The 980,333-nt window shown below is 41.1% G+C and overlaps 9 protein-coding genes, 2 long non-coding RNA genes and 1 other non-coding gene across 32 annotated transcripts; 6 read left to right on the forward strand and 6 right to left on the reverse strand.

Annotated features, from left to right (window-relative positions):
- Positions 1 to 58,087: 58,087 nt before the first annotated feature.
- RAD51B (RAD51 paralog B) lies at positions 58,088 to 647,958 on the reverse strand. Of its 4 annotated transcripts, none has more exons than XR_008992458.1 (12): positions 647,898 to 647,958; positions 643,995 to 644,104; positions 636,860 to 636,973; positions 632,347 to 632,463; positions 615,064 to 615,200; positions 592,599 to 592,718; positions 591,086 to 591,269; positions 227,045 to 227,141; positions 127,507 to 127,610; positions 108,508 to 108,651; positions 78,032 to 78,110; positions 58,088 to 58,415 (listed from the first exon to the last, which is right to left on the reverse strand). XR_008992458.1 is itself a non-coding variant. In XM_057488368.1 (11 exons), exons 1-11 carry the CDS (start codon positions 647,938 to 647,940, stop codon positions 58,405 to 58,407), a joined length of 1,116 nt encoding a protein of 371 aa, XP_057344351.1. In that variant the 5' UTR covers positions 647,941 to 647,958; the 3' UTR covers positions 58,088 to 58,404. The 4 variants fall into 4 exon arrangements, 2 of the variants coding, with proteins under 2 accessions (XP_057344351.1, XP_057344350.1); XR_008992457.1 differs by lacking the exon at positions 58,088 to 58,415 and adding an exon at positions 67,325 to 68,912; XM_057488368.1 differs by lacking the exon at positions 108,508 to 108,651.
- On the reverse strand, positions 523,335 to 531,995 carry LOC118926472 (uncharacterized). The gene is made up of 3 exons (XR_005030483.2): positions 530,582 to 531,995; positions 529,615 to 529,701; positions 523,335 to 527,718 (listed from the first exon to the last, which is right to left on the reverse strand). It is a non-coding gene; the product is annotated as an uncharacterized LOC118926472 (long non-coding RNA).
- A 1,132-nt stretch (positions 647,959 to 649,090) lies between the features above and the next one.
- Positions 649,091 to 713,885, forward strand: ZFYVE26 (zinc finger FYVE-type containing 26). Of its 3 annotated transcripts, none has more exons than XM_036905972.2 (42): positions 649,091 to 649,179; positions 649,659 to 649,934; positions 651,318 to 651,396; positions 654,855 to 654,944; positions 656,327 to 656,849; positions 657,230 to 657,360; positions 657,954 to 658,118; positions 658,259 to 658,347; positions 659,313 to 659,476; positions 661,577 to 661,789; positions 662,841 to 663,452; positions 663,696 to 663,782; positions 665,717 to 665,785; positions 666,507 to 666,658; positions 668,549 to 668,750; positions 669,717 to 669,980; positions 671,797 to 671,916; positions 672,007 to 672,171; positions 672,708 to 672,926; positions 673,502 to 673,604; positions 674,467 to 675,212; positions 680,842 to 681,038; positions 682,074 to 682,178; positions 683,699 to 683,821; positions 684,201 to 684,377; positions 685,931 to 686,174; positions 686,917 to 687,015; positions 689,036 to 689,199; positions 690,208 to 690,344; positions 692,300 to 692,331; positions 692,989 to 693,119; positions 694,069 to 694,289; positions 697,704 to 697,851; positions 698,114 to 698,323; positions 698,817 to 699,035; positions 705,172 to 705,369; positions 706,070 to 706,269; positions 707,100 to 707,241; positions 707,536 to 707,595; positions 708,681 to 708,863; positions 709,466 to 709,510; positions 711,895 to 713,885. In XM_036905972.2, the coding sequence occupies exons 2-42, from the start codon at positions 649,741 to 649,743 to the stop codon at positions 712,096 to 712,098; spliced, it is 7,626 nt and encodes a 2,541-aa protein (XP_036761867.2). In that variant the 5' UTR covers positions 649,091 to 649,179; positions 649,659 to 649,740; the 3' UTR covers positions 712,099 to 713,885. The 3 variants fall into 3 exon arrangements, with proteins under 3 accessions (XP_036761867.2, XP_036761866.2, XP_057344352.1); XM_036905971.2 differs by having other exon boundaries at positions 692,989 to 693,092; XM_057488369.1 differs by lacking the exon at positions 663,696 to 663,782.
- A 15,756-nt stretch (positions 713,886 to 729,641) lies between these two features.
- Positions 729,642 to 740,704, reverse strand: RDH12 (retinol dehydrogenase 12). The gene is made up of 7 exons (XM_036905973.2): positions 740,466 to 740,704; positions 738,913 to 739,031; positions 738,277 to 738,432; positions 737,540 to 737,644; positions 736,526 to 736,735; positions 734,638 to 734,827; positions 729,642 to 730,484 (listed from the first exon to the last, which is right to left on the reverse strand). The coding sequence occupies exons 1-7, from the start codon at positions 740,531 to 740,533 to the stop codon at positions 730,382 to 730,384; spliced, it is 951 nt and encodes a 316-aa protein (XP_036761868.1). The 5' UTR covers positions 740,534 to 740,704; the 3' UTR covers positions 729,642 to 730,381.
- LOC118922861 (U6 spliceosomal RNA) lies at positions 731,130 to 731,233 on the forward strand. Its single transcript, XR_005028925.1, has one exon. It is a non-coding gene; the product is annotated as a U6 spliceosomal RNA (small nuclear RNA).
- Positions 740,705 to 751,582: 10,878 nt separating the features above from the next.
- Positions 751,583 to 762,188, forward strand: RDH11 (retinol dehydrogenase 11). 2 transcript variants are annotated; one of them, XM_036905974.2, is made up of 7 exons: positions 751,583 to 751,737; positions 753,546 to 753,664; positions 754,012 to 754,167; positions 755,286 to 755,390; positions 755,974 to 756,183; positions 758,665 to 758,854; positions 761,420 to 762,188. In XM_036905974.2, the coding sequence occupies exons 1-7, from the start codon at positions 751,670 to 751,672 to the stop codon at positions 761,520 to 761,522; spliced, it is 951 nt and encodes a 316-aa protein (XP_036761869.1). In that variant the 5' UTR covers positions 751,583 to 751,669; the 3' UTR covers positions 761,523 to 762,188. The 2 variants fall into 2 exon arrangements, with proteins under 2 accessions (XP_036761869.1, XP_036761870.1); XM_036905975.2 differs by having other exon boundaries at positions 755,974 to 756,093.
- Positions 762,189 to 766,917: 4,729 nt separating this feature from the next.
- VTI1B (vesicle transport through interaction with t-SNAREs 1B) lies at positions 766,918 to 781,964 on the forward strand. Its single transcript, XM_036905983.2, has 6 exons — positions 766,918 to 767,193; positions 773,115 to 773,173; positions 775,597 to 775,788; positions 778,588 to 778,761; positions 780,272 to 780,333; positions 781,665 to 781,964. Exons 1-6 carry the CDS (start codon positions 767,079 to 767,081, stop codon positions 781,759 to 781,761), a joined length of 699 nt encoding a protein of 232 aa, XP_036761878.1. The 5' UTR covers positions 766,918 to 767,078; the 3' UTR covers positions 781,762 to 781,964.
- Positions 781,965 to 782,011: 47 nt separating this feature from the next.
- Positions 782,012 to 825,752, reverse strand: ARG2 (arginase 2). Of its 2 annotated transcripts, XM_036905979.2 has the most exons (11): positions 825,672 to 825,752; positions 825,508 to 825,599; positions 815,212 to 815,347; positions 814,871 to 814,970; positions 813,946 to 814,018; positions 789,522 to 789,699; positions 786,973 to 787,132; positions 786,044 to 786,138; positions 785,765 to 785,869; positions 784,623 to 784,759; positions 782,012 to 782,396 (listed from the first exon to the last, which is right to left on the reverse strand). In XM_036905979.2, exons 5-11 carry the CDS (start codon positions 813,965 to 813,967, stop codon positions 782,191 to 782,193), a joined length of 903 nt encoding a protein of 300 aa, XP_036761874.2. In that variant the 5' UTR covers positions 813,968 to 814,018; positions 814,871 to 814,970; positions 815,212 to 815,347; positions 825,508 to 825,599; positions 825,672 to 825,752; the 3' UTR covers positions 782,012 to 782,190. The 2 variants fall into 2 exon arrangements, with proteins under 2 accessions (XP_036761874.2, XP_036761873.2); XM_036905978.2 differs by lacking the exons at positions 815,212 to 815,347; positions 825,508 to 825,599; positions 825,672 to 825,752 and having other exon boundaries at positions 814,871 to 815,119.
- A 9,968-nt stretch (positions 825,753 to 835,720) lies between these two features.
- Positions 835,721 to 839,602, forward strand: PIGH (phosphatidylinositol glycan anchor biosynthesis class H). Of its 4 annotated transcripts, none has more exons than XM_036905987.2 (4): positions 835,721 to 835,989; positions 837,261 to 837,353; positions 837,826 to 837,906; positions 839,308 to 839,602. In XM_036905987.2, the coding sequence occupies exons 1-4, from the start codon at positions 835,729 to 835,731 to the stop codon at positions 839,449 to 839,451; spliced, it is 579 nt and encodes a 192-aa protein (XP_036761882.1). In that variant the 5' UTR covers positions 835,721 to 835,728; the 3' UTR covers positions 839,452 to 839,602. The 4 variants fall into 4 exon arrangements, with proteins under 4 accessions (XP_036761882.1, XP_036761880.1, XP_036761881.1 ...); XM_036905985.2 differs by having other exon boundaries at positions 835,722 to 835,989; positions 837,144 to 837,353; XM_036905986.2 differs by having other exon boundaries at positions 835,722 to 835,989; positions 837,823 to 837,906.
- Positions 839,603 to 839,989: 387 nt separating this feature from the next.
- PLEKHH1 (pleckstrin homology, MyTH4 and FERM domain containing H1) lies at positions 839,990 to 884,999 on the reverse strand. 2 transcript variants are annotated; one of them, XM_036905976.2, is made up of 29 exons: positions 884,397 to 884,999; positions 877,531 to 877,687; positions 869,526 to 869,588; positions 868,640 to 868,789; positions 865,606 to 865,689; positions 864,016 to 864,097; positions 863,186 to 863,940; positions 859,636 to 859,714; positions 858,921 to 859,012; positions 857,351 to 857,501; positions 857,011 to 857,159; positions 855,855 to 855,965; positions 854,848 to 854,934; positions 854,336 to 854,497; positions 853,319 to 853,399; positions 852,782 to 852,964; positions 852,282 to 852,390; positions 851,375 to 851,487; positions 850,623 to 850,799; positions 850,206 to 850,303; positions 849,532 to 849,709; positions 848,825 to 848,980; positions 847,689 to 847,789; positions 846,774 to 846,915; positions 845,540 to 845,682; positions 845,281 to 845,410; positions 843,572 to 843,658; positions 843,118 to 843,264; positions 839,990 to 842,137 (listed from the first exon to the last, which is right to left on the reverse strand). In XM_036905976.2, the coding sequence occupies exons 2-29, from the start codon at positions 877,654 to 877,656 to the stop codon at positions 841,976 to 841,978; spliced, it is 4,098 nt and encodes a 1,365-aa protein (XP_036761871.2). In that variant the 5' UTR covers positions 877,657 to 877,687; positions 884,397 to 884,999; the 3' UTR covers positions 839,990 to 841,975. The 2 variants fall into 2 exon arrangements, with proteins under 2 accessions (XP_036761871.2, XP_036761872.2); XM_036905977.2 differs by lacking the exons at positions 869,526 to 869,588; positions 877,531 to 877,687; positions 884,397 to 884,999 and having other exon boundaries at positions 865,606 to 865,797; positions 868,640 to 868,765.
- Positions 885,000 to 899,712: 14,713 nt separating this feature from the next.
- Positions 899,713 to 937,588, forward strand: TMEM229B (transmembrane protein 229B). Of its 9 annotated transcripts, XM_036905996.2 has the most exons (4): positions 899,990 to 900,328; positions 923,783 to 923,964; positions 928,339 to 928,503; positions 933,847 to 937,588. In XM_036905996.2, the coding sequence occupies exon 4, from the start codon at positions 933,862 to 933,864 to the stop codon at positions 934,363 to 934,365; it is 504 nt and encodes a 167-aa protein (XP_036761891.1). In that variant the 5' UTR covers positions 899,990 to 900,328; positions 923,783 to 923,964; positions 928,339 to 928,503; positions 933,847 to 933,861; the 3' UTR covers positions 934,366 to 937,588. The 9 variants fall into 9 exon arrangements, with proteins under 9 accessions (XP_036761887.1, XP_036761891.1, XP_036761886.1 ...); XM_036905992.2 differs by lacking the exons at positions 899,990 to 900,328; positions 928,339 to 928,503 and adding an exon at positions 899,713 to 899,964; XM_036905991.2 differs by lacking the exon at positions 928,339 to 928,503 and having other exon boundaries at positions 899,991 to 900,328; positions 933,844 to 937,588.
- A 21,734-nt stretch (positions 937,589 to 959,322) lies between these two features.
- On the reverse strand, positions 959,323 to 971,677 carry LOC118922827 (uncharacterized). Of its 2 annotated transcripts, XR_008992460.1 has the most exons (4): positions 971,306 to 971,677; positions 969,085 to 969,206; positions 960,056 to 960,193; positions 959,323 to 959,534 (listed from the first exon to the last, which is right to left on the reverse strand). It is a non-coding gene; the product is annotated as an uncharacterized LOC118922827 (long non-coding RNA). The 2 variants fall into 2 exon arrangements; XR_008992459.1 differs by lacking the exons at positions 959,323 to 959,534; positions 960,056 to 960,193 and adding an exon at positions 966,481 to 968,197 and having other exon boundaries at positions 971,306 to 971,676.
- Between the last annotated feature and the right edge of the window lie 8,656 nt (positions 971,678 to 980,333).

Raw genomic sequence — 980,333 nt, forward strand, 5'->3', positions numbered from 1 at the left:
TTTTAAAAACATTGCATGGGCCAAACAAAACACATCTGTGGGCCAGATTTGGCCCTTAGGTTGCCAACTTGCAACCCTGTCCTAGGACAGGCACAGTCCCTGTCTTCATGTAAGGAGTATGAGAGCGCGCTTATGTGTCTGAGTTCAAGTTCTAGAATGGACAGACCTGGGTTCAAATCACAGCTCTGTCATTCACTACCTATGATTTCAGGCAAGTGACTATCCTCTGAATTTCACTTTCCTGCTCCATAAAATGGAACTAGTGGAAACAGTCATTGGTTTGTTACAACGATAATTCAGGTTAGAGAAGTCCCTGGCACCTTGCATATGGGAAAGGCTTAAAAAAGTAGAGCTATTATTATTATTATTAGGGATATCACAGCCTACAATAAGCCCTTACTGTGTACAGCACACTGTGCTAGGTGCTGAGGGCTTATAAACAAGTGTGCGAGAAAGCCCCCTTGACCCAGAGTTGTTTTCATTCTGGAAAGAGAGATAGGCCTTGGACATAAACATTGTGAACCGGTCAGATATAAGAATGTGACGATGTCAGTTCAGGAGCCCAGAGACGGGCACTTCTTATGAAGGTGGTGGTGGTGACGGCATGGTTGCCATCCAGTTGCAGAGGGAGGGGAGGCAAGGCTTAAGCAAAGGACAGATTATAAAATCGTTGACAACAACTGAGTGCCTGCCACACACCAGCCACTCTCCAGTACTCCAGGGGTTGGTAAATATGCTTCTTGGGCCTCATACATAAGAGGGACAAGGCATGAGACTGGAAAGGTCCCTGGAGCCAGGGCACAGGGTACTGCCTGCCAGGCCAGAGCATGGCAGAGTATTCAGTTTGGAGGCGGGGGAGCGGAAGCAAGGAGGTGAGGTGTAGGAGCAGTCATCTTGGGCCGAGCACAGGGTGGAGCAGAAGTGGGCATGGGGCAGTAGACTTGTGGGGGGGACCCCTGAGGAGGATGCTTTCTTTGCCGGGTCTCTGGGAGCACCCAAATTGTGTGGCAGCGGGGTATGCTGTCAAAACTGACTGTCTGGGGGGATTTTATTTAGGGTTATACATGTTCACTCCTGTCTTGTACCCCCTCCTCCCTTTCCCGGCTCTCCTTCCCCACCCTCCACTAGCATGTTTGTGGTCTCTGTTAACCAGGTCTCATGGTTATAAATGCCTTCTCCTTAACTATTTTTGATACTTTGGGGAGTAACTCCTTCTCTTGATAATAAGCTGTTATTTTTGAATCTCCTGTACCTACCCACCTCCCTTCAGAATACAGATCACTGCTAGAGTTGTTGATGGATTGGGTAGAACAAAACTTGCACGTTTTGACCCACGAGGGCTGGTTGATGTGGAACCCCAGGCTGCAGATGAAGGAAGAGTGTGCTTAGAAAATTCTCTGAAACAATTCAATCCAAGGGAAATTGTTAATCCACTAAAAGAGCAAACTGTTTCCAAGCACCCCAACACCATTCATACTCCAATGGGCAAAGTGCTGGTTATGCAGGAAGTCCCATCTATTTTTCAAAGTAGATCAGGCCACACCTATCCTATAAGGAAGATTTTATTAGCTGTGATTCTGCTTTAGTCTACAGGGTAGAGAAGTAATAAGACTATTTTGCCGGGGATGTCTGATGCCCGCAGTTCTTAAGGCTATAAGCTGAATTTTAGTTCAAACCAGTGTGGCCTCACCGCAATGCATCTTGAGAATGAAAGAGTCCATGAATAATCACTCATTAACAGGACAGCTTGCAGCAGTAAAGTGTTACTAGACAACAGTCAGAGCTGACGACTTTCATGGTCTGCCTCATGGATGGCAAGTTTCCTGTCTCCAGAGCAACCAAACATCAGCTCAACATCTACCAGCAGGGACAGCCGTAGGACTGTACTGTGGCTTTCTCCAGGAATCAGTGACAAAGAAATACCTATCAGACTTTCTTTCATTCTAGAAACTTCTAGAATGGGTCCAGAGTATGGGCTAGGCACCAGACATGGGCTAACAGTCCTGTGGTTACCTGGCCCTATGATTGGGTACAAATCACTTCTCATTGGTTAAACTGGGCTCAAAGTCATCTGAGTCAGCTCCTGAGCTCAAATGTTCCATGACTTACAGATAGTGGCTCGAAAACTGGGACCATTCTGAGTCCGACTCAGAGCCTTGTTATTAGGATTGTCCTTCTTTCTGAGGAGGTGGGACAGACAGCTGGAAGACTATCTGGTGGCTTCTGAAGACCAGGCATACCCTGGGCTCAAAACTCGCTCAGCATCCACCCTGACTCATGGTGCCTGAGATGTCAGCCGGACACACTCGATCCCTGGGGATTTGAATCCTGTGACCCATTCAAAGGTCCTGTAATCAAATGCAAATTACGCCTTCAAGTGCCAAAGGGGTGGGAGGAGGGAGGATAGCTGACAGCCCTGGGAGCGCTGCCTAAGGCCCCTGGGAGTGACAGCCCCCCACAGGGGTGGTGGGGGCCGGAGAACTGAAAGGGGAGAGAGATCAGGAGGGGTCAGAGGCCTCGGGCAGCCCCTGCTCCATCCTCCATGTGCCCTGAACGCAGCCATGGTTGGGGGGCTAATCCCCGGGCCGCCTGCCCTCCGCATTGTCTTGGCTAGGTTAAGACCCCCACCCCAGGCGTCACTGGCTGCCCTCTGGCCCCTCAGCCACGGTGCTCCGCGCTGACCTGCAGCTCCCAGGACGAGCACCCAGACATGTCTGTCCACTCTGCCCCTCACTCCTCCCTAGGCTCCGAGAAGCCAGGGCTGAACAAAAGACAGGGGGCCTGGTGGGGCCACAGCTTGCAGAAGAGGGGGCACCCAGAGGGTGGCAGAGCCAGCTTGGCACCAGTCTAGCAGAGTAAGCCAAATTACTTTCCTCCCCGCCCCCATCTGCTGTGCAATGCTTTCCAATCACAGAGTCTAAAATTACCGTATTTACAGCATCTGCAGCCAAGCCCAGCACTAAACAAGATGAATAGCTATGACGCACGAGCTGAGTAGAAGTATGCAGCAGGGCCAGGCTGGGCTGGGCATCAGGGTGAGCATGCCACCGGGGACAGTGTGCCACAGGGGGAGCTGTACGATCCCCGGCAGGATGATACACAGGATTCGCCAAGCCCTAAAGGGAGGTGGGAGAGGGCTGAGGATGCCGTAGAGCGGGGGCAGGTGGGGGGAGAAGGAGAGAGAGAAAGATTTCGAGGATATGACGCTAACTTAGAGAGTCTCCCTTTCTTCCTTCTGCCTCCCTCCCTAAGAGGAAACTGTTGAGGCCTCCAAGACAGGGTCTCTGGGGTCTTGTTTTAGACTCTTACAGTGAGACACCCATGTCTGTGTCCCTACCCAAACAGCCTTTTCCAGGGAAGCTCTGGTCAACTCAGGCAGACTAAATGACTCTGATTCAACTGCCTCCGAGGCTCAGGGCAGATTCCCAGGGGCTCTAGGACCGAGTGAGAGGAAATCCTGGACCCCTACATTCCCCCCTTCAGACACAGCATCTCCACTTTGGCCTGTTCCATGTCTTGGGCATCTCTTTAAGGTTTCAGTTAATTTCCACAACATTTTCAGTAACTAAAATAAGCGTGAAAACCACTGGCCTGTGTTAGTAGAAAGGAAGTAGAGGGCAGCACAGGGGTGTCTGGAAGGAAAGCAGAATGACATGTCTAGAAACAGGACTGGACATGGCAGGGATGCTGAGCAAAGGAGGGTAACACCGAGGGGAGGACAAGATTGGCACCGACCTGTGGACCGGCCTCCAGAGGAAAACGTCTCCCCAGGGAGAACTGGAACCAGCCGCTGGCTGCAAGAACTCTGCTGCAACCTGAACCCAGACCCCCAAATAGCGGCATTTGTTAAGCAGCTGCCTAGTTCGCAGGAGCCATGCTTGGTAGGAGATGATTAGAGGCAGGATTTGTTGGCGTTTGAGTTGCCCACCCAAAAAATATTCACAAACTGAGGATATCCTCAAACAGACACACCATTCTGCTCACAACCAAATCTGGTCCTGCCCTCAGGGTCTGCCAGAAGGAGACAGACATACACAAACTACACAGATAGGTATTTGTTGTTCTCTGTGGCCTAGGATTGCTAAGAGCTCCCCTTCACCACTGACATGGTAAGAAATGGGCAGTTAGTCACTCAAGATGTCAGCTTTTATTCCCATTGCTCCCTCTATGTGGCAGCATATTTCTCAACAGTAGCCAGGAGACCCCCTCTCTTCTCCTCCTACCTCTTAGACCTCACCTTCTGTTTCCCCCATTAGTTCCTCTTTCCAACCCTCCTGTTAAATTGTGTTTCTTTCCATTTTGCGCCTCTGTTTTCTCTTCAAATTCTGCTCTCCTTGAGCAACCTTACTCTCTGCTGGCTTCATTTATCACTGAAAATCTGTGACCTCAGCCCCTGAATTGCCCACATATATTTCCAACTGTCCACTGAACATCTCCAGTGGGACATGCTACAGTTGTCTCAAGTCACACATGTCCAAAACTGATCTCATTATCTATGCTTTCCTGCTTCCCATGACAAGTCCCTCCTCGGGTCCCTCCCCTAGCCTTTCTCTTCTCAGTCAGTGATATCACCAGCCACTCAGACATCCCCACGGAAACCTTAGAGTCACCTCCGATCACGCCCGTCCCCGCCCCATCAAAGTCCGTCAGTGCTAAATCCAGTGAGTCCTTTAACTCTCCTTCCCTCCATCTGTGCCACTAGCACCCCAGATTATATTCTTAGATCCTTCTGCTACTGCCCTCCCTCCTACCAGATCTCCTGGCCTTGGCTCTCCCTCCACTCTACAAATAGCAGACAACTGTCTAAACACAGACCCGATTCAGTAACTGTTTGCTGAGGTCCCACTTTGTGCCCAGAAGTGGGGATGCCACAATGAATAAGACAAGTAGCATCCCTGTTCTCATGGAGCAAACATCTCAGTTGGGCAGCCAGATGAGAAACAAGCACAAAACAGATTAGTAGCTACAGTACTTCTAAGTTACAGTGAGGGCCATAAGAGAAACGAATCAGCGGCTGAGGTAGGAAATAATGGGGTGGGATGGATATCTGGGCCACCACCTGCATAAAGACTCTGAAAGCTCCTTGTCACCTACACAACCTAGTTTCAAATTCTTCAGTTTGGTATGATAGGCCCTTGCCAAAGTGGCCAATCTATTTTACAGCTCTTCTCACACTACCTCTTCCTTCTCTCCTCCCCTCTATCCTATGCTCTTATTCCCCTTGTTCCCGGCAAATGGCAAGCAGGTAATAGTGTTGGGGGGATCTATGTGTGGAAGAGTGGCTGAGGGATAGGGTTCCCTTTATAGTCACGCCCTGTCCCCTTTCTCACATCTGCTTTTTGGTGAAGTTTCTTTACAATGGCTCCTTCCCCTGAGTCTCCATAGTGTTTCTCTTACTGGTTTCCGCCCTAGGTACTTGTAATATTTGTGTTTCTCCTGCTATACTGTGAAGACACTGAAGGCAAGGGCAGTCTTGTTCCATTCTGCAAAAAAAAAAAAAATGCCTGGCATACAGTGGGTGTCTGAAACATGCCAGTTGAGTTGACTGTGAAGAGCACGAAGCAAAGGTAAGTGACTGTTGTCCTCTTTAGATGAATTTCTGCTAAAACAACTCCAGTGGCCAAAGTATTTGGGTGGAAAGGAGTGGTGTGAATACAGCCATTTCCAAGTGGACAGTCAGTGTTCTTTTTGCTCAAGGAACAGACTTGAAGAGCCCAACTTTGTCATGATGTCTTTGCTTTTGCAAATACTTTTGCACAACCGAAGCAAAGAACAGTGAAGCAGGCATGTGCCCTTGGAAACTGGTGCTCAAACTCCTGTATCCATGTGAACAGAAACTCCTCTGGGTGGGGAGCTGGTTGCTCAGTTTATCCCTTCACAGGGTCTGTGAAGAACCAGTTTCATTCCCATCCAAGCAGCGTAGAGTACTCATTTCTTTCCAAGGACCTTAAAAGAAACTTAATTTCTCTGCTGTTCCCACATCCTGTTCTTGGAACTCCCTAATCATTATACCCTAAGACCAAAATAATTGAACACAGGGGTCTGTTGGTCTTTGGTAAACATATTTAGAGTCCCTGCCTCCTTCAACAGGATGGGGGGAAAGTGGACAGGGAACCAACCATAAACATTTCCAATAAAAGTCTTGATTAGGTAAGAATAAGAATAAGAGGTAGATTTTGTGAATTTTTTTAGACTTGGTGCCTGCTCTCCGAAAGGTACTGGGCATGTTCCAGTCTCTCTGGATCTCCCAAATCATTGTTGATTCATTTGAATTTCACACATGGTCACCTTGTCTTCCTTTTCTTTTTTCAATATCCCCTGACAGCACCCCACCCCTGACTGAGCATTTCATTAGTCCTACCTCCATAGGGACTATTTCAGACTTTTCTTGACAATCTTATTTTGTTCACTCTGGCTCAGTGTCATCAACCCAACTGTCCTCAGCCAAGCCTCCAGAGGAAATACAATCTACTTGCTGCGTCAAATCATTTGGAAATAGATACGACTGGCTTGGAGTCACTCCATGCAGGGCTATAAAATTGCTCTCTCTCCTTCTAAGTGGGTTGGGTCAAGCCCAGACTGAGGTGAGAGGTTTCCAAAGAACACAGAGCAGAAGAGTATAGTAAGTGCTGGCGAGTTAGTCAGTGGTCCTCTTGCTTCTGAGTCAGTATTAAGCTTCTACTGGCAGCAAATGTGTGTAGGCAGCCTTCGTGGTCAAACAAAACAGTGAGGTCTTCAACACTGGGGTTCATGAAACCTTTTATGAGAGTAGCAGGGATGCAGGCTTGGTGTGAATCTCTTCATTCAAGCCAAGTCCTAGTCTAAATTTTTGTGTTTCCAAGATAAAAGAAGGTTAGTTAGATTGATTTCAAGATTTATGTATCTTGTGCTAAGTTGACAGAGTGTCTATACTTCCATTGGACCAACCAGAAAAAATACCATGGAAATTCTCACATAGATTGTCCCAAGTTCCCTCTGGAATTTCCAATGAGATTAATTTATTCTTTGAATTAATTCTGCACTGTGTCATTTTGTTCTAATTACCTGAGATGCTGTCTGGTATAACGAGAGAGCCTAGTTTGGGAATTAGAAGACCAGGGTCAAAGTCCAGCTATAGCATTTATTGGGCAGGTCATTTAGCATTCCTCAGTTACCTCATCTACAAAAAGGGAATTATGCTACTTGCTTTGAAAACCAAAAGCAGCATATAAAAATAGGAAGGTTTTGGCCTTAGCAGTGCCGAGTGGTTGAAAATGAAGTGATTCTTCAGGTTCTACTAAGCTTTGGGCTAAAGCAATGTGACAGGGACATGAATATGGGTGGTCAGGTGAGCAGGATGCTGACTTCCCTGTTAGAAAGCCTAGTTCCAACTCAAGCTAAATCCTTCAAACTCATTAATTAGGACTTTAATGTAATCTTTCAGTTGGGATATGTCTTAGAAGGAAACCATTTGATTGTGCACCTAATGGAAAAATTTTTCTGCACTTTTCCCCCAAGAACATCTCAATAATGCTTAATAATCAATAAAATGCCTTTATGCAATGGGTTGTAAGGTCTCAGACTTATTGCTTCTGAGGAATAGTAATAAAGCCTTTGACTTTAAATAATTAAATCTTTTGGGAAAGATGTGCTCTTAAATTGACAATCATGGAGAAAAAGCTAGAAGGGGGACAGTAGAAGAGTGATAAGCTCCCCAGGGCCATGTTTGGCAAGCTACAGCCCTATGGCCAAATCCAGTCCACCACCTACTTTTGTAAAGAAAGTTTTGTTGGAATACAGCTATGCTCATTTGTTTACATATGTACTGTCTATGGCTAATTTTGTACTACCAGCAGAACTGAGTAGTTGTGACAGAGACATTATGGCTTGCAAAACTTAGAATATCCACTATGTGGCCTTTTACAAAAACATTTGCTGACCTCTGTTCTACAGGAGCCAGGTCCTTCCATTTTAACTTGGGTGTTCAAAGTTGGGTAGGAGTTAGCCAAGTAGAGAACAGGAGAACTGCATTCCAGTTGGCTGAAACAGTGATTACAAAGCATTGGTGTCATTAAAGGATATTTCACATTTAAGAAGCAATGGTAAGTCTTAATGATATACGACAAGGAACAATGGGAGATAACTTGGGAAAGGTGGATGGAGGTTAGACAGAGAAGGACCCTTTAACTCAATGCTAATGTGCTTGAAATCCTGTAGGCCTTTGGTTTACAAATGGGATGGACACTCCAGTTACACGAGACAATCCATTAGGACTCAGGCAGAAATTATTAGAATTTTAACCTTATTTTTACCTAAGAAATTTGGCTTTATAATATTTAATATATACACTGACAATGAGGTCTTCACTCTGTCCATGGCATATGACCATAGGTCATGGATGGTCCATGAGATGAAGCATCCTTCAAAAACATTAGAAATTGCACAGTACAGAGGGGTCTATACTGGTGTACTTAGTCCTCCTTCTTCCCCAGGTTTTTTTATAACTTTTTTTGGGTATCATTAATCTACAATTACATGAGCAACATTATAATTACTAGACTCCCCCCATCATGAAGTCCCCACCACATATCCCATTACAGTCACTGTCCATCAGCATAGTAAGATGCTATAGAATCACTACTTGTCTTCTCTGTGTTGTACAGCCCTCCCTGTGCCCCCTCTTACATTATGTCTGCTAATTGTACTGCCCCTTTTTCCCCCTTATCCCTCCCTTCCCACCCATCCTCCCCAGTCCCTTTCCCTTTGGTAACTGTTAGTCCATTCTTGGGTTCTGTGAGTCTGCTGTTGTTTTGTTCCTTCAGTTTTTGCTTTGTTCTTATACTCCACAGATGAGTGAAATCATTTGATACTTGTCTTTCTCTGCCTGGCTTATTTCACTGAGCATAATACCCTCTAGCTCCATCCATGTTGTTGCAAATGGTAGGATTTGTTTTCTTCTTATGGCTCAATAATATTCCATTGTGTATATGTACCACATCTTCTTTATCCATTCATCTACTGATGGACACTTAGGTTGCTTCCATTTCTTGGCTATTGTAAATAGTGCTACGATAAACATAGGGGTGCATATGTCTTTTTCAAACTGGGCTGCTGCATTCTTAGGGTAAATTCCTAGGAGTGGAATTCCTGGGTCAAATGGTATTTCTATTTTGAGTTTTTGGAGGAACCTCCATTCTGCTTTCCACAATGGTTGAACTAATTTACATTCCCACCAACAGTGTAGGAGGGTTCCCCTTTCTCCACAACCTTGCCAACATTTGTTGTTGTTTGTCTTTTGGATGTTGGCCATCCTAACTGGTGTGAGGTGATATCTTACTGTGGTTTTAATTTGCATTTCTCTGATGATTAGCGATGTGGAGCATCTTTTCATGTGCCTGTTGGCCATCTGGATTTCTTCTTTGGAGAACTGTCTATTCAGCTCTTCTGTCCATTTTTTAATTGGATTATTTGCTCTTTGTTTGTTGAGGTGCACGAGCTCTTTATATATTTTGGATGTCAACCCTTTATAGGATCTGTCATTTATGAATATATTCTCCCATACTGTAGAATGTCTTACTTCCCCAGGTTTTTAACAAAATATGAGCCACTACAGTTTACATGTTCTTGGTTCATTGTATTATGAATGTTATCTAGTTTAACCTAACACACACAAAATGGACAAGGGGGCTAAAAATATTTCTGCATAGAAGCAATGGATCAAAGATAATATTAATATTATATAAGCATAGGCAAATAATAAAAATAGTAGCACTGGTGCTTCTTTTCAAACAAGTTTTCTTCAGCTGTAATTTAGCTGAAAACAAATGATCAAAATTTCAGATGTGACAAGATGTCAAGCCAAAACAAATAGAAAATTCCAAGAGAACTATTATACCTATGGCTTTATATCCACCCTCATTTTTGATGAACTTTGCCCAATGTATTTATTATGTTTTGTAATATTAGATAATGATAGTATGAAGAAGCCATCACGATTAGCAAGGTATTTTAAGCTATTACTTACTTCACCTTTATTTCAGACTCTTAAAAATTTAATTTGATGTATGTCTTGTAATGTATACAATGTATTAGTGATATAATCCACATATATAATGTAAAAATAAATATACATATATTGGGAGTACATATTCAAAAATTGTTTACTTTTAGAGGGTTCAATCAAAAAAATTTGCAAACTATCGCTATAGAAATATAGAATATATATTTAATATAGAATATACAGAAATACAGAAATATAGTATATATTTCTACTTCTATAGAAGTAGAGAACTAATGGAGGAGGAGCCTCAGTAAAGGGAGAGGCAGGATTAAGTTTGTTTGTGAGAAAAAGGTGCCCCAGGCTGCCAGGCGGAAGGTAGACTAGAGAGAGAAGGAAGTTGCAGAGTGGCTGCTTCCAGCCATTTTTATGTGCTTGGAGATCTTGAAACTAAAGGTGTAAATACTAAGAACTGTTGTTATAAATTCCACTCTGCCAGCTCTCTTCTTTCAGAAATGAATGGTGTTAAGCCCAAGCAAGGCCTCAAAAGATCACACTGACAATATAGCTTTGTGATGAGCAAAGTCAGTTGGTTGACATAAAAGCACAGAGCAGGTTTCAGGGATGAAGAAACATACTCTAAGAATCCTGCATGCCTTCCAGACTCAACTTTCTCCTCTGACCTACATGGGTTTTCAAGGCAAAGGATTCTTCAGTCATGAGGGATGTAGCCACTGTCTGAGCCAGAGAGGCCATTCCTGCCACTGACAGGCATGATGAATTGATTCAGATGGGCAGACATAGTCTATCAGGGCTGTGTGTATAGGATGTGGCTTCTGAGAGGGACTATGGAGTTTCTCTTTGGAAAGGGGCCAGGTGAGCCATTAACCTATTACAGCCAGTTCTCCTTAGCCATCTATTCCTTGCCGCAAAGAAGCCAGTTGCTAGATTTGGAGAACTTAACCTATATCCTGTCATGACTTCAAGAAAAGAGGCTAAACTGCCTTGGGCAGGGTAAAGATCTGTGGCGTTCCTCAGGGGACACAGCACGGGCAGTCGCTGAGAAGCAACCAGCACTGGCCTTGAGCCTAAACCTAAAAACCCTGAAACATCAAAGAGAGTTTCCTTCTCTGTGCTCCATGAAGGAGTGCATGCCCCTTTCTTTTCCACCTGTCTCTTTAAAGTACCTGGGGATGAGGGGAGAGAAATGAAAATAGTAACAAATGAAAGCAAAAACAATCCCTTTTTATGGCCAAAGGTGAAGTGGGAAGGAAAAAAAGCACACTCTGGCTTTCACCATGCTCCCTCACCTGGCCTCCTCACAGATTCCTCATTCCATCATGGCCATTCCCTTCACTCAAACTACCACCCAATTCCATCTACCATGGGCTCTGGTTGAAATTCTACTCAACCTTGGAGCCCTTGCAAGCCTCCATTAGCTTCAAAGCTTCCCTCATTGCTCCTAAACCCACCCTGTCTTCCTTCTCCTGGTTAGCCAGGGTTTCTCATTCAATCAGGGCCCCCTTGTGTGTTTCTCTAATCATTTCAGGTCTCCACAGCTGACTTTTTTGGAGTGATGTATCATCATGTATTTCCACAGCACCTAGAACCATGCTAAGCCCAAATTTATAAAGACTTATTGTTTGACCATCCAGGTAATTATACATGTCATATAGAGAAACGAGAGATAAAGATGGAGTATACATAATCCTTCCATTTGTATGTGAAGAACAAGACCTGGGAAGGTGGCAGGTGAATCAAACTGAGTAAGGGGGTGAGGGAGTAATGACTTTCATGGTTCATGGAATCAAGGCTGATCTCAACCGTTAAGGGTTTCTGGCTTTAAAGAGTTCTAGCACTGTCATGGTGTGGTCTGCAGTAGACGCCTAGGATCTTGAGCCTCAAAATGCAAGCAAGGAACTCAGAATTATTCTCCTATGTTTGACATGAACAGATTGTTTGAATTCTCTAGATCTTTAAAAAACAAAAACAAAAAAAAGGGGCAAGATGGGATTCACTCGTGACCTGGAGGCACTTGGAAGGGACTGAGAACCCACAGATCCAGCCAGTGGATTCTGTGTGTGTGCGTTACTTTGGTGCAGCTGCTGGGGATGGATGCCAGCACAGACATGCTCTTACGAGGACACATCCTACTAGGATTACAGGGCGTAAAAGAAACACTGAAACAGAAAAAAAGCCTCGCACCCTTTTCTTATTGCATCCACAAAAAACAGCAAATGCAGGAGGCTTAGCCAACAGCAGCCTGGAGGATGTGGGGCCCTACTGGAGACCACAGTTGAGCATAGTTTCACCCAGATAGGGGAAGAAAGTCTCTCCTTTATCACCCCTTCCCCAAAATTAAAACAATGAAAATCAGTCCTCATTATCCCAATAATTAAGTTCCATTCAGCCAGCTGACAGTGGCCAAAGAATGATTTTTCTGTGCTCTCCTATGTGGCTGCCCTCCATGGCCCCATTCATGGGCCACTGTGTGCATTTAATCACCCTTAGCAGGCTGAGCTAATGAAATGCTGGGCCTTGCCCTGCCCTGACCCTGCTGCTATTTCTATCTGAGCTCAGCACGTCCTTTGCTTGACAGTTGCAACCGAACAAGCAGATTTTTCTCTCCCATCTATGGAGTGTAAAGAGCCTATTTTGGCAGCCTGTGGGGCTGGGGACCCCGCTGGAAGCCCAGGGAATGCCCCGGAGGTTAACTTGCGAAGCTGTTTTCCAGACTGAGAGGCGGGGTGAGGAGCCGGCAGAGTACTGGGGACCTGAAGGCGCTGAGGGCTATGGCCCCTGCCCACTGGGGAGGAAAGGCAGGACTCTTCTGGGCCAGGGTGGAGATGAGCCTGGGGAAGGAAGGGGCTGTGCAGTGGGGCAAGATGACTTACCTGCTGCAAACCTGAACAAAAGCTCTTCGTCAGTTATCAAAAATCTCCTTCCCTCAGCAGGGTCAAAGTGAGAAAATCCATTCCTTTTGGTTTCCAGTTGGCAGGGCGTGGTGACAGAGGAGGATCCCCTCCTAGAGACGGCTCTCTTGAAATTCCTAGCTGTTGTTTTAATGGTTCCCCAGGATTCAGAAGTGGGTAATAGGATGCCAGAATTATAGGCATTTCTCCATACTGAAATTTAGGGAGTTGCACTTAGCCAATGAAGACAAACACAATTTTTAGGGGAAGTTGGAGAGAAGAGGCAGACAGTGTATTAAAGGCATTAGCATGATGGTTAGCATGCTTTATATAGAAAGGACATATCTAACAAAGGACTTTAATAGGAAGACAAACTCAAATGCCCCCAGGGTCCAGAGAGGTCTTCAAAATGAGTGAAGGGAGACAGGTGGAAACTGTGGCAAATGAGCAAACATCTGCCCATCTAGAGCAGGCAGTTGCTCTGCAGCTCCAGCCTTTTTATGCCATACAGGTAGGTGGGCCCTGAATGACATAATTTTCCATGTTTTGCTAAAAAGAGAAACCAGAAATCTCTATTCTTACATGAAATCTCCCAGTTGTTAACATTGGAAACTAATACAAGATGTTCAAGAAAAAAGAAAAACAGCATGTTAGCCAATCAAAATATGTAGGCATACTGCAAGCCCACCCCTCACATTTGCAGGGCCTGGGGCAAGAGTACAAATGGAGGCCCACGTATCATATGTCTAAATATTGAAAAGGTATATATCAAGCTCTTGAACTGTTAAACAAAATATGTTCTGTCTATAATTTTAAAATATGCCTTCCTAATGACCTGGAATCCAGTTGTGAATTCAGAGTTCTGGGACCCCTTGGTGTCCCTCACAGAAATAGGGCAGCAGGGGAGAGCTAGTTTCTGGCCTCCAGCCCTTCTTCCCACCCCCGGCTCCATCCTCCATTACCAGGGGCCTTGTACACCCACAGGGACACTCAAGCCCGCAAGTCCAAGCTCTGGCTATAGCCCTACACCTCACACAGCTGCCCCTTGGCTGCCCTTCTAGCTTAGTGGTGCCCACATTAAGGACATAGTCTGCCCTTGGGAAGACAGACCCAAATTGGCTTGGAGACATTTGACAGGAAACTCCAGGGTCCTGGGTCCCAGAGTGTGGCCTAGGAGGAGGAGCGTGGGCCCTGAATGGTCAGTCTCTTTGGCCCATGGGATTAGACAAGGGCCAGACTGAAGCTCTTTAATTTATAGGCCCAATGAAGTGGGTGCGAGACAGGCATCCCCTTTACTAAGATCTAAGTGTGGGACTGGCATCAGTTTGAGATCCATGGCTTAAATAGTCAAGTGCTCAGAAGTAAAGGTATCTTGATTCCTTGCCTTCCATTACCACTAACTAGCTATTTAACCTTGGGTAGATTACAGTCTTTTGATGAATCAGTTTCTGTATGAATCAAATAGGAACAAAATACAGCTCCTAACAACCCAACTGAGAAATCAAGTGAGATTATGCAGTGAAAATACTTTAAAAGTACTAATAACTAAATAGAGAAATAAAAAGGAAGATTAAGAAAATAATAGCTACTTTAGACACAATTTTATCAAAGGGAGCGATATATATATATATATATATATATATGAAGGCCTCACTCAAAATGTCTCCTTAAAAACCTATTTTACCCCAAGATACGGGCTAAGTCTAGAAGAGCTGAAATGATAGTACTTTTCATTGAGAGCCTTCCTTTGTTTCCAACAGTTCCTTGGGATGGGTCTCCTATCACACTATCCTCAAGGGTATGCAGAGGTAAACAAAACAAAAATAAAAAACCTGTGGATTTCAGTGATTCAGGCTTCTTTCCCAAAACATAGTAACTCCCTTAAATTACCATGAAAGCACCTCTCTTTAGGGACATGTACTGTTTTTGTGATGGTCATTCTAGCAATGCAGGATTCCAATTTTTAATGAAAGAAAACCAATGGAAAAATGGCAAAGGGAAAAAGAGGAAGGAAATACTGATATTTTCCAGAAAGATCTAAATCAATAACAAGTCAGGAATTTAATTTTTCAAGACTTAAGGAAAAATAACTTCACACCACAGAGGGAGACAAAGTTGTATGGAGAGTAACTTGGTATACTAGGGAAACATTCATGTGACAGTACATTTAAGAGTTCCTTTATTTTTGATATTGATAATCATGTCAAAACATGCCTTGCCTGGCCTAAAAGATATCTGATACTAAAAGATAATCTCTCTTTAGACCAAGCCAGGACTGATTCTGAAAGTACAGCCAGAGAGGAGATAAGATTTTGTATCTTCTTAAATAGCCATGAAGGAGCTGGGAATTGTGGGCATTTGTTGTGTTAGAATGCCTAGCTCCCATTTTCCCCTTCCTAACAACACCCTATTTTTCTTTTGGGTGATTATCTCTTCCTCATAGCATATAGTCTGTGCACAGAGCTGGTAATCAGGCCCAACAGATGCTCCTTCAATGGAATATGAGTTTTGAGCAGAGGAACAAAGAGAATGGAAATGTTAGGAGTATCATCCCATCCACGTGGAATCCATGACCAGACTTCCGTGACCCTTGTTATGGTTATTTCCTAGCTTCTGGAGTTTGATTGCTTCTTGCCCATTTCTGAGGCTAGTTCTCCAGTCTTCCCTTAATTCTAGAGGCCCCCTCTATCCTTCTTTTAAACTCCCTTGAGTTTATGTTATTCAGAGGTGTTTCTATTACAAGCACCTTAATGGATACAATAGCTCAGTGCACTGTGGGTGCTGACCTTCAGTCTAACTTACCAAGTGCTTATTAAGACCTTCCATGTGCCCTGACACTCGGGAGCATGTGTCTCACTGAGGGATATGGTGCAGAGGCCTAACACAGAAACAGTGGCACTATTCCAGACTTCCTCTACTTAGTCACACATACTCATTTTCTTTCTTGGTTTTCCTGAAATGTTGGAATGTTCAGCTAGTTTTTCACTTCATAGCCTGAGCTGCTCATAAAATGGCCAACAGAACCTCAGCACTTCAAAGGACACTCCCACAATGAGTATGTAGTTGGAACCAGTATGACAGTGAGTCAGCCTGGTGATCCCAAGGCCTGCTGCAAGGTGGATGTGTCAACATCACATGCTAAGAAACTAGGTTCCAGTGAGCCTGACTGCCCTTGAAAAAAGTAGAAAAGGCTGAGGGTTTGCCAGGTGGAACTAAAAAACAAAACAAAGAAGGGAGATATTTGGGGAATGAAGATATGGAGGAAGGAAATGAAAAGAACTGAGTACTGATAGCAGAAAGCGCCTGGGTAACATTTGACATTAGGGGTAGCACATGCCCTGTACTAGCTTTTAGACTAGCTTCTGAAATCAGTAGTAATATTTATTGTTTAACTTTTAACCTCATTTCTCTTTAGCCATTTACCATCACCTAGGCCTTATATTGCTATTGCTCTGTGTGTTCACCAAATGTAGGGAGGTGGGGGTAACTTGGAAGTTAAGAATACAGGGGCCAAACTAGAGTCAGACTACAACTGGAGTGTGCTTGAATTTCAACTTTGCTGTTTGCTAGCCCCATGACCTTAAAGCAAGTTGTTTAACCTCACTGTGCCTCAAATGGGGTGATAATAATGCCTAGCAGAGCACCTTAGCACATTAGTTCTCAATAAACATTAGCCACCATTATTTATTCAACAAGTATTTATCGAGCATCTATGATATTCTAGGCACTGTTCTAGTCCTTGACATACATCAGTGAACAGAATAGACAAATATTCCTACCCTCACAGAGTTTACATGCTAGTGGGGGTAGGACTGGGGGAGAAACAATGAACAACCTTGGTGCCATTATTAATATCTGACCCAATATCCACCTTTTCCACCAAACTTTCTGGAACTTCTTTAAATCTTTATGTTCTTTAAACATTCTGTTCATCTTGGTGCCTTAACTGAAATCCAGTTGGCCCTGAGGATAAGGTTTTCCCTGCTGCACTCAAAGTAGTGTCTGCTTTTTCTCTCTGTCCAAATATCCCAGTGCCTGAAAATAGGGAAGGTGGCTTCCTTGCATCCCACTGCTACTTTCTAGCTAAAAACCACAGCTACATGGATGCTTCTTCCTTCAGACTATAGAACCCTTCTCCCTTTTTTTGGCTGCCATTAACAACTTCTGCATTGCTCATTTATTGAACACCAGAGCACCCACCTTTTATCCCTATTTCTGTTATCATTCTTGGTGATGCTAACATTTCTAGTATCTGAGTTCCTTGACCTCGGGCCCAGTCATGTTCTCCCACCTTCCTCAGTTACTTTAAAATGACCACAGCGCAGACCTTGTCATCACCCCTTCCAGGTCTAGGTTTCAATCATCATATGATCCAAACACCAATTTCATCTTTCCAGCCACCTTTCTCTAGTATTTCTCCTCCAATCAATTAAGCTCACCTGTTTGTTTTGTTTTGCTCTGTTTTGTTCTGTTTATCACCTTCTCTCCTGCCCTTGTCTTCTTCTTTACCAGTCATCAACTCTATGGCCTGTTATTATAAACTCTGCCTGCAAACACTCTCAATTCCTTTGTGCCTCTCTCCTCACGCCAAACTTGCCTAACACAATCACAAGCTGGCAAAACCCAATTCATGGCTTAGGGTCCAATGGCCATGAGGCCATTCCACTGTTAAATGGAGAAAACAATACACTGAGTTGACTGATATTCCAGGCACTTAAAATCCATGACCACTGCAGTTCTCAAATGAGTACTCAATATTGCCCTCAACTTCTCCATTGCTTCTCTAGTAAGTTCATTCTAATTTTTATAAGATAATTATTTACATCTTTTCCCCCCTTCGAACCTCCAATGATCACTCACTTGTAGCTGATGGTCTCAACTCATGTCTCACTGAGAAACAAATAATCAGACAGAAACTCTCTCATTTCCCCATTATGACATCTGCAAAAGTACTGGCATAGTATGTGTCCTCCCTCCCAGTGCAGTAGAAGTTTCCCTCTTCCTATTAAAGCCAAATCCTCTACTTGTGTTTTGGATCCCATCTTCTCCTGATGTCTCAAGACTTTACTCCTGAGGTCATCCCCCTCTCTTTTCCGCATAATCAGCATCTTCTACTTTTCTGAATGACTATCGGCATCAATAACAAAGTGTCCAGGTTTCTCTCATCTTTAAAAATCCTCTCTTGGTATAACATTCTCCTCCAGTTACCAGCCTATTGTCTCTCTTCTAATGACTTGTATATAGTGTATAAGGAATACTACTGACTTTTTAAAAACCAGGCTTTATTTTTTAGAGATATTTTATGCTCACAGCAAAATTGATTGGAAGGAGTAGGATTCTCCCCTCCCTCCACAGATGCACAGCCTCCCTGGTTATCAACACACCCACTGAAGTGGTCATCTGTTACAATCAATGAACGTACACTGATATCATTATTGCTCAAAGTTGATAGTTTGCAGTAGGGTCCACTCTTGCATGTTCTCTGGGTTTGGACAAATGAATAACGTTATGTATCCACCATTATAGTACCATACAGAGTACTTTCAGCACCCTAAAAATCCTCTGTGCTCTGCTAGTTCATCCTGCTCTCCTCCCTAACTGCTGGCAATTTCTATATTGATGTTGTATTCAGCAAGCTTGCTGAACTCTCTTATTATTTATAATAATTTTCCTATACTATGGATTTTCTGTGTAAGCAATATTACTATCTTAAAAGGAAGATAACTTTGTCTTTTCCATTTCCAACTCTTGTATTTTATTTCTCTTTCTTTTCTCACTGCACTGGTAGGACTTCCAGAATGATATTGAATAATAGGGGTGATAGTAGATATCATCATCTTTTTTCTGAATTTTAACAAGAATACAGCTAAGGTTTTACCATCAAGTGTGATTTTGTAAAGGTATTTGTTACATATTCTTTATCAAGTTAAGGAAGTTCCCCCTAATCTTAGTGTGCTGAGTTTTTATAATGAAGGAAATTTGGATTCTAACCTTTCTTTTGCTTAGTATTTCCTGGTATATCTTTTGCTATCTCTTTATTTCTAAGTTTCTGTGTGGTTTGGCCTACTATGTCTTTTTAAAACAGTCCATAGCTAGACAATCTGATAATCTCTGACTTTTAGTAGGCATGTTTAATCCATTTACACTTATCATGGTTATTATTATATTTGACCTATTACTTCCATTTTATTTAGAGTTTTCTATTTATCTTCTCCGTTTCTTCAATTTTTCTTCTTTTTTACTTTCTCTAAAATTTACAAGGTGTTCTATATTCTATATTTTCCTCTTTGTTGGCTTGAAAGCTGTATATTAAAGTTCTTCCAGTTCATGAGTACCCTCAAGTTTTACCCTACACATTTAATTACAGATGTTTCCAAGTGTAAAGATTGTGAATACCTTATTCCCCTCTTGAACAGATAGGAGTCTTAGCACATTTTAACTATCAAGTGAACATTAACTCTTCTGCCATATTGTCTCTATTATTAATATTTTGATTTAAATTTTATTTTAAACTAGATCTAGTTATTTTTATAATCAGTTCAACTGTATTTAGTCAATTTATTTCTGTGCCTCTTCACATACCCTATTCAAGACTCAGTTTTCTTTTTGTTATAATACATTCTTTAATGGTGCTTCAGTGAAGAACCAACACTGATAAGCTTCATTCCTTTTTTTTTCAAATTTCTAAAATTTCCGTTAGTTTTAAGTCACTTTATGTTAGTTTAGCTAGGTATAAAAACCTTAATAGTGTTTTTTTCCCCCTCAGATCTTTGAAGATACCATTCCACTGTCTTCTGGAATCTACTATTGCCATGAGATGCTTATTATCAATGCAATTGTCATTCCTTTATAAGAAACATCTCTTTCTTTTCTGGTAACTTTCAATATTGTCTTTTATATTATAAGGTTCTACAGTTTCACTATAAAAATATATAGATAAAGATTTACTTTTATTTATTTATTTAAAGTGCACTTTTTCAGTTCAAAGTGCATTTTTTCAGTTAATGTCTTTTCAAATGTTGCTTCTTCACCATCTCCTCAATGCCTTTCTTCCAGAACTCCAATTAGGCATAAATTGGAGCATCTCAATCTATCTTCCATGCTCCTAACTCTGACTCTGGGCTGCATTTTGGGTGACTTCAACACTACCTTCCTATTCACTAGTTTATCCTAACTATAGGTTTTACCTTTCTAACTGTTTCTTTTTCATATTTATCAATTCTTGTTTCATTTATGCCTGCTTTATTTCACAATTTCCTTTTAAAAGTAGGTGCTATTCCTTTTAGAGTAAACACACTTAGTGTAAAGGCTTTATCAGATTATTCTATTCATTTCTTTTGGGCAAAATTCATCTAACAAATGTTAATTATGTTGATTGTTTCTCAGTGTTGAGTACTTTGCTTGGATGCTAATTTGGTTATGTTGAGGGAGGGGGGCTCTTTCATTCTTTCTCCTCATCTTTTCTATCCTAGAGGTTTTATAGAGGTCTCTGGTTCTGGACTAAGTAACAGTTTGAGATCCTGCATGGCCCCAGTATTAGTAATCTCTCCTTGAGTAGTGGAAGCATCCTGGTTTCTGTTTTCTGGGCTGTGACCTCCTTTTGAAAGGGCAGGAGTCTTAGCATATTTTAACTATCAAGTGAACACTTGCTCTCTCATTATATTATCTCTATTTCCTCCTGCCTCTAAAGGCCTATCATTTCAGAGAAGCAGTCCTGGGTAGTGTTATGCACATTTTTTTCAACCTCCTTTCCCTGGTGAGAAAGTTCCATCACAGTATTTCATTTCAAGTAGTGTGCCTAACCAGTCATCTACCATGCTTAGAGCAGCTCCATGAGAGCCTCTTTCCTGCTTCTGGATTTGGAACTCAGCCAACTGTGTCTCCAGCCCTGTTCAAAATTTCAACATTAATCCACCTAGAAAAAGAAAATCAATTGCATTTGCTGAAGCAGAATAAGAGTGGGATTATTTAGAATTGGATAGGCCAGGGTGTCAGCCACAGACTCATTACTTACTAGTTGGGTGACTGGGGGAAGGTTATCTGACTTGTTTGAACCTCACTTTTCTCATTGGTCAATTAGAAATGATAACGCCTACCTCATAAGGTTGATAGAATAAAGTTTAAAACTGTCTCACATCCAGTAGGTGCTCACAGCATGTACTAGAATGATTATTAAACAACCATTTTAAAAGGTAAATACTTAGTTCCAAACAATTGCACATTTTCAGTCAGTACTTTTTTCCCCCATATATATAGAACATAGACTTAGAAACTTTCTCCTTCATGCTCTTCATGCCACCTTCCTAGTACTTATGAGCCAAGATGTTTAGTAATATGAGTTTGAACAGGCAGATCATGATTCTTTCAAGAGATAAGTCAACTTTCATTTTCTTTTTGTACTTTATCATTTATGTCCAACTTTCAAAGTATTCTTGAGGTCATTTACAATAAAAGACATATTTATAATAAGTTGGATGAATAAGAAAAAGAGAAATTTAAACCATAGAAGAGGAAGGGAAAAGAATTATGCCCAAAACCTGAGCTAATCGTTACTGTAATTGAGCATTAAATTTGTTCAAGGCTTCTTGGCAGCTAAAGGCAAAAAGAGGAAATGTGATGGGTGACATAATTCTCAATGATTGAAAATTTTCTCTTAAATAGTTTAGTGAGGTTATGATGGGCTAGAAACCATTCAGGGGTTGAACCCCATTCAGGCTGCATGGTGTGGAAGAAGGGATTCTTTACAGGTGGATGGTAGAGTCTGTCCCCATGATTTCAGCCACAGGTTTGATGACTGTGGTTTTGGATGGTTTAATGCAAATGTGACTGGACCCAGGAAACTGGGATTGATGACTTTTTAAACAATAATGGTTTTTAAAATCTCAGATAATAAAAACACATTTTTTTACTGAACATGTGAAAAATACAAAAGAATATAAAGAAAACAAAAATATCCTCATAATCCCATTGCCTAGAAACAATTGTTATTAAGCCCTTAATTAATTTTCTTCCAGACTTGTTAACCTGTGTACTTATACTAGCTGACTTCCTGCAGTTTTCTTCTAGTTAGATGAGTCTACAAATTAGGTGGCTTTTGGCCCAAGTGGTTATTATACTTGATAAGAAAAATAGCTATTGCTTGCTTATTGAATGCCTATGTGCTCCAGACACTGTATTGGTATTTCCAGTTCTTCTAATACCAAGGCAGTTTGTCCTATTTGCAAAAAAGTTATGTAACTCAACTAAATCATACACAGGGAAAGGAGGAGCAAAAACTCAAATTTGGGTGTATCTGTGCAGCATACTCTCTTTCTTCTGTCAGGTGCTGCTTCTCTGAGACGCAGGCATCTCACTGGCTCCTGCTGCTTGCCTGAACTCCTGGGAGTGGAGGTGGGCGGGGGCTGGTCCCTGGATCTGACATCAGCTCAGCTGGCCCATGGGTTCCTGCTGGCCAACACAGAAAGCAGAAGGAGCTCGCTCTTTCCCTACCCTCTCTTTCTTCTTTCCTCCCCTTCCCTACATGCTGGAGTTCAAGAAGCTAAATTGTCTAGGTTCCCAGGTTAGCTCAGCAGCTGTTCTGATGGTTTGTGCTTTGATAAAATATTGTAATTCAAACCTCTTGTATGGGGATAAAGGTAAGAGAAATTTGAGAATCCTGGTTGTTTTGTTTTTAGTCCCAGTGATACTAAAGAGCATGGAGAATTTTTGTTTGTTGTTATTACTGTGGTTCACAATTACAGCTTTGTGCAGATGTAACTTTCTTCTTTCCTGAGCCCCCTTATCTGCCCAGAAACGTCTCTCGGATGAGTTATAGACTGAAGCACCCTGCAGAGTCCCCAACGAGCTACTAAGAGTCTGCTCCCTTCCTGTGCACAGATCCAGGCCATGTGGTCACCAGGACAAGCTGTCTATCCCACTCAGAAGGGGCAAACTATTCTGAGGGGCCTCTGGCCAACACAAGCAGTGTTCCAGGTACAAGGGGTGCCTTTTAGCTGAAAACTGGCCAGTCTTTTCTCTCCATCACCACTTTTGGGGATCTATGAGCTAAGTCTGGGAGGACCAGGAGGCCTAACTGCCAGGGCTCCCGTTGGCCATACAGTTAGCTGAGATCCTCTGAGTAGACAGCTCTGAGCAGTCTGCATGAAACATGCTGGGATGTTAGGGGGTATGAATCAGCCACTGAGATGGCCTTTCTCCTTAACTTGCCCAGCTCTAAGCACAGGGCTTTGTCTTTCCCCCAAATCACTCATTTGACCCTGGCACATAAGCTTGCTTCCTGAAGGAGATGTTTGTGTGAAAAAAGTTTTAAAAGAGGATGTTATACACCTGAGCTTCAAAACTCTATCTAGTGGTAATTAATCTCAATTGCTAGAAGTATAATACATAACAAACCCTGAAGAAGCTGGTTTTCCTGATGTGTCAAATGACTTGCCCCTGAGGTTTAGGGCCCATTTAATTATAATAACAACCAGAACAATAACACCAGTAACAAATAACACTTTAATAGTGCTGAACATGTGCCACTCAGTTCTCTAAGCACTTTACATATTTTAATTCATGCATTTCCTTCATTTTACAGGTAAGAAAATGAACACAGTGAGTTTAAATAACTTGCTTAAATAGTTCTAGTTAGAGGCTGAATCTGAACCACAGGAATTCTAGCCTCTTAACCCAGCTCAACAGTTTGACTTGGATGTTCAGGTGAGAGGAATGGTGGATGATTGGAGAACATCACAAATTTTCCAACAGATAGCTCCTCAAACCCAAGGATGGCTCAGGTTGTCCTCCCACACTTAGCACATCAAGACGTTGTCATGCTACAGTTCCAGAGCTCAGAGAAGTGTGGCTGGCTATCTGGAAGGGGAGAAAAATCTCCCAAACCTTGTGCAGGCCAGAAGTGTTTGGCATTTTGGACGTGAAGAGCAGGTCAGTGTAATGCCATCTGGTGTCTGCACCACACTGGGGAGATGCCCTGGCAACACTGCCCAGAAGTAGAACATCTGTAGTCAGCAAGAGGCACCTCCTGGGGTGCACACATGTGGGTGGTGCTTGCTGAGGAGGGTGGTGGGTTTCCTGCTGGCTGCCAGGAAAATGCTGAGGCAGCCATCACGGTTTGGCCATGGGGCCTGGAGGAGGTTGTTATCTTTTGTGTTGTAGTTGTCTGCCAGGCCCTGACTTAGTTCTCTATTGCTGCTGTAACAAATTACCACAAATGCAGTGGCTTAAAGCAATACAAATTTTATCTTACAGTTCAAGAGGTCAAAAGTCTGACACAGTCTCACTGGGCTAAAATCAAGTTGTTAGAAAGGCTGTATTCTTTTCTAGAAGCTCCAGGGAAAGATTCATTTTCTTGCTTTTCCCAGCTTGTAGAGGCTGCCCACTTTTCTTGGCTCTCTGAGCTCAAGGAAGATGGCCCCCTTCCATCTTCAAAGCCACGAATGGCCCATCAAGTCTTTCTAACATCACAGCACTCTGACACTGTGGTACATCTTTTGCATCCTTCTTCCACATCTAAGGATACTGTGGTACACTGGGCCTACCTACGCAATCCAGGATACTTATTCCTTTTTCAAAGCCCACTGATTAGCAGCCTTAATTCGGTCTGCTACCTTAATTCTCCCTTGCCATATAATATAACATACTCACCGTTCTAGGGATTAGGACATGGATATCTTTGGGAGGCCATTATTCTGCCCACCACGGGCCCCACATGGAAAAGCTGGGAGTCCCTATCATGGACATTCAAGGCCCAAGTGAGAGCCTGCTAAGCAGCTTGCAGTCTCTGCTGCATGCTGGTGAAGAGTCACTGGGACCCACTCCAGAGAAAAGGTGGGAAATCACATGGTGTTTAAGTACATGGGTTACAGATGCACCCATCTGCTTGAGTAGATTCAAATTGAACGTCGAGAGCTTTAATGCTTCTGCTCCCCATCAGCACCTAAATAAAGAACCATCCCATGGGGCCAAATCAATGACACAGGCAGCTGGGAATCCTCCTGAACAATGAGCACAAGAGACAATTATGAGAGAATGTGAGCATTCTCCACAGTTAACTCAGCTCTAAAATCTCAAAAGTATATTTCCAGGACTTTCCTTCATCATGTGTTTTGGATCTGTTAGGCACCCTTTGTTTAAAACCAGCCTGAGCCTGTGGCATGTTTAGCCTGTCTACCTACTAGGGTTGTAAGTGTAGTACTTGCAACATGCTTATATTTCTTGGTCTTGAAACGCTTTTTCAGGGGTATACACGAGTGAGGCCTCTAACTTCACCACTCTGCTGGGTTAACTATTCCATATATTTTTAGGTTTACTCTGTCCATACATTTTTAGTCTGCTCAGTCTGAAAAGGTTGGATTTTTAAACTTCAAGCATACTGTCACTTTTTTTTTTCTTCTTAACTTCTAGTTCTTCTAAGCCACTCCAGGATCATGACAGTAGCTCTCTCTGTTGGTCCACTATGAGCAGTGATGATTCTGTGTGTGATTTTGGGCAGGTTACTTGATCTCTCCTTGTCTCCATTTCCTCATCGGCAATGTAAGAATAATATAGCGCCGACCTCCCAGGGTTAGAGTAAGGAGTGAATAAGCGAACCATGCAAAGCCCTAGAAAAGTGCATGGTACTTGGTAAAACTGTGATACATCTTGGCTGTTATAATTATAAAAATATGTAAGACAAAAACCTCTTTTCTTACAGTTCACACAACCAGCTATTTTGATGTCTCCAGAATTGGTATTCACCCCATCTTGAGTGTGGCAGACATGTCCCTAAGCAAAGGCCCTTTTTGTTTTGCTCTACAGAAATACTATTCCCAGAAAAGCCATTTCTTAGAGTTGAGGGGAGGCATGAAACCTAACTGTCAAGTGGCTGAATGACAGGCAGATGGAGAGCTGAGTGCTTATACCAGGACTAAGAGAAAGGTCCTCTTCTCATGTGGGGAGCGGGGCACAGATACAGCACAGGGACTTCTCTTGGTGTTCTTTGGTGCCCATGGTTAACCCTAATCCAAACTCAAAACGGAGCCTTCTAGGACAGTGTCATGTTGCCCTAACAGCCAAGCAGTGCTGCTAACTCAAAAGGCCACCAGGACAATCCTTCTCACGAACAGGTCTTAGCCAGGACCACTGGAACCCAGCTTTCACACCTCCTTGCCCCAGCCCCGCCTCCATCTCTGCACTCTGTGGCACCATGTTAAACACCACAGAACTGTCCCTGGGATCTGTAAAGTAGCACAAGCCCTCAGGCTTCCCACCCCACCCCGGGCTCCTTGCCGACCTCTGACCCCATGCCTGGTATTCCACTTTCCACTGTCACGGCAGTAGTCACACAGCCTGCCTCCAAACGGCCAGATTCCACCGGAAGAGCTCTGAGGCTGGAGAACCTTAACTCCAAATGGCACAGAGGCCACATAAATTCCTCAAATATGCCCCCCAAAACAAGAGTCCCCAGGGATTCAGTTTATCTCACCGAGTTTCAGCTGAGGGCAAAACATCCTAATGGCACGTAAGGAAAGGCTGTCAGAGAACTGTTTTGCTCAACATCAAATGCATTCCAGGCCTTATCTAATCAGGGAGGCTTCTTCACAGCTGATGCAGAGGCTGTTCCTGCAAACTGTTCTGAGCCAGGAGAGGGGCCTTGGTTTTAAATACAAAATAATGGTTCTTTTGGCACAAGCAAAGTTGGTTGGCAGCTGGAGGTTTGGGGTGACCTCTGACCCTCTCCCACAGTTCTTCCTGAGTCCCACTGCACAAAACTAAGCCCATGCTCTGACCCCAGGCTCTAATTGGCTCTGGTTTGTTTTGCTTTTCTATTCTATCCAGCTCTTCAAAAGGCGCTTCCATAATTGTTTGAGGCATGAAAAAGGCAGGTTTCAGCTTTCCTAACTGGAATTGGAGGTAATTACTGTCTTGCACTCACGAGCCAGTACATGCTTTAAATCAAATGGCTCTGGGTTGTTTTATAAAGCATAGCTGGGCCCCTGAGCCAGAAGAGGGAGGATTATGGAGATTTCCAAAGGCTCTGTTCCAGAGAGAGAAGAATTCAGACAACTCCGAAACGGTGAGGGAGGCTCCCGTGTTCTTTTGTGGCCACTTGAAGCTCTGTCCAGGTTTGCCCTGAGAAGACTGTGCCCTCAACCTCATTCTAGAAAATACAGGAGGCATTTTTTTTGATCGTCTCTCTCAAGAGACAGAAGCTGACCCCTCACATAGCTCCCATTCTGTTTGTAATCAGCAGTGATGGGCCTGGCTTAGGAAGTTCTCCTGTGAAACCTCAGAACAGAGCCACACTGAGCGGGAAGTAGTTAAGAGCCCCCTCAGAGACCCAGACTGGGGATTCATTCACATGTGCACTCTCCTCAGACGGCAACCCCAAGCATGGGCAAATCTCAGGCTCACGTCCCCCTCCCACCATCCTGAGTGGACTAGGGCACAAGACCCTCCTTCCGATCTCAGCCTAGACGCTGTGTGTCCCCAGGCAGCTGACTCGCATTGCTAGTCCTCCATGGCCTCACCTATGGAACGAGAATGGTGCCTGGCCCAACCTCACAGGCTGCTGTGATGGACTAGACAAGCTGTGTAAGGTAGGTGGTAGAGTACCTGCACTTAGCGAGGGCTCCATGAATATTAGCTGTTACTGCCTTATGTAACTGTCAGGGGCATATGGTGCCAAAGGAGCCTCTCTGAAGTGGGGGCGGTTCTCAGGACTCCAGGGATTCAGAAATAGAGGGAGACAAGACGCTGCTGCAGGAACGCTGGAAGGCAGCAGGGGGGCAAGCAGGGTGACAGCCCCCCAACTTGAGATGCCTTCCCTCCCAAGAGTATCTCCTTAAAAATATTAGGTCACCTGAAATCTCACTGATTAATAGAGATTTAGTTTTGCCTTTTTTCAACAAGATATCTCTTGTTGGTTCAATAGCATTCACACAGTGTGAACTGGTTTACTTGCTTTCTTCCTAACATGTACACGCTCAGCAGCTCCGGGAGACCAAGGAGCTTGGGAATGAGGAAGGAGGAGAAATCAGTCATTTAGAGGCATGAAGCCCTGCCCAGGACAAAACCATTTCAGACTCTGGGGGCTTCAGTCCCAGCCAGCCAGCCAGCCTGGCTCATGGGAAGAGGGCAGGTGGGAGACAAATGTGTGCTGGGGGCCCTGAATGGCTTTTCTGATTTTTGTACATGCATACTGACCACTCCTGAAACACCCTTTTTAAATGGCTTCCAGGACTCCGTGCTCTCTGGGGTCTCCTTCTCTGCCTGAGCGAGTTCACGTCTGGACAGCCCAGGATGCAGGCCTCAGCCCTTGCCTCCCTTTTCACACATTCCTAAATTGTCTCATCCAGGCCCTCTCGTGAGGCTGGAGCCTGCCTCCATGGTGCTGTCCCCGAGTCAACTTCTTTCTTGATTTGGATGTTCAATTGCCTACTTGACATCTCCCTTTGAAGTGTCTCAAACAGCACCCTTGACTATCCCTTACTGCCACTCCATGCCACCAGCCCAACAAAAACAAAAACCCATTGATAAGGTCTCCATGTAAATGTTCTCACTGCAGATGAGCTCTCAAAACTGGTGACCTTCCTCTCTGTACCATGGACTTCTCTTTCATAGCACTGAAGATGACAGTGTATAATCACATATTTACCTTCATAGTTTGCATAGTATCTGTCTTCCAATGACTGTAAGTATAATGAGAATGAGATGAGGTCTGTCTCTCTCCTTTCTTCTCTACACCCAGCCCAGTGCCTGACACACAGTAGGTCCTCATTATATACTTACTGAATGAATGAATGATTTCAAAGTAGAGATGGGTCTTTGAGTTGGAAAGATAATTTCTAGGTCCAAAAAAGAATGTGAAACCTGGCAAAACATACATGAGATCATGTCTTGTTTTCCCAAAGCGGGCAACTTGGTCTCTTCCCCCTCCCATTTAATGAAATTCATGTTTTATAAAATCCCTGAACAGTTGTAACAAATGTACAGGACCTGACTATGAACTTGATGAACTGCTTCAGGCCTAAATGTCTAATAAGGGGAGTGTCTAAATTATATCCATAAACATCGTCAATTCTCAATTATCCATTCCAGAGGATAATCTAATAGCCGATAATTTAATAGTTTGTAATCAAATAGTTTATAATCTTGAAAGTTTTACATGTGGCTTTGGATTATGTTTCTGAATTTGCATCAGGATGTAAGGAACTCTGATGGTTTAGGAATTCACAGTACTTTGAGCTCACATGTCCAAGGTCACGTCCCAGTTGCCTATTAAGGACACTCCTTTGGGCTCCTGCCACATGCAGAAAAATAGTGCCTTGTGCTTGGGAGGAAAATGCATTGCTTGTTTGGTCATAAGAATTGGGGTCCAAACCCCAGCTCTTCCACTTACTAGCCCTATTTTTCATGTCACCTGGCCTGGTCTTTATTTTCTGATCAATATCAACCTCCCAGGACTGTTATGAAATGCAGTCAAGTTCTCAGGAAAAATTAATCAGAACCACTCCCTTAGGTAAATGCAAAACAAGTCAAGAGCAGAGCTGGGGCCTCTATAGACTTTCTGTTTCACATCTGAGGAAAGAAGGATTTATCTTCTCTTCTTCTTTCTGCCATAAGGGAGAAAAGCTTCTATTCCAGGCTTGGTGGGCTAAAGTAAGCAAGGTCCTTGCTTTACAAATCATATCTCGTTGTGAAAGCTTCTGCTAATGCCCGTACAGATCAAATGATGTCTTGAGCAGCTAAAAGGAAAACTGACAATGGGCCCTCCCTGGGCTCCACCGGGCCTATCGGTGGTACAAATGGTGGTGACTTTGTTCATACTGATGCATATATCTGGGCACTTGCCCATGTTGTCTTGGGCCCAGGTCTCAAGGTTGGAAAGTGGAGACATCCTGAGATCCAAGGCAGAAACAACTGTGTTGTCAGTGGGTGGCTGGGACCCCAGAGTTCCCACCTCTTTTTCCTGTCATGAAGTTTATATCTCGAGGGAAAACAGCTGTCCATTCTCAGGCCAATTGGGACTAAAGCCAGCTGTTCCTTCTAGATGCCAAGAGCCAGATGTACACCCCCTCTTCTCTTCCACTCCCTAAGTCTTAAGTCTCAAACTTTATTGAATGTATTAATCATCTTTGCAAGTTGCTAAAAATACATTTCCCCAGGCTCCCCCTCCAGAGAATCTGATTCAGTTAGTGCAAGTTGGCCAGGAAATCTGTATTTTAAATAACCATACTTTCACCCTCCCCCTTCTCTTTTCCCTATGAAATTCAGATGTAATAGGTCTGAGAATCATACTTTGAGCAACAGTCTCTACAGTGAAGGCACTGGTGTGGGGATAAATGTTTAAAAACTGATCCCAGAGGGGAGAAAGCCTGATCTGTAGCTTGCTGATTTCTGTCATATACATATTCCCACCAGGGCCAGTTCAGGCTACCAACATGACCTCATGATTTTGATGCTGGGAAAAGGTGTGCAATCAATCCCTACAAGTGCATAGGAACGGCTTCCAGCACCCCACTGAGTGGGAACCTCTGGGTGCGTCTGAATGGTGGTTCCTGGGCTCTGGCATAGAAGGGCCATTGTTCAGCCCATGGTGTCACATCCCTAAGTGTTTTTTTCCCTAAATCCATAGCTCTTTGAATGGTTTGTTTTGGTGACTGGTTCCCAGAGACCTCTAGGGGTTCCAAACCAGAAGGAGAGGAAAGGAAAAGAGAAAGAGCTCCAGGAGAGAAAACGCAAATAGTGTGGGATGTCAGCCTCAGCCACACTGTCAACCTTGTTCAGCTCAGCTTTCAGCAGGGAGGAGGTTTTCAAACATCTGCTTCTGCCTTTGTTTGATAAGCTTTCTGGTTGACTTGCACAAACCTGATCTGGCTGACCTGGAGAGTGATGAAAAGGCTGAGTGCTGGGCACCAGAGGGAATGAGAGAGGATGAGGGAGGACCACAGGTTGGTCATATGACCCGAGGGTGCCAGCAACTCAAGGATTCCCCTTTGTCTCCCTGCTCTGGCCCGTTTTGGAAGGTTTTGGTGATTTCCTCCTGCCCCCACGTAGGCAAACAGATGTGGAAAGGTCTCCAGTTTTCAGGGCTCTGGACACAGCCACGAGTTGCTCCCGCCTGCAGATGGGGCCTGCGATCACAGACAGAAGGGCTGCACACTCACTCACCAAAGAGTTGAGCCCAGTCAGGTGCGTGGTTCAAAGGTACTCTGCATTTCTGCAGCAAAGAGGCTACCGTGAGAGCAAGTGAAAACTAAGCCCATCCCTCCCTGTCTTGCTCCAAGTCCACTGCATAGGAATGCTGAGGGACTTCAGGGGAGGCAATTCTTTAGCTCTCCCACAGTGATAAAATCCTCATGGTGCCATGACCGCCTGAACATATGCAGCAGCCTTCTGGACCTGCTGTTCCTCTTGCCCCATGTTGAGAACAAGATGTGGGTGAGACCTCTGTCCACGTCAAGCTTGGAGCTTGAAGGAACTCTCTACGCCAGAAAGGATGTCTTCTGCAGGCCATTGAGCTTTCCCTGCTCATTGGAAGACAGTGAGAGAAGAAAAGGGTTGCAGAGCAAGGGGTATAGGTGTTAGCTTCCTCATTAAGCTTAATTATTCAATATTGATAGCCTCAGGAATTTCTCAGAGCCTGGCTTCCTACCACCATCCACACACCTTTTACAAGTGGGGCAAACAAGAAAGTAAAAATACCTTCTTTAAATGAAGAACCTGTCTCATACCTAGTCCACCCACAAGAATTAGCTGATGTCTAATGATATGTGTTCTAGCTTATCCACAAATGGTGGTCGTTACAATTTGACATAGAGATCTGGTACATGTATGTCTTAGCGTGTAGCATATTCACCTATAAATGCTACAAGTGATGGGATGGCACCTATTTCCTTAAAGCAATTGTTCTCAAAATGAGGTCTGTGGACCCCTGGGGTCCCTGAGACCCTCCGAAGGTATCTGCAAGGTCAAAACTATTTTCATAATAATACCAAGAGGTAATTTGCCTTCTTCACTATATTGATAGTTGGGTAAAACTGCTGGCACCAGACCCTGTACTGGTAGTCAAGGCACGACCCTCTTCACTGCCAAACAATTGCAGGACAGGAGAAAAAAAAAGGAAACCAGTTTCACTTGACAATGTCTTAGATGAAGCAGTAAAAACTATTAATTTTATGAAATCTTGCCCAATGTACATGTCTGTTCACTGTTCTGTGTGGGGAGGTGGCAAGTAAGCCTACGGCATTTCTGGAGCACCCTGAAGTACTGTGGGTGATGGGTGGGAGGGCCCTGGGAGGGTGTCTGAGTTGTGGGCTGACAGTCACTTTCATGAAACACCATTTTTAACTAGAAAGGACCAAATAAACACAGTAATTCAGACTTGGCTACTTGACAGACATGTTCTTCAAAATGAACAGATTGAGCTTGTCAGTCTAAGAGATCATTGACAGTATTTGTTGCCAAAATAAAAGCATGCAAGCAAAAAGTGAGAATTTTTGAAGACTGGTATATGCCACAGTGAACTTAACACTTCCCTAATACTTATGGAAGTTTCTGATGAGATCAGTGGTGATATTAACAAAATGTCAATTTTTACTTTTCATCCTGAAATACATCCAATCTGGAAGACCTGCATAACTTAGTGAAGCGATATTTTCCAAAGGATCCACATACAGTATTACAAATTCATGCATGAGTTTGTAATCCATTCAAAGTGCAGGATGGACCAAATAGATTTTAATGTAACTGAGCACAAAAAGTTCACTGATACAGTTTCACATTCTGCTTTGCAACTAACCTTTAATAAACTACCATTTGTCAAGGTTTGGTATTGTGTCAAAGAAGAATACAGGTTTCCCCTGCTATCCAAAGTAGAGCATTCCTATGAAACTTTTGTAAGCGGATGTGTTGTGAAGTGAATTTATATGGAAAATTTGGGGGAGTTCCCAGACCTCCCAAAAATATCATCTCTTAAGCTTTTCTGATACAGGACACATCTTGCTAACAGATGCACAAAATAAATGGTGATAAAACACGGATGCTCACAAATAATGTTCAAATTATGTCAGCTTAATGCTGAGGTGCTGAGTGCGGTTCCCAGGGAAGGAACTTGGCGGGGCCACGCTTGCTGCTCGGGGTGCACACTGCCTCTATGACAACCTGCTGCGAGGCTGATGCTGAATGCTATTTTCACTTTTTGCCTATTTTGTAACAGTGAAAATCCTCTTCAGATTTCTCTCAGTGAAAACAGGTACAAAGTAGGTGCTTCTTAACAGCGAAGTGTGAACTTTCGAAAAGCCAGGGAGATCAGTATCCACAATTATCTGAAAAGACTATTAAAATATTCTTCCCTTTTCTAGTTACATATCTATGTGCGGCTGGGTTTCCTTCATACACTTCAACCAAAACAACATTATCACAGCTGATTGAATGCAGAAGTAGATATGAGAATCCAGCTGTCTTCTATTAAGCCAGACATTAACGAGATTTGCAAAAATGTAAAACACTCACTCTTCTCACTAAATTTTGTTGTTTTCCTTTGGAAAATATAGTTATTTTTATAATAGGATTGTGTTATATTAACCTTTTAACAAATAAATAAATTTGAGAATTTTTATGAACCAGTAAATATTTATTTATATAAATGAATTATTAGATGGATTTAAAAATAAATATTAATTATTCTTTTAATTTTAAATATGTCAAATGATTTAATCATTCAACAATGCATAGCCGAATACTCTAAAACCTAGTGGCTTAAAACAGTCATAATCATTTGTTAGCCCCCACAGTTGCTGTGGGTGAGGAACTCAGGAGTGCTGTGGCTGGGCAACGCTGGCTCAGTGTCTCTCGTGAGATTGCAGTCATCTGAAGACTTGACCGGGGCTGCAGGATCTACTTTCAAGGTGACTCGCTTCCAGACCTGGCCAGTTGTTGCTGGCTGTTGAGGGGGTGGCCTTAGCCACTCGTCATGTAGGTTTCTCCCAGTGTACTAAAAATAAACCTATTGGCTTCCATCAGAGTGAACATTAGAAGAGAACAATTAGAAAGTCCCTTTAATGGAGTCTTTTTATGACCTTATCCTCTGAGATCACACATCCTCACTTCTACCATTTTCTATTGGTCGCATAGACCAGGCCTGACTCAGTCTGGGAGAAGAATACACAAGAACATGGATGCTGGGAGAAAAGGATCACTGGGTAAGATCCTGGGGGCCCAGCCACCCCAAGATTTATCAACTGATACAACCCACATAAACAAAGGCTTTTTGGGGTCTTCAGCAAATTTAAGAGTATAAAGGAGTCTTTAAGACCAAAACATTTGAGAGCTGATAGCCTAAAGGAATTGATCCATATTTGAATAGGGTCTTTGCCTCCTCTTCTTCTCCTTCTCCTTTATCCTCTTCTTTTCCCTCACCTCCTTTTCCTCTTCCTTCTTATTTGTCTGTTGCTCATACTTAAACCATTAATTAGGCAACTTGTTCACTTACCCTCTGGAAGCATGGGGACAGCGCCTTCTAGCTCTGTTTCTTCGGAGCTTGAATGTACTAGGGCCTCCCTTATGAGCCCCTCCCTGTAACTTTGGATTTTTTTGTCTGGCAATGCTTGGAGCTCAGTTCAGCTCTAGTCATTCTCGGATCGAGTTCTCTGAGGGGCCCATTCTCCAAAAGGGGGTCACTAGTGGTCAAAGAACAGCTCTGAGGCAAGTGCCTGCTGCCACTGCAGAGACAGTAGTGAACTAAGTAAATCAGTGTCCCTGCCTCTGTGGAGCTTGCAATTCTAGACATGATGAGAGAAACAATACACAAATATGTAGTATGTTAAAAAGTGATAAGTGTTATGGGGGGAAAAGGTAGAGTCAAGTCAAGGGAGATGGAAGCGCAAGGGTGTAGAGAGCTTGTGAAATTTAATGGTCAGGGTAAGCCTTGGTGAGAAAGCGGAATTTTAGTGAAGACTTGAGGGAGGGAACAGCTGCAGCAAAGACCCTGATGTGGACGTGTGTCTGGTGTGTTTAGAAAAGCAAGGAGGCCAGTGTGACTGCAGAGGAATGAGCGAGGGGAGAGGCAGAGGGGAGGTCAGCATTAGCAGGGGCCAGGTCATGTGGGCCTTGACAGCCACTGTAAGGACTTTGGCATTTTACTCTGAGTGAGGTGGGAGTCATTCAGCGGCCATTTGGTGGTTCAGAGCAGAGGGGGATGTGCTCTGATCTGGCTATCATGTGGAAAATATCCTGTAGGGTAAGAAGAAGTATGGAGTCCAGTGAGTGGAAAGAGGGAGACTGGCAGGAGGTTAACACAGTTGACCAGGAATTGGTGGTGGTGTCTTGGACCAGGATGTTGGCAGTGGGGGTGGTGAGAATTAATTGGGTTCTGGATAGATTTTGAAGTAGAGCCAACAGGATTCCCCCATTACCTTGGGAGTGGGGTGTGAGAGAAAGTTGAGTATCACGGATGACTCTGTTTAGGTTTTTAACCTAAATGGCTTGAAGGTTGCAGGTGGAACACTTTGCAAGGGGAGAGATTTAGGAAGTTCCATGAGGCACATTAAGTGCACGCTGTTCCCTGAGCATTCTGTACAACCCCTGGTGCAGCTGCTCTTCCAGATCCCAGGCATACCTCCTCAGGAGCAGAGGTTCTGATAGCTTGGACAGGCCATTCCGCTGCCTGCTTTACAGAAGACAGTAAAGAAAATCACTCACTGAATGCAATTTTATTTAAAAGACTGCAAGAATGTTGTTCTTGAGCCTCTCACTCTTTTGTCTCTCTTATCAGAAATGAAAGAAAACAGCCAGGTGAGATAGGATCTCAGGTCTAGAAATCCTAGCTGGCAAATTGGGAGTTGAAAACAAATCTCCTCTGAAATGCACTAAGCAGGTGGAAGGGATTCCAGCTTCAACTCTTAAACCACACCTTATCCTGGCCTGGTAAATTAACTTCCTTCCAGCCCCAGGCAAATCCCAACTTCCACCCACCAAATGCCTGCAGTTAATAAACGTTAAACAACAACAAAACCCCAAAGCGGGAAAAGGAAGACTGATTGGAGGCCAAGATACCAGAAAGGCTGCTTGGGAACCTCCTCTTGGGAGCTGCAGGCACAGAAAGAACATTTAGGTTTGGGGCTAAGGGATTTAAGACACGGCTACATTCAGACCCTCAGAGCCAGGAAAATATCTGCCTTGAGTCAAAATGATTATTTTTCTTGATCAGACTTGCCCATTTGCTTCATTAAAACTTCATACCACTAACCAGGTTCAAACCCTTCAAGATGGCTAAAATGTCCAGAATCCATTACTGAGCCATGACATAAGTCATGTCTCCTGATATGTATAGCCAGACTGGAGATCCCAGACTCAGGACTAGGTAAGTCAGCTGAGGGCTGGCAAGGGGGTTCTCATAGATCCAGGGAGAACTGAGAAAAATCAGGATCTTGTCACACTATGGGGAATTCAATCAGCAGTACTTATTACCCCATTTTACAAATCAGAAAACTGAGGCTCAAAGAGGTTGAGTGGCCCCACAGCTAGTCAGTAGCAGAGTCAGGACAGATTCATACAATAAATCGTGGTAACCACGATTTGCTGAGCTCCTATAATGAGACAGGCTAAGGACCCTGTGCTTTGTGAATGTTCACATGTTCATTTCTCATGTGTTACTTCCTTTTTAAAGAAGTGAAACTGTCTGATACAACTTCCGGCCCTGATGGAAATGTTCTGTATCTGCATTAATACCCATGATAATTACTAGCCCCCCCGTGGCTATTGAGCACTTGAAGTGTGTTGAGTAGGATTGGGGAACTGAATTTTTAATTTTGTTTCATTTTAATTGTTTTAAACTTAAATAGCCACATGTGGCTAGTAGCTACTATACTGGACAGTGCAGTTCTACATGGTTCAGTAGTAGCTTTTCCAAAAGCTTGTTACGTGGTGAAGCAAGGGTTGATCCCAGGGATGACTGAACCCAAAGTTTATGCCTTTCCCTTCTCCTCTCTGTTCTTCAGGGAGGCTTGCCTTTTTTTTGCAAAGTCAAAGGCCTTGGGAAGGAAACCAGATAGTATACAGTCAGCTGAAAAATAAAGCTGGACTCCCTAAAGGCCAGGTCTGTATTTGAGCCTTATTCTTCCAAGTGTGTCTAGAGGCCCCAGCAAGTGGCCAAACACCCCAGCTGGGGGCTTGAGACCCTGCACCAGTAACTTCCAAGAGCCTACCAGTGGTAGCCAGTTGATTGACAGTTCTGTGACTCATGGTTCCCAACCCTGCTATTTAAATAGCAGCATTTCCTTTCTTTGGGCTTAAGACCAATTAGTAGAGAGGTAGTGAGCTCCCAAGCCCTCACCTGTTGAAACACGTAGCCCTCAAAAGCTTCCACTTCAGACACCACCCGTGAGGGGCAGCTACCATCTGCCAAGTGTCTGAGAGCGAACCTTAACCCGAGCTGGGCCACCACTGTTTCATCAGCTTTTCCATAACCTTCCAATGTGCATCTCTGTGGCACTGCACCCCTACTCCAAAGCCTCCAAAGACACCCCATGATGCTCAGAACAAAGTCTTCCTCCCTTGACCTGGCCCCTGCCCACTTGTCCGACCTTACATCCCAGTGTCTCCATCGCTCACTGTGCTCCAGTCCCCAACCTCTTGCTGTTTCCCAATATGACAAATTTGTCGTCGGCATTTGCACTTAGTGCACCTTCTGCCTGGAACCCTCTTTCCCAGGATCAAACATGGCTTACTTTCTCCTCATTCAACCTCTGTCCAAATGTCACCTCTTCAGAGAGGTCTTCCTGACTCTACTGTGTATAAATTAGTGTCCTCTCATGCCATCTCTTTACTCTGCTTTACTTTTTTCAAGGCACTTACCACTAGTTGATAAACATACATATACTTACATACATACATATATATACACACATATATTTGGTTGGTTGGCTTGCTATTGTCTGTCACCCCACTAAGATGTAAACAGGGTAAGGAGACATTGTCTTATTTTACTCTGTATCTCCAGTGTCTAAAATAGAATCTGGCACATAGGCACTCACTGAATATTTGTTGAATGAATCAATGAATGAATGCATGCATGACTGTTTACTACAAGCACAAGGGGGTGAGGAGGGGTGGGTAGGCTCAGCTTGGCCTCACTCCCCACAGATTAGTGCGTCTATGATTTGGATACTGAACTATGAGAAAAAAAGAATCTTGTTGGGTAAATTTCTTTTGCCTTGGGAAAGTTAAAGATCACAGATAATCCAAAACTCAGAGCCAAGTTCTCTATTTATAATCAAGGAATTATTCACACAGAGGTAAACAAGAGCAAAGGACTAACAAGTGAAGTGTGGGAGGAGAATGATGGGAAACAGACTGAGGGACCCATACAATCTGCATGCCTTCAGCTGGTCTGGATCCCCACCAGCACTCACTCAAACTTGGATCCAGAAAATCCCTGATGATTTTCACTCAGAATCCCTTGGACAAGACTGCCCAGGTGGCTGGTGGGAGTAAGGTGGCTGTAAGCAGAGGCAACCTATGGAAGTCCCAGACCTACGCAACAACGGTATCACTTGGCCATCTCAAAGGCACACCCAGAACAGCAGGTATTTCCCAAGGATGCCGAGGTTTACAAAGTTTTCCTAAAATCTGGATTTCGGGGGAAAATTATCCTTTCCTTCTTTAATGTATTTCAAAGAAACAAAATTAACAGCACTTAGAAGGGTCTGATATATAGGAAGGAGGTAATCAATAAAGATTGAATGAATGAATGACAATGTCAAGGCAAAGGGGATCTGCAGTCTGGTGCAGACTGGTATAATTGAGCAAACCCTGATAATCAGAAGCCATGGATGGGACCCAAGGCCTCAGTTTCCCCATCTGGAAAATGAAAGCCTGAACTAAACGGATTTGAACTTCCCTCCCAGTACTGACATTCTCTAATTCTCTGAACAGGCCTCCAGAGCTTTTCTGCCTAGGTCTTACTGTATCCTGGCGAAAACAAGGCTGCTGCTCTGGAGACCACCCATTGTTTTTAAGCACCAGGAGTTATTTAATAGCAATTCTCCTAGAATATTTTTCATGTCCTTTGTGAAAGAAGGTTCTGGAAGGTAGCCATCATCAAAATAGGAAGTAGAGGCAGCCTGGAGTCCCATTTATCAGATAATGCAGGTTTAGCCAAAGTTTCTGTCCCCACATATGGTGATTCTGGGAGTCTGACCAGGTTTCAGGGGTTTTATATTCAGAGAGGTACGAAATCATCTCTGTGGCTTGTGGGATTTGGTACCTATTTTCCTACTTTCCCCAGCACAGGGCTGTGGGTGCCAAGTGAAAGCGCAGTGACTCTCCCCCTCTCCGCGCCTCGGGGCGGCCCTTCCAGCATCTGAGGAGCGCTGCCTCTCGTAAGCACCATCAGAACACCCGGCCCCGGCCCCGCTTGTTTCCCTGTCCAGCACAGCTTTTTTTTTTTTAAGCTGCATATGAGTCTGACCACTTCCTTCTACTCTTAGAAGTGTCCCAGTGCACTGGGTCAGTAGAATCCAGATTCCTCCTCTACCTTTCTGACCCTGTTAACACCCTTGATGCACCAGGAAGAAAAACAACACGGGCGGAGAGTCTGAGAGCAGGAAGTCCAGAAAGGCTTCAGCTGGGGCATCTCTGTAGGCCTCACTTTCCTCAGACATGAGGTCAGGACAAGGTGCTGGCCAGCTGTCCCGCCTCTTCCAGCTTCAGGAAGGCAGAGCCAGCCCTTTCCCATGGGGGAGTCGAAGCTTTCATGTTATGCAACTTCTATAAAGGAAGGGGCTCATCTTTTTCTTTCTTTTTAATGTTCTTAGGTACTCTAGGAAGAGAGAAACATTTTTATGATCACAGTCAACGAAACAACATAATGAAAATCACGGCAACCATCAGCCTAATAAAACCCATAGCAGAAGCCTCCACATTCTCAAACAAACAAGACCCTGGGAATTCAAAGCCCTCTGAAGCCACAAGTGGTCAGGGCCTTGCTGAAGGCCTCAGGATGCCGGCTGATGGCTGATGAAAGGATTTCAACGCGCCACTGAAATGCTCTTTTCCAAAATAACCACTTTGAAACCTGTTAATTACAGACACACACCCAGCCCCAGCCCCCCCAGGACCTGGGGCTTTCACGGGGGAGAGCCCAGCTCCAAGGCTGGCCACTTCCATGAAGCTACACATGCTTTGTGTTGGGTGAATTAGTTTCAGGAAGAGAATCCAAATTAATTAAAACCACATGGCCACTCCCCTCACCCCCCAGCCTTCTACTCCACCTCCCTCCCCTGCAGACAGAGGCCAGTTTGGTCTAATTTGGTCCAGTGTTTTTGTTTCCTAAAATCTGTCTTGGGCTCTGGGCCATTAATAGGTTGCAGCTGATTTTAATCTACATGAATCAGAGATCTTGCTTCTTTGGTTTTAAGGAGATTACAAATTGTGTGTCCCACAAACGGAATGGAGGGGAAAAGGCCTTGGGTGGGGAGAGGGAGGGAGACAGATCCTGGAAGGCCCAAAACTCTGCTTTCCATTAAGGAGGGGGTTTGAATGAGCCCCTGATCTCTGGAAGCCGGGGAAGGGGAGTGAAGAGGCCGCGAAGGTCCTATGCTGTGACCCCATGGCAGGAACACAGAACCTGTGTTCAACAAGTTAATTTCTCAAGTTTTTGCTTTGTGCCTTTCATTAGCTAAAGCTGGGGTCAGCCAACATAGCCATGGACCAAATTGGGCCCACAATCCAATTGGGTGAATAAATGCTCTGTCGGAATATGCTATGCCCATTTGTGTTGTCCGTGGCTGTTTTAGCAGTCTTGGCCGAGATCAAACGGCCTGCAAAGCTGAAAATATTTACTATGTGTCCCTTTCTAGTAAAAGTTTGCTGACCCCTCATCTAGGAAAACTACTGGGCAGGCATTCCACTGAGATGGCAAGAAAGGACAGACTTGAGATCCACTCAGTTCCCACATCACACTAAGATCGAGGTTCCTTCTAAACACTGCTCTTCAGTGAAGCTTCATCCTGCTCATTCAGTCAATGGCAATAAAAGACAATGCCGACCTTGATGCCACTCGGTGAAGGGGTCAATGTACTTGCCTAGAGGACCCTGCACTCCCATTTCTCAGGTGAAGAAACACAGTCACTGAGATGAAGCAACTCATTGAGGGTCCTGTGAGAAACAGGCAGCACAGTTAGGAAGAGTCTGGCATCTGAATCCCAGAAAGATCTCCATTCGTCAGATGATGGGTCTGGGCATTCGACATAACACCACTCCCTGTATGTGTGGCACTGGACATTTTAGGAAGTTTTTCATGTATGGCTCTGCAAACAATCCAATGAGGGGGTTGGGGTAATGTATTTCCATTTTTTAGGTAAAGAAATGTGGCACTGGGTATCAGCGGATGGAGGTAGGCATCAGGCCATATCCCTTGAAAAGCACCTTTAGCCAAGGCCCAATGGCTACTGAGTGCCACTCAGCCCAGGCCTTCTGGGCCCTAGGTGACCCTCACTCAGTAGGACCCTCTGCAGTGTGCCTCTGAGACAGCCCTTGGCCTTCAGGGACTTCCAAGCTAGCAGGGGAAGACACAAAGAAGGGATTGAGTCTGTGACAGGAGGGGTACATGGGGTGCTTGGGAGCATAGAGGAGGGGACTCCCCTTTCCCTAAACGCAAACACTTTTGTAAGGAAATCTGAGTGAAGAGCTTCTGATGCAAATGCTACTGGCTAGAAATGCAATCAGGCCCCTTTCCAAGGTTGTTGGGGGTTAACTAATCGCTGGGAACATTGTAAGGACTGGCAGGGAAGCCTGAGAAATCGGCATTCTCCCAAGAACTGGTCTTGGCAGGCAAACAGATGACACTAAAAGAGCTGCTGCCTTTGAGCAAGAGGGCAAGTACAGGCCTCTTCTGATAGCAACCTAGGCGCGGGCTCCAGGTAGAGCCGCTTCCAGCCAAGGAAGGACATCTCCTGCTGCAATCACAATAACCTGGAACAGTCTGGAAGGTGGCTAGGTTGGGCCTTGAACAGAATCACAGATTCAGAGGGCCACACTTGCTTGCACAGAGTATTATCTCTATGTAAATGTCCCCAGCTATGAGGAGCTAGGTGTTCCTATAAAGGCTGGTGGTCTGTCCCTCGCTGTCTCCATCTCCACTGCTGTTGTCAGGTTCCTTTGTCTTGGCAAACTCCTCCCTGAGCCTAGGCAGTGCCTCAAGGGAGTTTCAGGATTCTCTGAGGAGTCGTGGGTCCCAATCTTTAGAGCCCTGCTATTGTTTAGAGGTCTCCAAGTGATTGGAGATTGTCAATTGCCTGAAGGTGAAGGAAGGATGCCCACTGAGCAGGGAAGGTGTATAAAGCACTCTTATGACCATAAACAACTGGACCAGGGCAAAGCCTGGGAAATACCCTGGCAGTATCTGTGCCCTGCCATCACAGGGACTCTGCACTCAGAAAGGGCCTTAAGCAGCGCTTAGACCTCGGCCTGACAGAGGACAATGCATGGCTCCTCTGTCCTCTACCTCTCAGTGAGCCTCCTAGCACATGCCCTGAGTGGTACTTCTCACTTTCACCAGCACCAAGGGGCGTGGGTGTAATCCTCAAAGCTCTGTTTTATCTAGACTTGGTTTCCTCATTGGTTCTGGCTCTCAGCTGTGTGGAATGCAACAGCCAGTCTTGCTACTGCTTCCTTGAGTCTAGATTAGAGGAAGAGCAGAGGCTCATGACTCACCCAGGTGTGTCAGGAACCTGTGTGGATGTTCAAGATATCTGATCTTGCAAGGTCCCCGAGTTGTGCTAAAGAGCGACGTTGGCCCTGTTGACACTGGTAATGGCTTCACAGCCCTTGAATGGAATGGAATGCACCATGGTTAATTAGCAGCCACTGAACATTTATTATGAGTTGGATGCCACATGGGTGAATACATTGACAAGACTCTGAGGAGGTGACATGCCAAGGAGTTTGTTTGTAAGAGTACCGTTTCTCTCTATTGAGGAGTTCAGACATGTCTGCCCATGGGCACGCCATGGTGGTGTTGGGCCAAATTCCCCAACCTGGCTGTGGATGCCATTGTGAGGACTCTGTGTGATCCGCACCTTCATTTGGAGAACAGAGTGCTTAAGTCAAGCTCTACCCTTCTGTGACACCAAACAAAGGTGAGTCAGAACAAAGCAGAATGAGAAAGCCTATAAACACTTCCTGCGGCTGGGCTCACAAACCAAAGCTCAGAGCAAAGCACACCAGACAAGTTTAAAAACACATAAACACACAGAATGTCCAGCTGCTATTGGCTGAGCAGACTGCATGCAAAATTGGCTTCAGGGCAACGAAGGAGGACAGAATTTTAAGATTAGAGCTCTACCTCTCTCCCCGCCCCTGCTAGCATATAAAGGCAAGAATTTGTGGATTAATGTTGAAAATTGATTTCGTTGGTCTTTGAAAAGACTCAGGACTGCAACCCCCTTCACTCTCCTTCCTGATCCTCTCAAAATACACTGTCCCTCAACTCACCTCTGACACCTGGAGCTTTTGCTCTAAATCATATTTTGTGTCCTGTATAAACAGGGGCTGGTAACTAGTACAGGAAATGAACTTCACAAGCATTGAATGTGCACCAACCTGTGGTATGGGGAGTTGCCAGAACTTTTTTCTAACTGAGAATTTTTGCAGATGCACGGGACTTTCTCTCAGCTTCCCGTCTGTCTACTTGAATGCATGTACACATGCCATGTGTGTGGACACACCCAAATGCAAAATTTCCCCCCTGTTCCTCCCAACACACATGAATAGAGTTATGTGCTCATACACAGACATACTCCCTTTCTCAAAACTTATTCCTGCATCTACAAATTTGAGCATCTAGGCATCTGGGTACTCCTGTCACCCTCTCAGACACACACAGAAACTTTTGTCCCCTCAGCATAACCCCAGAACCCTGGAACTCAGAGCCACGTATGTTTAAGTTCCCATGTGTACACACACGTAGAGCCACATTCCAACCGTCTCAGTCACAGCTGTGACAGAACAGGTCTGGGTCTGCTTGCCATTGTTTCTCATTGGCCTTTAATGAGGTGTTCAAATAATAGAGAGGTTTGCCATCCATTTTATAGCATTTACCCTAAGCCTATGTGTAGGGAAGGTGGCTATTTAAAAGTATGTGTGGATGGCAGAGTGAAAAGCAGCGACAAAGCCTCTCTTCTGAACTTCTGCCTGAGTCTCACATCCTAATGAGCACTGCTCTGCATTGTGCGGGAGATTTCTTCATGTGCTGCCCTGTCTGACACCAGGCTGGGAGGACGGAGGATCAGCTGAATAATTTCCAGAAGCACTACCTCAGGGCTCTGCTTTGCCACCATTCATTCCTCCCGTTATTCTAGGTCCAGGCCAGCTGAGGGCAAACCACACTGTCCGGAGGCCTGTGTGGAAGGCACCAGCCACATGGGCACAGACGAATTGGGTAGAAACTAAAGGAGATGACAATGGGCCCCAAGTGACCGCCACCTCTCTGGGAACTTCAGTGCACAGGAAGAGCTGGCGTTGAGAGAGCTCCCAGCCCCTCCCTCACTGGGGGAAATGCAGCATGACAGGTGGCTTTGCATCGACAAAAGGACCAGCTAATATACACGTTCCAATTCAGTTTTTTATTTCCAAGAGCCAGATGGACTTAACGTGTCTAAGAAATGAACAAACCCAGGGTGCTTACCGTGCGGGTCTGGGCGCAGGGAGTGCCTTTCATGGCACCATTCACACACCACAGTTTACTCCTGGAATGCGCAACCGGACTGTGACAGATTCCTCACTGTGCTCCACTGAGTGGTGGCAAGGGGCTGGCAAGAAGTACATGTACTTTGTCTTCAGCCATTGCTTGTAAACTCCACACCCCCTCTCTTCCCCACCAGAGTCTTCTCTTCAAATAAAATCTTACTAGAAAGCCCAGTGTGCAGGTGATAAAGGCAGACGTGCTCTGGCTGCAGGGGGAGGGGATGAGTTAGTTTTGTGTGTGGATGGGCAGTGGGTTCCATCTGCTCCAGCTCTATCCTGACCCTTCCCCCAGCTATATTTTAGGGACTCTTTGAAGGGTTCCCTGGATCCCAGTTTGAAAACCACTGCCACAACGCAGGCCCTTTCTCATAACAGTTGTTCAACATTAGTACCCAAGAACACACACAATGACAAAAGGCTGCTAGAAATTCAACCACTCTTTCAAATTAGCCTTACTTTATATACCGTTGATTCTGGCTGCAGCCCCTGTTTGGTGTGGTATACAGAGTTAGGGATCCCTTGCTGAAGCTTCATGGCCCCCACAGGTCTGAAGCTCACAAAAGGGAATCACTGTAGAGCAATGAGCAGAAGAGCAAGAAGTAAGACTGGGGACTCCCATGGGGGTCATACTATGAAAGGGCTCCAGGGTCTAGTGAAGGAACTCATGCCTAATGCTATTTGGCAATGGAAAGCCATTAGAAAGCTATATGCAATTATTGTTATTACATTATTAAAGTCCAGAAGTGATATGATTGGACATGAACTAGCAAAAAAAAGGATTATCCCCTGGCAATCAAGTCCCTTTTCCCATGTCCAGCTGTCTGAGCCTCAGTGTCCCCGTGTCCAAGGAGGGGGTTCCCCAGGCCTTCATGGATGGGTGTCAGCCCAGACACCATCTTCCAGCCTTCATCGTCAGAGAAGCTGCCTGTCTGTGGTGGTACTACCTGCAGTGAATGGCCCAGCCCAGGCCTTTGTGCCCTTGTGACTGTGTGTACCACTGATGTACACAGTGACACAGGCATAAATTAAAGAGCATGCATATGGGCAAACAAAGTGGAATCTATACTGTGTGCAGGCCAAAGTGAGGCCTAATTCCTCAGCTCTGCCCACCTCACTCCTGGACCCTTTGACCTCTGCTCCCCAAGCTTCTCAGAAAAGAACTTGGTTATATTTGCTGAGTCAGGAAACACAGCTTGGGGGAGAGTCCAGCACAAGTCTGGGGAATAAGGCTGTGCCCCCCGTTCTGTGCTCTGTTTGCCCTGGGGAGAATTGCTAAAGCTCTTGGTACCCGAAGCTGCCTATGCCTGAAATGAGGGGTCCTGCAAACATGTGTCTACCAACCTCAGAAAGGCCTGTGGGGAAAACGATGTAATTAGAGCCTGTGAACGCTTTGTGCTTCCTGGATGAAAGACAACACTGAAGTTTTATTATCTACCTACTCTGCTTTTTTATTGTTCCAGTTCCCTTCTGTTTTTCCTTTTGGGGGTCTCTGAAAACTTTATTAGGTATTAATTTCAAAAAAGGCCTCCTGGCACCTCAGAACGGGGTTTTATTTGGTGCCTCAGAGAATTTCTTTCCATAACCTGGACCCTCAAAGGATTCCTCTCAGTCGGGGTGAAGGCCTGAATGTATTCAGCTGCTCAGTGTTGTTCAACGTAACACGTATTTATGGAACATCTACTAATACATGCCCAGCCCTGAGAGTCAGGGCAGGACGGGGGAGAGTGGGAAGGTCATGAACTTTGGCATCAGGCCACCTGAGGGTTGAGTTCCAGCTCAGAAGTCCCATGTGTGCCCTCAGAGAGCCTTGGTCACCTCTCCAAATCTGTTTTGTCACCTGTAAAACAGAGATAATCTCATCCATCTCCAAGGGCAAAATAATAAAAAATAAATAAATCTCCTAGTGTGTAGTGGGTGGGAGTTCTGGAATTCCCAGCTGCCTTTCCTCCTTAGGATCCAGCCTGTGGGGAGTGAGAGGGGAGACACCTCTGTCCTCAGGGTTGCTCCTCCCTGAGGCCCTCTGGCTAGTCCTTGTTCATCCATCTTGGAAAGAATGCCTGCTGGTTGAATTGGCAGTTCCGGAACTTTCTCATCTCAATCTCCCCCAGTGTGCCTGGGCAACGCACTGCACTTTGTGGAAATGGCTTTGCTTTGTTGTACCCACTTCAGGAAAGGACAAACTGGGGGCTCTATGAGGTGCCAGCGCTCCAAGGCGAGCTGGGCAGAGGAACAAGGCTAGGCAGGCTGGGCTGTGGCTGTCCCAGAGGGACCTGTCCCGGCAGGACAGGCACAGTGTCCAAGGCAGAGCCTATTCACAGGCGCCCTCATTCCCCGGATCCAGCCTAGAAGATGTCCCTAGAATGTTCCCTGATAGATACCGTTGTCCAGTCTGAGAAAAGCATGCTAAGAGTCATCTGCACAGACCCTCAACAAGGCTTCTTGTTTCTCAGGTTGCCAGGGAGGAGAGTGGATGCAAGGAAACCCTCGAACTGCCACTGTACAGGCCAATACTCTTTAAATTAAGCTTCTGATGCTGAGAAGGGGCCAGGCTTCCCACAAATCCCTTGGTCCATGGAGCTTTGAGGCAGCATGCTCAGTGTGTTTGTTCTTTCAGAAGTGTGCTTGGGAAGCCAGGAGTTATTTGTTTCCGAAAGGTAGGCACTCATCAGGTGGGTGGTCTCAGCATTTTCTGTGTGCTTTGATTCCCTCCCTCTTCTTTTCAGGGCTGCTGAGGGGTTCATTTTCCCCTTCCCAGCAGCGCTGGGGGTTTGGCTGCATAGTGCTTCTGTGCTGGGCTTTCCCACAGGCCCCTGCAAAGGCAGTCCTTTTGCCCTGAGAAAGCCCTCGGGGCCCCGTGGGGGGAGAAGGGCTGCAGCTGTGGGCCCCCTCCCTTCTGCAGCAGGCTTTGAGCAGTTTTTGTGGGGGCTGCGTGTAGCCTGACCTCCCATCTCTAGCATCTCTCAGGTGGAAAGTTCTGTTCAGCCTGGCTTCAAAGGCTCTCCCTCCTTCGGGCTGGGATGAGACTGATAATGGTTCTCACTTTGTTGTCGTGTGATCTCCCAGCAGCCCCCACCTTTCAATTCACAGGCTTCTGTTTGCTTGCTTGGGCTGCTTTGGCCAAACTCAAACCACCTTTCTGGTTGAGGAAGCACATTGACATGCTCCCCCAGTGAGGCTCCTTTGATGGCTCAGACATGGCCTCCAGCTAGACAAAGGTGACCGGGCCGCTTGCCGGGCACCTGGTGAATCAGACTCTGGGCGTCAGGCAGGGCAGACGTTCGAGAGAGGCAAAGGACTCTCTGAGCCTGAGAGTCTGTCAGGAGGAACCTCAGCTCCCCCCTTCCCACCTCTGAAGTTGGGGGCTGGAGGAAGCTGATGCTTTCTGCTCTGGTTCCCTGAAGGAATCCAGCCCTGGGACCGAAGGTACACACTGCCCCACGCCATGCCTGAACAGAGGCTCAGCATCGGGAAGGCCACAGACCTGAGGTTGGCTACATTTCCTGAGAACTCAAGCTATTCAGTCTTGAGCAGTGGGCATTAGGCCAGTCAAACTTGGGAAGTTCCTTTTCTGTCCTATTATTTCCAACAGTTGTGGCCTTATGGCCTCAGTTCTCAGCCCAAGGGGTAAATAACAGCTAATGCAGCCACACCAGGGCCCACTTCCAGCTCCCAATCCAGACTGCCACTGACCCTGTGCTTGGGCCTGCCAGCCCCCTGGGTGAAAGCACTCGGGCCAGGTGACCACTGTGGCTCAGTGGGTTTGGACAGGGTTGCTGCTCACCAGAGGTCTAGGGGCCTCAGCACAGCCCGCTGTGCCTCACCATGCAGACGGAGTTAGGATGCACATTGCCCTTCGGTTTCCTCATATTTAAAATGAGTGTGGCCAAGGGCAACAGGAGCGGTCAGGAGAGCATCCTTCTTCCCTAGCCTGATAGCACACTGCTCTTCCTTCCTTTTGATCGTACTCAAAACAATTCCTGCAATGGAACAATGAGCCCGGGAGGAGGCCAGTGGGAATTTATTATGCTGCTGTCCTGTGGCACAGCCTTGCCTGACTTTATCTTGCACAGAGGTCTGCGTGGGAGGAAATCTGGCAGGACCTTGGGTCATCTCCCTGCTCCTGCACTCCCTCCAGAGCGGAATTCTATAAGGAAGGGAGAAGCTGCCATATGAGCCACACCCCAGCCTAAGCCACAGCAAGAGGGAGGTCAGCTTGGATCTCTCAAAACTCGGTCAGTAACTGTGAAAGCCACAAGGACTCTGACACTTAGAGCCTGCCTGAGTCTATCTTAACAAAGACAGGGGCCCAAAGAGCATCTGTCTGCCCAGTTCAGGACCTTTTCAGAGCCTTTCTCTCCAGCCACTTTCTTCTCTTCATGGTCCTGGCCTGGGGAAGTGAGCTCTGCTGGGATGTGTTCTCTGTGAACTGTCCAGCTTCTGTCCTGGGAGAGGCCTCTTGATTAGGGCTTTCATCTCTTCCCCCAGAACGGCTGGGAGGGGAGAAGGGATGGGACCCCTAGGCTGAGAGGACCTGGCTCAGTATCAGTTCTGACTACATTTCCCCTGAATGCCAATGCTCTGTCCTCCACCTGCTGTGAGCAGGGTCTAACCAGGTTCTTGCTGCAACCTTAACCTCAGTCAGTCTGTCACCTGAATTGTGCCACTGTTAGTGCCAGTGGTGCTAACATTCACTGAATAAACAAGTCCTTTCTCATCAGCCAGCTGGGTGCTGTGAGGCCCTATGGGACGCTGGACCAACTATCTTTATGGGACTTGAGCCTTTTGTAAATGCTGTGGGTTGAGAACAGATGGGGGCTCCAGGTCGGCTCCAGCCCCATTCACTGAATGACCTTAGACAGGCTACATGACCTCTCAGAGCCTCATCCGTACGATGCGGATGAGAATACTAACCTTGTAGGATTGTTCTGAGGAGCGAATGAGATCCTGAATATAAACTGCCTAGCATACACTTAATGTTCTGTAGAGTGTAGTCACTACTATTAGCACCATTTCAAATAGGTGTGAAGTCTGGTCTGATGTGACTTCCTCCGATCCTGAGCAGCATCCTTGAGTAAGCGGAGAGCCCCACTTGAGGCCACGAAGAGCAGCACATGAGGAACACAAGAGGAAACAGACCCACAGCACCGACTTAAAGAAGTTCACCCTGGGCGCCAGCAGCAAGCCCAGGGACTGAACTCCATTTTCCAGGCCTCCTAATTCCCTTGGGCTCCATTACCCCACCTCTCTGTGCAGCCCCACTGTGTCCGTTCTCTGGAGCTGATGCAACAAACTATTACAAACCTGGTAGCTGAAAACAACTCAAATGTATTCTCTCACAGTTCTGGAGGCTGAAAATCCACAATCGGGGTGTCAGCCGGGCTCCGCTCCCCCCGAAGGCCCTCAGGGAGAACGCTCCCCTGCCTCTTCCAGCTTCTGGTGGCGCCCAGCGATCCTTAGCACGGGGCCGCGTGACTCCAGCCTCCACCGCTGTGGTCACGTGGCTTCCTCTTTTTCCTGCGCCCCTCCTCCGTGTGTCTCTTAGAAGGATACTTGGCACTGGATTTAGAGCTCACCTGGGTAATCCAGGATGATCTCATCTCAAGATCCTTAATAGAATTACATCTGCAGAGACTCTTTTCTAAGGAACGTTCCAGGTTCCGGAGATTCACAGGTTCCAGGCATTAGGACGTGAACATTTTTTCTGGGGCCACCATTCAGCCCAGCACACACACTAACCCTGCAACGTGTCCCACTGGGTTATGACTAAAAAGTCAAGACAAGAGCTCTCTCTCATCTGTGGCTGGTGAGGAGGATCACTCCTCTGAGTGCTGATATCACTGGTTTTCGACTTGGCCCCACGAAGGGAGTGTGGTCCATCTCCAAAAGATGATCTGGGTGCTCATTGTTTATTTACTGGCAGGTAGTGAAGACAAGTTCCTCCTGCCCTGTGAAAAGCGGAGACTTTCCCTGCGATCAGCGGCAGGCTCAAGTGACAGCTGCGTCCCAGGGCCTCCTGTTCTTAGTCCGACAGACCGGGGTTTCAAAGCCTACTGTGGTCCTGAAGGCTTACAAGTGGCCTGCAAAGACCTACTTCGAAACGATATAGCGAGTCTCCTCCCTGCCAAGCCCCAAAGGAAGCATTAATTCTCCCAGTGCACAAACTCTCCCTCTTCTCTGTTGCTCCTTGACATCCTCTCAAAGCATCACACTAAAGAAAATTCCTAAATGAGGCCGTATACTTCTCTTCTCAAAGTCCTACTCTGGCCTTGCTCCCTTCTCAGGGCCTTCTGAAGTGCCTCCCTTCCCTATGTCTTCTTTCAGTCCCTTGCTCAACCATAAAGATTCCTGTCTACTAGAAAGGACACTATCCCAGGGGTTCCTAGGCCTCTCTCAGGAAGGCCTTACTCCCCAAACTGATGACCCTCCATCTACCACATTATGAGGGAAGGAAGATTGTAATACAATAGTATTTTTTATTCTTCTAATCAAATAACATTTGGATATACATTTAACATAGGCCTTGGCTCCTTCCAAGTAGTTTGAAGAAAGAAACCAGTTCTATGCCCTTTCCCTCTAACAAGTCTAATTCAGTGGTGCTCCGCTGATGGCCTTGCTTTTTTCCTCCACAGCTACCATGAATAACTTTGCTTTTGCAGCTTTCTCTTTAAAGGAGTTCCTCCTATTTCTGGCTCACAGATGTTGACAAGTGGCATGCATAGAGTTCAGCTTTCCCAAACTTGGGAGCTCTAAAAACCAGATCACATGCTAAGAGAATCCCACATGTTTATTGGAATCTGGCTAAGGGTAAAAAAGTCACTCTGACCCTTATGTCTTGTGAATAAAGTAGTAATGGAGACTAACTGGAAAGAAGCTTGGAAGGAAGACCTGGTAGACAATGAAATTCTCTAGTCTGTTCCTTACTTAGCTAAGGACAGCATGGCAAAGGGATGGCTCAAGTCCATTATTCTCTGAACCATCCTACAACTTGTCGAGTGAGGGTTCCATTTTCTCCCCATCCCTGTGTAGAATTTGTACCTTCACCATATGGACTGTGAGTTCTGTGTGCAGGGAACATAGCCCTTGAGACCTGGAAAGGCCTTTTTCCACTTTAGAATGGGACTCCCAGAATCTGACCTGTGCTTACATTGTTGGTGGGAATGTAAAATGCTTCAGCCACTGAGGAAGACAGCGTGGCAGTTCCTCAAAAAGTTAAACATAGAATTACTGTATGTCCAGCAGTTCTATTCCTGTGTATATATATTTACATACTCCAAAGACTTGAAAATAGGTACTTAAGTAAATACATGTATGTACAAGTTCATAGTAGCACTATTCACAATAGCCAAAAGGTGGAAACAGCCCAAATGTCCATCAATGGATGAATGGATAAACAAAATGCACTACATCCACACAATAGAATATTACTCAGCCATAAAAAGGAATGAAGTATTGATCCATGCTATGATGGAAATATTATGTGAATGAAAGAAATCAAAAGGTGAAAGGTATGATTCTATTTATGTGAAATATCCAGAATAGATAAATCCATAGACAGAATGCAGATTGGTGGTTTCTAAGAGCTGAAAGGACCGGATTAGGGAACACTTCCTAATGGGTATGGGTTTCCTGTTGGGGTGATGAATGCTTTGGAACTAGATAGAGGTAGTAGTTGCACAACAATGTGCATGGACTAATTGCTACTGAATTGTTTACTTTAAAATGTTTTATGTTATACGAATTTCACCTTGATAAAAATTGAAAATTTGCAAATAAAAGAATAAACAAAGAAATCTGATTATTGTGTTCCACACACACAGCCCAACCCCTGTTCTCATTCTTACTTCACATCCTTCCTGGGCAGAGCCAGGTGCCCATTTCCAGTGCCAGGGCACCGCATTAGCTTACGGTATAGATTACTGTCAGGCTTACTCTTGATGCCACTTCTCAGACATATCCTCTGAAATCCCATGACTAAAGCTGAGTCTACAGTAGCAACCAAACATCTTAGCAGAGAACAATGGGTGTGGGTGAGAGCATCCGAAGTCAGACTGTTGTTTCCCAACATACTGTGTCTGTGGTGGTAGAGTGGAATTTCTAAGCAAGATTAATAGGTTTGTACATTTCTTCATCTTTTAAGAATTTCTCCAGGCTATAAGAAGAAAAAGAATACAAGTGACATGAGCCCTAGAAAAGATGCTCAAAGCCTGTGTGAAGCCCACCCAGTGTTCTCTTTGAAACTGTGGTTTGTTGAAGTTACAGGTGGAGAAAGTTCATGCTCCCATTAAATTTGCTCCAATTTTATTTGAGGAGTATGAAGAGAACTTTTAGTTTTGTGCTTCCACAACAGATGGGATTTGGGACTTGGGAAAAAACCTATAAGGAGAACCAGGGACCTGGGGGCTTCCTCATGTTTACTGGGACAGAAAGTTTTAAGTCTGATGACTGAGCTGTCAGTCACTATACACTCACCCATTACTCACTCAGCATGGCCTGCCATGTGCCAGCAGGCAGTGGGCTAGGTCACTGGCTGGAATAGCCCAAGGAGACCCAATCCGTGTCTTTGCTACATTCATAGCTCAGCACAAAAGCACAGCAGGCACACTGGGAGCATCATTGCTATACTGCCAGTGCCTAGATGGAGGGTCATGGGAGCACCCAGACTACTTCCTGGGGTGAGAGGAAAGGCCTCCCAGAGTTGGTGACATCTGAGCCCAGGGTTGAAGAAAGACTGAAGTGGGCTGAGAATTGCAGGCATGTAAGCCCTGCATCTGGGTTGGCCTAAAGGCATGACAACAGGTGGCGTATCTGGGGAACATGGCCTTTGGAAGCCTGGAGAGGATTCTGGACAAGTCAGCGCTAGGCTGGAAAGGGCCTTGCATTTGACCCAATTCTTTCTGCTGACTTTTTCCTTTTCATAAGAACAACAGCCAAATATTTATCACAAATCACTTCCTTTAAACCTGTCAACAGCCCCTTTGTGCAGATGAAGGCAGTGACGCTCAAAAATGTTAAACGAGTACCCCAAAGAGGGCGCATGCATCACTGGACAGTGCAGGAAATGCCCTGAATGACTGAGAGATTGTTGCTGGAGAGGCAGGGGAGAGAGTGGGTTTAGAGAGGACCAGAGGCATTAGCTGCATTGCTAAAATTTTATTTCTTCAGCTTGGTGTGTGTACAAGGATGCGCTTTATGCATTTCTGTGCATTTGCAATTTTCCTACTGACTTTTCAAGCCCCTAGACTCACTGTGTATTAGGGTAGAATCTCTCTTAGAAAGCTTGAAGTGCATGGAGGCTGAGGACACACAAGGGCTGCCCTTTAGTGTTCCAATGCCTGCTGAGCTTCCCCTGCCGTGGCATGTTAGTTGCTACTTTTTTATTCCTTTTGCCAAGGTCTCAGATGCAACATTTCTACAGAAAAAGCAAGAGTGAGGTTTGACCCCTGGCCCTTGGACAGATGGTTCCTGGAACTCAGTGTTTCCCAACTAGGGAAGCACGAGGAGGAGGAATGAGTCTAAGCCTGACTGTGTCCTCAGGGATAGCTTACATGACCTTGAGAGATGGAGCTCTGAGTTCTTTTTCAAGTGAATTTCCCTTCAGTTACACTGTTTGCTTTTCCTGCTAGAGCATCCTGCCCCATCCAGTGCAGTCCCGAGGTGGAGGACCCAGCCCCTGCCTTCCTGATGTGTAGCGCTTGAAACGAGAGCCCTCTGCCCATCGGACATCCTTACCATTTCCAGCTATTGAGTGTAGTCAGGTGTGCCAGGATCTGATTTCAAAGCCCAAAGTCAAGGGACTCAGAGAAATCCTCTCTCCCTGTTGCTCCTGTGGGAGACAAAGGGGACTGAACAAACAGGATGTGCTGAGAGCTGCGCAGAGTGCCGCCCCAGCAGGTCGGGCAGCCGGGAGGCAGTCCTGGAACAGAGGGCCTGTGAGCTGGGGCACTGGCACGTGCATTGTGCATAATCATGCACAAGAGAAGCAAGAAGCAGGACAAGAAGAACAGACCCAGAGATTCATCTGACAGTGATCCATGCCTCTCCGGAGGGTTCTTCAGAGATAGTCACGTTCTTCCAGAATCCTAGGAGTTCTAGAATCTCACCCTATTAGAAGATCCTGTCTCTGGCCATTCACCTTGCAAAGAATGTTGGTATTTCCAGAAATTAGAGAGAACCTTCGATGCCATCGGAGATGGCACAGGAGAGCAGCAGTACTCAGGGATCTGCAACAAGTCAGGATGGATGTGGGGTGCAGGGGGGAAGACTCACCAGCTGCAGCCCAATGTTTAGGTTCCCGTGAATCCATTTGTTTCTGTCTCAGTTTTTTCTCTTTTATCCAAGACTCTGATTTCTGAGCTTGGGAACTTGTATCTAGTAAACTCTTTCAATCATTAACTTGAAAAAGAGTAAAAAGTCATTCTAGAAAAGAAGACCCAGGGGTAGACTGAGCCCCTCACCAATGGCAGAGCTTAATGGTATCGGCCCCTTGCTCACCATATTTCAGAGATACTGTCGCTGGTGCTTTCAACCAGGGGTGCTTGGAATACTGCCTACAGGCACTTCTGGTTCTTACTGGCAGATGCACCTGGCATTCTGTGGACGAGGCAGGAGGGACAAATGTCCTCCAGTACCCAGGACAGTCCCACACAACTGAGGAACCCCTCAGCCTTTTACTAATAGAGCAATACAGGTGGAATTGGTATTTCCGACACCAAATTCAACCCTGAGCTTCTCCAATCTTGAGTCTTTGAACAGGAAACCTCCAAAAAGAGTCTCTGAGAGGAAGAAGCAGATTCTAAAGGCCACTGTTGGTTCTAAATGAAGTTAAAAGCACCTAGAAAAAAAATGAAAACCTGTTTGACGCCTATCATAGCCTCTAAAGGCAACTCTGAAATAAACTCAGAAGTTTCCAAGAGAACCATTTAATCTGGCATAAAACATGAAATTTGTGAAGATGCTTTCTCCCAAGGCTAGAGATGGGAACTAGAGATTCAGAGGCTGCCTCTCAGCTTCCCTACAATAGGTGCGGATCTATACTAAGTTGCTTAGGCCCTGTACAGTATAATAGCTGGCATGCTGCACTTCAGCAATGGCTGAAAAGGAAATCCCAGCTAAGAGTGGGTATATGGAAAGCACAGTGAATGTACTACTTATAAATGATTTCTGTTTAGGTGAAGAGCATGACTGGAGCTTTTCCTTAGTGTGGCCAGAGTGGAAACTGAGTGTGGGGTCTTTGGGGTGGAGGGGGGAGGCTCAGCTACATTAAATGGACTAATGAGGGCTGATTTTTGGAGGGGGGTGGGGGAAAACCAGCAGCCACCATCCAGATTTTTCTTAAAGAGAGAGATTTGATGAATCCATTATTCTCCTTGTAGGCAAATGACCCTCACAAAGAACTTGAATTCTAGGTAGATTCTGAGCACAGAGTTGCAATGTCTTTCAGAACTCAATTTATGATTCAAGATGAACCACTGCTAGCTGTGGGGTTACCCAGCGAGGGATGGTGGGAAAGGCAGGCCATTAATCAAAAGGTGGCAGGAGACCATTCCAGGTGAGCTAACAGAACCAAGGGAGGAAGTGCACCCAGCTGGATAATAGACAGATAGGAAGAAAAGGACCAACCCGCCCTCATCTTGTGGGGAAAGGAGGCAGATCTGCTTGAGGGGTGATGTAAGCCGAATTCTCTCTCAGAACCAGAGTAACTGGAGCTTGTCTGAGTAAAACTGAAGTCCTTGCTCTGTCACTCACTAGTTGTGTGACTTTTAAGTAAGATACCTAAAGCTGACCCTTGGTCCTTCACTTGTAAGTTGGGGTTAACGGTACCTGCCTCAGAGAGTTGTTAGGGAAATAAGTGAGCATTTACTGAGCACCTGATATGTGCCAGGCCTGGTACGAGGTACTGGAGGGACAATGGTGAAAGGGCTGACAGTTTCATGAGGTCACTTAGGTGGTGAACTGGGCACAGACATTGCCCAGTAGTAGCAGCTGCTCAACCAGTACCTATCTACATTTTTTCCAGCCTAAAATCATAGTCATGCTGTGTGGCATAAAGAGAGGGTAGACAGGTAAGGCTTTGCTGAGTAGTGATCTCAAGACCAGGTCTCAGCTCAAGACTGAGCTGAGACCTGAATCTCAAGAATCTAGTCCTGGGATCTTTTTCCCCACCGCCTCCTCTCCCAACCCTACCACCTTATAACATTTACCAACTGGGCACCTGCTGTGTGTACACTGTTGTGTCAGGCCCTTGGACCTGACATTATGAAGCACCTTTATAGCTTCAAAATTAGCATAACATATGAGAACAAACGTCAGCAGTTTTCAAACTTGCTAATTGGAGCACGAGTTACTCCACAGAGATCCTGCAGGGATGGTGGGAGAAATTTTGAGCTCATATTTCCTTCAACTGGAGCAGACCTTCCTTGATCAGTTTTATTTCCTGGACATCTAAGAAAGATACAACCTATCTATTACTGAGTATCCTTGATGTGCCTGACACTGCTCGAGGACCTAGGAAACTCAGTGACCAGATTAAAGATGCCTGCTCTCCAGGCCTTATATTGCAGCAGGGAACCCATACAATGAATGGTGAAGTCAGTGAGTTATTATTTTGCATGGTGATGTATGCTTTGGTGAAGTAAAAAGTAGAGCAAGATGGTGGGTTACAATTTAATCAGAGTGGGTCTCATGGAGAAGGTGACACTATGGCAAAAACTTAAGAGGTGAGGCAGCCATACCAATATCTGGGGAAGGAGGTGAGGGCAGCAGCTATGAGACTGTCTGAGGAAAGGCATTCCAGCAGAGTTCAGAAGGGCAAAGGCCCTGACAGGAAGGGTGCCTGGTGACAGAAGGAACAGCCACAGCAGGTGAGCAAGGGGGAGTAATGAGATGGGACAGCAGGTGCTGCTGGGCGAGTCAGGCTTTGTAAGACAGCGTAGGGACTTTGCCTCCATTCTGAGGGAAAAGGCAAAATCTTACTTCTGAGTTTTGAGCAGAGAACTAGCACGGTCTGACTGATGTCAGAAAACTGGAGAATGGGTCGCTGCAGTAACTCAGGTCCAGACCTTTGGTGAAGGTTTGCAAACCATCCATTCATCCACACGGTCAGCCTCACAGGCCCCTTGGGATGAAAACTGGGCAGATCATTTCGATTCCCATTTTACACAGGTGGGATATTGTGACTCAGGGAGGTCACAGGGGTTCTCGGAGGGCTCAGAGCTGGAAGGTGGTGGACTGGGGACTGAAGTCCTGCAGTCTCCCCTGACTTGGTCTCAGATGAGTTGCTGGATACCAGGAGCTGCTCCTCAGTGCATGTGTGAGTTTCCAGTGTCCTTGAGGACTGTGTCAGTGCAAAGAAAAGACCACCTGGGACTACTTCGTTTTTTGACATTAGCATTTTATTTATTAAAGTTATACATTGAAAAACCCAATTTTCCCTTAGGCTTTAAAGTTCACCTTACAAATCTTATTTTATTCCCAGGTATAAATTGTAGATGCTCAATAAAAGTTTGTAGATAATTTCCTCACATTTCAAAAAAAATCCTTCCTTGACTTATGCCTCAACAAAGGACCTAGTACATTCCCATAGTGCATCCCACCTCCTATATCCTGCAGTAAATCACACCAGAAAGGAGAGAGCCCAGTGCGGGGCCTGGACCGGAGCTCCGGGTCATACATGTAGACCTGACTGAGGACAGGCTAGGTTTCCAGGGCCCCAGGCCTGCAGGTGGGGGCTGGGGGGTGGGACTTCCTGCCAGGTACTGTGTTGCCAGGCAGGCATCGGGGGCAGAAGATTCAAGACGCACCTGAGTAAAGGAAGAAAGGGAAATATTTTTCCTTCCTCTTTCCCCATCCCCCCACTTCTCTTTTCTGGGAGAAAACTGTGAGGGCAAAGCTGCAGGCTGGTTTTGCTTCTGCTAGGTTGATGAGCAGAGGCTCACCCCTCCGAGCCCCTCTTCCCTCGGGTCTGCCGTCCCCCGACTCCAGTTCACCTCTGCCTTTGTGAGCCCTCCCCTCTCCTGCTCCGTACTCCAGTCTGTCCCTCTCACCCTCCTTCCTGCCCCCTGCCTCCCCTCCCCTCCTCTCCTTTCTTTGGGCCTTGGGAGCCTCTCCTTTCCTCTCCCTCCAAACCCCATGCTCTTTGTTGCTGAATTCAAGGTTCTCAATACAATAAGGCTTTGATGGTTTGCCCCTGTTGAGGAGGAATGTCAGCTTAAATTAATGAAGCGTCTGAATAATAGAATTTTAAAGCAAACCTTAGTTGCTTCCACATTGTAAGACATCCTTACCAGGGGGAAGCCGCCCCATTAAATGCAGTAATAGCTAATGCTGAGAAATGGGGTAATATGTCTTAGAGACTCTTTCAAATGCTTTAACAGAAAAAGCCCTTTATAATTGGCATATACTTTCACCGAATCTGAGTGTTTCTGTCTCTAAAAACTTTCATTTTTTAGCAACTAACATTTCTTTTTAGCACTGTTGATTTTAATGGGCTTCTCACAGATCCACCACGGTTTCCAACTCCTGAATTTTCTATGACAGAGATATTCTACATGTGAAGTCTCTTTAGAAATGTTTAATTTTCAATTACACAAGTAATTCTGGAGTACACTCTCTTTGCCAAAAATTCAAACCTTAAAAATAACAATAAATGAAAACCTTATAAATAATAAAAGAATTTCTGTGTCCCAATTTATCCCACTTTAAGATGGTAACACTGTGTCATCTATAAAACACTATTCTATACAAAAATCCCTTCTTTGGGGTCCTACCCTAAAGAGAACCATCTACATCTGATGGGGTCTTGCTTTCTTAGAAAAAATAGAGTCGCTGAAGGAGTAAAGCTCTCGGTTCTCCCAGTTGGTACCGGGATGCCTTAGTCCACCCCTGTTTCCTTACTGCATCTCTGCTGTGTTCCCTCCCGACATCTCCATCAGGACCACTCATGAAGATAAAGTGAATAAGGCAGATGTTAACAACTATTAAGTCTAGATAAGGGTGCTTGGGTGTTCATTATACTATTTTCTCTACTTTCATGAATGTTTAAAAATTTCAAAGGAAGGAAGGAAGGAAGGAAGGAAGGAAGGAAGGAAGGAAGGAAGGGAGAACTCACCACTATTCTAAGAACAGCAAAATGGCCAAATTACTCTTGGAAGAAAAAAGGGCCAGTTCTCGTTAATGCTATCCTCCTCCTCCTCCTCTAGGGATCTTGCATTGGGCAAGACTGAGCCTCATTATAGGTATGGTAAAAAAAAAAGTAATTCATCATGTATTTCTTAGCATTGTGCACATGTTTGTAAGCCCTTTCATACATATTCTTCTTTTCCTTTGGGAAACAGGTAAAACGAATGTTATCCCCACTTTATGGATGAGGAAACCAAGAGGTTTAATGTACTGTCTCATAAAACTGCTTATTGCTTTCTTACTAGGTAGAAGGTGTGTTCTAGGTATCTCCGTGTATTACTAATTTCATGCTTAACAACAACTCTGAGTTACGTGGGTAACTTGCCCAGGATTACAAAACTAGTAAGTGGTAGGCTGGAGTGTGAACCCAGACAGTGTATTCATGAGATCTTAAACACCCACATCCTCATGTGATGACATCACAGATGTCTTTCTAGTATTCCAAGAATGGAACCCTGGCAGCCTATAGGGTTCATTCAGACTATAAATGTGTTGATTTGGCCCACAAAGTATTTTAGTTTTTGAATTAGTTGTCATAATTTCAAGATTTGCTTAAAGAAAGATTTCATCTGAAAATACATATTTCTGGCTTCCCTTGAAAAATCCGAAGTTCTGGCAACATTAGGCTGGCATCCCACAAAGCAATAATTGGCTAGAGCTGACTCCATGCTGCCCCTTTAGGCAGGGCATCCTCTTTCCAAATGGCCACAGTCTGCTCCCTATTATTGCGCCTGGCCTCTCTTTGCAACTCTTATCTAACATGAGCATTTCTGTTGGCTGTAAAAAGCTACAGCCCCAAAGAAGTACAGTGTCATGTCTGCCCCGGTGCTGTCAACACACTGCCTGTCATATATTCATCCACCTGTCTCCCCATCCAGCCATCTCTTTATGTATGTATCCATTCATCCATCTTTTCACTCTGCCTGTCTCAGGCACCCTCCATACCTGGCTTAGCCCTCTTGTCATCCTGACTGCACAGTGACACACCTGCCATCTCTTGACCAATATCTACTTTTCTCCCTCTCACTATTAGAAGGGCAGCATCAGAGGATGGGATATCATCTGCTGAGGAAGACAAAAGGTATTTCAGGGGTTATGGACTGAATCGTATCTCCCCAGATTCCTATGTTGAAGCTCTAACCTCCAATATGACTGTATTTGGAGACAGGGTCTTCAAAAGGAGGTAATTAGGATTAAATTAGGTCATAAAAGGGGGACCCTAATCAAATAAGACTGGTGTCCTTATAAGAAGAGGAAGAGACACTAGGAGCCCACCCGAAGGAAAGGCCATGTGAGGACACAGCAGAGGAAGCTGTCTACAAACCTAGGAGAGGGCTCTCAGGAGGAACCAAGCCTGCTGGCACCTTGATCTTGGACTTTTGGCCTCCAGAACTGTGTGGAGATAAATTTCTGTTCTTTAAGCTCTTCTGGGTTATTCTGTTATAGAAGCCTTAGCAGATTAATACAGTAGGGAACTGTTTACTATATGTCCACTGCCAACACTTTCCACCTCGCCATCCCCATCCCCTTTCCCTACACAGACAGGCAGTCACCTCATAGCCATTCAGGTTAGTGAATAGAAGTTGTCAGCAATCCCAGTTAAGACTTACTTATCGAGTTTTGTGAACACCAATATCAGGATGGGCTGGGGGTGGGGGAAAGGGCTGGGAAGATGCCACTAACAAACTCCACCAGTGAGTTGCACTCTGGAAATTTCACGCAACACTGTGTACCTGAAATAGGGAGATGCTGCCTGAAGTTCACAGCACGAGGAGACTTGGGAGTTGGGATGTGGACATAGAAAGTATTAGCCACCCAAGGTGGCTTAAGGAACATTGAGAGCTACAGGGCCATCAACTGGTTGGCTGGGTTTAGCAAGCTCTTTTTGTCTGGGGAGTCTGAGTCCAGCTTAACAGACTGATGGGCAGAATAATTACTGAAAAATTGGCTTCATTTTAAGCCTTCCTATGGGTTTCCTCCAGGTGTTCTAGTTAGAGAGGCTTATGTTATTAGCACAAAGATAGGTGGTTGCTGATTAACCCCAGAAGGGCCTACAGGAACTGGGAGAAAGCCAGACTGGCTTCTGCTCCATCTTTGCATCAACTTTCAAGCTGTTAACGTGGTAATGACTGTGGAGTTGGGATGATGGTGTTGGAGGGAGAGGCTGGACAAACCCCAGATGAGTTCTCAGATCCCAGGGGACAGCCAGTACCAATAGACTCCAACCACAGATTCTAAATGGAACGAGCAGAGATCTGGAAGTGATCCAGAGGAATTAGAGCCCCATAGCAGCAGGTTTAGAATCACCATCAGAATTACCTTCTCTGCCATCATAGGCTCCCAGGGAAACTTCAGTTTTCATCAGTAGATAAAAGTGTCAGTTACAGGACAAGGTTTGACCAATGATTTAATCAGTGCTTATGTATCAGACCTCAGGAAAGGGCAGGGTAGTACAGTTGCTTAGATTTGCTTCTAATTTACTTCTAGCTTCATGTCGACTGAAGAGAATACGGAGATACTGAAATTTGAATGTAGATGATTTGGACTGGCCTTTCAACCATCTGATGAGGTGTAAAGGCAATGATCTCTAATGAATAAAAGGTAAGGCCCAGTATTGTAATTCAATTTTTCCCCTTGTCTCCTCTCATTTATGTGTGAATTCAGACAGTGCAGAGTTTCTCTGACTCAACTGAAACAGGGCACACCACACATGAGCAGTCGCCCCCAATACCACAAAGATTTGTGAAAACTGTGAGAGCTTTGGGAACCTTGGACCTTATCTAAACAGAGTCCTTCACTGGTGTCCTAAATCTTAGTTGGAAAGTAAATTGCTTGGGGCTCTGTTATTCAAGAATCTGGGACCAGCTCCCTGAGGCCCAGGGGTGGTGGCAGGGGAAAGGGAAGGGTTGGGTGGGGACTAAGGATCCTTGCAGGGCTCAGAAGGTCTTGGGGATCAGTGGGGCTAGAATATTTTCTTGCTCTGCTCCGTCTGGGCTTCTCTTGCTTCTGATCATGCCTGGCTTTGGGGAAACGCAAATTGCTTCTATGACTGGGGGAATGAGGAAAGGTGCTTGGGTCCCATGGTGGGAACAGGATTTTCTTTACTTAAGAAAGGTTATATTTCCATTCCTCCTTCCACACCACACCTTCCCCAATCCTCTCTATATTCTCAAATAATTTTTATAAACTGTTCCTTCCCACTTGCCAGTCCTATACCTCTGTGATAGGGCATTTCAACAGGCAAAAAGCAGGATACTGGACCAGAGCTGGGGGATCAGCTGTAATGGGGGATAGGCTGACTTCGGAGATCAAGCCTACAGTGAGGGGATGGGGGAGGAAGCAGCAGGAGGGGATGAGCATCCTCTCAGGAAGCCTGTTAAGCACACACAGAGTCCATCACTGCCTCTCACAGACCCTCTTATGTAAGCTGCCTTCCCGGCCTCTGCTGCTGCTCAGGCAGCCATACTTTCTGCTCCTCCCTCAGCCCACAGCTGACTGGCATGCTAGTGACCAAGGAGGTTCTCTGGGGCAAAACAGTAAGATGAGCCTGAGCCATTGAGATAGTCTCTTAAGATTTTAACTAGGAAATACCAAGGAAAAAAAGTCCGTGGGCAGTGAACTTGAAAGGCTGAGGTATAGAGAGAGGGGCTCAGGAGCCCAGGATGAGCCCCATGCAAGCTGAAGTTTTGAGTAAGCAGAACTACAGCCTGTAGGGCATGTCTGCTGGGGGACAGGGTATCTTGGGCAGAAACACAGAAACAAGCAGAGACTCTAAGGTAATGAGTCCCTCAGGAACCTCTCCTCCTAAAGTCTGTCCAATTCCAGGATACCTGTATCCTTAACAGTACCTATTCCCTTTTACCTGGGGTAACCAAGACTGTTCTCAATGAAAAGAGCCCAACTCTAACAGTCTGTACAAGTTCTGTGTAGTTAAATTGAAACTGACTGAACATCTGAGGCCATCTGCTTTGGGCAGAATGAGCAGGCTGGCTCCCTTGGCAAACATGGCCTGTCACCACCATTGGTTACTTGGAAGCATCCTGCCTATGAGATTAGGTTTCAGGTAGGAAGTGGTGTGCCCTACATTCTCCCTTTGTTCTTATGATGGCCAGGTAGCCAAGACCATGTTTGAGTCCTGAACAGAAGATGTCTTGTTGTCTACAAGGAACTGGGTTGGTTTGAGAAAGTTAAGACCTTTTTAAATTCGTAAGATCCAGGTCTACAGATCTCTCAGAAGGAAGCTTTAAAAACCATGACTTTTCACTCGTTAAAAGGAGCACAGAGGTGTGCAGCCATGAGATCTCACCAGTGAGATCTCGTAAATCATTTCTCAGCTTGGATTTCAGGGCTCAGAAGGGCTAAATGGGAAAGGACACTGAGAGCGGCTCTCATTAGTACAAGACCTCATCTATTACGTCCACAGCCTCTTGGAAATGTCCCCCAGCAAGGCTGCCATCAGCACTTGACTGAAAACACATGGAAGCAGCCCACTCAGAGCAGGAATTCATTATTGGAAGAATAATAAGGGAAAGTTTTTTTCCTCTCCCTCTCTGCTGCTGGGAGAGCTGCTTTCCGGAAAAGTCACAGGGCTTAGAGGGAATCTGAACCGCATCTGGTAATAAGGGGAGGAACGGAGGACACAGGGCACATCTCCAAAAGCCTCAACACAAAGAATGATGGTCCTGGGCAACTCAAAGTGAGTTGTTCCATCTTAGATGTATTACTGAAATCAGTCCATGGCTCCCTTTAACCCATTTGTCTTTCCAGAGTTATGAATGTCTGATAGCTCCAAGGGAAAGGTACCTATGAGTTGACTGGTTTTCCCTGGCTATCCTTTTTCAAAAAAGGTCACCTGTAGCTCAAAATGGGCTGCAACACTGCCTGGCCTTCTTTCCTCAACAATACCCCATAAATCTTCGATAGGTGCCTGGTGATCCAGAGGAAAGGTATATACAAGGAATAAATGTAAAAGAAGGAGACCATTGCCAGCTCACTGGGTATAGCAGTCTTTATAAGTGTTCACTATTATCCAGTTCTCCTCTTTCAAAGAAAGGGGAGGTTTGCACTTCCCACCTCCTCAGAGTCAGGAGTGGACGTATGACTGCTTAGCCATGTGAGCAGAAGTGATGTGTGTCATTTCTGGGGAAGCATTATGGCCCCCACAGAACCTCTTTCTCTCTTCCCCTACTATAGCCACTGTGCACGTGCATGTTGATATGAAATGAAATACTGAGTCACCGCATGGAGGAGAATGTCTTGGGAGAATCCCTCAGATAGGCATCAACTTTGTTTTAAGTCACTGCCATTTTTGGGAGTCGTTTATTTAGGCAGCAAAACCAAGCCTGTCCTGACTTGTGCCTGCTATTTACTGGTCTTCTCTCCTCCCAGACAGGCTTAGAGTTCTGGAGAACCTGGGCTCCATCTGCACCCTGTCTTCAATGGAACTCAGAGAAGTGGGCAATGTGCTTTCTCTCACACTTAGGATTTTCATCTGAGAAGTGTGAGGGGCTCCATCCTTCCACTTGAGCAAAGAGGCCTCTGTTGAATTCTGTAGTGGCATAAAGAAACTCCTCTCCCAGCCTCAGGACAAAAATCATGGTGATGATATTAAAACCAAAGCTCAGGGAAAAAAATGACACTCTCATGTGGTTCTAGGATCATAATTTTTAAGTCCTAATTTGATATTTTTCACTTTCTCTTGCATTTATTCCCCTCTCCCCCATTACTGGCTTCTCATTCCCTATCTCCAGAATTCTCACTTGGCAACACAGGTTTTCCTAGATTAACTTTTACAATCCTGTCTCTGAGCAGTAATGTTGCTCACAACATACAACATAAAAGACACTGTGCATGCTAAACTATGTTTTCTACCTTTATCTTGCATCTACCTACCACTTCAGCATTTTATTTAAAATAATAATAATAATAATAATAATAATAATAAGGGAGAAATGTGGGATTCACATATAAATCAAGTATAAAAATCAAACGAATATTCATATTTGACCTGATTGTTTATAGTTCATGATGCGTGATCAAAACCGAAAGTTTCTGTGATGACTGCCCTTGCACTGTTCACCATGTAAGAACTTATTCACTATGTAAGAATTTGTTCACCATGTAAGAACTTGTTTGTTATGCTTCAGAAGATTGGAGACTGTTGAGAATTAGGCTTGGGGTTGATCAATGATTGTGCATTGAGTCCCCTATACAGAATTTTATTGTTGTTAACAACCATTTGATCAATAAATATGAGAGATGCCCTCTCAAAAAAAAAAAGGTGAATTTTATGGTGCATAAATTGTATCTCAATAAAGCTCTTATAAAAGACAAAAAAAAAAAAAGACACTGTGCATGGAGTTCAGCACTTTTGGGTTAATCCAGAAAGTTCACTCTGTAGGCTGATAAGGACCCCTTCTGAATCTTCACCAGGACTGCTGTGCCTCAACTGAGTGGCTAGGCAGCTAGCACAACCAGGGACACAGAGCTGGACTTTGCTATATATATATATATGTGTGTGTGTATGTACACACACACCTAGAAAAAAAATCAGTGCGGAGCACCCAAGTTCAATAAAGTAACTAACAACATAAGATACGTCAGTAGTACCTCATGGGTGGTACGACTTTGGCAGATTTTAGCCCATGAACACCACCTACATATTTCTTGTGTACATTTCCAGGGGCAACTTTCTTGAACATGTCTCCTAATCTTTAAAAATGGTGAAAAGAGAAGAAGGTAGTGACAGAGCTTCCACTATATTCTCAGCACCACTGGCCAGGCTTTCTGCAAAAGATCAAACCATTTGTATCCCTCCTGGTGATTCCTTTATTTGAGAAATGCTCACCAAGTTCCTATTCTGTGTACAGTGTTACTCTGAGGGCTTAAGCAAATTAAGGATGACAAGGAGAGGTTGTATCAGATGTGAACAGAAATACTACATGCAGTAGGGGTGAGAAAGGAAGAGGCAGGGGTGCCTGGGTTCCGACCCACATTCTCTCACTTCATAGGAAGAGACACCTTTCCTAGCCTTGCTCCTCATCTGTGAAGAACGGTGGATACGCAGTCCTGCCTTGGGGGAGCATCAGGAGGATGGGATAAGCTTACGCATGGACAGCGTGTGTCAGACATGCAGCAGCCCCTGACAGATACTGGCACGATGCAAAGACAGTGCTCAGGCTTTGTCCTGGCAGGCTGGTCTGTGGGGGAAAGCCGTGGCGGGCCTCAGTGGGACAGGGACTGGTCTGTCAGTCACTGGGTGGAGGGCACAGTCTTAGTGATTCCTGGGTTCAAAAAAATAGGATCAGGAGGAAGCTGTTTCATCTTTGACATTTGGAATTAGGACATTTTCCTGGCCCCTTTCTCAGACGTTTCTCAGTGCCTTGTTTTAATGTGTGTGAATTGTTTAGCTTTTCTTTTGTGATGGATAGTGGAAGTGGAGAGAGACTGAATTAATAGTTACAGAAAACAAAGCATCTTTCTCAACTTCTCAAATAGTCCCTTGAGGTTTGAAATCAGCCAATTCATGTAATAAGAGTTCATAGGAAACATACATTTAATCAGCTGCAAAAACTCAGCTTATTTTTCTGAACAAGTGGTCTATATTGATGATCACAAGTTCTCAAAATGCACCTCAAGCAGAGAGAGACAAAGGACCTGTTTGGAAAGTCTGCATCTCCCTCCCCTTCCAGGTCAACCAGAATCCTCTTCACCTCCCAATGTCCAGCGCATTGTTTGCTCCCAGGAATACCTTCCCTGAGTCACTGCAGATGAATGAAATGTTCCTCCTCTGGCCCCTGCAGCATGCAGCTTGGATGCACATCTATCAGGTCACTGTTTTATACACTAGTAGTGTATGAGTTTTTTCCATTCCTTGTAATATAGTTCTTGAGGACTGGGCACACATTCTGTTTTTTGAGTTTTGCCTCTGTACCCAGTATGTGCTCATCAAACACTGAGCTGTTTAAAGGACTTAGTCATTTACTGTTTTGTACCTACTTCGTGCACAGCATCTCTTGGGCACTGATAGAGATACGTGATGGGAGAAGAGTTGATTCTAGGCCCCAAGGCATTAAAAAACCTCCGAAGGGGGAACCACAAAGTGGTTCTACAGAGGACAATTTGGGGGTCACTAACAACTTGGGTATGAGGGGTCCCAATGCCAAAGGCTGGAAGATTTGATGCTTGGCTTTGAAGGGGCTCTGAAGCCCCCAGCCTTGAAGCTCCAGATTTGGCTGGAGACCTCATGATGGTAGGAGCGGGTAGGCTTGCTGTTCTGCTGGAAATGACTAAATTATCCCATGGGTCATCAATTGATTTATTCACTAATTGACTGGCCCAGCTTTGGGCTTTCAATCTAAGGAAATCATTTCATCCCTTATTAAATATTGCATGCATCTCACTCTTTGTTCTCCAGGGCTATACACAATATACTGGTGAAACCTGAATTTACACCACAACAGTTATGCCACTAATGACCTTCTTAATGCCACTAACACTATACATGTTCTGCTTCCCAGCTGGATCCAAATCTGTCCGTGAATTCCGAGCCCATCGGCCTCCCTCTGACACAAGAGCAGACCCCCATGCTGGTGCCCAACCTCCCCCACCTTTCCGTGATTTCTTTTCTGAAGCAGTTAGTCTTTGGAGACCCCAATTCCTTTGCACCTACTCTTTTTATTTGGTGGACAATACTTTATTTGGAAATGTTCCCTCCTGTAATTACAAATCCTGTTAGTCCTCCTCCTCCTCTCCCCAGGGGGACTGTGGGCTTTAATTAATTAAAGTGGTTAAACTACTTTGAGGTGCCTGGTTGAAAGGTGCTATGTGGGTGCAAATTATTATTATTATGGCTGTTGACATCCCAGGGCAGCAAAGCCTTCACCCCCACGCATCTAGAGGCCCAAACAAAGGCTTCTTCACCTTCACCTTCCCTGAGATGGCTGGCTCAGGGGTATGGGGGCAAACCTGTTACCATCTCAACAGCGATCAACTAATTAATCCCCATTATGTTCACTTCCATTTCCTTCTTCCAAACAGCATGTTCCTGCTTCATTTCACAAATCATGCCCCCATCAGCTCTAGACAAAGGTCACAGTGTCCCTATGGCCTCTGTTGGCCTAAAGGAAAAAAAAGAGAGAGAGAGAAAGAGAGAAAAAGAAAGTTTGAAAAAAACCAGCTCTTGTCATGAAATGCACTAACTTCTCACTAGCAGTCCAAATAACACCTTCCTTCCAGCAATAGTCCTCTTATATATATATATATACCTGCCTATTATCCAGGGCGCCAATGGCCTCCGAAACCAGAGACACCCAGAAGCACCGCACAGGTGTGGTGAAGGTCTCGCAGTCCTGGCTTGACTGCCAACAGCTACAGACAAAAGGGGAGTCTTTCTGGGCTGGGTAGGAAGAGGTCATCCAGAGACATGGGAGCCCCTTGTTGCCTTCCTCCACTTCCCCTAGGTTTCCCCTGAGAAATCCAGCTGCCATCTGCAGCCAGGAAGCCCTCACAAAGACAGGGGACCATGATTTAGATGTTTTGTGCTACACCTAGGATACCCCAGTCCTTAACAAATGCCTAGTACTTCCACTATGATGATAGCCATTGAAAGCAGCCCTGTGGGGGAGGACTTGGCCTCTTGAAGGGACGCTGCTGACCGAAATGCTCCTTACAAGGTTGTGCCTCAGACCCTTTGTTAGCGTGGACGTGGGTGAGCCTCAGGGGGTCATGTCTTCATCTGCCTCCATTTATCCTCCCTATTCAAGGGCTCCTTTAGGACATCGGTCAGTCTCTGTGGGAAGTGATTTGGAGAGCAACAAAAGAACTTGGGCCCTTTGGGGGGCCTTCAGAATTCAGCAAACATCTGGACACGGAAGGCCAGGTTCTCAAGCAGTCTGGCTGGGGAGTTGTCAAAGACAGAAAGAGTTGTGCATGCAACACAAGCTCTTAGTTCTGTGGCAACATTTGTTGTAGAAAAACACAGACGCCCCAGTAGGCAGATAGGAAGACTTTTCAAAAGCTCCTCTATTTGTCAGTTTTTGTGAGCGCAGTGCACTGTCAGTTCTCATAGCAAGTGTGAGGAAGTGGGAGTTACACATGGCTAGGGAACACCATGTGATGGATGATTCTGTATGTGCTCTGAATAACCCAAGGTTGCATAAGCCTGTCTTGGGAACTATTGTTAAGCATTTCTGTTATCCTTGAGGTTTGTAAAGCACTTTCTAGTCAAGGTGACTTGTTAGGTTCTCATCATGAGCACATTTTAATTGACATAAAAATGAAGTACTGGGGCTAAGTGATTACACTTAACCACTTGGTGAAATTCAGTATCTGAACTCTTGACTCTCAGTGTTCCCTTTATTGTTGAATCAATCCATTTAGAACACATTAGTCAGCATGATTCAACAGTAGTCACATGGCCTAATCAGTATTCCCCAGTGTCCCCAAATCTATCCCCAAATGGCAAAAGAAACTGACCTCTGTCAAAAGACAATGGAATGCCATTTTCATCAGTATTCAGGAGCTGACGTCCAGTTCCAGTCCCACATATTCTCAGGAACCTTCCTCAGTCAGTCATCCTAGTTGGAATGAGTCTATCTCCTTTATCCTTCCTTATTGCACTATTTGCCTTTCATTAAACTTATTTTGTTTTTGAGGTAGCTAGACTTTGAAAAGGGACCATTTGTTTTCAGCCTTATATCTCCAGAGCACCATGGTTTATAAACGATAGATGCTCAACAAATACGTGCTGAATTGATCTCACTGGAATGGAGTTGAAGTCATATTCCAGTAGAACAGTAAGTCTTCTTGGAAGAGATTTTCAAAGAAAATCAACAATCTGAATTGATTTAACATCTTTTGGTATTATTACCTGGGCATTTTCACAAATGCAAATTGTTAACTCTGCAAAGAGCCAAGTGGCTTCTAGGTTCTAAAAGAAGAGTGTAGATCTAGTCTAAGAATAGTCTAGGACTTGGAATAAGTTTTTCTCTATAACCTTATTCCAAGTGACATTTTGTTCCATGTTTTTAAAAAAATGTGGAAACAGGAAAAAACATTTTGGGAAAAAAATATATACTTAGTCTATGACTTTAGACCTATGCCTTGTGCTATAAGCACTAGTAACTCTTGTTCAAGTATCATTTTTGTTTTTTCGTTTGCATAGCACATTATAGCAAAACATGTACTAAGGTTTCTGCTTGAGAGATCTTCTGTTCTGGGACCAAGATTTTTGGGTGGTGATCCTTAGTGGCATTACTGACTGATACTACTTCTCTGTTCTAGACTCTAACAAAAAGGGCCCTGATAGAATTTTTGACATACAATATTTATGCTTTTAAGACTGATTTAGAGTGCAGTCCTAGGGTCTGCACTACTGCACCCTGGGGTCTAATTTCTGCAACTGGGTTCTTTTGAAAGGGATATGTCACCAAATATTCATCTCCCCTTGTCTCTCATGGTTAAGAGGATTCCCAAAATTTAGCCAGGCACATGGCCATCCAGATAAACAACTACGTTTTACATATTTTTAAGACTGGCCAACATGATATAAGCAGAATTAATGTGTGTAATTTCTGGCCAATATCCTTAAAGTTAGGGGGGTGTCCTTTCCTACTACCATCATTGTCTACCTCACACAAGGCCTGCTACCTGGTTGGAGGACACGATGCTGAGCCACTGTAGACCATTACAATAAGGGCAACGTCCTAAACCAACTGTGGACTGCATTCCTCTGCAATATTATGAGGGAAAGCAGTAGGCCTCTGCCTTGCATGCCACTGTTAATTTAGGTTGTGATTCCACCCAGCCGAACTTATAACGGAACTATACTCAGGAACTTTCTTGAGGGATTGCTATATCAGTGTGACTGATCCATCTTAGCTTAGGATTTCAAGATTTAAGATTCGGGATGGGCCTGGAGTATGCCAGCAGAAGCTCACGACGCCTAAGAGAGAAGCTGTCATGGGTGCTGTCATGATGAAAGATGAGGGGGCTCCAATCCATATCTGATTTTATGACATCTTAGAAGCCCTGGTTGGGTACTTGAAAAGGGCTGTAAACCCAGTTTTTGAAGTAGTGAATATCATGTCGCCTTTCTTGAACTCAGTTCCCTACCTGAAAACAAGGGTGATGGCTGAAGCCAGTTCTCATTTTGGGAGTGTATATAGTTAACTTAGGAGGGATAAAGTAATTTTTGTCAGCTAATCATCTAAGTATATGCATAAAGCACATGCAGTAGAGAAGATTTCTCAAGATGTTACGGAAGCTTACATTCCAAAGACAGAGATAAAAGAGGCATCTGTAAAGAATATATAAGAAGACACCCATGGAAACATGAAAACAAACTTGTAATTATACACAGATGCACTGAAGTTGGTCTACTACTTCCAGAGGAAGTGTTAACTGGAGGGCAACTAGGGAATATATAGTAAAGATGAAAATGTGCACATCCTCTGATCAGTCACTCCACTTTTTGATATATACCTAGAGAAACTCACACCTGCACACCAAGAAACATGTGCAACAGAATTCATTACATTAACAAATAAGTGAACTTTCCATCAAGAGGGGAATGGATAACATATTCTATATTCATACAATGGACACAGATACCTCAATGAAAGTGAAAGAAAATGACCTATGTGTATCAACGTGGATAACCTGCAAAAACATAATTAATGTCAAGTGACAAAAGCAAGTTGTAGAGTGCTGTGTACAGTAGACCATTTATGCAAATTTGGAATGCACTCAAAACAAACCATTATATTATTTGGATTCACATATATGTAACAATCTTTTTAACAGTGAGGGGAAGGACATACAGCAAATCTTGGAGAGCTTTTACTTCTGTGGAGGAGTGTGGAGTCAGGAGGGAAGGGACTAGGAATAGGTACAAAGGAGTTTTGAACTTTGTCAAATTCTATTTCTGTAATTAAAAAACATCTGAAACAAATATGACAAAATTTTGACATCTGTTAATTCTGGGTGTTAAAGTCATGGGTTTTATTATTTTCTGTACTGTTCTGTATTTAAAATATTTTTTCCACATTGTAAAAAGGTATAAAAATAGCCACATATTTTGAGGCTAACAGCCAGAGTAAAAGAAGTGAACAAAGCAGAGGGCCAGTGTGCAGGATGTCACGGAGGGAGGGAATGTTAAGAGAAAAGAGAAGTGGGAGGACTGGAGTCCTTCCTCATTTCCCCCGGGGAACTCGTCACTGACAGGCAGGCAGAAGCTGCAAACGACAGTTCGCCTTGGCCTGGACAAGCTTTCTGAGGCTGAAGCAGCACCAGGCAGCTGAAGGACAACGTGACAGGCCTGCTCTTCCCTCTTCTCTGCCACCTCTGGGAAAGGAGTTCACTATCTCCACTCCACTGAATCCCAGGGCTCTCTGCCCAGGTTCCCTCAAGAATGCCAGGCTGTGCAAGGTGTGTGGTTGGCATTTGCAAGCAGACACCTCCATACCTGGGTGGAAACAGATGGAGAATCTTCTGGGTCACTGAGTCCACCAGGCAGGACACATTTAGATGGGTTACTGATTCAAACTGAAATCTGATCAACTTAGATGGTGGTATTTAGGGGAAAAGAATTTTTCAGTAAACCATGTAGTAGGCTCAGTGACTATGAAAACGGGGTGGAAGAATCTAACCCAGCTTTGTGACAAGGCAACAAACAGAGGATATTAACGCCGGTCCCAGTAAGCTTCCAAAGGCAGGCAAACAAGCATTCTTGATTTTATAAGAAAGATGAGGCACATCTCTCTAAGGAAAATCACTGCTTCTTTGTTTTCTGGTTCCTTCTGAGTCCCTCAACTAGGTAGTTGGAAAACAGGAAACTGGCTTCATTTCCAGAACCTTCTCTGGACCTATGCCTGGGTGCCTGTGCTCCCTGAGGTCCCCCAGCCCCATCCTGAGGTTTATGTGCTCATTCAAGTCTAAACTAGGAATCCAAATTCAACCTGTCACACCTGATCTTGGTCTTTAAAAAATATATAAAGAACACAATTCTATCCTAAGAAACTAAGTTATTATCTTTTGTCCTGTTCAAAACAGCCTGGCTTTTGTTTTTCAGATGCTCCCTAGATTCCTGAGGAAAGGGGAGTGTAGGGCAGAGAAGAGTGAACAAGGAGGTGCCCCCTGAGTCTCCCTGGCCAGCGCCTCCTTTAGGAGCTGCTTCCTGACCTGGTCAGCAGGCCCTTATTGACACAAGCCCCATGACAGCAGGATGGCTCTGGCAGAGCCAGGCCCTGGGTTTGCCCCAGGCCTCCTGCAGCATGAGCAACATCAGCCGCTCTCAATTACAGAATCTTTATTTCTGACCTTGACACAGAGGCCCAGGGCTCCCAGCTGTGTTCCAGGGGGCACAACATTTGGGGAAACAAAGAACATGACCAGAGCAGATGTGCTCAAGTTGGAGTTCACTGTAAATGCCCCCTTCCCTTCTGCAACCACGAGATTCTGTGGGCCCACTGCATTAAAGCAGATTCCCAAAGCCAAATCCTGCTTTTCCCTCTGCGTTAGGTCCCTGCCCTGAGCTAGCCAACCCTCTAAGCTTTTCCAACAAAAGGAAACATGGATTAATGGGACCCACCTCCTCATCCCCTCCACCTTTCCCACTTCAGTTGCACAAAAGGGTTGAACTGGCCCCTCTGAGTCCAACCCATCAGGAAGCGGGTGGCTGTGAGCTCCCTGGCCTTTAGGCCAAGTGTTTCCACGGTCTTGAGCCCAACCAGGAGAGGCCAGGATCTCTGACAAGTGCAGGACAGACAAAGAAGATGCAAACAGCATCATATTACCATGGTAATGGCCTGAGCCAGGCGGCCTCCTGAAGATGTTGGGAGGGTGGGTTTTCTTTTTTCTTACTTTTTCTTTTCTTTTCTTTTCTTATTTTTTTGCGAAAGGAGAATAGTTCCGCTTTCTATTTTACTACAACAATAGCATGGACCGGCTCCTTCAAGTGTTTCAAAAAGCAGCCTGAGAAATCTCTAACCAAGCCCCTCAGTCTCTCCAGCCTGCCATTTCATTGTCCCTCCCAACCCAGGGAACAAAGGGTGGGAAGCGTATAAGGCCCCCGGATGCCGTCTGTTCTCAGTGTCCTAATCCTTGAGAACCGGTGAGGGGAATGGCCTGTGGAGCTGCTAAATGGAATTCTGGCCTCACCTTTTATTCCCTCCCTCTGCTTATGCACTCAGGAGCTGCTCAGGTATTACAAAACCTCCTGGTTGGCAGGCTGGTAGGCATGGGGCTTGCTTAAGGGGATGAAAGGCGCTGAGGGATCATTCCCACATTCACTAAAAGCCTACTCCCCTTCAAAAAGGCTAGCCTGTATGGATTGGTCGTTCCCACCTCTCTAGGCTGGCTCCATTGCAAAGGCTGAGCATTTAGCCATAAGAGGCTGGGCAGTAGTTTCTCTTTTAGTTGGTACCATCAGAGCTGCCCTCACCCTTCCAGCCCTTCCCCTTTCTGTCTTTACGCTCCTCGGACATGGACTGCATACCTGCGCACCATTCCCCATCCCATCCCTGGCTCTAGGTACCAACCTCCATGCCAGCTTGGAGCTATCATGACAGGGCAACCCCTCACACAAGGAAAGCTTCTGGGCCTTGATTGCTGGTACCTTTCCAAGGTTATCACCCAGGGATCAAAGGTTTCTTTGCTTTAAACCTGGGGAATTGTGCAGGTGTTTTTTTATTTTAGCTCAGTCACCTAGTAAGAGTGGGAAAAATAATAAGCCTTTATGTTCCAAGTGAATGATTAGTACATTATCTCCTGGGAGAATCAGATAAAGCTGAAGGGGGAAGGCCTTTAGAGATCACCAGGCTAACGACTTTAACCCAAGTCATAGAAACATTTTGCACTGCAACCTGCATGCTCATAATGCGTGTGTGCACACACACACTCACCCACCACAAATATTTCATGAAAAAGAGAATACATATGACATAATCTGGTATTTCCTATTCTCCTCTATTTCATTTTTTTAAAATGCTGGTTACAACTCATTAATTCCATTTCATGACCCATTGATGGGCTGCATGCCAGGCAGTTTGCGAAGCACCAAACCAAGGTCAACATGGTCATTTTCAAGCTGACAAAACTAGGGTGCCAGAGATTTTTTAAGATCACACCAGAGCTGGAATGGAAATCCAAGGGGTCTCTCCAATAAAGGAGGGATCCCCATTTTTCAGAGGATCACAGTTCCTTTTTGTTTTCCCAAAGTCTTGGGAGCACAGAGCCAGAGGGGAGGGAGTGCTCAGAGGTTTGCGTTCAGGGGTGCTGCTGATAGGGCCTGAAGGGGTCTGCTGCCCTCAGGGAAGGGGGGAGAGTCTGGGGGAGTGGGATGGAGAAAACAGCTTTGAAGGCTGCCGGGTGGGGCACTGCCATCTCCCTGACATTTTTATTTACTGGTTGGGGTTCTTGCTTCTTGAATTTTCTTGAATTTTTCTCCTTCCTGGATATACAGCTCCAGATCATCCTCCTTAAGTAATCCACTTTCTCCCCTGCTTTCCAATTTTTAAAATAGTCTTCCTTTAAATTTTTTAAACTTCAACCAATTCATTATATTTCCAGTTTCTACTTTCTCTAAACAACTTCCTCTTTCCTGTCAAAATCATGAGCTTAGCAATGAGTATCAGAGAGGCAACTCTGAATCTTGTTCCCACAAATATTATCCTAAAAGTTATCGAAATTAGACCAGGCTTAGAAATGCTATTTACCAAAATACCAGGTGACCAAGATGTCAAGGCTCTCAATAGAAGCCATCTGGGTAAAACTTGCTCTTTTCCCCCTGAACTTACGTTGGGAGTCTTCCAGAGAATTTCTTGAAATCTTTATCTCAATTTGCTATTTACTAGATTTCTAATCTTTTAAGAATGTCTCTAAAAATGAAGAGCCAAAAGCCACACTGTGCACTGGGTAAATAAAAGTCTGCTTTCTGATTGCTTATTAGTTATACACCCTTAGAGAGTATGTAACAAAGGGCCATGCTGTTTGCTTTGCTTAATCTGGTCTTAAAATCTCTGCTTCTTTGTCAGAAAACAATATTTGCAATTGTAAAAAAAATATTTACCAAGGAACTTGGATAGCGTAAGTCAAAGGCTAAGAGCCAAAGGTCAGTAGTTCTTACCCCACATTTCCCTGGGCCCGGGTCCCTGCTGTGGAGCTCAGCTGCACCAAACAAACACGCTCCTTTCTGGGTTCATTGAGAGGTGGACGTTTTAGAAGGGGCAGGAAAGAGAAAGCTGCAGCCTGTTCTTTGGTCAGAAGCATGAACTCACAAAATTCCTGCTAGATCTTTGCAATGAAATGTGTCTCCATGGGGATAGTGTAAGGACTTGGCCTGTTTTACAAACCTGGGAAAGAAACTCAACTTACAAAATCCTAAAGGGCAGATGTTCTCCCATGGACAGCAGAGACAATATGCTCTTCTGCGGTTCAGGTCAAATGCTTACCTATGCATTTCTGTGGGTGGGGCTTCCTGCCTGAGAGTGGGGAACAAATTGTGTATCCCGAACACTTCTGTGGGGATCCTTCTTAATCTACAGGGCAGTTTGGGACATATGACTTTTGGGCTAAGTTCAACAGTGTGTTTGAATTTACCCCCTCATGTTTGTTGTTTTCTGGATAGACCTGCAATCAGATGCCTTTCCTAACCAGAGGATCCAGCATCTGGGAATAAACCACCATTGTAAATCAGCAACCTTTACGCGTGGTCTTGGGGTACCCTACCATAATCCTTCCAAAGCCCTGGCCCACATCAAGGTGGAGGTCAGCAAGGCCTGGTCCCCAGGTGGAGTAACCTGAAGGGAACTGAGGAAGCAGTGCTCACGGAGCCATGACAAGGTGCCCCACAGGCTGCCAGCCCAGGTGGATCTTCAGCTTGCTAAGCAAGAGGGCTCTGAGGAAGGGCTGGGTCTCCCACACTGGTGTCAGAGACATACTAGGGTCTGCAAAGAGCACTGCGGTGGGGACACTTCTTTGCTTGGTCTGGCCCTCATTTCTTTGGTTGCCTCATTCTGTTAGAAAATTCCTTAGTTCTTCCTCACCCCTGCCACCTTCTGTCAAATTCTTGCTGGAATTGCCAATCTCTTTTATCTCATCAGGATAAATACCATCGGCCAATTCGTCCTGGCCTTTGATCCTGCCCTGAAGTAGCTTCGATCAGGTGCAGCAATCAGCCAGCAATGGGAGCAGCACTGGGCATAACCAGTTAAAAAAATAGCTTAATCCAGGATCTTACCTTGAAGAACCAAGCCTTCCTTCTTGATGGTGTAGACAAAGGAGGTGAAGGGAGCCAGAGGGGACTTGGCAATGAGAATCTGCACATAAAGCGTATTTTCCCAGGGTTAGCTAAAGGAAATATCAGAGATGGCCTTCTATCACCCCCACTTTGAAACAAAGTGGTAACCTATGACCATAAGCCATGAGCTTTATTTTTCAAAAATTATTTTAGAACCAAAAGGGTGTTATCCCTTCAATTAGGTGATCACTTTGGAAAGCTGTACATTTATTTCAAATATTTTGCCACTGAATGCCTTATTCCTGAGCCAGTTCTTCTAGAGATAAGTTTCATTATATTATGTCATATGCTTAAATAGCTACCTTTCTACCCAAAGATAAACCTGATTCTCTAATTTTATTCATAGACCTAGCTATTTTATTAAGACAGTTCAAAGCTATCCTAAAAGATAGTTACCATCTTTGCATATATTCAAAATGACTTGCCACAGGCGAAGCCATAGCAGGTGCCTCCTTGGCCCCAAGTCTTCACCAAGTCTGTATTCATACCCTTTGCCATGTGACTACATTTCCTCTTACTGAAGGTGTAGAGTATTCCCTGTGGCCCTTGGCTGTGGGTGTGGACACATGACTTGCTTTGGCTAATAGGCTGTACCAGTTCCTAGCACAGGCTTCAAGGAGCCTTACATATCTCCACTTGTTCTCATCTGCTTCTGCTCTTGCCAGAGAAAAATCTGCTAATTTGCTCTCTCAGAAAGAGGATGAAGGATGCCTGGAGCAAGGCTGGCCAGCCAGGCCTGGCCTAAATAGCTGACTCCCAGGAGATGCACATACGTATTAGTTAGATGCTTATTACTGTACGTCTCTGAGATTTTGTTGCTGTTATCCTGAAGCATTATTGCAGCAAGAGTTGACTGATATACCAGCCAACACAAAATGTCAAAAATTTCTTGAGCAATGGCATTCTCCTAAGAAGATACCTACTTTAAAGGGAGGGTCATTTGGTCATCCAATAAATCAGTATAATTAGCACTCATTATCATACTTCCCATAGTTATATAGAACCTCTAAGGACTGGTGAATTATTGTAACATTTCTCCTGAAGGAAGATGAAGGAAGTTTCCTTTTTTATAAGCTAACACCATCAAATACTGTCACAAATAGTGACAGTTTGGCACAGTGCCACTTAGGTAATCAGGGAGGCAAGGGAGAAGGAGAAGTAATTTCAAGTAGCCAAAAGGCTTACATGTAATGCCTCCATCTAGCTCAAGTCAACAAACATTTACTGAGTGTCAACTATGCGATAATGTGGTGGAAAGATCACAGGTTGCAGTCATGGAGCTTGACGTTGGGCTCTTCCACTAATCAGCTCTGTGGCAAGGCCTGCAATTTTCCCCTAGTAACCAACTCCCCTCTTACTTGTAGTTAATAACTACCCAGGTTTCAACATTTCTCTGCCTCTTTTGCAACTAGGTGTGGCCATGTGACCAAGGTGTGACCAGAGAATGTGTGTACAAGTGACAGGCAGAACTTCAGGATTATCTTTTCATATGAAATTGTGTGCTCTTCACTTTCCCTCTTCCCAAGGGCAGGAACCAGCTTCAGCCACACCCTGGGGGATGAGGAAGAAACATGGCAGAAGGAATCTGGGTTACCTCAGAAAGCAATGGTGCTCCCACCTGAGGTCCGCTGTCCACCTCAGCACAGGGCCGCTTGTCTGAACCACTGTATCTAGGAGGTCTTTGTTACTATGGCCTAGCCTGAATTATAACCAATACTGTGGTTCTGGACAACCTAACCTTTCTGAGTCTCAGTTTCCTCACATGTAAAATGGGGATAACAACCTAAATGAGACTATTGTGATGAATAAGTATATAAACTGTCTGCCACTGTGTCAAAGTAACAGGAACATTTCCAACCAACTCATCACATATGCTTCCCAAGTAACCCTTAACTTCCATTCATCGAAAACCAATATAGTTTAGTTTTACTATAAGAATTCAACTAAAGTTGAATCTCAGTAATTTTTACTAGTACTCTAAAGTTATATAGATAAACTTGCTCATCATTCTCAGAACCAGTAAATAAATGGTATAGGTAAGCATTACATCTTCATGTCAGAAACATCTCACCTGAAAGTTAAGGTGGATCTTTCTGACAGAGTTCAAGGATGGTTCAGTGTGAAGTTAACTGATGCCCCTTGGCAGGGAAAGGGCATGGTAGAAGAGAGGACAGTGCTTCTCAAACTTTAACATGGGTATGAATCACCTGCAGGTCCTGCTGACGTGCAGACTCTGATTCAGTAGGTTTCCAGTAGGGCCTGAGAGGCTGCATTTCTAACAAGCTCCTAGGAAATGTTGATGCAATGGTCCATAGACCACATTTTGAGTGGTTGGTTTCAAAAAATTAGCCTGAAGAGTCTCAGATGGATAAGGAAGAGGTGAGAGTCTTTGAGTCAGTTAGGACAGTACTGTGATAATTCAGGGATGAGATGATAAGGGCCCAAACTACAGCTGTGTCAGAAAGAATGAGAAAAAAAAGGAAATGGGGAAGAGAAATGTAAACCCTTCAGTTTAAAGAGTGACAGAAATAAGCTCAGGATCTTTTATTATCTGCAAGAAGCAATTGGACATGAAACCACGAGGGTATAGAAAAATACTAATCAACAAATTATCATACTATATTTTTGAAGCTTGTATTACTATTTTTAGTTTATAGACTGCAGAATTTGAGACTCAGGAAAAAAAGGATGTGATATTTTACTGCAAACAAAAAATGCATCTAAGTCTAAGTCTTACAGTTCATGGTGCTACCTCTATTATCTGACCTTCCTCTTCCAGGGAGCACATGCCCCCCACTCTGTAAACAAGCCTGGAGCCCCAGCCAGGAGGACCTCACCTGGAGGGACCTCATACCTGAAGGGATCTCACACCTGGAAGGGCCTCCTTCCCATGGAATCAAGGGGTTTGGACAGACCATTGATTAATGCTCTGGCCTTCTCTGAGCAGGGTTTAAGATGGGTTTTCAAAAGGATGAAAGTTGTATGCAGTTAGAAAAAGGAAGTGATTGGTTATGCCAAGATGAATTCTCCTTCCTTTTTTTGAAAAGAACTTCCAGACTGATAGATCAGAGGGCTACCACCAATGTGAAACATCCGATTTTAAAGAAAAAAATGTAACAAACTCTCTGGATATAGTGAAGACAAGTTAGGCTGGATACTAATACTATTAAGTGGACTTGTAAATGACCAGAAGATCGACAATAATCTGGTGGGAGTCAGCGACCTCTAGGTGAGTGTACTGGATTCTAGCCTTGGTCCTGTCACACTGGACATCCTTTCTGACCTGGATAAGGACACTGATGTTCAGTCACATCCACACAACACATTGGGGATCCAGCAGGGAATAGAACTGACAAAAACTGCTACCCTAATGGAGTTTCTATTCTAAAGGAGGCTTATCTAAAAAGATAATAAACAAGATGAGTAAGTAAAATATATGGTATATTAGATGATTATATGTGCTATGGAGGAAAAAAAAGCTGAGAAAGATTATAGGAAGTGTAATACACTTGAGAGGAGGGGGTCAGTTTTAAATAAAGTGCAAGAGAAGACCTCACTGAAAAGGTGACATTTGGACTTGTGGTTCATGTAATGAAACCCACTGATGGGTGCTGAATATGGTAAAAAGAAGATAAAAAATTTAGAGAAGGATTTAATAGATTAGACAGTCATAATATCAAAACAAATCTCAATTTGGTTATTAAGAAAATCCTACAAATCTTTTAGGATGCAATTTTACTGAAATATATGTAAAGCCTTGTGCTTGAGAATGGTGGACCAATTTCTGGTTACAGAATGGGTGAAATGAGATTTAGCATTCAGAAAATAGACTGGGAGTGTTAATTAAAATTTAATACAAGTTGGTTGTGAGACATGGTTCACAAAAATCTAGTGTGGTCTCTGGTTGTATCAATGGAGACACAGTATCTGGATCAAGGCAAATGATGGTCCTGGCCTTCTTCTCATTCAGCAGACCTTGCTGGGTGCAATGTACTTGGACTGGAGCCCGAATTCCAAAAGGGAAACTGACAAACAGGAGGACAACTAGAGGAGAACCATCAAGGTGGTCAGACACCCAAAGCAATTCCTGACCACAAACACTTCAATGCAAACATGACAGTAAGAGTCCTGGGGTGAAGGTGCATATTGCTTTTAATAATCTGATCTGGAGATTCTTCAGTGTTACATAGTGGAGAGAGGTGTAAATTAGTTTTCTAGTTCAACAGATTTCAGAAAAAAGGATGTTTGCCAGGTATCTTTGTGAATACATATAGACTCTCTTCCCTTTTTGAGACTTGAATGAATACCCCATTCCCCTGTGCCATTCTGACATTCAAGCTATAAATTATCCTCTTCTAAAGGAAACAAATCTCCTTAGCAGTTACTTTAGGCTGTTCTGTTTCAGATGTTCAGTCATTCCATAAATTCGGGGTGTTCTAATCATTGTCTGACTTTGTGCTGTTGTCAAGTGTCCTTCTATCTTCTTCAATACATAATGCCTTACAGGGATGGCCTGGCTGCATAATACAACTCTGGGGCCCTAGTGAAAAATTTTTATGGCTTTCAACCTTGCATGCAATGTGTGTGAAGTTGTCTTTGGAGCCCTGAGGCTCACGAAAATATGTAGTCAGGCAAGAATGAGCACAGACACATGTGGCTCAGAAGGCCTACTGCCCCGGAAGGTAGGTGTGTGGTATTGTGAACTGTTAATCCCACCTCCTGCAAAGAGAGGTTGTTTTTCTCTTGAATGGTACCTTCACATCAGACTAGCTCAACTTTAACTACACTCTAATGAATATACTTTCTCCTCTCTTCACCTGTTCTTGCTAGGAAAGTGGTCACCAATGTTTTTAAATTCTTTTGTGGAAATTTAAGGTATACCTATTATGTAGTAGGTCCTAGTTCCCAAAACCTACTACCACCTCGAATAATTTCCATTATTTGTATCGTCCGCCCACCTATCCACTTATTCAATCCACAGATATTTTCTGAGCACTTTCATTTGTGTTAGGCACTATGCTAGGTGCAGGGGATATAGCAGGGGCAAGATAAATGAGGTCCTTGCTCTCAAGGAGGTGACATTCTAGTGGTGGAAGACAGACAGCAGAAGGAAGCCTTTAGGCCTCTGGGCTTCTTCACTTCGATATTCTACTAACAAACCCTCATTCTTAGGCATTCATTCATTCATTCAACCCATCCATCGGCAAACATTTATTGAGTACCTCCTATGGGCCAGATTCAATTTTTACTGTGTGAATTTGTATTTTGTAAAAGACTGCCATCTGTTTCTACCTCATTTTATTTCTTAGATGCATGTTCTGAATTCTCTATGGGATTTTGAGATTAGACGCATTTTCTCTGATTCCACACCCTTCTCTTCTACAGGGCCCAGTCCAGTGCTTTACATGCTATGGGCTCCCAAAATGACTGATGGGCATTCTCTTCGCTGTTCTTCATTTTATCCCTGCTCTGTATGTGCAAAGGCGTCTCACAATTCACAAGTGAAAACACAGAGTCCCAAATACTCTGAAATGTGGGTGGTAAAGTACCTCTGGAGCTCACTGGGTTCCCCTTACAGATCCTCCCTCAGGTACCTATTTTGCTTTGAGCAAATAAGTTGTCAGCTAATTCTCTTTAGCTCTAAAATAACAGCTGATTTAAACCTTCCAGTGTTACCTTTCCCAGTATTTGTATTGTAATATAAGACTCTCTGAGGAGAGTAATGGATCTAAAATGGTGGAAAGTTCTATAGGATCAGGATGGGTGGGGGAACCTTCCCAGGTTTCCGTGGTAATGGGAATGATGAAAATAACCAACGGACGTTACTCCTTCCACAATCCTTTTAGGCAGGTAGCTTATAAATGCTGAAGACAGGATTCCAGCTCAAGCCCTCTGGTTCTATAGTCTGTGCTTTTAACCACCAGGATGGTAGCCCCCAATTTGTCATGCACAGATCAATCCACTTGCCTGATAAAATAGATCAAATGAGGCAGAATACATAACAACAAATAAGGGCTTTTTTTCCCCCCTCCAGCATGGATATTGCACAATTCAAGACAAAGCAGGGAGTTGACAGGGCATCCATGCAGGTTGCCTCAGCCATTCTCAGGCTTCCACACTGGCAGCTTCCTTCTGCCCTTCATTTCCAAATATCCAAACTCTATTTACTCTTTGAACTCCATACACAGCTTTTTTCCACAAAGCTGTTGCTGGTTTCTCTAGACTGAGGTAATCTCTCTTTAACCCCATCACACTTTATCCGTACCTCTCTAACAGTGCTGCTTTCTCTGCTGTCTTACAGCTAATGTTACCTGAACTTACTACAATGTATTTTAAGACAGAGACCATTCTCATCATTGTTGTTTCTTCTAACCCCACCAACCTCCAGTATCATGCCATATACATAACAGAAGCTCATTTCCAAAATGTGAAACTGGAGGGGTGAATAAAGACACGAACCCTCAGGAGCTCTGACTCACACTCACATTGAGGACTTGTCTGGCACCTCCTCCTCAAAGCTGGGAGACTTAGAAGATGCCACAGAGAAGAGCAGGCTGCCCAAGTCAATCACTGCCAAGACACTCAGCTTAGGCAGGCCAAAAGTCAAGTCTTCGGTTTCAGCTTGCTATAGCATCACATGTTTTTCCTGGCCTGCTCCCACTGCTAAGAGGCTCAGAAAGTGGAAAAGGAGTCACAGAACAGAAAGTGCTGGGCATAGGAACCTCGGGCCTCTTCCAGGATGGTGACACCTTCTAGGGATGGCGCCTGTGTCCTTTTAAAGTACAGGCGTGACCCGCCTCTGGAGCAACCCAGTGCAGCCCTTCTCCTCCCTGGGTGGCCGGAAGGCCAGTGCGGAGCAGACAGCACAAAGATGGCAGGAGCCTTGGGTGCAGGCTATCCTGGAGCCTGCCATTACAGAGTTCTCGTCCTGCCAGTTATATGAGTTCCTGCAATAGAGCCCCAACTTTAGGAAAAAGTGAATTTTGCTTTTGTGGCCCAGGAAAGCAGACATGAATAGGCAGCCATGTGCTGAGGATCAGCTGGCACTGGACTCTTCACTTTCTCTTCCCTGACTCCTGTGCCAGACAGGCTTCCTTTAATGCTGCTAATGAATGCTTCCTCTCTTTTATTTCCTTTCCCGTCCCACCTACTACCCCAAGTCTCACACTGGTTGGGAGTGAACGGCAGAGTTAAGTGACCCGGCACAGAGAAAATGTAAGCAGAAGAATTTCTTCCTATAGGGGCAGGTGGTGGGCCTGGCTTTCCTTCTATCCCTAAAAAAGATGTAGGGCCTGAAGACAATTTAATAATTATTAAATTAATATATTCACCTGAGAAAGCAAGCGAGAAACCATTAAGACAGATAGCTCAGAACTGTGACTGCAATGAACCACAATTTCCTATTTTGCTAATTTTTTAACTCTGTGTCAGGCTCTCCCAGGATTAGCAAGATTATGTGGTTGCTGATGAATTCAGCAGTGATGTCCTTGTGGAATGCATCTTATATGTTCATCTGCATGCAAGGGTCCTGCTGAGAAGCCAAGGAGGAAACCCACTGACTCTGAAATGTCCTTCAACAGGGACCCCATTATCTCACTTCAACTGGATGCCTGGGCTAATAAAACCCATTGCTAAGCTAAACAAACCTTTCCTCTAGTTGTGCCAAGTGTCTGTGACAGAAACCCTTCGTGCCAGGGATTTTCCTCCTTGTCCAAGACTTAGAAAAAGGTTGTTTTCTCAGCTGCTTTGAAGCACAGGAAAAGAGCCAGAGAGGCAAACAAGCCAGTCAGTCTTGCATCAGATAATTCAACAAGCTTTGATAACCTCAAGTCTTCTGTCCCTACCCCAGGCTGAGCCGAATTTTCCAAGCCAAGGGACAGAAGGGCCGGAAATGCTCCAGACAGGAAGATCTCTGTGGCTGGAAGGAGGCCACAAGATCAGGGGGGCTTGAAGTGTATGTAGTGATCCTCAAAGGAATTCCCTAGTCATTGTGTTAAGAGAGCTGGAGGGAAAGGTGGCAGAGGTCCAGCTCCCAGTCCAGCTCTGGATTGTATCCTGATTAGAATCTGCTTTATCACTTGGAAAATCACTGGAATCCATGGAACACTGGAGCCTCAGTACCAACACCTTTGCAAGATTATGAAGGGACAATAGAGGAATAAGTTTAACAGTGTCCAAACTGCATTCTTAAAGTAGGGGAATAGATCTGTAGAAGTAATATAGTTCTGGAAAACAACAAGGTGGAAAAATGAACTGTATTTGAGCAGGCATGAATTTATTAATTTATCTGCATGTGGCCTATATCACAACCTTTCCTATAGAAATTGGGGGTAGAACTTAAACTGGTCTGAATTGGTAATGAAATTTAATTCTAGACTTTGGGAAAGTTCTAGAAAATCTGGCCCCGAAGCTACAAGATCTTATTCCTTCATAGAGTATCACTATGCTTTCTTATAACACCTTTCTGGTGATTGTTTAAAAGTATTTACCTATATAATACAGCAGGTTCTCAAAGTATATAAAAGAAGAAAGCTAGTTCCTTAAAGAAAACATTAATTTCTTCAGACCATTAGGATATTAAGTTAGCAAATATAGTATAGTAATAATTTAGGGTCAGAGTGACATTTTGAGTTTATTTTTTTTCCCCAACATTATATTATGAAAAATTTCAAACATACAGACATGTTGAGTTGTATAGTGAATACCCATAAACTTATCAGGTAGATTTTACCTCTAAATTTTATTATGTAGTTGACCCCTGGACAACACTGTTTGAACTTTATAAGTCCACTTTCATACAGTTTTTTTCAATAAATATATTGGAAATTTTTTTTGAGATCTATAACATTTGAAAAAATGTTCTTTTCTCTATTTTACTTTACTGTAAGAATACAGTATACAATACATACTCATCGACTTTTATCAGTAAGGCTTCTAGTCAACAGTAGGCTAGTAGTACTTACATTTTTGGGGCATCAAAAGTTATATTGGATTTTCGACTGCATGGGGAGTCACTGCCCCTAACATTCACAATGTGAGAGGGTCAACTGTACTTATCTTTATAACTTACCTATCCGTCCATCAACCCATCTTATTTTTTTGTTGTTGCATTTCAAATTAGTTGCAAACATCGTACACTTTCCCCTAAATGCTTTAGCATGCATATAATAAACTATAAGCTTAATATTTGTTCATAAATTTTAAGAACTGTGTTGGTTTTTTTTTTTTTTTTAGTGAACTTTATATGCGGTTTGACAGGGCTAGTGATTTTTCTCAAATTATACCAAAATCAAAGGATTTAGTGACTACACACATATGGCAGTATGCAAATTTATAGTCAAAGAATATGGACCATTCTTTTTATATTAAATATCAGCTTTACTGAGGTATAATTTTTGTGCAACAAAATTCTTTTCAAATATAGGTATTTAAGCTATAAATTTCCCTCCAAGTATTGCTTTAGCTGTATCAATTAAGTTTTGGTACATTCTATTTCTGTTTTCATTTTCTCAAAGTATTTTCTAATTTCCCTTGTTATTTATTATTTGACCTATTGCTTATTTAGGAGTGGGTGAGTATGTGAGTGTGTGTTTAATTTGCAGACATACGAGAATTCCCAAAATTTCCTTCTGTTATTGATTACTAACTTTATTTCATTATGACTAGAGAAGTTTACCTGGTTTCATCCTTTTTTTAATTATTGAGGCTCCTTATATGGTCTAATATATGGTCTACTCAGGACTGTTCCTTGTACACTTGAGAAAAAAGTATATCTGCTATTGTTGGGCTGTGTGTTCTACAGATGCTTATCAGGTCTAGTTGGTTTATAGTGTTGTTCAGGTCTTCTATTTCCTTGTTGATCTTTGGCCTAGTTGTTCTAACCATTAATGAAAGTGGGTAGTGAAGGTTGGGGGTGATCATTACTCAACCTATCACACATCATAATCCAATACATTTCATATTCCCATGTTCTTCAAAAACAGAATTGGGTGGGCTAATTTAAGTTACTCATTTTTAAGTTATTCTAGTTCTTGGTAATGAAAATGACAAATCCATCAAGTTCACACTTCTAGCTCTTCAGAAGCTTCAAATAGCATATGCTATTTTCTTTTCTTCCAGCAGACACATATAAAGCTATAAAAGCTTTACTTTCATGTTTATGCCTCATTTTCAGAATGCAGTTTTCAATCCCCTTCTTTACACATATTGTGAATATTTTCTATTATTTTGATAAACCTTATGTTCATCTCTTACATGTTCACAGATTTTTACCTTATTCTACTCCTCTATTTATTTCTTTTAACAAATACAAATTCCTTGAAGAACATCTCTCTCAGAAAAGATTTTCCATATTAATTCATGTATTCACTCACTTCATATTAGAATATAAAATATTACTTCTCACTCTTGTAAGTAATATCAATATTCATTTATGTTGTTGCTATGATTTACTGATCTCCCTTAGTTTTTCAGCTCTCTCGGCTAAAGTCGAAGAACCCTTATGATCTTCACCTGAAATATGCGATTTTTTGCATTATTATGTACTGTTATTTTGCACTAGCTGCTTTCTTTGGGGTGGAAGGTTAGGAGGGGCAACAGTAAAAAAAAAACTGCAACAACAAGGATGGTCGTAGAAGGTATTACACCAAGTGAAAAAAGTCAGACAGAAAAAGACAATACCATATAATTTCACTTATATGTGGAACCTAAAAAACAAAGCAAATGAATTAACAAGCAAGCAAACAAATAAACAAAAAACCCAGAAACAGACTCACAAATACAGAGAAAACAAACTAGTAGCTGCCAGATGGGAAGGTGGTGGGTGGGAGAATATGCAAAATAGGTGAAGGGCATTAAGAAGTACAAAACTCCCGTTATAAAATCCCAAACTCATTCTACGAGGCTTACATCACTCTAATACCAAAACCAGGCAAAGACACCACAAAAAAAGAAAATTATAGACCAATATCCCTGATGAACATAGATGCAAAAATCCTCAACAAAATATTAGCAAACCAAATTCAAAAATACATCAGAAGGATCATACAACATGACCAAGTGGGATTCATCCCAGGGATGCAAGGATGGTACAACATTTGAAAATCCATCAACATCATCCACCACATCAACAAAAAGAAGGACAAAAACCACATGATCATCTCCGTAGATGCTGAAAAAGCATTCAACAAAATTCAACATCCATTCATGATAAAAACTCTCAACAAAATGGGCATAGAGGACAAGTACCTCAACATAATAAAGGCCATATATGACAAACCCACAGCCAACCTTATAGTTAACAGCGAGAAGCTGAAAGCTTTTCCTTTAAGATCAGGAAAAAGACAAGGATGCCTACTCTCCCCACTTTTATTCAACATAGTTCTGGAGGTCCTAGCCACAGCAATCAGACAACACAAAGAAATAAAAGGCATTCAGACTGGCAAGGAAGAAGTCAAATTGTCCCTGTTTGCAGATTACATGTCATTGTACATGAAAAACCCTAAAGACTCCACTCCAAAACTACTAGATCTAATATTTGAATTCAGCAAAGTTGTGGGATATAAAATTAATACACAGAAATCTGCTGCATTCCTATACACTAATGATGAACTAGCAGAAAGAGAAATCAGGAAAACAATTCCATTCACAATGACATCAAAAAGAATAAAATACCTAGGAATAAACCTAAACAAGGAAGTGAAAGACCTATACTCTGAAAACTACAAGACACTCATGAGACAAATTAAAGAAGATACCAATAAGTGGAAACACATCCCATGCTCATGGATAGAATTAATATTGTCAAAATGGCCATCCTGCCTAAAGCAATCTACAGATTCAATGCAATCCCTACCAAAATACTAATAGCATTCTTCAACGAATTAGAGCAAATAGTTCTAAAATTCATATGGAACCACAAAAGACCTCAAATAGCCAAAGCAACCCTAAGAAGGAAGAATAAAGTGGGGAGAATTACGCTCCCTGACTTTGAGCTCTACTACAAAGCCAAAGTAATCAAGACAATTTGGTACTGGCACAAGAACAGACCTATAGACCAGTGGAACAGACTAGAGAGCCCAGATATAAACCCAAGCATATATGGTCAATTAATATATGATAAATGAACCATGGATATACAATGGGGAAACGACAGCCTCTTCAACAGCTGGTGTTGGCAAAACTGGACAGCTACATGTAAGAGAATGAATCTGGATTATTGTCTAACCCATACACAAAAGTAAACTCAAAATGGATCAAAGACTTGAATATAAGTTATGAAACCATAAAACTCTTAGAGAAAAACACAGGCAAAAATCTCGGACATAAACATGAGCAACTTCTTCATGAACCTATCTCCCCGGGCAAGGGAAACAAAAGAAAAAGGAAAAAGTGGGACTATATCAAACTAAAAAGCTTCTGTACAGCAAAGGACACCATCAGTAGAACAAAAAGACATCCTACAGTATGGGAGAATATGTTCTTAAATGACATATCTGATAAGGGGTTGACATCCAAATTATATAAAGAGCTCATGCACCTCAACAAACAAAAGGCAAATAATCCAGTTAAAAAATGGGTAAAGGAGCTGAACAGACACTTCTCCAAAGAAGAAATTCAGATGGCCAACAGGCACATGAAAGGATGCTCCACATCACTAATCATCAGAGAAATGCAAATTAAAACCACAATGAGATATCACCTCATACCAGTAAGGATCGCCACCATCCAAAAGACAAACAACAACAAATATTGGCGAGGTTGTGGAGAAAGGGGAACCCTCCTACACTGCTAGTGGCAATATAAACTAGTTCAACCATTGTGGAAAGCAGTATGGAGGTTCCTCAGAAAACTCAAAATAGAAATACCATTTGACCCAGGAATTCCACTCCTAGGAATTTACCCTAAGAATGCAGAAGCCATTTGAAAAAGACATATGCATCCCTATGTTTATCGCAGCACTATTTACAATAGCCAAGAAATGGAAGCAACCTAAGTGTCCATCAGTAGATGAATGGATAAAGAAGCTATGGTACATATACACAATGGAATATTATTTAGCCATAAGAAGAAAACAAATCCTATCATTTACAACAACATGGATGGAGCTGGAGGGTATTATGCTCAGTGAAATAAGCCAAGCAGAGAAAGAGAAATACCAAATGATTTCACTCATCTGTGGAGTATAAGTACAAAGGAAAAACTGAAGGAACAAAACAGCAGCAGACTCACAGAACCCAAGAATGGACTAACAGTTACCAAAGGGAAAGGGACTGGGGAAGATGGGTGAGAAGGGAGGGATAAGGGGGAAAAGGGAGCATTATGATTAGCACACATAATGTAGTTGGGGGGACACAGGGAAGGCAATAGATCACAGAGAAGACAAGTAGTGACTCTATAGCATCTTACTATGCTGCTGGACAGTGACTGTAATGGGGTATGTGGTGGGGACTTGATAATAGAGGGAATCTAGTAACCATAATATTGCTCATGTAATTGTACATTAATGATACCAAAATTAAAAAAAATAGATATAATAAAACAGATGATTTCTTGCAAGTTTTATCACATTATATGGAGGTTTTAAATAAAATGTCACTAATATATTTCAAAAAATAAATAAATAAAATAAATGAGTCATGGGGTTGAAAAGTGTAACATTGGAAATATAGTCAATAATATTGTAATAACTCATATGGTAACTGATGATAATTATACTTATTGTGGTAAACATTTCATAATGTAGATAGATGTGAAATCACTAATTTGTACACTAATATGTCAAATATATTTCAATTAAAAATATGTATCTATTACAAACCTTTTTAAAAAATGGGTAGTGAAGTCTCCAAGTATTGTTGTTGAATTGTCTATTTCTCCCTTTAATTCTTCCAGTTTTTGTTTCATGTATTTTGGGGTTCAGCTGTTAGATGCATATCTGTTTATAATTATTGTCTCCCTAATGAATTCACCCTTTTATCATTATAAAATGTCTTTTTGTTTCCAGTAATAATTTTTCTTATAGTCTTCTTTGTATGACATTATTATAGCTCCTTGAACTCTCAGTTGGTTTCTGTTTGTAATAGAGTTCTTGGACCCAATTCCAATGTGTGTGTATATATGCGTGTGTGTGTGTGTGTGTGTGTGTGTGTGATGTGTAGTCTTCCCCACATGAACAAGCAATTCTTGGACATCAGTAGGTTGTCTGAGAATTCAGCTCAATTCTGACACTATCTACCTGAAGATGGAATCAGATTCCATAGCAAAAGGGCTCAGTCCCACAAGAATGCCCTCCATTTCAGATGCCAGTTATAAGCACAGGTTGTTATCTGCTTTTGACTGACTGCCTACATATGGGAGGTTCCAAAGACCCCCTTCAACTCAGGATGGGAAAAGCAAGTCCAGGTTGATAATTGTTCTTCTGACTGACTGCTATAAATCAGTTTCTCATGATCCCCTCCCTCGAATTTGATAAATTTGCTAGAGTGACTCACAGAACTCAGGAAACCTGTTTACTCATAGATTACTGATTTATCACAAAGATATTAAAGGATATGAATCAATAGCCAGATGAAGAGATAAATAGGGCAAAGTCCCAAACAAAGGAGCTTCTATCCCCATGGAGCTTGGAGAATTTGGAAGCTCTCCAAACTCCCTCCTTTTGGGTTTTTTACGGAGGCTTCATTATATAAGCATGATTGATTAACTCATTGACCACTGGTGATGGATTCAATCTCGAGTTCCTCTCCCCTCTCTGGAAATCAGGGGGTGGGAATGAAAGTTCCAACTCTGCTCTTCATGGCCAGTTCCCCTGGCAACCAGCCTCCATCCTCAAGTGCTTTGCAAAAGTCACCTTGCTAAACATAAACCCAGTTTTGGTGGAAAGGTCTTCCTATGAATAATAAGACACCCATTTTGCCTTTATGGCTCTGAAATATTTTCAGGAACTGAGGACAGGAGACCAAATATTGTAACAAAAGATGTTCACATTGCTATTATTGCTTAGGAAATTCCAAGAGTTCTGGAAGCTGTGTGTCAGAAACTACGGATATATATATATATACATATATATATATATATATATATACATCTTATAAATCACCATGTCACAGTTTGCATGATATATAGTTTTCCATTCTTTCACTTTCCACTGATTTGTGTTTTGACTCTAAATTGTGTCTCTTGTAGATAGAAATACTGTAGTTGGATCATGGTTTTATTTTCTCCATTCTGCCAATCTCTGCCTTTTGATTGGAGTGTTCAGTCTATTTACTTTTAATATGATTGTTGATAAGGTAGGATATATGTCTTCCATCTTGCTATTTGTTTTCCTGTGTATCTTAAGGGCTTTGTTTATTTTTCCATTACTGATTTCTCTGTGTTAGGCATTTTTCTACTATACTACTTTAATTCTTTCTTTTACTATACATTTTGAGTTATTTTCTTATAGCTTGCTCTGGGGATTATTATTAACATTTTAACTTAAAACAATCTAGTTCAAATTGATGCTACCTTAATTCAATTGTTTGCTAAAACTTTACCCCAATAGAATTCCATTCTTTTCCCCTCCTTTGCACTACTATTGTTATACAAATTACATCTTTGTACATTATAAGTCTATCAACACAGTTTTATGTTTATTGCTTTATGTAGGTGTCTTTCAAATAAGATAGGGGAAGAAAAGAATTACAAAAAAATACATTCACATTATCTTTTATATTTACCTAAATATTTACCTTTACCACACACTTGTGTCTTTTCATGTCAGCCTGAAGGATTCCTTTAAGTCTTTCTTGTAGGGTCAGTGCACTAGTGACAAATTTTCAGATTTTGTATATATGAGAATGCCTTAATTTCTCCTTCATTTTTGAAGGATACTTTTGCTGGATACACATTTCCTGGTTGACAATCTTTTTATCAGCAATATGTAATTGAATATGTAATTCCACTCCTTGTGGTTTCTGATGAGAAGTCAGCCAACTAATTTTATTGAGGACCCTTTACATGAAGTCACTTAGTGACTAATGATTGAACATCTAATGACTGAACAGATTTTCCTACATGCCTCAAGCCAGTAACTCTCCCAGCCTTTGCCAAGGGTCTTTTTGTGTATGCACTGGAGCATGCCTTCAACACTCCAGTAAGCAGTTAAAAACTCTGTCTTAACCTTATACAGAGCCTCAAGGTCAGCCAAAAGTGAGAGCTTAGGGTCTTCTTAGGTCTTTCCTGGGTTTGAGCAAAGCCCTGGGTATGTTTGTAGCCTTCTAGATTCCTTGGTATATGTAGGAGCTTTATTAAGCCTCCCTATGGACATCTCATTCTCCAATCCTTCCTTTTAAATTTTTTGGTCAGCCTCTGTTAGCCCTGCCTGGTAATAGTTAAGCAGCCATGATGGTAAGCAATTGCCATTGATTATTTTTGACAAATGCCCCATGGGTAAGGCTGTTCACACAGACAAAGCCCTGAGAATGGAACTTTCATTGAGTTGTCAAACAGGTAAAATAGTAACAATTCTGTTGGATGGGATTTTTCGGGAAGGGACAAATCTGTTCTGTCCTCTCCAGTGGCTGCTAGGCCTTACCAAGTAGTTCCAACATGGCTGGTTTTCAAAGTTACTGAAAAGTTGGGGAGAGAAGGATGGGACTAGGGGAAATTTAAATGCCACAGTCTTGCTGTTCTGAGATTCACCTGCTTTTGTTAAATAAACATTCCTCAGATTGCTGCCAGCCTTTAATTTCCAGAGTTCTGAAAAAGTTGATTTTTTTTTTTTACAGTTTTTGTCAATGTTCTTGCTGCTGTTGTGGAGGTGCAGAGTATTTACGTGGCTTGCTCCACCATTCTATAGTCTCCCAAGCCAAATTTTTGAACATCTTGATTCAGTCTTCATCTTTGTTATTTCCTCCTATTCAACATGCCACCTTCTTTCTCTTTTAAACATTTTCACAGTTCTAGAAAATTGTTTTGTTTTGCTTTTAATCAACCTAATACTTACATATGATTTAAAATAGCAAATAGTATACTGGGTATTATCTTCCACAACTTTAACTGAATTTATGTCAGCTATTGTGTTTTTAATTTCCAGGATATCTTTCTTGTCTTCTATTTCTAATTCAGCACATCCTATTCTTGTTCTTATATCATCTTAACTCTCTGAGGGTGTTAATTATAGTTTACTTTAAGTTGTTTTCTATCTTGCATTATCTCTAATTCCTCATGGCTCTTTTTGTTGGTTTGTTTGTTCTCTCTTTGATGTGGGAAGCGTTTTCCAAAGTCTGGTAATCTGGGATTGTTCAGTCATATTTAAATTATACAATATAAAATATACACTTTATTCTAAAAATTTAATTCGAAATACTGCATATATAGACAACATTTGAAACTGATGGGATCGACTGGAAAGTGATCAAAGTAAATACATGAAGATACCTCCTCAGAGGTATTTGGATTGGTATTTACACAAAAGTTCTCCAATCTCTTGTCTAGTTCCTGTATCCCAAAAGCAGGGCAGGGAACAGGGCTTCAGATTCACCATTTGGCAGATATAATCCCTCCCCTTTTTTCTTTGGTTTGGAGTCCCAGATCTGGAATTTCTCTGATTAATTTTTCCAAAGATAAAATACAATCTGGGTTGGAGATTTGTCACCTGGCTGTCCAGTGTGAGAAAGGATGTCCAACTATTTCATATATTTTATATACAATTTTCAATCAATCTTCTGTTTTCATCTTCTCTGCCTTCTGTGATACCGGGTGCTTCCAAGTCCCGAGGAAATCTTTTTAAAGTGTTCTATAGTTACACTACATTGAAGGCACTTTTGTTTACTGTTTCCTCCATTATGCTTTGTCAATCTTCTATCGCTTAATATTTTCTAGTATTTTCTTGAAAACTGTTGATGCCTCAAAGAGATTCCAAAACTCGAGAGGGGAGCCAAGATGGAGGCATGAGTAGAGCAGCAGAAATCTCCTCCCAAAACCACATATATTTTTGAAAATACAACAAATACAACTCTTCCTAAAAGAGAGACCAGAAGACACAGGACAACAGCCAGACTACATCCACACCTGCGAGAACCCAGCGCCTCGCGAAGCGGGTAAGATACAAGCTGCGGCCCAGAGGGACCCGAGCACCCCGCACCCCAGCTCCTGGCAGGAGGAGAGGAGTTGGAGCAGGGAGGGAGAGGGAGCCCAGGACTGCTAAATAGCCATCCCTAGCCATCCGCACCAGAGCGCAGACACAGTGCATGCGTGGGGTGCTGGAAACTAGGGAAACAGGACAGTAAGACCTGTGAGCAGCTCCCCGTAGCCGGTGCCCCTGGCACAAAGAAAAGCGAGTGCTTTTTGAAAGTCTTAAAGGGACATGGACCCCACGGCTGGACATAAGCATCCCGGGACACTTAGCCCAGCAGCTGGGAATCCCAGGGAACTCCAGGGACCCTAACCCCACTGACAGCAGGGCAGCCTGGAGGCCCCTCACGGAGATAAACAACCTCCCACCTGTTTCCCTCTGACGTGGCTCCGCCAGACGCAGCTCCGCCATATCAGAGCAGCAGCCTGAGGCAGGCCACGCCCACAGCAACCGCAGAGCTAAACTCCATAGCGCCAGGCAAGAATCAGAAGCTCCATCTGCACACAGCTGCCCAGCACAAGCCGCTAGAGGTCGCTGTTCTCCCAGGAGAGGAAGGCCACAAACCAGCAGGAAGGGACGTTCTCCCAGTCATCACTTGTGCCAGCTCCGCAAACTATCTCTATCACCATGAAAAGGCAAAAGAATTTGATACAGACCAAAATCACAACCCTTGAGAAGGAGACAGACCTAAACAGTCTTCCTGAAAAAGAATTCAAAATACAAATCATAAACATGCTGACGGAGCTACAGAGAAATATACAAGAGCTAAGGGATGATGTCCAGAGGGAGATTACAGAAGTGAAACAATCTCTGGAAGGATTTATAAGCAGAATGGATAAGATGCAAGAGGCCATTGATGGAATAGAAACCAGAGAACAGGAACGCAGAGAAGGTGACGCAGAGAGAGATAAAAGGATCTCCAGGAATGAAACAATATTAAGAGAACTGTGTGACCAATCCAAAAGGAACAATATCTGCATTATAGGGGTACCAGAAGAAGAAGAGAAAGAAAAAGGGATAGAAAGTGTCTTTGAAGAAATAATTGCTGAGAACTTCCCCAAACAGGGGGAGGAAACAGTTGCTCAGACTATGGAAGCACACAGAACTCCTGAGAGAAGGGACCCAAAGAGGACAACACCAAGACACATAATAATTAAAATGGCAAAGATCACAGACAAGGACAGAGTATTAAAGGCAGCCAGAGAGAGAAAAAAGGTCACCTACAAAGGAAAACCCATCAGGCTATCATCAGATTTCTCAACAGAAACCTTACAGGCCAAAAGAGAATGGCATGCTTTATTTAATGCAATGAAACAGAAGGGCCTTGAACCAAGGATACTGTATCCAGCACGATTATCATTTAAATAGGAAGGACGAATTAAACAATTCCCAGACAAGCAAAAGTTGAGGGAATTTGCCTCCCACAAACCACCTCTACAGGGTATTTTAGAGGGACTGCTCTAGATGGGAGCACTCCTAAAAAGACCAAAGAACAAAACACCCAACATGAAGAATGGAGGAGGACGAATAAGAAGGGAGAGAAATAATCATCAGACTGTGTTTATAATAGCTCAATAAGCGAGTTAAGTTAAACAGTAAGGTAGTAAAGAAGCTAACCTTGGACCTTTGGTAGCCACAAATCTAAAGCCTGCAATGGCAATAAGTACATATCTTACAATAATCACCCTAAATGTAAATGGACTGAATGCACAAATCAAAAGACACAGAGTAATAGAATGTATAAAAAAGCAAGACCCATCTATATGCTGCTTATAAGAGACTCACCTCAAAACCAAAGACGTGCACAGATTAAAAGTCAAGGGATGGAAAAAGATATTTCATGCAAATAATAGGGAGAAAAAAGCAGGTGTTGCAATACTAGTTTCAGACAAAATAGACTTCAAAACAAAGAATGTAACAAGAGATAAAGAAGGATACTACATAATGATAAAGGGGTCAGCCCAACAAGAGGATATAACCATTATAAACATATATGCACCTGATACAGGAGCACCAACATATGTGAAACAAATACTAACAGAATTAAAGGAGGAAATAGAATGCAATGCATTCATTTTGGGAGACTTTAACACCCACTCACTCCAAAGGACAGATCCACCAGACAGAAAATAAGTAAGGACACAGAGGCACTGAACAACACACTAGAATAGATGGACCTAATAGACATCTATAGAACTCTACATCCAAAAGCAACAGGATACACATTCTTCTCAAGTGCACATGGAACATTGTCCAGAATAGACCACATACTAGGCCACAAAAAGAGCCTCAGTAAATTCCAAAAGATTGAAATCCTACCAACCAACTTTTCAGACCACAAAGGTATAAAACTAGAAATAAATTGTACAAAGAAAGCAAAAAGGCTCACAAACACATGGAGGCTTACAACATGCTCCTAAATAATCAATGGATCAATGACCAAATGAAAATGGAGATCCAGCAATATATGGAAACAAATGACAACAATAACACACAAAAAAACTTCTGTGGGACGCAGCAAAAGCAGTCTTAAGAGGAAAGTATATAGCAATTCAGGCATATTTAAAGAAGGAAGAACAATCCCAAATGAATAGTCTAATGTCACAATTATTGAAATTGGAAAAAGAAGAACAAATGAGGCCTAAGGTCAGCAGACAGAGGGACATAATAAAGATCAGAGAAGAAATAAATAAAATTGAGAAGAATAAAACAATAGAAAAAAAATCAATGAAACCAAGAGCTGGTTCTTCGAGAAAATAAACAAAATAGATAAGCCTCTAGCCAGACTTATTAAGAGAAAAAGAGAGTCAACACACATCAACAGAATACTATGAATACTATGAAAACCTATATGCTAACAAGCTGGAAACCCTAGGAGAAATGGACAACTTCCTAGAAAAATGCAACCTTCCAAGACTGACCCAGAAAGAAACAGAAAATCTAAGCAGACCAATTATCAACAATGAAATTGAAGCGATAATCAAAAAACTACCCAAGAACAAAACCACCAGGCCAGATGGATTCACCTCGGAATTTTATCAGACATACAGAGAAGACATAATACCCATTCTCCTTAAAGCTTTCCAAAAAATAGAAGAGGAGGGAATACTCCCAAAATCATTGTATGCAGCCAACATCACCCTAATACCAAAACCAGGCAAAGACCCCACCAAAAAAGAAAACTACAGACCAATATCCCTGATAAACGTAAATGCAAAAATACTCAACAAAATATTAGCAAACTGAATTCAAAAATACATCAAAAGGATCATACACCATGACCAAGTGGGATTCATCCCAGGGATGCAAGGATGGTACAACATTCGAAAATCCATCAACATCATCCACCACATCAACAAAAAGGACAAAAACCACATGATCATCTCCATAGATGCTGAAAAAGCATTCGACAGAATTTAACATCCATTCATGATAAAAACTCTCAACAAAATGGGCATAGAGGGCAAGTACCTCAACATAATAAAGGCCATATATGATAAACCCACAGCTAACATCATACTGAACAGTGAGAGGCTGAAAGCTTTTCCTCTGAGATCGGGAACAAGACAGGGATGCCCACTCTCCCCACTGTTATTCAACATAGTACTGGAGGTCCTAGCCACGGCAATTAGACAAAACAAAGAAATACAAGGAATCCAGATTGGTAAAGAAGAAGTCAAACTGTCACTATTTGCAGATGACATGATATTGTACATAAAAAACCCTAAAGAGTCCACTCCAAAACTACTAGAACTAATATCGGAATTCAGCAAAGTTGCAGGATAAAAAATTAGCACACAGAAATCTGTGGCTTTCCTATACACTAACAATGAACTGATAGAAAGAGAAATCAGGAAAACAATTCCATTCACAATAGCATCAAAAAGAATAAAATACCTAGGAATAAACCTAACCAAGGAAGTGAAAGACCTATACCCTGAAAACTATAAGAGACTCTTAAGAGAAATTAAAGAGGACACTAACAAATGGAAACTCATCCCATGCTCCTGGCTAGGAAGAATTAATATCGTCAAAATGGCCATCCTGCCCAAAACAATATACAGATTTGATGCAATCCCTATCAAATTACCAACAGCATTCTTCAAAGAACTGGAACAAATAGTTCAAAATTCATATGGAACCACCAAAGACCCCGAATAGCCAAAGCAATCCTGAGAAGGAAGAATAAAGTGGGGGGGAACTCGCTCTCCAACTTCAAGCTCTACTACAAAGCCACAGTAATCAAGACAATTTGGTACTGGCACAAGAACAGACCCACAGACCAGTGGAACAGAATAGAGACTCCAAACATTAACCCAAATATATATGGCCAATTAATATACGATAAAGGAGCCATGGACATACAATGGGGAAATGACAGCCTCTTCAACACACGGTGCTGGCAAAACTGGACAGCTACATGTAAGAGAATGAAACTGGATCACTGTCTAACCCCATACACAAAAGTAAATTCGAAATGGATCAAGGACTTGAACCTAAGTCATGAAACCATAAAACTCTTAGAAAAAACATAGGCAAAAATCTCACGGACATAAACATGAGTGACTTCTTCATGAACATATCTCCCCGGGCAAGGGAAACAAAAGCAAAAATCAATAAGTGGGACTATATCAAGCTGAAAAGCTTCTGTACAGCAAAGGACACCATCAATAGAACAAAAAGGTATCCTACAGTATGGGAGAATATATTCATAAATGACAGATCCGATAAAGGGTTGACATCCAAAATATATAAAGAGCTCATACACCTCAACAAACAAAAAGCAAATAATCCAATTAAAAAATGGGCAGAGGAGCTGAACAGACAGTTCTCCAAAGAAGAAATTCAGATGGCCAACAGACACATGAAAAGATGTTCCACATTGCTTGTCATCAGAGAAATGCAAATTAAAACCACAATGAGATATCACCTCACACCAGTAAGGATCGCCATCATCAAAAAGACAAACAACAACAAATGTTGGCGAGGTTGTGGAGAAAGGGGAACCCTCCTACACTGCTGGTGGGAATGTAAATTAGTTCAACCATTGTGGAAAGCAGTATGGAGGTTCCTCAAAATGCTCAAAATAGAAATACCACTTGACCCAGGAATTCCACTTCTAGGAATTTACCCTAAGAATGCAGCACTCCACTTTGAAAAGGACAGATGCACCACTATGTTTATCCCTGCACTATTTAAAATAGCCAAGATATGGAAGCAACCTAAATGTCCATCAGTAGATGAATGGATAAAGAGGATGTGGTACATATATACAATGGAATATTACTCAGCCAAGAGAAAAAAACAGATCCTACCATTTGCAACAACATGGATGGAGCTAGAGGGTATTATGCTCAGTGAAATAAGCCAGGCGGAGAAAGACAAGTACCAAATGATTTCACTCATATGTGGAGTATAAGAACAAAGGAAAACAAAACAGCAGCAGAATCACAGAACCTAAGAATGGACTAATAGTTACCAAAGGGAAAGGGACTGGGGAGGATGGGTGGGAATGGAGGGACAAGGGCAGGGAAAAAGAAAGGGGGCATTACGATTAGCATGTATAGTGTGGGGGGGCACGGGGAGGGCTGTGCAACACAGAGAAGACAAGTAGTGATTTTACAGCATCTTACTACGCTGATGGACAGTGATTGTGAAGGGGTATGTGGGGGGGACTTGGTGAAGGGGGGAGCCTAGTAAACATAATGTTCTTCAAGTAATTGTAGATTAATGATATCAAAATAAAAATGAAAAAAAAAGAGATTCCAAATCTCTTTGTCCTTTTTGGTTAGTATTTTTTTATTATTATTAAACTGAAATAATTTCAGATGAGAAAGAGCAGAGATAAACATAAGTGGTCAACGTTCCGCAGTAAAGAGGAGGACCTCTTTGTGAGCTTTAATTCTACTATCTCTAATCAGGTATTGATTTTTGTTGACATTATTACAATACCAGCTTTGAGGGTCAGTTACACACACATATACACACACACACACCAAACACGAGTGCTATATACATCAAAAAGCACCTCTCAAGGTGCTTAACATAATTTTTAATTAACCTCAAATCATTCTCATGTATGATCATTCTTATTACAAAATGTAAGAAGCTTTGAATTTAGTCAATCACAGCTTCAAATCTTGGCTGTATGATTATGGGCATTCTAACCTTCCTAAGCCTCACTTTCCTCATCTCTAAAATGAGTACAATAATACCAACCTCATGGGCTTATTGTGAAGATTAGTGAGATGAATGAAACTAATGAAAAATGTTACAAATCATAAGAACCTAAGAAATATCAGTTTCTTTCTTTCCACTATGGTGGGGAAGCAGGCAAAAAATACACTAAAGTTAGTAACTTCCCCTGCCCTGAAGGCTAGCGAGTTACTTCAATGATCTATTTGCCTTTGTTTGTTGCCATGTGAGAGTATCTTTGTGTGTAAGGCTAATGTACAATTTCACACACAGGCTGTAGCACTGTACATTTGGGTTTCAAATGAGATTTCTAACCATTACTGAAATTGTTAGTTATCACTTGTCAACGGTATACCATTGGGTGCCACCAAAGGAAGAAAGGACTGGCTATATCACTAGTAAATTCATGGCCATCAAATATCACATTTAAACTTTATTTTGAACTCTTTTTAAAATCAAAAGTTAATGTAAGTATCACTGATTTTAGCTTTCAAATAAGTATGAATAAGTCAGTGCTGGTTTCACTGTCATTTGAATCAAACACTGTTATAGGCGATTTAAAGTGACAAAGACCTACTCCCTCTCTCCATCCTAAATCAGGAGTCTAGAATGACCAGAAAAACAAGATGAATGGGAGTTCTGTCCAGTCGTAAATGCTAAGCTCTCTGAACATCCAGTAAGGCTAGCCTGCTATCCCAGCACCATCCACAGACCCATAGGAAGCAGAGCTGGGCCACTTGTTCAGGCCTGTTTGGAAATAAGGCCAAGGCAAGGCAGCGTTGGCCTGCAAGGGTCACAGAAGGAAGGCTGTGGTTCTGTGATTATTATGGTAAAAGATGCCAAGAACTCAGAGGGTGTGTCTTGAATTCGGAAGCCCACATCCCTGTTACATCATGCCTGGGCCACACGGGATTTTCTTTACTCTCACAGGAATTGATTCAAGGAAGGCAACATGTTTCTATGTAAAGAGGCTGAACTCTGGGCTTGACTCTCCAAAAACAGCTGGTCAAGTGGGACTGGTTTGTGTAATGCACCACATCCCTGGCCCTGCTCTGATGGGTGGGGAAACTATTACGAGTGGGAAATCAACACACTCTTTCTTCAGAGCATAGTCAAATTAATTCCCTCTGTTACCACAACATTCTTACTATTTCCCTAAAGCCCTCCTCCAGTGAAAAAAAGGGCAAAGGACAAGAAGGAAACACAAGACAGGATTTCGGATGAGTTTAAGGGTGTAACAGAGAGACAAAAGAGCTCCCTTCCGATCCTCTCCTGCAGGGCTTCAGCTAAATCTAGTTTGAACTAGTCTTTGCAGCAAGCTCAGTAAGATGGAGGGAAGCTGGAACTTTATAGAATAACCCTAGTGTTGTCAGGGCATAACTGGGGACCTGTCAGTTTAGTCTATTGTATTTTTAATGTGACTGTGTCTAAAGCTTACACTATATATAAATACAGGGTGACTCATTTTTCGAGTATTGTTAGGGAATTAAGGGATCTTTAACTCATAGAAACAGACTCATAGACAGAAACAGTTCAAGAAACGGGGATCTGTAGAGACTTTAGAAAGAACTTGGTTAGAAGAGCTTGATAGCAACCAGATTGGATTTGTAAGGAGTGTAAAAACATCAGGTGGACTTGGAATAATAATAGTGATAAGAGTTAACATTCATTAATTAAGCTCTTGCTATTTGCCCAGCACTATCCTAAGACATATAATCTTCACATCAACTTTATGAGGTAAATAGTGTTACTATCCCCATTTAACCAATGAGGAAACTGAGGTAAAGGTCAAGCAAATCTACAGATCAATAGAGGGGAATGTCTGGCTGACCATGCCTAGAACTTTTATTTTTAGAAGTTCAAGAACGAGTGAGCCCACCAGGCAGTCACTTATAGGGTATGATTTGAGGGGTGCCTGCAGATCCCTAGTCAAAATCTCCCCTTTCTCACTAACTTGTTAGAGCCTGAAATTCTTATCATATATTTGGACTAAGTCTTTGTCGTCAGGCGGTCTCCCTGGTTACCACATATACGTGCCCTCAGGCACAGCATTTCTCCAGAATGAGTCAGTAGATAATCTTGCCTGAAATGCAGGACCTTGAAGCTGAGAATACAGATGAATATGGACTGTCAAAGGGGTCGGAAAGTTGTCCAATATAAAGATGTTCCCTGGGCTGCGAAGTGTGGATAGGGCCCTTTGTGGGGTCTAGCACGGCCTGGCACTGAGCCCCCAAAGGAAGGAGGTGGGGGTATGAAAGTCTCTCTTCTTTGTCACCATGCTAGTGATTAGCCCTGCTCAGAATCTTTAAAGTATCATAATCCCACAAGCACTTTTTATTCCTAACGCTGACTTGGCTGCACTATGGGACTATATGCCAGTCCCACAACCAATCGGCTTCCTCTTTCTTTTTCCCTCCCCACACTATGAATATAATTTTGTTTTTCTGATTATATAAAGAACACATGTTCACTCTAAACAATTCAAGCAATATAGAGAGTTATGAGGAATAAAGCAAACCAGCCCATTCCCAAGGATTCTGGGTGAGGGAAGCTTTTTATGTCAGGAACTGTGGAGTGCGGGGGTTTAAACTCTCTCCTCTCCCCTGGGGCCTTTTGGAGGTGGGATTGGGGGCAAGTCTAGAAGATCTGGCCTTAAAATGTCCTAAACTCTGGTCCCACGCGTTCCAATGTCAGCTTCAATCTGTCACCCTTCTGCTCTGTCCTCCCACCAGGCAGGGAACTGCCTTCTGGAATGGCACACAGCAACCTCCCCTTGGTCCAATTAGTGGGCACAACAATGTGAAAGCCTCTCCTTTGTTCCCCCAGGGTACCCATCTTAAATAACAACTCTCGTTCCTCCAACTCCTTTCCAAGGAGTTAATCATGTTTTAGAAGTAAACTAGAGCTCTGCCTAATTACTATGGGACAAAAGCTTTTATCTCAAAGACAAGAGCCCACACATTGAAGAGCTTTCTTAGTGCTCAGAGTTCTAATAGCAACAAGGGAGAACGATTTAGGGATAACTCCATAATGACACTGAGGATTCCTGTATATATGGCAAATTCATCCCTGGGGAGCCAGCCAGGACTCTAAAAGGGCTGAGATAACAAAGAAGAAGAAAGTCAAGAAAAAAGGGAATGGACGCAAAAAATGAGAACAAAAGCCAGGTTCCACAACACAGGAGTAGTGAGATCTCAGCCCTCCTCCTCGGCACAGCTGTGAATCTCAGAGGCTCAGAAGTCACAAGATGAGGGAGTGTGATCTTGGAGATAGGTTGGAGGATTGGCCTACAGGAATCTCATTGTTCTGAGCTTGCATTTATTTGGTGACCTGGCGCAGTTTTCTGAGCCATCTTACCCTTTAAAATATCAGGATCAAGAGAGAGGACCAATTAAGGCATGCTCTATTAAAAGACATTTAAAAACAACAACTATATTTAAAGATCCACTCAGTTGAGACCAGTACAGAACAGCTTGTATGAAGTATCTGTACAATGTTTACTAGGCTCTTTGGTTCCTTGGTAGAAGGGGTTAGGCAAGGTTAATGATGAAGCAAAGCATGACTTCAGTATTCATAGACTAAGTAAGCTATTTCTGAAGTGAAGCTATTGATTCCTATTCTCTAGCTTGGATCAAAATTGTTTGTTTTTTTTTCAAATAATTAAAAACAAAAATACATAGTGTTTTTTGGAGTTTAAAGAAAAGAATGCTTCATTCACTTTAATGTTCTCATCCTCTTGCCTACATTTCCATATACGCATACCATGGAACAATATGCTGCTATGGGAAAAGATTAATAACTATATTTATATGGAAAGATTATCCATGATATATGGATACTTTAAAAAGGTTACAGAATACTATATATTGTGAGCACAAACATATTTTCTATATATGCATAGAAAAAGTCTAGAAGATTATATACCTCCGGAGGATTTTCATACCTACTCTGTATTATTCTATATTGCTCTATTTTTTCCCCCACAAGTATGCATTACTTTTATGTTTTCCATTTCAGAGTAATAAACAAAAACTTCCTCTCCCTTATATTGGAAGGGAATATCAAGGGAAAGTCAAGTTAAAGAGAGAGTGAATACTCTGTCACAGTCAGCAATCTAGCCAGGATATGTAATTCGTTGTTGCCAGAAATTTCCTGTTGAGCAGGCAGGCTCTAGCTGAATGCCACTGAAAGCAGATCATGCCAGAATGAAAATACAGGACCTAAAAAGGGCAGACACACTTTGCAATTATATAAAACCATATTTACAATAAGTATAAGCAATGGTTGCTTAGAACTGAATGACTTATTTAATGTTAAACTGATTCAACAAATATTTACTGAGTACCTTCTACATCTCAGGTGCTGAGCTAGACATTAGGGAAAACAAAGATGAATACAGTGAGGTCCCTGCCCATAAGAAGCTAAAGGGCCAGCTTTGAAGTAACCCAGAGGGCCTCGGGAATCCAGATGACACATGCTGAAAAACACTTGCTTCCCAGCCCCTTGCCGTGGGGTGAGCAGCAGTCCAAGGCTTCTGCAGCTTAAATGCCTGTACTTCCAGCTTTCTTAGATTAAGCAGATCCATCTATAAAAAGGTATCCTTGTAGAGTATATGGCTCATATAACTATACAATCTTAAAGTGAATTTTCTCTCTTCATCAAATAAGCAAGACCCTTACGTATAAGCCAAACTCCTCACCATGGACTAACACACTTTTGACGTCTTGAAAGCCATTCTTGGCTCCCTAGCATCTACTTTTGAAACTCTTTAGCAGGTCCTTCTCAATCTGGCCAACTCATTGCTCCCATCTTCCCTCCCCTCTCTCCCTCCTGATCACTCCCAAATCTGACTGCCGATCAAACACGTCAGACACACCTTTAGTGGGGCTGTTCTCTCTCCCCTCAATGAACTTCATTAGAGCACAGCTGAAAAGCCACCTCCTCAGGGAAGCTACTCTTCATCCCCTCTTAGCCCCAGGAGGACCAGTTGTTCCCCTCTTCCCTCCACTTTAAGAGGCCTTGATTACAGAACGACTCCCTGGCTTACTCAGCACACTCCAGTTGTTAAAATACTGAAATACTGCCACGTTTTGCCAAATAGCTGCTGTTCCTAAATCCCCCAAAGGTCTCTGTGCTTCACCAGCCCTAGACCTTCCTACATGATCCAGCAACGGAGGGATTCCTGCCTGGCACAGTGGACAGGGTGCTCCAGAACCCACTTCTCCCAAAGCCTGGCATCTGTTCTGCCTGGTCGCTTGCTAGGCAGGACCAGTTATGAAATGTTTTTCACTATCCTCCTGCCATCACATTATATTAAGGTCAGTGGTACCTAGGCTTGCCGAACCAGCTTGAAAATAATGTTTTACTCATCCCTGCTTTTTCCAGGACCTAGTCCAGCACCCAGTAGATGATCAAGCTTGCTAAATGACCACATTTCTAAAATTATTACTAATTTCATCTCAGTTACTTACTTGATGCCAATTATGAACTGGAAAGAATATTTTACAGCCCATCATTAATGATTAAGTGAGACTAAACCAGAGAAGGCTGTATTTTTATCGTGGGAGAAATGACATCAAGGATTTTCATAAAGTGTAATGTGTGACAAAGACGCCATGGCTAGCTAAAACCCCCAAATGACTTTTTAATTGCGTTTAAGTCATTATTTTTAACTTACTCCTTATCTGAACCTTCCCAAAGAGTCTTCTAAGCCAGAAAAGCTGTTGGATGTATGTTCAATGCTTTTTTCCCTCTACAGCAGTGGAGGTGAATAATGAAAAGGCCAAGAGAAAACCAGGAGAGAAAGAGGAAATGTAAAAGGAGAAAGAGGAGAAGCAAAGGAATGGAATCATCTAGAAACAAGGAAGGTGGACCTAAATAATCAGAACTGTTCTATACATAATGCGAGGATAAAAACACCTATTTAATAATAAAGGTTCTCATTATTAGAATTTTCTGGCCTCACATTTGTACATTACTATGAGCATCATAATGTATTGTTCAGTGTTCTTTCTGTTGCAAGTCACAGAAATGCAATTGAGATGAAACAAGAAAGAAAATTTATTGGCTCACATAACTAGAATGTTCAGGGGTTACTGACCTCAGGCACAGTTGGATCCAGGGCCTCAAATGATGACCTGAGAACTTCCCTTTCTCCCCCATGAAACAGTCTCTCTCAGTCTCTTCATTTTGTTTCCCTCTGGGTTGACTTCATTGCCATTCTCAAGTGGGTTCCCTTTGTTTGCTGGCAAAGATGACCACCAGGACTTCCAGGTTTACATTCCACCAATTTAGCAACTCTGATTATTCCAGCCAAGTCCTAGGTTCACTCTCATTGCCTTAGCTTAGGTGAAATGACTACTGCAAACCCATCTCTAAGGGTCACAGAAAGGGCAGCAAGGGGATGTGATCCTTCCATAGGTCAGACTAGCCAGTGGGTACAATCAGCCCTATCTAGATAACACAGGCTTAAAATTGAAGAGGGGTGTTTCCTTATAAGAAAGTCAGGGTGCAGGTATTAAAAAAGGGGGTAAGAGATCAAGGGCAAGCTAAAATACCAGACGTCTACCACACCCTTTATGAAGCAAGACAACCTAGTGGCTGAAAGTCATTTTAGAATAAGACAGACCTGAGTTCAACTCCCTTTTCTACCATTTACTAGTTGTTTTAACTTCAGAACATGTTTTAACCTCTCTGAGTCTATTTCCCCATCTGTAAAATCAGGGTACTAATAACCATTTTATTTGTTACTGTATAAACCCCCCTCACAGTATACTGTAAAGACAATGTTTGTATAGCTCCTGCCACGTGCTGATCACAAAAAGGGCAGCTGTTAATGTCAGCGACACTTCTGGGGCAGCTACAGAGAGCACAAAGGCTCTTTCCTACAGAAATGGGTGGGAAAGAGGCTGCAGAGCTACCACTTACCTGTAAACCAGGGCACCCAGCCTCATTTTCAGCCCCTTGGTTGTTGAACAGAATCCCCACCTCCAATTCCTTAAACTCTTCTCAGTCCAATGCTATATTTTTTCCCGCTAGTTCAGTAGGATAGGTGATCCTACTTGTTCACCAAATTGATAACTTTTTACATATCTGTTGATAACTTTGGAAAAGTCCTAAATCTAGGTTTCCCAGGATAAAAATTATATAACTTGCAAATGATCAATATCTAGTTACAATTTTAGGTGAGTCAGCAATTAAGAATGTTAAGGTTACTAATGCCAATAATTTTATTATATGTGGCCCAGAGAGATAGACTGAGGAGGAAGGGATTCAAGAAAGCCAGTCAGTCTTAAGATGGATCTGTGGAGTTGTACTTTAACTTAACGAGTAATAATTAAAAATGACTAACAACTTCTTAACCATTTTGTGTCTTATTTCCCTCATCTGTAAATGGGGACAATGGTACCTACTTACCAAGGTGTGATGATTAAATAGATTATTACATGTATAATGGTAAATGGCTAAGCACTTGATAAATGTTGGCTGTTGTTAAGCATGACTGCCTTGGAAACCAGTGAATTTGTGATCCTACTGATCCTTTGACAACTAAGAGAGCTTTTCCTTTTGAAAGAGGGAAAATTTAAGAGATTTACACAGGTCTGCAGATTTAGAGCCATGTGAAGCTGGGAAGAGAAATCAGGGGTCTCTTTCCCTCACTTGCCCCTCAGTCGTAAGCCATGTGGCCAGCTCTTCAGCCTGCAAGCAGAGTGAATTGTGGGAAGACATCCTGTAGTTCTACTTCACTGTTGGCTTTGGGCTCCATAATGAGGGCCTCTGCTTACCTCTGGACCTCATAAACAGAGATTTGAGAGGAAAAATTTGTCAAAGTTCAATTTCATATCAAAGAAAGCCACAGAGCCAGAGAGCTCCCCAAGGACCCACACAGGCACTCTGTCTCCTGCCAACCCACGGCCCTAATGCATGGATACGCCTGTGAGGCCAGAGCCAAAGCCACAAGGTTCCACCAGTTCATTTAGCCTTGGTGTTTCGATGTGCCGAGCGATCTGTTGTTTGGGTTGTTGTCTCATTGTTAAGGGGTAAAAACAGAAACATTCCTGACATCGGAAAACTGGTTTACTAAAATCATCACCATTACCCCAACCCCACCCTAAGCCCTACCGTGAGAATAGCTCCACTGCCTTGTGTGACGAAATGAGCAAATGCCAGCTTTTCCCTACTGCTGATCCCTCATCTCTTTGTGGCCATTCTTTCCCACGCCTGACTTGGATGGGCCAGCTTCTGTATCCCCGGCCAGGTGCAGCCCTGGACCAATGATACCAATGCTGAATCTGGGCATGGGGCATGGAGTCTACCTATGTCTCCATCCCTGCCCCTCTAAAATGAAGCAGTCTGGACGGTTTAACTGCTGCTCTAATAGATTTTCAAATCTTCCCTAACATCTTTCTCCCTAAAATGTGCAAACAAGGATTATAACTCCTTTTACCCCTGGGATTTACTTTCTTCAAATGGTGCCCCCAAATTCAGGGACTACAACTTGTCTCCTTATATTGCTTCGAGTTCTAAAAACGTCCCCAAATGGAAAGCTACACAGAGTATTTAACAAGAGAATTCTGAAGTTACAAATAGTAGCTTGTCACCCTTAGAGATGTTTATTTCATTAAGTCAAGAAAACACATTAGACATCAGCTGTTGTGCACTGTGCTGGGACTTCAGGAGGGAGTCAGCCCTGCCTCCTAATTTAGCTGAACACCTACTATGGCAGGGAAGCAGCAGCAGGTAAGTGCACTTACAACCACATGCAATGGGAACCCAGAAAGCCACTTTTTCTTAGTGGTTGAGAAGAATATTTAAAACATGATATCATCAAGGCCAAGCCACAAAGGAAAAGCAGATTTCTTCAAGTGAAGGGTATTCCAGGCAGGTAATACAGCATGAGCAAAGGAAGTTAAAGCTGGAAAGTTCTAGGCTCTACCACACATTGGAAATATGTAAGTTATGGGTAAATACTACATTATGAGTACTGAAAAGGTACCTAGCATATAATACTTCTGGAAATCTATGAATTCTGTCTGAATGCTCAAAATTCATCTCTCCTTAGAAGAGTTTTTATCATTTGAAGCACACAGCTGTTTTTGTTTCTGTTTCTTTAAACAAATTTATATTTTTCAACAGGAAAATGTAGTCCTTGAGAAGAACTTACCAAGGCTGGGCAAAGGTCAGTGTCCTGAACTGTGCAAGTGGCCAGGCTGGAGGCTGCCCTCAGAATTCCCCCTTTCTGCATTACCATCAGACAACCCTGCTATCTATTAAAAATCAACTCCATGTCTTGGTTTTGAACATTTGACAATGGACCGAAATGTGACAGGGCAAAATCTCAGATTCCCTGGGCTTTCTGATTACTAGCAAACCCACCTAAGGCTCACATATCACTCTCCTCTCGTTTTGGCAGCATCTGAATTTGTTTGGTTGTCATGTGAGTGATGAAAACTTAAAAGCCATGTTGATATGTACAGCATGTGGAAAACCACTCCCAGGTTCTCTCTGCCCCAGGAAGGCCAGAGGTACACGTACACATTCTTATACGACCAAACAGACCTATTCATCCACTTGTGCACACATATAACATCACTAGAGACTCGTTTAGAAAACACAGTGTACTGTGTGCTGACTTGATGGGAAGCCGTAGGCTAAGTAAGTTCTGAGACACTGGCCAAGAAGAGATGGGATCCAACCCATTCCTAGACCACAGGAAAAATACTTTCGACCACAGAGCTGGCTGCAAACTATTCTTTTTGTAGGAAGCAAAATGTTTCCAGCCCTGGGCTTTCTTTTTTTTTTTTTTCTTCTGTCCTTTCACTGTTACTGAGAAGGAAAGACAAATGCTTAAGCAAGAGGCCAAGTAAACATCTAAGGAAACCAAAACCAGTCTTCTTTCCTGGGAGAGTGGAACACAGGGTGAACGAGGAATACACTGGACAAGCCTCAGGCCTTTAGAAATTTTGGGGGCACAGCAGCCCGGCCATTCTTTCTGTGCTTATGACCCCACTTTAATTCCACTCCACTGCAGCTCCATTTATTAACTAAGTAGAGTTGGACAGGTTACTTCACTTTTCTAAGCCTTAGTTTCTTAAGTGTCAAGTGTGAATAATGATCGTATTGATGTCACAGCTTACTGTAAGAATAAATAAAACATATGTAAAAGTGGGACCATGCCCAGCACATAGTAGGCAGCCAAGAAATAGAATTTGCTAAGGTAGGTTCAGTAACTTTTACAGGTCACTAGAGAACTATATTCACAGGCTGTTAGATGCAAGGATTCTGTAGAGATTAATATGCAATCCCCCACATTTTATAAGTAAAGAAACAGTCCTAGAGGATGAAAAGGAGTGACCAAACCATCCGATTGGTAGCATGCCCGGGGCTCAGACTCTACAGACTGGATGCAAAGAATAAGGAGAGCTAAAGCAATTCACATCACAGAGTGCACTATGTGCTGTCAGTTGGCAGTGGATCTCAGACTTAGTGTATGTAAGAGTCACCTGGGGAATGTGTAAAATGCAGATTTCTAGGCCCACCCTCAGCACTGCTGATTTAGTCTGGGGTAGCCCAGAAATCTGAATTTTTAACAAGCTCTGCATGTGGACTGGAAGGTGTATTCCTCTGACTACCGGCAAAGAAACATTACAAGAGGAAGTCATCAGCCAAATAAACAATGCAGCAGAGTACTACGGTTGTATTCTACAGTTTAACACAAACAAACGATGTGGCAAGCCCTACCATAAATAACAAAGAACGTTCCCATGGTACAAAATAGTAAATGAGGTATAGAATGACATTGCTGCTTCTTTTATTTTATAGAAGAGGAACTCATGACTCAGTCATCTGCCCAAGATCACATATCTAATTAGAGACAAAGTTAGAACTTAATTCTAAAATATCTTTTTCACAATCGAGAATCTTTTTTCTAGGTATCTAGAGGTGAAGACAGTGGGCTTAGGTCCATTAGTTTTATTTCAGAATCCATGAATTAATTTTAACCTCTGAGAATTAAAAAAAAATCTTAGCTTTTGATGCATTCAGATGAGAAAGTCCTCCTATATTGTTTCTGGGACTATAATTCATTCCATCAGCTCCCCTGTAGGCTGATGCAGGAAACTTGGTTAGAAGGAAGAAGTAACAATGCCATACAATGCTGGACATTTCAGAGGCACCAGAAACTATATTCATATTGGTGCACACTCCTGCTTCCTTTTCATTAAAATCCTATTCTAATATAAAACATACACCTGACCCCAAGGTCTACAAAGTTCTGTGCATCATCAAATAACCACATGACTACCCTAGTTAGTGGTTATTGTATTAAAAAATTTGGGAACCTCCTCGACACACACAGCCCAAATAAATCAACAGGGGATTAGATTCAGAGTCATTTTCTAAAGGGTAGAATTTCAGCTGTTCCTTGTAATGATGGAGTATGTAAGAGTCTTTCAGCAATCTCAGGGGTTTCTCCCCACCCCCCACAGTCTAGAAGTGATGATTACTTTCTACTTCTGGGTCCCTTACTGAAGGATCGGAGGAGATACACAAGTATAGCTCGTCAACTTTTACTTTTCTTTGATGAATGCTTTAAGACAACCATAATCCCCAACAGAGCCCTTCTGAAAGTTGTTATGAAATGTAGGCAGTATAGCAAAGTGAAATCCACAGCCAGCTTGAAGAAAATCAATCATGTATCCTGCAGTTGGATAATGCCTATCCTCACAAGGACCTCATAATGCTCCAATTCATTAAGTCAGTAACAGTGGCCTTGAAAAGACTGATTATGATTTAGATCAACATTATAACCATTATTACTGGCCAGAGAAGCGGATAAGAGAATTTTCCTTACAGACTCTGAGGTGGAATCTGAAGGAGAATCCACATACACAGCTAAACACTTAACCATCCTTTCCTTCCTGGGAGAATTCTGGTCCTTGGAGCTGCTCTTCTGCTCCATGCTCTCAGTGGACTCAGAGAATGCTGACACTTCTTCTACGATGAAAACCCATGGAATGATGGGAGCTTGCCATTCTTTCATCTGGAGGGCCAGGGCCTGGAGGCATTTATAGAGACCCTGGAACATTTCAACACACCTCTTTTAGAGGAGGTTCTGTTGGTTTCAAAACCCCCAACCCCACAAGGCATTATTTCCAGCCATTAAAATGTTTCCTGAGCTTGGATATATCTGGAAAGTTTTGGAAAATCCCAAAAGAAGAGGACTGGGCCAAGAGAGCTCTTTTTCTCATGCCATTCAGGAAGCACTGCACAAAATGACTGCCCTCCAAGACAGCCCTGGAACCCAACTCTCAGGGCTGGAGAATCATGGTGCACAGAGAAGCCCTTTGGAGAACAGGGCCAATGGAGACTGTTTGGGGTCATATATTAATTACATGCCAGCCAGAGAGCTTATGTACACCATGTCAATCTAGGACAATCAGAAAAACAGGCCTCACCCCAGGTAGTTTATGAGTAAGAATTTAATGTTGGAAATTAGTTGCAAATGTGTTGGAAGAGTTGCAAGGAAAATAGGGGACAGTGAGGCAACCCAGAGATCAGCAACAATAAGAAGCCACCACCCTCCCTAGGGCTGGAGGAATAAAGGAAGAGGTGTTGGTAGCAGAGCCCAAAGGATGGAGCTGCCCAACTCCAGCTCTTTGTGGAGCAGGGATCACAAGGGCATCTCAGAGGAGGAACTGGTGTTACTGCCGGGGACACCAACGGGAGCACAGAGAGGGAGGCTGAATACAGGTCCCTCCCACACTTAGGTCCCTCATCTGCCCGCCAGGGACCCAAACTCAGCAGAATCAATGGAAAGGGAGCCTGGGAAATGCAGATTGCAGGTTCAGTTCCCTAAGTTGCCAAGCAGAGCGAGGGAAGGACAGGGAGCAGAGCTGAGAGCAAAGAAGTGGACCCCTGCTGGGCGGAGCAGCCACACCGTCTCAAGAGCAGGGTCAATTTTTACTCCCCTCCCAGGCCTGCTTGTCCTCCCGCACGAGTCCATTCAGAGAGTGAAAATCTCAGCTACTCACTTACATCCCTTACTCCTTCCAGCCTCCTTCCAGATCTTCTCTCTCTGGGCTTAAATGCTTTACTCTTGGCCCCTCACCGTCGCATATCTCTTCCTTCTTTTCTTTCTCAAGAGCTAGTGCCTTGCTTCAGGCCTTCATTTATTTGCATCCAGTTTTAAATCCCTCTAAATCTGTATGGCAAACTCCTGCCCAAGAGGACCTTGTAAATCACACCTGATGTCACAGCCCTCCTGGGAGTCTCTCAAGGGGCTTCTGAGAGCCTGACGATCAGGCTGGATTGGCCCTTCCTTCCCGCACCCATTGTACAGACCTGCACACCCACATAGCCTCCCCAGCAGCACTGAAGAAGGACTGTGTGCGTCCCCACCTCACGGCCTTTGTTCAGAGCTTCCTCAGCCTCCTTCCCCACATTCCTGGCAATACAGACACACATTTCCAGCCTTGTCTCGAGTGTCATGCCCTCCTCTGAATCCTTCCCCGGCCAGGCCTTTGGTGCTGAGAGCTCTACGCATGCCAGGACTGAGGCCCACCCTGTGCTCCGTCCCAGCTCCCTCAACACCTTTCTGTATGTATTTATATGTCTGCCTCCCTCTCCTAGTACAGTTCTCTGGGGCAGGAAACTGGGCTTCATTCGACTTCATATGCCCAGCATTTGGCACACATATCTATCTAGAAAAGATCTGAAGGTAGAAAAAGAGGAGGGAGGGAAGGATAGAAGGAAAAGGGAGCATCCGACACAAAGAAAACTTAGTGATCTAGTCTAGATAAAAAATAGAAGAGTTTCATAAGAGGATCCATGTCTATGGTTACAGCACACACAAAGGACTATTATCACAATTACAGTCCCTAGAAGGTTTATTGTTCAAGATTGTAAACTATAATGTTTACCATTTCCTGAGAAAAAATATTAGATTTTTAGGAGATGAAAAGAGTGACCAGGACTTCACAGATGCTCTGGCAGTTGCTCAGCCAACATGTCTCAGTGGGATTTCTTGAAAATACTGGGTCTTTGGACAACCACAACATGTAATGAGACCCCCTGTGCACAGGGGTCCTAGAGACAAATGAAGCCTTTTATAGAAATGCCTGCTGTCTAACTTCAACTGAGATTACAGGCTGGTTGCTGGGAAGAACTGGCCTTCTCAAGTCAATGTGATCAAATGCTGACTGTTAGCAAAGCCAGCCACAGGGATCTGGGAGCAAGGTCTAAATGAGAAAAGTGGGGAAGGAGGTATAAAATGGTGAGGCTAGTACTAGAGTGGAGTCCCAAGTAGGAAACAGCAGCCACAAAGAAGTGCCTAAGATTCCAGTCAAAGGCCGGTACAGGACAGTGTGTCTGGAAAGAATACTATATAAACAGCTACAAATAAGAGAGAACAGCTTGATATAAGCATGACTATTGTCAGGTTAGAGGCCACATTGCATCTACTGAACCTCTGTGCTTTGAGGAGGCACCTGTAAGAGAACAGAACTGCCAGTTTCCGCATTCCAGTAGACACTGACGGGCTCTTTGTTAGGGTGTTGGGATAATGCTGTCACAGAAGAACAGACACCTTAGAAAGAATTTAAAGGTCAACCAGGAAGTTGACTACGATGTGGGGGAAGCGATTTTGTAAGGGAAGAGTAACACAAAGGCAACTGTCCATAAATGGTTGGGCAGACAGAACAAAGCAATCAGAGCCAGGGATGTGGGGACTTTGGGTGATTTGTCCTCAAACCCCCAAAATATACCAGGTGCTTCAGTTTTAACATTTGAAGATTTAAAATGATGTCCCCTTTTCTGGGGGACTGACACTCAGAGGATTCTGTTACTTGGAGTCATGGGGCATAACCCAGCTTAATCTCTCATTGCCAATTCTGAGTTGAGGATCCAGAAAGTAGATGGTGGGGTACAGCCACTGTAGCTTGGCTCTCTAAAGGTATTCTCAAAATCATAGTCCCTTTGGTAACAATAAAACAAGGGTCCAAGATTCAAGTACACATGCTCTTTGTCCTACATGCCAGAGCTCTTAAGCTCTGCCAAGCCACGAAGGAAAACTTTCAGAAAGATACCCTCTGTGGAAAAATCTCTGCTTCAAACATGTGAACTCTAAGGCAGCTGCCAGGAGCCACTGACTGATTTAAAAATCCAGGGAAAGTTATGGGGGGTGGAGTGTGGGGAGACGGGCAGCAGGGTGACAGGAAGGTTGAGAAAAGGAAGGAGTACACATGTCAACTCAACAGTAACTAAAAATTTCAAAATATTCAGAGCAGCAGAAAATCAGGAAAACTCAGTGGCTTACATTGCACTTGCCAACCAATCATGTATTGGATAAAGTTTAGGATATCATAAAATGTATGGTAACAGAATCAGAGTTACTTAGATTCAAACTCAATGCTAGAGACATACTTGATTTGTTTTCCCCTCACACCTTATGTAAATCTTTTGTCTGCTTCCCATCCCCCTACATTTAATTTCATAAGCCATTAAGATTTTAAAGGGGCCTGGAGCTTCACCCTACCCGCTGCCCCAATCTGCTTGAAATGCACACCAGCACTGTACCATCTTGAGATCCTCTCAGCCACAGTGGACCCCTGGACACACAGAAGCCACAGGTTCAGGCAGTGCCCCACCTCGGCAGGCATACTCTTCTCATGACAGCAACCAGACGGTGAGTTCTCAGAGCTGGACCTACGTCAGCCACATGTGTGACAAGCTGTGCTTTTCAGATCACACACAGACAGGGCAAAGCGCATTTCTGAATCACAGTCACATGCCGGGAGTTTTTCTCAGCATGCAGTGGAGAAAGCAAGAGAAAAAAGCAAGAAGCAGCTCATTGTCTCCTTCCTAGTGTCCCTGCCCCAGAGTGAGAGGTGCTGTTCTATGTAATTCAGTAAGCTTTGGAGGTAAGCTAAATGACATTCTAGATCAGGTGACCCTTGGGGGAAAAGCAGAAAGAAAGATAATAAGGGCCCTTCAATGCAAGTCAAAAGAATCGTCATTAAGTCAAGGTTTCATTTTTCAGCACTGTATTTTATTTCTAAATTTAAAAAAAATGCCTACATCTCAAAGAACATGGTAAAAGCAGAAAGAATTTAGGCTCTGGAGTTACCCAAAGTTGGTTTCAAATCTTGATACTATTATGAAATGTAAGTTTTTTATCCTCTAAGCTCAGTTTCTCTATATTTGTAAAAAAAGGAAATGATAAGATCTAGGCTGAAGGGTTGCTGTGGTGTTGGTGGAAATCCTCCATGGGAAAGGTCCACACGTGATGCCTGCAACCATAGGCACTCAATAAAGACTAACCACCTTCTGCCCCTAGACAATAAAGGGGGCTTTGAATTAGCATTGCCTGGAGCACTGGAACCCAGTGAGGATGCTCTTCACTGCCAAACTATGGAAGCCTCACTGATAGGGCAGGAAATGTGTCTCCAACACAGGCTGCCTCCTGCCTCCTTTCCTCTGTTCTATTCTGACTTTTTAAAATACAGATATACAGATTCAAATATATGATAATTACAAAGCTTCTCCCATGCTGACAAGACCAGAAAGACAAAAGACCAGAAAATCCCAGCTTTCTCGAACCACTGCATACCTTGAATGATGAAGACAGGCAACGGGGAAGCTCAAGAATTAAGGGTGACCCTCCATGAGCACAAATGACCATTTGAAGGATAGGAGTAGAGAAGTCGGCCTTGTGTGCAAGATGTTGTCTATAAGGAAAGTCATTTGGCTGGGAAGCCAGTGCTCATTGTGAAGTTCAGCTTGGAAAAAGTAATTTACTCATATGTCTGGGCCCAAGAATTAAAAATGCTGACTTATATCTGGTAATCATTGCAGTGTGGGGTGGGATGGTGTCTTTAAAGAATATTTTTCTGCACAGTTCTGTAGAACCTTTTTATGAACCACTGGAAGTCACTGTGGATGTAAATATCACAGTGCCTACAAACCCAATAATCCCAATAATTTGATTGGGTTAGAGAACTTTTTTTGCCCAGAGTTTTCCTACCAGAAGTCAGCACAGTTAAGAAAATAGCAACCGATTAGGAATTGGAAAAATTTAATTCCAGTTCCATTTCTGCTGCTTACTAGTTGTATTACCCTGAATAAGTTACTTAACCTCGCTTGCTTACCACATTTGTAAAGTGAAGGGGCTAAAATGGAAGGTGGGTCTGAGGACCACCCCTTTGAGAATCACCTGAAATGCTTACCCTTGCTGAATGGGGGGCAGGGCCTGGGAGTCTTCATTGTTCAACACCTGATGAGAATCCCTGGATAAGATGAGTTCTAGAAGGCATCTCAGATGGGACACTGTCATATCCTAAATGCGTTTGCTCTAGTCAAAGTGCCAATTCATTTGTAAATCAGTTCATAGTTTATGTAGCTATTGAAGCCGTCTCTCCCCTTTGTTTTTCCAAACCGAGGACGTTGCCCCATTTTCTTTTCAGTCGTAGCTAACCAAAGCTAAACGTCCTGTCCAACCTTCATTCTCAAATGAGCCAAATAAATTTCAGTGCCCTTGACTCTCAAGTCACACTGCTTCACCCAAGGGACACGGTAGTTGTTTCCTATGTTGTTTCCCAAATGAAAATACTATTCTTCCTGAGACGATAACAAGGTCTTCACTTTGGTTCCAAAGCCCTGAGTCTCTTCTACTTCCTGCAACAGCTGAGATTTCTCTAGAAATCTCTTATTCACATATTTGCTCTGGTTTACTCAGCAAGTTAGAGCGGGGAGGGTCAGTGCATAAGGGGATTTGGTACCAGACAGTGTTTAAAAATAAAACTAGCCAGAATTGGAGGAGAATAGTGGAAATTATAAAATACCAGGGAGATGAGTGGCTCATTAAAGGCCACCTAAACACTCTGAGCAGACTAGTCATCCAGCCCTGACAGTCAGAGATTGTGATCCTTAATGAGAGAAATGAGGACATGTACTAAGTCTTCCATGAAAACAAATGTATTCAATGTACAGTTGTATTCTTTATCCACAGATATGTCTTCTCTACTTTTTAGTGTTGAAGTTCCTTTTCCTTTTAGAAAAGAGGTAACGCTTAATTTTACAACTCTACTTGATTTTTTTAAATGCCATTTAAAATCCTATGGTGGTTCCCTCACTCTTGTTTTGCACTCTTAATGACTGCATGTGATTGAAAATCTCCTAGGAAAAGGTGACTCTCTCCCTGAGCAAAGATATATGGTCTATCACGGCCAAAGCACTGGAAAGGAAAACTCCCATCAGAAGCGCGGGAGCAGCTGTACCGATGCATTTAAAACTAGCCATTTCCAATAGAACCTCTTCAAGGGCAAGTTTTCTCTACCTCAGCCCATTCAGAAATAGTGATTTTTTTGAGTACACTGACTTTTTTCAAAGGTAGCTGCAGGGAGTTAGAAACAGAAGTGTCCACTTGGATGTCTGTGTTGTCCTCCCTCAGATGGATCCTGCCTTTATGTTTTGTGAGTCTTAGTTCACTGTCTTCATTTGCTGTTATTGTATAACGTCAGGTAGGATGTCCTTAGATTTTACTACATTTGCCTGGAGACCTGAAGAACAGAATCCTTTACAAAGTCCCATTCTGTGTTCCTCTTTTATACATTTTCCCGATCTGCTCAACACCTGCTCTAGTACTTCTAATGGGAGAGTGTGGACGGGTTAGATTTCACCCACAAGCAGCTCTGAAAAGAGAGGGAACATTTGCACCCAAGGCACTGTACTTGGCTGGGGTTCCATGTTCCTTTTGCTATTTCTGCAGATATTTATGCTTAAAAAATTTCTCCCATCCCTGCAGCATAGCCAAGCTTCTCTGGCTGGGATCCACTCATATACACACACAAGTCTCCTTGCCTAAGAACAGCAGATGAGCTGGGGTAGAAAACAAGAGAACAAACACAATGACATGGAACCATTTGACAAAGAGAGAGGGATTGATGTTTTGTTGTTGTTTTCATTAATCTACAATTACATGCAGAACATTATGTTTACTAGGCTCCCTCCTTCACCAAGTACCCCCACAGTCCCCAATACAGTCACTGTCCACCAGCGTAGTAAGATGCTGTAGAATTACTACTTGTCTTCTCTGTGTTTACAGCCCTCCCCGTGCCCCCCCCCCACATTATACATGTTATTCGTAATGCCCTCTTTCTTTTTCCCCCTTATCCCTCCATTCCCACCCATCCTCCCTAGTCCCTTTCCCTTTGGTAACTGTTAGTCCATTCTTGGGTTCTGTGATTCTGCTGCTGTTTTGTTCCTTCAGTTTTTCTTTGTTCTTATACTCCACAGATGAGTGAAATCATTTGGTACTTGTCTTTCTCCGCCTGGCTTATTTCACTGAGCATAATACCCTCTAGCTCCATCCATGTTGTTGCAAATGGTAGGATCTGTTCTTTTCTTATGGCTGAGTAATATTCCATTGTGTATATGTACCACATCTTCTTTATCCATTCATCTACTGATGGACACTTAGGTTGCTTCCATTTCTTGGCTATTGTAAATAGTGCTGCGATAAACATAGGGGTGCATCTGTCTTTTTCAAACTGGGTTGCTGCATTCTTAGGGTAAGAGGGATTGATTTTTGAGTGAGGGCAGCTAAGCCTGAATTCCTCTTTGGAGGCATCTGGGGGCAAGGAGACATAAAATGGTGACTTACATGAAGTAAAACGTCATTTCCAATGTCTTTCTTTGGGTGAAGACGGATGTATGTTTGACATTCTTGCCCCAAATCTACCCTTCAGCTTATCGGGAAGAAAAGACTTTCCTTTAATTATTCCACCCTCCATTAAGCCTTTCCAACTAGAGCAGAGAATTTAAGACTTGTGGAAGATGGCAACAGAGATTTCTTATCCTTCCCCTCAGCCAAAGTCCCTATGCTGCCTGCTCCCGGAAAGCAGCTGCAGAGCAGAACCCTCTCCCTCTCTCTGCTGGGGTCTGTGTTTAGGGCTCTGGCTTGCTGACACAGAGGAATCCCAACTAGGATGGTGAGGGAAGCTTGGCTATTATTTGCCCACAGCCTCCATCAGCCCAGTTGTACAAAAAGATATTCCTATACTCAGTATTCTTACAGTATTTCTATATAAGTATCTGCTTGTATTTGTTAAGGTTTGATGCTAACCTTTTTAAACTGATGATTACTAATACTTTAAAGGAGCTATTAAACTTCAGAACTCAGTTCCTATGAGAGAGAGTGATTCTCAATACACAGTATGACTTTCCTCAAGACTTGGTTCATATATGGATTCAAGGAGTTTCTTTCTCTCTGTGTCTTTCAAATAAGTGTATTGAATGTGGAAGTGTCAAGCACTGACCTTGGCATTGAGGGCACACAGATAAGATTCAGCCACAGCCTCAAGGGGCTCATAATTCAGGTCTCATGTGCAAGAATAAAGGCAAGTGAGAGGTACAACGTGGGCAAGACTGGAGGAAGTGGGGCCGATTAAGGCTGGTGTGACAACTCTTCAAAGTAATAGTGTCTGAGTCTTTTAAAATTCAAAATGCATACTGAGAGAAGAATTACATTACCAGGAAAGAAACACAAAATACCTCCAAGATGCAAAACAACCTGGAACTTGGAGAAAAGTCTGAGGATTCAAGTAAAGATCAGGGGCTTGAGCCACATTATTGGTCTTGTCAACAATTTACTGGGTACTTTAGGCTCTTCCCTTAAGTGTTCTAAAATTCCAGGGTGTCTTCTAAATAGAAGATGAAAATATTATTATAAAGTCCATTTAAATAAACCTCCTGTATGAAAAAGTCACCTCTTTCCGATTTGTTGAAATTAGAGAGTCATAATATTTATTTCATCAAGGGGGTGTGAAGCTTATTTGGGATTAATTTAGTTCATTACACTCATTCCAGGGCACTTAAAATTTTATATAATCCCATATGTGTTTCGTAGGAACAGAGTTCAGGAGAATTTGATGGGAAATAGTATGAATATTTCACCAAGTGCGTTCATCATTCTTTCAAGTACAACCACCCTCACTCCAGCTTTCCCAGTCCCTCATTCCAGTGCACCTGGTTACTGTGAGTGTGTCCCAAAGGCAGGCCTCAGCCACTCCACCCTGCAGGCTGCTGCCCCATTAATCACCAGTGAACCTTCCTTTGCAGTAGGGGCCACCCCATCCTCAACACTCACCTGAGTCATGAAGCTTGTACAGCACGTGCTGTTCATGTGCTTGTCTATTTCCCCAAGTTGACTGTGAACAGCTACAGGGCATCAACTCAGTCCTATTTTGAATCTCTAGCATCTTACAGAGTGAGCAGTGCAGAAGGGGTGACTGAATAAAGGCTTGTCAGGTGAATGAGGGTGCAAACCTGCTGCTCTTGTTCCAAGGCAAAAGCCACCCTGTTTTTTTGTGAATGTGTAGCTTACGCTTCTGTTTTTCTTCTTTTGTGGCTCACCCTCACCCCAGCATCTTCCCTTTCTTTTCTCAATAACCTAATTTTATCTATTTCAGGCAGAGGTTTTCAACCTTGGCTGCACAGTAGATTCACTTAGGGGCGCTTTACAAATAAAATAGTCACTGTTGCCTGGCCCCACTGGCAGAGCTTTTGATTTAACTGATCAGGGTGGGGCCCTGGGGTTGGGTTGGTATTTTGTAAATGTTCCTGTGATGAGTCTAAAGTGTAGCTAGGCTTGAGAAATGCAAATCTAACATGGTACACCAGCCCACCTTCTCCCAAGACTACTGTGCTGCCTCTGGATTCAAAGCAGTTACTATTTTAGGTAGCAAATCAAACACAGCCCTGTGACAGTCCCCCAGTACCAGAGTATTCTTTAACTCCTATCCTTCATTTTGATTATTTGTGTAGTATGTGGGTGTATCTCATCTCTCATACTAGAACAGAAGAAACCTGAAGGCAGGAACTGTGACTTCTACTTCTTTGCATCCCATGTTATGCACACGATGGATCAAAACATAGTTTTGATTATTAAAAAAAAAAACAACCTAGTAGAGGCCATTTTTCTACTCTAAGGACATGCCTTTGGTAAGAATAAAAATGTGGCAAAAAGGGTGGGGCAGGATTGAAGCAAAGCAGAAAAAGAGTAAATAAAAGTCAAATGGAAAAAAGCTAAATTAGTCCAAAAGAAAATGTTTCCCAGCTTCTTAAGAGGGTTTCTGCAAACAGTGATGCAGAATAAACAAGAGAATTAACTTGGCTTATGCCCTGATAAGGAGATTTCTTTCTTGGTTATATAATTTTACAAAGTTTCCAGGGTGTAAAGAAAATAATCAGCCAGGGAGGATTCCTTCCCTTGGACTATACAATTCAGCTCTTGGGTTAATAGGTTCACAGATCTGCTCAGCTTGACTTACCCCCCTTCCAGCCCTGTGATCTCAGACTAAGCCTCACATTCGAGAGCCTTGGTGTAGAGCTCAATGTCATAGAAACAGGATAAAACATAATCCTCATTCCATAACCTTGATCCCTTGGTGTAGTGGCCTCTGTTTGCACATTGAAAAAAAAAAGCTCTACCTGGTATCTTCTAGTGGCTGGTGTTCCATAGATTTGCCTACCCTAGAATAATTCAGGAACATTCTCCTACTAAGCAGTGTTTTAAGTATTATTCGGAGCAATTACCTTAAGTGCTAGCTTTAAAGTATTATTTTGTGCATATATCCCAGAAAAGGCTCACCTTCAAATGACTTCTCTGCTTTGCCATGAGGACCATAGGCAAGGCTCGGGGAGTCACAGAGCATTCCCTCTGCTAGGGCAAGGTCAGGTCACCAGATGCAGAGAAATTGCTCTATCTGATTTTATCCTAGTCATTAGGCCACAAATGTAACAACTGGTTCCAAAAGGCATGTATATGTCTATAGATTAATTGCTGGGGTTGGTCTTTTAATGCCGGTTATATTTTACTTTAATTTCTAATTATTCTTTGAAAACATGATTCAAAAGCATTTAAATCTGCTCTTGATTGTTAGGAATGATAGAAACAAGTTGGCCTTTGTAAATTAAGAAAACACCATTGACTTGCGTAATAGGAAATGAGTTGATAGATTGTCACTGATCCATCCACTCTCTGCTCCTGGTTCTTCTTGTGACTAGTGGCCTGTATTTGACCTTTTCAGCCAAGAACCAAGAGCCACAAAAACCCTCCAGTTACCAAAGAGGCACAAACTAGTATTATTTTATTTGTCCTACCTACCAGCCACTTCCTGTTGACACTGACAAAATGGGAATGACTGGTTCATTTACCAAAACAAAAGGAAAAACCATATGGCTTTAACTTCTTTATTTACTAATAAATGCTAACTAGAATTACTAAAAGCAGGATCTGGGAGCCTGGAATCCATGATACCATAGATAATAGACTGAATCACAAAATCAGTGTGTGCCATTTAAAATCTAAAACAGAGAGACACTCCAAGTTTTCAAGGAGTGTGGCTAAGGACCCACGAAAATGAATGGCTCAACATTGATTCCAAGAAATTTTGCTTCCTCAAATAAGAGTTTTGGTAGTAGCATCTGACAATTCTTAATGATATCCCTGACAGCTGCAAACAGGGTTTATTTAGCATAATTTATAATCTAGGGTACAAACCAAGGTCATTTAGATTCTACAGGAATATTTCTGGATGTGTTCTATTGAAAAGAGAAGCAATGGATTCAAACCCAAGATGCTTTAATCATCAGGGAAAAGGTGTCACTGAGATAATGAGCGCGCCAGGGCCTGAAGACTCAAGAATGTTGCCCTAAATGCAAACGAGCAGCTCCATCTTCTCAGAACATGGCTGACTCAGTCATCAAGCTGGAATGTTATTTATGCAGTCCCAAGCAAACCAAGAAGAATCCTCTGGTCTGTAACCAAGAGCACTTGGAAAGTTATGTCTGGAACAGGCAAAGGCTCATGTCTGTTTCTGATGATCCTGACTCCTTGAAAAAGAGCCAGTTTACCTATCAGGTAAAGGGCAACAAATACCCTCCCACTACCTCTTCCAGAAAGGGCCGCCAGCATGACACTTCATGCCTTTTTAATTAAGAACTTGGATTGGTTACGTATTTAGCAAGATGGACAAATCTGGGGTCTGAATTCTGCCCCATCCAACCAGTCAGGGTGATCACCCTGCCTTTTTCCTCCTCTCACTTGCTGGAGAGGTCGTGCGGAGACTGGTCCACACAGTGGTATAAAGTTGAGATTAGAATTCAGGAAAGATAAATTTCCTGATCATGAAGCATTTTACCAAAGGGGTCAGACTGTGGTGCCCCTTTCTTTGAAGTGGAAGGGAAGATTAAGAAATGGGTAGGAATAATCAGCACTCACAATATAGGTAGGTCACGGGGAAGGCAGTACAGCATGGAGAAGACAAGTAGTGACTCTATAGCATCTTACCAGTGACTGCAATGGGGCGGGGCACTTGATAATGTGGGTGAATGTTGAACCACAATGTTCATGTGAAACTTTCATAAGATTATATATCAATGATACCTTAATTAAAAAAAAAAGCTAAAAAAAAAAAAAAAGAGAAAGGGGTAGGAAGTAACCTTTCTTGATAGAAGGGGGAATTCTCATTTGAGACCAGGATAGAGACCATCAACAGAGAGCTCTGGGAGAGGCATATTCTCTTGGAGGCCTCCCTGGCATCATTCAGCACTTTAATCTACTGGCTTATGAGTTAACACAAAAGTACCCAGGATCTGGGAAATAGTTTATTCACTTGCCAGGATCAGTCTGGCTTAAGGTTTTCCAAAGGATACTACATGGAAAAGCACCATCACTATTTAGTTTGTACACAAATTATCTAGTCCTCAACAAATACTAGCGAAGTGAAGTGATAATTCACCCTTCAGAGACGGAGAATTTGAGATCCCGAGAGGTGTGGCCCTTGGTCACTCACACGCCACTGGCAGATAGCAGGAGGCATGCTAACTCTCTGGGTTCCTTCTTATATATCTTTTCTGATAGGTGCCTCGGCTCCCCACTTTATCACAATTGCTACTGGGATAGGCAGAAGTGCTGGTTTCTTTAGTCACCCCCTGAGAGTGTGACAATGTGGCCAGTGCTTTCAGAAGAGGAACACTCAGAGGGCTTGGTACATTTTGTTCCCTAAACTTGATGGCCAGAGAACAGTGTCAAAGCACTCACCTGTCTTCTCTCTGAACCAAGGAACTGGAGAATCAGCCGGGTGTTCACACTGTGACTCCAGGTGTTTCCTAGGGCAGCTGTCACACAGCTGGACCCAGAAGTGCCTGAAATGGAACAGGGCAAAATCACGATTATGGATGTGCTTTCTTCTAACAGTGTTTCACAAAAACAGAAGTCCAGTCTTTGCTCATTGCTCAGAGACTACTTGGGGACTCAGTTCATTGTCACAAAAATTGATGAATCAGAGAAGGAGAGCAGGAATATGAGATGAAAGGAATATGAGATGAAAAATAAAAACTGGCATGAGTTTCCTTCAGTCTCAGTGAGAGTGACCACCACTGGCCTAAAAGATAACAGAGCTATATATCAACGAGAGGTCGTGCGGCAAGGCAGCTTGGAGCCATTGCTAATAATAAATCAAGTCACTCATCTTCCATGGCAGAAAGGCATGAGGCTACTGCATATAATAAGAGCCAGTTGTGAAATAGTTTAATAGAGTTGTAAGACGTTTTTAACTTGCTAACGGTCTTAATTCAATTTTCCTTATCAGTATAGAAATGGTGGCATATGCATATAAAACTCCTTTGCCCTTCTAACCCCTGCACACACACATATGCAGAAGAGGAGTCTGGAAGATCTCACCTTTCATATCTAATCTGTATTAGACATCCTTATCCCAAGAGAAACATTCTTTTACCTTCTAAGATTTTCCTGTAATGGGGAGGATCTTAAGTAAACTTTATTGGAGTTTCTAGTTTACTCCAGTTGCATTTCAGCTACTACCTTTTATCTCCCTTGACATCATCAGGAGGAAACCATTCCTGCTCTCCTCCTCTTCCTCCCAAGAGGCAGGCTCACAAGTCCCACCACTCAAAGCCAGTTCCCACTATCACGTCTAGCAACCCTGAGGTCTCCTACAAACTCTTGTGCCAACTTTGGCCATGGACCACAGGAGGAATTTTACTTAGGGGGCACAGTGGGACATTTAGTTTGTCCTCCAGGGGCCACCTCTTTCAATGAGGAGACCCCATTCGGAGTGGCTGAAGTCTGCTGAAAGGGCTAAAGTGGAACGTGGCCTTGGGTTTCTCCTCTGTTGCTTCCTCACTGCACCATCTGATTTGTACCCTTCAGTGTGGAGTAGGAACTGGTCCTCTTTTCTAGGCCAGTCATCTCTCAGGGTGATCTGCTAACTTCACATGGCCTGAAGCATCTCGACACAAATACTACAACAGGTGAATGTGATTCAGTGGTTCTAGGCTGCAGGTGGTTTTGCTGGCAATGGCCAAGTGTGGGTGCTACTGGCATCTAGAGGGTAAAGGCTGATGATGCCGCTAAACAGCCTGTAACGCCCAGGACAGCCGCCCCATAACAAAGAATTGTCCAGTCCACTAAGTAACAGTGCTGAGGTTGAAAGGCCCTGAATAAGACAGCACCAACCACACATTTCCTCGGGATCAAGCAGGTACAGGAATGAGTTAGACGGACATCAACAACTGGGACCTCAACGTGCCTGGCGATAGCAGAATGAAGGAGAATTTGGCATAGCATAGAGTAAAATTTGGGGTGACCTTGGTTCATCATACATACAATTCAAAAAATATACAAATTAACTTGAAAACAAAGCATGTAGGCTGTGCGCCTGTGCTCACATCACACTTTGCAGTCCTCTGTGCCTAAGGATAAAATAACGGCTCCTCCAGAGCACTGTGTTCCGGGAGGCACCTTGTCGTCCACACCTGCATCTCTCTCCCACCCTCTGTCTCTAAGCCCTCTCACTGGATGGTCTCCTGTAACCTCCTGACTTCTCTGTCCCCATCCTCCTTCACCTTTCGTCAGCAATTCGTAGAGCTTCCCCCTCCTTTGGCATCCAATCTCCTGCCCTCTTCTCTTCTCCTGGTGCCATGTTGATTACTCCTACTTTTCTGCATTTCTTCTCCTTCTCTTCTTAGTTGTGGGTGGACCTCAGGGAGCTGGCCATGCCCATGTTTCTTCCTGTCTAGCACCCAAATACCCTGACTGGCCAGGAAGTAATGTACATTAATAAAGAGGCCAGGGGTTTACATTTGACATGTAGAAATCAAATCCATCACTACCATAAAGAGATGCACTCTCTTCTATTTTTCTTGAAATATATAACCTTCTCAGTTTTTCATTTTCACCTTTTAGATTAAGACACATTAACAGAAATATTTTCTGCTGTAAGAAAACCAAAACTGCAGGGGAACAAAGATTGTCCTTTTTCGTTTTTGCATTTTTATAAAACTGCTTTATTTAGATAATCCACATATCATATACTTCAACCTTTTAAACTGTACAGTTTAATGGTTCTTACCATGTTCAGAGTAGTTCAACCATCACCACAATCAACTTAAAACACTGCATCACCCCAAAAAGAAACCCCATACCCTTCATCCATAGGTCCAGGTCTCTTTCCGGACCCCCTCCCCAGCCCTAGACAAACATTAATCTACTTTTTGTTTAATATTAAATGTTAGGAGATGATGGGAGTGGTGGAGACTCTGATGAATTAGAGAATTCATCTGTGATCTCGAGGGGGCAGGCCCTGCCCAGCTCAAGCTGTTTTAGTCACAGGGCAGTGTGAGTTCATAGTTAGCCTCATCTTTCAATTTTTAAAAAAGAAGCCAGAAATCAATATTTTAAGTACAATCTCCTGATTTAAAAATGTTGGCTTAATTTAAAAATTTTCAAAAGCACACAAATAAACATGCTTATGAGCCACATATGAGTCATTCCCACTAAGCTTGAACCTCCCCAAGCCCACATCTAAGCATGCTACGTGTGGCATGTTCTCACTGCTGACAAGGATGACACTCCCATGTGGATGGTTTCTAACCCTTTGTCTCAACCTCTGAATTGCCTCAGCATCTGTCCTTCATTTTCAAGCACAAGAACTGCAAACGGGACACAATGGATTTTAGTATCATAAATTCCATATCTCCAAATCAAGCTCACATCTTCCCATATAAACTTACTGCTTTGTCCCTTTCTCTGACCTTTCAGTTAACCTGGTTTGAAACCCCAGCTCCATTTTTAAATTTCTCCTTCTCCCACACTTCTCAACTCCAATAAATTGTAAAGTCCTATTGATTTAACTGTAAAATCTTACCTACCTCCACTCCTCCTACTCTAACCTTGTATCAGACCCACATTAGCTGTCACCTGGGGATGACTGCTATAGCTCTCTAGCCGGTCTCATGCTGCTCTCAGTTTCTCCCCACTAATAAGTCCATCCTCTATTCTTCTGCCTGGTGAGCCTCCCCAAGCCCACATCTAAGCATGCTACCACTTACAATTAGCATACGCAGGAACTTTCAATAGCTCTAAATCACTGAGATTGGCATTCGAGGCCCTTCCAGCCTGTGTCCAATCTGCCTTTCCACTCCTCTTCCCTCCATTCCACTTTATATAGAGTTTACTCCCACTTAATCACTTCTTATCCATGTTCCCTCCACCCCTGGAATGCCTCTAGGTCCATACCACTTCCTACATGCCACTTCCCTGACCATCACAGCAGTCATGTCTCCCTCCTCTAAACTCCCATGATACTTTATTTCACTTGCTCACATTGCTGCCACTTTCTATCCTGTGAAATAGTACTTGTGTTTAGCACCCCGAATGTATATTTTAATATTGGTCCAAATCCATGTTTGATTTACGCTAGTATGCCTGAATCTTTGAACACAAGGTCTGAGACACAGAGGATGTTTAATAAATACTCGTTAAATAAATAGCTAATAAATTATTCTTATTAAACTCTGAACCACATTACATACTTGTTTTACCAGCAGATTTATATTCTTAATTCTGTCTTGCTTAAGCTAAAATTATTAGGTTTATATTTTTCAAACTGTAGAAGCTTGTTGCTTACATGCTTGCCAAGTGGTAGGATGAAGTAAAGAGTGAACTTAAAGTTGGCCAAGGAAAAGCCATACGTGAATAAGTAAGAATTTCTAATTAGTTAAGTACTAAAAAAAAAAAATTTTTTTTTTTTTGGTAATAAATCCTTAGGAGCTTCCCAGGTCTCAAGGATGTTTTGAGGGGTCAGAGTCACATTTAGCCAGCAACAGCTATTTAAAGAACTACAAAACCAATGGGAATGGTATTCAATATATACTTTGTGGTTTTCTGGACAGGTAAGCTTGGGTTCTAAGTAAGGGCCATGGGTGCAAATGCCCCTGGAAAAGTTCCTAATGGAAACCCTCTGTGAGCAAGCTTGAAGAGCTATATTTGCAGGTGTGCTACAAACTTTAAGCTACCACAGAGCAGTAATAGCAGGGCCTTGAAAGTTAATGATAAGAAAAGACAAATTTGCAAAGTACTATAATCTATGCATGCAGTAAGCCCTTTATATATAAGGAAGGCTTACATCTTGTATGAACTTCATATCTTAATTACATCTTTTTTGATCCTTTATAAGCACCCAATGAACTAGGCAAGTATCATCATCCTTACTGATAGATAAGGCTGTGAGAGATTACGTGAGTCTCCCAAGGCCCCATGGTTGCTTAATGACAGGGTTCGAAGTCAACCAGGCTCACTGAACCTTAATCACCACTTCACTCAGCTTCTCCAGGCTCATTATGTCAAATAGTCTGCACTCCACCAGCCCAGGGGCTCCCTGGGAGGGGCTGGCAGAGCCAAAGGCCTCTCTGCAGGAAGACACTGACGGAGGTGTGTTGTGAGCACGTTATCACTCATCTGAGCTCTGCATGTCACTCGGGCTCCACACTCGGCTTCCTCTGCTCTGATGTACAGTGATAACCTAGGGCAAGGGGTTTCCAGAAAGCCAATGCACGTCCTGGCCCGACAAGTTATTTAACCTTGCTCGACTGGCCCAGAAGCCAACTCATGCAAATCAGGTGGCCTGAAAATGACCCTCTTTGGTCAGAGGCTTAAAAATCTGGTCATGATTGGAAAGTTATTTCATTTAATAAGGCCTCCAATAGGAGAAAACAATTGAAGTGTGGTGATTAGTGGTGGGACTGCTTGAGAGAGAACTGGGAGAAAGGGAAATGGGGAAGCTGTCAGTTACCATAAATTTGTAACTTTATTTTCAACTAGAAAACTCAGTGGTCTCTCATGTCTTTTACTTTCAAGCATTCCTATGTGAGGACTGGTGTAAGTCAACATTAATGCTGTTTATGGGAAATTTAAGATAGAAGGAATCAGTTTACTGGTTTTTTAGGAAAGGTGACTTCCTGTCCAATGACCTAATTAGTCAGAAAATAGATAAGTGAATCTTCTCTATGCTCATTTGCAGCAGAAGTCCTAAAATTGGGGTGCCTTCTCCCTCTTTCCTTTATGATGACTGTGATATTTAGATCTGCCGAGGCAGTATGACTCCATTGTACTGGAATTTGGTTGACTCCAATACAAATTTTTAAAAAGTGGAATACATGAACTAGGTTTTAAAAACATGTTCATTATTGAGGATTTTTCATTGTCCCAGGATTGAGCCGGCAGTAATATCTGAGTAAGCTACACAGAGAAAAACTTATTTACCCTGAAGTAAGGTCTCTCTAAAAAAGACTGTGGGAACATTCATTCTCCACTCTCAGAGACTCTTGACTTTTAGGTAAGTCAAAGCATGTTCTCTTTCTGTGATGGCTTACCCATCTGTAAAATGTGAATAATAATTTGTGCCTCCACACAACCAAAGGTTCTTAGGGACCCTTAGATGAAGATAAATGACAGGAACAAAGATGATTCAACACTGAAGATGAAATTCTAGGGAAAAGAAGCTTAGTCATCATCTATATGTTTTTTATTCGCTAAAAATGAGGCAAGCTAGTAAAAGTCAGTAATGAAGGGGTTAAAACAACAGGATTTGGATTCTGAAATGTCTTTCATGACTGCTGTCTTTTGGATTCAATTCCCTACTCCTCTGGAGTGGGAGTTGGTTTATGAAGACAAATTTTTCACAAGGCAAGGGGCTCTCTCTCTGCTCTGTACACAGGGCATAGTCCTTGTGCAATCAGACTGGAGGAGGATAATCAGGTTGCTATGTAGCCTTGGTTTCCAAAAAGGCAATGGCCTCTGGTACCAACCTGTGTCAGTATTACAAGAGGCCTGTTGGGCAGCCTTCAACGAGGAAGCTCCTTCTCTGCAGACATTTCAATTTATGACTCCTGTGCTAAGAAGTTCTGGGAGGTCAAATTGAATCTCTAGTACATGACATAAAAGTGTCTGCTCTGTAGCAAAAGAGTCATCTTTAAAAGAACAGACTTTTCCCTGTTAAAAAAATAAATAAAAGTGTAAACAAAGCAAATTCCCAGAACAGGAACAGGTATGAAGGAAAAGTTCACAGCCTAAGAGGGCTGGATATTCTGGACATTTGGTCCCTCCTGCCCCTTGAGATGAAAGACAACTTATTGAGACTAGAAAGGGGAAATTAAAAAGAAAAAAAAAAAAAGAAAAGAAAAAAGAATAAGAATACCTAAAATGTTTTCAATACTGAAATAAGTTCAGAGAAGTTGATGGTATGTTCCCATTGGAATTGACATTATCAATTGTCTTTCTTATCTCTTGTCCTCACATTCTGAAGCATGTTCTATATAACACATGATAGGATATGGTCAGCTGCTGGCAGGGAGGCGGGACCCTGGCGTTCTATTTCTCACTTAGCTGAGGGCTTTTAATGAAACCAGGGGGAGAAGGAGCATGACGTAACAAAGAACATCAGAGCAGGCCTTGGCATGGCCAGTTACTTCACCTCTCTGAGACTCAGTTTCCTCATCCATGACAGGAGGAAGGGTTGCTCAGAATGATCTCAAAAGTTCCTGTCTGTACTAAGAACTCTCAATCTATTGCACTTTGATGATAAGAAACGAATTCCTCCTTCTAGACCTCACTTAGTTCAGAAAGGTTGAGAATGCTCTACTCCACGTGCTGTGTCTGAAGAGCTGTGCCCTAACCAGGGCCCACTTAGGCCTGAAGAGAGTGCAGATGTGTGGTGCCTTTCCCAAGAGCAGACTCGGGATTTTCTTAGTCTATCCTACCTACTGATGGGTAAACGTGTTGGGCAGTGGCCAAGTGCCGGCAGACACAACTTGACAATCACAAAGCTTAAAGATGGCAGTCTGAGTGAGAGAGTAGGGATTAAAAGGGGGTTATTACCCATTAAACTCAGTTTCTCCTGTTTAAAACCAGGCCCGTGGAAGTTGCTGAGATTCAGCATGTTCTGTGTTGGGTCATTCATTTGAACTGGGGAAGTGACTGAGAATCTTGGTTAGCCCCAGAAGAAAGATGAAGTAGGGAAATTATTAGATCTGCTTTTTCCTAATTTTCTCAGAGTAGCCTAAATTTTCTGTTAGTGGATAACCAGCTCTTGCTCTCCTTGATGCAGAGAGTCAGAATTTCAGCAACTGACACTGAAGAGGATAAAATGGGGTATGAAAGGCAGGAAGAATGCCTAGGATACTTATTTCTAAAATAAGGATTTTAGATGACCTACAAGCTCTATGAGGCCCCAGGGCAAAGGTGGCATACAAAAGAGACTGGGTCAGGCTCAGACATCTATCCTCCAGCAAAACTAATTTCCTTGGGGGCTTGTGGTTCTGTAACTGAACCTGTGAACCAGCTGCATTTAATGTGAGCTCTACTTCCTCAGGTCTTTAAAATTGACAATGGTCTGTAGGTCAAGTTCCAACGGAAGTGATATTTCTGACCTCACTCTATAAATAGAGCACTGGAAAAAACCCATCAGCTGCAAATGGTCCAGGGACCACACGCTATCTATTAAGTAAGTAACCGCAGTATCTGTGCTGCCATTTTAGATGAGAAAAAAATATCTTTTGTTATTTATAATCTTCTGAGCTTTGAGAGTCTCAAAATACTTTAAAGCTATTAGTCTTCTTTCAGATTTACAAGTAAAGGATCTGAGGCATAAAACCACACAATAACTGCCTCAATATCATCTGCCCACTGGGGAAGGCATGTGGCCTGGTAAAGAATAAGGCTGCTTCACTTCGGTAAAGCAGAAAATTTCATTCCTAATGTCTCTTGGCTAGAGGGGAAAGAGGCGAATTCAGTCCAAAAGTCTTTGCTTGCACAACACACCTATGCTGATCCAAGTTTCCATACAACTCATTACTGAGGAAGGTAAGAAATGTGACGAAGACAAGGAAAGGTGGGGGCAGTCAGAACCTTTGGAATGCAAGAGTTAGGGATGGCTTAGTCCTCCACAGCAGAAGGTAGAAACAGAGTCAGCCAACGCCTAGGAAAGAGACTGGTACGCACCAGCACAGAGCACTCAAATGACTCCACTGACTCTCATGTGGGGGGAAAAGAGTCTCCCAGAGTCTTAAAGTGATCATTTAAGTTACCATCCAACCAGGGCAATTTTGAGAATGAAATGGGGACATTTTAATAATTATATTGGGATAACTGAGATAAATCGGGACTGTTCTGGGCAAGCCAATATGTATAGTCACCCTATGGGGATACTCAGTTTCTTCTGTTTAAAACCAGGCCCATGGAAGTTGCTGAGATTCAGCATGTTCTGTGTTGGGTCATTCATTTGATCCTGGACAGAATATGTCCAGGATCAGGATGAGGTTGTTTACCCTATAAGAAAATGGTCAGTCAAGACCCATCTCATCTACCAACTGAAAGTTCTACAGGGAATACTGCATATATTCTGTATATGTTTTCAGTAACAATCATGAAGGTCCTCAAAGACAGCTAGGAAAACAGTAACAGGTTTGAGAAGAACAGAACGAGGGTGTATGAATAAAAAGAAGCAATCTCTCCCCACCCCCTCAGCAGCTCAGCTTCCAATATTGCCCAAGAAGCCATGCCCTTGAACCCTTTCTCCAATAATACAGCTTTCTTCCTGCTACCTGCTATTTAAGGGGGAAAAATCCTGAATGGTGACATGTAGCTAGGTCTCCTGACCCTTTGGAAAAATTCTTTAATTAAAAATAAATTCACTTACTAGAGAAAACACATACTATCCTTAAGTAAACACAGCCGACCCTTGAACAATACAGGTTTGAACTGAGTGAGTCCACTTACACATGAATTTTTTTCAATAAATACATGGGAAAATTTTTTGGAGGTTTGTGACAATTCGAAAAAACATTTTCTTCTCTGTAGCCTACTTTATTGTAGCGATACAGTATAAAATAAACATACACAGTATCCGTTAATTGACTATTCAGGTTGTCAGTAAGGCTTCCAGTCAACAGTAGGCTATTAGCAGTTAAGTTTTGGGGGAGTCAAAAGTTACACATGGATTTTTGACCATGGCCAGAGTTGGTAACCCTAGTCCCCCTGTTGTTCAAGAGGCAACTGTACTAGTAAAATATAATGATGAAAATGTAAAACTCAACCACTTAAGGAAATCCGAGGCATATTCTCCTTGAATTTCGGCTGCATTCAATATAAGCCAGGAGGATGCTTATATGAGATGGGTTTTCTTCCACCATGTGTTCTATCTGCTCACTGAAAATACGTGAAGTCCTCAAACCATGCCCATCAGCCATCCTGGTATGAGCTTTGCTTTTCTATTCTCACTGCAGAAGCTAAGGCAGCAGGAGGACAGCAGAGCTGGATTCTAATAAGGCTCATGTATTATACATGGTCATCATCTCATTTTTTGACCACTTGATATTTTTTCCAGGTGACTTTTTTTCTGGGTGAATCAGAAAGAATGTAGCCACTTACTCTGATTTCAGATTGTGCTGCTGGAGAAAAATCACCCTCACATGTAGGCATTCAAGCAACTGCCTTTGGAGATAGCTAGAAAGGGTAAAAAGTGGCATATCCTTTATTAGTCACTCTTCCTGGGGAGATTTAAACTATACTAAAGTAATATCTGAGAGCTTTACATATCCAAGGAGCCAGTCGACAATGAGTAAGCCAGGTGACAGCCCACTCGTCTAAAGAGCAAAGGGACACACTAATAGTCAAAGGGTTTGCCCTCAGGAAATTAGTTCCCAAGGCAAGCCCAGGTCTAGGTAACAGGGCCCTTTTCAAAGTTTTTGGCTGAGGCACAATCAGGCCCAGATAAGCCTGCTTTTGCTGGCACTGGATCACTGACTCTTTGCAAGTAATAAGGAGAGAGGGGAAAAAGAAATGCTGTTGTTTATTGGGAGATAGGTTTTTGAAGGAAAATATATCTTCAGAAACATCAGCAGCTTAAAAAAATAATTAATGCAAAAAGACAGTTCAACTAAATATGTCTATTCCTGGACTACATTTTGGGTCAGAAAAAAAAAACTTGTCATAAAGGACATTATTGGAATACCTGGCAAAGTGTGCATATGGCGGGCATATTAGATGATAGTATTCTATCAATTCTAATTTCGTGGATGAGATCATTGTATTGTGGTTATGTAAGAAAAGTGCTTGTTTTTAGGAAATAAGTGGTGAAATATTTGGGGATGAAGGTCATGATGTCTACAGCTTACTCTCAAATGACTCAGCAAAGATAATAATAAAGTAGCATTACAAACAAGTTAATAACAATAATTTGAGAGAGACAAATGTGGTAAAATATTAACAGCCTAGGTGAAGGGTATATGGGGGTTCACCATACTTTCCTTGGAACGTTTCTGTAGGACTGAACATTTTTTCTAGAAAAACAAAATAATAATAAAAATTTAGTGTGAAAATGTAGGTTGGTCTACCCTAAGAGATGACATGAGCCACTGATACAAAATCAAGACAAAGGAGTGGATCTCCTCACTATGACATTGTTTTACAGGTGTGTTTATGCACCTATACCAGGTAAACTACTTTGAAATATGCAGAAACTTTGCTTGCATCTCAAACCTAATGAATCAGAATCTCTGAGGGCTGAGGCCCAAGAGTCTGCATCTTCAGAAAGCTCTCCCAGATGATCCCTATGTATATTAAAATTGGTGAAAATAAATCATGTTTCAGGGATTGGCTGTTTTGCTTGCAATTCTAGACTTCTCAGACCCCACAGGCAGTCCATGATCCATCATGGATGCATTTGCATTGGAAACTCTCCACCTAGTACCTTGTGATGTAGTTCTGCATCCTTTCAGCATTGAAGACACCATTCTGGTGAATGCCCTCTGGCAAAGTTCTTAAGCCCCCTATCTGCTGACCTCATCCTGGACCCTGTTTCCCAAGCAGAATAGAGAAGAGCATCAGCATGTTCTGTTCATCATTTCCTTCTCCTGCCTCGAGGCTGCTGCCTGAAAATATGTTTCTGTGCCACCAGGGATTGGGGCACCCTTGTGAAGGAGTACTTGAGGAAGTTAAATGCTCTTTAGAAATGCCATAATTCATGTGAATGGAGTTGTTGTGAGAGGAGCCACCCAAGCCCTAATTCAGAAGGAGGAGGAGCAGCTGACAGCCTGTGGCACAAAACGGGACAGGGCCAGTTATGGTTTTCATTACCGTCCCTCCGCAGTCAGGCACCTCGCCTGCATTTCTCAGCTTTCCGAGTTCACGCTTCCCTTTGTTTCTTCAGTGAGAATAAGAACAGAGGACAAGTGAGAGAATAGAGAATCGAATGGGACAGGAGGCGGAAGCCCTGAGGTGCTTTGAAAACTCTACATAAGTGCGCCAGATGAATTCCACTGGAGCTGCTTCCCTCCGTCTCACAACATTAGTATCATCATTATTCCCACCTCATGGACAGAGAAGTGACTTGACTACAGACACCCACCTGTCAGAGGCAGAGTGGGGCCTGAGCCCAAGCACTATCTGGCTTTCTGGGGTTCCAGGCGGCCTCTCTTTTGGGATCAGAGAGCACAGCATTGTGGAGAATGCTTTCAATTACCACCCTGCCTGGAGTGTGAAGATTTACTGTTATACTTTCCTCCCACCCCACCTCAAGTGCCCCTTTGGGAAGTAGAATGATCACGATAGGAATCAGGGTATTTTCATTCGAGGGAGGGAATGGAATGCCGGCCTCACATGTTTGCTGCCTCTGAAGGCTGTGGGAAGGGGGTGTGGGGGAGGAAGCGAAGGCTGAACAGCGTGGTGAAGCAATCGCACTGTCCTCAGCATTCTGAGTCTCAGGCGAGAACCCAAAGGTTCTTTAGGTTTCTTTTCCCACAGTGTCAATTCAGCTTGCTTCCTTGCCATCTGGAGCTGGGCTTCCTGGGTCAAGGCTAGGAGAAGCTGCTGTACTTCTCACTCACACATGCACACCCAAGGGGTAGCCCCCTGGTCATCATGACAACACAAGGCTTGCAAGAAATCAGGGTCACAGACGAATGGAAAACTCCATTCATGCCAGGGATTCACGGCGGCCTCCAGATCACAAGTTGCAAGTTCCCAGCAATGGGCATATTGCCTGGGTACGGTGGAGGTCTTGGGCAATGGAGATGACCTGGCTTTAACTTCCTCAAGTGCTCCTTCACAAGGGTGTCCCAATCCCTGGTGGCACAGAAACATATTTTCAGGCAGCAGCCTTGAGGCGGGAGAAGGAAATGATGAACAGAACATGCTGATGCTAACAGGGTTATTTTAACTGGGGGGAACTGGTTTTGGTGGCGGCAGGCGGTCAGAAGACATCTGTGAAATGTGAGTTCTTAAGCAAAGAAATTTCCTTCTTCCTTGAAGGCCACTGTTTATCTAGAGATTGGACAGAACTAGGAGCTTACTGAAAATGACCAGATTCAGCACAGTGATCAAGACCACCAACTTGGTATAATAGGTCCCACATCTCAGGCATCTGTTGCTCTAAGACATAACAGGCAAGAATTAGGAGGTAACATTTTGGGATAATTAGTATGTTCCAGACACTAGGCTCAATACCTTATATATAGTATCTCTAGGAGGGAGATGCCATTATCACACCAATTTTCTAGGGAAGGAAGTTGGGCTACAGAGGGAGTAAGTGATTGCTCAAGGTCACCCAGCAAGTGGCAGAGCAAGAATTTGAACCCAGTAGTCCAACCAGTCACTTCTTTCATGGTTTCTTTCAGTCATTTGGAGAGCATCACAGGAATGACCATTCATCTCCCTCTCTGAGAGGGAAAAGTCAAGGAGCTCCCTCACTCAATTTTCTAGATAGTTCTCTCATTTTCTTTTCCTCATTAAATTGTAGTATTCAATTTCTTATACAGAGTCATCTGTGTGTGTCCAGAAAAGCTTATTTTAATAAGGTTCTCTCTCTATTGTTGGGAAACTCTTAGTCACAGGTTTCTAGAAATTGATACCAATGGAAAATAAATCTCCAGGTTCTGTAGATTTCCAAATGAAAATATGTAAAATAATCTTAGCTGCCAAAATCATGACTGACTTTTCCTTCTATGACTATAATCACCACATCTGGTTTACCTTCTTTGCCAGAAGTACATGATTAAATATCTTTTTGATATTTAGGATGTTACTATATTTTATGATATTTCTAAGTAGAATTGCTATGTTAGTCATCATTACAGTCCCACTGATAATTATGTTATTTCTTTTGTCAGTGTTAACTCTACAATGAAAAATAAAGTGGCAGAAGATAAATGTGATAGTCGGAAGAACTCCAGAGGAAACCAATTAGCCCATTTGTCATCTGTAATATGGTTGTGGGATAGGAAAGGGTGATAATCATACTTGATATTTACATGCACCTACTATGTGCCAGAAATGGTTCCAGGTGCTGTACATGATAAATAAATCTCCTAATCATCTCAACAACAACTTGAAGTTGGATACTATTTTACAGATGACCAAACTTTTCTCACATTTATATAGCTAGTAAGTGGTGGAGACAGGATTCAAACCCTGAGAGCCTGGCCCCAGAGCCTGTGTCCCGGCCTTCCCCATGATTCTGACAAGCAGCCAGGGCTGGGAGCCCTTGTTCTAGCTGACTTCCCATGTCAGCAGCTGAGTCTGACCCCAACAGTGGACCATTATCACATCCTTAGCCAAAGATAGCCCATAGTTTTCGTGACGTTACCATAGCCTCATCTTGTCTATGAACCAGAGTCATGGTATGAACAGAAGAGTCATGTACTAAGCATTTTTTTTAAGTAAAAGATTTTATCATCTTTGTTCTTAAGGGAAGCGACATGCCTAAGGTCACACACTTAGTCACGGGTCAGCACTGGTACAGACACTCCCTCATGGCCCCTCCTTGGACCTCAGGACCTGTTGCTTCACTTAGAAGACACCATGGCTGCCCGCCTGCTCAGGCACATCTGTGACTGTGCTCTGCTCTGTGCAGGACCAAAGGGGTCTCTGCGCCCGCTTCTCAATGGCCCTGGGTCTCAAATAAAAACAGTACAACAGCACCAATATAGCAGCCACAACATAATGATAATGAAATAAATGGCAGAAAGACCTCCAGGGTGCAAACATTTCCTTCAACTGATCACCAAGGAAAGCTAAGGGAGGGTTCCTTCTTCAAAGATGCAAGGGCCTGCCAGCAGGAACCTAAAACTCATTATTATTCTGTATTTTCTTTTTGCATCACTTAAAAGTTTTTCTATCCTCCCCCTCCTGTCAAAAGAATACCCCCCAAGAAAACCCCTAACTATAAAAGTAGCAAACTCTCTCTTCAAAAAAAGAGTTAAAAAATAAAAATTCAAAAACCCATAGTGGTTGCAAAAAGCTTTTTGTGGAAGAAGGGCAAGTTTTCTCTTAAGACAGGCTAATTTCCTAGGGTTGGGAAAAGAGAGATGAGAGGGGAAAGGGTGGGGGCGCAGAACAAGGTGGGTGGGAGAGGAGGGGATAAAGGAGGAAGGCTTGCTGGCTTTAAAAAGCAACATTGTCCAGAGAGGTGAAAGGGAACAGATGGCCGTGGAGAATGTGGCCCTCAAAGCCCCAAAGAAAGGGGCGACGCTGACAGATCTTGCTGTTTCCCATTGATGCCTGAATGTTCTCGTGTGGGCAGCCGAGGCCAGTGCAGGGGACAGACCTCTGTTCCCAGCGGCTCACTGGGGCACTGGCACTGAGGCTGACTGAAAAAAGGGCGGGTGAGGCGGGGCAGGGAGGGCCAAGCAGCTGTGGCCACAGAGGGAAGGACAGTGGGGGGCGTGCGGGCTTCCACGGCCTTCTCTTCTGGCCGGCTGGGAAGGTCAGCCCGGCGCTGGTCTTTGCCCTGGCAGAGGTGAAGGAAAGGACAGCAGCTGGGGCGGCCTCTCTTCCACAAACACCCCAGGGGATGCCTGTCCAGGACAAAATAGGTACCTTGGGAGAGGGAAATGAAGAAAATATTCCAAATGCTTTTAGAGGATTGAACATTCAAACTACAATAAACAAGAAATTTGGGTCTTTGAAAGAGGTCAGAGCATCCTGCCAAGTAAATCCCATATTATTCCATGGAGTCTCAGGGCACAGAAGTGATTTGCTGAGGAAACACAAAAATGAGTTGGTAGCAGACTCAGGAAGGAATCCAGGCATTGGTCTCGGAGGTGTGAGTCAGCCCTCAAAGAGGTGCAGAATTCAAAGTGGGGGGTTGCTGGACACAGCGGAATGACAGGCTGGGTAGAAAGGTGGCACCCCAGGGTGTGTTCGTGTGCTCACATATGTGCGGGCACCTGGTTGGACTGCTCATTGGCTGCTGTCACACCACACTGGAGGATGTTCCTGGGGACTCAAAAGTCACCACAGCGACTCTAGCTACACCACCTTTGGCCTCCTAGGAGGGGAAATCCTGACAGCCAGCCCCTGCGCACGGATGCCTGGAGAACAGGAGAAGAAGGGAAGGGTTTGGAGAAGCAGCGATTACAAAGAGGCCCATGAACTTCAGGGACAAAGATGCAATTGGTGTAATTTCCTTAATATAACTTTGATCAGGAAAATTACTGTTCCAAGTGACCCTTTGACTTCTCTCTACACCATCAAGAGGATGATGATACAATTCAGCCTTGTTCCTGCCACTAAGTGGGAGCCACAGTCTTCCTGGCTCATTGTCCAGTTGGTCCATAGAGAGCTGCACGTGTTTGAAACATTTCTCTGGTTTTAATTTTCCTCTCTTTTTTTCCCTGACCCTGAAAATGAGAGAGACCTGAACTCGGGGCTGAGAGTCTTTAAACAGTGGGACATGAGTCTGGAGAAACAGATACTCCATCAGAATAATCATTTGGAAACATTCCCATGTGCCAGTCTCCCATAAACATCTCTCATCTAACCCTCAGTGGAGGTGTAAAGGAAATTAAAAGGTAGCTCTAAATATATTTAGTGACCTGGCAAGTTCACTTCTACCTGGGTGATGTGCCTGTTTCCATGTGAAAGAGGATGCCACAATGGCCATCAAGCCCCATATTTTTCACCATATGAACATCTGAGTTACTGAGAAAATTCCCATGGTGCCACATAGTAAGAAAAGATCACCCGTGATGAAGACCTTGCCTTTTATTTCTCTGTTCCATCCAAATTGCTCTCCAGGCACTTTCGATTTAGAAGCTCCACTAATCAACCTTATGAACAGCAGCCCAGCCACTGCATAGAAATTACTTTGTATAGCTCCTAAGTGAAATTCCCCCGGGGGAGAGAAGATGCCCAAGGCTTTAACAATCACAACATAACACAGTCTCAGTATGAGAAAAGAAGACAAGTACACTTTGACATCCCAATTGAAACTCCAGGCTGAATCCGACATACAGGAATGTAATTACCTTTCCTAGACTGACGGTACACTAAAGAAACTGGAGACATGGAATACCTATTAGGTCCCCACTAATCCTCCTTCTTCATTCAAAGCAGGGCTAGTCCCTGGAATTCATTTCTAAGTATTCTTACTCTCCACTATTGTTAAACAGCTCAATTGATAAGTGCTTGCAGCTAATAATGCTTTCTACTGAGCTCACTCCTTCTTTCCCAGACGCTCAAAGCACTTTACAAATATCACCTCATTATTCTTTATAACACTCAAGTGAGCCTGATAGGTGGAAAGGTTCATTATCTTCTCCTTACCAATAGGGAAAATAGACAAAGGAAGAAGTGACTCGTTTAAGCCAACAAAGCAGAGGCAGAACTGGAACTAAAACTCAGCCTCCCCCTGCCTCCAGTGTGCACATGTCCTATGTCAGCTTGTGAAGACAGTCTGCTGACAGGGCAGGATTTTCTAGCTGTGGGTTGTGCTGTAATCAACAGGTCCACAGAATTGGGGCACTGGCTAGAGGGGAAAGGGCAGGAGTCGAGATGAAGAAGCCCCACTTGAATGGCCTTAACTAGTTCGGACAAGTCACTTCACCTCTAAGTCTCAGTGTCCTTGGGAAAGGGGGGGGCTGTGATCAGAGGATCAGCTAGATAATTGACGAAGTGAGAGCTTTAAAAGGGGGGCTCTGTTTGTCACCAGCTCCTTGTGATAATCTGGGCTTCATTTGTTTTGTAAGCCTGAAATAGCATCCTTGTCTCTTTACTGAGTGTGTTCCATTACCCACTGTGCACCCAAAGATAGAGGGGATCAGATCAGCTCAAGGTGGGAAATGGAAGGTAATCCAAGGACTAAAGAGAGATGGAGACAGGTGGGAAGCACGAAGACAGAACACTGGGAGGGTCATAAAAAGATGGTTGGCAAACAACATTTTGAACTGTGCCTGGGTCCTCCTACCCAGGGACACTCCCTGCATTCCAAGGAACCTACCAGTCCTCCAAAGCATAACGAAGCCTAAGAAACAAGTTTTGCTTTGGTTTTTCTAAATACAGGATTCACTTGCCAACCCTCAAGCCCCTGTGGACAGTGCCACAATGTACCCTGTCGTGGTGGTTTTCCATTTAAACAGAATTTCATTTTAATGAAATCCCATTGATGTGCCTTCGAGTTATTTAAAACCAGATTTTACAGGTGGCTCCATAATGATAATTTGTATGCTTGAGCCAGTCACGCCTGAGCCTTTAAAAAACCTGCAGTATTTTCTCTCTGCTCTTTTACACTTCCTTTTCCTAAATGATGCTGTGCCACAAAGAGAGCTGGAGAGAGAAGACATTTAATAAAACCAACATTTGTTTGCAGGAGAAGCAGCCCCCGCACCCAGAAGAATGATTTTGGAAAGAGTTTGGGGTGATGGGCCATTACAGTGACTGGATATAAAGGCCTGACTGTGCAGCCGCCAGCAAGAAACACATTTTTGTAATATCTCAGTTGTTTCTATTGGCCTGGCTTTCCTTGCATTCACCATGGGAACTGAATCAACAAGTGTGCTGCTTTCCTTCCAGTGATTACAGCGCGTTCTTTTTTGTTCCCCCATATACAGGGAAAAAGGAGTGAAGAGCAGAGAGAGAACTCCTGAAAGTCAAAGGCTTGATGATCCCCCCAAGTGGGTATGATTTTATTTCTCTTTAAGTCCAGCTGTGAAAGTAACTAGTTGCAAGCTTTATTCCATCTGCTCTCCCAGAGGACCTCGGCCTGACCTTGCAGAACCTTCTTTCTGGGAAGTTAAAGAATTTCCAGGATTAGCTCAAGTCTTGAGGCTGCCAACTGTGGCAATCTACAAAGTGCTCTTAGGTAATGATCCAGACCCCACTTCTGCTCAAGGCCAGGACAGTCCCCAGTGAGTTGGGATATTCTCGTCGCCTGGACCTGGACCTGGAAGACTCTCGGAAGGGCGAGCTCAGCAGCTCTGCACACTGAAGACTCGGCAGCTGATGTCTCTCTGGTAAGGAAAACGTGACTGAACTTGAAAAGCGAGGAGAAGGAGGTCATCAGAAGCAAGTTTACAAAAGAACACCACAAAAAAGAAGGAAGGAAGAAAAGTCTCATAAATTTAATAACAATTGATCACCACCTGATTCTGGAAGAAGGTACCTTCTAAATACATCCTGAACTGAACTATTGAATTCTCCAGCAGAAGGCCAACTTTCCAATACGGAGCAGGTAAAAAGCCACATTCCTCTCACCATCACGGTCTCAAGGTGAGGAGAGAGAAAGAATGAATCAACATCGTCTCCTGTTCTGGAGAAGAGGAAGGCTTTGGATCCTACCAGGGATTATACTAGTGTAATGGAGTCTAGAGGTCGCCCTTCATATTCCTCAGATGCTATCTTTCCCTCTAACTCCTAAGGAGTACAGATATCTGGATAGTTTATATCAAAGTAAGCTTCCCTTCTGTGTCTAACTCATTCTTAAGCCTCAGTTTCCCCATTTGGAAAAAGAAGGAATAACGCTAGAGGGAGTAAGAATAGAGAACATCCCTTCCATCTCTAGGAGTCCCTGTGACTACTGTCTCTCTGTATAGATTGGTGCCAGCATTTCCCCCAGCTACAGTATATTTTCTATCTTTTAAGTTTCATCCAATGTGGGTCCCAAGAGGTTCCTGACAGTGTCTGAGGAATCTCAGGTCATGATTTTTTACTGGCCAACAGGAATATTTACTTCTCTTTACTCCTTCAGGAGAAAGTTGACATCAGAAAACTAATGTTCTCGGTGACCTCACTTTGCCAGGAAAACCCACTAGCAAATGGCAATAGATACAATTCAAAATGGGTAAGGATGAGGACACAAGTGGGAAGATTTAGCGTGTAAAACAAAACTACAACAGGCTAAACTCTGTGAACATCTAGGAAATGAATGGGTAGTTTTTAAAATAAATGACTGGAAACTTCAAGGCTTAGATGTTTTCACTACCCAAGATTTGCAGTCCAGTTATGACCCAGCTCAGCAACTATGACAACGGATTTCCATAAAGTCAGTTGAAGAAACTTTAAGAATAGTCAGCAGCTCCAAGGAACTGCTCCAAGGAACTTTTCATTCAAGGAGTCCAAAATGTTATATAAGTATTATTTCTTATGATCCCTAACAGATGTGATGATGAGGCTCTCAACATTTTACAGACTTGCCTTAGGTTAAAGAATAAGCTAGGACTTGAACAGAGACTCCAACAAGCCACTCACAGAATTACCTGGACTCCTAATGGATTACACATTATCAGAATACCTGGGTTTAAAATAGCAGAGAGGAATTCAGAATATTCATTGAGAAACAAGAGGCACAACTTGGTCTTGAGTATCAGATTTCCGTGGCAGTTCAGTGGTCCTGCTTACTACCTTTATTCAGAAGTCTTCTAGAAGCCTGACCAGGATGGACCAAATCAAGATCTACCAAAATGACTAATACAGATACTAATGTGTGTTTCTGATTTAAAAAACCAGTTTCTACTTTTCTATGTTAACTTTCAGATCAATTCAGAATGAAACCTCCTTAAGCTAGACCAACATTGATAATACTTTGGTAGGTCTGATATAGTAAATGAAAAAGCAGATCACCAAGTATTATGTGTACTATGGTCTAATTTACAACAAAAAATATTCCAAAAGTATGTGTATGCATAGAAAAGTGCCTAGAAATACAACACTGGTATTTTACATAGTCTTACTTTAGTGGAATTACAATTTTTATTTTCTTTTTTGGCTATCTGTATTTTCTATTGGTACATACAACATGGATAAATTTTATAAACATAATGTTAAGCAAAAAAAAAAAAAAAAAACAGTACCAAAGAAAACCTACTATATGATTCTGTTCATGTAAAGTTCAAAAACAGGCAAAACTAATCTATGGACATAGAAATCCAGATAGTGGTTACCTTGAGGAGGGGGGTGGGGTCCTGACAGGAAGTGGGTCTTTAAAGGTACCTACCGTTAATGTTCTGTTTCTCAGTCTGGGTGCTTGTTGCACATGTGTGTTCACTGAGAAAGTTCATGGAGTTACACAGTTAAGATGTATACCTTTTTTTGTCTGGGTGCTATAATTCATTTTAAAAGTTACTAAATTAGAACAAAACAAAACAGGAATCCAGAGGTTTCCTGAAACACAGTGTCAGGAAATCAAGAAAACGACTAGTTTTTGGGTGGGGAGAGAGATTTCAAACTGCACTTTCAATTCTTCGGTTGTCACCTATGGGTGGTGGCAATCACAAGCTGGAGAAAACAGTGTTTCCATTGCTCCACCTCTGAGAAGGGGGGTCTGGAACCTGGCTTCATAAAAGTAGGAAGAATAACACAAATTGAAGGGTCCTGATGTGTGACTATCAGCATCCCTCACCTATCTCTTAACAGCACTGTGTGAATGGTGACTCTGGAAATCCAAGTTTTCTTTTGACTCAGGCTTACTTATGTAAGGGTTGCTGAAGCAGCCTGGACCAGATGCAGCCACCTGGGGAAGCACACTTCTTGCACTGAGCTTACATTCATGAAAACAAGCTGAAAGTGGCTAAATCTGTTAGAAGAGATGCTCTGTGAACACAGGGACCTTATATCTCCAGTGCTTAATTGTATGAATGGCATAGAATAGAGGATCAATAAATAGTTTTGAAATTAGTGAGAGTATACATCCACTTTCAAAAAGAAGAAACTGTTACAGCTCAAGTAGAAGTTACCATGATTTGTAAAGGGAAGGGAAGAGGATGGAGTATAAAGATATATATTTGATTGGTGATACCGATTTCCCTCGCTCTCTGAAAGTAGAGCGATCCTATAAAACATATTGCAAACCCAAACTGCAAAAAGCAAAGAAGCAATTACCATTAATTTAAATGGAAAAGGTTTTGAGCCTCCTCAGACCCCCTTAGGGGTCTCAGGCTTTTTCTGATATCTGAGGACACATCGCTAATGGACGCACAAAGTAAATGGAGATAATGGCAGATGCTCACACAGTCCAAGGCTGTGCGGCTTGAGGCTGTGATGCTGAGTGCAGTTCCTGGGGAAGGAGCTGGGTGGGGCTCCTCTTGCTGCCCTGGGTGCAAGCTGGGAAATAAACACTGAGTGCTCTCTTCACTTTCTGCTTTTTTGTAAAAGCAAAAACCCTCTTCAAATTTCTCTCAGCAAAAACAGGTACTAATGTAGGTCTTCCAAAAACGCTATACCTGTATGTCTCCGATTGTCTCTCCAGTGATCCCCAAGTAAACTAAGTCAGGCTACATAAGGCATGGGATTTGTGTTGCTGTAGGTATTTGATAAAACCACTTAGAACAGTTTTATCTAATAGAAATGTAATGCAGCCCACAAATGTCATTTAAAATTTTCTAGTAGCCACATGAAAAAGGTGAAATAAATGTTGACATATTCTGTTTAGCACAACATATCCAAACCATTATCATTCCAACATGTGATCAGCATGAAAAAGAAGTTATTTTACATTACTTTCCCTTTTACTAAGTCTTTGAAATCTAGGTATATTTTACACCTACACCATATTTCAAGTGCTTAATAGCCACATGTATCTAATGGCTACTGTAGTAACAGTGCAAGTCTAGGATACCCCTTTGGTGGAAGTTCTTTCTGAAAAGATGAACAGGGTGTGTGTGTGTGTGTGTGTGTGTGTGTGTGTGTGTGTGTGTGTGTGTGTAAGAGAACTTGAGAGAAGAGAAAGTCTGACTTGATGGTATTTAACAGCAGCTGAAAAGATGAACAGTGTGTGTGTGTGTGTGAGAGAGAGAACTTGAGAGAAGAGAAAGTCTGACTTGATGGTATTTAACAGCAGCTCCATCTGTTCCTGAAGTCAGCTGTGCCCAAGTCCTCAGTTTCTATCAATATGCCAGTATCCTTATGATAATTTCTACTTTCTGATTAAGCTATTTGGAGTATGGTTTCTGTCACATGCAATAAAAAGTTCTAACTAATAGAGATAAATATACAGAAAACATGTCCATGAATGCATCCTGTTTTAGAGGCACAGTGCCTGTCAAATAGTTGACACTAAATCAGCATTGTTGAATTTATAAATCAAGAAATAAAGTTATTAACAAAAAATCTATTCTGAAGGTTTTCTATCCCTTGCTGCAGGCTACACAATCAATTTGTACATCACTTTTGAGAACAAATGAACCAAAGTCTAGTTCCAACTTGAAATATTCCAGGTGCATTTTGGCTGTAAATTCTGATTCAAACAGGAGTTTAATAAGGTGCAGGCACTACAAGTTACCTGGATACTATCCATCTGAGACTGCTGCGATGTAAAAGAAATGAAAATAACAGCCTTTCTATCAGCCAACATACCTCCTGCTTCATCTCAGGGTTTGTCTTCCTGCCAACACACATTTACTTGCATGCCTTCGGTTAAACATGGAGCTGGAATTTCAGAGGACTGGGTCAGTGGTTTAATTTCGCTGAGGAAAAAGCAGCAGCCATCTCTGACACCACTGCCCAAATTGCTTTGTTATATCTTTAATGCCTTTAATAAGGTGGCATTTCAGTATTGTTTTTCATTCTGTTCTATTAGGCCCAAAACAGTCCTAGAGAGGTTATGTCAATGCATGTTGAGTTTCATCTCAATTCCGATTTTCCTACATCACAAGCCAATCTTTGCATACGCTGCTCCTATTCCTGGGATATCTTTGCAGGTGGTTTAGTGCCACTAAGTTGGAAAGGAGGGACTAAATGAGGGGCAGAGACAATTACTTTCCCCTACTTGGTTGGAAGCCCCTCCTGCAACAGGGCAGGGAAAGACTTCCATAAAGAGGAGCCCTGGATGGGCTTTCAAAAGCCTCTAATGTTAACAGCACATGCAATCTAGGGAGACTGGAGGAGCTAGGAAGGGCCAGTGGGGTACTAGGCAGTATCAGGGCAGAGTGAGGCAGAAAGGACCAAAAAAAACACAAGCTCTCTATCATCTGCTGTTAAAATTCCTGGAGGAGCCCTGCATAGACTAAACGTGGGAGGACATTTACAGAATTAGCTCTAACTCCTGCCATCCAGAGAGGTGTAAGATATTTAGCAGGTACCTTACAGCAAGGAGAGAGAGGAATGGGGAATGGTATGTTATTGCTACATTTTTATGAGTCACAGGCTTGTAAATGCTTCATATCCTGCACAGATCATTCACCGTTTTAGTTGGGAACTTCACCCAATTGTCTATGGAGCAGTCCCAGATCTGCCCTGGTTGAAAGGGCTAAGCAGGTCAAAGACTACTTAACCTCTAATATTCAAATCTTCTGCTCATCCTAATTATCAGTGAGAGAGCCACTTAGCAGAAGGAGCCCCCAGCAGGAAAGCAGGACTCCTGGGTTCTGCCAATAGCTTGTGTGTGGCCTTAATATATAAGTTCCAGCTTTTATCTCAAAGTTTCCATTTGTAAAACAGGGGCAACAACACACTTCAAGGAGAACTTTGCCTAAATGTTGACAAGATCACACCTGAGGAACCTGTAAACTTTGGAAACAGCGCTGAGGAAACAGAGCAGATGACGTGACTAAGGGACCACAGCAAGTGGCTAAATGCACAGACTCTGGAGCCAGACTCTGGGTTTCAATGCTGGCTCTGCAACTTACCGGCTGTTTGCCTTTGGACTCATTTCTTAACTTCTTAGTGCCTCAGTTTCCTCATCAGTAAATCAGACATAGTACTAGTACCTGCCTCCTAGATACCATTAAATAAGGGTTCATATGTGTTACATGCTTAGAGTTGAGTCTAGCACATATAAATATTAGCAAATTTTGCTATTAATAAGTATGTCATACATTCTTTTCAGAGCTAGAAAAGATTCCACAAAATATTTAGTCCTTTTCAGAAAAAAACCCTTTAATAGATGAGAAAAACAAGAGCCAGAGAGGTCAAGAAAAGTCAGTGGGGATGATTTGCATATCGTAGGCAGGTCTTCAACAGAGACAATGACATTTCTGAACAACTACTCTCAGAAAATGCAATGAGTGTCACCACTGGATGCTCTCAGTGCTAGACCATTACCAGAAGGAAGACACGTCCTTCTGGTGATAATCCTGCAGGACAAATAAGGCCTTATTCCTTCTTAGCTGCCCAGTTGGTTCTTCCAAGACACATGCAAAACATGGGCGAACATTTGGCTGGTGGTACACAGTGCCATCAAACTTCCAAGATGGTCAGCCTAAAATTGCCAGTTGCCTTGAGGGGGTGCTCGAAGGGAAGCAGTGCAAGGGGAATGAAAGGCCAAAGTTTATCACATTGGCTAGAAGAGCCTTTTGGAAGAATGAGCTAAGTCCATGTTTCCACTTCTGTTTTGAGCTGAGTCCATGTTTCCACTCACCTTGATGTGATGCAGCCTGGTGGCAGAGAAGGGTGGCAGGCCTGGCCAGCTGCCCACTGCACGGAGGCTGCAGCCCAGCTGACGGAAGAGTCAGGCTGAGCAGTCTCACAGCTCCCTTGAGATCTGCATCAAGCTCATAGTCAGGGGAAGACGGGATTAACACAATGTGGTGTCCGAGCTAATGAGTTAGCAAAACAGAGACAGATGGCAATTGCAGTAACTTAACGCGACCATCTCTGTTTGCAAAGCACTCCTCCAAGCTTCTCTCCTGTCCTCATGCTATCTAACTCTGCCCAGCCCTCTCCATCTATCCCAGAGTATCATAGTGACAGAGAAATTACCCCACATGAAGAGGAGCTATAACACTATTTTCTAAACACAACTGTCATCCACCATTAGGATGTATGGGTAGGAGGAGGTCTTTCAGACTGACCTTTGGTTCCAGAGGAAAAGCAAGTTTATTTTTATTGAGTTCCTATTATTTTATACTTATAGGAGATCTAATTCCTCATAACAGTTGCTTAAAACATACCCAGTTGCATATAAGAATGCTAAAACGGGGTATAACCTGCAACTTGTGTATGAAAACAAGAAAAGGGAACTTTTCTTCTGACCCCAAGAAACTTTCTTTTAGTCTGGAGTGGTTTTCTTTCCAGGAATGTATCCCATGTGATGAGGGCTGTTCACGCACACTTAGACCAGAGAGCCGACCTTGTGCCTTCGGGAGGCAAACATGGCTTTACAGGCTATTTACCACCTTGTGCCTCTTTTAAGGTACCCACCATGCCTTCCAAACCTGGCTTTCCAGTGGTTATTGTGGCATTACTGTGCCAGCTGCTTGGAAACTTAGCTGGCACAGAGGCCAGCCAGGACAAAGCCATATTGTTAAATCCTGCCTCATACTTTTGAAAATAGGTTCATTTTTATAATAACCTCTATAATAATAAAATTCTAACCATGTAAACAACACAATTCTTTCAGGAAGAAAAAGAGGTTTTAAAAAAAAATCCCTGATTTATGTGTCTTGGTAAATGTTTTTTTCCTCCTCTACTACCTAGTTATTTCACTCAATAAGGTAATAACAAACTTAGGAAAAATAAGCTAAACTTCATTGATGCAAATGGGCTTTACTTAAGTCAACAGAAAAGCTGATCCATGAGAAGCAACTTAACTGGTCAATAAATTATTCACTAGACTATGTATCTCAATAGGGATATTGAGAAAGAAGCTTGCAAGCAGAAAATACATTCCTCACTCTGACCCACATCCCCGGACTTCTCCACCAGTGGCTCTCTCAGGGGCTGCCCGCTCACTTCTGTCTTCTTAGAATTGGCCTTGGGACTAATGCAGAATACAGCAATCAGCTATAAGAATCTGCAGCTTACCAGCTGGCAGGGTCAACTTTAAACCAAACAATGTCTGGGGAAATGTTTATATTCTATATTCTACCCCTAACCATATAACTGATAAAGAGGGGAAGCAAAATATGCTGGTGGAGATCTCAAACAGTGCGTGAAGAGAGCAATACTCTGAGGGAACCAAATGCAAGCTTCTTAGAAGTGCAACATCCATGCTTCCAGTCCTAAGGACCAGCTGTCTTTCATGGGAAGTAACTGGGCACAACCTCCTTGTTAAGAGTGGAGGATATCCTGAAGAAGTGAAACTGATAAATGGTCAGCATTTAGTTCTGTTAAATTTCCTCCAATGCGTGTATGTTTTAGACACCATAGGTTTTCTCAACCTCAACAGTACTGACATCTTGAGCTGGCTAAGTCTTGTGTGCAGGGGGCATCTTTTTACATGGTAGGATGTCTAGCAGCATCCCCAGGGAGACCCCAGTAACATTCCTTACCATTTGTGGCAACCAAAATGGGTCCAGATATTGCCAAATGCCCCCCGCAGGGCAACATCTTGCCAGGTTGGGAACTGGTATGCTAACGTACATGGATAGGCTAAAGTTTCTGAAAAACCTCAAAGGAGAGATGTTGCAATCTTGGTTGATATTTTGAAAAATCAAATAATTAGCTTGTCAAATATATTTTCATCTTGTTTAACAAGAATCCAACTCATAAGTAACTGAAGAGAAAATACTGAAGGGAATTAGCACCAAATGACAAGGCATTTGTTGCTTCCAATGAGAGGAAATGTAAGAACAAGTTAAGAATTAACTGTTTTTTTCCATTTGTGGTTTCTTATCTAAAAAGAGGGATCAGAGTAAACTAAAGGAATACAATGAATATAAACAAGGCCATCTGGTATCAGAGAGTATAGTGATCTGAGTCTATAAAGACCAATAGCACTGGGCCCAGGTGGGCCACAAAAAGCTGTGTGACACTGTGCTAGTTAACAAGAGGATTTTTAAAATTTGTCCTGAAGAGTCCTTTTGGCTTTAACCATGTCACCTTCCTATCCCAGGAATCCATCAATATACCATCAGTAGAATATGTCTTTAAAGTGGTTTTTAGAGTAACCAGGATAGATTTTGCCAGTCCAATCACTGAGATGGCTCGTCCAAATTAAAGCCAGATAAGGGAACACAACCGCAAAATCTTAACTTCTTTAACATTTGGTGAGCAAATCAACTGTACTGAGTAGAACTGCAAGAGTATTAATTTCTGAGACCTCGTGGAGAGGTTTTGTCTTTCCATCCGTACACTTAAAGTATCTGAAATAGTGTCATCTCCAATAGCTATTCTTTCAATGAATGAACAAAAAAGTGGCTTAGAACCTAATTATAGGGAGATTCTAGTCTATGGTTTAAAAATATTGTTTTTATTGAAATGTAATTGACATATAATATATTTGCTTCAGGTATACAACATAGTGATTTGACAATTATATATGTTACAAAGTGCTCACCATGATAAATGTAGTTACCATCTGTCACCATTTTTATTCACACAATAACATTACAAAATTATGGACTATATTCCCTATGCTATACTTTTCATTCCTGTGACTTACTGATTTTATAATTGGGAAGTTTATACCTCTTTATCCCCTTTACCTATTTTGCCCACCCCTCTACCCCTCTGCCCTATCTATGGCTTTTTAATCAGAAATTCATAATGATCCACTTAGGGGAGTTAGGAAATAAATCAGTGTTGCTTTTAGTGAAGCTCACATTAGTAAAATTCTTCTAAGAAATTGGCAAAAATACATCTTTCCAGGGATGACTACCTAGTAAAGGGGAAAGACTGGAATGCTGGTGAGCCAGATTCTAACTAACTCTGTGATTCTGAGCTGGGACTTGGTTTCCACATTCAAAATAAGTACAGCTAATTTTTGGCAAATTGACCAGATGAAGAAAAGATAATATACAGCAAAGTTGGGAAAAGTGAGGTTTTTAGAAGAAATAAGAAAATGATTTTGTGGCTTAGATTCTGTTCTTTTAATTTAGAAGCCTATCAATAGATGCTGGTTGAACTCACCTTACTGTTCAGATCTAACTTCAAATGATTGAAGTGCCAACTCATTTATTTTTACAGGGCTGGAGTCACTACCCTTTCAAAACGAAGGCTGCTTTACGTGGGTTTACACAGAGCACAGCCTTGCTGTAGGCAGAATTAGAACCGTGTAGATGCTGCAACTCAAGTATTCTGACCTAACACGGGGAACTCTGAGATCTCAACGAAAGCACTGGGGTCACATCTTCCCTGGAATGTCCCTGGGGTGGTGCTGCCAGCCCAGCTTGGGAGCGAGTTATGGCACAGACACAGCCAGGGACTCAGCTTTTCTCTGCTTCTCTTCCAACTGATGACTCTCACTGAGACTGTAAAAGCCAGTGATCCTTTCTCCATCCTCCACTCCATCTTTCTGTGGGGATTTATAATATGATTAAATATTCTTAATTATACACACACACTGACATCCTGAGGAAACTGACGAAAACTAGCTGGCAGAAGGCATAGGTGTGTATGAACTTCAACCATCTGGGGCCTGCTGGGGTACTGACCACAAGCCTTGGCTTTTACTCCCCAAGTGAGCTGTCATTCCGAGCCCGTGTGTGTGGTCAGTTAATCACGTGGGTTTCAGTTTGGCTGGGTGAACATGCTCTGCAGTTTTGCTTTGGTCCCCGCATATTCTCAGCTTTTCAAGATGACTCCCTGTCATCCTCCCTGTCAGAGAGGAATAACTGGGAGGGAAAGTAGCTTCCTCATTGGCCCAGTGGAGCCAGACAATTCTGCCCAGTTCCCAGAAGCTGCTTAGAAGCGGACTTGAAGCACAAGGACATCTCCAGGAACCTGAGGCTTTGAGAAAGAGGCAATTTAAGAGAATGACAGTGGAATACTAGCCTGGAATTTCAGGAAGTGGTTCCAGGAACAATGAGTTTATAAAAAAAATGAAATGGAATCACTTTTTCCAGGCAATCTACTTTCATAGACAATGTAATCATATGATAATAACTGGCATTTATGAGCATGTGAGTAGGCACTATATGTTTATAGATACCACAGTGGTGACCAGCAGCGGAGAAGGGTGAGTGGATCCCTTTGTGACCAGCAGGCTCCCTCCTTACCCTGCTGTAACCTCACCATACCCCCGGAACCCAGCTCACCAACACCCACAAGAGCTGCCTTGATTAAAACGTGACACCCCTGGTCACTAACAGTTCTCTTGGGAAGCAAAGGGAAAGTAATCAAACCACACCAGGGGAGGAGCAGACAAAACATCTTTCCCCCTTCCATTCACACATATCTCCACCATAGAAATTGTCTTCCCACCAACTCTTCTGCTCTCCATCCTAACCTGCTAAACTTGGTTGCATTTATCTGCTTTTCCCAGGCTGTCTTTGAACAAATCCCAGACTTATAACCTGAAAAAAATGTTATTAAAAGTCTGTGCAGCAAAAATTATCTCCAACATATAAATTTTTATCTGAAGGATGTGTTATTTTAGATTTATTCATTCACTCAGTCGTCATCCAATAAATATTTATTGAGTAGCTTCTGTGTAGCAGGAACTGGGCTGGGTGAGACCAGCTAGGCCTTTTAGTAAATAATGACTTGTGACTTATATCAGGCTGAGTAAGCCTGGCAATGTCAATCTATCCTTGAATGAGGAGTTCCACTTAGAATGTCCCGGAACAAATAGGAGTGGAACAGTGGATGGAATACGGCAAATAGCAGCCCAGTATATAGTTGTTGCTGTTACTGGATGAAGAAGTGCTGCTGGGAAAAACAAATAAACGGAGTTAAAAGATAAGAGCCACCCCCTTTGGATCTGAGTGTTCTCATCTGTAAAATGGGGGCCAAGCTACCTGCTTCATTTATCTGATGTGACTGCAGTAAAAAACAAAAGCGATAATGCATGCGAAAAAAGCATTTTGCATATGTACAAGTGGAATGTACGCATAAACCATGGCTGTGATTGCTCACTCTTGAGGTTACTGACTCGAGTAGCCCATCCATTCACTTCAACCACCATAGAAGCCTTTATAGAGGAAGGGGGCCGCACTCAGCTGTGTTACCAGTAAATTAAATCATCTGAGTCTTAAAGGGAAAGAGAAGTAGCTATTGAGAGAAACATGTTATTTACAAACTAATATACATATACAGTGATTACAAATAAGGAATATTTCAGTTATGAAAACAAAAGAAGTTCATATGCTAAAAGGCAACATTATTGGGGTGGTCCAGAAACAATTAGATCAAGTAGGATGAGGATAAGAAAGTAAAGCTACTATTTTATCCCACCTCTATTTCCAGTTTGTGAGTATATGGAAACAGCCCAGTGCTTCTCAAGCTGGATTGACATATGGGACTCTTTTTGAAGAGGATAAATTATTTGAGGCATCCAAAACACATTTAAGCACATTTAAACACATCTAAAATACCTCTAGATCTTACACTGAGTCTTGGCAACCTTAGACCAGGTTTCAGAATCAGCAACTTAAGAAACTTAAGATTTAGTTGTGGAAAATGTCTTTTAATTGCAAAGTACTGTCTTTATAATAAAATATCTTTAAGATAAGTAAATAAAATTTAAAAAATCCCATAGAATGTACAGACCCTCAAGTCCCCACAGCCGTCAGTTTGAGAAGATTGATTTTTATCTCATTCCTTTATATGGAAGAAGGATCCCAAGACCTGTGAAGACAAAGTGACTCTCCTAAGCCATACAGATGGCTATAAGCAAAAGCAAGCCATAAGCCCAGGTCGCCGGATTTCTAGAGCAGAGCTTTTTCCGTCCTTAGACAAGGCCTCCTTGTTCATGGCGGAGCTCACTATCTGCTCCAGACAGATACTGGCATTGTGTTGGTCCAGAGGCGGGGAAGCAGATGGAGGAGAGAGGCTGGAAGGGAGGTGATGGGGGTGTGCCTGCTGCAGAACACCACTGCAGCTGGGCCCACGATTTGTAAGAGAGGTTTTCCCAAGCCTGGATTCTTTTGCTCACCATTGAAACAAAGAAATGTGGGGTGGAAAACGTAAGCAGTTTTAATAGTGGTAGCATTTCTGCCTAACAAGTTTGGGCAGAAAAGTAGAGAGACTATTTCTTGAACTAAGAACCTAAGAGGAACTCCAGAAGGTATGAGGTTATAATTCAGGGTGGCCAATTTAATCAGCTCATATTCATTAAACACCCACATACATATGATGCTTTACAACAAACCCCTTTCCTAGCTCAGAAGCATCCACAGGCTTCTTTTAAACAGGCCACCCTGTACATGTTGGGAATCTGGCCAAGGTGAAAGGCAATTGCTTCCCTGCCTAAGAAAAATAGGGTAGAATTTAAGACAACCACAAATAAAGGTTAAAGTCTCTAGTTTTACATTCTATCTGAAAGCTGGAAACTCTTAGGGAATTTTTCCCAAGAATCTGTTTGCAAAAACCAGTAATATATTAAACTCTTCCATTTCAGACTGGTAACATCCTATACTACCTACATTCCCAGACTTCACCCTAAAATTTCCATGGTGCATTCCCCCTCTTATTTGGAGCTAAATTCAAGTGCTTTATGAATATTCCCAAATAATGATGGAAGCATTATGGCCTTAGTTATCATTAGCCAATCATGATTTGGGTCACTTCCAGCCTTGGGATAATGAACTCATTGTAACTACAGAAAGCATGTTCTTACCTCTGCCTGTTCAAACTGCCAAGAATATTTTCAGCCTTATTGATTTATCAACCAACTTCTGATTGCACAGAAGTTGCTAAGTCACACAGATGGCTATGAGCAAAAGCCATAAGCCCAGGTCACCGGATGATGAGGAAACTGACTGGGCTTGCTCCCTGGACATTCCTTTGGTGGAGGTCTAGGAAGCTTTTCGCATCAGGTGGTCTCTGAATAACAGGGAGCAATGCAGCACAAGTCATCACCTCACTTGAGTCCTTGTCCAACTGTATTGGCAGGTGCTGTGACTTTTCCAAGATAATCTGATACTTCCAAAAACTGTGATCCCAAAGGAGGGTATCAGATCGTTAGGAAAGACTAAAAAATTGCCCTGATGTCAGACCATTCTCTGATAACTTTCTCATTCTTCTATGATGATGGCCACCTGGGGACCCTAGGAATCTCTGGACAAGAGTCAAGATGCTAACTACAGCTTATAACAAAAAGCACACAATAGGTGTTCAACTAACCAGTGCTGGGTGATTAGTTGTTTTTTGTTTTTAATTTAGGTTAGTTTCAGTGGGTGACTTAGGAAAGTGAGATGGATTTAAGATGTAGTAGATATAAAAAGAGAGACAGGGTGATGAGTTTGCAAAAGTCCTGTGTGTTTCCAAAGATGTGAGCATGGAAAAATTGGTACTTTTCAAGGTAGACAGGCAAACAATCATAAAAGCTATTAAGTAAAATGGCCACTTTAACAAGACTCTCACTTTTTACAAAATGCTACACAGTCCTGATAGCTTTGCTTTGGGTATGCATGGAATAAATAGTAGGTGGCTTATTTGGCATGTCCCTCTAGTTTAGGAGTACATCCGAGGCCCCTGGACTGCTGAGAGTCCTCTTAATTAAGAAACAGAACATTATCAATATTCTGGGAGCCTCTCGTATAATCTCTTCCCAACAGCATCATCTTTTCTCCCACCCAGATTTAACCTTTATTCTATACTTGGTGATTTTCATTCAAGCAATGTCAACATTTCAAAAAATCCTACGACACTTATACAGGATAAGGCTGCCCAAGCTAATATAAGGGACAGATTCATTGTTTTATTTATTTCATTGGAATTAAATCATCTAGTTCATTAATTCATCCAACAAATGTTTTTTGAGTACCCACTCTGTGTCAGGCAAAGGCTTGGGCACCAGGGGAATAGCTGTAAACAAGGCAGGCATGGTCCCTGTCCTCGTGGAGCTCACAGCCTAACAAGCAAATAATTAGTTACAACTGAGAAAAGAGCTCTATGGGTGAGGTCAAGGGTGGTCTGTAAGGTGTAACTGGAGGCCACAACCCAGGCATGGTCACAGGGTCTGCACAGGTGCCCTGAGGAAGCACCACAGGGGGAAGATCTAAGGCAGAGGAAGATGCAGCATAATGTCTCTGAGTGTCAACAAGGAAACAGAATCATTTCTTAATCATTAGAGTTTGTTTAATAGACTCAAACCTTCAAAACGCAGTCTGTAAAGAGAAATATGATAAATGGTTAAGAGTTTGGAAACACTGCTCCAGAGTGACCCACTAGCCACAGAAGCTGCGATGGGAGAAAGAATTAGGAAAATTCAAGTTTAGCAATGCACACAAGAAAATTAGAGAAGATCCTCGCACCACAGTTGCTGAAGTGCCATTTCCTGAGATCATGCAAAAGACCAGTCCCAAGACTAAAGAGGGTAATGCTAGGTTTTGGTCACTGAAGCAGTTCCATCTCCACTAACCTTTACAAACCATGACCATGTCAGTTTTTCCAAGCAGGAGAAATGGATGGAAAGCCAGGCCACATCTTAACAGAGCCCTGGTGAGCTAATGGGTGTGATTATTTCATTGTCTCGGATTCACGCCAGCCCAGCCTCATCAGATACAGGCACAATCCAGGAGAAACATGACCTCACTTGCACCACGGGACTGTGCACTCAGATGCCAACAGGAATTTAGTGATCCCTCAGCGCAGGTAAAACTGAGCTCTTTACGGTTCCAGCTAATGAGAAGCATACCAAAGTTACCTAAAACAGTAAAGCTAATATTGACATTAACATACTAGATACTGTTCGGGTAGGGGAAGCCAGGAAAAACTTTTGAGACCATCTGTGTTAAGTGTGTCACATCCATAATAAGGTGTATATTTAAGATAAATTGCCATCTCTTTAAATGATTAAGTACCAGATTTATGGAAAGCTATAACCCCACCAGGCCCACAGGGCTGTGAACTGGTTAGGGCTGAAAAGGTGAGAATCTCAAGATTTCAATTGTGTCACAAACTGTCTACTGACTTGCAAAGTCTCTGCCAAGGTAACTTCTGCGCCTCAGTTTTCCCAACAATAGAAAAGCGACTCCACCACAGTGATGGCAGAGCTGTGAGAAGTGCAAGGGTCCTGCAACCAGAAACATACATGCACTCACTGAATGATTTTCAGAACCTTCTCATTTTATCATGTCAACATCCCCTGGAAGACCCTAGGTGTCACACCACAACACAAGGCTCCCTGCATTCTTACTGCAGCTCACAGCATTTTTGGTCATTATTCACGCAGTAAGTTTTTCTCGAGTGCCTATTATGTGCCTCTTAGACACCAGGGATATAGCAGTGGTGAGAAATGGACTCGCCCCCTGCTCCAAGTAGAGCTTAGATTTTGCTGAGGACAAGTGCCAGGACTGAAGCTCAGCTCCTCTGTGAGTGGCAGCACTGGGTGACTTACTCAATTTATCTGTTTAGTTTCATTTCCTTCATGAGTAAAATGAAGATAACATAACCTATTTGGTATATGAAAGTGCAGAAAATTACATCTGACACACATAAGGTATCTAATAAATGTTGGTTTTTTTCTTTCCTTTTTCCAAATCACAAAGATAATAATGTTTACATAGTTCCAATAAAGAATGTTTCACAAATGCAAATAACCAAGCTATTATCATCGACTATATAATAGGCGATATTGTGTAGTGGAAGGATCTCTAGCTTTGGAATCAGAGAACAAAGTTAAATTTTTGACTCTCCCACTTACTAGGTATGTGGCTCTGAATAGGTTGTTTAAACCTCTGGGCCTCCATGTCCTCATCTGTAAAATGGCAATGATGGAACAGTTCTGAGGATTAAATAAGATGATAAATGCAATATACGTAGGATAATCAACAAGCAGTGACAATTAACTGGTTGATTAGCAAGTAATGAGGATATACATACCCCAGAGCCTGTTTTCAAAGAAACTGGTTTGATTTAATGACTGTAGTACTATTTGTATCAATGTACTTTTTTTCATTTATTCATGAAATACAAAATATATATCAAAAATTCATTACCTAAGAATGGAGTATATCACAGCAGGATTTCTGGGGAGAAACACTGAAAAGGACCATGAGAAAAGGTAATGTCACCACCTTTAAGAGGGAAGGAAGTTCTGCTTGGCTCTAGTGTTGCCCTTCTTGTAGTGGCTCCCTAAGAAAAAAAAGTGTCTTCTTTAATTTCACTATTTCTTCTTAATCATTCACAAGCCCAACCTTTATACATTCTAGTTAACAAAGCACCAAACAAGGATCTTAGAATATCAGAATTCTAATTAACCCCAGCATACTGAGAGCAGAATTAAAATATCTGCCAGGAAGTGTAATAAATTAATACCATCCAGGACTCCTCTGGCCAATATTCTTCTTCCCTATAAGCAACCACTGTTGGGTCTGTAGTACATAGAGATAAGAGAGTCACACAACAGCTCTTTCACAAATGTGAAAGAGGCATAAAGTGGATGTCAGGTGACTTTGTTAAGTTTCTCTAAGCAACTAAGTAGGAGGCAGAATTTAGCTGGGCCAGCCTTGCCCATGGGAGAGCTGAGAAACAGGACTCCAGCCCCAAGACTGAAGCCAAGAGGGGTATTTTGGTGGGAGAGGCAAAGGCTCTGACAGCCGCCCTGCCCCATCACTCCCTGGGGGGTGGGAGGATGTAAACGGGGGCTGAGGAGTCCTAGGAAGAGCTTCACTTGACACAGTCATCAACAGTGTACCCCTTCCTTACAACCCCACTTTCCCTAACGCACAGAGCTGGCAACCACTGAGGGCATGCTATAGGGCATCCTATGTTTTTTTCTGGGTTCTCTGTTGAGTAAATCAAGTCTAGACCTGGGATCTGTTTTCTCATGAAATCATTAAGGGATCAAAGGCAGTGGTGGCAGAGTATCAAGACTACCTGACTATTTCTTCTTCAGTCTCCAGCTACATCTTCTTCAATCTCCAACACTCCCTTCCCTTTCTTCACTTCATGCTGACCATCACATGTCTTATTTTACTATGAAAAGTGAAGCTGTAAGAGAACTGCCTCATCCTCACATCACCAAATCTACTAACCTCGTGCATTTATACTCATGTAGTCTTCCTTCTTTTCTACGCCAATGGATAAGCTATCCTGCTTCAACCTACATCCAGCCCACCTGCTTGGATTTGTAGCCCAGCCCTCCTTCCGTCCTCCAGGTCTCTGCACTAGTGGTTATCCCTTTTCATCTCCAGCATTATCACATTTTCCCTTTTTACTAATCAGGTACACCAATACAAAAACACAAAATAAAAACACCTTTGATTTCTCCAGCTACCACTCCATTTCTTTGTTTCTGTTTGCAGCAAAACACCTTTAAAAAGTTGTCCATGCTGTTTTTACTTCTTCACCTCTTATTCTCTCTTTAACCTATTCCAGTCAGGCTTATGTCTCCAACACTCCACTGAAAGCACTCTTGTCAAGGTCACCATTGACCATATCCTGTCAAATCTAAGGGTCAATTCTCAGTTCTCATCTCTTCTGATCTCTCAGCACCATAAGGTCTAGCTCCTTCCATCCTGAAATACTTGCTTCCCTTGGTTTCCAGAAAAATCACACCCTGATGGATTCTTCTACCTTACTATCCCTTCCCTCCTCTTCCCAGTCTCCTTTACAGATTTCTCCTCTTTTCCACTTTTAAGTGTTGCTGTACCTACCACAATCAGTCCTTAGCCCTCTTCCCCTCTCCATATCACCCCATTCCCCTTGAGCCCCCAGAATCATATATTCATCTGCCTACTTGATATCTCCACTTGGATGTTTAACAGACATTCCAAACTCAACTCTTCTAGGACAGAAATCTCCAGTCTGTTCTCCTCTGCCTTAATCTGCCCTTCTCCCATTCATTCCTGGATTTTTTGGCCTAAATAACTCCATGGAACTCCATAGAAAAAAATAACTCCATTCCCAGAGTTATCTAAGCCCCCAAATCTAGAGACAATTCTTGATTTTTCCATATTCATACTTCTCATCCAATCGATTTGCAGATCTTGTAAGCAGTTTCTTCCAAATTTAACCTGAATCTAACCACTTCTTACACTCTCTTCTACCACCAGCACCACCCAGTCCAAGCCACTGTCATCTCACCTGGATTAGTGTCATGTTTCCTGACTGGGGTCCTGGCTTCTACTCTATCCCCTTAGAGTCTGTATTCCATACAATAGGCCTGAGGATCTCTCTAGAATGTAAATCATGTCATGTCCATCCCTGACTTAAAACTTTACACCATGCTTAGAATACAATCCAATTCCTTACCTTGCTTTATGTACTGCAGCCCATGCTAACTTTTCCATCCAACTTACCAGCTTCACCAGGTTGTTGTGAATATAAAACCATATATACAAAGTAACTTTGAAATTATTAGGCACCATAAGTAGATATGCTATGGCTATGGTTACTATTGGATGGGTTGCCTTCTGGTAAAGAGTTTTAAATATAGGTTAATAGGTTTGGTCATTACCCTCCTGCTATATATTTAACTTTGTCTTTTTTCCGTTCTGGACATGGGATGTCCCTTGCAGGAAACAGCAGCTGTGTCACAAACCCTGGACGAGGTCCAAGGCCATTTCCATATCCTGTGGGAGAACCATCCCCTCAAAGTTTGTTTTTACAGCACAAAATAGAAGAAAGATCATTTTTAAAAATATACATTCTATATAGCACTTTTTGTCCAGAAGCGACTTCTGTGTGACCCAGAGAGATGACTAGTCTCCAATTTTGCAACTTGTACTGAGCTAGTCATTACCATTATTCCATCCATCACTTAAATGTGATAGGCTCTGAAATGGAATCTACCAGCCAGAAATCATGTATAATGACTTGGGAGGGAAAATGAAGGATGTAGCACCCATTTTAAAGAGCAGGAGGAATTTAGGGAAGAGGAAAGTCATTGACTGAGTTGTTCTAAAATTCCAAAGCCAAACAGCTTACTTTTTCCCTTGAAAAAGGTACAGCCCCAGTTTCATCTTTTACCCAAGAAGGAACAATAGTAGGACTAGGAAAGAACCTTAGAGGATAAAACAATGCTTTGTGGATCTCCAATACTGTTTTCTGAGTATTCTAATTTTCTGAGGCAGGTTTTCCATATTTCAACTCAGTGGACTCAATTTGTGCAAAAGCTGGTGTGCTAAAGTACAACATGCCAAATCTGACACAATGCCAACAAAATCTCGATGGTGGTTTCCTAAATGAGCTTCTAAATTTTACAAAGAGCCAAACCCATTGGCACTCAGCTATTTGCCTTAAGTGACTTTTATTTTTAGATGAAAAGTCAATACATGCAATCTGGCGATTCATGCAACGAGCCCAGTGGCTGATATCAATATGGAACCATGTCTTATCTCCCAAGAGGGATGAATCAGCCTCTTTAGGACAAGCCAGGGCTGACTGCAGGGAGGAGAGCTGGGTACTGGCTACAATGTACAGCCAAGGGATGCAGGAGGCTACTACTTTTTGTGGTTGCATCTCACTGAACACAGAGGGAAGAAAAATACAATAACCCTAAAAAAAGAAAAGAATAAATGGATTCCAGCAGTTACACTGAAAGTGAGCCACAAAGTCCCAACGTGATTTTGCAATCACACTTCAGATGTTCGTAGTCTATTTTATTTATCCTCCTTTAGCATTCCCTTCTGGCACTTAGACTGCAAATCTCTCTTATAAATTCACTGCTCTTTTTTAATTTCTTTAAGCAGCAGCAGAATGTTTCCAACTTTGGGAGGTAGGCATGGCTTTCCTGTATTAGGACTTTAAGTGATTTATCTCATTCACCACTTCTGGAGTGAAGTAAAAACACTAAAGCAGCATCCATGATAACAAATATGCAGTATACATACCACCACTCCCCCACTGCAGAGCTCAGGGAGCTACTGCTAACCAGTTACAATACAATAGTCTGAGTATCCACTATTAACCATTTGGAGTTGAAGTGAACATGGAAACTATTTGCCACTTCTGGGTAGAAGCACCCAGGTATTATAGAAAAAAAGAAGAATGAAACACATCTACAGAAAGAAAAACATGGTCAGTGACAAAACCAAAACAAATATGAGAGAATTCATATATTTTCCCTTTACTTTTATATAGGAGGACTAAGCCTGAAGATTTAGCTATGATGGGCAGGAGTACGGACAATGAGGAAGACATGGGCTTTGCCTCGCACTGCCTGTGCTGGGATTCTGAGTAATTAACTTCTCTGGGCTGTTTACACATTTGTGATCATGCAGGAAAAACACCTACCTCAGTGTTCTATAAAAATTGTAGGAAAATAAATACTTGGCTCATAATTAAAGTTAGTTCTTTTTCTGATTAGCTTTCTGGTGTTCTAGTTCTTAAAAGCAACTCTACACCAGCTTTAGTAATATTGTCTCAGTAAAAATATTACCTTTAAATTCAATCAGCAATAAAGAAACGGTTGGATTCTGTGAACTCTTTTTGGCATCCAGGCAGATCTATAGCCATTAAGATAAGAATCAATTGTAGAATGTTCCCCCTGTGACTTCTTCTTTTCTATGTGGTTGCCAGAGGTCTCAGAATGTCCATACTCTTTAAAGATACACTTCAAAACAATGTATTTTTCAGAAGCTTTCCCTCATTTCCCCTTTCCACTCAAACTGTGACCCAACAGTTGCCTCTATCACAAATAATTCCACTTCCTCAGGACTCAACAGAACCACCTCTTGATCCTTCTCCCCAAGATAAAAGTGGTAATTTTAGCCTGCATCTTTATCCGTGCCAGATTAATCACCAATTTAGCCCTTGTGAGTAATCCTTTTCAGTGCTAAACCCTCTGCCTAGAATATCCTCCATGTTTTCTGTCTCACGGACTCTGGGCACCTCCTTCACCTTCTCTGGATGTCCCACTCCTGAGAAGCCATGGCTCCCTTCTCACATATTCCTTCCATCCTTATGAACCTGTATTTCAAATACCTGTTCATGGGTCTTGTTCTACTTCATTCTTTTTTATATTCTTAAGCCTGATAGATAGTAGGCATTAAATAAATATTGAGTAAGCTAAGGAATGAATAAACCAATTTTTTAAAGTTCTCTGCTTCTCAAATGGCACTTGACAACTCACAGGTAAGCATACAGGCCTATGGCAAGTCCGGGAGTCCTCTGACTCAACTGGTAGCAATAGGAAGCTGGTAAGCTTTCCACTTTACAAATACAGCTAATGGCGTGAAGATAACAAAATCATGACCTAGGAAATGCTTATCAAGCGCAATTTGAAAAAGTATTATTGTCATCATCTTTTAGTTCCAGTAATACATCTCATAAACAGTTTTAATTAAATGGTCATTTTGTAGAGGCTTTCTGGTTACCTGCCCATCAGCCTGGACCATACACAATTACAAGGATTCCACAGTACCTGCAGTCCCTTCCTGTATTTTATAGAGTACTTCAAAATGCTCTTGAAAAAAAATGTGTTTTTATATCCTGGAGCTCCTGAGAGTGAAATGTTACAGTTGGAAGCTGCCTGAAGCTCATTTATATACTGAAGTTATTAATCCCCTTCTTACATGTTTGATATAAGCCCTAGGGCACTTGGGAGGGTGATCCAATTACCCAATTCAGAGAATTGCCCTTTTCTTTCAACCAAGTTCAGAGCTCTGAAATTTTGTTCTACCAATGACTTTTTGTTTCAGTCAAACAAGGTCATGGAAGAGGCCAATATCTGCCAAGGCCAACAGGGGTTTCATTTACATACCCACTAATGCGAGCAACATAAGAACCCCTTGAGAGCATTAAACTAGGGTGTGGGACCCAGCCTGTTATTTATTTACCAGCTCCCAGAGCCACCACTGCCTGTTTCTTGCTATTCATTTTTGTTACCATTTTGGTTAACATTTTTGGTTACCATTCTGACTTCACTGAACTCATCTTCTGTACAGCTGGAAGCTGCAGTGGGATCTGCCAGTAGGCAAGGAACCTCCTGGGAGATGCTGAGATGAGCCCTGAGAGAGCGCTGCTTGAGTACAGGCACCAGGCACACTGTGAATTTCCTTCGAGTCAAACATTTCCAAAGGTAGCTTGTTAATAGCTGTAGATCAGGGGTTTTCTTTTGCCACTCATCACGGGCCACAGACCTTATACTAGAGATTTTTATTTATTTATTTTTGTTGTCTCCTTTACAATGAACACTAAAGCATGAGTCAGTCCAGCTTTAGCTAAGACTGGAACACTTTCACAATGACCAGAGAGAAGATGGGCTGGCCAATGTCTTATCACTGAGAGAGACACAAGCTATCTGTTGGACTTGACTGTGGTGTGTTTGTTATTTGAAGCTAACACTTGAGAATAAACATTTAACAGATGGTCCAGAGAAATAAGGCAGTATGTCAATCCATTTATCAAAAACTAGCAGGATTTCCACTTCAGAATTTGTGAATGATTAAAATGACACTAAGGTTGCTAAGAGAAGAGTTAATCTTATGAATGTTTCTTGAACTCAAGGATAAGTAGTTAACAAAAAAAGTTTTTCATCAATTTACCCAAAAGAGTTACCAGTCTTTGAATCATTCTGTTTGCAATAGAGCAAGCAACAGAAACATCTGGAAATTTCTCCTTCCTGCCTGAGTATTTCACAAATGTATTATAATTATCACTGGAAAAAAGTCAGGAGATGAAAAGGGAAGAGAAAAAAATATTATATTCTTCTAGTGGCTCAATCATCAAGTCAATAGTTTTTGAGGCTGGTATGTCAAAGAAGTGACAAATTTTTGTAAACAGTTGGAGATATGATTTTAAAAAGTAAAGGAAGAAAAGGTACTTTGGAAATATAATTGAGACAGCTACCCAGTGTCTGATACATACTGCTCAGATAAGAGAATGCCTTGATTGCCTCTTTTTTTTTTTTTTTTTTTGGTTTGATTTTTTTTTGAACAAGGAGAAAGAATTCATAGATCACACTGATTAGCTAATGATCTGGAAATGAAAGGACCTGAGTTTTAACCTCAAGGCTTGAAATTAATTCATCATGTTGTTTGGGGAAGACTTTAACCTGCTTAACCTCAGTTTCTCCAGATGGAATTTCTAGATTATATGGTACAGCATGATTCACCAAATAGAAAACCTTTACAAACAACAATGTTTGCAATGCCAGCTCTAATGTTCAACTATCTTCAGCAGTTTGAAGACCTGAGACACTAGAGAGCATAGACAAACAGGGCAGCTCTGTGTTTTCCAGAGGTGCCGTCAGAGTTTAGGCAGAAATAGCCTCACAGCTTTCTTCATTAACAGCTAAACTGAGCACAGAACCTGGTTCTCTTTATTTCTGTATATTTCATATACCGGCCTTTCCTTTCCCATACATTCCCCTGAAACTCTGGCATTCAAGCTGAAGGTCTGCTCTAAGGCGCTGCAAATTACCCTTTCCTCCCACTCCACTTTCACTTTGCTGTGAATTCCAGCCCTAGATAAACAGTCCCAGGCATTTTCTTGGGCCCCGCATAGGGTAAGAAATGTGCCGGCAATACTAATTCCCTCACCCCAGGGCAGCCTCACCACAGTCAAGGGCAGTCAGATGCCAGCAGGGAGACATGGGCACCTCTCTGCCACAACACCTGCCAATTGCTGCCTAAAACTATCCGAAGAATGCTGGAGTCTAGGGAGCAGGGGTGGGAAAAGGGTAACTGGCAGAAAGGAAAACACAATCCTGGTCTCAAAACAGCAATAAAAATAAAATTAAACCCTCACACACACACACAAAATGCTTTATGTCTTCAATTGAAGTTGCCTGAGCACTTCACACTGGAACTCCGTGCAAAAGGATTTTCTGAAAAAACAAACCACACACACAACAGACCTTACTGCTCCCTTGAAGGGGCTTATTTAAGGCAAAACAAGGCCTCCCATCATTCCTGTGAGAGATCATTGTCCCCCTTGTTGCCACAGCGCCCTGTGAGGCTGTGGGAAACAAATGACCTCAGAGGCACTGCAGTGTGTGTCACTGCAAAAGAAAAGAGAAGCGAGGGGGTTGGGGGAGGAAGGGGGGGCTGCTGGCTAGCAGAGCCCTCCTGGCACAGCCCGTCTTCCAATGACATCCCTCCAGGCACAGCAGGAAGGAGGCTGCAGGCCCCAGGAGTTTCCATCCAGCCAGTAACGGGATTAGGCTCCCATTCCCCAGAAGCAAAGCGTCTTTCTGGACGTCCTGCTGCTCGCCCTGGTCAATGTGGCCTCTAATTGGCCCTCCGCACAAAGTGCCCGATGACTGCTAGTGTCTCACTCTGTTTAATGGGTCTCTTGAGTCAAGAGAGGGCTCTTCTGAGGCCTGTGCCGAGTGAGCAAGCGAGTGGTAGCAGAAAGGGGGAGAGGAGAAGAGAGCAATAGGGATGAGCGGGACAGCTGGGCAAGGGGACAAGGGACAAACAGACAAGGTAATCTAGAGAAAGGGGAGGTGCAGGCAAGGGAGGAGAAATGGGGTGGGTGATGGCGCAGCAAAGCTAAAGTAAACAGTGAACAAACACTTCCTTTGCCATAAACAGCATGGCTGGAGAAGGAAGCCACTGTACCCTTGCTCTTGGGGCACGTGCATGAGAACAAGCAGGCAGCCCAGCCAGAAGTGTGCTTTCCATAGCACACCTCTCCCAGAGACTCTACTGCACCATCCATTTACCGCTTCTTCATGCATCGCTGTGCTGTAGAGCAGTGGATGTGATTTCCATCTGACACATGGGCACACTGGGAAGGGCAGGCTCTGAGTCCTACTAAGTGGGCCCCTCTATGGCATTGCAGCGCTGCCACCACCACCAGCAGCCTCAGTTTCCAGCTCTCCACAGTAGGCTGTAAGACTGCTAGAGACACTGTGGTAGAGCATCATATTTAACATTGAGAGATGACACTAGCCCTGGCCCTCCGCCCCTGGCCCTCCTGCTGGGACCATATAGCTGTGTTCAAACCACAGGGTGACAAGCAAAAATGGGGAGGGGGGACAAGAGCAGGCACAGGTGAGGAGAGCACAGCCCCTGCACACTTGAAGGTGTTCCGTCCCCACACTGGGAAAAATTTAGAAAACCAAGATAAGCAGAAAGAATTAAAACAAAACTTTATATATGAACATAAACATATATATACACACATACGCATATCATATAGTGTATGTGTGAAATGCCTTTTATATAGACATGTATTTTCAGTGCACCTAAGTAGTGTTTGGCTGTATACATTTCTTTTTACTGACTTAACCACCTATGTTCGTTCACCAAATATTTAATCTATGCATAATAGCTGTTTTTGAAAAAGAGTTACAAAAATTGTGTTTCTCCATATAATTTGTTTTGGCCTCTATAAACAGGGAGACATGGTATTCTGCAGTCTCAAGGATAACAAGAGTGGTAAGTTTACCAAATTTGAAAAACAATTTTGTACCAAAACAGCCTTAACTGTGGTAATACAGGTTTTTGTGCCAATCTGGCAACTGGGAAATACTGGTTTGGAGAAGCTGGGTCTGGTGCACAAAGATTCTGCCCATCCTGAGTTGTTTCCCAGGAACGCAGACGTCTCTGGTTTGCCCTCCCTCCTCCAGGTGGTGCCTGAGGCTATGCAAAAACACCACAGGCATGGTCTTGCAGAAATAAAGTCATTACCATGAAAACACACACTAGAGATATGAAGGAGAAAGAATTGACATATTACACCTGTATTATATTTCTTTGAGGCCTAGTGTTTACTATTTTTCCAAGTAGAGATGATTATGGAAGAGGGTAGAACTTGAACCTGAGCTCCCCAGCTGAAGCTCTGCTGTCTCTCTCTCCCTACCTGTAAAATGGGGCTGGTGACGGACCATCCCATCAGATTGTCTTGAGAATTAAATGACCTAATTAATACATGAAAAATCCTTAAAATAGTGTTTGTCACCTAGTAACAAACTGTTTATTGCTGTCAAAATTATTGCTATTAATTAAAGTATTTCCCCAGTCTCATTTCCTTTTAGGAACTTTAGTATCCCAGTCAAGGATTAATAAAAATAATGGCAAGAGCTAACCTTTCCACTTTTTGAGAACTCACTATGTACCAAGCACTTGTGGTTATTTATATGTATTCTATTTATTTAATTATTACAATTCCATGAGGGAAGTTTGTAGGTATGTTCTTAAGGCCCCTGACAGAGGCACTGTGTTAGTTTGAACAATATAATATGGCTGAACAACTGTTCTTCGTCTACACAGTGACTTGATTTAATCTAGCCTAATTTGTTTGGGGCTAGACTATAAAGACTTCAGCGAAAAAAAGGACTAGTTCAAGGAAAGAAGATACACAAGACAAAGAAGCTACCCTTTGCTCCAACCCCACCCCTCCCAGAGCTAAGACATGTAAGTGTACGATTCTTAGGGGAAAGACAGGAGAGAAGATGATTTCAGAGTAGAAGAGAAACTAAAGGTCTATGGATCCAAGTTAAGGGACCAATTATAAAACCTGTGGCTCTTGAAATTCCTGGAAGATTTCCCCAGGCTCAGAAAACAATTTCTGAACTATTCCATCAATCAATAGATATTTATTGAGCATCAAATAAAAGGCCCTGAAATAGAGTGGAAATGAGTAAAACCTGGATTCCAACTTTGGTCCAGTCATTTGTTAGCTATGTGACATTGGTTGAGTTCTTAATTTCTAAGCCTCAATTTCCTCATCTATAAAGTGGAGATGATACTGCCTATGATGTAGGACTATTGGCAAGATTAGAGACAATAAATGGAATTAACACCTAGCACAGTGCCTAGCACATGGCAGTGCCCAGAAAATAATTAGTATTACTATTATTACTATGACTACTGCTGCTGTTAATACTAATACCACTGTGGCCATGAGTACCACAGGCATTGTGCTCGACACTAAGGTTGGGTTCTGCTTTTAAGATGGCAGTGAATGGAAGAAAAGTTCAGTACATTTAAGGCAGCTTTACAGGGTAAGGAGGACTTCACCAGTGAAGAGCGGGGAGAAAGCATTCCAGGAGAGGGTGTGGTACCTGCAAAGATGGGAAGCCCAACAGGCAGGCGGTGCTAAGACAGTCCCGGGGACAGGGAGGGGATGATGAGAGAGGGCCTGGAAGGGTGGCTGGGCCACAGGAAGGAGAATAACTAAGTGCATTTTCTCCTCTGCCTCCAGCAGGGGTTCAAAATGAGTAAGATTATAGACAAAATTTTAGGAGATTATTCGTTTAGCTGTCAAAGTCCTTTTTTTTTTTTTTTTAATATTGTTTGAATGTTTGCTATGTAAGACTCAGGAGCCCAGCTCAGGGTTCCCCAGTTGCCTACAAACAGAGAAACGTCAAGAGCGAACAAAAATGTATCCAAGCCAAAGGCAAACCAGAGGATTCTTTTTTTTCTTTCTTCTTCTTTCAGTCTCTGAAAGGACTCGTCTCTAAAGTCCCTATTTCAAACAAAAAGAACAGACAGTTCCAGCTTCTAAATACTGGCAAAGAAGAACCACCTTTCTTTTTAGAAAAAGCACACCACCCACCACACACAATTTGCAGCACCATTTTGCCAGCAGCATTCCGAATGCTCCCTTTGAGTTAGCCGGCGGGAGGAGTCCTGGAAAGGTGAACAACCCTGCAGGGACGCGCGGCCTCTGAGGGAGGCAACGGCCAGGAGAACTGTCCCCGCTGGAGGGCAGCTGCCTGGCGGCTGGGCCCCCATGTGTTTGCAGGCAGCAGCTGCTTGTGTTGACCACTCTCCACCTTGGTTCTCATTCTCCCCAGTGATTGCCCCTCCCCGCAGCCGACCCCCAACCCTCCCCTGCTGCCCCAGCCCCCTGTTCCACCGGAGGCCACTCCCCAAACAACAAAATGCTGCCTGCCCAAGGGCTAAAGGAATCCAATCAGCCAGAACAGGAGACTTTATGAGCTTTCTGGGGGCTCTGGCGGATGGAAGGGATTAAAGCGAGGTGTGCTTTATGTCCTGTAGTTTACTCCGCGGCTGCCCCATGGAGTAGCCAATTCCCCACCCTGGGACAGGCCTGCTCATTCCTTCTGATGGGTTCTGTTTTTCTCTCCCCTCAAGGTTTTTTTGTGAGCTGGGGGAAGAATGAAGTAAAATTTCATTTCAGATGCATGAGAAAACTCAGATGGCCTATGGCTGCTGTAAGCAGGTGTGGTATACGTGACAGTGGTTAGAGGCGGGGTGGGGTGAATTTGGAGAGAATTCTGTCTCCACTTGCTGGGACCTGAACAGGGGAGTGCAGCCCAATCCCACTTTCTCTAGAACTGGTATCTCCAATCAACGCTGTGAATTTCTTCTTTTGTTAAGGATACTCAAACTCCATGGTATAGTTAATCGTAATATAGAATATTCCTAAAATACCTTTCTAATGGCTTTTCAACATTTCTTTACTGTAGGCATTGATATCATACAATCTAGCTGAAGAATAGTATGTAGCCCAGATCCTGCATTCCATGGACCAGCCAGACCATAACCCTCCGAGAGTTTTCAGACTGGAGTAAACAAGCAGGTCACAATAGGAAAAATACCAACAGGCAATAAACATACAAAGGATGCCCAATCTCTCTAGCAATCAAAGTAAAGCAAATATAATCAGCAATGAGGTACCATTTTCACATAAGGGATTTACAAAGACTGAAAAAAATTGTAACCCCCAGAGTTGATATGCAAATTAATACCTTCCTGACAGGTAGTTTGGCAATACATATAAAGTAGAACCATGCATATGGTCTGTCAATGTCACCTCAGTAATATATCCCCAGGAGATAATTAAACAAGTTTGGAAGTCTATGTACAAAAGGATGTTCATTATCTCAGTGTTTTTTTTTTATGATAGTCAAAAACAGAAAAAACCTAAACGATCAACAACCAGGAAATGCATAAATGGGTTACAGCACAGCTGTTTAATGGAACACTGTATGTAGCCACTCTAATTAATGGTGTCATCTTCACCTTTATGAATGCTCAACTGATTTTGAGGATACTGGAGCTAACCCACCACTCAGTAAGATTTGTATTAATGTTTTCTTTATACAACGAAAAGAGTGTTTTAAAAAGTTGTGCCACCAAAACTAGGCAAAATAAGAAATGGGACATAAAAGCATATTTGTTCTAGACTCACCAAAGCAACAGTGCCATCTCTATGCCTCCTGAGCAGGGTCCATTCAGCAGCTGCCTGGACCCTTCGACAAAACAGTGCATCTGTTTGCCGTGCATCGTGGTCCCGTCTGCTGTCAGAGAGCTTGCTCCCTTCACTGGAATTTTTCCTAAATGCTGAAAGCTACTCGATACTATTTTAACACTGGGATTATTTTCTTTTGCAGAAAGGGAACTGAGTCACCTTGAGACATAGAGGCCTAAACAAAGGCATTTCTGACCTCAGAGCTGGAAATGGGGCTCTAAATTCAAATTTGAGTTCTGAGTCCACTATTTTTTTTCTTTTCCTTACTCAAATCATGAGTGTTTTCAGAGGCTAAACTGCAGCTTCCCAAAGGTTGACCTGACTCATCTTCCCCAACAGAGAACATAAGGTTTTGGGCTTTTAAGCTTCTGAGTGCCCAGGAGCAACAAGCTTCATTTTTCCAGTTTAAAACATACTGGAGGAGGCAAAAGTTGTTATAATAGGCACACTGCCTAGAGCACCACAAGTAGTAGTGACTAGAGCTCCATTTTTCTAATGTTCTTTATTACTTTACAAGTACTCTCTTTTTCAAGAAAACACTACCACTATGGTCAACACTTCTAAATAGTTTTCTGTTTCATGGAAGTGATGAGAAAGGATCACAAGTTTATTTGTTTTTTTAACATCACAGGTGTCCCAGAAACCCCTGGGACTCCCTCTCTGCGGCCACTAAGCCCTGTCAATGACGTCAAGGTGGGCAGTCCTGCCCTTCGGTGCCTGGCAAGCAGTGCAGGAGGAGAGCGGGGAAGAGTGTCCAGGCCCATGCCCAAGGCAGCAGTGAGGGGAATCCCTCCTGGCACCCCAGGTCTTACTGAGCATGATGTCACACAGAAAGGACCCTGGTCAGTTAGGGCCCCTACTGGCATTGGCCTAAGAACCTAGGTGCTTCTTTGGGGAGCAGTGTTTTACACTCCAAACCACCATCTTCTATGTGAACTCCTAGAGCCCACCCACCTGTAAGTTGAAAGGGTTAAGAGAGATGTCTCTGCAAGGAGCGTGGCCTCATCACTTCCCAGGTTCTTGTTAGCTTTCAGAATGTGTCCATATGAGGCATGACAGCCAGCCATAGGACAAAATTCATTTTGGCATCCTCACAAGTTACAGAAATAAAGCAGTACACATAGGCCTTCTTTGTACTCTATGCTCTCTCCTCACTCAATTTTACCCATTAATTCACTCTATCATTCATTCTTGATTCAACAAACATTTATTTTTCTACACTCATGGTTTAATTACTATCAATAAGAAGATGATTCTCAAATGTTTATCTCCAGCCCAGACCTTTTCACTTAGCTCCAGACTCCTATATCTTCCTGGTATATCTTCCCCATATTTTAAAGGTATCTCAAACTCAATGTCTCCAAGGCTAAACTCAGTCAGTCCTTGAAATTATTCCCTTCTCTTCATCCCCACAGCCAATACCCTAGTGAAAACGACCAGCATATCCCATCTGGAAAATCACATCTGCCTCCCAGTAGGACTCATTGCCCCTTCTCTGGACCTCTAGTTCATTCTCTATATTCTTTCCCTACATTGTGACCAGACTGACCTTTTCAAAGAGCAAATCTCATCACCTCATCCAGCTCCTTGCTTACAACAAGTCAACGGCTTCCCTTTGCTCTTAGAATAAAGACAGCTACCTACTCCTGCTCTGCTCCCTGATTCTCCCATCAGCTGTATCTAACACCGCACCTGTCTTCACTGTCACAGTGTCCCATGTGCTGTGTGTGCTCTGCCCCGTCTTCATGCGATGCTATCCTCCAGTCAATGCCTCCTCTCCCTTCCGGCTGCAGGATATCACCTCAGCAAAGCCCCAAAAAGAGTGCTGAATTCCGCCGTGATGCTCCCTCTTGGCCAGTGCTTCTCTCCTTTAAGGTAAGGATCACAGCCAGTCTGCCATTTACTTTGGGCTCCTTTAATTCTGGCTGTCTGCTCTACGCTGGGCTTTGTGTGGACAGGGGCCATGTCCACTTGGTTTTCCACAGGCATTCAATAAGTAAATGCTGAATAAAGGAACAGAGAAGGAAAGAAGCAGGGAGAGGGCTTATTCCCACACTCTCTAAACATATTAAACCTTTCTGCTTTTGGAGTTTAGTTCATGCTGTGCCCTTTGTCTAGAAGATTCTTCTCTCTCCCATTAGTTAAAACCCTATTTCTCACCCAAAGCCCAGTTTAAAAGTCACTGTCCTGTATCCGCTCTTCACTTCTGACATCCTTTGAATCTGGTCTCGATTAGGGTGATTCATACACAGTTACCTTTTGAGAGGGTCTGTGTCTTATCCGCCTCTGTAACCCACCACAATCCCTGTCACCAGCCTCCAGGCTTAGGACAGTGCCTTCCACAGGCTTACTGAAGAGAACTGGAGTCCGTGAAGACACTGTCCGCAAGGCTGGAGGCGTGAAGGAAAGACTCCCTCCAGAGCCGGAGACGCCATGCCGTAGAGGCCCGCTGCTGCCCGCTGTCGGCCTCGTGAAGACCCTACGGAAGCTGTGCTGGCAGTTCCACTAGCCTTTTTCTTACAAAAGAAGTCAAACAGATGCCATTGCTACTTTCTAACGTCCCGTTGTAAAATAAGAACAATGCTAAGCCAAATACAGTACGGACAGCAGTGAGTGAGTCCAGTGGCTCTGGTGAAGGGAGGTGGAGGGAGTTAGATACCCCAGGAGGCCCTCACATCCCTTCACTACCTCAGGGAAACAGTCCATCTTCACTTAATTCTATTTACTTAACATGGGCCTAAAGAAAACTTGTTTTACTTTATCCATCTGTCTCATGGTTGCCACAATATAATTTTCAAATGAAATTTCTAAATGTAGACCACACACACTATTTCAGTAGACCGAACTCTGATTTATGCTGAGACTGGGGGAAGGGAGATCCTCTGAAGAAAGATGCTTAGCCAGCAGTTTTCTGACTGCCAGTCTTGGCTCGCTCTGCTCTAATAGCATGCAGATACAGTTTAGTGACTCAATTACTTCTGGATTTGGACCGTTCAAGAGCTGTATCGTCTATGCTCTACCAAGTAGGCATGAAAGTCAAAACTGTGATTCCTAAGACAACCATGGTGATAGAATATAAATTAAAAGGCCTTTGCTTGCTCAGCCTTCATCTAAAAACATCAGAATGCAATTTGTTGGACAGATTCTATAATCCGCAGATGAAGGCAGTTATAGGGCTCAAGTTTATCCAGCGTTAACAAGCCCTAATAGTCTAGTTCAGCTCAGACATAACAAACGGAAATGGCCTTAAGTTATCCTTCCCTAGAGACATGATTTCATAAGAGAACAAACTCTATATGTGCACAGAGAGATTTCCAATGTAAACATGGTGGAAGCTAAAAGCTGCAGCCAGGTTTCAAGCCTGGATATGCCAATGGCAGGGTATTTGATTTCAAAGACATCGATTTCCTCCCAGTGCAATAGCATGCATGCTTTTTCTTTTTTTGCTGACTACACTTTGAACTGTAGAATACACACATACCTGCATATATGTGTAATTTTATAGTTTTCTTTCTGGCTAGGATATTAATAGATTTTACTTAGACTTTTCCATGCATAAGTACGACTGGGATACAGATGCTTAAGGGATAGAGTTCCTCATGGAAAACAGAAGACTCACTCATCACCTGGGCTGTCTGAAATGTAGACGAGCCTCTGAGGTTCTGGGAAATACAAGGTGAGCAACGTGGCTCCACCATGTTCACATGGGATGCCAACCCAGTTCCCTCTGAACATGAAAAAGTGAGGAAAGGAGAATTCCCCTGCACTACACAGAGAACAGAATATCCCACCTTGTTCCTTTTGGGCAAGTCAGGTCTAAAAACCATGATTTTGTAATCATGTCCTCTGGGCCAAATGAGGTCTGTGTCTTGTTTTTGTATGGCCCATGAGCTAAGAATAATTTTTATGTTTTTAAATTGAAAAAGAGACAAAAGAAAAACAATATTTTGTGACATGAAAATCATATATGAAATTCAAAAGTGAGTGTTCACAAAGTCTTACTGGAACACTGCCATGCTCATTTTGTTGATGCACTGTCTATAGCTGCTTTCACACTATAATGGCAAAGTTGAGTGGCTGCAGCAAAGACCAGATGGTCTGCATTGCAAAGCCTAAAATATTTATTATCTAGTCCTTTGCAGAAAAGGTTTGTTGATCCCCAGTTCAAACTATGAAACAAAGGCAATATTAATGTTCAATTGCCTTTGTGTTCATTTTTAAACAAACCTATGAATTATGTCTAGGAACTTGAAAGTGAGTTAAATATTTTTTGTGTCCATATGAGAATCCACTTATCCAAAGTTGAAAGCTTTTATACAGTTTTCCCCAAAACCATGAATTCGTGTGTGAATCATTCAGACCTGAGATCACAAAGTCAAATGGATTTAAGAGTCAGGCAGAAACCACAAGTAAGAAATCTCAATTATTACTAAGAATTTCCTGAATTTCAAAATACTGTATGATTCTGACCAAGTGGGCACCAGGTTGCAATCTCTGACCTGTACTCTTCACTCTTCAACCATTATCTGTAAGGAAATTATTGGTGTTTTACAGAGTATTTTGTATTTTTATATAATCAAAAAGTAAGAGTAGTCTGCATTTACCATCAGAACCTATCACAGAAGATACATTCATTTCAGTGACATCAACAACTTTGGACTGTCAATGCTTTGAGGAATGTCCTTTTACCTGATTGTTCTCAATGCCCTCCCACAGCATGAGCCAAGCAATTAGTAAATACTTGCTGACTTTACCGGCAGTCCTGGCTCCTTGACTCCTCTCTTGCCCTGTTGTGTTTCAGAGCCTGGACGGAATATTGAGCAAATATATCTATTTCATCCCTGCTCTGGTGAGATGCATATTTAAACTACTCCAGAAAGATGAGGCTCCCTAAAGCTTTAAAGTCCTCTCCCCATACACACAGATTGCCTCTGCTTGAATTCCTACTCAATTGTTGTTTGTGTGGGTGTTTATAAGATGAAGACCGAGAGTGACCCACAGCCCCCTGAACCTTTAAGGAGCAAAGGCTGCTAACATCAGTACCTGGAATTACTGAGGCAGAGCCTGCTGCTGTTCATGAGTCTGCCTCTTAAAGCCAAAGTTTGCAATACAAGACCCACCAGCCATTTTGTGGGCATAGCTAATTCTATATCCTTAAAGTTGTAGGAAGTAAAGGAATACTGTAAGGAAATGCCCTAAACTGATATACTTTCATGCATATAGACATGCATTTAGTCAACAAGCAGCTATGGAATGTTGCTGAAGTATCAGATTCAATCTATGTGTCAGAGACAAATAAGGGAGCATGACTTGGACTTAGTCCCCTGGGTCTTTCAGTCTATTAGTGGCAAATGGTATTGTAAACAATTCATGAAAACAAAAGTGTGTTGAGGCCTACAAGGCACAGAAGGGGACAGAGGAACATAGTGCTCAATTTTTCCTGAGGGTGAGTTGTCAAAAAGGCTTCAGGGAGGAGGCAGCACTTTGGCTGAATCGTGAAAGATAAGCTGTTTTTTCCTGGGAAGGGGGGCTGGAAGGGGTAAATTATGGGCAGAAGAGCAGCAAAAGCCACCCCCAAATGTGAAATAGCCTAGCCCATAAGAAGTTCTCTGAATACTTTACAATGGCTCTAGAGCATATGTTTTGGGCAAAAAGGGGTAATAGAGACGTGAGGCCCAGAGAGAAAGCACTCAAGGGCCGGAGAACTCAGTGGCTGACAGAGCCTTGGGGCCCTGTGTGTAGACTACGGAGTTTGGACTAAATCCTAGAGGCAGTAAAAAGACACTGAAGGGTCCCAAATACAATAGTAATATACTCTCACTCCGTATCAGAATGGGCATTTTGGCAGCAGCACACAAGGTGGAGTGCGGGATGACTGAGTGGGGCTGCTGGGCCGTCCCAGGTGAGAGAAGATGCAAGGTGTGAACTTCGAGACTGGATGTAGGGCTGGACATGGAAAGTAGTGATGAGGAAACCTTGGTGGCGGGGTGCGTGCTTAGGAGAAGCGGGGGCAGAGAGGAAAGGAAGTCTCAGTTAGTTCCCAGGATTTTGGTTTGGTGACATGGTAACTAGTAGAGCTATTTGCCACAAGGAGGAATAGCATCTTTTTTGCTTAAAAACAACAACAAAAATCAGTGTCTTCTTGATTACAATCTAGGCGAGGAAACCATACAAATGAAACTATGCTTCAGGGTGTCTCGGAAAATTCTGTCTTTGTGGCTTTTGAATGTCATGACTTCTCCACACCTGAATTCTGGACCTGTCAGAGGACAAGAGGAAGCACCAGATGCTATTTGGGTGCACATTCCAGGGGAGCCGTTCCATTTCCCCTTGAGGAGTTGGGAGGAGAAAGCAGAGAGACCAGGAGTGGCTCAGGGAAACCCTTCCTTATAGAGAGTAAGGACTTCCCCCTAAAGCCCTTGTCTAGCAAACTTAAAAAAAAATTATTATTTTCCTAACTTAAGCAGTACATATGATAGCTAGCATCAAGTGGTTTCTGCGTCCCATTAATAAGCATCAAGTGGTTTCTGCGTCCCATGCACTGGAGGTAAGGAGATAAAAGACAAAGTTCTGTCTTCAAATGTCCACATCCTATTTCAGGAAGATAGATCTATAGAAACAAGATAAGCAAGTGACAAAGTAGAGGGGTAAACAAAATATTTTGGAGCAAAGAAGAAGTAATCATTAGTTGTAACCTAGGGTGTTGGAGAGAATATTAAAAAGTACCTTGATTTTCTTCTTTCACTACTTAAAACATTTCAAGCTGCCACTTCTTTTTCATTAGTGAAGGCTTCCCCCCCACCAAGGATGTGAAAGTGCCTGGCATGCAATTGTGTAATGTATGGGTGGACATCTGTTCTTTCTGCCTACTCAACACCCCTTCCCCCTTTTCTCGTAACAGAAGCCTTTCTTTACTTTGGAGAACTGCCCCAGCCCCACCTTTGGGGCCCTTGTCTTCCTGCCAGAGGGGTAAGCAAGTGCTGCAGAAGGCCATCTAGATTCTTTTGCATGGGACTTACTTAAAGGCAGAAAGAAAAAGGACCTCATGTCTTCTGAGATTCTAGAGATAAGAACCAGAGAATCTGCTTTGTCACCATCTGGCAAAACCTGCTGAGAATAAAACCAGCAGGAGAAAAGCAGAGCAGAGAGATGGAAAGAGCAGTAGGTACAATGATGACATTGTTGGAAACCCAGTTAGATTCAGCCCTTAGGCTTCCCAATTATATTAGCCAATAAATTCCATTGGATCTGTTCCTTGCAACCAAGAGCCCTAGATAATACAGTAATTATCATAAGCTTACAGAGTACTTGAAAACATTACTTATAGATTGTTTCTATTGTGCCTTTGACCTAAGATATTAAAGTTGGGACTTACACAAAACTTTAACGCTATAAGATATGTTCTAGGAATTGCCAATTAATCTATAATTATCATATAATTATAGAATATTTATATATATATTATATATTATATAATTGCCAATTATTCTATAAAGGATGGTTATTTAATGATGAAGCACTCTGATATATTTATCAACTACTTTTAGTTTTTATTTTTCTTATTATATCATACTTATAGCTCAACCTTCCCTAATACATATTTCTGTGATTTATTTTATCCATCATGCATTTTATTCTGCTTTACAATTCACTGAAATACAGTCACCTGGGTTCTTATTGCCCTTTAAAGGGACCAAATTCATTCTCAATTCTATTTTAGTCATTAACATTGTGCTTTATCTTGATATTCTCTCTGCTCAGTGATTTTAGCAACATCCACAAAGTTAAGTCAGCAACAATATGTGGAAATTATTGCTTCTTACCTTCCCTGAAGGTGCAAATAACAGCAAAAATTAGAATCTTCAATTGTAGGAACGACTGACTCTTTAACTGTTTACTCAGCAGTAAAACAGAGATAGTTAACCATACTTCCCTGTTCTTACCCTATAAGAAGGAAATGGGACAAGTGAGAGCATGTGGAGATCCCTGAACACCAAAGGTGGGAGTGCTATCCATTGCTTTCGTATTTTACTTCCCTTATCAAATTCTGATCTCCTACAGACAAGTATCATGGACATCTTTGGCTATCCCATATATGCAAGTTGGTGGTGAAATGATTAAAGAAAGGTGGAGGGAGGGAGAATAAAAGCATAAAAGCTTATCTACTTTCCTTGGAAATTCATTCCAAATGTTTCAAAACCACCTGCAAGTTATTTCTAATAAATACTTTAAGGAAATGCTATTAGTAAAATAGTATTGAATACTAACCCTGTGCTAGGCAGTATGTTATATTCCTCTAAAAGCATTTCCTTTTTTTAACCCTGAGTAGACAAAGAAAAAACAGAAGCATTTTCTGTAAAATATCATTATAAGGTCAAACCTCAGCACTGCCTGTGATAAACTACCTCAATTCCTTTAAACATTCTTCATTTTGATGATTAAATTATATACATTATTGAAAATTACTGAGCCATTCCATTGTTATCTTACTCTACTACTTTTCAACTTTTACTACTTGGGAGTAGCAGATTTCCCAAGTATCTAATTTTCTCAACATTCAAACTGACACATATTTATAAGAAGGAGAACTAGGCAGACAGGACAGTACACTCAATGTTCGGCTTCGTGGCATCTACAAGGTTAAATTACCCTGATACTTGGAAATTGCTGTTTCTCACCTTCCTTATTGTGAAAATATTGGCAATAATGCTGAGATCAGAAATAAAGTTATTTGGTATAGATGCTGGGGTAGGATGGACAGTAAGAATATGGCAAGTACACAGGAATACTTTGAGCTGTCTGAACAATCTCCAATCTGAACTCACACAGGGTGGGCCCTCAGCAGCCTGTTTGAATCATGTTATCTGATAGGCCTGAGGGCAGATCATTATCTATGCTACCCAATCGGATCTTCTCATAGGAATTCAGACTGGGAGATGCTAGTCAGCCTGGACCAGTCAGCTGAACTGGGAACATACAGAATTGGGTACTGAGGAGGGACCATGTTTTGTCATGTGCTCTCTAAGCAAAGAAAGTGGCCAGCTGAGGAGGAAAGAAGGAAGGAAGTAGCAACAAGGAGAGAAGCCAAGCCCTGAGTCTACACGGTTCTGGAGGAAGCGGGGCAGACAGAGGGATATACACCCTGGCAGCAAGGATGAGCTGCCTGGTCCCTTGTCAGCACTCTAGTTCCAAGCTCTGGTCTCCTATGAACCCCAGGGGATCCCAGGTCCTTGTGTTCTTCAAGATTCTCCTGCTTCCTTATGGTAAATTTTTTGTTATGACAGTTTGAGTGGGTTTCAATTATTTACCATCAAAAGATTCTAATATAAGCAATAAGACAGTGGTTCTCAATTCTTGCAGAGCATCAGAATGCCATGAAGAGCTTTTTTAAAACACAAATACCCTTGTTTCCCCAGGGATTCTGATTCAGCAGGTCTGGGATAGAACCCAGGTAGGGGACATTTTAAAAAGCTCAAGCTCATAACTACAGCTTATGGAACAGCAGCCAGTACACTGCAGAAAGCTAGGCATCAAAGGAACACGGGCATTTTGGACCAAGATAACAGTGGCAAAAAGGAAAGAAGGAACCATAGGATACAAAAGTGTTTACCACTTCCACAGAGCTGCATGCTGGGAATGACTAATCTTAGCACTTACTTCCACACTGAACAAATGGTCAACTTCCGTCATTGGTCATAAAAAAGGTTTAAGGTTCCAAGGGTTTGAAGTATTTCAGGTTTAATTCACATATCAATAAACTGGACCTTGCAGCTTTAAATCTAAATCATTTTGGCGAAGCAGCATATCTTAAAAAACATTATTTAGCTGGACAATTATAGGTTGCAATGGGCTAGGCTAGGCACAAATGAAAATAAGATGTGGGTGTGTGCAAAAGAGGCAATTAAGTGGGAATTTGGTTTATAAATTCTCTCCTGTACAGGAAGAAACTGAGTCCAAAAGTTGATTGTATTCATCTGATAGCAAGATTAACACCCAAATTACAGAATAAATTAGTAAGTAAAACTAGAAGTGAGATCACCCTCTTATTACTTTGACAAAGGAACTTCCCTCAGGTTTAAAGAGTGAATTTTTTCTGAGGTAGAAGGGAAAGGTTACTGTAATACTTGTAAAAACTTTTTTCAGTCATAAAAAAGAGATTTATAATATTCTACTGTATAAATGCATCTTTTAAGAACTATATCATTTGATTAAGAGGCACTAGAAACAAATGGACATATGATTAGCTCTCTTACAAAACCTGGGAATGAATTTTCCCTCAGTGACTATGTGAAGGCACATCAGGATTAATATACAACAGTGGGAGTTCCAATAAACCGATACAGAGAAAGAGAATCTGATTTGGAACTTAGAAACCCCCTCCAAAAACAGATACAAATTTTGGCAGCAAATACAACTCTGCCATAACCTTATGTTAAGGTTCAAGGCACTGTCAAAATGATGATGGGGAAACAGGATATTTCCTCCTTGTTTAATAGAGATCTGAATTTTTATTATATTTTATATTGAGGTATATACAATGAAATGCACAAATCTTAGTGTATAGCTCAATGAATGGGTATTTTCTTCTTGAAAAACTTCAAGAACTTGCTGGTAATTGATTGGACAGCATCACAATAGCCATCTAGGTATTGGACAGTAAGACTTCCAAGGACTGAGTCCTCTCCTATGGTCAACTTCATTACTTAGTATCGCTCATGTGTAGCCCCATGTGTACCAAAAGGGAAGAACAGATATTGAATGAAATACAATGAAAAGGAAATATAATTGCTGTTAGATATTTGACATTGTTCTAGAAAAATAAATGATCTTAACCTTTTTGAATTCTGTTCTCTTAACTGCAAAACTGAGACTTAATCCAAGTCAAATATGAAGGAAGATACTAATGACAGATTTGAGAGATAGGTATAAGGTTTAAGGCAAAAAATGACAGAACCATAACTAAATATTCAGTTTCCTCAATAGTTTGGTCTTCAAATGATGTAATAATAGCTAATATTTGTTAAACACATATATCAGACACAATTTTCACATATTATATCATTAATTATTTTAGCCTTTATAGCCCCTGAAATAGGTTCTACTCTTCTCACTTTTACAGTGGCACAGAGAGGTTAAATAACAGCCCAGGTAAAACAGCTGGAAGTGGCAGAGCCAGGCTATATTTCCAGGCAAGTGTGACTTCTGATAAACCTCTTAACCTCTATGCTGTACTGCTTCATAGAATGTAGTGACCACATAGATTTTTCTCCTTTTAGTGTCCTAAAGTACTGCTGACCTGATGGCCATTTCCATAACACCAGACTTGTGGGTGCCTGCTTGTCCACAGTTAAGGCTCTATAGGAAAGCTCTGTAGAGCTTTAATTCCTGCATGTCAATGTTTTTCAACTACTGGAAAATCAGTAGTCACAGATTCTGGCCCCTACCATACCTTTTAATCAGCAGGTGAATTTGAACAAGGCTCTCAAAGCCTTAGTTGCTGCATTTAAATAAAATAATTATATTAGGTGATCCCTGAAGCTATTTTCCAACTCTATGAAAAGCTATGAAAAAAAAGAGAAAGATTCCAGCCCTTTTCTACAATTCCCCACATTGTCAGGCCTTATCAGTAGCACCTTCACAGTGCTTATAACCAGCTCCAGGCAGATAAATCGATCCTGGTGAAACCTGTCGGTATCATGAAGGAAAGCCAACGTGCTTCAGGACTGAAAAGATGCAAATCAGAAAATTACTGGAGGACTAAAGTATGCTGATTGTCCTAGTAAAATGCATGGATGGCTATCTTCTTTTTAAACTTTGAGAAAATTTTAAATACAGAAAAGTACAGAGAAGAGCATGACACCGTTTCTGTATATTCCTTAGTTTTTTAAACAAATTTTTGTCTTGTACATTAAAATATACATCAAGTTGAGAACAACCGCATTTTCCTCTCCAGGTAACAACAACTATCAAGAATTTGGCATTCATATTTCTAGTCTTGTTTTTAAAAATACAGTCCTTTTTGTACATAATCAGTGTAACAGAATATCTCTAAGACATCTGTAACTGCATTTATTGGATTTCAGTGTTTGTACCTCTTGACGTCTAACCAGATGCTGCTAGATCGTTCTTCAAAGTGACTGTACAATTTACTCTCCCAATAGGAATGTTTTTGTTTCCTCACTTGCTCACCAACATTTAGGGCTTTTAAAATTTTGTTTTGTTTTTAGTTTTTGTGGCTTTTTGCTTTATTTTATTTGGCTAAATTTATGATAAGAGTAATATTTCATTTTTGTATTAATTTTTATTTAATGACTTCTAAGTTGAATACTTAGGTTTCTTCTAAAAATTGCCAGTACATAGTTTTGCCCATTTTTCTGTTGGGTTGTCACTTTTCTTATTTATTTGGAGAATATGAATATGCCTAACTTCTTAAGGCTAGAGGGTCCTAGATCATAGAGGAGTTTGTCAGCTGCTGGTTGGCCCCAAATGGGCCAGGGGCCATCCAATCTGCTGGCAGGCTTCATAGCAGAGCCTACATTCAACAGCAGAAAGAGTGAGGTCATGCTGTTTAGGAACCAACAAACTACCTACTCATTTAGATGGGTTGGTTGCAGACAGAGCTTATGAGTTTATTTTCATTTGCCTCGCCACTGTCCTGGTCACTATGCTACACTACACCTCTGTTTCCTAGTTAGTAGGAAGGAGAAATATATACTAGGCTTTCCATTCTCTCTCACAGGATGAAGAAGAGAAAGTCTGGCCTCTCTTGAGCTTTCTAAAGAAAGGCTTCACACTGATGAGATTATTTGGAAATGTTTCTTCTCAACTTAACAAAACATTTAAGAAAAGAGCAGATGAAACTAAACTGAAATGTTATAGAAAAAGGTATTTAGCTTTATTTTTCTGTACCTCAGTTTTTTCTTTTGAGAAACAGGGAGAAATATTTTTGTTTTCTTTGTACTGGGCTAACTAAAGACAACCTAAAATTAGAAATACAACAGAAGTAAAATTTTCACTTCTGTGAGGTGAGGGAATATGTGGCATCAATTCCTTCCCCAAGAGATCTTAGATCTTTTAACATGTAGGCCACAAGCCTGCTCCATGGCTCTGTCCCTAACTTCCTCAGTGGAGAAGAGCCATGCACCCTACAGAGGTTTAGAGAGAAAACAATACTATGAAAGGGAGCTTAGTCTCTTTGGGTTTTCTTGAAATAATGAACTTGTGTCAAGCCTTGACTGTTAAAATGAATTGTATTTTGATTAATGGCCTTTATTCTGTTTAAAAAAATAAATGACCAAAGTGTATGTTTATATATGCAGAGATGTACACTGTACGTATGCGTGTGCATCTCCTTTGTGTTTGTGGGTGTACACCAGGAGGGTAAGAGCCAGCTGTTTTAGCCATTTATATTTGGGGGATGGGTGGGTAATACAGTAAATCCTATTGAAAGGAAATTATGGGAGAGAATCTGATACCCTGGATCTTTCAACAAGACAGAGTTCAGAGGACAAAAGTGGAAATAAACTTAGAAACTAGTTTCTTGTTTCTAAATCAGTTTTTAAAAAGCAAATGTATAATATGAACTCCTTCTGGAAGTTTGGCTTTTGTTGATGTGCTGTTTGAAGATGTTTGGTTTGTCTGCTTGTTTGGTTTAGTTTCTCGATTGGCTTTTCTTCCATAATTCATTTGTGAAATGAGTCCTGGTGGGGTATTGTAAGGCCCTTTCCATCAAAATCACCATCTTCAGCAAACTGCTCCCCCAGTACTTTTCAACAACAGGTATGCAGACTTGCTATTTGTCTCTCTTCCCTGTAACTTAAAAACTACAGATCCCAGAATTATCATTTGAATTTACTTAAAATAACTGACTGTGAAGTCAGTTGGCCTCTGCTTATTAGAAGATTCACTTAAAGGTTGGAAAGCCTCCTGGATAAATTACTTTTAAGTGACCGTGTGGGCTCCGCAAAGGGGATGTGACTACTGGTGTGTAGGATGCGGGATCTGCAGATTCTTAGCAATATGGCCAAGGAAACTGCAGAACCCAACTGTAGAGATACTTAGCAGAAGTGTGGATGCATGAAAACTACAGTCAGAGGAGCTGGTACTTGTATGAAGCATCCTGAGTCACCACATAGAACTTGATGTAATGGCCCAAGTAGCAGAGAAGAAAGTGGAGTAACGTGGCCTGTAATTGTTTCTTAATCCTAACTTTTAAATAATCTAAGCCATCAAAGCAGTAATAATGTCAAAGCTACTGTTCTTTAGAATAGCTTTTCCATATATGAAACAGAATTGTTTCCCTAGGTAAAATCCATTTTCTTAAGTCCTGGTTTGAAGTTTCTGGATCTATAATTAGACTAGTCAAGTTACAGTAAGAAACAAGCCAGATACTTACAAGAGTCAACATTAAATGCGCCTAACTCAATGTGGAACCCATACACTTAATTTTACCCCTTCAAAAATACTGGCACCAATGCTATATAATGTCTTATTTATATACTTAATACAGAAATGAATTACAATTTGCTGCCTAATAGCAAAAAAGAAAGAGTAGAAAATAGAAATCCTAGGTTTTATCATTACTTTGTCACTAGGTTTTTTGTTCTGTACCTTTTTATCTTTTACGTTATGTTATTTGTCCATACACAGCCTTTGCTTCTGCACAGGCATGAGTGTTGGAAGTCAGTGCTGGGCAGAGCTACACCTGAATGAAACCAACCAGTGTGTGTTCATCTTACCTTTTAAGATAGGCAGTAAGTGGTTTCACAATTCTTTGGATAAGCAAATCCTCAATATAAGTAATCACAGAATTTTAGTGAAGAGGAATCTTAAAGGTCATCTAGACCAAACTCTCTCCCAGTATAAGAATCCTATCTGCTATCTGCTAGAAAAATACTCCTTTTGTACAAATGAAATGTCTATGGCAATTTTCTCTTAATATACTCAGTGGAGGAGGAAAACATCTGCCATCTTTTTCTTTATAAGAACTCTTTCTATACTTAAATACCATTTATTTTCTCCCTTCAAGCTTCTTTTCTTTAGGTTAAATAGCCCACTTTCGTCGTTCTTCAGAGATCTGATTTCCCAGGCTTTTAATCATTTCAATTGCTTTCCACCCCCTCTCAGAATGCAGAAGCCCAAGCTGGGCATGGTAGCTGAATGAGAGCTTTGCTCCGAAGTGTCTCATTAATGCTGAATATGCTGACCCAGCTTTTCATACCAGACTCCTGTTAACATAGCCTTGCATGATGTTAGGTTTTGAAGTGTGCCTTTAAAAAATATATATAGGTATGTATATTCATACATACCTACACATACACACACACACACACACACTATATATATATACACATACATACATATATAGACACACACATATATATATGAATGATTCTTTATTTTGACCTCTTTAACTATGTTATCAAAAAATATTTTTAATATTAACTTGTTTAAAAGTGAAAAATCCTCAAATCATTTAGAATGGTTTCTTTTCCTTCAGGTAAAAGCCAGACCTCACAGGGTTTAAACATATGTAATCACAGATGTCACACTCAGCTGGTAATACACCTTGTTATCAGTCCCAGTTCTCCTCTCGGGATTCCCAGATTCCATAGGTGCCTCATCACGCTCTCTGGAACCAAATGAAAGGAAGCAGATTCTGTTTCGCTCTCTGGGACTTGCAGCTCAAGCTGACCACGGCATCTTTTTAGCAGCTTGTGGTCTCCAGGGAGCTAAAGGTCCCAGAAAGTGTTGAATTCTTAGATATGTGGATGTTTTACTCAGGAGTCCAGGCTGTAAGTGACAGAGTGCCAACTCAAACTGTCCTAATGGCAAAATAGTAGGGAGGGCCTATGAATGGGTCACATCACCCAGGCAGCTGGACCCGAGTCCTCAAGCAAGGATGGGAATCTGTCTCCATCTTTCAGCCCCTTCTGATATGTCGGCATTCCCGAGTGGTGGCTAGAGGCCCGCATTCTACCAGGTTAGTAGACCTGGCAAATAGAGGGGGTCCCCCTTCCCAGCAGTTCCAGCCAAACTCTTGTGGTAGATTCTATGTCCTTAGCTAAGATCACATATTTATTCTTACACTAATCGCTGATCTTCTGCTTGGTGTAGTCCAGGTTCAAAGCCAACCTCCAGAGCTGGAGGGTGGCACCAGACTTACGTGAACCACACAGATGTAGAGCAGGATGGGGTGGACCCCCAAAGAGAAAAAGGAGGTGCTATTTCCAAAAGAAGCAGGGAGGGAAACTTGGCAGGGGAGGATATGTCATTCTGGCTTCCTCGCTCTGCAGTGTCTCCTTGTGGCTTTCAGTGAGTCCACAAATAGCATCATCTGTGACACACAGTATGGAATCAGTAAAGGCTTGAAGGATCAATCTACTGGCCAGCAGCCTGGCCCATTTGTGACCACTGGCCCATGACCAGCACGAGACCTCAAACACTTAAGACAGTAGCATTGCCTAGCAATACCTAAGAGAAAATGCTTGCTGGGCTGGAATGCAGTGGGAAGCAGGGTGAAGGGAAAAGGGTTGAGAAGACATGGTCCTTTCTGTGTAATTTCAGGGAGGGCTACCCAAGAATTAAGGAAATCACACCCACAGATCTAAGAAGAAGCATATACTTTAAGCCTATACTGAGAATTCCCTTAGCATTTCTTTGATCTCTGGCTCAGTGAAGTTTGATCACAATTTTGCAGAGACTTTAGGGCAGCTCAGAAAGAAAGGGTGGCACAGAAATGAGGCTGGATATGGATGTATGAGGTAGATGGCAAGGGGGGGTGCAGAGGCTCCTGTAAGGAAGTGAATGGCTGTGGGGTTGTCAGCAGGGGTAAGATAGCTGTTCTAGGAAATTACTTACTTTTTGAAAGTGACTTCAGGGGTTTCTTGCTGAATGTCATAGTAAATTAATGCAAATCAGTGAATAATTAGAAGACAAGATCCTATTCTAAGACTCACAAATACTGTGCTGCAGTGTACCACCATCATGTTTCCTATGGCACAGTGATTAACTTTTAAGTTCCAGTTTGCCTTTTACAGTCACAGATATTCCTTTGTAATCATGACTTGATACTTAATTTATGACCATTTTATACCATGTTTTAGTAATACCTTCTCAAAGATTAATATCCACTCATAGTGGTTAGAACTTAAAATAATTACAGTCTGTTTACCCTTTATTCCTTGTTGAGTCTTAAGTTAATTATAAAAATATTTGTAAGTAATAAAAATAATCTCATTGGGTAATATGGGCATTGGTATTAAAAGCAAGAAAACCAGGAGATTTAGTTGGATACCCAAGGAGTCTTTGGCTGAAAAGGCTTGGGAAGCACCATGCTAGATGTCTCCAAAGGCAATATACTCTTGGCCTAAGATTAGAAGCAGAAAGCAGTGGAGAGAAAAAGAGAACTCTCTTTGTAAAAAGGAAAATTTCTGAAGAATACCATTTTTATTCTCTAGAATTTGTGCTCTAGAGGAAAACAGGATAATTTATACACAACTTTCCATAAAAGAAAAAAAAAACTAAGCAGTAAGCCACTGAGAAAAGTAACTGAGACCATCAAATTGATGTCGTAATAACTATGGCAGAATATTTTATAACCTATTAACATTTTAGCTTGCCAAAACAGATATAAAACTGAATAAACACTCTTACCTCTAAAATTGAACATGAAAACATGTTTGCCACATATCTTCCTCTGTGTTCTTCTAGATTCACTCCCCATCCTTCTCCATCCTGCTCTCTGCTTTGGAACTGGACCTGTGTGCACCACATCAGCAGGACACTTTCCTGGTTTGCCTCTTGGGGGCACCAGCATGAGACTGGAGCAGGTAGAGCAGCCTGAGTTATGGGTTGCCTGCACCTCTTGATGGAAGGTCTCGGATCCTGCTAGGAAGTCCTCTCTGCTGTTCCTAGATTCCAGCCCATGCCCTTGTCTCTCAGGTCTAGGGGTACTGATAGAGTCCCACTATGATCAGCTCCAGAATACTGCACTAGCCCTTCTGGTTTCCAGGCACCCTGTCTGCTCCATTAAAAATACACCTTTTGTTATTCAAGTGTCCTAAATGAGCCTAACGAAGGTGTGCCCTCTTTTTCTTGATGGGATTGTGGCTGAGACAACATGTAATGTATTCTGTGGAAGAAAAAGTAATTAGGTTGTAGAAAAAGTTCTAGTGGCAACTTGAACCTCATTTTATTTCCAGTCCTAACATCTACTATTCATTTTATTAGAGTTGACTGCAGGCCAAAACTAGGCATAAGATGGTTTATGACCAAAAAAGCCTCCTGTCCTCTCCTCACCATCAGCCACAGAGTGGGCTGGGCCGAGGACTACTCAGCTTTCATGGCATTGACACAACCCTCCAGCCTCCTCCCCACCTCAGCATCCCTACCTCAGCCTTACAACCTGTTACCCTTTTTTTCCAGTGGGGAGTGGCAGGGTAAACAGCACTGCTTGTAATAGTATTCAGGACAGTACTAGGCACACAGTAAGTTCAACTAGGGAGACAAATCTTACTTATTAATGGGTAATAAAATTATCCAGTTGGTGTTTAATAAAAGATGAAAAGAAATGGCTATAACCATGAGCACCTCAACAGCAGGAAGCAGGTCTCAGTCATTGTTTCTGATCCCTGGACCCAGCATAGTGCCTGACAATTAGTAAGGGCCCATTAAAGCACATATCAAGATGAACCAGAGTGTTAAATTCTAAGGGACAGTAGGGTGCTAAGTACTATGGGTAGACACACTTGTGTGTCCTGAGTGCATTTCCACCATGTACACAGGTGACCTTTCACCCTGCTGAACAGCTCATCATCCATGTCTCTCCCAGTGGCATTTAACCTGTTTTGGGTCCTATTTCACCCTTTGAAAATCTGATGAAAGTGATATACCTGCTCCACACCAACAGATAAATAAGTAGAGGTCAAGGACTAAAGGTTGAAAAATACTCTCAGTCAAAATGCTCTGTACAATCCTGAAGCAGACAAGGCACTCCACAAGGAATCCAAGAAGGTACATTCCAGTCCGGACTTCACAAGGACATGACCTAGAGGAACTTTCTTCATCGAAACCCCAACTTCTGATAATGAATACCTAGGGTGGTTGTTAAGGATGATGATAGCTCTTGCTATGGGCTGGGCACTGTGCTAAGTGTTGTACATATCTCAACATTTTTAGGCTCACAACATCTTTATTACATAACTGCCTCTATTCTCCTCAAAAGATGACGTTCAGGCACAAGGAGGTTAAGCACATTGCTCAAAGTCATAAATGCATAAATGTAGTTAGTGAGGGCACCAGGATTAACTCAGGGTGTCCCACTCAGATGCTTGAGCTCTTAACTAGTCGGCTACTGCTTCCTTGCTAATGCCTGCTCCTACCTACCTCACCTCACTAATGGAATTTTATTAGCATTTATTTTTTGAGCAGCTACTGGGGTGTAAGGCACTGCATCAGTTGCTGTGAGAGAGGCAGAGATGTATAGCACATCCCTGAAGAAAGCATAAATGTTAGAAAAAGGGATAGTTTTCATACCTCATTTGTATTAATAATAAAACATGGCATAGGCAGGATAACTGGGCAGAACATAGCACGTGTGAGGTAGAGCACTGAAGGGATAGGTCAAGAGCAGCCTGAGAGGTGATATAAACTTCAAGGGAAAAGGAAACTGTACAGGAATCCGGACAGTCTGAAAAAATTAAGGGTATGAATGAAAGTGTGAAGCAATTGGTGAAAAAAAAAAAAGATAGTCACTCTAGAAAGAAAAAGGTGTCCAACATTAATCTATAACATGAAATGGAAAAGTGTGTATCTTTAATATACTCACATGATATGAAAGGAAAAAAGTTAACAAAGAAGTCTTTTCTATCATTACATATCACTTGAAAGCAGGAAATTTCAGAATGGAGCACATGCAAACTAGCCCAGTGTCATATTGGCATGTAAAAGACCAGCACATCCAAAAGGGACTCTTGCTGTGGGCCAGGCTCTGTGCCAGGTGCTGGAGCCAGAGATGAATAGAATCAGCTACCTACCCTCAAGAGGCACATAATTTACTGGGAAAGATAAACTGCTTTGCAACTTACTATAAAAGCATTGTGTTATCTATGGTAATGGGGGAATGAACAGGAGTCTGTAAGATGAGACCTAGAAGGTTCACCAAGAGTCATCCATGCCCAGACACGCACACTGGGAGCAGACTGTTTGCCTGGGTTCAGATGGTTTTTTTTAACACTATCTGTGTGGACTTCAGAACATAAAACAGGAGATTATTTGGGAACCACCAAAACAGCATTGTAAGTAAACTACATACAATTTATGGATATATTGGGCACTTATAAAGTGAATTACAGTATGTTCAACTATGGGTGTGGTATTATTTAGGATCCTCTAAGAGGTTGGTAAACTCCAGCCACTGGTAACTTGAGGAGCCTGTGCTAGCAACTCTTCTCAGCTTCTTTTCCTGCCACTCCTGGCTGTCTCTGTAGCTTCTAAGAACTCAAAAATCGCATGCCCTGGTCAGCAAGGTCTCTGAAGTCCTTCTACATGTTCTCTTAGTATCTGAATGTCATGGCCAAAGGTCAAACACAAACTCTCAGAAAAATGAGTATTTGTGCATCACTATGTCTAAAGCAGAGTTTCTCCAAGGCTTCCTAGTTTGTACTGTGCCTCCTGTCTGGCAGGTCTCCCAGTTCTCTAAGGAATGCCACCCTTTGCTGCCAAGTCCTCAGACTCAATGCCTAGTGAGGTCACAAGTCAGGGCTCAGCCCAGTATCTGGCACATGATAAGCACTCAGTAAGGGTTGGCTGAAGAATGAAGACACAAACAAATGATCCTCCCATCTTTGCCCTCAGCTGTACAGGCAGCAATGCTCAGGTGCCACAGACTGACCAACTGTCCACCCCTTGGCCAGTGTAAGTCTCATCCTGAACATTTCATCCCTCCCATCTCCTCCCACTCCCGGACCCCATGTCTCCCTGGCTCTTCCTGTCTTTGGGACAGGAAGGCCTAATTATCTTGTCCCTGGACTCTCAGAGCTGAGCGCTGCTGAGAAGACTGGCAACAACGGATGGCTGTCCTCTCCATTCGGTATTCTCGCTTCCCCTTTTGAAATTCTCATAGCTGCCATATCTAATAGTCAAGGTTATTTAAACCATACATCTATAGGCATCAAACACTCCCCACAAATGGAGGAAAAACACACACAGTAATTTTTAATTATTCCAACTGTCTGTGCCAATTGTATCTCTAACATGTGAGAGTTACATGGCCATGTGGGTTTGTGTAAATATATTTATAAAAGTGTGGATATACATACTATTGTGCTGGAGTGGCAGAACTGGCTTTTAGAAAACAGCTTTTCCCTTATAATTTTATTTATCCATCCACCAAAAATGTCATAGGATATGAATAATAGCACAGTACTGGTTTATTTTTCTAGAGAGTGCCACTAATGGATATGCCCATTTCTCCATTTTGCTCCAACCTCTACACCTTTCAGCAGTGATGCTGTGATTCTTCCAACTCTGTGTTTAGTCCTATTCCCACTAGGTCTGCAAAGCTGGAATATTGTCAAAGGCAGTCCTTTGCATTATAAAAAGTATATTTTAACTGTCTCTTTTTAATCAAACTGTTTCAAAGGGCTAACGAAAAGCATTCTTCGTAATTGTGCAGAGCCAACACCTTTAGCCTTCAGCCTGAAGGCCCTCCACTTGCACCCTGTGCCTTCCACTGCACCCCTAACTTTACAGTGGCTTTGTCCTGGCCTACGCTGGAGGCTCCCATGGTCCCAACACATTGGTCCTTCAACAAGGACAAGGGACAAGGGACACATTGGTCCTTCAACAGAGCATGTCCATGAGGCTTAGAGGCAAGGTTCTACTGGATGCCACTTAGCTTTAGGCCAACAGCTTCCAAGTCAGCAAAAGCACAAGTAAGCCAATAAAAACACATCTATAGAGTACTATTTGGGTACAAGGCATGAAGAATGATACGCAATGATCAGAAATGTGGCCTTTGCCGCTCAAAAGAAGCTTGTGATCTAGAAGAGAACAAAGGTTTTGCTCTTAAGCAGATACTCAATAATTCTGGGTCACGCATGCTGCCTGCCAACGTGAGGTGAAGGCAGCAAGGCCAATGGCTGCACATGGACGGGCTTGAAAGGAGATTTGAACAGGGAGTTGGAATGGAAAGTAATCCATCAGTCTGGACAAAATACAGATGAGAACAGTACATGAGGACCAGATTATCAAAGTCCTCCAAGTTATGGAATATGCTAACTTGCAGTCGTTGAAAATGGCCACTTAGATTCATTTTGGACTTTTAAGGTATCATACGAAGTTGAATAGTTATTCAGGTATGGCTCAAAATTAGAATATATATATATATATATATTTTGTTTCATTATAGTTGCTTATTTAATATAGTGCTTACTATGTGCTAAATATTGCTCTTGTGATTTATAAATATTATTTCATTGAGTCCTTACAGTAACACTATGAAGTCAGAATGATTATTTTGCCCTTTTTGTAGATGGGGAAACAAAAATGCAGCGTTTAATTGACTTGCTCAGGTCTGTTCCTGTGCTGTCTCTCTTGTTCCCAAGGAAGAGCAGATCATGCACCGAAAGTTGGTTTGCTAAGCCTCTCAGAGGAAATGAAATACCAAGAGCAGAGACTCATCAACAATGTCTTCTTCCCAGAGCTTCATTTGAAAATCTTTTAAAACTATCACTTCAGAATTGTTCTTGGAAGCCCTCACAGCACCAGCATTCCATTTTATCCAAAAGGAGGGAAACAAAAAGTCTGCACGTTTACCGAGTACATAAACCAACAGTTAACACCTGAAGCGGGCAGAGGGGTTACAAAAGGACAGACCACGGAGGAGGGAGAGCAAAGGCGTAGGCAGCGGTTGGGGCTGCCCGGCCAGAAGAATAGAACAAAGTTAGTTTTCGCAAAAATGAAGGGCAAAGGAAGAAGATGAGAACATTATGTCCCCACCTCTGCTGTTTTTCCTTTTAGAATTCTATGGAATTGATTTTTAAAACTGTGAGGAGTTGGTGGTTAAAGGAAACAGGAAATAGGAGAGGAATGGTATGATGTCGGACGAGGAGACCCGTAGGGAGTGAGCGGAGGGAAGAGGAGGCGCATTACAGACTCCAGAGGGAGACGAAGATGAGACAGGTTGCAAGTCAGAAGAGAAAAGCTGGGGTAGCTTTCCACCAGAAAGAATCAGGGGTCTAGTGCGACCCGATCAAAGAAATTCTGCCAGACCCTTGGGTCCATGACCCACAGTTTGAGAAATGCCACTGGGATACTTGGTAGACCGTACCCATAGAGATGCTTTACACTTAACTGTGGCCAGAGCAGATGATGGGAATGGAATGGCTTATTTCATGAACTTTTCCAGCTGGAACAAGTGAAACTTTTTACTCGATGAACTCAAAATGCTGACAAATAGTTTATATAAAGACTGGACCAGGAGGAGCACGTGTTGTTTCAAAAAGAAGATGGTGTCAAACAGTATGTTTTTGCTCTTTCTTTACCAAGAGGAAAGTGGGGAGGAGGGAGTGGGTCGGGAAGAGCAGCCTCTGCCTTTGGCAGACGGTCGGCTGAGTGCAGGTGCGGCTCTGCGGAGTCGAGACCAACAGCCATATTGGAATGATCACGTGATTCCTGTGAGCTCATCTTGGAGCTGTGAGCTACTTACAGTCTAATGCTTCAAAGTCTCTTCAGGCTCTTTAAAGATATTAAAATGGTGACACATTTAAAAATGTAATAAAGTTCCTGAGCTTTTTTTCCCCCATTGGTTTAATCATTTTCATATAAAATAGGAAGCATCCAAAGCCAACATCTTCTAGTGCCCAGTCTTCTATGTCTAGTGCAATGCTCTATGACACACATGGACAGAAATTACTTAGGGCCACTTTCAGATGGAAAGTTTTCTATCATTTCCAGGTAGTAGGGAACAAGGACAGACAGGGATGATTCCAATACTGAGTCAAACTAGGGGCTTGGGAAGGGAGTGGAAGAGTGGGGATCTAAGGGCACTACGAGGGTAGCACAGTGGTCAAGCAAAGGAGTTTTGGAGTCAGGCTGACCTGAACACTAATCCCAGCTCTGCCTTCCAATGGCAGGTTACTTAACCTCTTTGGACCTTCATTTCCTCATTTGTAAAATGGCAATAATAGTACCTGTCTCATAGCGTTGTTAGGAAGCAATATGAACTCACACAGGTCGACATGGGTAGTGTAGGTAATGCAATGGCACATATGAGGCACTCAGAATGACAGCTCTTATTATTCTCAGGCACATGTCTAGTCAGACCCCACTTCATAAGCAAGACAGGAATTCTATGGAAGATTCAAGGGGGTCCAAAGCTACTCTAAACAGGTCAAGTAATTTGGATTTAGAAGGGGGCCCCAGTTTTGACCTGGGATCATTGTAATTAAAGTTAGAACAAAAAGCCATCCCTGTGGTCTACAAAGTACGACTTTGAGCTAGAGTAGACCTAGGAGGGCCACTCTCAACAGAAATGGATCCTCAGAGCTAGCTGCACAACGATAAAGAAATGAGAAAGGTCTCACTTCACCTTTGAATGACTGACCTGATTCTACTTTCAGTTTTATCTCAGATATTGTTTTGTTTCAGTTCAAAACTGAGAGTGACTTTCAGTAATCATAGAAATAACTGCCCAGTCTCCTTGTGCAGCTTGTTTAATATAGAAGGTAGGATTACTAGATTTAGCACATAAAAATACAGGATGCCCAGTTCAATTTCAATTTCTGATGAGCAATGAATATTTTTTAGAGTAAGTATGTCCCAGTGCAATATTTGGGATGTATTCATACTAAAAAATTGCTTATTGTTTATCTAGAATGTAAATGTAACTCAGCATCCTGTATTTTATCTGGTAACCAACTGTGACCAAGAAGTTGCCCTTTCTAACCCGCAGAGTGGTAAAGTCACCTCCCATCTGTAATTAGCACTGCACTGGAAAATACCAAAACAAAACTGAACAAAACAAAAAAAACCCCACACTTTCTAGAGCTGTTACTTCTCAGCAAATATAGTACTAAATTTATAGACCTTTTTCTTTTTTTAAATATCATTTTCCCACTCAGGGATTTTTTTTTTTAAGCATTTCAGTCTAGAGACAGAGAAAAAAAAATAACAATGGGAGGGGACTTCCCCTGTGATGGTATGTAAATAATTACTGGTAAACTGACATTTAAGACATGACGCTTGTAAGAGTACTGACCTCTTGCTTTTTTAGGATCAGTTATGGTCTTCCAAAAATCTCTCTTCTTTATTCTTTAAGAAGAAAATATACACATAGAGATATTTTATTTCCCTAAATGAAGCAGCAGTTTATTTTGCAGGTTCAATGCCACAAAATACTATGAAATTAACCTTCAAGGCTTAAAAGGCAATGCCCAACAGTGCTGACCATTGTCTCTAGTTACTGCTGCAGCTTGGCTATTCACACTGACCCCAGAGAGGCTGGCCATGTTGTGAACAAGGCCACACAGTAGGTGGACCATCCATGCAAACCAGCAAATGCAAAAACTCCCTCTTGCTTGGTTATATTAAAACCAACTGAGTTTTTTCCTTCCTGACTGAAAGTCAACAATATTCCTTACTTTCCAAAATATCCCCAAACAGCCCCAGGTTCAAAGCCCTTAGAAACTTAAATTTAGAAATAAGTTTACCTTGTGGAGCCTTAGAATTTTAAGTAAACGGGACCATTCTTCTTCTTTTTTTTTTTTTTTCAGCCCTCCAATCCACTTCCTTAGTCTATTCAGGTACAGCAAATATCCCTTCAAAGGTTAGCAGCCAATTCTTCAAGGAGTTGTTTTTTTAATCTTCTTGAAAGTATTGCACTAAACTTCTGGGCCAAGGAGCAACAGGCCCACAACCAGGTCAAACTGGACAAAGAAATGGAATTGGTTCCAGCTTGCCAACCTGGCACAAAAGTGTGCAGCTCAAAGAAGTGCTTTTTAAATCACTGGGAACCATTGGCTTAAAATCCATCGGTGTTTTGATGGTGGCCCACATAGGTGGTGGCAACATGATGAATCATGAAAGAAAAAACTGAAGAAGAAAACTAATCAGCATATCATCTTGTCATAAAGCACACACAAGGGACAGAGTGAAATGAACTACTTCTCTAGGAAGCCTTCCTTGATATAGTCAAGGGAAGTCAGAGCCTGTGATTCACTTGATTTCTCTGTTTCTAAAGTAGATACGTAGAAATGGTTTATACTATATGACATATGTATCAATCCATCTTGGATGATTCACTGTTCTCACAACATATCTTGAGTTCTCCTGATCCTGAGCCTCCGCTGGACTACCTCCCAACTCTTTCCCAAGCCTGCTGAAATGTACCTATCAGTCAAAATTCAGCTTTGGAGCTTTTTGAGTTTTTGAAGTAGGCTTTACACTACTTCTAGAAAGGCTTCCCCCAAATGGTCTGTCTTTTGCCTTGAAATTCCCAGGGTACTTTGCCTTTCCTACTTGCATGCAGTTATTACATCTAATTGGAGGTGGTGATGGACTTGTTTCCCCCACCAATTATAAGGCCCCTTAAAAGCAGGGACTATATCTCACAGAGTTTCACTGAATTGGAGCAGAGGGCAGATACTCAATCTATGTCAGCAGGATTGATGCAATTATTAACCATGCCTTTGATTTCTTAGTTAACGTCTTCTGTAGGCAATCTTTACTGATGACCTTTCTGATACCACACAAAACTTACCTCTACCACAGAAGTTGTGACATGTATTGAAATTATCTGTTTATATATAAGACACTGGTCTTAAGGTTAGGGCCTTATTTCATTCATCTATGTGTCTGCAGTGCCTAACATAATACTTGAAAATGAGAAGGCATGTAAATAAATATTAGATGAGATGTTCCAAGTGGACTATGAACTTTTTGAGTGGAGGATCCACACATTCTCATCTTCTGCATCTTCTCTTTACAATCAAAAACATTCATTGATGTTAATGTGCGAGGTAGGTTCTGTAGCAGTTTCTCAGTTCTTTCAAGTAGGTCATACACACCATTTGATGAGCAAAAATATGGAACATCTTCCCAAATATAAATGCTAACCTCAAAATTCCATGTACTTTGAGAAACGAGACTTAGTTGTCTCACATGGGCCACTTCCTGGGTGTCCCTCTTCCCTAGCCCAAGATAGCCTACAAGTTTATTTTGTACTTTGGCATGACCTGCATTCCAATTATGACCATTATTTGGTATTTTCAAAATAAGTCCAACTAAAGCTCTAAAACTGGGTTGTGGTGATGGCGACTGATTAAACTCTCTAAATTTAATGAAGGATCACTGAGTTGTATACTTACAATGGGTAAATTGATGGTATGTAAATTATACCTCAATAAAACTGTAAAAAAAAAAATTAACTTAGACTACTCAACAACAGGGAAAACATCTTATTTTTTATTTTGGCCTCCAGGGCCTACCCTACTAACAGATAGAGTGGCTGTTATTTGTCAGCCTGGAAGGGCATCCATGCAGGCAGGGGTGCTCAGGCAGGTCACCAAATGTAAACAGCTCTGCAGAGGGCCACCACAAAGGCCCTCTTGTTCTATCTCATAGCCGAGAAGGAGAGGAGAGTCACCATGGAATATCTTCTCTCTCTTGCATCCCTAATTAGAAACATGTGGAAGAGGGCCCACCCACGGGTCAAATCAGCCAGAAAGAGCCCCATTTCTTCTGCCTAATGTTGCATGTTGGCTGAAATAAGCCCTCTGCCTGGGCCTGCTGTAGGAAGGGTTTCAAATTATTAAAGTATTTACAAAGGCCACCATCAAAGTGTGAATGGATTTTCACTAGTGGTTCCCCATGATTTGAAAAACACTTCCTTGACCAGCACATAATTAGTGCCAGCTTGGTACACTGGAACCAGTTCCATGTATTTGTCCAGTTCAACCTGGCCATGAGCCTGCTGCACCCTAACCCAAATTGTACACTGTTCAGACCCCTGTGGGTAGGTGAAATGCAGAACTTACAAAATTTAAAAGCGCTAGGCAGCATCTTGGCAACATAGATTACCCATAAGTCTGCATTCTTTCTTGTAATCCATCTAAGTTGAATTTAATACTTTGGTTCTTTCATATTTCACAGACGGAGATGGCGCCAGTATCTAAACTGTCTCAATGAGATATTAAGAAAACGAATGAGAGATTAAATTCTATATGTTAATGCCCTAAAGAAAATGCCGTATTAGTCTAGGAAGTTATTAATTACCCCAAGAGCAAAGCAGCTGTTCTCATTCAGAAATGCCCTAGTAAATACTTACTTGTCATCAACTGGGAGACAGTGACTGATTTGAAAATTTATATAAAGTCAGTGCAAGTAAAACTAAAGTTTTACTTTGGATCAAAGAGCTACAAAAGCTGGCAAACCTAATTATGCAAACATACCTAAATGATCTTTTTTTTCTTTTTTAACACAGGGAGCCATACATGTAAAGACTGTTGTGCTAGCCCCACATGGGGCCTTTTGCAAAGATCAGATAGTTCAAGAGTTTCACTTTGATCTGACCAAAGATGAGCATTTAATATAGTATGTGGAAAAAAGCTATAATTCTCAGATTAATTACCTGGCCACAGATCTGCTGCCAACCTAAGTCTGCCACTCTAAGTCTCACTTCCTTAAAGTGGAGTAAAATGGCCATTTATTTCAAACCACATGGTAGAGCCAGCTTATGCCAGGGAACATGAGTTCCTCATCCACTCATTTACAGGTACATCAAAGGCCATGGCACATTCACATATACTGGGAGCAACGATCAGTCTGTACTCCACTGTTTCTTCCAAGTTTACCAGACAGGGGACTGGGGACTGACAGTGGGTAATTCTTGGAAAGAAACTGAAAACTAGACAGAGTTTTACATGGGAGAAGTTATTTTCTTGGTTGAAATGTGCACCTAAAATGAGACAAAGATTGAAAGGCCTTCTGGTGGAACCAGAGTGTCACTGGCTGGCATTCTACAGAAAACCAACTGGGATCTCACAACTGGATAGTGATGGTAGTAGGTGAGGAGAGGAAGCATGGAATCCATGGTTCCAGTTACATGGGTCACATGCTATATAGGAAAGTGCCTGCCACAGGGACCAGAGGATCAAAACTGGGACCCACTGGATGATCCTGAATAAATTTCTGCTCCTCCCTATGACTCTGCTGCCTCAATTATTAAAACATAAAAAATATACCCACACACTTTGGTGCAAATGAGGTTGCATCACTTTCTGACTCCGTAATCAAGGCATGTCTTGGTAATATTATAGCACTCTGTAGCGTCAAGTATGTGGAAGCTTTGGGCTTCCGATATATGAATGAATGCCAGTAACCAAGTGATCAGCAGCCAAATGTGAAATCAGTCTCTGAAAAGAGGCAAGCATTTTAGGTCTGCCTTTCAAGAAGCTGCAGCCCCACCCAACTCCTAAGATCTAACCGGAAGTGACTTACCACTGTTTGGCTGCATTTTCTTTGGCAGATGCTCTGATGGCCACCTCGAGAGAGGTCTGCACAAGGCGAGGGGTCCAAATGAGTGCACAGGGGTCAGAGGGCTGAAGGGGAGGGACAGGACAGGACACACTGGAGCTGGAGTAAGTTGGGCACTGTCCTTTGATCAAATGCTTATTTTTCTCTAGGTAGAGGGATTATAAGGAACTTGCTGTCAGCACTCTTGGACTAATCTGTCCAAACACTTCTCTGAGGAGTGAATGACTATGATCAAACCCTCCCCAAATCAGCAGTTGAGGAAGTGGAAGGAGGAATTTTAAAAGCTAGTGATGTACACAGAATTCTTAGTGGGAAACTAGATTCACTCCTGTGGCACACAGTACTTGCTAGTCCCGAAGCTGACGCTGCCAAGCCTGGAAAGGTTATAGCAATCAGAGGCCAGAGGGGTTTTTATGTTCCTTGCTCCTTGATTTCAAAACACCCAAGGGAAAAAGGAAGAAACTCATCACTAGGAATCCTGGTGTTGAACAATCCTAGCTATTGTCACACCACTCTGTATGCCTTCTATCAGCAAAACCATTTACATCGCTCCAGCCTATCCCTGACCCCCCCACAGTCTCCTTCACTGTCACTCAACTTATAATGTTTCCAGGGGAATTATAGGCCAAAAGTGAAGGATTCCTTTGTTTCCATCTCTATGATAGGATGGCATGTGGTCCTGAGTGCCAAGGTACTAAGATAAGAGGGGTGCTCAAAATGCCCAGATGGCTGGAGAATGAAAACCCAGAGAACAGAGCCAAGTTTGCACAGCAGACAAGGGCGACTGTGGCTGGGGCTGCAAGTAGAGTCCTTGTAGTCCACAGGCAGCAGCGGAACTAAAGGGAAGCCATCCCCCAACTCAGCTGGTGGGAGTTGGGCAGCTTCCCAGCTGGAAGGGGCTCTCAAACACATCCCTGTAAGCTACCCATGAAAGAGAGAAGCCATTAAAAACAACAAACAAAAGGAGCCGCTAATTCAGAGGAACTTTAGACTTAAGAACAGGATTCAGTCATCCTTCCAGATAGATGCGTGTCTGGGCCAAGGACCAAGAGCATGACATACAGCTGCTGCACCCATCTTTGGGGCCCAACTTTGGAGGCACTGAAAGGAGAAGAGATTCACGAAGGAGGCAGATCAGAAGGCCCCTGTACACATGCAGTGTGGCTGCCATACACAAGATTCGAATTCACCAGGTATAAACAATCCTAAGTGTAATTGGCTACTTGGAACTAAAATAATGTTTTGAATAAAAAACTAGCAAAGACCTCAAAACTCTCCCTCTAAACTCTGAAAGCTATAGCCATTTGGTGGTTGATACAGTGCTGGAAATCAGCAACCACTGGTACTGGAACCACCCCAGGCTCTAATTCCTCAAGACACCTTAAGCAGGGGCTTTTTCTGTGGTTGATAAAACAAAGGTGTTCTGCTTTGATAGCCCAAATGGACTTGATTCTTCTCTTCTGAGTTTAATACTTAAACCAGGTTATTTTGTTAACAATGGGTTCCTCCTTTCAGTACCATCCAAATTGCTCTAAGCATTATTTTATCTTCCACTTCTTCAGAGAGAAAGGCTATGACATCACCAGATGAATCAAACAGAACAAGACAGTGGAGAAGAGAAACAGTAAAAGCCTGATGATGATGCTGGCAACATTCATAAACTGTATAAGGAACTGCTAACAAGACATCCAGGTTTAACTGGGCTTTGAGAACTATGTAAGTGGTTTCTAGAGTTGGGCGCTTTTCCCCCCTCGAAAGTCCAGCTGCACGGGTTTAGGTAAAAAAGTGGTGTACTATTGACCCAGCCACTCTAAGATGACAACAGGTTTAAAACTGAGGGATCAGCATGGTCTGTGAAGACACAACCTTCCTACTAACATTGCTTTGAGGGCTGGATGAGACAGAGGTAAAGCAATAGTCTTCTCCCATTGGATGTTAGTTTGCAACATGTTTTAAACTGCAAAGAAGCAGAGCAGTGGACTGGTTCTACATTCTACTTTGCAGGGATACAAAGCAACTGAGAGGCTCCTGGAAACCGCATTTTGCTCTTTCCATTTATTTAAGTAGTGTCAGTGCAACTAAGTGAATCAATCTTCATGATCAGAATCAGCTGCTCTGTTTATAACTTACCCTTGCATACAACACCTTTCACCAGCACTATTTTTTTTTTTTAACATTGCATTTCTCTTCCATGGTGCTACTATTCTATATGGACTTGGGACTTCATGGATGAACACCACTCAGTTACCCACACAAGTGGACAAAACAATATTTGATATATACAACATGAGTTGAAATAATAGAGCTATGTTTCAACAGGTTGATTTGCTGAATTATGTGTTTGGGGCCGATATCCAGTTACCTTCTTTCTTCATCCTGTCCTCTCCCCAGTGACATCAACATCTATATGTAGAGTCTTCTAAACAGCACTGGTGCTATTTTAAGTATAACAGAGGAGAAAAAGTTGATCTTTAGCTCAGATAGCATGAGGATTGCAATAAGAACAGGATACCCTTTGAAAAGAGAATGCAAACTCTTCATAAGACCAAGAATTCAGGATGTCCTAGGTCACTGCTGGTGGCATTGTCATTTATCACTGGCTGCAGAACACAGTGGCCAGATTTCCTGGAAATTAAAAAAAGTCTTTTTCCTGAATTTTCTCTTGACGTAAACCATTATCTATTTGCAAGAGATGAGGGAAAAAAGGCATTCACATATGTTAGAAGTTTGAGCCTTTAAAATAGTCATTGCCTGCTTCCCAAATGGGCTACTTAAGTCTCTCTCTTTCTTTTTTGCAATTATTTCTTCTTCAGACAAAGCTGCCCAGGGGTCATCTGTTAATATTGATTTTGTTGGTTTTTCTCTTTCACTAGATTGTGGGTCGGGCTGCATGTAACAGAGCAGACATGGCACCCCCACTCTGCTCTGCATTCCTCCACCCACAGAAACTCTGGAGAGCCTGGATTTCACCCATCCAAAGAGGAGGCGTACCGGACTGGAAAAATGGGAGACGAGGAGGTAAGAGGTAATGAAAGAACGGCCACTGTTTAAACAGGCTCGCCTCCAGTACACTGTCCAATGACAGGCAGGAGCCCCCTGTGAAGGAAGCAACATGGCGGATACTTTCTCCACAGGGGAGGCTGCCTTGGGACTGCCATGTCTTGGGAAAGTCCCTGAGAGAGGAAGCGAAACAGCTTGCAGAGGGGTTAATGAGGAAAAGGCGAGAGAAAAGGCTGCAACCTGGTTCACATAAGCAAGGCTGTTCGGTTATTTTTGTTCTAGACAACCTAGCTTTCCTTAGGAAGAAAGGTGATATGCTTTTTTAAAAGACTATCCTTCTCCCGCAACATCCCCCTATTGGTCCCACCTCAAGCACTCAGACCTGTAACAGTCCTGATGCCAGCATGGCATGCTCCTGCAATACACGTGATCAGATCTGTCATGTGGTTCACAGGCTTTGTGAAAAAAGCACTAACACAGAGGATGAAAAAGGAGATTTAAAAATTCATCAGGTGACCAGAGGAATCAGGTTTGGGTCCCTGAGGGGAAAACAGCCCACAGAGTTTTGATGGGATCCTTTCCATCCCAGAGTGAACAGGGTATTGGAAACTGAAGTTGGTATCTACCCAACTGAAGATGCCAGAGGGAGAAGAATTCCACATGAGAGAGATGCAGGACTCCTCACAAGGCTTTACAAGTCTCCCCAGGAACCTCTATGAGGCAACTGACTCATTCAAAACTAACTTATTTTTAAGGACTTGAATTATAAAAAACAGGGTTATATTGATGAAAGAATGTCTACACCTGACAATGGCTCCAAACATACATAAAATATAGCAGAATCAAATAACACCTTACAAAAAAATCTTACCCATTAACCAAGTTATGTTTCTCCTTGAGTCAAGTTGACTTACATACGACATTCTGGTATGACTAACACTATTCCTTATATAATACCATCTATTCTATTATTCCCTATTGAAATTCCCTAAGCATTGCAACTAGGATAACCATGTCCCATGATCATTCATCTCTTTGGGTCAGAGGAACTAACTGTTCATGCCCAGTACCAGCAGCTCTGTGTCAGTTCCTTCACCTCATCCCAGGCAGAGATCCAGACTCTACCATCAGTTGGAATGTTTTACAGTAAACAATACTGCATTTAAAGATCCTTCTTGAGGGAGATTTAATAAAAGTGATTACTATCTTTTTTATTATAGGTATTGTTAGGAACATATTGCAGAAGTTTGCAAGGACAGACTGAGAATTCCATGCCCCTTGCGTGGAACGGCCTGCAGCAGCTATTCTGCAGACACCTTCATACACCCTCTGATTCTCATCTCCAAACACAGTGAAAGCTAAATCTAGCAGGAATGATTCGGTTTTATGGAAGATGCAGTGCTGCTTAATGTCCAGTTGGCTTCATCTTTGCCCTTTATCTTGCTCTACCTCTCTGGGATTCTCCTACTCCCTCTTGGAAAATCAAGAGGGAGTTCTTTATCCTTGGACCGTCCACTTTTTGATCCAGAGCCCTGAATCATGATGCTGGTGATGAACGATAGCCTCTCTCTGGTTCATTTCACTGTTAACAAATCCGGCTTCTACTTTAGTAACTGGAAAGTGGGCAGCAGATACCCACATTTGCTGAGGCTGCTCTGCCTCAAACACTTCCCATCAGACAGATGAAACAGGGCTGTCTTTCTGGGTGGAGAACATGAGCTGCCTTTTGTGATCTCTTAGTTAGTGAAGGGTCTTGCTCTAAGAAGAGCTTACCCAGTCCATTAGCAAGATAATTCACCAAGAAATCTGTTAACTTTTCTAAAAATATGGAACACCAATCTTCAAGTGGTACACGCACATCATAAATCAGAGAGATGCTACATCAGAGATAGGCTCATATGCCTAACAGTGAAATAACTGGTGTGCGGATATGACAGCAAGGACTTTTTCCCTCTGTTTTAGAAGACCTTTCCCTCCCACTATAGTCTATGAGCTGAGATCAACTGTCGCTGTTCCAATAGAAAGTGCGTTTGGTTTCACTGCACTTTCATAGTGACAGAGACTGACCCTTAGCAAGACGGAGAACATTCGGCTCCGCTGTTCAGGCTAAGGATGACTAACTTGGGTGACAGGAAGCAGAACCGTCTCTTCCCTGGAGAAGAGCATGCCTGTAGATGCAAACTTCAGTCCCAAACAGCCACCTTTTTTTTTCTTTTTTAATGAGAATGAAAGAAAATCAAAGAATGATCTCAAATCACAGAATTGGAAGGGACCTCAAAAAAAAAAATCATCATCTGACTCAGCCTCCTCTAGAAGGTTTTTGTTTCCTAAATAATTATATAAATCCCAAGGCATTGTGATTTAATAAGGTCTAAGGGCACAGCAAAGTATTTCATAAATTATTTTAGTAAGCCCCTTGTGGAGCCTTTTATTATCTTAAATAATGAGAAAATGAATGAGATTCTTTAAGATTTGGCAGCTTTAAGATTTTAGAGGTTGTTAAGTGGAAAAGGTAGGAACGGGATCCAAGTTGTATTCTTTTGGCAAAAGGAAATACCCCTGCCACTGGTTTGTGTCTCAAACAACCAGAAACTCACTCCCCATCATTGCAATTATTCAGAAACACGCTGCCAGTTTCTCTCACTGACAGAGAGGAAGGCACACTGGATAAGCTGATACAATGGAAGAATGTTGGCGTACAAAATGTCCTGATGAGGGTCCTTCAGGGAAAACAAACAAACAAACCAAAAGACACTCAAGTGGGGAATTATGTAATTTTATCCTTGTATTATTTAGAAAACAGAGGGGGGGACAAATACCATCCACTGTATGTTCCTTGAGAACCTCCAATCAAGGGCTCTAGCCATTTAAAAACATGTTTCCTGACTTCAGACTGGCTATAAATAAATTTAATAAGGATGAAAAAAAATCACTGCAACATTTACAGTTCTCTCTCAACTCCAGCTGACAAAAATCCAGTCCAGATGTTTGTTTTGCAAGAACAACAGCAAGAGGGCGAACTTCAATCAGGAGTATGAAAGCCCCAGAAGAAGGGGATGTGCCTGAAGAGAAAGGGATAGCAACCTTGGCAGGGAGGGTGGGGAGAAACCTGGTTTGATACTGATTTAATAGAAACAGAGTAATTAATTTATTTTGTGTGTAAGAAATCCATTTATTAGCCTTTCCCCTTTCTCATCACCCCTTTCAAAGCCACAGGGGCTTGGCTGGTGAAGCCTGAAATGGTTGTTTCATAACCTTTGCTTTTAAATTAAACAAATGACCTCAGATTTTGGAGCAGTTGTTGACTCAGGGGAAAGTATGCCATTAAAAGTGTGCCAGCAACAGATTTAATTGGTACAAGTCCCAAAAAGTGTTCGAAAGAGCACAGGCTTCCCGCATATGGATTTCAGGGAAATTACTCAAAGGCCGCACAGCTTTGTCAGAATTTGAGATGTGAAACAAGGCAGCTGAAAGACTCCATATCAAAAGGGTAAATTCAATTCGGGAGATATTAATCTGATTACCTAAGTAAGGCTGTGAATCGGATATGCTCCATTGTGCGCTCTTGTTCAACCTGGACAGCTGGAGGAGCCAATAGCTTCCTTTCCCCTGACATATAATTAAGTTTTAAGAGATGATCAAGTTACGAATACAAAGTTTTAAGAAATATTTCATTCAGGAGTGGCATTTACAGTGCTCGTCTGTTGCAAGACACATTGTTCACTTTATTTCCTTGAGCCACGCTGGAGAGTGTGGATCAGGGCCTGGGGCTCGGTGTTTGTGTTTCAGGCTGCCATAAACGCCCTCTGTGCACCTGCCTGGAGGAAAAACCAGTCCGGCCGCCTCCCGAGACAAAAGGGCCCTGTATTAAGTGCTGAAACCCAGACGTGAACTGACCCTGTCAAATTCCAGCTAGAAAAAAATCCAGTATTTCCATGCAATCCAAAAGAAGCTGCCATGTAGGTTTCTGGATTCCTTTCTCATCCCCACTGAGTCTGAACAATGGCGATCTGTCAGCCGAAGTCACCTCGCCTTTCTGGATTCCTTTCCTGATGGCGTAATACGTTGCCGGGCACACCATAATCTGGTCTCTAGTGATAACACACACTCTCCCGCTCTTTGTCCACCAGGCCCTTCCCACTGGAATCTCATTTCGGTCATTAAGGACATGCAAGTACATCTTCCCAAAGAGATAGAGTTACTAACTTACATGTTTTCAAAAAGTTCTCAAATACACGCTTATCACAAACTCCAGGTACACGTAGAATTGCAAGAATGTTTATCAGGAGGCCAAAAGATCAAGATTATGGTTCCTCCATGCCCACTGTGGTCCCCAATGTCAGCTGGTCAAAGGCCATACAGAGTCATGCGTACCAGTTTTAGATGACTTCTCCTCGGAGAGCTGTTCAGTTTGTCTTAGAACTGGACATGTCCTAATTCACGTCTAGAACCAAAAATGCTAGTCTCAGCTGATGCGTGTGCACTCTCAGGAAGAAAAGTGATTTCTCACAAAATTTGAAACCCAACTAAATGAGGTTTTATTTGTGAATTTCACCACTGGCATGGGCAGATCACAGGGGAATACACTAAGAATGGCAAGGTGATTATCCCAACTTGAGCGTACAAATTGGTTACGAAACCAGAAGAGGATCCATCTCTTCTCTTTCTAAGCCAGCCCTGAGTTGAGGGTGAAATTAATTAAATCATGATTTTGGTAATTATTTAAAACTGCCATTTATAGTAAGACTTTGGTTGCAAACCATTTTTAAATATATTTGGCAGTGAGCAGCTACACTTCTAAGGGTTAAGAGTTTTCTCAAGGTTGCTTCAACAGCTTCTCCAAACTCTAGCCCTCAGGGGCAGGAAAGCCAGATGATCAGCACAGGAAAGCCAGGTTCCCTAACATGGCCATTCCAGCAGGATGTCCTTAATTGTTTGTCTGGAGAGAGCATAGAAACCAAGGGCAGTTCATCTGATTTGGTGTTCATTAAACAGCTGGCCAAGAAAAACAGTCACCCCCCACAGGTGCTAAGCTACAGAGAGCTACGTTGGCCAGCCTGGCAAGTTCTCAGTGAAACATGGGGCTGATTAACAGCCTGCTGCTTTACAGGTGATGGAGGTGTCTGCTGGTTGATATCCAGGGCCCTACATAATTGTGATTCAAGGAGTCATTGTGGTCAAGGAGTCCATCTTCATTGCACCCTGGTATCCCAAGACGGTGGCCCAAGCCACCCCAAGATCATCATGATCTCTCCACGAGCGCCTCTCACATTAAAAAGCTGCCTCCCTCATCCTGGCAATTCACCAGGCGGTGCTGTTGTGTGTGTGGGCCTCATAGTCTGGCTTTTTCCTCATTTTCTTTCCTTTTCCTATCCTGTCCACTGCAGTGCAACACATTCAGCCAGCATAAGGTTTAGCTTCATTACAGTGTGCAGGAATTCTAGGGTTCCAACCAGAAAAGGCTGACAAAAATGAGAATTAGCCTTTATGTTCTAGAGGGCACAGGCCAAGCCTGGTATTGTTCTTGTGACCCCTGAACACCCAGCAAGCATTTCATATTACAGATGCTGTTTACTTCAGTGAATGAATGATTGAAAGAACAGAGCCAATGATCAAGTTTGGGGTCCAGTCTCCCTCTTCTGGGGACAGTAAAGTGCTTTGCAATGAAAACAAGGAAGGGAGAAATTTGAACTGTCCCCCTGACATCAGTGGCAGGCATACATATGATGACTCATTGGAATGTGGGGAGAAAATATTAGAATTTACCTCATTTAAAAAAAAAACCTCTATTCCTGGTTTGTTTTAACTTAATAGTATAGTAGCACTGTATTTAACAGATAACAGTTTTACGTAATTTGGTGTAGTGTGCTCAAAAATGATGGGTGTGGATTCCAAAAATATGAAGAATGCTGCTGTAGATAACCAGTATAACAACAGTGACAAAGGAACGTGCCAAATGCTCACAGGGCAGCTGGTCCCCCTTGGGGTTTGCTTGGTTCATCTTTAAAGGAATAACAGAGAAATCTGTCTGAATCTTGACAAAGAAAGTCTCAGTTGGCCCTCTGAAGAAGCAAGCTCCACAGGCGTTGCCTAATAACATAGCTTATGTACGTGACCCTATGTACGTGGCTGAGGGGATGGAGGCCCAGAAAAGTTAAGTGACTTACTCAAAATAACACAGATGGTTTGTGGCAGAGTTGGCCCTTAAATACAGGTCTTCTAATTCCAAATGCAGTATTTTATCTACTGTTTGAACGCACTGCTTCTCTAATGTCTGTCTGCCAAGACATTTCAAGGTACAGCCAAAAAAACAGCCACAATTACTGCATTGAAGCATGGAACCCTCTCAACTCTGGCAACAACAGACAGAAATATAATCATAAGCTCTGTGAGCTTACTGTATTATCACCTTGTAGAACTGAGCGTATCGTACTGGTCAAGAGCAGACTTTGGAGCCAGATGCTCTAGGTTTAAACCCCAACCAATCACTAGTTAGCTGATCATCAGCAAGCTATGTAAATGCTCTGTGCTTCAGTTTGTCTCTAAAATGCAGTTATAAGTGAACCCCACAAAGCTGTTGAGATTTTTCATGCTTTGTACAGTGCCTGATGCATAATAGGTACTCAATGTATTTTTCTGATCGCTAGCAAAAGGAATATAAAACGTTTTGATTTCTATAGCGCTGTTTAGTACAAAAATCATTTGCTACTTTCTCTCATCATCTAGCAAAGAATCACAGATTGCCATTCCCAGCCAGAAGGCACCTTGATAAATGCAGGGCTGACCTGATACCACTCAGAAGCCTGAGGCACCGAAGAACTCTCTCCCTGGTTGATGAGTTGGGAAATCAAAAACAGACCTGGCTGCCCAGACTTTAGGATCGTTAAATCTTATTATAAAGTTCCCATTGCCTTAAGAAATTTAGGGCTATTCCCACCCAAAAGTGATTCCCCTTAAAGAGATCAAAAATCTCTAGAGATCATGTTCTCTAGTTCCATCCTCATCCCCTCTAACCTGTAAATTGCTGCCTGAGAAATCTCTTTGAACACAAAAAGATCCTGTCACCTTGTGTTTCAATGGCTCCCTGTCATTCTTGGGAAAGAATTCAAACTCACCAGCGTTATGGATGAGACCTTTCACAATCTGGTTCCTTCTTATAGAGACCAACCTCGTGCCACTCCCTTCTGTGCCAGCCATAATGGGCCTCCCACGGCATCCTGCCTCTAGTCCATTACATGGTTTTTTCCCTTGGCCAGGAGTACCTTCCCCTACTCTTGGGAACTGCTATTGATGTTTCAAGATCCAGATCCACTATCTTCTCACTGGAAAGCCCTCCTAGAGAGTTCCCATTCCCAAACCAGGGCTCTTATCTGCTTCCCCAGCAATGTCCTGAGCCTACAGCCACTGAGCACACTTCATTTACTTTGTTAAATCACACTTCCCCCTACCACCTGTCTGTGAGCTCCCCAAAGAGCAGGGACTGTAGCTTCTGTCTCTGTACTCCCAGCGTCTGCCTACCATAGGACCTAGTAGACAGTGGGCACCTAATAAATATCCCTACTGCGTATCAGACTGAATTATTTCAGTCAGCACCCTAGTGTGGAGCGGAGATTTCTCCTTCATAAGCAGAGTTATTAGGCTCCTGTTCTTTCCTCTCTGACACTTTCCCTGCACTGCCTAATGTTATTTATCACACACATTCAGTGCAGATACATAGTTCAAGCCGACTACACCTTGGAGGAATTTTGAAGCATACATGATGTGTCGGTAAGAAAAATCACAATGGTATTTCATGCTCCTTTAAGTTAAATATAGATCTAAAGCTTTAAATAATTATTTGATTGATCCCTGCCCCTTGTAGCTGTAGGCACCACATTCATTCATCAAATATTTGTTAAGTACTGTTACCAGGCAGTATGGTAAGCTCTGGAGAGCTCACAGTGAACAAGAGAGACAGAGATTCTTGTCCTCAAGGAGCTGACATTCTAACGACCCCATGTCAGGATTCGCTTGCTGATTTACCTTAGTTTTGTACTGTTATGTCAAAGTATAAGCTGTTTGCCTTGGTTCCAGTTTGGTTCCTGAAAGAGCCTGGAGGTTCTTCCTGGATGGGCCTTCACTCCACCCCTTAGGTTCTGGCAGCCACTTATTCACTAATGTTTGTTTTCTTTCTATTTTAAAGATATCAATTATTTATTCTATCTCTTGGAGGGGGTGTTCTCCTTGTTACTCAACTCAGAAGCAGTTTATTCTGGCACTTTTCTTGCCTCATTTATCTACATATTGTATTTAAAAACAAAACAAAATCTGTCTCCTTAATCCCCTGCCCACTGGGGTATCATCCATCCTCTGGCTGGAAGTAATATTCCCAAGAAACTTAGATTCTCTTAGCTGCTTTAATGGGCCTAACAGATAGAAGCATGGTTAAGAAAATCAACATCAGAACCTAAGATTAGAGGCCTCAGTGTCTTCTATTCAAACCAGGAACTCTCCCCAATACACAACACACACACACTCTGACGGTACATGCACATGCACATTCACATCTGCAATCAACGCATAAAACTCAGATCCTCTCCTTCGGGCAGAGTCATTCTGCTCCAGCATATGGTAAATTATGGAAAGGACATAACTTACAGATAAAGAGCCCTCCACTTCACAAATTCTAGTTATCCAGCTGCCATCTTGGCTTTCCTGGCTTGTCTGAAGCAGTGGAAAATGATGGCTGACCATGGAATACAATCTGTGCTACTCTGCCTGTCATATGTCCCTGAATAGGAGGCAACTCAAACATGGTGAACTTAAGGCCTCAGAGCTCACTAGATAATAACTGTTGAGAGTATATAATATCTACTCTCAACAATTAATATAATATAATATAATAATAACTGTTGGGTTCTGGATACACAGAAGAGAGCTCCCTGCCCCTGAAGAGAAACTCCAGGGCTGATGGTAGGTATAAAGGAAATTGGATCAGAGGAGCCAGATATTTATCTGGACCTAGAAAGAAAATGTTTTCAATTTTTTTTTAAGAAGAGTTTATTGGCTTGAAGGTATGGACTAGCAATAGGTAGCAACACCAAAAATTTGTCTAGAAGGAAGAGAAGACTCTAAGAATAGATGTGACTGAGGGATGGATAGAGGTGCACAGACATCTGTATTTATAAGCCAACTTACAATAGTATCTACTTAGTTGGACAAAGCTCTTTAACTAGAGTTATACTGGAGTACTCACTTCATAGGTACTCCCTTTTAAAGGAATCTGCCTTTCATACATAATCCTTAATAAGGGGGAAATGCCCCCTATCCACAGACCTGTCTGAAAAGATAGGTGCATTGGCCATGTTCTTTACCATATGACTTCTTGGCCATGGCTGATTGGACCAAAGGACAACCCATCCACAGAATTATCAGGTGTGAAAAGGTAAATTGGGCCAATCAGATGATAAGGTCAAGGGTTAGTGCCATGGAAAGCCATGGCAAGCATGACAAAAATGTAGAAAATGACCTAAGTTCCACCCTTCCCAATTCCCATGTAATCTGGGTGTGCTTCAGTTCCTATTTGCACACAGCCATGGAAATCCCAATTGTGTCCTTACAGAAGAACTTAGTAGATAAAAGTATGTTCTGGAGTCTAACTCCTTGGACTGAAATTCTGGCTTTGTCAATAACTGTGCTGCTCTCTAAGCCTCAGTTACTTCAACTATAAAATGAGATAATGATCACCATCCACCTCAGAGGGTTGTTGTGAGAGTCAAATGCAATTATAAACATACAATACCAGGAACACAGTATATGGTCCATAATGTCAACTATTATTATTAATAGTCCTGATTTTTCAAAATCAAACTTGAGTGACATTTTCTTTCTTGCTACCAAAAGAGCCCTGAAACAGTCTGGTAACTCCCCTCTGTCAGGCCTGAGACAGAGCCTGCAGAACACACCACTGGTGGCCCAGTAGAGGCATATGGTGGCCATGAGTCCGGATGGCACCCCTTCGACATGCCCATCTTCTCTCTTAGGATATTGTCTCCTTGAGAGCTTGGAAGGAGACATATTCATCTTGGCATTTCTGGTGTTAGCATAGAAAAAAGACTCAGTGAATAAAGAATGGTCCCCAATGTGTTGTCCTAGCAGTATTAACAGCTGGGGATTTGTTAGAAATGCCAGTGATCTGGCCCCTCCCCAGACTGACAGAAACTCTGGGATTGGGAGTCCAGAAATGTGTGTATTAATAATCCCTCCAGGTGATTCGGAAGTACGTGTAAGTGTAAGAACCACTGGAAGAAGGGTTCTGGTGAGGAAACACAGCCACTCCATAACCTCGACAGAGCAACAGCCCTGCTCTATCTGGGGAGATTATCTGTCTTCTTTGATTGAGTATGTGGCTTTGGAAGGGATGCACATAAAACTATGAGGGAGGATGGAGAAACACTCCTAGCCAGTCAAATGAGTCTCATCAATCACGTTCATCAAGGAAATGATATGTTTTCACTGGATTATCCTTACATTCTTCTCACAGGGGATTCAGGAAAACTTATTAACTCCCTAACATGGCATGCCAGATGGCCATGATTCACACTCCCTACTTCTCAAGCCTCACCCCTTGCCATCCTCCTACATGCCCCCTACACTCCCAGTCACAAGGAGTGATTGGCAGTTCTTCAAATGACCATGCTCTTGCACTGTAACTTTGGTAATGATAAATCCTCTATGTGGAATGTCATTCTTCCATCTCTGTATCCTCAGCACTAAGTATAGTTCCTGGTGTACACTGGATGCCCCATTTCCCTACATATTTGATGAGTTCATTCCCACCTTACCTCCAATCGCCCCATCTCTAAGCCACTCCACACATCTCATCTAGATAGTCTTCAGAGTACATAGTCATGATCATTTCAAGCATAAAATCTAAATTCAATCTGGCATTCAAAGTCTGGCCCCATCCTACATTTACACCAAGCCCCAGGTCCTTTGCCTCTTCCCCACATATTCTGCATTTCCCTACAACCAAGATCCCATATGTACTGAGTACCCTCTGGGAGCCAAGGAGTGAACAATACAAAGTCCCTGTCCTTGAGGATATTATATGGAAGCAAAGGAGGCAGATGATAAACCCATGAACAGATTTATAATATAAGGTCAGGTAGTAGTAACGTCAATGAAGAAAATTAGGGGATAGAGGACAGAATCGGGGTCAGGGTTCTATCCTAGGGAGGTGAAGGAAGACCGTCTGAGAAGATGACACTTGAGCAAGGGTGAATGCAGTAAGGAAGCAGGCCAAGGAAGAATCTGGACAAGTGCTCCAGTCAGTGAGACTGGCAAGTGCAAAAGCCCAGAGGCAGAAACACTGGTGAATTTGAGAAACAAGAGAGTGGGCTATGTGGCTAAACAGATTTTGAGATGGGGAGAACGATAGTAAGATAAGAGCCAACATGGCCCATTTGAACTCAGTGCCTTGGTTCATAGCATTTTTTGATCTATACTCTTCGCTGCCTGTTGGAATCCTATCCTTTCCTCAAGGTCTATTGTGTACATTTTCCTCCCTGGACTCTTTACATTCCCCTCCGCTGAAAGAGATGTTCCCCTCTTTCTAATTCCTGGAGGGTTTGGTGCATACCATACTTAACTGAAAGCACTTATTTTACCTAATATTGTTCTCCTTTAGAATTATTCTCTAACTACATTGTAAATATCGTGAGGATAAGGACTATATCTTGCTCATTTCTGGACTTCCTGTAACACCAATATAGTGCATATAGTAAGGGCTCCACAATTCATGAAATCATCAGGTTGGAAGGCATTTCAATGTCTCTTCATCTAGCCAAAATGTTTTTTCAGAGGTAACAGAGCTCTAAAACTATGCTAAGATATGCAGGAATGCAAATAATGCATAGGAAATGTCAGTATGACTGAATGAAATACAATTTAATGCAATTAGCATTTATTGAGTGACTTACCTGAAAAATGAAGAGAAACAAAGCTCTCAGAGAGATCTGAATGTAGGTCAGAGCTGGCCAGACCACCTTGCCAGGCCTTCTTACAGTCCTCCTCAAACCCTTGTAAACATCACAAATGCATTGAGAGTTTTTCATGCCACATTACAATACAAACTAAGTTATCCTCTAGGCCACTACTCCTAGAAACAAGCCATTCTTCTTTTCTTTATGATCTCTGACCAAGAGGCCTCTCATATTTGCTACAGCGTTATCTTCAATGATGGGAAATAAGGATCTCTTCTGGGAGAATCCTTCCAACCTGAAGCCCTCTCAGAAACACCATCTCTTGGCATCCTGTCTCTGTAGCTGAAGCCATTGACAAAACTGGCTTTGGTGTTCTCATGCCTTCTGCTTTCATGACACTGAGATGTTAACAGAAACATGTGCAGATCTGGGAAATCAGCCAGTAAATCCTAAATAGTGAAGGGGTCTGAGGGTAAGAGGAAAATACTTTGAAAATGTCTATCTCAGCCCTCCCATGAGACTGCTTTCCAAAGAAAACTCTCTGGCTCTCATCCAATTTGATCTTAATGCACCTTGTGCTTCAAATGTGTCTCTCTTTGGCAAACCATCACTAGCAAAACAGAGTTCCTGACCAAGAGGTACTTACTGGTGGTTGACTTCAATGTTCCCTTTTTTCTTTTGATCCCTCAGTCTTGGTTCTATTGCCCCCTGGCCACCCTGCTGAAAATCCTCTGCAGTTCCTCTCCCGTTTGAGATTTATAGCTTTTCTGACATTTATAGACTGTGCCCATTCCCTCTCAACTCTAGCTCCCCCACCTCATATAATATTTAGGCTTTCTTTAGCTAAACCCCACAGGCTTTTGGTGTTTTTAATCTTTTTCTATAAATTAGGCCTCTCTTGGCATCTGAACAGTTACTGGAAGTAACACATACTCAGCTAAGTGCCATGGATTCTTGGATGCTAGGGAGAATGGGGCAGGGGGAGGTGTGTGCCCACTGTGCATAAAAACATGCAGTTGTGTGTGATACATGTCTGCAACTTAGAAATCAAAAATTGAAAGGTCACCAGGACACTTAAACATTTTTATTCAAAACTCACTCCTGAGAGGCAGCAGGGCCCATATCTAGGATTTCATGGAAGGGCCTCTGACTTCTGTTCCCGGCACCACCACCTCTCACTCGCTGTGTGGCCTTTGAGCAATTCCCTTCTCTCCTTCATGCTTCAGCTGCTTGAGGTGGATTAAGTGATTCATCATTTTAAGACATTTTAAAATACTATGGCAATGCTAATGTTAACAATGTTGATCACAGTTGTTAATATTAACCTTGCAGTCACATGGTGACACTGTTTTCAAAGCAATAATTATAGCCAGCCTGCACCATACCCTGAGAGGTGGAGTTCTAAAGCTGCTCCACTCATGGTCATTTGTGCACCGTCTTGCCCAAATCAACGAACATTTAGTTTGGGACTGGGCTGTGGAGGGCGTTGGAGCTAAAGTGTGGAGATGGTTCTGCTAACTTGACCAACCCACCCCAAAGTTTGCGGTTAATGGATTACAAATTTGGGTAATGCTGGACAATAAATTACAACTATAATAATAAAGCTAAAAGTACACACAATTTAAGCAGAAACACCAGTGTTTTTTATCGGAAATGAAAGAAACCATTGATCATAGCAACTGCCTGAGATTAGCAGGGAGCCACATTTTCAAACATCCTGCAGTAAATCCAGAGCAGATCCAGCTGGAAAGCAAGAGTGGAAATAAAACTTGAAAATTCATACCATGCTTTGAAGTCTGCTTCTTTCACAACCATGAGTCCCTGATTTGCCCCAACCATTCTGAGCTGTTCTTGCTTGTTGAATTTATTTTAAAAGAGACACAAGCCACGCACTTGCATATAATCTTTCAAATGGGCTCCAGCTTTTTGCAAGGATGGTTTGCTGAGGAATATGAATCCCCAAATACTTTCTCCTGCACAGGAAACCAGCCATCAGTTCACCGGAATACAAAGGCTTCCAGTACTAAAACTAGAAACCACTCTTGGTTCTAGTAAGTGCTGCCTTTTCTTTCTGTTCTTTCCTTGACCCATCCATGCACTTTTAATTTTTAGTTTTTAAGTGCTATTATCAATCAAAAACTATTAATGCAGATAAAAAGATGCTAACATGCCAGATGCTGGAAATGCCACGAAGGCAGCCTCATAATGTCTTCCTTTCCATGGAGCCATCTGGGGCTCCTGAAATGCACTGTGTCACCACCCTGAAGTAACTGTTCTCCCATAAAATAATCTGAGGGGAGAAAGTCAATGGTCTAGGTTGAGCATAACTTCAATCTTGCACAGGGCCCACTTTGCCATACATCAATCTTACCTCGTAACTGTGCCTGGGTGGGCAGGGGCTCAGCCAGTCCTACTCAAATCCCAGTGACTTCAGAAAAGGAAATTGTGTCTTAGGCCAGCTGGACTATTAAAGTCTTTCTCTACTGATCAATACAGGAATAAGGGATGTTGCCCATGATCAAGATCCAATCATCCTTAGTATCTTCGATACACCAGGAAGAATGGGCAAGGGCACCCAAGAAACATGTCCTTGGCCACATAACAGTCACAGTGATGTTGTCAATAACCAGTCATTGAATCCTGTAATAACTTAGTAGCCTGAATTTTTGTCAACAAAACAAAAAATTGAAGAAGATACTTTGACTCCCAGTGCCTGGTCAAGATCAATGCAGATTATAAAACCAAAAATCCTGATTTCTGCCCTTAGTTTCACAGTATAACATTGGTCAGTTTGCTTAAGTCTTGAAAGTTCCATCCTCCCCACTGAATGAAATAATGTTTATGAATGGCAGGCTGAAAGTTGAAAAGCACACTGGGAGTATGAGGAGTTATTTTAACTAAATAGGGACAAGTCAATTTGCCCTCTCATTCTTTCTCAAGGCACAAAGCCATAGCGTAGGAGCAATGTCAGGGAAGTCCGCAGCCTCTGGGTCCACTTCTCCATTCTTTGGCTTTCCCAGAAGGGAGATAGATAATTTAACAGTGGAATGAAACCTCAATGAAGGGAATCGTACCGTGGACCTAAGTAGTGCACATGGGTCTACATAATCCAAGCAACAACCCAGCCACAAATTTAATAAGGAAAAACCCCCAGCAACACAAAAACAAAGAACTCTCAACTTTACAAACACTGGGAGGGCAACAGCTGGTCAGCCGAGATTAAAGGAGCGTGAGAGAGCACCTCCCCATCTCCTGACTTCTCCTCCCCCATAGAGGTCCCGCAGCCAGCCCAGGCTCGCTTTTACAGCCCCATGCAGATGACCTTGTTCCAGCTAAGATAGGAGCTCTTTTGATCTCAGCAGGGGGATGCTCTGGGCCTGCAGCTGGCAGATATTAATAGTACAGGATCTGCTGGCGTGGAAGAGATCTCCCAGTTGGGCCAGGTCACTTGTATTCCCTTCTCTGCATCAGAGCAGAAGGGACTTCATTTCCCTGAATCAGCCCCTGCTGGGTACTTCTCTCAGGTCCACTCAGATCATTTTATCGCTAGCTGCTCTTGGCCTCTTGTTCTCACCCCACAACTGGTTTCAAAGGAGCCCTGGTTAAGCAGTGGCCTCTGCTCTGCAGCTGAAATCTATTACAGGACAGAGTGGCCCTTGCTCACCCCACCCCATCACAGCTTGTTTCTCACTCTCACTGGTTTGTGCACACTTCTTGTGTGCACATTTGTGTGGGGGAGAGAGAAAAAGAACACAAAAGACAGAGACAGACTAGACTAGAGGTGTTTTCAAAATAAAAAAGAAGTAGCAATATGAGGGAAGGACGCTATTATAGTTATGCCAAAGTATCAATGGCAAGATTCCTGAACATCCTTTCTCTCATGCTAATCTACATGGCCATTCTTCCCGTTCTGTAAATCAGAATTTTAAAACACCATCAATGAGTAAATGCTCCTGATCTTCAGGCCCACATCATGATCTCACAATGATAAAGCCAGAAAAGACTTGAACAATCTTATATTCATCCAACCTGTCATATAACAGAAAAAAACTGAGGTCCAAAGTCATTAAAAGACCTGCCCAAGATCACAGAGCTAAATAACAACAGCAAAGCTGATACAACGGATGCTGGAAATAACAAAGCAATTTATACATAATAGTCACAGTAGCATTTGTAATCATTCCAATAGATTTGAATAGGCATAAATGTCCTAAGGAATTTGTCTATTTTATTTCACTGGTAAGGAACTTCATTATAGACTACAGGAGAAATATTTCTCTCTATAGCCTCTTTACCTGCTCAGCTACACAAGGAAAAGTTCTAGAAAAATGTATTGTTTCCAATCTCCTTTGTATTTCATAATAAGAACAAGGTGTCTAAGGTTGAGCTGCTAAACTCTCCCCTTGCCATGAATACAGCTTTACCACTTTCTTGAGGAGGTTACAACTGGAGCCCAAAACAATTTCATTTGTATCTGTTTTTGCTCCTCTTCTTTGCTTCAGATAAACCAGAAAGCCAAGACAAAGCAAAGTGCTACCACTTACAGGTTTTTAATAAGGAAACAAGACATTTTCTTCTCCTCAAAGCTGGATATGTGTGTGTGTTTGCATGTGTGTGTGAAATAATTATAACAACAATTTTCAACCATGCTCACAAGGGCTTTATATGACTCTCATGGTTACAGTTCTTACAAAGTATTTACTATGGTATTGGTTCAGCATTTATTTGGTGCCTACTATGTGCCCATAACTTTGCAAGTCAGTCAGGCATAACATGGACACAAAAGGAATACAAGATAGCCTGTGTCCTTTAAAAAATCTGCCAATCCACTAGGGAAACCATAAGAGGTTAAATTTATTTTTCTAGAACTTTTCTTTACATAGCTGAGCAGGTAGAAGGGCCATGGAGAAGGAAGAGAGAGTGAGGCCAATGCAGACTGGAACAAGAGAGAAGGTTTTGCAGGAGAGATGGTCTTTCAATAAACTTGGAAGGAGTTAGGAGGATTTGGGAAGGAAAGACATAGTAGAAGTGGAAAAGGGAAATGTCATTTGAGAGAGCGTGATGAGCTGTCTCTGCAGAAGCAGGGAGGCAGGAGCGGGGAGTAGAAGGCAGAAAGTTGGTACCCTTGGTATAGGAGCTTCACCTAAGGTAATGGCAAGAACCGAGGGTGAACAGGAACGAAAGGACAGACTATGAGGAGTTAAGAGACATTACCTTCCTCTAGGAGTGTTTTGGAAGCTGATCCAGGCAAAAGAAAAGAAAAAGGGAAAAACCTGATTTTTAGCACCTGCTGATTTCCATGGTGTAAATACTTTCACCTTGGCTGATTTCAAGCTAACAAACCATAAAATCCTGAGTATTTTTAAATCAATTTTATTGATTTTAGCCCATTCTCAGAAAATGGACCACAGCAAGCTCAAAATTTCTGAGTAGGAGAGCGACAGAGTAAAAGGAAGCTGGATTGGGAATGTTTGATTTGGTAGTGGCAGAATGGAAATGGTAGAGGCTGGTGTTGGGATGGCCATTTTGAAATTTATTAAAATAATCCAATCATGCATCTAGTAAGCTGATCACAATACAAATTACAAAAAAGTGGGTACAGAGGAGATATATATTTGGAAAGAAGAACCAGGAAGACATGATGTTGAAAAGCATGTAAGGAGGGAGGAACAGTAAGTGACTCAGGATTTCAGTCCCAGTGATGGGGGCATGAGAATATATCACTGGATGTGGAAATTAGGCATGCAGAGCATTTTGTAATTTTTTTAAGTAAATAATTAGTTTTCACTCTGAAAAAGACCACCAAAAAGCAGAGGTGTGGGCCTTCCAATTTGTGAAACTATAAACCAGAAGACCACCTGGGCAGTCAGGAAGGAGCCTTGCTAGACATAGAAGTCCCACATATTCTGCCACGAATAATTCTCAGAAACTGGGAAGTGCAGAAGGGCCTGGGCCCTGCCCTGGGAGAAATTAACTACCACTAGCAGAACTCAGAAATCTGTCAAGTAAGAACTTTCAATAAAACTAGAAACCACCCACTGGCTCTGTGGTGTAATTTCCCTAGCTACGTAAACTATAGACAGCCTGACCTTTGCTAGCATCAGAGGGTGGAGAAAATTTTGCAGATTTACCAATGTGGAGATTTTTTCTTAATCTTTCTGTAAAGGTGGTCAGGAATGTCACATCTCCAGTGCATGCTGCTGGTGTACCCTTTTTGCCAGTCCAAAAATAAGCCAGCACCAACCAAAGGCCAAATTGCTATAGGACCAGTGGGAAAGCCAGCCTTTGAGCATCCGTCTCAAAAACAAAGCCATTGAGCAATTCACTAGCCTTCATACTAAGGACCCAAAGCAGCCTCCAGAGGAGTGACAATCCTCAAGATAGAGGTGATGGATGCCTGTGAGGATCACTCAGTCGGGTGAAAAAGGAAGCTCACTTACAGACAGGGCAAGAGACTGTTTAAAAATAAAGGATCAGATGCCAGGAAAAGTGGCTGAGCCCAAATTGCCAGGCTTCGGCGGGGTTCACTGGCCAGGGCCTATTAGCCCCATCTCCCAGCTCTCAACAGGAGGTGGAGAGGCAGTGGGGCTGTATGTCAGTGTCAAGTTTCAGACCCTCTAGGACAGATCTCTTACCTTCAGACAGGGACAAATCATCAGCTGGAGACACCAGGTCTGCCTGAGAAGCTGGGGCTCCGCTCAGATGGGTTGTAATTTGATTCGTCAAGATAACCTGTGAACAGACAGGGAGAAGGTAGGGGAGGGGAGGAGAGAGAAGGCCAAATTAATTATTACAACTATCAAAAGACTGTGGTTTAGGGGAAGACTGGTAAGTACACAGGTAGGAAAACTCTAGCTCTGACTTTCATCAATTTTATCTTTAAGCCAGAATATCTAGCAAAGCCTCTAGGTCATTCAAAACACAGAAAATGGAGGAAACAGGCTGACATTTTTCAGAGCTTAAACCACTAGTCAATTCTTTCTAAATGCTAAATAAATTGAAATTGAGAGGTGTTGTCATATTAGTTAAATAAGAGAAGGCTAACCAAAGAAATAAGGTGTGTACATACATATTTTATCAAACTTTAAATTTTAAGATTATAGTTACAACCCAAGATATTATTAGTGCTGAATAAAAGCCATCATTTAAAATTTGGATGCCTGTGGTTTCTTCCTTGTTAACTTAAAAGTCACAATTTTATTTCCAAATTTGTGAAATTGGAGTAAGATATACCCATAAAGGAATAACACTGTTCTTCTAAATTAGTTGAATTCTAACAAAAGAACTCCAAAGTCTCACTCTTCATTTAAAGGGAAAACTAATATAATCTTATTTATGCAAAATAAAGTTCATAACATTTAAAGTTCCTAAAAAGGACTCTCAAATTATCTAATGCATGCAGTTCCATGCCACACAATATTTTCACATTTGGTTCAGTTAAGAAACTATTCTTTCTCTTCAAAGAATCCTCATTTGTATTCTTAATCCCCATCTACAGAATTTCCTTTATTGTTTAGAAACCTGAAGGAAGAATAAAATACAGATTCTTTCCTGGAAAGCTGCAACATGACTAACACCACAAGCTTTTTCCAAGGTCTGAGTGTTCCCGTCACGGGTACAAACTGAGCATCGTGGTCACTCAGAGGAAACATCCCTGTTGATGTACCAGGCATTTAGTATCTGGAATAAGCACCCTGTCAGACCATCTTGGTCTGTCCTGAGGGCTGGCTCTGGTTTTATTGCCACCCTGATTTGAACAGAAATAGGAATTGTTTCCATTCTTCATTGTCCAGCTCTTCAGCCACACCTCTGTTGCTGTCTCTTGAATGAACCAAAGACGTTATCAATCCAATACCAATGGCAGCTTAACTGAGGGTTGAGGAGGGGCACAATGGTGAGGTTAGGTAAGGAAATAAAGGTAGAGGTACTCTATTAGCAAAGACAACCTTTACAAGCTCTTTGTGTGCCAAGGAGGCTCTTGAGTCTCTAGCCACTCTTAAGTGATGATCACATTTTGCAGCGTTCCACTGAGTATTTACTGATCCTATCCCTCATGTTCTTTTGTATTGCAACTTTTCATCTGGACTGGTAAAAATTGCATATGATATCACTTCATTTACAATGGCTTTACATGGTCAAATAACAGCCTGCTCATTTAAGAAACAAATATTCATATCCAGGAATATGAATAAGGAATGATGTTCATTTCTCTTTGTAATGTCCAAAGGGCATGGGCTTTGGAGTCCAATGAACCTGTGTTCAAATTCTGCCTCTGACACTGTGAACCTTGTGAAAGTTACTTAAACCTTTGGGTTTATCTGTTTATATTCTAATGCCTATCTTATAGAATTGTTATGAAAATTAAATATGATAATCAACATAATGTACAGTAACAAAGTGCCTGGCACATATTAATATTCAATAAATGGAAACAATTGTTATGATACTATACAGGTTAATAAATTAGTATATGCCACATGCTTCAGACAATTGGATCTAATAATAGAACACTAAATCACAATTCTCTACAACAGAATATAGTTTAGTACCTAATCATTTCTACCAATCTTAGTCTTTCCTAAGTTTTACTTAATTGCAAAGGATGTATGTAAAAATCTCAGTAAGAAAAAGATACCTAAAAGAAGACCAATAAGAGGGTGGAGATGAAAGATGGCAGCATCAGAGGTGAAACAGAGAACTCCTCCCAAAACCACACATAATATGAAAATACAGTTAATACAACTAATCCTAAAAGAGTAACAGGAAAGAAGTCTGTGCCAGACTGCACAGACCTGGAGAAAAGAGCAGACCTCATGAAACAGGGTAACATACCAAAGCCTTGAGCCAGCGGGACCCAAGCCCTTCCCACACCCCAGCTCACCTGTGGGAGGAAGAGAAACAGAGTAGGGAGTGGGTGGAAGCCTAGGACTGCTAACCACCCAGCCCTGGAGATCTCCTCTGGGAGCACAAACCTACATTGCATGGTGCTCTGGAGATGAGTGGGGTTGGAAAGGTAATACAGGCAGAATACTTGGAGAAACTGAGATTCCAGCCATTTGTGGAGGACAGGGATCCACATCCGGCTGCTCTGGGACAAAGGAAAGGTGGGTGGTTGGAGAGGCTTCCTAGCAGCGAGAGGGCTTCTGAAGGGGTGGGGACTGCATGGAACTTGCTATGCGGGAGAAGGGATAGGTGGACAAAATTGACTGGGTGTGCTCTGCTCAGCAGGTTGGGAACTTTCAGGAGCTCCAGGTGCTCCATCACCCTGACTGGCTGCTCAGCTCCAAAGCCTCCCACTGTGATACACAGTCTGCTGCACTTTTTACCTGGCCTGCCAGTACAGGCTTGCAATCTGGCAGTCCCTGCCCTGGCATCAGGCCAGCCAGAGGGAGGCTGCACCTATGGCAGCTACAAATGCAAAGCACAGAGGCTTACACCTCTGTGCTCGGCCCACTGGTTCTGACAGTGGAGAGAGACACTGCACCTGGGAAGGAGAAAATAGCTCTTTACTCCTGCCAGGCACCAGTGCCACTCCCATGTGAACTCCTGACATCACTTCAGGGGCTGAGCAGCTCCAGAGACTAGAACTTCTGGGCATTAGAGGGCACCACATACAAATATGAAATGTCAAAGGAAACTGGTTCAGACCAAAATCTCACAAACACCAGAAAAAGGCTGAAGTGAAACTGAACTCACCAATCTTCCTGAAAGAGAGTTCAAAATAAAAAGCATAAACATGCTCATTGAGGTACAGAAAAATATTCAAGAACTCAGGGACAAATTTAGGATGGAGATTCAATCATTAAGAAATTCCATATCTGAAATGAAACATACAATGAAGGGATTTAAAAGCAGATTAAATGTAGTAGAAAAGATGGTAAATGGAATAGAAATTAGAGAAGAGGAATACAAAGAAGTGGAGGCACAGAGAGAAAAAAGGATCTCTAGGAATGAAAGAAAATTGAGAGAACTTTGTGATTTGCATTCTAGGGGTACCAAAAGAAGAAGGGAGAGAAAAATGGATAGAAAGTGTCATTGAGGAGGTAATTGCTGAAAACTTCCCCAATTTGGGGAAGGAGATAGTCTCCCAGGCCATGGAGGTGCACAGATCTCCCAATACAAGGGACACAAGGAAGACGAAAACAAGACATATAATAATTAAAATGGCAAAGATCAAGGATAAGGACAGACTTTTAAAAGCAGCTAGAGAGAGAAAAAAGATCACCTACAAAGGAAAACCCATCAGGCTATCATCAGATTTCTCAACAGAAACCTTATAGTCCAGAAGGGAGTGGCATGATATATTTAATACAATGAAGCAGAAGCGCCTTGAATCAAGAATACTTTACCTGGCAAGATTATCATTTAAATTTGAAAGAGGGATTAAATAATTTTCAGATAAGCAAAAGCTGAGAGAATTTACCTCCCACAAACCATGACTACAGTGCATTTTGGAGGGATTGCTATAGATAGAAGTGTTCCTAAGGCTAAATAGCTGTCACCAGGGGAAATAAATATACAGTAAAGAAAGTAGAATAATTAATTACAAAGCAAAGCAAAATCAAATCAATTATCTCCAAAGCCAATCAAGAGATAGATAAAGAGTACAGAATATGATACCTAATATATAAAGAATGGAGGAGGAAGAAAAAGGAGTAAAAAAAAAAAAGGACCTTTAGGTTGTGTTTGTAATAGCATACTAAGTGAGTTAAATTAGACTGTGAGATAGTAAGGGAATTACCCTTGAACATTTGGTAACCACAAATCTAAAGCCTGCAATGGCAATAAGTACATACCTATTGATAGTCACCCTAAATGTAAATGTTCTGAATGTACCAATCAAAAGACATAGAGTCACTGAATGGATAAAAAAACAAGACCCATCTATATACTGCATACAAGAGACTCACTTCAAACCCAAAGACATACATGGACTGAAAGTAAAGGGATAGAAAAAGATATTTCATGCAACTAATAGGGAGAAAAAGCAGGAGTTACAGTACTTGTATCAGACAAAATAGACTTCAAAACAAACAAAGAAACAAGACACAAAGAAGGACATTACATAATAATAAAGGGGTCAGTCCAACAAGAGGATATAACCATTATAAATATATATGCACCCAACACAGGATACCTACATATGTGAAACAAATACTAACAGAATTAAAGGGGGAAATAGAATGCAATGCATTCATTTTAGGAGACTTCAACACAACACTCACTCCAAAGGACAGATCAACCAGACAGAAAATAAATAAGAAGACAGAGGCACTGAACAACACATTAGAACAGTTGGACCTAACAGACATCTACAGAACACTCCATCCAAAAGCAACAGAATACACATTCTTCTCAAGTGCACATGGAACATTTTCAAGAGTAGATCATATACTAGGCCACAAAAAGAGCCTCAGTAAATTCAAAGATTGAAATTGTACCAACGAGCTTCTCAGACCACAAAGGTATTAAACTAGAAATAAATTACACAAAGAAAATGAAAAAGCCCACAAATACATGAAGGCTTCAGAACATGCTCCTAAATAATCAATGGATCAATGACCAAATAAAAACAGAGATCAGGCTATATATGGAGAGAAATAACAACAATAATTCAACACCACAAAATCTGTGGGACGTAGCGAAGGTGGTGCCAGGAGGGAAGTTTATTGCAATACAGGCCTACCTCAGGAAAGAAGAACAATCCCATATGAACACTCTAAACTCACAATTAACAAAACTAGAAAAAGAAGAACAAATGAGGCCCAAAATCAGTAGAAGGAGGGATATAATAAAGATTACAGCAGAAATAAATAAAATCGAGAAGAATAAAACAATAGAAAAAATAAATGAAAGGAGCTGGTTCTTTGAGAAAATAAACAAAATAGATAAACTCCTAGCCAGACTTATCAAGAAAAAAAGAGAGTCTACACACATAAACACAATCAGAAATGAGAAAGGAAAAATCACTATGGATGCCACAGAAATACAAAGAACTATTAGAGAACACTATGAAAAATTATACGCTAACAGACTGGATAACCCAGAAGAATCAGACAACTTTCTAGAAAAATACAACCTTCCAAGGCTGACCCAGGAAGAAACAAAAAATCTGAATAGACCAATTACCAGCAATGAAATTGAATTGGCAATCAAAAAACTACCTAAGAACAAAATCCCTGGACCAGATGATTTCACTGCTGAATTTTATCAAACATTTGGAGAAGACCTAATACCCATCCTCCTTAAAGTTTTCCAAAACATAGAAGAGGAGGGAATACTTCTAAACTCATTCTATGAAGCCAGCATCACTCTAATACCAAAACCAGGCAAAGAAACCCCAAAAAAGGAAACTACAGACCAATATACTTGATGAACACAGATGCAAAAATACTCAACAAAATATTAGCAAACTAAATTCAAAAATACATCAAGAGGATCATACACCATGATCAAGAAGGATTTATTGCAGGGTTGCAAGAATGGTAGAATATTCGAAAACCCATCAACATCATCCACCATATTAACAAAAAGGACAAAAACCACATGATCATCTCCATAGATGCTGAAAAAGCATTCTACAAAATTCAACATCCATTCATGATAAAAACTCTCAACAAAATGGGTATAGAGGGCAAGTACCTCAACATAATAAAGGCCATATATGACAAACCCACAGCCAACATCATACTTAACAGCAAGAAGCTGAAAGCTTTTCCTTCAAGTCTGGGAACAAGACAAGGATACTCCCTCTATCCACTTTTATTCAACATAGTTCTGGAGTTCCTAGCCATGGCAATCATACAACACAAAGAAATAAAAGGCATCCAGATTGGTAAAGAAGACTGTCCCTGTTTGCAGATGACATGATATTGTATATAACAAACCATAAAGAATCCACTCCCAAACTACTAGATCTAATATCTGAATTCAGCAAAGTTGTGGGATAAAAAATTAATACATAGAAATCTGTTGCATTCTTATACACTAATGATGAATTAGCAGAAAGAGAAATCAGGAAAACAATTCCATTCATAATTTCATCAGAAGGAATAAAATACCTAGGAAAAAACCGAACCAAGGAAGTGAAAGACTTATACTCTGAAAACTACAAGACACTCATGAGAGAAATTAAAGAAGATACCAATAAATGGAAACACATCCCGTGCTCATGGATAGGAAGCATTAATATTGTCAAAATGGCCATCCTGTCTAAAGCAATCTACAGATTCAATGCAATCCCTATCAAAATACCAACAGCATTCTTCAATGAACTAGAGCAAATCATTCTAAAATTCATATGGAACCACAAAAGACCCTGGATAGCCAAAGCCATCCTGAGAAGGAAGAATAAAGTGGGGGGATTATGCTCCCCAAGTTCAAGCTCTACTACAAAGCCACAGTAATCAAGACAATTTGGTACTGGCATAAGAACAGACCCATACACCACTGGATCAGACTAGAGAGCACTGATATAAACCCAATTAATATATGATAAAGGAGCCATGGATATACAATGGAGAAATGACAGCCTCTTCAACAACGGGAGTTGGCAAAACTGGACAGCTACATGCAAGAGAATGAATCTAGATTACTGTATAACCCCATACACAAAAGTAAACTCAAAATGGATCAAAGACCTGAATGTAAGTCATGAAACCATAAAACTCTTAGAAGAAAATACAGGCAAAAATCTCTTGAACATAAACATAGGCAACTTTTTCCTGAACACATCTCCTCACACAAGGGAAACAAAATAAAAAATGAACAAATGGGACTACATCATGCTAAAAAAACTTCAGTACAGCAAAGGACACATCAGCAGAGCAAAAAGGCATCCTACAATATGGGAGAATATATTTGCAAATGCCATAACCGACAAGGGGTTAACATCAAAAATATATAAAGAACTCACATGCCTCAACACCCAAAAAGCAAATAACCCGATTAAAAATGGGCAGAGGATATGAACAGACAATTCTCCAAAGAAGAAATTCAGATGCGAACAGCACATGAAAAGGTGCTCCACATCGCAAATTATTAGGGAAATGCAAATAAAAACCACAACGTGATATCACCTTACACCAGTTAGGGTGGCCAACATAGAAAAGACTAGGAACAACAAATGCTGGTGAGGATGTGGAGAAAGGGGAACCCTCCTACACTGCTGGTGGGAATGTAAACTAGTTCAACCATTGTGGAAAGCAATATGAAGGTCCCTCAAAAAACTAAAAATAGAAAAATCATTTGACCTGGGAATTCCACTCCTAGGAATTTACCCAAAGAAAACAACTTCTCAGATTCAAAAAGACATATTCATCCCTATGTTTATCACAGCACTATTTACAATAGCCAAGATATAGAAGCAACCTAAGTGTCCATCAGTAGATGAATGGATAAAGAAGATGTGGTACATATACACAATGGAATACTATTCAGCCTTAAGAAAGAAACAAATACTACCATTTGAGTTAACATGGATGGAGCTGGAGGGTATTATGCTCAGTGAAATAAGTCAGACAGAGAAAGACAAATACCAAAACTTTTCCCTCATTTGTGGAGTATAACAATGAAGCAAAACTGAAGGAACAAAATAGCAGAAGACTCATAGACTCCAAGAAGGGACTAGTGGTTACCAAAGAGGAGGGGTGGGGGAGGGAGGGAGAAGGGGATTGTGGGGTATCGTGATTGGTGCACATGATGTGTGTGGGATCAACGGGAAGGACAGTGTAGCTCAGAGAAGACAAATAGGGCTCTGTGGCATCTTACTACACTGATGGACAGTGACTACAATGGGGTATTGGGGGAACTTGATAATAGGGGTGAATGTAATAACCACATTGTTTTCCTTGTGAAACCTTCATAAGAGTGTATATCAACACCTTAATTTAAAAAAAATCAAATCTCACCTAAAAAAAAAAAGGTCAATAAGAGATTAGCATTGCTTTGAAAAACTCTGTGCTTTATCCACCAATGAACAAAACAATGTATCTGTCTGTCATGGTGGTAAGAAAAATGTGAAGCTTGTGAGAGATCTAAATAGGTAAGCTCTATTTTTTAGAGGATTCTTCTAAAAGATGATGTGAAAATTAATAGAACTCTTGTGATATGCTAACAGTAATGAGGAAAAAAATGATTGAATACCTATCATGCAAAGCACATCACCCTACATACAGGGAAAATAGAGAGGTAAAGGCACTGTACATCTTCTTTAGAAACTTGCTAGTTAAAAGATAAGGCCTTTACTAAAAAATTCAGACGAAATTTTCTCAATTTCATGATTATTTCACTGTTTCTATACTTGTACTGAGATGATGGTTTTACTGTGTAGAACTTAACATTATACCCTGCAGAGCCCCAAATCAAAGTGCTGATGTACCTCAGATGATACCCAGCCCATTTCCACTTGCAATGGAAGAGTGAATGGAGAAGAAAACATTTTCACTCTCCAGTGGCAGGAAAACATGCTTCTCAGGCCTTTGCTACTAATCTTCTCCCTTTTCATCATGAGTTGGGAGAGCCAGAGCCAAACCACTGACGGGAAGCCTAGCAACCGAACTCAGGAGTCTGGTAATTGCACCTTCTTACTAAATTGTTGGGGTTTACTAAATCCATGTTCAGCAAAATGATGGAGTGGAAACATTTCCAAATAGCATTGATTACTAATAATCACAACTTGGGCAAAAGGCAACAGAAGGCTGTCCTCTGAGGATATCTAGAAAACTACACTCTTAAAATAACATATAAAATACTGTTACAAGTTATAAGTGGAGTCTTAACACTATCTGGTCTCCAAAAATGAGTTCTGACTGACACTTCAGAAGGGCTTTCCTGCTGCGTTGCTCCACTGGGAAGACTGGGGCTTCTGCTGCTTGGTGATAAATTCATGCAAGATCAGTTTGCCCAGTAGTTAGAGTGCAGGCTTGGAAATCAGACAGACTTGAGTTAAGATCCTGGGTTCTACCATTTACTAGCTCTGTGGCATTGGGCAAGTTTCATAACACCTCAGGTATGATAACACTTGACTCACAGGGTTTCACTGAACTGGGTACTGCATATAAAGTCCCTAGCACTGTACCTGACTACTGGTAAATGCTTAATGTTAGTCACTATCATTGTCTGTAGTTCTCCTTTGCTGATGTATACCTTGTTCGTTTAGACAGAAAACCCATGCCTGATTCCCTTCTGCTGGCATATGGCTACTGCTAAGAACAAATATCTGCAGTTATGTTCAGAAAGCAACAAAAATTTAACTGAAATTGCATCTTCTATTTTGCCATTTCTCTAACAGTATAGCTTACTTAGAACATGCAACACACCCCTGCTACCATCAACTACAAATCCAAAGTCCAGAGTGGGACTCCTGGGCTAAGGGGAAGATGGGTTTTTTTAATGGTCATGATTTCACACGAAGCCAGAAGATGGAATCTGCTTAAAGTTTACTCTTCAGGAGGGAGAATAATCAACCTACTGGGGGAAGCAGGTAGCCCTATATATATAAACTAACTTTATATAATTATATTGTCTCCATTTGATTTATATACAGAGAGACCACCTACTCCCACAGCTCCCTTGTACTGCCCGCTTGGCTGCAAGATGCTCCAGGTACATTTGAACTAGAAATGATCCCTCATGTCATGTCACATAGACCTTAAGTCTCATTTTGAGTGCTCCTCTCCCAAGGCAAACGGAGGATGAGATTTTCCCCTTCAAATCTCATGCTCCTGGGTTCTAAGTTTTCCCTTGCATTGTCTAGCAAGTCTAAATGCATCCTATTCAACCCTTCTGTATACTGTAGTTCACCATCTATGCTCAGTTTAAGGAAACAGTGAAGCTTTCTAGAGAAGAAGAGACTTCAGGGTATGGATTCATAAATGACCCAATAGGTCCTGCTTTTCCAGAGAGCAGGACTTACATTATAAGCTACAGAAAAGAGATGGAGAAACAGGAACCAGTTAAAGACCAGATGAACTAGTAAGGCAGTTGGGTGGCCATTTTGGTCACAAGGCAGAAGGTCCTGGGGATTAGAAAAAAAACAACGAACACACAAACAAAAAAGTTTCCACCAAGTATCAAAAAAGTAGCTTAGGAGAGAAAGTACCAGGAGACAAGAGGCAACAGAATAAACCGGACCGAAGAAACCATCGGCCCCAAGGGGTGAGGCTGGAGTCCGCCGACCAATTCAGCTCTGCTCTCCACTACTCTCTGTGGGGACCACATGCCTTCAGTTGACCCATCTTTCTTCAACTATGAATGACCAGACTACATTTGGACTCTACGTACATCCCATTTGCACCTCCTGCTCCTGATCCAGAATACCTTCTGCTTTACAGGCCACTCTGTGGGTCTAGGCTGATCTACCCAACACTGATGTATTAGAAGTATCTTTGCTAGGGTCTCCGCACTAGCCACAGAGTATCTTCCAGCCCATGGTGCGTACTGGAAAATGGTGGACAGAAGAGATAAAGGGACAGCCCTGGAAAAATCAGTGAGGACTGTCAGGCCTAAAGGCACAGCCTTTGATGGAAGAAGATCCCTTTTATTTAACTCTTAGAAGGTGACAGAAAAGAGGGAGTTTGTGGTCAGTCAGGGACAGAATAGGTTAGGATAGTATATCTGGCCCTGTTAGGTCAGCAGAGAGATATTCATGGTCAGCAAAACAATAACTCACTATGTACAGAGTTTTTTAGGACCTAAGAATATGGCACATGCCCTCATTTAGCTTTCTGTCGGGGAGGTGAGAGGCAATTTTGTAATCCCCACCTTCCACAGAGTGAACTAGAGTCACCTGCCTGAGATCAGTAGTTCAGAAAGGAAGAGGGGTTTGCAGGCTACCCTGTCCTCTTTCCCTCCTAAGAAGGACTGGGCAGAGGAGAGGGGAGGGGAACTCTCGGCTTGGACCCACAGATGGGTGCCTTCTCCAGGCCTTCATTTCTGGCCCAGAGAATTTGCTTTCTAAAAGTAATAAACAAAGGGATCTACGATCCAAAAATACATGAGGAGATTATCAAAATTTTACATTTTAACACTTTAACAAGCCTAATTCTATAACAAGATTCCTTTTGGATTCTGCCACTAATAGCCATAAATCAAGTAGGTAAATGGCTTCAGCTTCTATCGGTGTCAAGCATTTGAGGCAATCTTAGCTGAATTCTCTTTAGCTTTTTGGTGTTTTTCAGTGGCCCAAGATGCATGTGGCTCATTGCTTCTGAGACCCACAGTAGGCTTGAAAACAAAAGCTCTTCATGGAACCCGTGTCTATGTAAAACAGAGTCTAAGGGGTAGGCTGAGCTACGGGAATCATGTGGCAACCTCAGGCACCATTTCCATATCCATAAGAACATCTGTTTTTTCCTGCCACCCACTCCCTGCCAGAAACCTGCCACAGTCTAACACAAAGAGAATCAAAATCACTTTAATTGGGCCAGTAGGGCTGGACACTGACTGTCCTGATACAGCTCCCAAGAAAACAGGTAGCCCAGTGGGAGACCAGGCCAGCTCCAGAAGGGGCACCTATGGGGACAGAGACACTGTGGGAGCCGACTTGCTCACACACTGCCTGCCTGATGCCAAATCTAGCACTCTCCAAATGACAGGGCTTGGCTTCCCAGTGGCTCTAAAGGCATAATTTTTTTTCCTCTTTGTATTAAAAATGGCTGGTTTAATGTACACTTTTTAAAAATGTTACTTTTGGTACCAAGATGATCTTCATTGTCAAATATGATAGTGATTGAGCCTTTCTATCTAAACAGGCCTCGGACAAGTCAGAAATTCTGAGTTTTAATCCTATCTCTGTTAAGGGTTGCTGAATGCCATACTTTTAAGAAGACAGAGGCCGGAATTTTCCTGTGAGAAACTGTTAAGGTTCATTGAGTCCTTTCATCACCATGGCTGAGAGAAAGGCCTGGAGTAGGTTTCAGCATGCTCCCCTCCTGCTTCCCAACCATGACGGTGTCTGCCCCCACCCCATCTGCTATATAGGAGCTGGGGGTGGGAGGGGAAGGGTGGGCAAACAGGGGAGGGCAAGAGGCAGAGGGAGGACAAGAAGGGCGGGCAGGGTGCTCTGGGTGGAGTGCGGGGACAGGGTGAGTCTCCCCAAGGGCAGGTCTGGAGGGCCACACTTGCAGACTCATGCTTCCCCCCTACAACTTCCCATCACATGCCCTTCCCATCTCTTCCAGCTCTGAGAATATCCAATACTTACTGTGAGGAAAAGTCCGACCAAATATTTTAGAGTTTGAGTGTCACAAATCTGCTTTCACTATTCACTGGCCTAGTTTTTTTTTTGCCAAGCTCTGGAAAATTAGAAATCATTCCGTTAGGGAAAAAAAATTATTTTTCTTCAGCTTCAGCCCACAGAATATCAACTATCAGTTCTAGAATAAAGAACTGATAAGCTTTCAGCATTCCAGCCTGCTTGAAGGTCTGCATGACAGTTGTTTTCTGGGAAAATGTGAAAGGCTGTGGGGGATTTTCCTTTCAAAATATTTATGGTAAACAGACCAAACTTCAATTTGGCTTGAAGAAAACACTGTTGTGGGAGTCAAGGACCCTGCCTTTTGTTTCTGACTCTGTCACTGACATGCTGTGCAATTCTGGGAAATGCTCCGAATGTCTCGGTACCCAAAAGTGTTGAGTCCACAAAAGATATGAAGAAAATGAATGTATTATGACAGTAAATGCAGCAGGCTGCTATGAAAAATACACATTTCAATTCACATTACTGTTGTACTCACAACTATTCTACCATTATCACCAATTCTCAACATTTCCAACCTGAAGAAATCCATCCTACACAGAGCCCACCAGCAGTAGCTGAGAGGGGAGGAGGAAAAGAAGAATGAGGGAGAAAACTTGAAATAATTTTGTGTTTATGGTGAGAATACTTTCAATCTTGACAAAATTCACACCTCTTATTTCATTGTGAAATACACAGGTAATACTAGAGAAACACTGCCTCGTAGGAGAGTCCCTAAAGAAGATATTGGCTCGATCTGAGCCAACACAGATGAAGAGAAAGGAATCTCCACGGCTTTACACAAACATACACTCAGTCAAAAAGGGATTGATAATAACACTGCTTCCACCCCATTTTAGCCGTTGCCTACACCACCGAGTTCAGAGGAAATGCAATGAGGTAGAACTGTGTCTGCCATTTGGCCAAAATAAACATGCAAGAAAACCCTGCAACTTTGCAGGGTGGCTGTATCCTTGGCCTACTTCTCCTGAGGTGTGCATGCAAGAGGATGCAATGGAAACCCTGGCCGGCAGCTACTGGGCCGTAGACGTAGGCGTGAAGAGCTCTGGTTCCACTGCCAGCACACTGTTCCACTGGCCCCGATAGGGCTGAGGTTAACACGTGTTGGTTCCGGGTCTCAAATGGGGCCACAGTTGTAAGAAGGCCACACACAGTGGCTGGTGTGCTCTTTCCACCTTCAGCCCAACCTCGGCAGCATCCTGTCAGTGACCTCGGGCCCACTGCAGGAAATGACATGAGCCATTGTTGAACTGCAACAGTGTGTGCCCAGTGACTTCATATGGTGCATTTGCCAACTGTGTACAATTCTGCAGTTGGCCAAGGACTAATAAGGTTTCTGGCCAATTGTCTCCTATCTTCCTCAAAGAACAAGGCCAAACTGTCAATGGCTCTGAGGTTCACAGACTGGAGAGAAGCCTTCCTCCCAGCCTTCGCCGCCCTGCACATTTCCTGTGCCTGAGTCGCCTGGGTGTGCAGTCTGGTTGGTAGTCTTCACCCCCTCCCTCTGCCTACTGAGCCCCACAGAGAGGCAGGGGACGAGAATTTCCAACAACCCCCTGAGTTTCTGCTGACCTTTTTAGGTGTTTTTGTTACTTGACGGTGCTTTCTATTCACGTGTATGCCTGGGCTCAGGGGATTCCCCTCTCTTTGATTTGCAAGGAGGATTAGAAAGACACAGCTCTGTGATCAGGCCATCACAGACAGCTGCTATTAACTGATTTCCCCTCGTTAGACTCATGAGACCCAAAAAACAGTTCTGTTGAGTCACTTGCTCCCCGGGGGTCTGAAAATACAGCTCTTGGGGGAGTCCAGACTATAAACACTGGCTTTGCTGCTCTCCAGCCCCAGCCACACGTACAGGGGCTTATCATAGGGAGGCGTGGAAGCCAAGAAGGGCCTCTGGTCTCACCACACCTCTGAGAAACCTCCAGAGGAGGAGGAGGAGCCAACAGTGGCCTGGTTCCTTGCATCTCTATGCCATGAAGGGCTCTCCAAACTCAGTAACTGGATGTGTGCAACCAATTCCATCTCCAGAGTGGATCTATGGCATAAAATGATAGCAACATTCATTCACTCTCTTTTCAAAAGGAGGTCAAGAGGTCTGCCTAGGAACAAATTTCCAAAGCAGCAGCCTCATCAGATATACTTCTGAACAAAAGCCATTTATTTGATGTCCTCAAAGAAGTGATATTGTGTTATATGTTATTTTTTAAAAAAGGGAGGTGGGGGAGTAGGGTTGGGAGCTGAAGCAATGCTGCCTGTATCCATACTTAAATAAATGACATCAATATAATAACCTACAATTAAACAGAGTCAACACAGCAGAAACAGAAGAAGAACAGGTCCAGAACAAATACATTAAAATAGCTAAATATATACACGGCGAATAGGGGTGGACTTCCTTCCATGGCAATGCCCTTGGAGTGCAGATCTTCCACCATGGTCACTAAAAGGTCAAGTCCTGATCACCAATCATGTGCTATAGAAGATGGATGTCTTGGTCAAGAGAGGATCACATTCAAGGCACAAGCCCTAATGCCAGATGGCAAATAGGTTTTTGGTCTCCAATACCTACTCTGGTGGCTGGGGATTGGCCACCCAGACCATTATCCCAAGAGGAAATGTGAGGTGTGTCAGGCCCCGCATCTGCTAGAGGGGATGGCGAGGCACATGCACTGCTAAACCTGCCCAATGTCACTGCACGTGAGTGCTATCCTGCAATTTTTCTCCCCTCGTTTCTAGCTGGCTTCTGGCTTCTTGTTCACCTCTCACCTGGCATTGTTAACAAGAATAATGACACCATTTTGCATGTGTGTGATGCTTTGCGTTTGTTCAGAGCATGTTCACAGACTGGCCTTAGCTGAGCCTCAGTACCCAGTGAGGGAAACTGGGCAGTAACTGAGGCAGCTGCTGTCCATTAGGAAGGTAGGCACTGCAGTCAGACCTCCTTGGTTTCCATCTCAGCTCCACTACCTACTATTTAATTTCTGGTAGGTTACTTAATCTCCCTCTGCCTATTTTCAACTCTGTAATTGAGATAACAATCATACCTACTGTGAGAACAATTGAGTTGGCATATAAAGCACTTAAGACAGTGCCTAACATCTGGTCGGTGCCTAATGTTGGCTTTTTACTTCTTATTCTATCCACCTCATTTTTGCCAGTGGAATGTGTGCATCCAATTCCACCTCCAGAGTGGATCTATGGCATAAAATGATAGCAACATTCATTCACTCTCTGTTTAAAAGGAGGTCAAGGGGTCTACCTAGGAACAAATTTCCAAAGCAGCAGCCTCATCAGATATACTTCTGAACAAAAACCATTTATTTGATGTCCTCAAAGAAGGGAAAATTGAGGCTTGTGTCATTCTCATTCTATCTCTCTATTTCTTACTGTTCATCCCCTCCCTGAGTTCTCCGTCTGAGATGTCTTCCTTTACTCTTCTTTAAATCTCCATTTTGCCAGGGCCAGTTCAAATCCTACTCCTCCATGAAGTCTTTCCTAAGCATGCTAGCTGCAAGTGATTTCAGTTCCTAATATTCCCACTTTAGAATGAGTATCAAGTAATTTAGTATGAGAATTTTTCTCAAATTATGTCACCGTGCTTTTCTCATCTCTTTACCTACAGTGTAAATGTTATGAAATTTTATGTGTTTCTGCGTCCCTGCCCCAACGTGGAGAAGGGAGGAAGCGAACGATTAAGAGTGTATCAGACCTTGTACCAAGTGCTTTGCATACACATTAGCTCATTTCATCCTCACACCTCAGTCAGAGAAACACTATTATCCTAGTTTCCAGTGAGTTCAGAGAAGTTGAGTGATATTCTGAGACCAAAGAGCCAGCATATAGAAGAGACAGATTCAAACCAGGTCTGACCCTCTAGCCTGTGACTGGTTTTACGACACAAAACTTTCTCAACATGAAAACTCACAGCCTGACAATAGTTGTTGATCAGTTCTTCAGAGCAAGGCATTTACTAACATCACATGGACAAAGTCCCATGTTGTTGAATGAAAAATCACATGTAAAGGAAAATGCACAGAATGTTTAAGACAAACTTTCAAGGGCAAGAAGAAAGTCGACTGTTAGAAAGGAGGCTGTCTGGTAGAGTTGGAAACACTGAGTCTTCAGTCTGGAGAGGAACCATGCTCCAGCAGGTATGGCAAGAGAAAGGACACAGACTCCTGGATTCTATTTCTGTCTTGGCCACTAACCTTTCTGCTAATATTTTCACTTCTGCTAAAATGTGATGACAAGAGTTTCAGAAGAAAGGTTGCCACGTGAGAGCAGAACAAGAACGAGCAGTTAGCTGGTTAAATGTGGTGGAGCCGCAGACCCTGGGATCTGGGACAGGAAGAGTTCACAGCTGGGACAGATTCTAGCTGCTTTCCAGCTTCACTCAATTCAGAGAGAGCACCACTGTATACTGAGCAATCCTTAAATACAAATGATAACAGGATCTGTATTTGTTAACATCCTACAAGGGCTATCTTCAGCTAACTTAGGATCCATGTAGACTGATCAAGAAGTTTATTCTTGTTTTCCCACTTGAAATAACGTTTGCATTTATTTTCAGACTGGTTCCTCTGTACAACGGTGGTGCTGAATAAGGAAAAATGAATTGATTCCTCCTGTGTTTGGTAATCGATTCATGCAGTGCATTAATACCTCTGCATCCTGATGGAGGCCCTGGCCTTTTAGTGAAAATCCATCTGGGATGGAGGTGGTAGGGACAGAGGTTTGCTCTTGTTCTTTGAAATCATCCAGCTAAGAGGCTAGGCCTGAAGGGACTGGAGTCCTAGGCAGGTTGGTGGTATTCCTGAAATCCTCTAAGGTGCATCAGGATCCCTTTGAAAAAAAGGGACACAGGACACCTGCGGGTGTGGCTATCCATTTTTGCATATCTAAAGTCCCACTGATTTCAGAATCCTGGAGCTGTGGGCAAGTCTTGCAGAAGACTTCCTGCTCCCATCAAGGCCTGGAAGGGGATCACAGCTAAAAGAGGAGGCCCAGATGCTTTGGAATGAAAAGACAAGCAAGCTCTTTTCTGTCTGGTTATTTACAACACAGTGTTCCTTCTCACGGACGCCTCCTGCCCTCCCCAGGACCACACTGAAATGACTAAATCTGCCTGCTGCTCCAGCAGATCTACTCAAATAAATAAGTCAATTCTCTTTAAGTCTGTGGTCTCAACTCCTTGTTGGTTTATTGCAAAATTAAAGGGCACACAGAGTAGAACCATCAATCAGTAACCAGCAAAGGAATAAGCTCTTTGTGGAATGTACTGAGAGGCAGGAGAGAAGAAGAAAAAAAAAAAATGGAAAAGAAACCTCATGAAATGGCCATTTGTTAGGAGAACCGAGAAAAAAAAATTCCTATTTCACTTGCAGCATCATTTAGGAAAAGTTTTATTAAAGATTTCCTATCTCACCAGGAGAGCAAGTACAGGAACACAAGCAAAAATCCCTCAGAATGATCTGCCATTTATTAGTGCTGGGTTCTTGTGGGTTTTGCTGTATTCCACAGACACAGCCAAGTATCCCCGGGCCAAGGGGCTAGAACAGTGACTCAGCAGGCTCGGGACCAGGGGAAGGAGATGAGATACCAGTATTGCCCATTATAAAACAAATATAACTTCCTCCCTCAGCCCTTTACCCCAACTTGACCTTCCCTTAGCACCCTATTATTTAAAGTAAAAGCACCTAGTACCATGCCTTATTTGGAATTATTAATAAATGCTATTGGTGAGGGTAAAGACTGAAGAGCAATATAAAGTCTAAGGGAAGAAACTAACACTGAGCACCCACTGAATGCCGAACACCATGTTCAAAGCCTTCTGTACATAACCTTCTTTAATCCTCACTACAATCCTATGAGGTAGGTGACACTATTCTTCCACTTTAAGGATAAACATATTCAGTAACTTGCCTAGCTTGCTGCAAGCAGCCACATCTATGCAACTCCAAAATCACTTCTTTCAACCAGATATTCAAGCATGGTACCAGAAAAACTACTGTGGCATTCTAATCTGCTGGAAGAAATGAGATAGGTAGTACTGGAAAAAGTAGCATGGTAACTCACCCGTCTATGTCTACCTTGCATACTTTCTACTCCAGGTAAGTTCCTTCTCTGACAGCTAATATTCTTGCCCATTTCACCAGGGAGGAAAGTGAGGTGCCAAGAAGTGTACGAAATTGCTCACATTAGCAAGAAGAAGAGTCATTAGAAAACAATGTGGCTCTAGTTCTCATCTGAGGCAAGAGGTAGCCTTTGAAATAACTTGGTAATGGGAAAGAATATTATAAAAATTTGGATCAGCAGAGTATTTCAGAGGAATACTGGAAGTCACTGAAAAAAAAAAGGTGACCAATCTGTATCTTTCTATGGTAACAGACCAAGTATTTATACCAAGAATTTGTCTTTTTCTGAAAGGAGGTCTTTGAAAAGCATGGAATCAGGCCCCCCAGCCAAGAGACACCCCTTTTCCCAAAGCTTCTCATATCTGTATATCCCAACCTCCCAGGAAGGAGTTGCAAAGTGTCCCCATAGTTCCACCCTGCCACTGAAGTCGGCTCCTGCAGGACAGGTTCTTGCAGCCCAAAAAAATAGAAAGGCAGTTGAGAGAATCAAGGAGGTGTGTATGTGAGCACATGTGTGTGTATATTTCAAACTGTACAGCTAAGTTTCAAACTGTATTTAGAAGCTAAATTCTGTTAAAACACATTAAAGTGTACCAAGCACCATCACAGAGGAAAGGAAAAGCCCTAAATTATACACAGTAGAGTTCAGGAAAAGTCCTTATGAGAGTCTTCTTAGAATATCAGGGGAGTGAAAACTAAAACAGAACAACCAGGAAGTCCTCATATGACTGTGTCATCAGTGTCCATCCTGGTAGCTTCCCTCCAATTCTCTCACTGGCAGAAGAGAACCCATTAGACTCAGAGTTTTCCTATTCTGGAGAAAGAAGGTGTTATACACCAAAGCAGAGTCCTCTGATTTGTTCCACTTCTTTAAAAATTTCAACTTTTTTCTGTTGGTTACTCTTCAACATGACTGACAAGAAAGCTTTCCACTTTTTTGTTAATGTTTTCTAAGCCAACAGCAAAGCTCAACTAGAGTTTTTAATAAAAACTTTAACCAACATAACATATGAACACAGTACGTTCATGTAAATTCAGTCAGTTATTTGGTAGTACATGGGGGTCACAAAGAAGTCCCCTGACTCCAACCCAGACTTGGAAATAATGAAAATAAGACAGCCCTCTGGAGTTAAACTACCAGTAATCCGTACTTACTGGTTCCAAACAGAATTATACAATGGAAGATGGAATATTGCCCCATAAAATAATGGATCTAGGTAATGATCATCAGTGGATGATCATTAGGAGAACCATTAGGTGAAAAGTCAATAGTGAACTTGGCAATGGAATGATCAGCTACCATCATCTGAACCCACAAATCAATTTAATCACATTAAAGGTGGTACAACCAGACATAATTGCCTTCTGATGTGATAAAATAGAAATCTAATAGCACCACCTATAGAATATTTTTGTTCAAAAGAATCTAAATCCTAGTTTATTAGCCATTATGGGATATAGAAGAACAAGTTAAATGACACTGTGAGGAAGTCATCCTCTGAAACTAGAATGTGTAGCATTCTACATACAATTTCTCCAACAAATCAGTGTCATAAATAAAGGCTGGGTTATTGTGTTATAGGACAAAAGAAAGAATATAACAACCAAAAACAATTTGTGAACCTTATTTATTTAGATACTTATTCAAACTAACCAACTGCAAAGGACATGTTTGAGACAATCAGGGAAATTTGAACATGGGCTGGGTATTAATGATATTAATGATTATGATGATATTCATGAATTGCTGATAATGATATGATATTGATATATAATGATATAATATTAATGATATGGTGATATTAATGAGTTGTTTAATTTTGCTAGGTGTGGTAAAGGCACAGCAGTTATGGTTTCAAATGCCCTTACCAATTTAAAGATGGAGGGTGAGTAAAGAAATATGTTCCACAGAGAAATTAAAAAATACAGAGGGAGAGAGGGAAGTAGAGTGGGAGGGAGGAAGGAGGGAAGGAAACACAATCACGGTATATTTAGTAGCTCACCACGAATACCTGTACTGGCACAATAAAGTAAATGCTAAATATGGTTTAAACTAAATATTAACATATAACCATACTGGAAATAAGGCAAAGAGGGAAACTTGAAAGGGAGAGTATTTAAGTGCTCAGTGGTCATCTTCCATATAAGTCATGTTCAGGAGAAAAATCAAGAGATATCATTTAGAAATATGGAAGTAACTAGCAGAATCGACAACTCAATGATTCGAAAGTGGGCGCTTCAGAGAGTAAGAATCAAAGGGGAGAAGCAGACCTGGGGCAGGAATGCTAGTTTTCAATTTAAGTACTATAGGATTATTAGATTTATAAAACAAAATACACATCTTACTTTGATGAAAAATAAAATCTAAATTTAAAAATATATCAGAAGGATGTGAGGAGGAAGTTTATCAGCCAAAATAATATAAAGGATAGTCAAAGAGGCAAATGATAATAGTAATGCTGATTCTAAACCAAGTAAGGCTGCCAGGGAGCCTGTGTGACTCAGGTGAGCACACAGATGATCTGAGAGGTAGATCTGGACTGTGGAGACAGATGCAGCGGGCTAATGGGGCCTGACACCATAAACATTTGAATCACTTAACTCCTTTATTATCAATTCCATACTTACCAAATAACCTTCCAATAATTTGATTTCACACTTAACTTGTCTTGAAGGGGAAATGTGCTACTTAGATAGGTGTGCTGATGCAATGCACAGAACAGCTTTCTATTTCAATGCAAAATAAGTAATTAGGCAGTTTGCTTCGAAAGCTCAAGCTGCTGGCCTATGAACTTTCAGACCAAGAACAGGGCCAGGTCTGCCTGTTGTGAGCTCTGGGCAAAACTTGGGCCCAGGCCACATCATCAGGTAAAACCCACCTTGTGAGGCTTCCTGACTGGCAGTCTCCTCTCCAGGAGTTGCCCTAATGTAAGGTCCTCTCACATTACTTTGGGCACATTTACAACAATTCATTGAATCCCCATTATTTCCCTTCATTACACTAAATAATTGACAGGCAACTGCATTTCACCATTTTGAGGGAGACACAGTGGATACCTGTGGCTCTTTTTAAGCAAAGATATTCTTCATATGCTGTCAAGACCCTATAGGACTTTATGAGCAAAAGCTGAATTTCCAGAACTTTCAAAAGTATGAAAGTATAAAAAATGTTTAAAAATACATAAAATATAAATATATAAAAAATAAAGATGATTTAAATTTATTTTTTAAATAAAATTAAATTATAGAGTATAAATACATATGAATAAATATAAATACAAATATACAGTACAAAAATATAGAACATAAATAAATAAAATACAAAATATAAAAAAGTAAAAACTTTCAAAATATGAAAAGCTTTCAAAAAAAGTGTTCATAAACTTAAAATATTACAGTAGTAGAATATTTCAATTTTTTATAGAGAAGCATAATAATGAACATATTGAATACTTCTAAAGTACCCTTTACATAGTTTATTCAATCCTCACAAAACTCTGTGGTGTAGGACCATTCTATTTTTTATTTCTATTTATTTACCTACAAAAGTAGAGAATAAGGTACAGTGAGGTTGAATATTTGGCCAGGGTTACACTGCAAGACAGAGTATGGATGTATGGATTCACACCTGGGCTGTACAGTTAGAAGGTCTGGTCAAAGTGAAATGTCTTGCTGACACACAGCAAATGAGGAGCAGAGCTGGGAGGAAGCGTCTCTTACAGAAGCAAATGGAAGACAACGAACCCTTGAGACATCACATTTTCCCGGATCCGTAGCCACCGGAGCCGACTCCATTAGCTCTCAATGAGCAGGTTAAACACCCAGGCTATAAAGTTTCCCCAGTGATCACCTGGTGGAGCAGAACCCCCATGGCAACACAATCCAAAAAAAAAAACAAAAACAGGTACCTGAAATCATAACTGTCTCATTACAGGACAAAGAAAAGAGTATGGCACATAAAAATTGTTTGCCATTCCATTTTTAAGTTGAAACAAATACCTCACCAAGATAACAAGCATTTGCTTTGCTCACCCTGGAGAAAGAAGAATGCAAAGAAGAAGGGAACATCAGTTTAGGAGGTTCCCAGAGTTCCAACAATATTGTTGTTTTCTGAAACCCACCATTTATTGAGCCGTTACTATGTGGGGACAAGGAGGCTAAGCTTAATAACATTAATCATCACTGTCCTCACAAGAGCTCAAGTTAAAGTTACTTTGAGCTGCTCAGTCTGCCAAGCACTTCATATGGACCACCTCCGTTAGACCTGCCCACTGTCTGGCGAAGCAGGCTGTAGTATTATGTCCATGTCATAGGCGAAGAAAGTAAGCTTAGAGAATTTTTTAAATTACACAAGGTAATGAGTGAGCCAAAACCTGAAGCTGAAGCCCAGACCCCCAAATCCACTGTAATACAAAGCCTTACCATCTAACCACCAGGCTACACTGCCTCTTTATTTATTTCTTCTGATCTTTACAACACATCTTCAAGGTAGTGCTATAGTCTTTATTTTACAGATGAGAAAACTGAGGGTCATAGAGATGAAGTCACTTTCTGAAGACATACAACTGGTAAGCAGCAAAACTGGGAGTCAAATCATCCTAGATTTGACTCCCACGCCCAAGCTCTCCATCACTAAACTGTATTATCTCTCTTTTCACTGGGATGTCAGCACATTCATTCAAGGAATATTTTAAGGGCTTAATTATGCCCCAGGCACTGTTCTAGGCAGTTAGGATACAATGTGAATACAACAGCTAGAAATCCTTGCTCTCGTGCAGTCTGTATTTTAGCAGTGGGGGGCAGAATACAGTAAGTGGTAAATGATATAGTATGCCAAAGGTGACAACTCTTATGGGAAACACTCTGGAGTAAGGGGGATTTAGTATAAGGTGTGAGAATAGGTTGCAATTTTAAACAGAGAGGGCAAGAAGCCTTCTTGGAAAAGGAGAAATATGAATAGACTTAAAGGAACTGAGGGGAGCAGCCATGTGGGTATCAGTCCCCTCACTAGAAATCTTGAAAAGAAACCCTCTAACCCTAAAACACCTGATTTCATGTGGAAATACCAAGGAGACAGAAAAGGTAAAAAAAAGTCAAGGGCCTTTGCTTTGTCCCATAACTTCCCAAAAATGTTTACCGCAAAGTGACAAGAGAACAAGCACATAGCTCATCCACCATTACAGATGGAAATGGTAAGGCTGGGTGGCTGTGGCAAAGCAAGGGGGATAAAAGTGCTAAATATTTTGCCAATCAAGAATTAGCTCCCAAAGTCAGCAGCTCTCATATCTTCTTCATGAAGCTCTCAGTCTACAGATGTTATAGCATTATATAACTATTCCCATAAAACTGCTCTGCCTAACAGCCAAAGACAGGCTAAACCCCTGCGATCCAAATGTGGTATCTCCAGAAACTAGCAAGGCAAGCTACAGTGCACTTGCTGTGAGTACACAGGGCCTGGGCCACCCTGCTGTCAGAGCTCATTACACTACCAGGGTCATTCGGAATTTAGCCTACGACTGTGCGGAGTTACAGAGATAATCTCTTAATCCAAATTTAAAAAAGGAAAAAGAAAGAATTCCTCTATTAGAAAAATCCTGAGAACTCATCTTTCTATTCCAGACTTTTTAATAAGGAAGAGCTAATGCTAGTCACTTCATTTTGGTACTTTGCGCCCTTTCTGAATGGTCCCTGACTAAACCATCCTCCTCTTCCAGTTTACAAACATACTTTTTGGGCCATATCTGAGGATACATCATATATACCCTAGAGAGGGCCTCTCTTGTACTGGGCTAGACCATAGAGTACTTCACAAAATAAAGGAACTGAACAAGTAGTTTGGTAAAGGAAGTTCAGGTTGAAAAGTTTTACCAGAATTAATGATAGCAAGATATTACAAACCATTTAAAATTTATTTCTAGTTTTGATTTACTTGTTGACCAATGGAAAAAGAAAGTGGTTCTATAATAGCTGTTTTCCAGTTGGCAGCTATGCATGACCAGAAGACTCAGGTCAAGCGAGCAGGTGAGACCAGAGCCCTGGGCTCCAGCGTAAGATCACACTGCTTTGAGTACAGGTTTTGCAAAATAAGGGAGAGAGAAACAGACAGAGAAGGAAAAGCTGCAACAGAAGTAAATAACTTCAGATTCCATTCCTCAGTGAGTCCACAAGTTATGTTTACTGAGCACCCACTGGATGACAGGCATTGTTCTAAGTTCCGGAGCAATAACAGAGGACTAATAAAGCCTTGCTCTACCCTGGGGAGCAAGTGCATACACTCATCAGAGTCCAACAATATACAAGGAAACCAGGAGAAGAGCCAGACAATTTCAGAACTGATGAGTAACACAAGGAAATAAAATATTGTGTGTGGGGCTATGGAAAGCATGGCCAGGGTAGGTCCATTTGGGAGAGGGCATTTGGGCTGAGAGCTGAGTGACAACTTTGGGGTGGCACAGAGTTTAGGGCAGAGTCCCAGGCAGAAGTGATGAGTATTAATGTCCTGAGGCAGGAACAAGCTTGAGGTGTTCCAAGAACCCAGAGAGGACCAGCATGGCTAGAGATTGGTAAGTGAGGAGCAGGGCCAGGGAGGCGGGCAGGGCCAGGGAGGCGGGCAAGGCCAGGCCAGGCAGCCTCTGGGAAACCAGCACAGAGATCTGGGTATGGTTTTAAGCATGGTGGGAGGCCACTGGGGAGGTGTAAAAAGGAAACTGACATGATCTGGTTTATATTTTTAAATGTGCTGATTCTGAGGAATTAAAGCTACAACATTTAATTCCCCTTGTGAAGGTACAGATTTTGTGCTCTGTGAAACCCACCTAAAAGCTTCATGAGAGTTCAATCCTTCTTGGTGAAAGAAAGGGAGAGAGGGTAGAAAAAAAGAAAAAAGGGAGAGAGAAAGAGAGGGAGGGATGAGAGAGACAGAGAGAGGAAGACAGACAGAGACAGAGATAGGGACAGGGACAGGGAGGGAAGGAGGAAGGAAGGAAATATCTGCTAAGGCTCTTCTTCAAGCTAAGAGTTGGGAGAGGTGTAGAGAAGGGAACACAAGGCCTCACACACAGCACAGGAGGAGGACGACCTGTGAAGGGGCTTGACTGCAGCCAGGGGGCTGTTCTCACAGCCCCACCCTTTCACGGTGCCCAGAGGGTGAGGCCTGAGGGGAGACGGTGTCTCATCACACTGCTCCAGCCAAATATGAACAGTGAGGACAGCGCTGAAGCAGAAAAGTTCTAGATGAAAATGCTTTCAAACAGAATTTCAGTTCATCCAAGGCAGGATGTGGTCCTACTCCATTGGTCAGCCAGTACTTATCACATCTCTACCAAATGCTGTGTTGCAATGGAAAAAGATGTAAATGTGAATACAGTGTAAATTAAGATCCAATGTGCCTTTGAGGATTTGGAAGTCTCACAGCGAAGATCAAAGAGAAGAGGGAAAATATCCACCTTTTGCACACAGAGCTCTCTTCATGTATCAGTAGATATGTAGGGGCAGAGCTCAAACCCAAGCCTTTGGATTCTGGGTTCACTGCTGTGCCAGGTGAATGAACTCACAAAGCCCATGGTTTATTATTCTAATTGTAATTAGATGTGATCAGATGTCCTAAATGGAGTCTGTAACTCCTACTGTTACCCCCGAGAAGGCAAAGGTCATCCGTAAACAGCCACTTGGCTAAATCCATTTCAGCAAATTCAATCTCTTCCAAACCACCATCAGTTTCACTTCCCTATGGGGAAGCTACAAAATGTACATGGGAGGAAGTGAGAATGAACAGCTGGTGATCATTTGTCTCTTTTGAAAATGCACCAACTACACATGACATATATACATACACAGAGGCAAATGGCAGCATCGTGTGTGTGTTTGAGTGAGTGTGTGCACACATGCATATATATGCATTCTAACAACTCATCTAAGAAAAATAAGCAAGACCTGAAATGTCACATGTGCTACAGAGAGTCCAAAGTGAACGCTCCCAGAGAGGGAAGGTAAACTCGGCCTGGTTTCTCTGGCTAGCAGGGAACACATTTCTCTTCTTGCCGCCTAAGGGGGAATGTTAGAACTTAAACAGAGGATTTATTTTATGTTAGTCTCTGATCTTCACTCAATTTCCAATAAAAATGGCATTTAAGTCACTTGCTTAAAAACACAGCTATTGAGAGGGGAGCCAAGATGGTGGCGTGAGTAGGGCAGTGGAAATCTTCTCCCAAAACCATATACATTTAAAAAAATAAAATAAATACAACTACACCTAAAAGAGAGACCAGAGGATACAGTACAACAGCCAGGCAACATCTACATCTGCGAGAACTCAGCATCTCACAAAGGAAGTAAGATACAAGCCGCAGCCTGGTGGGACCTGAGTGCTTCCCCCACCCCAGCTCCCCGGTGGGAGGAAAGGAGTAGAAGCGGGGAGGGAGTGGAAGCCCAGGACTGCTAAGTGGCCAGCCCTAGTAATCCGCACCGGGAGCACAGACACACAGTGCATGGTGCGCTGGATATCAGGGAAACGGAAAAGTAAAATCTGCGAGCAGGCTCCCACAACCAGATCCCCTGGGACAAAAGAAAAGCGAGTGCATTTTGAAAGTCTTAAAGGGACAGGGGCCTCACAGCTGGATGGAATCATCCCGGTACACTCAGCCCAGCAGGTGGGGAATCCTGAGGAACTTCAGGTGCCTCAGCCGCCTGGGAGGCAGCGCAGGTCTGAAGCTCCTCATGGTGATAAACAGCCTGCCGTTCATTCCCCCACCAGCACGACTCTGTCACAGCGACAGAGCAGCCTGAGACCGTGCCCACAGCAGCTGCCCAGAGGCTCCTCCCAGCATGCAGCCACCTGGGCCAGACCCAGGGGCCGCCACTGGTGTGCAGCTGCCTGACAAAGGCAGAGGAAGCCAAGACAGGGTGCAAAGGGGCACCATTTCCACAGGAGAGTACACCAAGAGAAGCTGCCACTCCCTGCAGGGCTCTAGGCTGCCCCGACGGCTGCTCCCAGTGTACGGGGAACTGACCAGGCAGCAGGGAGGGGCAGGGATACCAGCAAGCAGGAAGAGACTTTGTTCTCCCAGCTGACACACGCACCACCTGCCTACGACTACCTCTATCACCAAGAAAAGGCAGAAGAATTTGGTCCAGTCCAGAATTACCCAGATAACCCCTGAGAGAGGGCCTGGGGAGACAGATATAACAAATCTTCCTGAAAAAGAATTCAAAATAAAGGTCATAACCATGCTGATGGACCTGCAGAGAAATATGCAAGAGCTAAAGGATCAAGTTAGGAGGGAGAATACAGAAATAAAACAATTTCTGGAATGACTTAAGAGCAGACTGGATGAGTTGCAAGAGACCATTAATTGAATAGAAATAAGAGAACAGGAATACAGAGAAGGAGAGACAGAGAGAGATAAAAGGATCTCCAGGAATGAAAGACTATTAAGAGAACTGTGGGACCAACCCAAACGGAACAATATTTGCATTATAGGGGTACCAGAAGAAGAGAGAAAAAAAGGGATAGAAAGTGTCTTTGAAGAAATAATTGCTGAAAATTTCCCCAAACTGGGAGAGGAAATGGTCTCACATAACATTGAAGCCCACAGATCTCCTAATACAAGGGACCCACGGAGGACAACACCAAGACTTATAATTATTAAAATGGCAAGGATCAAAGAGAAGGACAGAGTATTAAAGGCAGCCAGAGAGAGAAAAAAGGTCACCTACAAAGGAAAACCCATCAGGCTATCATCAGACTTCTCAACAGAAACCTTACAGACCAGAAAAGAATGGCATGATATATTTAATGCAATGAAACAGAAGGGCCTTGAACCAAGGATACTGTATCCAGCACGATTATCATTTAAATATGAAGGAGGTATTAAACAATTCCCAGATGAGCAAAAGTTGAGGGAATTTGCCTCCCACAAACAACTTCTACAGGATATTTTAAAGGGACTGCTCTAGATGGGAGCACTCCTAAGGCTAAATAGAGAAAATAAAATCACACCAAAGAAACAGACCAACCAAATACTAACTAAAGACAAAAAATAAAATCAACTACTCACAAAAGCAGTCAAAGGAAACACAAAAGAGTACAGAATAAAACACCTAACATATAAAGAATGGAGGAGGAGGAATAAGAAGGGAGAGAAATAAAGAATCATCAGACTGTTTTTATAATAGCTTAATAAGCAAGTTAAGTTAGATGATTGGATAGTAAAGAAGCTACCCTTGAACCTTTGGTAACCATGAATCTAAAGCCTGCAATGGCAATAAGTACGTATATTTCAATAGTCACCTTAAATATAAATGGACTGGATGCACCAATCAAAAGACACAGAGTATGAGAATGGATAAAAAAGCAAGACCCATCTATATGCTGCTTACAAGAGACTCACCTCAAATCCAAAGACATGCACAGACTAAAAGTCAAGGGATGGAAAAAGATATTTCATGCAAACAATAGGGATAAAAAAGCAGGTGTTGCAATACTAGTATCAGACAAAATAGACGTCAAAACAAAGTAACAAGAGATAAAGAAGGACATTACATAATGATAAAGGGGTAAGTCCAACAAGACGATATAACCATTATAAATATATATGCACCCAATACAGGAGCACTGACATATGTGAAAGAAATACTAACATAATTAAAGGAGGAAATGGAATGCAATGCATTCATTCTAGGAGACTTCAACACACCACTCACTCCAAAGGACAGATCAACCAGACAGAAAATAAATAAGGACACAGAGGCACTGAACAACACACTAGAACAGATAGACTTAACAGACATCTACAGAACTCTACACTCAAAAGCAGCAGGATACACATTTTTCTCAAGTGCACATGGAACATTTTCCAGAATAGACCACATACAAGGCCACAAAAAGAGCCTCAGTAAATTCAAAAAGATTGAAATTCTACCAACCAACTTCTCAGACCACAAAGGTATAAAACTAGAAATAAATTGCACGAAGAAAACAAAAGGCTCACAAACACATGGAGGCTTAACAACATGCTCCTAAATAATCAATGGATCAATAACCAAATTAAAATAGAGATCAAGCAATATATGGAGACAAATGACAACAACAGCATAAAGCCCCAACTTCTCTGGGACGCAGCAAAGGCAGTTCTAAGAGGAAAGTATATATCAATCCAGGCATATTTAAAGGAGGAAGAAAAATCCCAAATGAATAGTCTAAAGTTACAATAATTGAAATTGGAAAAAGAAGAACAAATGAGGCCTAAGGTCAGCAGAAGGAGGCACATAACAAAGATCAGAGAAGAAATCAATAGAACTGAGAAGAATAAAACAATAGAAAAAAATCTATGAAACCAAGAGCTGGTTCTTTGAGAAAATAAACAAAATAGATAAGACCCTAGCAAGACATATTAAGAGAAAAAGAAAATCTACACACATCAACAGAAACAGAAATGAGAAAGGAAAAATCATGAAGGACCCCACAGAAATACAAAGAATTATTAGAGAATACTACAAAAACCTATATGCTAACAAGCTGGAAAACCTAGAAGAAATGGACAACTTCCTTGAAAAATACAACCTTCCAAGATTGACCAAGGAAGAAACAGACCAATTACCAGCAACGAAATTGAAGCGGTAATCAAAAAACTACCCAAGAACAAAATTCCTGTGCCAGATGGATTCACTGCTGAATTTTATCAGACATAAAGAGAAGACATAATACCATTCTTCTTAAAGTTTTCCAAAAAATAGAAGAGGAGGGAATACTTCCAAACTCATTCTATGAAGCCAGCATCACTCTAATAACAAAACCAGGCAAAGACACCACAAAAAAAAGAAAATTACAGACCAATATCCGTGATGAACATAGATGCAAAGATACTCAAGAAAATATTAGCAAACCGAATTCAAAAATACATCAAGAGGATCATACACCATGATCAAGTGGGATTCATCTCAGGGATGCAAGGATGATACAACATTTGAAAATCCATCAACATCATCCACCACATCAACAAAAAGAAGGACAAAAACCACATGATCATCTCCATAGACGCTGAAAAAGCATTTGACAAAACTCAACATCCATTCATGATAAAAACTCTCAACAAAATGGGTATAGAGGGCAAGTACCTCAACATAATAAAGGCCATATATGACAAACCCACAGCCAACATCATACTTAACAGTGAGAAGCTGAAAGCTTTTCCTCTAAGATCGGGAACAAGACAGGGATGTCCACTCTCCCCACTGTTATTCAACATATTACTGAAGGCCCTAGCCACAGCAATCAGACAAAACAAAGAAATACAAGGCATCCAGATTGGTAAAGAAGAAGTCAAACTGTCACTATTTGCAGATGACATGATATTGTACATAAAAAACGCTAAAGACTCCAATCCAAAACTACTAGAACAAATACCTGAATTCAGCAAAGTTGTGGGATACAAAATTAACACACAGAAATCTGTTGCTTTCATATACACTAACAATTAACTACCAGAAAGAGAAATCAGGAAAACAATTCCATTCACAATTGCATCAAAAAGAATAAAATACCTAGGAATAAACCTAACCAAGTAAGTGAAAGACCTATACCCTGAAAACTACAAGACACTCTTAAGAGAAATTAAAGAGGACACTAACAAATAGAAACTCATCCCATGCTCTTGGCTAGGAAGAATTAATATTGTCAAAATGGCCATCGTGCCTAAAGCAATATACAGATTCAATGCAATCCCTGTCAAAATACCAACAGCATTCTTCAATGAAGTGGAACAAATAGTTTTATAGTTCATATGGAACCACAAAAGACCCTAAATAGCCAAAGCAATCCTGAGAAGGAAGAACAAAGCAGGGCGGTTCTCGCTTCCCAACTTCAAGCTCTACTACAAAGCCACAGTAATTAAGACAATTTGGTACTGGCACAAGAACATACCCACAGACCAGTGGAACAGAATAGAGAGTCCAGATATTAACCCAAACATATATGGTCAATTAATATACAATAAAGGAGCCATGAACATACAATGGGGAAATGACAGCCTCTTCAATAGCTGGTGTTGGCAAAACTGGACAGCTACATGTAAGAGAATGAAACTGGATCACTGTCTAACCCCATACACAAAAGTAAATTCAAAATGGATCAAAGACCTGAATGTAAGTCATGAAACCATAAAACTCTTAGAAAAAAACATAGGCAAATATCTCTTAGACATGAACATGAGCGACCTCTTCTTGAACATATCTCCCCAGGCAAGGGAAACAAAAGCAAAAATGAACAAGTGGGACTATATCAAGCTGAAAAGCTTCTGTACAGCAAAGGACACCATCGATAGAACAAAAAGGCATCCTACAGTATAGGAGAATATACTCATAAATGATAGATCCGATAAAGGGTTGACGTCCAAAATATATAAAGAGCTCATGCACCTCAACAAACAAAAGGCAAATAATCCAATTAAAAAATGGGCAGAGGAGTTGAACAGACACTTCTCCAAAGAAGAAATTCAGATGGCCAACAGACACATGAAAAGATGCTCCACATCCCTAGTCATCAGAGAAATGCAAATTAAAACTACAATGAGATATCACCTCACAGCAGTAAGGATTGCCACAATCCAAAACACAAACAACAACAAATGTTGGCAAGGTTGTGGAGAAAGGGGAACTCTCCTACACTGCTGGTGGGAATGTAAACTAGTTCAACCATTGTTGAAAGCAGTATGGAGGTTCCTCAAAAAACTCAAAATAGAAATACCATTTGACCCAGGAATTCCACTCCTAGGAATTTACGCTAAGAATGCAGCAGCCCAGTTTGTAAAAGACATATGCACCCCTATGTTTATCGCAGCACTATTTACAATAGCCAAGAAATGGAAGCAACCGAAGTGTCCATCAGTAGATGAAAAGATAAGGAAGATGTGGTACATATACACAATGGAATATTATTCAGCCATAAGAAGAAAACAGATCCTACCATTTGCAACAACATGGATGGAGCTAGAGGGTGTTATGCTTAGTGAAATAAGCCAGGCAGAGAAAGACAAGTACCAAATGATTTCACTCATCTGTGGAGTATAAGAACAAAGAAAAAAAATTGAAGGAGCAAAACAGCAGTAGACTCACAGAACCCAAGAATGGACTAAGAGTTACCAAAGGGAAAGGGACTAGGGAGGACGGGTATGAAGGTAGGAATAAGGGGGTGGGGGGGTGGAAAAGAAAGGGGGCATTATGATTAGCATGTATAATGTGGGGGGGAGGGGCACAGGGAGGGCTGTGCAACACAGAGAAGACAAGTAGTGATTCTATAGCATCTTACTACGCTGATGGACAGTGACTGTAATGGGGTATGTGGGGGGGACTTGGTGATGGGGGGAGTCTAGTAAACATAATGTTCCTCATGTAATTGTAGATTAATGATACCAAAAAAAAACACAGCTATTTATAGCAGTAGCTGACATACTACATGGAAGACTCTGGCACATTACTTGACATCTGAAACTTTAGTTTCATCTATATAAAATGTGAATCATAAAACTGATATGCCTCAGAATCAGGGTAGTGGGATCTTAAGCATGAAATAATTTGTTTAATTAATTTTGATAAAACATTGTGAAAACAGCAGCCACTGTGACTATTTTTATATTATAGTCATACCAAAGGGGTATATATTATCAATCTGATCTTAAATTAACTCAGATACATCAGCCAAATAGATTGTAAATCTCTATTGTCAGCTAGAAAGACATGAGACTGAATTCAGGGTCCATGGGCCAACAATTTCAAAGATACCTTCTGGGGACTCTCCTTTAGGAGTCCATACAGGCACCACAGGAGCTCTGGCATGGAAATTCCTCTATAGAAGTGCCATCATTTTTATCAACATTAGTCTTGGCTAAGTAATCCATCAAATTCTAAATAATTCTCACCTGTTATCTCTTTGAATTTTCTATAGCAATCTTGTGAGGTGTATAGAAAAGTTTTTTTTATCCTCACTAATATAATAAAAACCAAGGCTCAGAGAAGTTACTAGAATTACACTTTCTAAAGGAGGTAGGATTCTAATCCTAAATTTTGACAATGTCCAACTCTCATAATTTCTGTTAACCAGCAAAATACAAAATAAAATTAAATGTTAGCAAAACTATAACATCAGAAAACAAGTCGGTGTTTGCCTGAGGCCAGGGAAGGGAGGAGACTGATTGTAAGAGAACATGAGGGAACTTTCTGGGGTGATGGAAATGTGGTTAGTTAGGTGTACACATTTGCCCAAACTCCTCAAACTATATACTTCATTGTATGCAAATCAAAACTTTAACAATTTAATGTTACTGTAATCTCCCCATTTCATTTCCCATAAACTAGATAAATTATTGATCTTCATTATTCTCTACTGCCTTTGTCCAGAAGATTATTTCGTTTGCATCTTCCAGCGGTAAACATGTTCTCTTTGTCATCATTTCTTGGCTGTTAAATGCAATGACATTAAATTATGTTTCTCGGTTTGCACAGGGCAATGTTGTTTTTTTTTGTATAATACCATATGTATTTGCCTTACCTTTGTTACCTAAACTGAGGTATGTTTTTAATATTGTGGTTGTCACAGTTATTTCTGTTATTGAGGCCACTCTGGGGATCTGAATCAGCTGGATTTTTCAAATTCAGAGCTCAAAACCAAAAGAGCAAACATTTCCAAAGAGCAAAAAAAAAGGGATGTTTTTCCTGAGAGCACAACATTCTCCTCCTTTTCAAACTGCCTTCTACTCAGCTGAGGAGCTACCCGGTCATTGGAGGCAACACACTGAGGTGGATCCACAAGTTTACTGAGGAGGGTAAGGGCACCCAGGACCACTCAAGGCTCTGGTCGCCTACTTTGGGGCTGATTCAGAACTGATTCTGTTTTCCTAGAAGATGGGTTAGCTCTGCATGAATATATAGACTACATAAATAAATGGTTTCCTGATGTTCTTGATAAAATAATACGGTTCACATATTTTCACAGCACTTTACAAAGTGCTTTCACATTTATTAATGTATTTGAGGCAACAACTTTGTGAGATTGGTACTATTACTAATCCTGTTTTGTAGAGATATCAGTTAGTGGGAATATTCTCAATTTGTCAAAAGACACACAGCTCTTAAGTGGTGGTAAGAATTTTGTTTCATAGCCTGTCTTCTACTCATTTGAACCACACTGCCGCTGATAGCTTCACTTAGATAAAAAGCTATCCCCCTTCCACAGAAAGAAGTATCTAAAGCCTATTTCCAATAGTACAAACACTGATGACTTTGCTAGACAAGGACTTCCTCATGAGCAGGGAAGGAAATAAAGAACAAATATGATGGGATTATCCATCTCTAAACCTAGTACATGCACTTTATTCAGTTTGGTGACACTAGATATCATTAACTGTACATTTCCAACATCACTATACTTGTAATTCATATTTTGCTGAGCATAATCATATTCATTCCTGAAAAACACTAGTCATCCACTCTCTCCTCTATGAGTTCTTCCCTGAGCTTCCAGAGTTAATTGTTTTCTTCCCATATGCTACTTGATTCATACCAATAGAATGGCATTCACAATCTCATACTGCATAGTTAATTATTTTCCTACCAGTCTGTCCCACTGGTCTGGAAGCACCTTAAAAACAAGGACCATATACCATTCATCTTTGAGCCAGTGGCCCAGCAGATCCCAAGGAAGTGATTGCTGAAAGCTCACTATGGGACCTAACAATTATTTGTGAAATTCTTAGCCATAAATAAATCATAAAACATAAGAGATCAAACTTCACTAAGGCCAAATCACTGTCCCAAAGACACAGTAACTCTGTTATTATAATCCTACCTCCAAATGCAGTTTAAGAATTCCACTTCGACTACTTATCAAAGGCATCATAGATCTCTAGTTCATAAGGGTCTATGCACTCCAGATATCAGGGTAATAGGAAGCCCTATCAGTTAAGTAACCGGATATAGCATAAGAAGCTGAAATCCAAGACTACCCAACTCATTCCAAGACATCTGGTCCCTTGGCCAGTATTACAGTTAATCTACTTGACCTAGATTATCCCCATCTATTTCACACCAAACCTTGTGGTGAGTATTATATGCTATTAAATATAGAGATACAGTTTAGAGAGACAAAGGTCTTCAAACTCCATATTCCATGTTTTGCCCACTGTACTATGCAGCCTCCATCACATACCTTCAATTTGAGATAAGTAATAACCAGATAAGGCAGGTGAAAAGTAGTAAAGAAGGTTAGAACGCAATGGTAACACTTCCCTCTCACCTCCTGTCCACTTTGCTTAGATCCCGAAAGCTTCTGACATCTTATTTGTACCTTACAATCCCCCCAACCTAGATTCTGACTGAATTAATTTATGGTCTTGACCTTCCGCTGCAATAACTGTCTTAAGAATCCTTAAGAGTCCCAGTAACTAACTTGTCTCCACTTTCCCTCTCCTTTCTTTCCTAGTCTCTATGAAGTAAACACCCTATGAGTGTCTCCTGCATCTCTGGCATTTCCCACAAACTGGGAAGGTTCCTGATACTTCACAACATCTCTTATGGCTCATCCAAAATCTTCTCACAAACCCTTAACCATCCAAAACACTACCTGCTCAGAAACCTTTCTTTTCTTTTCCACTCTAGTCAAGTCTATCACTAAGCCTATAAACCTCTGATAATATATCAGAAGTCTGTTTCATCCCTGCCTGTAAGTCATCCCAGTCACAGAATTCCTAGAAGACTAGGAATTTTTTAGGCACTCAGATTTCCTTTAGGGTGGTCCCAAATGGGCTAGGCATGTTGGCCAATATGACAACCCTACCCATGATTACCAAGCGCAGACAGCTAGTCCAAATAGTACTACTAATATAGGAGCCATAGTCCTAGATAAACACAATCCTCTCCCTGTACTCTAGTAACTTGTCCTGGTCCCTGGAGCTCTATCCATTGTTTTCAGTGAATTTGGATGAAGTGGCAAAAAAGGTCCTGAATTAGAGGGGATGTTTACAGAGCCATCCCAAGGGTTCCGTAAGGTGGGACAATCACCACTCCTGTGTTTGGGGTCTTGGCTATTTCTAGAACTGTAAGATAAGCATCCAAAAGGTAAAATTTGCATATAAAATAAATATGCTGTTGACTTCTCTTTACACATTGCTTTTTTGCATCCCTTTAACCTATTATACATAGTTTATGATTTTTGCACTCTGGTTTCTGATGATCAAGGCTGCCATCAGTACTCATTTAAACCAGATGTTTTCCACAAGAAAATGTCAGATGAGGGGGAAGGGCTAGGCCCATTATGAAAGAACGTAGGCCTTACAACTTTCCTCCTCCAAGAGACTTTGCAGATTTGACTCAGGTTTCCGCACTGAAAGCCTGACATACTCTATTTTGCTTACAGTAAAATGTGGTGTTGCGTGTTCAAATAAGAACCAGTGTCAGGAAAAAAAAGCATTGTGAAATATACTAATATTCACTCTACATGTAACCAATATTGATTAAATAAATCTAAAATATAAAATTAAGTATTCAAAATGAGTATCATTATGAAGCAAGAATGAAGTCCAAAACTCTATTCAAATGTTGGTTGAAAATAAGTCATTAACATCAGTGGGACTGTCTGCTTCAAGTCCTCATTCCGTTGTCCTGTATGAGGCTATGTGTATCCATGCCCCCTTTTTCTTTTCTTAGGTCTTCCCTGGCTTCTATGAAACAAATTCCACTTTTTGCATAAGCTGCCTAGATTTGGGTTTTTATAACTTGCAACCAAGAATGTTAACTGAAATGTTGTACTATGCATTAGAATGTGTTGTGTTTAAACTCTCTTGGTAGGGCAGTTTGTTTTAGAGGCAATCTATAAAACTGTGGGAAAGTGCTTGAGGATATCATATTAGGCTCAACCCTCACAGTGCACCAATGAGTTAGGTGCCATCTCCTCAGAGCAGATGAGGAAACTGAGGTGCAGAAACTTGTTCAAAAAATAATGGCTAACAGAGCCCTAGGGAGGATTCCAACCAGCTGGATAAGACTCAGAATTCTGTCAACTTCCTAAATCAGTTGGAGGAGGGGATAAATGAAAATCCCACAGCAGGTACCTAGGAGTATAAATTTCAACTGCACTTAGTAAACTAAGCTGAAGTGCTGTGCTGGGATAGGAGGTTTACCTTTCTTCACTTCTGAAAGTTTTCTGCACCTGATTAAACAGACTCTACCTTGTGGGTGGGGAGCTTGGGATAGGGTTCACACAATTTGCCCTTCACTCTGCCCAGCCCCCAGCATCTCAGGTTCCCACCTAATACTGCCCAGCCACAGGGCAGGAAAAGGCAGAGCTTGCTCCTAAAACCTCAGACCCTAAATCCTCATGCCTCTGTCTATGCTTCCCTGCACTGCTTTTTTCCTCCTACTCTGTAATTTCACATATACACATGCCTGCACCCCCTCACACAACAACATTCACGTGGAACAAGACACAAATCAGGTGAAGGGATTCTAGGGAAAGGGGGTGATACCCAGCCAGCAGGGGCTATTCCCCAGCTAGGATGGCTGTGAGCCTGGTGCTCACTAGCAGGAACAGTCTCATCCAGGTCCTATACGTCAGACCCCTTCCCTGCCACACCTTGAATCCTGGGCCCACTGTTTTCTGCCTCTGATTCCCCTGTTCCTCTCTTCTCTGTTGTATCTCCCAAGTTCCTCCTGCCTCATGCCTTTTCTACTCCCAAAGCCCAATACCAATCCTACACCTGTCACTGGTACAAGAGAAGATGAGTATGAGTCCCCCTCCTTTGCTTCAGGGGAAGCAGGGATTTTTAAATATTTAATACACAGGGCTGCATTTTACACAGGGATTGCATTCTGAAGTTGGTGTGTAAGGCGACATTTACATAGTCAAAATTACCCTGGAAAATCCCTTAAACCTCCCAGTTAAAAAATATATGGTTTTGCACTTACAACACTGCACAGTAACATATATGTGTACAGTAATATGCATAGCTTATAATTACAAGTACAAAAGACATTTCTCCAGTATTTTAAATTATATACAAGAAAGAGTGCACATAGTTGAACTTGAATAGACTAAATGGGATGCGGATGCTACTCAGTGTCTTTCACCCCAACTCCCACAGGCTTTTCACACATGTCTAAATAGGCTTAAGAGCCCAATTTACATGAAAAGATAGACAGCTCCGGGAACCTTTGAGGCCTTCTCTTAAGATACACAATCACCACAAAAGGAAAAGGGAGAGCATTCTTTCACACAGATCTCTTTTCCTGTTTTTGCCTTGTGACAGGAACAAAAGATTTCTGAAAGAGAAAGCTGGTCAAAACTGCAGGCAATAACTTCTGCGCTATGCTGTGAAAGATGCCCAGTTCCGGAATGCTTCCTTGAGCTGCAACATCCATAGCACGCAGCCTTCGTGACCAATAGAGGTCTAAGGTCTCTGAAGGATGCACCAGCCTTAAAAGAAAATCAAGTCTAAGAAACCAGACAAAATGAATTAGAAAGGCACATTCTACTGAAGTCTGGGGTAAATCAAATGTTACATTAGGTACTTAAAGATTAATGATTTTTGCAAATGTGCTGATGTTTAAGAACTCATTCCCCAAGTATATCTTTAAATACAAAATCATTAATTGTTTATGTTAGCTGTTGAATGTTCTTATTAAGTGTGAGGAAATGAGCTTATTTCATGTCACTGTCCCCACCATCCTCTCCACCCCACTTCTTTTCCCTTTCCCCCCTCCGCACATACATACAAACAATGTCTCAGTCACACTAGCAGCCTTTTGTTCTGGAATACCCCAAGCTTGCTCCTACCCCAGAGCAAGTTGGTGTGTAAGGCAAGATTTACATAGTCTTTGAACCAGCTATTTCCACCTGTCTTGAATGTTTTCCTCAGTTCTTCCCATGACTGGATCCTTCTCATCATTTAGGCCTCGTTCAAATCTTCTTGGATCAGCATTCTCTAACCACCTCTTTTATAGCAGCCAATCTCTCCAACCACCTCCCATCTCCCAGCTATCATCTACCCTGGTTTTATTTTCCTTCTCACATTCATTGCTATCTGAAAATACCTCCGAAGTATTTGTTATTTTGCTTATTGTCTGAGTCCATCCACTGGAATGTAAGCCCCTTGAGGACAGGACCTCTGTCTTATTTCACCACTCCCTCCTCAAGGCCTAATATATGCCTGGCTCGGAGTAGGTGCCCAATAAATATTTGATGAGTGAATGAATGCTTCTCAGGCAAAAGAGCCATAGAGCTATGGCCATATAGCTTTAGCCCTCCTGCTTGGACCACATCATGGTCAAGGCACCCTGCCTAACTGGTGCCTGCTACCCTTAGCACTAGGAAGAGGCCAAGAAGGAAAATGGAGCTATAAGAGGTCAACTTGCAAGCCTAACATTATAGACAGCAAAGAATTATCATTGAATTGATTGGTTGGAGTTTTCTCTATATAACATTTTCCTATTATGCCACCGAAAAGAAGGGAGAGATACCAGGGATGCAGAATCATTACCTGTCAGGATTACCAGGTACATTCCTGTCTGAGATACCAAACAGGACCAAGTCTCCATGTCATTAGCTAAAATCCAGGCTCCCTCTACCTGGCCCAGCCAGACTCAGTAAGAATGTAGGTCCTAATCTGCAGTATTAGGGGGAAGCAAGCATGGTTATGGCATAACAATTAGATTCACGATGCTTTCTTCCTTGACCAAATGAATGCACCCACTTCCTTTTATGGAACCTGCTGAGATTCAACTCAACATTACTTTACTGAGCATGCTGTAGACCAGACACTGCACAAAGTACTACAGAAGACACTGAGATGAGAAATGTCAGTGGGCTCAGCACCAATGACTTAGCAGTGGGAGGCATAAGACAAACATGTAAACATACAAGGCTGACCGGTACCAGAAGAGGCTCCAAGAAGCTTCAAGAATCACTTAATACTGTCATGAACAATCTAGTCAGAAGATAATACACAGAGGCTGAGGGAACAAATAATAATAACCTTATGTGACCCTATAATCTGAGCTTATGAAAGACACTGGAAGAGCTAACTAGAGAATTAGTCATACAGTAGCATAATAGGAACACATTGTGATGAACGGGTAAACAAATATTTCCCTTGGTATCTTCTAATGTGTCAGGCATCATCCTAGCTATCTTAGTTACTTTTATATGGGTCACTTAATTTTTATAATAGGTATATAAGGTAGAAATTTAATTTTTATTCTTGTTTGTACAGACGAGGAAATTGGAGCTCAGAGAGCTATAATAAAGGACACAATGGGGATATGTTAGGATTGGGACCCAAATCTTGAGACTCAGCATCCAGTCCTCTTTTTAATTTCCACAAATACTTCCTTGATCAAGATATCGCATAATACATCTTTGTGAGACAGAGAGCCACACATCAAATGATTTTTCCAAATCCACCCTTTTTGGTGAGAACAACATGAACTTCCAAATTAAAAACAAACCAAAAAGGATGGAATTCAGGAAAGCCTCAGATCCCAGAAGGCAATTTCTTCTCCAAATGGCATGGAAGTAATGATACCAAATTTGAGCTTTACCATTTATTTTTCAGAAATTTTTGGAACAAATATCTATAGAGGGTAGTGGGTGTAGGGTGGGGGGAACTAAAGTAAATTCATCACTGGTTGCTTACCAAAACTTTCTAGGATGACCAAGAGAATTTATTTCATAAAATGTGTTGCCAGCTTCTTTGAATTGACTTGTGCTAATGTAAAAGAATTATTGGTGGTGATCTGTGCATGTGTCCACTTCAGACCTATGTTTATCCTTGGTCTGCTAACCATCTTGCTTGGAATTATATGAAGCTACGGCCATTTATACACTTAAACATCACATCACATTGTCAGATTACAAGTGGCATTGCATCCTTAACCTTGCCCAATTCTTCTTCAGCTCCTGAAAAATTGCCTTCTTGTTAAATCACATATGGTGACCCCAGCAAAGGCCTTTTAAGTGCTCTATTTGTGCTTTAAGAGTTTTTAAAATCATTCTCCTTTTCTTTGCATTTTGTTCAGTTTTTTCAAAATAGCAAAGGAGCAGACAGACCCAGTGGGTCAAGGCTGTGTGGGAAAGGCCAGCATGCTGACGACACTGCACCCCCATAACTTCCTGAAATCCTGATGCTTCCTCTAAATGTGATTTCCAACATTTAAAATTTTATTCACATGCTTAGCACTTAGATTTCCTTGAGAAAAACAAAAAATTTTAGTTTGGCATTGTAATCATATAATTTCTAGGAGTGGTAGATAGGAAAGAAAAGTGAAGGAAAAAGCCCATACTTTGAGTGACTTGTATTAATTAATGACAGTTCAAGAAGATGTTCCTTTAGCACCCGTCCCCCAACACACACACTTTTTTGAAAAGAGACTCTTGTGTAATTCATTTCATTCAACAAACATTTACAGAGCACATTCTAGTGGCAGGCTCTGTTTCAGGAGCTGAGATTGTAACAACAGCGGAACAATGTCGCTCTCTTCGAGGAGCATACGTTGCTGTGGGTGCGTCATGTTGTGTTGGCTGGAGGAATGACAAGCAGGTAAGTGTAGCTGTAGTCACGTGGGAAATCTGAGCAGAAGGATGGGAGACCACAGAAAACCTTGGTGGCCATGGTGGGGGTTTGGGATTATATACTGAGAGATGAAAAGCTACTGGAGGGTTTTCAGCAGAGGACTAAGAGGACCATGATTTATGCTTTAAAAAGTGCATCCTGGCTGCTGTATGGGGAATAGATTTAAGAGGACAAAAGCAGAAACAAGAAAGACAGCCTATTACAGTTGCCCACATGATGGTGACTTGGGTTAGCATGGTACAGACGGGGGGGTGAGACTATAGCTTAGAAACTGACGTTTCATAGGTCTGATATCTCCCAGTTTAGGTTCTGTATTTTTTTCCATCTCCAATTGGAACCTCTTAACCTCTGAGTGAACTCAGAGTCTAAATATGGGTCTACGTATCAGTAATTTATTAAAAACAATTCCAAGTGCCTGAATAAGTAACATGAATAATAAACATCATAATGTTTCCTGTTCCTATGCTAGACACTTTGATTTTGGTCTCCTAATGGAGACTACCTAACTACAGTCCCTTCTGCCAGTGTTGGTTATAAAGCACACCTCTTCTCTCTCCCTTGCATTCTTTGATATGGACAAGTGAGATTTTCCGTAAATTTTTCTGCAAATGCAACATGAAGTGGCCCTTCCTCCCCTCCCCCCAACCATGTTGCTGCTCCTATGCCCTCTTATGTAAAATTCTACAGTGTCTACTGCCGATGGCCTAGGTGGTCATTTTTCAGATGAGCTTTCACCCACGTGAAAGCTGACTAGAACAGAATTAAGCAACTGAGTCATGGACAAGGAGTGAGGGGAGAATTTGACAGTGGGTCAGGAGAAGGTGCTTAGGCTGTAGCTGAGACACATCAGTGAATGAGACTCCACAAATTCCTGCTGTGGAAGTTCACCTTCCAGCACCAGCCTCTGTGGAGCTCCACACCATCACTACTCCTGGTCCTGAATTTCCAGGAAATTCATCCTTCTTCGCATTAAACCTTCTTTTCATCTGAGCTAGCTTGAGTGGGTCTCTATTCTTCACAATCACAAAAGTCTCATTCAAACAATACCAGCATGTGAAAGACAAAATAATGCTCTTCAGTAAACTGTCTCATGGGGATGCTCATGTACTGCCCTCAAACAACAGGCAACAACCTGTGGGAAAGCCTTGAGTGGGAATATGGTGGGAAAGATGCATTCATTGTTTGACACCACACATACACATACACAATCTGACATTATTGTCTCCATTGTGTACTCTATCCTTGAGATGATACAGTTTTATAAAATATTTTGAAAAAACCATACAAATCATTATTAGTAGTACACATACACTGTTTCATTAGGCAGTGAATCCAAAGCCTTTAAGTCTTATTAAGACACAAAGCCCATGGGAACTTTCCAGAGTCACAATAATTGAGTGTCTGACTAAAGAGATATACTTTTGGAATAAGAAAAAACAAAACAAAACAAAAGAACCAAAACCAACAACTAGTTTCAAACCTTCCAAACCACGGGTCCCCACTCAACTCACATTTCTAAATCTCAGCTACTTCATCATTAAAAGGTGAATAGTAATCACTTTCTCTCAGGGTTTTATAAATATTTAAATGAAACAAAAATGATGCTAAAAAAATTTAGCATCATGTCTAGCACACAGTAAATATTTTTAAAATATCAGTTTCAATCCTTTACTTTGAATGTCCTTACTTTCCCCATAATTAATAAATCTATCCAGTAATCAGAAGCATTAACTATCTAGTATGTGATTCTCCACCTTATTATTTTTTTTTTTACAGAGTATAAGCCTTCAAAATCCAAAGAGAGTTGTAGTCTTCAAATCAGATGAAATATTTAAATGGATTTTTTGATAAGTCTTTTCTAGGGATGACTTCACACACCCAAATCTACCTGGCAGGATGAAGAGAGACCTCTTATTCCTTCCCCCAGAGAACACTAATCTGACATTAGAGGGTGAGGGGCATAACAGAAATGGTCAGTGAAAATGGCCACCAACATTCGCCTGGGCAGGCGACAAGGAGCCTCTAACTCCAGTTACAAGGGCTCTAACTCCAGCGACCAGTCCCCAAATTCAATGCCCAAAGACAGTAAACCTGTAACCACTTGTCAAATCAGTGTGTCAGCTGATTTGAGGTAAGGGGCAACACATCTCTCTTTGGCGGACCACAGTATAATGTCCTGGATCCAGATGAACTTTCGTTACACAGTATTTATTATTCTAATAAACCAAATGGAATGTTAAGAAATGACTGGAGCAATCTGATTGGCAAACTTACAGGGCATTAATTCTTCCAAGGTGACTGGTGCATAAAAAGTGAAACTATAGCACTCATGTAAACAATCCATCTGCCTCATTTCCCTCCCGCAGGCACCTCTAATTTTCAGCTTATGTTAGCTGTAAGACGAGCTAATGTTTTTGGTGTAGAAAAATGGCATTATCCCAGACATAGAATTTACTTTAAGAAAGAAAAAAAAAGGAAAACTTCTATAGCCGAACAGATTGTATCACTAGGTATCCATGGCCAATGACCAAGATGAATCACTAACACATTTCGACAGAGAGGTGAGACCATGCCACGAGTATCTCAGAAACTAAACACATTCCAGGCATCAAAAGTATTGCTTCAGGTGACAAAATTGTGTGATAACTTTTGCCCATAAATATGTGAACTTTTGAACTAATCCCAAAGAAATGACTGCAACTTAACAATACAGTCTCTTTGTCTCAGTCTTTCAAAACAGGTCCCTCCCTATGGGCAGTTTGAAAATTAAGAGTGAATGATTGTCTTATGAGGCAAACAATTTATAAAAGGAGTTGGAGAAGTCTGATATGAAAGCAGATATGGGGTCAGAACCAAGGTATAAAGGCTCTTTCCTGAGGCCAGACAAACCACATAGGTGCCCTCTAAGGCCAATTCCCAATTATCTACAGGTAATTCCCTTAAACACTTATCTTTGGCAAATCTTGCTTTTAATTTCTTGTTGATATTAACTCTGTCAACCCTTTTGTTTATCCCATCCTTGAATTCATTCTTAGACAGAAAAGAGGAAACATTTTTTGAAGACAGTTGAAACACAAATTCCTTGGATATTAGTGTTTTTAGATAGTAGAGACAGAGGAATGGGAGGCAAAAGAAAGGGACGAAAAGCAAAGTGAAGAAGGAAGAGAGTAAGAAAAAAGTGAAAAAGAGAGTGGGGATAAAAGAAAACTGAAAGGAAAGGAAAGAAGGATGAGAGAGGAAGGTGGGGAAAGAGAAGAGAATAAGCAGTTCTACTTAGGATGATCAAGAGAAGTTTTCCAGAAGTAGAAGAATCAAGGCAAGAGAGAGGGTTATGCTGGACTGTTTCCCAGCTCATTACAAATCACCTCTTGATTTCTCAGTACCTAACCAGAATTTACAAAGCTCCATGGTACACCTTGCATTCAGATAGACAGGGGAGCAGCATAATGTTTATGCCATGGATCCCTTTGATGGTTTGAGAAAGCCTATGGACCCCCTTCTCAGAAAAAGTGTTTCTAAGTGTGCAAAAGAAAGTGCATAGGATTACAAAGGAAACCAATTTTATAGAAATCCAGTTTTCAAAATAATTTTTCAATATGTAAAATATTAATAAATGTGCTTCTTAATCTATTAAAAAGCAAAATCTAAAGGAGGATCTAATATAACTACTCTAATGTCAAAGTAGTGATGAGTATAAAGAATATTTCAGGATATCTGGAACTACAATGTAATATTAGGTGTCTATTTAAAATCATATGTACTACTAATACAACTGCAATTTGTTGCCTACATAAAAAACCAAAGGAAATGTTCAACTTCAGTTAAAGGTTAATAAAAATGGAAATATAATCTTTTTCCTGTCCAAGTTTATGGCTATCCTGAATTTGGGGGTGATAGGGAAAGGGGCCCATTGACCCTAGGATAAGAATCTTTTATCCTATCCTTACGCAAAGAATAAAAACAACTTGAAGAGTTAGTCTCTTATTTTATGAACCTTTTAATCTAGGTGCAACAAGAGATTCCACAAAATTAGGAAGACCAAAGTTGTGGAGGAAACCAACAACTCTTAAGAAATAAAACTAAAGAAACATCTAACATGATGTGGCACTAATTTTAAAGGCTTCTTGGAAATGGCAAGTCCATTCCAAATTCCTAATGAAGTGCTAATAGACTGGGGACACTGAACTAATTGAAAAAATTAAACATGAGACCCACCTCATACACATCAAAGTAAGATCTGGACAAATTAGAATGAAATATAATTAAAACTGTTTAAAACACTAGGAGAAAATATGGGTATTTTTCTTCTTTGTTTTAGTGATTGTTGAGACAGATCAGGATTCAGTATAGTCCTTGAAGCTATATAAAAACACCAGTAAAACATATGGCAATATAACTAAGTGGAGAAGAATGCAGGCCCACAGGCCAGACTGCCTGGGATTATGCCACATCTATCTATATAACTCTCTGCACCTTAATTCTCTCATCAGTGAAACAGAGGTAACATTACCTACCTCATAGTTTATTGTAAAGAGTAAATACATATAAATTGATACATATAAAACAGTTGACATATAGCTAAGTGCTAAAAAATGTGTACTATCATCATCATCATCATCATCATTATTATTATTATTATTATTATTATTATTATTATTATTATAGCTTCTTTTAAGGTCCTTTTAAGCCTGAAAGAAACTATAAAGGAAAATATTGACATTCTTGATTACATAAAAATTTAATACGTTTGTATGTCAATGGTTCCATAAACAAAACTAAAAGACAAATTAAAAAACTTAAGGAAAATAATTGAAATAAATATGAGAGACAAAAGATAATTGCCTTACTATATAAAGTGTTCTTACAAATCAATATAAAATACATTAACATTCCAACAGAAAAGTAAACAAAAGATATAAACAGATAACTCACAAAAGACAACACAGAAAATTTGTTCAAAGATTTAAGGTGGTGAGAAAATACCTAAAGTAAAACATTAAGTAGAAAAAAAAAAGGACCAAAACTATATACAGCATGATATCAATTTTGTAAATATTCACACAAATACACTGAAAAGGGCGTGGAAGGATATATACCAGTATGTTAAAGGTATCTCTGGATAGAGAATTATGAGTGATTTTTATTTTTTCTTTGTATTTTTCTAGCTTTTGAACTAGAGAATTTGACCAAATTAAAATGAGAAACATTCCTTTTTAATAAGAAAATTGAAAAAAAAAAAAAGAATATAACAAGCAACATTGCTTGAAATAGTGAAAAATCACAAGCCCTCTAAATGTGCATCAATAACAAATGGGTTAAAAACATACAATATGTGTGCACATATTCAATATGACTTCATAGGCAGCTGTTAAAAAAAGAATGAAGTATATTTTTTGCAATGTTTTTACATAAAAAAGAACAAGTTCAAAGCAGTTTATTCAAGTATGACCCCATTCGAATACTGTGTATATTTCTACTGTGTGTGTGTATGATTGAGAGAAGGAGAAGGGGTAAGGGAGAAGTAGGAAAACAGATTAAGGACTGGGGAACTGTATTGAATTTCCAGAATCTAAGATATTTAAATGTAAATTCAAAAATACATATCCAAGCTATATTTACATGGTTTTAGATGGCTCCTATTTCTCCATTCCTCATTCATATAATTTCTCAAGACCTATACTTAAGGCCCTACACAGACTATATCCAGGAGAATCACAACTTAATCGTGCTCTAAAGCTCAAAATTTCCACAGCTAAAATACAATCAAAAGTGGGTTTTTTTCATGTCATGTTTTGCTATTTTCAAGTTTTAGCTGCCTGGCTAGAGGTGTATTCATCTCTTTCATGCTGTAGGATTAAAAGAGGAATTTGACCTTTTTCTCTTTTGTGAAAGCTGCAAAAGACCCTTTAGAAATAAGGGACTTGAAAAGAAAGGCTATTGGCTGTGAGAGACACTCCTTTCACAGTCTCAGTAAAAACCAGTTCCTTCCCACACCTTGCAGGTTAAGATGGCTTCCCCAAATGGCAGACAGGTCAGTCTTTATGTGCATGACTGGGATAATATGGCTGAGTGAGAACTGTGTTCAGTCATTACAAACACTGGTGTTTTTCCTATAACATTAGAAAAGAGAATTTTTACATTAATGTACTAGCATATCATCTTTAAACACCATTATTTCTCACTGTCAAAAACAGGATTCCACACTTTCATAAGGCCTGAGTTGAAAAAGTAGATTACTGAAGTCTAAAACAGTTCAGTTGGGCAATGAGCAAAGATGTTGGGCCCCACAGACATGGAGGCAACTTATGTTGACTTGTGTACATGTGGGGACAGATGTGATGCTTGCAGGACACTTCAGAGAATAGAGCCCACCTTGGGAAAGTCTCTTTTCTTAAAATTATTTCCTTTATTGTGTTTTCCTAAACATTAGAGTCAAATGGCAAACTCCTCCACATTCTTTCAAAGCTTTAACAGGTTTTAAGCTATTTACCAGCATTTGAAAGAGAGAAAGACAAGGACCTCTTCCTTTCTGCAGCTATACAGACCCATCTGAAAAAAACAACACATGCTTGGCTCTTTCACCTTATGCTTTTAAGAAGGAATTTTAATGGGATGGAGCTCCTCGAGGTGTACAAACTCAGAGGGAGGAGCACAGTAGTAAATTATACCTTACAAAGAGTCTGAGCCCACTGGCCACTGCCAGTGATGTTAAGTCCATAAACAAAATCTGTCTTAAAAAAGCCAAATTCCTCCTTGAGAGGTACAGCAGCAGAAGATGAATCGCATCTTTTCCTCCGGGTCTGTCACACAAGAATCAAGGACTTGTCAATGACTCCGAACAGCAGGGCCTTGACATATCATCAAAAACAAAGTTGTTTTGTCCAGCATCGCTCTTTTCTTGGGAAGCATTTTCCGTCCAATTAATGTAAGTTATAAGGCTGCACTGGTGAGCTCAATAAACCAACACTCAAGAACATTAATTGGCTTTTTTATGCTGAAAACCATGGTAAACTGCTATCTACAGCTTGTGTCCTTGAGGGTGAAAGTGCAGGACCTTCTGGTCACCCTTTGTTACAAACCTGCCACTACACCCCCAGCTCAGCTCTGTCATCCTGTTTTGCCAATACTCTCTCCCTTCCTGTGAATGCTCCCTATTCCTCAGCTCTACTCTCCCATTTTCTCTGTTAGACTCCAGCCCCTCACGTCTCTGGTTTTGAGATGTCATAGAGATGTAGGTATAAGGCCCTCAGTGAATTAATGCTTTTGTCCTAAGACTATAAAACAGGCCTGGCAGCACCCAAAAGGCCTATTCCCCGGGAATTTAGGGGAGGATCTTACCTATATTGGGCATGCTCTTTCTTCCTATAGATAAAAGTAATAAAACTACTACCCCTGTGTTGTTCATTTTGGAAATACAAACAATGCTAGAATATCTGAAAATTATTAGTACCATCTAACTAAAGGAGCTGACTAAATTTTGGTTATTTATCTTACATGTAAACTATACAGCTCTAAACATTGAGCACTATAATGAGAATATTAAGCTTCTTACAAATAAGAAACAAACATAGAAAGAGGCCTCGACTCATTTTTACCATGGTTCTATTCCTGAAACTTAAAAGCATGGCCTGCATAGTGAAAATCCACATAAAAATGCACAGGCACATTTGCTGTGGTCCTAAGAGCAGAAAAGATCAATTAATTGGAGGGTGTGAAAATAACCATTGAGGGTGGGGGTGAGGAGCGAGGAGTAACAAACAACAGCAAAAATATCATAAATAAACAATTCAGAATAGATGCTAAATACAAAAGTGGGAGCAAAGCCAAGCTCTGGTTCAGAGGCTGCATCCAGGGTTATTTTGTGCAACACATTTATTCACTAAAGCAGCAAAGCAGCTATTAAAGAAAACAATAAAGAGTTCCCCTCCCCCTGGAAATTTGAGCCCCGCTTTGGAATTTTTATGACATTTCATTCTTAACAAACAAGATCTCACAACACTCTTCTAACTTCAAAGCATCACCATGGTGGTGGCTTGCGATTGATATCCTTGGTCTAATTTATATATATATATTACATACGCGCGCGCACACACACACACACACACACACACATATATATGTTGTTTTAGGTATTCTGAAAAGTCATATAGTTTGTGCTTTATGAAAGAACAACAGCTCTGGCAGGCAAACAAAAACAAACCCCCAGACCCCGAACCTACAGGCTTTCTCTGCTTACTGTGACTCACCTGAGTCCTTCAGCAACTTCAAGTCACCAGTGCCTTCTCTACAAAATTTGGATATTACCAGCACCCCCAGCTACAAACTAAAAAATGGCCTGAGATTCCTAGCTGGAAAATAGTGTAGGGTGTGCTTTACGTGTGTAAAACTACAGTCCAGTTATTCTCTGTTTTATGCAACAAGTGGGTTCCTGAAAAGTCAAGGTTTAAATATGCCTGTGTTGTTGGGCTTTTTTTTCTTTTCCTTTTTTTTGTAAATGAATCATTTACAATTCACATCAGGAACTCGCTATTTAATGAAATCCGATTGTGGTTCCAGTTGTAAAGTAAAGAATGCTTTTGTAATTAAAATAAAATCTTTTTGTTTGATCAGTTTTATACACTCAGACTTGGTTCTACTCGAGTTCCTTAATGTAGAGAGTATAGAGTATTATCACGAGGTTTATATACATAGTTTTGTTTTAATGCTAGTCTTGTCTTTTCCAGCAAGAATCTATAGAGAAGTATTTCTGCATCCCAAGTTCATACTCCTCACAACTTAAAAGGACAAAATTAGCGCTGCAGCTTTATTAGCTTCATGTGCCCCGCGGCACGTGAGGCACCCAGGCGAGCAGGCACGTTGGGAGTGCTGAGGTACCAGCAAATCCTCAGGCAAAAAACTGGAGGCAGTGGCCCACAGACCAGGAAGCAGCCTTTCAAAACCAGTTAAAGAACCGCACCATGGTCAGGTGAGTCTAAAAACCAAAACCTGTTCTGGAGAGCAGTTAGTGAGGGCAGCGACTTCAGGCTGCCCTGGCCTGGCCACTGCTGCCCCTCTGCCGGAGCAGCTGCTGTGGCGCCTTTCCCCCAGGCCTCCCACAACCCCCTGGCACACAGGGCGAAAGTGCCTGTGCCACTGCGTACATCCATCCTCAAATGCCATTTCAAAGCAGCTGCCTGCAGGCCGTCTCCCCTCTGCTACAGGAATGCAATGGGGCAGAAAAATTTAAATGCTGGGGAGCTGGAAATAAAGAAAGAGGGAAACCTTAAAGACAGTATCTTGGAAGCGTATGTTTTAGAATCACTGCAGCCAGTTCCCTGTCAAGAAAATATTGGCCAGGTCGGTTGGTTCCATCTCCTGTAGCCACAGATAGTTTAGGCTTCACCAAGCAGGTCCCTGCTCCAGAAGTAGCAAGGAACAAAGGGTATCACGATTTGTGGTGTAGCTATTCTGCCATCTAGTGTTACACGTTAAAACAAATGCCATCTTCAAAACTACATAGTGCATTACAAGTACAAAGAGAATCAAGAACATTACTAAACTGCATTTTTTTTTCCCTCTAGAAAAGGACATCCTTCCTTTGCACCAGTGGCCCAGGGTGACACACCAACAATTGATTGCAATAGCTCTTTTCTCATTTTGAATGGGAAGTGTAGGATATGGAGAAATGGGTATAACTTCAAAAACCCATTTTCATGATTTTTAAAGGCTTGGTTCCTTCATGTATGGTAAACACCATGAATATAATACTACAAACCCGGAGGCGAAACTACCTGAAAGTGGGCAGGGCAAGTGGAGCCACAGCAGTTTCTGTTGTGGAAAAGAGGAGACAGAGTAAACGGAGAAAACAGGGATTGTATGTAAGGCATTACCACCTCTGTAACTAATGCAACAGGAGGTAATGAAATGAGTTATAGGCTTGGAGTGAAAGCCTAGGTTTGAGGCCCAGTTCAGTAGCTTCCTAGCAGTACTGAGGGAGTTGCTTAGTATTGCTGAGCTTTGATTTTGTTTTCTGGAAAATATCTGCACTTCTATCTGTTCTTCCTACTTTCATAAAACAATCCTGAAGATCAATTAGAAAATGTATGTGAAGGCATTTTGTTAGCTGTAAAGCACTATCAAGACCATTTCCTGCATTCGATGATTCCCTTCTCCAGCTTATGGCTGTCACGTGCACGTCTTGTAGCCCTCTGTGTAAAGGGCTTGTGCAACCAACTTTTGTCCTAGGGTGTTAGGGTTTATTCTCAAATAAGTACTTTTATGGTTAAAAGTATTAAATAAGAAAATGTTCAAATGTTTCAAGCAACATATGAAGACATCCCCCACTAGATTCGCAGAATTAACATGGTAGTTTAAAATCAGGTTATTCCAAATGTTTCTCCTTAAAACTTGTTCCCTTGAGAAGAAGGTTATCTTGATTAGCTGTTTCTACTAAAATTAATATATTCATCCAAGTTCTTAAAGTCACGGAGAACCTGAACTAAACTTTCCTTTTAGTGGCGGAGCTTATGTTGCGTTAATAGACCAGGCATCAGTCAGCTTAGAGTTTTCATTTCTGTCCCCTCCCCCCACTAACTATGTGTAAATTTAGGCAAGTCACTTAACCGCTCTCAATTTCAGTTTCCAAATGTGCAAGTAGTAAGGGGTAAACTAAATAACCGCTTCTTCCAGTTCTATGACGAAAAGTTGTTCTGCTTTTGATAATGAAATTCAAAGAAAATTCAAAGCGCATGGTAAGACCAGCAACAATGTTATTCTTGAGAAAAATCCTAAAAGTTGTATAAATTTTCAGTCATGGGATAGAAAGGAACAGCTTTAAGCGAGAGGCTGCTGTAGTACGGGTGTGTCTGTGTCCTACCAGAGTCTCTTAAAGCTGCTCGGAAACCACTGTGGGCTTAAAACAAACAGGCTGCGAGAAAATGCTTACCCAGCCACCTACCTGGGCTTTCAAAATTCCAAAGAAAGACTTCACTTCCATTTAGCTCTGCAAACACCCTTTGCTCTTTTTAGTAATATTTTTAACAGCGCCAGGAAAAGAGTTCTATTTATCCAGATTTCCTCTCTCCTTACAAGTGTCAACATTATTTGGGAATACAGCAAAAACAGCCTGAAGTTTTCATGATGTGAACTGAACATCACACCAAAGTCACACTGCAGAGACTGCAGAGGGATCATCCTTGGAACATGATTGCCAATAAAGGATACAACTTATACCTAGAAAAACCCAGCCATTGATTTCTCTTTCAGATATCACAACCACACAGGGTTTATAAGCTCTTCTTCCCACTTGGAAGCCACCTAATTCTAAATGTCTCAAGGTCCCCCTCCCTTAGGACGACGCCAGCGCCTAGTCCTGTAAAAACGTTCAGCTCTGTTCAGTCTCTCCAGCTGCTGTTTGTATACATCCTGGCACGCTGGGGGCAGGAAGGTTTCCTCCTTTCCCTTCCCCCATCTACTGCAACTTCCACCCGCTGTATCAAAAGGATTCTTTCAGGCCTTTCCAATAATCCGCTGGAGGCCACAGAGGCAGATCTAATCAGGGTTCTCATCAATCTTCTCCACAGGCCAAACAGAGCCAGGAGGCTGAAAGAAAAGGTGCTGGATTCTTTTTTCTCCCTCAAGACACACTTCTGTCCAGGGAGTTAGGGCCCACTGTGTGCTCTGGGGAGCTAACATTTTCCTGGGGAAAGTTCAGGGATTTCACATTTACCCTAAACCATGTACACATGAAACTTTAAGTCTAAATTCCACAGGGCCTTTTAAAAGGAGGGGCCTTGCCTTTCCTTGGCTTATAACAACCCTGAAGGCTTGTTGTAGCTCATCCATTTTGGCAGTTTTCCAGAACAGCTGACAAATTGAGAAGAAGCACACTGCTGTCGCCCCTCCTTCACTCCCTACACGGCCTCCCCCTACTCCCTGACAACCACTTTCCACACACACAGTCCCGAGAGAGTCAGACACACTCTCAGAGTAACATGGAGGTGAACACTACTTCTGCCTCATTGCTCAGACTTCAATATTCAACTTGAACATTCCCCGTTTGAGATTTCAAATGTAAGATCCTTGGTTTAAATCAGACTGTGGAATTATAGCCCTATTCAATATGTGAGAGCAGGAATTCACCTTTTGGGGATATGTGTTTAAGGTTAAAAATCTCCTTGGAGACAGGCCTACTTCCACTTCCAAACAGTCTCTGTGTCTCTGTCCTTTTAGATCAGCAACAGGAAAAGATGGGCACAGTAACTTACGTTGCACAATTTGAGCCAAATATTTCAGGCAGGCCTCTCTGTGCTTGGAACCCCTGTTGAAAAGCTGATTTGGAAGAAGGACCTAAGAAGCATCACACAGCAGCAGATCACCTCAATGCTATAAAATCTGAATGATGGGCTCTAAGTAGGAACCTGGGTCCCCCATGAAAGGCACCACTGCCTTATATTATTAGTACATCAAGAATCTGATCAACCATAGCTGGAAGTCTACTTGACTCAGAACTTAGCAGCAGCTCCAGTTTCCCAAATCGGGGAAGGGATACAGACATTCAGTTTGTAAAACCTTCCAGTAAGAACCACTTTCTTAGAAGTATTATATTTACAGCCACCCCAATTTGCTGGACCCCACCCTGGCTAGGGCTCCTCTAGGTCACAATACAAGTGCGATTTAGATTCCTGGGACCAGCACAGGGCCTGACTGACCTAGAGACGTTGGGGCAGACAGTGGGGACACAGGTCATGGCTTTGCCTAGGTGTTTTCACCTTGGTGTCAAGTGACACATCTCAGCTGTTCTGTGTTAGGACATTCTCCAACACTTCCTTCAAGGGGAAAGATCATGAGCCTTTCATATTACCCTCATTCATCTACTCAAATGTTAGGAGGTTATTTTCTTTATGAAGCATGCCAATTAAATGCCAAGGCAACACCTGTGCATCCCCCCCTTTTTTTTTTGCCATGGGAAGCATTCTAGGAAATCCATGAACAAGACTGCCTGGATATCACCCACCCAGTAGCCTGGAATGCAGTGTGACCAAAGGCATTTCCAGAGTGCTCACAGGACACAATGGCCATGCATGGGTGGATTTGCTGGATGGATTAGACAAACCAACTGCAACCTTTCTATCTTTTGTTTCGATTCCTTCCAGTAGATTGGCCTTGTTACCAATACTGATGCCAAGACTAGCAATTGCTTGCAACAAAGAATTGTTGTTAACCCCTACCCCGTGCTTCATTCACCCTAATTATTCTCTAACAATTCAATGGCTTCAAAAAGGCTCCAACTGTCCAGCAGACACTATAGGCCAGAGGAATCACTGAACACAAGCAGCCTATCAATAAAAGACAATACTGAAGCAGCTTCTGTTTGGGTATTTGCCCCATCTTCTGTGAGACAATAAGAGAGAGAGCTCAGGGAATAAAAAGAAGTCCTGCCCTACAGATCTTTTGTTTGTCTGCCAGTGCTGTATCTGTTCCAAGTTCTTGGGCGTATCCTCTACCACTCCCAAATACAGGAAGGAGCCTCAATTTCCTAGGAAATGCAACTTACAGGTTTTTGATGAATTCTTATTGTAGCCAAATCAGACCTCAATGAGGATTCTGAATATGATTTTTTCCCCCTAAATCAAGTACATCTTATACAACAGAGATGTGTGGGCCAGTGAACTAATTCTTAGCAATAGTAACATAAATAGTTCTTTCCATAACATTTCAGATGGCAGCATAGAGCTCATCAATGTATCAGCATTTTTTTAGATGACAACATAAAGCCCACCAACATACCACCATTTTTTGTTTCTTTACAGAGTAACTGAGTAGGAAAGTAATAGACTAGAAACAGGTCACATGAAAGGAAACTGGTGTAAGAAATTGAAATTGATATAATAATTCTCGAAGTTTCCAAATGGAAAAAATAAAATCAGCAGAAAATTAAACTAGAAGAAGCCTCTGTTGATTACAAATCAGCACATAATTAGATTGGGATGCACCCACTGTGATGAAATGCCAGCAGAAATAAAAGGTCAGTTGTTTCCAATAGTCACTGCTGTCAGTCCCATGTTTAAGGAGTGCAGACCAATACAGCAAGCCAGAATCCTAAAACTACCCCAGAACAAAGGGGATTCACTACAGTCTATTTCAGTCATCAAGTAGTGTGTGTCCATATGTAAATGTGACCTGGGACCTGGAACGTGTATAGTGTGTCAATTACTATAGAGCAACTGAGGTAATAATACAAACCAAGTCTCCAAACAATGCCCACAGCAGAGCTATAAATAAATGAACAGAGGGAAATGGAATTCCCCAAGGAAGGAAAAGACTGGATCAAAAAAATCAGCAAGCTCTAGACCTCAGAAAACACAAAATAATACCAACCATGACAATTTAATAGTGATGTCACTCAATAATTCTTGCATGCCAGATGATCTAGCGAAAAAGATAAACTATTAAAAATACAAAATAGGAAATAATATTCAGAAAGTTGCTTTTTGCCTAAAGGTTTGTATAATACAAGGAAATTTACAATAGGAAAAAATTAAACAGTGCTTTACAGGAAAAAAAAAAAGAAACTTCACTTTACCAGAACTTGCAAAGGTTAAAATATGTAATCATCTTGAAGATATGTCACTAGGTAGGAAACAGGCAGGACAAATCTAGGCAAGTTTTTGGTGCATTTCCAAAAATTATAATACCAAAAATTGTGGCTACAAAATAAATATAGAAAGAAATGTCATTGGTTATCAGAAGTGAGTCAAAGCAGTGAGTTATTTAAAGGCAACAAGCACTGATTTACTTTAAAATTTCTTGTATAAATAGTCCCAGCTTTTAGATGTAGATTAATTCTTAAGACCCCATGTTAAATTAATAGAATGATAATAATGCATAAGGAACACATTACTTATGGTATCACTGTTGGTAGATACTAAAGTGCACTGTCCAAAGGCCCCTTCCAGGAAGGACTTACTGTCCAGCCATGAGGAGTATGGTCAGCAGATGGTCTCCAACATCAGGTCCTTCAGAGTCAGCCCCAGCTTTAGAGGACCTCCTTGCTCAAGGTCATGCCCCCCTTCCTGGAATTAGACCACATCCCTTAACTAAGAGGCATAGTGATGGAAGGAGTGGGTATAAAGGTCACAGCAAGTTCTAAAGTGGATCTGACTTTAAACTATGATGCTAGTTCTTAATGAGTCTAGTGGGGGGCTTTTTTTTTTCACTCAAGAGCTTGCTGCAGGCTTGGCTGAAGCTCTGTTGGGTGTGTATCACAGCCCAATGCCTCCCTTAGCTCAATCCTGCTCCTTTAGCCTTCCTTCACAAGTGGTGATCCCTACATCTTGCACCCCAAAGTCCACCTCAGTGTCTGCTTTTGCAGAACCCAACCTAAAAAAGTTAGCTTCTCAAAAGTTCATCTATTCATTTGACATACAATGAATATTTGTTAAGTACCTATCATATACCAGGGTCTGTTCTAGATACTGGGGTTTCAGTGGTAAATAAATCCCTACTCTTGCTGGTCTTCAATTCTAGCAGGGGAAAACACATAATGAATACACAAATAAATCTGGTCAATTCAGACGGTGATAAATGCCCAGAAGAAAATGAAACAGGGTAATTGAGGTAGAGAGTGTCTGGAGGAGGTGGGAATGAGGAGTGCTACTTTAGCTGGCGGTTCAGGGAAGTCTTCCTAGATGACTTGAATGAGGAGACATGCCAGCTATGGGAAGATTAGGGGTGAGAGCATTTCGGGCACGTGTTTGGACTGTTATAAGTGCAGGGGTGCTGAGGCAGGAACAAGCCCAGCACACCGAAGGCACAGCAAGAAAGCCAGTGTGACTAAAGTGCAGTTTTACAAGATAAAGTGAGAGAAGGTATAAACCAACTCACATACATATCTTTGCTACTGGACACTTAGTAATTCAAAAGATAGACCTATATTTCATTTTCTAGTTAAGAGCACAGGTTTGGGGGCAGACAAAAATCCTAGAAAAGAGAAAATCCTTCAAATCCTAGCTCTACCACTGACTTAATGGGTGACCTTAAGCAAGTTACTAACTTCTCTGACCTATAGTGTAGATATAATGCATTGATAAATCATCCTCAGAAGGCTGTCATGAGTATTAAGAGAATGTGGTACTTATTCAGCATGGTGTCTAGCACCTAGAAAGGGCTCAGTTAATTGTAGTTATAAGTATTATTTTTAACCCCAGAAATTAGCACAGTTTCTAACATTTAGCAGGTATTCAGAAAGTGCATGTTGATGAAGTAAGGCAGAATCTTGATTGCATATATACTGTATTTTTCTCCATTCAAGCATTAGAGGAAACTGTCAAATGCAAACTGGGGCAAAAGGTGACATGGGGCTTTATTATTTCTTTGTTCAACAAAAAATTATTAAGCACTGAGATGTAGAAAAAGTTGACTTCCTACCTTCATGGGACTTACAACCTATAACAAGAAATAAAACATACTGATATCTTCTTTATTTTCCAGGCAATCTGTTACAAGTGCCACCCAAGTAATACCATCCAAGAGTTTGGAGGTTGGAGGTCACCTCCAATTGCTCCCTAGTCAGGGTGGCTATGGAGGGTAACTTGAAGGGTGATGGGATTTTTGAAGAGCAAAGATGAGAAAAGAAATTGATCCTGGGCAAATAGGATGGACTAAGTCACGTGAAACATGAAGAAAGCAAATGCATCTGAGACAGTGTGTGCCCACAGCTGCAGAGCTCAGAGGTGATGGGGGTGGGGTACACATTCAGTCCATCTGGCTCCAGAATTCATGGAGAGAGAGAGAGAGAGAGACGTGACAGGGCAGGGGAATTACGTGCTGGTCTTTCGAATGGTAGGGGTAAAACGTAAGCTGGACTGCCTGGGGTGGGGGTGGCAGGAAGGTGGGCAGAAATTAAGTTTTTAAAAAATAAAATCTGAGAGCCAAAAGCAATTAAATTTAAGTGGAACCTGTATTTATTAGACTTAGCCAAATGATGAAACCATGTGTTTTATCATGACATTATGATCAATACCTTAAAAAGAGCATAAGTCCTCTTCTTTCACAACAAAGGGAGAAAGAAAAGAGGAAAAAAAAAAAAAAGGAGAGAGAAGAAGGTTGTTTGATGCAAAGTTCCAACCTTGAAATGCCACTTACAAGAGGGAAGACTGTGCAGTTTGGGTCTGTCGATGTACCAGAGCCACATTAAAAGGAAAAGACAAAAAGATGTGGTAGAGGAGGCCCTGGTAGGAATCCGGGGTTAGGGCCGCGCGAGCGTGCAGCTGCTGGCTAACAGAACCAGGGGTAAGCCGGCAGAGATGGCAGGCCCACCGGAATCGCTTTTCTCAGGGACAAGTCACATGTGAAAGGGCTTTGATTTTAGTTTAATGAGCTACTAATACATGGAAAGTGACCAGAAGAGTGGCTGAGGCAAAACTAATGCTTGTTCCTTTCCGCTTTCTTCTCATCCCATCCTAACAACAGAAAGGTAAGATAAACTTTCTTTCTCTGATGGCTTAAGTTGGAGAAATAGAAAATAGTCCTATACGTCTTCAGTAAAAAAAAAAACCCTCAGAGAAAGTTTCCAGGGGTTAAAGTCCTTGAGCGTCACCTACAAGCACGTTGGGATGGGTAGCAGAATATAGACCCTGTTTCCTGGAGAAGTAAATGAAGGCAGGGATATGACCAAATATCAGGCCACATAAAAACAAGAGGCCTTTTGTACTCTGGACACACTTTATCTTATTCTACTTAGTGACTCACCTTGAAGAACAAGTTCCTGTGCCAGCTGAAACCTCTAACTTCTTTAGTTAGAGAAATAATCATCTACTATCTCCATTTTACCTCCTAGCCGTTTGATGAGTAAAGAACTTTAATAAAAAAATAAGCTAAATAAAAAGTAGTGACTATATATATGCTGTAGAAAAAGTACACTGGGCACTCATGTGCGCTTTAAGTCACAGTGGCCTGAGGAAAAAGGGCTTGCCCTGCTTGAGCACACCATCTTCTCTCTCTCCATTCTCCCTGACCAATCAGGACCAGAAGTTCCTGTTTACTGTCTGTCCTTCCCTAAGTGCTTGTGTATGGAACTGTGGAGTTGAGGCTGTTAAAGGCTTCCAGATCCTGGGGTGAAAGGTGCTGTTTTAAGTCATCCCACTCATTACAGATGTAACAGGCATGGGCTGTGGCTCTAAATATACACAATGCGGTCTGTTCTGAGATGAAGGAAACTAAAGGTCCGAGGCTGTCTTTATTAATGTAGATATAACACCCAGGGTAATAAGGGTGCCCTTATAAAAACCACTGCTGCTGATACAGAAGGGCTGGGAGTTCCTGAATAACTTCAGTGAAAAGGTCTCTCTGCTCCAGATGAGTAAGTGGATACTCTTTGGTCAGACTAGCCTTCTGGGTAGACTACAAAAAACTAAGGAGCAGTTGTAGGTCAGAACAATGTGGCTAATATAGCTTTTTCATATCCAACCTAAGATTTCTCTTATTTTTTATTCAGATACAGAACTACACTGAAGGCAGTCAAATTTTTCTCAACTAAAAACCTTGCCAATAAAGTATACTTAAGGGGACAATGGAACATAATATTTAAAATGAGATTATTGAAAGATCATGATAGTTATAACAGATTCTGCTGGACAAAGAGGACTTGTGTTGCTCTTTTGGCTGGTGGTGAATACAAAGGAGGCTCCAGAGTCTTAGAATTGAATCAGTACCATGGGGCTGGGCTGCTGGGGAGGGTGGGTGGCAGTGAGAAAGAGTGAAAGAAGAGAAAGCAGAGAACAAAAGAAGAGAGTGCTGAGTTAAAGAAAACAAGTCAAAGTCTGGCACTAGAGGAGAGTCTTGGCGCTCAGTTAAAAAAAAAATACTCTGGAAAAGTACAGTTTCTGGGGGAGAAGCAGAACCTGAGTCTAGAGCAGGACAACTGCTTCCTTCCCTGGAAGATCAGTGTCTTAGTCTGTTTGGGCTGTTATAACAAAGTAGTATTACCTGGGTGGCTTATAAACAACAGAAGTGTATTTCTCATAGATCTGGAGACTGGCAAATCAAGATCAGAGTGCTAGTGTGGTCAGGTTCCCGTAAGAACCCTTTTCCAGGCCACAGCCTGCCATCTTCTCACTGCATCGTTGCACAGCGGAAAGAGCGAGAGCGCTGTCTGGGGTTTCTTTTATGAGGATACTAATCCCACTCATGAGGGCTCCACAGATTACAATCCAGGGATATACTGCATGTTATCCGTACATACAGCAGACCGTATGTGATGTGGTTTGGCTGTAAGAGTTGAGACCAATCTGAGAGTTTGATCCTGAGTAAGGGTTAGCATAGTCTATCAGCAACATTTCATTGTAAAAATTAATGAATTATATTTTGTAAAAATTTTTAAAATAAAAACCACAATGAAATACCATTTCACAACTAGGATGTCTACAAGACTGACAATAAAAAGTACTGGGGAGGATGTAGAGAAACTGGAACCCTCATACCTTGATGGTGGGAATGTACAAAAGGTGACATCACTTTGGAAAACAATTTGGCAATTCCTCAAAATGTTAAAACCTCAGGTTAACATAAGACCCAACATTTCCACTCCTGCGTATATTCCCAAGAGAAATGAAAACATGTCTTTGCAAATACCTGTACATAAATGTTCATATTATTTAAAATACCTTAAAAGAAGAAACAACCCAAATCCATAGAGACAGAAAGTAGATTAGCGGCTGCAGAGAGGAGGGGTTGAGGGTGGAGGGAAGGGAATACAGAGTGACTGCTAATCGGTACAAGATTTCTTTTGGGAGTGAAAATGTTCTAAAATTTGTTAGTGGCAATAAACAAAAAAACAACAAATACTGAATTCTGCAATTTAAATTGGTGACTTTTATGGTATGTGAATTACATCTCAAGACTAACAAATTTTGAAACATCACGCTGTTTTTTTAAGTGTTCTAAGTAATTTTGCTGGTAGAGCTTACAAAGAAAAGCCTACAGGGGCAAGGCATGAAACATCTGAGTGAGATGAGTCAAGTGTTAAAAACAGAGTGGTGGGGGCTTCTGCAAATCAGAGACACATGCCCATTTTAAAGGGAGTGGCAGCTATGCAGGCCTAATCGATTGTCAACCCGCAAGAAAGAAGCGCCCAATGTTGCCTGATCTTCCAATTTTCAAGAGAAGCCAGAAACTTGGATTTTTATATGATAGCTCTTGATTTTTTAACACCAACACTGAATTCATATTTTCTTAAAGACATCATTGAGGAAGTTAAGTGATAGTATGTCTGTGAGAGGACCCATGATTGGCAGCTTGTAACCTTGGATTAATACATGTATTTTCCCTTGCTGTTTGCAAAGATGAATGCATTCAAGGAGCTCAGAGGCCTTTATATATTAAGTTACCTCCACAACTGGAAAATCCAACCAGTTGCCAAATATTTACATAGACCTCCTAGGTGAAGGTACTAAGTTAGGGACAGTGTGAAACAGAGTATAAGTCATGGTAAATCAGTTATCACAAACAGAAAGCATGGCATTCATGAGGGAGGTGACTCCAGCAGCCTGCACAGGACAGTTAGGCATATGGCATTAAAACCAGACTCTGAAGTTCCAGTACACGACTGGGCCCCATCCTTTGATACTTAAAACTGGCTCTGGACTATCTGAAGTCATTTATTTTTCATTGCTTCGGTGAACAGCAGGAGGAAACAGACTCATAGTTTTCTAAATGTGCTTATGAGCCTCAATTTAAGATGCAGCTCATTCCTCCAGAGTCAGGAGGGAATAGACACTCGAATCCAAGTGCTCTGTAGGCTGGAGGAGACTTAAATCCTTGAGTTGGCTCAAAAGCAGAAACATTTTTCCCAATAATTCTCTTTGGGAGGAATTTCCCAGGACAGGGAGTTTTGAGGTAGATACATTACTGCTCAGACAATTGAAATAGCAGGTGAATAAAAGAGGGAGGGGTCAGCTGACTTGATGAAGAGTCACACAGGTGTCCCTGAAAATGAACAAGTACTGGAGGGTCAGTTTGTTTGCTTCTTCAGAGACTTAAGGAACAGATTGTTACAATTAGTTAAGGGGCTGCATGTAGATGACACTTCTTTGGTGTGGACATCTACAAATCTCTATAGGGCCACCAGTCTCTTGGAATACAGGTCAACCAGGGAGAGCTGAGTGGGAATATGTGTTTCTATGTCTCCCAGAATGACTTCCCAACTCCTCCTCAAAGCAGCACACAGAGATAATGACCTAAAAGGGGTCCAGGTCCTGTAGCCTTTGACTGAGGCTTCCAACCCCATTAAAAAATTTATTAGCCATTTATTTATTTATTAGGAGGAAATTCATTCTTAGGGGCAGTACAAAAATTTATCAGTAGGGAAATAACAGAAAGCAAAGTGTGTTCTGCCATGGAAACAACAAACATGATTGTGAGACACCCAGTTAGTGATTCCTAAAACTCTTACCTACATAGATTTCTGACCCCCAATCTGGACAGAATATACCCTCTATGAATCTTGGCTCCCTTTCCCTTCTGCTTCATTGATCTAATCAGCTTCAAGTACCTCAGGTACCTCTCAACTAATCTCTTTCTTCACCTGTACAATGACGGCCCACTGGACTTCTCTGCCTCAGTGTCTCAGCTCATCAGCACCTTGATTTAAATTCAACATGTCTCATAGTGACCTCATCTTTCCCCAAGGCTTCTTTTCCTCTGAATTTTTTGTTGAGGATCCACCCAGAGACCCAAGCCCTTAACCTGGGGCATCATCCAAACATCAACTCCTATACCCAGCCAGTCATCACTGTCTGCCCATGTGACTTCGGGGACGCATCTTGAATCTATCCCCTCACCTTGGCCCCTACTATCACCACTTCCAGACAACAAGACAGCTTTCTAACTGGTTCCTTTTTCACCCTTTTCTTCCATGCCATATTATCATCAGAAAGCATTCTCTTCCTGAAAAAATCAATTGAAGTTACTTTCTTAAAAACCTCCATAACCTCCCCAGTGCTCACAAGATAATGCCTTAGTATGCTGTACAATGTCCAGCACAGTCTTGCCCCAGGTTAACCAACTTAGGTTCAATTTTTGCCACAACCCCATTTTGAAAAATTGTCTTATTCTAAACATGCTATGCTTTGTCACACCTCTTTGCAATTTGCACATGCTATGCCCTCTATCTATCGTGCACTTGCCACTTTTGTCAATCTGGAAAATTTCTACATATTCTTGAAGTTGCAACTCAATTTATTTTTTGGAAAAATAGTGCCACTCCTTCTGTGCTCTCTCCACTATTTTGCTCATACCAGTTGCAAAGCACTTACACAATGTATAACTTCAGGTCCGTGGTGATGTCTTATTTACCCACTACCTCCAAAGACTAGTATATTCAGGTGCTTAATAAATGCCTGTGAACTGAGTGGATAAACCAGGAAATTAAAGCATTACAAAATCAAGAGAAGTAGACTTTCCAGTATAACTTAGAAGTATACTCATGAAACTAAAAATGAACATTGCTTCTAAAATAAACTTCATACTGAGGAATATTAGCCAGGCAAAATAATCAATATATATTGTCTTGACTTAGACAACCAGAATTGACCTTTCAGTCCTGTGAATATGGTTTTTTTAGGGAAAACAATTAGTATAGTATCTTGAAAAATAGTAAGCACTGTATGTGTGTTTGCTGTTATCATTATTAGGGGGTTATGATCTGACCCAGAGTCTATCTAAATAGATATAAAAATAAGCTGCCATAATGGAATTCTACTGTCTAAGTGGCCTATCATAACTAACCTTAGGTTAAGAGGCTAAAAATAAATAAATAAACCCACATATACCCAAGTTTCCTACGGCATGTGAGAAAAACCTGCTTCAAATACATGAATGAGCCAATGGCCTTTGACTGTAGCCAACATACTATCATGTGAGAATGGTGGGCTTAAATGTCTTTGGCAATATCATGTAGGTTTTTCTACAGACCAACAACAAGCCAATTTATCTGAACGCCTTGATCTATATAGCCCATTTAGTACCTACATCTATTTTCTAGAGGCCTGAATGAGTCAGAAGAAGAAAATGATTAATCAACTTGGAGAGATTTGGAAGCTGGAAGAGAGCCATCCTGTGAGTAAAACTTCAGAGCTGTGGGACTGCAGCCATTGGAAAGTTAGGGAATTTCCATGGTTGAAAAATTTGGCCGGCTTGCTATGGTCCTCTGACCTTGCAATAAAGACAGAACAGACTGAGCTGGGTGATTTACCCCTGACAATATCCTATGTCTGCCGCCTTTGGCTGTTCACTCTGATTTGACAAAACCAGAGTTATTCCCCCTGAGCCTTATGACTTTGGAACTGGCTCAGAAAATTCCCTCTGCTTTTCCCCCCCAATGGATATTGTTCTTAGTCCCTGGCTTCACTCTTACTTGTAGTGAGACTTCAGTCAGAAGTGTCTGTAGAGCACCTAGCACAGTACCTGATCGGCAGTAGGTGGGCTGCTCTTTCTCAGGCCAGTTTGGTCTCCAAGCACTCAGGGTATATAGCGCCATTTTGTTTTTCTTTTTTGACAATTGTGAACCTGGTGGTACCATTTAAAATCACTTTTCCTGCTCAAGATTTGTATCACTTGCCACTGTTCCTCCTTCCATCTATTTGAATTCTTCCAATTTCTTTTATTGATGAACTGATTTCTGAAGTTACACTTCTTCAAGGTACTACTCTAATATTGTCTGGCTTGTATTTCCCTAGAGTACTATAGACACCATGTCTAAGTGGTATAATAGCATGTTCCCTGTTTGTTGCTGAACATGTAATGTTTTATTGATGGAAGGAGAACTTCTTGAATTTTTGACCTATTTGTCTCCACCAGTATGCCTCTACTTCCATTCTCCTGCAGTTTAACATTATGTACACTGCCCTCTTTCTTTCTTTCATTTAAACATATGAATCACTTGGATTTTATTGCCATTTATTGCCATCTCTTTCCTGGTTCTGCTTTCTGTTGTATCACTGCATCCATAATACATTCTTTGTGTCTGTCATCAATAATGTGTCAGCAGGATATACTAATGCCTGATTGTTTATGGGTCTTTGTCCCTGTTTCTCTCTTTAGTATCATCTACTTTTCTTACGTAACTCCACAGAACCTTGTCCATTAACCTAATAAAGAGATAAACTAAAGCAAAGCTTTCTCTTATTTATTTTCCCTGCCAGAAAAGCTCTAAGACCCTCTCCATTCAGCAAACTGATTGCTTGAAGATTGTCATACATCACATATATACATACAAATACACATATATAAGCTTTCATTGACAGGGTTTTAATCCATTGATTAGTGGATCACAAGGCACTTGATGAACAATGATAGCTGCTGCTTTGCACAGCACTGGCATGAGAAGGCCCTGGGGATTTTGCCTTTTGGCCCACAGGTCAGTAAACATACTGGGAATTAACAGTGAAGAGATAAGTTTGGGAGTAGGGCACCATAATGTTGATTTGGAGAAAGAGAAAGGAAGGGAATTTCAGGAAAAGGAACAGAAGATATGGACTGTAAGACCAAATAAGGACAAGAAAGGGAGCAATGAAATAGGGTTAAAGAAAACAAGAGTTATAGAAAAAAGTACAAGGTTAAGAGGAAGCAGAGTGAAGTAGTTAAGGAAAAGAAAAATCAGGAATAGATGCAAAGGGAAAAGAAAAAGATGGCAGCAGCTGGTCATTCACTTGAAGTAGCATGGAGGAAAATATTTAGGAATAAGTGAATACAGATGAAGAAACATTCCAAATCAGTGTGTCATCTCTGCATTTAAAGCTCCCTTTTGTTATTATAATCTACCATTCGCGATATGGCTTCTTGTAATAAATCCCTCAGCCTCTAGGAGCAGAAATATCTGTCTTGCTGATTCACTTGAAGTCAGTCACTCTCATCAAAGCCCTTAAAGACCCAAATCCTGTCAATCTATACAACTCAAAAGTAAGTTTGAGAAAGGAACTAACTGGGATGTTCTTCTGACATCTAGTTCTTCTTACCTCTAATGACAAGCCTTAATTTTGGTCTTCCATATGTTATAATGATGATGATGATGGTGATTTTTATCATATTCAAAGGTTTTGGAAGTTCATTTTGCTCCAGGCAACCAGTGGACCATCATTCCAGGTGCAGAGTCTTCCCTCGCCAAGGGGCAGGCTTAAAACCCAAGCCAGCCAATCAGACTCCCTTCTAGTTGAACAATAAAGATCACTAACTGGAGTAGATTCAACCCAGAAGTGATACTATGATGTGACTGCCTATTAGTTTCTATTTCCCATATTCCTAGAGCTTTCCTGCTCTAGAAATCTGTTTGCTGTACTTTTCCTTCAACTACATGACCTATCCCATTTCCATTCAATAACTGCTTTTTCCTTTCAGGTAGCCAGAGTAAGTTTCTGTTGCTTGTAATCAGAAAGTCTGAACTAATACAATCGACATCATGTTGAATCAAAAAGGTATTTGTGTAAGACTGTTCCACAATTTCATGCCTTTAGTAACCTAGTAGATGGCTACAGGCCTGCTCTCTATGGCTTCTCAGCCATGGATATCCAGTTGAAAAAGTTTAACTTATTCTGAAGAGCAGGAGGAGAATGCAGTGGCATGCTAGAAATGATACAAATTGCTTCAATGTGGGCAAAGATGGAATTTTAGTGTGAAATGTGGATGCAGCCTGGCTTATGATGGTCCCAGAAACTGGTCACAACCATGCTGTCAATCTTAAGCTATAAATTTAGAGATGAGGCAATCTAGAGAATTGGGTAGGATACAAAGATATAATTGATCTACAACACTACTCTAATTCTGGCTCCAAATTGATGGCTGTCTAACAAACAGACATGACAAGCCCCATATGGGAACTGGGATATTTGCCATTTGTGACAGTTTTCAGGGCCTGCCTTTCTGTCTGGAGACAGACAGGGTGATTGACCAATAGAAAAGAGAGCACTGTCCAGCATAAGCCAACGGCCTTGCAGGAGTGCAGCTGAGCCTAGGTCTGGAGGCCAGAGCCTACTTATTCCCAACATCCTGTAACTGCTCTACTCTGAAACTGCCTGTGAGAAGATTAACCCAGATTTTATTGCAGATATCTCCTCCATGGGTCATTTCTTTCTCATCCTGCAACATCTGAGACCTTAAAAATGGCAATTCCTGTCACAGTGGAGTTGAGTAAGCCAGAGGTATCTTACAGAGCATCACACCCTTACCTATACTTGGAGAACTATCCGGAAGTCTCAAATACTTCCTCACCTTGGTTCTGATCACACAGTATTCTAAAATGCAATGTGTTGCTTGCTCATCTTATCCACAAAGGCCCCTCCAGGAAAGAGTTTTATAAGAAATGCTAAGTGCCAAGAATTCCACAGGTGGGCCAATAGTGACTAGGTTCTCTAGTTCCTAGCCATTAAAACATGTTAGCTTGACCAGCATGACAACTGTAAGTCAATATAAATTATTAAATATATACCACTTAATGTAAGAGAGAATAATTACTTCTCAGCTGTCTATGATGCTTATTTATAAATGAACTTTCAATTTATGAACTTGCAAGAATATAAAGCTATGTCTCAGTCAGTTTGGCTCATCAGCAAAAATGATATTAGCTGCAGCATGAACATATCTTTTTGGCTTAGGATCAAGTAGACTTTCAGAACTAATCTGAACTTCTGTAGTATTTTTAAAGAATATTAAGTTTTCTTCCCAAATATGCTAGTTTCTAGGGTTCTAGGTGAGTCACAGAAAAATCATACTTTATTCCAAAATTCACAGTCTATGGAAAGCTACAAAAGCTGAGACCTGGAAGGGATATTAGCAAACATTTAGACTTAATTCCACCATGTGCAAAAGTCAAACTACATGTGAAGGCCAGTTAAGAAGTAGTTACTTGACATAAATCACACACCTGGTTAGTGGCCAGGCTAAATCTAGAACACAGATTGTCTAACTCATGTCCAGAGCTTGTATCATTACATTAAGTGCTTTAAAACAAAGCTAATAAACTCTCATTCATTCATTCCATTCAAAACAAATTTATAAAACATGTCTAATATGCCAGAAGCTGTTACAGGTAGATCAAATAATGACTATAGAACTAAGTTCCTTTAAAAAAAAAATGGTCAAAGAAAGTTGGATTTTAAAAGTGACACCTCTCCATGTTTTAGCACATTTTCACACAAGTTGAAATAATGTTGTACAATCCTAGTAACAATAATGATTCAATGTCCATTAGGCAGTATGTGAATTGTTTTGGCAGCTACAGGGAACATTTTCACTAAGCTATTAAATAAGGCCTAGAAACCATTACTAATAGGCCAAGAAATCATTATGACCTAGCCTATTTCTGGCCTTGAATGAGACCTTGGTCCAGCCTAGGACAACAAAACGGGAGCTATGATGAAAAAGATCACAGGCTTTGGGCTTTGGAGCTAGAGAGAACTGCATTTCAATTTTGGGCTCTAAAATGGGAATGAAAGCACTTAGCTGATATGGCTATTATAAAAATTAGATATAATATATGCAGATCATTTAGCTCAATGCTGGCACAGATGAGGGCCTTAATAAATAATATCTATCATTATTATTACCAATTATAATTTATGGCATAATAATACAACCTATAGAATAATTCTAGAGGAACAAAACCAAATACATGAACAGCCAGCAGACATGTTTCTCCAACTTAACAGTACAGCAGGGATTTGAACTTTGGGGTTGGTCAACTATACAACACATAACCACTCTGTACAATCTGCCCAAACAGAAATATATCCTAGTAGAGTAACACCCAGGAAGAAAGCACAGTTTAAGTGAGAGACCTGACAGAAGTTTGGTCTCAGAACTAGGTTGAAAGGACCACTGCCGAGGAGGTGAGAACAGTGTTGCTGTGTTGGAAACCAAAATTGCTAAGACTTACTGAATGCTAACACAGCTTTCTCAGTACTAATCATAACCTCACTTGGATGGCCTCATTTAATCCTCACGACAACCCTCTGAAGCAGATACCAATATTACTCCCATTTCACAGAAGGCTTAAGTAACTTACCCAAGGCCAACAGTTGGTAAGTGGCAGAGTAGAGATTTAAACCCAGGAAATCTATAGACTGAATCATTGGCTATATCCCTGGACCCCAAGAGGAGGGGCAGGGTACAGTCCTGGTGCTCCAGAAACTGCTACTGGGAGCTAGGCAGGTTCCACCCATGTCTCAGCCACACTGAAGTCCAGAGCAGAGAATCTGGGAGGAGAAAAAGAGGAAAGGGACTGCGTGAAGAATGGCAGGAGTGCCCTGAGATACCTTGGGAGGATGTGTACCTTTACCTCTTGTTACTCTGTCTCTGACCATAGACTTGGAACAAGGAGGCATTATTATACCATTCAAGATATCTCATGCCTGCAAAATTAAGAAGCTTCTTTCACTATCTGGCATACTTTTTGTTTGAATTCTTGAAATCCTTATAAATCCTTGGAGACTCCATCAGAGTTCCATTCTATATGATTAGCACTTACCACAATGCCTACCATATTCACAGACTACAATACACATTTCTGGAAGGAAGAAAAGGGAAGTAAAGGTCAGGAAAAAAATAGAAAGGATTCTCAAATATATTATGGTATGATTATCAGAGGTCTTAGTAAAAGAGTGCTGGTCTAGGCGTCAGAGACTTGGGTTCTACCCAGCTCTGAAACCAGCTGTATGAAACTGGCAAGGCACTTAGTCTCTGTGGCCCTCAGTTGGCTCATCTGTAAAATGGGTTGGATAAGATGACCTATAAATGAGATAACATGTAAAGGAATCCTATTCAATGGCTGGCTCAGAAGAGGCTTTTAACCTATGTTTACTGAATGTGATGTCTTCCATCTTCCCAACTGCATTCTGAGTCATTTAGCTAGGCTCCCTCTAAAAACTACAGGTGAGAAAACAAAACTAGAGCACTAGAAGTTAAGTGGTAAGGACAAGATCACACAATTACCATATACCCAAGATAAGCTCCCTCAACTCACTGCCTGGTACCCTTCCTTCTACAACACACTACTTCCTGACCTGACTAGTGTGCTTACTTCTCTCCTGCTATTCATGAGAAAGCTTTTAAAAATAATAATGCCACATGATCAATGGGATTCCAGGAAACCATCAAATCCATGCCATTGTCTTTCAGCAAGATTTATCTTAAAACACCCAAAGAGAATAGGATACATATTTTTAATCCTAAGAGATGGAAACTCTACCATATTTCTCAATAGTCTACTACAGTTTTACTTCTTAGTAGATACTTCCTTATGTCCCCTTCATACTGCAGTTTAAGTCTCTTGCGTTATCCTCAGGTGAGATGGAAAACACTAGTCACTATGTTCTGCTAAGTGTTGTTATATATGCAAAGATTGCTATTAGATTGCCCTTTATCCTCCTTTCTTTCCAAGCTGACTAATCCCAGTTTCTTTAAATTCCTCATAGTTCTCTCTCCCAATCCTTTAAAAACCTTTGCGGCTGAACTCTCAGCCACCAATAAACTCAACCCCTCCCCATCATAATAAATCACAGACCACAATTTCCAACTACGGTTGTGAATGTTGACTTCAAGTGTTTGGGTCATGGTTCCTACAAGATTTTTCTCCAAACTAGCATTGCATGGCCATTCTTTGGATTATAAAACTAGAGTACTCTCTAATTTAGGTTGAAAGTAGATTATTTGCAGATTCTCCAAAGCAAACTTAAACCTGAACTGGCTGTCTCCCAACTCTGAGAATATTTCTATCTACTCTTCCAAGCAGTTTGGGAGAACTAACTTTAATAAGAATCCAGGTAGAACATAAGTAAGAGCAAATTAGCTGAATAGGAATCCTAAAATGTGCATTAAATATAAATATAAGCAGGTTTGGGCTTTATGTATCACTGTTGCTGTATTGTATAGATGATTCAGTGGTTTCCAAGAAGCAGTGAGTTGCCAAAGCATAATTACTTAGCATGCATTTTCCCTATAGTGTCTTATTTTTCTTTGCACAAATTTTCTAAATTTTCAATATTAAGAAAAATTTTTTTTCTAAGTTGCTCAATAATACGTCTAAATTCTTTTTCCTTAGCAAACACTTTTCTCTTGTATTTTCTATATGTGTTATTGAGGTTTAAAAAGAAAATGTCTTTTTAAGATGTCTTTTGTTGTTTACATAAGAAATCAGCAATCTCCTAAATCATATATTAACATCCACTTATTATTTATTAGACACCTACTATGTACACACTAGGTATTTAGAGATCAGGAAAGAATATGAACAAAGCATAAGATGAACCTGAAAGGCTTTTCATAGGAGATGACATTTAAACTGGTTATTGAAGAAAGAGCAGGATTTTGTCTGGCACTCAAGGTGAAGGAACATACGCCCCAGAAGTAACACTGAGCAAGGGAAGGCAGAAAAGCATCACTTACACAGTGAATGAGACATTGGCCAAGGAAGTGACTGGGAAAGAACAAAATTGGATTCTGGAGAGATGCTATTTGTACAACATTTTTTCCAATTAAAAGCTGTTCTTGAGAAGTTGTCCAAGTACTGTTAACAGGGTCATGCCATTTCAGCACAATCTCAGGACGAAGAAACAACTAATCAACACAGCAGGCTTCGTGCAGAATGGAGACTGCATAAAAGGAGGCAGCCTAACATGCCAAGCAATCCAGGGGAACAACAATGTTTGCTTTTTATGGTTTAAATAATTTCACCTGCTACAGTTTCATAATTGTTCTTCATTCCACACCAGGATTGTTGGTCCCACTTAGAAAACATGGGACTTTGCTTGTGCATGTGTGTTTCTCAGCAAGAACAACAACAACAAAATTTGTGGCTGGGGTTGATTTGTAATTTTTCACTGTGGCTTTGAATCGTGGATGATATCAGCAGCGCTACCGAAATTGGGTTTGTCAGTTAAACCTCCTCCCTGCTGGCTAAGCAGCAGAGCATGAAACAAACCATTAAGAAACAATGGCAGGGCTTGGGGGTTATTTATTGTTGTTCTCCAAACACATCTTAGTGACAGAAAGGAAAATGGTCAACTGGGAATTCAAACTTAATTTCTTTGAGTAGGATTTCCTTCTTCCTTCCCTCCCTCCCTCCCTTCTTCCCTTCCTTCCATTTTTGAAAATTTGTTAACAAAGAAGTAGGTTCTTTCAGGCAGAAAATGGAGTTCTAGCCCTCAATAATATTATTCCATTTATGGGTATTTGAATAAGACAAATACTTTCTTTCTTTTTAATTTTTGAAAATTTGTTAGCAAAGAAGGAAGATGGTTGAGAAATGTCTGAGAATGGCTTGGCAGAATGGAGTAAGTGGCTTAACTAGCCAGAAGGAATTTTAAGTTACTGTGGCAAAAGTCTCAATCCACATCCCCTTTATGCAATTACATATGCCTGTAGGCTTGCCCTACATAAGAATCTCACCAATAAACTGAGGAAGTTAAAGCACTGGACAGGAGTTGAACTTGGAAGCCTTGAATGAACACTACATATATATGCTAGAAAGCACACATGTTTGTGAGTGTGTATCCTTTCAAAAAAAAATGAAGCGCTACAGAAAAAAATGCCTATTCATTAGATATCCTGGATAAGGCCTTGGATTAGTAACAACTAAGTAATGAGAAAGAAACTCTGTCTTGGAGGGGATCCCTCACCAGAAAGAGAAACAAGAAAATAAACATGTTTGTTTGGATGTGGGTGGTAAGGGAAAGGGACAGTTCCTACGCTCCCAATTGTAATTTAGGCAACTATGCAGATAATGATGTCAGATAATGATGTCTCCCACTAACCAAGAGGAAAAAATATGAGAGATGGGTCATTTTGGTTCAGACTTGGGCATTCTGAGTTGCTGATAGCTACACAGCACTAGTAGATTTCCAACAAATATTTGGACACATGGGCCTGGAACTTAGAAGAGAAGTATGGTCTGGAGGTAGAGACCTGAGACTGGTTGGGTGAGGGCGGGCTCCACAGACATAAATAAGAGATCGCCCAGGGAGAGTGTGCAGTGAGGAGAAGCTAGGGTGGCACCCAGAAGGCTGTAATAGGCGGCAACTCAACCGACACCTCTCGGGGAACCCCTCTGTGTGGCCATGCTCTGAGGTCCTTCCAGGCAGAAGATGGGGCTCCAGCCCTCAAGGATACTGCTCCACTCACGGATATTTGAGTAAGACAAATATTTTCTTCTTTGTATCAGTGGTACTTACACTACATTCACCCCCAAAATTTACTAAAGTGACATAGAAAATATCATTTTATACTTTCTATGCCTTCTCAGTACATTTTTCTAAATTTTCTATTTTTTTCTTAAATTTAAGATTATCAGTTGTCAATTTCTCTGCTGTTAGAATACTAAGCTTCTTGAGGTCTGGGCCACTATACCATTTATTCCTTTTTTTAGGTTCTCAAGACTCTACATGAGAATAATAACTATTGTTTGTTGAGCACATAACATACACCAGGAATTTTTTGTAAGTGCTTAACAGAAGTTATTTCATTTAAACACCACAACAACCCTACAGGGCTAGTACTACCATTCCTTTTATAGATGCAGCAGTTAGGGTACAACTCCTAGCAAAAGGCATAGCCAAGACACAAACCCAGATTTGTCTCATGTTCACAGGACTTTCCAACATCCTCGTGCTGTCTCTACAGGTCTACTCCTTGTGAAGAGAGAACAAATGATTGCCATCAGTGACAGGAGGCCAGCTTTCTAACAACCAAGGATGTGCCATCAAACACCCTCTTCCAGCCCACCTACTGGGACCACCTTAGGAACCTGGTTAGCATGCTTTGACAAGTATTCCTCCCTGAGACTATTTAGTGGACATTCAAACCTTTGAGGAATGAAAACATGATGAATGAAAGAGGGTTACTGCATCCATTACATAAGGAACATACCTATTTCAATAATGGAATAAGTAATGTTCTATGCAGGTTTGCATGTTGACCTTGGAGCTTTTATTCAGTTTTTAAATAATACAGTCTTGGGCAGTAAATTTAGGGATTCAAAGGGATCTTATTAAATTGAAAAATAAAGAATTAAAAAGCTGAATAAGATTAAAAGACTCAAATTTGACAGAGCATTCCTAAGGGAGAAACAGTATAGATTATTTGGACTTAATGTAGCTCTAATTTTAACAATCAAGCAAGAATAAAAATCTGTGGTGTGTCCATACAATGGAATACTATTCAGCCATCAAAAGGAAAGAAGTCCTAATTTATACTACCACATGGATGAACCCTGAAAACATCATGCTGAAGGAAAGAAGCCAGACCCAAAAAGCAACATACACTGTACAACTCCATTTACATGGGAGTCCAGAACTGCACATCCATACACACAGAAAACAGATTAATGGGTTGCCAGCAGCTGGGGGGGAAGGGCAATAGGGAGTAATAGCTAAGGGGCATGGGATATCTTTTTGGGGTGATGAAAATGTTCTAGAATTAGATAGTAGTGATGGTTGTATTAAAAAAAAACACTGAATTGTGCACTTTAAATTGGCAAATTTTATGGTTTGTGAATTATAGCTCAATTAAAAATTACAAGTTAAAAAATCAGGCAAGACAATGAGATTCAAAGAGTACTTAGGAATCATAAAACAATCTTCTTTTTATTAAAGAACTGGTCAGGCTCTATGGACTAGAGCATCAAGTTCTGGGATCCAGATGGTTTATAGGACAGCCACAAAGCTGATTCAACTTGGAAAACAAGACTTACATGGAATACTGAAGAGATGGGAATGACTCTATCTAAAAATCCCAAGTCAAAGGAATTTAATTACAGTTTCTTCAAGTATATAGGGATTCTTAAGCAAAGAATAGTAACATAGCCAGCTGCTTTCCAACTCCTCGGAAGATAGAACAGAAAGAAGGCGGCTTACAAGATAATATAAGGGATTTAGGATGAGGATAAAAAAGAGTATCCTTACAGTGAGGGTTTAACAAAGGGCAAGTTTACTAAAGGTGAATGGACTCTAAGATAAGGGCAGGGGCTTCAGGACTTCAGAGAATGTTTTCAAAGCCATACTTGTGAATCTGTCATCGTGCTAGAGGACACCCTTTCCATTTGAAGGCAGCTTAGTGGATAAAGGGAAAGACCTGTTATGGACTAGATGAAGCCTAACCAGGTTATGTTAAAGTAAATTTCTTTAGAATAATTCCAATTTTCTATTGTTTTCCTTCATAAAGCAATCTTCTGGGAGAAAAACTATTATCAAGTTCTCATGCTTCAAATAAACTTAGAAGAGTCACACATAAGATTCAGGGGCCCTGTCAACAACAGTCCCATGCTGGGAGTTTGAGCTACTTAGAAGCTCCTTTTATCTTTATTATTATTAAATCTGTTTAGAATTTGGAGTTTTGCCCTAGTTTTGGAAGAATCTGTACTGTCAGCCTTACATACACTGGCCCTGTCTGTCAGAATAGGCATTTTCCTGTTGCCCTGCTGGCAGACTTTGTGCTTTATTGAACCACTCCTGCTCCCCTGCCCCAATCCATGACAACTTCTGGTTTTGACTTCATAACCCACCATATCTAGTATGCCAGGTTGGAGTACTGTGCCTTGATAATATATATACAGCTCACCATCTAACACCTCATATCTTCATACTGAAAGTTCCACCAATTCAAGTTTTTGGATTGTGTTGGAAACTGTATTCATTCCCTACATTTTCAATATAGAAGTGTGAATTTTCTGATACAAGGGCAATTTCCCATAGTTCTTACATGTTTTTTCATCATTAAAGAAAGACCAATATGCTGATGTCATAATTATACGTATGAAATTTCTGTCTCTTGATTTCATAAAGTCAATGTGAAAGCTACTTCAATAGCACTCACTTTCAAGTTACAGCAAAATTAAGTCATCGCTTACAAATTGGCATGCTTTCCAATAAGCACAGATTTCTCTAGTGCCCATCTTCAGAATATCACATATATTACTGGCAGCCGCATAAACTGTTATGAAATGTACTACCAAATGCCAATGATACTTAACAAAAATTAGATATCTCACCTTACTGAAGCCAGAATTCAAGTTAGGCCAGAAATCAATCAGGCAATATTACAATCTTTTGCCTAACCCCTAGTTATAACTTGGAAGTGAGATGGGGGGGTAGGGAACAACATCAAATAATCTTTACAAGTCAGAACTGAACATGTCTTAAAATTGTTTTTGGCTCCATTGCCTCTGGGTCAGCTCCTGAAATAGAAGTCAAGCTGTGACTTACAGGCTTATATTAATTTTCCTTATGCTGCTTAATTTTAGTAGCATAGTTTCCACATACTCTAGTTTCTTGTTTTTGGTGTTGTATGACATGTCTTGTAAATAGTGTGAAGTTGTTTTAACAGTACAACATTAAAGTTATATCCCCATTAGGTCTATAATCTAAAGACCTACTACTTACAGATAAGGAGTAGTTCTGACCTCTGGGAACTACTGAGAATTATGGAGAAACCCAGCAGGCCCTCTTACTCATTTGAAGCTAAAGTTAAACAAGAAGGCCTTGCTAATTTATACAAAGTTGTCCTTTCAAAATGAAGTAGATAAATACTTTATACTCCAGACCCCAAGTCTTCCATGACTTGCACTGTTTTAGAAAAATACTCTTCTACACTAGCGCTACACCACATTTTTCAGGTCCCAAGTGGGATCTCCAAAAAGACTATGAAAATGAGGTTTATATCAAATTTAATTTAACCTGTAGCCACATAGTATCACCAAGTAAAAAATCTTGTGAATATCACTTGAGGGCAGTGATTATTTATTTTCAGTGTTCAGAACAGATCCCAGAAGCATGCTTCAGATAGTGTATCCACCTATTAGTACAGCAATCTTTGCACTCTGAGTGGGTTAAGGCCCTAACTCCAGTCAGCCTGATGGAAGCTGAACCCACTTCCTCTACCCTGAGCACCTCCATCATATCACACTAACTAACTAAAACAGCACTTATGTTCTTAAGGGACCTTTTACACAGGGTCTTCTTTGTAAAAGAGCCACAGCCTCCATATTAATCAGCCACAACTGATACATCTTTATACTGTGCAGGATCAAGTTCTCTGAGGTCTCTACATTACTGATAACGTGAGAGTCAAAACTGGGGCTTTTACAAAGGAGGGATGAAGAATGATCTGAAAGCAGCAACAAGGAAAAGATGGGTACCTACTCCACAGCCAGGCCCAGTAGTAGGAATGTATGGAAAATAAGATCACCATCGCTAAGAGAACAGCATTCAAAAGAGGGACACATTTCTGTTAGAGTCAGATGGTGGAAGGAATGATCCAAGGAGAGGCTGGGGATATAGGAGATTTTGCTGATGCCAGATTCTGAGTTCTAGGGGACACAGGACTTTGGGAAGAATGGAAGAAGTGGTGGAAGAGAATAATTAGAGTTTGGAAGGTAGAGGGTTTCCTACAAGTTGGGCTTCTTGTGGTGACATCTAAACACTGATCAAAGCATAATGAGATCAGATCTGCTTTACTGGAGGCAAAAATTAAGGATGAGGCTGAGAGTGGGGTCAGGAAGGGGTGACTGTCTGGGCAACCTATGATCTCTGTTGATGAAGGTGAGGAAGTCCATGGAAGTGGGATCCTATCCAAGAATATCTACCTCACTTGATCCCTGATGATGGGAGAGGTAATACACAAATCCATACAACAGTGGGATATCATCTACATTTAAAATATTTCTGTGTAATTTTATGGCAACAAATCAAGAGGTGAAGCAACAGCCAGAATACTGGAGCTCAGAAGGGATTCTTTACTAAGATTTTGACAGCCTTATTTGGGAAAACTTTTGGGGAAACGTAGGGATATTTCATGGCTTTTGGGAAACTGAAATAGGTATGTTTGATTTGATGCCCTCTTAAACTTTCACAAGACACTAAAGTTCACCTTGGGAAAGTTATAAAATCTCTTTGAGATTCAGTTTCCTTATCTGTCAAGTGGTTTTAAGTGGAATAATACCTAATAATACCTATCTCCTTGGGCTGCCATGAGCATCAAGTGAGGTAAATGCAAGCACAGCACCCACCCAAATGCCCAAGAAACATTTTTCATTCATTCAAGTGTTACCTCCATTTTAAAATGCAGAAATAGATTTTTAGTGAGATTCAGGTGAGAAATTTTAGTGAGATTTGAGGTGCCTCCTCCTTTAGGAAGAGGCTGAACTAGGATTTTTAACCCTGCCTGGACTGATGCCAAAGGTTGGTCTGAGCTCTTTCTGCTCATTGCCTCTCTCCTCTTTGCTTTTCTACTACAGTTAATATCAGAACTATTTCCCCACAATTGGTTAAGAAACATATTCTCTCTATAAATGCCAAACAATGAAAGAGGAGGACCTGGCACAGGACCACATGTGAATCAGTAGCAGACAAGAACCACCTGCATTAGCCAAAGATGGTGGTGGTTGTGAAGAAGAAACAGAAAATGAAGAGAACATTAGGTACTAACAATCCCACAAGGGCCGGAGATTCTGTTTGGTTCTGTCTGGGTTCCTCTATGTTTTAAGGGCCAAATTTGGCTCAGCTTTCATTTGCTTCCTCTTTATGCACTGAAAAGAACCAGTTGTTAATGAAAATCAGTGAAGTAGTTGCAGTATATAGTAGAAAATGTACTAAATAGCCTAAAGACATAGATTCTGGCCCTGCCTCAACCACTGGACAGCCAGATGGCCCTGGGCAGGTTCAAAATCTCCCTGGTAATAATCTACTGATTGAGAGAATGGAGTTCTGAATCAAAAAGCCCCAGGTTTGATTCCAGTTCCTTTGCCTACAACTGTGTGACCCTGGTCCAGTTACTCTCTGAGCCATAGCTTCTCCACCTCAGATATAGATAATATAATACCTAATTTTCATAATTATTGTTACAAAAATTAATAATTACCTGAATTATTGCAGATAACTGGCACAGAGTTGGTGTTCAGAAAACATGTTATAATTGTTACCACCACCACTCTGTTTTACGTTCTCTGTTCCTGAAATGGGGCAATAAATAATATGTCTTGCCCCCTCTGTTCTACCTTCCAAACAGGATTATTTGTGATGATCATGTAGAAAACTATGTTTTGTAACACATAAAAGGCCATATACAAATAAGAGGTATTATGGTAACACAGGAGAGAACTGAATATACTATCTCTGCCATTTGAGGTGAGGGGGATGAAATTTAATTTAATCTTGAAATTTTTGGAAAATGATAACCAAGTCCTAAAGGTACTGAATATCTAGCTGAGGAAAACAAAATGTTCTTCAGATTCTCAGAACTCTATCTCTTTTTTCCAATAATATAATTGGAACCCCTAAGGGTTCTTTTAATTCATAGTATGAACATAAAACAACAAAACAACGTTGAAATAAAGGGAAAGAGCATTTCAGAACTTGCCCACAAAACTGGGAAATTGTTACTACAGCACAATACAATAAAGAGTCTTACAAAATGAGTCCTGGGGGAAGCACAGAAGCTGTATTTGTTGCATGTGATTATCAGAGGCTAGAAGTTGGCCTCTTCTATTCTGTGAAGTGCTATGTGCGTAAATTTGGAGACTGTCATTCCCTCTAACTGAAAACACTGGTGAACAAAAAGCAGTTTGAGCAAAGCCACATCCAGAACGTGATCGGCCAGAACACTCACAACACTGACATCTCTCATTGCTCAAACCAACCCAGCCCTTAAACCACTGACCTGTTTGACTCAGAGCTATTATTGTTGTTGTTCGCCTATGTGCGTCTTCACTGATCTCAGAGAGTCGTGGGGGCGGTGGTGGTGGGGGCTTAGAAGTCATCTAGACCCCTACAGCCCTCAATGCTGGAGGAGTCTCCACACAATTCCATACAGAGGCAGGACATTTCAGGGAGAAGAATGCCCCTCAGGCTTGGTCGCTCTCCTGGAGTTAAGGTTGACAGGTACCAGGGCTTACACAATCCCCCTGCCCTAAGGCTTCCATGAGGGGCCTCCCACTAGAGTAACATTCTGGTCTTTTTGCAGCCCTCTCTAAGGATTTTTGTGTGTACATGAACTAGGCTCCCTTCTCTCTGATTCAGAGTAGGGAAGTCATTGTTCTTCTTTTAAGTAAACACATGCCTACTGATTCATTGAGTTTCCCATCAGCAAAACATCCCTAAAACTTTTCCTCATTACTTGCTATCATACCAAGCTCCCACTTTCCTTTTTTGACTGAATGTAATATTTCGTTAACCTGAGTGTAGAACTTTACATTGACCCCTGTAAAATTTTGATTCACTGGCTCTTGTAGCATAATACAGTAGTTAAGAATATGGGCTTTGGTGCTAGACAAATGGTTCTGTCCCAGCTGTATCTCTCACTGGAGGTGGAACTTGAGTAAATAACATCTTTGTGCCACTATATCTACCTATCAAATGTAATGTTAATAGTGTAGACATCAAGGGGCATTGTGAAGAGTATATGAGGGAATCCATGTAACACTGGCATTCTTCCTGGCACACAGTGAGTGCTCAATAAGTGTTCCCTGTGGTTATTACTAGCAAACCCATTCCATCAATCCACACAGATCTTTTTTAAATCCTGTCTCTCTTACTGATGTGTTAACCATCTCTGCCAACTTAGAGTGAATCATATAGGCACATCTTTTCTGCTTTCATCAAAATGTTTAAATGAGGGAACTGTACAGAACAGCATCAGCAAACTGATCACTGAGGCTCACCATGATGACCTCTTTCCAGACAGACAGCAATCCATCAATCAGCTCAAAACTACTTGATTACATTTGTTCAAAACCAGCTATGAGTCAACTTTAACCCTAACTAGACAACGAGAATATAATAAAAATCTTGGCCAAATTCCTCCCAGAAATAAAAATCCACTCTATGACATTCCCATAACTAATCAAAAGAACTATGAAAGAATGAAAGGATGTTAGAAATAGGAATGTTTTGCTTTTAGTGAGCTCATACGGGCTCTTAATCACCAAATGTGTCATTTGCCTTGGTGGGGGTTGGAGGTGATGATAAGAGTGGTTGTATGTAAAGGCTCTTAGTCAAGCATTTTACATGGATTTTCTGATTTAATCCTCAAAACAACCTTTTGAGGTTGGTATTATGATCATCTCTCTCCTTTTTACAGAGGAAAAGGAAACAGGTTAAGGTCATACAATTTGTAAGTAGCTGACGTAGCATTCAAACCCAGATCAGTAAGATTCTAGAGCCCAGGTTTCTAGCCAAGTGCTGTAACATCTCCTCTTTGTACTAAATGGCACCCCATGATCAGATAAACTATACAGCTGGGCTCCAGTCCCAGCCACACAGGCCTAGAAATTTGACTTTGTTGGTAACCCAGTCTTGACTAAACATAGACAGAGAGCCTCATCCTAACAAAATTTACAATAAACCAATGCAGCAAACCAGAATGAGGATTTATTGACTTACAATAGCGATGTAAATCACACAGATCAGATCCTCGTAATAGTCTGACCAGAGCATTTTTCCCTTCAGATAGTTGTACCTATAGAGGCAAACTGTCATCACAAGGTATCAGAATAAGAGGGGTAGGACTTGAATGTTAAGCTGAATTTCTCACAAAGGAGGACTTCTGCCAGCAGGACTGAAACTTTGAAGACTGCCGGAATTCCCTCCTGTGGGCGGCTACTGGGGGCCCAGGGCACAGCCAGGGTTCACCTGAGGTGGTGGCCAGCTCCCTTTCTGACATATTTGTGTTTTACTTACGTTTATGCCAGTCTTTAGCTTAGAGACAATCACTCTTTTTAGGTGACTGTCCACAACTGTGCGCTAATCTCTGATGGCTATACATATATTAATTTATTTCCCAACCAAGTTCTTGAATAACCCACCTATCTTAGTCTGCTCTATACTAAAATAGCTCAGCCTAAGGCCTTTGACTCACTTAAGACAGCTAAGAGCTCTCCTACTATCTATTTAATTTTTATTTTTGCCTCTTAAAAACATATCTACCATATACAGTTTGGTGAACATAGTACAAAAATAAGATTTCACTTGTTTCTGTCAACATTTTTCTGTCTTCTGCAAACACTGGTTTCAAAGGGGAAAAAGGTAAAGGGATGGCAATGTGATTAGAGAGAACAGAAAGAAATATATTAAAATTGTTCTTTATACAGCTGTATATTATGTTATTTGTCATAAAATGCATCTGTTACTTTCATGGTTAGAAATTCCAGTGCAGTTCAAAAAATAAATAAAAGTTATCTAGTCCAATAATATAAACCCTCTCTGCAATATACCTTCATTGGTTGTCTGGTTTACTCTTAAAACACTTTTAGTAGTGCGAACTCACAGACTCTTGAAGCAGCGCAGCTCATCTTTGTACAGCCCTATTAGAACAATCTTCATATTATTAAGTCAAAATGTATCTCTGTGTAGCTTCTGCCCATGGCCTTAGCTCTATCCCTTGAGGCCCCCAAGGAGCATCTCATTCTATTTCCCTAGACACTTAGCAGCCTCATGCCAGCTTAGAAAGTAAATGGAGTATAATCCTCCTTGCTTGGTTTTTCTTCTGGGCTAAACTTTTTCGAGGTATTATGAGAAGGATGCTGAAAGGTGCCAGAATGCCATGTGCTATGCACCTCTTCAGACTATGATTCCTGAGACTGGGCCGTAACACCTTGGGTCCTCAAGGGTCTGCATGGAAGGGTTCTCTGCCATGTTACAACATTCTTACTTAACAGAAGGAAGCAGGAAGCCAGACACTAATAAGAGCTCCAAACCACAGTACATGGAAAGGGCCCTGTGCACAGGGAGTCAGGGCCTTGAACTGCAAGTAGAGTAGCTCTCTACACAAACAAACTAGTCACCAGGCATTGGGTGGGGAAGCTACAGGGAAGGGTCACAGAGAATGTTCTAGGTGAGGCCACTTGTTGATTTTAGACATTCCAACCTAGGAAATGTACCATGAGCAAAGCTCTCATTCTGACCTCAGCCATTAGTCAGATCAACAGACTTCTCAGAGAGATCACGGAAGACAATGCACATTTTTAAGTGTGGGAACACCACTGACACTAAACCAAAGCTTAAGAACTTGAAAGTGAAAGTGACTGGAAATGAAGCGAGACTGTTGTGCTGGTAAAGAATGGACTGTGAAAATGAAATGGACATTTTAAAGGAGCACACTTCTCACTGTCCTTCAGTTTACTCAGTGACTCAAACTGGGAGTTTCTGCAATACATATGGAGTTATTTGGTACAGTGACCTACCTGCTCTTTTCTGATGCCCTTATCATGAATATCTGGGGACTAACTCACTCTGCCTCATGGAGATAATGATCACAAGCACGGTTTCTTGCTTCCACAGAGCCACCGCGGAGATCACATGGCACTTTCACAAGTATTTTCCCATTTAACCCTCACACAAATTCTGTGAGGTGGAGACTGCCATCTGTCCTTTACAGGTAAGGAAACCGCTTTCAGTTCATTCTCTTCCATGATTCTGTAGCAGCCAGGGCTGCTGCTAGAGCCCCCCCCCACCGGCCCCGCCAGGCTTCTCAAAGGCAGCCAAGATGCACACAGTGGTCACTCCACTGCCCTCAATGAGACTGAGGCCTTGCCACCCAAACAGGCAGCCAGTATCTGCGATGATTTGTGAATGCATACACAACTCGCTGAGTTACCATCCCTAACATCTTTCAAATAAAACACACACAGACAAGAACGTTTTGAAGGACGTCCTATGTATTTGGCTCTGGTGGTTTTGAATACGACCGCACAAATCCTGATCACCTTTATGCTTCGGGCATGACACAGAAAAACTGTGGCCCCACTGTTACCTGGCCTCAACTTCTCTAACCATAGAACCACTCTAAAGATATTCCTAGAGTGTGTCTCACTCAGATTAATATAACCTGATGAAATTTCAGTGCCAAATAAGGAAAAAGATTATGTGCTACATTCCCTGGAGGTATATTACAGTCTGGCAACAACTTCCTACAATACCCATTTAAAAAGATTAGCAGGAGGAAGAAACCCAAGGTTACAATAAAAGATTTATCACTACAAGTTTTCAGTATAATTCCCTTCTCTGAAGCCTAAACACAGCATCTTCTAACATGATGGTACTTAAGACATATATCCAAAGGGCAGCAGAACCCTGAGAATAGAGAATATTTTTAAATCACCTTCTCAAAAGTAGGTTTTAAGGGAACTTTTACATTTTTCAGACTTAAACGTTCTCTTTTCCCCTTTACCTCACTTTAGCTCTTTCAAATGTTGAAAAAAATGAAGTGAATAAGACAACAAAGAAAATTATAAAATTCTCTTAGAAAATCCTGTCTTTTTGAAGGGAATCTTAGTGGGAGGTAATACACTCCCTGAGGATGGAGCAGTGAGGCTGTGAAAATTCAAGCCCCGGGATCCAGAGATGTCGCCCACCAAAGGCCACAGCAGCAGCTGCTGGGCACTGTCACCGACCAGGTGTGGCAAGGAAGGCGAGCAATCTCAGGTGCCCTTGTCATGCCAGCATTGTGCCTGGCTCACACAGCCTTCTGCAAATACCTGCTGACTGAAATCAGATGAAATGGAAATAGGCTCCCCAAAGTTCCAAAAGGTTGGACACTAGTATATGAGGGTAGAATTGTTCTCTGCTGGAAGAAAGGAGAAAGAAACACTACTTTGAATCCAATGTCTTTAACTCTTGCAATGTGAAGCCGGCGAAAACCCTCAGGGTCCTTCAGAGTCCCGGTACTGAATTATCCACCTTGAAATAGGGAAGGGCTTCCACACATAACAGGTATCTTAGTACTACACCAAAGAATACCTTCAACCACTCCGGAACAGAAACTGCACCTCAACACAGCCTATCATAGATCTCCACAGATTCCCTTTGACTCAGAAGACATTTCATTCAGAGTGCCCACAGGGCTTGCCTGTGGGTTCTGGCCACTAACCTGCTGGCAATAAACTCAGTACAGCTCTACAACGGCACAGCTTGTCATCATGCAGAGTTGACATACAACAGCTATTGTATGGTGTATAACCCCTGAGAGGGTTTGCTGTTGAACGGAGATGCTATAATGTGTGGTAGAGCTGCACACCTGGTGGAAGGTCAGTTGGCCTGAGTTCAATCAAGCTCTACTGTAATTTCCCAGCTGCGGGGCTATGGGGACATTATTTCACCTATCTGAGCCTTTATGTTTTCATCTGGAAAGTGAGAGGCTTAAAGCAGTTGACCTTGAAGATCCTTTCTTGCTTCTAGCACTTCTAACACTCCATGACTCTGTGAAAAAAGCAACTAAAATTAAACCCTTTATTGCTTATACGCTGCATAAAAAACAGGTTGAGGCATCGGCAGATCACAAAGACATGGATCCCATTAGCAAAGGCACAGCCTTTCTGTGGCTGAAAAGAATGAGAAGAATATTTTGGTTTTCGAAGTGGGCAAAGATTTGGTTTGGACCTCTTTCTCAAAAGACAGCATGTCTCAGCAGTAGAAAGGATGCCAGTAGCCACAGGCTGGGTCATTGCTTTTAGTGAGGGAGGCCCAGCTTGGGCAACACAAAGTTCTTCATTACCATCACTCTAACCTTTACCACACCTTGTTTTTCTTGAGGCTCTCCTGGTCAGGTAATCTAAATTAGATTCAGCCCAATTTATAAAATTTGAGACTTTTCCCACTGTAGGTAAGATTACATGCTATTTTAAGAAACCTCTTGGGGGATGAGGAAATATGTTGTTTTTCTTTTAAATATTATACTGCATATCGATTCCAAATGCTAACTGAGCCTTTAAAGAAAAACACAAGTTCCCTAAAAATAGACTGTCTACGATGACTCTTAGATTTGGTCACTTTATACACACAGCATAACTTGCTTTGCATGTGGTTACAGCAATAAAATAATACTTGGTGAACATATCTAAAAGGTTAAAAAAAACTAAATGTAAATGTCCGCAGAGTATTAATCAAATATTAATGAATGTGAGCTGCACTGCTATTTTAAAATTGTACTGTCAAAAGATCTCAAATGAGTTCCTAAATCCAATTTTAAAATTCTTTGGTAATCAAATATCAAATCCAAAGTTCTAGTATCAGTCTTCAATTTCCTCTGACCACTCCACAGTATTTGCTGAAAAATCTTTCCATCTTGACTATCATGATCCTGCATAGTACTGGCTCTCCTCCATTTTTTTTCTTTTATTTCATTCATTTACTACATCTCCTTTCCCTGGGTTATTCTTATTTATCTCCTCCTTCTCCTACTTTACCTTCCTCACAGATCTCAAAATTCAGGGGCCATCCTCTGCTGCATTCTCTTTCAGTATCTTTCTCTCACAGTCTTGCCTTTGGATTTGGCAAACTTTAGTTGTTTTTACCCCTAACTCTGTGGATGAAACCCTAACCTTAATCACTAAACTTGACCCTCTTATGTGAGTTTCAATTTTCTATCTCCCCTACTGAATGCTGGCATCTCACCATTTTGCCTTAGCTATTGTTTCAAGCTTGGAAACTATATAAAATGGAATTGAGAAAAAAAAACAACTCTGTGGAATGGAATGAAACTGGAGATATGACTGAATTTACAGTTTCTAAGATATGTGTGTGTGTGTGTGTGTGTGTGTGTGTATTTTCCCCACAGCTCTCTCTATTGAAAGAGCCAAAAAGCATAGAGTATACTTACTCTATGCCAGACCAGAACATGATTTCTTACTACAATTTCTGCTAAAAGGAAATGGGGATATTTGGAGAAATGGGTGATTTGAGGGCTGGGGAAGGACAGGTACAAAATGAGCCTTGGAAGTACTAAAACAAAAAAAAAAGAATGGTGGAGCTATGACACAAACACACATTGACTAACCCTGGGACAATCTGAACACCAAAATAACTCAGTACAGTATTAATGACTAAAACGAAGAGGAATCCATGAGTCTAAATTGGTGATGGATGGATAAGGAGAGAGAGCTCTCTTGCTTAAAGGAACACATTAAGTGATGACTGGTAAATGTAGACGGAATGTTAGGGTTGGAAAATCATGATTTTTCAGCTATCCTACAAAGCTTGGATTATGCAAGAATTATCAGTGGATAGCATATGTGAGAGGACGATGAGGAAAAAGAAATTTGCTTCTCACTGACTGCTTTGTGCTTCCAAGTTTCCTAGATAGAGGAAGTTTTAGAAAATATCTTGACCTGGTGATCAAAATTCACATCACCAGTGGGGGGCAGTTGGATGTTATGTGTCTCCAGATATAACAACCTGAGAAGGACTAGACCTCACCTGGCTGACAAGGCAGAGCCTGAATCTAATTATAAGGAAACATCAAATTAAAAAAAAAAACATGTGGGGGTGTGGGGAGAAGAATCTGTATTCTTAAAAGTGTCAACATCATAAAAGAGAAAGTCTATGAAGATGTTTCAGATTAAAGGAGACTGAAGAGACTTTATAAACCTAGACCAGATCCTGTGCTAGCAGGAAAAACATGCTATGAAGGACATTACTGCATTACTGGACCAACAAAACTGGAATGCAAATGCCAGATTAAAGTTTTTAATCAAATTTACTGAAGTTGATAAATCTACAATGGTTATATAAAGATGTCCACTTTCTTGGAAATGCACACTAGAGTATTTGTGGGTAACATATCAAGATGAATGTTAACTTACCCTCAAATTGATCAAAAAATACTATGTACATGAGTATGTAGTTATTTAGATGATAGACACATAGATAGGTAGGTAGATTAGAATAAATCATAAAGCAAATGTAGTAAAATATTAGCAATAGGTGAGTCTCAGTAAAGGTATGTGAGCGTACTATTTTTTTTTCTTGCACTTTTCCACACTTCCAAATAAAAATAAAACAAAAATCAAAAAACAAAACACAGAAAACAAACCAACCAACCTGGACTGCAACAGGTCATCCCAGCTTCCAAGCAAGCTGCCCACTTCCTTACTGACTTTATTCTCTCAAGCAAGCTTGAAATGCTGTACTTACCCTTGAGACTCTCTCACCTCTCTGACCAATTTCACCATATATCGCCTAGTCAATCTTCATCATGCTTCACATCTAACCTCTTTTCTGAATTTGTACAACCCCCATCCTGTTTCAAATGTCCATCACTTTGCGATACAGTATTGCTACACTGTGCAGATTCATCACTCCAACACTAGGGTCTCTCTAATCTAAAACACCTTATACTTATTTATCACACTTATCCTGAAAATATGATTTTCATTCTATCACCCATCTACTCAAATTTGCACACTGGGCTCCGTATTGCTTTAAATAAATGAATAAGCCAATCAACAAATACGTGTCTAATCTCTTGGCCTAACTTAACAAAAAATTTAATTGCAAAATAGTACATTTTCATGATAGGTGAAAATTGAAAACATCAGAATCCAAAGAAAAAATTAAAATAACCCACAATCTCAGGACATGTGCATAACCACTACTAACAGCTTGTTGTGTCACTCCTTGATTTTTCTCCTCATAGTAAATATAAACATATTTTATAAAATTGGGATCACACTGTACATTCATTTTATAACCTACATTTTTCACTCCTCTCTATGAGTATTTCCCCATGTGAGTAAATATTTTTATATGACGTGACTTTTAATAGCTGTAGAGCATCCCATTGTATACTGGTAATCTAACTTATTTAATCAGTTCCCTGGGGTTTTCTTTTCCAATTTTTTTCATTCTTATAAATAGCACAAATAAAAACATTTGTACTCATCTTTTAATGATTTCCTTGGGATAAATGGCTGTTTTTTATAAAACTGAAATTGAACGACATCTTCTACTACTTAATGTTTGCAAAACACACCGTGAGCTTTTTCTCTCCTATGGTTTTACTCCCTTTCTCATGTTGCCTTCATGCCTCCACTGTGGCAATGCAAAGCAGAAGCAGGCAATTTATCTCAAGTGTCTTTGCATTAGAGTCCTCAAAAATGGTCTTTGAATGACTAACAACCAGTGAATTTTTCAGAACTTGCTTGAGTCTCGTCTGTTCCACAAGCCTTCCCTATTACCTCTACAGGGACAGTTATCACTCCCTCCTGCTTACCACTGATACAAAAAAGACCCATATATTTCCTCTCATTGACAAGCAGGTGACAAGTACTTGCATCTCCACGAGGCAGGTAAGAGAAACATGACATGAAAAGATGACTCACTCACCAGTGGTCTAGTTCTCAGTCTCTGAGTAGGTTCTAGATTCTGTGCCCTAAGATGAGCCATGGTAAGAGTGTTTCCCTTCAAAACTTTTGTGATGCTAAGACTTGTCCCTGTTAGGACTTAAATGTCTGAAGGCACTTTTTGACTGGGTTAGCTTAAAGTTAAAAACAAATAGTTTTAAATAGTTTTAAAATTAATTATATGCATGAATATTTCAGGTGAATGGATTCTCTTTCCAAAAATATCACTAAAATGCAACAACTGTCCTTTTCATTACTTCCAAATAGATGTATTTGCTAGAACTATGCTAAAAAGTTTGAGGAGGGGCTTTATAGAGAACTGCTTTCATAAATAGATGTAAATGATTTCTATTATTAAGATCAATAAACTATATCTGAATAGGAACTCCTAAAGTAGAGGAAAGTACCTGAGAAAATAATTTCCTTTTAAACAGTTTCAATATGAAACTTCCTAATATCATTGCATTTTAAAAACAGATTCATAAGGAATTAGAATAGCAATGAAGCTCCAATATTGAAGCAAAGCAGTCGGGACTACTCTGGACTTTGGGAGTGAAATCTTAATATTACTATAGCTCTGGGGAGACACAGCTGCTGCCTTTATACATTTATAGAGAAAAATCATTGTTTTATTTTACCAAATTCCTTCAAGCACAACTTTAAGCATGAATTAACTAAGTCATGGGCAAAGCCATCGCTGAAGATGCCTTTGAAGCTCATGAAAAGGTCTCTGAGGATTAGATTAGAAAACACACTTGCAAAATTTCGTTCCTCAGCATGTTTCAGTCTATTTGAGAATTGCATATAGTAGAATTTTATGCTCATTTTTTACAATTTTAAAACAAATTAAAACAGAGTAACACTTTAAATAATAGCAATGATACAGCACGGTCTTCTGCCCTCCCCCAAACAGGACAAGTTCCGTCCTGTCAAAGGGATGTCAGAAGGTAGTTAATATGGGTGTAGTAATCCCCAAACCAAAGCTTCCATCCGGACAGCCTGTGTTCTCAGGCTCCCTCATGCTGGACACTGAGATTGGTTTCAGGGACAAGGAAGGTGCCACAAAAGAAATGATTAAAAACAACTAGAAGACGATCACTCCTTTGTGACTCCTGCCTGAGAGCCTGAAATCTGAGCAGAATTCATCTCAGTTTTTCTAATGAATTCCTCTGCTGCTGTCATGCGGTTAATTCTCCACATTTTCTACTACTCTGATTATTAAAAAAAAGAAGTAAAAAGGAAAAGGAGCCAGCCAATATAAACATCAAAGGGTACTCCCACTTCTGTGGCCTTCAGATATTTTCCAGAGCTGGTTGTGGGGACAAAGAGATTGCAGGGGAGGGGGAGGGCGTCGCTTTCTGTTTCCTCTGGGACACAATGGGCCAATCTGCCCACAGTGCTACAGTGCAAGTAGGTGGCATGTTTCGTATCACAAGGCAGCAAAGGTTTTCTCCGCGAAGCTAGATGTCCCCTCGGCTTAGCCTAGACAAGACCGCGGCTGTTAATGAATGGTGCTGTGTGGAGGATGAGAGCTGGGCCCTCCCTGAAGAGGCTAGTTGCAGACCTCCTCCACTGGGCCTTAGACCAAAACACTGAAGGGGGTTGGGGATGGAATAGAGGAGGGAGGCAACTTGAGAAACTTAAAACCAGCATAATGTTTCATTTCCTGAAGTTAAGGCAAATAACTGTTTGTGGTATTCACTGGAGTTTGCATATTTTTCTATTGCCAAGCCTGTAGACTCCACGACTGACTGAAGAGAAGGTTGCTCTGAAGTTAACAGACTGAGACTGAATGGGAATAAATATAAAAATCTATTACATGGATACAAGAAAGCAAATGCCTCAGTTCAGGATGAGAGGCTGAACAGGAGTCCATGTGAAAAAGATCGAGGGGTTTTAGCAGACTTTATTCTATGAGCCAACAGTGTGACTTGGCGGCTGAAAAATCCGACGCAATTTAAGGTCAGATTAGCAGAAGTATAGTGTTCAAAGTAAGGGAAAAAAATACCCCCCCTAGGTTCTGCCCTGGTTCAGACACAGCTGGAAGGCTCCCTCCATTCTGGGTGCCAAGTTTTAAAGAATACACAGAAAAACCGGAGCATGTCAAGAGTGTCACAGGAAGAGAAAGGGTGTGGAAATCATGTCACACACGAATAATTGGAGAAACTAGGATTGTTACAACTGGGAAAAAAGAACTGCTTGGGCAGGTGAACCATCTGCAAATAGCTGAAGGATTGTTCTCCGGAAGAGACAACAAACTTACTTCCATGACTCCCAAGGGCAGACAAGTGCACAGAAAAACAACATAACAAAACATTCTCTAACGATCCAAACTGTTCCAACATGGAATAGGCCGTTTTGTGTAACAGTTACTTCTCTAGCTTTGGAAAAGTTCCAAATCTGAGCTGTCAGGGATGCTATAATTGAGCATCCCAGCACGGAGTGGAAGACTGGTCTCAATGTCAGACTCTTCAAACTTTAAAATTCTGAGCTTGAGAACTACATAATGAGACAGAAATAACATAAAAATAAAAGGCACCTATTATTTGCTTAAATCCCTCTAGATATCAGTGGGAATTTTATTCACAGTCTTTGAAACAATACCACAAAAGTTCCTCGAGTTTGCATTATAAGTAAATAAGGAAAACCTTACTCTAGTTAAGGTCTTTAACAGCTATTTGTAAGAATTCCAGCATTCTCATAGTCTTTCTAATGTTTATTAACCTGTGTGGCCTTTTAGATATCTTGTCTTCAGACATACAAAATGCCATAAAAGCCAAACTCCTTAACAGCATTGTCTATGTCTTATTCACCTTTGTACTCCTAGGGCTGAGCAAAGAGGTGCTCAAAAATAAATTTGCCAGTTGTGCCAGGTGCCGTGGATATAGCAATAAGCAAACAGATATGGCCCTGGCAACCGCAGAACTTACAGTCTAACGGGAGCCATCAATATGAAGCAAAAAGTCAAACAAACAAACACATGATTATAAAATTACAATAAGTACAATGAATAAAAAGTAAACAGAAGGATGACAGATGATAAGGGAAATCTAATTTTCTGAAGGGTATGGTCTTTACACAGTCATGGAGGAGTACAGAAGTTGGCCAGGTAAAGTTGGGGGAGGAAGACTACTCTGCAGAGAAGAAAGAGCATGCCTAAAGGTGGGCAAGGAGGGCAAGTGAAGGGGAAGTGGAGGTAAGACCAGGCAGGACATTACAGGCCACACTGTTATTTCCAGATTTAAACTGGAGGACAACCAGATGTCAAAGAAAGAATGTAAGCAAGCAAATGATAGAAAGCCATTACCTTGGCTACTGTGTTGTGAAGATAGGAACAGTGTGTTTCAACCCATTATTGGGCCATGAAATGAAAAGGAATAGAATTTTAAAAAATATCAAACTGCATCATACAGAGTAAAGGTAAGTATCATTTTATGAATCTTTTGTTTCAGATTTACTTATAGATACACAGGACACACACATATGTATGTGTACTGGGAGTACCATGCATATCTTTTTAACTGTAAGCCACTGTCAAAAGAGTCTGAAAGCTGCTAACTGGAGGGAATCAAGAGTGAAAATGGGGAACCAGTTAGGTGAATGGCTTTGTCAAGATAGTAAATATACTGAGAAGTTCACAGATCCAATATATATCCTGGAGACAGACATTAGAAAGATTTGTCAATTGTTTGCACTTTGAGGGCAAATGAAAGGGAGATGTGAGAGAGGACTCGGGTTTCTAGCACCCATTACCTTAAGCAATGAATGAACAGGTGAGTGAAAAATGAGTAATGAAGATGGCACAGTAAATCTGGCTAAAATGAGAGTTCTCTTCAAATTTAACTATTAAAAACATCTAACCACTTAAAGCAGGAAAAACTCTTATTTTTCTGTCTTGGTTTCTTTGGTCTCCTCATGAGCTTTTTAGAGATAGGGCCTGTGTCTTCTGCAACTTTATATTCACAGGTCCCACCACAGGATCTGTCACATAGTACATGGCTCAGTAAGTACATGCTGGATGAGTTAATGAAGGGAGTAAAATAAAAATGCAAAGAAGTCAGTCTTATGGAAAAACGAAACATCCTATATTTCTTAAAGGAAGAGCAAATCAACTTGGGCTGCATTTTTCTTAAAAGTTCCTACTTATTAATCAAAACTCATATTTTATAAAAACTAAAGGAAAAATATCTTTAATTACATTTGACCCTTGAACAATGTGGGGGTCGAAGTGCCGCCCCTCCAAACCCCATGCAATTGAAAATCTGCATTTAACATTTCTCTCCCCAAAAACGTAACTACGAATAACCTACTGTTGACTGGAAGCCTCACTGATAATATAAACAGTCCATTAACACATATTTTGTATGTTACACATATTACATACTGCATTCTTACAATAAAGCTAGAGAAAACAATTTTTCAAGTTGCAAATCTCCAAAACATTTTCCAATATATTCACTGAAAAAATATCCATGTATAAGTGGACCCGTGCAGTTCAAACCCGTGTTGCTCAAGGTCAACTGCAGAAGCATCCTATAAAAGCACTCTTACTCCTTTGACTTCAGAGTATTAATAAATCTACCACAGGGCTATATCTCATTCTCACTCTATCTGCACAGATTTGCAAGAGACTCATAAGTTCTAAATTCTCAGTCTACATATTACTCAGATTATTACCATGTACTTGGTAGAGGGCAGGTATAATCTTCAGTTTAAAAGAAAATAAATGAGTCATGGAGAATAGCCCAGAAATCTAAAGCCACTTAGCAGCAGAGTCCACAATAATCCATTCTTTGCCTTCTGGATGGTTTGTACTCAGCCATGTGGCACTTTGATTATACCCTGCCTAACACCATCCTCTGCTGATCCTGGTACATATGAGCTGTCTATTAAATTTCAGCTCCCTCAGCGGCAGCACTGTGTCTTCTACTTTTACTGTACTGCCCATGATGCTTAGCAGTCCTGAACCCAGTAGACACTTAATACTTCTTGACTGGACTACCAGTAACATTAAAATGGAGCTCTCCTGATTTAGAGGTTGTTAAACTAGACTCTGCTTCCTTCACCAGGCTGTGTTGGTCTTGCATGCAAGCTTTATCTCCAGCTGTCCTAATCTTCCTTTACAAAATAGCAACTGCCTCTTTCCAAAACGAAAAACATTTTCCATTGTAAGTTATACTTGCAGCTGTGATGTTGAAATGTTCTTTAAGCCAAGATTTCTATCTGTACTGCAAAGGGGGAAGTGCAACTCATAAGCTTAATACTTTAAACAAATCCAGTAACCTTGTTCCTTTGGTCCCAGACAGCCCTCTTCACTTGTTTGTTTTCGGATCCCATGTTGTTTTCCCCCAGTTCGTGGTAGCAAATGATCCAGTGTGGGTAATCACGGAAGACTACTGTGGGTGTGATGAGTATGATCTCTATTGTCTCTTACAGCTAACATGCCATCCCATACAAAAGAGTGCTGAGGAGGTGGATGCATGCAGAGAGGCAGCCCAGGATTTAGAAGCTTGAAGGGAGGCCTAAAGAAACATGTTCAGTCAAGAAAGCTCACTCTCTGCCACTCTTGGCTCAACCTGACTTGGTCAAAACAGACTGGAGGCAGATAATCACCTTTTATTCTGGCCAGCTATGTCTCTTAATTTTAAGGTACCTTAGAGAAAATGCAAACCGTTATGTCACACATGTCACTGAAAACTTGAGGTATTCATTTTGAGAACAATACTACTTTAAAGAGAATTTTGAATTGGACTATGTTTTACTGTCAGTTCTCTTAGCCCTTTCTCACAGCAGTTCTGAAAAATCTAAGTATCATTGTTTCTATATATTTATGAGAAAACAAAAGATGCACGCAACTTTGTGCCAAGCCAGTCATTTGGTGCTGAAGATACGGTCCTGGTCCTCAGTAAACTTGCCTCTCACAGAGGAGGAAAGAATGTACAAAATCAATTAAAGCACAAAGGAGAGAGAACTAAGTGTTTCAGTAACACATCCAATAAATTAGTGCAAAGACCAGCATTTAAGTCCAACTGGAAAGAGGGGGCAATATTTCATGATGGGAGGTGCATTTGAGCCTTGTCTTGATGGATGTTAAGTATCATTGAAGAATACCAGTTGGGGTACCAGCATGATCCACACCACAGAGGTGCGTGAATGCATGCTACTTTCAGGGAACCATATGAAACCTACATGGCTAGAGCAGAGAGCTCATATGGGATCATCAAATGAAGACTAAAAGTTCACATGAATGAAACACACCCCAAAAACCATCAATAAAAAGTAATTATGGTTTTAAAGTCTGGAAACATTTTGGGTGTCTCAAACCAGCTTTAGTGTTACCCAATTTATATTGAAGCTAACAAATCAACAAATCTGAAAACATAACCTATTACTAAATTCTTAGACTTAAAAAAATCCATTCATATAAACAATCTATTTCAAAATGCATTCATAAAATGATCCTATCCAAATTTCTGGATATGACTTCCTCTTTTAACAAGAGTAACTCACAAGATGAATTCTCATAAAATAAGCTAGGGCCTAAAAGTAAAAAAGAGAGAGTGAGAGAGACTGACATTTAAGGTCTTATCCATCAGGTTGTGGGGGGTGGGGGTCAGTAAAAAGAGCTGCCTGGAAAGATCTGGTCTGTTTACACGAACATCAGCAGAAACATATGGTTAAAAATAGGCAACCTAAATTCTGGATAGCAAAATCTGTTTTCAGAGAACCATTGTGTAACTTTTGGTGGCTGACAGTTAAGAACTAATTAAGTTTGGAGGGAACTGAAAGAAATTGGAGAACACTAGATTAGTGTTTCTATTGTCATTAGCTGAAACATAAAGATTACAATGTGATCATTTAAATCGTGAATAGAAAAATCAGTTTTCAGAGAAGCCAACATATACTATTCAATAACATCTACAAGTCAACATGAAGTCCTCTTCTTTTCACAATGAAAGCCCAACAGCATCCAAAAGAAGACCTCATGAAAGGCTCCTTTCAAACAGTGGCCCTTGCTGTGTCCTCTTGATTAAGGGCTCATAAATAAAAGGACATAGCAGCTGCAACTTATGATTAACCATGGTATAGTATTTCAAACAGTGAATAACATTATGGTTATTGCAACTAACGAAACTCCTTATATTGGTTCAACACATGACCTTGGTTTCGTCTGGCCTGTAGGTGACCTGAATTGAAGAGAGATGTCTGGGTTGAAATTTAACTCTGTGTCTGAAAAGCTATGTCACATGGCTGGAAAGTCAGTAATGTTGCAATTTTGGGAACTCCTGCTCTTCTCAATGTGATTGGATGGTGTAAAGGTGAATCTGAGAAGAGCAGTGAAAAAGAAAGCTAATTGGTCAGTCTAGGACAACCCTTGAATAATGAATGTTTAAACATTTGCCAACAGTCTGAGTAAACCACTCGGGTTATTCTTAAACAACCAAGGTAACTGTACTGTCTGCCATGGGCAAGTGCCGTCTAGATTAACGTGGTAAACAATTCTCAAGTGATTAATGATGTACACTCTTTCTCTGCCTTGTACTGAGGGCAGACCTCTCTTATGGAGAGCAGAAACAGGCTTTACTACTTGATTTATAGGCTAAGACCAAAGCATCTGAATTTTCTGAGGATGAGAATCTATTCCTGAGTAAGACCTGGGCTCTCAAAATAGAGACCTCAGAAGACAGGAAGAAAGGGTCTTCCACTATCTCTTTCCCTAGGAAATATGCTCTGAGAAGCTGTCAGTTGCCCCTGCAGTCTTAGATGGGTTCAGGACCCAATGCTGAAAACTATTTTTCCCCATGCCAATAAGAGATGAATACTAAAGGAAAGAGACTGACTTCTCCCATTTCACTTGGTAATTAACCATATCACTTAGTACTTAGTGTCTTATGATAGGACCTCAAATTACCTTTTATTGGGTTGTCCTATGAAGTGGCCTGATCATGTAATGGTTTCAAACTGTTACACAGAAACCCAGGTTTCCATAAAGCAGATCTATGGCCTCTATAAAACCATGATCAAGGTACATATGATTAACTTTTGTCTGTTTATAACTAGTTCATATCTTAACACAATTTAAGGTTTAAGCAATCACATTTCTAAACTCTGCCATCAAACCACTCAATTCTTCTAAAAATGAACATTTATCTAACCCAAATACACTCTTTAAAAAGGATATTGCTTTTTAAAAAGGTCTGCGGTGATATAGCATTAACTTAAAGTATTTAGACCATAAATATTGAGAACTAGGGATACACATTTCCCAGTAAAGAGGAGTTTGCTTGAATCATCAATTTCATTACTAATGAAAATGTGTAACATTAACCATACAAAGAATTTCAAATTCATTTGTCATTATCGAAATCAATGGGATAAATTGCTAGCTTCTAGAAAGATTATGGATTTTGACCTTGAACAGTGCTGAGCACAGAACAGAGACTAGATGGACACTCGTTAAACTGAGCCAATTAACTGCAAGGAATAAAAACAAATTTTTAAAAAATAGAGATTTAAGATAAAAATTTTAAGCCGAATTTGTCATCTTTGTATCCACAGAGTATAGAGCACCTTATACACAACAGAATCAACAATGACTGGTTATATGAATGAATGAGCTGATTAATTAAATTATGGAAGAAGGGCAGTTGTATAATAAAACTAAAACAAACTCAGAAGGGATAAGATCATCTAAATCAGTAAGGACAGTAGAAAAACATGTCCATTTGGTGCTATTATTTACCTGTTTCTATATATACTTTTCAAAGAAGAGCTTAAAATCTAAATGCAAAGTAATGATATTTCAGCCTGGATTTTCTAGCACAGTAAAGGTAACTGGGCCACCCTCATTTTAAACAGGAAAGTGTGTTTATTTCCTTGGAGTGCCTAATGTAAATGAAAGAGATTGATTTCAGGATCATCTTTCAAGGAAGACTACCAAACTTTTTTGTTAAATCAAATTACTCTGAGCAAGTTTTCTGATACCTAACTTTTAAAAAACATGCATAAATACTAGCTCCCTTTAATATATCAGCAATTCTTAGTAGGAAAAGTAATTTTGAAATTAAATGTCATTCCATTTCTTAAGCAATCTAAACATAGATTTAGGAATTTAAGGAAGGGTTAACTGCTTTTTTCTGCTTGAAATAAAAAGGGGAAGGCAGTTTGATCCTAACCATATCTTTGCTGTCCAATACCTCAAGTCTTAAGATTTATAGTTTCTAATAAAACTTTATCAGATGAGTAGAAAAAAATGGGTGGAATTTGTTTTTATTCATGGATCCACAATTACCCCTGAGGAAATCAATAATATTTTAGGTTATATCTCTCAACTTTAGAAGCTAATGGCAAGGCAGTGAACAAGTATTATCTGGTTTCACAGTCCTACAAAAACACCCTCTAAGGTCCCTTTCCTCTAAGAAATTGACACTAGATGGACTGAGGAAATTACAGTGATCACTCATTCATTCAAGTACTTGGTGAGTATCTCTGGAGACAGGAGAATGAATAAAATATGGTTCCTAAACTCTGAAGGCTCACAGTCCAGGTACAAATTCAGACATGACAAATTCATCACTATATACTTAAGATTTGTGCACTTAATTGTATGTAAATTATACCACAATAAAAAAAATTAAAAGGATTAAGAGAGATAAAGGAAGTCATACCATAGCATCAGAATCACCATAACAGAAGTGGAAAAGGAGTCTAGCAAAGCCTTGCCAAAGAGCTAATGAACATATGAGCTTCACCAAGCAAAGAAGCTAGCAAAAAGCATACTAGCAGAGAGTAAGTCAATGCGAAAATATAAAGGAAAGAAACAGCAAAGACACATAGTGTGTCTGAAGCATATGTACATGGGACTGGGATGCTGAGCGTTGAGCCTTGACAGGTGGGCCAAGAAATTCTGATGTACCAAGCTAATGCATTTGGATTCTATCCTGTAGAGAAGTCGCGAAAGGTATTTAAATAAGAGAGTGACTCGATCAGATTTGTTTGTAGGTAGATAACTCATTCCATCTTTCCAGAGCAGATCAACATCATCCCTAAATTCAACTGGTTTTCACAAGACCATTGCCAAAAAGAATGCCAGGACAGGAAAAAAATTGCTTTCCTGAAGTCATTAATTCATGATAGATGCTACAAATACAACAATCACAAGTACTGGGTTGGTTGATATTAAAGTAGAGTCATGGCCAAACCTAAAAATCTCTTGCATAAAAAAACAAATAAAAATCATCCTCCAGCTCTCTTTTTAACTCTAAGATACTTAATCAGGGTCCAAGGGGCTGTGAAGGAATATGACAAAAGTAATAAAACTGCTATCAAAAATCCTATAAAATATGTCTGAGATGTAACATGAGGGAAAAAATGTGCAACACAGTATATAACAAAGAAACATACTTTTGTTAAAAAAGTGAATCGTAAATTATTCATATATGCATTGAAAAAATTTGAAGGGCTATACACAAATCTGCTAACAGCAGGGAAGTCTATGATGATGGGAGATTTTTCCTCCATAATGTATTTCTTGAAGGTCTGAATTTTATGAGTATGTATTACTTTCATAAACAGAAAGACACATGAAGGATCAATTTAATTTACAAATTTCCTGATGGTGCTCTATAATCACAGAGGTTGCGAGAAGCCAGATAAAGTGAACTATGTGTTTCCATGTGAGATCTGCCACTAAAACATTTCTGTGTGGTCAACAAACATACCAAAGGGAGAGTTTTCAGATAAGTAAGCAGTTCTCATCTGCCTGTCTTTTACTCTCCCTCCCTAGTTTACTCAAGAACATGGTTTAATTCCTTGCTAAGGTTATTTTTTTCCCTGTGGACCTTAAAATGATGGTTTTTATGCTGATTAATTTACTGTCAGTCTGTAGGAGCAGCAGATGATCTTCAGTGTTTGTGTTTGTGAGAACAAACACGCATTTTGCACCCGTGGAATTTCCAAGCACTCTTGGAGGAGCAACACACCCAAATGGTGAATTCAGGAGATTCAAGATTTCTGCATGCACTCCACTTTCCCAACACAGAAACTCTGAATTTTTAAAGCTAAGGCTAACCTGCTAACAATAATCTGCCAGCAACACCTGATCATACAGTTATCCTTCATTTTCAAAGTGCACCCTTACACATTGTTGCACATGATCTTCAGAGTAACTCTGTGGGTAGCTGGGACTGAAAATTATCTCCACCCTTTGTGTTCTTACTGATTTTTACATTTTAAGAGATACTGGACTTGGGAGGAGCAGGAAAGCAAGAAGAATGTATTCCCAGTACATAAAACTTGGAGGAAAAAAAATGGTAAAATATCAAAACAGAACCAACCAAACAAAGAATCATTCAGTCTCACCACCAAACATACCTTGTTACTACTTGGTTGTATAGGTTTCCAATATTTCTTCTCTGAATTCCATTAAGTCCATTCAAAGATGAGAAAATTTTCACATGGTTAATGAAAGTCAAAGCTAAGGCTAAAACCCATGAACACTTTTCATCATAACAGGAAGTTCCTTTCTTCTTACCAACCCTGTCCCTCTTTCAAAATGCCCAAGCATTATAAAGAAGGAAGCTTCATAAACACAGACTTTGATATGTTCATGTTTTGTTTCCACATACTAAGTAAACTTACCCATGGTCTTTGGAAAGAAGCACCTCTAGTATAAAAACAACTGTCAAATTCAATGATCTCTATAATTCTCTTTAACTCTGAAATAATTCTAATCTTCTGTGAATGAAAAATGGCCAGAAGGCACAGGCAAGAATTGGAGTCAAAAGGATATCAGAAGGGGGCAAGTTAAGTAAATCAAAATCCCATAAACAAGGAGTTAACCAAACTAGAATCAAAATCAAAAAACAATGTCATAAGTTGAAACAAGTGTCAGTCGAAGAAAGGGAAGACATACAAGTCTGGAAAGATGACAACAAACACATTTGTCAGAGACTACTAGCTGATCACAACACCTATTTCCTCCTCTTCCTGGGCACATAGCTATAGCACATTTTCTAGTTGCCTTTGCAGTTCAGTATAGCCATGTAAGTCCTAGCCAATGGAATGTGGGTGGGAATGATCTTCAAGGCTTGGCCCAAAAAAACCACCCATGCTCTTTCTTCTTCTAGGGGGACTTTAGAAGACATTTGTTAAAAATGGCAGAGCCACAAGATAGAAGGAGCCACAAGATGGAAGAAATTTTGGCTTGAAGAAGAGCCACCCACCAATCAAAAACAGCTAATTAAACTTGATGTGAGCAAGAAATAAATTTATATGTATTAAGTCATTGAGATTTAGGGTTTTATGTATTACTACAACTAGTGTTAGTGTCCCTGACAGGTGACCAATGTGGGCAAGGTCAGACTCTGACAAGGCCATGGCTCAGCCTGTCTTCCCTAGTCCAGGGCCATACCTGCTCACCCAGCTTTGATAGGCAAATTCCAACAGCATGCTGAATTACTTTTTGTCAGTGAACTCTTATTCTGAATTTCACATGGGTTTAGAAAATCAAGTCACAGATGAAGTCATACGTGTGTTATAAGCAAATCATGACAAGATTTAACAAAATTCAAATATCCACACAAGCTTTGAGAGGACTTTGATAGTGTTTTATGAAGGGAAGGAGGACACTTTGAAAACAGAGTATACAAATTCTCCAAAATTAGATATGCAAAAAAGAGGAAGGGTGTCAGGAATTTCTTGAGTCTCCCAAAAATTCATATAATGAAACTCTAATCCCCAATGTGATGGTATTTGGAAAGAGGGCTTTTCTGAGGTAATTAGGTCATGAGGTGGAGCCCTCATGATAGGACTGCATCTCCTTATAAGAGAAGACAGAAGAGAGCTTTCTTGTTTGTTTTCAGTCATGTGAGTATATAGCTCAAAGATGGCTAAGACAGAATGAAAGTAAAACTAAGACTTATTGAAAAAAGCTCAAAATAGAAATACCATTTGACCCAGGAATTCCACTTCTAGGAATTTACCCTAAGAATGCAGCAGCCCAGTTTGAAAAAGACAGATGCACCCCTATGTTTATCGCAGCACTATTTACAATAGCCAAGAAATGGAAGCAACCTAAGTGTCCATCAGTAGATGAATGGATAAAGAAGATGTGGTACATATAGACAATGGAATGTTATTCAGCCATAAGAAGAAGACAAATCCTACCATTTGCAACAACATGGATGGAGCTAGAGGGTATTATGCTCAGTGAAATAAGCCAGGAGGAGAAAGACAAGTACCAGATGATTTCACTCATCTGTGGAGTATAAGAACAAAGAAAAAACTGAAGGAACAAAACAGCAGCAGAATCACAGAACCCAAGAATGGACTAACAGTTACCAAAGGGAAAGGGACTGGGGAGGCTGGGTGGGAAGGGAGGGATAAAGTGGGGGGTGGGAAAGGGGGCATTACGATTAGCATGTATAATGTGGGGGGGGGCACACAGAGGGCTGTGCAACACAGAGAAGAAAAGTAGTGATTCTACAGCATCTTACTACGCTGATGGACAGTGACTGTAATGGGGTTTGTTGGGGGGAATTGGTGATAGGAGGAGTCTAGTAAACATAATGTTCCTCATGTAATTGTAGATTAATGATACCGAAATAAAAAAATTAAAATAATAAATAAATTAATTAAAAACTAAGACAAAAAAAAAACAACTAAGACTTATTGAAAGTCTCCTATATACTAGAAGCTTTCTCATATATGTTCTTAATGCTAACAACAAATCTGTGTGGTAGTTATTACTAGCTCATTTTTACAAAAGAAGAAACTGAGGATCATAGCGATTACGTAATCAACCTAAAGGCACACATCAGAAAATGGTGGGGTCAACATTAAGCCCTAGTTTGTCTGATTGCAAGTTCTTTACACTATATTCTTGCTATCTTGGTATTTGTACATATCTCAAGAGACACTTCTTAGATGGCCCCAAAGGTGACTGTCCCATGTCTCAACTCTCTAGATGCAGTCACAGAGAGTCAAAAACCCCTTAAAATCTCTAAGAAACTGAGGCAAATGCCTCAAAGTTCTCCCTAGGAGTGACCTCTTAGAACATGCTTGGGAAAGGTACCTTAGTGCTCATCTCGGCAGTGGATCTTTCTTCTAGTTTCTGGCAGATGATGAGAAGATTAACATCTCTCTGGCTCTCTTTTGCTATATGAGCACCACATGCACACTCATGCATGCACACACAATTTAACCACCTGCACTTTGATTCAGGTCACGCATAATCAGAAATGGGCATATATCAAGAGGACATATGAAAAAGAATCCAAATTGAATGGAATATTTCAAAATTTACAAAACTTACATACTTCCTGCTCAAGCAAATCTGCTGCCCTCAACTCGGCAAACACATTTGTCTGTAATATGTTAAATCATTTCACTTGGCGATAAAGAGAAAGCCAACTGTTAATCTGAACTAGTGGGCAACAGACTGAAATGCTCACAGCAGTCAAAATTGGAAAAAGTAAATCACAGACTTACCCAGTACACCTCGTAACTGTTAATTTAGCTTTGGAAAATTTTTTCTTAAAGGGGAACTCCTAAATGGAAGCCACAGGATGGCCTGAATAATGGCAGTGGTTTAAGGGGGGCCGATATACCATGGGAACACAGGGACCACACCACAGACATGAGGGCTTCTCAAGTACCTTTTCACTGCACACACTATATCATCACAGCAAAACACCTCATGCTCTAGGGCTTGAAAATCTTAATCTGTAATGCACATATAATTATATTCTTTAGAATGGTATTGGAGCTAAATGAAAAAAATTAAATAAGCACACTGGATAAAGCCAACTGTACTTATTAGCCATATAAGATTGGAGAACAGGCTGCCTGACTTTTACTCAGTTTTTCCAGTGACTCACTGTGTAATTCTGAGGACACAGCCCTTTGATCTTTAGTTCCTTAGCCTATAACCAGCTTTAAATTGTGCCCTCCCCCAAACCTTTTGGAGGCACCCTCTCCAGCTTCTTTTGCCTTCGATGAAAGGATCTACAGACGTGGAAAATTGTTGTTTGGTGATTTCCTACATCCCCTTTTCTAGTATTTCAGCTGTTCTCCTTTTACATCCAAGGGACACTGTGGAGAAATCAGTGCTGTGCACAATTGAAGCCACAGGCTTAAAATTTCACTGTTGGAGGGGCAGGCTGAGAAGGAACAAGTCTGGCTTTAACACCACAAATATCTCCAATTACCAAATGTGGGCAGAAAGAATTCAAAAACAAGAAGAGATAGAAAGGCCCTTGGTATTCTTCAAAGCTTTCCCTTTGGGATGAAAGTTCTTTGAGGCTTCCAAGGCAGAAAGCCCGGGCAGCCTGCACACCTGGAGTGCATTAGTGGGCCCTGGACTCGAGGTGAAACAGGCTGAATTTCACCTAGATGCTTCCCACAATCCATTCTCATAAAAGCTCACAGTAATTTACCAGCTTAGGAACATGGCATGGTGCTCATGGAGCACTGAACCGTAGGATTACCTTCCAGAGTCACTGATAAATCCCACTGCTCATCTATGTAAACATACTTTCATCTTGATTACCTTTTAGCCGAAGGAGAGTTTCATTTTGTTTGCCATGGCACAGGGTCAAGACCAAAACCCATCCTCAAATCATTCTCATATCTCTCTCCTGAGAAGCCTCTCAGAGAGCATCCAAAGGTTGATGTAACTAAAGAGTGAGTTTTCACATTAGGCTATGTACTCATCTAAATACAAAACACTAGTGCCTCTACTATTTGCTTCCTTTTCCTCACCTACCTTAGGGAGGTGAAGACAGCTTGTCTTGCCAATTCCCCATTTTATTGCCTCCAACCTGTATAAAGAGGAAGTCTTGCTGTAGTCACCAGTACGGCTGCCCTTGCACAGAAAAATCCTTTGTCTTCCCAAATTTCCACATCCCTTTTCTGTACCACTTGGCGTATAACTCAGCATAAGGCTCACCAGCCACCATGACAGCTGTACTCTATGCATCTGCTCCCTAATGTGTCTCTCCCCACTCCCATCTTCTTAGGGAAGAAGAGTGTGAGGCCATAGGCTCTGGAGCCAGACATTCTGGTCTTACATTCTGGCTCTGCAATTCACCACCTGTACGACCTTGAAAAGTTACAGAGCCTCTCTTTGCCTCAGTTTTCTTATTTAAAATTGGGTATAATGATGGTAGTTACCTCACAGAGTTGTTGTAAGGATTAAATATATGATCTTAGAACAGAGCCTGAAATACTGTGAAGCACTCGATATGTGATGATGCCTTCATTATCCAGGTCAAGTACTTTCCTTTGAAAGAGTGTGCCTCTCACTGGCCCTCTCTGGCAATGCAACTCCCTCATCTATCAGTGGGCAGGATGACCTCCTACTCCCAAACCACAAGTAGCTAGGGCAAACAGAGGCATTTATAAGCATGCTATAGAATAAACAAGTTTGGGCAAAATGAGGATGAATGAAATGGAGCTCTCAAAACACTCTGTATTCTGTCAAGCTAAAAGCTCTAAAAAATGTAGGCTATGGTTCAGCATCTACTCAAAGTTGGGGTGTTTTTAAGGTGACAGGTGATGAAACTTCTTTCCTTGACTGTTAGGGTGACTACTTGACTTAGGCAATGCTTTAGCATATATATGTTGTTCGAAATTGAGAAATTGTTGGTGCCATAGACCAAGCTCTAGTCCCAGAATGCCAGGTAGGAATAAAGGGTGGAATGTGGAGTACACCTCACCCCCAACATACTCATCCATATATACTTTCTACTGTTTGCATAGGAACCAGTTGTCTTGAATACCTCAAGACGTGGAAGTGGCTGGAGTCCCAGTATTTGTGGCTTCTTCTAAGCCATTTGTATCTCCAGCATGATATTAGGCAAAACACTCTTATGTTGTGAAGGATGTACTGTCTGTTCACCCATGTCATAGACTAACTCTAACACATGAGCTCTATGGTGTGGTATTACCCTCAACAGATACAATAATAATGTAGCACAACATTTTGTAAGTTGTTCACCTCTCTAAATTATGTTATTACCAGAGATGTTCTTTGAAAAAAATACTCCATGTGCCATATAAATAGTATTAATTTCTATGTACAATGACATAAGAAAGGTGGTGAAGCATTGCTCTAAAATAATTATCAAAATGAAATCTACTATTCAATATATTTCAAACATTTCCTGAGAACCTAATAAGTACAAGTCATGTGATACTATGCCTTTATTCTATACTTTGATTTCCTATCTTTATATCAGAGATAAAATAAATACATTTGTCCCAGAGGATTGGCCTGAAGGCAATTACAGCTGTAAGTGCTTTAAACTTTTTAGATAAAGAAAAAAAATGAATTTAAATATCTATTTTAATTTGCTGCATGAAATGTCTTATTCCCAAACAGGTTCTTGCCAAAAAAGAAAAGATAACAGAGCCTCATCCTAAAAACAAAACCTGAAATACAGGGATTATATATGAAGAATGTCTACCACATTCTAGGGTAACAAGGAAATCACATACCAATAAACAGTAATTTAACTGTAAAAGGGATGTTAACACATATTAGAAACAGCTCCTTTATCTTCAAAGGAAAAATATTAATGAAGGAAGAAAGGGTTTTAGAGTACTTTACAGGAAGGTGGCATTGAATCTCACCTGCTTCTATGTCAAAATGCCAATATAGAAACACACTCCCACAGTTCTTCTACAACTGAACATTTGGCATTCTCCAAGATTCAGACAAGAGGCAACAGTTTCATCAACACATGTCTTTCAAAGTGTTTCCTATTTCAGCTTCTTCAGCAAAACTAAATACATTGCTCTGGTTCAGATCTCAAAGAATCCTGTCTTGAGTCTGCCTAAAAAAGTGGGGCAAGAGGAATTTTTTTTTTAAACAACTCCAACAATATCATTTGCCAGCCATACAAAATAGGGGCAATGAAATGGGTGCCTTCATGTGGGGGTACGTTCATGTGTTTCCCTGATAACCTCCTACCTTCTTGACCTGATAGTCTGCCAATTTCTGATGTGCTAGCTATGGGCCACAACTGGGCAGAAGTCACAACCCTCTAGAGGCAGCCTAAAAAGGCCTTTGTTGACTTGAACGAATACGAGAAAATCAAAATACCTGACCTTCAAAGTTTTAAACAAAGAAGGATTTGTGAAGGAATGAGACTGAACAGGCCCAGTTATGGGAATGAAGGAAGTCGTAATCAACTCTCCAATGCCAGCACCTCATGTGGCTCTGGTCAAGTAGCCAATGCCATTTCTCCAAGCATGAGACTGGAGAGTAGAGGCATGGGGGACAATGACAGAAAAAAGAAAATATGCTCAGCACAGTACAGAATGGAAAGTGGTATCTAACTAAACTAATGATAAAGCATACAAAATGATTACAGTCACTCTCCCACAGCTTCAGAAAGAATATTTCAATTAGTTGGGTCACCAGGAAACAATTTTATACAGAATTTTGATAAATGGGTCCAAAGTTTAAAAGAAGCTACTTACTTATCTATTAATTCATTCTAGGTCTTTGCTCTGCAAAGAGATACAGGTTTCAGTTTATACTTGCTATTATCAAAACAACAGCCTCAGGGCAGGGAAGGAAAGTGAGAAAGGACCAAGATGCTAATTATTGCAAAATGAAGAAGGCAGCACAGTCACTAGCTCACTGTTAGAAAAAGGACATTATGAATGAAAGCACTGCTGGGATGACCTGGTATCCTGCCAACCTGGACGTGCTGCCTCCTCCCAGGTAACACCAAGGTCATGTGCACTGAGCTTTAAAGATACCTGAGTAGAAAAACATTGCCCCGCAAAGCAACTTTCTTGTAAGTGTGATCAGCACCTGGTCCTCTGTTCCTCTCACTAGCAGCTCGGTGATCAATGGACAGGACAGGGAAAAAGGTTAATCAAAGTTCAGAAGGTCTGAACCTCTTGGTCAGAAAGTTAAATTATTTTAACCTTTGGAAGACTTTCTTGAAACAAATTTATTTATATATGTTGCCAGGACCTTCAGCTGACATTTTTTTAAGCTCATTTGCTTTTTATTTCCGTTTCTTCCTTTCTTCCTCTCCTTCCCCTACTCCTTCTCCCCTTCCTCCTCTCTCTTCCTCCTCCTTCTGCCTTCTCTCTCAAATAAGTTTAGAGGGGCTAAAAGAAGCTTCAGTGATAATGCCAAAATTAAAACAATGTTATATATTTTCTCCTTATGAATGGACTTGAGCTCTATCCTAGTAAAAGAAGAGATAATCACATGTGACTGACTGCATGTTTTTAAGAAAAGTCCATTGAGGAAACCTGGTTAAAGTTGAAAAGTAGATTTTGGTGGATGGGAGTGAGTAAAGCCCCTGTAATGAGATCTTCCTGGTACTGGCCAGCAACAAGGATCATCTAAAAAACAAGAACAGGATGCCGAGATGCTTTCACGTGTGGCCACACACACACAGAGGCACCAGCAGAGGCAGCTGCTGGTGGGTTGAATGCCTTTCTGGCACCTAAGAAAAGGTGGCACTTTTTAAAGTTTTCCTTTTTAAAAAGGGGAAACATCACTGAGTATGTTTGTGTATAGAACTGTGTGCTCTTTGCCCTTGGGAGTAGATGTGCCCATGTACTCTCAGTGGCATTCTAGAGTCTAGAATAAAAACCTTTCACAGAAACAAGTCTTAATCCTAAATATTATCTTCTTTGGCCCATTCTCGTCATTACACTGTGGGGGAGAAAAGACTCCTTTGCTCATTTTGTGATGTGCCTCATTTGTGGATGGCAACTGAGATGACAATACTATGCACAAAATGATTTAGAACAGATCTTTGGTTAAAAAACAGAACTCAATCCTGGCGTAGTGCAGTTGATTAATATGCTCTGGGTCCTTGAAATACATACTCTTGCTGTTAATTGAAACAATCCAGAAGCCTTCCCTGGTGGTTACCTGGGTGACAATGTTCAATTACCCTACCCTCTTTGGCTATACTACCATAACTATTTCAGGGTGGGTTACCATTAAATTCTCAGAATCAGGATGTTCATGGTCCAAAATTTACCTTTTTATATTTAAAATGGTGCTCAGAGGACTTCAATATGAAACAGTAACACTGTAAATTTATGCAATGTTCATCCTCTCTGGAGACCAAAAGGCTTCACTTTTTCATGCTTAGTCTACCGCAGAGTGATAGACATAGTGAGTTTCATTTTCCCCACTGAGAAATCATCCAAGAATGATTGAGCTACCTGAGGTGAAGTCAGTGGTAAAGCTACAAAGTGACATCTGAATTTTCTGATTCACTACTGCAGCCCTACATTTCATTATCTGATCTTTAGAAATGATGAAGGAGTTGAGAGCTTTTTGAGGGCAGTGTTTCAGCTGAGCGCACAGGTTTTGAAATTAGACCTGGGTTTGAATCCTGGTTCCACTATTTACTCCTGTGGATCTTTGATAAGTGACTTAACCTCTTGTGCCTCACTTTCCACCCATCCATGTAAAGCCCCAGAAAAGTAGATAGGTGTGAGTTGGTGTTTTCCAAGATGCATACCTAAGAGAGAACATGTGCCCTTTCCTCATCTCCTAGAGATATGTTAAGGATTAGATACATTGGCAAGTAGGCACATACTCTAAGAGCCCAGCTAATAGAACACAGCACCTAAATGGAGTCCCAGCTCAGCAAGAGCCAGCCTGTTAGAGCATGCAACTGCCAATTTTCAAATGACTGTGGTAAGCAGGTGGCTATATCAGCTACCATGACACAAGGACAAGGGGAGGGAAAACAGGCAACACCTGGATGACAGATACTATGGATTCTTTGCAACTTTATAATAAGTGAATATATAATGGAAAAAACACTAAGCCACTGTCTTGGAAATGTCAGATTTTACAGATGAGGACATGGAAGCCCAGAATTCACACAATCAGAAGTAGCAGAAAGATTTGAACCCAGGTCAGACCAACCTGTACATTTTCTACCAATACTCTGAATTTATTAGGAGCTGATGAGCCAGTGTGTAAATGTTAACGGAGAACTTACGTCAGCCACCTGGAATTTAAACAGATCCCATAATTTCAAACTTAGACTTGGCTTGGTAACCACACAAGAACCCCGATCCTACTGGTGAGGCCCTGGCACACGTAGCATCTTGCCCCAACACTGACTTAGGCAGAAAAGCAGCACAGAGTGAGTCACTGACAGATCATCCTACATAAGCCAGACTAGGTATTGCTTAGTTATTTTCCACCTAAAGACTATCTCCTGTCGGCTCTATTTGTGAGGCATAATGAGCTTGTCCCAAACAGGTGGGAAGGCCACAGACAAGTGCACTACCAAGTTTTTGTAAACCATGCCTACAGTGAATAAACCGGAAATTGTCAGTCCAATGCATTCATACTTAAATTAGTCCGCATGACTGATGAAACTCAAATACTGTGCCTCTTTGGTATGCTTCATTTCTATTTAAAACACCAGCTATCTTTAAGTCCAGCAAATGCACCTCGAATTTCCCTCATCACTGACAGCAAAGGGATGGAAAAGCAGTCTGAAGCTGCAAAGTTCCAGTGAGGAAAAAAAAAAACGTGGGGAAGAAATAAACAAAATGACAAAATATGCTAGACCGGTATATACAAAGATCACATATTTCAACTAAATCAGTTAATTGTTTTACTGCATTTTTAATTTATCTTTCAAGGAAATCCTAATAACCAAGATTCAAACACAGCTGGAAAAAGGGAGAGGACTTTCGGTTCTTTTCTCATGGGCAAATATTTTTACTATTTATACTAAATAAATACTATTATTTGCAAGGAGCATTAAATTAAAAACTAAGATGTGGACTATACTCCTGAACTCACCATCTATAACATTAAATTTTCTTGTGTAATGCAAGATTAGTCAACATGAGATTTCAATTAACTCACTAAATCACTGCAACTTTTACTAGGTGGGTCATTTAAATTTGTAGATCTCTGAGAAGGTGACACTTTGTAAGCAAAGATTTGAAGGGACTGAGGGAGCTAGTTATATGTTCATCAGGGAGAAGAGCATTTTAGTCACTAATCTTGATCCAAGCCAATACCCCTGGCCTTGGCCCCACTGAATTGAATTTTACACATACATGCTTTCAGCTTTACTCCAGCATTGTTCTGTATTTCCAGTGCATCCTCTCCTATGCCCATATGCTTTATTTTTAAACAGCTTTCATTAAAGGGTTCTAATCACTGAATTTAAGTTGCTCTTATCTTAACCTGGGGCCACTGAGGCTTATCAAAATTATATTCCTGTCTTACTCAAAATGATGTTTTTTCTCTCTCCCATTGTTGTTCTTTTTCCCCTGACTATCCTGGACACTACAATCTACCAAAGGAGAATTTCCTGGCTCCTCCACTGGAGTCTAAACATGCAGAGTATTAACTAGTATGTGCAGAATAAGAACAGAGAGCAAAGTACGTAAAGGTCATTAGAGAGACAAAATTATAGGCAACTGCTAATCATGTATACAGTCAATGCTAAACTGGAAACATGATGAAATAATCTAAGACTTGGGCTAGTCAGTGCCATAGCTACAAAGATGCCCTGCAGAGTAAGTTTTGAGTGGTGAGGTTTCAGTGGCTAGAACTTTTCCTGTCATGGGCCAGTATGTGGCCACAGATGTCAATACAATGACTTAACGTTGGAGTGTTTTGTATATTTTACATCTTAAGACTTCACTCTTTCAGTGCTATGCATTCTTCCTTGAGTAAATATTTGCCTCTGCAGTCTAGTGGTTACAGCCCAAGGAAGGAAGTCAGAAAACATGGATACTAATACATATTGTGTTGCCACTCTTCACCATGACAATGTGAAAGCCATTTCTTCTCTAAGTTCCCTCTACTGAGGAACTGAGACAGTCTTTGCTCCTGGACCAAGTACTGGAGACCTTTACACAAAATTACTCACATGCCATGTGATTCTTACCCCACAGAAGGTACCTAGACCCCTGAAATCTAAATCAATGAGCAACCACTCTGTTCTTGTTATCTCTGAGATTCTGATTAGGACTTCCTGTTCACATAAGGAAAATCTGCAGCCCAAAGGTTACCCCTAGTTAGGTCTCACTGTTCCTTCTGACTGTCTTGAGAGAACCAAGTCTTTGTTCTAAGGTTAGCTGCTCCCACAGACAGCGTTGCAAAATGGCCATCAGCTCTTTGCAAAAAATACAGAGGATATAATTCTATCTCAAAGTCTGACGTAGGCTTCAGTGGCAACAGATCAAACAAAAAATTTTATTAACTACAAATGACTCAAGCCAGCCCTTCTTGGCTTTATAAATATGAAACAAAAATATGCCTCAGTGAGTTAGATACTGAGCTAAGTATGTAAGAGCGTACACCCATCTGAATTCTGCCACTGACTTGCTGTGGAACTTTTGGCATGTTAAAACTTCCCTGAGTTCAACCTCCTCATCTGTAAAAAATTTTTTTAATGATATTTTACTAACTGGGTTTTCACAAGCAATAAACTTAAAAATGCCTTTGAAAAATGCAAATGCCTTGAGCTGTATAATCAGTCACATCATCTTCACAATAAAACAAAGGCCCAACTCCTTGTGATCCAGGTGTCCCTACACTCAATAATAAGAGACCTTGGAGATTTGGCTCAGAAATGAGTAAACAGACTACAATACAGGAAAGACAGGCTAAGGGGGAGGGAGGCCCATGCAGGTTAATGATTCACAGGATTAAGTGTCTTATTTCTTTTTCATAACATGGGCTTGACTAGCTGGAAACATACCCAGTCAAGCACAAAAAGCCATCAGCGGTTACAAGGAAATAATTGAATGGGAAAGGAACCATGGTTCAGGTCACATCGTTTTAATTCCCTTAAATTCTTCCTTTAAGGGGCTTTCTTCACTTAAAATTTGGGAGAGATCAGTTCAATCTGGATATGTGAAGATTCAATTATTTTTCTTACCTTTACAACCTCCTTATTGTATAGATGAGCCCCCATAAGCTTATGGATTCTTGTGGATGAGTTTGGCACCAGTTCTCAATCCTGTTCTTAGCTGCTTGCTATGTGACTTAGACAAGACTCCCAATCTAGCTAAGCTTCTTATTCCCCCAATTAGAATAGAGGAATTATGAGTTTGGCCCTGGCTAGTGAAGGGACAAGCACATTAGCACCTGACTCTCCTTGCCTTAAGTAATATGTTTGTACTTTGCAATGTGAACAGAGGTCAAGTCATAAGAACAGGACAAATATACATGTAACAGGTTAAGAATGTAATGACAGAAAAGCATACAGGATCCACATCCTCCTCTCAACTGATGAAGCATTCCCTTACCCCTTCTAAATGAGAACTGGACAATTAGGAGAAGGGAAGGTACAAAGTGGAATTGGGGGAGGCACTGTTCAAATGAAGACCAAACAAAGTATAATGGAAAGAAGCATATTAAAGTAAGCTGGTAGATACACAAATTCAAAGGGGAATATGATACAGAGGTGTTAAAGTTTTAAATATTTTCATCAGTCTAAAACAAGAATATGATGAGTAAGATGAAATATGATGAAAAAGATGAAAGATAGTCAGTGCCTAAAACACTGCATTTTTTTTCTTTAGAAAATAATAAACTATAAATTCCTGGTGATCAGGACTATATAGTCTTTAATCCTTTTCTCCAGATAAGATTCTTCTTCAGAAATGTCTTATTTCTTTCATTGTCGGGCTCTAGAGTTACAAATAAGAGGAAATGATGATGGACCAAATAAGGCAGAACCTCTTCAAGAAAAAGAGAACCTCTTATATAAATACATGAACACAGTTAGGCTGAGGACCTATCCTATCCACCTGTCCACGCAGAAAAGCGAGCAACTTCGGCTCTTTGCTGGGGGTGCAGGAGGAAGCTAATCTGTACATTGACTTAAAGTCTCCCTGGGCAGGCGGGGCTTGCCCTTTCAGCAATTCTTCCTGAAAATTCACTTCATTCCACCCGAAGGTTAAAACCAAGACATAAAAGTTTTTTTTTCAACTTTGGCCTAAAATTCAATGAAAGCATTACTCTCTGAACATTTTATCTTTTACATAAACCTATGAGCATAAAAGGATTTATAGCCTTTCCAAAATGCAGCTTTCTATCTACCATTGTGAAAAACAGACACAAGCTAAATGTTCAACATCTAGAAGAAGAGTTATGGAAATTATGCTACAATCATGGGATAAACTATTATCATGCTGCCATTAGAATTCTGTTTACAATAAAGTTTTAAATAGGATGAGAAAATGCTCATGATAAAATGGCAAGTAAAAAATACAGTGTAATAACTACACAAAATATGAGCTAAACTATGTAAAAAATGCAGTTATATAAAACTAGAAGAAATATAACAAAATGTTATTAACAGTAGGTATTTCAGGGTTGGGTTTTAGATTTTTTTTTTTAATAACAGCCATATTGAAATATAATTTATATACCATACAAGTCACCCACTGAAAAAATTTCAATGTTTTTTAATATATTCGCTGAGTTGTACAACCATTACCACAATCAATTGTAGAACATTTTCATCACTTCAAAAAGAAATCCTCTGCCCTTTAGCTATTATCCATACGCTCCCCCTACCCCCATCCCTAAGCAATTGCTAATCTAATTTATGTCTCTATAGATTTCTCTGTTCTGGTCATATCATATGAATGGATTCATATAATGTGCGGTCTTTTGTGAATAGGTCCTTTCACTTAACATAATGTTTTCTAGGTTCATCCACATTATAACATTTATCAGTACTTCATTTCTTTTTATTCTCAAATAAATAATATTCCATTGTATGGGCATGCCATGTTTTGTTTATTCATTCATCCATTGAGAGATATTTAAATTGTTTGTACTTTTTCAACATTATGAATAATGATGTTATGAACAGTTGTGTACAACTGACTTTCAATTATCTCAAGCATATACCTAGAAACAGACTGGTGATTTTTAAACATTGTTGTTCCCCCAATTTTCTACTAGGTACATATAACACTTTTATTATTAAAGAAAAATGGTACCAAAAAGATAACCTTTTGATTTTCATTCTCCAGTGTACCAGTACTTCCCCTGCCAAATCTTATTCTCTCTTAAACCCATGCCAGACGTTTTGCAGTTAATTAACTACAATGTTTTTTAATGAATGCTTGCTCTGACTTGGACCCTGTACTACACAAATTAGAGGATATGAAAGAAACAGGAAATGAGGTCTTTGCTTTCAAGAAAGGGATGCTGCTAAACTGTACTGACAGTGCTTGGGAGGAAAAAGCAACATTAACCTAGCAAATAGAGGAATATAATATACCATATTCAAGTGGGGTAGGTTCCATGCTGCACTGGAGAGTGAATCATTTTATCACTTAACATAAAACCAAAGAGTTCCCTCATGTGCCTATGCTCTAACCAAGAAGTTAGAAAACTGAATATGACAACCATTACAACCCTTTGTAAGAAAGGTATTTTCCTAATGAAGAACCTAAGGTGGGGAGATGATTAAAAGGTTCTTTCTACCACAGCTGAGATTCCACAGAGTAGTACTATATGTACTTGCCTGCATCTAGAAAAGGCTGTGTTGGCAGGACAATGCAACAAGTAGAGGAATGGCATGGCACTGATGTAAGGCAAACTAGGAGCCCATCTAAGGCCACCAGTTCGAAATGCACTCATCATGACTAACTGCAAGAAAAACTGGCCCTTGTGTGACTGTGTCTCACTGCCTCTCAGACCCCCAAGCCAAGAGGATTCAGCAATAGTCACAAAGAGAGCTGTTAGTGACACAAGGTATCACACTGAGAGAGGAGATCAACTCTTAAATGTAATATGCTATTTAAAAGTTATGAAAAATAATATAAGAAACACCCACATACTCGACCTAAAATCTAAAACATTGATGAGGTATATTTTAAGGAACAGGTGAATAAAAAAATCAAATCATGCAAAGTTGATGACTAATAATAGAATTTAAAAGTTACAATAATCAACAAGGGTAAAATGATTTGGGAGCAGAAATTTCGAATCAGGCACTAAACAAACAAACAAAAAATGAAACCAGACTACTTCGGGGTAATATAACATGTCCCAAATATGACTGGCCTGGGTCCTTCCTTGCCCTCCTACACTTCAACCTCTTGTGAAACCATGCTTCTCCCAGGGTACCAAATGAAGCATTGTTAGAATGAAGAAATCAGATTAAAAAGAACAGAGACCCAAATTCACTGAGCTTCCTATGCATTCTGGAATCATTGGGGAGCAGGGGCTATGTAAACTACTGCTACAGTGGTTAAGAAAATAACGGCTAGAATAATCCCTCCTGAAACCTGAAACAGGAGAGCGCCAGGAGTGAAATGCTTTGGTGGAGGTATGCCCGTGTCCCAGGACTGGAACAAAAGAGGGTTTAAAGGCAAGTCGAAATGTACTTGCTGCACATGACCTGCCTTGCTAAGCCTGGTTCTTGTCATGGCTATTATGCCCTCAAATGCATGAACATCATATGCACATGGAAAGAAAAAAACTTGTTTTAGTAGTAATTGCACATCAATACGAAAGTCCTATTATTTCTATTAAGTTAATTAACCTATTTTTGAAAAGTATACAAAATAGGTCACTTAAGTGGGTGTGACCTTGCCCAGTGAACTATGCTTTTAAACTGTCTCCAGCTATTAAGATTTATAGACGCCTTTATCACCATCTTCGTTGGAAAAGGCTGGCTGAGTGAGAGGCATGCAGCACCAGGCAAAAGCAGCTTTGGTCTCTACCGATCAGTCTATTATAACTTAATGATATTTAGATGATGTGATTAGATTTTCAAATTGAATGCTGTTTAATCTAAATTCCAGAGTGCTTGTGTACTCATGCCATATTTTTAAGGCTCAGGGAAACAATCTGAAGGACAGAATTTGTATTTGAGTTCTATAAAAATAAGATTCTAGATTGCTAAGGAAGACAACTACCTTACCACGGTATACTTACGTGGGCAAAAAGTGCTTCTAAATTATCATCGCCACCATCATCAAAAGCATAAAAGGCCTTTGCAGAACTAAGCACTATGCTAGGCAACATGTAAAAGTTTTGTCTTGTATTTTGGTCCTGATTAGATGGCATACAATTTTAGTGGTCCATTTCTATTAAATTTAATAAAGTTCCATTTAAAAAGTGATAATATCCTTTCAAGCCTCTTTCCATCTGAGGGTCTCTGATTCCATGACCACGTGGCCCACCCAAGGAGTGATACTTGTATGACAATAACATCTAGTTATTATCGGGGACGGCATTTCCAAGCTCTCACATTCTAATGAAACAATTTCACAGGCAGAGAGATGCAGATCCCAAAAAGAACAGCAAGCCCCCAAGCATGATAACTTCTCGGAAACTATGATCCTCAACATTATACATATGAAGTCTTTCCTATGTTGAGACCTTGACTAAAAAACAGTAAACTGTGTCAAGGTGCAGTCCAGTCTCATTCATTTTTAAAACACCGCTAGTGATCTACCACCAGTGATCTTACTGAGACTCAAACTGTCTTAATAAATTAATGAACGAATATGTGGAACCTCCAGAAGAAAGTCTAGGCTTCTTTAACACCTCCAGAAGAAAGTCTAGGCTTCTTAATGGTGTCTTTGAAGCTTTAGACTCTGTCCCTACCTTTATTTGCCCTCTAACACAGCTCTTCATGTATGCTTCACTCTAGAGAAAGTGAATTATTGGCTATTATCCATTCACTCTGTTTTTTTCCTCCAACTTCATGTTTTTACTTGTATTATTCCTTTTGCAGAAAGGCTTCCTCACCTTGTATTCAAATCTTACCCATATTTTATTAGCTTAGACGTGACATCCTACACATACTTCAGAGGTTTATTCCCTGGAGAAATGGATCTAAACAAGTTCTGGACTCAAAGACAGAGTGTGGGCCTAGGGAGTAACTGAACAGAACTGTACTGAATCAAACTGAAATGGGAGATTAAGTAAAAGTCTACACGCTGTCCCGGGCTCTAGATGCTTTCTTCCCTCAGCTCCCTAAACTCTGGCAACCAGCTCTTTAACCCTCAAAAAGAAAATTGGAAGGTTCTTCTTTGGACAACTATTCTGGTTCTAGGGATATTAAAGATATGATTTTCAATATTCAACATCTTGTACTTTGATAAGATCTGGATGATTATCAATATAATGACATTAGAAACTTCTCTGTACCTTTTATTAAGGTTAAGTTAAAATGCAGTTTTAGCAAAGAAGTATTGAATGAAGAAATAAAACTTCAGTATATGTGTACTAAGGTAGTAGTGTTCACCCCATCTGTCACATCTAACCAAATCCTAACTTCCCCGGGCTTTCCCCAGTCTCCAAAATTTATCCTCCATCTTCTCTCTATATTCTATTTCTTCTTCCCAATATCGAAATTACGATTCTTATTTCCTCACAATTCTCCTCTCAGAATGGGTAGATTGAGGTAGCATGGAAAAAGTGATCTATTTGACTACTTATAAGCTAAGGTATTTAACTGCTAATGAATTTGTGTCCCCTTCTAAAGCAAGGGGCTAAGGAAAAGAGGATGCTGGAGTCAGTGCACCCAGGCAGAAGTCCCAGCTCCACCAAATAAATGGAATGACCTCAGGCAGATCAGAGAATTGCTTTGAAGTTATATTTCTTCATCTCTAAAGTATATTTGGTAAAAGAAAAATCTCTCTTGTAAGGTTGTTTTCAAAATTAAGGTAATGATTATGGAAGGACTTTGTAATTATAAAGTTCTAAAGAGGGCAGGGAGTGTAAGTGGAATATCAGAACCCTAAGAAATGAGTCTTCATGGTAAAATCAAAATATATGAAATTTATGGGTAGGGGTTATAGGAGCATTTTTGTTGGTCCTTCCATCATACCAGTTAAGTAAAGACCTAGTATACGTAGCAAATCTTAAATCTGGGTATTTTTTAAGGTCACTTCCATGCAACACTGAAAAGGGCATAAAATTTGAGCAGGGAGATATGGTCATAGGACTTTACTTCATCTATCCATCCAATCAATCAACTAAGTCCTACCTCCATGCCAACCACTGAGCTGGACATGGAAACACAAAGATGAACAAGATACAATCCTTCAAGTGACCTAGTAGGAAGAGAGGATATATACAAAATAAGCATCCGAAGTTTCACAGGAACTATGTAAGAAGTATACACAAGGTATGATGGGATATAAGGAAGGAGTCCTTTTATGACTCATTTGAGTCATAAAAGACATCATGCTGGAATTGGGATTTAAAAATAAGTAAGTGTTTGCAATCAAAGAGGTAAACAGAAAGATTGTAGAGTGTTCAACAACACGGATGTTTAAGCACACACAGACTTTCAGTATGGCTACAACATAGATCAGAAGGGTATTCAAAGCCAGAAACAGAGTAAAGATTGTTAAGACTTCAATAATCACTTTGAGGAGTTTAAATCCTGTCTGTAGAACACAAGAGGCCACTAACAATTTTTTAAATGAGAAAGTAACACACTATGATTTGCATTTTGGGAAGGTTAATCTGGAAAGGGTTTGAGCGTAGACTGCAATCTGCTAAGTCTGGTTGTGGAAGACAACTGCAGTTACCCAGTGACAGAGAGGAGTTTAATTAAGACAGTAACATGAGGATGGAAAGAAAGGGCATAGAATATTAAGATAATTGAATCTATACACTTTGAAGGGAAGGGGTGAGAGTTTTCTGGCTTGAAAGATAGGTGATTCCATTCACAGAGACAGGAAATTCAGCAGCAGTATATTTTAAATTTTGTATGTGTTGAGCTAGAAATTACTATACACCATCCAGGTAGAGAAGTTGTCTTCTACTTACTTGAATTTACGGATCTAGAACTTTCTCTTAATCAGGAAAAAGACCTAGGGTAGTAACATAGATTTGAGAAACACTAAGAGATTGGGGATAATTGGAATTATGGATTCAGCAACACTTTTCTAACACTCTTTCTACGACTACCTTACCTAGCTTATGCCAGAAACCAGGTGAAGACCATCAGGACCAGAACACTTAGTCTGCTCAGTTCATTTACAATCAAGAGCACTCTGAAGATGAAACTTGATTTACAGCTAAAAACACATGATTGAACTGAAGAGTTGGTAAAGCTAACAAAATAACTCCTTCTGAAAGCCATCCTGTGGATTTTACTGTACTCTGGGTCTAATTAAAAGAGAAAAACCATTAAATATGGTAAATGATTGTTAAATGCAAGACTAGTAAATATAATACAAAAAAGGTTTACTCCAAAGACTATTCTGAACTGTACACATAATAATATTTCTATCTACTGGTTATAGCATCTTTCATCCTTCAGACAATAAGAATTTTATAATTTCTCTCTAGTTTTAACAACATGCCTGTCAGGTAGGCAAATAGACTAAGACTTTTGTCTTAACAGTGTAGCTGAAGAAACTGAACCATAAAAAGTAGAAATGATGTGCCTGTGGTCTCCCAGTAGGTCATTCCTGTGAGGTTGGAATCAGAACACAGATATCCACTTGTGGGTAAAATGAGAGTTCCTGTGGCCAGGCTTCTCACCTGGCCCTGGTTGACTAGCTCACTGCATACCTGCGGGCAATACATGGCTGATGACTCTATAAAAAGAGCTCCACCCAATGCTCAGTGCGCAACATGGTGGCAGGGCTGCAAGGCTGCAGGAGAGCAGAGCAGAGGCTGGAGTGGTGGCAGCACCGAGGACAGAGGCCCAGAGGACGGCTGTGAGGGATGACTGTGCAGAGAGGCCCAGAGGACGGCTATTCAGAAGGGTATTCAAAGCTACAAACAGGGTAAGAGGCCCAGTGCAGGACGGCTGTACAGACAGAGGGGCCCAGAGGCAGAGACTGGCTTGCTGCATGCAGACTCACTCTGAGTGAATGGGATTTTAGTGACTGACCTGCCACCTGGAAGTAAAGTTGGGTATAACCCTTTTACCCCAAGAACGTTTTGCTGTCATTTTCTTTGGTCACACTGAATCCATAGTGAACTTGCCCGGGGCTGAAACCCACTGGCAAGACACCACCTCCTGGTCTTCACTCCACACTTTCATCATCATCACTCACATTTAGGATGTTGCCGCTGGGTACCTGGCACTACATTCATGGCACTGTGCCAGGTCATCCTCTTACAGAACAAGATATTAATACAAAGATTTTTGGAGGGATGGAGGCAGAGGTGTGAGAAAGGAATTTTCTCTAAATCCTTTTAGCTATTTCATGTGCCATGTTTATCAAATTAAGTGGATTATTACATAGCATGTAAAACTAAAAAGAATGTTACAGAGTACTTGGAACCACAAGTATAAAGCCAAAGCAGAGACATATCTTGGTAAAGGCAGTTGTTTTCGATCATGACTGAAGAAACAAAGTTTACTGAGGTAGAAAAGATAATGCAGAGAGCTGGCTTGAGACTTGGGGCCCTACACCACCAGGTCACCAGGACAAACCTAGTCTAGTCTGGTGTGACTGTAAGTCACTTGGTATAATAGTGCTCTGTTGGCTGGTGTGAAACAGCTGATCTATTTCATGCTAGTTCTCGCAGGACAAGGATCTACACTGTAAAATAAATAGCACTTCTGACCCTAATATGACTCTTTGCCCAAGAAAAAAATCTGAATGAATAAAGTCTGAATTTCTGCCCACCTACCCTTCTCTCTACCATAAAAGTTGACCTCATTTCAGTGCTCCATCCAAATCAGTAACCCCTAGATGGTTGTTATCTCTGTCTGGCAAAGTCTGCATGCCACTGTGCACTTATTTTCCTTCTCAGATAAACCACAGAGGTTTCTAGGCTTACACACAACATTAACTGGTGCAAAGTTTCCAACACGTTATTAATGGGACAAAATAATAAATTTCATTTTAAACTGATTTTCAAATCTCCCGACAGAAGACATCTGAAAGTACTTAAGGAACACACTATATCCCTAGTGGTTGAAAGAAAGGAAAAAACAAAAAACAGAACCTCTGTCTTGCTCCATAAAGGTTATAGAAAATACTATGCGACTAATGCTATTTATATGGCTTTGAGCTAAACTCAAAAGGTAACACTTAACCACTCTGTTTACCAAGTTAATCTACCAGATTTGTTTACTTTGTCTGATTTACTAAGACAAATACATTGAGTGTCTGAAATGTTTTATCTGGCCCTGGGAAAGGAAAACTGAAGGAGGGTTGTGCTTTTATTAATAGATAAGTGCAAACAGGCCCTATCCTATCAAATGAACAGCTAGGACCTTTGGCCACTGTTTACTGAAAATAAAATTAGCCTTGGCTGGCAGGTACTTATCAGATCTGAGAATAATTAACTACCCACATCTGGTACATGTTACCGAAAATGCTAGCGGGAGCCATTAACTTTGGTAAGGGTTATTTTTCCTGAACAGCTAACATCCCCCTAACATTCCATTGGAATGCACTCTCTCTTCCCAAACGCACTTATGGCAGTTTCACAAGCTGTTTCCCCACATCAATCCAACAGAAAAACAGTGCTAGAAATCCCAAAGAAATTACCAAGACATCACTGGTTCCCATCACACACCACAGTGCCCACCAATAGGATCACCTGCCCCCAACAAGCACTAGGAGTTTTACAAAAAAGGGTCATTTTTCTAAATTAACTTTTTAAAACTGAAGTATTGTTGATATACAATCTTATATTGGTTTCAAATATATCACACAGTGGTTCAACAGTCACCCATATTATTAAATCCTCACCCCCTCTAGTGCGGTTACTATCTGTCAGCATAGGAAGATGTTACAGAATCATTGACTATATTCTCCATGCTGCATTACTATGCCCATGACTGACTTATATTATGATTGAGAATTTTTGTGCCCCTTTATTCCCCTCCCCACCCACCCACTCCAACCTCTCCCCCATGGTAACCACCAGTTACTTCTCAGTGTCTACGAGTCTACTGCGACAAACAAGGGTCATTTTAAATTAATCAGTAAGAACATTTTGCACCTCATTTGTTTGTTTTTTCTTCAAAGGACTTAAAGGAACATTACCAATGTAAAATAAACAAGTATAGTTTCACAACTCAAAAAGAAAGCCTAGGAACCAACATCTCCCATTACTGGTCAGTTGAAAAGGCAGTAATCAAATTCAGGTACTTGGAGCCTAGTTCATTTATTTCCTATCCCAATAACTTCTTTAACCGGTAACAGTTTTCATAATTTTATTAAAGGAAAGGAATTGCTCTAAAGCATTCATAAAAATAAGCAATGCAAAATAAATAATTTTGTTTTATGTCTTGGGAGCTAAGAAACAGGAAACTCAAGGGCTCTGCAATTAGCTTGCTGTGAAATTTTGAACAAGTCAAATGACTTGTTAAGTCAAGTGACCTCTCATCTCTCTGCTCTATGTACTGGGAATACCAACCTACATCACAAGGCTTGGGGAGGAATGAACTTCTGACAGCGCCAGGAAAATGCTTATAAATAGAGAGATAAGAAATTCCAAATCTCCAAGAACATTTCTTTTCAAGGAAAATAGTAGGGCTATATTTACAATAAATTATAACATTTTACCCAGCACCATTTATCAAGGTATTTTTCCAACATTTTTTGGTGGACGAATAATACTATTGCCCCTCCCAATGTGACAGAGGTTCTAGTGATTAAGACCTTGGGTGGTTTGAAGATCAGCAGCTGCCTTATTTCCTAAAAACTGCAAATTGGATTCTATTAACAATGAATCGATGGCCTGCCTGTAATGTGCTAAGTGAACAGACATGGAACATCTCCGTATATGAGGATATGAACTACGAAATGGAGACATCTAAGTATATGGAGCTAATAAATAAGGCTTGGAAATGGAAGTAGGAGTAACACATGAGAAGGAAAGATAATATAGGGAAGGAGAGAGAGACCAAAGAAAAATAGAAGGAATAGAAAAACCAGTGAGTATTTCCTGTGTTAGGTGGTATGGTCAGGTGAGGTAGGGAAGCCAACCCCGTGGGGATGACAGGCATGAGTGGAGGAAACTCAAGCAACTAAGATGGGAGGAGGGTCTGCCATGTGAGAGATCATGGCAAGGAGGAATTATTTGGTTAAAATAAGAGAAAATGCTGATCTCGGTTGAGCCAATGAGGTTGAAAAGAGCCAGAGAGAGGAATGGATTTGTAATTCCAGCATGCAGCATGCAGACTCAGGGGGCACCTGAAGCATAATACTGAAAAATTACTTGCGTAAACCAGGCAAAACTAGAAAATGCTAAATCCCAAATCTTCCAACTCCAGTAATAAACTTGATTGGATGGATTGAGGAAGATTTCTCAGGTGAATGTCACCTGTAGTATCCCTCTAACCACTCAATTATTGCACTGGAATATCACCTGTGGTTTTGCCATAGCAATGCAGCTTCTTGGATTTTTCATGTTTGCACAATTTAAAAACCACTTGCCATCTCAAGACATAGATAGTTCCAAGTATGTTCATGTCATTAAACAAGCAGGCGCATTTCTCTGACATGTCAAACCCCATAATTAGCTGCTGTAATACATTAAATGTGCTCTTCTGCCTTCATTATTCTTTCACAAAGCACTTGTTTATAAAAAGAAATTTTCTGTACATTTTCTAGTACATTAAACCTCCTATTATCATCAGAATTTTTTTAAATGCTTTGGCTTAGAGTTTCAAAAACAGCTATTTTACTTGGTACAGAACCTTCTACTTGAAATGCTTAAAAGACTTCCAAGATAAAGTTCACATTTGTTTTAAAAGCATTCAGTATTTGATTTAGAATATCCCTACATTTATGTTTTAAGGAAAACTTATCTGGCTTTGAAATGAAAAAAAAAAAACTGTGCTTGGAAATTAGCTAAAGCCTGAATAAAACATTTTTTTTTTAAAGGAACACACATTATGTGCTTTTCAATTTACCCTTTAATTAAGTTGCTGCTATGAATTTTCCTGAATTGAGAGGTTATTTAATTGGACCTAGATGTTTGAATTATTTCAGTCTTGCTCTGTATTACAACTTTCTTTCAAATTTGATGTTCTTAGTAACGGCCTGGATGTGGAACCTATGAGGCAAGGTTTAACGCCAGTGCTACAGACACTTCTGGCTGGGCAGCAGGGGGCAGGATGTTTGGTGCCATCCCTGGTCTCTACTTAGCCTGAGGCCTCTAACCTCACGGCACTGTGCTAACAACCAAAAATGTCAAATTTAGTTTGGAGGTAGAATCACCCTGAGTTGAAAAACTGCTAAAAAGGGATGGCAACTATCACAGTGTCATTTAGGAGAAAGAATGTGTATTTATTTACAAGGTAAGGGGAAAAGACGATGGGCTTTAGAGTTAGGTGGCTTTGGGTCAAAATTCAGACTCAATCATTCGTGAGCTGGGTACCTTATGAAAATTAATTACGCCTTGACCTCTTCATTAAAAAAATGGGAATAATAACATCCTAATAAATATTTGTCTTTGCCATCCAGCACCCCTTCTAAGGGGAAGGGGCTAAGGAGTCCTCTCTTCAGGGCAAACAGCTTTTCGGCTCTCAGTCTAGCCCCTGCTCCAGGGCTGGGCATGTGTACCAGACTCAGCCAAGGGAATAACTGCACACCCCAGGCCTTAATTAATGGTCCTGAAGCTTCTCTGTGGGAAAAGCCAACCCAGCGGAAAACAGATTCAAGAGATGCAGAGACCAAGCCCTGATGAAATGATGTGCAATACCTGAAATCAGATCTGCCCTTTAGATTTCTCAGTTAATGAATTCCTTTTTATTTTAACTTAAGTCAGTGTGAGTCAGGTTTTATCACTTGCAACAAAGAAGTCCTATCTAATAAATTACCTATCTCAAATAGTTATTGAGCAGACCAAGTAAAATAATGAACACAAAAGGCTGTAAAGAGGTTCTTTCCTCTAATTTCCAATTTGTAGGAATCAAAACAAACACAATTACATAAGAGCTCAAAACACAATACAGTGAAGGTTCAGAAAACAAAACCCATGACTTAATTTTGAGCTCTTTTCAATAAATTTGTAGACATTCTAAGAGAGCTTTAACTCATGGAGCCTAAAATCATTATGCTTTTAAGTTACCTACAATCAAGTCAATGAATAGCACATGCAAATTACAGTTTGTTTTCTCTGTTACCATCATTTTTAGGTGGCCAACAGTAAGAGTTTGCTTTGAGTATAGAGTTTCCATAGCTTTTGATTTTATTTTATTGCCAGAAGGCTAAAAGAAGGGATTTATCAATTTAGTAGATTAAATAAAAAATAGCTGGGCTGGGACTAGGCTGAATTGAGTGAGGAACCTACCTCAGATGCAAATTTCAGAGGCTGCCACTCAGAAATCTAGATAAATTATACTTCAATGCAACATTTTAAATAAAGACAGGATCAATATCACTAAGTTTTCATTTTGCCAGGCTCCAATATAGTTCAGCATGGCATTGTGAAAAAAATGTCTAAGCTGTAAGAAGCAGAAATACATCTAGTGTTCACAAACAACATCAAGGACCTAAATGCACTTGGGAAGAATCTAGTTAGGAACTCCGAATTGAAAGTTAAAGAACATAAATTCAAGTTTCAGCTCTGCCAATACTAAGATATGTAACCAAGCAATTATTTGCCCTTTCTAATCTTTATTTTTTTCATACTTAAGCTGAAAGGGCTATGTCAGATAATTATGAAGACCTTTCTTAACTCAGAAGTTCCTAGAATACATTCTAAACTTGATTTCCTTTGATGCCTAAAAACAAATGAATATAGAATGTTGTACTTCAAGTTCAGCATTTGTGTTGTCCAGGTTATGAAATGACAAGCTTTAACCATTCTAGCTTTGATGCCTAAAAACAAATGAATATAGAATGTTGTACTTCAAGTTCAGCATTTGTGTTGTCCAGAAGGTTATGAAATGACAAGCTTTAACCATTCTAGTCTATCAGTGAAGATAAACCAGGTTGAGGCTGATTTTTCTTGTTGTTTAATGTGAGTGCTCTCACATATTTCAAATGCCATATTATTATGAGATCCTACAATGGGGAAGTCAGCAGCTTTCTATTGTGGTAAAGGACAGCATGGTTGATCTGTGCCTCCAAAAGGTGAAATCATTCACATGACCACCCACTGACAAGTCCACTGAAGCATAAAGTAATTGGGTTAATAAGTGACTTCTTATAATTCCCAACAATTTCCAGAAATAAGAAAATGAAAATCTAAAACTGAGAAAAGCAAAGAGAAGGTGACAAGCATCTGGAACAGGAGTAAGAAAAAAAAAACGGCATCTATTAACTCTTAAAAACACCATATTAAGGTCAAAGTCCTAAAAGCAGCAAGTGGTTTAGAAAGCACTCAAAATAGGATATAGAAAGTGAATATGAAAAACGAAAATGTCTGTGCTCAGGTCCATGCATATAAGATTTTTTTTTTCAGTTTTTTCTAAACCCTATGAAATAAAGAATTACCCATGCCTGAGAGAAAAAGGGACTCAGTAGCTTTTTTTTACACAACTTTGTAAATAAAACAGGGGCTTTTTTTTCGAATCAGTATTATTTTCTAGCTTTTGATTATGCAAAATTTCGAACAGACAGGAAAACAGGATAATATAATGATCCCATATGCCCATTAACAGCTTCAGTTATCAACTCAAGGCCAATGTTAATTGCATCTATACTCCCACTAATTTCCCGAATTTTCATAAAGGGCTATTCATTGTAAGCCCCAAAATAAACAAACCTTTTGGGGCTTTAATTTTCTTGTTTGTAAAATGCAGGCATTTATACTCAGCTCCTTACAAATGAAGTGATAAAAAACAACCAAACCTTTCAAATCTCTTCTAACCCTGTGCAACTTGAACATAAAAAATAACAAGATAGACAATCGAATCAGCTTTTGTTTAAATAAGTCTCTTAAACAGCTCAGAGGGCTTTGGGAGAATTTATCTTTCACTCTGCCAGTACCTGTGTGTGGCGTATTATTCACCTTTAGCAAATAGAAAATTAGAAATTAAAGAAAAAGGAAATGATTCAAGCCAGATCAAATGAAGAATCAACAGTGCAGACAAAAATAAATCCCTACTTTCTGGCTTCCCATATTCTGTCATTGCAATATACCACTTCTATCATTATTACAACATAGGATTGTTTTCACTAAATGAAACTGACTTATACTCTATTAAGGAGTTTGTAGGTTTAAATGAACAGTGCTGTATTACATGTAGACATTCAAATATACTGACTGACTTTAAAACTCACCTTGTAGATCCATGTAAGAACACAATGTTTATTTAGATGGTTCAGCCTACCTAAAGATGATAGTGAGAAGGAAGGAAGTTGAATACACCTGTGGTTTACTGGAATTGAACAATTACAGCTTGCCATTTCATAGGTTTCAAATCTAAAATATGTACTTGGCAGTAGCAAAATTTACTTCAGTATTACACTGGAGAATTATACCATTTGGGCCCTGTCCATAGCGCCACAGGCATGGGTGATGCAACTTCCAACTCAGTTACAGAGTATTTTTACAGCACTTACCAAGTCATTATAATTTCATATATTTAAGACATTTTCCTTCCGATTCACACAATGGTTCCTGTTCATTGCGTTTGGTCAAGGCAGGTTGCAAATGGGTGGGGAAGGAAAACAAGTGGCTGGAGAAGGGTGTGGTGAGAACAGCCTGCCATGAACGAGGTTTCTCTCACTGTCACCTGCTATTCATTTCATGGGATATATCAGGGCAAAGGCTCTTTCTCCCTCTGTGGTCTCAAGATAACTGGCTGCCTCCAGAGCAATGTCTTCTCGGCCAGCAGAGCAGAGATTACAACTACCTAAACACTCAAGTGAATAGTTTAGAAGTTTAAAAAAAAAGAAGGGGATTCTTCTCCAATTATTTTTCTCCAACCTTGAAGATAATATTAAAGCCATGCCCTATCCACCTAAACCATGAGCCTACCCATCACCTAAGTAAGGCTTTCTGACAAAGCAAATATAAATCAACCAACCAACCAACAAACAGGTTGAAATCATATTTTAAGAGTTTGTTATTTCAGTTACTATTGTTTTTATTCAGGATGTAGAGCTCATGTGGATTGCTGCTCCTAAAATAAGGCAGAAAACAGAATTAGGCTATAGTAGAAAGAATAGTGAACCTGGGTTCTTGTCTCATAGCTGCATTAACTAGCTGTGATGGGCAAGGCTGCTTTGCTTGAGGACAGCAATTTTCCCATCTGTCACATGAAATACATGGTCCAAGTGATTTCTAAGATAATGTTTAGTTATAAAATTCTTTGACTATTTAATTCCATACCTTTCACTCTATTACTTCTGTATAATGTCTCCATTTTTCTATTACTTCTATGTACTGTCCCACTATATTTTTATAGAGTGCTACCCCTTTTATAAACACATTTAAAGATGTTAAGCATCTCTCTATTGATTAACAAAAGTTCGTGGATAACTAGCAGATTATAGAAAAAGAGTTTAAATCTGAAGCAAAGATAAAGAAGCATTCATATTAAATAAGCTTTTACTACTGGCACTTTTTTATAGGTTTAGGTGGAAAAAAAAAAAAGAAAATTTTCTAGTTTTTCTCTAAATCCCACCTAATCAGTCAGGCCATTTTCTGAGATTCACAAATGTCAGTTTATGAAAGGATAACATATAGATGTCTGGCCCCGCACCTGGCCCATAACAGATGCTAGATAAATATTTGCATACCTAACACCTCCCCTTAAGTCTCCACCCTCCCCAAACCACTACCTCCATTACCAAAAGTATGCCTTTTATAAACTGCAACACCTCTTTCAACCAGAGATGCTATGGCACTAGACTGAAGACTCAGTTCTGAACAGGAGTTTGTACCTTTATGCAAGAATTCCAAACCTTACCAGAGAAAAAAAGGTTTCCATTTTCAAACTGTCAGAATAGCCTTGGGTGCATTATTAATAAAAGGAAATTGTAAATAAGTTGAAATCATCGTAACTCACTAGAGCCCAAACATATTTTATATTTTCCAAAATGCTTCATTAATAAATGTCCCTTGGTATATATGACCTCATTATGCTGAAGTTAAATATGAATAAACACAGAGTTTACTAAAAAAAAACAAAAACAAACTAAGCCCTCTGGGTATGCTGCATGCACAACTTCCCTAAACTAAGACGCTAGTACAGCAAGACGTGCTGTTGTATCATAAATACAAAGAGAAATCATGTTTCTAAAGTTCTTTCTGACTTAAAAGAGGGATTCACCTAAAAGCTGATAACTAGATAAAGGGGAGACTAGTGTTCCCCCAAAGAGCGGTGTTAAAAAAAAACAACAAGAAACTAGGAATAACAATGTAATAGAAATACATTCTGGAATTTTAAGACTTGAAATACAAAAGCCTTTCTTTATGGAGATGAACTCCTTCCATTCTCCAGGGCTCTGTCAACATCACCAACCTCAAACACTTGGCTCACAAAAAAATGTGATGACCCAGGAAATTGTCTGGAAACAAACAAATAAACAAAAAAAAGCATTCTCTCTCCCTGGAACAAGAGCTGCCCCAACAGAGTGGGCAAGCAGCCAGCATGTCAGGGATTCATTTTTAAAGTCCATTTGATTGTCCCATTCCAATCTAACAGTCCAAGGCCCTCTTCTAAAAAAGTACAGGACAGGAAAAAAATACAGAAGATTTTACAAGACATCATCTAATTCTTACTTCACTAACCCCTACTGAAGAAACTCTACATGTCTTTGTGTGTTACTAGCCAATTTAGAAGGGTCTCTTTCTGCTCTAAGGGCCTAGTCAGTCTGAAACTCACATTTGGAAATTGTAAGCTAAACTCACAATTGCACTGTAATGACTGCTAGCTATCCATGAACTTTCCTACTTTTTAAACTATCTATAAAAGGAGAAAACAGTTGCAGTAACTACTTTATCACATTCTAGTTGGATTTTTGAAAACATTTATTGACTTGACCATTATTATAGGGGCTGTCAGAACAGGAATAAGATAACCTACATTTCTCTAGATTTTTGGTGTATTTTTTCCTGTTTCTTTTCTTGCCAGAAGTCACACTGCTTCCCAGTGAAGCACAAATAACAAAGTATGAGCAAAAGCAAAAATCTCACAGCTATTTACTGATATAAAGAAATTAAACTAATACTGTACTAAGGTCCCAACTCAGTTCACTTTGTATCATTTCCTTTTTTACATAATGTAATTCTAGTGGCTTGTGTATGTCCTTACCCTGCAAATTCAATAATCTACTCGTTGATGTGGAACACAATGTGTACAAAGGCTTTTGTTAGGCAAATGTTTGTGAAAGATATGAGTGGGAAGAAAAGATAATTCTGAGATTAATTCTCTTTCCAAACTCTTAATTTATGATGAAACATCATGCATATTTCAGTTTGAGACTTCCTGATTTTGCTATTGGTCATTTCTACAACCATCACTGAAAACTTAAAAGAAGTTCTTTTGTTTCTGACCAAGATGAGGTAAAAGGGACTAGATTTACCCTATCACCTAAAGCAACCAAAAAAAATTTTTCATAAGACAAAACATATGAAACATCTTTTTTTTCTGCAAGACCTTGAAAATCAGGCAATGAAGGACAGTGATACTTAGAAATGAGAAACAAATGAGGAGAGCTCTATGATTGCCCCAGTCAACTACCTTGAAAGAATTTCTAGGCTGTGGTGCAGGGAGAGGGAACTCAGGTGGAGTCCAGACTTCCTGAGCTGAGGAGATGGAGCTAAGGATCCAGGAAGAACAAGGCAGCTAGAGTTCAAAAGAGAGATCTTGGGGGTTGGGGGTGGGGCTGGGGGTCAGGAAGGGCCTCAAATATTTAGCAGAGTACTAGTTAGTGCTGTATATGAGGAAACTACTTGAGGCTAGATAAAAAATGATCAGAGAGAACTCAAGAGCAGTACCTGGCACTCGCACAGGACAAGACACAGTGCCTATTCCCATCAACCAGACTGGAAAACTTCATAATTTACTGAGCAATGGGAAGAATACTCAGAAAGGTCTTACCTTAATAGTGGAGAATAAATAGAGGGAATTAGCTTTAAACTAAATGGTTCTGGTCCTACCAAAACAAATCATAAAAGTAAGGTTCAAAGGATCAAACTGTTTCCATGTAATTTAACTGCATCCCAAGACAAAGTTCAAGATTTATAAGAATGCAAAAATACACATGACCCAAGAAGTAAAATTCACACCAAAGCACTCTCCATGAAAGAAAAAATTGTTAAATTGGACTTCATTCAAATTAAAAACTTCTGCTCTGCAAAAGACACTGTTAAAAGAATTAAAAGACAAGCCACACACTGGGAGAAAATATTTGCAAAACAACTATCTGATAAAGGACTTCCATCCATTTAAATATACAAGGGACTTTTATAAACTCAACAATCAGTAAATAATCCAATTAAAAAATATATAAAAGATCTGAATAGACACTTCATCAAAGAAGTTACTCAGATGACAAGTATATCACAAGATGTTGAACCTCATGTTACTTGGGAATTGCAAATTAAAACAGTGAGATGCTGATGTATACTTATTAAAACAGCTGAATTCAAAGCACTGACATCAACAAAAGCTGATGAGGATGTGGAGCAACAGGAACTCTAGTTCACTGATGGTGGTACAGCCCCTTTGGAAGCAGATTCTTATAAAGCTAAACATATACCATTCTATGATCTATCCATTCTACCCTGAGATATTTACCTATGAGAAAAGAAAGCATGCCTCTATTCAACAAATTCTAGTCAAATGTTCCTGGTGGCTTTATTTGTAACATCCATAAGCTGGAAAGAACCCAAACATCCACCAGTAGGTAAATAGAAAAGCGAACTGTGATATATGCATACAAAGGAAAACTACTTAACAATGAAAAGGAATGTAGTAACACCATGGATGAATATCAAAATAATTAAGCAAAGTGAAAAAACCAGACCAAAAAGAGTTTATACTGCATAATTCCATCTACATTTTAAGACTCTAGAAAATGAAAACTAATCTGTAGTGACAAAAACTTATCAGTGGGTTGCTGGAGGAGTATAAGGTAAGAAAGGATGGGAGAGATGGATTACAAAAACCATGTGGAAACTTTTGGGGGTGGTGGACATGTTCACTATCTTGACTGTGGTGATGATTTCATGAGTGTGTAGATATGTTAAAACTTATCAAATTGTATTAAATATGTGCTGTTTATTAGATGTCAATCATGACTCAATAAAGGTGTTAAAAAATGTTTAAAGCTCCCATTTTTGGTCCCTTATTTGACTCTTTAGTTACGGTAGTTCCTGCTGTGTTGTAAGTCATTCTCTGTAACAGTCAGTTGTTTAAAATATAAAGAACTACTTCTTCATTCACCATTAAATAAAAAATATTTAATGAAAACCTAATGTATATAAGTCAGTGTACCAGGCACTTGAAGGGGATACAATTGGAGATATAAAGATAGATATCAGATTATAAGGACAAGTAATACTAATGATGATGAAGTGTAGTAGCAGGTATAGTTTACTTTGCTAGAGTATAAAAACACTCAAAGAATGATTAAGCAGGAAGGCAAATTTTAGGTCATGGAGAGTCTTGCCAGAAAGCTTTAAAAAATGGTAAGGTAATATGCCAGAATCTCAAGAAGAATATAGAAGGAGCCAAACACAAATTCTTAAAGTTAAATTCTTTTATAATCTTCTCATGTATTAACTGCAACATCTTAAATCTCATGGGAGAGCACGTGTTTAGGGAAGAGCCAATTTTGAACAGTCAATTCCAAGATACATTTACTCATAGTATGTCTTCTGTATAAAAATTATGGAAACACATGGTCCCCGTACTATCTAATTGAACTATTTCTCCTGAGTTTATAGACCTCAGTTTGATTGTTCTAAAATTTATCAACTTAGGCACTCTGCCCTAAAGGGCCAGGAATCTCTGGCTGTTATGCCTCAAGTGGAATAAGACTCCTAGAGAAATTCTTTTGCTACCACAACTATTTCAGTGTGGTTCTAAGTGGTGATTCCCAATGTTTGTCAGATTCCTCTGGTTTGGTCCCATCTGGATGCACCCAAAATATAGCAAAATAGCACCTTCCGCTTCCTGGCAATACTTGATTGTCCAATATCTCTCCCAAACCTACTTTTATCTTTAAGAAACTGGTGCCTAGAGGGTATTATGCTCAGTGAAATAAGCCAGGCAGAGAAAGACAAGTACCAAATGATTTCACTCATTTATGGAGTATAACAGCAAAGCAAAACTGAAGAAACAAAACAGCAGCAGACACAGACTCCAAAAAGGGCCTAGCAGTTACCAAAGGGGAGGGGTTAGGGAGGGTGGATAGGGAGGGAGGGAGAAGGGGATTAAAGGGCATATAATTAGCACTCACAATATAAGCAGGTCAAAGGGAAGGCAGTACAGCACAGAGAAGACAAGTAATGACTCTATAGCATCTTACTACACTGATGGACAGTGACTGCAATGGGGGGGTGTGTGTGAGGACTTGATAATATGGGTGAATGTTGAAACCACAACATTGTTCATGTGGAACCTTCCTAAGATTGTATATCATGATACTTTAATAAAAAAAAGAAAAGTAAAAGAATCTGGTGGCCTAAGGCTATTAATCTAATATATGACATTAGGTACAAACAGGCACAAGGAACATCCATCCCATTCTCCATCACTGGTACACTCCCTTTCACTTTCACCTTACTGAAAAAGTGATCAAAACCATAAGAATGTTTACAGCTTTTACATAGCTAACCATAGTTATGGGCCAAACTATGCATGCTTGAAAGTCCCTTTGCAATCAAGGGTTCCATAAGGAGGACCCACTATGTGCAAAACACATAGTGCCTCTCTCTAGTCCCACTTAACTTCTGTCTAAAATCCAAGCCAAAGCTCTTTCTCCTGAGCCCTCTCTTCATTAAAGAAGCAAAATTCTTTCTGTCAAGTTTCTCAAGATCCTTCCAACCACTTCAGGCTTAAGTGCATTCCAACGGCCAATGCCATCAATGCTATCTAAGAGGTCCTCAACTGAAATTCCCGAATCACCTCTTATGAATCTTCCAAACTTTCTTTTGTTGCTTTTGGCCTTTGCTAATTCAATTTTAGCTTTTGTTTCCTAATTCATTCCTTATTGGTTTCAACATGTAGTTCTGCTTCCTTTTAACAGTACAATTCTGGGCTCCTTTATGTTGAACATAAGATAACTTCTACCTATACTCCAAACAGGCACATATATAACTTTATGCTGAAGCTGTTCATCACACAGTTCAATGAGTTTCAGAGTAACACTAAATATCTCAAGCTTCTCAAAAATATGAATGTAGCATTCTATATAGATTATATTAGAGATTTATATCCTAGCATTTAGCTAAATGAAAAGCAGGGAGCAGACCCAAGGACACTTCAGATGTCTTCTCTGGGTGAGTTCAACTTATACAAAAATTTTTGGACAAGATACACAGTAGCAAAGTACAGATGAAAGTCATAAAGAAAAGGGAAATGCATGAATCACAGTCATGGTATAAATAACCTTTAGGAATTCATTTCCAGACAACTCACCCCATTCATACTTTAATGCTGAATTTAGGAGAATACTATTGAATAAGAGGCTCAGAATAGCCAATTATAAAATATCTATTTTAAATTATTATTTGCACATGTAACATTTTCCTATGATCAAATTATTATACCAATTCATTGAACATAATATATGAAACAGACATTTTATACAGATTATATCATTCAATACTCATAATAACCCTGAAGTATTATTGTTATTATTCTCAAACTACAGAGCAAGAAACAGAGCTCCCCAAAGCTTTAGTTACTGGTCCAATTTACCCTGCCAGTTGGTGGCAGAAGACATTCAGGCCCAAATCCATCTGGCTCCAAACACTGTGCCCTTTCCAATAGGATACACTCCTTCTCTGTAAAAGTAATTATTACTAATCTAGAGCTTTGGAAAATTCCTGACACGTGGAGACTGGAGTAGCATAGCAGAAAAACACTCGTGAGCCTAGGCTCCGGCAGGTATTGATCTTGGCCTAATCATGTTCCCTCTGTAGTCTTTCTTTTCCTCTTCTATAAAATGAAGAGTTTGGGTGACTACCATCTAAGGGTCCTTTCAGTGCCCATGTTTTATCATACTATGAGACTATGAATTAGAGAAAATGCAAAAAAAGTGGACTGGGGGAAAGGAAGAGTGACAGAGGGATTAATTGGGCCTTAGACCAGTACAGCCAAACAAGACCAAGAATGAGGAAAAGGGTAGGAAGAAATGAAAAATAGCTCTGCAGTATTATATTCCCGATATGAATGAAGACTTTATATTATAAACATACAGTTAAACAAGATGCTATCATCTTCTGTAATATCTTACTACATTGATGGATGGTGACGCACTAGAGGGGTGATGGGTAACTGCTGGACCACTGTGTTGTGTATTTGAAACTAACATAAGATTGTATAGCAACGATACTTAAATTAAAAAGAAGATGCTATCAACACATTCACCTGTTTGAATTTAACATCAATTAACATTTAAAATATTTGAAATAAAACAGCAAATACAAACAAGACATGAGAGACCATCACACAAACCCAAAAACAGACACACTTTGAGTTTTGTTTTTTTCACAATGTTCTGAATACTATGTGGGGTTTCTCTTACATAGATCAAAGTGTGAGGTGGTGCTGCCAGGTAGAGGGTAGGACAACTGACAGTTTCCAGAAAGAGTGGCAGAGAGGAAAAACCCATTGTATCCAGCAAGGCTCTACTCATCAACAAAAGACAATGCTCTGGCATGAAAGACAGTGGGCAGAGAGGTTTTTTGTTTTGTTTTGTTTTGTTTTGCTTTCAAAATTCAGACCAGCAAAGTCAGAGTGTGCACAGCGGAACAATTAAAAACCTTCATAATACATGGCTTCTCCCTATATTCAGCCAAGATTCTTCAATCAGATTTCCTGATTCTTTCTCAGTTTTCTAAAATGATGAGAACCAAGTGCCTCTTTGCTGCCATCTCTAAGAGCCAATACAAGATGTATGCAGACAAGCTCCGTGGGAAAGTATTACAGGCCAGAGGTGAAAGGACACGAAAACTAGCTCCCCACCAGCTGGGCCTGGACAGCCAGCCAAAGGCCAAGAACTCTCTGGGCCTTTGGAGACCTAATGGTTGGGGATATACTGTCAGAGATGAGAAGGGGTCAGATTTCTAGGCTTGTGATAGAGTACAGAGGCTCTGGTTATCCATCTGAAGCTCTCTCAGTAGATAAATGTGTTTTATATGGGAAGAGAAAATAAAAGATGAGCAGCCAGGCAAAAAAAACTCTAAGACAGACCAAATCTTCCACAGGATGTTCGCAGACAAAAAGGCTGAGGAATGTAGAAGGGGGGAAAAACTCCCCAAAGAGGAAGGGAGGGAAAAAATTAAAGCCATCAGTTCTGACATTTGCCAAGGAAGGAAAGTGAGAACACTGCTCGAACTGCCCATAAACCAGGTATAAGTGACCTTGTTCCGACAGTCTACACAGCCTCCCAAAAGTGCATGACCAAAGCCGCCACCCCTGGGCCTCCGCTGAGGGGTCCAGCTGCTTCTCACAGCCCCAGAAAACAACAGGCAGAATACAGTGAAAGCTGGAAGCAAGGGCATTAGGCCAGGACTTGGCATAAACACACATATAGCCAAAAGGCACAAATATGAAGGGAGAGAGACAATTTTCCTGTGTGATTTGTGTGTGTGGTATGGGGAGAGTTCAAAATAAGAGCTAGCCAAAGTTCTGGCCCTGATTGTCTGAAGGGTTTGGCAGGCTCGGCCTTTCTCATGGCAGGCAGGCCAGGAAATGAAGCTTTCAGCTGTCTGCTTCAATGTTTTCCTCACTGTCACCATTTTCACGCTCGGCCCCTGGCTCGTTTGTATTTTCTTCTTCTTTGGGGATTAGCACATAAGTATGGACAAAATCCATTCTGGTTATTCAAGACTGTGTCATTTCCTCCCACACGGTATTTGTCAACTAGGGACTTCAAGAACATGAAATTTTGACAGAGTACAAAATGAACTATAGAATTAGACAATCTGCAAGGGACCTTAGAGACCATCTAATCCAGCCTCATTTTACAAATGGGAAACTAAGAGCAGCTGAGAGGAGTAAGGTGATCCGCTGAAGCCACACGGGTATCTGCAGAGCAGCAAAGTCAGGACAAGTATGCAGCTTTCCCTGTCCCACTAGTCAGTGGCCTGGTCAAAAAAATCAGTGTCCCTTGAGGATTCCATCTCAGACAACAATAAATCTCTCCCACCAATCCCTTTTTTAAGGAGGACTTGATAAGAATTGGGATGCATTCTCTCTCTCTGCTTTCTGATAAAAAATTCACACATAAGTGTGGTAAGTAATTATCCAAAATGTTAGGTCTCGAGAAAAAGAAACTTGGAGACTTATATAACCAAAAGCACTCAGTGAGGACTCAACCTAAAACCAAGCAGAATGCAAGTTATTCAAAACTGGCTGCATAAACTTAGATTTTGACTTCCATGTTTCATATATAATTGCCACTATTATTAAATCATGAGGATATAATGCTGCCACCCAAGTGAACTGTGGCCTGAGTTTCTCCTGCCATGCTGATTTACAAAGTAGCAGGTTAGTTTAGGCTTTGGTGACATCTTTTAAATTAAGCAGGTGTTTTAAAAGTAGCTCAAGGACCAAATTTTAAAAACAGAAGAGAATACTTTCACTTGAAAGTAAATAAGAAGAAAAAAAAAAACAAAAAAGGATGAAATGTTACTTACAAAACTGAACCTGTTATTATAAAAGTTACTTCACAATTTTTCCCTTTTTGCCAATGGAAATAATTTCTGATATTGAGAAAAATTACGTTCTCAGAAATAGATGACCTTTAAAGGCTTAAAAGATTCTGACTCTGAAAAGGAGTTTGTGAGTGTGGAGGGATGGGTGGATATATATATATATATATCAGTTTACATGTAAGGTCATAACAAAGCAATCTATCTTCTTTTCTCAAACTGCAGTTTCTTCCAAAATTTTTTTCAGTACTATAGAAACCATGTCATATAAAAAATTTAAAAAAAAAAAAAAGAAAACACTTCAACTCTCTTTGCCTTCTACTGGGAGAATGAAGACTGTTCTAAAAAATCAGACTGTCAAGTTCCAGGAAATGTCAACATCACTCTAAGGCACACAGTTATTGTGAAGGGCCCCAGAGGAACTAAGGAGGGACTTCAGTCATGTCATTGTAGAACTCAAGTATCCTTGGAAAGAAAAAACAACTCAGAAGGTTGAGTTCAATCTTGAAGGAAAAAACACTGAACGTTTGTTAAATTCAACTGTTTGATTCAGTGAGCCTCAATAGTTAAAAAAACAAAGGCATCAGAAAATTTTGGGGTGATATCTCTGTCTTTGAAAATGGAACAACAGGTGAATAAGATCTAAAAGTTGTACAGCTATGGAAACAAGAAGCTGGATGATGCTCAGAGAAGCAGGGTGATCTGCTGAAACCTTATTTGTGATATTTTAAAGATGTAATAAATGCCCTTTGTTGAATTGGTCAAGGGTGGAGGGAGAGAAACTTCACTATCCAGTTATATGAGCCAACTTTTCCTTCCTGTGTACATTTTCATTTCACAAATATTCTTTTAAGTGCTTACCCTTTACCAAATACTCCTGGGAATGAGATTAAAGACACTATTTCTGACATAAAGGCACTCAAAGTTAATTGGGGGAAACCAAAATATAAATGGAATGACCCAGAATAGTACCTGCAGTGATAAAGGATCTCGGAGCACAAGAGAGGGGTACAAGCCCAGCCTGGGAGGGTCCAGGAAGGCTAACTGAAGAAGGTGACACCCAAGTTGAACAGTAAAAAATAATTAGCCAGGCTTTTTAAAAAGGCAACAAGTCTGTCTTCTATTATTCTTAAGTTTTCTCATCTGACATACTTGTTTCATATAAGAATTTGATTTATTCCATAAAACTTCTGAAGGAAAAATGACATTACTCTATGTCAAAGTGAGATTATTTAACAAATACTAGAACATATTAATGTCAAAAAACTAGGACTTAAAACATACCAAGCAATAATGTCAGCATAACACACAAACATGAGAGAACATGATGTTTCCAGAGTTGTTACAAGAGCTTTTTCTACCCATATTTATGCACAGCACTAACTACATGCAAGTTACTTTGCTAAGTATTAGAGTAGATGCAATAATGAATAAAACTGGCTTGCAGGAATTTATTATCTCACTTTACTTGCACATTACTTCCCAGGGAGCAAAAAAGGTCTAGAGCAGCAGTTCCCAAACCTTTTGGTCTTAGGACTCATTTATACTCTTAAAACTTTTAAGGACTCACAGAGCTTTTGTTTATGAGGGATATGTCTATCGTATTAGAAATGAAGACTGATTAATTTTTAAGCATTTATTTAATTCACGTAAAAGTAACATTAATAAGTCCATAACATCTCCACATAAACAATGTATTTTTATGAAAAATAACTATTTTCTATAACAAAAAAATTTAGGGAGAAGAAAGGCATTGTTTAACATTCTTACAAATCTCTTTAATTTCTGCCTTAACAGACAACAGAAGGATTCTGATATCTGATTTTTCAAGCAAGATGTTAAAATATCATACCTCGCATGTCCTCCAGAAAACTCCACTGTAAACTCATAAGAAAATGAGAATGAAAAAGGCAAATAATGTCTTTGACCCCTTGAAAGGATCTCCTGGGATTCCAAGGGATCTCAGACCTCAAAGAACATATAACAATAAAAGTAACATTCAAAATTGGGTAAATTAAGGGTGTGAATTCAAACTTACTTTACTTGAAGTTTTAACTTAGGGAAATCTTGCAATAACAGAATTCATTACTTAGCCCACTTATTCTAAAGAACAGACTGGTTTTCTTGTAAATGACACAATCCAGGTTGTACAAATGGGTTCACTATCTGGCCTTGTGAAAATCGCTTCCTCAAAGGGATTGGGCCATATGGTTCTTGGCACAATGATGAGGGCAACCATATGCCCTCTTGGCCTGGGACAGTGCTGGTTTATTCCTATAGTCCCAGAGTTACTATTAATAGAGCCCCTTTACTAGCAAAGCTATCCTAGTTTGAAGGATAAATGACATAGTCACCTTGACAATGCCTTGCAAAAGCAGTGTAGCATTCTGCTTCTTCCCGCCATACGGACAGGTCTAAAAGAAGCCATGCTAGGTTTGATTTACCTAGTAACATTCCACCCATCTCAGGAGAAAACTCCTCCTAGTCTCTTGCTTTCTGTCTTCTTTTACTTTCTTACACTATAGACAGCAACCATTCTTGCCAGTTCTGCATGACAACATGTACTGCTTGCTTTTTCGCTAGGCACCTATTTCCAAGTTAGAACTACAGGATGTCACTTTGCCCAACTGTTTCAAATTGGTTGGAATATAACCTATAGATTGAGGGCTACAAATTAACCAGACTGGGTTAACCACTAGGCTAATAAAACACTAGGCAAAATCTGGCACATAGATTCACCCCGTAACCAGAAATGGAGGCAACTCAAAAAGACAAGAGACTTCTTTGAAAAAGTGTTAAATCTACCTAACTCCATGAGCATGGCAGGGGGTATGAAGAGGACTGGAAAAGAAGAGCTATAAATTCTGATTATTGAACCTTGAAACTGACATGAATTGGGCTTTGCATCATCTAAAAGTGGCAGAGAAACCTAAGCAGTTTATCCAGTGCTTTTAGAGAGTAGGGTAAAATTATAAGAACATTTTTATGAGTTGTGGCTGGCAAGCCCTAGCCTGTTAAAACTCTTTAAAAAACCAGTGCCTTGGTGGAGGTAACATTGACTGTGTACTGTAGCTCTGGTTGTTAGGGGTTATTGCTAAGGTCCCAGTGTTCCATGACATCAGCAGCATTCCAAGGGAAGTGTGTGTCAGTGACTTTCAGTAATGACTCCCTTTTCCAAATGTTCAAAGCTTCTGCCAAGCTGCCCTACACCTGCACACCAGCTGAGTTAGAGGAAAAGGAAAAGCAAGATGGATTAAGTGGGATTTCTGTCTAGGTTCCTTAATGAGACTAAAGTCTTTTCTTCCTTCAGTGTTTGGTTTTGTGTAATTAACTGATGCCAATCCCTTAAGGGGTGACATGCCTCATCCATAACTTTTTGTAAACCAACCCGACTATCTGTCACGACCTCTCGCTGTCATATTCTGGACTAGCCTTTTGAGAGTTTTCTTCTACAGGGCGTAGTGAGACGATCATCATGCCATGCCAAACAGTCCGGGAGGGTTTCTGGGAGAGGCATCTGCTGCTACCCAACTTAGCAGGAAACAGGGAAACAGAAGTAGCGAGGAGACATTACAGTGTGGCTGCTATAAGGATCACCTGGCTTTCAACATTTTAGACCAGATGTCTACTCTCAAGGCAGCAGCAGAGCTCATTCCAGAATCTTTCTCCCCCAAAACAAGGATCTGGTTGATCCAATCCGAGAGTGCCTACTGCCTGCTCAAGAAGCTTGTGACTAGGGATGGGGCCAATACTAATTGTGTGCCTATATAAGAACCTTTCTTCCAAAAGGTTGGAGGCATTTTATCAACATTAAAGCCATCACTACTCATGACAACCCTCTGAGAGATGGCAAATATTAGTTCAGGTGGGAGCAAGCAGAGCATGGTATTTAGGAGAATTAAGTTCTCTGCCAAGAGTACGGCAATAGGGGGGCTCACGGACCCGGCCAACCCACACTTTACCCTTAGGTAACTAACCCCTTTCAGGCCTGTTCCAGTCCTGCCTTGCTACACTAATCTGCTCTTCTGGCCCAACCAATCAGTTGTGAAAAACACGCACTGTTGTTGATGAGGCAAAGCTTGAAACTGTCAAAGGTAAACAGGAACAATTTTATATAAAGACACAGGGGAAATTCCTCCACAGGGTTTTGATAAGAATGACTTATGCATTCAACATCTGCCTTTATGAACTACACAAAGGAAAAAATTCAATCTTTCTATACCTCAGTTTCCTCATCTATAAAAGCTGGAAAAAATACTATTTAGACTATCTCCAAAAGATGTTTTGAAATTTTGATAATTAGTGTTTTGAATTGCACAGAGATCTTTGAGGGAGGATTCTGAGGTGCTAAAATGTGCCCTCTTTTACAGTATATCATACAGTTCTAGAGGAAATTCCCTTAATTACTGGAATTTGTTCTTAGGAAATAGGAATAAATTCATGTGCTTTCAGGTGATTTTTTAAAATAAAAAGCCTCTATAATTACAAAAAATAATAATTGTCTTCATCTTGTAGAAACAAGTTTTTTGTTTTTTGTTTTCTAAGCCACAGGGGTGGCATCCTCTGTGGTTTATGGTAGCCATAGATTTTACTAACAAAAATGGCTGTGTTTCCCAATTTCTCCTCGACTTGATCAAAAAGGATCCATAGATAAAAAAAATACTCCTGGAATCATTCTCATTCAACCACAGATTGCCTATGAAGTTTGGAAAACACAGTTGTTGGGTTCAGTTCTCAAATTAAATTCTAAGTCTGTCCAATGTAATCTCACATTAAGTCCTCAGTTTTGTGAATAAGTTTTAAAGGGGAAGTTTTATAACTACAGCTTGCTAGAGAAAGACTGAGCTATTACCAATGAGAAAACAAGGCTTTCAACAAACTTTCTGGTACATAGGATTAACAAAGTTAAACCTGAGACTAAATTCCACAAATTATTTTCATATATAAATAAATGCATAAATTAGGAAGGAGGGAGCTATCCAAAATGCTTAAATCCTAAGAAAAGAGAATTGAAGAAAGATTTCTTTTCTTCTTGAAGATAAAACATTTAATGAGTTACTTAATCCTCTCAGTCAAGTTCCTTTGGTAATTGCCCTATTCAAAGCCACACTAATTTTGCTAGGGGCCTTTGCTGTTAAAAAAGATTGTTTTATTATGTTAAACTACACACAAAAACAATGTAACAAAACAGCAAAATATGCTTCTGATTTTGTTATGCTACTAACCTATACTTATCCAGAAATTTTAACTGCCAAGTGTCTTTTATCTAACGCAGACTTGATCTTTTACTACCCACCCTTCACCACATGAAGTAACAATGTCATTAGGAGTGGAAAACTGGGGGAATAAAAATCTGAGCCCTGGAAAAAAATACTAAATGGGAATCTGCCTCCAGCTCTGCAGATTTTCAAACTTGCCCTGGCCTCTTGGGTCTGGAAGCTAGACTTTTGTGCCCAGAAAATGGCTGGAAAAGGAAGGCAGTCTCAAATCACGCCCTGAGGGCTAGGAACAGAACATTCTACAGTCCTGAGAGGTTTGAGGGCTTGTGCCACAGAGGATCCTTTCTCATTGGCCCTTGGTGATGTCATGCCCATGTCTCCAGGGCCCAGGAAATGACCATGACTAATGGAGTGCCTCCTTTGTGAATACACATTCCATCTCAGAGGAGCAGCAACAGGCGGAGTTTCAAGGCAGCGCGGGCCTGGTTAGAGAATGCCAGTCAGCCATGCACAGAGGGCCTTCAGTAGTCCCAGAATAGACTGCGCTTGTTCACCTCCTCAGAAAACCCTTCAGCAAAGGCCTGTGTGCCTGTGACCTGTATTACTGCAGGACACTAACCCTAAAACTGGTTTGTTTTGTTTTTAAAGTTACTCCAAGGGAAGAAAAGTGGTCATTATAATAGGAACACATCTTCCCAATTTCTAACATACTAAGCCAGGGGTCGGCAGACTTTTCCTGCAAAGAACAAGATAATACAAATTTTAGGCTTTGCAGATCATGCGGTCTCCATTGAAACCACTCAGTTCTGCCCCTGTGGGGCAAAAGCAACAAGAGACAAATCCTAAATGAACACCCACAGCTGCGCGGCAATGACACTTGATTTACCAAAACAGGCAGCAGGTTGGCTTGGGCCCATGGGATAGTGTTTGCTAACTTCAGAGTTAAAAGGTGAATCACCCCTTCCTCTGCCACACACCCGGCGCCAAAGCACTCTCAAATAAGAGTGCAGTTCCAGGAAAAGATGTGGAGCAGTTTCCACAGTCTACCTGTGATGGTTATCCCATGTAAAACCCACAGGTAGTCTGCAGAGAGGCATCTAGGCCACGGTTTCAAAATGCAGGCCCTGGAGTCAAAAGGCGGAGTACAAATTCTAACTCTGCCACCTCTGAATTTAAGGCCTTAGACAGTTACTTTATTCCTCTGAGCCATGGTTTCTTCTGCAAAATGAGGTTCTAAATGGTTATTAGTCAGTAGGGTTAATATAAAAATTCAGTGAGATAATGTATGAACAAAGCTTAGCATACTGTGTAGGACACCATAGCTCAGTCATTATCTGCCATTATTGCTAGAAAAATTTTATAAAGTGACCATAATTACCACCTGATTGTAGTAGCCCAAGCTGAATAGGCACAGATCACCACAAATGCTAGTATACCGTGAGCTTCTATTAATTTTATCTAATAATTTTCTACTAATCCCTATTAGTACTACCATTTCTTTAGTAGTTGCATAGAATTCCACATGGAATGCACCATAACTGAACCAAATTCCTATTGTTCAACATTTGTTTGCTTACTCTTGCCATTATAAGCAACAGCATGATAAACATTCTTGAACACCTTTGAACACGAGTTCAATTTTGTTACTTGCGGCAAACAGGTACAAACATTTTAAAGAACTTGTAATTATCCTGCCAATTGGCTTTCCAGAAAGGTTATGCCAGTTCCTATTTCTACCAACACTGAAAGAGAGGATCTGTTTCCCAACACTCTTTACAATATTGCAATTACTTTGCTTTAACTTTGGAAAAACTAAGACCCAGAAAGGTTAAATCACCTGCTCAATTTTAATGGAAAATGCTCAATATTCCTTTGGCCTACAACTTTATATAAAACATTTTTATAATTATTTTTACAATGACTGAAATGTCTAGAACCCATATGATTGGTAATTATTATTAATAACAATAATAATTTAATGGTTCAGAAAGCTAGAGCCCAGAAGTTTACTTAAGATAGCCAAAGTTCTCCAGACAAGGCAAAGGATATAAAGCAACATGATCAAACTGGAAATACACTTCGTCCTATTACTGGGTCATGTAAGACTCACAATAATATCTCAGGTAAAATGTTAATTTTCAAACAGCAGAGAAATATACTACCTTCTCAGGAACTAATTTTTCTTTCTTTTGGCAAATAGCTAATCCAAACAGAGCCCTTTTATTTTTTTTGCTGTAAAACTAAATAAGCCTATGAACCAAATGCCTTCTTCCCCAAGGAAAAACTTAAAAACCCTGAGCTTTTGACAAGAAAGTCACAGATCTAGGCATTTGTTAAAATTTACTTCATTCATTTTATCCTATCAGCTCACTTAATTTTCTTCTTGACGCTAGTCACAATTTGAAATGTAGTACTTATTTGTAACAACTAAATTCCATGAGGACAAGGATTTAGTTTTGTTTACTATCTTTCAGTACCTAGAACAGTACCTGGTACATATCAAGTGATTTATAAATATCTGTCATATGGATGGATTACCCCCAGATGCCATCTATGTTATTTCCTTAGCTGTACAACCTCTAAGCCAGACAGACTTTGGCATCAAATATATATTAAGTTACCATTTCCTATTTACAGCACTGCAAAACAAACCAACTTCCTATGAAGAAGAGCAGCCTACCTCTCCCCAGCACAGTTCCTAGCCAATTCTATCCCAATCAAACCTTCACTATTAGTTGAACCATGCCATGTGCTGGCACATGCTGGCATACCATGATCTCCCACCTTACCCCTTCATCAAAGGCTGCCATTGTTAGCCTTTGTAAGCATGGGTACTGGTTTTCTGTATTTGGTTTGTCTCCAAAACAGCCTACCAGGTGGGTCAGTAATTAGATTGAGGTTCTAAAGACAAATACAGCATTTGTTCACTGTTGTGTAAAGATATAATGAAAATAGTAGTTCTCTGACAACTCAAGATCCATTCTGCCCAAATGATTGATCAGCTCCTATGTGGTCCAATATGGTATCCACTAGCAGCATATGGTTATTTAAGTTCATATTAATTTAAAAAACTCAATTCCTCAGTTGCATCAGCCACATTTCAAGTGCTCAATAATTGCCACATGCAGCTAGAAGCCACTGTATTGGGCAGCACAGATATGGAACATTTCTATCACTAAAGAAAGTTCTGTTGGACAGCATGGGGTCTAGTCAAGGATGGTAATGCCATTCACCTTGCCTGAAAGTGATTTTTAAATGGGCATGTAACATAATTCCGATCAATAAAATATATGGCCTTTGGGAAAGGTTTCCTGAGTCCTAAAAAGAGTCTCACAAGATATTTTCTCTCTAAATGTTGGTTTAGAATGTGATGGAAATTCTGCAGCTCTCTTACAAATATGAGGGGTGTCTGCCCTTTAACGTTGGCAGAGTAGAGCTATGGAAGGAATATTAATTCTTACAAAATCACTGAGCTGCTAAATTTTTACCAATTCTGCATCCTCCTTATGTGAGATAAGATGATAAATGTCCTTATTGTTTAAATGAGTTGGAATTGAAGTTTTTAGAACTTCAAGCCAGGAGCAATCTAATAATAGAGCTTTTTTTTTTTTTTACTATTCTCTAATAAAAAGGTTCTAATCAGTCAATATACTGCTGAAAATCTATAAGGACTCTATACCTCAATGCAGGTCCCAAAGTTTGAATACAATAATGTTAAGAATATTACTGTCTCTCACAGAACACAGCATCTTAGTTTCTTTCTCCATCTGCCATTAATTTCTATTTACCCTGTCACTTTTTCATCTGAGAAATTTGAATTTAAAATACAATATGAAACATATTTTGCATTTGCAAAAAAGAGTTCAATAACAAAAGTTCTAATTTTCACTACAAAAGTAAGATTCAAGGGTAACATTAGAAATTTCAAGGTTCTCTGAACTGGAAGGATCCCCACAGATCACCTAGTTTACCTCCTTGATTTACAATTGAGGAAACTGAGGTCCATACAAATAAAGTAACTATAGTAGATAATGGCCCTCCAGAGCTGCCCATGTATTAATACCCAGAACCTTGTGAATATTCTATCTTACATGGCAAAAGGGATTTTGCATATGTGTTTAAATGAAGAATTTTGATATAGGAAGATTATCTTGTTTTATCTAAGTGAGACCAGTATAGTTATAACTTTGTAAGAGGGAGGCAACAGGGTAAAGACACAAAAAGGAGATATTAACAACAGAACCAGAGATTGGAGTGACACAGTTTGAAGACGGTAGACGGGGTCATGAGCCCAGAAATGCAAGTGACCTCCAGAAACCAGAAAAGACAAATAGATTCAGACTCTCCCCTTGAAGCTTCCAGAAGGAATACAGTCCTGCCAACACCCTGACTTCAAACTTCTCACCTTCAAAAATGTAAGAAAATAAATTTGTGTTTTTATGCGATTAAATTAGTGGTAACCTGTTATAATAGGAATAGAAAACTAATACAATTGCCTTCCCCAAAGTCCCCCAGCTTGTACTGGTAATGCCAGAACTCAGTATGTCCAGCTTTCCTTCTACCAAAAACTTGTATATGTTATTTCCTTTTCCATACTGGTTTTTCAAAGACAGGAAAATCTTGGTGCGATGCTTTTAGTGTGTTATATGGAAAATATCTGATTAACCACACCATGGGATCACATGTAGTGGTAAAAAGCAGAGCTTCTAGAGCCAGACTGGTTTTGAACCTTGGCTTTGCTGCTTATTAATTGACTTTGAGACTTTTGGGCCTATTAGCCATTCTGTGTCCAGTTCCACTATCTATAAAATTGAGCTAATAATACTATATGTCTTACAGATTTGAGGATCTAATTAGTTAATATTTCTAAGGAACATAAAATACACAGTACAAAATAAGCAGTATGTGTTTGTTACAATAAACTTCCAAACTATGTTTGATTTATCTACAGTCTGTCATATGTGAATCTGCTCAAAACAAACACAATATTAAAGGCTATTGGATAACAAAGAATTTCACTCAAAATTAAATTTTCAACTGAGAAAGTTTCTTAACTAATTCTGATTTTTTTTTTTTACAAACACATCTTAGATCCTATTTTAGAATTTTCTCCATGTTTGGGCAAGTTACCTTTAAGACAGGCTACAAGTAAATAGTAACCAGTTTTCAGATAGAAACGTGTCTCATTTATACCATAAAACCAAGATGGCATCACAGTTTTTATAAATGACACAAGACCAGGATTTTCTAAAAACATGGGCTTTGAAAAAGGTATTTGATTAACTGGCTTATTCAAATGTCTGAGCTTCATTTATAGAATAAAGTGAATGGTAGCCTTTGAGATCTCATATTTAGAATCCTCAATCACTCTTAAGGTACCTTAAGGCTCTGCCAAAAATTTCCCCAACTGGCAAGAAAGTAACTTAAATATGAGGATTTTCCTCCTCATAACATATTCTCATGTGTATGCTTGTAAGTATTACTTGTTTGGCTTGGTTGGAATGTAGCCACTCCCAAAGCATTAAAACCATTCACTGAGACTTGGAAGCACTGCATTTTGGACAAATGAGAAAGATTCTGCAAAGATGGGAAATATGGATATTTAATTAATTCAGTGAAACATTCATAGGCAACTCAAGCCTATCATCTTCAGAAATAACAATGAAAATGCAAGCTCCACGAGGAGAGCACCTATGTCTATCCCGTTCCCCATTATAACCTTGAACCTGGCACAATCCTGACACTGGTAGGTGTGCAGTGTGTGTGGAATGAACAAATGGACTGCCAAATGGAGAAGCCAAAGGCTAAATGTGTATAAACAAAGCAACATAGAATGTTGTTGCACTATTTCGTATATTTGGGATTATGTGGAAAGGAAAATATTAGTAATGTAAGGTGTCTACTTGCAAAAGTCAGTGGTACAAACAGAATCACATGTCCTCTTTCCAGTTTGTCAGGAAATCTCACTGAATCTCAAAATGAAACTACCTCCTCAAAAGAGCTAAATTTTCTTTCTCTTCTTTAATTAAAACACTATTAAAGAAGAAAATTGGTGTAAGGAAAGAGTCCAACATACAGGAATTCCACTATACTTGAACACGTTATACCGAATTATTTTACTGACCTTAAATTTAATCATGCCTGTGCTGAGTGAAGAAGGTGGAGCAGGTAATTTGGCAATTTCAAATTCTTTAAATCAGTTACAAATATGCAAAATCTATTCCTTCACTATTTAGAAATAGAATAATCTTCATCAAAATTTAACACTTGTGCTCTACAAAAGACCTGTCAAGAGGATGAAAAGACAATTTACAGCCTGGGAGAAAATACTTGTAAACCACATATTCAACAAAGGACTGGAATCAAGACTATGAAGAGAACTTTCAAAACTCAGTATTTAAGAACCAAATAATCCAATTAGAAAATGATAAAAAAGGTATTGCACAGACATTTCCCCAAAGATACACAGATGGCAAGTAAGCACATGAAAAGATGCTCAATATCATTAGCCATTAGAAAAATGTAAATTAAAACCACAATGAACTACTACTACATACCTATCAAAATGAATAAAACAGAAATTAGTGATAACACCAAATGCCGAAGAGGATACAAAGAAACTAGATCACATGTCCATTACTGGTAGGAATGTAAAATGGAATAGCCACTCTGGGAAGTTTGACGGTACCTTTTAAAACTAAAAATGGATTCATCATACAACCTGGGATTGCATTCTCAGGCACATATCCCAGAGAAAAGAAAACTATTTTCATTTAGAAACTTCTACATGAATGTTCCAGCAGCTTTATCCACAAGGGCCCCAAACTGGAAACTATTCAAATATCCTTAAAAGGGTGAATGGTTAACAAACTATGGTACATCCATACCACAGTATAATACTCAGCAATAAAAAGAAATGAATCTTATAGCCACACAAGTTGGGTGAAACTTAAGGAAATTATGCCTAGTGTGAAAAAAAAAGTCAATCTCAAAGGGATATATACCTCATGATTCTATTTATATAACATTTTGAAATAACATAATTACAGATATGGAGAAAAAATTAGTGATGGCCAGAGGTTAGGAAGTCGGGAATGGTGTGGGTGTGGCTATAGAGTGCCCTGTGGTAATGGTAACGTATTTTGATGGTGCTGGTGATTACACAAAGCTACACATGTGATTAAACTGCAAAGAGTTACACACACACACACACACACACAAATGTGTGCATATATAACTACTGAAAACTGAGTAAATTCTAAGGATTGCACCAATTTGGGTTTTGATACTGTACAAGAATCATGTGAGATGTTCACATTAAGGCAGGCTGGGTGAAGGGTACATGAGACCTCCAAGGACATTTCATTCCTGTGAATCCATAATTATTTCAAAGTAAAATGTTTTTTTTTGTAATCTATATCATCTTGAAAGAAATCATTCTGTTTTAAGGGTGTTCCATCCCCTTGAAGGTAATCCATGTATTTTTAAGTCCTTAAGTTTCTTTTTTTTTTAAATAGACATGACTCTCCTCCACTGGACATTCATTTTTAAATAATAAAATGTTTTCCTCCATTTCCAAATACACACACAAAATATAGCTGGATAAATATTTCTTGGTTTGCAACTACAGTAATCCTTGAGTTTAAATACACAGAAAATTTCAGATATGACCCCAAACCAATATGTGCCTGCCTTACCTAGAAAGGGAATGGAATCTTTCTACCTCTAAGTTGGGAAGAATTTAGGGGGCTTCCAGTTCAAATTCCCCAACATAAGAATCCTTTCTATAATATCCATCCTTTGAATATATACTGAGTAATGGACACCTACAGTTTTGCCTGCCCACCACATTCCTTCTAATTTGACGATACAGCAATTCCCTATTATTGTAACAACAGCAGCCCATTTCTTTGGGGGAAATTACCTCTACCCTACAGAATGTAGCCTGATGGGACTGCCAGTTGAGGGCCAGGCCTTCCCTTAGCCAAAGAGTGAGCTTATGGCCCAAGCTAGACTCCCTAGTTTTGAATCTTGACACAAATGCTGAAAGTTGCTAGAACACAATTACTCTGGCAGTGAAGCCCTGAGAAACATGGCCACCAGGTTTGCTGAGATTCTTAAGCTGCTCTGACCCCTGTCCTTTCTACACCTGATTCATCCACCTTCCCTTTGACTATGTAAGCTCCTTGATACTCTTCCAATGATGTATGTTATTCTTCATGTTAACCAGTTGGTTTATGCAATCAAAGAGTTCTAACTTAAACATAAACCAAAAGTTCTCACTTTTTGGGGCCAAGTAATCCCAGTTTGTTGAACTGTACTAATGCATGTGACTTGACTTCCAATCTCTAATCTGATTGATCCCTCCTAGGTAAACTCATTTATCAAAATCTTTCTGAAGAGTCAAGCAAAATGTGGTCTGACCAGAACAGAGATAAGGATAATATGTCCATCTTTGATCCAGGGTTTATGTTAATGCAGCTGCAAAGTCCATGTCACAAGCATATGAGGCTGATGGCAGATTTTGAGTTTATAGGCAACTAAAATTTTCAGTCTTTTTCATATTAACTTCTATAAAATTAAATATTTCCTGCCCTGAATTATACAGTTGGCTTTTTTAAATCTAACATTTTGGCTCATTGGATTTATGTGGTTTGTTTTAGTTTAGTCTACAAAGGTTTACTATAACCAGTGTTCTGATATGGTTGTCACTGACTTCAGGAATGAAGTCAGAGACTGAGTTTTGTTTTCTGACAATGTGAGACCATCCTGATCAGACAAAGGAATGAACTAAGAATAATTTTACTTATCAATCTTTACTAAAGGAATTTAGAATTCTATATTTGGATATTTGAGTTATATAAAGGAATCAGCTAATTAAATTTACATGAAAGGACTTCCAGGCCATTGATAAACACATAAAGTTAGACTTTTCCTAAGGGATGAAGAAACAAAATTAGGCAAATAGAAGTAAAACACACACACACATACACGACCAGGCATTAAAAACCAGTAGATCACAAAGCCTTATTTGTTAAGTCTCAACCATTTGCAGCTGCTACACACTCCTCCCTGATGTTGGCAAGCATTTGCATGGGAAGTGAAGTGAAGCTGCCACTGTTTCACCTTTTATAATTTTATTTTCAGGATCCCTCTTCAGTTTACAAACTTTGTATTGCTCAGAGTTCTCAAGGCTTCAGTAAAAGAATCAGTTCCCACACAAAGAGAGTTTGGGAAGGCTGGCGAAACCAAAATCATTGGACATCTTGTTTGAATTTCTGAGAACTTTTCCATTTTAATTTTAATCATGAATTTAGTCTAGTATATGCTATATAATGAGAGGTTTGAAGAGCAAGTGCTGCTGTAAAGCCATAGAGAGGGATGACGCCTAGAAGGGCAGGCTGGCTGCCCAGTCAGCTACCCAACATTGGTTTTCATTTCGGCGACTGTGTCTTTATCCAGGACCTGAATGTCAGCCAGTCTCCAAACCTGATCTTTTAAACACAAGAATGGGACTTTACACTAAGAGAAGACCCATATTAAATAAGTTCACAGGGGGTGATGTACATAATTCGAATACATATTTATAATTCTCCTGAGAGAAATTCAATTACTACATAGGCCAGGGACATTTAAGTCAGCCAAACTAGCATATTTCCTCCTTTTAAGGCAGGCTCTCTGGACCTGAAAGCAACCTTCAGGAGCCGGAGGTCCCCAACACTTGCTAGAGCTGATAGCAGGGAAACCAGGACTTCAGTCCTTACAGCTATAAGGGAATTAATTCTGTGAGTAACAGGGATGAGCCTGGAAAAAGACCCTGAGCTCCAGGTGACAATGTTGCCAGCCAATATCATTTCTGGCCAACAGGACTTGGAGCTGATAGATGGACTGTGTTATAAGCTGCCAAATGTGTGACAGCTCAGTAAATTGTTGCACAAAAACAGAAAACTAATACACCTCTAGACAAATATGTCATATAAAATATGGGATATGTGAAATATAAGTTTCATATATTTATGTCAGACACTAATCATAGACATATGAAATATATTCATAACTGTCATGTTAATACATGCTAACATATGTTAATACATAGTCTTGTACTCATCTTTTTTGCTTTGGCATCATCTTTTGTGTAAACATCCACTGTGATCCAGTACTTACTGATTTTTAGTTTAACTCTCTAAGGGAAAACCTCACTTTGCCCATTAAGTGAGAGGCACCTCACTGGTATTCTCCTACAAGTATCTACATTAAACCTAAGTGTTTAGATCTCTAGGTAAAGAGTGATGTTATGTATTTAAGCCTTTACACTTCAGCTGTGTGTTGCCACCCAAAACTCTCAACTCGTACAACTCTGACAGTAACTTGCAGCCCTAAGTATCTGGAAGCAAGAGTCTTGCCTCACTAGATAAAGGAACCCATAGGCATAGACACTGTGTCTTGGACAAGCTGCCAAGAGACTTTTAAGTTCCAGTTTAGCCTCTACCATGGACTAGCTGTGTAATCTTAAGCAAGTCAGTTAACATCTCAGTCTCTATTTTCTTATCTGCAAAATGAAGAGGTCAGAATAGATTTCTAAGGTCTGCAGCTAGATCACTATAGGGCTTTCTCAGTCACAGTGCACTCCTCTAGAAGCAAGACCAGTGCCCTTGATGATACAAGGAACATATAAAGTAGTAACTGACATTGCAAGAGATTACTTTATATAACATCTCACAAGAAGTAGAGAAGACTAGATACCTTTCCATCTCTAGGAAGTTACATTCGGAAGGAAAAAGTAATTTCAATGACATACTAACTTTTAAAATAAGAACATTACCAAAACTAGGCTAAAAGTTAAAATTATTCGATGCTACTTTAAGAGTAAAGTGATAACTTATTTAAGAGCTGTGTACTTAATAACAAGTTCATTTTATGTGAGAATAGAGATACAGAGCAGGACCTATAAGCCCTTTATTAATGAAATCTGCACTTTTGTCAGATTTGATCTAAAAATTACAGAAACTTTGATTGTTGAGAAACTTCACTCTTGTGATCTAATTGACTTCTCCTCACATTACTTTTTCTGAAAATCTATTTTTCTGGATGAGAATCTAAGACAGACATAAGTAAACAAATAGGATTAAGCTTCTAAGAGATGAAGTTTAGTTTTCTAAAGGAAGAATTTGGGAACAACCAAAACCAGACCCAAATTCTAGCTTGTAAATACCGCCATCTTTGCAAGGTTTCAACATTTCTTTTAAAAGCCACTGGACCCAATGATTCTTCCCAAGCAGTAAAAGAACTTTCTCTTTCAAGTCAAGATCAAGAAACTGTGTAGGTCTTTGGTTTTTATTTTTGTATACCATTTATTTCAAGACTACTTTTTTTTTTTTTTTTTTTTTTTTTTTTTGGTTCACTTCAGTTCTTTATTGTTGCTCGGAAGGTCGGGAGAAAGTGAGTGAGAAGAAGCAACAGCCGGAGAGAGCCAGTGAGAGGAAGAATGAGAGGAGAGAGCTCAAGACTACTTTTTAAAATAAATAGTGGGCTGAAATATCTTGAAAAAAAGAAATGGTGTAGGTTTTTCTAATTGGGTCACACATTCATTTTCACATTTAAGTCAGTAGATATTTGTTGATCACCTACTAAACTCTCACTGTATGTTAATTAGTCTGTCTCTCCCAGAAATGCTAAGCTCCCTGAGTGTAGGCACTATGCCTCTTATCCCCAGGTTCCTAGCATAGAGCCGGGAGAATATGGTAGATAATTCAGTACTAATCGAATACTAACCAATAGGCAATTCTATCAATAGGTACAATGAAAACTCAAAAAGTCAAATCAAACCTGGTTATAGATCAGACAAAAAGGAAACAATTTTATTTAACTTTCTAAGAAAGATAGATTACCATCTCTGGCTTTTAAACTTAGATTTAAAAGCAACATATCCTTCCTGAGCATTATGATGATGTGAACATAAGCACAATACTTCTTTGGTACTCATGGTCCTCCAGGGATAAAAAGCACTAAGGTACAGATATGATTATAATGTACCATTGCTATTTATGCCTTATTATTATGCAGTACAGCCAACCTTGGAAAATGGGCTCCTATCTTTCTCATTCATATAGAAGGCCACTGTTCAGTAAATAAGTCTAACATTCATTCAGTAAAAATTGAATGAGCACTCTCTGTGTCCCAGCACTATGCTAAGGCTCTGGGGAAATACAGATTGAGGGCAGAGTCATGTCCCTGTGGAATTTGCAGTATAATAGAAGAAACAGCTACATAAACAAGTCGTTTGAATACTATTGAGTAGTGCTATAAGAACACATAATCCTGGCACAGATGAGGGAGTGAGCAGACCTTCTTGGGGAGGAAATCAGGTGGGCTGGCGTGGGTGCTTGACCTATGGCTACATTCTAGGGTCTGAGTGTAGCAGTTGGGGGAATACAAAAATGAATAAGACAAAATCTCTACCCTGATTTCAATGATGCATGGGGAGAGATATGAAAAAATATAATTAGAGGCGGATTGAGGTGTGCGATAAGTGTTTTTATGTAAGTGGAAAGTGCTTTGTAAAAGCAGAGCTGAGAAGACTTCTTTCTTTTCACAAGGGCATTGAAGAAGGCTTCATAAAGGAGGTGGTATTTGAGGTTGCTCATTGGCTTATACTCTGGAAGGTTCTATTTATACCAGCAGACATAAATGATTTCATTTCTGAAAAGGTACTTTTAGATTTTCCCTTACTTAAAGCCTTTATAGAGAAACTGCAATAAGAAGATATATTTTCTGCAAAAAGAATCCACCCAAACACCTTGACATTCTTGTTTCACATATTTCACACATGGTATCTTTTATGTCTGGTAAAGTAGACTAGGAAATGGTTCGAATACCCAAGGGCCTCAAAACATATACTTTGGAAAGTGTACCTAATTTCTAAAAAGGCTGAATTGCAGAAGAATCTATTTGATTAGAAAACAAGCTGTTCACTTCTGGGTATGGAACAGATGCTGCAGTTTAGGCACAAAAGGATTCAAAAGCCCCTCTGCTGTGGGAAAAGGAAAGTCTTTGCCCAGCCTCCTCTTCAGCCCATCAGCAATCTCATACTGATCAGAGGTATCACGATATAAAACCCATCTGAGGATGGGGAGATAAAAGGTTATTTAGTTGTTCAAAGGAATAGAATACTTCTCACTGCTGCTTCTAATCTTTGCTGACAGTGATTTAGGACCAGAAGACTTGAACACAGAATAATTCATACAGAAGAAAAGTAATTTTGCAACTGCTGTGAGTTGTTTTTTTGGCATATAGATGACTTAAATGGCTCCCCCAGAAAACTAGAAATCAGGCCACACAAATTGAAAACTTAAGTATGAATATTTAAAAACTAACAAAAAGAATGATTTCTTTTGGGCTACTATGAGAAAAAAAAACATTATCATTAGCCCAAAGGCTATACAACAGGGATGTGTATAATTCAATCTCTGTTTCATTACAATTATTGCAGCCAAGTTATTCATTTGAGATCTGGCACCAGGGAAGGCATGGGCAAACACCAGGTTGGATTAGAGCTCCTAGCAAAGTAAATACTGATAGTCATGATGAAGATCAGGTATGGGAATCTGTTGCTTTGACTTTACAGGTATAATTTCAGTAACTCCATTACAGGCTTCACTTTTATGTGATCCAATAGAACGTTGGTGCTTTATAACATTTATTACACTTCTATATTACATGAAGAGAATGGGCTTTGTTATAACACCGGTTCTAAGAACAGAGCCTACCATCAAATTTCATGGCAAAGTACACGATATTTCAGATCAACTGATCACCCAAAAAGGGATTTACGTTTAAAAAATACATCTCTTAAATATCTCAATGGTTACAGTATCTCCAAAAATGAGGTACTTTTTTCCCAGGCATATCCAATCTTCTTGGCAATCAAGCTGATGGAAGTCAAATTGTACAGATTAACCCTCTAAACACGGGTGTGGACACGTTAACCAAAGTGCTCTGCCCCTGCTCACATTTAAGCTCAGCTTGCATGCCCTGTAATTTGTATTTGTGAAGCCCCAGTTTTAAGAGTTATCAAACTAAGTTCCCATTCAGAGGAACACAGGGCCCTGAGAATCACACAGCCAGCTTCTTACAAATGACTGTGTGTGCTTTTTCCATTGCATCTTTTCTTCCAGCTCTCATGGAAATAAGCACCACCACAGGCCGCTGATGAGCCAGCAGAGCCCAGTCATCTGGCAGCCATGACTGGTCTCTGGCATCTGAGAACAACAACATCAAACTAAAAAACTGGAAGCGTAAAAAAGTGAACACAGACAATTCGTTCTCATCCCCTTAAATTCTGCAGTTCCACTTCCCTGACTCTAATTTTTTGGTTTTTTATTTATTTTGTTTATGTATTTTCTTGTCTTTAAATTAACTTTTTGCTTTGAATGCTGTGTAAATGAAGGCAACAGCCCTATCCAATTTCCAGACCACTTTGCCATGTGCCTAGTAGAGGGTTTTCAGTAAGATCACTGCTGGCGTGAGTGCACCACAAAGTTTACGACCCACTGATGCAATACTCTCATCCAAAATGACATTGTGTGGGGAAATTCAGCTTTGACACCTGTTGGTCATGAGAGCTTGAGAAAGATACATAATCTCAACTGTTACCTTTATTTCACCACTAAAATAAAAGTTAAAAAACCTGTTTTCTCTTTATTACTGACTTGTGAAGGACTATTCGTTATTCAAAATGGACAAAAACAATTTGCAAACTGTGACGTCAAGGAGCTCATTGACTGTTTTATCTCAGGAAAACCTTTATAGGGCCTCAAAGAAGAGATGTCACATGAAATATCTAAGTGCAAAATCACACCATCTTGTACATACAAGTCCTTTTTGTCTAGCTAGATGCTTAAACTACTCAAAGTCACATTAATCTGCCACCCTCTGAATAAGAAACGTACCAAGATGATTGCTCCTCTATTAGGAATGCAAAGGCTGAGGTCAAACTGGATGAAACTGCTTACTCAGAGTTACCTAGCAGCTTCATGGTCGGAATGGAAAAACAAGACTGACCCACACTGCGGGACAGGATTACATGTTTACATCCTCCCCTTCCATTTAAGGACATTACCAAAGTGATGGCTACAATCTTCATACGTGCTTATCACACAATGTGCCATCAATTACAAAATTAAATTTCTTTTTTAAAAAGAGGGAAAGAGTTCCACTCCCCCAAAATCTATTTGCCAGATAATTTAAACAGCACATCATAGGTCTCTGACCTATGGACTACTAATCACAGAGCCCAGGGTGCTATTAATCATTTTGGATGCATTAGCTCCTGCAGGAACACAAAGTCAAATCATAGCAGGACCAACCAGGCTTTTTATCATTCTAAGATAGGTAAATGAAATTCCATGCAGTTTCTTGTGCATGAAGGTCTTTTCAAGAACATTTTGAAGTGCAACCATGAACTGATTACCATCTCATTTTTAAAAAGACTTAAGTTCTTGACGTTTATATGATTAATTTTATTTATATGGAACAAACCCTGAACATGATACAAAACACAAAGGGATTTGGTGTAAAAGGAAAGTGTCTCTCTTTTCGCTGTTTCTAAGGCACCAATTCCCCTCCTTAGAAACAATCTTATAAAGATAAGCTACATATGTGTGTGTAGGTTATACAAAAGGTACTGTTCTCAATTTGCTTTCTTTATCGAACAATGTATCTTGGATTCTGTTCTGTAGAACTTTTGTTCTAGAGAACTGCACAGCTCCTCATTCTTTTAAAACGTTACACAGTATATTCCAGGTATACCAAAATATGTTTAATCAGTCCCCTACTGGTGGACATTTAAGTTGTTTCCAATCCTCCGTTATCACAAATAATGATGAAATAGTTATGCTTAATGTCAGTCACTTTGTTTAGGTACAAATGAAGGAAAATTCATAAGACGGGCATTGCTTAAAGGATCATACATTTAAATTTTGTATAGACTGTCCTTTACAGAAGTTGTATCAGTTTATCTTTCTACCAAAAGTTATGAGACCAAGTGCTTCCTCAAACCCTTGACAATCATTTTTGATCAAACTTCTTTACCTTAGGCCTGATACTATCTTTACCTTAGGCCTGAACTATCTGATAGACACATAATGTTATTTCACTTATTCTTTATGATGAAGTTGAACATAACATCTCTTTTAAGTTTAAAAGTCATTGTGTTTATTTCTCCATGATCTGTCCACCCTTGTCCTTTATCCATTTTTCTACCAGATTGTTAGTCATTGTTTTCTTATTTATAGATGCTCTTTATTCAGTAAAGAAAATAGTCTTGGTCTGGTATATGTGTGAGATACTTCTCCAGATTTTCATTTGTCATTCGACTTTGCTTATGATGGATTTTTATTATGCATAAACTTTGCTTTAAGTATTTAAATTTACTTTTTTTTTCATGGCTTCTGGGCTTTGCAGGGGACAGATTTTTCTCATGCAGAGATTATCTTCAATGGTTTCTGGTGTTTTCTTCTAATATTCTTCTCATTTTAATTTCTACATTTGAGTTGTATTACGCCAGAAATTCATTTTTGAATAAGGTTTAAGGTAAAGATTCAACTTTCTTTCTTTGTAGAAGTTAGGATTTACTGAATGCTCCATCTTTTCCTTTACGATATGAGATACCAACTTCATTATATGTGAAATTTCAATATATATTTATCTTACACTCATCCCACATTTATTTTTGAGTGTCCTAGTCTTTTAACTGTCTATACCAGCACCACAGTCTTTCAACTATTGTAATTTAATACTTTTTATAGAAAGACTGTACTACTTCCCCCTTAATACTCTTCTTTCTTAGAATTTGTCATTAAGAATTCTCTTATTTTTATAAGCTTTTCAGTTGAGTCACTTGGGTTTTCCAGATATATGGTCACATTAGCTGGAAAATACAGTTAACACTCCTTTCCCATTGTTTACTTCAAATTTCTTTTCCTTACAAGACTACTTTGGCCAGTAGCTCTCTAACAATATTAAATTATTGTGAGGATAGAGGTGACTGTTGTCTTAATAACTTTAAGGTAATGCTTTTGGTATATCCATATCAAGCAAGATGTTGGCCTCTCAAATGAGATAGATAAATATGAAAAAAGTCTCCTTACATGAAAGACAATACAGCATAATAGTTAAAAACAGATTCTGGAACTAAATTGTTCTACATATAAACTGTGTGGTCTACAGTAAATAAGTTACTTAGCCTCCTTGTGCCTTTGAAAATAATATTATTGCTTCATAACTTTTTTGGAAAAATTAGATAAGCTAGAACTCATAAAATGCTTAGTAAAGTGCCTAGAATATAGTAAGCACTCACTGATGTGGAAGAATGGATTACAAGAAAGTTAGTGCCTCTGGGTTTGTGACATTATCTCTTTACCCCATGGAAGTTACAGAGGTTTTCCTTTTGTTCCAAGCTGGAATGCATGTGTTATTATTTCATAGATTGATAGCACTAGCTATAACTTATTCAGTAACAGGCATTTTACATATCTCTCATCATGACAATAACTTTGCAACCATACTTTATTAGCCTTATTTTAAAAGTGAAGAAACTGAAAGCCAGAGCATTTATGAAACTTTTCCAATGATTCAAGGTAGCCAGAAGCTGAAGTAATCATGTATTATAGTACCTACCTACCCATATGCTTCTCAGGGATGTTACTTTACCATGTTGGGGGGAAGCAGCCATGGTTTTCACTATATGATCCTACTCCTATGACCCAGACAAATGGACAAAAGGTACTGAACTTGACTGAAGGAACCACAATACATAGGCGGGTCAGTCCCTCTTAGCCACCTAAAACCTGATCTGGGCCAATTAGGTCCTCTTCCTCTTCTATATGAACTTTGCCAGCAGTCAGTTATTCCTACCAACCAATTTTCCTTTAAAATCAAGTGTGAGGTAAAACAAAAAAACTTAAGAAGTTCTAAATGGTCAGAGTCTTGAGAACAAGTGACAGTGGTTGTATTTTTTCAGCCATCTGCCCCATTTATCCTTGTAAATGCAGTGTTTCTTATTTAATTAAGAATTATAGCTTAACCGGAAGTGTTGTAGGCAAAAAATAATACAATAACCTCTATTAAATTATTCTACTTCTTTATTAAATCTCGACTACTTATGAGACCAGAAGAGGAAAAAGAGCCACTATTTGTTTAAAATTTCCCTTAGAATGAACACTGTTAAAGCACTTGTACAATATTGCCTCAGCCCCTAATATTATACTAGAAAGGAGCTAAAGTCAGTTGGAGCACTGCATGAAAATGTAATTCCCTTTACTCATTACTAATTAATTCATTTATTCAGTAACTATATATTTGTTGAACACCTGCTGGGCTCTCAGAATTGTGCTAAGTGCTAGGGATGTACAAAACAGACTTGGTTCTTGCCTTCATAGTATTTATATTCCAGTAGGAAAAAGACATCAAACAAATAATTGTACAATTAATTCATTACAGTAGCAAAACCTGCAATAAAAGGTAACTATAGACTAAAGGAATGAATATCACAGATAAATCTCACTTACAGATATTCTAAATAAAATATTAGCAAAAAAAACCCAGCAGCACTTTGAAAGAATGACCAAGTGGAATTCATACTAGAAATGTAAAGGCAATTAAGAAAACAGTATAATTTACATATTAGAATATCAAAAGAAAAAATTTATATTATCATTTCTATACAAGATGAAAGACATTTTATAAAATTCACTGCCTGTTCTTGGTTAAAACTCTTAATTAGATAAGAATATGTGTTTTATTGACTGCTTACTACTTTCCAGACACTTTATGAGTTTCAACTCATCTAATCCTTCCAAAAACCCTATGAGGCAATAACATTATGGTCGGATCATACAAGGCCTAATAGGTTTTGCTAAAAATGTTGAATGGTATCCTAAGGACAGCAGGAAGCGGCTGCAAGGGTTAAGCAGAAGGATGATGTGATCAGATCTGAATTTTGAAAAGATCACTTTGCCTATAATACACAAGTACATGAGCAGATATTGGGCAACTAATTAAGGATGCTATTAGAGTAGTCCCAGTGATTAACAGAACCACTGGAATGGCCAAGTCAAGAAACTGGGAAGTTATTGAGAAACGTAACTTGAGGAAAGCTACAAAGAATCATTGACAAGAGAAATGATACATAAAATAATTATTTTAGATGAACTGGAAGGGGGAAGGGAGTTACAGCTAGAGAGACCAGTCTGGAAACAACTGCAGTAGAAAAGGCATGAGAGTGTGAATTAACGTGATGACAGATGACATGGAAGAGACTCTGAGCACCAACAAAAAACTCACAGAGCTCAATATACACCTGCACCACAGTTATGGATAGAGTTTTGCCTCCATGCACTGTGAGCTCCTTTGTGCCCAAGTGCATATTACTCTTCTTTTTGTATTGCAGCCATCAGCACAAATTCGGCACATGGTAGGCTCACCACAAACTAAATCAATGAAAGAAAGAATTGACAAGACAGTAGTAGGGACAGAGATGTTTCTGGAATCACATTCACAGTCTGTTGTTCTTTCTTTTTTTTTTATTGAGTGGGGCGGGTGGGGGGGGGATGGTGGGAAAGATGTAGGGTGTGGTACTTTCTTTTAAATGCCTTCATTGGGAAATATCACAGATTAGAAAAGACTAAGAAGACAGGCAAACAAAATGCAGTGTGGAATCCTGCATTGTATCTTGAAGCAGAAAAAGGATATTAGTGGAGAAATTTAAATATGTCCACAGATAAGTGAATAGCCTTTTATCAATGTTAATTTCCTGATTTTGATAGCTCTGCTGTGCTTAAGTTAGATGTTAACATGGGGAAGTTAGGTGAAGGATATAGGGAACTCTCTGTACTATTTTTGTAATTTTTTTGTAACCTTAAACTATTTCAAAATAAAAAGTGAAAAAATAAATACCTTCATTGATGACAAATCTTTATTTTTTTAAGTATAGAACTGATTTTGAAAACAAAAGACAAATTAGTGCAGAACAAAGGCTGGTGAAAAGGTCAGTAATCTGGGTAATAAATTTATTTGCAGGGGAGGGGTTATTAAAAAAATCTGGCATGACTTTAAATACGGATGGAACTGTTTCCTTTTATAGTTCATAAATGGCTTCTAGAGGAAATTCAAAAGGATGAATTCTCAAAATATTTTTTGCAATGATAGCACTGTTGGATTAGGGCAAAGAGAGGCTACATTCTTTACACTAATGTAGAGTGAAGAATATCACTCATTTACTAAACAGTGTACCTTATGGCATATTTTTTTTTTTTTAAATCATTCTTCATTACCATATGGTCAGACCTCAGGGTGGTGAAGCAGTTCCTGCACACTCAGTAAGTGAAAAAAAAGTTAATTGAGTGCAATAATTTCTCATGCTTTCTGCCTCCTAACACAAGAGTAATATTTTTAATCTCTTCTGTTATGGAAGATCTTTTCTTTTTACTTTCTTGAGGTTATGAGCAAGGTTATTATTCTTTAGCAGGTATATGCTATTCTTTGGTGGTGAAAGGAAAGTACAAAGAGAAAGAGAGACAGAGAGAAGCCTACAGGCAGTATGCGGTCAACAAGTTCAGCCCCCGGGCCATTCCTCTGTTGGTTCTCACACTGTATCCTATCCAGGCCAATACTGAGCATCCACTGGATATATTCTCCAATCTAGGTCATGACATCTGTAACATTTATGGAGAATTTATTACTCAAGATCTCACCCATGAATTAATAAGCTCAGATATCCATTCATTGGAATTTGTGCTGGAAGGCCCTTGAGCCACATAACCAAACAATAAAATTATATATAAAGTTATATAAACATTTATAAACAATTTCCCAAATAGGCACTACACCCAAGTCTATAACAAAACAGAAGCATTTATTTCTATATTTCCCTAATGAAGCAACGTGGTATAGAGTATAGGCCCAAATCTTAGAATCAACATTTTAATTTCTCTTCCTTTGCCACTTAATTTGCCTATATTTTGCCTTTCTTCCTTATAAAACAGATGTAATAACATTGTTGCCTTCCAGGGAACTTACGTAAATTAATGAATATGGCTATAAAACATTTTGCAAACATGAAGTGTTACATAAATACTTACTAATTCTTTGAATGTGTTCATTATATTGCCCACTTTGAACCTTAATATTTGTTTATAACTTTACACTTCAGATTTCCCCAAGGAAGAAATTCCAACTTTACTTGCCTGTGGCTTTATAGACACTTCTTTATATAAGCAAAGTCCAATTCAATAGGACACAGAACCAGGAACAAACACAACCGAAAACCAAGCTATTCACAGATGCACTAAGCCTGTCAATGCACAAAATGAACCTTAGTAATAATTAAACACATTCATTTACCATTTCCAGTTGGGGACTGTAACAGAAATGTAATGACTTACAGAGTTAGACAGTAGAAATTTAAAGTTCACAACACAATCTTGTGACTCTCAGATTTTCTGCTTAAACAGAGGGCCATATTTTCTCACTATTCAAAAGGCAGAATCCTATGAGGGCTAAAATTTTATATCTAACAAGATTTGAGTAATTTAGCTTCTGTTACTATCATTTTATACATTTTCTGAATGAGTCATTTCAAATCACCACTACTCATGCTCTACTCACTCCAATTGAAACTATCACCAACTTGGAAACAGTGTCATACTAAAAAATACTAAGATGATTAAGTGAGATAGTTTATGGAATATTCTGCACAGTATCTGTTATGTAATAAGCACTCAGTACATAGTACTTACAAAAACAACATGTAATTATTAAAAGTAAATGACGAATTAGTTGATGTCCAATAGACATGATATTATGGAAGACTTAGGGAAATACCAATATTTTTACTTGTACATTAAACCCATGACAATTAAACACAAGTTGATAATATTTAGCCCATATGTTGATAATAAAAAACTCATCACAGTGAGTAACAAGATTAGTAAAACAACTCTTAACAATTTAAACATGTAGATATTTTATACAATGTAACACAGAACCTATTGTAAACAACTGCACAAATTTAATGACAAAAGACTGTGTATATCTCCAAAGTTTCAGTTGAAAGAGTGGCTATCACACTAAGATAGTAAATAAGAAAATTAACTGTCATTCAATTGTATTACACTCAGATTACATAACTGAAGGATTAATACAATGGCAAGTCTATATGTGATTTATATAAATGGGTCAATATAAACAGATGATTTTCCAATATTGTAATCTGGAACAATTTCTATTATTAACAGAAAATTGTCCAATTCCACCATGATAGAGTAAGACATAAAACAAGAAAAAATACAATTTGATACAAAGCATGTTGGTTCAATGAGGCTGAAAGGTTTACCACTGACTCGGGACTAGACAGCTATCATGAACAATGATCACAAGTATTTAGGATAAAACAGTAAAACAACCATGGGTGCCACAGTTCCCAGGGCATCGGGGAGTTTGTTTACACAGGAGAAAAACTATGCATGTACTGAATGTGAAAAAATTCTCACTAAAAGATTAAGACTTCTTTCATACCAGAAAATTCATACTAGAGAGAAGTTCTAGGTCAGTACTAAACCCTAGAAGCTCTTCAGACAAGTCAGATGTGATTACTCACCAGAAGATTCATACCACAGAGAAACCTCATGGATGTAGTATTTGTGGGAAATCTTTTGCTAGAAAATCACATCTTCAACTGCAACATTTAATTCATACAGAGGAAAACTCTATACAGGAACTCATGTGGGAAGGCCCCACTAACAGGTCAAACGTGAAGAAACCTCAGAATGCTCATACTCAAAATAAAGCCTATTAATGCAGCGACTGTGCTAAGGGCTCTAGCCAGGTACCCTGACAGCCAGATACCAGGTTTAATGTGCATCAGGGCACTCATATATGAGAGGAAGACCATTTCTTTTTTGAAAGTGATAAAGTCTTCTGACAAGAATCAGATCTAATTTTAAAGTAGAGAATCCATGGTGCAGAGATCCATATGCATATGTCATATGTCAGAAAGGCTTCAACAAAAAGTTGTTCATTCCATGAGAACTCATTTCAATGCCCAGCTGAAGGAACCTTTCCTTATTTGCACCAGTCTTACTGAGCATCATAACTTTCTTTCTACTTACAGTTTAATGCATGTAGGAAGAGCCTTTCTGTAGAAAGTACTAAAATTTGCATTCCTTTAAGTATTATTGAGGTTATTATCAACAAATTGTAGTTCTTCCATAAATTTTGTTCAAAACTCTTACCTAGTTTCCTTTGATTGATTTTTACAATTCTTATTATGGATATTGGCCACTCATTTGTTAGGCATTGCAAAAATTTTATTCCAGCTTTCATTACAGTATGATTTAAAATTAGGCATACTATTGATCAATACAAATTACAAATAATAGTTTTCCTCCAGAAAGCTAAAAGTAGCTAATGCAAATTCTAGTTTAGCCTAATATGTGTTAAACATAAATATGCTATTCTGTCTCAAAGAATCTCTAAAATAAATTTTCAGGCAACAATTAGATATCATAGGTCAAAATCTTATGATAGTTCAGAGAACTTTAAGACAGCCATCCTTAAAGGTATGTGTTCGTAATTTAGGGAAAATATTGCCTGATTGTATAAGATAAATATTCTTTCTATGTAATTAGTTTACTGAATTTGTAAAGAAGAAAATGATGATGACATACCCACTAAACATGAACTATATTCTTAATACCTTTTTACTGAAGTCTCACTTTCTGAGTGTTAACTGCACTCACTTCAAAAGCATCCAGCAAAGAAGACTACCTCCTGGAGCTGAGGAACAGGGAAGTCACCGCCATTTTTCCTTCTGAATAGAGCTCAACAGAACCAGCTGGGACACAGCTGCAGCCCAGCTGTTGGCTTTGATTTCCTAAGGCCACACTAAAAACAATCACTGTCACCCCAGCTTGATCACATGATGATTAAATCTGAATTGCTACAGCTATCACATCACTAAAAATTTAAATTTGCCAAGAATTCAGAGAGACTATCTTAATAATTGTGTCCGTGGCTATGTCATCATGTATCCCTATGCATGTTTTGTCATCTCATCTGAGAGCTGATCATATTTTATGGAGGAGATAAGTATTATATTGACTAAATGAAGATGGAGAGGAATATATTAAGGCATATCATTGACATATATGCCATTAACAGCGAGTAATCACCATACCAACACTCAGCAAAACACTATCCCCACCAGAGCTCACCAGACCATAAACTCTTAAGAGCAAGGGACACAAATTACCAATTTTTCTGACATCAGTCTTAGTATGGTGTCTAGTACATAACAAGCACTCAATAATGTTTTCTAAATGTATGAGAAAGAAAGCTGGGCAGAATACATAAGGTAAGTTACACAATGCTATACAATAGCTAGATCTCCTCCAACTAGGTGACAGAGGACAAATATGATGGGACAACTCTTTATGTAAAGCATGGAACATAAGAGGTAGAATATCCCTAATTTCCATAGACCCTTCCACTTCTAGCCATGACTCTCATAGAATGAGTGCTCAAGAACTTCCTGATTATAAAGAGGAATATTTGTGTTATCTACTCTGGAGCTTAACAAGGGGGAAAAGGAAGAAAGCATTTGTAAGAGTTAATCAGAACAACTTCCAGAACTAAGAAGCAAATATGCTCACCAACAAAATCACTAGTGAATTTAGGGTTGACTTTCAATAATGACATCTGCTTCAGTAAATGTTGTTTTAAAGATGGGAAACGTTGCTGGTGCCTCTGACCTGATGCCTGCATCACTTATAGTTCTACTGACTGTAGAAGTTGCAGTGTGATTACTGGAAGACCATTAGTTCATTCATTCAGATTACATGTAAATTATACCAGCAAACTACAGAAAATAATCAAAATATACTCATTTCACTAGCACTTTTCCCCTGGTCAGAGAAAATGCTGGGTCTAAAATGCCTATTGGCATTTTAAGTTTTTATTCTAATTTCCAATTGCAGCTTCATAAATGAGGGTGTTCCTGTGACTCAGTTTGAAAATGTGTTCATGTGATTGGCTGGTGAAACTGGATATCATGCCATTTGCTAGTCCCCTGGAGACCCAAGTTCAAATACTCCAAGAGCAGTGCTAGGATCTACACATGTTAAGGGAGGTGGACAGGGAGGAAAAGAGGGCTGTAGATGGGTGCTATAAATCAAGTGATTCCTTACCCTCCACAGAGGGAGAGGCTGTGGACCTGTATTTGGAATGAGAAAAATAAATAAATAAATAAATAAAATAGTGAGGGGATAGGAAGCAAGATCTCAAAGGCAGGCAGTTAAAGACTGGACATCAGTGAATTATGGAACTGTTGTTAAATGGGGTCAAAAACGTAAAAATTTAATGTAAGGATCAGAAACAAGATGGTGGCATGAGTAGCAAGGCAGAAAACTCCTCCCAAAGCCAAATATAACATGAAAATACAGCAAATACAACTAATCCAGAAAGAGCAACCAGAAAGAAGACTGCAACAGATGGCCTACATCTGGGGAAAAGAGAAGATCTCATGGAAAAGGGTAAAACAGCAAAGCCATAATCCGGCAGGACCCAAGCCCTCCCCCCACCCCAGCTCACCAGCAGAAGGAAGAGAAACAGGGCAAGGAGGGAGCAAAAGCCCAGGATTGCTAAACACCCACCCCTGGAGATCTGCTCCAAGAGCAAAAACCCACCTTGCATGGTGCTCTGGAGATTAGTGGGGTTGGAAAGCAAAGACAGGCAGACTATGTGGAGAGACTTGAGATTCTAACCACTTGCAGAGAACAGGTACACAGAACCAGCCAATCTGGGGCAAAAGAAAGGTGGGCACTTTGAAAGACTTCCCAACAGTGAGAGGGATTAACACCCAAAATATATAAAGAACTCACACACCTCAACACCCAAAAAGCAAATAACCTGATTAAAAAATGGGTGGAGAAGCTGGACAGTTCTCCAAAGAAGAAATTCAGATGGCCAAAAGGCACATAAAAGATGCTCCACATTGCTAATTATCAGGGAAATGCACACTAAAACCACAATGAGATATCACCTCACACCAGTAAGGATCACCAACATCCAAAAGACAGACAACAACAAATACTGGCGAGGATGCAGAGAAAGGGGAACCCTCCTACACTGCTGGTGGGAATGTAAATTAGTTCAACAATTGTGGAAAGCAATATGGAGGTTCCTCAAAACACTAAAAACAGAAATACCATTTGATCCAGGAATTCCACTCTTAGGAATTTACCCAAAGAAAACAAGATCTCAGATTCAAAAAGCTATATGGACCCCTATGTTTATCATAGAGCTATTCACAATAGCCAAGATACAGAAGCAACCTAAGTATCCATCTGTAGATGAATGGATAAAGAAGATGTGGTACATATACACAATGGAATATTATTCAACCATAAGAAAACAAATTCTACCATTTGCAACAACATAGATGGAGCTAGAGGGTATTATACTCAGTGAAATAAGCCAGGTGGAGAAAGACAAGTACCAAATGATTTCATTCATTTGTGGAGCATAACAACGAAGTAAAACTGAAGAAACAAAACAGCAGCAGACTCACAGACTCCAAGAAGGGACCAGAAGTTACTAAAGGGAAAGGGAGTGAGGAGGATGGGTGGGAAGGGAGGGAGAGGGGATTAAGGGGCATTACGATTAGCATAAATAATGTAGGGGTCATGGGGAAGGCAGTATAACACTGATAAAACAAGTATTGACTCTACAGCATCCTACTATGCTGATGGACAGTGACTGCAATGGGGTGTGGCCGAAGGAGAACTTGATAATATGGGTGAATATAATAACCACAATGTTGTTCATGTGAAACCTTCATAAGACTGAATATCAATGGTACCTTAATAAAAAAAAAATTTAATGTAAGGAGAGGCTCCAGAGACTAAAGCTGTCCGAGTGCAACATTATACTAGGATGCCTAAATTTGAATTGCTAACAGAATTTCCGGTATGAGGTTATGCTGTGGATAAGCTATGCTTCAACAGTAAAAGCCCAAAAGCCTTTTTAGAAACTCTTTTAAAGGCAGTTGCAGTTCCTTGTGTAACACTATTTGCCACTGGAGTACTCAGCAGAGATCCTACTATGAGCTACCATCTAGCAGGAAGGACAGAAGGTAAAGTGAAGCTTTCCAGCAGTGGTGGGACTTTAGGGCGAGCTCTAGGACAACATGCCCGAACAATCAGAGGAGCATCACACAGGTAACATACCATGAGTACCTGGAAAGTACAAAGTACAATCACAAAGTAAAGGCTTAATAACGTCGTCATAACACTTATCACCCAGGTGACCATCTGCTTTGAGTCTGCTACGGGGTGCAGTCGCTCCCTCCTTGCTGGCATTCAGCAGACCCTGGTGGCCCCTCTGGCAACTTACCCCAGGTGGTCCTTCTCCTTTTGTATTTTGGCAGGAACAGAGAGGTACTGGGTAAAGGAAGTGGTTTGGTAAACATTACTAGATTTGCAGTTTAAACAAAACCAAGGTACTTAGAATGGCATTGTCATGGGCTGTGCTGTTATTTACTTCTCAGAAAAGAAAAAACTGCTGCACATTTGATATGTGAAAAGAAGCCTTGAAAGCAGACACCTACTCACCAAGAGCAAATAATAATTTAAGATAGATGAACTGAAAAGACATGCAACAGCACAACCACATGAGAGCTTTTGTGTATGTAAATTTGCTTGCTTTTAAACCACTGATATCCTGTTTCTGGAAACTTATTCCTAGCCTCTATTCTCTTCTAATAGAACCCAATCAGTTTCTGACAGCTCTGTTCCAAACAGCTGTCTTTCATTTAATTTCATTTAGTGTGCAAACCGTTTCAAGTTGCATGCACAAGCATACTGTGAAGAATTCATTTTCTCTAGTTTCCTGGCGACAATAAAAGAATTTAATAATAAAAAAAAAGTTGAACTTTGGCCTAAAATGTTGCTGTCCTGCTGAAATGGTGAATTATACAAGTGGAAGTGATCCAAAGGTTTTTTGGCCCACCCCCTACTATGCAAAAAGAGCCTAAACAGATCCTTTCATGTAATTATCTTACTTGTCCTTTTAAAATCTTATAAGAAAAATTCTACATTCTCACTAAATAAATTTGGTCCAGACCTTGATAATTTGAAGAATGAACTTCCCTAGGGATAAGAGGAGGGGTTAAAAAAGATACAGGACTCACACACTGGAACAAGCCAGAATACAGAATAAAAAAACAAGTATAATCCTACAATTGCATATACAGGAGAGTATCACAGAAGACTCTGTAAAAGAAGCTGAGTTCTTGAAAGACATAAACACAGTATTGCACAATAATTTAGAGCATGAGCTTTAGAGTTTAATAGCCATGGATTCAAATTCTACCAATGCTACTCTAAGATACAGTTCTCTCATCCCCAAAATGGTTTTTAATATTAATGGAGCTTTTGCTGTATTTCAGGCATTATTCTAAGTGGTTTACATGTATTTAATTTTATGAACTGCTTATATAGTAGAGTTGTATTGATGAAATAAAACAGGTATTTAAAGTGCTTAGCACAATTCTTGTGTTCAATAAATGCTAATAATTATTTTTCCTACTTTTGCTCATGAAAATCTAAACTGACCATCAAAAAGAATTTGGCATCCAAAGAGGGAGGGAAAGAGGGAAAAAGGTGAGGGAGGAATGGGGAGAGAGAGAGAGAAAGAAAAACTAAAATAAATAGTGCCACTTTGCTCCCTCTCTACTTCCCTTCCAACCAATGAAGGAAAAACTTGAGAAAGGAAGAAAATTCAGTTTTGTCCTTTTACCTAAGGAATGATGGTGAGATGAGGGGGTTATGGCATGAACACCGTAGGATATCTTTCAGCACAGTTAAGAATCACCTCATCCTCCACCTCTTTACCCTCTGCCCCCCACCTCATGTTGAACCACTCTCTGGGTTTCTAACCCACCATGAACCAGAATGCCACAGGGCACCTCAAAGAACTGGCCTGCTGACCCCTGTACACAGCTCTGGCCCTCTCTTAAACTTGAACCTTTCACAGAGGATATGCTAAACTGACTTTTCCAATTTCTCAGTAGCTCCTAAATGTGTTGGTCCTTGAAGTGGGAGACATCTAGTTATGAAATTCAGCAGAATTTGGGCTGTGGAGGCTGTTAATAATACTTACGTCTTAGCATCTCTCACAGTAATACAACCAGACTTCCACATTCAATTCAAGCACAACTTCAACTCAAAAGAGCTATGACTCAAGGATGACTATGAAGCCACTTGTCCAAGAGATTTTTCCCTATCTGGGGGAGAAATATTTAGTGTACAGTAGAGAAGAATGACTTGATTCAGACTGAGAGTGAATATATTCAGTATCTACCTAATATGATAATAGGGAAAAAATAAATGAGAAAACTGAATTTGCCAAAGGAAACCAATTAAAAATTTTTAAAGCACAATTTCCCTGAGAGTGAAAACTAGTAATGTTTGGAATGTTATCTCTTTAAGAAGCTTTTTTAAAATTACCTAAGATTGTTCATTTCTTAGGATATTTTTTAGGTAAAGCCTTCTTAGAAAGGACATGGTGGTTGATATCTTAAGATTCCATTTAACTCCAAGATGATATGAAAATTGAAATGTTTTTAACATGTTTCTAGCACAAAACCATATATATATATTTTTAAAGAAATTCAGGTGAATTAAATTAATTAAAGAAATTCAGTGGGTGTTACTTAAGGTGTGCACTCCTGCCACCTTTAAAAGTTGAATCATCTAGTTTAAGTAAAATGGATCACCTATTAATCAAGGTTCAAAACTAGTTTGAACAAAGCAACCACTCTGTTTGTCAGGGCTTAAGGGAGCTAAATTAAGAGGTTGCTATTGCTTAAATTTGGCAGAAAAAAATAAGGGGCAAAGAGGGAAAGTTGCTGGTAAGACCAATGCATGAAAAAGTTGGTTAACAATTCAAATATGGCTGGAAACCGAAGCTATGCTATGCTGAACTACTTGGCAGGCAATGGCTATAGGGATACTTAGCATCCAATTTGACAAGAGGCTAAAACATAATCTATTTCTAAAGGGAAGACCAGAAATTAAATTGGTGATGCCAACATCTTGTGTTATCAAGGGCTGCCACCCACTATTTCCCATCCAGCCTATTTTGTCATCACCAGCAAGTATGCCTGGGCCAGATACCACATTCAGAGCCTTGGCTCCTTGCTGTCTATACTCCAGCCCCCAAATAACTGGTTTCTTTACCCAATCATAAGAGGGTGATTCCATAAATAAGAGGGAATATTGTCTTGCAAGCAAAGCAGGATCCCCAGGCACACCCTGGAGAAATGCATTGGAAATACCAAAGGAAAGGAACTGTCCCCCAGCATGGAATTTATCTTCTCTTTTTACCAAGCTCCTTATTTTTCTCAGAAAACTTTGCTTCCTGAGATATAATGTTTTGGGTGGAACACTCACACTTCTCACTAGCACCGTGCCAGAACATTCAAGAAGTAAAACCTACTTCAATTCCATGTTTAGGAAAAAATATACATATATACACGAATTCATACGATAAGCTGGGCTCACAGTCACATTATTAAAGTCATATTCAACCTGCCTGCATTTTGTCAAACCATGAATCATTTCTACACTGACCGCCCCCTCCCAAGACTCTTGCGCTCTGGCCAGTGAGCATTTCAAGTATGTGGCCATGAAGTGCCAGTTTCTAAATCTGAGAATGTAGGAAAATCAGTTTCTAAATCAAATGTGTACTCTTGAAAATAAACACATTTCCAAGTGATGTAATTACAACAATATGCCACTCTTGGTTTGAAAATTAATAAAACATTAAGGTTTTTTTTAAAAGGATCAAGAAGCAAGTATAAACAACAATGAAATCATAATGTTCTGTATTTGTTTTTGCCTATTTATAATAAGGCTAGCTAGCATAAAGTAAGGCAACAGATAAAAAAATAAAGATGATTAAAGGTCCTCATGGATAATAAAAGTCTGGTTACATTGTAGTTAAATTGAAGTAACCCAAACCCATACAGATAATTCAAGTTGAATCCAGAACCCCCAAAACTACAGTAATAGGTTTTTAAAATACTTGTAACAGTTTTATTGAGATATAGCTGACAGACCATAAAATTCACCCCTTTAAAGTATACAATTTAGTGTTTTTAGTATACTCACAGAGTTACGCAATCATAATTAACACCTAAGTGCAGAACATTTTCATTACCCTGCAAACTCCATGCTCATTAGTCAATCCCCACTCTTCTCTCTCTCCAGATCCTGACAACCACTATTTTCTGTTTCTATAGATTTGCCTGTTCTGCACATTTCATACAATATGTGGCCTCTTTCATTTAACATAATGTTTATCCATGTTGCTGCATGTGTCAGTACTTCATTCCTTTTCATTGCCAAATACTATTCCATTGTTATGGATATTCCTCATTTTTTATGCATTCACCAGTTGACAGACATTTGGGTTGTTTCTACTTTTTGGCAATTATGAACAATACTTCTATGACTATTCATGCACAAGTTTTTGTGTGGACATGTTTTCAGTTCTCTTGGACATATATATCTGTAGAATTGCTGGGTCACATGATAACTCTGCACTTAACTTTTTGAGGAATGTCAAACTGGTTTCCCAACAGGCTACACCATTTTATGTTCCTACTAGCAATGTACGAGAGTTCCAATGTCCCCAATACCTTGCCGACACTTGTTATTATCCGTCTTTTTTGTTGTACCATCCTAGTTGTATAAACTGGTATCTCATTGTGGTTGTCAATAATAATGTGTATTTCACTAATAATGCTGTTGAGCATCTTTTCACATGCTTATTGAACATCTACATATATTCTTTGCAAAAATGTTCATTCAAATTTTTATCTGTTTTTAATTGGGTTATTTGATTATTTTATTGTAAGAGTCTATGTTTTCTGAATTCTAGATTCTCATCAGATGTAAGACTTGTAATTGTTTTCTTCCATTCTGTGGGTTGTCTTTTCACTTTCTTAGGGGCAAACCTTGAAGTACAAAAGTTTTTAATTTTGGTGACATTCAATTTTTTCATTTTAACTTCGGTTGTTTGTGCTTTTGGTGTCATAGTTAAGAAACCAGTGTCTAATTTAAGTTCATAAAGATTTACACTTGCTTTCTTCTAAGTAATATAGTTTCATATTTTACATTTAGGTGTCTGATCCATTTGGTATATGGTGTGAAGAAGGGGTTCAACTTTATTCTTTTGCATGTGGCTGTCCAGTTGTCCCAGTATTATTTATTAAAGAGACTATTCTTTCCTCTATTGAATTGTCTTAGCATCCTTGGCACAATTCAACTGACTATAAATAAAAGAGTTTACTTCTGGACTCTCAATTCTACTCTGTTGATGATATTTCTATCCTACGCCAGCACCGCACTCTCTGGATTGCTGTAGCTTTGTAGCAAGTTAGGAAATTAGAAAGTATGAGTCCTCCCACTTTGTTCTTTTTAGGATTGTTTTGGTATTCTGAGTCCCAATGCACTTTAGGATCAGCTGGGGTTTTTATAAGGATTGTGTTGCATCTATAGACTAATTTGGGGAGTATTTCCATCATAACAATATTGAGTCTTCTGATCCATCAACATGAGACATCAGGTTTTATTCATTCAGGCTTCCTTAATTTCTTTCAACACTGTTTTGTAGTTCTCAGTGTACAAGTCTTACTTATTTTTTATTAAGCTTATTCCTAAATATTCTTTTTGATGCTCAAAGCATTAGGTTTTAGGGCCTCTTCTAGCTTTTTTGAAGCACCAAGGTTAAAAAGGAATAATTATATCCATAGTCAAGCATATTCAAACTGATTTTGGATGTTTATAAAGATGTTAACGTAAAAGGAAATAGTACTGTATCTATCATGAGGCAATAGAATGAAACAGAATACATATAGAAACCAGACAAGACAGGTCCGAACTAAAACTTGGTCACTTACAGGCTACAAAATGTTGGAAAATGTGTTGTCCCTCTTTAGCCTCACCTTTCTCATTTATCAAATTAATATCTACCTTGTACAATTTTATGTAGATTATAAACAATATACAAAACATAAGCTTCTTAGGGGCTTTTTCCTTTTCACTATTATATCTTTATCCTCTAGATCAATGCCTGGGGCATAGAAAGTACTCAAATATTTGCTAAATGAATTAACAAAATGTCTAACGCGGTATCTAGCAAAAATAATGGCTTAATAAATGGCAGAAATAGTTATTAGCATCACCATCACTGAGATTATCAAGTTAGCATAAATAACTTAATGCCCCCAAAGAAGAAAGAAGTAAATCAAATTATTGCAGTACCATAACCTGAAAGAAGTAAAAATACAAATAAATTTAGACAAAGGTAATGCAAATCTGATGAGAACAAAGGAACACTTTAACAATTCCAGTGTGGCAATTCATCTTTAAAATAACTTTTGCTTACTTGTTATTGTTGAATATGGGAAAGGCTAGAAAACACTGTGCCAGACAGAATGTTCAAGGTTTGATAGAACAATTGGAAACAAAAAAACCTGCCATGTCTGTTTTATACTGATTATATAATACTGAAAGTACAATAATAGTGCTAAGAAGGTACTCTAATTTTTCAAAAACAGAACAGAATGTTCCTTAAGTTCTTATTTTCTGTAAAGTTCATTATTTCAAAAAGGAAGAAAGAAAAGTACAAAAGATAAAAAGAAAAGGAACCCCACAAATATGCCAACCTAAAAAACATCTACTTTCTGGGTTCTCATAGTTTCTTAAAACTTTATAGAAGTTATCTGCAAAAATAGGAAAAAGGGCAAAAACTAATACTCAGACCAAACTTCAAGTCCAGTTACCATATGCAGCCTCTAAAACTGCCCTCTGATGTTTCAACAGACTGGTTTTTCATTTCCTGTAGTTTTATCTTCTAAGGAGATTAAGCAGGAGCTACTGTTTTGCATTTAGGACATGGCAATAAGTCTCTGAGACACTCTCAGCTCAGCACTAATCATTACTAAATAATTTGTTTGAAAACCAGTTTTTTCCAGCTCTATTTCATTCCCATAGCTCCAAATCAAGGGAAGATGATCCTAGAAACTGTCACATGTAGGAAAAAGAAATAATAAGAACTTTTAGAGGACCAAATAAATAGAAGCTATATAATCCTGTCATTAACATTGCTAAATCTTGCTATGCTTTTAAAAGGATGCTTGTTTGATCAAACAAAAGCAGCCACTCTCATTGATAGATATGACTTAAAAGACCTTTCTTACTATAAAAAAGCAAAAACCTAGTTATAATTTCAAACAATACTTAAAGTTTAATAAAATATTTGAAATCTGAAATTAAATTCTAAATATTCTCATCCTGGTATGCATTCTGTAATAATTTGAAAGTCTTTCTTTTGCCCTTTTAAAAATAATAATGAAGTCAATTTATTTTTTAAGTTTTTAAACAATTCGTGGACTTAAAACAAAATTAGCAAATAAAAATATAAAATGAATTTAAAATCTCCCTCTCTTACCCACAGATCCACAGTCCTACTCCCCAAAAGAAACCACTATTGTTTCTTATTAAGAACCTAAAAATTTTCCATGCATAGGCAACTATAACCATACGCAAAAGAAATGTCAATACTGCTATTGACAAATATAAACCATGTCCTTCAATAAAAAATAAAATTATATACATATCTAACTTTTTGTTATCAGTGTATAACTATAATACAGTCATTAGGAAACCTAGAAGCTTGAAGCAGTTTTGGAGACCATTTACCAATCTCCATGTTTTAGAGTCCAGGAAACTGAAACTCAGTTATAGGTAACTTGTCCAAATTTAGTTGTTACCAGAGCTGTCCCTACCTTTACCACCCAGAAGCTCAGGTATTTTGTTTCTTGCATGGTTTTTAAAGATATTACTATCTCCTAATAGACCTTAAAACATCATTCTCCAATGAAAAAAAAAATCCTGAAGTTTAAAGTGAAGAAGGTACAAACTGTTCAAGTCTCTCCCACTGTTTCAGCCTCTCACTCCCTTAGGAAGGATTTTCATTTCGTTTAGTCCAAAACAACAGTTCTGCCTCCTGGGCAGACTCAATGGCCCTATTCACATCTGTCGTCTTAAATAAACAAGTAAAAATAAAGTGCAAACCTTAGAATTTAGCTAAGCATGGTGAAATGATGGATATGATTTTCTCGGTTGAGTGCCTAAGAATTCAGAAAACTAACAAGCCTTAACGGGTAGGCTGTGTAATGAACAAATAATGATATCTCATTAAGAAGCTCAAGAGGGAAAGTTCTTGGTTTCATCAAAAGTGAATGAGATATATTATGGATTCCTTATAATCCACTTTCAAAAATCATGGGGCCAATATTCACCCAGTTGGTATGTGAGCACAGACATGATATCAACAGAGTCTGGAAATAACCCTGTTCCAAAGCACCATGTTTACAGCAAGGCTCTGCAGTGGTGAAAAGTACTTTACTGGCCGCCTGCTCGTAGTACATGCAGTAGAGTGGGTCGATAAGATAAATGAGTTTTAAGACACAAAATTCTGTTTTGGTCACACCATGTTACCTCAGGCCTACCTTCTAAGTGCTCTGTTTCCCAGTTTACCTGTTTTTTAAATTGGTCTCAAAAGTCTGTTGTATAGGTTTGGAGAGGGTGTGGCTTTCAGAGACTTTTGACAAAGGCCTTGCTCAAATAACATTCTGTTAGGTTCCTTTAATTAAAAAAAAAAACATCTAGGAGCAATTTGCCTTCCTTCATAATTTTGTAATGATCTATTGAAGTCAGAAACTCAATTCTCTATTACCCACTATATAATCTTTTGCTGATTCTTTAAACCTTTCAAAATCTCACAGAAATAGAAACTGCCCTTACACATGACCTGGCCCTAAATTCTAAAACTTCTGTGGGTTGTTAGCAATAAAAATGCCAAATAAAAATCTCCCGGATACATTCTCTTACTCTGCATGTGCTGTTACCTTGAGTTTCTGGGATTTGTCTCCAACAAAAACAGTTCTATTGTCACACTGAAGGTGGTTCCCCCAGCCATTCTGAAAACGGTGACCAGGAGAGTTCTAGTCACAAAGACAGAAGAAGGATGCGCCAGGCAAGCCACAATTAGTACCAACAACTGCCAGCTATCTTTTCTAATGGGGGAAAAAAAACATTAAACCTGCAATATTCCTTACATTTTCACAGTAGTAATTAATATTTTCTCATCCATAGAACACCTTTCTTTTCAGGAATTATTTGATACGAATGCCTTTTTTTAATTGATTTTTTAAAAATTTGTTTGTATCCTGTCTGAAGTGGTCAGAAGTAGTCAATAATGTATTTTCTTCTCCTTTATCCTAGTAGAAGCAAGGACCCTTTCTTGAATTCAGCTAATCCTCTAAGGAAATCCACAAAAGCTTTGCTTCTTCAATTTGTACTAACATTTTAAGTTAACTTTGCACATGCGGGAAAAAGAATGAGAAATTACTGTAGGTCACAGAGACAGACATAAAACACTGTAACAACAGAAACAGAAACCCACACTATATTCATAGGGGAAATAGTTGGGAACTAGTTACTAGCATTTCCTATTTAATACCTTTGGTTTTGCTCTTCACTTCCTAGTTGCCTAACCTTGGGTTACTTCATTTTTGTCTTTTTTGATCACCACAGCAGTGAGAAAAACACAACAAATTGAAACCCAACATGGAAATTTATTTCCTAGATGTTGTCATAAAAGTTTTGATGGAAACAGAGATTGAAACTATTACGGTGACTCATGTGGGACTTTGAATTATACAAGGGATTCACTTGTTTTAGTAATTATCCGTTGTAAATCGATAGAGTAACCTACTATAGTTCTCTCCACTATATGAAACACTGAACCCTAAGCAGCTCAAAAGACATGCATCATTCAGGGAAGAGTACTGGGGTTCAAGATCTGGATAGAGTCCACCTGTTTGCTAGCTGAATGCCCCTAGGCAAGCCTCTTAACCTCTCTGGGCTTCAGTTTACTCTTTGCAAAATGGAGGGGGTAGGCCAAATGTTCTCTAAAGCTCTATAAGTCTATGAAAATTTTGAATTGTTTTTCACCAATTAAATATCCATAGTCCCTATGAAGTAGGACAAGCTCCTGTAAATATTATTCATAAAGGTAAAAAAAAAGTAAGGCTCAATGTTGGGATGAGAGACTAGGGTCCATACCCAGTAAAGAGAGAAGCTAAGTACCACCTGACCTTGAGGTAGCTTACTGAACAGTGTGGCAGGGGCCACACTGACTGTCCTAACTTTTCCTGAAGAAATGGCAGACTTCCCAAGTTAAGCATCTGTGTAACAGGTTTTTATACATTCCACAAGCAAATGAGCATCCAATTTGATTTATAAAATAAATTTAAAACCCATTTTTTTCTAATAACGAAATTTGTATTTGATCATTTTCCCTCTACAGTTGAGGCTGCTGGAAATACATTTGTATCTCCTTCCTTCCCTACCAGACCCGCGTGTATACAAGGGCCGCTCCAATCCGAACACAAACGAGGTCATGAGGCTCGAGTCGCCAGGAGGAAAGGCAGGGAAGATTTCCCCCAGCCTGTGACATTTTAACTCCTGTCCAGGCACCCCCTCTCACCCCATGCTCCTCTCATAAAACACGGTATTTATTTATCTTTCATTCTCCTCAAAGGTGCCTAGAGAAGCCTGTTGAGTAAGCTGCCACCTTCCAGATTTAAGTGGTTTTCCTTAGTTGTTGGGCAGCTCTAAATGCAGAAACCAAAAACTCTTCCGCTCGATTGGGTTTTCTCAATACCAGAGCTGGCACCGCCTCACACAAATTTCATCTGAGTGGAACAATAACAATATTAAGTTCCCTCCTGTCACAATGGCCTTAGTGTTACTTGGTTGGGTTGTCACTCCACCTGTCAGCTGCCACCAGAGGACAACGAATTTGCAAATTTACACAGTTTTCTTAAGAATGTTCTTTCCTTTTTTTTCTCTTTGGACTCTGTTTCTGTAGCTCCTATTCTTCAAGAGCATAGGGGCTTTAAAGACAGATTTTTATAACTTAACTGGAAGACTGCCCTGCTTATAAATGGGGAATTGCCACAGAACAGAGCTAACTTACATAGTAAACAGGTGACAGAGCAAGAATTAGCATCTAAAATTATTATTTGCCTTATTGGGGCTAAAGTGTTTAACAAGGCTTTACCCAGATTTATGGGCTGGGGAGGAGACCTGGGAAAAGAAACAGCTGCATCTCTATCTAGTTACAGTAAGGGAAATTTATATATATATACAATTGGGGTCAACCCCAAGTCATAAAAACCTAAGACACTTTCACACACACCCGTAACAACATGATTACAGATGGAGAAGTTGGAGCTCTGTCCCCTGAATCAGTATCCGACTGTGTTAGGAGCCTTCAAACAACAAAAATCAACAGGTTCTCCTTCCAGAGAAGAGAGTAAGAAGTGATTAGCAGTTAGGGAAAACAAGGGAACTTACCCATGCCAGGTTTTTCAATTTCAGAAAATCAAACAATTAAAGAAAAGCATGATAAAAAATACTGAAAAAGGAACTGACTACACAGTTAAACTATAAACAATGTTAATATTTAACAGTCTTGTTCATTGCCATCTCTAGAGGCCCTAGAACAGAGCCAGGTATATTACAGGTGCCCAGGAATGCCACTTGCTCTGCCCAGAACCATGTCTCCCCCACACCACCACCACGGCCACATGGGTCTTCTCTCACTTTCTGGGTCTCTGCTCAGAAGTATCCTCTTTAGATGTATCTGGCTTGACCATATACTCTAGAATCTCCTTATCCCTCTTCATTTTCCTGATAACACTTAAGACTACCTGACACTGTATATCTATTTACTTACTTTTTAATTGTCTGGCTAGGTACTGTTTTTGTTCACTGCAACATCCCCAGCCTTTCAAACAATATCTGGTACATTTAAGTACTCAATAAATAGTTGCTGAGTATGTAAGTGGTTAGACTGAACTATAATCTACAGACTTATTCTATTCCATATTCGGTCAGTCAGCCAATAAATAATTATTGGTTATTCACTAAAGGCTGGATACTGTCTAGAAGTAAAGAACCTGTGTTAAGAGAAGGCCCCTGGATAAGGAAGTCATGGTAACAGTTTGATATGGGAGGTGTCATGACACTGTGCATTACAAGATATGAGAGCAAGGCAAAAAGATATCTAACTCAGACTGGCAGAGTCAGTCAAGTTTTCCCAGTGAAGCTTCAGTTAGATTCTGCAAAAGGAATTGCATGTGGGAGGAAATGGATTATGCAGTCACATGATGAAACTACATGGTCAGTAGAGAGAAATGGCGGGAAGTAAGACCAGAAAGATGCAGGGGACATAGCATGAAGGGCCTTGTGTGACAAACTAAACTTAATCCTGGAAGCTGGAAGAAGCCACTGAAGGTTTGCAGAGGTGTGACAGGATCTGACTTGAATTTTAGGAACATCACTCTGACAACATTAGTAGGGGCCAGGATAGAGGCAGGAAGGTAGTATTGTGCAGTAGTACAGACAGAAGCAATGAATGACAATCCATCCTGGCATTCATTCACACATTCATTTCTTTAACCAAGAATTCCGAGTACCTGTTTAGGCAAGGCTATGTGCAAGGCCCATGAAATAAATAAGAGCAACTGGAATAGAAGAAAAGCCAGCTTTAAAGCTGTGAAGTAGGTAAAATGTAAAGAACTGGGTGACTGATTAGAGGAGTCTAATATGACTGCCTTGTATATGGTTTGGGTGACTAGATACAGAGTAGTGCCATTCACCAAAACAGGAAATAGGGGATGGAACGGGGAGGGAGAAATTGTACAGAGTTAACTTTATTTGGGGGAAAATTACATGTGATGTTGCTGACTATCTGAAGTACCAGTTGAGCTTCCAATTAAAAATGTCCATTAGGCAATAGACAGCGAATTCATTACCCTCATGAGAGCAAGCTGAAAATATTCTGCTCTACATAAACTCTCAAAAATTTCTATAATAGCACTCCGTTGAGACTCCAAATTTCCCTACTCTTACCTGTAGATGAAAACAATCAAATTCATTAAATTTATGTTTTCATAAAAACTATGCGTCTTTACTAAAAATGTAAACCTGTAGAAATACGAGACTAATTTTTCAAGAAAATAACTCTCCATATTGATACTCAATAAAAAGCACCACTGAAATTCTACTAATATGTTAATCAAGAAAGAAATCCATAATAAACTATGTAAATTCAGTGGGAGATGAAAGAAAGGAAGAAAGCAAATGAGGAAGATGAACATGCACACCTAACATCCCCAGCAGGAATGTGATCTAACCATCCAGTCAGGAAAACTCAGCAGACCTGACACATGGTACTTGTTTATTTACATTCATCAATAGTGAAGTGATTTGTGAAGACTTATTAAAATAGGTTCAATACAAACAGAATATATAATTAAGAAATACAGTATCAAAGAGTAACATAAGAAACTAATGCCAGGAATAAGATTAGCACACAAATGTATGTTTTTACTCCTCCACAGCTATTCACAGCTATTAGAGAAGATCTGCAAATTTGGCTCTCATGTTCCTGGTAACCAATGTAAAGAAGAAAGCACAACCAAGGAAAAGATTCATAACAGCCACAGGATATTTTAAGAAAAGGAATTGGTGTTTCCTGACCCTGAGATGTGAGAAGAATTTCATTTCCAGATCCTCTCAGCAATGAGGTGGTATGGTATAATAAGTGGCCTCCTCAAGAAAAACTCAGTCCCAAAATAGTGAATTTCATCCAGCTGTTTGCTATAACACCTACCATTGAAGGCCAGTGATTTAACACCAATATCATGTAAATACCATTTCTCAGAAGTTTTTGAGCAATTGGTCAGCACAGAGTTCAAAGTTCCAGTCTCTAAGAGAAACCTGAATATAGAGTTCCTGTAGCGCAATCCCACAACCTTTAGCAAAAGCTGGAGCACAGGGTAGGGTCAAAGTCTTCATAAAAATTAAAGAGCCTAATGAAGATGTCATAGGTCACATAAATAGGTATCATGTAGAAGACAGCCCATGAAAAATATAGTGCAGTCAGGTAGAAAAAAGATGAGCTTTGGAGTTATATTTGGCTTCAAATCCTGGTTCTGTTGCTTATTGTTGTATGATTCTAGAAAAATCACTTAACCTTTGAGTCTGTTTCCTTTATCTACAAAATATGGGCTGTAATGAGGAATAAACGAGATAATAAATATAAAGTGTTAGTACAGTGTTGAGTATGTGAACATAAAATAAATGAGGGGACACAAGGCAGAGTACCAAAGGAACTAATAGAGTAAAAAAATAGTAAACATGGTAGTGAAGGGAAGGAAACATGGAATCCATATCTGGCAAAGGCAGACTCCCTTATACTGTAACATACAGTGCCAAGGGCCCACCACTTCCACTAACGGGAATGTACCATCCTCCTTAAGAGTGTCGGTGGGTTGAAAATAAATCGAGAATACAGGTCTAGACCAAGATCATTTTGCCTCCTTCAGTTGCATATAATTAGTCAATGTTTCAGTGTTTGTTATAAATAGGAAAAACCTACACATCAAATAATGAAGGCCAATAAAATAACTCATTCATCTAATTTCTAAGTAACCACCCACATATCACTTCTGTATATCATCATATTTAAGATGCAGCCAAAAGAACATATAAATGACCTAATTATAAACCTACAGTTGCCAGGAACAGAATTTTAATTTAACAACCAACGGAAAAAATAACCAGAGCCTGTTCTCAATAGTAGATGCTCATTTTGTCTTTTGGCAGATATACACATGCACTTGAGAAGAAACATCTGCTTTCCTTCTTACAGATATTTCCACCTAAGAAAAAAAGAGAAATTCCTGTTCCTCCCACAAAGCTTTAAAGCCAAAAAAGCATGATCGGATGTAATTATTTACAGGCATTTTTCTTCTTTACAGGCATTTCATTTACGAATCATAATACTTGAAATATTTTATTTCAATTTTCCTTCAACTAATGCTTTTGACCTGTCACCTAACCTATTTTCTGGATACCTCTCCTAAATTAGATTCACCCCATCCCCAGACCACTGAGTGAATCACACTTCTCAGTCCAGAATATACTAGTACTGTCAGTCTGTGGAAGGCCTCCCTCTTGGTTTATTTTATTTTACTGTTTTTTTTCCCCCTTTATCTCCAATCCCCATTCTTTCCTACTCCTAGATAAGCAAACAGTTAATTGTCCGCATCTGTCTTTGGATATGAATTGTTTATTTGCAAAATATAAAATGTTCTGTTTCATATACATGTTTAAATTTTTCATAAATGGACTGTACTATGCATAGCTTTCTCTTGTTTTTCACTAAATCCTCTTTTCAAACTGTATCCGTGATATAGTATGGTGCCTTAGTTCACACTAAACTGCTGCATCGTATTTCAAAGATGAATCTGCTACCTCCAACAGTGCTGCTAAATCCAAAGGTGACCTCTAGATGAATTAAAGCTTAAATACAAAGGTGGATAATAGAAGTGTCAGAGAATAACCCTGTGTGAATGAGTTCTCAGATATATTTGGTCTCCATCAGTTCTTCACCACCACCCCACACACGCACCCTCACCCCAGGCAGGAACTGGTTGCCAGAGGGACCAATCTTGTGATTAGAGGATAAGACTCTCAGCCCCCAGCTCCAAACCCCTGGGAGGGGAGAGACCAGAGGGGCTAGAGGTTAAATCAGCGAATGGCCAATGATTTAGTCAATCATGACTATGCAACGAAGGCTTCACAAAAGCTATCTCTTTTGCACCCTGCTTCCTTGCTGGAGAGAGCGTCCATGCTTAGGGAATGAGACCACTCCCTTGAGCCTCAGGGCCAGGACCCAGGCTCCCAAGAATAGAAGCTCCTTTATTTAGGACCTTGCCCTATGTATCGCTTCATCTGGCTATTAACTTTTATATGCTTTATAGTATCCTTTATTAAACTGGTAAGCCTAAGTTTTTTCCTGAGTTCTGTGAGCCGCATCAAACCTAAGAGGGAGGTTGTTGGAACCTCCAATCTGTAGCCAGTTGGTCAGAGGCATCTGGAGTGGAGGGAGGTTGTTGGAACCTCCAATCTGTAGCCAGTTGGTCAGAGGCAAATGGGGCTTGTGACTGGCATCTGAGTGGGCAGTGGAGGGCAGTCTTGTAGGACAGAGCCCTTATGGTGTTGGAGAACTGCTTGGGGTCGAGCAAGGGAAGCAACCTGATACACACACACACACACGCACACACACACACACACACACACACAACACAGGAATTGGGTACAGGAACCCAAATGGACCTTGTGGCCCTAGATCCTAAAAGCAAAAACTGCAAGAAAAAAAAAGTGATATATTTGATGAACTCAAACTTAAGGTCTACCATCAACATGAATTCTTAAATCACAATAGTAAAAAGCCAAATAACTAACCAATATACAGAGAGATGCTCAACTTAAATAGCAACCAGAGAAACATAAATTAAAATGAAATACCACTTTACATCCATTAGTTAAGAAAAATGAGAAGGTCTATATACATAAAATATTGGTAAGGGTGCAGGAAAGTAAGAGCGTGTATCTACTACTGGGGGGAATAGACAGTGCAGCCTTCACAGGAAGCAATCTGGCAGTACTTAGTGACTTTCAGAATGTGTATTCTTGATTAACTCTGCAGTCCTACTCCTGAGTACATATCCCCAGAGTACAAAGATGTTCCTTAACCATTGTTCATGGTGGCACGAAGGAAGAGTCACTTCTTTTTCATGGAATATAAAATTGTGTAGACACAGACTATGAAAATATATCTTTCTTATGCCTTTACACTTTTAAACAGAAAGTCTATCATAAACTTTCTATAGAAAATTCGAGTACGCCTGCAAATCTGAGGTACAAAACAAAAATAACATCTTGTATTTGCAAATGTATGTAATTTTTCTGTAGAATCAAAAGGAATTTTTCTTAAATAATTGAATGTTCTCCAAAAAGGTCCTAAAAATACCATACAGTCTATAATCTAAGATTATACTGGTCATTTAATGGTAAGAGGTACCTATTTTTAGTTTCCCATGCTGCGTTAAAGTAAGTACAGTAATCAGTTCCCAAGCGTATAGATGCTGTAAGTTTAGCAAGACACACTGCTCTGGGTAGCCCTAATACTTTAAGAAAGGTTTGATGGACATTGTTCATATTAGTGCTCTATTTTATTACTGAGTTTAAGCACACATGTGGCTCTGGAATTAGGGAGATTTCTTCAGGAGCGTGGTTTTTAAATAGGACAATAATTTGGACACTCTGGAAAATTAGGAGCAACAGCTTGAATTATAAACATATAACTCAGTTTTTTATAGCATCTTAGTTTTCCCATACTTTCTCAAACTTTAGATGTAAAACTGAAATGCTATCACCTGGGACATAAAAGCCCATAAATATCTGCTGTCTACTTCTCTCATAAGAAACTGCTATTCTAAAGTGTGCTTTAAATCCAAAAGGTCTTTGCCCAAACTCTACATTTGCACACACACAAAACATTTACCTGACAACAGAGGCAACCAGAAGAACCACATTCAGAGGAGGGAAAAAGGTTGGGAATGGGAGGGGCTTTCGGTAAGGATGGCAATTTGAGAGGCCTTAGCAGATTGGGAGCATGGCTTTGTTCCATCAAAAGGTCGTCTGAAGTACAGTATTTTATTTTTATAGTAGGGTATTGAGTTCTGAGATCTCTGATACACCCCAGGGAACCAGCAAAAGCTAGTCTCAGCACTGTGCCAGCCCCCTGCCGAGTCACTAATGAAGGTGGAGAACTGTGAGTACACCCAAATAAAAGACAGGAAAAGGCAAAAAAGGACTCCGCGCTGGGTCCATTCCTTTTATTCCAGAGGAGCAACCTTTTCTGTACTTAAGGACTAATGAGTCATGAACAGGAGGTGGGAACAAATAACACAGTGCATTACCCAGAGGGACAACAGCGGTCAGCCTTTGTGTTCAGTAGCTGGTTCAGTAGCCGGTTCAGTTTTCAGAGCATTTCCCAGCAAGGACCAAATGCAACTTGAACAAAGGAAACAGAGCAGTTAGATACTTGAACTGTCTCCATTAATACTCCAAATAATTGGGTGCTTCAGTGTGGAAGCGATGCAGGGAGTGGGGAGAAGGGTATAAGTAAGGGAGCCCAGGGAATCAAATAAAGACAGCTTTATCTGTCAAGTTCACGAAGAAACGTTTTTTTCTAGTGTTTGAACAAGTTTACCTTTTCTAAGGGACATGAACTCTGATCCCTCAGCAGACTTTTAAAGGGAGAACAGAAGTAAAGCCTGAAAAGGTATTTTATTTTGCCATCCTCACCACTTAATTAAAAAGGGCCTTTATAGTATTCACGGTTGTAATTGCCTTCTCCCCCTCCCCAACCCCTTCTTCAGTTAGGCCCATAGAGCAACTGAGCCAGATCCAAAGAGATATTAAAGCTGCTCTCAAGGAGGAAAGAACACCAGCACAATTACCTAGACACAATTTCTCTACCTTCTTCCCTCCATCCAGCCCACCTACTTCTCTCTGTCTGTCTCTCTCTCTCTCATATGCACACATACCACAACATTTCTGGTATACAAGCAGCTTTCCTAGTATGACTGACAGCAGCAAATGCTGCAACATGAGAAAGTTCCCAACACTCTTAAGAAAAGGAAGAGGAGGAAAAAGAGGGATAAGAAGTTACTAAACAGAGGAAAACAGGGGTTGAAGAGGCTAAACCTGTAAAAAAAAAAAAAAAAAAAAACCTTCTAAGATATACTAATGGAAAATAACAGAGATCAAAAAATATTTTGATTTACTTCCATATACCTTTAAAATCTAGAATTTTGCCTCTATATTTACTAACATGTAAGCCAATAAAAGATGTTTTTAGTTGGTCCAGCATTATCACAAAACTTCTGTGCCTACAAAACTTAAACCAAGGAAATCACCATCAATCTCTCTTAGACCAATGAAGAAGTAAGATCCTTGGTTTTGATTTGAAATTCTGAGAATAAATTCAGAGTATGCTCACTAATGGTCCTTTAATAGTAAAATAATAAATTACTTTTAAATAATTCAAAATAATAGCAACTCTGATTTCTTAACATCAGCAATGTGCTGGCATATATGCATGACCTTTAATCTTTGTAAACATGATGCAAGTTAGACATTGCCAGATAGTCCATAGGGTACTGTAGAATAAATGACTTTCTTAAGGCCACATAAGCTTAGTCCATGATGGAGCCAAGATTTGAATACAGTTTTTCTGGCTCCAAAGTCTACACTTTTTCTATTAAACCAAGGAGAAAGTGAGCTATAATCAACCCTTTGACATTTGAACAGTATAATTTAAGCTTAATACTATGATAACCCAGAGTTTTCTACAATACAGATTAGTAGTAATGAAAAATCATAATTAGAATGACGTATTTGCTAATTAAAGTAGACTGGCGCTAGGTGATCTCCAGGTTATACTTCAACACCTGGGCAAGTTGCCAGAGAGCCTCACAACACCCTGCTACTCTAATTATTTAAACTAGTATTGAACCTCAAGTCTTAACCTAATCTATAGTTTCAGAATCCAATTCTAGTATATGTCTGACACAAAAAAAAATGATAAGGATTTTGCCAGAAATCTCTTAATACTTCTGTCACTGAATGTTCAGGAAGCCCCAGAGGTTATAATTCTCTGAAAAGACCTCTAAGACTGGAAGCTAATCCCAGGAGAATATGGACCTTCTCCATCACTAACAATATTCTTTCAGTTTAGAGGGTATTCCTAGCAAAGATTAGTCCTCCCTGTGCTCTGATGCATCCCATCTCAAGTTGCTCCCATCCCCATGTTCTCCTCCCCTATATCAGATTCTGTGCCCCCACTGTCTCCTTCCCATCAGCAATCAAACATGCTCAAGCCCACATGACCTCATCCAGCCCACTCCTTCATATACTATTTTTAGTCTCTTCTTTATAGGCAAAGTACATGAAAGCATGATCTACACATATCCATCCACTCACCTCCTACTTACTCTTTAAACAAATTTATTGAACTTCTGCAACCATCTCAAAAAGTGACCAATGCTTTTTGGTTGCAAAATACAATTTGTCTTCTCAGTCTTCATCTTACTTAATCTCTTAGTTGAATCAAAACCATTAAACACTCCCTTCTTTTTGAACTTTTCTCTTCCATTGGCTTTCCTAAATCATACATTCCTGATTTTCCTCATACTTGTGCAGCTCCTCCTGTTCAGTTCCTTCAACATACTTCCTGGAATGTTGCTATGTTAGGCCCTCTTCTCCCTAGAGGCATTCCCCTTGGACAATTTCATCTGCTTCCTTGATTTCAATCAAACTTGCTATATACCCTGAACAATTCCAAATCTGTCCATCCAACCTAAACCTGTCTCCATCTTTAAAAATGTAGACACCATCTAAAGAACATGGAATGCAAGATACAAAACAGACATGCTTTCTGCAATTCCCAAGTTCACTGTCTAGCTCATTGTCTTGGATGTCTCAAAGGCACATCCAACTGAAATTGCCAAAAGCTGAAATCAGTATCTGCCCCCACTCCCAAAAGAAGCCCATTCTTCCCACTCTATTCCTCATCTTAATGAATGCCATTGCTCTTCACCCTTTTAACTAAGCCAGAAACCTGGGAATTATTCTTGAATCCTCCCTCTCTCCAATCAATCACCAAATTCTAATGCTTTTACCTCCTAAATATCTCTGTGTAAAATCTCTTCTCATCATCCTACTGTCATTACCCAAACCTAGGCAACCATAATTTTTCACCTAGATTACACCCAACAACTTCTTAACTGGTCAACCTGAAGGTTTACTACTCACTGATTCATTACATACAGCCACAAGAATTACACAAACACACATAACACCAATATTGAGACTGGCCTATAGCAGGAGCTCAATATATTTTTATTGAATGAATGCATGAACCTATCAATTGATCAGTCAATCAATCAACCAACCAAGTCAGAGACCAAGGGCTAGCGTCTTGAAAAATCCCCCCAAAATTGGACAGTGGTCTTAACGAAAAAAATACATATTGTCCCCTAAATTTGTGGCATTGTATTTTTCTCCTGTTCCAGATCTAATACTGGAGAAGTACATCAGACTATTGAAAATTATATGGGCCCACATTGAAACCTGCTGTGTAGGATTACTATGTAAGTCTATAGCAGTGGTTCTCAGTTGGAGACAATTTTGTCCCCCAGGGGTTTTTGCTACCAGCATCTACTGGATAGAAGCCAGGGATGCTGCTAAATACCCTAGAATATACAGAATAGTCCCCCACCACAAGGAATTTCCCTGTCCAAATGCCAGTACATGCCCAGGTCTACAGTTAAAAAAACAAGACACTACCATGGTAACACTACACCCAAGTGCCATAAAATCAGGATGTCACAAGATAATAAACCTGTTTATGTGTCAAATCTCACTTTAGAGATATAACACATTACACTTTCTAGAGTAAAAGTTAATGGTTTCTCCAATTTCTCAAATAAAAAAACGGAGATTAAATTTAAATAATGGCTTAGATTCCAGGTCTGGGAATCAAAAAACACATGTTTATTACAAGTTCTAATAAGATTTATTCATTTCTTTATGGAAGGCTCCTTTCTTTCCCTACCCGCCCACAACAAAAATAAACACAATAACAAAATACCCAATGTGCACATACATATAACACAATGTTTTACCACTGCTTTCACAGCTTGGGACACAAAAACATTGTTTCTCCCTCAAGCCCCCTCTCTATCTTCTCCACTCTATCTAACAAATCATAACATAGTCGGGAAGTATGTTTTAATGTCTCCTGTACAAGTTGATGTGCTTCCTATTCCTAAGATTAAAAAATAAATAAACAGAATTATTTATATTTCCCTTAGAAAACAAAGACAAAAGCAAACAACCTAAATCAAGATGCTTTACTTGCATGACTGGAAATGGATTTTTTTGATAATCAAGAAATAAGAAATAGTCTCCATTTTTATCTTAATCAAGTAACCATCAAACTAGTGCCAATATATAATGATTCTAATGGCTTTTTTTCTTTTACCTGTCTTTTCTATACACCACTTTTAAGGAATGGTGATTTCTGTCAAAATCAGTAAGCAAAGGGAAAAGCAATTACGAATTATTGAGTAAAAATTTTAGGGAAAAAGAATACTTGGTTGAATATGAAAATCTCCTTTGCTTGCTGTAACAATATGCCTTTTTTTGGTTTCCAGCAAGCACATCAAGATATGATACCATAAAGGTTCAGAGTAACCTACTATAGGTAAACAAACTTACCTATGGTAGTTTGTTTCAATGGCTTCATTGTCTAATTACTCTATCTGATTACTACCTTAAGACTTTTGATCAAATGTAAAGGCCATGGCCCAAACAGAACTATCTGATATATGCCAAAAAATATATGAAGAACCTAAAATCAGAGTGAAATTGCTTTATCTATACTCAACTCACCCTAAGAACTTAGATGGTCCTCATTTTCTTAATCCTACTTTTTCAATGATAGAGTTTTCACTAACACTACTTGCACCTCACCAAATAAGGGTTGTCTCTTCTAACTGAAACATAGGTATGTCATGGTAACCAAATCACATTAGGAACTGGAACTCTCTAGTTTGTCAACAGGAGCTGTGACCCAGCATTTGTATGGAATAAAGATTCCAGTAAATAGGCCATCATCTTTGGCGAGAACCTTTGGGAAAGAGACTAGATAGTTTAGATAGTGTGTTCATGTACCCAGATGTCTATATACAAACATTTCACCTGTGTCAGAATAGAATAAATAGCTTTCAGTTCTTGGTACTAATATCTAGATGCTGACATGAGCAGGATATGAATATGAAAGTGAAAAATAAGTAGAAAGTAACATCAATCACTGTAATGAAAATAAGAGATTGACAACAACCTAAGTGTCCACTAACAGGGACCTAGTGTAAAAAACTGCAATCCAGCATGTAATGCACTCATACAATAGACTCAAGACCATGATATAATACTGTGAAACTACAAGAACAAGTGATCTTTTTATGTGCCAACTTGGAATGCTTTTCAAGATATATTAAGTGAAAATAAGCAAGATGCAGAATAGTAGTAAACACTTGTGTGAAAAGGAAAATTATTTTATGGATATATAAATAAATATTCTATATATACACATACATACATATCTTCCATATGCATAAAATATTTAGGGAAACAAAAGAAACTTGTATTAGGAACTGGGCTTCAAGGAGGCTAACAGTGAATTGGGAAAAGAGTGAAAGACTTCTTATATACTGCTCTGTACCTCTGGAATTTTGAACCAGGTGGATGTACTTCCTATTCTAAAATAAATACAACTGATATTTTATTAAAAATCTTATTTTTCAAAACACTGCACAATTGTTCATTATGGATAAAAAGGACTACCACTGTCTAAATCAAAAACATCTTTTAATATATAGGTCAATGTGTGCCTCAGTACTCCATTAATAAAGCACTGGTAAGAGCTCCTAACAAAACAGTAATTAACTAAAAAAAAAAAATTCTATGGCAACTTTTTCCTCAATAACACTCTCTTCATATCAACATAGCATTTGCAATGAAAAAAGAGGTAACATTAAGGTTTAATTAGTGAATACTGACAAACCTTATTTTCCTGAATTATAAAAAATGGCAAAAATGAGTTGCCTTTTGCCTGATTTAGTTATCATTAGGAAATACATATAAGTACAGAAATAAATACACAGTTGGTTCCAAATTTAGATGCCAAAAAATAGGATTCTGCCCTCCTTTCCAAATAACACATTTTTTTTTTGTAACTGACCTAGAGTATTAGTTTCAGGTGTATAACACAGTGACTCAACAATTTTACATATTACAAAATGCTCACCACAGTAAGTGTAGTTATCATCCGTCACCATATAAAGTTGTTACAATATTATTGACTCTGTTTCCTATGCTGTACTTCTCATCCCCATGACTTGTTTTATAATTGGAAGTTTGTACCTCTTTAACTCCCTTCACCTATGTCACCCATCCCTCCATCCTCTTCTCCTATGGCAACCACCAGGCTGTTCTCTGTATTTATGAGTCTGCTTCTATTTTTTGTTTGTTCATTTGGCACACACACATCTTCATTCATCTGTTGATGGACAGTCAGGTTGCTTCCATATCTTGACCATTGTAAATAATGCTACAATAAACATAAGGTGCATATATCTTTTGGAATTAGCGCTTTTGTTTTCTTCAGATGAATTCCCATAAACGGAATTACTGGGTCATATGGTAGTTTCATTTTTAATCTTTTGAGGAACTTTCATACCGTTTTCCATAGTGGCTGCATGAGTTTACTTTACTACCAACAGTGCACAACAGTTCCCTTTTTTCCACATCCTCACCAACACTTATTTTTTCTTTTTATAGTAGACATTCTGACAGATATAAGGCAACATCTCATTTTGTGGTTTTTGACTTGCATTCCCTGATGACTAGCAATATTAAGCAACTTTTCATGTGTTTGTTGGCCATTTCTATGTCTTCTTTGGAAATTTTGCATTCAGGTTCACTGCCTATTTTTTAATCAGATAACTTGCTTTTTGGTGTTGAGTTGTATGAATTATTTATGTATTTTGGATATTAACCCCTCATCACATCATTTACAAACATATTCTCCCATCTAGGAGGTTGCCTCTTTGTTTTGTTGATGGTGTTCTTTGCTGTGCAAAAGCTTTTTAGTTTTACAAAGCCCCACTTGTTCTTCATTTTTGCTTTTGTTTCCCTCTCCCACGAAGACATACCCAGAAAAAAATTGCTAAACCAACAGTCCAAGAGTTTGCTGCTTATGCTTTTCTTCAAAAGAGGTTTAAGGTTTCAGGTCTTTCACTTAGGTTTTTACTCCATTGAAGATTTTTGTGTATGGTGTAAGAAGTGGTCCAGTGTCATTCTTTTGCATGTAGCTATCCAGTTTTCCCAACACCACTTTACTCAAGAGACTGTGTTTTCCCCACTGTATATTCTTGCATCCTTTGTTATAGATTGACCATATAAGCATGGTTTATTTCTGGGCTCTTTATTCTCTTCCATTGATCTATGAGTCCATTTTTGTGCCAGTACCATTCTGTTTTGATTATTATAACACCTGTATCATTTAATGATGTGAATGTATGACCTGGACATGTCCTAGGGCCACAACTGAAAAAAAAGGTGAGGATGCTCTTCCAGGCTGGAATCACAGCCCTGCCTGTATATTTCAGGAACAATCTGAAGAAGTGTTTTAATCTTTGGCCACAGAAGAAGAAGAAAAAAACTCAATATTGGTATGCCAACCCCAAACTTGTGATATCTGGAAAAGACTCCTTCATACTCAGATGAATAATACTAAACAATTACATCCTTTAGGCATCTGACTATAGGACAAGTTTTTTAAATTCCATAAGAGCATATTGAAGTGACTGACACTTATAATTATTTATTCCTGGCTTCAAAATCTACCAGGACAAGATAACTTCTTCCATGTCATGTTAGTGCTAAAGAACTCTGGGTAGTCAACTAAATCCTTGCTCTCATTGGACTTACATAAGTCAGATCAGGGCCAGTTTTTTTCCACAGACTTAACTGAATAGTTAGGCATTTACTTTGGCACCGACCTTTGGTGAAATTCTACCAATGAATAGTTTGTGTTCTAAGTTTCAATGCCCTCTTTTTTTCCTCTTATGTTGAAATTTAACTGTTAATAATTAATCCATAATTGATGGTGACACCAATATTGATTACTAAAAATTTTCCTTATTCTCAATCAGTATCAGACAGACCAAGGACATACTTGTTGAGGATTGTAGTAAAACATCTGTTCTTCAGATGAGAAGTTAGACTTTGCAGTTCATGCTCTTGAAGAGATCATCCAAACTCAACCCTCAGTCATGGCATTGTTTTATTCATGATCATCTAATTTAAAAGGTATAAAGGTACCTAAGTAGACCAGAGAAAGGCTTTCAGAAGAGCCTGAAACACTCACCTTGAAACTATCGGCATTTTAGAATGGGGACATCCCTCTCATTATACTTTTCAATGGTCTGGTGCCTGGGTTTTGATAGACAGTCAAAAGTAAGGGTAATTAATATCGTCAAAATGGCCATCCTGCCCAAAGAAATATACAGATTTGATGCAATCCCTATCAAATTACCAGCAACATTCTTCAACGAACTGGAACAAATAGTTCAAAAATTCATATGGAACCACCAAAGACCCCGAATAGCCAAAGCAATCCTGGGAAAGAAGAACAAAGTAGGGGGGAACTAACTCCCCAGTTTCAAGCTCTACTACAAAGCCATAGTAATTAAGACAACTTGGTACTGGCACAAGAACAGAGCCACAGACCAGTGGAACAGATTAGAGACTCCAGACATTAACCCAAACATATATGGTCAATTAATATTTGATAAAGGAGCCATGGACATACAATGGCAAAACGACAGTCTCTTCAACAGATGGTGCTGGCAAAACTGGACAGCTACATGTAGGAGAATGAAACTGGACCATTGTCTAACCCCATATACAAAAGTAAACTCAAAATGGATCAAAGACCTGAATGTAAGTCATGAAACCATAAAACTCTTAGAAAAAAACATAGGCAAAAACCTATTAGACATAAACATAAGTGACCTCTTCTTGAACATATCTCCCTGGGCAAGGAAAACAACAGCAAAAATGAACAAGTGGGACTATATTAAGCTGAAAAACTTCTGTACAGCAAAAGACACCATCAATAAACAAAAAGGTACCCTACAGTATGGGAGAATATATTTTGTAAATGACAGATCCGATAAAGGCTTGACGTCCCAAATATATAAAGAGCTCACCCACCTCAACAAACAAAAAACAAATAATCCAATTAAATGGGCAGAGGAACTGAACAGACAGTTCTCCAAAAAAGAAATATAGATGGCCAACAGACACATGAAAAGATGCTCCACATCGCTTGTCATCAGAGAAATGCAAATTAAAACCACAATGAGGTATCACCTCACACCAGTAAGGATGGCCAACATCCAAAAGACAAACAACAACAAATGTTGGCGAGGTTGTGGAGAAAGGGGAACCCTCCTACACTGCTGGTGGGAATGTAAATTAGTTCAACCATTGTGGAAAGCAGTATGGAGGTTCCTCAAAATGCTCAAAATAGACTTACCATTTGACCCAGGAATTCCACTCCTAGGAATTTACCCTAAGAATGCAGCACTCAAGTTTGAAAAAGACAGATGCACCCCTATGTTTATCGCAGCACTTTTTACAATAGCCAACAATTGGAAGCAACCTAAGTGTCCATCAGTAGATGAATGGATCAAGAAGATGTGGTACATATACACAATGGAATATTATTCAGCCATAAGAAGAAAACAAATCCTACCATTTGCAACAACATGGATGGAGCTAGAGGGTATTATGCTCAGTGAAATAAGCCAAGCGGAGAAAGACAAATACCAAATGATTTCACTCATCTGTGGAGTATAAGAACAAAGGAAAAACTGAAGGAACAAAACAGCAGCAGAATCACAGAACCCAAAAATGGACTAACAGGTACCAAAGGGAAAGGGACTTGGGAGGATGGGTGGGTAGGGAGGGATAAGGGGGGAAAAGAAGAAAGGGGATATTATGATTAGCATGCATAATGGGGGAGTGGGAGAAAGGGGAGGGCTGTACAACACAGAGAAGACAAGTAGTGATTCTATAACATTTTGCTATGCTGATGGACAGTGACTGTAAGGGGGTTTGTCGGGGGGACCTGGTATAAGGGAGAGCCTAGTAAACATAATGTTCTTCATGTAATTGTAGATTAATGATAAAAAAAAAGAAAGAAAAGGGGGAGTACTCCCTGATAGGATAAAACTAACGGCAAATCACCGATTAATGCATGCTTTAAATATCCTTAATTTTGATCATTTAAAGGGTGTCAGATGAACAGCTATGGGAGTACATATTTCTGATAATATTCCTTTTTCTTAAAAAAAAAGGCAATTCCTGTGTGGTGATCTCCAATAGGTTCTTCACAATGGTATAAAGGGCATATCAAAGTGTGGGCAGGGGGTTTGTTTGTGTTTATACAGAGGATCGAAGCCTAATTTGGCTACCCAGAAAACGAATTAAGATACGATATGAAGAAGAACTTCCAACATCAACATTCTCTGGAAGAGTCATTCCAGAAGATGATCATCAAAAAACTTCAACAAAGATCCTGGTGTTGATGCAGTTGTAGCTGCATTCATCCCAGCAGTTCCTGGACTTGCCATTGGAATGAAGAAGGAGATATCTAAGTTGGCCTGTGCATACAGTAAAACAACAAATTTGACTCGATCTATACTGTCAGAACTCAACCAAGAATTAGGAGAAGTGCAAGTTGCAGTGCTCCAAAATCTTGCGACTATAGACTATCTACTGTTAAAAGAACATATGGTTCCTTCCTAATTACAACCCTTAAATAGAATTCATGCCTCATATCAAATTTACCGAGTATCATAATTCTTCCAAGTGGTAAAGATACCTCAAGACAAATGCTGGGCATAGAAGCTACAGGGCATAAATATGCAAAGAAATAAAAAGCTAACCATTTCAAACAATAAGGCTTCTCTCTCACTTACCAACTTTACATTTCCCTGTATGGCCCCGGAAGATGACTGGTTAGCCAGAGACGGGTAAGATTCCTCAAGGGAGGAACAACCTAAGACAGGCACAGTCGCAGGGGGGTCATCAGGTGAGAAATTGGGGATCAACAGAGGTGAGGCTTAGAACCTCACCCCCCCGTTCTGAGAGAAATCTTCTGCATACGTGGATGTTTTATTGCCCTTGTCTAGCTTGGATTAACACATAGTCTACAGGCACACACCCGATCATCTACATGTGCTCTCTTACAACACTAAACTATGTTTTCTACCTTTATCTTGTATCTACCTACCACTTCAGCATTTTATTAAAAATAATAATAATAAAGAGAGAAATGTGGTATCCACATATAAATCAAGTATAAAAACCAAATGAGTATTCATATTTGAACTGACTGTTTATAGTTCATAATGCATGAGCAAAACCGAAAGTTTCTGTGATGACTGCCCTTGTACTGTTCACTATGTAACTTATTCATTATGTAAGAATTTGTTCTCCATGTAAGAACTTGTTTGTTATGCCTCAGAAGATTGGAGACTGACGAAAATTAGGCTTGGGGTGGATTAATGATTGTGCATTGAGCATTGACTCCCCTATACAGAATTTTATTGTCGTTAACAACCATTTGATCAATAAATATGAGAGATGCCCTCACAAAAAAAATAAAATAAAATAAAATAAAATAAAATAAAAATAAAAAAAAAGGACAGACTTCCAATGGTAAAATAAATAAGTAACCGGGATGTAATGATGTAATGTATAGCATAAGGACTATAGTAAAAATATTGTAACAACTTGGTATGGTGATAGCTGGTACCTAGAATTATCATGTATATAAATGTTGAATCACTGTGTTGTACACTTGAAACTAATGTAATGTAATACTGTGCGTCAACTACCCTTCAATAAAAAATAATTATCTTAAAAAAAAAAAAAAAAGAACATATGGGATGTGAACAGATCCCAGGAATGTGTTGTTTTAATTTGTCTGATTTTTCTCAAAATATTCAAGTTCAGTTAGATAATATCCATCATATCATTGATAAGTTTTCACAAATGCCTAGGGTGCCTAACTGGTTTTCTTGGTTTCACTGGATATGGCTGGTAATTGTAGGTCTGCTTTGGTTATGTAGCTGTATTTCTATTATGTTAATGTGTGCACGCAATTTAATTAGTAATTTAAAACCTATACACGCTTATGTTACACTACAAGAAGATATGTCAAAGAAATAATCAATCTTCCCATGTTTTCTTCCATCTGCTACTTCTATAGCTTCTCTTCTTCCTTCATAATTACAACCCCTAAGTAGAACTCGCGCCTCATATAGAAATTACCGAGTATCATAATTCTTCCAAGTGGTAAAGATACCTCAAGATAAATGCTGGGCATAGAAGCCACAGGGCATAAATCTGTAAAAAAGTAAAAAGCTAACCTTTTCAAACAATATTGCTTCTCTCTCACTTGCCAACTTTACATTTCCCTGTATGGCCCCGGAAGATGACTGGTTAGCCAGAGACGGGTAAGATTCCTCAAGGGAGGAACAACCTAAGACAGGCACAGTCGCAGGGGGGCCATCAGGTGAGAAATTGGGGATCAACAGAGGTGAGGCTTAGAACCTCACCCCTCCTGTTTTGAGAGAAATCTTCTGCATCCGTGGATGTTTTGTTGCCCTTGTCTAGCTTGGATTAACACATAGTCTATAGGCACACACCTGATCATCTACATTTGTCCTCTTACAGCACTAAACTATGTTTTCTACCTTTATCTTGCATCTACCTACCGCTTCAGCATTTTATTAAAAAAAATAATAATAATAATAATAAGGGAGAAATGTGGGATTCACATATAAATCAAGTGTAAAAATCAAACGAATAATCATAATTGACCTGATTGTTTATAGTTCATGATGCGTGATCAAAACCGAAAGTTTCTGTGATGACTGCCCTTGCACTGTTTACCATGTAAGAACTTATTCACTAAGTAAGAACTTGTTCACCATGTAAAAACTTGTTCGTTATGCTTCAGAAGATTGGAGACTGTTGAGAATTAGGCATGGGGTTCATTAATGATTGTGCATTGAGTCCCCTATACAGAATTTTATTGTTGTTAACAACCATATGATCAATAAATATGAGAGATGCCCTCTCAAAAAAAAAAAAAAAGTAAGTGTAGCTATTCAAACATTTGCCCATGTCTGAAAAGTATCTTGAGAACTCAAGTGCATTATGCAATGTGATTAACATGCTTTGATTTTGAAAAATCCCAGAAAAGGAAAAAGAATGTAAATAAAAGAATGGAAAATACATATGCAATTGGACATTGCTGAATCAGAAGTATGGAGAGAAAATATACAAATAAAACTAAGTTGATACATGTGGGAAAGGAAACACTAGCTGGTTCATCCTTAAATTCTCTATGAGGTAAATGGGCAGCAACTGTTTCTATCCTCATTTTGCAAATAGGAAAATCAAGGCATGAAGCAGAAAAGTAACAACGTGGAAAAAAACTACAGGTTTACAAAAGTAAAGATTAAGAACACTAAGGCTACATCTCCTGATGTCATGTCATACTGTGCTGTTCTAATCTTTCCTTACCACAAAAGGACCCCAGTTGTTGTTCCTACCTGTTCTTCAGCGAATCTGTGAACTGCCTAATAACCACCAAGTAATATGTAATTAACACTTACATACATACAGAAAATAATCTGAGCCAGGTGTAAAAGAGGAGAGAGAAAGGGGGAAAAGGTATAGACGGGGGAGAGAGGGGTTGAGAGAAAGAATGAACAGTCTCAGAAATACCCATGGCGACGCTGATCAGATTCAAAGACCACAGAAATTCCAAAGAAATATAGTATGTTAACTACTTTGTAGCATGCATATTTGGATAGCCATTTAAAACAAATCCAGGATTTTTAAGAAAATGAAGTTATAATTAAATATACCAATGACCTATTCAAATGGAAATCAAATATCTTTTGTATCATAGCTAAGGTTGGTCTCTTAGGAAACATCCAATTTGCTAATTTGCTATATTATCTTTGTAAGATTTTATTATGACATTCCACTTAGACAATGTGCTTCACCTTTATTTAGGAAGAAATATGGGCTAAGGGCTTAGAGCCTAACATATGTCATATTATTTTTTACTTTCTCTTCTGTTGATAAACTGTTCCAATGGTAGAAAGAATAAGAGCTAAATGTAAACCAAAAATGATACCCTTCAAATGCTGAAAACCTAAATGCAGCTTAAACACAGACAGGAAATAAAATATTCTTAGCCATCCAATTAAAACATATGTTAAAATAATGAATATAAAGATTAAAAAATGCACAATACCTCATATAATATCTGCATGTCATATGTATGTTTCATATATGACACCCCTAGGATACTGGATGGCTCACAGACACTTAAATGTTTATCTTCCATTTTATGTACATATAAAAATAAGCACACATTTTAATGTGATACATTCTTAGCAATATAAGATATACAACTTACATTTTTGTATTTTGTTTGGGGAGAAGAGATTGGCTGTTCTGGAGCTTGAGCTCATGATAGTCTTTTAGGATTGATCTACATAAATATTACATGTGTGGGTATTTGAAAAAGCAGATGTCTCCAATATTCAACTTGAAACTTTCAAGTTTATATGAAGTCTTTCTATATAATTGATAGGTTAGTTCTCCGAAAGTGAAATGTAAGCAAGATGACCTGTTAAATAATGAATAGTTCCTGGACAGAGTGATTATAAATACCCTGAGGTCAGAGACCATCTCTTAAATTTCTACATTCTTCCCATCATCTAATATAATTCCTTGTATATAAAACTTATATAATAAATACTGGTTGTTTTAAGAATGCAGGAGCCCAGTTTGAAAAAGACATATGCACCCCTATGTTTATCACAGCACTTTTTACAATAGCTAAGAAATGGAAGCAACCTAAGTGACCATCAGTAGATCAATGGATAAAGAAGATGTGGTACATATACACAATGGAATATTACTCAGCCATAAGAAGAAAACAAATCCTACCATTTGCAACAACATGGATGGAGCTGGAGGGTATTATGCTCAGAGAAATAAGCCAGACAGAGAAAGACAAGTACCAAATGATTTCACTCATATGCGGAGTATAAGAACAAAGAAAAAACTGAAGGAACAAAAACAGCAGCAGAATCACAGAACCCAAGAATGGACTAACAGTTACCAAAGGGAAAGGGACTGGGGAGGATGGGTGGGAAGGGTGGGATAAGGGGAATAAGGGGCATTACGATTAGCACACATAATGTGGTGGGGGGTGGAGCACAGAGAAGGCAGTATAGCACAGAGAAGACAAGTAGTGAGTCTATAGCATCTTACTATGCTGATGGACAGTGACTGTAATGGGTTATGGAGGGGGGACTTGATAATGGGGGGAATCTAGTAGCCCCAATGTTGCTCATGTAGTTGTATATTAATAATACCAAAAGAAAAAAAAAGTAAATAAATAAATAAATACTGGTTGTTTGAAATGGACTCAAACAGCCCAAATCCTAGCCCTACTTCTACCACTGACATTTTTGAAAATGCAATAAATATCTGTGGGGTGTGTAACCCATGACTTATTCCATCTCTCCCCTTGGAGCTATTGACCACCATTAGAGGAGAAAGCCCACAACTAGCCCCATCATTCCTATATGGCCCTTATTCCTTGACTAGAATTTATTGGAATCAGGGGTAGGCTCATGACTCAAAATAAGGCAATGAGAGCATCTTACTTGAGAATTTGAAATTAGAGGTACAGAAACTGGTATTTGGAAGCTAAACATGTGAATGGCAGGGTACTGAAACAAAGTTTCAGCTGAGTTTCTCAGAGTTATCTTAGTTCCTTTTTCTGAGGTATAGCTGTATCAATATTCCTTGAATTCCAAGAGGTCCATGTTATTCTTAAAGAAAAATTTCACTTCTGGGACTAAGTACTAGAAATGAACCAAAGTTTGTTTAGGCAAGAATCTGAGGCAAGCCACTTCTCTTTAGAGCTATTATACCACATGAAAAATATTAGATATATTCTTCAAATAAGAAAGGTCTTTAGAAATGTCAGTTCACACTTTCTCTGAATCAGGAATTCCTCTGACACCCCCAAAAAGTACCTCATGCTAACTGCTTTTGAACAGAAGAAGCCAGCTATCATTGCCAGGTCCCTTTTTAGAAGAAGCTAAAAATGTGCCTTCCTATAACTTAGATCCACTGGTTCTAGTTCTGTCTTCTATAGAAATTGAAATAAATTTATTCTGCTTTCTATATACTAATCTTTTTTTTTTTTTCAAGAGAGATGTCCTATTGTCCCTTTATATATTCACTCTCCTCCAGGTTAAACTTCCCCAACTCTTTTCAGTTCTTACCTGTACTTGATAAAACACTTGACTTAAAAAAAAAATACTGATCAAGATAAGATGCTTTATTTCTGTCCACAGCTACTAAGATGTGACTTCCAAAGAAACTCTACTTTCAGTTCTCCCATCTGTGAAGAAAAGGCATAGAAAAAGTGCCTCTATTCCCAGAGAACCTTTCTTGCATAGAGAAGTAATGTTATCCCAGTTTGAGACAAGGAAACTGATGCACAGAAGCTCAATTTCAAACAAGCAATAGCAAAGCTTGATACTGCCCTCAATGTTTCCTTCAATACCCCAAAGTCCATCCAGGGTGTCATGCTGCCATGCTTTCCCCATGAAATTATTTTAATCGGTCTATAGAGAATTCCCTTAAATGCACTGAGGCACTGTATACCCTGCTACAGTTTTTAAGGCATAGTTCTCATCTGCACATAGCAGGTCTTACTCCTGCTCAAACGCCTTAGATGCTCAAGACATTCTAGAGCAGAGGAGTACAGGAGAGAAACATTTTAGGAAGATAAATCTGGAGGCGGTAAATAAGCAGGGGAGCACCGAGGAAGGGAAGCAAAAGGACTGGTTAGGAGGCCATGGCGGCAATGGAGGCCAGCAGCACTACCTTGGCTGTAAGACAAGAGCAAACTCAAGAGATACTTGAAGGACTGTCTGGGACTCGAGCTGCTTGTAATCCAGAGGTGAAGGAAAGGGTAAGCAGCGACTCTGAGAAGAGAAGATGGAGAGGCCCTGGGTGTCGGTGGAGGAGCAGCGGCACTTGCCCTAGGCTTCTGGGGGCAAGACCTGTCTCCGTGCACTCGGGTGTGTCCTGGCACCTTACAGGGATGTGCTGGCCTGACCCAGGGTCTGAGGAGCATCTCTAGCCAACCAAGTGTCCAAGTTACTGATTCCTTACTCAGTTCTATCATGTAGGCTCTACATAAGCTGGCCTTAACCTATTAAATGTGTAAAGAATATTTTGATTACTCACTCGTAGCCATTTAAATAATACAAAATTCAGTTACTCCCTTCTATATGGTATCTAGGTGTTGAAGGGGTGAACACCCAACAAATATGTCCATGTCATTTTTAAAATACCTTTTCTTCTGGTAAGACTTCCCACAATTTAGAACTTGTGGACACACTAACACAACAGATAAGGTTTCAGTTAAATACATTTCACTCTTTAAAGAGCACAGGTTCGTTTTCCATCCGTCCCAAATAAAACCTCAGCAAGAGACACACATACATACACAGAGACAGACACACATAGTGACAGACAGAGAAGGAGAGACAGACAGAAAGACATGGACAGATAAAAAGACACAGCCAGATGGAAAAACATGGAGAGACACAGACAGACAGAGCCAGAGACAGACAGGCAAGAGCAAGACCGAGCACGCAAGACGAGCGACAGACTGGCGAGACCAGTGAGCAACAGAGACAGGAGAGAGAAAGAATAAAAGAAAAGAGCATACATGAAAAACATCTAGCCTTCTTTCCTGTTGTGTACATTCTCCATATACAGGGAAGCCCATTTAAAGAAGCAAACTCACAGACGTTCCCTGAATCACAAGCTCAAGGCATAATTATACCTACCTCATAGTGATGATGAGAAGAAATACTGTTTGTAAAATGCTTAACACGGTGCCTGGCACATTGTAGTTACTCAGAATGAGAACACAAAATAATGGTCAGTGGAAGCAATAGCAGGCCAAGACAGTTATTCAGCATGATTCTAATTATATTAAGTTACATTAAGATCAGAAATACCTTAAAAATTTATTGTCCATAGCAAAAGAAATGATCAGCAAAGTGAAAAGGTAACCTACTGAATTGGAGAATATTTGCAAACCACCAATCTGATAAGGGGTAATATCCAAAACAATAAAGAACTCATACACCTCAATGGCCTCCCTACCCCCCAGAAAAAAATCTGATTAAAAACTGGGCAAAAAACCTGAGAGGACATTTTCCAAAGAAGATATACAGATGGCCAACAGGTACACAATTTGTGATGTTGAGTACCTTGTCATCAGGGAATGCCAATCAAAACCACATTTTGTAATACTATAAATACATATATCAAAAATCATTACACAATGTAACATGTCAATTATATCCCAATAAATCTGGGAAAAATGAGTAAGTTATATTACTAAAGTTATGCAACCATGAAAAACAAGTCATTATCTCTAGGTGATGGTATTATTAGGCTGTTGCACTTTATTTTTCTCATTCTTTTCAAATTCCTCACAATAGGCACAAATTTCTTTTATAACCATAAAGTGAAAATATCTAAAAGTAAGAGACTTTGCACAGAAGAGAGGCTGGGAGAGGGATTTACTGCCCCAGGCAAGTAGAGACTGATAGTATTTTGTCTTCTCCCTTGACTGAGCACCTGGGCTTCCCTCATGACAAGACCACACCTCTTTTCATAAACTTCATTTTCCTTTTACTTATTCCCTCAACTTCTTTGAAAGATGTCAACCTACTGTTCTTTCCATTGCCTTCTGATCTTAAAGAATAAAAATTTTAAGTGTACAAATAACAAAAATTGACTCAAAAGAAGCATGCTTCTAAGTAGAAATCTTATTTATGTAGATACATGACATATAACAGTCTCCTGTAGTGAGTACATGATGTGACATGGCCTCTTGTGGACACACTAAACACAATAAACAAAGTTTCAGTTAAATACATTTCACTCTTTAAAGAGCACAGGTTTATCATAGAAATATAGGAAATGTTAGAATTAAAAAATTGCTAGAATCCTATTTTTTCTTTACTTTTTTTAAACTTCTTAAACTTTTTTAAGATGACACATATTATGAATACTATGCCAGGATGGAAGATATTTCATCCAATGAGCTTTAACTGGACTGCAGCATAATTCTATCTGATCTGTATAGAAGTATCAATAATTAATTCCATTTATACTAAAAACCATGAAGTTTACAGGTGGATTTAAAGGTTTTTTAGAAGCAATGTTCCAAAAGCTACAAGAAAAATAAGCTATTCCACCATAACTTTTCTCTACAGAGCTCCTGCTCAATCTAAGGAGAGGAAAAACAAGGATTGAGGAAAACCTCTGCTTCCAGACTTGAAGAATTAAAATATTTATAATTTAAAAATCTGCTACCTTTAAACCCTTAACAAATCTATAAGGTTTTCTTTTTAAGCAGTTTAAATCATGATCCATGAGGGCTTGCATATCTTGATCTCTGTTGTGGGCTGAATGTGTCCCCCCAAAATTCATATATTCAAGCCCTAACCCCCAGTGTGATGGTTTTTAGAGGTGGGACCTTTGGGAGGTAATTAGGTTTAAATTAAGTCACAAAGGTGGGACCGTCATGATGGGATTTGTGCCCTTATAAGAAGAGAAACACAGATATCTTTCTTGTAGCATGTGCCCAAGCATGCAGGGAAGACCATGTGAGTACAGAGCAAAAAAGCCAGCTGTGCACAGCCAGGAGAGCCCTCCCAAGGAAGTGAACATGCAGGCACCTTGATCTTGACTTCCCAGCTTCCAGAACTGTGAGAAATAAACATCTATTGTTTAAGCCAACCAGTCTATGGCATTTTGTTACAGTAGCCTAAGCTAACTAAGACCTGCTTTTTTCTCTTATCTAATATTATACCCTGGCTTCTCGCCATTCACTGAAACCTACTATAGAACAGTAACACAGAGCTAAGGTATTTTCACGTTATTGTTTTATATGCTTATTCATGAGAAAGCTTTGTTCCTCGATTTTAATTTCAAATGCAGATGTACAGAACATTTAATGCTTCTTTCTAAAAACAATAATAATAATAATAAAACTAAACTAAGTGACGTTTTATTTATATAATCCTCATTGATTTTTGTTTCCTGCAAGGTTAAAGGATTTTTTATTTTTGGCACTAAATACTGTTCACCATTCTGGGATTACATATTGTGATAAAGAATTAAATTATCTTTTCTCATACTCAAAAACCAACTGAATTAATATCACTAAAATTTTTTTATTCAGTCTCTACTGTGTAAAAGCACTGTGGGAGACAAGTATAAAACAAATGCTGCCCTGAAAATGTCTTCCTAGGTCCAGTATTATCCAAACCAAGATTATCTCAATAATGTAACAAACTATTTCAATTTTCTCAAAAGTGATAGCATCAGATTCATGGGATTCAACCTTTTAACTTCACACAAATCCTACCTGCTGGAACAGACTGCAATTGGGCAAGAAGTAAAATGTTACAATGTTCCCACTGGTCATTGATTAACACTCAATAATTGAATTATAGCCACTAAGAAAGGGAAGGAAGGAGAGACAGTGAAAAAAAGGGTAGAAAAAGAAAAAAAGAGCAAAAAAAACCCGAAAAAGTTCACTATTTTAAGGTAACCAGAACCAAAGTTTAAGAAGAAAAACATGAATTTTTTTCTTACGCTGAAAGGAACACTTAGAATTACTTAAAGAAACACATGGGAAGTTGGCCCAAATGAAACATTTTAGACCTACACAAGTGTGATCTCTACTGACCACTTAATACTCTCACCAGCTAAGATAAAGTCAAGGACTCAGAATAGATCTTGCTTTTTTGGTATATTAAACAGTCTAAAGACCATACGGATTAAGGGAGGAAGAAAACCATCAACATTACCCAATGATACGCCTACGTCTCCTGCACCCCACCATCTATAGTAAATAAAAGAGTCTACATCACTCTGTCCTTCTCCTTACACTGGTTTGCAGAATTCAGAATAAGATTTTCCAACACCTCCTACCAGTTGGTTTCAAAATAATTTGAATGTGAAGACATCCACATCACTTGTTTAAAATGCCTGTTCCTCCTCCTGCTGTATATGCCTATCTTCCCTGTTGTCTCAGAGACAATGAGTCAAGCTGCTGGCCCTGCCTTTTCTGGGCCAGTTACAAAAGATAGGGAGCTGACAGGAGACAATAAGAAACCTGCTTTTATTATCATGCTTTTTTCGACCTGATAAGCAACAAGAAGTTGAGTGCCATATTTAACCACATATTTACCCTGTTCTTTAAACAGGTTTATGGCTTAGTCCTCATTTGTAAAGTCTCTGCATTCTTCCTTCTTTTACAACTTTTCTGCAAACTGTAATGGAAAAGCTACCTCATGACACCTTATATAACTTAAGTCCTCTAAGGGGTTTTGCCATCCCTGGTAATTTGGCTTTAGAGCCAAAAACCTACCCTACACTTAGTCTCCTTAGGTAGTTGTTTTTTGTTTGTTTGTTTAATCCCCACTTATTTCTCCAGGTGTGGGATGCTCTCTCTACTTACTTGTTGAAAACTTTTTTTAACATTAATTTTCAAACTAAGTGTTAACCCTAGTTTGCAGACCAGCTCTGCAACTCTTCTAAAGATTTGTAGATCAAGCCAGAGAAGTGGAGTCTAGTTTGCTTTTGTGGAAAAAGTGATACAGACAAAATTGGAAACTGCCACTCAAAAATTCCAAGAATAAATCTTACTGAAAATATGTGGGGCTTAAATTCCATTTTTATCCCTATCTAAGAAAAACTTGGTACTAAAAAAATTGTAAAGTTCCTAATATTTCTCAGTCATCAAATATCTTTTCCAAAACAGCATTCTGATAGGTACAATGCAAATGAATCACCAATAAAGCAATTAAATTCCACCCATGATATTTCTGCACTAAAATTCAAGGGAAAGTGCTTGACAAAATGCAGCTGAGGATCTGCCAACCTCCAAACATGTGAAAACAAATAATAATTCAGGGAAGCTTTGCCAAGCCCCAAAAAAACTAACAGCTACCCTTCTCTGAGAATGCCTGCATGTCTCTTAACATCTTCTCCTTTGACTTCATATTCCAAGCCCCTAAGTGGCAAAGGTCAAGAACTACCCACAAAAGAATAAATAAAACTGAAGCCCTAGGTAAATATACATCAAACTCCAAAGCTCTGTCAGATAGATTCACACACAGTTTATCTGTGGAGAGATTATTTTTTTTTATCCATTTAAGGAGCATTTTAGCCTCAGGATTACCTTTCATTCAACAAGGATCACCTACATTCTAACTCTTGTGATTATTAGAGCAAATCATGGGGTGTTGAGAACTTGGCTTCCTCCATCTTAATAAAAACGGTTCAAGTCCTAGAGGCAGTTAATCCCTGGAAGGCTTTGTGATACCATCCCCTGACACATTTGATAAATATGGAAATTGTAAAATGTTCTGACTTGTTAAAATTTTTCAGCCTGCTTAACGTGCTCTTTGGCCTTAACACGCACAAAGTGCTGACTTGGCATGCCTAGGAACCTCCATCACCTTCTCTATTGTGTATGCACTGACAACCCCTGAAGCATAAATAAGTCACACTTGACAAAGAAATGTTTATTCTACACTCAAAGAGGGACTCTCCTTTTCTCAAGGAAACAAAAGTATTGCAAAGGGGAGGGAAGAAGGGTGTGTCCAAAAAAAATGTAGCGGAAAAGAGGAAAAAGAACTCGATTCTAAATGATTGCAAAGCTGAAGACCACTAAAAAAAAATCGGAATTGGGACAGGTGTATTACAGTTGGCTGATAAATCTTTCAGAGCTCAAAACCACTACAGTAAAAAACAACTGTTCCTCTTTGCTTTACAAAATGTAATGAATAATATAGTTTTCTTTCAGTACCTCTTTTAATTCTAATAAAGAGAATCAACTCCCCTTTATGCAAAGTTAAGAAAATGAAATACTATTATTTGGCCACCAGTGAGCAAAAAGGCAAGCTCTGGTCGCATGCATGGGCCCAACTTTTACTCATCTCAAGTAACTAGTTATATCTTAGAGAGTGAATAAACAACTATATAGATACCAAAGAAGAGGCCTGTAACTGTACAAGCTGGGTGTGGAATCTAAAAACACTGCAGACTCCACCAGGCATAGGATTCACAGGGAAATGCTATGAAGAAACCACAAAGACAATACACTGATGAAATGCTGAAGGTGCACTGGAATACATCAAAATGCAGAGCCAGCTACACTTGTCAGTCACAGCCATTCCTGATATTCTCAGATCCAACCATCCCATTCCCAATCCTCTGACCATTTCCAGAAGATTGTTTTTACTGGCTTTCCTGAGGCTGCTGTGTGCATTCAACTTAAAATTGTGAGAGCAACAGAAAGAGTGAGATGCAAGGCAGAATGGAAACAGGCCTCCCGGAAGCAGAGGGAGGGATGCCTTAATAAAAAGAAAAGAAACAGTAAGACAGCTAGGTGGCACAGACAGCTGGAGGGAGAAGGAAAGAAGTCAAGGGTCAGTACAGTATATACACTATTAAAACTAACCAAAAATAGGTGAAAATTAGTTGTAGCTCTGCAGTTTTTTAGGGCCTAGACAGGTTTGGGGTAACCAGGAAAAGGGCCACTCGGCCATTCCTAAATACAAGAACTTAATCTGTAGATGTTAGGGAAGGAAACAAGGGAAGAAAAGAGTGAGAATGTTGACCTCGCAGCCTAGTTTTGTTGCCCCAAATAAGGAAAACAGACAAAAAATGACTACAGGAGAGAAAAATAATGAAAATGATTGAGGATATTCTCCTACCTTCCCATCAATACCAAGTTTCTGAAAAACAGATGTGGCTCAGAGCAGCAGGGCATGAAGAAAATAACACTGCCGAGAGGAAAAGAGACCAGCCAAGCCAATGACCCAATCTTCCATGTTCTCTCATGGGAAGCAAACCACTCTAGGGTCCAGATCAAGGCTTCTCAAACCTTCCTGTGCATGAGAATCACCTGGGAATCTTGTTAAAATGCAGATTCTATTTAATTAGGTCTGGAGTGGAGCCAGAGCTTTTGCATTTCCAACAAGCAACCAAGTGATGCTCATAATGCTGGTCCACAAACCACACTGTGAGTCGCAAGGGCTGGTATGGGTTGTAGGTAAATTCTGCCTTTCCTAATGACCCCAGACAAATAAATTGACTAATTTCTCAGTTTCTTCATTTATTAAATGGAGGTAGCAATGCCTACCTCACAAAGTTGACATAAAGAACAACAAAAAACTATTTTTTAGCCAAATGTCTAGTTACTACCATCACTAGGACAATATTTCCTAAAGTGTGGCATACATACATTGGTGTTACAGGGACAAACTTTTAAAAACTGTAATTGTTAGGTAATATTTTAATAGGCATTAAAAGAAAAATTACTGTTACCTTAAACTCAAGATAGTGCAGGTATTATCATTTAAAATAAAGCTAAATTTAAAAGAAAGAATCAATTTTAAAAATTACTAAGTAAAAACAATACAAGACATACATGGATATGAAACATGTTGAGGGTAGATATGCAACTGACTATAAAGTTTGGGAAACATCAATTAATACAGGATTACTAAGTTTCTGAAGACAGGGGCTTGACCAGGTTATCCCATCATTAGGAGCATATGCGCAATGGGGTTCTGAATGTGTTTCAAAGCCTTCTAGTCACTCAAGGCTTAGGAACCACACTTTACCCAAAAGACACTTACCACGTTGACCCCAAGTACATGCATGACTATGCTTTCATGGACCACCAAGCTATCCATCAGGCTCAAGAAAACAAATTCCGTGGTATAAAGCCATTTTCCCCTCTGATACATAAATGAACCAATCTCAACTACCTCTCAACAATGGGCTAAATAATAGAATTATGCCTCCAAGGAAAGAAAGCTGTGATTTCATAAATTCAGTATTATGATGTTTCCTCTTTTCCCACAAACATTTTTGTAACACCATTCAAAGGTAATCTGTAGTCAAAAGGATATATGTTGATGACTGAGTACTTTACAAACAAATTTGTCATACTCTTTTAACAACAACCTTTGTTAGAACTAAGACAGGAAGTGTGAAGTCACATATGAGTTGGAAAAGAGGCAGCATGTTTGCGAATAGCATGGTTTTCAACAAAACTCTTAAAGGAGGATTCCTGATGTATTTAGCATCTGCTATCTGGTACACTTGGAGTAATATATCATTCTTAAAACCATGTGGTAATTGGCTGACGATTTTGTTCAAGTTAATGAGTTAAAAGAAAGTGAACACAGACATGTCAGAACTTCATTTGTCCATGATGTGAAACAATTCTTTGCTGAATTGGGTAATAGTTTCAAATACTGGAAGAATATTTTCTCAAGTTTTCTCATGCTATTCATAATACAATGCCTATACACATGACACACTGTTAAGTTTAATCTGCATTAGCAACATTTTCTCCATCATTTTCTTCAGTCTAGACAATTAACAAAACAATAAATCAAGTCCTGATTTGTTGTTTGCCTATTTCCACGGTGTTAATACTTCTACTATGGCAGATTTCAAGCTATCATGACCTCAGTGAACACAGAGTTAGAAGAGATGTGCAGTAGTATACACCATAATATAGCATTTCCAATGCAATACAACAGACACATATTACTTCAAAAGCATAAAGTAAAATACAGTAAAAATAATTATGATATAATGAGTTTTGAGTATTTATTGTTCTTAGTAAAATGTATTTAAATGCAAGTTTATATAGTTTAATTTTTTTAATGATAACTGGCTCACAAAATTTCTGAAAATTTAATATTTGGCCCTTGGGATAAAGTAAGGGCTGACTTCAGCACACCACTGGCTGTGAACCACAATCATATACAACGTTGCCAATACCATCAGATTTACATATCAATTTTGAGATTCCTAAATTAAAAATCTCTTGGAGAAATGTGATAAACTGCATTATACAGACAACAAAAATAAACCTACAGATACTGCAATTAGTATTTTCATATAGCCAAGTGTGTAATTAACAACAGAAAACTTAAGAAACATTTAGGTCCCAAAGCCTTTGGGAATTCAACCAATAAAAGCACCTTTGTATCTTGGGAGAAAGAAATGTAGGCAATAGATATTTGGGTAAAAAAAGGACATCAAGATAAGAATAAAGGTATTTTCATCAACATTTTTCTAAGAGAACCAAAAATAAAAGAAGTAGTTGCTTATAAATGAATCATAAAGATTCTTTCTATAGGCAAACCACCACCAAATATAAAAGCTTTAGAAGCCATCATTACATGCCAATACCAACTTTTTAATTTGTAAAAGATAAAAGGGGAAATTACAAAGAAACCCAAAGCTATTTCACTAATCCCTTTAGCCAAAATAAACCACTCAGAGAAGGAGAAAACTTATTTCACAAAACGGTCATTTATGATGTTAACTAGCACTTTAAAGGACTTTGAAAAACAGGTCTGCATTGCCATGGTAAATCTCTGAAATGCTAAATGCAGTTTAGCTGTTTGCAGTCCCTTGGAGAAGTTCAATTAACCAGTTAATATTAAAAAGGTGAAAATTCAACTACTCCCTTTTTCCTGGAGAATATGCTTATGTGAATGAATGCCTTTCCAAATGAACTGTAATATCCTATGGAATTGTTTATTTCAAAACTAAGTCTTCAAAGCTGAGGGGAATGTACAGCACACACATTGTTTATCTCTATCAGATGGAGCATATGGAAAAATTTATAACTGTCAAGTGTTATTATACTGCAAAACAAACATGTGGACATACACAATAGGGATAAATACAGTGAGATTCGTTCACAAACTGGAGATGCTGGAGGCACATGGAAGAGTTTAGAAAAACTGCTATGTTTAAGAGATCAGGCAGACGGTGGTGCTAAACTGGCTTTCCAGAAAGACTGTATGCAACGGATTCCACAGTTCCTTCTGAATTGTAACATGCCTAACAGGTTTAGGCATGCAGGTTAATTTGAGAAGCAGTCCTTAATGGAAAGTGAAGAAGAAAAACAAATCCTGTCTTGTGTTAAAAATTCCAAATAAACATTATGGATACGCAAATAGAGAAGGAGTAAAACAATTCAAATCATAAATTAGATAGACAGTGAGGGATAAATACTCAAATGAAAATATAGTTGAAAAATTATTTTAACAAAATATTAACTATAAAAGAAAATTTCGTTTTCAAAAAATTTTAAAGTGCAGCGATATGAACTGCTGAATTATGGCAATTTAAAAATACAATCCATTTTTGCAATGACTTTCAGGTAAAAAAGACTAAATCTACCTTTTAGAAAGCAGAATTTTGCAGTTTAGAAAGGATTTGCAAATCCTTTTTCACTGTAGTCTAGAATTAGAATACACATTATTTCAAAAGTCTAATTTTCACACATAAAACTTTAATGGGAAAAAAAGTCCCCTAAATTTCTTAATATCAGCAGTGCCCTGAAGAAAAAAATCTGAGTACAAAGACAAAAAAGTGATCCCAGGGAAATAAAAGCTCTCTGTTGAAAGCTCACATGTGCTCAGTGCAGAGGCTGAAATTAGTCTTGGATGTTCTTTCCATTTTCTTCAGGCCTCTGGTCATTACTTTAACAGGCAAAGAACAACTAAACAGCAGAACTCTTTGACGGAAGCACATACTTTCCACACACTCTAAGCGTCATAGGCCTGCTTAGAGAAGGCCAAACAATCTACTCCATCTGAGACGTAAGGGCCAGAATTGGGAGATGTTTCTGACTAAGCAGTCTATTTCTGCATCTACCAGGGCCTCATTTTGTAACCTTATTAAAGAAATTTATCTGCTCCTTATATGGCTTTAAAAATAAAGATAGAGCTATGTAACCTCTACTTAGCTCTCTAGCATATTGTGAGGCTACAATAAATAATGCCCATAAAAGCTTTGATCTTTTCAGGAAAAACAAAGCGTTCTGACACAGGCAGAAGTTTTAGAGGTTCCTGAGAGACCAGTGCTAAGTCTAGATGGGACACAAGGAACAGATAAACCACCGATCATTGGAAAATGCCTGTTAACCTTCCTTATTTATTTTCCAGGTAAAAATGGTCTTTGAATGGAAGCCCATAAACTGCCATCCAGATCATAGCCAATTCCTACTTCTATTGCATCCACTTACGCCATCACTACAAATTATAACATCTGAGCAAGAGACAGCTAGAGTAACTAGACGCAAGATTGGAAAACCAGAAGACAAAGAAGAGTGCTTGATTTCTAGGCCTGGCTCTTCCTGACATTTAAAAAGTGAGGAATTAGAAAGTTAGTACAAAAAAAAAAAATTGATTTTGGGCCTCTTGATAGTTCCATCTGCCTCTCTCAAGAAAAGCCATCAACATGGCTGCCAAGATTTCTTGGTGGAAAATAATTTTGTAAGATGAAACAATTGCACTTAATTGAACCTTAGTTTCTGGATGTATGCCAGTATTTGCATTTAAGGTATCAAGGACTGGCACACAATGGTTTCAACTGAATCTTCTCTCTAAAGGCTCTCATGCAGAGTAATGCATATAATTTCTGTTTTTTAATTTATGGAAGTATAATGATGGCAGTTTACTTTTTTTTCCCTAGAAGTTTGATTTACAATAGCCATACATTTCAAATACCGGATACTAACATACTATATGTCAACAAAGCAGTGTTTGGAGATTTAAAATGTTACATGAAATCACACCAAGAAGAAAAAAAGGAGAGAATAACTGAGTATATAAACAATCTTAGCAAAACTTCTACATCTTGACATAATCTGTGCCTTTTTTTTTTTTTTGGACCACAATCTTAATCCTTAGGGGTTGAAATCTACCATATAACCAATTTTTAATCACTATCATCTTCTAGGAAAAAATGGTAGATCACTTTTAATTTCTTCTAGCTTAAATTAATCCTGATATTTTATTTGCATTTAAAGAACACCTGAATGTGGTGTTATGTTTTGTTATATATCTTAATCTATGTCATCAACAAATTGGTACCAAGGTCAGTAACAATAGGGCAATAATAGGAATGGGCCCTTGAAGACTGTGCCAACTTTTTATGCTCCAAAACAGGAGACCAAGCTCTTCCAGATGAATCAGATCATGAACATAAAATGTTACATGTTTTCTCACACTCAATTTCAAACAAATGTAATCTCTCTGAGCACCAGAATAGGTGGTTTGCTTAAGACTAAACAAATATGTTGCAGAGTAGGGATTTGAGCTCAAGACCATCTTGCTTCATGTGTCTGTGTTCCTTCCCCTCTACCATGGTGCTTTCTCACTAGGGCACAGTATTTTCTCCACCACCAGAAGAAGGCATGGCCCTCTCAGTGGCCAGAGTATCAGTGAGGCTCCTACTGCCCCAACCCTTCCTTAGCACAATCAAGCAAAAGGAAAGTTGTGAGTGGAGGTAAACTGTTGTCTATCTATGGATATATGTTTCCCATAGAAATAGAGTTAACTTAAAAAATGGCAGCTAGAATCCACCTTCTGGAATATGGAGTTGTAAAACAGTAACCTAATCAGCTTTCCTTGCACATTACTACTCGACAAAAAGAGAATAATGTTATATTTTCTTATTTTCATATCCCAATTAGCAAATCTGTTAATTCATGAGAAAGTAATTCTTCACTTTTTAAAGACCTGAATTAATTTTCCTTGTATTGATAGATGTTTTCAGAGTATCTGACCATTTACATAACAAAAACACTTTAAAAATGACATCCTGCCAACCTTCCTAACAGACACACACCTTAAGTTATTTTTAAAAGATAAAGAGAAAAGAAAACAGACCCTGGAAATGAGGTAAAATTATGAAACCATGAATATAAACTTTCCACAGTTTAATTTATGTAAGGGAAAATAACGGGTAAATTAAATTATCAGAATCCAGAAAAATCTGACATCTTGCACTCAGGAAGCAGACCTACCCCCAGATGGATTCAGAATGTATTTAATTTGGAGGCCCAAAGTTAATTCCTTTTGGTCCTATCCTCTTCTTGCTTCTGATTGAAATCCAAGGTTCATGGTAGAAAACTGGCCTAATTTGCAACATTAGGAAACCCAAGCCCCTCAGATAAGCCCTCCAGGTTCTCTGGCCAGAGAAGAATCTGGAAAAAATGGAAAGGCTTAACTCCTTCTCTCTGACTTTTTCTTTAACTGTCTATGTCTAGCATAACCTTCTGGGGAACTTTAAAACAACAGATTTACTTTTTTTTTGCTAAAAGTGGTATCTGGGTCTGCCAGAAGCTGTGCACAAAGGGGCATCTGATATTTAACTCTAGTTGATGATAGTTTTATATCCAATGTGGTTATATAAATAGACTATCTTCCTAACATTCTTGTTATTGACTTAAGAGGGCAAATAATCCTTACTGATTTTGTGGTGGGTCAGAAAAGAGTTCTGACAAATTCTATCTTCCAGTGGTATGAAAGGTCCAGTAATTGCAAGACTAGGAATATTTCCCTGTGAAATATTTCTAATTATATTTTTGACCCAAGATGCACTAAAAAATGAACAAAAGCTCTCCCAAAAGACATTGTGAAAGAATCAAAATAGTGGTTATATTAGTAAGGCAAAGAAAACTAATATATGGTGATCATTTGTAACGTCTCCAAAATAGAAAACAAGAAAAGAGACTTCTTTCTGAGGGAAACACAACCATTAGCAACTACCTTCCGTAATGAAGCTTTCATAAATAAACTTGTAGAAAATGTTTCTCTGCTAACAGGTTATATTCATTCAGATCTTCCCAGAGCATTCATTTTTCCCAATGGCAGTGACTGGGAGGGCAAGGATCATCAATCCATCAACAGATTCCCCTGAGCAGTCTTCTTGTGTGCAGCAGCCTGTGAAAAGGGCTGCAAGGGACCAAAAAAGTCTAAGCCACTGCCCTCTGCCCTCTTCAGTGCTTTTAATTCAGCTTGGAGAACAAGACATCTCAGTGGGCTTCATTATGTTTTAAAATGCACTAAACTAAAAACTGCATCATTTAAATTCCTAGTTGAAAAACTTCACAAAATTACTCATGGAAATGTCATCCAAATATAGCTGGAAAACTGAATGAAAGTTGGCAGAAGTGCTGACGTTAAGTGGCATTTTACACTCAAAAGCATCCAAATGGGTGGGGGGGGGGGGAATTGGTGTTTGTAGTACAGAATAAAAACAAACATTAAAAGATTTTAAAATCAGAGAATGTGTGAGAATAGAAAAAATAAGAGCATGTGTTGAAAAGCAGTCTTACTATTTTCCACATTTACTTGTGTTTAAAGAAATATTCAAAGCTAAATACAGGAATACCATATGTAGCTCTAAATTCTAACAAATGTGATATAGGATGGTTTTTCTCCTCCCTGAATTAATTATTTAACAACATTTAACAGAGTTTCACTGAGTGTCTACTCTAGACAAGGCACTGTGCTAGGGCATACACTGATAAACAAAAAGGACATGGCTCCTGCCTCAGGGATCTTTAGAGGAGATAAAGAAAGATAGCACGTAACAAACACAGTGATGATTAGGCCAGGCAGTACGGAAAGACCAAGCCTGCTGGAAGGCCTATTTGAGGAAGTAAAATTTAGGTTTGAGACCAGGAAACTAAAGGGGAATCAGACAAAGAGGAAGGATTAAAGAGGCAGCAGAACTGTATGGGGAATAGCTCAGTAGTAAGAGATCGTTGAACAAAACGGAAACAAATTCAATTCAATAGGGTAAAAGCATAGACAAAGGGAACAGTGATGCAAGATAAAACCGAAGAGATAAAAGTAGGGCCTGATCCTGAAGGGTGCTGTCCTAGGGCAATTAAAAGTCACTGCAGTGTTTAGAAAGGGGAGTAACATTACCAGCTTTGCCTTTTTTTAGGAGACCACACTACCTGCAGTGTGGAGTATGGAATAGTGTGGTACAGGGGGGAATGACACAAGGCTATTGTCACAACCCTGTAAGAGAGTATAGCTCATTGGACTGGAATCCAAAAAAAAAGAGATATAGAAAAGTTTAAGAAATATTTAGGAGGTAGAATTATCAGAATTCTGCTTGGTGATGGAATGCATGGAGGGAAGAAGGAGGAGGAAACAAGGATATTGTCCAAGTTGCTGACTTGAACCCCAGGGAGATGAAGTCACTGGAGACAGAACGGGCTTAGAGAGGGAGGGGTGGGAAAGTAGTGAGATCAGGACTGGGAATAAAATTTGAAATGCTTGGGATGCCGACTGAAGTGAGTTACAAAATGAGTGGGAGGTAAAAAGTAGAGAATAGGTGTGATGGGGAAGAGAGAGAGACAGAGTACTAAACATGTAGTTGAAGTTGAACAGTTGTTAAAGATGAACTTAATAAACTTAGCAGCCAGTAAAAAGGGAAGTAGTAATACAAAGATCTTTCTTTCCAGTGCTTACTTTGTACCATCCACAGAGCTTAGCACTTTAGATATTACCTGTTTTAATATTCACAACAACTGTATGACACAGGTATTATTGTCCCCAAATAACACACTGGGAAAATAAGGCTGAGAAATATTATATAATTTACCCAAGATTTCACAGCAACAGACCTCAAATTTGAAGCCAAGTAAATCGGATGACAAAGCCTATGTTTATAACCACTAGACTACACAGCAGATTCGGGAGAGAGATGGGATTAGAGAAAAACAAGAGCCTGCTAAGGTGGAAAAGTTTGGGACCCACACTTTAGGAAATGAAGGAAAACCTTTTTTCCTAACAGAAGGGATAGAGGAAAAATAACCATTTAGGAAGGTTTATGCTGTTGATGGTAGATGAAGGAGTTTTCCATCTGAAGATTTCTACCTTTCTTACTGACTTGGAAGTGGTCACCTGCTGAGTATCAACACAGAATTAAAGAGTAAGATGTTTGAGAGGCGTAGAAAATAACTGAAATTGTCATTCATTCATTCACTGAACACAAAAGTTTAAGTGTCCACTATGTATTGAGTACTATTCTAGGCACTGCGATTACGGTAGGAAAAACAGAAAGGTGAGTGTCCTGTTCACACAAGCCCTAAGTTTCTGTAAGGGAACACGTAAAATGAACCAGTAAACCAGTAAGGTAACGTCATATTGTGATATTGTAATGGAAGACATTAAGGTAATGGGACTGAGAATGTTTAGGGAGAACTGCTTTACATGAGATGCTCAGGGAAAGATCTACATGAGGCCGTGGGCGCACCCCCGAGAGCGGAAGCAGCCGCCCAGGTGAAGCATATTGCCATGGAGAATGAGGAGAAAGTTATTTAGGGAATGAAACAAGACTGCTGGGTGGTGCTGAGAAGGCAGATTAAGGGGGTACCTATATATTGATAATTATGTTAATATGCCTCACTCTATATTTTTTTCTAGCTGAACTCATCAGCTAAGGAGCAATCACAGAAAAAGCTGAGTCATCCAAAGTCGGGCATTTACCAGGCAGATACCATTGACAATGGAGTGTAAAAGTACTATGTCTGTTAAGAGAGAAGTTAGAGTTACGGTCCATGGAAACTAAACTGAAGAGAAAGAATAGTGAGGAGCTTGTCCCATATTATTGTAAGTCCCCATAATAGGCTAACGGTTTGGTGAATAAGCTGGAAAGATAAAGAAATTATGGCCAGAAAGGAAAACGTGTGAATTTCAGAAGAGAGGTGAAAAGTGGGTAGAAAAGTGGCATGGAAGAAAAGGACATCAAGGATGTGGTCTTTAAAAAAATGGAGATACAAAAAAAAAAAAATGGAGATACAAGGGTACTGGAAGAAGAAGGAGAAATGGAGGTACAAGAAGGTGAAGAGTGAAGTGGAGAGGGTTTAGGGACAATGATAGCACAGAAAAGAAACAGCAGCTGGTATAGCATCCTCAAAACAAAAGCATCTTCAAGCAGAGTATTTTACAGAGGGTGAAGAAGTGGTGGCCTAAAATTGGTAGGGGGCACTTAGAGGACAATGACCCTGTGACAGTGAAGGTGTGGGAAAATGATGAGCCTCCCTGCAGAAGGGCTGTAGGGAAAAGAGCATCTAAGGGGACAGCCAGACCTCAAGTCAGGAAGAGTGGCTTCCCAGTGCTGACACTTCACACACGCCTGCCATCGTGGGCATCTGATCCTCGGGGGAAGGAACCACTTCTCAGGGTGTGATGCTCTCCATCTATGTTTCTCTTTTGCCCTGATTCCTCTAACATGACATTAACATAGTAGGGAAGAAATCCAAAAGAACCGCTAGTCTGGAATAAACATCCTTTTAAGCAAAATTTTTAAAAATTATGCTTGGGAAAAAAAAGCAAAGCTGCCATGTTGCCATCAGAACAGTAAAGCAGTTTATTTAGAGAGTCATTTGAACAAGGCAGACACAGTTTAAGGACCCAGGGGAGTTTCAGTTTCCACCATCTGGTTATTTCCCTGAGTCCTCTACCATGCATCACAAAGTTCTCTGTGAATCCGCTTAAAAAGAAAGGGCTAATACTCCTTTTTTATTTGCTTTTACACTGCTCTCAATAAAAGGTGACATCCAAAGGATAAAATAAATATTTGGCCACAAAAATCACAGTGCAAAAATCTATTTCTTCATGTGGAAAGGTGTTCTCTTTTCATTTTTGGGTATAAAAAGCAGGTTATGAAATAAGATGTCGAGTATGACCTCAATTTTGCAAATAATTAATGTTTTAATTATGGCAAAATACACATAATATAAAATTTACCATTTTTAACCATCTTTAAGTGTACAGTTCAGTAGCATTAAATACATTCACATTATTGTGCAACCACCACCACCATTCCATCTCCAGAACCTTTTGACCTTCCCACACTTAAACTCTATACCCATTACACGAAAACAATGAATTTTTTAAATGAACATAAAAAGAGTCTGAATGGATGCACACCAAAAATGTTAATGGATAGGGCAATTGCAAGCGGTTTTTCTTTTCTACTTTTATTCCAGACCACCTCTACATGTTCTGATTTTTTTTCTAAAAGGAACTGCATTTCTAGTGTAATTTTTAAAAACAATTTTAGGTAATTTTTTAAAAGACATTGATAGTTCAAACTTCAAAAAGGAAAAGAAAAAACTTGATTAGGAGCCATGCTCATCACCTTCTTTAGATCTTAACTAGCAAATAAATATATTCCATGAATTATCTTAAGCAACTCAGATTTTCTATGTATGTTTTAGAATGGAAAAAAAAAGCCAACACATTATCAGCTGCCACATAAATATTGCAAAACTTGAAATAAAAATGATTACTTCGGCATAGATAGCTAATTGCCCCAATTGCCCATTTTCCCTTTCTTTTTCATAGTAAGAGCTCCAGTTCTTAGCTGGGTACATTGATACCCAACCAAAAGATAATATACCTGGCTGTCACTCTTATGGTTAGTTGTGGCCATGTGACTAAATTTTAGCAAAAGAGGAAGTGCTGTGTGCAACTTGTTAGAAGTGCCCTTAAAGGGAAGGCGCACACTCTCCTTGTTTTCTTCTTGTTAGCTATCATACTGACTCAACGGCTGGACCTCTAGCAGTCATCTTGGACTATGAGACAATATGCTAGGGATAAGGGAACAATAAAGAAGGGCAGACCTTTTTTGGTCATATGCAGTCAACCTAATCTTAGCTGATGCAATTACCTTCTAAACCATTTTCCTTCCAGCATGCTGTATCCAGTCCTATACCTTTGTCAATGATGACATAAATCATAAAAAGAATATTATAAGAAACTGGGGAATAATAAAGCTGAGCAAGTACAAGGAAGACCAACTCTCAACCTTCCTCCCACTTGAATTCTCCATAGAATCTGCCACTGTCAATCATGTCAGCTTTCTAAAAGCTTTTCTCCATTGAATCGATACTTTGCAGATTTTGCTCCCACTTTCATTCATACTTTTCAATTTCCTTGCAAGGCTCCTTTCCTACCTGGTGGTCAATTTCTCTGAATTGTTTTGACTGTGATTAAGTTTTTTGTATGTGCTTAATGTCTGTTTCGGTGATCAAAATTTCCCTGAAGCAGTCTGCTATGGATTTGGGTGCCTCCAAAATGTTTATGCTGAAGCCCTAACCTCCATTGTAATGGTATTTGGAGATGGGCTTTTGTTTTGTCTATTAGTTTTAGCTGAGGTCATGAGGGCACAGACTCATGATGAAATTAGTGCCCATGTAAGAAGAGACACCAGAGTTTGCTGCTTCTTCTCTCTTTCCTTACTATGTGAGACATAGTGAGAAGGTAGCCATATGTGAGCCAGGGAGAGGGAATGAATTGTCCAGACCCTTTATCTTGGGCTTTGAGCCTCCAGAACTGTGAGAAAATTAATTTCTGTTGCTTAAACACCCAGTGTATACTATTTTGTTGTAGCAGCCCAAGCCAACTAATACAGTCATTCACTCAATTATTACTGAATACTTAATAAGTAATCATTTTACTGAACACCTACTATATGCCAGGAACATTACATATTTTATCTGTAATCCTCTCAGCAACCCCACAAGTTCAAGATTCACTTCATGTCATTTCAGATATAAGAGGCCCAAGACCCAAAGAATAATCACCCAGCTGTTAAACGGAAGAGTCGGACTTTGAACCTAGGCTTACTTGCTCTAAAATTCACTGCCCATTAACCCAATAGTGCACACAAGTCTCTACCTCCACGAGTTTATGACATTTTAGAGAAACAATTCAGACAAATCAAAAGCTGAATAACCAAAGGTTAATAATAGTACATGACAAAAACACAGAAATAATAAGAGAAGTACTAGGAGTTTCTTGGGAGAGATCACTGAGTTCAAGAAATCATGAAATGCTTCAATTTCTCCCCCATATAGAGAATTACTTTTAAAGCAAATTCTTTTTGAAACCTATCCAAACCAAGTAAATTGAGTGGTAAGAGACAGTACAACTCTGGAATAAAGGTAAAATTTTAACAGAACTTGCTTTGACAATTAAATTAGTACCTTTAAAAGGTCATCAGAAAAAAAAGCATTTTCCATCTGTAACGTATGCCACAGGTGATTTGCTTCATCACATCTTAATCTTTAAAGGGAAAAATTATGCAGAAGATTACCTTTTGTAAAGTGTCTAGTAATGTTAACCAGTTATTGACTAAAAAAAGGGACAGGGAAAATAGTTATTTTCTACAAGTGTGTAAAATCAAATTATCTGCTTCTATTTGCAGATACAGGTATCCCCTGCTTTTCAAAAGTTTGCATTACATCACCTCATGTTTATGAAAGACCTACATTTGTGCCTGTTTACTTTAACCAAAAGAACTCCTTAGAGGATATTCAGTTTTATAAAAAAAGGCAAAAAGAGAAAATAGCGTTCATGTTTGTTTTGTATGAGCCCTGAGGAGGCAGACTGCCACCCCCAAGCTCCTTCCCCAGGGAACTGCACTCAGCATCGCGGCATCAAACCGCAGGGCTTTGAACTGTATTTGGGAGCATTTGTGCTTTATTTCCATTTATTTTGTGTATCTACTAGCAGGAATGTGTCCCAAGGTATCAGAAAAGCATAAGAGAGGTTATTTTTGGGGTCTGGGAATCTAAAACAATCTTCCATTTAAATTAACTGTAATTGCTTTTTCGCTTCACACCATTTCAGCTTACAAAAGATTTCACAGGAATACTCTACTTTCAGATGGGTATAAACATGTAATTTCAAAAAGTCTCAGAAATTCCTTCACAAAAATAAGAGCCATACATAGTCAAATACAATTTTTAAAAACACATAGGTTAGGCAGGAATGTGGGACACAGAGGTCCCAGCCTCAATCTTAGAACAATATACCTTCAGTTTTCCTAAAGTCATAGCTAGCTACTTAACTACTAGGCAATATTTTAAAGAGGTAATCTGGACTTAAAAAATATTTTTTTTAGTGTAGCACACTTTTATAAAAATTCGAAATCTTTCATGGAAATCTATGATAGAATGAACATGAAATCTGGGGGGAAAACAAATCCACCATCAATCTATAAAAAGCAAATTTACTTTGTATGTTCTACAGATGTAAGAGGAATATATTAAATTTCTAAAACAGAAAAGATCTCTTTTGATAATGCCTTTTAATTCAACAAGAAATTAGAACTATTAATTGGAATTTGGTTTTGTGACAAAAATTACCAAAGTTTTCATTGTAAATATAAAAAATGCTCATTACAGGAAATTTAGAAAAAGAAGAAAAGTCTAAAGAAAAGAACACAGACAGGGCCTTGCCATTGCCATGCTAACATTTGCTTCTAATTGGTGTACTTTTTAAATAGTTTGACCACCTTATAAATTAGATATTCAGCATTCTTTTTTTTTCTTTTTTTCACTCATATGGTATTTCCCCATGTTTGTTATAAAGCCTTCAAAGAAGTCACTTTTAATTTCAGGAAATATTCCAATTAAATTACTTAACCATGATATACTTTAAACAATTAGGTTGTTTTTAAGTACATTAATAATTCCATGATGAACATCTTTGTACTTTTCCCAATTCATAGATAAATTCCTTAGCACAGATTCTAGAAGTGAAATTATTAACCAAAGTCATACAATCAGCAAATAGCAAAGCCTGATTAAAGTAATATGGTAGAGTCAGCTTGCTACTGTTTTACATGTGATAACTATTACATTTTCAGGAATTTTCTAAGCCAGTTGTTAGATACAGACATTGTTAAAAAGTTAAATTTTTTAAATGCACAATTTAAGAGATTTTATTAAAATATATACAATACTCAAAACTCTTCATTTGTAAATTACCTTAATTACAATAGCCAAGATATGGAAGCAACCAAAGTGCCCATCAATATAAGAATGGATACAGAAGATGTGGGACATATACACAATGGAATATTATTCAGCCATAAAAAAGAAAGAACTCTTGCCATTTGCAACAACATGGATGGACCAAGAGGGTATTACACTCAGTGAAATAAGCCAGGCAGAGAAAGACAAATACCATATGATTTCACCTATTTGTGGACTCAAAAAACAAAATAGAACAAAATAAACAAAATAGCAGTAGACTTATAGACACTGAAAATTGACTGGTGGTTACAATGGGGGAGGTGTTGAGCATTGGGGTGGCTGGGTGTGGTAGGTAGTGAGGAGGGTGAGGGGGATAGAGGGGCACAAAAATTCCCAATCATAATATAAGTTGGTCACGGGGATGGTAGTATAGCATGGAGAATATAGCCAAAGATTTTGTATCATTTTCCTGTGTTGACAATAGTAACCTCATTAGCGGGGGAGAGTATTTAATAATATGGGTTACTGCTAAACCACTGTGTTGTATACTTGAAACCAAGATTGTATCTCAACTACACTTCAATTAAAAAAAAATACATAGGGTGGGATCGTGGAGGCCTGACTACTGCATTCATTTAATTACTTATTAGAAACTGTGCCTCTCTTAGATCCATTATAGCATAAGAGACTGAAATATTTTTGAAGTATTTTTTAATGTTTAAATAAATAATACTATGCAAGTCAAAAAATAAAGCACAGTAACTTCTTTGTTATCCAGTGAGGTCAGAGAAAGTTGTATTAATCCAATATTCTGATTCAGTTTTTTCATCTGTAAAACAAGACTATTATGGATTAAATGAATTAATATTTGTAAAGTACTTAGCATAGTGCCTGGCGTATAGATTAAGTGCAATAGACGTGATTGTTAAATAAATAAAGTAATATAATGGTGGTAAACTATTTCCCAAACTATTCTCGCCCATACTTCTAGTTCTACATGCTCTTCCAGAATTTTGGCACTCCCAACACAAGCTGGAGTCTGTTTTTCTCCCCTTGAACTGAGGTGGATGTGTAACTGTTCTGACCAACAGAACAGGACAGAAATGACATCCTTTGATTTCCAAGGCTATGTCATAGAAAGGATACAGCTTTCGCGTTGTTCTCTCTTTTTAGAATGCATGCTCCAGGGAACCTAGACAGCCCACTTAAGGGAGTCCAAACTAGTCCATTTGGAGAGATCACAAGGAGAGACACATGTAGAAAGGAACTGGAGCCTTCCTAGTCCACAACCAGCAACAACTGATAGAATGAATGAACAAGCCTTCAGATGATTCCAGCTCCCAGCCTTTAAGTTCCCCAGCTTCAGACATTCTAAAACAAAGAGAAACCATCCCTGCTGAGCCATGTCCAAGTTCCTGATACACAGAATCTATGAGCAAAATAATTGATTGTTCTAAGTCACTAGATTTTGGGGCAATTTGTTACACAGCCATAGGAAAAGAAACAACAAAAATGTCCTACTTAGAATTTCATTCCAACTAAAATCAAAAAGATTTTAAAGTGGCTTACAAAATTAAATATCATGCAAACAGAGCACAGATCAAATAGAAGAGAGATTCATAAAACAAAGCAGAAACAACTGTCAGACACCCAACATATTACTGTAACAGCAATAGCTAAGCTAACAGCTATTATCCTCCATGTGTAAGGCCCTGCAAAAAGCTACCATCTAATGCTCCTAACGGCCTTATGTGGATACTTATATTATCTTTATTTTATATATCACATGCAAATCATAAATAAAATACCCTAATACTAAAACTATGAAAAACATTTTCATCTTGCTTTGTTGATTCAAATGGCATTTTTTTGATCTTGTAATGGATCATAATCATGACCACTGTTAGTATAGACCAGGGATTGGCAAACATCTTCTTAAGGAGCCAGGTAATAAACATTCCAATCTTTGAAGGCTATATATACATTGTTGCATGTTCTTCTTTTTTGTTTATTTGTGTTTACTACAACCCTTTAAAAAATGTAAAACCATTCTTAACTGTGGGCACTTATGGACACATGCTATGGGCTGGCCCCTGGGCCATAGTTTATTGACAGACCACTATAGGGAAATGTTGAATACTGCAAGTTTAAATTGATAAATCCATTTTTATTATAATACTTACAACAGCATCTATAATTATACTAAGTTAAGAGAACCTCATTTCTGGCTCCAGTATATTATTATCCACTAAAACCACAAGCTTCCCTGAATTCTTGGCAAGTGAAAATGTAAATCCAAACATCCGTAATTTCCATTACAATAATTATCTCTTCATAATTGACATTCTCTTACTTTGAAAAGGTCTGGAAAGCTGTCTGAAAGAAATTGTCTCCTTAGGGTCTAACTCCTTATCCAGGCACCTACATAGATATCTCTATGTTTGTTTATTCAGATTCATGACTGCCCAGTGTGATTCATAAAACACGGAACACTCCTAACCTTTAGTGTCAATCCTTTGCAAGAAAATGTTTATTATTCTTGGCAGGAAATGATGGAAACTGGTAAGAAATAGCCAGACTACTTTCATATGTAAGTGAACTGGAATTTTTAGGGAACAGTTACCCCTAGTAAATTTGTCTACACACAGCTTAATCAACCAAATTATAGCTGTTAACAGGTTGTGCCTCTGTATTCCCAAAGATATAAATGCCTTAATCAGAACAAAAACAGGTTCAGAGTCCAGTTGTTTAAACTGGAATTGGTACAACCAGTACCTAACTGTAGTTAAAAGTGACTGTCAAGGAGAATCATAACCTTAATAGAAAAGTTGTTTTCCAGTTTCCTCAAAGTTACAAAGATGTTGTTCGGCAAACACTTCTGTAATCACCTAAACCCAAAGTCTCATATTCTCATTTAAAATAAGATGCCCAATCCAATGCCAAATCAAACACCCAAGTTTTCAACTTGAGATTCCAAATGAGGAAGAAGTTAAATACTTAAATTCAAATTGGAAGAGGATTTTTGAGAGCCTATAAATCAAAAGGCCTTTAGAAATTGGAATGAGTATTGGAGTAAGGAAATAAATGCATCTGTACAAAACAATGTATTCATTTTAATTAGGAATGCAAAAGCAAATTAAGTTTAAGTAAGTAAAAAATAGTAAGTATGGGTTTATAGACAGCGCTCTTTTACAGACTAAGAATAGGTATGAGTTGATTATTCATAGGTAAGGTTTGGTGATGTCATGACAGTCTTGCTGAATTAGTTAAAACAGTCTTCCAGAAAAGTAACAAACCCAATCACTAAAAAGACACAGCTAGGAAATTTACATCCTCCATTTTTGGAAATTGCTGAAATATTACAAGTATTATTTCAAGGTATGGATATTTTTACTATTGTGCATGACTCTCTACATTTCTTTCATCTGAAAGATCATCCAAAAGACAAAGAAATACAAATTTCTTGTATTAAGTACAAACAAAAAAAAAGCAGCTAACCATACAGAAAAATCTATTACCCCTAAAAATAGCACTTTTGAACCTACATTACATAACTGAAAATTCTATTTACTCTAAGTTGAGGTTAACCAATATTATACCCTGTCCTAAATTTTCTGATATACCTAAATCTATAATATCTGCCAAATTCTATTTTTCCTCAAATTATTCCAATATGACTTTAAACTAAGTGTCCACAGGAGAAGCTGATCAGAAGGAACAGCTTCAAAGTAAGTGGAAGGTATCGTTTTTATTCACTATTCTCTTCTTGTATGTAAATTTTTTGCTCGGGTAGTCTATCTAGTCATATGTTAACTGTCTAGAACAATGCTGTCCAGTAGAACTTTCTGCAATGATGGATATGTTACATATCTTTGCTGTACAATGTGATAGCCACTCTGGCTATTGAGTACCTGTAATGAAGCTAATGCAGCTGAAGAACGAATTTTTTACTTTAGTCTTAACTAATTTAAATTTAAACGGCTACAGGTGCTTACTGGTTACCACTTTGGAAATGTCAAGTCTACTACATGTGTGCCAGAGACAGACCCATTAAGACTTACAAATCTACTGACAAGGTTGGCAGCCAGAGTGTCTACACTACCCCAGTGAAATTTAAAAACAAAAAACAAAAAACAACTCTGCTGATGCTCTTCAGAGTAAAGTGTACCTGCATAACCAGATTCATGTCATTGCTCATTGTGTTCCCTCTACCTAAAAGGTCCTTCTAGGTAGCCAAGCAAACTCCCATTTGTCTTTTAAAGCCATTTCAAGTGCTACCTTCCCCATGAGTCCCCTTTGATTTTTTTTGAGAGCAACATGGCAGAGTGAAAAGAACTGTAGGTAAGGAAAAAGGCAGATTAAAGTCTGAATCACAGAGATAGACCTTACTAGCCAGACTTATTAAACCTTAAATAAATCTTAAGCCTCAATTTTCTCATCTATAAAATAGTAATAAAAATACTGATTTTGCAAATCATGTGTAAGATTTAGAAATTCTGAGCAACATCACATTATGTTTAACATTTATTATGTGTCCACTTGTATCAGTCACTGTAGAAGTACACTTGAATATTTTTCATTTAATTTTCATAACAACCCTACAGAATAAGTAATATTCCTTTACCTATTCATCCATATATTCAAGATTTTTATTCATTCATTCATTCCACAAACATTTGAGAGCCTAATGTGTGTGCCTGGTAAGAAACTGAGGATAAAGGAGTGAACAAAGACCTGGCACTCAGAGGTCTTATATTCTAGTAGAAAAGATAGACAAAAAGCAAGAAAATTACATAGATAATATCAGTAATGTTAAGTGTTACAGAGAAAAATAAAGCAGGATAAAATGGAGGATGCTATTTAATAGAAGAGGGTGTCTAGCAAGGCCTCTCTATTGAGGTGGTAATTGCACCAGGAACTAAATAAAGCATGAGGATGAATTATGTGCAAATATGTAGAAAGAATACTCCCAGGATTGGAAGGTACAGCATTATTATGAGCTATTATGTAGCAGACCCTATGCTAGATGCTGGCATGAGTGAACTAGACAAAGTAACTGTCCTCCAGGATTTTACATTATTATGAATAAATGAACAAAACCATAATGGTTTGGAGGTGAAAAGTTCAATGAAGAAAAGGGTAAAGTGTAAGAAAATAAAGAGTGATGGCAGAAAGTACTGTGATTTCTACTTTACAGATGAGGATACTGAGAGGTTAAATGACAAGCTGGTAAATTATAGGGTGGGCATTTAAACCCATAAAGTGGCTCATTCTTTTAACTACTATGCCATCCTCTCTCCGTTACACTATAAAGTCTCCATTGGAAACCACAGAATGGCAAGGGTCACAGTCTATGTTTTTTTAAACCCCTCATATCAATGGCACACAGGAGATACAAAATGAGGTTAAATTAACTCAGATTTTAACTCTATATCATATGAAACTCCATTATAATTAAAGAGACCATGATTCTAACACCAGGGAGATGCTTCTCCAAATTTAGGGAAATCCCATTTTAAAAATTCACAACAATAAATAAAATATAACATTTAAAGGTAAAAGTGATAGGTTTTGGAAAGGAGCTGGAGTGAGAGGGAAGTACTCAAATGACCCAAGGAAGGGTGGGATGACAGACTGTAATAATGGCGGGGGAATAATAAGGTTACTGCACAGATGTCAACTGAACTGGTGACAAGACAGCAATATGCATCAGGATTTATTGACACTATTTGCCCCAGTATTTTATTCATTGCAATTCCTTAGGCTTTAAAATACTTCGAGTTTCAAATCTGTTTCCTATCACTTAGCAACCTAGTTCACAACTGTCAGCACACACAAACTGAAGGAGAAAATCCCAGGATCAAATGGAAAAAACTCTCACTATGTCATATAATCTGTTAATCTGTGTGAGAACATTCTTATTAATAATTACTGTACTGTTTTCCTAATTAAAAAGCAATATATATTTATTCTTGAAAATCTGGAAAATTCAGAACTATATAAAGGAGAAAATATAAACTTTAAATTCCATTGCCCAAAGATAATCACTCTCAATACAATGGAGTATTTCTTTCCAGTATAATGGGGTATTTCTTTTTCTATATGTGTATATGTACATATTTGACCATTGTGTGAGTGACAGCTTTTTTTTATAGAACTGTTCATGATACTTTTAACATTGGATCTTGCTACTTTCACTCAATATTAACATTACATGAAGAATAATTTGTCCATATTTTAAAATATGAATTGTAATGGTATAATATTATTAGTCACGTCTGTATTGCTGATTCCAAATTTATGCCATTAAACATGATGCTGGGATTAACATCATCGTACTTAATCCATATAATAAATAATGATTATTTTCTCAGGATAAATTCCAACTAAAACTACTAGCTTAAGTTATATAAGTATATCAAATTTTGTAAGTGTTACTAAATGTCTTCCACAAAGGTAATGCCAATTTACACTTCCACTACTGAGTTATCTGATAGGTTTCACTATATACTCACCCACAAAAGGTATCAAGTACATTTTTTTAAATATGCACAGCAAAAATAACAGTCCCTATGCTAATTTGCATTTTTCATTAATGAAACTCAATATTTTTCTTTTTTCCTGTTATCTACTTGTATTTCTTCTGTGAATTCTTTTTTTTCTTTTAATTTTGTCATTTTTGTATTCAGGGGTTCACATTCAGTAGATTTAAAAACATACCAACTTGCTAGAAAAAAGTTATTAAAATGATCTCAAAAAGGAAACAGAAAACTTGAATAACTATTAGAAAATTGAAAACTAATTTTAAAATTAGCCATAAGTAAAGCTACTTGCAGTACATAAATCCAGCAAAGGTTTGGTATCTATGATATATAAAAAACTTCTACAAATCAATAAGAAAACACAGATAATCCAAAAGAATAAAAACTTGAACAGGCATGTCACCATGCCTATTCAATAGATTATAAAAATAGATTATATAAATAGCCAATAAGCATATGAAAATAAACATATATGCTTACATACTTAATCATCACAGAAAGGCAAATAAACAGCATATTATGATACTCAACATACCCATTAAATGGCTAAAAGAAAATAATTAAATACCAAGCCCCAAGAAGAATGTGAAGCAATCAGAACTCAAACACTGCTAGTAAGAATGTAAATTAGTTTAACAACTTAGCTAGCAACACCACTAAAGCTGAACATATGCAAACCCTATGACCCAATAATTCAACTCCTAGGTTAAAAAGGACATGTATATATGCTCATCAAAAGGCATACATTAAGAACATTCATAGCAGCTCTGCTCATTTTAGCCAACAATTGGAATTCTGCCCCCAAATTCACTAATGGATAAATGTAGTGTATTCTATTGCTTAAATAACCACACGATAGAATACTACACAGCAAACAGAATGAACTACAATTACACAGAACAACATAATGATGTGAGAACTTTTCCATACGTATGTTATACTTTAACTTAAAAACCACATGCACAAAAAAAGCCTCCCACCAAAAACCACCAGGTACAGAGGGTATAAAGTAAGTTTTACCATTTATCTTCAGGGAAAAAATAAATACTATACTATATAAATTTTTTCCAGATAATAGAAAATGAAGAAAAGCTACCAGGCTTACCCTATGATCTAAAAGGTATAATACTAAAAGAAAATTCACAGGGCATTCCTAAACAAAATATTAACAGAAGAAATCTAGCAACATAGTAACATTAAATAACTAAATAGAATTTTTCTGGGAATACAAAAGTAGCTTAACACTAGAAAATCTATGAACAAATTTTACTACAGTAACAGAATAAAAGAGAAACCCCATATAATTTATCTCAATAGATATAGAAAAAATATTTGTAAAATTTTGTATTGATTTACTACTTTAAAAAATGTCCACCAAACCAGCAATATAAAGAAACTTTCTAACATGAAAAATGGTAGGTTAGAAGGAATCTCTTCATATCAGGAACAACACAAGGTCCCACTATTACCACTTCTGTTCAAAAATAAAGAAGTGTGAGTGAGATTTGGACAGGAAAAGAAAAATTGCCACTATATATGACATGACTCTCCCCTGGAAAATCCAAGAAAGTCTACAAACCTTTTTAATAAGCAAGTAAAGCAAGTTTGCTAGACTCAAAGATCTATATATATATATATTTTTTAATTATTATTTTTTATTGAAGGGTAGTTGACACACAGTATTACATTACATGAGTTTCAAGTGTACAACACAGTGGTAGAACATTTATATACATAATTCTAGGTTCCAGCTATCACCCTACCAGGCTGTTACAATATCTTGACTATATTCCTTATGCTATACCTTACATCCCGGTTACTAATTTATTTTACCATTGGAAGTCTGTCCTTTTTTTTTTTTTTTTTTTTTTTTTTTTGTGAGGGCATCTCTCATATTTATTGATCAAATGGTTGTTAACGACAATAAAATTCTGTATAGGGGAGTCAATGCTCAGTGCACAATCATTATTCCACCCCAAGCCTAATTTTTGTCAGTCTCCAATCTTCTGAGGCATAACAAACAAGTTTTTACATGTAGAACAAATTCTTACATAATGAATAAGTTACATAGTGAACAGTACAAGGGCAGTCATCACAGAAACTTTCGGTTTTGCTCATGCATTATGAACTATAAACAGTCAGTTCAAATATGAATACTCATTTGGTTTTTATACTTGATTTATATGTGGATACCACATTTCTCTCTTTATTATTATTATTTTTAATAAAATGCTGAAGTGGTAGGTAGATACAAGATAAAGGTAGAAAACATAGTTTAGTGTTGTAAGAGAGCACATGTAGATGATCAGGTGTGTGCCTGTAGACTATGTGTTAATCCAAGCTAGACCAGGGCAATAAAACATCCACGTATGCAGAAGATTTCTCTCAGAACGGGGGGGTGAGGTTCTAAGCCTCACCTCTGTTGATCCAAAATTTCTCACCTGATGGCCCCCTGCGACTGTGCCTGTCTTAGGTTGTTCCTCCCTTGAGGAATCTTACCCGTCTCTGGCTAACCAGTCATCTTCCGGGGCCATACAGGGAAATGTGAAGTTGGTAAGTGAGAGAGAAGCCTTATTGTTTGAAAAAGTTAGCTTTTTACTTCTTTGCATATTTATGCCCTGTGGCTTCTATGCCCAGCATTTGTCTTGAGGTGTCCTTACCACTTGGGAGAATTATGATACTCGGTAAATTCTATATGAGGCACGAATTCTATTTAAGGGTTGTAATTAGGAAGGAAGAAGAAAAGCTATAGAAGTAGCAGGCGGAAGAAAACATGGGAAGATTGATTATTTCTTTGATATATCTTCTTGTAGAGTAACTTCAGCATGTATAGGTTTTAAGCTACTACTTAAATTGCACACACACATTAACATAATAGGAGTATAGTTACATAACCAAAGCATATCTGTAATTACCAGCCATCTGCAGTGAAACCAAGAAAACCAGTTAGGCACCTTAGGCATTTGTGAAAACTTATCTATGATATGGTGGATATTGTCCAAATGAACTTGAACAGTCTGAGAGAAATCAGACAAATTAAAACAACCCATTCCTGGGGACTGTTCACATGCCATATGTTCTTTTAACAATAAATAGTTTGTAGTTGTAAGACTTTGGAGCGCTACAATTTGCACTTCTCCAAATTCTTGGTTGAGTTCCAACAGTATAGATCCAGTCCAATTTTGTTGTTTTACTGTATGCACAGGCCAGCTTCGATATCTCCTTCCTCATTCCCATGGCAGGTCCAGGAACTGGTGGGATGAGTGCATCTACAGCTGTAGCAGTGCATGGATCTTTGTTGGGGTTTTTTGATGATCATCTTCTGGCATGAGTCTTCCAGAGGGTGCAGATGTTGGAAGTTCTTTTTCATATCGTATCTTAGTTCATTTTCGGGGTAGCCCAATTAGGCTTTGATCCTCTGTATAAACACAAACAGACCCTTTGCCTACACTTTTATATGCCCTTTATACCCTTGTGTAGAACTCGTTGGAGGTTACCACACAGGAACAGCCCTTTTTTTTTTTTTTTTTTTTGCTATCACTAATCTACACTTACATGACGAATATTATGTTTACTAGGCTCTCCCCTATACCAGGTCTCCCCTATAAACCCCTTTACAGTCACTGTCCATCAGCATAGCAAAATGTTGTAGAATCACTACTTGCCTTCTCTGTGTTGTACAGCCCTCCCTTTTCTCCTACCCCCCCATGCATGTTAATCTTAATACCCCCCTACTTCTCCCCCCCTTATCCCTCCCTACCCACCCATCCTCCCCAGTCCCTTTCCCTTTGGTACCTGTTAGTCCATTCTTGGGTTCTGTGATTCTGGTGCTGTTTTGTTCCTTCAGTTTTTCCTTTGTTCTTATATTCCACAGATAAGTGAAATCATTTGGTATTTCTCTTTCTCCGCTTGGCTTGTTTCACTGAGCATAATACCCTCCAGCTCCATCCATGTTGCTGCAAATGATTGGATTTGCCCTTTTCTTATAGCTGAGTAGTATTCCATTGTGTATATGTACCACATCTTCTTTATCCATTCATCTATTGATGGACATTTAGGTTGCTTCCAATTCTTGGCTATTGTAAATAGTGCTGCAATAAACATAGGGGTGCATCTGTCTTTCTCAAACTTGATTGCTGCATTCTTAGGGTAAATTCCTAGGAGTGCAATTCCTGGGTCAAATGGTAAGTCTGTTTTGAGCATTTTGATGTACCTCCATACTGCTTTCCACAATGGTTGAACTAACTTACATTCCCACCAGCAGCGTAGGAGGGTTCCCCTTTCTCCACAGCCTCGCCAACATTTGTTGTTGTTTGTCTTTTGGATGGCAGCCATCCTTACTGGTGTGAGGTGATACCTCATTGTAGTTTTAATTTGCATTTCTCTGATAATTAGCGATGTGGAGCATCTTTTCATGTGTCTGTTGGCCATCTGTATTTCTTTTTTGGAGAACAGTCTGTTCAGTTCCTCTGCCCATTTTTTAATTGGGTTATTTGTTTTTTGTTTGTTGAGGCGTGAGAGCTCCTTATATATTCTGGACGTCAAGCCTTTATCGGATGTGTCATTTTCAAATATATTCTCCCATACTGTAGGGATCCTTCTTGTTCTATTGATGGTGTCTTTTGCTGTACAGAAGCTTTTCAGCTTAATATAGTCCCACTTACTCATTTTTGCTGTTGTTTTCCTTGCCCGGGGAGATATGTTCAAGAAGAGGTCACTCATGTTTATGTCTAAGAGGTTTTCGCCTATGTTTTCTTCCAAGAGTTTAATGGTTTCATGGCTTACATTCAGGTCTTTGATCCATTTTGAGTTTACTTTTGTATATGGGGTTAGACGATGGTCCAGTTTCATTCTCCTACATGTAGCTGTCCAGTTTTGCCAGCACCACCTGTTGAAGAGACTGTCATTTCGCCATTGTATGTCCATGGCTCCTTTATCAAATATTAATTGACCATATATGTCTGGGTTAATGTCTGGATTCTCTAGTCTGTTCCATTGGTCTGTGGCTCTGCTCTTGTGCCAGTACCAAATTGTCTTGATTACTATGGCTTTATAGTAGAGCTTGAAGTTGGGGAGTGAGATCCCCCCTACTTTATTCTTCTTTCTCAGGATTGCTTTGGCTATTCGGGGTCTTTGGTGTTTCCATATGAATTTTTGAATTATTTGTTCCAGTTCATTGAAGAATGTTGCTGGTAGTTTCATAGGGATTGCATCAAATCTGTATATTGCTTTGGGCAGGATGGCCATTTTGACGATATTAATTCTTCCTAGCCACGAGCATGGGATGAGTTTCCATCTGTTAGTGTCCCCTTTAATTTCTCTTAAGAGTGACTTGTAGTTTTCAGAGTATAAGTCTTTCACTTCTTTGGTTAGGTTTATTCCTAGGTATTTTATTTTTTTTGATGCAATTGTGAATGGAGTTGTTTTCCTGATTTCTCTCTCTGTTGGTTCATTGTTAGTATATAGGAAAGCCACAGATTTCTGTGTGTTGATTTTGTATCCTGCAACTTTGCTGTATTCCGATATCAGTTCTAGTAGTTTTGGGGTGGAGTCTTTAGGGTTTTTTATGTACAGTATCATGTCATCTGCAAATAGTGACAGTTTAACTTCTTCTTTACCAATCTGGATTCCTTGTATTTCTTTATTTTGTCTGATTGCCGTGGCTAGGACCTCCAGTACTATGTTAAATAACAGTGGAGAGAGTGGGCATCCCTGTCTAGTTCCCGATCTCAGAGGAAATGCTTTCAGCTTCTCGCTGTTCAATATAATGTTGGCTGTGGGTTTATCATAGATGGCCTTTATTATGTTGAGGTACTTGCCCTCTATTCCCATTTTGCTGAGAGTTTTTAACATGAATGGATGTTGAACTTTGTCAAATGCTTTTTCAGCATCTATGGAGATGATCATGTGGTTTTTGTCTTTCTTTTTGTTGATGTGGTGGATGATGTTGATGGACTTTCGAATGTTGTACCATCCTTGCATCCCTGGAATGAATCCCACTTGGTCATGGTGTATGATCCTTTTGATGTATTTTTGAATTCGGTTTGCTAATATTTTGTTGAGTATTTTTGCATCTACGTTCATCAGGGATATTGGTCTGTAGTTTTCTTTTTTGGTGGGGTCTTTGCCTGGTTTTGGTATTAGGGTGATGTTAGCTTCATAGAATGAGTTTGGGAGTATCCCCTCCTCCTCTATTTTTTGGAAAACTTTAAGGAGAATGGGTATTATGTCTTCCCTGTATGTCTGATAAAATTCCGAGGTAAATCCATCTGGCCCGGGGGTTTTGTTCTTTGGTAGTTTTTTGATTACCTCTTCAATTTCATTGCTGGTAATTGGTCTGTTTAGATTTTCTGTTTCTTCCTGGGTCAATCTTGGAAGGTTATATTTTTCTAGGAAGTTGTCCATTTCTCCTAGGTTTCCCAGCTTGTTAGCATATAGGTTTTCATAGTATTCTCCAATAATTCTTTGCATTTCCGTGGGGTCCGTCGTGATTTTTCCTTTCTCGTTTCTGATACTGTTGATTTGTGTTGACTCTCTTTTCTTCTTAATAAGTCTGGCTAGAGGCTTATCTATTTTGTTTATTTTCTCGAAGAACCAGCTCTTGGTTTCATTGATTTTTGCTATTGTTTTATTCTTCTCAATTTTATTTATTTCTTCTCTGATCTTTATTATGTCCCTCCTTCTGCTGACCTTAGGCCTCATCTGTTCTTCTTTTTCCAATTTCGATAATTGTGACATTAGACCATTCATTTGGGATTGCTCTTCCTTTTTTAAATATGCTTGGATTGCTATATACTTTCCTCTTAAGACTGCTTTTGCTGTGTCCCACAGAAGTTGGGGCTTAGTGTTGTTGTTGTCATTTGTTTCCATATATTACTGGATCTCCATTTTGATTTGGTCATTGATCCATTGATTAATTAGGAGCGTGTTGTTAAGCCTTCATGTGTTCGTGAGCCTCTTTGCTTTCTTTGTACAGTTTATTTCTAGTTTTATGCCTTTGTGGTCTGAAAAGTTGGTTGGTAGGATTTCAATCTTTTGGAATTTTCTGAGGCTCTTTTTGTGGCCTAGTATGTGGTCTATTCTGGAGAATGTTCCATGTGCACTTGAGAAGAATGTATATCCCGCTGCTTTTGGATGTAGAGTTCTATAGATGTCTATTAGGTCCATCTGCTCTACTGTGTTGTTCAGTGCTTCCGTGTCCTTACTTATTTTCTGCCCAGTGGATCTATCCTTTGGGGTGAGTGGTGTGTTGAAGTCTCCTAGAATGAATGCATTGCAGTCTATATCCCCCTTTAGTTCTGTTAGTATTTGTTTCACATATGCTGGTGCTCCTGTGTTGGGTGCATATATATTTAGAATGGTTATATCCTCTTGTTTGACTGAGCCCTTTATCATTATGTAGTGTCCTTCTTTATCTCTTGTTACTTTCTTTGTTTTGAAGTCTATTTTGTCTGATATTAGTACTGCAACCCCTGCTTTCTTCTCACTGTTGTTTGCTTGAAATATGTTTTTCCATCCCTTGACTTTTAGTCTGTACATGTCTTTGGGTTTGAGGTGAGTTTCTTGTAAGCAGCATATAGATGGGTTTTGCTTTTTTATCCATTCTGTTACTCTGTGTCTTTTGATTGGTGCATTCAACCCATTAACATTTAGGGTGACTATTGAAAGATATGTACTTATTGCCATTGCAGGCTTTAAATTCGTGGTTACCAAAGGTTCAAGGTTAGCCTCTTTAGTATCTTACTGCCTAACTTAGCTCGCTTATTGAGCTGTTATATACACTGTCTGGAGATTCTTTTCTTCTCTCCCTTCTTGTTCCTCCTCCTCGATTCTTCATATGTTGGGTGTTTTGTGCTGTGCTCTTTCTAGGAGTGCTCCCATCTAGAGCAGTCCCTGTAAGATGTCCTGTAGAGGTGGTTTGTGGAAAGCAAATTCCCTCAGCTTTTGTTTGTCTGGGAATTGTTTAATCCCACCGTCATATTTGAATGATAGTCGTGCTGGATACAGTATCCTTGGTTCAAGGCCCTTCTGTTTCATTGTATTAAATATATCATGCCATTCTCTTCTGGCCTGTAGGGTTTCTGTTGAGAAATCTGACGTTAGCCTGATGGGTTTCCCTTTATAGGTGACCTTTTTCTCTCTAGCTGCCTTTAACACTCTTTCCTTGTCCTTGATCTTTGCCATTTTAATTATTATGTGTCTTGGTGTTGCCCTTCTTGGATCCTTTCTGTTGGGGGTTCTGTGTATTTCCGTGGTCTGTTTGATTACTTCCTCCCCCAGTGTGGGGAAGTTTTCAGCAATTATTTCTTCTAAGATACTTTCCATCTCTTTGCCTCTCTCTTCTTCTTCTGGGACCCCTATAATACGGATATTGCTCCTTTTAGATTGGTCACACAGTTCTCTTAATATTGTTTCATTCCTGGAGATCCTTTTGTCTCTCTCTATGTCAGCTTCTATGCGTTCCTGTTCTCTGATTTCAATTCCATCAATGGCCTCTTGCATTCTATCCATTCTGCTTATAAACCCTTCCAGAGTTTGTTTCATTTCTGCGATCTCCTTTCTGGCATCTGTGATCTCTTTCCGGACTTCATCCCATTTTTCTTGCGTGTTTCTCTGCATCTCTGTCAGCATGTTTATGATTCTTATTTTGAATTCTTTGTCAGGAAGACTGGTTAGGTCTGTCTCCTTCTCTGGTGTTGTCTCTGTGATCTTTGTCTGCCTGTAGCTTTGCCTTTTCATGGTGATAGGAATAGTCTGCAGAACTGGGACGAGTGACGGCTGGAAGGACTTCCTTTCTTGTTGGTTTGTGGCCCTCCTCTCCTGGGAGAACAGCGGCCTCTAGTGGCTTGTGCTGCGCAGCTGCGCGCAGTCAGGGTTTCTGCTTCCTGCCCGGCTGCTATGGAGTTAATCTCCGCTGTTGCTGTGGGCGTGGCCTGGCTCGGGCAGCTGCTCCAAAATGGTGGAGTCGCGTTGGAGCAGGAGCTGCTGGGAGGCTATTTATCTCCGTAAGGGGCCTCCCTGCTCCCTGCAGCCCAGGGGTTAGGGTGCCCAGAGATCCCAGATTCCCTACCTCTGGATTAAGTGGCCCGCCCTGCCCCTTTAAGACTTCCAAAAAGCACCCGCCAAAACAAAACAACGACCACAAAAAAAAACAAGAAAAAAAATTTTTTTTAATTAAAAAAAAAAAAGGTGGTCGTTCGTTTTTCTTTATTCTCCGGTGCCAGCCTCAGGCCTCTGCTCACCGGTCTTTCTGCCCTGTTTCCCTAATATTGGTGTCCCTGTCCCTTTAAGACTTCCAAAAAGCGCTCGCCAAAACAAAGCAGCAAAAAAGCAAAAAAAAAAAAAATGGTCGCGCGCTTTTCTTATGTCCTCTGTCACCCAGCCTCCAGTGCCTGCTCACTGTTCTTGCTGCCCTGTTTTCCCAGTATCGAGGGCCCTGCACTGTGGCCCGGATGGCTGGGGCTGGGTGTTCGGCAGCCCTGGGCTCCGTCTCCCTCCCGCTCTGCCTGCTCTTCTCCCGCCGGGAGCTGGGGGGAGGGGTGCTCGGCTCCTGCGGGGCCGGGGCTTGTATCTCACCCACTTCGCGAGGCGCTGGGTTCTCTCAGGTGTGGATGTGGTCTGGATATTGTCCTGTGTCCTCTGGTCTTTATTCTAGGAAGGGTTGTCTTTGTTATATTTTCATAGATATATGTTGTTTTGGGAGGAGATTTCCGCTGCTCTACTCACGCCGCCATCTTCCGCCCCTCCCAAAGATCTATATATTAAAATCAGTTTTCTGAGGAAAGAATCAGTTTCAGTAATAAAAAATCACTCCCATTTTAAAAAACTATTAAGAATTTTAAAAACCATGAATAAATCTAATAAAAGATGTATAAGCTCTTTGGGAATAAAACTGTAATATTATTGAACAAGGCCTAAATAGAAAAATAAACCATTTTCATGGATGAGAAAACTCAATATTATAAATAGTAAATTCTCCTCACTTTAATTTATGAACTCAGCATAATTCTAGTATGAACACAAGAGGATTTTTTTGTGAGAACATATCATAAAGAAAGAGAAGGGCAGACTTCCAAATAACTGGTATCAGAGACAGAGGCAAAGGACTTTTTAAAAACTGAAAGCCAGATTTCAAGGATGATATTTGGTTTTTGTTTTTCCCATTTCTGGTCCTATCATTTTCAGGGATAACAGCTCTGCTACGTAAGATTTACTTTTCTAAAATATTCCGGAGCTTCAGAAACCAAACAAAACACTATTAGAATTAACACCTAAAGGTCAGATAAAGGTTACCCACTGGAGAAATGAAGCAAACTCAATCCAGGAAGCCATCTACTTCTTAATAGAGCAAAAAATAATAATTTAAAACCAAACAAACAAACAAAAACCTCAGCAGAACAAATCTTAATCTCAATGAAATAAAATGCTTAAGTTTAGAATTCCCCATCAAAAGAAATGTAGAAAGTATTTTATACATTTTACTAAACCCTTGATAGTATTACTACTAAATGTGTGTACAGAAAGACATATCAGAGTCTAAGAAAGGTCATTTGGGCACTTTCACATTGTCAATCATTTAGGAAACCTACGGAATCAATTTTTATAGGATGAGAAATAAAAAACTGGAGTGACTCAAGGGAACAGATAACAGACAAAAACAGTCCAGAAAACTCTTGGAAACTTGGGGACATGCTCTGGAGTTTATTATTAATGAAATGATCAGCTTAGAATATCAACTTAAAGTAATTTTGAATAGTGGTTAGGAAAATACCAGCCCACAGGAATTTTCCACAAGTCTTCCCAAATTTATTAGTAATGGGAGTAAACAGGAATGGCCCACGGAAGTATACTTTCACTGTGGGTTAGATTTTGTTCTTTCTTTCTCTCTTTCTTTTAAAATCCAAACTGCTTTTCTTAAGGCTCTGGACTACACTAACTTTCATGAGTTTATTTGCAGGCTTCCCCACCTTTTACACCTCTGAGCCCTTGTTCATTCAGTTCCTTTAAAGTAGAATGTGCTTGGAACCCCTCTAACATATATCAAAATCCTACCAGACCTTCAAGGCACAATTTAAATGTTATTTCTTCCCTGAAGAATTCTACAGTAATAATTAACTGCTCCTCTGTCCTACATTATTTCTAAAGGAGAAAGAAAATAATGCATAATGAGTCTCTACTCCATAGCAAAAGCTCTATAAAAGAATCTCATTTTAATCTTCTTAACAGTCCTACAAAGTATTATATTCTCCATTCTGCAGAATACAGCACAATAATAAGTAATGAAGTTGAGATTTGAACAAAGCCTATCTGACTTCAAAGTCCATGGTCTACATAATTTCATGCTGCCTCTGTTAAAGACTTTATCATAGGCTGACTTAGAATGAGTTCTTTGGATCAGTCTGCTCTTATATGTTATGACAAGGCAGAGGATCTATCCTGTTCAGGTTTTAGTCCTCCTGTCCTAGCATGGTGCCTATTATGTCATACATATAATGCTCTAGTAGTGCCAGAAATAATGTGAAGAAATTAATATAATGTTCATTTTCCTTAGATAATTAGCTTTCATGTGACCTCATGACCATAAAAAAGAAGTATCTGGCTTCAAACTATAACGGGGCCAGAGCTGCCCTTCTATTGTTAACAATGAGAAAACTAGGCAAAAGTAGCAAGAGAATTTTTGCCACACATTGGACAAAAGTCAGCATAGGGCTGTGACTCCCAAGCAAAGGGAAGCGAACAAGGTAAGCCATCAAATTCCCCCTGATGTTTGTCTGCAAGCACTTTCTGGAATGCAGCACAGGGAGTGGTAACCCAAGCAGAGTATAGATGTCTTGCAGATTTGGAGTGATGGAGTTTAGAGTCTAAAGAGGAGGAAAAGAATGGAATCTCTAAGACAAAATACTACAGAGAAGGAAGCTATGCAGAGAAGAGCTCAAGAAATCTGCCAAGGGCATAGAGTAAATGCCACAAAGCCAAGCAAAGTATGAGTGGTAATCTGAATAATATCCAGAACTCTACAATGCTGTGAGATATTTTGACCAGCTAGAGACATCAATGAATATCTAGAGATGACACCTGAGTTTGAGATCTGAAAGATGTAGAGGTTTTTTATAAGTGAGTTTGTAGATGAGGGTGGGAATACACAATGTATTCCAGAAAGGGAGAAAAAACATGAGCTAATATAGGAGTTGGTAAATAACTCAAAAGACAGAAGGGGAATAGAGATGTGACTAAAGAAATAGAGATGGTAGATCACAAAAATCTGTATCATGAAAAGGAGTGTGGATTTCATTGACAATTGAGAGTACCTGATAAATTTTTAATTGCAGGGTTAAAATTCCTTTGTTTTCGGGTCTTGGTGCTATTGTTTACTTGTTATAAAAAAACACTTCGCTAACAGAGTAGGGAAAGGATAGGCTATATGAAAGGGGTTGGGGACAGAATTGGAGATAGGGAGACCAAAGGATACTGTATAACTTAGGAAATGACTAAGAAGGTAAGACAATGATGAATCACTCTTTCCTCCTTAACACACATTCTTCACTTGCTTTTCAGGACACATTTCATTTCTCCCTTATCTCACTGGTTGCTTCTTGTCAGTCTCCTTTGTCAATTGCTTTTCTTCCCCCACCTCACTCCAACCTGATTCCTTAGTTTTGAAGGGCCCTGTGCTCAGTTCTTGTCCCTTTTGTCTACTTATTCTTTTAGGGATTTCATCTAGTCTTTGGTTTTAAATACTAAATATTTGCATATGACTCCCAAATTTATATCCACTGGAATCCTAATCTCACATATCTGTCTATACCCAATACCACCACTTCTATATCAAATAGACATCTCAAATTTAACAAGTCCAAAAATTCAGGTCCTATTCTTCTCCTCTAAACCTGTTTCACCCTCAACCCTCCCATTCTAGTTGAAGGGAAATACATTTACTTGACATAAAAACTTGAACTTATGCTTTACATCTAATTTATTACAAACTCCTGTTGACTCTATCTTAAAAATATTCAGAATCGAACCTCATCTTACCACCTCCACTACCATGAACCACTACATCCAAGCTACCTTCATTTCTTGATTGAAATATTCCAACAACCTCTTAACTGGTCTCTGTTTTTCAACCCTTGCTCATACAATCTATTCTCAATCCAGTGGCCAAAGGGATTCTTTTAAAATACAAATCAGGTGTGTCTCTTCTGCTCAACACATGTGCTGACCACTGTTACCTCTATAACCTTTCTTTCCAAGGCTCTTCCCTTTGCTCTCTCCACTCCAGATATCCTGGTGTTCCTTGACCTTAACAGGCATACTCTTATCTTACAGCCTTTGCACTGGCTTCTCCATCTAGAAAGCTTTTCTCCAGATAGTCTCATGGCTCATTCTCTTAATCTCATCCAGGATTTGCTCAAATTTCATCTTCTCAGTGAGGTCTAGATGGACCACCATTTTTTAAAGTGGCAACTCTTTCCCCATCTTCATATTCCCAAACCACCATCCTAGCCTACTTTTTCTTTTTTCATGATATTAACACCTTCTAAAATAATACATAATTTATTTAACTCTTAGATCTATCCTTCACTTCCTCTGTCTTCCCCACAAGCTTCATGACAGGAGGGATATTCTGCATATTGTCAGTAATCTAGAACACACTCTGGCACACCGTAGCTGCTAACAAAGTTTTCTGTGAATGAATAATTATACCAGTAATGTAGAAAAGGCAGATGAGACAAAGGTGAAGAATGTATTATTAGCAGGACTTGGCCATCAATAGTATTTGGAGCGTAAAGGAAAAAAAGAAGCATGAGTTGGCAATCATGTCTAACTTGGGGCAAAAGAAACAAGAAAAAACTTGTGAGGTAAAAATTCTAAGTTAAAAGAGACTCACCTCAAACCCAAAGACATATATAGACTAAAAGTGAAGGGATGGAAAAAGATATTTCATGCAAACAATAGGGAGAAAAAAAGCAGGCGTTGCAGTACTTGTATCAGATAAGCTAGAATTCAAAACAAAGAAAGTAACAAGAGACAAAGAAGGACATTACATAATGATAAAGGGGTCAGTCCAACAAGACGATATAACCATTATAAGTATCTATGCTCCCAACACAGGAGCACCAACATATGTGAAACAAAGAGTAACAGAATTAAAGGAGGAAAAAGAATGTAATGCATTCATTTTAAAAGACTTCAACACACCACTCATTCCAAAGGACAGATCAACCAGACAAAAAATAAGTAAGGACACAGAGGCACTGAACAACACACTAGAACAGAGGGACCTAACAGACATCTACAGAACTCTACACCCAAAAGCAGCAGGATACACATTATTCTCAAGTGCACATGGAACGTTTTCCAGAATAGACCCACATACTAGGCCACAAAAAGAGCCTCAGTAAATTCAAAAAGACTGAAATTCTACCAACCAACTTCTCAGATCACAAAGGTATTAAACTAGAAATAAATTGTACAAAGAAAACAAAAAGGCTCACATATACATGGAGACTTAACAACATACTCCTAAATAATCAATGGATCAATGAACAAATTAAAACAGAGATCAAGCAATATATAGGTCAAATGAAAACAACAGCACAATGCCCCAACTTCTGTGGGACACAGCGAAGGCAATTCTAAGAGGAAAGCATACAGAAATCCAGACCTATTTAAACAAGGAAAAACAATCACAAATGAATAGTCTGAAGTCACAATCATTTAAAGTGGAAAAAGAAGAACAAATGAGGGCCAGAGTCAGCAGAAGGAGGAATATAATAAAGATCAGAGAAGAAAAAAATAAAATTGAGAAGAATAAAACAACAGACAAAATTAATGAAACCAAGAGCTGGTTCTTTATTAAAAGAGACTCACCTCAAACCCCAAACAAGATAGATAAATCCCTAGCCAGAATTATTAAGAGAAAAAGAGAATCTACACACATCAACAGAATCAGAAATGAGAAAGGAAAAATCATGACTGACATCAGAGAAATACAAGAATTATTAGAGAATACTATGAAAATCTATATGCTAAGAAACTGGATAACCTAGAAGAAATGGACAACTTTCTAGAAAAATACAACCTTCCAACACTGACCAAGGAAGAAACAGAAAATCTAAACAGACCAATTACCAGAAATGAAATTGAATCAGTAATGAAAAAACTACCCAAGAACAAAACCTCCAGATCAGATGATTTCACCACTGAATTTTATTAGACATTTAGAGAAACAGAAATTAAAGAAGATACCAATAAATGAAAACACATCCTGTGCTCATGGATAGGAAGAATTAATATTGTCAAAATGACCACCCTGCCCAAAGAATCTACAGATTCAATGCAATCCCTATCAAAATACCAAGAGCATTCTTCAACGAACTAGAGCAAATAGTTCTAAAATTCATATGGAACCACAAAAGACCCTGAATAGCCAAAGAAATCCTGAGAAGGAAGAATAAAGTGGTGGGGGGGATCTCGCTCCCCAAATTCAAGCTCTACTACAAAGCCACAGTAATCAAGAAAATTTGGTACTGGCCTAAGAACAGACCCATAGACCAGTGGAAGAGACTAGAGAGCCCAAATATAAACCCAAGCATATATGGTCAATTATATATGATAAAGGAGTCATGGATATACAATGGGGAAATGACAGCATCTTCAACAACTGGAGTTCACAAAACTGGACAACTACATGTAAGAGAATGAAACTGGATTATTGTCTAACCCCATACACAAAAGTAAACTCAAAATGGATCAAAGACCTGAATGTAAGTCATGAAACCATAAAACTCTTAGAAAAAAACATAGGCAAAACTCTCTTGGACATAAACATGAGCAATTTCTTCATGAACATATCTCCCGGGGCAAGGTAAACAAAAGCAAAAATGAACAAGTGGGACTTTATCAAACTAAAAAGTTTCTGTACAGCAAAGGACACCATCAGTAGAACAAAAAGGCATCCTACAGTATGGGAGAATATATTCACAAATGACATATCCGATAAAGGGTTGACATCCATAATATATAAAGAGCTCATGCACCCCAACAAACAAAAAGCAAATAATCCAATTAAAAAATGGGCAGAGGAGCTGAACAGACACTTCTCCAAAGAAGAAATTCAGATGGCCAACAGGCACATGAAAAGATACTCCACATCGCTAATCATAAGAGAAATGCAAATTAAAACCACAATGAGATATCACCTCACACCAGTCAGGATGGCCACCATCCAAAAGACAAACAACAACAAATGTTGGAGACGATGTGGAGAAAAGGGAACCCTCCTACACTGTTGGTGGGAATGTAAATTGTTCAACCATTGTGGAAAGCAGTATGGAGGTTCCTCAAAAAGCTCAAAAGAGAAATACCATTTGACCCAGGAATTCCACTCCTAGGAATTTACCCTAAGAATGCAGGAGCCCAGTTTGAAAAAGACATATACACCCCTATGTTAATCGCAGCACTACTTACAATAGCCAAGAAACGGAAGCAACCTAAGTGTCCATCAGTAGATGAATGGATAAAGAAGATGTGGTACATATACACAATGGAATATTATTCAGGCATAAGAAGAAAACAAATCCTACCATGTGCAAGAACATGAATGGAGTTACATCATACTATTATGCTAAGGGAAATAAGCCAGGCAGACAAAGACAATTATCAAATGATTTCACTCATCTGTGGAGTATAAGAACAAAGAAAAAATTGAAGAAACAAAACAGCAGCAGACTCCCTGAACCCCAGAATGGACTAACAGTTGCCAAAGGGAAAGGGACTGGGGGAGGGATAAGGTGGGAAAAGGGGCATTATGATTAGCAAACATAATGTGGGGGAGGGCACAGGGAAGGCAGTATAGCACAGAGAAGACAGGTAGTGACTCTATAGCATCTTACTACAGTGATGGACAGTGACTGTAATGGGGTATGTGGAGGGGTCTTGATAATAGGGAGAGTCTAGTAACCATAATGTTGTTCATGTAATTGTATATTAATGATGCTAAAATTAAAAAAATTCTAAGTTCAATATTGGACATGTGGAGTAAATGTGAGTTTGTCTTACAGCCCAAATCCTGAAGGTCAAAGCCAGAAACTCTGTATCTTGTAACCAGTCTGTTTTGGTAGAGGGTTATTTTTTTGTTTTTGTTTTTTTATTTCTCTGTAATCTTTTTATTTATTTAATGTAAAGGGCATGTTTTTATTTAGCTAACCTTTTAAGATATTTTTGAAAGATTTTTTTAAGTGTGATAAAGTACATGTTATACAAAATTTGTCACCTTAACCATTTATAAGTCTACATTTCAGTAGTGTTAAGTATATTCACATTGTTAGGCAACCTCCAGAACTTCTTCATCTTGCAAAGCTGAAACTTTATATTCTTTAAACAATGTTCCATTCCCCCTCCTCCCAGCCCCTTGCAACCACCATTCTACTTGCTGTGTCTCTATGAATTTGAATATTGTAGATATCTCATGTAAGTGGAATTTTATACTATTTTGTCTTTTTGAGACTGGCTTACTTCACTCAACATAATGTCCTCAAGGCTCTTCCATGTCATAGCATCTGTCTGAATTTCCTCCCATTTTTAAGGCTAAAAAATGTTCCAATGAATATACATACCACATTTCCTTTATCCATGCATCTGTTGATGGGCATCTGAGTTGATTCACCTTTTGGCTACTGTGAATAATGCTGCTACGAACATGAGCGTAAAAATATCTCTTCCATTTCTCTACATTCTTGAGATGATTATGGGTAATGTCAGAGAAGACTATAAGTTGGGGATGGAAATACTGATAGGAGCTAACATTCTGTCAGAGAATCCTGGAAAACTTCAGAGGAAGAAAGAGAGCAACAGTCCTAGACATGTACAGATGACTTCAAGATCAACCAGTAGGGACCCCTCTCAGCTTTAAACCCTGCTTGGCTGTAGTCATGCAGAGAAGTACTGGTTCTCATTTTATATTTCTAACTGTAAAACTAGATACTAACAATCTATCATACTTGGATGTAATAATGATTTCTAAGCTAATGCTAATATGTATATTTTTAAGATGAAAGACAGAAAGTAACCATCTTATATTAAAATAAAGATAAAATTTGGCAGCATGACCAGTGACTATGTTCATCTATTAACTTATCCTGCAGGCAATGCCTTTGTTGGCTTAGTATTTCAAAAGCTTTCTTTTTTCAAGATCATTCTTGTCTACCTGGAAATAATGCACACTGAAATTAAAACTGGCTAAAAATATTCAACCAACAGTAAGAAAGGCTTTTTCCCTCAAAAACACTGTGCTTAGTATGTATTTTTAAAGCCCTTACATATTATCTTACTTTTCCTTTCAAAGAGCAACATGGGAATCAAAAGTCCAAAGAAGAAAATATGCAAAACTGTGACACTAAATGGCAAGAACCCTGAAGAAGCAGAATTCAGTATCAAACCAGTGTGCATACTAACTCTTCTTTGTACGGAGTCAAAATCTATCTCCATCTATCTAACCATTGGTTATCATCTTGCGTTCTGCTTCCTCATAGTCTCAATCTAACTTCTCTTTTATAGGGTTCCCATCAAATATTAGGAAATGGCTATTGTGATCCCTTATATTAATCCCTAAACCTAATAAAATTATGTTACTCTACCATACATTTTTTTCATAGACTCAGGCTGGTTCCAAGAGATCACCATTTTTCCTTCTGAGTACTAAATAACCACCTGCTAAATGATCTAACCTGAAATTACACTTCAAACTCGTCAGCTATAGATAACAAGAAAGAGAGAGAACTTAAAGATGCTTTTCCCTTGGGCTCAGTGATTTGTTCCCTCTTCCCCGCCTCATCCTTCTGTCTGGAGCTCTGTCTCAGGGGATCCTGACCAAGTTGCCGACAGAGGCAGAGGGGAAAAAGACACCAACAGTGGGTTTTCCAGATTTAAGTGCCCACCTAGCTCCTGCTCCCAACTGCTTTTCCCTTGCTCTGCTCTATCAGTAGTGAGGAGCAATTGTTATCTACTATTTTCACTTTATATGTACTACTGTTCTTCTTCATTAGTATATGGTATAGAGTAACTACCTTGAAATGGTTTATATTAAGGCTTCATTTTCCACCCTCTCTAAAAGAAATAAATGCCAAAATTTTAATGCAGCAGTAGTCTGAACAAAGAAGAGAGTAGCTTGAGATGCAGTTGTACTGATCATACCTTTCTGGTTTTGCTTTTCACTCCATCACCTACTCACTACAAATTATACACATTTATAGGCTCTTAGCTTTAAAAACAAAAATCCCACAACACTTACAGATAATGATTTTTCAGTAAGAAAAAAAAAAAAAAACCTCAATGTACCAATGCTTAGTTCTTAGGCAATAAATAATCATATCAAATAATTGTGTAAAACAGATCAGAATTTAAAGTAATAAATTTAATAGTCAACAAAGTAAAGAAAAAATACAATTCATCTGTCCTACAAAAATAACTTTAGCAATTGTTAAAAAACTTCTTAATTTCAAGCATTAAATCAGCCTTTTAAATCTTTCAGGTTTATGTTCGGAAAATGTTTCTGAAATTGCAATTCACTTAACTATTTATTGAGTGTCTACCATGGACATTATGGGTATTATAATATCTACCATGGATATTATCATGCATGTTTCTAGAGGGTTCTACCTGTAGTTAGGGACAGGTTACTTACAGTAGAAGATCTTAGCAAATAAAGAACTGCTCATATGACAAAGATAAGCAAGATTCAGAATAAAAAGCATATGGGATATTATGCTCCTTAATGATATTCTCTAAACAGTTACAGGACATGAAGGATTTCATTTATTCATTCTTGCTTTTGTTTTTTACCTCATTGTTCCATTAGGAACCTGGCAAAACTGACTACATGATATTAAAAGTGAAATCATTATATCTGGCTACCATTTGAAAGGAAAGAATCGTTTCCTCTAGAGAATTAGAATCAGCTTCAAAGTCTTAATTTCATAGGTGGGGCATATAAATGCCTAAATTGGGAAAAATCCAGGGCTCAGCATGTAAATGCAAGCAAAGCAGGCAATTTCAAAGAAAGACATAATATCCTCAAGGCTAAGGTAATGGCATAATACAGGAAATTCCAAATGAAAGTTCTCTCTAAAATTGTGGCCTTCTAGTGGGGTTGCCCATCAACATATAGCCTTCCCCTCACAGCAACACAAAAAAGTCTTTGCTTTTTTTTAAGTATCTCATTTCCATATCAAAATGCAAGGTCAAAAACCACTAAATAATAATTTTTTTAAATCTTTTTATTAGAAAATATGTCAGGAATTTCTACTGTATTCTGCATTGTGTCTATCATGGACATAGAATACTAGAATTGTAGAATTTCAGAGTTGAAACCTAAGATATCATCTAGTCTAAGGCTTTCATTTTTCAAGATCCAGAGAATTTAAGTGATTTCCCTAAAGTCAAGCTGCCAGTTAGTGAATAGATCAGGAAATAATAACCATACATAATTCTGTTACCTGTGAAATAAAAGACACTGGGCCCAACAGAGCCCATTGATAATCCTTATTGTGAGGAGTCATACTTTGCCTGACAGCCAAATATTTTTGCATTTTAAGTGTCTGCTAATTCAAAAATCTAATAGCTTTAACTTAAACAAAACTAACATCTCTCTGCAAACTCAACTACAGAAAAACGGGTGCTGACATTATTATATAGTACAAACTACATTTTACAAACCACATTATAATAGTCTAAGTGTGTAGTAATCAAATGTCATCACATATAATTAAAGATAAACTCAACATGTCAAAATAGAAGATCAAAGCACTTTTAATATGGCATGGCCTGTTCCTTGATCATGCCTTTAGTTCACACAATTCAGTGAATCACTGCAGTAGAAATAAGCCTCAAAAACTCTACTTTTTTTTTTTTTTTAATTGGTGAGCATCTGAAATACTCTCAAGTCATGTCCGTGAAAGAATTAGTGCATCACCAGTTTTCTATTAAACCTGGCCCTGGAAAAAATAGACAAAGTATTGTTTTTCATTGTTGAAATCAGATTCTGATCTAAGCATACATTTTTTGAGTTACAGGAAGAGTTCTTGGCTTAATATCGTGGCAAGAAAGCGAGTCGTCTGAATTACCCGGTATTGCTGGGTTTCTTGTTTGCCTTGTACAGTTTTGTTTTTAATACCTTCCAGGGCAATTAAAACACTACCTACTACCTGAGCAATTCAGTAAGAAAGAACCAAGGATAGTATCACCGGGCATTATACAAAAACTCCCACTTGAGGTATTTCATTCCTCTAAACTTTGGCTGAACCACACTGACTTATTTCGCTGAGGGAGCGATTGCCAAGCTGTCCACAGGCACACACACACAAACCACAATATGGGGAATGTCAGCCGTTACTCCTAAGATATCTTCACTAAAATATGTGCTCAGTAATGAGGAGCTATTCAATAAGTTCGGATAAAAGCGTTAGAACAGGCCTTCAGAGATAAATAATCAACAGAGATAATAATTGCCTCAGGTGATAGTTACAAAAGTCAATACTAAAGAAACCAGTATAAGAAATGCTCTTCACCAAAACAGGAGAAAACAATGTTCTAAAGGTTCCTGAAAGCTGACTACTTTAAAACCTCAAATAATCCTAAATAACAAATTAAAGCTTACTATGGACTTCTACAAACAAGTGATGGGTTTCAGGGAAATCTCTAAGAGACTACAACACACCTCTTCAAATGCTGACTCCCAAATGAAAAACTTCTAATTTGTGCTTGCCTTACAAGTTTAGATGAGTCACTTTCTTATACCTTTGCATATTTAATAACAAAAGGATAATTAAGGACCAAAAAAAAGATTTTTTTGACAACCTTAGATATTTCCAATCTTGAGAAACGTATTTTTTAAAGTTTAAGATATTTCATGCTAACTTCACTGTCCACTGAACTAGCAGGTCAGATGAAAATGCTATTTTGGAACTCAGTATATGGAAAAAAGGTCAAATATTATTGCAAGGAGTTTCTTCAAAGGAATGATGAAAAGAAATAGCACATGTCAATTAGTACAGGATCACAGTGTTCTGTGCATGCCCCATATTATATTACACTTTGTAATAGCCAATTTCCTTCAAGACTCAATAAAATAAAACATAATGCTTCTACTGTTAGCATGGCATTCTTCGACATCTTTAATTATGGAGACTTAATAATCTGATGTATCTTTCTCTGTATGTTTTAAGGTATCCTTTAATCTACAGAACATGTAAGAAATTTTGGCTTATGGATATATTTAATTTTTACTATAGGCGAAGTGTTATGTGTGCTTGTAAGTCTGAAGTACAAAAATGAACAGGATGAATCATCTGTTTTCAAGGAACTTACAATCTAGTTTGGAAAGGAAGACACACATAAGCACACAGCACATGATGTGTGTACACGCACAGACAATTAAGCTACAACAAAGAAAAAATATCAAGCTACAGTAGAAACAGCAGTGCCAACCCAAATGAGACATTCTACAAAATTAGGGCTTATATGCTTCAAAAATGTCAGTATTATGAAGACAAAGAAAAGCTAAGAAACTGCTCTAGTAAATAAACTAAAGAGACATGACAAAAATACTCCTGTCCCCTAATCCTTAGATTGGGGAAAACTGCTATAAAAGTCATTCTGGGACTATAGGCAAAGTTTGGATATGGACCATATTCTAGATAATAATATAGTACTGAATTTCATCAATATACTATAGTTAAGTAAAAGACTATTTTCTTTCTTAATAGATACATGCTGAAGTATTTAATGTAAATAGCTATGACCTCTGAAATTGACTAGCAAATAGTTCTGAACAAAAGTATAATAATACATATGCGTTTAAGAGAGAAAGAAGAAATGTGATCACAATGTCAACAGTGGATAAAACTGGGTAAATGGCATATGGAAGTTCATTATACCATACTTGTAACTTTTCTGTATGCTTGAAATTTTTTCAAAATAAATTTTTTAACTCAATAAACATTTAAGCTAAAAAAGACCTTAGAAATTATCTAATCCAATCCTAGTCCTAGTTTTACAAGTGAAGAAATAAACCTGAAAATTTGAGATATGTGATCAATTTCATAGATCAAGTGGTCTCTTAACTTTCTGGTATGTGCACCATCAATAAAACATTTTGGACAGGGACCTCTCTCCAGTATATGCATTTTAATTAATTTATGTCTCCTGTTTAGGTACCAACTCATTGTGTACATTACAAAACATACACACACACACAAATGAAATTTATGTAGGATGAGATAAAAAATATTTATAAAGCATGAATATTTCCTTCCCGCACCACATGCAGCATCCTGGCATCCTCCCCCTCATCCTACCTTGGTGACCACTGACACAGACAACTTTAACCCCAAAGAGGCTTGTATAACATGTATGGAGAGATTATCAGGAAAGGTTTGAGTAATGTGGCATCTAAAGCATTATAAGGCTTAAAGGGGTAAACAGAGAAGACAGAAAGGCAGAAGGCCCAGATTAAACTAAGACAAAAGGCAAAGAAGTAGAAAAAAAATCACAGAAACTTTGGCAGTTCATACGGAGGAGCAGTAACACAAAGAGTTAAGAAATAAATTGGGGATAGATTAGGAAAGGTTTTAAATATACAATCAAGGAGAAATGGTACACACAGGTAATGAGAAACTTCAGAAACTTTAGAGTAAGGTGTCTTGAAAGCAACAATGTTCACAATAACTAATACCTGCATGCATTTTGCAGTGTGAATTCAGGAAGATTTGTGATTACTAAATTACTCATCAGGAATTGCTGTAACTTCTAGGAACCAAATTAATCTTCAATGAGCACCTAGCTCTGCCTAATTTTTTTACTTGCCTAAAATTATATAACTATAGACCTAGGTTGTTTCTCATCCATCAAGGATTTTCCATCCAGAGATATACCTAGCAATTTGCAGCTCTAACCACTTGTTTTGTCATTGTTATTTCAAACCCAAATTGCCAGCTTGTCACACTCTTTCCTCCAAAATATAAAAAAAATCAAATAGCTGATATGATATACTTATTACTATAATTGATATCTTTCTTTAAAAAAACTAAGTATTAATAGTCCTACAGGCTCATATTAGACAAATCATTACAGAGTTTTAAAACCAAGTTTGGGTATCTCTTAAACATCATTATATATAGAAAGTAAAAAGTATCTTTACTGTCTCCTACTTAGTAGTTTGGTGATAGTTTGCAGTGAGAAAATACTAACAAACTTGTATATATTTTGTACATTGTTACATGTTAGTATAGAGCTGTCCAAGTGGTGTCACTGAACCTTAGTAAAAACTCATTATTTTCTTTATTCAGACAGATGTTGACATAAGGGGACCTACATAAAACTACTTTTTTTAAAATAAAGAGACCAATGAGATCTGAGCTCATTTTCATAATGGATAAATCAAGAACAACATATGAAATACAAAGAAAATCCTAACACTACTTGACTTGGACTCATATTTTAAGCACTTCATTACTTGGTTCCCATTCCTCACTTGTGATAAAAATGCAGTAACTTCCTTCCCCAACTTATTCTGTATATTACTTGCTTAACCAATGTCATGTAATAGCATGACATAGTTTCTATGAATTCATTCCCTATTCTAGTAATAATAACTTGGTTTAAGAGAACACACTGTGAACAAGCAGCAAAATACTGGGCTTTATTAAGAAAGTGAAAGAAGAAAATAGTGACATTTAAATAAAGATTCAGTCGGTTTACTACAATTTAAGAATAAAGTTTGCTGTTCTTTTTTTGTTGTTGTTGTCATTGTAGCTGTACAGATCCTCTATGTACAATTAAAGATGAGTGCTGAATGGCCAACGGTGTAATAATTTCCTTTATAACATCATCTCCACCTTTGATAATATTCTAGTAATTCTATAAAATCAAAGCTGGTAGGGGACATGTGAGTCTCTTCAATAATGTATATGTCATTATATTTATATTTATAAATATAAACATTATGTTTGTATATATTTATAAAATGCTAATGTATATATTAAATGATATTGCTTTTGCTGCTAAATTGAACCCCTAACACCTCTTCACAATATTTCTCTTTTTTTAATTGAGGTATTATTTCACTCAGCTATAAAAAGCTGTACATGTTTAAAGAGTACAATTCAATAAGCTATGAATTATACATACACCTGCATAACCATCACCACAATTAAGATAGTGAAAATATCAGTAACCCTCAAATGTTTCCTTGTGTCTCTTTGTAACCCCTTTTTCTTACCCTGCCTCTTAGTCCTTGGCATAATCTGCTGTCAATATAGTTTTCATTTTCTAGAATTTTAAACAAGTGAAATTATATAGTATGTACTCTTTCAACTGGCTTCTTTCATCCAGCATAATTACTTTGGGATCTATCTATGCTGTTGCATGTGTCAATAATTAATTTCTTTCACTGCTGAGTAACAGTCCCTTGAATGGGCATACTACAGTTTGTTTACCCATTCACTTGTTGATGGACATTTGGGTGAGTCCTAGTTTTGGGCTATTACAAAAAGGCTATCGTGTCATGTACAAGTCTTTTTATGGAGCTATTCTTTCAATTCTCTTTGGTAAAAGCTAAGTAGAAAGGCTGGATTATATGGAAGGTTTATTTTTGACATCTAAGAAAAAGCCAAAGAACAGGATGGTAGCCACATTGACTGCAGGGTGGGGTAAACAGGGATATTTTGATCAAAGGATACAATCTTCCAGTTAGAAGGTTAACCATTCTGGGTTTCTAATATGCAGTAAGGTGATTATAGCTAATAATATTACATAATTGAATTATATATATATGTGTATTATATACTTCAAAATTGCTAAGAGTAGGTTTAAATATACTCACCACAAAAAAGAAATGGTAATCATGTGATGGGATGGAAGTGTTAGCTAATGCTATGGCAGTAATCATTTTATAATATATAAAAGTATCAAAATGTTGTATGCCTTAAATTTCCACAATGTCATATGTCAAGTATATCTCTATAAGGCTGGAAGGAAAAAAAAAAAGAAACTGCCAAACTGTTTTCTCAAAGTCATATCATTTTACATTCCCACGAGTAGGACATGAGTGTTCCAGTTCCTCCAAATCCTTGTCAACATCATGTATGGTCAATCTTTAACTTTAGCCATACCAATAGGTATGGTATCTCATTGTTCTTTTAATTTGCATTTCCCAATAATTAATGATGTTGCACTTCTTTTCATGTGCTTATTTGTCATTGAATATTTCCTTTGGTAAAATATTTGTTTAAATCTTTTGTCTATGTTTTGTTGGATTGTTTTATCTTATTATTGAGTTTTGAGTGTTCTTTATATATTCTGAGGGTAAGTCCTTTTCATATATATGTCTTGCAAATATTATCTCCCAGTCTGTGGCTTGTCTTTTATTCTCTTTTAAAGAGCATAAATTTTTAACTTTCATGGAGTCTAGTTTATTAATTTGTTCTTTTATGGATCATGCTTTTGGAGTTGTATATAAGGAATCTGCCTAACCCAAGGTAACAAAGATTTTCTCTCTCTGCTTTCCTTTAGGAGTTTTATACTTTTAGATTTTACAGTTAAGTCCATTTTGAATTAATTTTTTTATATGGTGTGATGTAAATCACTCTTTTATATAGATACCCAATTGTCTTAACACCATTTTAAAAAAAGATTTACCTTTCTCCAGTGAATTGCCTTTAAACTTTTATAAAACTCAGTTGTTTAATGATGTGTGGATCTGCTTCTGGACTCTATTCTGTTGCATTGATCTATTTCTCTTCTTTATGCCAATACCACACTGTCTTGATTGTTCTAGGTCTACAAATCTTGAAATCTGGTAGTGTTAGTCTTCTAATTTATCTTCTTTTCAAAATTGTTCTTTAAAATACTTCTTTGGTGCAAGATGCTACCATGGTAAAAATGAAAAATGATGTTTCTATTTATAACCACATGAACCCCAGACCTATTTCTCTATTTAAAAGATAAAACCATCTATTCTAAAAACTAAGCAATTGATCTTTAAAGAAGACAAAGTACAGACTTCAGTAGGATTTATTTTATAGTCTCTAGTCTGTATTAAGCATTGTGCAAGAGCAATTATTCAGCTTTTCTATTCCTTAATTTATATTTAAACAAAATAGCCACAACTTCTAATTTGATAACCTGTCATAACAGAAAATATATATTTAATATCCATTTTTGTTCATAAGTGTATTAGACTCCAGTCAAAAGAAATAGAAGAATAAAAACTTCAAACAACTTAGAAAGGAAAGACTACACACACAGCAAAAATAAATCTTCAATTAATCAACATGAATATAATGGAGTAGGAGCTTGGTTGAAAAGGACTGGAAAAAACACACCAGATGGGATTATCATAAATTCTCCTTAGAGGAAATTATAAATCAGGTTTTGAGAGAAATATTGTTGAGGTTAGGATAAATGAGATCAGTTGATAGGGAAAGGAATGATAGTATTTTTTTTTTTTTGAGAGGGCATCTCTCATATTTATTGATCAAATGGTTGTTAACAACAATAAAATTCTGTATAGGGGACTCAATGCTCAATGCACAATCATTAATCCACCCCAAGCCTAATTCTCATCAGTCTCCAATCTTCTGAAGCATAACGAACAAGTTCTTACATGGTGAACAAATTCTTACATAGTGAATAAGTTCTTACATGGTGAACAGTACAAGGGCAGTCATCACAAAAACTTTCGGTTTTGATCACACATTATGAACTATAAACAATCAGGTCAAATATGAATATTCGTTTGATTTTTATACTTGATTTATATGTGAATCCCACATTTCTCCCTTATTATTATTATTATTATTATTTTTAAAATAAAATGCTGAAGTGGTAGGTAGATGCATGATAAAGGTAGAAAACATAGTTTAGTGTTGTAAGAGAGCAAATGTAGATGATCAGGTGTGTGCCTGTAGACTATGTGTTAATCCAAGCTAGACAAGGGCAATAAAACATCCACGGATGCAGAAGATTTCTCTCAAAACAGGGGGGGTGAGGTTCTAAGCCTCACCTCTGTTGATCCCCAATTTCTCACCTGATGGCCCCCCTGCGACTGTGCCTGTCTTAGGTTGTTCCTCCCTTGAGGAATCTTACCCGTCTCTGGCTAACCAGTCATCTTCCGGGGCCATACAGGGAAATGTAAAGTTGGCAAGTGAGAGAGAAGCAATATTGTTTGAAAAGGTTAGCTTTTTACTTCTTTGCAGATTTGTGCCCTGTGGGTTTTATGCCCAGCATTTGTCTTGAGGTGTCCTTACCACTTGGGAGAATTATGATACTCGGTAAATTCTATATGAGGCACGAATTCTATTTAAGGGTTGTAATTAGGAAGGAAGAAGAAAAGCTATAGAGGTAGCAGACGGAAGAGAACATGGGAAGATTGATTATTTCTTTGACGTATCTTCTTGTAGAGTAACTTCAGCATGTATAGGTTTTAAACTACTAATTAAATGGTTCACACACGTTAACATAATAGGAATACAGTTACATAACCAAAGCAGATCTATAATTACCAGCCATCTCCAGTGAAACCAAGAAAACCAGTTAGACATCCTAGGCATTTGTGAAAATTTATCTATGATATGATGGATATTGTCCAACTGAACTTGAACAGGAATGATAGTATTTTTAAAAGATTGTCCTAGAGCACCAGGTAGGATAGATAAAAAGGGAGAGCAATTATTAGGGAGATTAAGAAGACTATTACTACACTCCAGGCATAAGATGTTGGGGGTCCAGAAGAGAGGAGTTGCTACTGAAATAAATGCCTTGAGATACAAAAAGAATCTGAAAGCAAAGTGTTTATGACTTAAAAGTTAGGAATCAGGGTTTAATACTACATTTTAACTGTATCTAATATTTTATAACTATATACAAAACACAACTGCATTTTCAACAATTTACTTTTGTGGGACAAAATCAATTCTCCAGACTCATCTTGAACAGTAATGAGGCCTCAGGGCTGCAGAGTTGTTTACAGTAAACTCTGAGGGGCTGCCATTGCCAAATCTGCCCACACTGTAACTTCATGTTTATATGATAGCAAGTCAGTAATGTACATTTTTCTTTTTTTCTCCTTTAGCAAAATGAGTAGATTAGCTTATAGTGTATGGAAGCATTTTCATATTGCAAGTTCTGAGGCGAAAGATGATAATGTGCAAGTACCATCAAATGAAATGTGTACTTTCAAATGAGGCTGATTAGACAAGGTTTCATGTGCCAAAGGTTGAATTCAGTAAGTCTTTTGCTTTTTTCAAAAAGGGAATGTTTGAATTTGTATAAAAAGCAGGAGAGTGACCAAGGAAGATGGAGACTAAGCAAAAACCAAGAGATTTGGTCTTGAAGACATCATTGGAGATTTTCACAAAAGTATTTTTATTTGAGTGTTGAGGACTGAAATTCAAATGAATTTGTTTAATTTTTATTTTAAACTCCTTTTAGAAATATCAAAGTGGTGGCAACAGGGACAATGCAAAACAGGGAGTGGTTAGAAAGGCAGCCAACTCCTTGGAGGGCTGCACTCACTCTTCTCCCTCACACATTTCCGTCTGTCTCAGCCCCTCCCTCATTCTTCCCCCGAATTTCTTTACCTCTTTTACCTTTAAACATAACTGGAGGTTATCTCTGGGTAGGGAAGTCAAGTACTTTTAAGGAAGGATGGGATAAGCAAAGAAGAAAACTGAAAGATGTAATAGTCTGAACTAATATAACCGGATTGGCTTTTATGAGGCCCTGATGGGTGCAGGGGATCTGGAGGAAGGAATGTAGAGGCAGGATGTATGAACTGAGGTGATCTGGGCAGTAACTAGGTAAATTCACAACTGATATTCTTTATCTTCTCCAGGAAACATATCCAAAAGTCATTAGCTATGAGAATAAAAGGCAAGAATCGAGAGCTTTAACCTTTTCAACTTCCTTAATTTCTCTAATTCAAATATTCAAGTGTTAAAGACAGGAATCTTGGCTGAAACACCTACATGAACAAATAATAAGGGAAAAAAACTTTTTTGTATAAACACTAGTAATTTAGCCACAGGGAAACCAAAAATGTGCAAATAGTAACTTAAATCACAGACTTGGTATTATAAATGATCCTAAAAAACAAACCTAAAAGGAATTTGAGATAGCTATAATGAAAATTTGAATGTTCCTATTATATTCTAACCATGACTAAACACCCTATCTTTAACTTTAGGGGAAAATAATGAAGAGGAACAGAAACATAGAGAAAGAGGGAGAACAAAAAATAAGAGGATACAAAGGAATATTGGTAGAAACTAATAATGTGAATAGAATTCTATCTTAGCAGAAACACAGAACTAAACTTAAAGCAACCTAAAGAACTGGGGCTTTGCTCCCCACTGGCACTGAGGCTTTATCCTTCAGGGCTGGTACAAATTATACCAATAATATTATGGAACACAATGAGCCCCAACATTATTTTCAAGCTGTATGTGTACTTACATTTTGTTAATATTATTACCTGACTTCAATTTTTCTAGGTGAATGAGAAAAGGATGACCTATAATTTCAATTACTGTCCTTTGTGAATCAAATCCATGAAACTTTAAAGAAAGAGAAGATAAAAGTAAATTCCTGTTGTACTTATCTATGCCAAATGACTTGGCCAAGGCCATAGCTGAAGCAGGCTAGGGATCAGAGACCCTGAATTGCTTGCTACTTAATACCTGTTCTGCTCCAGGCAACTCTGAAACTCTTGCTTTGATAGTTCAAGGCTAAAAGTCAGTTTTGATGGTTTGCCAGAGGTAACATTTTTTAAATTAATCACTTCGTACAGCAATGCTTCTTCAGGAAAATGATCAAATGTAATTCCAAACTGTCCTGAAGTCCCAGCTCATTCTCATGTATGGTTCTAGGAGTTAAAATTCATTCAGCAGCATCATGAAGAAATTTTTTTACCGTTAAGGCAAGTTTTCTCATTTTCAATCAACTAACGTATTATACAGCACAGTACAATAGCGACACAAGAAATGAAAGCATATTCTTCTGAGATAATTGGAATTCTAGTTGGAAAGGGAAATTAAACTAAAGATAAAGAAACACACTGTTTGGATCTTGTGCTCATAGATAGAAAGAATTAATATTGTGAAAATGACCATCCTACCCAAAGTAATTTATAGACTCAGTGCAATCCCCATCAAAATACCAAAGGCATTTTTCAATGAACTACAGCAAACAATCCTAAAATTCATATGGAACCACAAAAGACCCCAAATAGCCAAAGCAGTCCTGAGAAAGAAGAATAAAACAGGGAGGATTATGCTCCCTGACTTCCAGCTCTACTACAAAGCTACAGTAATCACAACAGTTTGGTACTGGCACAAGAACAGACCCATAGATCAGTGGAACAGAATAGAGAACCCAGATATAAACCCAAGCACATATGGTTAATCAATATACAATAAAGGAGCCACGAATATACTCTGGGGATAAGACAGCCTCTTCAACAACTAGTGTTGGCAAAACTGGACAACTACATGTAAGAGAATGAAACTAGATTACTGTCTGACTCCATACACAAAAGTAAACTTGAAATGGATCAAAGACCTGAATATAAGTCATGAAACCACAAAACTCTAAGAAGAAAACATAGGCAAAAATCTCTTGAATGTAAGTATGAATAATATTTTCCTGGACACATCTCCTCGAGCAAGGGAAACAAAATCAGAAGTGAACAAGTGGTACTACATCAAACTGAAGAGCTTCTGTATAGCAAAAGACACCATTAGCAGAACAAAAAGGCATCCTACAGTATGGGAGAATATATTTGTAAAGGACTCATCTGATACGGGATTAACATCCAAAATACATAAAGATGCCTTAACACCCAAAAAAAACAAATAAATGGGCAAAGGATCTCATATGGCTTAACACCCAAAAAACAAATAAATGGGCAGAGGATCTGAACAGACACTTCTCCAAAGAAGAAATACAAATGGCCAACAGGCATGTGAAAAGATGCTCCACATTGCTAATCATCAGGAATGCAAATCAAAACCACAATGAGATATCACCTCACACCAGTTAGGATGACCAATATAGAAAAGAATAGGAACAACAAATGCTGGTGAGGATGCGAAGAAAGGGGAACCCTCCTACATTGCTGGTGGGAATGCAAACTAGTTCAACCATTGTGGAAAGCAGTATGGAGGTTCCTCAAAAAACTAAAAATAGAAATACAATTCACTCAGTAATTCCACTTCTAGGAATTTACCCAAAGCAAACAAAATCCCTGATTCAAAAAGATATATGCACCCCTATGTTTACTGCCACACTATTTCCAATAGTCAAGATGTGGAAGCAATCTAAGTGTTCATCAATAGATGATGAACGGATAAAGAAGATGTGGTACATATACACAGTGGAATATTATTCAGCCATAAAAAAAATCCTGCCATTTGCAACAATATGGATGGATCTAGAGGATATTATGTTCAGTGAAATAAGTCAGGTGGACAAAGACAAATACCATATGATTTCACTTATTTGTAGAACATAAAAACAAAGCAAAACAGGGGGGAACAAAACAGCTATAGACTCATAGACACTGAGAAGTGACCAGTGGTTAGTTACCAAAGGGGAGGGTTTGGGGCAAGTAGTGGCGGAGGATGAGGGGGGACAAAGAGGCACAATAATTCACAATCACAATATAAGTTGTTTACGGGGATGGTAGTACAGTACAGAGAATATAGCCAGTGATTCTGTAGCATCGTTTTACGTTCATACATAGTAACCACACTAGAGGATTTAATAATACGGTTAACTGTTGAATCACTGTGTTGTACATTTGAAACCAAAATAAGATTGTATATCAATGATACTTCAATAAAAAATACACTGTTTGGTACTGAGCATTAATATAGCAGGAAATTAAAGATTAAAAACTAGAGTGGACCAGAAAAGTCAAAAGCAGTTTTATGAAAAAGGTGGAAGGAACATAATGAGATTCGAGCTGAGAGAGAGAATCAGTAAGGTTTGAAAAAAACAAGGAAAGTAAGCATTACAGGTGAGGGAGAAAATCAGTAATAAAGGCAGGAAAAAAGTAAAAGAGAACACAGTATTAGGGCTGGGGATGAAGGTTAGTGTAAGGTATAAATAACCAGTTTAAGTAAAGTAGGCATTTGTTAAGAAACCTGGTGGAATACATAGGGTAAGTCTGTTACACAGAAAGCTCTGAATGCCAAGAAGACCAGCATAAACCTAAAGAGTCTGTCAATGAGAGTCACAACTGGTTATTGATCAGAGAAGCAGCGGCATGACTATCTTCAGGAAGTTTCACCACAGCACAGAGGTGGTGGAGTCATTTGTGTGTGAGTGATGAGAACCTCAACCAGAATAACAGCGTCCATTTAGGAAGCATTCAAAAATATTTACTCAAACTCTTAATTGTTGTCATGTGCATGTGAATAAGACATTACTGGTCCACAGAAACAGTGAGATAATAAATGTTGTTTTGAGCTTCTAAATTTTAGGGTAATGTATTATAGCAATAGATAACTACTGCAGAGGAGAAGCCAGCAAAGGGGACACAAGTAAGGTTAGAAAGGCAGGAGGTGAACTGACAAATACACTGCCATGGAAAACAAGGAGGGGGAGGGAAGTTTCAAGCAGAGGTGGGTAGATACTCAGGGTCAGACGTAAAAGAGGAATACAGGATGAGGAAAGCTAAAAAAATGTTCCTGAATTTGGCATTGTTCACAACTAATTAAAATGAGATAATGTACAAGGAACTGCTTAGAATATATGATGATCTAATTGTTTCTTTCTTAAGAGGGGAATGGTAGGGAAGTAGTAAAAACAGGTGATAGATATCACAAATTTAAATAATTTACATTCCTAATCTATGGGTCAACTAATAACTGATTGTCTAATGAAAAGTGTAAGTCTCACATATAGTAGTATGTTTTAAAAATATACTTCTGTTTTGATCTAATATCTTAACTTTAGTCCTATACTCTCCCCATAACAAAATAAGAAGCTGCATTTTCAGACCTCCATCCCTTCACCTACCACATGGTGCTAAATTATTATTTCCATGTTTGCCATCCCCACTACATGTGCATTCCTCCAAAACAGGGACTGTTACTTACTCATCGTTGAAGCCTCTATACCTACAGCAATACCAAATCCATAGTAGATGTTCAGTTGCTAATTGAAAATGCCTGAATGTAGCAGAAAAACAATGTCTTTCCAAACATATTCATAGATCATAGATCACTTTTGAGGAAATAGGATTTTTCATCCATTTCTGTGTTGTTGGATAATATCTCTTCACTGTAATTCCCTACACAGCACTGTCCCATTTGTCCACCTTAAAAAACTAGTTGAGGTTCTTCTCTCATGTATGTTCGTTCTCTTCTGTATTTTTCTACAGATTCCACAGATACCTCTAATGTTAAAAAGACATTTAAGTGTCCTTTTCCTATCTGAATTAATAATATTCAGTAAAGTAAACTGAGTGTTTTGCTCCAAAGATGAATCCCCAGAAAATAAAATGAAAATAATAATTAAAGGCAGAAAGATAAGTTAGGATAGTATAGACACCATTTGCACAAGTGGTTCCTATGTCAGCTTTTGCATGAGTCTCCTGGGTTTCAGTGTTTTCATTTCTGTAAATTCAACTGCACTCCAGGAACAGTCCTAACTAATTAAACCCTCCATCTCAATTATACTGAAAGAACAATCCTGAATCCATATTCTTTCATGTCTTGCTTCCCAGATCATTCCAAATTCTGTGTAAGAATGTCAGAATACTTTTTTCACCATCTAAAATTCCATTTTCTCTTGCCCTCAAATTGATAATTGCCTTAATGAAGCAACTAAGAGGTTATTTTAGAAGAAACATCAGGAGAAGCATGAGAAATAAGAAAATGAGGTAAAGTCATTAAAAAATTAATATTTAAATAAACATCAGTTGCTCAACTTTTTAAAAGCCTGCCCAAAGAACAAAGCACATTTTTAAATTTGAAGTAGTCCTGATACACCAAATTAATCTATAAGTCTGCCCCTTGAAACAGACATGGGCTACTACCAATGTCAAGGAGTTACAATCAGGACAAATTCTTACATTGAAAATGTCTGTGGGCATTCACACAGAACAGCTGCCACCCAGGATGACTAAAATAACACCAATTAGATGTAATTGAATTAAAGGACCACACCAGGTTTGTAATTCAATTTGTCCTATGTGGTTTGGGCTTGGGTTTTCTTTTCCCTCCAGCAAACCACAGTTTGAAAACCTCATCAAATGGGAAGTACAAAGGAGTAAGAACATATAATGCAAATATTTAGCATGAATAATTTACATAAAATTTACTTCAACAGTTTAGACAAAAAAAATTTTTAAGTCTGAATGCAACAAGCAAAGCACTTATTTAAGCTTCTTTAAGGATCTTATTCACTAAAACTTCTTACTGCCAGTTTCTCACTCTCATAATCTATCCTAGCTGTAAAGTGAGTTTTGTTTCTTTCTAGTTTCCTAACTTTACACACTATTTACCTAAAAGTATAGAGTATATTCCAGGTTAGATGGAAGGCCACTTTAAGAGTTCAGTCCAAAATCCTTAGCATCCTAAATGAGAGTCAAGGCCATTTTTACCACAGTGGATATTTTCAGCAGCCTCAGATATGGTTGATTACACACTTCTGATAGATGTGGCCAATTACACTGTCATCACTGTGTTGGTAATTTGATTTCTATAGGTCTAGCCAACACAGAATTGTCCCTAGAAGAATGTTTAGATAAGATGTCCTATAATTAACCAATCCCATCCCCCACTAGTACTCATAGCAGTAGGGATCTACGCATACAAGGCAATTTGATCACTGAAGCATTTTAAGGAAAAGAGTTAGGTTTAGAAATCTAGTGTTGCCTCTTACCATGTCCTTTCCATTAAAAGTCATGGGTTTCAAGCAAAATTTGAGGTGAAGTTTCCAAATGAGTAGGCTGCACAATCAGTTCTCAATTCATGCCATGATAATAGTCCCACATAAAACTAAAGGGTCTGATAGAATTAAAAGGCTTCATTTCAGAAAATCCTGTTTAACAAGATTTCTCTGATAATTATGGTTTAGGCAGTGCACAGCAATAGGAGTGTGTATCAACTTTATGACCGGTCAGGAAACAAATTTACCTTTCTTTAACACCGATTACCCATGAAGTATTTGGATTCTTGCATACATTAAAAAGTCTTTTTGCCCTGGAAAGAGAACATATGAAAACTTCTATTGAGACACTCTTGCCTCTACAGTTTTTTACTATGGCAGACACAGACATGAAAGGCAACTAGCCAAGCAACTCTTCCTTGCACAACAAACACTCCAGAACACACCACCAGCCTATTCCCTCTGAAGTCTACATCAATTCAAAATGTCTTGCCTTGGCTGAGACTGGTCTTAAGCATAACATTCCAGAGTAGTTTACCTATTGCATTATAAACATGACCATTCCATTTCAGCATAGGTTATATGTAGAACAAGTTTCATATGTGTTATAAATAATTTGTGAAATATACTCTGAAAATTGTGGTCTTCCCTAAGTTTAAACTTCTTAGGTTGTTCAGATAGTAAAGTTATTAATCACATCAAATCATGAGGGAAAATATTTTTTTAATCTCATTTTAACAATATTAGTATTGAGGAGACACAATTTCTCTAAATTAAGAGAACTTAGCTTTCAGTCTTCTGCCTGCTGACAACACCTGAAGTATACCATAAATCTTCCTGAAAGAGGCCGAGAAGGACTACCAGCTAATTATAGGGGTCTCATGTATAAACCAGATGCTGAATACAAGACAGTTAAGATTATTGCCAGCTAGAACATGCATAAGGCACTCAAACTATCTTGGAAGCCTAATCATTATTTTTATGCCAGAAAAAAAAACTGTGGTTCCATTCTTAAAGGTAGAAGAATACACTAATGTGGCAATGTTAGCTTCAATCTTAAAACTCATTCACAAAGTCACTTCTACAACTTTAAAAGGTTTGCCTCCACTAATTTAAATAAATCTCAAATTATATAGCCATGTAATGTACATATAACATACAACAGTCATACAGAACAAAAAGTGTCTGAGGGGCAGTCTAGAATACATTAACAACTGTGTATTCAAGACCCAGATCAAATCTTACCTATTATTATTATTTATCTATTATTTTCTATAATGCCATTAAACTGCCTTTATTTTAATAGCAATTTATTTTTAAGTGCAAAGATGCAATTTGCAAGGTATGTCCATGGTATCCTCTCTAATTGCCCTTCCTGTTGCCCTTCTTGGTTACTTAACTGGTTTGAATTCTAAAGCTCAAGAAGAATCAAAAAAGTAACCCTTTTTTACCTGCAAAGCCATATTCCAAGGCCAACTCTACTAAGTCTACAGATAGAAAGAAAACATGCTCTACTGGCATAAGAAGTATAACAACCTTAAATTTGAAACTAACCAAACACCAGCCATCTTTTAAAATTCATATGAAACTGCTGAATAAGGAAACAGACCCTTCCTTACTATATCAGTTCAAAATGTCTTGCCTCAGCTGAGACTGGTCTGAAGCATTCCAGAGTAGTTTACCTGATGAGTTATAAACATGACCATTCCATTTCAGCATAGGTTATATGTAGAACAAGTTTCATATGTGTTTATAAATACTTTGTGAAATATACATTTTTAAAATTGTAATCTTAATTTTTCACATCACAGCAGAATAGTCTCCAGATGGAGAAAATACACAGCAAACATTGCTGGACTTCATGCAATCATGTGTCAGTTCCATTACCAGTTGGACATTGAGCTTTGAAAGATTTTGAAAGACTTCTCACACCCCCGGGGTGACATAAATTTGGAAAGAAGTAAAATGAGAAAAGAATGTATTTCTTTAAACTTTTCTCTCAAATGAATATTTCCTTTTGTCTACAACTGTTTCATCTTTAAAGAGAAAGTGTCCTGGTGTTTTGCATCAATCAGAAGAATGGGTATTTTTCAAGGAAGTTAGGAGTCTTTTCCATGATTTTATAACAAAAAGCAACCAATCACAAGAAGGTGAAAGTGGTATTCAGGAAGAGAACCTGACCCAGGGACTCCACAGAAAGGGTTGGAATTCAAGACAAGTAGCAAATTTTACATATGATCCTCTTTTCTAAGGTTATCTAAATGACAGAACTCATGAAGAATACCTGAACAAACATAAAAATACAAATATACACACAAAAAAAAAGGTGGATTAAGAGGTGGATCACTAACTTTTGCAAAAGGCAGCAAATAATGCAGAACATTAGAATTGAAAAGATAGATGATTGATAGACAGATAGATAGATAGATAATCAAGGCTCATTAATTTATATGGAATCTTTATGGGGAAGCACAAAATAACTGGTAGTGGTTCTCATTATCTCACAGAACATCCCTAGGTAAGTTAAGAGTTAGAAATAATCTACTACATGTTACAGATAGAAAAATTTAAGAGCAAGGGGTGACCTACAACCACACAGGGAGTCAGTGATAGGCTGGGACTGATTGCCCCATTCCTGACTCCTTTAACCCCTTCTTCCTGGTATATGATAGTACTTCTTAAATCTTTAATAACTTAAAAGCACGTAAGTACACACATCTCTCAACTACTTTCTCAGAACCTCCCTGTTTGACTCAGTCCTACATTTCTTAGCTTTACATAAGTTTAAAAAAATATTCAGATTCTAGTAGTCTAATTTAGTTAAGCCTACAGTTTGGTGGTAATAATACTTGATAGTTATGAAGTCCTTTAAATATTTACTTTGATAGTTATGAAGTCCTTTAATATTTACTAAAATTAAGTGATCATTATTAAATATTTTTCAAGGAAGAGTGACAAGTAACACAAGTTTCACCTCTTTCAATATTATTAAATTATTTATATTCAGATTAACTACAAACTAAATCAGCACAGAAAAGCTTCAGTTTATCAGAATGTACTCTGAAATAAAACTGTCTATAACTAAAGAGTACCCAGAACTGTAAAAGCCCTAGAAGACCACCTAACCCCCTCATTTTACAGATTTCAAATTTGCTTCTTGAATTAATTTAGGAATGTAAATTAAGTGCTAAACAGAAGCAATTGAGGAGGGAGGACTTAAGCATATGGAAAAAGGAAACACAGATGTATACATACTGCAAAAAAAGCCCTGGTTATATTTAATTTCCAGCGATGCCAATAATTAGGGGGAGGGGTGTAGGGGAGTGGGTGTTAATGTCAGCAATGTCCTTTGAACTGGGTCCAATAGTGTTTCTGAGGCAGTCTAATTTTAAGGAGAACATTCCTCACCCAGCCGGCAATTACAATCTTCTTCTTTATTTAATTGGCATAAGAATCAATACTTACTTGCTGTAATTTTTCCTCTTTCATCTTCCATATTGTCCATATGCGATTACCAAGAAAGCAGGAAAAGGTCAAGCTAGCCCTAAAGATGATGCTATGTGGTAGATGCTGAAAAAATGTGATAAATCATCTGTATGTACGAACATGAAAAGATCACCAAGATGTACTGTAGAATCTAAAAGGCAAAGTTGCTGAATGAGAGGCAGTAAGTGTGACACTTTTTGTGAGGAAAGTACACACAAACCAATACTATATGTCTCTCATAAACCCATTTATCTACCCATACATCTCTTCCTAAGTCAATGCATAGAAAAAGGTCTGAATGATAGACTCCAAAATGAAAACAACTGTCATTCTCTGTTGTTGGTGATGAGGTAAATGGGATTACAGATGATGGTAGTGAGGACAATGTCAAAGTAGCCTTTGTATGTACTCTGAAATGTTTGAATATTTTACTATATTACTTTTCCATAATAAAAAATAAATTTTAAAAAGAATAAGATGTGTGCAAAAAGGACAAAAATCAATCAGGAATATACAAAGGTTTGGTATTAGCATGCCTAGGAACAAGCATGAGAGGACTCTGCTTCCTTGTGAACTCTAGGTAAAGAGCTGTTTTCCTTCATTCAGTTTATTCCTTAAATTCACTGTCTCTGGCCCTATCCTGATGACTCTTTTTTTTTAAGTATAGTTGATATACACTACTGTATTAGTTTAATGTATACAACACAGTGATTCAACAGTTACACACATTATTAAATCCTCACCCCAACTAGTGCAGTTACTATGTCAACATATACTAACTATATATATTTTCTCCATGATGCACTTCCATCCCCATGACAAACTTGTATTGTGATTGAGATTTTTGTGCTTCTTTATCCCCCTCATTGGCCCCATCCACCCACTCCAACCCCTCCCCCATGGTAACACCAGTTACTTCTCAGTGTCTATGAGTCTACTACTCTTTTGCTCATTTTGTTTTGTTTTACATTCCATATGTAAGTGAAATCATATGTAAGTGTATTTGTCAACAATGCATCAGTGTGATGGCTCGTCGTCCTGTGGGTTCTTATCCATTCTTTACTCCCTTGGAAAGTGAAATTAGGCAGGAGTAGTTGGTAGATGAGGGTAATGAGTCTTTTCTTAATTCTTAAATTTACTATACCAGGAATCTACTATGGCTTTTCTCTATTCTCCAGCTATAAAAATAACAGCTGGCTTTGACTATCTGTATTAATAGGAAGGAGACATTCATTTAACAAAGTTATAAACCAGTTTCATCACTGCTCTGGTTCCAGTACCTTCTGAAATCAAGTCCTTCCTCCTGGTTGGCCTCAGGGGGCAGTAGTCTGCCTACTAATCTGAACCCTGCTCTAATGGTTGCCCCTATTGCCTGGTTCTGTGCACATGGCTTGTTTCTTGTGTCCTATTTTGTATCTCTGTAAAGTCTTGGTTTCCTCAACTCCTCCAAACAAGCAGCTTATCATAAAGGAAGAGGATTCTGTGTGTATGGAGCAAGGAACAGTACGATCAAAATCACGAGGAGATAGCAAGTTCAGGGAACTATAAGGAAGCTGGTGGGGCAAAAGTAAACGTATATGTGTGTTTGGCAACAGAGAATGGGGCTGGTGGGAAATTGTGGCAGAAAATGAGGCGAGAATAAGTCAATTGAGTCCAGATTGTGAAACGCTTACATGACAAGCTAAGGAGTTTAGACTTTATCCCTTGAGAGTACTGGGAACCCATAAAAAGTTTTTCAAGTCAGAGAATGAAATGATTAGATCTGTCTTTAAAGAAAGAGATTTGACAGCAGTATGGAGGATAGACTGGAAAATGGAAAGCCGGAAAGTACATGCCCAGCTCTCCTAAGAATTAAAATGAGAGAGGAAAAAGACCTAAGCAGGGCAGTGGCTATGAGGTTGTAGGAACAAAGAGGAAACAGACATATTCAAAAGCAATTTGGGAGACAGAAGAAATGAGACTTGTTGATAGATTGGTTGTGGAGACTAAGAACATAAGGACTCAAGATGAATGTGAGGTTTCCAACTGAGAGGATGTAGAGGCCAGTAAAGAAGATATACAGGAAGAGAAGGAGTGTTTACAGAGTGTGTAGAAAATGAGTTTTGGATTTGCTGAACTACAAACCAGATTATCAGCTCTTAGTAAACTCCAAAAGGATAAGGACCTTGATTGCTGATTTTCTCTATACTGCACCTAGTGCAATGCCGTTTGCATTTAATTCAAGTTTGTGAGGATGGTGATAACGCTGACCAATCCCAGGATAATTGAGACTTGACAGCATTTAAGATACCTCTTCAAAGTGCCTGTGTAGAAAGGAAATATGAGACAAGCTGCTTTGCTTTACTTTTTTGTCAAATTTCTTCTTTAGTAGTTTCCAAAATAAATTTCCAATAATAATAGGGCTTCTAACAAGAAGGTCTACTACTAAGAGCAGCCTGCGGCAGACCATAATACCTTTCATGACTTCACATTCTACACATTCCAATAATCAAGCCACATCACCTTTAATTCTCTTTCTAGTTCAGGAACCTGTACTACCACTTAAGATCCTAAAACTTGCCACACCCCGTGGTCAAACATAATCAAAGCCATTTAAACAATCTTGAAAAAAAACAAAAAACAAAAACACTGCTGTTTTATTTGAAAAACCTTAAGGGGGGCCAGACATAGAAAAAAAAAACAGCATTTTTTTCTGGCTAATGTCGTTGTGCAATGTTTTCTGGAGTTTGCCTTGTAGACATGTTGAAATCATAAGTAAATAAATCAGCTCCAACAACACAAAGAAACAATGTTCCCTTCCCCCTTGGACACCTGAAGGAGAAAATGGCATCTTCTCCATGATGTGAACACACTTTGGAGCTGCTTTGTTTTTAATCCTCTGCCAAATTAAATTTTAGTTTTATTTAAATCTCAGTAACCACAGTAAATTTGAAATCTTTGACAAGTAAATGCTTTCTTTGTCACCAGAATCCCACCCATTTTCATTTCTAACTCCAGGAACTTAACTAAGATTCAATAATACCTGTACTGCTGATCTCTTTTTATAAGGAAGAAAATAAATACACTATAAATTAAGTATATTTCCTGACATTCACAAGTTAGTCTTCATGTGATAAATTATGGCTAAGAAAAATTGTATCTTTTCTGTCCATCCTCTAAAAATATAAATATTCATGTTCTGTATGGGAAAGAACAGCATAGCATAAGAAGTCAGAAGACCTGTGCTCAAGTCTCATTCACTTCATTCAGTTGGCTGTGAAATGTTAGTCAGGCAACTGAAATTTGGTTTCCTTATATATAAAAGTTAGGGAAATAGACTGGATGGTTTTTAAAGGCCACTCTCTCACACTTTAAAATTCTGATTCTTAAGACCAAGGCTATTATGTGATTTTTTAATTTAATACATGGAAAGTAGTCACTCAAAAAAATATTCCTAAGAAAACAACCAGTTTTTTTGGTAAAATGGAATAAAATTTAGAAATTTCCTAATCCTCAAAGCTCTGAAACTATATTCCAAGAGTTTATTTATTGGAAAGGTTCTACACTTTAAAGAAAAAGATTGCAAACTACTAATCTAATCCAACTCTTGTCATTACAGACAAAGAAACTGAGATCAGGATGGGAAGAAGAAACATAACACACACATAAAATACCATGCAGCAAATAACACGATGGCAAGAGAAAAAGCATCATAATAAATTTAAAAAGAAATGGAGATATTAAATTGCCTTTTAAAAAAACTGTGTATATGTACAAACACATTTTTCAGGGTAATAAACTCATTGCATCACTTTCACTAAAAAATTATTCCATCAGTATTCAAATAATACAAAATGTACCATGAAAAATGCCACAAATGATCCAAAATCTCACCACTGAGAAATATTCAGTCTTAACATTTACTGAATATCACTCCTGACAGCTAGTCACATATACAGATGGGTAAACAGAAATAAATTTATTATTTCTGGGATAAGAGTATACTCACCTTTAAAAATTGTTTTTTAAATCAATTTTAATTATAATCAAAATTAACAGAAGCTAAAATGAAACTGGAGACATTTTAAACCTTAGATAAATGCTTCTTCACTCAAAAAACATTAATTGTAAAAAAAAATCCCTGTTTAAGAAAAACGATTAAAAAAAAACCATAAGGAGTAGATTAATATTGCCTTAAAAACTACTTTAAATTTTACACAGCACTGGCTGAATTGTTGCTATGGAAGATAGGGAGATCAATAATTTCCATTTCTCAGCCACCTACCTCCCAATTTGTGTTTTATTTTGCCATAATGCGTAATACTTAACAGTCTGCTTGTTACCATGGGTTCTATGGTTCGTGTGGTTCCTAAATCTTAGATTTATATATAAATTTAATTTCACTAGTATAGTATTAATATATAATATTTAATACCCATATCAGTTTTTATTTCATTCATATAGTATTTATTAATAATTAGCTTTTAATAATCACTATCAGTTTTTATTTTGATTCATCTCTTCATTGGCTAAACTTTAACAAGGAGGTTTTTTAGGAAGACCTCACAGATGCTATCCTCTGGGTTCCTTCACATTTGAGGACTATTTGACTGTTGCCTTTGTTCCCCAGCAACAACTTGGCTAGACCACAATTCTTGGCTCATACGTTCTTTTATGAGAACTTTGTTGACTCTGTCCCTCCAGTATTGCACTTTGTTGCGGAAAAGTCTGAGACCAAACTAATTTTCTCTCTTGTAGATGACTTTTGCTTTTGTAGGAGTGACTAAAAAGTTTTTCTTCAGTAACAATTGGGATATGAGTTGATGCTGATTCTTCTTTACCAATTTCAGTCTGTAGTGTATCTTTTTGATCTGCAGGTTCAGATTTTCATTTCAGTGGAGTTTTCTGTATCAATTCTCTAAAAACTGTTAAGTTCCATTTGTCGGGTCTTCTTCATAGATATCAGTAATCCTTTCCTTGACCCATCTTTGTGCCACATCTATCATTGTTAACCAATTTGCATTAATCTACCTTTTACCCCTGTGTTTACTGTGATTATTTCAAGCTTTTGCTCTAAATCTTTACATTTTCAGCCGTCTCAATTCTACTCCTTACTGGTTCTGTATCACTTGCTAGATGGTGTTGTTCTAGTCCTTCAGTGGTTGAATTTAATTTTAAAAATTTTCTAGTATTTAATTTGTTTCCTTAACTATACAATCTCATTTTTCATCAACATTGAATGCATTTTAAAAATTTTATTTATTATTTGTATACATACATTGTGTGTGATTCTATGTGTATGTGTGTATACATAGATTTTTTTATTGCCTTTCTATTTCTTTTTATTGAAGTATAGTTGGGATAGAACATTATATTACTTTCAGGATACATAGTGATTTGACATTTATATACATTATTAAATGCTCACCATGATTAAGTGCAGTTACCATCTGAAACGATACAAAGTTATTACAATATTACTGACTATATTCTCTAAGCTGTAGTTTACATCTCTGTGACATTTATTTTATAATTGGAAGTTTGTACTTCTTGATCCCCTTCTCTTATTTCACCTATCCACCCTGACCCACCCTTCAGGCAATCACCAGTTTGTTCTTGGTGTTTATGAATCTGTTTTGTTTTGTTCATTTGTTTTACTTTTTTAGATTCCACCTATAAGTAAAACCATGTCTTTGTCTTTCTCTGACTTATTTCACTTAGCATAATACCCTCCAGGCCCATCCATTTTGTTGAAAATGGAAAGCTTTTACTCCTTTTATGGCTGAGTAATATTCCAGCATTATATACATGTATACATACACCACCTCTCCTTTATCCATTCATCCAGCAATGGATACTTACATATGTTGGCTACTGTAAATAATGTTGCAATGACTGTATATATTCATATACATTTATATATCTTTTTAAATTAGTGTTTTCATTTTCTTTGAGTAAATACCCAAAAGTGAAACTGCTACACTGTATGGTCTCTCCATTTTGAATTTTTTAAGGAATCTCCATACTGTTTACCATACTGGTGGCACCAATTCACATTCCCACCAACAGAGCACAGAGGTTCTTTTTCTCCACATCCTTGCCAGCACTTGTTATTTCTTGTCTTTTTGATAATAGCCATTTTGACAGGTAAGATGACATCTCATTGTGGTTTTGATTTCCATTTCCCTGATGATTAGTAATGTTGAGCATCTTTCCATATGTCTGCTAGACATCTATATGTTTTCTTTGGAAAATTGTCTATTGAGACCCTCTGCTTATTATTCAATTGGATTGTTTGTTTTTTGGTGTTGAGCAGAATGAGTTTTTTATATATTTTTAATATTAACCCCTTATTGGATATATCATTTGCAAATATCTAATCCTATACAGTAGGTTGCCTTTTTGCTTTGTTGATAGCTTCCTAACAAAACAAAGGCTTTTTAATTTGATGTAGTCCTACTTATTTTTGCTTTTACTGCCCTTGTCTGAAGAGAGAGACCCAAAAAATATTGTTAGGCCCAATGTTCGAGTTCACTGTCTGTTTTTTCTTTTAGGCTTCAGGTCTTTAATCCACTTATGAGTTTACTTATAACACAGTAGTCCAATTTCATGCTTTTGCATGTAGCTGTCCAGTTTTCCCAGCACCATTTATTGAAGAGACAAGTCTTTTCCCCATTGAACACTATTGCCTCCTTTGTTGTACATTAACTGGCCATATAAGTATGGCTTTATTTCTGGATTTTCTACTCTGTTCTGTTGATACATGTGTCTATTTTAATGCTAGTACCATACTGTTTTGATTACTATAGCTTTGTAGTATACTTTAAATCAGGGAGTATGATACCTCCAGCTTTGCTCTTCTTTCTCAAGGTTGCTTTGGCTATTTGGGGTCTTTTGTGGTGGTTTTGTAACAAATTTTAGAATTACTTGTTCTGGTTCTGTGAAAAATGCCATTGGAATTTTGATACTGGATTGCCAAAACTGTGGATTGCTTTGGGTAGTATGGACACTTTAATAATATTAATTCTTCCAGTCCACAAGCATAGTATATCTTCCCATTTATTTGTGCCATCTTCACTTTCTTCCACAAGTGTCTTATAAATTTCAATGTACAGACCTTACACCTCCCTGGTTAAATTTATTCCTATGTATTTTATTCTTTTTGATACAATTGTAAATGGGACTGTTTTCTTAATTTCTCTTTTTACTAGTTCATTATTAGTGTATAGAAATGCAACAGATTTCTGTAGATTGATTTGTATCTTGCAAGTTCACTGAATTCAGTTATTAGCTCTATAGTATTAGGTGTTAGGTGGAATATTTAGGGTTTTCTATATATAGTATCATGTCATCTACAAATAGTGACTTCTTTCTTACCAGTTTTGATCCTTTTATTTATTTTTCTTGTCTGACTGCTGTGCTTAGAACTTCCAGTACCATGTTGAATAAAAGGTGTTTTGCTTCCTGATCTTAAAAGAAAAGCTTTCAATTTTTCACCATTGAGTATATTAGCTCTGGGTCTGTCATATATGGCCTTTATTATGTCGAAGTGTGTTTGTTCTCTCTGTAACCACTTTGTTGAGAGTTTTTATCACAAATTGATGTTAAATTTTGTCAAACCACCTTTTCTGCATCTATTGAGATGATCATATAAATTTTACCCTTCATTTTGTTAATGTGGTATATCACATTTATTTAATTTTTCATGATTTGATAAAAGCCCAAAAGGCTTTTATACACTAAAATTTTTAATACCTTTCTGTTGTATTCAGTGATATTTTTCCAGTTTGCTTATCTAAATTTCCTAGACATTTTCATAATGAACATACATACATATTACTTGTACACTGATACTGATAGACACATACACATATATGTGTGTTATAAATGTATTTTGAAGAAAAAGTGTATTTCTAGGGAAAAAAATATTGAGAACAGGGGAGGTAACATAATTTGCCTTAGCAAGTTATTGGTAGGACTACATCACTTGAATATACTTTGCTGTTTCCAAGATGTTTCCTGTGTCTGAGACAGAAATGCACAGGAATGTGAGTGAAAACCTCTCCTACTTTCTTCCTCACTGATTTTTGTTCTTCTGTTTCAATGTTAATCAAGTATGGATCTCATATAATTTGTGTATTAACACTGCATCTAGACAAGGAAATTTCAGAGTCTGGCAAATTGTTGATTAATATGTCTATGGTCCAACCAATATTCTTGAAAACAAATTCCTCTTAAATTTATTTCTTAGATATATCATGGGTATATTGATATACCTATACTGATTCTGATGCTATCAAATTCCTAAATTCTTGGGACAGGGTCCTGGAACAGAAACCTATTTTTACAAAGTGAAAGAGAAAAACTATAGGCTCTTCTGAAATGTTGAGCTGAAAAAAACAAGAACCTTCACTGAAAGTTAAGAAAACAAATGTGATTAATAGAGAAAATCACAAAAGATTTGAATTTTTTAAGGAAGAGATGAAATGATATCATAGAAAGAACAAGCAAAGTTGAGTCAAACCATTCCTGAATTTGAGTCTCAGCTCCTACCAAGCTGTGTGACTTTGCCTAAGTTATTTAACATCTCTGAACTTTATTCTTCATCTGCTCAATATAGGTGAATAGTATTTATTTCTGTGTAAGTAGCATATATTACTATAAAATTTATAAAGTGATTTATTAAAAAGTCTTATTCTTGGTAGGAATAGACAAATACATAATTGATAAAAATTTTAGTTGTCAAAATATATATATATCCTAGAAAGAAGACACAGCATGATAACTTTTGACTGTTTTATAAACTAATCTTTCATCAACCAATAACACTTAGAGATAAATAAGCATATTTATCCCTGGGCTGTCTTTATTTTTCAATACTTACATAAATTTCAAAAGAAAGTATTGACCAAAGGAACCCAGGAGAATCAACCAGAAAACATTCTGAAAGTCTGAAAATCATAATCTAAATTCCAGGATCAATAACATTGGAAACTGATTCCCTATTTTACACATATAAATCTTAAAGGGTTGCAGAATAAAAAATAAAAATGAAGATTCTAGAATTCAAATAATACAAGAAATGTTACTTATAATAGATTCATATAAAAAAAGGTAATGTGAAAAACTGACTATAATAAATGATGTAGCAAATAACTCCTGAAACATAAGAGAAAAATTCATGATAAATTTAGAGAAAGAGCAGAAAGGTAATGGAGAATAAAGAGTTTTCAAGGAAATATTAAGAAGCTACCTTACCAATCTAGGAAGTTCCTTTTAAGTGTCCAGAACATTCTAACAAAGAAAACTGAAATTAATAGTTGCGTTTAATAAATCCTGGTTTTATAGTTCAGCGATGCAGGTTAAATTAGATGGACACTTTTAAGGAGAATACACTAGTAAAAAACGTTTTTACTAAAACAAGAGCTGGCACATCTTCAAAAAAGTATTGAGACTTCATTCAATTGATTCCAGCTCCATTCAACCCTCCAACACAATTGCAGAAGCCTGTCCCAAGTTAGAATAGGGATAAATGGAAAAAGGAAAATTTTTTACTGTAGCTTTTATCTGAATTTCCAGTTGCCTGTGATCAGTCTTGATTTTCTACCATGTTTATTTGACAAGCACTTGGTGGTAAAACTAGATACCAAATTCTTCCTTCAGAAAACCAATGTGGATGGCTTCTCTGTATTTTTCATCTTTTTTACAAGAGAGTACCTCTTTGTGGCAGCACGAGATCTCATATAGCTGTATAAGACATTCTGCTGCCTAGTCAGACTAGGCATTCAACAGTTAATTTCACCTCTCAATGCTCTATTGGATTAAGAGTTATTGGAATATTCAGCCAATCTGAAGACAGGAAAGAAAATCAATGTATAAAGAAAATCATCATCATCAAATAAAAATACAGCCTCATGTACAGAGCTCTATGCTAAGCATTATGCAAAATAAACAGATATGATCCCTGCCTTCCAGAAGCCTCCATGCTAGAGCAGATCGCATCGACACAGACGTATAAACAGACATTCACAACGTAGAACAGAGACATGAGGGCTGCCAGTAGGGCAGAAATATATCAACAAGAGCTAAATATTTACAAAATGTGAGAGATTTATTATGTGCAATGTTTTTTGTATAATACATAGAATAATCTCTGGAATTGGTGAGGGTTAAGATACAGTTCTTTTGTTTCCTGATCCTACTCTATCTCTGACTCCTCATGTAACCTTAGGTTTTAATCTTACAGTGAATATTTGTTGCCCTATGAAGACAAAATGATAGCATTTAAATTTCTTCTAGGTTGCAGACATTGTAAGTGCATAAACTCATGAAAATATAGCATAGAAAATGATTATGATTTATAATGAAGTGAATCAGGACAGAAATTAAGTTTTTAAATCCCTTATCAAAAATACTCACATAATATACTTAATGATGCCAAGTTAACCATTTGGGGACATGAACTTTTGAAATAGCTGATCTGAACTTTTGGTTAGAGACAGGGAATCTGAGTATTATAAATGGTATACTCATTCCCCAGCACATGGTATCTGATTTATTTCTCTGAAACTCCCTCTGGGCATTTTCATCTCTTTGTTCCTTTTCTCCAGTTTCTTTTCACCTTTCCTTGTCCTCCTCTAACTCTGGGGTCTATAGATATGAAATAGATATAAGAAGCTCCCCAAATACTGGGAGGGACGAGGGCCTTTTCCTATCCATTTTCAAAAAAGGTGGGAGCCTATTTTTTAAATAGCTTAAATACTTGATAAAAAGAAAGACTGTGATAAGAGACAGCGTGGATTACCTGGGCTCTCGTCACAGTAAATACCTTTCAGTCCCTCCAGCAGGCCCTTTTACATCCAAGTACTTTACACCATTTGGATCATCATTTCACTCAGTCATTCCAGCTTTACCAAGTCCACACCTGCTCACCTCTGTTCACTGGGGGAACAGAAGTTAACCTTGAGTTTTGCTTCTGTACTTTTCCTTATATATGTTCACAGCCTCCTGGGTCTCTCCACCCACAGTGACACTTACTACATCCTATTTTATTCACTTGATAACTCGTCTCTTTCCTCCGCAAGATGGAAAGGTCCATGTACACAGGGAGTAGGACTTCTATTTATCACCAGCTCTAACACAACACCTGGCACATGGTAGGCATTTAATGAAATGACTAAGCCAATCACCTGACCAAAACAACTAAAATATGTTCTATACCTCTAGAGCAATGCTGCCCAACAGAGCTTTCTGCAGTAGCAGAAATGTTCACTACCTGTGCAGTCCAGTACAATAGCCACACAGTCATGTGTGGCTGTGAGCACTTGAAATGTAACTAGTGCAACTGAATTTTTTATTTAATGGTCATTCTTTTTTAGAGTAGCTATGGTTAACATATTGGACAGTGTAGCTTTAGAATCACAGTGGGAATATAAAATACCACACATGACTCAGTTTGCTTATATTGTTTCCATACATTGAGAGTTAAAGCATAGTTTGCTTAAATAATTAAAATTTCCAAAGTGAAATTTCTCTTAAAAGAGTATGTATTTTGAAGGCAGGAATTTTTCCTTGCTCGTCATCATCTTATACATAGTCGGTATTTTAAAACATTGGTCAGTTGAACTGAATGGAGATACCAACTGCTCAAATTTAAAGACTGGTGCCTTTCCTTTTCTTTCCAGTTTAAGAGTAGCAGGTAAAACTAAAAAACCAACAATTGCCATTAAAAAAACAAAAAGATGTTATGTTACCTGGACTGGGTGTACTCCGCAAGCAGCTACCTAAGTCTTTACTTTCAGAAAAGGAACTAAGGAAAGAAGATTCCTAAATATGGCCCACATCTCCACCTCGGCTCCCTCTCTGACCATGTTATTTTCTTTGCTAAAAGCCTCTTGCCCCAACCCCATCTTAATCAGTCCAAGTTCTAGAGGTACTGCAATGTCTAGTTCACACGGTCCTCCTTCATGATGTATTCACCTGGACGCAAAAGGATGGGATCTGTCTTCTCAGGGCATTCAGTTCTGCTTCATTCTATAGATGTCTGTCACATTCATGAAATACAATTTAGAATTTAATGTCTCACTTTTTTGAACTATCAACAATATCTATATACACTGTTTCATTTTTATCATCACAAATGCTGAAAATTAAAAGTTTTCTTGGGTTGAGTCAAACATCTTTTACATATTAGGCTATTTCTTGATTTGGTGTATCTTCAAGTCCTAAATATATATTGCTTTGTTGTGAGCCAGCCATAAGCAGTAACAGTATCACATTTATATTTCTGGATCTAAGATACGTGCATCAATGTGGGATAGCTGGCAACAAAATTCTTCCCATTTCTGAATACAGACTTTCATGGAATTTTCTTCTGTCCTTTTTTAAGCAAACACCAAACAAGCAAATGTGAATTTTACTAGAGAAAGACAAGAAATACAATTAACTGTTTATGCTCAATTGTATCCTCACTTAAGCTCAACAACTTATTTCATTTTAACTATTTCTCACTCCAACTACTCCACATCTTTTCTCCTCTCTCCTTTCTCCTCAATCCTAGCAAATGGCTTTACATTTTTTAATGAGATATTTGAGGTCATGTCATATATCCTCCTTCAGCATCTTTGCTCTCTACCAGAAAGCTCCCCTGTACGTGGGCCTATCTTTTGTCCTGTTTCTCCTATGATCTCAAAATATTCCCTCCCAATGTCAGTATCTCAGCCCATACACTTGATCTCCTTCTTTCCAGACTCCTCCAAATCTGTCAGTCAACCCCCTACTCCCCAATATCTTCTTTCTCTCCTTCACCAAAGGATCCTTTACGTCTGCCTAAAAATATGTTCATTTTCCGATTTAAAAGAAAAAAGTCTCTTTTCACCGTAGTACTCCTACAGCTAACATTTCATCTCTCTACTGCTCACCTTCTAAACCTTGAAAGAGTAGTTCATGATAAGTTCATTTTTCATAATGTATTTATTCCTTAACTTCCTGGGTATCCATATCATTCCTCCCATATCATTGTATAAAAAACTATCTTCTCAAAGGCTATCTACCTCAAAACCACCAAACCTAGTCACCTTTTCTTAATCCTCACCTATTACCAACTAAACTCTTACAAAAATTCTTTCACCTCTTGGATTCCACATCACATGCTCATCTAGAGCGCAAACATACCAGGCAGCACTTACACTTACAAAATGTCTATCATTTCCCTCACTCATAAGACACAGGAAAACAAGCAACAGACTCATAAGTGGGGAATTAGCACAGAGAATGTCACTTCTCAGGTGAGCTCAGAAAGAGTATATAATCTTGGCACATTTCATAACAGCTTCTATGATGTTTAAATAGAAAGAAAAATATAATTAATTTGCATTAACAGGTTCCTATAACAAATTTTCCCAAAATTCAGGGGGTTCTTTTTGCAGAAAGGCCCTTCATTTCACAGTGAAGCCTTTGGTGGACAATGGTAGAAACTGCAGGGACAGCAGACGCTGCAACAGGTGCAGTGAAACTGGGTCACAGTGTAAGACAGCACAGTGTCCTGATTCCTTTCTTCTTCTTTGACCACTCTTGATAACATTTTTTCATATTCAAACCCCAAAGCATACATTTCTGAAGGCTTCATCGTCAATCTTCTCGTTTCTCTTCCTTACCTTTCTGTGGGCCCCTACACATTCACCTCAAGCACTTAATAATCTTCCTAATTCCCAGAGCCAGCTCCTCCTCCTAATATTCCTCTTTCTGTTAATGACACCACTGCTGCCCTAGTTACCCAGTTACATGTCTTCCTTAAATTCTTTCTTTTCCTTTACTTTCCACATAGAATCATGGCTTGGTTCTGCTAATTTCTGTCTACCAAATGCTTCTCCTTTCTTTTCCATTTCCACTGCTACACCTTATGTCAGGCCCTTATTATTTTTCACTTGGGCCTCTGCAATGGCCTTTTCATTTCAATTCTTAGCTCTAATTTCTCCCTACTCCATTGTATCCTTCTAGTCAACCATCCTAAATCACAGCTTTTAGCTCTTGTCACTGTTAAAAAGCATTCATGGACTTCCCTCCCGTCTACAAAATAAAGTCCAAAATCTTCAGTTCATTTTTAAAACCGTCCATGATCTAGCTTCAAGCTTTACTTCCCATTTTTTCTCCCACCTCTCTTCCGTAAAATCTCTGCTTCACCCAACCTCAGCTACTCCCTGTTCCTATGTTCACATCTCCAGCTATGCTCCAGCTTTGCTCATGCTTTTTTCTTTGCCAAAAGCCTAACTCTAACCCCAGTCCCATCTTAATCTGTCACCTCTACATATATTACAATGTCCAGTTCATATGCCCCCCTTCACAGCATTCATCTTGATAAAAGGATGGGATCTGGCTTATCTAAAGAGTCCACTCGGATGATCCATGCTGCTTTGTCCTCCAGACGTTTGTATATGTATGCTCTCTCCCTTACTAGACAGTAAGCTCTCTGAAGACAGAAACAACATCTTAAGCACCTTGCTTTTTCTGCAGTGCTTAGCATAGTATCCTATAGTAGATGGGACTAAAATATGTATTGAATTAATGAAGTCTCACAAAACAGCTAATGTAACTACATTCAGTTTAAGATGGCAAAGAACATCAGGTTCAGAAATAGTTCTGTGTTGAAAAACAAGTTTTGCTTTTAGAATCCTCAGAGAACTCTGAAGTTGCACTCTGCCAAAAAGATCATTGCATGTAGGGCTCCTGACAATATTAGATACCCTAAATATCTTCAACTATTTCTGTTTCTTGACGAGCGTCTTTCCTTCTTTCCCATTCCACCCTCCTCCTCCTCTTTTTCCTTCTTACCCGTTCTTCAAAGGACATCTTTACTCCACCTCATTAATATAAGGTTATGATGTCACTTTTTTCCTCTTGAAGACAGCAGCTGATATCATCTGCTCTTCCTCAAAAGGTGGTGGACAGGGCCAAATTTCAAGATGTCACTTAGAAACAAGTTTAGACCACAGGATGCACATCTTCTTGCAGTAATATGTTAGTAATTTTTATGAGCACTGGCTCTATTCATGTACATGTCAGAATGTATGACAGTTTAATATTACTTCTCCCCATATATCTATCTGATCACTTACTAATATTGCAGAAACACTTCACTCATTCTTCCATGCATAGATTTTATCTGCTTAAAATCTCACTCAAGTATATACTTTGTTATTAACAATGATACTTTAAAATGATACTTTGAAAATTTTGGATAACTTCTAGTTATCATTTTCTTTATAAATGAAGCCAGGGAGAATTTTTTATAAATGAAGCCTTTGATTTGGGCAACATTTGGTTACATGAGGAAATGACTGTTGAATCTTTTATGATGGCACTGGTATTATAGTATCAACAGAAACTACAGTAGCAACAAAAATTAAAACAATTCTGGAATTAAAGCCGTGGAAAGAGTGACTAATACTTTTATTCTCGTCTTTATTTATCCCAGTGAAGAACTTTTTAAAAATATCTGTACATTCATTTAACCATTCTAATTGCATTTGGAAATATTTATTGCTTTTACCAACATTTGTAAATCACATGGGGTTTTTTTTGTTCAAAAGAACATGAGGCACAGAAATGTTTCCATATGCTGGAAAATGGTTCCATCATTTTAATAAGGGGGGGAATGTGGTAATAACAATTCAGCTATAGAAGGTGCCCTTATGAAAATGAGACACATTTAGGGTTAACTGTAAACAACTTTGCAGTCACATGAGTTCACCTCACAAAAGAACAGAATAATGTAAAGTCAATTATAATTTACAGAAGTTTAAAAAATGCTACAATGGCTAAAATATAATTTAATATTCTAAATTCAGATCAACTTGAACTCTCACCTATTGATAAAGAGGCCAACTCTTTTGTAACTCTAATGATCATGTATATGATCAAGCAGGAGGACAGGTTCCAACTTTTAAAACTTTTAATCATTCTTATTCCTCTCTGTCCAGGCCTTTTAAACCAAGAAAACCATAAGCTTTATGAAAAAATGGATGTTACATTAAAGGCTAAAGACAGTTGCCTTATTTTGGCTATTAAATAATTGAATATTCAACTTCTATCTTCTGAAAATATTCATAAAAATTTCACTTGACAATACCCCACTACCACAAAAGAAAGAAAAAGGCCAAAAGCCCTTTGACAACCAGAACATACTGTTATTATACAGCCTCACCCAACTCCAGTCCAAATAAGTGATAGTAACTTCAATGGACACCAAACCACAGGCTACCAGCTGCATATACTGTAAGCAAATTTACCACCAAAAGAAAAATACCAGAATGCTGCATGCTGAATAGCATTTATCTCTAGACCCCAATTCCTATTGCAAGAGATCTATACTCTTTCTACTCTGTCCCAGAAGATATCCAGAGTTCACTGTCTATTTGTAGGAAATATGGAGACAACATTTCTATGACCAAAGACATTCAGAATGTCCTCTAAACCAAACTCAACCCTGGGTGATTGTAGTACCAACTAAGCCTCAGGCAACTACATTTCTCAAAAGGGTCACATCTACAAATGTTCCTGTAGACTGTAACAAATTTCTCTGGGCTTATGTATATTTGGATTGCAACAGGAATACTAACCTATATGTCCAATTTAGTATTTAATCTAAATACAATTCAAAAGACAGAGAGCTCTTCCTTAACTGATGGAACAACTACTTACCTAATTTTGTCATAGTGGTCATATTCTTTACAATCAGTATTCATTTCTGAAAAATATGTTTCCTGTAGTTGTAAATGTTTTGCTGGGCTATGTGAAGTTCTCTAAAATAGGAGAGTTAAGTAAAGAATGTGTTTCCTAAATATCTTATTGAAGACATTGCTTTTTAGGCAGCAGGTTTTTCCACTGTCATATATATATATATACCAGTATACATGGTAATTTAAGTGTTAAATATCAGTGACTACCTGATATATAAACAAATGAAGACAAAGTATTTTTGTTTTTTAAGACCAAATATTTGCTTTTCTACAAAAAAAGTCTTAAGCTTGATTGAATGTTCTTAAATTGAATCAAGTCTTATCTCCCAAGTAATTTGTTTCAAACAAAACAGTTTCATTCTAAAAATGATCTGTATTTTAATCAGTAATTCTAAGAGTCACATTACTGATATGACTCTCCCATAGTAATTCTGATTATAGGAACAGCAACTATTTTTTGGTAACTAAAGGAAAAACAAAGAAGAAAGCACAGACATACAAAGACACAAATATTTAATGAAACACCAACCATGGCCAGACACCAAAATGGGAGCTAAGCATACAAGGTAAATGAAGCCTATAATTGATTTGATGACATTACTATATTTTTCTCATATCAAAAGAGCTATCCATATTGCCATTCATCCATAATGAAAGAGAAACATGCCTCACAAAAACTCTCTCCTAACTCTGGCAACAATCTGCTCCTCTATTCAAGAGGCTAAATCAATTTGCTTCGAACAAAACAGTTTCATTCTAAAAATGATCTGTATTTTAATCAATAATTCTAAGAGTCACATTACTGATATGACTCTCCCATTGTAATTCCTCTATGGGAATTACTATATGTCTTTGGGTGATTTTACTATTTATGGTTCATGCTTGCTGTGCATTCAGTCCTGGGAATATATAGTACATATGGTATTACAATGATGATGGTGATGGTGATGATCATAGCAATAGCTAATACTTATTAAGCATTTATTTAATTTATTCAATTCTGGATACTGCTCTAAGCACTGCATTTATTATTTAGTCAAATCCTCATAATACCCCATGGGGTGTTAGGTGTGACAGAGCGAGTATTAAAAGACAACTGCTTAATTTAAAAATATTAGATCAAATTCAGGGACTTAAATACATCAAATTAAGAAATCTACTTTTACTTCTTAATTCTTCTATCTAGAACCATAGGTAACAGCTTAATTATAAAATACATCACTGTGTGTTTAACTTGTAACAACCTGCTCTTCAGCAGAATATCTGCAAAGGTAGGACAAGACCAGTGATAGGGAAGAGAAAAGAACAGTCATCCCCTCCCTCTTTAAACCTGTGTCAAAAAAGAAAAGTACAAAGTAAATTTGTATTATCAAATGATTTATACCAAAGACTTCAGTCTGAACTCTTTTAACTTGTGATGCAATTTAAGATTTAGGAATTAATTTCTTCAGTTGTTTTTTCCACTGAGAAGATTTAACAATGTTTTCCCTTTCCTACTCCTTTCTATTTAATTTTCCAAAAATAACCATTCATCTGACTAAAAGGTTGAATGGGAAAGAAGTATTTTCATATTCCCCAAAAGGTATCCCTAAATTCAAATCAGGATACTCCACTGGGTTGAGAATTCCAAAACTCCATTAATACCTTCAAATCCCAAATTTACTATGAATCTCAAGACTGCAGCCTCTAAAGGGGGCCAAAGGAGCTCTTCCTTCCCCCAAGGGGCCTATTCAGGAGGATATCTCTCTTTTCATAATCCTGAAATGGAGTGAATCTAACAGACCCCTTTGGGGAAAATCCTAACTGCAACAATTCTTAACCTTTTAAAAGCCATAGATCTCTTTGATAATCTTGTGAAGGCTATGAACTTTCTTCCCAGAGAAATTCTCTTAAGAACATACATATAAAATTTTACACAATCTCTCAAGTTTCATAGGCTTACTGAAGCCCAGTCATGGATTTCAATTTTAAAATCTTGGTCTATTTTCCTTATCAGTTACCTACCCTTCTGTATCACAGGAGCTCAGGATCATATATCAAAATAACAGAGTGAAATTTTTTGAAGAAAAATCAATTGAAAGAAAAATGTTAAATGTTCCAAGATGAAAGTGGTACTTGGCAATGTGGGGTATCACTAACCTGGTTGTACACCAAAAGGTTTCACCAAATGACATGAGTGAGGCCATCTAGAAGTTACCATGGTCTTACTATGCACAAACTACATTATTCTCTCAGATTCACACTACTGATTGACACTTTCTTGCTTTAGATATTTCAGTACCACTTAAACAATGGAAAATTTGACATTCTAATATACTCATATTTTCCTTTACTATTTCTGATTCATATCTGAAAGACAGTTTAGCTTTTGTTGTTTTTTATTGTTGATTTTATGATTTAGCTGTCAAGAGTTGGAGAGAAAGGAGGTCTTGCTTTTCCCTTGTCTACAATGAGTACACCTAAACAAATATTTTAATATAGTAATACATTCAAGCTATGTAAGATCCTTTCTTTCTCTTAGGTGAAAAAGGGCTCCCTGGTCTATCCAACAATCACAGTGACTCTGAAATACATCTTTGCATCTCCAGGACCTACTCCTAATCCACTAGATGAGGAGATTAAGAGACTCTACCAACTATCTAATAATCTGCAAGGTCCATAACGGCAGGGCTCTGAGTGGTTTTGGTCCCTGTACTATGGCCAGTGCTTCATGCCTGGCAGTTAGTTGGTACTGAAAAACTACAATTTTCATGCAATGATGAAATGCAGCTACTAGTTCAATCACTAAGTATGTAAGCCTGGCAAGTTGCTAAACATCTCCAAGACAGATAATTTATCTAAAAAAGGAATAATAACCTTCATAGAGCTATTACTAAGATTGAATAAGATCAAGTCCATAAAGAACAGAATAGTAGTAACAAAAATACTATAATTATCCTTTAATGACCTATATTTTAAGGTCTATCAGAATGAATATAGCTGAGTTTTTTAACATGACTACATTATAAATTGATGTGATTCAAAATATTTTTATGACCACATTTTTATAAAATCAATAATAATAGGCAAAAAACCACATAGGAACAGAAATATTAAATACAGAGATGAAGAGGGGGGAAAACTCATAAATAAGGCAATGTTTTGAAAGAAAATAACTTCCTTATATATTTGTGGCTTAAAACATAACTAATACTTTCCAAATGACAAACCTGACACAAACATAACAACTGGAAAATTTATTTTTGCTAAAATTATTATCCAGCTCTGTCAAAAAAAAAATCCTTACTTCTTAAGGGCACGTACTCTAAGATGAAAATGTCTTGGTGCTGAAAAAAGAGTCCATGAAAAAAAAAAGTGCTTTAGTTTTCTTTTTCCCTGTGGTACAGGTTTCTTTAAAAACTAAGTTTAAAGCGCCATCTACTGTGTCTGTTAGGATCACCTCACTTTTGTTGGTTTTATCGCAAAATGCTGCAGAAATGCAAAATGAAGCAAAGTTAGAATCAGTTACTTTAAAATTATATTCGAAAGAAGTTAAAGATGGTGTGCTTTTTTATATTTATATTTTTTATACAATATAGATGTAAATGCCTACTACACTGTACGTGTGTGTGTGTGTGTGTGTGTGTGTGTGTGTGTGTGTATACACCCACATTCTCATACCTGAGCAATCATTTTTCCTGTTTTCTTTTCACTTTCTTCTCAAGTAGGCCTGAACTTATGATAAGATAAGCATCACAGAGGACCAAAATGCTTATTTCTATACGTTAGAGGGACAAGTAATGACAAGAGCAAATTTTTATGGAGGGCTTACTTTGTATCAAGTAGTGTCTTAAGCGCTTTTCACTAAATATCTCACGTAATCTTCACAAAAACACTTTGAGACAGGTGCCATTTCTATTATCTCTGTATTACAGGTAAAAAAAATTAGGCACAAATTACAAAATACTTTCCCCAAGGTAACACAGCTTATAAGTGACCAAACTATGATTTGAACCCAGACATTTGGCTCCAACCATCTCTTAACCATGATACTTTTACTATCAGTGAGTTCAAATTATTATAAATCACACTTCTATCATTAGAACTGCATAGGACAAACTCTGCATCCTGTTTTACTTCAATACATTCTAACATCATTCTACCTTTAGGCTTTTTTTGGTATGTTTCTATTGTTAGGAGGTATTTTTATAGAGAGAGAAACTTGTTAAAATACCTTGATCATACTCTGGAGATTCTAATTTGATACATTTGATTTGGAATTTGAAAGCTTTGTTTTTAGCAAGTTCCCTCCAAAGACTCTGACGCAGCCCACCTGGGATCCTGCATTTAGAACCATGGAGTTTTAAGACATATTCTATTTGGGGGCTACCCATCTGCTCTTAGGTTAGAAGTTCTCCTGACTTTTCTCTTATTTTAGAGTTTAAATACAGAGTACTAGGAAGGCAAAACTCTGTCACAAATTAAAACATATGAAGGAATGAGGGATTTTGTGTTTTTACTGACTTTCAATATACAGAAGCATACATAGTAAATGGAAATAGTAAATGGTAAATGGAAAATATTTTGTTTGTTTAATAATCTCAGAAGAATAAGGAAGAAATGCAATAAGCCTCACTAGCTGTTTCTGTACACAAACTTGTTGCTGACCCTCCAGGTAACTTATTTTCAGTGGTTTTCAAAAGTTGCTCAAGTAATTCTCATTGAGGGGGAAAAGGAAAGGCAAAGATTCAGCACCATTCCCATCCCACCCTCACTTAATTAAAATAAAGTTTCCATAGATAAAGTTTGAAAACCACTGACTTATACTCCACTAATGCTGGTATTTGGTTCGCATGGATGTAGCATGCAAATAAAACCAAGTATCTTGAGCCAAGGGACTGTGACTCATTGTCCTTTTAAAGTAAATGGATGGATGGATGTGTGGGTGGATATAGATGGCCAGTCCACAGCTCCTGTGAGGGTGACTATCTTATTTATCAACCCACAGGGTCTTTTCATTACACAGATATAGGTTTTAGTGAGAAAATATTAAAGTATTAAAGGAATCTCCAGTTCCTACACAACCTCCTGTTTCTTCCCTAAGAGTACACTTGGGGGACACAGAGCTCTAAAATTTTTTAGAGAAGGTCACTTGTAAACATGGTGTGCTTGTAATGTAATGAAATTGGTGTTTTAATAAGCCTCTATAACTTACATATCTAAATGAGTGACATTCGTGAAATAAATCGACCAAGAACTCATTCTAATGGAAATCCTGTCATCTACAACAACATGATCAACTTGGAGGACAGTGCACTACGTGAAATAAGCCAGACTAAGAAAATTGCTGTATGAGCTCACTTACATGTGGAATCTACAAAAGCAAACTCCTAGAAACAGAGAGTAGAATGGTGGTTAGCTGGGGTGGGGGAAATGGGAAGATCCTGGTCAAAGGGTACAAGATTTCAGTTATGAAATGAGTAAGTTCCAGGATCTGATGCACAGCATGATGGCTACAGATAATAATATTGTGTTGCATTAAAAATATGCTAAAAGTAAATCTTAAGTGTTTTTACACATATAAAAAATAGCAACTACATGAAATGATGGGTATATTCATTAACTTGATTGTCATAATCATTTCACAATGTATACATATTTCAAATCATAACATTGTATACCTTAAATATATACAGCTTTATTTGTCAATTATACCTTAATAAAGCTGGGGGAAAAAACAAAGCAAGTCATCTAAAGATTTTAAAAACTTACTCTAATACTACTATTACACAAATATTCCTGCAATTTCTCCTTGGTAATTTCCTTCAGAAATTTTGGAATAACAAAAGAAAATTAGTTTTATTACTTTATATGTAATTTGTATTTAAATTTTCTTTAGTTTGATCAGTCATCTTTTTCCTAATACTAGATTCTAAATGACCATTGACTGTATCAAAAATAAAAAAATATTCTAAAAAATAAAGACTTGCCACCACAGAAAAGAGTCAGAAGAATGTACTATTCTAATAGCTATTCCCCAAAAAAGGAGCATGCATAAAATGAGTATATAATCTTCCGTGACCATTTCAAGGGAAGCAGTACATATTTGGATGTACACAGCTGGCATTAAAAAAGAAATTCAGACACTGTATTTTTTAAATCACTACACTTTATAATTACAGCTATTGCGGCAGTGCTTTTCATTTTCTGTATATCAAAATGTTCTGTGCCCTAAGTCTTCCTTTCACAAGAAGAATCAAAACCAAGCCCTCTATAGGGGCTCCAGTCCGGCTCTTGGAGGATTTGGCAGGCTTGGTAACTCCAGTATATTGACATTACTCCTACTACTTCACATAGACCTTCACTTCAAGGGTGGTGTGTCTTCCACCACATTGCCCAATTCTTCCACTATTCCAAATACTCTGAAGAAGCTTCCCAGAAATCCCCATTTGGATCAGCAAAAATATTTTGGTGTCATCAGCAGATTTCACCATTTCCTTCTGGAGTCATTAAAACATTAAACAAGCACGATCTTGGTATCAACCCTTGGAGTTCCTCCTATTAACCTCTCTCCAGCTGAAGTCAAGCCATCCTCTGCTATGTTGTATTCCCATCATAGGATCAGGATGTGTTTATTTGCTAAAAGTTAAACTTGGATGGATATTTTTTAACTGAAAGTTGCAAAATGCATTACGAAAGCAAAGGGAAAAAATTCCCAAAGGGAAAGCCAAAGAAACCAGAAAGAGGAACAGCTTCTGCTTGAGTTGTCTTATCTAAGCACTTAAACGACCTCATATTCAACTGATTCTAAAACCTTGACAGAATTTTGACCTTGGCCCTCCAATTATTTATTTCTTTTATAATTGTACGAGAAACCTTATTAAGCACATTTGGAAATTCTATATGAATTATAACCAGCAGGTTCAACTATTTTGTTAGCTTTTTCCTCTGTTTATTATACTTGAAGGGAAAAAAGCAAACAGTCCTTACCTAGAAAGTGGAAAAGCAAATAGTTTTCTCCTCAAACTGGTCTGTACTCTGAACAAGCGAATCACTCACTCTCTTTTATTCAAGTGCAAATCTGTTTGAAGCTTTGATGCTGCTTTCCCAGCCAGCTCTCTGCAGCTGCATAAAAGATGAGCTGTGAGAATGAAAACTAGATCTGGGCTAAAAAACAATACTGTCCATATGCAAACTCATTCAGAAAGTAGTGAGGCTTCTACACAACCCTTCCCATTTCTTCCATTCTAGCTTACCCCTAGCCCAAAGGAGGAGGTACTGTACCAGACCACACCCAATCCTGTTTAAAACAACAACTTGTCATATGTAAGCAGGGGAAAGATAAGGTTCCTAGACAACCCCCTCCCATTCCTGACACAGCATCTGAGGTGTTCTCAGGATCAACCTTCAGCTCAAGGCTAGACAGAATGAGGCAGGGTCAATGGAGCGAATAGGAAGACCCTCACAGGTGTCTTAAGTTGACTGTGGACAAAGAGACTGGCAGAGGCACAACAGCAGCAAGCAGAATCTACTTTACCTCTCTCACCCCAGGCAAAAGCAAAGCAAAAACCTTTCCCTAAAAAAGCCAGATCTGCTGTAGACTTTCGGAAAGTCTGGCAGCCCATCAGTCTACATGTAAGAGTGTCAGGTAACCTTATTATCCCAGCAATCTACTTAGACCAACAGTGAACCACAAAATTGAGAAAGTTCACCATCAAAATCAAACTCTGCTAGGATCAGAAGGGTATTCTCAAGGGTTTTTACTCAGATGTCATTATAACTCCATGTTATTTTTAATACTGTTCTTTGGATTTTGCCCCACACAGAATTCCCAAGTCACAGGAGGACCATGAACAATGTCCAGATGTATAAAATGCAAAAATACTTCCCTCCTACTTGTGGATTCCAAGATAAACACCACAAGAAGCACGTGTTACTAAACTCAGAGCTCATTCCAAATTCAATACTGCATCATGTGCACAGTGCAGGGTTTAAAAAACAAAAATTCACAAATACTCTACACGGTTCATAAGTCAGTCTTGGGCAAGCATATGACCACGTAATAAGGAAACATGAATTGGAGAGCAGGGGTAAAGGGTGAGAACAGCTTCAGTCATGGCCTTTCCCAGAAAATTGGTGCTATTTTCGGTGAACACTTGTATAATATGGGACATAGATGAAAGAAGAAACAGTATTTTTCTTTTTTTTCTACTGATGGCCCTCAATTCCAAAACCACCCAGCAAACAGGAAAACCCTACAAAGATTTCAAAATCCCTAGCTAAGCCATATACAAATATTATTAAATACACACACACACACACACACACACACACACACACAGAGGTAATGAATACCTAAATGTCTGGCTGGCCAGCCCAGACAGAATCCTTTTGACCTATAAAACTTGGTTCTGGACAGAGTACATGGAACTTTTAGGAGGCAGGGAAACAGGACATTCAGGTCATGTGAAAGGACCTCTACATTATTTTTATTATGTTTCAAAAACTAAAGTAAAAAAGAGATGGATAGATGAACAGATAGTGGAGAAATAGTTTGGCTAACTGAATGAGTTCAGTTTTTCTCTCAGCATGTATCCTAAGGAAAAACTTCTAATAAATTAAGACTGGAAAATGTTTACTGAAATATCTTGACTTCTTAAAATTATGCAACATTTCACAGAATAAAATAATATATATCCTACATAGGCCATGAAGCATAATGATAAAATACCTATCTATGAATCCATCATCCAACTTATTGATTAGAACATTCCCAATCCCAATGAAATTATGCATGGAGCCCTCCTGAATCCCATCTTCCTTCCTCCTTCCCAATGATCATCACTACTCTGAATTGTGCATTTATTTACTCTTGCCTTTTATAAAAATAGGTTTTACCACAGCTGATTGGAGTGTTCAAATGCATCTGATAATCCCCCCTTTGCATAGGCTTCCACACTGAGAAGAAAAAAAGAGTAAAGTTCTTACCTCAATGCATGAAAAAAGTAATTGCCTGTTTGTCTATCTTCTCTCAAGATCAGGAGTTATGTCTTATTTGCTGTAACTTCCCAGTAACTTGCAGAGTGATAGGCACAGAATGAGTGCCAAATGATTATTTTTCAACTAATTTTTCAAATTACAGCCAAAATACGCTAAATGTTTCACAGTCAGAGCTGGTCAACAACGACAGTATTGCTCTTTTGACCATTTCCTTTCTTCAATGACAGACTTCCTATCCCCAGTCACTGGCTCAATTCTACCAATTATCTCCCTAGTCTGCAAATCAAAGTAAGTCACTACATCACCTCATCACACACTAGATATAACCTTAGGAGGCACTGTAATTGTCAAATGAGACTATTTCCCCAGGAGTCGTACAGTCTGGGATTATTACATTAATGCTTAATTTAGTAGTAATTGAGCTATACTTAACTACAAGATGCCTGTAAGACACAGAAGCATCAATTGTTTCCTACTGGAGGACAGCATCGTCTACAAAGCAAACTATTATCAGATTGACTGAGAAGTCCCTGCTGTTTGACAGCAGAGTTTCACAACTACCTTAAAATATCTTTACATTATGTACTGAACACAAGTCTCTAGGGGGCTGTGTTCTGAAGAATAAGCCTACACCCTCAGTTATGTCACCATTATGCAATATACTCATAACAAATTTTTCCATCAGTCCAGAAGAACAAAACTGACAACTAACGCTGCTTCAGATTAAAATTATATTGTGTGACCTCCCCAAAAATTATCAGTGTTAGAAAACATTTCTGACTCAGCTCTTCCTTCTGATCAAAGCACAAGATTAAGATTGAGAATATCTAAAATATCACTCTGGGTATGGAGAGGAGTCAGGAGGGAATGCCTAAAGAACTTAAACCAAACATAAGACATCAATCTTAAGAGGCAACTGCATTGTTATTCCAAAGGATTTAATAGCTTTACTTTAGAAAACAAAGTTTAGGAAACTGCTTACATAAATAAGTGTTCTCTCTAGTTTGGAATTAGTTCTTATATTGCAAAAAACTAAAATTAAAAAAATCATAAAGCACTGGAGCACACTACTTTACAAAACCCACATCTTCTCGTGTAACACAGCTGAGAAGCCTTGGTCAAGAATCCAAACTGATTTTGATAGACCATTCCAGGGAAAAACCTTGAGAAGGTGAACATCCTTCTCAGGAGGCTTTTAGTGCTCTATTTCAAACAACTAATGCCAAAAAGAAAAAAAACCCTATGTATGCTCATTATTTGCCAGATACGACCATTTAATTTATCTCAGCCGACTTGAAAAATACTTTCACTGTTACCACTGCTCTCTGATATCAAGCTGAAGGTATGGTAGAGAGACTGAAACTATTCTCGAATGCACTGCTGGGAGAGACTGTTCAAGGTGGACAAGTGATCACAACCACGTCAGTGTGACATTCATCAAAGCCATCTACCTGCTCAATTACTAACAGGGAAACATCTCCACTCAGACAGTAACAGAGACACATTCGACTTTCTCCACCCACTTCCCCCCCAACCTAAATATGAATTTTGTAGCCAAAGGGTTACGCTCATCTACCTAAAGTCAAAGAAAGACAATAGTTCATAGCACTATGATGCTGATCGATTATGAGGGCATTTCTCTGATGGTGACTTGACAAACAGAATTACTGTCATCCCTGCTGTGACCAGGTGGTCCTTTATTGTTTTTTGTTTTTATTTTTACCTATATTTCTAAGGACTACCTTGCCTGAGCCCCAAAAAAGGAAACTATTCTTTTATCACTATCCTGCCCCACAGCATTTCTCTACTACTTAGTAACTAGGAAACACAGACAGTAGGAAGAAGGCATGTTACCTGCTAAGAGGACATTGTTTCATTCTTAGTTTCACTTTATTGGTCCCCTTTAATTGCAGTCCATCCATACTGGCTGAGGGAAGAGCGCTGAGTATCAGTAAAAGACAATTGTCAGCACCCTGTTCAGCCCCTTGGTGGCCACCTACCTGAGACAATCAAGCACACACACTGCAATACATCTAAGCCACCTTATTTCATCATGTTGTAAATATTGGACTTACATGAATAAATTTACTTGTGCATCAAAAGAGGCAAGAAAGAGAAACAACAGAATGGGAGAAGATACTTGAAAATCAAATATTCACCATTGTGGAGAAACACCTAATGCCTTGTACACAGGCATCCTTGACAGTGGTGTGCTACAGTGGAGGAGGGTGTGTGGTGCTGTTGGGAAATTCTTCAAAGTCAGAACCCTGAATTCTACAAAGAGCCAGGAAACCTGTTAGACTCTAGTCAAAAGGCTTGCTGAAATCCCCATCTGATCCTATACACTCAACACCTTGAAGGATCCCCCTCACGCCTCCCCTACAACACGGTCACTGATAAACACTAAGTAATGAACCGCATCCTCTGGATTCCTGAATAACTAGCCCTAGAGAAGCTCATTTTCTAATATGTTCATAAGAATACAATTTTTTTTAATTCCAGAAGAAATTTTCTCCAATAGGGGAATGAAATACAGGATATAAAACAAACAAAACTAAAATCAAAAAGTATTATTTTCCATATTATTTAACATAATGTACAAAGATGGGGTCAAGTTTTTAAGTTCATAAATTTTACCTATAAACTCTCAGTGGGTAGGGAAACCATCTTGTTCAGTGTGGTACCCTCAGCCAGATTCCCTAACTCTTACTAAATACTGTCAAATAAATGAATAATCAAAGAAATGAACAAATGCCATAGGAACCACTCTCCTGAGGTAATTATTGATGGCATTTTACAATTCGACTTATTTTCTATTTACCATCCTACTTCTTTTCTCTTTTTGTCTTTAGCTCTTCATTTCTTTCCTTCTTTCTCATTTTAAACCTATGTCTTCAGACTGCCACTGGCTGTTCTCACTAGCCACTGCTTTGTGAGATTGATCTCCGTACGGGCACTAGAACGCTAGCATTTGCTAATTATAAAGCGCCACCTAGTGGTCTAAACTCCCTTTATACAGAAAGTACCAGATAATTAAACTGGAAAACCTGATAACTAAGAAACACGGTGAATTCACAGTTCTTATGTTTCAATTTCTGGTAAGTTAGCAAAGGTCCAATTCCATTGAGATCTTTTATTTAAATTACACTTTTAACGCTATAAAATACAAATCTGATTATATTTTCCTCTATCTGCAATATTGTTTCCTTAACGTACCTGATCATCATCTAACAAGATGCTCACTGACATTTGTCTAATTGTCCCACAATCAGTAACAAGAGCCGGCAGCTGAAAGTAAGAAGCAGTACCTGCCTAAATCTGAAGGAAAGCACCAAAAATTTTGTCCACATAGCTCCCCTAAGGTTTGCTAAAAAGTAGTAAAACTAGGCTGCTGCCCTCAATCAACGCTCCCAAGGACAGAACCAAGGCAAGGGAGAGGCTGGAAGTCTGGTCTCATGGGGGTCATCAAGTGGGCACTTCAACTTTGAGAGACACAAGGACAGATAGGCAGATTGGTCCCAAGTTGTCTGCTACCAGAGCTGCAGAAGCTGAAAGCATCTGAACATAGAGATCGATGCAGCTAAGCCTCTGGAGATTTCCGAAAGAAAAGGACTAGCTAGAACAGTCCATGTCTTAAGCACAAGGCCCAAAGAAGGTTGTAGCATATGTAGCTAGACTGGTAAAAAAAAAAAAGGACTAGGGCCAGTGGAGGGCACATAAGAGGCCCTTACCAGTTCCAGCACCTCCATGTGCAGAACCATGAAGTAGAAGGATGGGGAAGGGATGTTCATTAGCACAGCCACCCTGTGAACAGCGGACCACTAAACAGGGACCAGTGGGGGAAGCCATGGCTACCCTTCCCTGTAGGAGTCCTCATTGACAGAAGGGGTCTGGATGAAGGTGGACACTTCTTAAACAAATAACCATCTATACTAAAGTCTCCACATTGGTGGAAGACACTGGTATCCAGCAGAACTAGAAGACTTAGAACACTGTCTCCACCAACCACACTGAAGACGTCTGATTTCCCTATGCCCACATGCTGTTGCCAACATACAGGATCTGGGTCTTGAAAAGGGAGGAGGAACACAGTATCTCTGATCTAGACTGTAAACAGCCTGAGTCACAGCTCTAGCTCTATCCTGTACTGGGAGGATATACTTTCCAAAGTGTGTGCTGGCCTACACTATTTTAGTAACAAAATATATACACCTACATGCATACACACACACACACACACACACACACACACACACAGGAAAGTTGTGGAATGTGCTCTTGCTTGAAGTTTCACACAGACTAGAATATTTGAGAAACAATACTTACTTATATTCTAATAAACTGGACTTGCTCAATAAACTGGTTACAATAAGAATTGCTAGGGCACTTGTTAAATTCAGATTCCCAGCCTTCCTCTGATTTTCCAGCTGTGGGTGAAGTTTAAGAATTTGTTTTTGTGGGGTGGGTTTTCTGAGTGATTCTTATGATCACACAAATTTAAGAAACACTATTCTAGGTGAACTGACTAAACTCCTGAGTATAGTATCCCTGCTCTATGAGAAGGCTCTCACATATTTCCCTATCCCTTCCTCTTACTCTGGGCTACAAACAAATAAGAATATTTGCTATTTCCATATTTTGCAAACAGCATTACATCCCTATGCCCATCTTCTCAACACATGCTTTTCTTGGGATAATCTTCTTTCTTCATTTGACAAATATCAACCAATTCCAACACTTTCAACCCTCTGTGATATCACATTTACTTGGTTGTATGTTAAATTTCTTTCTTTGGGACTAAGAATTATTAGAGGGCAGGATTGATGTCCTAACTTGAACTATATTCCCAGAACCTAACACAGAGCTTGACATACAGTAGGTGTTCTATCAATGCTTGCTAAGTGAATTCACTGAAGTTGCCAGACTTCTAGATGACTATATATAATAGGAACTTTGCCATGAAATCTTACACAACTTTAAAACTTTAAAGTAATAATCTTCATTTAGATGTTTTTCACCCCTTACAGTTTCTCCTCTATGTACTTGTTCCATTTATCTGTGTACATATTACTGACCAGATGAGAAATTAGATGAGACATATACATGATTCTATATTTATAAGGTTAATGGTGATGTGACACAAAACTGCTACCCTTCATACTATAGCCAAAGAAATACAAAGTTTATACCAAGTAGGTTTATAATTCATCAGGCAGCCTTCTTTAAATAGAAAATTGGAATTTGTTTTTAACCAATCTCTAACTACAACATAACTTTAAGAATTCCATAAAAAATCCATTATTAAACTGGGCAAACATCACTTTAGTGGCATAAGTCAGTGGGGTAGAAGTCATCTTGGGAGGGTAAAATAAATTATTATGTAAGAAATTCAGCTGCTTTCTATACCTAAAGTTAACAACTGAAAGACTTTTCCCTTGCACTAGTTCACAGTCATTTTTAAAACATTTCTTATAAATATGATAGTGCCACACATATAAAAATAAAAACAGATATATGCATATGTATATATGAATTTTAAATTCTTCAGCTAATAATAGACAATGGTTTTCCCCTGTCCATACTCTGAAAAAACAAAACAAAACAAAAAACCTTTCTTTACTAGAGTGTGGCAGGGACTATTTTTCAGCTAACCCAACACTCAGCACCAACGTTTGTCAGTTCAACTACAGATACCGAAGGAGCTAAATTCAGTAGACCCTCAAGCAATGAGGAGTTAAAGGGGCCGACCATCCCCTACTCTGTGCAGTTGAAAATCTGTGTATAAGTTTTAACTCCCCAAAAACTTAATTACTGATACCCTACTGCTGACCTGAAACCTTACCAATAAAACAACTGACACGTTTTGTATGTTATGTTTTATATACTGTATTCTTATAATAAACTAGAGAAAAGAACATGTTTTTTCAAATTATTACAAATTTCCAAAAATTTTTCCAACATATTTATTGAATTCACATATAAGTAGACCCATGAGGTTCAAATCCATACTGTCCAAGGATCAACTCTACTAGATTTCTAAGCCTCTATTCCAACTATGGGTGATCTAGAGCAGAGTACTAAACTTTACAAGCCTCCAAAGAAGACTGTAATTGCCTGTTTACTTGTATGTATCCCCTACAACAGTGTAAATTCCTTTAAGTTGGGAACTATTTATTCCCTAATCTCTAAAGGAACTATGAAACTCTTTCAGAATGGCCAAACACATCTTGTATACATTTGATTTGTTTCATAGAGACTTCTTCCTTGGATTTTACATTCTTCTGTTCTAATCTGTACTGATCTGCTCTTAACCTGTTAGCAGCTATCATCCTGGACTTCCCTTTTATCATCATCCTAGGAATTTCCTTTATCTCTCTCCAGTGTCATATCATTTTCCTGGGCTTCATGTCTTTTTTTTTTTCCTGTCTCTTTCATGTCTTTCCTCTCTTTTTGATCCTCCAGTAGCTTCCTGAGGAAGAACATAGAGGAAGTAAGTTTTTGAGACCTTGCATGTTGGAAATATCATTTATTCTATCCTCATAATTGATTAACTGTGTGGCTGGACATAGAAATCTGTTCATGATAATTATCCCTCTACACCTTGCAAGCAATGCTCCATTATACTTTCCAGTGTTACTTTTGTAAAGTCTGATACTCTGTTGCTTTATTTGTGACTTGTTTTTACTCTCTGGTGCTCTGAAATGTCCTAGTAATATGTGTGTGGGGTTTTTTTTTTCCGATTCATAGAGCTAAGCACTTTCAATTTAGAAACTCATATCCTTCAGTTCTGGAAAATTTTCTTGTATCATTTCATTGATAATTTCTTCCATTCCATTTTCTTTGGTCTATCTCTCTGAAAGTCATATTAGAAAAGAATTAGACCTCCTATGTGGATTCTCTATTAATTTTAATATTAGCAATAAAATTATTAATATAATTTTAATATTTCTCTAGTATTACTGCATCTCTTTGGCTTTTATTTTCTGGAAGATTTCCTCAATCTTCCAAACCATTATCTTAAAAGTTCTGTTTTTATATTATATGAGCTCTTTTCCCCTGAATATTCCTTTTGCACTTTCTCTTTTTCCCTTAATAGTGTAAGTTCCTTTACATTGGGAAATAATAGTGTAAGTTACCTTATTCTTGTTTCATGTGACAATATATTCTCTGATCTCACAGAGATAGTTATGTCAGGTACTATGCTAACTGATTAACATTCACCATATTTAATCATCATGACCAACTTCTATGTAGATGTCTATGTAGATGCCTAACAGACATCTCAAACTCAATACATAAAGGACTGAACTCCTGATATTCCTCTTAAAACTTGCTCTACATAGTCTTCCTCTTGCCAGTTAATAACAATTCCATATATCCAGTTCCTCAGGTCAAAAGCCTAGGCTCCTCTTTGCATTTTACAAAATATATCCAAGCCATCAGAAAACCCTGTTGGCTGACTCTCCCAAATGTATACTGAATTCAACCATTCCTCACCATCTTCAGGTCTACTACTTTGATAACCATCAGCTCTGACCTAGGTTACTATAAAAACCTCCTAACAATCCTCTCTTCTTTTATCCATAATCCCCTACAATATATTCCCAAGAAAGCAACCAGAGTTAGCCTTTTAAAACCTTTTTCAATCTGCTCAAACATCACCTTCTTAATGATGCCAATCCTGACTTTCCTAATTCTGTACCTGCTTGCTTCCCTAATCCATTTCTCCGCTGCTGTTCTTTTTCTTTTCTTACAGCAATTACTATTTTTAATATATAATTTGTTTATTGCTTTTTCCCTGACTAAAAAATAAGCTACACAAAGGAAGAGATTTTCCTTGTTTTGTTCACTGATCTAGCCTCAACATACTGAAGAGTGCCTAATAATAAATATTAGTGAATGAATGAATAACTTTCATATATGAGAGACATGAGGCCTACAGAAATGAACTTTTCTAAGGCCATATATCCAAAACATGAAAAACCTGGTTAAAAGCCATGTTGCACTAGTGCCAAGGTCCACGTTTAAGTTATATAACACATCATCCAGGTCTGTGATTAAAATGAGGTGACTCCTCCACAGATTTCCAAATTTTGGGGTTTTTTTCTTGTATTTCTATTAAAGGAAAAATACATTCATTTGTATAAATTCAGAGGGAAAGTGTTTATACAAATGTAACATCAAGTTGTAGAATGTGAAGGCATTTAACTCAACACAAAAGCAGCAGATTATGCAAGACTGAAATTTCTTTGAGTCCATCAACTACCTAGATGGGAACAAGGTTGCCAGAAAAACTAAGAAAGAATTTCTGACCCTCTGGAAGGAAATGTACTATTTTGTCCCACTTAACTTAGCAAGGCTTGCTTTTGAAGTACACAGTATCTGACTTTATCCAGGATTTTCCAATCTTTCTTCCAAAGATTTACTTTAAACACACACTCTTATGGATTTTAACTGGACAATTGAAAAGTTTTTGGCTATTTCCTCTATTCCTATTCAAATGTCTAAGTTACATACTTTCCTTAAATGAGGGCTAGGGAGGAAAAAAGCTTCAGGCTCCAAAAGGAAATACCCCTTTTTTTGTATTGGCAGGCTTAGAAAGTAAGGATAGAGACTTTTTATATGCTGTAACTTTAGACAATACTAATAAAGAGAATCAAACTCCTGTAGTACAAGTATATAATTTGATAAATATTCTACGTGTTATGTAAGAAAGACATATTTCACCTCTTAAAGTCAAGAGGAAAGCTGGAGAGAGGCCTTTTATGTGTCTTTGGCAGTAGGTCTGGTAGGCAGGACTAAAGCTGCAAGAAAACAAGACCCTTCTGCATATTTTCCTTCACACTCACTACTTACCTGACATCATTTCTCTCCAGCAAGGATGACAGAAGCCAGTAAAAGTAGAGGAATCAGTTCTGGAAAAAATAAGCCACTGCCAAAGTAGGGGAGAAAGCAAGCAGTAAGAAGTCTATTCCCAAAGTATTCATGCAGGCACTTTTCCTTCTCCAAAGTGCCACAGTTTTTTCATTCACTATTAAAAAGTCTATCCAATAAACCTTCCTCAGGCATTGCAGCAAATAGTTGCTGTTTTTGCCTGACTGGCATCTAATCCCCACCTCTTCTGATGAACATACCCCATTTCTTTTGGAAAACCACCCCTCCAGACTCTCAGATCATGTGTTTTGGAAGGGGCTACATCCCCAAGAGTAGGGGTGAAGTGTTCCATCTGGATCTAGCAGGAGTAACAAATCCCTGGCCAAATGGCCATACAACCAGGTTTTTACATCAGAATGAACCCCCAGGACTTGCACAGAAGCTACAAACAGAGACTACATAGGTCTAAAGCTATTTTGACAAAAGTAGACCCTAAGAAAAAGGGTAGCATTGAAGAACGTAGAACAGAAAGACCAAGAGAAAGAAGAGTGAGTCCTGATGAAATCATGAGTCCTCTGAATGAAATGTCACCTGAAGCTAGACTGCTCCCAGACTAGTAAGCGAAAAATATGTGTGTGTGTGTGTGTGTGTGTGTGTGTGTGTGTGTGTGTGTGTGTGTGTGTGTACACATACATACATTCTAATACAAAGGCATTCACCAATAATTCTAATCTAAGGCACTCAACAAGCACAATTGCTGATTGTACTTGATGTCTGGAAAAACACAAGTCCAGAAATGAGACAAAGATCCATTTTCAGGGTTAAACCCACATAAACAACTGTTTTATTCACTCAGCCTACTAACAAAGACCAGGATGATGATAAAGGCACAGCACATAAAATATTTCTAGAATTATTTCTTCTAACTTATTCTGCAAAAGAAATTCAGTCTTAGATTACCAACTGAATAATGAAATGTGGCATCATTAAGAACAGCAACCTTTTTCCCTGAAGTTTTTCTGATCATTCTAAAGACTTTTGTTCTTGATTTGCTTCCTACCTCTGTCCATTTCAACATCATTTCCTCCCTCTAATTGGACACAAAGATCTTCCTACCAAGTTAAATATTACTCTAGTACTCGTACTACATCAAAATCAAAGCATCATTCATTAACTTGACAAAATAATACATACCTTAGTCCTAAGCCAGACTTTTATATAATAAAGAAACACTAAGAACACATTCACTAAGGTCAGATGCAAAGCAAGGATGCCTGCTGTCTCTACCATTCAACACTGAACTGGAAATATTAGTGAAATAGGCAAGAGGTTTATGAGTTGGAAAGTAAGCGAAATTACCTCTATTTTCAGATTATATAATAGCGTATATAGAAAATCCTATAGAATCAATAATATGAACTAACTGCAACAGTAAAAGAATTCAATAAGGTAGCAAGACATAAAATAAAATACAGAAACAATAGCCTCCACATACAAGCATGTTAAACAATTAAAGGATATAGAGGAAGAAAACTCTACTTAATAGAGCAACAAATAAGACAGAATTCCCAGGGAAAAGCATATTTTTTATTGAAGTATCATTGGTATATAATCTAGCATTGGTTACATGTATACACCACAGTGGTTCAGCAGTTACCCATATTATTAAATCCTCACCCTCATTAGTGCAGCTACTATCCCTCAACATAGGAAAATGTTACAGAATCATTGACCGTATTTTCCATGCTGTACTACTATCTCCATGGCCAACTTATACTACAATTGAGAATTTTTGTGCCCCTTTACCCCCTCCCCATCTCTACCCACCAACTCCAACCCCTCCCCCATGGTAACCACCAGTCACTTCTCATTGTCTATGAGTCTACTGTGATTTTGTTCACTTTGCTTTGTTTTTATGTTCCACAAATAAGTGAAATCATATGTTACATTGTCTTTCTCCACCTGGCTCATTTCACTAAGGATAATACCCTCTAGATCCATCCATGTTGTTGCAAATTTCAGGATTTCTTTCCTTTTCACGGCTGAATAATATTTCATTCTGTACATATACCACCTCTTCTTTATCTATTCATCTATTGATGGGCACTTAGGTTGCTTCTATAACTTGGCTATTGTAAAAAAAAATGCAGCAATAAACATAGGAGTGCACATACATCTTTTCAAATCAGAAATTTTGTTTTCTTTAGATAAATTCCTAGAAGTGGAACTACTGGGTCAACTAGTATTTCTATTTTTACTTTTTTAGAAACCTTCATACTACTTTCCATAGTGGCTGCACCAATTTACATTCCCATCAACAGTGTAGGAGTGTTTCCACTTCACATCCTTGCCAACACTTGTTATTTCTTATCTTTTGGATAGTGGCCATTCTAACTGGTATGAGATGGTATCTCACTGCAGTTTTGATTTGCATTTTCCTGATGATTAGTGATGTGGATCATCTTTTAACATGCCTGTTGGCCATTTGTATTTCTTTGGAGAAATATCTGTTCAGGTCCTCTGCCCATTTTTTAATGGGGTTATTTGTTTTTTTTGGTGTTGAGGCATATGAGTTCTTAATATATTTTGGATGTTAACCCCTTATCAGATGAATTGCTTACAAACACATTCTCCCATACTGTAGGTTGCCTTTTCGCTCTGCTGATGGTGTCCTTTGCTGTACAGATGCTCTTTAGTTTGATGGAGTACCACTTGTTCATTTTTTTATTTGTTTCCCTTGCCCAAGGGATGTGTCCAGGGAAAAACTACTCATGATTATGTTCAAGACATTTTTGCCTATATTTTCTTCTAAAAGTTCTATGGTTTCATGCCTTATATTTAGGTCTTTGGTCCATTTTGAGTTTACTTTTGTGTATGGAGTTAGATAGTAATCCAGTTTCATTCTCTTACATGTAGTTGTCCAGTTTTCCCAACACCAGCTATTGAAGAGGCTGTCTTTCCCCACTGTACATTCATTGCTCCTTTATCGTATATTAGTTGACCTTATATGCATGGGTTTATATCTGGGCTCTCTATTCTGTTCCATTGATCTATGGATCTGTTCAAGTGCCAGTACCATACTGTTTTGACTACTGTAGCTTTGCAGTAGAGCTTGAAGTCAGGAAACATAATACCCTCAGCTTTGTTCTTCTTTCTCAGAATGGCTTTGGCTATTTGGAATCTTTTGTGGTTCCATATGAATTTTAGGACTGTTTGCTGTAGTTCATTGAAAAATGCCATTGGTATTTTGATAGTGACTGCACTGAATCTATAAATTGCGTTGAGCAGGATGGCCATTTTGACAATTATTAATTCTTCCTATCCATGAGCATAGGATAGTTTTCCATTTATTTGTGTCTTCTTCAATTTCTGAACCATGAGTGTCTTATAGTTTTTGTAGTACAGGTCTTTCACCTCCTTAGTTAAGTTTATTCCTAGGTACTTTATTCTTTTGGATGCAATTGTAAAGTAAATGGAATTGTTCTCCTGATTTCTCTTTCTGATAGCTCATTGTCAGTATATAGGAAACACAACAGATTTCTCTGTATTAATTTGTATCCTGCAACTTTGCTGAATACAGGTATTAGTTGTAATAGTTTTATGGTGGAGTCTTTAGGGTTTTCTACATATACTATCATGTCATCTGCAAAAAGTGACACTTTAACTTCTTCCTTACAAATCTAGATTCCCTTTATCTCTTTGTCTTGTCTGATTGCCATGGCTAGGACCTCCAGTACTATGTTAAATAAAAGGGGTGAGAGTGACCATCTGTCTTATTCCCAATCTTAGAGGAAAAGTTTTCAGCTTTTCGCTACTAAGTGTGATATTAGCTGTGGGTTTGTCGTATATGGCCTTTATTATGTTGAGGTACTTGCCTCTATACCCATTTTGTTGAGTTTTTATCATGAATGGATACTGAATTTTGTCACATGTTTTTTCAGTATCTATTGAGAAAATCATGTGTTTTTCATCCTTCTTTTTGTTACTGGGGTATATGATGTTGTCTGATTTATGAATATCTTACAATCCTGGCATCCCTGGAATAAATCCCACTTGGTTGTGATGGATGATCCTTTTGATGTGTTTTTGAATTCAGTTTGCTAATATTTTGTTGAGGATTTTGGCATCTATGTTCATCAGGGATATTGGTCTAAAATTTTCTTTTTTTGTAGTATCTTTGCTTGGTTTTAGTATTAAGAGTGATGCTGGCCTCATAGAATGTGTTTGGAAATACTCACTCCTACCTTTTGGAATACTTTAAGAAGGATGGATGTTAGCTCTTCTTTAAATGTTTGGTAGAATTTAGCTGTGAAACCATCTGATCCTGGAACTTTGTTGGTTGGGAGCTTCTTGATTACCGATTCAATTTCATTGCTGGTAACTGATTTATTCAGATTTTCTATTTCCTCCTGGGCCAGTCTTGAAAGATCATGTTTTTCTTGGAATTTGTCCACTTTTTCTTAGGTTATTTATTGGCATATAATTTTTCATAGAATTCTCTAGTAATTCTTTGTATTTCTGTGGTATCCTCTGTGCCTATTCCTTCTTCAGTTCTGATTTTACTTGTATACTCTTTCTTTTTTTCTTGATGAGTCTACTAGGAGTTTGTCTATGTTATTTTCTCAGCGAACCAGCTCTTGGTTTTGTTGATTTTTTTCTATTGTTTTGTTCTTCTCTATTTTATTTATTTCTGATCTGGTCTTTATTATGTCCCTCCTTCTTCTACTAACTTTGGGTTTCATTGGTTCTTCATTTTCTAGTTTCTTTAACTGTGAGTTTAGATTGTTTATTTGGGATTGTTCTTGTTTCTTGAGGTAGACCTGTGTTGCTATGTACTTCCCTCTTAGAACCACTATTGTGGCATCCCACAAATTCTGGACTGCTGTATCTTTGTTTACATTATCTCCATGTATTGTCTGATGTCTGTTTCAATTTGTTCATTGTCTACTGATATTTAGGAGCAGGTTGTTAAGCCTGCATGTGTTTTGGGGCTTCTGTGTTTTCTTTGTATAATTTATTATTTGATAAAATTTCAATATTTTTTAATTTATTGAGGCTCTTTTGGTGGCCTAGTATGGGATCTATTCTGCTGTACATTCATGTACACTTGAGAAAAATGTGTATCCTACTGCTTTTGGGTGGCACAGTCCATAGATATCTATTAAGTCAATCTGATATAATGTGCTGCCCAATGCCTCTGTTTCCTTATTTATTTTCTGTCTGCTTGATCTGTCTATTGATGTGAGTGGAGTGTTAAAGTCTCCTAAAATGAATGAGATGCAGTCTATTTCCTCCCTTTAATTCTGCTAGTATTTGTTTTACATATTTAGGTGCTCCTATGTTGGGTGTACAGACATTTACAATGGTTATATTCTCTTATTCTTAGGGATAAATTGACAAAAAATATGCAAACCCATCTGAGGGATATTTTAGGACATTCCTGAAACATGCAAAAGTAGACCTGAACAAATGAAAAGATAATCCAGTGTTCTTGGACAAGATGACTCAACATCTTAAAATTGTCAGCTGTCCTTGAATTAACTTATAAATTTAATACAACCATAATAAAAATACTAATAACTTTTTTTGGGGAGCTAGACAACTTGATGCTAAAATTCATATGGAAAAATAAACATGCAAAAATAACCAGGAAAACACTAAAAAAGAAAAATTATGAAAGGGAACTACCATACCAAACATTTGAACATAAAACCTCCATAATTAAAGTATGTAGTATTAGCACATGAATAGACAGACCATGAAATAGAATACAGTCCAAAAGCAGACTCAAATACATACAGAAACTTAGTAATGATAAAGGTGTCATCTCAAAACACTGGAAGAAAGATGGTTTCATTAAAAAATAAGTAAATTGTGAAGGGAGAACTGTTTAGCCATTTGGAAAAGAGCAAAACTAGATCCCTACATCAAATCATTCACATGAATAAATTCCAAAAGAATGAGAACTAAATGTAAAAAATTAAACTAGAGTTGATTCTTGTTATTCACAGTAGTTATGCTATATATCTCTACAAACACTAAATGAGCAAATACTGAATCACTGCTCCTAGGGGAAATACAGAGTTAGGTTCCCCGAGTCTAATACTTCATCAACCAAACAATACATAACTTGCTTTAGGTGTTTCTGTTTAAAGACACCTTATTTTCTCTGTAAGGCCCATCACAGTCTTCTTGTGCTTTGGAACAGTAAAGAGCACTTCAGAACTACACTTGGGGACCATTTTAAATAGCAAAATCACCAACAAAAAGTGCAAAAATATGAAATGAACACTTGTTTACAACACAAGAGCTGAAAGAAGACAGAGCATCACCTTGTTCAACCTCAGCTAGGACTGTGAGCACCGGGCAACTCAAATTTTTCACCACTCTGTGTTTTATCTGCAAATGACTGTGAAAACAGCACGAGTATTAATTCAGGGGTTACATTAAATTTTAGTGAGGAGACAAATTCACAAATACAGAATTCGTAAATAATGAAGATCAGTAGAACAAAAAGACATCCTACAGTTTTTCTGTATGGGAGAATATATTCATAAATGATCTATCTGATAAGGGGTTGACATCCAAAATATATAGAGAGCTCACATGCCTCAACAACCAAAAAGCAAATAACCCAATTAAAAAATGGGCAGAGGATCTGAACAGTCAATTCTCCAAAGAAGAAATACAGATGGCCAACAGACACATGAAAAGATGTTCCACATCGCTAATCATCAGAGAAATGTAAATTAAAACCACAATGAGATATCACCTCACACCAGTTAGGATGGCCAACATCCAAAAGGAAAACAACAAATGCTGGGGAGGATGTGGAGAAAGGGGAACCCTCCTACACTGCTGGTGAGAATGTAAAATAGTTCAACCATTGTGGAAAGCAATAAGGAGGTTCCTCAAAAAACTAAAAATAGAAAATACCATTTGACCCAGAAATTCTACTCCTAGGGACTTTCCCTAAGAAAACAGGATCACAGATTCCAAAAGACATATACAGCCCTATGTTTATCACAGCACTATTTACAATAGCCAAGAAATGGAAGCAACCTAAGTGTCCATCAGTAGATGAATGGATAAAGATTATGTGGTACATATACACAATGGAATATTATTCAGCCATAAGAAGAAACAAATCCTACCATTTGCAACAACATGGATGGAACTACAGGGTATTATGCTCAGTGAAATAGGCCAGGCAGAGAAAGACAAGTACCAAATGATTTCACTCATCTGTGGAGTATAAGAACAAAGAAAAAACTGAAGGAACAAAACAGCAGCAGACTCACAGAACCCAAGAATGGACTAACAGTTACCAAATATTTCAATGAAAAATTTTAGAGTATCTGTAGTATGCTGCCTTATCAATAAGAAATGAGCAATAACATCTTCATGCAAAAAGAAACACAGGAGGGATAAACAAGAAACTTACGAGATTGGTTATCTGCTGGAGGTAGGCACAACAGCAAGGAATGATGATCAGGTAGAAACAGCATAAAAGGAATGAGGGATGGCTACTTTGAGTATATCTTTTTGTATACTTCTAACTTTGTTAAAAGTAAATATACAAATAAAATCAACCAGGGTGAGGTAAAAATCCTAAGATGGCATACTAGTAGAATGTATTTCAAATGTGTAACATAATCTCTCGGGTTGGGATAGGTAGTGGACAACAAACCGAAGTAACTTTTGAACACAGTATTTGAATTATAGTCTAGCAGGCTAAAGATTTCTTCTTAACTCCAAACGAACTGTAAACTCTAAACAGCAGGGGCTTTCCCCTGAGAGGTTTAGGTTAGCATTTCTGAAACCAGTTTCTGTGTATTCTATGATTGAGTAAGTATACTACAAACAATGGCAATCAGGTTTCTCACCATTGGAGAAGTAGTTACAAATGTGGAAAGGAGAGAAAAGAGAATGAATCCTTTGACACAGGATTACTCTTGGAAGTATCAGTATGAATTCATGGTTTTACATAGAAACAGAAAAAGGTAAAGACATAGACATAAATGTAGAAATACATATACACGCACATGCACACACATACTTTTCTCCCTACTTTTGTCCACTAAGAGGACTTAGAATCAATGAGCACACCAAGTGCCCAGATTTTGGTTTCCAAATACTATACTAAGAGGAACAAACACTGTTTCAACATCTAGGACTGGGAAAATACAAGAGTACTTTCCTGAGTGAAGACACATCATTTTATGTTAAAAGAAAGTACTCAAAGAATGATAAGGATATGTCAAAAGAAAATAGAAGCCAGCCTGAAATGGTTTCCACTTGCCAAACCTGTGATGATTTCAGTATCAAAAACATAATGGTAGTAATGGTTTACAGCCCAGCAAACTAAAAAAAAAAAAAATCCATGAGGTTTTTTTAAATGAAAATATATAAATAAATGGATATAAAAATAAATAAGCGGAGAAAAGGAAACCTGTTCCTTAAAGAAAGCCAATTAATAAATGATAGTATATGAAATTATAGTATTAGATGAGATTATAATATTAGAAAATCACCATTTGACAACCATCAATGGATGTTAAAATAGAGTGCAAGTTTGAGGAGTAACAGGATATTTGCAGAGTCTCAAAGTATCTCCTCACAAGATACTTACTAATTCCAAAAGGGGAAAATAGTAACTCTTAAGTAGAAAAACCTGACAGAGACTTCTTCAACAAAGTGATAAAAGCTGACATCACCAGTAATGGTACACATCAGTATTATGAACCTTCTGATATAATACACTGAAAAGAATACATATCACTTCTGTGGTATTCCTGTTAAAAAGAGCATATCCTAAATCTAGCCATGAGACAACTCAAATTAAGGGACATTCTACTATTGAGGGGCATATTTAGGTAAAGGGGCATCATACATACTTAGATAAGGAAACTAAACCCTCATAATCATATTTAAACTTCATTCAACACTCATACATTGATGATCATTGCCAAAATCAATAATAGTTTCCTAGTAAATAGTAAAATGATGACCTTCAATTTCTATCATTCCCTCCATATTTATCAACTAGTATTCTTCTGTAAAGGGTTACTTGATTTCCCTGAAGAATAGTTAATACAGAAAATAGAGTAAATGCTGAATTCTTCCCTTTAAATTGCCAATTTCCACACTAAGGAATTAGTGTCCTGGTTTTATAATTTTCAGTGAGATGTGGGTATTTTTCCTTTTATTATTATATTTGACTTTTATGTATTAAATGTGTTTCAATCAATTATATGTTTTGGTGATGTTTTGTTTTATTTTGTTTCAAGACTCGAATTTTCTCATATTTGGCCAATAGGAGTCACTCATGCCCTTTGAAGTTCAGTTTGGGACATAACGAATTTGAAGAGCATAGGGGACATCTAAGAAGACAGACCTAGAAGACAACTGGATGTGTTCTGAAACAGGACAGAAACTAAAAAACTAACTAATTAACAAAAGCTATAGAAATATATGTCTTATTCCTAAGGCATCCTAACCACCTTACAAAGGTGCCTGGAAAGTCTTTTTAGTATAAATTAAGATTTTAAAAATTAATATTTTCCCTAGCATTTTCTTCATCTGTCCCTGTTTTATTTCTCTTTCCTCTATTTACCGTGTGATGGTTAGTATGCCCCAGACTATTAGATAAGGTTCTTCCCCTCAGTGAATTTAGTAGAAGAGACCCAGTAACTATCTATCATAACTGTCCATTCTACATGCCAGGTGACAAATACAGGTCAAGACAAATATATCACAGAATAAAATTAGTGTTATGGAAATAGAAATAAAGGATTATACCCAGCTAGAATAATCTCTACAGAAGTAGTATTTGAGTCACTATCAAAGGTTGGTTTTGATAGATAACAGGGAGGAAAGCATGCCAGGGAATTGGAGGAAAGGGGTGGGGTGAGATGTGGTGGGGAGAGCTAGTAAAGGGACGGGCATATCAGGAGCTGAAGAGGGAGAAAAATGTAACGTGATTTGGGGGCACGGTGAAGAGAGTAGACTATTTATAAGAAAAGCACTATCTAAAAGAATTACAGTGTGGACAGGTTCTATATTTATATCTCCAATATCATAGCCACTGGTTACATGTGGCTATTCACACTTGAAATGTAGAAACTGAAGAACTGAATTGTTAGTTTTATTCAAGTTTATTTACTTTAAAATGAATAATGTCTACAGCTAGTGGTTACCATATTAGACAACAGATTATGAGAATAAAAACTCAACGAGGACAGGTATTTTTGTCTGTTGAATGAAAGAATGTATGATTGAAAACACACTTGAATGAATATTCCTAAGTGTATATCTTAGGGAAATGTGGGATACATGTTTGGAACAGTAGGTTAGGACCAGTCTACAGATGGCTTTAAACACAAACTTACAGTTTGAACTTCATTCAGTAAGGTAATAAAGAACCACTCACATTTTCTTAATAAGAAAAGCATAATAATTGTTTTAGGATAAGTAATCTGGCAGCATTGAGTAGCATGTACTGACAGGATAAAATCTGGAAGAGAAATGGGTAGCTTAATTATAATGCCTAAATTAGAGGTTCTTGAACTTTTTGTTCTCAAGACCCTGTATTCGTTGTCTAGGGCTACCATAACAAAGCACCACCAGTGGGCGTGGCTTAACACAGAAATCTATTCTCTCTCAGTCTGGACACTAGAAGTCTGAAATCAAGGTTTTGGCAGGCCAGACTGCCTCTGCAGGTTCTAAGGAAGCACCCTTCCTTGCCTCTTCCTACCTTCTGGTGGTTTCTGGCAGTCCTTGACATCCCTTGGCTTATAGCTGCACCACTCCAATCTCTGCCTGTCTTCACATGGCATTCTTTCCTATGTGTCTCTTCTGTGTCACTATATCCAAATCTCTTTCTTGCTCTTATAAAGATACCAATAATTGGATTTAGGGCCCATCCTAATCCTGTATGATCTAATCCTTAATTTGACTACATCTGCCAAGATCCTATCTCCAAATAAGGTCACATTCACAGCGACCAGGAGTTAGGATTTGAACATACCTTTGTGAGGGGCACAACCCACTACAGACCCCTTCACACTCTTAAAAATTAAGGTTCCCAAACAGCTTCCTTATATATGTTACATTTATTGATATTTACTATATTAGAAATTAAATTAAGTGCTTAAGTACTTATCTATTCATTTATTTTATGATAATAATAAACTCATTGCATGTTACCTTACATTTTTATGAAAAACAACTATTTTTCCAAAATAAAAAATTCACAAAAAGAGTGGCACTGTTTTATATGTCTACAAATCACAATAGAAGACAGCTACATTCTCATATCTACTTGTGCAATCTGTTGCAATGCATAGCTTTGGTTAAAGTATCTGAAGATCATCTGGCTTCACAAAGATAAGCAGTTGGAAAAAAAAAAAAAGAGTTTCAATGGCTTTCTTAGATAACTATAGATATTCCTCCTTGATAGTATACCAAAACTCAATGAATGATCATTTTTGAAAGGTTTGTTAGATGTGTTGGAAGAGGTCATCAAGAAGATATGACTGTCAGTTAACCCACGAGCTGGGCCTCGGCAATCTGAGGCTCCTCACTCCCTCCCCTATCCTTCAAATGTGGATTCCACTTGCCTTCCATGTTCCCAGAAGCTGCCCCAAGGACACAGCCTTAAGATAGCAATGTAGAGGCGGAGCCAACATGGCGGCGTGAGTAGGACAGTGGGAATCTCCTCCCAAAAACATATATACTTTTGAAAATACAACAAACACAACTAGCCCCAAAAGAGAGACCAGAAGACGCAGGACAGTGGCCAGACTGCAGCTACACCAGCGAGAACCCAGCGACTGGTGAAAGGGGTAAGATACAAGCCCCGGCCCGGCGGGACCTGAGCGCCCCTCCCCCCAGCTCCCGGCGGGAGAACAATAGGCAGAGCGGGAGGGAGACGGAGCCCAGGACTGCCGAACACCCAGCCCCAGCCATCCGGGCCAGAGCGCAGACACAGTACATGCCCAGGGGGCCCTGGATACTGGGGGAACAGGGAGTAAGACCTCTGAGCGGGTGCCGAAGCTGATGCCCCTGTGACAAAGAAAAGCGGGGGCTTTTTGAAAGTCTTAAAGGGACAGGGACTTAACAGCTTGACGGAAACAACCCAGGTCACAGTACAGCAGCTGGAAATTACAGGGAAAACCGGGTGCACTAACCCCCTGGGCAACAGCTCTGAGACCCCTCACGGAGGCAAACAGTCAAGCAGCCCCCCCCATCCATCACCCCACCGGGCGCTGCGAAAGCAGAGAAGCAGCCTGAGACAAATTCCGCCCACAGAAAGGGAAATTTCTCCCTCCCGGCCAGGCAAGACACAAAGACCCACTCTACACGCAATTACCCAACACAAGCCACTAGGGGTCGCAGTTGCCCCAGTAAAGAAAGGCCAGTAGTAAGTGAAAATTTTGGCCCTCCCAGCTGACAGTCAATAGCACCTGTCAACATGAAAAGGCAAAAAAATATGATCCAGACAAGACTAACCCAGACAGCTTCAGCATCTGCTACATCTTCCCCTGAGAAGGAATCTGGGGAGACAGATTTAGCCAGTCTACCTGAAAAAGAATTCAAAACAAAAGTCATAACCATGCTGATGGACTTGCAGAGAAATATGCAAGAACTAAGGAAGGAGAATTCAGAAATAAAACAAGCTCTGGAAGGACTTCAAAACAGAATGGACGAGATGCAAGAGACCATTAATGGACTAGAAAACAGAGAACAGGAACGCAGAGAAGCTGATGCAGAGAGAGATAAAAGGATCTCCAGGAATGAAAGAATTTTAAGAGAGCTGAGTGATCAATATAAAAGAAATAATATAAGAATCATAGGCATTCCAGAAGAAGTAGAGAGAGAAAAGGGGATAGAAAATGTCTTTGAAGAAATAATTGCTGAAAATTTCCCCAAACTAGGGGAAGAAATGGCCTCTCAGACCACAGAGGTACACAGAACTCCCATGACAAGGGATCCAAGGAGGGCAACACCAAGACACATAATAATTAAAATGGCAAAGATCAAAGACAAGGACAAAGTATTACAAGCAGCCAGAGAGAAAAAAAAGGTTACCTACAAAGGAAAACCCATCAGGCTATCATCAGACTTCTCAACAGAAACCCTACAGGCCAGAAGAGAATGGCATGATATACTTAATGCAATGAAACAGAAGGGCCTCGAACCAAGACTACTGTATCCAGCACGAATATCATTTAAATATGAAGGAGGGATTAAATAATTCCCAGACAAGCAAAAGTTGAGGGAATTTGCCTCCCACAAACCACCTCTACAGGGCATCCTACAGGGACTGCTCTAGATGGGAGCACTCCTAAAAAGAGCACACAACAAAACACCCAACATATGAAGAAGGGAGGAGGAGGAATAAGAAGGGAGAGAAATAAAGAATCATCAGATTGTGTTTATAATAGCTCAACAAGCGAGTTAAGTTAGACAGTAAGACAGTAAAGAAGCTAACCCTAAACCTTTGGTAACCACAAACTTAAAGCCTGCAATGGCAATAAATTCATACCTTTCAATAATCACCCTAAATGTAAATGGACTGAATGCACCAATCAAAAGACACAGAGTAATAGAATGGATAAAAAAGCAAGATCCATCCATATGCTGCTTACAAGAGACTCACCTCAAACCCAAAGACGCGCACAGACTTAAAGTCAAGGGATGGAAAAAGATATTTCAAGCAAACAACAGAGAGAAGAAAGCAGGTGTTGCAATTCTGGTATCAGACAAAACAGACTTCAAAATAAAGAAAGTAACAAAAGACAAAGAAGGACATTACATAATGATAAAGGGCTCAGTCCATCAAGAGGATATAACCATTATAAATATATATGCACCCAATACAGGAGCACCAACATACCTGAAACAAATATTAACAGAACTAAAGGAGGAAATAGAATGCAATGCATTCATTCTAGGAGACTTCAACACACCACTCACTCCAAAGGACAGATCCACCAGACAGAAAATAAGTAAGGACACAGAGGCACTGAACAACACACTAGAACAGATGGACCTAATAGACATCTACAGAACTCTACATCCAAAAGCAACAGGATACACGTTCTTCTCAAGTGCACATGGAACATTCTCCAGAATAGACCACATACTAGGACACAAAAAGAGCCTCAGTAAATTCCAAAAGATTGAAATCCTACCAACCAACTTTTCAGACCACAAAGGCATTAAACTAGAAATAAACTGTTCAAAGAAAGCAAAAAGGCTCACAAACACATGGAGGCTAAACAACACGCTCCTAAATAATCAATGGATCAATGACCAAATCAAAATGGAGATCCAGCAATATATGGAAACAAATGACAACAACAACACTAAGCCCCAACTTCTGTGGGACGCAGCAAAAGCAGTCTTAAGAGGAAAGTATATAGCACTCCAAGCATATTTAAAAAAGGAAGAGCAATCCCAAATGAACGGTCTAATGTCACAACTATCAAAATTGGAAAAAGAAGAACAAATGAGGCCTAAGGTCAGCAGAAGGAGGGACATAATAAAGATCAGAGAAGAAATAAATAAAATTGAGAAGAATAAAACAATAGCAAAAATCAATGAAACCAAGAGCTGGTTCTTCGAGAAAATAAACAAAATAGATAAGCCTCTAGCCAGACTTATTAAGAGGAAAAGAGAGTCAACACAAATCAACAGTATCAGAAATGAGAAAGGAAAAATCACAACAGATCCCGCAGAAATACAAAGAATTATTAGAGACTACTATGAAAACCTATATGCTAACAAGCTGGGAAACCTAGGAGAAATGGACAACTTCCTAGAAAAATACAACCTTCCAAGACTGACCCAAAAAGAAACAGAAAATCTAAACAGACCAATTACCAGCAACGAAATTGAAGCGGTAATCAAAAAACTACCAAAGAACAAAACACCCGGGCCAGATGGATTTACCTCGGAATTTTATCAGACATACAGGGAAGACATAATACCCATTCTCCTTAAAGTTTTCCAAGAAATAGAAGAGGAGGGGATACTCCCAAACTCATTCTATGAAGCTAACATCACCCTAATACCAAAACCAGGCAAAGACACCACCAAAAAAGAAAACTACAGACCAATATCCCTGAGGAACGTAGACGCAAAAATACTCAACAAAATTTTAGCAAACCGAATTCAAAAATACATCAAAACCATCGTACACCATGACCAAGTGGGATTCATCCCAGGGATGCAAGGATGGCACAACATTCGAAAGTCCATCAATATCATCCACCACATCAACAAAAAGAAAGACAAAAACCACATGATCATCTCCATAGATGCTGAAAAAGCATTTGACAAAGTTCAACATCCATTCATGATAAAAACTCTCAGCAAAATGGGAATAGAGGGCAAGTACCTCAACATAATAAAGGCCATCTATGAAAAACCCACAGCCAACATTATATTGAATAGCAAGAAGCTGAAAGCATTTCCGCTGAGATCGGGAACTAGACAGGGATGCCCACTCTCCCCACTGTTATTTAACATTGTACTAGAGGTCCTAGCCACGGCAATCAGACAAAACAAAAAAATACAAGGAATCCAGATTGGTAAAGAAGAAGTCAAACTGTCACTATTTGCAGATGACATGATACTGTACATAAAAAACCCTAAAGACTCCACCCCAGAACTACTAGAACTGATATCGGAATACAGCAAAGTTGCAGGATACAAAATCAACACACAGAAATCTGTGGCTTTCCTATATACCAACAATGAACCAACAGAAAGAGAAATCAGGAAAACAACTCCATTCACAATTGCATCAAAAAAAATAAAATACCTAGGAATAAACCTAACCAAAGAAGTGAAAGACTTATATTCTGAAAACTACAAGTCACTCTTAAAAGAAATTAAAGGGGACACTAACAGATGGAAACGCATCCCATGCTCATGGCTAGGAAGAATTAATATCGTCAAAATGGCCATCCTGCCCAAAGCAATATACAGATTTGATGCAATCCCTATGAAACTACCAGCAACATTCTTCAATGAACTGGAACAAATAATTCAAAAATTCATATGGAACCACCAAAGACCCCGAATAGCCAAAGCAATCCTGAGAAAGAAGAATAAAGTAGGGGGGATCTCACTCCCCAACTTCAAGCTCTATTATAAAGCCATAGTAATCAAGACAATTTGGTACTGGCACAAGAACAGAGCCACAGACCAATGGAACAGACTAGACAATCCAGACATTAACTCAGACATATATGGTCAATTAATATTTGATAAAGGAGCCATGGACATACAATGGCGAAATGACAGTCTCTTCAACAGATGGTGCTGGCAAAACTGGACAGCTACATGTAGGAGAATGAAACTGGACCATCGTCTAACCCCATATACAAAAGTAAACTCAAAATGGATCAAAGACCTGAATGTAAGTCATGAAACCATTAAACTCTTGGAAGAAAACATAGGCACAAACCTCTTAGACATAAACATGAGTGACCTCTTCTTGAACATATCTCCCCGGGCAAGGAAAACAACAGCAAAAATGAACAAGTGGGACTATATTAAGCTGAAAAGCTTCTGTACAGCAAAAGACACCATCAATAGAACAAAAAGAAACCCTACAGTATGGGAGAATATCTTTGAAAATGACACATCCGATAAAGGCTTGACGTCCAGAATATATAAAGAGCTCACACGCCTCAACAAACAAAAAACAAATAACCCAATTAAAAAATGGGCAAAGGAACTGAACAGACGGTTCTCCAAAAAAGAAATACAGATGGCCAACAGACACATGAAAAGATGCTCCACATCGCTAATTATCAGAGAAATGCAAATTAAAACTACAATGAGGTATCACCTCACACCAGTAAGGATGGCTGCCATCCAAAAGACAAACAACAACAAATGTTGGCGAGGCTGTGGAGAAAGGGGAACCCTCCTACACTGCTGGTGGGAATGTAAACTTGTTCAACCATTGTGGAAAGCAGTATGGAGGTACATCAAAATGCTCAAAACAGACTTACCATTTGACCCAGGAATTGCACTCCTAGGAATTTACCCTAAGAATGCAGCAATCAAGTATGAGAAAGATCAGTGCACCCCTATGTTTATCGCAGCACTATTTACAATAGCCAAGAATTGGAAGCAACCTAAATGTCCATCGATAGATGAATGGATAAAGAAGATGTGGTACATATACACAATGGAATACTACTCAGCCATAAGAAAAGGGCAAATCCAACCATTTGCAGCAACATGGATGGAGCTGGAGGGTATTTTGCTCAGTGAAACAAGCCAAGCAGAGAAAGAGAAATACCAAATGATTTCACTCATCTGTGGAATATAAGAACAAAGGAAAAACTGAAGGAACAAAACAGCAGCAGAATCACAGAACTCAAGAATGGACTAACAGGTACCAAAGGGAAAGGGACTGGGGAGGATGGGTGGGTAGGGAGGGATAAGGGTGGGGGAGAAGTAGGGGGGTATTAAGATTAGCATCCATAGCGGGGTGGGAGAAAGGGGAGGGCTGTACAACACAGAGAAGACAAGTAGTGATTCTACAACAGGTTGCTACGCTGATGGACAGTGACTGTAAAGGAGTATATAGGGGGGACCTGGTATAGGGGAGAGCCTAGTAAACAAAGTATTCGTCATGTAAGTGTAGATTAATGATTTAAAAAAAAAAAAATGCAGTTCCTATGTGGTGACCTCTAATGAGTTCTACACAATGATATAAAGGACATATAAAAGTGTAGGCAAAGGGTCTGTTTGTGTTTATACAGAGGATCAAAGCCTAATTTGGCTACCCCGAAAATGAACTAAGAAACGATATGAAAGAGAACTTCCAACATCAGCACTCTCTGGAAGACTCATGCCAGAAGATGATCATCAAAAAACCCCAACAAAGATCCACGCACTGCTACAGCTGTAGATGCACTCATCCCACCAGCTCCTGGACTTGCCATGGGAATGAAGGAGATATCTAAGCTGGCCTGTGCATACAGTAAAACAACAAATTTGACTGGATCTATACTGTCGGAACTCAACCAAGAATTAGGAGAAGTGCAAATTGTAGCGCTCCAAAATCTTACAACTACAGACTATTTACTGTTAAAAGAACATATGGGATGTGAACAGTGCCCAGGAATGGGTTGTTTTAATTTGTCTGATTTTTCTCAAACTATTCAAATTCAGTTAGATAATAACCATCATATCATTGATAAGTTTTCACAAATGCCTAGGGTGCCTAACTGGTTTTCTTGGTTTCACTGGAGATGGCTGGTAATTACAGGTATGCTTTGGTTATGTAACTATACTCCTATTATGTTAATGTGTGTGCGCAATTTAAGTAGTAGCTTAAAATCTATACATGCTGAAGTTACTCTACAAGAAGATATGTCAAAGAAATAATCAATCTTCCCATGTTTTCTCCCGCCTGCTACTTCTATAGCTTTTCTTCTTCCTTCCTAATTACAACGAATTCTTAAATAGAATTCGTGCCTCATATCAAATTTACCGAGTATCATAACTCCTCCAAGTGGTAAAGATACCTCAAGACAAATGCTGGGCATAGAAGCCACAGGGCATAAATATGCAAAGAAATAAAAAGCTAACCATTTCAAACAATAAGGCTTCTCTCTCACTTACCAACGTAACATTTCCCTGTATGGCCCCGGAAGATGACTGGTTAGCCAGAGACGGGTAAGATTCCTCAAGGGAGGAACAACCTAAGACAGGCACAGTCGCAGGGGGGTCATCAGGTGAGAAATTGGGGATCAACAGAGGTGAGGCTTAGAACCTCACCCTCCCTGTTCTGAGAGAAATCTTCTGCATATGTGGATGTTTTATTGCCCTGGTCTAGCTTGGATTAACACATAGTCTACAGGCACACACCTGATCATCTACATTTGCTCTCTTACAACACTAAACTATGTTTTCTACCTTTATGTTGTATCTACCTACCACTTCAGCATCTTATTAAAAATAATAAAGAGAGAAATGTGGTATCCACATATAAATCAAGTATAAAAATCAAATGTGTATTCATATTTGAACTGTTTATAGTTCATAATGCATGAGCAAAACCAAAAGTTTCTGTGATGACTGCCCTTGTACTGTTCACCATGTAACTTATTCACTATGTAAGAATTTGTTCTCCATGTAAGAACTTGTTCGTTATGCTTCAGAAGATTGGAGACTGACGAAAATTAGGCTTGGGGTGGATTAATGATTGTGCATTGAGCATTGACTCCCCTATACAGAATTTTATTGTTGTTAACAACCATTTGATCAATAAATATGAGAGATGCCCTAACAACAACAACCAAGAAAAAGTACACACTTCCAATTGTAAAATAAATAAGTAACCGGGATGTAATGTATAGCATAAGGAATATAGTCAAAATATTGTAACAACTTGGTATGGTGATAGCTGGTACTTAGAATTATCATGTATATAAATGTTGAATCACTGTGTTGTACACCTGAAACTAATGTAATGTAATACTGTGTGTCAACTACCCTTCAATAAAAAATAATTATCTAAAAAAAAAAAAAAAAAGATAGCAATGTAATGCTGAGACCACCTATATAGTATATGTGACTAAACCCAGTCAAGAATTCTGGATAACCTTGTAAGATTTGGTGGGCAGGTGCAGAGATCTACTTGTCTTGCAGCCACCCAAGACAAGTCTAATATGTAAGTTCTGTTGCTTATTAAACCTGCCATCTGCCAACCAAAGCCTGCCTCTTTCTTTGATTTCTCCCTACCTTCCCTGCCCTCCACAAGGGGTATGGATTCAGATTACACATGGGAAGCCCCCAAAGAGCTTGCAAACCAAAAACATGGACTCTGATAGCCTATCAATGAACTTTTTCATTGCTCTGCTACATTAAAATTTTTTTTCTACCTTGCACATTGAATGGATCTTTACCCATGTATGATTTTATAGTACCATGTATTGGTCATGTGGAATATGTTGGTTATGCAGATCTTCCCAATATTAACACACTTCAAATACCATCAATCTCATCAGTAAAGTCTTAAAGTATGGGGAAGTTTTCCACATTTTCATCTTTGCCGGGAAGTTTAAATTTTATCATTGACAATAATAAAATTATGTTTGTTCATTTTTGGTAAACTTTCTGCCAAATATCAAAGTCTAAATAATCACAGTTTAAACAACTATAGTTATTTTTTTTCCAAATAAAAATGGCGTGCCATGAAAAAAACAGCTAATTTAGCTCACAACTCAAACAACTGCACTAGTGCTGCTCCTTCAGACAGCCATCGTATTTCAGAATATAGAGGTGGCTTATGAGTATTTAACACACTGTCAAATGGAGTAATAATAAAATATGCACATAAGGGGCAATATTTAATGAAATTAATAACTTCTACTGATTCATTAAGGACATTCTTAAGCAAAATTCAATTTTTTTTCACAAGTGTATGACAGCAAAGAATCATTGATTATTAATATGGTTTGGTACCACAGCCTTAATTTGTGCTAGGTCACTATAAGTTTATTCATCACTTTTTTCAGAATCAGTGCAAATATCAACACAGTAAAAGAGGTAAATAACAACTTAGTATAACTGAAAATAGTTGCGCACTCCTAAAAGTGCGCACTCCTGAAAGAATCCTCAGCCCCCTGCAAAGAGTTCCCAGATCAAATTTTGAGGACTACTACCCTAGATAAGTGGTTCTTAACTTTGATGTGCACAGAATCACCTGTGACCTCCAACTAATGAATCAAATCTCTTTGCAGACAAAGCACCATTCGATGAATCTTAGGTACGCCAAAGGTTGACTACTACTGGCCTAGATAGTCTAATGATAAATAAAAACTACGATTACAGCAGTTAGGAATGGACAGCAGGAGATAGCAAGAAACCCTATTTAGGACTAAAAGGCTTTACAGATTGGTGAAATATGAGAATATGAAGAAAATTTAAATGTCAAAGGTTTTGAGTCTTGATTACTGAAAAAATGGTGATACCTTAAAAGAATGAGGAAAGTCAGGAGGAGCCTATTAAGAACTACAGAAATAGGAGGGAAGATGAATTATCTTTTCCTGATCTTTCTGGTCAGAATTAATCTCTTCTACGTTCACATTAAATGTTGTTTATGTCTCTATTTTAAAATTTCACCTCATCTTAAAATTTAGTTCATCTCTCATTGCATTACAGTAGCTGTTTACATGTCAGTCTCTAACTCAGTAGAAATTAAACTCCTTGAAGGCCTGAATAAACTTGGGAGCATCAGTCCCAGGATCTAACTATATAATCTGGAGTGTTACTTTCTCTCTTTAGCCTCAATTTTATCACATCTAAAATGTGGATAAACTGATCTACTTCTTAGGGTAACTCTAAGGATCAGAGATAAATTTTCCTAACTGGCATAATGCCTACCACATAGTAAAAACTCAAGAAGTAATAATAATAAAATCAATCAGCAGAGTTGCATTTCTCTTAAAAGTATTCCTTTTAGACCTAAGACCTTTGGTAATTCCTACTGCAAAGCACGCAACAGATACAGTTCATTCTCAATCAATTATAGAAATGATAACCTAATCTGAGAACTGGATCATCCAATGTATCCTATCAAGAGCTCATTAAGTCCTCTAGGAAAATTAGTACAATTTTATAATTTGTTTTGCTTTTTTGGAATGCTGCATCTAACTGTGCATAAAAATTAGAAGAAAAAAATCTCAAGTAAAATTCCTAGATCACTAGTGGATCTAACTTATTCATGCTATCTTTAACCCTCATATACACAGATAATTGACAATTTATAGCAGAAGAATGAAATTCTTTTCTCTCTTCATGTAACTGAAACACACATCTGGTCTAAAAGGCAGAAATTTGCAAGAATCACTCCACAGAGGTTAATAGAATAGAAGTACAGTACTTCTACTCCATCTAGTTGAACTAGGAACAGAGCTGAGGCGAGAATGGGGAGGGGTAATCCTAAGGGAGGTAAAATGCAACTCTCAAAGCTGGCTTTTAGCCTGTACAGCTAAGCTTACATCTCCTGACTTGCCAAAAATAACATTAGGGTCTTTCTGACCACAAGTAGTAAGGACTACAGCTTTACGTTTCATCTAAAAATAACTATTTAAAAACAACCCAAAGAAAACATACATCAGTCAAAGACTGATGAGAATTTTTAAAACTCTGCATCATAATCCAATAAATGCTGCTTCTTTTACAATCAGAAATGGTGCCTCCCTCCTCCCATTATATCTAAATGGAATGTGTGGGGGAGATTGTAAAAAAAGCCTAGAATGTCAGATCAACATGCTCTCAGTTGCAAGTAAATAAAAACCCAATTCAATGTGGTTTAAAGTTAACACTTTCTCAGTTTTGTGTGCATATGAATTATCTGGGGGGTCCTTATTTAGTGTAAATTCTGATTCAGGAGGACTAGGGCAGGGCCTGAAATTCTTCATGTCCAACCAGCCCACAGATGATGCTGGTGCTACCAGTCCATAGACCAAAAATTCAATACCAAGGACTCAGACCGTAAGGAAATATGTAGATTAACGTATCTGGAAATCTTGAGATAAGAATGTTCAATGATGTTCTCAAGGACCCATAGCTTTTCTGCCTCTTTGCTCTACCATCCAAAATATCAGCTTCATCCTAAGATTGGCTCCACTTTCTTGAATACACTATGGTTGATAATAGTAATCAGGGCTACATGTTTCCCTGGTCATGTCCTGCAAAAGATACAGAGTGGCTTCTCATCGATGTCTCTTAAGAACAAGGAAGAATATTCTTAGAAGCTTAGCAGATTTGTCCAGCATCCTATTTGGCAGAATTGGGTTATGTGCTCATCTTTGAACCACTGATTGACTAGGCAGCGCAATTAATCCTTGAACCAACCAAGCCCAAAACAGGGATCCTGAAAAAAGTCATGGGTTCACCAGGAAGGAAAAAAGAAACAGATGCCTGATTGGCTATAAGTAATGTCCAATATACATAAATATTTTCTTCCCTTACCCCACCAATGTTATCATTTGCTACTGCATCAACTTCTGCTTTAAAAAATCCCATTATATTGGGACATCTTTAAAATCTTTGCTGCATAATGTAAGATGGCTTTCTAAGCTCCTTCATCTATTAGAATATATATTACCATATACCAATAAACAATATCAAAATATTTTACCAATATAAAATGACAAAGAAGTTCAATATATCAGAATGTATAAAAGTATAACATAATAAGAATAATATGACAGAATATATAGCAGCCTGGCAGTAAAGTAAGAAATAAATTCATACTGTGGGATATATACATGACCAAGTGAACAGATGAAGAAATGTAGGCTTCAGTCTTGACTTTATCAATCTTTCCAAAGAAGCAAAACTTCCTCCTAGGGTAACTTTTAGGGTACATAACTTATACTTGGATAAAACTGTTAAAAAAAATTCCCTCTAATAATACAGAGCAATAACTTGTAGAAGAAAAATACCTAAAAAAGACTTAACCACATATGTCACAAATGCCAAACATCTACCATTTAGTTTAAACCAAAATCAGAGTCACATACACTGCATCAGAGATCCCTGAAAGCAATACCAAAAATGTGGACTATGTGTTCTGATCCTAAATGTTGCTCAACTTCACAGAAATCCTAGATTCCGGAAATGTAATGCTCTCCGTAAGAAGCACTCCTTGCTAGGAAACAGAAAGCAAAGGCTATAGTCAACTATATGGTCTCAAAGCGTGCATAACAGTTGTTCATAAGAAAAACTTGCAAAAATATCTGTCATAGTTTACTAACAGATATTTTTAGAAATTATTAATACTAAAGGAATGTGATCATTTTAAAGATTGGGTTCACTATTTCATAAGCGTTCTATTTTTTATTCAGCACTAACATTATAAAGGAAGAACTATTATTTCAAAATCATATTTATGATACATAATATAAAGTATTATACAAGACTATCTTCAGATGTGGGTCTATTCTTTTCAACTTGTGTTCTAAGTGGTACCTAATCCAAGTCATTATACAAATCCAGCACTACAAAGATATAGTAGAATGTAAAAAAATTGAATGGTATTATTATTCATAATAGCCAAGATAGAGAAAGAACTTAAGGGTCTGTCAATCAATGAATGGATAAAGAAGAAGATACATACACACACACACATATATATATATACAATGTAATGTTATTCAGCCATGAGAAAGAAGGAAATTCTGTCATTTGTGACAATGTGGATGAACCTGGAAGACATTATGCTAAGTGACATAAGACAAACAGAGAAAGACAAATACTGTATGATCTCACTCATATGTGGAAGCTTAAAAAAAAAAAGTTGACCTAAAAAAATAGAGTAGAATGGTGGTTTGCAGGGGCTAAGAGAGGAAATGGGGAGATGTTGGTCAAAGAGCACAAACCTTTAGTTATAAGATGAATACATTCTGGTGATCTAACTACTTACAAAATCTAAAAGAAAAGTCTCTCTGGCCTCCAAGGATCTCCGTAATATAGTCATTATATCCCCTTAACCTAATTTCCCATCTTCAGTAAAACCTCCTGCTGATTTACTTACAACGTCCTAAAAAAAGAAACAAAAAACTTTACACTTTTTCTGCTTTCATATATTTGCTCATACCATTTGTAACACTTGAAATTGCTTCCCTAATCCTAACTGTCCACATTACCTATGTATCCCAAGTTCCATCTCTCCCTTTAAGTCAACCCTAACAATCTCTCCAGGTGATTCCTATGCATGCTCAAGGCTGACAACCACAAGATTTGGGGATTATGGCTGGCTATAAAAAAACTGAAAACCTTATTCTAGTAATTTAAACATAGGTATTTATTTGCCTCATGGAAGAAAAAAATCCAGAAGCAGATAGTGCAGGGCTGACACCCAATGGTATCAACACCCTTTGCATATTAATTACATCATGGGCACAAGATGGTAGCTGCACCTTCAAAGCAGGAAAAAGGAACAAGAATAATGGACCCTGCCAGAAACACCACTTTCCTTTTATTTGGACAGTAAAAGCTTTCTAGGAGGCTCTCCCCACCCCACAAATAAGCCTTCCCTTAAATGATGTGGCAAATTTTATTTTCCAAAAATGGCCACACCAATATATTTATCCCATTCCACATGTTCTTTTTATGATATAACATACTTCTCCACCTGAGAGGTCATGTTCTCTCCCTTTGAATCCGGGAGGAGACTTGTGACAGACTTGACCAACACAGCACAGCAGAAGTGGTACTGCATAACTTCTGAGACAGTCATAAAAAGAATACGGCTTCCATCTGGGGATCTCTCTCTTGGGAAGTTCTTAGAACCCAATGACCAGGCTGAGACTACATGTGAATGTTTCAGCTGGCCACCAGCAGACACAGCATTAAATGCCAAACAGCATGAACCAGCCTTCATATGATTCCAGCCCGGAGTCTTTGAATCGACAAGCTGAGGCCTCAGATACCATGGAGCAGGAACAAGTTGTCCCCATTGGCTTTATCTGAATTCTTGACCCATATGAGGAATAACAAATGGTAATTGTTGTTTTAGGTCATTACATTCTGGAATAATTCATTAAGCAGCAATAGACAACTAAAACAGGCATCACTGGCCAGAACTGGGCCACATGGCCACCTTCAGCATGGAAGAACCTGGGAAATCAGAATCATGATTGCCATGAACTTTTAGCTAAGGTGGGCACAATGCCGCTGAAGCATGATCAGGGTTCTGTTAACAAGGGGAAGATGGAAATGAGTACTGGCTAGGCAACCAACAATACCTGCCACAACCACTTACTTAATACTTGTTATTTACTACCTTGTATCATGTTACTCTTTTCCTAAGTATATGTTTTATACCCACTAAAAGAATACACGTGTCTTGAAGGCAAAGACTATTTTATTACAAAATGTCTTAAATGGTGGATATGCTAAAAATATTACCTATTTAACTTCTGAAGGGAAATATTTAGGTTATAAGTTAGAAAGAACTTCTAGGTCCTAGAAACTGTGAGGTTCTGAAACAAATGCACAGAAAAGGTGTTATAATTTTTTCTGCAGTTCTTTCAGAATAACTTCTCTGGGAAAATGCTGGTACAACTGAATAACTGAATAAGCTTTGAAGACCCCTTATAGTAAACAGACAAACATCAACTGACTCCAGAGTCAGAATGAGACATCACAAGGGTGTCTGTAAATATGCCCAAAGCAGGCCAGTACAGGCACTTGCCCAGCCCTCTATATAGAGATAAACATTGGTATAGGCAATTAACAATTGCAGAGTACTTTGTAAACAAAAAATGCTAAATAGTTATTTTCAAATAATCACACTGATTTATTACTAAATGATAAACTTACTCTTGGTGGAGCAGGAACCTCACTGTAGCTCCCCAAGTACTCCTGACCCCTCATGATTTTTACCGAGTCACTATGCCTATTTCTTTTTTCTTTTTTTTTTTTTGTAGATAATTATTTTTTTATTGAAGGGTAGTTGACACACAGTATTACATTACATTAGTTTCAGGTGTACAACATAGTGATTCAACATTTATATACATGACAATTCTAGGTACCAGCTATCACCATACAAAGCTATTACAATATCTTCACTATATTCATTACATCCCGGTTACTTATTATTTTACCATTGGAAGTGTATACTTTTTTTTTTTTTTTTTTGTGAGGGCATCTCTCATATTTATTGATCAAATGGTTGTTAACAACAATAAAATTCTGTATAGGAGACTCAATGCTCAATGCACAATCATTAATCCACCCAAGAGCCCAATTTTCATCAGTCTCCAATCTTCTGAGGCATAACAAACAAGTTCTTACATGGAGAACAAATTCTTACATAGTGAATAAGTTCTTACATGGTGAACAGTACAAGGGCAGCCATCACAGAAACCTTCGGTTTTGCTCATGCATTATGAACTATAAACAGTCAGTTCAAATATGAATACTCATTTGATTTTTATACTTGATTTATATGTGGATACCACATTTCTCTCTTTATTATTATTATTTTTAATAAAATGCTGAAGTGGTAGGTAGATACAAGATAAAGGTAGAAAACATAGTTTAGTGTTGTAAGAGAACTATGCCTATTTTTTTAAATAAGATTAAGAATATAGGAATCAGATGTTACTGTAATTTTTTAAAATAAATCTTAGCACTAGTCAGAAAACATTCCAAAACTTTTATTTTAGCTAAACGGTAGTTTAATTAAGTGCATTATCTGAGTTTAGTAAACTGGTTCATCATAACTAAAGCTAACAACAGCCACTAATTCAGGTTTAGTTATGAAAATGTTGACTAATATTCACATAATGCTTCAGAATTTACAAAGTCCTTTCATAGGTAGATAAACACTTGTATACATATTCCTATAAAATTATATATGAAAGTGCTTTGTAATCTATAAAAACCTCTATAGGTTGGCCATCTAGCAATATATATTTACTATTACTAATTACTATTTATTAATATTATTAACTATAATAATTTTTTTAAATAACATTAAGGTTTACAGGGCAGGAGCTTTTCTCTCCTTTGTACACATAAGGGTCTGAGGCTCAGAAAGGAGAACTGACTGCTCCAATCACATTTTGAGATGCACTTGGTTCTTAGACTTGTAGTTTCTGACTTGAAATTATGTGTGCTTTCTACTGCATCATGCTGTTTTTATAAAATGTTGACATTTCAAAGCATAATTCCAAAAAACTGGGAGAAAAAAGGGAAGGGAAAGGTTTATTGCTGGACAGAAAACTGTCATTTCTAAGGCTGTAGGGCAGGTCAAGCCCATGTTGTTGCACAACCCAATAAACTAAGCTAAAGATCACAAAGGAAAATAAAAAAGAGATTCATTACGATATAATCTAAGAAATGGAACCAATTTTAGTAACTTTAAGGTAGGAGCATAAAAAACCTTTTTATATTATAACAGATTTTCAATATTTCTTTTAAATTACTCACTTTGGTCCTCATAAACTATAAGCACTGTTTTATTACAGGTCAGATGAGAACTGTTCCTCCCGCAAATACATACACTAAAGATCCTTTAAGTCATGATGCTTATAAAAACTACCTTAGGTTGTAAGTTCCTAGAAACTTTTAATGAAATTCATAAACAGACACATCTGGCAATGCCATGAAATGAAAATGTCTCCTGTCCAGTCACAGCGTGTAGTGAATCTTCATTAAACCTCAAAACAGGTAGTCTGCACTTTAGATGTTCCCCAACAGAGGTCCAAAGTACAACTGTTTAGGAATTATTTTCCTAAAACAGCATACTTATCCCAGGACTTAAGCTACACATTTACCAATTATGGCTTGAGAACACAGAAACCCAACCAGTCTTCAGCACATTCACTGGCAGACAAAGGCATTAATTATACTCTTAACATAAATTTTGGTTTATATGTAGGGGAAAAAGCAATCAAAGCTGCAAGTATGCAAGTGTTTCTCTTACTTGAAATACTGATACCACTAAGAGAAGCACTCTGCAGTTACACTGCCAAACAAGGTGTAAAGCTAAGTGTGAGACTCCATTGAAAATGGCTTAGAAGAAAGGATTCTGAGTATTGAACAGCTTGTAATGTAACAATAAGAAGCAAGGGCGGAGAAAAGTCTTGACTACTGCATTAAGAAGCAGTGTTCCATTGTGAATAAGAACACATGCATGGGAATCAGATCTGAGTTCAAATTCTCCCTTTCCCACTTTGGCAGTGTGATTCTGGGAGTTACTTAACGTTTCAATTTCTTCAACTGTAAAACAGGAATAATATAACCTACCACACAAAACTACTTAGAAGTATTAAATGAAAAATGATTGAAATGTACTCACTGTAATACCTGGAACAAAGGTAAGCACTCGATAAGCTTTTTATTATTAAGGGCCTTTCAAGCCTGTAGATTATTTAAATAAGCAACAACTTAAACAACTAGTTACTTTTGCCAGTAAAACAACACAAACTCGGAGACACTAAATGAGATCCCTGATCTGCAAAGGGACTTTAAACCCAAATATTTATGATCAAAATTAAATTTTACAAGAAACTTAGCTTTTCAAACCATTATGGGTAAGAAAAAGAGCCATTGCTCTTTCTAACCACACCCTTTTTTTCCCCTCCTATAACCTTCAAAATAGTCTTAGGATTAAAAAGCTATAATTTGATTCAAATGTTTTACTTTTAACAAAACATTTCCCAGCAGAGACTGAATGAACATTAAGATAATAAAAAAATATATAGGAAAATGTAGAATTTTAAAAATTATCTTTTTTCAGCATCAATGATAAACAGAAGGCAAAAGATGCTAAGGGAACAAACTGTTCAAATCAGAAATTCCTAATTTTAATATCCTCTATTTTAAATTATCTTAGTTGTATTAGAAGACAAATAACAATAACTGTTAAACAGCTTTAAACAAAAGCTGTTACTTGTTTACATACTCCAAAATGTTTGGAAAAACTGTTTTAATATTACAAAGTTAATTAAGTGCTTACTGCAATTCTTATGCTCAATAAAGGAAAACATCCTAACTGGGGCAATTAAAGTTGTTTTCTGTTTTATAACTAAAACTTTGCCTAGTATTTCAAACTCTGTTAAAATTATAAACTATCAAAGAAATAAATTTACTGACTTAATAAACTGATGGAAAACAGAAATAAAACTGCCAAAAAGTTTCCAAAAAGAAGTCAGAATTTAACAAAGCTTTTAAAAGTGAATAATTAAAACACCAACAACATATACTTGCCAGGTAAATATATTAACTCAAAGGACATATACAAGGAATACAAACAATGCACAGCCATTATCAACAAAAAAAAACAATTTTTGTCTTTGAATTAAAAACTTAAGACTGGTATCCAAACTCTGATACAGCCAGAATTGTACTTCAAATTGTTTATATGAATTTAATTAAGTGGTGAATTCTTAGTAACATTCAACACAAGATCAAATTTCTCAAAAAAGCTTTCCTTTGATAAATTTAAAATCATAAGTAGAATATCATCTGACATTGTTAAACTTCTAAACAAGGCATTATAGCAATACTATAAAGAGCACTGATGATAAATTCCTACTTTGATGATTACAGTTCTTTGTGTAAAATCTTGTGATGTGTCACACTAAATTAAAGGTACAGAGCTTTCAAATTATCAGCAAACCCTCTATATTCAATTTTAAAGAAGGAAGTGGAGGCAGGAGAGATACCAAAGGTCAGCTTCCAACTATCTTTTTCCTTTTTAGGATGAATGTTAGAACGTTTTCCCTTTAAGTACTGTGAGAATTGAACTGGGCACTCAAGTATGCATTTCAGAAATTATGTAACTATAAAGTGATATAATCATTCTACAAATACGTACTTATATGCAATGTAGGCATCTATGTAGAATGCATAAAACACGGTTCTGTTTTCAGGGAGATTTCTAATATAACTTAGGAGCTCAGACATACACTTACAAAATATAAATGACATTGCAAAGCAATAAATTGGATTAAAGTTCCAATTAAGAGGATCATTTGGCAGTACAGAATACACTGGGGCTAAAAGCAAGGGGCACAAAGTCTCAGGGAAGAGAAAAAACTTGACAGCTCAGATATGAAAAAGTGAAATTCAGAAAAGGAGGGATGAACGGGAAGGACACCCACAGTTCCAACAACTACAAGGAGTTAGGGACAGATCAGCAGTCTGCACAGAAGGAAAAAGAAAATGGGAGAGTAGGTTAGTGTCAAATGGAAGTGAACTTTGAAAATTGTATCAGGAATTTAGATGTAGTCATTCAACAAATATTAATTGAAACAATAATTGTGTGCCATGCACTGTCCAAGATGCAAAGGGTACAAGTGTGAACAAAACAGATAAATTATCTGCTTCATAGTGATTATAATCAGATAGATTTTTTTCTGTAACAGTGCCATGCATTGCTTCTGGCACAGGAGGATATGATCAGAGATACACTTTGAGAACATTTTGTAGCAATGGTATGTACCTATACACAAATGACAAGCAGACTAAATTAAGGGACTGCAATAGTAACCCCAGAAACAAGTAGCAAGTGATATTATTTAATTATGCAAATGACTTCTTGAGCAGTTTTAGGTATATCATCTCACCCCTGCTCTCACTTGAAAATTGAAGTTTGCCACTCGGCCACAACCTTAAGATCCTCAACTGGAAAATTCTACAAACACATCAAGGTACTGTGTAATATGTACACTAACACTAAAGACCAAGAGCTGCAACTTGCTTCCATTTCTAGCTTTTTCAACTTTGGCATCATGCTTGTGTTTTATCAGTTGAACCACTATCTGTCCTCAAAAGAGCACTCTCCTTCTGAACAAGAATGGACAGTAAGGGTCAGGTTAGACATGACAAAGAGTGTAACTAGAGCCTATGCCACCTCCCTTTATTTCTCTCTGTGTAATCCAGTCCCAAGTAGGACAGAGGAGGGGATACCACACTACTTCTATACCTCTTTAAAAAAGAACAGTAAACAAGATACAGGCTTCCCCTGCTGAACAAAATTAGAGCACTCCAATGAAAACTTTCCTAAGTCAAAATGGTATAAACTGAAGAAGCAGTTACCATTAATTTATAAGGAAAAAGTTTTGAGCATCCACACATCCAAAAAATAACCTCTCTTAGGCTTTTCTGATACTTAGGACACATCTTGCTAACAATGCACAAAATAAATCAAAATAAAGCACAGATGCTCACAGACATAGTTCAAAGCTATGGTGGCTTGATGCTGAGTGTGGTTCCCATGGAAAGAGTCTGGCAGGGCCGCTCTCTCTGCTTGGGTGCACACTGCGTCTATAAGAGCTGGCTGCAAAACAAACGCTGAATGCTATTTTCACTTTTTGCCTTTCTTCATGAAAGCAAAAATCCTCTTTGAATTTCTTTCAGTTAGCAAAAAAAAGGTACTAGCATAGGTTTTCCAACAAAGTGAAGCAGCAGAACTGAAAAGAGACTAGTGGTTGTTACCAAAGAGTAAGGGTTGGGGAGAGTGGGTGGGGAGGGAGAAGGGGATTAAGGGGCACTATAATTCACAATCACAACATAGGCAGGGCACTGAGATGGTAGTAAAGCACGGAGAGGACAATTAATGACTCTATAACATCTTACTGCATTCATAGGACAGTGACTGAAGTGGAGGGGGTGAGGTCTTGATAATATGGGTGAATGTTGAGCCACTGTTTTGTGTATGTGAAACCATCATAGAATTGTATATCAATGATACTTTAATAAAAATACAGAAGAGAAAAAAATTGCTAAACAGTAAAAAAATACATGCCTTTCACTTGCCCTTAAAAAAACACAATAAAATGTACAGATAAAAAAAATAGTGAAGCAGCAGAATACGAACTTTTGAAAAGCAGGGGATACCTGTACTTACTTTACTCTCCAGTATACCACAGAAAGCTATTTGCCTCCTACAATTAACTTATTTATAGAAACTTTAAGGGCAAAGACTGTTTTATTCATCTCTATGATCTCATAGTGCCTAGCACAGAATTTTGTACAAAATTGCTGACAGTAGAATTAAAGAGAAAAAGAGGAAGAGAATCTAAGATCCAAATAAGTGAATCAACCAGGTATAAAAAGGCTCAGGCAATAATAGCATCCATCAACAAAACAGCTAAAAGGAGATAAAACAGCAAGGCATGATTTTTCCATTTGAGGAGATTGCAGCCTTGTGAAAAAACATATTTGAATGAGAGAGAGAAAATACACCAAGCATCTGGAATGAGGTAGCTACTCAAATTAATAATTAATGGCTACCTTTTACTGAATGTGTCAAACATTGCGCAAAGAACATTACAGACATTATCTCATTTAATCCTCACACCCCCATGAGTCAGTTATTACTATCCCTGTTTTGCAAATGTGAAACTAAGAGTCGGAGCTAGGATAAATTAACTTACTCAAGGTCATAAAATCAGCAATTGGTGAGGCTATCATTCAAACCAACATCTAACCCCAAAGCCAGTCTACTCTTAACCCACCAGGAACTGGGGTGACAGCTTTGAAGGTGGTAGGAAGTTACCAGGTGCAGAATATATTTTGAAAATGGAGCCAACTAGATTTGCTAAAAGATGAAGAGCACAGTTAAACTGAAGAAGTGATAGTACTATCTATAGTACCAGATGACTAAATTGATAAGATCCAATGCAACAAAATTAAGTCTCCTTCTGGCCCCTATATCCTTCTCCAGACGCAACCACTGGATTTTCTTTATGAGCTTCCAGAGCCAATTTATGCATATAAAAGCACCAACCCACTCTCTTTTTTTAACTTATTTTTAAATAATTTTAGATTCATCAAACAGTTGCAAAACGAGTTCTGATATGCCCTTCACCCAGCTTCTTCTAATGTTAATATATAACCAAAGCACAATTACCAAAACAAGTAAGATTGATGCAATACTACTAACTAAATTTGCCAGTTTCAAGCAATTACAAATAAAGCAGTCACAAATATTATTGCGCATTATTGATGCCCCGTGTGTTAGGGGTCCTCGGGACCACTCTCTGACTAGAGGATTTGCTAGAAGAACTCACAAGACTTAGAAAGCCATTACATTCACAATTATGGCTTATTACAGCAAAAGAATACAAGATTGAAATAAGCAAAAAGAAAAGAAGCATGAGCAAAATCCAGAAGAAACCAGCACAAGCTTCCAGGTGTCATCCCACAGTGCAGTTGCATGGATGTGCTTAATTCTTCCTGCACTGATGTATGACAGCACATGCAAAGTGATCCCAACCAGGAAAGCTTGCCCAAGCCCTTTTTATTGAGAGTCAGTCACAAGGCATGCCAGGTCTGTGTGACTGACTTCAGCTATCCAGATCCCAGTCCCCAGAGCAAAATAGGTATTCACGATAAACATTTGCATAAACTAACTGAACCACTTGGTATTGTGTATTCCAAGGCCTCACACATATAAAAAGACTTTTATTAGGAAGAATATTCCAAGGGCTCAGAGTTCATCTCCCAGCAGCCAGCCAAGAGCCAGTCCTAAAGACAGGCCTTTCTTAGGAGCATGCTGGGCTTAAGCAACCCACACCAGCTGAGTTAATGCTTTCCTACACAACTTGTGAATGCATTTCTAGGCTCTCATTCATTTTAATGATGACACAATATTCTATTGTATGGATGTACCCAACTAATTTAGCCAATCACCTACTCATTAACTTTAAGTTGTTTCTGGCCTTTTGCTCTAGTCAATAATAAAAACAAGGTTTTAGAAATTATTAAGAGCTATACAAAAGAAAGATATAATTTTCCAAAATTATTACCACTGACTGATGAAATAAAGGTTAGTCTACAGAGTTTAAGTCACTTGAGTGAATAAACGGTAGCTTTAAGAAAATCTGATTTCAAATGTGTGTGAGCACACAGAAGACACAGAAATGAGACAAAGTTGTAATAGACTTTTCTTATAGAAGTCCTGCAGCATTTGCCTTTAGTGGTTAATATGAAAGTTAATCAAAGTAAACCAAGAAACTCATGGTTTCTGGAAAATCATACAATAACATTACATAGCAACAAAATATAACTTCAGAGTCCAATGGCTTATTTATATATATATACACACATCAGATACATATATAATGTATGTGTTTGTATGAATATATATATATATATAAAATTACAGTCTAGGACTCCTATTTTACAATCAGAGTAACTTCACTGTGCTTTCAAAATAAATGCAAGTCCTGAATTTTTATGATTATGATAAGAATAAATGTCAAAATTAGGCACATACATTCTTTCATCTATCTCACAAGTCATAAACACAATATTCAATTTTGTAATTAACAAAATCTTAATTATTTTAAATGCACTGACCTTGTTTCTTAATTTTTTTGTCTTAATATTTACTAGTATCTAAGATAAAGTATAATCCTACAAGGTTAAGCCCACTTTGCATGATGAGACAGCTAATGGTATAAAAAATAAAAATAAAAAAAAAAACACCTGGAACACCTGAAGTTTACCATTAAACTGAGAAAAAAAATATATTTGTATGCTTTTGTCAAATAATAATAAGAAGTTCAGCCTTCTAATATTTGCCTCAAAACAGGAGCAGCTTCCACTAATTAACGGTTTTTAAACCCTTGTCTCTTGAAAATAAGAAATACACGTATCTTAATTCACTTTTCTAAACAGCTTTAATTATTTTATGAATATTATGATTTCAAAAGAAACGTTGTTATGCAATAAAGTAGAGCAATACATATTCTCAAACGGCACATAATCAAAATCATTTAACAAATTACTTTTCTTATTCAACTCAAGAGAAAACTATACTTTCAGCTCTTCTTTGCAGATATTGAAGTTAGGATATAACTCTGCATTATTATTTCAGGGTCTCATATGCTGTTTTCCAAACTGAAATATAATTGACATAAAACATTATATTCATTTCAGATGTACAACATAATGATTTGATAACTGCAATTCCATTATCCGTTACTTACTAAATATTCCTCACCTATAGTACTAGGGCCCAGAAATCAGAGAAACAGAAACATAATCTTATCTTTAAGAAGTTTACAGGTCACTATCATTCTCAGGTCTCAAAAAATAATAATCCTACTGTAGAAAAAAATCCCAGAACTGGCTTCCAAAAGATCTTGCATTCTACCCTCCGTCTTCTATTACATTAAGTATCCTTGAACAAATCAGACCACTTCTCAGCCTGTGTCATCTTTAAAGTGAAGGGGCTAATCCAAATGATCTATAAGGCCCTTTTTGGCAAGAAAATCCTACTGTTTTAATCTAATACATAACTTTCAATATGTATAATAACTGTTCTGTTATGGTAATTAGAAGTCAATGATAAACAGGCAACATAAATAACCACATCCATAATTTATTTTATACAGGCAGTATTTAATGTTCTTCTCTTATGTTATTTTCATCAAGTATTCACAAACAATTTCAGAGCCTACTGTTTTATCCAGAACTAGCATGGACACACTGTAAAAAGACAGAGATTCTGCATAGTACATCCCAACAGCAAAGCGCCTCTTACACTTCAACCATAAGCTTCAGGAAAAAAGATTCCGCAAGACTTGTACAACTGTTTCCCAAACTGCAGTCTGTGAACATATTCAGTAGTCTGTAAATTCTCATCAACTTTATAATTTCATGTTTTCATTTCAATAATGTCCTCAAAATATTAGTATAGGCATTTTATAATTGAAAACTGCCACAAGATGTTAATGTCGTTTTCAATTAAGTGATGTCAAGTAGTATCTCTTTAATAATCTGGTACTAATGAGAAAAGAGCAATGGCAGACTTCAAATGTACATGCATTCATGCCCAGATGAGGACCGTGATGTCACCCTTCCAAACAGAAGAAGGCTTTGTAGTAGTTCAAATAGAGAAAGGAGGTGGGAAAGTTGAGTCAGCACATTAAAGCTGTGCTGTAAGTTAATTTGTATTGCAAACAACAATTTTATTTGCAAATTATCATCTATAACATTAGAGTAATTAATTTGAATAGTACTATATTGTTTGTAAATACAATCCACTTTTATGGTTTCACAATGTTATTTAATATAAGAGTTACTAGCTGATTTTATAATTCTGTGTATTTCTGTGATATCATAAACCTGAAGTCAGCAATGGGGATTCATGAGAATATTACTTGCATTTTAAAAGGGGTTAATGCCTTAAACTAGTTTGCAGAAACACTGCTTTTATAAGCAGACTGCTCTCTGACCCTTCCTTCTAATTCCTTAAATTACTGGAGCTTGGGTAGCATCAGCCATGGGTCCAGAGCCCCAGGAGCAGGGAAAGAAGAGTCCAGACCAGAAGTTGGCAAACTATGGCCCATGGGTCAAATATGGCCCTTGATCTGTTTTTGTAAACAAAGTTTTATTGAACCATACCATACCCATTTGCTTACAAACGTTTATGGCTACTTTCAAGCTACAGTGGCAGAGTTGAGTAATTGCTACAGAAACTGTTTGTCCCACAAAGCCTATAAAATACTACTAGCTGGCCCTTGACAGAAAAAGTTTGCTCATCCTTAGCCCAGGTAGCCTAACAGGGCAAAATGAGAATGAGCTTCCTGGCATCTGAAAGTCCTGGAGCAAACAGAGGGGAACAAAGTTTCTGGAAGGAAGGTAATAGAATAAGATTCTCTATCTGTAAAATGAAGGTGTTAAATATTAAATATATGTGGCCCTTACAGCTTTTTTCACCTCATCAGTTAAGCATATGTGAGGCTCTGTGCTAAGTATACTTCATTCAAAAGTACAACCAATTTATACCATCAAGGGAAATACTTTTCTTAATTTTTAAATATCACACTTTTTTAAGGATTTAAGTGAAAAATGGACACTATGCCACTATTTAAGGTTGAGCATTATTATTCCCATTTTATATATTGGGAAACTGAAAAACAGAAAAGTTACTAAGTTATAGTTGTACAGGTAATAAATGAAGGAGTCAGAATTCTAACCCAGATCTGCTTGACTCTGAAGCTTATGCTAAAAACTACTGTAAACTACAATGTTTCTAACATTGTAAAAGTCCATGAGGAGAAAATTCTTCTCACCCAAAATCCTCCAGAACATGAAAATTACCTTTGAGGTAGGTTTCACAGTATGATTTTCAGAGACATAAGACCACAGCAATTATTTTAAAAGGTATTAAAACTATAGATAGATACACAGATGATACATAGATAGATAGATAGATAGAGATGATAGATGATAGATAGATAGATAGATAGATAGATAGATAGATAGATAGATAGATAGATAGATAGATAGATATAAATAGATCTCCCCTATTTGCTTACCTGAAATTCTGTGAACAAGAACAGTGGTTACCACTACTGATCACACACCAAAACAAAGTGTCTTTATTAAGGTATATACAAGTCTACTGTTCCAATACTTCATGTAAATTTTTTATTCTGCCATCTCTATTTTTAATTGAAGTATTGTTGATAGACAATTTTATATTGCTTTCAAGTATACAACACAATGATTAAACAGTTACACACATTATTAAATCTCCACCCCCAATACTGCAGTTACTATCTGATTTATGAATATTATAACATCCTTGCATTCCTGGAATAAATCCAACTTGGTTCTGATGGATAATCCTTTTGATGTGTTTTTTAATTCAGTTTGCCAATAATTTGTTGAGGAATTTGGCATCTTTGTTCATCAGTAGATTGGTCTAAGATTTTCTTTTTTTTTGTATTGTTTGCCTGGTATTGGTATTTGACTGATGCTGGCCGCACAGAATGTGGAAGTATTCACTCCTCTTCTACTTTCTGGAATACTTTAAGAAGGACAGGTATGAGCTCTTCTTTAAATGTTTGGTAGAATTCAGCTGTGAAGCCATCTGGTCCTGGAACTTTGTTGGGAGCTTTCTGATTACCAGTTCAGTTTCATTGCTGGTAATTGGTTTGTTCAGATTTCTGCTCCTTCCTGGGTCAGCCTTATGAGGTTTTTTTTTTTTTTAGGAATTTGTCCATTTCCTCTAGGTTATCCAGTTTATTGGCATATAATTTTTCATAGTATTCGCTAATAATTATTTGCATTTCTGTGGTATCCATTGTGACTATTTCTTCTTTTCTGATTTTGTTTATTTGTGTACTCTTTTCTTCTTCATAAGTCTAGCTAGGGGGTGATAACCCCTTATTTTGTTTATTTTCTCAAAGAACCAGCTCTGTTTTCATTGATTAGTTCTATTGTTTTATTCTTCTCTATTTTATTTATTTCTGCTCTGATCTTTATTACGTACCTCCTTCTACTGACTTTGGGTTTCATTTGTTCTTCATTTTCTAGTTTCTTTAATTGTGAGTTTAGACTGTTTATTTGGGATTGTTCTTGTTTCTTGAGGTAGACCTGTATTGCTATGTAATTATCTCTCAGTACTGCTTTTGTACTATCCCACAAATTTTGGACTGTTGAATTTTTCATTTGTCTCCATGTATTGCTTGATTTGTTTTAATTTGGTCATTGATTCATTGATTATTTAGAAGAATGTTGTTTAGCCTCCACGTGTGTGTAGGCTGTTTTTTCTTTGTGTAATTTATTTCTAGTTTCAAGCTATTGATGTCTCAGAAGTTGCTTGATAAAATTTCAATCTTTTTGAATTTATTGAGGCTCTTTTTGTGGCCTACAATGTGATCTATTCTGGGGAATGTTCCATGTACACTTGAGAAAAATGTGTATCCTGCTGCTTTTGGATGGGATGTTCCATAGATATCTGTTAAGTCCACCAGGTCTTATTCAGTGCCTCTGTTTCCTTATTTATTTTCTGTCTGCTTGATCTGTCTATTGATGTGAGTGCTGTCTCCTAAAATGAATGTGTTGCAATCTATTTCCCCCTTTAATTCTGTTAGTATTTGTTTTACATATTTAGGTGATCCTATGTTGGGTATGTAGGTATTTATAATGGTTATATCCTCTTGTTGGACTAACCCCTTTATCACTATGTAATATCCTTTGTCTCTTTTTAATTTCTTTGTTTTGAAATCTAATTTGTCTGATATAAATATTGATACTCCTGCTCTTTCTCCCTTTTGTTTGCATGAAATATCTTCTTCCATCCCTTCACTTTTAGTCTGTGTATGTCTTTGGATCTGAAATGAGTCTCCTGTAGGCAACATATAGATTGGTTTATTTCTGTATCCATTCTGCCATTCTGTCTTTTGACTGGTGCATTCAGTCCATTTATATTAAAGGTAATTATTGATAGGTATACACTTACTGTCATTTTATTGTTTTGTTTGTTTTTATAGCTCCTCTCTGTTCCTTTCTTCCTCTCTCATACTTTTCTCTTGTTATTTGATGGTTGTTTTTTTGACATTGTGGTTGGATTTTTCTCTTTTAATTTTTTGTGTATCTATTTTAGGCTTTAGGTTTGTGTTTACCAAAGGTTCAAGGATAGCTTCCTGACTATATAACAGTCTATATTAAGTTCCTTATTGCTCTATTTCAAACACAACCTAAAAGTATTTGTTTTCTTCTTCTTCCTTCTCCACACTTTATGTATTAAATCTACACTTTTTGTGTATCCCTTGATTGATTTTGTTTACAGTTGGTTTTGCTACTTTTGTTTTAATTTCATATTTACTTGGTAATTAATTGGTCTACCACCTTTACTCTGGGTTTAATTTCACTGGTGAAAACTTGTTAGCCTTAGTAACATTTCTGTCTACAGCAGTCCCTTTAACATATCCTGTAATGCTGGTTTAGTTGTTACAAATTCTTTGAGCCTTCGTCTATCTGGAAATTGTTTAATATCTGCTTCAAATTTAAATGATAATATTTCTGGGTAGAGGATTCTTGGTAAACGGTCCTTCTGTTTCAGTACATTAAATATTTCATGCCATTCCCTTCTGGCCTGTAAAGTTTCTGCTGAGAAGTCTGCTCATAGCCTGATGGGGGTTCCCTTATAAGTAATCTTTTTTCCTCTCTCTGACTGCTTTTGATACTCTCTCCTTATCCTTAATCCCTGTCATTTTAATTATTATATGTCTTGGTGTTGTCTTTCTGGGATTCCTTTTGTTGAGGGCTCTCTGCACTTCCATGACCTGAGTGTCTATTTCCCCCCAGATTGGGAACATTTTTTCAACAATTATTCCCTCAAAGAGACTTTCTATCCCTTTGTCTTTCTCTTCTCCTTCTGGTACCCCTATTATGCAAATATTGTTTTATTTGGATTGGTCACACAGCTCTCTCATCATTTTTTCATTCCTAGAGATCCTTTTTACCTCTGTTCCTCAGCTTCCTTGTGTTTTTGTAGTCTAATTTCCATCTCACTGACTGTCTCCTCTACTTGTTGCAATCTATTACTGATTCCCTCCATTGTTTATTTCACTTCAGTTACATGTTCTTCAGTTCTGAGTGGCTCTTTTTCAGCTCTTGTATCTCTTTGTTGACATCCTCCCTAAGATCTTCAACACTTTTCTGCAGTAAGCATATTTATGACTTTTACTTTGAAATGTTTATCAAGAAGATTGGTGATTTCTGTTTCATTTAGCCCTCTTTCTGGTGTCTTATCCTGTACTTTTGTTTGGAACATACTCCTCTGCCTCCTCATTTTGTCAGGGTTTCTGCATTTCTTGCTTTGTATTAGATGCATCTGCTATGCTTCCTGGTCTAGAAAGTAATGGCTTTATGAAGAAGACATCCTGTGGTGCTCAGAGGCTTAGAACACTTTCCTCTCCGGTGTTTGGTTATCCTTTGCTGTGGAGCCCCAGTTGCTACTGGTGGGCACTGGGTGGGGTCACCTTTCTCTCTGCCTACCAGCCATGGTTTACCTCAGTTTGCTGAGGCCAGCAGTTTTCCAAGGCCAGCAGTTTGCCTCAGTCAGCCCTTTGTGATCAGAGCAGTGGCTTCTACTGAGATCATTGTGGACAGGGCCACCTTCTGCCTGCCCTGCAGCAATGGCAGGGCTTCTGGGTTAAGGAGATAGGCAGGGCAGTCCCACAGGGAGTTGCACAATGGCAGGGTATATGGGCTTTTGGTGGTGGCAAGCATCTGGTTGTGGAGCGGGCAGGTGCTCACAGTGGTGGCAAGTGGCATACTGGTAGGGCATGCAGAGAGGTGAGAGGATATGTGCAGGGGAAGGCTGCGCACGTGCATGGGCAAGTGGTGTGGTGGGAGGCTGCACCTCAGCAGAGGCAGCTAGTAGTACAATTGTATGTAGCATGCAGCTGCTACAACTAGTTGTGCAGGCGCCCCCTAGCAGCAGTGAGGCATGCAGCACTGGGCTTAGCCACCTGTGGGGAGGAAGGAGCTCTTGGAGCTGTATCCTGCAGGCACCTCCCCAGTGAAACAGGGCCATGAAAGCTGGGAGAATCTCCCTCTTCCCACTAGGCAGCAAAGTCGAACCCTGCTGGGCCTAGTGGTCTGGCACATTGGCAGCGCAAAAGGCAGCACCTCAGGGCTGATCTGCCAGCCAGAGCAATGGAGTGTCTGGGGCTCCTTAGAGTGCCAGACCTGTTGGGCTGAGGGAGGACTGGAGAGGTATCGTTCACATGCCCTTTCTCCGGCAGAGATAGCTCTGTCCAACCCTCGCCCCATTGGCTCCCCTCCCACTGCTGGCAAGTCTTTCAAAATGCTGCCTCTATTGGGTCCCAGCAGGACCACTGCAGCATGCCTGTCCTCCACAAGCAGCTGCTATCTCAGCCTACCAGAGTGTTCCAACTGTCCCTGGTGTCCATTCCCACTAATCACCAGAACCCAGTGAAATGCAGGCTCATGATTCTGGAGCAGATCTCCAGGGCCAGGTGTGCAGAGTTCCTGGGCGCCTATCCCCTCCCCACTCCATTCCTCTTCCTCCTGCCTGTTGGCTGGGATGGGAGAAGGGCTTGGGCCCTGCTCGATTGTGGCTCTACCACATTATGCTTCCCTGTGTGGTCTTCTCTTCTTCCCCAAGTATAGGTGGTCTGTTCTGCAGTCTTCAGTTCATTTTCAGGTTTAGTTGTATTTGCTATAGTTGCTTCCTTGGTGTGTGTATGGCCTTCCTGCTCCATCATCTTTAGCCTCTCCCTGTTTTATAACTTTACCTCTAACACACCTGCCATTATTTGTTTGTTGCCTAGTAATTTAACTTCATCATGTTTTTTAAAATAAAAAAGTAATTTTATTTTACTACATAGAGCAATTTGGAGAGAACTGACATCTTGACACTACTGAGTCTTTATTTCACAAGAATGATACATTTCCATTTATTTAAGTCTTCTTTGATTTCTCTATTTTGTAATTTTCAGCATAAAAATCTTACATATATTTTGTTATATTTATCATTAAGTATTTCATTTCTTGTGCTCTTATGAATAGCATAGGTTTTCAAATTCAATTTCCAGTTGTTCATCTCTAGCTTATAGAAAAACAACTCATTTCTGAATATATTGACTCTTGCATCCTGCATCCTTGCTAAAATAAATCACTAGTTAGATCTAGTAGCTTTTTTGTTATTGCTATAGAATCTTTGGGATTTTCTACCAAAAACACCATAATAAAAGCAGTCTTAGTTCTTCTTTTCCAATCTAAATGTACTTAAATTATTTTTCTTGATGTATTATACTGGCTAGGATCTACAGTACACTGCTGATTAGAAATGATAAGAATGGGCCATTTTTGCATTGTTCCCAATCTTAGGAAGAATGATTATACTTCACCATTAAGTATTAAGTATGATGTAAGCTGTAAGTTTTTTGTAGATGCCTTTTATCAGGTTGGGAAACTTCTGTTTTACTCCTGCTTTGCTGAGAATTTTCATCATGACAGATGATAAATTTTGTCACTTGTTTTTCTCCTTCATCTACTGAGATGATTTCTTTTTAAAATATGCTGATGTGGTGAATTTTATATTTTAAAATGCATTCAAAATCAACTTTGCATTCCTGAAATAAGCATTATGTATTACCCTGTTTATTTACTGCTGGATTTAATTTGCTAATATTTTGTTAAGGATTTGTGTGTTTACATTCATGAGGATATTAATCTGTACTTTTCTTTCCTTGCAAATTTTCTAGAAGATTTGTACAGAATGATATTATTTCCCCTTAAATGTTTGGTAGATTTTACAAGTAAAGCCATTTGGATGTAAAGTTTTCTTTGTGAGATTTTTAACTGTAAATTCAAATTCTTTAACAGAAACATCCTTTATTATTCATTTAATAATCTATATGATCTACAATAATATCCCCTTTTTCATTCCTGATATTGCTAATTTGTTTCTTTTCTCTTTTTCTTAGTCAGTCTGGGGAGAGTATTACCAATTTCATTGATCTTTTTAAAGATCCAGCTTTTTATTTCATTGATATCTTTCTATTGTTTTTCTGTTTTCAATTTCATTGATTTCTGCTCTTATCTTTATTATCTCCTTCCTTCTGCTTACTTTGGGTGAATTTGTTCTTTTTTTTAAAATATTTTTTTCATATTATTCATATACAATTACACGAAAAACATTGTGGTTACCAGATTCCCCCCATCATCAAGTCCCACCACATACCCCATCACTGTCCATCAGCATAGTAAGATGCTATAGAGTCACTACTTGTCTTCTCTGTGCTATAATGCCTTCCCCATGCCCCACCCCACATTGGTGTGCTAATCGTAATGTCCCTTATTCCCCTTATCCCTCCCTTCCCACCCATCCTCCCCAGTCCCTTTCCCTTTGATAACTGTTAGTCCATTCTTGGATTCTGTGAGTCTGCTGCTGTTTTGTTCCTACACTTTTTCTTTCTTCTTGTACTCCACAGATGAGTGAAATCATTTGGCACTTGTCTTTTTCCACCTGGCTTATTTCACTGAGCGTAATACCCTCTAGATCCATCCATGTTGTTGCAAATGGTAGGATTTGTTTTCTTCTTATGGCTGAATAATATCCCATTGTGTATATGTACCACCTCTTCTTTAACCATTCATCTACTGATGGACACTTAGGTTGCTTCCATTTCTTGGCTATTGTAAATAGTGCTGAGATAAACATAGGGCTGCATATGTCTTTTTGAAACTGAGCTCCTGCATTCTTAGGATATATTCCTAGGAGTGGAATTCCTGGGTCAAATGGTATTTCTATTTTTAGTTTTTTGAGGAATCTCCATACTGCTTTCCACAATGGTTGAACTGATTTAATTTGTTCTTTTTTTTCTATTTTTTTTTAACAAACTTAGATCACTCATTTGAAATCTTTCTTCTTTTTTAGTATAAGTATTTAATTGTGTAAATTTCCCTCTAAGCACTGATTTAGCTGCATTCCACAAATTTTGGTATGTTGTGTTTTCATTTTTAGTTACCTCAAAATACTTTCTAAATTATCTTGCTTTATTCTTTGACCAATGTGCTATTTAGAAGTGTTTTGTTTCATTTCCAAATATTTGATAATTTTCCAGATATGTTTCTGTTATTGACTTTTAACTTAATTCCCTTATGGTCAAAAAACATGCTTTGTGCCATTTCAATATTTAAATCTGTTTAGGCTATTTATGGCCCAGAATATGGTCTACCTTGGTGAATATCTCATATATACATGAAAGGAATGCATTTTCTACAGGCATTGAATGGAAAGTTTTGTAAACATCACTTAGATCAAATTGATTATGTTATTCTGGTGTTCTGACTGACTCTCTGCCTATTTGTTCTATCAATTATTGAGAGAAGAAGTTGAAATCTCCAGACATGTGGGCATGAAATCTCCATACTTGTAGACAAACATACATATATACTTATATACACAAACGTATGTACAATGTGACAATCAAAATTCAGTACAAATTATATTTTTAAGCTTTTCCCCCACATTTTGAAAGCACTGCATGTTCACTGTAAGAAATTTTAAATTTCAATGAAGTACTCATACCACTACCCAAATTGGTTTTACTCTTTACTCTTATTTGAATGAAAAGATATTTAGAGACACAATGCCACACATGGCCCTGGCCTAATGCCACCATCTCAGACCTACAGCCAGAGATAAGCAAGAATGCCTGGCTTTCCACCCAATCCTCAGAGGCCATCAGACATTCATTTACCATAGTTCTACTAAACTGAGATAAAACTTTTTCTACTTCCTACCTCTCTGATACTATGTAGATCTCTGAAGCCTTTTCTAAGTTTAAGAATTTTAAGAATTCTTTTTCTTCCTACAAGATGCCAGTATAATCTGAATACAGCTCTTATATGATAAAACATCCCTCTATCTAAAATTATACTTACTACTATTATATTCAAAATATGTACCAAGTGCTTACTATGTGTTAGGCACTGCTCCTGGTGCTAAGAATAAAGCAGTAAACAAAGTAAACAGAGTCCCTGTGACTACTTTATGGGGTGGAGGGACCACAGAAGCAATAAGCATAAACATGTAACACTCAAGAGGGTAAAAACTGAGATGGAGAAACATAAAGCAAAGTAAGAGAGATGGGGAGGCAAGGGGTGTGGTTAATACTTATATGGTCAGGCAAGTCCTCACTAGTAAGGTTACTGAAGGGGATAAATCATGAATATTTAGAGGAGGAATATCGCAGGCTGTGGAATAGCAAACACTTCTTGGGGCAGGAATGTTGGTTGGCACAATTGAGGAACTAAATGGAAGCATAACATGTGCTAATTTGAAAGGGATAATGAATCAGGCAACAACAGTTTCAAGATATTTAGTTCCATTTGAAGCCACCTATTCAAAGTATAGTATAAGAGTTTAAAAGTTTATGATTTTTCCATTTAAATGAGGTAATTAGGCCAGAAAAATTCTGACATTTCCTAAAGAAATATTTTTCAAAATCTTTCTAGAATAGTCACTTGTCACAAAAGCTAATACCACACTGTTATATAGTTACATATTGTGTTTTTTATTTACCTCTGAAGAGAAAAATAAAGAACAATATGGCAATATGAAGTACCTATTCTTTCAGAAGACTCTATTTTTTAAAAAAAAGAAAAGCAGAACCCCTTTCTCAGGAAAATAAATGAACTCAGAAAAAACTAAAAAGTATTAGCCTACAATTACTATTTAAAAGCAAACAAATACAACTTTTAGAAGTCAATTTTCATGGATGGACCTAGGGGGTATTATGCTAAGTGAAATAAGCCAGGTGGAGAAACACAAATACCATATGATTTCACTTATTTGTGAGATCAAAAAACAAAAATGAGCAAAATAACAGCAGATTCATAGAACCTGAGAAGTGACCGGTGGCAACCATGGGTGAGGGTCTTGGATGGGTGGGTGAAGAGACGAGGGGGATAAAGGGGCACTAAAATTCTCGATCATAATATAAGTTGGTCATAGGGATGGCAGTACAAGATGGAAAATATAGACAATGACTCTGCAACATCTTTTTATGCTGACAGTAACTGCACTAGTTGGAGTGAAAATTTGATATTGTGGACAACTGTTGAACCACTGTGTTGTATACTTGAAATCAATATAAGATTGTATATCAACGATACTTCAATTTAAAAAGTGAATTTTCATATTTTACACAGGATTAAGTCAAGCAACAGTATGACTTAAGTAAATATGCATACTTAATTTTCCCACTCAATCAAATAACTCTACAAAATACTTTTAAGTTCCCTTATTCTCCATGGCCAGGGAAGATATGGATTTAAACTTATCATTTTAACCAACTACAATAAAATTTACAAGATGAGCCCCATCCAGGATAAAGTTTACAGTACTTGATTCACCAGGAATTACATCATATAATCAAAAATGTTAACTTAAGGAGTGGTGGAGCCAAGATGGCAGCGTGAGTAGAGCAGCAGAAATCTCCTCCCAAAACCACATATTGTTTGAAAATACAACAAAGACAACTCTTCCTAAAAGAGAGACCAGAAGACACAGGACAACAGCCAGACTACATCCACACCCGTGAGAACCCAGCGCCTCGCAAAGGGGGTAAGATACAAACCACAGCCCAGCGGGAACCAAGAGCCCCACACCCCAGCCCCCGGTGGGAGGAGAGGAATCGGAGTGGGGAGGGACAGGGAGCCCAGGACAGCTAAACACCCAGCCCTAGCCATCCGCACCGGAGCGCAGACACAGTGCGTGCATGGGGTGCTGAAAACTAGGGAAACAGGACAGTAAGACCTGTGAGCGGGTCCCCGCAGCGGGTGCCCCGGGGAAAAAGAAAAACGAGTGCTTTTTGGAAGTCTTAAAGAGACAGGGACCCCACAGCCGGACAGAAGTGTCCTGGGACACTTAGCCCAGCAGCAGGGAACTCTGGGCACCCTAAACCCCTGGATAGCAGGGCAGCTCAGAGGACCCTCACGGAGATAAACAGCCTCCTGGCCGTTTCCCCTCCAACACGGCTCTGCCATATCGGAGCAGCAGCCCGAGGCAGGCCACACCCACAGCAACAGTGGACAATAAACTCCACAGCGGCCGGGCAAGAATCATCAGCCCCGTCTGGGCACAGCTGCCCAGCACAAGCCACTAGAGGTCGCTGTTCTCCCAGGAGAGGAAGGCCACAAACCAACAAGAAGGGACATTCTCCCAGCCTTCACTCGTGCCAGCTCCGCAAACTATCTCTGTCGCCATGAAAAGGCAGAATTTGAGGCAGAGAAAGATCACAGAGACAACACCTGAGAAGGAGACAGACCTAACCAGTCTTCCTGAAAAAGAATTCAAAATAATAATCATAAACATGCTTACAGAAATGCAGAGAAATATGCAAGAGCTAAGGGATGAAGTCCAGAGGGAGATTACAGACATCCAGAGGGAGATTACAGAAGTGAAACAAACTCTGGAAGGATTTATAAGCAGAATGGATAAGATGCAAGAGGCCATTGATGGAATAGAAACCGGAGAACAGGAATGCATAGAAGCTGACACAGAGAGAGATAAAAGGATCTCCAGGAATGAAACAATATTAAGAGAACTGTGTGACCAATCCAAAAGGAACAATATCTGCATTATAGGGGTACCAGAAGAAGAGAGAGAAAAAGGGATAGAAAGTGTCTTTGAAGAAATAATTGCTGAAAACTTCCCCAAACTGGGGGAGGAAATAATCGATCAGACCACGGAAGTACACAGAACTCCCAACAGAAAGGACCCAAGGAGGACAACACCAAGACACATAATAATTAAAATGGCAAAGATCAAGGACAAGGACAGAGTTTTAAAGGCAGCTAGAGAGAAGAAAAAGGTCACCTATAAAGGAAAACCCATCAGACTATCATCAGACTTGTCAACAGAAACCTTACAGGCCAGAAGAGAATTGCATGATATATTTAATGCAATGAAACAGAAGGGCCTTGAACCAAGAATACTGTATCCAGCACGATTATCATTTAAATATGAAGGAGGGATTAAACAATCCCCAGACAAGAAAAACTTGAGGGAATTTTCCTCCCACAAACCACCTCTCCAGGGTATTCTAGAGGGACTATTCTAGACTGGAGCACTCCTAAGACTAAACAGATGTCACCAGAGAAAATAAAATCACAGCAAAGAAAGCAGACCAACCAAATACTAACTAAAGGCAAAAAATAAAATCAACTACCCACTAAAAGCAGTTAAAGGAAACCTGAAAAGAGCACAGAATAAAACAACCAACATATAAAAAATAGAGGAGGAGGAATAAGAAGGGAGAAAAGAAAAGAATCTCCAGACAGTGTATATAACAGCTCAATAAGTGAGCTAAGTTAGGCAGTAAGATACTAAAGAAGCTAACCTTGAACCTTTGGTAACCACGAATCTAAAGCGTGCAATGGCAATAAGTACATATCTTTCAATAGTCACCCTAAATGTAAATGGACTGAATGCACCAATCAAAAGACACAGAGTAATACAATGGATAAAAAAGCAAGACCCTTCTATATGCTGCTTACAAGAAACTCACCTCAAACCCAAAAACATGCACAGACTATAAGTCAAGGGATGGAAAAACATATTTCATGCAAACAACAGAGAGAAGAAAACAGGGGTTGCAGTACTAGTATCAGACAAAATAGACCTCAAAACAAAGAAAGTAACAAGAGATAAAGAAGGACATTACATAATGATAAAGGGCTCAGTCCAGCAAGAGGATATAACCATTCTAAATATATATGCACCCAACACAGTAGCACCAGCATATGTGAAACAAATACTAACAGAACTAAAGAGGGAAATAGAATGCAATGCAGGCATTTTAGGAGACTTCAACACGCCACTCACCCCAAAGGATAGATCCACTGGACAGAAAATAAGTAAGGACACGGAGGCACTGAACAACACACTAGAACAGATGGACCTAATAGACATCTATAGAACTCTACATCCAAAAGCAACAGGATACACATTCTTCTCAAGTGCACATGGAACATTCTCCAGAATAGACCACATACTAGCCCACAAAAAGAGCCTCAGTAAATTCCAAAAGATTGAAATTCTACCAACCAACTTTTCAGACCACAAAGGTATAAAACTAGAAATAAACTCTACAAAGAAAACAAAAAGGCTCACAAGCACATGGAGGCTTAACAACATGCTCCTAAATAATCAATGGATCAATGAACAAATTAAAATAGAGATCAAGGAATATATGGAAACAAATGACAACAACAACACAAAGCCCCAACTTCTGTGGGACGCAGCAAAAGCAGTCTTAAGACAAAAGTATATAGCAATCCAGGTACACTTAAAGAAGGAAGAACAATCCCAAATGAATAGTCTAACATCACAATTATCGAAACTGGGAAAAGAAGAACAAATGAGGCCTAAAGTCCGCAGAAGGAGGGACATAATAAAGACCAGAGAAGAAATAAACAAAATTGAGAAGAATAAAACAATAGAAAAAAATCAATGAAACCGAGAGCTGCTTCTTTGAGAAAATAAACAAAATAGATAAGCCTCTAGCCAAACTTATTAAGAGAAAAAGAGAATCAACACACATCAATAGAATCAGAAACAAGAATGGAAAAATCACGACAGACTCCACAGAAACACAAAGAATTATTAAAGACTACTATGAAAACCTATATGCTAACAGGCTGGAAAACCTAGAAGAAATGGACAACTTCCTAGAAAAATACAACCTTCCAAGACTGACCAAGGAAGAAACACAAAAGTTAAACCAATTACAAGCAAAGAAATTGAAGCAGTAATCAAAAAGCTACCCAAGAACAAAACCCCCGGGCCAGACAGATTTACCTCGGAATTTTATCAGACATACAGAGAAGACATAATACCCTTTCTCCTTAAAGTTTTCCAAAAAATAGAAGAGGAGGGAATACTCCCAAACTCATTCTATGAAGCCAACATCACCCTAACACCAAAACCAGGCAATGACCCCAACAAAAAAGAAAACTACAGACCAATATCCCTGATGAATGTAGATGCAAAACTACTCAATAAAATATTAGCAAACCAAATTCAAAAATACGTCAAAAGGATCATACACCATGACCAAGTGGGATTCATCCCAGGGATGCAAGGATGGTAGAACATTCGAAAATCCATCAACATCATCCACCACATCAACAACAAACAAGGACAAAAACCACATGATCATCTTCATAGATGCTGAAAAAGCATTTGACAAAATTCAACATCCATTCATGATAAAAATTCTCAGCAAAATGGGTATAGAGAGCAAGTACCTCAACATAATTAAGACCATATATGATAAACCTACAGCCAACATCATACTGAACAGTGAGAAGCTGAAAGCTTTTCCTCTGAGATCGCGGACAAGACAAGGATGCCCACTCTCCCCACTGTTATTCAACATAGTACTGGAGGTCCTAGCCATGGCAATTAGACAAAACAAATAAATACAAGGAATCCAGATTGGTAAAGAAGAAGTCTAACTGTCACTATTTGCAGATGACATGATATTGTACATAAAAAACTCTAAAGACCCCACTCCAAAACTACTAGAACTGATATCGGAATACAGCAAAGTTGCACAATACTAAATTAACACACAGAAATCTGTGGCTTTCCTATACACTAACAATGAACCAATAGAAAGAGAAATCAGGAAAACAATTCCATTCACAACCACATCAAAAAGAATAAAATACCTAGCAATAAACCTAACCAAAGAAGTGAAAGACCTATACCCTGAAAACTACAAGACACTCTTAAGAGAATTTAAAGGGGACACTAACAAGTGGAAACTCATCCCATGCTCTTGGCTAGGAAGAATTAATATAGTCAAAATGGCCATCCTGCCCAAAGCAATATGCAGATTTGATGCAATCCCTATCAAATTACCAGCAACATTCTTCAACAAACTGGAACAAATAGTTCAAAAATTCATATGGAACCACCAAAGACTCCGAATAGCTAAAGCAATCCTGAGAAGGAAGAATAAAGTGGCGGGGATCTCACTCTCCAACTTCAAGCTCTACTACAAAGCCATAGTAATCAAGATAATTTGGTACTGGCACAAGAACAGAGCCACAGACCAGTGGAACAGATTAGAGACTCCAGACATTAACCCAAACATATATGGTCAATTAATATTCGATAAAGGAGCCATGGACATACAATGGGGAAATGACAGTCTCTTCAACAGATGGTGCTGGCAAAACTGGACAGTTACATGTAAGAGAATGAAACTGGACCATTGTCTAACCCCATACACAAAAGTAAATTCAAAATGGATCAAAGACCTGAATGTAAGTCATGAAACCATAAAACTCGTAGAAAAAAACATAGGCAAAAATCTCTTAGACATAAACATGAGTGACCTCTTCTTGAACATATCTCCCCGGGCAAGGAAAACAAAAGCAAAAATGAACAAGTGGGACTATATCAAGCTGAAAAGCTTCTGTACAGCAAAAGACACCATCAATAAACAAAAAGGTACCCTACAGTATGGGAGAATGGATTTGTAAATGACAAATCCGATAAAGGCTTGACATCCAAAATATATAAAGAGCTCATGCACCTCAACAAACAAAAGGCAAATAAACCAATTTAAAAAATGGGCAGAGGAACTGAACAGACAGTTCTCCAAAAAAGAAATTCAGATGGCCAACAGACACATGAAAAGATGCTCCACAGCGCTAGGTATCAGTGAAATGCAAATTAAAACCACAATGAGATATCACCTCACACCAGTAAGGATCACCACCATTCCAAAAGACAAACAACAACAAATGTTGGTGAGGTTGTGGAGAAAGGGGGACCCTCCTACACTGCTGGTGGGAATGTAAATTAGTTCAACCATTGTGGAAAGCAGTATGGAGGTCCCTCAAAATGCTCAAAATAGACTTACCATTTGACCCAGGAATTCCACTTCTAGGAATTTACCATAAGAATGCAGCACTCCAGTTTGAAAAAGACAGATGCACCCCTATGTTTATCACAGCACTATTTATAATAGCCAAGAATTGGAAGCAACCTAAGTGTCCATCAGTAGATGAATGGATAAAGAAGATGTGGTACATATACACAATGGAATATTATTCAGCCATAAGAAGAAAACAAATCCTACCATTTGCAACAACATGGATGGAGCTAGAGGGTATTATGCTCAGTGAAATAAGCCAAGCGGAGAAAGACAAATACCAAATGATTTCACTCATCTGTGGGGTGTAAGAACAAAGGAAAAACTGAAGGAACAAAACAGCAGCAGAATCACAGAACCCAAGAAGGGACTAACAGTTACCAAAGGGATAGAGACTGGGGAGAATGGGAGGGTAGGGAGGGATAAGGGCAGGGGGGGAAAGAAGAAAGGGGGTATTATGATTAGCATGTATAATGTGGGGGGTGGGGGAAAAGGGAGGGCTGTGCAACACAGAGAAGACAAGTAGTGATTCTACAACATTTTGCTATGCTGATGGACAGTGACTGTAATGGGGTTTGTGGGGGGACTTGGTGTAGGGGAGAGCCTAGTAAACATAATATTCTTCAAAAAAAAAAAAGAAAAGGTATGTTATGCACAGCACTGAGCCCGCTATGATAAAATGTCAAAAAGTGGTAAAAAAAAAAGTTAATTTAAAAGCCATTAAAATATTTAGAACTTCTTCTATGCCACATTTTCTCTTTTAACTTCTTGCTTAACTTTGTAATTCTCAAAGGCTATGTGGTAGTTTACAGTATTGAAACACATTCTTTATGTTACAAAGATCCAAAATATATCGAAAAACTTTAAAATCGTAATTAATTTTTATTTCAGTTTAAGGAATTTTCTTATCTTCTGTTGAGATGATGCACAGCTAAAACTGAAAAGCCTGACAATACTAAATGCTGGTGAGGCTGCAGAACAAGTAGAACTCTCCCACACACTGCTAATGGGAATGTAACTTAGCACAGTCTTATGACTTATAGTTTACCAACCACAAACTCTTGCAATATACCCTCATCTTCAGATTTCCTGATCACAATTCCCACTACTGAAAGCCAAGTGATCTTTCAAGGTTTCCTTACTGACACTTTCATTACTTTAACTCCAGACACATCATGTTAGTGAACCTCTGACCATTTGCAGCAAACCAAATACTACAGGGTACAAAACAGCATTGAACACAATAACATCATATTGAAACCTAAAATATTTACAAAAATTGACCACTACTGCCGTAAAAGAAACTGTAAAAATAGATGTAGGCAATTTCAGGGAGTTTTAATAAATATTTATCTCTGTTTGATATATATATATATATTATAAAAGTAACATAAAACTTTTTTTAAAAGTAATATAAAATGAAAAATATGCACAAAGAATAAACAGTGAAAAGGAGGAAAAGGTGTGACTCTCACAACTTTTAAAAACAACATCTAAATCTGCTCCAGGCACAAACTGTGAAAAGGATAAAATAACCTCAATAGATGAACAAATTTAAGATGGTGATATTTCCTATAGCAATTAGACTATATTACTTTTAAAAATTCATCCATTTTACATTTTCTTCTATTACTTGACATTATAAGTCAATGAACTTAATATAAAAAAAAGGGAAATAAAAAAGAGAGAGAAAAAGGAAAACTTACTGGGATTGAAAATTCCTCTGCCAAATACTTCAAGGAAGCTGCTTCTCTTGCCAAGAACTTGTTTCTTTCTCTCATGTTCCCCTGAAGTTGTGTATCAAACTCCTTTCTTACTACAGAAGCAATGGAGTCAATAATCACAAGTTTAACTCCTTTTGAAATAATTTCTTCTTCCAAAGATTCAATCCTATAAAAGCAGGATATGTAAAATAGTAGATAAATTTAAGATTAAATAAAAAAATAAGGTATTGCAAGAGTGAACCAACTTAAAAACAATAACAATAAATTACACTTCCCTAAGATATAGTAACAATTATAAATATTCAATAAACATAGCTTATTTCCAGCTCTTCTATACATACTGCACTCCTTTGGAAACAAAAATATTTTTGTTTCATTCCTTGGTTCTGATATGATAGTGATAAAGCTCCAAATTTTTAAATTTTTTCTCATTATTTCCTTTTTTTATTGAAGTATTGTTGATATACAGTCTTTTATTGGTTTCAAATATACAACACAGTGGTTGAACAGTTACCCATATTATTAAATCCTCACCCCCACTAGTGCGGTTACTATCTGTCAACATAGGAAGATGTTACAGAATCATTGTCTGTATTCTCCATGTTTTAGTACTATCCCCATGACCAACTTATATGACGATTGGGAATTTTTGTGCCCCTTTATTCCCCTCACCTTCCACAGTCACCCACCCCAACCCTTCCCCCATGGTAACCACCAGTCACTTTTCAGTGTCTATGGATAAAGCTCTAACTTTTGAGTAACTACTTGTGGGAGCCAGTCTCCAAAATGACGTCCATTTACTCCCACCTCCTGGTATTTATACCCTTGTGCAGTCTGCTCCCATACTGTATCAGGGTTGGTCTGTGTGACCAATAGCCTGTGATAAAATTATGGTATGTCACTTCTGAGAGTAGATTATAAAAAACTACAGCTTCCATCTTGGACTCTTTCTCACTTGCCCACTCTCTCAAATCACTTGACTGTGTGAGGCAATTTGCCAACTTGTACGTAGCTTTATGGAGAGGCCCACATGGAAAGGAACAAATGCCTCTGGCCAACAGCAAGCAAGGAAAGGAGGCCTTCCAGCGACTAAATGAGTGACCCTGGAATTCTACAAGATCTTCCAGTGCCAAGTGAACCTTGAGATGACTACAGCCCTAGCCAACAGCTTGGCTGCAACCTCTTGAGCAATCCTGAGGCAGAAACACCCAGCTAAGCCACTCCCAGATTCTTAGCCCTCAGAAACTATGTAAGAAAACATATGTTTGTTGGCTTACACTGCTAAACTTTTCCAAAATATTCTATTCCTTTAATTTTTTTCATTTTTTAAAAATATTTCATCTAATAGGCTATAACTCATGAAGAACACGGAAATAATTATTTCCTGTAAGTGAAATACATACAAACTTTGTTTTCACTCAGAAACTAAAAACATGAAAAACAAATATTAAACCTTCTAAGTATTCTTAAAATACCAAAATCTAAAATGGCATACCTTTGTAGAACTTCATCACAGCTGAGCTCCCGATAAAGATGAACTTTACTGCTTGTCAAAAGTAATTTTTCTTCATTGTTAAAGTATCTAGGAAAACGAGATTCTGCAATCTCAACCAGTCTGTTGGGGGTGGAAAATAGCACAAGTGAAAACAGTCAATGATATTTAAGGCCACATTGCTGAACCTCCAGTGAATTTTACTTATGAAACTCATAAGTCACAAATAACACTAGAACAAAAATAGAACAGGTATAAGCAGCATGGCTGAATATATAATTTTGGAATGTAGCCCTCCTTTATAAGCTCTAAGAGAGGTTAGCAGTCAGAGCATGAGACCAGCAAGGGCTTTTAGATCTCATCTAATGTTAAGTAAGTAAGCAGCAATGTCCCTGAGGTTTATCTTTCCGGAATAAATGTTGGTTATAAACAATAGTTTGACTAGTTGCTATTTAAGGTATATCTAGTAAATAAGAAAAATGCTTTTATTTTCATGAATGAAAGAAATATATTTGAACAAGTATAGAACATATTATCATTTTAACAATCAGCTCTCAGTATATCTCCACGTCAAAGACCAGAAAAATGTGCTTTCTCAATTAAAACTTAATACATGCAATGTAAATGCTATCCAACAGATCCTTGGTAAACAGGAAATTACTTTCTAAACAAACGGATGTTGTCCAATACTTCCTTGCAAAAATGATTTTCTAAACACTGAACTCTGATCCTAAAGCAAGACCTAATACATGGGTGGGCCTCCTCGAGTAGGAGAATGACAAGGTGAGCAGGTGCAACTGTCATCGTTAACAGCACAAGATCTGAGGAGCAGTGCTAGAAATTTCAAGTATGTCTGGTTAAAAATATAAAAGCATAAATCTTTGAGTGTAACTATCTATTATTTAAAATACTTTGTCAGCCCAGTACTTAACCTTCCAACAGTGACTGGGAGGAAACACTGTGAACACAAAACCATCCTACATTTTATGTACCATTTAAAGACACAAAAGTACAAAAGAACAGTGTTTTCATTTCTAGTTAATGAGTTCCAAGAAGAGGTTGAAAACGTTAAAGAGATAAACAAAATAAGTTCTGTACACATGCTATAATCAAAAATGGAAGAGAAAAATCTAAAACAGGAAATGAGAGAAGTAAAAAAAAAGTAGTCATTTTTATAAGGTATATTTTGAACAATTTCAAAAGAAAAGGCGCCATTAATTTGAACTAGAAGAAAAGAACTACTTTAGGAGGAAGCAATACCAAGAGGAAGGAGTACCAAAAGATGTGGAACAAAATGGTTCAAATGAGCAAGCATTCAGGAGAAATGCTTGAGAGAAGCACAGGGATTGGAAAGAGGAGGAAATGTAGTAAGTGATGAAAGCAAGAAGAAATGAGATGACATTGGCAAAGGCTGAATAGACAAATTTTGAAGGTTTGGAGAAAATGTAAATTCTCTGATTAGGACAACTATTGGCTGAATTTAGTGATAGTCGGAGAAATCAGCTAAAAATCTCTAACACTTGGAACCCACTTAATTTTTATAGGCTACATATGGTAACATCTGCCAGAAACGTGGAAGTTTTTCAAAACTTGGATGCTCTGTTGACTAGAAACCAGACTGAGAGGACCTCACTCACTGGCAGCAACAAGTGAACAGCTGACAGACAATAATAATTTTCTGCCTTCAACACTAGGCTGGGTTTCAACTAGAGGCTTGAGTGGTGAAAAGGCTCTGGAACTTATTACCACTCTCCTATTCCATTAAGGTCCTTCAGAAGGAAGGTGGTCGATGTATGGACATAAAATTATTTCATGCACTGTTACCATGCTAAATCTGTATCCAATGGTATTCACATAACAATATGCTGAAATTTTCTATAATAAGTTTCTCCAATTTTTTATTTTAGAAAAGATATAATAAAAAATGTAAATCAAAAACCAAATACAAATGTACTACTCTATGTGCCTTACATTAATCATAGCAATTTCTCTTGACAACGTTCATCACAAGGATCACTCTTGGTTGGAGCAAGCAACAGAAAAGATTCTTTTGCTCCTGGACATTAATAACATAAAGTTTGAAAGCAATGCCATCTAGTGGACACTTTTTTCATAAAAAGTATTCCTTTCAAAGGATGCAGTTTAGCTTCATTCATTCAACAAACACTTATTGAGGACCTACTCTGTGCCAGGCACCATCCTAGGTGCTCAGGATTTGGCAATGAACAACAAAAAAACCCAAATGAATAAATAAATAAAACCTTTCTCTCGTGGAACTTACATTCTCCTGAGAGAGGCAAACAAGTAAACATGCATTATATGTCAGGCAATAAGTACTCTAAAAAAAAGTGAACCAGGATGATGGACAGACTGTAACAGATGGAAACAAGTGCTATGTTATGTAAGGTGGCCTGGAAAGCCTCTTTAATAATTAGGTGACATCTGAGCGAAGGCTTAAGGGAGATGAAAAAATGAACCACATGGGTAGTGAGCCGAACAGCGCATAGGAAGAGAGAATTATATATAGCCAAGTAAAAAAGCCCAGATGTAAAAGGATGCCTAGGATGTTTGAGGAAATAACAAAGAGAGTAGTGTAGCTAGAACACAGGAAGCAAGAAGGAGAATAAAAGGAAATAAGGTCAGAGGGTTAGCCAGGGGCCAAGGTCACATAAAATCTTTAGGTCTGTGGTATTTTGTTTAGATTTTATTTAGTAAAGTGGGAAACTTAAGAGGACAGACATGATCTAAGTTACTTTCTTTTTTTTTTTTTTAAGACCCACTCTAGCTACCAAACAGAGAAGAGGCTAGATGCAGCAAGGGTGAAAGCCAAAGCAGCTGGTGCAGTAGTCCAGTTAAGAGATGATGACTTGACCAAGAGAATAGTTCAGGTGATTAGACATTAACTGAACTCAAGATATAGTTCAAAAGAGGAACTGAAGGGATTTCTTGACTAATTGGATGAGCATCTGGAAGAATGGAATTGCCATTCATTGAAGTGGAGAAGAATGGATTTGTTCCAGGTTTTTGTTATTAGTTCCCCCTGTTACTTCACAGCTCTTGTATAAAAGGAAAGTTAAAAGCTTCACATTAGTGACCACATGCTAACTTGAAACAAAACATACGCTAAATGTAAAAAAAAAAAAGTTTTCCAAAATTCTAGTTGAAAAATAGCATCATAAATACACTGAAAAGTAAGTTTATGATTTCTCAAAGTTTCTTGTGCATATGTAATATTTTCCTTTTCATTAATTTAATATGTATTTGCTCGGCACTATGATATTCTTAAATATAATAATGTGCATCTATTACAGATTCCAGAAAATTCCAAGGTTTTGCTTTAGTAATAAGTACTTACAATTAATTTCCACTTTCTATCCCAAAACCTTTCCAGGATCTCCCTCCCCACTAATTTACCCATTCATAAATAATAAGGCAGCTAGAACTAGACTAAGGAAAACCTACCCAGAGTCATAAAACTACCTCAACAAATGATAAGAGGGAATTTACCTCTCCTATTGTTTGCCCCCTGGATCAAAGATCCAGGATTTGTACCAACTAGCAAATAGGCAAATTTTCTTAAGACCACATTGGTATTGCCTTCAGACTCAGCCAAATTCATGTCTTGCCACTAACACTACATACCTCCCTCTCAATACACTGATTCAGAAAGAGAGACACTCTAAATACTTTGGTAGGAATTCAAGGGCACTGGCCCCTGAGAGGTGACATGCACACCAACATAGCAGCTCCTTCAAATCTAAGCTTGGCCACTGCTTCCACACAGTTCAAATACAACATAAACCTCTCCTTTGTACACTTAGTTATAACAGTTATAATTTTACATTTTTGTGATTATTTGATTATGTCTTCCTTCCTGTTGAACTATATCTCTCTTCCTAGTTTATGGAGCTTCTCTGATTTCCTGACTTCTCAGAGCTGTCCACTTCTTTCTCCTAAAATTCTAACCCTACATTCCACCTCCCCAGAACCCTAGGATCCCAGGTCCCAGCTCTTGCTTCCCAGATTTGTTTTCCTCACACACATATCCATTTGCAGTTCTAAGACGGAGCTTTATTTTCCTTTATCCATTTTATTTCTCCCAAAGTTCACTATTGAACTTTATTGCTATTTACCATCCTTATCACTTTCCCTTTAATTCTTAATCTTTAGTTCCATCTCTTACTAATTATCTCCAATAGAGATAACAGTAGTCATCCAATTCACATATACTGCAGTTCTCATGGATGCCAAAATTTCCATAGGTCATTAGGTTAATATATTTATATATACTCCCAATGTATATAGAAGCATATAGTGTCTACTATATCAGATCTTAAGCATAAGTAAAATAGGTAAAACAAACAAAAACAAAGTTTTTCCTGAATCACTCAGAAGGGGACCCAGAACTCTGTCTACTTAGCATTCCCCTCTCCCCAAGGCAATCACTGAGCACTCCCGGATTTAGCATTAGACTATACTATTATCTGATAATTAAGCAATCTGGAGATAAATTGCAGTCTATGGTGAACAAGCATGATTAACACACTATTTTAGATTACCTCCTCAAAGACATGTAAAAATAAGTTGGTGTAATGTTTAAAAAAAAATAACTACTCAGCCAACAGCCAACATTACCCTTAACAGCAAGAAGCTGAAAGCTTTTCCCCTAAGATCGGGAACAAGACAAGGATGCCCACTCTCCCCACTTTTATTCAACAGATTACTGGAGGAGCCACAGCAATCAGACAAAACAAAGAAATAAAAGGCATCCAGATTGGTAAGGAAGAAGTCAAACTGTCACTGTTTGCACATGATAACAAACCCTAAAGAATCCACTCCAAAACTACTAGAACTAATACCTGAATTCACCAAAATTGCAGGATACAAAATCAATACACAGAAATCTGTTGCATCTAATGATGAACTAGCAGAAAGAGAAATCAGGAAAACAACTCCATTCACAACCGCATCAAAAAGAATAAAATACCTAGGAATAAACCTAACCAAGGAAGTGAAAGACCTATACCCTGAAAACTACAAGACACTCTTAAGAGAAATTAAAGAGGACACTAACAAATGAAAACTCATCCCATGCTCTTGGCTAGGAAGAATTAATATTGTCAAAATGGCCATCCTGCCTAAAGCAATCTACAGATTCAATGCAATTCCTATCAAAATACCAACAGCATTCTTCAACAAACTAGAGAAAATAGTTCAAAAATTCATATGGAAACACAAAAGACCCCGAATAGCCAAGGCAATCCTGAGAAGGAAGAATAAAGAAGGGGGAATCTCCCTTCCCAACTTCAAGCTCTACACAAAGTCACAGTAATCAAGACAATTTGGTACTGGCACAAGAACAGACCCATAGACCAGTGGAACAGGATAGAGAATCCAGATATTAACCCAAGCATATATGGTCATTACTATAAGATAAAGGAGCCATGGATATACAATGGGGAAATGACTGTCTCTTCAACAGCTGGTGTTGGCAAAACTGGACAGCTACAGGTAAGAGAATGAAACTGGACCATTGTCTAACCCCATACACAAAAGTAAACTTGAAATGGATCAAAGACCTGAATGTAAGTCATGAAACCATAAAACTCTTAGAAAAAAACATAGGCAAAAATCTCTTGGACATAAACATGATTCATGAACATATGTCCCCGGGCAAGGGAAACAAAAGCAAAAATGAACAAGTGGGACTAAATCAAACTAAAAAGCCTCTCTATAGCAAAGGACACCATCAGTAGAACAAAAAGAATTCCTACAGTACAGGAGAATATATTCATAAATGGCATATGATAAAGGGTTGACATCCAAAATATATAAAGAGCTCACCCACCTCAACAAGAAAAAAGCAAATATTCCAATTAAAAAATGGGCAGAGGATATGAACAGACACTTCTCCAAAGAAGACATTCAGATGGCCAACAGGCACATGAAAAGATGCTCCACATCGCTAATCATCAGAGAAATGCAAATTAAAACCACAATGAGATATCACCTCACATCAGTTAGGATGGCCACCATCCAAAAGACAAACAACAAATGTTGGTAAGGATGTGGAGAAAGGGGAACCCTCCTACACTGTTGGTGGGAATGTAAATTGTTCAACCACTGTGGAAAGCAGTATGGAGGTTCCTCAAAAAACTAAAAATAGAAATACCATTTGACCCAGGAATTCCACTTCTAGGAATTTACCCTAAGAATGCAGGAGCCCAGTTTGAAAAAGACATATGCACCCCTATGTTTATCACAGCACTATTTACCATAGCTAAGAATTGGAAGCAACCTAAGTGTCCATCAGTAGATGAATGGATAAAGAAGATGTGGTACATATACACAATGGAATATTATTCAGCCATAAGAAAAAAACAGATCCTACCATTTGCAACAACATGGATGGATCTAGAGGGTATTATGCTCAGTGAAATAAGCCAGACAGAGAAAGACAAGTACCAGATGATTTCACTCATCTGTGAAGTATAAGAACAAAGAAAAAAATGTAGGAACAAAACAGCACCAGACTCACAGAACCCAAGAATGGACCAACAGTTACCAAAGGGAAAGGGACTGGGGAGGATGGGTGGGAAGGGAGGGATAAGGGGAATAAGGGACATTACGATTAGCATACATACAGGGAAGGCTGTATAACACAGAGAAGACAAGTAGTGATTCTATAGCTTCTTATTATGCTGATGGACAGTGACTGCAATGGGGTATGTGGTGGGGACTTGATAATGGGGGGAGTTTAGTAACCATAATGTTGTTCATGTAACTGTACATTAATGATAACAAAATTTTTAAAAATTCATATTAAAAATAAATAAATAAATAACTACTCTTTCCAAAGTGCTTTTAAGTACATCACCTACAAAGTCTTTTTTAACATATTGTAAACTTAAGTGATTTTTATTTACTCATCTGTTTCTCCCTCCTTAATAAAAAGATATCTAACAATTTATTGGCAGAAATTATTTCCTACTTTTTATCACTTAAACCTTAAGTTGTCTTTAATTAATCCTCCCTCATATTAACCCTCCATTTTCTCACTTGTGTTGATCAGACACTTGCTTATAAGCACAAAAAAGAGACAATTCTACATACAGAGACATACAGAACGCTAGAACATACTCCTTTTTGAGTCTCATATTCTCCTGCTTTACCTTTTCTTTAAGTCCAGAAACTGATACTATGAATTACTTACCATTATCCATCCCCACTTCCTCATTGTTGTGAGAACCCCAATTCTATTCACAGCAATGTTAACTGGCCCCAGGCAACTCATCATATGTAAAAGCCTTTTCTCACTTTCCCATTCTCCCTTGCAAAAAGGGGTGGCCCAGTGAAAAATCTGCAAGCAGATTCCAGAGGATAAAAAGGAAATCAGCAGAAAGGAGGCAGCTCTTCAGAAAAAGGTATACTTTCCTGATAAAAGATACAGCTGGCCTTTTCTCTTGCCACTGACTTGAGCACAGAATGGATATGATGCCTAAAAATGTACCAGCCCTACATGTCTGTCATCAGTGAACAGCAGAACCGGTGCCAGCAAACACCTACTCTGGTCTTAGTCTGCAGAAAAAATAAACCTCTTTTTGTTTAAGCCACTGGTCTGTGGGTGTTCAGTTACTTGCAGCAGAAAGCTTTCCTAACTGACTGACCAACCTTCCCAGTAATCCAAGCAGTAGTCAAGCAGTCTTGTAACAACACAAGTGAAATGTGACCAGGCAGCACAGGGCCAGCTCTATTCTCCAACCCACCACAACAAACTCCAGAAAACAGTGTGGGGACATAAGTCTGGCGTCTATACAAAAGAGCAGTGGTACTTTTGATTCCACCTGATCCTATCACCAAACCTGAAAGTGCATTCCATGTGGCAGCCAGATGACCACACTTTGAAACCCTGTGGAGAATACACTAGAAAAGTAGAAATACTATAAAAGTCGACCCCTATCTTCCAAAGACCCTCACAAGAGCTCCTTGTGAATTATGCAACATAATTCCAACAAAAGGACTAAAAATGCTACCTCTTTATTTTTTTAACCTGACTCTGATACAAGTACTAATATGCATATAGGCAGGAAAAGATACTGAAGAAAAATATGTAAATACTGAAGAAAAATACGCAAAAAGTAGATAATTAAGGCTATAAGGAAAGACAAACAAAAATAAGCCAAAATCCCCACAAATTCATTGGGAAAATGTAGACTAGTTACCTACTACTATATTCATGCTGGATTTCACCAAATCCACTGGTATGATTTTTAACCTACTCTGAATTGTAACACTGACAAAATGGAATCATGCAAAAATTTACTCCTTAAGAAGACACCCTTGTGGAGGGCCAGAAGCAAAATCACCAGATCCAAAAGAGATTATCACCAGATAGGAGATCAGCCCGGAAGTTATATCATTACGAGCCTGTATATAAGCTGTGCTCAAAAATAAAACCGCACCACTGTTTCACCACCAGTGGTCGGTGAACCTCCTGATCCCAACTTTGGTTTCTGTGTCTTTTTTGTATCTATTTCTGTGTCTTCTTAATCTCCCATCCACCCCTCTCAGGTTCAAGTTCAGCTGGTTTGCAGAGCTGGCCTCCGCAGGTGGCACCCAAACAGGGACCTGAGAACAGAGTGACAGCAACCTTAAGTGAGGAGACTCCCAGAGGGGGCCCTACGGGGCAGGCGCTCGTCGACTCATAAGGTACAGCAATATATATAGTCTGGAGGGCTGTACAGGAGCAATAGAGTCAGGAGTAAAACATGGGACAGACAGGGCTGGAGGACTGTCCAGGTCAAAGGACCATAAAATCTTTGTATATATGCTTAAAGCTATAAACATGAGGCAGTCCAGGTCAAAGGACCGAGAAATTTTTGTACATATGTTTAAAGCTATGCTTCGTGCCCACGGCAGTAAAATATGCCGCCAGCAGCTAGAATCTTTTCTAGCCTTTGTGTAGGAAACTTGCCCCTGGTTCTCCGGAGAAGGGACCATAAATGAGCAAACTTGGCAAAAGGTGGGGCTGCAGCTTAAACAGCGCTTCACCCTTAATGGGCCTCAGAACTTTCCTTGTATATACGTTTGCTGTGTGGAATTTAGTAAAGGAAGGTTTAGATCCATCCCCGAGGTTACCTGTTTGCCTGATAGACTTCCGGAGGGAAGCTCTATAGTTGAGCAGTTGTAACAGTCACCGGTTATGAGGGCTTTGGCTCATGCTACAGCCCCCATGGACTGTGAGCCGTTACCTCCCAAATATGAACAAGGCAATGAGCTACCACCACCACCTCCTGAATATGACCAAAAGTTGTTAACAGAGGTACAGCAGTGTGAGGAGGAGCTTCCTGGGAATAGGCACCATGGTGTTCAATATGGTGACCAGGAAGACCCATACTGTGAGCAGGAAGAGTTTGACTCCTCAGAGTCCAAGACGGAAGGAGGGGGAGACACAAAATCCTCTAACACCTTGACACCTCCCTCCAACACTGGATCTGTTGACTGCTTTTCAAAAATTGAAAGTGTCTTCCCCTAAAATCCTGCAATCATCTGGAGCCATAAGATGCAAGCAGGGAACCCCCTCCGCACCTCCATTCCTGTTATTATCAGAGAGACTCCCAGTCCCACTCGCTGCTCAGCTTTGCAGCGTAGCATCCGAGAAGCCCAAAGGCGGGGTGAGGACACATCTGAGTTCCACTCCCTCTGTCTACCAGTTATTGAAAGGCGGGAGGAAGACAGAAATGTCAGAGATTATAGTCCTATCCCTTTCAAAAGCTTTGAAGGAGCTCAAGCAGTCCTGCTCTCAATATGGCTCAACTGCTCTTTTTACCCTCACTCTCTTGGAAGTAATATCAACTGAAGCTCTGATTCCTAATGAGTGGAGAATGCTTGCTAAGGCATGTCTCACTGGAGGTGATTATTTGTTATAGAAAAGTGAATTTGTAGACGTATGTGTACAACAGGCCAATAGAAATCGAATACATAACATTCCCATCAGTCTGGATATGTTGACTGGAGAAGGGCAGTATTATGCCTTGATGGACAGGCATATCAGCAAATTAACATTTGCAGAAGCAAGGCTTGAAGGAGCCTGCCCACTGCAGGAGCCAAAACTGAGGAGCTCAGCAGCATTCAGCAAGGCCCAGATGAGCCATTTCAGAAATTTGTATCTGGCTTACTATAGGCAATATCCAGAGTAGTTTCTGATTCTGAGGCTGGAACTGTTCTTAACTAGCCTATGAAAATGCTAACAGTACATGTCAGGGTCTAATTCAGCCTTATAGAAAAAAGGGAACTCTTTCTGACTTTATCAAACTTTGTGCAGACGTGGGAACTTCTTACATGCAGGGTGCAACATTGGCGGCCACATTACACAAAACATTCAGCCCGACACACCAACAAGGGACGAAATACCATCTTAAAAGTGGATGTTTTCACTGCGGACAATTTGGCCATTTTGCTAGAGATTCCTTAACCTAAGGGCTGTCCGACTACACCTCCTACCATCTTGCCCCAGGAAAAACTAATTAGAGACCCAGGTGTTTGCCCTTGGTGCCGCTGAGACAAGCATTGGGCCAAGGAAGGTAGATCACAAACTGATGTTCAGGGACTACCACTGTCAGGAAACTCCCGGCAGGGCCCACCCTGGCCCCGGAGAACAATGGGGGCCCTGTCCATGACTCTCTCAATTGCTTTCCTCAACGCAACAGAATCCAACAACTTTGTTGAGCGACCCCAGGAAGTGCAGGATTGGGCCTCAGTCCCTCCTCCAGATTCATACTGACTCCTGATATGGGATGACAAGTTAGTCCTGCTGGAATATATGGCCCGTTACCTCCTAGTACAGTAGGCCTTGTTTTAGGCAGGAGTAGATGGAACTTAAAAGAACTACAAGTGCAGCCTGGAGTCATAGACTATGACTACATGGGTAAAATTAAAGTTATATGTTGGTCACCTTTCAGAATTATACAAATGTTATCCTCTGACCATGTAGCCCAACTTGTTATGCTGCCTTTTATGCAAACTGGCCAATGTCAGTCTTCTCAGACAAGAGGGAACTGAGGCTTTGGTTCCTCGGATGCCTTTTGGGTCCAACAACAAGTAGAACTTGAACGACCTACTTTAACTCTTCAGATTGATGGAAAATGTTTTAAAGGCCTTGTGGATACTGGAGCTGATGTGTCCATCATTTCATCATAGCACTGGCCCACCACTTGGCCCACCTGAAAAGCTATGACTGATTTGCAAGGTATTGGTATGGCACAGGGTCCTCTACAAACTTCCCAGATGTTAACCTGATCAGACAAAGAGGGACACACAGGTACTTTCCAACCCTTCGTCCTTGACCATCTTGCTGTTAATTTATGGGGACAAGATATTTTAACTCAAATGTCAGTTTTACTCTATAGCCCTAGTCCTCAAGTTGCTCAGATGATGCTGAATCAAAGGCATGTACCCAACATTGGTCTGGAAAGTGAGGGCCAAGGTCGGTCACACCCAATCTCCCCACAGCCGTGCGGGATGGGTCTGGCGTAGAATACTATCCAAATTTGCCCTAGGGGCCTTGGTATCTCCTGCCTCCCTAACACTGACAGCCTCTAAAATACAATGGTTAACTGATGAGCCCATCTGGGTGAACCAATGACCCCTGACTCAGGAGAAACTGCAAATTGCTCAACAGCTAGTGTTCGAACAATTAGAAGCTGGACATATTGAGGAACCTCTTAGACCTTGGAACACTCCAATCTTTGTGATAAAAAAGAAACAATCTGGTCGCTGGAGGCTCCTACAGGACCCACACAAAATTAATGCTGTCAGTTACAATGGGAGCACCCCAACGGGGACTGCCCTCCCCTACCATGATCCCTTGGAAACACTCCCTCATTGTGATTAACTTGAAAGACTGTTTCTTCTCTATCCCTTTACATCCAGAGGACAGAGAATGCTTTGCCTTTAGCTTGCCTTCAGTTAACTTTAAAGAGTCTATGAAAAGATACTACTGGAAAATGCTTCCACAAGGAATGGATAACAGCCCCACCTTGTGTCAAATATTTGTAGCACAGGCCACTCAAGTGGTATGTGAAAATACCTGTAAGCATACATTATCCATTATATATATGGATGACATTCTCTGTTCCCATGCTAACCCTGCAGTTTTGTCTCAGCTTTATGGACTACTTAAAATACAGTTGGATGCCCATGGACTCCACATTGCTCCTGAAAAGATGCAAACGCAAGTTCCTTTCTCTTATTTGGGACCTTGTATCTTACAGAGGATTGATTGTTCAGCCACAAAAGGTGGAAATAAGAACTAGGCACTTAAATACCCTGAACGATTTCCAGAAATTATTTGGAGACATTAATTGGCTATGACCTTTTCTAAAACTTACTAAGGGACAATTGCAATCTCTTTTTCAAATTCTTCAGGGTGACCCCGGTACTTCTTCCTCTAGATAATTAACACCTAAAGCAAAAATGCTTTAAACCTTGTTGAAGATGCTATTCAGTGTGTTCAGGTGCTTTGCCTGGATCCCCAGGCACCTGTCTCTGTTATTGTTTGCACTACTATCCCAACTCCTACTGGTGTTTTATGGCAACCCACAGGTCCACTTGAATGGGTTCATCTCCCAAATTCCCCTTTCAACATCTTACTCCTTATCATATCTTAGTGTATGATGTAGTTCGAAAAGCCAGGGCTTGGCTTTGGCAGCTTATGGCTGCTGAACCTTCCTTCATTATTGTTCCTTACAATGCTCAGCAACAGGCTTGGTTATGGTCCACTTCTGAGGAATGGCAGCTAGATTTTGCAAATTTTCCTGGAAAAGTTGATTGCCATTACCCATCTAACAAACTTTTACAGTTTCTTAAGGACACTCCTGTGACCTTTCCCAGAATTATGCGTTGTGCACCTATCCCAATGCAATCACCGTTTATAGGGACGGATCCAGTTCAGATACCACCACTGTTCACGCCCCTGATGGCCCTCGCTCTCGTTGCACTCTCCATGCTCCGCCCAAAGGGTGGAGCTAGAAGCTGTGCTCTGAGGGCTCCAGTTATACCCAGAACAACCGATCCCTTAACATCTACACTGATAATAAATATGTAGTCACAGTATTCCATACCATGGAAACAGCCATTGTTTCTCATGCCACTACTGAAGAAATCTTCGAACTTTTTCATAGAGCTCAGTTAGCTCTTAGACAGAGAACCCGTCCGGTGTATGTTGGACATCTTCGTGCACACACCGGTCTTCCTGGACCTCTAACTGCTGGCAGTACAGCTGCTGATGCTGCTGCCTGTGAGCTCCCTCTTCAGGTTGTAACTTCAATCTTGGACTCTCCACTCTCAGCCACTCAACACTCTCATCGGCTATTTCATCAAAATTCCTGGACTCTTAAAAGTTTGGAATTACCCAAGAACAGGCTAGACAGATAGTTCACTCATGCCAAAATTGTCCCTCTTTATTGCCTACAACACCTCTTGGTAGCAACCCTCAAGGCCTGGTTCCAAATCAAATCTGGCAAATGGATGTTACCCACGTCCCGTCCTTTTAAAATACACCTTTCATTCACGTTTCCCATGATAATTACTCTGGTTTCAGGTGTGCTTCCCCCCGTATGGGAGAAGCCAGTGAGCACATTATTTCTCATTGTCTATACACCTTCTCCATCATGGGTATTCCTAAAATGACTAAAACTGATAGCGGGCCTGGATACACAGGTCAAGCCTTTCCAACATTTCTGTTCCACTTTTCAAATACAACACATAACAGGAATTCCCTACAACCCTCAAGGCCACGGTATGGTGGAAAAAGCCCACCTCACATCTAAAAACCAATTATTTAAACAGAAAGGGGGAAAATATGGGACCTACCCCACAAACCAACTAAACCTTGCTTTATTTACATTAAATTTTCTTTCAGTGGATGAGCAAGGCCTCACAGCAGCAGACAGATTTTGGACACCTCGGAACAACAAATTTGCATTAGTCAAATGGAAAGACCCCCTCACGGGTCTTTGGCAAGAACCTGACCCAGTATTTATCTGGGGGAGAGGTCATGTTTGTGTTTCCCCAAGTCTGCTGCAGGTCCTCGTTGGCTCCCAAGCAACTGGTCAAACATCATCATACAGCGGTCAACTCTCAAGGTGAGGATGAGTACCTCCCCAGAAGTCCAACACCCAACATCACAACAAATGCAGAGAGCCCATCGTCCGATGTGGGGACAGCTCAACAGGCTGACTCAGGAAAGACAGGTGATGATCAGATGACAAGATCTGACTCTGACCCCAGATAAGCTGTCTCTGGCGATGCTCACCATTGTTACCATCCAGGTGGGATTGGTACAAGGAGAGACCTACTGGACCTTTTATCCAAATCCCCCAGTGTTACACTCAGTTACCTGGGGTGATGAATCGGTCCCGGTATCTGTTACTGACTCCCGGGTCCTGGGAGGGCATCCAGGACCAAATGGGCCGCGCTGGCAGCAATCAGCGCTATTTAATTTTTCTGGACAGACAGTGGATCCTCCTTTATGTGGAGTCCACCAACCCATGGATGGATGCTTATTGCTAGGACATGTAATTAATACTACTGCAGGAGGTGCCCAGGTAGCTACCATTACTGGGCCCTGGGACCTTGACAGATACCTATCCACTGTCTCTTCTGTAGGGCTACCCGCTACCACCATTGTTGTGGCCCCAGCTCATCCTCCTTTACCTTACTGCACAAACACTACCAATGTAGAATTGGAAAAATTCATCTGTTGGGTAGGCTGTGCTCACCCTCTGGCTGCCCAACACAAATTTAGTCATTCCTCAGAATTAGTGTTTGACTGGTCCCATCACTTAACTGGACCTGTTCAAAATGGGATGACACCTGAAGGATATATAACACCAATTTTTACCACCTCACAGCATGAGATGCAACACCAGTTGTGGTGTATTTGGGCCACCACAGACTATGTTAACTTTTCCTCCTGCTCTTCGACTGCCTCACATCTTATACGTCCTTATGGGGTACGAACCTGCATACAACCCCCATATATGCTGCTTGTAGGAACTTTTACTGTCTCTTTCCAAGGAAAGTTGTATAACATTACCTGCATAAACTGCAATCTAACCACATGTGTGTCTACCTGGAACAAAGGGAAGAATGTCTAAGTTCTTTCCCAACCACCATATATTATGTTGCCCTTTAATCTATCTGAACCATGGTATGATGACCTGGGAACACAAGCCATTGTAGAAATGAAGAATGAGCTCTCTAGAAGCTGGAGAGCTATTGGACTCATAATTGCTGGATCAGTGGCTGATATTTCTATCCTCATCACTGCTATTACTGCAGCTGTGGCTCTCTCACAATCCATACACACTGCCTACTATGTTAATCAGTTGGCTCATAACACCTCTCAAACTCTAAAAACTCAGGAAGACATTGATATAAAGATAGAGAGCCAACTTGCTGCCTTGGAAAGTACAGTGGTAGCCACAGGCGATGAAGTAGAAACCCTCCAATGGCAGTTATGGCTTCGATGCCATGCTGCATACAGGAGTGTCTGTGTTACCAATGCACCTTATAATTCTTGGTGGGAATGGAACAAAATTCTTCTAGGAGTATGGTACCATACAAACCTTAGCACAACCTGAATGAACCAATGTCTTTACCAGCTTTAGTACCAAATACATTTCAGTGTTCAGATTTCCAGGGGTCTCATATGCTTATGCTTCTGGTTCTTGGTGCACTTTTTTTTTTTTTTTTACCGTTTATTTGTTTAATTTCCAAGTAAGTTCATCACATTGCAATTGATCGATATAACTTTTTTCCCCAGCTTTATTCAGATATAATCGACATATAACATCATTTAAGTTTAAGGGGTAAAAGGTGATGAAAGAAATACATCTTTTAATCCAAAGGTTTCTTCTCCAACTCTCTTTTCAATCTTAACCATGTATTTGTTAAGTAAACCATGTTGTTTGTCCCAACATTTCGCACAGTTTGGATTTTGCTGACTGTATCCTTCCATAGTTTGACATACCCTCTCTCCTCTGTGTATGTTGTGAACTGGTAGTTGGATCTGAAAGGCTGACCACATTCAGGTTTGACTGTTCTTCCATCAGGGGGCACCACAATGACCTGTTGTCTTTTTGTGACGCTGGCAGCCTTTTATGTTTTGAACTTTTTTACTAACAACACTTTAAACACCAAAGTGAGGGTTTTTCACACCAAATTCCCTGTGTACACCAACTGGGTGTCCTAGAAGTCCATTCAATACTGATACTAACTACCAGGAGCCAGCTCAGACCCCGCAGGTTAAGGGCTCAGTCCCACAAGACTACCCCCACTTCAGACACCGATCGCAAGGCCCAGGCCTCTGGTATTTCTGACCAGCCAGCTATAAACCGAGGGTTCCCATGACTGCCTCCTCAACTTCAATAATTTGCTAGAATGTCTCACAGAACTCAGGAAGGCACTTTACTATTACTGATTCATCATAAAGGATACAATCCAGGATCAGCCAGATGGAAGAGATGCATAGAGTAAGGTATGGGGACAGGGGTGTGGAGCCTCCATACCCCACCTGGGCACACCACCCTCCCAACACCATGGTATGTTCAAAACCCCAGAAGGCCTCCAAATTCTATCATTTAGAGATGTTTTCACAAACCCCATTACAAGGGCATGATTAAATCATTGGCCATTGGCTATTAACCAGATCCAGCCCCTTGTTCCTCCTCAGAGGTTGAGAGGTGGGCTAAAGTTCCAGCCCTATAACAACATAGTGGGTTCCTCTGGACACCAGCCACCAGCTGAAGCTATCTAGGGACCCAGCAAGAATCATCTTATTACCATAAACTCAGGTATGGTTGAAAGGGGCTAATTACGAATAGCAAATTGCTCTTCTCATTCTATCACTCAGAAATTCCAGAGGTTATAGAAGTTATTTTGCCAAGAACCAGGATGAAGACAAACTATATTATTTCTTATTATGTCAAAATATTCAATGCCTAGATCCATTAGATTGTTAGGGTTTGTAATTTGGTGACATTCTATCAGTCTCCTTCATGTATTACCAGAATACTTCTACAAAAAGACCTATTTTTTACTCAGTAATACAGTTCATAAAGAAAAAGAAGACTAGAAGGTAATTTCTTTTCTTTTTAACTCACTTTCAAAATAATGAATTGCTTCTCCAGAATCCTCCAATAGTGATCAATTAGTTGCTTTTCACTTCTTATATTATAGACTCATGGATTTAAACATATTTCATGTCTTTTAATTCACTGCCATTATTATTCTTTTTGGGCACAATCTGTTTCATCTTTGACCAGTAAGAGCCTCTTCAGACTGACTGCTGAGTCCTTCTGACAGTCCCCTAAGTAGACTTTGAGAGCTTCTTTGCTATCTGACATGTTTCAGACTCGACTGAAACATTTCCTGCTCCAGAGCTAGAATCAGCCATTACCCCCAAGGAACCCTCATCCCTTTTAGTAGGAAATGATATCTGGATTTCACATTCTGAGAGTAACACTTGTCAATTCTTTATTTAGCAAACATTTTCTGGGCAGTTAATATGCATCAGTCACTGGATTTAACTTTGAAGATACAAAGATATGACACAAACTCAAAGAGCTAACAAAACAGTGGCAAATACTTAGAAAGAATAGATAACCAAGAGAAGTCAAACAAAACAAATAAGCTCTGGGCAAAATAATCCATTTGAAATGTATCTAGTCAGGAAATACACTTTCATCTAAATAGCATTCTTAGAGAGAAATAAAAGAGAGATCTGATTAGTAATGGTATAGTTAAAGAAAGACTTGAAGGACTATACCTATACTATACTTGACTAAGAGAACAGAATTGAATCAGTCTCCAGATGTATAAATATTCCTGCTTATGAGTGTCAATCATAAGACGTATCTTCAGATAGAGAATTACACAAGAGAGAATGCCTCTCTCATGGCATGTTAAAGGTCCTTGTCAAACTAAGGAAATTTTTTTTTTCCAAGCCTAAAACACAGTTCCTGTCAGTATGCCTCATATTAAATACCATACTATTTCAAAGATTAAAGTGAAATATTTCTCTGTCAAAAAATGTTTTGAAACTTTTTATCGAAATTGGAAAAAGAAAAACAAATGAGGCCTAAGGTCAGCAGACGGAGGGACATAACAAAGATCAGAGAAGAAATAAATAAAATTGAGAAGAATAAAACAATAGAAAAAATCAGTGAAACCAAGAGCTGGTTCTTCAAGAAAATAAACAAAATAGATAAGCCTCTAGCCAGACTTATTAAGAGAAAAAGAGAGTCAACACACATCAACAGAATTAGAAACAAGAAAGGGAAAATCACGACGGACCCCACAGAAATACAAAGAATTATTAGAGAATACTATGAAAACCTATATGCTAACAAGCTGGGAAACCTAGGAGAAATGGACAACTCCTTAGAAAAATACAACCTTCCAAGACTGACCCAGAAAGAAACAGAAAATCTAAACAGACCAATTACAAGCAACAAAATTGAATTGGTAATCAAAAAACTACCCAAGAACAAAACCCCTGGGCCAGGTGGATTTACCTCGGAATTTTATCAAACATACAGAGAAGACATAACACCCATTCTCCTTAAAGTTTTCCAAAAACTAGAAGAGGAGGGAATACTCCCAAACTCATTCTATGAAGCCAACATCATCTAATACCAAAACCAGACAAAGACCCCACCAAAAAAGAAAACTACAGACCAATATCCCTGATGAATGTAGATGCAAAAATACTCAACAAAATATTAGCAAAAATTCAAAAATACATCAAGAGGATCATACACCATGACCAAGTGGGATTCATCCCAGGGATGCAAGGATGGTAGAACATTTGAAAATCCATCAACATCATCCACCACATTAACAAAAAGAAGGACAAAAACCACATGATCATCTCCATAGATGCTGAAAAAGCATTTGACAAAATTCAACATCCATTCATGATAAAAACTCTCAACAAAATGGGCATAGAGGGCAAGTACCTCAACATAATAAAGGCCATATATGATAAACCCACAGTTAACATCATATTGAACAACGAGAGGCTGAAAGCTTTTCCTCTGAGATCGGGAACAAGACAGGGATGCCCACTCTCCCCACTGCTATTCAACATGGTACTGGAGGTCCTAGCCACAGCAATCAGACAGAACAAAGAAATACAAGGAATCCAGATTGGTAAAGAAGAAGTCAAACTGTCACTATTTGCAGATGACATGATATTGTACATAAAAACCCCTAAAGACTTCACTGCAAAACTACTAGAACTAATATCAGAATTCAGCAAAGTTGCACGATACAAAATTAACACACAGAAATCTGTACTTTCCTATACATTAACAATGAACTAATAGAAAGAGAAATCAGGAAAACAATTCCATTCACAATAGCATCAAAAAGAATAAAATACCTAGGAATAAACTTAACCAAGTAAGTGAAAGACCTATACCCTGAAAACTACAAGACACTCTTAAGAGAAATTAAAGAGGTCACTAACAAATGGAAACTCATCCCATGCTCCTGGCTAGGAAGAATTAATATCGTCAAAATGACCATCCTGCCCAAAGCAATATATAGATTCGATGCAATCCCTATCAAATTACCAACAGCATTCTTCAATGAACTGGAACAAATAGTTCAAAAATTCATATGGAACCGTCAAAGATCCCGAATAGCCAATGCAATCCTGAGAAGGAAGAATAAAGTGGGGGGGGATCTCACTCCCCAACTTCAAGCTCTACTACAAAGCCACCGTAATCAAGACAATTTGGTACTGGCACAAGAACAGAGCCACAGACCAGTGGAACAGAACAGAGACTCCAGACATTAACCCAAACATATATGGCCAATTAATATTTGATAAAGGAGCCATGGACATACAATGGGGAAATGACAGTCTCTTCAACAGATGGTGCTGGCAAAACTGGACAGCTACATGTAAGAGAATGAAACTGGATCACTGTCTAACCCCATACACAAAAGTAAACTCCAAATGAATCAAAGACCTGAATGTAAGTCATGAAAACATAAAACTCTTAGAAAAAAACATAGGCAAAAATCTCACAGACATAAACATGAGTGACTTCTTCATGAACATATCTCCCCGGGCAAGGGAAACAAAGGCAAAAATGAACAAGTGGGACTATATCAAGCTAAAAAGCTTCTGTACAGCAAAGGACACCATCAATACAACAAAAAGGTACCCTACAGTATGGGAGAATATATTCATAAATGACAGATCCGATAAAGGATTGACATCCAAAATATATAAAGAGCTCACATGCCTCAACAAACAAAAAAGCAAATAATCCAATTTAAAAATGGGCAGAGTAGCTGAATAGACAGTTCTCTAAAGAAGAAATCCAGGTGGCCAACAGACACATGAAAAGATGCTCCACATCGCTAATCATCAGAGAAATGCAAATTAAAACCACAATGAGATATCACCTCACACCAGTAAGGATCGCCATCATCGAAAAGACAAACAACAACAAATGTTGGCGAGGTTGTGGAGAAAGGGGAACCTTCCTACACTGCTGGTGGGAATGTAAACTAGTTCAACCATTGTGGAAAGCAGTATGGAGGTTCCTCAGAATGCTCAAAATAGAAATACCACTTCTATTTTGTGGAAACACCAGGAATTCCACTTCTAGGAATTTACCATAAGAATACAGCACTCCAGTTTGAAAAAGACAGATGCACCCCTATGTTTATCGCTGCACTGTTTACAATAGCCAAGAAATGGAAGCAACCTAAGTGTCCATCAGTAGATGAATGGATAAAGAAGATGTGGTACATATACACAATAGAATATTACACAGCCATAAGAAAAAAACAGATCCTACCATTCACAACAACATGGATGGAGCTAGAGGGTATTATGCTCAGTGAAATAAGCCAGGCAGAGAAAGTCAAGTACCAAATGATTTCACTCATATGTGGAGTATAAGAACAAAGAAAAACTGAAGGAACGAAACAGCAGCAGAATCACAGAACCCAAGAATGGACTAACAGTTACCAAAGGGAAAGGGACTGGGGAGGATGGGTGGGAAGGGAGGGATAAGGGCGGGGAAAAAGAAAGAGGGCATTATGATTAGGATGTATAGTGTGTGGGGGGGCACGGGGAGGGCTGCGCAACACAGAGAAGATAAGTACTGATTTTACAGCATCTTACTACGCAGATGGACAGTGACTGTGAAGGGGTATGTTGGGGGGACTTGGTGAAGGGGGTAGCCTAGTAAACATAATGTTCTTTCTGTAATTGTAGATTAATGATACCAAAATAAAAATTTTTTTTAAATGTTTTGAAATTTGTAATTTTTCTATTCACTAATATTTTACTTCCAACTAGAAATTAGTTACAAGGCAGCTTACCTTTTGTCTTTCTTACTAATTTTCCCTCTTCCCCATTTTTCACTTATATTTTTCCCTCTGTTTCTTGAACTGCTTCCTTCTCGACTTTCTGCAGAACACAGTTTATCCAGGACCCCATTTAAAACAAAAAGAAAGGGATAGAAAAGACAAAAAGAAACTGCTTCGTGCCACTATGGAAAGCAGTATGAAGATTCCTCAAAAAACTAAAACTAGAAATACCATACAACACAGTAATTCCTCTCCTAGAATTTTACCTGAAGAAAACAAAATCCCTGATTCAAAAAGACATATGCCCTATGTTTATTGCCACATTAATTACAGTAGCCAAGATATGGAAGCAAATGAAGTGTCCATTAACAGATGAATAAAGAATATGTGGTACATATACACAATGGAAAATTATTCAGCCCCCCAAAAAGAAAGAAATTCTGCCTTTTGCGACAACTTCTAGGATGGACCTAGAAGCTATTATGCTAAGTGAAATAAAGCAAGTGGAGAAGGACAAATGCCATATGATTTCACTTGGTTGTAGAATATAAAAAGAAAACAGAACAGAATGAACAAAATAGCAGTAGACTCAAGACACTGAGAAGTGACTAGTGGCTACCATGGGAGAGGGGTTGGGGTGGGTGGGTGGGGCAGGTTGTGGGGAGGGTAAGAGGGATAAAGGGGCACAAAAATCTTAATCATAATGTAAGTTGGTCTCAGGGATAGTAGGGCAGCATGAAGAATATAGCCAGTGATTCTATAATATCTTCCTATGTTGACAGTAACTGCACTAGTTGGGGTGAGGATTTAATAATGTGTGTAATTGTTGAACCACTATGTTGTATACTTGAAACCAATATAATATTGTTTATCAACTATACTTCAATAAAAGAAGAAACTGCTTCCTGTGTCAATTTTAAAAGGAAAATTACTGTAAAACATTATCTAGCATTCTGTGTTCTCAAAAAAAAAAAAAGAGGTAAATGTTAACCTATTTGAAAATTTTACATGCTGTATACAAGTTATAAAAATAAAGCCTTATTATGGAAAAACCATAAAAATCTCCTACCTTTCAGCACTAAATGCTGACTCTGTGTCAATGTACACAACAGCGCCTTCTAATCCTCCCATGTTGGTGGGCAATGTAGCCAAAATGCTCATCATCATACAAAATTGAGTTTTTCCACAACCTGGTGGCCCTGTAATCTAAAAAAAAAAAAGTTATTTGTGTAAACATCACAAACCAGTCAGACACAGCAAAAGTCAAAGCAAGTTCCTTTTAAGAACTTGCCACATACACAGCCCAACTAACCTAGGTTCATTGTATATAATAAACTAGCTCCTCTCCTATGCATCTGGATTGGTACTTGTTATACCATCCTTGGGAGAAATAAGAAAATAGTCGCTCAAATCATCTTCCGTGTTCCACAGTTCAGATGAAAAACTTTGGTTCAGAAAGGCTGGAGGATTCATTCATACACCCACAACTTGGAGTTCTATACCTTTTCCTCATTAAGATATTTATAGAAGGATCTTGAAAATATTTAACAGGCTTCAATAATCGATTTAGCACTTGTTATGAACTGTCCTTTCAAAACAATTTTGTACTAATCCCCTTATAAGCTACTTTAATCTTTATTCTTAAGAGTAAAGTATTTAGTGGTGAAAGGTACTGATGTACACAATTTACTTTCAAACAGTTCCACAAAAAAAAGTGTGTGTGTGTGTGTGTAATAAGAGATAAAGCAAATATAACAGAATCAACAATTGCTGAATCTAGTTGATTCATATGTTTACGCATATATTTTAAAGTTTTAGTTGGTGGAAAGCTATTTTGATCATAAAATTTTAAATCAAGAGGGTATAGATGGAAAAGAATAGGACATTAATTGCATGTACATTCAAGTCAAATGAAGTAGTTAACAGAAGTTAATTTGGAAATGTTAAAATAATCCCTTTTGAACACGTGTTATTTGTTACATTGGCTCTGGCATCCAAATTTTAAGAACCGAAGGACTATCTATCCCTTTTGTAAAAATAACACTAAAGAACAATTCTTCATAGTAGGAGGAAGGGAAAAGAAGATGGAAGAAGGAGAGAAGATTATCTCAGTTAGAGATGAAAAAAAAAGTCTGGGCTAAGACTGAGAGACATACTGTGGATATGAAGAAACTGTCTTGGACACATCATGAAGCAGATAGAACCAGAGACAGCCCATGAACCTAAAGCATGTAGACCAGCGGCCCTCACACTTGAGTAGGTCTGGGGTTTGGACCAGAGAGTCTGCATTTCTAACAAGTTCCCAGGGGATGCTGATGTTCCTCTACACTTCTGAGAACCACTTTTGTAGAATTTAGACCACAACTAAACTTCATTTCTCAAGGTTCAACATTAAAAAATAAAAGCTCAAAAGTTAGAAGCTATTTACTGATCTATAATCTCTAAAACAGTGATTTAGACTTTAAGGATAAATCATTGCTGCTGCCAGTAACAGTTTGCCAGATCATTAGTGCCCAGTGAAAAGGGATCTCCAAACTTCTTTCATTATGCAATCTGGACAAACCAAATACAAACCAACAAAAAAATTTAGTATGCCCTCCAATATATGCATATTTATTATATACCTACTATTTTACGAATATGTTCTGTGCAGTACAAAATATACATAAAATAAGGATTAAAAAAGAAAAGATTACAAGCACTTAATAGTTTCATATCTTATTGATTAGATGTACAGATCTTTTCACTCTCATAAAACTAATTATTAATACTTTTAGTGGAACAATGGTAATGAAAATAACAAATGAAATTATATTATTTTTAAAATATTGATTTAAAGACTATGTAATTCAGTGATTGAAATGTCAGGTCCTACACTTATTTCGGTACTTAACTGCAATGGATATATAGTTAAAAAAGGGATAATTTAAAAAATGCCAGGACTAAAATTAAAGGAATTCATCATTTGTTGTCCTCACTACATCACTATTTTCTTTTTTCAATATCTTCCATCAATTAGCAAAAGCCTTTATTGAACTTTGGCTAATAAATTTCCATCTTCTCTCATGTCAATCAATTGTTCTTGCAAACTAATCAGAAGATACGGGATTTTAACATTTCTTAACAGTTGACTTAAAAATCAACTGAAACTTCATTTGGAAGGTTTTTCAACAGTACAGAAAATACGGTTACAAGTTTTTTAAAGTGTTCAGGTGGTAAAGTTTTCATAAAACACACACATCCTTGACAACACCACATTATAAAAGAAACATTTCCAAGCAGTGATTTAAAAAATGCTCTCTATTTTACCCTCTGTCTTTAAAAAGGCAATTACTTTCTCACTCATTGTTAAAACATCACCTTTACTTTGATGGGATGGGTAAGAGTGGTCCACTGGTTGGTTGTTTGGTTTTAATCTGCTCTGAGGCATATTACATAGCCATGTGTCATGTAAATCAACAAATTTAACTTGTCTTTTCATTAAAAAAAAATGATTCACCCATCCTGGAACTCAGCAACTCTTTCACAATCTTTGCTGAGAAGTAACCAAAGAAGCTCTTGTAATTCAAATGATTTTCATGGCCACTCCCCATCTCATTTCAGAGTACTAAAGAGATTTTACACTTTACCAGCCAGGTTTTTATAAAGATTAACATCAATATCCTCCTAAGCACTCTTCACACATTTGACATCAACTTTTATTTTGCTATAGATTGCCTAAGGATGATGCAACAGAAAAATTCAAAGAATTTTACAGGGAATGTCTGTACCTGCCATTAACATTATTTGTACTATTAGACTAGACTACACTACACTAATCTGTCCATCAGCCCTTCCCTTTATGCACCCATAAATACTTTATGCTTTTTTAATGCATTTCAAAGTCAAAGTCATCAATATACTTTCCCCTAAAAATTCGGCACATATTCCATTAACCTGAGTTTAACATGTATGTTTCTTTTTTCTTTTGAGATAAATTTTACATACAATGTAATGCACAATCTTAAGTATACCATTTGATTGGCTCCAGCAAATGCAAATACATATGCAATCTAAAACCCTATCAAGTCAGAACACTACCATTACCCCAGGCACTCTCCTCAAAGACATTGTTTCATACTCAAGAAGTCATTTATTTTTGAGAATATACCCTCCCTGACACATCTTTAATGGCACACACAAAAAATCTGGTTCCACCTGTATTTCATTACCGAAACATAATCTAATATGAAAATCCGGGCCATGTTAGAAACTTCTGTACATTAATTATATAGTATCATTCCACATTGAATAACTTGTTTTAATCTTGATGCCTCAAATCATCTGCAATGATTTCTCTGTATCTTCTGAAAGCATTTGTTCACAAAAGAATCCACTTAAGTTGTTGCTATGTTGTTTCCTGTGTTTTATTTCACCCATTTCACTGTAACAGGAAGAAAGAACAAGTATGTCCCTAATGTTATTAACAATGTATTACATTTGGTCTTTTGCTATTAACAAAACTCAAAAGAGACTTTTAAATATCTGTCATTAATTTTAGTGAAATTTTTCTAGATACTGAACTATGTATCGCATGATTTTAAATGTCACTGAAAAAAGTGGAAATCTGTCTTCCTGGCTTGTTTGTTTCTTAGTTATGATGGCTTCCTACTATCATTAGCCAGCATTTCAAGGGACAAAATAACAGAGAAAGTTGCATTGTTAACAATAATGGATATAATTCCATATAAGAGAAATTCCAAAACAACAGAGAAAGTTGCGTTGTTAACAGTAACGGATACAATTCCATATAAGAAATTGTCTTCTTTGTTATTTCATAATTGGGGGGATGTCTTCTCAGGTGGGATTAGACTGACATTGCTTTGCAGTTCATTAGTCAAAGGAGATTCATCAGCTCTTTTATGTGCATGTGGTTCATTTCTGCTCACATTATTAATACTGTCTTCAACATACAATTTCTTTGCAGGAATCTTTTTATGCCACTTGTCTGTTTTGCAAGATTTGGTTTAGTTACATCTGTAAATCCACCTAACTAGGTATATGTAGAACTACACTTCACCCAAATATGCTGAAAATAAAGATACAAGCAAGGTACTCCCATCAATCTTCTGTATCCTTTCCTCATGGACTATACCTGAACGTGACAGTCTGACATAGAGACCAAGTGAGGACGCCAGTTTCAATCTGTATACTAAATATTAATTAAGGTTTATTTCATTTTTTAGACTGAAATACCAATAAAAGTCTAATATTTTCTAATGGCCCACAACTTAATGGGCCATCTTAGACATTCTGGTTTGGAGACTGCTAGGTTTAAAGAGCTCCAAACATTTTTCACAGACTTTTCATCATTATCAAAGACAACGAGGGTCAAATTAATCATCAGATGTCAGAGCAAAGGTAACTTTTGTCAATAAAAGTTGAAAGTGGATCTAGAAAATGAGAAATGGTTACTCATTAAAGTGCAAACTCATGGAGCAACAGAGGACTGCCTTTCTATGCCTACCATCTAGATACCAGGCTTTAGATATGGTCTAAGATTTAATGAACTTAAACTCATTAAATGCTTTGTGATTTTTAGTGGAAAGGTAAAACAAGCCATCATTTTAATTAAAATTGATATATATGAAAATATGCAGTAACATAACAAATACCATGAAAATGTAAGGCATTAATTTATTATTCCATCTTTAAGGAAAACAGGTTTAGAAAATCTGAAAACTTAAACCAGTATAACTTGCATTTTTCCTACTTCGTTGTTTTTAGATACTGATTCAGTATACTCTTGGGAGAAGTAAAACATCATGTGAATTACATTATAAGACTTCTGAGTTTGTTTGGTTTGTTTTTTCTTTTTGTTTGTTTCACTTCACAATAAAATCTGGATAATAACATTTACTTAAGCTATAATAGCTGATTTCTAATTCTTTAGCAACCTCAGATTTTCTTCCTATTTTTTTATCCTCCCTTCCTAGACTCAAAAAAAATGTATGCTCTGATGGGCCAACTGGAGTTAAGTTTCATTATTTCTTTCAGTTTACTTAGTGGGTTAAAACATTTCAACATTAATAATTTTTAACTTCAGATAGTTTTGCTCTGAGTTCTCACAGCCAAACCACAAAACTTCAAGTTGTGTGCAGTTCCCAGGTTCGTCTCCGAGGGCAGTTAGGAAGAGAGAGCATGCCAAACCAGGACAACAAAGTTATTCGCTTCTTGGCAAGTCAGACCGAATACATTTGCAAGCAGAAGACACCAGTAAAATACAACTAGCTTTGTACTGATAGAGCCTGAGTTTCAACCCCACCTGAGAATGTAGAAGACCTGGAAGAAAATAGCCAGTTATGAATCTCTCTCAAGTACCAACAAAGAAGCAAATACTAATCATTGGTTTAAGGAGGAAAGCGAACTATTCCCAAGAAAATAAAGTCTAATTGTACTAAAGTAAAAATGATGCCTACTAATTTTAATCTTAAATGAGATTAAACAGTTGAGATGAATGTGAAACCCAGACCTGTTAGGACGCAAAATCTTACCAAGTCAACTCTCCGCACCTTCAAGAGGGAGGCACCAGGATGGGGCAATCTGCCAAGCTAATACTTTGCAGATGATTTAAGAACTGCCTGGTTCTGATCTGAGAAGAGTATGTGGAAACTTTGTGCCATTTTTTTAATGACTCCCCTCCCAACCCCAGGAGTTGTCTCCATTTGCTCTACAATTAGTAGAAATATTAGGTCTTCAGACCCACAGAATTCATTTTAAGAATAATGAACTTTCTAAATCCTGAAACAAATAAACAAAAAGCAAACAATCTCAGAAAGACCAGGGAGCACTTTTTCCTTGTGAAAGAAACCTTGATCTTAAATTACTTGACATCACCATATGGAAGATTTTACATGTTGGATTCTCCCCACCACACCCTCGTATTTCATATTGACAACTGCTGTTTTTGAAGGACATGCATGGGAAGGGAGGGAAAAGAGAAGGGAAGAGAACATAGAAAAAAAAAGGCAAGAGGACATAGAAATGACAAGAACCCCAAATTTCACAATTAAAAAAGAAATCAATCTGTATCAAGGGATTTAATCATTCATTAAACAATCATTTAATGTGTGCATATAAAAGACTATGAACCTTTTATGGAGAAAGATGTTCACCCTCTAAATCAAAAGTGTGAAGAATGAGGAGCAACGACCCAATCAACCACATATGCTAATACCTGTATCAAGACAGAGGTTTGGCCTTTCCAAATACTAAGCAGGATAAAGAAATCATGTCAGCTGATTATATCCTAGGAACACCAGTTAGAGCTCTCTTTTCTAGTCTTCCCACCACTGTTGTTGCACATGGAGCAGACCTGAACCTGAGTATAGCTTGAAGGAGATGAGACCCAGGTTAGCAGACCTGCAGACCCATGAGCAAGAAAAGAAATGTCTCCTGTGTTGTAAGCAGTGCAGCAGCCATAGCTAATTAATAAAGAACCTACATCTTATACTTCACTGTTAGGCATTTCTATTCCATGCCTGGCCCTTGCAGGCATTTGAGTTTACAACCTCTGCCTTATTATTTCCTGTGATCTTGTAGGCCATAGCTAATCCTGCCAATGAGAAAGAAAAAGAACTGTGTAACATTTAACTGCCCTGAGGAAAAATCAGAATGCCAAAATGGGACTCACAACCTGCCTCTACCTTTTTTGGGATAGTAGGATTGTCACTTCCAAAGTAGAATGGCCCCACTCAAAGAGGACACCTGGTCTCCTTAAATCATGAACACAGCCATAAAAATGACTCAGGAAATACAAATAATGTAGAAATGTGTGACACTGTTTCTTATTATTTATAGCAAGGAACTGGGTATAATGAACACTCTTAAATGTTGTAAAGATTAGGCAGTGCTTCACAGGTTTACTTTTCTGAGGTACTTGGAAATAGATATGCAGATGCTGTATGTCTGTTGACATGAGTTTGGACCAGTTCTCTAGTCCTGTAATATCTGGATTATAATATGAAAATACTGTTTTTGATGATCCCTTTAAATACAACTTTAATTTTACCTAATCACATTAACATCTTTACATGCATTCTGAGCAGGGGTGATACTTACCACAAGGGCAAAACTTGGTTTTAACCGGGAAGGGGTGGAGGAGGGAATTTACTCTTTTTATGTATAAAGTATATATTATATAGTACATGAACAGACACACAGTATATTTGTGGCATTAAAATCTCATGGAGGAGAACGTGGGGTTGATTAGGAAAAAAATGTCTAAAAAGCTCCTTAGGGACAATAATGGAAATGGAAATAGGATGGAGAGACACTGCTCTAGTCTATATTATCTCATATGAGAGGTCTACCATTACATGGTTTGATCTCCACATAATGTAAACTTCTCAAGTTTAAACTGCAAACATATTTTTACTACCAACATTCAGTTATAACAGATGCAGATTTATTTGCTTATAGTTTCCACAAGTAAGGAATTTGATGTTCTCAGGGAATGGGACAAAGCCCTGGAGTTCACAGCCATTAGTGATTCAGGAGAGCTGTTTTCTCTTTGATTTCTCCTCTGTTGCTTCTGCTTTGGGCATGAGTAATGTTTCTGTAGTCCCACTTTTATTCTTGGTGCTGTAACTGAATATACACACAGATTTAGGGACATTCACATGAATCAAAACTGATGACAAATAAACTAAGGAATTCTGAAGTTGAAGTCAAGAAAGAGCAGCTATAAAAATGAGAGCAGAATGTTTCCAGGTTTATTATTACTCCCTCAGTCATCTCCAAGCCTAGTCTAAGTTTATTCAACCAGTTGCCTTACCCCTCACCTCCATCAGGTCTAACTTCTACCTGATATCTGGGACTCTAGATTTGGCCTTTTGACCAGAAATGAAGATCATGCAATGTAATTAATTAGATACCTCCACGGATATTGGTATTAGTATTGGTATTAGTTTTCTGTTGCTATGTATCAAATTACCACAAATTTAACAGCTTAAAACAACATCCATTTATTATCTCAAAGTCCTACAGGTTAGCAGTTTTGATGGGCTTCACTAGGTCCTCTGCCCTCTCACAAGACCAAAATCAAGGTGTCAACTGAGCTGGGCTCTTACCTGGAGGCTGGGAGGAAGTATCAAGTTCCAAGCTCATTCAGGTTGTTGGCAAAATCCACTTCTCTGTAGTTGTAGATGTGAGCTCCCTGTTTCCTTTCTGGCTGCCATCTGAGGGCTGCCCCCTGCTCCTAAAGGCCACCTGCATTCCTTCTCACATGGCCCCTTTCATCTTTGTGTTTCTTTTGACTCTGGCTTTCCCTTCTTTAGCCAGAGAAAGCTCACTGCTTTCAAGGGCTCATAGGATCAGATCAGGATAATCTCCTCATCATAAAGACAATTACGCCATACAACATACCATAATCATAGGAGTGTTATCTGATCATATTCACAGGTTCCAGGGATTATGGAAGAACATTTCTCGGCAGCCGTTTTAGGAATTTTGCCTACTACAAAGTCTTTGAGAATGGAAAGGTAATAAAGTTTTTTTAAATTATACACATACACACACATACTTATATAAATACACATAAATATGTGTTTGTGTGTATGTGTATAAATAATGGCAGCCAGTTTCTAAGAAGGACCCAGTGATCCTCACATGGGTATTTATGCACTTCTGCAGTCTCCTCCTACACTGTATCTAGGCATTTATGTGACTAATAGAAGACAGCAGGAGTGAACCTATGTAACTTCCAAGGATAGGTCATAAAAAACATTGCCATTTCTACTTTGTTCTCTTTGCTCACTTACTCTAGGGAAACTCAGCCGCCATGTCATGAAGACACTCAAGAAGTCCTGTGGAGAGGTCCATGCGGCCAATAACTGAGTCCTCCTGCCAACATCAGGGCCAGCTTCCCAGCCAGGTGAGTGAACCATCTTGGAAGTACATCCCCCAGCTCTCATCAAGTTTTCAGATGACTGCAGCTTTGGCCAATATCTTGGCTGATACCATAACTGGAAATACCCAGGTAATCTACTCCTGAATTCCTGACTCACAGAAACTATATGAAATAATAAATATTTTGTTTTTAGCCACTAAGATTTGCATTGATTTGTTAAACAGAAATATATAACAAAAAACACATAAATATGTAGATATAGACATAAATACATTAGAGAAATGCAACTTTAAAAACATAAGGGAAAAACTCCTAAAACAATCACTGATGTTCATTAATAAAAAAAATCAATTAAGTAGATAAATCATATTCCCTAAATCTATCATTTTGATAATTTGAAAATACAAATGGCATACAAATGAAAATAAATACTGTACCCTAGAATAGCAATAAAATTTAAAGTTCCTAAAGATTGCCTTATTCTAAGACTGAAAGAGAGAGTGTAGGAGAGGCAGCAGGACCAAAGCACTATACTAAATAAGTGCTAAAAACAAGTAAATGAAAACATTCATTTGTTCATTTGTTCAACTAATATTTAAGTACCTTCCACTGTGCTAATAATGAGGATATAATAAGAAGAAAAACACATAACCCCTACCAACTTGGAATTTATCCTCCCCTGAGGAAGATCTGCATTACCTAATCAAATAAACATGAAACTGTAACAGTGACAAGTGACAGTGGCAGAAGAACCACAGCACATGATTCAGTCTTCCAGGAATACATGATAATTCTAAATGTTTTAATTTAAACATAATAGGCTCAAAATACATAAAGTAAAAACTATAGAACTACAAGTAAATTTGTCAACTTGACAATATAATGGACTTTTTTAACCACCTTCTCTGAGTTATTATTAAAACAGGCTGAGGGAAAAAAATCAGTAAAGATAGGGAAGATTTGAGCAACCTAAAGTAACAAGCTTACTTTAATGTTCATATGCAGAGTACTCAATTATTAGAAAACAATCATTCTGCTCAAATACACATGGAAAATTTATGGAAGTTTATCACATATTAAACCTTAAAACAAGTTTCAGGAAATTTCAGAGAATCAATATCACATGAAGTTCTCTAACCAAATGCAATTAGGTTAACTAACTAAAATTTAAAGATAAATTTTTAATTAAATAATTTAGATAAACAAAAATTCCAAATAATTCACCAGTTAAAGAGGCAATCATAATGGAAAACTTGAAATACCACTACAACTAAATGAAAATAAAAACACTTCATATCAAAAAAGAATGCAGCAAGAGAAATTCATAGCCTTTCAAGCTCAGAGTAAAAAGAAGAAAACCCAAAAATTAATGGATTAAATGTGTAATTTAAGAATTTAGAGAGAAAATAAAAAACAATCCCAGAAAAAATACAACTGGGTCAAAAAAGATAATACAAAAATAACAGTAATCATTGAAGTAGAAGACAAAGAAAAGATAGAGGGCCAAGAAACAGCATAGTTCTTGAGAAAGACTATGAAAATACCCAAAACTTTAACCAGATAGTTTTTAAAAAGAAAGGAAAAGAGAAGACAAAATAAGTAATATTAGAATGAAAAGGGGGATAAAACCACATACAAAACCAGATTTAAAGGCAAGAAGAATTCAGTGAATAACTTTATGACAATAAATTCAAAAATTAAAGAAAATGAGAAAATTCCAAAAAATATCATTCACTAAAACTACTCAAGAAAAAATAGAAAACCTGAACAGTCCTATAACCATTAAAGGGATTTACTTCAGTTTTTTAGTCTTCCCACAAGGAAAATATCATGACCAGACAACTGAAAAACAGCATTTTTCAGGCAAGATCTAACAAATTTTCAAGAAACAAATAATTCTAATCTTATAAAACTATTACAGAATATAAAAAAAGAGGATATATTTCACAATTCATTCTACCAGTTAACTCAAAATAGATCACACAAAAATCAGCTCAAACGGGATCATAGACTAATGCAAAACGTGTAACTATAAAACTCTATAAGAAAACATAACAAAAATCTCTAGGTCCTTGGCTGGACAAACAATTCATAGACACAACACTAAAAGCACAAACTATAAAACAAAAAAAATTAATGGACTAGATTACACCAAAATGTAAAACTTCAAAAGCTACTATTAAGAAAGTGAAGAGATAAGCAACAGACTGGAAGAAAATAATTGCAGATCATATATCTGATAAAGTACTTGCATCCAGAATAATACAAAGAACCCTTACAACTAAAAACAAGAAAACAACCAACTAACTAACAATAGGCAAAAAATTTGAATAGACATTTCACCAAAGAAAAATTTTTAATGGCTAATAAGCATACAAATAGGAGTTCAATATCATTACTCATTAAGGAAATGAAAAATAAAACTACAATGAAATACCACTGCACACTCACTAAAATAGATAAGAGTCAAGAAGATAAATACTAACTGTTGGTGAAGTTGTGGAGAAATGAACCATCATGCATTGCTGGTGAGAATGTAAAATTGTACAGCCACTTTGGAAAGCAGTCAGGCAGTTCCTTAAAAAGTTAAACATGCACATATCATATGATCTAGCCATTCCACTCCTAGGAATCTACCCAAGAGAAACAAAAACCCACGCCCACACAAAGACAAGTTCATGAACATTTATAGTAGCTTTATTCCTGATAGACAAAAACTGGAAACAATCCAAGTGCCCATCAGTTGAAGAGTAGATAAACAAATTGTGCAATAATACAACAATTAAAAGGCACAAACTACCAACATGGATGAACCTCAAAAACATGCAATGTGAAAGAAACCAAATTCAAAAGACTACCTATTATAGAAATCCATTTATATGAAATGTTTAGAAAAGGCAAATTACAGAGATACACAGTAAGATCAGTGAGTGCCTAGGACTGAGGACGGGGGCAGGGATTAACTATAAATGGGCATGAGGGAACATTTTAGGATAATGGAATGTTCTAAAATTGGATTTCAATGTGATTTATTGTAAATTTACTAAAATAATTGAATTATACAGACATAATGGTTAAATTTTATAGTATTTAAATTGCACCTTAATAAAATTATCTTCTAAATAGCCAAATGAATTATGATTCCACATTAAGTAACAGGAAAGTAAAAACTAAGACCACAAAGAAGTCTGTTAATACCTCCTTGCTTAATAAGGCAAGAAGATGTGGAGCAAGAAGAATTGCTGCTTATCACTGGTAGGAATGTAAGCAGACACAACTGCTCTGGAAAATAACCGGAATGTAAGCAGACACAACTGCTCTGGAAAATAACCTGTCCTGATTCTGTAAAATTACAATATGCACATACCCTATCACCAGAAATTAACTCCAAGGTAGATAACCTAGATAAGAGCTAGATAATAAATATTTTAGGCTTTGCAGACCCTGAGGTCTCTGTCACAACTAACTCAACTCTCCCTTTTATCACAAAAACAACCAAAGACAAATATATAGATAGATGGATAAAAACAAATGAGCATAGCTGTGTAACAAGAAAATGCCATTTACAAACACAGGCATGGAGCTGGATTTGACTGCTGGGAAGTAGTTTGCCAAGCCCTGCCTTTGAAAAATGCCTGTAACATGCAAACCAGGAGACATGTACAACAGTTTTCACAGGACTTGTTCATATTAGCAGCAAACTAGAAACAACCCAAATGTTCACTCATGGGAGAAGGAACAAACTGTGACATATTTTCAAAATGGAGTATGATACAGCAATGAAAGTGAATTATACTATTGCTACTAGCAGCAACATGGATAAATCTTAGGAAGCAATATTAAATGAAAAAAGGAATTCACAGAAGAGATATGATATGATCTAATCACAGATTAAATTATAATTATAGATTTAATAGAGCTCAAAAATAAGCAAAACTAAATAAAATATTATGACTGCTGTGTAAGTACATAAGCCTTGGAAACTATAATGAAAAAAGTATAGGAATGGTAGAAATTCAGGATAGAGACTACACCCTAAAAGAAGGTAAAAAATAGGATCAGGGAGGATCCCACAGTCAGTTTCAATGGCTTTGGTATTCTACTTCTTACTGGATCATAGACTCATAAGAGTTTATAACTTACATGTGCAGTATATATTTAACTTTGTATATATAAAATATGTATTAAAACTTTATTAAGAAAAGGTGAACTCCCTCTACTGAACTGAAAAATTCCAAAACGACTTGAAAAGGGTAACTGTAACTGAAACAGAAAGTAGAGAACTTGCCACTAATAAATAGTCGTGGTATTTATACTCCAAGTCAGCCAAGCAGATAACAACAAAACACCTAAATGCTTGTTACTGTCACTTGGATTCAGAAAGAATTGATAAAAGCTAAATTAATCTTAAAAAATAAAAAGCAGTTGTTAGTCAATCTTCCTTAAGCTCAATTTTTGCTATTATAACTGTGGAACACTACTGTTATAAACCTATTTGAGCAAAGGTCCAACTAGATTGCCAAAAGATTTTGTAAAATGGATTCTGGCACCACCTGGTGACAAAGAAGGGTATTTTCTGGTTTTGGGTTCTTTTATTTATTTTTAAAATTCACTCATTCATTCACTTACCAACTATCTGGTAGTCATAGCACACACACATTTTTAAATCTTTCTTGGAAGACAGAACATAAAATAAGGTATAATATCTAAAACAGAGCACCTATCTTCAAGGAAAAATATCTACAAGTTAAATCTATAACTATCAGAATGTAAGAGTCTGCTCTTGTTTAGAAGTATGCTTAAAGTATTCATGCCCCTAAAACCTATGGCAAGAAGTTCATCAGGAGTAAGTCATGACATTAAGACCAGTAAGCACACAAATGTAGTTTTCAAGAAAAAGGACTGTGGTGGTTTTTAAATGTCCTCTAATTCTCATTCTAGAAAACAATATGGAGGTTCCTCAAGAAATTAAAAATAGATCTACCATACGATCCAGTAATTCCACTTCTGAGTATTTACCCAAAGGCAATGAAAACAGAATTTTAATGTGATATATGTACTCCCATATTTAAAGCAAAATTATTCACAATCACCAAGATACAGAAACAATTCAAACCATAAAACTCTTAGAAGACAACATAGGCAAAAATCTCCTGAATATAAGCATGAGCAACTTCTTCCTGAACACATCTCCTCAAGAAAGGGAAACAAAAGCAAAAATGAACTCATGGGACTACATCAAACTAAAAAGTTTCTGTATGGCAAACAAAACCATCAACAGAGCAAAAAGGCATCCTACAGTATGGGAGAATATATTTGTAAATGACATATCCGACAAGGGGTTAACATCCAAAATATATAAAAAACTTACATGTCTCAACACCCAAAAAGCAAATAACCTGATTAACAAATGGGGAGAGGATATGAAGAGACAGTTCTCAAAAGAAGAAATTCAGACGGCCAACAGATACATGAAAAGATGCTTCACATCACTAATCATCAGGGAAATGCAAATTAAAACCACAATGAGATATCACCTCACACCAGTAAGGATCACCACCATCCAAAAGACAAACAACAACAAATGTTGGCAAGGTTGTGGAGAAAGAGGAACCCTCCTACACTGCTGGTGGGAATGTAAATTAGTTCAACCATTGTGGAAAGCAGTATGGAGGTTCCTCAAAAAGCTCAAAACAGAAATACCATTTGACCCAGGAATTCCACTCCTAGGAATTTACCCTAGGAATGCAGCAGCCCAGTTTGAAAAAGACATTATGCACCCCTATGTTTATTACAGCACTATTTACAAGAGCCAAGAAATGGAAACAACCTAAGTGTTCATCAGTAGATGAATGGATAAAGAAGATGTGGTACATATACACAATGGAATATTATTCAGCCATAAGAAGAAAACAAATCCTACCATATCAGTGAAATAAGCCAGACAAAGAAAGACAAGTACCAAATGATTTCACTCATATGTGGAGTATAAGAACAAATAAAAAACTGAAGGAACAAAACAACAGCAGAATCACAGAACCCAAGAATGGACTAACAGTTACCAGAGGGAAAGGGACTGGGGAGGATGGGTGGGAAGGGAGGGATAAGGGGTGGGGGGGAAGAAAGGGGGCATTATGATTAGCATGTATAATGGGGGGGCACAGGGAGGGCTGTGCAACACAGAGAAGACAAGTAGTGATTCTACAGCATCTTACTACGCTGATGGACAGTGACTGTAATGGGGTTTGTGGGGGGGACTTGTAATGGGGTTTGTGGGGGGAACTTGATGTTCCTCAAGTAATTGTAGATTAATGATACCAAAATAAAAATAAAACATAAAAATAAATTTAAAAAAATAGAAAATCACAATGAGCTATCACCTCACACCAGTAAGGATGGCCAGCATCAAAAAGACTAAGAACAACAAATGCTAGCGAGGATGTGGAGAAAGCAGAACCTTCCTACACTGTTGGTGGGAATGTAAGCTAGTTCAACCATTATGGAAAGCAATATGGAGGTTCCTCAAAAAAACTAGAAACAGAAATACCATTTGACCTGGGAATCCCACTCCTTGGAATTTACCCAAAGAATACAACTTCTCAGATTCAAAAAGACATATGCACCCCTATGTTTATCGCAGCACTTTTTACAATAGCTACAATATAGAAGCAACCTAAGTGTCCAACAGTAGATGAATGGATAAAGATGTGGTACATATACACAATGGAATACTATTCAGCCATAAGAAAAAAACAAATCCTACCATTTGCAACAACATGCATGGAGCTGGAGGACATAATGCTCAGTGAAGTAAGCCAGGTGGAGAAAGACAAGTGCCAAATGATTTCCCTCATTTGTGGAGTATAACAATGAAGCAAAACTAAAGGAACAAAATAGTAGCAGATTCAGAGACTCCAAAAAGAAACTAGTGGTTACCAAAGGGGAGGGGTGTGGGAGGGTGGGTAGGGACGGAGGGAGAAGGGGATTGAGGGGTATTATGTTTAGTACACATGGTGTGCAGTATCATGGGGAGAGCAGTGTAGCACAGAGAAGGCACATAGTGGATCTGTGGCATCTTGCTGCACTGATGGACCATGACTGCATTGGGGTATGGGTGGGGACTTGATAACATGGGTAAATGTAGTAACCACTTTGTTTTTTCATGTGAAACCTTCATAAGAGTGTATATCAATAATACCTTAAAAAAATTATTTTAAAGAAACAATTCAAATGACCATTAATGGATGAATGGATAAAAAAGATGTACATATCCCATTTGAGACAACATGAATGGACGCTAGGCAATTTATGCTAAGATAAATCAGACAAAGACAAGTACCGTGTTATATCACATATGGAATCTAAAAGTGTTAAACCTGTAAAAAAAAGGGTAAAATGGTGGTTACTTGTGCCATTGGGGAATAATAGTGATGGTATTTAAGGGTACAAATGTACAATGAGTAGTAAATAAGGCATAGAGATCTAAGGCACAGTGTAACAAATATAAACAATATTGTACTATAATTATGTAATGTGATACATCCTCCTACATCAGCAATCATAATACAAAAATGTATCAATGTAACACATTGTATATCTTAAACTTACACAATGGAACACATAAATTTATTCAATTAAAAACATGTCCTCAAATTCTTGACACTTCTTCTTTCAAAGGTAAAGCCTAATTTCCCTTTCCTTGAACATGGGCTGGAATTAATGACTCACTTCTAATGAAGAGAATGTGGCAGCAGTCATGGTAACTTCCACAGCTAAACTGCCACTTCCATCCTGCCTTGGGGAAGTTAGCCACCATGTCAAGAAGGGACCCAGGCAGCCTACAGAGAACCTGTCTGGGGAGGAACTGTGACCTCCTAGCAACACCCAGTATCAACTTGCCAGTCATGTAAGTGAGGCCCTTGAAAGTAGCCTCAAGCCCACCAAGCCTTCAGATGCTGCATCCCTTGCCAATATCTTCGAGCTAAGCCACTACAAAATAACTAATGTTTATTGTTCTCTTAAGTTTAGGGATTATTTGTTATGCAACAATATATAACTAATACAACAACCTATCACTTTCTAGAACCAAATTTTATCTCCAACAGGAACTAAAAATAGCTCACTTCAGTTTAATACTCTAACTGCCCATGTTAATAAAATTTCTAATTTTCCTTCCTAATCACTAGGTAATGGTCCTTTTTTAATTTCCCCAAATTGTTTCAAACTATTGTATAATATTCATCACTTGCTAAATTAATTCTGAGAAACAGTAACCTAAGCAGACCTCAGTTGGTCAGCAAAGCCCCTGTACTAGGTACTGAGTGGAGAACCATGCTCTTGAGATATTTATAATTTAATTCAGGTTACTACTTGTGAAACAACTTCTATTTTTTAACCAAACTTTTCCCTTGGCTCTGCAGGTTATAGGTCAATGGAAGAAGGTTTGGGAAGTGTTTCTTTTACCTCTGTCAGGGATCCACAAGCCACACCACCACGCAGGGCTTCATCTAGTGCAGAAAGGGTTGTAGCTAAGAATGCTGGTGAGGGAGCAGCACACCTTTGTGTCTTCATCCCATAAACCTGAACAAGGAAAAAATGAAGTTCTTTTCAACCTCTAGATCTATTCAAAAGCAGAAACCAAATCCAAACCCCAAATTTAGCAGCTGTAATGGCAATACATCATTTTTCCTCTATTATTTATTTGTTCAGTAAATATTTACTCTGTGCCAGGGACTGTGATAGATTATTAGGGATATGACATAATAACAGAAGCATACAGAGCACCTGGCCTTACAGTACTTACTGTCAACCAGAAACTGAAATTAGAACTAGAAACTGGGCAATTACAGTACGATTAATAAAGAGATATTGTAATAGGGTAAGTGGAGACACAAAAATAATATACTGATCTAGATTTTGTGATCCAGGAAGACTTCACAGAAGAACTGGATGTCTGAGCTAAAATCTGAAATAGCTGTTAGACAGGCATAGGAAATGTGCATGTTCCTGCCAAAGAGAGACAGAAGTTACACAGAAAGGGAAGAAACAGAAACTAACAAAAACTACTAAAACAACAGAGTTCACTTAGAATGGTTGAAAGATGGGGTGTGGTCATAGTGAGACAAGCAATGAAGCTGGAAAAATATGCAGGAGCCAAATCATGAAAAGCCTTGTTGAAGTTTGGAGTTTATGCTGAGAGCAACAAGGAGTGAGTTACCGTTTTAAACCAAGGTTGGTTTGTGAAGAGCAGTTTGAAGGTAGGTATAGTAAGCTGAGAAGTGGCCCACCAGAAAACATTCACATCAAATCCTTAGAACCTGTCAATGTTTTTTTATTTCAAATAAGGGTCTTCGCAGATATGACTAACGTGATTACATGCCACTGGCAATGTATAAAAAATCACGTGTCTCTCTACAATCTCTTACTTTAAAAATTACTACTATTTTATTAAGTTGCCCAAGTAAGCTGAGGTCAAGCCACAGAATTGTAATCATTCATTCATTCAATAAATATTGAGTGCCTACTGCATGCCACGTACTATGATAAACTCTGGGACTCAGTGGTAAACCAAACAGACATAGTTCCTACCCACTTAAAGTTTACAATTCAATAAACCTCTCTCTCAAATCCAAATCAAAACCTATCTCTTCTGCCTCTGTGAAGAGGTACAAGACCAGCATATTGACACTTATCAGCCATAAATGTGCCCCCTCTTGTCTTATCTCACCTATTGAATTTTTAGATCAATGAAACCATGGGTTATCACAGATTTTTTAAAGCTATATTCAGGCACATTAGAAAAAAATAGACAAAGTCCTATGATTTGCATATGATTTGGTCATACCTGAATAATGTCTATAATCTGCCATAAGGCATCATACATGGACATGGGAATACTTTATCAAACTTGTGAAGGCAGCCCAATCTGTCAACATGAAAGTACTTACAACTGTAATTATAATCACCAGAATAATAGATTTAGTGAAAACCCACACACAAAAAAAGAATAAGATGAACTAACAGAACAAGACTTCAGAAATAACAGTATATATGTAAATGAGACAAAAGGAATATTGTGATATGACACTCCACCAGTTTATTTTCTACTTTGGTGGCTGCTGCTTTTCACATTCATCATTCTCTAATCTTATTTTTAAATGTTGGCCTCACTGGGTCTTAGGTAAACTTATCTCCTTGCTATACACTTTCTAGGCAATCACTCATCCATTCCCATGGATTTGACTATCATAGTTACACTGATGACTCCCAAATGCACACATCTATTGCAGACCTCTCCTATAAGCACTAGGTCCATATATTTAACTGTCTACTTCACATCTCCACTCAGTCTTTCACAAACACCTTAAATTTGACAAGCACTAAATGAAATTCACAATCTGCCCCCCTCAAATCTGATCCTCTTCCAGTTTTCCTTATCTCAGGCCATGGTACTACCCAGTTTCTCAAAGCAAAGTTCATGGAATCATCTCTAATATGTCCCTATATCCCACTACCCACAGTCAATCACCAAATCCCACTCATTCTCCCTCCTAAATCTCTCTCATGATAACTGATATTATACCACCTGCTTTAATACGACACTAATAATCCATGTCACAATCACTTTCTGTCTGAGATATAGATATAAATACTTAACTAGTTTGCACAAATATTGTGTTGATCCTATTCAATCACTTGTCTTTGTTGAAGACTGAGTTTTTAAAAACATATATTAGATCATACCCTTTTATGACTTCTCATTGCTCTCAGAATAAAATCCAAAGTCCTTAACATGCTCTGCAGGCCCCAATGGTCTGACTCCTGCTTACTTCTCTGACTTCATCTCTTGCCAAGCTCTTCCTCACTGCTACATTTCATTCATACCAGCCTGAGTTTCCCATACAAGCACCATTCTCCTCGTCATGAGGCCTTTTCATTTCCTAGTCCCACTACCTGCAAACTTTTTCCCACTCACCTCCCTTTCCAACTCCTTTGCCTCTCTCTCCTATTCATCCTCAGGTTTTAACTAATGTGTCACTACCTTGGGAGAACTCTTCTTGACCCGTAAACTAAGTACTGACCCTGTTATTAGTTTCAAAGCTCTGTACTTTTCCTTGATAGGACTTACCATTACTACAATGAACTAATTATTTCTGTAATAATTTGTTTACTGCCTGACTTCTTCCACTAGACTGTAAGGGCAGGAACTTTACCAATCATGTTCACAACAATATTCCCAGTACCTAACAGGCTACCTGACACATTAAATACTGGAGCTCAATAAATACTGGTTGAAGGAATAAATGACTGAATAAATACATGAGCAAAAACATTTTTCATGAAGGAATGAACTAAGACTAAACCAGTGTTTAAGGCAGGACTCAAATCTAAAGAATTCTACAAAAGTAAACATACAACAGAGGAGAAAGATGGCTTCTTGAGTTGACATTTAGAATGGTACTGATACTGCAGCTGGAAATGTTGACAGAAGTGGAAACTAAAATTGAATTCCTTGCCCAGCTCTCTTATTTCATCATGTAATAGTCATAAACCATAGATATTGACCAAAGAGAACAACAAATGCCAAATTAAAAGGTTTCCTTGGTACTTTACAACTTTTAAAATTTTAACAAGTTAATCTGAAACCTAATCACAGATTCATCACATACTAGTTTAACGCTCTAAATTCTCCCATAAAACAAAGTGAGCTATTCAAAGCTGCAAGATTAATGACAAAGCTAAGACTATCACCAATCTATAATGCTAATTCTAATTCTCCTGGCTTTTCTACCTCTAAAGTATTTCCCTTTGATCACAAGCTAAACCTGAACAAAAGAAAATACTTGATCTGTTTGTTGTTTACAAATTTCAAATGACACTAACATTCTTTCCTTCCTACTGCATAAAACTGCACCCAACTTTATTTCTCAATGATAACCAAATTTCAGTATAAGAGAATTACACAAGTAATTTAAAATCTACATAAATAAATACATTTGCAAATCACTGAACAGACTTTTAGGCAGTTCTTACCATAGGAAAAAAAGGTATTTTCTATCACGCAATAAACCTACATTTTGAAAAACTAAACTCATGAGAAAGAAAGCATGAAATAATAGTACAACTTGACAAGGACTAGTTATAAAAGACTTTTTAGCTCTTTTCATGAGTTAGGATAAATTTTCAAGTATTATTTATTTAATTATAAGCAAGTATAAGTCTAATATGTGTACTTTATGATGCAGAGTAAGAGATGATGGTAAAAAATAGTATTACAGAGTCAGGGCACTCTAAAATTAAAAGTATATTATAATTTAACCATGACATCTACATATCCTACCCAAATAAACAAAAGAGAAAGGTGACATTTTGAAATATCACAGTCAGCTAGACAGGAAAAAACTTCCTGCTGCCTGTTCATTCCCATAATTAGGAACTGTCTCCCATGAGCATAAAAACTACATAAATTTTCACATATACTGTGGACCCTTGAACAACATGGGTTTGAAGTGCACAGGTTCACTTACACATGGATTTTTTTTTTTCAGTAAATATATCAGAAAATTTTTTGGACATTTGTGAAAATTTGAAAAAACATTTTCATTTCTCTAGCCTATTTTATTGTAAAGATATAGTATATAATACATACAACACACAAAATATATGTTAATTGACTCTATGTAATTGGTAAGGTTCTGGTCAATGGTAAGCTATTAGCAGTTCAATTTTGAGAGAGTCAAAAGTTATAGACAGATTTTCAACTGGCAGGGGGGCAGTTGGCAACCCTACACCCTGCATTGTTCAAGGTTCAACTGTATTCTCATTAAAGGACTAACTCTATGGTGTGAGAACCAATATTTTTGAGGTGCGCGTCACTATTTTTGCTTCTGCCTCATTCTAAAACAGATTTGAGTCAGCTAAAGAGTCATTTCAAACTAAAAATCATAATCAAATTATAATAAAAAAATATACGTACCGTTTGCATTTGTGGGGCACAGGCCCTACTGACCGTACAGAGAAGTTCATGGACACCATGATAACTAAGGCCAGTCATCTTCATAAGCTCCAGTGGGGAAAGACATAAAAAATCCTAAAGAGATATAAAGAGAGTATTTTAAACATTTATGTGTAACAAAGATACTGGGATTAAAAAGAAATCTTCAATTCACACTGTCCATGTGTAGATAAAAGCATAATTTATTGTGAATCAAAGACTTGTGTGTTCTTTATTATGTGTTCTAAATATGCCTTACCTAAAAGATATGGTGACAAAAGCTTATCTTCTAATTACCCAATGCAGTTAACAGATACCAGAGAACACACCAAGTAAAGTCACAGCGCAGCAACCACTGCCACAGGTGTGTGAGCACTGCACTTGTACTGAAAGAGTCTGGGTCCAAACAGCCAGCCAGGAAGTGTCACATGGAAACGAGTGGCTACCTCAACTATGAGATCACCCAGAGAAGTATTTAATAATCAAGAAAGAATAAAACTGACTATGGAATGGAGTTTTAAATTTCATACTTTCAAGAGTGTTTCAAAGTATAAACGTAAGGATTATTAAATGTACAACAGAGGAACCAAAGATACTGTTAATACACAATGCTATTTTTAAAAAACAGCATGCTCTGAAAGTCTGTCTTATGAAGGATTAAATTCCAACATAAAACTGTAAATCTTATTTAGTGTCCAAAGAGGAACTTGCTTCACTACTGTGCTTAAAAAATGCAACATCAGCTCTATAAATTTCTCTCACTCCATCAAGAAGAAAATTATCCTACTGATTTCTTGTGCTTTTGAGAGAAATTTTCATTTTTAATATCATCTCTTCATTTGAGTTGTATTTATCATGTAACTACAGATTGTCTTTTAAGTGGACAAAACTTCTCTAGAATAAATAGCACAGGTATACTTCACCTTATGCCATGAGCATTCTCCCTATCCAAGCCCACCCCAAAATGCAAAAATACTGAATTTGAATAAATAAAATCACATTTGGAAATACAACCTTGTTAAATTTTTTTACATATGGTTATATAAAACTATATTTGTAGGAGATAGGATTAAAGATGTGTGAGAGGTGAGACAGAGGCTTCCTCCTAAAACCGCATATAATATGAAAATATAATTAATACAACTAATCCTGAAAGACCAACAGGAAAGAGGACTGCTCCAGACTGCATACACCTGGAAAAAAGAGGAGACCTCACGGAACAAGGTAACATACCAAAGCTGTGGCCCAGCGGGACCCAAGCCCTTCCCCCTCACTAGCTCACGGGAGCGGAAGGAAGAGAAATGGAGTGGGGAGGGAGTGGAGGCCTGAGACTGGTGAATACCTAACTCCGGAGATCTGCACTGGGAGCACAAACCTACATTTCATGGTGCTTGCATGGTACTCTCATGATTAGGGGGTTCAAAAGCTAAGACAGGCAGAATTCCTGGAGAGACTGAGATTCCAGCCACTTGTGGAAAGCAGGGATCCATATCTGGCTCCTTGGGGACAAAAGAAAGGCAGACAGTCTAAGAGACTTCCTAAAAAGGAAGCCCTTAGCAAGACGGCTGCTAAAGGGGCAAGGAGTACACAGAGCTTACTGCTCAGGAGAAAGGACAGATAGACAAAATTGTCTGGGTGTACTCTGCCCAGCAGGTTGGGAGCTTTTATGATCTTCAGGGGCTCTAGCTCCCTGGCAGCTACACAGCTCCAAGGACCCCCTCCATGATACGCAGCCTACTGCGCCTTTCTCCCGGCCAGTCCCACCTGGCTCACCAACTGGCAAACCCTACCCTGGCGTTAGGCCAGCCAGAGGGAAGACCTGTCTAAAGCAACTACAAACGCAAAGCATAGAGGCTTATACCTGTGTACTCAGCCCACTGGTTCAGGCAGTGAAGACAGGTATAGCAGCTGGGAAGCAGGAAACAGCTCTTTCCTACCCCCAGGCACCAATACCACTTCCTTGAGACCCCCGACATTGCTTCAGGAGCTTAGCAGCTCCAGAGAGTAGAGCTTCTGGGCACTAGAGGGCGCCATATCCAAACATATACAAACATGAAATGCCAAAGAAACCTGGTTCAGAGTAAAATTAATACAACTCCTGAGAAAGATGACACGGACCTCATGACTCTTCCTGAAAGGGAGTTCAAAATAAAAATCATTAACATGCTCATGGAGGTACGGAATGATATTAAAGAACTCCAGAATGAATTCCGGTTGGAGATCCAATCATTGAAGAGCACAGTGGAGGGTATTAAAAGTAGATTAGATACAGTGGAGGAGACGATAAATGAAATAGAAACTAGAGAAGAGGAATACAAAGAAGCTGAGGCACAGAGAGAAAAAAGGATCTCTAAGAATGAAAGAACATTGAGAGAACTGTGTGACCAATCCAAATGGAACAATATTCACATTATAGGAGTACCAGAAGAAGAAGAGAGAGAAAAAGGGATAGAGAGTGTCTTTGAGGAGGTAATTGCTGAAAACTTCCCCAATCTGGGGAAGGAGATAGTCTCTAAGGTCATGGAGATCCACAAATCTACCAACACAAGGGACCCAAGGAAGACAACACAAAGACATATAGTAATTAATATGGCAAAGATCAAGGATAAGGTCAGACTATTAAAAGCAGCCAGAGTGAGAAATAAAATCACATACAAAGGAAAGCCCATCAGGCTATCATCAGACTTCTCAGCAGAAACCTTATAGGCCAGAAGGGAGTAGCATGATGTATTTAATGCAATGAAGGAGAAGGGCATGAACCAAGATTACTTTATTTGGAAAGATTATCATTTAAATTTGAAGGAGGGATTAAACAATTTCCAGATAAGCAAAAGCTGAGAGAATTTACCTCCCACAAACCATCTCTACAGTGTATTTTGGAGGGACTGCTATAGATGGAAGTGTTCCTAAGGTTTAATAGCTGTCACCAGAGGTAATAAAACCACAGTAAAGAAAGTAGAACAGCTAACTACCAAGAAAATGCAAAATTAAATTAACTATCCCCAGAGTCAATCAAGAGATAGACAAAAAGTACAGAATATAATACCTAATATGTAAAGAATGGAAGAGGAAGAAAAAGGAGGAGAGAAAAAAAAAGAACCTTTAGACTGTGTTTGTAGTACCATATTAAGTGAGTTAGGTTAGACTCTTAGATAGTAAGGAAGTTGCCGTTGAACATTTGGTAACTGCGAATCTAATGTCTGCAATGGCAATAAGTACATACATATAGATATTCACCCTAAATGTAAATGGACTGAATGCACGAATCAAAAGACATAGAGTCACTGAATGGATAAAAAAACAAGAGTCATTGATATGATGCCTACAACAGACTCACTTTTAACCCAAAGACAGACACAAACTAAAAGTGAAGGGATGGAAAAACATATTTCATGCAACTAATAGGGAGGAAAAAGCAAGAGTTTCAGTAGTTGTATCAGACAAAATAGACTTTAAAACAAAGAAAGTCACAAGACACAAAGAAGAACATTACATAATAATACAGGGGTCAATCCAACAAGAAGATATAACCTTATAAATATCTATGCTCCCAACACAGGAGCACCTACATATGTGAAACAAATATTAACTGAATTAAAAGGGGAAATAGAATGCAATGCATAAATTCTAGGAGACTTCAACACACCACTCACTCCAAAAGACAGATCAACCAGACAGAAAATAAGTAAGGAGACAGAGGCACTGAACAACACATTAGAACAGATGGACCTAACAGACATCTACAGAACTCTACACTCAAAAGCAGCAGAATACACATTCTTCTCAAGTGCACATGGAACATTTTTCAAGAATAGATCATATACTAGGCCACAAAAAGAATTAAAAAGATTGAAATTCTACCAAAAACTTCTCAGATCACAAAGGTATTAAAGTAGAAATAAATTGTACAAAGAAAACAAAAAGGCTCACAAACACATGGAGGTTTCACAACATCCTCCTAAATAACCAATAGATCAATGACCAAATAAAAACAGAGATCAAGCAATATATGGAGACAAATGAAAACAATAATTCAACACCGCAAAATCTGTGGGACGCAGTGAAGGCTGTGCTAAGAAGAAAGTATATTGCAATACAGGCCTACCTCAGGAAAGAAGAACAATCCCACATGAGCAGTCTAAACTCACAATTAACGAAACTAGAAAAAGAGAACAAATGAGGTCCAAAGTCAGTAGAAGTAGGGACGTAATAAAGATTCAAGCAGAAATACATAAAAGTGAGAAGAATAAAACAATAGAAAGAATCAATGAAAGCAAGAGCTGTCAAAGACAGCATAAAAAAAGAAAATTATAGACCAATAACCCTGATGAACATAGATGCAAAATTACTCAACAAAATATTAGCAAACTGAATTAAAAAATACATCAAAAAGATCATCCATCATGAGCAAGTAGGATTTATTCCAGGGATGCAAAGGATGGTACATTTGAAAATCCATCAACATCATCCACCACATCAACAAAAAGAAGGACAAAATCCACATGATGATCTCCACAGATGCTGAAAAAGCATTTAACAAAATTCAACATCCATTCATGACAAAAACTCTCAATAAAATGGGTATAGAGGGCAAGTATCTCAACATAATAAAGGCCATATATGACAAACCCACAGCCAACATTATACTTACCAGTGAGAAGCTGAAAGTTTTTCCTTTAAGATTGATAACAAGACAAAGATGCCCACTCTCCCCACTTCTATTCAACATAGTACTGGAGGTCCTAGCCATGGCAATCAGACAACACAAAGAAATAAAAGGCATCCAGATTGGGAAGGAAGAAGTTACACTGTCCCTGTTTGCAAATGACATGATATTGTACATAAAAAACCCTAAAGAGTCCACTCCAAAACTACTAGATCTAATATCTGAATTCAGCAAAGTTGCAGGATATAAAATTAATATGCAGAAATCTGTGGCATTCCTATACACTAATAATGAACAAGCAGAGAGAGAAATCAGGAAAACAATTCCATTCACAGTTGCATCAAAAAGAATAAAATACCTAGGAATAAACCTAACCAAGGAAGTGAAATACCTATACTCTGAAAACTACAAGACACTAATGAGAGAAATTAAAGACTATATCAATAAATGGAAACACATCCTGTACTCATGGATAGGAAAAATTAATATTGTCAAAATGGCCATCCTGCCTAAAGCAATCTACAGATTCAATGCAATTCCTATCAAAATACCAAGAGCATTCTTCAACAAACTAGAGAAAATCATTCTAAAATTCATATGGAACCACAAAAGACCCCAAATAGCCAAAGCAATCCTGAGAAGGAAGAATAAAGCAGAGGGATCTCGCTTCCCAACTTCAAGCTCTACTACAAAGCCACAGCAATCACGACAATTTGGTACTTGCACAAGAACAAACCCATAGACCAATGGAACAGACTACAGAGTCCTGATATAAACCCAACCATATATAATCAATTAATATACGATAAAGGAGCCATGGACATACACTGGGGAAATAACAGCCTCTTCAACAGCTGGTGTTGGCAAAACTGGACAGCTACATGCAAGAGAATGAAACTGGATTATTGTTTAACCCCATACACAAAAGTAAACTCGAACTGGATCAAAGACCTGAATGTAAGTCATGAAACCATAAAACTCTTAGAAGACAACACAGGCAAAAATCTCCTGAATATAAGCATGAGCAACTTCTTCCTGAACCCATCTCCTCAAGAAAGGGAAACAAAAGCAAAAATGAACTCATGGGACTACATCAAACTAAAAAGTTTCTATACAGCAAAGGACACCATCAACAGAACAAAAAGGCATCCTACAGTATGGAAGAATATACTTGTAAATGACGTATCCGACAAGGTGTTAACATCCAAAATATATAAAGAACTTACATGCCTCAACACCCAAAAAGCAAATAACGTGATTAACAAATGGGGAGAGGATATGAAGAGACAGTTCTCCAAAGAAGAAATTCAGATGGCCAACAGACACATGAAAAGACACTCCACATCACTAATCATCAGGAAAATGCAAATTAAAACCATAATGAGATATCATCTCACACCAGTAAGGATGACCAGCATTGAAAAGACTAAGAACAACAAATGCTGGTGAGGATGCGGAGAAAGGGGAACCCTCCTACACTGCTGGTGGGAATGTAAGCTAGTTCAACCATTACAGAAAGCAATATGGAGGTTCCTCAAAAAACTAAAAAGAGAAATACCATTTGATCCGGGAATCCCACTCCTTGGAATTTACCCAAAGAATACAACTTCTCAGATTCAAAAAGACATATGCAGCCCTATGTTTATCACAGCACTTTTTACAATAGCTACGATATGGAAGCAACCTAAGTGTCCAACAGTAGATGAATGGATAAAGAAGATGTGGTACATATACACAATGGAATACTATTCAGCCATAAGAAAGAAACAAATCCTACCATTTGCAACAACATGGATGGAGCTGGAGAACATTGTGCTCAGTGAAATAAGCCAGGCGGAGAAAGACAAGTGCGAAATGATTTCCCTCATTTGTGGAGTATAACAATGAAGCAAAACTGAAGGAACAAAATAGCAGAAGACTCAGAGACAGCAAGAAGGAACTTAGTGGTTACCAAAGGGGAGGGATGTGGGAGGGCAGGTGGGAGGGAGGGAGAAGGGGATTGGAGGTATTATGTTTAGTACACATGGTGTGGGGTATCATGGGGAAAACAGTGTAGCACAGAGAAGGGACATAGTGAAATCTGTGGTATCTTACTACACTGACGGACAGTGACTGCATTGGAGTATGGGTGGGGACTTGATAATATGGGTAAATGTAGTAACCACATTGTTTTTTCATGTCAAATCTTCATAAGACTGTATATCAATAATACCTTAATAAAAATTTTTAAAAATAAAAATAAAAAAATAAACGTTTACATTAAAAAGACTATATTTGTATATATTGAGTGGCTTGTTACTTAATATTAGCCTATTAGAAGCACCATCATTTTTCTTTTTCTTTTTTTTAGAAACCTAAACTTTCATATTTCAGGTTTATTTAAGAGCTATTAAGGTATACTTAAGATTAATTTGTAAAGTTTCTCACTGAGAAAAATTAAGTAAGTTTTACCTGACAGGTAACAATCTGGTATCTGTTCAGACGGTCACACAGCTCTTCTGATAACCCGACTCGTCTTAGTTTCCTGCTACTCATGCCTTCTGCTGCAGCAAAATAGAAAACTTTGAAAAAACATTGGAAAATAGCATAAGTGATAGTAGATGGATTATCCCAAACATTCTGCAAAATAAAAAAATTTTTCAAGCTTCTCCATATGCAAAATGAAATGTATGGCATTAAAATCTTACTGATAAAATAAAGGAAGGCTATAGAATCTTTCTAAATGCTTTCAATAGGGAAGACAACTATTTGCCAAACATGTACACAGAGAAACAAGACCACACAAGAATGTGCATTTCACAGAGTTCTTTTATACTTATTATATGAATACAGTGAGACCACTTCACTTTTGAATAGTATCTTAAGATTTTCAATATATTTATAAATTTTATTTGGATGTGTAATTAACCTTCAAGGCACATCTCCAAACAGCACTCCTAGGAAGTCTTTACTTTCATTGCACTGTAAATAATAAATTTATTCAGCACCTATTGTATACTAGGTAGTAGTCCAAAGCTTTGCATAAATTATCACAGTTAATCTTCTCAACAGCCCTATAAAGAATATTGATTACAGATCGCATTTTTACATATGAGAAAACTAAAGCCTGGAAATGTTAGCTATCCTGTTGTCACCAGAAAAAGTAAATGGGGGAGGTGGGAATGTAAATTAGTTCAACCACTGTGGAAATCATTATGGAGGTTCCTCAAAATGCTCAAAATAGAAACACCATTTGACCCAGGAATTCCACTCCTAGGAATTTACCCTAAGAATGCAGCAGCCCAGTTTGAAAAAGACAGATGCACCCCTATGTTTATCACAGCACTATTTACAATAGCCAAGATATGGAAGCAACCTAAGTGTCCATCAGTAGATGAATGGATAAAGAAGATGTGGTACATATACACAATGGAATATTATTCAGCCATAAGAAGAAAACAAATACTACCATTTGCAACAACATGGATGGAACTAGAGGGTATTATGCTCAGTGAAATAAGCCAGGCAGAGAAAGACAAGTACCAAATGATTTCACGCAGAACAAAGAAAAACTGAAGGAACAAAACAGCAGCAGAATCACAGAACCCAAGAATGGACTAACAGTTACCAAAGGGAAAGGGACTGGGGATGATGGGTGGGAAGGGAGGGATAAGGGCTGGGAAAAAGAAAGAGGGCATTACGATTAGCATGTATAGTGTTTGGGGGGGTACGGGGAGGGCTGTACAACACAGAGAAGACAGGTGGTGATTATACAGCATCTTGCTACGCTGATGGACAGTGACTATAGTGGGGTAAGGGGGGGACTTGGTAAGGGGGAAGCCTGGTAAACATAGTGTTCTTCATGTAATTGTAGATTAATGATAGCAAAATTTTTTTAAAAAAGTAAATGGGAGAATCCATAATTTGAACACAGTAAGTTTGACTCTGAAGCCTATTCTCTGAACCATTACCCTCTACTGTTAAGTCTATTTGTAAGTCTATAATCATATTTAACCTCTCCTTTTCTAATGAGTCAGAGCAAATCTTCTGAACCAAATGAGATTTTATTATTTCAGATGTTTACAAACTGAAAATGTTTTTTATTACACTAGATGTTCACATCCCAAATGCAATTAAATTCCACTCTTGTTGTCAAACCTCACTAGGGCTAACTGACGTTCATGGAACATTTGCCTTCAGAGAGCTAGAATAGAATCACTGATTCCTTTACTAATGCATGCAAAGGAGAGGCTATGTACCTCACAGAGGTGGAAAAATATCTTACGGATAGAGTAGAACAGGAACTCTTTATTCTTCCAGGTGATAAAGCAATATAATTATGAGAAAAGGAGTAACATTTTAGAACAAAAATATTTATTGAGAATGTAGGTATATGCTTATTTCCAATACCCTGGTCCAAATTTCTACTTAATATCTAAATTCTCAGGATCAGATTAATGTGCTTTCCTCTCCCTCTCCCTCCCTCTCTCTCTCTACCTCTCTCTCACACACACGCACCCCTCCCACAAACACAAAATGCATCCCTCTCACTTCTCTCAATGGGAATTTGTTGGTATTAATTTCTGTTTCCCAAATGCAAAGTTTACCAGGACACATCTGCTGTACCACTGCCTGGTGTCTTTACAGATCAGGTACTCCTGGGCAATGATATCATTTAGGCTGATAAACTCAATCAAAAAGGAGAACTGTAACTCCCAGACTACATGGACTTTAACAATGACCAACTGTGCTTCCTCCACCTTATTGGGCCACTCCCATTACTTGCCTGGACTATTGCACAACTGCCTCTGGTCACTCCCTGCACCACCAAAAAAAAGAAAGAAAGAAAGAAATCCATTCATTAGTTACATCCACAGACACTTCTTAAGCACACATTCTGCTGAGCTCTGGCATACAAGAATCATTTAAGCATATTTCCTTCCCTTTGGGAAATCACAGTAAAAGAAGAAAAGAGATGTATACACAAATAATTACAGTCATGCTTACTGTATTGTCACTGGTCTTTAAATATGCTATGGAAGCAGACAGAAAGAAGCATCAAACCAACCTGCAAGTCAGCTCAGTGCCACAATCCTGCCAGAGGTAGCTTCTTAAAAATGTGCTCCAATCCTGTCACTGTCACACTTTAAAACTGCCCATGAGACCATTAATCTACAAGATAAATCCCACAGTTCTTAAGGTCACATAAACACCTTTCATACACCGGCCCTTCAGTTCCCTCTCATTCATACATCAGATTGCAAGGCCCAAATCCTGACCTTCCTGGCAAATGTACTTAGCCTCCCAGTGTTTAAGTTTCCTCCTCTGCAAAACAAGAGTAATTCAACATCTACTTCATAGGAATGCAGTGATGGTTAAAGGATTTGGATGGTGCTTGGCACACAGTGCTTGTTAACAATCATGTATTTATCACTACCAATTCATTCAGCAAAACATCATTTGCTGCTTCACATGATGGGCTCTCCAGCCACAACAACATGTTGATAGTTTACAAAAGGGCCATCCTGCCCTCCTCACTCCTCCACAAAGTCTTCCCCCAACTTTCTCTTCCTCTCCGATGTTCTCATCACACTTTCTACATATCTGTTAGATCTTATTAACATTATTATGGCTTGTAAGTTTGTTTCTTCCACCAGCGATTATAAATTCCTGCTCTGTATGTGTGAGCGCGCGTGTAAACAGGGGGTGAGGGAAGATACTCAATCCTGGAGATTGAATCCTCTCCTCCTCATCAGGAAAAGCCCTCGTTAGACGTTCGATAAAAATTAAGTAACAATAATAGCTAATATTTATTGATTCTCTTATTAAATGCCAGACACTGTTCCAACCACTTCTAACGTTTTACCCCATTTTACAGATTAAGGATACTAAGGCACTGAACTGAAAAGCATGAAGTCTAACAGCTAGCATATGGCGCAGTCCGCATTCGAATCCAGGGATCTGACTCCAGATCCCAGGCTATTAACTCCCTCTTCTTTAACATTAACTGATGGGTGGCTGACCCTAAACTTCTTAATGATGGGCTCCCGTGCCCACATTCCAAACTGCCTGCAAGCAGGAAGAAAGATGGGCATGAAGAGGCTAAAACATCACACCAAAATCCCCTAAAAGGAGCTTTTTCCAACCAGAAGCGGCTTCCAAGCATCCCCCACAAACGAAGGCCAGAAGCCTCCAGATCCGCTGCAGCGTTCTTGTTAAGATCCTTACCGGCCTAAGGTGGGCGTGCCCTGCACCCAAGAGAGACCCTCGCTCCCCCTGATACCAATACCACAAACAGTAGCCAGAGAGGAAGCAGGAAATAATGAGCGCACCCCGATTCCCCAAAACTGCCCCCAACATGAAACTTTCCAGTACCGGGTCTGCAGCATCCAATTTTCAAAGTTTCCCCACCCTTCATACAGCTCCCCGCGGATTGCGCCGCAAAGCAATAACCGAAGTGCTGGTTGGGCCGTCAGCCCGCGAAATATCCAATCAGAAGTAGGAAAAGGCCCAGGTCGGCTCCGCTCTTTGCTGGGAATTGTAGTTCATACTCTGTAACTTAAAGTCAAGGAACCCTAGTCAGTTTCTCTGTAAGGTAATTATCGAAATCCTGCCGAGCAACAACAAGCAGTCTTGAAGCCAGGAAAAATCTTGCTTGGAATTTTCCCTTTTCTTTCTTCTGTCACTACACTTAAAAATTGCTTAATAGACCAGAGAATCAGTTTATGGAATAGATGAGAATACACGTGTCATTGAAGAGGTTTTGGAAGAGAGCTTTTACCTTGTTTTGGTTTGCTTGTTTCACTACCCTTTGGTGGTGAAACAATTTGGGAAATGGTGAATGAAACTGCTTAAACTGAAAACACGTAATGGGGAAACGTTGAGTCTGTAGTTGAAGAACATGAAGGGAAGCAAACAGAAGGTAAAAACAGCTGTGACAAGAAACCTAGAAAACCATTAATGACTCGGTTTCAGATTATCATATTTCCAAAAAGCTTTCGCTCATTCGTTTCCCTCATCTCTCCTGTGCATACCTCTATCTTATAATTTAGCTCACTATCTCGTAATTCTTCACCTGCACCCCTAGTGAGCATTTACTGTGAGCAACTTGAAGACAGGTACCACATCTTATTCCGCTTTTAAAATAGGGCCTAGCACTCTGTTCAATTAACGGTTGTCAGGTAAAGGGGCAAATAAATGAATGGAGTTCAGCAGGGAAAACGGGAATTCAGAACGTAGGGTTCTGGGATTTTAGGCGAGCCCAAGGGGACAGAATAATGGAGGAGGACTCCTTGCTCTGGCAAAGCACTGTCACTGGATGGCGCTCAGCAAACGCTGTTCTTGTCACCTTCTCCGCCGAATGCAGAACGGAAGGTGTCAAGAGGTAGAGCTGTCAAAACTGAGAGGGATGATCCTTGGCTAGGGAGCTCCGATTTACTGTTTCCGAGCGTCCTAGTTTTCTCTAATCCAGAGAGGTGGCGCCGCGTGACCCAAACAAATATGGTGCTGTATTTGCATCCTCCCTCCATTGACCAATAGGAGTAGCCGTAGTCATCATCACCGCCCCCTCCCTCACCCTTGGGTATGAGATCTGTCACCTGACTCGGCTCAAACATGGCTGCGCTGGAAGCTCTACTGCCTTGGCGGCCAGGAGTAGGTGAGTGTAAAACACCTCAGACAAGGCGGGGGCGCTCTTCACGACCCCTGCGGGAGCGCCCCTGCGCCTCTACCCCCACAGCCCTCCAGCTCTGGCACAGATTCGTCTCATCTTCAATCCCCCGCCTTAAGAGAGGGCTCAAACTAGGGAGGTTCCTTATGAATTTCTTAAGGAGGCGACCACCTGGGGATTTAGCGCCGGACTGGGCTTAAAGTTCGGGAAGGAATACGCAAGTGGAGTGATGGGTCTGCACCACACTCAGGGCTAATACGACGGTTAATATTAATTAAATATTGGACATGTCTAGAGAAACGGGATCCACCCCGTCGGGTACTTCTCAAAAAGACGTAGTAACATGTCAAATCAAACTTACCGATAATTAGGAAAGTTAAGTCCCGTCTTTCCCACTCGAGCTAGTAGTTCTAGTTTGGCTATATTATAGTTCCGTTTCTTTTCACTCTGCTGCGTATTGTTTCTAGAAGGAGCTTCACGAATGAGAAAATTGACTATGTATTCTGCGTAATTCATCTCCTGTGTCTCCCTGCACTCTGTGCTGGGAAAATGCTGCATCCATTTGGAAAAGAGGAAACTGCTTCCCAGAAGCAGCTTTTTGGATTTTTCTGTGAGTGCCTTCGGAGAGGAGAATGGGAGCTGGCACAGGCATGTTTACCTCAGCTCCAGGAGGCACATGGGGATATCCCAAAGAAGGTAGAAGATATACTTCAGGCTCTGGTGGTGTGTCCAGATCAGCTGAGGTAAGGATCTCCTCCTCCCAGACAGTCACAGGGTAGAAGATACAAGGCTCAGTATTTGGGCTCTGGTCTATGTGCCTCACTCACCTACCCCTGAAGAATTAGCAGAGGCAGAGGTGTTTCACAAACTGAAAATTTACCTCTATAATACATGCTTATTACTTAATCAGTATTGGCTTTGAATTATCATTGGGAGCCACGCTTAATCCTGGCCAGCAAAGTATGCCTGAAACTACCATTTCTTGTTTATTATCATTAAAATAGATGGTAGAACTGCACTGAAAAGCATTTTCTTTGCCTCCAAAAAAACAAACCCTACTCTCTTCTGGATTATGAAATTGAAGATGTTGTGGTAGCTTCAGCAAAGGACTAGAAGTTATTTCACTTAAAACTTCTTTATTATGAAATAATTAGACTTACAAGAAATACAAAAATAATACAAAGATTACCCTTTGCCCAGCTTCCCCCAGTTACGGTATCTCATAAGCTATAGTACAATAACAAAAAGGAAAATGACATTGGTACATTACTGTTAGACCTCAGATCTCACCCAGTTTTCACCATTTTTTAAATGTGTTCATTTTTATGGATAGAGTTTTATGCAATTTCATCCATGTATAGATTCATATAACTACCACCATTATCAAGAAACAGAACTGTTCCATTACCCCAAAAGAATTACCTGACTCCTTGGGACTACCCCTTTGTACTTTGACCCTCCTTGTCCCCTGTCAACCACTGTTCTCTGTCTAATTTTTAATGAAGTTCTTCTGGCAGTGCTATTAACAACTAGAGTTATAGATGTTAAATGTACTCTTCAGTCTCTCCCTCACTTTTCCTTACTTTGGCAGTTAAGTCATACTGTCTAACTATTATATTAACACATACAGAGTGGAGACTTAGGTGAGACTTCTTTTTGTCCTTTATTTTTTCCCGTAAATTTGGGTTCTGGCCAGTTACTCTCCAATTTAAATTGCTAACTTCAAGGAAAGGCTTATGAATTTCTATAACCCTGTTTTTAGCATACAGTTAAAAATAACTTTATATGAAGTTCCTTTTTTCATTTTAAGACTACTTGAGATTCAGTTTCTATTTTCAAGAATATGCTTTAGGTAGCTTTGCTTTTCTGGTTTTCTATGTAGTATTTTGTTTAAAAATAATAAAGACTAAAAAGGGAGGTGGAGGTAGGATTGAGATCCTTTTATTTTCCTTTTTTTCCCCCTTTTTTTGAAATGAAAGCTGCCATATACTTTCAAAATTTTTTCACTAGGACAATGACTTGCCTGTTCATGTTTAAAACAGACTGAGCAGTGAAATCTAAATCTTGGGTCACAAAAGAGAAAAGGTCAACTCTGTTAAGAAATTCCTTCTTTTTACATTTTTCAGATGTGGACAGGACATCAACCCTCAAAGATTAGCCTGGGTCTGGCTTCTTGTACTAGAAGAATGGTTGGCCCGAGAAAAGGTAAGTAGGTTTATATTTTAAATTCTCCCCTGAGGCCAGGACTGAGAAGAACTTGGAAGTAATTATAAGACTTCCCTTCTGTTTCCTTCATTATGAGGTTTGTCTTATTCCTCTCTCAGTATTGACAGTGAAAATGGCTAAATTTTTATTACTGTCTCCTCATGTAAATTCATTCTTTAATTCACTGACATACATTGGCATGTAATACCACTGAAGTGATACCATTTTATAAATACCACTGAGAGTCTTATGTCTGAACAGAACTGCAGAGTTTAGTGAAAGTGACAAGAAAGAGAGTATAAACCTCAGAATACTCAAGTAATGGAGAATGGGCTGAGCTGAAACCTGGTGGTTCTTCCAAAAATCCTATGTTAACCAGTCCAGTCCAATGAAATCTTATAGAATTAAACCTCATTAATTAATAATTTCATAACTCATAACTAAAAGTTATCAAATATAAAAACAAAGTGAGCAAATTACTGAAAGAAAACTTGTAAGGAAATTTTTTTAAGAAAAATTGCCATTAAAAGCCTTTTTAGAAGTATGTGATAATAATTAGAAATTGATATCCATTAAAGGAATTTCTCTGAGGCAATTTTGTATTAAATCTCAAACTTTGTTTTTCCCAGCATCAAAGATCATTTTGTCCTTAAATCTTGAGATTTAAGTGGGGTACCTCTAACTCAGAAAAGAAATGGCTGGCCCAAGGTCACACCATAAAGCTAGTCGGCAGAACTAGAGCTGGAACCAAGATCTGACTTCGAGTCCCAGTCCTCTGCTTTTTCCACCTCAGTATTATTTTTAGCCCTAAGAACTTAAAAGTAAGAAACCATAAACTCTATTTTGTAAATGTGTATAATTTAGCCTGATTTTCTCCTTTAGGCTCCTCAGTCATCAGAATTAATTTTGTCTTTAGCTCCAGTTTTGCCTGACCCATGTCACTTCTCCCCATACCTGTCAAAAAGTAAAAGAAATTATTGATCTAAATTTACCTCTTATCCAGGCTTTTGCCAGTTGTCAAAGAGAAATGACAAAAAAAAGACTAGCAGGAGAGTGAAGAAAGAAAGGCAAAATTGAAAAATAATCAACTTCAGGGTGATGAACAGTTGGCTACAGTTTCAGATCTAAAAGAGAAAAGTCAAAAGATTCAATAGTATCTTCAAAGAAAAAAACAAAAAAAAGTCTTGCTGTTACTGACAAGGTATCATCTTTCTAAATCATACATGGGATTTGTCGAAGCAGATGGATTTTTCCCTCACAAAGGGTACTTGCCTACTGTATAGCCGTCTGGTTGCTTATTTTCTGGACAGTTGCTCACCCAGATCAGGTGGTGGATTCCACTTGCATGGCTCCTTAGCAGAGGCTAAGAGTTGTTCTTGTTTTTCCCAGCGTCAAAGATCATTTTGTCCTTAAAGCTCTAGTGCCTTGGCTATTTAAACAGCTCTGAGAATGTTTTAAACTTTCAATAAGGACCTCAGAGAATTTTTCAACTTTTATACAAGGACCAAGATTTCAAATGCATTCCTGGAGTAGTTCTGCTAAGCCAGGCGTGATCCTGGAGTGGCTTTCCTCTTCTAGGGGCTTGCTGGCTGCCTATCCTTTTCCAGTCTCCCACCTTCCGCCAAAAGCTTCCTTTTTAATTATTAGCACAAACAGTGATTCCATTTTCCTTTTCCATCATCCACCCTTGCCTTCTGGCTTTTTATCCTGTAGTGATTTGTCTCTCCATGTATAAGCATGTGTGCAAAGACTTAACTGCCAAGACATTTCCTGCCCTGCTGCTTTCAATAGAGGAAAACTGGAAAGAAATATCCACAATACAGGATTGCCTAATCTTTTTAAATTTTAGCCATGCCACTATTAAAGTTATATGGGAAATGACTTTTCAGTGACATGGAAGGATGTTCATATTCTGCTATGTGGGGGAAAAAAAGCATGCATAGAAAATGGTCTGAGTGCCTTCACATCACAGTCTAAATAGTAGTTCTCTTTCAGTGGGAAGATTTGTGGGATGGGGGTGGTATATGTGTGTGTTTTTGTTTGCCTATTTGTATACTCAAATTTTTCTAAGTCGAACATACCTTGCTTTTATAGTAAGAAAATCTGTGCTTAGAAATGTAGAATACATTCTTGCCTGTTTTAGGAATACTAGTCATTTTTGACCCTGCATTTTCATAAAGTTAATCGTACTCATAAAATAAATATAAGCTGATCAGTCTTTCGGATTCTAGATTAAAGTCCTAAAATCTTAACCAGACTGTTGTTTTAATAAGGACCTGCTATCTGGACATCTAATCTGGTCATTCCTCTTAGTCCTCAATAGAAGCACTTAGCCTTCAGCTTCCCAGCATGATTTTTCTCCACCAACATCCAATCACCAGCATTATACAGACATTCAGATGGGAATGCATTAGGGAAGGCTATGGTAAGAAAAAACAGAATTTCAGACCAGAAATACACTAGATGATGTTAGCCTCTAATGTGAAGAATGGAAATAGGAGTAGAGTAATTGTGATCTAGTGTTCTTAACCCCCCTCACACACACACAATCCTGCAGGCACTTCTTGCCTGGAGTTAGGGGACTTTTCAATAAAACTGAGCTTCTGGAATCTTTAACCAGCTTTATGATTTATAGGTGTCTCTAATTTAAACCCATGTTTTCCAGGATTAGATCCAGACTTAAATTTTACTTATATTTGTGTCTGGAAAAGGGAGACTATAATTTTAGGTTTAAGAACCATGTGAAAGGAAATGATTGTGAAAATAGGCAGGTCCAGGGAAAGTCCAAGGCTTTCTCTTTCTTTATACATTACTCTCCTCTAATGGCACCTCTCAGTAACAAACCTTGGGACCACTTTTTTGTTTTTCACACTTGAAATAATTGGAAAGTACTTTCAGACCATTTCCTCTGTAGTAAAGACTTTTGTAAAATATATACAAATGCGTCAGAGAGATTAAATGAAATTTTTAAAAATATGTAAAAGTATGGTACACAATACCTGACACATATAAGCATTTAACAAATAATAGATCTCTTCCTCTTTACTTTTGTTTTCCAACTTACAATAAATATCAAAAACAGGTTTAGACCAAAAGAGAATCATGTGGCTGTTCCCTCCCAGCCTTACTCATAACTGGTTGTTTGGACACTGCAAGAGAGATTTCTTGGAGAAAGACGTCAAGTGACAGAAAAAGTCACATGAAATGAGCAAACCTTGAAGTGTGAGGCTAATCAGTGTGGGACTTATATGTTGTATTTGAGAGAAGTATGCATCTAAGTTTAGCTGTTTTTGTTTCTAAAGAAAGTATCTCAAAACATATCAAGGAACTTACAATTAAAAGTACCTTATCTTAGAGGACTAGCAGAAATAAGACTAAGTGGAGAGAAATATTTACTTACTATTTGTTAACTAAAGCAGATACCTAATCTCTATGCTTTCTTCTTACAATTCCTCTAGAAGTTACTCCCAGCTGTTTTCCGGAGAAAGCTTGAGTTTCTTTTATTATCAGAGAACCTCCAAGGTGACATTCCAGAGGACATCCTCAAGGTGAGAGAGGGCTCTGGAGCCATGTGCCCAGAGTTACAGTCACTCAACAAGCTCAGCTTCTAGGGCTCCAGCAGAGACAGGTCCCAAGAAGGTGGGCTAAACTCTGTTCTCAGACCAGGCTAGGTGGAGACCCCTCTGAGGGGAGTTCAGAATTGTGATAAACTTAACTGATTTTAGAATTCTTAAAAGCGGATTGTCCATAAATATTAAGTATAGCTAGGGGTTAAAGATTTTTTTTATTTCATGTAAAAAGAACACATAAGTTGGACTGGAACTAGGTGTTTAAACTTTTCACCAGTATATGGTAGGTGACTGTAAAGGGAGAAAGGAACCAGTGTCTGTTGAATACCTCTTCTGTGACAGGTGCACTGAATGTGTTATAATTAATACAAAAATTTTCTGGGGGCAGATTCAAACTAAGTCTTAACTGTATCTATACTTCAGTGCCTGCGGCATGCTGTGAGCCTCAATACTCATTTTCTTCATGACTCGGCCACCAGCTAATTAAAGACATTAACAGTAGGATTTAAGGTAGGGACTTTCACTTGTAATTAGGTCAAGGACTAATGGTCATGTGACCACCTTAGAGGCCCTCACTGAAGAAGCAACCCTGAGCACCTTCCGTAGACATGGTGCTAAAGTGTGGGAAATTTCCTTCCTCACCCACTGTTCTCCCTGTGTTACCACCCTGCAAACAAATTATAGGCTATAGAGGTTCTTGCCTTTAGGGGCTTATACTCTAGTCAATGAAGAAGGACCCTACACACATGAAACAGTTATGTACTAAACCATATGGTACTAAGTTTGAGTACATTAAAAGCCCAATAAAGAGGGAAAGTTGTGTGGATTGGAGGTATTAGGGATGGGCTACTCCCTAGAAGGACAAGGAATGGGCTTTACCTAGTATTTAGATTAAGGGTAAAAAGCTGGTAGCAATGCACTTTTAAAAATTAAATTTAAATGCCTTGAGATAGACATAATGTCTCATGTCCATGTTACCTGCTTAGCTTGTGAGTTTGCAGTCCCTGGTATGGATCAGCAGTGCATATTTTGTAGGCAATAAGGGAGGGCTACCTTAAGCTTGGAGGCCTTGAGCAGTTGAGTTAATCCCTACCTCAGTCTCTCCCCTTACAAAATGGAGCTAATGGTAGTTAGTGTCTTCCTCTTAAGGTTGTTATAAGGATTAATTTTATTTTTCTATGTAAAGGACCTGGCACATAGTAACTACTACAGAAATGTTTGTCACTACTATCATACTATCATATATATATATATGTATATATACACACATATTTTTATTAGGAAAACATCAAGGCATACAAGTGTCTAGGTTAACATTCAGACATGCTCACCACACATCGCTGTCCTCATCCTCTATTTAGGAGCTATATGAAGCCTTCACACAAGGTGCAGTGGACCCTCAGCTTGACAGAAATCAGAGGCAGGAGAGCCGGACCCCCCAGCTCAGCTCAGAAGCTATCTCTGTGCTCTGGGATCTGCTGAGGCACGCTCCCCAGCCAGCACAGGCCCTTTTGGAGCTCTTGCTTCGGGAGGATGGCAGCACCAGCCTCAGTAGCTGTCCTCTGCAGAAGGCATTGGTGGACCTCATTCGAAAGGCACTGCGAGCTTTGCACAGCCCTGCCACCAGGACCCCTGGCATAGTAGATGCCATCTACAGAGCCCTGCGGGTGCTGCATTGCCCTGCAGAGCCGCTTGGGGTGGAGCTGCAGCTCCTGTGTGAGGAACTACTGGAGGCCTGCAGGACCCCAGGGAGTTCCCTGCAGGAGGAGCAGCTGCTCAGCTGCCTGCTGCACAAGGCTGGTCGGAGCCTGGTGTCCCTATATGGCCATACCTATGCAGAGAAGTCCACAGAAAAGCCACTGAAGGCCACACCCTCGGGAAAAGGTATGTTCCCTTTGCTGCTTCTTATGTGTTGGTAATTCCCCTGTGCTCAACCGTGCTGAAGTTCCTCTAGGCTCGTGCCTTCCATGCTGCTCAGGAAATCTAATGTGAGAAGCTAAGCAGATATGGGTAAGATGTCCTCTTATAAAAGCACAGATTTTAAAGTTTGAGATGGGAGTAATGGGAAAAAGGAACAAAGTAATAGCAATAGCAAATAAGAAAGAGATTTTCAGAAGGTAATGAGAGAGGTAAAGCATGTTTAAGATAAAAGTGTAGAAAACCTGGTTTCAGTTTTTTAAAGAGTGAATTGGTTTTACGATGGGCTTTAGTTTGGGAAGGAGGGCTCCTGGTACCCCAGTAACCCCATCTGGTTTGATTCTCAGTCTCGCCAGACCATCTAGATCTGGACCGGGTAATGGTTACCCTGTTCTCCAATTGTGACCCAGCCCAGGCTTGGAAAGCGGCCTGTTTCTACTGCCTGGACAGCAGCAAACACTTCCTGGAGCAGATCCTGGTAAGGCAGGCTTGGTTGTTCTCCATCACAGAGGCACCCAGGATCCTCCGTGGGCTTTCTCAATCTTCATTTCCCTCTCATTTATCCAACACAAAGCAGCCTAATTAGTGGTGAGTCATTTGGTTCTGTCCATCCCACAGTCACAGGGGAAAGAAGGCACCAGGAGAGAACTAGCGTCATTCATAATTAGAGCTACAGCCATTTTATATCATTTCTTGGCAGAAACTGAAATGTTGGCTATGTGTAAGCTTTTCAGAGAGTGTGAGGAAGAAAAGACAGTGGCAGCAATATGTTGCCTGCCTAGCTGACTTGGGAATTTAATCTTCACCTCCCAGATTGCAACTGAGCTTCATACAACAGATATTTATTAACCTCACCCTATGTGTCGTCACATACTGTGCTAGGAGCCAAGGTTACAACAGAAGTCAGTCCTTGCCTTCAAAAATCTTACAACCTAGTGTTTTTGTGACCTTTGTTATTCAAATGGCCATTTCTGTCATTGTCTGTAGTCTCCCTGCTATACTTAAAAGCTTCTCACCCTGATGAGCAGCAAGTCCATACAACTGCCTACAGCAGCCTCCTTTGGCCCGCAGGTGACAGCATTGACACTGTTGAAGGAGGAAGACTTCCCAAGTCTTGGCTGCCTGCTAGATAGAGAATTTAGGCCCCTCAGTCGACTGCTCGTGCTTCTGGGCTGGACACACTGCCAGAGCCTAGCATCAGCGAAGAGACTGCTCGAGACCCTCCACAGGAACCAGGTAACTCACTGCAGTACAGGCTGCTCCAGAAACCAGTGTTCTGGCACTTTGGGGTGAGGCAGAATGTTGGGTCCTGGAGTTGGTCACAGTCTTTGACCCCAGGTACCTGAGTCAGTGTCTCTTCTCCTACATCAACACAGGACCAAGGCTGTGACAAGCTCCTGAGGGATGCCTGTGATGGGCTGTGGGCCCACCTGGAGGTCCTGGAGTGGTGCGTACAGCACAGCAGGTAGGCCATTTGCAGCTGGCCCCCATCTCACCGCTGGGCACACGTGCTCCATGCTCTGTACATGTGGCCATTTCAGAGCATCTTCCACATAAATGTTTTGAGTTCACAGTGCTGATGAACAACTAGTAATATTTCCAGCTATTAAAGCAGAAAAGAAACAAAGTAATGATTATCTTCACCATAACCATAAGGTTGTAACTAGAGGATGATTTAAGGATGACAGTGATAAAAAGAACAGTGTCTCACATTTCCTTAGCATTTTCTATATGCCAGGCATTGCTCCAAGCCCTTTCAGTGGATGATTGCACTTAAGCCTCACAATCCTATGAGGTAGATACCAATATATTCTTATTCTAAAGGTGGGGCATCTGAAGCTTAACATAAAGTTAAACATGAAGTTAAATAACCTGCCCAAAGTGACACAGTAAATGTGGTCAGTGTTCATAGCCATGTGCTTTCCTGGATCACACATTGAGTCAACACCTGCCTGATGAGCACATGCAAGGCCACGTTCCCTTGATACCTCAGCCCTAGGGCTTCCCTACCTCTGGGTTCCTATTCTGTTCTTTGCCCATTTCAGCAGCACTTCCTGAAGCTCAGTAGGCTGAGAGGGAAGTAGCAAGGGACCCTTAATAAAGCAAAGCAGACAGGCTTGTATCAGTTCTTTGCTAGGAAGAGTACAAAAGTTGGGAAGCTTAATCTGCAGGCTCTTTCTAGACTTTACTGACCAAACAGGCCCCTTCTGGGTCCCTTCAAAATAAGTAGTGCTGACTTGATAGATACACTCCCAGGAGGGTAAATAAATGCTCTACACCATCCTAGACCAACTAAAATGTAGTGTTTGGGGAAGTGAAACCTGTGGTGTATGGGCCAGAAAGAAAGAACAAGAGGGAATGGAAATTGGTCTTTCTCAGAGTAATTATATAAACAGCCTTCCCTTCCATCCTCCCAATTTTCCCTTTCAGCAACCCCATACCAAAGAGAGACCTCCTGTGTCATTTACATGGAGGAGACAGCCACTCAGTGCTCTACTCTCTCCATCACCTTACAAACCTCCCAGCCCTCAGGGAGGAAGATGTTCTCAAGCTTTTACAGAATCTGCCAACCAAGGACCCCCAGGAAGAGCATGGTGAGTTGGTAATGGAGTGACTTCAGCAAGGTTCCCACTCAAGACAATCTTGGACAAGTTTCTTGTAGCACAGGGCCTATCTAGATGTGATCAGTCAAGATGGGTGATTCAGCAGGTGCCCTCCAAATTTAGTGCTGTGTGCCCCAATCAGATTATGGGATGTAGGGTCATTTTCCACCCCTTTGTTGGTGAGGTCTAGGGAATCCTATGAGAATAGTTTCATAGGAACCTTTGTTCTTATAGAACCAGCTCAGGAACCACTAGCGTACCTCATTCCAGTGAAACAGAACTGGGAACTGCCCTCTGAATTCACAGCATTGGCATCGGCAGTGTTTGTGCTAATTCTTGTTGAGTCTCTCCATCTCCATAAGCCTTCTCTTGGCACATTTTGTGCCAACCTTCTCTCCCACATCTTCTTCATACATTATTGAACAGTAAAAGAGGTTTAGAAGAAAAGCTCACCTGAAGCAACAGCGAAGCCTTGTTTTAACTTTAGATCTTGCTTAAAATTCAAGTCCCCATTAACCAGCTCTATTTGCTCCTTAAAGTCATATCATAGAGTGCCACAGCCTGCCACACAGGCCAGGGACACTTAGCTTTGAGAGAAACATTCTCACGTGGCAGTGGCTGTTTCTCAGCCTACATATAGCTTTGATTTGCCTTTAAAAGGACCTACCACTAATTGGAAAACCAGTGCTACCAGTTCTACTTTTTTTTTTCTGGAAATGTAGGCAATTTGTTTAACAGATTTCCTAAAGGAATTGGAACTCTGTTTTCTACATACAAGTACATAAGGCTTCCAAAGAAGTATTTTTAAATCTGATCCCTGGTAACCCAACAGAACACACCCAGAGCTTGAACTTGGAAAAGGCAAAAGAGGAATAATAATAGGGGTGGGACTAGGGTGAGGCAAGAGAATCATCTGGGGTACAAAATTTAAGGGACCACTCACTCTCAGAGTCATGCAAACGCTTGCAAGTCCTGACCCTGGGCAATAATGCCCTGTAGAGGCAAGGGGCAGAGAACAATATTGATCTCATTCTGCTTATTACCCTGACCTTGGCAAAGCTGAGCTTCCTAGAAGAAGTAGTTGCTAAAAAGCTTGTACATAAAGGGGTTTATTGCAACATCACAGTATCAAAGTATCCCTACCTACTGCAGTGTCCTGCCCTAGAGGACTCTGCATAGGTAAGAAATTTATCTAGTGGAACTATATGCAGCCATCAGAAATTTAGCTTATGAAGAAACATAGCCAAATGCTTCTACTATACTGGGTTTTTTGAAAATAGAAAAATTAAATAGTATATGAAATGTTATTACACTTAACTGAAATACATACACAAATATATATATGCAAAACTGTCAAAAGGGGTTCAACCAGAATGTAATGATGGTTGTATTCAACTGATAGGATCATGGGTGATTTTTTTCTTTTTTTCTTTGCTACATATAATGCTTTTTCTTTGAGTGAATTGTACTTTTGGTATGGAAAGAATTAAGGCCAAGTTAAAATGTTTAGAGATCCTTTACAGATAGACTATGGTGTCCTCCCTTCCTCCTGAAGTTCAACTTTTTTTTTAAATGAGAATTTTTTAAGTTGTTAAACAAGTACAAGGAATTTCAAAAGAGTTTGTGTTTTTTCCCCATAAGGTCTGCTTCCAGTGCTTCCTTAACAATATCAAATATTGTTTAAAAAAATTTTTTTGTGTTGCCTTTGCTCTCATTATTCAATCTCTTAAACACACTTTAAGTGTGCCTCTTGGATAATGGTGCACTAAACATTTACTTTAAGGTTTAATTTTTTTAAACTGGAAAAAAACCAAATATTTTAAGAAATATAAGGAAAGCCTTGCTAAATAGCCATGAGGGCTATGCTGAACAGACATACAGGAAGGAGTTTGGTGGGGAAAGGGAAATGGAGGGTGCTGAGATTGATGTTGAGTAGAGGAAAAAGCCTGGAAGGGGCACAGATCAAACTGACCAAAAGGAGAGAAGGTGAGAACACTGAACCTAGTAGTATAGCGTCTCTTTGCTTCAGCCTTCCTTGCAGGACTGGAAGGATCAACCCTGAAGTTCTGCCTGTTTCTCTCTGCAATTCAGATTCAGCTGATGCCCCCGTTGTCCCAGTCTCTGAGCACCTGAGCCAGTGTCAAAACCTGACTCTCTACCAGAGCTTCTGCGCCATGAAGTATGCCATCTATGCCCTCTGTGTAAACTCGCACCAGCACTCCCAGTGCCAGGAACACAAAGACGGTCCCTCTGAGGACCTGGCCTCCGCTGCAGAGCCAGTGAATGATTCTCTCTCCTCCCCAGGTACAGCATTCCGCCCCACCCCAGTCCCTGGCATAAGCTAGTGACACTCTGTCCCGGTGAGTTCTTTGGTAGGAGCCCTTTTCTGCCCTGATTGGGGAGGTGGCATTGGTTTTATTTTAATCGAAGAATAATTTCAGCCCTTTGACAGCCTCCATGAATCAACAGGAAATAGAGAAAGTGATTTGCTTTAGTTCTAATGGAATTTGATCACCTAGTGCAGCATTTTCCAGATGCTTTGTTTTTTTACTATCATTCACAGTAAAAATAGCATTTCACATCACAGTCCAGTTTGCATCTGTGTGTTTATATATGTATGTGTATATAAATGATATATAAACTGGAATAAATTTTAAGGAACAGTACGTATCCTTCCAAATGGAGCATACTCTTGATTATTTTTCTCTTCTGTTTCATTTTTTTAAATGCAACCCTCGAAGTTGATGTCATGGGTCACAGCCTACAATGTGAAAGAATCCTATGTCCTGTGTTCTCTCATTTTTCTCAGTGACTTGTAATCCCTTAACTTGTCTTCCATTATTAGTAATCAGTTATCTCTCATTTGTAGCTTTGGAATAGACCTTCACCTCTGAGCATGGTCATTTTTGACCAGTGAGTGTTTCTTAAGAGATCTAGGTAGCCTGTGATCACCTTTAATGTAACAGTGAGTGAAAATAGAATTGAGAAATAAGGAGTCTCCATGCCGCCTTCATTCCAGGAACTAAAAGATGAAGTACTCATCAGAGAGGAGGAATAATGTTATATGTAAAAAGTAGAAGCAAATAATGAGTGGAGTGTTAAGTAAGCTGTACTTTTAACTAAGGTAGCAAAATCTTTCTGTAAATCATGAAAAGACATGGCTGAGTAATCTCTTATTGTTTTGGCTAGACCCCAATTCCCTTAGTCATTAAAAATTGTAACTTTTTAAAATTTAAACATTTTTTAACATTTAAAAATGACTTAAACTTGTGAGGATGTTAGAGTCTGGAAAGTAATGTTTCTAATGTGTGCATTTTCCCTCTTTTTCTTTGACCTCTTACACATGCTTCTTTAGGTGCCTCATACCTCTTCTCAACATACCTGGCCAGATGTCAACAATATCTGTGTGATATTCCTGACTCTTTGTGCCTGGAACTTCTAGAAAACATCTTCTCACTGCTCCTCATCACCTCTGCTGATCTTCACCCAGAGCCTCACTTGCCCGAGGACTGTGCTGGGGATGACGACGTTCAGGGGAAAGGCCTGCTGAATTTGAGGTCCCTATCAGAGAGCCCTCAGCACGTAGCACAGACTGATTGGAAGTCACAGAAGGGTTCCCTGGGAGTCCCCAGGAGCCTTGCTCATTCAATTCCAAGCTGTTTGAAGACTGAGCTAAAAGGCAGTTCCCCAGAACCTCACAGGCACAATTTTTTGGACCTAAAGCATTTTACTTATGGTATCAGTGGGTTCCTGGCTGATGAATTCGCAGTAGGGGCCTTCCTCAGGCTTCTCCAGGAGCAGCTGGATAAGCTCAGCAGCCACAGCCCCTCTGAGAAACCAAAGCTGCTGGAAGGCCAGAGCTGCTTGGGAAGCAGAGATGGACTGCAGAGCCGCCTGCACCAGTTTTCCAAGGTTCTCTCCGAGGCCCAGTGGAGATACAAGGTGGTAACAAGCAACCAAGGCTCAGGTGAGAGTTGATAGCAGAACTGATTGGTCCAGAAAGTGAGGACAGAGAAAAATCCCAGGAACGTGGGAGAGAGTGAGGAGTGTGAGGGAGTCAGACCATAACTCAGGGCATATCACCATGGCAACCAGTGTCAGAACCATTTCTCGGAGCCCAGTCCAGTTCTGCCCCTACCCATTGCCCCAGCAGGTGGGCCAGATCAAAACGGATCACTCTTCTGTATGACCACTGTGTTTGCTCTTTCAGAGGAGCAAGCTTCCCAAAGATACCGACCCACTGCCACATGGCACCACAGTCTCTGCCAGGGTCATCGGACAAGAAGGAGGTGGGCAGGTAATCTGAAGAGCTCTTCCCATGCCTCCCAGGCAAGTGGGATATTGCCACTTGTCCATTCTGCTTTCAGATAAAGTGCATGGTCCAAACAAACAAAATGATCTAAGAGTATCCTAGTCCTACTCCCGCAAAGTAATCCTTGCTAATAGTTTCCTTCCAGAAATTCTCCATGCAATACAAACATATTACTTTATATATACAGATGCATCACATTATATATATCGAGGCTATGACTTCTTTTTTCACTTACATCCTTTTATAGATACAGGTATATCTACTACATGTTGAGAACTTAATGTTTTCAGTTATTTTAAAGGCTGCTTAGTACACCATTGTCATATGTACCCTTTTGTGGATATTTAATTCATTTGCAGTTTTTAGCTATTACAAACAGTGCCACAGTAAACAGCATTATACATATGTCTGTGCATACTTGTGTGAGTTTATTCATAGGGTAAGTCACTAGCAGTAGAATAGAAGGGTCAAAGGTGTGTATAAAATAAAGACATTATCAAATTTCCTAAAAAAATCTTTGCCGGTATGAGTAATGCCGTGGTGGTGTATCATTGTTTCAGCATTAATTTTTAGTTTGAGATTGAATGTCTTTCCATGTATTTATTGACTGCATTTTACATGAGCTACCTATTCATTTCTAAGGTTCATATTTTCTGTTGAATTGTAGAAGTTCTTTATATGTTAAGGAAAATGTTCTGTCATTATGCTAAAATTTTTTTCCTCCATTTTGTCTTTTGACTGTGATTATGGGTTTTTTTAAGGAGTTTAATACAGGAGCATTATACAGGAGTACTAAATTTTTAGATAATCAAATATCCCTAATGGCTTTTGGTGCTGGTATTTAATAATTGTAAGAGTTATGCATAAGAGTTTCCCGTGTGCTAACAATGCTAGGTATTTTAAGGGAAGTGAATGAGGCATAAACCAGAGCTTTGCTTTCAACGACTTTAGAATTTACCTGCATAAATATTATATATGAGAAACTGCACTGAGGCACTGCCTGAAAACAATAAATCTCTAGGAGGAGGATCAGCATAGCCTAGGAGTATGAAACTTGAGGAAACAGATTTTATGGAAGAGTCGACTTTTGAACCAAGCTCAGAAGAATGAGTAGGCTCTAGCTAAGTGACAATGAAAAAAGTGAGCATACTGGGCAGGGTGGAGGATACCATGAGAGGAACCTGGAAAATGTCAAGGGTGAGTTGCCAAGGCATTAAACTGCTTGATTAATTGATTTCAAAGGCATAGTTTACATCGCCTGACCCACCCAGCCCAAGAATGCAGAGTCCATCTTCACTTTCCTACAGTTCTCTATTCCTTATCGAACAGTGAGCCAGGTAGACTCCCCTGCATGAATCTGCTGTCGCCCTTGAATGACCACACTAAGGAATAGTGAGCCTCTGTTTGTAAGCCTGAGCACTTGAGAAAGCAGGCGTTGAGAAGAAGCTTTTCCTTGAGAGATTTAAATATCATGGTCTTGGGCAGATTTATACTCAGTTCCCTGCCTTTTCAAGTATGAGGACTCCTTTCTCTATGTCAGAGAATTTTGTGACCCTCCTTTGTACCCTACCACTTCCTGGTCCTAACAGTTGTGCTTTTATGTTTTCAGAATATTGACAGTGCTCAGTGATGGGGGGTGTTGCTGACCCCTAGGAGTAATTTTCAAGTTCCTAGGGCTCTGAGACCCACAGGTTGGAAAGCACTGGTGTGAGCTTCTACCCAAATGAGCTTCGGGCCATATTAAGCCCACCCTTCACCGTTGGTCTGCCTGGTTTTGCTATAGAAGGAGCAGCAGGTGTTGTAGTTACCCACTAGCCTCTTACCCTTAACAGCCCAGATCTTGACCTTCAAGCCAACTTGTCACTTTCTACTGTAAGGAATTGATGGTTGGTTTCCCCTCTTTTTCCTAATTCCTTTAGATGGCCGGGACAGAGGTTCCAGTACATCCGTGGAGAGTATAAGTAGTGAGCTGAGCACAAGTACTTCAGGTATTGGGAGGGTCCCGACCAGTTGCCAACTTCAGGCAGCTCTGTTCTGATACAGAGTTGCTATACATCATAGTGATAAAAACCTGGACTGAGCAGATCATGCCCATGTTCAAGAAGATTGGTTCTAAAAGGCACAAACTTCCAGTTTTAAGATAAATAAGTCCTGGGGGTATAATATACAGCATGGTGACTATAGTTAGCAATACTATATTGTATATTTGAAAATTGCTAAGAGAATAGATCTTAAAAGTTCTCACCATAAGAAAAAAAGAATTGTAATTACATGTGATGATGTATGTTAACTAAACTTATTGTGGTGATCACTTCACAACATATACATATATCAAATCATTATGTTGTTCATCTAAAACTAGTACAATGTTTTTTGTCAGTTAATCTCTATTTACAAAAAGAGGAAGGTTGGTTTTGCATATGGCCAGCCAGATTTAAGTGGGGAAAAGGGAAAGGGCTGTTTGCTGTCAATTGTGTTACCCATCAGCAGAGAGAAACAGAGGTGAACACCCAAGAATGTTTCTTACATCATTGTATTCAAAGGTGATAGCATAGGTTTGCCCTTCAGTTGTGGGAAAATCAAGACCCAATTACAGACCTTTTAGAGAACCGTCTTGAATATATAAGAATTTGTTGGAAGGTGGCAGCAGTATAGTTTTTCCTCAATTTCTGTTGCATTCTTGGCCCCCACATTCTTGTGTCCCAACAGAAGGAAGCCTGAACACTGTGTCTGGAAGGAATGAGCTAGATGGCCAATTGCAGCCCCAACCTCAAAATTCACTCATCCCCATGATGTTCTCCCCACCTGAGTCACTACTGGCATCCTGCATCCTGAGGGGGAACTTTGCAGAAGCCCATCAGGTAAGGGGAGTACCTGTGCAGAAGGTGTGAATCTAGCCCATACGTTGTCACAGTAAAGAATGCCAAGTCAGCCCCTCGCCCCATGGGGCTTGCTGGGCCTCAGGAGAGCTGGATGCCTGTGCAGAGCCAGAGCCACTCGGCAGCCCTTGATGGGCCACATCCAGCAGGAGAAGCAGGGGGCAGGTCCCATGTATCAAGGCCCTGTCCTCAGCATTGCAAATTTCAAGATCCAGCAGGAAGATTTAAGCTGCTGAATTGTTGGTTTGTTTTCTTAACATAAACAGCATTTTAACAAGATAAAAGAATACTCAGCCACAACCTCGTCACTTCAAGACATTGAAATATTTTTCTTTCTTTGTACACCCTCTCTGAACACATACATGTTTTTATATAGTTAAAAAGCATGATGCAGACAATTTTTAATAATAAATAGAATGCCAGTTTGGTATACAAGAAGTATAGGGGGCTACCAAACCAGAATGTTCATGTTGTAAAGGGAAATGCACAAGGAGTAGAAATCAGAAAGACATTTATTCTCTCTGAGCTTCGATATCCTCATTTGAAAGTTGGAGCTAAATGTAATACCTGTTGGTCCTACCTCATGGGAATGTTAATGAAGAAGATTATGTCCAAGCTGTGAGAAATACAAGAATCCTCTACTATTACTTAAATTGAAGAGCATAAAAATCTACTATTGTGATTTTTTAAAACTCTCGGTATATTTATCACACTTGTGCTGGTTCCTTTTACATATAGGTCAGAGTTTTTCTTTGATTTGGGTTCAATTGTTAATAAATTGAGGAGAAATCTCAGTGATTGGAGAATCTTTGCTTAACTTCCTCTGACCATTTAGGTCCCATACTGAAATGATAATTCTGACACTCTGGGGAGGACAGGACCTTCACCCAAATCGAGAGGAAGTCAGTTGTGAGCCCCTCGATGCTTTGCCCCTAAATATCCTCACCTCCTTTTCCTTTCCTGGGGTCTTCATCTTTTTATTTTACTTTATTTTTAATAAAAGCTTTATTTTTTCATCCTGGCTACAGAATAAGTTGTGCATATTATAAGAAAATGCCAAAAAGTATTAATGAGAAAATAGAATTATTTGTAACCCTATTGCCAAGAACAACCAATATTAAAGGTTAAGGATATTTTCTGCCAATATTTTTCCAAGATACATATGTTTTTTATATAGCCAAGATTATTTTGAATCTAAAATTTCATGCAGTGCCCTTTTTGCATTTACCTTTTAACTGATTCTAGTGACCTTACAGTAGTCTAATCAAGTAGCTGCATTTGACCATTCCCATTACTCAACATTTAGATTATTTTCAGCCTTTTAATTACTGTAATAAATAGTGCCAAGATTACCACCTTTAGTCATGAGTCTTCTGAATGATTTTCTTAAGAAAGTTTGTCATAAAAATTATTGAGCCAAAGAATATAAACCTTTTTAAAAGCTTTATAGACTGTTAAATTGCATTCCAAAAAAGGTTGTGACAGTTCATTCTATCACCACCCACTGAGGGCTTATTTTATACTTTGTTAATGTGATAGATGCAAAGTGATATCAATGTTACTTAAAGTCCCTGGATTACCGGTAGGGGAAAACATTTTTCATCTATATATTAGTAGCATTTATATTCTCTCTGAAATCGTCCTATCTTTTGTGTATTTTCTCCTGGGACCTTTGTGGTTTTCTTGCAGACTTTATGAGTTATTTCTGTATTTGATCTGGTCTTCTAATGTTCAGTGCTGCTCTTTCAACTCTACAAAGCAGATGTCTTCAGGCCATAGTCTAATGATAGGCAGGATCTCATATCTCTAGACACTGCTCAACAAAGTATGCCCCCCACAACCCACACTCACTCCTTCCTCTCCTGTGAACAGGTGGTGTTCATGTTCAACCTGCAGTCCTCACCCAGCTCAGGGGAACTGATGTTCATGGAGCGCTACCAGGAAGTGATCCAGGAGCTGGCCCGAGTAGAGCACAAGATTGAAAATCAGAGCTCAGATGGGGGTAGCAACACCACTCGAAGAACAGGCAGTGGCCGCTCGACTCTACAGGCCATCGGCAGTGCAGCAGCAGCAGGTCAGGCTTCCCTGTTGCCAAGGGAGATGGTGAGGTAGCTGAGGGCGGAGGGTGTCAGGAGAAGCCACCCAAATCACAGGTTTATCATGAAGATGAGCAGAAATCCAGAGCAGGACACTTGCCTTGAAGAACAGCAATCCTGACACAATTGGCATCAATTTCTAGCTGTGCCAAATATCCCTGATCATGGCGGTCACATATCTGCCACCTGAGCTCCTCCATTAGGTGTGGCCTACATGACTTAAACTGAAGAGTGTGAATACTGTTTCTACCAGGTGTTTGGATTGCCACTGTTTTGGGCTTTGGAAAATGGTTAGGAGTTTATTCCTTCCCATGTAATTATTCAGGGGTAAAACATGTTATTTTATTTTCCCCAAAGTGAAGAAGTTATGTATAACACCTACGACCTGGGACTTACAGATCTTAATTCCTCACCTTGGCTGCATGGCAGAAAAGCTCATCTTTTTATGGTTTTTTGAAAGTGGTATCTTTTCCCACATTTCCACACTGCTTACTCATCTAGACTCCATCACACAGTGCTCCTTCAGTATTCTCCCAGGAATTTTCAATGCCTGTTGGAAAGAATATGTACACCTCCTTTTTCTTTTTACTGTAAATAGGCTCTTACAACAGGGACCATTTTCTGCCATGCTTTTTTAACAATGTATTTTAGAGGTCTTTTCTGATTAACACACACAGGTCCACCTTGTTCTTTCTCAGCCTTTCAGATCCCATTTAGAAGAAGCCCTCACTCATCTCAACCATTTTGAGTTTTTCTTGATCTTCCTTTCCATGCCATTGTTTCCATACTGTAAGCATGGGCTGTAATGATGGCATTAATATGCTTAAAAGATATCCTGTGCAGAATGACCTCAAACATTTTTTAATGACTACTTTACAAAATAAAAGTAATAGTCTGAATCATTTTACTTCTTGCTTTTTCCACTGTACCTGCTGGGTGTCAAGGAATGGTATTTTACTCCATCTCTGACGTGACTGACAAGCTGCTCAGCACCTCCGGAGACGCCATCCCCACACTGCAGGAGGACTTCTGGATAAGCAGTAGCCTGGGGGAGCCCACTGCTTCCCTGAGAGAAGTTCTAGAAGACCTCAGTTCCCCTGCCATGGTTGCGTTTGACCTAGCTTGCTCTCAGTGCCAGCTCTGGAAAACCTGCAAACAGCTCTTGGAAACGGCTGAACGACGTCTGAACAGTAGCCTTGAGAGCCGGGGTGAGTGTGCTTCTAGCTTTCTCCCTTAATTCTCAAATGAGGAAATGGGTGTCTGAGATACTTGAAAAACTGTACAAGAAGAAAGCATTTACTGGGGAAGGAGGAACAGGGCAAAAAGATTATTAGTTAATTTCCTCATGTCCAGTCTGGTGATTTAAATACAGTGTGTTGGAAGTCTTGCCTTCTTAATAGACATGGCAATCTGCAGTCATTTGGGGAAATTCTTTTCTGGTTTACAGATAAATTCAAGGAAGAAATAGATACAAAACTGGTACAGATGGAGTTGTGCCTTTAGACGGCATGCATCGTCCTGAATGAATCCCACCTAACCTAAAACCTTAGACAGTCCTGAGTTTTTAAACAAGGTATAAAGGAAAACTTAGTGGATCACTGTTGGAGGCAAGATTGTACCTTGAGGTTAACAATGTCCCAGGATGTGTATATGGAATTCTTGGAGGAAACAAGTATCTAAAGGTAGAGAAATGTGGAGAAAGAATTAGGCCAAGATTCACTCCCCACCCATCTTTGATACACACACCAGACATGGAAAGACTGACCGGTGGGAGAAAGGAGTGTGTTCTTGCTCAGTTATATGAAGAGAGGAGTGGGCAATAGGTCACATTATGAACAGCCACCCCTAGGTTCAGTGATTTGCTAGGAAAACTTACAGAACTCAGCATATAATTATACTCACAGCTAAGATTCATTTCAGCAAAAGGATACCAAGCAAAATCAGCAAAGGGTAAAGGCTCATGGGATTAAGTCTGGAGGAAACCAGGCACTGGTTTCCAAGCTCTCAAGAGTCCTCTTCCCCTGGAGTCACACAGGATGGGCTTAGTTCCTCCAGCCATGAGTTGTGACGCGTATGAAGTGTTGTCACCATAAAAGCTCATTAGAGACCCAATGCCCAAGGTTTTTATTGGGGGTTGGTGACAAAGGTGCTCCCTGCTCAGCATATACCAAAATTCCAGACTCTTGGAAATCAGGTGTTCAACATAAACCACATTATACAAACTATTTAGGTACAGTGAGCCACTCTTACCTAGGGAAAGTTTTATCTCAGTGTAAGAAAGCATTACGTACACAGATGCCAGCCAATGACCAACCTGCAAGCAGGCCTTTCCAAGGATAGCGGTTTTAGACTTACTGTATTAACTCTTTTCTTCACATCCCTCCAAATCACTTCTGAGCTGCTGCATAAAATGCCCTTTAATGTTCACATAGGCCTTCTAAGAAAGTATACTGTGGCATATGCAATGCTGTTTTCATCCAGCAATTTCCCTCCCCCTTGTCTAGTACATATATTCTAAAATGAAAGGAGATATTCATGCTAGTAGCTGAGATAGTTTGATGTCAATCAGTTACGAGTTTAGTACCTGCTGTGTTTCCAGATTATCCCAAGTATATGGAGATACAGGAGAGGCATAAGGAATAATTTATTAGTCTAGTAAGGGTATCAAGATACTACTTAGAGCAAAGAGAGAAAACAGATAGGATCCCAGCCCAGGTTCTCAGCTGAGGGCAGTACCAGGGAAAATACACAAAAAGTGTCTGATTGGCTTGGGACAAGTTTCCATAGGAGTACCAGAGATTGTGGGGCTGCCGCTGTTGACAACTTAGGCATCATGCCATAAATATCTGGAACCTCAGATGTGGCACAAGGCAGGTGTGCTGGTTGTCACCCAGAATGGCACAGCATATGTTTCCTCCTTTATATTGAAGAAGATAAAACTTTACACGTAAATACAGGACTGAGTATCAATCTCTAAAAGTACCTTTTTTTTCCTGCATTCCCTCTTCCTTCATCTATTTGCAGGTCGACGGCTAGACCATGTACCCCTCCATGCTGATGGCATTCGCGGCTTCCCAGTGGTTCTTCAGCAAATCAGTAAGATTCTCAACTTCCCGTTTACCTCAGCTGGACAATCTAAATCAGGTGAATTTTCTCCCTTTTTGTTCTCTCCTGGACTCAGACCGTTAGGTCAGCTTCAGACTTCACTTTGGCTTTCTCATTTGCTTTCCATAGAGAGTGTGGAAGAAAAAGGAGGCGGGCCTCCGAGGGGCAGCATTGCTGAGCTGCTTCAGATGTGCTGGCCCAGCCTAACTGAGGACTGTGTGGCCAGCCACTCTAGCCACTCCCAGCAGCTGGATCAGGTCCTTCAGTCACTGAGAGAAGCACTAGAGCTGCCAGGTACAGGCCAGCTGCGCGGGAGTGGACGAGGGCTGCACTCGGGAGGGGCGCCGCTGAGAGCAGAGGCTGAGAACTGTGGAGCTGGGCTCTACCAGCCCTAGGTAGCCAGGGCATGTGTCATAATCAGCTCCCCCTGTTCTCCTGCCTCTCAAGTGAAAGAAGACACAACACTCCCTTAGCTGAGACCTTTTCTCATTCCTAATGAGGTGTGTATCAAGAAGGTACTCAGTATTGATCAACCCTTCCCCCAAAGATTGCTGTGCTCTTCATAAAGCCACTCTGCCCCAGAGACACTAGGGTGAAAACAGAACTAGCCACCCAGATTTCTCCAGACTCAAAGCTCTTCCTGGCTGAGAATCACTTGTACAAGCGACTGACTTAGGATTTCATAGCTGCCTTGTAAGTGTGGCATCCAAGCTGTAGGATGCCCCATGCAGTGCACAGAAGCCCAGTTCACATATTGTGTCAGAAATTGACCCAAAGCTGGATGCACAGACTAAAGCCTGCCTCCCTTCTCCTGCTATAACAACTCTCAGAGCCCAGGAGTACTCCGCTTTCCTCACTAGTGGAGCAGGCAACCCAGAAAGCTCCGGAGGCAGAGGCCCACCCTGTGCGCATCCAGACTCAGCTCCTGCAGAAGAACCTGGGCAAACAGATCCTAGCAGGCAGCAGCCAGACTAACTACCTGGGCACCTTTCTCAGTTACTGCAGCACCCTGGCTGCAGTTCTCCTTCGGAGTTTGAGCTCAGAGCCTGGTAAGTAGCAAGAAAGAGGAAACAAAGTCATGACTGGTCTGCAAGTGTTTAGGGCAAGAAGAGGAAAAGTTTTCCATTAAGAGGTTCGGGGTACAGCAGTAGACAAAGACACTAAGTATATAAGGTCCTCTCTTGTTCAACTCTGTGTTTTGTTCATCCCTGTGTCCCTATTGCCTGGTAGTTTTATAACAATTTTGACTGCACTGACGACTCACAAATACCTCTCAGACCATTGTGGATTTTAAACACCCAGCAGAGAAATCAGGTCTCTGATGTGAGTGCCAGATTCTTACTTGAGTGTACAGAGCAAGTACTGTACTCACAAGGGCAGGATGAGCTGTGGCTAGACCTCACCACTGAAGTTTGTCTGTGATGGGAAGTCTCTAGAGGTGCAGATGAACTTCTGGTCAGGGTCATGTTGAGAATAACTTTTACCTAGAAAATATCAACAGAAGGGCTTTCAGTGTAGTCCTCCTTCATTTTAACATGGTACCTTTTTATTGAGTCTAGAAAATAGGGCTCTGAACCTTTGTGGTCAATGGTGCAAACAGAGGCTACTTTGTTTACCTTTGCAGATCATGTGGAGGTCAGGGTAGGAAATCCTTTTGTTCTCCTGCAGCAAAGCTCTTCCCAACTGGTGTCACACCTCCTGCTTGAGAGACAAGTTCCCCCAGACAGGTAGGAGCCACCCCATGGAAGTCGAGCATGGATCTTGCTGATTTTTTTCTCCGGAAAACCAGGAGCTTAGTGGGACTGTGCTTGAGTTAGCTACAAAGAGTGGGGATTTCTTCCAGAATTTTCCCTTAATTTGTGTTTCCTTAATTTGCATTATATGGTTCCATTAAAATTCATTGTGCCTCATTTCTTTTTCTCTTGCTGCCTCTAGCATTAATATTGCTAGTATAAAATTAAAGGATGAATATTCACTTACAAATAGGCAAAAATCCAAATATTTGATAACACAGTAGTTGGCTAGGCTATAAGAAAACAAGCATTCTCATAGACTGCTAGTAGAATATAAATTGTTACAGCCCCTGTGGGGGTCCATATGGACAATTTTTCCATATTTACTAAAATTACAAATTCATAGACCCTTTGATCTAACAATCAGTTGGGGAATTTGTCCTGCAGCTTTGTTATACATATAAGAATGATGTATATATAAAGTCATTTTATTATAGTTTCACATGTAATAGCAACAGATTAGAAAAATCTGTTGTCCACTAATAGGAAACTAGTTGAATTATGACTCAACCCCATTATGAAATTCTGTGTGGCTGTAAAAAAGAATGAAGGGGTCTCTAGAGGAATTTGGATAGGTCCCCCAGATAATGTTACTAAGTAAAAAAAGCAAGGGGACAGACCAGTATGTCTAATAGGCTACTTTTTGTGTTATAAAAAGAGAGAGAGAGGAAAACTTAAAGAGCTTGCATTTACATTTGCTTGAATTTACATAAAAAAAGAATCATTTACATAAAGAAATTCTGAGGTTGGGTGATAATGGCTATATATTCAGGCCTCTCTGTTTCTCTTCCTCCAGGCTGGCAACGCTTCTAGCTCAAGAAGGTCTTAGCGTGAGCATGCCAAAGGTCATCGTCAGCTGCTGCTGTGAGCCCCTTGCCCTTTGCTCTTCCCTGCAAAGCCAACAGACATCATCCCTTCTCACCCATCTGCATACTCTCGCCCAGCTGCACAAGTCCCACTACCTAGAGGACCTCCCACTTTCTACTCTGAGCTCCCCAAAGCCAACAGAGAATCCCACGTTAGAGAGAAAGCTCCCCTCCTCCCTAAGAGACTCATCACCCCTGGCCCTTACCTCCTCCACCTTGGCCTTCCTTAAGTCCCACTCTAAGCTACTGGCTACGGTGGTCTGTCTGAGGGCTTCACGAGGGTCAAAGCTCACCAAGCCCAGCTTGTCATGGAAGGAGCTTTGTGGACGCAGGGAGGTGCCTCTGGCTGCAGAGCAGGTATCCCGGGAGTGTGAGCACCTCCTGGAACAGTTCCCTATGCTTGAGGCTTCCCTCCTAGCTGCCTGGGAACCCCTACGAGGGTCCTCCAAGCAGGGGCAGAGTCTGGCAGCTGGTCTCTGTGGCCAGGCTAGTCTCTCTACTGTCCTCTTGGGCCTGCATTCTCCCATTGCCCTGGATGTGCTTATCGAGGCCTTCGAGGAAGCCCTGGTAGCCAGAGATTGGCACCGAGCCCTTCAGCTCATTGAAGTGTATGGGCGAGACATGGATGACTTGAGCAGCATAAAGGATGAAGTCCTGAGCTGTGCTGTAGCATGTGGTGAGCAGAAAGCTATGCCTCCCTCCTTTACTAGTGGTAATGATATTTACATTCACTACATGTATCATCACACTTGAGCATCACAGTAACTCTAGAGAAAGGTACCCCTCTAATACCCTTACTGAGATACTGAGAGGCTACCAAGGCTCAAAGGATAGGACACTTGCCCATACAGGAAGTGGTGGAGCAGAGCTTAGAACCAAGTCCATTTAACTTTAGAACAGGCACTGATAACTAGTATTCTCAACCCTGCATAACAGAAGTGCTGAAAAGTACTATAAACAACAAATATGTGAGCCCCTCACCCAGAAGCCCAGGGTGGGGTTCAGACAAATGTTTACTTTAAAATGGAGGTCAGCAAGGGACCTCTAAAGGGACTTGTAAGCTATACAGTCTTGGTTGCAGCTACTCAACTCTGCCATTACAGCATGAAGCAGCCGAAAATACATAAACATGAGCATAGCTATAGTCTAATAAGGCTTTGTTTATAAAAACAGAATGTGTGCCTGTTTGACAACGTCTAACTCTAAAACCTTCCCAGGATATTTTGATACATAACCAGAGTTGAGAGCAGTGACCCACAACACTCCAGTAGGGGGAGCAAGAGTTGGTAGTGCTGTAGGGAATGGCTTCTGGGTAGGGGGCTTGGTTGCCCTGTGGAAAGGAGAATATCCCCCCGAGTAGGTGGAGAAATCCATGCACTGGCTGTGTTGTCTTAATTGGTTGGCAACTATTTTTTTTTGGTATCATTAATCTGCAATTACATGAGCAACATTATAGTTACTAGACTCCCCCCATCATCAAGTCCCCACCACATACCCCATTACAGTCACTGTCCATCAGCGTAGTAAGATGTTATAGAATCACTACTTGTCTTCTCTGTGTTGTAGAGCCCTCCTCGTGCCCCCACCTGCATTATGTCTGCTAATCGTAGTGCCCCTTTTTCCCACTTGTCCCTCCTTTCCCACCCATTCTCCCCAGTCCCTTTCCCTCTGGTAACTGTTCGTCCATTCTTGCGTTCTGTGAGTCTGCTGCTGTTTTGTTCCTTCAGTGTTTTTCTTTGTTCTTATACTCCACATATGAGTGAAATCATTTGATACTTGTCTTTTTCCACCTGGCTTATTTCACTGAGCATAATACCCTCTAGATCCATCCATGTTGTTGCAAATGCTAGGATTTGTTTTCTTCTTGTGGCTGAATAATATTCCATTGTGTATATGTACCACATCTTCTTTATCCATTCATCTACTGATGGACACTTAGGTTGCTTCCATTTCTTGGCTATTGTAAATAGTGAAGCGATAAACATAGGGGTGCATCTGTCTTTTTCAAACTGGGCTGCTGCGTTCTTAGGGTAAATTCCTAAGAGTGGAATTCCTGGGTCAAATGGTATTTCTATTTTTAGTTTTTTGAGGAACCTCCATACTGCTTTCCACAATGGTTGAACTAATTTACATTCCCACCAGCAGTGTAGGAGGGTTCCCCTTTCTCCACAACCTCGCCAACATTTGTTGTTGTTTGTCTTTTGGATGGTGGCCATCCTAACTGGTGTGAGGTGATATCTCATTGTGGTTTTAATTTGCATTTCTCTGATGATTAGCGATGTGGAGCATCTTTTCATGTGTCTGTTGGCCATCTGAATTTCTTCTTTCGAGAAGTGTCTGTTCAGATCCTCTGCCCATTTTTTAATTGGATTATTTGCTTTATGTTTGTTGAGGTGCATGAGCTCTTTATATATTTTGGATGTCAACCTTTTATCGGATATGTCATTTATGAATATATTTTCCCATACTGTAGGATGCCTTTTTGTTCTATTGATGGTGTCCTTTGCTGTACAGAAGCTTTTCAGCTTGATATAGTCCCACTTGGTTCATTTTTGCTTTTGTTTCCCTTGTCCGGGGAGATATGTTCATGAAGAAGTTGCTCATGTTTATGTCCAACAGATTTTTGCCTATGCTTTTTTCTAAGAGTTGTATGGTTTCATGACTTACATTCAGGTCTTTGATCCATTTCAAGTTTACTTTTGTGTATGGGGTTAGACAATGATCCAGTTTCATTCTCTTACATGTAGCTGTCCAGTTTTGCCAACACCAGCTGTTGAAGAGGCTGTCATTTCCCCATTGTATGTCCATGGCTCCTTTATCATATATTAATTGACCGTATATGTTTGGATTAATATCTGGAATCTCTATTCTGTTCCACTGGTCTGTGGGTCTGTTCTTGTGCCAGTACCAAATTGTCTTGACTGCTGCAGCTTTGTAGTAGAGCTTGAAGTTGGGAAGCTACATCCCCCTTGCTTTATTCTTCCTTCTCAGGATTGCTTTGGCTATTCAGGGTCTTTTGTGGTTCCATATGAATTTTATAACTATTTGTTTCAGTTCGTTGAAGAATGCTCTTGGTATTTTGATAGGGATTGCATTGAATCTGTAGGTTGCTTTAGGCAGGATGGCCATTTTGAGAATATTAATTCTTCCTAGCCATGAGCATGGGATGAATTACCATTTGTTAGTGTCCTCTTTAATTTCTCTTAAGAGTGTCTTGTAGTTTTCAGGGTATAGGTCTTTCACTTCCTTGGTTAGGTTTATTCCTAGATATTTTATTCTTTTTGATGTAATTGTGAATGGAATTTTTTTCCTGATTTCTCTTTCTGCTAGCTCATCATTAGTGTATAGGAAAGCAACAGATTTCTGTATATTAACTTTGTATCCTGCAACTTTGCTGATTCCGATATTAGTTCTAGTAGTTTTGGAGTTGAGTGTTCAGGGTTTTTTATGTATAGTATCATGTCATCTGCAAACAGAGACAGTTTAACTTCTTCTTTACTATCTGGATGGCTTGTATTTCTTTGTTTTATCTGACTGCCATGGCTACAACCTCCAATACTATGTTGAATAACAGTGGGGAGAGTGGGCATCCCTGTCTTGTTCCCAATCTTAGGTGAAAAGCTTTCAGCTTCTTGCTGTTAAGTATGATGTTGGCTGTGGGTTTGTCATATATGGCCTTTATTATGTTGAGGTACTTGCCCTCTATACCCATTTTGTTGAGAGTTTTTATCGTGAATGGATGTTGAATTTTGTCAAATGCTTTTGCAGCATCTATGGAGATGATCATGTGGATTTTGTCCTTCTTTTTGTTGATGTGGTGGATGATGTTGATGGATTTTCGAATGTTGTACCATCCTTGCATCCCTGAGATGAATCCCACTTGATCATGGTGTATGATCCTCTTGATGTATTTTTGAATTTGGTTTGCTAATATTTTGTTGAGTATTTTTGCATCTATGTTCATCAGGGATATTGAGCTGTAATTTTCTTTTTTTTGTGGTGTCTATGCCTGGTTTTGGTATTAGAGTGATGCTGGCTTCATAGAATGAGTTTAGAAGTATTCCCTCCTCTTCTACTTTTTGGAAAACTTTAAGGAGAATGGGTATTATGTCTTCTCTGTATGTCTGATAAAATTCCGCGGTGAATCCATGTGGCCTGGGGGTTTTGTCCTAGGGTGGTTTTTTGATTACTGATTCAATTTCATTGCTGGTGGAAGGTTGTATTTTTCTAGGAAGTTGTCCATTTCTCTTAGGTTTTCCAGCTTGTTAGTATATAGATTCTCATAGTATTGTCTAATGATTCTTTGTATTTCTGTGGGGTCCGTTGTGATTTTTCCTTTCTCATTTCTGATTGTGTTGATGTGTGTAGATTCTCTTTTTCTCTTAATCCGTCTGGCTAGGGGTTTATCTATTTTGTTTATTTTCTCAAAGAGCTAGCTCTTGGTTTCAGTGATTTTTTCTATTGTTTATTCTTCTCAATTTTATTTCTTCTCTGAACTTTATTATGTCCTTCCTTCTGCTGACTTTGAGCCTCATTTGTTCTTCTTTTTCCAATTTCAATTATTGTGAATTTTGACTATTCATTTGGGGTTGTTCTTCCTTCTTTAAATAGGCCTGGATTGCTATATACTTTCCTCTTAGAACTGCCTTCGCTGCATCCCACAGAAGTTGGGGCTTTGTGCTGTTGTTGTCATTTGTCTCCATATATTGCTTGATGTCTATTTTAATTTGGTAATTGATCCATTGATTATTTAGGAGCATGTTGTTAAGCCTCCATGTGTTTGTGAGCCTTTTGTTTTCTTTGTACAATTTATTTCTCGTTTCATACCTTTGTGATCTGAGAAGTTTTTGGTAGAATTTCAATCTTTTTAATTTACTGAGGTTCTTTTTGTGGCCTAGTATGTGGTCTATTCTGGAAAATGTTCCATGTGCACTTGAGAAGAATGTGTATCCTGCTGCTTTTGGGTGTAGAGTTCTGTAGATGTCTATTAGGTCCATTTGTTCTAGTATGTTGTTTAGTGTCTCTATGTCCTTACTTATTTTCTGTCTGGTGGATCTGTCCTTTGGAGTGAGTGGTGTGTTGAAGTCTCCTAAAATGAATGCATATTGCATTCTACATCCTCCTTTAATTCTGATAGTATTTGTTTCACATATATCAGTGCTCCTCTGTTGGGTGCATAGATATTTATAATGGTTATATCCTCTTGTTGGACTGCCCCCTTTATCATTATGTAACATCCTTCTTTATCTCTTGTTACTTTCTTTGTTTTGAAGTTGATTTCGTCTGATACAAGTACTGCAACACCTGCTTTTTTCTCCCTATTGTTTGCATGAAATATCTTCCATCCCTTCACTTTTAGTCTGTGTATGTCTTTGGGTTTGAGGTGAGTCTCTTGCAAGCAGCATGTAAATGGATCTTGCTTTTTTATCCATTCTGTTACTCTGTGTCTTTTGATTGGTGCATTCAGTCTCTTTACAGTTAGGGTGATTATCGATAGATATGTACTTATTACCATTGCAGGCTTTGGATTCGTGGTTACCAAAGGTTCAAAGGTAGCTTCTTTACTGTCTAACCATCTAACTTAACTCTCTTATTAAGCTATTATAAACACAGTCTGATGATTCTTTATTTCTCTCCCTTCTTATTCTTCCTCCTCCATTCTTTATATGTTAGGTATTTTTTTTGTGTTTCCTTTGACTGCTTTTGTGGATAGTTGATTTTATTTTTTGTCTTTAATTAGTATTTGGTTAGTCTTATTTCTTTGCTGTGATTTTATTTTCTCTGGTGACATCTATTTAGGTTGGCATCTATTTTTAACATATGTGAAATGGATGTGGAATAGATCTACTAAGTAATAATGACAGGATATCAAGGGAGTAAAACTAGTTTACTGAAATAACTTTGAAGTAGTTATGTGTGGCACAGAGTGGAAATTGCAGGACAAACTACAAGTTCCACTGAGAATTTGAGCTTGAAAGAGTGCTATATTCACAGCATGCCAAAACATGGAGAACTCCATCTTTTCTGTCTTCTCTTCCTTCTCCCTTTCTCTTCTCTCTCTCTCTCTCTCTCTCTTCAGAAAGTCTCATGCTCTGATTAAGTTTGCATAAAGAGAAACATAGGATATAGCAATTCTCCTTGTCATGTGATGGTTCCAAGTGTAAAAACTAATTTAAGATCAGATGGATCTTAAGGGTCTTCCAAACTCCTATTATCAAGTTGAACAAAGCCCTTCTCTTAAAAAGGAACCTTAACTCTTGTCAAGGTAGCCTTGCTACCCCTGGGCATCTTTTTTTGTCTTGTAGACAAAGAAGGTTGGCAGTTCCTATTTCCCGTGAAGGATGCATCTCTGAGAAGTCAGCTAACCCTACAGTTTGTGGACAGGTGGCCCCTGGAGTCATGCCTGGAGATCCTAGCCTACTGCATTTCAGACACAACTGTCCAAGAGGGACTAAAGTGTGAACTACAGAAAAAGCTGGCAGAGCTGCAGGTGTATCAGAAGGTATTATGGGACCTGGCCTCAAGAGAAAGGAAATAGGCTTCTCACCCTATTACCAACTCTAACTTTCTCTCATGTGATGGTAGATTTTAAGAAATCTAGGCCTGGCTTTTACTCTGCATCTGGCTTCTTTTTCTTAGGCAAACAGCAAAGAAGCCTCCTATCTGGTTCCTATTTTATTTAGTCCTATAATGTTAAATATACATGCATCAAACAAGCATAAAAATTATAACAAAATTAACATTGGAATGATGTTTTATTGTCCACAAAGCCTTTTTCACATATATATTTGAGCTTTGTGTATGTTTTATGTCTGTTATGTCTTTTTTATTGCCCAGTTTTTAGGAGCTTAATCTCTATCATGTCTTTTTTAGGGATTGCTTTAAACAAAAAGGCAGCCAAATTTTAAGAGACATTTGGAAGGATGCATGAAAGTGACACTTTCAATAGTGAAAAATTCTTGTGAAATATGTTATATGTAAAATCAAGAGGCTCAGGGAGACAGATTTAGGTGGTTACAGCTACATAACAACTATGAAATACATGCTAACTTTTCCATGTGTACTTAGAACAGAACAGAGTCCAGTTTTTTTACCAGGGAATGTAAAAATAGCAGGTAAAAAAGACTTTCTTTCCACTCATCCTCAGCAGTTTTCATCAGAGCCCCATGAATGGTGATCCCACAGAGCATTAAAGCCACCGAGTATTTTGAGGTAGCATTTGAGGTGGGAGAGAATGGGACAAGTGACCCCAGAAGGCTGAGCAAGCTATAAAGCACAGAAGCCTCTGAGAACTGTCCTCACAGTGAAGGTCCCCAATCCTGGCCTCCCCACTTAGCCTTTGCTCCCTAAGTGTGCCTCCCAGATAGGTTCACTCACCTTTCCAAACAATGTGTGCCCCACTGTCTCTAATTCCAGCTCTCTCCTGGCAAGTTCTGTCAGCCTGACTTTGGAAGAGAGAACTAGGGATGGGCCGATGACTTGTTCATGGAGGCAGAAGCTGCAGTGTGGTTTGATAGCTTTTCCTGTCTTTCCTTAGATTCTAGGTTTACAGGCTAACCCAGTGTGGTGTGACTGGCAAACCCTGCGGAACTGTTGTGCTGAGGACCCATCAGCTGTCATGAACACAATTCTGGAAGCAAAGGTACCATTGTCCTGGGTAGTTTTCCCCTTCCTCCTCTCTTCAGAGTTGAAATTCCTTAACTGGTTGTACAGACCCCTTTCCATGTATCAGTGTCCTCATATTTTTGGTAACTACATCACATTCTTTTTTCTTTTTCATGTGTATGAAATTTACCAGCATACAGAGATGTATAGTATAGAGAATAGAGTTGACGCTTTTGTGATATTACCCTTCTATTCATGCATGAGATTTCATGTGCTGTATACATTAGGTGCAGAATATATGACTTAGTAGGGAATCACCGTACCACCAGTCATGAGCATCCCCACCTTTATTAAGACATCACCAAATTGCTCTTAAGATCGGTTACCTTGATACACCACTCACAGTTCCTGTTGCTCTGTATCCTTACCAACCTTTGGTATTAGCCAACTTTTCACTTTTTGCCAATAGGATGGTATTTCATTATTGTGTTAATTTATATTTCCATGATTACTAAGACCTTGAATATCTTTTCTTGTGTTTATTGGACAACTGAGTACTAAACGATTTTATTTATCACTTGAGGAATTGCTATACTAGGGTTCAAAGTAGGTATGTTCATCCAGACGTTCAGGGAGGAAAGCTTTATTGACTGTGCATTTATTTGCCACTGTGCTAAATGGTAGAGAAACAAAGATAATTAAGCTCAGTCCTTGCCTTGCACAACTCACATTTTGGGAAGGGGGGCAGTGTAAGACACATTCCTGGGTGACTGCAGTGTATCAGGTGAGCCCAGATGGCGGTGGGAGCACAGGCAGGGCACCTAATGAAATGTAAGATTCAAGGAAACATCCTATGGAAAGTGGCCTCAGGCAAATCTGTGGGAAAGGCATTCCAGATGCCACCAGATTATAATACTTGGACAAAGCCCTGGGAGTTCCATTCTCTGAAACTTTAATTTAGAGTTCACAAATTAGGGGTGGGAGGTAGTAAGAGAGGACACGGATGAAATCCAACCCCCACCACATTTATTTGACTCATGCATTATTGGTCTGCAGAATTTTTATTTTTTCATATATGTTTCATTGCCAACATTCTATTTTAAAATAGAAGCATTTTTTAATTAAAAAATTTTTTTTATTTTTTTATTTTTTTAAGTCTGGCAACACTGGGCCTACACATTCATCTGGCAACATCAGAGCTGAGTAGACACTGTCTGCTTTGGACCATCTTCCCCACTTCCTTAGTATCTGCCCAGGGCTGGCACTAAGTGTCAGTCACTATGTGTCATCTGTTTCCTTTTTATGGTAGAGCCAAGAAGAAAATGATACCATTAACAGTTGTCCTACTTTGATCATTTTAATAACTTATTTTGCCACTCTAGTCCTTTGAGTTTATGATCCCACTTTAATCCCACAGTGAAGTTCCCATCAGCACTTATTAAACTTTTCTGGGCTTTAGCAGACTCAAGACCACCAAGAAAAACTAGGCAAAAGCCAGATGAGAGACAAGGCTAGTAACTTAAAGGGATTGAAGGCATGGTGTGTGTTTCTTTCCAGGAATATGGGTTGTGTGAGGAGTGGGGCTGCCTGTACCCCATTCCAAGAGAACATTTAATCAGCCTACATCAAAAGCATCTTCTACACCTTCTAGAAAGAGGAGATCATGAAAAAGCTCTCCAAGTAAGTTTCCAACTCTTCCCATTTTTCTTTTGGGAAGGGACAAAAAGGTTAGCCAAATCAGGTGGTTTTGTTCTGAATCCCATGCAAAGCCTTTCAATCTCAGATCTGCCCCTTAGTGTCCTTCAGGAACCCAGTCATCTGAGCAGAAGGTGCCTATGCCTGCATTAGGTGCCAGGTGGGCAGCTGGGTCCAGGACTCTGCTGAACTCCAGTCCTGTCAAAGCCATCATTTGTGAAGCTACAGGGGTGGTGAAAGAATGAGTGTGGAGAAGGGGTCAGTCCAAAATGGATAAACCCAATGTTCCATTCTCAGATAAAACAAGGCTGTACTAGGAGTTCTGTGGGGCTCACCTTTCTCCTCTACTCTGCTCCTGCAACAGCTCCTACAAAGAATTCCTGACCCCACCATGTGCCTTGAGGTCACAGAGCAAGCCCTTGACCAGCACCCTAGCTTGGCCACTTCTCATTTTTTGGCCAACTACCTCACCACCCACTTCTATGGAGAGCTGACTGCTGTCCGACACCGTGAGATCCATGCGCTGTACATGGGTTCCAAGGTAAGGAGGCAAAGGGTGTGTTGGGAAAGCATGCCTGAGAGGGAGACTGCTGGCCTGGCTCCCATTTCAGAACTTGCCCTTTCAATGACTCTTCTTCCAGGCACCTGCCACCCTGGGCCTGTGCTATATAAAATCTTTACCCTAGCAGCCCACCATATCCTAGCTGAGTCCCTCAGGATTTGTCATTCTCTTTACTGCCATGACTCCAAAGTGAATTTTACCTGGCCCCTTTAAGTTCTCTTTAAGTTTTCCCTGGCATCTGCTGTATCAGTGTTTCTCAATTGTGACCATGTCTTAAAATCACCTGGAGTTGTTTTTTTTCAATTAAGATATCATTGATATACAATCTTACGAAGGTTTCACATGAAGAGCCTTGTGGTTTCAACAGTCCTCACCCCACCCCCACTGCAGTCACTGTCTGTCAGTGTAGTAAGATGCTATACAGTCATTATTTGGCTTCTCTGTGCTGTGCTGCCTTCCCTGTGACCTACCTATATTGTAGAATCACCTGGAGTTTTTAGACATACCAATAGTTGATCTCCACCCCAGGTAAGTTAAAACTGAATTTCTTGGGACAGAGCTTGTCTATCATACAAAGGGATTCTGATACGAGGATTTCAAACTACTGCTTGATAAACTAGTCTGTGCTCAAGGAAAAGGGTTAATTGTCTAGATAATATGTGTAACCTTGGAGACATTAATACAAGAAATTATAAGCTAGACAGTGTAATCTAGTGAAGGAGGGTTTAGGGAGAGATGGGACTGACATGCGTATAGTGATGCTGATTGGCAGTCCTGTGTACCACCCCCTAGTAAAGGACGAGTGCTGGGAGAGGCATCAGTGTGACCACTTGGCCCACTTGCTCAGAGTTCAATTATGTAAACTGTTTCTAAAGAAGATATTTTCTTTTTTTTTCTAAGATGCACTATACCTAAATGGGGGAGTCCTTCAAAACTGGCGATGAGCAGAGCTAGTGAATATATTTCAAGCTGGTGATATCAACCTCTAGAAAGAGTTTAGAGTCACCATTTGCCTGAAGTCTACTAGTATTACCTAATATTGTACTTACTCTAATATAGCCTCTAATGGGTAGAATGGTGGCCCTAAGGATCAGGCAGAGCTCAAGCATGCCTGGAGGGTCTACAACAGGGGTCAGCAGACCCACCTGTGGGTCAAATCCAGTCCTCAGCCTACTTTTGTAAATCAAGTTTTATTGGAATACAAACATATATATTCCTTTACCTATTGCCTTTGGCTTCTTTTGAGTAGTTGAGACAGAGACCTATGGCCTGTAAGTCCTAAAATATTTACTGTTTGACCATTTAAGATTAGTTTGCCCACCCCTGCTCCCTTGTGTAAGTACAGGTACTTAGAGTACTTCCTGGTGCCACCTGGAGGCCAGCCTTGCTTCCCGAAAGACTACTAGCCAGTTTCAGTAGTGAGCCTATGCCTTCTGGGCCCAGATATCCTTCCCCTTTCCTAGGAAGAACCTCGGCTTTCTTCTGAAATAGTGCACTATTTTCTTTACTCTGTGAGTCTATCCCACAAACAGGTTCTGCTGACCCTTCCTGAGCAGCACCGGGCCAGCTATTCCCACTTGTCCTCTAACCCCCTACTCATGCTGGAGCAGCTGCTCATGAACATGAAAGTGGATTGGGCCACTGTGGCTGTACAGACTCTGCACCAGCAGCTGACTGGGCAGATTGGCTTCACCATGGATGAAGTTGACTCGCTGCTTTCCAGATATGCGAGAAAAGCCCTGGACTTCCCGTACCCTCTGAGAGAGAAACGATCGGGTAACTACCAACATCCTAGGTGGGGGCTCTTCCTGGAGCAGAAAAGACCATACTACATCCTTACTTTTAATTTCTCCTCTTTTATTATTTTGAGTTGACCAAGAGTGAAAGGAATACACTTCAGGAGAGAGAGCTCTTTATGACAGTGAAAACTTGGCCTTGGAGGAAATAGCAGGCTAATCAGAATTAAAGGATGATAGATAACCACCATGTGCATAATAACAAAAAGGTTTGGGAAACAAAACCTGCTGGAAGCAGACCCCATCTGGCCTGGGCCCAGTGGGCTTTTCAGTGCCATCGTTTTGCATTGAGGGTATGCTCTGTTCCAGAGTCACATCAGATAGCACTAGTGTGTGAGCTGCCTCAGCCTCTTGAATGAAGAAAATGAAATAAATGCGGGCTGATGTTCCTAGCCAGCTTTTTTTTTTTCTTATTCCCTACCCTCCTTGGCCATCATTTAAATGTCTCCTACTTCCCTCTGGGCATGTTTAGATCTGTTTTGTAAAATCTTAGCATCTGCTTCATTATCTCATGTGCCTAAACATAGTTTGTTTCTTGAGGAGTTTAAGAAGCATGTTTGCTATTGTCTCAGAAGTACATCTCACCATTCTTTTTAAACCTAGTAGAATCATGGGATGACAGTCAGTGAAGCCAACAGGGCTTTCAACTAAAAATACCCGGCATGCTGAGGAAAGATGCTTATGGTAGAATGATGTTTTGTCAGCATTTTCCCTCTCTACAGATTCTGTGATTCACCTCCAGGAAATTGTCAGTCAGGCATCAGACCTTGAGACCTTGTCTAGATCACCATCAGCAGAGTTCTCTTCTGCTACTGCTCCTGGTAAGAATAGGTGCTGAGAGTTACCCATTTTTTTAGTTCAATCTTGCCTTATTCTGACTTCTGATTATTTTACCTCTTTTTTCATTCCCATTTACTACATTCTTATTAATTGCTCTTTTTGGTTTGTCCCAGCTTTGTATATCCCAGGAAATTCAACATGCAAAAATCCATTCTCGTTATCTGTAGTAATATATATATAAAGTCTACACAAACACTGAATTAGCAAATACTGAATCATTGCTCTTAGGAAAAATATGCACATATATTCGCACATATATCTTACAGATTATAATCTTAAATTAAAAACAGTTTATCCTAGTAGATGCTACCTTCTTTATTTTGCAAAAGAGAAAAATAGGCTCAGAAGTGTTAACGTGACTTGGCCTGAGGCTGCCCCTAATGAGTGTTTGTGATTCAAATCCTGTCAAACAAGCCCCAGAGCCAGAGCTTCTCACACTACACTGCACTGTCCCCTACCAACTCCATCCTCTGATCACCTATGTGAGTTGAAATAAGAAAGCAGAACATCACCTTGTTCAACCTCAGACAGCCTGCAAGTTAGGCAGCTCAAATTATTCGCCACAATGTGCCTGTCCACAGCAGTGCTGCAAATTCTGATTTTGAGGTTACAAATAAACTGTGGTGAGTAGGCAAATTCAAAAATACAGAAATCTGCTAATAAGGAGGATCAGCTTTATTTAATCCTCATGTCCCTACATTGCAGTTAGTTACTTATGTCTGTCACCTACACAGGGTACAAGCTCCTTAAAGTTCTCAGCCACATCTTGGTCCCCGCTTTTCACTACCCCTCCTTCCCCGCAATTTCTGGCCCCTTTCACAATGGCCTACACTTAGAAGAAGCTCAACGAGTATTTTAGTAGCATTTGGGGTAGCAGGATTCTGGGGAAAGAACTGTAGACTCTCTTCTTCTGCTGAGTCGCTGTGTTTTTCAGTTCCCTTTTTCTGTGGGCTGCCAGCATTTCTCTGCTAGGTGACAAGAAATCTCTTTAGATACCATAAAGCCAAGACTGTGGCATTTCATGGCCATACTTTAAGAATTAGCCATGCTTCACTAATGCAGACCTGGGGGGAGGGCTCAGACTTACAGGTGTATAAGCAACTTCACACATCTGCATAATGCAGCCTGAGCAGCTTCAGTTTACTTTTTTTTTTTTTTAGCTCTTTATTGTAGAGAATTTCCAGTTTACAAAAGTAGAACAGTGTTATGAAGTCTCACATACCCATGATTCAGCTCCAATAATTATTATCTCATTGATGACCATTCTTGTTTCATCTACACTCCCATCCTTCTACTGGGGCATTTTGAAGAAAATCCTAGATCATATCATTTTATTTATAAATATATCAATATATATCTCTAAAAGGTAGATATCTATAAAACAAAACCATACATCATCATTATACCTAAAAACAAATTGACAAAACCTTATTATTATCAACTATCCAGTCAGTATTCAAATTTTCCCAGGTGTCTCAAACATTTTTTTACAATTGTTTTTTTCTACAATCAATATCTAAATAATGTCCTCACATGGTGTTTGGCTAAAACATCTCTTAAATCTCCATTAGTCAATAGGTTCCCTCGCCTCTTTTTTTTTTTCTATTTCTCTACCTCTTTTTTATTTATGTTGGAAGCTAGACCATGTGTCCTATAGAGCTTCCCACACACTGGATTTTGCTTGTTGCCACCTGCGGCAATCTGAGTCCTGTCCCCTATATTTCCAGTACAATGCTAGCTGGACCTAGAAGCTTGATTTGATTCAGGCTTAATATTTTTTGGTAAGTATATTTGATAGGTAATTGTGTGCCTTCCATCTGGAGATACACAATGTCCAGTTGTCTCTCTTTTTGCAACACAGTCAGCCATTGATGATCATTAACGAGATCTGTTTTTCAGTAGGGTTTTGTAAAACAGTGTAATTCTAACTCTCTCATTCCTTCTTCATTTATTAGCTGGATTGTTGATGACCTTTCACTGATTCATGCCTCTGGCTCCCAGGTGTCTCCACTGTTCGTCCCCCCAGTCCGAGGGAAAGGAGCTTCCCACGGGGTCAGCCCCCACTGGAGTTCATGCCCCCAGCGACTCCCCCAGCCAGGCCCCAGTGGGTACCAGATGACAGTGAGAGCATCTGCATGGTCTGCTGCAGAGAGCGCTTCACCATGGTAAGCAGTGTCAGTCTCCAGCTTCACCTGCAGGAGAAATAAAGAAAAAATTGTAGCGCATGAGCCATAGTCACCTTCTGCCCCTAAGAGGATATTGGTGCTTTCAGAAGTACCACCAAATCTAAGACTTTGAATTTATCTTTGATCTGACTGGAATCTATTTTCTGGATTCTCAACTAGCCTTAAATTCTAAAGTCTTTGCCATTCTCGTGAAATAACTAAAAAGAGGTAGAGTGATAAAGCCAGAGGAAATCACCAAACATCAGGTGATCTTGTTTCTAGCTCCACTACCTTTCTCTTTAGGATAGGTGACCTGGTAGTAGTTTTATCTGCTGGCTCTGGAGACAGAGAACCTGGGTTCTGAATCCCAGCTGTGCCTCTTACTAGCAGTGTGACTGTTAACTTTCTCAGTCTCCGATGCTCACTTGTAATCTAGGGATGATATGTTGTTTGACTCACGATGCTATGAGGACTATGTACAGTAACATGTCACCATGCTGGACACAGTGCCTAAGTGCTGATGGAAATTATGATGATGTAATCTCTCTGTTTCTTCCCCATCTATAAAAGAGGTGTAATGCATTTATCAACCTCTAACAATGAAATGAGGCAGTACTTGTAAAAGTAGTTCCAAAAAAATGACACTTTTCATTGTCACCAAATACCATGTAGACATGTGATCTACAGTGGCTGAAATTGTCACCTCTTCCCTACTACTTTTTGCTTTGCCTTTACATGTCACATCCACAGACAGGTAGAACTTGTCAGGAGCTACTGCAGAATTGCTCATGACTTGGACACCTTTGCCATCAGCCAAGAGAGATCTTTAGATGTCAGCTCCTTGAAGGCAAGGGGTGGTGTGCTCTTTCTCAATAGAGGCCCAGCAGCTGGTATCCTCAATAAATCACAGGCTGCAGACCAAGATTAATGTGATGAAAGGTTAAACTCATAGTTCTGCAGTCTCACCCTTCCTTCCTCCCTCTTTCCCTTCCCAATGACACTCCTCAGTTTAACAGGCGCCACCATTGTCGCCGCTGTGGCCGGCTAGTGTGCAGTTCCTGCTCCGCTAAGAAAATGGTGGTGGAAGGCTGCCGAGAGAACCTCGCACGCGTGTGTGACCAGTGCTTCAGCTACTGCAACAAAGAGTGAGTGTCCTGCAGCGGGGCTGCTACTGTTACTCACCACTACCCCCCCCCCCAGGTCCTTACACTCCTAGGCATTTCTGGAGAAGAGCATCTCAAATGGGGAACGATTACTAAACATTTTAATTTAACATTTGCACTGAAATGCCAGTCACTCTTTGGTGAAATGTTTGACCTTGGTCAGAGAAACTACTAAAAGAGGAGGCAGGGGTGGGAGGAAGCAGAGTTCAGTGTTCGTACACGATGTTCTCTCTGAGATTAGGACACCTGGTTCTTCAGCCATCCCCTGGCCGTAGCCACTGATCCCAGTTCACCAGCCACGTCACCTGTTTGCCAGCTACTCCTGCTTCAGCTAGTCTCAGCTGGATGCAGAGGGACATGTTCACACCCACTGAATGTTTGGGCAAGACTTGCACCAGCTCTGATCTAGCTAATCATCCTTGCTTGTATTCCACGACTGGAAGAGCGCCCACACTTTCTCACCCATAGGTCACCTAGTGACAGACGTTAGAAACTGCTCATACCTCTGGCAAGACAGGTCAAGACTGTGTTGCTGGCTCAGTGTTGCTCGATTTTTTCCACCACTTCTAGCAGCGTAAGAGAGAGAAACCAAGTCTCTTAGAGCATCTGGGAGTATGAACCAAAGCATCTCTCCAAAAGCAAGATTACTTTGAGTTCTTCATGTTTTACTTACAGACTTAAATAGGTTTCATATTCTTCTTAATAGGTTTTGACCAAAATGTTAAAACAAACATGAATATTTCCTATCACTATGCATCATAATAATTACTCATCTCATAGGAAGGAAAACATGCCATGTTTATATTACAGCTTCTGTGACCCTGGCACACCCCTGCCTTTCTTGGAGTGAGCGAGAGGAGAGAACCTGTACTGCTGAGATTTGAAATGAGCAGTTAGAATTGATGGAGATTCTTTCATTCAACCGTCACTCAGCAGTAATCACTTTGCCCTCAAGGAGCCCCCATTTCAGTGGGGAGACAGCCAACAAACAGACTGTAAGGTCACGGGAAAGTGCAGTGGTGGAAGCAAAGCCAGCTTAGCCCTGTGGTCAGAAAGGTTTCCTAGTGGTGTGGCGCCTAGTCTGAGCTTTAGAGGATGAGGAACTAGTAGGAAAAGAAGCCACAACAGCATTGCCAGAAGTGGGAGCAACATCTGCAAAGGAAGGCACTAGAGAAAATGTGAGTCATTTGAAGAAGTGTAAATACACAGGTAATAAGCTAAGGTTCTGGCCAGTATACTGTGGAGTTAAAGGCTGGCAGCTGAGGACTTAGGCAGTTGCTCAAAGGCTTTGAGTTTGCTCTTTGGCAGCATGGGCAGGGTTGACCTGCAGGCTCCTCATGCAGGTGACAGATGTGGGCACTGGCCTGTGGCACCAGGACTTAGTGCTTAGTGATGCCAACAGAAGCTAACCAGAAACCAGAACCAGTGGCCAGCTGGGGGACACTTTTATGAATAGAGCACAGGTCATAGGTGGCAGGAGACGGTCTCAAGAGGTAGCCAGACCAGGTCATAATGGGCTTTGTTTGCTGACTACAAATGTGGAATATTTTTATCCTGAGGAGCTACTGAAGATTTGAAGCAGAAGCATAATGTGACCAGATTTGCAAATTTTTGAAACCTTGCTATAGCTACAGAGAATAGGTAGACAGATCAAGGAGACTAATGGGGAAGCTATTGCAGAGGCTCTAGCAATAAATGATGGCCCTCTCTGAGGAGGGAATGAAGAGAGAAAGGGGGACATTTAAAGAGGTATTTAAAAGAAGGAATGGGCAGGAAGTGGTGAGTGATTAGCTCTAACAAGTGAGGGAGTGAAAAGAGCTTTGGATGATTCTTATATCTCATTAAGGTAACACAGTAAATATCGATGCCATGCACCAAGCTCAAAACACAGAGGAGGAAGAGGGATTCAGACATTTCATTTTTCTTTCTGTTTCCAGTGTGCCAGAGGAGAATCCAGAACAACCACAAGGTAAGACTGCATCATAGTCCCTGTGGCTCTGTTTACATGCTCAGATTGGCTCTTCCATAAGCATGTCAGCTGTAACCGATACCCTTAATGGCAACCGAGTCCAACTTGTTGGGCAAAGAAAATCCTTAGCATTTCCAGCAAGCTGTTTCCCTAAAAGTTAATTACCATATTAACCTATCATACTGGCCCATTAGCTTCCAGGATTGAGTAGGGCAGCAACGAAAGAATTTGGTCCTTAATAGCCTTTTTTTTTTTCACCCCCTAGGTTTCCCTTCACCATCATCCTGCCTCCTAAATGCTCCCTCCATCCCCCTAGGTAATCACTATTCCTGCGCCCTTCCGCAGAAGACTAGTTTTTAGAGTAGCCCCTGGCTCAGCCCTCCATTTGAGAAGCATGTACCTCTCAGAGTTTCTTGTGGTGAAGCAAGCTGGTTATATGACAAACTTTGTAACATCCCAGATCTTCCCTGGGGAAGAAAGTTTGAGGTGCCTAATGCAGTCCCTTAAAGGAAATAAAAGGGACCAAGGAGAGAGAGAAAGGGCCCTCAGACAGCAGGCAAGTACTTGTCTGCCACTTACACCAGCTCACTGGACTGGATGGACAGGACTGCTGGCCTGTGACTGACAGCTGAATGGCATGTCTCTTCTCACCACCAGACAGCTCCAGGAGTGAGAGCCCTCCGTACTCAGCTGTGGTGACCGTTCCCAAAGCAGCTGAGGTGGAATGGATTTTGGATCTGAATGAGGAGGAAAATGAGCTGGTACGCAGTGAATTTTACTATGAGCAGGTAATAGCAATAAAATATGGTGGTCATTTGAGTTTCTTGATCATGTGTAATAATATGGCAGAAAATGCAGATAGGTGAACACAGCCTGGCCTTCACTTGCTTACATTATAATAATATGGCAGCTAAGACAAGTAAATCAATGAAGCAGAAAAATGAGGAACATCTTGGGAAATGCACAAGAGGAGATCAGGTAAGGCTTCATGGAGGAGGCAGCATTTAAGATGACCCTTGGAAGAGCAATAGGAATTTGACAAGCAGAAACTTGGGGGTTATGAGGGGAGGGAGGATAGGGGAAGGCCAAAGAGTGCAAAACTCAAACATTTGAGTAAAGGCCCAGAGTCAAAAATTGCAGGGCATGGTTGGGAGATTGGAAGTGGTTTAACTTGGAGAGAACATAGGGTGTTAGTAGGCAGGTAGTAGAAGGTGGGATTGAAATGGGCTATTTCTGTAAAGGGTCTTGAATTCTACATTAAGGAATTATACTCAGTAGGCATCAGGGGCCATGAAAGGTTTCAGAGTGTGCATTTGGAATATTAATTTAGCAGCAGTTTGGCCAGTGGCTTGAAGCAGAGATTTCTCCAGGTGGTCAGACAAGGAGGGTGACTTTTGTAGCACAAGCCAGCAATAAGGAGGACCTGCACTAGGAAAACAGTAGACTGGTAAAAGGAAAGGACATACTGACATTCCCAAGAAGTGGATAACACATGGACACAGCTGCCTTCTTCCCAGTTTTGTAACAAAACATTGCAGCCAGAGCCTTGGTGCTGCTACTTAGAACATCTAAAATTTGTTTACTTCCACTTCTGTTTTGCTGTGGAATTTTGGCTCCTTCCTTCAGAGTTTTTCAAGCTTTGTGAAATAGGAGGAAGAATTTCTGCCATCCAGTTGCATTTGAAAAATGCTGCAGCCCCTGAACTCACCGTGTGTTTCTCTATTCTCTCCTGGCCAGGCCCCCAGTGCCTCCTTGTGCAGTGCCATCCTGAACCTGCACAGAGACAGCATTGCCTGTGGCCACCAGCTGATTGAGCACTGCTGCCAGCTGTCCCAGGGCCTCACCAACCCAGAGGTGGATGCAGGACTGCTTATAGACATCATGAAGCAGCTGCTCTTCAGCGCCAAGATGATGTTTGTCAAGGCTGGCCAGAGCCAGGACCTGGCTCTTTGTGACAGGTAAATGTAAATGAGTCTCTGTTCTTTTACACAGTGGTTATTTCTATCCAGCTTTTTCTTAGTCCAGTATGAAAGTTCACTGTCCTCTCCTGCAAGTCATGCTGAAATGCTTTGCATCTCAGTGTGATATTGATGAAATGGCTGTTACCAGGTCACAAGTGGTCTCTCTCACCCTACCTGTGTCCTCCTTCCCTGCGTGGATCTTCAAAGTAGAGTGTTGTATAAGCTATACCCAGTCAGAAAGAAATTAGACTTTGGTTACTTTGTAATTAAAATCAACTTAGGTGAGCACCTTCGGACTCTGTGAAACTTTCTGACTTTTAAAGAAAATGCATTCTCCCTGTATATCCAATGCATAGCCTTAACCGAAACTCTAGTCCAGTCTTGACCAAATTCAGACTGTGGCCTCAGGGAGTTCTAGGTAAAAGATCTGTCAAGTACGCTGGGACAGGTCTATCCCTGTGTCACGGGTAGGAATCATACGTAGTATCTATGGAAAAGGTGTGATCTCAGATCCCTGCACAACCTGCTCCACCTCTCCTCATTACCTTGACAGTGAAAATTTCCCATTCCAGGATTAGCCATCCACCCAGGAGTGTGACTCACATTGTGTTCCCAGCACTCAGTCCTAGCCAGATTTGGGAACAGAGAGTATGATTTCCTTTAAAGTTTAGGTGCCTCAGGTGCTTGCTCAGAGAACTTGCTTACACACTCACCAGAGAGCCGAGAGGGCAGTGAATCTCAGCTTCACCACTTCCCAGCTCTGTGACCTTGGGACGAATCTGTTAAGTGCTCTGGGCCCCACTTTCCTCCTCATTACCATAGGGATGATGATAATACTTACCGCAGGTATGAGGATAAAATAAGAGTATCCACATAACAGACAAGAACTGAGCCTGTGTACTCCAAAAATGTGAAGTTAGTTTTATTATTTTTATTAACAAAAACCAGAAGGCCGAGAAAGACAGGAGGTGGTATTGAAAGTGGAGAGGAATTAAGTTCACCCTTTTATTTATTCATTAATTTATTTTTATTATAGTATCACTGATACACAATCTTATGAACAACATTGTGGTTTCACCCATATTATCAAGTCCTCACCCGAGCCATTGCAGTCACTGCCTATCAGCATAGTAAGATGCTGTCAAATCATTACTTGTCTTCTCCGTGCTGTACTGCCTTCCCCATGACCTACGTATATTGTGATTGCAAATTACAGTGTCCCTTAATCCCCTTCTCTTTCCCCACCCACCCTCCCCAATCCCTCCCCTTTAGTAAACTTCTCAGAGTCTGTGAGTCTGCTTCTATTTTGTTCCTTCAGTTTTACTTTGTTTTTTTACTCCACAAATGTGTAAAGTCATTTGGTACTTGTCTTTCTCCACCTGACCTATTTCACTGAGCATAATACCCTCTAGATCCATCCATGTTGTTGCAAATGGTAGGATTTGTTTTCTTCTTGTGGCTGACTAATACTCCATTGTGTATATGTACCACAATCTTTTTATCCATTCATCTATTGATGGACACTTCGGTTGCTTCCATATCTTGGCTATTGTAATAGTGCTATGGTAAACATAGGGGTGCATATGTCTTTTTGAATCAGGGATCTTGTATTCTTTGGGTAAATTCCTAGGAGTGGAATTCCTGGGTCAAATGGTATTTCTATTTTTAGTTTTTTGAGGAACCTCCATACTGCTTTCCACAGTGGTTGAACTAATTTACATTCCCACAAACAGTGTAGGAGGGTTCCCCTTTCTCCGCATCCTCACCAGCATTTGTTGTTCTTAGTCTTTTCAATGCTGGCCATGCTTACTGGTAAGTTCACCCTTTTATATCAAGAGGCAGTAGATTCTACATTTTTCCAGTTGATAAACGAAGGAACAGGTATTAAATATGTCAAGTTTTTTAAGTAACCATGAAAAGAACCAAAAACCTACCAGTTTACCAGAAATGGAGAAGAAAAAAAAAATAACAGAAACCACTCTATGAAGCAAGGGGTGGAATTTAAGGCAAAATAAAAATATATCTAAAGATACCTCAGATTTGAGTAATGTAAATGAAATAAAAGCTTATTAAAAGAAAAAGACACTTAGACTAGGGAGAAAAACAAATTTAACATCAAATTCTATACTTCTTTCAAAGTCTAATAATCAGGATGGAGGAAATACCCACCTGGACTTGTGGCAGCAGAAATTAAAGAAGCCCTTACTTCAGTAGGAGTCTCACCCACTCCTAAGTGCCATGGCTTCTCTGAGAGTTTACAGCAGTGGTTTCAAAGTACACATTTGTTCTCCCCATCCCTTGGTTCAGGTGCACCCATTCTAGAGAATAGCTGCCTTTGTGCACATATGCTGATGGGAATGGATTCATCTCATGTGTTTCAAACGCCTGGTTTGCAGAGTATTTTTCTACTGTTTTTAACTCATACCTTCTTCTGATAGACACTTAAATAAATAAACAAATGTTTAAAAACAAAGCACACCATGTATTTCAAATGTATAATACATATGATACTGAATATCACATAGTCCACTCTTGTATACCCCATCCCAACTAGGGCGAGAATCACTGATGTACTGAGTCCCTTTCTGGGGAAGTTGGTGGACAAATCAGAATCTACAGGGTGTTTTGCTAGAACTATGATACAAGATTCAAGACTCTTGAGTGTAGGTCTGTTTCAGGCAGCCCTAGATAAATGGTCAAGCTCCCTGGTCTCTCTGTCATTATAAGATTTTGCAGTCATCAGGTGTCAGGAGTAAGATTATGGGCAGCAGTCCTAGTAGTCAAAATAAGAGCCCCTTCTCAGCCCAGGGAGAGGATTTCAAGCCAAGGAGACTAGAATCCACATGAAGGGCCAAGATGGCCTGCCCAGCAGCACCTCCACGGAATGGTAGGGATGTGACCTCTGCACTGACCAGCAGTGTAGGCCATTGATAATCTTCACCCTCTCTCCCAAGCAAGCAGGGTTCAAAAGAACCAAAATGCAGATGTGTATCTTGTGAGCTCCCAACATTCAGTATAAAGGCCTTGCCTCTAATAGAAGACCTGAGGGTTCTGAAGTGTCCCTACTTCACATATTAATATCTAACAATGAGTGCCTGTAAAGTTCCAGACACCATCCTAAGCCCTATTACTTTGGTTATTTCATTTTATCCTTAAAACTCTCTGTTATTATGTCCATTTTACAGGTGAGTAAATTAAGGCAGAGTAACTTGCCAAAGGTCATAGAGCTCTGAGTGTTGGAGTTAAATTTCAGAGAGTCTGATTCCAGAGCCTTCTCTCATAGTGTCTATATACCTCTCATTTCTCATTATCAGATTTCACATTTGAAATAAAATAGAAAACTTTTCAGCAATAACTATTCATAGTAAGATCCAGTAGAGCCTCACCACCTTGCCCTTTTCCTCTCTGTAGCTACATCAGCAAGGTAGATGTACTGAACATCTTAGTTGCTGCTGCCTATCGCCACCTGCCATCTCTGGATCAGATCTTGCAGCCAGCTGCAGTAACCAGGCTAAGGAACCAGCTTTTGGAAGCTGAGTACTACCAACTGGGCATCGAGGTAAGGCAAACAAAGCTAACATCTCCCCGACTGTAATGAATTGCTTTGGCAACCCTTACAAACAGGTTTTGCCATCTCTTAGTTGCCCTTAGCCATGGGAAAATATCTAGGGCATGGTATTTGCCAGTGTGGGAGTAATGGCAGGTGGATTAGGCCTGGGGTGCGGGGTGATGATTGGCAACAATGAAGAAAAAATAGGTCTTTGGGACTCTCGGGCCTGAATGTAGGGATCTCTCACTAAAAGCAGCGGTTTTTCCTCCAGGTCTCCACCAAGACTGGCCTTGATCCCACTGGGGCATGGCATGCTTGGGGCATGGCCTGCCTTAAAGCTGGGAACCTCACTGCCGCGCGGGAGAAGTTTAGTCGCTGCCTGAAGCCCCCTCTTGACCTCAATCAGCTGAGTCACGGCTCAAGACTGGTACAGGATGTGGTTGAGTACCTGGAGTCCACAGTGAGACCACTCCTCTCCTTGGTAAGAGCGCAGGGGGCACAGGGGCAGCTCAGAGAGGGAGGCCCAGGAGCAGTAATGGCCTGGGGAAAGGATCAGCTTCCGCTCAGCTGCCAGTGGCAGTCCTGGCTCAGAGCTGCCAGGTTTGGATTTTGTTCTTTCCATTATATATAATTAGATAAGTAACTGTATATGTTTAGATAAGTAATACAGAGTCAATTTTTTTTTAACAGCAAACTATAGAAAGCTGTTTTTCAAATGATAAAAATCACATATAATCGCATACCCAGATTTAAGTGGTATTTAGATTCCAGTGAATTTTCTATGTTGGTTCTTGAATGAAATTGGTGTTATACAGTATTATATAGAATTTTGAATCCTGCCTGGCTTCCTACCTTTAAAACGCATTGTGAGCCTTTTTCTACATTGTTAAATATTCTTTGAAAGCAATATTTTCAGAGGCTGCTGAGAACTTTCTGAGTTCCATTTTCCTTTCACACTCTCTCTTTCCTGTCAGCAAGATGATGATTATTTAGCTACCTTGAAAGAATTGGAAGCCACCCTTAGGACCCAGAGCCTCTCTCTGGAGGTGATTCCTGAAGGGAAGATCATGAACAACACCTACTACCAAGAATGCCTCTTCTACCTGCGTAACTATAGCACCAACCTGGCCATCATCAGCTTCTATGTGAGGCACAACTGCCTGCGGGAAGCCCTGCTGCATCTCCTCAACAAGGTGGGACACGCAAACACAGCTCCAGACAGCAGTGCCCGCCCTGCCCGCCTGGGTCGGCCTGCTCGGCTTTAAGGGGGATGATAACTTAAACTTAACTCTGAGATCATCTCTGGCAGAATCAAGCCAAATGGAAAATTCTGTCTACACATATGATTTGATGAGTGTGTAGCAAGTCTTAAACTGAATCCCAAATTGCCCTTATGACTGGCAATGACAGATTTCATCCCTTCTCCCCAAAAATATAGCAGAATCCAATAGTTAATAAGAGCATAGTCTCTGGAAAGAAAATCTTGGTATAAGTGGTGTCTTGGGCAAATTGTTCCACCTCTTTCTCTTTCCACATACCTCCCAGCAGCTCTGGGACTGTCCCACTGCTGCCCCAGCTGCTCATCTACTCAGAGTTTTTCCCACGGGGCCAGGAAGCCCCCCATGGCATGGCAGAGATCCTATATTTAGGCCCAAGACATCTAATGGAAGGAGACTGTGCTCCCCTTATTTTTTTTTATACTCAATATGTGTAGTTTGGATTTTTATTAAAACTATTCTTCCAAAACAATTTTCTTGAAATAAAATAATTTTTTTTTGTTCTTGAATAGTATTTACTAAGGTATCATTGATATACAATCTTATGAAGGTATCACATGAGCAACATTGTGGTTTCAACATTCACCCATATTACCAAGTCCCCCCACACACACATCCCATTGCAGTCACTGTCCATCAGCGTAGTAAGATGCTATAGAGTCACTACTTGTCCTCTCCATGCTGTACTGCCTTCCCTGTGCCCCCCCCCATGTTATGTGTGCTAATCATAATATCCCTTAATCCCCTTCTCCCTCCCCCGCTCCCAACTCCTTCCGTTTGGTAACTCTAGTCCCTTCCTGGAGTCTGTGACACAGTCTGCCGCTGTTTTGTTCCTTCAGTTTAGCTTTGTTGTTATCCTCCACAGATGAGTGAAATCATTTGATACTTGTCTTTCTCCGCCTGTGTGCTCCCCTTATTTTGTACTGACATACTCTGTCCTCCTCCCCCAGGCGGCAAAGGCACCGCTGAAGCGCGTTGGTTCTTTGGACCATTGTTAAGCAAAGCCAAGACTGTTCCACCGTGACCCTTTGGCATTCCCTTTTTTATCTGAAAGATCCATGAAAATTTTCTGAGGAATTAGCTGGATTCATACCAAATTTCATATAAAATTAAAGGAGCTTAAGGTTTAGCCTAATTTCAGTCTGCCATCCAAATTCAAAATGGCAGCCAATAAAAGTTTACAAACGCATATCTCCTCTAGGATTGCTCTAAGTGAAGTCAACAATTCATAGAATCATGGTCACCGTACCCTACAGGACAGTGAGAGGGAAATATTTTCACTACTACCTTAAGTACTAACTGTTTCAGCTACCCACCAGGTTTCAAGAAGGTTATATTATTTGGAGTTTCATTGCTAACATTTCCTTTTCCTTAGTTTCCAAATGAGTTCTGCGGTAAATCTGCTTCTCTAAGCACAAACTGAGAATGTAAACCAGCCAGTTCTGTTTCTTCTAACTGATGACTAGTACAAGAGAGTTAAGCTGCTTACTTGCTTATCTTGGTGTAAGCTGATGACAGCATTCCCCCTGCTTACAATGGTCAGACTAGGACCAAAGCCATTTTTAATCTTTTTTTAATTATTAAGGTATCATTGGTGTACAATCTTATGAAGGTTTCACATGAGCAGCATTGTGGTTACTACATTCACCCATATTATCAAGTACCGCCCCCCACCCCATTGCAGTAACTGTCTATCAGCATTGTAAGATGCCATAGAGTCACTATTTGTCTTCTCTGTACTATACTGCCTTCCCCGTGAGCCCCCTACATTATGTGTGTTAATAATAATGCCCTTTAATCCCCTTGTCCTTCCCTCCCAGACCACCCTCCCTGACCCCTCCCCTTTGGTAACCACTGGTCGCTTCTTGGACTCAGTGAGTTGGCTGCTGTTTTGTTCCTTCAGTTTTTGCTTGTTATACTCCACAAATGAGTGAAATCATTTGGTACTTACTTTTCTCCACCTGGCTTATTTCACTGAGCATAATACCCTCTAGCTCCATCCATGTTGTTGCAAATGGTAGGATTTGTTTTCTTCTTATGGCTGAATAATGTTCCATTGTGTATATGTACCACATCTTCTTTATCCATTCATCTACTAGTAGACACTTGGGTTGCTTCCATATCTTGGCTATTGTAAATAGTGCTGTAATAAACATAAGGGTGCATATGTCTTTTTGAATCTGAGAAGTTGTTTTCTTGGGGTAAATTCCTAGGAGTGGGATTCCCAGGTCAAATGGTATTTCTATTTTTAGTTTTTTAAGGAACCTCCATATTGCTTTCCACAGTGCTTGAACTAATTTACATTCCCACCAGCAGTTGTAGGAGGGGGTCCCCTTTCTCTGCATCCTCACCAGCATTTGTTGTTCCTCGTCTTTTGGATGTTGGCCGTCCTAACTCGTGTGAGGTGATATCTCATTGTAGTTTTAATTTGCATTTCCCTGATAATTAGCGATGTGGAACATCTTTTCATGTGCCTGTTGGCCATCTGAATTTCTTCTTTGAAGAATTGTCTCTTCAGATCCTCTGCCCATTCTTTAATGGGGTTATTTGCTTTTTGGGTGTTGAGGCATGTGAGTTCTTTATATATTTTGGATGCTAACCCCTTATCGAATATGTCATTTATGAATATATTCTCCCATACTGTAGGATGCCTTTTTGTTCTGCTGATGGTGTCCTTTGCTGTACAGAAGCTTTTAGTTTGATATAGTCCCACTTGTTTCATTTTTGCTTTTGTTTCCCTTGCCCAAGGAGATGCATTCAGGAAAAAGTTGTTCATGTTTATATTCAGGGGATTTTTGCCTATGTTGTCTTCTAAGAGTTATATGGTTTCATGACTTACATTCAGATCTTTAATCCATTTTGAGTTTACTTTTGTGTATGGGGTCAGACAATAATCCAGTTTCATTCTCTTACATGTAGCTGTCCAGTTTTGCCAATACCAGTTGTTGAAGAGGCTGTCATTTCCCCATTGTACGTCCATAAAGCCACCTTTTTTCTTTTTATTAAGATATCATTGATATACACTCTTATGCAGGTTTCACAAGAAAAACAATGTGGTTATTACATTCACCCTTATTATCAAGTCCCCCCCCACATGCCCCATTGCAGTCACTGTCCATCAGTGTAGTAAGATGCCACAGAGTCCCTATTTGTCTTCTCTGAGCTACACTGTCTTCCCTGTGACCTCCCACACACCATGTATACCAATCATGACAGCCCTCAATCCCCTTCTCCCTCCCTCCCCACCCACCCTTCCTCACCCCTCCCCTTTGATAACCACCAGTCCCTTCTTGGGGTGTGTGAGTCTGTTGCTATTTTGTTCCTTCAGGTTTGTATAAAGCCTTCTTTTTATCTGTTGTAATCACAGTTATCCTTGAACTGAAATATTTTACCTTAATTCTCAAGCAAGTAAGGAATAACAACACCAAAAATTACAAAACTAGCCATTCGGCCGGAGTACGGAGCACACTCTGTTGCCAGTCTCATTCCCTGCTCTTTTCACCCTTTGCCTATCACATGCCCAGAGGGAGCTTTCTAAACCACAATACATGTTATTTGTGTTACGTCAGTCAGGATTCATTTTATTCCCGCCTAAAAGGCCTTCAGTAGATCCCCATGGCCACAGGATGAGGTCTAATTTCCTTAGCATGTGTACAGGGCCCACCAGGATCAGGCCCCCTTATTTCTTTTTTTATTTTCACCATAGATCCTATCTATACCCTATATCAGACTTAACCAAATTACTTAAATTTTCCTGAATGTACCATATGCATTCTTACTTGGAGGAGTCTGCTTGTGCTGTAGCCCCTACTTAGAGTGTTTTCTTGAAAAACTGTGCTTTCAGACCCTTTCTGTTGAGCATTCACAAAACATCCAAGCAACATGAGTCACTTCTTCCTATATATCTGCATTGTACCTAGAACGTAGCTCTGTTACTGCATTTATCCCACTGGATAAAATTTCCCACTGGAAACTGTCCACTTCAATTGTGTCTTCCTTTCTGAACCAAGAAGGACTATATTTTACTTATCTGTGTCTTCAGGCCCCTGGCCTAGTGCCATTTATGAATGAATAAGTGGATAGATAAATGGGTGAAATGGAGCTTCTTAAAGTATTGCTCTTCTGAGAACTTCTACATTTCCTATGGCATTGTTCCCCTTGCTTCTTAGTCTGCCCTACAACTTTTAGATGAAGTCTGGATTCTCAGTTACAAACATCCAGATTTGGAAAAATAGCCCTCACCCACTGTGGATATTCTCAGAGCCCAGATCTCCACTTCTGAACAGCTTATGCCCAGTGCTGCTAGGCTGGCATGCTATGCTACCATGAGCTTACAGCCATCCTTTACTCTCCATTAGTAGCTCATAATCTGAAGTATAAATGCCCAGGTGATTTTCTTTTTATTGTCTAGTAGGGGCTTATGACACCAGGTCTCTGAACTACAGATGAGCTTCATAAGCAAGGGGATTAGTATGTGTGTTTACTTTTATGAGGAGTGGGTACATAATGTTTATCATTTATTAATCCAAGATATTACATAGTTAGGGACTGACTATTCTGGGCCCTAGAGATACAGCAGTGAAAGAAAAAAAAGACAGAAATATCTGCCCTCATCAAACTTAAGTCATAGTAGGGAGAGGGACAATAACAAAGTAAATAAAACAGTGTAGGTGATGAATAATAAATAAAGTGGGGAATGGGGAAGGGATGAATTGTGCAGTTTTAAACAAGATCCCTCAGGAAGATGACATCTGATTAGAGGCCTGTAGAAGGTGGAGAGTGAGCCTTGTAGATGACTGAGGAAGCAGCACCGTAGGCAGAGTGAGTAACAAGCACAAAGGTCAAGGTGGCTTGAGCAAAGTGATCTAGGCAAAGGGTAGTAGCAGAGAAGGTCAGAAAGGTAACAGGGGCCAGATCTTATATATAAGGCATTGTAGACATTGTGAGGACTTTGTGCTAAGTGAGAAGGAAAACCACTGGAAGGTTTTGCAGAGGAGTAACATGCTCTGACTTATGTTTTAATGGAATCACTCAAATTAATTGGCATTAGTCAAAAAGGAGGTGGGAGTATAAGCTGGTAGACCAGAAAGGAGACTATTACAGTAATCCAGGTAGGTGATGATGATGGCTTGGGCCTGGGGGATACCTGGGGGCAGTGAGAAGTGGTCAGATATATAGATGTGGCATGTGTTTTGATGATAGAGCCAATAGGAATTGCTAATGAATTTGATGTGAAGGAAAGATGACCAAGGTTTGGGACTTGAACATCTATCTAGAAGAACAAAACTGCCATCTGAGAAAGGGAAGACTGCAGAAAAAGTAGATTTGGAAGAAACAATCTGGAGTACAGTTTTAAATGTATTAAGTTTACAAGGTAGTTGAAAGGAAATTTTGAGCAGGCGACTGTATGTAAGTTGAATATGTACTTCCTGAGTTGGGGAGGAATGAATAGGCTGGAAATAGGCACTTAGGCCTAAGTGGCAAACAGATAAGATTTAAAGCCTTGAGACTCTATGAATTTACCACAACAGTGAGTGGAGGTAGAAAAGAAAAGTTTTCTGCTAAGCCTTGAGGAGATTAGGAGGAATAAGCCAAGGATATTGAGGAGGAATAGCCAGAGAAGTAAGCAAAAAACCTGGAGAGAGTGGTGTCCCAGAAGTCAAATAAAAAGTTTCAAGGAGGAGGAAGCTATCAGCTGTAATAAAAGCTGTTTACAGATAAAATGGAAAACAAGGACTAAGAATTTTAGATTTAACGATTAGAGGTCATTGGTGACCTAAGGGGCAGTTGCGACTGCGTCCTGGTTTAAGAGGAGGTCCAAGAGACAAGTAGAGGAGAGAAATTGGAGGATGTGTAGGAGCTTTTCTCTACAGGGAAGGAAAGAAGTAGAGCCATACTAGAGTAGGATTCTCAAAGGTATGTGTGACACGCAAGAAGTTAAGAAGCACTACTATAGAGGATGCTGAAGGTATATAAGGGGAAGGAAGTTCAGGGTGGATCCCAGTGCCAGAACCAGGCTCAAGACTTGACTTTCTGCTTTGCCCGGCTCCAGGAGAGTCCTCCAGAACTCTTCATAGAGGGCATTTTCCAGCCAAGCTATAAAAGTGGGAAGCTACACACTTTGGAAAACTTGCTAGAATCCATTGATCCAACCTTGGAGAGCTGGGGAAAGCATTTGATTGCTGCCTGCCAACATTTACAGAAGAAGAACTACTACCACATTCTGTACGAACTGCAGCAGTTTATGAAGGTAATAGCTGCACCGTCCTGCCTTCTACCTTTGTGCTGATTCCCTGCCAGGCAGGGAGGCTGCATGAGGTGAGGGAACAAGACTGGCATTTGGTCCCTGGCCTTGCTGTTTGACCAGCCCTAGAGCAAATACATGTTGCCCTCTAGCACTGTTAAATAGCTTTAGGATTTCCATCTTCATCCTCAGAGGTAAACCTCAATCTTGTCAGTAATGACATTCTTCAGAATACAAGGAATGTAGAGGTTAGAAACAGGTATATGGTAGTTTCAAGATCAGCATGAGGCATGAATGCAGAATTCATAAGGAATGGTGTAAAAGTAAAAATTTCTAGAGAAGAGGTATGATGGGAGAGTGAATGTTTCTCCCAGTCTGTCTGAAGGTTCCCAATACTAAATCACAGAGAAACTGAGTTATTCAGCACCAAAATAAGAGTGAATCCAAGTTGAATGGAGAACCAGAAGTCCTTTTGTAAGATCTCTGCTGTGGCAAAACAATATCATACCCAAGAGGTCAGCCAGTCAGTTCACTGTAGGATCTCCTGGGCCTGGGAGTAACTGATACAAAGTAGTTGTACCATCGGTGGTGGGAGTGGGTGCTGGTAACCAGACCTCTTGGCTGGGAATCTGGTCAGAATTCTCACACCCCCTACCCTCCAATATCCCAGGTCTCCTCTGACCTGAACATCACTTTCTTCCTCTAGGACCAAGTCCGGGCTGCCATGACCTGTATTCGCTTCTTCAGTCACAAAGCAAAGACATATACAGACCTGGGAGAGAAGCTGTCTTGGCTGCTTAAGGCCAAGGACCACCTGAAGATCTACCTCCAAGAAACCTCCCGCAGCGCTCGAAGGAAGAAAATCACCTTCTTCCAAAAGAAGATGGCTGCAGCTGATGTGTCGAGGTAGCTCGGGGTTCAAGGAACAACTAGGGTGCAACAGAAAGGCTGGGGCTGAGCATCTACTGGTGACGAAGCTGCTCGTGCACATTCCTGGGCCCTTAGGAAAAACACACAAACATCTAAAGTGAATCATTCCTGGGTGCCAGTTAACACAAGCCAGGGAAGCCTACAGAGGAGCTTGTAGGAGATGAGACTAGGGGGAGGATTAGGATCACGTGTGACAATTAAACTAAACTCCAAACCCCTAACAATAGGCAAAAAGGTCCTGTGTGATCCGGCCCCTGTCCTGTCCATCTTTATCTCGTGCTGCTCTTCTCCCTTGCTGAGCATCAGTCACACCGGCCTCCTGGAGGCTCCTCAATGCACAAAGTCCTTCCCTCCTCTCAGCCTTTTTCCTTGCCAGTCCTTCCGCTTGGAACACAGCGTGCTCCACCACTACCATTTGTTGCCTTTATAGGCCCAGTCACTTCATAAGCCTTGCTATTTGACCAACCATAGCCTATGTTCTGTTGATTATTCATCTCTCTTCTAGCCTATGAACTCTGTGAGCATAGGGTTCATTCATGTCTTTCTTGACCTTTGTTGCTGTTAGCAGTACATAGGTTCTCAATAAATACTTGTGATTCTAGGATTGGACCTCAGCCAGTTCCATGGAGCACCTTAACTATTACTGAGTCTGTGCAGGGCACTAGACCCCCAGTTTTTGTCTTGTCATAACTGCTCAGAGGGTGTTTTGGATCTCTCCTCCCTCCACATCATTTCTTTTGCCTTTTGCACTGCCATCCCTCCCGTAGCCCCTCAGAAGGCTACACTGTGCACCCCCATCACTACAGGCACATGAACACGCTTCAGCTGCAGATGGAAGTAACCAGGTTCCTACATCGGTGTGAAAGTACCGGGACCTCTCACATCACCACCTTACCTTTGCCAACCCTGTTTGGAAATAACCACATGAAAATGGATGTTGCCTGTAAGGTACGGACAGTGTTTCAGACCTCTGCTAGACTGTTCTGCTCTTTCAAAACACTTACCACAATTGTAATGTCTAGTTATTATTCAGCTTGTTTGTTTGACAGCTGCCTCCGCACTAGAATGTGAGCTACAGAAGGCTGGAGATCCAGTCCATTTTGACTACTCTTGTTTTTCTAATGCCTAATACTTAGTAGAGTCTCAGCAAATACTTGTTGAATGAATGGAGGCCCTCATTCTTGATTGAGGGGCTACTGCAGTAATTATTGCTTCTTAAGCACCTATCCCTCTCCTTTTCAGGTCATGCTAGGAGGGAAAAATGTAGAAGATGGCTTTGGAATTGCATTCCGTGTTCTACAGGTATGACTCTTGGATCACTCAAGATTATACCAAAGGCAATCAGTTCTATGAGAGATTATCCCACAAAAAGCAGATCTCCTTGTATATCGGGATGAAATCAAGGAGATGGCTATACAGAACTTGGTTAAATTCAGGACTCCAGGCCATTTTGCCAAAAGCCAAGGAACCAGTTCCTTAAAGCTGTCCAAGAAATACCTGAAACCAGGGCCAGAACAGTTCCCCACAGCAGTTTCCCTGCAGAGCCTCTGTGCAACCCCGTGAGGGGGTAGAGGAGGTGGCCAGGGTGGTCCTGGGTGGCAGGAGGAGCCACTGGCAGGAAGGGCTTCCCCTCCATCCTGTCTGCCCAGAAGTACATTTTCTATTGCTTGAGATAAGAGGACCCAGGTGTGGCTGTGGCGCTGGAGCAGAGGCTGAAGCAGAGCACTGAAACCACGGGGCATGTTCCTCCAGATGACCCCCCACCACACAACTCCCGGCAGACACCCTAAGAACCGTCACTCTCTGGGCAGGCAGGTTCTTGAATGCATTGTGTATGTCCTCATAAATGATCAGTCATATTTCTTTTTTCCTCCCCTATTCTGTGTTGGACAAAGCTCTTCACGTATGGTAACCCAGGTGGGAGGCCCTGTGGTAACTATCGTCCTAGACCAGGCTTGAGTGTTTTTCTGGTAGTTAACAGCAAATCAGTCTCGTGGTGAATTTTTCTGTTTCTGAACACCAGGGCACCTCTTAACAGAGCACAAATGTCCAGAGCAGCAAGTGCCAGCCTCTAACATCCTTTCCCGAGAGAAAGGTGACTCAGAGGGAGCATGAACTAGTCGGGAATTTGATGAGAAAGTTTTCAGAAAGTGACACGGCAGCAAGTGAGATGTACCATTTGAGATTTTAAGGTTACAATTTTTATGGCTGCTTCTGAAATATCTGCCCAACTCCAAGAGGAACTTTTTGCTTTTTTTTTTGTTTGCTTGTCATATAAATGTTTACTATTGTGACTACAGTCAATTTGGCTTATCCCCACCAAGCATAGTGGGAGCTTTTCAGATGTTGCCTACCACCCTAAGCCCGCCATCCCACATCTGTTCTAGGACTTCCAGCTGGACGCTGCCACGACCTACTGCAGAGCTTCCCAGCAGTTGGTAGAGAGGGAGAAATACAGTGAGATCCGACAACTAGTCAAGTGTGTCATCGAGTCAGGCATGGCAGCCAGAAGTGATGGCGACACGATCCTCCTCAACTGCCTGGAAGCGTTCAAGAGAATTCCACCACAGGTGCACTCTCATGGTCCTTGGCTCCTCTGTCTATTTCAGTGTGTTCACATTCCCCTCTTCATATTTCTGTTCCACAGAAAGTACCTGACACCGTACAAAATCCCTCTATCTTTCTAACCCCTCTATAATAACAACCTCACTCCAGTCAGCCCTTCCCTGGAAAGGACAGTCAGGGAGATGACTCTATACCTGGAAAGTGTCCCTCCACAGCTGTTGGCCGTTATTGTTTGTGCCTACAAGTGTCTGTGGACCAAGGTAGTCAAGCTTCTCCTTGTGATTATAGTGGAGGTCAGAGTAGACCCACAGATGGCCCTCGAAGCATGCTGCCCGGGAAATCGTCCCCCTGTGGCTTCTTTGTTGGGTGAGCAAAGCCACATCCCATTGGTGAAGGCCAAGGACAGGCCTCTTGGGAACTGTTCTTTTTTCTCAAGTTCCCAAGCCTAGTGTTATTGTTAGCTTTTCTTTGTTGTTCTCATTGCAGGAGTTGAGTTCTGACTCCACCCTGGAGTCAGAACAGCTGTGCTGAGACTGGATAAGGCCGCAGCTCCCACACTGGGGGACTCTTCTCCCTCTCCTAACTGCTGTGTTTCTCTTGTGCACAGGAGCTGGAGGGCCTGATCCAGGCAATACACAGTGATGACAATAAGGTGAGCAGAATTGTCCCCAAACCTGGTGATGCTCATGCACAGCACTTGGGACTTGCCTGTTCATTTCTATCCCTTGCTCCCCACCACAGTTCCTTTCAGCCTGTATCTCAGCTTCTTTGAGTTCCAGAACTTGAGCTCAGCCCACATAGGGGTGTAAAAGGGAGAAAACAGGGAACATGTGAACATTGACTGCACTAGCCTTTGCCTTCCCATTTCTTTATGACTGAGACAAAATCCCCCGGGCTACTCTTGAATGTCCATTTTCTGTGGTGGTCTTCTCTCAGAGAGCCCTAGGAAATCCTTCACTGTCAGCTTCAGGTTGCCTGACTGAATGGGCAGGTATTGCTTTATCCCAGAGGGAAAAGGTTACCCTCTACAGTAAAAAAATGCCTCACCCAACTCTTGACCAACAAATATCCACTGGTGTCTCATTCTCCAGAGCAGCCCTCTTGCCAGAGTCCAGTGACACTTCCCTGTTTAGTAAGAAATCGGTGAACCTTTGCTCTCCATTGCCTTTGCAAGGAGTGCCAGGCAGAATAAAAATATTCCCGGCTGCTCCTATTTGTGGCTAACCACAGGCTTGGTCCACCTGCCATCAGGAATAAGGCCCACAGGCCAGGCAAGACATGGGAAAACCAAGCCAGATTGCCCGGGCTACTAGCGGTGGAATGATCTAGCATCTGAGTCCATCATGAAGAAAACTAACATCAAGCACACAGCTTCTTAAAACAGCCACAGAGCTGCTCTCCATAGCAGTATTGCTCATCGCTGTACTGGATTTGCAGGGCCTTTTTCAGTTGAGGGGTGAGGGAGAGCATGTTATTAGCATTTCTTCATTTAATTCTGCAACATCCAGATGAGGTCCTATGGAAAGGATGGAATTCTGAATTGTGGAGAAATGCTTTTCTAGAATATGAATGAGAATCCAACAGCCAGACTAGACCCCCAGGTTCTCTGATTCCCCGACTCCAGTCCTTTTCCAAGCCTTAGTGACCCTCCCACTCAAAAGCACAGAGGCTGTGTCCCTGGGAAAGATGTGCACAAAAATCTAGACAGTCATGACCACTTTTTCCATTTTTTTCTCTCAGTAGCTATTCTAATGCACTTAAAGTGATCTCAAGCCATAGATGTCTTGCCAAAAACCAGCTTCATTCAGTTCCCATTCCAGACTTTCTTGTAAAATATTCTCCTTCTTCAGGTAGGAAGTTTGCCTGCCAACCTATGATAGTATGTTTAACATATATAGGTGCTAACTGGAATCGAAGGCCTGGAGAGCTAACATCCTGGGGCAGCAGGTAGATTCCCAAATACCCGACTTGATCACTTTAGTGAGCTCAGAACATGCCATACATCTTCTAGCTTCAGGGGATTACCTGTAATTGAGCTTAGGAAAGAAAGACTTCAGTGACCAAGACAACAGGGAGATAGAATGATGAAACATGGTGAGAGTATAGAGTCCAACCAGCAGGAGGGACCATCACAGCAGAAAGGCAGCTGCCAGAAGCTGGAAGGCAGCTCGTGTGAGCCTGGTAGGCTGGCCTAGAACACTGGTAAAGCAGGGTTGTGCTGGTGAGATTGGAGCCAGGGAAAGAAGGGGGTCTTGTCTCCACTAAGCTGAGAATGAGATGGAGGGTCTCAGACTATGAGAGAGCACCCAAAACTAAGCTGCCTCTGATCTAAACAGCAAAAGTCAATCTGGGATTAGACCTTAAGTAGACTTTTTCTAATTGTGTGTATGCTTTTTCTTCCCTAAATTTCCTATTAAAAGAGTTTAGATTCAGCAAGTTGAAAACAGAAAATAGTGAGGTAGAACTCTGTGTGCCCTTAGTAGGAAAGAGACATGAGGGTTTATTCATTCATTCATGCATTTAATGCGTTTATTGAGCACCTACTACATGCTAGGCCAGAAATACAAAGGTTAGAAAAAGCAGGTATTAATCCAGTCCTCATGGAGATTAAAGTCTGGTCAAGGACAAGACATCAATCAAATAATCACCAAAGAGCTATAAAGTCACAATTTGTGAGTGCTGACAATGCGGATGCTGAAGCTAGAAGGAAGCTGAAGAGTCCAGGACAGTGAAGAGGAAGGCGTCAGAGGGAATGGGCAGAGCCTAGATTCTGCCTGCCTGTCTGCCTCCTTCTTTTTGAAATTCTTAGGTTATCTGTGGTAGCTTTCTATAGTACAAAATACACAGTGTAATAGGTTAGTGTCCAGAATATTTAAAGGGTTGCCCTAATATAAAGAAAGGCAAGAACCCAAGTATTAATTTGGTAGGTGAGAGGTGCTCTCGTCTGCGCAGGCTCTTCTGACCCGCTTCTGTGTGTGTGTCGGTGATTCATTCATGATGGTTTCCCTTCGGCTGTCTCTTACTCCCGATCACTAGGTTCAGGCCTACCTGACATGTTGCAAACTGCGTTCAGCCTACCTGATAGCTGTGAAGCAGGAGCACTCACTGGCCACAGCCCTCGTCCAGCAGGTGCAGCAGGCCGCCAAGAGCAGCGGTGATGCAGTAGTGCAAGACATCTGTGCCCAGTGGCTTTTGACAAGCCATACCCGGGGTGCTCACGGCTCAGGCTCCAGGAAGTGACCGTGAGCAGCAGGGCCTGAGAACGACAGGACGGGAGCGATGGAGATGAACTCCACTTCTTCCTCCTGTGCAGAGGGATGTCTCTGGCTCTGCCCCAGGTCGGAAAGAGCTGGATTGGACCTTCTTACCATCTTGGGCAAGGATAGGCCCTTTCACTCAAGTGCCATGTTTCTGTAAAATTGTGGAATCTGTGTGTTTGAAGTTGGCCAGTTCTTCCTACCTCAGAGTGAGTGAGTTTGTGTGCATACTCCTGTGCACTCATGTTTACGCCCAGCATTTCCGAACAAATCAAACTCTCCCCACTGTACAGAGGCACTTTACTTTAGACTTCTGCAACTCTAAAAACCTTCCCTGCGTTTTGGTTCTTAACCCGGGTCATCCTGTTTGTACACAGTCCCCTCCATGTGGAGATGCTCCAGTAGCTCCTGGTAACTAAGGATTTTACAGAGAATTTTAGAGCAGCACCACAGAGATTGCCTCCTTCCCTTTCCTTGCATTCCAGAAATTCAGAGATGGCTCTGGGGCAAGTGCTTCCTGTGGAATGAAACTGTTCTGGGTCTCCTGCCACAAGCACAGGGAGTTACCAGGAGTTTGGAAGAGTCTGAACAGAAGGGTCCTCAGGTGCTGGCATCTGAAAGCTGTGGCTGCATGCAGGTGGTCCAGCCCCTGCCCACAGTAGCAGGGGCGCCATTGCATTCATCCAGTGTGGAGAGCAAGGCCAACTTCTCCAAACAAGTTGGTGGGGGGACTTGCTAACAGGCCCAGGGTGTTTTGTGAATATCCCTGCTGCAGAATAAAAGAATGTGGTTCCTTCTTTGAGAGGCTGGGAAGAGAAATGGCAACCAGGATTCTGGGGCTGAATGGCTAGACTTTGCCTGCTTGGGTTACCCTTAAATTGGTTAGGGAACTACTCCCTCTTCTCTTCTGCTTCTCTACAGTCTCCCCAGACTGCAGGATGGATATGCAAAGATCGAGCATCATTAAGAAGGTAATACACTTCTTTGTCTTAACAGAGAGAGTCAAGGGTGGGCTTCCAGAGAGAAGCCCAGGAGAATGAGGGGGAAATGAATAGGTGTTGGAAAACTAGGTGAAGTACTCCTTAAAAATGCACTGGCTTGTTTTCCCAACCCAAGATGTGACAGTGTTTCAGAAAAGGTCTGTTGTGCCCATTGACTTGGATTTGCAAATAAGGAGCCTAAGAAAAGCTCTGCAGCCCTGAGCTTCCCACCAGCTAGAGCTCAGCCTGTTGATGTCACATTTGCTGTGGAGACAAACCAGAAGAGGAAGCCAAAGTCAGTATCTCTGGTGCTTAGAAACCCTGTGGATTTCGCTCTGAAGCAAGTGTTCGATTGTAAGATGAACAACTATTATGGGCATCTGTGAGATGCAGAGTTTTAGTCCTCTTGGAGAGGACAAAGACTGCAAGGGAAATACTAGAAGCAGCTTTTCCTTCTTTGAGTCTTAGAGTGCATCTGTCTCCCAGGAAATGTCATTCCCTGGCATCTGCTTGCCCTCCTGAGTCTGCCCTTTTTGCACTGAACATAATAAGCACTTTATATAAATAGGTTGGAAATCTTGCAGCCCTTAATTTGGGATGTGAAGACCAGATCTTCCTGACTTTTTCCTCTAACTAGTTGCACTATAAAATAGGCAACCATTGACTAGACTGACATAAGATCAGGTATTGAGCATCATGCTGTGGCCTCCAACAAAAAACAAACTAGTGTACATGTTGAAGGGTTGAGTGATTTACTACAAGCAGCCACAATAAAGTGTCCTACAAGTTCCTTGGCTTTGTGACTCCTTTGTGCTGTGTCACCCTTCCCTTCCTTTTTGCCTTGGAGTTCTGTCAGGAAGGAAATAGCGCGTGGGACAGATCAGATGGCCTTCCACTCTTGAACTTCTCTAAATGATTGCCATGATGACTCATGACTCTTTGGTTAGGATCTGCCTCAAGTTTCCTACGTGTTAAAAACTATTAGTGTACTTTGTACCACCAGAAAACTTTTTTGCTTCAGTTGGGGTGGTAGTAGAGATAAGTCAAACATTCACCAGCTGTAGAAGGTAAATGAAAATTCCTTCTCATTCCTGTCTCCTCAGCCCAGTCCCCCCTCCTCCCAGAGGCCACCAATGTTAGCAGTTTCTAGCATATAAGTCCAGAGCTATGTTATGCATAAACAAGCAATAATGTTTCATGGTGGAAATACTTCATAATTATTTAACCAGTCTCCGTTGATGGACATTTTTGGTTGTTGCCATCTTTTGCCACTAAAAATTATGCTTCAGTCAGTTATCTCATCTCGAAAACCCTGAGTCAGAGGATATGTGCAGCAGTTAACTCGCCCACCAGCAACACAGGACAGTACCTGCTTTCTCACACCCTTTCTTCAATAGTTACCAAACTATGTGGATCTTTGCCAGTCTGATGATTGAAAAACAGTACTCTTAATTTTTTTAAAAGCTGTTTGATATTTTTAAATCCTGTATGTCTTTAATATCAACCAAATTATGAGTCTTTGAGACCAGGTGTAGGGTCTTTAGGGAAAGTAGAACTCAAACGTAGCTCTCACTATTTTCTTGCCACCCTCTCAGAGCCTGTGTTCACAGAATGATACCCGAGCAAGTAGCATTGCTGCCATCGTCTCCTTTCCCCTGAAACGTGATCTCATCTACTTTCTCATTAAAACAACTTTAAAAACAAACACAACAAACGTAAAGTAATGATGAACGGAGCCCTGGAAACTACCTGTTGTGGACATGGCACAAACATATCAGAACTAAGGACATAGGAACACTCAATCTAAATCCAGGATAGACAGGATAGAGGCCCACTGACCACGATAAGAAACCTGAGACACTCCAAAGTTAGCAGGTTTCTTTGGCTGGAGTTTAAGCAATGCAGACCAAATGCTGTTAGACTGTTTCATACCTGAGCAACGGAATAGCCATTGTCACAGGGACCTTAACTGAAATGGCCTATTCTTGGTCATCCTCTCTTCCATACTGACTGACGCATCTTTGAAACTTCCAGTTCTTCTGCAACAAATTCACTCAACATTGGCTACTGATGGCTTCTGTGGTGAGGTGCTTTCCTGCTCCCTTTTTCTTCCTGTTGGTATTTCTGCTTGGAACCTTTCCTTCACCACCTCTACTACTTCACCCTCCAGCCCCCTTGTTGGCAAAACCCTTTCTTAAGCCCATTTTAAATGCCATCTCCCCTACATATAATTTGCTTCTGTGGCTATACTTCCTCATCATCCCACTTATGGGCTGAAATTCCTCAAGGTTCTATCCATTCTCTCTTTACACTGTTAGACTCTCCCATACAATCCCACAGCTTCAGCAAGTATCTTGGGGGAAAACATCCCCCTTAACTCTTTTCCACATCAGACCTGTCTTTTGACTGCTTCCTGGTACTCAGCCACATGACTGACCTGCACCTAAAACTGTTAGCACATCCAGCATGGAACACATCCTATTCCACTCACGAACCTGATCTTTCTCCTTCAGTGATTATTAGTATTAACTAATGTTATTACTCCTGTGCATGCTGCCCTGGGGTAGAAACCTCAGTGTTTCTATTGACTAGTTTCCCTCCCCTCCCTCATTCAACAAACATTCAAATGACTACGTGCATAGAGCACATATTCAGTTGAAAGTCAAGTTCTGTCACAGGGCGCCACGCAAGGAGAATAGATAGCTAATGCCCAAGATCCTGAACTCCCCGTAGGGTTACAAGCAGATTTTAAGGGCAAAATTGTGGGGAAGGGTTGCAGGGTGTGCAATTGGCTCACGCCCATTCCTCTGATTGTTCAGTGGTGCGGTGACAGGACTGTTTCAGGAATCTTAGTTATGAGTCTCTGGCTCCACCTGGTCTGGGCTCTGCATGCTTGTTATCAAGAGGTGGCCCATCTGGTGGAGGTCTAAGTTCCTGTAAAACACCTCAAGGATACATGCGTCCAGAGTTTATAGACTAAGAGTCCTGTGTCTGTTTAGTTTGCTTTACCTTGGTTTCCAAACTCCTGTTTTCTCTCATCTCTAATTACCCAGTCTAATTTCCAGACTCTGGGTCATGATCAAGGGAGTCAGGCTTCTCTTTGCTCATGAGAAGTCTGAGGGGCTTCCTCCAGCCTTCCTCAAAAGGGAGCTTCACATATGTGGAGTTACATATGAACAGTAATGCCCTGTGACACAGGCAAGATGGGCTCCTTCCTTCAGACATGTACTTTAAACAACCTTACATATCACAAAAATGCACAAGAAACTAGTAAATGTATTTAAGAATATATGGACATCTCTGTTTATTAGGCTCTGGCACTCAGTTCTGATATAACACAACCTTAAACATCTCTCATGACTAACCCTTTTAAGTCCCAGGGAAACCTGTCTCGCATCCGAATGCTTTGAAGGTGTGTAGATTGTGCTGCTGCTTCCGAGTGCAGAGAGGATTTGAACAGAGGAAGCAATTGGGAAGGAGAAAGATAGTTTAACTTGTCAAATTCTTTCTCAGCACGAGCATAATAGATGCCTGCATTAAAATGGATATTATTTTGAGTAGAGCTGAGTGATTGTTTCTTGTCTTTCAAGAAATAATCACTGTGTGCTTGCAGTACTTGTATATGGAGACTAAATAAGCAAAATGTATTACTTTGAAATAAGTCGACATGTACAAGTAAAGGAAACATGCATACAGTATGATATGCATTGTTTACAATGGCAAATGGACATTGAACATTAGAATTGTGAATAGTTTTATATATTTATTTTTATTAAAGTAACATTGATATACAATCTTATGATGGTTTCACATACACAACACAGTGGTTCAGCATTCACCCATATTATCAAGTCCTCACCCCCTCCATTGCGGTCACTGTCTATCAACATAGCCAGATGTTACAGAGTCATTAATTGTATTCTCCATGCTGTACTACCGTCCCTGTGACCTACCTTACTGTGATTGTGAATTATTGTGCCCCTTAATCCCCTTCTCCCTCCCCACCTATTCTCCTCAATCTCTCCCCTTTGGTAACCACTAGTCCCTTCTCAGTATCTATGAGTCTACTGCTATTTTGATCCTTCTGTTTTGCTTTGTTTTTATACTCCACAAATAAGTGAAATCATTTGGTGCTTGTCTTTCTCTGCCTGGCTTATTTCCCTGAGCATAATACCCTCTAGATCCATCCATGTTGTTGCAAATGGTAGGATTTGTTTTCTTTCTATGGCTGAATAACATTCCATTGTGCATATGTACCACATCTTCTTTATCCATTCATCTATTGATGGACACTTAGGTTGCTTCCATATCTTGGCTATTGTACGTAGGGCAGTGATAAACATAGGGGTGCATGTATCTCTTCAAATCAGGGATCTTGTTTTCTTCTGGTAAAATTCTAGGAGTGGAATTACTGGGTCAAATGGTATTTCTATTTTTAGTTTTTTGAGGAACCTCCATATTGCTTTCCACAACAGTTGTACCAATTTACATTCCCACCAACAGTGTAGGAGTGTTCCCCTTTCTCTGCATCCTCACCAGTATTTATTGTTTCTTATCTTTTGGATGTTGGCCATCCTAACTGGTGTGAGAGGTGATACTCATTGTGGTTTTAATTTGCATTTCCCTGATGATTAGCAATGTGGAGCATCTTTTCATGTGCCTGTTGGCCATCTGTATTTCTTCTTTGGAGAAATGTCTGTTCAGGTTCTCCACCCATTTTTTAATTGGGTTATTTGTTTTTTGGGTGTCAAGGTGTATGAGTTCTTTATGTATTTTGGGTGTTAACCCATTATCAGATGAATCATTTATGAATATATTCTCCCATACTGTAGGATGCCTTTTTGTCCTGCTAGTGGTGTCCTTTACTGTACAGAAGCTTTTTAGATTGATATAATCAATCTTTTTAGATTGATTAAAAAATGAACAAGTGGGAACTTGTTCATTTTTTAATTTTGTTTCCCTTGCCCGAGGAGATATGTTCAGAAAAAAGTTGCTCATGCTTATATTCAAGAGATTTTTGCCTGTTTTCTTCTAAGAGTTTTATGGTTTCATGACTTACATTCAGATATTTAATCCATATTGAGTTTACTTTTGTGTATGGAATTAGACAGTAATCCAGTTTCATCCTCTTACATGTAGCTGTCCAGTTTTGCCAACACCAGTTGCTGAAGAGGCTGTCATTTCCCCATTGTATATCCATGGCTCCTTTATCATATATTAATTGACCATATATGCTTGGGCGGGTTTATATCTGGGCTCTCTGTTCCATTGATCTATGGGTCTGTTCCTGTGCCACTACCAAATTGTTTTGATTACTGTGGCTTTGTGGTACAGCTGGAGGTCAGGGAGCATAATCCCTCCAGCTTTGTTCTTCTTTCTCATGATTGCTTTGGCTGTGAATAGTTACATTTTTATAAAATTTTATTAAATTTAAAAAAACTGAAAAATGTAGCTTTATTTAAAATTATTTTTTTAGTAATTTTTATGTAAGATATTGATATCCATAGCTATAATGTATTCTACCTTGTCATTTTGTTAACTTGAATATTTTAGAAGAAAACCTAAGACATTTAAAAATAATTTTTACTTCTGCATTTAATTTACATTTTTACGAAATACATTTAAACTGCATACACATTAAATATATTTTGGACTTTTTTTATCCTTTCACAGAATATAGGATGATTATAACAAGTAATTAATGATTTTATTGAGATGAAAGTCATGTGGAACAGTGCCACCCTCTCAGTCTCATCACTGCACTGGACTGTGACATGAGCAAGAAATAAAGTTTTACTTACTAAGCCCCTAAAATTTAACATTCCTCTCATCAGAGCAAGTTGTATTTCATGTTCTATAGTTTTCTCAGCTAACTTTTGGCTAACAGATGTCATATATCTATATGTAGAAAAAATAGACTCTACACATAGATTAAAATTTGATGAACACCTATGAAAATATACCAGAACTATTAAGTCTCTGTACTAGGATGTTAGGTCAGTTATCCCCACGAATGCTGAAATTAATAGAAGATGACAAATCTTTTGGGTAGAGAAAAATACATTAAAACTGGTGTCAAAATTTCACTTTGGAGATGAGGAAATTGAAGGTAACAAAAGTAGGTCACAAAGACATCTGCCTTAGATGAGTAGAAACAGTGGAAAAAAGTAAGTTATAAATGGTAAAATACCAGCAATTTTATGTGGTTCCACATAATGCTATTGTATCATTCATGGCATAGACTTCAACAGTAAGGACAATTTATTGTGTTATATAAAAAGAAGTCTCAAAGGAAGGCAGCCACAGTCTTGGTTAAGTCAGTGACTCACAACTTTATCATCAACTCAGGTGCTTGCCATTCTTCCTTCCACGATCCTTGTTCTCTGAGGCAGCTGAGCTCCACTCATGAGTCATAAGGGTGGTAGATTCAGATGTCACATTCAGCCACGACAACATCCAACAGACGAAGACAGAAAATGTCTTCCCATGTCTCACTTTTTGGTTAGTGAGGAAGCCTCTACCATAAGCTACCATAGAGACTCCTTCCACATCCCGTGGGCCATGACCAAGGCACATGCCTTGTCCATAACCAACCACTTGCAAGGGAAATGCAGCCACCAAGATTGTCTTGGTTTAAAGCCCCAACTGCGCATCAGAAGCCACCCAGTACTTTCAAAAACTTTTGCCCATGGATAGAACAATTAAATGAATGTCTGAGGCTAAGACCTAGGCATTGGCATTTTATAGGTTTTAAATACAGCTAGAGTTGAGAACACTGCAATACATTAATTAGAGTTAAGGACAGTGACAATGAAAGCCAACAGTATCTGTTGAAAGTATTAATTTTTTTATTGGAGTGTAGTTGACTTAAAATACTAGTTTCAGGTGTGCAGCAGTGATTCAACATTTATATACATCATGAAGTGATCTCCAGGATAAGTCTAGCTACCATCTGTCACCATACAAAGGTGTTACATATCATGGACTACATTCCCTATACTATACATTACATTCCCATGACTTATTTATTTTCTGACTGGAAGGTTGCACCTTTTTATCCCCTTCATTTATATTGCCCTTCTTCCGACCCCTTCCCTTCTGGCAACCACCAAATTGTTCTCTATATCTGAGTCTTTTTTGGTTTTAATAGTTCATTTATTTTGTTTTTTAAATTCCACACATAAATGAAATCATATGGTATTTGTCTTTGCCTGACATATCTCATTAGCCTAAAATCTTCTAGATCCATATATGTTGGTATAAATCATATCCAAATGGCAAGACCTTATTCTTTTTTATGACTGAATAATACTCCATTGTCTATATGTATGTACCACTTTTTCTTTTATCCATTCATCTATCTGTGGATATTTAGTTTGTTCCATACCTTGGCTCTGTAAATAATATTGCAATGAATATGGGGGTGCATATATCTTTCTAAATTAGTGGTTTCATTTTCTTCAGATAAAAACCCAGAAATGGAATTGCTGGATCATATGCTTTTTCTATTTCTAATTTTTTGAGGAGCTTGCCTACTGTTTTCCATAGTGGCTGCACAAATTTGTATTGCTACTGACATGAAATTAATTTTTAACTTCCAAGTAAAGTAGGAAAATACTCTGCTTTTTAAAAATTGAAGTATTATTTCTCATCTGGGCATCAATATTTCCCAGGGGCATCCTTTCTTATCTGCCAATTATGTATGGTTTTAGACCTTATTCTGTGCTTTTCCATACTTATACATGTACCCATGGAAAATATGTGATATCCTACTATGTATATGTAATATTTAAACATAAATTTTATCACCTGTATACATCTATCATTCTGCAGTTCATCAATTTATTCAACAATATATGTTTTAAAATTTTAATATTACTTCTTAGTTACCCCCAAAGCAAATACATTACCTCATTGTATGATTATGCCAAAGACTAGTTTTCCCCAATCAATGAACTTTAGGTTGTTTCCAATATTTTGGAAACAAACAATGCCTTCTTACACACATAGGCTAATGTTACTGCAAATATTAAGAAGCAGAATTGCTGGAAAGAATTGGCTTCACCATTTCTTTCACTTACACAAGCAGTATATAAAAATATCTGTTTCCTCAGGATCACAGATTCAAAAAGACATATGGACCCCTATGTTTATCCCAGCAGTATTTACAACAGCCAAGATAGGGGAGCATCCTAAGTGTCCATCAGTAGATGAATGGATAAAGAAGATGTGGGACATATACACAATTGAATATTTATTCAGCCATAAAAAGAAAACAAATCCTACCATTTGCAACAACATGGAAGGAGCTAGAGGGTATTATGCTCAGTGAAATAAGTCAGGTGGAGAAAGACAAGTACCAAAAGATTTCACTCATCTGTGGAGTATAACAACAAAGCAAAAACTGAAGGAACAAAACAGCAGACTCACAGAACCCAAGAATGGACTAGTGGTTACCAAAGGAAAAGGGACTGGGGGGGTGTGGGTGGGGAGGGAGGGATAAGAGGATTAAGGGGCATTACGATTAGCACACATAATATAGGGGGGCACAGGGAAGGCAGTATAGCACAGAGAAGACAAGTAGTGACTCTATAGCCTCTTACTATGCTGATGGACAGTGACTGTAATGGGGTATGTCCTGGGGACTTGATAATAGGGGGGAATGTAGTAACCACAAAGTCACTCATGTGAAACCTGGGCATAAGATTGTATATCAATGATACCTTAATTTAAAATTTATAGATAGATAGATAGATAGATAGATAGATAGATAGATAGATAGATAGATAAATATCTGTTTCCTAGCCTTTTGTCAACATTCACTAAGCTAATTTTTGACTATCTGTCTGCTGAAAAATGACATGATGGCATTTTGTTTGATTTTGCATTTCCCTGATCACTTCTAAGACATGCTGGCCATTTCGTTTCTTCTGTGAATTTCCTGTTTATATCTTTTGCAAAGTGTGCTGTTGGGTACTATGTCTTGTTCTTAGATAGTATGGGTCCTACTCCTTTGTCTGATATGTATGCAGTGGGAGCAGAAACTGCGTTGTGCCAACCAGTTCCCCCACTTTGGAAGTAAAGCCCCCACACCCCGAGACACTAGGGTGTAAGTAGTTGACAGCTCTCAGCTGTGTCCCCCTGTAGAGTTTGTCCTTGCTGTAAAGAGCTGTCTCACCCACATCATGCCCCCCTTGCTGGAAGCTGCCCACATCCCGCATCTAGTCAGTGTTGTTAAGTGAGAATAACAGTATTCTGTTTTTATTAAAAGAAAAAAAATGAAGTTTTTATTTAGATATGCACATCAAAGTATTTATGGGTATGTATGAAGTCTGGAAGGTGCTTTAAAATATAACACCACACCCTCCCAAAAAATGACCTGGGGGCAATAGATGAAAGAAGATCAACAAAATGTTAGCAATGTTGAAGCTGGATGAAGGGCAGGGTACATGGGGATTCATAATTATATTTGCTCTGTCTCTGTCTTGTTGAAAATTTCCATTAATAAAAAGGTTTTGTGTTTTTATAAGTCGGCTTGCTATGGAAGGAAAGGCCGTTTTTGTCCCTGGATGCCCATTGGATGCTTTAGGACTGGAACCAATAACATGACTTCTCAGATCATTGGGCTGGAAGATCAGGCACATGTTCCTGTCTCTTCCTGGTGACCTTCAGCATTTGAGGCAGGAAGCAGGTCACAAGGGCACAGTATAGGAGAGCAGGGAGGCCAGAAGAGGGAACAGCAATGATGTTAGGCAGAAAGTTTATCAGAGCTTGATTTTTCTGCATCTATGTATCAGATTAAACAAAGTCCTATACTACTGCTGGACTTCATAGTGGAGCTCAGGATATGTGTAATTTTTTTTTTGGTATCGTTAATCTACAATTACATGAAGAACATTATATTTACTAGGCTCCCCCCTTCACCAAGTCCCCCCCACATACCCCTTCACAGTCACTGTCCATCAGCGTAGTAAGATGCTGTAAAATCACTACTTGTCTTCTCTGTGTTGCACGGCGCTCCCCATGCCCCGCCCAACACTATACATGCTAATGGTAATGCCCCCTTTCTTTTTCCCTGCCCTTATCCCTCCCTTCCCACCCATCCTCCCCAGTCCCTTTCCCTTTGGTAACTGTTAGTCCATTCTTGGGTTCTGTGATTCTGCTGCTGTTTTGTTCCTTCAGTTTTCCTTTGTTCTTATACTCCACATATGAGTGAAATCATTTGGTACTTGACTTTCTCTGCCTGGCTTATTTCACTGAGGATAATACCCTCTAGTTCCATCCATGTTGTTGCAAATGGTAGGATCTGTTTTTTTGTTATGGCTGAGTAATATTCCATTGTGTATATGTACCACATATTTATCCATTCATCTACTGATGGACACTTAGGTTGCTTCCATTTCTTGGCTATTGTAAATAGTGCAGCGATAAACATAGGGGTGCATCTGTCTTTTTCAAACTGTAGTGCTGCATTCTTAGGGTAAATTCCTAGAAGTGGAATTCCTGGGTCAAATGGTAAGTCTATTATGAGCATTCTGAGGAACCTCCATACTGCTTTCCACAATGGTTGAACTAATTTACATTCCCACCAGCAGTGTAGGAAGGTTCCCCTTTCTCGACAACCTCGCCAACATTTGTTGTTGTTTGTCTTTTCAATGATGGCGATCCTTACTGGTGTGAGGTGATATCTCATTGTGGTTTTAATTTGCATTTCTCTGATGACAAGTGATGTGGAGCATCTTTTCATGTGTCTGTTGGCCATCTGAATTTCTTCTTTAGAGATCTGTCTATTCAGCTCCTCTGCCCATTTTTTAATTGGATTATTTGCTTTTTGTTTGTTGAGGTATGTGAGCTCTTTATATATTTTGGATGTCAACCCTTTATCAGATCTGTCATTTATGAATATATTCTCCCATACTGTAGGATACCTTTTTATTCTATTGATGGTGTCCTTTGCTGTACAGAAGCTTTTTAGCTTGATATAGTCCCACTTGTTCAATTTTGCTTTTGTTTCCCTTGCCTGGGGAGATATGTTCATGAAGAGGTCACTCATGTTTATGTCTATGAGTTTTTTGCCTATGTTTTTTTCTAAGAGTTTTATGGTTTCATGACTTACATTCAGGTCTTTGATCCATTTCGAATTTACTTTTGTGTGTGGGGTTAGACAGTGATCCAGTTTCATTCTCTTACATGTAGCTGTCCAGCTTTGCCAGCACCATCTGTTGAAGAGACTGTCATTTCCCCATTGTATGTCCATGGCTCCTTTATCATATATTAATTGACTGTATATGTTTGGGTTAATATCTGGAATCTCTATTCTGTTCCACTGGTCTGTGGCTTGTGTCAGTACCAAATTGTCTTGATTACTGTGGCTTTGTAGTAGAGCTTGAAGTTGGGGAGCGAGATCTCCCCCACTTTATTCTTCCTTCTCAGGATTGCTTTGGCTATTCAGGATCTTTGGTGGTTCCATATGAATTTTCGAACTATTTGTTCCAGTTCATTGAAGAATGCTGTTGGTAATTTGATAGGGATTGCATCGAATCTGTATATTGCTTTGGGCAGGATGGCCATTTTGACTATATTAATTCTTCCCAGCCAGGAGCATGGGATGAGTTTCCATTTGTTAGTGTCCTCTTTAATTTCTCTTAAGAGTGTCTTGTAGTTTTCAGGGTATAGGTCTTTCACTTACTTGGTTAAGTTTATTCCTAGGTATTTTATTCTTTTTGATGCTATTGTGAATGGAATTGTTTTCCTGATTTCTCTTTCTGTTAGTTCATTGTTAGTGTATAGGAAATCCACAGATTTATGTGTTAATTTTGTATCCTGCAACTTTGCTGAATTCCAATATTAGTTCTAGTAGTTTTGAAGTTAGAGTCTTCAGTGTTTTTTATGTCCAATATCATGTCATCTGCAAATAGTGACAGTTTAACTTCTTCTTTACCAATCTGGATTCCTTGTATTTATTTGTTTTGTCTAATTGCCGTGGCTAGGACCTCCAGTACTATGTTGAATAACAGTGGGGAGAGTGGGCATCCCTGTCTTGTTCCCAATCTCAGAGGAAAAGCTTTCAGCCTCTCACTGTTCAGTATGATGTTGGCTGTGGGTTTATCATATATGGCCTTTATTGTGTTGAGGTATTTGCCCTCTATTCCCATTTTGTTGAGTTTTTATCATGAATGGATGTTGAATTTTGTAGAATGCTTTTTCAGCATCTATGGAGATGATCATGTGGTTTTTGTCCTTGTTTGTTGTTGATGTGGTGGATGATGTTGATGGATTTTCGAATGTTGTACCATCCTTGCATCCCTGGGATGAATCCCACTTGGTCATGGTGTATGATCCTCTTGATGTATTTTTGAATTTGGTTTGCTAATATTTTGTTGAGTATTTTTGCATCTACGTTCATCAGGGATATTGGTCTGTAGTTTTCTTTTTTGGTGGGGTCTTTGCCTGGTTTTGCTATTAGGGTGATGTTGGCTTCATACAATGAGTTTGGGAGTATTCCCTCCTCTTCTATTTTTTGGAAAACTTTAAGGAGAATGGGTATTATATCTTCTCTGTGTGTCTGATAAAATTCCGAGGTAAATCCATCTGGCCTGGGGGTTTTGTTCTTGGGTAGTTTTTTCATTACTGCTTCAATTTCGTTGCTGGTAGTTGGTCTGTTTAGATTTTCTGTTTCTTTCTGGGTCAGTCTTGGAAGGTTGTATTTTTCTAGGAAGTTGTCCATTTCTTTTAGGTTTTCCAGCTTGTTAGCATATAGGTTTTCATAGTATTCTCTAATAATTCTTTGTATTTCTGTGGGGTTCATTGTGATTTCTCCGTTCTCTTTTCTGATTCTGTTGACGTGTGTTGACTCTTTTTCTCTTAATAAGTCTGGCTAGAGGCTTATCTATTTTGTTTATTTTCTCGAAGAACCAGCTCTTGGTTTCATTGATTTTTGCTATTGTTTTATTCTTCTCAATTTTATTTATTTCTCTCTGATCTTTACTATGTCCCTCCTCCTGCTGACCTTAGGCCTCATTTGTTCTTCTTTTTCCAATTTTGATAATCGTGTCATTAGACTATTCATTCGGGATTGTTCTTCCTTCTTTAAATATGCCTGGATTGCTATATACTTTCCTCTTAAGACTGCTTTCGCTGCGTCCCACAGACGTTGGGGATTTGTGTTGTTGTCATTTGTTTCCATATATTGCTGGATCTCCATTTTAATTTGGTCATTGATCCATTGATTATTTGGAGCATGTTGTTAAGCCTCCATGTGTTTGTGAGCCTTTTTGCTTTCTTTGTACAATTTATTTCTAGTTTTATACTTTTGTGGTCTGAAAAGTTGGTTGGTAGGATTTCAAACTTTTTAAATTTACTGAGGCTCTTTTTGTGGCCTAGTATGTGGTCTATTCTGGAGAATGTTCCATGAGCCCTTGAGAAGAATGTGTATCCTGTTGCTTTTGGATGTAGAGTTCTATAGATGTCTGTTAGGTCCATCTGTTCTAGTGTCTTGTTCAGTGCCTCTCTGTCCTTACTTATTTTCTGTCTGGTGGATCTGTCCTTTTGTGTGAGTGGTGTGTTAAATTCTCCCAAAATGAATGCATTGCATTCTATTTCCTCCTTTAATTCTGTTAGTATTTGTTTCACATATATTGGTGCTCCTGTATTGGGTGCATATATGTTTATAATGGTTATATCCTCTTGTTGGACTGAGCCCTTTATCATTATGTAATGTCCTTCTTTATCTCTTGTTACTTTCTTTATTTTGAAGTCTATTTTGTCTGATACTAGTATTGCAACACCTGCTTTTTTCTCCCTGTTGTTTGCATGAAATATCTTTCTCCATCCCTTGACTTTTGATTTGTGCATGTGTTTGGGTTTGAGGTAAGTCTCTTGTAAGCAGCATATAGATGTGTCTTGCTTTTTTATCCATTCTATTACTCTGTGTCTTTTGATTGGTGCATTCAGTCCATTTACATTTAGGGTGATTATTGAAAGATATGTACTTATTGCCATCGCAGGCCTTAGATTCGTGGTTACCAAAGGTTCAAGGTTAGCTTCTTTACTACCTTACTGTCTTAACTTAACTCGCTTATTGAGCTATTATAAACACAGTCTGATGATTATTTCTCTCCCTTCTTATTCCTCCTTCTCAATTCTTCATATGTTGGGTGTTTTGTTCTGTGCTCTTTTTAGGGGTGCTCCCATCTAGAGCAGTCCCTCTAAGATACCCTGTAGAGGTGGTTTGTGGGAGGCAAATTCCCTCAACTTTTGCTTGTCTGGGAATTGTTTAATCCCTCCTTCATATTTAAATGATAATCGTGCTGGATACAGTATCCTTGGTTCAAGGCCCTTCTGTTTCATTGCATTAAATATTTCATGCCATTCTCTTCTGGCCTGTAAGGTTTCTATTGAGAAGTCTGATGATAGCCTGATGGGTTTTCCTTTGTAGGTGACCTTTTTTCTCTCTCTGGCTGCCTTTAATACTCTGTCCTTGTCCTTGATCTTTGCCATTTTAATTATTATGTGTCTTGGTGTTGTCCTCTTTGGGTCCCTTCTGTTGGGAGTTCTGTGTGCTTCTGTAGTCTGAGCAGCTATTTCCTCCCCCAGTTTGGGGAAGTTCTCAGCAATTATTTATTCAAAGACACTTTCTATCCCTTTTGCTCTCTCTTCTTCTTCTGGTACCCCTATAATGCAGATATTGTTCCTTTTGGATTGGTCACACAGTTCTCTTAATATTGTTTCATTCCTGGAGATCCTTTTATCTCTCTCTGCATCAGCGTTTATGTGTTCCTGTTCTCTGGTTTCTGTTCCATCTATGGCCTCTTGCATCTTATCCATTCTGCTTATAAATCCTTCCAGAGATTGTTTCATTTCTGTAATCTCCCTCCAGACGTCATCCCTTAGCACTTGTTTATTTCTCTGCAGCTCTGTCAGCATGTTTATGATTATTATTTTGAATTCTTTTTCAGGGAGACTGGTTAGGTCTGTCTCTGTAGATCCTCTCTCAGGTGTTGTCTGAACTATTTTGGACTGGACTAAATTTTTTTGCCTTTTCGTAGTGATAGTTGTGGCTGTAGGCAAGTTGTGGGTGTGTCAGCTGAGAGAAGAAAGTCCTTTTCTGCTTGCTGGATGCCTTGCCCTTCTCCGCTGCCTGTGTCAGTTACCCGCACTCCTGGAGCAGCCACCGGGTTAATCCCCTAAGCTGCTGTGAGCGGGGTCTCCGTCAGAGCAGCGCAGAGTTCTGCGGGGTTGGCAGGCATGCCAGATGCGCTCCTCTGCAATAGCGGTGCCCCTGCTGGGCCGCTGTATACCAACAGTGACCTTTGGGTCTGGCCCAGGTGGCTGTGCATCAGGCTGGGATTCCAGTCGGCTGCTGGGAGTGCGCCTGCTCCCTGTGGCACCGCTGCAGGTGTGCGCGGGCCTCTCCCATGTCCCTCTGGTGCTGCCGCCACTGGCATACGTGGGCCACTCCTGGCCCACTTGGTCACTGCCACTGCGGGCTCACATGGACCTCTCCCAGGCTCCTCTGGCACCACTGCCACTGCCGCACGCAGGCCGCTTCCGAGCTGCTCGGTCGCCACCACAGCAGGCTCGCATGAGCCACTCCCGGTCCCCTCTGGCGCCACTGGTGCACGCAGGCCGCTCCTGGTCCCCTCCAGTGCCACTGCCCCTGGTGCGTGCTGCCACTCTCCCACTACTGGGCCAGTGTATCGGGGTCCGCGCCAGTTGGGGGAATGACTGGCAGGCTGCTTAGTGCCGTAAGGGGCTTCATAGCTGTGCTGCCACCATGGGTGTTAGGGCACCTAGAGTTCCCCGGGATTTCCAGCTGCTGGCTAAGTGTGCTTGGACGACTTCGCCCAGCTGTGGGGTCCCTGTCTCTTTAAGACTTGCAAAAAGCACTCACTTTTCTTTTGTCTCAGGGGCGCCGATTGCGGGGACCTGCCTGCAGGTTTTGCTTTTCCGTTTCTCTAATATCCAGCATCCCGTGCACCTTGTGTCTGTGCTTCGGGTGCGGATTTCTAGAGCTGGTTGTTTAGCAGTCCTGGGCTTTCACTCCCTCCCCATTCCGACTCCTTTCTTCCTGCCAGTTTCTGGGGTGGGGGAGCATTCAGGTCCCGCCTGGCAGCAGCTTGTGTCTTACCCCCTTCGTGTGATGTTGAGTTCTCGCAGATGTAGATGTATCCTGGCTGTTGTACTGTATCCACTGATGTCTCTTTTAGGAATAGTTGTATTTATTGTATTTTCATAAATATATATGTTTTTGGGAGGAGATTTCCACTGAACTACTCACACCGCCATCTTCCCGTGATCCCAGGACATGTGTAATTTAAGTTACTCCTATTACTTCTTAGATAGTAAAATGTGAGAACTGGGAGGAACTTGAGAAAACACCCAAATGAACCATATTATTCTGTACCTAGAAATGATATTATGAGGTTATATATAGGTGGATGGGTAGGATAAGATAGTACTCACTGTACTCACTAAACTAGTGGGCTGGCTTCCCAGCCATGTTGCATTTCTTCCTTGCTATCGAGAAAACAAATAAGGCGGTAAGACTAAAGTGCAATTTTTATTTTCTCTAAAAACTGAAGGAAACTCTTTTTTAAAAAAGTTTACATGATTATAAATGGTGATGTCCAAACTTATACAATGTTATATGTCACTGAACTAGGAAACTATATCTCAATAAACTATATCTCAATAAAGTAGGAAAAAAACGATTTTATTTAAAAAGAAAATGCGAAGGTCCAGTTCCATATAGCAGCTCCTGGATGCTCAGGGGAAGGAACCAAAGCTGGCCAAGGTTAAGCCAAGATTTTCCTGAGTCCGACCAGAATCCAGAGTTATGACCAGTATTTCAAAGAGAAAAGAGATCAGTCAAGAGTTTGCATCTGCAGTCCCTGGTAACACAGTATATAACATTGATGCTCCTGTCTCCTTAGCTGAGGTCGCTGGCTAACATTTCTGGTATTGGCAAGGAAACTGACTCAATTTCCCAAGCTCCTCTGCCATCCCCTTCCCAACCTGGCATCCACCTTTTGCCCCAAGAGGGTGCTGACTCTTCAAGACTTGGAGAAGAATGCTCTGTAGGTGTAAACATCTCATTCCAAGAGCCAGCCTTACAAGACAGTTTCATTTGCAAAGGTTTCCAGAAGAGTCGGGAGAATCACAGCTGTGCAAGATTCACAGCAGCAGCCAGCCAGGAGGACAGTCCATCAGGGTTGGCCTTCTCCTTGGTCGCCTTTCATTACGGCTTGGACCAGGCCTAATAAAGCTGTGGCTCTTCCACCAGCTCTACTCCCACTGGATTTCTAGAAGCTCACAGCTGACATTCCACAAGCGCTTAGCCGTTTCATTATTTCGGGCCCTTGAAGACACCCAGGTCCTCTTGCAGTCACTGGGAAACAGAGAAAGACCATTAACATTCAGGAGTGAAAACTGTCTAGAAAAGTTTATGGCCTCTTTCTCAAAATATATCTCTAAATAAAATATATTGAATGAAAAGAAACCAATTGTATTGAAATGCAGTTTTAAACATTTTAAAAACAAATTTGTGATATAGCACTTTGTATCACACTTTTTTATATAATATAGGCTGCTTTATTAACATATTCCATAACAAGAGCTAGCACTAGGTCTAATCACCACCAGATTTCAAAATAGTGCGAGCAGAAGTGGGATTCTGAGATATGTGCAACAACTGCAATGTGACAGGAAAATACTGAATTTTACTGGTGGCAAAAGTCACTTCTACTCTGGTGGCTCGTTGCCTGCATTCATAATCGAAGGAAATGCCCAATTTCAGTTGGAGATAATGAAATTAAAGATGAAATTATCTTCCCAACCAAGTTCATAGACTCCTTGGATTCTACCCACAGACCCATGTGCCCCATGAACCCCAGACTAAGCACCCCTGTTTCCTTTTGTGTGGGGGAAAGCAGGGGACTGAGGCTAGATGAATGAGGGGATGGGGGTAGAGCAGTGTTCATGGTGTTTTTCTTTAAATAGTATTTTTTTTCTAATCATAAAAGTCCTGAACAGTGTTCTCTTCAACAGCTCATATACTAAAATAGGAACGATACAGAAAAGATAGAATGGTCCCCCTACAAGGATGACATGCAAATTTGTGAAGCATTCCATATTAAGAAAAAAAAAAAAGAGAGAGAAAGGCCTGAACAACACTTGGAAAACGTAGTACTGATAAAGAAGAAAAGCCTATTACTTAATTGTAACAACAACCCTTGTTGGCTTTGTTTACATATAAATATATATAGTTTTTCTCTCTTTCTTTTATACAAAACTGCTGTATCTAGTTTGAGGAGGATATCTTCTCTTGTTAAAAGTGTGTATTTTAATATTCGTAAAAGACATATCCAACAAGGGCTTACATCCAAAATACATAAAGAACTCACATGCCTCAACACCCAAAAAGCAAATAACCTGATTGAAAAATGGGCGGAGGATATGAACAGACAATTCTCCAAAGAAGAAACTCAGATGGCCAACAGGCATATGAAAAGATGTTCCGCATCGCTAATCATCAGGGAAATGCAAATTAAAACCACAATGAGATATCACCTCACACCAGTCAGGATGGCCAACATCGAAAAGGCAAGAAACAATGCTGGCAAGGATGCGGAGAAAGGGGAACTCTCCTACACTGCTGGTGGGAATGTAAATTAGTTCAACCATTGTAGAAACCAATATGGAGGTTCCTCAAAAAACTCAAAATAGAAATACCATTTGACCCAGGAATTCCACTCCTAGGAATTTACCCTAAGAATGCAGCAGCCCAGTTTGAAAAAGACATATGCACCCCTATGTTTACTGCAGCACTATTTACAATAGCCAAGAAATGGAAGCAACCGAAGTGTCCATCAGCAGATGAATGGATAAAGAAGATGTGGTACATATACACAATGGAATATTGTTCAGCCATAAGAAGAAAACAAATCCTGCCATTTGCAACAACATGGATGGAGCTAGAGGGTATTATGCTCAGTGAAATAGCCAGGTGGAGAAAGACAAATACCAAATGATTTCACTCGTATGTGGAGTATAACAACAAATCAAAACTGAAGGAACAAAGCAGCAACAGACTCACAGATTCCAAGAAGGGACTAGAGGTTACCAAAGGGAAGGGGTGGGGGAGAGGGGAGAAGGGGATTAAGAGGTATTATGATTGGTACACACGGTGTGTGTGGGAGGCAGCATCACGGGGAAGACAGTGTAGCACAGAGAAGACAAGTAGTGACTCTGTGGTATCTTACTACTCTTATGGACAGTGACTTCAATGGGATATGTTGGGGGAACTTGATAATATGGGTGAATGTAGTAACCACATTGTTTTTCATGTGAAACCTTCATAAGAGAGTATATATCAATGATACCTAAATAAATAGTGTATTTTAATGGTATAAGTAATAAATATATAATCTTTAAACTTTCTGAAAAATAATGAAGAAATACCTAGAATAAGGTGTTAAAATCCTCCTTCAAAATCACCCCCCCTTATTCTTCCTCAAACTCTCTGGAAGTAACCACTAAGAGTTTGCTGTGTATCCTTCCAGACTGTTTTCTATGTACTTACAATGAATAACTACATAGTTTTGTATTGCAGAACTCACAATATTATATTGTGAGTTCAGTGTTTTTCTCAATATTATATCACCAATATTTCCCATTAATTAAATATTATTTTAAAATATTTGTAGTGGCTGTATATGTATCCCAAATTTAAGGCAGTGATGTTAAACACGCCAACCTTAGTGTACCATTGTCTAATAGAAATATGATGTGAACCACAAATGTGAGCCACATATGTAGTTTTAAATTTTCTAGTAATTTTTTTTTTTTTTTTTTTTTATTAATAATTATTTTTTATTGAAGGGTAGTTGACACACAGTATTACATTACATGAGTTTCAAGTGTACAACACAGTGGTAGAACATTTATATACATAATTCTAGGTTCCAACTATCACCCTACCAGGCTGTTACAATATCTTGACTATATTCCTTATGCTATACATTACATCCCGGTTACTAATTTATTTTACCATTGGAAGTCTGTCCTTTTTTTTTTGTGAGGGCATCTCTCATATTTATTGATCAAATGGTTGTTAGCGACAATAAAATTCTGTATAGGGGAGTCAATGCTCAATGCACAATCATTATTCCACCCCAAGCCTAATTTTTGTCAGTCTCCAATCTTCTGAGGCATAACAAACAAGTTTTTACATGTAGAACAAATTCTTACATAATGAATAAGTTACATAGTGAACAGTACAAGGGCAGTCATCACAGAAACTTTCGGTTTTGCTCATGCATTATGAACTATAAACAGTCAGTTCAAATATGAATACTCATTTGGTTTTTATACTTGATTTATAAATTTTCTAGTAATTTTTAAAGTATATTTTAAAAAGTAAAAAGAAATGGGTGAAATTAATTTATTAATATATTTCATTTAACCCAATATAGGCAAGTTATTTCAGCATGTAATCAATATAAAATACTAATGAGATATTTTACATATTTTTTTCATATTGTGTCTTCAAAATCTGGTGCATATTTTACACTTGTAGTACATCTAGCTATATTTCAAGTGCTAAATAGCCACATATAGCTAGTGGCAACCATACTAAGCAGCACAGCTCTCAAGCCAGACTGCCTGGGTTTAAATCCCAGGTCTACCATTTACAAGCTATACGACCTTGAGCAAGCTAGTTATTTAGTCTGTTCCTCTGTTTCCTCATCTGTAAAATGGAGATAATAATATTATCTACATCTTAGAATTGTAATGATTATATAAATTAATATATGCAAAACATTTTAAAGTGGGCCACTTTGTAAGAGCTCAAATAACGTAAGCTATTTTTATTTATCCATTCTCCTATTGTTGGACACAGAGGTTATTTCCAATGCTTCACTTGATAAATGGTACACCCATGAACAGCCTTGAACAAATGGGACAGAAGAGCAGACTGGACTAGATCAAGTCCTGGAATAAGAAGGAGATTTAATCCTGGCTTTCCTTTATTCCCAAATTCTGATTATCCTTTGAGTTTGTGATAAGACTCAACACTGAAATGTCTATTCTATATTTGAACAGGAAGTGACAATCTTGGCCCCACTGGGGGACAGAGTTCACACTGAGGAGAGGTGGCCTTACTCTGGTGCTGTGTGCTAAGTGAGATTAAAGAATTCATTAAAGTCAGCTTCAAAGATGAGCAAAAGGACCCAGAGGCCCTGCCAATGTTCTTTCTGAGGCATAGCCAACAGGGACAGTCTTCTCTAACAGCTCTCAGAAAGCTACAAAGCATACTGGGAAATGCGGCACACAGGTATAAAAACAGCCATAGAAGCAACTCTTGCCAGGTTTCTACTGTCATTTCCCTTGGAAAGTAACAGCATTTGGTATGAGGGCTAATCCAGACCTGGATTCCACTATTAAGCACAAACTTAGCCACTCAGGGTGCACAGCCCAGGGAGCCCTAAGCATCACCAGGCCCACAGGTGGCAGAGAAGACCTGCACTGCCTCCACGCACCTGAAGTACTTGCCGCTCAGGGGCTCCAGGTCCTCAGCCAGGGCGCAGTGCAGGCTGGTCTGTGCGCCTTCCCTTGCAGACTTGACAAAGGGGGCGAAGAGCCGCCAGAGCAGGCACAGCAGGAAGGAGTGCCGGACCAGCTGCGAGTGGACGATGCCTGGGTGCACTGCGTAGGTGGTGACCCCCGTGCCTAGGGCGAGGAGAGCACAGTTAGACCTGGGACACCCTCCAAGTCCAGGTAAACAGCTCGGCTGCAGCAAAATGCACCAGTGAGAAGAAGGGACTCAGGAAATGGAACTCTAGGGCACAGAAGGTACTGGTCCTAGCAGGGTAGAATCTGACTTAACTAACTGATCTTTTCCAAAAAGATCTATAGTCTTCTCAGCCTTCTGTGTTCTTGGTTGGAGGTCCTTCTATTTCAATGTCACCTTTCTTCTGTGGCCTAAGTATTAATAATAGAAACAACAGCCACAGTAGTGGTAGCGATTATTAACAGTGTTATCTTTGGAGTTCCCTTACGAGTGGCTTGGGGGAAGCAGTGTGGATAACCAGAGGTCAGGACCTTGTTTTGAGCTGCATTTGCCAGGCAAAGCACATTTCATGAGGTGTAGATTGAAAGGTGTGAATGGAGACAATGGCGTTAATATGCATATGCCCCCAAGACACCACTCGTACCTCCAGTTCTTTTCAGTACTTACTGTGTGCAAGGGCTGTGCTACATGCTTTACCTACATTATTTCATTCAATTCTCAAGGAGGCTTATGACGCAGGTAGAATTAAGATGCCCAGTTACAGCTGAGAGAACTGAGCTCTCATCACAGGAAAGGTTAAGTAAATTGCCCAAAGTCATACCTAGCAGGCTGCAGGGCCAAGATCTGAACTCTGATGTAAAGTAAAGAACGTGGACTCCTGGGCTAGTCTGGATTTGAATCCTGGCTCAGCTAGAAAACTTGCTCAATCAAGGTTCTTAATATTTCTGTGCCTATCTCTTCATTTTTAGAGTGGGGACAAAATAAATGCACCTACCTCATAGGAATGTTGTATAAAATGCACTAAGACATGTATAGTGCATGGCGCATATGAAACTCTCAATTAGGATTGTCATTATTATTTAATAATTACCCTACTCTCTTAGCTTCTGCACTCTGATAGGAAATACTATTGTTCCCAAACTTGAGCTTATTCACTGTAACAAGTGGTTCCCAAGATTTCCAGTTGTCAAAACCAGCACTCAGTGAAAACCCCAGGGGAGCACAGAATTATAGGATTAAGAGCAGCCCCACCTTATTTTGCAACTGAGGGGATGAAGTCAGGGGAAGTTAAAGGGACGTGTCCATATACACATGTGGCTAGAATGTGGTAGAGCCAGAACTTGGACCCAGGGGTCTGAAATCCAACCCTAGTTCCCCAACTCCAGGCAGGGGCAGCTCTGTAGCTCAGCTCAGCACGTGAACCTCAACAAATGGCACACAAAAAGAACAACCCTGGATTTAAAGCAGAGTATCTAAATTCCAGTCCTGACTCTTTAATTGCCATATAACCTTGGGCTGGCCATGTCTCTGAACCAAATTGGACCCATAAAATAATTTTAATAGCTGTGCTGCCTATGGCAAGAGATTGTTGTGAAAAATATCAAGTGAGATAGTAGATACGAGATAAGATGTGACATAAATGTAGGTTAACTTTATAGTTCCTAATTCCTGTTCAATTTTAAGCTTCCTGGGGGTAAGAATTCTGTTTTTATTCCACCTCACTCTCCTTAGAGAACAGAACTATTACCGAAATATGCATGTTTGACAGCCTGACTTCAGAAGTTTCTGGGAGCCTCTAACCTGGACTGAAGATCCTCCTTTTGCTATCTCAAACCTGGCCCTTTCTCCAGACTTACCTTGGAGTCTCTTGGCCAGCTCCCGAGTAAAAAGCACATTGGCCAGCTTGCTGTGGCAATAAGCCAAACCAGGGCTGTAGTGCTTTTCACCCTGGAGATCGTGGAAGTGAATCTTGCCAGCATGGTGGACCACCGATGACAGGTTTACCACCCGTGCAGGAGCAGATTCCTTCAGCCGCTCCAGGAGCAAGTGGGTGAGAAGGAAGTGGCCTGCAAGGAGAGCCAGCAAAGGAGACTGATGAATGGAGCAGCAGCGCAGGCTCAGGGGGTGGCAGCTGATGACAGGTGTTCAGCATTAGCTCACTATTTTCTGGGTGTGAACAAATTTTGATGCCATGGGTAACTCAGTGCTAACGGTCAATCAGTCTGAGTTAGTGGATTCCTCAATGCAAGGACCAGAGCTAGACCATCAGGAAGGCTACAAAGGCTTAATCTGTTCTTATTTGTACCCCTGCCCTCACCCCAGTCAGGAGAGATGCCACCTGCTGGCTGCAGACCCCACTCTGGCCATGATCATACAACTATGGGTCCAGGTATACTCAGGTACAGAAAAAAAAAAAGGAAAAGTCAGGGAAAACAACATCTGGCTAGGATCAGAGAACACGTTCCATCTCCTTGAATTCTGAACCCCAGCCTCTCTCATACCTCAAGTCCTCAAGGTCTGCCTCCTCCAAGAACCAAGCCTTGGCTTGCTTGGCACTTGGCTATAGATGTGACCCCCTCCAGCCAATCACAGGCTCCTGCACTCCCCATACCTGGCCTTTTTTGGCAAGCCTTGTACTACCGCAGCCGCATCTAGGAATGATATTATTCTTCCTAGTATATCCCAAGTTTGGGGGTTTCTTAATGGTGTGCATAGGAGGATCTCACTTCTTTGTACTGGTCAGGAGAGGGATAGTGAACAAAAAGCCTCTATGAAGACCACTGGAGGTTCTCAGCACTCGTACAAGGTCATCTCCCTACAGTGAACAAGAGGGCATGTGTCTCGCTTTTCAGTCACTCAAGGAGACTTACCCAGGTGGTTGACTCCCAGATGGGTTTCAAAGCCATCAGCTGTCTTGGAGTATGGATACATCATCACTCCTGCATTGTTGATCAGAATATGGAGCTGCTTTTCCTCTATAAAGCAAAATGAAGGAGACCTGTAGCTAGCAAGGAGTCCACTAGCTGCCTGTCACAGCCCTGCATATGCATATTTGCTCCTGATTTTTGGACCCATTTCAGTGATAATCAATCACCGCTGTCACTGGGTTTCTAATTTTAGTTACTGGAATCCATTCATTCATTCAGCACATGTGTACAGAGTATTGACTCTGGACATTGGGTATGCAATGGTGAAACAGGACAGACACAGTCCCTGTCCCTCGAGGATTTCATAGTCCTTGGTAGAAGCTGGTCATTTTCCAAGATACAGAAGAATTTTGGCAGCAGCACAAATTCACCTAGTGCCTGTGGCCACAGAAGGTTGATTTTCAGGATGGAAAAAGAGAGTAGCATCAGGGCCACACCTCAATGCCCAGGTGCAAGCCCAGACAGGGAGCTGACACCTCCACATTCCCATTTTAGGCAAAAAGATGATAAGAATCCTGCCCAGCTTGTCCACCCTTTTTGCCAGTTCCCAGTCCTGCTGGTTCATGTGGCAGAACCTGCTCAGTAGGATTGATGATGGTTCTGATCTAAGGGTCAGAGATGGTCCAGGGCGGAGCACTGCTCCCACACCCAGCTTCCTGCTCTTCCTACCAGAGCCTCACCTGCCAGAAAGCTCTCAGCAAAGGCTCGGATGGATCTGGTATCAGATAGGTCCAGTTTCCGCACCAGCACCTGGTGGTTCTTTGTATCAGCTCGGATTTCACTGGCAGCAGATTCCCCCTTCAGTACATCTCGGCAGGCAATGTATACTCGAGCTCCTGGGGCCAAAACAAAAAAGAGGGCAATGGTTCCAGGCCCTAGCTTGAAAAAGAACATAGTAAGTGAGCTTGAGAGTGGTGGACAGAGCATTCTTCCAGCCATTCCTAAGGCAGCGAGCAGCTATTTTGCTACTTCAGGATTCTTTCAAGTAGTACTGCTCACTCTCCTTGCTGTCAGTTTACCCCCAGCCTGGGAACCCTGGTTTTTACACTCTGGCATTTAATGTTGCTTAGAATCTCCTCTTAGAAAAACTGATTTGACCAATATTCTACCCAGACGTCATTGTTTTCCTTACTTTATACACTAAGGAAGGAGCAGGGGAGAAGGAAGATTTTCATAAGACTTAGGAGCAGGCTGATGCCACAGCTGAACTTGAATCCCAGGTTCCTTGAATTCCTGGCTACAAGGAAATGTGGGCAGGACAAAAGTGCGGAGAGCCGAAGATGCTGCCCTGCAGAGAGGGCAGCCAAAGAACTTGCCTCTTCGAGCGAGCTCTCTGGCTGTTTCCTTGCCGATGCCTGTGTTGGCCCCAGTGATCACCACTACCTTCCCGGGAAGTTGCACATCTGTTCTACAAACTCCACCAGCAAAGAATTTCCTATAGTCAAGGGAGAAAAAAATTCATGTACTATCCTTCCCAATCCCAGACTGAGATACACAAATTCCATCCAGCCTCAAGGAGGGATTTATTTAAGTTACTTTCAGGAGCCCCAAAGCAGCTAATCTTCAGGGGACACCATTTTCCAACTGGGCAAGGGAGTCTCCTGCTCATCAGCTCAAGCTGGAAGGTTGCATGTCCAGAAGCTGCAAATGATCACCTGGGCAAACAGAATAAGTGCTCTTGAGCCAGGACCAATGGAGACTTTCCTTGTTAGATAACAAAAGATAATTACTCTTATATGTAGAGGTTCCTGTGGGGTCAGCTTCCTCCTCTGGCCTACATTCAAAAAATACAGACTATGAACATTCGTGGAATCAGTGGTCTTCAATAAGCATCAACTGATGAACAGCATCTCAAGGGGTCCCATATACAATACAGCTCTTGGCTGGCTCTCCAGTTTTAACAACTGGCATCTTCAGAGGCTTTCTGCCTACTAGACATTCCGTTCTAGCTTTCAGTGCCAGAGAGAAAACCTTCCTTTTACAGACCTTTGTGCAGAGAGCAACCTTTCACATAAAGTTGGCTTAACACGTTCCAAAGAGAGGACAGGATTAGTTAGGGCAGAACGAACATTTCCTGATGATCATCTGACTGCCAAACATCATCTGAGTGCCATGGAAAGTCTAGGCACTTTCCATAGGGAATTTATTTTACTCCTCTCAACCACTCTGTTATTATCCACATTTTACAGTGAAGAAAACAGGCTCAAAGAAGTTCACGTCACTTGCTGTCATGGCAAAACTAGAATGTGAACCCAGATTCTAAGCCCAGGACCTAGAGCAACACTCAGTCCCTCCTAAGTCCATTTAACCTGCTTTATCATCAGCAAATTAAAAATTGTCCACTCAGAACACACATTTCTTTGACACCTCCAGAGATCCCACAGCAAAAGAGCCATCTTAAACATTAGTGGAGGGCAGTCTAAAAGGGAAGAGAGTTGTTTCTCTCCCAAAATACCTGTACTTAACAGAGTCCCTTGGCGATGACCAGCCATGGTAAACCCAGCAGGACCACCTTGACTAGGACAGTGAAGAAAGGCAGGCCTTCAGGGAAACCCGAGGGCGTAGAGCGATAGAGCCAGGACTCCCACCTAAGTCGTCTGTCGAGCTACTTGATCGAGTCAGCCTCCACTAGCTTCGGAATTCACGTCGGCCCCTCCTCTCCCAGGCCCAGGTGCTTCCTTCTCCGTTTCCATTGTGCTATCTATCCACAACTACCTCCCTCTTTCCTGCTTTTCCGTCCTTTCTTGCCCTCAGCCTCCACCCCTTTCTCTTCTTTCAGCACCTGAAAACTCATCTACTTAAAAAAGCTCGGTAGCTCCCAATTCAGCACTTTGTAAAACATTGTATGAGTTACTGCCTGGAGACAAACCTGATGGATGGAGCTGTCATGTACAGGAAAGAAAGGAAGGAGGTGAGCAGTACCAATATAACCAGCATCTTTTCAACTTCTTTAGTTGCTGCTGCTTTAGTGAAAACAACCTGAACTCCAACTCCGGCTCGGGCTTCTGGTCTGGCTCCTCCTCCTGGTCTTGGCTGCTTCTCGCGGCTTCTTTCTCCCCTGGCTCCTCTGACTCCTGGGCACTCAGCGACAGCCGGCTCTAAGCTTAGCCCAGAATCCTATTTAAATCCGAGAACTGTCAGAACACAGCCCGCTGGGAGATGTAGTCCTGGGGGAGGGAGACGGAGGAAACAATGGAACTTCACACTTACTGGCAAAGAGAAAATAGAGCAAGGGCCCCCTAACTCTCCCACCCTCAATTATTTCTTTTTTCTAGAGACTGTGTTTTCCCAACCTCCTCTACCTCTACTCTTGCAAGATAGAATATTTTTAACTTTAGCAACAGACCCCATGATACTTGAAATACAAGTGTGGTTAAAATAGAAAGACAAAGAAGAAAGCCCCAGAAGAATGGTGAGAGAAGCCAGGGGGCTTCCCTCGGTGGGGAAGGGCTAGAGACAGGGGGAAGTCCTGGGTGGTACTGGTCTGCTCTTTGAGGTGGGTGCAGGTACACAGGTGGGCTCACTTTGTGAAAATGGATTGAGTCATCACATGATTTGTGTACTTTCCCATGTTTTATGTTGTACTTCAATGATGTTACGCACATGTATGTGCAAAAAAAAGGGTACAGTGTTTCAGTGCATAGGCTTTAGAGCGGACTTCCTGGTTCAAATCCCAGCTGATCAACTTGCATGCTTCCTGGCCCTGGGCAACCTCTCTGTTAACTCCGTTTCCTCACTTATACAATGGGCATGACACAGATATATACCTAGCTGTTTTAAGTATTAAATTAATTAAATAGGTAGAAAGTTTGCAACAGAAACCAACACACTGTAAACACTGTGTAAGGGTTGGCTCCTATGGTTAGCTGCCTTGATTCCTGTCTCCCTTGCTATCCCATTGCTTTACTAAAGGGTTTGGTGTGGAAGAGGGAGAGGTAATGAGTGAGGGTGGTGTTTCAGTTGAATACTGTTAAGATGAGCAGGCACACAAGGGAAAAAACTAGCAGAAACTCTCAGAACCCTCTGGATGTATGTGAGGGCATGGAAGGAGGGGAGGTGGGGTGCACAGCCCTTGCTCACGCATTCTTCTCCTGGACAGGACAACGGGCAAGCAGTCAGGACAGGACCCCAAGAGTCAGGCCCCTGTCCTGCCTCTTCCCGTGAAGCTAGAGGAGGCTCCAGGAAGGGGCGGGTGATGAAAGAAGGCTCCTGTGACAGGTGGAACTCACTCCCCCCAAGTTATCAATCCACCCCTCCAATTAGCATATACTTACTGAGCACCTCTTGGTACCAGGCATTGTGCCAAATACTCCAAAGACAGTTCCTGCCCATTGGGATTTCTATGGACCTGATGTACAGAACAGGGAAGAATCAGATAATTCCCCAAGGGAATCTCTCTTGACTCCTAGGTTGCCTCTCCCATCTCTTCATCTTATCAGCCAAGGAATGCAGCAAAGATTCTGGACAGGTTAATAAAGTTTTATTTAGGACTTCAGCCCAAGAGACACAGATTGAAGATGCACTTGAACTGTGCTCCACTGGATTACAAAATAGAGGAGGCCTATAAATGCAAACACACAGGGCTAAGAAAAATCACATTAAGTTGTTTGTCAAAAATTATGATTGGTGCTGGCAAGAGGTGAAGGTGCTTATTAAGTTTGCTTATTAAATAAGCAAAAAAGATCGATGGGGGAAACCTTAGGATAACAAGGTTACAGTTCACTGCTGGTATTCTGAAAAACTACATGGTTGCAATCAGGAAAATTGAGTCACATTGAGACACTGTGGTTTAGCACAGTTTAAAGTTCAAGTTCACATTAGAGTGAGGATGTGTTTGGCCCTGTCTCAGCCATGTCTGCCCAACTCCATTTGACTCTCTGACAAATGTGACTCCATCTTTATTCCTAAAAATTGTCAAAAATGTGTTCACATTTTGCTCTGGAGCCAGTTCACTGCAACTGTCAAAGACCTCAGAGTCACAGAAGCCCCTGAGGAGAGCTCGCTGCTGGGACTCCCCAGTGCCTGCTACCCAGAATTTGATGTCCACTGGGCTACCATGGTCCTGCCGACAGGCAGAGTCCTTTTCTCCTGTATCTGGTGACAGGGACATAGGCTGGATCTACAACACCTCATAGATTATGTGTGAAAATAAGATCTATTGGTGTTTTATGCTTAGAGTCCCCCATACTGCAAGTAATTAGGGTTGGGGTCAACCAGAGAAACAGACATAATGATATACCATGCAAGGGAAACTACATCAAATAACCTCCAATCTGGGTACCTATGTACTAATGTCTTCTGGGCTCTCCATCACTGCTGAACCAAATACAAGATCCCCTGCATTTGTGGAGGTGATACCCAATCTATCTGGAGTTTGTTTGGGAGGCAGAAAGCCCTAAAGAACAGTATGTAGTGCTCTGTAGCCATGTAGAGAATATATTGGAATAAAAAGCATTTAAAATTGTAAAAATACATAATTTGCTGAAAACACATGCTGAATATTAAAATCCAAAGACCACCATCACATGATTAATTATTCCTACCAAATGTTAAACTGTGTTACAAAGCTATAATAATCTAAATAGTGTAGTACAGCAGGTGAATAGTCAGATAAATGAATAGAACAGAATGGAAAGCCAAGAAATAGACTCAAATATACACAGAAATTTAGATGTGGTAAAAATGCCATTTGAAATCAGTGTGGGGAGGTGTTGGATGAGGAAATGGACTATTTAATAAAGTATTGTAATACCTAGGTATCCAGTTGGGAGAAAGTATGCTTAATCCATACCTCACTCCTTTTTTTTTTCAAGGTAGGAGAGCTAGGAAGGCTTTTATTGTGAGATACAGTCAGAGGACAGACAGAGCTCCCGGCTCACACCAGGAGGGGACAAGAGAGCCCCCATACCTTACTCTTTATACCAAAATTTCAAATAGATCAAAGACATAAATATGAAAATAAAACCATAAAACTATTAAGAAGAACACTGGACAAATTTTAAAACAGTCTTAGGGAGGTAAGACCTTTCTGATAAGATAGGAAACCCAGAAATTGGAAAAAAAAACACAAAAACAATCTTAATGACATAAATACCATACACAAGGCAAGATGAAAGAAAAACTGGGGTAAATATTCACAACACATATTGCAGACAAGAGTCTGATTTCTTTATTTTATGAAGAATTCTTACAAATCACTAGGAAAAAGAATGAACAACCCAACCAAAATAATAGTTTACAGAAAAGGAAATGCAAATGGCTCTTCAACCTTATAAATAATAAGAGAGATGCAAATTTAAATTACACTGGGAGCATTTCATTTATCAGACTGACAAAGATCAAAAAGTTTATGATATGGTCTATTGGCAAGAGTGTGAAGAAATTGTGATGTAATGCTAGTGGGAGAGTTTGTTACAGCTCAGAGAGAAGTGTGGTAACATCTAATACAAGAGAGCACGTACCTGTTGACCTGGACATGTCGGTCCTTGTATTCATAAGGTTGTTGCTGCAGCAATGTGTGCAGTAATAAAAGTTTAGAAACGTTCTAAATGCTCATCAATGGTATAGCCATACAATAGACACTATACAAATGTAAAAATATATATCTTTTTTAACATATTGATATGAAACATTATTTGAGACATGAAAAAGCAAGAGGCAGAGCAGTGTTCATAATAGACTACCATTTGTTTAAGAAATGGAGGGAACTATGAGAAAGCAAAATTTATCCAAGTAAATTTGAAGACCTAGTTGGCTTTATTAAGCAATTCATGTATCGGGCAGCATCCCTCCTAGCAAGTAGAGAGAAGCTCAGAAGGGTAACATTAAGGGAGAAGTTTTTAAAGGCAGGACAGGTTAAACAGGTTAAACTGGATGCTCCTCCAGTGAGACCCCCCCACCTTGGGCAGCTTTCTTTGGCACCCCATATAGTAGATGTCCAACAAATTCCACAGGTGCAGCATCATATGAACCCCTTTGCCATTCAGTGCGCTATGCCTGGCCCTCTCCTGCAAGGTCTGGGGCTCAGTCTGGGAGTGCAAGGGGTCTCTTCCTTGGCGTCTATCTCAGCCCCAGGTAGTGGCTATTATACATTGTATGGTATTATTTATATCTGCTATTAAATTTAAAAATTATTATGTATTATATTGTTTTATCTGCTCTCTTCATCTTCTTTAGAGTTCTCTTTTTACTTCTTATTAGCCCACAGATGGTCACTATGGCCAACAGGCCAAATCCAGCCTGCTGCCTGTCTTTGCAGATAAAGTTTTATTGGAACACAGCCATGCTCATTCATACATACATACTGTCTTTGGCTGCTTTCCTGCTACAACAGCAGAGTTGAAGAGCTGCAAGAGAGACCATATGGCCCCCGAAGGCTAAGATATTTATTTATTTTTATAGAAGTAGTTTGATAATCCCTGTACCAGTCAGTTCCTCATTAGTCCAACCCCCTGTTATGGTTAATAATTCTTTATATTACACTTTCCTTGTTCCAATTACTATGTGGTTTCTCTAACCTAGTTGGACCCAGTCAAATACATTTCGAATTTCTCTGTCCCTTTTTTACAGTCTATTCTCAGGCCCACCTTCCTCTACCTATCCCATAATGTTAGTGCTCCACAAGGCCCCCTCTCTGATTTCTGTCACAGCCTCTCTAAGCGACTCGTCTGCTTACCCATCTTCAGTTACTGAGTTTAAGCAATGGTTTTTAATTTGGGTTCTATTAATAAAGTTTCATGCAGATCTTGTGTGGATGTGCAAATGTGCATGTGTATGCGGAGAAGGTGCTCAGCCTCATTTTTCAGCAACATGGCTCAGTAGTTAAGGGCACAGACCCTGGATACAACTTGCTTAGTTTTGAATCCCAGCTCTGCCACTAGGGCCTGGTCTAATTTATTTTATCTTGCTGTCACCTCAGTTTCCTTGTCCATAAAATAGGGAAATTATAGTCCTATGTCATAAGTTGCTATGGGAATTAAGGTAGCTAATATATATAAAGCACGTGGAAGGGACCTGGCACATAATAAGCGCTATTTAAGCCCTGGCTATTATTGCCATTTCTGGCACTCCACCTGGCCCCACTTGTTTTCCGTAGTTACAGTGCCCCCTGCTGTCCTTCTGAGCCCTCAAGTGGGCTCCTCCCTCTGCTCAAAGCACTCTTGCCAGCTACTTCCTGACCTTCCCCTCAGGCCTCAACTCAAGCGTTGTTCCCTCAGAGAAGCCATTCCTGAGCTCTGGACCAGGAGGGGCCCCCTGCTTTCCTGCTAAGACCTCCCAAGGCTCTATTTCTCCTCATACCCCTCACTGTGGTTTATTCAGTCATTACTTGTGTAAGGTCTTCTCTGACAGGCCAGAAGCTCTGAGAGGGCAGAGTTCATTTCTGCCTGGCTCCCTGCTGGACCTCAGCACAGTGCCTACATCGTTGGAATACCATAAACATTTGTCAGATGAATGAGTGAATGAATAAAAACAAAACACAAGAAAGGCCTTTAATAAGGCGGTGTTGTGAGAAGTCAAGAGGATGTGACCACCAGTTGACTGGTGAGTGACATACTTAAGATACATCCTCACGGGGGAGTCCCAGGTACACCAACAACTTCTATGTGAGGGGGATGCCCATATGTCAGATGCTCGTGGACCACAGTGTGAATACAGGGATGTCCTGAAAAAACATGGCTGCTTTAATACACTTGCTTGAGAAACTGCACACAGCACACTATGGCAAAGAAAATCCCTTAAAAAAAAGTGATGAGAATAGAGAGGAAAATGTTGTGATTGATAAGGAAATGGACAGAACACCCAGCCAGCAGGGCAGCCCCCAATTCAGGAAACATTCATGATGAGAAAATATACTCCTGATGAGCTTATTGATATAGCTGCCAAATTCCAGCAAAAGAACAAGGAAAGTATCCAGGTACGGTTGGTGCCGCCATAGGATACAGGGGAGTGTTGGCATTTCTCTGACAAGGCAGGAGGCAGAGAAAATGGGCATCATCACCAGGCAGCCTGCCCTCCTCCTGCAGCACTGCACAACACTGCGAGGGGAGGGGGTGTGATTCAAGGTACTCCCTTCCTTATAGACTGGATTATTCTGCCCTGCAAGGAGACTTGGCCCAATAAGGGTATCCTCTCTGGACATGTGGGACACTGAAAATCTGTACAGAAGGTACAGCAAAGTCTTAGGGAGTTGGGAATGTGACAGGGTCCTATCTTTAAAGGCCCTGGTCTGGCCACGTTCACCACAGATACTTTTGATACTGGGCAATCCACTGCTGATTTGGCAGAAACTGACAAATTCTCAGAATGCATATGGGGTGTGGGAAAGGCCCAAGACAGGCAGGGAGCTCAGAAAGCCAAAAGTCTATCCCAACAGGCTGTTAAGTGTCTCGTAAAAATAGCCCAGAAACAAATGTAGTCTGAACTCATTGCTGCCCAAACGCCACCCGAACAGAGACTGACAAGCTCATGTTGTGTTGGTCAGCCTATGGAAAGACTTAAACTCTGACCATCAGTTCAGACCTGCCCCCTCTGCCTCTGCCATCCCTGCTGCCCCACCAGCTCCAGGAGGCCTCAGGGACCCATGCCCTAGATATAAGATACAAGCCAAGACTGCCTCCGGGTGACAGCCCTTGGAGGTAATCAGAGGCTTCACGTTGAGCTCACTATTCACTGGTCCTCTGGAGGTAAACAAAAGGTGATGACTCTGGTGGATACCGGAGCCAAATACATACTAATACATGATAGCCCTCAGAAGTTTTCTGGCCCCCTCCGTGCCATTGATGGTTACAGAGGGCAAATGGTTATGGTCAGGAAGGCCTTTGATATTGCAGATTGGGTGTTCTCCCCATGAGAATATAGATTATTATCTCTCCAATACCAGAGAACATTTCAGGCATTAATATCCTACAGGATCAAACTTTGTACACCTCTCTTGGTGAATTCTGCCCCTGGATTAGAGTAATCAAACCAGTGCTGAAGGGATACACCAACAGGCAACTGGTAAACCTGCAACCTCCACAAAAAGTGGCAACTGTCAAACAATATAAGTGGCTTTGGGGTGGGAGGCATTAGGAAACAGGAGAAACTATCCAAGAACTGCCCTGAGTAGGTTTTGTATGTCCTCTCTATAGTGCTTTCAATAGCCTAGTATTGTAACAGGGTGAAAAAGTGTGACATCTCTGCCTTCCTATTGTGTCTTTCTCCTTTGCTGCCCTAATCTTTGGGTCAAAGAGTTTCTGCTCAGCCCTGAAGCCCTGCACATAGGCTTATTAATCATCAAAAGAAATTTTGCCCATGACTTAACATTAACGCAGTCAGTCCTTTACCTGAAACTTGCCTCTCTCGAGGAGATAAAGAAGCATGTACAAAAATGATAACCAGATTTTCAAAGACTTATAGGAACATCATGGCCAGACTCATGTCAGTGAAATGACTGGAGCGAACTAACCAAGGACAGGAGTTTCACAACCCTCCTCAGATGTCTGAGGTTGATCATCACCTCCTGACCCCAACCCCTCCTGCTCCTCCCTTCCCTAAAAGAAACTTGAAACCAACCCTAAGTTAAGATGGGTCTTTAGGACATTAGTCCACCAGCTTCTTGGTCTGCTGGTGTTCTGAATAAAGTCTCTTTCCTTGCCCTAATACCTTGTCTCTTGAATTATTGGCATGTGGCATGTCATGTGGTGAGTACATGAGATTGGACGTGGTAACAGTATGGCCAATAAAAAAGCCAGATAGCTAAGGGCAGATGACTGAGAATTGAACATGGTAGTGCCACCTACCCATGCACCTATGCCTAATGTTGCTACCATCTTAGATACCTTGGCCATGGTCCTGGGAATGTACCACACTGTGCTGGACTTAGCAAATACCTTTTTCAGTCTACCCCAGCCACTGTCACAAGATCAATTTGCCTTCACATGGGAGGAGCAACAATGATCTTCCAAATGCTTCCCGAAGGCTACCTGCACAACAATACTATATGTCATGGGATGGTAACCTGGTAACTGTCCTTGTTCTCCTTCCTCAAGTAGGTAAAATGGGCCCATTACATTAATTATGAAATGTTAACATGAGACTTGCCTCTGCTGCAGGACACTCTACAGGCTTTACTGAAACATCTGTGAGAGTGAATCCACAGATAATTCAAGGCCCAGACACCACCATAAGATTTGGTATTATTTGGTCAGGTAAATTGCATGTTGTCCCAGAAGCTGTGATTGATAAGATGCAAACTTATCCAACCCCTAAAAATGTAAAAGAGTGTTAACCTTAAAACTGTCAGTTATAAAACCAGCAAAAATGGCTTCGTTCAGGAACAGCAGAGAATTGCAATTTGACACAAGCAAGCTACATCAAAACCACAGGCAAGTCCAGAGAAGGACTTGCAAAGGAGAAGAATGCTCTTTTATAGAGGAAAGGGGAGAGTCCACCAGAGTAAACTGAGAGTTTGAAGTATGGTGGTTTTTCATTGGCCAAGTTGTGCCATCTCTTGTTGGCTGGGCTGTTGCCTGCAGAGGAGGAAAAACTCCCTTCCTCCTGCTGGGTAGTAAAATAGCATCTAAAGCAGTATTGTCTTGCAAGGTCCTTCTCTTCTGGTTGGGTCTGCAACTGATGAAGAGTGGTAGGGCATGAGCACTCCCCGAGTGGCCTGGCTCCATGTCAGTGAGGTTTCCCTTTCTTAATTTTCATAAGGGGTACAAGCCTTCATAGGGATTTTGGGATTTGGAGAATTTTTTTTGATATCATTAATCTACAATTACATGAGCAACATTATGGTTACTAGACTCCCCCCATCATCAAGTTCCCCCCACATTCCCCATTACAGTCACTGTCCACCAGCGTAGTAAGATGCTATAGAATCACTACTTGTCTTCTCTGTGTTGTACAGCCCTGCCCATGCCTCCCCTACATTATGTCTGCTAATCGTAATGCCCCTTTTTTTCCCCTTATCCCTCCCTTCCCACTCATCCTCCCCAGTTCCTTTCCCTTTGGTAACTGTTAGTCCATTCTAGGGTTCTGTGAGTCTGCTACTGTTTTGTTCCTTCAGTTTTTTTCTTTGTTCTTTTACTGATTTGGAGGACTTTCACTCCCACCTGACTCAACATCTCAATGCCTTATACCACCTGGTAAAGAAAGGACACATGTGGGAATGGGGAGCAAAGCAACATGTTCCCCTTTGAGGTGGCAAAAATACTTGTGAAGCAGATTAAAGCTCTGGGCATCTCCGAAGGTGGGCTACCATTGGGTTGTAGTTATCTACCACAGTAGGATGTGTCTGTGACTCCAGAAGGTATAGATTGGGCAAAGACAACAGAAGGAGAGAGTACCTGTAGGGATTTGGGTCTCTGCTCTGGAGGGGACAGAAACCGGATATACACTTACTTACAGAGCAACAGTTCCTAGCAGGGTGCACAGCACTCCTCCAGGTAAAGCCTCTCACTAAGGAACAGCATTTGGGGTAAGACCTTCCCTTCCTATCAACCCACCTCTGCCATGGCTCAAACCCCCACTTTGACTAAGTGGCATGACTATTTGCAGCAGAGGAGCACCCTGTATATCCACCCACCCTTTCTAGAGATGCAAGTGTTATTAGGCCCTGTAAAGGATATAGAGGCTCCGGATGCCCCCTCCCCTGTTCTTCTAGCAGACCCTGCAGCTTATAAAGGGGGAACAAAGAAAACCCCCTTTGATACTTGATATATAGATGGGTCTAGTCGAGGCAATCTGGGCACGTGGATTGTAGTCCCTATTTGGTCCAACACTGACACCATCTGGATGAAAACAGGAACCAACCACAGCAACCAGAGGGCTGAATTCAGAGCCCTTTCGCTGATAATCACTTATCAGACCCGGACATTAACACTTTGCACTGACAGTTGAGCTGTAACTTGGACAAAAAAAGCCAAGGGTGGATTATCATAAATAAGCCCTTGTAGGGTCAGGACGTATGAGGGAAACATCCAGGTTAGCCTGCAGGAAGAGGAGATCCTGTCTGGCTCATAAGGCACTGAAGATTATTAATCTACTATTAACTCAATAGAATTTTGTATTGTGTGAAGGAAACCCTTCCTTCTCCAGTTGCTATAAAACACATGGGTTCAAATCGAGCTTGGAACATGTGTCTTTCAATCAAATAGAAGTGAATTTGTCCAGAAGAACAGAATTCATTACTGTGTGCAGTCAGGAATCACAGACAGGTATTGGCTTGTTAAAACATCTCACACCTTCACCCCCGCTGGACACCAGATTTAGACCTCAGATGGCAGAGCTGAAGGGAACGATCAGCAGGGAACCTGATTGTTCCCAGAGAATTTCATGGCCTTAATTCAAGACAGGATTAAAGATTTACATAAGTAGGCAAAACCAAGTGTGTTAATCTGAGAAATTCTTTGATATTCTGGGAGTTATTACAACTCACCCAAGTCATTAAGAAAACTATATTCTATTAACATTCAAACACTCAAGTGATAACTTATGATAGTTACCATTATAATTCAAAATAGACACAATACTGTGATTCTCCTGGGAACCTCTTCTGGGACAGACTGCTTCCGCTCTTTTGGATGAAGGAATCCCTAAGGAGGAAGGATTCCTTCCCAGTGCGCCTATTTCCACACCAACTGTCAGACTTCAACTGCACTTCTGTGTAATCGCCTTAAAACATTTCCCAGAGGCCAGCAGTTGATCTCAGGGAGAAACAATGCGGTAACTGCCTAACCATGAGTGGGGAAAACTGAACCAGGGTCTGAATTCGGGCCCCGGCAGGACTGGGGAGAACCGCTGGTGGCCAGGACTGTGGGAAAGCTGGCTGGATCATCACAAAGGTCCTAGACCTTAGGTGGTTGGGAAGGTGTTGCGTCTGTGGGTGCGAGGTTCAGCAACTCTGGTTATCTGGGAACGGCGTGCTCACAACCTGTTAACCCAGACCTAGCCGTGGACTACATTTCCCAGACGGCTTTGCTCCCCCGGCTGTCACTGTAGGACTAGGCGTGTCTGGGAGGAACCCACAGTCCGCGAGTATCGCGGCAGCTACTTCCTCCACTCTTGCTGCAGCGTCTGCAGCTACGGAAGATGTTTGGGGTCCTGCTCTTGCTCCTCCTTTTCCCCCTTCTCCTGTACATCGCTGCACCCCAAATCAGGTCTGTGCAAATGTATTGCCTTCTCTTGAAAAGTCTTCTGGGGGACAGTAATCCTCACCAAAGCTCTGTGCTTTAAAAGAAGCAAAAGGAAAATTCCCTGGGGGGCTCCAAGTAGGCCGAGGCCGGGAGTTCGGTTGGTCCGAGGAAGTCCAGAGGTCCTGGATGCCTAGGCGGGGCAGGGGGCGGGGACGGGACCAGAAGACCGCAGGCGGTGCGAAGGGCTGCAATCCGGAGCACCCTGCTTTGTTTCTCCTCGCCCCTTTTCCCGTCCAAGCAGCCGTTACTTCCGGCTGCAGAGAACCCCGAGTGCAAGGGAACCGCAAGCACTTGAATTTGTAGCTTTGGGGGATTCAGACCTCGAGGCTGTTTTTCCCTTAGCACTCACGCCTTGAGCCAGCCCTAACTTCCTGCTTTCAGCTTTTGAGGTGCAGTGGAGTGATCCTACTTTTTGCTTTCGGAAACAGTCCTTCGAAGGGAATCGTGATATCCTCAGTTCCATTCCTTGCTCTCTTGTCACTGTTAGATTCACTCTCCCTCTGAGCAGATGTTGTAAAGGAGAGAAATGAAAGGATCTCATCACGATCCCCAGTCTGCCTTCGGAGCATGAGTATCCGATCTGAATCATGCCCTGGGGTTTGGGGGTGAGGTGAAGAGGATGAGTATCTTACCAAGTGACACATCAGCCAAGGGCTGGCTCAGTGCCCCAGTGAATCAGCAGCGAGCTGCACAACAGGCAGCCTGCTGTTTGGTTCTGAGTAAGTCACCAGTAGTGACGTGGACGAGTGACTGAAGAGAGACTCTCCTTCTGCAGACACTGTCCTCCCTCTAACCCTCTTTCTGTTGTGTTTTTCCTCCCCTCTAAACACACAGGGCTCCCATTTACAAGCTCATGTGGGTGTATCCATTCTCTGGTGATGGATACAGATTTTTATCTCTTTCCACCACAAGATCCTCTTAACCACATAGACTCTCAAAGAACTTTGAGCCTGAAGTGAAAACAGTGCTCAAACCTCAGCAAGATTTATTAACTTTAATAATAACTAGCTACTAATCAAGGCCATAAAGTTCCATATTGATATAAGTGAGCCAGGTCTTGTTTCTTCTAGGATGACTCTTGTGATTTCTCAGGCCTATTGAAGAACTGAAAGTGGCAAATCAAACTGGTTATGCAAGAATGTGACCCTCCAAGGGTCATATTCGTTGCCACATAGCCAGGTCATGCCAGCAAGACAGAGCTGGACTTTGATAATTGATTGGCTCTTTCATTCCTGCTGGCTAAGGTGAAGAAAGAGCTGAGTAGAGATCCTGCTATGTTGTTACTCCTGAAGCAAAAGCTGGAAGTTGTCACTCCTGAAGCATCTGAGGTGAAAGATACTGTTTGGTGGGCACCATGAGGTAGTTTGCTTCCTTATTGGCCTGTTTACACTAAGCAGGTAGCTCTCATGGCTTGGAATTTGCAATTACAAGTTCAATGAAAAAGGGTATATCAAGTCTATAGAAGAACTGAATCTGGCTAATCAAATACTCATCCAGTTCTCATACTGCAGGGAGCAGTGCTAAGGTTTGCTCTTGTAAAAGAATCACTTTTATCCTTGAGCAAGAACAGAGAACTTTGGAGCAAGAAAATCTTGAGCAAAAGCAGTCAATTTTTCTTCTTTGTTCTCTAACCTTCTTAAATCTACAAAAGGACAGCAGAAGGAACCAAGGCAAAACCTCAGTCTTGCGATCTGAAGACATGGGGATTGTAGGAATCTCCAGCTGAGACAATGAGAATGAAGAACTGATGAGCTCTCTCTCCCTATCTGCAGGAAAATGCTGACCAGTGGGATGTGTACGTCAACTGTCCAGCTTCCTGGGAAGGTGGCTGTGGTCACTGGAGCCAACACAGGCATTGGAAAGGAGACAGCCAAAGACCTAGCTCAAAGAGGCAAGTTTCATTGCTTCTAATTCCCTCTTACTACCGCCATTTTACCCTCACAGTGATGATGACCCTCCTTATTATTCCCTCCCAGTCTTGGAATTTGAGAACATTCCAAGTGCCCCACTGATTTGCTGACCCAAACCTGGCATAAATGCTCTACATATAATAGATGCTTAATGACTATTACTGATGTAGTTTTCTTCCCTGATTTGTTTGTCAGATATATCTGTTGTGAAATAGTAAAATTCCTACTTAAAAAAAAAAGAGAAAATAATATTCAACATCAGTGTTAAGTCTATAATGCCCACCCCAAAACAGCTGACAGTTTTCCTCTTTTATGTATTGGTTGACAGGAGCCCGTGTATATATAGCTTGCCGGGATGTGCAAAAGGGGGAATTAGTGGCCAGAGAGATCCAGAACATGACAGGGAATGAACAGGTGTTGGTGCGGAAATTGGACTTGGCTGATACTAAATCTATTCGAGCCTTTGCTGAGGGCTTCTTAGCAGGTAAGTGTAGAACTAAAGACTGGGTTGTGGGTCTTGCAGTTAACATGGCACACTTACCTAAAAGGAAAAGATCCCTTTCTCTCCCTAATACATAGAAATGGTAGATAAAATACAACCAAAAACTTGATTCACAGCTGAACTCATCAGTAACAAAGGGAAATCCTTTGTTAGAGGCAGGAACAAAAAAATTAACTCAGAACAGCCATAGCAGTGCATTAAGAACTAAAACCAAAAATCCCACAGGAGTGCCTGGACTCAATACGGGCTTCTAGGTCTGGAAGGCCCTCAAGGAGGCCTTAGGCACTTCACTGCTGGAGAACTGTGTCTGAGAATCCTCCTAAGTTAGGATTCACAAAAAGCCATCTAGTCCATGATGTAGAGGCTTAAAAAAAGCTGGGCCACCAGCTCAGGGATATGACAGAGAGGCTTATCTCTTCAGGACATAGCTGGATAAAGAATCATCTGTAAGAAATTAGAATCTCAAGCTAGTATCACCTCTGGGGTGGGGTGGGCGGGATGTCATTCACACCATCAAATGGGCAATAATCTTGAGCTGAGAAATTAACATAAAACCCTGCAGTATCACAGCAAAAGCAAACCCAAGAGCACTTTGTAGGCATATCCCCTCATAACCCAGGGATCTAGGCCTCCCAAGGAAAACAACTCATGGACGCTTATAGTCAGAAATTACAAAACACCTGAGAAAATAAACCATGAGAGAGAGTTGGCTGATGCAACAAAGGGGTGAAACCAGTATTTCTTTGGGGACCCAAATCCCAGTGGTAGGGGTGCATGCAGAACATCCCTTTTCTCTTGCTTTGGAATCTTCCCAGTCAGTTTGGGAAGTCTTTCTACTGGGAGAGGTAGACAGGACACCTCCCAAAAGCAGTAGGTAGCTCCTGAATTGGAAAGATTGGAAAAGCCATTTGGTAGTGTAAGAAGGAATGCCCTGTAGGATTCATGTAGGATTCAGCTTAAGTCTTACAATGAAAAAAGGGAAAATGGAGGAAAGATTGAAGTTGTACATCCCCATTTCCAAAGCCTGGTTGTGAGGCAGATTTCTAAGGTGTAACAGCTGTGGGTGGCCACGTCCACACTCCATCTTCTCTTCCCTGCAGAGGAAAAGCATCTCCACCTTTTGATCAACAATGCAGGTGTGATGATGTGCCCCTACTCCAAGACAGCAGATGGCTTCGAGATGCAAATGGGAGTCAACCACTTGGGTAAGAAATCTGGTCTCATTGCAAAGCTAGAGAAAACCTAAAGTTCTCCTTGGAAAACTCAGAAGTCACATTAAGCCTTCTTTGTGGTGTGATTGGATCTCTGGGCCATCATAGACTGTAAGGGAATAATAAATAATTCTGATCCTGCCTGAAAGCTCAGGAATAAATTTGATGTCTGCTTAAGGTTCCACTCACTTTTAATCTGTGATTTAGATTCAGTTTATCTTGGGGTATTTTTGAATAGCATAATAGGATAAGGGGCTGTGTTGCACTTTTGTAGTGACCCTTGTGACCAGCATCAGGTAGAAGCTGCCTGCCCTTAAAGAGTGATATGAATCGCAGTTGGAATGAGATATGACTTCATATTCATATTCACATAAGCCAGACCTACCTCATAGGAGGATGTCTCATATTTTTGGCTATTCCTGTTCCCCTAAACCCTCACTGAGCTTGTTCTGTAGTTATACTGATTTAATGAGGTAAAAAATCTTATTCCTGAGTTCTCTACCTTCCATAGCTGAGCCACTAGTCCCTTCATGTACAAATGGGCTGTGAACTTTGTTAATTCTAGTTTTTCTCATAGGTCACTTCCTCCTGACCCATCTGCTACTAGAGAAGCTGAAGGAATCAGCCCCATCTCGGATAGTGAATGTATCTTCCTTTGCACATCACCTGGGAAGGATCAACTTCCATAACCTGCAGGGCGAGAGATTCTATAATGCAGGTCTGGCCTACTGTCACAGCAAGTTAGCCAACATTCTTTTCACCCAGGAACTGGCCCGGAGGCTAAAAGGTAATCTTAGAAAATGTGTGGAGACGTGAGTCAATGGGAAGTAGCTAAAAGCCATTGGAACAGAAACTATTTTCCAGAGCCCATCCATGCCTACAACTGGGTATAGTTTTAGTAAGCAGCGCACAACTGAATATTGGAAATGGCTGGCAGGAAATGTGGATATTCTGACTTTGAGTCTCAAGGCTTGGTTTTATGACTTACTAGCTGTGTGCTCTGCCTCAAGTTACTTAGCTTTTTTCAAGACTTATTTCCTCATTTGTAAAATGGGACTACTTCACAAGTTATTGACATAATTAATTCAGGGCTCACAAGCAAGTCAGGGTTTTTTACTCATAGTGAGACTGAGTAGATGGGAGAGATCTGAACTGGCACTAGATACAGCCATTAGGATAAAACAGGTGCTGGGACTGTGGAGTGGGCTCTCCCTAAGTGAAGAGTCAAATAGAGGGAAGGGTATGCTTGAGGAGGGGAGTCTCAATCACAAATAAATGGAGGTCCTCAGCACCGTCTGCTGTGCATTTCCAATAAAGAGAAAGGAAATCCAGGGTGGACAATTGGAGTTGCTTAGGAGTTGATGCAGGTGGAATTTAAGCTCAAGGAGTCAGACCTAGGAGCCGCATTGTTGGAAAAGGGTCATCTGACCACATGAACAGCTGTGAGATGGGGAGGAAGGAAGCTGGTGGTCAGTTCAGTTCATATGCCCAGCGCATGACATCCTCAGTTCAGGAGGGATCAGGGAAACTGGACAGTGAAGACCATCCAAAGGGTTGGTCAGGGTGCTAGGGTAGCCTGGAGGTGGGGAGACAGACCCAGCTGTGAGGATGGGATAAAAGCAGAGGCTACACAAGTGAGGAAGCCAGTCAGATACAAAGATTCGGTGGGGAACAGAAGGAAACCTGGCCATGACAGATGGGTCCCTCATTCGCCCTTTCAACAGTCACGTACTCAGTGCCCATGCTGTTCTATGCGCTGGGTCAGGGGCTTGAGGGTGGAGTGGTGAACCAGGCCCGTACAGTCCCTTCCTTGAATTGGTTTACATCCAGGCGGGGAGAGAGATTATTAACAAGAATTTATACAACTTTCATGTGTACAATCACTCTAGTAATACAGGGGTAATTCTCGCTGTAAAAAGTTCAAATAATATGGAGGTGTATGGAGTTAGAGGTGAAAAACCCACTTCACTTTTCTCCTACTCCTAGTTTTCTTCCCTTAAGAAACCACTGTCAACAACTTGATGTGCACCTGTCCAATCATTTTCTTATGCATCTATATATGTATATATCATGCATAAGGAACTGAAATTCCAACACAGTGTCTTGGAGATCTTCCCATGTAGTACGTAGAGATTTACCCCATTCCTTTAGTTGGTTGCATTGTATTTCATATATAGATGTGCCTTAGATTTTCCTCATTAGTGTTTACTCATTTCCTTAACAACATCTAGATTGTTTCCTTTTGTTGTTGTCCAATTACAATTGTGGTAAATGCTATAAAGGGGAAGTACAAGGGCCTATAATGGATTTTGGTGGCAGGGGCCTTTATTCAGCCTGAGGGATGACTTCTCTGAGGAAGTGAGTTGCAAGCTGAGTCCTTGCAGGATGATTAGAAATTAGATGGGTTAAGAGTGGGTGGGTGAGGCCTGTGAGGAGGCCAAGGAACATTAAAGGCAGAAGGAGGAGAAGGCACAAAGGTCCAGGTGTATTTGAGAGATTCAGAGAAGGCCACTGTGGTTAAAATGTAGAAAGCAAGAGGAATAGAGATCTGAGCTAGACCAGTGAGGTGAAGAGAGGTGAAATCCGTAGAGGCTACAGCAAGGTGTTAGTGTTTGTTCTAAGAGCAGTGAAAAACCTTTAAAATGAAAGCCTTTCTAAAACAGGGCAAGAGTGGATGCAGCAACTGATTTCTCTAGTCAAGGTGAGAAATGAGAATAGCTTGGACTAGAGTGGTGGAGATGGAGTGGGTACTGGACTTCCTGAGAGATACTTAGGATGGGAAAGCTGCAGGGTTGTTGCTTGGATGTGCAGGGTGAGGTGGGGAATTGTCAAGAACTGCTCCCATGTGCCTGCCTGGTTGGCTGTGGAGGGAACACTGCAGGAACCAGGTTTGGCACTGAGAGTGTGAAGTCAGTTTTGGACCCCCTGGGCTATGCTACCATGGGTCCTCTAGAGTAGATGTCAAATTGGAAATAGTACAGGTCCACCGTCCTTTATCTGCAATTGTGAAATCCCCAAAGGCCACTAAATTCATTTTTTTAATAAGCTTGGCACCAAAACTCATTTGTCCATGAAACCTCTCTGAGCCTTACCCTGATCCATGGAATGGAGGTATAAAGTCCTGCGAGGAGGGCCTGTGGTACCGTCATGGGAAGGGGCATCCACATGGGTTCAAGTGTTTGTTCACTCACATCCTGTGCTCTACTGGGACATTTGGCAACAAGTCCTGCCTTCCCATCTTTTTCTGGCATCCCCCCACCCCGATTAGGCACTGGCGTTACGACGTATTCTCTACATCCTGGCACAGTCAAATCTGAATTGGTTCGGCACTCATCTTTGATGAAATGCATGTGGTGGCTTTTCTCCTACTTCCTCAAGACTCCTGAGCAGGGAGCCCAGACCAGCCTGTACTGTGCCTTAACGGAAGGTCTTGAGACTCTAAGTGGGAATCATTTCAGGTATGAATGTATCTGTTTATGAAGATGGGATTTTATTACCCAAAGGAAATAATTTGGATTTGTGTGGTTTACTGTATCCTTTTTATAAAATACATTGTTACAAGAATTTCCCAGATAGATATAAAAGAAACACCTTCCCCCAAATTGTGAGGGAACTGACAAGCCAAAGAACAACTTGGGAGTCACTGAGAGAGTAAATGAGTTTTATGAAGCGGTTACTTACAGAGCAATGGATGGCATTTGGGCAGAAGTGATCACCCCTTGCCCCTGCCCGATACACTAGTCTTTCACTTTCTTCATGATGTCCTTTGAAGTAAAAAAGGCTCTAATTTTGATGAAGTCTGATACCTGTTTTTTCTTTGGTCACTTGTGCTTTTGGTATCAAGAACCCATCGACTCACCCAAGGTCATAAAAGTTTACTGTGTTTTCTTCTAACCATTTTATAGTTTTAACATTCCATTTAGGTCTACGATCATTTTGAGTTAATTTTTGTATATTGTATGAGATTAGAGTCCGTTCTTTTGCATATGGATATTCAGTTGTCCCAGAACCATTTGTTGAAAAGATTATTTTTTTCCCATTGAATTGTCTTGGTAAATGTATAGTCTACCTTGGGCTGTCATAATAGAGTATCACAGATTGGTGCCTTAAACATCGTAATTTATTTTATCACATTCTGGAGGCTGGAAGTTCAAGATCAAGGTACCGTTAGGGTTAGTTTCTGGGGAGGCCTCTTTCCTGGCTTGCAGAGAGCTGCCTTCTTACCACGTCCTCATATGGCTTTGCCTCTGTCATGCACCCTCCTGGCGCCTCCTCTTTTAACAAGGACACTGGTCCTGTTGGCTTAGGGCCCTACCCTTATGACTATATTTTTATTAATCTTAATCACCTCCTTAAAAGCCCTGTCTTCAAATAAGTAGCATTGGGTGTTAGGGCTTCAACATACAGATTTTGGGGGACATGATTCTCTCTGTAACAGCCTTATCAAAAATTAGTTGACCATAAATTTAAGGGTACTTCTGCATTTTTAGTTCTGTTCCACTCATTTGTATGTCTCTCCTTGTGCCAACACCACACTATCTTGATTACTGTAGCTTTGTAGTAAGTTTTAAACTGGTCTTTCATATACACTGATTAATACTTACCAAAATCCCACTGGATATTTGTGATTGGGCTGATATATTTAACCACACTTCAATAGCTCTTACTGTGGTCTTTGAATATATTCGACAGCATGTCATAGCTTACAAGGCACTTTATGTCTGTTGTGCCACTTGCTCTTCATCATAATCTTACGAAGAGTATAAGACAGCTCATTGGAGGCTACAGAGGCTTACAGAGGACAGATCATTTCCAAAGAGTCATACACAGTCTTCTGGTTCTCAGTGATGGTGTTTTGACTCAGAAATGGCAGGTTGTGCTGGTTGCACTTGTTGTTACCTTAAACAGAAGTACTGTACTTATAAGGCACGTTTTGTAGGTGCCAAGATATTTTTAAGTGGTCTTTAACCAAATTTTCCTGCATTTAAGAATCATCTGGAGAAATGGTTGAAAACAGATTCCTGGCCTCAACCCTAGATATTCTGATTAGGCAGGTTTGGTTTGGGCCTGAGAACTGGCATTTCTAACGAGCTCCCAGATGATGCTCTTGCTGCTGGTCCACAACTCCCATTTTGAGTAGCTCTGTCTTAATGGACAGCATTAGGAGATTCCTTCATGTGGTTATTTTACGCTTATCAATTTGCCTTTTCATCTGCAGAATTTACTTAGAATGTTCAGCAAGCAGTTCTCTTGAAATAGTATAGTTTAACAAATTGTTTGGTATCTAACTTCAAGGATAACAATCCATTTACTCAATCATTTTCCAAGAACCTTTCTTGGAATACCTGCTGTGTACTAGATGCAAAGAATACAAAAATGAGTAAAAATCATTGAAAAGATGTTCTGGGTGGTCACATTTAATGGGGACTTAAAATAATTGTAATTACAGCAGTGAAGAGATAGTATATGAAACACCTCGTACCTTGTTACCATTTCTTTTCTACCATCATCTTTTTCTTTATTGTTTATGAAGCTGGCTTTGCTTGTTACTTGAACTTAAAAAGTTATAACCACAGGTAGACCAGAAATAATAAGTTTATTTGTTTTACCACTCCAAGCATCTGTGACCAATAGCAAGATCTGTACAGGTCCTGAATGGGCAAGATGGACATACACAGATGTCAGGCAGGCACTAACTAATTGTTAAATATATTAATATGTTAGTTAAATATAAACGTATGAAGAGGAATACAAATTACAAAGACTAAATGATATGCATTATATATCAATAGAACATTCTGATCAGAGATGGTCTAGTGAGGAGATCGAAAGTGCTAATTACATTTTCTCTGGGGTAAAGATTGAACAATGAAAAGATAGGACAAACACTGGTCCTACTAGATAGTGAAGTGCCTAGAGGACATGTCATTCCTGGGTTGTTTTTCTGTTATATTCCTTAACCAAGGTAGGGAACAGACTCCATTCTTAACCCTGTGCTTTAAGCTTCTCTCTTTCCCTTCTAGTGACTGCCATGTTGCATGGGTCTCTGCCAAGGGTCGTAATGAGACTGTAGCAAGGCGCCTATGGGACGTCAGCTGTGATCTGCTGGGCATCCCTGTGGATTGACAGGTAGTGGCAGTTGAATCCAAGAGAAGCCTGCAACAGACTACTTGGTATTCCTTCCCAGAATGAGTCTCCTTCAGGGTGGTCAAAACTTTGAGCACAAAGAGAGCAAACCTTCCTTCTTGATATCGGATAAAAGCCTAGTGTACACTGCCAGATTGATCTAAACATCTTGCATTTATTTGTCCAGATTTACTTTGCTCCTATTACTACCAGAGTTCCTAGAAATATCATAGGATAAGAAGACCCTCATATGACCTACAAGCACTTATCTCCCTTCTGAAACCTACTACCTAGGAGAATCTAAGCTGTGGCAGGGTTAATTTATGGCAGTTTGGACTGGTTTCTACCCTCTTTGTTGACAATATAGTTCTCCACAACCAATCAGCCTTCCCTTCAAGAGGGCTACACTGCAGCTGTCTTACAGGGCTTATCCCTCACCTCTTCAGAAAACCATCACAGCATCTGTGTCTGGATTCTTTCAGGAAACTTGTAACTGAATCTGAATTATGACATTGCATTGTCTCTGACAACCAAAACCCACTGCTGTTAAGATACTTTCCCATGTCTAGACTGTGGAAGAGCTTCCTTTCCTAAAGCATTTGTGGTGCTTGGGGCATGGCAGAAATTTGGGGGAAGGGAGAAATAAAAATCAAGTTTAAACTGTCATTTCCTGCTGCCTCAAGCCAGCAAGGGGTAGTGCAAGGAGCAGTATGGGAAGGTAGGCCACGTGAGTTACTAACCCCAGGCCACAGAGGCCTCCTTTTCATGCCTTAGTTTCTCTTAGAACAGAAGAAGGGAAAGGCAATTTGGTGATTGTCACTGATTATATCTTTGTGTGTGTTTTTGTGTATTTGTGCAGTTGGCAGTATTTTCACAAAATTCAAAATAACCACAAAGAAACAGTACTAAACAGGACCCTGGTGCGGGTAAATGGTTAGAGATGGAGTTAAACCAGTGTCATCTAGTCTTCGATACAAATAAGGAGAGCTATGAAGGGAAGCAAGCTCTGTATGAGTTGATAACTATCCACCAATAAGCACTTGGGTACCAGGGAAGAAGTCCAAAAAAGAATCCTGGAAGATAATGCATGCAAGAAAAGCATAGTTAACTAAAAAAAAAAAACAAAAAAAACAGCTAAAGAGGGTAATAGTGATTTACAGAAGAATTGAGAGTGAACACCTGAGTTAGCAAGACTGCTAGGGTACTATTTTAACAAGAATCCATCAACCAATTTGGCAGAAAAAAACCCAGAAAAACAAATAAAACCAGTTCTTTATTCAGCAAAATTATCTTAAGGACTGATATTGGTAAGTACAGTTGATTTAATAATCTTTCAGGGTATTTCCTTACATTTCTTGAAAGATTAAAATGTCTTTCTTATTTGCTAAAAATCTACATTTTATTTGGGGGATTTTTACCAAGAGTAATGTTGCCAAAGGAAGGATGGAATTGGTAATGTTGCCATCACTTGTTTGGAGTATGTTGTTTTAATAGAGTTTGTGATTTTTCTTGGACTGACAATGAATGATATGTTCACTTTCATGGGGAAAAGAGGTATAGGACCACAGTTCTCTCATATTAGTAAATTAATCTTTAATTAAAGGTCAAAACAAGTTCAATAAAACTATAAATTTAGAAATGATCATTTTACAGAAAAGTTGGAGAAGTTTTTATAATGGTGCAGTAAAATAAGTGAATATTTTAATTATATGGAATTGTCAATGACAAAAATGTTTTTATTTACCAGAATAAAAATTGTAAGAATTAAGTTTATAGAGTCAACAGACTAAAACAATTGAAAGTTTAATTATAGTCAAAAGAAGAAAACACTTTATTTAGTTATGCAATCATTTTTCACTCTAAGGATAATTTGTCCCAGAGTCTAGCCACAGCTGGTTTCCCTTCAAATGCCACTAACTTCAGTTGTGTGATAATTTGTTTATGCAATCACCCATTTCTACTTAAGCTTTTATGATACTATTCAAAGATCACTTTTTCCATCCCAGGCTATTTGTTCTCTCTCCTTATTGTATCTGCCCTTTCTGTGTCACAGTGCTATGGACTTACCACAGGTATGCTGCCACTAGCAACATCAGATTTTGCTAACTAGCTCAATGAATATTAGGAGCTTGTCTTGCCAATGGGTTTCAGCCCTGGGCAAGTTCACCATGGATTCAGTGTGACCAAAGAAATTGACAGCAAAACATTCTTGGAGTGAAAGGGTTATACTCAACTTTATTTCCAGGTGGCAGGTCAGTCACTAAAATCCCGTTAACTCAGAGCGAGTCTGCATGCAGCAAGCCGGTCTCTGCCTCTGGGCCCCTCTGTCTGCACAGCTGCCCTCTGGGACCCTCTGTCCTCACAGCCATCCCGCAGTCGTCCAGCACAGCTGTCCTCTGGGCCTCTGTCCTCAGTGCTGCCACCACTCCAGCCTCTGCTCTGCTCTCCTGCAGCCTTGCAGCCCTGCCACTGTAGCATGGGCAGAGCTCTTTTTATAGAGTCAACAGCCATGTATTGCCCGCAGGTGTGCAGTGAGCCAGTCAACCAGGGCCAGGTGAGAATCCTGGCCACAGGAACTCTTATCTGCACTGCAGGGTTCTCTCCTCTCAATCCATGTGCCCTTAAGTCCTCTGCAATGGTCCCTGTGCAAGGAAGCTCGAACATTGTTCTCCAGCCTCTCCAGCAAAAAGTCTTGCAGACATACAGGTCAGACTCATGGCTCTGTCTCTGACCTCTGCCTCTTTGGTCTTAATGGCTGGAACTGCTGCACAGGTTTCAGTTGTTACCATAGCGCCATCCTATTTGGCTTCCGGTCTAACTTCCATCTACTCCTGCCCGTATCAAATCAACCCACATCTGGGTCCTCATAACCCTCATGGGGCCCCTCAAATGCCCCCTGTGAGTAACAGGTCTTATTTTTTTCCGGGTTCTCGTTGCTTCAGCTACTGTATGTGTCACCTCACATTTTGTAATTGCTGCCTCAAGGCAGGCTGCACTGTCAGGGAAGACAGCCTTCCCATCTCTTATCCCGACAGAACAATTCCATCCACCCCTAAGTCCCACAGCCACCGGCTCAGCCTGAGTATAGGGGCGGACCATAGAGTGCTCCACAACCCAGGGAGGGGCCTGCTCCTCTCCTTGGGGAACTTTCAGCTGCTGGGTCTTTATTTTCTTTACAACCACTAGGCGTGCTTTCAATACAGGAGGCACCAGTGCCTCCAGCACCACTCCTTCATCCTTCCCCAGCTCCTCCATTTCTGGGACTGATGGTACCTTTCTCTCCACTCCCCCAAGTGCCTCCTGTTACAGTGCCTTGCAACAATGCCAGCTCAGTCTTCAGAAGGTCTCTTACCTTCACCTCAATGCTCCGCAGCTGACGTTCTCGTGCCACCTTCGCCTGTGCTTCCCTCAGGAATTCATCTTTTCCTTGATGGCCTCTTCCTCCTTCAGAACACCTGGCACCTTGCTGCCGGCGCTCTAGTGCTGCCTCCTTCCTTAGGGAATCCACAGAAGTTTGCACCTCATGTTCTCGTGCTGCCATTTCTTGGGTCTCCTCTGTAGACTCTTAATACTGTAAGAAGCAGCCAACCCACAGTCCCCGCTGCCTCACAGGCACTCAGCTTCTCAAAGGATCTACTTATTATACCAAGGGCCACCCCTACAGCCTCAAGTGTTACCTCCACTTGCCTCCAGTCCTGGGGTGGGGCCCAGTCCTCTGGGAGGCAAGCCACCTCAGACCACATACCCATTGGGGGACAATCCACTGTCTCCCCATTCACAGGGGCAGCCGGCTGAAGCACCCCTCCCATAAGGGCAGCTGTCTTTTTCCTTGGTCAACAGTGAACCCTGCCAACTTTTGCCAATTGCCTTGCCAGTGGGTTTCAGCCCTGGGCAAGTTCACTATGGATTCAATGTGACCAAAGAAATCAACAGCAAAACGTTCTTGGGGTGAAAGAGTTATACTCAACTTTATTTCCAGGTGCAGGTCAGTCACTAAAATCCCATTCACTCAGAGCGAGTCTGCATGCAGCAAGCCAGTCTCTGCCTCTGGGCCCCTCTGCCTGCACAGTCATCCCGCACAGCCATCCTCTAAGCCTCTGTCCTCAGTACTGCCACCACTCCAGCCTCTGCTCTGCTCTCCTGCAGCCTTGCAGCCCTGCCACCGTGTTGCGCCCAGAGCGCTGGGCAGAGCTCTTTTTATAGAGTCAACAGCCATGTATTGCCCGCAGGTGTGCAGTGAGCCAGTCAACCAGGGCCAGGTGAGAATCCTGGCCACAGGAACTCTCATTTTATCCATAGAGCTCAACAAAAGTCTGTTGAAGCAATGGCCAGTGAACTTGGTCTAATTAAAATAAGGGTCCAGGCAATATAAGTCACCAAGTCATTTCCCTTTAACAGTTACATTTTTTTAATGTGTGGGCAGTTTTAAGAATTGTGTGCCAAGCAAGCATTTCAGAATGAACTCCATAGGCAAACCATGAAATCAGTAGAAATAGAAACTTGCCACCACTGAAGCCTGAAAATCCATGGAGCGCAAGGACTTTGTTATTGTTAACACATTACACTTAACGAGAAAGAAACTGTAATTAACCAATTACACCTGGAAAGAGGCCTGATGAAACCGGGTCCGCCTTGCTCACCCCATAATTACCCTAGAGCAAAGAGTGAATCTTTTATTTACTGACATCTGCCCAAATCCTTGCACAATGACTGTGTAACATTAACGAACACCTTCTGGGTAAACGAATGCACTAGGCGAGTCCGGACGCTAGAGGCTGAGCACACACTTGGGGGGTTACGTTGCCGAGGGACCACTTGTGTATGCGTGTGCCCCTGGTCACTTGACCTCCCCGACGGTAAAGTGCTTTACAGCTGAAGGGCGGACAGGAACCTGGCTCGGCTACGTTTCGAGGGCTAGAAGCTAACATCCAGTCAGAACGTGAACTGAGGAAGTCAGGATAGCCAAAGCTGCGATGACAGCGAAGATGACATCGAGGCATTTAATGTTACCAACCCACTGCGCGTTAGCATCACCCCTCTCAGCTGCGGCGCTGGCGGAACCACAGCCCCCGCAGTCCGTGACCTACGAGTCGGACGATCTTCCGTCCCGGACTACCGTCCCCGGCATGCACTGCAGCGACCGCCCCCTCGCTGGAAGGCGGGGCCTTGGAGAGAGGCGGCCGCTCTGCCTGTTACCACGGGTTCCCGCCGGCTCTTCCGCCGTGGCTCTCTTCTCAGCCCGGGATTTGGTGCTTCCGGGCTGTCGGACTGCCGCTCGCTTTGGCGCGCCGCCGCCTTCTCAGGAGTCGCCTGCGCAGCATAGCGCGCCTGACTTTCCGTCAGGCTTTCGGGCCTGGAGCTTCCTCAGTGACGGAATGAAGGGGATGGGCATTCTGGCTCGGAAGGACCCCGTCGCGGCCCCGGAAGCGCCTCGTCCGGGGCGGTGGCGGCGGCGGTAGCCGTGATGCCTGCGGGGCTGGGCAGGTGACCGCCGGTGTTGGAGTGGGCCCAGTTGCCCAGAATCTCGGCGGCTGCTGCTCAAGGGCGGCTGACGCCATGGCCACCTCCGCCGCCTCCTCGGAGCATTTCGAGAAACTGCATGAGATCTTCCGCGGCCTCCATGAAGACCTCCGAGGAGTGCCAGAGCGGCTTCTGGGGACGGCAGGAGCAGGTGAGGCGGGACAGGCCAAGCCGTGGGGAACTCGGTCCGCACGCTCTGGGAGGAGAGCCTGCCCTAGGCACACACCTCGTCCCAGCCCCGGGCTCTTATTCTCAGCCACGCCCCCTAAGCTGGCTGGTCCCGGCGCCCAGGTCTCACTGCAGCCGCGTAGGGGGCCCAAGCGTGGACCTTGGAGTGTCGTCTCCTTGGGCTTCTTTTATTGCCTGCAAACTTTCTCGTCTCTTTTTTCACTCTGGCAATAAGAGCATAGGAAACGTTAAGATCTGCGGTGCTGTGTATTTCGGTAGAATTTGTTTCTCTTGTAGCTCTTCTGTATTTTGTTTTAGACATTTAAAAGAAGTATTTTCAAGAGAGTCCGTAGTTTTCACGTTGGCAAAGGATCCGTAGCATCAAAAAGGTTGAGAACCCAAAGGAATCATAACTTTTGGGGTTGGTAAACAGTTTTTGGGGGAGGGTCTTTAAAATCAGGATTGTAGCGTTTAGGTGTGGTTCTCTTACGAATTGGTGCTTAGATTATTTACTACCCCTTGATTTCAAAATTAAAGTTGTTACAAACTTTGCCGGGCGGAACTAGAGTTTTCCAGTTAAATCCATAAGAAGGCCTGACAGAGAACAAATAGATGTTGATGGCAAGGTGGGATAGGACTTTGTTTTTACTTAAACGTCAGAGTTTGTTTGCTTTAAGAAATTTGGACTTGATATGGATAGCCAGCTGACTAATATGGTCAGATTTCATTTTAGAAAAATGGTGGTGGCCAAGTAGAGGATGAAAGAGAGGCACACAAATCTGGATACAGGGAGCCAAGTTAGAAGCCTTTGTGGCAGTCAGGTAGTTAATGCGGGAATCTATGGCATCCTAAATCCAAGAGGTGATTCAAAGGCTGATTGATTCGGGAGTGAGGAAGAAAGATTCAGGGATGTGTGAATTTTCTCATTTGGTCAATTGAGTGAATGATGAACTTAAATAGGATATGTAATAGTAGAAGCAGGCTTGTTTGGGTCGTAGATGAAAACATCTAGGGTGCTTACAAAATAGTGATCATAGTGTATGTCCATTCTAGCCTGCCATTTCTTCTCTTGCCTTTAAAAATAACATGTATGAAGAAGATACGTGAATTGACAGGCAATTTAGTGTAATATTTTAACAACAAGGATTTTAGAGCCAGATGGCCTACATTCAAACCTACATCTGGCTCTTAGTCGCTGTATGACCTTGGACTTAAACCTAGTTTCCCCTGCAAAATGGGGATGAATCACAGTACTTACTTCATAGGAGTTTTGTGAGAATTAAATGAGCTAGCATATGTAAAGCCCTTAGAATACTGCCTGATAATAGTAAGAGCAATTAGCTATTTTACTGTTATACAGGAAATTGGATATTTTATTTAAATAAAACAGAAAACGCCACCTCTATATATATAATACCCTATCCTTGATCTACTTTTCCTTTTTTTCTAGAGCACTTATCTTCTAGTGTGCTAGACACTTTACATATCTTAATGATGTTTATGGTATATTATTTGTCGTCCTTTCACTAGAACAGTGGTTTGCAAAGATGGTCTCTGAACCAGCAGCATCAGCGTCACGTGGGAACTCGTTAGAAATGCAAATTCTTGGGTCCCTGCTTACTTTACTGAATCATTAACTGTTTTTACAGTCTAAACAGCTATCCAAGGGATTTCTGATGTCAAGTTTGAAAGCCACTGAGCTAGAACATAAGCTCTGTATTTTCTCCACATCCTCCCCAAAATTTATTTTTTTGTCTTTTGGTAATAGCCATTCTAAAAAGTGTGAGGTGAATGTAGTTTTGATTAGCATTCCCCTGATGATTGGTTATGTTGAGCTTCTTTTCATGTGCCTGTTGGCTGTACATATGTCTTCTTTGGGGGTAATGTCTGTTCAGGTCTTCTACCCATTATTTAATCAGAGGGTTTTTTTTTTTCTTTTTTACAACTATTGAGTTGTAAGAGTTATTTGAGTATTTTGGATATTAACCCCTTATCAGATATTTGATTTGCAAATATTTTCTCCCATTTGGTAAGTTGTGTTTCATTTTGTTGAAGGTCTCCTTTGGTATGCTGTAGCTTTTTAATGTGATGTAGTCCCAACTTGTTTGTTTTTGCTTTTACTTTTGGTGTCAAATGCAAAAAAAATCACCAAGGTCAGTGATTTATCTTCTGTAATTTTTTGCTAGGAAATTATGGTTTCAGGTTTAGGTTCAAAATTTTAAGCTGTTTTGAGTTAATTTTTGTATATGGTGAAAGATAGTGGTCCAGTTTCATTCTTTTGCATGTGGCTATCAGGTTTTCCCAGCATTATTTGTTGAAGAGACTCTCTCTTCCTGTGAGACAATAGAAAAAATATATATTGGTCTCTGCCCTCAGTTCCTGGCACAGAGCTCCTAAAAACCTTGTATGTTCCTAAGTGATAGGAACACTAGGAGCATCTTTTGTTCTAATGAGGCAACTCAAAGCTAATGAGCTTCTAGGTGGCTCCTGAATGGGGGCTGGTCACTGGAAAAACGAACCCATGATTAGAGGTTTGGAATTTCAGCCCTGCTCCCCAGTTCTCTAGAGAGGGGAGAGAGGCTGGAAATAGAGTTGATAATTAATTGAGTATACCTATATTAAGAAACTGCCATAAAATCCCAATAGTATAGGGTTTGGAGACCTTCCAGGTGGGTGAACATATGTGTGATATGAGGTATGATGCACCTCAGCTCCATGGCGATAGAAGCTCTGTGCTCAGGATGACTCCTAACCTTGCCCTATGTATCTCTTTCTTTGGCTGTTCATCTGTATCCTTTATCATATCCTTTAATAAAGTGGTAAACCTAAGTAAGTGTTTCCTTGAGTTGTGAAATGCACTAGCAAATTGATCAAACCTGAGTAGGGGGCGTTGGGGACCTACTACTTGTGACTGACATCGGAAGGAGGGGGGCATTGTCATGAGACTGAGCCCTTAACTTGTGGAATCTGATGCTATCGCCAAGTAGATGGTGACCCAGAAGTGTATTCTGTGTGAGTAGTCAAGGAGACACACAAAGGAGGAAGGACAGGATTTTTCCTTATTCAGAAGCAGAAGATACAGGAGGAGGCAAGAATGGGTTTTCCTAATTCATTTCCCCATTGTATATTCTTGGCTATTTTGTCATTAATTAATTGACCATATATATGTAAGTTTATTTCAGGGCTCTCTATTCTATTCCATTGATTTTTGTGTCTGTTTTTATGCCAGTACCGTATTGTTTTGATGTAACCACTTATTTATGAACTGTTTGTTTGGATCATTCTAGAATATGCCTCTTAAGAATGCAGATTTTCATGTCCTTTAACAAAGGAAGAGCAGAGGAGGAGACTTTATGACTAATAGAGCTGTAGAAAAACCTGAGCTAGGAAGGGAATGCATTTATATGTAGAATATTTCATAACTGTCTGGTTTAGATCAGAAGTGAGTGTGCTTGAACTTGGAGATGTGCTTATTTAGGAGTGATGACACTCAGCACTTTTGAGACAGCTTATTACAAAATAATATGATTCCTCTCCATGGAAGTAGCCATTCTTGATTGCAGCAGATACTATTTCACTGCTGGAAACTGAAAAAACAGCCCCTTCAGGGATAGTAACAGTTGTTTTGGTGCTTATCTCAGTTACCTCATGGATTGTGAAGATGCAGATCACTGCCATGGCTGAACTTTATCCCCCCAACACCCCCCACCTTTTTTTTAAAAATAACAAACCCTGGGTTTTGTGAGCACTGTGGAGTGAGTCATTCACCAGGGTGCCTTGTGTATTTTTTAAGGGGTGTCACATGACAATGAATGAGGCATAGTAAAGGGTACATTGTCATTTGCTCGCAGGCAGTAGCAACATCTAAGGAGCACCCTACCAGGTTTAAAGTTCTAGAAGCTATGGGACACATAAAAGAAAAAGTAACTTTTTAAATTTCCTGTTCTGGAGAAGCTTGAACTCAAATTGAGAATATAGAATATACACATCCAAAGTGATTTATGATCATTTAAAAAGCAGCAGACAACTGACATGCTAGATGCTGTTTTGATTAAATCCATATAAAGCTTTATAGTGGTATTACTTCTTAGTGGGATTGGGTTTGAAAGTCAAGGTTTAAGATGAAAGTCAGGGTAAACAAAATTAGCCAAGAAAATCTTAGGACAGCATATTGAGTACCCACATGCCATCCTTCCATAAGCCCAACTCAGCTGTTCTCTTTGGCATTGGCAAAGACTGTTCTTTCTCCAGTTTGTGGGATTGCTGACTTGTATTTAGGAGTCACAGTGAACGAAAAATACATAGCTTTAAAAGACCATGTACCCATACATGCTACAACATAGATGAAGCTTTACATTATGCTAAGTGAAATAAACCAGACACAAAAGGACAAATATTGTTATGACTCCTCTTATGAAGTACCTAGAGTAGTCAAATTCAAGAGAAATTAGAAAGTAGAATGATTGTTACTGGGGTTTGGGGTGGAGGGCAGTGGGGAGTTAGTGATTGGTTTGGAGTTTCAGTTTGGAATGATGAAAAGGTTCTGGGATGGACAGTAGTGATGGTCATACAACAATGTGAATGTACTTAATGCCACTTACCTGTATACTTAAAAATGGTCACAGTAGTAAATTTTATCTTCTGTGTATTTTACCAGTTTTTTAAAAAAGACTGTATCCCCAGATTGTGAAGGTAATTCCAAAAGATGAGTTCCAAAAATCATTGTAAGCAATGGTAACCTTGTGGTAATAAGTAGATTATATGTAGATTTCCATGAAGAACATTGATTTGAACATTAAAAAAAATCGAACTCATGAATAAGGCTAATACTTCTTCCTAGATGTGAAGGGATGACCTACCTCATTTTGTAACTTATGGGAGGAGTTCAGGTTCCAAGGAGATAAAAACAATTATCTAAGCTTACACAGTGAGTCAGCCCCAAAACTAGAACCAGAACCTGACTTTACTATGGTTCCCCCTGTACAAATCTGTACCAGGTGACAGCATGCCAGTACTCCTTTAATCAGTTTTGCCATGTCCAAGTACCATTTCTCTATTAGTCATTTTCTCTGTATAAACTTATTTTATGTAAAATACACTTACTTAATACATAAAGTTGTTTAAAAATGAAAATTTATATCACTCCTTTAAATGGGAAATGTGTAGAACCTATCTAAATGGCCAGAAAAAATACAATGAAGGCAAAACAATGCTGTTTTTAGTTAGATGTTATTTCTTAGAAGCTGAAGCCTGTTCTGTTTTTGTTAAAGGGAGATTCTCAATATTTAGGTTTTAAAGACATATACCAGCACCAGAACGACATGATATGAGGGATTGAAAGGGAATGACTCTTATTCTGAGTTGATGGTATTTACATCATTTCCCATACCACTGCCAGCGGGTATGGCCAAGAAATGTCCCCTACCATGCAGCCTAATCAGTGAGTGAGCAGAGTAAGTGGGTTTTGAACTTCTTTTGCAGAAAAGCAGTGGATAAGGGTTGACAGAGAAGTAATTCACAGTGGGTGTGAAAACGGGGACAGATTTCAAAGAACCAGTGTTGTTAAATATTCTTAATTATGAAAGTCTGGTCCCTCTTGTTAGGATGGGAAGGAAAAAATTGACAATGATTAGACTTGTAGTATTTCATAGTAGGGACACTGTTGGTTTGGGACCAGATGATTGTTATGCAGGACTGTTCCAAGCATGGATATTCTTGTTCCCTGGGCACTAAACGCCAGTAGTAATTATGATAACAGGTTCCCATACATTTCTAAATGCCTTTTAGGGGTGATTAAGTACTACCCACCATGGGAAGGATGGGGAGTTATTCTGAGCAAGGGAGCAGCCACAACAAATGTATGGAAGCAGGACTGTGCATTTGAAATTTATCTGTCTTTTCCAGAAGAGAAGAAGAAGTTGATCAGAGATTTTGATGAAAAGCAGCAGGAAGCAAATGAAACGGTGAGAACAGGGAGCAAGTTCTTATTTCGTCTTCTACCTGGTGTTGGTCTTTTCCTGAAGTAATTCCTATGACCTGATCACAGATGAACTGTTCCTGTCTATTGATCTTGATTTTGATTATTTCTTACTAAATGAGGCCAACTGATGGGAATGGGTCTTGGGTGGGGGTTGACGAACGCAAATAGGTGAACCTTGAAGACTTCTTAAATGAGTCTTTGATAATACATCCTGATGTGAACATAAGGGCATACTCATACCTTTATCTGGTTGATCTTTCTAAATCTCATTTTAAAAGCTGGTCCTTAAGATGAGTTGTTATTCTTTATTAAACTTACTGTCACAAAAAATTTAGCTCGGAGGTGGTTCTAGCCACATTCTGTTCCATTTTAAAAGAGAGCACATTGTTGGACTTGGTACCTTGGGCAAGGCATACGTGGACAGGATGAATTCCCAGTTAGGACCAAAAGCTTGTCAGCAGTTGGTCCAGGTTGCTGAGCAGTTTAGCAACTGCTTCTCTCTTAACCTGTGACTTTACTTTAAAAAAAATTTTTTTTATTAAGGAATTATTGATATACACTCTTACAAAGGTTTCACATGAAAAAATATAGTTACATTTACCCATATCATCAAGTCCCCACCCATACCCCAATGCAATCACTGTCCATCAGTGTAGTAAGATGCCTCTGTGACTTTACTTTTTTATATTTTGGTATCATTAATCTACAATTACATGAAGAACATTATGTTTACTAGACTCCTTCCTCCACCAAGTCCCCCCCCCACAAACCCCATTACAGTCACTGTCCATCAGCGTAGTAAGATGCTGTAGAATCACTACGTCTTCTCTGTGTTGCACAGCCCTCCCCATGCCCCCCCTCATTACACATGCTAATCATAATGCCCCCTTTCTTTTTCCCCACCCTTATCCATCCCTTCCCACCCAGCTTCCTCAGTCCCTTTCCCTTTGGTAACTCTTAGTCCATTCTTGGGTTCTGTGTTTCTGCTGTTTTGTTCCTTCAGTTTTTCGTTCTTATACTCCACATATGAGTGAAGTCATTTGGTACTTGTCTCTCTCCGCCTGGCTTATTTCACTGAGCATAATACCCTCTAGCTCCATCCATGTTGTTGCAAATTGTAGGATTTGTTTTCTTATGGCTGAATAATATTCCATTGTGTATATGTACCACATCTTCTTTATCCATTCATCTACTGATGGACATTTAGGTTGCCTCCATTTCTTGGCTATTGTTGTGACTTTACTTTTTAAAAAAAATTTGCTCTCATCTTTTAGAGTCATTCTGTCTTCCTATCATTATTCTCTAGCTTCAACAAACCATTTGAAGAGATTAGGACTAAAATCCAGGTCCTAGGTCATACTTTGCAGAAATAGTTGCTTCTAGTTTTTGCTATTCCAGAGAAGACTAAGAAGACATTCTTTTTAAGCCAGGGACTACCTTCTTGCTTGCTGAAGAACAACTTCCCTATTCCACTTAAGTTCTGAGAAGCTAAGCTTATCTTCATCCTTCTTTGTTCTATATCTATTTTAAGAAGGATCAAGCTATCAGACTGTGGAAACTATCTCCTTCATAGTGGCAATACTAGAAACTTAATACCTGTGTGCAGCTGGGTATATCCATTATACCTGATATGGAGCCAGTCTTCGTTTTGGTTGACATGTTAGTGAAAGTATAAAAATCTTTTAGTTAATACTAATTTGTTTGATGCTTTGATACTTTCTCTGAACTTGGCAAAATTAACAAACTCTACTCTGGGCATCCCAGAGATGAAAATAATTTACGGCCTCTTGTGAACTTGTCTAGGTGTTATTTTACTTAACCTAGAAAAATGGAAATCTTATTTGGACTTATCTCAACATAGAGACAAATGATTGAATTTTGGATAGAGGGTGGCAGGAAAGAACGTTGATGCCAGACTCCTACTGTTTTGGGTATAGTCACCTCAAAGTGCATCATGACACTACTTGGCATACTGAAAGAGAATTTGAAGATTTTGAGTGCTGACTTTTTATTGTCTCTGAGGGGGAGGCACTAGCTAGACTAGTATTGCTCTTAATCTTGAGCAGGTTTCTTCAAGCTTTATGAAACAAAGGTAGTATTTCCTACTGTATTGATTTGCTGTGAGGATTAAATGAGAATGCATGTAAAAATGTTTAATAAGTATGAAGTGCTTGTTAGTTTTTTCACTCATTCATCACCTACTTTTTGAATGCCTGTTCTGTGCTTGCTAGGCACTGTGCCAGGTACTCAAGAGTAATGAGATGAACATGTCACGTGTAGTCCTGACTCTTGTGGAACATATGGTTAAGTACTTACTGGGGTCTGTATTTGATTAGTCCAAACTTGGCATATGCCAAGACGAGGGAAAAAAATGGGCCATTTACTCACTACTTTCTGGCTTCTTAGCTGGCAGAGATGGAAGAGGAACTACGTTATGCACCCCTATCTTTTCGTAACCCTATGATGTCTAAACTTCGAACCTACCGGAAGGACCTTGCCAAACTCCATCGGGAAGTAAGAAGCACACCTTTGACAGCCACCCCTGGTGGCCGAGGAGACATGAAATATGGCGCATACACAGTAGAGAATGAGCATATGGTAAGCTTCAGCTGGTTTTCTCTCCTTTAAGGGCCTGTATAAGAACCATATTGTGGAATACATGTTATCAGTCATACTAGACTGGTTTTTCCTGCCTTATTCTCTTTCCTGCATCTAATTCCCCTTCTCCTCTGGGGTGTCCACCTCTGTATCTAGTAGTGCAGTTATTTCCAAGCCATATGCTTAGATTTTTTTGTATCCTTTATATATGAAACAATGCTTAGTATATAGTAGTGGTATACAAGTTTTACCTGTCCTTATTATATCAGGACTGTGTATTTTGACCCATTGATCCAGTGTCCCCAAAAAATTCAGTTAGGATTTTCATTTACTAGAGTGTTGTTACAGAATTAACCCAAGCTTTCCTTTACATTTATATCAAGATGGCCCAACAGCCCAGATACAGTTAGAGAAGGCAGGATGCTTCTGAAGGAGCTAAGACCTTACTCTCTTGTAGTGTTAAGTGAACTGGACTGTCTCTAAAGCCCCAGTATTCTGGCTTATAAAATTAGACTAAATTGGAAATCTATATTCTGAAACTACAGAAACAATATAAATAAAACTTCACAAAGATTAAATTTAATGTGTTTCATTAAGGATTATATTTCACAGTACAAAATACAAATGGCTGAGCAAGTAGCATGGGAGAGAATGAAAGGGGGTCTATAAGTGTAGACTGCATGTATGTAGAAAGGCTAATAGTATAATTTTAAACAAATATTATTTCACCATGCATCCTGATTATAGTTTAAGAGACATTCAAAAGATACTGGCCTGACACTGCTGATGTCAAAACTAGAGGGTTTGATAATGATATAAAATTTTCAAAATTCACTTGTGAAGAGGAACACTGGGCCAAGGAAGGCAGGTGGAGTTTGTGAAAGTGAAATGGGAGGTGTAAGGTAACTTTGGTCATTTGTTACCCAGAAAGATCACAAAAGCAAAAAAGAGGAAGATAAGTCCAAATAATTTTGCTTTAAATTACTTGTTTCAGATTATAAAAACAATCAAGGAATACATATCACCTTCAGTAGGATACTTCCAAATCTAAGGTTGATTTATGCAATCCTGTTCTTTCTTCAGTCTAATCAGGTGAAAGTCCCCATCTTTTATTTTTTTATTGAAGCATTAGTGATAAACAATCTTACATTGGTTTCAAATATACAACACAGTGGTTTAACAGTTACCCAACTTTATTAAATCCTCATCCCCACTAGTGCAGTTACTGTCAAAATAGGAAGATGTTACAAAATCATTGGCTGTATTCTCCATGCTGTACTACCATCCCCGTGACTAATTTATGATTGAGAATTTTTGTGCCCCTTTATCCCCCTCACCGTCCCCGCCTCAACCTCTTCCCATTGGTAACTGCTAGTCAGTTCTCAGTGTCTATGTGTCTGCTGCTATTTTGTTCATTGTTTTGCTTTGTTTTTATATTCCACAAGTAACTGAAATCATATGGTATTTGTCCTTCTCCTCCTGGCTTATTTCATTGATCATAATACCCTCTAGGTCCATCCATGTTGTCACAAATGGCAGGATTTTTCTTTTTATGGCTGAATACTCCATTATATATATGTACCACATCTTCCTTACCCATTCATCTATTGATGGACACTTAGGTTGCTTCCATATCTTGGCTACTGTAAATAATGCAGCAGTAAATACAGGGGTGCATATGTCTTTTCAAATCAGGGAGAAAATCCCCATCTTTTATTATTATTTTTTATTTATTATTTTTTTTCCATCTTTTATTTTTAAAAAGCCTACTCCTGCTTGTAAGTTAAAATAACTCAGGTTTATTTTAGCTTCATTCAATGGTTTCCTCATCCAAAATCTCTATGTAATATATGAAGTGAAAGGCTTTTTGTTACCTCTGATCTAGGAAGCCATCTTTCAGCTTCATGGTGGTAGTGTCTAGTGCTAGTAGATACCTGCTTATTAGTTGGCCCTGGGAGCCAGCCCCTTTTTGAGTGTGTGCACATGTGTGCTTGGAATAGCTAAGAACTCAGAGCTGCACCCATTTCTATCAGTGGTTGTTAGTTCTGGACTGACAAAGAATACTTCCATCCTCATGTCTTACATGCTTAGGAGTATAGGTGAAGTAAAACTTTGGTAGGGATTTAAAAGATTAGGGCAGCTTATTTGGCCCCATATACCTCCTTACTTGAGAGCAAAACACCAATGGTTACTTCAGAGTATTACGTGAAAGTGTTTTGGGCTTGCCAAGAGTGTAGCCACCTAAATTTTTTTAGGATGTGGTAGTGTCTCAGACTTCTAAGTGATTTCTGTATGTGCTGGAAAGAAATCTTACTCATGGTGCCCCAGTCCTCATTAGCAGTCAGGTGAGAACTTTCAGTGAATTAATCGACTTCTAGGACTATAGAGTTGAGTTGGTTTGCTTGTTGCACTATCAGAATTACAGGCTGTGTGCAATTTCAGGTAGTTCCTGCACCCCAAATTAGGCTGCTGCCTCTCAAAAGTTACTGGTCCAGAAAGTACATGAATCATTTCAAACTCATCATAAACATAGGAAAATACTCCAATGGCTTTAATCCTTTTCTTGCCACAACTTAAGTGTAACAAGCTGAATGGAGTGGAGGTACTGTGGTCCTTTATTGGATTTCAGGTTCTGCTTGAACAGGATCTTATAGTTGATTATAGTAGTTTGGTTGTCTTAGAAGTAATGAAAATTATTGCATATTATATCCCTTATTACATAAGAAGGGTCAAAAAGAATGTGCTGGCAATGAATTCTAATGGAAGAAGCCTAATATTTCCCTTCCATATTCCTATCAGAATCGGCTCCAGTCTCAAAGGGCACTGCTTCTGCAAGGCACTGACAGCCTGAACCGGGCCACGCAGAGTATTGAGCGTTCTCACCGGATTGCCACAGAGACTGACCAGATTGGCTCAGAAATTATAGAAGAGCTGGGGGAGCAACGTGACCAGTTGGAACGCACCAAAAGTAGAGTAAGTCTGGGCAGATGGGGAAAGGGGCAACAGTGGGCAGAGTAGGTGGGCCCATCATACCCTGATACCTTGATACTACCAGCAGCTACAGCGTCTGAATTTAGGGTATGACTGTTTAGGTCCTTGTGCTTTTCTCAGTCTTTAATTTGCTTAGCTAAGAGGTCTCCCCTTGGAAGTGGTTTTAACTCTGAGATTTAAAGGTCATTGGAAGGGGGGAAAGAAAAGACTGAAGAAACCCCATTTCTCCATTTATTGAAAATTATCAAACAAATAGACTGCAGCTACTCCATTTTTTCATTCCTATATTACCAATCTGAGGTTTTTATTTCTCATCTCTAGTGGAATATTTTGCTATTCTTATAAAGCATCATCTACTTAAAAGATCCTAGGTTTCCAAAAGATCCAAAGCTATTTTCCACATGTTATAAAATAGTACTACTGATAATTTATGGAGGTTCAATCCTGCATTATAGCTCTTTATTAAGACAGGCTGGATCATTCTGGGAAGAATACAAATACTTAGGCCAAATGATGACTAAATTGGGGCCTCTATTTAATACTCTAAGATGCTCTGAAAAATAAGTCATTTCTTCCTTTCCATACATCTGCATAGGAATTTAAAAAATAGTTTAACTTGATGATGGAAAGCTGTATTCTTATTTAGCATGAGGCATATACAAACTGAAGAACCATGAGCAAGGTTCGGATGGGAAAACAGCAGCTCAGTGTTGAGGGTTGAGATGATTTTTTCATACGCCTTTAATATAGCATTAATTCTCCATTCTTAAATCAGAATGAATGATGCCCTTCCCAATAAAGGACTGAATTCAAGGTAAGCTGTGAAAAAGGCAACTTGTTTAGGGTAAATTTAAAAGCCAAGGAGTGAGCTGAGAGACCTGTTTACCAAGGCCACTAGGAAATGGGAACAGATGGCAGGTGGCATCCGTTGAAATGTCCTCCAGCTATCTAGATTAGTAACAGGAAACCAAAAGGGAAAGGTTTTTAAAAAAAGGTTTAAAAAAGGCTTATTTCCTTCCACAACTCAGTGTATCTCTTAAAGAGGTAAAGAAAAAAGAAAAATAACCAGATCCCAAGAGTGGTAATCTACCAGCCTACAAAAACAAACACTGGCTCAGGAGGTTTTCCTGAGCCTGGCTCATGAAATGCAAATCTTAAGTTGCTCAGGGTTGCTTCAGTTACTGCTGAGGTGCACTTGGGGCCCTTCTGTTTTGAGTAGCCAAGGTGAAGGGTTATTGGCTCTGTCCCAGAAGTCCCCCACAGCAACCTTGGGATATAATAACTTCTAAGCCTACTTGATGAGTACTTAAGTATCTTGTCCTTCCTTACCAGTTTCTGCTTATACTCAGAGGCTGTCATTTAAATTGGCTTGATTTCTTGGAGATTTTCAACATATACCCCTTAATGCCCACTGTCAGTTTAGGCATGTTCAAATTCGAACAGTGTGTACTTTTGAAAAAAGGAAGAAATAACTGCTGTTTTCTTTTTTCAGCTGGTAAACACAAATGAAAACTTGAGCAAAAGTCGGAAGATTCTCCGTTCAATGTCCAGAAAGTAAGTTTTAAAAAGAGTCACAAAATTAATTTCTCTTAACTCTAATGTTTCATAACCAAGAATGTCAAAGCCTTAAACAGTGACTTGCAAGAGGCAGGCCCTAGTAAAGGTAGAAGAAATAAAGAATATTGTCACGTACAGTTAAATATCCCAGGACAAATCCTTCATTAAAAATACGTACTGCTCTGACTTGGAGCAGTGGAACATTTGTACACTGGAAGGATTTTTAATCCCTGTTCAAATTCCTTAGGGAAGACAACCATATTCCTTTAAATAATTTTGGAAAAGCTTGATTGATTTAGAACATTTTTCACTGCTACTGCTTAGTACTTGCTTTTGGTTCTGCTTGCCAAACTTCATGGGAATCAAACCCCTTATCTGGGAATTCTGTCTTTTTAGCAAGGAACCTTTTTTAAAAAGCTCTGAGGTAAGTGCTGGCAGCCACACAACCAGGGCAGAAGGGAAATTGCCACTGAGGCTGAATCTGGGGGTAAGTGGGTAGTATGCATGAAACAGAACTACAGCTGGGCCGTGGAACTAGCAGGAGAGAATTTCCTAAACAATGGTAAATTCCTGGTGGGACAAGAAGAAACCTTCAGTTTAGAGTGAACATAAAAACAGAGATTGGATTGTATTAACAAAAGATAGTAAATATTTTGAAGCTGTTATACTTCTTTATAGAGGCACCCATTTGGGTTGATGGGGAAAGAGAGAATAAGAAGGGCAAGAAGTTCACAAGAGATTGAAAGGTACTACCCAACTCTATCCCTCTTCTAGTCACTTATCCTAAAGCAGGACCCATCTTTGAGGTGGACTTTTGACACTGAAGCCTCTGCTACAAATGCCAAAATATGTTCACAGCTGTAGTATGTACTAATGCAGCTCTATATGGTTAGATAATGATGCTGTATTCATGCTATTCTGAAAGAGGATTCCTACTGTCAGAAATGGTATATTTAATATTTTTTCTAACTAACCGCTCCCCTCCTAGAAAAGCTACTTTTAAAGCAAGGAAGTGACTACTATATGCAGATATTCTAGAATCAAGAAACCATTTTTATGCTTTGGTATTTGTCCCAGTTTTCAACACTTCTCCGAGGTAGATAGGGATAACACCAAGTTACAGCTAAAAAAGCTTTCAAGTTATCACTTAGCAGCTGAAAACCTTGTGTACTTACAGCTGTGTGGCTCTGTGATCAAACAAAAATTCAGTCTGCCACATAGTATCTGGCCTTGGCCCCTGCCCCAGCTCAAACCCCTAAATATTAAAAATAGAAAGAAATACAGTTATCCACACTTCTGACAGTTCCCCACTTTGCTTCTCCTTATAGAGTGACAACCAATAAGCTGCTGCTTTCCATCGTCATCTTACTGGAGCTGGCCATTCTGGGAGGCTTGGTGTATTACAAATTCTTTCACAAGCATTGAACTTCCTACAGGGAAGGGTTTGTGGACCAGAACTTTGACCTGTGAATGAATGGTGTAGAGCTGTGGGTTAAGCATATTGCTGCTGGGAGCTAGTGCTTCAAGGCTGCACTGCCAGGCCATGGGAGGGGGAGAGAAGACCACTTAAATGTGAAGAACAGCAACAAAGTGTACCAAGGTAATAAATGCTGTTTATGACATCTCTACATAGTACTCAACATAATACCCTGTGAACTGCAAAAAAAAAAAAAAATTTACAGTACTAGTATTGGTCACCAAAATGGAAAAGGGAAGGAAACTTTGTGAGAATGCACAATGTTCTCATTAAGGCAATATTGACTCACACCACCAGTTACTATCTGTTGCCTCAAATGCCTCAGAACTCTGGAATGCCCGTTTGACAAATATGTATTAGCTAGCACACAGTATTGCCTAAATTCTCACGCGTTCTTCACTTTCTGATTCATCTGGTGAACTGGGAGTAGGAAGATGCTCATAGACAATGTGTCCGCCCTCTCTTGTCTGACCAAAACTTGAAGCAATCACATCCACTGCCAGGCCCGCGGTAGCCTTGGCCTCTTCCTCTGAAGAGGCCAACCGAGGATTGACTTCAACAAGATCCAGTGCTGACAGCAACCCTGAAAGAACACAGTATGACAAAATCTCAGAAAATTCCTAGCTGCTACTTCAGTGAGGGTAGTCCCAGCTGGACAGAAAAGCCAATAAAAACAAGTCATTTTCTACAATAAAATTCAGTGTCAAGAAGTCCCTTACACCTCATGAATTTAAGTTAAAACACTGGTATATTAGAGTAGGACTGAAAGAAACCTTTAAGGTAATAAAATGAATCATCCCTGTTAACATAACAGAGAGCTGTCAGGCTTTCTGGACAGGATAGCTGGGGGGCAAGGAGTTTCAACCTACTTGGAAAATGTATGCCATTTCCAGCATCACTAGGAACCTTCCAGGTGACTGCCTGTAATTGGGTGAAGAGATCTTCCACTTCTCACTAGCCAGAGCTCTGTTTTTACTTTTAAACTCTGATGCTATAAGACACTATGTACCCTGATATATAGTTATTACTGTGTATCTTATTCTCATCCCTGCAGGTCTGAGCTGAGGGCAGGTCCCCATAGGCTGACAGTTTTTACATCTATCAGACTGACCCAGTTGTCTTGCACTTGGCTAAGAGAAAACTTAGCTATACTTTAATTTGGATTCCAGTTACCTTCTGTGCAGGTTTGAGAACATGTGCCCAAAGGTTTTTGAAGGGAAGATTAGACCAGAAAAACCTATCCAGACCTGCCCTGTATGATCCAGTTCCCAACACACATGCCTACTTCTCTGGGGTATTTAATTCTGGTCTGTTACTCTGGGTGAAGTGAATCAACTTCTTTAAGAGTCACCTGAACAAACTAATAATTGAGAAGAGAAGTATCTGAGAATATCCAGGATGGCTAAAAAGCCTGGAAACATTGGTGAATATACCTAATGGTTTATTGATATGACAGTATAGTACATGATACTACATCCAGTGTGCCATCCCTTATTAGCAACACATACCTCAGTGCACTGTGGAAAACTGCTGTGAGCAGGCATGTTATTATAGCCCCAGTTCCTGTACAGGCACCTGTGACTCATGATTTATTTATGTATCTGATTTTCACTGACTAAACCTATGGCTTTGGCATAGCCCAGTGGTAATCAAAAGGGTTTGAGCTATTAAAAATATGTATTAGCCATGTTTCTGGAATATTGCCAGCCTATAGAACAGTTTCAGCAAACTGCTTTATGTTTCTATATGACAGTGTCATGACAGTCTTTTGGAATAGAATAATATCACAGCAGGGGAAGGTGGGCAAGGCATGCACACTGCCCCCAACTACTGCTAGAGGCTCTCGGTGGTGTTACAGGTAAGAAGATGGAGGCTTTCACTCAGGTTCACTGGCCACAAACCCAAGGACAGCTGACAACATCTAAGACTGGGGGGTCTGAGAATGAGACCATCTTGCCACTACCAATCTGACAGCCAAGCATTCTTTCCCTTTTTGTAAGACTTAAGTGTTTAGTACTACAGAGCTAGAGAGACCATTTCTCAATTTTCATATCTATCCCAAATAGTTAAGGGTTTCTAGTAGCCCTAGACCTTTTAAGTCAGGGATCTGTATGCTGTTTAGACCCCAATTACATGAGATGGTATTGAAGTATCATGTGGTAGTTATTTGCAATCAACAGTCATTTTAAGTAGTCTTTAAAAACAGAAGCTGACAGAACGGAAACTGCAAACAAGTATGAGTTTTGGGACAGTAACCCATGTAGCCATTCTTAATGATCTAGCACTCATCTTATTTACCTTTCTGTCAGCCATTTGTCTTCCAGTATCCCCTATTAAAGGTCCTATCAAAAAAACTTTAGCATAAGACTTACTCGAAAGTTGCAACATATTGTCCAGGTTTGAAATATCTTCAAGAGAAGCTTTAACTCCACCCTCCCAACTCCCAGTGAACCAACCTCTTAATGTAAGGGTGAAAATTATAGCTATTTGCCCTTGCCTTTTAATCTTAATCTTAATCTACCTTTCGATGATTCAGATCTGTACCAGTCTGTCAATTTATTCTTTAAATGTTTAAGCAGACATAAATAAATTTTCATTTAATATTACCTTAGCATATTTTGGTATGAACCAGGTCCAAACATGCCTCTAAATGACTATCCCTTATTAGCCTGACTGACCACGACTCTCAGCTGTAAAATTTTAAGCAAGAACTATGTCTGCAGTAACATGGAATAGCAGAAAAGATCCCCTGGCAGGCAAGATGCTTTAGCATATTTATTTGTTAGTAAGCAAGTTGATCACTACTTACCTGTATTGTGTACTTCCTCAGTAATATACATGCCTTCTCGATAGGTCAATCCCCCTACAACAGGGGTTCCTGTGGCTGGAGCCAGTGTAGGATCAAATGCATCAATATCAAAACTCAAATGGACTGGCCTTTGTCTTCTTGAAAGGAAGAGGATAAGAGAATTGTCATTTGGTTGTGCTTGGACATTCATCCTTATAGTGGCAACTCCTTGATTTTGTTGCTTTTATTCCTGGTAACTTGATTAATACAGCAGATTCCAGGTTTCCTATTCTGGAAATTACTGAGTATTAGCATATTGGCTTCCTACACACCACTTCATAATTTTGCCATTTGTTCTGTGTGCCTTAGACAAGATTATAGGTTATATTTCTGACTTTCCCTAGACATTAGATAGAGCTTCTTATATTCACTATCAATAGAGGGAATTCTTCACTTGTGTATGACATTGAGCTCTGACAGATGCTAATTTAAGTTGGACTGGTCTAGGTTACAGTTGTTGTTATTTTCTCAGTGTAACATCAGCTTAGCTTAACTCTCATTTTCTGTCTTCAATTTTATTATCTCCCAACCTAACTTCAGTTTAGCCCAGGTGTCCAATGGCTGAAACTAACATAAAACAAACACCTATATGCTGAATAACTAAGTTTCTTAACATCTAAAGAAATGGCATACTATCAGGTGGCACTAATTAATCACCCAGAAATAAAGACTCAGCCCTGGGAAAATGCTCTTAAAACCAGCAGTTGATTAGCATTCACCTACCATCTTTCTATACTGAAGTTTGCTTTACGTAAAAATGCCATTCAGATGAAGCAGTAGTAAGGCTGGGAAGAATGGGACAGTTACAACAACGAATGCTCCTCAGTGCCAAACATACGCATTAAAAATGGAGCTAAAGAGAGATTCATGAGGGACAGAGGATGTAGGCAACAACTTAAGTAAAACCACTTCCAACCCCAGAGGAAGAGTATGATCTTTCATAGTCTTCCTTTTGGAATTACTCAGATTTTTTTATATGTACATTTTGCTTTTATTTTAAAAGAAAGCTACTATCCTCAAGAGACAGGCTAAAGTGCTGTCCATTGGGAGTCTGCTCTGTTCCCTTTGGAACCCAGAAGTAGACATGCATTGTAGTTACTTACTTGCCAAGCAGCAGATCGAATGTCTGTTCCATTACCTTCTGGATACCAAGTCGATCTATATCTCTCATGGAAAAATACTGGATGTCATAATTCTTTAAAATAAAACTGCAGTGAGATACAAAGGAAGGAGTCCTTAGTTTAATGAGCATTTTTAATCAAATGCATATCTGGAGGGGGTTGACTTTATAGTAAGCTACAACAGGTTAAAGCAAGGAACAACCCATCAAATGGAACACAGGAGTCCAGGACCCAAAGCTTAACTCTAAGGTATCAACTTACTGTTCAGGAGGATCCACATCTCTCAGACCAATATACACAATACTTGGGGAAGAGATACAAGGTTTGATCCAGGAAAATCCTGGGAGTTGTGGTACCTGTGAAAAGAGGAATGAACAGAATTCATCGTCAAGGAGTCTTGGTCTCACCAAGATAATGTGTGTATGCAGTCTACTTTCTCCTACCCATGGGATATGCTTAAAGAAACAAAAGACACACGCGGTCTGGGAAAGAGAAAGAGAATTGACAGTGGAAATGATTCAGAAAGGCAGTTGAAGAACATAGTATAGCTTCTTCAAGAGAAAAGAACTCCTAAGTGGCCTTGGTTTCTCGTTAACTTACCTAAATAGCAGGAACACTGCTGATGAGCCTTTTCTACTCCTTTGCACATCACTGAATTGTTTGGTTTTTGAAATAGAACCCATCTCAAGTTGCCGACAGCCAAAACACAAATTCTGCTTAATGAAAAGCCTTTGTACTATCCTGGTTTAACTTGGTCCCTCACTGAGGGGAGTGATATACAGACTGTAGGCTATGCCTAACATGGGCTCCCATGTCTTCAGAACAGCCTAGGAAAATTTTACCTACAGGTAATCATGGTTTACTTGTCTTCTCAACCAGTGAGTCTAAAAGTAAGGTCTGGGAACCTCTAGCTAAAAAGTCCTCAGGCAATCGGTGTATAATCAGAGTGACTGCCCACACTACCCACAATCCTTTTTTAAAAAATGATGAGCCCGCCTGAGAGCAGGGACCACGTAGTCATCGTATACCCTTAGTGTCTAGCAGACTGCCAGGCCCACCATAATGCTCGATGAATGCATAAAGGAGTGGTAACACATTATGTGCCACCACCACCCATCCCTTCACAGAAATCTTACTGAACTAGAACTCTCAAAGCCCCTGCAAGCTTCTTTTCATTTCTGCCTACTGACCTTGTCCTGTAGTTCTCTGAGGAGAAATGAAACTGGCTGTCCATGGAGATTTCCAGATGAAGTGGTGAGAGGTGTATTGATGTCAGCATGGGCATCAACCCAGATCACACAAAGTTCTGGGCAGTGTCGGGCATGGCCACTAATGGTACCAATTGCCAGGCTGCAAAGAACAAATACAGTAATCCTCAAGGTCCTTTGCTTGGCAAACTACCAATGACTGTCTCAGCCGGCGCAGCTCACACTACCATCAGGACCCCTAAAGCTGGGTTTGGATGAGACAAGAGTCCCTGGGGCTATAGTTTCCAAAGATTAATCTTGAGTGAGCTGGGGGGAAATGGAAGGCTCTGAAGATTTAAAACTAACAACTGATTGCCCCTACAGTGTGATAAATGGTATTGCTGCCCCCAAATCCCTATAATTTGATCCATTAGCCCTGGGCCAGAAAAGGACTTCAAATACTTGTTCAATGAATGAAATCCAGTTAAATGATGTGTTCTGTATGTAACAGCTCACAAATACTGCTTAATACATGTTAAAGGAGACCAAGGAGATATGATTATTTCCAAGTGATCCATTAACTTTTTAAGGGTAAAAATTAGCATTGTAATGTAACTCTTAAAAAGATGTGATACTTTCTAAAACCAGAAGTTAAAAATTGTTAAAGACATTAGTAAGAGGGCAGCCAAATTAAAGACCTTATTTAGATCACTGAGTAAAATAGTTTATTTGCATGTTACATACATTATCATGGCATTCAAATACCTGTTTCTGTTTTTTGCCTCTCCTTGTCCTTGGTCTCTGCATACATGAGCTAACTGTCCTGTCTCAACTATGGCAGTATAGCTGGTGAGTTCATGGTTGGGAAGCTGCCCACTTCCCAGTAACCAAAGAATGTGACATAGATGGGAAATGCAGCTTAAGCATCTTAGGAACTAATTACAGCCATCCTTCCTGGTCAGTACAGCATGAGGCAGCATTTTAAGCTCCAAGCCCCACATAGGGCCTTTTGGAGGGTTAGCATGATCTAGAGCTAACGGCAGTTGATTAATCAGAATACCTTGAGTTTTTCCTGGGAAAAGTTGTGATCTAGGAAAAGTCCTCTAATTTCTCTGGATTTCAGTTTTCTTTTCTATAAGATAAGGATAATAATCTTCGCCTATTTAAATCAGAGTTGGTTTGATTATTAAAGCAATAATGTATGTTGTACTGTGTAAAAGGAGCAGAGTGATCTAACAACACCTCTTCCTTTAAAATGATCAATGTTCAGGTTATATACTCATCCCTTGCTTTTCTAGAATCTTCCAGATAACCTAGGTTTTGCATTAAACAGGAAATAGGGAGGACTGACAGTGTTTCAGTACAGGACAGGACATCCAGTACAGACCGAAACCAAAGACTGTGATAATCACAGTGATAAGTGGTCCCCAAATAGACAACTGGAAGAAAAAATACAAATGAATTTTGAGAGCAAGCACTGAGCTGAAAGATAGGAGTCTCAGCCTCTGGTTAATTTAACTGAATCTCAGTGGAGAACCTGAGACTGCTTTCTTACTCTACCTAAAATTTTATTCCTAATGAGGACTCTACCTGCCTGCCTGCCTTTCCAGTTTTAACAAAGATGTAACTTCTGTTAAGTGATCTAAAAGCTCTCTGAGCACCGCAGGGAGAGTTGCTACACTGGATCTCATAAGAAAGGCTAACTGCCTACAAAGGTCACATTGGATTTGAATCCCAGCTTTGCTACTTCCTGGCTCTAGACCTTGGGTAAGGTATCAAAGCTCTCCTCAGCATTCCTAGCAGTAAATCAGATAAAACTCTCTGCTTCACCGCACTGTTATGAGAGTTAACTGAGAATATGCATGAGTGCTCAATACTCCTAGTACTTCAATGCCATTTTTCCTTCTACCAAAAACCTTCATTATTTAGCTCAAATCACACTCCCCTGTGAAATATGACTATTCTAGTCCAAAAACTGATCTATAAAATTCTATAGAATATTTTTTTCATTCCATGTGTATTTATTTCATCTAGTCCTAGATCACAACCTATTTCCCATAATCCGCGGTGCTACCTGAGAAAACATCAGAACAGTGCTCAATAAAGTACATGCTGATTCCCTAAGGAGGGAAGGATCTATTGTATTAGTCACCTAAGGTCCATCCTGGGGAGGTAAAGAATGTATTCACATGCCAAGTGGGGAATCTCTAACAAACCTATTAGTAGAAACTTTACCCCCAGAAAAGAAAAAGCCCATTTAGCCTATCAATGGATCCCTCCTAGCCAAATGGAAGTTGTAAGATGGTTTCTCAAGAAAGCTTGAGGTAAGCATGAAACATGGTGTCTAAAAACTCTGCTTAGTCTACCTCTGAAGTGTCTTTATACTATACAATGTGTCCTACAAAGAAAGTCACATGTCTCTCCAGCATCGCACAATCTTATGCTATTTATGCACATCATATCCTAAAAATTACTCTGTGGAAACAAGCTAGCCAATTAGCCCAAACCACCATGCAATCTAGCCCCTCCACCACCTGTGGCTCCCAGCTTACCTGTGGTCTCCTCCCACCGTGACACAGCTGTAGCCACTTGACACCGCTCTGCTAACCACCTCAGCCAGTTCCTGGTTGGCAAGGCCCACTGAGCGAGGATTCACTATCAGGTTATTGTAGAGATCATCTTTGGGTACGGGAGTAAAACTCAAATCTCCAAAGTCTTTTAGGCGGCAACCTAGAAACAAATGGGAGATGAGAAGATTAATTACAATTAATTAAGGCTTGGGCCTAAAATAACAAGACAAAGTACACATACTCATTTGTCACAGTAAAATTGAAAATGTCACATGACTCTGGCAAGTTATCTCAATTGTCCCAGCAGTCCTGTGTGGCAGATCCTATTAGGAACGTCATTTTGCAGATAAAGAAGCTGGGTTTTGGAAACTGAAGTCCAGAAGTGTTGCCTAAACCTAACTTAACCTAACCAATCACAAAATTGGTAGTAGTCAGACCTCAAATATCCCAGAGTTAGAGTAGAAGTAAAATACCAAGAGGAACCAACAGGATTTAAAGAAAATTATTAATTTAGGACAAAAAAATACCTACATAGAAATTTACGTTATAATTTTTTCTTGAAAGGCCAATCTGAGGACCTAAAGCATCCTAAAAGAGAAATCCCTAACATTTATTACTTACAAGGTCCTAGGCACTGTTCTACTATGCTCAACATAAATTTTTATTTAAGACTCCTAACAATCGCACTAGGTAACCAAAATATGTCATTCTACAGATGAAGAAGCTGGAGCAAGGTCCCAAGGTCACACAGCTGCTTAAATGCCAGAATCAGGATGCAGATCCAGGCCATCTGCCCCCGAAGTGTGTATTCTTGACTAGGAAGTTTGTCTCCCAAAAAATCCCTCTTGATTCCAACACTTTAAGAACTAGTGAGTCCCCTCCTAATAACTGACAAACTGGCGCAAATGCAGTGGCAGAGGCAGAGGACCTTCTGCAAGGTCACCAACTGTGACATACACCATCACCAGCTGCTGGACACTCCTCTGAGCAACCAATGCACAATCTGTGTGGGTTCTATCAGGAGTTGTCAACCAGAGAAGCCAGAGGTGGTGAAGACACACCTGCCAAACAGGAGCGTCCTGCAACATGGTAGGTACCTACAACGCAAGACCTTCACCCAGGTGGAAATCAAGTCTGAGATGATGGGCCCTGTCTGGGCGAGTTCTCCATCACCTACAAGCCCGTGAGGCTGGGCTGGCCTGGCATCAAGGCCACCTACTCCTGTTTCATACCCTCAAATAATCTGTTTGGCTAATAAAGGCACAGACTTCTCTTTTAAAAATAATTTAAAAATGTATTTAGTGATACATTCTGACAGTAAGCTGTCATTTTCCCACTGGGTTTTACATATTCCAGTGAATTATGACACTACTACACATTAATTTGAACTACCAAGAGAACAGAATGTTACCATACATAGATTATATCCTTATGGCTCTGCCACTCAAGCGAGTCCATGTTGGGGCAGGGGAAGTGGTCACAGGATAGATATCTTAGTATTGACAGAGATTTGTGTTAAAGATTTGATTAAGATCAACCTGGACCCATATGAATTTCAATTGTACAGTTTTGAACTTTACCTCTTGGACTGAAACTCAATCCAAAGCCAACTTCTGAGAGAATATAAAAGTTTGAGAAGCAATGGCCTGGAACATGAGGCCAACAGTGACCTGGAACATGAGGCCAACTAAGGGATCACCACCAAAAGGGATACTGGAAGCAAAGAGAAAACCTTATCCTATTCTCAAAGGTAAAATGCATCTGCAGCTAGAATTCTGTACGTATCTTTTGGTCATTTGCATTTTTAAAAATCATCATATAGGAGAGCAGGGAAGATGGCGGCGTGAGTAGAGCAGCGGAAATCTCCTCCCAAAACCACATATATCTATGAAAATATAACAAAGACAACCCTTCCTAGAATAAAGACCAGAGGACACAGGACAATATCCAGACCACATCCGCACCTGAGAGAACCCAGCGCCTCGCGAAGGAGGTAAGATACAAGCCCCGGCCTGGCGGGAGCCAAGCGCCCATCCCCCCAACTCCCGGCAGGAGAAGAATAGGCAGAGCGGGAGGGAGACGGAGCCCAGGACTGCCGAACACCCAGCCTCAGCCATCCGGGACAGAGTGCAGGGCCCTGGATACTGGGAAAACAGGGCAGCAAGAACAGTGAGCGGGCACCGGAGGCCGGACGCCGGAGGACATAAGAAAAGCGAGCGACCAATTTTTTTTTTTTCTGTTTTGTTTTGGCGAGTGCTTTTTGGAAGTTTTAAAGGGATAGGGCCCCCAATACTAGGGAAACAGGGCAGCAAGAACAGTGAGTGGGCACCGGTGGCCTGGCGCCGGAGGACACCAGAAAAGCGAGCGACCATTTTTTTTTTTTTTTTGCTGTTTTGTTTTGGCGAGCGCTTTTTGGAAGTCTTAAAGGGATAGGGACCTCAATACTAGGGAAACAGGGCAGCAAGACTGGTGAGCAGATGCCTGAGGCTGGCGCCGGAGAATAAAGAAAAACGAGCAGCCACCTTTTTTTTTTTTTTTTTTTTTTTTTGGTCGTTGTTTTGTTTTGGCGGGTGCTTCTTGGAAGTCTTAAAGGGGCAGGGCGGGACACTTAATCCAGAGGTAGGGAATCCGGGGATCTCTGGGCACCCTAACCCCTGGGCTGCAGGGAGCAGGGAGGCCCCTTACGGAGATAAATAGCCTCCAGGCCGCTCCCCTTCCAACGCGACTCCACCACTTTGGAGCAGCAGCCCGAACCAGGACACGCCCACAGCAACAGCGGAGATTAACTCCATAGCAGCCGGGCAGGAAGCAGAAACCCTGTCTGCCCGCAGCTGCCCAGCACAAGCCACTAGAGGTCGCTGTTCTCCCAGGAGAGGAGGGCCACAAACCAACAAGAAGGGAAGTTCTTCCAGCCGTCACTCGTCCTAGCGCTGCAAACTATTCCTATCACCATGAAAAGGCAAAGCTACAGGCAGACAAAGATCACAGAGACAACACCAGAGAAGGAGACAGACCTAACCAGTCTTCCTGACAAATAATTCAAAATAAGAATCATAAACATGCTGACAGAGATGCAGAGAAATACGCAAGAGAAATGGGATGAAGTCTGGAGAGAGATCACAGATGCCAGAAAGGAGATCACAGAAATGAAACAAACTCTGGAAGGGTTTATAAGCAGAATGGATAGGATGCAAGAGGCCATTGATGGAATTGAAAACAGAGAACAGGAACGCATAGAAGCTGACAGAGAGAGAGATAAAAGGATCTCCAGGAATGAAACAATGTTAAGAGAACTGTGTGACCAATCCAAAAGGAACAATATCCATATTATAGGGGTTCCAGAAGAAGAAGAGAGAGGAAAAGAGATGGAAAGTATCTTAGAAGAAATAATTGCTGAAAACTTCCCCAAACTGGGGGAGGAAATAATCGAACAGACCACGGAAATACACAGAACCCCCAACAGAAAGGATCCAAGGAGGACAACACCAAGACACATAATAATTAAAATGGCAAAGATCAAGGACAAAGAAAGAGTTTTAAAGGCAGCTAGAGAGAAAAAGGTCACCTATAAAGGAAAATCCATCAGGCTAACATCAGACTTCTCGACAGAAACCCTACAGGCCAGAAGAGAATGGCATGATATATTTAGTACAATGAAACAGAAGGGCCTTGAACCAAGTATACTGTATCCAGCACGACTATCATTCAAATATGACAGTGGGATTAAACAATTCCCAGACAAACAAAAGCTGAGGGAATTTGCTTCCCACAAACCACCTCTACAGAACATCTTACAGGGACTGCTCTAGATGGGAGCACTCCTAGAAAGAGCACAGCACAAAACACCCAACATATGAAGAATCGAGGAGGAGGAACAAGAAGGGAGAGAAGAAAAGAATCTCCAGACAGTGTATATAACAGCTCAATAAGCGAGCTAAGTTAGGCAGTAAGATACTAAAGAGGCTAACCTTGAACCTTTGGTAACCACGAATTTAAAGCCTGCAATGGCAATAAGTACATATCTTTCAATACTCACCCTAAATGTTAATGGGCTGAATGCACCAATCAAAAGACACAGAGTAACAGAATGGATAAAAAAGCAAGACCCATCTATATGCTGCTTACAAGAAACTCACCTCAAACCCAAAGACATGTACAGACTAAAAGTCAAGGGAGGGAAAAACATATTTCAAGCAAACAACAGTGAGAAGAAAGCAGGGGTTGCAGTACTAATATCAGACAAAATAGACTTCAAAACAAAGAAAGTAACAAGAGATAAAGAAGGACACTACATAATGATAAAAGGCTCAGTCCAACAAGAGGATATAACCATTCTAAATATATATGTACCCAACACAGGAGCACCAGCATATGTGAAACAAATACTAAGAGAACTAAAAGGGGAAATAGACTGCAATGCATTCATTCTAGGAGACTTCAACACACCACTCACCCCAAAGGATAGATCCACTGGGCAGAAAATAAGTAAGGACACGGAAGCACTGAACAACACAGTAGAGCAGATGGACCTAATAGACATCTATAGAACTCTACATCCAAAAGCAGTGGGATATACATTCTTCTCAAGTGCACATGGAACATTCTCCAGAATAGACCACATACTAGGCCACAAAAAGAGCCTCAGAAAATTCCAAAAGATTGAAATCCTACCAACCAACTTTTCAGACCACAAAGGCATAAAACTAGAAGTAAACTGTACAAAGAAAGCAAAGAGGCTCACGAACACATGGAGGCTTAACAACACGCTCCTAAATAATCAATGGATCAACGACCAAATCAAAATGGAGATCCAGCAATATATGGAAACAAATGACAACAACAACACTAAGCCCCAACTTCTGTGGGACACAGCAAAAGCAGTCTTAAGAGGAAAGTATATAGCAATCCAAGCATATTTAAAAAAGGAAGAGCAATCCCAAATGAATGGTCTAATGTCACAATTATTGAAATTGGAAAAAGAAGAACAGATGAGGCCTAAGGTCAGCAGAAGGAGGGACATAATAAAGATCAGAGAAGAAATAAATAAAATTGAGAAGAATAAAACAATAGCAAAAATCAATGAAACCAAGACCTGGTTCTTCGAGAAAATAAACAAAATAGATAAGCCTCTAGCCAGACTTATTAAGAAGAAAAGAGAGTCAACACAAATCAACAGTATCAGAAATGAGAAAGGAAAAATCACGACGGACCCAACGGAAATGCAAAGAATTATTGGAGAATACTATGAAAACCTATATGCTAACAAGCTGGGAAACCTAGGAGAAATGGACAACTTCCTAGAAAAATACAACCTTCCAAGATTGACCCACGAAGAAACAGAAAATCTAAACAGACCAATTACCAGCAAAGAAATTGAAGCGGTAATCAAAAAACTACCAAAGAACAAAACCCCCGGGCCAGATAGATTTACCTCGGAATTTTATCAGACATACAGGGAAGACATAATACCCATTCTCCTTAAAGTTTTCCAAAAAATAGAGGAGGAGGGGATACTCCCAAACTCATTCTATGAAGCTAACATCACCCTAATACCAAAACCAGGCAAAGACCCCACCAAAAAAGAAAACTACAGACCAATATCCCTGATGAACGTAGATGCAAAAATACTCAACAAAATATTAGCAAACCGAATTCAAAAATACATCAAAAGGATCATACACCATGACCAAGTGGGATTCATCCCAGGGACGCAAGGATGGTACAACATTCGAAAGTCCATCAACATCCTCCACCACATCAACAAAAAGAGACAAAAACCACATGATCATCTCCATAGATGCTGAAAAAGCATTTGACAAAGTTCAACATCCATTCATGATAAAAACTCTCAGCAAAATGGGAATAGAGGGCAAGTACCTCAACATAATAAAAGCCATCTGTGATAAACCCACAGCCAACATTATATTGAACAGCGAGGAGCTGAAAGCATTTCCTCTGAGATCGGGAACTAGACAGGGATGCCCACTCTCCCCACTGTTATTTAACATAGTACTGGAGGTCCTAGCCAAGGCAATCAGACAAAACAAAGAAATACAAGGAATCCAGATTGGTAAAGAAGAAGTTAAACTGTCACTATTTGCAGATGACATGATACTGTACATAAAAAACCCTAAAGACTCCACCCCAAAACTACTAGAACTGATATCGGAATACAGCAAACTTGCAGGATACAAAATCAACACACAGAAATCTGTGGCTTTCCTATACACTAAGAATGAACCAACAGAATGAGAAATCAGGAAAACAACTCCATTCACAATTGCATCAAAAAAAATAAAATACCTAGGAATAAACCTAACCAAGGAAGTGAAAGACTTATACTCTGAAAACTACAAGGCACTCTTAAGAGAAATTAAAGGGGACACTAACAGATGGAAACTCATCCCATGCTCGTGGCTAGGAAGAATTAATATCGTCAAAATGGCCATCCTGCCCAAAGCAATATACAGATTTGATGCAATCCGTATGAAACTACCAGCAACATTCTTCAATGAACTGGAACAAATAATTCAAAAATTCGTATGGAAACACCAAAGACCCCGAATAGCCAAAGCAATCCTGAGAAAGAAGAATAAAGTAGGGGGGATCTCACTCCCCAACTTCAAGCTCTACTATAAAGCCATAGTAATCAAGACAATTTGGTACTGGCACAAGAGCAGAGCCACAGACCAATGGAACAGACTAGAGAATCCAGACATTAACCCAGACATATATGGTCAATTAATATTTGATAAAGGAGCCATGGACATACAATGGCGAAATGACAGTCTCTTCAACAGATGGTGCTGGCAAAACTGGACAGCTACATGTAGGAGAATGAAACTGGACCATTGTCTAACCCCATATACAAAAGTAAACTCAAAATGGATCAAAGACCTGAATGTAAGTCATGAAGCCATTAAACTCTTGGAAGAAAACATAGGCAAAAACCTCTTAGACATAAACATGAGTGACCTCTTCTTGAACATATCTCCCCGGGGAAGGAAAACAACAGCAAAAATGAATAAGTGGGACTATATTAAGCTGAAAAGCTTCTGTACAGCAAAAGACACCATCAATAGAACAAAAAGGAACCCTACAGTATGGGAGAATATATTTGAAAATGACACATCCGATAAAGGCTTGACGTCCAGAATATATAAAGAGCTCACACGCCTCAACAAACAGAAAACAAATAACCCAATTAAAAAATGGGCAGAGGAACTGAACAGACAGTTCTCCAAAAAAGAAGTACAGATGGCCAACAGACACATGAAAAGATGTTCCACATCGCTAATTATCAGAGAAATGCAAATTAAAACTACAATGAGGTATCACCTTACACCAGTAAGGATGGCTGCCATCCAAAAGACAGAGAACAACAAATGTTGGCGAGGCTGTGGAGAAAGGGGAACCCTCCTACACTGCTGGTGGGAATGTAAGTTAGTTCAACCATTGTGGAAAGCAGTATGGAGGTACATCAAAATGCTCAAAACAGACCTACCATTTGACCCAGGAATTGCACTCCTAGGAATTTACCCTAAGAATGCAGCAATCAAGTATGAGAAAGATCAGTGCACCCCTATGTTTATCGCAGCACTATTTACAATAGCCAAGAATTGGAAGCAACCTAAATGTCCATCGATAGATGAATGGATAAAGAAGATGTGGTACATATACACAATGGAATACTACTCAGCCATAAGAAAAGGGCAAATCCAACCATTTGCAGCAACATGGATGGAGCTGGAGGGTATTATGCTCAGTGAAACAAGCCAAGCAGAGAAAGAGAAATACCAAATGATTTCACTCATCTGTGGAATATAAGAACAAAGGAAAAACTGAAGGAACAAAACAGCAGCAGAATCACAGAACTCAAGAATGGACTAACAGGTACCAAAGGGAAAGGGACTGGGGAGGATGGGTGGGTAGGGAGGGATAAGGGGGGGAGAAGTAGGGGGGTATTAAGATTAGCATCCATAGCGGGGTGGGAGAAAGGGGAGGGCTGTACAACACAGAGAAGGCAAGTAGGGATTCTACAACAGGTTGCTACGCTGATGGACAGTGACTGTAAAGGAGTATATAGGGGGGACCTGGTATAGGGGAGAGCCTAGTAAACAAAGTATTCGTCATGTAAGTGTAGATTAATGATTTAAAAAAAAAAATGCAGTTCCTATGTGGTGACCTCTAATGAGTTCTACACAATGATATAAAGGACATATAAAAGTGTAGGCAAAGGGTCTGTTTGTGTTTATACAGAGGATCAAAGCCTAATTTGGCTACCCCGAAAATGAACTAAGATACGATATGAAAAAGAACTTCCAACATCAGCACTCTCGGGAAGACTCATGACAGAAGATGATCAGAAAAAAAAAAAAAAAAAAAAAAAACTTCAACAAAGATCCACACACTGTCACAGGTGTAGATGCACTCATCCCACCAGTTCCTGGACTTGCCATGGGAATGATGGAGATATCTAAGCTGGCCTGTGCATGCAGTAAAACAAAAATTGGACTGGATCTATACTGTTGGAACTCAACCAAGAATTAGGAGAAGTGCAAATTGTAGCACTCCAAAATCTTACAACCACAGACTATTTATCGTTAAAAGAACATATGGGATATGAACAGTCCCCAGGAATGGGGTGTTCTAGTTTATCTGAATTCTCTCAGACTGTTTAAGTTCAGTTGGACAATATCCACCATATCATAGATAAGTTTTCACAAATGCCTAAGGTGCCTAACTGGTTTTCTTGGTTTCACTGGAGATGGCTGGTAATTACAGGTATGCTTTGGTTAGGTAACTATATTCCTATTATGTTAATGTGTGTGCGCAATTTAAGTAGTAGCTTAAAATATATACATGCTGAAGTTACTCTACAAGAAGATATGTCAAAGAAATAATCAATCTTCCCAGGTTTTCTTCTGCCTGCTACTTCTGTAGCTTTTCTTCTTCCTACCTAATCACAACCTTTAAATAGAACTCGTGCCACATGTCGAATTTACCGAGTATCATAATTCTTCCAAGTGGTAAAGACACCTCAAGACAAATGCTGGGCATAGAAGCCACAGGGCATAAATATGCAAAGAAGTAAAAAGCTAACCTTTTCAAACGATAAGGTTTCTCTCTCACTTACCAACTTAACATTTCCCTGTATGGCCCCGGAAGATGACTGGTTAGCCAGAGACGGGTAAGATTCCTCAAGGGAGGAACAACCTAAGACAGGCACAGTCGCAGGGGGCCATCTGGTGAGAAAATGGGGAGCAGCAGAGGTGAGGCTTAGAACCTCCCCCCTCATGTTCTGAGAGAAATCTTCTGCATACATGGATGTTTATTGCCCTCGTCTAGCTCGGATTAACACATAGTCTACAGGCACACACCTGATCATCTACATTTGCTCTCTTACAACACTAAACTCTGTTCTCTACCTTTATCTCGTATCTACCTACCACTTCAGCATTTTATTAAAAATAATAATAATAGAGAAATGTGGTATCCACATATAAATCAAGTTTAAAAATCAAATGAATAGTCATATTTGAACTGACTGTGTATAGTTCATAATGCATGAACAAAACCGAAAGCTTCTGTGATGACTGCCCTTGTACTGTTCACCATGTAACTTATTCACTATGTAAGAATTTGTACTCCATGTAAGAATTTGTTCGTTATGCATCAGAAGATTGGAGACTGACGAAAATTGGGCTTGGGGTGGATTAATGATTGTGCATTGAGTACTGACCCCCCCTATACAAAGATTTGTTGTGGTTAACAACTATTTGATCAATAAATATGAGAGATGCCCTCACTATATATATATATATATATATATATATAAACACACTTCCAATTGTAAAATAAATAAGTAACCGGGATGTAATGTATAGCATAAGGAATATAGTCAAGATATTGTAACAACTTGGTATGGTGATACCTGGTACCTAGAAATATCATGTATATAAATGTTGAGTCGCTGTGTTGTACACCTGAAACTAATGTAATGCAATGCTGTTGTCAACTACCCTTCAATAAAAAAAAAAAAAAAAAAAAAAGAAAAGGGCAAATCCAACCATTTGTAGCAACATGGATGGAGCTGGAGGGTATTATGCTCAGTGAAACAAGCCAAGCGGAGAAAGAGAAATACCAAATGATTTCACTTATCTGTGGAATATAAGAACAAAGGAAAAACTGAAGGAACAAAACAGCAGCAGAATCACAGAACTCAAGAATGGACTAACAGGTACCAAAGGGAAAGGGACTGGGGAGGATGGGTGGGTAGGGAGGGATAAGGGGGGGGAAAGAAAGGGGGTATTAAGATTAGCATGCATGGGGGGTAGGAGAAAAGGGAGGGCTGTACAACACAGAGAAGGCAAGTAGTGATTCTACAACATTTTGCTATGCTGATGGACAGTGACTGTAAAGGGGCTTATAGGGGGGACCTGGTATAGGGGAGAGCCTAGTAAACATAATATTCGTCATGTAAGTGTAGATTAGTGATACCAAAAAAAAAAAGGGCAGTTCCTGTGTGGTAACCTCCAATGAGTTCTATGCAAGAGTATAAAGGGCATATAAAAGTGTAGGCAAAGGGTCTGTTTGCGTCTATACAGAAGATCAAAGCCTAATTGGGCTACCCCGAAAATGAACTAAGATACGATATGAAAGAGAACTTCCAACATCTGCACTCTCTGGAAGACTCATGCCAGAAGATGATCATCAAAAAACCCCAACAAAGATCCACGCACTGCTACAGCTGTAGATGCACTCATCCCACCAGTTCCTGGACTTGCCATGGAAATGAGGAAGGAGATATCTAAGCTGGCCTGTGCATAAAGTAAAACAACAAATTTGACTGGATCTATACTGTTGGAACTTAATCAAGAATTAGGAGAAGTGCAAACTGTAGTGCTCCAAAATCTTACAACTACAGACTATTTACTGTTAAAAGAACATAAGGGATGTGAACATTCCCCAGGAATGGGTTGTTTTAATTTGTCTGATTTCTCTCAGACTGTTCAAGTTCAGTTGGAGAATATCCACCATATCATAGATAAGTTTTCACAAATGCCTAAGGTGCCTAACTGGTTTTCCTGGTTTCACTGGAGATGGCTGGTAATTACAGGTATGCTTTGGTTATGTAACTATACTCCTATTATGTTAATGTGTGTGCGCAATTTAAGTAGTAGCTTAAAACCTATATATGCTGAAGTTACTCTACAGGAAGATATGTCAAAGAAATAATCAATCTTCCCAGGTTTTCTGCCGCCTGCTACTTCTATAGCTTTTCTTCTTCCTTCCTAATTACAACCCTTAAATAGAATTCATGCCTCATATCAAATTTACCGAGTATCATAATTCTTCCAAGTGGTAAAGATACCTCAAGACAAATGCTGGGCATAGAAGCTACAGGGCATAAATATGCAAAGAAATAAAAAGCTAACCATTTCAAACAATAAGGCTTCTCTCTCACTTACCAACTTTACATTTCCCTGTATGGCCCCGGAAGATGACTGGTTAGCCAGAGACGGGTAAGATTCCTCAAGGGAGGAACAACCTAAGACAGGCACAGTCGCAGGGGGGTCATCAGGTGAGAAATTGGGGATCAACAGAGGTGAGGCTTAGAACCTCACCCCCCCGTTCTGAGAGAAATCTTCTGCATCTGTGGATGTTTTATTGCCCTTGTCTAGCTTGGATTAACACATAGTCTACAGGCACACACCTGATCATCTACATTTGCTCTCTTACAACACTAAACTATGTTTTCTACCTTTATCTTGTGTCTACCTACCACTTCAGCATTTTATTAAAAATAATAATAATAAAGAGAGAAATGTGGTATCCACATATAAATCAAGTATAAAAATCAAATGAGTATTCATATTTGAACTGACTGTTTATAGTTCATAATGCATGAGCAAAACCGAAGGTTTCTGTGATGGCTGCCCTTGTACTGTTCACCATGTAAGAACTTATTCACTATGTAAGAATTTGTTCTCCATGTAAGAACTTGTTTGTTATGCCTCAGAAGATTGGAGACTGACGAAAATTAGGGTTCGGGTAGATTAATGATTGTGCATTGAGCATTGACTCCCCTATACAGAATCTTATTGTTGTTAACAACCACTTGATCAATAAATATGAGAGATGCCCTCACAAAAAATAAATAAATAAATAAAAGTATACACTTCCAATGGTAAAATAATAAGTAACTGGGATGTAATGAGTATAGTCAAGATATTGTAACAGCTTGGTATGGTGATAGCTGGTACCTAGAATTATCATGTATATAAATGTTGAATCACTGTGTTGTACACCTGAAACTAATGTAATGTAATACTGTGTGTCAACTACCCTTCAATAAAAAATAATTATCTACAAAAAAAACAAAACAAAAAAAATTAAACGAGAAAAACAACAACAACAAAAAAAATCATCATATAAAAGGCCCAAAGCAGAAAAGAGCTGGACAACTAAGGAAGAAGAGGGGAAGCTGCTGAAATTAAGAGAATATAGTAACAGGCCAAAGACATTGGGAATCAGAGAGAAAAAGAATAATCAAATAAAACATTCATAAAAATCTTTTAAAAAGAAAAAAAGCCATGAGTAAAGTCATTAAGAATTTTACTAAATCTCAAAATATGGGAGGCCACTTTAGATTTAAGAGAAATGCAGCTTTAACCAACTTTTAAGTCAATTATCAAGTCTTGCCATTGTTGGCAACAGTTTTGGGCCAGACAGATTTTAAAATTCAGCACCAACCCTTGATGTTTCTTCTTCCATACCCACGTTTATCACAGCTCCTCCTTTAACCTCATCAAGCATCTAGGTTCTCACTAGGTAAAGATACCAGAGCATGTCGTGTCCTATCATATTAGGTACAGAATTAGAAAAGTTTTATGATCTAATTAAATAATGTTAGTACTAACTTTTGAAGATGACTTTAACGCATTTAGTCTTCACCAATAAGAAATACATGGGAATTAAAAGGATCAACCCAGTGGATAAGCGACAGAACTTGGAGAACACTCATGTTCCCAATCATGGAACCTAAGGTGTATACTCAGATTAAGTGTGAAAAAACAGTACTCAGCTCATTACTGTCAGAAGAGAGCTGCAGAAGGAACTTAAAGAGGAATCTGGCAGTCTTAACAGCAACTCTCTCCAAGGAAGAGAGACTCAGTTTCATAAAAGGATTTTGGTCATTAAGTATTTAATGGTTAGTGGCTCAAGATTAATTCACAGCCTGGACGGTGGGTTCTCCTGTGATTACCCAACTCCATTTGCTCTGATAGCTTCTGGTTATTCACTTAGTCTCCCAGTTTCCCTCACACCAGCAAGAGGGCTTCCTGACAGTGGATGGTAGAAAGACTGTTTGTTGTTCAGCATAATTATACACAAGCATTTTGGTTTATACATCAGGGTTGGCACAACTCTCTGGGTCGGAAAGCTTGATCACACACATCAAGACTTCTGTTTCTGGATCCACAAAGCTAAGGGCCAGATCCCCTGAAGTGATTAAGAGTTTGAGAGGTTCTGCCGGAGCAGCCCACCCTGTATCACTCCCGACTGTGCTCTTTAATTTCCACAGTAAGTTCCAGGTAAGGATGAGGGACAAGGGCTAAGGGAGTGAAAGGAAATTCAGTAAAATAGGTGTAGTGAAGGAATGATTCCTACAGGTAAAGTTCATACCAGCACTGTTTTGCTCTTTTTGTTGTTCTCTTTTATTACTAGCAATAGAAATTTTTTGTAAAATTGATAAGAAGTGTCTGATAGTCAAAGTTCCCTCTCCCATTCCTCAGGCTTGATGACTCTATCCTTGCAGAAATTTATGCGTACACATAATCCATAATATCCTTCTAAATAGGTTGTTAGAGTAGGCTAAACTGCTGTAATTAACCCTCCCCAAAACAATGGCTCAGACACAGTGAATTGGTTTCTAGCTCACGTAACACCTAGGGTAGATATTCTAGGTCAACAAAGGGCTTTCCTTCACTCAGTGATTCAGAGACCAGCCTAGCTTGTGGTGCTGCCATACCTAGGGCTTTGCCATCTTTGTGGCTAATGTTAGGTATCCCCAGGTTCAAGGCAGCAGGAAAGGAAGAAAGTACTGAGAAGGCACACCTCTACCTTTAAAGGCCCTTAAAATGAGTGGCACATCACTGTCGCTCACATGGCATTGGCTGGCAAATGCAGGTATAACTTATGTACAGCAAAGGGTAAGATGGACTTTAATGAATAACTAGCAATCTCTGCCACCATGAGTACTTTTAAATTCTACTGCCATAACCTTTAAGTGATTAAGAACTCAAAACACTAAAGCTTACTTTGCTGATCCTAACTACTAGCAAGCCTAACTATTCTAGTTAATTACAGAGCTGAGTCAGCAAATATACTATGCCATCCTGATAGAACCTATTAGGAGCTTTCTCCTCTACTATCCACTGCATCAATAGCACTGTAGCACCCAAAGGACTAGTTAGGTCCAGAACTGTTTTCTAAAGAGTGAGTGAGGGCTTGAAAGAAGAAATGTACAGGCCATGTTTGGAAACAGCTGAGCAACTTAATAGGAGTAAGAAGTTTGCACTGGAGCAGCACAACATGAGGTTGTAGAGAACATGAACTGTAGAACCGTAATCCAGAGGCCAGACTGTTTAAGGAGTAGTAAGGCTAATGAGAGGTTAATTTTTTTAAGCACAGGAAGAAATAGTAAAGCTATTACTTTATCAGAGTGCTAATTCTTCTGGCAAAACACACAAGAAAAGGTCTCGCTAATTTCTAAAGACTCTTAGAATAATAGTGAAAACAGTAAATACTGTACTATGGAAGGAATAGCCCCGTTACTCTTGAGGGAGCTGTCCTGTTCTCAGACTTTCTGTGCTCAGGGTAACTCATCTGCAAGTCTAGGTCAGAGGACATGATGTTTCACTGCTGCCCTTTCCTTTAAGAAAGCACTGTAAGACAAAACGAACCTGAAACTTCAAGGAAGCTCTCATGACAGACTAGGAACCAACTTGAAAGGGCTCTCATTTTTCACTTGCAGTGGGAAAAAGTAAAAGCTCTGTATACTGGTATAGTCTCACTGCTTCTCTTTGCAGTACTGATAATAAAAATATACTAACTCCCACTCTGACCTCTGAAGCCCAGTGTTACCTTTGGCCTTGATAAACCTCTCCAGGCTCCATTGGAGTGGAACAAGAACACAAGTGCATCAACAGAATGATGCAACCAGGTGGTGGAAGAAGAAATTGAAACAGCCCTTCCTGACTTAAGCAATATCTGTAGACAGCACTTCTATTTCAGGGCCCAGATCACTGGTAAATCCCTGAAAGAAGCCAGTGACAGGAAAGGAAAAGGAACAAAATTGCCTCCACATACCACACTGTGTTCACCACGTGCCTCACGGGCTAACCTTCACAACCTCTGCCGATGTCATTATCCACATACTTCAGAGGAAGAAATTCAGCAAAGTTAAATAGCTCCAACTGTTTAGAGCAAGCCTCTATCACCCTTTGAATAGATACTCACACAGGACAATATTATGAGGCAGCAGGCATTTTTCTAGAGCATAAGGGTACCCCATTCTTTATACGGCTCTGAATTCCACTTACAAGTAGCTCCAGCTGCTCCCAAAGCTCCCAGGAAGTCGAGAGAGATGGCTTCTAAGGTGGGCTGAAATACAGGAGAATCTACTGAGCCACAGGTAGCCCACTGGCAGAAAAACAGATTTAGAAAAAAGCCAGGAGCTTATTAGTAGGCAGTGTTTACAAACTGTCGCTGAATAGGATGGGATGTTTATGATTTGCCAGAAATAACAAGTCAATGAAACCTGGAGAAAATCAAGACTCTGAGATCCCTTTTGGTACTGAAAGAACACTAGTACTCAATGGCTTTTAAAATTACAGACTTAAATACTGTACATAGCAGCTTTAGCTCCACACAAAACAAAGGGAATTCAGTATTTCAAAGGGATGTACCTGCTAATTCTAAGAACCTCAAAGTCTACCTGGAAAACCAGTTTATTGGGAACAAAGTTGCAATGTTATTGGAGGTCTAAACTACGAAAGGAAAGCCAGAGCTAATTCAGGCCATTTGAAGTAAGCAGAATTTCTCTTACCCCATAATGTAATTTGGGTGTTAATCTTAGAAGAGACTGTTATTTATGGTAAACTCATTTGGTTACCAATAAAGTGCAGAGGTCTGAATTTTATTTAGTGCACTTAACCCAGAGGCTCTACAACTTCAAAAACCACGTGTCCTGAAGTATCCCAAAATCAGCTCTTTGCTTCCTTAGACCCAGTCTCCAAAATAAGTTTGGTGCATTAGGGAAAGAAATCAAATCACACAAGTACACATATTTGTTCTAGTTCACTTCTTCAGAGTTTCTGAAAAGACTATTCAACCAGAGCTCTCAACATCTCCTCCCTCCCCACTCTGTTCTGTTGACTCTGCAACAGGTAGGTGTCCTCTGAGGCAGTGAAGACCACAGCTGAGAAAGGGAGGGGCAGGGAAAATGGCACCAGGGACCGAGGACAGAAGGTGACCCCAGATATCCAGGCCAGTTATCTCAGATATGTCCGTCCATCTCACATAGACCAGAGTTAACCTCAGGATCAAATGATACAAACATGATGTTAATAGATGCCTTGGCATGAATGTGGTCCTTGAGTAAAAAAATCCAAATACAACACAAACTTGAAAATTCAGCTCAAGACATGTAACTGAGATGACTTGCAACACCATTTATGCTCTTGCTAATTCCCAGCTACATGTGTCCTTCCCTAAGGGGAACAGAGTACTATCATCTGAAGATATGCTTGGTAACCTATGACCCTCCGAATCCAACTTGTGTTAACCCTCTAAATACCCCTAGGTCATGGTGAGTCAGCTCAGGCTTTCTCAGACAGACCATCAGCCAATGGCATCCTAGCAACCTGGTTCCAGCAAAGGCAGGGGTGGAAGGCAGAGCAGACTTCCTAAGTCACTGCAGCATAACCATTTCCCTCATTCAGAACAAGACTGCTGAGCTTCTCTAACAAAGATCTGCTATTATTAACATGCTGACAGTATTTTAGGCTATTCCAGTGTCTAACCACAGGAACAGACAGTAACAGTCCCTAGGGATAAAGCACTGCTCTTTAGAATACATTATCTTTTTTCCTTTTTAGTTCTTGATACTCCACCTTGCCCCCAGAAAAGATTTAAAGGGGCACACATCAGGCTAGTGACTACAGCTCTTCCAGTTAACAGGTCTGATGTGCAGCACCCTGGTAAGTGATGCCAAGGAACCTCAAACCAGACAGATTGCAGTCACACCACTCTGGGCTGAAAGAGTGCACACAAGATGGCCACAGCGGGTGCAAAGGACACTCTGCCTAGGGCCCCTGACGTCTTAAGAGCCAAGATCCCCAGATCTCCAACCCAGTCCAGTTCTATGCTTGTCCTACCTTACATAGTTGTTTCAAAGCTTAAATAAGATAACAAGAAGGCAGTATAGCACAGAGAAGACAAGTAGTGACTCTACAGCATCTTACTGTGCTGATGGACAGTGACTATAATGGGGTATGTGGGGGGGACTTGATAATGGGGGGAATCTAGTAACCACAATGTTGCTCATGTAATAGTATATTAATGATACCAAAAAAAAAAAAAAGATAACAAAAAAGCCTCAACATAGTGAGGATTACATATCAGTTCAACTGGATGAGGCATCTTTGTGGTTTTTCTCACCACCCTACCCCCTTTTCTTTTCCTTGAAACTGATGGTGTAATCTAAGACTTCCCAAAATCTGTTTGTAATGTCATTTTTTTTTGGGGGGGGACGTTTTGGTGAGAAATAGCAAACATACACAGAGCCACTGTTCCCACTGAAATGGCTAAGAAATCCAGCTCTCACACACAGCTTGATTCTCCTACATTCCCCCAGAAGAATAAAAAGGCAAGGCCAATTAAAGCTTGGAGCACGGGTTCTCTCAAAGTCCTAACCACAAAGCCACACCCTTCTTGACTCAATTCTAGGGTCCCAGGGAGGGTGTTCTCTACGTTGTTTCCTATTCAGTGGTTCTGGCCTTTTGGGGTGGGGGAGGGAGCCAGGAAGATTCTGTCTTTCTTCTCTTAAATCTGAGCATTACCACACCTATTATGTTAACACACCTTCACCACCAAGAGAGTTTCATTAATAGTGAGGGACAAATGAATTTATTCAAGGATTAAATGACTTCAACCAACCACAGCAACACCTTAGGTTCTAGGCCTCTGAATTGTGCTATTTTGGATATTTAAGGAATAATTCGACATCTGTCTAAAGTAACTAGAGATCAGCCTGCCTTGAAACAGTCATTAGCCTCTCACCTGGTTCAAAAACAAATATGTTTCAAAATGGGGGCAATAATTGGCCAGTACCACCTACTAATATTTAGCTTGAATAAATTCATCAACTGGTAGCCAAACACCTTGTAAGAGCTAAACATGTTGATAAATGATAGTTCCTCTTTAACTCATACAGTCTTAAAAATCTGGGAAACCAGGTGGCTTCTGAGGAGCAAACCATTTTGAGGGAAAGGCAACAGTGATCTGGAAAAATCCACAGATTATGATGTGAAAAAAGTTATAGGAGAAAGCTTTAAGAGATTGAGAATGATACAATAGCAAGAGCATAGCACACTGTCTAGAACATAATGTTAAATGTCAAACAACAGTGAAATTAAAGATGTAAATTAAATTATTTGCTGCCATAATAAACAGGAATGATATGGTTATATTGAAATCTGCCAAGTCCCAATTATGTCAAACAACAGATTTGCTTATATTCAGGTACATCATCAGTGATGTATGTATGCTTTTACTAAGGCATTAACAAATTACTAATTTCAGAACAGCTTCATCACACTTCAAAAAGAAATCAGTACCCACTAGCAGTCACTCATCCCCCAGCTCTCTCCCCCGGCACTGAGAGCCACTAACCTACATTCTGTCCCTTGGATTTACCTACTTTGGACATTTCATATAAAGTTGACCCTTGAACAACTCAGGTTTGAACTGTGTGGGTCTCTGTATTGGTGGATTTTTTTCAGTAGATTAGAAATATTTGGGAAATTGCAACAATTTGAAAACACGTTTTCTTTTCTCTAGCTTACTTTATTGTAAGAATACAGTATATAACATACATAATATACAAAATATGTGTTAATCAGCTATTTCTATTATTGGTAAGGTCATCAGTCAACAGTAGGCTATTAGTAGTTTAGTTTCTGGGGAATCAAAAATTATTTGCAGAATTTTGAATGCACAGGGAACTGGGGACCCTCACTCCCATATTGTTCAAGGGTCAAGTATAAATGGAATCATAAAATATGTGGCCTTTTATGCTTGCCCTCTTCACTTAGCATAATGCTTTCAAGGTTCATCCATGTTGTAGTACGAATTAGCAATTCATTTCATTCCTTTTTATGACCCAGTAATATTCCATAGTGTGTATGTACACTTTTCTTCTTAAAACACCTCAAATCCCCATAAAAACCCAAATTTCTAGCTTTTCTTAAAAAAGTGGAAAAAGAAGATATTTCCTTGCCACATAGAAACCACTGGCTAAAGCTCAGTAATGGCTTTTTCTTCCCTGAATATTCCAGGCCCCTTTCTGTGTCAGGGTCTTTGCACTCACTGTTCCCTCTGGCTGAAATGCTCTTCTCCCAGATATGCACATGGTTCCTTTCCTCCTCTCCTAGACATCTGCTCCCAGGACTCCTTCTTAATGAGGTCTCCCTCTGCATATGCAAAGCTCACACCATCCTGATACTTGCTATCCCCCATCCCTTGCTTTCATCTTACTACTACTGACATCATTTTACTTACGTGTTTCCAACCACCCCACATTAGAATGAGAGTTCCATGATTAACAGGGATTTTTCTGCTTTGTTCCCTATTATATCAGAATTTTTGAACATATAAATTAGTGAATGAACTCACTATAGTTTTTAATGACTAAAAGCAACCAAGAAAAATAAGCCTGAAAATGATGTTTAAACAGCTTTGATGCATACTTTATATTAATTTGCATTTTAAGTGAGTCTTGGCAAATACATACAGGCCTATTAACTGCCACCAAGCTCAAGACACAGAACACTGAAAATGATTTTTAAGTTACAGTAACACATTAGGTAGCTGTTTACTATAATCAGGTGTGCATGGAACTTGAAGATATTTTTAATTAAAACATTAGGCTGCTATTTTCAGAAGTCACATTAAGGAATACAGTGGTTCAAAAACCAAAGTACCAAGGGAATTGCTAAACCCAAAGGAGCTAAGATGTAGTCCTAAATTAACTAAAGGCCAAAGAAACTGTAACCTAACGAGTTATATTAACTTACAAGAATGTTGTGTCAAGTACTAGAGAAAGAAAGAACAAAAGAACTAGAATTTATTACCAAAGGCCTGGGGAGAGAAGGCTTTCAGTATTCTTGTGGACATAGCAATTTGCAATTTGTTTCTGACTGTAATTTGTAAGTGGTTTATCAGGATCTTTAAACTGTAGGCTATAGAAACTAATTTCTATCTGCTAATTTCAGCAGAAAAGCAATTAGTCAATTTGGGTAATTACCAGAATCTTTTAAGAGGGCCAATATCTAGTTTAAAGGCTACACTGCCTGGAATAATGGTCCCCAAAATCACACTGCAGGATGGTTGAGTGCAATTCCTGCTGTGGGCACCTCCACTACTAAGGGAAGGCACTAGTTTCATGGCTGAGCCCACTGACACTGGACAGAATCTACTATTTGTTGTAAGTGTGGAACACATACCACTAGTGACTGAAGGACAATTACCAAAATGTCAAACTGTTAAAATGAAAATGAGTTAGAAAAATGCATCTAGCACTAGCCTGAGATTTCATTGTTTACTGTAGGAGCAGACTACATTTAAAAAATATGCAGCTTTAAAGCCAACTTAAAGAAAAACACGAGGATAAATAATATGGCAAGTTAGCAAAGGCAGTATATGAATAATCGGACTGAGAAGCATGGATGTATGTAAAAGAAAGCCATGGAAAGACATCATGCAAAGGAGAAATAGTCTTAGATCACTCTGTGGCAATGAAGAAGGTGAACTGACCAGGGTAAAAATGGGACAAGAGGTACCCCTGAAGGTTACAGACAGGTGTGCAGAGGACAGGACTAGACCAGTAGCACTACGGAGAAGGACTCTAGTCATTTAGGCTGCAAAATCAAGACTTTATGTCCAATGGATGTAAGAGACAAAATGGAGAAAAGAATTGTCTTGGAGTCTGAGTAACAGATGAGTGACGGTGTGAAACAGACAATGAGAAGCCAGCATGAAAGGCAGATTTGAAGAACAAGACAATTTTGTTTGAACATGCTGAGTTTGAGACATCTGTCAGAGTGTGAGGAGACTACTTAGAACAAAGCTGGAGGAACAAGGGGGATGTCAACATTTGAGGGTGGGGTAGCCGAGGAGTAGCCCACAGAGGAATCCAGGAAGGAGCAGTCAATGGAGAGAGGAGACTCCGGAGAGAGTAGTCTTGACTAAGTAAATACTTCAGGAACAAAGTGGTCGTTGTGCAAGACAAAGGTGCCGCAAAATAAAAGCTGACAAATTAATGAGCCTGCTCAAGGTAGCTTCAGTGGAATGGTGGGCTGGAAGTCAGGCTGAAGCGTCACCAACACACAACTAAACTCGGGAATGCTAACATTCTCTACCAACCGCTGAAGGCAAATAAATACACACCCCTGAAGTCACATGTTGACCTGTTCCAAATAAGCAGCTCTCACCCCTCAGATGTGTCTGTTTAAACAATTATCTCAGGGCCTCTATCAGCTTTTGCGGAAGCTGACCAGACTCTTGGATCTCAACCAAAGGGATTCCTGTTCTGTCGGACAGAGGGCCAAAGGAAACAGAGGGGATAAACGTCCCTAGCCTAGTTGAGGGGAACCAGAATGGCTCCCAAATGGCTTCCAGAGCCCAACGCTCAGGCTGGTCGCGGTGTCACATTGATTTACAAAGTTGTTTCCAGTGGCTATCCCCTCTTTTTGGTACCACTGGTCAGATTACCATAATTACAATAATAAAGACCCCAAACAGTTCCTCTCAGTTTACAGCTACCTCTCGCCACAGAGCAGTCATTCTACTCCGAAGAAAAAAGGGCAAAATAATTACCATGGCTGTCACACTAACCCGAATCAGCAGCAGCCGCACTGCATCTCAGCCTCGCTACAGCGACTGCCTCTTCTTTCCTCTCAGGCTCGCTCTCTATGCTAAAATGAAGTGGTTACCTAAGAAAGGAACCATTGAGTGTCCTGAGCCAAGCGAAAGGGAAAACAAACCAAGACATTAAGTAAAATACATTCATTCAACAAAACAGGAAGTTTAACTGGTACCGTGGCAACACAGGCAGTCTGTGACATCAGAGCAGAAGACAAGGAACAAAGGGATGAGAAAGTTACCCTTCATGGATCTTCTCTCCCTTGAAATTCGACCCATGCCACTTATTTGAAAGTGCTCGAAGGACTTTGGTACTGTTTCAGAATACAGCAATTGAAACTTCTCTTGGTAATTTTCTCCAACATACTCCTGGAGATTAGCCATAAACCACAGGCTGCAAATCTGCTGAGTGCCACAATCTTATTAATATGCAATGAGATTCTATTTCAGTCCGCTGGTGATCTGTGCTACCAGTCAGCTACGAGGATATAAACTGTAAAACTAAAAATATTCAAAAAAAAAAATTACAGGGAAGACTGAATAAACTGAAGCTGCACCATCATTTTAGGCGAGGAGAGTACAAAGAAAGTGTGTGTGGGAGTAGTGTTTTAGGGAGAGTGGCTTCCCTGGGCTGGAGTGGAAAAATACCAGGAGCTGTGACAGGAAAGGAGGCCCACAAAGCCTCAGGGCAGCTGCTACAGATGTGCCCCTCCCCCTCATGCAGCGGCCTCAGCTGAGTGTTAGAAATGTCTCCAGTGTAAGAGGCTGACACTGATTCTTGTCAGGAGTCCCTGATGGTAGAATTGAGCAAGGAGCAGGCAATTCTAACAACGCCAGCCCATTTCATGGGTTGCAGAGGTTATTGCAGTATTAAAAAATAAGGATTGCCAGAGACTGTTAATCAGTGTAAAATGATACTTTTTAAAAAGCCAGAATGTGTACACCAGATTTAAAAGGGCAGTATCTTCATTTATACGTGGGAATAAAAAACCCCTTACATCAGTTAACTGTGACACAATTAGACTAAATATTAATTTATCTTTCAGCTGTGGTGGTGAACTTGGAGAGTTATTAAAATGATTAAGAAAGAGACCCCATTGAAGAACTGTAGTTATTTAACACATAAGCGTTTTGACTATTTAACCTAAGACACCATATCCACTTCACAGTAGCCAGAGGTGTATAAAGGACACTTCAACTCAAGGTGACTTCATTGTTCTTCTGTGGTTTATTAGATGACCCAACCCCAGAATGGACTCAATGACCAGCAAAGGAAGTTTCAAAGCAACAGTGGGTAGAGAATTTGTAGTTCACCTTGATTCTGTATTACTATTTTCAAGATCTACAGCTCCCTACTGCCACATCTTTGTATTTACAGGTCCAGAAAAGACATATGAATGGTCCTAATGTGAATGTAGGAAATGGTCTTAAACAGCAGCTAGAAATATTTAGGTTAGATATAAGGAAAACCCTTCCTATTGTTAAAGTAGGCAGTTTGACACCCTGTTGCAAAAGAAGAGGTTCTCTATTGCTGTATAAATGGCATTTATCTCTAGGTCAGATTTACTTTTGGTTCTGTAAGCTTACAGTACTACCCTAATTGCAAGACTATAACTTTACATCTGATTACCTAGGGTGCTTGTGAAAATGCACATGTCTGGGTCCCACCTCAGAGCCAATAAACCAGACTCTTCCATGGAGAAACCTAGTAATCTGTAATTTTAACAAGTAAGCCTAATGATTTTCATAATCAGGGAATACTGAAAAACAACGATCTTAGACTCTGCTTACAGTAATATAAAATTTATTAACCCTAGGGAAGAAATGATTTAAAGAGAGGAAACTGGCTAGACTGATCTGATGAATCATAAGCACTTCATGACTGAGTTAGGAAAACTAGAACTGGAAGAGGGAGGTTGACTGTAATCAGAGCTGCAGCTAGCGCTCTGAGCACCACTTTGCAGTCACTAGCAGCTTGCTCCATGCCCTTCCTCTCACTCCACGTCCTTGCCTTCCACACACTCCACTGCAACAAGACTTTACCTGAGGACTTGATAAATCTTAAGCTGCAAATGAAATCAAGGGATTGGAGATGCTTCCCAAGTACACAGCCGACAGTGTGCAGTCCCTGGATATGACAGATATGACTCTGAACTGGTCTGTTACCAGCCCTCATTGACATCTAAATCGAGCCACTTACCCAAACTGGAGAGCCTTTTCATCAAGCCAGCTTCTCTTACAGCAGCGGGACCATATTCTACTCCTTTTCTTTTCTGTCACATAAGTTACACAGTTAGATGTGAAGGAAGATGATTGAAAATAAGACCACCTTATTCACAAAAATTCAGGTATCTGTTATACTCTACTTGGTTCCCAACAGATCCCTCTGAAAACCTGGGGCAGCATCTGCCCTTCCTTTTATTATTTTCACCCAAGGGCTGGTCATTTCAAACATTTGCAGGAATGGAGAAGAAAACAATCAAGGGAATCAGGTCAACCTTTCAAGCCTCTGGTTATGGGAAGGACAAGGATCTGCTGTTGGGTGTGTGTAGGGGAGGCGGGCTTCCAGAACAATGAAATCTCCACGAGTGCACGTTTCTTTCATTGAAGAGAGAACAAAACAGACCCTCCCATCCTTCGGCCGAGAAAGAGAGACCAGAGAAATTTTCCCTCTCAGTTAATGCTCTTTCCGAGAATGGATCCTGAAGCCTTGCATCCTCAATCGCTCTCCTTAATCTTCTCTCCCTTGATTTTCCACCAGGGATTCAGACCGGTTTCTCCTCCAGCCCCTCCATGAAATCATCTCCTCCCTTCCCTCTCCTCTATCACCCCAAGAGGGACCCAACACTTTCTCGCTCCTCCGTGGGAGGCTGCAGAAACCCGACAGCTCGCTGCCCCTTCCCGCATCGCAAACAGGATGCCATCCATCCCTTCCCAACCTCCCGATCCTCGACGGGGGGAAAATCCCACGTGCTCTCCCGGTACCCAATCGCCGGAACCCACCCCCCCCATCCTCTCTCCGCTTCTCCCCATCATCTCCTCACTTCCCCGCGCCCTCTATGCCGGTTTTCTCCGGGCTCTGGGGGCGAAGATCCTGTCCCACTGTGCCAGGTCCCAGTTCTCACCTGTCCCCGGGAGAACGGGGCTCCGATCACAGCCACGGAGTGGATGGACTTCTTCAGGACCGAATGTACTTGGGTCCGGAGGAGACGCGAGAGGTTGCTCCTTAGAGACATGACGGGCAGCGCGCTACGTGGACCAGCAACACGCTACTCCGTGCAGCTCGCCGCCTCAAGTGAGCGCCGCCCCGGGCCGCAGCACTTAACCTACCCGCGCGCGAGCCATGCCGCGCCGTGACGTCACCACTGCCTGGCCCCGCCCGGCCCCGCTAACCGCGTCCACCACCCACCAGCACACCTTCCGCAGGCCCCGCCCACTTCTCCGGCCCGGGCACGCCTCCGCTTACGTCACTGCGCCCCGTCTCGGGCTCTCCGCAGCGGGCGAGCCTATGTAGCTGACGCCACCAGGCTAATAGGAGTCTGGCCAGTGAGAGCGCGGTCGCGGAGAGGTGTGTCCCTTCGCTGGAAGCGAAGTTTGGGAACCTGGCGGGACACGCAAACCGACACCCGTGCGTGGAGATCGCGACTGCACACAAACGGATGCACAGCGAACGCCGCTCCGCGGAAGGGCTGGCCTGGCCGGGTCTGGTTTGGTCCGACTCCGCGTGTACCTCCAAGACTAAGCCGGCGTCCATCTGCTCTGTCCATCTCAACTCAAGGTCCAGGAAACCCAGTCGCCCCACCTTTGGGCCTTGAAGGCTAGGAGATCAAATATAGATTAGATCTCTCTGGGCCGGGCAAAACAAACACACACCTATTGTAGGTATTTTTGACGGAGAGGTTAGGATTTACAAAACAATTTACCTTTCTCAACGTTTTCAATTATTTACTTGAAAAACGGGAGCACTATTTCTTAAAAATGGTAGTAGCATATTTGGACTGTTCCTAAATTGTAGGGAGGCTAAAGTGCTGAAAGTACTTAGAGTCTTAATAATAATAATAATAATAATAATGGTTAATAACCAGCTAAACTTCTAAGAACTTTCAGCCCTCTCACAATTCCGGCTCTTTTAAAGATGAGGAAACAGGGTCAAAGGAGATAAGTAACTTTCCCGAAGTCACATAGCAGGTAAGTGGTAGAGCTTTATGACTCCAGATTCGAAGTTTAACCATGGCACTGTGACTTGTAGGAATCTGGACGTTAGTCCTGCCAAAATAAAATTTTATATAAACACCTGAAAATTATTTCAGCTGATGCCAATTTACATGCTCTCCAAAATATTTCTGAAGTTTCCATGGCAACATTGTAACTCCGTGGAGCTCTAGCATTATAAAGCTGTTTATTTTTAGAGGACGCATTTTGTAACTGCCTCCCCCTGCTGGTTTAACAAAGAAATGTCTTTGAAGCCTTTGCAAAATAAGCGGGCTATTATTGTCAGATCGGTTATGAAAGTATGGTCCTGGACCAGCAGCGTCAGCATTTGCCTGTTTGTCAGAATGGAAGTTATTGGGCCCTACCCCCAAATTTACTGACTCAGTAACTCTAGGAGCAGGGCACCAGCAACCTAAGTGTTAACACTCTCCCCACAGTGAGGGACTGTAGGGAGCAGTAGGGGTATGTATGGTTAGGGATTCATAGTCACCGATATGTCACACTTATTCAGATACTTGGAATTATCTTGGTACTTTTTTCTTGCCCATCACCACATCCAACATTTTTTCCCTTTACTATGTTTTCTGAAGTTGATAGTGTCACAGATTATCTCAGGTGCTTTTGGACTATTGCAAAAACCTCTAATTTCTTGAGCACTTACTTGGGGGTCACCAGACTGATCTTTCTAAAGTACTGCATTAACTCTGCATGTCACTTCCAATGGTTTTCTACTACCTATAGTTTAGTCAGAAGTAAATTACTAGTTCCACATTATTATGCACCACAGGAGTGAACAGTAAATTGTTATATTACTATTATCCTTTAAAATTAAAGTTATTATTATTTCTGTATGTCTGAAATATTTTACAATTCATTTAAAAATCCCAAAGTTCAAGTAACTGGCCTTTTATTTTTCAAAACAGGCATTTATTTTCAAAATAATTCATTAAAGACAATACTCTAAAGTTATAAATGTCATAAAAGAATGAGTTAAGTTTTAGTAATTTACTTGTGCTCTATTATAGCAATAGCTCTAGGACCCTTCCTTAGGTCCAATGGACCAGCTTGTTCTGCTTTTCTCATTCCTTTGTAGGAGGACCTAGAGATTCTGCCTCTTTAATTCAGTGGCTGCCAATAAATACTCTGTCTCTTGACAGGTTGCTGGGAAAGTGTGTGGAGTAGGAGGGAGGTGAATAGGTAAGTCCTAGTTGAAAGGGTATCTCGCCGCGACCCTCCTTACCCAGAACGACTCAGGAGACACGGGCCCACGTAAGAGACTTTATTATCTGAAAGAGAGAGTGGCTGCCCCAGAGGGAGGTGGGGTGGGGGAGAGAGAGAGAGAGAGAGAGAGAGAGAAACAGCGCAGGGAGAGCAGGGGGACAGAGACAGAGAGCAGCGAGACAGACACAAAGAGACAGAGAGAGGGCAGCAGCGTGGTGTAGAGCGTTGTGCCTTTTATTGTGGTGGATCCGCTTGGCCTGTTGCCTTGGGGGAGGGTCGGGATGTTTAGAGATAAAGTGGGGTAAGCCCAGGCATAATTCTCACCGGCTTATGTGCTTGGGACCATGGGGTAAATGGAGGATAAATTACTATTTTCTTATACTAGTAAAGGTGTTTGTCAATTTCCATAGAGTAAATACTCCCTCACAGCTGATTTCAAGCTACCATTGTGATGTCACTGATCATGGAGTTGGGAAAAGGTGCTCATCATATAATATTTGCACTATACAGATAGAAACAACATGAATAACCCCAAGAGCATAAATAAGAGTAAGGTATAGTGAAATAATCAGGCAATGATAAGTTTTCAGTGTATATTATCTCCATTTTTAATAAAATTTACTTATAAGTTAATACAATTTGATTAATGACGCAGTGTTTAACAGCTGGTTCACAAAGTTCTTGAAAATTTAACAATAGGGTCTTGAAGATGGCTAAAAGCATGCTACAGTATACACCCCTCTACTGCAAATTCAAGACAAGACTAAACTGCAAATTCTCAAAGGCAGGGACCATAACTCTTTCTGCTCATGGTTTTATCCCTTCCTGAATACAGTATTTGGCAGATAACAGAAGCTTAGTAAATAATAAATAAACCTTCCAAATTCTTATGAAATTCTTACTCATGGTCCTTGGTTTATTGGTCTACGGTTCTGACATGGAATGACAGGTATCCCAGAGGCCTTCATACTGGACCAAGTGTCTGGGTTATTTCCTAGGTCCGTGCCTTCTCTTTCATGCCCATGTTAAGTGGAAAGGTTTGGAAGGATCAGGCAGTCCCAGAGTAGGTGCCTGAAACAGATCTTTTAATGGCTTTACTGGGTGTTGCTGTTCAGGTCCCCATAAAAAGGGTTCCTGATTATCTTTTAAGCAGTCATATAGGGTGTGGGTAAAATTGTCACATTTCCAGAGTATCTCCCCTGGCTTTAGTGTATTTGCATATCCTCAGGGGTGGAGAGAAGTTCCTCTCCATGTCAATAGGTAATTACCTGGGCAGCCGAGGGCGTGTCTGAACCTGAGACTTTAAAGGGAGGGGCTGGTTGGCTGGCTGGCTTGCTTGCTTGCTTGCTTGCTTGCTGCTTTTGGAGCAGAGGAAAGAGATGGCGCTGGACTGCAGTTTGTAAGCAATAAACGGGCTTTAAACTTTATTTCTCCTTTTGACTGATTTCGGTTTTTAGAGGTTGTTTTGCCCCGGGATTTCCTCTGCCCGAATTTACATAGAGCTTGGCTTTTAAGCCATAATTTGGCATCCAAATTTGACAGTACTCTGGGAGCCCCAGGAAGCCCTTATCTCTTGTAGCCAGATAATGCCCTGGACCCATGCAAAGGAAAGGCTCTGGCTGCCAGGTCTCAATTGGATCCCTAAGTAGGACACCTCTTGTACTAACTGAGCTTTAGAATGGGATACTTTGTACCCACACTGCCAGGAAATTCAGGGCCCAGACGGCATGTTCTTGGGCCTTAGCTTGGGTGAGTGAGCAGATAAGAAGATCATCTACATATTGCAGGATGGTGCCACCCTCAAGTTGTAAATCTTGTAAATCCTGAGATAAGGCCTATCTAGTTAGGTCGGGGCTGTCTTGAAAGCCCTGTGGTAACACAGTATAGGTTAACTGTTGATGGGAAATACCTGGAGTATCCCATTCAAAGGCAAAAAGACATTGTGAGTGGGGATGTGGTGGTATACAGAAAAAGGCATCCTTAAGGTCTAGGGTGCTGAACCAGGAAGTCTCTGAAGGGATGATGTAAATCCGGCGAGAGGAAATCCCGGGATAAAATACTTCTAAAAACATAAAACAAAAGCAAAAATGAACAAGTGGGACTACATCAAGCTGAAAAGCTTCTGTACAGCAAAGGACACCATCAGTAGAACAAAAAGGTACCCTACAGTATGGGAGAATATATTCGTAAATGACAGATCCGATAAAGGCTTGACATCCAAAATATATAAAGAGCTCACGCACCTCAACAAACAAAAAGCAAATAATCCAATTAAAAAATGGGCAGAGGAGCTGAACAGACAGTTCTCTAAAGAAACAATTCAGATGGCCAACAGACACATGAAAAGATGCTCCACATCGCTTGTCATCAGAGAAATGCAAATTAAAACCACAATGAGGTATCATCTCACACCAGTAAGGATGGCTACCATCCAAAAGACAAACAAAAACAAATGTTGGCCAGGTTGTGGAGAAAGGGGAACCCTCCTACACTGCTGGTGGGAATGTAAATTAGTTCAACCATTGTGGAAAGCAGTATGGAGGTTCCTCAGAATGCTCAAAATAGACATACCATTTGACCCAGGAATTCCACTTCTAGGAATTTACCCCAAGAATGCAGCACTCCAGTGTGAAAAAGACAGATGCACCCCTATGTTTATTGCAGCACTATTTACAATAGCCAAGAATTGGAAGCAACCTAAATGTCCATCAGTAGATGAATGGATAAAGAAGATGTGGTACATATACACAATGAAATATTACTCAGCCATAAGAAAAAAACAAATCCTACCATTTGCAACAACATGGATGGAGCTAGAGGGTATTATGCTCAGTGAAATAAGCCAGGTGGAGAAAGACAAGTACCAAATGATTTCACTCATATGTGGAGTATAAGAACAAAAGAAAACTGAAGGAACAAAACAGCAGCAGAGCACAGAACCCAAGACTGGACTAATAGTTACCAAAGGGAAAGGCACTGGGGAGGACGGGTGGGAAGGGAGGGATAAGGGCGGGAAAAAAGAAAGGGGGCATTATGACTAGCATGTATGGGGGGGGCACGGGGAGGGCTGTGCAACAGACAGAAGACAAGTAGTGATTTTACAGCATCTTACTATGTTGATGGACAGTGACTATGAAGGGGTATGTGGGGGGGAGCCTAGCAAACATAATGTCCTTCATGTAATTGTAGATTAATGATACCAAAATAAAATTTTAAAAAAAATGGGCAGAGGAGCTGAACAGACGGTTCTCCAAAGAAGAAATTCAGATGGCCAACATGAAAAGATGCTCCACATTGCTTGTCATCAGAGAAATGTAAGTTAAAACCACAATGAGATATCACCTCACACCAGTAAGGATGGCTACCATCCAAAAGACAAACAAAAACAAATGTTGGCGAGGTTGTGGAGAAAGGGGAACCCTCCTACACTGCTGGTGGGAATGTAAATTAGTTCAACCATTGTGGAAAGCAGCATGGAGGTTCCTCAGAATGCTCAAAATAGACATACCATTTGACCCAGGAATTCCACTTCTAGGAATGTACCCTAAGAATGCAGCACTACAGTTTGAAAAAGACAGCTGCACCCCTATGTTTATTGCAGCACTATTTACAATAGCCAAGAAATGGAAGCAACCTAAGTGTCCATCAATAGATGAATGGATAAAGAAAAAGTGGTACATATACACAATGGAATATTATTCAGCCATAAGAAGAAAACAAATCCTACCATTTGCAACAACATGGATGGAGCTAGAAGGTATTATGCTCAGTGAAATAAGCCAGGTGGAGAAAGACAAATACCAAATGATTTCACTCATATGTGGAGTATAAGAACAAAGAAAAACTGAAGGAACAAAACAGCAGCAGAATCACAGTACCCAAGAATGGACTAACAGTTACCAAAGGGAAAGGGACTGGGGAGGACGGGTGGGAAGGGAGGATAAGGGCGGGGAAGAAGAAAGGGGGTATTATGATTAGCAAGTATAATGTGTGTGGGGGAATGGGGAGGGCTGTGCAACACAGAGAAGACAAGTAGTGATTCTACAACATCTTACTACTCTGATGGACAGTGACTGTAATGGGGTTTGCGGTGGGGGGGGCTTGGTGAAGGGGGGACCTAGTAAACATAATGTTCTTCATGTAATTGTAGATTAATGATAACAAAAAAATACTTCTAAAAACCGAAATCAGTCAAAGTGAAGAATAAAGTTTGAAATGCATTTATTGCTCACAAACTGCAGTCCGGGGCTGTCTCTCTTTCCTGTCCCAGCAAAAGCAAAACCTTCCCTCCCCTCACCTCTCAGGTTCAGGCACGCCCCTCGGTTGCCCAGGTAATTTCCCATTGATTGACATGGAGATGAACTTCTTTCCACCCCTGAGGACATGCAAATGCACTAAAGCCAGGCGAGATATTCTGGAAATGTTACAATTTTACCCACAGATGGTTCCCAGCAAAGTATACGGGTTTGGAACCACTGGATGAAGGGGAATTACTGCTTCATTTATTATCCTTAAGTCTTACACCAGATGGTAAGAGCTGTCTCTCATATATATATAGGCAGAATTAGGGTGTTGCTGGGAGAGCTAGTGGATATTAAGAGTCTGTGTTGGATAAACTGGGATAGTAAAGGCTGAAGGCCCCTTGGGCATTGTGCCTAAGGGGATATTGTTTTTGCTTTGGGGACTTAGTAGGATCCTTTAGTTCAGCTATCACGGGGAGGCCTTAATTGCTCTACTGGGAATGCCTTGGTCCCAGATGTTAGGATTGAGAGCGTTCTCCCAAGTCTCTGGGCTCTGTCCTGAGCACAGCATATGTAGGGAAATATGATGAGAGGGCCACTCTTCCAGAGTGACTTGAGTTCCCAGTTTTTGTAGAATATCCCAGTCTAACAATGGACTGGAACACTGAGGCATTCCCAGGAAGCTGTGGGAAAAGGTATGGGCTTCCCACAGACAGCACAAAGGGAGTAAATGGCAGAAAAGTTGGCTTATTGGTAAGTCCCAAGACAGTGGAGGCTCTTCAGGTGAGAGGTCCAGAGAAGGAAGTCAGAACAGAGTCGGTGGCTCAGTAACCAAAAGGAAAGTTTCTGTCCTACCTGTTACATCCAGTGGTACCTTGGCTCCAATCCAGGGATGGTGATCTCCTGTGGTAGTGCCAACTGGACAGGGCTGCGTCAGGAGGCCTGGGGCTGCCTCAGACCCCTGATCCCTTCAGTTCGAGGGGCAGAGGGTAGCCCAGTGCCCTGCCTTTCCACATTTTCGGCAGGCAGAGACAGGTGGCCTGTCTCTTCAGGGACATTCTTTGGCCTAATGTTCTGCTTTGTGGCACACATAGCTCTTTGTGGAGCCGTCCTTGGGTGTGGCTAGGGTACCAATGGGTTGCCCTTGGCCCCTTAGGCCCTCTCTTTTCCTTCCCTCCTCCTGGTGCCCCGCCTCATTCCTTTCCTTCGCCTGAGCCCTGGCCTCCACAACCTGCACTCAGTTGTCAAAACTGAGGTTGTTGCAGTCAACCTGTCATCTATCATGACCTCTGAGTCATGAACTACATTTTGGAGTTTCCTCCTAATGTCTGGTGCTGACTGGGTCAGAAATCAATCTTTCAGGATGACCCTGCCCTTGTATGAATCTAGGTCCAGATTGGTATATTTAATGAGTGACTCTTTAAATCTTTCTAGAAAGGTGGCTGGGCTCTCAGCAGACTCCTGGGTCACAACAGAGACTTTCGTATAGCTGATGACCTGTCTGCTAGCCTTAAGTTCAGCCTTAATGCAAATCAAATAATGGTCCTGAAACCAACATTGGCCAGACTTACTATAGTCCCATCCAGGATCCGTGGAGGGGACAGCTGTATCTCCTATGGGATAATTAGGATCTATTAGGTGTAAGCCATTTGCAAATTTCTTTGCCTCTGGAGTTACTCTCTCTAGTTCTGTGTCTGTAAGAGTCTGAGTGAGAATGACCTGAACATCTCTCCAAGTCAGATCCTCAATTGTTACATGCTGGAAACTCTCTGTATAACCAACAGGATTGTCCGTGTAGCTTTCCAGGCCTCTTTTAAGTTAAAGTTTAGTTCAGTGAGAGAGAAAAGCTTATATACAAGCTGAGGGCCGAATTCCCCAGCCGCTTCCACAAGGGGGCAGATCCTCCGTGGAGGTAATGATTGTTGCCAGGGCAGCCCTCTGGATCAGAGGGACATCTGGGGGTACTAGGGGGACCTGAAATATGGGGAAATTAGGGAGTAGCAGAGTGTTTGGGGGCTGAAGACCCCAGGGGGGTTGCAGTCTGAGGGAGGGGGCCCAGGGTATGGGGCAAAAGTAGGATAGAGTAGAGGTTTCTCTGAGGGCATTGGCTTATTTGGATCCCTGCTTTCTGTACAAGGCTTAGGTTCTGGGGTGTCTTGGGGGAGGCCTGAAGGGAGTAGAGCCAGAGTTGTTTGCATTTGTGGAGTAGATCTCCACTCTCCTGGACGAGAAAGGAGGCCTGGACATAGGGAACCTCCAACCATTTACCCTGCCATTTGCAGAATATCTCTAACTAAAGGATGGTGTTATAATTCAGGCTCCCTTCTGGGGGCTAAGTTTCCCCACTGAGGAGTTTGTATTGGGGCCAGGATGTTGTGCAGAATTTCAGCCTTGATCTCTTCAGGGTTTGGGGGTCAAAGTGTTCCCAGTATCAGAGGATGCAACCCAAGGGTCTATTACAGGGAATTGATATTGATTCCCCATCTAGAATGATTGGGAAGGACTAGTGAGTAAAGAAAGCCCGAGGTCGTGGGGTTATTACTCAGTGGCCTAGCATATGTCTAGTGCCAAGCAGTGTTCTAGATGGACGTCTCCACCCAGTGCAGTCATGACAGTCAGTGAAATGGTACCTTTTCACTGCCATCAGTTCCCATGTATCTAGATCCAGCCTGTGGGGGGGGAGCCCTGGCACTCAATTAGGGAAAGCCTCGGTGATCAAAGGTAGAGTTCAAGGGGTGCCTCTTGGACATCCTTGTGGGTGGGGTGGGGAGCAGCTGTTCAAAGAATCTGACATAGCCTTCTCCCTGCAGTCTGCTGAAGGGACAACATCCTCAAGGGGCAATGCTCCTGGCTCCAGGATTCCTTAGTGACCTCACACAGTAAGTGGTAGCATTGCATTGAATGAGTGGGTGGTATCTGTGACTACTTTCCCTTATCAGAAAGGGCAGGGGTGGAGCCATTCCAATCACATGCAGAGGAAATGGAAGAATAGGATTCTAGGGGAGCAATCTTCAAGGTAACTTTTGTCTCTATACCTGCTGGGTCTCCATCGGTCAAGGTTTTGGCCGCAGCTACAGGTGCCAGGGTAAAGGAGGAAGGAGAGGAGGGAGGCAGCTCTCAGCTAAGCCCCCAGAGTTAGAAAAAGACATAAAGAGTGGGTTCTCTCCAGACAAGCCTCCCAGATATCTTAGCCTCATCAGGGGCCCAATGGAAGAGGCCTGAATCAAGGTCTAGACCCAGAAAGACCACCAAAATAGTTGGGAAAGATCATCTCTGGTTACGCAATAGGCTAAGGCAGCCATGAGAAAATAAGCTGCTGTGACAGGGAAGAGGTTTTAGCCATAGGCTATGTTGCTTCCATAGATGCCAACATAGGCAGGAGAGGTAGATTTGCAATGGGAGGTTGGGGTTAAGTTGAACCTGCAGATATCATTGGGGGTAAATGTCTCCATTCCCCTCCAAATGGAAAATAGAGCACACATGACAATAGAAAGAACTCTGAGCATGAAAGGGACAATGGGTCATAGAATCAAGGTGAGTCAGAAGGCTCTTAGCTCCCATGGTGAACCATTGGTGAAGAAGAGAGTAAAGGGAGAAATCTCAGGCCACTCTGGGAGACATTCCTGAGGAACGAATCATGACCTGCCTCCTAGGGAGGGGTCCCCACAAGGTGAGCACAAGCAGGTACTACCTCCAGCTGGGTCTGGTGGATATCTCATGTCTAAGGGGATCCTCCCAGCACAGGTCAGAGGGAAACCTGTCACTAGTCTTAAGATCAGTGGCTGTCCTATTGACTTTTAAAAGACTGTCCCCTGTCCAAGTGTTTGATAGCAACAGTAAGGGTCTGATTAGCCAACCAGCAGATACACAAAAAGTGAGGAAGAAGGGAAGAAAAGAAATGCAGTGAATAGGAGACATTCAAGAACACAGAAAAATAAGTCTCTTGCATGGACATATTAAATACTACTTGGGGATTTACTGTGGGGTTGGAATTGGTTGTTTTTTACAGTGTGCCTCTGTTGCATGGACATTGTCTTGCAATTGGCAGGGTGCCTAATGTAATTTTCCCTGGTCTGTGACCGACTTACCCTGTCATGGGAGTCTTCTTGCAGCAAGTGCCCTAACAGCACTTAAATGCTCAATCTGTGCCCACATATTGCAGCTGTTTTCCTGCAAGAGACTGAGAAGGAGAGGAAGGATTCCCAGAGGACAGGTAGTGTCTCCGGCCAGGGGTAAGGCACTTGCAGCTTACCGGGAGTAGTGACCCGAGTCATGGCACCAAATATGTTACTGGGCTGAGTTTCTTCTCCTCAGTTCTTGCCCCACTGAAACAAATAATTGAAAGGCAGAGACACAATAGTGAAGCAGAGTGAAGGTTTTATTTGAATACACTCCAAGGAGGGTGGGGGCAGAGTCAAGGAAGACCAAGGCCCCGATCCATTAGGTGGGTGGCCTTATTACATTCTGATTAGGTGATGCCTCTTTGATCGACAAGGTGGGGTTATTTGATTTACAGGTCCACCTACATAGCCATCCCTCTCAGTGAGCATGTCCTTTCCAACGATGAAGTGTGGTTTGGGCTGTTCATAGTTTTGTTCAATTGTGCCCACACTGGGACCTGGCTGGGACTGCTGTGGCCTGGTCCCAATAGGCAAGGAAGTTGTCTTCCTGCAAAGCCTTTGCTGTCTTCACATGGGACCCCCCCAGCTGGGCAAAGTTTGGGTGGTTTTTTTCTTTGAACCTTATCTTCCCCTTCCCCTGCTGCTCTTATCTTTCTACCTAACATTCCTAACAATATGTGTGGTAAATAAAGTATGTGTGATAAATAAAGTAGCCTGGCAGAGAGTATGTATAGGGGAGAACAGCATTATCTAGTGCAGTCAGGGAGATATGAGGGACAGGTGTTGAAGTACCGTGTCGGTGGGATAAATGGCACTTAGCTGTAGATTAGGGAGGGGAACAGAAAAGGCAGAGATTTTAAACCTGGATGAGAGGAATGGTGGTACTAGAAATAATAGTTCTAAAGGGATTAATAGTCCATCAAAGTAGTATGAAAATTACTTTAGATTTAAAATAAATCAGCAGCCAAACAAATAAACATTTAAAAGAAGAAAAAGTTAAGCAGAGCCGCCAAAAATACAGCTGCCAGTGACCACCCCCTACCTTCCCAACTCCCCTACCGCCTGACTTCCTGCCCCACTGAGGGAATTTCCTGATTGGGAAAAGATTGACCTCAGCACCAGAAGTGTGAATTCAGCTGCCTGTTAGCTTCCAAAGGCCCAATAGAACTTTCCATACTTTGAAGTATGAAACCTTAATCCTCCTGCCTTTTGTTAAATTGGTGTACAGAGCTTTATTCTGGATATTCATAGAGTTACTCATTACTGAGCAGCTTCCTTTTCTTGTTAATCTATTGTCAGTTAATTCGCAGGCCCAAACCATGTGAGCCTATAACTGTGAGGAAAAGATTTCCTCCCAACAGTACTCAACACTGGCAGCCTTTAAAAATAACCTAGGTACCTTTTTAAAAATGCCCGTCCCCGTCCATTGTGTTCCCCTCCCCACCCATTCTTTTTAATCATCTGGGATGGATCCAGACAACAGTTTTTAAAAGCTCCCTAGGTCATTTAATATGCATTCTGGGTAGAGAATCCAGTATTAAGGGTTATATCTTTCAGTGCCTCTCAAATTTTAATTTGCAAGCAAACCTTCTAAGAATCTTGTTAAAACTCAAATTCTGAGTCTGTACGTCTGTGGTGAGACCCAAAATATGCATTTCTAACAAGCTCCTAGGTGACGCTGATGCAGCCGGTCCACTTACTACACTTCAAATGGCAAGGCTTTCTTTAACCAGGTTCTTTCACCTTTCCTTTTAAATCTTCAGAAACATTTTCACATGAAGGTAATTTACTTCCTAGGCTTCACAGTTGTGGTTTGCTTCACATCACTTAGAGAAATCATTGCTTCCAACTGTATGAAATTGAGCTGAATCTGATGGTCTAACTGAACTTGTATGTCAAATCTATGGCCGTCAAAGTAGATTCATCTTTTTAACTCAACTTTCCCACAAGTTTGTTTTATTCCATCTCAAAACCTTTGAGTGTACAAGGACATAAGTTATCTTGATGTTACAAGGGGAGAGAAACCTTCCACATAAAAGCCAGGTGGGTTCCTTGACTTAAATTGAAAATAGTAAGCTTTACTGTTCTAGATTGCCACAAGATGGGGATGCAACTCCATGGGTGTGTATGTGTGTGGGGATGTGGGTGGGCAGAGAATCTCTGCTTTCTGTGCTTTTCTATTTTTTGCAGGTTTCTTTCTATTTCTGTGTCTATTTTTCCTTCTCTGGTTGTCTATTTTTTTTCACTGTCATTCTTCCTTAGTTGAAATAATTACTAGTGATTTTCATCAGAGGGGAAAACAATAGGGTGATGCTAAGTAAATTAGAGTAGATTAACAAAATGGAATACTACGTAGCTATTTTAATGGCGCTTATAAAAAGGAAAATGTTTGCCAAAACATCAAATTTTAATTACTGTTAAATTAATGAAACAAGGAGGCCCAATAGACTAAGGTGGTTCTAATACCTGACCTGCCTACATAAGCAAACCAAAACCTAAGTCTGTAAATGCCTCAAGGTTAAGAAATCTAAACTTAAAGACAACCAATCACAACCAACCAATTAGGCTTTCCCAAAACACACAACCTTAAGCTATAGCCAATCAAATAATTTTCTTGCTTTGCTTTCACCTCTTCTCTATAAGTCTTTCCCCTAGTTCTTGTTAGTGGAGTGCTCCTAACCACTTCCAGTTTGGCACTGCCCTACTTGAACCAATTTTTGCTCAAATAAACTTAAAATTTTTCACATGCCTAAGTTTATATTTTAACATTACAAAATGGTATATATATTATGACTACAATAATTTTTAAAAGTACAAAAACTAAGACAAGGATGGAAAAGTAATATGTAAAACTGAAAGGTTTTTAGGCTTGTAATTTTTTTGTCACATTCAAAATTTTTCTGTATTCCATCATCTTTCAACACTAAAAACATTAGAATAAAAGGACCCAAATGCTTGAAAAAATGATTTATTTGTTTGGGTTGCAGGTGGGTTTCCCCTTCTATCCAAAAGTAGAGCATTCCTATGAAATCGTGAGCAAAAATGGCATAAAGTGAAGAAGCAGTTACTATTCTTTGAGCACTCCCAGACACAAAGATAACCTCTCTTAGGCTTTAATGATACTTTAGGATGCATTTTGGTAACACATCTTGGTAATAGATGCACAAAATAAATGGAGATAAAGCACTGATGTGCACAGACACAGGACAAAGCTTGGACAGCATGATGCAGAGATGCTCAGTGTGGTTCCTGGAAAAGTGCTGGGTGGCACGGTGTTACTCGCCACCCTGGGTGCCTGCTGCCCCTATAACAGCTTGCTGCAAAACACTGAACACTGTTTTTGCTTTTCACCTTTTTTCATAAAAGCAAAAATCCTCTTAGATTTCTTTCAGTTAGTGAAAACAGGTATTAATGTGGGTCTTTCATAAAAGCAAAGTGGCATAACAGGAACTTCCAAAAAACAGGATGCCTGTATTTTATATAATTCCAATTTGATGTTGGGAAAACCTAAGTTATTAAAAATGGACAGGTAATAAAAAATTTTAAATAAATTTTTTATAAGAGTATTGAAAAACATCAAATACCTAGAAACAAGTCTAATGAAAGACGGGCAAGACAGCTGCAAAACAGTGCTGAGAGAAATTAGAGAAGACCTAAATGAGATATACTAGGTTCATGAGCTGGAAGACTTCACAAAGATAAGATGAGTTTCCCCTATACTGATCAATAGAGTCAACACAATCCCAGCAGGGCTTTTGGTGAAAATACAAAGAACAGCCAACACAATATTGAAGAAAAAGAAAAACACTGAAAAACTTAACACTATGAGAAATCAAAACCTACTATAAAGCTTCAGTATTGAGACAGGTTGATATTGGTACAAGGAAAGACAAAATAGAACAACAGAACATAAAAGGGTCTGGAAACAGATTCACACAAATGTAGTAACTTGATTTACAACAAAGGCACCTTTGCAATCAGTGGGGAAAGGATAGTCTTTTCAGTAAATGCTGCTGGGGAAAAAAAACAAGAAGATCATTGACCCTTACTACCTCATATCAAACAAAAATTCAAAATGGATCATAGGCCTAAATATGAAGGATAAAACAATAAAGTTTCAAGGAAAAATAAAGGGACTAGAATATTTTAATGAACTTGAGGCAAGCAAATTTCTTGAACATGACATAAAACAGCACTAAGCATAAAAGATAGCTAGATTAGACCTTATTACAATTAAAACCTCTGTTCATCAAAAGACACCATTAAACATATGAAAAGGTGAGGCATAGCATAGACTATGCATTGTACTGCCTGGAAGATAACATCTCAATTAAAATTCTTTTAATGGACAGAAAAAACTTTTGCTTTTGAAGGATGGAATAGACATATCTTTCCCTATCCTTCCCACTAGGAACAGCTAAAATCCTTGGACATTTTATATAAAACTAACAAAAGACTGAAAGGTAGAGGGAAAGAGACAGACTGACTAGGGATCCTAGCACAACACAACAGTGCATTCCCTCGGTGTTCTTTTTGCCTCAGATATCCCAGACTGGGCTCTGGAGGGTGACAACCAGGGACATTCATTTTGAAAACCTGCTGTCTCTAACCAAAGGACAAAGTAAGGAGAAGCCTATAAGAGAAAACAGACACTACTCTACTCGAGCCAAACACTATAGAAAAAACTGCACCCCTACCCTCACCCCTGCTAGCAAAGGTCAAGTGGAGAACCTAGACTTCCACCTTGCCAGGCTATAAAGAGGAGCCCCACCCTGCCAGTGGGGTGGTAGCAGAGGAGGCTGAGAGAGGAATGGGACTTTCATCTCCCCTGAAGGGTAACAGCTTCTTCCAGCACTACGCTATGGTGTCAGTGGAGAACACATAGGGAGCCTGGGCTGCCACCCCTACCCCGGATGTTACAAGGAACCTCCTCACTAAGTGTCAATGGAGGCCAAGTGGGGAACTTGGACTTCCACCTCTACCTGGCAGTCATGTGGTAGTGCTCCTCCCCTGCTGGAGCAGTGTCAATGGAAGCCTGCTATAACAGAGGATTTAAATAAGATCCAGAATCTCCTATCCAAAATGCCCATGTTCTAATAAAAAATCAGCTATCATATCAAGAACCACAAAAATCTCAACTGGAATGACAATAGTCAGTCAACAGATGCTAATACTAAGATGACATAGATGATAGAATTATCTGACAAAGATTTTAAAGCAGTCATCATAAATATGCTTCAATAAACAATTACAAACATACTTCAAACAAATGAAGAAACTGAAATTCACAGTAAAGAATAGAAGATTCAAGAAGACCCAAATTTTAGAATTGAAAACTATAACTAAAATTAAAAAAAAACAACAATGTTTTTGGATTCAACAACAGAACAGTAAGACACAGGAAAGAATTAGTGGTCTTAAAGACTGAACAACAGAAATTTCCCAGTTTGACCAACAGAGAGAAGACAAACTGGCGGAAAATGTGAACAGAGCTTCAAAGACCTGTGGAACCATAACAGAAAAAAACCTAAGAGTACTGTCATTTGAGACTCAGAAAGAGAAGAGTAACAGAGTGAGGCTGAAAAAAACATGAAGAAACAATGGCTGAAAACTTCCCAAATTAAGCAAGACATAAACATAACAAAATTCAAGAAGCTGAGCATATCCCAAATAGGATAAACCCAAAGCTATAGCACGGCCAAACTTCTGAAAACTAAAGACAAAGAAAAAATATTGAAAACAGTGATTAAGAAACAACACTTTACATTCAGGGGGAAAAATTCAAATAACAGATTTCCCATCAGAAACCATGGAGGCCAGAAAGAAGTGGCACAGTAATTTTCAATTGTTACAAGAAAGCTGTCAACCCAGAATTCTACATCCAGTGAAAATATGCTCTGTGAATGAAAGGGAAATCAGGACATTCTCAGATGAAGGAAAACTAATAAAATTTGTCATCAATAGACCTACCTTAAAAGAATGGGTAAAGGAAGTTGTTTGTTTTTTTTTTTTTTTTTTTTATTGAAGGGTAGTTGACAACAGCATTGCATTAGTTAGGAAGTTGTTTGAGCAGAAAGAAAATTAAAGGAATCTCAGAACATCAAGAAGAAAGAAAGAACAATGGAAAAATAAAAACAAAAATATGAATAAACACAATAGACTTTCTCCTCTTGATTTTTCTAAACTGACAGTTGAAGCAAAAAGTGTGGCACTATCTGATGTGGTTCTCAATGAATGTAAAGGACATATTAAGACAATTATAAATGGGGAAGGGTAAAGGGAGGTAAGGTTTCTATACTTCACTTGAATTCATTAAATGTTGATACCAGTAGATTGTAGTAAGTTGTGAAATAATAGAAAATATATATATTGGTCTTGGCCCCCAGTTCCTGGCACAGACCTACTAAAGCCCTTGTAATTTCCTAAGTAATGAGAGCACTAGGAGCATCTTTTGTTCTAATATTTGGTTTTTGACCCCAGTTCTTGACACAGACTTCCTATATTCCCTTGGAATTTCTTGGATGATAGCAGTGTCTTATTCTAATGAGGTGACTCTGGGGACCCTGGATGGGAGCTGTTCACCAGAAAGACCAACCGATGATTAGAAACTTAGAATTTTCAGCCTCAACTCCTGCCCCCATTCTTCAGACTTGGGGGAGAGGCTGGAAATGGAGTTAATGATCAGTCATGCCTACGTGATGAAGCCTCCATAAAAATTCCAAAAGTATGTGATTTGGAGAGCTTCCAGGGTGTTGAACACATTTACATACTGGGAGGTTGATGCACCCCAACTCCATGGGGACAGATGCTCCTGCGCTTGAGACTCAGACTTCACCCTACATCTTTCTTCATCTGGCTGTTCATCTGTATCTTTTATCATATCCTTTATTATATAATAAACTGATAAACACAAATAAGTGTTTTCCTGAGTTCTGTGAGCTGTTTTAGCAAATAATCAAATCCAAGCAGAGGAGGTCATAGGAACGTCTGATTTGTAGCTAAGTGGGGACTTAGTCTCATGGGATTAAGCCCTTAACCTGTGGGATCTAATGCTTTCTCTAGGTGAATATTGTCAGAATTGAGTTAAATTGTAGGACCGTCATCTGATGTCACAGAGAATTGCTCCTGGTGTGAGAAAATCCCTCACATATTTGGTGTTGGAAGTGTGAGTGTGGTAGCAGTGTCATAGTAAAGGAGAAACACAGGAGGAAGGCTTAGTTTTTTCTCAAACAGTGGTGTATGTATAACTGTGTAATACCTGGCACAGTTGTATAATACCTGACACAACCAGCTGCAGAGATACACTCACAAACACTATATAAAGATGAAATTCTAAACAAGATGAAATGTGTTATATTTTATCTTTTAAAAATGCAAAGCAAATTGTTTTATTCATCAATTTCACTAAATTACAACAAGCTTTATTAATTCTTTTCACTGGCTTTAAAAAAATTGAGGTATAATTGACAGTATTTGTTTTAAAAACCCTATATTTTTGGAATTTCTTTATATATATGTGAGCCTTTACTTTTTCTTCCCTAGGGATAAGTGGTCCTAAATAGGACACCTACTCTCAATTAATATGGTAGCAGCAATTATTCATTCTATATCAAAAAAAAACTTGAGTTATAAGACAGCATTATTTGAACAACTATTCAATTCATAAGTGTCAGTAAGTAATAAAACAAGGTTTTACATAAGATTTTTAAGAATCTGTCATGGGCCATAAAAATAAAAAGTTAAATTATTTAATTATATTTTTTCTGTTTATGTTCATAGATACTCAAGTTCTAAAACTAATTTCAACAGTTAGAAATAACTACCCATCTTATCAAAAGTAAGTCAGATTATCATAAGATTGTATAACAATGATACCTTAATAAAAAACAATTTTAAAAAAAGTAAATCAGATTAATCCTGCATAGTGTCACCACAACACTCAATTCACTCAAATATGTTTCCTCGTTCTTGTGGCCAGAACTCTTTTGGAAAGTGTAGCAAAGACTAGCTAATTGTTCTCCAAATCATTTATTTTTCCCCACTGGGCATATTGATAGACCATGTCTCCCACCCTCTGAAGTTAGGTATAGTCATATTAACAAGTTCTGGCCAATGGAATGTGGATGGAAGGCTTGCCATAAAATGCTCCCAAGAACGATCCTCCATTCTTGCCCCTCATTTGTTCGCCCAGCTTCAGAGGATCCAATGGAGAAGACGATGAGGGGGCCCCGAAAGGGTCATGAAGTCTAGATGGAAGGAGCCAGGGTCTCTGAATGAATCACTGCTTACCAGAAATTATGAGTCATCTGACCAGGAGCACCGTGGATTGGTAGATAGTAAGACAAACATTTACTGTGTTTAATTTTCAAAATTGTTTTTGTGTTTTTGTGAATAGTAGTTAGCCTGCCTGGAAAAATACAGGATACAGATGTTTCTCAGGCTTCCTTTCTGTTTTTCCACAACTGAATTCACTAGGGTATTCACTGAGACTCCCTCAGGGACCCTGCAAATAGATATTAAATCTTCTTAGGGAAACTTGCCAACTTCAAAGTCTAAGAACTCCAGGACTAGAGGTTTCCCAAAAACCTTAAGTGTTTATCTCTGACTGGTGGAAATACAAGTGGTTACATTTCTTTCCACATTTTTCAACTTTTTCACAATAAGCAAATACCACTTTTATAATTATAAAAGACATCATATGACATTTACAAAAATGAGAGGGTGGATTGCTTGGTAGGATTCAGGGTACAGAAATAAAATTGGAAAAACAAAGCAATACTTGAAGAAAATCATTTAGGGAAAAATAGGGTGGGAGGAAGAGGTAAAGTCCTGTATGAAGATGGAGAAACAAAACATGATTTTCATCAGAGAGACTTAAATTTGGTAAGACCATTATATCACTTATCTTTATACACAAAGGGATGATTCTTTAATACATCCTGCTGCCACAGGGCTGAAGCACCATAACCTTTTTAACAGGTCAAAACGTCACTCTTCAAGTAGTGATTTTACAGCATCTTACTATGCAGATAGACAGTGACTGTGAAGGGGTATGTGGGGGGGACTTGGTGAAGGCGGGAGCTTAGTAAACATAATGTTCTTCATGTAACTGTAGATTAATGATGCCAAAAAAAAAATGGCTGTTAAAATTTGCTAGACTTATAAATAAAAATATTTGTAAACTGAACTTCAAAGCTTATGGAAGAACATGGGTCCGTATGAATTTGTAACTTTAATAAATTGAACATTCATTAAAAAAAAAAAAAGTCACTCTTGAGCCAAGGTTAAAAAAAAGAAGTAAAAACAGGGAGCTCACAGTCCACTATTACTCATGAGTTTAGTAATTTTATTATCCATATCTTCTGCATCCTCCAATCTTGCTAACCTCCCAGCCAGGACAGCCTGCCTACTCAATCCTCCGTGCAGTGTTTGGAAGAGAGAACTCCTGAGCAGAGAAATCCAAACTCCTCACCAGGCCCTACAAGACCTTCCTAGATCTGACCCCTACCTACCACCCCAACTTGCAACCCCTACTTACCACCTGACTTAACATTCCCCATGCGTCAGCGGCTCTGTCCTTTTGATTCCTCCAAATAACCAACCTTGTTCCGGCCTTGGGGGCTTTGCCTTTCCTGGTTCTTCTTCCTGGCAAATTCCTCCTCCAGAGCTCCCCCAGGCGGTATGGCTCCCCATCCTTTTAGCTCCAGCGTCTTACTTTAGACAGACTTTCCTGACTGTCCTATTCAGAGACCCCCAGCTTCTCCTACCCATCATATTATTTCCAATAGCACTCTGAAATCACTTCTATATTGTCTCTCCTGCTAGGAAGGAAGCTACCTGAAGGCAGTCCCCGGGATCTTGTCAGTATTGTTCACCGCCATATCCTTAGCACCTAAAATTACCTGGCGAATAATGAATGAATGGGTGAATCGAATGAATGATACCTGTGAATTGTCTCTGGGGCGCACACTGGCTTAGAAATAGAAATCAGTCTGTCAAGCGAAAGCACATTAATAGCGGTTTCAATATGTCGGCTGAGCTCGCCCCCTACATGTCACAGGCTCCCGGCAGGAGCCGGAAAGTAGAAACTTAACCCGCAAATTCCGCACGGCTCTCTTTGAGGAACTGCGGCTGCGCGGCGCGGCCCAGGGGGTGAGGCGGGGGCGTGGCCGGCTCCGCTTTCCGGAAATGGTCCAGAGCCGGCGAGAGGACGCGGGCGGGCAGACTAGAGCGGCTGGGTGCAACCGGGCCGGTGGGGCCGAGCCGGCCATGGAGGATGAGCAGAGCTTCTCAGATATCTGCGGCGGTCGCCTGGCCCTGCAGCGCCGCTACTACTCCCCGTCCTGCCGGGAGTTCTGCCTCATCTGCCCTCAGCTCTCGTTGCGTTCGCTTACCGCTGTCACCTGCACCGTGTGGCTAGCCGCCTACGGACTCTTCACCCTCTGCGAGGTAACGGCCTGCCCTGGTTTAGAAGGGTCTTTAGGGTCTTGGGGATGAGCCCGGACCTGTTGCCGGATCCTCCTATAGTTGTAGGCTGGAAGGGCGGGAGCTCGCTAGTTCCGCTGCTGGACAGCTCTTTTCATTACGTTTCGCTAAGTTTGTGCTACGGTATTTTATCCCTCTCATGGACCGCTGCTCTGCTCTGTTCTGTGGTTCCACCCAGCATACATCTAGTCCTTGCACGACCGCCTAAAATTTTAACTTCCATGTGCTCTGTGAAGTACATGCTCATAGAAATTCAATTCCAAGAGTTAAGAGAACTATTAAGTGGATCGTGCTTATCCATCACTTACTACATTCCTCAGGAATCACAGCAAACAATAATCTTCCATAGACTGTCTTTGCCTTCATAATTGTGTGTACGTGTGTGTGGCGTGCACACACACGTTAAGAACTTGATAGTTCTTCCTAAGTTGTTTTTCAAGGCGATCTAACCTCTCCGCCACCCCAACGCCCGCCAACCCCTTCCCCAGCTTCAAGTTCTTGCCAAAGAATTAATGAGATTTCGGAAATGGGTGGTTTCTGTGCACAATTTACAATCTCATACCTATTTTAAGAGCCTCAGTTTTCACATATCCGAATCAAATTTTCCAGAAGCCCTGCCAGCCAACCGCACATCTCATTGGCCAGAGTTGTGTTATGTGCCCATTTCTTGGGAACCAATCATGATTGACTCCCAGTTCTATTAAGAAGGGGCTGTTGAGTAATATCTCCTACACTGTGCTAAGCATTTTATTGTTCATTCTATGATTTTGCACTATATATTCTGCTGATGGAATAGGAGAGCAAAAGGTCTGAGTCCTTAAGTTGCAATTTTGGAAGAAAAATCTCTTGAGATTGGTGTGATGGTGGCTATTTTGCTGATGGACGTTCTCCACGCCAGACCTAGCCGTTTGTTGTGTGGATGTATTTCATCATATGCTCTCATAGCATTTCAGAGCCAAGTGAAAGTGATTTCCTCTTCCTCCACGCATATTCCTTCCATTTGTTCAACTCAGCGGAACGAAGGCTTTTTTCCCACATTGCCTAGAATTGACTTAACCAGCAGAAAAAGCAGAGGACCACCTGGTAATCTCATTGCCTGTATCTGGCTCTGTCTTCAGAACAGCATGATCCTCTCTGCTGCCATCTTCATCACCCTCTTAGGCCTGCTTGGTTACCTCCATTTTGTGAAGATTGATCAGGAGACTCTGTTAATTATTGGTTCCCTTGGCATCCAGTTGACTTCATCCTATGCCTCAGGCAAAGAAAGCACTACCTTCATTGAGATGGGCAAGGTGAAGGATGTTGTTATTAATGAAGCTATCTACATGGTAAGTATTAACAGGCCTTTCTGGAGGAGGTAGCCCCTGGGGTGTGGAGCTGGTCTTAATATCTGAAGTGTTTGACTTCACAGAATTGAACTTGAGGACTCTTACTGGTCCAGTACTTGCAGTTTCCTTTGTGGCTGACATGTCTGTATACCATAAAAGTGAAACTTACTTTGAAAAGTTATGTCCCTTTATTTTTAAAGAAATGCACCAGGTTTCATGGACAGGGAGTCAACATTTCAACTTTGTTTTCCAGCCTAGCTTCAGAATCATCTCTGGTTGTCATTGTAGCTGTTCTGTTAATTTTTCTGTTTGAAGAATGAAAAAATACTTAACTTCTCCCTCACTTCAAAAGCTATCTAGTATTCTACTACTTACAGATAACCATTTATGAAAAAGTTTTGAGCCTTCCCTTGAAGAAAATGAAATGAGTTTCACTTAGATCTCTGCTCTTTGTTTTATTTTCTTACAGCAGAAGGTGATTTACTACCTCTGCATTTTATTGAAGGATCCAGTGGAACCACATGGGATATCGCAAGTAGTACCTGTCTTCGAGGTGAGCACAAAACATTTTTCTTAAGTTTCTTCTCCAAAGAGATCTATACCTTTCCTCCATCCCTGCATATCCACTGCTACGTAAGTTCAGTAGGAATGTTAACTTTCATTATCAAAGGTACTGGAGAATACTTGACAGCTATTTTTCGTGAGAATTAGGGCTTTAGTTATTTCAAAAGTTTGTTTGAGGCAAATATAGGCTTTCAGAAATATGAAAATTTATACAAATTATACAAATTTTAGAGAAAAATGTATACCAACTTCTGCCTATAAATCACCGTTTATCTCCTTTGACTGTGTCAGTGGTCTACCAATAAGATTTTATATTGATGTTATTGATCTACATACTGTTATAGACAATTTCTTTTTAAAAAAATTGAATATGCATATTTTTGTGCACCGACAAAGGCCATTAAACTTGTTTAAAATAATTATATCATGTTGACTGTCAGTTTATTTAACCACTCTTTTGGTAGCTTTTGAAATCACGTTCAGGTTGTGTTTTGCCCTTACCAAAAAACCACTTCCACACACGATTCTAGCAGGTTACCTTATAAGCATAGAAAGTAGTTATGTATGCAGTTAACTCTGACTGATTGTCCTTCCTTTTTCACAAAGGATTTAAATTCTTTTTAAAAGAATTTAAGCTAAAATTCTTTTGCATTCCAGTTCAAAATTATTTTATTAAAGCCTATGAATAGTTTCACAGATTCTTAGTGCTTGATATTTGGCTCCAGAGATTGGATTTTACAATACTTTTTAAGAATTTTTGTGTTTTTCCCTACAATCTCGGCCAACAGTGCATTTATCCATTTTTGTTTAGTATGTAGGTAAAGGAATTTAAAGTTATTAATTTGTATCTCTTTAAATGACCAAGTCTTTTATGTCCTTTTATGACCTATCAGTATTTCTTGTTTTAAACTATCCATCTCCTCTATTAGTCAAGTAGAATCTAGATATTGATTATGTATTTATAATAATTTATATATTTTGGGTAAAAATTTTTTATTAAATATACTTTCCATACTATTTCCATTTTCTGTGGTTTTTAATTTTGGTTGTATGACATTTCATAATATGAAATATTTTTCAATGTTTACATATTAACCTGCCCCTCTTATATATCTGAGGACTGTTTCATAGTTTATGACATTTCCCAAGAGGCTCTGTCCTTGTTATTCCTCTTGCTTGCTCTTAGATGGAGGTCATGCAACTTAGATTAAAAACTGTCTTTTGAACTGCTGCTCTGCACAGTTCACGGGCTGGGCCTAGTTTGGGGCTTCTCCCAGCAAGGTGCTGTGAGGCCTGAAGTTCTACCTGTCTGAGCTCACACCTGGATGCAGCATCACTAAGCACTCTCTTACATTCATCTTGACTGTGCATTTTTCCCTTTGAAATTCAGAGTACCAAGCCCCGGCTGGACTGCTTGATTGAAGTGTACAAGAGCTGCCAGGAGATTCTGGCACACCAGAGAGCCACATCAACAAGCCAACAAGTCCCAGTGTTGAGAAGGCCAGTCCTGTCTTCCATGGGAGATGACTCCTAAGCCATAGTGGCTAGTTTATTTTCTGTATTCTAAATCATCAGGGGGACAACAATCCTGGGACCCAGTATGGGTGCAGTGGATCTCAGAGCCATAGAGCAGGCAACTGGAAACCTAACTCCCTGTGTGATGTTGAACAAAGTATTTATATGTATTTGAGTGTTCCTGTTGTACAGTTTGCCTACTTTACCAGCTGAGGGGAGATGTAGAAATTATATGTCTAAAGTACTGTCCACAAGGAACACTTTGTGAAATTCCTAAGCACATGCAAGTTTACTACTTTCTGTTGAAATTTTTGGAGCAAAACAATGGGAAACTAACATCAGATCTTTTGAGAAAGATAATTTCTAACCACATAGAAACCCTATATGAATGTTAGAGAAAAAGAAGTCAAGCCCTTTAGGTACTGGTTAGCAGGAAGAAATGTCCTACAAAGACTAGTCTCTGTCTGCTTACCTCCTGTGTTCTATACAAGGTTAATTTATGATGACTCTCCTAATAAACAGATTTCCTTCCAAAAACACACACAATAATTGCCTGGTTAACAGATACCTGCTTTTTATTGACAAACATGAGTGAGGCATTTCAGTCATGGGTGTCAAGCACATTAATACTCTTTTGTTACTCAGCATTATCTATGGTTTCAAAAACTTCTTTTGCCAAGAGGGGTAACACAGAAGGCCAGACAGAAATTTAACTTTGGTTTCCAGACATGTTAAGGAAGGATAAACATGCCAACTATAGAAACCTTTGTTTATAAGGCAGTTTCTTCTGTATAAAATTAATAAACTAAGGGAGGATTCCTGAAGGGTTGGGCAGGAGATGGGGTGGAGGAGATGGCTTCACCACCCCCTGCAAATTCAGTGTAGAGACAGCTCCATTCGTGGCTACTTTTTCTATGGGGTCCTTTTTTTTTTAAACTTCCAGGTAGATAATATCCCCATTGGCCCCACAGACACTCAAGATAACAAAACTAGAGCTGTAAGCTCTGCCTTTTACATCAGCCGTGGAGGGGTTATTCAGGAGCCTGTGGTACATGTGACATGTGGCTTGTTTGAGGTAGAAATGTCTCAGCTAGATCCCAAATTCTGGGGGAGATGACAGTAAAATTGCCAGCCTTGCAAAGTCAAGTTCATTTAAAAGAGGCAGACATTCTGATACGCTTCTTTTTCTATCATGCTTGTCAGTTTAAAGGGTGAAAGTGGGGACGCTTACAGCAGTTGAGGTGTTCAAACTAGTTCCAGCCCTGCAGTGTCTGCAGTGTGCAACACACACACACACACACACACTGTTGGGGTTAAAGGCTTGGTTTTGGGATGCTGTTGCTAAACCTAAATAGTTCTCAGCACTTCATTGACAAATGTAAGACTACCTTAGAGCTATGAAATAAAACTCAGTTTCTCCGATGTTGGAAATCAGAGTATGAATGAACTCTTCCGTTCTTTTTTTTTTTTTTTCTCTGTTTGTGGAGGGTGGAGACAAAGATCATTTCCTCTGCACTCAACAGAAGGTCTCAGTTGGGGATGGAGGAATACTGGTGTCGTCAGGAAGGCAAACGGTGAAAGAAACTTTTAAATTCCGTACTAGGTCAGATACCACATACGTGTTCTCTGCCTTCAAACTAATTCCCAGTGGAAGTTCACCAGAAGTCTGAGGAGCGAATCCAGGCTCAAGAGCCTGGAGGGGTCTTATGTGTCATAGAGCAGCAAAAAGCAAAGCAGTTTGCTTGAACAAGTGCCAGCCGCCTTGTTCTACAGTAGTAAGCACCACCCTTACTGAGCCCTGTCCAATCCTCAAAACGAGACTGAGTGGTGAGCTTGGACCTATCCCTACTTATACCTAGCTGGGCTGACAGTCCAGTATGAGGGAAAACAGCTTCACCCTCAGCAAGGACGGCCCTTGTCCGGCAAAGACAGGCACTGCTGCCCCAGGACTACAAATACCTGCTCGTTTGCAGTAGCAGAAAGGGAGTGGCGACCCGTTCCTTGTTCTCCAGGCTGCCAACACCTTTCTGTGAGGGAAAGGAAGTCCAGTTTTCATACATTCTAGGCTTTTGTGGAGTTCAGGTGAAATGGAAATTCTAGTCCTATTCTGTTAAGGGATGTTGGGAAAACCTCAAGTGTAAATCCCAATATGAGGATATACTGAAATCCCGACATATTCAGTACAAACAATGTTAGCCTGCCTCGGAGTATCAGTGCAGAAAGCTCAGACCTAGAGCACCGATGCCTCAGTAACCAGTCACTGTGGACCATCCCTGCCTGTGTCTAGAATCAGGCAGCATCCAGAGCTCAGTATTCTTGTGGGGGAAAGAAGTGGTTTTTATACTGGGTCTGGATTCTTGAAAGTTGGTCCTTGAAACGTAAGGCACCTAGAATGTAAAGGCTTTGTGGACACTGAAGTGCACTTCACAGAACAAACCAGGGCAGAGGGAGGGCTGTTGGACCCATCACAGTAGTGTCATAGCCCAGGATACATTTCTAATCCCCAAGGCACCAGGTGGTGGTGAGGAAAGGAGCAGGAGATTTCACAGCAGCCCGGGCCGCTCGGCAGCACCCAGAACAGAAGCGAAGAACTGCCGTCCATCCAGGTCCCGCAGCTGGTGGGCAGCAGGTGGGGTGGGGGGTGGGGTCACGGTGGCAGAGCAATGGTTCATGTAGCTGGCCATGGTGCAGGTGGCCTCTGCAATCTAAGGAGGCAACAGACAAACAAAGGGAGCGAACTAGCTTTGGCTCGAATCCTGGTGTTCTCAGTTATTAGCTATTACACTGGGTACATCACCTTCCTGGGCTTCACTTTATTCATCTCTTAAAATACCCATTTAGTAGAAAATGTCCAAAGGAGATCATGCCTGTGGGTTCAGAGGCCCAGTGAAATGAGCACCTGTTGGTCTGGAGGTCCTCTGAAGGGCACGATTCCCTCCTGAGAACGGGAGCAACATCCCGCTCTGGGTATCTCCAAGCCAGGGAAGGGGCCTCCTGGAGGAAGGGGTCTTTATATCCTCTCTTTTGGTAGGTGTGGCACTAAAAGGAAGGGGGAGGTTCGGCAAACCCAAACTTAAGGATTAAAGAAACAGGGTTTCCAGTTACTCTCAGAAGGGAGCCAGGAACTATAAATCTGAACTCAGGTTTCAGAGTCTTTGCAATTGTTATTTTTGCTAGTCAACATTTCCTGTACTGAGTAGGAAGGAAGCCCTTAAAGCAAAAGAGGTCCTTGGACCATCCTCAGGTCCACAAGGAAGGGGGAACACGTGCAAATTGTCCCACTTGGTGACTATGGTTGGGACAAAACACAGGATATGGTGATAGCACTCTGGGGGAAGCTGTCTGGGCCCGCTGCAAGGAGCAGAAACCCAAGAGGGCTCCTGATTGCAGCCTGCATGGTGCTGGGGCTTCAGATAACTAAAAAAGGTAGTGTGAGGTGCATAGGGGTAGCTGGACCAGAGAAGTTCCCTCCCTGGCTAGCCCCTCACCTACCAGCTCAACGGTGACTGCTGAGGAGCGGCTCCACCTGAACCTCGGGGATGTGGGTCACAGACAAGGCCAGAAGTTAAAAAGAGGGGCAGGGCTCTTCTGGAATACTATCTTAACCTCAGCTTCCTTTCTAAGCACCTGCCTCACCTCATCATACCAGATCAGAACAAAATGTTTTAGCAGCTGTTGGACCCACCTTGGGAGCAGCCATCCGGAAGACCAACTTCTCAATGTGGCCTTTTCCTGAGCTCTGGTCTGGAATGGATCTAATCACAAGCATGAAGTCCTCCCGACAGCCACCAAAGGTCAGCACTGAAGAGTAGGGGTACGTGACGTGCACTTGCTGGGGGAAGGAGCCAGTTAGTTCTGGGGAAACTGTCCACCTTCTTCCTGAGCTAGCAACCAGTATGCCCTGTCCCTTCTAGGCTTGGGCAGTCTTAACCAGGAAGGGAGAACTTGGGTAGTTGCAATTTGAAGATCTACAGTTCAAAGTCCTAGAGCAGTATTCAGATGAGAGGAGAGTGGATCTCAGGCAGGGCCTGGCAGAGGAACCATGGTCACTTAGCTCAGGCCTTTGGAGTTCCGAGAGGAGAGGAGGACACAGTTCAGGAAAAGGAGGGGCCAGGGAGTCAGCTCTCATCCCTCCATACCATAGTGTTGTGGTCCAGGATGCTCACACCGTCCTCATTCACGGCAATCCACACCAAAGCATTCTCCTTGGGAGACAGCTGTGCAGGCTGGGGGAACAGGAAAAGCTCAGACATATCCACAGCTAGGGGTTCTGAGGAAGCAGGCACACACAGGGATTTGCTAGGCAGTTACTTCCAACCTTCTTCTTGTCTTGGAAAACATAAAACATAGTAACAGACATGTAGCCTTGGGACTCTGGCCACCTACTAACTATCTGATCTCTCTCTCAAGAATGCTTTCATTTTAAAAACAAGTTTGAAAGGTAGAATGATGCACAGTATAAACTGAACAAATACATTTCTACTGACTTTGCATGGCCGTAGTGGACTGTACTACTCAGGCAACAGTTCATTTCACCTGCACGTGGGTGGTGATCACTTCTTGGGAGTACCTATAGCCCATCCTGCCCCAGTACACTGGTTGGGAAGTTCTGTGCTGCATAACAAGCGCCAGCCCTGGCTGCTCTCTCGTGGGCATGGGGAACAGGCTGTTTTCTCCTAGCTCTCAGAAACTGCCAGCATTCCACCCTCAGTCTCTCCCACTGAAGTGCATGTTTCTGTCCAACCAATTTCCTAGGGATAATGAAAGAAAGAAGAAAGCAAGAATGCAGTGTTATAGGCTTTAGGCCCTACCAGTGAAGAAGTGACTGTTTGGTGGGTAATTCCTGGAATGACTACTTCTCACTCCCAGGGCTGCTATATGGCATTCCAGATTTCCTCTCTCTCCTACCCAAAAGGCTGGGGAGAGAGATGGGCATGTCAACTTCTTCAGAAACTTCCCCTAGCCTCCCAGACCAAGGGGATACCTGCTATATGCCTTTAGAACACCCCTGTCCTTTTCCTTCATAGTCCTTGTGAAAGCATGTAAAAAAATGATATATTTAGAGAAAGACAATATATATGATGATTTGCTTAATGTGTATCTCCCCTGTAGATAGGAAGCTCCGTGAAAGCAAGGACCATGCCTCATTCGCTCTCCTCTTGTAACTCAAACAACTAGCACAATGCCCGAGACACAGCAGGAGCGCAACAGTTTTTTGTTGAATGAACGAGTGAATGTCCACTGTCTAATCTCGACCTTCAGTGAACAGCATCATGATCAAGCTTTAAAGACAGGGTACTCTGTGATTATGTATAAAGTTTATGCACACCAGACACCCAGTGAAGAAAGTTCCAGCTGAAATAACTATTGGTGACCTGGCTTACGTGCAGGTGAAATGAACTGTTGCCTGAGTAGTACAGTCCACTACGGCCATGCAAAGTCAGTAGAAATGTATTTGTTCAGTTTATAGTGTGCATCATCCTACCTTTCAAACTTGTTTTTAAAATGAAAGCATTCTTGAGAGAGAGATCATATCAAGTCTGAACCGCTGTGTGTGAATTAGTTGATCCTATCTTTTTTTTAAGGGTATCACTGCGAAAGAAGGCAAAAAAGGGAAAAGATGAGGGTCACCCAGAAATAATCCTGGTCCAAAATCAATAATCACACTCTGCCCTGGACCACGGAAAGCAGAAGGCCAGAATGGGTGGAGGCAGCGCCCCCAGGTGGGTCCTAGTGCAGACTGGACTGGCTTAAGCATGACTAGATGTGGCAGCAGCTCCAGGAGGAATTGAGGGCCTTCTTGGGGCTACAGTCCCCACTCCTTCCACAGGAAACCACCAGCACTTACCTGAGCAGCAAAGAGCTTAGCACCAAAGAGAGGCCATTTCCGGGCCACTGTCAGGTAGATGCGGATGCACTCAGGCGGAGAGCAGCCTTGTAGTGCTGCCCACTTCGAGGTCAGCAGATCTATCAGGTGCCTGGTTTGGATGGATGGAGAGAAATGGTGCCAGGGATGTGCCAAAAAGTTTGCAATGCAACTCTGAGGCTTTTCCGAACTCTGTAGGCCCATCCTCCCAACAGCAACTTCCCCCGACCCTGCCTCCTACCTCAGCTGCTCAGGGGGTGCCCCATGTCTGTAGCGCCTTGGGTAGAACCTGTCTAGGACCTGCTGGAGGTGATGCTGAGCCTTGGCAGGAGATGTGCCCCCAGGGCCTGGAAGGATGGGCTTCTCCAAGTCCCCATATTCTACCTGTGTGGAAGCAAATGGAGGGACCAGTCAAGAATCTGGAGGTGGGTGGGGCTGGGGTGGGACTGTTGGGAGGGTGAAATAAACCATCACATTATTCCTTTATTGGTGGGGTGTGAATGGCTGTGAAAAATACTTGTTGTGAACAGACCCTTAGCTCAAGTTTCATGGACCCAACAGAAACAACCTTAGGGTCCTAGAGTGTTAAGAGATTGTCTAGATCAACTTTCATTTTGCAGCTGCGGTTAAGTGCCTTATCCACAAGTTAATTAGTGGAAGACAAGGGAAAACCATGTGGAAATTCTGGCTTCTAATCTAAAAATTAGAGATACAGGATAGAAGATGCTATAGATCCTAGAGTATAGCAGAGGATTCCAGATATGGCCTTTGGAGTCGGACACTTGGCTCAAATCCCAGCTCTGCCATTACCAGCTTTGTAATCCTGGTCAACCTACCTAAACTCTCTGAGCTTCGATTTCTTCATTTTAAATGAGATGAGAACTAACTGGGGTAATACAAATAAAATGTGTTTGGTACAGGGTCCTCGACAGAGTATTCAATAAATGTTTATTATAAGATCAACTCTTATTATTTCCCCTTCCTCTACAGCATGTAGACCCAGACTCCTCATGGGAACCATGAAGTATCCCAGATAACTCAGCGAGATGGCCTCCTAGGGTAACAGGGAGAAGAATTCAAGTCTGAATGCATGTCCTCCTCCTAATTCTACTTAGGCTGTTTGACAGTTACAAGCACAAATTTTATCACATATATTGTGTGATATACACCATGTAAGTATCACACCTAGTACAACCCTGTGGGAGCAAGCAAGGAGGCAGTTTTGTTTTCAGTATACAGAAAAGGAAATGAAAGCATAGACACATGAAGTGACTTGGCCACGATCTCACAGCATCTGCAGTGAGGAACTCTGCCAGGTAAGGAGTCAGTTTCTCCCCATAGCGAGGGACAGCAAGGCTGCCCTCTCATCAGGAACTACCAGATCTGCAGAATTTCCCATTTCAGGGTGCATGGTGCCTTCCACCTGCGAGTCAAATATGATGGCTAACCCTCTGGATTTCTGAACAGAACCTTACCTGGGCCATTAAGGCAGCCATCTCAAGGGCCAGCTCCTTGTTGACGGGAAACCTGCCTGCCACTATCTCTCCACTAGTTTGGGAGGCAAGCAGCAGCCGCTCTCGCTCTGTCTCCCCTTTGACCTGACTCCGGAAGTACAGCCTGCAGGAAGAGAGTGAGAAGCCGGAACTCAGCTGGATGGGGCTGAAAGGATGAGGCTGTCTCTGCACCTGCTTATCTTGATTTCCAAAGAAACAAACTACTCTTCTTACACCATTTGTGAGCCTATTTCCTATTGTCTCCAGGAAAATTTAACCAAGCATGACAGAGCAGACACAGGGCCATCAGATCGCATAGCAACAGTAGCATGTGGTTAATTCTGAATACACCATTACACTTACTGGCTTTAGTGAAGGCAGTCTGGTGCATGGAATTACAGCTTATTAGGGAATGGGATGAGTTAAGATTCCCAGAGACTAACAGATATTATTTGCCTGGAGACCTACCTGGAATGGAATTTTCTAACTCAAATTGATTAAACAGATGTCTACTTGTCTATTTCCTGGAATTGGTATAAGGGCTATTTATTCTCTAGCCTTAAATATCTAGTGTTCATACAAAATTTCACTCTCCTAATGTAACATGCAGCTATCCCATGAGGTTGGTCTGGTTTTTTGGCAGGTGCATCTGTGTGTGTGTGTGTGCATGCACGCGTGTATGTGCGTGTACACACAGTACAGTGACTGAGAGCCTGAGCGGCCCGGGGTCTCACAGGATCAGCAGAGCCAGCCTAGGCCCCCAGCTAATGACCACCAAGTGGTGTTACATCTGTGGAACCCCTGCCTGTCTGGGACAGGCCATCCAGTTGGGGAAGTGATAGACGGCACCCTGTGGCAGCCTTCATGCTTGGCCCACCCTCAGGCAGTGCTCAGGACCTGTTCTTGTACATCAGCTTCACGACGCGTGTGCCGCCCTCAGACTTTCCGGAGTGTAGCTCCTTCAGGGCTTGTTCCCACTTGGAGATGGCATCGCAGATCTTAAACAAGCAAAAGAAGAAACTCAGACAAGCATGTGCTACGGGGAACAAGGTCCAGCCAAAGCTGGACTTGGGCAGAGCAGCAGGGTACAGGGCAAAGCTGAGTGATAGTCCTGCATCAGGAGGCTAACCTGCAGGGCCTCATACTCCTGGGACTCCCTAGACAGACAGACAGCTGTAGCCCTGGGCACGGTGTGAGCAGCAAAGCTCAGAACACTGCCCCCACTGGCCTTACCATCTGAGGGCACCTCCCCAGAGGCTAGGCAGGCCTCAGTGAAAAACCATGGCCCTCATCGCCAGCTCCACTTCCATTCCACTGACCACTATTCTTCTCTTCAACAAATATACCCAGAGGCTTACTATGGAACAAAGCCTTACAGACACCTGGACATTTATAAAGAGCATATGTGGCAAAATTTGCCCAGGCAATGGTAAAAGACGAGAGCCTTTGCCTTGTCGCCGTAATGCACACTCATATCGTCAGGTGCTACAGCACACCCCCCATGGCTCTACTCTCAGGCCACAATACAAGGCAGGGCTTAATCTCATTCAGGGGTTTTACCTGCAGAGGTACTACAAGAATCTACCTCCTTAGAATGTGGGCAAACCTGTCAGCACAGCACAGGCCCAGCAGACAAGTAAGAGGGCCTGTGTACAACATGGCATCCTATAGGCCTATGCATACAGTTGTCTCCTATGCATGTATATACGTAACAGGCAGCAGGCTCAGTTAGAGCTGCTGCTGAGAAGTGCCTCCCTGTCTTTCCTACACCGAGCTGAGAAGCACCTTTTCCCCTAGATGCCCCACGGCCATGAGGGAGGGAGAGATATGGAGATCTCTCCAGAGACAGGGCACAAACAACTTCTCTCTGCCTACACAGCTACATTTTAGGATGGCACAGAAATGCTGGCCCAGCGGCCCAAACAGGCCATGGGACAGGCACCCTCCAGACAGGCTGCTTCCCCATCACCAAAATCCCAAAGCCTACAGGTGGCTCAGGAGGGGCTCAGCTGGCTTAATGGGGAGGCAGTCACCTTGATGCTGCCCTGCAAGGAGTGTTCCAGGTCCCTGCCAGAAGGATCATCTGTGAAGAGGGCAAAGCCAGAGCGAGCTGGCTTTCTCATGCCTGTCTCCTGGTTGAGCCGCTGGAGAAATTCATCTACTGTGGAGGAGCCATCGAAACCGACCACCTGCAGGGGAGAGGCATTAGTCTCAGAGGGAACTTTGTGAGAGGAGCTCACTAGGGCTAGTGGACAAGTCTTGAGTCTGCGAGATGGAAAGGCTTGGCTGAAAGGCACCAGGGGCAGATGCAAAGGGCAAAGGAAGTTCACTTCTGTGTCCACATGCAGAGGGTGAGCGCTAAAGGGATGAGCCTGCTGCTGTAAACTGCAGTCAGACTTATGCTCTATCCTCCTTTACTGTTTCTCTTTTGGAGGCCTTTGCTTGAGCCACTTTCTTGGTCAATGTCTCAGCCTCCTTATTCATGCAGTGGGTTCCAGAAACTGACTTCCCAGGTACCAAACACTGGAGCACTCTTGCGATTCAAGCTCCTTTCTCCTTCCACACCGGCACCAACAGCCCCACTCCACCCCCAAACCCCAGGCCTGTCCTTCTGCTGGTTTGCCTGTTAAGAATCTACCAAGCCAGGGGAGGCTTAACACCCACCTGACCCAAAGGTCTGTTCCTCTGGGGTAGTGATAATGTGGACACTCGGGACAGGGAGCCCGTGCAGCCTCCTCACCTGGTAAGTCCCATTGGCGAAGTGCACAGGGATGCTGAAGGGCAGGGAGTGGTGGAAGGGGTTACGCAGCAAGATGGACACCACCTCCATGCGTGACGGCCTGGCTTCTCGTTCCCCTGTCTGCAGGGTCCGCTCCACTGCCCGCTGGCAGTAGGTAGCATACTGGCCAGTTTCATTTCTAAAAAGACAGGCAAAGGAAGAAGGGACAACCAGGTAACCTACCCACCCTGCCACCCTGCCACCCTGGCTCCCCACCCAGACCTAGCCAGGGCCACAGCTGCAGCTGGGCAGGCTATGAAAAAAGCCCTGAAGACTCCAGACTGGGGTGTTAATTTGTCATTCAGGGCCTATAAGCTGCAGGTGGCTGGCATAGATATTTTTCTCCAGACACCAGAAAAACATGGCAACGGAGAATAAATATTTGGGGATGGTTTGGGGGCGCTGGAGAGCCCCCACAAAACATCTGTGCATACGTGAACTGGCATGCACGGACGCTTAGGCAGGCCCAGATCTCCAGGTGCCCATCCGGATGCACAGTAATGGGTGAAGTCTCTGCAACCCCCGAGCAGATCTCCAAGAGCAGGGGCAAGCTGACCCACCCTGGACCCTCCCGCATTGCTCTCCATCACACCACGGTCAGTTTGTCAGGGACACAGGAGGCAATGCTCACTCACCTGGGGTCTGCGTGGCGCTGGAGCTGCTGCTTGACATACCAGAGGAAGTGGTGCTGAGGCAGGAAAAGGGGGGCGCACAGAGCCAGGAGCTGCCAGCACTGCCAGGGGAACAGGCAGTGTGGGATGAGTGCCAGGTCTGCAGTCCCAGGGCTCTGAGCCCCGAGCTACAGAGCCTTCACCACTCTATCCAAACTTCTGTGGGCACCACAATGGGCTGACTTGGTCTAGAGCAATCACACTATCTGACTGTGCACGGGCATCCAGAAGGGGCACAGAGGAGGCAGCTTTGATCACTGAGGCTGCCCAGGGGCCACCAGGCTCAGCAGACGCCTACCTAGTCACCTCCTTCCCTTTCCCACCTCCTGGGCAGCCCTGGCCAATGGCTCCTGTCAGCAGTTCTACCCCGGGGACACCCACCTGCATGAGTGAGTACTTCTGAGGTGGGCGACAGCTGGTCTGCTTCATGAGCTGGCAGTAGATCTCACTCTGTAGCTCGGGGTGAGCCAGGCAGACCTGCAGTGCCGTCTGGGCCAGCGACACATGGTAGTCCACTGAGGCAGCTTCCACAGGCACATTGATGAAGAGCTGGCAGGACTGGTAGGGAAATGACGGTGGGCACAGGCACATCCCCAGCCCCTTGATTAGCATCCTCTGTGACTGTGGACAGACTGGACCATCCCCCTGGGGCTCAAGAGAGGCTGCGGCTCTCTGCACACAGCCCTTTTTAAGGGGGGTCAGTGTCACTGCTCAGAGCATCTATGCCTGCTGAGAAGGCCACTCTGAGATGGATTGTTTCCTTCTCTAAATGTTTCTATTACATAAGCAAGACATATTTATTTTTTAAAAAGACAGACTATCCAGACAAGCACAAAGAATATCATAGGACAGAATCTCTCAGGTCCTGCTGTTCACCACAGGAAGAGGGAGCTCCTCAATGGGGTTTTCACAGGTGCTTTATGAATTAAGTCCCAGAGCTTTCAGCCTCCCTGACAAAAAGGACATGATGGGGACCCTGTAGGACTTCCCCGGCCTCTTCTGATTCCTCTGTGGGCTACCGCCTAAGTGCACAGGTCTGGTCCACCTGAGTATCCCATGGGGGGCAGAGCTCTGGGCAGGGCCTGGGCAGGTGGCGAGGGCACCACCAGCCGTGAGCTCCACTCTCACTTTACCTTGAAGAGCTTGAGAGCCTCCGTCTGCAGGGCCTCAGAGGGCAGGGTGGTGAGTGAGGTGTACAGCCCATCTTTGCTGTAGCACAGCATGGGGTGCCTCCAGAGAGGGGAATCTGCCCAAGCACAGCACCAGACGGCAGCCAGTTACCCCCGATGAGGGAGCTCACCTCCTGCCCCCACCGCCACTTTGGTTTATGGGGAAGATGGGTTTATCTGCCTGCGACACATGGGCTGTGTGAGGTTTATGTCTACAGAGTGAGGGGTGGGCAGTTGTGTGCTGCACTTAGGGCGCCACAAGCCCGGCTTACCCTGCTGCTTGGCTCACAGGCTGCAAGAGGGTGAGTGTGCGAGGTTGCGCGCACTTGAGTGCAGGTGTGTGTGCAGGGGAGGTGCCCTCCCTGCAGTGTCAGGTCTGGATAGAGGAATGTGGGTTAGCCTGATCATAAACAAGCCTCAGAGCACCAGAGAAGGGGTGGGGTGTATGCCCTCAGGTCCTCAACATCCCGAGACTTGGTAGCTAAATAAAGACCCCAAATGTCTCAGGCTTAGGTGAGCCCAATCTCAACTTAGGTTTCATTTATAGATTAACAAACTCTAACTAGAGATGAACCAGCAAACTTGTTTCCTCAACCCTCTGTCCAGCTAGCAGAGCAACGGTGAACCAAGTAAAACATTGACCCAGGTCACTGGAAAGTCGGCTTCCCAGGTGAACTCCCCGGGTACAGAGGGGTCACCTCAGTATTTTCACCAGAAACAGGGGCCCTGGAGCATGGGACAGAAATGGCCTTCTGTGGCTTGGATGCCTTTAAGACAGCTTCACAGTAAAGCAGTGTTTTCTTTGGGTCCTTGACCAACAATTCCCAGCCGCCACCTTCCCACCCGAGCAGCACTGGCCACCTTGCCTTACCTGGGCCTCCCTCGCCATCCATCAGTTTTGCAATGAGCTGCTCGTAGGCAGTGCCCACCTTGGCACTGCTGCCACCTGCTGCCACTGTGAGGTGGTAAAGCCACGTATCCTGGAAGGGGATGGAAAGCCAGCTGATGGGGCTGGGTGGGAAGAATGGAGCCATGAGTTCCAAGGAGGCTCCCTTGAAGGGGCCAAGCCCAGTGAGATTCAGTGCATTCGGCTGGCACAGTCAAGGCCAGTGGTCTCTAAGAGGAAAGACTAGGGGTCAGGTGAACATGGACCCAGGTTTCTAAGCTTGTGTTTCTATCTCATGGCCCCAGTGAAAAGATGTTAGTCACTGGAAGCAAATTCAGTACAAGGAATATTAATATTGGGAATCAATCAGTTGCCAAAATGTCCAGGAGATAAATAAACTTGCATTCTGGGAAGGTTGTGGAAAGAAAGAAGGGAAAATGAGGATCATGGATGCAAGCTTGGCCACAGAAGCTCAGCCCTCTTACCTTTTCATGCTTGGTGCCAATGAGGAGGTAGGTGGGGCTGTGCTCTGGGGGATGGATCACCAGGGTGCAGTGGGAGGAAAGCAACCGCCCAGTTCCTCCAGCCTCATAGTCCTCGTCTGAGTCACAGGATCGGTCGACTTCACCTATGTGTGCATCCCGCACGGGCAGATGGCCCAGGGGTCGCTGTGGACATGAGCCTTCCATGAATGGGAGAGCTGGGGGGAACAGGGGAGTCTCCTCTCTCTGCACCTTTGGGCCGTGTTGGGTTGGGAATCAAAGATGTGGACAGATGACAGGATAAGGAGAGGAGACTGTGCTCCCTGGCTGAGGCCTCCTTGGAGAAGCCCAGATAGACCACACAAGTAGAATGTGGGGGCCCAGCACACTGGTCATACTCTAGAAAGAGCCAAACGCCTGGCTTTGTACCTGTTGTGGGGTTAGGTGGGGTAGAGGGTAAAGCTGGGGACTTCCATCAGGACACAGGGTCACAGGGATGTGACCTGGAGGAATCAGAGAGTGGGTGCTGCCAGGAAGTACCTTGTCCTCATGGCTTCGATAATAGTAGAAGGTTCTCGCAACAAGAGCACACCAGACCAGCTTGGAGTGGCCATGCTTTACCTGTTAGGACAGAAATGAACCAGCATTATTAGAACCAGGTGACCCCAGAAATAAATCCAGGGCTGAAAAAGAGAAGCCACAGGAAGGCAGATCTAGAAGCCCCTGGTCAAACTCAGGTCCTTAGTGGAGATGCCACCCAGACTCCCTACTAACAGAACCAGCCCTTTCACAGCAAGGGTCCACGGTGTGCACCATGTGACCCCTCCATCTATCCTCATACAACCTGCCATTTTAAGATTAATCAGGCCAATCGGATGTCCTGCCCTGGGAATATAAACACAGAAGAACTTGCTAGTCAGCAGAGGCTAGAGTAAGGATGCGGAGGGAGGAAGGGCCAGGGTAGGCTGAAGCCCTTGGGCATGTGTGAATCATGGGGGGACAACAATTGCTCCCAGATGTGAACACACATGGAACATGGAAGCACAGGCAGAGAGCGAGCCCACAGCACCAGGCTTGCTCATACATGTGGCTTTGCTTCCTGATGACACTCTGGCCTAGTTAATGTGCTTCCTGGCTAGCTTCCCTTAACAAGTGCATCTCTGCTCTTGCAACCAGAAGAGCCCTCACTTAAACGCCTTTAGGAGAGGCTGGGGTAGTATACACATCTTTGAATGGCTGCACCTACCTCGCCTAGGTCTCAGCTTCACACCATTCGTACTGAAGTGTGGTGGGTGTGGGTAGGGGAGGTGAGCGACTGCTAATGACTTCAGAAAGAGTGCAAGACATTCCTTTTTGTTTTGAGAACAGCTGTTGTTCTAAGAACACTGATCCCTATTTCCAGAGGATCATTCGCCACCACCTTGCATGGTCAGACCATACTTGAGGCCAACCACCTAATGGCTGTGTGGGAATTCCTAAAGAAAGGAGCCATGTAAGGGGAGGACAGCATTCCCACTTCTGACTCCCCGACATCCTCCCCGCTGGGCCCTCCGGTACCTTGGTGAGCCAGCCCTTCACGGTGGGCTTGGTGCCGCCCTGGGGCAGGGCTGGAGGCCCAGTGGCCTGGACCTTCAGCAGGCTCTGCAGCACTCGGATCCACTCCTCCAGCAGGCTGGGGGAGTCCGCCGTCAGGTAATAGGTTTTCTTCTCAGAGATGAGCTGCGGAGGAATCAGGGATTGGGGGCAGGGGACAGGGAGACACGGGGATAGAATAGCAGGGACCTGGCTCCAAGGTGGCTCAGGTCCCTAAACCCCCTGGGCCTGCCTTCCCCCCACGCTGGCTCCCTCCACCTCCTTTTCCTGCTCTTCTGTGCTTCCTGACTCTCCCACCTTCACCCCATCCTACAAGCTGTTTCCTCTTTCCTTGTGCTCACAGATTAGGATTGTATCCAAATGCTGACGTCCCATCTTTCACACATGCTCATTCTGCCCCATCTTTGCTTCCGTCACAGTCATATCCAAACCCAGCACCTCTTCTGCCCAAAACACCAGTGCAGGAGCATGCTCACCTGGAATGTCTGTGCCCCCTCCCCTCGAACAATTTGGCAGTGGGAGTTCAGTTCCACTTGACCTTGAGGTTTCCGGATGACATCGCTCTGTAAGAGAGGAATCAGGAGGAAGGAGGTTGGTGCCTTCCAGAAAACATCATTTCCCCTCAGATCTTACTTCAGGTCACAGGCAAAGGGGAAGGTGATCCCCAGCTTCCCTGGGTTCTGGTATGATGGGTAACGTGTTCTGGATCCTGCTTCTAGCTAAATGGAGCAATGATTAGAGTTATGGGTCCTTCTGACCCAACCTCAAAAAGGATAGATTGAGCCTTTAAAATGAGTGAGAAGCGACCAGGCCATTACTGAGCTATAAAGCCTTTAAACTCTTTTTACTACATCCATTATAGCAAGGATGAAAATCTGGTAAGTGGCACATACATCACATTACCCTTTCCAGTGCCACTGCAGACATTGCTAATCAGTCAGAGCAGGCCTGCCCATGGAGTGGTCCAGGACCAGAATCCTTAACACGGTACTGGAGACAGCCATTACCAATCGGCAGAGCTGTGCAAGAGAAAAGGTCTTCTGCCTTCTTTAGAACACTAGCTGTAGTTCCCCAGGGGAACTAAGTCCCACCATCCAAGACTCCCTAATTCCCAACAGTATAGGAAGGAGGTGGAGGAGGTAAAATAGGCTTGCCTATTAGAACAGTCCAGGTGATGTGAGGCAGCCTTGCAACAGTTCTTTTGCAGGACCAGGTGTAAGAAGAGATCAGCTTCTGAAGGAAGACAGACTCACAGAGCTACCTTTGACTGTTCTGCCTCATTTTACTCTGAGAACCAGTGACCAGCCTCATGGTCCCACGGGTGGATCAGAGTCTGAGGTGTCCATCCAGGCTGCCTCTCCCCTCCTGCCGCACCTTTGCCTCTGGCCGTGGGCCCCTCTGCCCCTCTTCTAGCCCCCCTCACACAGTTCTGGGTCTGGGGTGGGGTCCTTTTAACTACTGTCCTGGGGGAGGAGGGTCTCACCGGGGATTTGTAGTACATAATCTGTCCCTGTCTCAGGACAAACCAGCGCCTCTTCCACGTCTTTACCCGGCTTCCCATTTTCAGCAGGTAGCCCGACTTCTCCAGTGACTCCTGAGGGGTGGGAGGGTGTAGGGGGGAGAGGGGAGGGCAGAAAGGGGGAATCACTTGGGGCTTCTGGACAATACACCAGCCAAAGTGGCTTAGTTGAGACACTGTTTTGCCATCAATTAAAAACAAAATTATTGGGTACCTACTATGTGTATTTTCAAGGCACTGTGCTCTGCTAAGGGCTCAGAGAGGACAAGCATAGAGCATGGGTGGTCCTTCAGGGGAAGGTCCTGCTGGCTGGGGAAGACTTTGCCCAGCCATGAAAAGACAGCAGGCCAGGGGCTATATGAGGGAGAGGCTGACCAGGAGGGCTTCAGGGAAGAGCCAGATCTGAACCAGCCTTGGAAGGAAATGTCAGCTTCCCTTTAAAGCTGAGCTGAGAGGAAAAAGAAGGCCATTCCAGGCAGCAGGGAAGGGAGAGAGAGGTTTGGGGATGAGTGAGCACATGAGCCAGGCTGGGGCAGAGGGGCCGTGAAGCAGGGGATGAAGGCGGGGCAGCACAGTGGTGTAGAGGGAGGGCTGGGGAGTGAGAGGTCTGGCTTTACTGCCGGCTCTGTGTGTGACAGCATGCCTCTGATCCTCAGGCTTCTCATCCATAAAATGGGGAAGTAATCCTAGGAGGATTGTGGGGACAACTGAGACAGGGCACGAAAAGCACCGAGCATGGTGCCTGGCACATTCCAAGAACTCAATAAATTCCAGAGTCAGCAGGGAGCTAAAATGGGGTGACACACGTGAACTGTAGTCCAGGAGGCTCAGTGGGCTCTCTGACTGGCCAGTACTGGTTTGATGAGGAGCTTGCTAGGCTGCCTGTCTTCCTCATAGGGTCTGTGAGTAACTCACATTCCCCAGCCCACGCCCCATAGCCTCATGTCCATGGCAGCCCCCAGCCCCTGTCCTTCCCTTCACCAATCCCAGGGACCTCTCATCTCACATGGAAGCGGCCTATGTCTTGTGCTGGGGGTCCCACGCAGGCAGCTTCTGCTGCAGGTCTGCCCCCACCCTGCCTCGCCTCAGCCCCAGGGGTGTGGGCCTGCTCCCAGCTCACCCCGCCCGGGCCCGGGCCCAGGCCATCGGTAGAGTAGGACGAGGTGCGCTGTAGTTTGTGCTCAGGCTCTGAGTAGTCGCTGTCCAGCGAGCAGGCATCTGGGGGGATGGCGTAGTCACCCTCGGAGCTCAGCGAGGACACGGAGACACCTGGCCAAGGGAGGAGGAGTCAGGGCCCAGGTCCCACACCTCCCTCACCTCAGACATCCTGGGAGCAGCAGCCTTCCACCTGGAACCCCCAAGCATGGGCACAGGTCAAGCAGGGACCCTCACGTCTGACTGCTATGGGAAGGGACAAGGGGCCTCCTGCCTTGCACCTCTTCTGCTTCCCAACTCCCTACCTCTCTTGATGGCCCGGGGGCTGCCCACTCCGCTGGTCTTCCTGGACTCAGCGCAGGGGACTGAAGTTCGGAAACTCGCCTGAGAGCTGCAGTCGTCATCGGACCCAGAGGACTCGTCCACAAAGGGCACCGTGCTGATCTGCGTGGCCCTCTGCAAGACAGACCCCCGCCCCTGCTGCAGCTCAGGTTGCAAAACAAGCCCCATCCCACGTACACTTGCATTCAGGCTCCAGGGCCCCAGCGTATGGCCAATACCGCCTGTCTGGGGCACATGGGTGCCATCACCCAACTGGAGCACCCAACAGCCTGCAGGCCCTTCCCGTCCTCACCTCCACACTTCTCCCTGGGCCTCCCTCCCTGCCACATCATCTTCTGTGGTCCCCAAAGGAGCTGCCCGCCCCCTCCAGGCTGAACACCTGGCCCCTGTGACCCTTGCTCCCTGCCACTAGAGGGCCAGAAAGCCATACAAAGGGCCAAGCATGAAACAGGAGCTTTAAAAATGTGTGGGGACAATGAAACGAGATCGTGTCGACTGGTAAACATTTAAAAAGACTGGTTATCTCAGTGTTGGTGAAATTTGGGGAAAAGGATACTCTGTAGTATAATAAAGCCTTTTTAGAAGGAATTTGGCACAAGCTGTCAAAATTTAAAACACGCATACCATTTGCCCATAAATTCCATCTTCAGAACTCTCCCCTACGGAAATACATATACATAAGTGCACAGAGGTATCTGCACAATGATGTTCATCACAACATTGATTTTAGAGAAAAACAGCGACATGACCTAGAGTCATTCAGTGGAGACATGACCTACACTGTCAATCAGTAGTTATGGGGCATCTATACCAAGGGGTACATGACAACCCTAAAAAAAAAGGGAAGCAGAGCTGTGTGTGGATGAATGACAGGAAGACCTGACATGTGGTTGGGTGAACACAGTGTAGAATGACATGGTAATGTGATCCCATGTGTGTGCATGTGCACATGCATGCACATGACCGCGACAGAGGCAGAGTATCTGTAAGTGCGTTTGTAAATGCATCAGAAGGTCTTACAGAATAAGCACCACACCATTCATGACAGTTGCCTCTGGGGTCAGGAATTAGGAAACAGCAATGTGAGAGCAAATTTCACTTTTGGCTTTTTATTCTTCTATAAAAAGTTTTACACAAAGTATTACTGTTTGTAATGATCTCAAAGGCCAATAACAAAAAGGGACAAAAATGTGTATGAGAACATCATGTTGCAGTTATATCTGAATTTTGTTAAACAATATGTAGAGATGTTATGGGAGTATATGTTGGAACATGTGTAAAGAATTCTGGAAGGCATCCTGCTGCCCTCTGGACAGATGTGGAGGAGAGGTGGGACAGGCAGAGATTTAACCTCTTTTTACTGTGCCACAAATGTAGTCTAATAAAAATCTAATAAGTACAAAGCAATAAAACTAAAATGATATATGGTCATGTGTATGCAGAAGCCTGACCCTAGAGCCCCACTCCAGCCATTGCATGGACGAGGGGCCTCTCCGGAAAGGGACACCCTCTCTTTGGACAGCAACTTCTTACCCCCTTCAGAGCTGTGTAGACAGGCACGGTGACATTCTTGTAGACAAGGCCAGAGAAAGGCCCAGGGGACGCAAGGGCAGGAGGGCTCGAAGCTGGAGGGTGCAGGGAAGAGGGGTGAGATTAACTCGGGTGACATAAAGCAGTAAGGGTCGGGGGGGCGGTGGAGACCTGGGCAGAGCGAGGACACCTGTGCAGCCAGCGTTCCCAGAATGAGCACTCAGGGAGACAGACCTCAGGATGCGGCCAAGGCTGTCCAAAGTTCCACCCTTGCCAAGGTGAGTTACAAATCGTGTGGCTATGGGGCTCTCACATCACTGAGGGGGCTCTGTGGCTGGCTGGTGACTCAGGAGACAGTGGGTGGGGATGCAGCTCCTTCAGGGGCACCTTCAGGGGCTCCTCCCACCACAGCCCTTGCAGAGAAGAAGGGAACCTAGTGTGGGAGGAAGGCGGGGCTGGAGGACCCTGCCTCTAAAGTAGCTTCTAGCTCAGTAACTGGCCACACTCTATTTGTACCCACCCCGACCTGCCAGGTGAGGAGCTGAACCCGCACAGCTCCTTTTCTCTGCAAGGTAGCCCTGGCTGGGTGAGTTCACCTGAACCTCACCTGGTAGGGGAATGAATTGGGTGCCAAGTGACCCTGGCCCTGGGTGCTGCTCAGTCTTTTCCCCCCTGCACCCCCACCCTGCCCACTGTGGGCTGCTCACTTGGGACTCACCGCAGCACAGGGCATTACTTCTGGGAGACACGTCCGAGAGCCGCATGCCTGCCGTGGCCACAGCATAGATCCGGCTCTCCTGGAAAGGGAGGTGCCAGGAGGGTCAGGGTGCAGCCCTGCACCCATGCCAGTCCCTCTTGGGGGTGGAGGAAAAGCATGGCTTTGGAAGCAGGCAGGCCTGGTCCACATGCAGGCTTAGCCAGTTACTTGCAGGGGAACCGTGGGCAACTCACACCATCTCTGTGCCTCATTTTTCTCAGCTCTAAAATGGGGGTAATAATGCTCACCTTTAAGGCTGTTGTGAAAATCAAATGCAATTATTGATATAAACTTTAACACCTGGACTATAATCACTGCCCAACAGATGTTCAATCTCCCACTTGCCTCCACGCTACCCTTAGGGCAAAGTTCTGGAGGAGAGGGGTCAGCGACCTGTTTCTCTGAATTGTACCCATTTCAGAGGCTTGGGTCTCAGGCTCCCACATGTAGAAGTTGGGGTGTTGACAATGAGGAATTCAGAGCCCCGTGGTGATGGCATGCCCTTGGTCAGCCAGTTGTGTGGAAGCTGGGACACATTTTTTTTCTACAGTAATTAACAGTACATCACAGGCTCAGCCCAGCCTATAAAGCCTGTCCAGCTCAGTCAGGCCCCAGAACCCTGCTGCAGAAGACATACTAATGGGGAGTCCCCACCCTCAATTCTTGCTCACTCCTCAGGGGTCCCTGGGTCTGCAGCAGACCCACAGGCCCAGGGATCTTTTCTGATGGTTTTGATTTTCCAAACAGCCCATGAAGCTTTTCCGCATCTTTTTTCCATTCAAGGTACAGGGAAAACAAAGGCCCCCTCAAGTGACATGTGAGTCACAAGGACTAGGGAAGGTCGTCTGGGCTGGGGCTGGAAGGTGGGATGCTAGTGGGGAGCCCCCCAGAGGGGCAGCAACCCTGGGGCACCCGTGGGAAGGCGTGGGGGTGGCGAGTCCCAGGATGAGGTTCTGAGGTAAGTGGAGTGAGACAAGAGATGGGGCAGTGGGGAGGACGGGGCCCTCCTGAGTTCATGTCAGGCAGATAAATTGGATCCAAGTAGTAAAATTAGGCATAAAAAATATTATTCCTGCCAGTGGTCATAGTGGAATTCAACCACCTTCACAGAGGAAATGAAAGTGAACCTTGAGAGCTTTAGGCTAAACAGAGGTAGGAGTGTTTTATGAAAGGCAGTATATCTAATGCCCAACTCACAAGGTTATTTTGAGGATCAACAGAAAAAGGGCTCTGCAAACTCTCAACTGGCTAATAAGCCAGCCTGCCTCCCTCCAACTGAGAAACACCTTTCTCTCGGCTGTCCCCGTGACTTTCCCCAAAGGTGGCTGCCCAGTGGGTCCCACCAGCGAAGAAGTGTGGGCTCCCCAGCCACTGCTCCTTCCTGAGCTGGCAGGGACCCGGAGGGGCTGGCACAGCCTCTGGTTCTCCTTAGGAGCAAGTTACAAAGAGGACTGCGAACAGGAGACACGTGTCTAGTCTGGCTGATTCTGGGTCCCGGGGCCCAGCTGAGGGCAGGGTGGGCCTGTGGGAAGACCTGCATCTCCCTCATACCTTCATCTCCGGAGCTGGGCTGATGTTCACATGAGGAACATGTCCTCTGGAGTATTTTATGTATTTATTATCTCCCTGTTTCTCTCGTGTGTGTCCCCTGCCCCACGCTCAGCATGTACAGGCAGAACACAAGGTTCTCAGCCCTCACAGCAGATGGCCGGATTTTGGCAAAATAGCAGAAGCGAGCAACCCTTTTCTCTGGCAACAACTGCTGTGCCCTCCTGCCACGTCCCTTGCCTGAATGCTCCTGCACTGCCCACTTGTGCTTTAGGATCCAGAGCATCTGGATTTACAAGACAATAATGAATAAGAGAAGGGATGGATCTGAGGGCTCCAACCTGGCCTGGCCCTTCTCCCGTTTTCAAATTCCTTCCCACCTTTGCCCCACCTGCACCCTCGCCCCTTCTCTGCCCACTGCTCCTCTACCCTACCCTTCTCCGCTGGGAGACAGAGCCTTAGATGGCACTCTCATGCTTCAGGGGCTTCAGGGACAGGTCAGCAGTCCATGGCCTGAAGACTGACTGGCCAGGGGGACCTCCTAGCCTTCCCCAGCCCTCCTCCCAGTCTTGGCTGTGTCTCTGGTCACCCAGGTCGCAGGGCAGCAATCCACACTGGTCGGCAATCACTGCTAAGGATGTGGCCCTAAGCTGGGGGCAGCGAGGCTCCCACAACTAAGAGCACTTCAAAATGAAACCCTGGAAGGTTCTGCAGAAAGGCGGGCCTCCTGGGCAGTGGCATGGGATGGCTCAGCCCTCAGGACCCGATTCCCTGGGCTGCCAAGAGCCTGACATCAGATGTCCCCCACAGCAGCCCCCAGGGGTCCAGCGACGAGTAAGAAGCTGCCATCTGCTCTCCGATGTCCCCTGAGAGGCAGTACAGCTAGAGGGGTCAGAGCGAGGCTCTGCAGGCAGCCAGGCCTCCCTTGAAAGCCTCCTCCCTCACTAACTAGTATGTGGCTTTGAGCAAGTAACTACATCTTGGGGAGATGTTTCTTAATATATAATGAGGAAACCACACCTAACTCCTGTCACAGGTAAGGAGTCCTGCCCACGTGCCAGGCTCTGTGCTAAGCGCTCGGTACCCAGTGTCTTACCTGGCCCTCACTGATGACCTGTGTAATCTTAGTAACGCCCGCCCACCCTACCCCGTTTTTATTTTAACACTTTATCATGGAAAATGTCAAACAGACACAAAAGTGGAAAAGCACAATGGCCTCCTATACCCATCACCCAGCTCTACAAGGATTAAAGCTCGGTCAGGCTTGTTTCATGGGTATCCCCAACCCAGACCATTGATTCTGAGGCAACTGTATCCATTATAACAAGTAAGGAAGCTGAGGCTCCGAAATAATCACAATAGCCAGCATTGCTGTGCCACTCACGACGAGTACCTACTCTACTACACACCAACACGTTTAATCTCCTCAGAACACGTGCCGTCCCCAACCCAGTGCTGACCCTCCCAGGAAGCCTTGCCTACCTCCTTCCCTCAGTGCCGACTGCTTTTGGTCGGGGTAGAATTCCATTTGGCAGATACTAAAGGAGGTACTGATACCCCATTTTACAGACAGGGAAACCAAGGCAGAGAGGTTTAGTAACTTGCCCCGTCACACAGCAATTCAACCCTAGAAGTTTGATTCTGGGACCTGTGCTCTCAGCCACCACATAGCACCACCTCAGGGTCATCAAGATTAAAGGAGAAAATGGGTACAAAGCTCCCGGTTTGGTGTGTGGCACGCAGGAAGTGCTTGCTCGGGAAATGACAGCCAGCCACGGTTCAATCATTCCAGACCCTGGCTCTGCCCCTTGCTCACTGAGTGAGCTGAGCAGGCTGGGTGGCGTGTGCCTCCCAGAGTCGCAGTGACAAAGCCAGCCTCGTCTCATGAACAGCGTGTGGCTGTGTTCAGCAAATGCCAGCTCTGCCCCCTTGCCCCCTGCTAGCCCCTCAGGCTTCTTCTTACCCAGGATGGAAACCGGTGCAGAGGGGGTGTGGGCGGTTTGTTACCCAAACCCACTTCCTCCAGCTCAGCTCTGGGGGCCTCTGGGTTCTCTCTCTCCTTTCCCGCTGGGGGTTGTTCCTCCATATCCATCTTCTCCAGTTCCTCCCGGAGTTCAGCTCGGGCTTCCACCTCAGGAAGGCCAGAGGGGTGGAGGGCAGCGAGGGTTCCAATCTCAATGCTCACCACGTGGCTGAAGTGCCCAGGGCCCACCTGGGGCTGGCTGTGGTGGCGCTTGGCCAGCTGGAGGCTGTCCCGGGGGGTGCTGGAAGCCCGCACCTTCGGTAGGGTCAGGCTGTAGCCAGGGCCACCTTCCCTGGCAGAGGTCTTTGTCCCAGGGAGAGTCCCTCCCTGAGTAGTGACCAGGCCCTCACCCCAGGAAGCTGAACCACGTCTCGGGGTGCGAGCCTTCATGCACAGCTGGCCAGGAGGGCCCTCTCTTCCCAGACAAAGTGGACGGGGCTTCGCCTCTGGTATTTGCCCAGGATGGACCACACTGGAACCAGAATCCTCTGACAGGCTTCCTGTTTGAGGAACAGAGTCCTCGCTCTGCAGAGCACCCAGAGAAGGTGCAGTCATAGCTGCCTTCAGGGTACCCTGGGCCTGAGGACCGCTGTCCTGCCCCATCAGCTGGGCTTCTGGCCCTGATGGGACAGAATTCTGCTCTGGGGTTTCCTGGGTGGCCACCAGCAGCTTCGCTGACGGTACCATCTGAAGAGCTGTGGTTGAGGCAAAAAACAGGTATATTGAGAGCTCCCTCAGCAGCGGCACCCGCCTCCCCCTGGCCTGCTTACCTCCTAGTGCATCTTGGAGGGCTCCCACCTGCCCTGCCAGGTGCTGATTATAGCTTTTCAAGTGCTGATTCTCCATCTCAAGCTAGGCAAAAAGAGATATGAAGATTTAGAATACTCAGCCTACAGGTCGACATATAATTCAAAATAAGATAAAAATCCTTTGCAAAGATCAAATTTGAAAAAGAACACTTGGTGCCCCAGCAATCCAGTGCTGACCCTCCCAGGCAGCCTTGCCCACCTCCCTCCCTCTCTGCTGACCAGCCTTGGTCGGGATAGAATTCCATTTGGCAGCCCCTGCACTTTCTTTTCTAGATATTATTAACCTTTGAAAATGTGAAATATAACACATACACAGAAAACTGCATAAGCCATCAATGAACAGTTTAACAAATGATTCTGAAATGAATACTCATATGACCACCACCCAGGTGAAGAAAGAGAAATTTGCCAGCTCTCCCGACCACCCCAGACTTGCTCCTTCCAATCACATATCCCTCCCTCCCAACAGAGGCAACTGCTCCTCTAAGTTTATGAGACTCACTTCCTTGCTTTCTGGGTGTTACCACCTAAGTATACATCCCTACTCATACTGGTTCAGTTGTACCTATTTTTGAACTTTATGTAAATGGAATTGTACAGTATGTACTTCTGTGTCTGGCTTCTTTTCTTCAACATACTGTCCATGAGATCCATCCTCAAGGTGGCTGCATTTTCTTTTAAATGAAATCTGACACACTTCTACTAAGCACTGGTTAGTAAAGAGCAGGGCTGTGGAATATGGAGGTGAACCATCCATCGGCTCTGTCCCTGAACACTTGTGGTCTAGCAGGTGACCTGAGACGTGCATCCACAGAAGGGGACGGGAGGCAAAATGAGTAGATACCACCTGCAGGTGCAAATCATCTGTGTCAGGACAGAAAAAAAATGAGTGTTCGCTCTTTTCCAAACTTCAATTCCCTTTCCTTTTGTTTAGAAAGTGGTTGTCCTTGGTTTAGGGTTTTTCTTTTGCCAGCAGCACTGCAGCTTCTAGTCCTGAGTTTCTTAAAGCTGTAGTGAACAATGAACTACGAAAATGAATGGATGGAGGTGGAAAGCAGAGTACAGAGTACCAGGGGCACAGGGAAGGGGATGGGGACATAGGGCTTAATGGGTACACAGCTCTTCGCTGGGTTGATGAGAAGACCTGGAAATAGTGTGGTGATGGCTGCACAACACTGTGAATGTACTTAATGCCACCGACTTGTATACTTGAACAGCTAAAATGGTACATTTTATGTATCCTTTACTACCAAAATTTTTTTAAAAGAATGGAGACAACAGAGGAAAAAGTGGAGAGAGCGGAAGGGAAGACTGTGTGCTCCTCATTCCTTCTCCCCAAACACAGAACCCATCAGGAGCTCCAGGGAAACCCAGCCACGACCACGGAAGGGAAAAGTGAAGCCAAGTGTCTCAGCGTTTAGGCTAAATGCAGGGCAGGCAGTGAACTAAATGAGGGTCACTCACGGCCCCACAATAGAAGGAGGCAGAAAAATGCTGGGCGTGGACAGCACACGTCAGGCCCCGGCTTCCCGTGAAGTGGTTGCAACGTACCTCTGCCAGTTTCAGTGTCACCCATTCCTTGATCTTTGCAGCTTTTTCTTGAACAATTTTTGCTTCCTCAGCTCTCATCTGCTTCTGCAAGAAAGACAGGGCCTTTGGTTCATCACTGCAGCCACTGGTTTAGTGAATAATTGGAGGTGGGAAGCCCTGAGAAGGAATATCAAGTGACTGGATGGGGGTGACCTGAAAGAAAGAAAAAAATTCATTTATGATTTTTAAAAAATATTCGTAAAGTGGGATAGGCATTCCGAAGCCCAACACAAATCCCAAAAAGCCACAAAAGAAAAGACAAATCAATATATATCATCACAATAAATTACTATAGGACAAAGAAAAAGATTCCCTTAAACAAAATCAAAGACTAACTGGGGGATGATTTGCAACTCAAATGACTTACATACAAAGGGCTAATTTGAAAGGAACAAACCAATGAAGAGATGCCAAGGCGATGAACAGAAAATCCACAGAAAAAGGGAAAGAAACCCCTGAAAATCTGTTCAACCTCAATCATAATTTTAAGAATGCAGATGAAAATGAGACATCGGTTTTCTCTATCAGACTTAACACGATTTAAGTTTGATGTTATCCCAAAGCAACAGGAATGTTAGAAAACAACCTCTTTTACAAAAATTGTCAAAGCTTTTCTGGGGAGCAATTTGATAATATCTGTCAACATTTTAAACATATATCCTGTTGACCTAACAATCCCACTGCTTAGGAATTGTTTGTTGCAGTATTATTTGATAAAGCAATGGACAAAAACAACTCAAAACTGGAAATAACCTAGGAGTCCGCAAATAAGGGCTTGGCTAAGGAAACAGAATAACAATGGAATGCTGGGCTTCGATATCCAAGAAGTGTTCAGGATCAACAGGGGGTAACAGTGAGAAGTGGGAAGAAAGATTGGGGATAGAGGAAAAATGTCATGTTATACCTTTCTGGTCTTTTTGTATTTTTTTTTACTAGAAGGATACATTAACTTCACAGTTAAAAAACAGAAAATAAAGCTAAATTAGCATCCATGTACAGCAATGCCCTCAAAATAATCAAGTATTAGACGATTCAAAAACGAGGTTGTAGTTAAGATTAGGAGCCCAGCAGAGAATGAAATACGGGCTTCAGGGCTTTGATTCTGCCTTTGAAGCTTATTTGCAGTGGGACGGACACTGGGCAGGAAACTCTGGGCCTGCAGGGTCATCTCCAAAGTGGGGAACGGTTCATCTCCTTCCTGGGCCATTTTGCAGTTAAGTGACAGAAAGTGTAAAAAGCACAGTGCCTGAAGTGCAGAAAATCAACCAGCTGTACAGTGAGTACTTGTTCCCCGATCTAGAAAGCAGAGACCGTGTATGCTGAGAGGGCAGAGACCAGCAATAAGGCCTTCGGTTACACTTGTAGGGAGGAACGGCCTCATAATTGTAAGATAATGAACATAAGCTCTGAACAAGCAAGTCTGTGGAAATGAGATGGAACAGGACAGTGTCGGAAATCCCCGTATTTCAGAGTTGAAAGGACTTTAGGTCACCTAGTTCAGGAGTTTGCAAACTGGCCCACGGACCACATCCAGCCTTCCACCTGGTTCCCTCCTGCCACCCCTGCCCTTACCCAGTCTGTTTCTGTAAATAAAGTTGTACTGGACACAGCCATGCCCGTTCATTTATGCATTACCTAAGGCCGCTTCTGCCCGACAACAGAGTTGAGTAGTTGCACCAGAGAACATGTGGCTTGCAAAGCTAAAAATATTTACTATCTGGTCCTGTATAGAAAAAGTTTGCTGATCCTGACCTTTCTGATACCCTCTTTAGATGGCTGTGGAAGCTGAGGCCCAGCAGCGTGAAATGACCTTCCTCTGTCAGTTTGTGGCACAGCTGGAAGTAAAAGCAGGCCTATGGACTTTAACTACAGCATTCTTCCTGTTCTGACCTGGACCTTTCTATTATTACAGTGAAATGAATTTTTTCTGACTGGAATCACCTTGCTCACCAATCCCCAGATGCTGCCCTTCCTATCAACCATTCAAAAAAGAAGAGAAGGTATCTCTAAAATCGAATGGAAAATTGATTAGAGATTTCATGTGTCAACATTCTATTTTCCCATGTTTTTTCAGGGACACATGGTGTCCCACAGCATACAAAGGCACATACCACAAAGGAAATGCTGATGAAGGATTACACACGGTCCCACAATGGTGGGAAGGTACACCAGGACTAGCTGGGCCCTCTGGAAAACACAGATGTGGAAAATTAAAAGTGTGGTCAAGCTGTGAGGTTGTTTGTTGGAAATAATGGCACTGGCACCAGGGAAAAATGGGGCGGGTAAAGACAGAATTAGGCAGAAGGAAGGACAGAATTAGGATGAAGTTAATGAGCTCGGGAAGGGGAGGAGCGTGCGCATAGGGAACTGGCAGGGGCTGTTTCAGATGTCCCCTCCTGAGCAAAGGCGTGAAATGTAGCTCGAATGCTGGGCAGTGGCCTCTCCTGGGCTCCTGGGTGCTCAGGACTAGAGGCCCTGCCTTTCTGAGGAGGAAGTAACTTCGGTCTCTGCCTACGCAGGTTCACTGAGAAACTTTGGTCAACCTCTGACCAGGGCTCTGTGTTGCTGTGCTGCCACAGGCAAGTGTGCCCCCATGTTGGTAGGACATGAGGCCAGGGTGGAGAGGGAGAAGCTCTCCTTATCAAACACCAAACTCGTGTCTGACACTATATACAGATACCCGAGTTCATTCTCCCAACAGCCCTAAGACATATTATAACCCCTATTGCAGAAGTATGTAAAGTGAGAATCAGTGACATAAGTAATTTGCCCCTAGTCAGAGAGCAGCAGGCACAAGAGGTGGGCTATAAACCCAGATCAGTCCGCTCCCAAGGTCCTTTTCCCACTCTATCCCCTGCCTGGACTAACGGACCTTCCAGTAATTAAGTCTCCCCATGAAAGAGCTGTCTCAGGAGGGAATGAGCCCCACCCCTGGAGGGCCAGCCGGCGCAGATGCCGCAGAGGGCACTGGCGCCCCGTGCACGCTAGTCCTCACCTGCTTCTCCAGCTGTGCCTGCAGCTGGTCGATGAGCTCATCTTTGTCCTGCACGGCTTTCAGCAATTCTTGGTACTTCCGGTGCAGGCTGCCTGCTGAGTCCACAGTCTTCAGATTGGACAGTTTCACCTTCTCTTCCATCACACCCACCTGAAAAGAACCAATTGCTTCAAAGGGTTGGGATGTGGTGTGTGAAATGGCTGTTAACAGGGGGATGCTTCCTGCTGCCCTAGCGCAGGATTCCCAGGCAGGACTCTTACCCAGGGCACTTGGGGCCAATTCATTCAACAACCACTTATCATACCTCATCTGGGGGAAAAAAAAAGGATTCACAAGGAAGAAATGGCTGGATATTGGGCCACTAACTCCGCGGGCCAGAGCAGGGACAGGCTGGGCAGGACAAACAGCCCCAGAAAGGAACTGCTCCAACCTCACTGCAGCAGAGATGTTCACTGCTCAGTGAATGCCCAGGGGCTTCCTGGTATTTCTCAGCCATTTGTAGTTAGAGGCCCACCTCACTGTGTGAAGCAGAATCCCTGGCTACCCTCTCTCCGCTGGCTGGAGAGGTGCCATGCATAAAAACTAAAATGTGACAAATCACTGAGATGTTAGACTTAACCTGTTATCTCAGCATAACCTAGCCTATTTAGACTAACCCACTCACCTGCTCAGTGCACTGGCCCTTACCCAAAGACCCCTTCATGCCCATAGACAGCTCCACACACCTTAACTTGTTCAGGACTAAAAAGTGACTGCTGGTTTTCCTTGTCCCTGTAAGGAGCTTAACAGTGTGATGAATGTGTCCATGTGTGTCCATGGGAAGGGTCTGGAAAGGCTAACAGTCATTTCCCTCCACACTCCCACCAGTCCCCCCTCTGCCGGTTACCTGGGTCTCTGCATTCTCTGCTCTCTGCTCTGCTTCCAGCAGCCTCTGTTCCAACTCCTGCATCTGTTCAACCAGAGAGAAAGGAGAGATGCTGGTGGAGTGTCCCTACAATGAGCATGGCATCAAGGCACTGCAAGCCAACTGTGCACACAGGCCAGGCTTAACCTGCCTGCCCATCTCAGGTGGTTCAAGGGTGTCAGGTGGTTCAGGGTGGTTCAGGTGGTTCAAGGTGGTTCAGGTGGTTCAAGGGTGGTTCAGGGTCCAGATCTTCGTGGCAACCCTCAGCTCCCTTATTGTGAATGTATGGGGCAAGTGAAGAGCCTAGAGCTGCTGTCCTCTCCACCGAGACAGGAAAAGCCTAATTCTTTCTCCCTGTGTAGGTACCCAGAGAGGGGCAGCAGGCTTCCTGAGGTGCTCTCACCCTTAGTCCTACCATTTTTACTCACTCTTGAAGAAATAGACAGGATCAAGACATATTTTTAAAAATTCTATCTGGCTGCCAGTAGAGGTGTGTCATTTGGGTCTGAGGATCCTAGCCAGTCTGGACTCGTGTGCCAACTGGCTCAAGCAAAGGGACAACGTGCTCACACACAGGGGCTCACTGGGGCCCAGAGCTGAGCTAAAGCCTGAGGAGCTGCTCACAAGCCCACCACCAGCTGGCACCTCTGCAGCTTTGCGTGCTCATAGCTTGGCAAGCAAGCAGTGTGGCCTGGATTTCAGCTCCTGGCCTCCCCTGGTCAGGGCTTAGCTGTGCACTGCCCAAAACACACGTTACCACCCAGAGGCCCTCTGGAGGCAGTCATAATCCAACCCTCCTGTCAAAAGCCATGTGCAGGGCCTAGTCATGTCAACTGCTTCCTTCCCTGCCCTCCCTTGCCCCAGGGAGGCAGAGAAGCAGGATATCTCAGCCTGGCCCTCCAGGAGGCTGCACAGGTCTCACTTTCCAAGCTCCAGGCCAGCTGTGCCCACCTCACCTCCCCAGGTCTGGCCTTTTCTCCAGCTACTCAACTTCTCCCTCTGACCTGGACCTTGGTTTGATATTTGCCAGTGAACTGTTGCAATTAATTCCTTCTCTTTCCCAGTCTCTCCCCTTCTCAGCTGCAGTTCTGCTTTCCTTCTCTGACTAAAGGACGGAAGGGAAGGAGCACCCTCAGCCTGGTGCTGGGGAGTGACAGGAGCTGCCCCGAGGAGTCCATGCTGGAGAGCCTGGGCACCTTTCCTCCCAGGGCAGCCTTCCCTCATCTGTTTTTTTATCCTCCTTGGGGTTGAAGAGAAAAGATGCTCTCAGTGCAGATTCCCTTTGTAAGGATCCAAGGATCCCAAGTAAACTCAAGATTTACAACCCAAGGACAAAAATGCCCCCTGGGCTCCCCAGGGACAGGACCGCCTTGGATGGGCATTCATGTGCTCGGGCCAGGGATGCCTGCCTCTCTTCTCTCCTTCCTCTCTGGGGTTTACGATCATAATCAGACCTCTCAACGCCAGCCTGAGAGAGTGGGTTGGTTCTGGTCAGATTCAGGCATCAATTAAAGCCAGATGGCCTTTCCGAGATTAAACAGTCCTTGGGCCTATCTTACAGTTCCCTTGACCTTCAGACAGTTGCTCTGCAGCTATAGGGGAGATAAAAGCATAGCATAAGTCAGTATTATGGTCACAGGGGTGGCTGCCCAGTGCAAAAAGAATCCTACTTGCTGGAGGCTGGGGGCTGGTTGACTAAAGCAGTGGCCCCCAGTAGCCAGGTTAGTACTATACAGTACAATGACACTGTAAGTACTATAACCCTTCCCCCTCTGGCACCAGAGCTGACTGGACCAATCAGCTTCTCTGCCCTGGAATCTGACATCTGGGATTGAGAGACCCTGCAGATGAAAGCCCAGGGGCTAAACTGGAGAACGTGCACCACACCGTGGTGGTCAGGTAGTTCCTTCCATTCCATGAGCTGCTCCAGCATCCTAATAAATTCCATTGGCTTAAGCTAGCCAGAGGTGGAATTTCTGCCCACATCAGAAACAACTCTACAATAATTACCAGGAACATTTAAATTTTTAAAGAATACAATGAAATACTGAATGGGAAGGCTTTGGATTCTTAGCAAATTTCCAAGATTAACCTTCAGCTGACCACATAGATCTAACATCTGCTTTGCAGACCAGAAAACATAAAATTTCCATAGGAAACAATCATTCATATTCCTGACCTTCTACAATGACTATCTGATATTTTCTAACTTCATCTGATAGAAAGCCTTGTCTTCCAATTTTACAGATGGAAAAACCAAGGTAGAGTGAGGAATAATGTATTTGAGTCCTACTTCCCCACTGGGCATTTCCATTTGGGTCAAGAGTGGTTAGTGACACTGGTCGGAGCCAGAAACCACCCTGTGACTGACAACATGAGGAGCTTTCCCTCAAGATTTTAATACAGACAGCTCTTCACAGCATGCTGTCACCAAAGCAGTCGGGAAGGAAGGCCCCTTCAGAGCCGGGCTCTCGTCCCAGCCTTGGGCCACCCCTCCAGCCGACCTTATCTTCCCCACCAGGTCACTTGAGACTCCAAGCCTTTTGTATTCACCTTTATGCTGGAGTATTCTCTTTTTCTGTGAACTAATTTTCCTTGAACACCTCAACTTTTTAAAGAGAGGGGTACCAGGACCATCCACATATCCATCACGTGCTCCACCAAACACCAATATCCTGCCATCCTTGAGTGAAGAGAGTACTTTCAACATCACGTCGTTTTTATGAAAATACATTTTCCCCACTGCCACTGGAATCCTCCCAGGTGTGTCTATGCCGGAATGTCATTTTTAGAGTTCTCAAACTCCTCTTTTGATCCCAGCACCAACACCCCCCAGGACGGCTGGTAGGTCTTCACACTCATTGAAGGGCCGCATGTGGAGCTCCGCAGAGCTGCAGCTGGGGGTCCACCCCTTATTCTGAAGCTGGTTTCTCCTCTCAGTTCCCCAGGACCATGTCCTCAGCTGTCCTTTCAGTCTGCGGGCTGGGGTGACACACCAGCCAGTGTATCAGATTTAGTCGGCTGACTTTTAGGGGGGATCTGCTTTCACCAGCTGCAACTCGTACATGAGACTCATCAGCTGCCCCAGATGAAATGCACTGGGCACCAATGTGGCATTTAATCCCCATGTCCACAGCTCCTTGTTATACTTGGGGATGCAGTGAAATATCAGCCCCGGGGCTGCCGGCACAGTCCTCGTGCTGAGCACTGGCCTGAGCTGAGAGCCAGGCCATGTGGGCCTCGGCTATCCCTTTGGAAAGGGGGCTCAACATTCTTACCACTACTTTGCATCCACTGGGGAGAATGGTACAGGTAAGCACTAAGGTTCTGGAACCCAACTGGCTCTGCCATGGTGTGGCTTTAGCTAAGTTCCTTAACCTCTCTGTGCCTCATTTACCTCCCCAGTAAATAAAAGTAACGAGTCTCCACCTCCTAGGGTTGGTGTGAAGATTACACGAGATGCCTCGCATAAAGCTCAACTGGGCACTTACGAGCAGTTTACAGATTTCAGCTACTTGATGGTTTTTCCTAAACAAAGGTAGTACTTAGGACCAGAGAGACCTGTTTGCCTGGCACAACCTGGTGCTCAGCTGTCATCCCAGAATTCTTAGTAAGAGTGCCTTTTACTCTCCAAAGTGCCCCAGTTTAGATGATAAATTATATGGTCATCCTACTTATGATCCATCTACAAAAAGAATGGCTTTGAGCTAGTGGTTGCCAACTATTAGCCTACAGAGTGTCTTGCAAGACCTACAGTGTTGTGGGTGGTTAGCCGACCCAGAGGTAATGAACATGGCCACTTGTTATGTGTCTAGCACTGGTTTAAGCACTTCACATGTATGAACTCATTTCATCTTCATCCCAATCCTAGCAGGTGGGTACTATTATCATCCCTGTTGTATAGATAAGGAAATTTACACAGAAGGGTTAGGTAACTTATCCAAAGTCACAGAGCTAAGACGTAGAGCCAGGATTCTAACTCAGGAGAATTGCCTCTGCGTCTCTGTCACAGTGAGCCACTCTGCCTCTCATATCCAAATTCCACACGTCATGTAAAAACTCAGATTCCACATGCAATCCCCAACTTCCAGCTTCTCTTGAAAACTCACAAGATCTGGAGTTGTTCAGAGTTACATTTTCTCATGGCAGTAACTGGCTTCCTCCTCTAGCTGAAGCATTTTCCCTCAGCTTCTCCCCAGAACCCAATGGTCTCACTTACCTAAGTTACCTACAAGCATTTGAGCTTGCAATCCCCAGTTTTAGCTATGAAATGGTTCCAACTCTGTTGTAATCAAAGACAATAGTTTTAGACTTTTTTTTTTTTAGTAACAGATCTTTTGTTTAACTGAAATCATATGCTTATTTTCAAATATATAAAATACATGACTGTGGGGCTGCCCTGGTGTCCGACTGCAGAAGAAGTGGGAAAGAAAGGGCTCTAAGTCTTGCCTCTGGGTTCCACTGCAACCCCTCAGCCCAGCACCACCTCTGGGGCACATGGCGTGCAAGGTGTCCACTAGAAGGCGAGCTGCATGGGGCCATGGCCAGAGTTCATGACAGCAGATCTCGGATTGCCAGAGATGTAATGACCCATGTGGAGCTCGGTAAAGGCAGATGCCTGGGCCTTGCCCACAGAGGTTTTTATGTAGCAAGCCTGAGGCACAGACACAGAAATGTGCTTGAGAGCAAAATCCCAGGCGATCCTGATGCAGGTGGTCCACAGAGCACACTCTGAAAAACACTAGCCTGTCTGCACAGTGCAAAGCAAAGCTAACTGACTTCTGCAGGGACGAAGGCCAGGCCAAGCCTCCATCAGCACAGGACTTCTCAAGTGGCTTTATCAATGCCATGGTTCTGGAGAAATACCACAGTGGGCCTTCTAAAAATGGGGTTAGAACAATAAAAAAATATTTCTCTGTCTCTACACACACACACACACACACACGTGCATTCATACACACTGCACAGCAGATTTAAAAGGCATCTGCTCTGAAGCAAATCAAATCTATCAGCCTGGAGATCCTCTAAGACGAATTCTGTGATGACTTTATGTGGACTTCACCGTATTTCCAACTAGTCCAGATAGTCCTAGTATTCTCCTTTCACAGTACCTGGCCTTTTCTGAGGGACTTAAAGATGTATTTCTGTGACTCACATTCTTTCCACACATTTTGAAGCTGGTGCCGAAACTGAATTGCTGCCTCTGTATAATCCATTGTCTGAGGTGGGAGGAGCAACATGCATTGTTCTTTTGTTTAAAGGGACTGAACTGAACTATTTATACAATCAAAATAAGTCCTGAACTACAAGTTTTTGGTATACAAATATAAAACTGAGTTAATGTACTTCAAAACTTTGGCTGGCAAAACCAGTCAGGTATACTAGGAAGAGGAAGTGCACACAGTCCCATTGGAATGGGAATTGGGAAAAGCTGCCTTAGTTAAAAATATTTAAGCTAGAAAATGAGGGATGCTTTATTACATTGTTTCTTCTTTTTGGTAAATCCACTCATTCCTTTTGGAAGCAGATAGGGAATGAATGAATGAATGAATAAATTTATATTAGTTTTAATATTGATGCTAGGTATTCATTATAATTCCTACAGAGCTCTTTTGTGAATAGATATTATATGTCCACTTTTCTGATGGGATAATGGAGGTACCGGTTTGGCAAGAATGAAAAAAGTCCAAGGGACTTGAATTTCTATGGCCCTTTAGAACTGAACCAAGTCTTAAACCGATCTGACTGGCCTCTGTGACTTCTAGCTGAGAAAATGGCTCCCAAGGAGCAGAGCGAGATGTGAACTCCAGGACAGCCATTCCCTGGACTTCTGCACTGGGTGGGAGGGGAACCCACAGCTCCTCTGGCTCCAGAACGGGCTGGCCCTGGCAATCTGGGCGTCCATGACAATAGCACACCAGACCTTGAGAGGTGCAACAGCAGAAACAAGGTTCCCCCTCTCCCAGGCCCTCCATCACCTCTCTTAATCTCAAGTAAGAGATTATTTGCTAGCCTTGACATTTTTTCTTTTAAAGTTTTTTTTGCTTTTTTAAGCACAGATTATTCCATATGTAGAATGGCAATTTTATGAGAGAGAGTCAGGTATGAGTAGGCTGTGTGATGGGTAAGAAGGAAGGGCATGCTTCCAAGCCTTAGCAGCCAGTGGGTGGTATCTGATCCCAGGCAGGGCTGATCCCCAGGGAGGCACCCAGGCTTGGCCAGCCCTGCAGGACAGCCAGCAGTGACTGTGTGGCCGTCAGTCCTCCAGCAAGACAATCTCCACAGGCAGGTGGGTGGGTGGGCTAGTGAGCTGTGCAGGGCAGTGAGAGGTCGGAGGGGCCCAGCTGACCCAGCTCACCCAGGTACAGGTGGGTACTGGTAATGATTGACAAGTAAGTTCTGGGAGCAGCGACAGAGCCCTGACCAGGGCTTGGCCCCAGCAGGGGCTCTCCTGAGAAACCTGAGTTACCTTGTTCTGTGATCTGAAGCTTACCTCGATGTACTGGGAAAATCTCAAGTAAACTGTTGAACCTGTCCTGTTGGTCTAGGGATGACTGCAGGTGACAGGCACAGTCCTAACATTGAGCAACATGGTGCTTATGGCCTAAGGTTTCCTGCCAAGAGGTTCAGTGTCAGGCTAATGTCCCAGCCCTTTTCCTTCCTCAGGTCTCCCATTTCTTATTAGAAAATATTTCAGGCCAACAGGATCCCCACAGGGAAAAGAAGCTAAATGAAAATGAATATATGATCCAAAATGACTAAACATTTGAAGAATAATCTGCAGTGAGTCCACATATACCAAAAACAATTAGAGCAGACCCCCCAAGAACTGATACTAGGAAAGATACTATAAATGAACTGTGTTCACAATTATTAAAGATGTAATGAAGTAATTGAGAATATGAGACAAGAGCAAGACACTATCCCAAAAAATCAGTTGACTTGAAAAAAAACAACAGAACTGCTAGAAGTGAAAAATGTGTTCATTGAAATTAAATGTTCCATGGATAGGTTCAGCATCAGATTAGGTACCACTGAAGACAGAATTAATGAACAGAGAGCTGGACCTGAGAAAATCCAGAATGCAGCACAGAGAGATAAAGAGGCTGAGACATGGATACTGGAATGACAAGATTCTGTGTAAGATTCCAGAAGTGGAGAAGAAAATCAAGGAGAGGCATTACTCAAAGAGACAACGGCATGAAAGTTTCCAAACTTGATGAAAGATGTGAATCCTCAGACTCAGGAAGCAGAATGAGTTTAAGCAGAATAAATTTTTTTTTTAAATCCATGCCTACTGTATTTGGCTAGATTGTAGTTTGGCTGATGTAAGAAAGAACCCAAAATAACAATGGCTTAAACCAACAGATGTTTATTTCCTTCTCATGTAACATTCCAGACATAAGCAGTCTAGCTCTAGGGTGTTGTCTGCTGCATGTTTCAAGACATTTTGCCCTGATGTCCACATTCCAACCCTTTCCTTTAAGTGTATGACCCACAGGTTGCATTCATTCCTTCCACTCCCATCCCATTATCCAAAACTTAATCATATGGTTATACCCAGCTGCAGGGAAGGTTGGAAAGTGCAGTCTTTATTCTGGATAACTATGTGCATTGTTACAAGTCAGAGGTTCTATTTATATGAGAGAGAAGGGGGGAACAGATACTGGGCAACAAGTAGTAGTCTTTAAGTCTAAAACAATAGTAATAGCAAGTAGAAATAAAGTATATAACCAAATCAGTAGATCAGGAAGTGGAATAAAGTCTATTAAATCTAGACAGGGAAGAAAAATAAAGAGTAAATAGAAAGCATAAAATACAGTGATAGAAATAAATCCAAATACATCAGTCACGAGGGAACATATACAAGAATGCTTACTGCAGCACTGATATCTGAAAAATTGGAATATTCTAAACGTCAGCAGGGGATGGGTAAATGCTGGCCCCCTGACACAGACACCTACAGTGAGGTCAGAGAGCTACTCACCTTGTCAGCCAGCAGCTCCCGTATCTTGCTGGCCTGTAGACGGAACCTGAAGAGCTGGGTTTCCAGTGCCAGGCAGCGCTTCTGCCAGTCTATACCGGTCCGGGTCTCCAACTTGAGTTCTGCCATGATGGGATCAACTTCTGGATATTCCAGAGCCCTGAGAACCAGCACACGCACAGGAAAACATAAATAAGTGTATGAGGAGTTATGTGGGGATAAGAGGAGAAGGAGACGAAAGGGAGACAGAGAAAACAGGGTCAGGGAAGGTAGGTTAGTCACTGCTCTCCCTCTGTCCCACTGTCCCCTTCCTTAGTTCACTGTGTCCTGATCCATCATATCTTTGCTGAACACACTCAGAAAATCACAAAATCTGAGAAACCATAAGGAGAACTGAGTCTCATTGTGAAGTGAAAAGTAGGCCTCATTGGTTTTTCATTCAATTGTCCATTTAACATATATTTACCCATTCAACAAACATTTATGTACCAGACTCTGTTCTAGGCACTGGAGATGCAAAGGTAAATAAGAGGGGTCCCCTTGTCTTTGAGTTTTTCAAGGACTCTTTGGAAAGTCTAACTGCAAAATTACAATGGAGTCACAATTACTAATCAATATGCAGATAAATGGGAACAGAGAAATGGGGCAACTATGTGGGGATGGTGTTCAGGGAAGGCTTAAAGGGGTAACAGACTTATCTGCAACCACGCAGCTAACTGGAGGCAGAACCTGCTTGCCAGTTTAGTTCTGTCGGCCTATATAGATTTTAGATGGGGAAGAATGGAAAGAAAATGGAATGCTTGGAATTTCCTTGACAATTTTCTGTTCAGTTGGGATTCTGTCAATTATTGTCATCAAATCATCCTGCTTTGGAACAGATTCTCATCCTTTAAAGTTATAAATACAGAGCAGAAAATTGGTAGATATTTTGCTGCAGCCTCTGGAGAAAGCCACAAGTCTTTGGAAAACACTTTATACAAATTCAGAACAAATCAAGTAGACACCTATAATATCCCCGGACAGGAGAATTTACCCCAGTGTCTCCTGGAGACATTCTGGAGAAGAAAAGCTGGGTCAGGGATGAGAAAATGAAGAAGAAGTAATGAGCGGGCATGAGAGAAGAGATACCGGCACAGCAAGCAGACAGAAGGGCTGGGAGACTCAGCCATCATCAGGAGCTTTAAAGTCCCTCTTCTAGAATACTATTAATAATTATGCTTAGCAACAAGCATAAATTTGGCCTGTCCCAAACCATGACATATGGTCACCCTGGTATTAGGTACTTTTAAGGAATGACCATTCATTTTATAAGTTGATAATATTTTTTAATGTCATCTGTTTGAGGTACATAGGACTTACAGGTAAAATGATATAATGTCTGTGATTTGCTTTAAAACACTTCATGGCAGGGAGTGAGGAATAGGGGGACAGGGAGATATACGAAGTAAGATTTATCAAAATGTTGATAATTTTTGAAAGTGGGTGATGGGTATATGGGGGCTCTTTATATTGATCTCTCTACTTAGATATATGCCTAGAATTTTCCATAATACAAATCAATTTTTTAAAATCCCCTTTCCCTTTTGCAGGAGCCACAAGGCCTCAGAAAACCCAGCCCTAATACCCTGGGGAGCCTGTCCTTGATGGGTTAACCAGCAATACTCTTCCCATCTCACATCTGATATTTATAAGTATCTGTCTCCCCTTATATACCACAAATAGCCGTCATTTATTGAGTTTTATTGTATGCCAGGCATGTGTGGCCTCTTTAATCTGCACGACAACCTATACGCAAGGGGTGGGCCTGTTGTCCAGACTCTTAGATGAGGGCACTGAAGAACTGAGAGGCTACCTTAGACAGTTGTACTGCTAGTAAGTAGTGGGGCTGGGATTCTCATTCCAAAGTCCTTGTTCTCAGCCACTGTGCTCTTTACCCATTCAAAAACTGGTAAGAATTCTGATTTCACAAGGAGTGAGGTGGACTGTTAAGAATGAGAGAAATATTTTATCTTGGGAACAAAGGTGAACCTATATCCCAGATTATCCAGGACATCCTGGTCTCAAATATTCTGAACCCATAACCTCCGGAAGCACAGACATTTACCATGTTCCTGATTTTTCACTTAAAAAACAGGGTCAGTAGATCTGTAGAGAAAGGCTTAACAATTAAACCACTGATGGGGCTGGTGGTGTTTGTCTTTCCATCCTGGGGTGCTCAGGACACTGGACACATGACCTCAGCACTGCTCTCCCTCAACTGCCATCCCAAACAATCTGGACATTGTGGCCTCCCAGCATCCCTACTTCAAAAGACTGGGACCAACTGGAACGGGCAGGAAGACAAAAGACAAAAACAAAACATGACCTTCTCTGAGCTAAGATCACAGCTGAGAAGACAAAACAGAACCTTGTGGGGCCTCCAGAGAGGGCTGGGGGGCTTTGTGTTGGATTTTCTTTGTCCTTTAAGGGGATTTTGCTTTTCCTCATATAAATTTAAGAAGCGGCAGATCTGAAACTAGCACCTGGGAATCTTGCAACGAGGGCTGAGTATTAGCAGCAAAAGCATCTGAGTAAAACCAAAGGGCAGGGGAAACATAATCCTTTTGTGGTATTGAAAGAGTTTGGTGAATTTTAATTCCTTCTTATTGATTGCCAAAGCTGCAGCTCAGATTCCATGGGGCCAGAGGAGGGCCAAATTCTTAAAATCTCCAGGGACTTTGGAAATCAAATGTTATGAGCCCCTGCCAGCCTTGGTATCTGAGATTATACAGACTGCATGGCATGCTTTCCCCATTTGAGCATCTCCAAGACATCACAGTTTTGAACTGACCCAGTGCTTTGCTTAATCCTTTCCCTGCCTTGGGGATGCTGGTGACAGGGCTGGCACTCGTGTAAGGTTTGTCCAGGCATGGAAGGAGAGCTAAGAAGTTTCTAAATGCATCTGGAGCAAGGTGTCTGCTGGCGAGTATGAGGCCTAGATGCTTTGGAAAGAAGCAGGTGGTCAGAGCAGCAGCTATAAAACACGGGCTGTTAAGGGAAGATACCATGTGAGGTTGAACCTCACCTGCTAGGTAGGTCACCTTGCACTTGTACCTCCCACAGATGCCCAAGGATGAGCAGATATGGATTTACAAAATGGCTCTTAACTTTTCAAAGCACTGAGATAGGTGTTATTTCTCTCCTTACCCGCTCAATATTCCTGAGATGCAGAGCAAGTGATAATATTCACAACGTACAGATGAGAAAACTCAACATCTGTGACTTGAGATAGAACTAGGTAGTATCAAAGATGGGCCAAGAACCCTGATTTCTCCACATATACAGAAATCCTCTTTCCATGGATCTGCCTCAGTGGGCGGGGTTTGGGGTGGGGGTGTCATGCCACCAGGCTAGCCTAACACAGATACAACATTAATAGCAAAAATAGATGGAGAAATGAGGGACAAAACAAAGCCTAACTCAACTGTTTTTCATTTTCTATTCTTGAAAGCTTTAAACACACATAAGTAGGAAGAATAGTACAATAAATCCCTACATGGCCTCTACTCAGCTACAATTATCATTAACTCATGGCCACTCTTGTGAAACCCAGTTCTCTTAATTCCCACTAGTAGCCCAGCACGCTGAACTGCTTGGCAGGAGTGAGTCAAATGATTGCACGGGCTTGACACCTGCTTTGGCATTCCCTAAGGCCTCTGGCACCCTGGATGGACATGGCCAGAGAGGTCAGTAGGGATATGCCTCAGAGGCAGGGGCTGCGGGTAGGATGTGTGGTGAAAAAAGAGAGCATAGGGGGTCGTCAGGTGACTTCAGACTCTGGGCCTGTATCAGGGAAAACACATACTTGACCTTGATGGCTCTGGCAAGTTTAGAGGTTTCACCAGAAATTGACAAAATGCTGAGATTAAATTTAATTCAACTGACTTTTGTTAACTAATTCCTATGTGCAAGGTTGGGGGCATAAAGATGAATAAAGATTCTGTGGCTTATGAGGCTCATGTCTATAGTCTGAATACATGGGGACTTCCCTGCAAAGGGAGGCAATCAATACAAGAGCCTAAAAGAAAGAGGCCAGAGGTCACTGTGGGAGCATCAGAAGTCAATGGGGACTGCTCTGTTCTGAGTAAAAATTCCCCTGGGCTCTCCTGTGTCACCTCACTGTGGTTCACTCCCTGAGCATGAGCACCTTTTATGATTTCCACTTGCTGGTGACGCACAACCACCACCTCCTAAAAGGTGACTAGGCTGACCACCTGCCCAACAGTGGGAAAGAAGAGCTTGGTGCCCCCTTTCTGGGGATGGAGCTGGAGGGGAGGATGAGTGGACTCCCTCTGATCTCCACCTGTCATCTGATCAAGCCAACGACATACACTTTATCTCCTGGGTGTTGAGTGGCCCATTTCACAATACTGGGAGAGACTGGAAAAGGTGAGCATGTTCCAGGCTTCAGGGATCTAAATACCAGGAGGGGCTATGATGACCAGGAATAGCATCCCTGACAACAAAACTAATGAAGAGAAACAGCAGAGCATAGTACTTAAGATCCCACATTCTGGTGCCAAACAGGCCTGGGTTTGAATACTCGCTCAGGCTCTAAATAATCCTGTGAACTTAAACCATGTATTTAACTTCTGTGAGCCTCAGTTCCATTTAGAAACTGAGGGCAATAATATTTGAAAAGGAGAGAAATAATATTAAGTTGGACCATATGAATTTGTGAACATTTAACCATTTTTGACCTCCAAAAAATGGCAGTTTCATAGACCACACTATGTTAAGATATTTTGAGAATTGAAGGAAATATTACAAAAGCCTGGTCCACAGTAAGCACTGAATAAATGACAGCTACTATCCACGAGCAAATGTAAACCAACAGTGCCCTGGGCATATGAGCAGAGGTGGCCCATACACAGGCTCACCACCACCTCTACCTTGGAGAGGAGGTCAGGGAAGTTTTAAAATTATCTGTGTATTTTTGAATAGTGAACAAAAGAGTATATGGTGCAGAGTTAGACCCATGTATTTATTTCAGCTATAGTTCTCCCTAGAGGCAATCACTGTTTCAGGGTTTTGTGTTTTTCAGAAATATTCAGTATGTATACATTAATATATATGTTGCACACACATAAATACATACAAAAATGATGACCACTATACACACTGTACTTAACAATATAACTGAGACATCCTCCTATATCATTATACATATCTGCCCCCATTTTCCCTCCATGCTCTTTAACAGCTTCATTGTTTTCTACTGTGTAGCTATTACATGATTTTATTTGACTACCTTACTGACAGACATTTGGATTGCTTGAAACCTTTTGCTAAAATAAACTGCTGCAATGAATATACATCATTTCATACACATCAGAGTGTATCTAGAGAATAAGTTCCCAGAAATGGAATTGTAGGCTTAAGTGATGCACATTTTTAAATGGCCAGGTAATCCAAATCGCCCTCCCCTGAGCCTATTCTAATTCACACTCCAACCAACGAGTGCCTGTTTGCCCAGGAGGAGGGCAATTTTGGATTCATTTTTGAAAGAAGGGAAGGACTGCTCCCCTGTGCTGTCTGCAGGATGGTGGCTCAGCAGCCAGCCAGTTGTGAAGTCATCAGGAGTGAGGGATCCTGGCACTTTAAATCACCCTGTATAAAGCACTCTTCAACTCCTAAGGAACACAGAGCTCTGCACAGAGAGACACAGCCTCCCACAGTGAGGAAGGGAATAGTGAAGAGAAGGGCATCAAGGGGAAGGTACATACTTCTTCCCCCTTCACAGGGGATTTGTGAAGAGGGCAGAAAGGGGCACCACATTTTCTCAGCTCAGCTTAGTTGTTAGTTTCAATTGAATTTATGACACCGGGTGTACTCCACCACAGTTTAGCTCTGTGCAGGCCCCCTCAGCAGCCTACAGGAGAGAGGGTGCAAGTAGTGGACCAAACCCCACATCTGAATTAGGAGGCTTGGGTTTGAGTCTTGCTTCTTCCACTTTTCAGCTATATGACCTTGGGCAAAAATCACAATTTTTCTGAGTCCATTTCCTCCTTTGTAAAATTGGGATAATAATATACAGAAACACTGGAATCGATGTTGTATAAAGTGTTACGTGATATTCCCATATACAATGTCTAAGACATAGAAGACAGTCCAGAAAGTTTGATGAAGGAACCGATGATTTTTCCACGGAAACTGTTATTAAAATGATCATTAAAGCAGAAGTTTTAGCTGCAACTAAGGCTCTGTTCAGAAAAGCTTTTGGAGATAGCTGACAGGAACAAGTCCAACAGGGAGCAGATTCGACTCCCAGAGGGTTTTCGCTGGTGACCCCATTAAGGCTCCCTAGTCCCTGGTGACCGATTCCTCTCTAGGGCGCTCAGGACACAAAGCTCCTGGTGTCATTTGGCGCCCAACTTGTTTTCTTTTCTGCTTGGCTGACCTGCCTCTAGAAGTCAAGCCTGACCCATCTGGACTCCTAAGAGAACTACCGGGGAAATCTAAGACGAGATAACCTGAGATGAGGTGGGGAGGGCGCGGGAGTGGAAAACGCCAGCGACAGCACAGGCGGTGCATAAAGCCTCCTAGTACGCTCCGAGGGCCCTTCCGGGGAGCAACTTAATCGAGCGGGTCCCAAACTTTCTGTCCTCCCCAGGAAGGTTCCTCCCCGCCTCGCGGCGGGGGGTCCCAGGGCCGAACCGGCGGCTCCCGGCGCTCCCAGCTGCTGGGAGCTCGGTTCCAGGTTGGCGAGGCACCTGCTCTGGGAGCGCCCTGGGGCCGGAGGAAGCCGGTCCTCTCCGCCCAGCCCAGCACCCAGCCCGCCAACGCGCAGCCCCCAGCCCATCCCGGCCCGCGGGCACGGGGCGGCTCACCTCCAGCGAGGTCGCGGGCGTCCCCGCCGCGCACCCGGCACACGGGCGCCCTCCGCGCGCCGCCGCCGCTGACCTTGCGTCGCTCCCGTCCGAGCCCGCAGCGGCCGCCGGGTCTCCGCTCCCCGGCAGCAGGGCTCGGAGTGGGCGGGGCGGGGCGGGGAGAGGTTGGGGCCCGGAGGGGTGCCCGCAGGCTGGCCGCACAAAGCCCGGCGGAGTCTGGCTGCACCCCATTCACCGCTCCGCCGCGCTCCCTCCGGCCCTCCCGCCCCCGCCCGCTCCTTAAAGGCAGAGCGCGGGGCTCGGCTCTGCGGGCGGCTCGCGGAGAGGCACAGGAAATGACCTCAGCAGGCTCCGGCCTCCCACCTCTCCTCACCGCTGGGCTCGTCCCTGGGGCCGCGGGAGGGCGGCGGGGCCCCCCGGGCTCCGGCTGTGCGCTCTCTGCGGAGGCCGCATGGGCGGCCCCAAGGGGCGGCCAGGGCTCCCCGGGATCGACTTAGTTCCCAACAGTATGGGACCCTCGCGGGGTGGGGCGCAAGACAAGACCCTTCTCCTCAGAAGAGGTTCCAGCATTTGTCTGGCGAACTGTAACGCCCGGATATTTGGAACAGAAGTCCTTATTTCAGTCTGTCTGTCTCGCTGGCAGACCAGTGTTCCGATTTGTTATCTGGGGGGAGGGGAGGTGGAGTCACCACAGCCCAGTGGGTAACTTGCTTGCTTATGTATGTAAGTATGTGTACATTATTTATTACAAAGGAACCAGCCAAGGAGCTAGAAAAGCAAACAGGACACTGCCAGCCGGGCAGCTTGCCGGGCAGTCTACGTGCCCTCGTTCTTCCAGGGCGTGCACTCCCTCAGCTCACCGGCATAATCCTACACCCAGACGGAATTTAACACAACATTTCTGGTTAGGTGGGTAAGGGGTAAAGAAGATGAATATGAAGAATATTGCAGGAAAGGAACCGTTTCTTGTTAGTCCTGCAGGCTCTCGGTCTAGGTCTGAATAGAAGCAAAAGGGCACCAGGGTGTCCTTCTCCAAAGGGGATTTAGAAGGTGCACTCCAGGCAGTGGCGAAGGATCCCCTGGCTCCATTCCAGGTTTGAATCTGAATCTCTGAAGATGAGGCTGAGAAATTGCCCAGCTACACAAGCTCCCTAGGCGATTCTCTTGCACAATTTTGAGACCTCAACACTATGAAAAGCTGGTGGCAGTACTTCAGGAGGCCAAGAGTGAAAGTTCAACTGGGCCAATGGGACTCCAGGGGCTGAACTTGCAAATGAATTCATGGCTCCTGGGGATTGAGATACATCAACCCCAGAAAGAGACAATGACCTCTTCTATCCCTTCAACACTCTGTAAGTTGCCTACGGAAGCCGAAACACAAATCCTTTGGAGTTTGTAAGGGTGATTTGTTCATTCATTCTTGCATGCATTTATTCACTTTGAACAGGTAATAATGCACATAGCAAAAATTTCAAATAATACAGAAGAGCTAACAATGAGAAGACAAATCTTCCTTCCCTGTCACTTGTCCCCCAGATCACTCCTCCCCAACTACAACTACTGTTGTAAGTTTTTGCGTGTATCCTCTCAAGATATCTTATGAATACATAAGTACTCATAAATACATATGTATATACACACATATACATTCATATATACGTATTCATATCCTCCTATAAACACAAAGGAAGCATCCCTTGCTTTTTTGCTCTTGACATTACCATTTGTTGACTCTAAGTGTGAAGCATCAACACACCAAGAGTTGCTTTTTTTTAATGGTTCCCCAGTATTCCTAATCGTGGATATTTAGGATGTTCCCAGTCTTTGGCTATTTATATACTTTGCTACAATGAATATCTTTATAATACTTCATCATCCGCATATATGACTGACTTTATGGTTTAATACTTAGAAGTGAAATTGCTGCTTATAAACACAGTGTGAATTTTGAATTTCAATAGGTGCCGCCAAATTGCTCTCAAAGGAGACTGCCTCAACCATCACGTCTATCTTCCATATCAGCGTGTTTGAGTGCCCTTTCATCCCCTCCCCCTGAGCCAATGAAGTGATTTATCAGAGTACAAAGCTTTTAGAAAAGGAGGATTAAGTGAGTTAATATGCATGGACAGTTTTTAAACACTATAAGCACAGAGGAAGGCTCAAGAAAGTATTAGCTGTTGCCTCCTAACTGCACTCCTGCATGTGACCTCCACCTTATGCTGGGCTCTGTTTCAGTCCCAGCTCTAAACTTGAGCAAGTTTCTTAGCGTCTCTGGGACTCCATTTCCTTAACTTCAATATTAAAGAATCACGTCTCCCTCTGAGTTGGCTTGAGGAGTAAATCCAATAATAGTTACATACATTTTGGAATCTAATCATTGTTCAACAAGTGATAGCTATTCTTCTTCTCTCAAATTTTACCCCAAACATTTTATTTTGAAATTTCAAACCTATAGAAGTTGCCAAAAATAGTACATTAAACACCATATACTCTTTGCCTAGCTTTACCAATTGTTAACATATTGCTTCATTTGCATTCTCTTTCTATATACATATTTATAATATATATATATAACATATAAATGATATATATATATATATAGTTTTTTTCCCCCGAACTTTGAAACTTAGTTGTACACATCGTGACCTTTTACCCCTGAATACTTCAGCACATACCTTCCTAAGAATAAGGGTGTTCTAATCTTATCACACTTAGGAAATTTAGTGATGATTCAATATCATCTACCGTATAGGCCATAGTCAACTATCCCCAGTTGTCCTAATAATGTCCTTTATGGCTGAGTTTTATAGCTCTTCTACTAGTCCCTACCTAGTGCTCACTAGAGGGAAGGGTTGCTAGGGAGCATGGGCCCCCTCTTCCACTGCAGGGAGAGAGTAACTCCCACAGCCCTAGGCCCTGGCATGCTTTGGAGGCTGCAAGTAATCAATAACCAGGCCAATCAGGATGCCCACAGGCAGAGCAGTTTCCCTGTCTAATGCTAAGGATTGTCCCATCAGCCTTCTTTGCTGATGTTGCCTCCTCTGCCTGACCCATATTGGAGTGGGCAGCTGGGGAAGGTGCTGCCTATCTTCGCCACAACTCTGGTTGGGTTTCTGGTGTCTCCTCCACCTCCCCCATTGGTCCCCAGTCAGCAAAGGCAGCTCCTCTGGCTCCAGTGAGGCCAGGCTGCTATGTCACTCTCAACCACAGACCCCCACATCACTCCAGGAATGAATCCCTATGGACATCCAGGCTGGTCTACCCTTAATTTAAATCTGGAATTAAGGGTTGGGATGTCTGAGACACTGTCTTTTTCCCACAATCTTTCTGTCTTAAGGCACTTTCCATGTAGCCTTCCATGGAACTGAAAGTCAAACTGTGGCCACTGGCCAAACCTAGACAATAACATCAGCTCAAAGCGCCCTCCTTCTCTTTTTCCCTCCATCCCTCCCTTGTATTCATTCATTCATTTGTTCATTCATTCATCTACAGTAGTTGACTTTTTAGTCATTCCGGGTACTCTATTAGGTGTCCAAATATGAGCTTGGATAAACCATCTCCTTCTTGCCTCAGTTTGTCCTGTTGTAAATTGGGGAAATTATTTCCTTGGTACAGCCACCCTGAGGTCACACATCCTGAGTGTTAGAGGAAAAGGCAGGAGGATGAGGGACTCACCACAACAGAGGAGAACTTTGCAAAACTGAAGTAAAGAAAAATCATCTTAGGCACCATTTTTGGCTGGGGTTATAGTGGGAGAGGCAGGAGAGCAGGAAGGGCCTGGTGGGAACCTGGCAAAAAGGCTCTGAGCCCCCAGGCTCCCTAAGGATCCACGGACAAATGGTACACTCTGCACCTAAAGCTCGTTCTCATTTGGTGTTTGTTTATTGTTACAAGTGGCTGGGCAACAGAGAGAGGGGAAGAAAGCCACCCTGTGCTGAGTTGAAGGGTCCATTGAGCCATTGAAGCTGAGGGCTTCCTTTTGCTCTTCCAAGAGGAGGATGAGGCTGGAGGGGCAGCCACTGTGGACGGTGTAAATCAGTTTGGCCCTTGGGTGGTTGTCAGGGCCTTACACTCGCAGATGTACAGATCAGAGGTGAGTGGAGGCCATCTGTCCCCTCTCCCATGGCTTCCTACAGGTGGGATATTAGAAGTGGCCAAAGCCAACATCTGCCAAATATACAAACACTTATTAGCAAGCAGGCACAGAAAAGTCTTTTCACGGAGTCGGGGAGTTGGCCTGCTTCAGCCTGCTTCCAGGGAATCGGGGAGTTGGCCTGGTCTGCTTTTTTCAGTCACTCATACGAGGGCCCGGGATCATCTTTCTGGCTAACCCTGTATTTTGAAAACCACTGATTTTGCCAATAAAGATTATTTCTAACATCGGTCAAGCCCATTCACCCTGCTGGTGGAGATTTTGATGGCATTTGAAGCACTGCTGTAAGCACCCTGTGGAGTGCGGATCCCTGATTAGAGTACTTCAGATGCTAACTAACCACTCTAGGGGTGAGAGAAAAGGTTGACAGACACACAACACATGGTTTAGACTGAAATCGTTAAAACATAAATTCCTACAGAGTCAATATAACATCATCCTAGTCTGTGTCTGGTTCCCTGGGCACCCTGGGAATGAATGGGGACCTCAGAACCAGTCAGACCTCAGGTCCAGTCCCAGCTATACCATTTCTGTGCTAATGTAAGCTTGGGGCAGTTGCTTAAGCTGTCCAAGTTAATTCCTCATTTGCAAACTGGTGATAATAATAGTTCTTGCCTGTTGAAAGGATTAAATGAGAGAGCATTGTGTCTAGAGCAAGCATGATATAAATGGTAGCTTTTGTTATACAGTCTTTGAACAAATATTTGCTAGGTGTAAAGCTTCCCAGATACTCTCCTAGGTCCCTAGGCATCTTTACCACTAGATCAAGAGGTGGCAGCTCAAGGAGCTCTCCTTGTTGCAAGACTGCAGTAGATAAGCAAGATAGCTTGAGAGACGGGAATTCACCTAGGAGAGTTGGTGAGGCTTTGGACAGTTCATCTCCCCTTGTCCGGGGCTGACGAGAAACTCCGCTTCCCAGCCCCACTTGTTTTCTCTGAGCAAGGGCTCTGGAGAATGCACATGAGGCATCCCTTCTTCTGCCTTCAGGGCCTGCTTCTCAGTTGGGTGGAAGGAGAGTAAAGGGGAAGAGGGAGAGGAGAGAGAAGGGGGAGGAGGCCTGGGGCCAGTCTTCCTCAAGTCTTTTGCCTCAGGAGCCAGGGGCAGAGCTTGGTAGCTCTTCGGTTACACAGAAGTCATGAGGCTATTTCTACTGCTGTGTGTGTTTGTGTGTGTGTGTGGTGGAGTTGTGTCCTAACTTTGAGCATGGATTCTTCTTTCATTTGTGCATTCAGTTGCTTATGAACAAATATTTATGGAGTACTTACTATTTTCCAGGCACTGGAGGAAACAAAGCATGGCAAGTGTGTCCAATGAACTCAGGGCACAGTCTTCAGAACCAGACACACCTGCTATTAAGTCCCAGCCCTTCCCAGCAGAGCCTATGGAGAACAGCTGTCACTGTCCCATGTACAACTGCAAATGCTCTTCCCAGTGCTCTGTGGGCTCTGCGGCATTGCTGGGAAGGGTTTGTGAAACAGGGATCCAAATTATTTCCTTAGAGGGGGATTGCAGAGGTGGAGATAAAGGGTCTGCCCCAGCGCCTGGCATATTATAGGCAACTAGTAAGTGTTATAAAAAGAAGGTATAAAGGGGTGGAGGACTAGCAAGATGCCTAAAAACTAGAGACTTGGAAGCTGATTAAGAATGGGTGGAAAGAGGGCCTGTTGGGAGGGACTCCAATGAAAAGATAGGCAGTGATTCCCCATCTAACCTGACATCATAAAATTCTGGGGGCACTGATTAAAAATATGGATTTAGCTCCGGGCATTGGGATCAGCATGCCTGGGGGTCTGTATTTGCATGCTCCTTAGAAGTGGACAGATGCCTGGTACTGACTGGTCTGTTTACATCATATTCCAACATTCCAGGGATCTTCTCAGAGAGCACCAAGAGCCCTGGAGGGGAGCACAGGGTAGAGCTGATGTAATCACATGTTCCAATGTGAAATGATCTGTCCAGAGCCGCTGTGGGCTCCTCAAGCAAGAGAGAGCCAGGTGGGTGGTAGGGGGAGAGGAGATGGCAGGGAAGGAGAAAGAGAGCTTAGCTGGGAGCTGATGGAGCTCCAGGAATGAGAACTCAGTAAATCCAGCCATCTAACTGGGATTCTAGATCATTTTAGAATTTGTATCATCATGCTTTGAGACTAGCTACTGTCTTATTTCTCCATTGGCTTTCAGCACAGATGAAAACAATGGCTGCTTGCATCTGGGGTGAGAGAGACTGGGCAGTGTCCAGCGCCAAGTAGGTGGCAGGTTTTAAAGCAGGAGGGGAGCCCGTGGGGGAAGAGTGTCTGGGATTCTAGAAGTCAAGGAAACTCAGGCCAGCCAGGGAGCCAGTCATGGCTCCATTTTTACAGCCCATGTGTGGCAGCTCCAGACACTTGAGTTCTCAAGGTGACAGTTTGTGGCCTCTGGGGTCCTGCTTTCAGAATTCAAATTCCAGCTCTGACAATTAGCTCAGTAGTGGTATTGGTTAAGTACTCACTAGATGCTGCCCATTATAATTATCCCTTTGGATGGTGGCAGATCCAAGCTGAGAGAAAGAAAGAAAGCTTCCTCTATCACTACCTCATCCCCAAGCTTGATCTGCCGGAGCCCCCCTTTCCTAGCTCATCTCCGAGTGGAACCAACTGTATGAGAGGTCTGGTGAGCTAGGGTTCTGCCTTCATACGCTTGCTGCATGTTTGGTGAGTGTCCACTGTGGGCCAGGATGTGGAGACGGAGAGCACTGAGGAGTAGGTGGCTCGGTCCAGGACAAACTGGACCTTGGGGGGCCTCTTCATGCCCCTTGGCCTCCCCTCCTCTGAGCTGTGGCTCCACTTCCCTGGAAGAGGACAAAGCCGGGAGTGGGGACCTCCACCCAGGCTGTGACTGTGACTATCCTCCGCTGCCAGGAACATGCATTCCCCTGCAGGGTGCCTTCCAGGCTGAGTGGTTGCTACAAGGCGGCACCAGCTAGTGCCCCAGAATTCACAGAGAGGGAAAGACGGGAAATAACCTTAGCAGAGTGAGAAGACACAGGCATTGTAGTTCTTCCTCCCTCCTTCCGCTGGTTAGTTTAGAGTGAAACCAACAGATCTGTTAACTCTGTTGACCAGTCAGGACTCCACTTTGTTGTGTTCAGGCTCAGGGTTTTTCAAGAAGTGTCAAGGCTTCTGTCCTGTTGGAAGCTCCCTTTGCCAGCAACTTTTTTTGAACTGGGGTTAGTCCCAATGACAAAACCCCGTCTTCCCTAAATCCTGGTCTTGACCAGTGACCCGCCAGGACACTGGAGGCTATCTCTCAGCGCCATCTAGTGGTCAGGATGCCAGTTTTCTTAGAGGACCCTGAGCCCAAGCGTTCCCACTCTCAGCCACACCTGGGACCAGATCTGTTCCCATCTGCTCTGCCAACAGCATGCTTTGGTCACCTCAAAAGGTGGTGGTTAATGGGGCTTTAAGTCCTTTCCAAAGTGGAGACTTTAAACTGCATACTTCGTTCTTTTTCAATTTTGCATAGTTTCAGGGAAGGGGATTGGGAAATCTAGTTGTATTAAAAGACTAGGGTAAAGTAGGGAAAGAGGGAAAGAACATTCTCCCCTTTCCCATCTCTGGATGTCTTGCTCCAGCAGTGCACAGACCATCAGCATGGCACTTCTTCCAAGCAACTTTCACCCAGCCAGAGCAGGCGCAGGAAGAGTCTCTTAGCCACAAAGTCCAAGATGCGGGTTAAGGATCACCTTTGCTCTGCCACGGATAAAGCGCTGGACCCAGACTGCCTGACTCAGAGACTGAAGAATCCACATACTGGGGACTTTATTCATGTGAAAGTGGGCTTTGGAGTTGTCAGAGAGGTGGTATGGACAGCGGCCCTTTCCAAAAAGGAATCTCCCCATTTCCGGGTCTGAATCTCCCAAAGAGGGAATACTAATACTTGTGGCCTTTACAAAGCAGGGTCCACCCAAAGAAATCAGGTAGAACTGACAGATAGGTCTACATAAGAGGGAAGTTGGTGATGGAGCAGGACACACAGATTCCTGGGATAGGAAACCAACAGGCATTGCTCTGGGGGTGACATGACTGCTACTCCTTCCCATCAGCCACTGGGACATGCTCAGACAAAGCAGGAGTTTCCCTACAGGGCACAGGAAGCTGATTCTTCTGTGGGCCCAGTACCTCTGGATCAAAAGATACTCTTGGGAAGAGCATGGTTCTCTGAGAAGAAAAAAATTTCAGCGTTGGAATAAATCCACTGGAATATTCAGAATAAGAAATTTCCCTAAATATACTTACTAATGTACATGTGTAGTAATATAAGTAAGATTGGAAGACATTTATAGAGGTGAGGACTGCTAAAATGTTTCTAGAACCTTTTCCTCCACTGTAAATCCCTGCTTTCACTGACATGGTTTTATGATTTTTGTGTCCTTTCCTCTATCTCATGCAATACTTCTCGCAAACTGTGTTAGGAGAAGGATGCTTGAAAGGTCTGCATTCTCCAATATTTATAGTGGCAATAAATAACAAAATAAAGAGAAATAGATATAACCTAAATATCCATTAATTGGGACCTACTAAGTAAATTTTTATTGATTCATTTAGAAAATAAAATACTATGCAACAATACTATGAAATCTGTTGAAGGATTATATTTATTGATATGGAAAGATATTTGTTACTTAACATTAAGGGAAACAGTTTCTAGAAAGGTATGTATGAGTTAGTTTATGTAAAACTGTACACATATGACTATATGTAGATCTATGTATACAAATAAGGGTAGATTATCTTTGGGTGTAGAAATGGGGTACAATGTTTTCAGTTTCTGCTTTGTCTTTTTCTGTATTATGTGAATGTTTTACAAGGGGTATGGATCGTTTTTCTAACAAAGCTATTAAAATGTTTCTAAAGTATTAATGTCATCAGTAAAATAAAAAGCTGAGATTCAGGGAAGTTGACAATTAACTCAATAAAGCTACAATATGTGAAAGAGCCAGAATTTGCCCTCATAACTTCTCATTCCTCAAATTTAATCCAACCCTTTGAGTCACTGCCTCAAACTGGTGAAGATCCTGGGAGGCATATGGCAAGTGGAGACCTGGGGGTGTTGGGGATCAATGCTCAGATCAGAGGGGGCTCACATGCTTTTGATATTGCCTGGATCTCTGTTACCTCCTCAGAGCAATTAAGCTATTACCACAACAGTGTTACTGGATTCCTACTATACACTATGTTCTTGTGGTCTGGCAGTTGTCCAGGTCTTGAAGGAGCAGACACAAGCCTGGAGACAGAGTCAAGTCGAGCCTAGTTCTAATCCAAGCTCATTTTTCATCCTGCAAGGGAAATGATGTATTCAGCTATGTTCTCCACTTGAGGGAAGAAGGAACATGAAGCTAGCTGGGTGTTGTCCAGAGGCCTGACTTCATGAGGTTCTGGGAAGGAGCAGCAGGGTGAAGGATTTCAAGGAGGAAGTCGGGACCTGCTACCCCTCTCAGTTCCCCACACCCACCCACATTCATCCACACTGCAGCACCACTGACCCTCATGACCCTTCCCATGAGATTCTTGGAGTTCTGGGACATCACCCCGCTCCATTCAGCCTGGCAGACAAGTAGCAGTTAGGATAGGGGATGGGGCCGCTAGGCCCAGTGTTTTCCTAGAACATGAATTGGAGTGAACACTCATGGATATGCTATAGAATCAATTTCCTGTGATAAAATGCCATAAAGTCACTCATCCAGTCAAGATGAGGTTCCTGAGCAACCCTTTCCCTTCTTGGCCTATGTACCCTGAACACAGACACGCAGTTCAAGAACAAGGCACTCAGCACTTCCGTGTTCTTCCTGCATGTCATCGGAAGCCTCACTATCCTTCCCTCCCCATTCCTAGATTCTTCTACCATATTCCCTGAAAAGTCGCAGCCCTATATACTGACATTACTGCCCACACATGTGGAAAAATCCACCAAAGATGGCATCGCCTCTTCCCTGATCTGTACCTTGCTGAAGGATATAGAGAAAGCAAACCTTGTCCTAAACTGTGAGCAAGAAAGAGGGGCAAAAAGTCTTCTCATGGATAGAAAAACTGGTCAGTTTTGAACCAAAGCCTGAGAGTTTAGTGTGGCAGAGAAAACCTGGGTCATGGAACAGCCCCAGCACAGAACACAAATAACCAGAAACCTTCCTAGACATGGGAGGTGAGAATTTCCAGCAGTCATTAGGGGCACAGGGAAATGCTTTGCTGGAGAACACTGTGGAGTGATTGTTCTTATACCCATATGCATAGTTCTCAATCTGTTTACCTATAAGGCCCTAACCCTTAGCACAGTGCTTGGAAACTGTGGAACACGAATGGTTGTTGACTTGAATAACAAGTTCCTTGAAGTCAGGAATCCAGTCCTCATAATAGCAGAATGCTAGGGAAGAGAAGACACTGAAGACATACTTATTAATTAATTAGCACCTTAGATGGATAGGACACTTCAATTAGATTAATTCCTCAGACAAAATAGTGTCCCTGAGACCATCAACCCCTCAGGCTTACGCAGCCTTCCCTGAAGGTGGTAGAATTCTCCTAGAAGGGCCAAGACAAGGAGCGTAGAAAGAATCAAAACAGGTTTTATCCTACCCCGAGTGATGGCAACCCTCACTCCCAAACCCACCCTTAGCCCTGTGCTGCGCTCAGCCAGCTCCTATGGGAGAAACCTTTTGACTCATATCTACAAAAAGAAAGATTTTCTCCACTCTAACCCATCCCAGGACCTTGTGGGGCCAGGCATTAGGACTTGGATGAGAGGTTGTGATAGAAATTCTTAGCCTATTATAGTATTGCCAAGCCTAAGATATCCTTCTGCAATCACCGCATCTGGCTGAAATTTCTCTTTGAACTGATATAGTGAAGTTGGGACAGGCACGCAGTGTCCCCCCAGGCAGAATGGCTTAGATAGCAACATAAAAGCTTTTAGTTGCAAAGCATTCTCATAACCAGGCTTGCTTTAACAATACCCCTTTGTCCCTCCTCAGACGACTGAGCTCCTTGTATCCTGGTAAAGGGAGGCACGGAGGGGAGGTGACCAGCTTGGCATTTGGTTTCTAATCTCTGGGGCAGAAATTCTTTCGAATTTGTCTGGCACCTGGGATGACTGCTGAGTCGGAAATTAGGGCAGCTGGGGATTGAGGGTGGCTCTCCCCATGATTCCCAAGTTCATAATCAACTCTATGCCCCCCACAAATTTACAATCTTCTCAATTAAACCCATACTTAGATGTGTGAAGTAGTGTAGTTTCAGTGTATGTTCAGGTTTTTGTTTTGATTTCTTTTAGCATTGCCCCCTTTCCCCCTCAATTTACTGCTAGTCTCATGAAAGAGTGCTAATTTTCAGGGCTGTCTTCAGGCACACACATTAATGTCTGAGTACTTTACGGATGAATTCCCATTATCACAGAATGGTGAGTTCTTCATTATCAGGCGCAAGGTGTTCATAAATACTGCATAGTCCTTATTCTCTGCATTTTCTCTTTGATGACTGAAAAAAGACAGAGGACATGACTTTTAAATATCCCGCAAATAGGAATACACACATTAGTTTGAGAGCTCAGTCAAAGTACATACCCCTTTCTCACATGGACATATGGCTAAAAAAGCTTCTGAGAAAACCACAGTCAACTTGATCATTTCCCTGGCACCTAATGTCTCTTCCTCCTCCACTGGCACCCACTTCCGTCCCTCAGAGACATTTTATAAATATTTAGGGACATCCTTAACAACCGCTTGCACTAGCTTCCCTTACCATAGTTCCTAACACAACTCATAGCTGCACGAGGTCCATAACATGTCCGCTGGGCTCCAGCACTATACCAACCCCAGCATGAGCAATGATTTTATTCAGCAGTCTATGCCTTCCCGTCCCAGTACTCTTCAGAGCTTCCTGCTATTTCTTGACGTTTATGTTTCTCCCTTCACTTTCTCTCAAAGCCAAGAATCTTACAGAGGCACTGGGTCAGGTGTAAATTCCCTGGGCTGCTTGCTTCCCTCATATCATGGACATTTGATGTTTGGGGTCTTCACAGCGGCCTATCTCTTCTTTTGTTACCCAAAGCACTCTGATGTCTCTTTTACTACTTAACCTCTCAGTCATGATGTGGGGCGCTGGGAGAGCTTACATCAGGTTATCCTGCTGGCCCTTCCCTGGCCAAGAAGTGGATGCATTACTCAATTTCGGCAACTTTGGCTGTTTTACCCTTAAGCAGAAGTGATAAAAAGATTGAAGTCCAGTGGTTCTGGCAGCAGAGCCCTGCGGAGACTCTCAATTACTTCCCATTACCTGTGCTCCCAACCCTGTCCTGGTCCTAACCTTTTTGAGTCTGTTTTCCCAGCATTCCCTTCAAATCTGTAAACCACCTGATCATATTCTTCTAATAAACTCCTCCTAGACTTAAGATAACTGAAGCAGGTTTCTGTTGCTTGCAGCTAAAGAATCCTGAATGGTGTAGGTTCAAACTCCTTAGTCTTTTTCCTTTCTATTTCAACAAGGGGCTGTTACAAACAGACTTCCTTATTTTCCAATTCCAGCAGATTACTTTGGCCTCCTCTCTTACTGCCAAGACCTTGCCCACATTCTCTGAAAGACAAGAATTTTCTCCCCTTCTACTAAGCAAACCATCCATAAAGAGGTTGCTCTTGTCCACCCTAAGTAATTGTCTTGATCACTTTCAAAGGAAACAGAAAGATTTCTGTTTGTTTGTTAGAGAGAATTGGTTCCCCAGAGTTCTCCCAGTTCTCTCTCACCCAGCTTGTTTTCCAGGAAAGCTGGTCCAAGTAATTCCAAACTCAGGATTGCCTTTGATTTCAGTGCTTCCTCTGCTCCTACCTCACTTCTCTCTTTCTTATCACAGCATCAGGGACAGACTGTACACTGTTCTCTCTTGGCCTCCAATTTCCATGCTCTGGCTCCCTCCCAGGTCCTTCCTGATCTGGCTGTGGGCTCAGTCCCTTCACAGAAAGCACCCTCTTGTACCACATCTCTCCTAACTTGGGGTCTAAGGGTAACCCCCAGAGACCAAGCCTCTTTAACAAGTATATAGAAGTCTTTCTGGTTCCGTTTGAAAGTCATAAAAAAAATTACTTATGGTGGATAAGAGCAACCCGTTTATGGATGGTTTGCTTTGTAGAAGGGCAAAAAAGTTCCTGTCTTTCAGCAAATATGGCCAAGAACCTAAGGTATTCAAGACACTTCAGAGATTACAAAGACCTTTGAAAAACTTTATTTTTCCCTATCTGGTGGTAGACAAGAGATATGAAGAGAACAACGATTAACTGCCTACTGTGGCAGGGACTTTTAACTATGTATGTGTACCTGCACTATGCTGAGTACCTAACATACACCATCTTATTTAAGCTTACAACAGCCGTGGGGGTGGGTATTACTGCCATTTTCATTTTGAGATGGGGAAATAGGCTCAGGAATGTAGAATAAGCTGCCTTAAGACAACTGGCTAGGATGTGGAGTCAGATCTCAAATGCAGGTTGCTTTGATAAGAGAAGGCAAAGTTGCACTAACACATATAAGTTACCCGAATTCAGGTCTTCTGCCTTAACAGCCATTATGCTTTCCTCTGTGCAATGCTGCCTCCCAGAGCCAGGGAGGAAGCTGAGTTGGTTGCCAGCTACAGACTGAGAACCAGAGTGGAAGAACGGGACCACCACCGCAGGAGGCATCACAGAGGTCCCTCTTTAGTGGGCTTTGCTACCAGACTAACTGGGGCCACTTCTTGCCAAGGTGCTCCTGAAAGAGGCTGTCTTCTGCCTCTCTGACAGTGTTCTGGGGTAATGCACGTGCCCCACTGTAGCACTGAATTCCCCCCACCCAACCCCCTCGCCAGCTCCCTGTCTTAAACCCAGCAAAAAATATTTTCCTGTTAGCAAAGGCCCACTGTGTACTCAGGACTTTACACGCATTATGTCTTTGCATCATCACAATATCCTTATGAAGTAGGTGATATTCTCTTATAGGGGAGGAAACTAACTCAAGGAAGGCAGGAGCTCTTGCCACTGGCCCCATATGGCTGTGTACTTTGTATACTGGTCTGAGAAACACAACATAACTCCTTCTGCCCCCTCAAACCCCAGAGCTTTCCTTCTGTAAAGAATGATTCAGCCTGCCCAAAGACAGGGTATGTATGGGATGAGCTTAGAACTCCCTGTCCACATTGCCCGTCCCTAGTTTGGGATATCCATTTGTCAGTCTTTGAATATCCTGGGCAGGGACAGGAGGTTGATGGAAGACCCATGGCCCCATCAGGCAATTAGGGGAATACAGGATGGGATTAGGTTCCCACAGTAGGAAAACAGATCAGCTTTTCACCCAGAGAGGGGCAAGACTGGATATATGAACCTCAGGTTCCTTTTCTCAGAAGACTCTATGCTGCGTTGGACCTCTGAGAGCTCTTTGTCACTGTGGCAGGTGATGAAAACAGGAAGAGGGCTAGGACAGAAGCAGCCATCAGGCCTCTCAGATCAGCCCTAGGCAGCTTAGGGTCTGTGTGAGAACTGGAAAGAGGCGCCCCCTCTGGATGAATCATTCATAAAGGGACACCCCCAGGGGGACATTTACATTTAAAAAAAAAGTTCTTTCCTCTTGGCAGCTGCACCCAGTGCCAGGACCCAAGGTTGGCGCAGTGGGTGGGGGTTGGGTTACACTCCCACTGCCTGCTCAGCCTTGCTGTGGGACTTAGGACCCATCTGAGGGGTCTGTCTCAAGCCAGGGCCCTCAGTCACCGATTTCCCACATTCTGCATTTCAGAATCTCCAGGCTTTCTGGATGATGTCCATTATTTTCCACCTTTCAATAGAAGAGTGTAGATTGACCTCGGAAAGAACATCTATTAAATCTTTGCATGGCCTTAGAGGTTCAGGCCCTGTCTTAGGCAAATTTCTTAACTTCCATAGGCCTCAGTTTCTCCATCTTGAAAATGGGGATAATAAAAATGAACTTGCAGTATTATTTCAATGAATGGACTGCAAGGAACACAATGCTGGCACATAGTGGGCCTACCATACCACAACCCAAGTCCTCAGAGAGCCTTCAGGGTCACGTGGGATACCTACAGTGTATGCCGAACACGCAGTCTTCACAACTCCTGCAAGCTCGTTAGTCTTCCCCGGGTTCCTGCAGACACCTCAAATGCAGGCAGGGTGTCAGGAGCCAGGAGGGCCGAGGAGCTCTGCCCTGCAGCCACCTTCGCCACGGCCTGGGCCCAGGACGCGCTTCCAGGCGCCTGGGGCGTGGCCGACCCCGGACTGCGGGCAGCGGTGGAGTCGGCGGGGCAGCGGACCTGGCAGGCCGGCGGGCGAGCGGGCAAGCAAGGAGTTAAGTGCGGCCGGAGGCAGAGCTCCTGTCAGACGCGAGCATGTGCAGTTTGCACAGCATCCGTGCTATGGGTGAGTGCCGCCGCCGCCGCCGCCGCCGCCGCAGCCGCCGGGGACTCCGTTTGGCCCGGGCAGCGGCGGCTGCAGCCCGCCGACCCCCGCGCCGCCTCGGCGGGCGCCGACACACACTGCGGGCCTAGGCGCGCCGCGGGAGGGCAGGCGGCGCGGGGGAGGCACGGCCGGCAACTCGGCGCGGGGGGAGCCGGAGCGCCGGGCGTGGGGGCGGGGAGCAGGCGGCGCAGGAGGGCGCCCCGAGTCCCGGCGCCGGAGGAGCGGGACCCAGTCTGGGAGACGGCGCTCCTGGCCGCACCTGCACCCGGCAGGCTACCGGCCCTGCCCTGCCCCTGCCCGCGGCCTCGGTCCCGGCCCCGCACCGGTAGGTGCCCCCTGGTGCCCGCACAGAGGCCTTTCCGCCGCCCGGAGAGGTGGCCGCGCCAAGGTGGCAGCGCCGAGTGCCGGGGGCGCGGGCGATGGTGCGGTGATGGGGAAGACCCCGCGACCGGGCTGGGAGCGCTGCCCGATCCCGCTTCCTCTTTGCTTTCGGTTTCGAAGCGGCTGCCCCGGCTCGAGAGCTAGCGGCGGATTAGACGGTGCTCCGGGCTTGGATTCCGTGCGGGGGGTGGGCGCGCAGGGGGTGTGTTGGGGAAGGGGTGCATGTTGGCAACTTTCCCCGCCTGAAACAAAGGGCTATCCGAGAGATGCGCGGGGAAAGGGATCTCTGCAGCGGAAGGCTGACAACCCCCTTGCTCCTGGCCGGTGCGGAGCACCCCTGAGGCCACCCTGGGAAAGTGGAGTGGGGAGCCAGTCAGGGTGGAAGCTAGGGAGCCAACGCTTGGGAGTGGGAGCCACGGACCCTCTTGAGTTTGAGGCTGGGGACTTACCCTGAAGGGGAGAGAACTGCCACGATGACCCTGCAGCCTTCTCCCAACTTGCATAGAAAAATTGGGAGATAGGGGACCCGCACGTCTAGGCGCCCGCCCCTCCCTGGTCCGTGCCTAGGGGCGCAGCCCAGCTGCCTGGCTGCCAGCTCTCCATCTGCCCTCCCTGATCTCTCATCCTCTGTGGGAGGTGCAGGGCTGGGATGGGGACCAGTACAGCCCCGTTCACGGCAAGGGCAGGCAGACGTTGGCTGCTTTCCCCGGTGTCTTCCTTTCTATGCCCAGTCGGAACTGACCTGTTCCCTTCCTTCCCAGGACTGTCTCCCCCCACAGTTTGCTTGGGGGTGTGTTTCACTGCCTCAGGTACAGAGCTCAGGGCGGCAGGCTGTTCTGATGCTGCTGCAAGCTGTCCCAGGAGGAAAAAAGCAGGATCCCCCCAGGAGCTGTACTAGGGTAACCTTGGGGGCTCTGCTCCCCAGTCTGTGTGTGTTCTCAGAGCCTAGTAACAAATGAGCTGTTGCTCTGGCCTTCAGACTTGGGTCATCAGTGGGCCTCTTTGCCTTAACCAGGAAGAGGGGTCAAGGAGAGGGCTGAATGGCCTGCCCTGGGGGTGGTACAATGTCTTTCTCTCTATAAAGTAAATAGGCCAGGTTCCAGGACCCGGGTCCCAGACCTTGTATCTCCAAGAGGTGCCTCCAGCTCCAAGCCAGCTTGCATGTGACCACCAGCTTCCATCCTGTGGCAGGACTGCCCATTGCCTTTCTTCCTTTTTGAGAGCTAGGTTCCCCTCTGTGGAGACAGAAGTGGGGTGGGGGCGGGGCAGGACTACTGGGTGACTTTCTTGCTGCTCTGGTGAATGAGCTAATAAGCTAGTGGTTGGTTCAGGGGTGGACCTGCCACGACACCTTGCCCTAGAGACATGGAGGCTGAGGTGGGCTAAGAGGAGGCTTGGCCTTCCTCCCCAAGGCTTTGTATTTGGGGACAGAGATGGATAACTGGGAAGACAATGGGGGCTGGCTGGTCCTTGGAGGAAAAGACAAGCTGACTTAGTGTTGACTTTGGCCACTAAAGACACTGGACTGAGAGAGTTCCAGGACTAGTAAGGGATGGCAGTAGAAAAAGAGGTCCCCCAAGCTGTAGATTTGTGGCCCTGGAACTTGTGGCTGAAGTCAGATGTGGGTGGTGGACCAGAGATCACCACCAACCCACTTCTAGGGACCTTTCCCAGTTATCACTCAGCACCACCTTAGGTTCATCCCAGCTATGGGCTCAGAGCAGGAGAGTGATAAGGAGGCCTAACAGCTGCACGCCCCACAGTGAGAGAAGGGGCTGTTGCTCAGATATACTGACTACAGGATGGGAAAACAACAGGCCCCTGACTCCCTCTTTTAAAGTGATGAGGTATGAATTTTTACCTTTATAAAGTGGTTTAAGAGCTTTAGAAAGATGTTAAATGAGTTGGGGAGCCTTATACTGTGTTTATTTCCCTTGTTTCAGATTTACATATTGTTTCTAAGGGAAAGGTGTCATTTTGCAGGATAGGGCTCAATTTGTGATAGGGAAAACTCAGTGTTGATTTAAAAAGTGTAGTTTTTAATCAGAAAGACACTTGCTAGAGCACACGGGCAGCCAGTGGTTTTTGGTCAGCCCCTGTGGGTGTCTTAGAGCTCCTTGTAGTAGGGTTTTTCCTGGAAGACGGTGTCCATCCTGGACTACAGTGAGAAGCATCCTCCAAGCTCTGAGGAGGGTCTCTGGTGATGTTGAGGGTTCTGATGTTATAAATTGAGACCTGGGTAAGGACAGTAAAGTGAAGCCACTTGGTCTTAGCAGCAGCCATATCAGATCTGGCTGTCCTTGAGGGAAGGGAAATCTAACCCTGGTTCAGCCTGTTTTCAAATTTCTATCCTTTTACTTTCCTGCTCCCTCCTCCTCCAACCCCTAATTTACAGACAAAGTGGTTTGGGTTTTTTTTTTTTTTTCAGGAACATTCCTTTTAAGGGGTGTATACTCTGACTTGGCAACAAACCCTTAGCTCCCTTTGTGGCAACACCTGGCTAAGGAGGGAGCATCCGAGGTGTTTCTGATGTCCTGAGCAGAAAGAAATTCAGCCTCTCTAGCCAGGTCTTTGGCTTTTCTCCACCACCACCTCTCAGAAAGCAGAGGTTTTGTATTTAAAAAGTGAAGTGCAAGCTGATTCCTGGGAAAGGGCTAGGAGGCAGCACTTTTGGTCACAGTTTCCCTTGAGGGGAACTCAGTCACATTGTATATTTGCACACTAGCTGCAGTGTGTGGGAATGTCTGTGTTGGGGAAGTTTTCCTTTCTGGGACTGTAAGAGTGTTTAGATTCAAGTACTGGAGGAGACCCACGGGTTATACTTCTTTATTACGCAATAAAGGAAACTGTAGGATGTAGGTCTCTGTGTGTTCGCTGTCCAGTGCACATCTGCCTCAGACTATGTGCTGTGGGATTCCCCGTGCTGCTGTGATTCAGGGAAAGGAGGTGGTTTTCCCCTTTGCGATTCATATCCATAGGTAGAACTGAGGCTTAATACATTATCTGTCACGTTCCCAGATGAAAAGGAGGGCCTGCTCCCCTCCCTGTGCTCACATCCAACCTGCTGGTGTGGACACCTAAGGCTGTCTTCAGTGTTCCTTTTAACACCAGTTCCCCTGTGTATAAATTGAGTGGGGTTGAGGTCACACAGTGCGATCCCTGCTTCTTCAAGGAATGGTTCTGAAAGGTAACTTCCACTCCTCACGGATGTTGGTGCCTCTGCCTTTGGGGTTGGTAACAGTCCAGTCTGGCAATTTGAGGAGGAACCAAAGTTATTGCCAATTCCTGTTTCCAACCATCCAGCTCCCTGTTATCCTTTATTCTGCCTGGTCCCCAATAGGGAGTGTGATATCCTTTGAGGGCTCTTGGCTCCCAGTGTGGATGGTATTGTAGAAAGACAGCACCTTGAAATTAGGGCAAACAGTCTGGTTGGGCAGAACTTGGATCCTTGGCTTGCTCCTTCCTGCTGCCCCATCCTCTAGAAGAATGATGGCAAAAAAAAAAAAAAAAAAAGGAAGACTTGCTTTGTCAACACCTAACTTAATGTAGGGAGACCTAATAGATCAGGGGGCTCATCAGAGACAGCACTTTCTGCCATTCACTTCAGAATGCCCAGGTTCAGAGCACACTGGATTAGCCATTTCTGACTGCTTCTGCAATTAGACTTGAATGATGAATGCCCTCTGGCTGATTCATTCATTCATTGTTTCTTTTCAGTTTTTGAGAGACACCCTATCACATGAGTTTGTGGAATGGTCTGTTTCCATCAAAAAGGCCACTCACCCTGAGTTTTCATAAGGCCATGATACCAGCCCTGAGGAGCTAGGGATGCCAGCCAAGAAGTAGATTGAAGGGCCACAAAGAGAGGATTCTTCTCTGGACTTCTAAGGGGTGATTCATGCTTCAAGATAAAGTGTGCTTCCTGGGGCTCCATGGTTTCTTTGCTTGCACAGTCAGTGGAGGGACAGGCCCTGGTGCAGCAAGAAGCCCACCTTGTAGACAATAACTGTCCTTCTTTGGAGTAATGACGGGGGCTTATTTTTAGCCCACTGTCAATCCCTATCTTCTTTCCACAGCTGTCCTTGGCCAGACCCCGTTTTAGTCCGTAGGACCCTTTCCATCTCATTCCCAGCCAAAGAGGCCTTTCTAAAGCCAGGAATAAGGCTGCCTGAACATCGGTATTACTTTCATCTACATTCTTAAAACAAATGTGGACAAGAAATATTGTCACCATTGGGCAGCACAAGCTGCGGCTCCAGACTTTTTTTGGTAATTGTGTTTTTGTCTGCCTTAAAACAAGGAGATGACATTTGTATACTGACCTACAGATGCCTTAAAGCTTTCATATAGCCTGCACAGTTTCTAGCACATGGTGAGTGCTTATTAAATCATCAGCTATGGTACTTGAATGTGATTAGATACCTAGATTTCTAGATCACTGGGCAATGATGTAGTTTGTATAGAAGTTGGCTGGCAAAGGCTTCTGGAATCAGGAAATCTAGGATCCCTTCTTGACTCAATTGTGTGACCTTGGTCAGCCCATTTCAGCCCTCTGGACTTAATTCCACAAATGGAGCTTCAGCTGGCTTCACTGGTTATATAGTAATAACAGGGACAGACACCATTATTGAGTACTTACTAATGCCAGGCAAAGGGCTAAGCATTTGACTATGTGCTCCTCTCACAGCAATGAGAAGCTACTACTAATTATTCCCATTTTATAACTGGAAAAACAGGCTGTGAAAGATAAAGTGATTGCACACATCACACAGCTAGCAAGTATACAAACTTGCTTGGGATTTGAACAGAGATCTATTTGACTCTCCTGTGTTCTATAGCCTTGGATCAGGTGATGAAACAAATGTTGGGAAGAAAGTAAAAGTGGAGGTAGTGTTTGTTAAAATAAAAGAAGGAGAGCATATGTGGATTAAACACAACTAGTTAAAAGGAGATGGAAGTCCAGATTCTTATTTGAAACAGCATCCTGACGAAGGTTCAGGAAGGAGAGAGAGGTTGGTACCCTGTACTGGGGAAGTAGACCAGATGGCCTGGGAGTTACTCTAAGGGGAACAGATTTTCTGCTCGGCATTGGAATATATCTCATAAACCCCATTTTGTTTTGATGCTGAAATTTTTCTCTTGTGGAACAGGCTTTCTGGGCCGTGTTTTTCCACAGTAGCTCATCTCTGCAGATTCTTGACTCCAGTTCTCATCCTCCAAACCAGTTTTTGGGCCTTCCTGTGCCCATCATTGTAGTCCAGCTATGGAGGCCTGATTATGACCCTGGGGGTCCAGGTACACTCTGCAAAGTACAGCAAGCATTGGACCATCCTATTCTTCTGAGGAAGTATTTGTGGCCACTGATCACTCCATTCAAAGGGGACCAGCTAGTTCATCGAGGTGATTCTCATCTCTTTCCTCCTTGTTGTTCTGCAGGTGAAATCTGGGGCTCTAATATTCCCAGGTGCTCATGAAGAGCAATGAAGGCCGAGGGTTGCGGGGCCGGTGAGCCGACCCCACTTTGAGAGCCGGCATGGTGGTATGTCCGGGGGCACTGAGATGGGGGTTGGGGGCCTGGGCTCTGCTCAGTGGCTCTGGGCACATGACAGGAGTCCTTTGGCCTTCAGTTTGGTTATCTGTACAATTGGAATGTTGAAGAGAGATTCTCCAACCTCTTCCAGCAATGCTGCTGGTTGATCCAGTACAATCTGGATAATTCAGTCCTTTCTCAGGTAATAACTCAGCTAGTCTGGAATCGTAAGAAGTCAGAGCTGGGAAAGCAGAGGTGGGGTTGAAGAAGAAAGCAGCCAATTGGAAGTTACAGCACAAAGTCAGAGCTAGAGAAAGTCCCTCCTTGTGAAGGGGACTGGGTTAGGGCATTCCTCCTTTGGTTGTTTAAATGGGACAGCTGAGAGCTGGCCTCTGTTCACCCTTGTACTCACTGCCCCCTGAATCACAGGGAGCACCTCTTATATCTTAAAACTTAAACTTCACACCCTCCTGTCCTCGAGTGAAGGCAGAAGGGAAGTTGTGTATCGCTGTATGTTTCACCTTCTGCACTTGGATTGGGCAGCCTCATGGGCCTGGTTCAGCCCAGGATGCCCCCCAGGGCTCCAGGACTGGGGGATGTGGGTCCAGGTGACTCGGTGAGAACCTGTCCTCTCTGCTGCCCTTGCTCCCCTTCAGAGAGCAAGACCGTATCACAGGCTCAGCCGGGGAACACAGGGAGCCGCAGCTTTTCTGTTCATGGAATCGGGCCATGTAATTTTCCTTTGAACAAAGCCACTTGTCCGAGGTCCCTTGGCTTCTGCTCTCCATCGATACATCTTCATTTCCATTTCTTCATATTCAAGGTTGGGGAGCAAATGAGTTCCCACCAAACCTACCAACTGATCTGTTCTGCCCCTGCCTGCTTTACTCTTCTCCTTAGTTCCTTGTTGCTCTATACCAGTTATTTCTAATGTGGTTACCATGCCTCTGGGAATATGAGAGATGATTTTTAGTTGGTTTAGGGACTAACATTTCATTTTAATAGCTCTGTTTCTAATGAGTGTAAACAAACATGACTCATTGGGATGTTGTCATAAAGCAACTTAATTCTGTCTCCCACTGTCCCTTTATGTTTATTCAGTGAGATTGATTCTTTTCCTGCCCTGGGATGAAAACTCAGTCAGACCCCATAACTTTTTGGGTTATTCTTAGGCCTGTGGCCTCTTTAAGTTACAAACATAGTCTCAGTTTAGTATATAGTAATCCAGTCTTCTGTCACTGGGCTGGGAGGGGCAGAGAGGGCTCACTTGACCCACACTGTTGTCTGCTCCTTTCCAGCTTCCGGGCCTGGCAGGTATTTAATGCTATTCTCTCTCCTGTGGCCATGTTCTGGGGTTTCTCAGAGACTCCTCCCCCTCCAGTTGCTGGGATCATTCACTTCCCTTGTCTTGGAAAGAGAAAATTTTTCTCTCTTCCAGGTTATTGTTCTTTCCTCAGCCCCTAAAATCCAATGATTCACCTCCAGCCTCTTTTGGCTAAGGACCTTCAATCTGTCCTAGTGGCCCTCTTGCACAAAATCTCATGGTGGCCCGCCCATGCACGTGGCCCACATTAGCCCAAGGAAGCAACACCCATCCTCTGGTGCAGTGAACCTGGGAATACAGGCCAGCCCCCCAGCTCAGCTGTCTCCCTTAGCTCCTCCAATAGCAGATGGCCAGCCTGTCATCTGCTGGTCATCAGAGGGTCAGGTCATCACCACCTGAGATATGTCAGTCCATCCTGTCCTCCCAGATGCAGGGTTGGCCATCAAATTTCCTGAGTGGTATTGATGAAGGCCCTCTCACCAGCTGGGGAGTATCAGATCTGTTACACTCCGTGCCTCAATTAAGACTTTTGATTTAACCTCTCGTTATAGGTTTATCCTCAAAACTATAGTTTCATGAATACTATTGCTTAGAATAAGACTACAGTACATGCTTAACTAAAAATTTAACCTAAGTAGAAAAGGTTAAAAACAAGTAGCATTTACTGAGCACTTAAAATGCCTGATACTATTTTAGTACAGTAAAAATGCTCTTTCATTTAATTCTCACAAGGGAGATACTTGTATTATCTCTATTTTACAAATGAGTAAACTGAGGCAAAGAAAGGTTGAGCAGCTTGTCCAAGGTCACACAGTTGGCATCAGAGCGCAGATTCAGAGGGAAAGAATCTGACCCCAGGGTGTGCTCTTTTAAACCACTACACTGTCCCTTCCCACAAGAGCTGTGGGCAGCCTTGACAAGTCTTCAACGTGGAATGCAAATAATTGGGAAATGCTGCTTTAGGGCGTAAGTGAGGTTCTTCACTCTGCCTTCAGCTCTGCATGCTTTGACTTTACCTGCTTTCCCAACAACTTCTGTGACCTAATCCACATGCATGGCTAAGCTGCCACGCACACACCTGCCCCATACTTAGATCATTTTCCTTTCCAGAGGGCCCCCTCTGCTTTGCTGCCTTCCGAGATTGAAGTCCTTTTCAAAGTCAGAGCCCATCTTTGCTGCAAAAATGTATTTGACCAAATATGTTTTAGTCAGGATCTTTTACTCTTCTTGTAACTTCACAGTGAAATTGGCAATTATTATGTGCTTTTATGCAAAAAGCAGTGAAGGGCAACTAGCAAATCCAGATTCTGATCCCTCAGTGCCACTAACTGCCTGTTGCAAACTTATGTAAGACCTTCGACCACTCTTAACCTTGGTTTCATAATCTTTAACATATGGGTGTGGGTTAGTTCCCTTCATTTTGCAATATTCTATGATTAATGTTTTCCTCCTTGTCCCCACTAACTTTTAAGTTCTTGAGGGCTGGATCTGTGTCTTTTATCTCTTCGTACATCTAGGACTCTGCACAGGGTTTCACATGTAGAAGGTGTTTAATACTATTACTTGTTTGGCTGGTGGGAAATGCTGCTGTAAGTCTGCTCTGGGCTTAACTGAATTTTAGAAATCACCTTTTTTCTGGAGGATCAGCAATGAGGACCTTGTAGTTCTCTTTCCTGCCTAAGTTTATAACAAAAGTTTTGGGTCCAGTCTGCCACCTTTTCTCTATTAGAAACCTACTGTAATGCTAATAAGACCCACACTCCTTTATTGATAGTTTCAAAATTCAAAACATTCTAAAACCAGAAGTTTTTCTTTAACTTGTGTGATGGCAAACCGTGACCTGGGCTACCATGAGACCATTGGCCATGGACCTACCCCACTGAATGTGAATATTCATAGATCTGGCTCAGAAATGTTAGGTATTTGAATGGGGGTGCTGAGCCAGACCCTGCTCTGGGAATTATGTCATCTGTGGGATGTGCTGTACATGACCTTCTTAAAGATCTAAAAAATTCTGAGCGCCAAGGGTTTTGAATGGGGGACCATGGGGATGCATGGTGCTTTTCCACAGAGGTGCTGCTGGCACCAGGGGTGGGACAGGTCTTAAGCAGGACTCCTCCAACATCACTGAACCCATGTGACCCTGCCTCACAGTGCCATAGTTTACCAATTTGATTTTTTAAAATATAGCACTGCAGTATCATTTATCTTGATTCTTAAGTTTTTTTTTTTTGGTATCTCCTTAAACTTAAAAAAAAAGGCCCAAGAAGAATGCCTCTCCCACCTCATCCTAATCCTGGCTCTGTATGATTACTAAGCCTGGAAGGCTTTTCCTCTTTCCACTGCTGAGTCTCTAGAATGAACTGGTGTGTCCTTGGGGTGATGTGTCCCTCTGGATGTATGCATTTCAGTTGAACACGGGGGAGGCCCTGTTGGGTCCTTTGCCAACTCAGCTCCCCAGAGAGACTTGTAAGCCAGTTCCTGGACACGCTTCCTACATCTGCATGTTTCTTTGAGGCACAAGTGAGCCTGGTTCCCCTTCTCCCATCGGGGAAGTGATGTGGTGATGCATCAGAGAGCCAATCGGCTTGTCAGTCCCTACAGCTGATTTGCCTTGAGGTTAAAACATTTTTTAAAAATATACAAATGCTCCTGCAAAAACATGGAAACAATAGAAAAATGTACAATGATGGAATCTAAAGTGTTCTATTGTGTTTTATTCATTTTTTTAGAAGGATACAGAGTCGATAAGTTTGCAAATGTCAGTGGAAGAGCCAGGCTTAGAAAGCCGTGTTTCTGGATGTTAGCATTCCAAGCAGGCAGCCTGCTCCCTTCTTTCCTCTGCAGTCCCCAAAGGTTGGAGAGGACACATGAATCAGTTACCCTTTGAACTGAAGGACACTTTTTTACCCTTTGTCCCTATTTGGCAATAATGGGCATGCCTAAGGGAATTTAGGCCATCTTTTCCCCCACCACTAAATAACCAGCCTCTCTCAGAATCTGAGCTCTAAGTATTTCCGACCTGCCTTTTTAAACCTAATCAAGGCCCTTTGAGATCATTTTTCTACCCCTATTCCTGTCCATGATTCTTTTGATATAGAATTTTCCATAAATATCCTTAAGCATCCTCTTACATACTATTTATTCATCTTCTCATCCATTAAGAAGATATTACCCCAGACCAATCCCAGCACCTATTTTTTTGACTTCTTCTAGACCCCTTTTCCTCTAGACATTGAACTATTTATCATTTCCCTGGCCCCTACGGATGACTCGTCATCTTCCATGTGTTGTCATTATGCTGGAAAATGCTGAGATATAGTATAATTTAAATTAATCATGGAAATGAAATTTCCCAAAGGTGCCCCACTGAAGTTTTTTTAAGCTCCATAGGTTGACCACATTGTCTGTGTTCCCATCATTCAGGAGCTTCATGTTGATAGCTGGAAAAGTCCATTGAATTTATTCTGTGGGATTGATCATTTGAAGCCATGCTAGTTTTTGTTCACCCCTTCCTTCCCCTCGGCACTGCAGTTTCCCTTTTGTCTAGAGGCACACAGTCTGGCATGGTGCTCCTTTTCTATTTAGCAAATATTGGTAAAATTCATAGATAATACGACCTACCTGTATACATAAGTTTTTAAAAGTCAATATAATGCCTAAATTGTTATTTAAAGAGAAATGAAGGAAAAGTTAGTTATAATACACAATCATATATTCTAATATGCCATTGCTTGGGCACGACTACATGGAAAACAGAAGGAAGGAGTCAGATGCTTGAGCCTGTACCTAGAATCACTGAGAGAGTAACAGCCACAAATACCCACAGATACAGGTGTGTTGTGTGGGTGACTTGAACACCAGGAGAGGTGCTGCTGAGGTTGACGTGATTTTCCCAAACGGTGAACCACTCTTAGTACTAAGTTTCAAAGAACATAAAGTACAGCATCCCCTCAATTTGTACTCTAATGGCATTCCTGGGCAATTATGTTAAAACCAGGCAAACATCCTCTGTATTTATTTCAGAAAGGGAGTTTGGTTCTAGAAGCAGATAATTCTAAGTGGGCTTTTAACTTCTGTGAATGTCCAGTGGAACATTCTAAAGCCACATGGGAGAGTCCTTTTGGGGGCTGTTGTGGGATTGCAGGGTGTCCGGCATTCTAGGGCCATGCTGCTAAATGTCTATAACACGTCCCACCTGCTGTGATGCTGAGAGAGGGTCTCCCTATTCCAGGGGTGGCCTCACTGAGCACGACTGGTCTGGAACAAGGAGCAGGACCAGGAACTGGGAGACTTGGATTTTAGGTCTGGACTGTAGGACCTCAGTGCTTGGCTGACCTTGACTCCAGATGCCTGGGTCTCCTCTCTGTAAAGGGGCTTATGGTGACACATGTGTCCTGCTGGCCTTTGGGATTGTGGCTCCTTGTGCTTTCCTCCACAAGCTCTGGATAGCCCAGAGTAGCCATGTGTGCCCCATGACACATGTCCCATTCCCGAGCTCTCTCTTGCTATGGCTTTCTCTCAGCATTTCCACATCCTTGGGTCTCTCACATCTAGGAAAGAATGAAGGAGGGAGAGAGGACTCCCCCTTATCTCTGCTTCTCCAGCAGCTTTCCCCTCTTCTTTCCTTCACAAGCAAACTTCTCAGAAGAGTCACCCACACACACTCTCTCAGTCACCTCCCTCTGCAGCCCCTCCATCTTAGATGGTCCCCAGTGACTCTGCTGCTAAATCTCTGCAGCCCCTGTCTGACTTGCCTCTGTAGTTGACCGTGGTCCCTGACACTCTCCGGCCCCCACTTCCTGACAGGGTCCTTTCCTGGGTGTCCTCCCTGGCCCTTCCTCAGACCCCTTCACAGCACCTGGTCCTCTGCCAGCCTCAGAAGGCTCCCATCACACCTCCCCAGCATGCTCCTCCTCTGCACTGCTCCATCCAGCTGGGGCCCCAGACCTGCCTCCAGACTGATTCCTGTGGGCCGCTCACACTTGGAGCATCTGACGCACAGTTCATCGTGGGTCACCTGGACACACACCTCTTCCTGTATCCGCTTTCTCAGGGAATGACATCACCACTGCTCAAGTCAGAGAAGTCCGTGCATCATACCCAGCTCCTCCCTCCCTCTCTCACCCTCTCCCAGTAACTCTCTCACAAAGTCCTGGTGGTCCTGCTTTCATAACAACTTTGGAGTCCTCTCTGATTGGAGTTAGCAGCTTGACCCTGGTCAGCATTCAGGACTGCAACCTCTACCTACTGTTCCAGCTGGATTAAGATCTTCAGAGGCCCTCAGCACTGACGGGCTCAGGATCCCATGGGTAGAGAAAAAATTAATTAATATAATTCTAAGTTATAATATAGAGTTGCATTTTTAGAAGTGACATATTTTTGTGCACTGAAGCCACAACAGTTTCTTTTTCATTCTCTCTCACTTTCTTTTCTTTTCTTTAACTTTCTTTGGTGCCCCATCATGGCTGATACTCTAAGCATGTACCCTAAGCATGTGTCTAACAGGCCAGCCAGGCAATCCAGGACCTTGTAGAAAGTCAGCCTCCTGTGGCCCAGGCTTGGATCTTTGCCCCTGTGGTCTTTGCGTGTACCTCGTGGCGTGACATAGATTCTAAGCGTTTAACGAACAAGTGAATGAATGCATGAGTAATGAAATGAATTTGAAAGGGCTCATTGAAGCAAAAAGCACTCTAAGGATATAAGTAGTTATTATTAGTTTTCTAGTGTTTGATGTTACAGTAGAATTTCCAAGATTTTATATTTCCAATGTGTTAAAAACAACCAGCCCCTCTGTAGTACTGTAGCTTTAATTCTCCAACCTACTTAGTATTGAGTAGTCTGCGTATGAAAGATGCATATAAGGATTTCTGAAATAAATAAAATGAATTTGTACAATATGATGGTTTGCTCAATTCCCTTTAGCCTGCGGTGAGGCTGCTGAAGGAGACTGTCAGCTGTCTGGCTGTGCCTTATTGCAAGCTACCACACCCAGCTATGGTATGGTAGGCAGCTGGGAGGGAGACGGTGCCTGGGTGTGTGTGCTGGGGAGTGGTTTACCTTGGAGTCAGGTGGCAGTGGTGGCGGTGGGTGTAAGAAATGGGTCATCCACCCAAGGAAGCCTGCATGAGCTCTCAGAAGGTAGGAAGGTGGCTTAAAAGGCGACAGTCAGGCGGTATGAATAAGACTAGGCACAAAATGTTTTTGGTGGAAGTGAAATACCATATAACACCCAGAAGGCTGTGGTTTAACGAATATAACGTGACTCATTATTATGGACTTATGAACAAAACAGGTGGCAAAGCCACTCCACAAAATATGAACTACGTGTAGGAATAGACCCAAAAGGTTTATCCATCCTGTCATCTGGCATTAATACGGAGGCCTCTGAGAAGATTTCTGACCTGGGGAGGAGGAAGGAGTAAATCAATGGGGAAGTAAGGAAAGGGGAGAGCCAAACCGGGAGAGGAAATGTGTCCATGAGGGGCATTTTGGTGAGCCAGAATTTTTGTGCCCAGTGTAGACATATGCTGACCAGTGTCCTTCCGGACTCACCCGCCGTGTCTGCTCCACCTCTGACCCACCCTGTCTGATGGAAGGGGCCCTTTGTTGTTTTTCTCCACATTTACAATTTGGAAGGAATTTCAAACTTACAGAAAATTTTACCAGAATACTACAAAATACCCACATACTCTTTATCCAGATTCATTCTTTTTAACATTTTGCTTCATTTGCGTTATTATGTTCTCTCTCTCAATCTTTTTCTGAACCATTTAAGAGTAAGTTGCCTACATCATCGCCCTTTATCTCTAAATATATCTGTGTGGATTTCCTAAGAATGAGGGCACCGTTTGTATAAGCTTCCATACACTGAGCATCGATCCGGAACTTTATCTCATCTGTGGCTGTATCTCGGTTTCGTCAATGGGCCCAGTACTGTCCTCCACAGCATCCTCCCTGTCCGGGACAGGGCCCAGCGTGGGCACCCAGGTTGTGCTTCACTGTCACGCGCCTTCTCCTTGCGTCTCGAACAGCTCCTCAGCCTTTCATTGTCTTCTGTGACATTGACATTTTTGGAAAATAGAGCCTCCTCCTCCCCTTTTTAAAAAAAGAGAATGTTTTTCTCTTTGTGTTTGTCAGGTGTTGCCTCATGTCTGGACTCCAGGTTGTACATTTCCAGCTGGGATATACATGAGTAATGCTGTGCCCTGCTCAATGTATGACATCCAGAGACACTGGGTGTCCATTTGCCCCTGGTGTGTGATGTGAAGGTTGACCCCTTGGTTGAGGTGTTGTCCAGTTTCCTCCCTGTGCATTCACTCATTTTCCCTTGCTCCTAATAAGCAGCCTGTGGGGAGACACCTTAAGCCTGTATAAATATTCTGCTCCTCATCAACATTTTGCCCTTTGGTTTGCCAGCCTTTCTTAGTAGGCTTACAGGTATTTCTGGATCCCAAGCAAGGAGTGGGAGGTCAAAGCTGTTTGGGGCTAGGTGACCCTTTCCCTGGGGCCTCACCCATGTGCTGTGCTGGGTCCAGCCCTGTTGAGTGACTACATTTCCACAAGAGCTTTTCTCTTCCTCCTCCTACCAGGAACAGAAGCCCATTTGTCATCCACTCAATGACATATAAGAATGTTCTTGCGAAAGCTTCTCAGTTTTACTTAGGCATATGAATGGGGTATAAAAAGAAGGCTAGTGTCATCTCAGTGTCTTTAAGGAGACTACACAGAGTTGGGGAGACAAGACTTGGACTCACTGAAAGGTAAAGGGCATGTAACTTGTTAGTACTGTGACCCCACAGGACATCTCAACCAGAGCTGCCCCATGACACTGGGGAATTAGGTGCCTTGGCAGTTTGGGGGAGGAGGAATGGGGTGGGTCACATAGGATGCAGGGGCATTTCTTTAATGGCAATAACCTTTGAGTGGGCATTGGAGGAAGAACAGGCAAATACAGATAAACAGAGAGGAGAGAATGGCATTCTAGGAAGGGAACTGTGCTGGCGCAGACCCAGAGATAGGAGCGTGGATGGTGTGGTCAGGGGACCGCAGGTCATACAACAGCCTGGACAGGGCCCACAGTGATTGCAGAGGGCAGTATCTACCTGCTTATGCTTTTCAAAGTAACTACTTTATAACCAAATATTATTGAGCACCTATCTCAACCAGGCATTAAAAAAAAATAACTTCTCTGATTCTATAAACAAAAATGTTCACTGTAGGAAGTTTAGAAAAATAGAAATAAATAAAGAAAAATTTTAACAAAGTCACTTTAATCTTTCATCCAGAGATAACCGGTTAATTCTGGTGTATTTCCTTCATTTCTAAAATCTTTAACTTCTGGTTAGTCTTGTTTTGCTTCATGGATTCAGTAGCCCCTCTTACCCCTCAGAGGATATTAATTGTCCTTTTTAAAACATTTCAGTCTGTCGACATTTTCATTTTGCTTTTTAGCTAGAATTTTTATTCCAAATTTGGTGCTTCTGTGATGGTTTTCGTTTTTGTCAAATGTTTGTTGAGTCTTGGTGTTGTGTTTCACTCTTTGCATCTTGAGGTTTTTCCCATCACCTCTCTGTGAACCCCGATTCTCTGCTCCAGAGTCAGCCACTGCTGGTTGTGGCTGGGGACTGGCAGGAGCTGTCTAGGTGTCCCCTGTGCCTCCCTCCCACAGTGTCCAGGGCACAAGCATGGGGGGAGAGCCGGGGCAGGGGCCCTCTTGCCCAGTTGCTCCAAATCTAATCATCAACCAACCAGGGCCTCTCCTGGGCCCTCGATCTGTTGGCTCCTCTTGGAGCCCCGGAGCCACTGCTCTGACTGAACATAGGAACCTCAACCACACTGCTTGGGTTCAAAACCCAGCCCTGGCACTTAGGGCCTTGGGAAAGCTATGTAACTCTGGGTCTTATTTCTGAATTTGGGAATAATAACAGTCTTTATCTTAAAAGATTTTTCTGAAGGTTAAATGAGATGATATATGCTAATGTTCTTAGAGCAGTGTGCTGGCATAAATATGTGCTCTATGAGTATCAGTTATTATTATTTTTATTATTATTAATGGCTTTATTTTGGGGGATTGTGATTTCCCCATTAGTTCATTCCCCTTTGCCTCCTATCTTCAGGGAGTTCATATAATTCCTTCTTGTTTTCTGGTGGTGTAATATATTCTTCTTCCCAGAAAATGTCCTTTCCATCATTTTCTAGAGTCTTGGGGGAGGCAGGCACATGCCCTTCACCTGCCATCTTTATACAATCATGCAATTCTTTCAAGTTCTTTTTCTTTGAGTATGTGCGAGTTTGTCATTGTATCTGTAATACATACATCAGGACATCCATTGTCACGAGCACTGGCTCATCCAAGAGCATGGCCCAGGGCAGGACTCACCTCCTGGCCTGGGTTACGGGATGCTGACTCTGTCCCATGGAGGGCTGGGAGGGGATGAGTCTTCTGAGCCTTCCTCAGGCAGGATTGAGGCTGTCCTAATGAATATAATGCGTCCTCTGTTTCCTCTGTCAAAAGGAATGTTAATTATTTTCAGCAGTCTAATTACGCGGCTAATGAGAGACTGACTGAGATAACATTCCCTTTAATTACTCTTGCCTAAGTGCTGTTTGGAGCCTTATTTTGAGGATGCTGCAAGTCTCAGTCCTTTCACAGTAGACGGAGCTGTCCAGCAGAGGCTGAGTGAGGGGTCAGGGTTGCTGGCCTGGAAGGCACTTGGTCAAAGTGCCTGGCTGCAGTCAGTGCCCGGCCCAGTGTATGCTCACCTTTCCTCTGAGCCATTACTTTAAGGAAGCGGACAGTCGGATTGGGTCCCAGGTAGAGCAAACAGCAGCCATCACAGCTCCCCCAGAACAGCTCATTCTTCAGTACCTGCCCTGCAGGCTCCTCTTGGCCAGGGCCCCTCCCTCTCCGAAGACCTGTTACCCTGCCTTTCGCCCCATTCAACACTTGGATATCAAATCCCTACTGTATAACAAGTTTTATCCAGGACATGGAATGCAAAGATAAGGAATTCATAGTCCAGATAACTTTCTAAAACAGAACTTTGATCATGTCCCTCCCTCTTTGCCCAGGAGAAATGCCACGTCTGTGTCTGACCCCTGCCACTGTACCAGGTTTATCTTCTGTACTGTGGCCTTTCTGTGGGTCTGATGTGGTGTCTTTCAATAACTAGGCCTTTGTGGCTGCTCGGCAGACCCTTGGAGGTAGCTCTCCCACACCGCTGGGTGGACTCAAGTAGGCTGGAAGGGGCGGCTCCCATGAGTTTGTCTGTTTTGAGAACCTATTGTCAACTGTAGGTGGCCCATTGCTGTAGATAAATTTCTGTCCATACATCCCCATCTCTCATGAGTGGTGTATGAAGAAAAGGTGGTGGTAAAAACCTCAGCCCTCCCATTTTCTAGCTGTCATTTAACTTCTTTGAGCTTCTATGGCTTCCTAGGAAATCATAGTTAATGCCTGCCTCACAGGTTTGTGGAGGGGACTGATGAGATGGCCTGTGTGGAAGCATGTGGCACATGGGAGGTGCCCAATAAGTGGTGTGGGGTTTTTAACATGCCATTCAGCCCCCTAGACTGAGTTGTAGCCAGAGCCCCAGGGACTGGCCTCATTTGCCCATAACCAGGGCCCTCTCCTGGCCTCTTGGATATAAGTCACTCTCCAGACAGTGGACAGTGACTTGCATGGAACAAGTCTCACCCTCCCCCATCTCACAGTGGCAGCTTTGGTTAACCAGGCCTGAGCCTCAGGAAGAGAAGGAGGGCAGGGAGTCTGTTCCAAGAGCAAGGCAATGGAGCTCAGCGTTAGGTGTGTGCATTTGGCAACCTTCTGGTCACCCTTGATAAGTGCTGGAGCAGTGCTCTCCAATAGGATTTTCTGCAGTAATGGAAGTGTTCTTTATCTGCACTCTCCAATATGGCAGACACTGGCCACATGTAGCTATTACACACTTGAAATGTGGTTAGTGCAATGGGGGAACTGACTTTTTTATATGATTCATTTTTAATTGATTAAAATCTAAGTTTATATCCCATGGCTAGCAGACTGAATGGTGCAGTTCTAGAGTCTGTAGAAAAATAATTTGTGTACTACCTGCTCTTAACTTGTGCCTTGCCTCTAGGTTACTAGTTTTCACATGTTTGTTTGCAGAAGGCCGTCAAGGTGTGCTGGGTTGCTGGCAAGGGTCAAGTGAGTCAAGGGGAAGTGACAAGTCTGGGCAGTGACTGGTAGGGTGATTTGGAGCCCCCGAAACCATAGGTATCCTGCTGAGACTGACCCACCTTACTGGGCATCTGACCTGTCTTATTCTCAGTTCTGCCCCTCCTGTCTGCAGGGCGGTGTCACAGGTGTTCACAGCAGCAGAGGGAGGCAGGTGATGCTCAGATACGTGATTCTCATGTCAGTGAGGAATGTTCGAGATGGGGGAATATAACCTGTGTTAGTCAGGACTTTCTTGATTCCAAGGAACAGAAAACCCAACAAACTAGCTGGAATAAAAAGGAACAGTTTCTTCCGTGTTAAAGTGAAACACCCAGGCTAGAGAGGGCCTGGTAGAGTTAGTTACTAATTCTTCTAATCAGAAGTAGATGGGAATTCCAGGCTATCAGTCAAAAGATTTCACTTTCCCTTTGTTCATTAATAAATGTATTGCTAAACAATTGACTAGGATCCATAGTTTCCAATCTCTGCTTGCAGGGGCATCTTCTGTTGGCTGACAAGTTCATTTGAAAACTGGGGGCTTTGCCCTGGTGCAGCTGGCACTGTGGGGACCACCAGATGACTTCTGCAATAAGGGGCAAGGAGTGTTTGACCCCTTACTTACAGTGACTTTAGCCGCTCTGGACTTGCTGTTTCTCAGACTTGTGCAGCTTGCTCAGGGTCTTTTCGCTTACTCTCTCTCGGCCTGGAATGCTTATTCCAAAACTCTTTGCAAGGCTTCTTCGCATCCTTCTGATCTATGCCCAAACGCTACCTCCTTAGAGAAATTTAAGACTTAGCCCTCCAGCATCCAGCTTCTTTCTGTCCCCCAGCAGGCCTCTCCCCTTCTTCATGGCCCAATACAGAGGGAACAGTATGCGTTGGCTGACTTACTTATTGTCTGTCTCCCCACAGAGCTGTGAGCTCCAAGGGGGCAGGGACATTGTCTTGTTCACGCCTATTACAGTGCCTGGCCTTCAGCAGGTACTCAGTATAATATTTGTTCACTGCTGGAATATAACATCTCAAATAAACAAACCAGCCTCCACAGGACTTCTTGGACGAGGTCCTCTGGCTGTTTAGAAGTCTCTGAGCTGGCGTGGCTGTAGAAAACTGTGAAAAGTAGGGCACTGGGTGTCAAGCTGTTAAGGCTGTCCAGGCTTGTCCTCTGAAAGACCTACTGGGCTACTTCCTGCTTCCACTGGTGAGGCAGGAAGTAAAAAGGGCAGGGTCCCCACTGCTCAAGAGGCGTGGCGTGATGGAGTAACCTGTGGAGCACCTAGGACGTGGGCAGTAATAGAACTGGGAGAAATAAATTCCTGGTCACTTTGTCAGTGAGTCTGTGAGGTCACTGTCCGTCTCTTTCCAGTTGACAGGAGGAGCCTTTCTGATCTCCTGTGAGGGGGATTCTAGGGCCCCTCAGCTGCTGCCTGATGGGATCTGCACAGGGGATTATTGATGAAGGGGAGGTGAGGCAGCTCTCCACAGCAACACATGCCTTGCTCCGGGACAGCGGCCAAGCAGCTAATTAGGGAGCCCAGCAGCTGTCCAGCCTTTCAGGCAGCGAGCAGCAGCTACCCAATGCCAGGGGGTGCGATGGGGGGAAAGGAAAGGGGCATGGTGTCAGAGACCACCCTGTACAGTGTAGGGGGTGGGCGATCAGGGTTTGTTCAGAGGGGGACATTGGGAGGCGCATCTAAGGCAGAGTGGCCTGGATGGGGAAGAGGAAGGGGAGAGAGAGGTTATGGAACAGGGTAGCCTGCAGGTGAGACAGAAGACAGAGTGGTGAGATGTCTGGCAGGCAGAAAAGCCAGATTCCAAGCCCAGAGGGAGTGGAAGGAGAGTGCCAGGCAGAGTGCAGGGTCCATTCCCCACCCCTACCCACTTTCCCGATGCCAGTCAGACCCAAGAGCCTGGGAGCCCTTGTTCTCTAGGGAGAGCTGACCAGACCCAGCCCGTGGGGAGGTTTGGAATTCCAATCACATTTATACTGGAGCTGGTCACTCCTTGGTTTGGTTGTTGTGAAATCCACTCGTGTTCAGGGCAGGTTTTACTACAGGACAAGTGAAAGCTATTGTTCTGGGTCACTTGGGAAGAACCGGGGACTTTGAGTAACCAGAGGGCTCCCCAGTGGGTCTTTGGGACATCTCTTTACTTTGTGGGCACCTGGGGCCGGGGAGATTTTAAGATATTTGGAGAAAAGGAGAGTGGGAGAGAGAAAAGGATAGTGTTTGCTGTCTAGGCTTAGGTTCCGGGCCATGGAGATGGAGGCAGGGAAGGGGGTAGATTTGGCTTTTAGGTTCCGGTCAGAGAAGCAGATATTCAGTCTTGCAAGCCCTGCTTACCCTAAATAGTTATGGGGAGGAGAGAGAATGGTGCAGAGGGAATTTCCTGCCAGCAGCTGCTGGTTAAACCTCTTTGGAAATGAATCCTACGTGCAGGAAAACTGGATGCGCCTTTTGAGAGTGCCAGCACATTGTAGAAATAACAGAATTGGCACTGTTATTCTCTGACCTGAACCCAAGGTTGCCCCTTGCCCACCTAGGAGGCTGCAATTTCTCCCAGGATGCCTGGGATGCTCTTTTCCAGCTTCAGTCCTCCTCATGTGACATGTCTTCTGGGTTGTCCAGACCCAAGGCTCCCCCATGTCTATCTTCAACCCTCAATCCAGATGATGGCTCTTGGAGGTGGAAGAAAAGAGAGGGAGCACCCTCCTTTCTTTCCTTGTCTGCAGAGATAGCCATGACCATTGTAAGCCAGTGCATATGGAGCTTTGTGGGAGAGAGCCCTTCCTTGATGGTGGCCTAAAAATCAGACAACAACGCTGGACATCACTGTTTGCTTAGTAACACTGGATGATGTAATCACCCAAGACTAGCTGGACCCTTTCTCTACCTTGCTTGTCCATCCATCCAACAGAAATTCCATGGTCTCAAGGAATTCATCATGTGGATGGGGAAACAGATGCTTGATTTTCAGATGGGACATTATGTTTTAATAGGAGGATATTCCAAGTCCTGTGGAAACATGAGTGATGGAATAACTAGCTGGTAGCACACAGGAATGTGGAGGGAGCAGAGTCTCAAAGGCAGAGTGGTTGTGGTGGACTGCAGAGGAGGGCTGGAAACTGCATGGTGGTCTCTGTTCCTTCAAGTTCCCGGGAACACTGCGCCATGTTGATGGAGAAGCTGGATGGACCGACTTGGCTGTATGTTTACAAATAAGTGGCTTACAGAGTGGACGAAATAGATTACTCTGAATGAAGGATGCATGCATGTGGTGTATGCTAAGAATGAGAGTTGGATGAAAAGCAGTTTGAGGTCATATTGTATGGGGAGAGAAGAGATTCTGGAGCCTGAAGACCAGGATTTGAATCAAATATGTAGATTTGGCCTAATCTCCTAATATCCTGAAACTCAGTGTCTTAATCTCTAAAAAGGGGGGCGGTGTGTGTGTGTGTGTGTGTGTGTGTGTGATAATTCCTTCTCTTTCTGCAAGAGTCTTGAGAAAATTATGAGAGATGATATACTTGAAAAAACCTAAGTTCTACGTACATGTTAGTAGCTATAAGGACTCCGTACACAATCACAGCCCCCGAGAACTTCTGGCTCAGGTCATGCCGTCCGCAAAGGAGCCTCATGCCCTCTACAAGCTGGGGACCTGCTCTGAGGGCCCAGGGAGTGTTGGAGGGCACTGGAGACAGCATGTACACTTGGAGGCAGAGCTATACCATTACCTCCTTGTCCAGCCCCCACACAGTCCAGGAAGCAGGAGGTGTCCAGCATGAGGCTGGCCCTGGAAGGCAGCTGTTCCAGTGACCATCGCTCCATCTGCCAGGGTAGCACCTCAGCCAGCAACAGGCTCCTGGGGCTTACTGCAGCCACCGGCAGGCAGTGCTGGCAGGATGTGGGCGTTGGTTCCTGTTTCTGTTTTGGTTTTGATTTCTGCTATTGATGTACCTCTTAGGACCCAGGGAAGCAGAAGTGCCGGTGGGTGGACTTGAACTTCCCAGGGTCATGGTGGTGCTGGGAGAGGAGGGGTATCAGACATGCCCCATTAAAGCCCTTTGTTCGTGGTGATAGGTAGGTTCCAGGGTGACCCCTGCCCATTGTCAGGCAGGCTGGGTGGAGGAGGAGGATGGACAGGTGGGGAGGGTTGGGGGCTCCTGTTTATGGAAGGGCTGGGGAGGGACAGGGCAAGGCAGAGCACAGCAGCCCTCTGCACTTCACACCCTCTGTCCTTCACCACTCAGCACTGAGGCCCAGGGAGAGACCCAGGGGTGCACAGCCTCCTTGGCCATAAGCACGTGTGCGTACCATGAATTTCAGGTCCCCAGCCTCTGCCCTTTCACTTCTTCTCAGCTCCTTTGCTGTCTTGCAAATTGTCAGGTTGCTCAGAGGGCCTGTGGGAAAGAGGAGAGGAAGGCGGCCGTGGGCACCAGCCCTGGGTGATGTCTCTGCGGTCCACCCTGCTTGGCTGTCAATGGGGTCTTGGTGCCAACTCCCACCCCTAGTCACATACTGTTCTTGGCTTCTGAGCGGCGCATCTGTCCTTCCACAGAGCCAAGCTAGACCTGAGCTCTGTCCTTGGCCTTATGCAGGTGGTGCTGTATCCCAGGGATTTTCAGGGAAGCTTTAGCACCTCCTTATTAAAACAAAAAATGTTGGAATCTCTATCCAATGGTCAAGGCTTAGGGGTATATTAAAAATATGCATGTGGCAAGGGGCAAATCAGATTAATATCAGCTTGTATTTAGTTACTGATGTTAATAGGAAAAGCCTCAACAATAATGATAAAACAATAGAATGAAATAAATGTTAGGATGGGGGATTTCAGGCAGAGGGTTTTAGCATACATTTGTTGGCTTGTTTTTCTGTGTGCAGTTGTGCTTAACTCCCCAAATGCTAACACCAGTGTCCTACACTGCCTGCTTTCCATGACATTCCTGACCACCCTTGAGAACAGATGTACCCACTACAGAGTGAAGGTGAGAAGTGTAATCTGAAGCTAAATGAGAATGGAGATGGAGTCTAAAATTATACCCTCTCAGATTTACAAGTGTGCGCACATTCACTTGTGGTACAAGAAGCCTTAAGTCCCAGGCTCATGGGTGAATTGCCTGGAAGCCACTCCAAGCTCTGGTCACTGGATTAACCAGACTTGAACAAACGGGATGGCAGAGAAGAGGTGGTTCCAGGAGAGGGGCCCAGTGACCTGGACAGAATGAGTGTCTGGAGCTGGCCTGGGGCCCCTCTGGTGTTGTCCTTAAGGCTGCCTCTCCCCCTGGCCTGGTGGCTCAGAGCTAGGGGCAGTTTAAGCTAATGCATTTCTCTTCCTTTATTTCCAGGGGCACATGGAAGCCATTCACCCACTAGCCGAGGATCGACTGAGGCCTGGGGCTGATGCTCACCCACACTGCTGAGAATGCCCCCAAGACCCAGCCAGGCACCAGCCCAAAGGTGATCCCGGGACACTCCTGGACAGTGATCCTGATGTCTGTTCTGAGCCACACACACAAGGGTGTGACAAGTGAGTATGTTACAGGCGCCCCAGGGATCACTGGCCCTTCCTGCCTCAGTGGCATGGGCTCAGGTCTGGAGGATCCAGTTCTGAGCCTGCCTCCCCTGCGAGGGCCTGTCCCTGGGCTGAAGTGGAATGCAAGGGGAGTGTCCAGTGGGTTCAAGCCGTGTCACAAGCTGGAACCATCTGACAGCCACACAGCCTCTAGAAGTGGGCTAGACCCAGGTTGGCTGACACAGTGATGTAAGGCCCCCAAATTCTTTCTTGGCTGTTGGCTCTTGGGTGCTTTGGGCCTTGGACTTAACATCTGTGCGGGAGGAACTGCACCTCACCTAGGACCCTGGACTCTGCCCAGATGCCACAAGCAGGTCACGTGGCTTTGGGTAGAGCCTCCAGGGTATGAGGAGGTGAGGGATTTGTGGTACAAAAGTGGCCACCGGGGGAAGAGAGGAACAAGTCTTTGGCTGCTTTTGTCATATTTCAGTGGGGTCTCCTCGGTGCAGACAAGGCTGCGTGCAGGACAAGAGGCCCTGGCCGCGGAGTCTTGCCTGTTCTAACATGGCCTTTCTTTCCAGCCTTGGCCTCTGGTTTTTCCCTGATGATGCTTTAAAAATGCTTTCCTACACCCCAGAGGCCTGTGTGGCCTAAAGGCTGTTCTGTCTGTCCAGGCAGGCAGACCCACTGTGGGACCCAGGATGGTAGGCAGGAAGCTCCCCTGTAAGCAGGGTAGAAAGTGTTGGTACTTGTGCACTCTTGACTGGACAAGCTTTTAGGAGCTGCTGGGCTGGTGCACGGGAGCTGGGAGCCTTCAAGTCCACACCAGAGTTTGCAGGGTAGGAAGGAGATAACCTGGTATTTCTCAGCTTTAAGTAGATCTTGACTCTACTGCCACTTGAGAGTCTAATGCTCAGGGCTAGAATCTATTTTTCGCTCAGCTTGGGCTTCCAAAATCAGTTTGTGATTGGAGCGTTGTTCAGGAAGTGTATCGTTGAGTTGATGTGTAGCCAGAGTGATGTGTGAGCAAGCCTGGACTGCGTGAGTAGCGTGGGGGTGGAGAGATGGTCGCAGAGGCCACTGTGGGAACATGATGATGGCCTAGATGACTCAGACAGGAGACCTATTCCCCATATAACACCGAGGTTCCCAGAGCAGTTTACAGTATCAGCTTTAAAACAGTTGGACCCTTTTGTCCAGTGATCCCACTTCTGGAATTATTCACTAGGAATTCTTTCACTAAGAAATAGTCCCAGAGAAAAAAAAGGCTGGGTTCTTTTGTTACTGGCATTAAAAAAATATTTCTTGTGGTGTCATTATAATAGTGGGAATGGGAAACAGTTGTTCTCCCTTTGTTGAACATCTAGGTTAAGTAAATTATAGTTTTCTACCCAGTAGAATATTATACAGCCATTATAATTTCAAGAACAGAAGCAACATAACAACTTGGAAAAATTATTATGATGTAAGTGAAAGTGTCAGATTTCAAAGTAAGTACATTATGGTAGCTTGTAAAATAAACACATGAGAAAAGATTGCAAGGGGAAATGATAATGGCTGCTAGCTGGATGGAACCATGAATACCTTTTCTTTCTGTGATGCATGGATTTGCTCCTTTTAAAACTAAGTTTAATCTGGATGAATACACAACACACCATTAATAGTCACTTTCTCTAAGATGTGGGATGATGGAGGACTTTTGCTTTCTAAGTCATTCCTTTCTGCAACGTTTAAATTTCAGCTGTGAGCATGTGTTACTTTTGTAATCAGGAAAAATAATAAAGGTATTTCAAAATGCTAGAATTAAACTTTTTAAAAGGTTGTATGTCCCAAGAGAAAGGAGAAGAGAAAGGCTGAGCCAATTAGCTGTTTATACTTGCCCTCCTCAGTGTTTAAGGGCCTGTTTGGGCTCATTTATTCATTCGTTCATTCATCCCACAGGTACTAGTGAATTTTATTGCCAGGCGCTTTTCTAGGCACTGGTTACCCAGCAGTGAACAAGATAGAGCCCCTACCCTCAGGGAGGTATCATTCTAATTGGGGGAGTCAGACAATAAAAAATGAGCAAAATATCAGAAAGTGAAAATGCTCTGAAGAAAATAAAATGGGATGGTGTGAATGACAGGGAGGCTATTTTGGATTGGGGATCAGAAAAGATCTTGGAGGGGTGAAGGTTGAGCTGAGATCTGAATGACAACAGGGAGGCAGCCATATGAGGCTTGGCAACAGACTTACAAGCAACACATAGGATGCCCGACCTCTGAGCCCCTCCCACAGGATGCCCTTTGTGGCCTGAGCCTCGGTGAACCTCTGTGCCAGGCTGACTCTGTCCCCCAGGTCCACTTGCACCTCTGTACCTGCCAGCTGGGATTTGCTTAGCATCTGAGGCTCTCCAGAATCCTCCTCTGCTGGCCACCCTACGTGGAATGGTTGCTTCTGACGCTCTGGCCGCTGCTGCTCCAAGCAACACTTCTCTGGGCAGCCTGCACACTGGTCGCTGCCCCTGGCTGGCATTTCCACAGCAGGGCTGGGCCATCTGAGATTCCCAGCAGTACTGGGAGGCTGGCAGTCAGGAAGGCTCTGGATAATGTGTGTCCTGGTGAGAGGTCTGTGAATGGCACATGCCTTGAGGCCCTGAGGGGTGGCCGCCACCACGGTCCTGTGAGGGTCAGCTGTGACCCTGGAAGACCTTCATGTGGATCCTGCCAGCACTTGGCCTCAGAACAGAGCTTGGCCTCTCAGAATAGGCTGAGAGCCTTTAGAAGCTCTGGCACCCAGTTCCAAGCTTCTTCACTGATGATGACCTAAAAGTTCACATCCTTCTTGCTTCCTGTTGTCTCTCTATACCATCAGAACCTTCCAGAAGCAGAAACTCACAAAACAGTAGTGCCCTCAGAGAAGCCTGTAGTCAGCCTCAAGGGCAGCACAGTGTGCTGACTGGGAGTGAAGCCTCTGGACTCAGACTTGGATCCTAGCTCTGCCTTGTAGAGCTGTTAAGAACTTAGGCCAAGTAGTCTTTTTCTGCCTTAATTTCCCATCTGTAAAATTAGCTTGAGGATTATCTGAGTTAATACATGGTAAGTGCTGAGAAGATGCCTGAGTATTATTATTATTGTGACTTGGGAGGTGGAGGGAGGACCACAGCAAGAGAGGGTGGAGCTCTGCAGCGTCCAGGCCAGCCTGTGACCACATTTATTTCCCCCGACCTGCTTCGCTTCTGGCCCTGAAGCAAGCCCATGTTTTCCCCCACGCCTGTGGCTTGATAACCTCAGGGGCAGCGGCTGCGTTGTGCATCCAGATGTATGAGCAACTGTCCACCCCTCAGTGATTCCACTCCCTGCCAGCACGGAGCCTACCAGGGCACTGGACTCAGGGTCACTCAAGATGTCCCCCCATCGCCTTGCCTTCAGGGGCTCCCTAGAAGAGCTGTGCCTCTCCCCAGAGCATGGAACTTGTGGTGCCTGTGCATATGGGGAGTGAAATTTGGGAAGTTAATGGGGTGAGAGAGGAAGGCCTGCTTAGCCTGGAAGCATAGAGGAGGAATTCTGATTTTTTAGCAAGATGCTCCTCCGTACAGAAATTCCCAGAGTCATGGTGGTGTGGCACCATATCTTCCTGGAACAAGATAAGAGGTTTTTGGCAAAACCAGGGGCAATCATGCCAGCTGGTTCTGCCTCCATTCTGTCTTGGACTACGCCCCTCTCAACCGCTTACTCTGCTTTCCGACACCCTAAGGAATAGCTCAGCAGGTTCGGAGAGCAGCAGGTGAGACTCTTAAGAGAACAGGGCTCTTAAGCCAGCGCCCTCCTCCAGCACCTTTCCCCTCGGAGGCTCAGTGCCCTGCTCTGCCGCGTTGCCCTGAGCTCTGGCCCTCCGCTGCAGCGCTGTGTTCCCAGGCCCTTTTATCAACGATTATGAGGGCTCTTGGACTTGAGTGCTGTTCCCCAAAGTCTGCTTGTGAAACCATCCACAGCTCTCCAAACTGTTTTTTCCTGCTTTCTCCATGCCCTCCTCTTTACTCCACTCTGGATTTTCTTCCTGGGGCTGCCCTGTCTCAGTGTCACGGTACTCGGGGTGGTGGTGTTTGTCACCAGGAGGAAGAAGCCAATGTGCAAGCTGCAGTTCCCCCTGATGCAGGCTCTCCAGGGCTCCGACCCCAGGGGCTGGGCACGGAGGTACTGGAAGGGTCCTGGGTGAGGGGCTCAGGTGGAGGGAGGAGGCCAGGGCAGGGATGGGGGTCTGTTGGGCCCAGCAGTGCTTGGGTGAGTCTGTCCTAGCTCACAGTTTAAACGTGGCTTCTGTGGTTATTAGAAATGGTTTTGGGGCATGGAGCTCTGAAAATCTGCCCAAGCCAATGCCCACCTCTAATCTTAGCATCTGTCCCACCAGAGTGTGAGCTGCCATCAAGCTGGTGACACTGTCTCATATCCCTGTTCCCTGTCTTCACCCCCCTTCTCCTGGCCCCAGCCAGGACTTCCAGTTCTCCCGTTTGTCTCCGTGGACCAGGTGTGTTCCTCCGGCACAACCCCTCGAAAGTGACCTGATTTTGCCTAGGTACGCAGCCCTTCCACCTACCCATATTCTTCTGGGTCCTGAAGATTCCAGAAATGGAACCCAGGCCTTGGTCTCCCCCTGTTCTCTCTCCCCCATGCTCTCTTCTGTTCAACAGTTGGCCCTCTTTCATCCTTTGACAGCTACTCTTTTAATCTTGCTTCTGTCCATAGGGCTTGGGGGCCCTGCTCTTCCAAGTCACCTGCTGTAGGGGGGCAACTGGAGCCTCTGATTTGTTACCAATTGGGAAACCATGGCCACCCCCAAAGATGAGGCTCCTCCGCATTCCTCAGTGAACTTCCCTGGGGCCTGGGGCTGTTCTCTTCCCTCCCAGGGGGGCTAACCACCTGTCTGGGGTTCAGGATAAAATTAGGGTGTGAGAAGCTGTGCCAGGAAAGCTGGCCCTTTTACTCCACCCCCCTTTACAAGCCTGGAATTCAGAGGGCTGGTTCCGAGACCCTCTCCTCATCCGGAAGCTAGAAGCTCACTGTGACTGTTCTCAGCTGTCTTTTCTCTCCTGTGGGCTATTGTACATGCGGCTGCTTTCACAGGGTTGCTTGGCTGCCGGGTTGGTGCTGTGGGTGGAGGGGAAGACCTAATCTGCGTGGCAAGGAAGGCTGCCCAGCCAGTAGCCTCAGGTAGGAGGTGGCACTCAAAGCAGAGGGAGCTGACAAGGACGCCTAGCTCTGTGCTAGAAATGACAATGAGAGCCACCCTTTCTTGAGCATGTGCTGTATTCCTAGGAGCATATATCAGGTCATTCATCCTCACGATAATGCTCAGAAGTAGTTACTCTTACTGTTCTCATGTTACCTATAAGGAACCTGAGGCACAGAGAGGTCAGGGGATCTGCCCTAGGTAAAAGTTATCAGCCAGGATGAAAACCCAGGCAGCTAGGATCTAGAGCCCCTGCGTTTGACCACTACACCTTATTCAGACCCATGAGTCATGCTTCCTTGTTGGGGATGGCTCAGGAGGGAAGAACCGAAGCTAATTGTATATGACTTCAGGTTTCCTTAGTTCATTTTTCTGGCAAATTTATTGAATATCTTCTATGTACAAGGCACAAAGGTGACTAATATATATTCATTCAACAAACACTATTTTTAAAAAATTTTTATTAAGGTATTATTGATATACGCTCTTCTGAAGGTTTCACATGAAAAAACAATGTGGTTACTACATTTACCCATATTATCAAGTCCCCACCCATACCCCAATGCAGTCACTGTCCATCACTATAGTAAGATGCCACAGATTCACTGTTTGCCTTCTCTGTGCTACACTGTTTTCCCCGTGACCCCCCACACCATGTGTACTAAACATAATACCCCTCAGTCCCCTTCTCCCTCCCTCCCCACCCGCCCTCCCACACCCCTCCCCTTTGATAACCAGTAGTTCCTTCTTGGAATCTCTGAGGCTTCTGCTATTTTCAACAAAAACTTTTGAGATTAAATTTTATCTTTGTAAAAGTTATACACACTTGTTGGGAAAAAAGTACGTTATACACTAAAATATAAAGAAAGAAAAACGTCACCATTTGGAGATGATTGTGGCTAATCTTTTTGTATATTTACATGTATGTATGCTTTTGCAAAATCATAATCATATTAATTATTGAGGTTTGAATTATTATTAATTATTCTTTTTTTTCTCTTAACATTGTATTAAATATTCATCAAGTGGCTACTAGTGCTGGCCTTTAGATGAATCGTGGTAAAGCACAGGGCTGCTGTCACAGACATGAACTGGGTGCAGAGGTGGACAGATAGGCAGTGGACAGCTCTGCGGTTGGGGTGTTCAGGGAGGTCTTCGCAGAGAAGGTTGGATCTTGAAGGAGGATCATGGGTTCATGAGCCAAGGGCTGGAAGCGGGAGTGGAGGTGGCGGTAGGTGCAAAGGGCATCCCAGGTAGCAAAAACAGCAATGAAAAAAATTGGAAGACAGAATCTGAAGCAGAGGTGGGTGAAGAGCTTCACCAGCCTGCCCAGGGGTTTGAACTTTACTCTGTAGATGGTAAAGATCTGCTAATGGGGCATTAAGTGGGGGAACCACTGGATTTGCATTTTAGAAAGGTTGTTTTTCCCTCACACTCTTCAGAGTTTGCTGAGTTGACTGGAAAGGAAAGGCAAGGAGGCCTCTGGGAGACAGTCGGCCGAGTGAGAGATGATGGGGGCTTCAGTCAGAGCGGCGGCAGTAAGGAAGAGGGTAGGGAGAAGATGGGTGTTGAAGATAGGTAAAGAGGTTGAAAGGACAGGAGTTAATGGTTAACTAGGTGCCTCTGATATTGGCTTGCTTTGGCCAATGAGATGCTAGTGGGTATAACTTAATCAGAAGCACCGGTGCAGTGCAGTTAAGCTTGCTTGTTCTTGTGCCTGTGCCCTTGCCATGAGAAGCAAATGCCAGGGCTAGTTCCCTGGGCCCAGGAGGATGAGAGATAAGTGGAGCAGAACCACCCCAGCCGAGCAGAGGACAGAGCCCCCAGATGATTCACAGTCTCATGATCAAGGCCAGCCAAGATCTGCCAACCCACAGACACATGAGCTGTAATAAGAAATGAGAGTTGACCTAAGTTGCTGAGTTTGGGGATGATTTGTTATGTAGCAACTGAGAACTGATTAAGAAATGTCTTTGTTCTTGAATTGAATGATTACTGTGGGCCAGGCACTATTCTAGTCACTGGGGATGCAGTGCTGAACCAGACAGACAAGGTCCTTACTCTCAGCGAGCTCATGTTAGAGGGGGGATATGGCAGTGGAAGCTAGAATGACACTAAGGCCTCTGGGTGCTAACTGGGTGTGTGTTGGTGCTGTTAATCAGGCTAGGGTCATAGGAGGAACACAAGTTTTCAGGAAAATATAATCAATTTTATTTAGGAGAGCCATTTAGGGTGCCTATGGGACATTTAGATGGAGGGGTTAAGGAAGGAGTTGGATACATAGGTGTAGAACACAGAAAAGATGTCCTGATGGGGACTGAAAGTTACCAACATAATAGAACAGAACATCATCCACATTGAAGAGGAATAGAGTAAGTGCTGTGGATATTCAGAGGAGGAAGAGAGGGCTGTGAGAGTCACACAAAAGGCAAAGGAGACACAGTGGATAGGATCTTCAAAGGCATGGAGGTAAGATGAGAGCTAGACTGGGAGAATGAGGTGGAAAACATAGACTGGAGTGAGATCATAGAGACTCTTGAATGCCAGGCCAAGGATGCTATAGGGTTTCTTTAGCAGATAGGGAGCCATTGAATGCTTTTGAGCAGGGGAGTGACATTAGGCGTGCATGTCTAGGAGATGGGCAGTAGTATGCAGTGGAATTTGTTTTGAAGTAGAAGTCAAAGATGGATGGCTTTTAGCTCAGCTCTTCCAATAACTGGTCCTGAGATATAGGGCAAATGACTTCTCCCTAAGTCCCAACTGTGTCTTTTAAAAAATGAGAGTTAAACTACCTACCCTTTACATGATCTTAAATTTGTAAGAACCATGACAATATGTGAATGAAAATTCTTGGAAGACCACAAAGCAATGAACATGGCTGTGTGAATAGGCCCACTATTGCTGCAAGGTGAGGCTGGAATTCCCAGACAGGCGGGCAGAATGCAGATATTATTTTGTTAACCTCTGTCCCCTCTCCCACCTTGGAGAGGGGATTGACAGAATGTCAAGCCTGGTATCCCCTGGCAGCTGGCAGAGCTGGGATTCATGTTCTCATGCTCTGCTTTCCTGTTCTCAATGCAGCCCTGTACTCTCCCCCTCTCCCTTTGGCATAAACAACACATGTCATTTAGAGAGTGACTGCTTGGGAGAGGCCTCTGGCAGCGCTGCGGAACAAAGGGCTGGAAAACAGTTGCTGCCCTCAAGGAGTCCAGGCTAGTTGGATCAAGAGGGCATGTGCCTCAAAATAGCAAACAGGGTGGCATTGGGTAAAGGGCCAAATAGGTGATCAAGACAGTAGCTGGTGGAGGGCAGGGAGAAAGCTGGGCCAGTCTTCAGGGAAGCAGGGGGACCCTGAAGGCTGGTGGAGTGTACAAAAAAGGAGGGAAAGGAAATAAGAAGTAGAGGGAGGACCCTCCTTTGTCAGCTCACTGGTTTCCTCTCAACTTTGAAACGAAACACCAAGACCTCACTTAACGGAGCAGTTAAAGACAAATGTGACCACAGCAAGTGATGTTGCTTCCACACATTAGGATGGCCAAATTTAAAAGCCAGAAAATAGCAAGTGCTGACAAGGGTGTAGAGAAGTTGGAACATTGTGTATTGCTGGTGGGAATGAAAAGGGTATAGCTGTTGTGGAAAACAGCAAGGCTGTTCCTCAGGAAATAAACATAACAGTTACCATAGGATCCAGCAATTCTACATCTGGGCATGTACCCCAAAGAACTAAAAACAGGGGCTTGCAGAGATATTTGTACCCCCATGTTCATAGCAGCATTTTTTACAATAACCAAAAGGTGGAAGCAAACCATTAGTGGATGAATAGATAAATAAGATATGATGTATCTAGATAGATAGATCACAATGGCATGTTATTCGGCCTCAAAAAGGGAGGGAAATTCTGACACCCATTTGCCACATGCATGAACCTTGAATACATTATGCTCAATGAAATAAGCCAGACACAAAAGGGCAAATACTGCATGAATCCACTTAAAAAAGAAACCTAGAGTAGTCAGATTCATAGATAGAAAAACTGGTGGTTGCTACAGGCTGGGAGGAGTTGGAGATTAGTGTTTAATAGGTATGGACTTTCAGTTTGGGATGATGGATGAGTTTCAGAGATGCATGGTGGTAATGGGCTGCACAGCACTGTGAATGTACTTAATGCCGTTTAACTGTACACTTAAAATGGTTAGAATGGGACATTTTATGTATATGTTAACACACACACACATACAAAAGACAAATGTGATAGGTGGCTTAGATCCTAGAAATAGGAGTGATGTGGGACTGTTTGAGAAGAAGTTGGGGAAGAATTGGGTCCCCAGTAGATGGGCTTGGTGAGAAATGAGCTAGAAACCTAGATACGGGGTGACAGGTGGGCCCTGACAGCCGACTCTTGCATTGCCCACAGATAATCCAAAAAAATTATTATAGTGGGTGTAGTAGACACGGTCTTCCAAGTAGCATTTGAGTAGAGTTGAGTGGAGGAAGCCAGGGCGGGCTACTTGTTTTCTTCGTTTCATTTCTCATGCCCACCTGGCTAAGATAAGGCATATATATGGAATAAAGTGAGGAACATGGGAAGGTGGTGGAGTCAGGTTGGAAGCCGCACCAGAGACTTGGGCTGGGCAGTGGGAAGGCGGGGGCTCCCTCCCAGCCTCTCACCTGTCTCCTTTGTCCCAGCAGCCAACTCTCAGCGCCATGGCCTCCGCAGAGCCCCTGACGGCACTGTCTCGCTGGTACCTGTATGCCATCCACGGCTACTTCTGCGAGGTGATGTTCACGGCGGCCTGGGAGTTTGTGGTGAACTTCAACTGGAAGTTCCCGGGGGTCACGAGTGTGTGGGCGCTGTTCATCTACGGCACCTCCATCCTCATCGTGGAGCGCATGTACCTGCGCCTGCGCGGCCGCTGCCCGCTGCTGCTGCGCTGCCTCATCTACACGCTCTGGACCTACCTGTGGGAGTTCACCACCGGCTTCATCCTGCGCCAGTTCAACGCCTGCCCCTGGGACTACTCGCAGTTCGACTTTGATTTCATGGGCCTCATCACCCTGGAGTACGCGGTGCCCTGGTTCTGCGGGGCCCTCATTGTGGAGCAGTTCGTCATCCGCAACACCCTCCGCCTCCGCTTTGACAAGGACGCCGAGCCCGGGGAGCCCGGTGGCCCCCTGGCCCTGGCCAATGGCCACGTCAAGACTGACTGAGCTGGGGGCTGGGGGCTGGGGGGTGGGCCCGGGGGTCTCTCATGGACCCTGTGGACAAAGGTACTGAGCCGGTGGGGTTGCCCCTCTGTACAGCACAAGCCCTGACCCCGGCCGGCTCAGCCTTGCAGGGCACACGCGGCCCCCAGACCCTCCACTGCGGGGCGGGTGTTGGGGGCGGGGCCAGTTGTTGGGGGTGGGGTGGGGCGTCGAGGCAGCCGCGGGACTTTGGGAAGCGTCCCTGGATCTCGGCCCAGCTCTGAGGCTGGAGGTGGGAGGCCTGTAGCTAAGTAGCAACCGGACTACGTGGGTGACTGGAAGCAGCAGGCCCTGCCCTGACTGAGGGACTCTGAAAATGGGGCAGAAGGTGGGAGGCAAGGCCTGAGGCTTGGGGCTGTGGCAGCCTTCTCCCTCCCTCTCCCCTAGTTTAGTTGGGCTTTGGCTGGTTCCATTAGGCAATATTCAGGTGCTTGCTTGCAACCAATACCTCCCCTGGGGGGCTGCTGAGCTGCAGCCTAAGAAGAGACTGGGCGGCCAGGATGCTGGTCTGCAAGGGCTGGGAGGCCTTCCCTTGGCTCCTCTCCCCTCCCCCAGGGCCCCTGCTGCTCCCTCGGCCTTCTGGGGGCCCCCCTGGTGCTGGATTCCCACCAACCTTGGGCTTTTGGAGGTTTTCAATACCTGTGTGTTCGGTGGCGTTTCCCCCTTTTCTTTCTTATTTTCAAGGCCTTTACCACTAGCAACCCCTTTATCCATGTCAATCACCCCATGCACCCCCATCCCCAACTCCCTGGCCAACATAGTAGCTGCAGAGAGAGAACCCTGAGACAGACCCTGCCCCTGCTCGCAGCCTTCCCTGCACTGCTTCTGCTGGCCCGACACCTGGGAAGTTCCCCCATGGTGACTCCCCACCTGATCTGGTGGACTGTGGCAGTGCCCTGGTGCTCTTCTTGGTGCCCCCTCCCCACAGTGGCCCAGCTAAAATCAAAATTGAATGATACCCCCAACGCACGGTCAGGCCAGGGTGGACCCCACAGATCTACAATGGGGACCTACTGATGAATCAGTTTCGTGGGGTGGGGGTGGGATAAAGGCACCTGACTGGTTTATTTTCAAGTTGGTCAGGGGCAATCTAGCTTTCTAGGGGATGGAAGAACAGGTATCCAGTGTGGGAGACCCACGGAGAATGAGTGAGGGAGGAAAGGAGGTTGGCCTTCCTGCTTTAGGAGGGTCCATGGAGCTTCCTTGGTAGGAAGGGGTGAGCTGGTTCTGCCATAGGCCCAGCCACATGGCAAAACCTCTTCAGGTGCCATAGGCCCAGCCATGTGGCAAAAACCCCTCCCCATCCTTCTCTACAAGCCTGAAGCTTTGAGCTTGCTCCTGGAACAGTACGACCCCTACCATGCTCTAGGGCATTGTCATCATGTTGCCCCCCTCCCCGGTGACAGGTCCATTGCTGGCAGTGGACAGGTGAAATCCTCATTCCAGCCCACTTCTGACTCTGTGCCCAGTCCCTGAGGGGAGGAGTCCATTAGAGCGCAGCCTATGCCATGGTCCATTCCCATGAGACCGCACTAGGACTCTTAGGTAGAAATCAGCCTGTCCTTTTTTATAGATCATTAAAAAGTGATAATACCACTTGTGGAGAGCATCTCCCCTTCCTTGCTTGTGCTGTTCCCCCAAGACCCTGCAGACAGCACCAGCCAGGGCACGGGGCAGAGTGAGTGGGCAGGGGTGGGCAGGCCTGGTGGCCCAGATGAGGAGAAAAGCTGAGAGACTCTGCATTTATTTGGTGGGGCTGTTTTCTGCCGTTGACCCAGCCCAGGACAGGATGAAGGGTGTTTCCCTGCCCCCGTGTCCTAGCCAGGCTCCTCAGCTTCTGCACAAACTACATTCTGAAGGGGCCAGCCCTACCTTTGATTTTGTTGCCCCAATTCCAGTGTTTTGGGGCTACTAGGGCTCAGGCTTCCAGTGGGGGTACGCTGCTCTCCATCTACAGGCAGAGGGGATACCAGAGGGAAAAATACTGCCTGGCTTCCTTGCTCCCTCTTGATCATTGTTTCCTTGGTCTTCTTCCCCCAAGTCCCTGTTAACTCAATCTCCTGAGCCCTGACACCCCTCCGAGCTGCCCCTGTGGCCCCTAGATCACACCATCTGCCTTTGTTCTTCCCTTCCACAACAGAATTTGGTAGTCAGCTTGTTGATGTCTCCCAACATAAGACCCCCATAATTCTCAGCCAGACCAAGCCCTTGGATGGCCCACCAGGTCTGGTCACTCCAGGTGTTGCCTCACAGGGATTCCCCAGCACCATCTTCTCTCTAGGCCCTTTTAAACTCCCAAGTGCAGGAGGTCTGCTTCCCTGGCAATGTGCAGAGCACTGTGTTTCTGCTTCCTCCAGGCGCCCCTTGGCTCATACTGTTCCTCATAGGGCACACAGCCCCCGACAAAGGTCAGTGGTGACCTGGAGCTTGGCCCCAGGATCTTAGAGCTCACTAGGGATAACCCAGACTTCAACTCTTGCTTTTTTGGGTATCTTCAGAACCCCAACCCATTAGTGCCCAGGGACTCAGAGTTTGGAGTGACCCAGCTCTATCAAGCAGTGGGGGTGCTGGTGGGGAGAGTCTGCTTGCTGTTTATGAACCTCTGGTGTCCTGGGCCTCTCTCCACTAGACATGGCAGCATCTCTGAGTTACAGATCGCCATGTGTTGTCCCGCATGGTTGAACTGCTTCTGATGTCTACTAGGCATCCTGTCCCTTGTGTCCTGTCCCCTCTGATGCCAGTGAGTCACAATGGCCTATGCTTATTCACAGCAATAATACCTAGGGAGTGCCCGTGCAGTCCTTCCGTTCCAATTCCTCGATCTCTGCGTGGGTCTCCTGGGAAGGCAGTGTTAGGTGGGTCAGTTCCCAGGAACCTTCATTTGTGACGCTCTGGGCTGTGCAGACATCATCGCGGGGATGTAGAAAGGAGAAAGGCCCAGCCCTCAGGAGCTATGGCTAAGGCAAGGAGAGAACTTTCCACCCTGAGGCCACCCCAGACCTGGAGGGGCTACAGGTCCTGGCTTCACCAAAGGGCCTTTGAAGTGGGTGGGATGGTCACTTAACTGCAGCAGCTCTTCAGAAGGACTGGTTTGTGCACCCCCATTGCCTGCTCTGTCTCTGTTCGTCTCTGTCTTTTCCTTTTTAAATTTGTGCACATAAAATATACTGGTGTTTGTGTTCCAGGACTGGCTCTGACCCATCTCTGTTTATGTTATTTTGGAGCCCCTCTCTAGGGGCTGCTGGAGGCCAGACTCTTCAGACTCTATCAGCCTGTGTCATGAACCAAGAGGGCTGCTTGGTGGAGCCACCCTGTGGGGAGGACAGGTGGCACTCCCTGCCTGTCACTTTTACTGTCTCTGCTCTGACCCTCTCTGGTAACCTGAATTCTCCACCCAATCCCCAACTTCCCACCAGTATCATAAGCTGGTCCAGGCCTTACTTTGGTCCCAGGCTGCAAGGCAGATGGGGAGGCCTAGGGAGTATCCATGTTGGCGTAGGTTAGCTGCGTTTGATTACTCATGAGATGAGCTCCTATTGAACATGCCAGACGTAACTTGGGATGTCTCATGGGGCATCAGGGGCCAAGAGAGGAGGCTGAGGATATCCCAAAGAGTTGGATGGCCAGAGTCCCTTACTTTCTGACATCAGAAGTCCACGCTTTGAAGAAACAGAGAGCTCTGCACTCTTCACATGTAGCTCTGCTTTCCCTGCAAAGTGCATTTCGAGGGAGTAATCCTCCAATACTTCGTGTACCTCTGCTATCCAGTATGTCTGGTCCTCCTCTCTCCCCACTACACTCTTGCCCATTTTCCTACTTCCAGGAAGGGGATAGAGAGTTCAGAAGTTGCTCAGTCTGTTCAAGTAAACCCAAATGGGCTGGCCTGCCTACCACAGCCACTGGTTTTCTGGATGGAGTGGGCAGTATGTTTTCTGATCACTGAGAAGGCCCTCTGCTTCCCCTACTCACTTGAAGGTATTCATTTCTTAGAATGAAAGCTTTCCTCTTATAAAAATAAGCAAGCATAAAGCCCCAACAGTCATTTACATGTTAGTATAAACAATATATCAAGAAAGGCAAGTATAATGAAACAGAGTCTACCATATGGAGCTTCAGAGAAAAGGCAATAGGTAGGGCTCAGAATAAACAGGCTGAGGGGGTCCAGGACCCTTCTTAACTGGCTGGCTCCTTCTATACTCTACTCAACAGGTGCTTTCCCATCTTGATACTTTCCTTCTTTACCTCCTCTGCCCACTCTCACCCAATCCAGAGCAACTTCTGATGACACTGCATTTAGAGAAGGACCCCTGGAGAGCAAATGCCAAGGACCTTGGCTGAATCTTCTGAAATCTGCTCATCTTTGCAAAAGCCTAATCCTTAATTAATAACTGACTGAATGACCATAACATTGTCTTGCCTTCTGGGCAGCCTATCTCAGAAGGGTACATTGTCCACATTGCCTCCGGGGGAACCAAGGGATGGCTGGACTGCCTGTGTTTGGTGGGCAGGGAAACAGGTACAGGCAAAGGGAGCAACTGAGCCATTGTACCATGGGCTGGAGGCACCGGTCTTAATAGTTTCAACAACAGCTGCCGTTCCTACCTCTGCTAGTACTATGGCTGCAGCCAGATGTGGCATTAAGTGCTCACGTGGTACCTTGTTATTTTCTCCCATTCAAGGTGGGCACCCTTATTTCCCACTTTTACAGATGAGCTCTGGTGGTATCCAATGCGCAACCCTGCTTTCCCACATTCCTCTGCAAATTACTCTTTTGTTTCGGTGTAAGCAGAAGAACTTTGGGGGAGGATTTGTAATGAGTCAGGAGCCGTTCTGTATTTTTATGAGATTCTGGATGCCATTAGAGTCCAGCCCATCCAAATGCTAGTCACAAAGAGAAATTAATGTTTAGGAGGGGGAGAGTCGGAGGTGAGATGGGCTTTATAAGGAAGGAGGTATGGGATGCCATCTCAGCCAGGACTTAAAATAATTGGCGCTAGGATCCTTCATGGAGGAGGGTTGTGAAATTTTGGTCTTTGGCAACATGCACTTTACTTTTGCTGAGCCTTTTCCCTTTGATCTTATTTCCTTCTTTGAGACTGAGCCTGAGCCCCTCCCTAGCTGAGGGTGCTCTCAGAGGGTTTGAAACTGCCAGATGAAAACTTTCTCCTTCTGAAAATGCAGATGGGCCTGAGAATTGATCTGTTTAGTTCTTCAGCTTCTTGTTGGATACCTACAGAAAGCCAGAGACTAGCTAGTTCCTGGGGTGCATATAGCTAGTCAGGGAGAAAGGAAAGGCATTGAATGACCTCTCATGCAGATGATCCTGCCACCACTGTCTTTATCGGATCCCCCCAAAAATGCTTCTAACAGGGAAGACTGACTCATCTACAGTGTAGGTAAGGATTCCCCAGGAATGAGACATTTAGTGCAGACCTGAAGGTCTGATGCTCTTGGAGGTGGGCTGGTTTCTCATTATCTGGAAACACAGATGTTGACTGTGCCTTGGAGGTGCCCAGACAGGTACAGTGCTGAACAAAGCCAGCACACAGTGGGTGCTTTAAGGAGCTCTTGAATGAAATCTTATAGTCTGTCAGCCCCAGTGAGCTCACCTCAAAGGCCAGGCTGAATGTCCCAGAGCACTACAGACCCCTTTGGCCTGCCGCCTGTGTGCCTTACCACCAGAGAGCAACCCCCTGCCCTACCCGCTCTTTCCAAACTGTTAGTCCCTGCATAGCCTTGCCAGCATCTGAGCTTCACTCTGAGTCTTCGGACCTGGGGCAAAGATGCAATGCCATTGGTCTGCCCATTGCTTCATTCCAGTGATATGCTTTCTTGGTGTGGACAAAGGTGTTCTCTCAGTGCTAAGTAGTGCAGAGAGGAAAGAGCCACTGATAGTCTAGTTTGGCCATTGCCTCAGTTACAGTCATACCTCCCAACAGAAAGGAAATTTTCTAGCTCATAAGGGTCCACTGATGGCCCAAGGTCCTGAGGCTGAATCTTCTTAGTGTGAGTGTGGGGTTATATTCACTTCCTAAGGCTGCTGTAACAAATTATCACAACTGGGTGGCTTAAAACAACAGAAATTCTTTCTCTCACAGTTCTGGAAGTCAGAAAACTAAAATCAAGGTGCCGGCAAGGCTTTCCCTCTGAGGCTCTAGGGGAGAGTTGTTCTCCACTCATGTAGCTTCTAGCAGCTGCTGCCTGTCTCAGCTTCATAGGCCTGAGGCAGCACCGTTCTGATTTGTGCCTCGGTGGTCAAAACTTTGGGTGATTTCATCTCAAGATCCTTAATTATACCTGCAAAGACCCTTCCTCCCAGAATAGTCCCATTCCTGTGCCCCAAGGGTTCAGATGTGGCTATAGCTGTTGGGGGAGGTGGGGGGCATCATTCAGCCCACTACTGGGCTTAAGGAGAGAGATTTCTGCGGAAGCTCTTGCATCCATCCTGCAACCATTTAAGAATATCACTAACAGAAGAGCTAGAAGGACACTGTGGGGTAACCTGGCAGAGACATCAAGGATCTAGGTTGAGGCTGGAGCTATCCATCCCAAAATACATCCTGCAGCTGCTGTGATTTTTCTGTTCAGATGCACATCTGACCATTTCACTCCCTACTCCGGAATCATTAATGATTTCCCACTGCCTTTAAGGTCAGGCTCACCACCTCCGCATAGCTTATACAGCCCCTTGTGGTTTGGCCTCATTTCTCACCACCCCCTCAGTCCCGCACAATCGAGGAAGAATGACTTGTAGCTCCCCGCAGCTCCCTGCTTGCTGCCTCTGGGCCCTCGGCCCCCTGCTTCCTCTCCCTGGAACACCCTTACTCCTTTTGGCCCAACAGGAGACTGACATACTCACTTACAGCCAGCATCGTGGGTCTCTTTGAGCTCTGCCTGGCCCCAGCCCTCAGTTTAGTTCAGGCAAACTCAGGATGGGTGCTGTCTCCCTGGAAACTCTGTGTGACAGCCTGCCAGCAGCAGTAGTTAGTTCTTTGAGTGCTGTGCCTGCAGCAGACTTCCATTTGCCCATGCACCCTATTACGCACCAGGTCCTGAGCTAGGCCTGCCGCACAGCAGTGAGCAAGGCGGCCCCATCTCTGCCCTCCCTGCCTGCTGCCGTCACCTGGACTCCAGGGTGCCAGGAACTCTGATGGGCTGACTCAGGAAAAAATGCATGAACTAGACTTAGGGAGTCAGGAAATATTTCTGTGTTGGAGAAGAGGCAAAGTGGGAAGTGAGGTGAAGAGCAGGCCTCCAGGTAGAAAAGAAAATGCATGCAGAGTCTGGAACTTGAGAGAGCGGGGGCACCTATCAGTCTGTGGATGGATTCCACAGGAAGCCACGCTTAGATAATAAAACGTCTTGTAAGAAGGCAGGGAGAGACAGATGACAAACAGAAAATAACAGGTTGTGTTATATTAAAACAGAGAGGTGCAAATGAATAGAGAACTTCTTTATTAAGTTGGGAGGCCCTGAAAGATCTTTGGTAAGAGATGATATTTAGGCCAGAAACCTGGATAATGAGGAGGGACAGCAATGTGAGGATGGGAAGAGTATGTCGTGCAGAGGAAAAAGCTCGTACAAAGGCCCAGAGGTGGGGATGCATTTGGATAGTTTGAGGAACAGTAAAAGGCTGGTGCGGCTGGAGCCTGGTGAATGGGAGTGCGGGGGAGTACAGAATGGGGAGGAGAGGGGGCAGGGGCAGAGTGTAGGGGGCCCTGGGGCAGGGGAGCAGATGGTGAGGAGGGATGCACGTGAGAGCTCTTAAGGAGGGAGAATAATGCGGCCAGGCAGAGCCCCTCCCAAGACCCCCACCTGAGGGATGGGACCAGGCAGGGGGAGACTGCAAGCGGAGCTGGGGGCACTCGTACCCTTAGCATGTGTCTTGTCCTCCTAGAGGCTGGGTCATGGGAGGGGTCAGCATAACCAAAAGGTGGGTCTGTTGGGTTTCTGGAAACCCTTCTACCTGTTGGGTAAGCACTCCTGCCCTGAGGTAGACTGCACCAGGCTGGGTCCCGCAGGCCTTTGCAAAGGAAACTCTCTCATGCATGCACATGCATTCACATATGTGCAAACACACACATACATACCCCAACTCACCTCATTCCAGCTCAGCTCAACCCTCCTCACCTCACCCCACCTCACCTCATCTCACCTCACCTCACCCCACCTCACCCCACCTCACCTCACCCCACCTCACCCCATCTCACCCCATCTCACCCCATCTCACCCCACCTCACCTCACCTCACCTTACCTCACCTTGTACACTCTACCCTTTGTAAGATGAGCCTTCAGAGGCCCTCCTGAAGCCACCTGGAGCAGAAGCCCCCACCCACCCACAGATACTTGGGGTCTCCAGGGTCTGGCAGGCAGGACCAGGTTAGAGGAATAGTCCAGGTACTGAATCAGGCAGACTGTAAGTCTAACCCTGGCTCTGCCCCTTCTATCCATATAATTTCTGACAAGACACTGAGTCTCTCTGAGATTAAGGTCAGTGGATGTAGTTCAAATTTTGTCAGCTGAGTTTAATTTGCTGGGAGCCCATTCCAGCCTCCTCCAAGGCTGAGTGTAAAAATAACAATGTTGAAGGCTTAGAGCGACCAGAGGGGGCATTTGTGTCCAGTTCAGTGCAGCAAATATATTAAATTGGAACTGTGGGCTTCCCTGTTATCAGAAGTTCTGTGGGCATTGTGCTCAGGGGATTTTCACTAGCTAACTCCAGCCCGACACCCTGGCAGTGATAGGTGACCAGCCATCCTGCTTTGCCCAGGACTAAGGGGTTTCTGTGCCAAAACAGGAAAAGTCTTCAGCAGATCAGGGCAACTTGGTGACCCTAGTGGGTGAGAATTTAAAACTTCCTTTCCAAGTCTGATACAATTTAGCTCCTGTGGTGCCCTCACAGTTTTCCAATGGATTCCTTTTAGGTTTCTGCTGGTCAGTTGATTCTAATGCTTGTAACCAACCCCTCCCTCGCCCTCCGCACAGCAGTGAGAACCTTCTGTATGTTGACAGTCCAGATTCCTGCCATATACCTGACTTCTTTTAAACATCTGTCTGTCACCTGTGACCCGATCTTTAGCCCCCACACTCTGTGTCCTGACCTTCATGACATGCTGCTCATGCCTTCGATCTAATCCCCATCACACCTCCAGGAGACCTCACCTGTTACAGTCTATTCTTGGCACCCCTGCACCTCTTCCTGAGGCTTAGGTTGACTGTCAAAAACTGGAGGAAGAAGCTCCAACACGGGGGTGCCCCAAACTAAGCCCTCCTTTTATAAAATGTAAAGCACCTAGAAGCACAAATCATGACCTTATAAATTTTGCATATATTCCTGGATGCGTATCTGATCCAATTGTGACTAATCTGATTTGGGAGCTGTCTTTTTCTGCAGTAGAGTTCCTAGGCGTCCTTTCGAGGCTGGCAGTCTATCAGCCACCTCTGAGGGGACAGTCACGGACAACCAGTGCCCATGCCACCCTGGCTTGCCCATGGGCAGCTCCCTGGGGCAGTTGCTCCTGCTGAATCAAAATCAAGGGTCAAGGTGGGAGACAGAACCTTGGCTGGACCTCTTCAACACCGAAGAGCAAGCCTCTCCCTTGGATCACGTTAGAAATGAAAACAAAATGACATCGGTGTTATTGTGCTGACTGTCACTCAATCTGGTCCCCCAGGGTCTCAGGCCTGCTGACTAGCAGGACCAGATGGCACCTCTTGCAGGAATAGATCATCATTTCTGCATTTGTGGAGGCCCTGAACATCCTAAAAAAACAACTTCTCCTTCTGATTGACATTTCTGTGTATCCCTTCTGGTTATTCATATATTTTTCTTTCCTATGTCTCTGCTGAAGGCATTTGGCACCCAATCCTAGCTTACACTTCATGTCCTTGAGATGACAGCTGACCTTGTTATCCAGAAGGAAGGAGGGTGAGGGGAAGGCAGGGGGAAGGGAAAAGGAAGGGCCGGGAAAAGGAAGAGCTAGGATGCTCCACATTCATAACTCTATATGTAACCAGCCCCTTTCTTGGTCTTTCTGGTATGTGACCATCTATACTCCATGTTCCCCTGAGATCATACTCCCCTGATTGCTCAACAAAAGATGCAGTATCCCAGGCTTTGTAGTCATTAGGCATGAGTTTGAATCCCAGGTTGCTGATTCACTTGGGCATGTTATGTAACCTGTTTAAGCCTCAGTTTCCTCATCTGAAAATGGGGCCTATAACAATGCACACCTCCCAGGGTTGTGGAGATCAGATGAGGCAGTGCTTGTCAAGTGCATGGTATGCAATCAATGCCAGACATTAGGAGAAATATTCTCCTTCATTTGTCTCATAAGTCATATGCAAGGATATGTCATTCCAGCAAGCATTTCCAGATTCCTGCTGATACAGTCATGGTGGTCAGAATCATGGGCTTTGAATGCTCCTGATCTGAACTGAGCCATTTATTATTAATGGGAAGGCAACTTACTTAACGTCTATACACACAAGTTTTATCATTTGTAAAATGGGAATGATTACTGTGAAGGTTAAGTTAAATAAAATAATATGCCAAAAATCTTAGTACAGGTCCATGATTCCCTACCCCAAACCCATAGGTTTTACAAGGCTTTTTACATTTCAGAAAAATAGTAACGTTTATATGCTGTATATTTTGTTACCCTTAAGCCAGGTGTGAGTCAGCTGCTCATAGTCAAACACATTGGAAATCTAGGCATATCATATTAAGTGGAGTAAATAATGACTCTGAATGGCCTTACACCCTTATCTTGTGAGACAGGCAGGGCAAGTATTAAACTTTCCACTTGACATATAACAGACTAAGAATTAGGGTAGTGGACTGTTCAAGATTACATGGCCCATAATTGGCAGGATCCCTGGGTCATCTGGTCATCTGGCCTAGGGACTCCTCCTATCACACCACAGTGTGACAGATGTGACCCTGTTACAACAGTTCCCTTTGCTTAATGAACTTTGCCAGAAAAAAAAAGGAGGGGAGTACTAAATATCAACTTTTCTTCTCATTTTTCTAAGTGTATGCATGTTTATTTCTACATTCTCCTTGTAATGTTGCCTTTTCCACTTTGGAAGTTATTACACACTTCTCTATTTTGTGTTGTATTCTCCCAGAATCTTACTATAACCAGGTTAGCTTAGCTGTTCCTCTACTGCTAGGGATTTGCATGTTTCCAATTTTGCACTGTTCTAAAATAGTGCTCAGTCACTCACTTTAAACTTTGCCTTAGGGATGAGCAAGCACATTGATCTGAAAACACCTGTCCTTTGAGCCCCCGGCTGGCTGGCAGCCTTTGGGAGATTGTATTTCCTGGCATTTTTGACTATATTTGTTGTTCCCAATCAACTAATCAATTAGGGCTTATTGAGTGCCTACGTGGTGCACAAAGTGCTCTTTAGCGCTTTGGAAGCACAGAAGCATAGGCAGTGTCTCTGATCCCTTAAGTATAACTTGGCAGGCCTTTCAACTTCAAGCCAACCTGGGTTTGTGTCCAGCCAGTGAGGCTTTCTAAGCAGGGCTGGTCAAGGTGGGCACCAGGGTGTGACACGGGTGTGAAAGTAAGAACTTTAAGTAGGTCTGATCTATCCCCTTGTCTGTCAAGGGCTTTTGTTCTGCTCAGGAAGGAGGTGCTAAAAATGAAATAGTGGGTCAAGGGTTCTATGAAGCCTTCCCTAATTTATCAGGTTTTACTCTCAGACTCTAATGGTCAGGGTGAGCCACCAAAATTCAATATAAAGCACCAGCTCCCTGACTCCCGTTGGTGGGAGGTTGTCAAAAGGACTAAGTAAGACCTGGGTGCTGGTTCTGTTTAGCTTCCCCTTAAGCAAATTACTTACCAAATTACCTTGCCTCTGTTTGCTTGTCCATCAAATAGGAACTACAGTAATGTTCGCATGGGACTCGGGATTGTAATGAGATCACCTCAGATCCTGAGAAGTGCTTTAGCAAGAAATAGAGGTTGCCCAAATAATCTGAGGGTAGCTGGGGGCCACATTTCATTCACTCCTGCACCTGGGCACCCAGCACAGTGAAGTGTAGGTCTGGCACATAGTAGGAGCTCAATAAACCTTTGTTGAATGAATGAGGGAACTGGCAGATGTTATCATAAGTCCATTAATGACAGAGAAGAGCACATAACTCCACCAACTCTGAGCCCAAGGAGGAGGCTCAGTCTCCATTGTGGCTCTGTCACTTTTTTGTCTACTATAAGGTGTCCCTCATTCAGGGCAAGAAAGATTCGAAGTCTAAATTTCACCCGCAGTGGAGGAGCAGAGGCACACGCTGACCTCAGCCCTTCTCCTCAGGTTTCAAGGGCCACAGGACTCATTGTCACAATAACTGACCAGCCCTACCCTCATTTTCTGGTCCTAGCTGCTGAGGCAGGGGAACGTCAGGCCAGTAGGAGTCAGAAGGCAGCCTTGCCCTTACCCGCCACCAGCCAGGGCCTCTGGTGCTCCTTCACCCTCTAGCCCAGCCAGCCTGCTGCTCCTGGGGCGTTTGGTTCCAGCAACAAAGACTCCCTGGCTAGCCTGTGCTAGGGAGCCTGTTTGAAGTGGCCCAAGCCTGGCCCACTGGCTGGACCTTCCCAAGGAGGTTTCCTATACCTCTGAGTCAGTGTCATCCTTCTCACTGTGATATCCTGCAGGATAGGATGACCTGTCAAGAGTTGCAGCTGTGGGGTTGTGACAAAGTCACTTTCCAAAATCAGATTTCTTTCCTTCTGCATTTGTTTTTCTTTTTGTTGTCTGTCTCCTCCACCCAAATGTAAAGTTCAGAGGGTAGGGTGCATGTCTCACTCTTTCACTGCCTTCTTGTCCCAGTGCTGAGAACTGTGCTTAATTAATTGTGAGTGAATGAATGAATGAAGAAACTAATGAACTATTTTTTGCAATGTTTATTATATATGACAAATGATAGTTATTATAAATGACTTTAAAATCATTACTTTTAAGCAGCAATTTCCATAGTCTCTCAGGATTAACCTACACATTATTCTGCCTTATTCATTGATCATTCATTCTTTTTTTCACTCAGTTATTTAACCTTGTGTTTAATCTTTGGAGAGATGAGAATTAAATAGACACATAATGTGTAAGTCAGAGGTACAGACTTGTAGTACAAAATTCTATGAGCATCTCTGATGGGGAGATTTGGCCTGGTCTGGGAGGTCAGGGGAAGCTACTTGGAGAAAGAGATTTGAGCTGAGATCTAAAAGAAGAAACTTGTTAACAAGGAGCCAAAATGGGACAGAAGAATACTGCATGATGGATGACCTGTGAAAGGCCGGTGATGGGAGGGAGTCTGCAAGGAGAAGAAACCGAGGGACAGCCAGGGAGAGAGGAGGAGAGGATGAGACCAGGTCAGCACCCTTGGCAAGGCCAGAGCAGCAGCAGTTGGCCAGTGGCGTCCAGATCTACTCAATGGGTGCCCTGGGCCAGGGCACGTGCCCTTTAGGAGATTGCTCAGCCTAGGTCAGGACCTCTCCTTTGTGTTCCCATGGGATCCAGGGTTTCCCTTTGTCATTTAACTTGTAAACGTATACTTTAAAAATCTGTTCTACTTTTTTGTCTCCCTGTCTCTCAAGCTGTGGGCTCCTTGAAGGCAGAGAACCTTGGCTCTGCATCCTATGCCATCAATGCCTAATGCACTGCCCACTAGTGTTTGGTGAATAAATGAATGGGACATTTGGTGAATGAATAAATGAATGAATGAACAGAGTGCCCTCAGATCATGGAGTGCATCAGACAGGTGTTTGGATTTCTACATACTCAGGAAACCCCACTGTGCCCTCTGCTGCAAACAGGAGGGTGTGAGTGTGGACAGGGATCTCTGCTGACTTTTTCAGGAAAAAGAAGCCAGAAGGCTGGGAAAAAGAGAAGGTCAGGGATGCTGTGTAGTTAGTGCCATATGAAGGAAAAAAGAATTTACAGTGCCATCGTTAAAAGGAAGGAGAAATGGCAGTTCCAAGGAGGATTTTTTTCCCAGATGCTAAGAAGGAATTTCTACAGGTGAAGTTGCATGGGTTTATAAAGATACAAGGTACAAGAACATTAACTGGGTATTGTTAATGTATTGTCATGTATTATGTGCCAAGTGCTGTTCTAAGTGCTTTGTGAGTATTAAACCATTTAAATCCTCATAACAATTGGGTGAAGCATTCAACTATGACTATGTCTATTTTACAGGTCAGGAGGCTGAGGAATAGAGAGGTTGAACACCCCCTGCCCCGGAGTCCAGCAGCCGGGAAGTGAGAGTCAGGCTCTGAACCCACGCACTCTGGCCTGGAAGCCAGGCTCTTCCCCCACCGTGTGCTGCCCTCAAAGCAGCCCTTGCTTTCCTGCTGGTACAATGGAGAAATTGGTGTCTTTTAAAAGATCCTCCTGAGAGGGAGGTATGATTCTTCCCTATTTTGCAGATGAGAAAGCTGAGTCTCAAGGAGGTTAACTTGCCAAAGAGCAACTAGCTGGTAAGTGGCGGAGGCAAGGTCTGTGATCACAGCCGCCCCACTGCCTCTCTGTGCCCCTGATGCTTTGGCTCAGCTCTAAACCTGGGTCACCTTCTACACCACTCCCTCCGCAGCTGGGAACCTTGGCCAAGGCCTGAAGGTGGCCGTGGCCTCTGCACACTTCTGACTCAGCAGCACCTCCTGTACTCACCAGCCTCCCATCCCAGCTCTGAGCCTCTGGCCCACCATGACTGGGACAGGGACACCATCCTGACCTGGCATGGGATTAGGAACAACTAAGTCCATCAGCAACTTCTGTGGAAAATGTAGATCCAGCTAAAATCTATTTATACAACCCTGACAGGCAGGAAGGTGACAGTCCAATCCAGGGGCAGGTAGTTAAGGATTCAGTGAGTCAGCATCCAGGGGATCTGCGTGGCTGACGTGAGGCATCCCAGTGGGGCTTGGAGCCTCAGGCAGACCCTCTGTCCCACCACTTGGAGGCCAAGATGCCTTTCCTCATGTTGCCTATCTCTGCTCCATCCTTCAGGGCCTCCTCTTGCACAATGGCTGACAGGCTCGTGAGGCACCTGAAATCAGGGAAAGGGACAACTGGACCCAACCCAGCCTCTCTTCACAGTCTTAGGGCCAAGTTGGAAGCTCGGCCTTTCTAGGGTCATCTGAGCAGCTGGTGGGCACACTGATTAACTTTCACCTCAAGAACCGCCTCAAATGACATCTGATGCAGGCTTCGCTGCTCAGCTCCCCTCCCTGAAAGTGACATGGCACTGTGATGGTCTGCGCCTCAGTTTCCTCGAGTGTGAGAAAAGAATTTTTCAAGCTTCTAGCACACACAAGCTTGACTAAGGAACCCTTCCTGAGATGATAACAGAAAAGATTTCCATCTGTGGGCTGAGGAAGGCAGCATGGTGAGGGCAAAGGGGCAGGGGAAGCTGCTTTCAGGATTAGGCAGATCTGGGTCCAAATCTTGAATCTGCCTCTTCCTGTCTATGTGGTTTCTGAGCCATGAAAATAATGACCAATCCAATCCTCCAAAATAGCCGTCTGAGGTAGGTGCTCGCCCTAGTCACGTCTTATAATCAAGCAACTAGGGTGCAAGAAGTAAGTTAACTTGCTCAAGGTCACAGAGCTGGTAAATAGCACAGTCAGGTGGCCTAGCTGGGGCCGGCTCCTAACCACCACCTTACACTGCCCTGCTTCCTATAACACCTTGAAGAGCAGGGTTCTGATCCTGGGCCTGCTAGGAACTTATGTCACTCGGTCACTTGGGCCTCATCTGTACCATGAGGAAGGAAGATCCCTGATCCGATGCCATACAGCACTATCTTAGCCTCTGAGTTGTCTGTGAGTGAGTTGTCTCTGACCAGCAGCCCACAAGGTGCTGGGACAGTTATCTGGAGATCTCTCCTTCCTGTGCCCCACATCATTGCGCCCTGCCTCCTAGCCTGGGCTTCAAGGGTCAGCAATAGGCGGGCAGTGAAAGAGTATCTCCTCCAGGGTCTCCTGAGCGCCCTCAGCAGCCCTCTTCCAAAGCTCCAGAGTGCCATGAGGGCAGAGGCTGACTTCCAGACAATGTGGGCCATGCCAGTAGGTTGCACTCTACCCCACATCAGAGTTTACTTGGCCTCTTGGTCACACTGGGTTTAGGAACAGCTCCATCATCAATTTGAGGTAATTCTGAGAATCTTGATGTTGCAGGGGAATGCAGATAAAACATCCAGTGCAGGAATGCAGGAATCTTTTTTTCAGCAGTTCTAACCAAGCCGGCTGGTGGGCCCTCATGACTACCAGCTCAACTCCTCCTGAGAGAGTCTGAGTCCTTCCAGGTTGGCCAAAACATTCCCTGAAGTTGGGCCACAATCTGATTTTTCTGTCATGTTCACTTACTGGGGCTACTGGGGCCCTCTGGAGAATTGCAGAGCCCTTTTTAAGGGATAGTTCCTTACCAGCTGGAAGAGAATCCCTGTGCCCCTGCCAAGTCTTCTATTTTCTAGACTAAATACCCCCACTTCCCTCAATTCTACCTCTTAGGTTAGGGCTTCTTCCTCACTGTTCCACCCCCTCTCTTCCCTGTATATTCGAATGGATTTGTCAGGAATCCCTACTCAGGATGCCTTTCTAAATATTATGCTCAAAGCACAACACTCCAACACTCAGTAGTCCAGCAGTGTTGTCTCCCTTTGCTATCCCTCCCCTTCACCCTCATCCAACTCTCCAGGTTTTCTTCTAGATGCTGCACTCCCCCAAATTCCATTCATATGGTCCTTGTAGGGGCTGCCTTGTTCACCTTTGATTCTGCTCCCAAGGACAGTTGATTGGCCAAGAGGTTGGCACTACATTTAAGCTGCCTTAATCAATTCATTTCCTAGGTCTTTTGGACTTCAATGCCTCTCTGGTTGTTGAAACTGTGAGATAAAAAACTCAGCAGTGAGAGGGGCGGAAGATGGCAGCCTGAGTAGAGCAGCGGAAATCTCCTCCCAAAACCACATATATCTATGAAAATATAACAAAGACAATCCTTCCTGGAATAAAGACCAGAGGACACAGGACAATATCCAGACCACATCCACACCTGAGAGAACCCAGCGCCTCGCGAAGGGGGTAAGATACAAGCCCCGGCCCCGCGGGAGCCGAGCGCCCCTCCCCCCAGCTCCCGGCGGGAGAAGAGCAGGCAGAGCGGGAGGGAGACGGAGCCCAGGACTGCCGAACACCCAGCCCCAGCCATCCGGGCCAGAGCGCAGGGCCCTGGATACTAGGAAAACAGGGCAGCAAGAACAGTGAGCAGGCACTGGAGGCTGGGCGACAGAGGACATAAGAAAAGCGAGCGACCAATTTTTTTTTTCTTTAATTAAAAAAAAATTTTTTTTCTTTAATTTAAATTTTTTTTGTGTGTGTGGTCGTTGTTTTGTTTTTGGCGGGTGCTTTTTGGAAGTCTTAAAGGGGCAGGGTGGGTCACTTAATCCAGAGGTAGGGAATCCGGGGATCTCTGGGCACCCTAACCCCTGGGCTGCAGGGAGCAGGGAGGCCCCTTACGCAGATAAATAGCCTGCCGGCCGCTCCTGCTCCAACGCGACTCCACCATTTTGGAGTAGCTGCCCGAGCCAGGCCACGCCCACAGCAACAGCGGAGATTAACTCCATAGCAGCCGGGCAGGAAGCAGAAACCCTGTCTGCGCGCAGCTTCACAGCACAAGCCACTAGAGGCCGCTGTTCTCCCAGGAGAGGAGGGCCACAAACCAACAAGAAAGGAAGTCCTTCCAGCCGTCACTCGCCCCAGTTCTGCAGACTATTCCTATCACCATGAAAAGGCAAAGCTACAGGCAGACAAAGATCACAGAGACAACACCAGAGAAGGAGACAGACCTAACCAGTCTTCCTGAAAAAGAATTCAAAATAAGAATCATAAACATGCTGACAGAGATGCAGAGAAATACGCAAGAGAAATGGGATGAAGTCCGGAGAGAGATCACAGATGCCAGAAAGGAGATTGCAGAAATGAAACAAACTCTGGAAGGGTTTATAAGCAAAATGGATAGGATGCAAGAGGCCATTGATGGAATTGAAACCAGAGAACAGGAACGCATAGAAGCTGACATAGAGAGAGATAAAAGGATCTCCAGGAATGAAACAATGTTAAGAGAACTGTGTGACCAATCCAAAAGGAACAATATCTGTATTATAGGGGTTCGAGAAGAAGAAGAGAGAGGAAAAGAGATGGAAAGTATCTTAGAAGAAATAATTGCTGAAAACTTCCCCAAACTGGGGGAGGAAATAATCGAACAGACCACGGAAATACACAGAACCCCCAACAGAAAGGATCCAAGGAGCACAACTCCAAGACACACAATAATTAAAATGGCAAAGATCAAGGACAAAGAAAGAGTTTTAAAGGCAGCTAGAGAGAAAAAGGTCACCTATAAAGGAAAGCCCATCAGGCTAACATCAGACTTCTCGACAGAAACCTTACAAGCCAGAAGAGAATGGCATGATATATTTAATACAATGAAACAGAAGGGCCTTGAACCAAGGATACTGTATCCAGCACGACTATCATACAAATATGACGGTGGGATTAAACAATTCCCAGACAAACAAAAGCTGAGGGAATTTGCTTCCCACAAACCACCTCTACAGAACATCTTACAGGGACTGCTCTAGATGGGAGCACTCCTAGAAAGAGCACAGCACAAAACACCCAATATATGAAAAATTGAGGAGGAGGAACAAGAAGGGAGAGAAGAAAAGAATCTCCAGACAGTGTATATAACAGCTCAATAAGCGAGCTAAGTTAGGCAGTAAGATACTAAAGAGGCTAACCTTGAACCTTTGGTAACCACAAATTTAAAGCCTGCAATGGCAATAAGTACATATCTTTCAATAGTCACCCTAAATGTAAATGAACTGAATGCACCAATCAAAAGACACAGACAAATAGAATGGATAAAAAAGGAAGACCCATCTATACGCTGCTTACAAGAAACTCACCTCAAACCCAAAGACATGTACAGACTAAAAGTCAAGGGATGGAAAAACAAATTTCAAGCAAACAACAGCGAGAAGAAAGCAGGGGTTGCAGTACTAATATCACACAAAATAGACTTCAAAACAAAGAAAGTAACAAAAGATAAGGACACTACATAATGATAAAGGGTTCAGTCCAACAAGAGGATATAACCATTCTAAATATCTATGCACCCAACACAGGAGCACCAGCATATGTGAAACAAATACTAAGAGAACTAAAGGGGGAAATAGACTGCAATGCATTCATTCTAGGAGACTTCAACACACCACTCACCGCAAAGCATAGATCCACTGGGCAGAAAATAAGTAAGGACACGGAAGCACTGAACAACACAGTAGAGCAGATGGACCTAATAGACATCTATAGAACTCTACATCCAGAAGCAACAGGATATACATTCTTCTCAAGTGCACATGGAACATTCTCCAGAATAGACCACATACTAGGCCACAAAAAGAGCCTCAGAAAATTCCAAAAGATTGAAATACTACCAACCAACTTTTCAGACCACAAAGGCATAAAACTAGAAATAAACTGTACAAAGAAAGCAAAGAGGCTCAAAAACACATGGAGGCTTAATAACACGCTCCTAAATAATCAACGGATCAAAGACCAAATCAAAATGGAGATCCAGCAATATATGGAAACAAATGACAACAACAACACTAAGCCCCAACTTCTGTGGGATGCAGCAAAAGCAGTCATAAGAGGAAAGTATATAGCAATCCAAGCATATTTAAAAAAGGAAGAACAATCCCAAATGAATGGTCTAATGTCACAATTATCGAAATTGGAAAAAGAGGAACAAATGAGGCCTAAGGTCAGCAGAAGGAGGGACATAATAAAGATCAGAGAAGAAATAAATAAAATTGAGAAGAATAAAACAATAGCAAAAATCAATGAAACCAAGAGCTGGATCTTCGAGAAAATAAACAAAATAGATAAGCCTCTAGCCAGACTTATTAAGAAGAAAAGAGAGTCAACACAAATCAACAGTATCAGAAACGAGAAAGGAAAAATCACGACGGACCCCACAGAAATACAAAGAATTATTAGAGAATACTATGAAAACCTATATGCTAACAAGCTGGGAAACCTAGGAGAAATGGACAACTTCCTAGAAAAATACAACCTTCCACGATTGACCCAGAAAGAAACAGAAAATCTAAATAGACCAATTACTAGCAACGAAATTGAAGCGGTAATCAAAAAACTACCAAAGAACAAAACCCCCGGGACAGATGGATTTACCTCGGAATTTTATCAGACATACAGGGAAGACAAAATAGAGGAGGAGGGGATACTCCCAAACTCATTCTATGAAGCTAACATCACCCTAATACCAAAACCAGGCAAAGACCCCACCAAAAAAGAAAACTACAGACCAATATCCCTGATGAACGTAGATGCAAAAATACTCAACAAAATATTAGCAAACCGAATTCAAAAATACATCAAAAGGATCATACACCATGACCAAGTGGGATTCATCCCAGGGATGCAAGGATGTTACAACGTTCGAAAGTCCATCAACATTATCCACCACATCAACAAAAAGAAAGACAAAAACCACATGATCATCTCCATAGATGCTGAAAAAACATTTGACAAAGTTCAACATCCATTCATGATAAAAACTCTCAGCAAAATGGGAATGAGGGCAAGTACCTCAACATAATAAAGGCCATCTATGATAAACCCACAGCCAACATTATATTGAACAGCGAGAAGCTGAAAGCATTTCCTCTGAGATTGGGAACTAGACAGGGATGCCCACTCTCTCCACTGTTATTTAACATAGTACTGGAGGTCCTAGCCACGGCAATCAGACAAAACAAAGAAATACAAGGAATCCAGATTGGTAAAGAAGAAGTTAAACTGTCACTATTTGCAGATGACATGATACTGTACATAAAAAACCCTAAAGACTCCACCCCAAAAGTACTAGAACTGATATCGGAATAAGGCAAAGTTGCAGGATACAAAATCAACACACAGAAATCTGTGGCTTTCCTATACACTAACAATGAACCAACAGAAAGAGAAATCAGGAAAACAACTCCATTCACAATTGCATCAAAAAAAAAATACTTAGGAATAAACCTAACCAAGGAAGTGAAAGACTTATACTCTGAAAACTGCAAGTCACTCTTAAGAGAAATTAAAGGGGACACTAAGAGATGGAAACTCATCCCATGCTCATGGCTAGGAAGAATTAATATCGTCAAAATGACCATCCTGCCCAAAGCAATATACAGATTTGATGCAATCCCTATGAAACTACCAGCAACATTCTTCAATGAACTGGAACAAATAATTCAAAAATTCCTATGGAAACACCAAAGACCCGGAATAGCCAAAGCAATCCTGAGAAAGAAGAAAAAAGTAGGGGGGATCTCACTCCCCAACTTCAAGCTTTACTATAAAGCCATAGTAATCAAGACAATTTGGTACTGGCACAAGAGCAGAGCCACAGACCAATGGAACAGACTAGAGAATCCAGACATTAACCCAGACATATATGGTCAATTAATATTTGATAAAGGAGCCATGGACATACAATGGCGAAATGACAGTCTCTTCAACAGATGGTGCTGGCAAAACTGGACAGCTACATGTAGGATAATGAAACCGGACCATTGTCTAACCCCATATACAAAAGTAAACTCAAAATGGATCAAAGACCTGAATGTAAGTCATGAAACCATTAAACTCTTGGAAGAAAACATAGGCAAAAACCTCTTAGACATAAACATGAGTGACCTCTTCTTGAACATATCTCCCCGGGCAAGGAAAACAACAGCAAAAATGAATAAGTGGGACTATAGTAAGCTGAAAAGCTTCTGTATAGCAAAAGACACCATCAATAGAACAAAAAGGAACCCTACAGTAATGGAGAATATATTTGAAAATGACACATCCGATAAAGGCTTGACATCCAGAATATATAAAGAGCTCACACGCCTCAACAAACAAAAAACAAATAACCCAATTAAAAAATGGGCAGAGGAACTGAACAGACAGTTCTCCAAAAAAGAAATACAGATGGCCAACAGACACATGAAAAGATGTTCCACATCGCTAATTATCAGAGAAATGCAAATTAAAACTACAATGAGGTATCACCTCACACCAGTAAGGATGGCTGCCATCCAAAAGACAGACAACAACAAATGTTGGCGAGGCTGTGGAGAAAGGGGAACCCTCCTACACTGCTGGTGGGAATGTAAGTTAGTTCAACCATTGTGGAAAGCAGTATGGAGGTACATCAAAATGCTCAAAACAGACCTACCATTTGACCCAGGAATTGCACTCCTAGGAATTTACCCTAAGAATGCAGCAATCAAGTATGAGAAAGATCAGTGCACCCCTATGTTTATCGCAGCACTATTTATACTAGCCAAGAATTGGAAGCAACCTAAATGTCCATCGATAGATGAATGGATAAAGAAGATGTGGTACATATACACAATGGAATACTACTCAGCCACAAGAAAAGGGCAAATCCAACCATTTGCAGCAACATGGATGGAGCTGGAGGGTATTATGCTCAGTGAAACAAGCCAAGCGGAGAAAGAGAAATACCAAATGATTTCACTTATCTGTGGAATATAAGAACAAAGGAAAAACTGAAGGAACAAAACAGCAGCAGAATCACAGAACTCAAGAATGGACTAACAGGTACCAAAGGGAAAGGGACTGGGGAGGAAGGGTGGGTAGGGAGGGATAAGGGGGGGGAGAAGTAGGGGGGTATTAAGATTAGCATGCATGGGGGGGTAGGAGAAAAGGGAGGGCTGTACAACACAGAGAAGGCAAGTAGTGATTGTACAACATTTTGCTATGCTGATGGACAGTGACTGTAAAGGGGTTTATAGGGGGGACCTGGTATAGGGGAGAGCCTAGTAAACATAATATTTGTCATGTAAGTGTAGATTAGTGATACCAAAAAAAAAAAAAGGGCAGTTCCTGTGTGGTAACCTCCAATGAGTTCTACACAAGAGTATAAAGGGCATATAAAAGTGTAGGCAAAGGGTCTGTTTGTGTTTATACAGAGGATCAAAGCCTAATTGGGCTACCCCGAAAATGAACTAAGATACGATATGAAAAAGAACTTCCAACATCAGCACTCTCTGGAAGACTCATGCCAGAAGATGACCATCAAAAAACCCCAACAAAGATCCATGCACTGCTGCAGCTGTAGATGCACTCATCCCACCAGTTCCTGGACTTGCCATGGGAATGAGGAAGGAGATATCTAAGCTGGCCTGTGCATACAGTAAAACAACAAATTTGACTGGATCTATACCATTGGAACTCAATCAAGAATTAGGAGAAGTGCAAATTGTAGCGCTCCAAAATCTTACAACTACAGACTATTTACTGTTAAAAGAACATAAGGAATGTGAACATTCCCCAGGAATGGGTTGTTTTAATTTGTCTGATTTCTCTCAGACTGTTCAAGTTCAGTTGGACAATATCCACCATATCATAGATAAGTTTTCACAAATGCCTAAGGTGCCTAACTGGTTTTCTTGGTTTCACTGGAGATGGCTGGTAATTACAGGTATGCTTTGGTTATGTAACTATACTCCTATTATGTTAATGTGTGTGCGCAATTTAAGTAGTAGCTTAAAACCTATACATGCTGAAGTTACTCTACAAGAAGATATGTCAAAGAAATAATCAATCTTCCCTTGTTTTCTGCCGCCTGCTACTTCTATAGCTTTTCTTCTTCCTTCCTAATTACAACCCTTAAATAGAATTCGTGCCTCATATCAAATTTACTGAGTATCGTAATTCTTCCAAGTGGTAAAGATACCTCAAGACAAATGCTGGGCATAGAAGCTACAGGGCATAAATATGCAAAGAAATAAAAAGCTAACCATTTGAAACAATAAGGCTTCTCTCTCACTTACCAACTTTACATTTCCCTGTATGGCCCCGGAAGATGACTGGTTAGCCAGAGACGGGTAAGATTCCTCAAGGGAGGAACAACCTAAGACAGGCACAGTCGCAGGGGGGTCATCAGGTGAGAAATTGGGGATCAACAGAGGGGAGGCTTCGAACCTCACCCCCCCTGTTCTGAGAGAAATATTCTGCATACGTGGATGTTTTATTGCCCTGGTCTAGCTTGGATTAACACACAGTCTACAGGCACACACCTGATCATCTACATTTGCTCTCTTACAACACTAAACTATGTTTTCTACCTTTATCTTGTATCTACCTACCACTCCAGCATTTTATTAAAAATAATAATAATAAAGAGAGAAATGTGGTATCCACATATAAATCAAGTATAAAATCCAAATGAGTATTCATATTTGAACTGACTGTTTATAGTTCATAATGCATGAGCAAAACCGAAAGTTTCTGTGATGACTGCCCTTGTCCTGTTCCCTATGTAACTTATTCATTATGTAAGAATTTGTTCTCCATGTAAGAACTTGTTTGTTATGCCTCAGAAGATTGGAGACTGACGAAAATTAGGCTTGGGGTGGATTAATGATTGTGCATTGAGCATTGACTCCCCTATATAGAATTTTATTGTCGTTAACAACCATTTGATCAATAAATATGAGAGATGCCCTCACAAAAAAAAAAAAAAAAAAGGACAGACTTCCAATGGTAAAATAAATAAGTAACCGGGATGTAATGTATAGCATAAGGAATATAGTCAAGATATTGTAACAGCTTGGTAGGGTGATAGCTGGAACCTAGAATTATGTATATAAATGTTTTATCACTGTGTTGTACACTTGAAACTAATGTAATGTAATACTGTGCGTCAACTACCCTTCAATAAAAAAGAATTATCTAAAAAAAATAAAACAAAAAATAAAAAATAAAAAATAAAAATAATTATCTACAAAAAAAACAAAACAAAACAAAAACAAAACTCAGCAGCTATACTGATCAGAATGGAGTAGGCTATGCTGCAGAAATGAATCTATCCTGATAAGTTATTGGCTTAATTCACTAACAATTTAGTTCCTTCTTATGTAAAGTTTGATGGGGTTGGGTACTTCCCTTGGGAAAAGCTGTCCTCCAAGTGGTGACTCAGGGATCAAAGTGCTCTTCTTCTATCCTGCAGCTCCATCCTCTTAAGAGCCTTTCACTTCCAGCTGAGAAAATGGGGGTGAGGGAAATGGAAGTCGGGGAGAACAAGGATGAGGCCTACCTGCTCAGCATGACTTCTGCCTGAAAGCAATGCATATCACTTCCACCCATATTCCCTAGTCAGATTTCTTTTTTTAAATTGGAATACAGTTGATATATAATATCATATTGGTTTCAGATGTACAACACAGTGACTCCATAATTATATACATCACTAGATACTCATCACAGTAAGTGTAGTTACCCCCTGCTACCATACCAAGATATTACAATATTACTGGTTATACTATCTATGCTGTACTTCCATTCCTATGACTGTTTTATAATTTGAAGTTTGTACCTCTTTATCCCTTTCACCTATTTCATCCATCACACCCTCTCCACTTCCATATGGTAACCAAAGTCTGTTGTAAATATTTATGTGTCTATTTCTTTTTTGTTTGTTTGTTTTGTTTTTTAGATTCCATATATAAGTGAAATCATATGGTATTTGTCTTTCTATAACTTATTTCACTTAGCATGATACCTTCTAGGTCCATCTACACTGTCATATATGGCAAGATTTCCTTCTTTTTACGGCTGAAGAATATTCCATGGTATATATACATCTTCTTTATCCATTCAACTTCGGGTTGCTTCCATATCTTGGCTATTGTAAATAATGCTGCAATAGACATAGGGGTACATATATCTTTTCAAATCAGTGATTTTATTTTCTTTGGGTCAATTCCCAGAAGTGGAATTGCTGGGACACATGGTTTTTCTATTTTTAGGTTTTTGAGGAACCTCCATATTGCTTTCCACAGTTGCTGCACCAATTTACATTCCAACCAACAGTACAGGTGGGTTCCCTTTTCTCCACATTCTCGCCAACACTTGTTTTTTCTTGTCTTTTATATGGTGGCCCTTCTAACTAGTGTAAGGTGATACCTCATTGTGGTTTTGATTTGCATTTCCTTGATCATTAGTGACGTTAAGCATCTTTTATTTACCTTTTGGCCATCTGTGTAACTTCTTTGGAAGAATGTCTTCTATTCAGGTCCTCCATCCATTTTTCAATTGGGCTGTTTTTTTGGTGTTGTGTTGTATGAGTTATTTATATATGTTGGATATTAGCCCCTTCTCAGATATATCATTTGCAGATATATTTTCCCATACAGTAGATTGCCTTTTTGTTTTGTTGATGGCTTCCTTTGTTGTTAGGTTTTAATCTATAGACTCACTTAACTAATTGCAGAGAAGGCTGGGGGAGGTCATTTTTCTGTGCTTGAGAAAGAAGAGAGAAAACAAAGATTGGTGAAAACTATCAAAATAGTGATGGGAAAGTGGCTGTAACCATGCTTTTTGTCATATCCTGAAAACTGGTCTGTTCTGAGGGAAGCAGTCAGAAGCAGAAGAGGTGAGAGATGGGAAGAAAGTTCCTAATGAGGCTGTTCCTGAGGCTCACCTGTCTTCTCTGGGGCTTGGTTAACTGTGAGATACCCAGCATCCCTCCAATATAGTCCTCCTGTGCTGAACTAATTTTGTATTACTTTTGATTACTTACATCTAAAGGACAACTATCCACCTAGTACATTTCCTGTCTAAGCATTATGATTATTAATACTGACTAAATAATTGCACACACACACACACACACACTCTTCCTCTTTTTCTTCATCTTTTCACTTGAGCTGCTGTAAATCCAGTTCTCGTCATCTGGACTTCCTTGTCTGACTCAGGGGTCAGCCCAATAGCAAATATTTTAGGCTTTGTGGATCATACAATCCCAGGGCAACTACTCAACTCTGGCATTGTAGCATGAAAGCAGCCAGAGATATTATATAAACAAATCAACATGGCTGTGTTCCAACAAAACCTAATTTTATAAAAACTGCAGCAGGTTGGATTGGGCACACAGGCCGTAGTTTGCCAACCCCTGATCTGGTTGATCTTTTTGAATCTGAGTTTGGGATTCTCATTTCTCCCTATTACACAAAATCTTATTGTCTCTGATCCATTGTTCACATCAGTGGGAATATTTTTTATTTCTGATTCTACCATCCAATGTAGCAGCACTGCCTCCCTGCTCTGTGTCATGTCCGTATTAAATGAACTTTCAGTGTCTTAATGGTTCATCAGACTAGCGGGCCCTTGAAAATGCGGTAGGTGGTGACCTTGCTGCCCCTCCTGGGACACACTAGGAAGCCAGGACTGCAAAGGGCTGGATACTTGATGGGACACCTTTCTAATCATTCTGAGCATGGCCTCTGCTGACCTGGGCCAGCACTCTGTCCCTCTCTGTTTCTCTGGTTTCATGGAGAGCAGTGGCTTAGGCAGGGCAGGAGTAATTTGATGGCTGTGTATCTCTGAAGAATTATTTTACTCAATGCTCACATTATTATTCAGTGTGATAACCACCTCAACCATGTCCACTCTTTGACTGTGTTGTCCAGCAATCTCGGAGGCACTCTCCCTGAATTAGAGCTATGGAATCCCACTTATAGGGCTGGGTGGACCTTAACAATCAGCAAGTCCAGTGCCCCTCATTTCAAAAGAGCTTGTTTCAAATAGCAAAAGACATTCCCATCAGGAAATCCCAAAGGTTTTAGGAGCTCTGTGCCAGGAACCCAGAATGAAGAAAGACCAAAAAAAATTTTTTTTAATATCACACTAAACTATATAGCTTCTGAGTCAGCTAGGATATTTACAGCTAGAGCCCTAAAATCACACTCTGGATGCATATTTCATCATGTTCATCATTCAGAGGCTACCCTCCTCCCAAGAAAGGCAAGGATACTCCTTCGCTTAGTATCTTGTTCCTCATTTGGAGTAACGGGCTTGATCAGGGGCATGCCATGTCCATTTCTGATTAGACAGGACTACCTCCCACTCAAGAACATCCCTTTTCTTGCACCATGCCATCTGATTGAAGTCTTTCCTTTCTTTTCTTGATGAATTGCAGGTGATTAAAAAGGTCACAGGCTCAGAATACTTTGTGGTGGTGGTAGGTCTCCTGTGACAGAGTATTCTTAATCTAGGTTTGTTTCCACTTTTTTGGCTGGAAGAAATTGTTTTACACTCTCACTGAACAGAGTCGTAATTTTGGGCTCACACTTCCAGGACTCATTTAATGTAACTTTTTTGGTTCTATCGTATTCTGACCATCACAATTAAGTCTGCCCTAGAAGAGGCTGGAAGGATACATACCCACTCTCCCCTTTTCCCTGAGACTACATTTGTGGTTAAAATCACATCCATCCTCCCAAGTCCCGCTCAGGTGTCCTCTCCTCTGTGAAGCCTTCCAGGTGTCTCCAGGTAGATTTACAATGAGTCTTCCCATGGTGCTTTGTGCTCTACACACTAACAGCTTTCTGAGGCTGTTTGTCTGGAAAGGCTGCAAGCTATTATCTTCTCCCTGAGCATTATCTGACATATCATGTAGGCTCACTAAATATTTAGTCCTAATCCATGGGAGGGAGAGGTCAACCTAATGAGACAAGAACCAGGACAGGACACAGGAAAACTGGTGATGGTGGCAGGGAGGGTACTCCCCGATAGTCACTCTCTTTTGAAGGAGAAGCTACTGCTACGGTACACCTGGCTCTGGAGTACTCCGCTTTCTGCGCTGCTAGACCCATCTCCCACTAGACACACAGGCAGTTCTATTAATAGGTACAACTCAAGACAACAGCTCCAAAAATAATCTCTTCCTCAAGGTCAGTGCAAGGCCATAGAAACACCATCCTGGTCAATCCAGGGGTGACATTGGCCCCCAGGTAAAGAGACAACCAACCCTCAGGGACAGTCAGGCAGAGAGAGTGAATTCTCCATTTCTCTTCCTTTTTTAATTGTATTTGGGCTTCCAACAGATTGGGTGAGGCCCACTCATACTGGGGAAGGCAATCTGCTTTACTCATGTTAATCTCATCTAGACACAACCTCACAGACACTCCCAGAATACTGTTTCACCAAATATCCGGGCACCTCATGGCCTAGGCAAGCTGACACATGACATTAACCATGGCAGGACATGAGGCAGTCTGTCTGCTGAGTCCAACGGAAGAGGCGGCCTCAAGTGTTTCGGAGCAGACTGCATGTGGTCCTTCCCTTGGAGTCACCACTTTGTGAATGGGATCCACAGAAGAGATGGCTCTGCATACGCGGGGTTACTCAGGCTGGCTCCTCTTGAGCTTGGGGGCTGCTGCCCATGTATTTTAATCTCTAGTTGGGAGGAATGGAAAGGATGAGGGCCAGGGCCTTGAAGGTCTGACTTTGCATCTATCCTCTGTCACAAACCACCTCTCTGCCTTGCCATATATCTCTGGTCTATACTGAGCCCCCAGGATATGAAGTCTGTTGAGCAGGACTTGGCCTAGAGCAGAGCTTCCTCTAGGCCAGAGGAGAATGATCTTGGACCCCAGGTTTATTTGCTTGACCTCCAGCAGCAGCACTGGAAATTTCTTTTCAGCTTAATATTTAATTCTAAAAATGTCATCTAAATTTTGCATACTACATATTATATTTGTATTTATTTTCACCCAAAGTGTTTGAGTAAAAGTTGATGTTCCATTTTTATCCCATGGCTTCATCATTCCTGGAATATTGGCCCTCTACTTGGAGAAAAACACATTATAGAGAATGGCTGGCTCTGAAGCTCTTTGTCAGGGACAAATGACACTACAGTTAGAATCAATATTCTGCTGTCTTTCCCTGCCTTCTCTTCCACTTGACCATTTGCCAGGAGAAAGTAAGGCTCAGGGGAGTGTGCCCATTTGCTCAGTGTGTCAAGGCAGGGGTTGAAATAGAATCAAGGCAGCAACAGGGCAAACCAGGAGATCTGCTGGGTGTGTCATCCATGCCCTAGGCATTAACCAGGAATGAGACAAGGTGAGAGAGACAGATTTTACAGCTAAGAGTTTCTGTGCAAAACTTACCCACCTGGGTATGCGAACCACGGACAGCCGTCCATGTGCCTAATGCCCATATCATGCGACTCTGCATCTGTATCAAGAAGGTTAGATGTTTGAGAAAAGCATTGACCCAGCTTCAAACAAATCAGACCTCCTGCTGTTTATTTTTAGTTCTTTGAATGTGTGCAGATTATTGCCAATGCAATAAAGAAAATGCAGATGCTTCTTATAATTACCCAGCTAATAAATCATGGCTGAAAGGATGCTGGGGACAGTGTGCTCTGATGACCTTTGCTGGACAGGAAGCACTGTCCCTGAGGAAAAAGTGAGATGGGTTGGATGGGGGGAGGATGGGTTAGACACTTCTGACTGGTGCATCCTGAGAGAAGGCTTGAGTCAGGGTGGATGAGTCAAGGAACAGATCCTGAGGGGCTTACTCAAAATGGGGAGCGTGTGGTGAGTGTGATGTTGTGTGTATGTGGTTGCGTGTGTGTGGGGGGGATGGTATGCACGTGTGTGAGGGAGGGTTGAAGGTTGGGGTTTGAGGAAGAGACCGGGGAAGACTTGTCGTGGTTTCTGACCCAGACAAAGGAGACTCTGGTCTTGATAGGGTCTATTGCCAGGGTTTAATGGGCACACAATGTCTTTTCCTGACAAGAATCTATTTCTCCTTTTCCTGGTTGAAATCCTTCCTGAATTTTCCCTTTGCTTAAGCCAGCTTGAGTCTGGTTTCAGTCACTAGCAAGTGAAAGAGCCCTCAACCAGCAGTGGCAGAGCCCCACGAGAAGTGCCCTGGCCTGGGCGGGAGGTTGGGCTTCAGCACTGGCTTTGCCCCAAGCCAGGCTTGTGACCATGGGTAAGTCACTCCTCCCTCTGGACTTAGTTTCTCGATCTGTGAAAAGATGAGTGGTTTTTGGATTTTGGATTTCTCGGAACAGTTTGAATCACTGTAACCACACCACCACTGACTACCATCAACATTTTATGAAAGAAAATTGTAACACCGGAAGTGTAAAGAACAAAATCTCAAAATTGGAAAATGGAATTAAGTTAGATTTAAGAAAAATCCACTACGTTGTTTGTATTTTCCCCCACATTGCCCCAGACTGAAGAAAGCATCATCGCAGACTGGCCCTGATCCAAGGCCTGGAGCTGGCTGACTACTGAGTTTCATGACTCCCGGGTCCATCCTCAGGCTCTAATAGGGTAGGGGTAACCTTTCAGCTCTGCTCCTTTGTCCAGAAGAGCAAGCCTGTGACTTGTCAGTAGCCTAGCCTTAGCTATCCTATCCTCCCGCAGCTGAGAGGACAGTGTCTACTACAGTGAGACATTTCCCCCTGAAGCACACACACTGATGAAAGGCTGCTGTTGACACTGCTGCTGCTGCTGTGCTACTACTACTGCTACTAAAATATGAACAAGAGCTCATTCCTGATACTATTCTTGAAACTGTTGCATGTTCAGTATTTAAAAAGCCAACTCACTTAAGTTTCACAACAACCCCATGAGAGAGGTACACATTTGCAGATAAGGATACTGAGGCACAGAGATAAAATAATGAAGTCACAAAGTAATATTCGGTTGACCTTGGACTTTCCTAATTCTGCAGATGTCAGAACAAACTGTATGTGTGTGTCTAAGGCATGGGGCATGTAGGCCATGGCTCTTTGTCCTGGATCCTATAATTTCCCACCTGCTTTAGGAACTGGTGCCAGTCTCCTGTCCTCTTATGGGTGGTCTCCTTAAGTGTCCAACAACACAAGGGCACTAGCTACCATTTATCTGTAAAACCTCCCTCCCAAGGGCCCCCACCCACAAGATGGCGAACTCCCTGCTTCTCTTCCGGGTCCTCCAATCCCGCCGGCGCCACCTAAGGCCCAATCACCTTCTGACCCACCCCTTCCTTGCTACCTGTATAAATTGAGCCTGCAAACAATAAACTGTGTCAGCTTGATCAGATATCCTGTCTTGCTGTCCATTCTTTGTGTCCCTTGCCCCTTCATTCTCTCCTCCAGGTTGTCGACCCCCGTTGACTGTCCCGCGGGTCGGGACATATCTGGACGCTCCAGATGTGAGGCCCATGGCCTCCATGATCTTGCTTTATCCTCACAAGAGCCCCATGGGAAAGGCGTTTGTTATTCCTCTTTCACAGGTGATGCAACTTGACCTGGCCAAGGTCACACAGCAGGCTGGGATTTGAACTGAGGTCTTTCTGACTCTAAATCCCCTACTCCTCACCCCTTAAAGAAAGGAGGAATGGTGTCCCATTTTGCAGTCAGAAATATAAAGTTCTCAGAGAGGGGAAGTAATGGGCCCAGACCAGCTGAAGCCGGCCTCAGGCCCAAATCTCTGAGCTTTGTAGGGTTCTGTCCCAGCCCATGAGCATCCTGCTTTGCAGACAATGACCCAGGAGAGAGCCTGAAAAAGGCATTTTGAGAAGAGGAGGGAGGCTCAAGGGGAGACTAGGAACAGGACAAAGTATCTTGGGGCCAGAGTATCCTGTCCTGGGAGCTGTTGCTACGATGGCACAAAGTGGCCTTGGTGAGATATTTGGGAGGGGGTTTCCTAGCTGGGCTGGAGAAGACGGCAGTGGCTTGGGTGCCAAAGGCCCTAAATGACAAACTGGCTCCTTGGTGTTATTTCTTAGCCCCGACTCTTGACTCATTAAGCTTAACCCGCTTTTCTTAGCCTATAAAGTGGGATGAACAGGCCTTACTTGAGAGGCTGGGAAGGAAAATGAGATAATGACTTCCTTAACTTTGGAGTCAGAACAAGCCTGAAGACCTTGTCTCGCTCCCATCCCCACTGTTTATACCCCTTCCTCCCACCAGTCATCCCCACCTTGGTAAATAACACCACCCAGCTTCAGGCTGCTTAAGCTGTAAGTCTGAGATTTGGCTTGATTCCTCTCCCTCCCTCGCTCCAGCCCATCAGCAAGTCCTCTAGGTACGACCTCCCAAATTGTCTCAAAGTCCAACCCTCCTCGGTCTCCCCTCTACCAGTGAGTCCAAGCCAGTGTCCTCTCTCACCTGAGCACTGTGGGGGTTCTTAAGTGCTTTCCTTTCTCCCACTGCTACCCCGAAAGCCTACTCCCATACCTATAGCCACAGTGATGCTTGAAAATTTAAGCCGGATCATGCCACTTGCTTAAAACCCTTCAATGATTTCCCATTCTCCTCAGATAAAAATCAAAATCCCTGAACTTGGACTGGCTGGTCTAGCCCCTGCCCACCCCTCCAACCATCTCAGGCCACAGGTCTTGCCCCCACTCACCGGACCCTACCCCCGGGGAACTTAGAGGTGTTAGAACACACCGAGCTCTTTCCCTCCACACAGCCTTCTGGTCCCTCAGCCTGCCGACAGCTTCCTGTCACCCAGACTCAGCTCAGAGGGTCTTCCTGGACCATCTTGTCTGAAATAGAATTCCACTTTATTTTCTATCCCAGTACCTGTCTATGTCCTTCTGAGCACTCACTACAATATAAATAGGTCTTTTTGTCGCTTTGCCTACTTATTTATTTTTTGCCTCCTCCACTGGCCATGATTTCCACGAGGGCAGGGTTATGTCTGTTTGTAAATGGTTGTAGCTTCCTAACACAGCATTTGTCACATAGTAGGCCCTCAAGAAATACTTTTGGATGAAAGATGAAAGGTCCACGCTGCAGGTCACAGCGGGATCCAGGCCCAGGGTCTCCTCATCCTTGCCCTGTGCTCGCCTCCTCCAGAAGATGTGCTGACTCTGCTCTCTAGGCTGATTTCCGGCCCCATGGGAAGGACTTGAGACAGGATTGAAGGTGGTGGTGAGATTACGGGGTGCCAGGCGGAGCAGAGCGACAACTCCTAAGGGCCCACTCTGGCGTCCTGAGGGGGCTCTTTCCCCAGCCCTGTCTCCCTGTGGAAAAGGCGCTCCTCTGCGGGGACATGTGGGGCTGCTGAAGACTGAGTACCACCAGCTGGAGGGAGAAGGGGTGAGGCAGCCAGGAAGAGGGGAGAGCTCCTCAGGGCCAGGGAACAGACGTCCTAGTTTGAAAAGAGTTTGTTCTCCCCTCAGGGCTGCAAAGCATCGAGAATGGAACCTGGATCTATTGCTGGGCAAGGCCTGGCTACTCCACTGTGTTCTGGCTGCTCTGTGGTGAGAGTGGGCTCTCCTCTCCCACACAGGAGCCTACTGGCTTGGCATCTTGGGCGTTTGCCCAACTTTCTTTGGGGAGGTTGGCCAGCCTTGACTGGACAGTGATATCTTGTGACATCCACAGATTCTGGCAAGCAGCCCCAAGGCTCCGGGCAGGAATGGATCTGTAGGTTCCAGGAAAGAGGCTTCTGTGGGGAGCAGAGCTACAGCAGCATTTCTGCACCTCAGAGATCAGCCCACAGGAGAAGTAAGCTCTGTGGGAGCCAGAGAAGCTCAGAATTGCATTAGCAATACACCCCATTAGAAGTGACCGCCCTCCTCATCCTGGGAAGGAAATACTCCATAGTCTCTAGTATGCTGCGTGCTAAATTCTCCCCCACCCCCAATTCAGTGTAAAAATGTGTGGTCAGTAAAATGTCCTGAGGAGAGGACATCCCACACAGCAGCTCCAACATAGACATGGACAAGGACACAGTGGGGGGACACTTAATAGGATACCAGGCCCTAAACCGAATCCAAGGCAGAAAGTACCTGTTTGGGGCCTGGGGGTCCATGGGAGGAAAAGGGCAGGAGGGGACATCAGGCAGGTATGGCTTGAGGCAGGAATCCTGGAATTCTTTGTAGATGTTCTGTTAACTCTTCAAGTGATCATCCTGGAAATTTGACAAATAAATGAAAACATATTACCATGATGACTTTTTCAACAATTTATAGAACAAAATACAACATAATGAGTACCCAGTGGCTTCAGCTAGTTTATCATGTTATGGCCCCTGCTCTATGGGCATCTTACATGATGCAATTGCTGCCCATGGGCTTTGGTGTCCCCTCTGCCATCACTGTTACTCTCCCTTTCTATTGCTGTGCATGCACAGGGCCTGTCACTTAAAACAGTTTAGTCCTCCAAATGCTCCCATAGTCTGCAGTTTGCTTGAGTTTCGTGCAATAATGAGTCATCTGGCCTGCTTGATAAAATGAATATTCCTGGGCCCTCTTCAAAGGTTTTGATTTACTGGGTCTGAAGCATGGCCCAATGATCTGCATTTCTACAAGCATCCCAGGGGATTCTGATATAGAGGGTCCTAAAATCCCACTTTGAGAAACACTGACTTAGAAATCACTGTGGGAGCGGCTGGTTTCCAATTTTTTCCTTTTTAAATAATAGTGCAATGAAGACTTTGTAGAAATGATTTTTTTTTCTTTTACATTATTTTCTTCAGACAGTCTCTTAAAGTAGGATTATGGAATCAAAGGGCAGGAATGGTTTAGTAGTTTTTGCCAAATTAGCCTCCAAGGAATTTGAATTATTGAACATTAAGTTTCAGCATTTAAATTGATTTTTTAAATTTTGATTTGAGCAATAAAAAGTTGCTCAAATTGCAATTTCAAGATTAATAGTGGGGCTGCTCATTTTTTCTATGAAAAGCTTTGTGTGTAAACTCTCTGCTTATCTCCTTTGACTACTTATAAAAAAGGAACAGGATGCTGGCCTTTTGTCGTTTTATCAATTCCTTAGCTATTTGGGATAGAGCTTTATTTGCCACATGTATTTCTTCCATTTCTGTGGCTTTCATTTTTGTGTTTGCTTTATTACATTCTGTGGCACAAAAGGCCTTTAAGAACACGTTTGGATCCACCCATCCTGTCCCCGATATCTATTTTATCATTAGTCAAAACGTTTTCTCCTTGTCACAGTTGAAACACATTTGCTTTTTCATTCTCCTTCTCTGATTTTTTATGACCTACTTAAAATGCACTGTGGTGCATAATGTGAAAAATATGGATATAAGCTATTCTGATCCATGCTGATGTCCCACCATTTAGATGATATTTGTTAAATAGTGACTCTTCCTTATAGCACTGTGTTGATGCTTATTCACCTAACATCAAGTCCTTAAATAACTTCAACCTGTTTCTGTAGAGTTTACTCTATTCCCCAGCCACATTTTACTGGTTTTTACCCTGATGAAATGTAGTGATGACTGTTTATTCTAAGTTCCCTGAAAACATGTTTTGGTATTTTGCCAATTCATACTCCAGATGAGTTTTACTATTTTATTTGTTCAACCCTGTGATGCATCTCATTGTGTCTTTTGTTTACATTCTATTGCAGTCTTAACTTTCTTTAGATTTCACATTTAGGATAAGGGTATAGCTCTTCATTCAGTCATGCTTTCCTTTACTCTTCTCACTTTTAAATTTTCCTTGAAAAAAATATAATTTATTCTTAGTGAATTCCCAACTATTTACTTTTTTGGGTGGTGGGAGGTGTCATTCTTGTCAATAAACCAGCTCTTTTTCCTTCTTCTCCCTTCTCCCCCAAATACCACACCTACTCCCATTCTCATGCTCACTAAAATTCAAGCATTTTGACCCAAAAGTCATGCAGATAAAAATGATACCCTCTTCTCACCCCCAGACCAGCTTATATTGCTTCTTGGCTTCAGCCAACAGCAGCCTGTTAGCTGCTCTGAGGGTACCTCCATTTGCCTCACCTCCTTTTCCTTTCCCTCCCTGTAAGATGGGCAAGTTGTCCTGGCACCACCTTCCTGTGGTACGGCAGCTTAAGGTTCAGGGAGAATTCAAAGTATTCTGGAAGTGCCATTCCCATTTATTAAACAAAACAGGAAGACACAGTGTACTAGGTTCAATAAATATCCTCTCAAAACTCAGGTCCACCTAGAACCTCAGAATGTGACTATATTTGAAAATAGGGTCTTTGCAGATGTAATTAGCTAAGATGGGGTCATACCTGGATTAGAGTGGGTGCTAAATCCAAGGACTGGTTGGTGTCTTTATAAAAGAGCAGAGACAGACACACACACAGGGAAGAAGGCCGTGTGATGACAGCGGCAGGGATTGCAGTGATGATGCCGCTGCAGACCAAGGACTGTTGAGGACAGCGGGCAACCGCCGAGGAGAGAGGGAGAGAGGCCTGCAGCGGATTCTCCTCAGAGCCTCCAGCAGACTCCAACCCTGCCAATACCTTGATTTCAGACTTCTGGCCTCCGGAATTGTGGGAGAGTAAAGTCCTGCTGGTTTAAGCCACCCAGTTTGTGGTATTTTGTTATGGCACCCTAGGACGCTAGTCCACACAGGATCCTTGATCTCGCTCTAAAGCATTCCCCAATACTTTTAATTGTAGGATTATCTAAAACACAGAGGAGAAGTGTCCTTGTAAACCTGCCCCAAAGCAGAGAATGAACAGTCCACTCTGGAATGTAAATACTCAAGAAATGATGAGATTTTTCCTGTTTCCTGACCAACCACACTCTCTTTGTAGAAGGTGAACTATTTATGGCATACTCCAAGTTCTAAGTACCCAGGACTGCTTCACCAAGGGAGGCAGTGTGGCATAATTCAAAGGGTTCAGAAATTGGGCTGAGACCACCAAGGTCTAAATCTTGGCTCTACCATTTACTCAAAGCATAACTCTGAGCAGGTTCACAATGTCTTCGAGTGGGATTCATAATCTGTAAAGGGAGGCAATAAAAATTTATGCCTAACATATTTTAAGGAGATGTTGTTGGGATCTGAAGAGATACATTATGGGAAACTATTGTTTAAACTATAAAGCTTTCAGCAGATGTTACTAACCAATAGCTGTTGCCAAGGGGGCGGGAGGGGCAGAGTGGGGGTGGGAATGGGGAAATGCACTCATGGAGTATTCTTTTTTTGTTCCATGTAGTATTGAAAATAATGTGATAAAAGTTTTTAACGTGCAGTGAGGGGGGAAAACTAAGTAAAACTGTGTGTCTGGGTTTCGCCTCATCCAAAGATGACATCTAGAGGTGGGCACCAATGGCTCGTGAGTGGGCACTTCTGTCTTTCCCAAAGCTTCCGGTGTGGGAGCTTCTGGGACACCATCAAGCTCACACCTCCAGAACCATTTTTCCTTGCTCCTATTAACCCAGTTTGGAAACTAGAACTGGGTGTTCAGCCCTGCCATGGCTTCCACATTGTCTGATTTGTCTTTCTGACATCTAGAGAGAATAGGGACCCTCTTCCAAGTGGTTAGGGCCACCAACAGGACTATGTGTAAAGACAAAGACATATACCGGAAGATATTCCCAGAACATCTTGAGGTCTTCTGCTCATCCCAAAGGCACAGCAAGTAGTGGCTGCTTTGATCAGAGTGCCTGGGGGATCAGACTGGAACGCTGAGCCTGAGGGTCCACCTAATGAAGCTCTCAGAGATGAGCGGAGACTGGGCTGGCTTTCACCGTAACCAGAGCCACCTGGGCTTTATTCTGGAGTCTGAGCCACCAGGCCAGGATCCTTCCTCCCTTAATAGCAGTTTCCCCTGTATCCTGATGTGCACTACTTTTCACCAGCCCCAGCTTTCATGAAGATGAACCCAAATTGTACATAGGATTCACGTTCTATTCCAGGAGGTCCTGGGTCTGTGTTGTCCACAGTGTGTGGTTTTACCGAGCATAGTAGGGGACTGGAATGTATGATTGTGGCCTATCTCCATACACCGTTGTTTCTGAGGCTTGGCTCCAACCAAGAGATAAATGGGCTTGCTCTCCTCTTGCAAAAGTTTAATAAGGTACTTGTGATTCCCTTATATAGTGTAATAGTTTAGAGCAACAACTGTAGACTCAAAGACAAACCTGAGTTCAGTCCCAGTTCCACAGTTTACAAGCTATGTGATTGTGAGCAAGTTACTTAATCTCTTAGAATCTCAGTGTCTTCATTGAAGACAGAACAGAGCTAGACGATAGAGATGTTCAATTAGATGACATAATGCATATAAAGGGCTTAGTGTTGGTACCTGGCAATTAGTAAGCTCTCAGTAAATGTTAGGTGTTGTTATTAACAGAATGACCCAGTTGCTAGTCAGGGGGTCAGCCCAGCTAAGATTTGTGAACTTGAGCAAGTTGTTTTACTGCCACAGCTCTTATTTTATAAGAGGGTCTCGAGACTTAATATCCCTTCTGATTCTATGATCCCATGATCCCTTTGACATAATGGAGTGCTAAGGAAAAATTCTGAAATGTCCTACAATTAAATGACATAAGGGCCAGAGAATGAGGGAGAGAGATAAGGGAAGGTAATTAGTCAATAGCTGGAGGACACAACTAACCAGAAATGATGTTCCCGGATGAAGTCATTTCAACAATAATCTAGAAGGTCCCCAGGACCACCGCCTCCCCCTTGTGCTTGACCAGTGTCTGACCATCATCAACAACCAATCTATAACCCTTCTTTATGGACTAACCACCTATCCCCTGGCTTTTTGCCGTTTCTTGTTAGCCTGCCTTTTTTATCTGTAGCCGACATGAATTCAATGAACTTTCTTCCTTGAGATCCTTCTTAAATGTGTCCTGTTCCTTGAGTCTGGTGGACAAGTTGTTCCTCTCAACTGACCTTGCTGCTGGTGAAGCAGAAACTTCCTGTCCCAGGACTCAGTCCTTATCTGGCTAGCATTTGTAAAGGCTCAATAAGCTCTTTATTTCAGAGATCTCTTGGTCTCAAGAGTTTTTCATTTGTGAGGATTAATTCCACTTGCCAGAAGACTAACATTAGGATGATCAGACAAGAGAGGCTGCCCAAAGTCCACCTGGCTTCTCCAGCCAAATCCTGTGTCTGTTTCCGGGCCTATATTCCAGGGCAGTGATAGGGAGGCACTCTGGGGGGCTTGTCTGTAGAGCAGCCTGGTAGGTGACCAATACTAAAGGCAGGAGTGCCAGGCCCTCAAGCCTACCTGAAAAACAGAGTCTGAGGTCCCACTGAAGGGGCAACACTGAGTGGGGCAAGAGTCTGCCCCAGACTGAGATGGAAAGTGCAGTTACCTGAGCTCACTGAAGTGGTGTTATATGCTGTTGTTAACAATCTGGCTGCAGAGCAGACTGCCTGGGTTTGAATCTTGGTTCTTCAGTGTACTAGCTGTGTGACCTTGGTCCAAGTACTTAACTTCCCTGGGCCTCAAATTCTTCATTTGTGCAGTAGGGGTAATAACAATAGCTCCCCCTGCTGGGTCCATAACAGCAGCAGAATATGAAAGAAAAATATGTCTTAGAGTTACTATCGCCCTCCATTCAGGGGCCTGAGGAAACTGTGATTAAACCATCATTTTTAGGGACCAAATCCCCTCAAATAGGAGTATCTCTCAAAGGGCTAAATAGCAAACAGTCAGCAACCCCCTGGGTCTGTGCGTGTCCCCGCTCTATGGGCACAGGTTCTTTCCTTTCCTCTTTCCTTCAACTCTAAATCTCCAAACAAACTCTTAATGCTTGGTGGCTAATAAATAAATAAATAAATAGATTGATTGATAGACAGTAAATCACTATCAGCCATTCAGTGTGAATGAGCTTCTCAGGTTAGCCAGTATTTTAGCAGAACCTGAGGGAAAAAAAATTAAATTTTTAGACCTGGATGCGGCAGGTCTGTCCTGGCACCAGCTCCTGAGGGAACAGCAGGTGGGTGGGCCCCGGCTGGCAGACAGGGAGCTCCAAGGATGTTTTAGATGAAGCGTGGGGATTCCAGAGAGCAAGGCGAGAAGCGCTCGACAAAGGGAGCCTGCTTCCGCTTCACCTCAGAGCACCTGGGCCCGCGGTGAACGGAATTTCCAGGGACCACCGCCTGGTAGGCTGTCCCTCTGCCCTCCTCCCCTTCGTAAGCCAAGGCGGATCTTGAAGACTGGGACCATCTCAACTGTGTGGGACTTGGCTGCCCCCCAGTGGTCACTGGGCAGACCTCTAAAACTGGAGAAGACGGCGCAGAGGGTTCCTAAGAGCATTTGGGTAGCACTTTACAGTTACAAATACTCGAGCGAAGCTTTCTGCTTGAGTATGTCCCCACCTCCCCGTCGTCTTCAGCCACCTTCAGCATCTCTCTCCCACCCTTCCCCAGCCACCTCCAACACTCCACCTCTCAGACTCCCGCGACTAGCTCTTCCTAGTGGGTGGAGCAGAGGGCCTTGGAGCTTGGAGGAGACTGGGAGGCCTGGGTGAGTTCTGCCTCCTCTGGGGCCTGGGGACCCTGCGACAGCCAAAGGACTGGAGAGTGCAGTTGGAAAATGACAGCGCCTTGCGCTCAGCTTGCCCGCAGTCCCCTCTTCTCATAGTGGTCCTGGCTCCCTGGACACACTGCAGGCCTTTGCTTCCCAGCTATAAGCCCCAGCAGTTCTTAGACTTTCAGTTCCTCTTTAAACCAGACGCCATCCACAGTACCTCCCCCAAACCAGGACCCAGCCTGCCCTCTGCTGAAGGTACCACACTTGGCCTTATGAGAGGCTTACCGATTGTCCCTATAGTGAAGGGGCAGCAGGCAATGAGACCTCCAACAGGGCAAGATCCAGAGTTCCCTGAACCCCCAAAGATCTCACAGCCATGGTCCCTGGTCTTTGGTTCTTAATTCTGCTGAGACCACAGAAAACACCAAGGGTGAGGCTGCAGTCTCTTTCCTCCTTGACAGCTCAGCTGAGATGCTATCAGATCCAGCAATATTCTCCGTTGGGTGGAGAATGGCCTGGAGACTGTTGCTTTGAATATCTTTCTACAGGAAAAGGAAATCTGAGAGTCATACTAAATATTTTAAATGTTTGACATTGAGTGTGTTTTGTTTTTTGGTGTGTTAATTTTGAGAAACCACTTAGAGATGTTTTGGACAGCATATGCCAGCCATTAAAATGGTTTCATTCCCAGTATTAAATTTTGTTTCCCCAGACAAGACAAAGCAGGTGAGTCCGTTAGAATGACGGGACTTTCCAAACGGTACTTGGGAAGGATTAAGATGCGGAGAGAGGGGGATGCAGTGGAGGGGAGCTGGGTCTGCTCTGATGGACGAGAGCTGGGCTAGGATCATGGGGGAACCAACCTCCAAGAACAAGGTGGGGCCACAGCAGTGGGCACATCCTCCCTGGTCCGATGGCACCCTGAGAGCCGGCCCGACCATGGGCACCTCAGCAGGGCTGCTCAGGCAGGTCATGACCCCAGGCTAGGGAAAACGACAGATGCTGAGAATGGACATGAGAGGGAACATGACTGCGGGCCAGAGGATTTGCTTCAGTTCCTTCTCTCTTAACTACCCCTAGTATTTGAGCTTCACCCCCATGCCCGGTGGTGAGCATACAATTCTGCTGGACCATACAGATGAGAAGAGAGTTGGACTTACAATCCTTTAATTCCTCCAACTATTACAGGAGCCACCAGAAACCCCCATCAAGGGCTCCCCTGTACTTGGTGCTTCTGAGTAGGGTGACACCCACAACCTTGCCCTCTCTGGGAGGGAACAGTGCCCACTGGGACTGGAGAGCACTCCGGGTGTAAAGAAATCTGCGTTGGCACAAACCTCCAGGTGCACGCCCTTCCTTTCTTGCAGCTTCCTCCTGACTATGCCAGTATTTGCCACAACTCTCTCCCAGAGAGTCCCTCTTTCCTGTGCTAGGGGCACCTGATGCCCACTTTTGCTCAGAGTCTCCAGTTCTGGCAATGGGCATGGCTCCTCCCCTTCTGTGCCCCCCAACCTCTCCCTCTTGGTCCCTGAGAGCTCCCCCTCTGCAAGCACTGTGGATGCCTAAATTGTGCTGGGGTTGCTGAAGAACATTCCCCAAATACAGTCTCTGTTCACGGAGGCTGGCTGGGGACGCTATGGGGAGGGGTGGTCACAGGTAGAGAAATGACTGCAAAACCAGGTGGCAAATACCCTCCTAGAGGTTTATTTATTTGTTAATTTTTTTTGTAACAAATTTTTTTCATTAATTCAATCTTGCAAACAAATACCCTTCCAAAGCCTTTTGGTTCCTTTCTTCCTGCTTGGGACACTGTTTTGAGCAAATGTGTTATTTGTTGCTGTGGCAACAAACACACTAGTGATGACAGGGCAGAAAAATGGGAAAAGCCTGGTTTTTGATGGCAGCATCAAGCTATTGAATCAAATCTGGAGTCACCTATCTCCACACTTCCTGTTAAGCAAATAAAAACATCTCCCTAGGGTTTAAGCCTCTGTTAGTTGACTCTTCAATCACTCGCAGCTGATTTTCTTCCATGCATGAAAGGAAGAGGTAAGGGTGACTTGGGGCTGGACAAATCACAGTTCTGGTGATTATTCTGGGCAGCCTCATCTTCTTTGTGGAAAGGGGCAGGAAGTCCCATGTGGATGGACTTACTTCACCTTTATTCATTTAGCTTATTCAGCCAATAGTTATGGAGTGGCATCTACATGCCAGGCATCAGAGTGAGCTGCTGCGGCTAAAATCAAGAACAAAACCACATGCGGCCCTAGTTCTCATGAAGCTTAGAATCCAATGAGGGAGTAAGACACTGATCAAATAGTAATCCTAACAAGTAAATATTAGAAGCTGAGCTAAACACTTGGACCAAAGAAGCAAATGCTATGAGGACATACAACACAATACATATGAAATAAAGCCCAGGCACCCGGAAGGCTTCCCTGAGAAAGTGATCTTTTAGCTGGAAGCTAAAGGAGAAAGAGGATGGGTGAACCAGGCAGAAGCTAGTGAGAGCTGGAGATACAAGGAGCAATGTATGCAAAGGCCCTGGGGTAGGAGGGAACCAGGCTGGCTTGAGAGCCCTGAAAGGAGCAGACTGAGTTTAAAGTTTGCCTTCAGTGGCTCCACAAAATCTGGCCTAGCAAGTTTCCCTGCCCTCCCCTCTGCTTCTTTGCTTATCCCACACTTTCCTCCAGGAACCCTGGGTCCTTAAGGCTCTTTGACTAAAATTCACCTATTCTTGGGTTCCACCCAGACCTGCTCTTCCCTCTACCCCACCCTTCAAATGACTCTTCCCCTATCAAAACGTCCTTTTTCTCCCCATAAACCAAGCTATTAAAGAATTTCTCCTATATTTTCTTCTTCTGGGTCAGGGAGCCAGGGGAGGGGGGAAAGAGGGGAGGGAGAAATAGGGGAGGGAGAACCAGCTATTATTGGGGGAATTCAGACAGCAAGCAAAGAATTTCAGGCAGGAGGAGGGCCCTGGGTACCACACCTCCCACATGGCAGTCTCCTCTCCTGGCCTCCACCCTGACACCTGTGAACTCTGCTTCGGAGAGGTCTGGGAGGCAGGGTGGGCTCTAAGGATTGGCCAGCTGCTTGCTTCTCTTCCTGGATATACTAGTAACTTCTCCTCAGCTGCTAAGTCAGACGCCACACCCCAGTTTCTCACAGCAGCAGTGCAGGGGGCTTTGTGGAAGGGCTGGGCCATCCTCCAATGAACTTGATTCAAAAGGCCTGAGGAGAGGCAGTGTGGCCCAGGGGGAGGAGCTGGGCTTTGAACCCAGACATCTGGTGGGGGGTGGGGAGGGGTGAGGCTGGACCTTAGCTTGCTGCATGACTTGGGGCTGTCACTTAGCTCTCTGAGCCTCAGTTGCCTTACTTGCAGAAAGGGAGTAAAATAATCTTACACAGTTGCTATGAGGATTAGACATAAAAATGGATAAAAGGGGAACAAAGATGAGGTGTTTAAACCTGAGCTAGTACAGATCTAGTGTCCAGGAATTAGCAGTCCACTCTCAGTTTCAAATAGTTTGCCCTACACATCTGCTGCCATGTGTGAGGCCCCAGGTCCTCAGCTTTTACTTGGAGAGCAAGATGGTCCCCATAGGTCTCAATCTGCATTGTCCAATTTGCTCACCACTGGTCACATGTGGCTATATACATTCTAATTAAAATGAAATAAGCTGTAAACTTCTGTTCCTCACACTAGCCACCTTTGAAGTACTCAGAAGCCATTAGTGGAACTGGACAGAACAGATACAGAACATTTCCATCAGTGAAGTTCTGTTGGACAGCACTGGCTGAGAGGAAGGAGCCACCCTTAAACAGGAGGGTTATTGTACTTGTCATGTCATGCCTGGACCAAGACACTGATTGGGACAAAGTGGCAGCAGGAGAATCAATGGGAGGCTGGCATGTGTGTGTGTGCACTGCCTGTGTGTATGGATGGTAGACAGTCTAGGTGCTCAGCCTTCTGGCCTTCTAGATGGGCTCCTTGACACTCACCACTTGCAGGACTGGACCTGGTGGATAAAGTCAGAATGAGAACACACTGCAGAGAGAGCAAGCCTGGGAGCAGGGAGCAAGTCCACACCCCTTACTTTATAGAGGAAACTGAACCGCATAGCAGGAGCTCAAAGAATATATCCAGTGAACGGGGCAACTTGTTGAGGTCACACTCAGGTGTCCAGACAGCCAGGCCAGGACTTCTCCTTGCACGGGTGAGATATATGTGCTTTAAGTGGCAAACTTTTAATCCTCTGTGGGGCTCAGACTCTGGTGCAGGGTCCCATGATTGTTTTAATACTCTGCTGTCCATGCCTTGAAATTCTTGATGTTTGAACCATGCGCCTACCTTTTTATTTGGTATTGGGCCTTGCAAATTATATAGCCAGTCCTAAGTTCAAGGTTTCCCCTTTAGAGGAGTGGAGTAAGTTCTCTTGTGGTCCCCTGCATTAGCATCATCTGAGAGCTAGTTACAATAGCAAGGTCCCAGGCCTGGTATAGCCCTCCAGAGAGTCAGATCTGCACTTTAACAATTCAGATCCAGAGCCTGTGGTCTCAACCACAATTCATCTGCTATCTGCTTCCAAATCTACACTTACTGGAGACAGATCCTTAATTGCACAGGAAAGACCTCAATTTCTGATCTTCAAATGAGATGAGATTCACCAGCTTGTGAAAGGTGTTAAGGTCGCAAATCCCCGAACAGCAAAGGTGGCCCTGAAGGCTGTCAGAAGCACCGGCTAATTAAGTTGCCCCTGCACTTAATCAGCACTCTGGTAGGGAGTAGGGCGGGACTGGCTGGAGTTTGGGGCCC

The sequence above is a fragment of the Manis pentadactyla genome, chromosome 11 (genome assembly GCF_030020395.1).
Source record: "Manis pentadactyla isolate mManPen7 chromosome 11, mManPen7.hap1, whole genome shotgun sequence".
NCBI classification, from domain to species: Eukaryota; Metazoa; Chordata; class Mammalia; order Pholidota; family Manidae; genus Manis; species Manis pentadactyla.

What these genes read in the sequence shown, in the direction of transcription:
- RDH12 (XM_036905973.2), bottom strand. Translation starts at nt 740,533, where the DNA reads ATGCTGGTTATATTGGTACTGCTCACCTCCTTCCTTTCTTTCCTGTAC. An exon ending in CAGAGAGCTCGCTCGAAGAG is followed by an intron (nt 738,433 to 738,912) that starts GCAAGTTCTTTG and finishes TTTTGGCCCCAG; the next exon opens with GAGCTCGAGTATACATTGCC. An exon ending in CTGAGCGGCAAGTACTTCAG is followed by an intron (nt 730,485 to 734,637) that starts GTGCGTGGAGGC and finishes TCTGTTTCCCAG; the next exon opens with TGACTGCAAGAGGACCTGGG.
- RAD51B (XM_057488367.1), bottom strand. Translation starts at nt 647,940, where the DNA reads ATGAAGGGTGGGGAAACTTTGAAAATTGGATGCTGCAGACCCG. An exon ending in AATTGGATGCTGCAGACCCG is followed by an intron (nt 644,105 to 647,897) that starts GTACTGGAAAGT and finishes GTTTTTTCAAAG; the next exon opens with TTTTCTATTTTGCTGCAGCA. An exon ending in CAGAGGAATTTTCAATCCCA is followed by an intron (nt 227,142 to 591,085) that starts GTAAGTTTTCCT and finishes GTCTGTTCACAG; the next exon opens with GTTATCTTGACGAATCAAAT.
- RDH11 (XM_036905974.2), top strand. Translation starts at nt 751,670, where the DNA reads ATGTTTGGGGTCCTGCTCTTGCTCCTCCTTTTCCCCCTTCTCCTGTAC. An exon ending in TGCTGAGGGCTTCTTAGCAG is followed by an intron (nt 754,168 to 755,285) that starts GTAAGTGTAGAA and finishes TCTTCCCTGCAG; the next exon opens with AGGAAAAGCATCTCCACCTT. An exon ending in ACTGGCCCGGAGGCTAAAAG is followed by an intron (nt 756,184 to 758,664) that starts GTAATCTTAGAA and finishes CACCCCGATTAG; the next exon opens with GCACTGGCGTTACGACGTAT.
- PLEKHH1 (XM_036905976.2), bottom strand. Translation starts at nt 877,656, where the DNA reads ATGGCAGAACTCAAGTTGGAGACCCGGACCGGTATAGACTGGCAGAAG. An exon ending in TGGGCCCGGGCCCGGGCGGG is followed by an intron (nt 855,966 to 857,010) that starts GTGAGCTGGGAG and finishes CCCACCCCTCAG; the next exon opens with GAGTCACTGGAGAAGTCGGG. An exon ending in TCCGGATGGCTGCTCCCAAG is followed by an intron (nt 842,138 to 843,117) that starts GTGGGTCCAACA and finishes TTGCCTCCTTAG; the next exon opens with ATTGCAGAGGCCACCTGCAC.
- TMEM229B (XM_036905992.2), top strand. Translation starts at nt 933,862, where the DNA reads ATGGCCTCCGCAGAGCCCCTGACGGCACTGTCTCGCTGGTACCTGTAT.
- PIGH (XM_036905984.2), top strand. Translation starts at nt 835,729, where the DNA reads ATGGTCCAGAGCCGGCGAGAGGACGCGGGCGGGCAGACTAGAGCGGCT. An exon ending in GACTCTTCACCCTCTGCGAG is followed by an intron (nt 835,990 to 837,143) that starts GTAACGGCCTGC and finishes CTCTGTCTTCAG; the next exon opens with AACAGCATGATCCTCTCTGC. An exon ending in AAGTAGTACCTGTCTTCGAG is followed by an intron (nt 837,907 to 839,307) that starts GTGAGCACAAAA and finishes TTTGAAATTCAG; the next exon opens with AGTACCAAGCCCCGGCTGGA.
- VTI1B (XM_036905983.2), top strand. Translation starts at nt 767,079, where the DNA reads ATGGCCACCTCCGCCGCCTCCTCGGAGCATTTCGAGAAACTGCATGAG. An exon ending in AGCAGGAAGCAAATGAAACG is followed by an intron (nt 773,174 to 775,596) that starts GTGAGAACAGGG and finishes CTGGCTTCTTAG; the next exon opens with CTGGCAGAGATGGAAGAGGA. An exon ending in TGGAACGCACCAAAAGTAGA is followed by an intron (nt 778,762 to 780,271) that starts GTAAGTCTGGGC and finishes TTCTTTTTTCAG; the next exon opens with CTGGTAAACACAAATGAAAA.
- ARG2 (XM_036905978.2), bottom strand. Translation starts at nt 814,981, where the DNA reads ATGTCTCTAAGGAGCAACCTCTCGCGTCTCCTCCGGACCCAAGTACAT. An exon ending in CCCCGTTCTCCCGGGGACAG is followed by an intron (nt 814,019 to 814,870) that starts GTGAGAACTGGG and finishes CTTATGTGACAG; the next exon opens with AAAAGAAAAGGAGTAGAATA. An exon ending in TTCGATCTGCTGCTTGGCAA is followed by an intron (nt 784,760 to 785,764) that starts GTAAGTAACTAC and finishes CTTCCTTTCAAG; the next exon opens with AAGACAAAGGCCAGTCCATT.
- ZFYVE26 (XM_036905972.2), top strand. Translation starts at nt 649,741, where the DNA reads ATGCTGCATCCATTTGGAAAAGAGGAAACTGCTTCCCAGAAGCAGCTT. An exon ending in AGACCCTCCACAGGAACCAG is followed by an intron (nt 658,119 to 658,258) that starts GTAACTCACTGC and finishes ACATCAACACAG; the next exon opens with GACCAAGGCTGTGACAAGCT. An exon ending in GAGCTGTGCTGTAGCATGTG is followed by an intron (nt 675,213 to 680,841) that starts GTGAGCAGAAAG and finishes TTTGTCTTGTAG; the next exon opens with ACAAAGAAGGTTGGCAGTTC.